Genomic DNA, 1,153,433 nt, shown 5'->3' with positions numbered 1-1,153,433 from the left:
ATAGACATTGCTTCACAGAAAAAAAACTTACATATTTTTTCTTTAAAATGCTGTTTGGTAGGGGTCATTAGGATTTACAGTTTTCGAAATATGATTTTGCAAAGTTCGCCACTTACAGCAATTTTGGGCAATTTTCCTTGTTATTTCGCAAATATTGTTCTATAACTTTTTTCTACGTAACTTTAGGTATATGTAATGGTACACGTAATAGGAATAGAAATCAATTACCTTTAAAATGGTCTACTGTATAACGTTGTACGACTTTTTTTAAAGAGATTATGGTTTTTCAAGGTTTTATACTTTTAACGATTTTTTTATAATATAATATAAAAATAAAACAAAATTATTATATAATATATTATATAATACCTAATATAAAGAAATATTATTTTTTACATTTTTTACGATTATTTTTGAAATTTCTCATTAAAACTTTTTATTTCTTGTACATGAATATACTATCTATATATTGCGCAACAAAGAGGGCTTACTTTCTGTTCTTTAAAATGATGTATCATCTATATTTAAATACATAGTGGAAACCGAGTGATTCTTTGATATTTTTTTACATGTATTATTTAAAATTATTTCTTTTACAAAAATTACATAAACATTAGTCTTAAAAAACATCACTTTAGTTAAAATTATTTAAACGTTGACATTTAAAAATTTTTCAAAATCAAAGTCCATCTCTTCGTTAGCATTAGCTTCATTATCTTCTTCTGACACCTCAGTTATCTTAAACTTCCCAAAATTAGTACCCATGCACATGCACCCTTTGCAGAATATTGAACAACTAATTCGTATCTTCCAACAACCGCAGTTTTTTGTACATCCTTTGGTACATTTACATGCTATTTTTTCAAGCAAAGCTTGTGATGCAGGAGCTTTGACAGTAAATGTGGAATTAATCCATATTTTCAAGTTTGCCCGGCCGAGTCAAGTGGATCCAAAGTATTACCTATAAAAAATAAGATTCAATCATAACACACAATCACATAAAAAAGTTATAATGAGGAATTTAAAAAATAATCCTATAGTCAAAAATCGTTGCAAGTACTTTTTACAATTTCAAAAAGCATATCTTATTCAAAAATAACCCTAGAATTTTTTATAATACATCATTTTAAAGTAAACAGAATAAGATTCCTTTTTTATTATAGAATATATACCATATAGAAAAAAAAAAGGTTTAATGGGAAATTTAAAAATAATCGTAAAAAATATAAAAACTCGTTAAAAGTCTTGAAAACGATAACCTCTTTAAAAGAAGTCGTACAACATTATACAGTAGACGATTTTAAAGGTAACTGATTTCTATTCCTGTTACATGTACCATTGTATATACCTAAAGTTACGTAGAAAAAAGTTACAGAACAATACCTATTTGCGAAATAACAAGGAAAATTGCCCAAAATCGTTGTGAGTGGCGAATTTTGAAAAATCATATTTCGAAAACTCTAAATCCTAATGACCTCTACCAAACATCATTTTAAAGAGAAAATTTGTAAGTTTTCTTTCTGTGAAGCAATGTCTATACCTATATCTCCGTGGACAAAAGTTATGGGACAAAAAACAAAATTTCTTTCTTTTGGGTTTGTTTGTGCTTTTTCTTTTGAATATATTTTTGTAAAAAGAAGTATCTTTGACTTTAAAAAGGTATATTTAGATAGGAAATTTAACCAGGAACAATTTTTATGTAGACGTGTTTGTACCAAAAGTGCATAGAACTCACCCTAATGTAACCTGTGCCCAGGGACTAATTCACCCATTTCTCAAAAACGCACCCCTTTAACCCATTAACCGCCAAGCAAAGAAATACTGCAATAATATGTAATATATTTGATTAACTAGAGTAAAATAAACTTAAACATTCGTAAAAAAATTGTTTTACACTTTGATAATGGCAGGTGTCACAACAAAATGGTTCGTTTTCGAACCTTTGGCGGAAATGAGATATAAAAATTGAAATACATAATTTTATTTTTTGTGAAAAGTCTCAAAACATTTAGAGTGTAAATGGACCTGGAAGTTTTGATAAACAAAAATAGTATCGTTAGAACATTGCCTACACCTTCTTCAGCTTCTTTCTCAAAAACGAAGTCGAACGGCCCTCTATCTTTTTTAGAAAATTTTAGATATTTCCAGTTTACACTTTCCAATCCTGTATCTTGCACTGTGCCAGTTGCATAAATTCGACAAATCGACATATTGTCTACAACCCTACACAACCTCCCTTATGTAGCCCCCCCCCCCTACCCTAGATTATTACAAAACTGAATACCAGAATACCCGGCTTTCTAAAGGTACGTATCTACTACGTTCGTAATATTGGACCACCCAGGCACTGCCGCACGGTCGTTGGCGCACTGTTGTACGGTCCGGGAGCGCCAACCATCCACTATGTTCACGAACCTCTTGCACTCCGCGCTCCCTGCAACTGCTCCAATCGATACGGTATGCGCTCCCTTAGATATAAACCGCCACATATTGGAGCGCCGAGGCAGAGTGCGCACAATTGCACAGTCCGGGAGCACCAAACGTGTCCACTATGTGGAGCAGTTGCAGGAGCTCGGAGCGCAAGCATAGTGGATACGTGTTTTTACACATAATAAAGAAATATCCCAACAAATTACTGTCTGTGCATCACCTTGAACTTATTCCTGATCAGACAGGATTATATGTCGACTTCCGCCAATGGTTCGTTATCGAACCATTATTTTCAAACACGAGATTTGATTATACTCAGAAATTATTTTTTTTGTATTTTTATAACAATTGGTTTACAAATAGGTTAAACAAATAATGTTTTAATTTATTTGGCCACAAAAGTGTTATGCCAATAAAATTACTACAGTAGAAATAAAGTTGTGTCGAAGGATTGAAAATGTCGGACATTTAGAAAATATTTTTGTGATGAAAGCATGAGTTTGGAAATTAAACAAAATTAAATTTAGTTACACTTATATCTTCTGGTTGCTTAAATAATACAAAGATTTAAAAAAAATTAACGAATTGTCAAAAAAAAATTCTACAAAAAAATGGTGCGTTTTCGCACCTTTGGTGCTAAATGGGTTAAATGGTAGCACTCCGCAGTTTTTTGATATAGAGAGATTCATTGACCATATGAAATAATAAAACCCCGTTAACGTTGTAGTTCCTTTCTATAGTACATAGTCAATAGCCTATTATGTTATACAGGGTATTTACAAAGTTATAGCTAATTTTCTATGAAACTTGTAAAAAGTTCAGCTCCTTGTATAAATAAAAATATGCACAACGGCAATATTGAATATTGTATATTGAATATTGAATATTGTATTGCAAAAATCTCTTCGGGATTTTATCAATCGATGTTTAAAGAATATCTACCTACCTTGGCAACATTCAAATTTTCAGTTTTTCACATAGTTTTTGAGGGTTAAAAATGGCCAATTTAGCAATTTTTCAATTTTTAATCGCTTATATGTCAAAAACTATCAACTTTAAAGAAATGTCACTAAAGACCTTTTCTGTTTGGAATGATCCAAAAAATCTAAAAAACTTTGTTCCATGCAAAAAAATAATTTTAGGAAAAAAACAAAAAAAAACGTTTAAAAAATTTTGACCCACTTTTGGTCCTGGTAACATGCAAATTTGTTAAAAGGGGTCCTTTTTGAGTAATATTGTGCAAAAAATCCGAATCGGAATAGTTTTCCTAGCGCATGCGCAGTGGCTTTCTGGACTAATTGTTGGCAATTTTCCCTCGTAATATCGATAGCTTTTATTATAATAATATATGTTATGATTATTTTAAGAAATTGGTGTGGAGAAAGAAGACAAAAATAGAAAGGTGGTGGTTCGAAAACTATGATCCTGTTTTGTATATCATTGCCGTAAATGCCGGTCAACTTTTTATATTTTATCAGAGCTTATTTGAAAGGTTCGTTAATGATCTTTAAAAGATGTTTGTTTGGTTTTTCCAAAAAATTACCCCACATTCGAGTTATTTGAGATTGAATGTTCTCCATTTCAGTATGCTTCGAAAATAACCATCTTTCATTCAAAGTGTAATAACTCAGTCGCTATTAGGTTTACTTAGGTCTTTCAAACGCGAATATCTGTTTTTTATTAGCTACAACTTTGTTTTTAATGATTTTTTTATAAAATTAAATTTTTTAAGTTATTCATGAAAAAGGTTATAAAACGTGAGTTTTTTCAATGAAAAATGCATAGTTTCAATCACAAATAACTTGAAAAGTGTCAACTTTGCAAAAAAATTTTATGAAACAAAATTTATCCAGAATTGGTCACTCTATCGATTTCCATAGTTATTTTATTCAAAAAAATTTCATCTCCTAGATGGGGTTGTTTTTACCCCCCTCAAATTCCACGAGAAAATGGCTGTTGATTGGACTATTAGGTATAAACCACAAAATAACAATCTCTGTTTTAAATTGCGTATTTATTTTGAGTTTTTAAATTTATTTTCTGCTGTTTCATATGTATTCCACTTTGAATTTTGACTCTACAAAGTTCTTAATAAATGCGGCTGAACAAACTACAAGAAAATACTATCAGCATATTTATTTCATCATTTCAATTTGTCTTAAATAGCTAAATACACACGTAGATGTTCTACAAAGTTTCAGTTCTAAACTTTTTTTAAACTTCTTTTATCGAAAAAGAAAGAATAACGTTTATTCGTGCTGGGGATTGTTGAAAACGATTTTCTATTTTATTTCAACAAATAAAGGCAAACAAAATGAGTCTGTACAATGTAGAGTTTGCACTAATTTTTATTTAATAATTTTCCGCTGTAGCTAATAAGTTATAAAAGGTTACTTAAGTCTAGCTGAAAACATGATAGGGACTCAAATAAAATTTGATTTAAACCTTTGTGTCTATACCTGGGTACCTGGGTATCCTTGGTAATTGTTTTATGTAAATCATTGGCGATAGTATAAATATTATTATTCCAGCTTCTAGTTATTCCTAAAATTATTTAGAACGAAGAGATTTATAATAAAAATCAAGGAAAAAAATCCATAAAATATATTAAAAATACCTATCAAAATTTTTACACCATTACGTCCACACCCGTGGCACCCGGGTAACACTAATGTTTAGTAAATCATAAAGCTGTGTCTAGTTTTCTTTTATAATAAAGGGCCTAGCCGGGTAAGATGATGAAAAGTGCCCCCAACTCGATTCGAGTTCCATATAGGTCACCGTTTAGCATATATAGTGAAACTAACTTTCTGAAATTTTTAGCCCCCTAGGTGGTCATGTGACCCACCTAGAGCCTAATTAGGCTTTTTATGTTTTTTATTTTTTATCTCAGCCGCATCGAGAACTAGCGAAAAACTTTAAATAAAAATTTGTAAGATTTAAAAAGTTCTGTGCGAAAAATTTTTTTTTTAATTTTTGGCGGGAAATTTAAATGTTAGAACGATTTTAAAATTTTAAATGAGTATAAAAAAATAACTAAGACATTCGTTTTCACGAAAAAAATATATAACATGTATTTTTGCATAATATTTCACCCTGAATTTTTTCAAATTTTTAAAATTGGTGAAACACACCTTCAAAAATAGAAAAAACCTCATTTTTTCGTTTTCTTTTTTCGTTTTTTGATATAATTTTATACGTAGCGTAGTTTATACGTGCTACGTATACTGGAGCAGGTAAAAAATTTAAAAAGAGTTGGGGTTTGCTTAATAAAAATTTTTTGTTAAACCATCCATTTTCAAGATACAGGGCGTTGAAGAAAACAAAATTTTACACATTTTTTACGGTTTTGCCGAAACTACTGGCAACATTGTAATAAAATTTGGCGGGTTTTAAGAGGTAGTTATTATGCATGCTTTGACATACAATTAAGGATTTGATATTAATCATTGGCGCGCTTAGGGGTAATGGTCTGAAATTTTCAAAGAAAAAAAGATAGTACGCCACTGACATATTTCAAATTAACAATCATTTTTAAATTCCTCATTCAATTTGCGATAAAAAAACTATCTTATCATTTTTTCATACGAGGCGCCGTTTTGCTGCAAAAAATAAAATATCTTAACGCTTTCAAAGTATTCGAATTAGTTTTTATAATGGACGTACGAGTTTACGTATGTAGATGTAGAAGAAACTACTAATAGAAGTTCGAATACTTTGTAAGGGTTAAGATATTTTATTTTTTGAATAAAAATGGCGCGTCGTATGAAAAAATAGGAAGATAGATTTTTTGTCACAAATTAAACGAGGAATTCAAAAATGATTGATAATTTGAAATATGTTAGTGGCGTACTATCTTTTTTCTTTAAAAAGTTCAGACTATTACCCGTATACGCGCCAATGATAAATATAAAATTCCTAATTGTATGTCAAAAAATGCACAACAACAGCCTCTTAAAACTCGCCAAATTTTATTACAATTGCCAGTAGTTTCGACAAAATCGTAAAAAATGTGTAAAATTTTGTTTTCTTCAACGCCCTGTATATTGAAAATGGATCGGATTACAAAAAATTTTTATTAAGCAAACCCCAATTATTTTTCAGTTTTTTACCTATTCTAGTGATGGTATTACCTTTTTTGAAAAATATGTATAAAATTGTATCAAAAAACGAAAAAAAAAACCGAAAAAATACGGTTTTTTATTTTTAAAGGTGCGTTTCACCAATTTTAAAAATTTTTAAAAATTCAGGGTGAAATATTATGCAAAAATACACGTTATATATTTTTTTCGTAAAAACGAATGTCTTAGTTATTTTTTTAAACTCATTTAAAATTTTACAATCGTTCTAAAATTTAAATTTCCCGCCAACAATTAAAAAAATAATTTTTTTCGGACAGAACTTTTTAAAGCTTACAACTTCTTTATTTAAAGTTTTTCGCTATTTCTCGATGCGACTGAGATAAAAAATAAAAACTTAAAAAGCCTAATAAGGCTCTAGGTGGGTCACATGATCACCTATGGGGCTAAAAATGTCAGAAAGTGAGTTTCACTATATATGCTAAACGGTGACCTATATGGAATTCGAATCGAGTTGGGGGCACTTTTCATCATCTTACCCGGCTAGGCCCATTGATATAGAAACATAAATAAAAGTTACATTTCAAACACATTGTCCGCACTTACTTATATTAGTGTTCGTTACATAGTGGACGATTACAAACATTACATGATTTTCGAGTATTTCTTAGCCGCTTCTTCGCTAAACACATACAAATGTAGCAATTTTTAACAATTTTGTGGCGTCCAGTGGAATCTCGAAGTGGTAATGACTCTGCTGTATTACTTGAATCTGTAGGTAGAGGTTTTCCTAACTTACACTCAATTCCTGACCTTGATGAAAAATTTCGATATGCATTTGGTACTTCAGGGGCCAGTTGTTCGAACGCTAATCAAAAATGGAATCAACTGATCATTATCAAATATTTAATTACTATCACCAACTGTTAATGTCAACTTTGATTCGGTTGCTGAAAACATAATTGATTACAATTATGAGATTAATTGATTAGTTAATCAATTATGTTAATAATTGTTAGGTTAATTAATAATTAATAATTAATTAATCAATCAATTATGTTAATTATCATAATGATAATTAACATAATTGATTACAATCCACTGATTGGCGTACGAACAACGGATTTTGTTATTTGATGGTTGTTAAGGGGACTTGATTATAATCAACTTCTTGATTAGCGTTCGAACAACCGCCCCTAAATCTAGCAGAAATTGCAGGCATCACTAGTTGTTTCACTAAGGGTATGAACATGCCGAAGATACATGGATGTGCGCGGTGTAGGTCGCGATCGCGCTCGCGACATCGATGTCAAAACAAACCTTCATTTCTTATGAGGTCGTACATACCAAGTATGTATCACCTGTTCATCCTCGCGATCTATCATCGCGGTTTACAGCTATGTCAATGAGAAAAGACAAAATAGTTTGCCAAAACGTGACATTCGCCGGAGATACGGCTGGTGTATTTATTCATTTCTTGTTGTAATCAGGTCGCTACAAGTTTTGGTTATGTGCAAACCGCAAAGAAAACTGAAAGGAAGGTATCTTCGGTATGTTCTGCCCGTTATCGATGTAAACCTCAAGCGCCATCGCGGCCTTCACCACGCTGATCCATGTATCTTCGGCATGCTCGTACCGTAGGGGTAAAAACATGCCCAAGATACATGGATTAGCGCGGTGTAGGTCGCGATGCACTTTTTGCAATACAAGTTCTCTTTCAAAGATGTAGAGACGTGAATTGTGATATATATGTGTGTTTTGTTGATTACCAGAAAGCGTTCGATAGAATAAAACATGACGAACTGATGAAAATATTAAATTCAATTGGTGTAGACAGCAGAGATCGCCGTATAATAAACAATATCTATTACGAACAAACTGCAGCTGTTAGGGTAGGGGATCAGTTAACAGACGACATAAAGATAAAAAGAGGTGTGCGACAGGGGTGTATATTGTCCCCATTATTGTTCAATACATATTCAGAGCACATTATGAACCTAGCGCTAACGGACATAGACGAGGGAATACTTATAAACGGAGAACGATTGAACAACATAAGATACGCTGATGATACTGTCATTTTTGCAGACAGTCTTGAAGGTCTGCAGACACTTGTCTCCAGGGTGGCAGAAGTAAGTAGCAGGTTTGGGCTTGATTTTAACATAAAAAAAACCAAATACATGGTTATAAGCAAAAATAGGATACCACCTGGTCAATTACTAGTTAACCAACAACCTATAACACAAATCACCAACTTTTGTTATTTGGGTGCAAACTTAAATGAACAGTGGGACCAATCGACGGAAATTAAGATAAGGATCGAGAAGGCAAGATCAGCCTTCGTCAAAATAAAAAAAATCTTTAACAGCCACGATATAAAATTCTACGTATTCTCCGTTCTTTTATATGGCGTGGAGTCATGGACCTTAACTGAAGCATCACTGAAGAGACTCGAAGCATTTGAGATGTGGTGCTATAGACGCATTTTGAGGATTTCCTGGATAGACAGAGTTACCAACGAAGAAGTTCTACATAGAATGGGTAAAGAGCCCGAACTAGTCGTAACCATAAAACGTCGCACACTGGAATACCTGGGCCATGTAATGCGCAATGAACAACGATATGACCTACTTCGGACCATATTTCAAGGTAAAGTGCATGGGAAAAGAGGTCCAGGACGAAGAAGAATATCCTGGCTGCATAACCTGCGAAAATGGTTTAACTTAACCACTACCGGACTTTTCAGACCAGCAGTCAACAAAGTCAGAATAGCCATGTTAGTGTCCAACATCGGTAACGGATAGGCACCATAAGAAGAAGGTCGCGATCGCGGTCGAGGTTTACATTGATGACGGGCAGAACATACTTAAGATACTTTCCGTATTCTGTTTTGGCATCGACATCGCTATAAACCGCGATGCAAGATCGCGAGGGTGAACGGGTGACACATTCATGGTATGTGCGATCTCATAAGACAATGAAGGTTTGTTTTGATATCGATGTAGCGACCACAATCCCGACCTACACCGCGCTCATCATGTATTTTCGGCATGTTTTTACCCTAAGTCTTGTAGAAACATTCTACGCTTACTAGTTTGAGTAGAACTCTGTGGATTATTCTCTTCATAAATTATATAGGCTGCTAGGCAAGCTACGTCTAGGATATTGTAAAAAAGGCTACTGGCCAACGCAAAGTTCTGCGCTTAGTTGAATAATGAGAAACCAATTTGTCCATGTTGTCTACGCCTCCTTTAGTTTTATTATAGAACTGAGTTATTTCAGGTTTATTTTTTGAGCCACTTACATTATAGTTGTCATGCATTGGTGACAGCAAGATAACGCTTTTTTTCTTTTTTGGCACATAGGAACAAATGGTAACACGATCTGCACTGAATCCGTGTAATGACGATTCTGACTCACGTTCTGGCGAAGGCAGCATTTCTTGTGGAATATATGGTTTGTTTCTTTTCAAAGTACCAACTAATGATAAATTCCAAGACAACAGGGGGCGGGCTGGTGGAAGAGTGGCGAAAAAATTATCCATTGTTATAATATTTCGTCCAGAATTTTTGTATCGGTAAAACAAATCTTTTACTAAGAGTTCACCTTGATTAGTTTCACGTCCAATTTAATTTTTTCCGGTATAAATTTGTCCACTAAGTGGATACGAATTATTGACGTCACAAACCCACCAAACCTTGATGCCATACTTGGCAGGTTTAGCTGGCATGTATTGCGTGAAACGTGTCCCAACTCTAAAAGGAAATAAATGTTCATCCACAATAAGACAATCCGACGGTAAAAATAATTTTGAACCTCAAATAAAGCCATTTATTTTTTTGTTTGGTTGATTTCTTTCAAGACTCTTAATAAATGCGGCTGAAAAGACTAGAAGAAAATATTATTAGCAGAATATTTATTTCATCATTTTGTCTTAAATGACTAAATATACACGAAGATGTTCTACAAAGTTTCAGTTCTAAACTTTTTTAAAACTTCTTTTATCGAACAAGAAAGAATAACGTTTATTCGTGCTGGGGATTGTTGAAAACGATTTTCTATTTTATTTCAACAAATAAAGGCAAACGAAATGAGTCTGGAAAATGCAGAGCTGCACTAATTTTTATTTAATCATTTTCCGTTGTATCTAACAAGCTATAAAAGGTTCTTTAAGTCTAGGTGGAAACATGATAGGGAGTCAATTAAAATTTGATTTTAAACGCGCTGGAAAGAGTAGAGGTTATTTGATTATATCTACATTTAGTTACATTATTGTAGAAAACTTCTATTTCTTAGTAGATACAAACTTATATTGCCTCACTCATTATAAAATATACTTCAAATAAGAACTGAGATTTTTTATAAAGAGCCTGAAGATCTAAAATAGATCAAGCTTTTTAAGAGTTAAAAGAAGCGGTTGTGTTTAAAGGCCCTATTAGTTTGTGTTTATTTTCGTAATTAAGAAAACGAAATAGGTGTTACGATTATATAAAAAATAGACCAGGGCATCTAGTGCACAATAAATCGACTTTAAAAATACAGAACCTAGAGATTTTTGCATGGAAAAATCTAAAAAAAAAACATGGAAAAATGTCTACTAGGTATAGAAAAATGGTGGAAATGCATAGATTCATTTTAAAGTGCATAAAATATATCCAAACGTGCAAAAGCATGTCAAAATAAGTGTAATAAGGGCCATATTTTGTTTCTCGGTGGTTTTTGGAGTCGCTGAAGACGAATATGTCATCAGAGCCGACCACCGGATTACCTGGTGCATAAGTTCATTACTAAGGCACGTCATAGGAAGTTTAGAGGGATTTCAGCACTTAACTGATGCAAACATCATAGTTGGATGTTTTGGAGTCACTGAACAAAAATACGCCATGAGAACTGCCCCTGGTGCACGTGGTGCCCAAAATCCTCCAAACTCCAGAAGATGACGTGCCTTAGTAGTGACCATGGGCACCAGCTACGCGGGGTCAGTTCTGGTGGCATATTCTTGTTCAGCATCTGCAAAAACTCCTCGGGTATTCTGTTTGCATTAATATAGCGCCAAAATTCCTCGAAACTCCAGAAGATGTCGTAACCCTAGACACCAGGTGTTCCAAGTGTCGGTTGTGATATCGTATTTGTTCCCAGTAACCCCATAAACCTCCTTACTTATCTATTTGTATCAATTTAATGCCTAAACCCCCCAAAACTCCAGAAGATGACGTGCCTTAACAGTGACACTGGGCACCAGGTGCTCCGTATGGTCGGTTTTGACGGCGTATTCATGTCCAACGACTCCAGAAACCTTCAAGTAATTTACTTGCCTAAATTTAGTGCCGATAACCCTCAAATCTCCAGATGACGTACCCTAGCAGTGATTCTCTACACCAGGTGCTCCGTGGTTCGGTTCTGATGGTGTAGTCGTGTTCAGCAACCCCAAAAACACCCTTGTAGGAAAATCTGGCTCTTAATATACTTATTTTGATATGTTTATGCAGTTTGGATGGATTTTGTGCACTTTGTAATGCAATTATGCATTTCACCCATTTTTCTATTCTAGACTTTTTTTCTGACATAATTCTGAACACAATGCAAAAGTTTGCAAGTCTCTAGACGCTGTATTTAAAAATAGATTTATTCCGATGTTTTTAGTGCCAAATGCCCTGGTCCAATAATGTAGGAAACAGGTTGAACCTTGCAAAATGGACAAAAGTCCGGTTTTATTTTTTTTTCTGGTATATAAAGGAGTGCTTATTATGAGACTAATTTTTCTTAAAAAATTTCGCCCCGGAACCCCCCTTTTCACCCCTTTAAAGGGGGTAATTTGTGGTTTTTGCGGAACGTAGCCCTTCCTGTACCTTTAGCAAAAAAATTCTTTTACAGAAATATGAAGAGGGCTATATTTTATACGATTTATTTCCAAGAGTATATGTCTATCACTCACAGTTTAGTGGGGGTGGGGCCCCAAATTTGACAAGTTTTTAAAAAGATGTTTTAAAAAAAATTATTTTTCCCTAACTTTAATGGAAATTAAGAAGAAATCCTGCGGAAAATATTCACAAATAAGTGACTGATTTTTTTATGTAGGTTTCACTTAAGGGTAATTGCCCTTTTTTTAATCACAGGGTGCTACATTTAAAAAAACCCCCTCTTATACCATCTGAACCCTTTATGATAGAGTAAAAAGACTTTCAGCGATTACCCATGTATTGGTGCTATTTACAAATTTGTATAATGCACCCCCATTTTTCCCAGGAACTACCCGAAAAAAAAGAAGAATTAAAAAAGAAAATGATTTTCTTGGAATCCTTCACACACAATGCCCTTTATTAATATACTTTATATATCATTTTGTGCACGTTATTATTACCCATGCATGGACATCAAAAGCGATTTCCTAGTGCAACCCCTGTAGCCAAAAAAAATAAAATGGGGGGTTGAAAAAAAATTTATTTTGCTTTTTGATCCATATGGGCATATGCTTCATCAATAGTGTTTTTCAAAAATATATATGGTTATTGCAACATCCCTGTGGAAACCACCCCTATCCTTGAAAATATACTGCAGAAACTACCCCTATCCCTTGGCGAGCACGTTTTTACGATTTTCTCATTACCTATGCATTATTTTTAAACAAAACCTATACAAGGTTAAATACCACTATTTACTCGAAAAATAGGTCCTATTTATTTTTTTCGTATAAGCAACCGTTACGGCACAGTGGCGCCGTAAACCTTAGATATGCTTTGGCGGGCTCCAGTTTTTTTTTTTTCGTCACCTGTTCGTTTTATTGGTAAAGTACTTATGTAAAATAAAACAACGCAGTGTAACCTACAAATTATGACCTATGCATATTTCACATTATTTTCGCCCCAAAGCCACAGTGGTGGCACAAAATCATTTTTTGCATATTTTCGCCACCTACACGTATTTTATTGCCTTAATGCTACCTTAATAGCACAATATTCACCCTCAAGTGGTCGCTAAGCAGTGGCGGATACAGGGAGGGGTGATGGGGGCGATCACCCCCTCCCCCTCTTAAACCAAGTGATATTATATTTAAAGATTATAAAAATATTCATTTATTTTTATAGAAATTTAACCAATTGGCACCCCCTCTTAACGATGCTGGATCCGCCACTGTCGCTAAAGCATAAAAAGTACGCCATTCTTATAAAAACAATAATATAAGTATTTCTATAAAAATAAATGAATATTTTATAATCTTTAAATATAGATAATATCACTTGGTTTGAGAGGGGGGGGGGTGATCGCCCCCATCACCCCTTCCCGGATCCGCCAGTGCTTAGCGACCACTTGAGGGTGAATATTGTGCTATTAGGGTAGCATTTATGCAATAAAATGCGTGTAGGTGGCGAAAATATGCAAAAATTGATTTTGGGCCACAACTGTGGCTTTGGGGCGCAAAGAATGTAAAATGTGCATAGGTCATAATTTGTAGGTTACACTGTGTTGTTTTATTTTAGATAAGTACTTTATTAATAAAACGAACAGGCGACGAAAAAAAAAACAAAAGCTGGGGCCCGCCAAAGCATATCTGAAGTTTACGGCGCCACTGTGCCGTAACGGTGGCTTATACGAAAAAAATGAAAGGGACTTAATTTTTAGATTAAATAGTGGTCTTTAAACTTGTATAAGTTTCGTTTAAGGTAAGTTTCGTATAGGTAAAGAGAAAATCGTAAAAACATGCTCGCCAAGGAATAGAGGTAGTTTTTTCAGTACCTATATTTTCAAGGATAGTGGTGGTTTCTGTAGGGATGTTGCAATAACCATATAATATATTCTTGAAAAACGCTATTGCTGAAGCTTATGCCCATATGGATCAAAAAGCAAAAAAAAAATTTTCCAACCCCCCATTTTATTTATTTTTTATTTGCACTAGGAAATCGTTTTTGGTGACCATGCATGGATAATAATAACGTGCACAAAATGATATATGAAGTATATTCATAAAGACCATTGTGTGAAGGATTCCAAGAAAACCACTTTCTTTATTAAATCTTCTTTATTTCGGGTGGTTCCGGGGAAAAATGTGGGTGCATTACACAAATTTGTAAATAGCATCAGTACATGGGTAATCGCTAAAAGTCTTTTTACTCTAGCATAAACGGTTCAGATGGTATAAAAAGGGGTTTTTTAAAATTTAACACTCCGTAATTAAAAAAAGGGCAATTATCCTTAAGTGAAACCTATACCAAAAAATCAGCCACTTATTTGTGAATAATTGCCGCAGGGTTTCTTCTTAATTTCCATTACAGTTAGGGAAAAATAATTATTTTTTAAAAACATCTTTTTTTAAAACTTGTCAACTTTGGGGCCCACCCCCACTAAATGATGGGTGATAGACATATATTGTTGAAAATAGGTCGTAGAAAATATAGTCCTCTTCATATTCCTATAAAAGAAATTTTTTTGCAAAAGGTACAGGAAGGGCTACGTTCCGCAAAACCCACAAATTACCCCCTATAAAGGGGTGAAAAGGGGGGTTCCGGGGCGAAATTTTTTAAGAAAAAGTTAGTCTCATAATAACCACCCCTTTATATATCAGGAAAAAAATAAAACCGGACTTGTGTTCATTTTGCAAGGTACAACCTCTGTTTCCTACACTATAAGGCAAGATGTTCTCAGAGAACATCCGAAAATTATGTCAAATAATAACCTGCCAATTCACCGGGATAGTTCGCACATCACATTGAATCATCAACCACTGAAGCTTGATATCTTCAGTTGATATCTGGATACCTTCGAAATCGTGTTTGTAAGTTTAACTTGTAATATAATAATAAATCAAAATCATACATTTAACGGGTGATGGTCTGATGCACATTCTGCTCCTCTAAATACTCCTCTAAACACCCATTAATAAGAATTGATAACTAAATCTCGGATTTGTAGGCAACAAAAATTGAAGAAAAAGGCGCCTATATAGGCAAAGATTTTTATTAAAAAAGGCAGGAATATTAACATTTAGGCAAAATATAAGCAATAAAGGAATATAACTTATTATTTATTGTACAAAGTGAATTAACGTAATATTAACTACTTAAGGCAGGTATATTTACACATCATAATCATAACATTGGTATAAATAAACTAGTAACTAAATAATTGTTAATTAATAATTAAACATTGTAACCACTTAAAATTTTATCATTAATAGAAACAACTAAATGTTTTTCAATATTTTCGGTCTTAAGACTATGTCTTCGATCACTTAAAATTAATTTGTACATTGAAAACGAACGTTCGACATCGACAGATGTAATTGGAGCATATTTCAGAGCGGATAATAAATCTGGCATAATTTGTAATTCCTCGGAAAATGTCCCTTTCAAAACTTTAGCAACATTAGATAAAAACGAATAACCTTCATTCTTGTCGAAAACATATTTCATTTTTTTAAAAATTAATTGACCGTTACTTCCAGGTGCCGATTTAATTTTCGTCTTTAAATTATCTATTAATTTTACTGACTCACATAAATTTATTTCTTGTTTTTCTAATAAGGTAATTGTGGTAATAATTAATTTATAATTGTCATTGATATAAGCGAGTTCCTGTTTCAATTTGGGATTTTTTAATATTTTTTTTGCTTCTTGAATGGCTTCGGAAATATCATCATCAAATTCTGACATAACTAATTCTGTTTCATTGCAGTGTTCAAAGTAAAAAAAACTGCTTCGAGCCAGGTTCCTCACCTTGTAATTACTGGTTTAGGTGGCAAAGGGACACCGGGAAGTCTTTCTTTATATATTTGCACCCTCAACGGAGCCTTTACAAAACCTTTTTTCATAAAATTTATAAAATTATTTACCAACGAAAACAGATTTCTTATTTCTTTAGCAATTCTATTTACCCCGTGGGATACACAAGTGCAATGAATTAAATTAGGATAAAAAATCTTTAAATTAACATCAGCTTTTATCATATATGCCGCAGCATCTGAAAGCATTAAAACTATTTTATTCACTGGTATAGGGTTGGGTAAAAAGAGGTTTGTTAAACTATCTTGTATAAATCGACTTATTGTTAAATTGTTTGTTTTTCCAATTCTTTAACGGCAACTAAATAAGGTTTTCTCGCAAAGTTTTCGTTCAAAATTCCAATCATTAAATTAGCTATATACCTGCCGCATACATCTGTCGTTTCATCCACGATAATATACAAAAAATTGCCCTCTAACTCCCGCTTAATTTTTGAAATACATTCCACATAACATTTTTCCACAGTATGTTTTCTCAATGTACTCTCGTCCGGTAAGGATTTATTAAGATACTTTTCGAAAAATCATTTAAAACTAGGGTTATTAACTTTATATAGAGGAATGTTGGACGCAATTATCATCTGGCATAAATCAAACTTAAATGCGTTTCCTCCTTTTTTTGAACTGCTTAAACTATCCCGCAGAGATATTTGGGCTAACTTAGAGGAATTTAATTTTTTCAAATTACGTTTATGAATTGGGGTTCTACAATGCTGGTCAATAAAGTACTTTTTTCTACTTGAAATCTGAGAATTAAAAAAAATAATTAGAATTATAAAATCGCTTTAGAATTTAGTTATGTTGTGAGACGAGAAAAAAAGAGAAAAATAAAACTTACCGATTTGCCGCATGGTTTACAAAATGCTCGATCTCCTTCTAGAGAAAGTTCCGGATAAGGTGCGATCCATAGCCTTAATTTAGATGTCATCTTTTCACACAAATGTCTAAAACGTTTTAAAACGTGTTCTTTGCTTTTCGGTATACGCAACGAAACTAAACTAGGATATAGCAATTTGTGACTAAACTCTGATACAGTAACCGACTGTACAACTGATAATAAACTAATAAAGCTTAGGGATTTCCAAATAGTTAACCCCCAAGTCTCGATCAGGTACATTTTCCTAGAAATCTGTTATATAAACAAACCATTGATATTTTATTATTGACCCAAAATTTTATTATAGAATGGTTTAGTAATAGAATAATATCATGGGTAGTACCATGAAATTTTAAAAAAGGCAAAAATAGGCGGAATTTACGAGAAAGGGCAAAAAGTGCAAAAAACAATTATAATAGGCAAAATAGGCAAAAAAAGGCATTTTGCCTATAATCCGAGCTTTATTGATAACTTTTAAATCAAGTGTGATATTGATTTTCTAATAATACTAATTTTAGTTATGTATAATTGTATCAACCGCGGAAGCCTTTCCTAGCCTACATAGAAATCAACTAAATTAAATTTCCATTACAACGGAGAAAATGATACCTTAATCAAACGTATCTGCATTTACCAACCCTACTAAAAACCACATTTATTAATTAGGCCCCGATATATTCATGGTGAATATTTTCTAGTTGTCATAACCAGTGGCGGATTTAAAGAAAAAAGCCCAGTCGGCAAAATTTCTTCAGCCCCCCACCCCTAGAAAATTATGTTGTGTCAGGTGTTCCATGGAAAGAGAAAGATATATGTCTTAAGAATTTAATGAATATAAAAAATTTTTCATTTATTCATCGAGCATTATAAAAGTTGTATTCTTTTTTACATCGAGAAAATTTATTTATTTTTGAATCCTCTTCTCGCTTTTTTCTCCGCGAAAACTTCGATGGTTGCATCCAGATCAATTTGAATGGCGACTTGCTGTTCGATGAAAAGTATGCTGAAATCGTCCAATGCTTCTGCACTCATTGTAGAACGTTGACGATCTTTGACTCTCTTCAATGAACTCATTGTTCGTTCGGCGCTGGCAGTGCTGACGGGAAGGGTCAAGAATAAACGCAATAAACTGCAGCACTCCGGGAAACAGCTGATCAAATTTTTTTCAACGATGAAGTTCAAATATTGCAATGGACTATGCTTGGTAGAATCTTGTTCTTGTGAGAAATATATATCCGCAAAACTGATTAACTCATACTTCAGGGCAATGGTAAAAAAAAGTTGGATATTTCTCCATCAAATTGCACACATTTTTTTCAAATTCTTTCTCTTCCATGTTTTTGAAGGATTCAGGTTTGAGAAATCCTAAAAGTGAGTTTATCTCATCAAAACCTTTGGCCCTTTCTTGTAACTCACTGCACATTCTGTCCAGAACTTCAAAGTATCCAATGCGATGTTTCGTTGCTGTATCCAGAGAACTGTCCTCTGCTTTCTCGCCTGGCATTTTTCTCGTTCGTCGTTGTCTAATAATCGGAAAATCCGGATTCTTCCATCCATCTTCTCCCACTGAGATTTAGCTTTCAAAACGAAAGAATCATATTTGCTCTCCTCACGCAAGTTTTGCAAGTTCTTCATTATATTTTCGAGACAATTTTGAGCCATCAAAAGATCAACTTCTTTTTTCTGTAATTGCACTTCAGCAATGTCAGTGAATGATAGGACTGAATTCCACCATGTCAAGTTTAGTAAAAATAGCCAATTGATCGCCGAAAGTAGAGAATTTGCGTCAATTATATCTTCTCCAGTAGCCTTCTCTCTCGATGTTTCTCGTTCTAAACAGTTGACAACACAGTCAAGATTTTGGATAATTGCTTCTACTGCTTTCAGCCGTGCAGACCAACGAGTAGCACTCAAGCCTTTGATGTGGAGTCTTCGTTTCTGTGACAGCGCTTCGCTTTAGAAATCTTCTGATGGCATAGCACACTGTTCTTCTTGTGTTTATCTTCGACAGTCAGAGTTGGTCTCAAAAAGTTCTAGTTTTAATTCTTCCAGAAGTTGGATGCTGAAAGATGTTGTATTTTGAGACAGATTTTTGCTTTTTTCCAAAAGGTTTTCCCATCGCCGATGAGACTGCGAGAAGTAGTTGAAAATTCGCTGTAGTGTTGCGAAAAAGGGTTTGATTGAAGGGCTGGCGAATCTTTCAGCTGCATGAGGTAAAACCATGTTGAGTTGATACGCTGTACAACGGATGTACGGAACGGAGGCCTTCTCTCCAACATATCTCCTGATAAGTGCTTGTAATCCATTCAGCTCTCCTGACATAACGGGCGCACCATCGAAAGCTTGACCACATAGATAAATTTTTTCGAATAGATATTTTTCAAACAAGACCCCAATAATGTCATTAGAAATCGAGACATCATCCCCTTTTTTGATTCGAATGAAACATAAAAAACGTTCTTTGATGCATAGTATCTTGGCTCCTGTCTCATTTTTTTGGATTGTAACGTATCGCACCAATATAGCCATTTGGTCCAAGTGAGCAACATCAGTTGTTGAGTCAGTGATCAGTGTGAAAAATTTTGCTTCTTTGCATTCATTAATAATAAAATTTCGCGTTTGATCAGCCAAGATATTCAACAATTCGAATGTAATCGTTTTGCTCAAGTACTTTATCCGATTCGAGGATTCGATGTGATCATGTCGAGTAGAGTTATGTCGGGAGATGAGTTTGATGATAGAAAAATATATACCAGGATTTTCTTCATCCATTTTTTCACGATGACCTCGAAACGCGACACCTAAGCCAGACAAAGTTTTTATGGTATCAAAAAAAAATGTTCAGGACGTAACGCCATTTTTTCGCTTCTTCGCTAATTTGCTGATTTAGTTGATGACTGATATCAGCTTTCTTGAGAAAACTTGCTGCTGCAACTGCATTCTGGAGATGAGTCTTGCTCAAACTGTGTATTGAAATGGATTTCTGAACATGATTCCAATCCGTGTAACCAGTGCACCATATACTTTTTTTCATATCCTCATTTCCAAATAGCCAGCAATAATGGCAATAAGCATGATGTAGAGTCGGCGAGTATGATAACCAAGGGCTAAGATCATTTTCTTCGAAAGGCTTGTGCGTACGTTTATAATAATACTGCGAGTTGAAATGGCGCCCATTTTCTGTGAGTTTGAATTGGCCATATCAGCTTCTGTAGGTTGACAAGGGCCAGCAAGTAAAAGCATTCTTTTCTGATCTTCGTTTAAAATCTGATTTTTATAAATTCCTTTGTTATTGTTGAATTTTGAAACTGTTGGCGGTGCATTCGCAGAAAGTAATAGTTCAGATTCGGACATTGGTTCTTTATCAAATGAATCAGTGAGTGCGAAGTTATCTTTTTGTTCATTATTAAAAAACGATTGGTCATTAACACTTCTGTCAACGGAGGATTTTACTCGACTAACACTAGTCTCAGGTCCAGTTTTTATCGGTTCATTGTATCCGCTCTTCATTTTTTTGTTCTCCTGCTTGTTTTCTGTAATAGTAAAAAAAAACAAAATTAAAAAACAGTTATCTGATTTAGTACGGAATCTGTGATCATACTAAATCGTAGAGGCTTTATGAAAATATTTAAATTGTTTTTGTAGAAATTGAAAAAAAAATTCTACATTCAAATTCTACTCCAATGTTCGTACTAATGTAAACTTATATATTAAATGAAGTAGCACTTTTCAAGATTTCACAGCTCTAAATTTCATATTCAATAAACATTTCGAAATAAGGACCAAAAATTTGTATGAATATACTATTTTATACTATTTGTATGAATTATACCATACCTTCGTCATTATAAATTTCTGGGTGGATGAGCGGTGATTTTGTAGATGATGTTTCATTTCTTGATTCGGTATGACTTTTGGTAGATGAACTGGCGGATAGGAATTCTTGTTCTGTTGGAAGAAATCCGATTTCCGTGGAGTTTTGATCATCGTTGTTTTGAACTTCAACTGATGTCGACTTTGGTGTTGAAGTTGGAAAGAAGTTACTGACTTTAGTCTGCTTAGGGTCAGTTCCAGCATTTTCCAATTTTCTTTTTTCTCTAATTTTTCTCTTTTCAAATCCACTTTTTTCTTTTGTTTTTCCATGTCATCTAAAACCATTAATAAACAATTTTTGAATTATAAAAGAACAACTGTTTGCTAAAACTCTGGAAATTTTGATTTTATTAAGAGGAAACAGTAGCGATCAACAGGTAGCCAAAAAGCGTTCCAAGATTGCGGCTGTAATTTTGAATATTTTTTCGAGATATTGGGCACACATATTCATAATATAATAAAGAATGGCGGTACAGAGCCCAATTTGAAAAATATATTAATATGTGGAAATTACTGTGTAATTAAATACAATATTAAAAAAACGAGCATGTACCGCCATTAAGAAGAACAAAAAATACACTTTCTTCAAATAAACTTTTTTATTCGATGCCTAGATTTGGTGTCATTTTGGAACTACTAAAATTTTTTATTTCATTAGTAGTTCCAAAATGACACAAAATCAAGGATAAAAAAGTTTATTTGAAGAAAGTGTATTTTTTTGTTCTTCTTAATGGCGGAACAAGCTCGTTTTTTAATATTGTATTTAATTACAGAGTAATTTCCACATATTAATATATTTTTCAAATTGGGCTCTGTACCGCCATTCTTTATTTTATTACGAATAAGTGTGCCAAATATCTCGAAAAAATATTCAAAATTACAGCCCCAATCTTGGAACGCGTTTTGGCTACCTGTTGATCGCTACTGTATCACCTTAAGATAAAAATTTAAAAATATTTAAATGACATACATACATGATATCTGATAATTTTTTTTTCATTTCTCCATCCATAACATCTAATTTAACAAAATTATACTAAAAAGCTTGGTTTAAAGTAATTTTATGATAATAAATATATAACTTTTATGAAATTTCGCTTAAAAAAAACGTCAGCTCTGGGGAATAAAAAAAATCGGATATCTCTCCATAAAAATTGTCTTGAAGAACAAAACTGGAATTACGAATTTTCTGCTTTCTACAACTATATTTTTCATTGTTTTTATTTTTTATTCTAAAATGCATCATGTAGTTGAACGATGTACGCACAGATCACTATGAAAGGAAAGTTTTAAGCAAAATATATAGTAGAATCAGATCTACCATGGAAAAATATAAATTACTAGGTTATGTTATAGTAAGCAAAATTCTCACACGCAGCAATTATTAATGTACATACCTAGAGTATCTGGAATCAGGTTTTTTTATCGAATAAATTCACATTTTACATTGAAAACCACTGTGGCACTTGTCCATAAACACTGGATAAATGATAAACGAACTCGATTGACACGGAACTCGACAGAAGTCGTAGAAATTACTCATCCAGTACAGTAACTTGCAGTAACTATAGTGATAGTTCCCGCGCATGCTCGGTGAATTCTCATGATTGGGCGCGGCAATTCCAACTTTCGAAAGTGATGGTCAGTTGACTGTCAACTGAATTTAGATGCGCGGGGGCACCCGGGGGCCCATCTAGAACGTTTTTGAAAAGTCAGAAATATTCGACAAACTTTGAGAAAATCGTAGACGTTTTAAATAACTGATTGATTACAAAAGTTATTTTATTTTATATTTAATTTACGATATTTATCAGGCAATTATTCTGATAACAGGGGCCCCTGATTGAAAATTGAACTTGTGCTGTTCACAAGGGACTCACCGAAACATTTTTTCAACAAAAAAATAACAAAAAGAAATCGAAGGTGTATTTTTCAGCAAAAGGGGCCCTGAATTTCGTCGGGGGGGGGGGGGGGCAGTCGGCAAGCGCGCTTTTGCCGACCTGTTAAATCCGCCACTGGTAATAACCTAAATGGCAAGTCAGGAGTAATACAGGAAATAAGATTGGGTATACTTACCATCAAGTTATTAGAGAAAGCCGTATCTTAATCCTATTACAAAATCATTTGTATTTGAATTGCGTCCTTAAGTTTGGAGGGGTAAACATACTGAACAGCAGGTATAATAAATAAAAAGGGAAACTAGATTAAAATTTATTAATTTCTACCTGCGCCCGAAACTTAACCGCAACATTCAAATACAAATGACTTTGTAATAAGCTTAAGTTTAAGGTTTCTACAATATTTTGGTGGCAAGTATACTTACACATTGCGTCCATAAAATAACGCATAAATTCATTATTTCGCAAACCGGCGACTGTAAGGAAAAATCCCGAAACAGGTCGATTTTTATTTTTAATTTCCGATTTTTTAGCATATACTTATTAGTGGCGTCATCCATCTGGGCGTGATGACGTAATCGATGATTTTTTTAATAAGAATAGGGGTCATGTGATATCTCAATTGAAAGGGTATTCAATTCTCTATTCATTAATGTAAACATTAACATATTTATTTATACAGGATGTTCAAAAAACATTTTTTAAATTAAAATAATTCAGACAAAACGAAGAATGTATGTAATTTATTTAATTCAAAATGCATTTTCCTACTGTCAAAAAACAGAAAATAAATTTATTTGACAAATAAACATTGATTTTCGCTTAAACGAAATGTTCAAACTGGCAAGAGGCAGGTGGGTGGCAGCTTTAACATTGAATTTAAGCGAAAACAATATGTATTTGTCAAATAAACATTTTTTTCCTGTTTTCTGACAACATTAAAACGTATTTTAAATTAGATAAATTACATACATTCTTCTTTTTGTCTCAATTATTTTAATTAAAAAATATTTTTTGAACACCTTGTATAAATAATTATGTTAATGTTTATATTAGGGAATAAAAAATTGAATACCCTTTTAAATACGCTATCACATGACCCCTATTCTCATTTAAAAAAATCATCGATTACGTCATCACGCCCAGATGAATGACGTCACTAGTATGATATATATTCCAAAAAATCGGAAATTAAAAATAAAAATCGACCTGTTCAGAATTTTTATTTAAAATTACCTGTTTACGAAATAATGAATTTATGCGTTACTTATATATGACATATCGATGTCATTTTCTAAAACGATCTAATTCATTATTTCTAGTACATCTAGTCAAAGCGCGAGATGTTACGATGTCAATGCTGGGCGCGTTGTTAATGTTGAATAGTGTTGTGGTTAACAAACAAGCTAAACCCTTCCGAAGTGATGAGAAAGACGATCTATCTATCTAATTAGCCTTCTTCGGTCCATCTTTGGACATAGGCCTCCCCAATCCTTTTGGATCCTTCTCCATCTGTCGTTACAGTCATCCACCTAGACGATGCTTTTCTTTAACGCGTTCATTCTTAATCCTGTCTTTTCTAGATATTATTGACCCTATTCTCCAATAAATTGTCAAAATTTTGTAAATTCCTGTTTATTGCGTAATTAACTTCTAAAATACTGTGTAAAGATGATACAAAAACAACACATCTGTATCTAACTATGTTCTGGGCCACTGTAGGGTATAGGTCTGGATCCCGCGTATGAAAAAAAAGTTGATTAATAGCAAGCTGAAAATTTGTTAATAGCTTAAGGGTGTCTAGTCGAACAAACTTTGATATATGGGAACACTGGAACAGGGGCAGTTTTAATTGTGGAACAGTTTAAAAATTTGGAACGGTCACACCACGAAAACGGCACATTTATTTTGTCCGACAGAACAGACTTAAACTCTCGGAACAGGGATTAAACCCTCATGCAAAAATCAGGCTGCTATTTATCACCAAATGGGCGTTTTAATGAGTGGAACATGTAGAATATGTCAAATGACAGGAATATGACATATTCCTGTCATTTGACATATTCTACATGTTCCACTCATTAAAACGCCCATTTGGTGATAAATAGCAGCCTGACTTTTGCATGAGGGTTTAATCTCTGTCAGATATAAAGATATCTGTCAAATAGTTGTATTGTGAGACACGTTCAATTCTCATTTAGTTCACATACAGATTTGCTCCAGTTATGTTTTGCTTGCTGATGATCATTAGCTTGGTTTTGCTGGTGTTTATATCTAGTCCATATGTTCTACTGGTTTAAGTTATTTTATTCATTAAGTTTTGCAGCCCTTCTATGGTATTGGAAAACACTATTGTATCATCTGCATATCGCAGGTTACTGGGCTTGACTCCATTTATTGAGATGCCTTCATCAATATCTTTTAGAGCGTCTTCAAAAATGTGCTCTGAGTATAGATTGAATATCAGCGGTAAAATTAAGCATCCCTGTCTCACTCCCCTTAACCCTGCTGTCCTGTTCGGGTCTATTTGACCCAAAAAAAAATATATTTATTATTTTACAAATTATCACGCGGCGTAACGATTTGGTGTTCCGTGACTTTATTATCTAATATGAGGTCTTTCAATTGCATATAAGATTAAAAATTAACTTCCTGATTTTTTCGATAAAAGTTCAATTGTTACCTATAGTACGTTCGGGTCAATATGACCCGCGTATTTAAGCTGTTAAAAATTACCTCTGTACGTATGTTTAGTTTACAGTATTCTATATTTTTAACAGTGTTTGTCAGTCGGGCACGTCTATAAATAAAGAGAGGTTTCTGCAAGCTAGAACTTGAATAAGAACTGTAGTATAGCTGGACGATGTTGCAAACATAGTTGGAAACCAAATTTTACATAATATGACCAACATGACTCAACGGACATCATGTTTTTGGAATGAACTGGAAAGATTTGGATAAAATTGGTTTCCAAGCATTGATCTTTTATTTTTAGCTTAAGCTTTTAAGTCCCATAGTGAATCAACTGAAAGTTCGTGGAATAAAGGAACGGGTTATTGATACTACTATATTTCGATCAACATTGTCCCTTGAAGTATTTAGAAAAATATCACAAATAATATGTTTTGATAAAAAAACTACTAGTCAGGATAGGAGACGTTTTGATAAACTTGCAGCAATACATGAAATTTGGGAAAAGTGGGCAAAAAATATAGCACAAAAATTTGGTTAGACGAACAGTAAAACTTCTTATGCTCTAAAATTGCAGATATATACAGGAAAGCAGATGCCGCGCCAGAATGAAATCAGGTAATGCGTGTGGTGTGTGACTTGAGTGGTGATTTGAAAGGCCACAATATTACTTTTGATAACTTTTTTACATCGTACAATTTACGCGAATAAAAAAGTTCGTCTTTTTTGCTTCACACAAGATATCACTGTTGTTGACAATATTCCTAAAAATAATAAAAATATTGTGCTTACGAGTACTTTGCATCATGGAAAAGTTAATAATGTGAGAAATGAAAAAAAGCCTCAAACTATTTTAGATTACAGTTCCAATAACGGAGCAGGGGATACTCTAGATCAGCTTGTTGGTACATAATATACATGTAAGAAGAAGACAAATCGCTGGCTAATTATTGTTTTTTATAATCTGCTGAACATTTCTGCCTACAACGCGTTTGTTTTATGGACATCAACAAATCTCCAATAGAATAAGAATAAACAGACAAAACGGTGAATTTTTCTTGAGGAATTGGGAAAAACGCTGGTCAAACCAGTTATCCTTTCCAGAAAAAAGATACCAATAACCAAAGGCTCACAATAACTGGCAAAAAGGATACGAGCAGAAACGAATGGACAAGATGGAAATTCTAGTGAACCCTATATGGATAACCTAACTGCGGCTGCTAAACTAGCACGCTGTTAACTTGCTCTAAAAACGATAACAAGACTAATATAATATTATGTTATGTATACAGGGTGTTTCATTAATAATTGTCCATATAGTAACTGGAGAAACCTTAGCACAAAATACGAAGATTTAACCTAAAACACTTAAATCAAATGTGGTTCTTTACCGAGTTATAGGGTGTTTTATCCAAAAATTTAAAAAAAATTTATGCTCAGCATTTTAAAACTATTCGACGTATCCTGTTCATACTTGGCATAAAGTTTAGGTACTATACAAACTACGAAATTATGTTAAACAAACGTTTATAGTTATTACCAGAGGCGTAGGACGGGGGAAAGTGAATGGCTGACCCTTTAAAAATTCTACGCCACTGGCGAAATTGCTATTTTAGTTCAATTTTTGGATTCTCCAATACTTTCTATGAAAATAATATACTCTTCATTCGTAACGATAAAGTCATTAGTTTTCGAGATATTTGAAGTTAAAAATGAAACGACACGGTTATTTTGATCAGTGTATTGTGTCACTTCATTTTTAATTTCAAATATCTCGAAAACTAATCATTTTATCGTTACGAATAAAGAGTATATTATTTACATAAAAAGTATTCCAAAATCAAAAAATTACACTAAAATAGCAATTTCGTCAGTGGCGCAGAATTTGGGAAGAGTCAACCAGTCATTATCCCCTGTCGTACGCCTCTGGTAGTAGCTAGAAACGTTTATTTATCTTAATTTAGTAGGGTGTAAAGTACCTACACTGTGTGCCAAGTATGATAAGGATACGCCAAATAGCTTTAAAGTACTGGGTACAAATAATTTTTAAATTTTAATCATATGAATCATATCATAAATTAATCAAAATAACTGTGCCGTTTCATATTTAACTTCAAATATCTCGAAAACTAATGATTTTATCGTTACCAATGAAGAGTATATTATTTACGTAGAAAGTATTGTAGAATCTAAAAATGGCACTAAAATAGTAATTCCTCCAGTGGCGTAGAATTTGAGAAAGGTCAACCATTCATTATCCCCTGTCGTACGCCTCTGGTAGTAGCTAGAAACCTTTTTTTATCATAATTTAGTAGGGTGTCTAGTAGTCGCACTTTCTGACAAGTATGAAAAGGATACGTCGAATAGTTTTAAAATGCTGAGCAAAAATAATTTTTAAATTTTTAGATAAAACACCCTGTAACTCAGTAAGGAACAATATTTTATTTAAGTGTTTTAGGTTAAATCTTCGTATTTTGTGCTAAGGTTTCTCCAGTTACTATATGGACAATTATTAATGAAACACCGTGTATATCATAAACATAGTATTTGTAAAACCCATTCTTTTTGTTACTGTCCCAGTTGTAGACTGAATTAAATTTTTGTAGATATTTTTTATTAGGCTTTTCTGGATAATCACAGAAAAAAATACATTTTATTTTTGTTAATAAGGTTTAATTTACATTAACAACATAGTTTTTGTTTAAGTAACTATAATTTTATGTTTAATTAACCATATTAAAGTTTTGTTTAGCACAATTAGCTTACTTTATTTCGATTAAGGAGCGTAAGCCATAGTTGGGTCATATTGACCCGAACAGTACATTTGTGTAGTTGACTCGAACGGGACAGCAGGGTTAAGATTTTGACCTGATCTGTATATTCTCCATCTATTCGGAGCACTGCTTATTGATTCCAATACAGGTTAGCTATTATTTCCAGTTCTCTTCCGTCAATCCCTCTCCTCTTCTGCACTTCCATCATTTGTTCATGTCGGACTCTATCGAAAGCCTTTTTGTAGTCAATCAGGCATACAAAAACATCACATCTGACATCTCTACATTTCTGAAACAACACCTGCACACTAAATAAAGCCTTTCTCGTACCAACGGCGTTCACAAATCCAAACTGATTGGGCGCAATTTGTTCTTCGCATTTTCGGTAAATTCTATTATGGATGACTTTTAAAAACAGCTTCAGAAGATGGCTCATTAGGCTTATGGTCCTATAGTCTTCACAAACTTTTGCTCCTGGTTTTTTGGGCAACGGTACAAACTCAGATTTGAGCCACTCTGCTGGTATTTTTCCTGCCTTGTATATGTCATTAATTATTTCAGTTATTATTTTTATTTGTGCTCCATCTAATAGCTTTAGCAGTTCTGCAGGTATTTCATCAAGTCCCGGTGCCTTTCCATCCCTCATTTGCCTGATGGCTGTGGTTACTTCTTCTGGTAGGATTTCGGGGCCTGAATTATCTTCAATGGTGGGTTCTTTCCCTGTTCTAAGGTCGTGGAAAAGTTTCCCCAAGTATTCTTCCCATACTTTCTTTTTATCTTCTTTGGTTATGGCAAGATTGCCTTCATCATCTGTTATTTTTCCGCTGCTGCGTTTTCGGAACTTTCCAGCTATTTCCTTCACCTTTCGATGGAGATTGAAATTGTCATATCGACTCTGATGCTCCTCTATTTCTTGACATTGTTCTGTTTTTTGTTTCTCTTTTGCTTCTCTTATCTTTCTTCTGACGATGGTATGTATTCTTTTATATTCTTTGAGATTTTCTTTGCTGTTTTTTCTCTGATCCATAAGCTCGAGTATTTCATCGGTCATCCATGATTTCCGTTTCTCTGTATCTTTCTTCAGGTGTTGTTCTTTTATTTCTCTCACTGTTTCTTGTATGATGGTTAGACTTTCATCTATAGTTCCTGAATTTCCGCATTTTGGCATCTTTGTATTGAGGTTTTCACTCACCTTCAGTTGAACATTGGGATCTTTCAGTTTTCTAATATCATACCTCTTGATCGACTTACTTGTAACCCTCTTCATTCTGACTTTGAAATTACCTACAATTGGTACATGATCAGAATTTATGTGTGCCCGGGTATGTTTTGACATATGTACAGCTGTTCCTTTACCTCTTATTTACTAGTATGTAATCAATCTGATTTCTTACAATCCTTCCCACAGAATCATGTGGAGATTTCCAGGTGTACAGTTTCCTTGGGTGTAACTTAAATCAGGTGTTCGTTATTACTAATTGATTTGCTTCCGCAAAAATTTTCAATGTATCTCCCCAATCGTTCCGGTTTGCTAGTCCAAATGGTCCAACTGCAGATGATGTTTTGCTAGCCCCAACTTTGGCATTGAAGTCACGCATGACAGTTGTTAGGTCTTGCTTTTTCAACCTTTTCACGACCTCATCAATGCTACGGTATAGTTCTCCTACCTCTTCTTCTGTTCCTTCTGTTGTAGGTGCATAAACTTGAATTATATTGATGTCGATTGGTCTTGCTTTCAGTTGTATGAGCATAACTCTTTCTGGGACTGGGATGAAGTTGTCAACAGATTTTGCAACTTCTTTTTTCAATATAATACCGACACCTAATTCATGTTCGCAGTTATCTGTTCCAGAGAATTATACGCGGTGTTCTCCGATATTTGCGGTTTCTGAGCCTGGCCAACGCATCTCGCTTATTCCTAGAATATTTAATTTCATGTGGGCCATTTCTTGGATTGCATTCTGGATTTTACCTTCCTGTGCCATAGTTTCACGTTCCATGTGCCTATTCTCATGTTTTCTTTGCATTTTAATATATTTGTTATACTTGTAACTGCTCCTCCCGGAGATCCGATTGAGGAACTTACTCCGGAATTGAATTTCGCTGCAAGCATAGCCATTTGATTCTACTAGGACTTATCCAATCCGGATCTTTAATGAGGTATCTTGTCCCAATATTTCTTTCTCACCTCTATGCCGTTGACCGCTTCCGTGGTTCTTCCGCCTTTGAAGCCAGTTTCTCAGCTCCAGGACAAAGGGGTGCCCTACTGTTTCCTCGCTCCTCCACCCGAAGCTGTTGGCCAGTAAACGGGGATTGCTTATTCCGGCAATCACTCGGTCCCTATCTGCGTCAGCCATCAAAAGTTGATGTTGCCCACCTTCTACCACGTGGAGGTGCAGATTCGGATTTTTCCTTCATCAAGATTAAAACCTTGCGGCATTTCCTAATCTCTCCAGAGCTTTAGAAGGAACTAGTTAGGTATTTGAATTTAATTTTTAATTATTTTGAAAAATAACGCCCTAGGGCGTTATATCATACTTGACTGACTTCGAAATCATGTCATTATTTGTCAAATAGTATACCAGTCGGACGTTAAGTAATATAAATAAAATTGTAGTAAATTTTATTTGATGCATTTTATGTTGAATTAGATTTTCTGTAGGGTTGCTAGTTTACGAGATAGAACGCGAAAACCTTTTGCACCACTTTTTTCTCAGATAGCGGCCGGGGACAAGGGTGGCGACCCACAAACTTAAACTTAAGCTTCTACTGACCCCCCCCCCTACATACTAAAAAAATAAAATTGCGTCCTCTAAAAAATGCTATCCTAAATATAACATGGACTACCCCGTTAAAAACCACTTTTATAAATTACGCCCCATAGTGAATACTTCATAATTGTGATAATCTAAATGGTAAAGCAGGAGTAATATCGAAAATAAAATTATATTATATGCAGCCTCTGTACTTTTGATATCGATAAAATCATCCCTATCGGTGCCATTTTCTAAAAGGATCTAATCATTAGTTCGAGTACATCTTGTCAAAGCGCGAAATGCTACGGTGTCTATGCTGGGCGCGTTGTTAACGTTGAATAGTGTTGTGGTTAACAAACAAGCTAATCCCTTTCGATATGATTGGAAAGACAATGCTTTTAATTCAATCGTAATTTCCATTTGAACAAACTCGTTCTCTGTATGGAAACGATACACGTATCGCTCATGCGAACATTTCGATATAAGCGTTCGGTGGGGCCAACGGACGATTCAGTTGGACGATTTGGGTATAATTTGATGACAATACATATTTTCTTTAAGGGGATCGGTGCAAACTTTCGGCTACAATGCTATTTAAATGGGATTGATTTTTTTACTGAGAAAACTAATAAGTATTTTGGAAAAATTTAAACGCAGAATGAAATATTACGTTATTACCGAGGGCCGAAAGTTCCTTTAAACTTCTATAATGTTTGTTTTATTAAGTTACACGGGAGAAAAACTAAGATAAAATTCAGTCTGATTTTTAATTTCAAATATCTCATTCAGAATAAACTTTTTATTTATTCTAAGGGACTTTGGGCACTCGGTAATAATTAAGTCCTTCATTCTGCGTTTAAATTTTTTTTTGAAAAATATTTAATAGTTTTTCAGGATTCGAAAAAAATTAACACCATGTCCTTGGTAATGTTTTCCAAGTCGAATCGCTATCTTTGTCCTATTACTCACTCAGTCGAACAGAATGTGCTGATAATGTGCGAACAGTGACAATTTTAGATATTTATCTATTTGACACAGCTTCAGAAATATTTTGAGTTGTTTATTAAATAATATTAATAGCATATCGACGCTGTCAAGCCAAAACGGCATAAACGACATTAACTTGATTTTTCAGGAAACACAAAAAACTGATTATTTTTATTTTTACCAATTCTGCTTATCTGCACAGTGATTCAAAGAAATTGGTGATTTTTTTTTCAAATTTTAATATATTGTGAACATTAATGTGGCTGAAAATACTGTCTCAAATAAATTAAAAACTATAAAATGGAGCTTATGTCCAATCAAGATATAACATTGGTGAATATGCCAAACTTACCTCTGGCATTTGTGTCGATCGCATCGTTGTAAGGTTAGTCAATATGGCGCTTAGAAGGGATATATGCCATTAATGAAAAAAGAAACGAAAATCAAAAATTGTCGTTTATGCCAACAAGAAAACTGACAAAATTACGAAGATTTTTGATAGGGTTTATTTTTTATTAATCAAAAATACATTCTAAGTTAAAAACAAAACCTTAAATTCTTTAAACATGTTTTGGTGCTAGGATGAAATACTTAAAAGTAAATATAAAATACTTAAAAGTGGATATCTAATAATAAGTAGTGGATTCTAATTTATAATCACTGTCAATATTTGGTTCAACATCCGTATTGATTTAATTGCTTGTATTTTCCTTATTTTGATCACTACTTATACCGGCATCCAAACCATTATCTGCTGCTAAGTTGAAACATGATGTGAGATCGTGACTAAATATTTCTTCTTATACTGCAACGTCTGGTGGTTCCTCAAAGATGATAATGTAATTGCTAAAAGCTTCTGCAATGTTGGCATTATAAATGTCATAAACCTCTAAGGGAAATATAGGGGGATTATTGTCAGTCAGTATATCATTTTGTACTGATTCGGTATATGTTTTATTTTCATTTAGTAAGGCCATTATTTTTTTACTTCTGCTATTCATGTGCAAAAAAAATGGCATAAACGCCAAAAATCGATCGCCATTTCTAGCTATATAAAATTGATTTGAACTCTATGCTGTAATACAAAATGAATTGTTCATCACACTAGTCCAAAGTTACAATAGAATATTTTAAAATAAACTTTTTATTTGCGCAATTTTTAAATAAGTAACCTGCATAAGAATACCATTGAGGAATGGCACTTGTGTCAACCACGATGTAAATATGTGGTTTTGGCATAACCGCCTCATAGTTTTTAAAGAAATTCAGTGTGTTTACGCTTCAAAAATCAATACAAATTGAAAATATTGCAAAGGTAGATAATACCATGTTACTTAGCCATAAAAATTGTAAAAATACATACCTTTACTATTATTACTGGACCGAAATGTACACAATGATAATCTTACGGGCACTGGCGATTATGTCAATCGGTGTTCACGTCGGTGTTCACGTGCGTGACTAGACTGGCGTTTATAAAAATTTTAAACCTATATTACACCTATTTCAATTTTTCTGCGGTTATTCCGCGTTGACTGTCTGGTGCGGAAATTAAAATCCTATTTTTTAGTGCAGCTAACTAAAAAGTGGTCATTTTGGCGTTTATGCCGTTTTGGCTTGGCAGCGTCGATATTAATTTGATAAATAGTTGATTTAATACGAAAAAATTATTAACCTTCGGATGAACAAGCGGGGGAAATTGTGACCCCAGCTTATGTTTTTCTTTAATAAATTCAAAAGTATTTTTCATTTTTAACTCATTATTTTTTTATTTGACTTTAATATCATTCTAGATATCCTCATATTTTGAAATAAAAAAAAATCCCTATATTTTACGAATAAAAAATATATTCTGAAGTTGATGTTTAGTAAAATAGCGTCTATTATGTGTAATTACAAGTATTTTTACGCTAATGACGTCGACTTTGCAAAGTAACAAGACACTTACTCAACATAGACACTACACATGGCACTAATACTCATGTTGTGACTGGCTGAATGACATAATGTCAATGCCAAAAAAAAAATAAAAATTAAAAAAAAAGAAACTTTTTTTTTGTTAATTGTCATTTTTGACGTTTTTGACCTGGGGTCATTTTTCCCCCCTTGGTTATCCGTGTAACAAAAAAAGGTTGGTCATCGGAAGGTTAAAAGGGTATTTAATGTTTATTAATTATGGAAGATCCCAAACAGTGAATACACCAGGATATATCCTGCGGTCCAAGTATTTTGTTGTTAAAGATGTTCAACATTTAATCTAAGCGTTCCATAGTAACAGTATATACCTTTTTGAAAAATTTATATATACAGGGTGAAAGAATTGAAAAATAAACAAGATATTTTTACATAGAAAACAGTTAAAACACAACTTCTGGTAAATCGATTCTTTCGTAGTATATGTAGTCCAAATTATATGCTTCTACCATAAAATGTACAATAATTCCTATAATATTTGCCTGAATCTGCCGTACATAGGTACATGTGAAGATAAGTTATGTATTTATTGCATGGTAATTAACATAACTAAAAAGTTCAAAATACTTCCTAAAAAATATTTTTACGCTCTTTTCAATGCCGGTATTACCTTTTGAAAAATTAATATATACAAGGTGAAAAAATTTAAAAAAATAACAACATATTTTTACAAAAATAGTCAGGAAAAACACAACTTCTGGTAAACAGATTCATCCGGTTCAGGAGCTCGATCTTACAGATCAAAAAAGGAACCTATATACTAAATTCGGTTGAAGTGGAACTTCTCGTTTAAAAGTTATTGAGCTATTAGTCACATACCTATCGTCGCCATTTTGAACGCCCACCATTTTTGTAAAAGGTAAAATCTGAGATGGCCTCATATCTAAGTTATAACCTTTATATATGTAATATATGTGGTCCAAATTATATGCTTCTATCATTAAATGCACAATTCCTATATTATTTGCACGAATCTACCGCACTAACAATAAAAGAAACAAAATATTGTTATCTAATAGGTGGTCAAAATTTAAAAATTGAGAGGTCAGCCTTTAAATTTTTTTAAATCAAGAAAAGTGTAGGTACATATACGTATTATAGTGTCAACGAAGAGAAAATCTTGAAATGTATGTACGTGAATGAATATAAATATGTCATATTTTAATACTTCCTGACTTCTTTTGCCGTTGATACAGTCGAACCCGCTTATTAGAATCCCTGTTATAGGAATATCCCAGTTTATGGAATATAAATTCAAGTTCCCGAAACATTTCCATTTACTCCTTAATAAATTTATCTCTTTATTGGAATAGGATCTAACTAGATAATACCGCTTATTAGCATATTTTGCAGGTCAAAGAATATTTTTTTTTACAATTTACTAAAAATTTAAATTATGTTTGGTATTATGGTTTGTTGTCAACGGCCTGTAGTGCTGGATTAAATATTATTAGGGTAATAAATATTTATTACTTTGTTACGAATACCAATTCGATCTTTAGCATGGCCAACAAATGCATGGGTCATAAAATAATTTTTATTTGTCTACACAAAGGCACTGTTGCCTGTTATAAAATTGTTAGAAGCAGTTTATTTAGAATTCACTCAGAGAGTACCTACTTGTTTGCAAGATGTGAATTATGACTTTGTTAAATTCGAAAAGAACAGAAAAGAACAAGAATGTAACAATCCATTTCTTGACGCCAATAAAACTTCTATTCAACCAATGGATTAAGGATGACCACACGGATTAACAACGAAAAAGCTATAATTACCAATAATTTCTCAAGAAAAAAAAGTAATTTTGTTATATATGCATTTTAATAAGAAAATATTTACATATTGCATACATTTCATATTAATTACCTAATGTATTCATTCACATACATGTAATGTAATTTGGTATTTAACACATACATAGATAAGTACTAGTTACACTACTGTATTATTTACGTAAAAAGACCTAAAACCATTTATATACACTGATTATGTAGGTACATATATGATATACATATTGGCATAGTATGTAATAAAACTACATATTGGCATAGTATGTAAAACTACACATTGGCATAGTATGTAAATAATATTATTACGTATATTCGGTAACACTTATTTCCACTAACCACCAATGATCGGTTATTAGACTATCCCGGATATAAGAATATTTTTGCCTTGTACAAAGGCTATTCCAATAAGCGGGTTCGACTGTATTATTTAAATTTTGATAAAAGTATATACAGTCGAAAAAATGAAAGAATACCCATGAACGATCACGTTAATCACATATTGTTCAGATTATTAATAATCTATCTCTCTCGTTTGCTATTTATAAAAAAAACCAGCAAATACAAAATATGTGATTGATGTGATCGTTCATGGGTATTCGTTCATTTTTCCCACTGTATTTATTTTGTTTTCATTAAATTTCCATTTTCTTATTTTACGCGCTTTTTTATATACATTGCCATTGTTTATGGATCTTTGAGTAAAAAAAGAGAGATTGAAAATCCATTTCAGATTCCGGCTGTGCTTTCTTATTACGCCGTAACGAAATCAGGACCATAACTTTTTAAATTCGCACTCTTTATTTTAGTTTTAGGACACGAGAAAGGATTGTTTGTTTTAGCATGATGGTAATTTGTAAATAATATTTATAAATATAAAATAAAATTTTTATTGGAGAACAAGCCTACGTTCTTTCCGATGACGCTCCAATAAGAGCCGAAAATCGTGATTCAAGGGACTGGACTGCTCTCCGTATTCTAATTGACAAGTAAGATTGTTTTGCCTTCGCATTTCAACTGAATTAAAAATAAAATTTTTATTTTATTTTTATATTGGTCTTTACTCCTTCGAGTAACTAGGTCCATTTTCTGTTGGAATTTACCAGCTGAACAGACGGGGTCGTGAATTGTAAATTTTTTGAATTCCCTCTTGTCTTCTTCGCTTCAGCATCCATTTGGCTTGCAAATATTAGAAGCCTTGGCGGTGTTACCAAGGAAATGGACCAATAAGTTTTCGATTTAAAAATCTTTTAGTAATATTTTAATATTTTTTAAATATTATTAATAATGCTATTAGGATCGAAAACTTCATCTTTCATCTAATAATATTTATCATTGAAAACTAAGAAATGAGTGTCAAAGACTAATTGGAAGTAAGGAAGTAAGGACACTACCCAGTAGTAGGTTAGTGCAGAGTGAAACTACATATATCAAAACTTACCAAAATGTATCCTTGTGGTAAGTGGAATACATTTATGAATTCACTAAATTGAAAAGAATGAACTGTATTAAAATCATTCTTATGGTTATATAATTTAAACATCTGTCACAAACTTTGTAACATATATGTTGGGAGAGTTGATTGAGGAAACAATAGGTCTCATGCTCAATGTAGAAGAAGACCTAAGGGTAAGGTCAGAATTGCTAATGACAATAACTTAATAGTGTTCTCAGGAACCTCAATATTAAAAATATTCTTAATCCATTTATGGTTAAATGGCATTTTCTTGAACTCAGGATGTCTAAGTTATCAAGCTTCTTGCGAAGACGAACTATAGGTGTATGGTAAATGTAACTGAATTTCTTATGTAAAGTAAACTCAAAATTATCTAATAAGAGAGAATGAAGCTTCTCCTAACCTCACTTAATCTAACCTAACCCGTTTAATTTCTGTGAATACTGAATTTGGCTCTCTCGTATCCCATGAGGAGTCCCATCTGTCCAATACCTAAAAATAAGTCGATTACAATTACCATTAAATTTGAATATTGTTTCATCTGAGAATACAATGTTGTAAAGAAACTCTGTATCTTGAGCTATTCCAAACTTCATGTTCGCACAATATTCCAGAGGCTGGCCGAGATTATTTTCATTTAGCTAATGAAAAAGTATAATTTTTTAAGTGTGCAATTTATCACTTTTCAAAATAGTGCGGACTAAAATGTACTAATTTCGTGAACGACTACTATGAGGATTTTCCGTACAGCATAGTAAAAACTTCAACGCTTCTTCCTCGTTTGTTGCTGAGTTTGGTCTTCCAAATTTAGCTCCATTTTTCACAGACCCTATAACTTTAAATTTTTTAACCGTTCTCGCCACAGTCGATTTTGAGTAAGAATTGATTCCCTTTGAAAAGTATCATTAAAAATTGCTCTTGCTTCCCAGTGTGACCTTTTCCTCTCACACCAGTATATTATGATTTTTTATTTAACTCTTCTTATAAACTCACAACATAAAAATTTTAAAATCTGTAATATTTTTTGGTTATGTAAAGTGGATTTTGGAACCTTATAATTTTATTTATAAACTTCAAGGTGTATTTTATAGAACTAAACTATTATTATTATCCAGGATTTTATAACGTTTTTCGCCTTTCGGTTTCTAGTTTCCAGATTCGTCTGTCGTTTCATTCGCCGGGGTGAAGGTTTCTTTCCGATATTTCCTTTTTAATGCCACAGAGCCAGGATTGTTTGGCCTTCCCCTTTTCCTTCTTTCCCTTGGCATCCAGTTTTAAATTTGTTTTGGCAGCCTGGCGACGACCATCTAGCTAGATGATCATTCCAGATCAGTTGTCTCCTTTGAATTTCATCTTTGATGGTTGACTTGACTTCCATTGTATTTCTGATTTGATAATTTTTTGTATTCTTTCAAGCCTTAATTTTCTAGCTGATCTTCTGCAGAAGTCCATTTCCAATGCAAGTAGGCGTCGTTGGAGAAATTTAGTATGTTGTCATGTTTCGCATCCATAAAGCACTATACTTTTAAAGATAGAGTTAAAGATGAGATTTCTCCTCTGATTTGATAGTTATTTTAACCATAACATCGGGTTTAGTCATTCAATCTCCCTTTTTTCTTTCACGAGCCTTTGCTCTATGTCCTTTTCAGCGCGACCTCTCTTGTTGATTATTGTTCCCAAATATATAATATATATATACAGTACGTAAATCGTTCAGCTGGACATAGGGAACATATTATATTGTATATATTTATTTACATAAATACATATATTGCATTATATTGAGATAATTGTGGCAACTGAGCTCTCTCGATGACAATATGGTTGTTAGCATTAAGGGGCATTAACCTCAAAATTAATAATTCATTTCGACTGACACAAATAAACGTCAAAATATGACAATGTAGTAGCTAAATATTGGCCTAAGGAAATGGGAAAACTGTTTAGTTTTGAAATTATGTAGTTTTTAAATAAAAAATATTTTAAAAATTAAAGAAAATTAATAACTCATTAATCATAAACTTTGTTTTTGATTTATGCACAGGCTTGCCTCAAAACTCAATCATTCTATTCGTTCTAACAGCTCTATTGCACCAAAAACTCGTACTAGAACAGAAACTTCAACTAACACAGGTTAGCGCAGTTGCCACAATTCTCTAAATGTATATTCCCTATGTCCAGCTGAACGATTTACGTACTGTATACATATATATATATATATATATATATATATATATATATATATATATATATATATATATATATATATATATATATATATACATCCCGCTATTAAATTGGCATCTTTTCACGTTGCAGTCATTTGGCATCACCTAGAAATGCTATCATTTTCTAGGTATAATCCGTGAATGTTCGCTTAGTACACTTCTTTAAGCTTGGCACCGTTGTCGGATTTTCAGTAATCCGATTTATTTATATATTTTATTCCTTACACTATAACGACAATTTGACCCCCGTAGGTCAAAAACATTGCTTAAACATCACTTTGGCAACAACAGGATGTTGCCAAGATATACATTTTTACGGAAAAGACAGTACCTAGTTAGATACATAATATCGATCGCTTCACGTTACAAGTCTTCCACTCGCACTCAGGTAAAAACCAGTTGTAGGCTCTTTTGTCTGAACGGGTCCCTGAATGAGTTTAATAATTCACTTTTATTGTGTATTTTGTTTCGTTTAGTTGAAATATCAGATTTTGTTTGTAACGAATTTCATAATAGATATTTAAATTATTTTTTTGTTAACAAAAACAAATTTTAAAGTTTGACATTTGAAAAATTAATTTTATATTGCCATTTTCATGACATGGTCAATGGTTAATTGCATTTATAATAATTTAATGGGTCATTGCGAAACAATATACAGTGCGTCCATAAAGTAACGCATAAATTCATTATTTCACAAACCGGACACTTTCAGGAAAAATACCGAAACAGGTCGATTTTTATTTTTAAATTACAATTTATTGGCATACATATCATACTAGTGACGTCATCCACCTGGGCGTGATGACGTAATCGTTGATTTTTTTAAATAAGAATAAAGGGCATGTAATAGCTCATTTGAAAGGGTATGTAATTCTCTATTCAATAATATAATTGTTAATATAATTATTTATACAGGGTGTCCAAAAAATGTTATTTAAATTAAATTAATTGGTATAAAAAGATGAATGTATGTAATTTGTTTAATTCTAAATATATTTTATTGGTGCCAGCAAACATAAAAATGTTTTATTTAAAACCTAAATATTGATTTTCGCTTAAGCGTAATCTTAAACTTCCAAGAGGCAGGTGGATGGCAGCTCTAACATTTAATTTTCTGACAAAAGTAAAACGAATTTTGAATTAAATAAGTTACATACATTTTTCTTTTTGTCTCAATTAATTTAATTAAAGAATTCTTTTTGGACACCCTGTATATATAATTATGTTATTGTTTGTATTAGTAAATAGAGAATTAAATACCCTTTCAAATGAGCTATCACATGACCCCTATTCTCATTTAAAAAATTCATCGATTACGTTATCAAGCCCAGATGGATGACATCACTAGTATGATATGTAATATGCCAAAAAATTGTAATTTAAAAATAAAAATCGACCTGTTTCGAAAATTTTCCTTAAAGTCGCCGGTTTACGAAATAATGAAATTATGCGTTACTTTATGGAAGCACTGTATGTTACAATGTGTAAATTTTTCAGGAAACGTAAAAATCTTTCCATTAGTAGTTAGAGATTCTGATAGTAATACTATATTTTATATAAGTATTATGGGTTATAAATGCATCTATTAGGTCTGGATCCCGCGTATGAAAAAAAAGTTGATTAATAGCAAGCTGAAAATTTGTTAATAGCTTAAGGGTGTTTAGTCGGATAAACTTTTATATATGGGAACACTGGAACAGGGGCAGTTTTAATTGTGAAACAGGTTGAAAATTTGGAACGGTCACACCACGAAAACGGCACATTTATTTTGTCCGACATAACAGACTTAAACTCTCCGAATAGAGATTAAACTCTCATGCAAAAATTAGACTGCTATTTATCACCTGTCATAATTCCTGTCATTTGACATATTCTACATGCTCTACTCATTAAAAGGCCCATTTGGTGATAAATAGCAGTCTAATTTTTGCATGAGAGTTTAATCTCTGTTCGAAGAGTTTAAGTCTGTTCTGTCGGACAAAATACATGTGCCGTTTTCGTGGTGTGACCGTTTCAAATTTTTAACCTGTTCCAAAATTAAAACTGCCCCTGTTCCAGTGTTCCCATATATCAAAGTTTATCCGACTATACACCCTTAAGCTATTAACAAATTTTCAGCTTGCTATTAATCAACTTTTTTTTCATACGCGGGATCCAGACCTATATCTGAAAGACCAAAAAAGTTTAAATGTTGCTTATTTTTTTGATATTATGTTTTAAAGTTTGTGGACTTATGTTGTTTTCGAAATGAAACCATAATTGGTAAAGTTTTTTCTTTATTCTCAACAAGAAACAGTCATAATACGGACAACGCACACATCTTATGGAAAATATAATGTCACTCAAATTCAATAAAATTTATACGAATAGATCCGTTTTAATTTACCGATCAAATCTTATCATTGCGCCAACTCTTAATTATGATTAATTACGGCGCAAATTGCAATTAAAGTTTATCGAAATCACATTTTTGGAGTCCATAAAGTGTTAAAAGTGTTAAAGTTACAATCATTATTGCTCCGAGTGCTATTCATAAGAGCTTAAATCCCGCTGGGCCTAAGCGGATTAGTGAAACTAATCCGCTGATTTATGGAGTACCGAAAATCTGGGTAGTTTAAAATATTTTTTCTCTCTCTAACTTATGTACCTACCCATTTGATTTCAGATTTATTTGTATCAATTTCTGCTCTTATTTTTGAAAATAGAGAGTTGGCGCAATGATAAGATTTGATCGGTAAATTAAAACGGATCTATTCGTATAAATTTTATTGAATTTGAGTGACATTATATTTTCCATAAGATGTGTGCGTTGTTTTCGAAATGAAACCATAATTGGTGAAGTTTTTTCTTTATTCTCAACAAGAAACAGTCATAATACGTAGAAATTTATACTAAATTTAAAATCCAGATTCAGTAGAAATAAACAAACCAAGACACGTTAAATGCTACTAGGAGCACTCCCGAATCATAATTATTTACAATGTATTGTTATATTTCTATTTGATATGAAAATTAAATTTTGATGGTTGTAAACAGGATTCAATTTAATATAAAATATTTTCAATTTTCTCAACCACGGGCATATAAATTTAGAACACCCTGTATACAACAAATTGTTATATTTAATTTTAAGAAGTGATTAGACGGAACTCGGGACAGTGCGCTTAAAATAAACAAAGTGAATGACGCGTACCATTATCGTTCTTCTCGGAAGGTCGATCATTAGCCTATGCTAAATAAAACTCAGTGAAATAGATGATAGTTCATTATCGTTTTTCGCGGAAGGTTTCGATCATTAGCCTATGCTAAATAAGACTCATTTGAAAGAGAGAATAGGTCATTAAAATTTGTAAATAGTAGAAAGTGATTTTAGAATGGGAATTAAATATTTTCTTTTGAAATCCATTAAGCATATTTAGAAAGATTAAAAATTGGTTTTTGAGGAATACTGAGAATGAGAGTTGGTGGTGGAAGGTTGATTTGTGAATCTGGAAGGGATATTGAGAAAGTAGGTGAATGAATGACAAAGTGGGATCAGAATGTTTTGAGCTGTCGAGAAGTGAAGTCGAGTAGTAGACGGTAGTGTTCGAGGAGTGAGAAAGCCGGTAGTTCCGTGAGTGTGGAGTATCTATCGTGGAACGAGAAGTAGGCCAGGTCGAGAGTAAAAGAACCTCCTTGAGCCCAGAGTGTCCCGGTAGCTGATAGCAGTTTCGAAAAAGGTAGAACACAGCATCACGACAAAAGCAGGAACGAGAGCTATTCGAGCTAGTTTTTCAAAGGAGAACATCACTGGAAGCCAGGACGAGGTTTGATCGCAGCCAAGGATAGCAGAAAAGGGTTTTGTGTGAGGACATTTTCAGTTCACCAGGAAAAGGTCAGTCTCATTTGTTTGGACATGAATGTATGGGTTTTTCGTATTAAATTCCACATAAAAAATTGAATAACATAATCAATAATATCAGAAAAGCGTCATCAAACTTAAATAGAGTTGTCCCTAATAACTCCTAATAGTTAAATGTTAATAAAAACTTTCAATAGAAAACCAAAAGGAAATAAAATTCCCAGTTGTAAATGTTATGTTTAAGAATAATAAGAAATAGCAAATATTAAGCATTGATTGCCTTTTGAATAAAATAAAAAATATTTTGATTATAATTGTAACCCATATTTGTATTTTTTTTTACTCTTTTCTTTTCTATCCCGATTAGGAACCATTAAGAAATATTCAGAAGCCACGAAAGTAAGTAATTAATTTATAATTCGCCCTGAGATTGAAAACATATTGATATGTGATCTGGTTAATTAATTAGATTAGTATTAATACATTGATTAAATTAAGTGACATATAAGAATATTATCTCATATCAATAATCAAGATCACATCAGTATATACATTGTAAATTCCAAGTCATGATTTCCAAAGTTTACACATTGTAAATTATGATTCGGGAGTGCTCCTAGTATCATTTAACGTGTCTTGGTTTGTTTATTTCTACTGCATCTTTACTGTTTCTGTTAACTAATCTAAACGTAGAGATATTTTTTGAGATTCTTTAACTCTTTCAATGCTGGGGTTTGTCACATCCCACCTGTCTGTTAGTGGCAAAAAAGTTCACCTGTCGGATGCCGGGTTAAAACATGACAAATTAGATGTGGAATGAAAGCTTATAACCCAAAGATGGTACTAAAGGTGAGAAATTTGGCCTCCGACTTCAGGATAAAGAGTTGCAACCCGAAGTATTGTTCTAAATTCGCAGAAATAGTACAAACTATGTATTACTCGACACGCCTTAGAAAGACGAGAACAAATATTTATGCCTGTCCGGTTTTATGCCTGTCTGTCCGTCCGTCTGTCAGATATAATCACAGAGGTTGAATGAAAGATTATAACCCATAGATGGTACTAGCGATTAGAAATTTGACGCGCATTAGAAAAATGAGAACAAAGAAATACTTTTTTTAGTTTTACACCACTTCCGGTTAAAATGGTGTACCCGGAAGTGACACACATAGTCACAGAAAAATATACTTGATCAATTTACGTGTATTAAGAGGTCGAAACCGAATTTTTTTAATTCTGGTTTTGATGTCATATGCGGTTAAAAAATTGTCTGGAAGTGGAAGAAACCAGTTTAATAGTTGTCCCCTTCGAGTAGCGAAAAATAAACAATACTTTGTAAAAACATTCAACATTGGTTGATATTCCGCTGTTTTCATATTATTTATTGACCTAAGTTTTTGTAAAATGCACTAGTCTTTTTTAAAGATATCATTGGACAATTTACTCACTGTTTTTGGATTTTACAAAATCGCTTGGATTGGCATGAAATTTGACATAAGCATAGCTAACATGTCAAAGAAAAAAGTGATATTGTGCCAGTGTGTGCTTTTTTCTGGGGATGAGTACCACCCCCTTCTCGAGTGTGAAAAAATATAGGTAAAAATATGTCCGTAAGTGGATAAACTAATTAAATTCCTTGTATTTTTTGTTTTTAGATGGTTTTTCGTAAATAAATCAAAAAGTAAGTATTTGATCGAAAAAACTATTCTTAGCAAATATAAAGCTTATAAAACAGTAAAAAAAATTATGTATGTATGAAGTCTGGACACACAATAAAAACAGAGTTGGAGCTGAACAATAGTTGGTTCTTATTCGTCGAATTCCAAATCGACTAGTTCAACGTAAAATATCCAAAAAATAACGCACTTTTCGGGGAAAACTCGCCACAAATTTTTTAAAGTGTTTAAAAAAGTTTTATTTTTGTTATTTAAAAAGTATCTATTCTATCACCATCAGCATCAAAAGTAAGTTACGCTTTAAATAAAATATGTCCCTTTTTTTGCTAAAAGAAATCGTGAAAATCACCACCTAATTAGCATTCCATATGAAATTAATAGTTACCGCCCTAGTTAATTTACTTATATTATACTGTTTATATGATCTATAAGATTTATTGGCAAGAAATGCTTATTAAAAAAAAATTGGTTTTAAAATAAAAAAATTTTAATTTTGAAAAAAAATGCCTTGGTTTAAAATAACTTAAACATTAGTGATACTAAATATCTCAAAGAGTAAAAAATGTACATATCACATAAACAATACATAAGTAAATTAGGCGGTGATTTTTACATTTTTTTAACAAAAAAGAGACTTCATTTTGATGCTAACTAACTTTTGATGCTAGAAACGTTTATAAAAATACAAATAAAACTTTTTAGACATTTTATAACAGTTGTAAGTCATGAGTTTTTCCCGAAAAGTGCTTCGTTTTATGGTTATTTCATGTTAAAATATTCGATTTGTATTTTGACGAAGTAGAACCTGCTTTTCATTAAGGTGATACAGTAGCGATCAACAGGTAGCCAAAACGCGTTCCAAGATTGCGGCTGTAATTTTGAATATTTTTTCGAGATATTTGGCACACGTATTCGTAATATAATAAAGAATGGCGGTACAGAGCCGAATTTGAAAAATATATTAATATGTGGAAATTACTCTGTAATTAAATATAATATTAAAAAAACGAGCCTGTACCGCCATTAAGAAGAACAAAAAAATACACTTTCTTCAAATAAACTTTTTATCCGATGCCTAGATTTTGTGTCATTTTGGAACTACTAATGAAATACAAAATTTTAGTAGTTCCAAAATGACACAAAATCTAGGCATCGGATAAAAAAGTTCATTTGAAGAAAGTGTATTTTTTTGTTCTTCTTAATGGCGGTACAGGCTCGTTTTTTAAATATTGTATTTAATTACAGAGTAATTTCCACATATTCATATATTTTTCAAATTGGGCTCTGTACCGCCATTCTTTATTATATTACGAATACGTGTGCCAAATATCTCGAAAAAATATTCAAAATTACAGCCGCAATCTTGGAACGCGTTTTCGCTACCTGTTGATCGCTACTGTTTCCTCTTAACTACAACTCTACTTTTACAGGGTCTACAGACTTCATACATACACCATTGTTTTCACTTTTTTATACGCTATATTTTTGCTAAGAATATTTTTCGTTAAAATACTTTTTGAGTTTTTTTCTAAAACCGTCTAAAAACGTGACTTTTTTGTTGAAAAACGAACATAATATATTCACTTGCAAATAACTCAAACAGTATGTTAAGAAAAAATCTATAGAACAAAAACTAGCTTAGAATTACTCAGTTTATCCACTTTAGGACTTATTTTGAATGTATGTCTTTTCACATTATAAAAGTGGTTGTACTAACTCCCAAGGCAAAAGCACACGTCGGCACAATATCACTTTTTCTTTGACCTGTCAGCTATGTGCATACCCAATTTCATGTCAATCCAAGCGGTTGTTTAAAATTCGGAGGTTTTGCAATATTTACCGTGAGTGGATGGACTACAGATATATGTATATTAGATAAAAATTATAGTCTCAGCGAATCTTTGAAATATCTCCATTCCTTTGAAATGTTACATTTTTTAAGCCTTGAGGGAGTAGGCGCAAAATTATGACCAATGCTATTTAAATGCATTCAGTTTATTCGAATCCTGAGAAAACTAATAAGAATTTTGGAAAAATTTAAACGCAGAATGAAAGATTACATTATAACCGAGGGCGAAACTCTCTAAAAACTTTTATGTTTATATTGATAAGTGAAAGGGTGAAAAAAAAAGAAAATTTAGTGTGATTTTTTATTTCAAATATTTAATTCAAAAGAAATTTTTGTTTATTCTATTCTTTTTGACATGAGGCTGTATTTGATTTCTCTATGTCATTGTATGCTATTGGTTAGTTCCTATCATTTCAGCCGACGTACGTCACGATTGGATCAATAGGGCCGAACATACATAACTAAGGCCCTTTTGGCATGATGCTGTATTATTTTGAAGTCGATACAGCCTGAATATTTTTTTTTTATTTTTTTACGTTCTATGTGATTAAAAAAATTAAGAATCACCGCAATTTTAGCCCACCACCCCCTTCCCCTTTCCCCACATCAAAAAATGTCAATTTTTCGATTTTATTTTTTTTTAAGTTGGTTTGCAATTAAATTATAAATTACAAAAAATTCACACGCACAGCTGAGGCTTTTACAAAACATATATTTTTATGGACCCGAAGGTCGAGTGTACATAACCTCAATGTTTTTTGTTTTTTTAATAGGTACGTATAACTTTTTTTGGCGATGGCTGCATGTCTAATTTTTTTGCGTTTTGTGAATTTTATCAAAATCTGTATTTCTGACTTTTTTCAGATTTATTCGTAAGGTGCGCCATCTTCAAAAATCCGGAAAACTGGTTTTTTCGGTAGTTTTTTGGGATTTTCTCCATTTTATATACTTCAAAATAGACTAACTCAAGGTTTTTTTATAGGTTACGTATATATAATTTGAAATAACTGAGTTTTTAGGGATATTCAAAAATTGTGTAAAACACCTAAACCCCCCAAAAACTATGTTTTTTCAAATTCTTAAAAGTTTCTTAATTCTTTCGTACCCCATGAAGTTAAATTACAAAGCCATTAAAATATAACTAGAGGTGATTCATACCTACTTACCATCTCAATTGAATGCAATCATCGGCAAAGCCATCTTTTAGTGTCATTGTGTCATCCCCAAAAATCTACCTGGGTCTTAAAATGCAGGTATGCATACTTGTTCCGTTATAACTCTTATCTTTTAAAATTTTGTAGTAAAAGCATTTCTATAGCTATAGTGAGTTTATTGCCCTACCTCTTTATGTGGCTTAATGATTTGGATTGTAAACACAGATAAGAAAGGGTGTGATAGACCAGAGAAATTAGCAAATAAATGGCCTCTTTCGTGACATCCGTTGATACAGGTATCTAAGAACTGCTTATGGCATTAGGGTAAATTTAGTTACAACAGTATCCAATATAAAAATTATGCAAAAAATCAAACGTACTTTTTAACTTATAAACAATATATAAACAATTAAAGATCGCTATTTGATTGTAAATATTAAAGGTGGAGACCGGTATGCTGTATGGAAAGGTGATACAATTTTACTGAAGAGCATAGAAAATTCTTTAAAATGAGTGTTTGGAAAGTTCTTTTTGTTAATTTGTTGCTTAGTTATTGGGAAAATAGCTTCAAAAGTCGATTTTTTGAAAATAATTAATAACTTTTCTAAAAATACACTAAAAGCTTTATTTTCGCGTAAGTAAAGGAACAATATTAGAAGTATTCAGCCGTTAAAATTTCAAGAAGTTTTACCTAATAGTTATTGCAAAATTGAAATTGTTTATCCCAAAAAGCTTCTATCTACAGCGTTATTATGCATAAACTATTAGGTCAACATAAATTCTAAAGACATCAAACCAAAGAGAAAGGTTCAATTTATCAAATTAGATCAAGTCTTGAATAAAAAGTTTATAATAAATATTATAAATAATTATAAAATAATTTTGAAAAAGTAGTGTTATTTTAAGCTTATTCGCGAACTCAAGCGAGGGTGCTGCCGCTTATTTTGAACTAGAGGAATTGGGATGAAGATTTAAACAAAACATCCGTTAACCTATATATCAATGTCGATTGAATGCTTGTCTGGTGTGTTCATTTAATGAATGATTTATTTATATTAATTAATTACATCAATAAAAATATTAATTATATCAAAATGCATTATCCCAATTACATCGGCCATTTTCATGCAACTGCACTGCCACCTATAGTCGATTGAGTTCGCGAATAAACAATTAAAATAACAACCGCATTAACATGTGGGAATTAACTAATTTTGATGGGAAATAAGCCACAATTTTACTAAAAAAAATGGTTTTATTTTGACAACGACACCCGATTTGAGCGTCGAAACGTTAATAAAATCAGTTTTTTTAGTAAAATTGTGGCTTATTTCCCATCAAAACTAGTTAATTCCAAAAATGCCACAAGAAAATAGCTTCAGAACAACAACACGTAGGAAGTTAATTTTTTTTATTCGACATGTTGGTATTCTTATAGAAACTGAAACAAAAATTTAATGCCCTACAACCCTTAAAACCCGAGTTAGCCACTTTTTTCAAAAATTCACCGGGGCTTTGTTTATAAATATTAGAAAATTTGAAAAGCAACATTTAAACGAATGAAAGAGCATGTTTATACAAAAAAAAATTAAAACGATTCTTTTAAAAACGAGCCGTCCATGATGCGCCAAAAGTGAAGAGTTTAAAAGTAAAGCGATTCTTACCCTCTTGATTTTATTATCAAAAACTTAATTCACAACTACACATTTATAAAAGGCGCAATACCTCCGGTAAGATTTAGGTACAAAATTAACAAAACCCAAAAAAAAATATATAATACAATATTCCAGTTACCCGTCGTTTGTCACCATTAATCCCTTTATCCTAAAGATAAATAACAGTTTGTCGACGAAAATTCCATTCGATCAAATGTTCGTCGATGAATTGTGCATTCGACCAACTGTTTGTCGACCAACTGTTGTCGACCAATTTTCCGTCGACGAAGTGTTCTCGACCAGCTTTCCGACACCGGATTTGGGTGTCATTGTATTCTGTTGGTTAATTCCTACCATTTTAGCCACCGTACGTCATGATTGGAAAAATAGCAGCGAATATACGTAACTAAGGCCCTTTCAATATTTTACTGTAATTGATTTTTCTGTGTCATTGTATTCTGTTGACTGATTCCTATCATTTGAGCCGCCGTACGACACGTTTGGACCAATGGGAGTGAAGATACGTAACTAATACCTAACAAGAGGTTTACTCAAACTTCTTTTTTGTACTTATACCACTCGGTAAAAGTACAAAAAAAAGTTTGGGTAAACTTTTGCACAACTGTGTAAATACTAACGAAAAATCTAAAATATTAAAAAAAATTAGTGGAATCCGTTAATCTGTTCTCGAAAAAATTAGCTATGAAAATGAGCATAATTTTCTATATCCCTAACTTTTGACGAGCAGTTTAGCTTAAATGGGGAAAAGCGGTAAGCTTAGACCAAACACCAGTAGGAGGCATTCAATTAATTGAGGAAAAAAATTAAATGGATAACAATATTTATTTCAGTTACACAAAAGGCATTGTCCCGCTAGAATGTTTGAAATCACAATTAATAGTCCTACAAAAAAGACAGGCGTTTAAAAGTGATAAGACCATTGAACAATAAGCCTGTGAGCTACCTTTTAAACACATTCTTAAAAATAATCCATAACACAATTAAAAAAAGGTTTGTTAAGAAATTCTTTTATAGACTTCAGAAATTCAACAACTTCTCCTGATTATGTTTAAAAAACGTACGGAATGCACTAAATGAAAAAAAAAAAAAAGAAAAAGATTTATCATACCGTTATACTATAATATATCCTTACGTTGAATATTTGATGCTTCCCTGTGGAGTATAAAACGGACAGTTGTGTTTTTCCCGTGATCTGCCTTGTTTAGTCTTCTTTGTCGTTTTATTCGTTAAATCCTATCCTCTTAAGTCACAGCGTCAGAAAGCAGTGGGTATATGCAGTGAACGGGAGGCCTATGTCGAACAGTGAACGTTGGGGCCCTTTCGCGTTTATCATATGTAGAGAAGTCGCTTGTCAAAAACTGGACGTATGTAATCGTATTCTATTTGTTAAATACTCTCACATAATATGTCATACCATGTGCGTTAATCCATTTTATTTCTACAATTTTAAAGTGTTATTACATGCCGTCATTTTCATTTGTCTACACCATCGTATTCTGCCAGTTAAATCCCATCGTTTCAGGCGCTGTACGTCACGATTGAACCAATAGGACCGAAGATACATAACTAAGGCCCTTTTGACCTGCTGCTTGTTTGATTTTTCTGTGTCATTGTCTTCTATGATGCCTAAGGCATATTTATGACATGTCTTATTTTTAAAGAAAACAAGTAATTGGACTTCGTAAGTCCTAGGTTTTCACCCAAAGTAATCGAAAGTAGAATTGGAAGTCGATATTTGAATTCTTCGTGTAACTTTGCGTGGATTGATATACAAATTTACTAATTTTGAGTCATTTTTACTAAACTGTTTACACAGAAATAACTCTAAAGATTCAAACCTTTCAATACGCTTCGATTTATGTGTTCGTATACTATTTCTGAGTCTATTGGGACCGTGCAAGTTCGGCAAAACGACACCTGGTTTCTACGCTCTGCAACTTTATTCGCACTTTTAATTATATTGGCCAATTATATTAGTCCTGGTTACTGGATAATTGTCAAGGCCATAATCCAAAAAAATAATAAGAAGAAAAAATAAGATTCAGGTTATGTTATTAAAACGTAAACAATTGTATGTAGTAAATAAAATTAGTTATTAAAATGCAGTACTGCAAGCAAAATACAATTAATTTAATTTGCCTTCATATAATAATTGCATATAATATCAATATTGCAGAGCAACATATAATTTTTCTTCTTCAATGACAGTAGGTATGAAATGTACGTCAATTTGACAATTTCAATGGACAATATGAATTATTTAAGAAAGTTGCAATATTTCTCCGCTATTCGCGCACGATCGTTTCTCGTATCCGTTCCAAGTACTTGCACACCGCGAATAATGGCATTTCCGGTTATAACTTTTTAAGCGGAAATTACGTAAAAACCAAAATTTTACATTTGTTCTCATCTTGCTAAGCCACGTTGAATAATATATCACTTATTCTCTTTCGGCAACTTTAAAATAGTAAATACTTACGGTTGCAACTCTAAAACCGGAACTCCGACGTCAAATTTCTCATCTTTAATAATACCATCCTTAAGTTAAAAGCTTTCATTCGACACCCGATTTGTCATTCTATCTGTATTAATAACGGAGGAGTTGTATTCGCGGATGGACAGACATACGGACAGACAGCCTAGGTAAAATTTTTCATCTTTAATACCATGCTTGAACTATAAGCTATCATTTGGCACCTCATTTGCCATTATACCTGGTATAATGACGGAGGATTTATACTCGCGGTCGGAGGGATCGACGGACAGACAGCCTAGGTCAAATTTTTCACCTTTAGTATCATCCTTGGATTATAAGCTTTCATTTGACACCTCATTTGTCATTCTACCTGGTATATTGACGGAGGAGCTATATTCGCGGTCGGACGGACCGACGGTCAGACAGCGTAAGTCAAATTTCTCACCTTTAGTACCATCCTTGGATTATAAGCTTTCATTTGACACCTCTTTTGTCATTCTACCTGGTATAGTAGAGGAGTTATATTCGCGGTCGGACGGACCGACGGACAGACAGCCCAAGTCAAATTTCTCACCTTTAATACCATCCTTGGATTATAAGCTTTCATTTGACATCTCATTTGTCATTCTACCTGGTATAATGACGGAGGAGCTATATTCGCGGTCGGACGGACAAACGGACAGACAGCCTAAGTCAAATTTCTCACTTTTAGTACCATCCTTGGATTATAAGCTTTCTTTTAACACCTCATTTTTCATTCTACCTGGTATAATGACGGAGGAGTTATATTCGCGGTCGGACGGACCGACGTCTCACCTTTAGTACCATACTTCGATTATAAGCTTTCATTTGACATCTCATTTGTCATTCTACCTGGTATAATGACGGAGGAGCTATATTCGGGGTCGGACTGACCGACGCGACGGACAGACAGCCTAAGTCAAATTTCTCACCTTTAGTACCATCTTTGGATTATAAGCTTTCATTTGACACCTCATTTGTCATTCTACCTGGTATATTGACGGAGGAGCTATATTCGCGGTCGGACGGACCGACGGTCAGACAGCGTAAGTCAAATTTCTCACCTTTAGTACCATCCTTGGATTATAAGCTTTCATTTGACACCTCTTTTGTCATTCTACCTGGTATAGTAGAGGAGTTATATTCGCGGTCGGACGGACCGACGGACAGACAGCCCAAGTTAAATTTCTCACCTTTAATACCATCCTTGGATTATAAGCTTTCATTTGACATCTCATTTGTCATTCTACCTGGTATAATGACGGAGGAGCTATATTCGCGGTCGGACGGACAGACGGACAGACAGCCTAAGTCAAATTTCTCACTTTTAGTACCATCCTTGGATTATAAGCTTTCTTTTGACACCTCATTTTTCATTCTACCTGGTATAATGACGGAGGAGTTATATTCGCGGTCGGACGGACCGACGTCTCACCTTTAGTACCATACTTCGATTATAAGCTTTCATTTGACATCTCATTTGTCATTCTACCTGGTATAATGACGGAGGAGCTATATTCGGGGTCGGACTGACCGACGCGACGGACAGACAGCCTAAGTCAAATTTCTCACCTTTAGTACCATCTTTGGTTATAAGCTTTCATTTGACACCTCATTTGTCATTCTACCTGGTATAATGACGGAGGAGTTATATTCGCGGTCGGACGGACCGACAGCCTAAGTCAAATGTCTCACCTTTAGTACCATCCTTGGATTATAAGCTTCTATTTGACACCTCATTTGTCATTCTACCTGGTATAATGACGGAGGAGCTATATTCGCGGTCGGTCGGACCGACGGACAGACAGCCTAAGTCAAGTTTCTCACCTTTAGTACCATCCTTGGATTATAAGCTTTCATTTGACACCTCATTTGTCATTCTACCTGGTATAATGACGGAGGAGTTATATTTGCGGTCGGACAGACCGAAGGACAGAAAGTTTAAGTCAAATATCTCACCTTTAGTACCATCCTTGGATTATACGCTTTCATTTGACACCTCATTTGTCATTCTACCTGGTATAATGACGTAAGAGTTATATTCGCGGTCGGACAGACCGACGGACAGATAGTTTAGGTCAAATTTCTCACCTTTAGTACCATCCTTGGATTATAAGCTTTCACATTTTTTCAAAATTGGGTGAAAACAACTTGATGCCAGAATGATTTGTTGATGAAAATAATATATACATTCTCAAATTGCCTATTTTTCGTTGTGGATAATATTGTATTCAACAGTGATGCCAAATTTCTGATGCCAAAATGATTGATAATGAAAGTGGGATATACGTTTTCATGTATATAGCGGCAGCGACAAAACGGTAAAACACTGAACTAAATGTATATAATATTTTCACTGTGCCATCATTTTGAACTCAAACATTTTATGGAATAAACTTATATAAGTCAGTAAGGAATAAACAAAGAAAGCTGATATATTAAAGTAACATCAAGGAATCAAATCTCTAACTACAGAGTTGATTAGACTTCTGCTAACAAGTACAGGAAAAAAGTTATTAAGGTAGTGTAAAGTGGCATCGATATACAGATGCCACTTTGCAAGACGATGCCAAATTGATGGTAAATGCATAATGTATCGATGCCAAATTGATAGTAGGATTTATATATATATATATATATATATATATATATATATATATATATATATACATCCCGCTATCATTATGTCATCTTTTCATGTTGCCGTCATTTGGCATCACTAAGAAATACTATCATTTTCGAATTTTAATTCGTGTATGTTTGTTGAGCGCATTTTTTAATGCCCTGTATCGTTCTCAGTTTTCTAAAATTTTGATTTTAAAAATTTAAATTATATACAAAAATTTTTACACTTCACAGTCATTTTGACTTCCACCACATAAAAATGTGTATTTGCGGTGTATTTGCCGTCAATCGATGTTGCCACGAGTTAAAAATATCGAGCGTTTGAGGCCAGGTAGAAAAGGTATATTATGAACTATATAAAAGGTGGGTTCTTTACCTGTTCGGCTGGTAAGGGTCCAAATATTTTACGAGTTGAATTGTGTTTATTTTATTTAATCTGTTAAATTATAATTTTCTCATAACGACTTAAAATATTTGTTTGAAAAATTAATTTTGTGTCATTCCAATTCAAATCACTCAATTTTGGAGCAAAAAAAATTTGGACCTCCGATTTGTCTGAAAATTAGTATATAGCTTCTGCGGGACGTAAAAATAAGATATTTAAGGTCAAAAATCTTCTTCTTCTTTTTTTCTCAAAATGTTATTTTATTCGATTTTACAGTGATTTGGTGTTTATTTATACAAATTTCCATTTTCTCTCGTAAAGTATCAATGGAAAACATAATATTTTAATAGAAGGGACTCAAAAATGTCATTATATGGCATTATAACAAGTTACTTTGATTCAAAACAAGCTTTTGATCAAATTTTATAGTGTAGAAAACGTTAAAATACCGTTTTTTTACATTTCTCTCCATTCCCAAAATGCATCATAATCGATTTGGCTAAAAATTTGCCCACAGATAGACAAAACATAGGACTTTAAGTGGTCATAAGGATTTGAATTATATTACAATACCCAAAAAGTTACATGCAATATTATAGTCAAAAATATAGGCGTCTACTGTAAGTAAAATTAACTCGAAAATATCGACCTCACGACAAAAATTTTTAAAAAGAAATTGTAATAATTGTAAATACGATTTATTTGGAACAATTTCAGTTCCTTCCATTTTTGTCGAAAAGTTAAAAATGGCGGAGATATTGAGCAAAACAGGTTCTCCTTTAAAATCAAGATGGCCGCTAACGTAACGGAGGAATTCATTCGCGATTTTAAATTTAGGCTACTATTGACTCCCCTAAAGATCAGAAAAATAAATTTTTGTGCAGCTTGGCATTCAAGGTCAAATGCTATCCCGACTGGACTAATATATACTTTTGAGTATGATATTACTGCATGTAACTTTTTTGGTATTGTAATATAATTCAAATCCTTCTAACCACTTAAAGTCCTATCTTTTAGCTATCTGCGGGCAAATTTTTAGCCAAATCGATGATGATGTATTTTGGGAATGGAGGAAAATGTAAAAAACGGTATTTTAGCGTTTTTTACACTATAAAATTTGATCAAAATCTTGTTTTGATTCAAAATAACTTGTTATAATGCCATATAATGACATTTTTGAGTCATTTCTATTAAAATATTATGTTTTTCATTGATACTATACGACAGAAAATGCAAATTTGTTTAAATAAACACCAAATCACTGTAAAATCGCATAAAATAACATTTTGAGAAAAAAAGAAGAAGAAGATTTTTTGACCTTAAGTATCTTCTTTTTACGTCCCGCAGAAGCTATATACCAATTTTCAGACAAATCGGAGATCCAAATTTTTTTGCCTGAGTGATTTGACATGGAATGTACCTTTTACATTTTCATTTAATTTATGATTAATTATTTATATGGGAAATTTATTTAATTTACTTACGGTTTTTGTTCAGAATTTTGAAGAAACGCTTGGTTTGACATAAAATTTGGGACACGCATAGTTAATATGTTAAAGAAAAAAAGTGATATTGTGCCGATATGTGCTTTTGATCTGGAGGTGAGTTTCGTCCGTTATCGGGGATGAAAACAAATACGTTCAAATAAGTCCGGAATTGGATAAACTGACTAATTCTAAGAAACTTCTATTTTATAGAGTTTTTCACTAAGTCAATACTTTTAGAGATATTTGCGAGTGAATATGTTCATTTTTCAACAAAAAAAAAACACGTTTTTAGACGGTTTTTCGCAAATAACTCAAAAAGCAGGTACCTACTTTATTGAAAAAAAAATAGCAAATAGCAAATATAGCTTATAGAAAAGTGAAAAAATGGTATATGTGTCAGGTCTGTAGACCCAGTAGAAGCAGAGTTATTGCTAAGCTTTGTTTTAAAACCAAGAGGAGTAGGTAACCCTAATAGCACACGACGTCCTCTGGACGTCCAAAATAGGTCCATTTTTGGTCTTAACATCCATGGACTATAAATGGACGTCCTTTGGACGTCCGGCGTTGGACGTCCTTCGGTGGACTAAATATGTACGTCCTTCGGACGTCCGACGTTGGACGTCCTTCGGTGGACTAAATATGTACGTCCTTCGGACGTCCGATATTGGACGTCCTTCGGGTGGAATAAATATGAACGTCCTTTGGACGTCCGTACTGGACGAAATACGGACGTTTGCTGATCGTCCATATTCGACATATTATACGAATTACGGGATAAAATAGCAAAATAATTCAATAAAATATTAACTTAATTATGTTAGTAAAATAGTTTACATCGAAAAGATAATTATATTTAATTCAAAATTGCACAGTTTAATATTCTAAACATGTTTTTGTTTTTTTTTGTAAAGTGTGAAAATCTTATTTGTAAATTATTTGTTACAATGTTTTATTATTCTAGTTACCAAGATGACATAAGTTTGCTAATTAATTCTAGTAAGCAAAAATATAATTTTTATCTGTACTAAATCTGTATCTGTACTAAAAATGAATCTTAAGAGGATCTTTTTGAAGTTGAATATACGTGGCCGTGCCCAAAATAGGTCCAGTCTTAGTCCTAATGTCTATGGACTATAAATGGATGTCCTTTGGACGTCCGGCGTTGGACGTACTTCGGGTGGAATAAATATGAATACGGTGGACTAAATATATACGTCCTTCGGACTTCCGATGTTGGACGTCCGATGGTGGAATAAATACGAACGTCCTTTGGACGTCCGTACTGGACGAAATACGGACTTTTTGTGGACGTCTGAAAGTCACCCCCACTACTTGGTTCCTCTGTTCACAAAACTATAACGATAGGCGATAGATTTTCGATTCACCCACCGATATCAGTTCGAAGTTGGAGAGTTGATCTCTCAGTCGTTGTCGTCGTTAGGGCTCCCGCGTAGAGTTTTATTCATTAACCACTGATTTTCATAATGTAAGAAATTATATTATATACGAATTAAAGTATAATATACTTATACATATACTATATATTACGTAAAACTATGAAGACGCTGTTTCACAACATAACACAGAGTCCGACCGCCTCATCGGGCCATTTAGAGCATCAATGCATAAGCCCATCCAATGGATTATTATGTGCCCCTTTGACATAGGCGCACAACATTTTAATCTACCACCCTGAGGATTCCTGCTCCTGGAGTTTTTCTGAAGTGCCGAAACAGTCTATGTTCCTGATTCCTCGATCAGATGAGGAGTTTTCGGAGCCATCAACCCCAGACAGCTACTGGAGCTCCACGTTGCAGCCAGTCACTTCTTGGTAAGTGAACGCCAAAGAGGAAGCATTCAGACTCTGCTGCGACCACCGTCTGGACATAGCCTATCGATCCCTGATGGCCTAGAGGACAAACTCACCGAGAATGATGGAAAAAACCACCAGCCAGGACAACTGGTATCCAAACATTGTTATTATTTACGTTTTTTATTACATTTGCATATTTTTTCATGCTCTTTGATATATATTTCTTATTCTTTCTGGTATATTTTTCATACATTTTTCAATCTTATGGGTGTTTGGTAAAAAATAGGCCATAGCTTAACCTTGGATTACTGAGCTTAAAATAGGTCGATTTAAGCTAACTTACTTTAGTACGAAAGATGATAATAACCGAAATACAGGGTGTCAAATTTAAACTTTTATTTTATTCTTGATTATTTCCTGGGCAATACATCAATTTTGGTGTTGAATTTAGATTTCTTGTCCCAAAAAACCCCGCTTACCAAATTTCGTGATATTATCCCATGTTTGTTAGGAAATATTCAAGAATAAATAAAATAAAAGTTTAAATTTGACACCTTGTATTTCGGTTATTATCAACTCCGAAAATCCTCCGAAATCTAAGGTTAATCTATGGCCTATTCTTTACCAAACACTGTATAAGTACATATTTTCTATAAAGTATAGACTTCCTTGAATTTTGAATTACAATTGTTAAAGGAAAGTTTCGCTACCGCGGTCGCCTTTTGTTCGTCTTAACTTATTACCTCTACCCATAAAGTTCTTTTGTCAAACAGATTGGGTTGGTTATTGTACCTAGTAAGCAAAAAGTATTTATCTCAGTATTTTATAATCTATTTATAATATTGAATTATCTAAAGACAGAAAGCGAAGGCGGATGAAAAAAATTAGACAAAAGTTGAATGATTATTATAATATTATAATATAATATTACACTATACAGTGAGCACGTAAAGGTTGGAATAAATTCATTTTCTCGAGAATGGACGATTTTGGAAAAAAATCCTGAAACATGTCAATTTTTATTTTTAAATTACGACTTTTTGGCATATATATTATACTAGTGACGTCACCCATCTGGGCGTGATGACGTCATCGATGAATTTTTTAAATGAAAATGGGGATCGTATAATAGCTCATTTGAAAGGTAATTCAATTCTCTATTCAGTAATATAAACATTAACATAATTATTTATACAGGGTGTCCAAAAAAAATTTTTTTGAATTAATTTAATTGACATAAAAAGAAGAATGTGCGTAATTTATTTAATTCAAAATACATTTTTTACTGCTATCAGAAGGCAACAAAAAATGTTTATTTGGCAAATAAATATTGTTTTTTGCTTAAATTCAATATTAAAGCAGCCACCCACCAGCCTCGTGACAGTTTGAATATTTAATTTAAGCGAAAAGCCATGAATATTTTTCAAATAAACATTTTTTTGTTTTCTGAGAGCAGTAAAATGTATTTTGAATTAAATAAATTACATACATTCTTCTTTCCATGTCAATTAATTTAATCAAAAAAAAAAATTTTTGGACACCCTGTATAAATAATTATGTTAATGTTTATATTACTGAATAGAGAATTGAATTACCTTTCAAATAAGCTATCACACGACTCCTATTCTCATTTAAAAAAATCGTCGATGACGTCATAACGCCCAGATGGGTGACGTCACTAGTATGATATATATGCCAAAAAGTCGTAATTTAAAAACAAAAATTGACCTGTTTCGGGATTTTTCTCCAAAGTCCTCCATTCTCAAAAAAAATGAATTTATTCCAACCTTTACGTGCTCTCTGTATAATAAGTATACATACATAGATAGAATATCTTCTTTTTAAGAAATTATCCATTATCTCCAAATGAGCAAGGTGTCGATTTGAAATAATATGTATATGTATAATATAGAGCCCATTACGCACCACCTTAAAAATTGAGCATTTTTGATGTCTCGAATTTCCTAAACCAGTTGTCCCATCTAAGTGATTTTTTTTATAATATTATAGCCTAGGCTATAGATTACCTCCTTAAGCTTGTCATGCACGGGGAGCTATATACTGTAATATATATTATATCACATCGCTCTCTATAGTAATGAGTGAGCCTGCACACACGGAACCATTAGTTCCGTGTCTCCAGGCTCACTCATTTCTATAGCGAGTGATATGATATAATATACATAATATATTACAGTATAGCTCCCCGTTCATGACAAGCTTAAGGAGGTAACCTGTAGCCTAGGCTATAATATTATAAAAAAAATCACTGAGATTGGACAACAGGTTTAGGAAATTCGAGACATCAAAAATGCATCATTTTAAGGTGGTGCGTTAATTTCTTGGAGAAGTGTAATTGTATATTAATGTAAATAATGTAATATCCAATAATTGTAATTTAATATAAGATGTAATATAAGTTCCTTAAAAAATGTATTTTTTATTTCCCACAATACATTCTCCACAGGTCTAAATATCGTCGCTAGACGTCCACCGAACGTCCTCTCAGGACGTTAGATGGACGTTCGGCAGCACGACATTGGACCAAACTGGGACGTCCTATGAAGGTCCAATTGACGTCCACCGAACGTCCCCTCGGACTTTAGGTGGACGTCCATTGGACGTTAGATGGACGTCCATTTGACGTTTGGCAACGAGGCATTTGGACCAAACTAGGACGTCCTGTTAAGGTCCAATTTACGTCCCCTAGGACGTCCGATTAAGGTCCAATTTACGTCCGATTAAGGTCCAATTTACGTTCGATTAACGTCCAATTTACGTCCGATTAAGGTCCAATTTAGGTCCCCTCGGACGTTAGGTGGACGTCCATTGGACATTTGGCAATGTGGCTTTGGACCAAACTAGGACGTCCTGTTAAGGTCCAATTTACGTCCCCTAGGACGTCCGATTAAGGTCCAATTTACGTCCGATTAAAGTCCAATTTACGTCCCCTCGGACCTTAGATGGACGTCCAATGGACGTTCGGTAGCGCGACATTTGGACCAAAATAGGACGTATAAAGGACGTTCCTCGGACGTAAACGGACGTCCTTAAAGTCCGTGAAGGACGTCCTATGGACGTCCATTGGACGTCCTTGTGCTATTAGGGTAAAAAGACAGATTCACACCCAAGAAAGCCACTAGAAATATCTTCAGATACATCTTCTTTTTTGGTTGATCATATCGGCCTTTGACGGTAATATTGACTAAAAATCTAAAAATAAAAGGAATAACGCAGCAAATGCAAAAATCGCTGATAAAATAAATAAACTAACCTATGAAATGCCAATAGTGTCAAAATTTTATAAATGTCATTATTGTCAAAATTTGATATGAGTAAAATTGCCTGAGGTTGTACCAATTACAAACAAGGTTTACGGCGCGGGAAATTTGAATTACTCCTCTTGGTTTAAAAACAGACTATAGTGAAAAATAAGCTCTTATATGTCAAATTCCAAATCGAATATTTTAACGTGAAATAAAAAAAATGAAACACTTTTCTGGGAAAACTTATTACAACATTTTTAAAGTGTTTAAGAAAACGTTTATTTTTATTTTTTTAAAAAGTTTCTAGCAGCAAGAGTAAGCAAGTTACGCTCAAAATACAGTTGTTCCTTATTTTTTGGTTAAAAATATCGTAAAAATCTCCCTCTCATTAACAGCCCAAATGGAATTAATCGTTACCACTTCACAAGTAACTTTATGTATTGTTTGTGTTTGTAAGTTTCATCAGTTCAAAGTGCTTATTTGTGAAAAAATTTGGTTTTAAAGTAAATTTTAAATCTTTAATTTTGAAAAAAAAGACTTTTTTCAAAATAACTTTAAAATTATTAGTGATACCAAATATCTTAAAGAGTAAAAAATGTAGGTTTTGCTTTTTTAAATATTTGGGATTTTTTGATTTTCTGGAAGACAAAATTTGGTTAAGATATGGCTGTTTAAAATTTGCATATACATACTCGTGACTAGTGATTCGTTCGAGCCCTTTTAACAAAACCCCTTTCAAAAATAAGTATTTTTAACCAATGCAACTTACAGATCATATACAGGGTGTCCCCGAAAATAGTGCGTTCCTTAAAGGTATAGATAGAAAGCACAATGTAGAGCAAAAAATTCTTATAATATTTTCAGCCGTTTAAAACTTTTATAGAACAAAATTTGCTTAGAATTAGAATTAGTCAGTTTATCCACTCCCGGACTTATTTTGAACGTATGTTTTTTCACCCCCAAGAAGGGGTGAAAGTCACATCCAGGACAAGAGAACATATCGGCATAATCTCATTTTTTTCTTTGGCATTTTAGCTACGTGTGTGCCAAATTTCATGTCAATCCAAGCGGTTCTTTAAAATCTGGAGGTTTTGCGATATTTTACCGTGAGTTAATGGAATGATTGCCGTTGTCACTTTTAGATAAGAAGTCATTATCACAATGACATAGTCAGGTTAACTGAATTATATAATTATTGTTTTTATTATTAAATGTGAAAACCTAGAATTATCCATGTCTGTCCGTCAATAAACACAACTACTCTGTTAGTAGGACAGAAAGAATGACAAATAAGGTGTCAAATGGAAGCCTATAACCAAAATATGATATTACATGTGAGAAGTTTGACCTCGGACTGGCGGTTCCAGAGTTGCAACCGAAAGTACTGTTTTAAATTCGTCGAAATAGTACATACTATTATTCAAAGCGACTAAGAAAGACCAGAACAAATACATACTTCCGGTTTCATGCCTGTCTGTTCGTCCATGTCTGTCGGTGAACAAAATTCATCCGTCATATCAACTGACAAAAAGTTACACGAAGAGTTCAAATATCGACTGCCGGTTCAACTTCCGGTCACTTTGGGTGAAAAATTAGAACTTACGATGTCCAATTGCTTGTTACAATTTTTTTATAAGTGTTCTACTCTATCTATTCTGACTTTTTCTATAACTTACTTAGATCACATATAATTTAATACAGTTTTGATGTCAGGGTCTTCAAAATTTATGTGGTGAGTTCCGGTATGTGATGAATGAAAAACGACTCCATAAGCAGAAGAAAAAAGTGTTCTTTAAAGTGTTCTCAAGACCTAAGACAATACATCACAAGACTCACAAGAGCGTTGTCACAGTAGCAAAAATTCGAGTTGGGGTTCGAATTACTTTCTCATGCGGCTTAGTCTCCTGACTTGGCCCCCTCCGATTATTAAGTGTTCCCAAATCTGAAGAAATGACTCGTAAATAAAAAAATCAGCTGAGATAATTGAAGAAAAAAATAACTATTTTTCAGAGCTTTCAGAATCGTATTATGCGTACGGCATCGACATAAAAAATTTGTAAAACCGTTAAAATCGCTGTATTGAACATATTGAATAAAATTAAAGAATTTTCATGAAAACATGTTTTTCATGAAAATATGTCTACTTTTATAGGACGCACTTCAGCAGTTCATAAAAAAAGCTTACAGACTTTCTAATGCTTTATGCTAAGTAGCAAAAATAACAAAAATTTTATTACTCATGAAGAAGATCAAGCAGCTAAATTTAAAGTAAAATCATTAGATGGCATATAAATAGATATGGAATAATGGAATAGAAGTTGATATCCACTTCTGAACCCACCTCAGAAGAAGTGGACGAAATAGAGTAATTGGGAGTCCTTCAAAGGTCACCTGAGCACTCAGAACCTAGTACCAGTTCATGCAGCTGCGATCATATTAAAGAGAAATCCGACAAAAGAATTGAGAGGGAACTCTGGACCAAATATTAAAAACCAGTGTAACCTAACACTTCCAGCTTCATATTAATAATAGAAAATCACCGAAAGACAAATATGTAATGTAAAGAATTAATATCTCAATATTCCGGTCTACTAAACAATAACGACTGGAAAAACATTAAAGTCTTTATTCAAGTCGTATATTCAAAAAATAAGACAAGTAGAGTAATAAATGGATAATTAAAAATTGCGAGAAACAGTGCAAGAAAATTATTTAATAGACCCGAAGACAAAACAAAAATTAATGTGCTAAATAAAAGTATTGATTCGTTACTGCAGAACTAGAACTGTTATATGGAGCTATACTAGTCTGGATCGGTGTAAATTAAATGAGAAAGAAAATAATATAATAAACACACTTTAAGAGCAGATAGAGAAAATATATGGATTATCAGAAGGTTCAAACGGCAGAATTATCAACGATAAACAAGAAACAGTCAACGAGATAATGATTCTGGACCAACTGTTTTATTATAATTAGGGGTACGGAATTTTCGTTTTTACGAAATAGATGCGAATTTCGGAGAAATTTTGAACATAAATGCGATAAATGTGAAATATGGAGTTTTTGTTTATTTCCGCGAAATACCTGCAGGTGCCCAACTCGCCCGTAAATAAGTAGGTAGTTACGTAGTAAATAAGGCATGGAAAGATTTTACGGAAAGTTTTCTATTGTACATAAGTTTTGAAAGGTTGTTTATTTTTCTAACACGTGTTGAAAGAGAAGAAACTTTCATTGTTCATCATTAAATAGATAAAGATAAGATAAGGAATTGATATTTTTCAATGTTGATTCTTTGAGAAATATAAATAATCCGACTGTTGTTATCTGCATTTCGGTCTTTTGTCATGTTTAAAAAACGTACGGAATGTACTAAATAAAAAATATATTTTTATCATTTAAAAATATATACCCTTATACTATAACATAATTCTAACGTTGAATATATAATGCTTTCCTGTGGAGTATACAAAGGATGGTCCTGTTTTTCCCGCACGCTGCCTTGTTTAGTCTTCTTTGTCGTTTAATTCGTTAAATTCTATCCTCTTATGTCACGGCTTCAGGAAGCAGTGGATATATGCAGTGAACGGGAGGCCTATGTCGAACAGTGACCGAACGGAGCCTTTTCGCGTTTATCATGTAGAGAAGTCACTTGTCAAAAACTGGACATATGTAATCGTATTCAATTTGTTAAATACTGTCACATAATATGTCATACACCTCTGTGCGTTAATCCATTTTATTTCTACAATTTTAAGGTGCTATTACATGCCGCCATTTTGATTTGTCTACAGTCGCATTCTGCCCGTTAAATCCCATCGTTTGAGGCGCTCTACGTCACGATTGGATCAATTGTAGCGAAGCTGCATGACTAAGGCCCTTTTAACATGTTGCTGTATTTGATTTTTCGGTGCCATTTTATATTATTTGTCAAACACTATTATTTGAGGTGCTGTACATCACGATTGGACCAATAGGACCGTAGATACAAGACTAAGGCCCTTTTGACATGCTGCTGTATTTGATTTTTCTATGTCATTGTATTCTATTTGACAAATCCAGTTATTTGAGGTGCTGTACTCCACGATTGGACCAATAGGAGCGAAGATACGTAAATAAGGCCCTTTTAGCATGTTGCTGTAATTGATTATTCTGTGTCATTGTATTCTGTTCGTTTAACCCTATCATTTGAGTTGCTGTATGTCACGATTGGACCAATAGGACCGAAGATACATAACAAAGGCCCTTTTGATTTGTTGCTGTATTTGATTTGTTTGTGTCAAATTTGATTCTATTTATGAAGTCCTATTATTTAAGATGCTGTACGTCACGATTGGACTAATAGGACCGAAGATACGCTACTAGGCCCTTTTGACATGCTGTTGTATTTGATTTTTCTATGTCATTGTATTCTGTTTGTCAAATCCTATCATTTGAGGTGCTATACATCACGATTGGACTAACAGGACCGAAGATACATAACTAAGGCCTTTTTGACATGCTGCTGTGTTTTGATTTTTCTGTGTCATTGTCTTCTATGATGCCTAAGGCATGTCTATGATATGCCTTATTTTTAAACAAAACAAGTAATTGGACTTCGTAAGTCCTAGGTTTTCACCCAAAGTAATCGAAAGTAGAACTGGAAGACGATATTTGAATTTTACGTGTAACTTTGCGTGGATTGATATACGAATTTACTAACTTTGAGTCATTTTTACTAAACTTTGACATTTGTCACCTCATTTGTAATTCTACCCGGTATAATGGCGGAGGAGTTATATTGGCGGTCGTACGAACCGACAGAAAGATTGCCTAGGTCAAATATCTCACCTTTAGTACCATCCTTGGATTATAAGCTTTCATTTGACACCTCATTTATCACTCTAGCTGGTATAATGATGGAGCAGTTATATTCGCGGTCGTACGAACCGACGGAAAGACAGCCTAGGTCAAATATCTCACCTTTAGTACCATCCTTGGATTATAAGCTTTCATTTGACACCTCATTTGTCATTCTACCTGGTATAAAGATCGAGGAGTTATATTCGCGGTCGGAGGGGCCGACGCACAGACCGCCTAAGTCAAATATGTCACCTTTAGTACCATCCTTGGATTATAAGCTTTCATTTGACACCTCATTTGTAATTCTACCTGGTATAATGATCGAGTAGTTATATTCGCGGTCGGACAGACCGACGGACAGACCGCCAAGGTCAAATATCTCACCTTTAGTACCATCCTTGGATTATCAGCTTTCATTTGACACCTCATTTGTCATTCTACCTGGTATAATGACGGAGAAGTTATATTCGCGGTCGTACGGACCGACGGAAAGACAGCCTATGTCAAATATCTCACCTTTAGTACCATCCTTGAATTATAATCTTTTATTTGACACCTCATTTATCATTCAAGCTGGTATAATAACCGACGGAAAGACAGCCTAGGTCAAATATCTCACCTTTAGTACCATCCTTGGATTATAAGCTTTCATTTGACACCTCATTTGTCATTCTACCTGGTATAATGATCGAGGAGTTATATTCGCGGTCGGACAGACCGACGGACAGACAGCCAAGGTCAAATATCTCACCTTTAGTACCATCCTTGGATTATCAGCTTTCATTTGACACCTCATTTGTCATTCTACCTGGTATAATGACGGAGGAGTTATATTCCCGGTCGTACGGACCGACGGAAGGACAGCCTGGGTCAAATATCTCACCTTTAGTACCATCGTTGGATTATCAGCTTTCATTTGACACCTCATTTGTCATTATATCTGGTATAATGACGGAGAAGTTATATTCGCGGTCGTACGGACCGACGGAAAGACAGCATAGGTCAAATATCTCACCTTTAGTACCATCCTTGGATTATAATCTTTTATTTGACACCTCATTTATCATTCAAGCTGGTAGTTATATTCGCGGTCGGAGGGGCCGTCGCACAGACCGCGTAAGTCAAATATGTCAACTTTAGTACCATCCTTGGATTATAAGCTTTCATTTGACACCTCATTTGTCATTCTACCTGGTATAATGACGGAGGAGTTATATTCGCGGTCGTACGGACCGACGGAAAGACAGCCTAGGTCAAATATCTCACCTTTAGTACGATCCTTGGATTATAAGCTTTCATTTGACACCTCATTTGTCATTCTACCTGGTATAATGACGGAGAAGTTATATTCGCGGTCGTACGGACCGACGGAAAGACAGCCTAGGTCAAATATCTCACCTTTAGTACCATCCTTGGATTATAAGCTTTTATTTGACACCTCATTTATCATTCAAGCTTGTATAATAATGGAGGTGTTATATTCGCGGTCGGAGGGACCGACGCACAGACCGCCTAAGTCAAATATGTCAACTTTATTACCATCCTTGGATTATAAGCTTTCATTTGACACCTTATTTGTCATTCTATCTTGTATAATGACGAAGGAGTTATATTCGCGGTCGTACGGACCGACGGAAAGACAGCCTAGGTCAAATATCTCACCTTTAGTACCATCCTTGGATTATAAGCTTTCATTTGACACCTCGTTTGTCATTCTACCTGGTATAATGATGGAGGAATTATATTCGCGGTCGGACAGACCGACAAACAGACCGCCAAGGTCAAATATCTCACCTTTAGTACCATCCTTGGATTATCAGCTTTCAGTTGACACCTCATTTGTCATTCTAGCTGGTATGTTGACGGAGGAGTTGTGATTACAGACAGACGGACGGACAGACGGACGTGGATAATACAAAGTTTTCACATTTTTTCAAAATTGGGTGAAAACAACATGATGCCAGAATGATTTGTTGATGAAAATAATATATACATTCTCAAATTGCCTATTTTTCGGTGTGGATAATATTATATTCAACAGTGATGCCAAATTTCTGATGCCAAAATGATTGATAATGAAAGTGGGATATACGTTTTCATGTATATAGCGGCAGCGACAAAACGGTAAAACACTGAACTAAATGTATATAATATTTTCACTGTACCATCATTTTGGACTCAAACATTTTATGGAATAAACTTATATAACTTAGTAAGGGATAAACAAAGAAAGTTGATATATTAAAGTAACATCAAGAAATCAAATCTCTAACTACCGAGTTGATTAGACTTCTGGTAACAAGTGCAGAAAAAAAGTTATTAAGGTAGTGTAAAGTGGCATCGATATACAGATGCCACTTTGCAAGACGATGCCAAATCGATGGTAAATGCATAATGTATCGATGCCAAATTGATAGTAGGATATATATATATATATATATATATATATATATATATATATTGATGCACGTTAAGTTGTGACTTCCGGTATACAGAAGAGGCTGTCCGACTTCCACCTTTTCTACTAGGAATTATTTTTTAAAAATTGTGTATTTGGTAAAAGGGGGGCTTATAAAATGGGTCTACCTATTGAGGGGAAAGGATTTACCAAAATAAATTTTGTATATATATACGTATATACCGAAGCGTACAGCATACGTTATGGCTTCCATATATAGGGTAGTTCAAGGTGCGTTGTCACTTCCAGCGGTGTTGTCATATTTTGGAAGTCACAACGACTCGTCTGCTGATTTACCTCTTACTTTAAGCGTAATGTGTGATCTTTTGAAACTTTTACTGTGAATACAGTTGTGAATGCAGTTCTATGTTTTAAAGTTGTCTATTTAAATTAAAAGATTGATATTCTTTTGATTAAACAGGTTTACAAAAAAAATACATTTCGGAATATTTGACGAAACCATATGACTAGGGGGTTTTTGGGGTCGCTGGTCACGAATCCGGGGTCCGCTGACCTCTATCACGTCAGGTAATGGTAATCTCAAGGTCAAATCAAGATAAACCGACAGTCGCTCTGAAAAAGTATATTAGGGGGTTTTTGTGGTCGCTGATGACGAATTTGTGTCCGCTGACCTCTATCACGTCTAGCTCAAGGTCATTTCGAGGTCAAATCAAGATAAATGGACACGATCGCTCTGAAAAAGTATATTAGGGGGTTTTTGGGGTCGCTGATCACAAAACTGGGGTCCGTTGAGCTCAACCGCGACAGGTAAAGGTCACTTCAAGGTCAAATCAGTTTAGTGGACTTGTCCTGATTTGGCCTTGAAATGACCATTACCTTACGTGGTAGAGCTCAACGGACCGCAGTTTTCATGATCAGTGACTCCAAAACCCCTATATTTTCAGAGCGATTGTGTCGATTTATGTTGATTTGACCTTGAACTAGACGTGATAGAGGTCAGCGGACTAATGATTCGTCATCAGCGACACCAAAAACGCCCTAAGGCTACGGCTCCACGGGCGGGAAATTGACGCTAGCAGTAGCAGTAAAATGAACTTAAGGTTCCGCGGAACGGAATGGGAATAGCCGAACTGAACCGACTACGCACAAGTCCTGTAGTCGGTACAGTCCGGCTATCACTATTCCGTTCCGCGGAACCTTAAGTTCATTTTACTGCTACTGCTAGCGTCAATTTCCCGCTCGTGGAGCCGTAGCCTTATATACTTTCTCAGAGTGACTGTCGATTTATCTTGATTTGACCTTGAAATGACCTTTACCTGGCGTGAAAGAGGTGAGCGGGCCCCGGATTCGTGATCAGCCACCCCAAAAACCCCCTTGTAACATGGTTTCGTCAAATAGTCCGAAATTTAGTTTTTTTTTGTAAACCTGTATTATTTATGATATGGTTGATATTTATTTTACAAATACTAATATTTTATTATTGCTGCAAAATGGATTTTTTGGAATTAATTAAAAAAGTGTTATTAGTAAGTAATTTATTTATGAAAATTATATCAAAAATTTTAATAAATAAATTTGAACTTATAGGAAATTTTAATATTTATTAGTTTTCTTGATTAAATTTTGAATTTTAGATTTTATTACAGGCACCGTCCTTTTAATTTTTGATGTACCAATAATAATGTGTAATAAGAAAATTAAATGGCTAAATAAACCAGGTGGGGTTGAGCTGCTAAAAAGCTATCTAGATCCATCTTTTTAGAGCAGATTAGTCCCAGTCTGCTACTCGATACTATTGACTGTGCTTCTCCAGTTCTTTCTATCCTCTGTCTTTTTCTGCTAGTCTCTAATTCCTGCCCTATATAAATTTTCCTTTACTTCCTGTAACCATTTATTCTAGTTCCTCCGCGTCTCCTTCTAACTCCGGGTTTCCATTGTAAAATTAGTCCAGAGAAATAAGGTTTTTCTCGTGACACATCCCCCTCCAGGCCGAAACCAAATTTTTTGAGTAGTATGGACATCTATATTATTAACCTATATGTTTCCTGCAGCCGATTTTGATGATATACATAGTAGGGTGGGCTGAAAAAAATAAATGTTTTTTTTTTCAAGTGCTATACCGCGAAAAACTTGCATATATACTTCATAAATAAAATGCAACTGAGAAAAAAATTATTTTTTCAATATCACGGTAGCGCAATGCAATTAAAATAGTTCGTTTTTTGAAAAAAACTTGGATTTTTAAAATTTTTTCTCCGGTGTAAAAACTTTAAATAATCAATCGCTATAGTGAAAAAACTGTATAATTTGACTTAGAAAACAGAAATACACAATGAACCAGTTTAAAAAACAATGTTTACGGTAGCGCAAACAGCTTTAAATAACGGATAATTACGCTAAAAGGCGCAGTTTACAACACTGCCGTCCTGCGACAGTTTACTCACAATGCCTTTTAATAAAAAGATTTCTTTTAATTTATTTGTTGTTTAAAGTGTGGGGACTGCAAATTAATAATTCAGATTCCTTTTAACATAGTTTATTAGCATCAACTTAAATCATAGCATTACAAATCTTTCATGAAAATTGTTATTGAAAATTCAAAAAGGAATTTTGATTAGTAGAATATATTTCATCACTAAGTCCATAATCATTCTTGTTTAGGAAGTTTGAAGGCTGATTTGCTTTCAAAGCATGGCATAGCTGCTCTTGACTGTAGTGTAGTTCGGATGAGCCCATCTCTTGCTTCAAAACCAACTACTTTTTGTGAAGCGCTGGTTACAAGTTTGATGCATCGTTCAACCGCTTGCGTATGACAAGGAAATTTGTCGAATCTCCATTCAGCTGCGGTGTCCCCAGTGAAGATTTTTGCACGAATTTCTTCGTCGCTGATTCTTCTTAGTAATGGTGGTGGTGACAATGTGGTGGCAGTCCAGTCAATCAGTTCACTGTACTCTGTGGCTTGAAAATTTAATTTGGGTGGATGGAAAGCTCTAATTGACTTTCTTTTGGGTGCTGATGTCCTGGCCTTTATGATTCGTCTCAATCCCAATTCTCTTATGTGAGTTCTTTTATCTACTATCATACTCAACATCAAGTTTTCTGGGTGGGCAAAGTAAGCGTTCCTTTCAATAACGGGGTCTATTACTTGAAGCAGATTTTCAGGCAGGAATCTTGAGGATTTTACAGTTTGAAATATGTGTTCTGGTCCATCAGTTAAGTACTTGCTTTTTTTGATATTGAACCAAACAGGCATGTATGACTTCAGAATAAAATGAACTACGATTTTATGTTCGTCTGATGGATATTCAACACTCACATACAATCTTAGAATCCTGTTAGCCATTGTTAGCCATCTTGCGTGAGAGAGTGGGCCAGGTTCACGGTGAGATAAATCTATGGGACAGATTCCTGATTGTACAGCAGAACTTACGTCCAGTAAATACTGTTGGTCCTTGCTCAATATGCTTCGGTCAATATCTGGAATTTCACACTCCACACTAGCAAATTTCACCAAGGGGAGTTTTTCGCAGTTATTGAGCTCTGTTCCGATAGGTCCTTTAAATGTTGTAGGCCCTGTAGTGTCTCCATCCAAAAACTGGAACAGGTGTCGGAGTGGTAATTCGTTGAAGTGCAAGAGACAAACTGCCCACTGCATTGGCCTTTTCAATTTTTCTTCAATTGTTCGAATTACGCCCCCTTTCCACCCTGTATTTGTAACGGTGCCGTCACATCCAATGACGTCTAAATCATCAAGGGAAAGTCCAGTTTTTTTCAAATAAGTAATTATACTGTCGGCAATGTTTTGAGCAGATCCAGAACAAGGTGTAACATGACCAACATATACAGATCCAGGTTCTTGAATGATAGAATAATGTTCTTCCTTAATCACTCTCCGAAAATGCTTTGAATTTACCTTCTCAATCACAATGGTGTCATCTTTCCTTCCATCAAAATACAATCCTTGAAATGTGTTGAGCTCAGCCTTATTCTGCACCTGCAGTTCTGTGCGGATAACCTTTTTCCCCCTTCGGATTTTATTTTTATCAATAACATTAGAATGTTCAGTTTCAGTTATAATACCAAAATCTTGCAAAAGGCTAGAAGCAATAGCAGCTGTTGCTCTATCAGAAACTCCAAAACGATCACTTGTTAGCGCAGTATTAGTCAATTTAATTCGCATCTGCCATGGTGACTTTACAACAGGTTCAAACTCTTCTTCATCGCTACTATCCTCATTTCTATTTATTTCAGTTGAGTCAAAGTCTTCTATTTGTGTAGGTTCCATAGTTTTTGAGCACGATGGCTGTGACAATGAGTCAACGTTCGACTGACATCTGCTGTACTCAGACTCAGTGTTTTTTCTTTTTTGTCTTTGAATAATTTTTTTTGACTCCTTCACATCTACGTTACCAATTTTGCCTAAACTATGTTTTCTTTGAAGGTACAAAAACTTAAGTTCAATGACTGGTACTTTTTTTGACTTCTCACATGTACAAACAATCGATACCGGACACTCACACAAGTCAACGGCCTTTCGGCAATTGCAATCTAATGTTATTGTGCATTTGCATGCGGAGATATCAAACAGTCGCAAGGACTTTTGCTTGAAATCTTCAACTTTTTTTTTGAACGAGTCTTTTTCCTTATCTCGTTTGTAGCACTTCATAAGACCTCTGTAACTGTTATTGTAGGCATTGATCATTTGAACAATTCTGTAAAGGGAGACTGTTGGTATTGAGGCTTTATCAAATAATTGCTTAACTTTCGGTGCAACAATATTAGAAATTTGTGAAAAACTGTTGTTGTTCAACAATTTGTTGTTGGTTTCCACAGCTAAATTGTAATGTTCAAGAAAGAAGCACTTTAAAACGTTTTCATAGGAAGGCAGTTTACTTACAGGTAGTTCCTTTGGGTAACCGAATATTGGACAATCAAACTCACTACGCGTAATTTTCTTGGACAAAGCCATGACACTCAACACACACTCAACGTAACAGTAAAAGTAACACAACAAAAGCTTTGACACTGACAAACACTGCCGAGTCACTGACGCGAGCTCACAAAATGGCGAAGCAAGCGTACACAACACAAGGAATTGTGGGTTGGGTACGAGTGGTGGGGGAAACGGTACAGTCACATACAAAACGAATCATTCCGCGCGGGACGGCAGTGTTGTAAACTGCGCCTTTTAGCGTAATTATCCGTTATTTAAAGCTGTTTGCGCTACCGTAAACATTGTTTTTTAAACTGGTTCATTGTGTATTTCTGTTTTCTAAGTCAAATTATACAGTTTTTTCACTATAGCGATTGATTATTTAAAGTTTTTACACCGGAGAAAAAATTTTAAAAATCCAAGTTTTTTTCAAAAAACGAACTATTTTAATTGCATTGCGCTACCGTGATATTGAAAAAATAATTTTTTTCTCAGTTGCATTTTATTTATGAAGTATATATGCAAGTTTTTCGCGGTATAGCACTTGAAAAAAAAAACATTTATTTTTTTCAGCCCACCCTAATACATAGTTATAAACAAATGAAGATCGAAAAACGGTAAATTATCGCTTTTTTCGTCTTTTACCAAAAAGTTAAGCACTTTAAACAAATTTGAGAGTAATAAACTCATAAATCGTATAAAAAACATCAATATGGCATTCGCTGAATATGTCCAACCTTATTGGTGGCTTAGAAAATTGCAAAATAAATCATAAATATTGAGTTTTTATAAATATTCGTAACTTAGGTAAAAATTAACTTAGAATCTTCTTCTTACACGGAATGCCGAGACTTCTTGTACTTAAATTATATTTTAAATTTCAAAGCAATTGGTCAAATAGTTTAAAAGTTATTTAATTTATTTTTCCCAAATTCATTTTTTTTGCAACACTTAAGTCAGAAAATTATGAGGTTACAATAATATTTCTGACAGTTTATGAAAGAAGAACATTTATACTATTACCTTAATTAAAAATAAATGACAAAAAATAATTTTAAACAGTGTAAAATTATTTTGCAAAAACATGTCCTTTCTTTGCTTACTTATAAACAATTAGAATAACTTTTTAACCGTTACCCCTAGAAAAATTATTTTTTCATATTTAGAAAGACTGAATTTTTATACACATTTAGAAAGAAAAACAACTGTTCTAGGACATTTAGGGACAAAGTTAGCCCCCCCATTTTTTTAATTCACATGTTTTTGCAAAATTATTTTGCAATATTTATAATTATTTTTTGTCATTTTTTTTTTAATTAAATTAATACTGTAAATTTCCTTCTTTCATAAACTATCCAAAATATTACTGTAACTTCATCATTTTCTGACTTACAGTGTTGCAAAAAAAATTAATTTTGGATAAACAAATTAAATAACTTTTAAACTATGTGACCAATTGCTTTGGAATTTAGGGTATACTTTAAGCACCATTAGTCTCAGCATTCCATGTAATAAGAAGGTTCTAAGTTAATTTTTACATAAGTTATGAATATTTAAAAAAAATCAAAATTTATGATTTATTTGGCAATTTTCTAAGTAACCAATAAGGATAGAAATATTCAGCGAACGCCATATTGAAGTTTTTTATACGGTTTATGAGTTTAAAACTCTCAAATTTGTTTAAAATACTTAACTTTTTGGTTATAGACGAAAAAAGCGAAAATTTACCGTTTTTTGATCTTCATTTGTTTATATCTATGTATATCATCAAAATCGGCTGCAGGAAACATACAGGTTATTATTATAGATGACCATATTACTCGAAAAATTTGGTTTCAGCCTGGAGGGGGATGTGTCACCAACACGATATTTTTTTTCCTTATTTATCTGAACTAAATTGAGTTTATAGTTGTTACGCTACCTGCTCTCCATATATGCCCCAACCATCTAACACTGTGCTGAAATCTGAAAATCTGGAATAATATCTACCCGGGTCGAAACATTTTTTTTAATATATGAAAATAGTTATTTATGAAACAGTTCGTGAAGTATGCTTTTTACGAATGCACGTGATGTTTAGAGCACAAGCGACAACGGAGCGAGTGCTATACATCGCTTAAGTTCGCAAAAAGTACTTCACGCACAGTTTCATACAATATTTTATCTACGATAAACAAATAAAAAAACTGTAACTCTTCATCACTGGAATTCATTCCTATTCTACAATTTTTAGAACTTATTTAAACATTCTAATTTCTTTCAAACCACAAAACTGTCAAATTTTTTTTTGTAATTTATTGCTCATTATTTCATCACCATGACAACGCGAAAGTTAAGGATATTTGATTATATGAAAGTGTGTCAAAAACAGTGCGAAAAAGTAAATCCCGTTTAAAATACATTGTTACTTCACGCACACGTTATCCATTAAATAGATCGATGCAGATCGGCCTTATATCGGATCCTCTACTATTAGTCCGTTCGCTGACGGTAAAATATTGCAAAACCCATAAATTTTAAAAAACCGCTTAGATCAGGGGTGGGCAATTACTTTTAAGCGCGGGCCAAAATGAAAGTTTCAAAATGTCTCTCGGGCCGGAGGACTATACCGGATATGTACGCTGTGCCCACGCGAATTTTTTTGGTGTAGTTTATTCCCTGCCCAAGAAATAAATACTATAAGTATTATTTTAAAGCATTTGGACAAAGAAATTTGACTGTTAATAATTAGAAAATGGTAATAATAAATTGTCCTACTTGGGAATACATGCGAAAAACTTGTGCCCAGTAAAATATGTCACGTAATTGAAAAAAAAATGGTCATTATATTAAATCATAAGAAGATCCAGAAAAAGAACCAGATAAAAAATGAAGATATTGAGCAAGTGGACAAAATGAAATACTTACTTAGGAGTCTGGATTACGGAAGATTTAAATTCGAAATCATAAATTCGATCAAGAATAGAGCAATTGAGGGTAGACTTTTTGAAGATGAGGACATTTCTGAGTCACCAAAGACTCAATCTGCAAATCTGATATTAGTTGATAAAATGTTGTATATCCACTCTATTCTTTTTTATGGTGCCGAAGCTTGGATTGTTAATGCTGACTTAATGAGAAAGCCGGAAGCTTTTGAGATGTGGCTTTTTGGGAGAATTTAGAAAATACCATGGACCGATCATATACGAACAAAATGATGTTGCACGAAATGGAAAGAGACAGAGAACTTTTGACCTCCATGAAAAGGAGACAGACAGCATATTTACGGCACATGCTCAGAAATGATATGTACGAGTTGTTCGAAGGAAAAAGGGGTCCTGGTAGACGACAAATATTCTGACTGAAAACATTTGAGACTGGACCGGGTTAAACACACAGACGCTTTTAAGAAAAGCAGAAAATAGAGACGAATTTGCAATGGTGTTTTAGCCAACCTTCATTAGTGGAGTCGGCGTTAGAAGAATAATAATAAATTAATGGTAATTAAATAAATCAGTTATTGAAAGATTTTATTTTCTTATTTATTTATATTTTAACGATACAAATTAATTTATATTGATACATATTTTGTAAATATACCTAATATTAAATAAAATTATAAAAAAAAGACAAACATTAAACGTTAAAATTAATAGAATACTCATTATAAGTATAACTTCTATAATAGTTAATGCGAAACGTGAAATCGCGAATGTTCATGTGATATTATTTCTTCAAAATTGGGATCCAAATCACTTGTAGCAATACTTAATACCGAGTGTAGATTTTCGTCAGTAATTTGTGATCGATATTTATTTTTCGTGGAAACCATCAACGAAAAAGTTCTTTCACAAATATATGTCGAACCAAATAAAACTAGGTATTTTTGAACATAGTTTAAAAAATGTTTAAAATGTTCTGTATTCAAAGCACCGTAGAAAGCACTCAATTCGTTTGATTGAACATTTTCTTTTAATAAATTATTTGCCTGTAAGTCAATTAATTCTAGCTGAATTTCAACAGGAGCTTCTTGCACATCGAAATTGAAAGGTTGACTAATTAATGACAAAGGTTTTTCAATAGCTTTGAAATCTTGAAATCTTCTTTGGAATTCAGTATGCAGGTCTTGTGTTACTGAACTATATTTAAGAAAATCAGAATTTTTCAATAATTCTCGTCGTGTTTGTAATGATGGGAAGTGGTTTAATATTTTTTTATTAAAGTTCTCAGCAAATAAGTTTAGTTTTATCATAAATGCTTTGACATTTGAGTGCATATTGAAAGCGAACTGGTTTTTCCCTTGTAAATTTACATTAAGTTCATTTAAATATTTTACAATATCTACAGAAAACGACAAATCGTTTAGCCATGCCTCATTTTGCAATTCAGGAAAATCATGTAGTTTTTCTTTTATCGACAAGAAGGATACTATTTCATCAAGCAAATATTGAAATCTGTCCAAAACTTTACCGATGCTAAGCCATCTCACCTCAGTGTAGTAAGGAATTTCGTAAAAGTCACTTTCAATTTCTTTCAAAAATTCAACAAACTGTCGATGATTTAAGGCACGTTCCCGGATAAAATTTACAACTTTTGTCACAACAGTAACGACGTGATTCAATTTTAAAACTTTTCTACATAACACTTCTTGATGAATAATGCAGTGTAAAAATAATATGTCTTGTTCTGGCTGCAACTGTTTTACTTTGTCGCTGATTCGTTTTAGTAAGCCCACATTTTTCCCTGTTAAACTAGGACAGCCATCCGTAGTGATGCTTACTATTTTGTTCCAAGGTAAATTTACTTTAACTAAACACTCTTCAACAGCGTTAAAGAAGTCTTCACCGGTAGTTGTATCTTTCATTGGATGCACACTAAGAAGTTCCTCGCGAATTTCACATTTTTTGTTAATGCCCCGAATAAATCTTAATAATTGACTTGTGTCAGTAATATCGCAGGACTCATCCAACGCCAGAGAACAATATGTAAAATCAGCAATTATTGTTTTTAGCTGGTCGTGTAAATTTCCTGAAATATTTTCGATCCGTCGTACTATTGTTCTCCTTGACAGGCTTAAATTTTCAAAAATATGTTTTTTTTTTCAGGACAACATATCTCCGACACTTCTACCATGCACTGTTTAACAAATTCTGCTTCAGAAAAAGGTTTACATAACTTAGCAATTTTGTGTGCAATAACATAACTTGCTTGTGTGGTAGATTTCTCGATGTTACTTTGTTTGCTAAAAATATTTTGTTGTTTATTTAAGTTTTTTGCTAAGTTGTCTGCAGCATTTTTAAGTTCTTCTAAAGAAAACGATGCATATTTTGGATGTTTTGATGTAAAATGCCTCTTTAAATTATATTCCTTGAAAACAGCAATGGTTTAATGGCAAACTAAACAAATTGCTTTCTTACCAATGTTCGTAAAAAGGTATTTTTCTGTCCATGCTTCATTAAAATTTCTGCATTCCAAATCAACTTTTCTTTTTTTAGATTGTATCATTTTGCAAATGCTTACAAATAAATATTTTAATACAATAAAATAAAAACAATGTTTTCAAATTTTACTTACAAAATGTCCTCCACTTTTTCAATTTATTATATATTTGCAAAATAACACACACTGTATCAAAAGAAATATGAGGAGTAATAGGAAATACGACCAGTGCTAAATCAAAATAAACTTATAGGCGTCTTTCGAAGTAGTTGTAAAACTTCGGCAAAAATCGGTAACAATGAATTTTATGCTGAAGTAGGTATTCCAAACAACCATACTTAATTCAGATTTAATAAATAAAGAATCATATTATTGGGACCAAAGTGCTGAGGTATTTAGATCATAAACTGTCAGTGATATGGTTGAAATAGATACCCAAACACCGAGTGCTTGTCTTGAGACCTTGAGAATTAAATACGATTATTAATACCGAATAAACAATTATGAATCTCCGGGGATTTCCCTATATTTTAAAAGAAATTTAAAGTAAATAGTTACAATTAAACAGTTTTAAAAAATATAGTTAGCTAAGGCTGTTCGTAATTATAATACTCTCTATTATTTATATATTTAATAATTTATGTGAACACTATGCAAACTATTACTGTTGATTTCAACAAAATCACATAAAAGGGATTAAAAAGATTAGGTACTTGCGGGGTTTTTCAACGGGCCGGACAAAGTAAGCGAAAGGGCCGGACCCGGCCCGCGGGCCGGCTTTTGCCCACCCCTGTGCTATAGCCTTATTCTTTAACTATATCGCTGTAATAACATTGTTTCTAGACAGGTAAATTATCATTGTATACTGGGCGTACCAATCAAACTGTTTTTTTTTTTCAATTTTCACAACACCCTGTGGAATATTCTAGCCTTTATACAATATTGAAATTAAAACCCAACTATAGCCCCAGGTTTTCTTAACGTTCTGTTTGTTATTCATTCGCTTATGTTGGATAATAAAAAAGTTAGGGACTTTAACAACTAAACATGTTCTTTATCAATACATGGTGTTTCTAAATAAGTGCGACAAACTTTAAGGGGTAATTCTGCATGAAAAAATAATGATCGTTTACTTGATAAAGCTATGTCCGCAAATGCTTGCAAATATAAAATTTGCCAAACGATCATTATTTTTTCATGCAGAAATTACCCCTTAAAGTTTGTCGCACTTATATTTAGAAACACCTGTATCGATAAAGAACATGGCTAGTTGTTAAAGTCCTTAACTTTTTATTATCCAACGTAAGCGAATGAATAAAAAAACAGAATGTTAATAAAACCTGGAGCTATAGTTAGGCTTTGATTTAAATATTTTATAAAGGCTAGAATATTCCACAGGGTGTTGTGAAAATTGAGAAAAAAAACCCAGTTTGATTGGGACACCCGGTATACAATGAAAATTTACCTGTCTATCAACAATATTATCATAGCTATTTTGTTAAAGAATAAGGCTATAACATATTAAAAAAAATTACTTAAATCGGACAACAGGTTTGGGAGATACGAGACATCAAAAATTACCCATTTTTTTGGGGTGCCCGTTTTTCGTGCCGGTGAGTGTAGATTAAATTAGAAGTTCATTGTAAAAAAGGAAGTAAACAAAAACACGAGAAAAATGAATTTATATAAGTAAATAGGTAAGTAAATATTATAGATTAAAATAAGTACAGAAAATATATAATTATAGAGATATATAATCACTTATTGTACCTTCATTTAAGGCTAACTTTAAAAGTAAAGCAGATCTGCTATTATTCATGTTTAAAAACAAAAGGCACACAAAACACTAAGTACGATTAGGACCGCGAATCTACAACAGATAAATGTCTGGAAACCGTTACACAGGGTTGCCAAAAAACGGAAGTCACACCGAGCGGTGTGGTATACGGAAGACGCTACGCGTTGTGTACATAGCCTGTATAGTAGCACGGGAGCGACACTAGCGCTGGTGATATACCGTCGAACTAAAATCTGATCTTATGAGTATGTTAGATACGATATGACTTCCAGCGAAATTTTTAATATAAGCCTTCTGATACCATCTAGTAGCCAAATTCGTAAAAATATAGGCAAAACGTTGTGACTTCCGAAATCGGAAGTCATAACGGTATATATGAAGTAACAACGTATTACGAGAATCTACTTTGGAAGTCACATGGATACATGTATCAATATATATATATATATATATATATATATATATATATATATATATATATATATATATATATATATATATATATATATATTCCTCAGAGTTCTTAATAATTGTTTCATGCTCGATGACCCTTAGATCTTCTACTTCTTTCCCGATTTATAAATATTGTGTGTTGTTTCTATTTACAGAAAGGCGGCTCTCTTCATATGTTTGAAATAACTGTGTCGTCGTTAATTTCAAATCTTCCTTGTCTGCTGCCACTATGACTTGGTTCTCCGCAAAATGTAGAGTATACAATGTTGTGTCGTCGTCAAGTTAGATCCCCATCCCTGTACAAGGTCTTCTCCAGTGTTTTAGTATTTCGTTTAAATTTATCTCGTATATATGTATATCTAGTATTGGAGAGAGGAAGCATTCTTGTCATAAGGAACTAAAATTAAAGAACCAAAATATTGTTTTCTATTTAAAAATTTTCAAAATTTCAGAGATCAGCCTTAAATTTTTTTTTCTACAAACGTGTTAAAAATGCAACTTTTAGCACTCCATAGGAGCCTTAAAAATGTCACTTTAAAGCACTGGGTGCTTTAAAATTTTTAAGGCATTGCAGTTAAAAGTGAAATGTCAAATTTTGAAAGCAAACGTCAAAATATTAATATTTCATTATAGTTTATATCCATTATATTTATTATCATTAATATTTATATTATAATACAATTTGCGCAATTTTTAACAAATTGCATTTTTAACACGTTTGTAGAAAAATTTAATTTAAACTGTATTATTGTATTGTTAACACGTTTTTAGAAAAGAATATTGTATGATATGCGTGTTAAAAAGTACATTTTTAAGCCACTCATGTGAATTGCAGAATTTGCTTCGCTCATTCTGCAAACCTTCACATGCGTGCCTTGAAATTGTACTTTTAACACATATCATAAACAACTATTAAATCCGTAAAAAGTTAAAATGCATGGTATAAAAACCGACAATCTTAAACTGCGTGCATATGGATATATGTTATGTCATTGTATTAATACTTCCTGACCTTCTGTCCTGCTGATATTATTGAAATTTTGATAAAAGTATATATTTTGTTTTCATTAAATCCCTTTTCCTGATTTTCCGCGCTTTTTTATAAACATTGCCTTTGTTTATGTATCCTTGAGTAAAAATAGAGAGCTTGAAAATCCATTTCAGATTCTGGCTGTGCTTTCTTATTACGCTGTAACGAAATCGGGACCATAACTTTTTAAATCCACACTCGTTATTTTAGGACACGAGAAAGGATTGTTTGTTTTAGCATGATGCCACTTTGTGTTTTCTGGAGAAAAACCACGTTATATGATGAGTATATCCAATCGAGTGACGCTAGGGTGAAGAAGAAGAAAAACATACAATATTTACATCGCGTTGCTTGAGTCTCTGATGAAAAATTTGAAATTCCCAAACAGCATCAAGTATGTGATGGAATAATAAATTTTGTCGGTTGATTTCGGTATTGGGGGTTGAGTGCGCTATCTTGCCCTCATTTGAATTCGAAAAAGATGCTTTCTGTTTTTCCATAAAAAGTTTCGGTCGTGGACATGCATCTTTATTACCTTTTACAAAGCTTTTTCCCAAAAAGTTCCAGATCATTAAATAAATTATGTTCCTTAACAAATTGAAAAACCGCCTAGAATGATTCAAACGATTTGTTGCCTACCCTGTATTCCATATTGTTAGCTCACGCTTAACAGCAAAGTCAGTTAAGTTTGGTCGATAAACTTTTAAACATGCATGAAGTCAACAAAATCATGCTAAGGAAGTCGCTTTAAAACTTATAAAGGACAAGAATTCAGTGCAACGTTTTTTTTTTAAATCAAAAAATACTTAAAGTAAAAGGCTAGATTTTATTTTAAATTGTTTCTTTTATTTATTTCAATAAATTACCTTTACAGCTACGGCCATTGGTACATATGGCACGGCCATATATGTATTTGTCGGACAGAACTTCCAATTTATTTGTTACCGTTTCATTAAACTCTCGTTCAAAAATCAGACTACTATTTATAGGGAAGTGCATATGATTCAATAAAATTGTGTTTTGACTAGGAAAGTTTTGGGGTAGTTCTGATTTCTTTCACTATATATGGATTTTGGACTGCTGAATCCGAGTATGAGGTTTGTGGACAAAATTTCTTGCCGGAACATTGAAAAAATCGCGAAAAAGCGAAAAATTTCAGCTTTTCTCCGCTTTTTTGCTCAAATCTCGAAAACTATTAACTTTTAGTAAATGGTCTTTTAATGGAAATTAAAGTACTTAAAATTATCTACAGAAATCATTATTTCCTTTTTTTTCAGACGAACGGCTCGGTCAAGTTGAAAATTGACGATTTTTAACGGTCTCGGCAAAACCCACTTTTTACATTCCAAAACTTTAGTTTTTATTAGAATGCTGTCATTTAATAAATTTCTCCTAGTTTTGTGTACAAATAATAAAATGTTAGTTCATAATATGAATATGGTATGTCGCTTGTCACAGCTTCCATGAATCCATTCCATCCTAAAATACCGAGAATGTCTCTGCTTTTCCCTTAGAGCCACAGAAGATCAGGCACAGATGGAGTCACAGTTTCAGTTGGTGTGAACATGTCCTTCGGATCTGTTGTCTTGATTTCTGATAAACCTTAAGGTTTTGACCTTTTAAAATGAATTAGTTGAACAGCTCCCTGACTTCCATAAACTTCAAGCGGGGGTTTCTTTTTTATCCGAAGAATGGATTGCTTAGGAGCTACTGCATATTTTCGTGCAATACAAGAAATGCCACATATGACGTGAAAAGTGTGGTATTCGTCGATTGTATGTACGTTAAAATCAGCGTTATCGTACTACTGCTGTGTAAAACACGGCAGGTCAATTTTCTGCGGATCGCCTGCGAACACTGACATTTCCAGGCGAACAGCTTCTGTATAAGATGAACAAAACCCCAAAGAGGAAAATACACCAACCTATTTTCTCAAGCAGTAGTTTTTGTAGAGAAAACGGCCCTTCAAGGAATGGCGAGACCAACTATCTGGGCCTTACTGCCGCTACAAGACTTTGAGCAAGCGCGTTGCTTATCTGGAAGTTCAGCAATCGCAGGTGATCCGCAGAAAATTGACCAGCCGTGCTTTCACAACAGGTGTACGAAAACGCTGTTTTTAACCCTTTCTATGCCAGGCCTTAATTTGCATGTTGGTCCCTCAATCCCAAAGGTTTTTTCATGCTTAGAATCCCATTGCCTTATATATACGTCGCATATAAGTAAACAAATAAATGACCATTAATGAGTTTTTTTAAACCAACTTAAACGTTTTCTTTTCAAAAGTACTCATCAGAGAGCAAAACCAACTTGAAAAAATGTAACTGACTTAAAAAAATAATGTAATGTAAATTAACATTAAAAGTTTTCTTTTGTGTGGTAATCCTGAAAACATGACACTGCGCAAAGGGCGACTCCGCATCTTGCGCACATGTACCTGGATTCGCTTCTTTTTTTCTGGTCTCTTCTGTGGCTACAAACGCTTCACCTTCTAGCAGCTACCTATAAACGTTGCCATCAGTGCTATAATATAGCATATATCCAAAATATGTGAACAAATATATACGGCAATGAGTCCGCATGACCTGTCTTAGGTGCCAACATTTTGAGGCTTTGGGAACAATAATCAAACATTTTCGGACATATTTCTACGGGATTGGTACACCAATGAGTCTAAAATTTTATAAGCAACGCAAATTTTCGGCTTTTGTAAATTGAGACTATAAAGCCTTGAACGTATATATACGGCGGCTGGGAATACAGACCCACTTTTTCAAAAAAATATATATATATGCAGCGTTGGGACAGAAAGGGTTACCGTACATACAATCGACGGATACCACACTTTTTACGTCATGGTGACATTTCTTGTATTGCGCCAAAACATGCAATAGCTCCTAACCAATCCATTCCTCGGCTAAAAACTAAACCCGCACCTGAATGGAAGTCAGAGAGCTGTTCAACTAATACATTTTGAAAGGACAAAACCTCAAGGTTTATCAGAAATCAAGATCCGAAGGGAATGTTCACACCAACTGAAACTGTGAGTACATCTGTGCCAGATCTTCTGTGGCTCTAAGGGAAAAGCAGAGACATTCTCGGTATTTTAGGATGGAATCGATACATGGAAGCTGTGACAAGCGACATACCATATTCATATTATCAACTAACATTTTATTATTTGTACAGAAAACTAGGAGAAATTTATCAAATGACAGCATTCTAATAAAAACTGTAGTTTTGGAATGTAAAAAGTGGGTTTTGCCGAGACCGTTAAAAATCTTCAATTTTCAACTTGCACTTTAGACCGAACCGTTCGTCTGAAGAAAAAGTAAATAGTGTTATTTGTAGATAATTTTAAGTACTTTAATTTCTGTTAACAGACTATTTACTAAAAGTTAATAGTTTTCGAGATTTGGGCAAAAAAGCGGAAAAAGCTGAAATTTTTCGATTTTCTCGCGATTTTTTCAATGTTCCGGCAAGAATTTTTGTCCGCAAACCTCATATTCGGATTCAGCAACCCAAAATCCATATATGAAAGAAATCAGAACTACCCCAAAACTTTCCCACTAGGGAGCTCCTAGAGTACAAATTCACTGAATCTTTTTGTAGAACTTTTTGTAATTTCATTAAGATGTTTAATAAACAACATATCAAAAAGTTCTACTCGAGAAGTGGGTGCTTCATTTTTTATTAAACAAATGAACGAAATGAGGTGTTTTTTAAAATACCCCGAAAATATAAATTTTAGAAAAAAACTGACTTGACCATTCAAAAATTCAGAAAATTTTACAAAAAAACCTTATATAAAGAATTTTCTAAAATTAAATGTGTATCTTTTATAATTTTTTAAATATAACGCTAAAGTCACCCTTCTCACAAACACTGGCGCAATGTAAACTAACGTACGGCGAAGTGCATGGTTGAGTTATTTTAATGTAATTCTTTAACTAATGGATTAAATAAAATTTTACAAATTGAACATGAAAGAAGAATAATTAAGCTACCTTATGGTTATAATAGAGAGAAATAAAATGTATGGGCATAACTACGGTGTGGGCGAAAATTGAGCCTTACATGAATTTTGTTTAAAAATGATTTAAAAATGTGTAACTAATACAGTTTTTCTTACAAAACTCTCAGTTTTGCACAACTTACCTTTCAAGTATCTTGCCAAATGATGTTTTATTCAAAAAAAATCTCAAAAATGTAATTCAAATGATATGACGTCTCAAAAATGTAATTTTTGAAATCTTCGTACTTTTATAGAATTACCACCATTTTAAGACGATATTACTCAAGTTTGAATAGATCTATTACAGTTTTATAAGTGCTTTTTAAATATTAGGATGTAGTCTCTAAAATTCACTTAATTATTTTACTTTATAAATGAAATAAACTATTTCTTTTTAAGAAAATTAAGAAAGATAACAAAAATGTAATACAAATACCGAAAATTACCAGTTTAAAAAAATGTTTGTACAAAGTGATCAAAACCTTTTTCTGTAAAATTTACCTAAAATGCATTTAATAATAAGCTTGAACAATAATAAATGCTCGGCAAAAAAATTTTTTTTAGCTCTTAAACAGATGTCTGCGTAACTGGGAACCTATTGATAACTTTTTTATTATCAGTTTTACGAAAAAAAGATATTTTTTAAAAATACTCTTCATCGTATATGTTCTAAGGTGCAATCATCAGATCTCAAATTTAATTAATTTTATACGAGGTATGTCAAAAAATATGAATTTCACTCAAGAGTAAAGTACCTTTAGATTTCACAATATCGAAAATTGTTATTAAGAAAAGTTTGTTTGGAATTAAAAAAATTGTTTTAGTGTTCAATTACATCCTTCTAATTAAAATATTGTGAATAATAAAGGCACTAACCTCTTAAGAATCATATTTTTTACATACCTCTTATAAAATTAAAAAAGTTTGATGTCTGATGGTTGTATCTTAGATTTTAGACCAGGGAGAGCATTTTATGAAGAATAACTTTTTTTCGTAAAAGTGATAATAAAATAGTTATCATAATTGTAATAAAATGATGATGATATCCGTAATTTGAGAAACAATTTAATTTTGTTTTTCGATTAGAATGATGTAATTGTATATTTAGACATAGTTTCTAATTTGAAACAACTTTTCATAATAGCATTTTTTGATATGCTGGGATATAAAGGTAGTTTACTCTTTAACGAAATTCATATTTTTGACGTAACTCGTATAAAATTCATAAAATTTGATATCTGATGGTTGAGTTTTAAATTTTTAACTATTCATTTTCACTTCAAAAGCATTTCATTAGGAATAACTTTTTTTCGTAAAATTGATAATAAAAAAGTTTTCCATGTGTTTCCTAGCTACGCAGACACACTGTATAAGAGCTTCTGTATAAGAATTTTCAAATTGCAATGCCATATTCGGATTCAGCATAATCAAAAACAAAATAGAAACGTATTTGATCAAAGTAAAATGATGTATTTAACGATATTTTTAAAATTATTTATACAAAAAAACTGTTATTGTTTAAACAATTAATAAACAATTAGCGGCCAAATCTGCGAGTAGAACTTTTTACTTTAACATGTATATAAACTAACAAAAAACTTTTAGAAAAATATAAGCTTGTTTGAATTTTTCCGAAACAATGCATATTTTCGTTCTAATTGCACTCCCCTATTATCACCAATATAATTCCTGTCATTTGACATGTTCTTCGCGTTAGACTTATTAAAATACCCAATTGGTGATAAATACCAGTCCGATTTTTGCATGAGAATTTAATGAAATGATAACAAATTAATTGGAAGTTCTGTCCGACAAAATACATGGAACGTTTTCGTAGTCTGGCATTCCAAAGTTTTAACCTGTTCCACAATTAAAATTTACCCTGTTCCCGTGTTCCCATACATCAAAGTTTGTCCGACTAGACACCGTTAAGCTATTAACAAATTTTCAGCTTGCTATTGATCAACTTTTTTTTTGGTACGCGGGATCCAGGCCTACAATTTTTTAGTTATTATTTTTATATAAAAAAAATGTTTCATAAATATTTGTTTATTTCGAATTTGGGAAGATATGAAAATCAAATTAGTCTGAAATTTGCTAGTGATAAAACCGTTTCAGAGCAAGTTTTTTATTGGTCAAACGGGGTGTAAATTCAATTTAGTCGTCATGTTTCTCTAATTCTACCGCAAACCACAAGCCAATAACTAGCCGCAGTAAATTCCCGTTTTTCTTTTTTACCTGGTATTACCAGAAATTGCCAAATCTGCAAAATAGATCAATCACAACATCAGTCTGTGCATTCGGTGCATCCTGTCAACAAGATTTCATTCTGTCTAGTGAGTAACTACCCTATTAAAATATATTGGCGAACCACGTCGGTTTGTCAATTCAATTAATTAATTCAATTTGAAATAGTGTTCCAATAATGTTGCAAATAGCTACATAAATCGTTCTAGTAGCTATAAATTTCGAATTGACGTACCTTGTTCGAATGTTTCCCGGTTAGAATATGAAAGCCAGTTATGTTATACATATCGTGGTCACTATAATATTTGTGTGCTTACTTACTTTTGTTTTGATTAATTGGATAATTATAGGATGAAATAAAATTAATAAAACACATGGTTCAAATTGACATCTGAGAGGGGCTGCTCCCTCCTCTTCTCTCTTTTTTGTCACTTTATTGAATAGGCAATTTCTAGCGAATGCCAGCCATCTAAATGATGTCATCATGACATCTCCCTTCCTAAGATAATAATTCAACATTCGCTAGAAAAGAACATGTCAAGAACTTAGAAGCTATTACAATAATAAACATGTAGACCCATACACATATATACACACATATACAGATAAACAGCTTATACACTATGATTAAAGTTTAGCAGAAAGTTAATTACCAAATTATAAAATCATAAAATACATTGCTTACACATTATAAATTAGGTCGAACAGGAGGTCTAACAATTCGCCCAGATCTTGTTCTAAAAGATGTATGCTCAGAGATTACAGTTGAATTATTTATTTCATGATCTGATAAATCTGTATCACATCTGGAAGAGTGATTAGAACTTACACTTGAATTTAATGAATTTTCAACAGTGTCGCGTATGTGTGTGCTATTTGCAGAAGGTGCATTATCATATTGAAACTGATTGTAACTACATGAAGCTTCACCTGAATTTACATTTTTCAACTCTACTTTTATTAGGTGAGCTCTATTTCTTACTACAACATTATTAGTTCCACATAATCTTATTTTATATGATCTCGGATTAGACAGTTTTTCAACTACTATACCATCTAGCCATTTTTCTTTGTTAGATTCATTAAAATTTTTTACTTTAACTTGATCATTAATTTTTAATACAGGCAATTCTTTAGTATTTTTATCATAGTACTTTTTATATTGATTTTGCCTTTGTGTTAATTCCTTCCGTACATTGTTTTTTACCACTTGTGGTCTCAAATTTGATTTTAATACAGGAAAAGTTGTTCTAACTTTGCGACTATATAGCAATTCAGCAGGACTTGGAACTTTATCTGATATTGGTGTATTCATTAAATCTAATATACACAAATAAGGATCTTTATTAGATTTGAATGCCTTTTTTAACATTGACTTTGCAGTTTGTACAAATCTTTCTACCTGACCATTGGATTGAGGAAAATGGGGACTAGATGTTTTATGAGAAAACCCCCATTCTGCAGCAAAACGACTGAACTCCATAGAAGAAAAGCAAGGCCCGTTATCAGAAAACACAACTGTAGGGATTCCATGTCTGCAAAAAATTTGTTTTAAGAACTGTATTACTCTATTACTAGTTTGTGACGTTAAAGCAGACATTTCCACGAATTTTGAATAATAGTCAACCACTAAAATATAATTTTGTGAATTAAAAACAAATAAATCAATTCCGACTTTATCCCAAGGGAGGTCAGGAATGGTGTGAGGCAGTAAAGGTTCTCTCTGATTACATTTTCTCTCTGATAGGCAAATATTGCAACATTTCACAACATTTTCTATATCTCTTGACATTCCTGGCCAAAAAAAATATTGCCTAGCTAATAATTTTGTTTTCTGTATTCCTTGGTGTGACATATGTAATTTATCCAGGGTTTCTTCCCTTAGATGTTTAGGTACAAGCAATTTATTATTTTTTACAATTATACCTTGAACTACACTTAGTTCATCTTTAAATGGCAAATATTTTTGAAATTCTTGATTTATGTATTTACTATCAGGGAATCCTTCTGTAATTAATTTCATGAGTTGTATTAAATGAGGGTCTTCTGCAGTTTGTTTTTGAAACTCTCTAATTTTACAATTTGAAATTGGGAAACTCTCTGTAATGCTTAGAAGCTGTGATTCAATTTCACTGAATTTATTTTCAAATGTTTCATCATATGATTTTGGAAAAGCCCTACTTAAAGCATCAGCAAAAAACATATCCTTACCTTTCTTATAAACAATAGTAAAACTATATGGTTGTAACATGACAAGCATTCTTTGAAGTCTAGCTGGAGCATCCACTAGAGGTTTGTTAAAAACTCCAACAAGAGGCTTGTGATCCGTCTCGATTGTCACATCAACACGACCAAAAATATACTGGTGAAACTTCAAACAAGCATTAACAATAGACAGCATCTCTTTTTCAATTACTGCATAATTTTTCTGAGTTGGTGTAAAAGCCTTCGAGGCATATGCCACAGGTTTATTATTTTGTAGTAAAACAGAACCACATCCAAACTGACTGGCATCTGTTGAAATCACTACAGGACATTTTACTGAATAAAACTGTAGGATAGGTGCTTCAACTAACAGCTTTTTTAATTTCTGAAAAGCAGTTTCCTGTTGGTTTTCCCAATGAAAAGAAATATTTTTTCTTGTCAGAAGTCTTAATGGCTCTGTAAGCTCAGAAAAGTTAGGTATGAAACGACATAAATAATTTACAACACCTAAGAATCGTTGTACATCTTTTGCAGATCTTGGTCTTTGCATCTTAGTAACAGCTTCAATTTTTTTCTCATCAGGTTCCAGACCCTTTTTAGAAATATTATATCCCATATAATTTACAGAAGCTAACCCGAACTTGCATTTATCTCTATTAAATTTTATATTATTTTTTCTAGCAATATCTAAAACCTGTTTTAATTTTTTATTGTGACCCTCAAGAGTATCAGAATATATTAATAAATCATCAAAATATAACCCTATTTCTACATTTTCAAATAATTGCTGCATTTTCTTTTGAAAAACCTCAGGAGCTGAAGCTATGCCATTTGGCATTCTTAAAAAACGATATCGACCAAATGGGGTATTAAATGTACATAGTTTACTGCTGTTATCATCTAACTGAATATGCCAAAATCCGTTGCTAAGATCCAAGACAGAAAAATGACAAGAACCTTTTAGTCGACTAGAAATATCATCAAGTGTAGGGATATAAAAATGCTCACGCTTAATAACATTGTTAAGATCTTTAGGATCCATACAAATTCTTATATCATTATTAGCTTTTTTATTAACTATTACAAGAGAATTTACCCAATCCGTTGGTTCTGTCACTTTTCTAATTATCTCAAGTCTTTCCAGCTCCTTCAGTTTCTTCATCAGTTTGTCATGCATTGCAAATGGTACCTTTCTAGGTGGATGGACTCTGGGGGCTACTTTCTCATCAATTTTTATGGTATGTTTACCTTTCAAACATCCTACACCCCTAAAAGCATCATCATATTCATGAATTATTTGACTAATACTCTCAATATCATTGTGTAAATTATCATTTATTACATTAATATTATTTTTCTGAATTAAATTTAACATTATACAGGCATCAAGACCAAGTATTGCATCATTATGTGTTTTAACAATATAAAATTTCAATTTAGCTATATTTTCTTTATTTTTGCATTGCCTGACTTTTAAATATACACTTCCTACTGTATTTATTATTTTTCCATTATAATCAGTAATTTTATTGGTGCTACTAGTAAGTTCAGAAGTTTGAATATTTAATTTTTTAAAATAAGTGTATGGCAAAACACAACAGTCTGCTCCTGAGTCTAATCTAAAAGATACAATTATTTTATTATTTATAAAACAGTCTTCATACCACTTTTCTGAAGACTTTTCATTTATATTATTTAGAAAAAACTGATCTGGCGAAAAATCAGAATCTGAATCGGTATCACTTTGATGGACATTTACATTATGGACTCTGTTTCTATAACTATTAGCATTACAAACTTTTGCAAAATGGTTAAACTTATTACAAATTTTACACCGTAATCCATAAGCCGGACACTTGTTTAAACTATGATTAGAACCACACTTATAACAGTTTTTTATAAAATTGTTACTTATCTTTTGATTTCCTGACGTCTGGGGATGATTTCGGTAAGACTGACCAGGATCAGCTGTATACTGAGGAGCAGATTTCGGCTGCTGGTTTCTATTTGATTGATGTTTTTTCTGTTTTTGTATTTCTAGAACTTCTAATGATTGACTACTATTGGCCCCACTAATAACGCTCAACTGTCTTGCTGCCACCTCAGCAGCTCTGCATATTTCTAATCCTCGGCTCAGTGTTAAACCTTGTTCTCGTAACAATCTATCCTTTAACGAAACATCCGAGATTCCAAGGATTAGCCGATCACGTATTAAACTGTCAGTTAGAGTGTCGAATTCACAGGTACTTGCAAGCTGTCTCAGTTCTGTTACATATGAGTCATATGTCTCTAACCCTATCTTGTCTCGAGTAAAAAATAAGTATCGCTCATATGTGACATTTTTTGAGGGTGTAAAGTACTCTTTAAACTTTTTTAGAATAGCTTTACAAGACGTTTTCTTTTCATCTGAAGACCACTCGAAATTGTTATAAATACGAAGAGCCCGATCTCCAACTCGATTCAACAGTACGCTGCCTTGCAAACTGTCGGTCTCTTCATTAAGCTTGCTGGCTTCCAAAAATATATTAAATTTTTGTTCGAAAAAACTCCAATTATCTCCCATATTACCATCAAAACACAGTTCTGTTACTGGAACAATGTGGTCGTTCATTTTGGAGGTTAAGTCAAATTTAAAAAGTATTATTATTTATCAATTCTCCTTAGGGTGCGAAGACAACGAAATATGACTGCGCCATATAATATTTGTGTGCTTACTTACTTTTGTTTTGATTAATTGGATAATTATAGGATGAAATAAAATTAATAAAACACATGGTTCAAATTGACATCTGAGAGGGGCTGCTCCCTCCTCTTCTCTCTTTTTTGTCACTTTATTGAATAGGCAATTTCTAGCGAATGCCAGCCATCTAAATGATGTCATCATGACAGTCACTGCGGTCGTATTGAAATTAGTACAGTCAACCGTAGCATATTCTTTCTTCGAAACGTATATTTGTGTCTGATTTCAATATTGAATCATGTTTTTTCTGTTGAATGGAGAAAGAGTGTAATGAATATAATACCGCACTATTTAGTATTTTGTAGGCAATTTATTTTTTTCTTTGCGGTAACTTAAAAAGCTCGTAACTCTCTTGACTAAAATTTCCTCCATGAAAATTAGACATTGGTTTTTCTTTAAAAAGAAATGCAAGAAACATGACAATTTTTGTAAAAGAGACGATTTATTTTTCAATATTGTCTCCTTTAGCTCAATATACTTGACTCACTTGACCCAGTGCTGTTCCAACTTCTTTAACCATTATGAAAAATATGTTTTCTCGAGCGCTGCAAAGTAGGCTTCCGTGGCGGCGATGGCCTCCTCATTCGACTTACATTTCTGCCCATCGATTGCCTTTTTTAAGACTGGACACAAAATGAAGTCTCTCGGTGCCAAATCTGGATAATATGTGGATGAGTCAATAGTTCGTAGCTAAATTGGACAAATTTGGACATGGCAACGGCGGAGGTGTGATGGTGGAAGAGCAATTTTTTCATCGGCAAATAGGGCCGTTTTTTATGAAATTTGGCGTCGAATCAGTTTGTCAATTCAATTAATTAATTCAATTTGAAATAATGTTCCAATAATGTTGCAAATAGCTACATAAATCGTTCTATTAGCTATAAATTTCGGATTGACGTACCTTGTTCGAATGTTTCCCGGTTAGAATATGAAAGCCAGTTATGTTATACATATCGTGGTCACTACGGTCGTATGGAAATTAGTACAGTCAACCGTAGCATATTCTTTCTTCCAAACACATCTTTGTGTCTGATTTAGATATTGAATCATGTTTTTTCTGTTGAATGGAGAAAGAGTGTAATGAATATAATACCGCACTATTTAGTATTCTGTAGGCAATTTATTTTTTCCTTTGCGGTAACTTAAAAAGCGCGTAACTCTCTTGACTAAAATTTCCTCCTTGAAAATTAGGCATTGGTTTTTCTTTAAAAAGAAATGCAAGAAACATGACAATTTTTGTAAAAGAGACGATTTATTTTTCAATATTGTCTCCTTTAGCTCAATATACTTGACTCACTTGACCCAGCGTTGTTCCAACTTCTTTAACCATTATGAAAAATATGTTTTCTCGAGCGCTGCAAAGTAGGCTTCCGTGGCGGCAATGGCCTCCTCATTCGACTTACATTTCTGCCCATCGATTACCTTTTTTAAGACTGGACACAAAAAGAAGTCTCACGGTGCCAAATCTGAATAATATGTGGATGAGTCAAGAGTTCGTAGCTAAATTGGACAAATTTGGACATGGCAACGGCGGAGGTGTGATGGTGGAAGAGCACTTTTTTCATCGGCAAATAGGGCCGTTTTTTCTGCAATTCGGCGTCGAATCAGTTTGTCAATTCAATTAATTAATTCAATTTGAAATAGTGTTCCAATAATGTTGCAAATAGCTACATAAATCGTTCTAGTAGCTATAAATTTCGAATTGACGTACCTTGTTCGAATGTTTCCCGGTTAGAATATGAAAGCCAGTTATGTTATACATATCATGGTCACTATGGTCGTATGGAAATTAGTACAGTCAACCGTAGCATATTCTTTCTTCCAAACACATCTTTGCGTCTGATTTGGATATTGAATCATGTTTTTTCTGTTGAATGGAGAAAGAGTGTAATGAATATAATACCGCAGTATTTAGTATTTTGTAGGCAATTTATTTTTTTCTTTGCGGCAACTTAAAAAGCTCGTAACTCTCTTGACTAAAATTTCCTCCTTGAAAATTAGGCATTTATTTTTCTTTAAAAAGAAATGCAAGAAACATGACAATTTTTGTAAAAGAGACGATTTATGTTTCAATATTGTCTCTTTTAGCTCAATATACTTGACTCACTTGACCCAGTGCTGTTCCAACTTCTTTAACCATTATGAAAAATTTGTTTTCTCGAGCGCTGCAAAGTAGGCTTCCGTGGCGGCGATGGCCTCCTCATTCGACTTACATTTCTGCCCATCGATTACATTTTTAAAACTGGACACAAAAAGAAGTCTCACGGTGCCAAATCTGGATAATATGTGGATGAGTTAAGAGTTCGTAGCTAAATTGGAAAAATTTGGACATGGCAACGGCGGAGGTGTGATGGTGGAAGAGCACTTTTTTCGTCGGCAAATAGGGCCGTTTTTTCTGCAATTCGGCCTCGAATCAGTTTGTCAATTCAATTAATTAATTCAATTTGAAATATTGTTCCAATAATGTTGCAAATAGCTAGATAAATCGTTCTAGTAGCTATAAATTTCGAATTGACGTACCTTGTTCGAATGTTTCCCGGTTAGAATATGAAAGCCAGTTATGTTATAGATATCGTGGTCACTACGGTAGTATACAAATTAGTACAGTCAACGGTAACACATTTTGTATTGAGTCACATTTGGATATTGAATTATGTATTTTAATTTTGAGTTCTGCTGATTTTCTTTTCTCTTTTATTTAGGAGCCGTCTCCCAAGAGGAGGTTGGATATTATCGTCATTATTTTTGCGCAATCTACCGTTGCTCTAAAGAGTTCTATCGAACTGCATTGAAACAAGTCCATTAAATTTTTCAACCATGACACTCTCTCCTTCTTTCCGTACTCCTTTCTCTTTTTATTTTTCCCTATATTATTAATCTTAGCAGTTTATGTCACTGTCCCCTTATTACGTCTTGTAGATATTTTAACTCTCTAACTTGTAATATTATGTTTATTTTTTTTTGTTAATATAAGTTGCATCCACTCCTAGTAGTCCAAGTAATGAAGCTTAAAATAGAACAAAACCTCGCAATTTTTACAGAATGAATCGATTTGCTTGAAAATTTGAGGATAAGTAGTGGATAGTCCAAGGATCAAAATCTATATGATGCCGAAAGGCGCTTTTACCATGGGGTGGTTCCTATCCCATCTCGGTGGTGGAATTTTGTTATGATATTTTGACCACAAAAGTTGCTAAAAACATTAATTCTAGGCAAAAATCGTTCTATATATATGTTTTTGATCAAATTAATAGTTTCCGATTTATTCGCTATCACAAGCGTTACTTTTGTATCGAAAAAATCAATGCTTTTAATCAGTTTTCTGCTAATAATTCAAAAAGTTTTCGTTTTTTCAAAACAACTTCGCTTAACAAAAATATACATTTTGAAAAAATAAACAAAACATTTTTTTTTTATTTTCTTTAAGGCCAATGGTAATCGAGCTATACTTTATTATATGCTAGCTCTTTTTCGTCAAATGCTAAATATTGTAGTTTCAAAGTCGAAAGACGAGAAAATTATGCATTTTTCGAGGATAACTTGTGTTAACTAATTAAAAGTATTTAAAAATATTTATCTCCAGAAATAAAAAAAAAAGTCTCTAGCTCAAAAATTAAGTGACTTATAATGAAAAGAATGTCAGGCCTATTTTTTTCAGTGGAAAAAAAAATTGGAGAGAACCCCCTAATCACCACCCCAATTAAAATTAGTCATTGGCCTTATTTGCTGTTCTTCATTTATGTATTATTACTAAGTTCTAGAAGATTTACAGGCTTAGAATGATTAGTTTAAAAAAAATGGAGCTAAAAGCGAATAACGAATTTTTGTAATTTGGTAAAAAATGCCTTTTTATTCCGAATGGAAAGATTAACATCAGAGATTCAAAAAAATGTTTAAACATGAAATTGTAGGTTTAATGACAAATATTGAGTGCGATATTGACAATTAAAACTTGTAATAACATGCACAAACCCCCTTTACCAACCCTTTCAAAGTCACCTCTCTTTACTACTGAGGATTTTAAAAGGATTTAAAATTAAGAACCTTATAGATCTGGTAAAGACCTACAAAATTTAAGAAAGTAAGTATAATATTTAAATAAAATTCAAATAACCTGTTAAGTATATTTATTTCTTTGAAATTATATAATAGAAGTATAACTTCTTACGTGCGTACAAAGTACACACACATTCTTTTTTTGTCAAACTTTCTCACATATAAAATAAAAATATTACGGTTAAAAAATCAATATATTTTTTTTGAAAAAAAAAAGGGAGAAATCCAATTGGAAGCATAATAATGTAAGTTAGCTGTGTTTTTAGTCATTTGCATTATATATTCTTCTTTATTTATGCCTTATTGATAGATTCAAAAAGTTTGACTGGCTTAGAATAATTACTTTAAAAAAAACTGGAGTTAAAAGCGAATATCGAATTTTTGCAGTTTGGTAAAAAATGCAATTTTCTTCAGAATAGAAAGGTTAGCATCAGAGATACGAAAAAATGTTTAAATATGAAATTGTAGCTTATTTAATTCCAAAGAACTTGGTTTAAAAAAAATTTCTATGGCAAAAATTGAGTGAATCGTGAATGAGTATATCGAAAAACATTGATTTTTTCGATATAACCAAATCTAACACTTTCGAAAGCGAATAAATCGAAAACTATTAATTTTATCAAAAAATTGTATAGAACATTTTTTGCTTAGAATGGATATTTTTATCAACTTTTGGGGTCAAAATTTAATAAAACATTTTCACCCCAGGGATGGGGTGGCAACCATCCCCATGGTAAAGGCGTCTTTCGGCATCATATAGATTTTGATCCTGGGCCTATCCACTACTTATTCTCAAATTTTCAAGCAAATCGATCCATTCTTTAAAAAGTGCGAGCTGAGAAGCTTCGGTTTCTGGACTATAGGTAAGGGTTATTAATTATATCATTAATTAATAATAATGGTACAATTATTAAATTAATTGACAATCGATAAAAAAGTAAGTCACATTCAGATCTGCCCTAAACAAAGTCGGAATAGCCATGTTAATCGCCAACGTTAGGAACGGATAAGGCACACAAAGAAGAAAAAAGTAAGTCTAATTTAAGAAATTTACAAGGTTGTTCGGTATAGTTTTCATCTAATAATGTCTTCAGATTGCCGGAAAGAATATTGTTGGATTTTTCTTGAACACATTTTGCATACAACTTGGATACAACTGCTTTACATTTAGAACAATCTTACATCTATCACATACTGGTTGATTTCTTCTGACAAATAAATGTGTATGTGACAAAATGAAAATATATTTTCGCGCCACGTAATATTCATATCAGCTCTTTTGTAGCTGGAATATTATATTCGCCACTCATTTTTACGGTGTTTAGCGGTTTTTATTCTTGTATCAGGAGTTTTTGAAAGTTTTTTATAAATTAAATGTATGAAGTTGAATGAAATGTTTCTCGATTACACGTCAAGAGTTATAAATGGTCGCCTTTGTCGCATTCTCTTCCAAATAATCTAGTGGTTACGACACCAGACTTGTGATAAGACAATCCGAGTTCATATCCCAGCCATCCTAATAATTATGGCTGGAAAGTAAACCCGGATTACCCTGTCAAACTTTACGTCGTAACCACTACAACTACATAAACCATTTCGACGATAATGGTTAAATACATTATACTTTTGAAGCTCGATAACTTCTGAACAGATTAACCGATTTTGATCATTAAACATGAGTTTGAAACATATTGACAAGTATTATCTGATGCATTTAAGGTCAAGTATGATAACTGAACTTATTACAGGAATTATTGAGCTTTAAAAACTGTTTTTACCATAAGAAATAGATTTAATCATATTTATGAAGCTTATAACTTAACAATTCGGATTTTTCGAGATATGAGGTATACACCATTAGACGCGTCTAGAGTGCTAGTATTGACGCTCAGTTATTGGCGCAATTCGTAGGTTGAAATTTTGAGTAATTGTTGAAAAACCAAAATTTTCAAATTTTAATTTTTTAGTTTTCGGCTATACTGAGCCGTGTGTAGGTATGATCTTGACTGCTTAGGTACTGTTTGAAAGCTTAACTCAACGCTATTGATTTGGTGTATTTGCGTGCGATTTTCCTGTCTTTTCTTGAAACTAAGATATATACGCCCCAAAATATGCCCTTTTGTATCTAGCTAACCCTAGAGCTGGCTTGTGGGTGGTCAAAAGTCACAAACTGCACCCGTTATGGATCGGCCCTGACCCCCTCTTAAAACACAGAAAAAAATTAGATCGGTGTAACTTTTCCACATACATAGATATTATCCACAAACATTTTCCACTTTTTAAATAAACATTGAGTCATACTTCTGAGCTAGGTAACTATTAAATGGTATAACCGATTTTAAAAATTAGACATCCGTTGGAAAGGTAAGCAACACGATCAGAAGCCGCAAAGGTCGGACTTAAATTTTTGGGAGTTTAGGGGACAAAAACGAAAAACAGAACAAAAATGGGAAGGGCCGTAAAATCCATACCCTTTGGCCAAAATGGAGAGTTGACATATGGATGGCCGAGTCTTTTCCTAAACTATAAGAGAGGATTTGGCCCAATTTTCAATTCAGTCAGATTTAGAAAATCGAAAATTTCGTGTATATATTATAGTGTCGCATGTAGGGGTATTGTTAGCCACTGACGAGAACTGCCGTTCTCTGGTAATACTGCACCAAATTAAATAAACTTTATTTTTTCGTGAAAATTAAAAACTGGTGGAGGTTCTTACAAAATCCATTATAAATTGAATTACAAAAAACTTGAATATGTCGTATTGGTAATTTAAAAATAGTAAAATACTGCTTTCCACTTGAAGATAGAATATCTGTTTGAACTTGCTGCCATACTAAAATAGAGAAAAAATACACTGGACTGCTTTTAGCTATAGAAACGTAAACACTGACATGCCGTAAGTTATACCGCAAGAAAATTTTACTTCAACGTAGCTCAAAGACTAAACTACACTAAAACTGCAGCAGTTGGTAGCCGGTACAATTACACACCACTTGAAGGTACAAAGATGTTGTTCTAGAAATCTTCTAAAAAACACGTTTTACAACAAGATTTTATAATTTCGGCAAGGTATAACACACCGCATGTCATTGATTAAGGGTTAAACACTATTTTAATGTCACTACCAACTACTGCACTCACAATTCCTCACTATCCGTTGTTTTCTGCATTCCTAACTGGGAAGTCTGCTTCTTGATTTCTTCGATCACCTATATGCGATGGGACCCAAAATATTACGGTGATTTTTTGGTTCTAAACATCTAATTCGGTTTTCATAAGGAAACCATTTGGATGTTTTGGATGCAGCTGCTGAATTATCAGAATAGAGAGTAAGGAGTCAGTGATACTACTACTTAATATAGTTATCCTTCTTAATAATTCGAGGGTTGAGAACAATAGGTTCCCAAACGACATTTTTAACAAAATCGGTTTTTGTAAAAGATTCTATTTAAAAGAATTTTGCATTGAATCATAGTTGTCAAACGTTGAATTGTTTCTAGATGGCGGCGTAATCAATGATGAAATAAGGTTTCAAGTACGTGAAATACTTTAAGGTTCCGGCAATAAGGTTCCAAGCGACAAGTACTTTAGAAAATCTAAGAGTCTGTGTACTTTTTTGTACCCACGTAAGAAGTTATGCTTCTATTATAATATGATTTCAACGAAATAAATATTCATTCACTGGCGTACCCAGGGAGGTTTGTCCCCCCCCCCTCCTCAGCGCTTATAAAAAATGTTTAAATAGTAGTAGGAAAATGTAACTTGTCTTTCACAAAAAATACAAAAAAAATTCGGTTCTACTAGGTCCGCCACTGTAACAGTTAATTTGTATTTTATTTAAATATCAATTTAATTTTAATACTTAATACTTTCTAAAAAATTTTATTAAAACAAAAATTTAAAAAAAGATGTGTCTGTACTTTGTACGCACATAAGAAGTTATACTTCAATTATATGATTTCAACGAAATCAATATACTTTAAATAGTTTATGTATAAGACTAAGTTTTCAATCTAATAGCACATAAAACAACACCAAAAATGTTGCTCCACATCCTACCAGATTGAAAACAATGGGAGCCTTCCCTGTTTACACCTCCTTGGCTTCTAAAATTTGCAAGCCATAACGGATGATGAGACTAAGGAAGATGAGGGAATTTTACAATTAATAATTCCCGTCCCATCTGCTCAGCGCGGTAAAGTTCCAACGAGAATGGTTCCCCTCGTACTCTAATCAGAGTAAGCATGTAAATCAAAAATTAATAACCAATTTCAATTTTGTTGCAATATGAAACTACAGCCGCATCATATTCTAGTTCAATCAGAGTGTGCTGCAGGCACCTGTACCGGTTTCGAAACTTATTAGTCTCTCATCAGGAGGCACATGTGCTGCTCTCTCTGACCCAAATAGGACAAACCCCGGCGTGCAGTCACGACTTCCAACGAACGAAAAAATGGCATGGATACACTATTTGGGTCAGAGAGAGCAGCATATGTCCCTCCTATAAGGTTCGAAACTATAAGGAAAGAGAGACTATAAGGTTCGAAACCGGTAGAGGTGCTTGCAGCACTCTCTGATTGAACTAGAATATGATGCGGCTGTAGTTTCGTGTTGCAACGAAATTGAAAATGGTTATTCCAATATTAAACCAATTTTAAGCTAAATTTAGGAAAAATGTATTTTGTGTTATGATTTTCTATAAAATAAAAAATATTCGTTTTATTTTTAAATTTTTACCTAAATTTCACCAATTGCGCTAACAATTTTTGGAAACTTTAAAATTTTTTGTGAAATGTTTATCTTATAATTCCCTAAGGTTCCAAGTACAAGATTTATAGTGCAATACGGTTCCAAGTACACTGCAGACGTCAGTAATTATGTTACAAAATTGCACATTAGAATCTTACTTATGGCATTATCTAACGTGAGACGTTATCACAATTTACTACACTGTTCACACAGCACTTAAAATATAACGAAGTTATGATAGTTTAAAATTAGAAATTTGTCTCCTGAAAAATTTATGAAATGGCGCTTGGAATCTTATTGTCCTCAGTCCTCGAAATAATTGTCAGTGCTAAATCCCGGCTGTGTAAACCCTATTCATCATCAAAAACCCGTACTCGTCCACTGCTGGACATAGGTCTCCCTCAGCTCTTTCCATCTTTCTCTGTTTTGTGCGGCTTGCATCCAGTTGCCGACAATACGATTCAGATCGTCAGCCCATGGTTGGTGGTCGTCCTCTGCTCCGTAGTGCTTCTTCTCGTGGCCTCCACTCGACAATACGTTTTGTCCATCGGTTATCTGACAATCTGGCGACGTGTCCTGCCCAATTCCACTTGAGCGACGCGATTCTTTCGACGGTGTACGTTGTTTTTGTTCTACGACGTATTTCTTCGTTTGGGATTCGGTCCCTCAGGGAGACACCCAACATCTGGCGCTCCATAACCCTTTGAGTTATGTGAATCTTGTTCACTACCTTTTTTATGAGTGTTAATGTTTCCGCTCCGTAAGTGAGTACAGGCAATACACACTGATCAAAGATTTTCCTTTTCACGCATATGGGTAAGTCCGATTTAAAGACAGCTCAGTTTACCAAACGCTGCCCAGGCTAATCCTATGCGACGTGGGAATTCGCACGTCTGGTTATCTCTTCCCAACCGAATTTCATGTCCCAATTACCTATAAGACGCAGTCTGCTCAATATTTATTCCATCAACAACAATATTACGATTTAGCACCAGATGGGGGACATGAAAGGAGCCTCCACGTAGATTGTGATCACTTGTGAATACAATCGGGCGTCCCCTGGAAACGAGTAATGTCGGCTAATCCTTTCAACACCGGTGCACCAACAACACAGATGCAATCAAAATCAAAACGGTCTTTATCAAGGCCATTTTTGATGACGACCTCAATTAATATTGAAGGACTATCAGCAGATAAAGAAGACCTATTGTCTAATATGTGCAGAGAACATGGTGTCGATGTTCTACTGGTTCAAGAAACCCATAGAGGTACTGCAAGCCGGAGACCAAGGATTCGGGGTATGAAGCTCATACTGGAGAGACCACACGACCAATATGGTAGCGCAGTCTTCGTCAGACCAGATATCGACGTAACATCCACATCTCTAACAGATCAAAATGACATCGAGATCCTCACAGTGGAGATAAACTTCTGTACAGTAACGTCAATCTACAAACCACCAAACGCTAACTTTGCTTTTGAGGAACCGAATAACTTTCAATCACAGCAAATCAAATTCGTACTGGGTGACTTCAACTGTCACAGTGTCGCGTGGGGTTACAACGAAACAGATTCCAATGGCGAAGAACTAGAAAAATGGGCTGAAAGCATGAACCTAAAACTTATTCACGATCCAAAGCAGCCTGCGTCGTTCAACAGCGGAAGATGGCGCAGAGGTTACAACCCAGACAATATATTTGTCAGCGACAGAATTGGAGACCAGGTGACAAAAATCGTTGGAAGCGTCCTCCCAAAGACACAGCACAGACCAATAATTTGTCTTTCCAACGCGGCAATCAGATACGAAATTGTTCCTTTCAAGAGAAGGTTCAACTTTACTAAAGCAAAATGGGAAAAATTCTCTGAAGCATTGCATCAAGAAGTTTCCCAGCTAGAACCTTGCCCTGATTCATACGATAAATTTGTGGAAATCGTAAAGCAAGTATCACGGAAATTTATCCCTAGAGGTTGTCGAACTGAGTACATAGCGGGGCTCAGTGAAGAATCTAAACCCCTACTTAAAAGATACGAGCAGCTATATGAAGAAGACCCTTTCTCGGAAGCGACAATACAGGTTGGGGAGGAAATGTTACATGCGATATCTGCCAACAGAACGGAAAGGTGGTGCAAGCTGGTCACGAGCCTGGACATGAAACAAAACAGCAGACGTGCCTGGAAGCTTATTCGGAATCTTGGCAACGATCCCGCTGCTCCGGCAGTCAACATGACAGAAGTCACACCCGATCAGATAGCCCATCATCTTCTATTGAACGGTAAGACGAGATCAAGAAAGAACAAGGTGAGAGCTCAACGGAATATCGACGAAGAAAGAGATGTTCTAGGTACCTCTTTTTGTCTAGAGGAGATGAGAGGCGCGATCCATCAAATGAAAGATAATAAAACGGCTGGCCTGGACGACATACGAACAGAGCAAATAAAGAACTTTGGACTAAAAATCGTAGAGTAGCTCGTAAAAATGATGAATTGCTGCATCCGTACATTACAAATCCCCAAAATCTGGAGAAAAGCTAGAGTGGTAGCCCTCTTAAAACCAGGGAAGGATCCGGCGGATACAAAGAGTTTTAGACCTGTATCTCTCTTGTGCCACCTTTTCAAGGCCTTTGAAAGAATGATACTGAACCGGATCGCAGAATATGTGGAGACTAAAATTATTCCAGAACAAGCAGGATTCAGGCCCGGGAAGTGCTGCTGCAGTCAAATTCTTAATCTCACCCAACATATTGAAGATGGTTTTGAACGGAAGGAAATAACAGGAGTAGCGTTCATAGACCTAACTGCCGCCTATGATACAGTTAACCATCAACGGCTACTCGCAAAACTCTACGAAACTACAAAGGATTTCCGACTAACAAGGTTAGTGATATGTCTCTTCCAGAATAGACGCTTCTACGTAACGCTCCAGTCCAAGAACAGTCGGTGGAGGGACCAAAAAAATGGGCTACCACAGGGAAGTGTCCTCGCGCCGATTCTATACAACATATACACCAACGACCAACCCATACACCAACAAACAAGGCAATTTATTTACGCTGATGATACAGCGGTGGCAGCTCAGGGAAGAACCTTCAATGAGGTCGAAGTGAAACTGACAGATGCCCTGGGAGACTTAGCTCTATACTATGATAAAAACCATCTGAAACCCAATCCCACAAAAACCCAGGTATGTGCTTTCCACCTGAGAAACAAGCATGCCCGAAGGTCGCTGGAGGTGGAATGGCGTGGTCAGATGCTGGAACACAACAAGATGCCAAAATACCTTGGCGTCCGTCTGGATAGAACTCTGTCTTACCGATACCACTGTCAAGATGTCAAGAAGAAAGTAAGTGCCAGAAATAATATCATCCGCAAGCTAACTAATACAAAATGGGGAGCACAACCACACACTCTCCGCACTTCTGCCTTGGCATTATGTTTTTCGGCCGCGGAGTTTGGAGCACCAGTATGGGCAAACTCTGCTCACGCAAAGAACGTCGACGTGGCTCTAAATGAAACGGTCCGTATAATATCGGGTTGCCTGAAACCGACACCTATCGAAGAGGTATACCCCATTGCTGGAATTGCTCCACCACTTATCAGGAGGAAGGTCGCGTCAGAGGTAGAACGGAAAAAGCGGGAGACGGACCGAAGACACCCCTTATATGACCACCAAACTCAGCCAAGCAGACTAAGATCTCGGAAAAGCTTCCTGAAAACATCAAGATCCATCCCCGAAGCGCCACAGACGCGCCGAATACACCTATGGCAAGCGTCAGCTACCGCGACACATTTTCCTCCCTCAGAGGAAATGGCTGCTGGACACAATTTACCGTATCCGACTTGGAAAGCGCTAAACAGACTAAGAACCGGCGTTTCACGTTGTGCTAGTAACCTGAAAAAATGGGGATACCAGGAGGACGATACCTGCGACTGTGGCGCGGTTCAGACCAGCCGGCATCTACTATCATGCACAGAGATGAGAGAGACCTGCACAGAACAAGACTTAATTATAGCAAATGACAGGGCCATCTACGTGGCCAACCATTGGAAATACAGAATTTAAAGTTGTTGGTGTTCCGGACACGGAAAGTAAGTAAGTAAGCACCAGATTAGTCATTACTTGCGTCTTGTTCATTATTTGCGTATTGTATTGGCTATAGGGATGATGCCATCTGCGAATCTAAAATGACTGAGCTTCTCTCCATTTATATTGATAGCATATTCGTTCAGTAAACCGTATTAAATGGTGTTAATTTAAATTTGGAATGTTGATTAGAAACGGTAGTTTCTAAACTGTCCGAAGTTATTGGATATGTCGGTACATAAGAAGCAATAATCTCGATAATGCAATAATCTAATTGAGAGAAAAGACTAAAACATTTATTGGACTGGTTTGTTTCATGTTACTGAAAACACAAAGACTGAGATTAATGTATGAAACAGGTATTGTCCAAGGTGGAGATGGAGGTGTCTTATAATATTAACTAAGAATAAAATTGACGGTATGATTAATTGAATTTAAGATAGTGTTCCAATAATGTTGCATGACTACATAAATCGTTCTAGTAGCTATAAATTTTGAATTGACGTACAGTGGAACCTCGATAAGTCGAATTAAAGGTCGCTGATTAAATGGTTTTAAATATGAACAATTAACACTGTCTGAAACGTATCGTATCAGACACGTTTCAGTAAAATCAGGTTTTTCTGAGACTACCCTACGTGCATGATAATATGCAGCGACCTTAATCGGGACCCCGGCCGATCCGGGTTATCGAAAATCCAGGTTAGCCCAAAAATATGGTAAAAATTAATAAAATGGAGTATCCTTTCAGATTAACTCCTTTATAATTGAAAAACATGAAACACATATTTATGCACAGTATATCTAAACTATGTAAAGTTGTATATAATATTGTTCATTTCTTGGTAAAAAATTCAATCTGTTTCGGTTGTTCTACATTAAGTTTTTGTTGTTGAAATGATTGTCTGATTAAAATCGGTCCGGGTTAGCCGGACTTCCGGGTTATCGGAGGCCGACTTATCGGGATTCAACTGTACCTTGTTCGAATGTTTCCCGGTTAGAATATGAAAGCCAGTTCTTTTATACATATTGTGGTCACTACGGTCGTATTGAAATTAGTACAGTCAAAAATAGCATATTTTATATTGCGTCTTTGGATTTTGAATTATGTTTAACACTTATCCAGCCCTGAAGCCTCCATGTTCTTTGGGCTATAGAAACCAAGTATAGTGTTAATCTCTTCGTTAAGAACATAATTTGATAAAAAAAAAACTGAAATACAAAATCATACAGATCCACAACTGCAAAAAATCACCTAGTGAATAATAAGACACTTTCAAACTTTATGAAAACATTGTATAAAATATTAGTCAGTGTACGAGTATATTTTTTTATATTTTCATTAGCATAATTATTTCTGGATATCTTTTTTATGTTTCGGAGTAAACCTCATTATATTTAAAGAAAAATTCCATTAGCTAACAAACAAACTTTAGTATATATTTTAACCCGGATATGTTTTCATAAATCAGCTATATCTAATCGTCTTAGTTTATTTTCTAGTTTAATAGAAATATTCCAGTTTGAATAATAGTAATTTACGTAACAAGTTCCGAAAGTGCTATTTTACGAGACAAGTAAGAAGTTTCCAGGGCGAGCCGCAGGCGAGTCCTGGAATCCTGCGAGTCTCGTAAAATCACTTTTGGATCGTGTTACGTACAATATTTTTCTGCAGCCGTTTTGTATGTTAAAAAGAATATATGTATAAACTTTACTTATGAACTTTTATTTAACATTTTAAAGTTACTCTCGTGAATTCAACATTTAGTCCATTCCTTAACGGTAAAATATTTCAAAACCTCTAAATTTTAAAGAGCCGCTTGGATTGACATGAAATTTGGCATACACATAGCTAACAAGTCAAAGAAAAAAGTGATATTGTGCCGATATGTGCTTTTGCCTTGGGGGTGGTTTTCACCCCCCCCCCTTGGGGGTTAAAAAATATTCGTCCACAGAAAGTCAGGAAATGGGTAAACTGGCTAATTTTAAGTAACTTTTATTCTATAGAGTTTTTTCACCAAGTCAATAATTTTCGAGTTATTTGGCAGTGAATATGTTCATTTTTTCAACAAAATAACCACGCTTTTAGACGGTTTTTCGCAAATAACTCAAATAGTAAGTATTTTGACGAAAAAGCATTCTTAGCAAAAATATAGCCTATAAAAAATTTTAAACAATGGTGTATATATCACGTCTTTTTATTTAGTAGAAGAAGAGTTACAGCTAACGAAAAATAGGTTCATATTCGTCAAATTCCAAATGGAATACTTTAACGTGAAATAACCAAAAATGAAGCACATTTCGGGCAAAACTCATTACAACTTATTTAAAGTGTTTAAAAAAAGCTTCATTTCTGTTTTATAAAAAAAAATTTCTAGCATCAAAATTAAACAAGTTACGCTTAAAATAAAGTTAGTCCCTTTTGATTTTGGTAAAAAAATCGAGAAAATCACCCCCTAATTAGTATCTTAAATGAACTTAATCGTAACGGCTTCACAAGTTTCTTGACTCGTGTATATATTGTTTATATGATCTGTAAGTTTCATCGGTTCAAAGTCCTTATTATTGAAAGGGCTGTAGTTAAAAGGGGTTGAACGAGTCACTGATCACGAATGTATGCAAATTTAGAAACACCAAAACTTGATCAATTTTTGTCTAACAGAAAAACAAAAAAATACATGATATTCAGAAAAGCAAATCTGACTTTTTTTGTTTCTCAAGATTTTTGGTATCTCTAACAATTTTTAAGTCATTTTGAAAAAAACATATTTTTCAAAATTTAAATTTTTAAAAATTTTACTTTGAAACCAAATTTTTTCAAAAATAAGCACTTTGAATCGATGAAACTTACAGATCATATAAACACAATATAAGTAAAATAATTTGTGAAGCGGCAACGATTAATTTCATTTAAGTTGCTAATTAGGGGGTGGTCTTCCCGATTTTTTTTTTGCAAAAACAAAAGGACCAACTTTATTTTGAGCGTAACTTGCTTAAATATAATGCTAAAAACTTTTTGTGTAAAAACAGAAATAAAGCTTTTTTTAAACACTTTAAAAAAGTTAAAATGGGTTTTTGCCAAAAAGAACTTAATTTTTTGGATATTTCACGTCGAAATATTCTATTTGAAATTTGGTGAATATGAATCTATTTTTCATTGGCTATAACTCTGGTTCTACGAGATCCAAAGACCTAACGCGTACACCATTTTTTAAATTTTTTATAGGCTATATTTTTGCTAAGAACGTTTTTTTCGACAAAATAATTACTTTTTGAGTTATTTGCGAAAAACCGTCTAAAAATGTGGTTATTTTGTTGAAAAATGAACATATTCACTCGCAAATAACTCGAAAAGTGTTGACTTGGCGAAAAAGCTCTATAGAACAAAAGTTACTTAAAATTAGTCAGTTTACCCATTTCCGGACTTGTTTTGGACATATATTTTGTCACACACAAGAGGGGGTGAAAGTCACCCCCAGGGCAAAAGCACACATCGGCACAATATCACTTTTTTTCTTTGACATGTAAGCTATACGTATGCCAAATTTCATGTCAATCCAAGTGGTTCTTTAAAATTTAGAGCAAAAACCGTGAAAGAATGGACTAATTAGAAAAATCTACTTATGAATATTAATTACAAAATTATAACAATTATTTATATTGATATTGTTAGGAATATTAACAGAAGTGGTAGTATTGAAATTAGTGTTAGACGTGTCAGTACTTTTACTATTTTTTGAGATATTAATTTGGTTGCGGCCATGTTCAATCTGTGAAGCTACGTGAATTTTATTTCTTAAAGAATTTTCTACGTATCCCACTGCTACATTAGTTGATTTCCATCCTCCGTGTCTTTTCAAGTTGGTTATAGTTAAAACCGAAAAACTGAGCGAAAACACAGACGAATCTTAAATGACAACCATTGTCATAATAAAATACAAAGTTGATGTTATTGTCAAAGCCGTTACCTAGCTACTCAAAATCGTCCCGAAAGTAAAACAAGCGTCCCAAAAGTAAAAAAATTAGTCCCGAAAGTAAATACTTTCGATACGAGTTGTGTAAAATGATACTTTCGATTTAATAAATCATACCGAAAGTTTTATTTTCTGGACGGCTGCAGAAAAAAGTTTTATTCTGTTTAGTTTGTCAATACATAATAGCATTATAGTAGGGAAGGCAAGTATGCTAAATTTGCAGTTATTCGAGCGTTATGGGGACCTATTGGGTTGTGAAGATTAGGTCCTAAGACCAAAAAAATTAAGTTAAATTTTTCAATTTAGTGGAGACTTTCCATTTTTAAATTTAATTTTCCATTCTTAACAATGGTTTTTTCCGATTATTCCATCATCTATCAATAATTCGAAACAATTTCTCGAATAAAAGTTAGTGGTTTTTACGTACGAAATCCAAATCTGTAATAAAAATGGGGGCTCCTATTTAAGATTTTTAAGTAACTTCTTATTCCTTTTCCGTAGGGGGTCGTGTTTGGTGTCATTCGATATATTTTTCAAAAATATCGAAGAAGAGTATTTTTAGTTTTTCTATCGGATATTCAGCTCGCGAAACATCGCGGGGTTGCTATTTAAAATTTTAAATCCACCGCAAGCCTCTTCGTGTGGGCCATGTTTGGTATCATTCGATAGATTTTTGAAAAATATTGCTTACCTATTTTTTAGTTTTTCGATCTGACGTTCATTCCGCGAAATATTCGCTTTTTTTGTAAAACTTTGTGACTCCCATTTCCTTACGCTCCGCTCAAATCGTCAGATTTTTTAAATATACACTGTTCTGCATGTACTTACGTTACCTTATCTGAAACTTATATTTTGAGTTTTCTAAGGATATATTTTTTTTGCATTCGCTTAACGAACTCCCCTGTATTAAGAGCCAATATACAGGGTGTCCCGAAAAGATTGGTCATAAATCATGCCACAGATTCTGGGGTCAAAAATAGGTTGATTGAACCTCACTTACCTTAGTTACCAAGTTACAGCCCTTTGAACTTACAAAATGAAAATGGATTTTTTTTCATATATCGAAAACTCTCAGAGATTTTTTATTGAAAATTGACATGTGGCATTTTCACGACAGCAATATCTTAAAAAAAATTAAGTAAAATTTGTGCACCCCATACAAATTTTATGGGGGTTTTGTTCCTTTAAACCCCCCCAAACTTTTGTGTACGTTCCAATTAAATTATTATTGTGGCACTATTAGTTAAACAAATTATTTTTAAAACTTTCTTGCCTCTTAGTACTTTTTCGATAAGCCAGTGTTTATCGAGATATTTTGAATATTTGTCGAATCCACCACATATTTGTATATGGTTAAGTACGGTTATAGAGACCTGTTAATAATCTGAAAATTTATTTATAATTTACATTTTTAGGTATATTTTGAAAAAGAAGCTACATCTCGATAAAAGGTGACTTATGAACAAAAGACTAAGAGAAAAAAGTTTTAAAAACACTGTGTTTAACTAACGGTACCACAATAATAGTTCAATTGGAACGTACACAAACATTAGGGGGGTTTAAAGGAACAAAACCCCCATAAAATTTTTACGTAAATATATTGAAAAAGAAGCCGCATCTCAATAAAAACTGGCTTATATATAACAAAACCCCCATAAAATTTTTACGTAAATATATTGAAAAAGAAGCCGCATCTCAATAAAAACTGGCTTATCGAAAAAATACTAAGAGGCAAAAAAGTTTTAAAAACGTTGTGTTTAACTAATGATACCACAATAATGAATTAATTGGAACGTACACAAAAGTTTGGGGGGGGGTTTAAAGAACAAAATCCCCATAAATTTTTTATGGGGTGGACAAATTTCACTATAATTTTGTTTTAAGATGTTCCTGACATAAGAATTATACATGTCCATTTTCAATAAAAAATCTCTAATAGTTTTCGATATATTGAGAAAAATCGATTTTCATTTTTTAATTTTAAAGGGTTGTAACTTTTTTTGTGAGCACATTTGTACTAAGGTAAGTTAGGTTCAATCGAACTATTTTTGACCCCAGAATGTGTGGTATAATTTATGACCATTCTTTTCGGGACACCCTGTATAGTAGAGATACATTTCCAGGACACAAGGTTTCTCCCCTTGTTATAATCTGACGCACTCGAGTAACCGCAAAAATCGCTGTTTCGGCTCCCCTATTATTATACTTCACGTGATTTAATGGAAAATATATTTTTATTAACTAGCTGGCGTAGCAAAAACTGTTATTTGACAAAAGAGTTTAATTAAAACAAAATATTATAGTACTCAAAATGAAATGGATGTAAAATTATTGTATTAGGTATTCATTAGTAGTATTCTATTACAAGTATTTCGTTATATCGTTAAAATTTTGTGTTCATGTTTAAAATAAATAAAATATACAATTACAAATACGGTCATCAATGAATTAATTTTACACTAGAAGCACCAGCTTTTGTGCATACCTAGAAGCAATGCAGCGGTCAAAATGACAGGTATTAGAATTTTCTATCCAGCCGTTTTTGTATTCTTCTTTACTTAATAAACCCCTATATTGAGTTAATAGATAATAATAATAGACATATTCAGTTAATTTAAATAAATTGTTTAAGCACAATTTATTCAGTATCAAAATTTTTTAATTTTGCTTGTAAGACCCACACACAATTTTTTTACATATATGACAAATTTCACATGATTTTCACTTTCACTTTCACATGCTACGTCTTCTCTGTTCTTTTTTATGGTGTTGAATCGTGGACTTACATACTGTGGTTATATTTAAGTGTTTGTTCCGTGTCTTTGTATCTGTCATCTTTTGTTTTAGCGTTTGTTTCGTTTTCGTGTATCACTCATGTTAGAAATAGATATTGTTAACAAAGCAAGTAAATAAAAATACTATAAAACAAAAATTGGTTTTAAATTAGTACTGTAAGATCGTGTGGCACAAAAGAGCGCGACTGTTCCCGGGTTAATATATCCGTGTTTGTTACGTTTTGTGTTCATACTATTTTCTTCATTCCTCGACAACAGCACATCTCAAAGCTGGTAAGTTTTTTTTTCAATTGCGTCCGTAATTGTCCAGCCTTCAACTCCATATAAAAGGACAGAGAATACGTAGGGTCTCAATACTCTTTTTCTAATGTCTAATCCCAATATTTTTACCAGAGTCTATAATGGCCTTATTGGATATTTCTACGAAGTCGTAGAACTCGAGTTGATAATGCTCAAATAGACTGAGGTTTATCCTATGCAACACTGGTAATTTTCAGGTCATTCCTATTCATCTCTAGTAGACCTTTGGATCTCTTCTTCGAAGGCTCATGCATAAAATGAAAAAACTGGAAAAGAAATAGTATATCTGTACCTCAGAGCTAAACTGTATTAACTCCATTTTTTTGAAAAAATTGTATTATTTTAAATATTGAATGGGTTGCATATGTGAGTCCATATTAGAAGTAGTAATGAAACACAGACTTACTCACAATCATTTAGTAATACTTTGACGACCGGTTTCGATTTCTACACTATTCAGATCATCTTCAGGTCGGCGTTACAAGTAGTTAAATGCTACAATTAAAGAAAGCCAGAGTTAGAACATTGTCGGGTTGTACAAATGTTAATAGAAAGCCAAAATTATATGTATATACATATAATCACTTACCTCCAATTTTCCAAGATCCAGTTATTTTTGTTCAAATCCATTTCACCATAGTTTTTCCATTTGATTTATCAGTACAGTATAATACCAATTGTTCCATCACATTGTTCTCTAATCAGATAATCAATTACCACGTGCATCTCCCCACGTGTTGGACACACAGCTTGCAATCTACAACTTTATAAATATGTCAGAAAATTTGCTGGTACGACATTTGAGCTCATTCCGTTAATTTCCCATAGTTGCCTGTCCGTTTGAACATTTAATACAGAGTTTGATCAGTTCATCATTTACTATACATAAAACATGGTTCTTAAGTCAAAGTTCCACTTTACATAACGTCAGATTCACTAAGACTACATATTTAATTTTATAGCATAATACATATTTAATATAGCAACCGTTTTACGAATACGTGATCAACCGCACAAGTTATCAAGCCCCCCTTTTTCAATCTATCAATTATTCAAAATTTAAACTTACCAAAGACAATAGGAGGAAGCTGGTTGGTACCCAACAACCAAATAAAAATAATATTAAACCAAATCTTAGGTTTTTTTTAAATTAACAACCCCCCACCCATCACTAAAATATCCGTTTCCGCTTACCACGTTGACTTGTCGATGTCATATAACTACAATATTACCAACCAACCTTCTCTTCCTTTCTTTTTTATTACAACATTCACTGTAACTATATTTATAGTATATTATATTTGACAAAATACATTTACTTTAAATAAACTAGATTTATCAAAACAATTAACTTTCATGCAACAGTTGATTTTCTTGTCCGTTTGATTATGCGTTCGTAATACGAGAGTTCACTCTACACTTCTTCTCTTTTTGAAAATACATTTATTGTTAATTTACAAAATCTGTACATTAGTATTACCACAATAATCTCCTTTTATAGTATTTGTTTCACTTAAACTTGAGATTTTGCTATTAATGTTAAAATTTAACAATACTTAACATTATTCATTTTGAAAAATGTTGTAAACTTCATGTCAGTAATAGATTTACTTAAAGTAGGCAACCATTGTACAAAATTTGAGAAGAAGTGTCTGACACTTCAGATAACCTACATATGTCTAATCACTGTCAATATTCCCTCTAAATGAACTAACATAAAAACTAAATTTCATTTAAAAAAATTAAAAATCAGTTATTTAATGAATTTGGAAATGTAGTGCTACCTCCCATCAAAAAATTTATACCATTTGTTGTTTTTTCTGTGAAGTCGTGAAAATCCTATGTGTTATGTGTTAATTTATTTATTTATTTTAAAACTATTCTCAACTAAGTGCCTGCACCTTATCATTATTTATTCTATTTTTCTTTCTGAACATATTCTACCATACAATAGCCCAAACAAAAAAACCCGTTCCTTTTCAGATCACCTATAATTTTTACAGTTTTCAACCAATATTATTTTGACAAAAACTTTTTTTTCTATCTTTTTATCTAACTAGTTTTCTTATAATCCCCTAAATTTCATAGATTTCAAAGGGTCAGGCACGTACAATTATATTAACCCGTGTTGAGCTGCCCCCCCCCCCACTTGCAAAAATTAAAAAACAAATAGCCCTGATTTATGAGCTATTTATGAGCTCTCATATTCCGCAAACTAAAAATTTTGAGCTCGTTCCACTGAGCAGGAATTTAATACCCTAGTGGGGGGGGGGCTGAGTCAGCCCCCCCCCCACTACTTAAAAATAGGAATATTGAATCGGTTTTTGCGGCAGAATTACGAGCTATTTATGAGCTCTTGAAATTATATACTTTCGATTTTTGAGCTCATCCCTTTCACCCCCAAACAACCCTTTAATTGATTTAACTTAAGAGAAAGATGCTGAGAAAACTTAAAATATATCGTATTGCGGATATAATTCATATAGCTTATATACTCTAAGAATAAACTATTAAATCAAGAGCATTTCGATTATTGAGCTACAACCCCTTCGCAAGAAAACCACCCTATCTTCCCGGCTTAAGAGAAAGTTGTACTTAAAATGCATTAAACTAATTATTTGGCGACTACATATCATTTAATAATTTATAACCTTCCAAATTACGCGCATTTAGATCAGTAAATTGCAATTTATTTTGTATAGTGCAGTCACTGAAGGTAAAAATCTACGATTACCTTCAATTTCGGTGAACCTTCACCGATTTTCACGAAAATTGGTCAGTAGTTAGAGGATACGTCAAGAAACAAAGGTGACATGGTATCACCTTGCGCCTTTACCCTGAGGGTGGATACCGCCCCTTCTCGGGGGTGAAAATTATTTTATAAAAAATAAATGCACAAATCAATAAAAGAACAAATTAAAAGCAAAATTTATTATATAAAGTTAATAAAATAAGTCAATACTTTTTAAGTTATTAAAGATCAAAGATTTTAATTATTCGTGAAAAAAATGCATGTTATGAAGCGAGTTTTCGTAAATCACTGAAAAACTATAAGTTTTTACAAAAAAGTTAATAGTAGTTTAATTCGTATAGCTTATATTCTAAGAATAAACTCTTAAATCACGCGTCTTTCGATTATAGAGCTACAACCCCTTCGCAAGAAAACGACCCCATATTCCCGGCTTAAGAGAGAGTTGTTCTTAAAATAATTTAAATTAATTATTTGGCGACTACATATCGACTTTACATATCGACTAAATATACGCATCTCAATTATTGAATTGCCATTTTCTTTCTATAGTGCAGTCACTGAAGGTAAAAATTAACTATTACCTTCGATTTCGGTAAATCGCCATTTATTTTCACGAATTGACAATAACAACTTGGGGTTTTAGCCTGGAGTATATGTCACCCCTTCTCGGGAGTGAAAATTACTTTATTAAAAATAACCCCACAAATCGAGAGAGGGACAAATTGTAAGCAAAATTTGTTATATAATGTGATTAAAATAAATCAATACTTTTTGAGTTATTAAAGATCAAATATTTTAATTTTTGGAAAGAAAATGCATGCTTTAGAGCGATTTTTCATAAATGACTCAAAAACTGTAAGTTTTTACAAAAAAGTTTTCATCACTAAAATTGAAGCTAATAAAAAATATAATAAATTGCTTACTTGAAAAACCTTTTAATGTTAATTTAAAGTAAGTTATTGGTAAATAAAGGTATATTTTTTTCCGCGACTCTTCAAATCTAACGGTTTAAGCTTAAATAACGGGAAAGAGATGCATTTTATAACACTGAGGTACTAAATACTTGTCAAAGTACTTAGAAATACCTATGAAAAATAAGATCCAGAGAAAGTTGATAGTATCAAAATCCGCTCACCAATTTTCGTGAAAATGAATGGAGATTTACCGAAATTGAAGGTCATAGTTGATTTTTACCTTTAGTGACTGCACTATAGAAAGAAAATGGCAATTCAATAATTGAGATGCGTATATTTTGCGAGCTCATAAATTATTAAACAATATATAGTCGACAAATAATTAATTTAAATTATTTTAAGTACAACCCTCTCTTAAGCCGGGAATATGGGATGGTTTTCTTGCGAAGGGGTTGTAGTTCAATAATCGAAAGGCGCGTGATTTTAGAGTTTATTCTTAGAATATAAGCTCTACGAATTAAACTACTATTAACTTTTTTGTAAAAACTTACACTTTTTCAGTGATTTACAAAAAACTTCTTCAAAACATGCATTTTTTTTACAAATAATTAAAATCTTTGATCTTTAATAACTTAAAAAGTATTTACTTATTTTATTAACTTTATATAATAAATTTTGCTTTTAATTTGTTCTTTTATTGATTTGTGCAGTTATTTTTTATAAAATAATTTTCACCCCCGAGAAGGGGCGGTATCCACCCTCAGGGTAAAGGCGCAAGGTGGTACCATGTCACCTTTGTTTCTTGACGTATCCTCTAACCACTGACCAATTTTCGTGAAAATCGATGAAGGTTCACCGAAATTGAAGGTAATCGTTTATTTTTACCTTCAGTGACTGCACTATACAAAATAATTTGCAATTTACTGATCTAAATGCGCGTAATTTGGAAGCTTATAAATTATTAAATGATATGTAGTCGCCAAATAATTAGTTTAACGCATTTTAAGTACAACTTTCTCTTAAGCCGGGAAGATAGGGTGGTTTTCTGGCGAAGGGGTTGTAGCTCAATAATCGAAATGCTCTTGATTTAATAGTTTATTCTTAGAGTATATAAGCTATAGGAATTATATTCGCAATACGATATATTTTAAGTTTTCTCAGCATCTTTCTCTTAAGTTAAATCAATTAAAGGGTTGTTTGGGGGTGAAGGGGATGAGCTCAAAAATCTAAACTATATAATTTCACGAGCTCATAAATAGCTCGTAATTCTGCCGCAAAAACCGATTCAATATTCCTATTTTTAAGTAGTGGGGGGGGGGGGGGCTGACTCGCCCCCCCCACTAGGGTATTAAATTCCTGCTCAGTGGAACGAGCTCAAAATTTTTAGTTTGCGGAATATGAGATCTCATAAATAGCTCATAAATCAGGGCTATTTGTTTTTTAATTTTTGCAAGTGGGGGGGGGGGGGCAGCTCAACACGGGTATTATATTAAATATATGACATCCCTTAGTCCCTTGACTGGGAACAATACATACATTTTTTTAAAATTTTTTCCTATTTGTCATTTTCCATATTTTGACCTTTGCCCATATCTCAAAACATCTACGAGCAAAGACCTTCACATTAGTACAAGTGTCTACATTAAAGCTATTTCGTACTTAGCTACATTAAAAACGTACCCACTCGAACGTTGTCTTTCTCACTTCTAACACAACATTCTCTGTTTCTCAAAACACATCTTCCTTCAGGATCCATTCAAATTTCAAAATTTCACTGTGTTTTGACCTACGAAGCATGTCTGCTTGCCCTGTCCCTTACCTAGCTATCCTATTAGCATAAGTTGGACGTATAAACATGTTATCATCGAACTGGCAACGCATCCCTTGTAACGGCATGTAAGTGGATCAAATTGATATTACTATTTATTAATTTTTGAATTTTGAACGCGTTTTTAATTTTGATTACAATTATAATAATATTTTTAATAGTTTTTAATTATTTTTAAATTTTACTCGTTCAACAAATAGTCATAAACCGCATGCATCCATGTGCGTATACATGCTTATGAGTATCTGTTTCTCATATGTGTGCATATGTATGTATCAGTTTGTTGTTCTCAAATGTCAACAGTTGCATACCTATTTTCAAATTTTGGCTTTCTATTAACATTTGTACAACCAGACAATGTTCTAAATCTGGCTTTCTTTAATTGTAGCATTTAATTACTTTTAACGCCGACCTGAAGATGATCTGAATAGTGTAGACATCGAAACCGGTCGTCAAAATAATATTAAATGATTGTGAGTAAGTATGTGTTTCATTACTACTTCTAAACTAACAAACTTGGGTACAATAAAGTTAATAGGGTAGAAAAATTTCTAGGGTAGATTTTAAAATTGGTTGTTAAATTTAATTTATCCATATTGATTACTTATTACTATGGTAAAAAATTTTTTGTAACATAATTTTTACAGTTATTAAATTCAATTATGTAAGTTGCACTTGCATTGCATACGTTATATTTTAATCTGTAATTACGTTTTTATTTTCATCTTTGATATTTTAGTGTGTTTCTAAAATCAGATTATAATTTTTTTTGCAAAAAAATTTTACTAAAATTATCGCGGATATAAAATATCCGCGAAACGTAAAATCTATAAGTAGTTCGTTTTTAAATATTTGTACCCTCGGAGATCCGTGAAAAAAATTTACACCCAAAATAACAAAATTCAGTTTGGCAACACTGTGTGAATGTTGATAGTAACATATCCTTTTTAAGATAAGCACAACTGTAATTTAGTCCAAACAAATTAATATATTTTTTTGCCAACAAAAATGAGATTTTTCAACCAAATAATGTTTCAGATATGATGTGCAAAATAATTTTTAATTGGGTTCTGCTAATGGGCTTGCTCTTTTTGTTATTAAAGTAAAAAACCTTCAAATTTCACTCATTAAATCATTATTGTCCAGCTATCGTCTTAATTATTTTAACTTTACTAATATCCGCCGAGTAATTCTGAATGATTAATAGGTTGTTAAAACATTTTATCTGTAGCGGCTTCTGGAATATCTTAAAAATATCGAATTTCATTGATAAAATGTACATATCCCACCGATCTTCGCTTCGACCATACAAAACCAAACATGCTATGTACATACAACCTTATACCAAAAGAAAGGTTGTAATATTTACTACAAAATGCAATAGGTGCACCCTAATAATATACAGGGTGTCCCATTAAAAAAAAATGAGAAAATTTTGAATTTGCAAATAGTGATCACACTGTATATTTTATGGCTATAAGTAAAAGATATTAAATTATTTCAAAATGACACTATATTATAAAAACTTTGACCTATCACTTAAATTTTTATTACCTTGGAAACATAATCCACAGCCCTATAAATATTACCATTTTTCTCAATAAAAATGTAAATATTTCGAAAATTATTAATTTTAGGCCTATAAGACCTTACACAAATTTTTCATATTTTAACAACTATATTTACAAATCATTTAATATATAGGGTGTTCCATTTAAAAAAATAAAACTTTGGTTCATACCGTCGTTCTGACTCATCCTGTATAATCGAAAATAATTTTAAATTATAGACGGTTTTATATACATTAGTTTTGTTAAAAACATTTTTTTGTATATCCCATAGTTTAACCGTAATCAAAGAAAACCAGAGGTTTGGCGCACCCTGTATAAATAAACAGACATTACGATATAACCATGTTACATAACAACTTCTAAATCATTGGCAGATTTTTTAAAGTGACATATTAAAAAGTGTCTTTACGGTATCTTTTTGTATTTTTTATTGTAAGGTGATACACAGTTCCCATTTTACAGCATACAAAAGCACTTCAAAGTTAAATTTGCATTTTTGGGTTCAATAGAAATTCGTTCTGAATATATTTAGCATACGGAAGTTGAGTTTAACGAAGAAGATCGAACGGATACGTTACGCAGTACACTTTACTAAACCAACTGAATTTTATTGAATTCGGGACAAAAGTGTCTCAAGGTTTGCTTCGGTAACTGATTCCTCCCCATTCTAATGATTTTTCAATTGTCTTAGAGAGACTACGGCTCATCTGCGATGTCTCCACACTTTGAAACTTCATCCCGACTCCAAAGTTTTTAACTTTCACGAAGTAGATAACTACTAACACGTTGTCTGAAAGTCAATTAAAGAATGCTCAAAAGGGAGAAAGAGAGAGTCAGGTAGACAGTGGTGCGCTGAAATTAGTTTGAAACGGAACGTGGAATGGTTAATAATTATGAAACAATTTAAACTTTTTATGTATACGACAGTTTCTATTTTCAAGAACATTTTTTAATAAAAAAAGTTTTTACCTTTAGGGTTTTCTCGTAAGTTGCCTTATTAAACTGGTAAAATCACATATACAAAGCAAAAATTTGTGATTATTAAAGATTTTTTTATTAATATTACAGATTTTTTAAACCTACTTTCCGATAAAAATAATAAGTAAAATGGTTTATATTTACAATGCCAGAGATATGTACAGACGATTATAACGAGTAGTCCTTTTCGTACAACACTCAGTAAAAAACAGGTTCAATTAAAATAAATAAGTATATTCGTGTTCTTTCGATATAAAGTTAAAATAAAAATAATAAAATAAAACAATATTCTGTTCTTCGTTCCGCCCCCTGGCATATGTCTGTAAAAGAAAAAAAATTGTGTTTACTATTATCAACAATACAATAACAATATTAGTATAATACAAGAAGCAATCACACTATACGGAATCTACAAATCAATAATAATCAGTCCCGCAATCACGTAATCACAATATCAATAACCATAAACAGAGATCAATGTAACGATTTGATCCCCGACTGGCGGTAGCTCTTCGCTCAGTGCTCGACCACCAACGAAGCAATCCTTCAATACAGGGCCATTCTGTAACTCCAACTCAATACGTCGCACCAGTGCAGTTGTTGATCCCAAACGTTGCGAACTGGGTGGCCACCGGACGGTGTCCCGATTGAATTCCTTTCAATGCTTGTGTAAAACTGATTTTCTGTTCCTCCGCTCTCTATTAAATATACTTTCGGTGGCCAATCCCCTAGCATCCATCGCTGGTGGTTTAATCTTAGTGGGAGTGCATTGGTGCTCGGTTCTTGCTGATGAGCAGAATTCGTAGTTAGAGAGACCAGTTCGTAAAAGGTCTAGTGACCAAAGCATCACAACACATATTGTATTAGATAAGATAATGGCAGTTTTTGTTTATATTCGATTCAGAGTTGTACCACCATCTCAATATAGCTATTTCAGCATCCTCATGCCTCCTCAGTGAAGCTATGCAGTCACAACTCTGAAAGTGATATAAACAATCTGCCTATTTAAGGGAAACCATCGTGATACAATGATTCCACCTTTTGAGACGCAATCTAGCGACATCTCTCGTATTACGAGGAAAACAACGAAAAGCCCTAGACACAAAGCACATATTGTATTGTTTACCGGTGAAATGCACATACAAGTACGCGAACACAAACACTAAAAAACGACACAGATCACAAAAGATAGGCTCTATTTAAGGCGTAACTTCCACTACAACTGTAGGTATTGTCAGGATGGTTTAGATAGGATGAAGGGATCATATCGCTTTAATCTCTTCGTTTGTTTGATGTTGAGATGATTGTATGCCAGGGTGTTAAGATGCACGCACTACCTATTTTGATATTGTTCAGAAATATGTTTTTTAGTCAGAAAGATAATGTTTTTTGCACCCTTCAGAGACTTTTAGTACAGGCATATCTCTATGTAAGGCATCATTCTTGATAAACCAAGGGGGATTAACCATCGTTCTCATAGTGTTAGATTGAAATTTTTGAATTTTCATAATATTAGATTTGCTAGCTATTTCGCAGAGCTGCGAATCATCTTTGGGTGTTATTACTATTTTTTACATCAGCAACTTGTTGTGTAATTTTTTTCCCAGCATCCTGTAGAGTTTTCGTATAAAATTCATAGTTGTAGCCTTTTCGTCCAAATATGTTTGGTCCAAGTTAGTCGTTTATCCAGGTGAATATGTAGATATTTTACGTCATTCTTTTGGGGTAAAAGATGTCCATTAAATGAACATGTATGAGTACCTCTTTTTCGAGTGAATTTAATATTGAGCGATTTGCTCTAATTCTCCAGAGTTTTAAGTGAGATGTCGAGTGAGAGCTTATGACTCAAGGATGGTACTAGAGGTGAGAAATTTGACCTAGTGCTACCGGTTTTAGAGTTGCAATCAAAAGGTATGTTTGAAAGTCGCCGAAATAGCACAAGCTTACTTAGTAAGACGAGAACAAATCTACACAACCGATTTCATGTCTGTCTGTCCGCTAATCTAACTCTTCATTTATTAAAACAGATATAGTGACAAATAAGGTGTCGAATGAAAGTTTAGCACACAAAGATGGTAAGTAACAAAGGTGATACATTTGATATGGGACTACCAGTTGCAGAATTGCAACTGGAATTACTGTTTTAAAGTCATCAAAGTAGTACAAGCAATATATTACTCGACGCGCCTTAGCAAGACGAAAACAAATATATTCTACCGATTTCATGCCCGTCTGCCCGTCCTTCTGTTGTCTGCGAATATAACTCCTATGTTATTAGAACTAATGAAATGACAAGCGAGGCGTCGATTGAGAGCTTATGACTCAAGGATGGTAAATAAAGGTGAGAAATTTAACCTCGGACATTCGGTTGCAGAGTTGTAACCGGAAGTACTGTTTTAAAGTCGCCGAATTAGTATAAGCGATATATTATACAGTGCGGTGGAATAAGTGTTGCCCCCCCTATTAACTTGTTTATTTTAAGAATATAAGCGAAACGCTCGGACATGTCGATTTTTAAACTTACTATAGTATATTATAGCATCAACGTTTCGAACTTTACGCGATCCCTCTTCAGGTGACAGGCATAACTTTGATTTTTTTAAATGGGAAAGTACATCATGTGACACCTCGTTTAAAAGATCTTACAATACTTATTTCAAAAATGTATAATACTTTAATCCTGTTTGAGAGCCTAGGCGCAGAATTTCGGTCGAATCTTTCTAAATGCATTAATTTTTTTCGAATCCTGAAAAAACTAATAAATATTTTTGAAAAATTTAAACGAAGAATGAAATATTACAGTATTCTCGATAGTCCAAAGTTCCTGAGAACTCCTATAATGTTTATTTTAATAAGCCACAGTGGTGAAAAAAAGAGAAAATATAGTGTGATTTTTAATTTCAAATATATCATTTAATAGAAACTTTTTGTTTATTCTAAGGGACTTTCAGCTCTCGGTAATAATATAGTCTTTGATTCTGCATTTAAATTTTTCAAAAATATTTATTAGTTTTCTCAGAATTCGAAAAAAATTAATGCGTTTAAAAAGAGTTCGACCGAAATTTTGCGCCTGCGCTCTCAAACAGGATTAAATTATTATACATTTTTAAAATAAGTATTTTAAGATCTTTTAAATGAGGTGTCACATAATGTACTTTCCCATTTAAAAAAATCAAAGTTATGCCTGTCACCTGAAGAGGGATCACATGAAGTTCGAAACGTTGATGCTATAATATATTATCGTTAGTTTAAAAATCGACCTGTCCGAGCGTTTTGCTTATATTCTTAAAATAAACAAGTTAATAGGGGGGGGGAGCAACACTCATTCCACCGCACTGTATGTATACAGAAGTAGTACACATATGTGATATATCAATCAACGCTTATTGAAAAGTCGAGCTTGAATATTTAATACCCGTTTTGAAGTCAGTTCCGTTTAAAATAATATGACTGGAAGTTTGACAAAAATGACTCAAAAATAGTGAAATCATAAATATATCAATCGACGCAAAGTTACACGAACAGTTCAAATATCGACTTCGTGCTCTAATTCCGGTCACGTTTGATGAAAAAAGTTCAGTTACTTGTTTTTTATGGATTTCATCTACCTGCCATCTTCAACTACTAACATAACAAAAGAAAAATTTTAATATTTAATCCTACAACTACTTTGATAAAATATTACTAAACAAAATGTTATAACTTCTAATATAAAAATAAATAAAACGATTGCAACTTATATCTATTTAATGATTAAAACATTTACTTAGCCCATAAAATAATTAATATTGGTTCTAACCATTTTACAAATAAAAAAATAATATTCGAACATAATAACAGAACCAATATTGTCAATGTCCTATACTATACGTATACTCAAACTCTCAGCTAGCGCATAACCTAACCAAAATCATTACGATCCGATCACTTTCAAGACTAATCTTAGAGTAAATTTACTCGATATGCGAATTATTAATAATAATTAATCGATGTGTCAAATAAGCACGTTTAGCGATACATACGTTGATATTTCCTGTATAACTATACTAGTTATTTTCTAAATGCTTTATTTTTTAAACATAAATCTCAAAGTACGTTTACATGTAATATATCCCTGGCGAATATGTAAAGATTGTGAGAGATATGTATGAGGGAGTAACGACTAGTGTTAGGACAGGTGTGGGAGAGACTAATAAATTTCAGGTGAAAGTAGGATTGCACCAAGGCTCGGTGCTTAGTCCTTATTTATTCTCATTAGTTTTGGACCAGATAACATGGTCCCTAATGTATGCTGATGATGTAGTGTTAATAGGAAATAGTGAAAGAGACTTAGAACAAAAACTGGAAGCGTGGAGCTCTGGAGGAAAAAGGTTTAAAACTTAGAAGGGCAAAAACAGAGTATTTGGAATGTTCGTTTAAAGATGGAGTTACAAATAAAATGGTATCTTTGGATGGTGAAATGATTGTGAAAAGCAATAGTTTTATGTACCTAGGATCGGTATTACAGAGTAATGGAGAAATAGATGGAGATGCATGCAGTAGAATTAGGTCTGGATGGATGAAGTGGAAAGAAGCGAGTGGTGTGTTGTGTGACAGAAAAACTCCGATGAAGCTGAAGGGAAAATTCTATAAAACAGCCATAAGACCGGCTATGATGCACAGAACTGAATCATGGGCAGTGAAAATGAAAGAGAAACAACGAATGCATGTGGCGGAAATGAGAATGCTTAGATGGATGAGTGGAGTGACAAAGAAGGATAAAATTAGAAATGAGTATATTAGGGGAAGTCTAGGTGTGGCACCAATTGATGCCAAAATGAGAGAGCATAGGTTAAGATGGTTTGGTCATGTTCAACGTCGAGACGTTAATCACCAAATACGAAGAATAGCTGAAGTGCAGATTCCTGGATGGAGTAGGAGAGGAAGACCAAAGAAGACCTGGGGGGAGACGATAAGGCATGACATATTAGTAAAGGGGATTAAAATTAATATGACCCAAGATAAAATTGATCAAACAGAATACGATGGGCGGGTCACGTACTAAGATCAAGTGACGAAAGACTTCTAAACGCCACATTCTGGGAAAGGCCCGATGGAAAAAGGTCAGTTGGTCGCCCAAGAAAGAGATGGAAGGACGCAGTAGCCAGCGATCTACGCAAAATGGGAGTACAGCAATGGGAAATAGCTGCTCAGGACCGACAACAATGGAGGGAAATAGTAAACGCGGCCAAGACTCACATAGAGTTGTAGAGCCAAATGATGATGATGATGATGAAGATAAAATTGTGTGGAGAAATGCAATTAGGGAAGCCGACCCTGCATAGTGATAAGGCAAAGAGAATGATGATGATTAAAAATTATATGTTATAATATTTGTTACTAAATAATTATCGGTTAGGGAACTGGCACAGCCCTAGAGACCCTGCAAATCAACCTTTTTGTCCCATAGAAACTGAAGAAAAAAATCAAGCGTATTTAACAAGCGCTAGGTCTAACAGGACTCATATTGAAGTTAACCTAAATCTTATGATTGGTACAGTATAAATCCCGATGCACGTCATTATCTACGTCAAATATAAGTTGACACTGTTGCCAAATTACAAAAAAACCTAAATTAGTTTTAAATCAAATAGATCACCTAATTATTGCAGAAGTGGATTATACAACAAAGCAAATTAATATTCAAATAAATAAAAAAATTAGAAATAGAAAACAAGAATTAAGAGGAAACAGTAGCGGTCAACAGGTAGCAGAAACGCGTTCCAAGATTGCGGCTGTAATTTTGAATATTTTTTCGAGATATTTGGCACACGTATTCGTAATATAATAAAGAATGGCGGTACAGAGCCCAATTTGAAAAATATATTAATATGTGGAAATTACTCTGTAATTAAATACAATATTAAAAAAACGAGCCTGTACCGCCATTAAGAAGAACAAAAAAATACACTTTCTTCAAATAAACTTTTTTATCCGATGCCTAGATTTTGTGTCATTTTGGAACTACTAAAATTTTTTATTTCATTAGTAGTTCCAAAATGACACAAAATCTAGGCATCGGATAAAACAGTTTATTTGAAGAAACTGTATTTTTTTGTTCTTCTTAATGGCGGTACAGGCTCGTTTTTTTAATATTGTATTTAATTACAGAGTAATTTCCACATATTAATATATTTTTCAAATTGGGCTCTGTACCGCCATTCTTTATTATATTACGAATACGTGTGCCAAATATCTCGAAAAAATATTCAAAATTACAGCCGCAATCTTGGAACGCGTTTTGGCTACCTGTTGATCGCTACTGTTTCACCTTAAGTAATATTCTTACTTTAAAAACAATGTGTGCAGTTTGTGTAGCATAAAGGTGTAAAATGGAATATAAAAAACAACATTTTTTTGATTAGATATTTACTTCGTAATATTTTGTGACAATTCAGTTTTATAATCGATACATTACCATTGTGCATATTATAGTTTTATATTATATGATTTCTGAACAATGTAAACAAAGTGCGGGGCTTAAAAATTACACATTAATACATGCTTCTGTTTCCAGATTTTAGTATATGACGTGCATCGGGATTAATAGTGGTTACTATTAATCAGATCCCGTCCAGATGTGGCAATTAAAATATAAAATCGAAAAAAATCTAGATTCTTTCTGCACTACATGTCTTGCGAGACCATTGTGAGGGAAGAATATTTCTTGTAACTTATTTTTATAGTTAAACATACTTGTTAAGAAATTATAGTGACTAGAAGTTTGACGCACTACACTGGCGAACAAAACTCGTAGTAAAATCGAAGAGACGCGAATTCAATTTAGAGGTAACTATCCTATAACACCAATGAATGGGGTAAGTAGAATTTCATACCTATTCAGACCTATGTTTAATTAAAAAAACTTATTTAAGTACCTAACTCATAAATATAAAACTCCACTAAAATGTTTGTAAAATGTTATTTCTTCACTAGTGTTACACGTCCAGACATAAGAAGAGGTTCCTATCCTATAAAACTGGAGTCGCATATTTTTATTTGTAAGATATCAACACCTGCATTTTATTATGATTACTGGTAGGGAAAATAGAGATAGTGGGAATGATAGTAGAGACCATGGTATATATTAATATTTATTATATAAAAAAATGTAAGTAAGAGCTGAGTAATAATGTACTCACCGATCACCTACCTCCTCTAGATGTTTCACGATAACACTTATGCGGTCTGCATCGGAACTAATCCAAGCGGGAATTTCAAAATTTAATGTTTGTTGGAAAATGTAAATGTAGGTTTAAATAGTATTTAAGTTAAAATAATATAATAGTTGAAAATAAAATAATCTTGCATTTTTTTTTTTTTTATTTTTTTTTTATTTAAATTTACGTGTCTCGACAACTATGGTCATTGACACGGGAACAAAACAGTTACAATAATTGGTTACAATAGTTGGTTACAATAATTGGTTACAATATTTGCTTAAGCTACAAGTTTTAGGTACTTTTACAAAATTTATAAACATTTTATATTAAATTATACAATTTAGAGTCTCTCAGAAAAGCAATCAGAGAGTTCATTGAACCAGGTGAACTAAGTATATCACTAAGGGTACCAATAATGTTATGCCGTCGTCGGGTGGAGCTGAAATTACTGCATTCAAGTAGGATATGTTGTATGGAAAGCCGCGTGTTGTTGCAGCTTTCACAGACTGGTGGATTTCCAGAACTCATTAGGTAACCGTGCGTGAGACGAGTGTAACCTATTCTTATTCGTGTGATTATGGCTTTGTCTCTTCTTTTTTGTATGGGAATTTGCGATGGTCGAATTATTGGTTGTATTTGATATAATTTTGATGTGCTTCTATTCCATTGATCTTGCCAATTTTCCAAAACTGATTGCTTGAAGAGATACTTGAGGTCCTGATGGAGCTGTATCTTTTCGACAGGATTATTAGGGCAATTAGCTTTTTTCGCTGCTTGGTCCGCTTTCTCGTTACCAGTAACACCTACGTGCGAAGGAACCCAGATTATGGAGACTGAGGTACCCGAAGTTAACAGCTGATGGCAGTGAGTGTGTACCTTATTGACTATTGGGTGTTGTGATCTTAGGGTTTTTAGTGAATGAATCGATGACAGTGAGTCGGTGCATATGGCTATACGTTTGCTGCTTTTTGGTGTGACTTCTAGAGCTTTATTTATTCCATATAATTCCGCTGTATGTATACTGCAGAATGTAGGGAGGCGGAATGACACTATTGTTTCATTTGTAGTAGTAACTGCGCAACTTGTACCATGTTCATCTTTACTGGCGTCTGTGTATAAGATTGTATCAAACTTTTCCATGTCGATCATTTTATTGAACTCTTGTTTAATCATAAAGCTGGGTGTTTCCTTTTTGTCGTATCTACATAGATAATGTTAAAACTAGGCTGCTTTCTGGTCCAAGGCGGGGTATGAGGGATACAGATCGGGGTCATATTTGAAAAATCTATGTTGTTAATTAACTGGTGTAATTTGCGGTCAATTGGGTACACAGACCTAGGTTTTTCTGTTGGATCTATTACTGTGTGTCTGGCAACAAGATTGGCAGCTGGATTTGAGGGGTTGGCAGAGACCTTTGCAAAATAATTCAGAAGGAGTCTTTGTCTCCTATCAGTCAGTGGAGGTTCATAGGCTTCGACATGGATGCCTTCAGATGGGCTAGACCTGAAAGCACCAAGACAAATACGAAGAGATGTGTTCTGAACGACGTTAAGAGAATTTAAGAGAGACTTGCATGCAGACATATAGAGTATGCTACCGTAATCAAGTTTGGACCTAATTAGAGCTTGGTAAATTCTGAGTAATACTTCCTCTTCAGATCCCCAGTGATAGTGAGCAAGGGATTTAATTATGTTTATTCTTTTTAAACAATTAGCTTTAGTGGTTTGTATATGATTTCTCCAAGACAGCCTTTTATCAAATTGCATACCTAAGATTTTATGGTTATCTACTACACGAAGCGAAGTTCCATGTAGTTGTAAATTAGGTTGGGGAGACCTGTATTTTTTACTAAATTGGATTACTACAGATTTAGGTGGTGAAAATTTGAATCCTGTACTTTCTGACCAATTGGTAATAGACTCTAGGGTGTTTTGGAGTAACGCACATGTACTGGATGTGGTCCTACCTTGACAAAATAGAATGATATCATCAGCGTAAACAGCGTGTTGAACTGGTGCTTTTATCATAGTGCTTATGTCATTAATACAGATTAAGAATAGTGTGGTGCTAAGTATACAACCTTGAGGTAGTCCATTCTCTACAGCTTGTGTTGCAGACATTTTACCATTTATGGACACTTGAAACGTTCTATCCGTAAAAAGTGATTAATAAATGTTGTTATATTACCTTCTATTTTGAGGTCACTAAGTTTTGCAAGAATTATTGATTTTGAGGTGGTATCGAAAGCACTCTCTATATCTAGAGCAACGGCAATTACCTCATTCTTGTTTTGCATGGCGTACGCAATTTCAGACTGAAGTGAAACCAAATTGTCCATAGTGCATCTATTTGACCTAAATCCTGACTGAAATGGATTTAGTAACTTATGTCGTTCTAAGTACCAGTTAAGACGATTATTTATCATTTTTTCTAAGACTTTACATAATGAGCAAGTTAAAGAAATGGGTCGAAATGAATTGGGTAATGCTGACATGCAGTCATTCTTTTTAATTGGAATCAAAATGGATTTTCTCCATAGCCTGGGAAACAGTTCATCTGTCCATAAAATATTGTACAGATCTAATAATTTTCTTAATGTATCTGAATGTAGTTTTTTAATAAATATTGAGGGAATATCATCTGGTCCGGCAGCAGATTTTTTTAGAGAGCTAACAACATCATAGAGTTCGTCCAGAGTAAACGGTAGGTTAAGTGGATCAGGGTTAGATGAAGAGGACTGAGGAGGGTGCTGTTCGTCTCGTGTCAATAAATGGTTAATTCTGTTTTTGGATTTTTCTAAAAAATATTGTGCAAAAGTATCAGAGATTTTCTGGTCGTCTGTGATAATATTATTTTCGTGGATAAGAGCGGGTATTTTATACGTTGTGTTGCGTCCATTAATTTGTTTAATTTTGTTCCATACTTGAGTTGGAGATGTGTCAGCGGTTATAGTACTGGAGAATTTAATCCAAGATTCTCGTTTACTTTCTTTTATTACTCGTTTTGATTTGGCCTTTAGTCTCTTGAAATTAATTAAGTCCACTTCTGCTCGTGTTCTGCGAAATTTGTTTAAGGCCTTTTTGCTAGCTTTAACTGCTAGCTTGCAAGATAGGTTCCACCATGGTACAGATTTATGGGATGGATTAATAGTGTACCTTCCAACGTGTTCCTCTGCTGCTTGCAGTATGCATCTATTAAATTCATCAACATCCGTATCAGCATTGTTTTGATAAACAATTTCGTTAACTCGATCCTTAACAGATGCGCTGAAAAGCTCCCAATTAGCTTTTGAGATATTCCATTTGCTCTTAACATAAGACGGTTTAGCTTCATTATTTGTGATGAAGATAGGGAAGTGATTGCTGTCATAGAGACTATCAAGCGTGTACCAGGTAAGAAGAGGAGCTGTTTTAGGGTCACTAATGCTCAGGTCAATTGAAGAGAAGGAGCCAGACTGTATATGAAAATACGTGCTACTTCCTGTGTTTAAAAGACTAACATCATGATTAATGATAATATCTTCAATGATCTTACCCCTACCAAACGTATTTTTAGATCCCCATATAATACCATGAGCGTTAAAATCTCCAATAAGAATAAATGGAGCTGGAAGTTGGTTAATGAGATTTAAAAGTTCAGCACTGGCAAGATTATAGTTAGGGGGAATGTAAACATTGCATATGACAATTTTGTTAGGGCACCATGCAGTTACTGCTACAGCTTCTAGCGTTGTGTTTAACAAAAATTCTTGGTGAAAAACATCATTCGAGAAAAAATGGAGGATCCACCGCTGGCTCTTAAATGCGTTGTCCTAATAAAATAATAGCTAGAATAGTTTTTAAGATACGGATTGTGTGTTGTGTTAAAGTTAGTCTCTTGTAAGCAGAGAAAGTCTGGGACGTGATCTGAGATTAATTGTTGTAAGCGTTCAAGACGGGGAAAAAACCCATCACAATTCCACTGAATTAATGTGAATATAATTACAGATTATTTTAAGGAATTTTGAGACTGTTGAGATAATTGAGATACGTCTGAGTTGCTGTCTTCATCGCTTACGTCATGGGACATGCTAGATACACTTTCGGCATCATCAGGTTCCAGTTGGAGTTTAATTTTTTTATTTATACGTGTTATACGATATCTAATTGCCCGTTCTTGGAGAGATGGGTACAGAAATTGTAAATTTAAGATCAACGATTTAATATCGCTCGTAAATTTCAATGCTTCAGTGTAAGGATCGTTATTTCCAAAGGTGTTTTCAAGGAAAGCTATCAGATTATCTTGTGGAAGTATGAATGCTTCTGGTGTTTTATTGTAGGCCTCTTTTATATCCTCTTTAGTTTGTTCAGTCAATCCGGTTTCTATTGGTGGGTTTGTCCTTTGTTTCTTTCTTTTTCGCTTAATGGTTTTATCCTGCTGTATGTGGCTGGCAGGTGAAACGGGTGGAGGCATGCTAACAGTGTCATCTAGGGAACTGTTTTCATTCGTGGCCGTTGATACTTCTGAGCGACCTCGTTTAAGGCCTGGTTTCACTGCAGTAGTTGTGTCCTGTTGTGCAGTATCTGTAATAGGGGTCACGCTGGAGGTGTCTGTCGGCTGTGTGTTATCTAGTAAAAGGGTTGTGTTCGTGGATAATTCGGGATTTGAATTAGAAATTTGGGTTACATTAACAGTTGGAGGATTAGGGCATTTAGAAGCAATGTGTCCTGGTTGTTTACAGATAGAACACTCCATCTTATCTGTAGATAAAAAGATTCTGTTGTCAATACCTTCAAAAGGTATTACAATTGACGTTTGTAACTCAAAATTATCTGTATTGGAAAAAACATATACTTGGCGTCTAAAGCTAAGGATGTGAGAGTACTCATCACCTGCGATACCAGCTCTTAAAAAGGAAATCGGGGAGGCTAACTTAAGCCCAAGATTTTTAATGGCACTTTCTACTAAATCGTGCGGAACGGTTGGGGAAATATTTGATATGACAATTCTTTTCGTGGGGGAAACCAGTCTGCGAATATTTAGGGTAATGTTCCCTATCTGAATATTAGGATGCGATGTTAATAACTGTTCGACTAGATTGGAATTGGTAAGATAAATACATATCCTATTATGGGATATCCTAGAAGCAAAAGAAATTTGTTTGGGACCGATAATGTCGCCTATAGCTCTAACATAGTCATGTAATTTAAGGTTTTGATCAGCATGTAATACTACCGCTTGGGTGTGCTTTGGAAACGAAGGTTTTACTATGGATGTAACTATGGATGCATACGAAGTTGTTTGTCTAGAAGTTGCATTATCTGTAGTTTTAGAAATATTTGAAGCTGAACTGTTTTGCACGTTACTGCCCATGTAGTCAGAAGCAGAAACAATATTATGAAATATAATAATTATTTGTTTAGTTTAGAATTTTGTTGATATTTACGCATTTTGCCGGCACCACTGGTAGCCGGCTAGATCACTTTTCGATGTTTATGCTAGTCCATTAATATTATTGATGTTTCTAATTAATGTAAAAAGCAAAAAACTGGATCTAATTATAGTTCCGAATAAACTAAACAAATCTAATTTAAAATGTTCAAATACGTACGTTATAATTATTGTTATCACTCTCACTGGTAAACTCGTATTTCACTGCTATTAATAAACACAGCTGCGATCGTCGATGTTTACTCGTTGAGGTACTACATTTGAATCCAATCTTGCATTTAAAATGTGCAAATTATTTTTAATTTCAAATATACAAAATACCAGTTAGCAAAACATAAGACATGAGAACGAATTTTATTTATTTATTTATTTAGTACGGGCAAAACCACTTTGTATATAATATTTTGCAAGTCCTATATTTACAAATTAAACCATTAGTAGTTATCTTCCAAAGACTCAAAAGCGTATCTCAACAAATGATTGAAACATGTGTACATCTCTACTTTTTGAATAGTACAATCATTCAAGCTTAAAATGGATCCAAACCACGCAATTTTAATTGCCTTCATCGATCTTCTGGAAAATTTGGAATTGAGATCATTTTGCCCCTCTCTTTAAAGCTGACTAAGTCAAAAACTACGCTTTTTTATTTTTAAGGGGTGAAAACTACCCCTTACTCCAATAAATTGAAAACTAATGCATTAAAGGGGTAATGGGCTACAATTATGTTCAAATATGTTAAATGTTGATTGTTTTGAATTATGACTTTAATATATTGATATTTTACAGCTCACCAACCCTTACAAGTAACCCCTCATACAAAGATTATTTAAAAAATATGGTCAAGAAACATGAAAGTTTTTTAATTTGGGATCGTAATCGTAGAATGTCTTTCCAATGTCTTTCCTTCAATTACAAGAAATCTGGCACTAAATTTTTTTAATAACGCAACCATCAAAATCCACCCCTAAGAATGAAACCTAGGACAAAATTGAAAATTAATAAATGGAAGCAGTTATAGACATCAATATGTTTAAACGTGTTAAATTTTTGTTGTTTTTTTTACAGTGTAACTAATAGTTCGATATTTTTATATGTAACTACCCTTAAAAACTACCCCTCATAAGTTATTAACAGAGAAGCTAAGATGATAAAATAATTTTATTTTCAATCTTAAATATAAAAAATATACTAATGTGTTTTCAATTTATCAATCAAAAGCAAAATGAAAATTAAATTAATTTTTTTTTTAACGCGGGCACATAAATTTGATACACCCTGTATATTGAGCTGTAAATATTTATTAGAATTTAGTTTGGATGTAAGTGGATTTCTCTTTTAATGAGCTTTCCGATGAACCATTAAATACTTTTGTGAATAATTAAAGTGAAAAGGACGATGTATTTAGATTTAAAATGGAAATAGATTGTTTATTACGAGAACTATAGAATCCACAGGTAGAGGTAATTATCAATTTCTAGAAGAGTGGTTTTAAAAGAAAGTTTGGAATTTTAATCTTTGTTTCAACGCGAGTAAATATTGTAGGGTTCTCCGAAAGTAATTAGGATGGTCGGAATAATTTTGAAAATTACTGTTTGTTTGTCGAATGAAAAAGTCGATGTTTCTGATTCTTGGCAATGTGGAAGGGGAAAAGTGGATTGGATGATTGAGAGAGTTTGAAAAAGAAATTATTATGTTTTTGGTATCGCTGAGGAGCAGTTCGGCGTTTTCGTGAATAGATAGTTAGCAAGTACCAGTGGTTTGTTTGATAGTGGAGAATAGTGTTGAAAAGTGGAACGAGAGACAGATAAAATTGAGACGAAATACCTCTTTGATTCTGTATTATTGTGAGAAGGAGAGCAGAGAATTTTTGGAGTTTTGTTTGAATCGAGTACGTGTCAAAAGAGGCCCGGCTTGTTGGAGAATTGGTGCTGGTATGCTGATAGTTTTGAAGCTGGAGAACGGAAAGGGCTTTGATGAGTAGCCTTTAATATAGTCAACGAGGGAGAGCTGTTTTGGGTCACGAGAAGACATCAGAGTGAGTGAAGCAAAAGGTCAGTCAATTTACGTGAAAGAGGTTTTTATGTTCGGAAACTAAATTTTTGAGTAAAAAGCATATGAATTAAAATTCCAATATTTCAAAAAGTAAATAGTAAATATAGGTAATCTTGCGAATACATAAATTTGTTTTGTTTAGTTCGTTTTACCAAAGTCATCGGGAACAAACCGATAAATTGTTTTTTTTTTTAACTAAAATAAATTTAAGTGGTAGAAATTTCATTCGGACATTTGTGTCCACAGGTTTTAGTTTTGATAGATTTTTAGAGTATTGATTTTGATAAATAAAAGACAATTCTGTATGTTTATTTTAATATTTTGCTTTATTTCTTTTCCCCATTTTATCCCGATTAGGATCAACTAAGAGATACTGAACCCACGAGAGAAGATAAGTATAACGTGAGATAATTTAGATTTTTTTTAATAGTATAAAAAGGCACACTGAGATTTTTATTCACTTTTTTATGTATGATTTGCGACAATTAAATAATTAATCAAATAAATAATAATTAATATAAAATTAATAAGAAGCAGATCATAACAATACATATATTATTAAAATATAAAAAACTTGATACATACAAGTTTTTACTTTGAACCAACCCCTAAAAACTACCCCTTACCATAAAAATTAGGGAAAAAATGTTTTTGAAATCTTGAAGTAATGGAATTCGTTAAGAAAATGATAGAATGATATTATGTTTATAAAATTTGTATCCCATAAAAATATACGTTTGGGGGCAATTAAACTTTCTACATTTTGATGATGATGAAAAATATTTATTTTACAACATTAAATTAAGTATAAAATTAATATGATTTTTAAAGTATATATCAATAATTTAAATTCAACTTCCAAATTCGTCTATTTCTTCTGCATCAACTTCCTTTCCTTTTTGGTCGACAGGATGACAATTTTGGCAGCTATCAGAGCAAAAACCGCAAGATTGATTGCAATATAATCCAAGTTTGCGACACACACTAGTTGAGCCACCTACTTTTTTGCAATTGCAAAATATCATTTTTAATAGTTCTTCTAGCGCAGGAATATCCATCATTTTGTTTGTTACCAAGGTGCCATTCACTTTTGTCTATCCCCAATCAGCAAAATTTAGAGTTTTGTTCCCCGATATGTCAATACAAAGCAGATGCTGCATGTATAAAAGAACAAAAACTGCAAAAACGTCAAAATTTAGACGCTCTGTAATTTTCAAACATTATTTCTAGAAAAATGTATTTGTTTTTTTAACAATAACTCGGCTTCCCCATAAGCTTTTTGCATTCACTCTCACGTCATTTTGTATCAACAAGCGGATCAACAGTCACATTGTGTAAAGCTAATAATAACTTTATTAAGTTGAAATACTATTTTGAACATTTTTACAAAAAGAGGCAAAAGTTGAATATGTGAGACACAATCTTACGCCCAACCAATGACGTAAGAGCTAACCTAGGAACCAATGCAGGGTTAAGAGTATCAACTTAGCAGATGCACTTAAAAGAAGGAGAGTACGAATTGCGAACTTTCAAGAGACTGCGTCGACATTATAATAGAGACAGAAATAAGTAAAGAATAAAAATGTTGGTATCCAGGATACCAATAGAAATGCCTAATTTATAATTAACGATACACCGTCAGAAAAATTGAAGAAAATATGCTATCTGGGCTGCAATGTTAAGAATACCTTGGATCAGAGCTACGAAATAACAATGCGTATTGTAAAAGCCAGAAGCTCTTTTAACGGCCATAGGACGATTCTCTGCAACTTCTCCTTAAGTATCAATATAAGCATATTAATTCCTAGATTTTACGTGTTTATCGTGCTCTTCTACGGAATACCAAGCTTAAATCTTACAGGCGATGCCATCAAATGGTTATCTTCTTCTTCTTATTAAAGTGCCTATCCGTTCCGGATGTTTTCGATTATCATGGCTATCTTGACTTTGTTTACCACAGCGCGGAACAGTTCAGTGGTAGTCGTGTTATACCACTTTCGTAAATTTTAAAGCCAGGAAATGCGTCTTCTTCCCGGTCCTCTTTTACCATTTACTTTCCCTTGAAGAATCAGTTGGAGAAGGCCGTAACGTTTTTGATATCTCATTACACGTCCTAGATATTCTAATTTTTTCTGTTTTGATGGTTATGAGAATTTCACACCCTTTCCCCATTCTACGCAGGACTTCCACATTAGTAATTCGGTCAACCCAGGAAATACGTAAGATGCGCCTATAACACCACATTTCGAAAGTTTCGAACCGATTCATAGATGCAACAGTTAGTGTTCAAAATGGTTATGGGCATTTGAAATGTGGTGCTGCCGACATATGTTAAGGATTTCATATATTATGTTATAATAAAAAAGTCTATCACTAAGAGTATGCAGTTTCTTTCAAGTATGACTAGTTTATCCTAGGTTACTAGGTTTGACCAAAGCCTTTGGGCAAATCCCTAAATAATTTGCATTTTCTACTTATGTCTAAAGCATTCCTAACTTTTCAGCCAAAGAAAAATAATCTGTTTTGGACTTTGTCTACACATGATCCTAAAAGCGACTGACAAAGTTATTTTATGAGATGAGAGAAATTCAAACAGGAATAGTGTTACGAAAAACGTTGATACAGAAGCTTTAAAAGTGAAGCTGAAATATTACATTTAAATAAAAATACTACGTGTTTATTCCATAACAAATAAAAAATATGTATGAGCAGATTATCTGTGTGGTAAGATCACCTAAATTAGCTGTACATAATGTACGTCATTACAGGACCACCGTCACCACCGTCTCAAATGCTAGGACGTTATGTGTTTTGGGGCGAAAAAACGCTATTATCAGCTACAGAAAATATACATTCCTAGGTTACAGATGACAATATTTATAACGTATTGAGCAATTCTAATTGTCATGATGCCTCATCATGTGAAAATAAATACAATCTATATGAGATTTTCTCTCACGGTTTCAGAAAATTGCGTACAACTTTTTTTCTGGGAAATTCTACGCGCTGAGGTTCCTTCCAGTCTCCTTTCTCGACAATCTAATAGACTCGTCCGCTCAGATAGTGACTCAGTTGACGTAGTATCACCAGAGCGACCACCGGCGCCACCAACTGTGTATAAAAATTAATTTTATTTTCTCACTTAAAACCTGAAATAATGTAAAAAAATTGTAATTATTGTCATCAACCAATTTGTCCAGAAGATTCTTGTTATACTTGTGTGCTGTGCCGTAAATTGTGAAGATACGGAGATTGATAAATAATATTGGTTTAATTCCGATTATTTTTTTGTATTTTTTTATATTATTATCTATATTATGTTATGTTGCTATCTTATTATTAGTTAATAATAAAAAAAGTTTAAAATCTGTTTTAAAAATTTTATTTTGTAAAAAAAGCAAAATTTGGAAATGTGAGAGAAAATTTCACGCGCGACCACTCGCGTAATAATCTATCTAGCGACCAATGCCGGGTTAACTACTGACATTCGGTATGCCATACCTTGCCGAAAATACTATATTTTGTTGTCAAACGCGTTTTATAAAAGATTTCTACCAGAACCAGACACCCTCTCTCGATACCCCTTAACCGATACTCTAGTGTAGAATACCATCTCTGTTGTTGCTGCAGTGTTAGTATTACTCTGGGCTAATTAGCAATATTCATGGAAAAGTTATTTACCAACAATTTTATTACTGGAATCGAATTATAAGGTCCTATATATTAATAATATAGGTATGCAAAGTCCGCAGATAGTGTGCTACTTTTATTATAAACAAAATGGCGCCGATAATCGTATTTTTTTCAATTATTGCTCTATAACTCCGAAGATTTTAACTTTACAATAAAAACACTCAAATAAAAATTCACCGCAATTAAATTTTGCATAGAAATTTGTTTTTCCAGATTTGCTCCGACGAAAATTTCCCTCGGAAAATGCGGGTTTTCCCAACAAAATCTCTAATATTCAAATAAAGTTTCAGGTAAGTAATTATTAATTGATAATTAAATAACTTAGTGACATCAAAGCTTTCTTCGTATAGATTGTAAATCCAGAAGCCCGTGAAAATTAAATGAATATTTTAGCAACAATTCAATTGTTAATTAACAATTTACGATCACAATAATAACCAAAATAATCATGATACGTTGATCAAATTTATTAAGAATATAAAGATAAGATGCTTGTTTAATATTTTATGGACAAAATATCAATTTTTCGTTTTTTTTTGCATAGTCTTTAAATTTTGAAGAAAAAAAAATAGTTATAATACGCTGGTCTAATTAATAAAGTACAAAGAAAGGTTATTTACCAGCAATTTTATTGCTGGAATCGAATACTATGATCCTATAGATTAATAATATTCGTATGCAAAGGGCGCCCCCAAATCGTGTTTTTTTCAATTATTGGTCTATAACTCCGAAGATTTTAACTTTACACCAAAAACACTCAAATAAAAATTCACCCCAATTTAATTCTACATAGAGGCATGTTTTCCCGATTTGCTCCGACGAAAAATTTCCTCGGAAAATGTGGGTTTTCCCAACAAAATCTCCAATTTTCAAATAAATTTTTTGGGCAAGTAATTATTTATCAATAATTAAATAACTTGTGAATAAAAGCTTTGTTAGTATAGATTATAACCGCAGAAGCCGGTGAAAATTAAACAAATATTTTAGCAACAATTCAATTGTTAATTAACAAATTACAGTCGCAATAACAACCAAAATAATCATGAGACATTGATCAAACTTAGAAAGATTATAAAGATGTGATGCCTATTTAATATTTTGTCGACAAAATATAAATTTTTCATTTTTTTGCATAATCTTTAAATGTTTAAAAAAATAGTTATAAATAAATTAACATTCCTCATAAATTGTTTATTATATTATAATTTAAAAAATACTTAATATGCATATTTCAGAGGTCTTGAAAATGAATGCTTTAAAATTTTTTTCCAGCCATTTGCAAAAAAGTTATGAAACAGCAAAGTAAACATAAGATTACTTCTTCTTCTTCTTCAGGTGCCATCTCCGCTACGGAGGTTGGCAATCATCATAGCTATTTTAATTTTTGAGGCAGTAGCTCTAAATAGTTGTATCGAGCTGCATCCAAACAACTCTCGCAGGTTCTTCAACCATGAAATTCGTCTTCTTCCGATGCTTCTTCTGCCATCTATCTTTCCCTGCATTATAAGTCGTAGATTACTCCGTTGTTTAAAATTTGTTTTAATTGTTTCAAAGCTTAAAAGTGAGTTTATAGTAAAAACTAATTACACTCAAAAAATACCAAACATTAGTTCAATGATTATATTTTAATCAAAGATTAAAAATGTTTTTTTTGTAACTTTTAGCGCGAAAGTAGGCTTGATACAGAGCCGTGGACGGGTTATAATACATAATTTTATTTATTAACCAGTGCACGTCGCACGACGGTCGTCGTTTCGAGTGAACATTTTAGCTACGGTACTGTATTAGTCTACTTTCGCGCGTGTAAATTACAAAAAAATATAATTATTATCTTTAAATAAAATATAAATATTCAACTAATAATCGATATTTTTTGTAAGTAATTAGCTTGTACTTCAAACTCACTTTTACGCATTGAAAGAATTAAAAAATATTATAAACAACGTAGGAATCGTATGTTTATTTTGCTGTTTCATAACTTTTTTGCAAATAGTTGCAAAAAAGTTTTAAACCATTCGTTTTCAGGATCTTCGAAATTTGCATTTTACCTATTTTTTAAAATTAGAGTATAATGAAAACTTTCTGAGAAACGTTAATTTGCTTATAACTATTTTTTTTAACATTTAAAGATTATTCAAAAAAATTAAAAAATTATATTTTGTCGACAAAATATTAAATAGGCAACTCATCTTTTTAATATTTTAAAGTTTGATCAGTATATCTTAATTATTTTGGTTATTATTGCGTCCGTAAATTATTAATTTAAAATTGAATTGTTGCTAAAGTATCCGTTTAATTTTCACCGTCTTCTGGAACTATAATCTAAACCAAGAAAGCTTTTACGTCACTGAGTTATTTAATTATTGGTAGATAATTACTTATCTAAAACTTTATTTGAAGTTTAAAGATTTTGTTGGGAAAACCCGCCTTTTCCGAGGAAATTTTTCGTCGGAACAGATCAGAAAAAACAAATCTTTATGGAGAATTTAATTTTGGTGAATGTTTATTAAGGTGTTTTTGGTGTAAAGTGTAAATGTTCGGAGTTATGGAGCAAAAATTGAAAAAAAACGATTTGGGGGCGCCATTTTGTTAATAAAAAAAGTAGCACACTATCTGCGGACTTTGCATACCTATATTATTAATATATATGTTACAGTTCAAGTTGATTCTCAGTTAGAGTTGACTCCAACTAGTTGGAGTCAACTCCAACTGAAACGAGCAGTAAAAGTTGATTTTAAAAATTTAAATTGACTTTTACTAGTTGGAGTTGACTCTTCCTGGATCGATTCAGTAAATGTTGATTATACGAGAATCTAAGTGCATTTTTGATGAGTGTGCGTTTCTTTGTTTTGACCGTTTCAACTACTTATTAGTATAGTCTGTAACGTCGCCCCCGTTAGGTAAATTATTCTGATTCGATTTTTTGCACAAACTTACTCAAAGAAATACATCCGTATAACAATCCTTATAACAAATACACAGGGTGTCACGCGGTACAGCGGTCGAAAAATTGTTTAACCAATTTCAGTAAAGTCAGTCAGTAAAGTGACTCTTTATATCGAACGAGTCTGATATTATGAGCAGGGGAACAGACGCGTTCGATAAAGAGTATTGAGGTGGTGCGTACAAAATTGTATCGTTAATCATAAAAAACATTAACACTTACTTACAACTTTGAGGAAATTTTTTTAATTTTAGACGAAATAAAAAATTCGTATGACAGTAATCACAGATGACTTTTGCATGATGGCCTGTTTTGATGTTTAATCGATAGTTATCAATATTGTATACCTACCTAATTACTAATTCTGTAAAGTTTTGATTTATTTTGTATGAATATAATTGTGAAACACTACAGAATTTTACTTTTTGACATAAATTTTATTAATAATAAGATACATTTTGTACAATATTTTTAATAATTAAAGTAAATCAATTTTAATTTCACTCAAATAAATAATCTATTGCTGCCATTGACCACTTACATTCAATCTCGGTTAATTTGATTAATTATCGCGGCAGGTAAAGTAACATTCTTCTTTCAATACAGCAAAGTGTTACTTTACTGCCGAAAATGAGGGCAAATGAGTACAATAATGAATGATTTTAGTGAAGTTTGACGATAAACAATGATTTTAAACAAATTCGCAAAAATACATAGTTTTTTCACTTCGTACAAATTTTTTTTAGATCCGCTGGGACTTTTTTTCTTTAAAATTGACTGTTGTCGAGTTATTAGCGACTTAAAATTTGAAAAACGCCAAAATAACCATTTTCAAGGTTTAATAACTCGGTTAAAGATAATTATTGTGAAAGTCGAGTGAGCGGCCGTGGAGTAACGGCATAATCGCTGGCCTCATACGCCAGTGCAGGTGGGTTCGAGCCCTGCTAAAGACAAAGATTTTCATTTTCAATAATGACACGAGCCGTCTCACCGTGCCTCGGAGAGCACGTTAAGCAGTCGGTCCCCATGGGCTAGTGTACATCGACACTAGTTACTTGAAACAGGGTTAAAGATGTAATTGGCGCCGGAACTGTCCGAAAGGCAAAAATGCATACGATATTATTATATTATGAAAGTCAGAAACTAAAAAAAACAAAGATTAATGCTACCTCTATAAGATCCTGAAGAAATTTTTGTCATTATTTCATTAATAAGATATTATTTTTAATTATCAACAATGAGCGCTAACCGTGTATTGAGGCGGCCGTCAATGTGAGTGCGAGTGATATTCACCATTGGATGGCTGGAATGGTGCATCTCTTTAGCACTCACCATTGACGGCCGCCTAATACGCACTTAGCGCTCATTGTTAATAATTAAAGATACAGCTTAGTAATAAAATAGTGACAAAAATTTCTGCTGGATCTTGTAGAGGGGGCTATAAACTTTGATTTGGTCACTTTCTGACTTTCATAATAATGGATTTTAACCGAGTTTATTAAGCCCTGAAAATGGCTATTTTCGCATTTTTCAAATTTTAAATCGCGTATAACTCGACAACAATCAATTTTAGAGAAAAATCACAAAATACCTTTTTTGCTCAGAATAACCCAAATGATCTAAAAAAAATTGTTCGAAGTGAAAAAATTATTTTTGTGAATTTGTCTAAAAAAATTGTGTAAAAAACAATTTATCGATCAAGGTACTGCCTGGCACCCAGTAGATTTGTTATAAGGACCTCTTTTTGAGTAAGTTTGTGCAAAAAATTCGAATGGGAGTAATTTACCTAACGGGGGCGACAATACAGCCTAGACTAATTTGAACATATTCAGTAACATTTAATTTCTAGAATCGGCTGTTTGTGTGAATCAGAATCAACTTTTACTAAATGGCATTGGGAAGAGTATACTTTTCCTAGTTGGAGTCTACTTTTACTAGTAAATGTTGAGTATAAATCTTCATTTTATATTTATAATCAACTTTTACTGAAACCAGCCGTTAGAGTTGACTCCAACTAGTTGGAGTCAACTCCAACTGGATAATCAACTTGAACTGTAACATATATAATCATAAGCTTCGATTCCAGCAATAAAATTGCTGGTAAATAACTTTTCCCAAAAATGGCCTATTCTCCGATAATCAGCCCAGACTATAACTATAGCTGAGTTTTTGAGCTACGTTGACGTGAAGTTTTCTTGCGGTGTCACCTAGCGGCTAGCGCATGTCAATGTTTACGTTTCTATAGTTAAAAGCCGTCCAGTACATTCTTTCGCTATTAGTATGGGAGCAAATTCATCCAGTTTTTCTACTTTCAAGTGCTTTAAATATTATTTTACTATTTTTTAGTTACCAATACTCGTTTTTTTTGTAATTTAATTTATAAAGGACTTTGTAAGAACCTCCACCATTTTTTAAATATTATTATGCATGGTTCATAACTTTCTTCAAAAAATACAGCATATTTTATTTGGAGCAGTATTTTATTCTACATACAACAGTGTGAAGAATCATTCTGTAGATAATATAAAAACATATACAGTGATATAAGACAAATTCATATTGAAAGCAAAGGAGAATATGAAACCGTATTCTGACCTACTAAGAGAGAACCCCGTAACTCCACGATAGCGAGTTTTAAGAAAATCGCGATTAAAGATTTTTATTTAATCCGTTAATCCATACTTTTGCTACAATAATAATACAAAATCATTTTTCTACAACCGTGTTTTTTTTTTGGTACTTGGGGGCTATGCCCATTTAGCCAGCACCAAATCCTAAACTAAAAACTATCTAATCAGGGTGATTAACCACAGAAAAGGTAGACCACGGAGGAAAGAGATATTATAACAACCAGGAGAAAAACAAAGGTTATTCAAAGCTAATTCTAATCTAAAGTTTTAATTTACACGACTTGAGAAAACCTACAAGAATATTAAAGGTTGAAATTTTATTTAGAGCCAGTAAATTCATGAGATTGTAAGGATGGAGAAGGTTTTCTTGCATCATCTGAATGTATAGTTAATTTCTATGTATGTTAAACTTGTTACATGCGAAAAAAATGTGATTTAAATCGCTTGGTATATTACATATTTCACACAAATCACACTCTATCAGACCAATCTTAAACAAGTGAGAAGGGAAACAGGCATGTTCAAATATTAAACGGCTTATGGTAACTATATAATATCTCGACAAATCTTGATTTTTGTGCCAGTACTGCGTTGGGATCTCTGGATGTAAAAGTGTGTAACTTGTCGGGTGGTTTACGCAATATTGTTTTCATCTTAATTTCCAGCTATTTTTTACAACTGTGTTAAAAATGAAATTTTTAGAATCCGTACGAGGGTTAAAAATGCTACTTTAAGGCACTAGTGCTTTAAAATTTTTAAGGCACTGCAGGTCGTATTGACCGTATGGCAATTTTGATGCAATGTCAAAAAATATAAAAATGGAATGTCACTAAGTTCAAGTAAGTTTTTGAAGATATTTTCCTGTAATTACGTTTGTAGAAAAAATATTGTATGATATGCGTGTTAAAAAGTACATTTTTAACGCACCCATGTGAATTGCAGAACTCGCTTCGCGCATCCTGCAAACTTTCACATGCGTGCCTTAAACGTGTACTTTTAACAGTTATATCATAAATAACTATCAGGGTAGAGTGTGTAGCATCATGCTTATGTTTTTTCAAAAAAAAATTGCAAAATTATAATATGGACATTAGTTATGTGACATACGGTCTAAGAATGCAAAGAACTATGTCAAGTTTACTTGACTTGAAGCTAAAACCACGTATAATCCAAATTTGTCTTAAGCTTGGTTTTAACAATGTAATTATTGTAAAATTTATATAACTGCCTCGAAAGGCAACACATTTAAATATTTTAATACTATTGTCTATGAAGATTTGTTGAATAAAACATAAATATTTACGAAAAATTTTATTTAAAAACACAAAATGAAAATTGTTTTTAATCGGCAGTTGGTAACTCGTCCCAAAATTGATAGGAGGTTCTCCGGTACAATTTCACCTAATTTTTTTATTATTTTGAAACTTTCTACTCTGAGCAATCCCAGAAAGTGTCGTCACAGGAGTGGGGTTCTTTATCCCAGATTTTAACACTCTGCTTTGAATAAAGTGCTCGAAAAAAAAAACCTTTTTTCCAAAGACCAAGAAAAAACCAGGTTTTTACTAGGAAGCGTTAATTGCCAGGTTTATACCAAGCATAATAGTCATTTTTGGCGTTTACGGGGAAAAATATTTTCTTTCAAAAAAATATTTAGAAATGTAAAATACGGGTTTTTTTCTATGTGAATAAATATGTTATATAAATCATAATTATTCATAATATGGTACAAAAATCTGTTTTTAAAATTTTGGAGATACGGGTTTCTTTCTTAGCAGGGTAGTATTATACCGGGTGTCTACTTATATTTTCCCCCATTTTAACTGCCTATAACTTCTAAACGGCTCAAGATAGAAATATGCGGTTTTCGCTGAGATGTTTTATTTTAGTAAAAGTTTTGTCTGAATGGATTGAATTTTTTATATCCCTTTCAAATACGAAAAGAAAAATGGCGGATTTTTGAAAAAAATGTTGACTTTTTTTAATGGAACACCCAGTATATTTTTTTGTAAATTGAAAGAAAGATCATTCACCTATCCAGCGATATAAAGTGTTTTACAGTCGGCTGTCAAATGACTGAGTAATTAATTTTTAAAATGAGAGGTGCAACATGGATATCACATACCTAAATACCATAATAGTCCAGAAAGCCACTGCGCATCCGCTAGGAAAAATATTCTAATTCGGATTTTTTGCACAATCTTACTCAAAAAGGACTCCTTTTAACAAATTTGCATGTTGCCAGGACCAAAAGGTGGTCAAAAATTTTTTAAATGTTTTTTTTTTGTTTTTTTTCCCAAAATTATTTTTTTTTGCATGGAAGAGAGTTTTTTTAGGTTTTTTGGATCATTCCAAAGAGAAAATGTCTTTAATGACTTTTCTCTAAAAATGATAGTTTTTGACATATAAGCGATTAAAAATTGAAAAATTGCGAAATCGGCCATTTTTAACCCTCAAAGACTATGTGAAAAACTGAAAATTTGAATGTTCCCAAGGTAGGTAGATATTTTCTAAACATCGATTAATGAAATCCCGAAGAGTTTTTTGCAACACAATATTAAGAACTCCTCTGTTTTTTAATTGCTAATCAAGCGTGCGCGACACTATTTTCCACCGACAGTATGGTGCAAATGAAAGGAATAAATTCGTTATTTCGTAAACCGGCGACTTTAAGGAAAAATCACGAACCAGGTCGATTTTTATTTTTAAGTTATGATATTGTGGCATATATGGTATACTAGTGACGTCATCCATCTGGACTTGATGACGTAATCGATGATTTTTTAAATGAGAATAGGGGTCGTGTGCTAGCTCATTTGAAAAGTTCTTCAATTCTCTATTCAGTAATATAAACATTTACATAATTATTTATACAGGGTGTCCAAAATTTTTTATTAAAATAAATTATTTGACAAAAAAGAAGTAGAAAGACACCCTGTATAAATAATTATGTAAATGTTTACATTACTGAATAGAGAATTGAAGAACCTTTCAAATGAGCTACTACACGACCCCTATTCTCATTTAAAAAAATCATTGATTACGTCATCACGCCTAGACGAATAACGTCACTAGTATACCATATATGCCACAATATCATAACATAAAAATAAAAATCGACCTATTTCGGGACTTTTCTTTAAAGTCGCCGGTTTACGAAATAACGAATTTATTCCTTTCATTTGCACCATACTGTCGGTGGAAAATCATGTCGCGCACGCTTGATTAGCAATTAAAAAACAAAGGAGTTTTGAATACTGTGTTGCAAAAAACTCTTCGGGATTTCATCAATCGATGTTTAAGGAATATCTACCTACCTTGGCAACATTCAAATTTTCAGGTTTTCACATAGTTTTTGAGGGTTAAATATGGCCGATTTCGCAATTATTCAATTTTTAATCGCTTATATGTCAAAAACTATCATTTTTAGAGAAAAGTCACTAAAGAGCTTTTCTGTTTGGAATGATCCAAAAACTCTAAAAAAAACTTTTTTCCATGCAAAAAAAAATAATTTTAGGAAAAAAACAAAAAAAAACTTTTAAACATTTTTTGACCACCTTTTGGTCTTGGCAACATGTAAATTTGTTAAAAGGAGTCCTTTTTGAGTAAGATTGTGCAAAAAATCCGAATTGGAATATTTTTCCTAGCGGATGCGCAGTGGCTTTCTGGACTATAACTAAGCAAATTGATATTATGTTATGAGATTTACACATTGCACCTCTCATTTTAAAAATTAATTGCTCAGTCATTTGATAACCGATTTTAAAAAAGTTTAAATTGCTGGATAGGTAAATGACCATTTTTTCAAGAGTTTATGTAAATGACCATTTTTTATATCGCTTTTAACTAAAAAATTGCGGATTTTTAAAAAAAAAACGTTTTAAATTTTTTTTATTAAAACACCCAATATATTTTTTTGTAACCTGAAAAAATGATCAATTACCTATCCAGCGATATAAAAAATTTTAAAGTCGGTTGTTAGGTGACTGAGAAATTAATTTTTAAAATGAGAGACGCAATGTGGAAATCACATACATGTTATTTAGGTATGTGATATCCACGTTGCACCTCTTATTTAAAAAATTAATTACTCAGTGATTTGACAACCAATTTTAAAAAACTTTACATCGCTGGATAGGTGAATGAACTTTCTTTCAATTTGTAAGAAAATATACTGAATGTTCCATTAAAAAAAAAGTCAACAACGTTTTTATCAAAAATCCGCCATTTTTATTTTCGTATTTGAAAGTGATATAGAAAATTCAATCCATTAAAACAAAACTATTACTAAAATAAAATATTTCAGCGAAAACCGCATATTTCTATCTTGAGCCGTTTAGAAGTTATAGGCAGTTAAATTGGGGGAAAATATAAGTGGACACCCTGTATTGGTTTTTGTTTTTTTACTTCACTTTTTTAACTTGTTTATATTTTTTTATTGACGATTTATCTAATTTTATAAAATTGTATTTGTTATAGTTATGTATATCTTTTTCGTGACTCTATGTGAAGCTTTGTCCATAAAATTGTATAATTTTCAATGACAATAAAGCATATTTCTATTCTATTTTATTCTATTCTATTCTATTCTATTCTGTTCTATTCTATTCTATTCTATTCTATTCTATTCTAAGAATTATCATGTTTTCATGAATGGCTCACAGTTACGCAATACCAGCAAAGCTGCAGTTCCGCCTTATCTTTAGAATACTATTGAACAGTGGCGGATCTAGGAGGAGAATGGAGAAATTTCCCCCGTAATATGGTCCAGAACTAAAGAGAAATTGTCGAAACATAAAAAATACTTAGCTGACATGAGACTTGTCCCGCATATAGGTATGAGACAAACAGAGAACATGGACTTGATCTCAATACGAAAAAAAGAAAGTACCTGGTAGTCAATAAACGCTAAATATTAATTACAATTGTCTATGGAAAAATTGAGTTTCTTCGATTCGTCAAATCATCTTCGACTATCTGTATTATAGGTTTTGCTGATTTCGGTTAGATTCATCATAATATTTATGTCATGTCAACTAACGACCTATCAGGATACTTAACGTTGAATTCATGTCTTTCAAAGCCTAAAAACCGTAACACACTGGTTATATGAGCACAAGTACCCACAGTTCACGAACTAGATTGACAGGTACAGTAGTACCCGCTAATCGGTTCTTCTGCAGGCTTATCTTCATCATTCGTGTAGGAAATGAATATTTGGTGTTTTGTAGCTTGCCGAAACCAAGAAAATATTTGAACTCCTTTGAATCCCGGTTCATCCATATTCTCATCATTTTGAAACTCTCCGTCATTGTCTCTAATTATCTTATCTTGTATGTAAGACGGTGCCAGTTTAATTTAATATATCTCATTCGTAAGGTCTTCTAGGAATTTTTTTAAGTCGAAAACAGGAAAGTTGTCAAAATCATGATTATGAAGCCTTCTCCATTGACCATTTCGTCGGTATACTGCGAAAACCAGATAAATGACAAGTTTTTAAATATTGAGTTAAGTATACCAAAATTCTCAGCTTTTTACGCTCTACATACAGGTAAAACCCAATAAATGATACGACTTACCATTCAGCAGATAATTTGTGTAATAAACAAATAAGTTACACCTAACCAACTTTTCATTTTCAAATAAAACAATATATTGCTACTTACTTCCATAAAATCAAAGTTCCGTTGCATGTAAAACCAACTAAGCGCACATATATATTTGCTGGACAACAATATATTTCTATTGCTGTATATCTACCATATTCAGTAAAAAGGTGATAAGTGTCTTTAATACAGTGTGATTATTTTGATTTACAGGTAAAACCAGGTAAGTGATCGCACCTCGATCTTAAATTTAGGTTTAATCAGCTAGGTCTCAACTATTTCAAACTAATGATAGAATATTATTTCTGATATATGCATCTTTCACTAGCATATCGAATATCAAACACAACTGGTACGCTTAATTCAAAATAAAGCACTAAATTTTAAAAACGTTTTTTCTCGATTTCGGTATTTCGACATTTATCTGGTTTTCGTAGTATACCGACGATTTCTTCTAATCAGATTATCAGTCTCAACTCTAGCTTGTACAACATTGGGAATTAATAACCTCTGTATTAATTGTTAAGCATCTTTAAATATAGCACCTTCCATTGTACAATATTTTGTATTAAAAAATTTATCATCACTAGCTCTAGAACCCCTGGTGGACCTCGGCCTGTTCAAGAATCAGCGTCGATTCCTTCCTATCCTTCGCCTTGACTTTACAATTTCGTACTCTTAACACCCGTGACTCGTCTTCCACCTGGTCCTTAAATCGTACGCTGGCCTGCCGCCCAGGTTCCACACACCATCCGGTCTTTGGCTATAAATGTGTTTGACGGCTCCATCTAGTTCATTCTAGTTAAATGAAGAACAATTTTTTCTTTAATTCTGGAGCATGTTACGGGTGGAATTACCCCATTTCTCCATTAAATACGCCACTGTTCAATAGTACTCTAGAATTAAGGCGGAACTGCAGCTTTACTGGTATTGCATAACTGTGAACCATTCATGAAAACATGATAATTCGTATATCGCTCTAGTAGCACATTTTATATCGCACATCTTTATTTTTCTGAGGACTTTTCGGAGGTTTCCTGAAGGCTGAAATACGATGTATCTATTTTTGACCACAAATTCATATAGGTACAAGACGCAAGTATGCATGAACAAAATGAGTCTCTCTTCTTTCAATAATAAATATTTTCGTTTACTTGACCGTGAATGAGTGCACTTAACGTAAACCTAGCACTCTAATCCTATAATTTCAGAAGGCTGTAGCTCGAGAATAGTAGTTATTCAGACCCAGGTTTTATTGGTTTTTTTATTCTACACATCGAGAAGTATCATTCGTTAAATTTGACCGGGACCACTTTTCCATAAGGAGTGTTGCGGGGTCCTTTCTCACCTTTAATACCATCCTTGGATTATAAGCTCTCATTTCACACCTATACAAAACTAAAATTTAAAGGAACTACACAACTGTCTTGGTCAAAATATGGTGATTAACAAAATAACTAACAAATTATTAATTAACAAATTAACTAACTCTTCAGTGTGTACTAATGTGTTTATGTAGTAAAACTGGAATAGTAAATTGATATTTTTGAAAGCATATTAATTATATAAAATGTAGCCACGATCTCGCGGTTTAACCTATGCATGCAAAATTAGTGTGCTTTTTTGTATTGGTAATATCTTGGAAAAATATTCTTTCCGAGTGTTAAACAGTTTTACATAATGCATTTAATCAAACACAAAATAAACGTTTTAACATATTTTAGTGAGCATGGTTAACCTAGCAGTTTCAAATTGAAATGTTGGTAATTATAAATCTGACAGCGCTGCTCACGAACTTTAACCACAACGGAAATTACATGGAAAATATATTTTAAAATTACTGGTTTCGTAATTACACATTAATGAAGTACATGTATATACAGTGTGTTTTGTAAAGAATGGGCCATAGTTAAACTTAGATTCCTGAGGTAAAAATAGGTCGATTTAAGCTAACTTACCTTAGTACGAAAGTTGATAGTAACCGAAATACGGGGTGTCAAAGTTAAACTTTTATTTAATTTATTCCTGAATATTTCCTAACAGGCAAGGGATAATAACACAAAATTTAGTAAACGGGGCTTTTTTGAGACGAGAAACCAAAATTCGCCACCAAAAATGTTGCATTATCCAGGGCGCCACATACGCCTTGAATCGCTTATTTAATATGTTCAATTTTTTTTATTATCCACTCTACATAATTTTTGAATTAAAACTTATCTTCTCTTAATATATCTACTTAAAAAGATATACTGCATTCATCTCGCTAAACTTAACCAGTTTCGACATTTTAAATCTGCGGGCAACATAATTTTTTGCATATCATTGTAGTTACACACGAAAAAAACCTTTTAACCATAAACATTTCCAAAAATGTATCGCAGATTTCTTCAAATGGAGTTTGCAATGCCATGACACAAATATGAGAACTGGCACAATATTTTTATGATTTTAAGTTATTTTTGGGGTGTTACTAAAATCATAATATTATGCAAAAAACTATGTTTTATCGCAGATTTAAAATGCGTTTATCTCGAAAACAAAAATGTATGTAGTATATTTTTTTAAGTAAAAGTATTAAGAGAGTAAAAGTTTTCATTCAAAAAGTATGTAGAGTGGGGGATAATAAAATTGAACGTATTGAAAGAGCGCTGAAATATGTATGTGGCCCCCTCTGGGTAATACATTATTTGTGGTGGCAAATTTAGATTTCTCGTCTGTCAGGAAATATTCAAGAATAAATAGAATAAAAGTTTAACTTTGACACCCTGTATTTCGGTTATTATAAACTTTCCCACTAAGGTCATTATCATTCTCTTTGCCTTATCCCTATGCGGGGTCGGCTTCCCTAATTGCATTTCTCCACACAATTCTATCGTGGATCATATCAATGTTAATCCCCTATACCAACATGTCCTGCCTTATCGTCTCCCCCCAGGTCTTCTTTGGTCTTCCTCTCCTACTCCTTCCAGGAATCTGCACTTCAGCTATTCTTCGTATTGGGTGATTAAAGTCTCGACGTTGAACATGTCCAAACCATCTTAACCTATGCTCTCTTATTTTGGCATCAACTGGTGCCACACCTAGACTTCCCCTAATATACTCATTTCTAAATTTATCCTTCTTTGTCACTCCACTCATCCATTTAAGCATTCTCATTTCCGCCACATGCTTTCGTTGTTCTTTTTTCTTTTTCACTGCCCAATATTCAGTTTCGTACATCAAAGCCGGTCTTATGGCTGTTTTATAGAATTTTCCCTTCAACTTCATTGGAATTTGCCTGTCACACAGCACACCACTCGCTTCTTTCCACTTCATCCACCCAGCCCTAATTCTACTACATGCATCTTCATCTATTTCTCCATTATTCTCTAATACCGATCCCAGGTACTTAAAACTATTGCTTTTTACAATCAGTTCACCATCCAAAGATACTATTTTATTTGTAGTAACTCCATCTTTAAATGAACATTCCAAATACTCTGTTTTTGTCCTACTAAGTTTTAAACCTTTTTCCTCCAGAGCTTGCCTCCACTGTTACAGTTTTTGTTCTAAGTCTCTTTCACTATTTTCTACTAACACGACATCATCAGCATACATTAAGCACCATGGAATGTTACCCTGTAGTTTCGCTGTTATCTGGTCCAAAATTAATGAGAATAAATACGGACTAAGCACAGAGCCTTGGTGCAATCCTACTTTCACATGAAATTTATCAGTCTCTCCCACACCTGTCCTAACACTAGTCGTTACTCCCTCATATATATCCCTCACAATCTTTACATATTCACCAGGGACTCCTTTCTTATTGAGTGCCCACCACAGAATCTGTCGAGGAACTCTATCATAAGCTTTCTCAAGATCAATGAATACCATATGTGCGTTTGTTTCTTTACTCCTCTATTTTTCCATCAACTGCCTTATAATAAAAATTGCATCTGTTGTTCATCTGCCCTGCATAAAGCCAAATTGTTTCTCGGATATTTCGGTCTCTTCACGTATCCGTCTATCAATTACTCTTTCCCATATTTTCATGGTGTGGCTAAGCAGTTTTATAGCCCTGTAGTTTGTACATTGTTGTATATCTCCCTTATTTTTGTAAACAGATACCAGTATACTGCTTCTCCATTCGTCTGGCATTTGTCCAACTTACATAATTCTATTAAATACGCCTGCTAGCCACCTTGTTCCTGTCTCTCACAATGCTCTCCATACTTCCCCAGGAATATCATCTGGTCCTACAGCTTTTCGTTTCTTTATTTTTTGAAGTGCTTGAGCCACTTCCTCGTTTGTTATTTTGGTGACCATTGCTGCTACTGTCTCCGTTGACTCTACAGGCTGTCTGCCAAATTCTTCATTTAATAAGCTGTCAAAGTACTTTCTCCATCTCTTTTTGACATCCCTTTCGTGAACTGGTATTTTATTATTTTATCTCTGATACATCTAATCTGATTAAAATATTTTTCTTTCTTTGCTCTCTGTTTGGCTATTTTATGTATTTTCGCCTTCCCTGGTATCAAGTTGATCGTATAGGTTTGAATACGCTTCTGCTTTGGCTTTTCTACTGCTACTTTCGCTTCGTTTTTCGCCACCATATAGTTTTGAATATCTGTGTCGGATCTGGTTTCTTGCCACTTTTTATATAATTTTCTCTTCTCTTTTATTTTTCCTTGTAGTTCTTTTGACCAACACCAAGTCTCTTTATCCTCAAACTTTTTTCCTGACGTTTTTCCAAGTATTTCAATAGCAGTCTTTCTAATACTACTGGCCATTTTTCTCCAAATTGTACTAGGGCTTCCTTTTATGTTCCAACATATTTTTTCTACTATTTTCCTCCTGAATAGAACTTCTTTCTCATCTTTTAGCATCCGCCACTTGATTTTTTGTGGTCCTCTTCGATATTTTTGTTTAGTTTCGCTTTTTACTTCGATGTCCACAACAAGCAGCTTATGTTGTTGGCTTACTGTCTCACTAACTATTACATTGCAGTCCTTGCATTCACGTATGTATTCTTTCTTTATCATGAAGTAGTCTATTTCGGATTAATGTTGTCCACTTTTTTCGGTAGTAAGTTGAGTTTCTCTCTTTTTAAAGGATGTGTTAACAATCGCCATATCCAGTGATGTTGCTAATTCAAGCATGTCATCTCCAGCTTCATTTCTAGTTCCAAAGCCTAATCCCCATGTATTGCTTCGTATCCTGCCTTGGCTTGGCCCACATGTGCATTGAAATCACCTCCTATTATAACTTTCTTCTCTGACGGAATACCATTCAGGACGTTTCCTAATTGGTCATATAAAGCTCTTTTTTCATTCTCACCCAGACCTGTTTGAGGAGCATACACACACACAACATTCAATACCTCTTTATCAATTACAAATTTTACTGACATTATTCTATCACTCGTCCTTACAACTTCCACTACGTTACCTTTCATTTCACTATCAGCAATTATACCAACTCCATTTCTAGTGTTACTACACCCTGCATACCACAATTTGTAACCTTCACATAGTTCTCCGCCCTTTGACCTTTCCACCTAGTTTCTTGAATGCAAGCAATTTGAACTCTCCTTCGTTTGATCGCATCCACTAACTCCAGACTCTTACCTGTAAGACTACCAAGATTCCACGACCCTATCCTGATTTTTCTAACCTGCAATGGTGTTCCCCCCGAGATAGTCCTCATCCGGAGATCCGAACGGAGGCTCATTTTACTTCCGGTATATTTTACCTCAGGGTATATTTTACCTCAGATAAAACTTTCGTACTAAGGTAAGTTAGCCTAAATCGACCTATTTTAATCTCAGAAATCTAAGGTTAAGTTATGGCCCATTCTTTACCAAACGCCCATATCGCACCTTGAAAACCATAGGGCAGTAACTGCAAAAATCATAATATTGAATTATGAGCATTTTAAGTTTTTGTAAAGTTAATTTTATTTACTGTAATTCCAAAAATTAAGCTGCAAACCTGGTATTTGGCACAATTGTCTTACATATTTTTATATGAATTAAAAAGTACGTAAAATTTCCTCCAGGAAATAGGTATTTTAGCACATACGGCCATATGGTTTTAAAAAATATATCAATTTTCGCACAGGATACAGTAAAAATTCATATAAAATAACAGTTTGTTTAATGATCGTATTTATTTATTACAAATTTTTAGTGTTAACACTTAATCAAAGTCTTGCATATTATAATCTGTCGCTTATATAATGTCTTTCGGTTATAATTCGCTTTTCTTTTGGGATAAACCCATCTGCAGTACGACGTTGTATATCAATTTGTTATAGGCTTGTCGCTTATTTCCAGTGTTGCAATCAAATCTCTATGCAGCACTCTATATTTTGTTGCATTCAAAGGATGTTTCCTTAGTAGATCTTGCTTTCATTTTACGAGCGTGGGTCACATTTTGCACATATTGACATATAGATCTGGGGTTTTGTTCCAATTTTAGAACCGTAGAGCATCAACTACTGCAGATAATGCCTGATGGTATAAAAAGAAGAATCGATTTTTGACAAAAGCCATAGAGATGTATCTTCCTGGTGCCGAACCTAAAATTTTTGGCAGACGCTGCTATATAGCATTAAAAAATAGATTTTTTTTCCTATTAGACTGCATTCAAAGGTCATTTCATTAAAAAATTGCAGATATTGCCATATGGTTTTCAAGGTGCGATATATTCAATATAATTTTAATAGAATACACAAAATAAAAAAATATACCTGCCATCTCCAAAAAAAATTATAAAAACGTTTGCGGGTCTATAAAAATAGACATATTTTGTAGAAGCCTCAACTATGCTTGTGAATTTTTTGAAATATTAACATTGATTGCATCTCACCTAAAAAAAAAATAAAATGAAAAATGACGTTTTTGAAGGTGGGGAAGGGGGAAGGTGGTGGTGCCACAACGTTCCTTAAAATCCTAAACATATGTTTCGAATCGCTATCATCTGCGGAAAGCGGTAAATGCGGCTTCCCTTTTTATCTTTATTCTAAAAATGGGGTTGAATGTGATTCTAGATACGATAATCAAGGGTTAAATTGAGGTAATAATACCCAACCACGTCAGAGATCCAGGATGATACGAATTCATAAGCAGAAACGTAAACTAATGTGTCTTGGTACTTCCCACTTCAAGTGGATATAGCTGCAAAAGTGATACTTACTCTGATGGCCATAAACGACAATTTGTAACTTTTGCGCTTTATAAAATGTTACGTGAATGTATGTCTTCGGCAAAAGCCTTACCAACTCTTTGATTATAAACCGAATAAATAGCACAAGAGCACAATTCGTTAAATCCTCTGTATATGAATCGATATCAATAGGATCTTACATGTTTTGGTATACCCAACCTCGTCAGATATCGGGGAAGATACGAATTCATAAGCAGAAACGTAAACGAATAATATGTCTTGAAACTTCCTACTTCAAGTGGGAATCATCTATCGTCCATCTGGCCTGTATATTGAGGTTTCTGTTTTTTTATATAAAAAATCTTTGCCTATGCCTATAGAGATGCGGTTTCTTCAATTTTGTTGCCTATAAATCCGAGCTCTGATTATCATCTTGTAGTGGAGGAGTAGTGGGAAAAATATTAACAATTATTAATTAAAAAATTAAATCATGAAAAACAACATATTAAGACAAGCAGAGAAACTAGAGACTGACGAAATTTTGAAAAAAGTTATGAAATATAAAATAATATAAAGACGGTAAATATAAAATAAATATTTATTTTATTCAAGGAACAGCATTTTTATTGAAGTGGTAAGATTTTTATTTAAATCAGCTAATTGGTATCGGTACAAACCAAAAAAACATTATAGAATAAAACGTTAAAAACTTTTATTTTTCTGACACTTCCAGAAAGTTGATTACGATATATTTTAACTACAGCTACTTCGGCGGAATGTAAGTCATGTTTTTACTGTGTGTCTACAGTCTACAGTCTACACTTTGTGGTTGGTAACTAAAGAAGTTGAAGAAATGAGAGTTGATTGCCTCAAGTTGGCCATACAGAATTATGTATAATCTATCAATTGCCATCTTCTTCTTCTTCTTTTAGCCCATTTCTATCCAACTTTGGACATAGGCCTTCCCAAAATCTTTCTATTTCCGTCTGTCCTTGGCTGCGTTTCTCCAGTTAGTTCCTGTAGCTTGTACAATATCGTCCTTCCATCGCATCTCAGCTAAGGTGATAGTCCTGTCGCCAGGGGGGGGGGTACAACGGCCTCCATTATTCAGATGGACTTACTTAAGTTTTTTTATGTATTTGACCCGTAGAACACGAATTTTTTGGGTAACAGTTGATCCGGATGTCAATAAGATTGTTATAACCAAAGAACTTGAGGAATTACATAACAGCGATTTCTCGCAAAACAAAATATTTTTTTGTATTTTTTGGGTCATTATAAGCAAAAAATATTCTTATAAGTTGTTTCGTGGGATGCATATTTTTCGAGATAAACGCTGTTTAACTTTAAAAAAATCGAAAAATTGTAATTTTTGAACCCGAATAACTTTTGATTAAAAAATAAAATAGCAATTCTGCTTACTGCATTTGAAAGTGCAAGTCAAATTGTATCGGTTTTGATTATTTGCATTGTTAAAAATTTATTTTTTTATTGTTAAACAAAGCTATAAACACATAGTGATTGAGTGATGTTACGTAGTGTAGTATAGTGTTTGGCTACGTATACATAGGCTATTTCTACGTAGAATGCTTTAAAACGCATGTATTAGGCACGGGAAACACTATGTGTTTATAGCTTTGTTTAACAATAAAAAAATAAATTTTTAGCAATGCAAATAATCAAAACCGAAAAAATTTGACTTGAATTTTCAAATGCGGTTAGCAGAATTGCTATTTTGTTTTTTAATCAAAAGTTATTCGGGTAAAAAATTTCAATTTTTCGATATTTTGAAAATTCAACCGCGTTTATATCGAAAACTACTTATCCTACGCAAAAATGTGTAGGAACATTTTTTGCTTAGAATGATACAAAAAATACAAAAAAATGCTTTGATTTGCGAGAAATCGCTGTTATGCAATTCCTCAAGTTCTTTGTTTATAACAATCTAATCGACATCCGGACCAACTGTTACCCAAAAAATTCGTGTTTTACGGGTCAAAATACATAAGAAAACTTGGGTAAGTCCATCTGAATAAAGGAGGCCATTGTACCCCCCTGGCGACAAGACTATGAAGAGTTTTGGGGATATTACATCTCCTTGTCTTACGCCTCTACGTATTTCTATGGGATTAGTTTTGTTTGTTTTATTTTCCCATTCGACTGTCATAGTTGCTGTTTTATAGATGTTATGTAAGAGTTGCCTGTACCTGGAGTCTATTCTGCTGTTATTTAGAGCTATTTCTATCGCCCATATCTCGAAAATATCGAACGCTTTTTCATAGTCTACAAAGGCTAAACATAAATCTAGGTTGTATTCCCTTGCCTTCTCTATCAATATTTTTATAGTGAGAAGATGATCTATGATACTAAACCCTTTTCTGAAACCTGCTTGTTCAACTGGCTGATACCTGTCCATTTTATTTGTTAGTCAATTGGTTATAATTCTAATAAAGAGTTTGTATATTTGTGAGAGTAGTGAGATGAAGTACGTACGTATAGTCTGTTTTTATATTATTGACAGGTCTTTTATCCTCTGTTATACGTTTGTTACAAGTAGAGAGCGGAATATATGCAAAGTGCATATAGATGCATATATTGCATATTTTTAGAAAACAAACACAACATTGCATATTTAAGCTAAACACAATTTATTTTGCATATTTTAAAAATAAATTATATAAAAGTTTAAAATTTTCCTCTCTTAGTTGGAATTTTATAACTTCGATATGAACGAGCTCGTTATTTATCTATCTATCGCTCATTATTATCTATCTGCACTTTCCCATTACTACCTGAATTTAACAATTATGGGTGTTCCCAGAAAAATATTATTTTATTAGCGTAGCAAGTCGTAGGTACATACTTGCTTTTAAGGGTCTAATATTTATTTTGTCAGTTTCCGGCCAACATTTGTTTAAAGTAAACGTTGTATCGTATTTAGTGTTTTTGAAGTGATTGGTATGGTATACAACACAAACACAAGAGCTGGAAATATTGATGCAGATCTAATCATCAATGACCAAAACTTCGAAGCGGTCAAAGAGTTCATATATCTAGGGACATCGGTTAACCCCAATAATGACACATCTGAGGAAATAAAAGGGCGAATAATAATTGCAAACAGGTGTTATCATGGTCTATCAAAGTACTTATCTAACAAACGTCTGTCTCAAAAAACTCGTATAAGGCTGTATAGAACATTGATAGTCCCCGTTCTCACATATGGTTCAGAGGCATGGACGCTAACTAAAACAGATGAATCCGCTCTATAAATTTTTGAAAGAAAGGTACTACGCAAGATATTCGAAGCGGTTTGTGAGAACGGAATATGAAGGCGTAGATATAACTTTGAACTGCAGAATATCTACAAGCATACGTTTGGTGGAAAAGATATTATCACTATAATTAAGCGAAATCGCCTGCAGTGGGCAGGACATGTAGCTCGAGCCCATGAATCGAACATGATACAAAGGATTCTAACAGCTCAACCCGTGGGAATGAGAAGACGGGGTAGACCAAAGTTGAGGTGGATGGACGGGGTAACACAAGATGCCGAGAAGATCGGAGTCGGCAACTGGAAAATGCAGGCAAGGGACAGAACAGAATGGCGTAGAACGCTTGAGAAGGTCGAGGCCCTCTAAGGGCTGTAGCACCAGGATGATGATGATGATGGAAGTGATTGGTATATATTAAATTTAAATATGTCTACCATTCAAAAAAGTGCTTGGATAAAGTGGTTTCCCGAGTTAAAGCTAAGTGGAGACAAAGTATTTTGCAAGGCCTGTTCCAAAATCCTAAGTTACATTCATTTTCACATTTCATTTTTTAAATGAGGAATATTTAAAGGAATTTACAATTAAGTGATTCAGTTAATCTTGCTAACACTTTTTCTGCTCATTGTCAAAAAATTCCCGGAAATACAGGGATTACAATTAGAAATAAATTAAAAAATGTTTTAGAAAAAAATGAGGGCTTCGATTGTTTGAGGAAAGTTGTACGTATTTTTGAAGGCAACTTTTCTGAAGATCTTACGACTTGGCAAATTAGTTTACTGCCTATATTAGAATATTGTCCCATAACATCAGTAGATGTAGAACGAACTTTTTCTGTGTCCAAACACGTTTTTAGTGATAGAAGGCAAAAGTTGCTGGTTGAAAATTTTGAAAAGTATTTGATTATAAATTCATACTCTAATTTAGATTCTTAATTTAATTATAATATCAGTTTTTGTGTGTCATTTCATTTGTTTTTATGTGAAAAATAAATATGTATTAAACATAAATATAGGTTGAATTTTTTAAACATAAATGTTTATATTTAATATATTGTTTTATTTTTGAGTATTTTTAATATGCATTTGCATATTTAGACAAATTTAGAAAAAATACCTGCATATATTTGTAGTAAAAGTAATGCATATATATGCGCATATTTTGGTAATGTTGTGTTGCATATATTCCGCTCTCTAGTTACAAGGTTCTACCAGTTTAACCGATATCAGGTTTTGGGCAGTTACCACATGTAAGTTTGTGTACACCACTGTATAATTACTTTTTGCTGCAAAAGGAACCTCTATAGAAAACGGGATACTGTAACTGTTTATATTGAGGTGCGTCAGACAGTATTGAATTATAGATTAACCCGGGAGCAGTCGCGCTGAGTCTCGGTGAATTCGTAACTATTTTAAGCCCCCATCCTAATTACAGGCCAACTCGTAACTCTGGCGCTCAGGTAATTCTTCGATAACCCACTAACTACCGGTGAATTAGTAACTTTCATTTTTAAGTAATGTTTATAATTTAATACCGGTATTCCAGGTATGTACCTGTAAAAATTACTCTCTTTGAAGGTGGTGTAAAAGGTATTCATCATTTATGTATTGTCTTTTGGAAGAGTTACTAGAGAAAATCCAAATACATTTTGTGAAAATGACTGAAATTCTTGTAACAGATAACAGATTTCGTAATGAGTGCACGTGGGTGTAAGTTATTGGTGGTAAATAATTTTAAATTTCAATTAAAGCAAGTGCTAAAAAGTGGAAAACATTTATGGTACTGTTCTGTATCTGGTTGCAAGGCAACCTGTTATACCGACGGAATCATACTGCCTGCTATCATACGGCCCCTATTCTCATTTAAAAAAATCATCCATTGCGTCATCACGCCCAGATGGATGACGTCACTAGTATGATATGTGTACCAAAAAATTGGAATTTAAAAATAAAAATCGACCTATTTCGGGATTTATCTCCAGAGACGCCCATTCTCGAGAAAATGAATGTATTCCAACTCAAACGTCCTCACTGTAATTGTTTATAAGCCGAAAAATTGTTTATAACTTTAAAACAGTGCTGACGCCGCTTAGATAATCCGATTTTAATTCTGTAAAGTGTATTAGATAGGTAGAGAGCCTCTTTATATGTGAAAAAATTAGCAAACTTCTAAATGGTCTACGTTCTGTTCAGAAAGCTTTTAAAAATTTAAAAAAAATTTAGATTGCAAAATGATTATGCAAAATCTATCAGGTCGATTTTAATGAAATTTGGTGGACGATTTAAGTATGTTATAAGGATTTTCTATGCGAATTACGAAGGTTCTAAGTGCAATCAAAGTTGTTGAAAAACACTGAATAAAGAGAGGCCTAGTTTGCCCTCTTATTTTGTATTTATTGCTATTTTTCAGAAAGGGTAATAATTTAAGACATTTTTAACTAGTCGTATATCATAAAAAATTCAATTATCTTTATTTTAATTCTATACGACTTTGCTCCAAAATGAATCGTTTTAAAGTTATAAGCAAAGAATATAGAAAAAAATTAATGTTTTTCGAAATTTTTAAATATTTTAATTTTTTAATAATGTTCCGGGCATATTTAAGAAGAAGCATAAGTCAATTATTATTATTGAAGTTGTCACCTAACTTTATCTGCAAAAATCCGAATGCCACCTCGCACATCCACAAATAGACGTTTTTTTACAGATCCGCCCTGGTCTATACATATAATATTGTTTCAATCAAAAGAGATTTCAATTTTTGTTATTTTTTTATAGGTACATATAATACACAACATGTTTTTAAGCAAACCAAGAACCATTCGCTTACATAATAATCTATATGCCCCGTGTCCCCGTCTTGGCTTAATCCGTTACTGTTCAAATTTATTTCTTACCTTTTAACCCAGCAACTACCTGGCATATTAGAATTAAACAATGGTTTCGAATTCACCTGTATAAAGTTGCGAGTTGGTCAGGTTGTTAAAGGTTACGAATTGGCCGGTGTACATTTTGATTTAAAAAAGTTTGTCATTAAGAGTTACGAGTTGGCGCGTGTCCGTCGCGCTCACTTCTGTAACCTAAGTAGTCGCGCGTATAGAAAAAATCTCACAATAAAGATTTAAATACGAATTTAAATCAAATTTCTATTTTATAATATTTTTATTTACTTGTTATGTTAAAAATATCTATTACTACGATCTTCCTCGAGGCACTTGCGAGTGGAAAGTAATGTTGAAAAAATGTTCATCAAGTTATCACGGAAGAATAAAATGTGAGATTTTTTCTCACGGCGCGACTACTCCTGCGTTAAATGATTCAACTTGAAACTTTTTAACTTATGTAATATACCAGGGCTTCCCAAACTTATTTGTACTGTGACGCCCTTGGGACTTTGCTATTTTTTGCGATGCCCCTCAACCCTATCACCAATAATATTTACAAACTTTAGTACTAGCCTAGTAACAAGTTATACGAGTAGTTATAACAAAAACACTATGTGAACATTTATAGTTTTTAACTTTGTGAACATTTAAATACACTATGTGAACATTAGAAATTAAGAACGAAATCAAAACATAGGCACAAAAATAAAAAGGGATATTTATTTATGTAACTGGCTGGTTAATGTGATGGATGTGCTTGCTTTTTTGAGTATAGCTTATGAAACCGGGGCTTCAGTTTGGAAATTGCCACTCTCATTTCTTTTCTACGTTTATGTTTGACCTGTACTTGTTTTTAATTACTACTGCAACTGCCCGTTTCGCACAGGTACGAAATCGCAAATGGTAATAAAACCTTCAATGCAGAAGTACTGATGGCATGATATTCATGAGAAACTGAGCTACAAAAGCTAGAGTCACAGGACAATTCTGTCAGTTGTTCTTCTTTCTCTGTTGAAAGTGTCGATTGTGTGAATGACTGGAAAGGGTTTCTGACCCAGTCATATTGTTTCAGATCTTCAGCAAAATATTTCTCAAAGTGTTCGCTCAATGATGACATGTGTTGCGTAAACATATCTTTTAAAGAGGGATCAAGGATTTCTATCGATTTTTCTTGTAGAATACCTTGTAAAGCAAGGAAACAGTCAATTTTTTAATATTCTAATTTTCTCTTCCATAAGAGCAACTTCTGAAACCCAGTAATTTTATCTGCCAATTGCAGGATATGAGTATTGTTTCCCTGTAAAGACTTATTCAGATCATTTAATTTTGCCGTCATTTGCCGTCATTCTTTTAACCTGTAAACAAGTCAAATCCACATCTCAGATGTTACCTAGGGCAGATTAGCTTAATATTTTAAACATCCATATTTAATGTAGCTATTTAAACCAATGTTTCCTTGACGGACTTCTTTTACTAGGCTTTGACCCACATATTTTTGTTAAGCCTTAGTACTAACATCTTAAATCAATGACGTAAACACTAACTAACCGCCTGACAGACGGGTTTAACATTCTACTGGTTATTCTTTTTTTGTTAAATATTTTAATGCAAAAAAATATTTCTATGACTTACAGAAAGTATTACTTATCTGAAAAACACAGTAATTGATCTAGTTTTTTTAGATATATTAAAATAAAAAACATTATAACAAGAGTGGAAGGATTGTTTGTGTGACTTTTTATTCCTGAAAAAAAAAGTGTTATAAAAATGAAACAAACCAAACAATCTTGATAAAAATTTATAATCGAGTTAAAAAAAGAGTAGTAAACATGAAAATAAAAAAGTTTTTAAAAAATATTAAAACAAAAAAAACTGACAGGTACTAAAATTTGTACAGTGTAGCAATGGGAGTCAGTGGCAACATTTTCATCACAAATTGATCCCACTTCGCTTATGTCGTCTTCTACTTCATCAAGTCATTTCAAAAGGGTTTCCTCATAGTCTTTATCCCCTTATTAGAACTTTTTGACGAAATGGGGCAATTTATGTTTAATTACGAACTGGGCACAAACACTAACACCCCGTCTATTGGACGGAAATCACACTTTGAGTCTAAATATCTTTCGAATAACAACCTGCGGAAAATTGCCGAATTCAATAATACTAAATAACAACCTAACTTGAAAAGTCATAAACGGGTGACCTTCAAAATTTTCTAGGAAGGCACATATCCCACTTTCAACAAGCGATGCCGTCTGAGAGACGGCGTGTTAGTACTTAAGGGTTAAATACTATCTTGGTGGTTAGCATGTACATTGCACGTAAGCACTGATGATGACTGGTAAACCAGTCGAAAACTAGTTATGTGATTTTGGTGTGGGCCCTTTTGAGGGTTTTTAAGTATACCTTTTATACAGGATTTTACTGTTTTTTTTGTATTATATGGTATACAGCCAACCACAGGAAAACTTTTTCCTTGTGAAGTTTTATCATTTAATTTCTTAAATATGTCCAGAGATACCTATGCTAATTTTATTATAAACTCTGAATTAATAAAGTTTTGCGGAATATTATGCGATTCTGTATGTTGATATGTGTAAAATTCATTTCTTAATTCGTATACATGTGCGAGTACGTTGCCTTTGGACAGCCAACGAGAGTTGCATTAATAAATTAAAGGTATTTCCTCACAAAGTTCTTGGATAGTCTTGATTTCACGGGTCGTGTGTAGTTCACCACTTTAGTAATGCTATCCATCACAACACTTAACTCAGGTGTAATTTCTTTGCTGCTAAGACCTTTCTATGTATGACAAATATGTCCATTTTACACTTGGAGCCTTGGTTTTGATGAGAGCTTGTAGTCCTCCATACTGTCCAGGCATCGCTCGGGCACCATCTGTACACACGTCTACACAGTTATCCCAGTTAATATTATTTTCAGTCATATATCAGTTTAAAATATCGAATAGTCCGCGCTGACACGCGACGCCCCTGGAACAAAGCCGCGACGTCCCAGGGCGTCGCGACGCACAGTTTGGGAAGCCCTGTAATATACACTTGCGAGCAAATAAATCGGGTTACTAGATGTAACAAATTTTCTAAATCTGTTGTCCGATTTGAGTGATTTTTTAGTATGTTATAGCCTTATTATTTAGGAAAATTAATGTAATATTACTGTTGCTAGACAGGTAAATGTTATTTTATACCGGTTAAACAATTTCAATGGGAAATAAGCCACAATTTTACCAAAAAAATGATTTTATTAACGTTTTGACGCCCAAGTCGGGTGTCGTTGTCAAAATAAAAAATAATACTAAATTAAACAAAAATTTTGTTGCTTAGTTAAAAATTCCTCTAATAATTTATTTAATCTGACTAATTTATATCGGCAATTCAGACATGTATTATACATTTTAAAGTAGAAGACTTTAAAACGATATTGCCAATATTGAGGAGTTGCGTTCCTGGGACGAATTTACTAAAATGTAGTTCATTAGATTACATGAAATCAACCCAACTCAAAAATATCCGCCACAAAAAATCATAGCGTGTGATCTGTCCTTAAAAAGACAACCAAATGCAACGGTGGCAGTAAAATTCTCGCTCTAGAGACTCCATAGAAAGTCACGAGGGAAAACCATATATTAAAGTCAGAATTTGGTATTAGATTTGAGAGTAAACTAAATGTAAGCCCAAATACTTACGATGTCGGGATAGTATCACGAGGTTTTTTGCTGGTTTTCCCTCGTGATTTACTATGGAATCTCTAGCGCGAGAATTTTACAGCCACCGTTGCATTTGGTTGTCTTTTTAAAGACAGATCACATGTTATGAAAATGGTAATAAAGCCTAAGGCTACAGTTGAGTTTTAATTTCAATATTTTATATATGCTAGAATATTCCACATGGTATTCCGAACTTTAAGAAAAAAACACAGTATGATTGTTACACCCGGTATAATAGTTATTTATATATTAAGTCAGTAAAGTGACTCTTTATCGAACGAGTCTGATATTATGAGCAGAGCGAGCGTTAGCGAGCGAGGCGAATAACAGGAGAGTTCGATAAAGAGTCTTTACTGACGTGGCGCATACAAAATTTTATCGCCAATCATAAAAAACCAAGAGTCGCCAAGAGTGTGTGTACTTGGTACGCACGTAAGACGTTATACTTCTATTATTATGATTTCAACGAAATAAATATATTTTACACAGTTTAATCGTATTTTTATTTAAATATTAACCAATTTTAACACTTAAAATAAAATACCAAAAATTAAAAATATCGTTAAGGTGAAACAGTAGCGATAATTTTGAATATTTTTTCGAGATATTCGGCACACGTATTCGTAATATAATAAAGAATGGCGGTACTGAGCCCAATTTGAAAAATATATTAATATATGGATATTACTCTGTAATTAAATACAATATTAAAAAACGAGCCTGTACCGCCATTAAGAAGAACAAAAAAATACACTTTCTTCAAATAAACTTTTTTATCCGATGCCTACATTTTGTGTCATTTTGGAACTACTAATGAAATAAAAAATTTTATTAGTTCCAAAATGACACAAAATCTAGGCATCGGATAAAAAAGATAAAAAAGTGTATTTTTTTTTCTTCTTAATGGCGGTACAGGCTCGTTTTTTAACCCTGCTGTCCTGTTCGGGTCTATTTGACCCAAAAAATAATGTATTTCCTATTTTACAAATTATTACGCGGCGTAACGATTTGGTGTTTCGTGACTTTATTACCTAATATGTGGTCTTTCAATTGCATATGAGATAAACAATCAACTTCCTCATTTTTTTTATAAAAATGAAATTGTTACCTAGGGTACGTTAGGGTCAATATGACCCGCGTATTTAAACCGTCTAAATTATCTGTGTATGTGTGTTTAGTTGGCAGTATTCTATTTTAGCAGTAACTGTGTGTTTGCCAGCAAGATACGTTTGTATATAAAAATAGGTTTCTGCAAGCTAGAACTAGTAAAATAATCTGTAGTATAGCTGGACGTTGTTGCAAAACGAATTATAAACATGACCAACATGGACGGAAAGACATGAATAAAGTTGGTTTCCAAGCACACATTGGTCTTTTATTTTTAGCTCGAGTTTAGAAGTCCCATGGTGAATCAACTAAAAGTTTGTGGAATGAAGAAACGGGTCGTAGTATATTTTAATAAAATATATGTCGCTTGATATATTTACAAAAAAGTTTCAAGTAATACTTTTGATAACAAAACTACTAGACAGGATGGGAGACGTTTTGATAAACTTGCTGCAATTCGTGAAATTTAGGAAACATAGGTTGAAAATATGCCAAATTTTTTTAACTCTGATGAAAATGTTACCGCCGATAAGCAAATAAATGCCCCTTTAGAGACCGCTCTCCCTTCAAATGGTACATTCAAAGCAAGCCAGAGAAATATGGCAAAAAAGTTTGCGTTTTATATAATTATATGAACAGTAAAACGTCTTATGCTGTAAAATTGCAAATCTATACAGGAATGCGTGTGATGTGTGACTTGAGTAGTGATTTGGAAGACCACAAAATTACGTGTAATAACTTTTTTACATCGTAAAATTTAGGACAATTTCTTCTAAAACAAAATAGATAAAATCGCGAATAAAGAAGTTCATAGCTCGCCTGTTTTGCTTCACGCAAGATACCACTGTTGTTGACAATATTCCTAAAAATAATAAAAATGTTGTTCTTATGAGTACTTTGCGTCATGAATCGATGCATCATGCATCACTTTCATCAAATGAACAAGACCCAAATTATTTTAGATTACAATTCCACTAAGGGAACAGTGGACACCTACTCTAGATTAGTTTGTTGGCACGTATATATGTGAGAAGAGAAAAATCGTTGGCCAATGATTGTTTTTTATAATCTGCTAGACATTTCTGCCTACAACGCGTTCGTGTTATGGGCATCAATAAATAAACTGGCAAAACGACGAATTTTTCCTGAGGAATTGGGAAAAAACTAATGAAACCAGTCATCATTTCCAGAAAAAATATACCAATAAATAAAGGCACTCACGAACTGGTAAAAAGGACACGAGCGGAAACAAGTAGATAAGATGGAAATTCTAGTGAACATGGACAATCTAACTCCGCGTACTACACGAGCACGCTCGGGCTGTAAACTTGTCCTAGAAACGATAACAAGACTAATTATTATGTTGTATATTATCATCAACATATTTGTAAAATCCATTCTTTTTATTACTGTCCCAGTTGTAAACTGAATTAAATTTTTGTAGATATTTGTTACTAGGCTTTTTTTGAAAAAAGAATAGCTTTTGTTTTTGTTAATAAGGTTTAATTTACCTTAACAACATAATTTTTGTTTAGTTGACCATAATTTGTTGTTAATAAAGTTTTATTTATCACCATAAGCTTATTTTATTTCGATTAAAGAGCGTAAACCATAGTTGGGTCATATTGACCCGAACAGTACATTTGTGTAGTTGACTCGAACGGGACAGCAGGGTTAATATTGTATTTAATTACAGACTAATTTCCACATATTATGATATTTTTCAAATTGGGCTCTGTACTGCCATTCTTTATTATATTACAAATATGTGTGCCAAATATCTCGAAAAATATTCAAAATTACAGCCGCAATCTTGGAACGCGTTTTTGCTACCTGTTGATCGCTACTGTTTCCTCTTAATAGTTACGTTATATTTATGAAGTGTAGCTGCCCACAGCGAAGTTGCTTTTCCCTTGATTAATAGTAGAAAATCTAAATAAATATATTTCCTAACAAATTATCATTAATATCTGTCACCGTCCTATATACATATAATCGAATTAACAAAAACACCATTTCTTAGTACAATTTATATTTGAATTAATACAAAACTTAAAAGATTTAAGAATTTTATTAATTTTAGACGAAATATAAATTTCGTATGACAGTAATTACGATGACAGAAAGCTTTTGCATGAAGGCCGATTTCCATGTTTAATCGAGAGTTGTTATCAATATTGAATAAGTACCTAATTACTAAATCTGTAAAGTTTTGGTTTATGTTTTATGAATATAATTGCAAAATACTACAGAAGTTCACTTTAAATCTAATTAATAATAACGTAAATTTTGTACAATATTTTTAATAATTAAAGTATATACATAGTATATACAAACAACTCCGCCTCCGGTAAGTGCTGGGTGGATTGAGTAGCTCAGTAAATGCCGGTGCCGGTCCCAAGCCCGGATAAAGGAGGAGGGTTGAGGCGATGGGCTAGCAACTCGTCCCTTGTCAAAAGAAATAAATGCTACAAATTTCGACAAAACGCCTCGGAATGCGGACGGATCAAAACCGAGACGACTAATGCGACGGAAAAGGAAAATGATATTGGCTACATGGAATGCGCAAGGACTTAAAACCAAACAAGCAGAAGTATTCAAAGAATTAGCGGAAAGAAAAATAGATGTATGTGTTCTTACCGAAACGAAGAAAAAGGGAAAAGGAAATGAAGAGATAGGAGAGTATATACATATCTTCAGTGGAGTGAGCAAAGATAACAGAGCTAAGAGAGGAGTCTCTGTTGCTATTCGAAAAAATCCAAAAAATAATATTAAATCGTGGACTGAAGTAAAAGAACAACTGTTGATGCTGGAAATGACAAAGAATGGGCACAATATCGTAATTGTCGGAGTGTATGCCCCAAATGAAGATGCAGATCCAGAAAGTAAAGACGATTTCTACAAGATGAATGAAATAATCTCTCAAGTTAAAGATAACTGTGAAATCTATGTACTAGGAGATTTAAACGGCAGAGTAGGTAGAGAAGAAAATAATAGAGTCGTAGGAAGATATGGGGAAGAAATAACCAATGACAACGGAATGCGTCTTAGAGATTTTTGTGAAACAATGTCTCTTAAGATTATGAATGGATTTTTTCGACATACAGACATCCCCAAATTTACATGGATACAACCTACTAGGAATCTGCGCTCGATAATCGACTATGTAATTCAACGTCAAACTTCCCAGCTGAAAACCACTGACGTAAGGGTATACCGTGGATCAGAATGTGGATCCGATCATCGTTTACTTATGGCCAACGTGATAGTTAACTATCGCAAAAACAATAATACTTAGGTACAGAATATAGAAAAGGGACAAGAAGTAAGATCTCATAAATATAACCTAGAAAGCTTGAAAGAAGACTCAACGAAATTTCTATATAAATTACGACTGGCCACAAAATTACAAAATGTGGGACGAGAAAATATAACAGCGGAAGAATTATACCAGCAAATTAAAAAATACATTCATGAGGCTGCAAGTGAAGCTTTGGGGTATAAATACAAACATGAAATAAAAAATACAGAATGGTGGTCGGAGAATATGCAAACGTTAGTAAACAAGAAGAAAACTGCTTATCAGAAATGGATGTCAACAAGAAAGGAGGAAGATCACAAGAGATATGCAGCATTAAATCGAGATGTAAAAAGAGAAGTAGTGAAGAGTAAAAATGAGATGTGGGACCGAAAATGCGCAGAAGTGGATAGGTATATGGGTGGAACAAGAGTTGGGCAAGCGTGGAAGGTAATAAAGTCTCTCCAGAGGGAAGAAAAGGAAAAATCTAACATAAAGTTAATAGATCTTAAACAGTGGAAACACCATTATGAGATTTTACTGACAGAAGATAGATGTAAATTCCAAAAGATCGAAATGGAAGAATTAGCCGAACATACACAAATAGTTGAGATAACAACCGGAGAGTTAAGCGAAGCCCTCAAAAGATCTAAAAACGGTAAAGCAGCAGGACCTGGAGACATCCCAATTGAGTTGGTAAAGTACGGACCAAACATATTACATGAGATGTTGGTTCAACTATTTAATAAATGCTTAAAAGGACAAAATATCCCTGATGATTGGAATGTTGGATACATCAGCTTAGTATTCAATAAAGGGGATAAACGCATATGCTCTAATTATAGAGGAATAACTGCTACCAGCTCAGTAGGGAGGTTGTACGGTCGAATAATAAAGAAAAGAATAGAATCAGAATACGAAGACATGGAAGAACAAAGTGGATTTCATGCAGGAAGATCGTGCACTGATAATATATTCGTTCTGCATCAGGTAATAGAAAAACGGAAGGCAAGGAATCTATCTACCCACCTATTGTTTGTAGATTTGGAGAAGGCATACGATACGGTACCTTTGAAAAAACTGTTTCAAACATTGACGAAGGTAGGTCTGAGTAGAGAGTATGTGGATGCTATCGCAAATATATACAAAAATGCAAGAAGTGTCGTTAAAGAAGGAAACTTTATATCTGAATCATTCCCTATATCAAAGGGGCTTAAACAAAGATGTTGTCTGTCTCCGACTTTATTTAAAATATATATTCAATCATCGCTAGAGCAGTGGAGGAAACAAGTATCCGGAATGGGAATAGACATAGGCAGTGGTAAATGTCTAACAACTTTGTTTTTTGCAGATGATCAGGTAGTCGTAGCGAATGATGAGGAAGACATGGACTACATGTTTAGAAAACTAAAGAAAGAATATGAAAAATGGGGCCTCAATATGAATATGTCAAAGACAGAGTATCTTAAAATAGGGGATGATGAAGAAAATCCAGAGTTAGAAATTAGAACTACGAAAAGATGTAATGAATATAAATATCTCGGATCTATAATATCTAAAGAAGGCACTACCAAAAGAGACATCGAAAAGAGAACGCAGCAGGGCAAAAAAACGGTAAACATTCTGAGCTCTCTTCTTCTTCTTGTAGTGCCTATCCGTTTCGGATGTTGGCGACCATCATGGCAATCTGCACTTTGCACACTGCTGCTCTGAAAAGATTTGTAGTGGTTGTGTTGAACCACGTTCGTAGATTTTTCAGCCAGGAAATCCTTCGCCTTCCTGGTCCTCGCTTTCCCTCTACTTTTCCCTGCAAGACCAGTTGCAGCAGTCCATATCTCTCACTGTTCCTCATGATGTGACCGAGGTATTCGATTTTGGCTGTTTTTATTTTGATTAACAGCTCTTTTTCTTTTTTCATTCTCAGCAAAACACCCTCATGAGCTCTCTACTGTGGTCTAAAGATATAAGGCAAGAAACGAAATTGACAATCTATCGTACCTTGGTAGAGCCTATTATGAGTTATGGGGCAGAAGTTTGGCAGATGACAAAAAAAGATAGGAAAAGAATAGAAGTAGTAGAAATGGATTATCTAAGGAGAGCGTGTGGTATATCTAAAAAAAGATCACATCAGGAATGAAGATATTAGAAGGAGGACGCATACTGTATATTCCAGTGTAGATAAAATTGAAACTAGACAACTAGTGTGGTATGGTCACGTGAAACGAATGAATGAAGATAGATGGCCAAAGAAAGCTTTAAATTACATACCACACCAAAGAAGAAGAAGGGGAAGACCTTCAGTTGCCTGGGAAGAAAATGTACGGCACATCATGAAAGATAGAGCCATCAAAGAAGACGAATGGATGGACAGAAAACGATGGCGGTCGATATGCGAGAAGCGGCAGAGGCTGTAGGAACCTCGCTGATAGATAGATAGATAGAAGTATATACATAAATTTTAAGTTCACTCAAATAAATAATCGATTACTGCCATCGACCACTTACATTCAATCTCAGTTTATTTTGATTAATCGCGGCAGGTAAAGTAAAATTCTTCTTTCAGTACAATAAAGTGTTACTTTACTGCCGCAAATCGCGTCAAATGAGTACAATAATGAATGACTTTAGTGACGGTTGGAGATAAAAACATTTACCTGTCTAGCAACAATATTATTACATCGATGTTCTTAAATAATAAGGCTTTAACAAACTTAAAAAATCACTCACATCGGACAACAGGTTTAAAAAATTCGAGACATCTAACGTGAATAATTCATCGAGTGATCCGATGTTTTTGCTTGCAAGTGTAGATGAAATTTTTCGTGACACCCAGTGTAAAAACTAAATAATCTAATTTCCAGTAGTAAAAAACTCAACACTCATTATACAAAAAATCCACAAGGAAAAAGGTTTTCCTGTAGCTGGCTGCATACCATATATCACAAAAAAAAGAATGTGTGTACTTTGTACGCACGTAAGAAGTTATACTTCTATTATATGATTTCAACGAAATCAATATACTTTAAACAGTTTCTCTACTACTTTCCAAAAATTTGTGTTAAAACAATACCAAAAATTAAAAAAATAAAAGAATAAAACACACACAAACACATTGAAAAATGCCACAAATGATTTCTGAACAACAATTATTGTTGATAAAAATTTTAATTAAATACGTATTTTCTGAAAAAAATTATATAATAATATACTTACAATCATAAAATCTGTAAAAAATAAAAAAATGATATAACTTGCATTGGGCTTGAACCTACTTCCCGTGTATCCCGCCGTACGAGAGTCGAAGCGATTTCAAACTGCACCACCTTCGCGTATACGTCATGTGGGAATATACACAACTGAACAACTTTTTGACATTTTGTTTATATGAATTTTTATTAGTTTGATTTTTGTCGAATTAAAATACAACAATATAAAGAGTAAGAAAACGATACATTAGATGAAAATTTGTAGAAAGTTTGTTCGTAATCAGATTATGTAAATTAAAGCATTGCCTACTAGGGGTATAGCATAGCAAGTACTAGGTAAGTACATTATTTTTTTTTTACATTTTCCAAATAGGTATGAAGATAATTTTTTATTGGAATACAACTGAAACATTTAGAGTTACGTACCTGTGGCTTTTCAAAACTATTTAAAAAGTCAATATAACTATAAATTTAATTTTATTTCTGTCCTCACAACAATAAAAACTAATGTATTATACAACATTTTTGTTTACCGATAACTTCCATATTGAACAATTATTGACAGATCATTTCAACACCCAATCAGAGCCCGTATAGAGACTAATGCCAAATTGTCGGTGTGCGCATGCGCGCAGATCAATATAAATTCACCCTCAATCTCAATCGCGCCTAAAGGAATATAACTTCAAAAATTTAAGTAAAATCCTTTATAAGCGGTAAATAATTTATTAAAATTCCCTAAAAAGGGCTACATCATATACAGTATGTCCCTGTAAGTTGTATCCATATGGAAAACTTTTGTATTATTAATTTTACGAAAAAAAGTTATTCTTTATAAAAAACTCTGCACGGTCCAAAACCTAAGATTTAACCATCAAATATTAAATCTTTTGAATATTATACGAGGTATGTCAAAAAGTTTAAATTTCACTCAAGAGTAAAGTAGCTTTATTTTTCACAATATTGAAAATTGCTATTATGAAAAGTTGTTTGGAATTACTGTAAAACTGTATTATAGTATGCAATTACATCCTTCTAATTGAAAATTTTTTTTTGAAAAATTATGGATAACTAACATTATTTTCCGTTATTTATTTCAGATAACTGTTTTATTATTAATTTAACGAAAAAAAGTGATTCCTAATAAAAAGTTCTGCTTGGTCTAAAATCGAAAATACAACCATCCTATGTTAAAATTTTATCAATTTTATACGAGGTATGTCAAAAAATATGAATTTCGCTCAAGAGTAAACTACGTTTATTTTTCACAATATCGAAAATTGTTATTATGAAAAGTTATTTAGAATTAAAAACTATGTTTCAGTATGTAATTACATCCTTCTAATTGAAATATTCTGAACGATAAAGGTACTTTACTCTTGATCTAAATTGATCTTTTTTGACATATCTCGTATAAAATAGATAAAATTGGATATAAGATGGTTGTATTTTAAGATTTAGACCATCCAGAACTCTTTATTAAGAATACTTTTTTTTCGTAAAATTAATAATAAAAGAGTTATCAGAATTGAAATAACTGAAAAAATAATGAGATCCATAATTTTCCAAAAAATAAAAATTTTCAATTAGAAGGATGTAATTGCATATTAGAATATAGTTTTTACTTCCAAACAACTTTTCATAATAGCAATTTCCAATATTACGAAAAATAAAGCTACTTTACTCTTGAGTGAAATTGAAAGTTTTTGACATACCTCGTATAATATTCAAATAATTTGATATTTCATGGTTAAATCTTAGGTTTTGGACCATGCAGAGCTTTTTATAAAGAATAACTTTTTTTCGTAAAATTAATAATAAAAAAGTTTTCCATATGGATACAACTTACAGGGACATACTGTATGTATATGCAGGACTAGTTTTCCAACTGATTACAGATCATCATCAGTACTGAACAGGGGGCTCACATGCTCATGCTAAGGCACCAAAATTGAAAATATTTGGATAGAAACTCTTTAAAATTATACAGCCATGAAAACATTGACTTAAAAGTAACACGAATATTCCAAATATCACATGATTATGCCCCGGGCACCATTTGACCATCACTTGAATTAAATATGTTCAGAGGCTCAGCTACCTCTCATTTTGAAAGGTCTATGGCAACTTCAAACCATACACTTTTTACCAATGATAATTCTGAATGACCAACTTATTGTGGAGTGGGACATGGCATCACCTCAATAATACAGGGTGAGTCATGAGGAACCGTACGTACTCCTACTTCGTATAGAGGCCCCTATGGGGAATAACAAATGATCATTAAAAAGTGTCTGCTCCCGTTGTTTTATAATATACAGGGCGAGTTTCGAATTTTGACAGAAATTTGTATTCGTCATAATTTTTGAACGGTCAGATCGATATGTCTCTTATTTTGGTCAATCGTCACACTATTGCCACCTAATCAACTGATTTATTCAAACTAGAAAAAAATCAGGTCCGGCTTTAAAAAACTAGTTCATTTGAGTCTTAGAAAAATTTCACCCTGTATACGCTTTTTGAAAACTCTAATAAGAATTTTACAAATTAGACAAATAGGCAATTAAAATGGCATATTTATTTTTCCCCACACGATTACTTAATTTTTTATAAAAAAATTAAATTTGACTATGAACTTAAAGTTTTTTAAAGTGAACCATAGATTAAAAAAAATAACTTTTATTACAAAAATTAATTTTTTTAAACAAATATTTAATTTATGTTACCACCCAATCAACTGATTTATTCAAACTTCAAAAAAATCAGGTTCGGCTTTAAAAAATTCGTTCGTTTGGGTCTTAGAAAAAGTTTCACCCCGTATACGCTTTTTGAAAACTCTAATATGAATTTTACAAATTAGACAAATAGACAATTAAAATGGCATATTTATTTTTTTCCCCACACGATTACTTAATTTTTTATTAAAAAATCAAATTTGTCAAAATCGCAATTTTACCATAAAAATAAAAAAAATTAAACAACGTTTTTCTTAAAATTAAAAGTTTCACCATTTTTTTTTCTATAACACGTCTAGATCTAAAACTCCCCATAACACTTCTCTTTGGACTCTATAGTTTAACATAGACGTGATCAAATAGATAAATTTTTTCACTTAATTTTTGCGGTTAACCTTTGCAATTCACGAATCTGCACCTTTTATTTTTAAAAATTCATAACTTTTACGAGAAGAAGACTGAAAGTCTACAACAATTTTCGTAGTCTTCACAATGGTAAGAAATATGGGCTCTAAAAATTTCATTTGATTGGGTGGTAACATAAATTAAATATTTGTATAAAATTAATATTTTTAATAAAATGAGTGAAATTTTTACGTTTTCATTAATTATTGTTTGTTCCTTTAAAATTATTTTAAAGCATACGCTCAAGAAACTTATTATTCTGACGATGATTAAAGTAATGATTGAAACGTCACCATGAATTTTAATTTAGTTATGGGTTTTATCTTTAAGTTTATTATTTTTATTTGTAATAAAAGTTCGTTTTTTTAAATCTATCGTTCACTTTACCAAACTTTTAATTATTCATAGTCAAATTTGATTTTTTTATAAAAAATTAAGTAATCGTATGGGAAAAAAATAAATATGCCATTTTAATTGACTATTTGTCTAATTTGTAAAATTCATATTAGAGTTTCCAAAAAGGATATACAGGGTGAAATTTTTTCTAAGACCCAAACGAACTAATTTTTTAAAGCCGGACCTGATTTTTTTCTAGTTTGCATAAATCAGTTGATTAGGTAGTAATAGTGTAACGATTGACCAAAATAAAAGACACATCGATCTGACCGTTCAAAAATTATGACGAATACAAATTTCTGTCAAAACGCGAAACTGGCCCTCTATATTATTAAACAATGGGAGCAGACACTTTTTAATGGTCATTTGTTATTCCCCATAGGAGCCTCTATACGAGGTAGGAGTATGTACAGTTCCTCATGACTCACCCTGTATAACAACAATTGGCGGTTATACACTATGTACACACCTTAGCAACAAATTGTTCATAATTTCTTTTGATAACGAGTTCCGGACTGGAAATCGAAATATTAGGTACTTTTAGGTATAATATCGCCGGTGCGGAATAAGAATGACGTAACTGCAAATTTTGTCAATTCCTGTTTATTGCGTAATTAACTTCTAAAATACTGTGTACAGATGATACAAAAGCGACAGAACTGTATGTGCTGAGCCTCTACAGGGTAGTTGCATCGTTATTGAAATACGCACCATTTTAGACCTTGTTTCAGACGGATAATGAACGCAACTGTAAATAACGTTGAAAATGGGGGGACTTAATTAAGATAATGGAATTAGGACCAATAGGGATGAAAATAAAAGCCATCGCTGTAAGAATAAATGGCATACTAAATATTTAGAAATAGATTTTTTGTAAAGAAAAATTTTAAGATCAAAATGACGCAACTGTACATTGGGGTTGAAAATGGGGGGATTAAAATAAGATAATGAAATTCGAACTAGTAGGGATGAAACTAAAAACCATATTATCTCACAATAAAACACTGAAAACTTTTGTTTTCTATACTTCCACAAAATTTATTATTTACAACTATGTGACTACAGCTGTTTCGGCAGAGTGCCTTTCTCAAGTGATATAATTTACAATGTGTTTGCCTTTTTAAGTCTCTAACTGAAGAGGTTGGGGAGCTGTTTGTCTCGAGTTGGTCATTCAGAATTTAATCTGTATTTTTCAGTTTATTAATTTCCATAGATTCTAAAAAAGATAGCTTAAGGCCTTTATTTTGGATGTGCAGAATTTGAAACTCTTCATTGAAAGAATGATTATGATCTAGAAGGTGAAGTGCCTGTTTTTCTATTGTTGAAAGCCCTTTTGTGTTCTGCTATCCGTTTGTCAAAAGTTCTGCCAGTTTGACCGATGTACGTTTTCGGACAGTCACCACACGTTAGTTTGTACACACCACTCTGTAGTTGCTTTCTCTTTCGGCTTTTATTGTTCTTAATATATTTGCTTAAGTTGTTGTTAGTTCTGAAAGCTGGTATTATTCCTTTCTTTTTTATGTATCTGGCTATTTTTGTTGTTATCTTGCCAGTATATGTGAGAGAGCAGAAGGTACTGGGTTCTTTCTGTGGTGGTGGATACAATAATTTCAGGGCTTTCTTATGGAGTTTTTGATTTAAAATTTTGTTAACTGTTTGTTCCTTATAGCCGTTGTTTACTGCTATTTGTTTAATGATGTTTAGTTCTATCTCGAAATTATTTTTTGTCATGGGAATTTCTGTCAGTCTATGTATCATGCTATGGTAGGCTGCTAATTTGTGTTGTGTAGAATGGGATGATGAATTTTGTATAGTTGTGTCAATATGGGTAGGTTTATGATATACGGAGAACTCATGTTTGTTGTGTAGTCTGGTAATCGTTACATCTAGAAAGTTTATGGAATTATTCTGTTCTGTTTCTATTGTAAACTCAATATTACTATGAAGTGAATTAATGTATGATAGAAATTGGTCAAGTTGTCTGTTAGTTCCTGTAAAGCATACTAATATATCATCCACGTATCTCCACCAATATAAGAACTGTTTAAATACGGGATGTTTAGAAATTGTTGTTTCAATTTTGTTCATAAATATATCTAATAGTAATGGGCTTAGAGGATTACCCATAATAAGTCCTGCACTGTTGTTTGTGTATATTTGATTATTGAATTCAAAATAGTCTTGATTTATGCAAATTTCAAGGAGGTGTAAAATTTCAGATGCAATGATCGGATTTGTACTATTATGGTCTAAAAAATTTTTAACTGAAACAAAGGTTTCTGTAGGAGGAACACTAGGAAAAAGATTTTTTACGTCAAATGAAATTAGTCTGGAGTTGTTGGGCAATTGAAAATGTTGTATTTTATTAATTAGTTCTAGTGTATTTTTTACGGTGAATTAAGCTGAAAATTCCACACCTGTAATTTTGAACCAATCAAAATACGTTATTTTGACAGATCACCATGGCAACGGAGGTATTTTATCGGAAATTTTTTGCTCGTGGGGTACCCAACAGCGAATTATAGTGGAAATTTTTTGACGTTTACAATAACAGAACATTTTTGACAGACTGGTTTTTATTTGTTTACATAATTTAGTTTTGATTCATTTTAGTTACAAAGCTAAGATGTTTTCTATATTCTTCGGACACCTCCTCTCTTCTTAATGGCGAAAATGCAGGACTTTTGAATGTTTTCAATTAAGTTTCTATGTCTAATAAAATATATATAATATTTAGACACTAATTTATTTACCTTTTTCCCATTCAGTACTTTCAATTTTGCGTAGTTAATTTTAAAAACGCCAAAAAATAATTTTCTATCACTTGTAGTTAATCAAAACTTATGTAAAATTGAAGAATATACTATTTTATATCTTGAAATGGTATTCCCATGCAACTACAATTAGTAGAAATTACGAATTTGAAAGCCTAAATAATTGCTGACAAAGCTATGGCGCGCTATTAATCTGTTCATGCAGCTTTGGATTTTCAAATGCTTTGGTGTGGAATTTTCTTACCGAATACCACGCGAAGTCAAATTAATATCCGGAAATTGTTTTTTGATCATGAATATTTTTAGAAAATTTCCCTCGTCTGCGACTCGGGAAATTTTCAAAATATTCATGATCTCAAAAAAATTTCCGGAAATAATTTGACCTCTAGTGGTATTACTAGTGAAAATTTAGTGTATTCTGTAATAATATCTGACAGTTTTTTTGAAAGTTTATATGACGGGCATTCTGTATTATTTTTCTCGAATTAAAAAAAATTCCGACACATGTATCAGGTTATAAGTAGTTATATTCCAAATCAAAAAATCTAAGTGTCCGACAAAAATATTGGGGCAAATCCAAAGTCGGACAAAAAATTTTATTTTTATTAATAAACTATACTTTTAAACTATGCTGGGTTCGTGCATCCCTTATCTTTAAAACCATTTTTTCCGACAAAGGCAGTAAGTTACAAGTAATTATATTCTTAAACAAAAAATGTAATTGTCTGACAAAAATGTTGGGGCAAACGAACAGAAAACTTAATTCTTTAAGCTATCGACGAGGAGGTATTATCAAAAAAATTTTAAAACAGTTTTTCTCGGTTATTTTTGAATCGAGTTAGCTGAAAATTGGTACAAACACTAAGTAGAACATTTAAAAGGGTATGGCGTAGAGCTGTACCCAAAAATTTTCCCAAAAAATTTTCCGACAAGAGGGAAAATTTTAGAAAAATTGTGATCTGATAATTTGTGTACATACTGCACGAACAACGACAAACATCGTTCTGTAGTTTTTTTTTCTCGAATTAAAAAAATTTCCGACACATGTATCAGGTTATAAGTAGTTATATTCCAAATCAAAAAATCTAAGTGTCCGACAAAATATTGGGGCAAAACCAAAGTCGGACAAAAAATTTAATTTTTATTGATAAACTATACTTTTAACTATGCTGTGTTCGTGCATCCCTTATCTTTAAAACCATTTTTCCGACAAAGGCAGTTAGTTACAAGTAATTATATTCTTAAACAAAAAATGTAATTGTCTGACAAAAATGTTGGGGCAAACGAACAGAAATCTTAATTCTTTTAGGCTATCAACGAGGGGGTATTATCAAAAAAAAAATTTTAAACAGTTTTTCTCGGTTATTTTTAAATCGATTTAGCTGAAAATTGGTACACACACTAAGTAAAACATTTAAAAGAGTATGACGTAGAACTGTACCCAAAATTTTCTTAAAAAATTTTCCGACAAGAGGGAAAATTTTAGAAAAATTTTGATCTGATATTTGCCTACGCCTACATACTCCTTGAACAACGACAAACATCGTTCTGTAGTTTTTTTTCTTCAATTAAAAAAAAAGTTTCCGACACAAGTATCAGGTTATAAGCAGTTATATTCTAAATCAAAAAATCTAAGTGTCCGACAAAAATATTGGGTCAAATCCAAAGTCGGACAAAAAATTTAATTTTTATTAATAAACTATACTTTTAAATTATGCTGGGTTCGTGCATCCCTTATCTTTAAAACCATTTTCCGACAAAGGCAGTAAGTTACAAGTAATTATATTCTTAAACAAAAAATCTAATTGTCTGACAAAAATGTTGGGGCAAACGAACAGAAAACTTCGTTCTTTTAGGCTATCGACGAGGAGGTATTATCAAAAAAATTTTAAAACAGTTTTTCTCGGTTATTTTTGAATCGAGTTAGCTGAAAATTGGTACAAACACTAAGTAAAACATTTAAAAGGGTATGACGTAGAGCTGTACCCAAAAATTTTTCCATAAAATTTTCCGACAAGAGGTAAATTTTTAGAAAAATTGTGATCTGATAATTTGTGTAGATACTCCACGAACAACGACAAACATCGTTCTGTAGTTTTTTTTCTCGAATTAAAAAAAATTTTCCGACACACATGTATCAGGTTATAAGTAGTTATATTCCAAATAAAAAAATCTAAGTGTCCGACAAAATATTGGGGCAAATCCAAAGTCAGACAAAAACTTTAATTTTTATTGATAAACTATACTTTTAAACTATGCTGGGTTCGTGTATCCCTTATCTTTACAACCATTTTTCCGACAAAGGTAGCAAGTTACAAGTAATTATATTCTTAAACAAAAAATGTAATTGTCTGGCAAAAATGTTGGGGCAAACGAACAGAAATCTTAATTCTTTTAGCTATCGACGAGGAGGTATTATCAAAAAAAATTTTAAAACAATGTTTCTCGGTTACTTTTGAATCGATTTAGCTAAAAATTGGTACATACGCTAAGTACAACACTTAAAAGGGCATGACGGAGAGTTGTACCCAAAATTTTCCAAAAATATTTTTCTAAAATTTTGGAATGTTCTCTACGTTACGTCCTTATAAATATTATAAGGAGTATTTCTACAAATTTTCAGTTTGGTCTATGTAGATCTAACTGAGAAAAATTGTTTATAGTTCGCTTTGGTCTCCTTGATGCTTATTATTTCTTTATATCCCAGAGAACTGCTGTTCCCGTACATGCGACACTATATTATACAAGACATTTTCTTGACAGACAAACGCCCCACTGCCATAATGCGCCAAGCTCCAAATTTGTCCGACTCCACCCAAATAACAGGTACAAAAAGTTTCAACGGTGTGGTTATAAATAATAATTTTATATGTGGGCCTAAGACCTAATACGTTTCAAACTCATATTTAGTGATCAAAATCGGTTATACCGATTAGAAGGTATCTAGTTCCAAAAGTATAATCCATTTGACCATTATCGCCGAAATGGTTTATATAGTTGTAGTGGTTCCGACGCTAAATTTAGATAGAGATATTTAAAAATAGAGCAATCCGAGTTCATTTGCCGGCCATTCAAATAATTTTTAATTCTATTTCGAATAGAAAAAAAACTCTAGTGTACATTCGATGGACACTAGATCATTTGAGAGATAATCATAGAAAGGCGACCATTTATCTTAACGTGAAATCGAGAAACAATACATTCAATTTCATACATTTAATCTATATAAATGTAAAATTTGGTAAAGAATGGCCATAGCTTAACCTCAGGTTCCTGAGGTAAAAATAGATCGATTTAAGCTAACTTACCTTAGTACAAAGTTTATAATAACCGAGATGCAGGATGTCAAAGTTAAACTTTTTTGTATTTATTATTGAATATTTCTTGACAGGTATGAGATAACAACATGAAATTTGGTATGTATGGGTTTTTGGGTCGAGAAAACTAAATTCCCTACCAAAAATTATCTATTGTGTAGAGGGCGCCACATACGCCTTTCAGCACTCATTTATTACGTTCAATTTTTTTTATCCCTCACTCTGTATAATTTTGACATTAAAATTTTTATTCTCCTATTAGTTTTACTTAAAAAAGGTATACTTTTTCATCTCCCTAAACTCAACCGTTTTCGAAGTTAAACGCATTTTAAATCTGCGATACACCATCATTTTTAGCATAATATCATTGTAGATACACCCGAAAAATAACTTAATAACATAATAATTGTGCCAGTTCTCAAATTTATGTCATTGCATCGCAAATTCCATTTGAAGAACTTTGCGATACATTTTTGGATAATTTTATGGTTTTAAGTTATTATTCGAGTGTAACTACAATGATATTATGTTAAAATGATGGTGTATCGCAGATTTAAAATGCGTTTATCTCGAAAACGGTTGAGTTTAGGGAGATGAAAGAAGTATAACTTTTTTAAGTAAAACTAATAGGAAAATAAAAATTTTAATGTCAAAATTATACAGAGTGAGGGAGAAAAAAAAATTAACGTAATAAATGAGTGCTGAATGGCGTATGTGGCGACCTCTGGGCAATGCATAATTTTTGGTAGGGAATTTAGTTTTCTCGACCCAAAAACCCCCACATACTAAATTTCATGTTGTTATCTCATACCTGTCAGGAAATATTCAATAATAAATAAAAAAAAAGTTTAACTTTGACACCCTGTATCTCGGTTCTTATAAACTTTGTACTAAGGTAAGTTAGCTTAAATCGGCCTATTTTAACCTCAGGAACCTTAGGTTAAGCTATGGCCCATTCTTTACCAAACACCCTGTATGTATAAAAATTACTTTTTTTTTTAATTGTACCAAAACGCCCCATTACTTTGTCCGGCAAGTGATCTAATATGCATTACACATATAAAAAACAGTACAAAATAAAAATAACATCTGTGGTAATAAATAAACAATTTTCAGGAAATTCACATTTTCGGCGCGTACGACTGCGCATATGCCCCGTGAAAATTGTCCGACAAGGTTACCACATTATTGTAAAAAGGTTTTATGGTAGATTCCGTTAAAATTAGCCATGTGGTAATAAATTTATGATTTTCATAAATTTGACATCTTTAGCGTGTCCGACGCGTCATATGCCCCAATATTTTTGTCCGACAAAATTGTTTTCGCTGTTTATATGATAAAAACCATTGATTAAAATAAAATGACCAATGTGGTTATAAATTTTTTTCTTGCATAAAATTGACAACTTCGTGACCTCTTGACAGACAAACGCCCCACTGCCATGATGAGCTAAGCTCCAAATTTGTCCGACTCCACCCAAATAACAAGTACAAAAAGTTTCAACGGTGTGGTCATAAATAATAATTTTATATGGGGGCCTAAGAACTATTATTTAAAAGCCATATTAATAAGAATAAAAGCGATACCGATGCTCCTGAACGATAACTCCTCATTTAATCCCTATTTTAAATATTTAAAAATCATTTTTTTATTAAAAATCGTTTTTTTGCTCTCCTGAGAAATTTGGCTTTTTGCAGTTACGTTATTCTTATTCCGGACTGGCGATATGTAATTGTGATTACCAGCTGTATCTATCTATCTATCTATGTAGCCCATGTTATCCATTTTAGGAAGTAGGCCTCCCCTTCTTGTCTCCATTTGTGCCTGTCTTGGCCATTACAACCTAACTAGGGCTAATCCCACATAGATATAACATTTAACTCAAACATGCCAACAGTTTAAGAATCCTATTAGAAATAATATTTTCTATTTCTTTCATACAACAATTACTTATGGCAAAATATAAAAAGGCCATTAAGAGGTTTTTATCAAAAAAATTTGATTGCCACAACCTTCGTTAAAATCTGAACATCTGTTTCGAATCGCTATCATCTGCGACAAGCGGTAAATGCGGCTTCCCTTTTTATCTCTCTATTCTAAAAATGGAGACGAATGTGATTCGAGATACGATAATCAAGGGTTAAATTGAGGGAATAACCAGACAGAAACAAAGAACAGTTTTATTTCCTTATAAAGGAGACTTTGTTAAAAAGCGGTGTTTAGAAGGAGGTCGTTCCACTTAAATAAATCATGAATTCTGATTTGGTTTTTCTGGAAAAGGATAAAAGTTTAGACTGTGGTTTTGGATTTGTATAAAGTTTTAATAAAAAGAGCAAATATTTAGATTTTAACTGTTTTTGTTGTCTTACAATTAAAATATAACTTTAACAGAAAAATCAAAATATGGTGTTAGGTCTACTTTATAAACCACGTATTAATGTTTCTTCTTCTTTAAGTTCTATCTCCCATCGAAGGTTGGAAATCATCATGGCAATTCGGACCCTGTTGACTGCAGCTCTAAATAGCTCTGAACTACTGCATTCGAACCATTCCCGTAAGTTCTTAAGCCAGGATGTTCTTCGTCTTCCCACATTTCGCTTTCCTCGGATTTTGCCCTGCATAATAAGTTGTAATAATGAGTATTTTTGCCCTCTCACCACATGTTCCAAGTACTTAAGTTTTCGTCTTTTGATAGTTAGTATTATTTCCGGTTGATTTCCTATTAGACCAGGGCGCATCTGTAAAAATATTAGTACATTTGGACGTTGAGGGGTGACTCAAATTCTTTTGCAGAAATTGCTTGAAAATAACTTAAATAATAATATTTGAGTTATCCTCCCTCTCAAAAAGGTCCGGAACATTGTTTAAATAATCAAAATGTCAAAAACTGAAGCAAAAATTCGATGTTTTTCTTCGTTTTTGGACTATAACTTTAACAGTATTAATTTCCGTAAAAAATTAATTAAAAAATAGTCACCCTTGTTGCAAAATAGCAATAATTGCGAAAAAAACATACAAAAACAAGTATTTGCATTTTACGTTTTTCAACCATTTATGCTACACTTAGGACCTTCATATTTCACCCAAAAAAACTTTATAGTACAGTAAAACAATACTGTAAATTTCATTAAGACCGGTTTAACAGATTTTGCAAAATAAATTTTGCAATCCAGCTTTCGCAAAAAAAATTCATTTTTTCAAAATGTTACAGGACTGAAAATAAAGCAGATAGCAAGTTGAGTTTTTTTTTACTTATAGAAGTATACTGTACCTTTCATTTGAAATTGGCAAAACTAAAATCGATTAACCACCACGGCGTCAGGATTTTTTTTTAAATAAACATTAATTATTGGTGCTAAAAATGCTGAAAATAGTTAGCTGATTGTTAATAAATTTATTTACACACTATCAGTTTTTGAAAATATACACCAGTTCCCGTTTTAATTTATATAAAAGTGTGTACAAGTCAAAGAGTTTGTTTCTATTCTCCTCCATATAGTACGTTCATTAACGGTAAAATATTGCAAGACCTCTAAATTCTAAAGAACCGCTCCGATTTAGAGGAAATTTTGCAAATAAGCTCATCTTAACTTTCTCTTTAAAAGTGATATGACTACAATGTGTGCTTTTTATTTTTAAGAGGTGAAAACTACCCTTTTTCACCAAAAATTAAAAACAGCCGATATAAGCGTTATTTAAATCTAAATTATATGTAGGTACGTTAAATAGTATGTTAAATATAGGAATTTGATTGCTTCTCATATCGAAAAGTATTTTATAGTTTATAACTATTTTTAATCCCTTAAAAACTACCCTCTAAATAAGAATTTGTATAAAAAATATTTTGTAACTTTAAATTAGGTAATGATGTATTTTGTAGTGATCTAAACTTCATTTTATGTTTGCAATTTAGTTTATTAAGTATTTAATATTTTCAACCATTATAAATTACCCCTACAAATAGATTTATTAGATCATTCACTCATGGTAAAATATCGCAAAACCCGTGAATTTTAAACAACCGCTTGGGTTGACATGAAATTTGGCATTCACATAGCTAATAAGTTAAGGAAAAAAAGTGATATAGTACCGATGTGGACTTTTGTCCTGGGGGTGAGTTTCACCCCTTCTCGGGGGTAAAAAAATATAGGTCCAAAATTAGTCCGAAAATGGATAAACTGACTAATTCTAAGCAACTTTTGTTCTATAAAGTTTTTTCACTAAGTCAATACTTTTCGAGTTATTTGCGAGTGAATAATATTCACTGTCCATTTTTCAACAAAAGAACCACGTTGTTAGTCGGTTTTTATGCAAATAACTCAAAAAGTAAGTATTTTATCGAAAAAAAAAAATCGAAGCAGAAATATAGATTATGAAAAACTGAAAAAATCTGTGTCTGTATGAAGTTTGTAGACCTAGTAGAACCAGAGTCGTAGCTAATGAAGTTCCAATACGGGGTGTTGAGATTTTTCTTACAAAGTGAAAATTTATTGATTGCTCTAAAACCGGTTGAGATATGCAAATGAAACTTGGTGAGTTTTAACAGGTAGCTATTACGCATTAATTGACAGACTTATTATTAAGAATTTTATATTCATCATTGGCGCGCATACGGGTACTATTCTGAATTAAAAAAATAGTACGCCACTGAGGTATTTCAAATTAAAAAGCATTTTTGGGTTACTTATTTAATTTATGACAGAAAATATATCTTCCCTTTTTTTCATACGATGCGCCTTTTTCATAAAAAAAAAATAAAATACTTATATCAACGCTTAAAAGTATTCGACGTAAGTTTCAATATGGTTTTTTAACGAAAACTTCTGTAATTTTCAAGATATTTCATTGTTCTAAAGCTTATTTTGTGGAGAATTGTAATTGGTAAAAGTATTCAGAAGCTTGGTTTTCTCTAGGTCTTTGATTTTTAAAGCATACGATTCAAAAAGCTTAGAAAACTGCTTCTCACACTTACGTGCAAACTTAAAATATAAATATCTCACTCAGTGTGTACCATAGGGACACTAAAAAAACTGAATAAGTTTTAATATAAAAAATGCTACATTTTAGTATTGATATGTATTTTTCAGATTTCCTTTAGTTTTCAAATAATTTTGGAAAAATGGAAAATATTTATAAAATATCAAAAAACAATTTAAAACTAAATTGAAATTTTTTTCAAACCTAAGTACTTTAAACTGGTTAAAATCTCAGAACACGTAGTCAGGCTATAAATAAACATAATTGTATATGAAATAATGTTAATTTTTATTTTTGCGGAAAATTCACCAATTTAAGTAATTATTCTTTTGATTTTTCAACGACATAATCGTTTTGTTTTTGTAATAACTCAGCCATTTTTTATCCAAATCACTTTTATCATAGCACCTTTTAAAGGTATCAGTAAAATATTTAAAAGATGTCTCCATAATTTTTTCTAAAAATCTCGGTGATAAAGTAGCGATGAACAGGTAGCGAAAAGGCGTTCCAAGATTGCGGCTGTAATTTTGAATATTTTTTCGAGATATTTGGCACACGTATTCGTAATATAATAAAGAATGGCGGTACAGAGCCCAATTTGAAAAATATATATTGTTATATTTCTATTTTGATCTGAAAATTAAATTTTGATAATTATAAGCAGAATTCAATTTAATATAAAATATTTTCAATTTTCTCAACCACGGGCATATAAATTTAGAACAACCTGTATACAACAAATTGCTATATTTAATTTTAAGAAGTGATTAGAAGAAGCATACGAAACTCGGGACAATGCGCTTAGAATAAACAAAGTGAATGGCGCGTACCATTATCGTTGTTCGCGGAAGGTTCGATCATTAGCCTATGCTAAATAAAACTCAAGTGAAATCGATAATAGGTCATTATCGTTGTTCGCGGAAGGTTCGATCATTAGCCTATGCTAAATAAGACTCAGTTGAAGTAGATAATAGGTCATTAAATTTTGTAAATAGTAGAAAGTAATTTTAGAATGAGAATTAACTATTTTTTTTAAATCCATTAAGCATATTTAGAAAGATTAAAAATTGGTTTTGAGGAATACTGCGAATGAGAGTTGGTGGTGGAAGGTTGATTTGTGAATCTGGAAGGGATATTTAGAAAGTAGGGGAATGAATGAAAAAGATAGATCAGAATGTTTTGAGCTGTCGAGAAGTGAAGTCCAGTAGTAGACGGTAGTGTACGGAGAGTGAGAAAGCCGGTATAGTTCCGTGAGTGTGGAGTATCTATCGTGGAACGAGAGGTAGGCCAGGTCGAGAGTAAAGAACCTCCTTGAGCCAAGAGTGTCCCGGTAGCTGATTGAAGTTTCGAAAAAGGTAGAAACACGGCATCACGACAGAAGCAGGAACGGGAGCTATACGAGCTAGTTTTCAAAGGAGAACATTACTGGAAGCCAGGACGAGGTTTTGATCGCAGCCAAGGATAGCAGGAAACGGGTCTTGTGTGAAGACATTCTCAGTTCACCAGAAAAAGGTCAGTCTCATTTGTTTGGACATGAATGTATGGGTTTTTCGTATTAAATACCACATTTAAAATTGAAGAACATAATCAATAATATCAAAAAAGCTTCATCAAACTTAAATAGAGTTGTTGCTAATAAATCCTAATAGTTAAATGTTAATAAAAACTTTCAATTGGAAACCAAAAGGAAATAAGATTCCCATGTGTAAATGTTATGTTTAAGAATAATAAGATATAGCAAATATTAAGCAGTGATTGCCATTTAAATAAAATAAACCATATTTTGATTATAATTGTAACCCATATGTGTGTATTATTTTACTCTTTTCTTTCCTATCCCGACTAGGAACCATTGAGAAATACTTAGAAGCCACGTAAGTAAGTAATTAATTTTATAAAAAGCCCTGAGATTGAAAACATATTGATATGTGATCTGGTAAATCAATTAGATTATTATAAATGCATTGATTAAATTAAATGACATATAAGAATATTATCTCATATCAATAATCAAGAACACATCAACTGTCGTCCAACGTGGAAAGCATTGAAAAGTATTTCTAGTGGCAAATTTGAAGGATAGAAAGAGTAAAGCCGGTATTTGAAAATTTATATGCCTGTGGTAAAAAGTGAGATACTTACATTTGATAACATAAAATTTTAGATCTCTTTAGGTACAAATTTTACATAACTGATTTAATATTTTATTTTTACGATATTTACATTTGATATATTTATTGACAATTTATAATATTTGGGTGAGAAAAAGTCGTCTTGGTAACATACTAGTAAAATTTCATATTTGGCGGTGATAGTACTTCTTGAAAACAAATGTCTGTGACAAGAAGCCAAAGCAAAGACAATAAAAAACAGAAAGAACATTCAAATCAAGAGGATAATACAGACCAAGAAGATATTTTCGACACGACAATCATGGCATCAGAACAGCAAGAATTATCAGGAATAGATAAATTATTACAAATGATGCAACTCCAGTCACAAAGAATAGAACAGAAAATGGATGAAACACAACAAACACTGGATGACAATCAAAGAGAAACAAAACAAGCAATGGATGAAGCAAAAAGGACAATGGATAAAAATCAGGAAGAAACATCAAAGAAAATGGATAAAGTGGATCAAAAAATGGATGAAACACAACAAAAAATGGATGAAACACAACAAAAAATGGATGAAAATCAACGTGAAACGAAACAAGCCATGGAAGAAACATCAAAGAAAATGGATAAAGTGGATCAAAAAATGGATGAAACACAACAAAAATTGGACCAAAAAATGGATGAAACACAACAAAAAATGAAACAAGCAATAGAAGAGAACAACAAGAAAATGGAGGAACGCATAGAAAAGTATGAAATGAAAATTAAAGATCACATGCAAGAACAAGAAATAAAAATGAAGGAGTTAACGAATTGCCAGAAAAAAGAAATGGAAAGTTTGGAAAACAAGTTGGAAAATGCTATTCAAGTAGGCAGAGAAGAAGTGGAAAAAAGAATCACAGAAATAGAAAAACAAGTCACCGAAAACAGGACGCAACAGAATGTCGGAGAAAGAAAAGAAATGGTTATACATAGCACAGATGACGTGAAGATAAGGTTTGGCGGGGATGTAAGAAGATTACACCCAGTGCCGTTCATAAATAGCCTGAAAAAGAAAATACAGCACATCGGAAATTTCGAAACAGCAAAAGAAACTATCAGAAACCATCTCAAATTTGAAGCAAGCCTATGGTTCGATAGTAAAGAAGAAGAATTCGGCAATTGGCAACAATTTGAACAAAAATTTTTGAATTATTTCTGGGGAAAGGTCCAACAATTGGAAATTAACAAGGAATTGCAAAATGGGAAATACAATGATAGGATGGGTATATCAGAAAGGACATATGCATTACAAATTTACTATAACGCAAAACATTTACAATATAATTACTCATCGGAACAATTAGTCGAACTGATTGCAAGACATTTCGAAGAAACGCTGGAAGACCATATCACATTGCAAAACTACAAAGACATAGATAGTTTATGCCAATTCCTACAAATAAGAGAATCACGTTTAAGAGAAAGAAAATCAAGAAGGTCGCGAGAAGATTACAGGCCCCGAGAAACACAGGATTACAGAGATAGAAATCAAAATAGGAGGGACTATACAAGACGAGATTTTAATCCCAGAAGGGAAAACGAAAATAGAGACAACGGAAGAGGAAATTATGAACAAAGAAATAGGCAATGGAATGAGGACAGAAATCGAGAATACCAGAATAGAAACACCACACTCGCAAATCAAGAAAACAGAAATAATGGTAGACAAAATGAACAGGGATATCGAGAAAACCGAAACAGATCCGACAGACCAAGAGAAAATAGAAGAGAAGTAAATAATACCCAGACAGATGAATATGACGGAGAGAGACATTATGACGAAAATATAAACAACGATGATCAACCGGCGTCTTTTCACGACGGCGCTTACTAAAAACCAAAAATCAAACAGGAATCTTTTGTAACCCCAAGGAGTTTATTAAATTGGCAAGAAACAACGAAAAGAAAAATGGAGTTAATTTAAAATTTGTGGATGGATTTATCAACGAGAAACCAATTAAAATTATGATAGACACTGGATCTGAAATAACATTGGTCAACAGAAAACTAATAGAAGAAGTTAACTTAACAAATTTAATTTACAAAATACCTAGGGTAAATTTAGTGGGCGCAAACAAACGGACATTGGCAACTATAAATGAAGGCATACGAGTAATGGTACGACTGGGTAAGAAGATGTATGCACTACAATGTGTAATAATGCCAAACATGTCACATGACATGATAGTAGGAGTTGACGAATTGGCAGAAAAACATGTAGTGGTAGATTTTAAAAATAATACGATGAACCTAACAGAAGAAAAAGAAGAAGAACAGGACAAGGAACAGGAGAAACAAAATACGGACGAATCAGGTAAAGAACAAACAGTGGAAATGAATTTGGCAACGAAGCAAGGACAAAGAAGAAAAGGGAGAAAAAGTCAGAAAAAGACAAAAGAAAATGAAACCTGTGGCTCCTCAAAAGAACAGTTGAGCCCAGAAGAAGAAAAATTGAGAGTATCAAAAGCAAAAGAAAACTGGGATTCCTCAAAAGAAGAGATGAGCTCAGGAGAAGAAGAAATAAAGCTAACAAATGAAAGCGAAAAAGATATGATCGAAACAGTGGCATTTGAAGAGGAGGCATATGAAAACGAGGATGCAGAATACACGGTAAAAGTATGTGAAAAATCTGAGGAAAAAGACAGAAGATTGATATGGGAAAAAGGGAAAGACAACATAATAGCCGACACTCTAACACAGGATGAGGACACTGAAAATAAGGAAACAATTACTCTACAGGTGGGACTAATTAGAGTAATACAAGAAGAAGGGGTATAAGACGTAGATTAAAGTAAGGAAATATACAGGGAGTTGGTTTTGCCTCGAGAAAATTTATTTAAAAATGCAGATAAATTTTATCAAATACAAGGCGGGGATTTGTTATATTTCTATTTTGATCTGAAAATTAAATTTTGATAATTATAAGCACAATTCAATTTAATATAAAATATTTTCAATTTTCTCAACCACGGGCATATAAATTTAGAACAACCTGTATACAACAAATTGTTATATTTAATTTTAAGAAGTGATTAGAAGAAGCATACGAAACTCGGGACAATGCGCTTAGAATAAACAAAGTGAATGGCGCGTACCATTATGGCGCGTTCGCGGAAGGTTCGATCATTAGCCTATGCTAAATAAAACTCAAGTGAAATCGATAATAGGTCATTATCGTTGTTCGCGGGTAAATGTTATGTTTAAGAATAATAAGATATAGCAAATATTAAGCAGTGATTGCCATTTAAATAAAATAAACCATATTTTGATTATAATTGTAACCCATATGTGTGTATTATTTTACTCTTTTCTTTCCTATCCCGATTAGGAACCATTGAGAAATACTTAGAAGCCACGTAAGTAAGTAATTAATTTTATAAAAAGCCCTGAGATTGAAAACATATTGATATGTGATCTGGTAAATTAATTAGATTATTATAAATGCATTGATTAAATTAAATGACATATAAGAATATTATCTCATATCAATAATCAAGAACACATCAATATATATATTAATATGTGGAAATTACTCTCTAATTAAATACAATATTAAAAAATCGAGCCTGTACCGCCATTAAGAACAACAAAAAAATACACTTTCTTCAAATAAACTTTTTTATCCGATGCCTAGATTTTGTGTCATTTTGGAACTACTAATGAAATAAAAAATTTTAGTAGTTCCAAAATGACACAAAATCTAGGCATCGGATAAAAAAGTTTATTTGAAGAAAGTGTATTTTTTTGTTCTTCTTAATGACGGTACAGGCTCGTTTTTTTAATATTGTATTTAATTACAGAGCAATTTCCACATATTAATATATTTTTCAAATTGGGCTCTGTACCGCCATTCTTTATTATATTGCGAATACGTGTGCCAAATATCTCGAAAAAATATTCAAAATTACAGCCGCAATCTTGGAACGCGTTTTCGCTACCAGTTGATCGCTAATGTTTCCTCTTAAAAAATGTTTGATTCAAGGTTAATTCCAAAACACCCCGATTTTAAGTAGGCTGTAACTTAAGTTGTGTTATTAATGTTGTTCTGAAGCTATTTTTTTGTGGCATTTTTTAATTATTGTGTTATTGCTATAATCATTTAAAGAACACCACTCCGTTCACTAATTTAATAGATTTCTTTTTGATTATAGTGACTTTTTCGTAAAAATGCATAATTTTAGAGATATTTTGGAAAATCCACTCAAAAACAAGCATTTTTCATGTAGGAAATCATCAATTTCGATCGTGAATAACTTGCTAAATATCAATTTACCAAAAAAGTCGTATATAAGATTTTTTACTCAGAATTGAAATATCTATCAATTTCCGAGGTTATTTTGAGGTTAAATATTTCCACCTCCGAGAAGGGGTGGTACCCACCCCCAGAGCGAAGGCACACATCGGCACAATATCACTTTTTTTCTTTGACATATTTTCTATATGTATGCCAAACTTCAAGTCAATCCAAGCGGTTCTTTAAAATTTACCGCAAAAACCGTCAAAGAATGGACTAATAAGTTTGTACGTTCAAAACACATTGGTTATAAACCTTTCGTTTAAGACACATGAAAATTCAATTTTTTGTTATTAGTTACAATAATGATAATGATTTATTATTGAATAATATAATAATCTCTGATCCATACAAAGTTTTCAAAATACTTATTTTTCTACAACCACTATTCAAAGTGTACTTTTCTGCACGGTTTTATGTTAGCAAACTTGATACTTTCTCACAGTATAAGATATTTGACATTAGTGTGCAGAAAAGTGACCTTTCTGTGCCGCAAAGTGACGTTTCTGTGCCGCAAAGTTCTTTTCTGCACAGTTGACTACCTCATTCTGAGTAACGTTATATTCTGTTTACATCCGTGGACTACCGCATTCTGAGTAACGTTATATTCTGTTTACATCCGTGGTTAAACTTTAGACAAATATATAACCTATAAGACAATTATTTTATTTTTTATTATAGCATAGAAACTAAATTATGGATGTTACAACTGTTTTATTTTACAATTTTGTTCTTATTAAACATTTTATAATTATCAAATAACCAATAAGGATTTAGCAACCTGTGCAAGAGACGTCGAAGGAAGTAGGTTTTGTGTAAATCCGTGACTGCATAAATATAATGTCAATAATGTGTAATAATTGTTTAAATTTAAACAAATTAAGGCAGTGCATTATTTTTTTAACTAATTTCTGTGCAATTCATTTAGGTATAAGGAATTTAAATTGATTAGTAGGTATTAATTAAATACAGTTTAAAATTTATCACATAGGTACCTATTATAATTAATCGTCGTTTGGAAATTGTGATTTTTATTTTTAGCAAAAACTCTGCTTGTAGAAAAAGTATAGTGTGAAACACGTGCAGAAAGGTAATTTCTCACTCGTTTGAATTGCGGCACTCGCTTGCGCTCGTACCGCAACTTTTCAAACTCGTGAGAAATTAGTACCTTTCTGCACTTGTTGCACAATATACTATTTCCTAACAAGTGCAGAAAGTCATTCTTTTCCGCACGCGACTGCAGTTTGCCGAACGACGCGAAGCGGGAGTTCGGCAAGCAGTCGAGTGCGGAAAAGAGACTTTCTGCAAGAGTTACGAACAATATTTTTTCTAAGAGTCTTTAAAAAATTACCAAATCTTAATCAATTAATTTAATTAATATGAAAATACATACACAAATTAATTCTTTGACAAGGTTGTCAAAACTAAACTTTTAATATAATGGGTTAGCACGACGGCGATCTTGGTTTCCATGACGATGATTCAAAACTACTGTTATTGTCTACCGATTTGACTTTCGAATATTATGTCAAAATAATTTTATTTCATCGAATTTCATTAAAACTGGAACACAATAAGATATATTTGAAATAAATTAGTAAATAATATCTAAATATTAGTATATTGCATGTATTATAATTACTTTAAGGCCGTATTAACATATCTAAATTAACACGCTTGTGGAAAAGTAAAAACCGCGTGCGGAAAAGTAACACGCGTGCGGAAAAGTGAAACTTTCTAAACTAAAATGCGTGCGCGAAAGTAGAAATCTTTGCACGCTCGTAGAAAAAAGTTGTTACTAACAGGTTATCTAATAAAACCGATAGGTATCAACATCCAGAAGAGGTAGTAGTGCAGCCGATATGTGAAACAATTGTGCATTTAATGATAGAAGTATATAATTTAGACCACATATACTGCACATATAAAGGTTCAAATGTAGATATGAGGCCATCTCAGGTTTTGCCTTTTACAAAAATGTCGGAGATTCAAAATGGTGACTATACATTGTGACTTATAGCACGATAACTTTTGAACGAGACTTTAGATTTTAACCAAATTTGGTATATAGGTTCTTTTTTTGATGTATAAGATCGAGTTCTTGGACCGGAAGAATCGGTTTACCAGAGGTTGTGTTTTTCCTGGGTTTTATGTAAAAATATGGATATTATTTACTTCACAATTTTTTTTAAATAAATTAACAGAATGACGTCGATTTATTAACACATCATGAAAACATACCTTATATGAGTTAATTAAAACTATCGTTCACAAAATATGATTTTATGAGAGATTTTAAACGTTCATGTAAATGGTCCTGATTGATTTACCTTATAGCAAACAAGAATAAAAACCGCTAAACGCCGTAAAAATGAGTAGCGCATATAATATTCCAGCTACAAAAGAGCTGATATGAATATTACTTGGCGCGAAAATGTATTTTCATTTTGATGGAAAATAAAATTCTAGTTTGATTTTAAAAGATGTTTCCATAATATTTGCTAAATTTGAAGTAAAACGCATCACAAAAGAGTAACTTTGTTACAGTTTGTATTTCGAAGCTCTTTTGTGGAGCGTTTTACTTCAAATTTAGTAAATATTATGGAAACATCTTTTTAAATAAAGTTAGACTTTTATTTTCTAACAAAATTAAAATACATTTTCGCGCCACGTAATATTCAATTCATATCAGTTCTTTTGTAGCTGGAATATTGTATGCGCCACTCATTTTTACGGCGTTTAACGGTTTTTATTCTTGTATCAGGAGTTTTTCAAAGTTATTTATAAATTAAATGTATGAAGTTGAATGTAATATTTATCGATTCCACGTTAACCGTTAAGTCGCCTTTCTCGCATTATTTCCCAAATGATCTAGTGGCCATCGAATGTACACTAGATTTTTTTTCTATTCGAAATAGATTGAAAAAAAATATTGGGATGGCCGGTAAATGAACTCGTATTTCAAATTAAGCGTCGTAACTACGACAACTACCTAAACCATTTCGGCCATATACGCTCTGAGCTTCGCTGGTGTCGCTCCTAGCGGTTACTAATTCAACTTTCACCGGTAATTTTTAAATTTATTATTTAATTGTTATCGCTTAATATTTACAACGCAAAAAATTAATTAAATTGTAATCGATTTTTTTAAGATTTTGCTAATCATTTTGACGTTCTATTGATAAAATATGAATTTCTTACTTCGGATACTTTCACAGTTATCGTGTAGATGGCGCTAAGATTGACAGATTGATTTATAATGACATATTACGGAACATTAAAAAAACTTAAATTCAGTATTTAAAACGTAAGTATATTTAAGTTAAAAATATATACCACAGCTTTGACCAACTAATATTTTTTATAATTAATGTTTTTAATTTTAATTTTAAATTAATCACTTTGACATTTATGTCAAATTTCCGGTAAAGGTTTACAGACTTGTCACTACTGGCGCTCGCGAATTTGTAAATATCCCCTCTACGTACGAGCTCACAGCGTATAGTCGAGGAAATGAAGCATTTTGGCTCGCAATTTTTTCGTCCAGCATAGCTTTACTTGAAATTTTCACAGAAGGTAGGGAATAGTCCAAGGATCATTTTCTATATCATGTTGCTGTACGCTAAAACCTTGGGGGTAGTTGCCACCCCACCTCGGGGGTGGGAATTTTTTATTACATTTTAACCATGTAAATCGATGTAAAAAGTAATTTTAAGAAAAAAATGTTTTTACATTTTCTTCGTAAAACTAATATTTTTCGAGTTATTCGTGGTTGAAAGTAACAGTCTTTCGACGGAAAAATTGACTTTTTTAGAGGGTTTTTTGAGAATAACTCGAAAAATAAGCATTTAATAAAAAAAAACTGTAGATATCAAAATTGTTTCTTTTAGTAACACAAACGAAACTGTTTTTTTATAATATTTTTACGACTAATACAAACCGAGATACGGCATGTTAAAAGTTTGCTTTTTTCGTCAAATGCATAATTTGAAATAAACATAGCCAAATAACGGGAAAACTTTGCATTTTTCCAGGAAAACTTACATGTTTTTTTTAAGCGTACAATAAGATCTTTCAAAAAAAAATAATAAAAAGTTTCTAGCTTAAAAATTGAGCAATTTATGGACAAAAAAAAGTCGGTACCTATTTTTCTCTAAGAAAAAAACAGTGAAAACAACCCCCTACCTACCCTTGAAACTAAAAATTGGTCTTTTCCTTTCTGTAATTCCTTTTATATTTATATTATCAATACACCCAAGAAGTTTGACCTGTTTAAAAGGCCTAATATTAGAAAAATTGGAGTTTAAAGAAAAATTGATTTTTTGCAATTTTTCATTTTTTATCATTTTCTTCAAAATATTTCCGAAAATACTGGAGATACGAAAAAAATTATAGATCACTAAATTGTAGCTTTTTCAATATCTAAAGTTTCTTTATGCATAGATTTTCATTACAGTGAACAGCTAGCGAGATATAGCTGTTTAAAACATCTATTTACGAGCAAACATCCCCTTCTCCGAGCCCTTTAAACCCACCTCAATTAAAAATTAAGGGATCTTACGGAATTTTATTTACGCAGTCCTATTACTATTCAAAAATCCTACAAAACTGTTATTGAAAAACTTTTTATCTTTAAAAATGAAGGAGCTATATTTATAAAACTATTTTTTTTTTCGAAAAATTCGAATAGTCCGCTTGTAGAGCATTTTCAATGTACCTATATAATACCACAGAGCCGGTTCGTATACTGGATGACTAAAAAGCTATTTGTATGTGTATTCTTATATATTTGTAAATTCGTATTTTTGTGTCAATAAATGTTTTTGTAATTCTTTAATTCTACTTTTTTTCTGTATAGATCTATTAAATTGTCTACTTATAAAAATTGCAGTGTTATTAAGGGTGGTTTCTAAGGGTTGAAATATTATGACGTTGTATCTTAAAGCATAAAATAATCATTATTTAACCAATCAAAACCAAATTTTACCTATATTAAAGTTTACAATGTTTTATATAATTTTTGAAAATAAGGGTAGTTTACACCCCTAAAAATAATCAACGCCCTTGAGCATGATATAGAATATGAAGTACAGGGTAAGATAATCCTAACCCCAAATTTTGGTACCCCGTCAAAATAGCCCCGTCAAAAAAGCTCCGACAAAATAGCCCCGACATAATATCCCGCACACAAAATAGCTAAGACAAAATAGCCTGCAAACAAAATAGCCGCGGAATAATAGCCCGCCGACAAAATAGCCCCGACATAATAGCCCCGACAAAATAGCCCCGAAAAAAAAGCTCCCTTCAGAATTCATCATGAAATAATTCCTTAAAAATACATTTTTTCGAAAATGGTAATTATCCTCTATTCAGATGTTTATCTTAACCACATTAAATAAAAATTGTCTTTTCAGAGAACTCGAGTCCTCTCTTTCCTGCCTCTTTCAAGTTTGAACATTTAAGTTAAGCGAAAATCAATGTTAATTTATGATATAAACATTTTTTTTCTGTTTTCGGGCAACAGTAAAATGCATTTTAAATTAAATACATTCTTCCTTTTTGTCAAATAATTTAAATTAAAAAAAGTTTTTGGACACCTTGTATAAATAATTATGTAATTGTTTATAAGAGGCTGTTTTAGCCGGGGCTATTTTAGCCGGGGCTGTTTTGACCGGGGCTATTTTGTGTGCGATCTATTTTGTCGGGGCTATTTTGTTTGCGGGCTATTTCGTCGAGGCTATTTTGTGTTCGGGCTATTTTGACGGGGCTTTTTTGACGGGGCTGTTTTGACCGAGCTATTTTGACGGGTCACGCCAAATTTTTATGTAAATTGATGCAAGCCGAAATTATTCTTTTAGGATAAGTAAACTTTTCATATATAGCTCCAACAAGGGTGGTTTTAAGGGTTGAAATATTGTGATATTATATCTTAAAGCACAAAACAATCGTTATGTAACTAATAAGAAGCAAATGAACAATATTAAAGTTTAAAATGTTATTTTATAATTTTTTACAATTAGGAGTGGTTTTCACCCTTAAAAAACCAAAAGCGTACAACGGCTCAATATAGAAAATGAACTAGAGGGTGAAATGAGCCTAATCCCAAATTTTTGTACAAATCGATGCTGGACGAAAAAATTGCGAAGTTTTGCCATTTTTTCCAGCTTCATTTCCTCGACTAACAATGGTTAAATGGATTATACTTTGAAGCTTGACAACTTTGAAACAGCTTAACCGATTTTGATTACTAACCATGAGTTTGAGACGCATTGACAAGTAGTATCTGATGCATCCAAGGTCAAATATGATGACTGAAGGTATTACAGAAATTATTGAGCTTGAAAAACCGTTTTTCCTATAGGAAATAGATTCGATCATACTTATGAAACTTATAACGTAAAAATTCGAACTTTCCCAGATAAAGGGTATACACCGTTAGACGCGTCTGGAGTCCTCCTACGAACGTTCAGTTATTGGCGCTATTCGTAGGTTGAAATTGTGAGTAACTGTTGAAAAACCAAAATTTTCAAAGTTTAGTTTTTCACTTTTTCGGCTATACCGAGCAGTGTGTATGTCTGACTCTAACCGCTTAGCCACTATTTGAAAGCTAACTCAATGCTATTGATTTGGTTTATTTGTTGTTTTCCTGTCTCTACTTGAACCTAAAATATATACCCCCAAAAAATATGCGGTTTTTTACATACTAAAGCCTATAGCTGGCTTATGGGTGGTCGAAAGTCACAAACTACACCGGTTCTGAATCGGCCCTGACCCCCTCTTGAAACACAAAAAAAATCAGATCGGTTTAACTTTTCCACATACACACATACATACATACATACATACATACATACAAATATTTTCCAATTTTTAAATAGAAATTGAATAAAATTTCTGAGCTAGTTAACTTTTGAATGGTATAACCGATTTTCAAATTTAAACATGCGTTGGAAAGGTAATGATCAGTACTATCAGGAGCCGCAAAATTCGGAATCAAATTTTTAAACTTATGGGAGTTTTGGTGACGAGAACAAAAACAGACCATAAATGGGAAGGGCCGTAAAATCCACACCCTTGGACTAAAATGGATGGTTGAAATATAGATGGGCGACTCTTTTCCTACGCTTTAAGATGGGATTTGGCCTAATTTTCAATTCAGTCAGATTTAGTTAATCGAAAATTTCGTGTATATATAGTGTCGCATGTACGAAGGTTGTGCGCCACTGGCAAGAACTGCCGTTCTCTGAGATAAAACTTCACATTTTCAATGAATTAATATCTTAAGCAACATTCTCCTATAATACTCTTTATTGTGGCCGTTGCGCTTGCAACCGGAGCCCTATATTGAACCTATCCAGATAATTTTCCATCATGAAAGCCACAAAGGTTTCTTTCTCGGTGACTTGTCGGCTTAGTTCTTCAATCGTAAATAATTCAAAGAAAGTGTTAGCGTACACTCCCGTGACTATAAATTAACTTAAAGAAGATAAGGCTGTGACACGTCTACGACCAAAAACTTTTCGAGAACTTTCTTGGTTTTATTTAACTGTGAACTTTTATACGCGTTGTAAAGTGAGTGAATGAAACAAAATCCCAGAGACACACCGTTCCATGTAAAATTGTCCAGTGATAAATCCAACTGTCTCCCTGAGAACTTAATGAAATAATTTTTAATAAAAGTTTTCTCCTCTTCGCTATACTTAATAAGAAGTTAGATTATAGGGCCACTCTGGTGAAAACTTTTAAGGGTACGGGGTAAGTGTACGCATTAGGATATTTGTTAGGCATTAAAGACGGCCAGAAAATAAGACGGCATTAGGAAACTCTTTAATGGTAATCTTTGTAACTTCGTGAAAGATTATAAAGAAATATGCGGAAATTTATAATGACTACGTATTTTTTATAAAATATTTTGGAGTACCAAAGGGCAAATATTAAAAATATATTTAAGGTAGTAAGTGAAAATAGCGGTCTTTGAGTAAAATATTGAATAAAAGACAAAATAACCTACCTTGGAATTATGTTTTACCGATATTTGATGTGAGCATCAATACCTGGTGCAAACGGCCATAGGAAAATCAGTGGGAAATTATAAATTTTTGAATTCCTGCTTCCCCAATTATTTTACATCAAAAGTCATGCGAAACTATTTGCAGATAACTCAAATCTCTATTAAAAACAAATGTCACATTTGTTCTACAAATTCACCACATTCCAAAATTTTGGAAGAATATAATACATTTTCCAGAGTATTATTAGTCCAACCGCGAGTGATTTGACCTCTAAAAATCATCCGAATAAGCTGAATTTTACTGAGAACATAAATTTTAGACCAAAAAAAGACGCAAAGAAGTTTACCACTCCTACATCAAGGCTTCCCCCTAAAACTACCCATATTATCATATTGGTGCTACAGCTCTTAGAGGGCTTCGACCTTCTCAAGCTTTCTACGCCTTTCTCTTCTGTCCCTTGCTTGCATTTTCCAGTTGCCGTCTCCGATCTTCTCGGCATCTTGTGTTACCCCGTCCATCCACCTCAACTTTGGTCTACCCCGTCTTCTCATTCCCACGGGTTGAGCTGTTAGATTCTTTTTTATCATGTTTAATTCAGGGGTCCGGGCTATAGGTCTTGCCACTGCAGGAGGTTTCTCTTAATTACAGTGATAATATCTTTTTGTCATCCAATAAAACCACCCATAGTGCAGCTGATAAGTGAAACAATTGTGCATTTAATGACAGAAACAAATAATTTGGACCACATACAATACGACATATTAAAGGTTCAAATTTAGATAGGAGGCCATCTCAGATTTTGCCTTTTACAAAAATGGCGGGCAGTCAAAAAGGCGACTATACATATGTGACTAATAGCACGATAACTTCTGAACAAAAAGTCTGATTTTAGCCAAATTTGGCATCAAGTTTCCTTTTTTGATCAGTAAGATCGAGGGCTTGAACCGGAAGAATCAATTTACCAGAAGTTGTGTTTTTCCTGTTTTATTATGTAAAAGTATGTTGTTTTTCTTTCAATTTTTTCGCCCTGTGTATATTAATTTTTCAAAAAGGTAATACCGCCATTGAAAAGAGAGTAAAAATTTTTTTTATGAAATAGTTTGAATTTTCAGTTATGTTAATTACCATTTAATAAATGCATAACGTATCTTCACATGTACCTATGTGCGGCAGATTCATTTTGAATTTTTGAATGCCCGTCATTTTTATAAAAGACAAGATCTGAGATGGCCTCATATCTAAATTTGAATTTTTGTATGTGTAGAGTGTATGGTCCAAATTATATGCTTCTACCATTAAATGCACAATAATTCTTATATTATTTGTACGAATCTGCCGCACATAGGTTCATAGGTACATGTGTAGATAAGATATGCATTTATTAATTGGTAATTAACATAACTAAAGAGTCCAAAATATTTCCTAAATAAAATTTATAAGCTCTTTTCAACGCCGATATTACCTTTTTGAGAAATTAATATATACAGGGTGAAAGAATTGAAAAAATAAACAACATATTGTTACATAAAAAATCTGGAAAAAACACAACTTCTGGTAAACCGATTATTCCGGTTTAAGACCATGATCTTTTACGTTAAAAAATAACCTATGTACCAAATTTGATTGAAATCGGACTTTTCGTTCAAAAGTTATCGTGCTATTAGTCACATACGTATAGTCGCCAATTTGAATGCCCGCCATTTTTGTAAAAGGCAAAATCTGAAATGGCCTCATATCTAAATTTTAACCTGTGTATGTGTAGTGTAGTATATGTGGTCCAAATTATATGCTTCTACCCTTAAATGCACAATAATTCTTATAATATTTGCACGTATCTGCCGCACATCGGTGCATGTGAAGATAAGTTAATACAGTTATTAAATGGTAATTAACATAACTAAAAAGTTCAAAATAATTACTAAAAAATATTTTTACGCTCTTATTAATGCAGGTATTACCATTTTGAAAAATTAATATATACAGGGTGAAGGAACTGAAAAATAACAACATATTTTTACAGAAAAAATGAAGAAAAACACAATTTCTGGTAAACCGATTCTTCCGGGTTAAGAGCTTAATCTTATACACCAAAAAAGGAATCCATATACCAAATTTGGTTGAAGTCGGATTTTCGTTCAAAAGTTATCGCTCTATTAGCCACATATGTATCGTCGCCAGTTTGAATGCCCGCCATTTTTGTAAAATTTAAAATCTGAGATGGCCTCGTCTCTAAATTTGAACCTTTTTTTATATGTGTAGTATATGTGGTCCAAATTATATGTTTCTATCATTTCTTATAATATTTGCCCAATTCTTATAATATTTGCACGAATCTGCCGCACTACCATAACAATCGTAAAAAATGGCAAAAATCGCGCAATTTTTATTTCTTTAACAGCTGTAAAGAAATTGACTTCATTTGCGCCAAAATATAAAAATTGGATACGAAAGCTCCCCACTTCACCTTTAAAATGCATTTTGATTTTTGTCGATCGGACACTCCAATAAAAAGACATCGAATTTTAACCGTCAAATTATTGATACATGTTTACGCACTCCAAATCAATTATTTAAATAAATGTGTATGAACTCAACGGTAAAAATTCGTTATCTTTTGATCAGAGTGTCCTATCGATAAAAATAAAAATGCGTTTTAAAGGTGAAAAGAGTATCCAATTTTTGTATTTTGTAGCAAATGAAGTCAGTTCATTTACAGCTGCTCCATAAATAAAAACTGCGCGATTTTTGCCATTTTTTATGATTTATATGGAGGTTTAAGGGGAAGCTTGGGGGTAGGAGTGGGAAACTTTCTTTAGGCGCGAAAGGGAGTAAATGTAAATGTGCGCGATTTCATCAAAAATGTTGGTCCTAGGCGCAAATGCTTTATACGTTTGCTCTGATTGGGTGTTCAAATTTCACGTCAAAAATTATCCAATATGGCGGCTATGGGTAAACATATGTGTTTTAGTTTTATCGCCGACCGTCACTAAAGTCATTCATCATTGTACTCCTTTGGCCCTTATCTGCGGCAGTAAATTTTAACACTTTATTGTACTGAAAGAAGATTTATACTTTACCTGCCGCAATTATTAATCAAATTAACGGAGATTGAATGTAAGTGGTCGATGGCAGTAATCGATTATTTATTTAAGTGAACTTAAAATTTATTTACTATAATTATTAAAAATATTGTACAAAATTTACGTTATTATTAATTAAACTTATGTCAAAAAGTGAATTCCCGTAGTATTTTGTAATTATATTCATATAAAATAAATCAAAACTTTACCGATTTAGTAATTATTCATAATTCATTCGATACATCAAGGGAAAAGCAACTGCGGAAGCATACAGTTCATAAACAATGACGTAACTTTTAACGTCATTTTTGGAATTATTTTAAGTATTAATGTTAGTTTAATATTTAAATAAAAATGCAATTATACTGTTTAAAATATATTTATTTCATTGAAATCCTAATAATAGAAATATAACTTCTTACGTGCGTACAAAGTACACACACTCCTTTTTTTACATCTCTTTGGGGTCCCAAAATTAATATTCTCAGCAAAATATAGCTTATTCGTATGACTTTTAGAGGTCAAATCTCTCACGATTGGACTAATAATACTCTGGCAAATGTATTATATTTTTGTAAAATTTTGGAATGTGTTTGATTTGTAGAACAGATTTAACATTCGTTTTTAAGGGGATGGGTACGTATTTTCAGCTGCTGCAATGGTATTCAAATGGGGATCCATTTTTTTTAATCCTGAGAACACTAATAAGTATTTTTGAAAAATTTAAACGCTGAATGAAATACTACGTTATTAGCGAGGGCAGAAAGTCCCTGAGAACTTCTATAATGTTTATTTTAATAAGTTACAGGGGTGAAAATCTAAGAGAAAATTTAGTGTGATTTAATTTCAAATAACTCATTCAAAATAAACTTTTTATTTATTATAAGGGGCTTTCAGCTCTCGGTAATAATTTAGTCTTTCATTCTGCGTTTAAATTTTTCAAAAATATTTATTGGTTTTTTAAGGATTCGAAAAAAATGAACACAATGTCTGTGGTAATATTTTCCAAATCTATCTTTGTCTTACAACGCACTCAGTCGAATAAAATATTGTCAGCATATTGTCAGTCAGACAGTGACAATCAGTGACAATTTTAAATATTTGAAGTGACATCGGGAATATTTTGAGTTGTTGATTAAATAATATTGATATATAGTGTATTTGATAAATACTTGATTTAATGCGTTAACTTAATAAAAAGTTATTTATTGTGTATTATTTGTGAAAGATCCAATCAGAGAATACATCAGGATAATACTGCCGTGCTAAGCCCACAGGCGGTAACTGATTTTTTATCGAAAATGAGATTTTTGTATTTTTAGGTAGAATAAGGTATTTAGTATATATTTATAAAGCCTTTGGAGTTGTAAAAGCATTATATTTTAAATAAAATTGCAATTTCTTTAGCGGTATCTACACTTTTCAGTTAAAATACTAAGCCATTTGGCGGTAAATGTTAAATACTATGGCGTTTTGACGGTATCTGCTACATTTGCCGTCCAAATACCTTAGCATATTGCACTTACCGTTACTCTACTTTAAAGAATGCAACGCCTACATTTAGAAACCGCCAAATCGCCTTAGTATTACGAAGTAAATTCGGCCTAACTTTACAAGGTTAAATTATTGTGTTAGTTAAAACAGTTGTGTTAGTAAAAGAAATAATTAGCGAGGAAGATGAGAACTTTTCGAGATTATTATATCTATTGAAAGGTATTTTCATTTTTGTTTATAGTGTTTCAAGGATTAACCAATTATATTGTCCTAAACAATATGACTCTGCTCCAAGTGGATGATTTATATCTTGAATTAGGCAGTAAGAGATTTTCACATTTAAAAATATTCCTTTTTTTTAATTAGGTTTTAAAAACTTAATAATATATACACACGCTGTCCACAAGCATTTTTAGAAAAAGAGACTTAAAATATTTTGTTTTTTAAGAAAATCAAGTAGAGTCGAGTAAGAGTTATGAAACACGAGGTGAAACCACTGAAGACAATATTATAGAAAGAGGACAATTTATTGTAAAGTAATTACAAGAGGTGAAAAAAAAATATGTTCAGCCTGTCCAGGCGCAAGGTTTGCTTCATACTTATAGTTTTCTGTAATTAAGCCTTTGTTGGTCGTACATGGGATGTGCAGTTCCATCGATTGCATTTTTTTTTTGGTTAAATACAAGCTATTATCATTGTTTAACTAGACAATATCTAGTAGTCTAGTTATACAATGCTATTATAAATAGGTAAAAGACAATGTGATCATATTTTAATCATAACATATAACTACTTTGTACAATACAACTAATAAAATGTTAAAATTTGCCCTAATTATATTAAGTAATGGTATTTTAATACCCAATATGATATTGTGAAATACCCAATAATATAACAATGCATAATAATATTAGGGTAGGTGTCGGCTATCATAAAAATGTTAAAGCTCTATAATAACATGTAAATAAATAGCGAACCTTTGTCGCTAAGAATATAATAACAGAAAATAGAAAGTGAAAAGAATGGTTTACAATCACATTCACAGTTCAAGAATTCTTTAAAACGCTTAACATCAGCAGATAACAATCTGAAGAGATTCTGTTTTTTCCTAGTATAAGTACAGTTTCGCCTAAATTATTAGACGCACTATAAAAGATTTTATAAAAAATGTTAATTATGAAGTAATACCATTGTAATACTAAATAGGTTTTTAGGTATGTACCAGACACAAGGTATGTTGTTCGGTTGTCTATTTAATTGTCTATATTGAATCACAAATGGAACATTATTATTAATGAACCAATATGTATTTATTGACTCTTGAAAGAAAACAGATACAACGACAACTAAATATTGTCAATTTGTTGTTGTCATATCGTGGCTCAACAAAATAATAACATTTAATAGTACTTTAATTATTTCAATTTAATAAACTTTAATACACATAAAAGCTTTTTATTTCATATCAATCACAACTGTAAACCACATACCGCTAATAGCCTTAGTATTATAGTAAGTTTTGATAAAACGTTTTAGCGGTATCTACCTCTTTTTATATGAAATTTTGTTTTAAAATATAATTAATGGTTCCCTTAATAAACCGGGGCATATATCGATGCATTAAATCTATTAGCTAGTCCATAAATTCCTAACGGGTCAAAATTGTAGCATTCAATTTTGAAATCGATTTTGCCACCATTTTTTCAAATGTTAGTTACCGCCTTTTGGCCTAGCACCGCAGAATATATTCTGTATACATATTCAATGAAAATATTATCAGCAGTAATTGCACAAGAGCTCTAAAATTATTGAATTTTTTTCGAGTGACACTTTGAGAGTTTTAATTTCACGAGCTAAAGGCAAGTGAAATTATGTCAAAGTGACACGAGGGCAAAAACTATATATTAATTTTAGAGATCGAGTGCAATGTGTTGCGATTATTTCATGAATAAAATGGTTCAAAACCAAAATTTTATTTTAATTTATTTATAGGAAGGTACAAATTAGTACAATTAAACACACAGTTGTTATAAATATTTGACGGTTGAAAGTCATCACTTTTATAATTATTTTTAAATCATTAAATTGTCATTAATGTCACTGAATGTATTTTTTCATAGCAACGAAGGGCATCTGACGTAATATACTTAACGACGGGAAATTATCAAAAATTATCACTAGTAATACCACTAGAGGTCAAATTATTTCCGGAAATTTTTTTGAGATCATGAATATTTTGGAAATTTTCTAAAAATTTTCTAAAAATATTCATGATCAAAAAAAATTTTCCGGATATTAATTTGACTTCGCGTGGTATTCGGTAAGAAAATTCCACACCAAATTTGCATTTGAAAATCCAAAGCTGCATGAACAGATTAATAGCGCGCCATAGCTTTGTCAGCAATTATTTAGGCTTTCAAATTCGTAATTTCTACTCATTGTAGTTGCATGGGAATACCATTTCAAGATAGAAAATAGTATATTCTTCAATTTTACAAAGTTTTAAGTAACTACAAGTGATAGAAAATTATTTTTTGGCGTTTTATTTTAAATTATGTAAACAAATAAAAACCAGTCTGTCAAAAATGTTCTGTTATTGTAAACGTCAAAAAATTTCCACTATAATTCGCTGTTGGGTACCCCACGAGCAAAAAATTTCCGATAAAATACCTCCGTTGCCATGGTGATCTGTCAAAATTACGTATTTTGATTGGTTCAAAATTACAGGTGTGGAATTTTCAGTTTAATTTTTATTTCTGTAGCTTTCTATTGGTCATAATCTCCTATGAATGAAATAATCACATTTATTAACTAAATTAATGATTTGCAATTATACAAATAACAGTTATCCAAGAACATTCAAGAGCCATCTCTTTAAGTTAATGATGACATTTTCAAGTAAAATGACATTCTAGTAATGTTCACATATCCATACCAGTGTGAATTTTACTACACGTAATTTGCCGTGTAAAGACAGAAAAAGTAGGGATAGCCGTAAAATATTTGCGAATTATATACCCATGGCCTTAATAGAGATTTCAATCCTCTACAAATAGTTTCTTATGACTTTTGATGTAAAATAATATAGAGTAGCAGGAATTAAATAATTTAGAATTTTCCATTGAGTTTCCTAGGGCCGGTTTGACAATTCACCACCCGATATTTTAAAACTTCTGTTAATTTAATATATAATATATTTACCTTTTTGTGTTCTCAAATATCCATACTTTTTCCTAAAGTTCTTGCTTCATATTATTTGAGATTATCAAGGAATAATCATGATAATGTTTTGAATAAGGGTGGAATAATAACTAGAAATTTCTATAAGAAGTTAGGTACTGAACAATCATCAAAAAATATTATGGAGTAAAGAAGGACAACCCTTTGCATACAAATCGCATGTTGCCATGCAAACAATTGATAATTCAGGATTTAAATTACTCTAGTCCCTCCTTATTTTCCAGATTTGGTTTCGTGTGACTTTCATGTTTTTCTTTAACCAAACAACAATCTCAAGGGTAGCAAATTAATTTTTTTTTCAATTAATAGGTGATATATACATTGAAGGCTTGGCTTTCAGAGTTAGAATATTGGGATATATTGTATTTGTTGGCTATAAAAAAGCCTTTGGTAGCTATGTTAGGAGCTTTGAGAGATTGTTGAATTAACTAGAGATATACCAACATTATTTAACATAAACATATATGCAAAAAACACAACAGCAATAAACCTCCACACCGAAACTCAAAAAATAAAACTAAAAATGACAAGGAGGCAACATATCACTAAGACTATTCAATGCCGTAATGCAGCATGCATTCGAGACGCTATAATGGGAAAACAGAAGTTTGAATGTCGATGGCTAAAGGCTGAACCACCTACGATTTGCAGATGACATAGTTCTAATAACCGACGACTTAAAGGAAGCCTACGAAATTCTGCAAGAACTACAACGAGTTTCCCAAAAAGTTGGGTTGGAAATAAACTTGGAAAAACTAAAATGATAACCAATTTAGTACCTAGCGGATCATTAAACTAGAAAACTGGCATATCGAAACAGTTGACAAATGCATTTATCTGGGCCACGAACTATGTACAAATAGGTAGAGACAACCAAACATGCGAATTATCTAGAAGAATAGCTTTATAGATGGGCAGCGTATGGCAAACTAAAAGACGTGTTCAAGAAAAACATTCCAATAAGGCTAAAAATAAAAGTATTTTTAACCACTACGCACTTTCGATGTTCACTTATGGAGCTGAAAAACTGATACTGACTAAAGCATCAATAAGAAAATTACAAGTGGCACAACGAAAAATGGAAAGATCCATGCTTGACCTAACTTTGAGAGACAGAATACGAAATGATGAGATACGGCGAAGAACTGGAATGGAAGACATCATAAAACGCATTACGAATTTGAAGTAGAAATAGTTAGGCACGTCGTAAGACAGAGGGACAACAGATGGACAAAGAGGATTTTAGAGTGGCGGTCAAGGGCAGTCAAGCAATGCCGTGGAAGACCACATACCAGATGGAGCGAGGACATTATAAGAATAGCGACAAACTGAATTGCAGCTGCGAAGGACAGAGAAGAGTGGAGACATCTTGAGGATGCCTATGTCCGACAGTGGACAAATTTGGCTGTGTGATAATGATATCTTAGTAACACTATAACTGCCTCCTTTTATAAACTCAGAACTGAGTCTTTCCTGTTCTTACTGTTTCGTTTTTTTTTATTTTTGAATTTATGATAAAATTGTTGTGTGGCAGTAACCGCTGGCGTTACCAAAACATAATTGTGTCAGCGATTTTTTGTACAAAATTTTATTATTTTGCTGGTTTAAATTAAAAATAGAAAAGTACTTAATAAATAATAAACTTTAACTAAACTTAAGTACTTAAAATAAACTCTCGTCTTAATAAATGTCTAATACCTGATTAATAATCTGCTGTAATTTTTAATTAAGACCATTTTGTCAGTTATCTAAAAACATGTTCACTCAATCAATCAAACTTTCACGAACTTTCTAAAATATTATTTATCTAAAAAGCCTATGTTACAAGAGAACAGGAATTCGAAAAAGTTTTAATTAAATTAATTTGGTTATGGTCCACTAGTAGACCAGGGCTGATCTGTGAAAAAACGTCTATTTTTGGATGTAAGAGGTGACATTCGGATTTTTCCAGATAAAGTTAGGTGACAACTACAATAATAATAATTGACTTATAGTTATAGGGCAGTCAATGAGGGTATTTGGCTCCGAATTCCATCCTACTACATCGATTTACTTGATGTTTTCACAGTAAGTAGGGAATAGCTCAAGAAACAAAGTCTACTCTATGCGGAGGTGCGCTTTTATCATGGGGGTGGTTCCCACCCCTTCTCGAAGGTGAAAAATATTTTGGTTAAAATAGCCACGGAAGAGGCTATAGAACCTAATTTTAAGCAAAAATTGTTCTATAATTAAAAGACTAAGTTTTTCAACCTAATAAAGATATTTGTAAATTAAATATTTTTAAAAGATTTTTAATTGAAAAACTTTATTGGCCCATTTCCTGGTGACAACCTCCAAGGCTTCTACAATATGCAAGCACATGGATGCTGCAGTGAAGACTAAGGGGAAGGAATTCTACACTATGCAATTCACAACCCCCGTCTGCAGCGTGGTAAAGTTCCAGCGGAAAATGGACCTAGTTACTCTATAGGAGTAATACTAATAAAAATAAAAATGTATACCATTTTTATTCATTCAGTTGCGGTGCGAAACCAAAACTGTCTTAATTTTTACTCAGATCAGAGAGTGCAGCCAGCACTCTTATCGACGATTTCACCTCTTTTTAGAGGTTCATCAGAGACTGCATAGGCTGCTTTTCTCTGGCCCAGGTAAAAATCTTCGACATATCCATCTCCCACCGCAACTGACGAGATGGTAGTAGGTGCCTCCTACCTACTAGGCACCTACTACCATCTCGTCAGTTGCGGTGGGAGATGGATATGTCGAAGATTTTTACCTGGGCCAGAGAAAAGCAGCCTATGCAGTCTCTGATGAACCTCTAAAAAGAGGTGAAATCGTCGATAAGAGTGCTGGCTGCACTCTCTGATCTGAGTAAAAATTAAGACAGTTTTGGTTTCGCACCGCAACTGAATGAATAAAAATGGTATACATTTTTATTTTTATTAGTATTACTCCTATAGAGTAACTAGGTCCATTTTCCGCTGGAACTTTACCACGCTGCAGACGGGGGTTGTGAATTGCATAGTGTAGAATTCCTTCCCCTTAGTCTTCACTGCAGCATCCATGTGCTTGCATATTGTAGAAGCCTTGGAGGTTGTCACCAGGAAATGGGCCAATAAAGTTTTTCAATTAAAAATCTTTTAAAAATATTTAATTTACAAATATCTTTATTAGGTTGAAAAACTTAGTCTTTTATTTAGCAGATGCCGCTAGGCACCTACTACCATCTCGTCAGTTGCGGTGGGAGATGGATATGTCGAAGATTTTTACCTGGGCCAGAGAAAAGCAGCCTATGCAGTCTCTGATGAACCTCTAAAAAGAGGTGAAATCGTCGATAAGAGTGCTGGCTGCACTCTCTGATCTGAGTAAAAATTAAGACAGTTTTGGTTTCGCACCGCAACTGAATGAATAAAAATGGTATACATTTTTATTTTTATTAGTATTACTCCTATAGAGTAACTAGGTCCATTTTCCGCTGGAACTTTACCACGCTGCAGACGGGGGTTGTGAATTGCATAGTGTAGAATTCCTTCCCCTTAGTCTTCACTGCAGCATCCATGTGCTTGCATATTGTAGAAGCCTTGGAGGTTGTCACCAGGAAATGGGCCAATAAAGTTTTTCAATTAAAAATCTTTTAAAAATATTTAATTTACAAATATCTTTATTAGGTTGAAAAACTTAGTCTTTTATTTAGCAGATGCCGCTAGGCACCTACTACCATCTCGTCAGTTGCGGTGGGAGATGGATATGTCGAAGATTTTTACCTGGGCCAGAGAAAAGCAGCCTACGCAGTCTCTGATGAACCTCTAAAAAGAGGTGAAATCGTCGATAAGAGTGCTGGCTGCACTCTCTGATCTGAGTAAAAATTAAGACAGTTTTGGTTTCGCACCGCAACTGAATGAATAAAAATGGTATACATTTTTATTTGTTCTATAATTATTTTTTGAAAACTCAATATTTTTGAGTTATTCGTTGTTGAAAATTGGCCATTTTCATTGACAAGTGACACCTTTTCGGGCAGATTTTTGGGATACTTTAAAAACTATGCATCTAACAAAAAAACTATATAAAATATTTCTGTAGGTTATAAAAAAAACAATGGGATTCGTTCCTTCAAAAATCTTCTAGTTAAAATACAAAGAGGGATATGGTAGGTAAGAAGAGTTTGTTTTCTTGCTGCATGCTCAAATCGGCGTATTCAACTTGAAATAATAGAGAAACTGTCGACTTTAGGTGTATAACGATACTAATAAATTTTGTAGTGCTAGAAGAGACCTTTAAAATGAGCAATACTAAATGTCGATTACATTCAAACTAAGCGAGATATTATGCAAAAAATTGATGACAAATATATTTTAAGAAGAAATGAGAAGTGTATTTAACCCCTCATCCACCAGAATTTAAATACATCGTTTTCCTTCTACAATACTTTTTATTGTAGTGTTATTTCTATGTTCAAAAAGTTGGACTAGATTAAAATAAATGGTTTTTGAAAAAAATAAGATCAAATTGTAGAGCGCATTTTTAAATTTTCTTAAAAATCTTTTTTCCTCCATGTAACTCGGAAAAGATAAGAGATTCGAAAAAAGACACCACACTAAAATGTAGGGCTTTTTCAGATAAACATTTTGTTGTTATTTTTCATTACTGTATCTCTTATCATTTTCAAGTTTCATGGAGAAAAAGGAATATTTTTAAGAAAATTAGAAATGCTCTCTATAATTTGATCTTTTTTTTTTCAAAAACCATTCATTTTAAACCCGTCCAACTTTTTGAACATAGAAATAACACTATAATAAAAGGTATCGTCTCAGGAAACCAGGTATTTACATTTTGGTGGATGGGAGTTAAAATTACTTTTCATTTTTTCTTAAAATACATTAGTTATCAATTTTTTTACAGCATACCTCGCTTAGTTTTAATGTAGTGTACCTTTAATATAGCTAATTTTAAAGGCCATCTTAAGCACTACAAATGTTAATAGCGGCATTATACACCTAAAATCTACCGTTTCTCTGTTATTTTAAGTTGAATATACACCAATTTGCGAATGTACCAAAAAAAAAACTACTTTCACCTACTATATATCTTTTTGTATTATAACTAGAAGATTTATTTTGGCAAGTGTCTCTTTGTTTTTTTATAACCTACAAAAATGTTGAATATAGTTTTTTTAGTTAGATGCATAATTTTTAAGGTATTCGCAAAAAACCGTTCGAAAAGGTATTATGTTCAATAAAAATGGCCAATTATCAACCACGAATATCTCAAAAAGTATTGAGTTCTCAAAAAAAATATAGAACAGTTTTTGCTTAGAATTAGGTTCTCTAGCGAATTCCGTGGTAATTTTAACCAAAAATTTTCCTTTGAATTAGAAAAGACTTTGAATTAGAAGACAAGTAGAGGCTAGGCCCAAAATTTCATTAAAATCCATGCAGTAGGATATAATTCGGCAGTAATTCCTATTCTTGCTCCCATTGACTGGCGTATTATGCTCCTTCTCAAATATGCCGGGAACAGTAATAAAAAAAATAAAATATTTAAAATATTCGAATAACATCGATTTATTTTTTTTTTATTTTCTTTGCTTATAACTTTAAAACGATTCGTTTTGGAACAAAGTCGTACAGAAATAAAACAAAGATAATTGAATTTTGTCTGATATACGTCTGCTTAAAAATGTTTTAAAGTATTACCCTTTCTGCAATATAGCAATAAATACAAAATAAGGGGGCAAAATAAGCCTATTGTTATTCAAAATTTTTTAACCACTTCGGTGGCACTTAGATCCTTGGTAATTTTTTTGGGCACTGTGTATAAATAATTATATTAAAGTTTATATTAGTGAATAGAGAATTGAATAACTTTTCGAATGAGCTATCTCACAACCCCTATTATCATTTAACAAAATAATCGATGACGTAATCACGCCCAGATGAATGCCGTCACTAGTATGATATATATGCCAAAAAATTATAATTAAAAAACAAAAATCGACATGTTTTGGGATATACCTTCAGAGTCGCCCATTCTCGAGAAAATGAATGCATTACAATTTAAATGTCCTCACTGTATACATACTCGTATATGTATATGAACTAACAAGAAAGTTTGCTTCTATATTGACTCCCCTATACAGGTCTACGTTACGTGTTTATTTGTGTTATGTTCGAAAAGTAGTTAAATATCCGTAAATGTACTTTTTCTACATAAATTTAATAATGACGTGTTTGATTGCCAGTGACAACGTTAACATTTATTGAGAACCATCATTTTATCGCTTTAGCTCGTTAAAATCTGAAAAGTACATCTCATTAATGGCAAACGCTGGAAACCATTATGTAAACCAACATGTAAACATTTGAAGTTAGCACAAGAATTAAATAATATTCTCGCGATTTACTCGCTTTACCTGCTTATAGCTGTTGACCGAAATTATTGACAGTGTTATTTGAATAAATAATATCCGAAATCCTAAAGAAGCAATAATTTTGAATATGAATATATTACCGGAACTATTAAGAATATTATTTTCTACGGTCGTGCTAAAACAGCCAGTGTCTTATTTATTTAATTCTCTTATTGTGTTCATGTTTTAATGAAATTAGCGCGATTATTTCATTCATAGGAGATTCTGACCAATAGAAAGCTACAGAAATAAAAATTAAACTGATTATTTTTTGATGATTTTAACTTCCAATCGTATAGTAAGAATTTTGATCAAGTGTTTAATTCTGTCCAATCAGATTAAAATTATACTGAGAATTTTCTACTGTAGAAAATTACCGACAGAGTTTTGTTAAGTAGATTGTTTCTGTATAATGGCAACCAGTTTCCTAGTTTTGACAATTGTCACATTTAAGGAAATATCCATAATATACGTATTCAAAAATAATCTTACGAATATCACACGAAAATAAAAATAAATAAGAAAATAATGCTTCATTTTTACTCAAATTTGTTGTCATTGGGCAATAGCCAATAGCCCTGCGGGCTCTCGTGTCTATTGCCAGACAACAAATTTTCGGAAAAATGTCGCATTATTTTCAATTTATTCTCACTCTCTTGTGATATTATACCCGATAATTTTTTAATGATTTTATCTTCAAATCGTATAGTAAGATATTTGATCACGTGTTTAATTCTGTCCAATTAGATTAAAATTATACTGAAAATTATCTACTGTGGAAAATTACCGACAGAATTTTTTTAAGTAGATTGTTTCTGTTTATATGGCAACCAGTTTCCTAGTTTTGACAAATGTCACATTTAAGAAAATATCCTTAATATACGTATTAAAAAATAATCTTACGAATATCACACGACAGTAAGGATAAATAAAAAAATAATGCTTCATTTTTACTCAAACTTGTTGTCATCGAGGCAATAGAAACTCAGACAACAAATTTTCGAAAAACTGTCGCATTATTTTCAATTTATTCTCACTCTCTTCTGATAATATACCAGATTATTTCATTAATAGGAGATTCTGACCAATAAAAAGCTACATAAATCTAAATTAAACGGATAATTTTTGATAATTGCCCGTCGTCAAGTATATTACGTCAGATGCCCTTCGTTGATATGAAAAAATACATTCAGTGACATTAAGAAAAATTAATGTTTTAAAAATGATAAAAGTGATTACTTTCAATCGTCAAAAATTTATAACAACTGTGTGTTTAATTGTACTAATTTGTAGTTACATAAATAAACTACAATAAAATTTTGGTTTTGAACAGTGTTAATCATGAAATAGTCGCAACAAATTGCACTCGATCTCTAAAATTAATATAGAATTTTAGAGCTCTTGTGCAATTACTACTGATAATTTTTGATAATTTCCCGTCGGCAAGTATATTACGTCAGAGGAGTGAGAGCACGCCAAATAGAATTCTATTTTAGTGACGTCACGTTGCCAAGCAACCATCGATTCTCTCATTGTGAAATTCGATTTTGTGACGTCAGTAAAATAGAATTCTATTTGGCGTGCTCTCACCCCTGATGCCCTTCGTTGCTATGAAAAAATACATTCAGTGCATTAATGACAATAATTAATGTTTTTAAAAAATTATAAAAGTGATGACTTTCAACCGTCAAATATTTATGACAACTGTGTGTTTAATTGTACTAATTTGTACTTACATAAATAAATTACAATAAAGTTTTGATTTTGAACAGTTTTATTCATGAAATAATCGCAAGAAATTGCACTCGATCTCTAAAATTAATATAAAATTTTTGTCCTCGTGACACTTTGACATAATTTCACTCGCCTTCGGCTCGTGAAATTAAAACTGTAAAAGTGTCACTAGGGAAAAATTTAATAATTTTAGAGCTCTTGTGCAATTACTACTGATAATTCGTTGAAATAGAATTATTTTGACATAATATTCAAAAGTCAAATCTGTAGAAAATATCAATGATTTTGGATCGTCATCATGGAAACCAATTTTATTTTATTGCTTATTTCATTCATAGAGATTCTGACCAATAGAAACATACAACAATAAAAATTACAGCGATTATTTCATTCATAGGAGATTCTGACCAATAGAAAGCTACAGAAATCTGAATTAAACCAATAATTTTTGATAATCTCCCATCGTCAAGTATATTATGTCAGATGCCCTTCGTTGCTACGAAAAAATACATTCAGTGACATTAATGACAATTAATGTTTTAAAAATTATAAAAGTGATGACTTTCAATCGTCAAATATTTAGAAAAACTGTGTGTTTAATGGTACTTACATAAATAAATTACAATAAAATTTTGGTTTTGAACAGTTTTATTCATGAAATAATCGCAACAAATTGCACTCGACCTCTGAAATTAATATAGAATTTTTGCTCTCGTGACACTTTGATATAATTTCAGTCGCCTTCGGCTCGTGAAATTAAAACTGTCAAAATGTCAATTGGGAAAAATTCAATAATTTCAGAGCTCTTGTGAAATTACTACTGATTATTTCATTCATAGGAGATTCTGACCAATTGAAAGCTACAGAAATCTGAATTAAATTGATAATTTTTGATAATCTCCCGTCGTTAAGTATATTACGTCAGATGCCCTTCGTTACTACGAAAAAATACATTCAGTGATATTAATGATAATTAATGTTTTAAAGATTATAAAAGTGATGACTTTCAATCGTCAAATATTTATAAAAACTGTGTGTTTAATGGTACTTACATAAATAAATTACAATAAAATTTTGGTTTTGAACAGTTTTATTCATGAAATAATCGCAACAAGTTGCACTCGACCTCTGAAATTAATATAGAATTTTTGCTCTCGTGACACTTTGATATAATTTCACTTGCCTTCGGCTCGTGAAATTAAAACTGTCAAAATGTCACTCGGGAAAAATTCAATAATTTCAGAGCTCTTGTTCAATTACTACTGATTATTTTTTGATAATTTTAACTTCCAATCGTATAGTAAGATATTTGATCACGTGTTTAATTCTGTCCAATCAGATTAAAATTATTCTGAGAATTATCTACTGTAGAAAATTACCGATATAATTTTTTTAAGTAGATTGTTTCTGTTTAATAGCACCAGTTTCCTAGTTTTGACAACTGTCACATTTAAGAAAATATCTATAATATACGTATTAAAAATAATCTTACGAATATCACACGACAGTAAGAATAAATAAGAATATAATGCTTCATTTTTACTCCAATTTGTTGTCATTGGGCAATAGCCACTCGAGCCCTGTGGGCTCTCCTGTCTATTGCCAGACAACAAATTTTCGAAAAATTGTCGCATAATTTTCAATTTATTCTCACTCTCTTGTTATATCTTACCCGATAATTTTTGATAATTTCCCGTTGTCAAGTATTTTACGTCAGATTCCCTTCGTTACTACGCAAAAATACATTCAGTGAAATTAATGACAATTAATATATTACAACTTGTCACAAAGAACAACAAATATTCAGGTGAAGATATCAATAAAATATTAATTAAAATGATTTAAAAAGCAGTTTTATTCATAAAATAATCTCACCGAATTACTCTCGAGCTCGAATTATCGATTTGTTTTGCCCTCGTGACACTTTCACATTAATGTCATTCCCCTTCGTGTCGTGTAATTAAAACTGTCAAAGTGGCACCCGGGATACAAATCGAAAATTTTAAAGCTCTGTGACTACTACTGAAAATTTGGTTTTGGCAACCTTACTAGAGAACGTATTGAAGAATTTAAGGATCAGCTTGCATCATGGTAGGGGAGCCCAAGCGGGGATTTTTGCAGTTGATCGAGCGCGTCAGACTATTACATGGGGAGAAATATTGTACTCTGAAAATGTACCTCTACCATATATTTGGCTCTTAATGCAGGAGAGTTCGTTAAGGGGAAACCGAAAAAAACCCAATCCTTAGAAAAACTCGACATCGTCAGATTAAGATAAGGTAAGTTAAGTACATGCAAAAGAGTGTATATTATCTCACAAATCTGACGATTTCAGCGGGGCGTAAGGAAATGGGCGAGTCCCAAAGTTTTACAAGGAAAAGCGAATATTTCTCGAAATAAATGACAGATCGAAAAACTAAAAACACGTACTCAATATTTTTTAAAAATCTATCGAATGATACCAAACACGACTTCTCACGGAGAGAGGTGGGGGCAAATTTAATATTTTAAATACAAATCCCGCAATATTTCGCGAAATGAATATCAGATCGAAAAACTAAAAAATACACTTGTTCAATATTTTTGAAAAATCTATCTTATGGCACCAAACACGACCCCCCACGGAGGTGGGGTGGGGGTTACTTTAAAACCTTAAACGGTAGCCCTCGTTTTTTATTGCAGATTTGGATTCCTCACGTACAAATAATTAACTTTTATTCGAAACATATTTTCGAATTATAAATAGATGGCGCTATAATCTAAAAAACGGTTGTTGGAATGGAAAACTGAATTTAAAACGGACAAGTCCCCACTAAAATGGAAAACTTTACTTAACTTTTTTTGGTTTTAGTACCTACTCTTCACAACCCAATAGGTCCACATAACATTCGAGTGACTGCAAATTTAGCATATTTTGCTCCCCTACCATCAGTGATACATTTGCAAAATGCCACGAATTACTCGTTTACATTTAATATTACCCAGCAATAAGTAAAACATTCTTGTTTTTCCAAATGATTAAACTTGCATACAATATTGTTCCTAACTCATGCGGTAAGTGCTTTCCCACAGTCGACTGTTTGCCCGAACTCGACTATCGCGTCGTTCGAATCAACGGCAGTCGCATGCGGGAAAGCGAATTTTTCGTTAAGAAAGATCCACAAGGAATACCCAAGAGCATCAGGTTACCAACTAATCACCTATGTAGATGATATAGCGATAGTAACAAAAACAAGAAAAACCATGAAAAAATTATTAATGGAGATTGAAGAAGATGGGCTAAAAATTAGAAAAGAAAACAAAACTAATGAAACTTAGGTCAGAACAAAGCAGAGAGATAGGGATATGTAATAAAAAATTCGAAGAAGTACAAAAACTTAAATACCTGGGAGGTATGATAAACAACCTAGGGGAAAGAAAAACAGAGAACGAGGAAAGAATAATTGCGACAAAACGGGTCTACCAAACAAATAGAAAACTATTAAAGAGTAAAATATTGACCAAAAAACAAAATTGAATATTTATAAAACAATAATAAGACCAGTAAAAATGTATGCAGCAAAAACGATGACTATAACAAAAAAGAAGAAGAAATTTTAGATGAATTAAATGGAGCAAATATAGTAAAGAAAATAAAAGCACGAAGAATCAAATGGCTGGGTCACATGAAGACAAGGACCAGAATCAGTATAAAAATCTATGATATTATGGCAACCAGGAGGAAAAAGGAGACGTAGTCGACCGTGATCGAAATGGTTAACTGAAGTAGAGGAGGACCTAAACAGGGCAGGAATTACAAAATGGAAAGAGAAGAAAATAGACCGGCAGAAATGCAGACATATTAGTGAACAAATACAATGATGATGAGAACTTATCCACCCCGTAAAATGAATCTAGAAAGCAAAAGCGTCCAAACTCCACATGAGGTATTAAGTTACATAATATAAAATGCGTGGCCAAAGTATCCTATTTGCTTTCTCCTATTTTCGTCGTCTCTTGTGCTTATATATTGTAAAAGCCAGAGATGCAGGATGCAGCCAGAAAGCATTTTATTAACGAAAAGTCTTGGATTTAAAATAGTGTTTATTATATTTTTATTTCAATTATTCTAATTGTTTAAAAAGCAGTAAACTTTGTATCTAGGACTTTTCGTTCTTTTCCTCGTTTTGCGAGAGATGTCGCTAGATTGCGTCTCAAAAGGTGGAATCATTGTATTGCAATGATTTCCCTTAAATAGGCAGGGTTGTTAATATTCGCTTCAGAGCTGTGACTGCATAGCTTCACTGAAGATGCATGGGATGCTGAAATAGCAATATGGAGATGGTGGTCCAAGTTTGAGTCGAATAAAAACAAAAGCTGCCTTTATTATTATTTATTATTTTTTATATAATATACTTACTACCATACCTTATCATACCTATTTTTGCTATTAACGAACTGAGCAAAACTGAACCACTACGCAACTGAAAATTGAGCAAAAAGTTATGCTAGTGCATACTTTAAAAATCATTCCTTGTATCGGTATCATTTAGTTTACTGTTACCGGAATCTGACGATGTTGTGCATATTGTAGGAAGCGAAACCGGTCGTCTGGAGCAAATAATAAATTTAATGTGAGTACGTCTCTTAATTTATTTCATTTCAATATGTACTCACATATGCAACCTATTTAACGTTTAAACAATTTTTATACATTTTAATATATTTTTAATAATTTTGTACCACTTTTTGTTGCATTTTAATGCAAATTGTAAATATTGAAATCAAAGGGCAAAATATTGAGCAAGTAGACCTCTTTAAGTATTTGGAACTAATGTTAAACAATACAGGTACACAAGAAAATGAAACTGGAAGCAGAATGAAATTGGCAACGAGAACTTATTATTCACTGTATAAAAATTTCCTAAACAATATGGAAATATCGAGTAAAACCATAATGCCAGTACATAAAACCGAATATATAATATAATATATATAAGCCAATTACAATAATATGGGGCACAAAACTGGGTACCGAATGACAGACAAAGAAAAATATTTCAAGCTACAGATATGGGACACTTAAGAAAAGTGGGAGCAAGAAGATTAGACAAAAGAAGAAACGAAATATAAGACATGAACTACCTACAGGTAAAATCGTTCAACAAAAAAGTTAAAGAAAAGAAGTTAAAACCGGCTGGATATATGACAAGAATAAGTGGTGACAGACAAGTGAAAATGGCATGGGAGATCAAAACAGTGGTTAAAAGCACGAGGAACAGACCAAGGAAAAGCTGGAACACAATTGTAAACCTACTTAAGAAAACAGGAACATCGTGGCCAGAAGCAAAAAAAAGTTTTAGCAGCAGATAGGAAGAAGTGACGTAAATTTGCAGAGGGTACCATATAAAGGAAGGAACCTCGACATCTCTGGGTAAAAGAGGCAATCGATTATGTATGTATGTAATTTAAATAATTGGAATTACTTTTATGCTGTTTTATATTTTTAGTTAACAATAACAATATTTATGCGCATCTGTTTAATCTTCAATTTTGATTTATGTCATTAATGATATTTCATTGGAACAAATTCTAAAAGAAGCAGGATTTAACATTGTTGTAATTATAGCGTCCGTTAATATCCCGGGATTAGCCGTAGGATGAATAAAGTCAATATCTGACTAATTTTCATTATAATAATAATAATAGTTACAAGTTTCATGTTCCATTTTATACATTGTATAAGCTCTTTCAAATATAATCGCAGTTGTGATTATTAATTAAAATGAATACTTGGCAGTTTGAACCAAAATTAATTTACTGTAATGATACTATGGCAATAATATTTATATTCACATTAACTCAGTCTACCTGTGAAAAATTCAGGGCAATACGCCCTGAAAATTCAATTCAAGTAGTTGATTTTTTCGTGAACAGATCAAGAGGATGGGTACGTATTTTCAGCTGCAATGCTATTCAAATGGGGATTCGCTTTTTCGAATCCTGAGAAAACTAATAGATATTTTGAAAAATTTAAACGCAAAATTAAAGATTGCGTTATTAGGGAGGTCTGAAAATCCCTGAGAACTTCTATAATGTTTATTTTAATAAGTTAAGGGGTGAAAACTAAGAAAAAATTTAGTCTGATTTTAATTTCAAATATCTTATTCAAAATAAACGTTTTATTTATTCTAAGGGACTTTCGGCCCTCGGCAATAATTTAGTCTTTCCATTCAGCGTTTAAATTTTTCAAAAATATATATTGGTTTTTTCAGGATTCGAAAAAATGAACACAATGTCGGTGGTAATATTTTCCAAATCTATCTTTGTCTTAGTCGAATAGAATATTGTCATCATATTGTCAGTTAGACAGTGACAAAGTGACAATTTAAATATTTGAAATGGGATCGGGAATATTTTGAGTTGTTGATTAAGTAATATTGATATATACGCTGTGAGCTCGTACGTAGAGGGGATATTTATAAATTCGCGAGCGCAGTAGTGACTGGCGTTTGCCAGTAAGTCTGTAAACGTTTACTGGAAATTTGACATAAATGTCAAAGTGATTAATTTAAAATTAAAATTAAAAACATTAATTATAAAAAATATTAGTTGGTCAAAGCTGTGGTATATATTTTTACCTTAAGGCTATGGGTACATAATTGGCGAATATTTTACGGCTATCCCTACCTTTTCTGTCTTTACATGGCAAATTACGTGTAGTAAAATTCACACTGGTATGGATATGTAAATATTACTAGAATGTCATTCTACTTGACAATGTCATAACTAACTTAAAGAGATGGCTTTTGAATGTTCTTGGATAACTGTTATTTTTTGTATAATTGCAAATTATTAATTGAGTTAGTAAATATGATAATATTTTAACTAACTATGTATTCAGTGATTGTAATAGTTTATATGGACCTACAACAAAAACTAATACTCAATCGAGAAAAGAGGAAAAGTGTTAAAGTGATTTTTTAATAATATATTGTTCCTATTGAACGCTTACAATTTTGAACATCTTTAACAACAAAATAATTGGATCACAGAATATATCTTGATGTATTCTCTGCTTCTATCTTCCATAAATAATACACAATAAATAACTTTTTATAAAGTTCACGTCTTAAATCATATATTTATCAAATACACTATATATCAATATTATTTAATCAACAACTTAAAATATTCCCGATTCATGTTAAATATTTAAAATTGTCACTGATTTTCAGTGTCTGACTTACATTATCCTGACAGTATTCTATTCGACTGAGTGCGTTTTATGACAAAGTAGATTTGGAAAATATTACCACGGGCATTGTGTTCATTTTTTTCGAATCCTGAAAAAAACAAGAAATATTTTTAAAAATGTAAACGCAGAATGAAAGACTAAATTATTACCGAGGGCCGAAAGTGCCTTAGAATAAATAAAAAGTTTATTTTGAATGAGATATTTGAAATTAAAATAACACTAAATTTTCTATTAGTTTTTCGCCCTGTAACTTATTAAAATAAACATTTTAGAAGTTCTCAGGGACTTTCTGCCCTCGCTAATAACGTATTCTTTCATTCTGCGTTTAAATTTTTCAAAAATACTTATTAGTTTTCTCAGGATACGAAAAAAATGAATCCCCATTTGAATAGCATTGCAGCCGAAAATACGTACCGATCCTCTTAAATATACTTACGTTTTATATACTGAATTTACGTTTTTTAATATTCCGTAATATGTAATAATAAATTAATCTATTAATCTTAGCGCCATCTACACGATAATTGTGAAAGTATCCGAAGTAAGAAATTAATATTTCGTCCATAGAACGTCAAAATGATTAGCAAAATCTTAAAAAAAATCTATTACAATTTAATTACTTTTTAGCGTTGTAAATATTTAGCGATAACAATTAAATAATAAATTTAAAAATTACCGGTGAAAGTTGAATTAGTAATCCGCTAGGACCGACACCAGCGAAGCTCAGAGCCTATAGTGTATTTGATAAATAATTGATTTAAGACGTGAACTTAATAAAAAGTTATCAAATGTTCTTGGATAACTGTTGTTTGTATACTTGCAAATTATTAATTCAGTTAATAAATGTGATAATTTTTTCACTAACTATGTATTCAGTGATTGTAATAATATATATGTACCTACAACAAAAACTAATACTCAATCGAGAAAAGAGGAAAAATATGAAAGTGATTTTTTAATAATAGGTATAGGTATATTGTTACTGTGGAACGCTTACAATTTTGAACATCTCTAAAAACAAAATACTTGGATCACAGAATATATTATCCTGATGTATTCTCAGCTTGGATCTTCCACAAATAATACACAGGATATATCAGGATAATATATTCTGTGATCCAAGTATTTTGTTGTTAGAAATGTTCAAAATTGTAAGCGTTCCATAGTAACAATATAATATTAAAAAATCACGTTCACACTTTTCCTCTTTTCTCGATTGAGTATTAGTTTTTGTTGTAGGTACATATATATTATTACAATCACTGAATACATATTTAGTGAAAAAATTATCACATTTATTAAATGAATTAATAATTTGCAAGTATACAAACAACAGTTATCCAAGAACATTCAAAAGCCATCTCTTTAAGTTAATGATGACATTTTCAAGTAGAATGACATTATAGTAATGTTTACATATCCTTACCAGTGTGAATTTTACTGCACGTAATTTGTCGTGTAAAGACAGAAAAAGTAGGGATAGCCGTAAAATATTTGCAAATTATGTACCCATGGCCTTAACGGATTCCGCTATTTTTTTCTTATTTTAGATTTTCCTTCGATATTTACGCACTTGTGTACAGCTTTACTCAAACTTCTTTTTTGTACTTACACCAAGTGGAACAAAAGAAATATTTTTCTTATGTTAAATTTGAGACACCCTGTAGGGATGACGAGGTACAAATATGAGTATACATCAGAATCGTATTGTAATCCTATGTTTGGTGAATATGTTGTTGTTTTTTAAATATCCCTGATATCTTTAGAAACAAAGAAGACGGACGGTTTTCTAGATTAATATGTGCTTTAACCGAAACGCAAGTTTGAAACTCCTGTAGGGACGAAAAGGTACAAAGATACATCGTTATTATGTTGTAGTCTCATATTTTGTAGACATTTTATTTTTTTTTTAATTTCTTTGATACCATTAATAACAAAATACGAGAGGAGGTCAAGTCTTATCATACCTTCTTCTTCTTTAAGTACCGTCTCCCAATCGGAGGTTGGATATCATCATCACTATCTTTACTCTATCTACCGCTGCTCTGAAATGTTCTATAGAACGACATTTAAACCAGTCCCTTACATTCTTCTATCATGACACTCTTCTTCTTCCTATAATCCTTCCTCCTCTTACCTTTCCCTGTATGATCAGTCTTAGCAGTTATTATCGCTTTCCCCTCATTACGTGTCCCAGATATTGTAACTTTCTTATTTTTATTGTGTGTATAATTTCGTATTCTTTGTCCATTTCTCGCAATACTTCCTTGCTATTTTAAGCATCCTCCTGTAACACCACATTTCAAAGGACTGTATTTTATTTGTATGTTCTTGCTTCAATGTCTAGCTTTCCAGTCCATATTTCAGTATTGAAAACACGTAGCACCTCAAAGCTCTTACCCTTAGTTCTAATCTAAGGTATTTGTTGCAGAGAATTGTTTTCTTTTTATAAATGCGTTTCTTGCTATTTGTATCCTAGCCCTTATTTCTGTTGTTTGATCATTATTCTATCATACCACTCAGATGAAAGTATTTCCGATATATAGTGCGAAAGGAAAAAAGTGTTCAAAGAAAAAAATATGTATAATATACCTCCCACTATTTAAAAAGCCTCGAAGTAGATACCAAATCCGTACTTACTGTCAAGGAAGTTCCCCCCAAAAACATCACAAATCCTCCATTAAACAATCTCGTCTCTCTTATGTTGCGCTGTGCGTACTGCTCACCTTGTCGACAAATAACTCTTGTAAGTGTCTATTAGAACTATCTACGTTATAAGCCTTTCTGTTTTTAAAGCTTTCTTTGTTATTTTTTACTGTTAATTTAGTTTTGTCTTCAGTTAAAACGCATGTTAAAGAGTAAAACCACCTATTTTTTTTTGTTTCCAAAGGTATCGGGGACATTCAAAAAGCAAAATGTTCACAAAACATAAGGCTACAATATTTCGATGCATACTCATATTTGTACCTGGCCATCTCTACAGGGTGTATCGAACTTTAGAAAAACATTTTTTAATATACTGAAGATAATTTGTTAAGAAAATTATGAACGAAAGTATAATATTAAAAAGATGGTAGAGATTCTTACAAAAGCCTTTATAGAATAAATTACAAAAAAACTTGGGTATTGGTAATTTAAAAATAGCAAAATAGTGCTTTACCCTTGAACGTAGAACAACTGGATGGACTTGCTGCCATACTAATAGCAAAAGAATACACTGGACTGCTTTTTAATATCGAAACACTGAGATGCGGTACGTAAAATCACAAGAAAAGTTTACGTCAACTTAGCTCAAAGAATAAACCATACTATAACTGCAGACTTAAATTACACACGACTTGAATGTACACAGAGGGTGTTTTAGAATTCTTTTATAAAACACGGTTTACAACAAAATATATTATAAAGTAAGTTATCAAAAAAAGTAGCACAGAAAACGACAATAAATATCGTTCCCATACCACCAGATTGACAACAGGTGGACTACTTTCTTTGGTTACAACCTCCTGAGATTTTCAAAAATTATAAATCATACAGGATGCCGAGGAAATTAAGATGACAGAATTTTAAATAATTCACAACCCATCTGCTCAGCGTGTCGATTAGCGAACTATTATAACTTATTATTTAATAAGGAAATTTGGCCACCTGGTGTTAACATTAAATGGTCTATAGAATCTTCCTATTCTGAACCAACGCTTTCATCTGAGTCACATAAGAATCCGAAGAATCTCAGAAGTCCTCTTACCTTGGAAAATCCAATTACCAATTCTCGCAGGTACAAAGATGAAGTAGAAAACACAAACATACGTACAGACAAGCAGGCCATCGAAGTTTGTAAATCTAGGAATCCGTTCCATTCGCCTATAAATTTGATTAAGAAGGATACTTTAGAACCTTCGATAAATCTGGATCCTTTGACCTTACCAAGAGTTAGATTAACCAATAACTCGAATAGTCGCTATCTTCTAGACAGATTAAGGGAACCGGATATCTTAAAAGCCATTAAACTTCATCTTGCTTATCTACACGATCAACCAGCTTCAGTGTTTTACGATGGATTTACCAACACAAGCATTAAACACTTTTTGGCTTTCGAGGGATTTCCCACTAAGACTGAAGATCTACGACGAATTCTGCTGGAATTTAACAATGCCTATGGGATTGGTCCAGATGAGGTGGAAGCTGATCTTGATGCTTATAGGTCTTTTCTTACTTATGAAAAAATTATATACCTGCAAAAATCAGGGGAATATCACCGAAATTACTATTCCACTGCCTCTCCAAAACGAAATTTTTAAGCATCACGACGTGTTCTGAGGGACTGGAATCCTCAAATTGTTTTAATGAAAATTTTTTGCTCAATTAGAAATCCAATGAAATCAATTAATTTGTGGTCATCTGATTGAATACAACCAATAAAACCAACATTATACTGAAAACAGATCCAATGGGCTGTTTTCACTCAATCATGTAGCTATGGATACCTACATTTCGTTTCATTTCGATTTTGACATTTCAAATATTCAATATTTCAAAATGTCACGATTTGGTTGTAATACTGATGAGAATATTAATGAAATTATCGAATCAAATATACCAAAGAATACTGTTTACAGTAAAAAATTTGTATGGAAAGCGTTTATGGACTTTTGCAATGATAGAAAATATGAATTAGATGGAAATCGGACGGTGGAAGAATTGTTAATTGCACATTTAAATAAATTGTTTCTGCTCTGTATTTTTTTTTTCATAACCAGTAAAAAATTTTCTATCCGAATAACCCTCGAACATTGATAAATGCTCAAAAATTTTTTAACAACTTTCTCAAGCTTGTTGCTTACAGGCAATAGACCTCCGCATACGGCGTCGGTCTGTTTCCAAGCAACAAGCTTTCGAAATCTGTTATAATATTTTTTCGAACAATTATCAATGTCCTTGGGTTATTACTACTGATAACAACTTTAGCATGGTTCTGATTAATATTCGTTTTATAAGATAAAAAACTGATGAATTGTTTTTGTTCCTAGAGAAATTAGGATTTCCCCCGGTAGTTGCGGTTACAGAGCACTGGCTTGAAGTTAACGAGCCTTTTTTTTATAGATAAATACACCACAATTGCTAGGTATGATCTTCCAAGCTCAGCTTATGAGGGGACACTAATTCAGTCTACGAGTAATGATTTTTCTTTGGTAACAAAATATGGCTTTTTGTTAAGTGAAACTTTCTTTGAGTTTTCCTTAGTTTACAATAAGAATCTTAATCTTTATATTATTTGCCTTTATAGATCAGCTGACTCTTCCGTGGAACTATTTTTTCAGAATCTGCTAAATTTTTTTAGATGACCTGAAGTAGAAAAATTTTATGCGGGGACTTTAACATTGATTATGCTGCTGCTTGTGCTACACAAATATCCTTCGTCAACATATTTGAATAGTATGGTCTAACAATGCACGTTGATTCTCCTACAAGGATTACAAAAACTTCATCTACCATAATTGTTTATACTGTCTCAGATTTCTCACCCCTTGATGTCCACTCTACAATTATTAATGCTGGACTATCTGATCATAAAGCAGTTTATAAGAAGTTTAATATCTTCAGCAAACCCTCCTCGAAAACCCGACGTTTAGGCAGGATTTTTTCCACCCGGAACTTTCGTAAATTCCAAAATTTATGCTTAACTTCTGAGTGGCGCTTTCCTGCTATGGACGTGGATAATAATTTCAGTGATTTTTTAGATAAGCTTGTCTGTATCTTTAATAATGCAGTTCTTTAATTGCAATTAAGCCAAAACATTGCAAACCCTGGACTACTAAAGGTATCCGAATATCTTCCGACAATATGCCTTCTCTTCTCTATGTCAAGAAATTTACTACCAACGTCTCTATCACTGAATATATCACTAAGTACAGGGCAACCTATCTTAAACTTATAAAATCAGCTAAAAAAGTCTACTACAAAAACCGTCTGGGAAGCTCTAAAAGTGTTGCAAAAGAAACTTGGTCCATAATAAACGATCTTCGAAATAAAACCCACACTGCTCAAACAGTTTCCCTTCCAGACCCTGAAAATCTAAATGAATAATTTTTAATGTGAGTAAAAATATTACATCAAATATTTTGCCAAAACAAGGTCCCATTTCCTATCTCCCTACTTCAAGAAAGTTCTCGAATTCATTCTTTATAAAACCAGTCAATAAATCTGAACTGATCCAAACAATCAATACTATCAAAAGCAAATCTTCCTGTAGTACTGATGGTCTATCGGTAAAAATTTTTTCTAATCTTCCAGAAAATGTGTTAGAAGTCCTCATCTCACTAATTAATTATTCTTTTGAGAAAGGTAAATTTCCAGAGTGCCTGAAGACAGCCATAATTATTCCTCTTCATAAGGGTGGTGAAATAGCTAATACAGTCGACTCGCGTTAATTCAAACCTGCGATAATTCGAATCTCTCTATAATTCAAAGTTATCACGAGTTCCCTACAAAATCTCTTTATGTTTCGAAGTAAATCAATACATTTTTATACACTTGGTAATTCAAACGAAAAATATCATTTCTATATAACAAAACGACGCGTTAATTCGAACTCATCGGCGTCCAACACTCGACAATTCAAAGTTGCAGAGAGTGTGTGTGCTTTATTGGCACTGGTTTTAGCAACAAAAAGTTGGAGACAGAAGATCTTCCAATACTTATGGATGATGAAGAACCAGCAATAGCACCATTAGTTGACATCAGCGGTGTGAGTTTTTCTGATTTTGTTCAAGTGGATGAAGATGTTGCTGTCTCAGGTTCACTAACCGATGGCGAAATTTTATCTGCGACAGATACGAATGAAAAAGTAACGATGAAGATGAGTACGATACATCACAACTTTTGGCAGAGGTGTCAGTTAAGAAAGCAAGATTCGATACCTTACAAACCTTCTGTCTACAAAACTAAAGTGATGAAAAAGCAATTCAGGCACTTTTTCTCTTGAAAAAATTATTGAGCAGTCTCAGCAGCAGCAATGTGCTTTGAATCAAACCAGTATAATACAGTTCTTTCGAAAGATTGATTAATTCACATTAGGAATACATACAGCCGGAAAAATGAAAGAATACCCATGAACGAACATATAAAACACGCTGTATTTTCCTGTCACCGTGTCACAAAGAAAATTGCCTAGCGCAAGTACATGCAATAATAATTATTAGATGTACTTGCGCTGGCCAATTTTTTGTATGACACGGTGACAGGAAAATACAGCGTGTTTCATATGTTCCTTCATGGGTATTCTTTCATTTTTCTACTGTACATGTATGTATGTACACGACTGTACCTCTAAACTTTTGTCATCGTTATAGGATATGTAGCAGTTAATAAATAATGAACACTTAATAATTCGAAGTTTTATTTATTTTCTCTCACCAATTTCGAACCATTTGATATTTCAGACACTCAATAATTCGTAATATTTTAAGAGTCCCTAGAGTTTCGAATTAACGAGATTCGACTGTACCTGCAATTATAGACCTATTGCACTACTACCGGTACTCTCCAAAATTATTGAGAGACTCATAAAAGCCTGACTTATGTCCTTTCTAGTTGAAAACAACATTTTATCACAAAATCAGTTCGGCTTTTTAAATAATAAAAAATGCTCCACTGATGCCATATTTTCTGTACTACATGAGATTATCAAGTACTGAACAATAATTTTCACACTGCCACCGTTTTTTGTGACTACAAAAGCCAAAGCTTTTGATTGTGTAAATCACAACATTCTGATAAAAAACTAAATTTCTACGGAATTCGAGGTATTTCTTTAGATTGGTTCCAATCTTACTTGGATGATAGGAAACAACTGGTTAGAGCAAATGATACAGACTCTAGTCTCAAAAACATTGTATGTGGGGTACCTCAAGGTTCAGTATTGGGTCCTCTACTTTTTCTAATATATATCAATGACATCACTAGTTTAAAAATCGATGGAAAATCTTTATTTTTGCTGATGATACCAGTATCACTTGGAGCAACTCAAACATTGCAACTCTTTATGCTACTATAACTTCTGATCTACTTACAATAAAAACCTGGTCTGACTCTAATTTACTCTCATTTAACGTAGATAAAACAGTAGCATTGTCTTATAAAGGAGCTCTTCAACCATTACCTCTTAATAACAGCCAGATCAGTACCGTTGATTCTGTAAAATTTCTTGGTATTTTTTAGACAAGAACCTTAAATGGTCCCTCCATATGGATTTGTTAAGAAAGAAACTATCTTCAGCTTGCTATGATATAAGATCTGTTTCGAATGATAACACATATATGTTCCAAAATAACATATTTTTCTTTGTTCGAGTCGTATCTTCGTTATGGTCTTCCTTTTTGGGGTTCTGGTACAGCTGCTCATTTCGATGTTATTTTCAAATTACAAAAAAGATCAATAAGATATCTGTTTGGCCTCAGAAGAACAACACATTGCAGAAGTTGCTTCAAAGATCACGGAATTTTAACCCTTCCATATTCATATATTTTAGAAACTCTTTGCTTAATCCGTAAACATCTACATGTCTTTCCACCAAGACCTAACCATGACTACTACACGAGAAATTCTACGTTTAACGTCTATTTTCCAACCCCGTCCTCGAAGTTAGTAAAGAAATCTATATTATACTCCGCAAAAAACTTTACAACCATCTCCCTCTACAACTTAAATCTGCAGCATCTTTCCCCAAATTCCGTAAACTAACAATAGCCTACCTATCTGAAAGACCATATTATTCAGTAGAAGATTTTCTTAATCAATAACTAAGAAATTACAGTACCCTTTGTACAAGTAGTATTTTTATTTTTTTTTATCTATATTTGGGTCATATGCAGCAGCTTAACTCTTAAAACTTTTTCTATTAATTACTAGGTAGACTATGCATTTGCAATTTATTTTAAATTTTGCAATTGATTATTTGTGTTTATTTAACGTGTAACTTCATTATTGTTGTTATTATTTTAAATACATTGACGATTTATGTAATTTTAGTAAATTGGACTTTTATTGTTTTGTTTTCTTGACTTTTATAAGCTTTGTCGATAAAATTGTACAATTTTTCATGACAATAAAGCATATTTCTATTCTATTCTATGGTAAAAGTTCCAACAAGAAAGATTCCTTAGTACTCAACAAAAGAGTAAATGAATTAAAATATATAAACATTTTCAATTTCTTTGCCAGACGAAAATGCAGCAACTGCATAATACTCTGGTTAAATTGGAGAGTTCAGGAAGAGTCTATACCGGTTTCTTAGTTTTTTCCTCCTCATCAGGAGTCCCATATTCTCTTTTGTCCGATTTCCCCGGGCATCACATTTAGGGCCTTTCCGAATTGCAAAGAACGAAATGTGATGGATGAATTAGAGTCATCTACCGAAAAACAAAGTGAGTTATCAATCGATATAGCACAGAAAACGACAATAAATATCGTTCCCATACCACCAGATTGACAACAGGTGGACTACTTTCTTTGGTTACAACTTCCTGAGATTTTCAAAAATTATATATTATAATTATACATTATAATTATAATATACAGCGTGTCTACTTAAGTTGGAAACATATGGGAAACTTTTTTGTTATTCATTTTACGAAAAATAGTTATCCTTTATAAAAAGTTCTGCATGCTCTAAAACCTAAGATTCAATCAACTGATATCAAATTTTGTCAATATTATACGAGGTATGTCAAAAAATATGAACTTCGTTCAAGAGTAAAGTACCTCTATATATTTCTCTCAATATCGAAAATTCTTATTATGAAAAGTTGTTTGGAAATAAAAACTAAGATCAAATATGCAATTACATGCTTCTAATTGGAAAAAAATATTTTCCAAATTTTTCTCAAATCTATTGACACTAACTTCGTTCTTATTTATTACACATACGATAACTCTTTTATTATTACTTTTACGAAAAAAAGGTATTCTTTATAAAAAGGTCTGTATGTCCTATGACCGAAAATGGAACCATCAGATATCACATTTTATTATTTTATACGAGGCATGTAAAAAAATATGAATTTCACTCAAGAGTAAAGTACCTTTATTTTTCGCAATATTAAAAACGGTTATTAAAAAAGTTGTTTAGAATTAAAAACTATGTTTCCATATGCAAATACATCCTTCTAATTGAAATATTGTGAAATATAAAGGTACTATAATCTGGAGCGAATATCATATTTTTTTACACACTTCGTATAAAATTAATAAAAGTTGATATATCATGATTGTGTCTTAGATTTTAGACCATGCAAAGCTTTTTATGAAGAATAACTTTTTTTCGTAAAATGAATAATAAACGAGTTATCCTATTTGCAATCACTAAAAACGATGTTGGGTATCCATAAATTTGAGAAATTTTTTTTTCAATTAGAAGCATGTAATTGCATATTTGATCTTAGTTTTTAATTCCAAACAACTTTTCATCATAAGAATTTTCGATATTGAGAGAAATAAAGGTACTTTACCCTTGACCGAAATTCATATTTTTTGACATACCTCGTATAATATTGAGAAAATTTGATATCTGATGATTGAATCTTAGGTTTTTGGGGCATGCAGAACTTTTTATAAAGAATAACTTTTTTCGTAAAATTATTAATAAAAAAGTTTCCCATATGTTTCCAACTTAAGTAGACACGCTCTATTTATAATTATGTAACCAAAACTTGTAACCAAAGAAAGTAGTCCACCTGTTGTCAATCTGGTGGTATGGGAACGATATTTATTGTCGTTTTCTGTGCTACTTCGATTGATAACTTACTTTGTTTTTCGGTAGATGGCTGCAGTACATCCGGGACATTTCGTTCTTTGCAATTCGGTAAGCCCCAAAGTGTGATGCCTGGGGAAATCGGAGATAAGAGGATACGGGACTACTGATGAGGAGGAAAAATCCTCTGAAACCGGTATAGACTCTTCCTGAACTCTCCAATTTAACCAGAGTATTATGCAGCTGCTGCATTTTCGTGTTGCAACGGAATTGAAAATGTATATACATTTTAAAATATATTATATTTTCTGCAAGACATGACATGCCGCATGTCAGTAGTTAAGACTTAAAATTCTAATATTCAGTAATATCTTACATCTCGTACAGATATATTACGCTCCTACAAATGCACAATATGAAGACATTGGCAGGTTCTCTGGTCGTCTAGAAGATAATAATAACGCTAACCCTAACCGTGAAATAGTCACAAACCTAAGAAATTTTAACGCCAAAGTAGTTACACCTAAACAATATAGTCATTGAAGGAGTATTTGGCTTCAATCGATTGGAGCAGAGAAATATGAGTGGTGAGCGTCTTGTAGAGTTCTGTGTAGAGCATCATATGGCAATTACAAACACGTTTTATCAGTACAACTCACGTACAAACAGATGGTGTATCCCAGATGGAGTAACAAGAAATCAAATAGATTTTACCGTAACCGTCAATGGTTCATTCAACACCGTATGTTTAAAATCCGTTTATTAATTTTTCTCTTTTCTCGATTATTAGTTTTTATTGCATAATATTAAACTTATTGTAATCACTGAATATATAGTTTGTTAAAAATAATCCTGTTAATTTAGCTGAAAAATAATTTAAGCAATTAACAAGAAATGATTGTCCAAAAATCTTTAGAAACTAAACGAAATAGCCACCTCTCTATAATAAATGAAATTAAGACTCTACGACTCTATGATGTCGCCTACACTGTTAATGTTTACGTATCCATAAATTTTAATAATAAAGCATAACATAATATTAAATTTTATTATTGTATGTGGGAAGCCGGCAGTGATGCCATTTTAAGTCCGTACATTTAATTTAAAACTAAACGTAGTGTATATACACTCACCGCCACAAAATTCCGCCATCCAAAATGTTTGATTAAGTTTGACAAGTTGTAACTCTGATTTTCAAGATTCTTTCATCAATTTATAGATACATGTTTGGTGTCGTTTTTTATTATTTCGGTAATAATTTTTTTTGCCTAGATGGCATTATACAGAGGTGAATGGAAGCATTGTATTTTTTCCTAACTTTAAAAATTCTGTGGAAAAATTGGAGAGCTGATTTTGTTACATACTCCTTTTGTATTATCCTGGAGATATTCCTAAGATTTTGGTTTTCGAATTATCCGAATATCTCTTTTATTTTAAAAGCTCTAAGTAAAAACACTGCTTTGAAGGTTTATTTAATTAAAAATATTAAACGCACTCAAATCAACAACACAAAACAAAATTGACAACAAAACAAAACAGTTCAATAGCGTATATGTCCAACTCTCGCAGCAACGACTGCTCGCAATGTATTTGACATCGAATAAAGATGTGTTATCCTTGCCTGAGGAATAGTCCAATATTCCTCTACCAGGGCCAAAACTGTACCCAATTTTCTGGAGGCCTAGGAGACCGCGAATACCTATTTTTAATTCATCCCATAAATGCTTAATAGGATTGAGATCTGGGCTGCATGTGGGCCATTCTAATCTTATCAATTCATCCTCTATTTAAAATATGTGTTGGTCTGAAACTATTTTCTTGTGGCATTTTTATAATCAACTATTTTAAATGGAAAATAAGCCACAATTTTACCAAAACAATGATTTTATTAACGTTTCGACGCCCAAGTCGGGTGTCGTCAAAATACAAAATAATAATAGATTAAACAGAAATGTTGTTGCTTAGCAAAAAATTCTTCTAATAATTTGTTTAATCTGACTCATTTATATCGGCAATTCAGACATGTATTATACATTTTAAAGTAGAAGACTTTAAAATGATATTGCCAATATTGATGAGTTGCGTTCCTGGGACGACTTTACTAAAAGATAGTTCATTCGATTACATGGAATCAACCTCAACTCAAGAATATCCGCCACAAAAAATCATAGCATCTGATCTGTCTTTAAAAAGACAACCAAATGCAACGGTGGCAGTAAAATTCTCGCGCTAGAGATTCCATAGTAAACCACGAGGGAAAACCAAAAAAAAAACCTCTTGATACTATCCCGACATCGTAAGTATTTGGGCTTACATTTAGTTTACTCGCAAAACTAATACCATATTCTGACTTTAATATAATATGCTATTTTAAATAATAAATAATATTAATAGTACATAGATAGTATATAAAAAATACTAAAATATAAAATATGTACTAACTCGATATGTAACTGACTTACTAATCGTGGTATTTTCTTTCTATTGACTTCCTCTTTTAGTATGGGTAACCACATCCTACTGCATTCTACCGAGGAATTTGCGACACAATTGTTTTCATTTAGCATAATTAGAGCCGCATCTTTGATTTTTGTCTTTTTACTATCTGTTTCTTTTAGGACTATACTTGAATCTCTCCACTGAACTTTATGTTCATTATCCCATGCGTGTTGACATATTTGAGATCTATCAAATTCTCTGTTTTTAATATAAGACTGATGTTTACTTATTCTAACGTTTAATGGTCTTGATGTTTCACCTAATAAAATTGTTCGCATTCACAAGGTATTTTATAAATACAATTCTTTGTTCTTTCTTGTTCACTGTTAGGTTTATTTTTAGATAGAATAGATCTCAATGTGTTTGTTGTATTGAATGCTGCTGAAATGTTGAATTTATTTCCTATTGTTTTTAGTTTCTCGGATAGTCCTTTTATATATGGTATTGATATTTTCCTCGTATTATTTCTTGTAGATGTTATAGGATCCCGTTCTACGCTGTTCTGTTCTATTCGATCCAACCTTGACAATTCCTTATTTATAAACGATAAAGGATAGTCATTTTTTAATAAAACAGATGTTAACAATAATTCTTTTTCTTCTAAAAATGAATTTTCGTTAGAACAAGTAATTTTGGCTCTATCGAAAATATTTGATTATGTGTGTTTATGAGTCAATCAATGTTTGTATTTACAAAAAATTGTACAGCTCTTACAAGAAAAGAGGTATTCGGATAATTCAAAAGGCAAAATCTTAGGAATATCTCCAGGAAAATACAAAAGGATAATGTAACAAAATTAAATCTCCAATTTTTCCACAGAATTTTTTAAAGGACATCGCACACATCTTATGGAAAATATAATGTCACTCAAATTCAATAAAATTTATACGAATAGATTCGTTTTAAATTAACGGTCAAATCTTATCATTGCGCCAACTCTATATTTTCAATAATAAGAGCAGAAATTGATATAAATAAATCTGAAATCAAATGGGTACGTACATAAGTTAGAGAGAGAAAAAATATTTTAAAATACCCAAATTGTCGGTACTCCATAAATCAGCGGATTAGTTTCACTAATCCGCTTGGGCCCAGCGGGATTTAAGCTCTTTTGAATAGCACCCAGAGCAATAGTGATTGTAACTGACACTTTTACTGACTCCAAAAATGTGATTTCGATAAACTTTAATTGCAATTTGCGCCGTAATTAATCATAATTAAGAGTTGGCGCAGTGATAAGATTTGACCGTTAATTTAAAACGAATCTATTCGTATAAATTTTATTGAATTTGAGTGACATTATATTTTCCATGAGATGTGTGCGATGTCCTTTAGGAGACAATACAACGCTTCCATTCACCTCCGTATAATCCCATCTAGGCAAAAAGTGTTTGTTTCCGAAATCATAACAAACTACACCAAAATATGTATACATTGATGAAATAATCTTGAACATCGGAGTACAAATAATAAAGTTATAAATTGTCAAACTTAATCAAAAGTTTTGGTTGGCGGAATTTTGTGCCGATGAGTGTAGATACAATTATAAAACCATTTTTATAGACTACAGTAAAAAACATATTTATTTATCTGGAATTAAAGCAAATAATAGACACTTAAATGCTCTTACAAATAGCATCCTCAAACCGAATCGACTATAAACGTATTAGCATTTATTAAAATAAACCTGAAAGTATGCAAATACTCGTAGAGAAGAAGGGCGGAGAATCATTTGTAGAGGTAGCGAGACTTAAGTTTGTTTTGTTAAACACTGGTTTAAATGCAAAGAGCGTTTTTCAAACAATGAAATGAATGGGTTTAAGATGGTATTATTTTCCCAGTAGTAATTTAGTTCCCTGGTCCTGCATTTGAATTTGTACAATTATTCTTTTCGTTGTTTGATTCTGTCGGTTCACGGTGGAGTTGGAGATATTTTAGAATCGAGTTTTGATAGCAAGATTACCCCATCAAAATGTATAAGAAATTGTAAAAAGAATCTTATTTTCTAGTAAAATACGCAGCGTACATAATAAACAAAGTTAGAGCTTATTTTTATGTGGCTTACGATGCGATGCCAGAACTAATTTTAAAGTAATCATATTTTAACTCGTGTTTCTTTTGGGACACATCAATATTACAAAAAGTAGCAGATATTGCAATATAATAATATTATTAAAATATTATTTGATCTACAAAATAAAACATTATGGTAGGGGAGCAAAGTATGCTAAATGTGCAGTCACTAGAGCGTTATGGGGACTTATTGGGTTGTGAAGATTAGGTCCTAAACCAAAAAAAGCTAAGTAAGATTTTCAATTTTAGTGGGGACTTTTCATTTTTAATTTAATTTTACATTTCCAACAATCGTTATTTAGATTATAGCGCCATTTATCCATAATTCGAAAAAATGTCTCGAATAAAACTTACTTATTTTTACGTAAGGAATCCAAATCTGCAATAAAAAATGGGGCTCCCATTTAAGATTTTAAAGTAACCCCCTACCAACCTGTGTTTGGTGCAATTCGATAGATTTTTCAAAAATATTGAATAAGTGTATTTTTCAGTTTTTCGATCTGATGTTCATTTCGCGAAATATCGCGGGATTGGTATTTAAAATTTTAAATTAAACCTGACTCCTCTCCGTGGGAAGTTGTTTTTGGTATCATTCGATAGATTTTTTAAAAATATTGAGCACATATTTTTTAGTTTTTCTATCTGTCATTTATTTCGCGAAATATTCGCTTTTTTCTTGTATAACTTTAGGACTTACTCATTTCCTTACGCCCTGCTCAAATCGTAATATTTTTGAAATATAGGTACACTGTTTTGCATGTACTTAACTAACCTTATCTTAATCTGACGATTTCGAGTTTTTCTATGGATAGATTTTTTTTCGGACCCCCTTTAACAAACTCCCCTGTATTAAGAGTCAATATATTATGGTAGACGTACATTTACAGGGTACAAGATTTCTCCCCATGTCATAATCTGACGCGCTCGAGTAACTGCAAAAATCCCCGCTTGGGCTCTCCTACCATTAGCTTAATCCCTCGACAACAATTGGCCATTGGTACGAAACAGTTGATTTTGCAATCACATACCTAGTGTAATGTGTGTGTTGAATAATGTCTTGTTAAAAGTCTAATAAGCCAGGAAATAAAATTCGAAATTATTTATATTATCCTCTGAGCTTTTTAAGTTGGAAAAATAAAGCATAACAGAGTGGCGAAATACTCGACAAGGGAAATCTAAATTGCATTTCACGTCGTGTCATTCACCGTGATAATAATTTTAGCGAACTATTTCCTTTAATATCCACCAAAGGTGAATAAAGTATAAACAAAAAGAAAAGAAAAGATGGTTCAGATTTTATTACAGTACAGAGCCTCTACTCTGTTATGCTTTAGTTTTCCAACTTAAAAAGCTCACAGGATAAATAATTTCGAATTTTATTTCCTGACTTATTAGACTTTCGATTCATAGATGGTGCTAGTAGCATCTTGGGTAATTATTTTGATAATTACCCGGAAAGGATGAAAGGATTTGATTTCAGTTCAGTGCCTCTACCCAGGTGCTCCAATCTTCTTCTTTAAGTACCGTGCCCAAATTTTTAGGCGTGGGTAGCTTCCATAACAATTTTCCGATATCGTTCTCGATCTTGTGCGGCATGTAACAATTGATCTGCTGGTAAGCCAGTCCATTGACGAAAGTTTCGGAGCCATGAATATTTCTTTCGACCAATTCCTCTTTTTCCGTCTACCTTTCCATTGAGTATTAACTGCAGCATCCTGTATCTGCTACCTCTCATTATATGCCCCAGATATTCAAGTTTTCTCTTTTTTATCATCTTCATTAAGTCACCTTCGCCTTGACCTACTCCGTTTAAAACTTCTCTGTTAGAAATGCGTTGAACCCAAGATATTCTGCGCATTCTACGATATGACCACATCTCAAAGGCTTCTAATTTGTTCATCATGTTAACCTTCATGATCCAGGTTTCACATCCATATAGTAATACAGGATACACATAACATTTTAGGAACTTGATTTTTAGTTGTAAGTTCAGCTGAGAGTTGCTCAGAATAGATCTAAGTTTCATAAATGCTCCTCTTGCAATTTCTATACGAGTTTTAATTTCTTCATCCGGATTTAGTGTCTCGTTTATCCAACATCCTAGGTATTTAAAATGGTTAACTTTTGTTATTGACTCATCACTGACAATTAGTTGCATAGCGCCGACGTCTTGTTTACTAACCACAAGTAACTTTGTCTTTGTTGCATTTATGTTAAGTCCGTTATTGGAGCATTCTCTAGTGACTAGGTGCTCCAATGGGAAAACTGTTATTCCGAAATACGTATAAGCACATAGTAGAGGCTCTGTACTGTAATCAAATCTGAACCATCTTTTCTTTTCTTTTCTTTTCTTTTCTTTTCTTTTCTTTTCTTTTAGTTTATACTTTATTCACCTTTAGTGGATATTAAAGGAAATAGTTCGCTAAAATTATTATCACGGTGAATGACAGGACGTGAAATGCAATTTAGATTTCCCTTGTCGAGCATTTCGCCACTCTGTTATGCTTTATTTTTTCCAATTTAGAAAGCTCAGAGGATAAATAATTTCGAATTTTATGTCCTAGCTCATTAGACTTTTTATTCATAGATGGTGCTAGTAGCATCTTTAGTAATTATTTTGATAATTACCCGGAAAGGATGAAAGGATTTGATTTCAGTTCAGTGCCTCTACCTAGGTGCTCCGATGAGGAAAGTGTTATTCCAAAATACGTATAAGCACATAGTAGAGGCTCTGTGCTGTAATCAAATCTGAACCATTTTTCTTTTCTTTTAATGTCTTGTTATTCTGAAAAGTCGACTTCATTTTCTTTGCAAAGAAACACTAATTGGTATCTGAATGTCTGCGCTCCCTCTGGTGAGTACCAATCTCACAAGGATAGAGACTTTTTTCATTTATTAATTTTTAGTAAATGAAAAATTTCCTATCCAGCTGAGATTCGAACTCAAGACCAAATCCAAAGGTAGGCTCTCTTACCACTGATCCACAAATCGCTTTTTACCGATTTTTTTAACGTACTAGTAGAAACCTTAGGCTACGGCTCCACGGGCGAGAAATTGACCCTAGCAGTAGCAGTAAAATGAACTTAAGGTTCCGCGGAACGGAATGGGAATAGCCGAACTAAACCGACTACGCACAAGTCCTGTAGTCGGTACAGTTCGGCTATTCCTATTCCGTTCCGCGGAACCTTAATTTCATTTTACTGCTACTGCTAGCGTCAATTTCTCGCCCGTGGAGCCGTTCGCTTATTCATAATTCATAATCAATATTTTTGACAATAACCTTTTTATTTATGGGTGCAGAAATATGGATAACATCCATTATTATCAACTTCTTTATCCATACGTTAATTCACTCTCAGAAAAAAAACTTTTTAACTCCACGTCAGTAATTGAAATATCTACTGTGTTTACAGAAAACATCTAAATAAATTATATTGGCCTAAGGCCTAAGCCCACCCTGTTTTTCTGTTTAGAATTTACTCTTTCTTTAAAAATCCACTTTCACCGGAATTATTTACCAAAACCAATTCTAAAATGATTATGACAATAGCGAGATCTAAAAGCTGAGGAGAATGTCTTAAGAAGTTTTCTTTGAGCGGTCTGAAGTAGATTAAACAAGGAAAATCCCAGAGTTTCCCTTTCTAAAAGGGTACAAAAGAACTCTCCATTGTACTGAACGCCTAATCCCACGTCGAATAACAATATAAGGGAATTCTTCCACGCATTTTGTTAATTGTTTCCACTTTTTCCTGAGGGTGATGCCAATTAATTAACAGAGTTTTTCACTTATTATTGGTCATCCGGAAAAAAGCGATATTCTCGAAATGGGTTTCAAGTTATTTACCAATATTAAATCAAACAATCTGATTGACAGAGATAAAGCTTTTATCGATTTTTACGAAATTCTTCATAAAACCGGATCACTGGAAAAAGCTTTTGTCTTTAAAGCCAAAATATTTATTTTCTGCACAATTTAATTATGAAAAATTGGAAACAAAATAATATTGGAAATTTCTGTTCTGAGGAGAATATCTGCTTCTTTTTATGTGTCTTTACCTACCGAAGTTTGGTATACGATAAGTATAATAGACCCGGCAGAATATTCGCCCCCGCTAGCGAAATTATTCCGATTCGATTTTTTTGCACAAACTTACTCAAAAAGAGGTTCTTATAATATATCCACAGGGTGCCGGGCGGTGCCGTGGTCGAAAAATTGTTTAAATAATTTTTTTTATACAAATTCACAAAAATATTTCTTTTCTTTCGAACAATTTTTTTAGATAATTTGGGTTATTCTGGGCAAAAACGATCTCTTGTCATTTTTTTCTGAAATTGATTTTTGTCGAGTTATATGCGATTAAAAATTTGAAGAATGCGAAAATGGCCATTTTCAAGGCTTAATAACTCGATTCAAAATTATTATTGTGAAATTCAAAAAATGATCAAATCAAATTTCAAACCCCTTCTTCAAGGTCCTGAAGAGATTTTTTGCATTATTTTATTACAAAGCTGCTATTTTTAATTATTAACAATTAGCGCTATAGTCCAGGATGTATCGTCGCTCCCGTTAGTGAAAATTAAGTATTTTCTATGGGAAATAAGCCACAATTTTACTAAAAAAAATCATAGCTATGCATGCTATGATTTTTTGCGACGGATATTCTTGAGTTGGGATTGATTTCATGTAATCGAATGAACTATCTTTTAGTAAAGTCGTCCCAGGAACGCAACTCATAAATATTGGCGATATCATTTTAAAGTCTTCTACTTTAAAATTTATAATATACGTCTGAATTGCCAATATAAATGAGTCAGATTAAATAAATTATTAGAAGAATTTTTTTACTTAGCAACAACATTTTTGTTTATTTTAATAGTATTTTGTATTTTGACAACGAAACCCGATTTTGGCTTCGAAACGTTAATAAATTAATTTTTTAGTAAAATTGTGGCTAATTTCCCATAGAAAATACTTAATTATAAAAATGCCACAAGGAAATAGCTTCAGAACAACGTTAGTGAAAATATTCCGATTCGATTTTTTTGCACAAACTTGCTCAAAAAGAGGTCCTTATAACACATCTACAGGGTGACGGGCGGTGCCGTGGTCGAAAAATAGTTTAAACAATTTTTTTTAAAGAAATTCACAAAAATAATTTTTCACTTCAAACAATTTTTTTAGATAATCTGGGATATTCTGAGCAAAAAAGGTCTCTCGTGATTTTTCTCTCAAATTGATTATTGTCGAGTTATACGTGATTAACAATTTGAAAAATGCGAAAATGGCCATATTTATAACTCGATAACAATCAATATTAGAGAAAAATCACCAGAGACGTTTGTTGCTCAGAATAACCCAAATTATCTAAAAAAAATTGTTCGCAATAAAAAAATTGTTTTTATGAATCTGTTGAAAAAAAATTGTGTAAACAATTTTTCGACCACGGCACCGCCGGCACCTTGTGGATATGTTATAATGACCTCTTTTTGAGTAAGTTTGTGCAAAAAAATCGAATCGGAATAATTTCAATAACAGGGGCGACGCGACGATACAACCTGGACTATAGCGCTTATTGTTAATAATTAAAAATAGCAGCCTTGTAATAAATTAATGCCAAAAATCTCTTCAGGACCTTGAAGAAGGGGTTTTAAACTTGATTTGGTCATTTTTTGAATTTCATAATAAAAATTTTTAACCTAGTTATTAAGCCTTAAAAATGGCCATTTTCGCATTTTTTCAAATTTTTAATCGCATATAACTCAACAACAATAAATTTTAGAAAAACATTACAGGAGACCTTTTTTGCTCAGAATGACCCAAATTATCTAAAAAAATTATTCGAAATGAAAACATTATTTTTTGTAAATTTGTTTAAAAAAGAATGTTTAAACAATTTTTCGACCACGGCACCACCCGGTACCCAAGTTTGTGCAAAAAAATCCAATCGGAATAATTTCGCTAGCGGGGGCGACGATACCGGTCTAATATGTTTATGTCTTTTGCATTGTTTATAATTTCATTTCTTTACCCATTCGTCTTAATAACTCTCTATTGATCACTGAGTTTTTGTCCAAAGTAGGTATTCTCAGTATGCGTAGATGCAGCCACATTTCTAGTGGCTCTAACTTTTTGTATAGATGCAATTTTGATATCCACCCTTCTTCAGAATAAAAAGCGGTTTATAACGATTTACGGCAAAATTAGACGTTTAATAGAAACGAGTTACATAGCAAAGTTGAAGATAATAAAAATCTGCCACTTCTATAACTTTTTTATTTACATAATTTCTTTTTCCCAATTCTCTTTTTTCCTAATTTTCCAAATTCTCACGTCAAATAATCTTCTCTTTTAAAAAAGTTCACCGATTGAGCCTAAGTTACCTCAGTACAAATGCGCACATATAAAAGCTACAGCCCTTTGAAGTTACAAAATGAAATTTGATGTTTCCCAATATTAGTGCTTAGTGTGAAAACCTCCTATCTCATTTTTTTCGAAAATGACATTTTGGTGGTTTTAGTTTGAAAACCTTGTATCTCACGATTTACAACTGTTAGAAAAAATCCAAATACACCAGACTATTTTCTACAGCCGAAAAAAGAAACCACGTATATCAATTGCTCTCTTGATTTAGTGTGAATACCACGTATATTTATAACCACGAATTTGGTACTTAATTTGGAGTGTTTGCTTAAACAATTCGACTTGGAAAAATGTTTTTTTGTGATCAACAAAAGGTAGTCCGGTATATAGAAACATTTTATGAACCATAAGTCAAAAGATTTGTACTGTATCAACCTAGTAATTGGAGGTGTGCAATAAGTAAAGACTGGATTATATGCAAAATGCATATGCATATATATGCTGCATATTTCTCATGTTTTTCATAAATGCATATGCCTTGCATATTTGGAGATTTAAGAGCATATAAATGCATATTTTGATGGGAATTTACTCTACCCCATTTAAAAATAAGGTATATATTAGTAACATCAACATCCATTAAAATAAAATGTGAAAGTAAATATTTTGCTGTTAAGCTCCTTTGTTGTTGTACCCATAAACATAATGGGCGTTATTTATAGCTGCAGGTATCATTATCCGGATATTTAAGATTTATAGACTTCTCAGAATTTACAAATTACCTAAGTAAATACCGATTATATTTTGAATAACATTACAAATATTACCTGTACTTTCTGCTGGTGTCGGCCAACTATGAATTATTCTGGGAAAACCAACCAAAACGAAATTTTAAGGCAGCGTTGCCAATTTAGCTTATTTTATGCTAGATTTGGCATATTTTTGTGTTGTTTAGCTTATTTATTTCTTGTTTAGCATATAGCATATTTTCTAGCATATTAAATAATATAAAAATTATTTAGTAAAAATCGAAAATCTTCTAATTCAGAACAAATTTTTATGTTGGCCTTACAATTACTAAAACAACTTAGGAACTCTCTCACAGGAACTTGAAACTGATATCAGTGAGTCAAATCTGATTCCTAACAAAAAATGTTTAACCATTCACACATACACACCTACATCAGCAAATCCCTTCGCCTTCAATAATGTTTATATTAGTACTTATGTCTGTGGACCATGAGATTACTATTAACTACAGGATCATGTTTCAGCATTTTTTAAAACAAATAATTTATCTGTACTGGGTTATGCTTGCTATAGGGATTTTTTATTAGTTGATAATGGAATACCTACTGTTGAACTGATCATTCCATCATTCTTGTGAGGTTTGGCAAATACTATATTGGTCGAGTTGGCAACACTGTTTTAAGGGTAGGATAGATTATTTTATTTTATGAATGGTTAGTCTTAAATCAATCGCCGATTATTCAACTTTTGTGATTGCAAGTTATTGACTATACTGTGTAAAAAAATCATTTTATTATTATTGTGAAAATGCCTAAAGTAGCAAGGGAAAAATCAAGTCTTCTCAGAAGTTGGATTGGAAGTAACAATCATCTAAAAGTTATCGACAGTGAAAGTATGTTTTGCACCATTTGTGATAAAAAGGTAAGTTCTCCACTTCAATAGATTTTTAAACTTATCAAACTTCTTTGCACATCTATGTGTCTGTCTATTCTAAAATGACAAACCGTCCCATTTCTTCAAAAACTGTTTTTTAAAGTTCGCAACGGTTTGGCTTATACAGAGCGAGGTGTTGAGAGTGGCCCACCCTGTATACTACGGTACACTGACTGTACTTTATTGTTTGACGATTTCAATTTCACTTTGAGAAATAAAAAAAAATTGGGGGAGGTTTAAAAAGTTTGATCATTTTAATGTAGGTATCTATTTACGAAAACATCTAAAACATCATTATCATTATATTCCAGATTCCATGTCAAAAGAAATTCCAAGTAGTTCAACACATAAAAACTTCACTTCACCAAACTAAGCTATCAAAAAATGATAATAAACCTCGCCAGCAGATTCTACAGAACAGTTTGCAGATTCAGAATACGTCAGTTGGGCAAGAAACCTTTGCAAAGGATTTATGCCATTTTTTTTTGAACTGCAATATCCCTCTGCACAAGTTAGAACATAAATCGTGTCAAAACTTTTTAAAAACTTATTGCAAGATTAAAGATAAACCAGCTCAAATACCAAGTTCTTCAACTCTTCGGAAAAAATATGTCAGTTCATGTTACAAAGATGTGATGACGAGTATTAAAAATCAGTTAAAAGCCGATTATCTTTGGATTTCCGTCGACGAAACAACGGATACAAAGGGTCGACAAATTGCGAATCTAATTGTTGGAGTTCTTAACGACTCTGGCGATTTTAAAAACTCATACTTAATTAGTGTAAAATGTTTGGAAAAAACAAACTATGCTACAATAGCTAGATTTGTTAACGAATCCCTAACAAATTTTTTTTTACCTGATCAAGTACCATTTGAAAAAATATTATTAATGCTTAGTGATGCCGCCTCATATATGATGAAAGCTGCATCCAATCTTAAAATCTTTTTCCCTAATTTAATTCACTGTACATGTTTGGCGCACGGCCTAAACAGAGTTGCAGAGAAAGTTAGAATTGAATTTCCCAATGTAAACACCTTAATAAATAATGTAAAAAAAGTATTTCTGAAAGCACCACTACGTGTACAGGTATATAGGGAGATGCTTCCCGATATTCCTTTACCACCAGAACCAGTATTAACCAGATGGGGAACTTGGCTTAAAAGTGCTATATTTTTATCTGAACACTACGACGACATCAAAAGCGTTATTTCAAGTTTTGATCCGACTTGTACCGCTATTGATAACTGTCAAAATATTTTTAAAGAAAAGTCTATTAAAAATCAATTGTTGTATATAAAATCGAATTTCGATATCATTGAAAGTTCAATTACAAAATTAGAGGCTCAAAATTTATGTCTTCACAATAGTATGTCTATTGTTGATTCGGTTAAACAGAAAATAACAAATCTGAATGGGGAAATTGGAGTAAAAATTAAAGATAAACTTGATGACGTTTTAAACAAAAATGAGGGTTTCACTTTATTGCGTTCAATAAATAATATAATCAATTTTGGAAACTTCGATGAAAATATTAATATGGATCCGTCTCTAATAGCAAAGTTTAAATATGCCCCAATTACATCTTGTGACGTTGAGAGATCTTTTTCTGCCTATAAACAAATATTAACAGATAGAAGACATAATATTAGTTTAGAAAATATGAATCAATATATGATTATTTATTGTAACAATAAAAATATGTAAATTTGTTTTATTGTACTCTTTTTATAATATTAGTTTAGAAAATATGAATCAATATTGTAACAATAAAAATATGTACATTTATTTTATTGTACTCTTATTTATCTTGTGGTCAAAATAAAATATTTTGCCGTTTTATTTGTCACAAAACCTGAAGTTAAAAAAATATATTAAGAAATAATAATACAATTTGGTTTAAATTCAAACCTATTTATTTATTTTTATTATTTTTTATTTATTTATGTATTTAACGTAAACCATAAAATTATTCATATAAAAATAAGTGCATATATAAATGCATATTTGCATGTTAATTGTGCATATTCAGCTTGTTTTAAAATGCATATTGCATGCATATTTTAGACATTTTTTAGTGCATATTTTCCAGTCTCTAGCAATAAGCTATGAAAAATGAAAACCTCGTAAATAATCATAAACACAACCTCATTTTAGATCAAAAACATGTACATCAAGATATACGAGGTTATCATAGTTACTTGGGCAAATGCTCTATGTACTGCAAGGATATTTACGTGTTTTTCATAGTTAATATTTTTATTTTCAATTTAATAACAACATTTAACACTTTCAGCTCTGGGCCAAGATCAGATATTTGTCTCAATGTGCTCAAATTAAAATACGTAACAGTAATTTTTGTTTTTAGATGATATTATGCAGAAAATCAGTTTTTTGCTTCTCCTGTAAAATTTTAATTTAATGAGATACGAGGTTTTCACGCTAAGCCATCGATATATCGAAAACTATTATAGAATATTTGTGGCAATCTTATGGTTGGAACACCTTAAAAAAAATTATAGTGAAATTTGTGCACCACATAAATATTTTATGGGGGTTGTGTTACCTTAAACCCCCCAAACTTTTGTGTACGTTCTAATTAAATTCTGATTGGTGTAACATTAGTTAAACACACTGTTTGTAAAACTTTTTTGCCTCTTAGTACTTTTTAAAGAAGCCAGTGTTTATCGAGATATTGTGAATATTTTTCGAATCCACGACATAATATTTGTATATGGTTAAGTACGGTTATAGAGACCTGTTAGTTAATAATCTGAAAATGTATTTATAATTAACATTTTTAGACATATTTTGAAAAATATTAAAAAAGAAGCCACATCTCGAGAAAAGGTAGCTTATCGAAAAAATACTAATAAGCAACAAAATTTTAAAAACACTGTTTTAACTAATGGGTCTCACAATATTAATTTAATTGGAACGTACACAAACATTTGGGGGGTTTATAGGAACAAAACACCCATAAAATTTTTATGTAAACTTATTAAAAAAGAAGCCGCATCTCGATAAACACTAGCTTATCTAGTGAAAATAAAACTAGAAAAACATTAAAGGCGCAAAAAAAGTTTTAAAAACATTTTGTTTAACATATGGCACTAAAATAATAATTTAATTGGAACATATACAAAAGTTTGGGGGTTTAAGGGAATCATTTGTTTAAGCTGTTTCTGTCACAAGAATGCCACATATCATTTCCAAGAAAAAATCTCTAATAGTTTTCGATATATTGAAAAAAAATTGATTTTCATTTTGTAACTTCAAAGGGCCGTAACTGCTTTCATGTGCACATTTGAACTAAGTTAAGTTAGGTTCTTAGGTTAGGATAGGTTAGGTATTTTTGGTCCCAGAATATGTTATTTAATCTACCTATATTTTTGTTATTCTCTGTATATTACATGGTGAAATTCGTTGCCTCCATTGTACTCTTTCAGTGTCTAGATAAATATTATTTGTTCCATGCATAGCTTGAAACAATTGTTCCCTTTCTAAGACCCGTAGATGTCCATTCTTGATATGGAACAAAGAATATTCCAGAGTTTCAATTTCTAAAATGACCCAGAAGAACTCTCCATTGTAGTACTTAACGACTAATCCCACGTCGACTAACAGTATAAGGGAATTCTTCAACGCATTTTGTTAATTGTTTCCACTTTTTCCTGAGGGAAATGCCAATTAATTAACAGAGTTTTTCACTTATTATCGGTCATCCGGAAAAAAGCGATATTCTCGAAATGGGTTTCAAGTTATTTACCAATATTAAATCAAACAATCTGATTGACAGAGATAAAGCTTTTATGGATTTTTTACGAAATTCTTCATAAAACCGGATCACTGGAAAAAGATTTTGTCTTTCAAGCCAAAATATTTATTTTCTGCACAATTTAATTATGAAAAACTGGAAACAAAATAATATTGGAAATTTTTATTTTGAGCAGAATATCTCGTCGTCGACACAAGAAAACCGCGTAACTCCAATTTTCACTTAAAATGAGATTTTACTGCCATCCATTAACCAATCGCCTATTCTAGCCATCCGACAAATAATACGTCATTTAAATGTAGATTTCTAATTTTAAAATGTATACTAGAAAAGCAGGTATCTCCCTTGTCAAAAAATTATGTTAGTAAAATACGCAACTCCCGCGCATTTTCTGTTAAGTCAGTTAAGTGATTATTGCCGTTGATTTGATTTGTTTTTTTGGAGTGAAATAGAGGTTTTTAAGTTCTAATTTTACATCTTTAAGGAAGTACGATAAGGTAAGTTCATTTGTGTAATAAATGTTATTAGTACGATTTAAAAATAAAGGGATTTTTGTTGCATTAAACTATCGCTTGAGTTACATGGTTTTCCATATTTTATTTTATGAACCCATGTTGGAGTTACATGTTCTCCTAATGTTACATGTTACTGTTTTTAGGCTCTCCTGAAAAATAAAGGAAAATGGAGTTACGAGTTTTTCTTGTGTTGACGACGCAGATTCTGCTTCTTTTATGTGTCTTTACCTACCGAAGTTTTCTGATCATCATGAGATATGATTCTGTATTTTCTGTTATTCACCATTTCATCTGTTTATCCATTCGTCTTAATACCTCTGTATTGATCACTGTGTCTTTGTCCAAAGCAGGCATTCCCAGTATGCGTAGGTACAGCCACATTTCTACTGTCTTTACATAATGTTGCTTTATTTACATAATTTTTGTTCCAATTCTCTTTTTTCCCAATTCTCACGTCAAATTATCTTCTCTTAAAAAAAAGTCCGTAAACTTTTTGTTCGTTGAAATTTTGACTTTCTGATAGTTTAAAAAATATACAGGGTGTAACAAAAATAATCACAAAATTAAATCACACATTCTGGACTAAAAATAGTTCGACTCAACCTAACTTACCTTAGTACAAATGTGCACAAAAAAAGTAACAGTCCTTTACAGTTACAAAATAAAATTCGATTTTTGCCAATATATCGAAAATTATTATAGATTTTTGTATTGAAAATGGACGTGTGGCAACCTTATGACAGGAACAGCTTTAAAAAAATATTATAGTGAAATTTTTGCACCCAATATAAATTTTGTGGGGGTTTTGTTCCCTTAAACCCCCCAAACTTTTGTGTACGTCCTAATTAAATTGTTATTGTGGTACCAGTAGGTAAACACATTGTTTTTAAAACTTTTTGCCTCTTAGTACATTTTCGAGAAGCCTGAGGAGTTTGATATAAAAATAGACAAAAACAAGAGAAATATTGTGATACCAATATCTCAAAAACCGATTTTTTACATTTATGCGGGTTTGATTTCACAGCGACGATGCATTTTAACACTTTAACGGACAGTGCGTCAAATGTATAAGCAAGTGTTTTGACACAATATTTATGTATTTGAAAAGTAGAATAGGGAAAAATGCAACGTCTGTAGACGTTGTGTCACATTGCATTAATCGAAATTAGATGTCTATAAACGTTTTGTCCGTCAACGTGTTAACTGCAAAACTGCTATGTAAATGTGAATAGGTACGATTTTAAAAAAGTGTTTCCAAAATAATTAATAAACTACCCCGCTAATAACCCTAGCGTTTGATGCGGTTAAAAAATATATCGCACATTTCAGGTTGACATTTATTTTATCGTAAATGTTTTGCTGAAATCCGCTGCACCAGCAGTTTGACGTAAAATATTCCGCTGGAAGGCTTATGTTATCATGGAAAGAAGCATTTTGACAAATAGTTTCATCTTTACCAGTCTACGTTGAATTCTCTCCTTTATCCGCTGTTCCTCTTGTTTCATCATAATTGTCTTTATCTTCACTGGCTTCTTCATATTGAATTGTGTGCTCTAATTATTCTGCTCCGACTTTCAGCGGTATTGTTGGGCGAATCCAAGGCCATTTGCCTCTTATATGTTAGGGATGCGACACACTCAATCATAAAATAACCTTTAAAAGACCCGTGTTGAGCTGGTCCCCCCCCCCACTTGCAAAAATTAAAAAACAAATAGCCCTGATTTATGAGCTTTCATATTCGGCAAACTAAAAATTTTGAGCTCGTTCCACTGAGCAGGAATTTAATACTTTAGTGGGGGGCTGAGTCAGCCCCCCCACTACTTAAAAATGGGAATATTGAATCGGTTTTTGTGGCAGAATTACGAGCTATTTATGAGCTCTTGAAATTATATAGTTTCGATTTTTGAGCTCATCCTCTTCACCCCCAAACAACCCTTAGTTGATTTCACTTAAGAGAAAAATGCTGAGAAAACTTAAAATACATCGTATTGCGGATATAATTCCTATAGCATATATACTCTAAGAAAAAACTATTAAATCACGGGCATTTAGATTATTGAGCTACAACCCCTTCGCAAGAAAACCACCCTATCTTCCCGACTTAAGGGAAAGTTGTACTTAAAATGCATTAAATTAATTATTTGGCGACTACATATCATTTAATAATCTATAAGCTCCCAAATTACGCGCATTTAGATCAGTAAATTGCAATTTATTTTGTTTAGTGCAGTCACTGAAGGTAAAAATCAACGATTAACTTCAATTTCGGTGAACCTTCATCGATTTTTACGAAAATTGGTCAGTGGTTAAAGGATACCTCAAGAAACAAAGGTAACATGGTACCACCTTGAGCCTGTACCCTGAGGGTGGATACCACCCCTTCTCGGGGGTGAAAATTATTTTATAAAAAATAACTGCACAAATCTATAAAAGAACAAATTATAAGCAAAATTTATTATAAAAAAGTCAATACTTTTTAAGTTATTAAAGATCAAAGATTTTAATTATTCGTGAAAAAAATGCATGTTTTGAAGCGGTTTATCGTAAATCACTGAAAAACTGTAAGTTTTTACAAAAAAGTTAATAGTAGTTTAATTCGTATAGCTTATATTCTAAGAATAAACTCTTAAATCACGCGCCTTTCGATTATTGAGCTACAACCCCTTCGCAAGAAAACCATCCCATATTCCCGGCCTAAGAGAGAGTTGTACTTAAAATAATTTAAATTAATTATTTGGCGACTACATATTGTTTAATAATTTATGAGCTCGCAAAATATACGCATCTCAATTATTGAATTGCCATTTTCTTTCTATAGTGCAGTCACTGAAGGTAAAAATTAAACTATGACCTTCGATTTCGGTAAATCTCCATTCATTTTCACGAAAATTGGTGAGCGGATAGAGGATACCTCAAGAAACAAAATTAACAATAACAACTTAGCCAGGGGTATATGTCATCCCTTCTCAGGGGTGAAAATTACTTTAATAAAATAACCCCACAAATCAAGAGACGGACAAATTCTAAGCAAAATTTGTTATATAATGTTATTAAAATAAATCAATACTTTTTGAGTTATTAAAGATCAAATATTTTAATTTTTGTGAAAGAAAATAAATGCTTTAAAGCGATTTTTCATAAATAACTTAAAAACTGTAAGTTTTTACAAAAAAGTTTTCATGACTTAAGTTGAAGCTAATAAAAAATATAATAAACTGCTGACTTGAAAAGCCCTTTAATGTAAATTTAAAGTAAGTTATAGGTAATTAAATGTATAGTTTTTTCTGCGACTATTCAAATCTGAGGATTCAAGCTTAAATAACGGGAAAGAGATGCATTTTATAACACTTACTAAATACTTGTCAAAGTACTTAGAAATACCTATCAAATGAGCTCCAGAAAAAGTTGATAGCATCAAAATGTATACTCCAAAAATTTTTACAAAAAATGAATTTTTTTTAATCACTCTGTTAATTTTTATGATATCAGGCACATCCAACTATTTGAAAGGTAATTTCAAGAGCTATAAAACTGTATTACATTTAGGCCCGATCCTCTATGTCTCGATTAACCGCCGGTTAGTTCACCGGGGTTTAATCGTGACCTCTTTAAAGTCTCTTGCGTTGTAATAAATGCAATTATAAGTATTATTATTATTTTTATTTATAATCATAATAATACTTGTAATTGCATTTATTACAACGCAAGAGACCCCAAAGAGGTCCCGATTAAACTCCGGTTAACTAACCGGCTGTCAACCGAGACATAAAGTACCGGCTTTATCTTTCAAATACTTTATTTTTTAGGATAATAGGTTAAAGGGCTCCAGTTACATTGTTCTCGTAGTAAAATTTAGGCTTAAACGTTTCTATCTTCGTTATTTTGATTCATACATAAATCAAAAGACAAGTAAAATCTTTGCTAATAAAAAAACCCAAATTTCGTTATCTATCATTTTTAGGTCAAACGAGTATTGTTGGAGTTATTATTTTAAATATGATCTAAAAAAATAAAGTATTCGAAAGATTAAATGTAATACAGTTTTATAGCTGTATACTTTATAAGTATAAATTTTGATGCTATCAACTTTTTCTGGAGCTCATTTTTGATAGGTATTTCTAAGTACTTTGACAAGTATTTAATACCTAAGTGTTATAAAATGCATCTCTTTCCGGTTATTAAAGCTCAAATCCTTAGATTTGAAGAGTCGTTGAAAAAAATATACATTTAATTACTAATAACTTACTTTAAATTAACATTAAAAGGTGTTTCAATTTATTATATTTTTTATTAGCTTCAATTTTAGTGATGACAACTTTTTTGTAAAAACTTACAGTTTTTCAGTTATTTATGAAAATCTGCTTTAAAGCATGCATTTTCTTTAACAAAATTAAAATATTTGATCTTTAGTAACTCAAAAAGTAACAAATTTTGCTTAGAATTTGTCCCTCTCTATTTGTGGGGTTATTTTTAATAAAGTAATTTTCACCCCCGAGAAGGGGTGACATATACCCCAGGCTAAAACCGCAAGTTGTTACTGTCAATTCGTGAAAATGAATGGAGATTTACCGAAATCGAAGGTCATAGTTGATTTTTACCTTCAGTGACTGCACTATAGAAAGAAACTGGCAATTCAATAATTGAGATGCGTATATTTTGCGAGCTCATAAATTATTAAACGATATGTGGTCGCCAAATAATTAATTTAAATTATTTTAAGTACACCTCTCTCTTAAGCCGGGAATATGGGAAAGTTTTCTTGCGAAGGGGTTGTAGCTTTATAATCGAAAGGCACGTGATTTAAGAGTTTATTCTTAGAATATAAGCTATACGAGTTAAACTACTATTAACTGTTTTGTAAAAATTTACAGTTTTTCAGCGATTTACGAAAAACCGCTTCAAAACATGCATTTTTTCACAAATAATTAAAATCTTTGAGCTTTAATAACTTAAAAAGTATTGACTTATTTTAATAACTTTATATAATAAATTTTGCTTTTAATTTGTTCTTTTATTGATTTCTGCAGTTATTTTTTATAAAATAATTTTCACCCCCGAGAAGGGGCGGTATCCACCCTCAGGGTAAAGGCGCAAGGTGGTACCATGTCACCTTTGTTTCTTAAGGTATTCTCTAACCACTGACCAATTTTCGTGAAAATCGATGAAGGTTCACGGAAATCCAAGGTAATCGTTGATTTTTACCTTCAGTGACTGCACTATACAAAATAAATTGCAATTTACTGATCTAAATGCGCGTAATTTGGGAGCTTATAATTTATTAAATGATATGTAGCCGCCAAATAATTAATTTATTGCATTTTAAGTACAACTTTCTCTTAAGCCGGGAAGATCGGGTGGTTTTCTTGCGAAGGGGTTGTAGCTCAATAATCGAAATGCACGTGATTTAATAGTTTATTCTTAGAGTATATAAGCTATAGGAATTATATCCGCAATACGATGTGTTTTAAGTTTTCTCAGCATTTTTCTCTTAAGTTAAATCAACTAAGGGTTGTTTGGGGGTGAAGGGGATGAGCTCAAAAATCAAAACTATATAATTTCAAGAGCACATAAATAGCTCGTAATTCTGCCGCAAAAACCGATTCAATATTCCTATTTTTAAGTAGTGGGGGGGCTTACTCAGCCCCCCCAATAAAGTATTAAATTCCTGCTCAGTGGAACGAGCTCAAAATTTTTAGTTTGCGGAATATGAAAGCTTATAAATAGCTCATAAATCAGGGTTATTTATTTTTTAATTTTTGCAAGTGGGGGGAGGCAGCTCAACACGGGTCTTTAAAAGAATACAATAATTGAAGGCTTATGTAGGTACAGGAGTACCCTTTAAGGAATCTACGTATATAAAAAATGCTAGTAGTATAAGGGTTGCAATATTTTTGGGACCATTTCCACATATTTAATCCCAAAGACATAAATAAAGATTTTTACGATACACACAACATGGTTTTAATATGTTAAACTTTACTTACCAACAAGTATACTGAAATTAATAGTAGGATGATAAAAAATATAATAAAACTCGTGGCCAATAGGAAACGACCCTTTTAGAATTTATTAGCAAAACTAAAAACAGACATTTTTCATCATAAAACTCTAGTTTACAAACATAAATAATATAATTTGGCACAACGACATCGTTGACCTGCTTTTAAATTTAAGAATCGCTACAAAACTACACACAATCCAAGTAACATCCACATTTAAGTCCAATGTCTCTGTTTTATTGCATATTCGGACTTATATTCTCACATTTATCACAAATATTTGACAAATACTTGTACGTTATAGTCTTTTGTTACACTAATCCAATCCACTATTGTGATTTTTCAAATAAAATTGGCGAAATATCTCTTACCGAACATTAAAAAGTTTTAAACACAAATCTCTGGCGCAGCTCCAAATCAGGAAATAGAAACATTTTCTAACCTGGTGTATGCCGAAGGAGCAGAAGGATGATGAACGTGTGCAGAATGACGAACAGCTTTTGAGGACTAACGGAAATTCCTGAAAAAAAAGGGATTATAAATAAATCAAAGGCAAACGACATCGTACATAGTAACAAGAACCACGTCACGCAGAATATAATAGAATGTTCCTTAAAATCGACGATCTTCGGAAACGGGCCTGGCATAATAAATCAAAGTATAAGAGCATTTGTGGACGTGCGGCCATATTTTAAATCTTACGTCCAGAGATAATAGTTTCTTTATTATGTTTAAAAAGGGTCACGTGTAAATTCATAGAAATAGTTTTTTCGTGAATCTGTTATTTTTCATGATGAATTCGATTTAAACGAATTTAGTGGAATGAGAAAATTTAATAAACTGATTCGATTCGACTATAAATAAATGGGGCGTGTTTGACGCGGACTCACTTTTTAGTTTTGTATTTTTCAATTAAAGTGTTTTTAAGTGTATAACAGATGTAATCGATACCAACTTTTTTATTTTAAATACAACATCCTATACAGGGTGTTAGTATACAAATACGACAAACTTGAAAATGTAATTATGCAAAGAAAAATAATGACAGTTTGCTATATACACCTATATGTCCACAAATACTTGGTTTCCAAGATGTTATACATTTTCTTCAAATTAACGATTTATTTAGTGCTCTGAACTCGGATAATATAATCATGGAAATAAAATGTGGTGGATATGGCTGCTAGTATTAGGGGAGAATCTTTTACTGTGGCAGCAGTAAAAGGGTGCTCTCAAGAGCGAGTACTATCGCCCTTGCTGTGGTATCTGGTCGTGGATGACCTCCTAAATTTACTAAGTTGCATGATTCTGGTTTTACAGACCAAGGTTACAGGTTGAGGGATGACCTAGAGGTTACAATTAGGGGCAATAATGACCAGGCTATATCCAGTCAAACTGCTCTTAACGAAATTAAAATTTGTTGCTCGAAGGCTTAAATCTCAACCCCAGCAAAACGACTCTGATACCATTCAGAAGGAGACGTAAATATGATTGAGGCGCACAGAGCAATAGTAGCCTAACCCCAAAAACAAGTTTTGAGATAAATGCAATCTTTGCATTCGTATTTCCATTATATTATGCTTATTACGCCAGTCAATGGGAGCAAGAATAGAGTATTACCTCCGAATTCTATCCTACTGCATGGATTTTAATAAAATTTTGGGCCTAGCCTCTACTTATCTCCTTATTCAATATCTACCTTATGCCGATGTGTGCTTTTATCTTGGGGTGGTTCCCACCCCTTCCTAAGGTGGAACATTTTTTGGTTAAAATTACCACGAATTTCCTAGAGAACCTAATTCTAAGCAAAAACTGTTCTATATATTTTTTTTAAAACTCAATACTTTTCGAGATATTCGTGGTTGAAAACTGGCCATCTTCATTGAAACATAACACCTTTTCGAATGGTTTTTTGCGAATATTTTAAAAACTATGCATCTAACTAAAAAAATTATATTATACATATTTATAGGTTATAAAAAACAAAGAGACACTTGCCTTCATCAATCTTCTAGTTATAACACAAAAAGAGATATGGTAGGTGAAATTAGCTTGTTTTTGGTACATTCTCAAATTGGTGTATTAAACTTGAAATAACAGAGAAGCGGTCGATTTTAGGTGTATAATGCTACCAATACTTTTTGTAGTGCTTTAAAAGACCTTTAAAATGAGCTATATCAAAGGTCCATTACATTAAAACTAAGCGAGATATGCTGAAGGCAAAATTAATAACTAATGTAATTTAAGAAAAAATGAGAAGTGATTTTATCCCCCATCCACCAAAATGTAAATGCATCGTTTTTCTTCCACAATACATTTTAATATAGTGTTATTTCTATTTTCAAAAAGTTTTATGGGTTTAAAATAAATGGATATTGAAAGAAAAGATCAAATTATAGAGCGCCTTTTTAAATTTTCTTAAAACTCTTCCTTTTTCTCCATGTAACTTGAAAATGATAATAGATACAGTAATGAAAAAAATAAATTTTTATCTGGAAAAGCCCTACATTTTTGTTTTGTATCTTTTTTTCGTATCTCTTATATTTTTCGAGTTACATGGTGGAAAAGAAGATTTTTAAGAAAATTTAAAGATGCGCTCTATAATTTGATCTTATTTTCTTCAAAAACCATTCATTTTAATCCACTCCAACTTTTGAACATAGAAATAACACTATATAAAAAAGTATTGTAGAAGGAAAACGATGTATTTAAATTCTGATGGATGAGAGGTTAAATATTCTTCTCATTTCTTCTTAAAATACATTAGTCATCAAATTTTTTGGAGAATATCTCGCTTAGTTTGAATGTAATCGACATTTAGTATTGCTAATTTTAAAGGCCTTTTCAAGCACTACAAAAGTTATTAGTATCATTATACACCTAAAATCTACAGTTTCTCTGTTATTTCAAGTTGAATACACCGATTTGAGCATGCAGCAAAAAAAACAAATTCTTCTTATCTACCATATTTCTCTTTCTATTTTAACTAGAAGATTTATGAAGGAAAGAATCTCTTTGTTTGTTTATAACCTACAGAAATATTTTATATAGTTTTTTTGTTAGATGCATAGTTTTTAAGGTATTTGCAAAAGTCCGTCCGAAAAGGTGTCATTTTTAAATGAAAATGGCTAATTTTCAACCACGAATAACTCAAAAAGTATTGAGTTTTCAAAAAATAATTATGGAACAGTTTTTGCCTAAAATTAGTTTCCCATGCCTCTTCCGTGGCTATTTTAACCAAAACATTTTTCACCCCCGAGAAGGGATTGGAACCACCCCCAAAATTAAAGCACACATCGGCATAGGGTAGACTTGTTTCTTGAGCTAATCCCTACTTACTGTGAAAATATCAAGTAAGTCGATGTAGTAGGATGGAATTCGGAGCAAATACCCTCATTGACTGCCCTATATGGGATTAGGCTACAAATTATGTAGCGCCATTGAGCCAAATATAGTAGGTTGTGGAGACCCTTGGTATTCGGAAGACTTAATGTTGCTGCTTTTATTGATATATTAATCTAAAAATGATCAATCTGTGGGTTAGGCCACTGTTGCTCTGAGCGCCTTAATTTACGTGTCCAATTATAAATGGCAACACATTAGACTATTCCAAAGGAGAAAAATAACCCTAGATTAGAAACTCACCTGGAACATTCATATTGATAAAATCTTATCGAGAGCCTTGGTGGCAAGTTATACCTACCGCAAGACATTTGGAAAGAGTTAGGGCCTATATTCGGGAATGACCTGGTCATATAAAACGATTATTAGACCCATGGTAACCTACGCATCACTCGTAGGGTGGGAAAAACAACAATAGCTAATACTAAGGTGCAAAATGTGTAGCGGCTAGCTTGTTTGGAAATCACAGGGGCAATGTGAACATGCCCCACTGCAGCTCTAGATGCGATGCTGAAACTTCCTCTCTTGTACTTCTGTGTAAGGTGGGAGGCAGTAACCACCAATTTAAAACTGCGACAGACACAGACAATGAATCCTGAAGATCTAGTTGGTCACCTAAAGTTTATTAGAAATTACATTGGATCCTAAAGACAGATGACATGCCCGTCAAATTCGACTTCGAGAAACCCCTTGAGGTGGTTCTGAAAAACCACCAAATGGGTGAAGAAGTTAAACCGAAACTAGAAGAAACTTAACTCGTATGGTATACGGATGGATCTCAGATGAATGAAGACGTAGGAGTGTGAATTACTGGTTCCAATTTTAGGCTACCCAAATCTCTTAGAAACGCCTCAAATAGTACTCAAGAATGTCTCAACCGAGACATGTGGGCCAAAAGTCTGTATTTTATCAGAAAGTCAAGCAGCCTTAAAGAATATAAAGTCATTTAAGAATAAGATCGGATGTAAATCAAAGTTAGTTTGGGACTGTAAAGAATCCCTCAAGAAGCTGGCAGAATATAACAAAGTAACTTTGATGTGGGTGCCAGGTCACAAGGGAACTGCAGGAAATGAGGCAGCTGAAATCTCGCCAAAAAAGGGGCTAGTACCCCCTTCCAGGGTCGAGAACCCTTCTGTAAGCTATAGAAAAGCCACACCAGAGAGGAACACCGGACATAGGATCTCAGTTGACTACGATTACATGGCCTAACACACCAGGACAAAAATAAGCAAGGAGGCTCATATTGCTGTCGTTTACTAACAAAGAACCTCCTCCTTAAAATGAGTAAAGAAAGATATCAAAATGGTCGCTAGCCTGTTTCCTCCTCTAGCTTCTTACTGTTTACTGCCTTCTGAGATATTAACAAAAAACGAAATGGCAGAACATATACAACACAATTTCTTATCACTGTTCTACAAATGACCAAAATTCCTAGAAGAGGTCAGTTTAGCACCCTCTGACATAGTAAATAGGTCACCTAGGAAGCTGATCAACTTCGTCAGAAGTATTGGCAACACAGAGTTTAACTAAATTACAGTATGAACAAAAGATCTCTATAGGTTGCAGTGCGGCCAAGCTGTATGGCCAGGGAGCTCACATAATCTATCTATCTATCTATCTATCTATCTATCTATCTATCTATCTATCTATCTATCTATCTATCTATCTATCTATCTATCTATCTATCTATCTATGCCGAAGGACTAGAATGATGATGAACTTGTGCAGAATGAGAAACATCTTTTGAGGACTAAGGAAAATTCCTGGAAAATAAAGGTATTATAAATAAATCAAAGGCAAACGACATCGTACATAGTAACAAGAACCACGTCACGCAGAATATAATAGAATGTTCCTTAAAATCGACGATCTTCGGAAACGGGGCTGGCATAATAAATCAAAGTATAAGAGCATTTGTGGACGTGCGGTCATATTTTAAATCTTACGTCCAGAGATAATAGTTTCTTTATTATGTTTAAAAAGGGTCACGTTTAAATTCATTGAAATAGTTTTTTCGTGAATCTGTTAAGAAAAAACGTGGTTTTACTTTATTTTTCATGATAAATACGATTTTAAACGAATTTAATGGAATTAAAATCCAGAAGGAGAAATTTCTTGTAGCTGGCTGTAGACCATTAATTATAAAAATTTAAGAAACATCTTCTGCGTAAAAGGTATATTTATTTTAAAACCCCAAAAAAGAGCTACAAATACAAAACAGAACGTTCTCGCTCTAAAGAGAGCATCATCAGTGTTCTTTGCAAGCTCTACATAGTAAGCCACCAAAAATACATGGGTTAAAACCCTTAAAATGTCGACTAAAATCTTACATTAAAATGTTATATGCTAAATCCTGACGATGGCTGAAATTAATAAGAATACCCTAAGGCACTAAATGACTTTCCACGAAGCACGTGGGTTGTTGAGTCGAATTCGTGCTTCATGGAAAGTCATATTATAATTAGCCCAGTAAATGAACGGGAAACTCGGCGATACCGTGTAATTTTCAGGGGCAACTCCGAATTGCATGAAAATTTGGATTTAGGTTCTACTTACCCTCCAATTCAAAGTTGAAATTGTGCCGTTGGTTGCTTTTACTTGGGGGGTGACAGTCACCCCTTTTCAGGGGTGAAAAAACAACCGTTCAAGATAAAACCGGAAATGGATAAGTTGACTGATTTAAGCAATTTTTGTTCTATAGTTTTTTACGTAAATCAATACTTTTCGAGTTATTTGCAATTGAAAATTTTGATTTTTCGACAAAAAAAACTACGTTTTCAGAAGGTTTTCCGCAAATAACTCAAAAAGTAAATATTTTATCGAAAAAAACATTCCTAGCAAAAGTGTAGCTTATAAAAAACCCAAAAAAATGGTGTATCAGTAAAGTCTATCAATCAAATAAAAACGAAGTTGTAGCTCATTAAAAATACGTTCTTATTCGTCTAATTCCAAATCGAATATTTCAAGGTGAAATCGCCGAAAAATTAGGCAATATTCGGGAAAACCCCATTTAAAGTTTTTTAAAGTGTTTATAAAAAGCTTTGTTTTAATTGTTAACAAAAGTTTTGGCCATAAAAATAAGCGAGTTACACTCAAAATAAAGTTGGCTCTTTTTTTTTGTAAAAAATCATGAAAATCTCGCCGTGTTTAGCTCCCCAAATGAAATTAATCGCTACCCCTTCACAAACAATTTACTTACCTATCTATTTTTTATATGATCTGTCAGTCTCACCGGTTTAAAGTGTTTATTTTTGAAAGGGTTATAATTGAGAAAGCTTGAATGGGTCACTAGTCACGAGTGTATGCAAATTTTGAACAGCCATATCTTAACCAATTTTTGTCTTAGGGAGAAACAAAATAAAACTAGCATATTTATAATACCAAAACCTACATTTTTTATTCCTTAAGATTTTTCTGATCACTGATAATTTTTAAGTTATTTTGAAAAAATGAAGTTTTTTCAAAAATTTTTAGAAATTTTTTTTTATTATAAAACCAAATTTTTTCAAAAATAATCACTTCAAACCAATCAAACTTACAGATCACATAAACAATACACATACAGTTAAAAAAGATGGTTAAGCCAAACGATAATTTCATTTAGAGTGCTAAATAGAGGGAGGTTTTCACGATCTTTTTTACCAAAAAAAAAGGGCCAACTTTTTTTTCAGTGTAACGCGTTTAATTTTGATGCTGTAAACTTTTGTAAAAAATAAATAATAAGCTTTTTTTCGATACTTTAAAAATTTTGATAAGGCTTTCCCGAAAAACACTTAGTTCTTCCGTGATTTCTCGTTGAATTATTCGATTTGGAATTAGACGAATAAGAACGAATTTTTCATGAGCTACAACTTTGCTTCTACTCAATTTGTAGACTTTACTGGTACACCATATTTTTCGTTTTTTTATAGGCTACACCTTTGCTAAAAATATTTTTTTCGATAAAATATTTACTTTTTGAGTTACTTGGGAAAAACTGTCTGAAAACGTAGTTTTTTTTGTCGAAAAATCAACATTTTAAATCGCGAATAACTCGAAAAGTATTGACTTACGTAAAAAACTTTATAGAGCAAAAGGTGCTTAAAATAAGTCAATTTATCCATTTCCGGCTTTATTTTAAACACGCGTTTTTCACCCCCGAGAAGGGGTAAATGTCACCCCTCAAGTAAAAGCAACCAACGGCACAAATTCATCTTTGAAGTGGAGGGTAAGTAGAACCTAAATCCAAATTTTCATGCAATTCGGAGTTGCCCCTGAAAATAACACTCCAAAACAGTCATTTATTGGGCTAAATGCCTTAGAGCAGTGGTGCTCAGATTTATACTGCGTGAGATCCACCACATAAACTGCAAGTGTCAAGTGATGCGACTGCTAGTAAAAAAACAATTTTGAAAATAAAAAACTTTATTGCACATTTGATAAAAAGTTGTAACTAGAGAGAGTTGTAATTGAAGTTATGTTTTTCATCTTAATTTTATTTGGATGTCGATGCAGGACAGTGCATATCATCCGCAAGTTTTTCATGATGGTAATACGTAATTACCGAGGGCCAAACGCAAACCTGATGAGAGATGTTCGTCATTTAGCCGAATACGATACTATGATTTACGATACTACCTTCATTTGGGAAAATGCAGACTCACACAAGTACGTTGATCCAAAGAATGCTGTGGGCTGCAGACTTACTTGCTTCAACGACGGATATTTGTCAGACGTTATGAAAGGCCAAAATTTCGAATCGGTCGCTCTGGACTTAAGGTTTATATCTGAAATTATTTTCAGTACCTCATTTTGGACGGAAATGATCTCCTTATTAATAGTAATGAATATTTCAGTGGAAATTTTTTCCACATCTTCACAAGAAAATAGATTGACATGAATGTTACAATATCTGTCAGTTTTTAAAAATCAGCGAAGCGTCTCTCAACTCACTATGAACTGCTTGCAGCTCCGCCTCGTGATATACATAATTTAAATGTGCGGTTACCCATTTTTTCAACCATAGAAAGTTGTTTAAATCCTTTCTGTTCATTTGATTACTCAATAATTTCAATTTGTTGACGAACGAATGTACTGCGCTCATTATATCGACAATTGTTTTATTTTTACCCTGTAGTTCCAAATGATGTGCTAAATCTGATACGAAAGCCAGATCACTGAGCAATTTTTCGTTTTGAAGTAGATGAGGGTCGTCCTCTCGTTCTTCTAGAAAAGAAATTATTTCGAGAAGTAACTCCTGGAACCTATCTAAAAATATTCCACGGCTCAACTACCTCATTTCCTCATGCATAAGTAGATCAGTATGTTGCGCAGAGTCGGTAGCTTCCAATTGAGCTTTAAGAAGACATCGTTGCAAGCTTCGCGCTCCGTTTGAATTCACAAATTTTATTATTTCAAGTTTGGGCAAAGCAACTTAAGACCGAAAAACGAGACAAACACACTTATCTTTACCATAGTAAACAGGAATTCTATTTCCCACACATTATTAAAATTATATGTTTTACTTTTTTTACCGCACTCATATCGTCTTTCAATACTGTTAACTTGGTAGTGATTGATTGACTAAGAGAAATGCAATGCCGAATCGGCATTATCGCAACTTTTGGGTGAGGAAAGGCCATATTTCGATCATGCCCGTGTGGTAAGTCAGCGCAGTCCCCGTCTTTTCCATTTTTTGTATTTTTTCTGTAAATCGCGATCGACTTCAAAAACTTTGGCGATCGACCGGTCGATCGCGATCGACCCTTTGAGCACCGCTGCCTTAGAGTATCCTTATTAATTTCTATCACCAATAATCACTATTACCAATAGAAATCAATCTCATACTTCTCTATTTCATATACTTATTCAATTTAGATTCTTCATTACATACTGACACCAACCCACAATTTGACTTATATTGGTAGCTCTCATTCCAATTTCTTTATTCACTAATCTACGTTGGTAGCCTATCAAGATACATTACTTCCAATTCATTCAGTCCTTCCAAAACTATATAAAGATGAATTAGACTTTGTGTCACACAGTTTAATTTTATTATATTATTACATACTTTTATTCATTCCACAATAGGTATTATATACAATCATTTCCTTCACACATATATCTACCTCACTAACAGTAATATTTAGTTATTTAATTTTGTCAACAATTATTTTCCAACTTTTAACAGACATAATTATTCATTTCAATAGTATACTAATCAATTTAACACAATAAATAGCCACCTTTTGCATTATACTGTTTTCTCGCAATATTCTACCGTTTACCTTCAACCTGTTGCCTGCTTGCCTTGTTAGGCAACCAACAGTACATCACATAAAAATACTCTTAAATTCTGTTTTTTTTTGGTTTGTTTAGCTTTGTTTTTCCACGCAAGTCTTATTATCTTTTATTATGTAGGGTATTTCCTTGTTTCAACAAAACTCAACTTTCATCTCGTCTTTTCACATTCGATGACGTCATAACTTAAACCATGAAATATATCTGCATTAAATTTAACGAATCTATAAGTCTAGGGTGCTCGGTAAAAAGAGTATAAGTCAAAAATAGTCAAAATATTATTTTTGTAGAATAAGACTATAAAGGACTATATCTTTACCCTGGTATCAATAGAACAAGTCAATATGCTAACATAAATTAAATAAAATTAATTGGTCTTGTTAGTACAACTACTTAAATGAACTTTTAATTTGGTAAAAACAGTTTATGTCAACGTATACTGTTTATACACTTCGAGTTTGTGAACTATTCTTGACTCTAATAGTACATGTCGGACATGTACTGTTTTGACCATTGATACTGAATAATATTTAAGTAAGGCGGTCGACTTATACTAAAACGATCGCTGTCAGATACGTGTGTTAAGCTTACTAAGCAATTATTACTCTTTTCTGTACGAGATTTTCAAGAAAGAACTGATAACTATTCGCGTTTGGCTGATAACTAAACCGTGGGAATTTTACCAATTAAAGATAACACTTAATAGGGACAGCGAGAATAAGTAACACCAACTTCTTACGTAGGTGTAATTTGAGAAAAATGGAGTAGTACGTGGTTTATTTTCTGGACCACTGTGCCATATGATTGATCGTAACAAACGTGTTGCATATATTGTTAGCCTTATAGACTCCAAACAACCTAAAACCACTAGAAAAGGACCTTGGATCCGGATAAAGAAAAAGTTTAAAGGTGAATGGCGCTAGAATTCAAGTTTGTAAAAAATATTTTATGAACACATTTGACGAAACAAATAAGTTTATTACACTAGCTCTTGCAAATAGGGATTCAAATATTTCAGGGAGAATAACTGATGACCAGCGTGGTCGTGATGCTTCTGCTAACAAGCATAATCAAGAAAAAATTAATGCAGTGAAGTAACACATAAATTCTTTTCCCCTACATGAATCTCATACTCGACGAGAAAGTAGTAGATTGTATTTGCCATGCCATCTTAATCTTCAGATAATGTACAAATTATACTGTGAAGAAAATAAATCACCTGTCTCTAGACCTATCTATGAAAGATAGTTCCATAAAATGATCATTTCATTTAAAAAACCTAAAGTAGATACGTGCCATAAATGTGATGTGCTGAGTAATAAACTCAAAGTTACTGAAAGCGAAGATGATAAAACTAAAATAAAAGATGAGATAAGTATTCATCACACTGCTGCAGACAATGCATATATTATGAAGAGCAACGACACAGAAAAAGCAAAATGTGATAGTACTTTTAGATGCTTCACTTTTGACTTGCAAACTTGTCTCCCAACTCTATATGTAAATTCCTCTATTGCCTTTTACAAAAGACGGTTATGGACATAGAACTTAACTATTCATGAGAATGGAGAAGGAAGTGTGGCATGCTACATGTGGCACGAAGGTGAAGAAGGCCGGGGAGGTAACAATATAGCTACATGTATTTTAAAGAAATAATATCACTACCACCACATGTTTCCAAAGTAACCCTGTACTCGGATACATGCGGTGGTCAGAACAAAAATTCACATGTTGGTGTGATGTTTTTAGTAGCAATGCAAAATATCACTAATTTAGAAGTTATTGACCATAAATTCATGGTGAGTGGACACAGTCACATGGAGTGTGATATTGATTATAGATTGATCGAAAAGCAAAAAAAAAACGGTTAAGTGTTCCAATAAGCCATCCGCACGACTGGTATAAGCTTGTGAGAACTACAGGAAAAAAGAAGAAATTCAATGTTGTAGAACTTTACCATGGTGATTTCTTAAACTTTTCAGATCTTCTGAAAAGTAACTGTCTCATGCGTAAAAAAGATACAAGAGGAATTCCTTTCAACTGGTTTGATGTGAAATGGTTTCTTTATACACGAGAAAAGGGAATTATTCTTTATAAAACATCACTTGATGAAAAAGAGGAATTTCTGACGCTAAGTGTACTACGTAGAGGACAAACTAATGCTAGGTTGGTACCCAGCAATTTGTATAAAAGCACTCTTGCTATATCAGTGCAGAAGAAAAAGGATGTTTTGGATCTTCTTCCTCTGATAAGTCCAGTATTTCACGACTTTTATAAAAATTTAAAGACAACTGATGCTGCTGATGTGATTCCAGATGACGAAGATTCATCTGACGCACAGTAATACTTTTCTCCGTTATCATTATTCCTATGTTTTTATATTGTTTTTTTAATAAATATTACATAAATATATTTTTATTTTTTTTTTAATAAACAACAGATTTTTTGGGCTGAACAAAATAGTATAAGTCATCTGATACGTGTGGTTCAAATAATATAAGTCACATTTTTTTTGTAATTTCCATTTATTTAAAAAAAAAGATATACCATCTTCAAGATTAATGTTTACAAAGTAAAATAGGTAAATATAACAATTCTGTGTACTACGATTTAGGAGATATCACAATTAATTAGCTTCAGAACAAAATTATTTTTCGTTTTTTGCTTCTCCTGAAAAGTTGACTAAATTGACTTATACTTCTTTTACCGAGCACCCAAGAAGTTATTCTGGAATAGAGAGCTGCTAATTTAAACTTTACAGTAGATTTTATTATTCAAATAATTTAAATTATTTTTGCAGACAAACCTTTGCATTTTTTTAAAAATCCAAAATCAAATGAAACTTTAACCAAAAATTGGCTTTATCTTGTCATGTCATGTCACTCTTGTCAAATTGTATATCCACTTCCTAATTTCTCAGTTGGTCTGTGCCCATTGAATTGGCAAGTACCTAGCATCTTCGAGCAGGGAACTATGGCACCCTTTTAGCATGTGCTCCACTTTATCTGTCAACATCGACTTGTAGTCATTAAGTTTTAATATATTATATTATGTAAACCATATACAATGAGGTTAACATTATTTACAGTGTGCTAGTTTCAAACTACTCGGCAGGATGTAAGTATTCCCACATTTTTCATTTTAACAATCACAATTTTAACCTTTTGCTTTAAACTAACGTGGAAATACTTCATTCTAAGCACTGAAGATGTTCTGTATAGAACGAAAACGTTTTGCAATCCATGACATTTTATAGTTTTAAATAAACGATTTTATACCAGAATACATCTCGAAGTTTTTACTTCTGTATTGGTTTTTTAAACTATGGTATACAGCCAACTATTGGGATTTTCCGATTGATTTCTTATTAATTTCATTCACCGTCAGGATTTACGTATAAAATTTTAATGTATGACTTTTAGTCGACATTTTAAGGGTTTTAACCCATGTAGTTTTGTTGTCTTAGCATGTTGAGGAGATAACGGTCCAAACCTTCAAGTCAATGGATAGCACAAAAAAGAAAAGGCCCCCAGTCCCCAGTACTTCCCAAAGTCTTGATCAAGGCAGCGATGAAACAACAGACGGAATAGGGGGTGCCAAGAATCCCTGGGCAGGACCCGGCTGCCACAAGATTACAATTTGGCTATGTTCTTACAATATTCGAACTTTGACGGACGACAATAGATTCCCAGAAATAGAAAATGAACTAAAGGGTATAAAATGGGATATCCTGGGTATATGCGAAACCAGAAGAGAAAATGATGAGTATGTAATATTAAAAAATGGCATATATTTTATGCATAAAGGTGGCGAATACACTGGAGTGGGATTCTTGTTAAAACAAAGCCTCACACAGTGTATCAAAGAATTCAAGCCCATATCAGACAGAGTAGCATATCTTATCATCAGAATTAATAAAAGAACCACTCTGAAAGTGATCCAAGTATACGCCCCAACCAAAAGCTACGATGAAGAAGAAGTAGAAATATTTTATGATGAAATAAGAAGAGCTATAGAAACAAATAAAGCAAACTACGAAATACTATTAGGAGATTTTAATGCTAACTTGGGCAACAAAGAAGAAGATTATGAACATTTAATTGGCAATTATGGCTACGGCCAAAGAAACGATAGAGGAGAAAAATCAAGCAGAAAATGGACATGGATGAGCCCCGATAAAAAGACAAAGAAGGAAATAAATTATATCTTAACGAAAAATAGAAACCTAGTAAAAGTCGTATCGGTATTAAATCAGTTTGACCTAGGAAGCGACCATAGACTAATAAGAACAAAACTAGTAATGAACAAAAAAATAGAATACATAAAAAATAGAAAGAAAAAGATACATGAAAAAAGATACAAATGGACATCTGAAGAAATAAAAAATAGTGAATTTAATAAAAAGATAATGCATGCATTAAATCAAGTTAACATGCAGCAGATAAACTCCAATGATATTGATCATTTGAATAACCTTATAACCGAAACAGTGAACAAAAGCGTTCTGCAACTGAAAAAACCAAAAACAACACACAATGAATTAGATACAGGAATATTACAACAAATAGAAGAAAGGAAGATCTTAAATAAATCTAACAAAAAGGGAACCGCAGAATATAGAGAACTTAATAGGCAGATTAGAAAAGGAATCAGAAAACAAAAAAGAAAAGAAGAAGAAAAATTAATAACAACTATTGAAAAAAATTAGAGTATGAAATGCCTCAGACCGACACTAGGACGACGTCAGATAATATCATTAATGGGAAAAGACGAAAATGAAATCACAACTAGAGAAAGCATACTGAAACGAATAGAAGAATTTTACACGGAACTCTACAGAACACATCAACAAGACGATGAAATGAGACCAGCACCGAAATTAATTAAAAATGTTGGATCGGAAATAATGCCAAAGTAACAATTTCAGAGGTAACTACAGCATTGGGAAACATGAAGAGAAATAAAGCTGCAGGAGAAGATAGTATTACTACAGATATGATATTAGAAGGAGGTAAGGAACTCATTGCAATTTTAACTAAGCTTATAGACAGTTGTTTACTCCAGGGCAAAGTCCCTAAGAGCTGGAACAACTCTAAAGTAATCTTATTACACAAGAAAGGTGATAATCGAAAGTTGGAAAACTACAGGCCCATCAGTCTATTGTCATACCTATTTAAAATATTCACCAAAGTCATAACTACCCGACTAACAAGAAAATTAGATGAATACCAACCATATGAACAAGCAGGTTTTAAAAAAGGCTATTCAACTTCCGATTACTTGTTAACCACAAAAATATTAATATAAAAATGTAACGAATACAAGTTTCCAGTTTTTATAATATTTGTAGACTACGAAAAAGCTTTCGACACTACAGAACACACGGCCGTAATAAACGCAATGCAAAATTCTAGAATAGACAGCAGATATATTAACTTAATAAAATAAACTATGAACCAAGCTACAGCTACATACCACCTAAATGAAAATGAATACACGAACCCTGTAAAGTTGACACCATCTATCTATCGCCCGTCGGCAAATTCAAACAAAAATATAACTCCAGACCATCTTTAACCACCTTTAGTCCAGACAAATTAATATATGTATTTAATATATTTTTTACCATCAAAAATGAGATATTTTAATCAAATATTGTATCAAATGTAATTTGCAGAATAATTTTGAATTACGTTCCGCTAATGAACTCGCTCTTTGTCCTTCAAAGTAGAAAAAAGTTTTAATTATATTGCTTAATAGTATAATTGTCTAACAATTTTAACTGTACTAATCCCCAAGTATAAATTTTTAAGTGCTAAACTGATTGATTTACGATGAGTAACCGGGTTGTAAAAATACCGGCATGTGCCTAGATAAAGGGACATCGGTTTACTCGAATTTCATAACATACAAATATTATCTCTTTGAATTTGCCGACGAGCGAAATATCGATGGACCCGACTTTACCATTAAACAGGGGAGTCAAACAGGGAGACACTCTATCACCCAAACTGTTCACCTTGTTTTTGGAGGACGTTTTTAAAAATCTGAATTGGAAATATTAGGGAATAAACATCAATGGTCGCTACCTCAGTAATCTACGATTTGCGGATGACATAATCCTGATAGCTACTGACCTACAAGAACTGCAAACCATGCTTTCAGAACTACACACACAATCTTCTAAAATAGGACTAAAAATGAATTTAAAAAAAAAACAAAAGTCATGCACTCCGAAGAAACGATGACAATAATAAACAACAAAGTTATAGAAAAAGTTGAAGAATATATATACCTAGGACAAAAAATAATACTAAATAGGGAAATTCAAACGGAAGAAGTAAAAAGAAGAAGAAAGTTAGCATGGGCAGCATTCGGCAAACTGAACTATATACTCAGAAATCAGCAAATCCAACTACATCTTAGATCTAAAGTTTTTGATGCATGCATTATTCCGATATTAACATATGGGGCACAAACATGGACAATCACCAAAAAGAATATGAACATACTCAGAGTCACTCAACACGCGATAGAAAGAGCAATGCTTGGTATATCACTTAAGGACAGAAAAACAAACACATGGATAAGACAGAAAACCAAAGTCACCGATGTGGTACAAAAATCACTAAAATTGAAATGGGAATACGCTGGACATGTAGCTAGGAGCAATTTTAACAAATGGCACAGAACAATTCTAACCTGGAGACCATAAGAACACAAAAGACCCAGAGGTAGACCTCCTATGAGATGGACAGATGATCTAAAACGAACTGCCGGGAAAAATTGGCTACAAGTAGCGTACAACAAAAAACAATGGAAAGGAAGACTTGAAGAGGCTTACGTTCAGATGTGGACGTGAATGGCTAGAGGAAGAAGAAGAAGCATGTTGAGCTTACAAAGAACACTGATGATGCTCTCTTTAGAGCGAAAACGTTCAGTTTTGTATTTGTAGTCCTTTTTGGGGTTTTTAAAATAAATATACCTTTTACGCAGAAGACTTTTCTTCAATTTTTTTATTGGAATTAAAAAAAAATTAAATAAACTGATTCGAATTGATTATAAATAAATAAGGCGTGTTTGACACCGACTCACTTTTTAAGTTTTGTATTTTTTAAAAGTTTTTTTATGTGTATAACAGTGAGCCATACCAACTTTTTCATTTTAAATACAACATCCTATATAGGGTGTTAATATACAAATACGGCAAACTTCCGGGTGTAATTCTTCAAGAAAAAATAATGACAGTTTGTTAGATACACCCAAATATTAGTTTGCGAGATATGGGGTATTAAATTTGTTCTTCAAATTGACGATTTATTTAGTGCTCTGAACCCGGATTATGTATATGCAAATGAAATGTGGTGGATATCACTGCTAGTATTAGGGGAGAATCTTTTAATGTGGCAGCAGTAAAGGGGTGCTCTCAAGTGCGAGTACTATTGCGGTCTCTAGTCGTGGATGACCTCCTAATTTTACTAAGTTGCATGATTTTGGTTTTACAAACCAAGGTTACAGGTTGGCGGATGACCTAGAGGTTACAATTAGGGGCAAGAATCACCAGAATATATCTAGTCTCAAACTGCTCATAACCATAACTAAATTAAAATTTGGTGTTCGAAGAAAGAGAGTGTGTAAGCAATACAGATCTGTAATAAAAAATAGGGGTTTCCATTTAAGATTATAAAGCTATCCCCGCCCCACCTTCAGTGGGTAGAGTGGGAGGTCGTCTTTAGTGTCATTCGATAGATTTTTGAAAAATATTGAACACGTATTTTTCAGTTTTTCGATTGAATCTTCATTTCGCGAATTATTCGATCGTCCCAGGTGACGAGCTCCACCCTCGGCACCAGGTACCTCGGAGACCATCGCCGTCATGTGTTCAGTGACCTCCAAAAGCCCCAAATATAATATTTCCGTTAATGAGTTCTAAATTTTTCATTTTCCATCTCTTCCAGAGGCTCATTAAAAATGCCTTTTCTCATGCAAAAAATTATTTTCCGAAGATCAATTTAGTTCACAAAATTGCCTGACACTCTCTCGAGTCGAATGCAAAAGCTGCATGACGATTCATCTTGCTACACAAAATTCCTAGGTTTTGGGCTTTTTAGTGCTTCGTTGCTTCGCCTATATGTAAACATTTAAACGTCGTAAATTTCTTTTATTATTATAGTCTAAGGGCCGGTTGTTCGAACGCTAATCAACAATGATCACTATCAAATATTTAATTACTGTCAAAACTGTCAATGTCAACTTTGGTTGGGCTGCTAAAAACATAGTTGATTAAAATTCTGAGACTATAATCAATTAATATAACAATAATTATTAACATAATTGATAATAAATCTCATAATTTTAATTAATTATGTTTTGAGCAACCCAAACAAAGTTGACATTGACAGTTTGGTGACAGTAATTAAATATTTGATAATGATAATTGTTGATTAGCGTTCGAACAACCGGCCCTTAGTGCTAGAAACGTTTTCGAGAAAGTATTTTAAGACAGCTGATTCTTGCATTCTATGCATTCTCGAACACCGTACCGGCCATCTGGCTGTTGATACAGGTTGCGTTCATTACTGCGCAGCTCACCTATACAGTGTGTGCCAATTTAATGTTTTGCAGTGAATACCGAAAACTACCCAATTTAATGTTTTGCAATGTATACCGAAAACTAGAGGAGATATGTAGAAAAAAGCAGTTAAGATGTCATGAATTATTTTTTTTTTTTTCGTTAAAGTAACGATTGCCCAATCAAATCATCAATAGCTCCTCACATTATCGAGATACTGGGCGATCATTGAAAAATGTCGAAACTGACAGGGTTACAGATCTTCATTCTTAAGAAAAATTTAAAAAAAACTTTATAGGAACTTTTGATAGATATACATATTATGGACGGTTTCAGGGGCGTACAAAAAACTTTTTTAGGGAGTCTCGCTAAGGAAATATAAACCATACTTATGTTTTTTTTAATGGGACACCCTGTATATTTTGACATTTTTCGTTTACCTTTTTAGTTTTCTTTCATCTGATATGACATATCCTATTATATCTATTTTCAGTTGTTGGAGCTACCGTGCAAATAAATTGTTTATATTTGACGTCAGGTTAAAGGCACTTAAAAATAAAACACTCGGTAACGTATTTTAATATTTTAATATTAGGGTACCAATCCTTGACAGTTTTTTCTAGAACTAAATCCTCCTGATTTTTTTATTTGTGGATTTTTAAAAAACAATATTTATAAAACTGAATTTAACACCAAGAAAGAATTATTACAAAGCATTCATCAAGCATTTAGAAAAATAAAACCAGTGCATATACTCAATTGTGTAAGATCTGTAAGAAAAAGATGTCAATTATTATTACAACAAAACGGAGAGTATTTTGAACATCTATGGTAGGGGAGCCCAAGCAGGGATTTTTGCAGTTACTCGAGCGCGTCAGATTATCATATGGGAGAAACCTAGTACCCTTCAGATGTACCTCTACCATATATTGGCTCTTAACACAGGGAGGTTCGTTAAGGGGGGCCCGAAAAAAATATCTGTGATTAAAAATACTCGAAATTGTCAGATTAAGATAAGTTAAGTACATGCAAGAGAGTGTATATTTCCAAAATCTGACGATTTGAGCGGGGCGTAAGGAAATGGGTGAGTCAAAAATTTCACAAAATAAAAGCGAATATTTCGCGAAACGAACGTCAGATCAAAAAACTAAAAAGTACGTCTTCAATATTTTTCAAAAATCTATCGAATGGTACTACACGTGACCCCCTACGGAGAGGGGTGAGGGGTAAATTTAAAATTTTAAATACAAACCCCGCGATATTTCGAAAAATGAACATCAGATCGAAAAACTGCAAAATACACTTTCAAAATGTTTTTGAAAAATCTATCGAATGGTACCAAACACGAGCCCCCACGGGGCGGGGTGGGGGGTTACTTTAAAATCTTAAATGGGACCCCCAAACTTTTATTGCAAATTTGGATTCTTTACATAAAAATAAGCAATTTTTATTCGAGACATTTTTTCGAATTATGGATAGATGGCGCTATAATCGGAAAAAACGATTGTTTGAAATGGAAAATTAAATTAAAAAATGACAAGCGCCCGCTAAAATGGAAAATTTTACTTAACTTTTTTTGGTTTTAGGACCTAATAATCACAACTCAATTGGTCCCCATAACGCTCGAGTGACTGCAAATTTAGCATATTTTACTCCCCTACTACTATTATAATTTTCATATTTTTGTAAAATTAATTATAGTTGTTACGTTGTTTATTATTTAGTCCAGAAAGCCACTGCGCATCCGCTAGGAAAAATACTCCGATTCGGATTTTTTGCACACTCTTACTCAAAAAGGACCCCTTCTAACAAATTTGCATGTTGCCAGGACCAAAAGTGGGTCAAAAATTTTTTAACACTAGAAAGTCGGAGGGGCCAATTTGGCCCCTGTTGCGATTTAAGTTATTATAGTTTTTTTATTTGAGGCAATAATAATTTCATATTTTATGACTTTTAATATTTTGATACAAAGCCTTATTTAACACAAAAAAATATTGTTATTAAATTTATTAAATGTTTTTTCAACAAATCTACCATAGAAATCTAAAGGGGCCAAATTGGCCCTGTGTAAGTTACTATCGTTTTCTGGGAAATTCGACGATCCATTCTTTCAAATTCCTCTCGAATGGGTAAAATTATATTTATGTATATTTACTGTAAATGGTTACCCTTATACTAGTACTGATTATCAACGTAATAAAGATACAATTGTTGGTGAATACAAGTGAATACAAAGATGCAATTGTTGGTGTAGAGGACCAAATGATGCGTCTTTATACTACAAAAGTAACTTCAAGACGATGGCCTATGTATGTGTTTTATAATACTCTTGACTCGGAAACAATTAATGCATGGATTATTTATAAAGAAATAACTGGAAGTAGACTCAGTTTCGTAAGTTTATTCTTCGGCTCTGTGAAGAATTATGGGCCTTACACCTTGTCTTCCGAAATCTAGAACTACCCCTAGCAACACCAGGTCTACCAACAACTATCACTGTTACTATCCAAAAACGAGAAAAATCAATTGAAAATATTTTGTAAAGGAAATCATACGCTACGGCTGTATCAAGGCAAGGTGTGGCAAATATCAAAAACTGCAAACTGTATGGTGTTCCGAATGTTTTTGATAGGCAGCGAATGTGTTAAGCGATAAAAGTAAAAAATAAAATCAGATTCTACCGCCTAGAGTAGATTTATTTTCTTTAAACTGAGTTTTAATTGATTAAAGAACGTGGGGCCAAAATGATCCCATCGGGCTTTTTAGGTAGGTATGCTAAGCCAGACTTTCTAGTGTTAAACGTTTTATTTTTTTGTCTTTTTCCTAAAATATTTTTTTTTGCATGTAACAAAGTTTTTTAGGTTTTTTGAATCATTCCAAACAGAAAAGATCTTTAGTGACATTTCTCTAAAGTTGATAGTTTTTGACATATAAGCGATTAAAAATTGAAATATTGCGAAATCGGCCATTTTTAATCCTCAAAAACTATGTGAAAAACTGAAAATTTGAATGTTGCCAAGGTAGGTAAATATTCTTTATATATCGACGAATGAAATCCCGAAGAGTTTTTGCAATACAATATTCAAAACTCGTCTGTTTTTTAATTGCTTATCAAGCGTGCGCGACACTATTTTCCACCGACAGTATGGTGCAAATAATGAAAGGAATAAATTCGTTATTTCGTAAACCGGCGACTTTAAGGAAAAATCCCGATTTTTATTTTTAAGTTATGATATTGTGGCATATATGGTATACTAGTGACGTCATCCATCTGGGCTTGATGACGTAATCGATGATTTTTTAAATGAGAATAGGGGTCGTGTGCTAGCTCATTTGAAAGGTTCTTCAATTCTCTATTCAGTAATATAAACATTTATATAATTATTTATACAGGGTGTCCTTCTACTTCTGTTTTTGTCAAATAATTTAATTTAATAAAAAAATTTTGGATACCCTGTATAAATAATTATATAAATGTTAATATTACTGAATAAATAATTGAAGAACCTTTCAAACGAGCTACCAAACGACCCCTATTCTCATTTAAAAAAATCATCGAATACGTCATCACGCCCAGACAGATGACGTCACTAGTACAACATATATGCCACAATATCATAACTCGATAAAAATCGACCTGTTTCAGGTTTTTTCCTTAAAGTCGCCGATTTAGGAAATAATGAATTTATTCCTTTCATTTGCACCATACTGTATACACATGCAACGGTGGAACATAGTGTCGCGCACGCGTGATTAGAAATTAAAAAAACAAAGGAGTTTTGAATACAGTATTGCAAAAGACTCTTCGGGATTTCATCAATCGATGTTTAAAGAATATCTACCTACCTTGGCAACATTCAAATTTTAAGTTTTCCAGATATTTTTTGAAGGTTAAAAATTGCCGATTTCGCAAATTTCCAATTTTTAATCGCTTATAATATGTCAAAAACTATCAACTTTAGAGAAAAGCCACTAAAGACCTTTTCTGTTTGGAATAATCCAAAAAACCTAAAAAAAACTTTGATCCTTGCAAAAAAAAAATAATTTTAGGAAAATTTTTTTTTTTAAATTTATGACCCACTTTTGGTCCTGGCAACATGCAAATTTGTTAAAAGGGGTCCTTTTTCAGTAAGATTGTGCAAAAAACCCGAATTGGAATATTTTTCCTAGCGGATGCGCAGTGGCTTTCTGGACTAATTGGTGTTTGTTGGTTTATTTTTTTTTGTAAAATTAATTCTTGTAGTTAAGTAGTTGTGTTGTTGGTAAAATCGTTATTCCTATTTTTTAAGTTGATTGATTTTATTTTTGCTAAATAAAAATATCAAGGATTGGTACCCTAATATTAAAGTGTTAAAATACGTTACCGAGTGTTTTATTTTTAAGTGCCTTTAACCTGAGTCAACTATAAACAATTTATTTGCACGGTAGCTCCAACAACTGAAAATAGATATATGATATGTCATATCAGATGAAAGAGAATTACAAAGGTAAACGAAAATTGTCAAAATATACAGTGTGTCCCATTTAAAAAAAAACATAAGTATGGTTTATATTTTCTTAGCGAGACCCCCTAAAAAAGTTATTTGTACGCCACGGAATCCGTCCATAATATTATCTATCAAAAGTTCCTATAAAGTTTTTTAAAATTTTTCTTAATAAAGAAGATCTGTAACCCTGTAGTTTTCGACATTTTTGAATAATCGCGCAGTATCTCGATAATGTGAAGAGCTATTGATGATTTGATTGGGCAATCGTTACTTTAACGAAAAAAAAAAAAATTCATGACACCTTAACTGCTTTTTTCTACATATCTCCTCTAGTTTTCGGTATACACTGCAAAAAATACCAATTTGGGACACCCTGTACAGGTAAATACAAAATCAGGGTGACTGATTAGTGTGATAAAGCTTAGTAGATCCGCTATAGTAATAGATAGCGATAAAAGTTAATAACAGAACTTGTAGCCAACTTTGAGCTTCACATTAAAAAATTAGTTAGAATGTTACAGGGTGTTTGATAACATAGTGGCAGACCAAACTTTTGTTTTTTAAATGGAACCCCCTATATTTTATTTTATATTCGAAATTTCCTTAACTTCCCCATCACAAAAATATAAAGGTTTGTTATGTTATACAGGTTATTTACAAAGTTATAACCAATGTTCTATGCAAATCGTAATAAGTTCAGCTCCCTGTATAAATAAAAATAAGCACAACAGCAATGGTTTATTAGTGCCATATTTTTTTTATTTTTAAAATTTATAAAAATGGTTGACACCTAATTAATAACTTGCTCTGAAAAATGAAGATATCTCGAACAATAACAAATTTAGACATAGGGAATATTATACAAAAATTAAAGTAGGGTAATGGTACATTTCGAGAGTGATATAAAATACAGGGTGTTCTATTTAAAATTTCTGAGAAAAGAATTTACTTGCGTTTTGACTCTGTATTCGATATAAAGAAAATTGGCACTATCAACAATAATTCTCAAGCATTTTCACAAATAACAGGAAATATGGCACCAATAAACCATTGCTGTTGTGCTTATTTGTATTTATACAGGGAGCTGAACTTGTTACGATTTTTATTGAAAATTGGTTATAACTTTGTAAAAGCATTATATTACAAAACATTATAAACAAACCTTTATATTTTTGTGATGGGCAAGTTAAAAAGATTTCTAATATAAAATAAAATATTGGGTGTTCCATTAAAAAAACATAAATTTGGTCTGCCACTATGTTATCGAACATCCTGTAACATTCTAACTAATTCTGTAATGTAAAGCTCAAAGTTGGCTACAATTTTTGTTATTAACTTTTATTGCTATCTATTACTATAGCGGATCTACTGAGTTTTATCACACTAATCAATCACTCTGTATATTGAATTTAAAATTATTTTAAGACGAAAAATTTTTTGCCATTACTTTTTAAACCACAGAAAAATCTGGCAATTATAATTCATGTTTCTAATAATGTTTAAAAACTAATAACAAAAAAAATTTTCGTTTTAAATAATTTTAAGTTCGATATATTTACCTGTACAGGTGTGCTGCGCAGTAATGAACGCAACCTGTATCAGTAGCCAGATGGTCGCTACGGTGTTCGAGGAAGCATAGGGAATAATATATTAAAGAACCAGTTGTCTTAAAATTTTTTTCCGACGTTCTAGCTCTTGGTCCAATTACCAATTTCGATTTTAAAATATTTAATTATCATTCCGAAAAAATCGTCCTGTATTTTTATATATAAATCTTATGTGTATATACACATTTTAATCATTCTGTAAATTTTGTGTTTATATGTCTACATAATATTTTTTTGTGAAGAATAAACACTTTTAACGTTGAATTCACTAAATCTCTTACTAACAACTGCCTTTTATACTTTTTCACAGGAATACAACAATCTCCTGACGTATTTTTTTCCGTCACGGCTCCTCAATTATATCACGATTTTATTTCATCTAAAGAAAAGATTATGATAACGACTACCCTTCGAAATAGTAAATAACTCAATAATGGTGAGCGCATCCATTTCTACTCCAGAAAATTGACGCCTTTTTTTCCGGTTGCGATTCATTCCTTCCCCATTTATTCTTGAATTTCTTTTATCCCTTTTCGGAAGTATTTCCACCAAAGGTGACTCGTCAAAAATAATGCTAGAGATGCGTATAAATATACGAATATAGTTAAAATTCTGTATATTTTGGGACATTCTTTTTATATTTTTTATACTTTTACACCTAGTCATTAATTTTTTTGAAACCACTAAAATGGAGAATAATTTTATTTGTAGTAATATAAACTTTTTTATTAGCGGTATAACGATTCGCTTATAAAATAGTTGGCTGCATTCTTGAGAGAAAGTTTTTTGGCTCTTTTTATGGTTAGTTATAATTTTTGATAGGTATGTCTTTAGGTAAAGCTGAAATTTTCGTCTCACTGTTATTGTTATGATTCTGGATACTTAATCTGATCTGAACTTGTAAATACTGAACTAAAAACGTGAGAAGAAATTTACTTCATGGGCGCACCTTCCGTAAAGTTATATCTATATAAGGTTACCTCTATCGTATACGTACCGTTACGTAGAGAGGATATATGTAAGAAAATATGTTAACATGTGCACCCCTTTCTTGTACTAAATTTCTTCTTCTTCTTCTTCTTCTTCTTCTTCTTCTTCTACTTCTTCTTCTTCTTCTTCTCCTTCTTCGTCTTCTTCTTCTTCTTCTTATTCAAGATTCTTGACCCACAGCACTATATCCTTTCAGTCACCTTATCTGAGGTCTACATCTATTATAGCATTTGCTATGTCAGTTTTCGATCTCATGACAGATCTTCTTATCCGTGTTCTTCCCGGCGGATTCCAGTCTAATATTGTTTTCGGGCACCTGTGGTCTGGCATTCTGTGTACATACCCGTACTACTGCAGAGCTCTGGTTTCTAACTTCCTTGTAATTGAGCATTCTACACCGAGAAAACAATTTCTTTTCTCCTAAAACACTGATTTCTTTGAGCTATCTTTCTTAAAAGTTACCATATACTATTGACTTAAACATACCGCTTCACATAATATAAAGAAACGAGTTTTTTAAACACAACTGAATAATTTCTTACAGATAATTTCTTCAATACTAAGAAATGCATTAATCGTTACATTCTAATTTTCTTATAGTAAAGTTTTTGTTTCTTAACCTTTAACTACCCGTGCATCAAGTTATAACATAACTACACGCGTGGCGTACTTTGTACGCCACAAGAAAATACACTTAAAAACAGCGGATTTGTTTAATTTTTTTTTTAAATACACTTAGTTGTTTGTTATAAACCTTATTGGGCATCAATGAATACTTGGAGTTCCTTTTCAGTAAGCCAATTGGGATTTATAACTGGAATCATGGAATAACTGGATTCCATGATAAATAAAATTACTAATAAAAAATTTTTTTAAATGTGATTTTTTACAGGAGAAAAAGTATTGTTTATAAGGAAAAATATATTTTTTGCCATAATGACTAAAAAACAATTAAAATATGTACTTATATTACGACTTATAGTAATATAATCCTGGGGTATATTGTCCACCACCGGAAACAACAAAAAATAAAATGTAAATTACGATCTTTCCAGAACGCCGATTATAACGAAACTAAAACCAAATTGTAAAGCACATTCCAGTGATAGGTTAGAAAAATAAGCAAGGTCAAAAATTAAATTTTTAAATATATTTCCAGTAGAATTCTTATATCTGGCGTACAAAGTACGCCAGCGCGTGTAGTTAAAGGTTAAATTGAAAACTACCAATATTTTGCAGTATAAGAAATATATGTTAAGTTAATCCATATTTATATTTGTGAACAAGAAACTTTTTTGCAATTAAATAAATATTTTAAACCAGAAGAAATAATTCTTCAGAAATACCCTCTGTAGTAACTGTGGTTATAAAATAAAAACTTTATCATTAATACTGAAATGTTACTTGCCAAGAGATTTTCTTCCACAAAAGAATTGCGCAGTAATCATTATTCACTATTTGTGATTTAATCTCAGTGTTTGACAAGATGGCGTGGCATTGGTTCATTTTCATAGATGTATTTTGGATTTGTTGGTATTCTTTAAAATCTAAGGGATAGTTTGAAGTTACGTACATGTATGTAGGTATTAAATAAAAGTAAATTTACTAATTTAAGATGTAATAATAATATTGTTGCCTATCCGAATATGTCGTTCTAAAAGAAACTTAAGAGCATCTCTATATGCATTTTAGATATCTATAATGATGAACAACTATGAAAGAAAGGATCTTATTTTAACTGGTAAATAAGCCACAATTTTACTTAAAAAATGATTTTATTGACGTTTCGACTTCCACCTCGTAGAGAATAATATAGTATAAAGCTTCAGAACAATATTGAAAGGAGCTATTAACCAACTAGGGGCTTCCATAAATGGTAGAAATGTATAGTCCGTCTAATTTATTTACCGTTGCACGTCATTATCTACGCCAGAGATCTAAGTTGACATAGTTGCCAAAGTATAAAAAAATCCTGAATGCGTTTTAAATAAAATAGATCACATAATTATTGTAAACGTGGATTATACAACAAAACAAATTAATATTCAATGTAAATAAGTAAAAACTTAAGAAATAGAGAACAAGATTTGGAGTGCAAGCGTTTTTGCACTGCATTGTTAATAACTAAAAAACGGCTCTGAACTCTTGGCATGAAGCCGGTAGATTTCTTCGCATATGTCTACAATAACAACTAAAAAAGTTGCCAGATACCTCGATTATTCGAAGTCGTGATAAAATTAGGAGAAATTTATATTTTTATAGTAGCGGATCTTTTTATAGCAAAGTAAATATTAAAAACAGTAAATATAATAAAACAGATACTTATAGTAAAGAATATAAACAAATATGAAGTGTCATCACCGCAACTGTCAAATAAATGTTACCAATTTATTCTAAAATGTCAACTTCGCTCGATTACAGTTACAGTGTGTTCCGAGCAAATGTGCTTCATAAAAACGCTTTTATAATCCATTTAAACAAATCAAATGAAACATAATATTATTGTGTAGTTCTTTAGTTTAACATTAATAGAAATCTTCAAATATTATTTCTACGCGTATATAATAAAATATGTCTAGTGGCTGTAATTCTAGTATACTCGGCAAAGTGATTCTAAAAAAGGACACACCTACCGTCTAAATATTTCGTGTTGGTATCATGAGACGTCACAGTCTATAACGCGGATGACGTGCAACGGTTAGTAAATTAGACGAAGTATATACAGGTAAGTTCCTTTATAAAAATGTGTATACTTATGTATAAACTATAATATGTTTCTTGAATGTATTGTCTTCTATATATCCTACAATTCAACGTTGTATCAAATATGGCGTGTGCTTTATTTGTCATAAAGAAATATTAGTTAGTCTAAAAGAAACATCTTAACGATTAAGAAATTTTGTTGCCGAAAACTGAATAAGTAAATAGGTATAAAATAACTTAAGATGTAAACTAATAATACTTTCCTGTAATAAAATTTCTTAATGATTAGGTTTGCTGTCTCTTTTAGATTATATAAATCAATAAAATTACAATATAATATGTCTGCTTTAATGTTTTACATTGTTTGTATTTTTCTTCTTGTTTTAGCTAAACAATGTCTATTGTGTAATACTATACAGATAAATAATTATTATTTCATATACAAAAAGAAAAAATTAACAAAGATGGTAGGATAAATAAAGCAATGTTTGAATTAAATATGATTGTTTATTATTTGTTGAAATGCTAAGAAACCTTTTTGAATTGTAGACTGTTTTACTGATACCTACCGTTCTTATCCAAATAAATTAATATTTTTTATGTGGGCCCGTATAATTGTTTTTTTTTATTTCCTTTTGTCAAAATAAGTATGTAAATACTTATATCCTTATAAAAAATTTTTATTAAAATAAGTTTACTCTTTCTACATAACGGTTTTGTTTTAGGTAAATGCTGACATACAAAGTGCTATTATTAAAAAGAAGGAAAAATTAAGGAAGTTGGATTTGCCTCTCCATCCTTTTATTATTGTATAGGAGCCAGTGTTAAGAGTAAAGAAATTATTAGTATGTTAATATCTAACGTTTTATATCCTATTTTTATTATCTAATAAAGAATAAATTTACCTTAACAGAATGATTTATTTCGCCGTATGTAATATCACTTTATTTTTAAGAAATGTAAATTAATTCTAAATATAGAATTATATCTGCGAAATATATTTCTTAACATTAAATATATTAATTAATAATGGTAAGATAAAAATATTCCTTACTAAGAAATATTATTGCGCATAAGGAAGGATTTTGTAATGCCAAGAAAATATTCTTATGACAAGACAAATATAATTTCTTTCTGACAAATGGGTTTGCAGTTTGCAAGAAGGTGATAGTTCAATCATGTTTAAGATATATATGTTTGGGTATATTAAAATTTATTTGAAATATTTTAGAAAATTTTATTTTACATACAGATTTATTTCTTAGGCAATATGCCAATTCGATCTTTCTTAAATATTAATAAAGTTTTTTATGTCAAGAATTTTTTTCTCTCAGTGTACTTCCATTCTGTTTCATATTTCCTCTGGTATTGTTCTATCCTCTCTGGTGATTTTTAGACATCTTCTCTTAAAGTTCAAGTCTTTACTTTTTACATAGTCTGTTAAATTGTTTTCATTTCTTAGTACCTGTTTGTATATATTTTCATTATAATTTATAATATTTAAACTTCTAAATTTTATCAAAACTTTGTCAAAATTTTGTAATGTATGTATATTTTTGACTTGTCAAAAACAAAATAAATTTTGTATATTTGATTAAATAAATTCTATACTATTCTATTATATTCACATCTTAATAGTCCAGAAAGCCACTGCGCATCCGCTAGGAAAAATATTCTAATTCGGATATTTTGCACAATCTTACTCAAAAAGGACTCCTTTTAACAAATTTGCATGTTGCCAGGACCAAAAGGTGGTCAAAAATTTTTTAAACGTTTTTTTTTTGTTTTTTCCTAAAATTATTTTTTTGCATGCAAAAAAGTTTTTTTAGGTTTTTTTAATCATTCAAAACAGAAAAGACCTTTAGTGACTTTTCTCTAAAAATGATAGTTTTTGACATACAAGCGATTAAATATTCAAAAATTTGCCAAATCGGCCATATTTAACCCTCAAAAACTATGTGAAAAACAGAAAATTTAAATGTTGCCAAAGTAGGTAGATATTCTTTAAACATCTATTGATGAAATCCCGAAGAGTTTTTTGCAATACAATATTCAAAACTCCTTTGTTTTTTAATTGCTAATCAAGCGTGCGCGACACTATTTTCCACCGACAGTATGGTGCAAATGAAAGGACTAAATTCGTTATTTTGTAAACCGGCAACTTTAAGGAAAAATCCCGAAACAGGTCTATTTTTATTTTTAAGTTCTGATATTGTGGCATATATGGTATACTAGTGATATCATCCATCTGGGCTTGATGACGTAATCGATGATTTTTTTAAATGAGAATAGGGGTCGTGTGCTAGCTCATTTGAAAGGGTCTTCAATTTTCTATTCAGTAATATAAACATTTATATAATTATTTGTACAGGGTGTTTTCTACTTCTTTTTTTGTCAAATAATTTAATTTAATAGGAATTTTTTGGACACCCTGTATAAATAATTATGTAAATGTTTACATTGCTGAATAGAGAATTGAAGATCCTTTCAAATGAGCTACCACACGACCCCTATTCTTATTTAAAGAAATCATCGATTACGTCATCACGCCCAGACGGGTGACGTCACTAGTATACCATATATGCCACAATATCATAACTTAAAAATAAAACTCGACCTGTTTCGGGTTATTTAAACGAATTTATTCCTTTCATTTGCACCATACTCATACTGTATACACATGCAACGGTGTCGCGTACGCGTGATTAGAAATTAAAAAAACAAAGGAGTTTTGAATATTGTATTGCCAAAAACTCTTCGGGATTTCATCAATCGATATTTAAAGAGTATCTACCTACTTTGGAAACATTTAAATTTTCAGTTTTTCACATAGTTTTTCAGGGTTAAAAATGGCCGATTTCGCAATTTTTCAATTTTTAATCGCTTATATGTCAAAAACTATCATTTTTAGAGAAAAGTCACTAAAGACCTTTTCTGTTTGGAATGATCCAAAAAAGCTAAAATTACTTTTTCCATGCAAAAAAATAATTTTAGGAAAAAAACAAAAAAAAAACGTTTAAAAAATTTTTGACCACCTTTTGGTCCTGGCAACATGCAAATTTGTTAAAAGGAATCCTTTTTGAGTAAGATTGTGCAAAAAATCCGAATTAGAATATTTTTCCTAGCGGATGCGCAGTGGCTTTCTGGACTATAATCAATTTCGTACTTGACGACTACATCAATGACAGTATTAGTAAGTTAGATTTCCAAGTTTCCTTTGTGAAGCGTTATGTTGCAGACTTGATCCTTGCAATACCACCTGATAAGATTTTTAGCACATCTACTAAGATATAAATTAGAGCTGGAGAGTCATATTATAGAACAAGTCATGGTGTTTAATTATCTAGGCATCAGACTAGGTACCTAGCTACGGAGAGCATAAAACGGAAGTGGAAGATCAAGTGAATAAAGCGAACAGAGCCGCAGGTTTCCTGAACGAAACAATATGGAGAAATAAAAATTATCGGAAAATACATCAAAGGCAGAATTTACAAAATAGTCATCAGACCAATAATGACATGCACTGCAAAAACACGACCTGATACAGAGAGCACAAAAAGAATGCTAGAAACAGCAGAGTTAAAAACCCTTTTAAAAATAGTAAGGAAGGCACTATGGGATAGACCTAGAAGTGTAGATATACGACGGAGATGAAAAGTGGATATTGTTAAAAACTGAGTAAAAAAAAAATGTGTGTGTACTTTGTACGCACGTAAGAAGTTATACTTCTATTAAATGATTTAAACGAAATTAGTATACTTTTTATTTATATTTTGTTTAAATATTAAACTAATTTATACTTACTACTTCTCAAACATTTTTATTAGAACAGTGCCAAAAATTAAAATAATAAAAGAATAAAACACACACAAACACATTAAACAAGCCACAAATGATGTCTGAACATTAATTGTCGAAAATTTTTTTAACTAAATACGTATTTTCTGAAAATATAATTATATAATAAATATACTTACAATCATAAAATGTATTAAAAAAAACAAAAAAGAAAGTTTCTATTGGGACTCGAACCAGCGCTGATAAGAGCGGTTGGTATTGGAATTCATTCGCCTTCTCCGCTTAGCCACGGACACTATGTGTCATTATTTACGAAGATCGACTAACTAAACGGATTAAACTTGTGATATTTTGATATTTTGAAAATTTATCAAATTATTTTAATTTTGAATTGAAATGATTTAGAATTGAAAAAATACAACAAAACATAGAGTAAAAATACAATATATTAGGTGAACATTGATAGAAACTTTGATGGTAATCAAATTATATAAATAAAAGTATTACATACTATGTATTTTGGCAGATCAAATAGGTAGGTTTATACCCATGACACATTAACAATTATTACGTACCTGTTGCTTTTAAAAACTATTTAAAAGTCACTACAATATTATAAACTTTTTTGTTTCTGTCCTCACAACAATAAAACTAATATATTATACATTTGTTTACCTTTACCTTTACCTCCAAACCACAGCTGCCATATCGGATAATTTTTGACATGTCATTTGAACATCCAATCAGAACAAAGTTATAATGCGCATGCGCCGGGCTGATAGGTTTTAACATATAAAAAAATCACCCTCTATCGCCGGTAAAGAAGTATAACTTCAAAAACAGAAGAGTAGAATGAAACGAACGCATAAGCCGAATGACAACAAATGAAGTAGTAAGGACGGCGAGAGACGGTTTCCTAATAGGAAGACGATGAGTGGGAAAACCACGAAACCGATGGAATGACCATTTACTGGAGGGACATTAAAAAATGGATCACTGGATCAATGGAAAACCTGGAGCAGATCAAATCCCTGTTGAGCTACTTAAACTTTTAGATGAGGAAAACATTACCTACTTGACTACTTTCTTCAACAAAATTTACAACGAAGAAAAAATACCAGATGATTGGTTAGAGTCACTGTTTATAACATTACCAAAGAAAAGCAGGTCCACCAAATGTAGCGATTTTAGACTAATCAGTTTGATGAGTCACACACTCTAGATACTTTTACGTATTATACAAAACCGAGTATTCCTTCTATGCGAAACTAGAATGGGTAATAAGCAATTTGGATTTAGAAATGTCTAGGAACTAGAGAAGCACTATTTTGTATGCGCTTTCTCTTACAAAAAAGTTGTGAATTCCGAAAGAACGTTTATATTTGTTTCATCGACTTCGAGAAGGCATTCGACCGAGTACAACACGATACACTTTTCGATTGCCTGCAGGCAGCAAGACTTGACCACTACGATATAAGACTGTTGAAATACTTATATTACAACCAAGTAGCCTCTATCCAAATTGGAGACAGTCGTACTGAAAAACTACCGATAAAACGTGGAGTACGACTAGGTTGTGTTTTATCACCCACCCTTTTTAATCTGTACTCTGAAGAAATCTTTAGGGAGGATTTAGATGACAGACAAGAGGGAGTAGGGCTAGGCGGAGAAGTAATCAACAATATTAGATACGCTGACGATACAGCCATTCTGGCTGAAAATTTACAAGATCTTCAGACACTACTAAATCTAGTCAGTGAAGCAAGTTATCGGAGATGCCTTAAAATCAACATTTCAAAAACAAAGTGGATGGTAGTTGAAAATGTTAATATTGATCAAGGTCAGCTTTCTCTTGATGGAGAGGAGTAAAATGGGTGAAGCATTTCAAGTACCTTGGCAGCTGATTAAATGTAAATTGTGACTCTGATGAAGAGATACTAACTAGGATCGAAATACAGAAGGCTTTTATGACCTGGCAACCAGTTTTATATAACCGAAACCTGTCGATAAATATTCGAAAGAAGGTCCTGAAATGTTATGTGTGGTATATATTATTGTATGGTTGTGAGACATGGACGTTAAAACCCACAATGCTAAACAAAATAGAAGCTTTCAAATTGTGGTGCTATCGACGAATGCTGAAGATACCGTGGATTTCGCACACTCCCATTGAAGATGTTCTTCAAATGATGAATTTTGAACGTCTGCTCATAAGCATCATAAAGAGGAGAAAAACAAAATACTTCGGCCATATAATTCGAGGACCTAAATACCATCTGCTTCGCCTTATAATACAAGGAAAAGTGGAAGGAAAGAGATGGATTGGTCGAAAGAAACTTTCATGGCTGGTAATATTAGACAACGATGTGGCTGCACAGTAGAAGAATAATTTCGCGAAGCAGCCGATAAAGAGAGGTTTCCGGAAATTGTACACCCATGATGACGGCAAACGTCTGAATACACATACGGCACCTAAAGGAGAAGACATTAAAAAACAGACAAAATCATGTCTACACAAATAGAAGAACAAGAGGATTCTAGGGCCGTTATAGGTAAATCTATCCAGGATACTGGGAGGAAAGTGATAGGTCTGGACATGGATTGAGGGTCGGACAATGGTGGCTTTAGGAGATAAACCAAGGCTCGCGTGGCAGGGGTGCATCCCTGGAGTGGATCTGGCACCTATCAGGATTATAGATGAGTATCTACCCGCTATCACTACTATCTAATTTAGGAACTACATAATTTAGAAACTTTTAAATAAGTTACAAAAAAGAACAAAACTCATGAATAATGATTTTTTCACAAACCATAGCAAACCCTAATTTTATAGCAATATCCATTCAATACCCTCTCAGACGAGTTGCCTATGTAACAAGCACTACGATTACCTCTAGAATTGGCGAATTGTAAATTAAATTCAGGATTTTTAGACGGTTCATTAAAAGTTCTTGGTAAGCCGTGTTTATTGCTTACGAAAATAAATACGCAGCCTGTATTTCGCCTTTAGCTCTTTTATGGATTTAGCCCTGGATTTTGGGCCACTTAAAAAATAACTTATGTATGAGCCTGCTACTTTGGCGCTTCTTTAGCATTTAGATTGTTAATTTTTATTTCGTTATTATTTCTATTTATAAAAGCGATAGTAATTATATAGAAATAACTGTTTATTATTGTTTTTATTTTAATAAAAAAAGTACTAATAACATAATAAAGAAATACGCCAGTCAATGAGAACAAAAATATTATTACCAACGATATCTATCCAAATGCATTGATTTTGATGCAATTTTGGGAATAGCCCGTGCTGACCTCCTAATTTAACGTGTACTCTATGATCATATATGTTTATTATTTTTTAGGGATGAAAACTACCTATTTATTGCTAAAATTTAATAAAACTAGTTGTAACGTAAATCAAAGTACTTTTTAGACTTTAATAGCGGTTGATGAAGGTAAATATACATAGGTCTTTTATATTTTCAAACATTCTTATTGATTGGCTGAATAATTTAACCCTTATAAACTCCGCCCTTTCATAACAAAATGTGTAAGAAAAATGATTCGTTATTAATTTTTATTAATTTAATATATAACTTAAATCAGTTATCGGTAGTATGGGCCAAGGATGTTTTCTATTTATATGGGAAATAAGCCACAATTAAATTGAAAAAAACAATTTTAATAACGTTTACCAAAGAGTAAAAAGAGAAAAATCAAAGAAGCGGCTCTAATTATGCTAAATGAAACCAATTGTGTCGCAAATTCCTCGGTAGACTGCAGTAGGATGTAGTTACCCATACCACAGTATAAAGAAGGACAGTAGAACCACTCCCCGATTGAGGCTGAGGTGCCCTCCGATCGCTAGACTTGCATCCTCCCAATTGTCATGCCTTCATCAGTAAGGTCCGTCAGTTCCACCCGGTCGCTTCGTCCTCGGACGACGACCTCGACAAGCGTTGCCACCACCACTACCACCACTACAGCCACCACTACAGCCAACCAGTTTGCTTCCTTGCAACAGGAAGGCACTGTACCCCCATCCAGAGGCTACAACGGTCTCACGGCGGAGCTGGACCTCGAGACGCTTAGCGCGGAGATGCAAATCGTCCGCGATAAGTATCGCGAGGCCTACCTCCGCATCGAGCGGGACGACGCCTCCAACCCCCTTCTGCAGCGATATGCACACGATTTTCCGCCTCTAACACCAGCACAGGCTGGTCCTCAGCGTCAGAGCGCTCGGAATAGGCAGGGCGCTATACCAAAAATTCCAACCCAACCGTCTACACAAGCACCCCAACAATCTCAACAACAACCCACGCAACAGCAACCCTCTCAAAAACAAGCACCCATCAGCGCTTCCAACAATCCTGAACCCAACGATTTCGTCTTCCAAAGAAGACAACTAAGACAAATGTCTTATGCCAACGCCGCAGCCAATCCACGCCCCAAAACTCAAGCCAGAAACCAAAATGTCATAAACGCCATAAACGATCCTACACTGTCCGAATATCTTATCAAAGATCTCCCAAAAGATCTGTGTAACAAACGCATCTTCTTTCGGCAAATAAATGCCACCACTCTCTTAGCCAACAAAATCCACTCTTGTAAAGTACTCTCTCATGGCATCGCACACCTTCGACTTTTCAATCCGATAAATGCAGGGGATATAGAAAAAGCTATCCACACAGCAACTGGCCAAACCATGGTTACGGTTCACAGCCGTAGCAGAAATGCTAACACTTCCACTAAAGAGCCCACCTACCTCCTCTGCATTACTGGTATCGACGTGGATTACTCCGAGCAGGAGGTCACCGACTTGCTCACAGAACAACAATTCCCAGTCGAAAGACTGTGGAGAGTCAAAGCCTACAAAACAGGCAAGGACTCTAAAGTGATCAAGGTGGTGACCAAATCCGTGGAGAAATTCACGTCAGCATTGAGCCGAGGCATAACTCTCGACGGTGAAATTTACAATGCCGAACTTCCACATGGCTCCGACCCTACAATCCCCACCCCAAAATATTGCAGCAAATGCTGCATCAACGGACACTCCATCGACGAATGCCCTCAAAAAGCATTCGTCTGCCCCCACTGCGGCGGCAACCACAAATCCAGCGCCTGCACCAAACAGCAGGAACCCAAATGCCCGAATTGCGGCGGTGACCACCCCGCATACTCCAACAAGTGTCCACAAAGACACACCATCCCCTCCGCCCAACACGAAATACAGCCACTAACGATCGAAAGATCATTCCCCCCTTTCGAACTCCCAACAGAAACAAAGAACATCTTGTCGATTCAGACTGCTCTGTTGCTGAACTTGTTGCCCGAACTTCGCGAACATATCGCTGCAATCACGGCTAATTTAATTAGCCAAGTCTACGACCACTCGACAGTGGTCCACGGGTACGGGAGCAATGTCACGGTGACATTCCGCTCCAACCACTAAAACCCTCCCTTTATGGATTTCACCCTAGGCACAGTCAACTGTCAGGGTCTCTCCAAAAAGAGACCCCTCATCAAGAATATCTTGTCGAAGCACAACATCCAGATCCTCGCACTCACAGATACTCTGTCGAAAAGCGATCCACACTTCGCAGGATATTCGATCATCCATCGAAGCCGCTGTCAGGTTTCACGTGGGAATGGTATTCTCGTGAAACACGGAATACCGCACACCACACACACATTCCCACAAAATTTTCGTCCACCTGATGTGGACTTCCTGGCAATTGACGTGCATATCCCCAATAACGAAACCCTCACGATAGTCTCTTACTACAAACACCCGGGTCAGCCACTCAGCAGGCACTTGCTTGAGTATTTTTCAACGCTTAGCAAGGCCGTGCTGATGGGTGACCTAAATTGTAGACACACTCAGTTTGGTGATCACCGTTTAAACCCAGAAGGCATCCGCCTCACGGATTATCTACTAGACCTTCCCATTTCAAGAATCACCAACACTGAATTCACGTTTTTGAACGCCAATGGGGCCTCTATTGTCGACCACATCCTAGTTACTAGTAACATTCTGGATCGGTTCGGGGATAGATGCCACATAGGCGATTCAATAACGTCAGACCACGTACCTCTTCTTGTCGACACCGACATACTAATTCCAAAACAACCAAACCCTCCAAGATCTATAAGAGACTATCGTCACGCTAACTGGACTGAATTCCAAAACTTCATCACACAAAATCTCCCTATGCTAGGCGAACTCGATACTAACGATAGTATCGACACCAGTGCAACCGAAATCGAGAACCTCATCACTGAGGCGATCACGCACGCAATTCCACTCAAACAAATAACCTATACATCACCGGCACTTTCACAATACATCATTGCCAAAATCCAACAAAAACGACGTCTTCTACGTCAATACAAGGCCAACAGAAACCCACTAATCAAAACAGAGTACAACCGGATCTGTGCCAGGATAAAGAGGGAGATATCTGTCCTAACGGCTCGCCGGTGGGAAGATGCTACCTCAAAACTGGACTACAGAGACGGAGGTAAATTCTGGCAAAAATTCAAAGTCCTAACAAAACAAAAACTATCTCAACCATCCCATCTGTTGGTCAACAATCACATAGTCAATTCCCCAGAAGGGAAAGCCGAAGCATTCAGAAATTCGCTTCAAAACAATTTTCAAACTCCAGATAACCCGAACTTTGATCGCATATTTAAATTCAACACAGAATACATTGTAAATGTTACTCTCAACCACTACATTCCAGTCTATGATCCTATCATGGACCCCCTCACAGACAGGGAAACGGAGAGCTTTTGCCAAATCGGCAAAAACAGCGCTCCCGGACCTGATGGCATCAACCGAAGGTGCCTCAAAAAACTTCCAGAGAGTATCATTCCTCTTCTAACTAAAATATTCAATGCATGTCTCAAAAACAGCCACTTTCCTACTCCTTGGAAGGTGGCCAAAACCATCATGCTTTTGAAAAAAGGCAAACCCCCAACCGACGTGGAATCCTATAGACCAATTTCATTAATCAATACTCTGGGTAAAGGTCTTGAGCTAATCCTAAAAGAGAGGCTCAACGACTTTCTCGAAAACCACAATATCATACCAAAATTCCAATACGGATTCCAGTCAGGTAAATCTACTAAACATGCATTAATAGATTTCACTACCAAAGTTACTCAAACCATCAACGATGGTTCATTCGCCATAGCCACATTTCTGGATGTGCAGAAGGCTTTCGACCAGGTCTGGCACGACGGGCTTGTTCGGAAACTTCTGGACATCGGGCTACCATTGCAATTTACCAAAATTGTACACTCCTACCTCCACAACCGTACTGTCAGAGTTAAAATCGGCGATCAAAAGTCCACCCCCTTCACTCCACAAGCTGGAGTTCCCCAGGGTTCAGTCCTAGCACCGCTGTTGTACATCATCTACAACAGCGACATCACTAACCAAAATATCCCAGGTACTCGGCTGTTTCTCTATGCAGACGACACGACTCTGCTCTCAACAACCTCTCGATACAACCCAAGACTCCTCTTCAGAAGAGCCCAGGCTCTGTTGGACGGCGTCGGCGAATGGTGTTGTAAGTGGAGAGTCACGCTGAACGCGAACAAAACAACAACAATTGTGTTTCGCGCCCCTTCTGTGTCAAATAGAATCATACGCAATGAAGACGACCAATATCCACTGAGACTGTTGGGAGAAAGGCTTGTTGTTAGCCCGACTGCGAACTATTTGGGAGTACTGTTCACCAGGACTCTCAACTGGGACGCAGATCTAAAGGCAACTTTAGATAGGGTAAGGAACAGGGCCAGACTTCTCAACGCTCTCTCGGGAAAAATTGGCAATATACACAAGAAGACTCTCATTCACACTTACAAGACCTTTATTCGACCCGTCATGGAGTACAAATCATGTATCTACTCTCTTTGTTCAAGACAAAAACAAGAGAGGTTGTTGAGAACAGAACGTAGAATCTTGCGTAGATGCAACTATGAGCACTGGCGATATCCCTCAAACGAAATCCATAACATCTCGAACACCCCCAAAATCACCGAGAGAATAAACTCTCTGAACAGGAACTTCACAATCAAAGTAATCAACGGCCCCCCTTCCGACACACAAGAATCTCTCAAATGTTCCTGTTCATCTTCCGGCCACGTACTCCACCGAAAGCCCAAACGCAAAAAGATTCATGTCCCGTCCGCTCTAATGCAAACATGCATTGACGAACTCCCGGTGGAGTACGAAAACATCCTTGAGGCTACCCCGTTAGCCTACCGTACCCACCTCTAACATTTCCTCTTCCCTACCCCGAACAGGGAGAAGTTGGTTTTTTGCGGTTTCCCAACTTCATTGCACAATTATACCTGTTCGTCCCAAGAAAATAGCCGCAACTATTTTCTCCACTCGAACGCACACTGTCCACCCTGCACTCAAAGCCACCTCCTGACCGCCGACGAGGGACGCAGGTTCGCCTGTCGTTGTACAATGGTTTCTAGGGAGACTGGTCGAGAGCAAAGCACGGACAGTACACGTAAATGTCTATGGAACCAACAACAATCCATCAAACTTTCTTCTCTGTTGACTTCTTAGCCTTCTGGACACCACCGTCCGGCATAACCCAGGATCCAAGAACACCAGGACACGGCGCTTGCCCCAGTGTGTTTTTCGGACTGTTTGCTTTTGCTGCCAACACAATACATTCACCTCAAACCCTGAAGAGGACAAAATCCTAAACGGGGAAGCACATTGAACGCATTTCTTCTAAACATTATCTAGACAAGCAAATCAAACAATGTAGCTGGCCACTCCCCGAAAAATTGGAAGTAAAATCTCTAGTCGCGCATGGCGACCGCGCAATGTTGGCGGTCGCTTTTGCCCCACTCTCGCATTGCTAGTCGCATAGAAACGTACAGATTTCAACAGGAAAGACCTGCATCCACCACTGATGAATTACCAATTGCGTACTGCCGGCATTACTTCTTGAGATCAAAGCGCCGACAGAGGAGTGATTTTACTGTGGAACCTTTATATACTGTGCCCATACTGAAAGAGGAAGTCAATAGAAAGAAAATACCACGATTAGTAAATCAATAACATATCGAGTTAGTACAATTCTATATTTTAGTATTACTTATTGCATATCTATATATTATTAATATCTATTAATATTATTTATAATTTAGAAAAATATTAAAGTCAGAATTTGGTATTAGTTAGTTTCTTGAGAGTAAATTAAATGTAAGACCAAATACTTACGATGACGGGATAGTATCACGAGGTTTTTTTCCTGGTTTTCTCTCTTGATTTACTACGGAATCTCTAACGCGAGAATTTTACTGTTATCGTTGCATTTGGTTGTATTTTTAAAGACAGATCACATGCTATGATTTTTTTGTGACGGATATTCTTGAGTTGGGGTTGATTTCATGTAATCGAATGAACTATCTTTCAGTAAAATCGTCCCAGGAACGCAACTCATAAATATTGGCAATATCATTTTAAAGTCTTCTACTTTAAAATATATAATTTATGTCGGAATTGCAAATATAAATGAGCCAGATTAAATAAATTTTTAGAAGAGTATTTTACTTAGCAACAATATTTTTGTTTAATTTAGTAGTATTTTGTATTTTGACAACGACACCCGATTTTCGCGTCGAAACGTTAATAAAATTAATTTTTTTTTCAATTTAATTGTGGCTTATTTCCCATATAAATAGTTAATCATAAAAATGCCACAAGGAAATTGCTTCAGAACAACAATGATATTTTCCTTTTTTTCCTTTTTCACCAATAAAATATAAAAAAAAATAAAAAAACCACAAAATAAATTTGAACATAAAGATGTATGTTTTTTATTTAGAACAAAAATATCTTTTTGTAATTTCGTATATCTTAAGACTACTCTTCACGACGGAGATATAAAACTAGAGACAAAAGCAGAAAGAAAGCATCTTTGCAAAAAAAAATATAAAATTTATACAAAAGATTTATAGAAGAATACGTAAAAATTTTTTAGACACTTAAAGAAAAACAGTCATATCACTAACTTATTCTAATCTATATCACTGTCGTTCGTTATTTTCTCACCTTTGTCATAGATTGTAGCTCTACTTTCTCAGTTAACACCTGTATATCCTCCACATGTAGCGTTACAAAAAAAAACCGATCTTTCTGCAGGTGCATGACGAGCTGCATCCTTTTTTTTAGTTGTAAACAATTATTTTTAGTAATTTCCGCGGCGCAGGTCATTTATGAATTTATGTCTGCAAATATCCGTTAGGATTTTCCCATCCCCAAACAATTGGATTAAGAGCTTTATCGCCTAATGTAGGTGTGAGTGATGCCAATTTTACAACAGTGCTTTTTACCAGCAGCAGTGAAAAGTGAGTAGTCGGTATACCGAGATCCCATTCACATCTACTCCAAAAATTAGTATATGCTCCAAAATTGGTTATTCGGTTTTTTAAAAACAACTCTTTCATTTTAAGGATACCGTATCCATTCAAAAACCTTTTCGTAGGAAATTTCAGGAATTATGAAACCATAGTAATTACATAGGTTTAAAATCTTTAGTTTTGAAAAGGCAGAAGTTAAGGAGCACAAGAAAGTTGGTGCTTGCACTATCAATCTAACTTAAAGTAGTGATATATCTGACAGTTTTTATGCTACAGTAATGAAAAATAAAAAAAATTAACACAACAACAATTTGTACCAATCATTTTTGCGTATTTCTTATTATTGTCGAGTTACATGGAGAAAAAATAAATTTTTAAGAAAGTTTAAAAATACACTCTATTATTATAGATCTGGATCCCGCGTATGAAAAAGAAGTTGATTAATAGCAAGCTGAAAATTTGTTAATAGCTTAAGGGTGTCTAGTCGGATAAACTTTGATATATGGGAACACTGGAACAGGGGCAGTTTTAATTGTGGAACAGGTTAAAAATTTGGAACGGTCAGACCACGAAAACGGCACACTTATTTTGTCCGACAGAACAGACTTAAACTCTCCGAACAGAGATTAAACTCTCATGCAAAAATCAGACTGCTATTTATCACCTGTCATAATTCCTGTCATTTGACATATTCTACATGTTCCACTCATTAAAACGCCCATTTGGTGATAAATAGCAGTCTAATTTTTGCATGAGAGTTTAATCTCTGTTCGGAGAGTTTAAGTCTGTTCTGTCGGACAAAATACATGTGCCGTTTTCGTGGTCTGACCTCTCCAAATTTTTAACCTCTTCCACAATTAAAACTTCCACTGTTCCAGTGTTCCCATATATCAAAGTTTGTCCGACTATACACCCTTAAGCTATTAACAAATTTTCAGCTTGCTATTAATCAACTTTTTTTTCATACGCGGGATCCAGACTTATTATTTGATGTTTTTTATTATCTTAAAATATTTGAGTCTTCTACCTTCTTGCACCAAATCTCGCTTAGTTTGAAACTAATCGACATTTAGAAACTTATTAAGTTTCTAAATTAAGTTTCTTAAGGTCTTGCTAAGCACTATAAAAAGTATTCTTGTCATTATATCCGTAAAATCGAATATATATTTTTTGTTATTTCAAGTTGAACGCACCGATTCGACCATGCACAAAAATCCCCTTTCACCTACCCTATCTCTCTTGTTAGTGTAACTAGAAGATTTAAGAAAAAACGACTATTTTGGCTTATTTCAGCATAGGGTAGACTTTGTTTCTTAAGCTATTCCCTACTTACTCAGGTAAACTGATGCATTTGAAGGAGCAGAGCTTGAGTATGAGACCAGCCGAACCTGCCCTCGGTAAATGGAAAATGCTCATAGAACAGATCACAAAACTTCGGATAGAGGACGGAAACATTCTAAGACGTCCTTATTAAAGATTTGGATTATGAAAATATTAAAGATAAAGATATTAAGATACTAAGATCTTCTTCTTCTTCTACGGCACTACAGCCCAAATTGAGCATTGGCCTCCTTTATTTTTTGCCTCCACTTTGCATTCAGTGCTCTTTTTGCACCCATTGCAATCTTTGTATTCTAATGAAGTCTGACAGGGGTGTTTCCTTATAAAGTTGATAAAGCTCGTTGTTGTATTGGCTTCTGAAGATTCCGTTTTCCCTTACAGGTCCTGGTATTCTCCTTAGTAATTTCCTTTCGAATGTATCGAAAAGATACTAAGATATTAAAATTAAAATTGTTAATAATATATCATGCTTATTAATATATTCCTATTTTGGGCCCCCTTTTTTTCTCATACCTAGTACTTAGCTAATATTTTTATCGATAACTTAAAAAGGAAAGAAGTGATCTTATTTCTTCTACACAGCCACATATACATTTATTCATAAAAAAAGGATTCATTAATACTCTTCTTTTCTTTTAGTGTTTTTTCTAATTTGCATGAAAATATCGGCGGCATATTTTTGATTTTAAAACAGTGTAGCTTAACCCGAGTTCCAATAATTCTCTTTTTCCCATACATATATGGACTGCTCCCAAAGGATCAACTGTAGGGTTCTTTTGAATAAAAAATGCAATTGATATGGGATAAGCATGCCGCTATAGAGTGCCAATTTATGTTTGAATTGTGAAACGTGTGTTATCTTTAACGTTTATGGATCCGCACGAATTCCGCGTTTGTGAAAGATATCGAATTTATTTATTGGAATACAATACACATATTGTAGGGCTTTTAGAAATTTAGATAAAGTTAGAGCTTTGGTTTTTAAGAGCATACATTTAGGTGTATAAAAATTACTGAACGGTCAGAGTTGTAGAGAATTTGGAAGTTTAAAAATTGAAAGTTTAATTGCTCTACAGACACATACAGGAGTTTAAACTTGACATTAAAAGAAAATTTTTATATATATATATATATAACAGCACTACAAGCCTTAGAGGCCCTTGGCTTCGATAGTCTTGGAATTTCTTTCCACTTTTTGCGGTCCTGTACTTGTCCTCTACAGTCTCTTGTACCCATTTCTTCTAGGTCAGTCAGGACGGCATCAAACCACTTCCTTCGTGGTCTCCCTCTTCTTTTATTCCCTTGTTCTCCTGCTGATAAAACTCTTAGGACGTTTCTTTCTTGTGGAATTCGTAAAACATGACCCAACCATCTAACTCTCTGTGCCTTGATTTTCTGAGTTATTTTAGGTTTCTTATACATCATCATTATCTCCAGGTTTGTTCTTCTGCACCATTCCCCGTTAGCCTCCTTTATACCGCCAAAAATTTTTCTCAATATTTTTCTCTTCCAAATCTCTAGCTTTTTTTCTTCTTTCTGGTTCATTGTCCAAGTTTCACATGCATACAACACTATTGTTTCATACGCTCGGATCTTGGCTGCCCTGGATACGCTTTTTGCCTTCAATAGTGCGTTTAATGAACCTACTGCTTTGCTACTTTTCAATAACCGTTTACCTATCTCTCTCTCTTCGTCTCCTCTATTTGTAACTGTTACTCCAAGGTACTCAAATTCAGTTACCTTCTCAAATTTATAATCTTTGTCATGTGCCCTTATAGTAGTCCACTTATTTCTTCAACATTTTCTCCTCTCATTTCCATATACTTCGTTTTTCCTTGGTTTATAGTCAGACCATATTTTTTTTTGCTTCTTCTTCAAATTGCTTGAACATTTTTTGAAGCTCTACTCTTGAACGAGTCAGAAACACCAGGTCATCTGCAAAACCTACACACTGTTGTCTTCTGTTACGAATCGTGCTGCTTGTCTAGATATTGGCTCCTCTAATTATCTTTTCTAGTACTAGATTAAATAAGTCTGTTGACAGGGGGTCACCTTGTTTTAATCCTCTGTTGACGTTATAGTCCAGGGCCCATCTGTTTTGAGATGGACGTTGAGAGGTGACTCAAGTTTTTTTGCAGAAATTGTTTGAAAATAACTCCAATAATAATATTTGAGTTATCATCCCTCTCAAAATGTCCGGAACATTGTTTAAATAATCAAAATGTCAAAAAATGAAGGAAAAAATCGATTTTTTTCTTGGCTTTTTGATTATAACTTTAAAAGTATTCATTTCCGAGAAAATATGTACTGACATAAAAGTTGTGCAATTAAATTTCCTGCAATATAGAATTTGTTAGAAATTTAAAAAATAGTCACCCTTGTTGCAAAATAGCAATTGCGAAAAAATATACAAAAACAAGTATTCGCATTTTACGTCTTTCAACCATCTATGCTACTCCTAGCACCTTCATATTTTACTCAGAAAAACTTTATGATATAGTAAAACAACACTGTAAATATCATTAATATCGGTTTAATAAATTTTGCACAATAAATTTTGCAATCCAGCTTTCGCAAAAAAAATCATTTTTTAAAAATGTTACAAAAATGAAAATAAAACAGATAGCAAGTTGAAATTTTCTTTACGTATAGAAGTGTACTGTACCTTTCATTTGCAATTTGTAAAATTAAAATCGATTAACTACCACGACGTCGGGTATTTTTCTAAATAAACATTAATTATTGGTGCTACGCGCAGGACAGCGGTGTCCGATTCACACAAGTTGATTTCCACCAAAAATTTCTTCCAATCTTTATCTAATATATTATTTTCTTACTCTATATTTTGTTGTATTTTAATATTTTAATTCCACAAAAATCAAACTAATTTTATTATTGATTGTGAAATATTGTTTAAACAATTGCATATGTTTCAAAATAATAAACGTTTATTCTCTAAGTTAAAATATATGAACAAAGAAAGTTTTTGCTAAAGAAGTGTTATTTCAAAGGATAGAGTATGTGTTTTTATTTTGCAATAAACAAATTTATTTATTTATATCGAAATGTAATAAAAATTAGAATGTATCAATCATTATCAAAGGTCACTGAAATGCCCAATTAGAGCAAACTATCCGCTGTCCTGCGCGCAGCACCAATAATTAATGTTTATTTAAAAAAATTCCTGACGCCGTGGTAGTTAATAGATTTTAATTTTTCAAATTGCAAATGAAAGGTACAGCTCACTCCTATAGATAAAAAGAATTTCAACTTGCTATCTGCTTTATTTTCAGTCCTGTAACATTTTGAAAAAATGAATTTTTTATGCGATAGCTGGATTGCAAAATATATTTTGTAAAATCTATTGAACCGGTCTTAATGAAATTTACAGTATTGTTTTACTGTATCATATAGTTCTTTTGGGTGAAACATGAAGGTCCTAAGTGTAGCATAAATGGTTGAAAAACGTAAAATGCTAATACTTGTTTTTGTATGGTTTTTTCACAATTATTGCTATTTTGCAACAAGGGTGACCATTTTTTAAATTTTTAGCTCATTCTATATTGTAGAAAATTTAATTACGCAACTTTTATGTCAATACAACTTTTCTCGTAAATGAATACTTTTAAAGTTATAATCAAAAAACGAAGAAAAAAATCGAATTTTTCCTCATTTTTTGACATTTTGATTATTTAAACAATGTTCCGGACCTTTTTGAGAGGGAGGATAACTCAAATATTATTATTTGAGTTATTCTCAAGCAATTTCTGCAATTATTAAAGAAGACAAAGAGTATCTACATTTGTTTATAATAAAAAATAACATATGGATAAAATGATGAGACTCGAACTTAAAAGAAACTTATTTATCGTGTTTGTAACTAAGAAATACATAGCTACAAAAAAAAGCCTAAGCTGGATTAATCCATTAAAATGTCTACATTCTCGATCTTCTTCTTCTTCTGCTTCTTAGTCTTCTATCGTCTATTTATGAACATACGTCTCTCCTAACTCCTTCCATATATCCAATTCAATATCGAATCCTTCCAATTTTGGGCAACGTTCTTCTTTACTTAATCTATTGTTTTGATGCATTTATGTCCTTTGTGGTTTCCTCCCTGTCGTCTGCCTTGGTAAGGTCCCCAAAGTTGTATATTTGATAGCTGTATGTATTTCAAAAATATAAGTATATCGATCGTTAGCTATTGAAATACGCAATCTCTTGCACGACTGCTTAGGAAAAAAACTGCATGCCATAAACTCCTCTTTCTAAAAAAAGCCTCCATCTATACTTACGTGAATCTCACAAACTGGAACGACTTCAAATGAAATTAAGTTTTTCTTTGTGTTTCTCTCCAATCGGATATTGGATATCACGTGACTTTTCTAATTGTGTGTAAAGCTCTAAATATTTCATTTGGACGATTCTTTCGCCGTTGGCCTTTCCTGGTGTTCAATTTTTAGAAATATTTATTTTTGTCGTTTCACTAAATGGTCCAAATATTTAAATTTTCTTATACTTACTCGGATTTTAAAAGTTTTGGTCAGTAGTTTGCTATATCAAAACTCCAATATATTTGTAATTATTCATTCTTACGATGAGAGTGTTATTTTAGGTATTGTTTCTCTGCTGAACTGGATTCTTAATGAAAATGATATGTTTTGTTGTATTGACATATATGTCTGTATATCGTGGTTGCTGCATAGTATGTTTAAATTTTGATGATATTGGCCCAACGTGACAGTGTCATCTACATATAGGAAGTTATTTAAAACTTACCCATTGGTAGTTACTCGTTCATTTAAATACGATATAACTGCCTGGTAAACATAAGTAAAGCAGGTCAGACATAAAAAAATAATAGTAAGGGGGGAAGAGCCCTACTCTTACTATTATTTAAACAGAGTTGCGGGTTAAGTTGGAAACATATGAAATACTTTTTTATTAATATTTTTACGAAAAAAAGTGATTCTTTATAGACCGGGCAGTATCGTCGCCCCCGTTAGAGAAATTATTCCGATTCGATTTTTTTGCACAAACTTACTCAAAAAGAGGTCCTTATAACATATCCACAGGGTGCCGGACGGTGCCGTGGTCGAAAAATTTTTTAAATAATATTTTTTAAACAAATTCACAAAAATAATTTTTTCGTTTCGAATAATTTTTTTTTAGATAAATTGGCTTATTCTGAGCAGAAAAGGTCTCTTGTCATTTTTTTCGAAAATTGATTATTGTCGAGTTATATGCGATTAAATATTTGAAAAATGCGAAAATGGCCATTTTCAAGGCTTATTAACTCGATTAAACATCATTATTATGAAATTCAAAAAGTCACCAAATCAAGTTTTAAATCCCTTCTTCAAGATCCTGAAGAGATTTTTATCATTTTTTTATTAGAAAGCTGTTATTTTTAATTATTAACAATTAGCGCTATAGTCCAGGATTTATCGTCGCCCCCGTTAGTGAAATTATTCCGATTCCATTTTTTCGCAGAAACTTACTCAAAACGAGGTCCTTATAACATATCGACAGGGTGCCAGGCCGTGACGTGGTCGAAAAATTGTTTAAACAATTTTTTTTTAACAAATTCACAAAAATAATTTTTCCACTGCGAACAATTCTTTTTTTAGATAATATATGATATTCTGAGCAAAAAATGTCTCGTGTGATTTTTTTCCAAAATTGATTTTTGTCGAATTATACGCGATTTATAATTTGAAAAATGCGAAAATGGCCATATAACTCGACAACAATCAATTTTAGAGAAAAATCACAAGAGACCTTTTTTGCTCAGAATAACGCAAATTATCTAAATAAAATCATTCGCAATAAAAAAAAATATTTTTGTGAATTTGTTTAAAAAAAATTGTTTAAACAATTTTTTGACCACAGCACCGCCCGGCACCCTGTGGATATGTTATAAGGACCACGTTTTGAGTAAGTTTCTGCAAAAAAATGGAATCGGAATAATTTCACTAACGGGGGCGACGGATACATCCTGGACTATAGCGCTAATTGTTAATAATTAAAAATAACAGCTTTGTAATGAAATAATGACAAAAATCTCTTCAGTACCTTGAAGAAGGGGTTTTTCGCATTTTTCAAATTTTTAATCGCATATATCTCGACAACAATCAATTTTAGAAAAATTTTTGCTCATAATAAGCCAATTTATCTAAAAAAAATTTGTTCGAAATGAAAAAACTATTTTGGTGAATTTGTCTAAAAAAAATTGTTCAAACAATTTTTCGACCACGGCACCGCCCGGCACCCTGTGGATATGTTATAAGGACCTCTTTTTGAGTAAGTTTGTGCAAAAAAATCGAATCGGAATAATTTTGCTAGCGGGGGCGACGATACTTCCCGGTCTATTATAAAAATATTTTAAACCTAATATGCAAACTATCAAATATCACATTAGGTACACTGAATCAATTGTACTTCTTCAAACCATCTTCAAACAATGTAGTAGCAACGTTTAATTTTAATCTGTTTGTCCTTTGTCCAGTGTGTGTTATATGAAATATAACATTGTTATATGTTAGTTTTTACCTAATATAACTTAACCTAATCTTTAATTTCATAAAAATGTCTACGATATTCCGGGATATCTTCCTATCTGACGGAATGCCCCTGATGATGCAAGATGTTCAGGCTGCAAGGACGTTCAGGCCATATTGTATTTGACTCACATTGCCGTTAAAAAATGTTGAGCTGAATCTGACCTTGACTGAGGCGTGAAAGTAGAATAATGAGAAACACCCGAAAAACATTTTCCCCTTTAACAAAAAAATAGATATTTTTTGAGGAAAACATTTTTTGTTGAGTTAGATCTGATACTTGTTTTTCACTAATTTTTGGCGTCTGAATCTGAGAATAACTTCTTTGTCTATCATGTCAAGTTTTTAAACTGAGGTGCCCATTGCGTGCCCATGTCTCACTTTATTAGGTGCCCATGCTCTATCTTGATCACCAAGTTTCACTTTAAATACGCAAAATATGCTTGTCTGAATATGTACCGATGTTTGTCCTTTAACTGGGAATGGTAAAACTGCCACATATACAGGGTGTTTGGTAAAGAAGGGGCCATAGCTTAACCCTAGATTCCTGAGCTTAAAATAGGTCGATTTAAGCAAACTTACCTTAGTACGAAAGTTGATAATATCCGAAATACAGGGTGTCAAAATTAAACTTTTATTTTATTTATTCTTGAATATTTTCTGACAGGCAATGGATAACAACACGAAATTTGGTAAGCAGGGGTTTTTTAGGACGATAAATCTAAATTCACCACCAAAAATGATGTATTACTCAGAGGGCGCCACATATGTTTTTCAGCGCTCATTTAATACGTTCTATTTTTTTTATCCCCCACTCTACATACTTTTTTAACCACAAATTTTATTCTCTGAATATTTTTACTTAAAAAAGATGTACTACATTCTTCTCGCTAAACTTACCTGTTTACGAGATAAACGCATTTTAAATCTGCGATACAACATAATTTTTTGCATAATATCATTGTAGTTACATCCGAAAAATAACTTAAAACCATATTAATTGTGCCATTTCTCATATTTATGTCATTGCATCGGAAATTCCATTAAAATAAATTTGCCAAACATTTTTGTAAATTTATATGGTTTTAAGATATTTTTCGGGTGTAACTACAATGATATTATGCAAAAAAATTACTTGCCTCTCCGATTTAAAATGCGTTTATCTCGAAAACAGTTAAGTTTAGCAAGATGAATTTAGTATACCTTTTTTAAGTAAAAATATTAAGAGAATACAACTTTTGATTCAAAAAGAATGTAGAGTGGGTAATAAAAAAAATTGAACATATTAAATGAACGCTGAAAGGCGTATGTGGCGCCCTCTGGATAATAATTATTTTTGGTGGAAAATTTAGATTTCTCGTTCCAAAAAACCCCGTTTACCGAATTTCGTGTTATTATTCCGTGCCTGTTAGGAAATATTCAAGAATAAATAAATTAAAAGTTTAACTTTGACACTCTGTATTTCGGTGATTATCAACTTTCGTACTAAGGTGAGTTAGCTTAAATTGACCTAGTTTAACCTTAGGAATCTAAGGTTAAGCTATGGCCCATTCTTTACCAAACACCCTGTATAACAAAACGAATCGAGGCTGTTTTCGCACTTACGACGCGCGACCTGTAGGAGCAGAGGTAGCCATAATGAAACGTTCCAGATCAAACACACTAAGTTGTTCTATTCACTTCATTAACACAGTACCGAATCGCCTCTCGTGCTGTGCGGATGTATTGCCTTAATCATCAAGCAACGTACGCCACGATAAAAATTTCGAACCGGAATTTTTGTTAAAAACCGATACCTACAATTTAAAAACAATTAATGAAATATTTATTTTCATTTACATCGAAATTTAATGAGTTTTTGAACCCAGTGCTAATTTAAGTGAAATAAAAACATGAATGTGTTACCAGCTAGTAATGGACCTGGAGATTCTTATAGCCAGCCAGTTTCGCAAACCAACATACAGGGTGTAGCAGATACAAATATGCAAGTACAACAATTTATTAATTCTCAACCAATAACTCAAGCAGCATTGAATAATAATAATTCTTGTTTATCTCAACAACATTTTGATGCTTCTCAAACAAATTCCACTCAGCAGGTACCAATTAATCAACAAAATTACATACATCAGGTACCAATGATCCAAAAATCACAACATATACCATCAACCAGTCAGAAATATTATCACAGATTGTCCTCTACAAGTGACGATGAGGAGCTGGAACAACACGCAGCCAACGAGAACGAATGGCAACAAGTAACGAATACAAAAAGAAGGAAGATCAGAAGAAGCAACTCACAAAACTCCGACATAGATATAAGCAATAGATATAGTCAGCTTCCTGTAGAAGAAACTGTAGAAGAGAAACCTCCTCCAATATTTGTGTACGGAGTAACAGATTACCAGAAAATGATACTAAGTTTAAGAGATGCCATTGATGATGTGCACTACAGTACAAAAACACTTGCAGATAATACAATTAAAATAATTAGTGATACTGTTGAGTCTTACAGGCATCTAGTAACGTATATGCGTGAGAAAAAAATTGTACACCACACATACCAACTCAAAGAAGAACGTGCATTCCGAGTAGTGATCAGACACCTTCACCACACTATGGATACAAAAGAAATAGTTAAAGAACTCAACGCAAAAGGCCATCAAGTCAGAAATATTCTCAATGCCAAGGACAAAAGAACTAAGGAGCCTCTTAATCTGTTCTTTGTGGATTTAGAGCCTGCGGTAAATAACAAAGACGTATATAAAATACAAAAAATGCAAAATTTTATCATACAGGTAGAACCTCCAAAACCTAACTATGGACCAGCTCAATGCACGCGATGCCAACAATATGGACACACCAAGGGTTACTGTTATAAACCTTTTGTCTGCGTTAAGTGTGGGGGAGCCCATAGTACAACAACCTGCACAAAAACAAGGAACACTCCAGCAATATGTGCACTTTGTGGAGGTGCCCATACAGCCAACTATAAAGGTTGTAGCTACTATCACAACATAATGAGACGCCCTAATAATCAAAATAATAGGCAAAATGTACAGCCAGTCAGCAGTCAGGGTTGCCCAAATGCCCATCCTAATCTTACCACCAAGCCAACAACAACGCCGGTAAGAAATAATGTGACCTATGCAAATGTAGCATCCAACAATTATACTCAGCAGAATCAATGTGACACCACAACAGATATGCTACATAGATTCTTAGACGAATTCAAAGCCATGTTTCAGCAACTTATTCATCAAAACACCATGGTGATGAATATGCTTACTACGTTAATAAATAAAATTCATTAAGTTTATTAGAATAGCACTGTGGAATGCCAACGGCATTCTACATCACAAACAAGAAGTTGAAATATTTCTAAAACACAATTCCATAGACCTGCTTCTCATCAGCGAAACACACTTCACTGACAGATCCTACTTTTACATTCCACATTACACAACATATCACAGCAATCACCCAGACAACACTGCACATGCTGGTACTGCTATCCTAATAAAGAACACAATATAGCACCATGAAATGCCAAAATATGCTGAAAATTTTCTACAAGCCACAACTGTCAACGTCTGCATGGACTCATATAATCTAAAAGTTGCCGCCGTCTACTGTCCACCACGACACAACATAAAAAAGGAACATTTCAGTGATTTTTTCGATACACTAGGATCCAAATTTATTGCGGGCGGTGATTACAATAGCAAACACATTTTATGGGGGTCTAGGCTTTCAACAACCAAAGGTAGAGAATTGGCATCAGTGATTCAAGAGAAGCATTACGCATACCTGTCAACAGGAACTCCAACTTACTGGCGAACTGATCCTGCTAAAACTCCTGACTTGCTTGACTTTTTTGTGACAAATGGGTTACCAGCTCCTTACTTAGACGTAATACCAAGCTATGATCTTTCTTCTGACCACTCTCCGATAATAGCTTCAATAGGAACAGCAGCGTTACATAGAAAAACTCCCACAAGACTACATAATAAGAAAACCAAATGGGAAGAATATCGTACCAGAATTGAAGAAAAAGTAAAATTCGACATCAGACTAAAGGAACCCAATGAAGTCGAAGGGGCGATCACAACTTTTAATGACCTCCTAATAGAATCAGTACAACAAGCCACTCCTCGTCCCACTATCCAAAAGAAAGACATTTCTGTACCTAAAGAAGTGAAGGAACTCATAGCTCTAAAACGAAAAGCAAGAGCTAGATTACAACGCACGCAAGCCCCTGTTGACAAAACAGTGTACAACCGAGCCAGTAGTCGACTAAAAGCAAAAATTAAAGAACTGCGTGAAAGTTCATTTAATGAATATTTGAAGGGTCTTAACCGAAGTGATAACTCCATCTGGAAACTATGCAAATTCAAAAACAAGCCTCAAATGCAGAATTCTCCTGTACGTGACTCCAGCAATCCTGCAGCTATATGGGCAAGAAGCGATAAAGAAAAGGCTTCACTATTTGGTGCATACTTATCCAATGTATTCACACCGAACTGTGATGTAGTTGATGACGAAATAGCTAGACATCTCTCAAATATCCCAAACAACATACCCGCAACCAAACAACTTTCTGTAAAGGAAGTTCAAAATGAACTAAACTTCCTAAATCCAAGAAAATCTCCAGGGATCGATAAAATAACCTCCAAAATGTTAAAAGAACTGCCACGCAGAGGAGTCATACTCATGATGTACATTTTCAATGCTATCCTGAGACTAAACTACTGGCCGACGCAACTCAAAACAGCAGAAATAATTTTAATACTGAAGGCAGGCAAAAACCCAAACGAAGTTTCATCTTATCGGCCAATCAGCTTATTGCCAGTTATGTCAAAACTACTAGAAAGACTCATACTTCAAAGAATAAATAAGGAAGTACTCCCTGAGGATTGGATTCCATCACACCAATTTGGTTTTCGACAAGGCCACTCAACAGTTCAGCAAATACACAGAATAACACATTCAATAAATTTAGCAATAGAACAAAAACAATACTGTCCCTCAGTATTCTTGGATGTTAGCCAAGCCTTTGACAAGGTTTGGCATGATGGACTTTTATACAAAATATCTAAAATCTTTCCACTATCCTTCTATCGACTGCTCGAATCATATCTTCACGACAGACAGTTTCTTGTAAAAGTGAATGATGAATATTCGCAAAAATTCCCAATCAAGGCCGGAGTTCCGCAAGGCAGTGTCCTGGGTCCCATTCTATATGTATTATTCACATCAGATATTCCTACGTCTCCACACACTGTCATAGGAACCTTTGCGGATGACACCGTCATCTTAGCAATTCACCAAGATCCAGTAGAAGCTTCCAACATCCTACAAAATGACTTAGCAAACCTAGAAAATTGGGTAAGAAAATGGAAAATTAAGATAAATGAGGCTAAATCCGTCCATGTCAACTTTACTACAAGAAAAGATCAGTGTCCATCACTATACATAAATAACAAAATTATTGCTAAACACAACTCTTCCAAATATCTCGGCATACATCTAGACTCTAAACTTACTTGGAAAGTGCACATAACAAAGAAGAGAAAACAAATAGACATGAAAGTCAAAGAACTCTACTGGTTGATAGGTAGAAAATCAAAACTAAGTTTGGAAAATAAACTGCTGATATACAACACCATAATCAAACCAATATGGATGTATGGTATCGAAGTCTGGGGATGTGCAAGCAAATCTAATATTGCTATCATCCAAAGGAGCCAGTCAAAAATACTACGCATGATCACAGATGCACCTTGGTTCGTGTCGAATTTAACATTACATGAAGATCTGAAGGTTCCATTCATCACAGATGTCATTAAAGATAGGTACAACAAACACCACGAGAAAATGGAAACACACCCCAACGCAGTATTACAGCCGCTAGTACAAGCTCCAATTGCCAGAAGGTTGAAGAGATTATGGCCAGCTGACATGAAGACTATCTAGGACTCCTTCATTGGAGGGAGTCCCTTCACGCCAATGAGGGGCCCAGCTCCCAAGCCAACACTTTAACTTATAGGATGCTAATGTATTCTGATTGTTAAATAAAGCATAACAAAAAAAAAAAAAAAAAAAAAAAAAAAAAAAAAAAAAAAAAAAAAAACTTCATTAACGAAATACTAAATACTGCTAACCGACACACAACGTTTCACCACAGTATAACAGACGTAACTGAAGAGGAACAGGCAAGTCTAGACCAGTTACAGTTATCAGAGCGTCATTCCCCCCACCCACATAGAAAACGAACGTGACGTGATAGAAGAAAACAAAAAACAGTTTTAAAACCAGGATGCCTAATTCTATAAAAACAGATAAAAAATCTATCTCAACAGAAACTGGGTTAAAAATTGTTCCCAAGTGAATTGATGACGCTGTGTTTTTACAAGTACATTACAAGTAATTGTGCTGTTGAGTTAATAACATAATCGATCCTGAACAAGAAATAAGTGCTCGAATTTTTTTTCAAGAGAGTTTTTTCTGATTTCAATGCCAACCTATAGCTTAATCTAGATATTGTGCGATTATACAGGAAAGATTACATTATCAATAATAAATCAATTCTTTTTTGTCATAATTATGTGAACATTTATCTGCATAGGAAAAATACATACCCTCTTTTAGTACAAATTAATATATTTTAATTTATACGTACTAAATGGTTTATTCTTCATATTATGTTCACGAAGCCCGTTTAGCATTATTCATTGCCTCAAGTAAATATATCTGCGGAATTCCTAAAGTTACGACAGATTTATTTGTACTTTGATCTGTTAAGCACTTTCAGATGTAAACAATGTAATAAATCAATAATGGATTAACAAAAAATAAATCATATTAAATTATATTTAACTAGTACTATTAGCAGTTTACTTCGTTAAATTAAATTGTATGGATACATTTCAATATTAATTAGTATCTATTTTTAATTTGGATAACATGGATCCCACGCAGTATCGTTTAATATCCCAGCTTTTTCACAGCTATTTGTTAATTAAACTTTAATTAATTAAATAAAATTTTGAACAGTCTGTAATGACATAAATGATTAGTTGGCATTGCGGTAATAGTTTTCTAGTACCTAACATTTTCATTAATTTCTTTAAAAATAAAATAATTAGAGTTTAAGCCAGCCATGAAATTTTTAATACAATATTTGGTTACGTCTATAATTTAGAAATAATTTTATACACGTTCAAATACAGTGATGAACGCGCTAATAACCGCAAAATAACGCAAAAGATATAAAACACATTAAGTTGTGAGATAAAAAGGAATGAAACTAGTGGAGGTAGGAGATTTAGCGATCAAAACCTATAAATTTACATTTTACTTATTGTTTCCCACCTTTGGACGTATCGGAAGAGTTTAGCAACTGCCCACAGTACAACTACTTTGTATTATGTAATGTATGAATGAGATATTTCCTGTAATTAATTATATTATTTTGTAACCTATGTATGTTCGAAAAAAAAAATTATATAAAAAAATTATATAAAAAAATAATAAAAAAAAATTAAAAATAATAATAATAAAAAAATATATATATAAAAAAATTAAAAATAAAAAAAAATAAATAAATAAATAAAAAAAAATCAATAAGAGGTTCTAAATCTCCGAGAGGATGAATGAGATTTAGTTCCTACCGTAATGAAAAAAAAAAACATTAGCATAGTTGTATTTAATAAAATAGTTAGTACCTAGACATTGTTATTTGTAAGCTTTATTTTTTATTATTCTTTATTTTTAAGTGTATACTGGACAATTTTGTACTTGTGAACAAATAATAATTTTATTATGTAATTACGTGGCTAAAGGTTATAAACCAAGGCCAGAATCAGAACAAAAAAAAAACTGCCCACAGTTCTTAGGTATTTACTACGGTTACCCAGATCGTCTAACCAATGAATATTAAGGGCGCGATTACGTCACGAGTATATACTGTAATTTGAATCGTAATATGGTTAATCGGTATTTTAATGTCTTTTATGTACGGATAATAGTCAAGATAGTTAAGAAATAAAGATGTTTAGTGGATTTTATCCAACGGTTAATGCAATATTTACTGAAATTACTTGGGACTGTAGAATGGACTTCAATATTCACTATTCTGCACTGAAAATTTGTCGCTCAATTTCCATTAATACTGGATTAACTATTGAATACATACCATCCTTGGAAGTCAGCAAGGATTATGTGAATTAGAATTACTTTTATAATTTATTGTAAGAATTTAAATAATAGATAATAAATTTGGCCACACTACAGCCTGTACCTGGCATTCTAAAATGTCATCGACAATTTTATTACGTTAATACATAATGAAATTTTAACGTTTTAACCTATCTTATAAATATATATATTCTTATTTAAGCTCCTACAAGAGGTACGATGTACAACTACACTTACTATACTTACTTACTGTAAACAACATCAAAATTACAAATACAACAGTATAAATAAACTAGGATATAATATAAGATAAATAATAACATAAATAATACACATAATATGTATGTACATACACAGAAATACACATTCAATGATCGAAAATCATCTAAAATATGGGATTGTGTATACTTGTGACGTAAAGTAAAAAATTTAAGTCTCTCCACCACCGTCGGACAAAACAACCGTAGTAAATGTCTAATAACCGTGGCAACTGCCGCTGTCACAGTGACAGTTTTAGTTGACATGCCTACTCCTCTGATACTTCTAAAGGTGGGAAACAATAAAATAGAGTGTAACTTTATAGGTTTTTATCGCTAAACCTCCCACCTCCACTAGTTTCATTCCTTTTTATCTCACAACTTAATATGGTTTCCATCTTTTGCGCTATTTTGCCGGTTATTAGCGCGCTCTTCACTGTACATAGAAACTTCATCGAATACTTTGTAAGTTATAAGATATTTTATTTTTTTATGAAAACTAAGCGTCGTATGAAAAAAAGGGAAGATATATTATTTTCCACCTACCTCTACCGAAAGTATACTTTTCCGGACCTGATTGTAGGGAGCAAAGTTGTACTTTTCCTCCCTAGGGAGGAAAATATTTTTCCTCCCTAGGGAGGAAAAGTAAAAGTGACGTCATAGTATTTCATTCATGAAATATAACTTATTGACGCCCTGTATAATATCTATTTTCTATTACGAAGTATCTATACATTTTAACGTTTATTTATAAAACACCCTCTATTTTGCAGAATGGTAAAAAACAGTAAATTGTTATTTTGATTTAACAATGTTTACATTAATAATTTGACTTATATTTGACAGTTGACAGTTACATTGTACCTACTTGTTGTTTTAGTTCTAATAAATTTTGTTGGTTAGTTACATAAATAAATTAAGTAAAAATGAAAAAATTACTTGTTATTTGAGGAAGGTGGAAAAACCGTATGTATAACATGGGAGTAAAGTGCCTTTTCCTCCCTTGAATGATTACTGCCCTCCGCTACGCGTCGGGCAGTAAACTTCATTCTCGGGAGGAAAAGTTACACTTTCCTCCCTTGTTATACAAATAGCTATTTTCGCAAATTGAACTAGGAATTCAAAAATAATTCTTAACATGTAATACCTCAGTGGCGTACTGTCTTTTTATTTAAAAAAATTTCAGATAATTACCTGTACGCGCGCCAATGATGAATAAAGATTCTTAATTGTATGTCAAAAAATTCGCAATAGCTAGATCTTAAAACCCATCAAATTTCATTTGCATACATCAACTGGTTTTAAAGCAATAAATAAATCGTTAATTTGTAAGAAATTATTTAACACCCCGTATCTCGGAAACGAAGCATTTGCGGACATATGTTTATCGAGCAAACTGTCATTATTTTTTCATGTAGAATTACCACTTAAAGATTGTAATACTTATTTACTAACACACTGAATATCGACGCGTTTTTGTGTCAGTTTAAAACTATAATAACGGAAACAAAATTATAAACTATTAGTAAGTATATAAATTATAGAGATGTTCAAAATTACGGAATAAATAATTTTTTTCAAAAATTTTCCACTTTGGAGAAAAATCCCGAGACTGGTCAATTTTTATTTTTAAATTATGATTTTCTAACATATATGCCATAATAGTGACGTCATTCATTTGGGCGTGATGACGTAATCGATGATTACTTTAAATAGAAATAGGGGTCGTGTGGTAGCTCATTTGAAAATTTTTCCAATTCTCTATTTAGTAATATAAACAATGTAATCATTATTTATACAGGGTAGCCAAAAACAAATATTGAATTAAATTAATGGTCTCAAAAAGACGAATGTATGTACAGTAAAACCTGTGTTAACGGCCACCTGTCAAAACCGGCCACCTGAACTAGCCGGCCAGTTTCAAAGTGCCCCAAACCAAAATTGGTTGACTACAAAACCTGGTATTAGTGGCCACCTTTTTATATCGGCCAATAATTCTGTCATTTTTAGTGAGCGTTATTGACAGGTTTTACCGTAATTTATTTAACTTAAAATATTATATTTTACTGATGTCAGAGAATATAAAAAAATGTTTATTTCATAAATAAGCATTGGTTTTTGCTTAAATTAAATGTCAAACAGACACCCATCTGACTCTTGACTCTTGACAATTTGAAAATTTAATATAAGCGAAAAGAAATGTCTATTTGTGAAATCACCCTTTTTTTTTCTGGCAGCAGTAAAATGTATTTTTAGTTAAGTAAATTACATACCTTCCTCTTTTAGTCCATTGAAATGTTACATTTTTAGGCCATAGCTTGAATTTGTTAAAGGAGTCAATTTATTTTTTTTAATTTGTATGGGGGATCAGTAGAAGCTTAAGTTCAAGGTTTTGGGGTCGCCAACCTTGTCCCCCGGTCGCCATCTTGGAAAAGGGGTGCAAAGTGGTTCCGCGCTATATCTCGTAAACTACCAACCCTACGGAAAATCCAATTAAACATAAAACGTAGCAAATTAAATTTTATACAATTTTGTTTCTATTATCGTCAAGTGAAAAACAAAAAAGCTAAAAATAAGTAAACATTTTTTTAACGAGTTTTGTTTTGGATGTTATAACTTTTTTTCAGTTAATTTTAAAATAAAATAACATTATAGCAATTTTGTAGAGGGTTTTTAAGCGAATAATTTCCACAATAAAGTTGTTTAATTCGATTTATTTATTTAGGTTTTACATCGCCATACTTGACCAGATTCTCGAATGCTCATAGGGATACAATAAAAACAAAACGTTAGGCTTATTTTCTATCTATATATTTTTTATTCATACAATTTATTATGATTTTAACATTCCTATGCTATTATTAATCTATTTTTGACCTTTCTCCCCACTATAAATGACCTTTTTTTACATTGGTCCGCATGTATATTTTCTACTTCAGCTTCTATTTCCCTTCAGATATCGGCTTTAAGTTGTTTTTTTAAATGGTCCTTTGTTGAGGATCCCACAATAATAATTTTCCACGGTAAAGATAAATAAGTTTGATATTTCCTTCCGACCACTCCATTACTAACAAATATTCAACTCAGGTGCCCCAAAACCAACAAACCACTCGCAAACCCGTCCAAATACGTATTGCAACGATAAAAGCATTTGTTGAAAAGCCGACAGAAGTTAGATCGTGGTGCGCCGTGTGCGAGCCGTTTGTGTGCCACTTGAAAACACGTACTAACCTAACAAACATGCTGCGCGCGAGCGGCTCTCACACCGAGCGGAGCGCATATGTATACCCGCCTTAATGTTAACCTGAATAAATAAACGGATTAAATGAAATGCTTGATTTTTGTTGTTTCCTAGTGTGCGTAAATTAACAATGTATTTTAAATGGGATTTACTTTTTCGCACTGTTTTTGGCACAATTTCATATAATCAAATATCCTTAACTTTCGAGTTGTCATGGTGATGACATAATGAGCAATAAATTACAACAAAAGTTTTGACAGTTTTGTGGTTTGAAAAAAGTTAGAATTGTTAAATGTCAAAGTTCTAAAAATGGTAGAATAGCAATGAATTCCAGTGACGAAGAGTTACAGTTTTTTTAATTGTTTATCGTAGATAAAATATTGTATGAAACTGTGCGTGAAGTACTTTTTGCGAACTTACGCGATGTATAGCACTCGCACCGCTGCGCTGTCGCTCGTGCTCTAAACATCGCGTGCGTTTGCAAAAAAACATACTTCACGAACTGTTTCATAAATAACTATTATGCCTTAATAATAAAGTATAACATTATACCCGCGCGGGCATAAAGTATACCATTATGTGGTTCGTAACTAATTAATAAATACACAATATTAAACTGGTGTAACATAAAATATGTTTTGAGTTAAATAAATTATATAAATTCTTCTTTTTGCATCAATTATTATTCATTTAATTCAAAAAATATTTTGTGGCCCCCCGTATAAATAATGATGTTAATGTTAATATTACTGAATAGAGAGTTGAATAACCTTTCAAATGAGATACAACGCGACCCCTATCGCTATTTAAAAAAAATCATCGATAACGTCATGACGCCCAAAGGGATGATGTCACTATTATGGCATAGGTAAAAAAATCATAATTTAAAAATAAAACTCTACCTTTCCCGAGATATTTCTCCAAAGTGGCCTATTCTCGAAAAACTAAATTTATCCATAACTTTCAGCCTCTCTGTATACAAATAACACAACGATGAAAACACTTTTTTGATAAGATTACCTCTATCTTATGTATTTTAGTGTGCTGAGTACGAAAATCATATCGATTGCCTAGAAGCAATACCTCTTAAGTGCATCTGTCAAAATTTGTGGCTTTTAGCAAAATACTTTTTATCGATGGCCTAGAAGCAATACCTCGTAAGTACCAAAAATCACGCTTTTGGCGCCGCAATACTACCAATCGCCAGACTGGTAAACTTTATAATATAAACTTGCAAAACAAAATTTTACGTTATAATCGACATTAACTACCATAGCAAAATAAACACATACGAGGTATTGCACGCAAATATATTTAGGCGAGGTATTGGCACATGACGAAAAGTACGATATTCATTGCTGTGCTCCTTTATACTTTTGGTGATTGGTAGAAAAGGTTTAAATCAGTACTGCGGCGCCAAAAGCGTGATTTTTGAATTTTTCTTACTTACGAGGTATTGCTTCTAGGCCATCGATATTAAAAATGCTGTATCACCTACCATTCTTTCACAATATAACTTTCAAAATTCCATAATTACCTTTGAAACCAAGATGACTACTTAGACCAATCAAGTTAGTAAAAAATAAGCCGTTTTTCGACATAATTGAAAAGACGAGGTTTGACAGTTGAAATGTGTAGTATGAGATATTACAAAAAGGATACCATCTTGGGATTCATAAATTTTTTAGTGGAACATTTTTTAAATAAACAATCAAAACGTCAAACTTACTTTTTTACTCATAACTTAAAAACTTGTTTATTTAGAAATTTGACGTCCACAGGTAACTTTTTCAGAAAAAAAAGATACATCGAATGAGATACACCAAATTAAAATCGGTTAATAAACAAAAAAGTTATTGCAAAACGGACGACAAAATCACTGTTTTTGAATATTGTTAATAACAATTTTATTGTTTATTAAAATATGTTTAAATATACCTAAACTTGAGGGCATTATGGTGTTTGAATGGTGAGCAAAAAATGGTCCAGATCTGTTAAATAGTTTTTGCAAAATTTAATTTGTTTATAAAATTTTTTGAAAAACGAGCTAAGTTCTGAGGCTGGTCCAGTTAATAAGGCTGAATGTACCTTAATAATCAGGGACTCATTTCCTTCATTAAGATGTATACTAATACCCTATGAAAAAAAAAAGTAAAAAAATTACATATACGTACACAAAATTATTTGTTAATAAATAGCAGTTTTTAAGCTTATAAACAATTACAATAATTTCGTAGAAATTAGATCAAATTAAATGGGAATAAAAAATACTGAAAGCTGGTTAAAATACACAACTTCTAAAAAAATTTTTAGGTCCTACGCCTACGACCCTTGGGGTCTGAGATAGTCCCTTTTTTTGATAAAATCACTGTTACGTTAATTAACAACACTAAGATCTGAAATTAACCAATCTTTTATAAGAAAAGTCAAAGTTTTTAACAAAGTTCTTTGCAAGAAAAAATGTTAAAAATTGTTTAAACAGTATTGTTATAAAAAAGAGTATTTTGCGTTCCGACTAAGTAAAAAAAAAATGATGGGCGCAGCCGAATGAGAATAAATTCGGGGACTAGCATTCGCTAGCGTTAGACCGTTGCAGCCCATTTTTAACATTGACAGTATATAATATTTTAAGCTTAATATTATATTTATATATTTTGGTAGAAACTTGAATTTTATGAATATTATTATGTTGCACATTTATTTAGTAAAATTATATTTTAAATAAATCAATTTAAAAAATAACAATAAAAAGGCACCAAATTCAAAATATACAACAGAAAAAAAGTTACGCGACCTTATAGACGAGTGGTACGTGGTACTCCCACCCAAAAAAACGCTCATTTCTCGAGATATGAACCACGGTGTGGTGAATGGCTAATTTTGGTCTTACTTTATACTTTTTATGGTGCTGAAAACGAAAACATTGTCAAAATCGCAATTTTACCCTAAAAATAAAAAAAATGAAATCACGTTCTTCTTAAAATTAAAAGTTACACCACTTTTTTTCTATAAAACATTTTGTTCTCTGTACTCTAGATTTCAACTTGAAATTAATTAAACAGCTAAATTTCAAATTTTGTTACTCAACTTTTGCGATTAAACTTTGCAATTCAAGAGTCTGCACCTTTTACTTCAAACAATTTATAACTTTCTTTATGGCATGACATAAATATTGAAGCAGGTCCCATTGTCTTCAGAAAGGTGAGAAATATATACTGTAAAAATATCAGAAAAAAATATTACAATGGAACAGAGTTGTAGCAAATTAAACTCAAAAAAAACGTGATTTTTTTTTTATTTTTAGGGTATAGTTGCGATTTTGATAATGTTCCCCCACGTAAAATTCAAAACAACCCTAATTTTAGTTTTCAACACCATCAAAAATATAAAGTATGAACAAAATTAGTATCAGTATCTCGAGAAATAAGCTCTTTTTGGGGTGTGCCGCTCGTCTGTAAATTCACATAACATTTTTCCTATTGCATATTTTAAATTAAATTTTTTTGGAAAACTTCTTCATAAATTATATTTTATTTCTGTGTTAATTAAAATTATAAACTAAAAAGTTTTCCACTCAACTTTTTTAAGTAAACATGAAACTAACGAAATCTGACGACAAAATGTTTAAAAATTAACAACTTCTCTTTTAACGTGTTGAGCCATTTTGGACAAATCTCATTGTTATCTAAATGCTTCAAAGATAACACAGTAAAATTTTCAAAAGGAAATATTTACAGCGACCAAAAATAAAGTGAGTTAAAAATGAAAAATCATCAAAATTGATTTTTCGCATTTTTGCATAAAATTTGATTTTTGAACATGTTCCACTAATTCTAGAAAAAAATTAACTCCATATTCGGATTCAGAGACCTCGAAAACATAAAGAATGATGAAAATTTGTCATTCACCTTAAAGTTGATTTGTGTGGTCGGGATAACGTAATTTTAATAGTAGCTGCCGCATGCCGGTCGCCAACCGCGCCCACTATTCAGTCAGTCGACTACGCCCGCTATTTTTTACTTTAGTCGGAACGCAAAATACTCTGTGTTTATAACACTCCTATTTAAACAATTTTTAACATTTTTTCTTACTAAAAACTTTGACTTTTCTTATAAAAGATTGGTTAATTTCAGCTCTTAGTGTTGTTAATTAACGTAACAGTGATTTTTTCAAAAAAGGGGCTATCTCAGACCCCAAGGGTCGTAGGACCTAAAAAATTTTTTTGATAGTTGTGTATTTTAACCGGCTTTCCGTATTTTTTATTGCCATTTAATTTGATCTAATTTCTACGAAATTATTGTATTTGTTTATAAGCTTAAAAACTGCTATTTAGTAACAAATAATTTTGTGTACGTATATGTAATTTTTTTTACATATTAACGAAGGAAATGAGTTTCGGATTATTGAGATACATTCAGCCATATTAACTGGACCAGCCTCAGAAATTAGCTCGTTTTTAAAAAAATTTTATAAACAAATTCAATTTTACGAAAACTATTTTACAGATCTGGACCATTTTTTGCACACCATTCAAACACCATAGTGCCCTCAATTTTGAGTATATTAAAACGTATTTTAACAAACAATAAAATTGTTATTAACTATATTCCAAAACAGTGATTTTGTCATCCGTTTTGCAATAACTTTTTTGTTTATTAACCGATTTTTATTTAGCGTATCTCATTCGATGTATCTTTTTCTTCTGAGAAAGTTACCTGTGGACGTCAAATCTCTAAATAACCAAGTTTTTAAGTTATGAGTAAAAAACTAAGTTTGACATTTTGATTGTTTATTAAAAAATGTTCCACTAAAAAAATTGATGAATCCAAAGATGGTAGTCTTTTTGTAATATCTCATACTACACATTTCAACTGTCAAACCTCGTCTTTTCCGTTATGTCTAGTAAAAACCTAACTTGATTGGCCTAACTAAGGAAAAAGAAACTTGTATTGCATTCAAAAAAGTTGTAGCTAAGTTTTTAGTTAATGTAAAACACCCTAAATACGAGCCTATAATAGCTAATTTATTAGATAAGTTTTTTACGATATTAAATAGTATTTAAGATTTGGGATGTATAATGAGTCTAAAAATCCACTTTTTGCATAACCATCTTGACTTTTCCCTGAAAATCTGGGTAATGTCAGTGAAGAACAAGGCGAACGATTGCACTAGGATACCAAGGTGATAGAGAAACGAGACCAGGGACGTTGGAACACCAAGATGATGGGAGATTACTGTTGGTCACTTAATCGGAAACAACAGAGTGCCTCGCATTGGTGAAAAAGCTACTTAAGAAATTTTGCATAAAAAAGAGAAAGAAAATACAAAAGCATTGACTCCTGAAATGGTTGTACAGACCTATACTATTACAAGATAAGAATGAGATAAAAGGTGCAATTCCAATAATGTATCATTTTAATGTATTTCGGTATTTTGTCTTTTTCAAATTATTATAATGTAGAATAAACCAGTGTCATATTGTGGAAAAACTATGGGTGATACATAAAATCTAATTTCAGATTCTTTTTTAGCGCCCAAAAATATATAAGATTCACATAAAAGCTATAGCGGGATAATATGGTCAAAAATGCCCCCGCACCGATCAGCTCCGCTATTTATTTTTTCGATAAAGGATATAAAATTATGCCCTCATGCAAATTTCTAGCTTCCCAGAGTTCCTAAAACGTCTTAGATCAAGAAAAGAAGAATTGTTAGGTTTTATTTTTTTGTGACCGCAATTTTACTTTAAAAAATCTGAAAAAATTCAAGAAGTTGTATCTTTTGAATACAAAACCTAATTTTTTTCAGATTTTTGTAATGAAAAATGAGCCCAGGAAAAATTTTTAAAATTTTCAAACAATTTTTAGGTTATGATAATATGATTTGGCCAACTTTTAAATAGTATTTTTTTGTGTACTTTTTGCCGTTCTTTTAAATGGCAGAGGCAGAATTTTTAATATCTGAGCGGAAAGAACGAAAAAATCGAAAAAAACCGTTTTTGGCTGTCCCGAGATGCATTTCGGGACAGCCAATTTTAGGATTTAGGATCCTGACTACAACTAAAAAAAAAACTAAAATTGTGAATTTGGTCATAAAATTTGGTATGTGGGGTTATAATAATATTTGAAACAATTTTTCCAAATAACTTTTATCGATATGTGTAACGCTAAGCAAATCGAATCGCATATCGAAAATTCACCCTTTTTGTAGTAGGCCGCGTTTAGTTCAGTTAACTGTTTTAAAAATTGTGAACCATCACCCTGTATGACTGTGCAAAATTTCAAAATTTCAAATCTGTATATATTTTTATAGCCGAAACATAGAGGTATCTTCATCTTAAATGCGACACACTGTATCTTATCAATTTGATAATTTATTGCAACTATGTAATATAGTCGTATTATTTACAGATTCAAAATATACAATCAAGGTACTGACTAATTCACTAATTTTATCATAAAAAATTCAAATTGATTGCATTGAAGTATTGAACCAATTATTAATGTGTATTAATAAAAAATAATGTTTAGATAATTATTATGTGTAATAATATAAAAATACTGAGTGAGTTTTATGTATGGAAACCCTCAATTATCTCGGAAATGGCTTGCACGATTTTTATGGATTGTGGTGGGTTGGGGTTTTCTAATGTGGCCGATATTATACTAGTACTTACATTGTTGTCAGATCTTCCGTTTTTATGAAAATCTAATTAACTTTTTTATTTCAAATAGAACACCCTGTACATTTTTTGCGTTTTGAAGTCCTTAAGAATACTGATTATTTTCCATGTTATATTCCCTATACCTAAAGGCCATAATTTCGGAGTTATTGCTACATTTATTTAAAAATCTTTTTAAACAAATTATAAAAATCAATCTTTTCGGCCTGTGTGGACATTACTTTACGTTCTTTGGACCATTGGGAACAAAAAAGTTCTCTTGTAATTTTTCTATAAAGTTAATCGTTTTCGAGTTATAAACAATGTGAAAGTAATTTAAAACTGAAAAGAAATCGAATAATTACGAGTTTCAAGGTTAAAAAACACAAATCAAAAATATTATTTTTGAAACTGCCAAGTATAGAAATTCAATCTAAAGCCTTATTTTATCAGTTACCAATGAGTAACTATTTGAGCTAGTTTCATTCTAAAATATTGTTTTTTAGTTGTTAATGCAGCCCGATCACCCGTCCTCTCACATGCGCTTCATTAACATTATTTAAAAACCAATGTTTTAGAATAAAACGTGCCAAAAAATTTTATAGCGAGCCCCTGGAAGAAGGGTTTTTTGTACTCCGCAGTTTCAAAAATAATGTTTTTTATTTTTGTTTTTGAACCTTGAAAATCGTCATTATTCGATTTTTTTCAGTTTTAAATTGTTTATAATTCAAAAACGATTAACTTTAGAGAAAAATTACACAAGACCTTTTTTTGTTCCCAATGATCCAAAGAACGTAAAATAATGTCTACACGGGCCGAATAAATTGATTTTTATAATTTCTTTAATTATTTTTTTAATAAATGTAGCAATAACTCCAAAACTATGGCATTTAGGTATAGAGAATATAACATAAAAAATAATCAGTATATCTTAAGGACTTTGAAACGCAAAAAATATACAGGGTGTTCTAATTGAAATAAGAAATTTCATTAGATTTCCAGAAAAACCGAAAATCTGACAACAATGTAATTACCACTGTAATATCGGCTGCATTAGAAAACCATTACCCACCAAAACCTATGAAAAACGTGCAAGTCGTTTCCGAAATACTTGAGGGTTTTTATACATAAAACTCACTCTATTATAAATATTAAAATAATTATTATAATAATCAAGTATATTCAAATGGGAAATAAGCCACAATTTTACCTAAAATAAATGAGTCAGATTAAATAAATTATTAGAAGAATTTTTTAGTAAGCAACAACATTTTTGTTTATTTAGTATTATTTTGTATTTTGACAACGACACCCGACTTGGGCGTCGAAACGTTAATAAAATCATTTTTATGTAAAATTGTGGCTTATTTCCCATTTGAATATACTTGATTATAAAAATGCCACAAGAAAATAGCTTCAGAACAATTATTATAATATTATAATATTATATTAATACGCATTAATTGGTTCAATATTTCAATGCAATCAATTTAAACTTTTTATGATAAAATTAGTGAATTAGTCAGTATTCTCATTTTGTATTTTGAATCTATAAAAAATATGACTATATTAGTTGCAATAAATTATCGAATTGATAAGATACAGTGTGTCGCATTTAAGAAGAAGACATCCCTAATTTTCGGCTATGAAAATATATACAGATTTGAAATTTTGCACGGTCATACAGGTTGATGGTTCACAATTTTTAAAATAGTCAACTGAACTTTAAATTTTAAACGCGGCCTACTGCGAATCCACAAACAGGGTGAATTTTCGATATGCGATTCGATTTGCTTCGCGTTACAGATATCGATAAAAGTTATTTGGAGAAGTTCTTCCAAATATTATTATAACCCCACATCCAAATTTTATGATAAAATTCACAATTTTAGTTTTTTTTTCAGTTGTTGTAGTCAGGATCCTAAATCCTAAAATTGGCTGTCCCGAGATGCATCTTGAGACAGCCAAAAACGGTTTTTTCGATTTTTTCGTTCTTTCCGCTCAGACATTAAAAATTTCGTCTCTGCTATTTAAAAGAACGGCAAAAAGTACACCAAAAAATACTATTTAAAAGTTGGCTAAATCATATTATCATAACCTAAAATTTTTTTGAAAATTTCAATAATTTTTCCTGGGCTCATTTTTCATTACAAAAATCTGAAAAAAATTATATTGTTTTGTATTCAAAAGATACAACTTCTTGAATTTTTTCAGATTTTTTAAAGTAAAATTGCGCTCACAAAAAAAATACAACCTAAAAATTCTTCTTTTCTCGATTTGAGACGTTTTAGGACCTCTGGGAAGCGAAAAATTTGCGTGAGGGCATAATTTTATATCCTTTATCGAAAACATAAGTAGCGGGGCTGATTGGTGCGGGAGCATTTTTGACTATCTTATCCCGCTATGTCCTTTGTAAGAAAAGTTTTATAAATATTATTTTTGTTGGCCTGTGTAATATTTTAAACTATGAAATTAATTACTATAATATAGCTGTTTTCTGAATAAAAAATATTAATTACCCAGCTAAATTATGCATAACTTGTATCTCTGTTCTCAATAAGGAAGTGGGTTGATTAGCACATATTATCTAAATGAGTATACAAACCATTAGCTGAAGTAGACGGAACCATGATAAGAGCAAGTTGTGGAGATGCCTCCTGTATATCAGCCTCCTTCGATGAAGTGTACAAAGTAAACATTGTTGCCAAACATCGCAGCTTTAGTTTGCCGTTCTTGAAGAGGCTCGGAGTGGCTCTAATAGAGATCGTTGACAAAATTGTTTCTAACCCTGGCAGTGCATCGAAGTGGATGATTGTGTTGTCGATCTGGACGTCGCTGGATGAATGCATCTGTGAACAACATGGTGGATTTAGTTGGTTATGGGGCATTTGTGAATAAAAGCAGAGACCAACCGCTTTGAAGCGCAAATCAGATGGAAAATGGCTTGTGATTTTATGTGAAGAATACGGCTTTTGATGTATAACGTATTTTCCTAATGGACGGTTGATCTTAGATAAGGATTTTGTTGTTGTGCAAAAATATATCGTACGTTCGGATGAAAACTGTACAATCTCAAAATTTACAAACTTTTCAGGAGAGCATTTTTAAGATTTATCGGTCAATAAAATTTTCCACAATAAACATTGGCAGGCTTTTGTTTTAGTTTGTACAACTAGTATCTTTTATATGTCGAAATAACATGAAAATATTTCAACAATATAAATAATAATAATAAAACAAAAATTTTTTTAAATAAGATGTTTTGAATTTTGCTACTTTTTAGACAAAATATTATTAATTTCCATTATTATACAGATGTTTAAAGAGTACTATTATGATAAAATGGGATATGTTCAATGAAATATAGGCTAATTAGCAAATTTTTATCCTTAAAACTATTATAACAAATAGTAATATGGCACAAACGTAAGAATTTACAACGTACAAAATATATAATTTAAACTTACACTGAAACTTAAGTCTTAGAAATGAGTGTACCGAATACAAAACTCTTTATTTATCAAAATCACATTTACTATTAAATACAAACAATCAATTAAGTAAAAACAAATTAAAAAGAACGGGAAAGTTTTTCAAATATTTTCATAGAATCCAAGATAATAACCTGGAATGGTTTTCTTTTGCAGTAGACCCAGTAAACCATTTTTCTTCTGCTCTGAAAATTTATCTGAAACAGTATACAATTACGGAAATATACTATTACACTGATAAAAATCGCATCATATCCCAGTAAATTTTTTCACGAAAACTTTACAAATTCAAAATTACATGATTTTAAATAAAAGAATGTTTGAAAATATTATGAGCAAAGTTAAATAAATTAGAAATTATATACTATTGATGAAACACAAAGCTTACCTTCAAGTTGATATTTTGGTTTTGTATACTCTTTAAGCGAAACAGCGTGCGAACTTCCTCGATTCGTGAACACAACTAAAGATTGAAGATTGTACCGTTTTAGAGAGAAAGAGATGCATAATCCTTCCAATTTAAGCAAACCAATGCGCTCACTAGCGTATATTTCTTGAATTACGATTGATTGTCACTATACCAGACAAAATATTGATGATACTGAGCGTTTCTATATTTAATCTTATAAAAGCCTAATGCGACAAGTGACACAGTCTCTCCGGTACTTTTGTAAATATGTAAACTTCAATGACGTGTAATAAACGTCATTTTATTTTTTTTATATCTCGGATAATAATTTTATTATTTATATTTCAAACAAATCATATTATAGGGCAGTAAATGAGGGTGTTTGGCTAAGAATTCCATCCTACTACATCGGTTTACTTGATATTTTCACCGTAAGTAGGAAGTAGCTCATGAAACAAAGTCTACCCTATGCCGATGTGTGCTTTTATCTTGGGGTGGGCCCCACCCTTTCTCGGGGTGGAAATTTTTTTGGTTAAAATAGCAACGAAAGAGGCTAGAGAACATAATTCTAAGCAAAAACTGTTCTATATTTTTTTTGAAAACTCAATACTTTTTGAGTTATGCGTGGTTGAAAATTGGCCATTTTCATTGAAAAACTACACCTTTGCGAACGGTTTTTTGCGAATACCTTAAAAACTATGCATCTAACGAAAAAAAATTATATAAGATATTTTTGAAGCTTATAGAAAAACAAAGAGACTTGTTGCTTCGTAAACCTTCTAGTTATAATATAAAAAGAGATAATATGGTAGATGGGAAAAGTTTGATTTTTTGGTGCATGCTCAAAACTCTTCTCACCTACCATATCTCTTTTTGTTTTATAACTAGAAGATTTATGAAGCAACGCGCCTCTTTGTTTTTATATAAGATACAAAAATATTTTACATAGTTATTTTCGTTAGATGCATAGTTTTTAATGTATTCGCAAAAAACCGTCCACAAAGGTGTCATTTTTCAATGAAAATGGCCAATTTTTAACCGCGCATAACTGAAAAAGAATTGAGTTTTCAAAAAAATATATAGAAAAGTTTTTGCTTTGAATTTGGTTCTCTAGCCTCTTTCGTGGCTATAATAACCAAAAAAATTTCCATCCCCTAGATGGGGTGGGAACCACCCCCAAGATAAAAGCACACAACGGCATAGGGTAGACTTTGTTTCTTGAGATAATCTCGACTTACTGTGAAAATATCAAGTAAATCGATGTAGTATTTAATAAGTAAATAATTATTATTTTACAAAATAAATTAGATGTATAAAAATTAAATTTGATTATAGTTTTAAATGGATATTAACAACTAACGTAAAAAAGGTTGGTAGAAATATATTGCTTTTGTATTTACTATTTCATCAGTAGGTACCTGATTAAATATTTCTCAAAATTGACAAAAATATGGGTTACTTTATTAAGAAAAAAATTTAAAACATTATGTTACTTCATATTTACTTGGTTTGCATGCAAGACTTTTATTATTTTAAAAATGTAATTTTTAATTCTTTTGAATGTTTATTGATTCCAAAATTTTGAAAAAAATTGGTTAAAGTTAATGTAGATGGCAATTGATTGCATCCCAGTCGCATGGCTACGGGTAAAATTACTAGTATAATATAACGCAAATCATTATGTATAAGACTATGGTCCAGTTACACCAACAACAAATAAATAAAAATAAATCAATTCGTTGAATACAATTTATTAGACGTTTATATTTTTATTTTGTTTCAATATAATTCTGATAATTCAAAGATAAACTGACATATTATTTACTTTCTTAGAGATATTTACAGCGAGATTAACTTGCCAATTTATTAGAAGTGTAAATATTTATTTTCTAAATAAATAAAATAAGTCTTATTTGATGTCAGTAAAATGGAGAGATGTCAATTTATTGACCGAATAACTTTATTGGTAAAAAAAACTACTATTTGTCGTTGGTGAAATCGGCCATATAACAGGGTTATTTATATTGATGTTTTAAACATCAAATCAAAGCTGCATATTACTCGTGTATTATAATATAATATGTAAAATTACTATGTAAATTACTTATAATAATTTTCACTTGCAAAAACGCGGTTGTTACCAAAAGAATATAAACATGTTTAAAGTTTCATTACTTTTATTTTCATGTATCTTTTCGATAAATGTATTGGTAAATTCAAATTTCAATTTAACTCCCCTCTAAAATGATATTTGAAAATTTTTCTAATTTGTTTATAATTTGTTTGTTTATTATCGTCGCGGGGAATAAACATTTTGAAATGCTGTTCCGACAATCGGGTTCCTGGAAATCTTTCACTAATTAACAAAGTTTTTTTGTCGTTTTTTCTTCTTTTTTTTTCCTTACAGTAAAAGATGTAGTTTTGCTTATATAGGGGGTTTCATTAAGAATGTCCAATCTCTGAGTTGTCGATTTTAGATATCAAAATATTAAGATTTACCCAAAATCAGTTAAACAAAATATGGCTCCTTATTGAGTTACAGGGTGTTTTATTTACTAATTTAAAAATTACTTTTGCTCAGTATTTTCGGACTATTCGACGTATCATTTTCATACTTGGTACAAAGTGTAAGTACTATAATACACCCTATGAAATAATGTTAAAAACAGATTTCCGGCTATTACCAGAGGCGTACGACATGGGAAAGCAAATAGTTGACAAGTTGACCATTCCCATATCCTACGTCACTGGCGAAATTGCCATTTTGGCGCAATTTTTAGATTCTCCAATATTCTCTATGTAAATAACTTACTCTTCACTCGTAAAGTTTAAGTCAGATTGTCTTCGAGATATTTGAAGCTAAACATGTAACGGCACAGTTATTTTAATTATTGTTTTGTGCCGCTTATGAATATCTCGAAAGCTAATGATTTTATCTTTAAGACTGAAAAGTATATTATTCATTCCTAACGATAAAATCATTAGTTTTCGAGATATTTGAAACTAAAAATTAAGCGGCACAATATATTAATCAAAATAACTAAATAACTGTGCCGTTACATGTTTAACTTCAAATATCTCGAAAACTAATGACCTTATCGTTACGAGTAAAGAGCATGTTATTTACATAGAGAGTATTGGGGAATCTAAAAATTGTGCTAAAATGGCAATTCCACCAGTGACTTAGAATTTGCGAAGGGTCAACCATTTACTGTCCCCTGTCGTACGCCTCTGGTAATAGCCGGAAACTTTTATTTAACATAATTTCATAGGGTGTATAATACACTTTCTACCAAGTATGAAAAGGATAAATCGAAAAGTTTTAAAATACTAAACAAAAATATTTTTTTAAATTTTTAATAAAACACCTTATAACTTAATAAGGAGCCATATTTTATTTAAGCAATTTTAGTTTAGTCTTAATATTTTGAGGTCTAGAATCTACAACTCAGAGATTGGACATTCTTAATAAAACCCCGCCTATAAGCAAAACTATATCTTTTACTATAAGAAAAAAAAAAACAGAAGAAGAAAAAACTACAAAAAATTTCATAATTAGTGAAAATTCCCAGGAACCCGATTACCGAAACAGCATTTCAAAATGTTTAATCTCCGCGATGTTATTAAAAAAAAACAAATTATAAACAAATTAGAAAAATTTTTAAATGTCATTTTAGAGGGGAGCTAAATTGAAATTTGAATTTATCAATAAATTTGTCGAAAATATACATAAAAAGAAAAGTAATGAGGTTTTACGCAGATTTATATTCTTTTGGTAACAACCGCATTTTTGCAATTGAAAATATAGTAATATTTAAAAACAAATTAAATATCTCATAATTTATTAAATATTTTTTAATCAGTGTTTTTTTGCTTACTACTTTAGTGTAGGAAACAAAGGTTGAACCTTGCAAAATGGACACAAGTCCAGTTTTATTTTTTTTCTGGTATATCAAGGGGTGCTTATTATAAGACTAACTTTTTCTGAAAAAATTTCGCCCCAGAACCTGCCTTTTCACCCCTTTAAAGGGGGTAATTTGTGGTTTTTGCGGAACGTAGCCCTTCCTGTAACTTTTACAAAAAATTTCTTTTATAGAAATATGAAGAGGACTATATTTTCTACGATTTATTTCCGACACCATCTCTCTATCATCCACCGTTTAGCGGGGGTGGCACCCTAAATTTGACAAGTTTTTAAAAAAGATGTTTTTAAAAAAAATATGTTTTTCCCTAACTGTAACGGAAATTAAGAAGAAATCCTGCGGCAATTATTCACAAATAATTGACTGATTTTTTGGTATAGGTTTCACTTAAGGGTAATTCCCTTTTTTTAATTACAGGGTGTTACATTTTAAAAAACCTCTTTTTATACCATCTGAACCGTTTATGCTAGAGTAAAAAGACTTTCAGCGATTAACCATGTACTGGTGCTATTTACAAATTTGTATAATGCACCCCCATTTTTTCCCCGGAACCACCCAAAAAAAAAGAAGAATTAATAAATAAATTGATTTTCTTGGAATCCTTCACACACAATGCCCTTTATTAATATGCTTCATATATCATTTTGTGCACGTTATTATTACCCATACATGGACACCAAAAGCAATTTCCTAGTGCAACCTTTGTAGCAAAAAAAAAATAAATAAAATGGGGGGTTGAAATTTTTTTTTTTTTGCTTTTTGATCCGTATGGGCATATGCTTCATCAATAGTGCTTTTCAAAAATATATATGGTTATTGCAACAGCTCTGCGAAAACCACCCCTATCCTTGAAAATATACTGCAGAAACTACCCCTATCCCTTGGCGAGCATGTTTTTACGATTTTCTCATTACCTATGTAATCTTTTTAAACAAAACTTATACAAGGTTAAAGACCACTATTTACTCTAAAAATTATGTCCTATTCATTTTTTCGTATAAGCAACCGTTAGGGCACAGTGGCGCCGTAAACCTCATATATGCTTTGACGGGCTCCAGTTTTTGTTTTTTTTTTCGTCATCTGTTCGTTTTATTGATAAAGTACTTATGCAAAATAAAACAACACAGTGTAGCCTACAAATTATGACTTATGCACATTTTACATTATTTGCTCCCCAAAGCCACAGTGGTGGCCCAAAATAAATTTTTGCATATTTTCGCCACCTACATGCATTTTATTGCATTAATGCTACCTTAACAGCACAATATTTACCCTTAGGTGGTCGCTACGCAGTGGCGGATCCAGGGGGGTGATGGGGGTGATCACCTCCCCCCCCCTCAAACCAAGTGATATTATATTCAAAGATTATAAAAATATTCATTTATTTTTATAGAGATTTAACCAATTGGCACTTCCCTCTTAACGATTCTGGATCCGCCACTGTCGCTAAAGCATAAAAGTCATTCTTATAAAAATAATATTAATATAATATAAGTATTTCTATAAAAATAAATGAATATTTTTATAATCTTCAAATATAATATCACTTGGTTTGAGAGGGGTGGGGGTGATCGCCCCCATCACCCCTCCCTGGATCCGCCACTGCTTAGCGACCACTTAGGGGTGAATATTGTGCTATTAAGGTAGCATTAACGCAATAAAATGTGTGTAGGTGGCAAAATATGAAAAAATTTATTTTGGGCCACCACTGTGGCTTTGGGGAGCAAAGAATGTAAAATGTGCATAGGTCATAATTTGTAGGTTACACTGTGTTGTTTTATTTTACATAAGTACTTTATCAATAAAACAAACAGATGACGAAAAAATAAACAAAAACTGGAGCCCGTCAAAGCATATATGAGGTTTACGGCGCCACTGTGCCGTAACGGTTGCTTAAACGAAAAAAATGAATAGGACCTAATTTTTAGAGTAAATAGTGGTCTTTAACCTTGTTTAAGTTTTGTATAAAAAAAATGAATAGGTAATGAGAAAATCGTAAAAACATGCTGGATAAGGTATAGGGGTAGTTTCTGCAGTATATTTTCAAGGATAGGGGTGGTTTGCGCAGGGATGTTGCAATAACCCTATATATTTTTGAAAAGCACTATTGATGAAGCATATGTCCATATGGATCAAAAAGCAAAAAACAAAAAAAATTTCAACCCCCCCATTTTATTTATTGTTTTTGGCTACAGGGGTTGTACTAGGAAATCGCTTTTAGTGTCCATGCATGGGTAATAATAACTTGCACAAAACGATATATGAAGCATATTAATGAAGGGCATTGTGTGTGAAGGATTCCAAGAAAATCACTTTATTTATTAATTCTTCTTTTTTTTGGGTGGTTCCGGGGAAAAAATGGGGGTGCATTATACAAATTTGTAAATAACACCAGTATATGGGTAATCGCTGAAAGTCTTTTTACTCTAGCATAAACGGTTCAGATGGTATAAAAAGGGGTTTTTTAAAATGTAACACCCTGTAATTAAAAAAAGGGCAATTACCCTAAAGTGAAACCTATACCAAAAAATCAATCATCTATTTGTGAATAATTTCCGCAGCATTTCTTTTTAATTTCCGTTACAGTTAGGGAAAAATATATATTTTTTTAAAACATATTTTTTAAAAACTTGTCAAATTTGGGGCGCCACCCTTGCTAAACGGTGGATGATAGAGAGATGCTGTCGGAAATAAATCGTAGAAAATATAGTCCTCTTCATATTCCTATAAGAGAAATTTTTTGTAAAAGTTACAGGAAGGGCTACGTTCCGCAAAAACCACAAATTACTCCCTTTGAAGGGGTGAAAAGGGGGTTCCGGGGCGAAATTTTTTCAGAAAAAGTTAGTCTTATAATAAGCACCCCTTGATATGTCAGAAAAAAAAGTTAAACCGGACTTGTGTCCATTTTGCAAGGTTCAACCTCTGTTTCCTACACTACTTGTAACATAGCAGAACTTCTCCTATTAAATAAAATAATTTGTGGTGCTTACCTATTTAAAACGCAAATAATATTTTTTTGCAAATTCGATTATTAAATTTTATTGAGAGCAAAATAATCGACTCATTTGCTGAATTCTACAGGTTAGAAGTCTCGAATTTTCTAAACCTGTTTTCCGATTCGAGTGATTTTTTAGTATGTTACAGCTTTATTATTTAAGAAAATCGATGTAATATTATCATTGCTAGACAGGTAAAGTTCATTTTATACCGGGTGTAACAATCATAGGGCGTTTTTTTATTTAAACGTACCTAACTTTTTTATTATCCAACATAAGCAAATGATTCAAAAAAGAAAATGTTAATAGAGCCTAAGCCTATAATTTAATTTTAAATTAAATATTTTTTATATGCTAGAATACTCCACAGGGTGTTCCGAACTTTAAGAAAAAACACAGTATGATTGTTACACCCGGTATAAAATTACCTTTACCCGTATAGCAACAATAATATTACATCGATTTTCTTAAATAATAAGGCTAAAACAAACAAAAGAAATCACTCAAATCGGACAACAGGTTTAGGAAATTCCACGTGTGCAATTATTCAGCGAGTGAGTCGATTATTTTGCTCTCAAGTGTAATTATTTAAATAAATAGGGGTCTTTAATTTAGAAGTCTTGGGTGAAAGATTTATCCTTCAGCTTTTTAGAGAAAAAATCCTAAAGACCTTCATTAAATTTAAATTACTTCAGCAGTGAAAAAAGTAAATATTGTGCAAAAATGACCCCTTTTTAAATAATTAAACAATGATCCCCTCATACCATTTGGATCCTTTTTTCAAAATATCTTTTGTATTCAACTTTGATATAAAATTAATTCCAACCTGTAGGGAATTACATTTTGATTTTTTTTTAATTTATTGGGCTATTGGTAGTTGTGCACCTAAAACACTGTAAAAAAATTGATTTTTTTGAAAAATGGTATTCAAAAAGTTTATAAGGAAAAATTGATGATACTTTTGCATTATTAATAAAGCCATGTTTTATTCAGTCTTTAAACCAGTTTGAAAATTTAGCTCATGCTCTTGCATTTGACACCTGTAGAATGGTCCTATCATCAGGTTTATCTGACTTATGTTATTTCAAAAAAAGCTCAAAGGGATAAACAATTTGAATAAAATTTAAACAATTGAATGAATCGCTTTGAAATTTTTGTCACATATTAAGCACCAAAAAATCCTCATTTGACAAAAATTTCAAAGATGTACATTAATTTTTACAATAGTTATTGTGAAATCAATTTTTTGCAATTTCGACTATTTTTGGTATTAAATTAACAAAAAATGAGTATATCAAACTTTATAATACGTCATTTTAAAACTTTTTCCGTGCTCTTAAAAATGTTTATAACAAATTTTAAGTTTCACGGTTTTCCATTGATTTGAAAAAAAAAAGAAACAAAGGCCATTTTTTGAAACTAAATTCTTTATACATAAAAATGGTCGCCAGATCCTACGCAGGAAATAGGTAGTTACAATTTGTTGTTATGCATATTTTCTGTCCCAAAAACGCTTCAGTATTCTGGCTGTTGAAGTGTCACTAACAGGGTATAAGTTTTTGTCTTATTACCCTGGCCTATAGCGGAGTAAAGCAAGTCGAAGAACAAATCATCGAAAATCTCATATTTATACAATACATATGCTATACACGGTACAAGAACAGACGTATATGTACAGAAATTAAAAAAAAAATGAAAACATTTTTGAGGTTGTTTTAACGTTCGTTTGTTTAATAAAAAATTAATCACCCACTATTGGAGTAGAACTTTTTGATAATATGTGGTTTATTATACATTTCTTAACCTTCGGATGGCCAAGCGGGAGAAATTGTGACGCCAGCGTATGTTTTTCTTTAATAAATTCAAAAGTATTTTCAATTTTTAACTCATTATTTTTTTATTTGACTTTAATATCATTCTAGATATCCTCATATTTTGAAATAAAAAAAATTCCCCATATTTTACAAATAAGAAATATATTCTGAGGTTGATGTTTAGTAAAATACCGTCTATTATGTGTAATTCCAAGTAGTTTTACGCTAATGACGTCGACTTTGCAAACAAGACACTTACTCAACATATACACTTCACATGACACTAATACTCATGTTGTGACTGGCTAAATGACATAAAATCCATGCCATAAAAAAATAAAAGAAATAATGATAAAAAAAACTTCATTTTTTTGTTAATTGTTATTTTTGACATTTTTGACCTGGCGTCATTCCCCCCCCCCTTGGTCATCCGTGTAACAAAAAAAGGTTGGTCATCGGAAGGTTAATGAAGTTATAAAAAGTTCTATGTTGTTTGATTTTTTCCAAGTAAAAACTCCATTGACTACACTACTTTTTTACTTTATAAAATAATGTACCTACGGGGAATTAGCTTTCTAATTTATTTATAAATTTTTACTGCATGATCTTGCTTTGTAGTATGCTCTTTTTTATTGTTTAATTTCTGTTACTTAATTAAACCGTTTTATCCATAAAACGATTTCAGTTTTGTTATTTTATTCAACCTCGGTGCAATATTTACCTCCGCGAAAATTCCAGGTTCAATTTGCTTACTCGTTTGACTAGGTAAATACCATTTACCCTTAAATATTATTCCTTGCTCAATAGTAGGGAAACCGGGAATGTATTTCTGAGATAACAATGCTTTATTGAAACTGAGCAGTTGTTTAAATAAAGCAGACATACTTCTAATTGGCTTGTAAATTACCATCTTTCCTTATTCCTATAGGTATAGAGGGTGTTTCGTTAATAATGTCCAATCTCTGAGTTCTTTGAAAAATTCGAATTATAACAAATCTATATTATAAACAACTGTATAGTAAGGGAAAAAACCCTTACTGTATATTATAATATGTATCGAAAAAAATGTATATAATTTTAAGTAATTTAGGTTGTTACAAAAGATATTGTTTCTACATACACAAACAAAACGAAGGTTGATTGACGAAGTTTGTCTGTGTAACCTCGCAGAGACTCACGTATAGCTTCACCTCACAGTGTCACCTCACAGAGGGAACAAATTGAGCATTATAGTATTGTCATTATTCATAGTAAGATTAAGATCGTTACTATGCTAGTGAGCCGTCCTGTGAGAAGGGTATCCTGAAGGACTACCCCGCGAAACAACATCTTAGTAACCTTATGTTGATGGATGTTGTAAATCATAAATAAAGTTATAAGTTAAGGTCAGTGTTTCAACTCGACATACCAACCCTGCAACGTATCATGGAAATTTACCAACGTAACACAACAAGCAGACATACACATCAGAAGAGTTTGAAATTAAAAGAGGAGTGCGACAGGGGTGTGTATTGTCACCACTACTATTCAATGCATACTTTGAAGAAATTATGAAAAGAGCTCTTGGGGGTGAAACAGCAGGAATAAAGTTCAATGGAACGTCAATTAACAACATTGCGGATACTAACATAATAGTGGACAACCTCCAAGACCTCCAAAAGCTAAGGAACAAGTTAGTTGAGTATGGAGAAGAATATGGATTATCAATAAACTTCAAAAAACTAAATTTGTGAGAATATCAAAAGCCCAAAATAATATTGAAAGCCTGACAATTAACGGTAAAACTTTAGAACAAGTTGAAAACTACAACTATCTTGGCACAATAGTTATCAAGCAAACGACTGCTCCAAAGAAATCAAAGTCCGAATAGAGAAAGAACGAACAAACTTCAATAAAATGAGAAAGGTACTTTGTGCAAGAGAACTGAAATTAGACTTAAGAGTTAGGCTATCTAGGTGTTATATATTTTCTCGACTCTGCATTACAGGATAGAAGCATAGATACTTAACGTGTCGACTACTAAAAAGTTGGGAGCATTTGAACTGTGGGTGTATAAAAAAAGCTGAAGATATCATAGATCAAGCATGTAACAAACAACGAACTCATGAGAAAAGTAAACAAAAGAATGGAAATAGTGGAAACCATCAGGACACGAAGGTTGCAATACCTGGGGCATGTTATGCGTAATGAGAGATACAACATCCTTCAATTAACTAGACAAGGGAAAATCCAGGGCAAAAGAAGTGTAGGAAGGAGAAGAATCTCATGGTTGCGTAACTTGAGGGAATGGTACGGATGCACATCAACCAAATTATTCACAGCAGCAGCATCTAAGATCAGAATAGCCATGATGATTGCCAACCCCGTCGCAAAGATGACACGTAAAGAAGAAAAATCTCTGAGTTGTAGATTCCAGACCTCAAAATATAAAATATAACTTAAATAAAATATGACTCTTTACTGAGTTACAGGGTGTTCTATTTAAAAATTTAAAAATTATTTTTACCCAGTACTTTAAAACTGTTTGACGTATCCTTATCATACTTAGCAGAAAGTGTGGATACTATCTCTCTCTTCAATCCTGACCCCCCGGAAGGAGTGTAGTGGTCGACGTGATGTCGTGTATTGTCCGTCTCCAAAGATCTCTGTCTCTGGTCATTTCTTTTAATTCATGCATAGGTATTTTGCATATTCCTGTAATCTGATCGATACATCTTGTTGGGGATCTTCCTCGTGATCTTCGGCCTTCCACCTTTCCTTGTATAATGAGTCTTTCCATGTTTTCTGTGTAGGCTCTCATAACATGTCCAAAGTATTTTAATTGTTGGAGATGGACTTTACTGGAGAGCCGTTGGCTAACTTCTAGCTCTCTTAAAATCGAATTATTTGTTCTATGGTCGGTCCAAGGAATTCGTAGCATTCGTCTCCAACAGAACATTTCAGTGGCGTCTATCTTTCTTCTTTCCGAATTTCTCAGGGTCCAAGATTCACATCCTTAAGTCAGTATTGGGAATATTAAGCAGTTGATCAACCTCATCTTTAACGCTCTTGAAATTTGAGTCTTTCCATATTGTGGTCATTTTTGCTGTGGCGACTTTTGCTAGATCACATCTACGTTTTATTTCCTCCTGTAGTGACCCTGTGTTTATGATTAATGATCCCAGATATAAGTATGAGTTCACAACCTCAAACCGATCAATTGTGGTTATATGTGGATGATTGTTATGTAGTCGATCCACTGTCATGATCCTTGTCTTTGATATGTTTAATTGTAGACCACATATTTGACTTTCGTTTTCAACCAGTCGTATAAGATCAATCAGCTCTGCTTGACTATTTGCAAGAAGGGCTGGGCTGTGTCATCTGCGAAACGTAGGTTGTTTATTTTATGACCATTTATTGAGATGCCTTTTTCCCATCCTTCAAGTGCTCTTCTCATAATATGCTCTCCATATATATTGAATAATTGTGGCGATAGTATACATCCCTGTCTGACACCGCGTTCTGGATGAAATGAGTTTGAAAGTGTGTCAAGCACTTTAACTGATCCAGTAGTGTGTTCGTATAGTTCAGTTATAAGCGAAATAAGGTGTTGGGGTACGCCCACTTCTTTTAGTGTTTGCCATAAGTGTCTCCACTTGACCCTGTCGAACGCCTTACGATAATCTATAAAGCATATATACTATATGTACAGTGGATTATGAATTCCCTAGATTTTTCGATTATCTGTCTTATATTTAACAGGTGTTCTCTAGTACCCCTACCTTTGGTAAATCCAGTTTGCGCTTGTGGAATTTCTCTTTGAAGGAATGTTTTTAGTCTCTCGTTGATTATATGTAGCATTATTTTACTGGCATGTGATATAAGAGAAATAGTTCTATAATTGTCGCATTTATGGAAGCTGCCTTTTTTATGAATTGTGGTTATTGTAGATTTTGTCCAGTATTCAGGCCATTGTTTTGAATGCCATATTTGGTTACAAAGTAGATGAAGTAGCTTTACGCCAGTTTCTTCTGTGACTTTGAGCATTTCTGCTGTTATCATATCTGGACCTGATGCTTTATTATATTTGAGCTTACTGATCGCGAGTCTTAGTTCATTTTCAAATATATCAGGTTCTTCTTCCACCTCGTCAGAGATTTGGTTAACAGGTTCTTGGCGTTGAGCTTCTTTATATAAGTCCCTGCATTACGATCTCCATGTCTCCGCTATATCTTCTCTGGTTGTTCTCAGAGTTCCGGTGTTGTCTTCAATGGCCCAAGTTCTGGCTTTAAAGTCTCTTGTTAAGTAGCGTATTTTTCTAAGTAGATCTCTCGGCTGATTATTCTGATCATGTCTCTCAATTTCTTTGCATATACCCTGGTAGTACTGGTTTTTGTCTGTCTTGCATCTTCGTTTTATTTCTCTATTGAGGTTTCTTAAACTAGCTCTTTCTCTTTCACTATGCACGCCACTTTGACAAAGATTTCTTCTACTCTCAATGATTTGAAAGGTTTCATCTATTATCCAGTGTTTCCGTTTCACAGGATTATTTATCTTTGGATGATCAATTGGTGTTACTATACACTCTACCAAATTATGATAAATAAACGTTTCCAGCTACTACCAGAGGCGTACAATAGAGACAACTCTCCGTTGTCCGTTTGTCATGAGAGTTTCTGGACAGCCTGTATATTAATTATCTGTTGTTGCATATTTAGCTTTTTTTAATAGATCTGTTAGTGGAAATGTAATTTTCAATACGTAACTTTAAGCTCGTTATTACCTTTTTTAATTTGAGAGCCGTGTAGTAGGATCCAAAAAGATAGGACACTTACGAAATTCAAACTAACTATAAATATTATGTAAGCCATGTTCCAGGTTTAAATGCTGAAAACGCGCTCATGCGCGATTGGTATAAAAGTCAAAAATCTACTTCATAATTCATCAGACTAATTCATTTTATTTAGCATTAATTTTGCTTTAATCTTCTTTAATATGTTTAGAACTGAACGGTCTGTTTTCAACTGGTTGGGAAAAAGCGCCCGTGGCATTTTATTTGTTAACATTATGAGTCTGTGGAGATAATTCTGGCTAATTTATTTGAACATTCATCCATACATTGTAATTTAGCCTGCAGCTTTTTTTTCACTTTGAATTTTTATCTGTTTTTTCACAATCAGTAGAGGTGTATTAATTTCTGTTATCAATTATACAGGGTGTCCCGAAAAGATTGGTCATAAATTATACCACACATTCTGGGGTCAAAAACAGTTCGATTAAACCTAACTTACCTTAGTACAAATGTGCTCATAAAAAAAGTTACAGCCCTTTGAAGTTACAAAATTAAAATCGATTTTTTTCAATATATCGAAAACTATCAGAGATTTTTTATTGAAAATAGACATGTATCATTGTTATGGCAGGAACATCTTAAAACAAAATTATAGTGAAATTTGTCCACCCCATAAAAATTTTATAGGGGTTTTGTTCCATTAACCCCCCCCCCCCCCAAACTTTTGTGTACGTTCCAATTAATTCATTATTGTGGTACCATTAGTTAAACACAACGTTTTTAAAACTTTTTTGCCTCTTAGTCATTTTTCTATAAGCGAGTTTTTATCGAGATGCGGCTTCTTTATTAATAGATTTACAATAAAATTTTATGGGGGTTTTGCTCCTTTAAACCCCCCAAATGTTTGTGTACGTTCCAATGAAACTATTATTGCGGTACCATTAGTTAAACACAGTGTTTTTAAAACTTTTTTGCCTCTTATCCTTTTTTTCATAGGTCACCTTTTATCGAGATGTGGCTTCTTTTTCAAAATATGCCTAAAAATGTAAATTATAAATAAATTTTTAGTTTATTAACAGGTCTCTATAATCGTACTTAACCATATACAAATATGTGGTGGATTCGACAAATACTCAAAATATCTCGATAAACGCTGGCTTATGGAAAAAGTACTAAGAGGTAAAAAAGTTTTAAAAACATTGTGTTTAACTAAAGGTGCCACAATAATAATTTAATTGGAATGTACACAAAAGTTTGGGGGGGGGGTTTAAGGGAACAAAACCCCCATAAAATTTTTATGGGGTGCACAAATGTCACTTTCATTTTTTTAAGATGAAGCTGCCACAAAAATGCCACATGTCCATTTTCAATAAAAAATCTTTAAGAGTTTTTGACATATGAAAAAAATCGATTTTTATTTTGTAAATTCAAAGGGCTGTAACTTTTTCTGTGTGCACTATTATACAGTGAGCACGTAAAGGTTGGAATAAATTCATTTTCTCGAGAATGGACAATTTTGGAAAAAATCCCGAAACAGGTCAATTTCTATTTTTAAATTGCGACTTTTTGGCATATATATCATACTAGTGACGTCACCCATCTGGGCGTGATGACGTCAGCTACGATTTTTTTAAATGAGAATGGGGGTCGTGTGATAGCTCGTTTGAAAGGTAATTCAATTTTGTATTCAGTAATATAAACATTAACATAATTATTTATACAGGGTGCCCAAAAAATTTTTTTTTTTTTAAATTTAATGACATAAAAAGGAAAATGTGTGTAATTTACTTAACTAAAAATATATTTTACTGCTATCAGAAAACAGGAAATAATGTTTATTTGACAAATAAATATTGTTTTTTGCTTAAATTCAGTATTAAAGCAGCCACCCACCTTCCTTTTGACAGTTTGAACATTTAATGGGTGGCAGCTTTGCGAAAAGCAATAATTATTTTTCAAATAAACATTTTTTCTGTTTTCTGAGAGCAGTAAAATGCATTTTGAATTAAATAAATTACTTGCATTCTTCTTTTATGTCAGTAGATTTAATCAAAAAAAATTTTTTTGGGCACCCTGTATAAATAATTATATTAGTGGTTATATTCCTGAATAGAGAATTAAATTACCTTTCAAATGAGCTATCACACGACCATTAGTCCTATTTAAAAAAATCATCGATGACGTCATCACGCCTAGATGGGTGACGTCACTAGTATGATATATTTGCCAAAAAGTCGTAATTTAAAAATAAAAATTGACCTGTTTCGTGATTTTGTTCCAAAATCGTCCATTTTTGAGAAAATGAATTTATTCCAACCTTTACGTGCTCTCTGTATATAGGTAAGTGAGGTTTAATCAACCTATTTTTGACCCCAGAATCTGTGGTATAATTTATAACCAATATTTTCGGGACACAAGTTTGACAATTTATAACTTTTTTATTTGTGCTCCTATTTTCAAGATTCTTGCATCAGTTTGTAGGTACATGTATTGATATCGTTTGGTATTTTTCCGGTAACAAAAAAAATTTGCTTGCATGGCATTATTATACAGGGTTGAATGGAAGCGTTTTATTTTCTCCTAACTTTAAAGAATTCTGTGGAAAAATGGAAGAGCTGATTTTGTTTCATAGTCCTGTCATACTATCCCGGAGGTTTCACTCAAATTTTGTTTTTTGCATTATCCGAATATCTCTTTTCTCGTAAGAGCTGTACCATTTTTTGTAAATAGAAACACTGATTGACTCATAAAATAGAGGTTGGATTGATAAGATTAGAATGACCCGCATGCAGCCCAGATCTCAATCCTATTAAGCATTTATGGGATGAATTAAAAAAGCTATTCGCCGTCATCCTAGTCCTTTGTAATTTGGTACAGTTATTGCTCTCTGTAGAGGAATATCGGGCTATTTCCCAGGCAAGGATAACACATCTTTTTTCGATGCCAAACAGATTGCGAGCAGTCGTTGCGGCAAGAAATGGATATACCCGCTATTCAGTGGCGTAGCGTGAGTGTCGGCCGCCCGGGGCGGAAGACAATTTTGCCGCCCTCTTATTTAGGTATTTTAATTTATTTTATACTATACATTCCATACATTAATTATAGAGAACTTTTCGGCGAGAACAGTCATCATTATTTTGCATTATACAGGTTGGATTAAATGAGAAAGTTTATCTAAGTTACAATCGCGTTTATTAATACAAAAATTCTTTTGCTTTAACCAATTAGATACATTGATATAACTTAGGCACTTATTACTTCAGATTAGGTACACCTTGACGATCGAGAAAATTAAATAAAATCAATTTTTAATTAGAACCAGAACGATACTATAATAATATATTTTTATTTTTGTTGAAAAGTAATACGAGTATTTATTAGAATGTAAAACAAAACCTCCGTCTTCAATTAAAAATTTATACGTCTACTTTTTTTAAGAGCAAAGTCTTTTATTGCACCGTCAATGTCTATATCATGACACACCTCTTGCTCAATAGACAAAATAGCCAAATTAGTTAGTATTAGAGTACCCATTGTCGATCTTAAATAATTTTTAATCAATTTCAATTTTGAAAAACTCATCTTATACGCTCTGAGCTTCGCTGGTGTGGCTCCTAGCGGTTACTAATTCAACTTTTACCGGTAATTTTTAAATTTATTATTTAACTGTTATCGCTTAATATTTACAACGCAAAAAAGTAGTTAAATTGTAATCGATTTTTTTAAGATTTTTCTGATCATTTTGACGTTCTATTGATAAAATATCAATTTCTTACTTCGGATACTTTGACAATAATCGTGTAGATGGCGCTAAGAGTATAATAGATTATTTATAATTAGATATTACGAAACATTAAAAAAACTTAAATTCAGTATTTAAAACGTAATAGCCAGGGAGGTAGTGTCAAATTTGACCGGAGCATTTTAGCATGGCTGGTTTCTTTTTATTTAGGTAGGTGTTCCAAAGCTTATTAACAAATGATGTGTCAGCTGGCCCAAAACCGGGGATTTTAGGCAAGAAAAGCTAAAATATGAAAGTTGATGGACCAACGCTACAGCTTAAATGTCAAATATTTATATACGTTACTCAGAACATTCAATGGACTTGCTTACTTGGCTCCTACGTTTCACTCAGGAGATCAGGGTTCAAATCCTGGCGCGGAAAATCCTTTTTGTTTTTTAAATTGACATTTTATTTTGAAAAATATTTATTTTTATAATACCACGTTTTTATTATTTATACGAGACAATATAAAAAAATCTGTATGTCTTTTATAGAATCGCAAACTATGCGTTTTTTGGTCATAATATTATGATTGATCTTAATAAGCAAATTTGTTGTACATGAACCCCTGAAGGTTCCTGAGTTGGTAAGACCAACAATCTAAGTGAAAAGGGAGATATTATTTGTTATTTTTTTGGACAAACTGTTTTTTCTTAATTTTATATGTTGTATAACCGAAAGATACAACCCTAAATTTTCACTTTTTTATGACCACCCCCCATGTTTTAATAGCAATCTAAATATTTCCCTAATCTCTATAATATATAAAAATGAATGTTTGTCTGTACCTATGTCCCTTATAGAATCGTAAACTATGCATTTGGTAGAAAAAAGTATGGGTACGCAATATTTTTTAGTATTTTTTGGCTTTCTGGTAATTTTAGGTATTAAACATTCAAACATTATTTAGTTTTAAGGCGGTACGAAGTTTGCCGGGTCAGCTAGTTAATAATAAAAAAGTATTAACTCTTTTAACTCTATTAATTATTAAGTATATTAAGTATATATTATTAAGTATTAACTCCTTCCTGGGTTCATGTAAGTACAAAAACTTTGCTTGAGGTCATCATAATATGATTAAATGCATAGTTTACGATTCTATAAGGGACATACAGACAAAAATTCATTTTTATATGTTATAGAGAACAGGGAAATAATTAGATTGTTATTAAAAAAATGGGGGTTGGTGACAGAAAAGTGAAAAATTAGGGTTGTATGTATCTTTTGGTTTTACATCACATAAAATTATGCAAAAAACAGTTTGTATAAAAAGATAAAAAAATGTCGGGAGTGGGGTGGGGAGGCCAACCCCCTTTTTCACTTAGATTGGTCGTACTAACTCAGGAAGCTTCAGGGGTTCATGTACAACAATTTTGCTTATTAAGGTCAATCATAATATTTATGATCAAATGTATACAGAGAGAGTCTGTAATTTGGAATAAATTCAATATCTCGAATACTACTTGTTTTTTTGAAAAATGCTCAAGCCCGTCGATTAGTATTTCAAATTGTCCTTTTTGACATACAATAATAATGTATACAGGGTGTCCCAATTTAGAGATATGACGTCATCGTTGATTTTCTTAAATGGCAACACTGTCATTTTGATAGCTATTTTAATAGAATGTGTAAAGTTACACACAACTGCAAAATTTAAAATTTTTATTCCCTACCATTTAGAAGATAATAAAAAGTAACAAAGTTATGAAAAACAAGTAATCAACTAATAGTTGAATTTAATTATTTCAATAAATTAAGCAAATACCCATAATGTTGCCCTCAATTATTGTCAGATTGTCAATGGGCAACGTTATGAGCATTTGCTTAATTGAAATAATTAAATTCAATTATTATTTGATTACTTCTTGTTCTTCATAACTTTGTTATTTTTTATTATCTTGTAAATGGTAAGGAATAAAAATTTGAAATTTTGCAGATGTGTTTAACTTTACACACGCTATCAAAATAGCTATCAAAATGACAGTGTTGCCATTTAAGAAAATCAACGATGACGTCATATCTCTAAATTGGGACGCCCTGTATACATTATTATTATATGTCAAAAATGACAATTTGAAATACTAATCGACGGGTCTCAGCATTTTTCAAAAAAACAGTTAGTATTTTAATTATTGAATTTATTCCAAATTACAGATATAACTTTGTTATTTTCTATTATCTTGTAAATGGTAGAGAATAAAAATTTGATATTTTGCAGTTGTCTATAACTTTACAAACCCTATCAAAATAGCTATCAAAATGACGGTGTTGCCATTTAAGAAAATCAACGATGACGTCATATCTCTAAATTGGGACACCCTGTATACATTACTATTGTATGTCAAAAAGGACAATTTGAAATACTAATCGACGGGTCTGAGAATTTCTTAAAAAAACAATTAGTATTTGAGATATTGAATTTATTCCAAATTACAGACTCTCTCTGTATATGCTATTTCATAAGTTCTATGCATAATTCTATAAAAGACATACAGATTTTTTTTATATTGTCTCGTATAAATAATAAAAACGTGGTATTATAAAAATAAATATTTTTCAAAATAAAATGTCAATTTAAAAAACAAAAAGAATTTTCCGCGCCAGGATTTGAACCCCGATCTTCTGAGTGAAAGGTAGGTGCCAAGTAAGCAAGTCCATTAAATGTTCTGAGTAACGTATATAAATATTTGATATTTAAGCTGTAGCGTTGGTCCATCAACTTTCATATTTTAGCTTTTCTTGCCTAAAATCCCCGGTTTTGGGCCAGCTGACACATCATTTGTTAATAAGCTTTGGAACACCTACCTAAATAATAAGAAACGAGCCATGCTAAAATGCTCCGGTCAAATTTGACACTACCTCCCTGGCTATAAGTATATTTAAGGTAAAAATGTACCACAGCTTTGACCAACTAATATTGTTTATAATTAATGTTTTTAATTTTAATTTTAAATTAATCACTTTGACATTTATGTCAAATTTCCGGTAAACGTTTACAAACTTGTCACTACTGGCGTTCGCGAATTTGTAAATATCCCCTCTACGTACGAGCTCACAGCGTATAGCTGGCATTGCTTATAGCAAATATCAAAAATATTCGGAACATTATTAAAATATTAGACAGAGTTTCTTCCAGCTTGGATTTAACAATAAATTTAAATAATTCAAGTGAGTCTGCATTAATAAATTACGTTGCCTGTAGCAGCAACGAAAGTCCACAGTCGAAGTTTTTGCAGCTTGAAACCCTACTCGTCAATTTCGTCAGATGCGTAGTCTAGGTCTCGATTACATTCAGTGTTGTCTGGATCTAATAATATAGCCGGCGCTCCATAAGAAAACTTATCCGTTCAATTCTGTAGCTGTTGAAAACGCTCACGAATTTCTACAAGAACTCTATCTAACGAAGAAAACAGATTTCATCTCAACTCATTTTCACAAGACAAGTTCAATCACACAATCAGACAATCACCTCTAGTTCCGCCATCAAAAATATGCTTTCTTGTTATGCGCCTCCGAGGTGTTATGGAAATTCGAAGTTTTTCACACATATTTTTTGCATAACCTACAGCGCCATTTGCCCATTCCTCTGTTTTCTCCGTCAATATCATCTGCAAAGCATTTACTTTCTGAGCACACAATCTTATGTCAAGTCCCCTTGTTTGTAAATATGTTTGTGCATCATTCACTTCATCTTCATGTAGCACAGGTTGCCACAGGCCCAAAAAACAAAGAAAGAAAAATGACTGCATCGAAAATAGTAAAGCACCTGCATCTGTCCTCGTTTTTAAGCTTTCACCTGCCACTGTCAGTTTTTCCAAAGTGATGAGAATGTCTTTGTAATGATGTCATGTCACATTTACGGCATCGCCTCTTGCACTCCACCGTATGTCTTGAATCCTTCTTTCGCCTGTAGCTGCTATCAGAACTTCCCAACGATGTATCGATGAGAAAAAAAAAAGAATAGCAACGTTCGCAAGTGCCGAAAAAAGTTGTGCTGATTGTTAGTCATAAACGAGGAATTTCCACAAGTTAGTATAGACGTTGTTGCCAGCGCTACAAAATATCATTCAAAGAAAAGGAATTCCCCGAATTCGTCACAAAATAAGTAATGAAAAATTCCGTGCTTCTTTCAATCGGTCTAAATTTGTAGTTGCGATAAAAATATAAAATGGTTCAAATATTTACAAAATATTTTTATTATTTATTGTTAAATTTTGCCGCCCCCTAAAAAGTGCCGCCCGGGGCGGGCCGCCCCTACTACGCTACGCCACTGCCGCTATTGAATTGTTTTGTTTTGTTGTTAAATTTGTTTTGCTTTGTTAATTTTAGTGCGCTTGATAATTTTAATGAAATAAACCCTCAAAGCAAGTTTTTATTCACAGCTCTTACAATAAAAGAGATATTCGGATAATTCAAAAAACAAAACCTTAGTAATACTTCCAGAATAACACAAAAGGAGTATGAAACAATATCAGCCCTCCAATTTTTCCACAGAATTTTTTTAAGGGTTAGCAGAAATTACAACGCTTCCATTCACTCCCATATAATGCCATCTAAGCAAAAGAATTTCTTAAAAATCGGAGTACAAATAAAAAGTTATGAATTGTCAAACTTAATCAAAACTTTTGGGTGGCGGAGTTTTGTGCCGGTGAGTGTATTTTGTAGTGTTTCTGCTAAGCATATCAATGATATTTTTATATATTATAAAATTTTTTAAATTAAACTTAACTCTTAAAAGTTCATCTACTTCTTCTTCCTCATGGGCCATCTCCTCTTAAAAGGTTGGCAACTATCGTGGCAATTCGCACTTTCGATACCGCTGCTCTAAGAATATTAGCAGAAGTACACTTAAACCAAGCTCTCAGATTGTTTAACCAGGGGATGCGTCTTCTTCCATGACTCCTTCTACCCTGTATTCTTCCTCGTATTATTAATTGCAACAAGTTATAACCCCCCCCTATGATACTTTATCATCATTATTCAAATTTGTAGTGATTATAGCTAAGCCAGCGGGTTCAGAAAATATTATTATGAGGTAAGGTGGGTTGTCTTTCTTTATCAGTTATTATAATATTATGTGCATTTTTGCTTTTGTTCTTACCCTCTTCTATTTTTTACTGTCTTTGTATTTAACTTCCCAGTAATCGATATTTATTTTTCTGATGTCTTCTTTTACTTTTTTTTATATTTCACTTATGTAGTCCGTAAAGAATAGCTGGAGAATTCGAGAGGGTAAGTTTGTGTGAGGGTAGCCCCATCGAATCTGCTGGGGATGTTGTCGTGGCCATAACCGCGAACATAGTAGATGCCAGCATGATCGGCAAGCTTCGGGATACCTGTAACTGCCTGGAGTGTCGCTAATTGGAGATACCAACGGGGTAATAGGAACAATGTTCTCGATGATAGAAGTAGTGGGAGAGGATAGGTAACAGTTGTACATTGAAAGGTGTATAAATATACTCATCCTTAGAGAGAAAGAGGATCCTGCGGCTTTAAAGTTCCTGGAAAATTGAGGGAGGACGAGTGTTAGACTTGCCGCTCCGGCAGCTCTAAAAACTATGGTGCCTAGGAAGCTTGCAGAGTAGGCTTTTAAAGACCTAAAAAGAAGGAAAGAGTGGTTTGATGCAGAATACGAAAGCAAAATCAAGCAGAAAACCAAGCAAGATATAAAAGGATATCAACTAAAGAAGAACACCATCGAAACGATAATAAAGAAAAAAAGAAGGTAGCTAATAAATGTTGCAAGAACAAAAAAAAAACTGTGGATGGAAGAGCTGTTAAAGGATCTAGAAAATAATAGTAACGACAGCGCCGGCTTGGAGATTTTACTTAGTTATGTCATGATCTACTTTTTCCCAATTATGGTGCACATCTCGATAAAGAACGTCACAAAAAACCCTTAAAATTTTTGTATTCACCCTGCCGCCACCTCTTGTCCACCAGGCAGCGTTCCGCCCTTGGAGAATTGGCTTAGCTACATAATGACCTGCTCATTCCCAATTCTTGGTATACTTTCGATCTCGATCATGGGCGCCACAAAAATAAATAATACATACCGCGACTTTGAAACCGTATAACTACCCTAGTCCGCCGCTATGGTTTTTGTTTCTGGAGATTTTACTTAGTTATATCATGATCTACTTATTCCCAAATTTTGGTGCACTATCTCGATCACGAAGGTCACAAAAATCCCCTTATAATTTTTATATCTACCCCTGCCCCCACCCATTTGTCGGCCACACAGCGTTTCGCCCCTGAAGTTTTTACTTAATTATGTCATGATCTACTTATTCCCCAATTTTGGTGCACTATCTCGATCACGAACGTCACAAAAACCCCTTATAATTTTTATATTCACCCCTTCCCCCACCTCTTTGTCCACCAGGCAGCGTTCCGCCCTTGGAGAATTGGTTTAGATACATTATGACATACTCATTCCCAAATTTTGGTGTACTATCTCGATCATGAGCGTCACAAAAAAAATAATAAAAACCGCGACTTTGACCCCTTATAACTACCTTCGTCCGCCGCTCTGGTTTCCGTTTCTGGAGATTTTACTTATGCCATGATCTACTTATTATTCTATGCCATGATCTACTTATTCCCAAATTTTGGTGTACTATCTCGATCCCGAACGTCACAAAAAACCCCTTATAATTTTTATATTCACCCCTTCCCCACCTTTTTGTCCACCAGGCAGCGTTCCGCCCTTGGAGAATTGGCTTAGTTACATCATGACCTACTCATTCCCAAATTTTCGTGTACAATCTCGATCATAAGCGTCACAAAAAAAAATAATATAAACCGCGAATTTGACCCCTTATAACTACCCCTGTCTGCCGCTCTGGTTTCCGTTTCTGGAGATTTTACTTAGTTATGTCATGGTCGACTTATTCCCAAATTTTGGTGCACTATCTCGATCACGAACGTCACAAAAAACCCCTTATAGTTTTTATATTTACCCCTTTCCCCACCTCTTTGTCCACCAGGCAGCGTTCCGCCCTTGGAGAATTGGCTTAGTTACATTATGACCTACTCATTCCCAAATTTTGGTGTACTATCTCGATCGTAAGCGTCACAAAAAAATAATAAAAACCACGACTTTGACGCTTTATAACTACCCTCTTCCCCCACTCTGGTTTCCGCCCGTTGAGTAAAGTCATGTACACAACTAATTCAACATATACCCGTATAGTTTGTCCATATTACTTATCACGAGCAAAATCCGCTCCCAGGTCTTAGACTACTCGACAACTAATGGGAATTGATTGGCATGGTACAATTGATTTTGCAATCAGATACCTAATGTAATGGGTAGTGTGTGTGCTGAGTAAATGTCTTGTTATTTCGCAAAGTCTATAACGGTAGAAAATTTAATATTCTGATAATACATACTTTTTGTTTTGATTTTCCTTAAAAAGTTAGTTCTCTAATTCATCTGATTTTAAGTTATATCCTTCTCTTTTTATATTTCTTAGTACGTCCAATGCTCTCTTGTCACTAATTTTCCAGCTATGTAGAACTCATTTATAGGTAATAATGTGTTAAGCTTAACCCGCGAGCAGTCGCGCCGTTAGAAAAAATCTAACATTTTATCCTTTTTCGTGATAATTTGATGAAAAATTTTGATATATAATTTTTCACTCGTAAGTGTCTCGAGGAAGGGTGTACCTAGTAATGCGTAGGTTCTTTTTTCTTTCTTCTTCTTCTTTTTTTTTTGGAATTTATGGCTTTGGTGAGAAAAAATTAGCTTTAATAATTGTTAGAAATATTATTTCTAACATTACAAGTAAACAAAAATACTATTAGGTGAGTGCAGTGCATATAGATTTTCACTTCGGAAAAAAATCAAACAAGATAGAACTCTTTGTAACTTCATTAAGAAATGTTTAATAACCAACATATCAAAAAGTTCTACTCGAGAAGTGGGTGCTTCATTTTTTATTAAACAAATGAACTACGAAATTTGATGTTTTTTTTAAATAACTTCAAAAATATCAAGTTTAGAACAAAACTGACTTGGCCATTGAAAATTTTACAAAAAAAGCCTTATATAAAGAATTTTCTAAAATTAAATCTTAATTAAAACTGACTTAGCCATTGAAAAATTCAGAAAATTTTACAAAAAAGCCTTATATAAAGAATTTTCTAAAATTAAATCTGTATTTTCTATAATTTTTTATTTATAACGCGAAAGTCGCCCCTCTCAAGAACATTGGCGCACTGTAAACTAGCATACGGCGAAGTGCACGTCTGAGTTATTTAGTAGATCAAATGAAATTTTACAAATTCAACCTAAAAGAAGAATAATTATTAAGCTATCTTATGGTTATAATGAAAAGAAATAAAATGTATGGGCATAAGTACGGTGGGGGCGGAAATTGAGCTTTACATGAATTTTGTTTAAAAATGATTTAAAAAGTGTAACTAATACAATTTTTCTTATAAAACCCCCAATTTTGCAAAACTTACCTTTCAAGCATCGTACTAAATGATGTTTCATTAAAAAAAAATCTCAAAAATTAAATTGAAATGATATGAAGGTCTTAAAAAATGAAATTTTTTAAATCTTCGTAGTTTTATAGAGGTACCACCAATTTAAGACGGTATTACTAAAGTTTTAACAGATCTATTACAGTTTTATAAGCGCTTTTTTAAAGCTTAGGACATAATCTTTAAATGCACAAATTTTTTGCACGATTGATAATTTTTGACTGTTTACCGTGACAGATTTTACGTCAGTAGATGACATTTACTAGCAACTCGACGGTAAGTAATCCAACTCGACGGTAAGTACTCTAACTCGACGGTAAGTAATTCACTTACCGTCGAGTTAAAAAATCTCTTAATTTTAATTTATTTTTTGAAAGAATAAAGAAAACTAACGAATTATTTATTAATATTGAAACTTATGGTACAATTTGTTAAATTATTTAATGAAATCCCCCTTGTTTGGGCAAGCTTCTTCCCAAGCCCGTTCAATTTCTTCAAATTCACTTTCGCTCATATTTTAATTTATAATAATAAAAATTGTACTTAAAATTATTGACAACTAAATAAAAACTCAATTCTCCATTGTTGTTATGCACCCTAGTTACTACCTAACAACCAAAGTATCTATCTTGATAAAATGAATGGAACTAGTCAATATCACGAAAATGTTTAATTTTATAATTTATAATGGTATCAATCGTGCAAAAAACGTTATAAGCATGTCGAACGTTAAGGGTAACCGATCTCAGACAATAATTGGAGTCGTCGCGCCGCTCCTCCTTCAAACAATTGTCTTCTATACTATTACTTTAGAAATGAAATAGACTATTTCTTTTTGAGAAAATTAAGAAAGATAACAAAAATGTAATAAAAAACCGAAAATTACCAGCTAAAAAAATGTTTATATAAAGTGATCAAAACTTTTTTCTGGAAAACTTACCTAAAATACATTTAATAATAAACTTCAACAATAATAAATGTTCAGCAAAAATTTTTTTTTAGCTCTTATACAGTATGTCTGCGCAACTTGGAACCTATTGATAACTTTTTTATTATCAGTTCTACGAAAAAAGGTTATTCTTTATAAAATACTTTGCATCAATATAATCTAAGATGCAATCATTAAATATCAAATTTAATGAATTTTATACGAGGTATGTCAAAAAATATGAATTTGACTCAAGAATAAAGTATCGTTAAATTTCACAATATAGAAAACTGTTATTAAGAAAAGTTGTTTGGAATTAAAAAAATTGTTTTAGTATTCAATTGCATCCTTCTAATTAAAATATTGTGAATAATAAAGACTCTTAAGAAAAATTCATATTTTTTACTTACCTCGTATAAAATTAAAAAGTTTAATATGTGATGGTTTTATCTTAGATTTTGTACCAGGGAGAGCATTTTAGTAAGAATAACTTTTTTTCGTAAAAGTGATAATAAAATAGTTATCATAATTGTAATAAAATGATGATGAGTATCCGTAATTTGAAAAAAAAATTAAATTTTTTTTTTCGATTTGAATAATGTAATTGTATATTTAAACATAGTTTTTAATTTCAAACAACTTTTCATAATAGCATTTTTTGATATTCTGAAATATAAAGTACTTTACTCTTTAACGAAATTCATATTTTTGACATAACTCATATAAAATTGATAAAACTTTATATCATGATATCTAATGGTTGAGTTTTAGATCTTTAACTATCCAGAGCCTTTAATGGAGAATAACTTTTTTTTCGTAAAATTGATAATAAAAAAGTTTTCCATGTGGTTCCTAGCTACGCAGACATACCTGTATAAGAGCTTCTGTATAAGAATTTTCAAATTGCAATGCCATATTCGGATTGAGTATAATCAAAAACAAAATAAAAACATATTTGATCAAAGTAAAATGATGAATTTAACGATATTTTTAAAATTATTAATACAATTGTTTTAATTGTTATTGTTTAAACAATTAAGAAACAATAATTAGCGGCCAAATCGGCGAGTAGAACTTTTGACTGTAACATGTATATAAACTAACAAAATAAGTTTTAGAAAAATATAAGATTGTTTGAATTTTTCCGAAACAATGCATGTTTTAGTTCTAATTGCACTCTCCTATATAACATAAAGATTTGTTGTAAATTCGCGTGTAAATTCGTATTGTTAGACAAAATCTAACGCGCGACCGATTACGTGACAGAATAGAGCGCGACTGTTCCCGGGTTAAGGAATAGTTTTGTTAAGACACTTTATTTAAAAACCAACATGCTATTTCCCTTCGATTCAATAATTTACATGTCCCGAATTTCAACTGCTTCATCAATTTTCTTTACAGGCGACTGTATTCGCGAGATATTAAGGTTGACGAGACGACAACCCTGGTGATGTATATCCAATTGAGTTTGTAATTCGATTAGCAACTTTGATATTATACATCTAAGGCTGACGCTGAAGGGATGTTACGACTATTTGGTAATTATGTAAACATAAACGTTGCATTACCTGTTAGAAGGGTCCGTTAGGCGATTATCTACGCTGCAGTGAACAATTTTGATCGCAATAACAAGTTTAAATTAGCTAAAGGAGAGACTCTTAAAGTAAACATTACGGAGTACGTATTTAAGCTCCATGCAATACTATTGAATAATAATTAAGTAAGGTTAGCCTTAGACGGTAAAGCCGTCTTTATTAAAGGATACTTTAATGAAATATAATAGGCCAGGATCCCGCGTACCAAAACAATAGTTGATTAATAGCAAGCTGAAAATTTGTTAATAGCTTAACGGTATTTAGTCGGACAAGCTTTGATGTATGGGAACAATGGAACAGGTGAAATTTTAATTGTTGAACAATTTAGGTAAAAATTATGACAAAAATATTTAATATACAATTATTAGGTACCACAGAGACTTACAACTAATTATTGCAATAATTATTAATTATCATGATTAATTATATTATTAATCCACTGAATTTTGAATAACAGGTAGAGATTATAAAGACAAAAGATCATATTGTGCTAAATAATTGAATTTCTTTCAAGAAATTAATTAGGTTATGAAGTTGATCGGACGAGTTTAAAATATCTTTAATATTTGGCTTAAGTTTGTGTCGATTTCATTGCATCACATACTGAGGTCACTCAGTAAGGATGTGTTTCACGCTTAAAACACTAATCAAATTTGATAATTACGCTTCGGTTCAGACTTCATTAAGTATTCGTGTGTGTATCGGGTATGTCCAATTCTCAACCTTCGAATGACTGCTTTTTCTTTTCTAGTCATAGCTGGGAGTTCAAATATATTGATAGTCTGCCGGATCTCCTGTAATGTGCTTTTGATTGTGTTCCAGTGGATTTGCCAAGAGATATGTTGTTGCTGCTTAAACATCTGCTTCAAATCACTACAAATTTGAACGTGTACTTTTGAGTGCTGACTATTTAGTGTAGAGGCTAGTTTGGCGACGTGATCTGCTTACTCATTACCTGGGATGCCGATATGGGATGGTATCCAGATGATAGTAACAACTACGCCTTGAGAAGCAAGTGTACTATAGATGTTATGGATTTCGTGAACTAAAGAATGTTGAATATATAAAATTTTATGGAGAAGAGTGATGATAAGGAATCTGTGCATATTGCTTGGTTTTTACTATCGATTTCTAAGGATTTAAAAGCTTCTAATATCGCGTATAATTCTCCAGTATATACGCTGCATATATCTGGTAATAAAAATGATTTTATTGTCTTATAAACTGTGGTAACAGCACATCCAGTTCCTATTTCACTTTTGGAAGCATCTGTGTATAAAATTTTTGGAAATTGGTTCTTTTCTATGATTTATTCACAGTATTGTCATATTACAATGCTCGGAGTTTCGTGTTTGTTGTAGGCCAACAAAGAAGTATTTAAATGTAAGATTGATCTGCTCCGAGGAGGGGTAGCTGGAATTGTATATGGAAGTGTTTTGGTAAGATCGATGGCATTTCTTAAGATTGATTTCTGGATTTCAATAATTGATTGGATCGTTCTCGGTAAATCCGAGAGAGGTTTTGAATTCATTAGACGATAGATGGGGTTAGATGGATTTTTGGATACTGTAGCAAAGTAAGATTGTACGAGATACTCCGTCGAATCCAGAGGAGTGGTTCATTAGCCTCGTAATAAAGGCTCTCTACAGGACTGGATTTGAAGGCGCCTAAACAGAGACGAATGGAAGTATTATGCACAGAGTTGAGTAACTTAACTCAGACTTTGACGCAGACATGTAAATGAAACTACCGTAGTCCAGTTTGGAGCGAATTAAGGATCTATAAACATTGAATAAAGTACTTTCGTCTGTCCCCCAAGTATTCTGTGCCAGTGCCTTGATTATATTAAGCCTCTTCATGGTATTACCTTTTAGTTTGTTAATATGCTCTTTCCAAGTTGGTCTACTATCAAAAGTTAAACCAAGTATTTTGTAGTGTGTTACAGTTTACAATGGAATTTCGTTGAGATAGGATTTTGGCTATAAGATCTACTTCTAAATCGAATTAATTTTGATTTGGAAGGTGACAGTATTAATCCTGTGTTTTTAGCCCATTCGTTAAGTTGATTTACGGCGGTTTGCAGTACTTTACATGTGGCGGTTGTATTTTTTCCTTGACAATATACAGGGTGATTGATTAGTAGGGTAAAGCTCAATAGCTCCGCTATAGTAATAGATAGCAATAAAAGTTAATAAAAAAAATTTTAGCCATCTTTGAACTTCACATTACAAAATTAGTTAGAATGTTACGTTCGATAACACAGTGGCAGACCTAAATGATGTTTTTATAAATAGAACACCCTATATTTTATTTTATATTCGAAATTCTGTTAACTTCTCCATAACAAAAATATAAAGGTTTGTAATGTTATATAGGGTATTTACAAAGTTATAACCAATTTTGTATGAAAATTGTAACAAGTTCAACTCCCTGTATAAATAAAAATAAGCACAACAGCAATGGTCTATTAATGCCATATTTTTTATTTATTGTCAAAATTTTTAAGAATTATTGATATTGCTAATTTTCTTTATATCAAATACAGGGTGAGTCAAAACGCAAGTACATTATTTTCTCAATAATGTTAAATGGAACACCCTGTATTTTATATCATTATTGAAAAGTAACATTAACGTACTTTAATTTTTGTATAACATTCTCTATGCCCAAATTTATTAGTTTTCGAGATATTTTCATTTTCAGAGCAAATTATTTTAGGTGTTTAAATTTATCTAAATTTTAAGTAAGCCATGACTGAATTGACAATTGAAGATTACCGATTATCAATCCGGTAATCAATGTAACACTGTAGCAAATAAAGAAATAAAAATAATTTATTAGTAATACATTTTACAAACAAAAACACAACCACTACATGCAACATTTTTGAAACAATTAAAAACTATCTTTTTATGTAAATGCAACAAATAAACAGAGAAAATTAGTAATAAATTTTACAAAAAAACACACAAACACAAAATACAATATTTTGTGAAGACAATTAAACGCTACTTTTGTATGTAAATGTAACAATGTAACAAATAAAGAACGAAAAATAATTTATCAGTAATACATTTTGCAAAAAATATGTTTGAAAAAATTAGAAGCTACTTTTAATAAAATATTTTTAATATTTAATTACATAAGGGTCATAAGGTGTTCAAAATTATCTCCTAACACATTTATGTACGCCTAAAAACGATCATGGAATGAGCTACTTACTCTACGGAGCATTTGTAAATTAACACATCGAAATACACTTTGTATTCTATTTTTCATCTCATCCCTTGTTGTTGGAGGTATTTTATAAACTTCATTATTAACGTAACCCAAAAAAATCAGTCCAGTTTATTAAATTCTGGTGATTTGGTTGGCCACGCTACTGGTCCATTGAAAAATGAAAATATCTCGAAAACTAATAAATTTAGACATAGGGAATGTTACCTAAAAATTAAAGTACGGTAATGGTACTTTTCAATAGTGATATAAAATACAGGGTGTTCTATTTAAAATTACTGAGAAAATAATGTACTTGCGTTTTGACTCACCCTGTATTTGATATAAAGAAAATTAGCAATATCGACCATTCTTAAAAATTTTGACAATACGCTAAAAAACATGGCATTAATAAACCATTGTTGTTTCGCTTATTTTTATTTGTACAGGGAGTTGAACTTGTTACGATTTTCATATAAAATTGGTTATAACTTTGAAAATACCCTGTATAACATAACAAACCTTGATATTTTTGTGATGGAGAAGTTAACAAGATTTCCAATTTAAAATAAAATATAGGGTGTTCCATTTAAAAAAACATAAGTTTGGTCTACCACTGTGTTGTCGAACACCCTGTAACATTCTAACAAATTCTGTAATGTGATGCTCAAAGGTGGCTAAAATTTTTGTAATTAACTTTTGTTACTATCTATTACTATAGCGGAGCTATTGAGCTTTACCCTACTAATCAATCACGCTGTAGAATAAGATCATCCGCATACATTACATATTTGACTGGTAGACAAACACTCGAACAAATGTCATTTATTTCGAGAATACACAAGGTTGTACTGAGTACGGAACCTTGTCGGACTTTATTATTTTGCGGCTATGTTGCAGATATTTCACCGTTTACTTTTACCCTGAAAGTTCCTTTTTTAAAAAGTTTTGTATGAAGAAATAAATATTGCCTGTAATACTGTATTGAAGAAGCTTTTGAAGAATGGCTGGTCGTGAAATGTTATCCAAGGCTCCTTCTATGTCAAAAGCGGTAGCGATTACATCTTGTTTATTCTTAAAGGGGGTAGCTATTTGTGTTTGCAGTAACACTAAATTTTCAAGTGTAGAACGGTGGCGTCTGAAGCCAGATTGGGCTTCGTTAATTATAGCATATTTTTCTAGAAGTCAGGTTAATCTTGAGTTAATCTTTTTCTCGAGAAGTTTGCATGAGGAGCAGGTTAGTGAAATTGGCCTATATGATATTGGCAGATTGGAAGGTTGATCAGGTTTTTTTATTGGTATGATGATTGATTCGCGCCATGTGTGAGGAAATTTCTTAATAAGCCATATTCTATTGTACAGATTTAAAAGTTTTGCAAGGCTGGAATTAGATAAATTTTTTAAAAATATATAAGTATGGAATATAATCTGGTCCGGAAGTGGAGTTTTCACAAGCCGCTAGAGCTTCTGTTAATTCCTCTGGTGTAAAAGGAAGGTTGATAGCGACTATGTCATGTCTACTAATTTGAGGACTGTGAGAAGTTAACGAATTTTGCTCATTTAGACTTTGGTTATCCTTGAGTTCATATCTAAATTTCAGTTCGAAACTTTCAGCCATAATATGCGAAATTGTTTGGTTATCTGTAATTACTTTTCTTTCCTGTGTAATTGCTGGTATTTTTGGTGAAGATTTCTGTCCTTTCATTTGTTTTATTTTTGTCCACATTTGTGTTGGAGAAGTATCACTGGTAAGAGTGAAAACAAAATTTTGCCAGGAATGTTTCTTACTTTTTTTAACCACATATTTAGCTTTAGCTTTTAGTCTTTTAAATCAAATCAGGTATTCTGGACTTCTGTTTATTCGATATTTGTTAGGAGCAGTTTAAAATTTTTGTATTGTTGTTCGCATTCTGGATTCCACTATGGTACAGCCTTTTTAGAGGGGCATATTATTATTTTCTTGACATGAGTTTCTGCAGTCATGATAATGCAATTATAAGAACGAGTTTTTGTCTCGTCAATATCTTCAGACTCTTGTACTAATTATAGTAGGTTCTCGGCACTAGTTTTGAAATGATTTTAGTCTGATTTAGCAATATTCCACTTAGTGACGGTGCAATATTTTTTATAACTGTTATGACTATCGGTAAATGATTACTATCGTATAGGCTAACTAACGTATACCACGAGAGTGAAATAGCTAACTTGGGATCACTTATACTTAAGTCAATAGAGGAGTAACTTTCTGATGCTGTATTAAAATATGTGTTAGCTCCACTGCTCATCAAACAAGCATTATTGCAACTATATACGGTTTCTATGATTTTTCCTTGTCCGAAAATTTTCTTGAAGCCCCACATAGTATTACTGGCGTTGAAGTATCCGACTAGTATAAATGGGCTAGGTAGATGGCGGACTAAATCATCTAACTCGGTTTTAGTTTAGAGTTAGGTGGAGTATAAATACTGCATATAGTTATTTTATCAGGACACCAGATAGTTACTGCTATAGCCTACAAATTAGTGGTTAGGATATGATGGAAAGAAAAGAAATCGTTAGACACGAAAACAGAGGTTCCTCCACTTAGTCTAGTAAATGTTGTTCGAAGGAAATGGTAACCATCAAAGTTTTTAAGCTCTAGTTTATATGAGTCTTTAAAATTAATTTCTTGAAAGGAAATAATATCGGCTTCTGTATTGTTGATTAGCAGTTGTATGCGTTCTATGCGAGAGTAAAATCCATCGCAATTCCACTGAACTAGCGTGAAGGTAATGGCTTTAGGTAGTCAAGGAAGAGTCTGAGAGACAATCGATATCATTATTGATTGATTGAGATGTTGTACTTTCTATTTTTGTGTTGTCTTTAATTAACAGTTTTTTAATTTTCTTATTTGTAAATCTATTTTTTGCTGTTTTGTCTTCAAGTGAGGTGTATATTTTTGACATATCGTCAAGGAGTGCCTGGATATTTTGAATGAACTCCTGTGCTTCGTGCAAGGGGTTATCACTGCCGAGTGTATTTTCAAAGAACGCTAGGAAATTTTAATTGGATAGTGTGAATTGTGGAATTAGCTAATTTAGACTTATCGGGGGAGTCTTTCTTAGATCTTTTGGCTTTATGCTTAGTGGGAACAATTACATCTGGTGTGGGTAGTTCATTGATTTTAGTGGGTGTATTTTTAGAAGTTTGTGTTTCTAAAGAGCTTGTATCAGTGATGTCAGAACGACTTCGTTTATGACTGGTGGATGGGGGAGCAAAATCATTATTTGGGGTTATGGAAGTAATGGTAACATATTTATTTGTTGACTAAGATCTAAATTATTTGTTGGGTTTGGTAGTGTGTCATTATCTGATATTGGTGAAGTGGGGATGCGTTCAGTAGGAAACGATTGTTCATTTAGGGAAGGATTTCTAGGAGGATGTTGACAATTATTTGCTATGTGACCGCGTTGTTTGCATAGAAAACATACCATTTTATCCGTAGAGAGAAATATTATGTGAAAGTTGTTGTCAAAAGGGATTATTATTGAAGTTTGGAACTCAAAGTTTTCTGTGGATGGAGTGACATATACTTGTCTTCTGAAACTCATCATATAGGTAAATACATCACCGGGGATTCCAACTTTTAGATATGACACTGGTAACGCGAGTTGTAGACCTAGATCTTTGAGATGTTTTTCTATGATATCGTGTGATATCGTGTGGAATTGGATGAACAAACGTTAGAGATTATATGCTTTTTAGCTGAGGTTACTAGTCTCCGTACTGGTAGTTCAACTGTATTTATTTTAATTGTAGGATGTTCAGTAATAATTTGATCCACATGTTCAGAATTTATTAGGTAGATACAGATTCTGTTATTGGAAATTCTTGAGGCGAAGCAGATGTTTCTCGGATTAACAATATTACCTTGACATAGTCAAGTAGTTAAATTTGATTCTGTACGAATTAAAATAGCTTCGGTCTTCTTGGGATACTTCGGACGTGGTTTAGTCATAGTAGCAGTTGCATATGAACTAGTAAGATTACTGGAAGAATTGGGTCCAGACATGGTGTTGCTAACAGTGGGGGAACATTGATTTAAATTGTTACTTGTGTAGTAAACCCATAAAAATGCAGTCTGCAACGAGCGAGAATATAAACAGTAACTATTTAAAACCCACAAGAGCAGTGCTAGAGCCCAAAGAGTGGACATTAGCAACATTGAATGTCAGAGGTTTCAACGGCAAAGAAGTAGAAGTTGCTGAAGAATTCGAGAAATATCAAATAGACTTACTGGGTATAACAGAGACCACAAAGAAGGGAAAAAACACACACTTTTTAGAGAAGGGACACTTCCTCATCACCAGTGGAGTGTCACTTGGCGAAAGGGCAAAAGAAGGGGTAGGCTGCCTGATACGCAGCAACCTAATAAAGAACATTCAAGATTGGAAATGCATTTCCGAAAGAATTTTAAAGATGAGACTGGTAACCGAGGAACAGAAGCTAGTCAATATCATCGTTATATATGGAATAAATGATGACGAAAGAGCAGCTAGCAAAGACATATCCTGGGACAAGACTTCAGAAATAATAGACAGTTTAGAAGGCACTACTATAGTACTGGGGGATCTAAATGGTCGAGTGGGTGTAAGAGATGAACATACCCAAGATGTATTAGGACCATATGGAGAAGAAATGAAAAATGACAATGGGGAACGTATTATTGATATATGCAGAGAAAATGATTTAATAATAATGAACACGTTTTTTAAACACAAATATGCACATAAATACACAAGAGAAGTCAAAAGTAGTGGCGAAAGATCCATCATAGACTATGTGTTAGTAATTAGATCAGCAAGGAAATGTATTAAGGACGTAAGAGTAAAACCAGGAGCTGAATTATATAGTGACCACTATCTAGATGTAGCCAGGACCAGCTTGGGAGTGCGACAAGAATTAATAACGAAAGAGACCAAGAAAACAAGTAAAGCTCAAGATACACCTACTATAGAAGTAATCAGGTCACATAAGCTAGCAGACAAGGAGACAGCAAACAAGTTTAAAAACTGCGCTAATAACTACCTAACAGAGCACGCTGAAAATGACGGTGACTTACACCAAACTTGACAAATATTGAAAGAATCACTCCTAAACGGTGGTAAACAAGTATGCTGGATAAAAAGGAATAACAGAAGCAAAAAAGTACAAACTGGTGGAACAATGAAATAAAAGCAGAAGTGAAGTCTAAGAAGATAGCTCGGAAAAATTATTTAAGGAACGAAACCGCAGACAACTACCAAATATACAAACTGCAAAGAATCAAAGTCAAAGATATGGTACTAGCAGCGAAACGGAAAATTTGGGAAGAATTCGGAAACAAGATGGAAGAAGACTACCACTCTAACGAAAAGTTATTCTTTGAATCCCTGAAGAATTTAAGAACCGAAAAGGCTCCACAAACACCAAAGCAAATAAGGGACAAAGAAGGACACTTACTTCATGACAATTACCACATCCTAGAGAGATGGAAGCAATATTTCGAGGATCTACTGAATATCCAAAACGATGTAGACATTATCACAGAAGAACCAGAAGAGGTAGAGCAGGAAAACCAAATTCAAGACGAAATAACTATAGCGGAAACTAAGGAAATCATACAAAAGCTTATAGAAAGGTAAAGCGGCTGGATTTGATAAAATCACAGCGGAAATGCTTAAAAACATGGGCGACAAGGGCATTGAACTGCTAACAAAAGTGTGTAATAGGGCATGGAGTGAGAGCCAAATACCAAAAGATTGGGAAGTGGGAGTTATTCTACCCATTTTCAGAAAAGGTGACAGACGCGAATATAGCAACTACAGAGGAATAACACTACTGAGCATCCCATCCAAAGTATATGAGAGAATACTAGAAAAACGTCTTTTACAAGAAGTTGATTCTAAAATGGAACAACCACAGAGTGGATTTAGAAAAGGCAGAAGCATCCAAGATCACATTTTTACTATCAAGAAATTAATACAAAATGCACGGAACTCAAGCACCGAGCTATACCAAGCCTTTATAGACTTAGAAAAGGCATTTGATAGTACTCCAAGGAAGGTGATTGACATATGTTTAAAAAAGAAAGGTGTGAAAATCAAACTCAGGCAAGCCATTATGAGTATAATAGACATACAAGGAACAGAATCAGAACCGATAATATAGAATCCCAAGAGTTCATAGTAAATGAAGGTCTACGTCAAGGAGGAGTCCTAGGCTCCATACTGTTTAACATTGTCTTGGATGACATAATTAAAGAAATTAGAGCAGAAACAGTAAAGTTATATGCCGGACATAGAAATTTGGAAGCAGTGTGGATCTCAGAGTGTGCATACGCAGACGATCTAGTGATATTTGGGAAAAATAAAGAAGCACTCAATCGAAATTTACAAGTATGGAACGCTGCACTAATTAAACGAAATCTGAGAATCAATAATGAGAAGACGAAAGTAATGGTATGTGGAAAAAGTAGAAAACAAACGAAGATAACAATTAACGGAAATACACTTGAACAAGTCGATACTTACAAATACTTGGGAGTACAAATAGAGAGCAGAGGAACTGAAGAAACTGAAATAAGTTCCAGAATAGAAAGTGCTGCTCGGATGTACCACGCAATCAAAAGTACGTTTCTGTCAAAAAAAGAAGTAGGTATCCCAAAAAGCCAAAGTGTCCATATACAAGACGGTGTTTGTGCCGATTTTAACTTTTGGTAGTGAAAGTTGGACGCTTTTAAAATCGAAAATACAGAGTATAGAAATGAAATTTCTTAGAAGAATAATGGGTATAACCAGGTTAGACAGGATTAGAAATGAGGCAGTCAGAGAACATCTTAAGGTCCAACCAATTACTAAAAAAAATTGAAGAGGCCCAATTGAGATGGTATGGACACATGGTTAGAATGAACCAAGAAAGACTAGTTAAAAAAGTATGGGAAGCCAGAAGACAAACCAAGAGACCAAGGGGCAGGCCACTGAAGACATGGGATGATAATGTAACCTCAATCCTAGAAACACGAGCAATCAGCAAAGAACAAGCAAGAAACCAAGCAAAGAATAAGAAGCAATGGAGAAAAATTGTGCATGCAACTAACTAAAGACATTACACCCGACACCTTAGGGTAAATGGGTTTAGGATTAAATATATATATATACTTATGTAGTCAAAAGTAACTTCAGTTTGTTTGTATTAACGCTTTGGATGTCTGGAAAGAAGTGATAACCTGGAATACATCACTGCAGTACTGGTCGCCTAACCGTTGAGGCGGGATAGCAATAGTGAAAAACTATTGACAGTTACTGAATGTGTTTAAGTTGGAAGATTATTAAGTAAAAAATCTCTTACTGACCGAAGCTACACCTTGTTCTTGATAATCAACACTTAACGCAATTTTTATTCGTCACTATTTGAGCGAAAAATAATTTTAATAACTAGTATTTACAGTAATAATTACAAATTTCGGCACCAATCTACAGATCGACACATACACGTTCTGACGTTAGTTTGACAGTCAAAAATTAATATTAAAAAGGCACAGATAGACAATTTAGACATAATTTATATAATATTTTGTAAGTTTATTCTAATGTAATCACTAAAGTATGTATAGAATTGAAATTTAAATTAGTCATTAACTTTGCATTAATTCTTTGACAACTAATAAGGAAGTTTTCTAAAATAACTTGCAACTTTTGCGTTACAGTGTGGGTTAAGTTGTTGTGCCAAAACATCTAATTAATATTCTCATCATCCATCTCTCCCGACAGAATTATAACAACTCTACAAACACGAAGAACGACCAAAAGGCAAAAGGAGGTTTATTTATAAATATTTCCAACAGCTTTTCATACTTCACATTATTTTGTCCTTTCAAGAAAACAAATTTTCTTGAACTCGTTTTCCTCGAGCGTTTTACGTGAAAACCTTTTTGAAACTTTAGCTCGCCCTTTAAGATCTCTTCAAGAAGGGTCTATTTAGGACCGGATCCAACAAACAAGGTAAAGGAATGATGCTTTATTGATTTTCTTTTTAGGTATTAGCAAATTAAGTGTTTAATTAGAGCAAGGGAATGAAATTTTTTAGATAATGAGTTGATGAAATTAAAAAACCGATAATGGAAAAATGGCACAACAGTTATTTCGGTTGCGGGTTTTATTTCAAGCTAAAAGTCGGAGATGATTTATAGCAATTTAAAATGGGATTTTACTGGAAATTAAATTTAGGTTTACTTAAATTTAGAAATAAAAAAATAAATGGATTAACTAATTTTAGCAGGGTGAAGAAACGTGAGATTAGAAAGGTGAGAACATAATAAATATAGAGGACCCGATATGGACTCAGACCACTATTTGGTCGGAATATGGATGAAACAATTGAAGATATAAGTGGATAAGGTCATATGTCACAAAATAATGGTTTTGAGTAATGAGCATTTTAGTGTCTTTTGTCCCAAGTTAGTTATTTATTTTATAATTTTGCATTGCTACACTTTTTTAAACAGGTATTTGAAGGTACTTTTTTCACACTTTATATTGAATTTAAAAAAAGTTACTTTAAGCCTGATATTTTAAATCTTGTGGACATATTACCTTTATCCACATAGTAAAAATAATTAAAAAATGTTAGCTTTAAGTGGATAAAAGAATTAAGTATCAAAAATGGACATTGATTTTCAAAAAAAAAATTGCAATACAAACTGTAAAATTAATAAAAACATATTTTTTAGTAGGTTATTCTTTTCTTTTCAGGACTTTTTTATTTTCGTCTATCGCGTTTTCATAAAACCATCTATACTCTTCGGGAATAAATTTTTGTTCGGTCTCTTAAATTTCCCAGTTTTTCCAAACTCAAAGTACCAGTTCTATTTTCCAGTCTTCTTGGTATATCCTATTCTGTTATGGTTAGATGTGCTGTCCTTTTTTTTAAATCTACTTGCTGAAATGGCATGTAGTCATTAAGGTATAGGCTTATAGAGATAGAAGCCAAATTCGTCCACTCTTATCCATTTTACGTAAGACGAAAATTAACCTTTTGATTTGAAGTGTTTGTTTGCTTTTTACATAAATAGAGGTTCGTCAGCAGATCTTCAAAGTAGTAGAAAAATTCTCCATATTTACACATTTCACATGGATTAAGGTATTATGTCCAAATGCGACCTTGGACATAATACCTTTATCCACTAGAATTCGAAAATCTAGTGGGACATACTGCTTTAATCCCTTCCTGTAACTTTTATTTAGCTAAAAATAGGTTATTTTAAAATTTTAAAATGTAAAACAATATATTAGAAGAACAAAAACCTAATAAAACAATTTTCTCAAAAAATGTGACATATGACCTTTATCCACTTATGTTTTCAATTAGTACCAACTCTTCGAAACAAAAAGGGATTAAAACACGAAAGAAACAAACCAATCAGATTACAGACAGAATGTGAGCAAGCGTTGTATGGACAAATTATTAACAACAAATTAGAGAGCATAGTGGATGAAAGGAATGTAGAATGCCTGTGGTGAACATTAAAGGATGTAATTAAAAAAGCAGCTAATATTTCCAGCACCAATGACAACACAAAGAAATAAATAGCAAAATAATGGTTTGATGAAGAATGTGAACAATCATTGAAAGAACGGGCCAAGCTACGATTAAAAATGATAACTCAAGGAACAAGAGAACCGCAGGAAAATTACACTAAACAAAGAAATAGAACTAAAAAATACTACGAGAAAAAAAAAAGGAAATACTGTTAAGCTAATCTGAAAAATATAGAGAAGAGCTACAAAAATAATCAAATTAGGAACCTGTACCAAGGGATAAAAAATGAGAAACGAGGGCACCAACAGAAAACTGTACATTATAAAGACAAAAATGGAGAAATGATTATGGGTTAACCAGAGATATTAGAACGCTGGAAGCACTACTTTGATTAGCTTCTAAATGGACCTTAGGAGACAGACGATAATAACGAGGAAACAGAGGATCTAGAAAATGAAATACAAAATCAACATAGTGAAGAGCAGGCTCCGACTATAAGCGAAATTCAGAATATCATCGATAAATTAAAAATGATCAAAAGCCCAGGAAGCGACGGCGTAACGGCTGAAATGATTAAATTTGGAGGATATCAGTTAGTAGATAAAATCCATAAACTAATTAATAATATATGGGAACAAGAAATACTACCTGAGGAATGGACAGAAGCAATACGTCCTGTTCACAAAAAAGGAAATATGGCTGATTGTCAGAATTATCGAGGCATAGCGCTGCTAAACATAACGTATAAAATATTGTCTTTGCATATTAAAAACAGATTAACAACCAAGGTTGATGAAAGCATAGGAGAATATCAATGTGGGTTTAGAAAAGGCAGAAGTACTATGGATCAGGTCTTCACACTACGAGAAGTACAGACTGAAAGTTACGAATATAATAAAGACACCATGGTTCTTTTCATTGACTTTAAACAGGCTTTCGATCGAGTGGAAAGAAGCGAATTTTTCACAGCATTGCAAAACATGGACGTTTCTACAAAGCTTATTAGAATTATAAAATTAACTCTCCAAAGAACAATGAATAAAGTCAAGATAAACAATAATATAACAGAAAGCTTTGAGGTCAAACAAGGAGTACGGCAGGGTGATCCATTATCGTCTATAATGTTTAGAATATTACTAGAAAAGGTTGCACAGGAACCAAACATTAATAGAACAGGTCTGATCTACCACAAAAAATATCAGTACTTAGCATTCGCAGACGATTTGGTTATCTTGGCTAGGAGCAAAGTATATCTTATAGAAACAGTTATGAAACTCGAGGAGAGAGCAGCAACCAAAGGATTGTATATAAATTAAGCAAAATCAAAGTATATGGAATGGACAAATAAGCAATTCGTTCGAGGGCAATACATAACAATGACAACAGCGAAGGGAACACAGTATAAATTCGAAGAAGTTGAGAGATTTGAGTACTTAGGAACTGTCTTCACAAGAGATCCTAACTGTGAAGAAGAAATACAAAAAAGAATTATGTCTGGCAACCGCGCTATATTTGCTCTTAATGGGTTATTAAGAAGTAAAAATATATCACGAAGAGCAAAATTAAGAACTTACAAGACCGTAATAAGGCCGATAGGATCATATGCTTCCGAAACATGGGGCACAACAAAAAAACACCAAGAGTTGTTATTAGTTTGGGAGAGGAAAATACTGCGCAAAATCTTCGGTGGGAAAAACTTAAATGTACAATGGGTACGAAGAACAAATAAGGAACTAACTGAGCTATATCAAGATCTTAACCACCTAGTAGTAATTAAGGCGCAAAAACTTAGATAGTTGGGCCATGTGCAGAGGATGATTCCATCTAGAATTCCCAGAATGCTACTATCTAGTGCACTGGCAGGGAAAAGGCGAAGAGGAAGACCGGGGTCACGATGGAGCAATGGACTTAGAGAAGATATGAGAAGAATTAACGTAAGGAACTGGCAAAAAAAACGACTGACAAAAGGGAGTGGAAAAGAATAGTACATCAAGCCATGGGCCTACCAGGCTCGTAGTGCTTACCTATTATTATTAATTTTAGCAGAAGTCGAGGAAAACATCGTCTAGCATATTAAAAAGTTAGAACAAAAATTTTTAAGCAGGGATTTGAAAATTAATTATCACCCAACGCAATACATCGTCATTGGAAACACCGCAGAACCCTAGAGAAAAACAACAAATCCGTGAAACAAACAAATGAATGTAAATACGTGGGAGTAAATTCAACAAATATAGGTTCAGATGAAATGAATATAACAAATAAAATAAACAAAAAAAAAGGACGACAATAATCCGACAATGACACTCGATTATATGGAGCGCCGATATTACCAACCAAACTAAACAACAAATTGTTGATCACTAGATGGTGAACAGTAGTGGAAAATTTCTCACTCTATGGCTCAGAAACGTGGGTGAAAATGAAAGAATAGACAACAGCATAAATAAGCAATGGAAATGATGTTTTCGAGAATAAGCTGCAGATTGACATTAACGGACAAAGTGAGAAATGGACAAAGTAGAGAACTATGAAATAATGTGAAGGGGACACTAAATAAGGAAGAAATGGGACGGACAAATAAAAACACAGTAATGAAAAGAAACCTCGCTGAAGAAGATATATACGACAAGAAGAGACAGCGACTGGGAGGTGGTAAACAGCAAACAAAATATGCCCCGTAAAGCCACGGATAAGTAAATAAGTCTTCTTTTTCTTCTCTTTGTATACACATGACTCTGACTGTTTTTTTAATGTCCCTCCATTGAAATAAAACTATATTAATTATTCTTTAATAATTAAGATTTGCTATGGTTGTTTGGTAGTTCTGCAGCTCAGCAGCACATAAAGAAAAGCCGCCACTGCCCTCCAATAAGTTGTCCTTCCATCGTTTTCGTGGTCTTCCCACTGATCGTCTTCCTATTGGGAAACCATTTCTCACCATCCTTACTCTTCTATTTGTTGTCATTTATCTTATGTAGTCATGTCATTCTACTCTTTTGTTTCTTATCTAGTTATTATTGTTCTCCACCTTGAATCCCCGTCATATATCTCTAGTTCTAGCTCTCGCACTGTGAGTGCAATAATATCGTAAGTCAAAAAAAATTATTTTTTGAGATAATCGGGAAAAATGTTACATTTATAGCACTTTATATGAGTGCAAAACTATTCTAACTAAACATTTAATTTTCATGGTATAATTCTCAAGTTAAGATACTATAATATTCGCGAGGCTTATCATTTTTGTGCAAGACTATCACATTAGAAATATGATAGTCTTACATTTAATTGCTGTACGCGTCAATAAATTTGGGTATCTTATATCAAAATGTGATAGTATTACACCCACAATATTTACGAATAACCACAAAAATGCAAGAGTTTAGTTTCGTATTAGCAGTGACTAAGATCAGTTTGTGTCTGCAAAAATGACGTCTAGAGGAAAATTGTTAGTCAGCATAGCTAGAAAAAGCACCATTTTTAATGAAGTAAGTAAAATGTATACCTAGTACCTATTTTAAAAAATAAAGTTATATTTTTCTTTGGTTTAAAAAAAAAAAAAGGTTTTCATAAACAATATTTTAATAAAATATAACGCATGTTAATTTGCTGCTTGCAAACAATGTAAATATAGATACACTCCGGCATAAAATTCTGACACAAAAAATTTTGGTTAGTTTGACCCTTCATAACTTTATTTTGTACTTCGATTTTCAAGATAATTGCATCAGTTTGTAGATACATGTATTGACATTGTTTAATATTATTCCGGTACAAAAAAATATTTGCTTAGATGACATTATACGAGAGTGAATGTAATAGACCGGGAGATATTATACAGAAGTTCAGCCATGATTTTTTAAGTCCTGCCTTTTGCAATAGTGAAAGGGGAGACGAAGTACTTACAATTTGTGGAAATATCCACAAATTTCCTGTGACATTTTCCTGTAAAAATTAGATTTTCCCAAAAAAAAAATAGGGTTTTGCGATGAATTTCTGAGTCCTGCCATATCCGTAGAATGACAGGATACTATGGATTTTATGAAGAACATTTTTTGGGCAGAAGGGTTGCAAACGGGCTAACGGAGTATATTATGTAGATATACAAACATGTAAGGAACATAATGAAATTTTCATGATTTTCTGGGTCCTGCCAACTAAATAAATTATTAAACATATTTATTTCAAAATGATCAAAAAAAATGTTGGCATGACGTCCCTACCCTTTAAGTATACTTGCCCCTTGGAAAATTATGCGCAAAATTTTTACCCTGATTCCGTGATTTTCTGAGTCCTGCCTCTAAAAGGTTATAATACTCAAATGCAATCAATACTGTTTCGGTACTCCGCAGGAAGGTTAAACGGTTCTTGTAAGACGGCAGGAGTCCTAGATTTGTAAGAAAATACGTGAAAAATTCCACGATGTTCTGAGTCATGCCATTTTGCATATGTTTCAAGAATCTTAATATAAGTCTATTTACAAAGAGGCAGGATGGTTTTATACTTATTTCGTATACAGTGTGGGGCATTAGTGTGACGAAGTCCAATTACTCGTTTGCCGTAAGAGATACGAAAAAAAGTTATTTAGGTAAAACTTGGGGCAACGAGAGGATCATAATTTAAAATTATTTTCTAATATACAGGGCTACCCGTATTGACAAAGTGATACACATTTATGTTTTTTGTTAAATGGAACACCCTGTATATAATTTTAAGGTTCCTAAGATAATTTTAAGACAATTTAACACAATTCACATAATCGAAAAATGTTTCCTAAGGGAGCTAGAGCTCTTTGAAGATGGCGCCTTGTAATTAAATTTTTTTTTATCTCCAGAACGCTTCCATTTCGATAGACAAAAACTGGTCCGCCTTTTTATCTTCCAGAGATAAATCGATTCCATCAATTGCGAATCTCTAGTACCGTCATAGGAGTCCATTTTGGGTAGGGCAACGGTTATTTTATCGCATAACTTTTTTGTCTTTAACTTTTAAGCATTTTTGACACTATTATTAAATTGTGAGGTATTCTAGTACTAAACGGTACTCTTGCTTTAAGTCGGTAGGATGCACCGTTTTCTAGAAAAATCAATTTCAAAATTTTTCGTATTTTCAATTTAAGAAAAATTGAAAAAAATTTAAAAAAACGGTGTATTTAGCGACTTAAAGCAAGAGTAACTTTTAGTACTAGAATACCTCAAAATTTAATACTCTACTGTCAAAAATGCTTAACAATTAAAGCAAGTTATGAGATTTCGTTGATCTACCCAAGACGGACGCCTATGATCGATACTAGAAATTGACAATTGATAAAATATTCATCTCTGGAAGAGAAATAAACGTACCAGTTTTCGTTTTCCTAAATAGTTTTTATTATTTTTTTTTTTTTTCAAATTCAAAAACCGAAAAATCTTTCAAATCGATTTTTCCAGAACACGGCGTATCCTACCGACTTAAAGCAATAGTACCTTTTAGTACAAGAATACCCGATAGTTTAATAATCCAGTATCAAAAATGCTTAAAAGTTAAACACAGAAAAGTTATGCGATAAAATATCCGTTTCCCTACCTCAAACGGACGCCTATGACCGGTACTAAAAATTGACAAATGATGGAATCAATTTATCTCTGGAAGATAAATAGGTGTACGAGTTTTCGTTTTTCTAAATAGAAGTGTTCTGGAGCTATTTAAAAAAAACTAATTAGAATACGCCATATTTAAATAGCTCTAGCTCCCTTGGGAAGCATTTTCGGACGAGGTGAATTGAGTTAAATTTTCTTAAAATTATCTAAGGAATCTCCGGGCTTCGATTGTTAGAAAAGTTTCTGGACACCCTGTATAATAGGTACAATCCCCACTATAACGAATTAATTGTAAAATTATTGATTTTCTTTCTATTAATTTTATTACGTTTACTTAGATACAAATATGATCTAATCGCTTAAAATAAATAGGTTACAGTTTGGCATTAGATTTGATAGGTGTGTAAAAATCCGAGACATTCCACAGGAAAATAATATTCAATACTGTACGATTCTTTTAACGATATAAAAATTTATTTTTATGTATGAAATACCTTTGCGGTTATCCTGCCATGTTGTAAACGGTTTAGATTAGTGTTTTTTAAACATACTTGACATGGCATGACTCAAAAAAATTGTGCTGATAGGAATATGTTTGTATAACAGCCTGCAATAATTTTACTGACTTAAAATTTTATTTTTATATACGAAATAACTACACAACCATCCTGCCTCTTTGTAAATAGTTTTATATTAACATTCTTGAGATCTGTCCAAAATGGCATGACTCAGAAAATCGTGTAAATTTCCACGAATTTTCTTGCACATTTTAACTATGTGTAGTAAAAAAGGTGTAACTAAACATCCTGCCATTTTGAATAATGTCTACTTAAATTATTTATTTTATAATACAATTTATTTTATGACTGAGAAAATCACGGAACCAGGGTGAAAATTTTCCACAGAATTTTGCAAAGGACAAGAGCAGTTATACATTAGGAGACGTCATGCCAACATTTTTTTCGATCATTTTCAAATAATTATGTTTAATTTATTAAGTTGGCAGTACTCACAAAATTATGAAAATTTCATTATTTTCATTACATGTTCGTATATCTATATACACTTTTAGTCCTTTTGCCATCCTCCTGCCCACAAAATTTTCTTCATAAAATTGAGAGTATCCTGTCATTCTATGGATATGGTTAGACTCAGAAATTCATCGCAACTCCCAATTTTTTTCCTCATGGAAAATCTAATTTTCATAGGATAATGTCACAGGAAACCCGTGGATTTTTTCATAAATTGTAAGTACCTTTTCTAACCTTCCAGTATTGCAAAGGCAGGACTTAGAAAATCGTGGTTGAAGTTCTGTTAATATCTCCCGGTTTATAAGCGTTGTAATTTCTTCTAACTTTAAAAATCTGCGGAAAAATTTAAGGGCTGATTATGTTTCATAGTCCTTTCGTTGTATCTCAGATAATAGCAAACTGCGAATAACTATTTTCAATTCATCCCATAAATACTCGATAGAATTTATATCTGGGCTGCATGCCGATCAATCCAACCGCTATTTAAGATATTCATGTTTATGAGCCAATCAGTGTTTTTATTTACAAAAAGTTGTGCTGCTCTGACAAGAAAAGGTATATACAGAGTGTAACAAAAATACAGGTCATAAATTAAAGTACATATTCTGGGACCAAAAATAGTTCGAATGAACCTAACTTACCTTAGTACAAATATGCACATGAAAAAAGTTACAGCCCTTTGAAATTACAAAATGAAAACCGAGTTTCTCGAATATATCGAAAACTTTAGAGATTTTTTATTGAAAATAGGCATGTGGCATTCTTATGGCAGGAACATCTTAAAGAAAAATTATAGTGAAATTTGTGCACCCCGTCAAAATTTTATGGGGTTTTGCTCCCTTAAACCCCCCCCCCAAACTTTTGAGTACGTGAAAATTAATTTATTGTTGTGGTACCATTAGTCAATATTTCCAAAACTTTTTTGCCTCTTAATATTTTTTCGATAAGGAAGTTTTTATCGAGATGCGGCTTCTTTTTTAATACGTTTACATACAAAATATATGGGGGTTTTGTGCCTTTAAACCCCCCAAATGTTTGTGTACGTTCCAATTAAACTACTACTGCGGTACCATTAGTTAAACAGTCTTTTTAAAACTTTGTTCTCTCTTTTTATTTTTTCGATAAGGCACCTTTTATCGAGATGTGGCTTCTTTTTTAATATGGTTCAAAATATACCTAAAAATGTAAATCATAAATAAATTTTCATATTATTACGAAGTGTCCATAATCATACTTAACCATATACAAATATGTGGTGGATTTGACAAATATTCAAAATATCTCGATAAAAACTGATTTTTCGAAAAAGTACTAAGAGGCAAAAAAGTTTTTAAAATATTGTTTTTAACTAATGGTGCTATAATAATAATTAAATTGGAACGTATGCAAAAGTTTGGGGGGGTTTAAAGGAACAAAACCCCCATAAAATTTTTTGTAGGGTTTCCAAATTCCACTATAATTTTGTCTTAAGATACTACTGCCATAATAATGCCACATGACCATTTTCAATAAAAAAGCTCTAATAGTTTTTGATATATTGGGAAAAATCGATTTTCATTTTGTAACTTCAAAGGGCTGTAACTTTTTTATGTGCACATTTGTACTAAGGTAAGTTAGGTTCAATCAAACTATTTTTGGTCCCAGAATATGTGAATAAATTTATGACCTGTATTTTTGTTACACCCTGTATATTCGGATAATTAAAAACACAATCTTAGTGAGGTCTCCTGGATAATACGAAAGAACTATGAAACAAAATCAGCTCTTAAATTTTTCAAGAGTTTTTTAAAGTTAGGAGAAAATACAACGCTTCTATCAACCCCCCTATATTGCCATCTAAATAAAAATTGTTTATTACCAGAATAATAACAAACGATGTCAATAGATGTGCCTACAAACTGATATATAAGAATCTTGAAAATCGGAATACCAATAAAAATATGTATTACTCCGGTGCAAGACTATCTTACCTTATTAAATTAGGATCGTATAATATGCCAACATGTGTATTATTACTCCGGTGCAAGACTATCTTTACTTCAAATATATAATTATCAGTGCATTACGTTATTATTTTAATAACACCAGCTACAATGAGTCAATATAAATGTGTTGTTTTAATTCACAATACCATTCTATCATTAATAGGGTTGATGTAAAAAAAAGATAAAAATTTGAGCCAAACTAAAACATTCATTATCTTCACATTTACTTTTTTTGAGTTGCGATACTATTGCACTCATAGGATAAGGCTATTGCACTCATAGGTGCGCTCTGTCCCATAGGATTTTCATCTGTACTGTTTCTAGCAATCTTTTTGTCCTGTCTGTGTTAGTTCGTGTTTCTGCCGCGTATGTCATAGTTGGTCTGCCTTTCATTTCCTTTCCATATTTTCCACAATATTTTTATTTCTGCATATTGTTTCATTTAGGCAACCAGAAAAACCTTTTTGAAACTTTAGCACACATTGTAACATCTGTTCAAGAAGGGTATATTTAGGACCGCCAGCAAACAAGGTAAAGAAATGTTGCGTTATTGATTTTCTTTTTAGATATTAGCAAATTAAATGTTTAATTAGAGCAAGGAAATGAAATTTTTTAGATAATGATTTGATGAAATTAAAAAACCGATAATGGAAACATGGCACAACAATTTTTTCGATTGCAGGTTTTATTTCAAGCTAAAGGTTGGAGATGATTTATAGCAATATTAAATGGAATTTTACTGGATATTAAATTTTACTTTACTTAATTTTAAAAATGAACAAATTAATTGATGAAATAATTTTAGTAGAAGATAAAGGCGACATCGTCTACATTATGAAAAAGCTTGAAGAATTTTGAAGCTAGGATTTGAAAATTAATTATGCCAAAACGCAGGTCATTAAAAACTCCGCATAATCCTGGAAATAAATAAAAACTCCATAAAACAAACAAATGAATGCAATTACTTGGGGGTAACTTTAGCAAATACAGGATCAGAGGAAACGGATGTAACGAATAAAATAAAATTAGAAACGGGGTGATGAATAGAAGAGTGAGAAACAGGATGGAAACGGCAAAAAAATGTTTTGGAGAAAAAGATAAAGATCAACACTAATGGACAAAGTGAGAAATGAACGAATTAGAAATGTGAACGAGACACTAAATGATGAAACAGAAAAACGGAAATTACTCTGGTATGGACATATGCGAAGAATGGTCAAGACGAGTCCGCTATTCTGGAATGTCAGACGGTAGATCGGTCTGCCTCCTTCAGTATTTCCCATATGTACGCATCAGGTGGCGTTAAGACTGGTGAGTAACGATCTCCTAAAATGATCGCGCAGTATTTGAAGAGACTCCCTGGCCGTGTGACAAGTTGCCCCGTCCTGCTGAAACTATTGTTGATTTTAAGCTTGAACCTTTTTTGCGACCTTTTCCATATGACCGAAAATATCACTTCACTTTTATAATTTTTAAGAATAAGGGACTTTGAATACAGATCCCTAAACAGAAACTTTAGTTCACCTTTTAGGATCTCTTCAAGAAGGGTCTATTTAGGACCGGATGCATATTTACAGATGCTAGTGTGTGTAGACACCACGGTGTTGAAATCAGTTAGGGTTAGAAAAAACAGTACATTTACAGATGCTAGCGTGTGTAGACACCAGGTTTTTGAAATCAGTAAGGGTTTGGAAAAACAGTACATTTACAGATGCTAGCGTGTGTTGACACTAGGGCTAGGGTGTTGAAATCAGTTAGGGTTTGGAAAAACAGTAAATTTACAAATACTAACAGATTTGGAGACCAGAGTGTTGAAACCAGCTAGCTTTTTTAGTGGCTATACGTGCAAAGATGCTAACGGCTATTGACATTGATTTTATACAGTATGGTGCAAATGTCTGGAATAAATTCATTATTTCGGACGCCAGTGACTTTAAGGAAAAATCATGAAACAGGTCGATTTTTAATTTTAAATTATGACTTTTTGACATAAATATATATAATATATCAATCCGTCAATATTTATATTTTATATTTGATTTTATTATTATATTTTGACGTCATCCATCGGGGAGTGATGACGTAATCAATGATTTTTTTAGATAATAATAATAGGGGTCGCGTGCTAACTCACTTGAAAGGTTGTTCAGTTATCTATTCAGTAATATAAATATTAACATAATTATTTACATGTGCTGTCCAAGAAAAAGTTTTTTGAATTAAATTAATTGACACAAAAAGAAAATTTATGTAATTTATTAATTCAAAACACACTCTACTGCTGTCAAAATACAGAAATTTTTTTTGGTAAATAAACATTGCTTTTCGCTTAATTTTAATGTTCAAGCTGCCACCTATCTGTCTCTTGGCATTTTCAACATTGAATTTAAGCGAAAAGCAATGTTTATTTTATGAAATAAACATTTTGTTCTGTTTTCTGGCAGCAATAGAATGTTTTTTTTGAAATTAATAAATTACATATTATATTATTCTTTTTTTTTGTAAATTAATTTAATTTAACCCGGCATTGGTCGCTAGGTAGATTGTTACGCGAGTGGTCGCGCGTGAGATTTTCTCTCACATATCCAAATTTTGCCTTTTTTACAAAATAAAATTGTTAAAACAGCTTTTAAACTTTTTTCATTAACTAATAATAAGAAAAAAATAATATAACATAATATAGATAATAATATAATAAAATAAAAAGAAATAATCGGAATTAAACAAATATTAATCAATCTCCGTATCTTGATAATTTACGGCACAACACACAAATATAACAAGAATGCTCTGGAAAAATTGATTGATGACAATAATTACAATTTTTTTACACTATTTCAGGTTTTAAATGCCAAAATAAAATTAATTTTTATGTACAGTTCGTAACGCGGGTGGTCGCTTGATGAGAGAATGTCTCACTTGAAGCGCGCTGACTCAACAATTGGGTGATATTAGGTCAACTGGGTCACTATCTAAGCGGTCGAGTCTATTAGATTGTCGAGGGAGGATAGTTAGGAGACTAGAAGGAACTACAGAGCGTATAATTTCCCAGAAAAAAAATTCTGTGCAATTTTTTGAAACCGTTAGAGAAAATCTCATATAGCGACCACTGGCGGGTTAAAATAATTTTTCTAGGACACCCTGTATAAATAATTATGTCAATGTTCATATTACTGAATAGAAAATTGAATTACCTATCAAATGAGTTAGCCCACCACCCCTATCCTCATTTAAAAAAATCATCGATTGCGTCATCACTCCCAGATGGATGACGTCACTAGTATGATATATATGTCAAAAAGTAATAGTTTAAAATTAAAAATGAACCTGTTTCAGGAGTTTTCGTTAAAGTCGGTGGCTTCCGAAATAATGAATTTATTCCAGACATTTGCACTGCACTGTATAAAATCAATGTCAATAGCCGTTAGTCAACAGTCCGTCTAATTTACCTACAGTTGCACGTCATTATCTACGTTAGAGATCTAAGTTGACATTGTTGCCCAATTACAAAGAATTCTTGAATTCATTTTAAATCAAAATATCACACAATTTTCGCGGAAGTGGATTATACAGCAAAACAAATATTCAATGTAAATAAATAAAAACTTTAGAAATAGAAAACAAGAATTAAGTTATAATCTTACGTTAAAGTACATAATAAAAACAAAAAAAAAACAGTAAAATCCTGTATAAAAGGTATATTTAAAAACCCTCAAAAGGGCCACATCAAATTCACATAATTAGTTTTCGACTGGTTTACCAGTCATCATAAGTGCTTACCTAAAATGAATATAATATTTTGACTAGGGTTAAAAAATAGTAGGCTATACTTACGTGCAATGTACATGCTAACCACCAAAATAGTATTATACAAAAATATGTGGGTCATTTTTGTATAATACTATCTAGGTGTTTAGCATGTACATTGCACGTGAGTATAACCTACTATTTTTTAACCCTAGTCAAAATTTCAACATCTTTGCCTTTTTTATCAGGTTATATTCATTTTAGGTAAGCACTTATGATGACTGGTAAACCAGTCGAAAACAAGTTATGTGAATTTGATGTGGCCTTTTTGAGGGTTCTTAAATATACCCTTTATACAGGATTTTACTGTTTTTTTGTATCACATGATATACAGCCAACTACAGGAAAATTTTTCCTTGTGGATAATAAAAACAGTAAATATAATGAAACAAATACTTATAGTAAAGAATATAAACAAATATGAAGTGTCATCACCGCAACTGTCAAATAAATGTTACCAATTTATGCCAAAATATCACCTTCGTTCGATTATAGTTACAGTGTATGCCGAACAAATGTGCTACATAAAAACGTTTTATCATCAATCCATTTATACAAATAAAATGAAACATATTATTGTGTATCTCTTTAAGTTAACATTAATAGAAATCTTTAAATATTATTTCTACGCGTATATAATAAAATATGTCTAGTGGCTGTAATGGCAGTGTACTCGGCAAAGTGATTCTAAAAAAGAACACACCTACCGCCTAAATATTTCGTGTGGGTATCATGTGACGTCACGGGCTATGTCGCGGTTGACGTGCAACGGTAAGTAAATTAGATGAAGTATATGCATGTATAACCACTAAAAAAGCTAGCTGGTTTCAACACCCTAGTGTCAACACACGCTAGCATCTGTAAATGTACTGTTTTTCCAAACCCTAACTGATTTTTAACACCCTGGTGTCTACACACGCTAGCTATGTAAATATGCGGACCGGATCCAACAAAGTAAAGAAACGATGATTTATTGATTTTCTTCTTAGATATTAGCAAATTGAGTGTTTAGTTAGAGCAAGGGAATGAAATTTTTTAGATAATCATGAAATTTAAAAACCATGAATGGAAAATGGCACAATTATTACAGGATCATATGAAACGGATATAATAATTAAAATAAAAATTAAAGACAATAATCCGACAATTACACTGGAGTATATGGAGCGACGATATTAAAAGCAAAATTAAATAACAAATCATTACAATATTGGAAAGATGCTCACCGAACCTATAGCAAAGCTTAAAACTAAAAAGAGGACTTACACAATAATATATTACAAATTACAGAATGTTACCCCAAAATTCCGTATATTATTATATTATTGTTTGAATACAATCAAAATAGATTTAATAATTGAAATAGACTTTTCGTACTTCCGGGCCTAAAGTGACAACTTCACTCCCTTGTGACAGGTACTAAAGTGTCACATTTAATCCCTCCGGGATTAAATATTGACGAAACTCCCGGAACGATTAAATCACAAACAAACGAATTTAAGGGATATTTTATTGAAAAATATAATTAATTAGAATGGTAATTAACGTTAATATTCAAATTAATATTGTGACAGTTCGTCATATTGACCAGTCTTTCCTGGGTTAATGCAGCAGGTAACTGACGAGTAACAGATAGGTCCTTTTCATATTGAACTGGTGTTTGTTTCGAAGATCCTGCGGAAACAGGAAGCGAGAATGAGGACTGTGGCATAACTATAGTGGACGAATCGGCGACTTGACCAAATATTTTATCTGAAATTTTTTGTTTATTTTTAATAGACGATTCAATATATCCCTCGGCCACGTTGGAGGATTTCCATCCTCCATGTCTCTTCAGCACGTCTATTGTTGCTCCCGAATCAGCTAACAAAGACGCAGATGTGCGTCTAAAACAATGTCCCGTATAAGACGTCGCATTTTCTAATTTCAAGAAAGCTGCTATTTGCCGTGGAATTGTACCAAACATGTTTTTTCCTACTACTCGCGTAGTACATTCTTTGTTGATGTATTGAACAAAAAATTTTGAATGAGTTGTCCCTGTCTTTCGCAATGCCACATATTTCCGAAATATCGCCACAAAACTGATGGCACTGTTTTCTGAATTTTTGATCACAAAATTTCGGTCAATTTTATTTTTGGTGTTTCTAATCGCAATTAGGAAGGAATCGCCCAAATCTCTCACATCGTCGATTTCTAAATCAACCAACTCTTTTCCACGACAAGCTCCCGCAACGCCCAAAATAAGTGCAACCTACAAAAAAATTGATTTCTTAAAATTTCTGAATATAAACAAATTTCCAAATTTACCTTAAGCATTAAATATTTATCATCCGGAGCCTCCCGTAAGAACTGATCTACCTGCTCAGACGTGAGAATTCTTGACTTCTTTGGCTTAAATCCCTCATTTCTTCTCTTCAAAAAAGCTAATAATTTTGGAAATTTACTTATATCAATATCTTCTCTAATGTTAATAACCGATTTCAGCATTGAGTAATGTGCCCAGAGAGTTGAGGCACAAACCGCTTTTGATTTATCATCGAAGTAGACTAACAGCGCATTTTCAGTAGGTTGTCTCACATTTTTTAAGCGGCACCACTTTTTAAAAGCATCGTACTGCTGCTCGTATAGTTTTCTAGATTTCGGTGGTAACAATTCTTCACCTACTTCGGCTGCTCTTTTATCAATATCAGATACACCTTCTTCACTCATGATACCAATAATTATCAATAACAATGTTTCTTTACAATGACACTAGTAATGACAATGTTTCTAAATTATAACTGTCACAACGCAATGTTACTATGGTAACTTATTTTAAAGACAGTTTATTAAATGAGTTGAAGAGAGAAAAAACTGATTGAAATTATTGAAATAATTAATAAAATCATACCGGAAGTACGAAAAGTATCGTATATACCTTGCGACTGAAGTACATTTAATCCTTCAGGTAAATTATGGCCCTCCCTGCGGTCGGGCCATAAACTTTACCTTCAGGATTAAATGTACTACTTCAGTCCCGCGGTATATAATGTACTATTATATAACAAATTTTAAATCCTTATAATTGGGGCTCAAAAAAGGATATTGTGGTTCTGCCAATGATAATCTACCATATTCTATAAAATTTTATAGTACAACAAAATATATCATTCAGTTGAGTCTAAATAACAAAGAAGTATATACAGGGGAGCGAAAGAAAAGAGTCCACCTCGATATTTGGCAGTAGTTATTAGATTTTAAGAAAATGTCGAAAGAAGTCAATTTTTATTTTTAAATTAAAATTGTTTTATATATTATATAATTCAGTAACATATTCCATCTGGGCGTGATGACGTAATAGATGATTTTTTTAAATGGGAATAGGGGTCGTGCGGTAGCTCATTTGAAAGTTCATTCAATTCTCTATTTAGCAATATAAACAATTATATAACTCTTTGTAGAGGGTATCCAAAAACATTTTTTAAATAAATGATGTGACAAAAAAAGAAGAATGCATGTAGTTAAGTTAATTCAAAATATATTTTACTGTTGCCAAAAACAGAAACAAATGTTTATTTATTTACTTTTCGATTAAATTCAATGTTCAAGCCAGCTCCTGCCAGTCACCTGCCTCTTGGAAGTTTGAACATTTAATTTAAGCGAAAAGCGATATTTATTTCTGATATCAACATTTTTTATGATTTCTGATAGTAATAAAATGTATTTTGAATCAAAAAAATTACATAAACTGTTATTTTTTTGTAAAATTATTTAATTAAAAAACTTTGAATATCCTATATAAATAATTATGTAAATATTTACACTACTGAATGGAGAATTAAACGCCCTTTCAAATGAACTAAGACACGACCCATATTCTCATTTAAAAAAATCATCGTCACGCACAGATAGATGACGTCACTAGTATGAAATATATAAAAAAAATTGTAATTTAAAAATAAAAATCGATTTGTTAATCGACGTTAAACTTAAATTCAGTTAAATTTTAAAATAAACAAATAAATTGGTAAAATTGAGAGAAAAATTTCTTTAATCAAAACGTGGCTTTGCCACGTTTTTTATTGTTTTAATTTTAATAAAAATGATATAATTTCCACCAGGCTTATACTACACCCTGTTTTTAAACTAGGAGAAATATTTCAAATTTACCGCGCCGTGATGCTTGTTTGTAATTGGGTCAACCTCGGGCAAGTTGACTCCACTGTTATGAAATTTTGACACTATTGAAATTTATGAAATTTTGACACTATTGGCATTTCATAAATTAATTAAGTTATATTGGCGATTTTTTGTTTTTTTGTCTGCCTTATTCGGTTAATTTTTAGATTTTTAGTCTGCTTTTATACAAAAAGAGTTGTTTTAGAACTCTTTAGCGACATATTAGAACAATATAATATTTTTATTAATTACCGTCGAACGCCAACATGATAAAAAAAAAGAAGATGTATTTGGTGATTTTTCTAGTGACAATATTGGGTGTGAGTCCATCTTTTGACTTTACTCCTCCTGGTTGAAAAACGGGGTATAGTAGGATAAGATATAAATACATCGCAACAATATTCAGAACATCCAATACACTGAGATCTACTTTGTCTAAAACCAAATCAAACAACAACACAGGAGTAGTTATCCAAGAATTACATCAATGAGAAAAATGTGTTGCAAAGACATCAACATAATGTAGCAGGCTTTAGTTATATATATTATCGGCTTTCAACGTTCTCTGTCTTCCGATACCCGTTCGCCATTCCTCTCTGTCCGCACATTGATCTACTTGCAGACCTCTTTCATCCATGTCTTTGTTTATTCCTGCCTGCCAACTTTTCCTCGGTCTACCTCTTCTTCTTCTACCTTGCTGTCTCCAGTTTTGTACTTGTTTTGGGATTCTGTCTTCGTGCATTCTTTGTACGTGACCAAACCACCGTAGTTGTATTTCGTTGATTTCGTTATTTATTGTATTTGTGATCTTCATTATTTCTCGTATCCGTTTATTGGCGACATGTTTTCTTTTTGATCTTCCTGTAGCTCTTCTCCAGAAATCCATTTCGGTGACCTCAAACACTCGTTTTGATTTTTCCTTCATAGGCCATACTTCGCAGCTGTATGTTATAATGCTTTTCACTACGGCGTTATAGATCTTTTTCTTGTTTTGGTTGTTTATCTGCTTGTCTCAGAGTACTGAGGTTAGAAGTGGAGTTGCTTTCCTGCCCTGAGTATTTTGTTCTTTATTGGCTCCGTCCAGTGTTCCATCATTCGTGATTTTCATACCTAGGTATTTATATTCGTTACATTTACTGATTGTTTCTTCTCCTTCTTGTAGCAAGTCGTGCTGCGTTTCACCGATATTCATATATTTGGTTTTTCCTATGTTGGTCTCTAGTCCCCGTTTCCTGTATTCCTCTATTAGCAGGCTCTACTTACCAATACTAAAAGAAGAAGTCAGCAACAAGAATAAGTACGCCGTCGTACGAGCGTAACATTAACGGATAACAGAAGAACACAAGACACGTTATCTATAATAGTACATAAACATATTGTGGTTCAAAAAATAGATGTATTCGGCAAGCATGTAGTTAATTTGATTACCAGAATTTTGAACGGGAACTTTGCCTGAAAACGTTATTTATTTGCCCTTAAAGAATTTAAATCTAATTTAACTATAAATAAATTTATACAAAATAGTTTAACAAACCTCTTTTTACCTAACCCAATCCGATTGAATAAAAACAAGTGAAACCTAGCATAGAGACATGGAACATTTTACCTTCTTTGAGGAGCCAAGAAATAATAATAACGCGCCTCAGACTCGGTCAAATTAAGATAACGCAGGATTGTTTAATTAAAAAATGCGAATCGCGGCAGTGTGAAACTTGTAATACGACACTAACAATAGAAACATAATATGTGAATGCTCCCTCTATAATAACCAACAAAATAACAACAAGAGACCAGCAACACTTCTAGAAGCTCTAGGTGCAGACTGTAATTTGAAAAATATTCTAAATTTTTTGAAAGACATTAATAAGTACCACAAAATTTAATAAACTTATTTGTAATTTAATTGTAATAATGTAATCTATTATTTTGTCGCTAATGGCCATTTGGTCGAACCGACTATCTAAATAAAGAAAAATTAAAAAAAAAATAGATTTAATGCTCTCAGATTGTACATGTTATAAGTTCCTGTTAAGTTAAGTTAATTCTTTTATCGTAACTTAATTAATTGCACGCGGAGTAAATAGAATTTCAGAAGGAATAAGAAATCTGTTTCCGTTGGAAAATAATTTAATAAATTTTATGAAGAAATTTGAGGCTGCAGGTATATAAAGACAGACTTTTCCGTATCCCTTTGTATCCCAACCAAGTAACTACAAGGTGACGGCCATAGCCCGAAGCAGTTTTTTTACTTTGAGAATTGCAAAGAAAAAAAATATTAAAAAATCAGAAGAGGAAACAGCAACAAATTTATAATAATTAGTTGTAAAGCGTTCATAACAAAAATGAAATATGTTTTTGACACGAATAAAGGGTTTTCCTCTTTATCTAATGTTGCTAAAATTTTGAATGGAGCATTTTCCAACGAATTACAAAGTGAGCCAGAATTATTATCCGCTCTGAAATATGCTTCAAGTACATTTGTAATCCATTTACTCACGGTTTTTGCTCTAAATTTTAAAGAACTGCTTGGATTGACATGCAGTTTCGCATACACATACCTACATAACATGTCAAAGAAACAAAGTGATATACTGCCGATGTTTGCTTTTTCCGTTGGGAGTGCGTTTCTCTCCTTCTGGGTGGTGAAAAGTATGCGTTCAAAATAAGTCCGGAAATTCTAAGCAACTTTTGGTCTATAGCGTTTTTTCACCAAAGTGAATAGTTTTCGTAGTACCGTTTTCGAGTTATTTGCGAGTGAATACGGTTTACGTGAATTTTTCAATAAAAAACTTGTTTTTAAACAGTGAAAAACTTAAAAAATTATTAGTGGGACCAAAAATTTCAAATAGTAAAAAAATGTAGGTTTTTATTTTTTGAATATATTGAATTTTTCTTTTTCTTTAAGACAAAGTTGGTTATGGTATGGGAGCCCAAGCAAGGATTTCTGTAGTTACTCGAGCGTGTCAGATTATCATATGGGGAGAAACCTGGTGCCCTGCAGATGTACCTCTACCATAAAAATTGGCTCTTAACACAGGGGATTTCGTTAAGGGTGACCGAAAAAAAATCTATCCTTAAAATAAGGAACTTAAGTACATGCAAAAGAGTGTACATTTATCTGACGATTTGAGCAGGGCGTAAGGAAATGGGCGAGTTAAAAAGTTTCACAAAAAAGCGAATAATTCCCGAAATGAACGTTAGATCGAAAAACTAAAAAAGACGTTTTCAATATTTTTCAAAAAACTATCGGATAATACCAAACATGACCCCCCCCCACGGACAGGTGTGGGGGGTAAATTTAAAATTTTATATACAAATCCCGCGATATTTCGCAAAATAAACATTAGATCAAAAACTGCAAAACACACTTAATCAAAGTTTTTAAAAAATCTATCGAATGGTACCAAACACGACCCCCCATGGAGATGGGGTGGGGGGTTACTTTAAAATCTTAAATAGGGAGCCCCAAAATTTTTATTCTAGATTTGGATTCTTTACGTAAAAATAAGCAACTTTTATTCAAAACATTTTTTCGAATTTGGATAGATGGCGCTATAATCTGGAAAAACCATAGTTGGAAATGGAAAATTAAATTAAAAAATGGCAAGCGCCCACTAAAATAAAAAACTTTAATTAACTTTTTTTGGTTTTAGGATCTACTCTTCCAACCCAATAGGTCCACAAAGCGCTCAGGTGACTGCATATCTAGCATACTTTGCTACCCTACTTATAAGATATGGCTGTTAAAAATTTTGCGTACACTTGTAATTAGTGACTCGTTAAGCCTTTTCAACTAAAGCCCTTTCAAAAATAAGCACATTAAACCGATGAAACTTACAGATGATAAAAAACAATACATACACGAGCAAAGAAACTTAAGAACCGGTAACCATTAATTTGATTTGGGCTTATTTTCAGCTTAACTAGTTTACTTCTGATGCTAGAACATTTTTTAAAAAACAAAAATAAAGCTTTTTTTAAACTCTTTAAAAAAGTTGTATTGAGATTTCCCCAAAAAATACTTTGGAATTTGACAAGTATGAACCTATATAATATCACTTTTTTCTTTGACATGTTAATTATGTGTGTGTCAAATTTCATGTTATTCCAGGCGGATCTGAAAAATGTAGAAATTTTGCAATATTTTACCGTTAGTGAACAGACTATTGTTCGATCTAAAATATTCATTTTCAATGAATAAATTAATTTCAAGTGGTTAAAGACTTTTACCGAAAATATTGGAAAGCATTTAGTTGCAGCTATTAATGATAAAGTTTTAATGGGTCACAGTGTGTAATTATCAATTAATAACTAGTTCGTTAATAATTTGTTATATCACAAATGTTATGTTATGTAATAGTTATTTTCCTAACAAGTGCAGAAAGTCATTCTTTTCCGTACGCGACTGCATTTTGCCGACAGACGCGAAGCTGGAGTTCGGCACGCAGTCGAGTGCGGAAAAGAGACTTTCTGCAAGAGTTAGGAACAATATTTTTTCTAAGAGTTATTTAAAAAATTACCAAATCTTAATCAATTAATTTAATTAATATGAAAATACATACACAAATTAATTCTTTGACAAGGTTGTCAAAACCAAACTTTCAATATAATTAGTTAGCATGACGACGATCTTGGTTTCCATGACGACGATTCAAAACGACTGTTATTGTCTACCGATTTGACTTTCGAATATTATGTCAAAATAATTTTATTTCATCGAATTGTCGCGTTAATGAGTATTTTCTCAAAAAATTTGATAGTGTCAAACCATTTTACACACTATCAAGTTTTTTGAGAAAATACTCCTGTTGCCAGTTTGAACTATATTTTAGAATTTGCTTTGACAATTTCACTTTGTGTTTCTATTTGGCCATGATTATTCATAAAATCATGAACCATTTGTTAATTGGATAAGTACATACAAATGCTATTATTAGATAACCTAGAAGATATTATATTTTCGGGTTGAATTTTATTTCCCAGTTGGAGAAGGTAGTCTTGAAGTTTGATGTTTTCTAAGTCACTAAAAATAATTGCATGTTCTTTCTAAGGAAGCTGTGATGAGTTTATTTGACTTTGATATTTTTGAATAATTGTAGAACTGTTGTGTGATTCCATGTTTAAATTGATTTCAATAAATGTTATGTGAAAAGTAATTTCGACCCTGCACACCTGCTAAAACATGTATAGTCGGTTCGCTAAACTCAGACGCAACTGGCTAGATATTTTAGTCGATATTTTTTTTTGTTTTTTGCCAATTTTGCAAAAATTGGCAAAATTACTAACTATTTAGTGATTATTAAGTATTTCGTAATTATTTTTTGCCAATTTTACTAAAATTGGGAAAATTACCGACTAAAATATCTAGAAAGTTGCGCCTGAGTTTAGCGAACAGACTATATATGGGACTTTATAAAAGCGGTTATTTTGCTAATAAAACTTGATTTGTTTATTAATTAACAACAATAACAAATAACTGCTATCTAGTTGACTTTATATTAGCTTAACTGTTTATTAACAATTTTTAACTTACATTAAACTTCGTTTATTTTAACAATATTCGTAGCACACATTGAATACAAAATTCTCCAGACATTATTATTTTCTTTAATTTGTATTTATTAGGGATTAAATTGCCTTTAAACAAATATTGTTTGGTTTTGTATGTTGGTATTTTTAAGCTCGCTTGAAATAATAAGAAATACTAGATGATTCCATATAAGTTTGATGGTGTAACGATAAATAATGTAGGCCAAAAAATCATAATTTAAAAATAACAAGCTGAAAATACGAGCATTATCATGACAAAAACTAATGTAAATATTGTGAACTACACTCACCGGTACCAAATTCTGCCACTAAAAATTTTTGATTAAGTTTGACAATTTATGACTTGATTATTTGACGCTATGAGATACAAAGTGGCTTAATGAAACCTCTATACTCTGGGTATAGAGATTTTTAAAGAAAAAGAACTGACGAAATAGTGGGAAAATAAATAATAAGAGATTTAAGACGACAAGAAGAGGGGCTTAGCTCAGGAAAAAAATTAAAAGGGCAGAGAGACACTAAATCTCAAGTGAGTATTCGGGCTAGCTTCAATACACCGAATATTGGCTTTATTAGAGATACAAAAAGGAAAGGTTTGATAATGAAATTATAGCAACTAGGAAGAAAATGAGACCTGCAAACACAAAAATGGAAGAAAAATAGATAAGAATTCTAGAGATAAAATAATATCGAGTTACAACAAAGAAAGAAGAAGAAAAAAGGGCGCCAACTCGAACGAACCACTCGGCTCTCAGAACCAAGAAGTTGGACAGGTTCGAGATTTTTGAAGTAACGAACAACAGGAACTCTATGACACTGGTTACAACCACCTGAAATACAAAATACTAAATACTAATCTTGTCTTGCTATGTTATATGCTGGTAATACAGACTGAAATAAAACACCAACCTTAATACATACAAATATATTAATGATAAATGTTAAATACTAACAATTTACATATAACGCAACGTGATAACAGTGATAGTGGATGGGGAAAAGATCAAATAGGACCGCAAAGGCCACTTAACAAGCAATTATGCACTATCTCTGGCCAAGCAAAGGTATTAAAATCAAAATCCAAAGCAAAAGTTCGTCAGAATAGCACTAAGTCCTTACAACTAAAAAGTTAGTAGTTATTTCCTAAATTGAACTCGTCTAGTGAGATAAGTACACGACAAGAACGCTACGGTTACCAAAAATTAAGTATATCATCTAGCAAAAATACTAATTATTATATAATTAATTTATATAAATGAGCTGGTCAGACTCTTAATATACAATGTAAAAACCTACAAGACATATTCCCTATTTGAAGTCCGCGACAAACTTTTAACGACCCCTTCCCTATCAAATTTTCAAGATACAATTATTATTTATAATGATTATTGAACAAGACCTAATTTTATTTATTTGAAACTACTACTTATATTAAATCAAAAAAAAAAAACAACGACCTAAAACCCTATCTATCAAGAAATATGTACCTAGTTTACCTCGATTGTATGCATACAAGAAGTTTACAGTGCAAGCAACTATAGAGTACCCAAAATATATAAATAATAAAAGTAAACAAACTTATCTTTCACCACAGTTCCTATTTAAGAATACAAGATGAAGTCCATAGGAGAGTCCTTTTGGCATGATAAACTGGTTGGATACTGTGGTGGGCAAGTCCTACTGAAAAATCCTAAATTTTGTGAAATCAGGTACTGGTTTTCTCCAACAAAACAGCGAGCTCTATGGGTAAACCATGGCAAAGTTGCTAACAGTTACTGGTACATACTTCAAGTGACATAAATTATGCAAAGGAATGCAAAGTGACTAAGTTACTAAATTGCTATGTGACGACGTAACTAAGTGACTAAGTGGCGGAATCTACAATAAAGTTTATTAAATTTAGTTATTATGTATTTCAATAACAGTAGCAGTACATATTGAACAGGCCCAAACAAAAACATCAAATATTAGGTAGGTTAGGTATCCATATGTCATGTCAAAATTTCTGAAGTTTACTTCAATTCAGATATGACAGGGACGTGCGCATTAGATGGGCGTGACAGAAGGCTGTATAGATACTCGTTAAAACTTTTTATGAATCACAGATAAAAAAAACTTAAGTAAAAAGCGTAACGATAAGGTATAAAAGATATTAGAATTTAGGTTTGGACACTAGAAAAAACTTGACCTTCAATGTTCTTTTCAAATATTAAAAGGATAATATGAACTACAATTTGGAATTTAAATTTAACACTAAAACCCTGTGGCCTTGATTGATTGTTCCTTTGTAAATGGAAATGAATATCATTATTATAATATGGATTATATATGAACTTAACTACAATGATGCATTACATCGAAAAATAATGAGAAATATATCAACAGTTTACTTACTTGGAAAGACGAAACACGCTGGCCTTAAACTTCTTTTATGTAAAAAAAACCAAAGATAAATTGAGTTTTGATATCATCGCTATTAAAAAAAAATGGTCTTAATGTTCCTTGATTTTAGTGATATATCTGCTCCATTTTACTGAAAATCTCGTCCAAATCCGCCACTTAGAAAAAAAACACAGCGTGTTCGCTCTGAGTCTGACCAAAACTGAGCTCCCGATTCGGATCGACAAAATCGACCGCCGAGGTTTTCGCGCGTGAGCAGAGAGATATCGTTCTTAAGTCGATCGACGGCGTCGCACACGGGATTTATTTAGGGGTATTTGATGAAATTTTATTGGGATTTATTTAGTTAATAGCGTAACTGCTACATTCTCCCTCATCTCCAGCAAAAAAAGGAAAACTCCCAAAAGTTTCCTTTTTTTTTTAAGTTTTCCTGAGCGAACTAACGCTAGGGCGAACCCGAGGATGGACACAGTAAAGGAGAAACGTGGTGGTATAAAACCATATTTATGGTAGGCTCAACAGCCATACTATTTGCTGAGGAGGCGAAACAAAAATCAGGAACGAAATCATACAGACAGTATAAAGGCCACGCGAGATATATTTAATCATATTTGCAGAAAGTATAAAACATAGAAGGGATATGTAACTGACCGACAAAGGTAACTGACCGACATAAGTTATTCAACGCGATAATTTTAATTTAGTAAAACCAAAGATTGAAAAAGAAACAAACAATTACGCGTTAATCGCTTACATTCTAATATAATTATACAACCTTATAGAGTAAGTTAACTCTTAACACTACTTACTATCTACATTCTCATGTGTTAATAAACCATCATTAAAACTAAATTATGGGCTTTTATTAACAACCCCTAACACAATATTACCAGAACCATTCACAACAATCAAACTAAAACAAATCCTATTAACTTTACCCAACATTGACACTAGAGCGAACAAATTCTATTAATCACCCGAGAGTTCAATGAGAGACTAATTCATCAGGACTAGTTGAAACTACATCGCTACAAAGCTAAACCTATATGATATGGTTCCGGATATCAACAACAACTAAAAAATCAAGGTAAAAGATAATCCATAACGTCTACTTGCTTTCGTAGCGATAGGAAGACACAATCTAGGTAAAGATACTAGCAAGCTCACTATATTCATGGTATAGCGTATGCTAAAAGGTAAAGATACTGGCAAGCCCGCATCTACTCGTGGTAGAGGGTATGCACAAAAGGTATTTATTTAGGGGTATTTGATGAAATTTTATTGGGATTTATTTAGTTAATAGCGTAACTGCTACATTAACCCATAATCCACAATTTACCAAAACGCTTTTATTACGTTAAAGTTTTCCCTTATTTAATTATTTTCAGATGCAGAGCGGCTCAAGCAAATAATTCTTAAGCCACTCTGTTTCTGAAAGTACTTAACTAAGGGATAACTTTAATGTAACAAAAATGTTTTGGTTAAATTGTGGGTTGTGGGTTAGGCCACTTTGCATCTGAGAAGTGAATATTTGGATTATTCCAAAAACAAAATCTTAGTGATACCTCCGAGACAATATGAAAAAACTATGAAACAAAATTAGCTCTTAAAATTTTCCACAGAATAAAAGTTTGGAGACAATACAATGCTTCCATACATTCACCCCCGTACAATGTCATCTAAACAATTTTTTTGTTACCGGAATAATAACCAACGACATCAATATATGTACCTACAAACTGATGCAACAATCTTGAAAATCGGATACAAATAATAAAGTTATAGATTGTCAAACTTAATCAAACATTTTTAGTGGCGAAATTTTGTGCCGGTGATTGTATAAAGGTATTTCATCACTCTTGAGCGAAATTCATATTTTTTCACATACCTCGAATAAATCTGATAAAATTTGATATACGATGGTTGCATCTTAGATTTTAGACCATACAGATATTTTTATGAACAATAACTTTATTCGTAAAATTAATAATAAAAGAGTTATAAATGAAAATTATGTTGGGTATCCGTAGTTTGAGAACAATTTTCAAATATTTTTTTTACTAGAAGGATGATATTGCATATATTAGAACATAATCTTTAATTCCAATCAACTTCTCATAATAACAATTTTTAACAATGTGAAAAATACAGGTACTTTACTCTTGGGCGAAATTCTATTTTTTGGCATATCGTATAATATAAATAAAATTTAATTTCTGACGGTTGATATAGGTTTAACACTATGCAAAACTTTTTATGAATAACTTTTTTTCGTAAAAATAACAAAGTTTCCCATAATAGGTATTATAATGTGTCCAACTCAAGTAGACACGCTGTATATAATATATACAATAATATACGGTACATTCCATGTCAAATCACTAAGGCAAAAAATTTTGGAGCTCCGATTTGTCTGAAAATTGGTATATAGCTTCTGCGGGACGTAAAAATAAGATATTTAAGGTCAAAAAATTTGCTTCTTCTTTTTTTTCTCAAAATGTGGTTTTATGTGATTTTACAGTGATTTGGTGATGCAAATTTATTTGCATATTTAAACAAATTTGCATTTTCTGTCGTAAAGTATCGATAAAAAACATAATATTTTAATAGAAAGAACTCAAATATGTCATTATATGGCATTATAACAAGTTATTTTGAATCAAAACAAGTTTTTGATCAAATTTTATAGTGTAAAAAACGTTTAAATACCGTTTTTGGCATTTTCCTCCATTCCCAAAATATATCATAATCGATTTGGCTGAAAATTTGCCCACAGATAGACAAAACATAGGACTTTAAGTGGTTAGAAGGATTTGAATTATATTACAATACCAAAAAAGTTACATGCAGTAATATCAGACTCAAAAGTATATATTAGTCCAGTCGGGATAGCATTTGACCTTGAATGCCGAGCTGCCCAAAATTTTATTTTCCTGATCTTTAGGGGAGTCAGTAGTAGCCTAAATTTAAAATCACGAATGAATTCCTCCGTTACGTTAGCAGCCATTTTGATTTTAAAGGAGAACCTCTTTTGCTCAATATCTCCGCCATTTTTAAATTTTCGACAAAAATGGTAGGAACTGAAATTGTTCCAAATAAATCGTATTTACAATTATAACAATTTCTTTTTAACAATTTTTGTCGTGAGGTCGATATTTTCGAGTTAATTTTACTTACAGTAGACGCCTATATTTTTGTCTATAAGATTGCATGTAACTTTTTTGGTATTGTAATATAATTCAAATCCTTCCCACCACTTAAAGTCCTATGTTTTGTCTATCTGTGGGCAAATTTTCAGCCAAATCGATTATAATGTATTTTGGGAATGAAGAAAAATGTAAAAAACGGTATTTTAACGTTTTCTACACTATAAAATTTGATCAAAAGCTTGTTTTGAATCAAAGTATCTTGTTATAATGCCATATAATGACATTTTTGAGTCCCTTTTATTTAAATATTATGTTTTCCATTGATACTTTACGATAGAAAATGCAAATTTGTATAAATAAACACCAAATCACTGTAAAATCGCATAAAATAACATTTTGAGAAAAAAAGAAGAAGAAAATGTTTTGACCTTAAATATCTTATTTTTACGTCCCGTAGAAGCTATATACCAATTTTCAGACAAATCGGAGCTCCAAAATTTTTTTTGCTCCAAAATTGAGTGATTTGAAATGGAATGGCCCATAATACATATTATTGGGTAGAGCTCAAAAAATAAAAAATAGTAAGCTGCCATTTAACATTACCTACACTAACATTAATAAATAATACAATTCATTTATTTGACATTAAATTTCAACTTGACGTTTATGTGTCAAACAAAACAAAGACTTGCATATCGGGACAGCAATTTAAGGTGCTGATCACAATAATAGTAGAGGAGCAAAGTATGCTAAATGTGCAGTCACTCGAGCGTTATGGAGACCTATTGGGTTGTGAAGAGTAGGTCCTAAAACCAAAAAAAGTTACGTAAAGTTTTTAATTTTAGTGGGCGCTTGCCATTTTTTAATTTAATTTTCCATTTCCAACAATCGTTTTTCCGATTATAACGCCATATATCCATAATTCGAAAAAATATTTCGAATAAAAGTTACTTATTTTTACGTAAGGAATACAAATTTATAATACAAAATGGGGGCTCCTATTTAAGATTTTAGAGTAACCCACACCCCAACTCCGTGGGGGGTCGTGTTTGGTGCCATTTATTAGATTTTTTAAAAATATTGAATAAGTGTATTTTACAGTTTTTCGATCTGATGTTCATTTCGCGAAATATTGCGGAATTCGTATTTAAAATATTAAATTTACCCCCCACCCCTCTCCGTGGGAAGTCGTATTAGGTATCATTCGATAGATTTTTAAAAAATATTGAGCACTTATTTTTTAGTTTTTCGATCTGTCATGCATTTCGCAAAATATTCGCTTTTTTCTTGTGAAACTTTGGGACTCACCCATTTCCTTACGCCTGGCTCAAATCGTCAGATTTTTTAAATATACACTCTTTTTCATGTACTTAACTTACCTTATCTTAATCTGACAATTTCGAGTTTTTTTAAGGATAGATTTTTTTTTCGGGCCCCCCTTAACGAACTCCCCTGTGTTAAGAGCCAATATATGGTAAAGGTACATCTGCAGGGTACAAGGTCTCTCCCATATTCTAATCTGACGCGCTCGAGTAACTGCAAAAATCCCCTCTTGGGCTCCCCTACCACAAGAGTTTATAGCGGATGATATCTGCCAAAGTCACGCACTACTTTGAAAAAAAATGAAATTATCATTTGCATTTTTACGTACATTAGGTTTAATGCGTTTTTAGCAGTGTCTCCATTGTAGAATTATCGCGCTATCTAAAATTGCCCAACACTCTAAATTGCTGTCCCGACATGCAAGTTGACTTTGAGGTCGATAACCTCGAAGATGGTTTGAGATATCGCAATTAGGTTTTCAGATTTTGATTCAGGAGATAAAACTACATGACTGTCCATCGATAGATCAGCTCCAAGTATTACAGGGGCGGCAGCGCACAAACGAATGAACGAACAAACATACTGCGAATTTATAAACGAAAAAAGATAGCTCATTCACGACATAATGAATTTATTCCATTTGGCTTTTAACCACACTACTGTATGATGCCTGCATATTACGATTTATGCATTTTTTCGTAAAAATCGTTGCCTACATAGGCGCCTTTTTTAATTTTGTTGCCTATATGTCCCTGACCTGTTTTTAAATAAAAATATAATTTGTTATATTAAAATCTAATTAACTAAAAAGAAAATACAATAATTTTCACATAACTACTATTAGGTTGAACATAAATGTCAGCGGCATTATAAATCATTCCTAGTATAAGATAATGGAGGGAGCACAGACCGTCTTTTGTTCGTACTCCACAAAACGACAGTCATTTGTCTCGTTAAGAGAAATCAATTCCCGTCTCCACACCTTGTAACAACCCTAGATTAAGCAACGTTGTTGGGGAGTGACTATTAATTAACAGATTTTGCGGGGCTGCTTATCGTGCAATCTCCGTTGACCACCCGCTGATATCGTGAATCTTCGCATAATTATCCTTTAGCGCAGCTCGGACCGACTTTGATTAATTTTCAGTGACGAACAAATACGAATTCTATTAGATTCGTTATCGTATTGGGTATGTTCAGTTGGCGCCATTATAGAAAGTGGTCGGGAGTACATTTTAGGTGACCGAAGTTTCAAACATTCAAATAGTGGAACTCGATTTAATTGTTAATTAAAAGACACAAGCTGTTTAATTTGGTGGTATATTTTACAGTATGTGTAAAAATTATTAGAAAAAAATTAATACGCTATTGTAAATATAATGTATTGTTATGAGCTGCTTCTTATTAATTTTATATTAATTATTATTTATTTGATTAATTATTTATTTGTCGCAAATCATACATAAAAAATGAATAAAAAAATCTCAGGGTGCCTTTTTGTAATATTAAAAAATGTCTAAATTATCTTACGTTATACTTATCTTCTCTCGTGGTTTCAGTATCTCTTAGTTGATCCTAATCGGGATAAAATAGGAAAAAGAAATAAAGCAAAAATATAAAATAAACATACAGAATTGTCTTTTATTTATCAAAATCAATACTCTAAAAATCTATCAAATCTAAAACCTGTGGACACAGATGTCCGAATGAAATTTTTACCACTTAAATTTATTATAGTTAAAAAAAAACAATTTATCGGTTTGTTCCCGATGACTTTGATAAAACAAACTAAACAAAACAAATTTATGTATTCGCAAGATTAGCTATACTTCCTATTTACTTTTAGAAATATTGGAATTTTATTTCATATGCTTTTTACTCAAAATTTTAGTTTCCGAACATAAAAATATCTTTCATATAAGTTGACTGACCTTTTTCTTCACTCACTCTGATGTCTTCTCGTGACCCAAAAACAGCTCTCCCTCGTTGACTATGTTAAAGGCTACTCATCAAAGCCCTCTCCGTTCTTCAGCTTCAAAACTGTTAGCATACCAGCACCAATTCTCCAACGAGCCAAAGCCTCTTTTGACCAATACTCGATTCACACAAACTCCAAAAATTCTCTGCTCTCCTTCTCACAATAATACAGAACCAAAGAGGTATTTCGTCTCAATTTGATCTGTCTCTCGTTCCACTTTTCAGCACTATTCTCCACTATCAAACAACAACTGGTACTTGCTAACTACTTATCCACGAAAACGTCGAACTGCTCCTCAGCGATGCCAAAAACATAATAACTTCTTTTTCAAACTCATTCAACATTCAAACCACTTTTCCCCTTCCAACTTGCCAAGAATCATAAACATTTCTCTTTCCCATTCGACAAACAAACAGTCATTTTCAAAATTATTCCGACCATCCTAATTACTTTCGGGGAACCCTACAATATTTACTCGGGTTGAAACAAAGATATTAAAATTCCAAACTTTATTTTAAACCATTTTTCTAGAAAATGATAATTACCTCTACCTGTGGATTCTATAGTTCCCGTAATAAACAATCTTTTTCCAATTTATATCTAAATACATCGTCCTTTTCACTTTAATTATTCACAAAAGTCTTTAATGGTTCATCGGAAAGCTCATTAAAAAAGAAATCCACTTACATCCAAACTAAATTCTTATAAATATTTACAGATCAATATACAGGGTGTATTAAATTTATGTGGCCTCGTTATTTAAAAAAAAATAATTTAATATTCATTTTGCCTTTGATTGATAAACTGAAAACAAAATAGTATGTATATGTAATAAAATTCACAAGGAAGAATTTCCTGTAGCTGGCTGTATACCATTAATTACAATTAATTTTAAAATTTAATTACAATTTAATAAAAAATGTTTGTTCTGGTAAAAGGTATATTAGTTTAAAAAGCCCCTATAGGGCTACAAACATAGAAACAAAACGTTTTCGCTCTGTAACAAGAGGATCATCAGTGTTACAAGAACATGGTGAGCCACTCAAAAATATAAAGGTTAAAACCTTTTAAAAATAGACTAAAAGTCTTATATAAATGTAAACATCGTAAAATCCAAAGGATAGGTATAATAGGGAACTTGCAAAAATTTTTAAATATTAAAATTATATTAAAAAACATAAGGTAACATGATCTTAAAACGCTTGCATGCGAAAAAAACAAATATTTTAACCCGTACGCTAATTACGACGTTTTGAAAATGCTATAAAATTCAAATATCTTAGGAGGCTCTTGAACGTCCTTCTATTGGTTCGACGTCACCGGCCACGGTGAACCGGCGGAAACAACGCGATTAAGGTAGGTATCACGGGTATATTACATTTTAATCGTCTTTAATGAAAAATTCCTAGGTATTATTTATGTTCATTTTATACAGGGTGTAACAAAAATACAGGTCATAAATTTAATCACATATTCTGGGACCAAAAATAGTTCGATTGAACCTAACTTACCTTAGTACAAATGTGCACATAAAAAAAGTTACAGCCTTTTGAAGTTACAAAATAAAAATCGATTTTTTCCAGTATATCGAAATCTATTCGAGATATTTTATTGAAAATGGATATGTGCCATTCTTGTCGCAGTAGTATCTTAAGAAAAAATTATAGTTAATTTTAGACACCCCATAAAAGTTTTATGGGGTTTTGTTCCTTTAAACCCCCCCCCCCTCACACTTTTGTGTACGTTCCAATTTAATTATTATTGTAGTACCATTAGTTAAACACAGTATTTTAAAAACGTTTTTGCCTCTTAGTACTTCTTCGAAAAGTCGAGTTTTTATCGAGATATGTTGAATATTTGCCAAATCCACCACATATTTGTATATGGTTAAGTACGATTATGGGGACTTCGTGATAATATGAAATTTTTTTTATGATTTACATTTTTGGGTATATTTTGAACCATATTAAAGAAGAAGCCACATCTCGATAAAAGGTGCCTTTTCGTAAAAATACAAAGAGGCAAAAAAGTTTTAAAAACACTGTGTTTAACTAATGGTATCGCAGTAATAGTTTAATTGAAACGTACACAAACATTTGGGGGGTTTAAAGGAACAAAACCCCCATAAAAATTTTATGTACACATATTAAAAAAGAAGCCGCAACTCGATAAAAACTGCCTTATCGAAAAAATACTAAGAGCCAAAAAAGTTTTAAAAATATTGAATTTAACTAATGGTACCACAATAATAATTTAATTGGAACGTACACAAAAGTTTGGGGGGGTTTAAGGGAACAAAACCCCCATAAAATTTTTATGGGGTGCACAAATTTCATTATAATTTTCCTTTAAGATGTACCTTCCATAAGAATACCACATGTCCATTTTCAATAAAAAAATCTTTAAGAGTTTTCGATATATTCGAAAAAATCGATTTTCATTTTATAACTTCAAAGGGCTGTAACTTTTTTTATGTGGATATTAGTACTAAAGTAAGTTAGGTTCATTCGAACTATTTTTAGTCCCAGAATATGTGATTTAATTTATGACCTGTATTTTTGTTACACCCTGTATATTGTAATAAGTAGTTCCCCAATCAGCTTCGTTTTAAACTGAAATTGATAAAGTTGAGTGCTACCTTGTAAAGAGTTTAAAACGCATAATATGACGGACGAGGGTTTTTCAAAAGGTCAATCTGACTAACTTACTTGGCAACTTTTATAAAAAGTAGTAAAAGCTATTCTATTGGAGAAATGCGAGATGTCAAGGCAAATAAGTAACAGTTATTAATAAGCATGTTTAAACCGTTTATAGCAATAGTTTGGAACCATTATATTATAGTACTTATACGGTTTACCCCGTGGGTTTGATCTACCTACCTCTAATCGAAGGATTTCGTATATCCTGGAAAAGATTACGGTGTAATTTGCATTATAATAAAGATTATATTTTATTGTAATGTTTATTAGTACCTACTGGAGCCTTTCATTATTGTGTTCAAAGCCTTCTGAGAAAAGATTATGGTGATTAGCAGCAACAAAATCCTTCTTTACAAAGTTAATAATACGCATAAATAAGAAGAATCATTATTGTAATTTTACAAGTTAATATCTTTATCATTTCAGCTTATACTTACACCGCATCTCTCGGTAGACCGCAAGCTCTAATAGAAACCCGACTGTAGACCGCATACTATAGTAGCACCAATACTTTTTAGTTACTCTTACTTTTATTACTAAAAGTTTTGTTTATTTTCAAGTTACTTGTTTCTTCTTTTTTCTTCAACACAAGAAACGAACAAAGTAATTTCATAAAAAAGAACTTTTTGATACATATGTCATGTACTTTTTGTGAAAATGTTAATATTTTGCCTGTCACAGAAAAAAATCATTTTTGTCACAGAGTAAAACAAGATATTTCAACTATATTATTTACCTATGGGCAAACTGCATTAAATGCAATGGCCCACCCCGAACGGACAAACGATACGAGTGGCCTGTGACGTCAGACCACAGGTCTCGATTTTGAAGTTGTTTAAAACGGAAATTTTAGGTGCGGAACTTTGATTAGATGTTGTACGTACACTATTCATTGTTAAGACGTAATATTTTGAATATAACATTTTAAAACATAAATTAACAATTTTATGCAAAAAACATTTTTAGTGCAAGTTCCCTATTCCTATGGATGCGATTGGGCAGATTGCAATTGCGCGTAGCGGTCAGGGTTCTCAACAGGGTGTCTAAGTTTTATTTACTTCTTATTCGTTTTGAACGGAAATTTTGCTAATTTTAAAAAATTAATTAATTAAAAAATTAATATATTATATATATTATATATTATACAGTACAATTTTCAAAGGAGGAAGACCTAACCCTTCGGTCCAAACCTAACTTTCGGGTATTAGAGTGTAGGGTACCCCAGGAGGTATTTGACCGCTGCGCGCAATCACAATATACCGTAGAAATTATATCCATTCTTTGGATTTTACGATGTTTACATTATTTATACAAGGTGTCCCAAAAGTAGTGGAACGGTCGAATATTTCGCGAACTAAATATCGGGTCGAAAAACTGAAAAACACGTGTTCAATCATTTTCAAAAATCTATTTAATGACACCAAACACCAACCCCCACTACACCCCCTGGAAGTGGGGTGGGGGGTAACTTTAAAATCTCAAATGGAAACCCCCAGTTTTTCTTGCAGATTTTAATTCGTTACGTAAAAGTAAGTAATTTTTAATCAAAATATTTTTTCGAACTGTGGATAGATGGTGCTATAATTAGGAAAAACGATTTATCCTAATACCATAGGTAAATTATAGAAACGGTCTAATATCTCACGAAATTAATATACTTCCAAATGAGAAACTAAACAACATATTTTTAATCTTTTTCGAAAACCTTTCGAACAACACCAAACGTGGCCCTCCAACCCACCCCCTGGAGGTAGGGTGGGGGATAACTTTAAAATCTTAAATGGCAACCTCCACTTTTTATTACAGATTCGGATCCATCATAAAAACTAAGCAACATTTATTCAAAACATTTTTTAGAATTGTTAATAGATGGCGCTTTAAATGGAAAAATACGATTTATTAGTGTCCAATAATAAATATTCAGAATTCATATTCGATATTGAACAGAATTATTTTATCACCCAGTAGACCGCACGAATTTATTTATTTTATATTCACGCACGTAGGAATTGTACATGGTCCGTATCGAGAAAAAAAGGAGGCCTACAAGTACAGTCCACACCAATCGAAATCAGTAGCAAATAGACGACACTAGGCCCGGGAGAACAGAACCAGAGCGAAGCAGAAGCCGTAACCAGAAAAATACAGGTCAGAAGCCGTATCCAGAAAAATAACGGTCAGAAGCCGTAACCAGAAAAATACAGGTCAGAAGCCGTATCCAGAAAACTACAGGTCAGAAGCCGTAACCAGAAAACTACAGGCCAGAAGCCGTATCCAGAAAAATACAGGTCAGAAGCCGTATCCAGAAAACTACAGGTCAGAAGCCGTAACCAGAAAAATACAGGTCAGAAGCCGTATCCAGAAAAATACAGGTCAGAAGCCGTATCCAGAAAAATACAGGTCAGAAGCCGTATCCAGAAAAATACAGGTCAGAAACCGTATCCAGAAAAATACAGGTCAGAAGCCGTATCCAGAAAAATAACAGTCAGAAGCCGTAACCAGAAAAATACAGGTCAGAAGCCGTATCCAGAAAACTACAGGTCAGAAGCCGTAACCAGAAAGCTACAGGCCAGAAGCCGTATCCAGAAAACTACAGGCCAGAAGCCGTACCCAGAAGAGTTACTGCAGATCCAGAAAGAAAACTGCAGGTCAGAGGGCATATCCAGGTGCGCATGCAGAGCCAGTCCAGAAACATAAAAAAGGAAAAAAAAACCGTAAGTTTTTGAACAAATTAACATTTTTCCAACTATTTCGTATCGTATAACGCAATATTCTTTCCAATTTTAAACCGAATTATTCGACCTATACATATTTACAAAAATTTTAGTGCATTCTATACAATAGTTGCCATTCAAATAAATTTAAATATTTACTAACTATTTACTCTTTTATTTTTGTTAACTATATTTGCCTATATTTATTTATTGATTCTAACTATATTTGCCTTATATATTAACTATACTTTGACTATATAATAATAATAAACGGTTAGCCCTACAAATATTTACTACCTACTTATTTCTTTATGTTACGAGTTGATAAAGAAAAAACATTATACCCTAATAATTTCATAGTGCTTGGTATTTCATTTACATAATTTTAGATCGCATTATTTTAAATACTCATCGTAATACAGAGGTTGTATTCTTATTATTCTATTTATAACTGTGCAACATAATACTTTGATTGACATTAACCCACATACAACACTGACCTACAGATAAATAAGCAAACCTCAGCAAGGTCTACAGAATTACTATTTACGATTCAGCAAAAGGTGAATCACAGTAAATTGAAAATATAAATAGTTACGAAAAAATACGGTAAAAACATTTATTACTGCATAAAATAGAAAGTACGTGGATTTAAACATGGAAGCGTTACAGAACAAGCAAGCTGAGCTTGGAGGAGAGATTTCTAAACAGGTGTCGTCTCTTAAGAGAGACCCTGGATCTCGCAAGAATCAACAATACATTAAAGAGCGTCAGGATAGACTAGAGGATTATTGGACAAGGTTTGGGCATAACCACGAGAAATTATTAGATAGCGGAGTAACGAAAGACAAGTACTTCGAAACAAAATACTACGAGCAGGTTTTTAAGACATATATTGAGGGAAAAACCCTATTGGAAGAATATGGAAGAATATTGAAAAGAGGAAAGACAACAAAAGGAAAGGAGATACAAATAAGAAAACAAAAAATCGAGGAATTAATAAAAGAATATGAACAGGAGTTGCAGTACGATGAAGAACTGCAAGCAGAATTGAAAGAACACATGGAGAAAATAAACACACTCATCATAGAAGCAACAGTAAATGATGCGCTAGACGTTATAGACAGTGACGAAGTAGAGAGGATAGATCAGCTAAGGAGGAAGGTCAGGGAAACGATAAAGAAAATGCGGCCTGCAATGCAACGACCAAACAGCACACAGAGAAGAGAGGGAGTAACATTACCGCAGGTAAAAATCCCTGTGTATGAAGGAAGATATGAAACGTGGAGAACTTTCCACGATCTGTTTACAAAGGTAATACATGAAAACGAACAGTTGTCGAGAGCAGAGAAGATGCAGTACCTCAAAACACAAGTAAGAGGGGAAGCCCACAGGATGATACAACACTTGCACATATCCGAAGCCAACTACGAAGTGGCATGGAACATGTTAAAGGAAAGATATGAGAATCCGAGGATGATACTGTTTAAACTAATAGACAGGATGTTACTAGCACAGGAAGTAAAGGATTCCTCCGCTAGAGCACTGAAATCACTACATGACACCTTCCATGAGTGCCTGGAAGCCATAGGAGGGTTGGGATCAGACACGGAAGCGTGGAGCCCATTGATAGCGCGAATTAGCATAACAAAATGGGACAATGAGACAAGGAGACTATACGAAAACCACAGCGGAGACAGTAGAGAGATACCGACGTTCAAGTCAACACAAACGTTTCTACAGCGACGATTCCAAACACTGGAACTGCTGGAGTCAGAAAAGAGACAAGAGAAACAAGGAGGAACGGGTAAGAAAACAAGAATGGGTTGCGTGATATGCAACGGAGATCACGGAGTACCATACTGCAGAGAATTTCTGGAACTCAAGGTAAAAGACCGGAACAGGATAATACGAGAAAAAGAATGGTGTGCGAATTGTCTAGCACATAAGAAGGAGAAACAATGCTTTTCACAGGTTAGGTGCAAACACTGTGGCGGAGACCACCACCAAACGTTGCATTATGAAACAGGAAACACAGGCAACAGAAGAAACACAAATGAAACAAGAGGAGAACAAATACAGGAAAGAAATGGAAGAGAATCAAACAGTAGAAGAAACGGGTACCAATCGGACAGGTACAGAGGAGGAAATAATTATTCCAACAACGCCAGAGAACAAAATAACGGAAGACGAGACAATACGCAAGGGAACAATGGGCAAAGAAACAACAACACACAGCAAAGAGGACAGAACTCAGTTAACTGTGCAAGCCATAAGGAAGGTGAAGCATTACTAGCCACAGCAGTGGTACGCGTAAGGGATGCGAATGGAGAGCCTCACATAATGAGAGCATTGATCGACCAAGGGTCACAATGTGCATTTATAACGGAACAAGCGGCGACGGCGCTAGGAACAAAAAGGCAGCCAATACAGGCGACCATATCCGGAATAGGCTCGTCAGGGGAAAAGACAGCCAACTGGAGTATGAAACTATTGATCGGAAATCATTACCAAAGTGACTTCGAGATGGAAATAGAGGCACTGGTACTACCGAAAATAACAAGGGATTTACCGGAACAGGACATAGTCCTACAGGATTGCAACGAGAAGAATGTGCTACTGGCAGACCCAAGATACTACAGGGTAGGAAAAATAGACTTATTGCTAGGAGTAAAAGAATATAGTTACATATTGAGAGAAGGGATGCACAGAAGAAGTAATGGACTACTAAGTCAAAACACCAAACTAGGATGGATAATTTCGGGGATAGCGAAAGAAAGGGAGACTACTAAAGCAGAAGTATGCTGTATGATATCCAGACAAGAAATGGACATACAAATAAAGAAATTCTGGGAATTAGAAGAAGTGAATCAAGAAACAAGTTTATCAGTAGAAGAGCAAGAATGTGAAGAAATGTATCGTCAGACAGTAAAAAGAAATGAAGAAGGTAGATACGAAGTGAGAATTCCGTTTAAGGAAGACGTCACAAAGTTAGGAGAATATAAGCAGCAGGCATTCGCCAGATTGATGCAACTTGAAAGGACGTTCACAAAAGACAAACAGTTAGAAACGAATTACAGACAATTCATGGAAGATTATGAAAACCAAGGTCATATGGCAATAGCGGAAGTCCAGGGAGGAGGTTACTACCTACCTCATCATCCAGTGAGAAAGGAGGACAGCACTACAACAAAAATAAGAGCCGTGTTTGATGCATCAAGTAAAAGCTGATCAACAGTAAGCCTAAATGATATTGTGCACACGGGGCCAAAATTACAACAGGATTTGACAGATATACTATTGAGATGGAGATCCCATAAGGTAGCATACTCAGCGGATCTGGAGAAAATGTTTAGACAGATCAGAATGGCAGAAGAAGACCAAATGTATCAAAAAATACTCTGGAGAAAGAACACAAAGGATCCAGTGCAAGAATATAAATTGAAGACGGTGACATACGGCACGGCCGCAGCACCATTTTTAGCATTAAGAACAATACAATAGTTACAAGAGGATGAAGGAGGGAATTTCCCTACAGCAGCGAAAATAATAAAAGAAAATATGTATGTAGACGATATATTAGGAGGAGCGGAGACGTTAAAAGAGGCAGAAGCAGCCCAAAAGGAACTAATACAAATTTTTAAGAAAGGTGGATTTACACTTAGAAAATGGTTGAGCAACGAAGAAAAAATAATGGAGAACGTACCGGAAGAAATGAGGAATGTAGACTCAAAAGCATTCAAGCAAGAAGAAATACGAAAGACGTTAGGAATACATTGGTCACCCAAAGAAGATACAATCAGATTCAAGATAGAAATAACGACGACAAAGAAAATAACGAAAAGACACATACTGTCAGAAGTAGCAAAACTATATGACCCATTAGGATGGATAGCACCAGTAGTAATTCAGGCGAAAATGTTCATACAAGAACTTTGGGAGCAAAAGACCAGTTGGGACAAAGAATTAACTAGCACGCAACAAAGCCGGTGGAAAGCATATCAGGCACAATTAATAAATCTTGAGAGAATAACATTATCCAGGTGGAACAATTTAAATAAAACAAACAGAGTAGAACTACATGGATTCGCAGATGCGTCTCTGAAAGGATATGGAGCGGTTATTTATTCTAGGGTATTAGACCCGGAAATTAAAACAAATCTATTGATAGCAAAATCTAAAGTCGCACCATTGAAAGGGAAAACGACATTACCAAGATTGGAATTGTGTGCCGCGGTACTATTAGCAAATTTAATGAAGAAAACCCTACAAGCATTGAACAGGGAGAACATGGCAATATATGCATGGTCGGACTCAACAATAACCCTGGCTTGGATAAAGGGATCATCAAAAAGATGGAAAATGTTCGTCGCCAACAGAGTAGAGGAGATAAAAGGAGTTATAGCGCCAGAAAATTGGCATAAAGTGGATACGAAAGAAAACCCAGCGGACATCCTCTCACGTGGAAGTACCGCTTCAGAGTTATTAGAAGCAGAGTTATGGTGGAAGGGACCAACTTGGCTAACGAGTAAAAAAGCATTGAGGTTACCGGCAGAGGATATACCTGAAACAAATGAGGAGGAAGTCAAAACGAAAGTAACGACGCACATGGTAACGATAAAGGAAGACATATGCGAGAGATTCTCGAATTTAGAAAAAATGAGAAGAGTGGTATCATATTGTATGAGATTTGCAAACAACTGCAGAAAGAAGGACAAAACTCAAGGACTACTTACAGTCCGAGAATTAGAGGAAACATTGTTAAAAGTGATAAAACTCACACAAATTAACAACTTCAAGCTAGAAATAAATAAACTGGAAAAGAAACAGCAACTAGACAGGAAAAACAAATTAGCATCATTGGTACCGTTCCTGGATAAACAAGGGATTCTAAGAGTCACCGGAAGGCTAAGGCACACGAAGCTACAGTACGCGGAAAAACATCCTATAATTTTACCTAAGGACAGCGCATTAACAAAGTTAATTATATCGGACAGTCATACAAAAAATCTACATAGCGGACTACAACAGACATTACAATACATAAAGAGGAAATATTGGATAATAAACGGAAGAAGAACCGTGAAAAGTCAGTTAACTAAATGTATAAAGTGTAGGAGGTATAAAGGACAAGTAGCACAACAGTTAATGGGAGACCTGCCGGAGGACAGAGTGAACCCGAGTCATCCTTTCACGAATACAGGGATAGATTACGCCGGGCCGATAAAAATAAGTACTACGAAAGGCAGAGGACAAAGGAGTTATAAAGGATACATTGCAGTATTTGTGTGTCTGTCAACAAAGGCAGTACATCTTGAGGTAGTAAGTGATATGTCTACAGATGCATTTATTGCGGCGTTCAAAAGATTTACGGCACGCAGAGGACAGTGCGTCAACATTTACAGTGATAACGGAACCACATTCGTAGGAACGGCAAACTTACTAAAAGAAGAAAATCAAAACCTAGAGGACGAGATAAAACAAGGATTAATTGCACTAGGCGCCCAGTGGCACGTCATACCTGCATATGCGCCACACTTCGGAGGATTGTGGGAAAGCGCCGTGCGAATAATGAAATATCATCTGAAAAGAATCATAGGGGAAACAGTACTGACATATGAAGAACTGAGTACGGTGCTAACACAAATAGAAGCCTGTATGAATTCGAGACCATTATGTGAATCATCAGAAGACCCAGAAGGAAAAATAGCAATCACACCAGCTCACTTCCTTATAGGGAAAGAAATTGTATCACCGAATCGGGAAGAAGAGCTCACGACGTACTTGAAGATGCCAGCAAGGTGGCGAATATTGGAAAAAATAAAAAGGGATTTCTGGAAGATTTGGAGGCAAGAGTACCTGCAACAGTTACAACAAAGGAATAAATGGCATAAAACACACCCAAACATAAAAAAAGAAGAAATAGTCATAATTAAGGAAGAGGATACACCTCCAGGTAGATGGCCACTAGCAAGGGTAATAGAAACACACCCTGGAGCGGAGGGATTAACCAGAGTAGTGTCAGTGAGAAAGGCAAACGGGAAAATAACAAAAAGACCTATACATAAGCTGATAAAATTAGAAGAAGAGAAACAGGAAAAACCAAAGAATTCATCAGGATCAAGATGGAAGAAAATATTAATCGCAATAATGTTTTTAACACTATTGAAACCCATGAATGCAGAACTGTATAAAATATAAAATCCGGAACCAGGGTTATTTACTGAAGACCTTGGAGAGGTTTACATAGATCGAGGAACATTCCGAATAAAAGTGCTAATCGAAAAAGGAAGAGTTCAAAAGGAGCATCAACTGATAGGAAGTATGATACAAGGCATACGGGATCTGTGCCAAGAGACAAAAATCGTAAATTGTAAGGAGATAATAGGGAAGTTAGAGGAAGGACAAAGGAAGGCGGAGTCAATAAGTGAAGCGTTGACAGTAGAAATAAAAGGAAGAGAAAAAAGAGGAATATTAGGCACAATATTAACCTCCATATTTGGAGTGAACGACGAAGCCTATAGTGACATTGAGACACTAGACAAAAACCAGAGAGAATTAATAAAGGGGTCACAGCATCAGGCAAAGATAATGTTAGAGACAATAACGTCAATAAACCACACGGAGATGAGGATAAATGAACAGATGAACAAGTTTAACAAAGCACTATTCACAGGCCTACAAGAAATATCAAAAGGACTCAATGAAGTAGAAGACAAAGCATTAAGACTAGAAACCGAATATAGCACGTTACGAATACAAACCATAGCATTACAAGTTACGGAGTTCATAAACGAATATATTCAATTTTACGAGGGAATATTAAACCTGCACTACAACCACGGCCATTTCGTTGATATAATAAAGCCGGGTCAAATAACCAAGTTAATAGAAAGAGCGGGGAAGATACTACCACAAGGAGTGGAAATACGACGACAACCCATTATAGAAACAGAGGTCAGCCATGACGACAAGTATATAACGGTCATCGGCTACTTCATAGTGACAGGGAGAAATAATTACAGCATGCTCAAGATCACCGCGATACCACTTAAGGTCGAGGGGTCAGTGTTGCATTCGTTTGTCGCCCCAAGAAATCTACTGATTGTAGATTATAACACTCTCCACTACTTCGAATTGACCGCAGAAGATAAAGCAAGATGCTTACAGCTGGCACGGGCACAGATAGCGTGCTCTCCAACGGCCGTAATGAACATGGATACCAAACCAAACTGTATACTGGAAGAAATTTATGAGCGATCTAAGAATAGCACATGTCCAGTGGTTACCCGGGCAATACATCAAGCTCAGTGGAGTAAGATGGGTACACCCAACCTTTGGTTAATAATCACACCGATTCCGATACACCTGTCCATTATCTGTGATGGAAATCGGAACGAAAGAGTTCTGGAGCGAGTCTCATTTCTGAAACTCTCGCCCCGATGCATCGCCCAAACGAAAAACATTACATTACTCCCCACTAGCAGCGGGGTGGAGACAGCGATAACCAGCTACCTGAAGACTCCGATCACTCCTGTAGCGCAGTTGCTGACGATGCCAAGACATCTGTTAAATACGATTCAACCCACACACATTAACACACAAGGCGATGAATTCCGTACTATACTATTGGACGAAGAAAGTCTGGAGCAAGAAGTAGCGCATACGCCCTGGCGAAAGATACATGAGTCACATTGGACTTATTTAACGGCCACCGGGGTCATTACTTCGATTGTGGTGATTGGTCTGCTCATATTGTGGAGATACTGTCCTGGTATACGAAAATGTCGCTCAGGCAAAGCACTTAGGCAGACACCCGACCACGAGGTAACTTCTTTAGCTCGTAACCGGAAAGACGCCTCCCCGTCGACTTCCAAAGCCGACATCCCCCTCAACACTTTTTCATCTAGTAGTCCCAATTTTGATCTAAATATAGAGTCGGACGGTGAAAGCTAAGTTAACAGTTGGAAAAATATTGATTATTCTTAAACTACTTATTAATAAATTATGTATGTTGTCATATTGGAGATATGGTTGTTATATTTTATATTTATGTTATACTTGTAAACCTCGAACACTGATACTTGGGACAGCTTCCGGCGGGCAGTATGTCCAATAATAAATATTCAGAATTTATATTCGATATTGAACAGAATTATTTTATCACCCAGTAGACCGCACGAATTTATTTATTTTATATTCACGCACGTAGATTAATTAGTTTAGATACAAATTGGTCAATTATCAACAATATAATTTGGAAATGTCACGAAACTGCTGACAAAAGTAGAATTATTTACCTTTATTAGATATACAAATCACGGGGGACTAGCGTCACCTATGACCCAATTTAAGCTTCTATAAAACTAGGCTCTTGGGCCTAGAAAGAGAGTTCTCATTCAGTCTTCAGCTAATCGCGTATCAATTATCAGTTACAGTGTTCGGCGGTTCTCCCGGGATTGAAATATATCCTTGTGTTCGTCTATATCAATAAACGTATTTATCGCTACTCACGTCTATTACATCCTACGTGTTTACACAATTAGCGCTATCTATCAGAAATTTTAAAAAATGTTTCGAATAAATGTTGCTTAATTTTTTATGACGAATACGAATCTGCAATAAAAAGTGGGGGTTGCTGTTTAACATTTTAAAGTTACCCCCCACCACACCTCCAGTGGGTGGGTTGGAGGGTCATGTTTGGTGTTATTCGATTCTTCTTCTTTATGTGCCGTCTTCTACTGAAGGTTGGCGACCATCAAACGATAGGTTTCTCTGTTTTGTGCCGCATGTATTATGTTCGCAGCTTCTGGTATTTGAAACCATTCTCTCAAGTGTCTCAGCCAGGATTCCTTCTTTCTACCCAAACCTCTTCTACCTTCAATCTTGCCTTCCACGATAAGCTGTAGCAGACTGTACTTATCATTACGGAACACATGGCCCAGGTATGACGCTTTCCTCCTTTTAACAGTTGTTAACAATTCCACCTCTTTACCCATTCGTCTCAATACCTCTGTGTTGGTCACTCTGTCTGTCCAAGGCATTCTCAGTATGCGTCGATACAGCCATATTTCTAGAGCCGCTAACTTTTTTATAGTTGCTGCTGTTAACGTCCACCCTTCTACTCCGTAAGCGTAGAGAGTACGTAGCATTTCGTGGCGCGTCATCGGAGGTTAACGCTTAGGTTGCGGTTGCTTAAGAGCTTTCTCATTTTTATGAATGTGGATCGTGCTATTTTAATTCGGATCCTAATTTCTACATCTGGGTCCCACTTATCATTTACTGTATATCCCAGATATTTAAATCGGTGTACTCTTTCAATACGTTCGGCTTCAATATTCAGGTAGATATGTTGAATGTTCTTTTTACTAATCACCATAAATTTAGTTTTATTTCTATTGATCTTCAGTCCAAATCGGTTGCCAGTTGTATTTACTCTATTTAGCATCATCTGTAAATCTTAGATGTTATCGGCCAGTATAACAATATCATCTGCATATCGAAAGTTACTTATTGGTACGCCATTAATCTTGATGCCCTCATTGTACTCTTCCAGTGCTTCTAGAAATATTTGTTCCGTGTACAGGTTGAAAAGCAGTGGCAAAAGAATACAGCCCTGTCTAACCCCTCTAGAAATGGTTATGTTTTCACTCAACATATGTCCATGCTTTATGTGGGCTGTTTGATTCCAATACAGATTTTTTATAATCTGTATGTCCTTAGTGTCAAGTCCTGAAATATGTAATAGTACTATGAGTTTGTCATGTTTGATAATATCGAATGCTTTCTCATAGTCGATAAAACAGGCGTAAACATATTTCTGTTGATCCAGGCATTTTTGAGTCAAGACTTGTATTGAAAATAGGGGCTCTCGAGTTCCAAAACCGCATCTAAAACCGAACTGTGTTTTACTTATGCGGTGTTCTAATTTTGCTCGTATTTTGGAATGGATAATACGCAAGAATACTTTAAGGGTGTGACTCATTAAACTTATAAGGCGATATTCGCTACACGCCTTAGAATTGGATTTCTTGGGAAGGGGCACAAATGTAGATTTCAACCAGTCCGATCGAATTTGACCAGTATCGTATATCATATCTTATTAAACAGTTCCAATACTACATTCATGTTTTTCTCGTTAAAAACTTTTAAAAATTCGACTGGTATTTCATCGCATCCTGTTGCTTTCCCATCTTTTTCGATGGCTTTTCGAAAAAGATTAAAAATCTGTTTTTTGGTTTCTCATTTGGAAGTGTATTTCGTGAGATATTAGACCGTTTCTATAATTTACCTATGGTATCAGGATAAATCGTTTTTCCCAATTATGCTCTATCCACAGTTCGAAAAAATGTCTTGAACAAAAGTTGCCTACTTTTACGTAACGAATTCAAATTTGGAAGAACAACTAGAGGTTTCCATTTGAGATTTTAAAGTTACTCCCCACCCCACCTCCGGGGAGTGTAGTGGGGATTGGTGTTTAGTGTCATTGGATATATTTTTGAAAATGATTGAACACGTATTTTTCAGTTTTTCGATCCGATGTTTAGTTCGCGAAATATTCGACCGTTCCGCTACTTTTGGGACACCCTATATAAAACTTTTAGTCTATTTTAACCTTTGTATTTTTGGGTGGCTCACCATGTTCTTGTAAAACTGATTATGCTCTTGTTACAGAGCGAAAACTTTTGTTTCTATGTTTTTAGCCTTGTAGGGGCTTTTTAAACTAATATACCTTTGTTCTGAAGCTATTTCCTTGTGGCATTTTTATGATTAATTATTTATATGGGAAATAAGCCACAATTAAAATGAAAAAAATAATTTTATTAACGTTTCGACGCCCAAATCGGGTGCCGTTGTCAAAATACAAAATATTACTGGTATTTTTAGTAATATTTTGTATTTTGACAACGGCACCCGATTTGGGCGTCGAAACGTTAATAAAATTATTTTTTTCATTTTAATTGTGGCTTATGTCCCATATAAATAATTAATAATATACCTTTTACCAGGACAAAATATTTTATTAAATTTTACATGTAATAGAATGTATACAACAGAAATTATCCTTAAAGAAAATTAAAATCCACATTAATATGCATGCAAATGTGCTAAATTGCAAAGAATGTACAGACAAAGAAACAATAATTATTCTTATATTATCATCATCATGGCATCCACACTCCTAGCGGGGTGATTTCTGACCTCTTTGTCCTCTTTTGATTCATTTGTCGCGGGGAATCAGCCAGGATTAATATTTTGGTTCACAACTGGTTTTGCGACTTGGTATCTTCTACAATATTTCTCCATTTTGTTCCTGGTTTTGCTTATGGTTGCCCATTCTCTAACTCTTCTTTAGGCCCACAACTATCTGGTTCTCCCATCTGGTTTTGGGTCTTTCTCGTGGTTTGCCTGATACTGATCTACACTCAACGAAAAAGGTACGTAATATCGATAAAAATGTTAATTCAGACAACAAACGCAATACTTAAAATTTGTCCAATTCTTGGTTTTATTGGGACAACAAAACGATGTTAATCAATTCATTATTTTCGTTCGTTGAGCCAATGTATTACGTTTATTGAATGGATGAACATTCATTATGTATACCATAATATCACTTTATTGGTATTACGAACTCTGTTCACTGAGTCAACGAACACTATTTATTGATATTACGAACTCTGTTCACTGAGTCAACGAACACTATTTATTGACACAACAACGTCGTTAATTGACCGACGAAGACTATTCGTTGTGTCAATAACAGTGGTATTTATCCTAAACGTATTTCTTTTATTTCTAAAATTGTTTCCGTTTATTGTTACAATTAATTCCGTTCATTCCCACAATAAATACGGTTTTTTTACAAGCAATTCTATTCATTCTTACAATCAGTTTCGATCATTCCTACTATGAACGTATTTTATATTAATAATTACTGAATGCAATAGCCCAATGTATGATATTAATTGATTAATAATCATTTTTTAAATCCCCCTTTTTTGTCCTTAACCTAAAGGACTTTACACTGTGTGATTTTTCAGATGATTTCACTTATACAGTGTACTGGAATAAGTGTTACACTCCCCCCACCCCCTTATTAACTTATTTATTTTTAGCACATAAGCAAAACGCTCGGACAGGTCGATTTTTAAAATAATCAAAGTATATTATAACATCAATATTTCGAACTTTACACGATCCCTCTTCAGGTGACAGGCGCGGCGTAACTTTGATTTTTTTAATGGGAAAGTACGTCATGTGACAGCTTATTTAAAAGCGTTTGAAATAGTGATTCCAAAAATGTATAACACTTTAATCCTTTTTGAGAGCGCAGGTGCACAATTTCGATCGAATTCTCTTTAAACGCATTCATTTTTTTTTGGAATTCTGAGAAAACTAATACGTATTTTTAAAAAATTTAAAAGCAGAATAAAATATTTCATTATTACCGAGGGCAGAAAGTCCCTTAGAATAAACAAAAAGTTTCTGCTGAATGGTATGCCTATTTTAAATTAAAAATCATACTAAATTTTCTCTTTTTCACCCCTGTGACTTATTAAAATAATCATTATAGAGGTTCTCAGGGACTTCAGACCCTCTATAATACTGTAATATTTTATTTTGCATTTAAATTTTCAAGAATAATAATTAGTTTTCTCAGGATTCGAAAAAAATGAAGATATTTAAAAAGAATTCGACCGAAATTTCACGATAATAGACACACAAAAACTTCCTTCTACTACGGAGTACACTTGAAAACGAAATGCAATTACTATTCGGCACTTCGGTAACACAGAGAAGCTAGGGGTATCACGATAAGGAAAAGCCGTTAACTTTCCAATGGTCAAGCAAAACATTTATTGTCTCAATAACTACGATTATTGTCACAATGACCGCATTGATTGTAAGTATTAAATGCAGTAGTAGATTGATTAATGCATTCGTTGTCACAACAATCAATTTACATCTATTCAATAATCATATATCAACAACATTTGTACATTGTTTTAATGAAATCTGTACATTGTCACGATAAACCAAGGTAATTGCTTGTCATCTACGAAATCAAGAACGTGAGTTGCTGCCAGAATTAACAGTATTTATTAAATATACGAAACTAAGTTATTGGCTGAATAAATTGGGTGTTATTGATTAATGTACTCTAGTTATTCTCACAATTATTATTCAATCATTGTGACAATAACCAAATACATTCGTCAATGTCTAAAAGTTCGTTGAAACAACAAATTAAATTGTTGTGACAACGAAATACTATTCAGTAATCAGTGTTAATCAATATTACGAACTAAATTTTTTTTAGTGTAAATTGGGAGATTTTCTTGATAACTGCTTCTGGATTTCTCCTTTCTATAATTATGTCCCATCTATTTGGGCCTCTGTGCCTTCACAAATCTGACCATGTCTTCTACTTTCAAAATTTCTCTTACTTCGTAGTTCGTCAGTTTTCTAAATTCATTATTACCTAACTTTAATGGGCCTGCTATTATCCGAACTATTTTCTCTATAGGATCCTCTATCGTTCCTCATGTTTCTTTGTCAAGCAAATTACTTCGGCAATAATATGTGATTACTGTTCTAATATGCTGCTCTTTAAATCTTCAGTTTAATAATATATTCTAAGTAAGCTTCAGACACCAAAGGCAGGACAATTACTTCATATTACAGAAAATCGAGAATCCTTCGCAATGGTGATCGCCAACGCAACGTCTGATAATTCTAATATGGCACGCGAAGAAGAAAAATTCTGAGTAAATTTCTTAGCTTTAAGGAATTTGTATTTCCACTAGGTTCTGTTTCCTGTCAGGATTATTTCATTGATTACCATGCTTCTATCATTAGTTTCATTAACTGAGACTCTTGAGACTAAGATAGTTGTAAAACTTTCAACCTTTTTAACTCATATTATCCAATATTTAACTTTGTCACATGAACATGAATTAAAAACTAATAAAATAGACAGGAAGAAAGGCACCAGTAATTAGGGCTCCGCTGACGATCCAATGAACCTTTTAAGTTTCAGTGAAAGTGAAGACTGGGAGTATTTTATGTAGACATGCAAAAATGAGGAAAAAAATCTAAACTTCAAAATATTGAGAATGACGATTTATTGTTAGTATCATGGGAAAAAATGGTTTACAAGTGCACTGCAAAAGTAACTGAGTCTAAGTAACTAACTGGTAACAAGCGATAAGGTATCTAAAATGTAGCAGAGTCCACTACATTATGGAATTACTCCAATGATACTTTATATTAGATATCAATAATCCTGTTTCAAAATAATCTATTTCATCTTTTGTTAATATGTTGCTAATGGGACAAAAAGAATGTGGTTTTACAAAATAACGGTTCGTTATATATTCTTCCCCTCTGTCAACTCTGATATCCTACAGACATAGCCGGGATACTGTCTGGTTACTCTGTCTGTCGTCGTTCATAGTCGTCCGTTGAGGCAACCGTGTCATCGTTGGGTAGTGCGTAAATTTATTCCTATTGCCAATATTTCATAATATTTTACTATAGGTTCGATTTTATTGTCAGATTTTAATTCATTTATATAAGGGCGATTCAAACTATTATCCTTTTCAATACGCCACTGTTGAATAAGAATAATTAGACATAAGTTGGACGATTGCAACTTAACCCTACGTTAGTCGCGCGGTTAGTGCTGACGAGCTTAGTCGCTCGGTCTACGATTGATTCAGTTCATTTGTACTCTACGAGCCCCTAGTGGGAAAGTTTTGGGGTAGTTCTGATTTCTTTCATTATATATGGATTTTGGGCTGCTGAATCCGAATCTGAGGTTTGCGGACAAAATTTCGTGACGGAACATTGAAAAAATCACGAAAAAAGCGAAAAATTCCTGTTTTTTCTCGCTTTTTTGCCTAAATCTCGAAAACTATTAACTTTTAGTAAATAATGTGTTAACAAAAATTAAAGTACATAAAATTCTCTACAAACATCAGTGTTTACTTTTTTTTTTCAGATGAACAGTTCGGTCTAAAGTGCAAGTTGAAAATTGCTAATTTTTAACGGTCCCTGTAAAACCACTTTTTACGTTCCAAAACTTTATTTTTTATTAGAATGCTGTCATTTGATACATTTCTGCTAGTTTTATGCACAAGTAATTAAAAAGAAAAAAAGTAGAAATTGTACAAATTCAGTATCACAACAGGCCAGACAGGGGGCCACGTTCTGCCAACAGTTGAAGCTTGGATTTAAATTCTTCTGGCACATATTTTACAATATTTTTTACATCATTAGAAAGAATCACTGTTCTGTCTAAGTTGAACAAGATCTACTCTAATTGATCCACCATTGTTGATGATAGGGCCATTGACTTAATCACTATTTTGGCCAGAGATCTGTGCGCCAACATATAAGCTCGTACTGCCCTTGTGTAAGCGTGACCAGACATAATTTTTTCGGTTTATTTTGCCGCATATATGGTATTGAAAAGTTCAGCCAATCCACTACCTTGAATAATGTAACCAATTGCCCCCATGAAGGACATCAATAGTGAAATCCACAGAGCCTTATAACAACATTTGACAGATCAGGATCATCGGTACGACTAGCAAGGATGTATCTTGCCTTGAGGTAGAGAGGTTGGTCAAATGTCACCAGACATGTAACTTGCTTCAAGGATTTAGTTTTCTCTACTCCGTTCAACAACTCTGTAAATATTCCATCATAATCACTTGGAGGAGCGTTGATAAATGGCTGGTAAACAATAAATGTTAGTTCATATGGCATGTTTCTTGTGACAGCTTCCATGAATCCATTCCATCTCTACTTTTCCCATAGAGCCACAGAAGATCAGGCACAGATGGAGTCACAGTTTCAGTTGGTGTGAACATTCCCTTCGGATCTATTATCTTGATTTCTAATAAACCTATATATAACCTATAATAAAAGGTTTTTTCTTTTAAAAATGAATTAGTTGAACAGCTCCCTGACTTGCATAAATCTCAGGCGTGGGTTTCGTTTTTAACCGAGGAATGGATTTGTTAGGTGCTACTGCATGTTTTGGTGCAATACAAGAAATGCCCCACCCATGACGTGAAAAGTGTTGTATCCGTCGATTTTATGTACTTTAAAATCAGCTTTATCGTACACCTGCTGTGTAAAGCACGGCTGGTCAATTTTCTGCGGATCGCCTGCGATTGCTGATTTTTTCAGACAATTAGCTTCTTTATAGGATGAACAAAACCCCAAAGAGGAAACTACATCAACCAATTTTCTTGAACCGTACTTTTTTTAAAGCAACACGGCCAACCCTACAAGACTATGAGCAAGCGCGTTGCTTTTCTTCTTCCAGTTATCATCCTCCCCACGTTTTTTATGAAGTACAACTTTTTCCATAAATGTACGTAGTGTGAGTGTTCCAGGAATTAGTTCTTCATTTCCTTCTAAAAACTTATCCGGTGGGTGGTATTCCTGTGTCTCGTAAACCTGGCTCCGGACATCCTCAACAATAATGGCAGCAGCCGTCTGAACAATCCGTAGTCTTTCATTTTTTAACGCTTGTTGGTACCAAGCGTCGTTCAAAATTTTGTAACCTGTGTCTTTGAAACAAACGACCGACTTCTTGTTTCGGGACATGGTAATAATTATATCGCTTCCGTATTTTTTGAGTAGATGAGCTTTGACTGCCTTTTTGTCAGGACGATATGTATCCTTGATTTGGTCGATCAACTCATCGAGCCAAAATTGGCACTCCCCATCCCTATTCTCTAAATAATTGTAAACATCTTGCATTGCTCTTTCAACATCATCGGCAAATGAACCCGATTTTTTAATCTTTTTTGAGTGATTGGGCGATTGTACAGTTTTCTCATGTATAAACTATGATACCGGCAATCAGAAGCTACTAAGTCTGAGACAGGCAAAAGGCGTTTGATTATGGCTTTGCCATACTGATCATCACGTTTTTTTGCTCGTCTTATAACAGTTTCTTTAAATTTTAAAACTCGAACCTGATACACCATATTGCGGTTGGTTGTCATTTTACTTTGCTGTTCTATAAACTCAAGTGTTATGACGAGACCACACATAAAACATTTAGTTTTGAAATTAATAGGCGGTGCAGTAGAACTTGCTAGAGTTGGTAGAGTCTTTGAACTTGCTCCCTATCCTCCTCAACTTTCTTCAAGTAAGCGTTAACCATTTTTACATCATTGTAATTTTTACGACCTCACGCTCTTAACAGCTTAATTAATCTTACTGTCATTAAAAAAAGAAGAATTATTGGAAATAGTTCTTATTTATTTATAAGTTGGAGAAATGTATTATGTATTTATAAGAAACTAGGAGAAATTTCTAATAAAAAATAAAGTGGGTTTTGCAGAGACCATTCAAAATTCGCAATTTCCAACTTGCACTTTAGACCGAACGGTTCGTCTGAAAAAAAAAGTAAATAGTAATATTTGTAGAGAATTTTAATTACTTAAATTTTGTTAACACATTATTTACTAAAAGTTAATAGTTTTCGAGATTTATGCAAAAAAGCGGGAAAAAGCAGGAATTTTTCGCTTTTTTCGTGATTTTTTCAATGTTCCGTCACGAAATTTTGTCCGCAAACCTCAGATTCGGATTCAGCTGCCCAAAATCCATATATAATGAAAGAAATCAGAACTACCCCAAAACTTTCCTAGTCAAAACACAATTTTATTGAATCAGATTGTAGACCAATAGTTTTTTGTCGTAAAATACCGGATTTTGACAAAATTAATAAATCAATGGTTAATAACATGTTTATCTATATCTGTACTTCGATATGAGACATGTTTTGTTTCTTGGCTTTCGTCATTTTGACAGTGGTAAAAGTTAAAGACAAGGTCATGATTTATTGGGTCTTTATTCGCAAGTAAATGAAAATGGTCACAAAAATAAACTCAATTTAGTAAAAAATCACAATCTTTTTATCTTTGAACTTACAAAATGAACAATAGTGATGAATAATAAAGAACAGAACAAAAAAGTAAACAAAGAACAAAACTATTAAATGGTAAAAGTGGCACAAATTTAGTCCGTCAAACATTCACTGCAAATGTACCTGAGATGATCCTTGCAGGCCAAATTTGTCACATTTTTGGCATGACCTTCTTGTTGACTTATTGCAAATTCGTGGACCAATACAACATCATCCCACCTAATTTTTTGGAATATTAGGGGGAGGGGTATGACTTCTTGAACTTCGGGCAGTACGCGAGCCCGTCGTCTAAGTTCTCTTAGCAGGGAAGGTATAGTTGATCCATATTCAATTTGTGATTTGATTAGTTCCCTAAGTCTTCAATAAAGTCGCTTCTTAAAACTGTTTCATTTATGTTATTAGCTTTATATACAAAGCAGGCTACATATTAGCTTTATATAATACAACTAAAAACTGGAACGCGTTTAGTCGCGCGGTCTACAGTTGTAGACCAGTGCTCTTTGAATAATGGTAAAAAAATTATGCAAACAGATCGGCGGCGTTTACCTAACTGAAGATTAAGTTGGAAGTATTAGTGACAGCTACTAAGCGGGATGGGGGCGTATGTGCAGTTTGTTAGAATTGGAGACCACTTAAAGGAGAGTGGTCTACGATGGTAGACCCCGCGACTAACGGACGGTTAAAGTGAGTGAACAAGTTATGGTTTTACATTACTAGCTTATGACTGTATCTAATAAATTTGTTATTATTCTTTGTATTAAGCACTACCGTAAAATGGGGTGACTTTGACCGATTTTGTACTTAAATAGATAAATAGTTGATAAAAATCATATTATAAATTTTGCTACATTTTTCTATATGCAAATATGTTATGGGTTTAGGCGTCTTCTTTCAGTAGCTTATATTATAACTACAAGAAAATAATCATGACTTAGAAAAAAAAAATAAAAAATGCCTTTGGGCATCCCCCCATCTGGGGGGAAGCTGACCGTATAATATGCATTTTGCCTGTAAAATTATTTTTCTTGTAAGTAGGGTTAATTTGACTGTTTTTTAAACCATTTTTTCTTAATTCGTTATATCGGTGGATTTAACAACCCTTGGAATATTAATTCTTTATTTTTAATTAAAAATTAATTCTTAGATATTTATAAATTTGAATCGTTAAAAATAATTTTAAAAATTATACAGGGTTGCTGAAGTATATCACAATACATAGTTTTCTATGTTTTCGGTCAAATTCACCCCAGCGGTCAAAGTAACCCCATTTTACGGTATTAAAATACCAGATTTAATTCAAATACCAAAATTGGTTTAACTGGTAATGCAAAATTAACAGGTTTTTAAAATCTTTGCAAATTTTGCAATATTTCAATTCATATTATAACTATATTCAAATCATAAGATACTAATCAAATCTCTGAACTAAACTCTTATTTTATATAGAGTAGTTTTATTTGATCAATTTGAGTTAATACAAGAGAATATTGATCATCTAGGCGATTATGTTACTCCGGAGGTTTATGTTACCCAACATGCAAAAGAAACCTTTTTAAAAGCATTTTATACTACAATTCCTGGAGAAGTATCGAGAGCATTGGGAGATACAGGAATAAGTTGTCTAGCAGGTCTATTTAATAGAATTATGGAAGTTGGACAAATCCCAGACGAATGGAGAAGCAGTATATTAGTACCTGTCTACAAAAACAAGGGAGACATACAACAATGTACAAACTACAGGGCTATAAAACTACTAAGCCACACCATGAAAATATGGGAAAGAGTAATTGACAGACGGATACGTGAAGATACCGAAATATCCAATAATCAAGTTGGCTTTATGCCGGGCAGATCAACAACAGATGCAATTTTCATTGTAAGGCAACTGATGGAAAAATACAGGAATAAATAGACCAACGCTCATAATATGGTATTCATTGATCTTGAGAAAACATATGATAGAGTTCCTCGAGAGATTCTGTGGTGGGCACTCAATAAGAAAGGAGTCCCTGGCGAATATGTAAAGAATGTGGGAGATATGTATGAGGGAGTAATGACTAGTGTTAGGACAGGTGTGGGAGAGACTGATAAATTTCAGGTGAAAGTAGGATTGCACCAAGGCTTGGTGCTTAGTCCGTATTTATTCTCACTAGTTTTGGACCAGATAACAGCAAAACTACAGTGTAGCATTCCATGGTGCCTACTGTATACTAATGATGTAGTGTTAGTAGAAAATAGAGAAAAAGACTAAGAACACAAACTGGAACAGTGGAGACAAGCTCTGGAGAAAAAGGGTTTAAAACTTAGTAGGACAAAAACAGAGTATTTGGAATGTTCATTTAACCCTGCTGTCCCGTTCGAGTCAACTACACAAATGTATTGTTCGGGTCAATATGACCCAACTATGGTTAACGCTCCTTAATCGAAATAAAATAAGATAATGGTGATAAATAAAACATTATTAACAAGAAATTATGGTTAATTAAACAAAAATTATGTTGTTAATGTAAATTAAACCTTATTAACAAAAACAAAAAGTATTTTTTTCTTTAAAAAAAGCCTAGTAACAAATATCTACAAAAATTTAATTCAGTTTACAACTGACAGTAATAAAAAGAATGGATTTTACTCATATGTTTATGATATATACAACATAATAATTAGTCTGGTCAACGTTTTTAGGGCAAGTTTACAGTGTGCTCGTTAAGCAGGCGGAGTTAGATTGTCCGTAGATGGTTCACTAGCATTTCCATCTTGTCTACTTGTTTCCGCTCGTGTCCTTTTTACCAGTTCGTGAGAGTCTTTAGTTATTGGTATATTTTTCTGGAAATAATGACTGGCTTCATTAGTTTTTTCCCAATTCCTCAAGGAAAATTCGCCGTTTTGCCAGTTTATTGTTATTCCATTAGAACACGAAAGCGTTGTAGGCAGATATGTCCAGCACATTATAAAAAACAATCATTGGCCAGCGATTTATCTCTTATCACATGTATACGTGCCAACAAGCTAATCTAGAGTATCCACTGCTCCCTTACTGGAATTGTAATCTAAAATAATTTGGGGCTTTTTTATTTGATGAAAGTGATGCACGATGCATCGATTCATAATGCAAATTACTCATAAGAACAACATTTTTATCATTTTTAGGAATATTGTCAACAACAGTGGTATCTTGCGTGAAGCAAAAAAGACGAGCTATGACCTTCTTTATTCGCGATTTTTGCTGAAAGCTCCGGGTTATTTTACTTATAATCCCCGGCATTGTATCTATTTTGAGTTAGAAGAAATTTTCCTAAATTTGACGATGTAAAAAAGTTATTACACGTAATATTGTGGCCTTCCAAATGTCTACTCAAGTCACACATCACACGCATTCCTGTATAGATCTGCAATTTTAGAACATAAGAAGTTTTACTATTCATAACTACATAAAATCCAAACTTTTGTGCCATATTTCGCTGGCTTGCTTGGAATGTACCATTTGAAGGGAGAGCGGCCTCTAAAAGGCTAGTTGCTTATCGACGGTAACATTTTCATCAGGGTTAAAAAATGTTGGTACATTTACTACCTATGTTTCATAAATTTCACATAGTGCAGCAAGTTTATCAAAACGTCTAGTATCCTATCCTGTCTAGTAGTTTTGTTATCAAAACGTATTACTTGCACACTTTTTGTAAGCATATCAAGCGACATTGTTGATTGAAATATACTACGACTCGTTTCTTTATTCCACAAACTTTTAGTTGAGTCACCATGGGACTTATAAACTCGAGCTAAAAATAAGAGACCAATGTATGCTTGGAAACCAACTTTATTCATGTCTTTCCAGTTGGTTCCAAAGACCTGCTGTTTTTCCGTGTTGGTCATATTTACAATTTGGTTTGCAACATCGTCCAGCTATACTACAGTTGTTTATTTTACAAGTTCTAGCTTGTAGAAACCTGTTTTTATTTACAGACGTATCTGGCTGACAAACACACAGGTACTACCAATATAGAATACTGCCAACTAAACACACATAAACAGGTAATTTTTAACGGTTTAAATACGCGGGTCATATTGACCCGAACATACCCTAGGTAACAATTTCATTTTTATCAAAAAAATCAGGAAGTTGATTATTTATCTCATATGCAATTGAAAGAACTCATATTAGGTAATAAAGTCACGAAACACCAAATCGTTACGCCGGGTAATATTTTGTAAAATAAGAAATAAACTATTTTTTGGGTCAAATAGACCCGAACAGGACAGCAGGGTTAAAGATGGAGTTACTACAAATAAAATGGTACGTTTGGATGGTGAAATTATTGTGAAAAGCAATAGTTTTAAGTACCTAGGATCGGTATTACAGAGTAATGAAGAAATAGATGGAGATGTATGCAGTAGAATTAGGGCTGGATGGATGAAGTGGAAAGAAGCGAGTGGTGTGTTGTGTGACAGAAAAATTCCAGTGAAGTTGAAGGGAAAATTCTATAAAACAGCCATAAGACCGGCTATGATGTACGGAACTGAATGTTGGGCAGTGAAAAAGAAAGAGGAACAACGAATGCATGTGGCGGAAATGAGAATGCTTAGATAGATGAGTGGAGTGACAAAGAAAGATAAAATTAGAAATGAGTATATTAGGGGAAGTCTAGGTGTGGCACCAATTGATGCCAAAATGAGAGAGCATAGGTTAAGATGGTTAGGTCATGTTCAAAATCGAGACGTTAATCACCCAATACGAAGAATAGCTGAAGTGCAGATTCCTGGAAGGAGTAGGAGAGGAAGACCAAAGAAGACCTGGGGGAGACCATAAGGTAGGACATGTTGGTAAAGGAGATTAACATTGATATGACCCAAGATAGAATTGTGTGGAGATATGCAATTAATGCAGCCGACCCCGAATAGGGACAAGGCAAAAAGAATGATGATTAATACTACAATTCCTAGGGCAAAAAATATTACTTATATGTGTAATAGTACATCTATCTACATCTAATAAATTTAAATTACACTACTAAATTGCGCACAATTAGAATGCCCAAGGTTAGTAGTGAGTGCGAGAACTGGCTCTACTTCCATGACTAATTTGTATCTTGAATAATCTACTTATAATACATCCTGGTCCGCTTAATTAGACAAGTACACTAATTTCGTTATCTAAAGGCTACAAATCTGACAGTCGCGCTAAAGTAATTAATTCATAGCCGGAATCTATCCCAAGGTACACTCTGGTTTAGCAGACAATTTTCGAAAGATAGGCAAATAAATATTTGTTGAAATGTGGCCACGCAAAGTGATTGCCAGTTTTCTTAAGCTAGTTAAAAAAATTGCTTACCATCTACATCAAGATGAGAATAGTTAGTATATCTAGGTATTTAAAATCTTTGAACATCCCTGATAATCCTACAGAACATTGAACCTATTTGTAAATTACATAGTATTTAGTAAATTAGACTAAATCCGTAACGGAAATTAAATTATAAAAATAGAGATCTTAAGAATAATGCTAAACATTCTTCTCACAGAAATTTCATAAAAATAATGCTATATACGTCCACAAGCACAAAATTGTAAAATAACATATTTTATAATTCATAACTGAAAGAGTTAAAATGCAATTTATAATATCTTTCGATATTCTCACGGACGTACTTTATGATATTTATAAAATCTTATAATTAATTATAGGGGCACGACTAAAGTCGCGTATTTAAATTGTGAAACTTGGGTTAATTGAATTTTCGAAGGTCTAAAGATGAATCTCCGAAACCGCCTGAGGTCAGAACTAATGTCCGGCAGCGGAAGCGGTGTTTGACAGTAAGCTTTTGGGACCCAAAAATTAGATTACTTCCCTTCTACAGAATGATTTTATTTTGTACAATTAGACCGGGTATTAAATAAGGACTAGGCAAGTGAATAATAGGAGTAAATAGAACGTGAATCAATTGCGCATAATATTAAAACCGCAATGCGTCATGGACAAAATAGTAAAATATCAAAAGTATTAATCATAATTAGTTATGCAATATAGGTATTAAAATAAAGCTTTTAAACACGCAAAATTTTATTCCGTATTCACATAGTCTTGAAATTACGAGCATATTTTATTATTAGCTTAAAGTTTCTAAAATTAAATGCTTTGAATGTATCATTAGTTCACCCTTTGACGGTAAAATATTGCAAAACCTCTAAATTTTAAAGACTGATATTAACATCTCAAAGAAAAAGACTGATATTCCCGATGGGTGCTTTTGCCCTGGGGGTGAAAAATATACGTTTGAAATAAGTCCGGAATTGGATAAATCGACTAATTCTAAGTAACTTTTGTTCTATAGCATTTTTCTATTAGATTAATACTTTTTGAGTTATTAGTGCGATTTTCAAGTGAGTATTTTCATTCTTCAACAAAAATAGCACGTTTTTAGACGGGTTTTCTCAAATAACTTAAAAAGCAAGTAAAATAACATTATTAGGAAAAATATAAACTATAAAAAAGTGAAAAATATGGTATATGCGTGAGCTCCCTATACCTATAGTCCAAGTAATGAAGCTTAAAATAGTACAAAACCTCGCAATTTTTACAGAATGGATCGATTTGCTTGAAAATTTGAGAATAAGTCTGCCCTGTTAAGGTAAAATAAAGGCAGTAAGTGACATTTTTGTGAAAAATGAGATATTAATGTATCCTACCTAAGTAGTAACTGCTCTTACTTTTACAAAGGGTTTGGTGCACATTTATAGTCAACTTATACCAGAACTACCAATGGCAAAAAGCAGTAACTAACAAAGTAAGTCTCAATGTGATGGTAACGGGCAGTATCCAACGTAATAAATAACTAATTACTGCTGTTTGCCTACACAGAGATCTGGAACATAATGTTTAATGTGAATATAAATGGCAGTATCTAGTTAGTAAAGTAGATACTGCTATTTCCTTCACATTTGTATTCAAAATTTGTATTATTTTCATGACATAAGGCAGTATCTTCTCAGATACTGACATTTAAACATCACCTGATTTAACATCCGTTAAAATAAACACATGACAGAAAATAAACTAGAGATTCCTAGTAAATTACGCGATAATTGTAGAGGTGTCCCTACTCAAAAGAAACAAGGTATAATTTCGCAACTGTGCCCTCTCATTCCTGAAAACAGTCGGCATTTTGGCTTTCATTAAAGGAAGGTGACGTAGAAGACTTAATAAATTTCGAATAGTTTTTTCAATATTATGTAATTAATTAAGAGTTTTTTCTTTTTCTAATGTGAATTACATTTAATTATACTACCGCTTTATTCTGCATTTTTGTTTTATTTTTAAAACCGATATTTACATAAATCTGACAATTCTACATTTTTGCTTAAGAATTATTTTTATTAGGGCAAAAAGCAGTAACTGCTGAATTTTCAGCCAAAAACAAGTAACACAATTGTTTAATTTTTTCAAAAATTAATGCATATTTTTTAATGTTTTTTAACGTTTTTCTGCTTAAAATTAAGGAGATAATAAATTGTGTGAAAGAAAAAATCTTAAATTACAAATAACTCACAACCATTCTTTTGGCACTTACTGCTTTTTACCTTATCACGGCAGAAGTAATGGATAGTCCAAGGATCAAAATCTATATCATGCCAAAAGGCGCTTTTACCGGGGGTGGTTGCCACCCCATTTCGGGGGTGGAAATTTTTATTATATTTTGACCGCAAGAGTTGGTAAAAACATTCATTATAAGCAAAAAACGCTCTATACTTTTTCTTGATAAAATTAATAGTTTTCGATTTATTCGCTATTGAAAATGTTAGTTTTCTAACAAAAAAAATCAAGGTTTTTAATCAGTTTTCTGCTAATAACTCAAAAAGTTTTCGTTTTATCAAAACAACTTTACCTAACAAAAATGTTCCTTTTGAAAAAATAAAGAAAACCGTTGTTTTCTTATTTTCTTTAAGACCAATAGTAATCGAGCTAAACGTTATTAAATGGTTGCTCTTCTTCGTCAAATGCTAAATATTGTAGATTCAAAGTCAAATGACGGGAAAACTATTCATTTTTCGAGGATAACTTGCTGAAACTAATTTAAAGTATTTAAAGATATGTATCTCCATAAATAAAAAAATCTCTAGCTAAAAAACTTAAGTGACTTATAATGAAAATAATGTCAGTCCCTATTTTTTCAGCAAAAAAGTGGTCGTAAACAAGCCCCTAGTCACCACCCTAATTAAAATTGGTCATTGACATGATTTGGTTTTCTTGAGTTATGTATTGTTAATAGTTTCTAGAAGTTTGGTCGGTTTAGAATGATTAGTTTAAAAAAAACGGAGTTAAAAGCAAATAACGAGTTTTTGTAGTTTGGTAAAAATGCCCTTTCCTTCAGAATAGAAAGATTAGCATCAGACATACGAAAAAATATTTAAATATGAAATTGTATTTTATTTAATTGTTTAATTGAGCTATTGACAATTAAACTTGTAATATCATGCAAAATCCACCTTTACCAGCCATTTCAATGCCACCTCTTTTTGTGACCGAGAATTTTAAAAATATTAATATTAATAGCCTTAAAGATCTTGTAAAAACCTACAAAATTCTTTTTCAGCGAACTTTCTAAGATAAAAAGTAAAAAAGGTACGGTTAAAAATCAGTATATTTTTTGAAAAAAAAAAAGAAGAAATCCAATTGGAAGCATAATAATGTAAGTTAGCGGTGTTTTTAGTCGTCGGTCTTATTTATTCTTCTTTATTTAGGTACTATTAATAGATTCTAGAAGTTTGACTGACTTTGAATGGCTAGTTTTTAAAAAATTGAAGTTTAAAGCGAATAACGAATGTTTGCAATTTGGTAAAAAATGCCAGTTTCTTCAGAATAGAAAGATTATCATCAGAGATACGAAACAATGTTACAAAATGAAATTGTAGGTAATTTAATTACCAAGAACTTGGTTTGATAAAATTGTTCTACGGCAAAAATTGAGTGAATCGTAAATGAGTATATAATCGAAAAACATTGATTTTTTAGATATAAAGCTAACACTTTCGATAGCGAATAATTCAAAAACAATTAATTTTATCAAAAAAATATATAGAACATTTTTTGCTTAGAATGAATGTTTTTATTAACTTTTGCGGTCAAAATATAATAAAAAATTTCCACCCCCGAGATGGGGTGGCAATCACCCCCATGGTAATCCTGTTGGCATTATATAGATTTTGATTCATGGACTATCCACTACACATTTTCAAATTTTCAAGCAAATTGATCCATTCTATAAAAACTGTGAGGTGAAAAGCTTTGGTTTCTGGACTACAGTATTTCTCATGATCATCTTTCAGTGCGTCACAATTTTTCGATTTCTTTCTAACGCATTAAATTGTATGTGACAGAAAAAAGGCACGTCGGTGATTACATTTCGTCGGTGACATTTTTATAACATTTACTCTAGTTATTCTAGTTATCGATAGATGGCGCCATAATAAAAAACTAATTTTTTTTTAATTAGATAATAATATTACAAATATAATCTGTATAATTTATAAGACTATACAAATCAAAGAAAATACCATTTTATAAATGCAAGAAACACATTTGATTTGTTTTTATTCCAAATTGAAAATAAAATGTGACAACTGTCAGATTTAACTAAAATGTCATGTTAGAATAAATGTCATAAATGTGTATTATCACGGACTTACTCTTTTTCCTATCATTTGTTACGCACTGAAAAATGATCATGAAAAGGACAATACTAGTAGAAGCAGAGTTGTAGATAGAGTTCGTCCCAAACCCCTTTTTCAGTGTGTCATTAATTTTGACGTCATATAGGATTTTAAGAATGTCACAAATTATTGCATGACATATTATTTAAATTTGACAGTTCTAAGAATATTTATATTTATCATATGTTATACACAATATTTGCCATAATATTAATATTTAAAATATTTTAATGTAAAAATAAATAAATATAAAATCAAATTTCACTATTAGTCCAGGGCGCATCTGTTTTGAGATGGACGTTGAGAGGTGACTCAAATTTTTTTGCAGAAATTGCTTGAAAATAAATCAAATAATAATATTTGAGTTATCCTCCCTCTCAAAAAGGTCCGGAACATTGTTTAAATAATCAAAATGTCAAAAATTGAAGGAAAAATTCGATTTTTTTCTTCGTTTTTTGATTATAACTTTAAAAGGATTCATTTTCGAGAAAAGTTGTACCAACATAAAAGTTGCGTAATTAAATTTCCTACAATATAGAATTGGTTAAAAATTTAAAAAATAGTAACCCTAGTTGCAAAATAGCAATAATGGCGAAAAAACCATACAAAAACAAGTATTCGCATTTTACGTTTTTCAACCATTTATGCTACACTTAGGACCTTCATATTTCACCCAGAAAGTCTTTATGATACAGTAAAACAATACTGTAAATTTCATTAAGATCGGTTTAACAGATTTTGCAAAATAAATTTTGCAATCCAGCTTTCGCAAAAAAAATTAATTTTTTCAAAATGTTACAGGACTGAAAATAAAGCAGATAGCAAGTTGAAATTTTTTTTTGCTTATAGAAGTGTACTGTACCTTTCATTTGCAATTTTCAAAATTAAAATCGATTAATTACCACGGCGTCAGAAAATTTTTGAAATAAACAATAATTTTTTGTGCTACGCGCAGGACAGCAGTGTTCAATTCACACAAATTGATTTCCACCAAAATTTCTTCCAATCTTTATCTTATATATTATTTTCTTACTCTATATTTTGTTGTATTTTAATATTTTAATTCCACAAAAATCAAAGTAATTTTATTATTGTTTGTGAAATATTGTTTAAACAATTGCATATGTTTAAAAATAATAAACTTTTATTATTTAAGTTAAAATATATGAACAAAGAAAGTTTTTGCTAATAAAAGTGTTATTTCAAAGGATAGAGTATGTGTTTTTATTTTGCAATAAACAAATTTATTTATTTATATCGAAATGTAATAAAAATTAAAATGTATCAATCATTATCAAAGGTCATTGGAATGCCCAATCAGAGCAAACTATCTGCTGTCCTGCGCGTAGCACCAATAATTAATGTTTATTTAAAAAAATTCCTGACGCCGTGGTGTTAATCGATTTTAATTTTGCAAAATTTCAAATCAAAGGTACAGTACACTTTTATACGCAAAACAATTTTTAACTTGCTATCTGCTTTATTTTTAGTCCTGTAACATTTTGAAAAAAGGAATTTTTTTACGAAAGCTGGATTGCAAAATTTATTTTGCAAAATCTATTAAACCGATCTTAATGAAATTTACAGTATTGTTTTACTGTTTCATAAAGTTTTTTAGGGTGAAATATGAAGGTCCTAAGTGTAGCATAAATGGTTGAAAAACGTAAAATGCAAATACTTGTTTTTGTATGTTTTTTTCACAATTATTGCTATTTTGCAACAAGGGTGACTATTTTTTAAATTTTTAATCAATTCTATATTGTAGAAAATTTAATTACGCAACTTTTATGCCAGTACAACTTTTCTCGAAAATGAATACTTTTAAAGTTATAATCAAAAAACCAAGAAAAAAATCGAATTTTTCCTTAATTTTTTGACATTTTGATTATTTAAACAATGTTCCGGACCTTTTTGAGAGGGAGGATAACTCAAATATTATTATTTGATTCATTTTCAAGCAATTTCTGCAAAAAATTTGAGTCACCTCTCAACGTCCAAATGTACTAATATTTTTACAGATGCGCCCTGGTCTATATACAATATCCGAATATACCAATGACATAAATATTTATATTTACGTCGCTTAAAAGTACTAACCTAGAGATTACAATTGTCATTTTACCCGTTCATATTTGTGAAAATGCTGGTCCGATCCACGGTTATTAGACTTTATTACGGTTGTCTTGTCCGACGGTGGTGGGGAGACTTATATTTTTGACTTTACGTCACAAGAGTTTACATTCCCATATTTTTAAATGATTTTCGATCATTGAATGTGTGTTATTGTGTATCGGCCATTCCACGAACATACGCCTGTTTTGGATTACTTCGACAAGGAATATTTTACTGTGCAACATAAGAAGTACGAAAGTAAATGGCGTTAATAATTATTCCAATAAACAACAATGTAATTTGCAATTTACTTTCGTTCTTCTTATTTTGCACAGTAAAATATTCGTTGTCGAAGTAATACAAAACAGGCGTATGTTCGTGGAATGGCCCATACCTATATATGTGTATTATTTGTGTTATTATGAAATAATTAGACAAATAGTACACATTTTATCTTATACCGGGTGGTGAATCGTAAAAAGGGCCATAGGAAACTCAATGTAAAATTCTGAATTGTTGAATTCCTGCTTCCCTAATTATTTTACATCAAAAGTCATGAGAGAATACTTGTAGAGAATTAAAATCTGTATTAAAATCAAAAGTTAAAATTGTTCTACGATTTAAATGCATTCCAAAATTTTGACAAATATGATACATGTGCCACAATAGGTATGCGTGTAAAAGTAAGGCCACCCGTTACTATTTAACTGACAGTGCTCACACCATTGACTGAATAAAAAAAATCTTTATTATTAATCCTTTCTCCGCAACTGAGGGTATCTTATCAACTGTATTGTTTTTAAACAATAGATGATAAAATAAAAATATTGACAGTTCAAAATAGTGAACATTATTGCATTGTGTGTGGCCTAAGTTTGGGCTGAAAACTAAAATGTATTACATTTTTACAAAATTTTGGAATATGTTTAATTACGTAGACCAATTTTAACAGTTATTTCCAATACAGATTTCAATCCTCTACAAATAGTTTCTAATGTCTTTTGATGTACAATAATTATTAGGGAAGCTGGAATTCAACAGTTCAGAATTTTACATTGAGTTAATGCAAAATTTTGACGCATGTCAAAATTCTCAATGTGTTTTAATTGTATTCATTTTTTTCGAATCCTGAGAAAACTAATAAATATTTTTGAAAAATTTAAACTTAGAATGAAAGACTACATTATTACCGAGGGCGGAAAGTCCCTGAAAACTTCTATAATGTTTATTTTAATAAGTTACAGGGCTGAAAATAAAAGAGAAGTGTGATATTTAATTTTAAATATTTCATTCAATAGAATCTGCTTGTTTATTCTAAGGGGCTTTCCGCCCTCGGTAATAATGTAATCTTGCATCCTGCGTTTAAATTTTTCTAAAATACTTGGTTTTCTCAGGATTCGAAAAAAAATCATATTACGATTCAAATGACAGTAAACTCTCGTGACGTAATCTCACCCTTAATGTTCATTGGTTAGTCGATTTAGGCAACCGTAGTAATGTCTAAGAACCGTGGGTCCGATCCATTACTTTTGTGTCAAATAATTTTAATCGCATCATTGATTGGTTATCTATTTAGAGTATTGTAGCCGCCAACCAGTTATACATCTGTAAGTATAAGTCGTTTTAATATGCAAAAACCCGTCAACGAATACATAATTTCCTAAGTTGTATGTATAATAATCACGGAGGTACGATTTTTTCTGTCACTTTCTAAGGGTACAAAATGTTAAGATAGGCAAAATGCCCTCACTCCCAGAATTCAATTTTTTTAATTTTTTTACGTTCTATGCAATTAAAAAATGAGATAACGCGGATTTTTAGCTCGCCACCCCCCTTACCCCTCCCCCCACAGCCAAAAAGGTAGATTTTTAGATTTATTTTTTTTAGTTGGGTTGTAATGGATTTAAAATTTTTAAAAAATTCACACATGTATCTGAGACTTTTACAAAACATGTCCATTTTTATGGACCCGTAGGTCGAGTGTACATAACCTCAAAAATTTTTTAAACTTTTTTAAAGCTTATAACTTTTTTTTTGGAGGGGGCTGCAGGTCCAATTTTTTTTGCATTTTGTGTATTTTATCAAAAGCTATCTCCCTGATTTTTTTCAGATTTTTCCGTTAGCTGCGCCATCTTGAAAAATCCGAAAAACTGTTTTAGGGGGTTTTTGGTGATTTTTTCCATTTTATATACTGCAACATAGACCAACTCAAGGTTTTGTTAATAGATTATGTAGAATTTGAAATAACTGAGTATTTTAGGACTATAAAAAATTAGGCAAAACACCCCAAACCCCCCAAAAACCATGTTTTTTTTAAGTTATATAAAGGTTTTTGCCGGGTTTTTGAGATCGATACAGCCTAAATATTTTGATTTTTTTTTAATTTTTTTACTTTATATGTGATTAAAAAATAAGACTCATCGCATTTTTAGCCCACCATCTCCTCCCCCTGCCCCCACAAAAACGTCAATTCTTTTATTTTTTTATTTAGTCAAAGTTTTGTAAGGGTTTTTGTGGGTCTTCATATTTTTGAGGTCGATACAGCCTGAATATATTTTTTATTTTTTTACGTTCTGTGTGATTAAAAAATTATGAGTCACCGCAATTTTAGCCCACTTCCCCTATTACCCCTCCCCTCAGCCAAAAACGTAAATTTTTCGATTTTATTTTTTTTTTTAAGTTGGCTTTGCAATTAAATCGCAAATGTTGTTCTAAAGCTATTTCTTTGTGGCATTTTTGTAATTAACTATTCTAAATGGGAAATAAGCCACAATTTAACTAAAAAGTGATTTTATTTTCCATCTGTAATGCGTTAGAGAGAATTCGATAATCTGTGACGCACTGAAAAAAGGGTTTGGTACGATCTAAATAAATAAGTCAGATTAAATTAAATTAGATATTTTTAAGATAAGATTTTTTAACAAGCTACATTTTTGTTTAATTTGTTAATATTTTGTATTTTGACAACGACGTCCGTGGTGGACGTCGAAACGTTAATAAAATCATTTTTTAGTTAAATTGTGGGGCCACAAAAACCTGGGCCATGTGTTCCGTAATGATAAGTACAGTCTGCTACAGCTTATCGTCGAAGGCAAGATTGAAGGTAGAAGAGGTTTGGGCAGGAAGAAGAAATCCTGGCTGAGAAACTTGAGAGAATGGTTTCAAATACCAGAAGCTGCGAACATAATACATGCGGCACAAAACAGAGAAACCTATCGTTTGATGGTCGCCAACCTTCGGTAGAAGACGGCACATAAAGAAGAAGTTAAATTGTGGCTTATTTCCCATTTAGAATAATTAATAATTATTAAATTATAAATTACAAAAAGTACATTTTAATATATCATACTTCTTGTAGTTTTGTGAATCAAAACTTGTTCTTTGTTCATTAGTTTGTATTTAATAGGTACCCTAATATTACCTTACATTATACATATTCTAATTTATTCAAACATCTGCTTGTACCATCTACATAACCTATATGTATATCTGCCTATCATTTCATTTTGCTTCACGTTTACTGCCACATAAAACACCATAAAAAGAATGAGGAAAGTATTACCAAAGAATATATAGCTCCGTATAGGTATATTCATAGAGTATTCGGAGAGTTATATTCGTTGGTATTACACTTAACAGTTCTAAAGTCTTCATCGCTGTCTTCGTCTACTACAGGTATAACATCTGTATTGTCAAAGAGTTTTGCAAGATATTCTGCTGGTTTGATGATTTTTGTAGAATATCTTCCATGCCATAAATATTATATTATGGCAGCTACATGCGAACAACAGAACAGCCTATAGTTATGTTGCTGTTTGCGCAACTCGCATCTACAAGATATATGCAAGACATAGATATCTATCGTTTAATGTTTTCCAAACCATCTACATTTGGCTCATAATGCAAATAGTCCACGATGTATGCTTCTCCCCGTTAAGTAAATTATTCTGATTCGTTTTTTGCACAAACTTACTCCAAAACAGGTCCTTTAAACAAATTCACAAGGTGCCAGCTCGATTTTTGACCCTTCGCTTTGTTATCGAACGTATTCGCTTCGTATCTGATTAGTATACGTAGCGAAGACGTTCAATAACGAAGCGAAGGGTCAAAAGCGAAGGTAAAAAATGGATACAAAACGAATCCGTTCGATAACGAAGCGAAGGGTAAAAAATCGAGGCCCTGGCTGTACCACGGTCGGAAAATTGTTTAAACAATTTTTTAAACTAATTCAAAAAATCAATTTTTTCACTTCGGACAAATCTTTTTTAGATTCTCTGGATCAACCTGAACAAAAAATGTCTCTCGTGATCTTGCTCTAAAATTGACTGTTGTCGAGTTACACGCGATTTAAAATTTGAAAAATGCGAAAATGACCATTTTCAAGGCTTAATAACTCGATTAAAAATTATTATTAGGAAAGTCAGAAAGTGACCAAATCAAAGTTTAAAGCCTACAAGAGCCTGAAGAAATTTTTGTCACTATTTTATTAAAATAACTATTAATTTTAATAATTAAAAATGAGCGCTAAGCACGTATTGAGGCGGTCGTCCGCGAGAGATGTACAATTCATTGGACGTTTTAAAAAAATATCGATAAAACAAGTATCGATCGAAGTCAAAAATACGTTTTAAAAAAATAAAAAAGGAATTTTGAGGTTATGTGTACACTTGACCTACGGGTCTATAAAAAATAGATATGTTTTGTAGAAGCCTCATAAAATTTTTAAATTAATTGCAACTTAACTAAATAAAAAAAAATAGAAGAATTGTCGTTTTTGTGGTGGCAGGGGGAGAGGGTGGTGAGCTAAAAATGCGATGAGTCTTAAGTAGATGATCTAAACGGGTGTCACTACAGATATAGGGAATTCTGTGTGTTAGAGAGAGAGGTATATGATGTCACAGCTGATATAGGGAAGTATGTGTGTTAGAGAGAGAAACATGGTATCTCTGCTGCTATTGGTCCGATTTAAACGTACGACGGCTCGTTGGAATGGGCGGGAGATAACGAATACAAAAAAACATGGCGGCATAGTGTCAAAAGGGCGCTTTCCGATGTGACGACGTCCGATGGGGCGCGTTCCGATGTGACGGCGTTCTAGCGCTGGTCGATCGGTGCGCGATACCAGATGTGCGATCGGTACCTTAATTTTTCGCGGAACGCGAAGCAGATGCGCGGTCGGTACCTTAAGTTTTTCGCGGAAGGATCTCGTAGATACGAAGCGCGCGGCTGGTAATTTTGGAATTTAAATAAAACAACAACATAATGCAATTTTTTTATTAAAAGAACTATCACTAAAAAGGAACACAGCGGCGCAGCGGTGCGCGATACCAGATGTGCGATCGGTACCTTAATTTTTCGCGGAACGCGAAGCAGATGCGCGGTCGGTACCTTAAGTTTTTCGCGGAAGGATCTCGTAGATACGAAGCGCGCGGCTGGTAATTTTGTAATTTAAATAAAACAACAACATAATACAATTTTTTTATTAAAAGAACTTAAAAGGAACACAGCAATCTTTATTCGTATATAGTTACAATTTTGTTTAACAAAGTTTTTAATTGTTTTAATAGACCGTCTTCAGGGCAGGGTATCCCAAAAAGCCCCCAACTGAACGTTCCTGCTGCTACAACTTTACGTGTGTATTCGCTGTACTTATAATAGGTATTGTTTTGAAAAAAGTAAATAAACCCATCCGTGTACCGGAATGCTGATGTTATTTTATTTGGTATTCCGGGGAAGAGATCATTTATTGGGCCGCGGTTTAAGACATCTCCAGCTTCATTAAATTCAATGTATGAATTATCATTGTACATTAAATATGTTTGACCGCTGTTTGTTTGAAATAAGGCATTTATTTTGGTTCTCGTAGGTATAGAAGGAAACATAAAACTTTTTTGAAGTTGTAAATTAGGGAAAGATGCGTCGTAATACCGATTATTGCATACAGTTATTAAGTGTCCCTCGGAATTCTGAAAAACATGTGAAACTTGCGTAAACCTCAACTCTTTAGGGAGATAATCAGTAATTAATTCTGGATGTTGTGGAAGACGCATCTCATTTAAATCAAACTTCCATAAATATTTGTCAGACCCAACGTACATGCGATAATTTGGAAACTGTGGAGATGTAGCTAGAAACATGAAATCGGGATACTGAAGTAGACAGATGTTTTTTATTGCAGGTGTTGTCGGCAAATAGATCCTATTTTTCGAAAGTATTGTTTGCGTAACTGGGGCTGTTGACATCGATGTGGGGGCTTCTGTTTGTCCATATAGCCTGCTCATTGCCTTTTTATCATCATCATCAAAACTTGTCACATCTTGTTGATACCAAGGATACATAATAGACGAATCGCTATGACTATGTTCTAGTCCAAGGGTATGACCAATTTCATGCAGTAGGACAGCCAAAAAATTGGCTTCACCATCAGGAGCTCTGCCATTTCCTGCATACCACCGTTCATTGGCATCAAGATGGATTTCGATGCAATCGTTTACGCCAGGATAGTATGCGTGGGCTAATACTTTTCCAGGACCATCGAAATTAAATGGGCATTTAGAGGTTCCTTGACAACTTGCTCGAAAACTATGATTATTTGACACCACAGTTATAGTAATATCCGGCTTTGAAGAAGGTATTATTACTCGTTTAAACTTTAAGTTAGATATTTTCTCCCATCTAACGAAAGCGTCTTCAGCAAGATGTATATAAACTGGATTACTAACAGCTTGAGGAAAATACCAACTTAATGTTGTTTTATTCCACTTCGAATGAATTGCATAGTTATTGTCGCCAACAGAACATCGAGGCTTATTCATCATCATATTCATAGTATCATTATTTAATGTTCCGGTCACCGGAAGATTGTATCTTTCTTGAAATTCAACTAAGGCCATATCGATACTAGAAATAGCATTACTTGATGTATTTAGATATCCAAATCGTTTAAGAAAAGAACTAGCATACTCCAGAGTGCTATTCTCTGCATACACAGATACAGAGAGCAACAATAAGACATGTAAACAGACAAGCATCTCGATTTATACTAAACCCAAAATTTTTTGGTAAAGTTATTTAAGAAAATATTTGAAGTAAAAATCGTTGAAAATAATGAAAATAAATGTTAGCAGATAATTTACATATCGCATAGGAAATAGCGGTTGAGGGTCTAATCGCATTACTATGCAATTTTCGTTATCATACCCACATTTTGTTATTGAGTTATATTTCTTATCATGTGCATAGAAAATGTTGGAATTTTTAAAACCAATGTACTGTTATTCATCAAAACAATCAGAAAGATAGTTTTTGATAAATTCACAGCTAAAGACAAAGAAATTTGGGTGAAACGCTTAACGAAACAAATCAAAACTTGTAATAAAGTAATAAAAAAACGCACTTTGCCTATAGGTACAATTAGAAAACTGCAAACGCATGTAGGATATTTTAAACATTTTAAACAGATTATTTTCAATAGACATGTCGGTATGGGGCTAGACAACAAACTAAAACATAGAGTTAAATGGGAAAATGTAGTTTCCGCGTTTAAAAGTCGAATTAGAACTGGAGTTATAGTTAATTTATGGCATAAGGACTTAGCACATTTCCTAAATGATTGTTATATTATTTTTAAAAATAAAATCAGAAAAATTTTAAAAGCAGATAAAGTTGTTAAAGTTAATGTTTGTTTTTGTGGAGAATTTATTAAAAAATCGGGGGAGGAGGAAATTGTAAATTTTAAATATTTTAATACAAAAAATGCTGTACTAGACGTATCTACCGATACAGAGCGGTGGTTTTTTGAGAATGTTAAAGATAAAATAAATCTTAAATTATCCGAGTTTCAGGAAAGGGACTCCGGTTTTGCATTAAATAGAATTGTATCTTTAGAAGTAAATATTAATCGATATGAAATTGGAAATGGTTCCTCGTATATTAAACTTCCTGAGAGTATTCAAAAAAAGCGTGCTTGTATTAATGTAAAAAATTCTGATCAAGCATGTTTTTATTGGGCAATAGTTAGTGCCCTCTATCCAGCTAAAGCACATAAAGAACTCCCATCCTCATACCCATGGTACAGTACAGTACTAAAAACAGAAGACCTAGAGGCACCAATGCAGTTACATCAAATTTCAAAATTTGAAAAATTAAATAATATATCAGTCAATGTATTTGCTTTAGAATTAATAGAAAATAATGAAAAGTCATTTTTCACAGTATATCCAGCTAGATTAACTAAAACAGTCGTTGCCAAACATGTAAATCTTCTTTTAATTCAGAATCACTATTTTCCTAAATTAAACGATTATGAAGCACCTCCAGTGGATAATGATAATTCAGAAATTAAGTACCACTACTGCCACATTACGGATATGTCTAAATTAGTTGCTGGTCAATTAAATAAAAGAAAGGCCAAATTATTTCTTTGCAATAGATGCTTAAATTATTTTTCAACTGAAGGGAAATTGTCGGAACATGAAAAAATGTGTGCAGATATGAATAATTGTAAAATGTCTTTTTCTAAATATGATGCTGTTAGTTTTAAAAATTATACTTATAAACAAACAACGCCATTTGTCATATATGCAGATTTTGAGTGCATGTTAGAAAAAGTTACAGACCTCCAAACATCCTGTTGTACTAAAAAATATCAAAAACATATTCCGTATAGTGCTGGATACTATGTAAAATGTAGCTATGATGAAAAGTTGTCTTTTTTTAAGAGTTATAGAGACATTGACTGCATGGAGTGGTTTGCTAATGAATTACCAAATTTAGCTCAAAATATTCATTCGAAAATTAAGAAAATTATACCAATGCAGGAAAACCCGAGTACCAGTAAAGCCACAAGGTGTCACATATGCGAAAAATGTTTTTCTCCTACAGATATCATTGTTAAAGACCACAACCATTTTACGGGGGAGTTCAGAAATTTCGCCCACCAAGCCTGTAATTTAAATTTTAAAAAATTGTTTGTCGTCCCAGTTATTTTTCACAATATGAGTGGCTACGACAGTCATTTTATAATTTCAGAGTTAAGCAAAAAAGGAGATATTAGTCTACTTCCAGTCAATAAAGAAAAATACATTTCATTTACACTTAACGATGCTGTTACTAATATAAAATTTCGATTTATTGATTCATTAAGATTTTTAGGAGCCTCTTTAGATGAATTGGTCTCAACATTAAATAAAAATGACTTTAAAATTTGCAAGCGAGAATTTAGCAGGTTAAGTGACGATGAATTTAAATTAATAACTAAAAAAGGGGTATTTTGCTATGATTTTATTGATTCTTGGGAAAAATTAAACATTACCGATTTACCTCCAATAGAGGCATTTTATAATAAGCTAAACGATACGAATCTTACAGATGAGAAGTATGCTCATGCTAAAATAGTTTGGGATACCTTTAACATTGAAAATTTAGGTCAATATTCAGATTTGTACTTAAAAACCGATATTGTGCTTTTAGCAGATGTTTTTGAAACTTTCCGCAAAAAATGCTTTATAACTTATGGGTTAGATCCAGCCTGGTACTACACAATGCCCGGTTATTCTTGGGATTGTATGTTGAAATACGTGGGGTGTAACCTCGAGTTATTGCGTGACGTTGACATGATACTATTTATGGAGAAAGCAATTCGTGGAGGAATTTCAGTATGTAGCGGTAGAATGTCGGAGGCCAATAATAAGTACATGCCTAATTATGACCCCGCACAGCCCTCAAAATACTTAATGTATTTTGATGTCAATAATTTATATGGGTGGGCTATGGGAGAACCCTTACCCTACGGAGGGTTCGAATGGATGGATGCCAAAGACATTGATGTTATGTCTGTACCTGATGACTCTCCCGTAGGGTACATGTTACAAGTTGACTTGGACTATCCTCGCAAATTACATGATCTGCACTCAGATTTTCCATTCGCTGCCGAACACCGCAAAGCTTTGGGTTCAAATCATACTAAACTAATGACAACACTTTATAATAAAAAAGAATATATCGTTCATTATAGAAATTTAAAACAAATGCTGGCTAATGGGTTAGTTTTAAAAAAGATTCATAAAATTTTGAAATTTAAGCAGTCTGCGTGGCTGCGACCCTACATAGAATTAAATACTCGACTTAGAGCTGCAGCTACGAACGATTTTGGAAGAAATTTATACAAATTGGCCAATAATAGTGTATTTGGAAAGACTATGGAGAATATAAGGAAACATAGAATAGTAAAACTAGTCAGATCATGGAATGGGCGATATGGTGCTAAAAATTTAATTTCTAGTGCCAGGTTTCATAGCAGAAAGATATTTAATGAAAATTTAGTAGCTATAGAACTGATTAAATCAGATCTAGTTTTTAATAAACCCTTATACATTGGCATGACTGTTTTAGATATATCAAAATTATGTATGTACCAATTTCATTACGACTATATGCTTCCAAAAGTGGGCGCAGATAAATGTAATTTAATGTATATGGATACCGATAGCTTTATTTATGAACTGTACTGTCATGATGCATATGAGGAAGTAATAAAACAAGATCTATCAAAATTTGATACATCCGATTACGCTGTAGATAATATCTATAATATTCCTCGCGTAAATAAAAAAGTTTTAGGAGTAATGAAAGATGAAAATAAAGGAGAAATTATGACAAAATTTGTGGGATTACGATCAAAAATGTATACTTTTAAAGTTCAATCTGGTCGAATCACTAAAAAAGCAAAAGGGACTAAATGTAATATAGTAAAAAATGTTATAAAATTCGATGATTATGTAAACTGTTTAAATGATTTTAAGGAACAAACTGCTACTCAACACTCCATTCGGTCATATAGCCATAACGTCTATAGTATAGAACAAACAAAAATTGCGCTAAGTCCTTATGACGATAAAAGATATTTAATTCCAAATAGTTTTAGAACCCTACCATTGGGACATTACAGTATTTTAGAATAGATTTTTTTTTGTAGATGAATGTTCCATCATTGACCGACCTGTCTATCAAAAAAATCTGTGAAACAACAGTATCAGCATCATATTTCATCGAGCAGTCCCCCTTGCCGTGGACATTAACAAAAATAATATTAAAAAAATTTCCTTTATATAAATGGGAAACGATGATAAGCAGTGCTAAAAATGATCCTATTCCTTCATATAAAGGAATAGAATTTATTGCTTGCTCTAAACACATACCGTCACATTTAAGAAATGTCGTATTAGGAAAGTCAGATTGGGGGAGTATATTTGAAGATGAACACTCCAGTTATTGTGTATGGGCTAATGGATATTATCTTAAGCAGCATCGCCTAAACGTATGTAAATCATGTTTTTTTGCATTCAAAAATGCTCATGAGACCTTAAATAAATTTTTACTGGTGCGTTACGACCATACTCACGAAGTTTATGATGCTGATGATATCGTTGAATGCGTATATCAGCAACCATATTATTGGTGCAATAGTTGTTTTACTCAAGTTTTATTCGATTTAAAAGATTACGAGTCTTGCGTTAATGCATTACATGAAATGCCTAGAAATAACAGGTTTGATGATTCTGAACCAGAAGTCTGAAGTAGGCAGTAATATTGATTCTTTTGAGACGAATGATAGTGTCGAATATCCATAAGCTACTATCTCTCTTTCTCTCTTTTTTGTAAATAATAAAGATAATATAATGTTATTTTTCTTTCTGTATTTTATTCTATAATAAAGATATATGTAAACATTTTTATTTGTTTTATTATGAGCACTTCCCTCATATGAGGCGCTCAAAGCAACAGTGACCTAATCCACATCCCACAATTTTACCAAAACCCTTTTATTACATTAAAGTTATCCATTATTTAAATAAGAGATAGCTTTAACGTAATAAGAGTGTTTTCGTAAAAATGTGGGGCGTGGGTTAGACCACTGTTGCTCTGAGCGCCTTATCATCACATCATAATAAAAATCTTATACTTTTTATGATAAAACGTTACGTTTTATGTGAATCTTATATGTTTTACGATAAAACGTCACGTTTTATGTGAAATAAAACTCCAAATTTGCAATTTTTATCATTTATTTAAATCATTAATTACCTTAATTTTATAAAAATAAATGAACTCCCTAAGAGCATTGTTTGTCATATCATCTGGCATTATAGAACAAAAAGCATACAATATTTGCAAGGGGTTTAAACTATCTGCAGTATTTTTACAAAAATCTAAAACATTATAATAATATTCACAAAAGTTCAAATTTTCTAACAACTGCATACGAGGCGATAGCACACTAGTGTTAAGTTCAACAATTTGCTTCACTTCTTCTTCATCCATATAGTACTCCACACCATGCTTCTTAACAATAATGAATTTACAATCATCGTAAACTATCGGGGTAACAGTATTCTTCGCATGGAAAAGTTGGGTGCATGAGGTCATCAGTTGATTGGAAAAAATCAATTAGTTGTTGTGTGATGATTGAAATAAAGGAATACCATTCGTATGCGCTGAGTGATATTCTGGTAGGTTTATATTGTTGAGATAAAATCACTGCAGGCGAAAATGATCTTGCAGGGCTTATACCACATTGTACTTCATAGCCCGATAACGTGTATTTTGTTGCAAGCAGGTAGAAAACTTCTGATTTGGCGGCAGCCTCATAATTTTCCAAAGCTCTATCTAATTCTTGATTATAGTCTTCGTTGCTAGGCATATCGATGCTAAATTCACAACCACCTGAGGAATACCCACTATCTTGAGAGCCACCTGAAGAATACCCACTATCTTGAGAGCTCATGTTCACTTTTACTGACATTGATACTGAAGCATGAGTTCTTTTACAGTCCCTACTCCTTGTGGTAAAAACAACCTCTTTGCAAAAAATGTATTGCTACGCGGCGGATTAAAAGATAGATCCTCCTAAACTACGTCATTAACGTTAATCCAGCTGTTATGTTTGCTGTCCATACCGAGCCATTTCACATACATCTTATTGCCTTTTCGTCTAAGTACTTTTTCAACCAAGTAAATGTCAGGGTTTAATGTTTTCTGTAATTCTTCTTCGTAAAACCCCCCGCTAATCGGTATACCGTGCATGTCTTCAAGAAAATACGTTATAGGATTTGTTATCTTAACTTTTACAATTTTAAATAATTCCGTCGTCCAATTGGGCGTGTAGGCCTTTTCAAATAAATGTTTTGTCTTTGAGACACGCACAATGTCACCAATTTTATATTTTCTTGGACCAGCAATTTTTAAATGACTATAACTCTTGTTTAAAATAGCTTTTTCGTTGGATTTGTTGACCTGAGATGGTTTGTATCCCGTTTTACTGTGCCTTGTATTGTTGTATTCCTCGGTAATTACAGGTAGAGCTTCTAACCATTTGTATGATCCATGTAAACTGAAATACTTGTACAACTTTGCTTTTAACGTTCTAATGACTCTTTCACAAATGGCGGCTTTTTTAATCGTGTAGGTGCTGTAATGATTAATTTCGTGTTTTTTCATTAAATTTTGAAATTTTCTGTTATAAAATTCTGTTCCCTGATCGGATTGGAGGTTCTTCGGAAGTCGTCGAGTATGGGCGAGAATATCCGAAAATGCTTGAGTAATTTCCTCGCCAGTCTTGGTCTTTAGAGGGCGTGTCCAAACATATTTTGAAAAACAATCAATTACGACTAGTATTAGTTTAAAATTTTTATTTTGGTGTGCGTAAGGACGCATTTCGGCCAAATCCATTTGCCACAAGTCATCGATTCCTTTGATTATTGTTCGTCGACGAGGATAGATTTTTCGTGCTGGTTTATGCAATTCGTTCACCACCTGTTCCTTTTCTGTAGACATTTTCTTATTAACGACTTCCAGCATCTACATTTACAACATGTGTGCGCAATAGATCAATATTACGTACTATATCCTGTAATGTTTGCTCCACTTGTTTTAACCTCTGTTCCATCTTCATATCGTGCATCGTATGGTTTGCAAGTGTTTCTGCAGCTTCTTTTATGCTTTTATCCGTATCCTTTTTTAGTGTATTCACATCATCTTTGATTATTTTTTTCAATTTTTGCTCGAGAAGTGGAACTGTGGTTTTATGAAGCTCTTCTCTTACTTGATTTAGTTCGATCGCTAAATGTGGAACTGTGGTTTTATGAATTTCTTTTCGTACTTCGTTTAGTCCGACGACTAAATCCTGTATATCATTAGTTTTTTGTTGCAACAACTTATTTATATTGTTCTCCGTATCCTTTTTTAGTGTATTCGTAGCATCTGCGATTATTTTTTGTAGCTTTTGCTCGAGCAGTGGAACTTCTTTTCTTACTTCGTTTAGTCCGATTGTTAAATCTTTTATATTAATGGATTTTTGATCTAATATCGCATCATGGGCTTTAATTATTGGAAAGTGTACGCTACGCATCTCATTTATTAGATTATCAACGTATTTTTTCGTTGCAGCATCACTATATTCTGATGGGTCCTTAACATTACAAATTTTCACATTTTCGGCATTAATGTTTCCGGCAGGAGTATGTGGAAATGTAACTCGTACTGCCTTTTGGGTGATACTGTTACGAGAGTGATGACCGAATTTGTCGACACTCATAATGGAAATGATACCATCATTCTCAGTTACTCTATTATATTGGCTTCTTTTAGTTCATTGATGATAGCCACGATTTCGTTGTCGTGAGATGTGTTGCCGGCGTCTTTCGAAGCCACCAAGAGTTTAAGACGATCAACTAACTCATTGACGTCATCCCAATAAATATACTCTAAGGGTGCAGCGTTGTATGTTAAACGAGAGTCATCCAACCCCGTTCCTTTGACCGTAGATGAAGATGCTGACCGAGCTGTTTTCGTTCTGTGGTCGAGTTCTTTTTGTGAACGAGTTGCATGCTTTTTCATTGTTGCATCAGATGGTTTGAATAGAGGTTTAATAATAGAATGATATTTTTCTCCGCTGGAACCTTTAAGGCGTCCTAAGGTATCCAGATGAATCTCTGTGTTAATCAGCAGTGTTTTATACTTTTGTAAATCCTCATCATTATACTGTTCTGGGTTTGGGTTGGCATAAAATAAAAGGTGATATAGGCCTGGCGTACCACTTAACCTACGTTCTTCAAAATCCCGTTCTCGAATTATTACTATGTCTCCATTGTTTTTGTCAAAGTTTATTCGACGTTTTCCCAATATCCAGCCACTAATACTATCGTAAAATGGACCATAGTTTTTATCGATTTTATCGTCTTTTATCAAATATTCTTTATGTACTTGTGACTTATTGGAGGATAGTGGTCGATATATTCGTCTGTGGCGTCCATCGGAATCTCGTTAGAACCGGAGATTGGCTCTTGAATGTTTTCATCAGATGCCTCGGGTGCATCAAGAAATACATCTTCATCCTCCTCCTTTTTCACCTCTTCTTTTTTAACATGTCCAAACTTGTTAGTGATAGTATGATGTAACGTTTTTGATGATTGAGCAATATCCTTGAGAGGCTTCGAGATTGGTTTAAAAAGTTTATTTAGTGACTCATCTTGCTCTGTTCTACCTAACTTCAATGCCAAATATTTTTTGCGAATTGATCTAGCCAATTCGGTAACTTTCTTCTTGCGAAGGGCAATGGCGACCGTATCATCTGGCATTGTGCTGACGACTAAACAAACACCTTACAATTTTATATATTTATCAAATCCTTTCCGATATCGTCCATTGTTGAGAGCAAAATCTTTCATAATTACCACAGTACCATACCTATCTCTCCAACATTCTGAACACATTTTTTTAAATTCATCAAATGACATGTCTGGCGATACGTGTTCATCAAATATATGTTTCAAATTTATCTCGTCTTGCTTGAACAGCACAATCATGTTACAATTGTCTCTTATTAGCTGCTTAGGTATTTTTGAATATGTTTGACATAAGTAAGCCGCATCGATATCTTTATGTCTGCACATGGAATAATACTCACGAATCTTGTGTTGGCCATCACATGCGACATCGTCAAATAAAAACACAGAGTTTGGTTGAGCTTTGTTGGGATCAATAATTTCTTCATTGTCTTTAAATGGAAAATACCCTACACCTTTGACTTGCGCTAATGCATCTCGCAATAGTTGGTATTTCGGTTGAAAGAGGGATTTTGAATAAACATAGACATTTTTAAACTTGACGCCATTTGGACTAAATAAAAGTGATAGCATGGCGTTAGTTTTTCCACATCCCCTTGGACCACAAATAATGGCTCTGAATGAGTTTGGTAATAATTTTCCATGTTTACTGTTGGTTGCTTTCTGTACAATATCTAGATTATCAATTGGTAACGTCTGCTCTTGTTGAATGACTCTCATCGTGTGTTAAACATAGTAAAAATATGAACAATATATTACCAATGTCACCAAATGCATGACCATCAGTCCAATGTTGGTGTTCAAAGGGGAAGGTCTTTTGAACTCTCTAATTAATAAACTTCCAGTTGAGCTTCATATTCCTGGTTATCAGTATTGTGGACCTGGAACAAAACTAAAAAAACGTCTTGCACGCGGAGATCCAGGAATTAATCCATTAGACGCAGCTTGTAAACAACACGATATCGCTTATTCGCATCATACATCTCTCGAAGAACGTCACAAGGCCGATAAAGAATTGGAAGATAGGGCTTGGGAGCGATTCAAGTCTAAGGACGCTAGCTTTGGCGAAAAAAGTGCTGCTTTACTTGTAACCGGTGGAATGAAAACGAAAAGAAAGTTGGGAATGGGATGCCCTCGTCGTCGTGGAAGAAAGGGACGTTATTCTTTCAATCGGGAAGTGGTACCTAAAATTGCAAAGTCCATGAAGAGAGGAGCATCGTTAAGAGATACTGCTTTGACAGCTGTACGAATAGCAAAATCGGTAATTAAAAAACTTGGTGGACGAAAAACAGTTGATCTTCCACGAGTGTTGCCACTAAAATCTGGAGGTTTCCTACCCCTCATTCCCCTATTTGCAGGTCTTTCTGCATTGGGGGCTTTAGCCGCTGGTGCAGCAGGGGTGGCGAAGACTGTAGTTGACGCAAAGAACGCCCAAAAGAAATTGGAAGAGGATATGCGCCATAATAAGGCGATGGAACACATCGGCTCAGGTCTGTACTTGCGTAAGAAACCAAGAGGCGGATTCGGTTTGTATCTGAAAAAAAACTTCCAATAAAGCTACCCAATCGTCCGCTGTACGACTTAGAGATTGCGCATTACGCGAAAACACTTAAAATCCCACATTTTCGAGGTGTTTTCATGAATGACACTCTGCCTAGACACGGTCCTCGAAAACGTGAATGCGCAATAGTTAATCTAGATGCATCAACACACAGCGGAACACATTGGGTAGCATATAGAAAGATAAATAACGACGTAGAGTATTTCGATTCATTTGGTAATTTGAAGCCGACCAAAGAACTTGTTAAATATCTAGGTGCACATACAAAAATTTTCTATAATAACCATCAGTATCAAACCTACAATCAAATCATTTGTGGACATTTATGCCTAAAGTTTTTATATAATGGAGCATATTAAAGGCATGGAACTGCTTCTGGACCATATATTTCGCAAAACACGTTTTGAAGAATTCAGTGAAGAAGAACTAAAATTAATACCGCTAGATTATATTATACGAACTGTAGAACCTATAGAATTGTTATATATATGGCATAAATTGCCTGGGGAATATCGACAAGAATTTAACCTGCAGATACTACTTCCCTGCTTCGTGCATTACAACAGACCTGATTGGAGGACTCATTGGGATGGCCCACCCGGTTCTCAAGCATCTTGTCATTTATGTAAACTTGCTTTAGAACAAATAAAAAAATGTGAATAAATTTGTTTTTTACTGTATATAAACCTATTAATCTATTGACCTGAATCAGTCATCATGTCGCAGTTGTTGAGAGTAAACAGCACCAATTACATATTCTCGTTTCAACCTCCCACACCGATCGTATTAGATCCGAAAAAAGATTACGAAATAGCTCTTCGATTTTTCCATTCTTACAACAGTATACCAAACATCGAAAATTGCAAGTTTTATTACTACGATGTCAATAACCGAGTGCAACATTTTGATTTCCCTGATGGATGTTATGAAATTATCGATATTGAGGAATACATACAAAAGAAATTGGGGGCTGCCAATACGTCTAAACCTGACATGATATTTAGTCTAAAACCTAACCACAATACGTTGCAGTGCGAAATCTTCAGTCAATTTAAAATTTCATTTCAACCAAATGACAGTCTTGGTACAATATTAGGGTTTTCTCCCGTAATACTAAATCCTAGACAGACACATTCTTCAGATCTACCTGTTAGGATTATTAAAGTATCTAGCATACGCTTTGAATGCAACATTAGTACCGGAGCCTTTGACGGTAACAGACCTGCTCACACGCTCTACGAATTTGTCATACAATCAAATCCTGGGTATGCAATTGACGAAACCCCTCACAATTTGTTGTATTTACCTGTTGTGCCACAGCGTGAAATTACCAATATCACTGTGTTGGCTGTCGATCAAGAAGGACGACCTGTGAACTTTAGAGGAGAAGAGAGCACATTGGTGCTGGAACTTAGATCAAAAAGCAGATGGGATTAGTAATAGAACAATCTACCCAGAGAACGCCATTAGTTGTGCAACCATCTCAGCAGCAATATCTTAAACAATCTACCTACAGAACACCATTAGTTGTGCAACCATCTAAGCAGCAACATCTTACGTCCGCAAACAAATTGTTTTTACAAACGTTGGGTTTTAAACTGAAAAAATGACTACAATGTATGGAAAGAGAGCGCGTTCAAACAACATCACAATGCCTCCAATATTTGATATTTATCGTAAGCCAATATTTGATGAATCGATTCGAAAGGCTGAATACCGAACTTATGCACCATTCATCAAATCATTCAACTGCAATGATATTGTCGAATTTAGCATTAATCAAGTTGACTCGTTTTTTGCAATGAGCGAAACCTTGTTATGCATTAAAGGATCACTCGAAATAACTGGAAATGGTGGCGTCAAACTAGCAAATAATGTGGGTGCCTTCCTTTTCGATTCGTGTACGTACAGCGAAAGCGCAAGGGAGATGGAAACAGTGCGGGATCCTGGCATCGTAAGTGCTGTACGTGCCATGACATGTTATACGCAAGAAGATTCTAATTATATGGTTATGGCTGGATGGAATTACCCTAAGGATCCAATTCTAAACGCTGCAGATCATTCATTCAGCATACAGATGCCTCTTAAGCATGTTTTCAACATTTTTAATGATTATCCATTGATTACGTGTGGTCGTCAAACAATAAGACTAGTTCGAGCTCGAAATGATAACGATTGCATAGTTATTACAGAAAAACAAAACGCTGACAAAACTACAACTGTTACAACCGCTAAGATTAACATTACCAATATTGAGCTTAGAGTGAAGCACATATTCCCCAATGATGATATTAAATTGGAACTCATGAAATCTATTCAACAAGATCAACCTATAGTTATTCCGTTTAGAAAGTGGGAATTACATGAATTACCTGCTATTACGAGAGGTGCCAGGCGTGAAGTTTGGGCTGTTAAAACTAGCACATCAGTTGAAAGACCTCGTTATGTCATTGTTTTCTTTCAAACCAACAAACGCGACAAGATTACAGCTGATCCTACTTTATTTGACAATGTCAACATCCAAAGTATTAGATTATCGTTAAATGGAGAATACTGGCCAAACGAGAGAATGCAATTGGATTTTAGCAAAACCGATTACAATGAAGCCTATTTTAACTATACCGAATTTTATCCTAGCTACATACATTCCCAACAAAAACGACCTCTACTCGATTTCTCAGCTTTTAAGAATCGTGCATTGTTCGTTATCGATTGTTCGAAACAAGAAGAAAGCATGAAAGCATCCACCGTTGACGTAAAACTCGATATTGAAGCGAATAACGGTTTTCCCGACAATACCAAGGCCTATTGTATTATTATTCACGACTGTGTAATGGAGTACTTCCCTCTCACCGAAATTGTAAAAAGTCTAAATTAGATGCATGAGGTGTCAGTAGTACACGAGCAATCATCATGAGAATAGCATTCGTAGATATTCAGGGATTCGTTGTGGATGGGTGGTTTGTTCCTAAAGAACTTTCCATTGAAATAGGTTATAAACGAAGTCATTACATCTTTTTGCCTCCGAAACCATTCAATGCGCTAAGTAATGTGGATAAGAAGACCGCATCATACGTGGAGAAGAATCTGCTAGGCATCCGGTACTCTGATGGAGAAGTTGAACTATCTGAAATAAATAAGATACTGCAAACCGAGTTGTTATATACAGCTGACTGTATCTACGTTCGAGGGAAACAAAAAGCAGAATATTTGGATAAAAAACGTCACGTTTTTGGAATTTTTCCTCAAATTATTGATGTTTGCAAGTTCGATGGTACGCCTCGTGCTGCTGGAAATCTTGGTTTTACTGCAAACCCCCCATGTCATGCCGCTGGATTATTTTCATGTGCAGAAACAAATGTGAATCACCTGCGTGACTGGTTTGTCAATAAAATAATGCCAATGTAATTTTTCTATGTACAAAATAAATATTTTTTAAAGTTATGGGTTTTTTATTTAAACGCCTTATTTATTGATCAAGTCTTATATTACATGATGATTCAAATTTTCTCTTAACAATTTTAAATATAATCTTTATAATTAAAATAAACACTGAAGCTAATATTACACAAGTCATTGCAAAAACATTATCTATTTCACTTTTCATGTTTTCTTTGTTCATCGTTGTTGGCGCCGGCGTCGATAACATTATTAATAGTAATTGGATGAATTCGCCTTGTTGGAGTTTCCCTAAATAAGTAATCCACAGCACTTGAATATTCTTGTCGCAGCTGCTGACTAAATTCCTTAGGTGTCCAGTCTATGCTGCTTCCCAGTGATAGGTTCTCTATTTGTTTTATAACCTTATTTTTATCCTCATAAAATAAAACCTTACTTCTTAACTCTGTCAGTTTTTCTCCAAATTCTGCTAATTTACGTCTATACTCATTCAAAGACATGATGTTACTACCTCACGTCGCGCTGTGAAAATAAGGTCTTGCGACTGAGCTCCCCGTGACAATAAGGCCTACGCGACATTTCACGAGCCCACGTGACGTTTTGATGTGGCGTTTTTACGTGACGTGCTTTGACGTGACGTTTTTACGTGACGTGCTTTGACGTGACGTTTTTACGTGGCGTGCTTTGACGTGACGTTTTTACGTGGCGTGCTTTGACGTGACGTTTTTACGTGACGTGCTTTGACGTGACGTTTTCACGTGACATTTCACAAGCCTACGTGACGTTTTGATGCGACGTTTAACGTGACGCTTTTGTTTTATTTAAATTCCACAATTACCAGCCGCGCGCTTCGTATCTACGAGATCCTTCCGCGAAAAACTTAAGGTACCGACCGCGCATCTGCTTCGCGTTCTGCGAAAAATTAAGGTACCGATCGCACATCTGGTATCGCGCACCGATCGACCAGCGCTAGAACGCCGTCACATCGGAACGCGCCCCATCGGACGTCGTCACATCGGAAAGCGCCCTTTTGACACTATGCCGCCATGTTTTTTTGTATTCGTTATCTCCCGCCCATTCCAACGAGCCGTCGTACGTTTAAATCGGACCAATAGCAGCAGAGATACCATGTTTCTCTCTCTAACACACATACTTCCCTATATCAGCTGTGACATCATATACCTCTCTCTCTAACACACAGAATTCCCTATATCTGTAGTGACACCCGTTTAGATCATCTACTGTCTTATTTTTTAATCACATATAAAGTAAGAAAATGAAAAAAATTCAAAATATTTAGGCTGTATCGATCTCAACAAATATCATTAAGGCGGCAAAAACCCTTATATAACGTAAAGAAAACATGGTTTTTTGGGGGTTTGGGGTGTTTTGCCCAATTTTTAATAGTCCTAAAATACTCAGTTATTTTAAATTCTACATAATCTATTAACAAAACCTTGAGTTGATCTATTTTGCAGTCTATAAAATGGAGAAAATCCCCAAAACCCCCTAAAAAACAGTTTTTCGGATTTTTCAAGATGGCGCAGCTAACGGACAAATCTGAAAAAAATCGGAGAGATAGCGTTTGATAAAATACACAAAATGCAAAAAAAATTGGACCTGCAGCCCCCTCCAAAAAAAAGTTATAAGCGTTAAAAAAGTTTAAAAAAATTTTGAGGTTATGTACACTCGACCTACGGGTCCATAAAAAATGGACATGTTTTGTAATAGTCTCAGATACATATGTGAATTTTTTGAAATTTTTAAATCAATTGCAACCCTACTAAAAAAAATTAAATCTAAAAATCTATCTTTTTGGCTGTGGGGGGAGGGGTAAGGGGGTGGCGAGCTAAAAATCAGCTTTATCTCATTTTTTAATTGCATAGAACGTAAAAAAATTTAAAAAAAATTGAATTCTGGGAGTGAGGGCATTTTGCCTATCGTACCCTTTATTGCGTTAGAGAGAATTCGATAATCTACGTCGCACTGAAAAAAGGTTATGGGATGAACTGTAATGGAAAATAGGTTCATATTCGTCAAATTCCAAATCCAATATTTCAACGTGAAATAACCAAAAAATGAATCACTTTATTTTTGTTTTTTTTTAGTTTATAGCATCAGAAGTAAGCAAGTTTCGTTCAAATTATATTTGGTCCCTTTTTTTGGTAAAAAAATCGTAAAAAAACCCCTAGTTAGCATCACGAATGAAATTTTAATCTTTACCGCTTCACAAGTTGCTTTAATCGCGTATGTATTGTTTATATGATCTGTAAGTTTCATCGGTTCAAAGTGCTTATTTTTGAAAGGGCTGTAGTTGAATGGGCTTGAACGAGTCAATAATCACGAGTGAACGCAAATTTTAAACAGCCATATCTTAACCAATTTTTGTCTTACATAAAAACAAAAAATACGAAATATAAAAAAGTAAAACCTACTTTTTACTCGATTTTTACCTACCTTTTTTACTCTGAGATTTTTGTTATCACAAATAATTTTTAAGTTATTTTGAAAAAAAAAAAAATTTGTCCTCGTAGTAACGAGAGGAAATCAAAGTATTTTTGTAAAACATGTAAAAATAACACTCTTCTTCAACAGGTAAAATTATGCAATAGTTCTTATAATAATTAGGACTGAAATTTTCTATTATAATATAATTTTAATACTATTTGTAACAAAAAGAATTATTTCTATTCGACGATTTGTTTCATCATTATTTGTAAATAATATGAATTACAAAGAGAGTAAGCGATTTACCTACATTTCAAAAACGCAACTCTCAATTCGATGTCCATTAGTATAAATACCGCCAGGGCATACATGTTATTGTAAAATTTGTCAAGCATGGTGAGCACTTTATCAGTTGCATTACGAGTACATTCGAATCCAGTTGTTATTGGTTCATACTTTATACATCTCATAAATCGCGCTAACAGAGCAGCAGTGTATGCACCAAAACATGATTAAATCAGTTTTATTCAAATTCTCAAGCATTTATAGTGTCATAAACGGCACAAACTCACAAATTCGTAAGAATAAAATATACTTTCATGATTTGAAAATCTTCGAATAAATTCGGATAAATCTTCGAATGTACACATAACCTTTCTATAGTACTACATCTATTTTAAAATTAAAATTCGGAAGCCTTTGGGTTACCAAGCTGGTTAGGTACTCCCATTTTATCCATTACACTCCAGAGAGTATCCCATTTTACTGAATCGAAAGCAATTACTTAACCTTTAAAGTAGGGCAAACCATTTAAATCATCTACCAAAGCAACAAAATTGAAGTCAGAATAGATGGAAAACTTACAGAACCTATAGACCTGGGCAGCGTAATAATGCAGAAGAACTCATGAAGCCCTACTCTCTCCAATTTAGTCATGGATGAAATCATCAAAAGCGTCAACAAAGGAAAAGGATACAGAAAAGGAAACAAACGATGGACACCAAATAAAAAGAATGAATTAACCACATAAGCGGAATGGGGGAGAACCGTGTGGTTTAAAAAGCAAAAGAGAAATAAAAAATCGGTACAAGAAATATCGACTAACTGTGCAAAAGATCGAGTGTTAAACTTCCATAGAGGTATGACTCCGTCAATGAACATTCCGAACTGCTTATAAAGAGGAAGAAGAAAATGAAGAATAAGATGATGATGAAGCAGAGCGACATTGGTATATTCTGTTACTTAACTTTTTTTTGTTGTCTGTCTTATGTGTTCCTTTTCTTGGTACGAATCCGCATTGTTCTTGGACTTTTTTGAAAGTACAAAGTTCTTTATCCGCTCATTGGTTATACAGGGTGATTGATTAGTGTGATAAATCTCAGTAGATCCACTATAATAAAAGATAGCAATAAAATTTAATAACAAAAATTGTATCCAACTTTGAGCTTCACATTAAAAAATTAGTTAGAATTTTACAGGGTGTTCGATAATCTGGTGGCAGGCCAAACTTATGTCTTTTAAACGGAACATCCTATATTTTATTTTATATTCTAAATGTTCTTAACTACCCCATCACAAAATTATGAAGGTTTGTTATGTTATACAGGCTATTTACAAAGTTACAATCATTTTTTTTTTGAAAATTGTAATTGTAAGTTCAGCTTCCTATATAAATACAAATAATCACAACAGCAATGGTTCATTGATGCCAGATTTTTTGTTGAATTTCAAAATTTTTAACAATATTGTTAATTTTCTTTATATCGAATACAGGGTGAGTAAAAACGCAAGTACATTAGTAATTTTAAATGAAACACCGTATATTTTATGTCACTATCTAACAGTACCATTACAATACTTTAATTTTTATATACTTAATAGTCCCTATGTGAAAATTTGTTGGTTTTCGCGATATTTTCATTTTTCAGAGCAAATTATTAATAAGCTGTCTAAATTTTTTCAAATTGTAAGTAAGCCATGCCTGAATTATCTAAAACAGATTGTTAACCATAATTGTTTGTTTATTGTGTTATTAAAAATAGTTAAGATGAATTTTACTGTTGAGGAAATGGTAGACATGATCTGGAATTAAAGAAGTGCAGTAAAAATGCTTTATTATCAGTAAGAATAATTCTAATAATTTATCATGAACGGTTCCCTAAAAGACGACAACCTACAACAGCAAGCTTTGAAAAATTTAAGGATTCTTTTTTAACCGCACTGGTTCAGTTATGTATAACAATACGGGCAAACAAAAAGTACTGTTACAGAGGAAAACGAAATAACTGCGTTGCTAGGCCAATCAAGTTAGGTTTTTACTAGACATAACGGAAAAGACGAGGTTTGACAGTTGAAATGTGTAGTATGAGATATTTCAAAAAGACTACCTACCATCTTTGGATTCATCAATTTTTTAGTGGAACATTTTTTAAATAGACAATCAAAACGTCAAACTTAGTTTTTTACTCATAACTTAAAAACTTGTTTATTTAAATATTTGACGTCCACAGGTAACTTTCTCAGAAAAAAAAGATACATCGAATGAAATACGCTAAATAAAAATCGGTTAATAAACAAAAAAGTTATTGCAAAACGGATGACAAAATCACTGTTTTTGAATATAGTTAATAACAATTTTATTGTTTGTTAAAATACGTTTTAATATACCCAAAATTGAGGGCACTATGGTGTTTGAAGTGTTTGCAAGAAATGGTCCAGATCTGTTAAATAGTTTTCGTAAAATTGAATTTGTTTATAAAATTTTTTGAAAAACGAGCTAATTTCTGAGGCTGGTCCAGTTAATATGGCTGAATATATCTCAATAATCCGGGTCTCATTTTCTTCGTTAAGATGTATACTAACAGCTTATGAAAAAAAAGTAAAAAAAATTACATATACGTACACAAAATTATTTGTAAATAAATAGCAGATTTAAAGCTTATAAACAATTACAATAATTTCGTAGAAATTAGATCAAATTAAATGGCAATAAAAAATACGGAAAGCTGGTTAAAATACACAACTTTAAAAAAAAATTTAGGTCCTACGACCCTTGGGGTCTGAGATAGCCCCTTTTTTTGAAAAAATCACTGTTACGGTAATTAACAACACTAAGAGCTGATATTAACCAATATTTTATAAGAAAAGTCAAAGTTTTTAACAAAGTTTTTAGTAAGAAAAAATGTTAAAAATTGTTTAAATAGGAGTGTTATAAACACAGAGTATTTTGCGTTCCGACTAAAGTAAAAAATAGCGGGCGTAGTAGACTGACTGAATAGTGGGCGCGGTTGGCGACCGGCATGCGGCAGCAACTATTAAAATTACGATATCCCGACCACAAAAATCGACTTTAAGGTGAATGACAAATTTTCTTCATTCCTTATGTTTTCGAGGTCTCTGAATCCGAATATGGAGTTAATTTTTTTCTAGAATTAGTGGAACATGTTCAAAAATCAAATTTTATGCAAAAATGCGAAAAATCAATTTTGATGATTTTTCAATTTTAACTCACTGTATTTTTGGTCACTGTAAATATTTCCTTTTGAAAATTTTACTGTGTTATCTTTGAAGAATTTAGATAAAAATGAGATTTGTCCAAAATGACTCAACATGTTAAAAGAGAAGTTGTTAATTTTTAAACATTTTGTCGTCAGATTTCGTTAGTTTCATGTTTACTTAAAAAAGTTGAGTGACAAACTTTTTAGTTTATAATTTTAATTAACACAGAAATAAAATATAATTTATGAAGAAGTTTTCCAAAAAAATTTAATTTAAAATATGCAATAGGAAAAATGTTATGTGACTTTATAGACGAGCGGCACACTCCAAAAAAAGCTTATTTCACGAGATACTGATACTAATTTTGGTCATACTTTATATTTTTGATGGTGCTCAAAACTAAAATTAGGGTTGTTTTAAATTTTACGTGGGGGAACATTATCAAAATCGCAACTTTACCCTAAAAATAAAAAAAAATCACGTTTTTTTGAGTTTAATTTGCTACAACTCTGTTCCATTGTAATATTTTTTTGATATTTTTATAGTATATATTTCTCACCTTTCTGAAGACAATGGGACCTGCTTCAATATTTCTGTCTTGCCATAAAGAAGGTTATAAATTGTTTGAAGTAAAAGGTGCAGATTCTTGAATTGCAAAGTTTAATCGCAAAAGTTGAGTAACAAAATTTGAAATTTAGCTGTTTAATTAATTTTAAGTTAAAATCTAGAGTACAGCGAACAAAATGTTTTATAGAAAAAAAGTGGTGTAACTTTTAATTTTAAGAAAAACGTGATTTCATTTTTTTTTATTTTTAGGGTAAAATTGCGATTTTGACAATGTTTCCCTATCTAAAATTCAAAATAAAACTCATTTTCGTTTTCAGCACCATAAAAAGTATAAAGTAAGACCAAAATTAGCCATTCACCACACCGTGGTTGATATCTCGAGAAATGAGCGTTTTTTTGGGGGGGAGTACCACGTCCACTCGTCTATAAGGTCGCGTAACTTTTTTCTGTTGCATATTTTGACTTTGTGGCCTTTTTATTGTTATTTTTTAAATTTATTTATTTAAAATATAATTTTACTAAATAAATGTGCAACATAATATTATTCATAAAATTCAAGTTTCTACCAAAATATATAAATATAGTATTAAGCTATAAATCCGGTATACTGTCAATGTTAAAAATGGGCTGCAACGGTCTAGCGCTAGCGAATGCTAGTCCGCGAATTTATTCTCATTCGGCTGCGCCCATCATTTTTTTTTTACTTTAGTCGGAACTCAAAATACTCTTTCTTTATAACAATACTGTTTAAACAATTTTTAACATTTTTTCTTGCAAAAAACTTTGTTAATAACTTTGACTTTTCTTATAAAAGATTGGTTAATTTCAGATATTAGTGTTGTTAATTAACGTAACAGTGATTTTTTCAAAAAAAGGGGCTATCTCAGACCCCAAGGGTCGTAGGACCTAAAAAATTTTTTTAGAAGTTGTGTATTTTAACCAGCTTTCAGTATTTTTTATTGCCATTTAATTTGATCTAAGTTCTACGAAATTATTGTAATTGTTTTTAAGCTTAAAAACTGCTATTAATTAACAAATAATTTTGTGTACGAACATGTATTTTTTTTTTACTTTTTTTTCATAGGGTATTAGTATACGTCTTAACGAAGGAAATGAGTCCCTGATTATTGAGATACATTCAGCCATATTTACTGGACCAGCCTCAGAACTTAGCTCGTTTTTCAAAAAATTTTATAATCAAATTAAATTTTGCAAAAACTATTTAACAGATCTGGACCATTTTTTGCACACCATTCAAACACCATAATGCCCTTAAGTTTAGGTATATTTAAACATATTTTAATAAACAATAAAATTGTTATTAATAATATTCAAAAACAGTGATTTTGTCGTCCGTTTTGCAATAACTATTTTGTTTATTAACCGATTTTAATTTGGTGTATCTCATTCGATGTATCTTTTTTTTCTGAAAGAGTTATCTGTGAACGTCAAATTTCTAAATAAACAAGTTTTTAGGTTATGAGCAAAAAACTGAGTTTGACGTTTTGATTGTTTATTTAAAAAATGTTCCACTAAGAAATTGATGAATCCCAAGATGGTAGCCTTTTTGTAATATCTCATACTACACATTTCAACTGTCAAACCTCGTCTTTTCAATTATGTCGAAAAACGGCTCATTTTTTAATAACTTGATTGGTCTATGCTGGCAATTGCCAAAAATCCACATACAAGCTAATTTTATAATGTGAAGCTCAAAGTTGGCTACAATTTTTATTATTACCTTTTATTGTTATCTACCACTATAGCGGATCTACTAAGCTTTATCACATTAACCAATCACCCTGTATGTAGCAGGATTTTGCTTGTCATTTTGCTAATTATTTTCAATATGGAGACATATCGAGGGGTTTGAGCGAAAACCCGATAAATACCAAAATATGAAATCCGATATTTTTATTTCTGCTGTAGTAAAAACACGTCTCCTACCACTGGTAAATGTTATTATTTGTTATTAACATTTTTAAACAGAATAACTAATAGAAACCAAACATGGTAAACACCGTTAACTCATATTTTTAAATAATACCAACCCGATATATAACTTTACTGATAAAAATACTTTGTTGTAAACATATTTATAATATGAGGATCCGGTAGAATTATTTATCTTCTTTTTCCTGTATAAAGTTACTAATTTTATTAGAAATATTTTTAAGTTAAAAACTGATAATTAATTTTATCGGAGATGAAGATTACAAAATTTTTCATTTTGGCAAAATATAATATTCACGCGAAAATCCGATAAAGAATTTTAGACTATGATAGTTTATTAAATTCCAGCACACTTTTTTCCTGCGAAAACCCGTAAAAGATGGCGTAAATTGACAATTATTGAATATTACGAAAACAAAAAAAGCGGTTAGAATGGGGCCCATATTTCTAATGAAAAACAAACTCAGAGCTTCCAAAGTACCATGGCAAATTAATAGGGAACTTGCATATATTTTTAAATGAATTAAACATTTTTAAAACATTTTTAAACAGAATAACTAATAGAAACCAAACATGGTAAACACCGTTAACTCATATTTTTAAATAACACCAACCCGATATATAACTTTACTGATAAAAATACTTTGTTGTAAACATATTTATAATATGAGGATCCGGTAGAATTATTTATCTTCTTTTTCCTGTATAAAGTTACTAATTTTATTAGAAATATTTTTAAGTTAAAAACTGATAATTAATTTTATCGGAGATGAAGATTACAAAATTTTTCATTTTGACAAAATATAATATTCACGCGAAAATCCGATAAAGAATTTTAGACTATGATAGTTTATTAAATTCCAGCACACTTTTTTCCTGCGAAAACCCGTAAAAGATGGCGTAAATTGACAATTATTGAGTATTACGAAAACAAAAAAAGCGGTTAGAATGGGGCCCATATTTCTAATGAAAAACAAACTCAGAGCTTCCAAGGTACCATGGCAAATTAATAGGGAACTTGCATATATTTTTAAATGAATTAAACATTTTTAAAACATTTTTAAACAGAATAACTAATAGAAACCAAACATGGTAAACACCGTTAACTCATATTTTTAAATAACACGAACCCGATATATAACTTTACTGATAAAAATACTTTGTTGTAAACATATTTATAATATGAGGATCCGGTAGAATTATTTATCTCCTTTTTTTTCTGTATAAAGTTACTAATTTTATTAGAAATATTTTTAAGTTAAAAACTGATAATTAATTTTATCGGAGATGAAGATTACAAAATTTTTCATTTTGACAAAATATAATATTAACGCGAAAATCCGATAAAGAATTTTAGACTATGATAGTTTATTAAATTCCAGCACACTTTTTTCCTGCGAAAACCCGTAAAAGATGGCGTAAATTGACAATTATTGAATATTACGAAAACAAAAAAAGCGGTTAGAATGGGGCCCATATTTCTAATGAAAAACAAACTCAGAGCTTCCAAGGTACCATGGCAAATTAATAGGGAACTTGCATATATTTTTAAATGAATTAAACATTTTTAAAACAATTTTAAACAGAATAACTAATAGAAACCAAACATGGTAAACACCGTTAACTCATATTTTTAAATAACACCAACCCGATATATAACTTTACTGATAAAAATACTTTGTTGTAAACATATTTATAATATGAGGATCCGGTAGAATTATTTATCTTCTTTTTCCTGTATAAAGTTACTAATTTTATTAGAAATATTTTTAAGTTAAAAACTGATAATTAATTTTATCGGAGATGAAGATTACAAAATTTTTCATTTTGACAAAATATAATATTCACGCGAAAATCCGATAAAGAATTTTAGACTATGATAGTTTATTAAATTCCAGCACACTTTTTTCCTGCGAAAACCCGTAAAAGATGGCGTAAATTGACAATTATTGAATATTACGAAAACAAAAAAAGCGGTTAGAATGGGGCCCATATTTCTAATGAAAAACAAACTCAGAGCTTCCAAGGTACCATGGCAAATTAATAGGGAACTTGCATATATTTTTAACTATTAAAATAATAATAAAAAATATAAGGTCACATGATAATAAAACGCATGCAAGCAAAAAAAAAACAAATATTGTTAACCCATAGGCTTATTACGAGACATTGAAAAAGCTATAAAATTCAAATTTCTTTAGAGGCGCGTAAACGGGTCTGACGTCACGACCCACGTCTACCTGCTAGATTTCTATGAGTCGACAACAAAGCCGCTAGGATATTTCGAAATTATTTACAAATTCATTCACATTTACTTAAATCTCTCATGTAGAAGGTGATTGTAAATAAAAGTTCAAAAAAGGTTGTTTTGGGGATTGTATTAATTCCATTTTAATCATATTATTTAATTGGAAATTCCAAGGTATTTGTGTTCTTGTATAGTTCCATAATGAGTATATTTAGTTTCAAACTGAAATTGATCATTTTGAGTGCTACTTTATAAAGTAGTGTTTTTAAATGTATAATATGACTGACTAGGGTTTTTCAAAAAGTTAATCTGACAATCTACAGTAATTGATGTCTTCATGGTGGCAAATTTGATAAAAAGCAGTGAAAGTTATTGGAGAAATGCGAGGAGGCAAATAAGTAGGTACCTATTATAAGTATTATTAATAAACACGTTTAAATTGTTTATAACTATAGTTTTTAGTTACTCTGACTTTTATTACTAAAAGTTTTGTTTATTTTTAAGTTATTTTTATTTTCTTTCTCCTTTGTTTTTTTTTTTTTTTTATTGAAAATTTACCGCATCCACCAAGGGGTGATTAGCGGGAATACAGTGTAGGAGTACAGTTCCAATAACTTACAATCTATAATATAATTCTATGAGTTTTAAATAATTATCGATATTATTATCTATAATTACAGTATGTATCTTAAATTAAGAATACAGTGTAGGTATAACTTCCAGTAATTTAGATTCTATAATATAGCCCTATACATTTTAAATAGTTTGCGATATTGTCATAGTAACCATCTGTGCCTAAAAGTGTGTTGATGTTGTTAGGAATATTGAATCTAATTCGTTCATTTGCAAAAAGTGGACAGTCAATTAAAAAATGTTTTACATTATTTATTTCGTCACAAATTTCACATTTAGGGGGATCGTCTCTTGTAAACAGGTGAGAGTGCGTGTATCTTGTGTGACCTATACGCAGACGTGTGATAACAGTTTGAAGTTTTCGGGCTCGTATTCTCGATAGCCGCGGGTAAACATTATCCTTGATTGTTCTTAAAGATGTCTGTGAATATTTCCATTCTTGGTTCCATTTACACGTGATTAGATTTCTAAAGTACGATTTTATGTCACTCGCGAGATTTCGACACTCCGTTACCTCTGTTTCGACACTTTCCGACACTTTACGGGCGCACTGATCTGCTGCTTCGTTTCCATCGATACCAATATGAGATGGGATCCATATGAAGGTAATGCGTCTGGAATTTTCTTGAGCCTCTTCTAGTTCAGATTTTACCATTTTCTCTAGGGGGTTTTTAGGATACACATGATTTAAAGTTTGTAAAGCACCGAGTGAATCACTTAGGATCAAGCATTTTGGTATTTTGTTTTTGTTGACATGTTCAAGGGCTTTGAGTATTGCATAAAGTTCAGCAGAAAAAATACTGAAATATTTGGGAAGTCTAAAATGATATTGGTTGTTAGGGGTTACATATGCAGCACCTACTCCTGTATTACATTTTGATGCATCTGTGTATATCTTGTAGCAATTATCTCCATGTTTGGCTATGATTGAATTAAGGTTATTTTTAAAAACAGCTGGATTTGTTGAGTGCTTACTAAATGCAGTAAGATTATAATTTATTTGGGGGGTATCAGTTTTCCAAGGAGGGGGATGGTCCAAATTTATTAGGAATATATCTGGAAAGTTTACTTCTAAATATCTTAGATAAAATCGAATTCTCTCATAGAAAGGTTTGTGTGAAATATGTCTATTTTGAGACGTATATTTATTATTAAATGTATTATCAAAAAGAGGTCTGTTTGGATTTGAAGCTATAGAAGTTGCATGAGTTAATGTTAAATAAATGCGACGGTGGAATAAAGAAGGTTCTCCGGTTTCACTATATAAACTCTCTACCGGCGTCGATCTAAATGCTCCCGAGGAAAGTCTTAAAGCTGCATTGTGTATACTATCTAAGGGTTTTAGTGTGGTTTCGGACGCAGATATGTACGCAATGGAGCCATAGTCTATTTTAGATCTAATTAAGGCTTTATATAGGCTAATTAGGGTATCATAATCAGAGCCCCAGTCCCTGTTAGATAATGTTCTTAATAAATTTAATCTTTTATTGCAAGATGCGACTAGTTGATTTATATGTTTTTTCCAAGTCAGTTTTTGATCCAACCACATTCCCATAAATTTTACGTCTGTTTTAAACATGATAGTTGAGTTATAAAATTTCAGTATTGGTGTGCTGAAAGCGTGTTTATTGGTGAATACCATGCCCACTGTTTTGGAAACCGAAAATTTAAATCCCGTGCCATGGGACCATTCTTCTAGTTGGTGTAGAAAATTTTGTAATGATTTCGACATTAGAGAGGGGTTTTTGCCTTTGATGTAAACTACTAAATCATCTGCATAAATGCGAGTTTTCAGAGGTTTTTGCAAATTTTTAATTATATCATTTATAGCGATTAAGAATAGTGTTGGGCTAATTATTGATCCTTGAGGAGTCCCATTTTCTTCAATATATTCTTCTGAATATGAATTTTGAACCCTTACTCGAAATGTTCTGTACCGTAAAAAGTTTTTAATAAATTCTAGACAATTACCTCGGATATTCCATGAGTGCAGTCTTTTCAAAATATTATACCTCCAGCACGTGTTGAATGCTTTCTTTAAATCAAAAAATATTGCTATACAATGTTGTCGAATTGCTAGAGTTTCCTGAATATCGCTTTCTAAGTCTAGAATATTATCTATGCCTGATCGGTTTTGTCTAAAACCATTTTGTTCAGGTATCAGTAGATTTGACTTTTCAAGTGTCCATGTGAGCCGTGCATTGACAATTTTTTCTAGTAATTTTCCCATAGAGCATGTCAAGCTTATAGGCCTGTAGGACTCGGGAGCTAGACGGGGACTTTGAGGTTTAAGAAATGGAAGCACAATAGCCTTAGTCCAAAGTGTGGGGTACTGGTGTTGCTGCCATATGATGTTGAATATCTGTAGCATTACGATTATGGCTGAATTTGGAAGCTGTTTCAGAAAAATAGATGGTATATCATCTGGGCCAGGACTAGAATCCTTCAAATTTATAAGTGAGTCATTTAGTTCATGAAATGTTAGCGGGAGATTTAGAGGATTGTGGCTAATTTCGTATGGAAATGTATTATAATTTTCGAGTTGTATTTTGTTTTCAAGAAAAGTGGGGTCGAAGATTTCATTGGAAGATATTTTTTTATAATTCAGTGCCAATATATTGGAAATTTCTGTTGGTGATGTAATGATTTGGTTATTTACTTTCAGGCTGGATATTGAGGGTGATTGGTGGAAACCGGAAATTTTGCGTATTTTTTTCCAAACTTCACTTATTGGCGTAGAACTGTTTATATTGGAAACATATTTCATCCAACTGGCTTTTTTGGCCTGTTTAATTAATAGTTGAGTTTTGGACTTAAGTCTTTTGTACTCTATTTTGTTCTCTATATTTTTATGTTTTTTGTACCTGTTGAAAGCTTTTTTACTTGCCCGGATTGCTTCGCTACAGTCACGATTCCACCATGGTACGGGTAAATGCTTTTTTGGCGCTTTAGTTTTACCTATAAACTGTTCTGCACTTTGTATAATGATATTATTGAAGTCATCTAGAGTATTATTGACGTTACTTTTTACAATAAAGTTCTGCATAGCTTTATCGATGTAGTTTTTAAATTCTGTCCAGTTTGCCGACTCTGTTTTCCATTTGGGTAGAAACTCATAAGGCGATTGTTGCCTAGAGAGATTTCTTATAAGAATGGGATGATGGTCGCTACTATATGTGTGTGATAAGACTTCCCATAAGAGCTGAGGTGACAACGCTGGGTCACAAAGACTTAGGTCAATTGCGGATGAATCTCCAGTCTGAATATTAAAACGTGTAGGAGTCCCATTATTGAGTAAGTTAAGCTGTAAGTCAGACATTAACTTTTCCAGTAATTTACCTCTGGTATCAGTACGTACAGACCCCCAAATGCTATTGTGAGCATTGAAGTCACCAAGTATAATACGAGGAGTTGGAATTTGTTCGATAAGGTTATTTATATCGTCAAAAGTTAATATTGTACTTGATGGTAGGTAAATGTTACAAATGTAGAGTGTAGAGGGTGCTGAAAGTTTTATTACTACTGCTTCGAGGTTGGTTTTTACAGGAAATAGGCTTGCTACGTATGATTTTTTTACCAAAGTGGCAACCCCACCAGAAGAATAATTACTATTACTTTTTCTGTCATTTCTAAAACAATTGAACTGCTTAGAATTGTAACTTGTGTTTGGACTAAGGTTAGTTTCTTGTAGGCAAATTATTTCTGGACAGTATTCTGATTGGATGATTTGAAGCATGGGTAAGCGATGGAACAGTCCATCAATATTCCACTGTAATATAGAGTTGAAAATTAGGCATCGGAGGAAGATAATTCACTGTCAGTGATATCTTTACCTAGATAGTGATTCAATTTATTTTTAAGTCGGGTGAAGCGATGTTTCGTAGTTTTGTCTGATAGGTATGGGTATGATATGGTTAATAGGTTTATTAAACCGGGGAGATCGGTTGTGTATTCCTGGATAATTTCTATAGGTGAATTGTTACCTTGGGTATTTTCAATTAGCATTATTAGCTGATCATAGTTTAATGGGAGTGTTGTGGAATTTTTATTCATGAAAAATTTAAGTGCGTCAGGAGTAGGTGCTGTGCGTTTAGGTTTTTTGGGCTTTTGGATGTTGGTTTGACGTGGTGTTTGAGGGAGAGCGAACGTTGGATTATTAGTATTCAGATTTTTGATGGGAGGGGATAACGTTTCGTCAATACTTCTTTTCACAGATGTACTGGATGATTCTCCTATGATTCCGAGTGAAGCTTGTTGATCCATTACTTCAGAGGTTTTTTCACATGGATTTTTAGTGGGAATGTTCTCTTCGGTGGGAATTATTTTGCTCGCTTCAGAAGTTGGCAGTAGGGTTTGAGGAGTAGAGGAAATTGAAGAAGGTTTTTGAATATTTATGTTGTTTGGATCACCGTCTTCAGCTTGATGTGACTGGGAACCATTATCGGTGGCGGAGTGGGAGATTAGCGTTGAAGTAGGGTTCTGTGAAGTTGAGTTTTGGGCTTGAGTGGGGGATAGTGTATTGTTGGTGTTTGGGCATTTGCTTGATATATGGCCTGTTTGCTTACATGCGTAGCATGTAAGATTATCTTGAGCTATGAAAATTCTGTAGGTGACGCTTTCGTAATTTATTAAAATAGAATCTGGAATCATGATACTATGTGGGCTGACAAATACTTGTCTTCTGAAGCTTTTTATGTGGTTGTATTCAGGTAAAGAAGCACCGATTCTTAAAAAGGTTATGGGGGAGACGAGGTTTAGGCCCATTTCTTTCAATTCTCGGATGAGAACATCGTGAGGGATGGTCGGGCAGACACTGGATAATACTAATCTTTCTGCTGGGGTTATAAGTCGTCTAGCTCGTACGGTTTCTCCTTGTACTTGTATAGAACCATATTTCTCCATAAAGTTATCTACGGTGAGTTTGCTACTTAGGTACATACATATTCTGTTATTGGATAAACGAGAAGAAAATAAAATATTTTTTGGATTTATTAAGGTGCCTAACGGAATCAAGTAATCTTGAATGGGGGCATTATTTATTGCACTAAATATTATTCCCTGTTCTTTCGTTGGAAAAAAATTCTGCTGAGAAGCTGCTGAGCTGTAAGATTTACTAATTGGAGAGACGTTCTGTATAGTAACATCGGCAGACATATCCATTAATTATTTTTACGCAGTCACATAAAAGTAATACCTCTCTGTGCCAGCAAAAAACAATACTGGTTGTTGTTTACTATTGATAAATTTTGGATTATTTTCGGTACATATAACCTTATGAAAAACCAATTAAACCAATTTGGGATGCGATTTTAGGTTTGACTAATATTATAATGTTAAAACTTACAGTCTTAAATGCTGTTGGTTCACTTTGATTTAAATTAACACTTTCGATATTCGTAATTAAACACAAAATATCAAGAGCCGAAACAAACAACTGTTTCTACTTATTTATCAGCTTTCTCCTTTGTTATGAATTTAAAATATTTATAAATTATAGGTTTTAGTTTTGTTTATTACAAAATATTACGACCAGAAGCACATATATTTGGAACATTTAATAACCAATAGACAACCACATAACCAATGTTACAATGTACAATGCAAAAGTACAGTTGCAAATAATGTTTCTATTTGAAAAAAAAGTGTTGATTTTGCGTACCAGATACACACTTTAAAAATAATTCAAAATTTACTTATATTTGGATAGAATAGGACGCAGATCTTATCGACAGTTTGATTAGTATAATAGCACAAGACTTTTGGAGTGTAAATATTTTCCCGCATCTTTTTGGGTCTGATAATAATTATTAAAAATAAATGGAATAAAAATTTGATAAAATAAAGTTTCATCCATAAAATATTTTTTATTTCTTTATGTGAGAATGAAATTCATATTTTAAACTAAATATATATTTATATATTATAATAAAACATTCGTTCTTTTTCTTTTTATAAGTAATTTTTTAGTAGTATCTATGTACTTACATTTTTTAAGAAATATGATATTAATGTAGATATTTAATTTTGTTCAAACTTTATAATATAATTTGGCATTTGAGATACCTATGTTGTAAAATAAAAATGTATTTCCCTAAACTAAAAATAATATTATGAATGCATGAAAATCTTTACAAGATATTATCCGCAGAGTGCACGTCTGGCACTAGGCAATAGCCAAACGAGAACAGTGGTACTAAATATCATGGTTGGTGACGTCAGACCCAAGCGCGCGCTTTTTAAGTTGTTTGAAACGGTAATTTCGGGCGCGGAATTATAATCAGTTGTTGTACGTACACTATTAATTGTTAAGACCTAATATTTTGAATTTATCATTTTTAAACATAAACTAACAATTTTATGCAAAAATATTTTTATTTGCAAATTCCCTATTGTAGTAAATTTTAATTTAAATGTACCTACTGAAAAGTTGTCTGAAGACTATTAAAACTCTTTAGAAATTACTGGAGTCTAGTAGTAGTAGTCTAGTCTAGAAAAATTTTTATTTTGCACAATATAACTGTCAAATTAATTAGGACTAGACTTGTCCCTAAAACTTCCCAAAGAAAGGAACGAACATTTAGTAAGAAATGTTTCTTTCCACTAGCTTACCATGAATGAATTCCAGTGTGTCAAAAGTTTTTTAAAAAACGCTGTGTATATTCTCAGATGATATGATAAATGCTGTAGCTAACAGTGATTCTACTGGATGATATTCTAAAGAAGACAATACCGAAAAACGGTAACCAGTTAATAAAAATATCAGAAGATATTGGTTTGAATTAAAAAAAAAACTCCTACTCTACGCACTAAAAGGCTAAAACAAATTTCGTCCCAAAAATCAACCATAGACTTACCAACTCCGGGCAATTTACCAAAGTTATACAAAAGTACCTTTTCAATAAGTGAAGCAAAGGAAACGGATTTGATAAAGATGTGCCAAAAAAATATTTTCCAGAAGAGGTGTATCCTTGAATAACCAATTTAAAAACCGGTAATTATATCGTAGATCGAATTCCAGATGTAATGCTGTGAGAAGAATCGGAAGAAGACAAATTTTACCTTTTAATTTTCTAAAAATAATGCAGATTAATTTATTTTTGTTGGAATAAGATAAAATTAACTTTTATTTTATAATTAAAAAAATTCAAAATAAAACCAATAAAGTCAAATGTTATACTCATTCGACGAGGTAAAACCCGACAAATATCACGTTTTATTTTTTTTTTGTAAATACGTTTTTATAAATTAAACTTAAAATAAATTATTCTAACTAAATATTAAATTCTTTGCCATATGGCTGTAACAAATATTTGATAAAACTTCCTATGACGATTTTAAATCTTCTTCAAACTTCATAAAATCTTTAATCGCGATTATCTCTAAACAATGTTTTGTTAGTTATCGGGTTTTCGCTTGAACCCTTCGATATGTTGTCTGTTTCCCTTTCTTTTTCACTAAAAGTTTCTCGTTATTCTGTTAGCAAATTTCAATTCTGATCACTTTCAATTAACAAAAATGTTTATTTTTAAATAATAGATATGAATTACAAAGATAGTCAGCAATATATCTACATTTCAAAACGCAACTATCAATTCGATGTCCATTAGTATAAATACCGCCAGGGCATACATGTTATTGTAAAATTTGTCAAGCATGGTGAGCACTTTATCAGTGGCATTACGAGTACATTCGAATCCAGTAGTTATTGGTTCATACTTTATACATCTCATAAATCGCGCTAACAGAGCAGCAGTGTATGCCCCAAAACATGATTAAATCAGTTTTATTCAAATTCACAAGCATTTATAGTGTCATAAACGGCACAAACTCACAAATTCGTAAGAATAAAATATACTATCATGATTTGAAAATCTATGATAAATCTTCGAATGCACACATAACCTTTTTATAGTACATTTGAAATTGAAATTCGGAAGCCTTTGGATTACAACAGTTTTATTCATGCACTCGACGATATTTTAGGATATTTACATAATTCTCGGTCGTCAACATCTATAAAGCTTCAAACTTCGATTTAAAATACTTTTGGAAACTCAAATTAAATGTTTGCACATCGACAAGAAATCCTAGTGAATCTGCTCGATGATGTTATAACTTTTAAAATCGAAATGATAAAAACATTTCCATTCGGCCACTGTTAAAAAAATTTGAAACGCGAGCTTGAATATACATTAAAAATACTATTATACAAAAATAAAACCATTATGAAAAAATACAAAACAATCGTTGGAGTGAAATAGTCTAACTCCAATAAAATTAAACTTAATTTATTTATTGTTAGAGTTGCTAGCAATAAGTCCGATCCCTTTAAAATAGGTAGAGGAGTCCGACAAGGATGTATTCTATCTCCAAGTCTTTTTAATTTCTAAAGGGAATATATAATGAGAAAAGCACTCGACAAATGGAATGGCGGTATTTCTATCGCAGGAAAGAAGATCTCAAATCTCAGATATGCAGATGATACAACATTAATAATTGCATCCGAAGAAGAAATGTCCAGCCTGCTGCAGCTAGTGGAAGCCGAAAGCATAAGATGTTGTCTCAAGATCAATAAACAAAAAAAAATTATGATAGGAGATTATTCAAATTCACTTCAGACAACAGGAGCCTTCGACAGTTTGAAGTGGTTAAAGAGTTCAATTATCTAGGATCCTACATCAGTAATACAGGATCTCGTGAAACAAAAATACGTAGGAGAATAGGCATGGCCAAAAACGCTATGAGTCGATTATCGAAAATCTGGAAAGATCGCTCCTTGTCGAAGAACACCAAAATAAGATTAGTACGTGCCTTAATTTTTCCCATATTTAATTACGGATCCGAAACATGGACAATGAAATCGGACGACAGAAAAAGGATTGACGCCTTTGAAATGTGGTGCTGGAGAAGAATGCTTCGGATCTCATGGACGGAACACAGAACAAATCGCTCAATCCTCCAGGAGCTTAATATTGAGATTCGACTTTCCTCTATTTGCCTCTCCACCGTCTTAAAATTTTTCGGCCATATTGCAAGAAGAAGTGATGATAATCTTGAGAGACTTATAATTTCAAGAAACGTTGAAGGGCGCAGAAGTAGAGGTCGCTCACCTACTCGATGGACAGATCAAGTACTGAAAGCCAGTGGAAAAACATTCTCTGAATCCATGAGGGAAGCTCAGGACAGAAGCCGATGGAAAGATATAGTTGCTCGTATTATAGGGAATCACGACACTCAGCAATGAGGAAACGACTGAGGAAAGAGAGAGTTGCTAGCAGTTTTCCCAAGCTGGATGCCGTAGGTCCGCTCAGGTTTCAAGTTTTTTGTATACTAATATTTTGTTGTTTAATGAGAGTTGTGATCTGCGACCGATAAGCCAACACATATTATGTTTCATAATTCGAGGCTAAGTTGCTTGCGCTTTGTGAATGTGTATGTGTTTTATCCAAGTCAGTCGTCGATCCATGTGCATGCCGAGGTATTTGGCGCTATCGGATTGTGAACGTTGACAATTATTAAAATGAACAGGAGGGCACGTTTCTCTGTGACGAGTGAACTTCACGTGTGTTGATTTTAATAAATTTGCTTTAATGCACCATCTTTTTAGCCAATTTTGGACCTTGTTCAAACTAGTTTGCAGGTTCATAGAGGCTGATGTTGGATCAGTGTGGGACGCCAAAATGGCTGAACTATCATCAAATGTCACAACAGTGGTAAGCCTTGTTGATGGCACATCTTTATTATACAATAGGTATAGGATCGATCTACGCACGGCACCTTGTGGAACTCCTGAATTTTTTGAATGCAACTCTATATATCAACTTGCATGTTTTATTTGGAAGTGCCTATCTGTTAGGTATGATTTTAGAACTTGAAAGGATAAAGCAGTAGCTTTTTCAGTTCAACTAGCATTCCTTCATGTCACACCTTATCTCAAGCCTGAGATATATCAAAGAAAGTTCCTGAACAATATCTTTTACTACTCAAGTCCTTATTGATTTGATTTACCGCTCTACGAACTTGCTCTATTGTCTCGTGTTTATTGCGGAACCCGAATTGGTGATCTGAAATTATCTCCTATTTTCTCTAATATTTTTTAGGCTTTTAAAATAGCTTCTTAAAAGCTTTGGAAAGAATTGGCAATAGACTTATCGGTTTGAAGGAAGATAACTCTTCGGTTTTACTACCGGGATTGCTATCCTAACTATCTGGGCAACTTTGAGTGTCAAGTTTGAAAAAAAATATTAAAAGGTGCTTTAACAATGTCCTAAATTCATTTTAGAACATTTGTAATATAACTCTCTGTATCTCGGTAAGGAAGAATATTTTATTTAAGTGATTTGTGTTAAATCTTCGTATTTTTTGCTAAGCTTTCTTCACTTACGATATGGAAAATACTAAGTGAAACACCCTGTATACAACACAATTTCCTGAACGTAAAATTAACCCAATATTTGGGTTTAAACCAATATTTGTGTTGTGACCGAAGCTACTGCAGATTCTAATAATACACAAGAACTTCTAGCTACAACACCTGCCAAACGGAAAACAACTGTGACAGATTGAGGGTTAGGTACGACAAACAGTTCATTAAAAATACAATTATCAGTTTCATGAGACTGAACGTTGTCGTGTATTATGTCAATACGATGGATATAATTTCGCTTATTCAGAAAATCACACACATTTTTTGTACATAAAAAATAAAAAAAAATTGATTTTAAATGAATGGTCGCTTTCCAGCAAAGGCAGTGAACATACTCTATAAAAATGTAAATGTAAACAAAGAGTAAAAAATACTCAAGCTGAAAGCTTTTAAGTTAAAGAAATATTTTACCTAAAAAGATGTGCAACAAGATAGTTAAAAAAATAAGATATAGGTAATCAGAAAAGTGGAGTTTTGAGAAAAATGAACAGATATGGAGTTGCTATGATCCTCAGTGAAAAAGTAACGAGATCACTAACAAGCTTCGTTCCGATGTCCGAAAGAATTATAATGTTGCAGTTATTGACAACCCATGGAAAAATGAACCTAATCCAGATTTATGCGCTAACTGCTGACAAAAATGAAGAATAAATAGAAAACTTTTATACCGAACTTCAAAAAACATTACATCTCACAGCATCTAGAGACATAACAGTGATTATGGGTGATTTCAATGCCAAAATTGGCAAAGAAAAATGCTACCCTAATGTAGGACCATATAGGCTTGGCGAATGAAATGACAGAGGGGATCGCCTAATAGAATTTTGCCAGGAGCATAATGTTATAGCCGCAAATACATAATTTAAATTATCGTCTTCGTATAAAAATCGTCAGAAATCAAATTAACTACATCCAAATAAAGCACAGATATCAGAACTCAATTCAGGCAGTAAAGGCATATCCAGGAGCGGATGTGTCTTCTGATCACAGTCTTCTTATTGCTAGGTTTCAAGTTCAACTAAAATAGATGCAAAAAAGCCGCAACAACAATAAACTTAACATACAGAAACTAAAGGCAGCAGAAACAAAATATGAAAAACGAAATCAACACAAATCTAGACAGAAACCCAGGAAATAGTTTCAACTTAGAAGAGCAGTGGCAATTCTTTAAAGCCTCTATATTAAAGCCAAGTAAGAAAGTACTTACAACAACCAAATATAAGAGAAAGAAATATGGATGACGGTGGAAATTCTAGAGTTGATGAATGAAAGAAGAAAAAACAAAACCATCAATAAGACCCGCTATAATCAGCTTCAAAACCAAATAAGAAGAAAAATTAGGGAGGCTAAAGAAACCTATTTCTCTGTAGACCAATAGAAGAACTGCAAAACAGATCTGACAACTTCAACCTACATAAAAAGTCAAAGAACTAGCCAGAATAACAAATAGAAGAACCTCAAATATATTGCTCGACCAAAAATGGAAATATTATAATGGAGACAGAACTAAAACTACGACGATGGAAAGAGTACATCGAGGAACTATTTCATGACCAGAGAGAATCTAGGCCCAGAGATAACCAAATCAGAGGTTAGTCAGGCAATAGACTCTATGAAAACCAATAAATCTGTTGGTCCAGATGAATTACCTAGCGAGCTGATAAAGTTGGTGACCGAGAAAAACCTGGACATAATAGTAGAACCCTTCAACGCTATCTATACTACGGGAATCATCCCTAGAGAAATGTTGACATCAGCATTTGTGTGTTTGCCAAAGAAAGTGAATGCCAAAGAATGCAGTGACTAGAGAACCATAAGCTTAATGTCACATACCTTGAAAATTCTGCTGAAATTTTTTCACGCCAGAATACACCCTAAATTGGAGCTGGATATTAGTGACACTCAATATGGGTTCCACAATGGTATGGGCACCAGAGGGGCATTATTCTCCTTCAACGTGCTGACACATAGAAGTTTGGATGTTAACTGTCCTCTTTTCGTCTGTTTTATAGACTACAATAAGGCGTTTGATAAAGTAAAAGAGGATCGACTAATGGAAATTCTGAAAACTATAAACCTAGATGAAAGAGATTTAAGACTAATAACACACCTCTATTACAATCAGCGAGAAATAGTAAGAATTAAAAAAGAAACATCTGAAGAAATTGAAATAAAGATAGGAGTCAGGCAAGGCTGCATACTATCACCTCTATTATTTAACGCTTATTATGAAGAGGAAATGCGAGTAACTCTGGAAGATAAAACAGTCGGCATAAGAGTAAATGGAGTCTTAGTTAACACAATCAGATATGCAGATGATACAGTAATAATAGCCGATAGTTTACAAGACCTGCAGAGACTCATGAGTAAAATAGTAAGGTGTAGTAGGGAGTACGGACTCTCCCTCATTATCAAAAAGACAAAGTTTATGAAAATTAGTATAAACAAGCATAGTACTAAAGAAATCATGATAGTAGAGGGCCAGCAGATCGAAAGAGTAAAAAGGTACACTTACCTAGAAACACATAACAGAAAATAATGACTACACTGCAGAAATCAGAGTCGGAGTCGAAAAAGCACGTTCTAATTTTTTGAAAATGAACATGGTCCTATGTAGCAAAGATTTAACATTAGCTCTTAAAGTACGCCTAACAAAATGATACGTATACAGTGTACTTTACTATTGAGTGGAATCATGGACGTTCAATGTAGAGAGAATGAGACGACTTAACGCCTTTGAAATATGGACCTATAGAAGAATTATGAGCGTTTCCTGGGTAGATAGAGATACGAACAACGAAGTACTGGGAAGAATAGGTAAAGAGAAGGAAGTTGAACTTACAATTAAAGAAAGAAAACTACAGTATCTCGGACATGTGATGCGGGGCGAGAAGTATGGCATCCTGCGACTCATAATGCAAGGAAAGATAGATGGTAGAAGAAGCATCGGAAGGAGATGAATTTCATGGCTGAAGAACCTGAGAGAATGGTTTGGATGCAGTTCAAAACAACTATTTAGAGCTACTGGCTCAAAAATTAAAATAGCTATGTTGATTGCCAACCTCAGTAGCGGAGATGGCACCTGAAGAAGAAGAAGAATCAGAAAAAATTAAAGATTTTTTATCTCATTTTTGTGCAGAATATATTTAGTATCTATTAAAATTATTGTTAAAGTAAATCATTTTTAATAGTTATATTTTAAAAATCCACTAAGAAAAAGTTTTCCTGTAGTTGGCTGTATACCATATATGTATTACAAAAACGAATAAAATCCTTTATAAAAGGTATATTTGTTAAAATCACTAAATTGACGAATCTAACATGCTAACCACCAAGATACAAAAATATGTGGGTAAAAACCCTTTACAATTGATCCCTCATGGAAAGGTAGATGAATATAGATGAATAATATTCATCTGTGTTCCCATAACGGATCAATTGTAAAGAGTTAAAGAGTTTTTATCCATATATTTTTGTATTTTGGTGGTTAGCATGTTAGATTCGCGTAACCACTGATGATGATCGATCATCCGATCGAAAACTAGTTCTGTGATGTAGCCCATTTTAGGAATTTTGACAAATATACCTTTATAAGGATTTTATTCGTTTTAGTTATATTTTAATTAACATTTTTATAAGCCGTCTGCGGTGCAACCATTTTTTTGCAACGAAAGCGAACGCGAAATATTTTTGTCGTCGGTTTGATTAGAAGCCCTTACCTCTTTTGAAAAAGTTAGAGGAGCCTCGTTATCGAAATTTAATTAAACGAGAAATTTTACCATTCCGAAATTCACTTGAGCGAATCATTTTCATTGATGTCGAAATAATTTATTCCATTCTGTCAAAGACTAAAGATACCGAATTGTAATAAGATACGAAAAATTGTAAGCAAAGTATTTGAAAACTTCTTTGAAGATTTTATCAGTCGTTAGGAGGATAGCGAAAAAAATAAAGAAGCGTAATTTTCCAAACCCGCTTCTCTTGTAATGAACCGGAATATTCATGAAAATATCAATCTCAAAAGAAAGTTTATTTTCAGTTTTATAAAACTGTTAGGGTAACCTACCATTTTTCCTTGAATATATCGAAAAAACCAGCCAATTACGTCAGATAGATTAAATTATTTTATTTCTTCTTTTAACCTTTAACTACTCGCGCATCAAGTTATAACATAACTACACGCGTGGCGTACTTTATACGCCACAAGAAAATACACTTAAAAACAGCGAATTTGTTTATTTTTTGAAAAAATACACTTAGTTGTTTGTTATAAACCTTATTCAGCATCAGCGAATACTTGGAATTCCTTCTCAGTAAACCAATTAGTAGACTTAGGCAAATATGCAAATAAAAAAGTATGAAATATGCGCATAAATATGCAGTACTTTATGCAAAAATATGCAGTATTTTATGCAAAATATGCATATTTTTCTAGAAAATATGCATGGAATAAAAAAAATTTACAATATTTTTTTATTTACAGAAATATTTACAATATTATAAATACATAATATATACAATTATTTTAACATATAAATATTATTTTGAATTGTGGTAACAATAGATTATCAAATGATGTTCAAAATTTTCTAATAAAACTTATGGCTTCTATCTGAATACATAAATTGGTAAATGGAACAACGGCGTAACCAGGATGGCCCTAAGGGGGGCAGTTACAGCTACTGGAAGGTCTCTAGCGGGTATGGTGTTTATAGAGCTCAAAGTACATCCCTATGTTATAACCCCCAAACCCCCCACCCTGGTTACACCTATGAAATAGAAAAACATCTTTCGACATCAACTGATGTAACTGGGGCATTTTACAAATTTACTATAATAGATGGTTCTAAATTAAGTGGTTCGGAAAATGTCCCAGCTAGTACTTGAACCACTTCAGAAAGAAACTGGTAACCACTATTTTTTTCCATGGTTACTTTAAATTTTTGAAAAATTTCCTTTCCAATAGTATCTTTAACGTTTTTACACAATAACTCAAATTCTTTTATAGCTTTCACTTTACTCTCTAACAATTGAAGGCTTGCTTAGCTTCCATTAAGCAACTGTCATCCGTTAAAAGGTTAATTTTTTTTAATCAACAAAATGATCAGCATAGGAATTAGCTGCTTCCAACCATGTTCCCCAACGTGTTAAAATGGGTTGCGGTGGCAGTGGAACAGCAGGAAGCATATCTCTGTAACATTGTATTCTTACAGGTGATTTCACGAATACCTTTTTGACGCTCGCTATTAAACTGTTAACTAGTGGAAATTTTTTTCTTACTTCCTGCGCAACTCTGTTTATTCCATGCGCTAAACAAGTGACTTGTATTAAGTTTGGATAAAATATTTTTAAATTTTGTCCTGCTTTCACCGTATATGGTGCGGGATCAGATAAAATAAGCAATAATTTATCATTAGGCACAGCAGCAGGAAGAAAAAAGTTTGCTAATGCTTCTTGTAGAAACCGTGATATTGTTACACCATTGGATTTTTCCACTTGCTTACAGGAAATTAAATACGATTTTGGAAAGGTTTCATCGCTAAGTACCTACATCAATCAATGAGTGCACAATGTATCTTCCTGACGAGTCATTATTACCTATTTCGGCTTTTATGTTGTGGATAACTGAAGAGTATGACAAAGTTCGTTCACTGGGAATGTTTTGTTTGCAATATTCTTTTAAAAAAGGACTAAAGTTTTCATTAGATAATTTTGAAAGCGGTATATTATAAGATACAAATGCACGAACAAGTCTTCGTTAAAAGTGTCTTGTTCGATTTGTTTTTTGGAACTTGACTGAAGAAAGCACTTGGACAATGAAGGTTGATATTTTTCACCGGATGTGATTTTTACTTTTTTAGCTAAATGTTTCGCGGTTCTGACCTACTGATCTATTTGATTTTTTTTTTCAGATGAAATCTAAAAAAGAATATAAATATTCTATAGTTGTACCCATTTTTCAAAATCTAGGATTGTAAAAATAAACTAAAAATGAACCGTTTTTGCATAGCAATTAAAATGTTTAAATTAAATCAAATAAAAATCGGTGTAGTAATCTTGAAAATGTCAAGAAATTACTGTGCAAGAAGGAAGAACCCCCAAATATTTACAAGAGGCTCTGGGTCTTTTCTGTTTACATTTGAAGAAAAAATACTGTGAGCATAAATTAAAAGCACTTAAAAAAAATAATAAATGATGGTTTTGCTTGTTTTCGATTCAGAGGGTTGCACACCCGCTGGACAGGCTGTTTCTACCATTTTAGGCGTCCTCAGCAGCGTTCGTTAGCGTGCACTCCTCTGAATCGAAAAACAGCTGGACCATCATTTTTAATGGAATCTGAAAGGGGAGTACTGAAAGTTCCTCTTCTGTCCTTTTTTCCTAGACGAATGAAAGCGGAATGTAATCGTTTCCTTTTCGTTTTCTATATTCGTCGTCTGCGGTCTTATTAATTGAAAAAGTCGCAGATTAAGGATGTACCAGAAAGAACTTTCAAAAGTCTCAGATTTAAATTACTATTTACCATTTTAATTTTTATTAAACTGATGGATTCTGCATCTGAGACTCTTCAATTTGTTAAAAGCACTTAATTAATTAAGTCCAATATATGATATGTTTTTGTTTTTAGCAAAATTAAAACAAACTATGCTATTGTTGGAAAAAAAATTTAGTGACATTTCAGTAGACTATTGAATGATTTGAATTTTAAATAGTTATCCTATTTTTTATCGCAAGGAGTTTAAAAAATGCTTGGAAAAAGAAAAAATACATAGATTTATTGCGAACTAGCTTTGTGTCGGTACTTTTGTTAAACATAATCTCCAATTTTAATATCTTTGTTTGTACCACCGTGTAAATTTCTAAAATAAAATAAAAAATAATACGTATGTACTTACATACGCTTTTGCCACAACATGAGCAATAATCTTTTTCCATATCCATAGATAGCTCTTTGTAAGGTTTTATCCAAGTTGAAACATTGCTTATTTTCGGCATTTTCAAAGCACAATAATTATTCACAATTAGAAATACACGTTGTTTACGCCTCCAATTTCACAACAAAAGTGAAACTGTGAAACCAAGTGAAACTGACCGTCAAAATAAAAATTTTTAACTAAAGACATAAACTGGCAAACACAAACCCTTAATTCCAGGACAAAACGTGACAAATCTATAAGCCGCTGTCTTTTATTAAAAATTAATTTTTATTTTTAATAAAAAAATATTAAAATTACTAATAAATTTTTTTTAAATGTCATTTTTTAAATGAGAAAAATATTGTTTATAAAGAAAAATATATTTTGTGCCATATTGACTAAAAAACAATTGAAATATTTATATTACTACTTATATTAATATAATCGCGGTTTCTATTGTCCACCACCGGAAACAACAAATCATAAACTGTAAATTACGATCTTCCCAGAACGCTGATTATAACGAAACTAAAATCTATTGTAAAGCACATTCCAGTGATAGGTTAGATAGAAAAACAAGGCCAAAAATTAAATTTTTAAATATATTTGCAGTAGAATTCTTATATCTGGCGGACAAAATACGCCATCGCGTATAGTTAAAGGTTAAATGTACTTAATTTTTTCTTCAACATAAAATTTTATTAACTTTTCTTAACAATATAATACCTGTAAGTATACGAATTTTAGAAACACGGTATGCGGCAAAATAATCATATCAGTACTGAAATGCGTTTGCGTCAAATTTTTATGTATCATACGCCGAAGCGTACTGAGTGGTTTCCGAACGTCGTTATAACGTATGTGAATGTCATGTTAACCAATTTAGCGCCAATGGTGAGAAAACTCACAATTTATTGTAGATTTTTTTGTGACAATTCGTTAATTTTTTTTAATCTTTGTATCTTCTAAGCAACCAGAAGATATAAGTGTAACTAAATTTAATTTTTTTTAATTTCAAACTCATGTTTTCATCACAAAAATATTTTCTAAATGTCCGACATTTTGAATTCTTCGGCACAACTTTATTTTTACTGCAGTAATTTTATTGGCATAACACGTTTGTGGGCAAATAAATTAAAACATTATTTTTTTTAACCTATTTGTACATCAATTGTTATACAAATACAAAAAAAAATTCTGAGTCATCAAATCTCGTATTGGAAAATAGTGGTTCGATAACGAACCATTGGCGGAAGTCGACTTATAATCCTGTCTGATCAGGAATAAGTTCAAGGTGATGCACAGGCAGTAATTTGTTGGGATATTTCTTTATTATGTGTAAATGCACGTATCCACTATGCTTGCGCTCCGAGTTCCTGCAATTGCTCCACATAGTGGACACGTTTGGCGCTCCCGGATTGTGCAATTGTGCGCACTCTGCCTCGTCGCTCCAATCTGTGGCGGTTTATATGTAAGGGAGCGCATACCGTATCGATTGGAGCCGTTGCAGGGAGCGCGGAGAGCAAGAGGTTCGTGAAAATAGTGGATGGTTGGCGCTCTCGGACCTTGCAACAGTGTGCGCTCCGCCTCAACGGTCCAATAGATGGCGGTTTCTATGTAGAGCAGCGCATGCCGTATCGATGAGTGCAGTTGAAGGAAGCGCGGAGCGCAAGAGGTTTGTAAACATAGTGAATGGTTGGCGCTCCCGGAACATCGAACAGTGCGCGCTCCGCCTCGGCGTTCCAATTGGTGCCGGTTGCAGGGAGCGCGGAGCGCAAGAGGTTCGTGAACATTCTGGCGCTCCCGGATCGTGCACCAACGACCGTGCAGCAGTGCATCGGTGGTCCAATAGTACGAACATAGTGGATACGTACCTTTAGAAAGACGGGTATTCTGGTATGCAGTTTTGTCATAATCCAGGACTGGTGGGGAGGGGGCTACATAAGGGAGGTTGTGTAGTGTTGTAGACAATATGTCGATTTGTCGAATTTATGCAACTGGCACAGTGCGAGATACAGGATTGGAAAGTGTAAATTGGAAATATCTAAAATAATTTCTAAAAAAGTTAGAGGGCCGTTCGACTTCGTTTTTGACAAACAAGCTGAAGAAGGTGTACGCAATGTTCTAACCATACTATTTTTGTTTATCAAAAGTGCCAGGTCCATTTACACTCTAAATGTTTTGAGACTTTTCACAAAAAATAAAATTGTGTATTTCAATGTTTATATCTCAGTCCCGCCAAAGGTTCGAAAACGAACCATTTTCTTGTTGTGACACCTGCCATTATAAAAGTGTAAAACAATTTTTTTACCAATGTCAGTTTATTTTACTCTAGTTAATAAAATATATTACATATTATTGCAGTATTTCTTTGCTTGGCGGTTAATGGGTTAATGTTAGGTGCTTCAGGATGTTAATGTTTCGGTCATACGAAAAACGTCACGAAAACGATCCAAGCTTAAAATCAACAATGGTTTCAGCAGGACAGGGCAACGTGTCACACAGTCAGGGAGTCCCTTAGGCCCGTATTTATAGTCGAGTCTCAAGACAGCGTCGATGCTCAAGACCGACCTTTAACCAAATTTGTGTTTTATAAACCGATCTCGAGACACGACGCTGTCCTGGGAAGTGTAAAATGACAGCCGAATCTTAAGTCATCGATCGACCTTCCTAAAGACCGCGATTATAACCTAACTTTGTTTGTTATTGTTTGAATTTTGAATATTTTTAATTCAGTTCCAACATATATTTTTTGTTTTTCTAATTACAATAAAAATGTATGAAGAAGTAAAAGCATTTTTTAGAGTTTATTGATAATATTGGAGAAGAAAATCGCCCGGGATGTATACAAAAGCGATATATTCAAGATAAAAATATAATCTAAAATACAATGGAGTATTACGATACTGAAGTTCATCAGCATGTCAAAGTACTGTCAAAGTATAAAGACGTATTTAAAAAGTTCTTTCCAAAACTTTAAATATTTCGAAGTTCTAAACCTTTTTGAAGGATCAGACAGGCTGCCGACGAGTTTGTACAACATCGAATATCTAAAAAATAGGTATACATTTCGTGGGGCAGAAAAGTAAGTTAAAAAAAAAAACAATTATAAAGAGGACCGATGGAGGTAAGTCCAAATATTTATTCAAATCTTCCGCTGTTTGATAATTCTGATATTGATATTGATCAAAATAATGAAAATTTAACGTGCAATGCCTTAAACGGCGTTTCTAAAACACCTAAGGCCATAGCGGAAAAGAAAAAACAGAACAACATGGAACCAGAACACAAATCAGAAATAGTAGAGAAAAATAAAACTAGAAACAAAAATAAGAAGGCAGCAAAACGTCAAAGGCCGAATGAGAGCCAGGAAGATGAAGATTCAGTGGCTGAAATGAAAAAGCAACTAAAAGAAAAGGACGAAGAAATTAAAAAACTCAGAAACCAAATCCATCAATTGAATGAAAAAATCAATGGACTACAAAATACAATAATAAACTCTCAAGAAAAAGTAATCGAAACTATAGATAAAAGATTCGACGAACTTAAAAACGAAAACCAGACAACCGATATACAAACAAATGAAAAAAATCGATGACAGCAATCCCAAAGAAAAAAATTGAAGATACTAATAATAACATCGCAAATACAAAAAATTTACCCATAACACCCACAACAAAAACAAATGAAGATTTCCCTTCCCTGCCAAAAAAGGCCGGAAAAGACAACAGCGTGCCATCAACATCTAAGGTACAAGAACTATTTCCTTCCCTACCGAATAAGGGCAGGGAAGAGACAATGGAAACAAGCGAAATTGATAATATCCTAATCACCGAACAAAACAATCAAGAAAGCACTATAAACAGGTCCAAACCAAAACCACCCGTCATAAAACTACAAACAGTAAACGAAACAGGAACAATATTGAAAATTGCTGAAACTCAAAAGACATACACAGACAATAAAATCTCCAAAAACGGAAGAGAAACACTCATTCAAACAAAATGCCCTGAAGATTATAGAAAATTTACCCATATCTTGGAAGATTATAACAAAGAAATCAAAATTCAGTGGATCGCCTTCCCATTAGACGAACATATCAAGCCCAAAATGGTTATTAGAGGACTTCACTCAAATACAAAACCTATAGATATACAAACGGAACTAACAAATAAACATGAAATAAATGCAATTAACGTAACAAACATGAAGTCTAGGAAGGCAGACAAAAATCTCTGCCAATGTTTATAATTACAGTGGAAAAAGAAGACGTACCCAAAGCCAAGAAAATTACCAACTTTATGTACATGAGAGTAGTAATAGAAGATCTAAGAAAGAGCAACGGACCAACTCAATGTTTTAATTGCCAGGGCTTCCACCACGCCCAAAATGCATGCTTCAAAGACGCTAGGTGCGTAAAGTGCGGAGAAAATCACAAGAGTAAATTCTGCCAAATTCCAGCAGAACAAAAAGCAAAATGTGCTAATTGCCAAGGGCAACACCCGGCAAGTTATAGAGGATGCCCAAAGATACCTGCCTGGGGAAGACCCAGACAAATAACAACAGAAAACAGAACACAACAACCTAAAAGAAACAATGGGCAATCGTACGCCCAAATCACCAAACCAACACAAAACCCAACAACAGATTCGACCATATTAATTTCAAAAGAACAACAAAAAGTACTGGCCACGATGATAGATATGATTATCTACATAATATTATAAATATACTTATACATAATTCATGTGGAATTTTCGTATCAGCAAAAATGAACGCTGAAATAGTTTTTGCTTACTTGTTGATAAAGTATACTCAGTTAGCAATGGGTCGGACATGTTGCCCGAGATAATCCCAAAAAATGGACACAGAGACTAACAAACTGGACACCAAGAGAGAACAGGCGAGGAGCAGGCAGACCGCGGAAGAGGTAGGCAGATGATATCAAACAAGTCGCGGGCAAACAGTGGATGAGAATTGCCAAGATTTGAAATCGATTGAAGCAAATGGAAGGGGCCTATGTCCAGCAGAGGACGAACACAGGCTGAAGAAGAAGAAAGAAGTTAGGGAGAAAATAGCTCACTCAGTAGACCACCTGTGCTTTATTACGCAAGTTATTAAGAAAAAAATAGCTGTCAACAAAAAAGTTCACCTGGTGTGCGAAGACTTACAAAAAGCATATGACAGTGTGCCCCACAGCAAACTATGGTCAACCCTATAGCAAACCAACATTAAATATTGTCTTCTCAAAGCAGCTCAAAGTTTGTATAATGGAACGACTGCAAAAATTAAAACTGGATCAAGGATGTCTGAGGGATTAAAGGTAACGAAAGGATTGAAGCAGGGTTGCGGTATTTCGCCTACCCTTTTCAAAATTTGTCTGGAACAAGCACCCAAGCTGTGGAAAAGAATATGTAATGGCATGGGAATCCCTCTCAATGACGAGACAAAATTATACACTTTATGTTTCACTGATGACCAAATTCTGATTGCTCAGGATCATGACGACTTGAGTTACATGACGCGGTAGCTAATACACTACGTAAATCGTTCTGCTGGACATAGGGAATATACATTGAGATCATTGTAGCAACTGCTCTAACCTTTGTTAGTTGAAACTTCTGTTTGAGTACGAGTTTCCGGTGCAATAGAGCTGTTAGAACGAATAAATGAGTGATTTTGAATGCAAGTCAGTCCATAAATAAATCAATTTTATTTTAATTTTTAAAATATTTTTTATTTAAAAATTAATTTCCAAATTAAACAGACACAGTTTTCCCATTAGGTCAAAAATATATTTCTACTACAATGTCATGTTTTGACGTTTACTTGTGTCACCCGAAATTAATTGTCAATTTTGAGGTTAATGCCCCTTATTGCTAACAACTATATTGTCATTGAAGAGCGAAGTTGCCACAATTATCTTAATATAATACAATGTATGTATTTATGTATCTAAATATTATACAATGTGTGTTCCCTTTGTCCAGCTGAACGATTTACGCACTGTATAAAAATATAACAAATGGGGTCTCGAAGTCAACATTGAGAAAAGGATTGGAGGGATAAAGCGGTCCATTAGATTAGACGATGGGGTAGAAATTAAACACTATGATGAATACAAGTACCTGAGCATGACGATAAATCAAGATGGAACACTCGATGCTGCTGTAAAAGACAAAAACATACAGGGTAGAAAAGGTACATCCATGAGGAACGGCATTCTGTGAGACCAAACAATATCGAAAGCTAACAAACAGCTCATATAAAATACCATACTTAAAAGTATATTCACATAATATGGCAGTGATGTTTGACCACCGAAACAAAGAACTGAGAAAATGTTACTAGTAACAGAAATGGACTCCTGGAGAAGAGCAGCAGCGAAATCAAGAAGAGATCGGATACCAAATGACAGAATACGAGAAATGATTGGAGTCATACATACAATAATTGATGACATAAAAACAAAACAACTCATACGGTATGGCCATGTACAGAGAATGTCAGATGATAAGAACCCTAAACAGATTTTTGAGTCGACACCACAATGTAGAAGGAAAAGAGGAGGGCCGAGAAGAAGCTGGAGGGAGGGAATTGAAAAAGAACTAGGGGATAGAGAAATCCTTCTAGGTCTATGACTAAACAGAGCAGAATGGCGGTTAGGAGTCGGAACGCGTCGGAGAACGCTGTAAACCGATAGTAATAGTAGGGACAAAGTAGCAATAATAAAGATATTTTATTCAGGCAATAGTGCCTATTCTTCTTCTTCTTGTAGTACCTATCCGTTTCGGATGTTGGCGACCATCATGGCAATCTGTACTTTGCACACTGCTGCTCTGAAAATATTTGTAGTGGTTGTATTGAACCACGTACGTAGATTTTTCAGCCAGGAAATCCTTCGCATTCCTGGTCATCGCTTTCCTTCTACTTTTCCCTGCAAGATTAGTTGCAGCAGTCCATATATTTCACTGTTCCTCATGATGTGACCGACGTATTCGATTTTGGAGTTTAAAGTTTAAAAATACTGGGACCGTGATTTCTAATAATTATTGTACCTGTACAAATAATATTGCAAAGGTACCAAGAAATTTGGGAAATAGAAAAATCAATATGTTAACTGAAGAAGCAAAGAACATTGTAAAAAGAAAAAGAGGCAGACCAAAAAAATTGATACAGCAAGTAGTAGAGTCGGGAAAAGCTAAACAAGAATCACTCGAGAAATTGAAAATAAGGGTAGGAAATAAAAAAGAGTGGAACAGATGGGTGAATAGGTAATAAAATAGCTAGACCAAATCCGACACTATAATAGAGTAAAATGAAGGGGAGAAGGAAAGAAAAAAATAAAATTTTCATTACAGCTTTCAGTCCTCTAGATAGAGTATCTCATGAGATTTGATGAAAAATAACTAGGAAAGCATGAATTCAAGCAGTTTAGAATTTTCCATTCAGTTTCGTAAGGCCTGTTGACTATTCCTCACCCGGTATATCCTAAACTTCACATGATTCACCACTTGATTTGAATACGATTAAATACGAGTCGGATGATAACTATAATATATACTATTTTATAATTTGAAATAGCTTAACGGACACGAAAAGCAAATACAGATTTCAGTATGTTTTAGATATGATTGATTTACCAGCATATTCCCTTTGGTTAAAAACCTAAAAGTAACCAGCAGAATTCTACTTTATATTGCGCTATATTCACATAAAGTTGTATTTAGTTAGCGGTAATTACCAAATAGATTAATATTCGTGATATTTATTCACCAAATCACAAACAAAATATATAAATGGAACTGCAGTTTATGTAGCTTTAGTATATAAACTGGGTATGAAAAATATATAAAGAGGCGTGGGAAAAACAAACAATCCCCAAAGACTGTATCAGAACAATATCATCGTGCCAATGTAACTGTAGAGCATATGGATATATCTATCATCATTATGCTTTATACGAAAATAATATACAAGAGACTAATACAAGAGTAGAAATTTAATTGGGAGAAGAAAAAAGCGGCATTTAGACCGGGAAGACAGACAAATGGCAACACATATAATTATCATAACGTCGGCCTCATATGAAAAGTGCCTCAGTCCAAATTAACAAATTTTACAGGAGACGAAAAAAACTGATTTAAAGAATGATTTTTACTTAAAAATTTATCTTATTTGAAACAGTTACTTAGAATAGTGTCCGTCATCCTTCACATAAAGATATATCTATTTTTAAAATATTATTACTTTATAAATGAAGTTAGTCAACTTTCATTTTTAGAATAAGAAAAAATTTTGGAGTTAGGCACATTTAATAACGAAAATCATGAAGAAATATGCGTAACTCCATAAAAAGTCGCCAAAAATAAACTGTGGAAATTCTTAAGTCCCACAAGAAAAACAAATGTGGGGTTTTAAGCATAATAATGCTACTTAAATGTAGTTAACACAAAAACTATAATAATATGATCAAATTGAACTTATCTTCAATAAGTTTACACTATTTCCATGAAAATATGTTAGCTTATAATACTTTTTTTGAAGATATAACACAGCAGCGCAGCAAAAATACATCTAACCTCAATGACAATAATGGACTTCGGCAAGTTTCATGTGATTCACCCAACGATTCAATGTGATTCAGAGAGTAATGGATATATGGGCAGAACAAATAATAGAAGAACTAAAATTGCAAATAAAAGAAGACAAAGTAAGATAATAATAATCAGCGGCAAATAAGATAAAGAAGCTAATGAAATAAACATAAAATGTATACACTCAGAACTGGAAATAGTTATAACACCTATAACCCTATATAACCCTCTTATAACCCCCTTATAACCCTCTATATTTATCAATCAACGGTTATAAGTTATAAATTACGGATAGCTGGGAAGTATAATAATTACTAGGGACGGAAACATTGACTAGGAAATAAAAAATAGAGCAAAGAAATCGAACAAGTTATACTATGCGTTAGCCCCAATACTCGGAAAAAAGAACTTTCACGAGATACAAGAATAAAAATGTATAACACCATAGTGATACCGGCTATAATTTATACAAGTTAAATCTTAATAATTCTGGAATCACATAAGAGCAGGATAAACGCAATGAAGATGAGACACCTAATAAGGATAGAGAAAAAAAAAAAGAATGTGTGTACTTTGTACGCACGTAAGAAGTTATGCTACTATTATATGATTTCAACGAAATCAATGTACTTTAAACAGTTTCTCTACTACTTTCCAAAATTTTTTATTAAAACTACCAAAAATTAAAAAAATAAAAGAATAAAACACACACACATATTGAAAAATGCCACAAATGATTTCTGAACAATAATTGTTGCCAAAAATTTTAATTAAATACGTATTTTCTGAAAAAAATTATATAATAATATACTTACAATCATAAAATCTTTAAAAAAAAAATAAAAAAAATGATATAACTTGCATTGGGCTTGAACCTACTTCCCGTGTATCCCGCCGTACGACAGTCGAAGCGATTTCAAACTGGACCACCTTCGCGTATACGTCATGTCGGAATATACACAAATTGAACAACTTTTTGACATTTTGTTTATATGAATTTTTATTAGTTCGATTTTTGTCGAATTAAAATACAACAATATATAGAGTAAGAAAACGATACATTAGATGAAAATTTGTAGAAAGTTTGTTCGTAATCAGATTATGTAAATTAAAGGTATGAAAATAATTTTTTATTGGAATACAACTGAAACATTTAGAATTACGTACCTGTCGCTTTTCAAAACTATTTAAAAATCACTATAATTATAAATTTGATTTTATTTCTGTCCTCACAACAATAAAAACTAATATATTATACAACATTTTTGTTTACCGATAACCTCCATATTGAACAACTATTGACAGATCATTTCAACACCCAATAAGAGCCCGTATAAAGACTAATACCAAACTGTCGGTGTGCACATGCGCGCAGATCAATATAAATTCACCCTCAATCTCAATCGCGCCTAAAGAAGTATAACTTTAAAAACAAAATAGGATAGATTAAGCAACGAGAATGAGAATGGCCAACCAAGATCTAATAATGAATAAGATAGCAGAGACAAATGAAATGGTATGGGTATTTGATGACGATACAATCCCACAGAATTACAAGAAAAGTTGACAAATGAACTTGCTTTTTTACCAAAGAAGGTAAAAAAGAGGCAGAAGCGGGAAAATTAAAAAAAAATCACTCGAGGAATTGAAAATAATGTCAGGAAATAGAAAATAATGGAAGAGATGGGTGAATGGAAATTAAAATAGTTGGCCAAAACCGACACCCTGATAGATTAAAAGTAAGGGGAGAAAGAAAGAAAACAGCTTTCAGTCCTCTACAAATAGTATATCATGGCATTTGATGTAAAATAATTATAGACTGGGAGATATTATACAGAAGTTCAGCCACGATTTTCTAAGTCCTGCCTTTTGCAATACTGGAAGGGTAGACGATGTACTTACAATCTGTGGAAACATCCACAAATTTCCTGTGACATTTTCCTGTAAAAATGAGATTTTCCCAAAATATAAAAATAGGGTTTTGCGATAAATTTCTAAGTCCTGCCATATCCGTAGATAGACAGGATACTATCGATTTTATGAAGACAATTTTTTGGGCAGGAGGGTTGCAAACGGGGTAACGGAGTATATATGTATACTAACATGTAAGGAAAATAATGAAATTTTAATGATTTTCTAGGTCCTGCCAACTAAATAAACTAAACATATTTATTTCAAAATGCTCAAAAGAATATTGGCATGATGTCTCCTAATGTTTAAGTATACTTGTCCCTTGGAAAATTCTGCGGAAAATTTTTACCCTGATTCCGTGATTTTCTTAGTCCTGCCTTTAAAAAGTTATAATACTTAAATACAATCAATACCTTTTCGGTACTCGGCAGGAAAGTTAAATGGTTCTTGTAAGACGGCAGGACTCCTAGATTTGTAAGAAAATTCGTGAAAAAGTCAACGATTTTCTGAGTCATGCCATTTTGCACATATTTCAAGAATCTTAATGTAAGTCTATTTACAAAGAGTCAGGATGGTTTTATGGTTAATTTGTATACAGGGTGGGGCATTAGTGTGACAAAGTCCAATTACTCGTTTGTCGTAAGATATACGAAAAGAGTTATTTAGATAAAACATGGGTCACAGATAGGACTATGATTTAACAGTATTTTCTAATATACAGGGCTACTCGTTTTGAGAGGGTGACATAAATTTATGTTTTTTTAAATGAAATACCCTGTATATTTTTACATTTTTGGATTCTACTCGGTGTTCTCTTTAATAAAATATAGTGTTTTGAAATATAATACGAGGTAGTTTAAAATATAATTACGTTTTTTGTTAATTTTGTAGGAACATTCACACCCTATACATATTGCTAGTGATTTGATATCCAAACTTCTATTAATTTATGTTTAAACGATTTTTAATATAGTCTACTATTGTCAGTTATTAATAGTATACCAAAATGTTTAATTTTAGTATACGGGGTTGGTTGAAACTCGGAATGAGTATTTTCTGAGTTTTCTTAAATAGGACTATTCTAGGTATTCTACTATTATAATAAAATGATATTTTATGGTACCTTTTTATTTGTTAATCATTTTCTATACCATATTTATATACTAATTTCGGCAGTAAATTTATACAGACAGATTACTTAGGTGGTTTTTGGGGTTTCTGAACAAGAATGTCACATTAGAGCAGATCTTTACCTAGTGCTCGGGGTGACTGATATACACGCCATATTCTTAAATTTCGAGGCTTTCAGACACTAAAGTGATGCAAGTAGATTACTCGAGGAGTTTTGTGGTTGCTGAAGATGAATACGCCATCAGAATCGACCTCCAAAAACCCTCTAAATTCGAGATCAGTTATCCTGGGCACCAGGTGCTTCGGTTGTAATGTCATATTCGTGTTTGGCAATCCCAAAAACCCTCGAATAATCTGTTTTTTTTTAATTTATTGCCGATATCCCACAAGACTCCAGATGACGTGCCTTAGCAGCAACTCTGGGCACTAGGTGATTTGGAGGTCGGTTCTGCTTGCGTATTCGTAACTCCATAAACCTCCCAATTAACAAAATTTTGCCCTTAATACACTGATTTTGACAGGTTTATGCACTTTTGGATGCATCTTATGCACTAAAATGCAATTTCCACCCATTTTTATATTGTACACCTTTTCCTGATGTTATCCTGAACACAATGCAAAAAGTTGCAAGTAGATAGGTGCCGTATTTAAAAATCGATTTATTCTGGTGTTGTTAGTGTTAGGACATTTTGCTATTAAATATAGGAAACAATATCAGGACAATATCTACAATCCTACAATATCAGGAAAACCAGTTGAGTGCGGCAACTTAGCGCCTGTTACATGCGTGTGTATATTGTGGGAAATAAGAAGGCGGGATAAAATTGCTATGCAACAAAAATATATTGATAACAAAAAACAACGTTTCATGAAAATAAAACACGGCTAAACAAATCTTAAAGTCCGCCTACCAATGAAACGGGTGTGATTCATGCTCATAAAACATTTTATTTTCGGAGAGTCGCATAAATGGCCGGACGTCTATTTGTTTAGCAGTGTTTTATTTCCATGAAACGTGATTTACGTTTCATGTTTCTTTGATGTGCGGCCTGCCTAAGGGAGCTAAAGCTCTTTACAGATGGCGCGTTGTAATTAGTTTTTTTTATATCTCCAGAACGCTTCCATTTCGAAAGACAAAAACTGGTCCGCGTTTTTTCTTCCAGAGATAAATCGATTCCATCAATTTTAAATCTCTAGTACCAGTCATAGGAATCTTTTTTGTCTTTCCCTTTTAGGCATTTTTGACACTAGATTATTAAATTGTGAGGTATTCTAGTACTAAAAGGTACTCCTGTTTTAAGTCAGTAGGATGCACGGTTTTCTAGAAAAATCCATTTTAAAATTTTTCGTTTGTTGAATTTGAAAAAAATTAAAAAAAAAATTAAAAAAAACGGTGTATTTGCCGACTCAAAGCAAGAGTAACTTTTAATACTAGAATACCTCATAATTTAATACTCTACTATCAAAAATGTCTAAAAATTTAAAGACCAATAAGTTATGAGATAAAATATCCCTTGATCTACCCAAGACGGATGCCTATGACCAGTACTAGAAATTCACAATTGATAAAATCGATTCATCTCTGGAAGAGAAATAAACGTAGCAGTTTTCGTTTTCCTAAATAGAATTTTTCTAAATTCTTTTAAACTCAAAAAACCAAAAAAAGAAAAATTTTTCAAATCGATTTTTCTACAAAATTGCGTATTCTTCCGAGTTAAAGCAAAAATACCTTTTAGTACAAAACTATCCCAGAATTTAATAATACAATGTCAGAAATGCTTAAAAGTTAGACAGAAAAGTATTCGATAAAATATTTGTTTCCGTACCCAAAACGGACCCCTATGACCGGTACTAAAAATTGACAATTGATAATTGACATTTGACAATTGACCTCTGGAAGATCAATAAGTGTACCAGTTTTCGTTTTTCCAAATAAAAGCATTCTGGAGCTATTTTAAAGAAACTAATTACAAGAATTCGATATGCTTCTTCTAGACGAAGCATATCGAAGAGGAGGTCGTCCGCCAACCAGATAGTCTGATGACATCAAACGGATCGACAGAAACTTAATGCTGACAGCACAGGACATAAATGCATGGAGAAGACTGAGGGAGACCTATATCCAGCAGTGGATAGATCCGGGTTGAATTATGACGGTGATGAATTAAAAGACGCCATCTTAAAATAGTTCTAGCTTTCCACGGAAGCATTTTTGAACTAGGTGAATTGAGTTAAATTTTCTTAAAATTATCTGAGGAATCTCCGGTTTTCGTTTGTTATGAGAGTTTCTGGACACCCTGTATAATATAATGGGTAAGTAAATTTCCTACTATAACCAATAAATTGTAAAAATTGTTTATTTACTTTTATTGCGTTTACTTAGATAAAAATATGATCTAATCACTTAAAATAAAAATGTTACAGTTTGCTATTAGATTTGAAAAGTGTGTAAAAATTCCGAGACATTATTTAGGAAAAAATATTTAATAGGATACGATTGTTTTAATGATATACAAATTAATTTTTTGTATTATTGGTCTTTGCGGTTATCCTACCAAGTTTTAAACGGTTTTAGATTAGTGTTTTTTAAGCATACTCGAAATAGCATGACTCAGAAAATTGTGATGATATGAATATGTTTGTATAACACCCAGAAATAATTTTAGAGACACACAATTTAGATAGATTTATATTAACCTTCTTGAGATATGTGCGAAATGTCATGACTTAGAAAATCGTGTAATTTTCCACGCATTTTCTTACACATTTTTTAAATATATATAGTAAAAAAGGTGTAACTAAACATCCTGCCATTTTGAATAATGTCTACTGAAATTATTTATTTTATAACAAAATTTATTTTATGACTTAGAAAATCACGGAACCAGAGTGAAAATTTTATACAGAATTTTCCAAGAAACAAGTGAAGTTAAATATTAGGTGACGTCATGCCAACATTTTTTTTGTCATTTTGAAATAAATATGATTAATTTATTAATTTGGCAGGACTTAGAAAATTATGAAAATTTCATTATTTTCATTACATGTTTGTATATCTGTATACTCCCTTAGTCCTTTTGCAACCGTCCTGCCCAAAAAATTTTCTTCATAAGATAGATAGTATCCTGTTATTCTATGGATATGGCAGGACTTAAAAATTCATCGCAACTCCTAATTTTTTTTTTTTTCATGGAAAATCTAATTTTCACAGGAAAATGTCACAGGAAACCAGTAGATTTTTCCACAAATTGTAAGTACCTTCTCTAACCTTCCTTTATTGCAAAGGGCAGGACTTAGAAAATCGTGGTTGAACTTCTGTTAATATCTCCCGGTTTATTAGGGAAGCAGGAATTCAACAGTCTAGCATTTCTCATTCAGTTTCCTAAGGCCTGTTGACGATTCCTCATCCGGTATATCCTGGACTTTACATGATTGCATTTGAATACGATTAAATACGAGTCGGATAAATATACATAATATTAATAATTTGTAATAGCTTAAGGGACACAAAAAGCAAATACAGCAAATACAGATTTCAATAGATTTTAGATATGATTGATTTACCAGCATATTCCCTTTGGCTCAAAAACCAAAATTAACAAGCAGAATTTTACTTTATATTGCGCTATATTAACAGAAACTAGAATTTAGTTAGCGGTAATTACCAAATAGATTGATATTCGCGATATTTATTTACCAAACCACAAACAAAATACATAAATGAGACTGCAGTTTATGCCTGCAGTTGGAAGTTGTGCGGTTTACTTCATTTGGTAATTTAAACATTAAATTGATATATTCGATTTTATAATTCATTCGATGTGACAAAATGTTTAACTGCAGTCGGCTAAAGTTGTTTAGGGATTATGTGTTTTTAATGGCAACAACAATATAAATATTAATTAAGCGCTATAGTGACAGTTTCATTTGTTTAAATGCAGCATACTGTATTTTTTACTATTTTTTAGCAAACAATTTTTACATTTTTTCGATTCTGTTTACACCGACATATTTTATATTAGTCCAGAGCGCATCTGTTTTGAGATGGACGTTGAGAGCTGACTCAATTTTTTTTGCAAAAATTGCTTGAAAATAAATCAAAAAATAATATTGAGTTATCCTCCTACTCAAAATGGTCCGGAACATTGTTTAAATAATCAAAATATCAAAATATGAAGGAAAAATTCGATTTTTTTATTGGTTTTTTTATTATAACTATAAAATTATTCATTTCTGAGAAAAGTTGTACTGACAAAAGTTCCGTAATTAAATTTCCTACAATATAGAATGTGTTAAAAATTTAAAAAATAGTCACCCTTGTGGCAAAATAGCAATAATTAAAAAAAAAACATACAAAAACAAGTATTCGCATTTAACGTTTTTCAACTATTTATGCTACACTTAGGACCTTCATATTTTACTCAGAAAAACTTTATGATATAGTTAAACAACACTGTAAATTTCATTAAGGTCGGCTTAATAGATTTTGCAAAATAAATTTTGCAATCCAGCTTTTGCAAAAAAATTCATTTCTTTTAAATGTTGCAGGACTGAAAATAAAGCAGATAGCAAATTGAATTTTTTTGCTTATAGAAGTGTACTGTACCTTTCATTTGCAATTTGCAAAATTAAAATCTATTAATAACCACGGCGTTAGGAAATTTTTTAAATAAATATTAATTTTTAATGCTACGCGCAGGAGAGCGGTGTTCGATTAACACAAGTTGATTTCCACCAAAATTTTTTCCATTCTTTATCTAATATATTATTTTCTTACTCTATATTTTGTTGTATTTTAATATTTTAATTCCACAAAAATCAAACTAATTTTATTACTGTTTGTGAAATATTGTTTAAACAATTGCATAGGTTTAAAAATAATAAACTTATATTCTCTAAGTTAAACTATAAGAACAAAGAAAATTTTTGCTAATAAAAGTGTTATTTCAAAGGATAGAGTATGTGTTTTTATTTTGCAATAAACAAATTTATTTATTTATATCGAAATGTAATAAAAATTAAAATGTATCAATCATTTTCAAAGGTCATTGGAATGCCCAATCAGAGCAAACTATCCGCTGTCCTGCGCGTAGCACCAATAAATAATGTTTATTTAAAGAAATTCCTGACGCCGTGGTAGTTAATTTATTTTAGTTTTGCAAAATTGAAAATGAAAGGTACAGTACACTTCTATAAGCAAAAAAAATAACTTGCTATCTGCTTTATTTTCAGTCCTGTAACATTTTGAAAAAATGAATTTTTTTTGCGAAAGCTGGATTTCAAAATTTATTTTGCAAAATCTATTAAACCGACCTTAATGAAATTTACATTCTTGTTTTACTGTATCATAAAGTTTTGGTAAAATATTAAGGTCCTAAGTGGAGCATAAATGGTTGAAAGACGTAAAATGCGAATACTTGTTTTTGTATGGCTTTTTCGCAATTATTGCTATTTTGCAACAAGGGTGACTATTTTTTAAGTTTTGAACCAACTCTATATTATATGAAATTTAATTACGCAACTTTTATGTCAGTACAACTTTTCTCGAAAATGAATACTTTTAAAGTTATAATCAAAAAACGAAGAAAAAAATCGAATTTTTCCTTCATTTTTTGACATTTTGATTATTTAAACAATGTTCCGGACCTTTTAGAGAGGGAGGATAAGTCAAATATTATTATTTGATTTATTTTCAAGCAATTTCTACAAAAAAATTTGAGGCGCCTCTCAACGTCCAAATGTACTAATAATTTTACCGATGCGCTCTGGTCTATATGAATACTTCGTTAGTGCACAATACATCAACTATTGTGCCATAAGAAGATCCTATTTCCTATATCCCTAATTTTAAAACGGTTCCGAATTCATTCTTTATAAGACCAGTTGATAATACGTCTGGATCCCGCGTATGATAAAAAAGTTGATTAATAGCAAGCTGAAAATTTGTTAATAGCTTAACGGTGTCTAGTCGGATAAACTTTGATATATGGGAATACTGGAACAGGGACAATTTTAATTGTGGAACCGGTTAAAAATTTGGAACGATGAGACCACGAAAACGGCACATTTATTTTGTCCGACAGAATAGACTTAAACTCTCCGAACAGAGATTAAACTCTCATGCAAAAATCAGACTGCTTCTTATCACCTGTCATAATTCCTGTCATTTGACATATTCTACATCTTCCACTCATTAAAACGCCCATTTGGTGATAAATAGCAGTCTGATTTTTGCATGAGAGTTTAATCTCTGATGGGAGAGTTTAAGTCTGTTCTGTTGGACAAAATACATGTGCCGTTTTCGTGGTCTGACCGTTCCACATTTTTAACCTGTTCCACAATTAAAACTTCCCCTGTTCCAGTGTTCCTATATATCAAAGTTTGTCTGACTAGACACCCTTAAGCTATTAACAAATTTTAAGCTTGCTATTAATCAACTTTTTTTTCATACGCGGGATCCAGACCTATAAATCTAAACTGATCCAAATAATGAATCTATAAAACTTTTCTCAAATATCCTAGAAAATATGTTGAAAATCCTCGTCTCACTATAATTAATGAATCCTTTGAGAAAGGTAAATTTCAAAGACGTAGTATATAAATACATTTCAAAGACGTTATATGTGGGGTACCACAAGGTTCAGTATTGTGTCCTATAATTTTTCGTATCCTTATAAATAAAATGACCTTAATCATTTAAAAAAAAATTGATGGAAAAAAAATATTTTTTGCCACCTCATGACGGCACCTGTGAACGAGCTTCTAAACAATATTTGGCGAATATGAAAATAGATATTTGTAAAAATAGTCTAACCCACATTTCATTGCGTATTACAAGGTATATGTGGGTTAGATGCTTGTTGCAAATTTATTAGCGTATTTTCGTATGTTTAAATGAGCGGCAGATTGTCATTTAGATAGATAGATAGATAGATACATTTATTTCCTTTTAAAATTTTACAATTTTATGGAAAGGGTGAGAACAAATATTTCGTTCCTTTTTTTCATCCCAAGAAACACACAATATGTTTATTTTAGGGATAAACAAAAGAAAGAAATAAATAAAAAAAAAAAAAAACAACGAGTTATATAAGAATTAATTAAAGATACAAAGTATAATTTACGTATTTAACTATTCATTTATGATGAAAGACCTAAGTTTTAGAACATTCCAGATATAGCCAGCTATTATTTTAGCTGAATATACTGTAATGTTATTTAAGGTATGAGTTACAGTATCAATATCGGCTATATAATTAATGGATGATTGTTTCATACAAGAATATATTGGACAATCAAAAAGTATATGTTCAATTGTTTCTAACTCCTTATTGTTACAAATAGTACAGATTTCATTAGGATTAATTTTATATGTAGAATCCTTATAAGTGAACGTTAAGCAGAATGAATTACATAATCGAAGCTGTGCGATAGTTCTTGTAATCTGGATGGGCATTTTTAGGCATAAGTATTTTTGACTTAATTCGGAAAGAGCTAGGTGTTTATATAAGGGGAGAAAATTGGATTGCTGACAAAGAGAAATATCTAATTCTGAGAGCTTATTTTTAAATTTGATTAACAAGGCTTTTCTATTCAGTTGTAGGGAATGAAGGGAGAGATTATTCCAAATAGGTTCAGCATCAATAAAAGTAAAAAGTGATTTTACCTGATATTTGCTCCCTGACTATAATATTTTAAGGAAAACTTATCAAAGTTGATAATTGCTCTTACTTCAGGGACTATTATTTTTATTACTCGAGGTACGTATGAACTTATTTTTACTTAAAATTCAAGAAATGGTTTCAGTTAGTTTATTGCAACAATCAATAACAAATCGCAAAATAGATACAAATAATAATGCTGTTATAGATGTTTAAAGAATATCTACCTACCTTGGCAACATTGAAATTTTCAGTTAAATGTCCGATTCTGGGATAAAAATGGTTGATTTAGCAATTTTTTAATTTTTAATCGCTAATATGTAAGAAACTATTACGTCTATAGACCTTGATGACGGACAATAACGTCTATAGACGTCTAATTGCCATTAATGTAGCTTATAAATTTAACGCAGTGTCCGTCAACGTGTTAACCTAAGAGAAAAGTCACTAAAGACCTTTTCTGTTTGGAATGTTTCAAAAGATCTAAAAAAACTTTGTACGATGCAAAAAAAATTATTTTAGAAAAAAACCCTAATCTTTCCCCTCGGCTGCCAAGGTCGTATGCTGTTCAGAATCGCCTGTCATTGTACACATTTCTTCAAAATGCCTTACTCAAACACATACTTAATTTTAAACTTTACATGAGAAAGTTTTTTTCCCCTTAACCATGCACTTTCCGATTCACCTGACAGATACACGTGCAGGACTGATGCCTGCCATGTAATGGTTTTTAACCTTGGTGTGCTATGAATTATCGCTATACAAATTTCTAGCCCTATAGGAAGACCGTTACTCGGAGGGTTCACCAGCTCTTAGACTATTTATTTAGTTGTACCTGGTCAATTCTAGTCCCATCAGAAGTTACGGAAAGGATGGCAACTCTCAGCAAAGCAATGCATGTGAGAAATAGAAAAGTGAACCTTATTACCAGAGAACGGCAGTTCTCGCCAGTGACGCACACCCACACCCCTCTATACGCGACACTATATATACACGAAATTTTCGATTTTCTAAATCTGACGGAATTGAAAATTGTACCAACCCTCATCTTAAATTTCAGGAAAAGACTCACGAAATCATATATCAACCATACATTTTGGTCCAAGGGTGTGGATTTTACGGCCCTTCCTATTTAGGTCCTGTTTTTCGTTCTTGTCCCCAAAACTCCCAAAAACTTCGAAAATTTAAGTCCGACCTTTGCGGCTTCTAATAGTACTGATCATTACGTTTCCAACGCATGTCTAATTTTGAAAATAGGTTATACCATTCAAAAGTTACCGAGCTCAGAAATATGACTCAATTTCTATTTAAAAAAGGGAAAATGTTTGTGGATACGTATGTATATATGTGTGTGGAAAAGTTAAACCGATCTGAATTTTTTTTCTGTGTTTGAAGAGGGGGTGAGGGCCGATTTAGAACCGGTGTAGTTTGTGAGTTTTGACTGCCCATAAGCCAGCTATAGGACTTGATAATTACAAAACGGCATATTTTTGGCGGTATATATCTGAGGTTCAAGAAGATACAGGAGAACAGTAAATACAACAAATCAATAGCGTTAAGTTAAGCTTTCAGCTGGTGTCTAAGCTGTCAGGATCAGACATACACACGGCTCAATATAGCCGAAAAACTGAAAAACTTAACTTTGAAAATTTTGGTTTTTCGACAATTAATCAAAATTTCAACCTACGAATTGCCCCAATAACTAAGCGTTTATAGAAGGACTCTAGACGAATCTGACGGTGTATACCTCATATCCGGGATAATGCGAATTTTTAAGTTATAGGCTTCATAAGAATGATCAAATCGATTTCCTATGGGAAAAACGGTTTTTCAAGCTCAATAATTCCTGTAATAGCTTCAGTTATCTTACTTGACCTTAGATGAATCAGATACTACTTATCAATATGTTCCAAACTCATGTTTAGTGATCAAAATCGGTTAAGCCGTTTAGAAGTTATTAAACTACAAATTTATAATAAAATTAACGATTATTCCCGAAATGGTATATGTAGTTGTAAAAGGGTTATGACGCTAAATTTGATCTGGCAACGAGAAATCCGAGTTCATTAACCGGCCATCCCAATTATTTTTTTTTCAATCTATTTCGAACAAAAAAAATATAGTGTACATTTGATGGACACTAGATCATATGGGACATAATGCGACAAAGGCTTAACGTGTAATCGAAAAAAATTGCATTGAACTTCATACATTTAATTTAAAAAAAAAAAGGTCTGATATGAATACTAGGTGGCGCGAAAATGTATTTTCATTCTGATGCGAAATAAAATTTTAGTTTTATTTTAAAAGATTTTTCCATTGTATTTGGTAAATTTGAAATAAACGCGCCACAAAAGAGTTTCAAAATTTAAACTGTATCAAAGTTACTCTTTTGTGGCGCGTTTTACTTCAAATTTAGCAAATATTATAGAAAAATCTTTTAAAATAAAACTAAAATTTGATTTTGCATCAAAATGAAAATACATTTTCGAGCCACGTAATATTCATATCAGACATTATGTAGCTGGAATATTATATGCGCCACTCATTTTTACGGCGTTTAGCGGTTTTTTATTCTTGTTTATATTACTCTATGTATATTGCTTACCTTAGATAATTAGCCTAACATAATATAAGTACCACGGAACTTGGAGAGGCAAAACACTAGTAGTCAGCTTTAAAAAATATTAATGAGAGTTCATTTACTACAAAAATATAACCATAAACAGAAAGATGTATATGTTTTTTGAAACAGTCGTATATTAAATCCAAAGAGAGGAATAAACGAGAGATATTTAATTTTTTTTAAGTAAAAAATTAATAAAAACGTGATAAAAATAATATATTTTTTTATACAGTAAACTAAAAACCGTAAATTTTATTTTACTATAAAAAAACTTCAATAGTATCAAGTATGCGAATATTAATAATTATTATATAAAAATAATATTTCACTTTAAACAATAAAAATTTAATTCTGGCTTTGAAATAAATGAACATTTTGAAATATTTGTGTCAGTGGGCTAAATGAAAAAAGTTTTCAAAGAGCCACTGAACGTATACAAAATAATAAAACTTATACAGACAATGTTTATATAATTAAAAACTTTATATTAGGACGAAATTTTTTATTAAAAAGCTTTTATTATTTACTTTTTACTTGGTACGAGTAATTTAATTTTTTATATTAAGCATGTACACTGTGTCCCATTATTTTAGCAACAATTATTAATTCATATTTATCTAATAAACATATGTAAAGGAGTATCAAATTATTCGACACAATCCGTGAACCTAAATAAATCGTTTGCAAAACGTCTAACGTTTAGCGATTGTGTACCTTGTACCTTTTAATGGCAAATTTTAAATACATTGTATAGTTCTCCTTCTATAAGTTCCATCTTCTATAGAAGGTTGGAAATCATCATGGCAATACGGACCCTGTTGACTGCCGCTCTAAATAGCTCTGCACTACTGCATTCGAATCATTCCCGTAAGTTCCTAAGCCTGGATGTTCTTCGTCTTCCCACATTTCCCAATGAGTGTTTTTGCCCTCTCATTACATGTCCCAAGTACTCAAGTTTTCGTCTTTTGATAGTTAGTATTATTTCCGGTTTATTTCCTATCCTTCTAGTTACTTCCACATTTGACATTCTTTGATTACATGATTTTCGTAGGATTCTTCTGTAACACCAAAATTCAAATACAGCCGACTTACTCAAATGGACTTGTTTAGAGTCGAGGAAGAGTAGAGAACACGTAACAAAGAAGCAGTGGCGTAGCTGAAGATTGCGGGGCCCCCCGCGACAATTTTTGTGGGCCCCCGTTGTATAAACATAACCACAACTAATAACAGTATAATTACTAAAATATGTGTAAATGACAATATTTGGCCTTTCTTTAATAAGTCTTCATTAGTTAGTGTTAATAGATTTTTTGGGAATAGACATGAAAACTTATTATACATGTATCTTAATCCGACAAACCTATTAGTAAGTTGTTGCAATATTATATCTAAATTTACATTGAAAACATTAACTACAAACTTTTTTTGCTTAAAGTTATTTTTTCGTCGCAGCTGAGCTCATCGTAACATTGTTTTATACGTTTATCCGTTTATTTTTAAATTCCGGTATAATACCCCACTATTCTGCTATTCCTGCTACTTTTGCTAAAGTTTCGGAAAACGAATTTCTCATTTCTAGAAGATTATCAAGAGTTTTCTCAAAAAGTTGAAGGACGACCGTTAACTCTGCCGTTTCAGATTTCAAAAGTGTTGATGTTAGATTAATAAAGTTATTAAGAGGAAAGGAACATTTTGACGCCTGTCAAAATTTTCAATGTATTTTAAATATAAGATTTTTTTTCAAATCCTGAGAAAACTAATAAGTATTTTTGAAAAATTTAAACGCAGAATGAATGATTATTTTATTACCGAGGGCCGAAAGTCCCATAGAATGAATAAAAAGTTTCTTTTGAATGAGATATTTGAAATTAAAAATCACACTCTCTTAGTTTTTCACCCATGTAACTTATTAAAATAAACAATATAGAAGTTTTCAGGGGGCTCTCGGTAATAATGTAATATTTCATTCTGCGTTTAAATTTTTCAAAAATACTTGGAGAAAATGAATCCCATTTAAATAGAATTGAAGCCGAAAGTTCGTACCCATCCCCTTAACGCCTTAACGACAAATTCAAAATTATTCATATGCTCTAATAATGCATAATTTTTCATCGTTTTTTAGATAGCAATGAAATTTTCGTTAAAGATTTCATTACTTGTCGGAAAGCTCGACGCAAATCCATAACAGCATCATGTCTGGATGATCACTGGGTTTCACATAACGTTTTAAGTGTTGGCAAACGCGATGGATCCAAAGTCATAATACTACATAGTAATAGTACATCCTATCTTTTAATGCTTGCACTAAAAAACATAATCTTTTAATTATATCCTAAACAAACCAACTCCTGTACACCAGCAACGGCATCATTCAACACTAGGTTTAGGTTGTGTAGGGAAAGGTGCTTTGATTGTATAAATTTTAAAATTCCATTTACAAGACCTTCCACTTTGGTCTAACATACCTACGAATAAATCCCAAAAAACTTTCAACAACTTCTGCTTTAGAAGATAAATTATTTTCATCGCAAGTTACATAACGGAAAATAAAATTAAGCTGATCGTGTTTTGAAATATCTTGAGTGGTGTCAAGAGTTATTGAATAAAAATATTTTTTTTTAATTAATCAATTTGTTTTCAGTTTCTTGAGCCGGCAAATTTACAACTTCGATTTGTATTGGGGGGCCCAAGTAATTTGTTTTTTTTTGTAGTTAGTTTTTTATCCATTCATTTAGCTAAAACAGGATCATACTTAGCTACTAAAAGAACCACCTACAAAAAATTACCTTTTTGGAATTCGCTTTCATCTAAACTACCAACACGTCCACGAAAGTAAGAAACGCTAAATTGCACCCGAAAACAGTAATGCCCGATTTCACCAACGATACCTAAATATTTACGAATTACCTAAATGGGTTTAGGTACTTCCTAACTCTAAAACGGATTTCACCATTCGATAAGGATTGCCTAATAGGCTATTGATTATGTACTATAGAAAGGAACTACAACGTTAACGGGGCTTTATTATTTCATATGGTCAATGAATCTCTATATATGAAAAAACCGTGGAGTGCTACCATTTAAAGGGGTGCGTTTTTGAGATATGGGTGAATTAGTCCCTGGGCACAGGTTACATTAGGGTGAGTTCTACGCACTTTTGGTACAAACACGTCTACATAAAAATTGTTCCTGGTTAGATTTCCTATCTAAATATAACTTTTTAAAGCCAAAGATACTTTTTTTTACAAAAATATATTCAAAAGAAAAAGCACAAAATAACCCAAAAGAAAGAAATTTTGTTTTCTGTCCCATAACTTTTGTCCACGGGGATATAGGTATAGATATTGCTTCACAGAAAAAAAACTTACATATTTTCTCTTTAAAATGATGTTTGGTAGAGGTCATTAGAATTTACAGTTTTCGAAATATGATTTTTCAAAGTTTGCCACTTACAGCAATTTTGGGCAATTTTCCTTGTTATTTCGCAAATATTGTTCTGTAACTTTTTTCTACGTAACTTTAGACATATGCAATGGTACATGTAAGATGAATAGAAATCAATTACCTTTAAAATGTTCTATTGTATAATGTTGTACGACTTCTTTTAAAGAGGTTATCTTTTTCAAGACTTTATACTTTTAACGAGTTTTTAAATTTTTTAAGATTATTTTTTAAATTTCCCATTATAACTTTTTTTTCTTCATTTAGGTATATATTATATAATAAAAAAAGAAAGCTTATTCTGTTTACTTTAAAATGGTGTATTATAAAAAATTCTAGGATTATTTTTGAATAAGATAATATGCTTTTTCAAAATGTAATAAGTACTTGCAACGATTTTTGATTTTAGGATTATTTTTTAAATTCCTCATTATAACTTTTTTATGTGATTATGTGTTATGATTGAATCTTATTTTTATAGGTAAAATACTTTGGATCCACTTGACTCGGCCGGGCAAACTTCAAGATATGGATTAATTCCAATATTTACTGTCAAAGCACCTGCACCACAAGCTTTGCTTGAAAAATAGCATGTAAATGTACCAAAGGATGTAAAAAAAATTCGGTTGTCGGAAGATAGGAATTAGTTGTTCAATATTCTGCAAAGGGTGCATGTGCATGGGTACTAATTGTGGGAACTCTAAGATAACTGAGGTGTCAGAGGAAGATATTGAAGCTAATGCTAAGGAAGAGATGGACTTTGATTTTGAAAAATTTTTAAATGTCAACTTTTAAATAATTTTAACTATAGTGATGTTTTGTAAGACTAATGTTTATGTAATTTTTGTAAAAGAAATAATTTTAAATAATACAGGTAAAAAATATCAAAGAATCACTCGGTTTCCATTACATATTTAAATATAGATGATACACCATTTTAAAGAACAGAAAGTAAGCCCTCTTTATTGAGCAACATATAGTATATTCGTGTACAAGAAAAAAAAAGTTATAATGAGAAATTTCAAAAATAATCGTAAAAAATGTAGAAAATAATATTTTTTTTATATTGGGTATTATATAATATATAATATAATATTATATTATATATAATAATTATATATAGTATACAGTAGACCATTTTAAAGGTAATTGATTTCTATTCCTATTACGTGTACCATTGCATATAACTAGAGTTACGTAGAAAAAAGTTACAGAACAATATTTGCGAAATAACAAGGAAAATTGTCCAAAATTGCTGTGAATGGCGAAATTTGAAAAATCATATTTCGAAAACTATAAATCCTAATTACCTCTAATAAACAACATTTTAAAGAAGAAATATGTAGGTTTTTTTTCTGTAAAGCAATGTCTATACCTATATCTTCGTGGACAAAATTTATGGGACAAAAAACAAAATTTCTTTCTTTTGAGTTTCTTTGTGCTTTTTCTTTTAAATATATTTTTGTAAAAAAACGTATCATTGACTTTAAAAAGTGATATTTAGATAGGATATTTAACCAGGAACAATTTCTATGTAGATATGTTTGTACCAAAAGTGCATAGAACTCACCCTAATGTAACCTGTGCCCAGGGACTAATTCACCCATTTCTCAAAAACGCACCCCTATAAATGGTAGCACTCCTCGGTTTTGTCATATATAGATGTCCATTGACCATATGAAATAATAAAACCCCGTTAACGTTGTAGTTCCTTTTAGCTATCTTATTTTGAATATAATCAATAGCCTATAAACCGCTTAAGCATTACCTTAAATTAGGGTACGGATTTCGATCTCCCTAAACTTTAGGTATTATTTTGTCGTTGACAGTCAGGTTATGTTTTTACAATTTTGACTAATGTACTTGTGACGTTTGTCAATAATTTGCTTCTTACCTTAATTTTTCTGTTATTCTGTAATATTAGGTATATTAGTTGTAATTTTGTATTTTCTTTTATATTATTAATATAATATGTGTTGGAAAATATAGAAAATCCTTTGGAGTTTTTTACAGGTCTGTTGACAAAATTATGTAGTCTACCTACTATCTAACAAACTAGTGTTTTGTTTCAAAAACCCATTCACGATATAACTAAAAGTGTGTTATTAAAAAATTAATAATAAAAAGCAATTTTCAACATATTATTTATTTTAAAATTATTTCATTAATGACAATTCAACTAACTTCAATTTTTCGTCATATGTGAAATTTACAACTCTTTTCTTTTCCTCCATTTCACTGTACATATACAAATAACACACAAAACTCTATTTATTATATACAAACTTAATGCACAAATAACTACCTACTAAGTAAAATAACTATAACAGTAGAAAACTCAATAAAACCAAATTGGCAAACAAACAATAATGACAAATAATCGAAAAACTAAGAAAATGTCATCTTATTCTTCTTTTTATTTATCAAAAATAGTTCAAACGTACCCTAGGTAATACCTAGGAAAGCATTTCCTAGATAAGCAGTTCTTTTAGTTGTAAAATGCGATTGTTCCTAAGTATTGACTTAAGAAGTTTCTATCGATAAGAATTACTTAGAAGGCAACTGTTTAGGTATCGTTGGTGAAATCGGGCATAAGAGTTGCGTCAATTACCCGCTTCGTTATCTTCTTATTCAAATTCAAATTCCCTATTTTGATGCTTATTAGGAAAATTTGTTTTGGTCCCCAATTTAAAGATAGTAGAAGTATTACGCTTGAAGACTTTAAGGGGCCCCTCCTAACGTCGGCGCCCCCCAGCCTTGCGGGCCCTGCGGGCCTGTCAGCTACGCCGCTGCACCTAAGCATCCTTAGGCGTAGTTCTAACGTTATATCGCGAAAACAAAGAAACTTTTTAAGAGTAATGAATGATGCACGTGCTATTTCAATATGAATGTGTCTTAATTTCTTTGGCTTGGTCTACATTTTTGATGTTATCCATGTTACTAAGTATCTGTAGTTATCCACACTCTCAATTACAGTATCTTGAATATCATTTTATACAGTACGGGGCAAACTTATGGAATAATTTCGTTGTTTCGTAAGTCATCGATATTAAGCACGAAACCTGAAACAGGTTGATATTTATTTTTAAATTATGATTTAAAATTATATAACTAGTAACGTTATCCATCTGGGCGTGATGACGTAATCGATGATGAGAATAGGGGTCGTGTGCAAGCTCGTTTGAAAGGTTATTCAATCCTCTATTCAGTAATAGAAACATTAACATAATTATGTAAGTTAATTATTAGTTATTAGTTAAATTTATTTTATTTGTTTATTCACAAATATTGTGCATTGTTTATTTAATTCAAAATACATATTACTGCTATTAGAAAACAGGAAAATAAAAAAATGTCTATTTAACAAATCGTTGCGTCTATTTACCAATGCGTTAACCATCAAAATTTATTTATTTATTTTTATTTATTTACGGTTACACAACCATTTACAAAAAATGTATTAAAGTACAAATTACAATAAAGAGAACAAAAAATACAAATTATCAATACAAAATTCTGTACGATTGTTTTAGTCTAAGTAATGAAGCTTAAAATAGTAAAAAACTTTTTACAGAATTTTTACAGAATTGATCGTTTGCTTCAAAATTTAAGAATAAGTAGTGGATAGTCCAAGCATCAAAATCTATATGATGCCGAAAGGCGCTTTTACCATGAGGGTGGTTGCCACTCCATCTCGGGGGGTGTAAATTTTTTATTATATTTTGACCACAAAAGTTGGTAAAAACATTCATTCTAAGCAAAAACCGTTCTATATAGTCCAGTCGCGTTAGACGAATAACAGGCCTAACCTTGTATTAGGAGCTGCCCCAAATTTTATTTTTCTAATCTTTAGGGAGGGTCAATAGTAGTGCAAATTTAAAATCTCAACTGAATTGCGCTGTTGCGTTAGCCGCCATCTTGATTTTAAACGAGAACCGTTTTTGCTCAATATCTCCGCCATTTTTAACTTTTCGACAAAAACTATAACAACTAAAATTGTTGAAAATGTGATTTTCAATCATTTCTGTTTTTACAATTTTTTCGTGCCGTCGATATTTTCCGAGTTATGACGGAAAATAGTGACAATTAGAGCATAATTATTGAATTATCTCGTTTATTATTAGTTTTAAGACAAAAATATCTCTATACAAAAATAGAGAGAAATGAATGCTACACAATTTTAATAGATTTAATTTTTTTGCTAAAGTTAATATATTTAAGGTCGTACGTATGCGATAATCGCGCGAGCGTAAAACCGGATTGATTTTGTAGCAATTGTTTTTGTTCAATATCTACGCCATTTTCAATTAAAATTGTCCCAAATATGATTTCTTACAATTTTTTTTAACAATTTTTTCATGCGGTTGATATTTTCCTAGTTAAGTGGGAAAATAATAAAAAGTGGTGGGGGGAGCATAATTACTAAATTGAATATTGTTTCTGAGCTTCCCCAAATTTTATAATATTATCTTTTAGGGGAGATCAATAGTAGTGTTAATTTAAAATCTCGACTGAATTCCGCCGTTACATAAGCCGCCATATTGATTTTAGTGGAGAACTGTTGTTGCTTAATATCTCCGCCATTTTCAACTTTTCGTCAAAAATGATAACTAAAATTGTTGGAGACGCAATTTCCTACAATTTTAATTTCCTACAATTTTTTTCCACAATTTTTTATGCGATCAATATTCTCCGAGTTAACGGGGAAATAGTGGAAGCGGAGGAGAAGCATAATTATTAAATTGCCTCATTTATTATTAACTTTACGACCTAATTCTACATAAACAAAAATAAAGAGAATTATATTTTATACAATTTTTGAAACTTCCAATGAAACACCAACCAAACTAAGTACATAAAAGACATAAATAATAACTTACATGCATTAAGTTCACTTAGTTTTATTAACTAGTGGGTTTGATTGGTTGAATTTGTTTGTCGATAATTTAGTTTCATGTCAGCAAACACATTTTAATATTTCAACAATTTTTTTTAAATTGTGGACCCTGTTGGGGGGAATTTTCCCATTCCCTTCCCCCTTCGTAGAGTAAATCGTAATTACAACAATTTCAGTCCTTGCACTTTTTGTCGAAAAGTTGATAATGGCGGAGATATTGAACAAAAACAATTGCTGTAAAATCAATCAGGTCTTACGCTCGCGCCTTTACCGCATACGTACTACCTTATATAAATCTAAATCCTACAATAAATCCATAATTATGGTTTAACTGTCCCTATTTCTCCCCATAACTCCGAAAATATCGACCACACGAAGAAAATTATAATAAACAAAATTATATAAAATCGCATTTTTAACAATTTAAGTTTCTACACTTTTTGTCGAAAAATTAAAAATGGCGGAGATATTGAACAAAGACAGTTATCGTTTAAAAGCAAGATGGCGGCTAACGCAACGGTCAAATTCAGTTGAGATTTTAAATTTATACTAGTATTGACTCCTCGTAAAGATAAGAAAAATAAAATTTGGGGCAGCTTGTAATGCAAGGTCAAATGCTATCCCGATTGGGCTAATACATTTTTTTGATAAAATTAATAGTTTTAGATTTATTCGCTATCGAAAGTGTTATAGGCCTTCGGCCCACATATAAAATTTTTTATTTATGACCACACCGTTGAAACTTTTTGTACTTGTTATTTGGGTGGAGTCGGACAAATTTGGAGCTTGGCGCATTATGGTAGTGGGGCGTTTGTCTGTCAAGCGGTGACGAAGTTGTCAATTTTATGCAAGAAAAAAATTTATAACCACACCGGTCTTCTTCTTCTTCTTATGCAATCCACTAATGGATGTTCGCGATAACGTTTGACCATTTTTCTCTATCCCTTGCAGTATGTATTAGGTCTCCTATGTTTTTTAGTCCTGTCCATTGTTTGACATTACGGAGCCATGACATTTTCTTCCTGCCCACTCCCCTTCTTCCTTCGATCTTTCCTTCAATTAAGGTTTGCAGAAACTGATATCTTTCATTTCTAATTATGTGTCCCAGGTATGCCGTTTTTCTCTGTTTAATTGTGCACATCAGTTGTCGTTCTGTACCAATTCTTCTCAGGATTTCTTCATTTGTTATTCTTGCGGTCCAGGGAACTTTAAGGATTCGTCGATAGATCCACATCTCAAATGCCTCTAGCTTATTCATTGTGTTTATTTTTAAAGTCCATCCTTCCATGCCATATAGGAGCACCGACCATATATAGCATTTTGTGAATCTTAATCTTAGGTTTAGGTCAAAGTCAGAGTTCGTAAAGACGTTTCTGAATTTCATGAATGCACTTCTGGCTCTTTCTATCCGACATTTAATTTCCATATCCGACATCCAGTCTTCACATAGCCAGGTTCCCAGGTACTTAAACTTTCTTACGCGCTCTACATCTTGGTTGTTATATGCTAGTCTTGCATTTTGATGTTGACATAATTGACGGCTGATTATAAGGAACTTTGTCTTTTTTATGTTGATGCTAAGTCCCATGTTCTCGCTATGCTCTCCAATTTTATTAAGAAGGTTTTGGAGGTCTTCTATATTGTCTGCTATTAAGACCGAATCATCCGCATATCGTATATTATTGACCCAGGTACCATTCACTTTGATGCCGCTTTCGCATTCCTCAAGAGCTTCCTGGAAGATACTTTCTGAATATAGATTGAACAGTAGTGGGGAGAGAATGCATCCCTGTCTTACCCCTCTGAGAATTTTTTGAGCTTGCGTTGTTTCATTGTCCACCTTGACGACAGCTGTTTGATTCCAGTAAAGAGCCTCTATGTAACGAATGTCTTTTTGATCTATGTCGAGTTGTTTCAGTATATGTACGAGTTTATGATGTTGTACTCGATCGAAGGCTTTTTCATAATCTATAAAGCACATCATTACATCTTTCCTTTGATCGTAGCAGTTCTGAGCTAGCACTTGGATTGCAACTAGTGCTTCCCTGGTACCCAGGCCTTTTCGAAATCCAAATTGTGAGCAACCAATAACCTTATCGCATTTTGTGGAGATTCTGTAGTGAAGAACTTTGAGGAATATTTTTAAAGAATGGCTCATCAGACTTATCAGTCGGTGCTCTTGACACTTTGTTGCGTTGTTCTTTTTTGGCAAAGGGATAAAGGTAGATACAAGCCATTGGACAGGGAATTTACCTTTTTTATAGATTTGGTTGAAAAATCTTTGGAGTATCGTAATTCCCTCTTCATCTAACAATCTGAGTAACTCAACAGGAATTTTATCAGGTCCAACTGCTTTCCCGTCTTTCGAGGTATTTATTGCCCTAGTAATTTCTTCAATTGTGATCTCGGGACCAGATAGGTTGTTAATATCTATCACTTGTTCCTGAACGACTTCTATCTCAGGCCTCTCGTCTGCAAAGAGATTTTTGATGTATTTTTCCCATATGAGTTTCCTCTCTCTATCATCTTGTGCCATTTTTCCTTGTTCATTTTCTAAGTTAGAAAATTTCTTTTTTCTGTATATTCCAGCTACCTCCTTTAGTTTCTTATGTAGGTTGTGGTCATCATGTAGTTTTTGTAACTGTTCCATTTCCTCACACTGTTTCTTTAGCCACTTACTTTTTGCCGTTCTTATCTCTCTTCTTATGCGTTGTTGTTGTTCTCGATATTTGTCTCGGTTCCCTTGGTTTTTATGTTTTCTTCTTTCTTCGAACATTGCCAGGATTTCGTCAGTCATCCAACTTTTCTTTTGTAGTTTTTGTTTATAACCTAATTCTTTTTTAACTGTATCCGTCATTGTTTCCTCTATGGCTCTCCATGTGTTATCCAAATTAACTTCTCTTTCTAGTTCTACTTTTGTATTCTTTGTTAGTTCTTTGTTTCCACACCGGTCATTTTATTTTAATCAATGGTTTTTATCATATAAACAGCGAAAACAATTTTGTCGAACAAAAATATTGGGGCATATGACGCGTCGGACACGCTAAATATGTCAAATTTATGAAAAAAATAAATTTATTACCACATGGATAATTTTAACTGAATCTACCATAAAACCTTTTTCCAATAATGTGGTAACCTTGTCGGACAATTTTCATGGGGCATATGCGCAGTCGGATGCGCCGAAGATGTCAATTTCCTGAAATTTTTGTATTTATTACCATTTTTCCGACAAGATTAGTAAATTATAAGTAATTATATTCTTAATCAAAAAATCAAAGTGTCGGACAAAAATATTGGGGCAAATCGACAGTCGGACAAAAATTTAATTTTTATTGGTAAACAATACTTTTAAACTATGCTGGGTTCGTACATCCCTTATCTTTACAACCATTTTTCCGACAAAAGTAGTAAGTTACAAGTAATTATATTCTTAAACAAAAAATGTAATTGTCTGACAAAAATGTTGGGGCAAACGAACAGAAAACTTAATTCTTTTAGGCTATCGACGAGGAGGTATTATCAAAAAAAAATTTAAAACAGTTTTTCTCGGTTATTTTTGAATCCATTTAGCTGAAAATAGGTACACACGCTAAGTAAAACATTTAAAAAGGTATGACAAAGAGCTGTACCCTAAATTTACTTAAAATATTTTCCGACAATAGGGAAAATTTTAGAAAAATTTTGATCTGATAATTTATGTACATACACCTTGAACAATGACAAACGTCGTTCTATAGTTTTTTTTCGAATTAAAAAAAAACATTTTCGACAAAAGTGTCAGGTTATAAGTAGTTATATTCTAAATCAAAAAATCTAAGTGTCCGACAAAAATATTGGGGCAAATCCAAAGTCGGACAAAAAATTTAATTTTTATTAATAAACTATACTTTGACACTATGCTGGGTTCGTGCATCCCTTATCTTTACAACCATTTTTCCGACAAAAGTAGTAGGTTACAAATAATTATATTCTTAAACAAAAAATGTAATTGTCTGACAAAAATGTTGGGGCAAACGAACAGAAAACTTAATTCTTTTAGCCTATCGACGAGGAGGTATTATCAAAAAAAATTTTAAAACAGTTTTTCTCTGTTATTTTTGAATCCATTTAGCTGAAAATAGGTACACACGCTAAGTAAAACATTTAAAAAGGTATGACAAAGAGCAGTACTCAAAATTTTCTTAAAAAATTTTCCGACAATAGGGAAAATTTTAGAAAAATTGTGATCTGATAATTTGTGTACATACTCCTTGAACAACGAAAAACGTCGTTCTATAGTTTTTTCCAGAATTAAAAAAAAATTCCGACAAAAGTATCAGGTTATAAGTAGTTATATTCTAAATCAAAAAATCAAAGTGACGGACAAAAATATTGGGGCAAATCGACAGTCGGACAAAAAATTTATTTTTATTGGTAAACTATACTTTTAAACAATGCTGGGTTCGTACATCCCTTATAGTTCAGAGAAATAAGGAAAAAAAATATCGTGTTGGTGACACATCCCCCTCCAGGCTGAAACCAAATTTTTCGAGTAATATGGTCATCTATAATAATAACCTATATGTTTCCTGCAGCCGATTTTGATGATATACATAGTTATAAACAAATGAAGATCAAAAAACGGTAAATTTTCGCTTTTTTCGTCTCTTACTAAAAAATTGGGCATTTTAAACAAATTTGAGAGTAATAAACTCATACATCGTATAAAAAACTTCAATATGGCGTTCGCTGAATATGTCTATCCTTATTGGTTACTTAGAAAATTGCCAAATAAGTCATAAATTTTGAGTTTTTATAAATATTCATAACTTATGTAAAAATTAACTTAGAACCTTCTTATTACATGGTATAATGAGACTTGTAGTGCTTAAATTATACCCTAAATTTCAAAGCAATTGGTCAAATAGTTTAAAAGTTATTTAATTTGTTTATCCAAAATTAATTTTTTTTTGCAACACTGTAAGTCAGAAAATGATGAACTTACAGTAATATTTTGGATAGTTTATGAAAGAAGAAAATTTACAGTATTAATTTAATTTAAAAAAATGACAAAAAATAATTATAGATATTGCAAAATAATTTTCCAAAAACATGTGAATTAAAAAAATGGGGGGGCTAACTTTGTCCCTAAATGTCCTAGAACAGTTGTTTTTCTTTCTAAATGTGAATAAAAATTCAGTCTTTCTAAATATGAAAAAATAATTTGTCTACGGGTAACGGTTAAAAAGTTATTCTAATTGTTTATAAGTAAGCAAAAAATGGACATGTTTTTGCAAAATAATTTTGCACTCTTTAAAATAATTTTTTGTCATTTATTTTTAATTAAGGTAATAGTATAAATTTTCTTCTTTCATAAACTGTCCGAAGTATTATTGTAACCTCATAATTTTCTGACTTATGATGTTGCAAAAAAATGAATTTGGGAAAAATAAATTAAATAACTTTTAAACTATTTGACCAATTGCTTTGAAATTTAAAATATAATTTAAGTACAAGAAGTCTCGGCATTCCGTGTAATAAGAAGATTCTAAGTTAGTTTTTACCTAAGTTACGAATATTTATAAAAACTCAATATTTATGATTTATTTTGCAATTTTCTAAGCAACCAATAAGGTTGGACATATTCAGCGAATGCCATATTGAAGTTTTTTATACGATTTATGAGTTTCTTACTCTCATATTTGTTTAAAGTGCTTAACTTTTTGGTAATAGACGAAAAAAGCGATAATTTACCGCTTTTCGATCTTCATTTGTTTATAACTATGTATATCATCAAAATCGGCTGCAGGAAACATATAGGTTAATAATATAGATGTCCATACAACTCAAAAAATTTGGTTTCGGCCTGGAGGGGGATGTGTCACGAGAAAAACCTTATTTCTCTGGACTATTATCTTTACAACCATTTTTCCGACAAAAGTAGTGAGTTACAAGTAATTATATTCTTAAACAAAAAATGTAATTGTCTGACAAAAATGTTGGGGCAAACGAACAGAAAACTTAATTCTTTTAGGCTATCGACGAAGAGGTATTATCAAAAAATATTTAAAACAGTTTTTCTCGGTTATTTTTGAATCCATTTAGCTGAAAATAGGTACACACGCTAAGTAAAACATTTAAAAAGGTATGGCAAAGAGCTGTACCCAAAATTTTCTTAAAAAATTTTCCGACAATAGGGAAAATTTTAGAAAAATTTTGATCTGATAATTTGTGTACATACTCCTTGAACAACGACAAACGTCGTTCTATAGTTTTTTTTTCGAATTTAAAAAAAACATTTCCGACAAAAGTGTCAGGTTATAAGTAGTTATATTCTAAATCAAAAAATCTAAGTATCCGACAAAAATATTGGGGCGAATCTAAAGTCGGACAAAAAATTTAATTTTTAATAATAAACTATACTTTGACAATATACTGGGTTGGTGCATCCCTTACCTTTACAACGATTTTTCCGACAAAAGCAGTAAGCTACAAATAATTATATTCTTAAACAAAAATGTAATTGTCTGACAAAAATGTTGGGGCAAACGAACAGAAAACTTAATTCTTTTAGGCTATCCACGAGGAGGTATTATCAAAAAAAAATTAAAACAGTTTTTCCCGGTTATTTTTGAATCCATTTAGCTGAAAATAGGTACACACGCTAAGTAAAACATTTAAAAACGTATGACGAAGAGCATTACTCAAAATTTTCTTAAAAAATTTTCCGACAATAGGGAAAATTTTAGAAAAATTGTGATCTGATAATTTGTGTACATACTCCTTGAACAACGACAAACGTCGTTCTATAGTTTTTTCTCGAATTAAAAAAAAACATTTAGCATAATATCATTGTAGTTACACCCGAAAATAACTTAATACCATAATGATTGTGCCAGTTCTCAAATTTATGTCATTGCATCGCAAATTCCATGTGAAGAAATTTGCGATACATTTTTGGATAATTTTATGGTTTTAAGTTATTTTTCGGATTTAACTACAATGATATTATGCTAAAAATGATGGTGTATCGCAGATTTAAAATGCGTTCATCTCGAAAACGGTTGAGGTTAGGGAGATGAAAGAAGTATACCTTTTTTAAGTAAAACTAATAGGAGAATAAAAATTTTAATGTCAAAATTATACAGAGTGAGGAATAAAAAAAATTTAACGTAATAAATGAGTGCTGAAAGGCGTATGTGGCGCCCTCTGGGCAATGCATAATTTTTGGTAGGGAATTTAGTTTTCTCGACCCAAAAAACCCCCACATAGCAAATTTCATGTTGATATCTCATACCTGTCAGGAAATATTCAATAATAAATAAAAAAAAATTAACTTTGACACCCTGTATCTCGGTAAACGCCCCATTATATTTGTCCGACAAGTAATCCAATATGCATTACACATGTAAAAGAACAGAACAAAATAAAAATGACATCTGTGGTAATAAATAAAAAAATTCCAGGAAATTGACAGCTTCGGCGCATCCGACTGCGCATATGCCCCGTGAAAATTGTCCGACAAGGTTACCAGATGTTTGTAAAAAGGTTTTATGATATATACCGTTAAAATTATCCATGTGGTAATAAATTTATTATTTTCATAAATTTGACATATTTAGCGTGCCCGACGCGTCATATTCCCGAATATTTTTGTCCGACAAAATTGTTTTCGCTGTTTATATGATAAAAACCATTGATTACAATAAAATGACCAATGTGGTTATAAATTTTTTTCTTGCATAAAATTGACAACTTCGTGACCGCTTGACAGACAAACGCCCCACTGCCATGTTGCGCTAAGCTCAAAATTTGTCCGACTCCACCCAAATAACAAGCCCAAAAAGTTTTAACGGTGTGGTCATAAATAATAATTTTATATGGGGGCCTAAGAACTATTAGTTTATATCGAAAAAATCAATGTTTTTACTGCTAATAGTTTTCTGCTAATAATTCAAAAAGTTTTCGTTGTATCAAAACAACTTTACCTAACAAAAAATGTACCTTTTGAAAAAATTAACAAAACCGTTTTTTTTTTATTTTCTTTAAGACCAATTATTGGTAACTATTTATTATAGTAATCGAACTATACTTTATTATATATTAGCTCTTCTTCGTCACATACTACCTAAATATTGTAATTTCAAAGTCAAAAGACGGGAAAACTGTGCATTTTTCGAGGAAAACTTGTTCAAAATAATTTAAAGTATTTAAAAATATCTGTCTCCAGAAACAAAAAAGTTATCTAGCTCAAAAATTAAGTGACTTTATAATGAAAAGAATGTCAGTCCCTATTTTTTTCAGAGAAAAAGTGATCCCACTAATCACCATCCTAATGGTAGGGGAGCCCAAGCGGAGATTTTTGCAGATACTCGAGCGCGTGTGATTATCATATGGGGAGAATCGTATGGGGAGAATCAAATGGACCTCTACTATATATTGGCTCTTAACACAGGGGAGTTCGTTCAGTGGGGGCCGAAAAAACATATATCCTTAAAAATACTCGAAATTGTCAGATTAAAATAAGGTAAGTTAAGTATAAGTTAAGTAAAAGTTAAGTACTTTTTGAGCTATTCCTGATTGAAAATTGGCCATTTTCATTGAAACATAATACCTTTTAAAACGGTTTTTTGAATACTTTAAAAACTATGCATCTAACTAAAAAAACCATATAAAACCATATAAATCTTCTAGTTATAACACAAAAAGATATATGGTAAGTGAAAAAAAATTGTTTTCTTGGTGCATGCTCAAATCAGTTTATTTAACTTGAAATAACAGATAAACGGTCGATTTTAGTGCTACCAATAACTTTTGTTGTGCTTGAAAAGACCTTTAAAATAAGCAATATTAAATGTCGATTACATTCAAACTATACGAGATAAACTGTAAAAAATTTGTTGACTAACGTATTTTAAGAAAAAAATGAGAAGTGTATTTAACCCCTCATCCACAAGAATTTAAAGGCATCGTTTTCCTTTTACAATACATTTTACTATAGTGTTATTTTTATGTTCAAAAATTTGGGCAGGTTTAACCCGGGAGTAGTCGCGCTCACTTCTGTAACGTCGATAGTCGCGTGTGAGATTCTATCTCAAAATACGAATTTAAAACAAATTTTTATATTGTACTATTTTTATCTACTTTTTATATTGAAAATATATTGTTATATTCCTATTTGGCATAAGAAATAAAAGTCTATAGTTATATTTAAAATTCAAATAAAAATAAAGGTTTTCGTTTTTCTCGACCGCGGGCATGTAAATTTGGAACACCCTGTATAAAACAAATTATGTATAGGTAGTTTTTAGAAAGTGTTTCGGAGAAGTGTTTACGAACCCCAGTAACAATACGACTCAAGTAAACAATTAGAGGGATGTTTAAAAAGAAAGTGTTCGTGGAAAGGTTGTCAATAACCACCGATAACTCATATTCTAGTAAATAAGATAATAGGTTATTAAATTTGTAAAGAGGATTAATGCGGAAAGTAAAATTTAAATGGGGAATATTATTTTTTCTTGAAATCCATTAAGATATTTAGAAAAAGGAAAGTTTGTGTTGGTAAATACGGATAATTGAAAGTTGCTTTGGAATGGTTGATTTTTGAATGCTGGAAGGGGTATTTGGAAGGAGGAGAATGAATGAGCAATGAGAGGCAGTGTGTTTTGAGCGATCGAGAGGCGAAGTCCAATTTTCGAGAACAGTGTACAACAAAGTGAAACGCCGGGTTGGTTAGTTTTGTTTTGAAAAATAAAAAGTAAGATATCGTGGAACGAGTGATAGGCTGAGTCGAGATTGTATATAACTCCTTGAGTCTAGAGTATCCCGGTTTTTTTGAAGTGTTAAAAAAAGGTGGAACACGGCATCAGGAGAAGGCAAGAACGAGTGCTGTACGAGGCGTAGTTTTCAAAGGAGCAGAGGCATTACTGGAATACTTGGACGAGTCGTTGGATCGCAACCCAAGCCAATAGGAAACGTGTTTCTTGTGAAAACATTGTCAAATCATCAGTAAAAGTCAGTCTATTTTGTTATGACATGAATGTATGGTTTGTGTATTAAATACCACATTGAAAATTGAGCCACACAATCACTATTAAAAACATTTCATCAAACCTAAATCAATTTGTGACTGATAAATCATAATAGTTCATTATAAATAAAATAAATTTGGAGACAAAAAGAAATAAGATTCCCATTTTTGTAACTGTTGTATTAAATAAAGATAGAAAGATAAGGTATAAGAAATATTAAGCAGTTATTGCCATTTAGATAAAATAAACGATTTTTATAATTTCTAATTGAAATCCGTATGTGTGTATTATTTTACTCTCTTTTATCTATCCCGATTAGGAATCGACTGAGAAATACTTTGAAGCCACGAAAGTAAGTAATTGATATTATAATTTAGCCCTGAGATGGACACTATATTGGTATTTGATCTGTTTGATTAATGAGATAATTATTGATTAATTAATTAAGATAAATTACATCTGAGAACATCATTAGATTTCAAAAGTAAGATCACAACAATATATTTCTAACAATTTTATTAAAAAAACCTGTGTTAACGGCCATCTGCCAACATCGGCCACCTGTCCTAGCGGCCAGTTTAAAAATTTCCCAAACCAATTATATGTAGACTACAAAAACTGGCAATAGTGGCCACCTTTCTATATCGGCCAATAGTTCTTTAATTTTTAGTGGCCGTTACTGACAGGTTTTACTGTATTACGAAAAAGGATGAAATGTGAGATTCTATCTAATGGCGCGACTACTCGCGGGTTAAAGCTAATTGGCTCTCCCCAAAGCCATAAATTCCACAAAAAGAAGAAGAAAAAAAATTCCTACGCATTACGACACCCTTTCTCGAGGCACTTACGAATTTTTTTCAAAATTGCAAAATTTTTCATCAAGTTATCGCGAAAAAGGATAAAAATTGAGATTCTATCTCACCGCGCGACTACTCGCGGGTTAAAATGAATGGTTTTTAAAAAAATAAGATCAAATTATTGAGCGCATTTTTATATTTTCTTAAAAATCTTCCTAATTCTCCATGTAACTCGAAAATGATAAGAGATGTCAAAAAAAGATGCCATACAAAAATGTAGGTTTCTTCTAGGTAAACATTTTGATTTTATTTTTTTAACAGTATCTCTTATCATTTTTAACCTTTAACTACACGCGCTGGCGTACTTTGTACGCCAGATATCAGAATTCTACTGGAAATATATTTGAAAATTTAATTTTTGACCTTGCTTATCTCTCTAACCTATAACAGGAATGTGCTTTACAATTTGGTTTTAGTTTCGTTATAATCGGCGTTCTTGAAAGATCGTAATTTACATTTTATTATTTGTTGTTTCCGGTGGTGGACAATATACCCCAGAATTATATTACTATAAGTCGTAATATAAGTACATATTATAATTTTTTTTTAGTCATTATGGCACAAAATATATTTATCTTTATAAACAATACTTTTTCTCCTGTAAAAAATCACATTTAAAAAAATTGTTTATTAGTAATTTTATTTATCATGGAATCCAGTTATTCCATGATTCCAGTTATAAATCCCAATTGGCTTACTGAAAAGGAAATCCAAGTATTCACTGATGCCGAATAAGGTTTATAACAAACAACTAAGTGTATTTTTTCAAAAAAAATTAATCAAATCCGCTGTTTTTAAGTGTATTTTCTTGTGGCGTACAAAGTAAGCCACGCGTGTAGTTATGTTATAACTTGATGCGCGGGTAGTTAAAGGTTAAGTTACATGGAGAAAAAGGAAGATTTTTAAGAAAATTTAAATATGCGCTCTATAATTTGATCTTATTTTTTTTTCAAAAACCATTCATTTTAAACCCGCTCAACTTTTTGAACATTAAAATAACACTGTAGTAAAATGTATTGTAGAAGAAAAACGATGCATTTAAATTCTTGTGAATGAGTGGTTAAATATACTTCTCAATTTTCTTCTTAAAATTCGTTAGTCATCAATTTTTTGCAGCATATCTCGCTTAGTTTGAATGTAATCGACATTTAATATTGCTTATTTGAAAGGACTTTTCAAGGTCAATAAAAGGTATTGGTAGCATTATACACCTAAATAAAATCGACCGTTTCTCTGTTATTTCAAGTTGAATACACTGATTTGAGTATGCACCAAAAAAAAAACAAACTCTTTTTTCCTACCATATCTCTTTTTGTGTTATAACTAGAAGATTGAAGAAGGAACGAATCTCTTTGTTTTTTATGGGCTACAAAAATGTTTTATATAATTTGTTTAGTTAGATGCATTGTTTTTAAGGTATTCGCAAAAAACCGTTTGAAAAGGTGTTATATTTCAATGAAAATGGTCAATTTTCAACCACGAATAACTCAAAAAGTATTGAGTTTTCGAAAAAAAATTATAGAACAGTTTTTGCTTAGAAATAAGTTCTCTAGCAATTTAGTTGTTTAACCAAAAAATTTTTCACCCCCGAGAAGGGGTGGAAACCGTCCCCAAGAGAAAAGCACACATCGGCATAGGGTAGACTTTGAATGAGTAGATATTTTCGGACTATTCCTAAAATTTCAATAAAATCCATAGTCCTGTCGCCAGGGGGGGTACAACGGCCTCCTTAATTCAGATGGACTTACCCAAGTTTTTTTTATATATTTTGACCCGTAGAATACGAATTTTTTGGGTAACAGTTGATCCGGATGTCGATAAGATTGTTATAGACAAAGAACTTGAGGAATTACATAACAGCGATTTCTCGCCAAACAAAACATCTTTTTGTATTTTTTGGGTCATTTTAAGCGAAAAATATTCCTACAAGTTTTTTCGTAGAATGCATAGTTTTCGAGATAACCGCGGTTGAACTTTAAAAAAATCGAAAAATTGCAATATTTGAACCCGAATAACTTTTGATTAAAAAATAAAGTAGCAATTCTGCTTACCGCATTTGAAAGTTTAAGTCAAATTATATCGGTTTTGATTATTTGCATTGCTAAATATTAATTTTTTTATTGTTAAACTAATCTATAAACACATAGTCTTTCCCGTGCCTAATACATGCGTTTTAACGCATGCTACGTAGAAATTGCCTCGCTTGCACTCGTAGCTACTCTACCTACTCGTTCGATTTTAAATGAGAAATCATTGAAATCATCACTCACATACTAGGTGTTTATAGCTTTGTTTAACAATAAAATAATAAATTTCTAGCAATGCAAATAATCAAAACCGTTATAATTTGACTTAAACTTTCAAATGCGGTAAGCAGAATTGCTACTTTATTTTTTAATCAAAAGTTATTCGGGTTCAAAAATTACAATTTTTCGATTTTTTGAAGGTTCAACCGCGGTTATCTCGAAAACTATGCATTCTACGAAAAAACTTGTAGGAATATTTTTTGCTTAAAATGATCCAAAAAATACAAAAAGATGTTTTGTTTTGCGAGAAATCGCTGTTATGTAATTCCTCAAGTTCTTTGTCTATAACAATCTTATCGACATCCGGATCAACTGTTACCCAAAAAATTCGTATTCTGCTGGTCAAAATATATAAAAAAAACTTGGGTAAGTCCATCTGAATTAAGGAGGCCGTTGTACCCCCCCTGGCGACAGGACTACCATGCAGTAGGATAGAATTCGGAGGTAATAACCTGTTCTTGCTCTCATTGACTGCCCTAAAAATATACATATTATGTTTAAGTTTAATTTTATTAAACTTATTAAAATACAAATATAACAGGTTAATATACTTACCATCTACTTACTAATGTAAAACTATTATACACGCTAAAGTTTTAAGCGCTGTTTAAGAATGGTTTTAGCGTTAATTTAATGACAATGGTAAACATTTTCCGGCACAGGTTTTCTAACAAGCTTTGTCATTTCTTCATAAACATGTCGAACAATTTAACAAAGAGTCTCACTTAACAAAAGCAAAGACAAATGGTTTAAGTTGACTTCTTTCGGTTACTTCTTTTGTGACAATGAGTCCCGAAATCCTATTGTGTTTGGAGTTCCTAAATCGCGGCATGTTTACAAATCTTTGAACTAAAGAACATTTTTCCGTTGTAATTGTGTCTTAGGTTGAAATTATCTATGTTGGCATTTCCGAAATTTAAGGAAGTGAGTTTTTTGGTATGTCTTTAAATCAAGCGAATGTACCCTATTCTACACATTGCTTAAAGAAAACGACTTCTTTTTTTTTCTCAAATTTTTCATTGGCAATTAAATTTTAATTGCATCCCTAGCTAAAGAAAACTAGTATTATATTAAAAAAAGAGTGTGTGTACTTTATACACACTTAAGAAGTTATACTTCTATTATTATGAATTCAGCTAAATAAATATATTTTAAACAGTTGAGTTGTATTTTTATTTGAATATTAAACTAATTTTAATAGTTAAAATAATGCTAAAAATTAAAAAAAGTAAGTAAGCACTGCATCATAATCCCTAAAAACATACATATTATGCATCGGTACATGTAGAGAAACCTACAACAAAAATTAGCAACATATCACTACTCCCACAGCCGCTGTCACCTGCCGATCTAAATTTCGTCAACAAACGACAACATATAAATTTTTCAATTTTGCTGAATTTTAGCAATATTGCATTATAATCCAGTATTTTAATATAAATCATTTCGACCTAATATAAAATAAATAAAAGGTTAGTAGTAATACAGTATACTTCTATTTTATATATAAAATATTTCGACCTAATATAAAATAAATAAGAGGTTAGTAGTAATATAATATACTTCTATTTTATAAACATGTCTCAAATTAGCTTGACAGTTAATTCGTCTGATACGATGAATTATTTTGACAGATTGTACAAATTAATAATATTATTAAGATTGTTTTTTAATCTTCTTTTATAATATTGTAATAATATGATGCCCAGAGCTGGCGTTCGGCAGGTCAACCGTAGAGGACCAAAGGAGTATCTATGTTGGCGCATCCCCTCTACATACCGCCACTAGGCAAAACCAAAGGAGAAATGGCACTGAGAGCGTATTTAAGACGAGCGACGAGAATCATAAAATGGGTTCTTTTTCACGTACTGAATCGAAAGAGCTCAATGGCAGAGATACGACGGGTTGAGTCAGGACTTTGCCGAGGTGGGCGCCTCCGTATTGACGAGGCGTTTCGCCGTAACCGTATCCGCAGTGAGCGGTAGAGGCCAGTCTACCAGCGGTAGATAGAGAACCAGTCAATCTCCGATCGGGAGACGATGGATGGGCGACTGTGTGTCGCTGTGTGGTTGTTATCACATCTGATTGAAATGTGATAAGCTCCGAGTCTGAATGTGTAGATAGATTGATTCCGTCTAATTGTATATGTATATTGTGTTGTATTATTATAATATTGTTATTATGTTTTGATGACCGTAATTAGTATAATGTTATTTTTCCTTTGCAGAAGATAGGATTATATTTTACTTTATTTATTTTGAACTGTATGTAAATATCCTGTTATGGTTTTTTTAAGCAACCTTCACAAATCATTTTAATATATTAAACCGAAAGACATTTAAATATTTCAAAACCACCCTGGTTACGCCTATGTTAGTTCCTATAAAAATAGTTGGCATGTTATATCGCTACGGTTGGCAACATCGTTGGCAAAAATGGTTCTGTTGATTTGTTTTAGGAATGTCTGAGAACGTAGAAAAGTTTGTGCTGTCTTTCTCTCGCTCACAGTGCTTGCATAGGTTCATGTCAAGTAATTGAATCAATCAGTGGTTCCGTGTTTCAATATTTCGTTTTGAGCCATGGACTCGAATGGCATTAAGAGAAGACGGATGACATCCTGTCTTCGACTGATCTTGGACAAGGTCGGACATTGTGAAAAGTAGAACTTTACAAAATATCCGGTTCCATCAGCTATAAATAGCTTGGGTCTATGAAAATTCATTGTCAAATGCAATTGTTTGTACCAGTAAATTGTTTGTACCAGGATTTAAGGCTATATTTTTTGTAACCTGATGGTAATTTTCCTTACGTTACTGTGACATAACCTCGACTTGTGAGGAAAATGCAAGTAAGTACGTTACAAGTTGTTTTATAATATAAGCAATAGTTTTGGTCGTTGTTGTTGCTGTGTACTAATGACCTTTGTCTTTACTATGCTTTTTCCATCACTCGCGGTTGAGGAAAGGTCGTGTAACAACTTCCCTTGTGGCCACCTAACAACACAGGTAATATCTTTAAAGCTATTATTAGGGTTATAGTCTATTGTATTTCTACTGTCTCGTATAGTCCCTACTGACAGTTTTATTTTCTATCCTTGGTAGGCCAATTTCTTGAGGACACAATAAGGAGACTAATGGCTGTCCTAACAGCTAGTAGAACATCTAGTAACCACCTACTAGCACCTAGTGGTAACCAGAGCCACCACGATTAGAACACCCACCTACGAGACCGTAAGCAAGAAGAGGAAGTCAGTATTAACAATATAACCTCTATTTTTATATATACTGTATATCCTATACTGTGTCTATATCTACTACTTTATGTATATAACTTAAAAGCTATCAACGGAATGGACTAGACCTCTCTCTTGTAAGTTCTTTGTAAGCCAGAGTATAGCTATACGAGGGTATTAACTATTAAAAGAGTGAATACAGGGTATATTTACTGTATATATATATTCATTCCAAAGGTGTAGACACGAAATATGTATTTGACAATTCATGGTAGTAATCGTTAACATTATCTGATTCTTTCTTAAGGTACTCTTGACTCTTCACGGTGTAGTTTGTAATCAACTATAATATTTTACATTCATATTTTTTATATTGCAAGGTATTAACGGTTTATGTGATAATTTAGGACCTTTTAAAGACCTAAGAGTGTTTTATATTTAATAGTTTCAATAGTCAATACATTTTTTTTTATAATTTGTTGCAATTCCTCTGTGTTGTTTTATTTTATGTTTTAGTTTAAATGAATGTTTAGTAGAGCTGTTTGTAGAGCTACAGGTTGTTTTAATGCTCAGATTCGTCCAGGATCCGCCTTCTCGTAAACCAATATAAATAACTGATATGAGATAGAGATTAACTGTATTTTGTATTTTAACTGCTACTATAATAGTTATTTTCCTAACTAGTGCGGAAAGTAATACTTTTCCGCACGCGATTGTAGTTTGTTGAACAACGCGAAGCGGAGTTCGGCAAGCAGTCGCGTGCGGAAAAAAGATTTTTCCACCTACCTCTTCCGAAAGTATACTTTTCCGGACCTGATTGTAGGAAGCAAAGTGGTACTTTTCCTCCCTAGGGAGAAAAATTAAAAGTGGCGTCATGGCATTTTATTCATGAAATATAACTTATTGACGCCCTGTACAATATCTATTTTCTCTTACGTAAGTTTCTATACATTTTAACGTTTATTTATAAATCACCTTGTGTTTTGCAGAATAGTAAAAAACAGTAAATTTTTGTTTTGATTTACCAATGTCTACATTATTAATTTGACTTATATTTTTGAAAGTTGACAGTTATATATTGTACCTAGTTGTTAGTTTTAGTTCTAATAAATTTTGTTGGTTAGTTACATAAATAAATTGAATAAAAATGAAAAAATGACTTGTTATTATTGAGGAAGGTGGAAAAACTATATATATATATATATATATATATATATATATACAGGGTGAGTTTTTAGTGCGGGATCGGTCGATAACTCCATTATGGTATAAAATATCGAGAAAAGTTATTTAAAAAAAATGTAGGCAATGATATTCTCCACGCTCGCAAAATATGTCCATTTCTACAGGGTGATCGGTAACTGCGTGGTATATCAAACATATAATTTTTTAAATGGGACACCCTATATATTTTTTCTTATTTATATTCCCCTCATAATTCTTGTTCATATAATATATGGTTTTGCATTACTATACAGAGTATTTAACAAGTTATGACCATTTTTATTTCGAAATCACTATGAGATTAACACCCTGTATATAAAGAAGTAATTCGTAGACAATAATTTGTTTTATGTAATAAGATAAACAATATACTGTAGTTTTTAAATTAAGTCCAATTCACATCATTGACGAATATTTGCATACAGGGTGAACTACAAAACCCAATTACGATTTTCTCTATTTTTTTAAATGGATCACCCTATATTTTATTTTTCAGAATTATTGTATTTAATATACTCTTTCATTTTTATATAGCATTACCTATATCTAAACTGATTACTTTCCGAGATATTTTTAGATTTCTTCAAATTTCGGGAATACATTCAATTTTTCTAGTAGAAATAAGTTAGTATTGAGTGATAATTAAACAAAATTATTTTTATTAGATAAATAACTAACACAAAATATAAACCATAGCATTACGCAGTGAATATACCAATAAATGTGATATTAAGAAATTATCATATTTCCCTAATATACAAGAATCGTAAAATTCCTACAAAAAAACTTTGTATTGTATATAATAATATAACAAGATTATTTTTATTTAACAAATAACTTACATGAAACATAAATCAAAACAATATACAACTGATGTAACATTTTTTAGATTGGTATATCAACAGCATTCTAAGCCAAGCATTTTTTAGTAGAACATTCATTTTTATAAGCTCTTTTAAACTACAAAACAAAATTACGATTTTCTCAATTTTTTTGAATAGATCACCCTATATTTTATTTTTTTTTGAAATATTGTATTTATGATACTCTTTCATTTTTGTATAGCTTTCCTATACCTAAACTTATTAGTTTCTGAGATATTTTTAGTTTTCTTCATTTGCCGGGAATACATTCAATTCTTATAAATATAAATAACTTAACAAATGAGTATTATGTAATAATATAACAAATATTTTCATTCAATAAATAACTAACAAAAAAATAATAAACCATAACAAAATTTATTGAATGTACCAATTAATGTGATGTTAAGAATATAAGTCTAAAATAAATTTTGAATATGACCACTTTCAACGTCTATGCAATTTTGTAACCGATATTCAAATGACCGAGCCACATTTCTAACATTTTTGTAAGTCAATATTATTAAAAGCTTCTTTTATTCTATTTTTCATATCATCAAGCGCTGTTGGATGCTTCTGGTATACAAGGTTTTTTTATATAGCCCCACTTAAAAAAATCAATTTTGGAAGAACTGGAGCACCGTCGTATAATAACCTCAACCGTCAAAAAATGTGGACCAATCACATAATCTCTAACAATATCACCTTAAACATTTATAGATCACCTAGTTTGAATGTTAACAAAGTAGGGATTTCTTGCAAATTATATAGGGATGCATATATATAATATTCTAGGGATGCATATTAATGAAATTTAATATGAAAATTATATTATTAATAACTGCGGGTCACAATCTGCAATTAGGAATGTGTTACTAAAAACTTCTTGGCTTAGAATGCTGTTGATATAATAATCTAAAAACTATTAAATTAGTTGTATATTGTTTTGATTTATGTTTTGTGTGAGTTGTTTATTAAATAAAAATAATCTTGTAATTTTATTATACACAAGATACCTATATTCCTTTTGTAGGAATTGTATGATTCTTGTATATTAGGAAAATATGATAATTTTGTTTAATTATCATTCAATACCAACTCATTTATACTAGAAAAATTGAATGTATTCCCGAAAGTTGAAAAAAACTAAAAATATCTCCGAAACTAATAAGTTTAGATATAGGGAATGCTATATGAAAATGAAAGAGTATAATAAATACAATATTTTTGAAAAATAAAATAGAGGGTGATCCATTTAAAAAAATAGAGAAAATCGTAATTTGGTTTTGTAGTTCACCCTGTATACAAACATTCGTCGATGATTTCAATTGGACTTAATTTAAAAACTACAGTATATTGTTTATCTTACTACATAAAACAAATTATTGTTTACGAATTACTTCTTTAAATACAGGGTGTTAATCTCATAGGGATTTCAAAATAAAAATGGTCATAACTTGTTAAATTCTATGTATAGTAATGCAAAACCCTATATTATATGAACAAGAATTATGAGGGGAATATAAATATGAAAAAATATATAGGGTGTCCCATTTAAAAAATTATATGTTTGATATACCACGCTGTTATTGATGACCCTGTAGAAATGGACATATTTTCCAAGCGTGGAGAATATCATTGCCTACATTTTTTCTAAATAACTTTTTTTGATATTCTATACCGTAATGGAATTATCGACCGATCCCGCACTAAAAACTCACCCTGTATATATATATATATATATATATATATATATATATATATATATATATATATATATATATATATAACATGGGAGTAAAGTTCCTTTTCCTCCCTTGAATGATGTAAACTTCATACTCGGGAGGAAAAGTAGCACTTTCCTCCCTTGTTACACAAATAGCTATTCCTCAAGAGTTAGGAACACCATTTTTTTCTACGATCGTTTAAAAAATGACCAAGTTTTAATCAATTAATAATCAAAAAATAACGCTAATAAGTTATAATAATCCCGAATTAAAGTCAATGCGGTGCCTAAATACCTGTTATGTAGTGTTGAATGGTGTATATCAATAAAAGTTTTAATATTTTAAAGTCATAGCAACGATGTCAACCAAAGCAATTATTGTCGAAAAGCACGTCACACACTTTAAAATTTCCAGGCATCTTCAATAATTATTCAGTGATTTAGGTGGCATCAAGTGACGAAGAACTACTCCCCTCTATTCTCGACGTTGTCAATAATCTTGATTTGTTACCGGAAAAATCATCAAACAGGTACAAGAAAGATTACAACATTTTTTATGAGTTAGTGTAAAGAAAAAAATTTAAACAGCTATGTAAATTCATTGCGGAAAAGTAATGCGGAAAAATAAAATTTTCCAAACTAAAACGCGTGCGGAAAAGTAGACTTTTTGCACGCTCGTAGAAAAAATATATTTGTAACAACTCTATTAGTAATGTTGATTAAATAGTTAGATTTATTTTTCACTTTATTTATTCAATATCATGTCTAGATTTTTATTATTTAACTGTAACACTCCTAAATATATTTACTTTGTTTTTAACCTGTGTTTTGAATAGATGTTTTTGACACAAAGAAATCTATTGAATATGCAGCTATTGCAAGAAAACTTTTATCCCCATATAATCTGATAAACTTACTAGCTTTGAACAAACCGTCAATTTTTAGGATTCTTCTAGATTATGTTAAGTCGTGTAAATTTAAACTTTAGATTAAGTCTAGCTTTGCTACCCTTACCTTATCTCTCTGGTAATAATACCCCGTATCCCTACTTAGTCTGTGGATAGTCACCCTGGACGACCTGGTTGCGAAAAGTTTTTTTTCCATTCCGTACCCTTGATTGTTTGATTGGATTCGTAATGGTCTTGGTGAATGGTAGGTTTGGTTAGGCGTTGATTTTAACAAGTGTTTAACAAGTGGCTAAATTGGCGCAGTTCCCAAAGGCCATAAAAGAAAAAAAACCTGTGTTTCACTGACTCTGTCGTCTTGAAAGAGCTACCCGTTACAATAGTTTATTATTTATTAATACCCCCTCTGTGGCTCAGTGGTGGTAAGAGCGCCTACCTTTGGACCTAAAGGTAGTGAGTTCGAATCTTACCTGGGTTAGGAATTTTTCATTTATTAAAAATTAATAAATGGAAATAATAGTCTATCCTTGTGTGATCGGTACTTACCGGAGGGACCGCAGACGTTCGGATGCAATTAGCATCTCTTTGCAAAAACAATGACGTCGACTTTGCTAAGTAACAAGCATTTGCTCAACACATACAATACACATTACACTAGGTACCTGTGTAATGGTAGTTGTCAAGGCATTAAGCTAAACAAAAAAAATATTTATATCCGATGAACACAAAATCCAAAGGCACAAAAATTATAATAAAATATATTTGTATAAAACGTGATTGTTAATAGCTATACTCTTAGACCGGGAGATATTATACAGAAGTTCAGCCACGACTTTCTAAGTCCTGCCTTTTGTAATACTGGAAGGGTAGACGATGTACTTACAATCTGTGGAAACATCCACAAATTTCCTGTGACATTTTCCTGTAAAAATTAGATTTTCCCAAAAAATAAAAATAGGGTTTTGCGATGAATTCCTAAGTCCTGCCATATCCGTAGATAGACAGGAAAATATCGATTTTATGAAGAAAATTTTTTGGGCAGGAGGGTTGCAAACGGGGTAACGGAGTATATATGTATACAAACATGTAAGGAAAATAATGAAATTTTCATGAATTTTTAGGTCCTGCCAACTAAATAAACTAAACATATTTATTTCAAAATGATCAAAAAAATATTGGCATGACGTCTCCCAATGTTTAAGTACACTTGTCCCTTGGAAAATTCTGCGGAAAATCTTTACCCTGATTCAAATATAATAACTTAAATACAATCAATACTTTTCGGTACTCGGCAGGAAGGTTAAACGGTTCTTGTAAGACGGCAGGAGTACTAGATTAGTAAGAAAATTCGTGAAAAAGTCAACGATTTTCTGAGTCATGCCATTTTGCACATGTTTCAAGAATCTTAATATAAGTCTATTTACAAAGAGGCAGGATGGTTTTATGGTTATTTTGTATACAGGGTGGGGCATTAGTGTGACAAAGTCCAATTACTCGTTTGTCGTAAGATATACGAAAAAAGTTATTTAGGTAAAACATGGGCCACAGATAGGACTATGATTTAACAGTATTTTCTAATATACAGGGCCACACGTTTTCACAGGGTGACACAAATTTATGTTTTTTTAAATGGAATACCCTGTATATTTTTACATTTTTGTATTCTACTCGATGTTCTCTTTAATAAAATATAGTGTTTTGAAGTATTATACGAGGTAGTTTAAAATATAATTACGTTTTTTTTGTTAATTTTGTAGGAACATTCACACCGTATACATATTGTTAGTGATTTGATATCCAAACTTCTATTAATTTATGTTTAAACGATTTTTAATATAGTCTACTATTGTCAGTTATTAATAGTATACCAAAATGTTTAATTTTAGTATACGGGGTTGGTTGAAACCCGGAATGAGTATTTTCTGAGTTTTGTTAAATGGGACACCCTGTATTTTAGTATTGTAATAAAATGATATTTTATGGTATCTTTTTATTTATTAAGCATTTTATATACCATATTTATATATTAATTTCGGCAGTAAATTGATACAGACAGATTACTCAGGTGGTTTTTGGGGTTTCTGAACAAGAATGCCACATTAGAACAGATCTTTACCTAGTGCTCGGGGTGACTAACGTACACGCCATATTCTTAAATTTCGAGGCTTTCAGACAAACTGGTCCGCCATTTTTTCTTCCAGAGATAAATCGATTCCATCAATTGCGAATCTCTAGTATCGGTCATAGGAATCTTTTTTGTCTTTCAAATCGATTTTTCTAGAACACTGCGTATTCTTCTGAGTTAAAGCAAAGGTACCTTTTAGGACAAAACTATCTCCCAGAATTTAATAATCCAGTGTCAGAAATACTTAAAAGTTAGACAGAAAAGTTATTCGATAAAATATCCGTTTCCGTGCCCAAAACAGACCCCTCTGACCGGTACTAAAAATTGACAATTGATAATTGACATTTGACAATTGACCTCTGGAAGATAAATAAGTGTACCAGTTTTCGTTTTTCCAAATAAAAGCGTTCTGCAGCTATTTTAAAGAAACTAATTACAAGATTTCGATATGCTTCTTCTAGACGGAGCATATCAAAGTAGAGGTCGTTCACCAACCAGATGGTCTGATGACATCAAACGGATCGACAGAAACTTGATGCAGATAGCACAGGACAGAAATGCATGAAGAAAACTGAGGGAGACCTATATCCAGCATTGGATACATCCGGGTTGAATTATGACGATGATGAATTACAAGTTATTCTATGGATATGGCAGGACTTAAAAATTCATCGCAACTCCCAATTTTTTTTTCATGGGAAATCTAATTTTCACAGGAAAATGTCACAGGAAACCCGTGGATTTTTCCACAAATTGTAAGTACCTTCTCTAACTTTCCAGTATTGCAAAGGGCAGGACTTAGAAAATCGTGGTTGAACTTCTGTTAATATCTCCCGGTTTATCTGTTATACTGTATTATGCGAAACTTTTTGATTAGTGTATTTGGCCAATTTATGCCACACCGTGAAATTTTAAAATGCTTGATGTGCCTGCACCAACACTGTATAATTTGTACTTCGTTCGCAATGGGGAGAATGTTTTTTCTGTAGATATAAAAATTTTGATCTTTTTAAAGTGTGTACCTCATGTTTACATACAACACAACGGATACACTTGATTACAGGAACACGGTTTTTTCATTTCAACAGTGGCACAAATCGCATTACAACGTGCTAAACATTACTCAGGTACTGTTCACGTAAACAATATTTAGAGTAGGGATTACCACAGCCAATTTTTTCTACTTGTGTTATTATTTGACTAATTTGTTTGTGTTTTGAAACTGATTTTATTTGTAGCGTAAAATAGAAATGTTCAAGGGTAATATTCAGCAGTATGCTCTAAAATCTAAAACATCTTTTTTTTTTTGTTTTCTTTCTATCACCCCATGAAGTTTTTTCTTGGCTTGTTTTCGCCGTGCTATTTTCATTTCTATGTCTGACATACCATTACCATTTCATTTAAAAGTCTTATAATCCGGTCAACTTAGACATCAAAATAGTTGGCAAATAACAAAAATTGCCGGAGAGCCAAATTTTGGTGGAGAGCTAGAGTTTACCATAACAAATAAAGTTTTAAAAGTCCCCAATGATCCCATGTGTGCAACAAAATTTATTCGGGGTCAACGGTCAAAATTTGAGATTTTTTTGGATTTTTCTCGAAAACGGTAAGTTTTATCAAAAAAAACATCAAACCAAAGTTGTAGATCTTAACATTCTTTACAAATATAGTCCTTACAATTTTTTTCCTAAGAGTTACCATTTCTGAGATATCGCGATTTTAAAAGTTATTTTATAAATTATATGCGCATATTAAGCCACGTAATGTGGCATTTAAGACAAGTATAAATGCCTATTTGTGTCTCTTTTATATAATATATTATACTATTCTGAAAATATTTCTTCAAAAGATAATAAGTCCCAAACTGAATTTCCTCTAACCACGTGGCCCTGAAAAACATTTGGCTATACCATTGTTTAAAAAAGAACAGATTGTCTATCGTAAACAATGGCTACAGTATTTGTCCGCAGGTCTTGTTTATATTATCTGTTTCTTTTAGTGCTAAAGATTCAGTTCAAGTGAATATAAGTATACTTATTACAAGCGTCTACCATTTAGCAGACATTACTTGCTTACAGTGACAGTGGTATTTGACAGCTACAGTGACTTGACAAAGAATATTAAAGCTGCAGAACAACGTCGTCGAACTGCAAAAACATCATCGGGTTCCGAGATTATCTTTGATGAAAATATAACAGTTCCAGCGAATCAACAACAATTTTTCGCTAACATTAATAATAAATCTCGTTTCACTTCCATGTTAACTGACAAATTAACAGCTGTGAATATTGAAGTGACACAAGCTAAAAATGACGCAATATCCTTATAATTGAGACAGCAATTGAAAAATTTAAGGCAACAAACACAACAATTTTAGTTGGTGAAGGTGTTGATTTGTTAGTACTGCTTACTGCAAGGACTCCAGTAGATAAAGTTATTTATTTTCTGAAACCTGGAAGGGCTTAACAGCGAACAGAGATATATTCTTCGAGAAGTTTATCGGCTTATCCCAAATGCCAAAAGTGCATTTTATTTTTACATGCGATAACCGGCTGCGACACTACGTCAGCAACGTACAGAAGGGGTAAAATGTCAGTACTTAAATTATTCGAAAAAAAAAAGATTTGACTGACTGCTGTAAAGTTTTTACAGAACTTGATTCCACACCACAAACAATAATTACGGAAGGAATTCGCTTTCTTCTTGCGGTTTATGGAGCTCAAAAAAAATTAGTTGTCTTGATAAATACCGATATTTAACTTTTGTAAAAAATACGAGAAACAAGAAACAAGTACAACTATCATGTCTTCCTCCAACATCAGCATCTGATTTTCAACATTTGTATCGAGTATATTATAAAGTTCAAACATGGCTAGGAAATGAACTGAATCCAGACGACTGGGGTTGGAAATTAATAGATAATACTCTGGAACCGATTAAAAGCTTACTCCCACCTGCTCCAGAAAAACTCCTTAACACTATTTTTTGCAATTGCAAAAAAGTTTGTAGTGCCAAATATGGATTTAAAAAGTCGGGTTGCTGTGTTCTCTAGCGTGTACCAACTGCCACGGTCAGTCTTGCTCAAATGTCTAGTTTAGTACAATAGAGGAAGACTCCTGTGATTTTAATGAAGAGACCAATGACTCAGTCACATTTGAACAATTTTTGAAAATCCAGCAAGAGAAAGAGGAAGAAGATAAAATAGAAGAAGACTTGACTGTTGAAGTAGCCTTTCAAGAATATGAATCTGATTAAAATATCTAATGAAATCAAAACAATAGTTAATCTAATAATCAATAGCAATATCAATAATCAATATCAATAATAAGGTAATATCTAGAACTTGACCGGCATTGTTTCCTTAAATTATCCTAAAATTGTCAAAACAGTTAGTGGAGTAGGCCTACAGGGGAAACCACGGTAAAAATACGCGCCGAGTACACTACCTCACAGGTGGTGTGGAAACGTGTGCATATCATGTCGATGGTATAGTGCACAAATGTGGTAAGTACAACTTTTTTAGAAAATTGATAAGTACACATAGTACATTATTTTGACCCAAAGTTTATTGTGCACAAATGTGGTATGCAAATAATGAAACGTGTAAGAAATACAAGTTGACATAATGTGGTAACTGCTAAATATAAGAAAAATTAAATAAGCCAAATGTTGTATGTGCCCTTACCACAAATGGTTTCTCTTCACTGTTCTAATATTATGATACTTCTGATGATGAATAAATATTTGTATTCATTCTTTTTGCGAATTAAACAATTTTTTCCTTGATATTTGTTATTTAATTTCATTTAGAAGCTTGTAGTATATATCTGTCAAATGGGGTATGTACAATATAAGAAAAGTACATAGTGGTACAAAGTGATAAGTACATACCTATAACTTTCAAATGGCTGTACTGTAAAATGTTAGTTTTTGCACTTACCACAATTGTGCCCTATGCAATCGATGTATAATGTGACTCTTAGAATCGCGATATCTCATGAATGGCAACTCTTGGGAAAAAAATAGTAGTGACTATTTTTGTAGATAATTTTAAGATCTACAGCTTTGGTTTAAGGTTCTTTTTTGATAAAACTTACCGTTTTCGAAAAAAATCCAAAAAATCTCAAATTTTGACTTTTGACCCCGAATAAATTTTGTTGCACACATGGGATCGATGGGGACTTTTAAAACTTTATTTGTTATGGTATACCCTAGCTCTCCACCAAAATTTGGCTCTCCGGCAATTTTTGTTATTTCAAATGTCTATATAGACAGGGTTATTACAACTCTTGATAGTCTCTTTTAAACTTGGAAATCTGCAACCTCCGGTCCAATACAAAATATTCGGTATTACACATATTTATCTTGAGTTCCCATAGCTCATGCCCTTTCTTTAATTTTCTTATCACAGATTCCATGCCCTCCCTGCGTTGTGCAAAAGTGACTTGATCATCGGCGAAAAGTAGTGCATATAGTATCTCTTATACTGGTATGCCTATGGTTCTACATTTTATATACCATCTGTTCAAAGCTTGATCGATGTATATGATAATAGACGTGTAGGTGATAGACCACATCCTGTTTGAGGCCTTTTGTTGCGATGGTTGTTTTTGTTATTTCATTGCTTAACTTTATTTGCACCTTTGTTTCTTTATACAGTCTTTGTGTTATATTCACCCATTTCTCCCTAACGTGCATTTTCCTCATTGCTTCTCACAGTAATTCCTGGGCACGCTATCGTATGCTTTCTCCAAGTTAATATAGGTCATGTGTGTTTCAATATTTTCCTCTTTGTTCTTTTCTGGAATTTGTCTCATGATGAATATATTATCTAGACCTATGCTGTTCTATCTAGACATGTTCAATGGTCCATGTACTAGTCAATTTTTATATAACGTGAAAAATGTCCTTACTTTTGAAGACATTACACCGAACCCTCTATAGTTATTAGCTGACCTTTCGTCACCTTCTTTGAAAATGGAGGACATGTGATAGAATCCACCCATCTGGAATCTCATTTCCTGTTTTCCTTTCTTTTCATCTCACCACTGGTTATCTGACCTGTGCTGATTTAACACCTGTCTGGGACAAAAGGCCGGTTTTCATCTTTTAAAATTATAGAGAGGTTACAATTACAAATTATTCTCATAAGAAGTTCTGTCATTGAGAAACAATCAAGGAAAACAGCATACAGGATATTTTGAAAGAAGGTTTAAAAATAGCTATTTGCATGGGAAGTTGCTTGGAAAAATACTGTGCAAATAAAAACTGGTAAAATTATATTAATACCTAATATCTTAGGTATTTAAAATCCATAAAATACAGAAATAATGGAAAACATAAAAATGTGTGCAGAGCTAAAGCAATACAGATAAAGTAGAAGTGACAACATGACAGATCCTGTGCTCTTCATAATTTTTCTCAGTGATATCAGTAGAGGTTGTGTTACTCCTGATAAGATCAGATTATGCCGACAACTCCAATTTTATTATCTCACTACAGCTTTGCAGAATATGCAGAACTCGTAGACAACTGTTATGGGGCTTGCGAATACTGTACATCAAATGGCTTGCACTGAATACAATCTTCTTCTTCAGGTGCCATCTCCGCTACGGAGGTTGGCAATCATCATAGCTATTTTAATTTTTGAGGCAGTAGCTCTAAATAGTTGTTTCGAGCTGCATCCAAACCACTCTCTTAGGTTCTTCAACCATGAAATTCGTCTTCTTCCGATGCTTCTTCTGCCATCTATCTTTCCCTGCATTATGAGTCGTAGGATGCCATACTTCTCGCCCCGCATCACATGTCCGAGATACTGTAGCTTCTTTTCTTTAATTGTAAGTTCAACTTCCTTTTCTTTACCTATTCTTCTCAGTACTTCATTGTTTGTAACTCTATCTACCCAGGAAACCCTCATAATTTTTCTATAGGTCCACATTTCAAAGGCGTTAAGTCGTCTCATTGTCTCTACATTTAACGTCCATGATTCCACTCCATAGTATAGAACACTGTAGACGTAACATTTTGTTAGGCGTACTTTAAGAGCTAATGTTAAATTTTTGCTACATAGGACCTTTTTCATTTTTATAAAATTAGAACGTGCTTTTTCGATTCTGACTTTTATTTCTGCAGTGTAGTCGTTATTTTCTGTTATAAGTGTTCCTAGGTAAGTGTACTTTTTTACTCTTTCGATCTGCTGGCCCTCTACTATCAAGATTTCGTTAGTATTATGGTTGTTTTTACTAATTTTCATAAACTTCGTCTTTTTGATATTGAGAGAGAGTCCGTACTCCCTACTACACCTTACTATTTTACTCATGAGTCTTTGCAGGTGTTGTAAACTATCGGCTATTATTACTGTATCATCTGCATATCTGATGTTGTTAACTAAGACTCCATTTACTCTTATGCCGACTGTTCCATCTTCCAGAGTTTCTCGCATTACCTCTTCAGAATAAGCGTTAAATAATAGAGGTGATAGTATGCAGCCTTGCCTGACTCCTCTCTTTATTTCCATTTCTTCAGATGTTTCTTTTTCAATTCTTACTATTGCTCGCTGATTGTAATAGAGGTGTGTTATTAGTCTTAAATCTCTTTCATCTAGATTTTTATTTTTTAGGATTTCCATGAGTCGATCATGTTTTACTTTATCAAACGCCTTATTGTAGTCTATAAAACAGACGTAAAGAGGATGGTTAACATCCAAACATCTCTGTGTCAGCACGTTGAAGGAGAATAATGCCTCTCTGGTACCCATGCCATTGCGGAACCCATATTGAGTGTCACTAATATCCAGCTCCAGTTTAGAGTGTATTCTGGCGTGGATAATTTTCAATAGAATTTTCAAGGTATGTGACATTAAGCTTATGGTTCGGTAGTCACTGCATTCTTTTGCATTCACCTTCTTTGGCAAACACACAAAGGCTGATGTCAACATTTCTCTAGGGATGATTCCTGTAGTATAGATAGCGTTGAACAGTTCTACTATTATGTCCAGGTTTTTCTCGTTGACCAACTTTATCAGCTCGCTAGGCAATTCATCTGGACCAGCAGATTTATTGGTTTTCATAGAGTTTATTGCCTGACTAACCTCTGCTTTGGTTATCTCTGGGCCTACATCTCCCGTTTGGCTATCTACGGATGTACTAGCTTATCTCTGGTCATGAAATAGTTCCTCGATATACTCTTTCCATCGTCGTAGTTTTCGTTTTGTCTCCATTATAATATTTCCATTTTTGTCGAGCAATATATTTGAGGTTCTTCTATTTCCTATTCCGGCTAGTTCTTTGACTTTTTTATGTAGGTTGAAGTTGTCATATGTGTTTTGCAGTTCTTCTATTTCTTTACATTTTTCAGAGAAGTAGGTTTCTTTAGCCTCCCTAATTTTTCTTCTTATTTGGTTTTGAAGCTGTTTATAGCGGGTCTTATTAATGGTTTTGTTTTTTCTTCTTTCATTCATCAACTCTAGAATTTCCTCCGTCATCCATTCTTCTTTCTTACATTTGGTTGTAGTAAGTACTTTCTTACTTGGTTCTAATATAGAGGTTTTGAAGAATTGCCACTGCTGTTCTACGTTGCAATTATTTCCTGGGTTTCTGTCTAGATTTGTGTTGATTTCGTGTTTCAGATTTTCTTTTGTTTCTTCTGACTTTAGTTTCTGTATGTTAAGTTTATTGTTGTTGCGGCTTTTTTGCGTCTTTTTTAGTTGAAGTTGAAACCTAGCAATAAGAAGACTGTGATCAGAGGATACGTCTGCTCCTGGATATGCCTTTACTGCCTGAATTGAGTTTCGATATCTGTGCTTTATTAGGTTGTAGTCAATTTGATTTCTGACAATTTTGTGCTCTTTGTCAGCTGGTGATTTCCATGTATACAGGCGTCGCTTAGGTAATTTAAAGAATGTATTTGCGGCTATAACATTATGCTCCTGGCAAAATTCTATTAGGCGATCTCCTCTGTCGTTTCGTTCGCCAAGCCCATATGATCCTACATTAGGGTAGCATTTTCCTTCGCCAATTTTTGCGTTGAAATCACCCATGATCACTGTTATGTCTCTAGATGCTGTGAGATGTAATGTTTTCTGGAGTTCGCTATAAAAGTTTTCTATTTCTTCTTCATTTTTGTCAGCAGTTGGCGCATAAATCTGGATTAGGTTCATTTTTCCATGGGTTGTCAATAACTGCAACATTATTATTCTTTCGGACATCGGAACGAAGCCTGTTACTGATCTCTTTACTTTTTCGCTGAGGATCATAGCAACTCCATATCTGTGTTGGGTGTCGCTGCTTCCAGAGTAATAGATTCGTCCATTGTCTGTATTGAGTTCGCCAGAGCTGACCCATCTTGTATCGCTTATTCCTAATATATCGATATCTAGTCGCATCATCTCTTGCTGTATATTCTTCAGTTTCCCAGGTTCATACATACTTCTTACATTCCATGTAGCGATTTTGTAGGTAGATTTGTATATATTTAGTGAACAGGGATTTTGCTGACTAACGGCCTGGGAAGCCCTGTCGTTACTGTTGTTTCTTCCCCTGCCGAATCTTGGCATCCGAGAACCATGATTAGTAGGTTGTTGATTGTCATTTCTGTAAGCCATGACGATTTCTAGGGATACTCCATGAGTCTTTAATGCAGTGGTTTCCCGTTGCCTTCTGCATCCTTATACCGTTGACCATTCTGTAGGGTTCATCCGCCTTCGAGACCGATTTCTCAGTCTCAGGACAAAAGAGTGCCCTGCCACTTACCAACTCATCCGCCCGAAGCCGTTGGTCAGTAAGTGGGGGGATTGCTTATACCGGCAATCATTCGGTGAAGAGTAGGTATGTAGTAGAAAGAAATATAGTGACCCGTCTGCCCTCGGAAACCTAATAGCCATTCGGGGTCGGAAGAACAAGAGGTAGCCAAGAGAGGCCGATAGGAAAGATTAAAGACATTTTACTCAAGACTAGTTGAAAAAGAGTAAAATGTGAAGGCCCTTATGATCCGCCAGGTGCGTTTCATAAGCGTATGAGTATTAGTACACTTTGTATTCCCGCTCATACTTCGGGGTGTTGACTACAGGCTGTATGGCTCGTCCAGCATGCCATAGCATGGAGGATAGGGTGCACGCCATTTTACAATGTAAACACCCCAACTCCATGGCCTGACAAAATAATAAAAAACTGAATACAATAAGAACCCAATTTTGCCCAATAATGTATGTACATAGGTCCCAAATATAGTGTTCATTGATAATAGATTGCGCATTATTCAGAACATTGATGGAATGAAATTCTTGGGAGTAATCTTGAATCCAAAACTATCTTGGCAACCACATGTAAACAAAGTAAGTTCAAAATTAAGTACACTCTGTTACATCATAAGGAATCTAAGATGAACTGTATCATTTGATTTTCTGGAATTGTTATATTTTGGTATATTGCAGTCAGACATTCAATATGCGTTAATTTTCTGATCCGTGTTGAGCTGCCCCCCCCCACTTGCAAAAATTAAAAAACAAATAGCCCTGATTTATGAGCTATTTATGAGCTTTCATATTCCGCAAACTAAAAATTTTGAGCTCGTTCAATTGAGCAGGAATTTAATATTTAAGTGGGGGGGGGGGGCAGAGTCAGTCCCCTCCCACTACTTAAAAATAGGAATATTGAATCGATTTTTGCGGCAGAATTACGAGCTATTTATGAGCTCTTGAAATTATACAGTTTCGATTTTTGAGGTCATCCCCTTCCCCCCAAACGACCATTTAATTTATTTAACTTCAGAGAAAAATGCTGAGAAAACTTAAAATATATCGTATTGCGGATATAATTCCTATAGCTTATATACTCTAACAATAAACTATTAAATCACGTGCATTTTTATTATTGAGCTACAACCCCTTCGCAAGAAAACCACCCTATCTTCCCGGCTTAAGAGAAAGTTGTACTTAAAATGCATTAAATTAATTATTTGTCGACTACATATCATTTAATAAGCTCTCAAATTACGCTCATTTAGATCAGTAAATTACAATTTATTTTGTATAGTGCAGTCACTGAAGGTAGAAATAAACGATTACCTTCAATTTCGGTGAACCTTCATCGATTTTCACGAAAATTGGTCAGTGGTTAGAGGATACCTCAAGAAATAAAAGTGATATGGTACCACCTTGCGCTTTTACCCTAAGGGTGGATACCGCCCCTTCTCGGGGGTGAAAATTATTTTATAAAAAATAAATGCACAAATCAATAAAAGAACAAATTATAAGCAAAATTTATAATATAAAATTATTAAAATAAGTCAATACTTTTTAAGTTATTAAAGATAAAAGATTTTAATTATTCGTGAAAAAAATGCATGTTTTGAAGCGGTTTTTCGTAAATCACTGAAAAAGTGTAAGTTTTTACAAAAGCGTTAATAGTAGTTTAATTTGTATAGCTTATATTCTAAGAATAAACTCTTAAATCACGCGCCTTTCGATTATTTAGCTACAACCCCTTCGCAAGAAAACCATCCCATATTCCCGGCTTAAGAGAGAGTTGTACTTAAAATAATTGAAATTAATTATTTGGCGACCACATATCGTTTAATAATTTATGAGATCGCAAAATATACGCATCTCAATTATTGAATTGCATTTTCTTTCTATAGTGCAGTCACTGAAGGTAAAAATCAACTATGACCTTCGATTTCGGTAAATCTCCATTAATTTTCACGAATTGACAATAAAAACTTGCGGTTTTTATTGTCACCAAAGTCTGGGGTAAATGTCACCCCTTCTCGGGGGTGAAAATTACCTTATTAAAAATAACCCCACAAATCTAGAGAGCGACAAATTCTAAGCAAAATCTGTTATATGTTATTAAAATAAATCAATACTTTTTGAGATATTAAAGATCAAATATTTTAATTTTTGTGAAAAGAAATGCATGCTTTAAAGCGATTTTTCATAAATAACTCAGAAACTGTAAGTTTTTACTAAAAAGTTTTCATTACTAAAATTGAAGCTAATAAAAATATAATAAATTGCTTACTTGAAAAACCTTTTAATGTTAATTTAAAGTAAGCTATTGGCAATTAAATGTATATTTTTTTCTGCGACTGATGAAATCTAAGGATTCAAGCTTAAATAACGGGGAAGAGATGCATTTTATAACACTTAGGTACTAAATACTTGTCAAAGTACTTAAAAATACCTATCAAAAATGAGCTCCAGAAAAAGTTGATACCATCAAAATTTTTACTTATAAAGATACAACTATAAAACTGTATTGCATTTAATCTTTCAAATACTTTATTTTTTAGATCATATTTAAAATAATAACTCCAATAATACTCGATTGACGTAAAAAATGATAGATAACGAAATTTCAGTTTTTTTTATTAGTAAAGATTTATGTATGAATTAAAATAACGAAGATAGAAACGTTTAAGCCTAAATTTTACTACGAGAACAATGTAACTGGAGCCCTTTAACCTATTATCGTAACAAATAAAGTATTTGAAAGATTGAGCCGGTACTTTATGTCTCGGTTGACAGCCGGTTAGTTAACCGGAGTTTAATCGGGACCACTTTAGGGTCTCTTACGTTGTAATAAATGCAATTACAAATATTATTATGATTATTAATAAGAATAATAATAATAAAAAACCAATACAGAAGTAAAAACTTCGAGATGTATTCTGGTATAAAATCGTTTATTCAAAACTATAAAATGTCATGGATTGCAAAACGTTTTCGTTCTAAGCAGAACATCTTCAGTGCCTAGAATGAAGTATTTCCACGTTAGTTTAAAGCAAAAGGTTAAAACTGTGACTGTTAAAATGAAAAATGTGGGAATACTTACATCCTGCCGAGTATTTTGAAACTAGCACACTGTAAATAGTGTTAACATCATCGTATATGGTTTACATAATGTAATATATTAAAATGTTATGACTACAAGTCGATGTTGATAGATAAAGTGGAACACATACTAAAAGGGTGCCATGGTTCCCTGCTCGAAAATGCTAGGTACTTGCCAATTCAATGGGCACAGACCAACTGAGAAATTAGGAAGTGGATATACAATTTGACAAGGGTGACATGACATGACAAGATAAAGCCAATTTTTGATTAAAGTTTCATTTGATTTTGGATTTTTTAATAAAATGCAAAGGTTTGTCTGCAAAAAGAATTTAAATTATTTGAATAATAAAATATACTGTAAAGTTTAAATTAGCAACTCTCTATTCCAGAATAACTTATAGATTCATTAAATTTAATGCAGATATATTTCATGGTTTAAGTTGTGACGTCATCGGATGTGAAATGACGAGATGAAAGTTGAGTTTTGTTGAAACAAGGAAATACACTACATAATAAAAGATAATTAGACTTGCGTGGAAAAACAAAGCTAAACAAACCAAAAAAACCAGAATTTCAGAGTATTTTTATGTGATGTACTGTTGGTTGCCTAACAAGGCAAGCAGGCAACAGGTTGAAGGTAAACGGTAGAATATTCCGAGAAAACAGTATATATACAAAAGGTGGCTATTTATTGTGTTAAATTTATTATTATACTATTGCAATGAATAATTATGTCTCTTAAAAGTTGGAAAATAATTGTTAACAAAATTAAATAACTAAAGATTACTGTTAGTGAGGTAGATATATGTGTGAAGGATATGATTTTATATAATATTGTGGAATGAATAAAAGAATGTAATAATATAATAAAATTAAACTATGTGACATAAAGTCTAATTCATCTTTATGTAGTTTTGGAAGGACTGAATGAATTGGAAGTAATGTATCTTGATAGTCTACCAACGTAGATTAGTGAATAAAATAATTAGAATGAGAGCTACCAATACAGGCTAAATTGTGGGTTGGTGTCAGTATGTAAAGAAGAATCTAAATTAAATAAATATATGAAATAGAGAAGTATGAGATTGATTTCTATTGGTGATAGTGGAGTGAACAGACTGAACTAAATGAAATATATTTAAGTGCAGAACTTTATGAACGTATGTGATTGAAACTGAAATCAAACAAATGTAAAATTTGAAAAAAATATTTTAAATTGGGATAAATGGATATTGGAAATTGCCTGATATGAATGGAAATGAAAAGATAGATGAAAAAAAAGATTTGGAATGTTCTTTACACTCATTTTATCCTGTTGCCTGTTATGTTACTTACTCATTTTCTCTCATCTCCGTTTACAATAAAAAACACCATACAGCCAATCACTCTGGTCTGTCATATATATCACTTTCCTTACTTAGTAACATTCGGTCAATTCTTTCTTTTAGATTTTTAGATTTTACTTAACAATGGAATACTGCACACCTACATCCATTACGACCAATTCAGTCAAACTTTTTTCAGACTATAACATTTAAGTTTTAATGCCTTCACTATTCTCTTTTTTTCATCTATCTTTTCATTTCCATTCATATCAGGCAACTTCCAATATCCATTTATCCCAATTTAAAATAATTTTTTCACATTTTACATTTGTTTGATTTCAGTTGCAATCACATACGTTCATAAAGTTCTGCACTTAAATATATTTCATTTAGTTCAGTCTGTTCACTCCACTATCGCCAATAGAAATCAATCTCATACTTCTCTATTTCATATACTTATTCAATTTAGATTCTTCTTTACATACTGACACCAACCCACAATTTGACCTATATTGGTAGCTCTCATTCTAATTATTTTATTCACTAATCTACGTTGGTAGACTATCAAGATACATTACTTCCAATTCATTCAGTCCTTCCAAAACTACATAAAGATGAATTAGACTTTATGTCACATAGTTTAATTTTATTATATTATTACATTCTTTTATTCATTCCACAATATTATATACAATCATATCCTTCACACATATATCTACCTCACTAACAGTAATCTTTAGTTATTTAATTTTGTTAACAATTATTTTCCAACTTTTAACAGACATAATTATTCAATATAGTAATGAAACACAGACCTACTCACAATCATTTAATTATACTTTGACGACCGGTTTCGATCTCTACAATATACAGATCATCTTCAGGTCGGCGTTACAAGTAGTTAAATGCTACAATAAGAGAAAACTTGTGTTAGAACAGTGTCTGATTGAAGAGATGTTAATAGAAAGCCAAATTTAAAAATTTTAAAAAATTTATAAAATTTTTTTTGAAATAAAGGTTTGCAACTGTTGACATTTCAGTATATTGGTATATACAAAGGCACACCTATGAGTATTTGTATATACCAATATTCTGAAATGTCAACAGTTGCAAACCTTTATTAAAAAAAAAAAAATTTATAAATTTTTTAAAATTTTTAAATTTGGCTTTCTATTAACATCTCTTCAATCAGACACTGTTCTAACACAAGTTTTCTCTTATTGTAGCATTTAACTACTTGTAACGCCGACCTGAAGATGATCTGTATATTGTAGAGATCGAAACCGGTCGTCAAAGTATAATTAAATGATTGTGAGTAGGTCTGTGTCTCATTACTATATTTAATATGGACTCACATATGCAACCCATTCAATATTTACATAATTATTCATTGCAATTATATAATAATAAATTTAACACAATAAATAGCCACCTTTTGTATATATACTGTTTTCTCGCAATATTCTACCGTTTACCTTCAACCTGTTGCCTGCTTGCCTTGTTAGGCAACCAACAGTACATCACATAAAAATACTCTTAAATTCTGGTTCTTTTGGTTTGTTTAGCTTTGTTTTTCCACGCAAGTCTAATTAACTTTTATTATGTAGTGTATTTCCTTGTTTCAAAAACACTCAACTTTCATCTCGTCATTTCACATCCGATGACGTCACAACTTAAACCATGAAATATATCTGCATTAAATTTAATGAATCTATAAGTTATTCTGGAATAGAGAGTTGCTAATTTAAACTTTACAGTAGATTTTTTTATTCAAATAATTTAAATTATTTTTGCAGACAAACCTTTGCATTTTGCAAAATTGGCTTTATCCTGTCATGTCATGTCACCTTTGTCAAATTGAATATCCACTTCCTAATTTCTCAGTTGGTCTGTGCCCATTGAATTGGCAAGTACCTAGCATTTTCGAGCAGGGAACCATGGCACCCTTTTAGCATGTCACTTTATCTATCAACATCGACTTGTAGTCATAACATTTTAATATATTACATTATGTAAACCATATAGGATGATGTTAACACTATTTACAGTGTGCTAGTTTCAAAATACTCGGCAGGATGTAAGTATTCCCACATTTTTCATTTTAACAGTCACAGTTTTAACATTTTGCTTTAAACTAACGTGGAAATACTTCATTCTAGGCACTGAAGATGTTCTGTTTAGAACGAAAACGTTTTGCAATCCATGACATTTTATAGTTTTAAGTAAACGGTTTTATACCAGAATACATCTCGAAGTTTTTACTTGTGTATTGGTTTTTTTAACTATGGTATACAGCCAACTATTGGGATTTTCCCATTGATTTTTTAATAATAATAGTAATTATAATTGCATTTATTACAACGCAAGAGACCCTAAAGAGGTCACCATTAAACCACGGTGAACTAACCGGCTGTTAATTGAGACACAAATTATCGGGCCTAAATGTAATACAGTTTTATAGCTCTTGAAATTACCTTTTAAATAGTTGGATATGCCTGATATAAAAATTAACAGAGTGATTAAAAAAAATTCATTTTTTTGTAAAAATTTTTGGAGTATTAATTTTGATGCTATCAACTTTTTCTGGAGCTCATTTGATAGGTATTTCTAAGTACTTTGACAAATATTTAGTAAGTGTTATAAAATGCATCTCTTTCCCATTATTTAAGCTTGAATCCTTAGATTTGAACAGTGGCAGAAAAAACTATACATTTAATTACCTATAACCTACTTTAAATTTACATTAAAGGGTTTTTCAAGTCAGCAATTTATTATATTTTTTATTAGCTTCAATTTTACTGATAAAAACTTTTTTCTAAAAACTTACAGTTTTTAAGTTATTTATGAGAAATCGCTTTAAAGCCTGCATTTTCTTTCACAAAAATTAAAATATTTGATCTTTAATAACTCAAAAAGTATTGATTTATTTTAATAACATTATGTAACAAATTTTGTTAAGAATTTGTCCCTCTCTTGATTTGTGGGATTATTTTTAATAAAGTAATTTTCACCCCCGAGAAGGCGTGACATATAGCCCCGGCTAAGTTGTTATTGTTAATTTTGTTTCTTGAGGTATCCTCTATCCGCTCACCAATTTTCGTGAAAATGAATGGAGATTTACCGAAATCGAAGGTCATAGTTGATTTTTACCTGTAGTGACTGCACTATAGAAAGAAAATGGCAATTCAAAAATTGAGATGCGTATATTTTGCGAGCTCATAAATTATTAAACGATATGTAGTCGCCAAATAATTAATTTAAATTATTTTAAGTACAACTCTCTCTTAAGCCGGGAATATGTGATGGTTTCCTTGTGAAGGGGTTGTAGCTCAATAATCGAAAGGCGCGTGGTTTAAGAGTTTATTCTTAGAATATTAGCTATGCGAATTATACGACTATTAACTTTTTTGTAAAAATTTACAGTTTTTCAGTGATTTACGAAAAACCGCTGCAAAACATGCATTTTTTTCACGAATAATTAAAATTTTTGATCTTTGATAACTTAAAAAGTATTGACTTATTTTAATAACTTTATATAATAAATTTTGCTTATAATTTGTTCTTTTATTGATTTGTGCAGTTATTTTTTATAAAATAATTTTCAGCTCCGAGAAAGGGCGGTATCCACCCTCAGGGTAAAGGCGCAAGGTGGTACCATATCACCTTTGTTTCTTGAGGTATCCTCTAACCACTGACCAATTTTCGTGAAAATCGATGAAGGTTATCCGAAATTGAAGGTAATCGTTTATTTTTACCTTCAGTGACTGCACTATACAAATAAATTGCAATTTACTTATCTAAATGTGCATAACTTGGGAGCTTATAAATTATTAAATGATGTGTAGTCGCCAAATACTTAATCTAATGCATTTTAAGTACAACTTTCTCTTAAGCCGGGAAGATAGGGTGGTTTTCTTGCGAAGGGGTTGTAGCTCAATAATCAAAATGCACGTGATTTAATAGTTTATTGTTAGAGTATATAAGCTATAGGACTTATATCCGCAATACGATATATTTTAAGTTTTCTCAGCATTTTTCTCTTGTTAAATCTCTCAAGTTAAATCAATTAAAGGTTGTTTGGGGGGAAGGGGATGAGCTCAAAAATCGAAACAGTATAATTTCAAGAGCTCATAAATAGCTCGTAATTCTGCCGCTAAAATCGATTCAATATTCCTATTTTTAAATAGTGGGGGGGGGGCTGACTCTGGCCCCCCCCCACTAAAATATTAAATTCCTGCTCAATAGAACGAGCTCAAAAATTTTAGTTTGCGGAATATGAAAGCTCATTATTAGCTCATAAATCAGGGCTATTTGTTTTTTAATTTTTGCAAGTGGCGGGGGGGGGGGTTGGTCAGCTCAACACGGGTAATTTTTTGGAGTTCCTCCGTATACTTTTTGAGCATTTCATAGCTTAAAAGACGGTAACACGAGCTTAACGTATACTTATTGAGCATTTCATAGCTTAAAACACGGTAACACGAGCCGTTTTTAGTATGCCACCAACAGAATATTGCAAACCACTAGGTACTTTTTATAAAGGCAAACATTATTAATCTTACCTTCTCTGTATGTACCTATATACAGGGTGTCCCAAAAAGATTGGTCATAAGTTATACCACACATTCTGAGGTCAAAAATAGTTCGATTGAACCTAACTTACCTTAGTACAAATGTGCTCTTAAAAAAAGTTACAGCCCTTTGAAGTTACAGAATGAAAATAAATTTTTTTCAATATATGGAAAACTGTTAAAATTTTTTTATTGAAAATGGACATGTATCATTCTTATGGCAGGAACATGTTAAATCAAAATATATTGAAGTTTGTCCACCCCATAAAAATTTTATGGAGGTTTGGGCCTCTTAAACCCCCCCAAACTTTTGTGTAAGTTTGTACTTCCTACTAAACCCTACTTGTAAGAGTCCGTACTTCCTACTAAACCCTACTATTTTACTCATGAGTCTTTGCAGGTCTATTATTACTGTATCATCTGCACATCTGATGTTGTTAACTAAGACTCCATTAACTCTTATGCCTGTTTCATCTTCCAGAGTTTCTCGAATTACCTCTTTAGATTAAGCGTTAAAGGTGAAAGTATGCAGCCTTGCCGGACTCCTCTCTTTATTTCCATTTATTCAGATGTTTCTTTTTCAATTCTTCCTATTGCTCGCTGATTGTAATAGAGGTGTGTTACTAGTCTTAAATCTCTTTTATCTAGGTTTTTAGTTTTCAGAATTTCCATGAGTCGATCATGTTTTACTTTATCAAACGCTTTATTGTAGTCTATAAAACAGACGTAAAGAGGACGGTTAACATCCAAACATCTCTGTGTCAGCACGTTGAAGGAGAATAATGCCTCTCTGGTAGCCATAATATTGCGAAACCCATATTGAGTGTCACTAATATCCAGATCCAATTTTTAGTGTATTCTGGCGTGGATAATTTTCAGCAGAATTTTTAAGGTATGTGACATTAAGCTTATGGTTCGGTAGTCACTGCATGCTTTGGCATTCACTTTCTTTGGCAAACACACAAAAGCTGATGTCAACATTCCTCTAGGGATGATTCCCGCAGTATAGATAGCGTTGAACAGTTTTACTATTATGTCCAGGTTTTTCTCGTTGACCAACTTTATCAGATCACTAGGTAATTCATTTGGACCAGCAGATTTATTGGTTTTCATAGAGTCTATTGCCTGACTAAACTCTGATTTGGTTATCTCTGGGCCCACATCTCCGGTTTGGCTATCTATGGATGTACTAACTTCTCTCTGGTCATGAAAGAGTTCCTCGATGTACTCTTTCCATCGTCGTAGTTTTCGTTCTGTCTCCATTATAACGTATTTCCATTTTTGTCGAGCAATATATTTGAGGTTCTTCTATTTCTTATTCCGGCTAGTTCTTTGACTTTTTAATGTTGGTTGAAGTGCCATATCTGTTTTGCAGTTCTTCTATTTCTTTACGTTTTTCAGAGAAGTAGGTTTCTTTAGCCTCCCTAATTTTTCTTCTTATTTTATTTTGAAGCTGTACATAGCGGGTCTTATTGATGGTTTTGTTTTTTCTTCTTTCATTCGTCGACTCTAGAATTTCTGTTTGTGTCATATCTGCTTTGCAGTTCTTCTATTTCTTTACGTTTTTCAGAGAAGTAGGTTTCTTTAGCCTCCCTAATTTTTTTTCTTATTTGATTTTGAAGCTGTATATAGCGGGTCTTATTGATGGTTTTAGTTTTTCTTCTTTCATTCGTCGACTCTAGAATTTCCTTCGTCATCCATATTTATATTTATTTACAAAAAATTCCGATGTATCTCTATAATCTAGCGCATTTTATGCTAAAATATAAAATATTTAATAGAAGAAGAAAACGCTGGTAGCTGAAAGAAATATTTGCATATCTTACTTTACAAAATGGAATGTTTAACTAATACTTCAGGTACCAATTACGCAATGCTATTTATCTGTAAAAAACAAAATTACCTCAATATTGTTGGCGAACCAAGAAATGTTCATTGTAGGATACGATCCGGGGGTTGTGCAATTGGCTTTTATTTTTTCGCCTGGAGCAACTTTTTGTGCTTCTGTCCTTAAAACTGGTCCATCTTCTGGTACATCTACAATAAAATGTGTCTATTAGAAATAGATAATACTTGTATACGTATTTTTATATGTACAAATAATTAAATTATTGCCCAAATTCAGAGAAAGATACAGATGTGCCACTATGACACTATGACTTTAAAATGGTATTAGATATTGTTTGTATTTAAGGGGATGGGTACGAACTTTAGGCTTCAATGCTATTTAAATGGGATTTATTTTTTTCCAATCCTGAGAAAACCAACAAGTATTTTTGAAAAATTTAAACGCAGAATGAAAGATTACGTTATTTCCGAGGGCCAAAAGTCCCTGAAAACTTCAATAATGTTTATTTTAATAAGTTACAGGGGTGAAAATCTAAGAGAAAATTTAGTGTGATTTTTAATTTCAAATATCTTGTTAAAAAGAAAATGTTTATTCATTCTAAGGAACTTTCGGCCCTCGGTAATAAAGTCATCGTTCATTTTGCGTTTAAATTTTTCAAAAATACTTATTAGTTTTCTCAGAATTAAAAAAAAATGATTATATTTAAAATACATTAAAAATTTTGACAGGCGTCAAAATTTAGCATTTTGTTGCTTTCCCCTTAAGCTAGAATGCTATCATTATTCACATTAAGACAAAATATCAGCCGAGCTAGGACGTAAAAAATTATATCTTAAGCTCCTAAATAATCCTTTGTACCTCTTAAAGCCCTACTTCTTCTTAACGTGCCCTATCAAGTCGCCTTGACGTTGGCGATTAACATGGCAAAACTGTCTCTGTTTCGAGTTATTCTAAATAGTTTTTCTGCTTTGTTTGTTCTTGTCCACTCCCGGATATTCTTCAACCAAGAGACCGGTTTCTACCAATTCCTCTGCGTCCTTTGATTTTACCCATCATAATAAGTTTAAGAATATTATACCGGTCTCCCCTTACAACGTGTCCAAAATAGGCCAACGTTCTATACTTGATGTTATCAAGAAGGTAATCTTAAATGTTATCTTAAAGCCCACTAAATTTTATTTGCACATCCCAACCGGTTTTAAAATAAAGTCAGACACCAAAAGCTGTATGAAATCCTAAGAATCAAAAATATCGATAGTCGCGACATTAACATCATATCAAGGTTGTACTGGAGACAAACAGCAAAAATTAAGGTTGATAATGAGTTAACCGAAGAAATTGAGGTTCGTCGAGGTGTGCGTCAGGGTTGTGTGCTTTCTCCACTACTATTCAATATATATAGCGAAACAATATGGCAGGAAGCGCTCCTAGAGCAAAACGTTGGAATGAACATTAACGGAGAGTTAATTAACAATATACGATACGCTGATGAAACGCCGATAGTAACAGATAACCTAGCAAATTTTCAGTATTTGATGGAAAACATAAACATTCATACCAATAAGTATGGTCTAAAGCTGAACATCAAAAAGAGTAAATTCATGATTGTAACAAAGAAGCTATACACCAGTGTAAATTTAACCATAAATAATCAGCCAGTTGAAAGAGCTACGTCCTACAAATATTTAGGCGTTTGCTTCACTGATACTTCAGTGACTTACCAATGACCAGACTTACCATACTTCAATGACCAGACAAGAGAAATCAAGAGGCGAATTGAAATAGCGAGACAATCGTTTGTCAAAATGAAAAAGTTCCTATGCAGCCGGGACATAAATATAAACTTAAGAACGAGAATGTTAAGGTGCTATGTTTTCTATGTTCTGCTATACGGCATGGAAGCTTGTACAATGAAAAAGATAAACATCAAAAACATTGAGGCATTCGAGATGCGGTGTTACAGGAGAATGTGGAAAATACCATGGACAGAAAGAGTAACAAATCAAGATGTTTAGCTGAAGATGGAGAAGGAATGCGAAGTCATAAAAACCATACAAACGAAAAAACTGGAGTATCTAGGCCACATATTGAGACGAGAAAGTACTCTCTGCTAAGACTCATAATCCAAGGAAAAATCTCGGTAAAGAGAAATGTGGGACGTAGGAGGATTTTCTGGTTGCGAAATTTGAGGGAGTGGTATGGGTGCAGTTCAATGCAGTTGTTCAAAACTGCAGCCAACAAAGTTAAGATTGCTGTGATGGTAGCCAACCTCCGATAGAAGACGATACTGCAAAAAGAAGAACCGGTCTTAGAGCAATAAATAAATCGTCAGTTTGTAAGGAAAATTTCAACGACCCGTGTCTAGGAAACGAAGCATTTGTGGATATACATTTAATGAGTAAACTGTCAATATTTTTTCATCTAATCACACTTATTAAGAAACACCTTTCTATACTTTCTATATTATAGAAAGCATAGAACAAATGATAGTTGAAGGCAACATAGCGGGCAAAATGATCCAGTGGAAGATCTCCATTACGATGGTCGGACCAAACACAGGACATGAAGGTTGACTGGTGGAGACTAACTCCGAAGGAAAACAACACGCACATGAGAGAGATAATTGGAAAGTATTAATAGTCAAACAAATTATATGACGCCACTACATCACTACGAAGGAGATGAAAGAGAAGAGTAGGAGGGTAGTTTCCTGTTGTAAAGTTTCTTTTGGTAATTATATTAAGGTCTCGTTTTATGCGGTGGATACGTTTTTCAGAAAACCGCATAAAAATAAATCGCATAAAAAAATACTTTACTTGCATTGAAAAACTAGATACGTTCCGTGATTTTCTAAATTCACATAAAATGGTGGACGTTTGCCCACCAAAAATTGTGTCTGAGGTTTTTTTTTTCATTGGGCCAAATAAAATCTTAAAGAAGAAATTAAAAACGCAGAATAACTATATTGGGATTGCAAAAACCTGTTTTATATGGAATATAAAACTTAATTAAATGTTTCAATCCAGAAATCAAAATGTGCTGTTTCTTATACTGCAACTTGAAATCAGCAACTTTTTATCACTCATTAAAATGCCCATTTGGTGATAAATACAGTCTGATTTTTGCATTAGAGTTTAACGAAAGGGTAACAAATTAATTGGAAGTTCTGTCAGACAAAATACGTGTGACGTTTTCATGGTAAGACCGTTCCAAATTTTTAAACTGTTCCACAATTAAAACTTCCGCTGTTCCAGTGTTCCCATATATCAAAGCTTGTACGACTAGACACCCTTAAGCTATTAACAAATTTCAGCTTGCTATTAATGAACTTTTTTTATACACGCGGGATCAAGACCTAATACCTTTCAATGCGAAATTCAGATTGATATAATAGCTGCATGGTACATCATGTAACAAGGGAATACCCGAATTGCAAACTCTCAGACTGCTGGATGGGAATACTTAATATTAATTATACTAACTGTTAATAATAGACATTTTTGAATAAAATACCAACCGCATAACTTCAAAATCGCATAAAGATAATCCGCATAAAACGAGACCTTACTGTATTTGTCAGCGTGTTAAGCCGATGAAACTACGGAGTTGAAGCTACTGAAAATATTTGAACTGATGTGATTATTCCAACAATCACTTTGTTAGTATTATTCAAATATGCATCCATATTTTGTAAACCATCCGTGTTCAGCCATACCGGTAGACAATAATCTTCTTTTACACGGTTTATAGACAAATCTAAAGCATAAATAAACAGAGCGAACAAAAAATGAGTAAAATTCACATATTAGCACCTTAACCCTCGTAAGGCGGTGCTTAGATTCTTACGTAAACAACGGTGCGGGGTGCATTTGCACCCCATCTGTATATCCATTTTTTATATGTGAACGTCGGCGTCGGGGAAATTAATTAATAAGATAATTAGGAGTTATTTATTATGGTATGAAACATAATTTTACAAAAAAGTACTCGTTTCTTATTAAAAAAATTATTATCGTTGCAAGACAAACACATGAAATTTTTTACAGAATGAGCAACACAAAGTTTTTACACACAATACAGTTATGCCGGAACTTTCGGTTTTTTTCTCTGACATAAGTAACACCGACCCAGTCCCGTAGCACTGTTAGCTCCAGGTAGAACATCAGAAACGTCCAATTCAGGATATGAAATTTTCATCATTTGCACAGTCATTTTTCCAAAAAAGCATGTAAACGCAAAGAGTTTTAAATGCTGTAATGGGTGGAATACATTTAGAATTGAATTTCATACGAATAAAAAAATGGACTAAAATCAAAAAAATTTATTAAAAAAATAGGTGAGAAAAACGAGGTCTGGGGTGCAACTGTACCCCGCACCGCCTTACTAGGGTTAAAAGAAGGTGTGGTTTAGTATGTTGTGTTGGGTGTTAATAGCACAATCCATGTTTTGTTCTTTTACTTTACACGCAACTTATTTGGAATAGAATTATTATAGTGTCCTTAAAGTTATAAAGGATACAAATAAAACGACTTATAATTTTAATAACATGTTTAATTGAAACAAAAAAGAAACCAAATTGGAGTCAAACAAGGTCAACAAATTAAATGAAATTTTGACTTTAGAAAGTGTCTTTTATTCACTATTTGTGAGTGTTTACGTTGAAGCTGCGCTTGCTGTCAAACTTTGGCATCGAAGCTCTGGATGCTACGGCAGATCTTATGAAACCATCTCATTACTTATCACCGACGACTTTTTTAGATGCTTCAGTCACCAACTTGACGCAGCGTTCCACGGCTTGAGTATGATATGGAAATTTTCCATAGTTAAAATTCTCGGGTGTTTCACCAGCAGTGATTTTAGCCCAAACTTCAGCATCAGGGACTCTCCGTAACAGTGATGGTGGTGTAATTTCAGTGCTGTTCCAATCAATTAATTCAGTATAGTCAGTCGCATGAAAGATGATTTTTGGAGGTCGAAAAACGCTAATTTTTTCTGTTTATGTAAACATCCTTGCTTTGATTAGTCTTCGAAATCATAATTCTCTTATGTGCTTTCTTTCATCTACTATCATCCTCAGTAGCAAATTTTCTGGGTGGGAAAAATGCTTTTCTTTCGATTACAGGATCAAATACCTTAATCAAATTCTCTGGTAGAGATCTGGTTGATTTTATAGCCTCAAAAACCTGTTCAGGTCCATCTGTTATGTATTTGCTGTACTTTATTTTGAACCATACAGGCATGTATGATTTAAGGACGAAGGATACTAACTATTTATATTCAACTGGATGCTTTTCTACACTTACATACAGTCTCAGAACTTTGTTAGCTGTAGTCAACCATCGAGAGTGGGAAAGTGGACCCGGTTCTCGAACAGATAAGTCCACAAGGCAGTTGCCTGACTTTATCGCACAAATCAAGTCTAGAAAATACTATTCTTTACTCAAAATATTGCGATTAACTAGTCATCCTAGTGGTTAGGAACGAGATTGGTTTCATAAATTCTGCCCTAGCATCCAGATCTTCGATGCCAAAGTTTGACAGCAAGCGCAGCTTTAACGTACGCACTTCGAAATAGTGAGTAAAATACTCTTTCTAAAGCCAAAATTTTATTTAATTGGTTGACATTGTTTGGCTACAATTTGGTTTCTTTTTGGTTTCAATTAAACTTGTTATTAAAATTATAAGTTGTTTTATTTATATCCTTTATACCTTTAAACACATTATAATAATTCTATACCAATTAAATGGGGTGTAAAGTAAAAGAACAAAAAATGGATTGTGATATTAACACCAAACACAACAAACTAGACCACACCTACTTTTAATGTGCTAATATGTGAATTTTAACAATTTTTGAGTATTTTTTGCTACCGCAAATTAAAAGATATTGTCTGCTTCAAATTTATTTCCTATTTTTTAAACTATTAACTAAGAAGATTTCACTAAACCACGTTCAAATATTATTGGCTAAAGATGGTAAAAATAATTGAAAAATGTCTTGATTTCTGAAAAAAACTAAATTTTATGGATGATGAGCTAGCTGGGGGTTCAATATATAACTTAATTTTACTTTACATTTTACTTATATACCCCAATGGCAAGTTTTCCGCGGGATAGCGCTTAAAAATGAAACAATATTTTGTTCGACCCACCCTAATAAATAAACAGACCGACAAAAAAAAATAGTGCCACCCCTGTATTAGTCCACGTAGTTTCCGAATAATTCTAGTACTATCGTGTTAGAACGAAAAGTTAAAATATCTACTGCAACATATTTATTTAAATGCTACAAATCTGCTTTTTGTAACTACAACACACGGTTCTTAACATCCTCCGACTCTGAGAATATTCCGTATGCCTGCTTACATTCACAAGATTGCTGTGTTTTGTATACTGCTTGAGAAATGCCTTAGAAATTTATTGGGGTCTAATCCCTCAAGCACTTCCAGACACACATCGTTTATTATAAGTTAGAGGACGGAACGTGGTTGGAAAACGATTATCGATTACTCGATTTTAAACAACCTATAAATGATTTGTGGGTTTATTATATACATATCAAAGAAACGTATGTCTGAAGATGGGAATTTTATGTCCTCGGCAGGATATATAAAGTGTGTTTTCGTACTTCCGGGCCTAAAGTGACAACTTCACTCCCTTGTGACAGGTACTAAAGTGTCACATTTAATCCCTCCGGGATTAAATATTGACGAAACTCCCGGAACGATTAAATCACAAACAAACGAATTTAAGGGATATTTTATTGAAAAATATAATTAATTAGAATGGTAATTAACGTTAATATTCAAATTAATATTGTGACAGTTCGTCATATTGACCAGTCTTTCCTGGGTTAATGCAGCAGGTAACTGACGAGTAACAGATAGGTCCTTTTCATATTGAACTGGTGTTTGTTTCGAAGATCCTGCGGAAACAGGAAGCGAGAATGAGGACTGTGGCATAACTATAGTGGACGAATCGGCGACTTGACCAAATATTTTATCTGAAATTTTTTGTTTATTTTTAATAGACGATTCAATATATCCCTCGGCCACGTTGGAGGATTTCCATCCTCCATGTCTCTTCAGCACGTCTATTGTTGCTCCCGAATCAGCTAACAAAGACGCAGATGTGCGTCTAAAACAATGTCCCGTATAAGACGTCGCATTTTCTAATTTCAAGAAAGCTGCTATTTGCCGTGGAATTGTACCAAACATGTTTTTTCCTACTACTCGCGTAGTACATTCTTTGTTGATGTATTGAACAAAAAATTTTGAATGAGTTGTCCCTGTCTTTCGCAATGCCACATATTTCCGAAATATCGCCACAAAACTGATGGCACTGTTTTCTGAATTTTTGATCACAAAATTTCGGTCAATTTTATTTTTGGTGTTTCTAATCGCAATTAGGAAGGAATCGCCCAAATCTCTCACATCGTCGATTTCTAAATCAACCAACTCTTTTCCACGACAAGCTCCCGCAACGCCCAAAATAAGTGCAACCTACAAAAAAATTGATTTCTTAAAATTTCTGAATATAAACAAATTTCCAAATTTACCTTAAGCATTAAATATTTATCATCCGGAGCCTCCCGTAAGAACTGATCTACCTGCTCAGACGTGAGAATTCTTGACTTCTTTGGCTTAAATCCCTCATTTCTTCTCTTCAAAAAAGCTAATAATTTTGGAAATTTACTTATATCAATATCTTCTCTAATGTTAATAACCGATTTCAGCATTGAGTAATGTGCCCAGAGAGTTGAGGCACAAACCGCTTTTGATTTATCATCGAAGTAGACTAACAGCGCATTTTCAGTAGGTTGTCTCACATTTTTTAAGCGGCACCACTTTTTAAAAGCATCGTACTGCTGCTCGTATAGTTTTCTAGATTTCGGTGGTAACAATTCTTCACCTACTTCGGCTGCTCTTTTATCAATATCAGATACACCTTCTTCACTCATGATACCAATAATTATCAATAACAATGTTTCTTTACAATGACACTAGTAATGACAATGTTTCTAAATTATAACTGTCACAACGCAATGTTACTATGGTAACTTATTTTAAAGACAGTTTATTAAATGAGTTGAAGAGAGAAAAAACTGATTGAAATTATTGAAATAATTAATAAAATCATACCGGAAGTACGAAAAGTATCGTATATACCTTGCGACTGAAGTACATTTAATCCTTCAGGTAAATTATGGCCCTCCCTGCGGTCGGGCCATAAACTTTACCTTCAGGATTAAATGTACTACTTCAGTCCCGCGGTATATAATGTACTATTTACGTTCCTGTCATACATAATGAGGGAACTAAATCCTTAATATCCGTCTCATATGTGTTTTGGCTATATTATTATTAAAAATATTAATATTTTAATATACCCGAAGTCCTAGAAAATAGTGCGTTCCTTTAAGGTATGGATATAATACACAGTTAGAACAAAAAAGTCCTATAACATTTTTTCTACCGTTAACCGTTTCCAAGAAAAAAATTACATTGCTCTCCATATAAGTGAATTTTTATTTTCATAAATTTGAATGACATGGCAACGTAGCCTAGAAGAACTTGCTGTGACTGGAAATTTAACTTAATAACCACTTGTCTATTTACTTTGAGGTGTGATTTTTGGGGTTGTTGTCATACCTGCAAAATAATGGATATGGGTTGGGTTGATATTTACATTATTTTACCTACCAGATGCAACTGACCTACAAACCTACTTTTTTAATCTTTAGACTTTTGACTTGCGCGTTGTTGCCAGACTTGAATTTGCATATAAAGATATATTTTCATTTTTTGGTCAAACGGATCAATTTAGAAAAAAATGTTATAAGAGTTTTTGGCTCTACATTGTGCCTTCTACCTATACCTTTACTGCCGTGCTAGACCCAAAGGCGGTAACTAACATTTGACAAAATGGTGGCAAAATCGATTTTAAAATTGAGTGATAAAATTTTGGCCCGTTAGGGATTTATGGACTAGCTAATAGTTTTTATGCATGGATATATGCCCCAGTTTATTAAGGGAACCACTAATTATATTTTAAAACAGTTTTATATAAAAAGAGGTAGATACCGCTAAAACGTTTTATCAAAACTTACTATAAGACTAAGCCTATTAGCGGCATGTGGTTTACAGTTGTGATTGATATGAAATAAAAAGCTTTTCTGTGTATTCCAGTTAATTAAATTGAAAGAATTAAAGTAGTATTAAATGTTATTATTTTGATGAGCCACAATATGACAACAACAAATTGACAATGTTTAGTTGTAGTTATATCTGTTTTCTTTCAAGAGTCAATAAATACATATTGGTTCATTAATATTAATGTTCTATTTGTGATTCAATATAGACAATTTAATAGACAACCAAGCAACATACCTTGTGTCTGGTACATATACAAAACCTATTTAGTATTACAATGGTATTACCTCATAATTAACATTTTTTATAAATTATTTTATTGTGCTTCTAATAATTTGGGCAGAACTGTACGACTGTACTTATTCTACGAAAAAACAAAATCCATTCAGATTATCATAGATGTTTAAACATCTGGTGATGTTAAGCGTTTTAAAGAATTCTTCAACTGTGAATGAAATTGTAAATGTAAACCATACTTTTGACTTTCTCAGCTATTTTTATTTTGTTTCTTAGCGACAAAGGTTTGCTATTTTATGACAGGCCTGAGTTATTATAGAGTTTTAAGATTTTTATGATGGCCGACACCTACCCTAATATTATTATGCATTGTTATATTATTGGGTATTTCACAATATTATATTCGAGAAAATACCATTACTTACAGTAATTAGGGCAAATTTTAACATTTTATTAGTTGTTTTGTAGAAACTATGTAGTTATATTATATGTTATGATTAAAATATGATGACATTGTCTTTTAGACCAAAAAATAACTAATTATGGGGTATATGAGATTTTTAAAATATGCAAACAAATTTTTGTATCATTATCCAGGTACCTGACGCATTCTTAGAAAATTTATAAATGAACAAAACCAGTATTTTTGTATAAAACTGAGGTAAAGGATTCTCAAAAGATTAAGTAAAGATCTAGATTAAGATTTTCTAAAAAAGCAAAATACCTATTTTAAGTCTCTTTTTCTAAAAATATTTGTGGACAGCGTGTTGATATATTATTAAGTTTTTAAAGCCCAATTAAAAAAAAAGACATAGGTATTTTTTAAATATGAAAATCTCTTACCGCCTAATTCAAGATATAAATCATCCACTTGGCGCAGATTCATATTGTTTAGGACAACATAATTTGGTTAATTCTTGAAATACTATAAACAAAAATGAAAATATATTTCAATAGATATAATAATCTCGAAAATTGCTTACCATCCTCGCTAATTATTTCTTTTACTAACACAACCCTTTTAACTAACACAATAATTTAACCTTGTAAAGTTAGGCCTAATTTACTTTGTAATACTAAGGCGATTTGGCGGTTTCTACATGTAGGCGTAGCATTCTTGAAAGTAGATTAGCGGTAAGTGCAATATGCTAAGGTATATGGACGGCAACTGTAGCAGATACCGTCAAAATGCCATAGTATTTAACATTTGCCGCCAAATGGCTTAGTATTTTAACTGAAAAGTGTAGATACCGCTAACAAAATTGCAATTTTATTTAAAATATAATGCTTCTACAACTCCAAAGACTTTATAAATATATACTAAATACCCTATTCTACCTAAAAATACAAAAATCTCATTTTAGATAAAAAATCAGTTCCCGCCTTTGGGCTTAGCACAGCAGTTTAAGGAACGCACTATTTTCGGGGACACCATGTATAATGTGAAATCTAAAGATTAATTATTTTAATGTGAACTCATCATCATTATCAACAGCTATTCCATCCATCGTCGGATGTAACCCTCCCTTAGGTGTGTCCATTCACATCTGTTTGCTGTTTTTTGCATCCACTAGTGGCCAGCCATTCGCTTGATGTCATCAGTCTATCTGGGTTGAGGTCTGCCTCTATTTGTCTTACTTACCCTTGCTACTTGCATTCAAGAATTCGCTTCTTCGAACGATTGTCTTCCATTCTTCCTATGTGTCCTGCACAGTGCATTTTATCATGGCAATCTTTTGCTATTGCGTAACATCATCGAAAAAATATCCGATGGTTTAGGTTTTCGTCATCTACCGCAACTCCTTTATTTACCCATTCCAAAGTTCGAAACGTATCTTCCAGAGGTAAAGTAAATAGTATAGATGAGATAGGATTTCCTTTTCCAACCCCTCTTTGTAGTTTTTTTCTGCTTTTCTAAAATATTATATACTTAGGACCGGTTGTTCGAACGCTAATCAACAATGATCATTATCAAATAATTAATTACTGTCAATGTCAACTTTAAAAACATAATTAATTACAATTCTGAGACTATAATCAATTAATATAACAATAATTATTAACATAATTAATAATAAATCTCATAATTGTAATTAATTATGTTTTCAGCAACCCAAACAAAGTTGACATTGACAGTTTTGGTGACAGTAATTAAATATTTAATAATGATCATTATTGATTAGCGTTCGAACAACCGGCCCTAAATGAAGTGAAAGTCAGACTTACTCTCAATCTTTATTATAACTTCCGACGACCGGTTTCGCTCTTTAAAATTTGTAGAGCATCTTCAGGTCAAAGGTAACAAGTTACAAAATGCTACAAACAAAAACCAGAGTTAGGACATTGTCTGGTTGTAAAAGATGCTAAAGATCCATAAGATCAAGCCAATGTTGAATAACATACATACAAGTAGCGACGAAATAGCATACCAATGCACATTCATGCAATCATGGGGGGGTGGTAAAACTTCCCCCAAGCGCACAAACATGTGCAGAAGTATGCTATATATAATCATGCAATCATAACGTGTCGTACTTACATCCGCATACAAGGTGCTACCAACAACTCAGTATTCATTATCATGATGTTTCTGTTGAAGTTATGTTAACGGGATATGGTGGAATACCATATCCATATTCCAGCATATCCCGTTAACATAACTTCAACAGAAACATCATGATAATGAATACTGAGTTGGTAGCACCTTGTATCCGAATGTAAGTACGACACGTTATGATTGCATGATTATATATAGCATACTTCTACACATGTTTGTGCGCTTGGGGGAAGTTTTACCACCCCCCCCCCCCCCATGATTGCATGCATGTGCATTGGTATGCTATTTCCCTATTTTTATGTATGTTATTCAACATTGGCTTGATCTTATGGATCTTTAGCATCTTTTACAACCAGACAATGTCCTAACTCTGGTTTTTGTTTGTAGCATTTTGTAACTTGTTACCTTTGACCTGAAGATGCTCTACAAATATTAAAGAGGGAAACCGGTCGTCGGAAGTTATAATAAAGATTGAGAGTAAGTCTGACTTTTACTTCATTTAAAATGAACTCTCACATGCAACCCATTCAAGATTTATTTAATTACTGTCACAACTGTCAATGTCAACTTTGATTGGGTTGCTGAAAACATAATTATTGATTACAATTATGAAATTAGTTAATCAATTATGTTAATAATTGTTATGTTAATTGATTAACTAATCTCATAATTATAATCAATTATGTTTTCCGCAACGCAACCAAAGTTGACAATGACAGTTGGTGACAGCAATTAAATATTTGATAGTGATCATTTTTGATTAGCGTTCGAACAACCGTCCCTTAATGATTTAAAAAAAATCCACGAGAAAAAAAAATTTCTGTAGCTGGCTGTATACCATAAATCACAAAAAAATACTGGATTCTTTGTAAAAGGTAGGTTAAAAGACCCTAATGAGGGTTACATCATGTAACGGAACGTTACCTAATGAAAATATTTGAATTAAAATCATTAATAATTTAATATTTATAAAATGCTACTTTTCCATCTTGCAACACCGCCCACACTGGACATTAGTTCCACGAGTACCCGCTGTCGCAAGTATCAAGAAGGACTGTCAAATTTTTAAAATTTTTACTGTTCGCTGAATCTTTGAAGAAATAACTTCCAAGTGGTCGATGGCTGTTTGAACAAAAAAAGGAATCGTCTTTGAGTTATTTTTTTGAATACGGAATTATCTTAATTAAGTTGAAGGAGGAGAAAGTTTTGTTTTGGTTAGTTTTACGAAGAAAAGTATTAATTTGGTGAAAATTTGGGAGAATCGCTGTCGGGTGAGTTTTTATCATGAGTTCATTCATATAGGAAGCCATATTGACAAGCGATAAATTTCTAATTTTCATAATTACTAATGTTCCTAAATTCTTTGCATTATTATATATTTCGACTAACTATTTATAGATACAACTTTAATTAGACATATTTCTATATTAAAGTCCATAAAATTATTCAAGGTCAAGCTGTACCAATGTTTTTGGTACAGAAAAAAAAAACAACACTTCTTTTAATGGATCCTGACCAGTTTTTATTGGAGGTTTAACTTCCAACTTTTTCCTTTTTCCATAAGATTGAATGCCAAATTTACAAGGGGTTTGTATATTTTAGCCACTTGGAAGTATTTGGAAGCACTTGGAACTACTTAAAATGTCACCCCCAGAACATCAGGGGATGAATCAACTTTAGCAACAGTCACGGGGTAGCCCAGGCGGGAATCATCTTTTAAGTTGGTTTTTGGGACTATCATCATTATTTTGGTTGGACATTTGGAAAGGACTTTAAGTTAGTTGGTGTTGGACAGTGATTTAAGTATTTCTTTTTTTTATTATTATCAAGAACATTAATTTTTTTAAATAATTGGAACATTAAATATTTATTAAAAATATTATATTAAATAATTTTATATTACACTTCGCTTACATTTATATTTAAAATATTTTCCCAAACCAAAAACAAAAGAAACCATTAATATTTTCAATTCTTTTAAATAATTAATACCTCCTCTTCAAGGCTTAAATTTTGTATTTTTTTAATCAATTTATTTCTTTTGTTTATTTTCTCAACTGTAAGGTAATTGAGCTCAAATATCCGGAGAAAATTTGGTATTTTTTTTTATATAAATTATAAATAATTAACCTTGGCTTTCGTCCCCCTCAGGGTAGATTGACCATTTAACTTGCCTTTTATTATTGTAACCACACGTGAAGTTAGAGTTCTATCTCGAGTAGCGTGTCGGTTCATTTTTGTATCATAAATTGGATTTGCTATTTCAAACCAATTTTTAGGGCTGGACTTTGTTCCTCTTTTGTTTAAACTACTCTGTAGACTGTAAATTGTATATACTTTATTGGTAAAATATTTTTTTGGATTAATTTTAGGGTATACATTATTGGTACATATACTAATTTATTGTACATATAGGTAAAAGTTAAATATACTATTGATTGGATCGTATAATATTTCTTTTGTTACCTAGTTGTTGTCATATTTTACTAGATTTACTAATTTTATTCTCATAGCAACTAACTAGTACGAGTGCAGCAGTATAGGATACCTGGTAGAGCAATAGTCTACGATCTACTGGCGCCCACGATTTACTGTTATTCTCCTATATTTTCTAGCCTTTGTTCACCTTGATATTTTCCTTATAGCCATCATCTATATTCTGTAGATTTACTGTCTGTGACGGCGTGAAAATTGGCTGAAACCATCCTTGAGTATCAAGTGTCCTTTCTCTTCTACACACAGCTAGCCTAACTATATTTTGTTTCATCCTTCTACTTCTGTTTTTGTCAATAGTTCACCATCTGATTCTTTCAATTCATATTCCCATACGAGTACTACTGCAAAGGTAGTATTTTGTTACGTCTGCTTCCCAACGTAGAAGCCCCTTCATTCTAATACACTTGCTTCCCCTTCTTTTTCCTACTTCTGTTGGAGTTTATATATTTCACCCAACTATTTCTCCAACAGAAGTACCCTACATTTTTGTTACAAGCAGACTAATAAAACGTTTTTGGATTAAATAATAATCAATCATCAGTGTTAAAAGCCCACCTTTTCTGCGTGAGCCACCAAAATGTTATGAGTAAAATCCTTTAAATGATACTGTATGTTTACTACTAGCAGGTACTGTACGAGACTACTAATAAAATCAAAAACGAGCAATACACACTAATTACAACACCTGCTAATAAGCTTTTATACTTTCTGATAGCTTCTATTGAGAGAAAGTGGAATTTCTCCATAAGCGCAATAAATACACAAATTCAAATTAGTTGGTTGGTAAATATTTCAAACGAAAACAAAGGGATAATAACAAAACAAAGGGTAAAAACTTACAATCAGGACATCAACGACGAAGTCAACACTATTTCGCGCGTGTACACATTCGAGTTCTGAAGGCATCTCTTTCCTTATATCATAGGGGAAGAATTTTTGGATCTCAAGTGGTAAGAGTCCAATCCTCTTCTTTGAGACACATGTGAATTTCGATAACATGCTAGCAAGGAACAACAAATTTTATGGGATTTCCAACAGGTACTACACATTGCTAATAATATGTAGTATTGGACGATGCAAATATTCCTGGATATTACCCAGGGAAACACAGGACTCTAACCCACGTGGATGTAATGTGAAAAGGCTGAGCCTCACATATCGAGAGTTGACATTCAACAAAATATTTGCAACACTAAATCCTATTATTAACAATATGTAGTGCCATTTAAGATTTTGTAACATTTAAAGGGTTTTTACCCATAACATTTTGTTGGCTCACTAATGCATGCTATTGGCTTTTAACACTGATGATGGATTATTATTTAATCAGAAATCGTTTTGTTAGTGTGATGTAACCCTTTTAAAGATCTTTTAAATATACCTTTTACAAAGGATCCAATATTTTTTTAATGGTTTTTGTATATTGTTCACCGTTGAATTGTGAATATGGTCTTGGTTTGACTCCCAGCGAAGCAATACATGTTTCTTGCTTCGAGTAACAGACTGAGTGACACAAGATCTTTAAACGAAATATCAAAGAACATTTTTTGTTTTAAATTTCGTGTAGAACATTCTTGTATATAACATTGTTTACGCTAAAGCATCGTTTTAGAAATATTGACGAAAAACGTAAAAAAACTACTAATTTACCGGACGCTCAAAATGGTGTAACTTTTTACTGAACAATATGTGGACCATATAGAACATTTTGGTGTTGGAGGAAAACTTTTACTTTGGATGTTTGGGTTAGGCCTTTTTTTGGACCAGTTTTACTATACTACCTCCGTAACTTTGGAACCATTAATTTACAAAATTATGCATAGGGCCTTTTTTATTTCAAATTTAATGTAGAACAATTTTGTATAGAAGGTTGTTCATGATAAACCGCATAGTTTTAGAAATATTGGCTAAAAACTTAAAAAACTACGAATTTACCGACTTCTCCCCCCTCTCCCACCTAAACCCGACGCTCAAAATGGTGTGACTTTTTCTGGACATTGTGTGGACCATACAGAACAATTTGGTGTTGGCAGATAAATTTCACTTTGGATGTCTGGGTTATGCCATCTTTTGGATCAACTATACTATACTAAGAGTGTGGTGCTCGCACAACGAAAAATATATTGCATGGCCATAATATTATGACATTTATAATTGTTATAAAATCAACGGTTCCAGAGTTACGGAGGGTAAAAAGTCGAGGTTTTCGATACTTTTGATATTTTTTTGGCAATATTTATGATATAACTATACCAAAAACCCAGACATCCAAAGTGAAAGTTATTCTCCAACACCAAATTGTCCTATATGGTCCACATAATGTTCAGAAAAAAGTCACACCATTTTGAGCGTCGGGTTTGGGGGGAGAGGGGGGAGAAATCGGTAAATATAAAAAGTATCGAAAACCTCCACTTTTCACCCTCCGTAACTCTGGAACCGTTGATTTTATAACAATTATGTATAGAACCTTTTTTTGTTTTAAATTTTATGTAGAACATTTTTCTATAGAACATTCCTGGCGCTAAAGCATAGTTTTAGAAATATTGACGAAAAACTTAAAAAAAAACTACTAATTTACCGACTTCTTCCCCATCTCCCCCCAAACCGGACGCTCAAAATGGTGTGACTTTTTACTGAACAATATGTGGACCATATAGAACAATTTGGTGTTAAAGGAAAACTTTTAGCAAAGACTAAGTTTTCACTCTAATGGCACATAAAACATCCCACCATAATGAAAACAATGGGAACTTTCTCTGGTTACACATCTGAGGCTTCTACAATTTGCAAGCCATACGGATGCTGAGACTAAGGAAGATGAGGGAATTCTACAATTTACAATTCACGTCCCATCTGCTCAGCGCGGTAAAGTTCCAACGAGAATGGTTCCCTTCATACTCCACACAGAGTAAATGTAAATCAAAAATGAATAACCATTTTCAATTTCGTTGCAAAACGAAAATACAGCTGAACCATATTCTAGTCCAATCAGAGAGTGCTGCAAGCACCTCTACCGGTTTCGAAACTTATTAGTCTCTCATCAGGAGGCACATATGCTGCTCTCCCCGATCCAACCAAAACAAACCCCAGCGTGCAGTCCCGAATTGCAACGAACGAAATGGCATAGATGCCATAGCGGCAACTGCTAGCAAAGACTAAGTTTTCACTCTAATGGCACATGGGAAGGAAGATGAGGGAATTCTACTTCTCGTTGGAACTTAACCGCGCTGAGCAGATGGGACGTGAATTGTAAATTGTAGAATTCCCTCATCTTCCTTAGTCTCCGCATCCGTATGGCTTGCAAATTGTAGAAGCCTCGAAGGTGTAACCAGAGAACGTTCCCATTGTTTTCATTATGGTGGGATGTTTTATGTGCCATTAGAGTGAAAACTTAGTCTTTGCTAGCAGTTGCCGCTATGGCATCTATGCCATTTCGTTCGTTGCAATTCGGGACTGCACGCAGGGGTTTGTTTTGGTTGGATCGGGGAGAGCAGCATATGTGCCTCCTGATGACAGACTAATATGTTTCGAAACTGGTAGAGGTGCTTGCAGCACTCTCTGATTGGACTAGAATATGGTTCAGCTGTATTTTCGTTTTGCAACGAAATTGAAAATGGTTATTCATTTTTGATTTACATTTACTCTGTGTGGAGTATGAAGGGAACCATTCTCGTTGGAACTTTACCGCGCTGAGCAGATGGGACGTCAATTGTAAATTGTAGAATTCCCTCATCTTCCTTAGTCTCAGCATCCGTATGGCTTGCAAATTGTAGAAGCCTCGGAGGTGTAACCAGAGAAGGTTCCCATTGTTTTCATTATGGTGGGATGTTTTATGTGCCATTAGAGTGAAAACTTAATCTTTGCTAGCAGTTGCCGCTATGGCATCTATGCCATTTCGTTCGTTGCAATTCGGGACTGCACGCTCGGGTTTGTTTTGGTTGGATCGGGGAGAGCAGCATATGTGCCTCCTGATGAGAGACTAATAAGTTTCGAAACCGGTAGAGGTGCTTGCAGCACTCTCTGATTGGACTAGAATATGGTTCAGCTGTATTTTCGTTTTACAACGAAATTGAAAATGGTTATTCATTTTTGAAAACTTTTACTTTGGATGTCTGGGTTAGGCCTTTTTTTGGACCAATTATACTATATTACCTCCGTAACTTTGGAACCGTTCATTTTAGAAGGGTTATGCATAGGACCTTTTTTATTTCAAATTTAATGTAGAACAATTTTGTGTGTAGGGTTGTTCATGCTAAACCGCTTAGTTTTAGAAATATTGACGAAAAACGTAAAAAACTACGAACTTGCAGATTTCTCCCCCCTCTCCCCCCAAACCCGACGCTCAAAATGGTGTGACTTTCTTCTGAACATTATGTGGACCATATAGAACAATTTGGTGTTGGAGGATATCTTTCACTTTGGATGTCTGGGTTTGGGTCTAACTATACCATACTATCTCGGCGAAGTTACTTCGACAAAGTTGACGGAAGTCCGAAGTACCGTCACTACACACTCGTTCTACTTCGCGAGGATCACATTCACGCCGGTTGATAAGGACTTCGTTCCTTTGACTTGATCGCAGAGACCGCCACCGAATGGAAGTAGACCGAAGCGCAGTAAAGTCTCACAAGGTGGCCGTCTACAATCTCGTACTTATTGAACTTCGATCGACTTTGCCGAGAGTGTAGACGGCGTTTTGGAGACAGACATAAAAAATAATGACAAACTTTGAAGTCACAATAAAAAATCTAGGTTATCCACTTGATAAACAATATGTACATCATTCGTATTTTTTTTTAAACGTTTATTCAGCAATCTGTTCGTGAATAAAAAATTCTAACAATAAGCGTCTTTGGGGTTTGAAGTATAAAAAATTGACGTTAGAGAGGTCAGTCCAATGACTGGACTTCTAGTATGGAACAAACATGACATTCCGATAAATATCGGAATGTCATTCGTATAAAACGCCGTCTACATTCTCGCCGAAGTCGATCGAGGTTCAGCAAGTACGAGAGTGTAGACGCCCACCTTGTGTAGCTTTGTCTAACTTCGTTCTACTTCCAAAATTTGTCGGTCTCGCGCATCCGAGTCAAAGGGATCTTTGTCGGTATCGCACCTCTTGAATGTGTTCCTCGCGAAGTAGAACGAGTGTGTAGTGAGGTACTTCGGACTTCGGTCAACTTTGGCGAAGTAACTTCGCCGAGAGTGTGGTGCGCGCTTTACAGTGTAGACGGCGTTCAAGGCTGAAGAATAGTAATACTACAAAAAGTAGTATATTTGTGTAAATTTTGTAAAATGGCAGTCAGTCAGTCAGTGAGTAGCTAAATATTTTTATCAAATTGCTGTCCAATAAATGGACGGGATTCTGCAGAATGGAACCAAACCACAAATATGTATTTTTCCTATTAACAGTCTCATAGGTTGTAAAATACCCCGTAGATACTTGTGCAGAAAAGAACCAAACCAGATACGATATACACGGTCCTCTAAAAGCGAAAGAACCAAACAACATTATCGTTGCAGCATGACAGCGTTCTGCAGAAAAGATCCATGTGGGTTGGTTCCTTTATGCAAATTCACTCAAGTTATTTTGCAGAAGTGAATCAAGCTACAACAGTTAATTTGTTTAAGACAACTGTTTTCTTGAATTCACGGTACTTCCAGAACAAATTATTAAATTCCAGTAATTTCATCTTAACATTTTTTAGATTATACGCCTGATTATGTAACTCAATAATGGAAAATAAATATTTATTAACTTTGATTTCACTTAAGTTATTTTGCAGAAGTGAACCAAGCCACAAAATGGATTCTTTAAAACAACTGTTTTCTTCTTGAATTCACGAGACTTCCAGATTTTGAAATCAAACCAATAATTATATCCCAGTCTATTAATATTAACATTTTATATTATACGCCTGATGATGTACCTCAATAATGAAAAATAAAGGTTTGCTAAAGTTTGAATTTACTTAAGTTGTTTTGCAAAAGGGAAACCAAGCCACAAAAGCTTGGATTTTTTTTAAACGAAAAAAAAAAGATTTTTTTTTAAAAAACTCTTTTCTTGAATCAAGCAGTATGATGTGTTAAATTAAATCTAATGCATATATTGACGATTTTAATGTTAAACCATGATTATTTTTAATAGAGAATTTTAAATTTAATCGTAAAGATTTCGGCTAATATCTCAGTTTTGACAAAGTATAGATTGGATCCTTTCTGCAGAATCCCGTCCAAATATGGAACAAAAACTAGATAAATTAATCACACCTGTTGAAAATAATTAAAAATGATATCCAATTAATAAAAACTAGTATAGCCGATAATACAACATACCTAAAAATTCGTTATATAGTATTTTTACTACAAAAACGTTATTACGTAGGTCAAAATTTTTGACGTAAGAGAACTGTCAAAACATTAGAATGTGACTTTCATTATTGTCATGTTTATTATAAACATGGCAAGTCACATTCTAATGTTTTGACAGTTCTCTTACGTCAAAAATTTTGACCTACGTAATAACGTTTTTGTAGTAAAAATACTATAGCTGTTCCAAATCGTCACAAATTCGTCATTAATGCCTGGTTAAACTTAATACGCGCTTTAAGTTCAGCTTGCCAAACATACGCGTGGAACCTTTGAGCCTTAGATCAATTTTCAGCTTGCTACAATGGATTGCTTAGATAAGAATCGAGAATTGTACAACGTCAGTGAGACTTAAGGCGGTTCTATCTATAAGCTGAGCTGGGCTGAGCTGGCGCTTAGATTTGTTGGTGCAACCAGGCATAAATGACAAAAACCAAACCATGTAGCACCGAACGGATTTATTAGGTATTTTAAGGATGCTTTAAAACCATAGTATAAAACTAAAATTAAAACCATGTAGTTTTTAAGTAAACCTTAAGGTTGTAATAAACCAGCTTTCATAGGGGAGTGCAATTAGAACGAAAAGATACAATGTTTCGGAAAAAATCAAACAAGGTTATATTTTTCTAAAATTTTTTTTTTTAGTTTATAAATATGTTAAAGCAAAAAGTTCTACTCACAAATTTCGCCGCTAATTGTTTATTAATTGTTTAAACAGTAACAATTGTTTTGTATAAATAATGTTAAGAATATGGGTGAATTCAACATTTTATTTTGATAAAAAATGTTTTTGTTTTAGTTTTGATTATGCTGAACCCGAATCTGACGTTACAATTTGCAAATTCAAAATGGCGGATTCAAAATGACGGATTTTTTTCTAATAATCCTTAAAAAGCAGTCGTAAAATCCGAATTTTTTTTATAAAACGTGTTTGTTTACGTATATGTGGGTATTTTTGAGAGGTTGCTGAACCTGAATCACATTTTGATAATTTAAATTATAAAATGGCAGATCCAAAATGGCGGATAACTTAAAAAATAGTTGTAAAAGCATAATTTCTTTACAAAATGTATTTATTTCTACATATATTTATTTTTGAGAGCTTTGATAAACCTAACTTAAATGTTAACATTATAAACTATAAAATGGCGGATCCAAAATGCGGATTTTCTAAAAAGAACATAAAAAGAACATGTTTCTAAAACATTTATTGTCTTTATTTTTAACAGGTTTTTGAATCTGAATTAAAGATTAAAAATTAAAATTTCAAAATGGCGGATCCAAAATGTCGGATATTTAAATGAAAAACAAGTAGAATCCAATCAAACAAATATGGAATTTTATTCTTAAAAAAAAAAGATAAACAAATAATTTTCACAATAATATTAAAAATTAAAATGTGTTAGAAAGAAAGAACAAATTATTCAAAATCTATCTCTTCAGTATTCAAAAAATTGTTGCAATGGGATCATAAATAAAAAAGTTGTTCTTAGTAAAAAGCTCTGCATATTCTAAAACTTTAAATTCAATCAAAAAATATCAATTTTTATCAATTTTGTACAAGATATGTCAATGAACAAAAATTTCAGTTAGGGGTAAAATACCTATATTTTTCATAATACTGAAAATTGTTATTATGGAAAGTTGTTCAGAATTAAAAACGATGTGTCAATATGCATACTCTTCTAATCGAAATATTGTGAACTATAAAGCTACATATTTACTGCGCGAATATAATTTTTTAACATACCTCGTATAATATTGATAAAATATAATATTTTATATTTGCATATTAAGTGTTAGACCATGCACAGCTATTTATGATGAATAACTTTCTTGATAAAATTAATAATACATCAGTTATCATAAATAATAAGTGAAAATTTAATGATGTTGAGTTTAATTAATTTGAAACAATATTAAAAAAAAACAATATTTTCGATTAGAAGGACATAATTACATATTGCAACATAGTTTTTAAATCCAAACAACTTTTCTTTATAAAAATTTTCGATATTGTGAAATATAAAGGTACTTTACTCTTGAATGAAATTTATATTTTTTGACATACCTCGTACAAAATTAACAGAATTTGATATTTGATGGTTGCACCTTATGTTATAAACGATGCAGAGTATTTTATAAAGAATAACTTTTTTTCGTAAAACTGATATTAAAAAAGTTATCAATAGGTTCCAAGTTACGCAGACATACTGTATAAGAGCTAAAAAAAAAATTTTTTTGTTGAATATTTGTTATTGTTGAAGCTTATTATTAAATATATTTTAGGTAAGTTTTACAAAAAAAAGTTTTGATCACTCTGTATATACATTTTTTCAACTGGTACTTTTCGGTTTTTGTATTACATTTTTGTTATCTTTCTTAGTATTCTCAAAAAGAAATTGTTTATTTCATTTTTAAACTAAAATAATTTAGTGTTTTTTAAATATTACATCCTAAGTTTTAAAAAAATATGAAAAAAATTGTATTAGATTTATTCAAACTTGAGTAATACCGTCTTAAAATGGTGGGAATTCTGTAAAACTAGGAAGTTTTCAAAAATTACATTTTTTGAGACAGCGTATTATTTGAATTACATTTTTGAGATTTTTTTAAATAAAACATCGTTTAGTTAGATGATTGAGAGGTAAGTTGTGCAAATTTAAGAGTTTTGTAGTTAAAATTGTATTAGTTACACATTTTTAAATCATTTTTAAATAAAATTCATGTAAGGCTCACTTTCCGCCCACACCGTACTTATGTCCATATATTTTATTTCTTTTTATTACAACCATAAGATAGCTTATTTCATTTTCTTTCATGTCCAATTTGTAAAATTTCTTTTGATCCATTAGTTAAAGAATTACATTTAAAAAAACTCAACCGTGCACTTCTTCCAACGCTAGTTTACAGTGCGCCAATGTGTGTGAGAAGGGTGACTTTAGCGTTATAAATAAAAAATTACAGAAGCTAGAGATTTAATTTTAGAAAAACCTTTATATAAGATTTTTTTTGTAAAATTTTCTGAATTTTTCAATGGTCTAGTCAGTTTTTTTCTGAAAATTATATTCTCGGAGTTATTTAAAAAAACATCTAACTTCGCTGTTCATTTGTTTAATAAAAAATGAAGCACCCACTTCTCGAGTAGAACTTTTTGATATGTTGTTTATTAAACATTTCTTAATGAAATTACAAAAAGTTTTACTTGTTTGATTTTTTCCGAAGTGAAAATCTAAATGCACTCCCCTATCAGCATAAAAGGTCCCACACTGAAGGAGGTCAATCAAATCAAAAATAAGCAATTGCTTTTAAAGCTGCCGTGGAGGTACTTTTAAAACCATGTTAAAAGACACTTTAAATGCAGACAGTTTTATAGCAAACTTAAAAAGGTTACGTTACTTAAATGGAGACTGATACAGACAATTTTACCTTATCATAAACATAAATATACTCTAAATTAAAATGATTCTTTAAAACCATATAGTCCATAATATATATGCCAACAATTTTTTACATATGTTATGATAGGTAGTTACGTATTTGTAACCATAAAATAATAAAAAGTACTTAGTTATTTAGGACTGTCAAGGTAGAAAAACACTTCCGCTCCCAACGTTATCGATAATGTCAAAAAAATAGGTCAAAATAACTCACGTGCCCTAAAATTTTTGACTTTTGGCGATTAAAAAATAATAATAAAAAAAATTAAATCCGAAAAATTTGAATTTGACAGAAAAATAATTGTATCTACAATTTAAATGTTTTAAGATTAAAATAAGTCGAATTTATGTCTTTTGTAATGATATGATGCCAGCGATGGGCCGGTCGACCAAATAGAACCGTAGGAGCAGCCGTGTTGGCGCATAGTACCGCTGGGGGAAACAGAAGGAGTAGTGACATCGAGAGCATATTTAAGGTGAGCCAGGAGAATGAGAAAATCAGTCACGAAGCTAAATACCTAGGAGTCATCATGGACAAAGGATTAACCTTCCAAAAACATATAGAAGCCACAGTCCATAAGGCCAACATAGCAAAAGCAACACTAAGAGGACTTACAGGCAGAAAAAGCAAACTAAGACTAAAAACAAGGTTAAGATTGATAAACAGTATTATACTACCGGTATTAACATACGCATCTCTCGCATGGGGACAAGCATGTAACACCCACAAAAAGAAGATCCAAGCGGTCCACAACAGCAGCTTGAGAGAAGCCGCCAGAGTCCCAAGATACGTCGCAGAAAGATTCCTGTTCAGAGAACTCCAACAGGTGAGAGTCACCGAAATCATGACAGAAAAAGCAAGGGTCAAATTCGCGGAACTGGAGCACCACCCAAGTCATATACTGCGAGAGATGCTAAGGTATGATGAGTTCCACCGATGGAAGCATAAAAGACCGAAACAGCAAATAGTGGAATAAAGTGATCAAAAGTGAAAAGTGATAGTAGTCTGTTCGTAGCTCAAAACAAGTGCAGAAGATAGCGTTACATACGGAGATCCAACACCACGATCACCTTCAAGGTAAGACAATTTTAGGAAATTATAGAAGGGCGCAGGCCCCCAAAAAAATATATATAAAAAAATAAAAAGGCGTAAGCCCCCAAAAAAATATAAAAAACCATAAAAAACACATAAAAACTCGAGCAACAAGTCATTGGGCGGAGCCCAATAGGGCTCAGCACGACGACTTGGGGCCCAAGCAAGCAATTTTTAGTACCGCGGTTAAGTAAGTAAGACGATAAAGGCATAGAGCGCATCACGCTGAGCCTAAGATTTTTGCATTCGATTAGGGTACCACATGGAATCTTATTACCCAGGATTCCATTGTGAAGAGCATTTGGCTACGATAGTTGTGCCCTCATCGCGCATCAGCGTGCTATGGGGGGGAAAGGGATGGCCTGGGGCATTAGAGCGAGGTGGGGTGATCCCTGTTTACACTCGGGTCAAAAAACCTCGCCCCAATGAATTGTTACACCCGAATGTACTCTTTCGAGAGGGTGGACATTCCCACAGGTCGGGTTAAATCAAATTGCTTGCTTGCTTGAGAAAATCAGTCGTTGCTAGCGTGTTGAAATAGCAATGGCTCGACAGCTGGTGCTAGCGTGTGAACTAGCACTAGCTGGATGGGCAAAGATGCACCGTTTGTGAGGTGGAACTATGCCTAGGCGAACGCCACCGTGGTGAAGTGGAGTTTTGCCATGACCGTTATCGCAGGAGGCGGTAGTAGCGAGGAACGAATGACTACGCGCCGCATTGAAGTGAAATGCGGTATGGGATCGGAAAATAGGGCTATGTTAATTTAACGTATCGAGGTTGTTATTGTATTATATTGTATTTTTTATCGTATCATTTTAGTGTTGCTATGATGACTAATAAAGTTTGATATTGTTTCTCCTTTGCAGAAGACGGAATTATATTTTATTTTATTTGTTTTAAACTGTATATAATTATCTTAAATATATTTACTTTATTTTTAACCTGCGTTTTACTGACTCTGTCGTCCTGAAAGACCTACCCGTTAAAAGTCACTTATTATAATTTTTATGTAAGCCTTATAATATTGTAATCTATCATGGGTTTCAGCATCTCTAGAAAGCAATATGACTACCATCCTAGCATATAAGTTCTCACTCAACACAACACCCCATTTATCATTTTATCTATTCTAACAATGGAATAGTTGTGATTACGGAGGGCAGACAGGTAGAACCAAAAATGATATATTATAAAATAGTTAGAGTAAGAAAGGGGTGTAGACTTTCGACCTCGATTTTATGTCAGTATTTAATATCTAATATATCAAAGCGATACACTTTCTAGAAATACAAACTTCTTTGAATGTTTCACTGGCCTGAGGGAGTATAAAATACCATATTTTAGTTATGAATATGTTACATAAAAATCGCTGCTATAATTCCTGTCATCTCTAAAAAGAATTTAGTTTATATCTCTCCGATTTCGAGAAAATAATATCAATAACTTGAAAAATCCTCTAGAGAAATCCACTAGAAATTGTATTTTTATCGACAGTTCCAACTTACTATATACAGCTTCAAACAATAACTTTGTGATCTCAATCCCCTACGGCTCATAACTTTATCTGCAGATCATGTAACTCCCACATACAAATTTCGCACAAACCAAGACAACATTATTTTCAGTTATGTCTTATTCCTCGAAGGACTATTCCTTAGAATCGTCTTCAAAGTTGTGGATTGTAATATATGAGAATCCGACTCTCACCAATTTATCGATAACCATTTAGAAAGCGCCTCTCGTCCTCTAACTTATAATAAACGATGTGTGTGTGTTTGGAAGTGCTTGAGGGATTAGACCCCAATAAATTTCTGATCCTCTACGAAACACAACAAACTTGTAAATATAATGGGTTAATGATAATAACTTTGCTTTATATTAGAACGTATTAAGTTCTAAATGAAACGTACAAAGGGCAATAAAGACAGATATCTCGATAGGGTTTACATTTATTTTTATTGGAAATTGTTCGAAGTATTTAAGCTTCTTTTAAAAAAACTTAAGGATCTCTTTTACTAAATCTTGTGCTCTTGGGACTTTATCCCTAATGCTGTATACTTTAATCCAATTTAGCTTGTCTGTGAATTTCCTACGTTTATGTGAACGTATATTTTACGTTTTAATGGATATTTGTTCTGAGTTAAAACGAAATATAATTTGAAAAGGAAAAAAGACAAATGTTTTCTTTTGATTTGTTTATAATGTATATCTTTCAAAATTTAGATCTACATATATGGAAAACTATTCCGCTATTACCTACTTGTATTAATAACCCTCCAATGCCCAAATTCAAATATTTTGATATCAGTTTTGCTTTTTGTACTTTGTGTTTTCGCAACAGAGATAAAAGTAAATTTTAGTATATTTTGAGAAATACAGGGTGGGCCAAAGGAGAGTCCACCTCGATATGAGGCAGTATTTATTAGATTTTAAGGAAATGAAGAAATAGGTCGATTTTTGATTCAAGGGGGACATCATTTGTCAACTCCTCCCTTCTACTTCCACCACCACTCATTTTTAACGAGGAAGTAGGGGACACGTGCTAGCTCATTTGAAAGGTTATTCAATTCTCTATCTAGTAAGTTGAACACTAACATGATTATTTATACAGGGTGTCCAAGAAAAATTATTTTGAATTAAATTAGTTGACACAAAAAGAAGAATGCATGTTGTAATTTATTTAATTCAAAATATATTCTACGCGCCAAAAGTACTTAGTTATTTCGGACTGTCAGGGTAGAAAAACACTTGCGCACCCAACTTTATTGATAATGTTAACAAAAATAGGTCTAAAAAACTCACGCGCCCTAAAATTTCCTTTGGCGATTAAAAAATAAAAATAATAAAAAAATGTAAATCCGAAAAATATTAATTTAAAAGAAAAGTAATTTTTCTTTTAAAATGATCAGTTCGTTTATAAATTTAAGTACTTGCTATTTATTTCTTCCATTCTAACTGTACTTCCACTTTTTACAACACACTATACCACTGTTTCGCTCTAAAACAAATGGCCGACCATTTTCGACATGAAAGAAGAGGGGATGAGTTTAGTTTTATTATTTTTAACAAGAAGCATAGTTTAGTCATTACGATAAACCAATTGATTCAGTTAAGAGCGTTTGGTTTTAATATAGCCTACTTTTACTTTTAAGAAAGCAACTTTAAAGAAAACTAACAAAAAAGGTATAAGGCATATGTTTTACTGACATAATAGTCTTAGTGATTAGTCTTAGAGATCCAGTAGTTTTAATAATAGGTTTTATTAGTCATATTAGGAGAATCTTTAAAATTGCAATAAAACTAAAAGGTCACAAACGAGAATGTAATAAAACCAAACAGTCCGAAAGTTCTTCACAAAACTGATTAGTTTTAAAGTGACCTGAGAATAAACCATTTTAAAACTACAGTAAGACAAATTATCTATTAAGATTAATTAGCCTTATTTGGTACTTTTATTAGATACTTTACAACAAGTGACAAAAATGCTTAACAGTTTTAAAGTTCTGGCAGTATATGTATAAGGTAACTTTAAAACCATTATCTTCTTATTTACCACAATAGAACCTTTATAAACCTTAAATAAAATAATGTTTTATTGTGCTACTTGGGTGGCCAATCATCTGAATATTCTATCGGCTAATTTCAAAAATAGATTTTCTGATTTAAAACCAAATTGTTGTACCAACAGGGATGATGCAACCAATGTTACTGAATTTGTCTGAAATATCAAATATGCAGAATTGTAAAATGATGAGTCAGTTAAATCTTTATTTAATATAAAAGAGCGATGACATGCAAGGAAATTCTTCTTTCCGAGGAAATAGAAATCAAGTACCCAAATTCAACCAAATGTGCAAGAAAACTATTGCTGTCGTTTTCATCTTCATAATTAGCCGAATGTGGATTTACTACTGTAAATAATTTACTGATAAAAAAAGAAATTGGATGGAGACAATACATCAATGAGACTTGAGACTGGAGTTAATCAAATTAAATCCTAATATAATATTAGCAGAAAAAACCAAATATATAACAATATCTAAATACCTACTACGATGTAAAATCAAAATTGATGGGAAAATAATAAAACAGAAAACAAGGTTTAGATATCTGGGAATAGATAAAACCAGTTACGGAGATGTGAAAGAGGAAGTAAGACAACAAAGTTTAAAAGCAAGCAAAGCGGCGGGATCTCTTAACGACACAATCTGGAAGAACAAACACCTAAGACAAGACACAAAAGCAAGAATAAGCAGCAATTAGACCTATATTGACATACACGGCAGAGACAAGACACATCTAAAACGAGACGACTGCTAGAAACAACAGAGAAGAAAATACTTTGACGAATATCAGAGAAAAGTCTGTTGAAGAGGGGAGAGCGAAAACATAAGAAGATCATTAAATGTAGAAAACATTAATCGATGAGTGATAAAACGGAAACAGGAGTGGAGCGAACATATTAGTAGAATGGTAGAGGATATAATAGTACGGATAGCACGAGATAAGTCACCAAATTGTCGGAGAAGTATTGTCAGATCAAAAAAAAGTGGTGCGATAATTTAAACAATTTAGGAGTCTAGTATTGAAGAATAAATAGGCTTTAAAGCCTACATACAAGAAGGAAGAAGACGAAAAAGAAGAATACTAATAGTAAATCTTCTCTGCAGCAAATAGCAGGAATCATGCGCAGGTTGATTAAAATAATCAATTAATATAGAAAAATCTGTATCAGAATTTTTCGATTTTGAATTTGAGTTATTTGTTATCATCATCATCAGGCTTTTTATTCCGAGTGGAATGTTTGCCGCTCTTACTTAGAGCTCTCGGATTCGCTTATTGCGGTGCATCACTCCGCATTCCACTTGTATGTTGTCAAAGTTTGTTGTATGACTTGGCTTTCGTTACAATTTTCTTCCACTCATTTCGATATGTGCATAGTTCCCTCCAGTTTCTCACTCCCAGAATTTTAATATCTCTCATGACCTGGTCCTCCCATCTCTCTCTGGGTCTTCCCCTTGGTCTTTCAGTTTCTGGTTTCCATCTGGTGATCTTCTTAATCAGTAGGTCGTTTTTCCTTCTCTCTATGTGTCCCAGCGATCTCAGCCTCTGTGCTTTAATAAATCTAACTATATTTTCTCCCTTCATTATGTCTCTTAGTTCATGGTTCGTTCTTCTTCTCAATTCTCCGTTGTTCATTCTTATCGGGCCCATTTTCCGTGGGGAACATCGTCTCAGCTGCGCACGGAACTACTGGTCTGATGGCAACTCTGTATATTTTCAGTTTTGTATTTCTGGATAAGTTCTTGTTCTTCGGAAGCCTATGATATCTCATAGTTATTTGTTATACGTTTTGAAAATTTACTTACTGCGTTTCGTTAACAATTTCCTAGTAATCTTTTCCTGAAAACCTATCATTTAAATTTAGTAAGTGAACAATTAAATTTTTTAAGATTAAAAATTATGTTTGTTACATAGGTGGGCATAAGAATTTTATGATAAGCAATGTGTTTTTGAGAAAGACCAGACTGTAGAAGACAGGCAGGACGGCCTAGAAAAAGGAGGAAAGATGCAGTCAGTGAAGACCTGGAGAAGATGGAACTAAGACCATGGGAAATAGTAGAACAGGATCGGAACCAACGGAAGACAATAGTAAACGCGGCAAAAACCCAAGAAGAGTTGTAAAATCCAAAGAAGAAGAAGCATAAAATTTTTAGAAAGGTTAAGGTGGGTCATGGCACAAAAAATGGTAAGAAATACTGAGCTAAAGTTTAACTAATACAGTAGATCACATCATTAGGAGACAGACAATAAGACAAAACAACCCAAGTAGCACAATAAAAACATTTTAGTTTTATTTAAGGTTTATAAAGGTTTTATTGTGGTAAATAAGAAGATAACGGTTTTAAAGTTACCGTGTAGATATACTGCCAGAACTTTAAAACTTCTAAGCATTTGTCACTAGTTTTAAAGTATCAAATAAGACTAATCTTAGTAGATAATTTGTCTTATTGTCTTATTGTAGTTTCAAAATGGCTTATTCTCAGTTCACTTTAAAATTAATCAGTTTCATAAAGAACTTCCGGACTGGTTGTTTTTATCAGATTCGTGTTTGTTACCTTTTAGTTTTAAATCAGTTGATTACTAAAGCTATTATTAAAACTACTTGATCTCAAGACTATTATGTCAGTAAAACATATGCCTTAAAACTAGTTATTTTAGTTGTCTTTAAAGTTGCTTTCTTAAAAGCAATAATTAGTAGGCTATATTAAAACCAATCGCTCTTAACTGAATTAATTTGGTTATCGTATAGACTAAACTATGCTTCTTATTAGAAATAATAAAACTAAACCCGTCCTCTCTTCTTTCATGTCGAAAATGGTCGGCCATTTGTTTTTGAGCGAAACAGTGGTGTAGTGTGTTGTAAAAAGTGGAATTCCGGTTAGTATGGAAGAAATATTTCGCAAGTACTTAGAACTGGTCATTTTAAAAGAAAAATATAACACACACACAGCACTACGACGCCTCGATTTTAGGTTAGCTTCACATTAAAACCGAGTGGCAATATTGACAGCAGCATTAAAATTAAACGGTTTTAATTCCAAGGCAACCGTGCATTTATATAGGATATATATGCTCTTGGCAAGGTATAAAATAAAAACCATTTGAGCTTAACAATTCTCTGTCGATAGACCAAATAGTTTTATTTGGATTTCGGCCATATTGCTTTCTGGAGATGCTGAAAGCCATGATAGATTACAATATAAGGCTTACATAAAAATTATAAATAAGCGACTTAAAGACATAAATTCGATTTATTTTAACATTTTTAAACATTGAAATTGTAGATAAAATTAATTTCTGATTTAAATTTTTTTATTACTTTTATTCTTTAATCGCCAAAAGTCAGAAATTTTAGGGAGCGTAAGTTATTTAGACCTCTTTTTGTTAACATTATCAATAGAGTTGGGTGCGCAAGTGTTTTTCTACCTTGACAGTCGGAAATAACCAAGTTCTTTTTATTATTTTATGATTACAAATGCGTATCTACCTATCATAACACATGTAAAAATTTGTTGGCCTATATGGAGTATATGGGTTTAAAGAATCATTTAATATGGTAAATTGTCTTTAACAGTCTAATCTTAAGAAACCTTTTTAAGTTTGCTATAAAACTGTCTGCACTTAAAGTGTCTTTTAACATGATTTTAAAAGCACCTTCACAGTAGCTTTAAAACCAGTTGCTTAAGAAAACAAAGTTTTAAGAAGGTTTTTATTTTGGTTTTATTGACCTCTTTCAGAGGTCAATAAAATAAGATTTTATGCTGAAAGCGGTTTTATTGCAATCTTAAGGTTTACTTAAAAACCAAATGGTTTTAATTTTAGTTTTATTCTACAGTTTTAAAGCATCATTAAAAGACTTAATAAACCCGTTCGGTGCTACTTGGGAAATCGATGAATTATATCCCTAGAAAAATATAACGGAAATGGGACGAAATTCCAAAGGTTAACTTTCAAAAATCTAGTTTATTATTTCATTATTATGTACTAATTTATTTTCAACAAAAGCTCGCTAAATATTATGTAAACGAATATGGTGTTTGTACATACAAATTCAAAAGTAAAAAGGAGTAGTCGGCCTGGATCCCTAGTACCAAAAAAAGTTGATAGCTGAAAATTTGTTAGTAGCTTAACGGTGTCTCGTCGGACAAACTTTGATGTATGGGAACACTGGAATAGGGGAAGTTAATTAGGGAACGGGTTAAAAATTTGGAATGTCAGACTACGAAAACGTCCCACGTACTTTGTCGGACAGAATTTCCAATGGATTTGTTACCGTTTCATTAAACTCTCATGCAAAAATGAGATTGGTAATAATCAATAATTGGGCATTTTAATAAGTCCGACACGTAGAACATATCAAATGACAGGAATTATGACAGAATGTCCGACAAAATACATGGGACGTTTTCGTAGTCTGACGTTCCAAATTTTTAACCTGTTCCACAATTAAAACTTCCCCTGTTTCAGTGTTCCCGTACATCAAAGTTCGTCTGACTAAACACCGTTAAGCTATTAACACACATTAAGCTACAAAAACAAATTAACAAGTAAATGAAATTGCAAAATATATCCGCTAATTAAAAATTTAATTGGATATACAAACAATATAAAACTAATTCAATGTTTTTGATTTGCTTACGACGATTGCAAATTAAAAATTTATTTTAATATAATTGACATCAAACAAATATAACATGAATTAAATACCATTCTCGTATAAAGTGAGAAAAAATTAGGCATAATAATAAAGCAATCACATGTCATAAAATTCCAATCAACAGCCATTATCTCGTGGAATTTTGAGAATCAAGGTCGATTTCCTTGAAAATTTGGATTCTGGTACTATTTATAACTTTTGTCAAAATCTACTCTACCCTGAACCGGGCTTTTGTTCTGGGGGTGAAAACAACCCCATTTAGGGGATGAAATTTTTTTAATCAAGTAAATACGGAAATCGATAGATTGATCAATTCTGGTCAAATTTGATTCTATGAAATTTTTTGCATACATAGTTGCAAAGTTATTAGCGATTAAAACTATGCATTTTTGATTGAAAAAACTCACGTTTTATAGCGGTTTTGGATGAATAACTTAAAAAATTTTCATTTTATAGAAAAAATCGTTAAGAACAAAATTGTACCTAATAAAATAACAAAGAGATTCGCGTCGGAAAGACCTATGAGAACCCAATAACGACTGAGTTATTGCTTTTTAAAAGATAGTTATTTTCGAAGAAAATCCAAGTGGGGAACCTTCAATCTCAACGGGTACGTTAAGATAGGCAAAATGCCCTCACCCTCAGAATTCAATTTTTTAATTTTGTTACCTTCTGTGCAATTAAAAAATGGGATTACGCGGATTTTTAGCTCGCCACCCCCTTACCCCTCCCCCCACAGACAAAAACGTAGATTTTTAGATTTAATTTTTTTTTAGTTGGGTTGAAATTGATTTAAAAATTTCAAAAAATTCACACGTGTAGCTGAGGCTTTAACAAAACACGTTCATTTTTTATGGACCCTTAGGCCGAGTGTACATAACCTCAAATTTTTTTAAAATTTTTTAAAACCTTTAACTTTTTTGTGGAGAGGGCTGCAGGTCCAATTTTTTTTGCATTTTGTGTATTTTGTCAAAAGCTATCTCTCTGCTTTTTTTCAGATTTTTCCGTCAGGTGCGCCATCTTGAAAAATCCGGAAAACTGTTTTTTAGGGGGGTTTTGGGGATTTTCTCCATTTTATAGACTGCAACATAGATCAACTCAAGGTTTTGTTAATAGATTATGTGTAATTTGAAATAACTGAGTATATTAGGATGTTCAAAAATTGGGCGAAACACTTTTAAACCCCTCAAAAGCCATGTTTGTTTAAAGTTTTGTAAGGATTTTTGCGGGTCTTATTATATTTTTTGAGGTCGATACAGCCTGAGTATTTTTTTAAATTTTTTTACGTTCTATATGATTTTAAAAAATTAGGACTTACCGCAATTTTAGCCCACTTCCCCTATTTCCCCTCCCCCACAGCCAAAAATGTAAATTTTTCGATTTTATTTTTTTTTTTCATTGGTTTGCAATTAAACTATAAATGTTGTTCTGAAGCTATTTCTTTGTGGCGTTTTTCTAATTAACTATTCTAAATGGAAAATAAGCCACAATTTAACTAAAAAATTATTTTATCTTCCATCTGTATTGCGATAGAGAGAATTCGATAATCTGTGACCCACTGAAAAAATGGTTTGGGACGATCTATATAAATAAGTCAGATTAAATTAAATTATTAGAAGATTTTTTACCAAGCAACATTTTTGTTTAATTTATTAATATTTTGTATTTTGACAACGACGTCCGTGGTGGACGTCGAAACGTTAATAAAATCATTTTTTATTGAAATTGTGGCTTATTTCGCATTTAGAATAGTTAGTAATTATTAAATTATAAATTTCAAAAAATTCACAAGCACAGCTGAGGCTTTTACAGAACATCTATTTTTATGGACCCGAAGGTCGAGTGTACATATTATAACCTCATCTTTTTTGTTTTTCAATAGGTACGTATAATTTTTTTTGGCGATGGCTGCTAATTTTTTTTGTGTTTTGTGTATTTTACAAACCATCTACGTTTGGCTCATAATGTAAATAGTCCACGCTCTATGCTTGTCTCGTTATGTAAATTATTCCGATTAATTTTTTTGCACAAACTTACTCAAAAACAGGTCCTTATAACAAATCCACAAGGTGCCAGGCAGTACCGCGGTCGGAAAATTGTTTAAAAATTTTTTTAAACGAATTCAAAAAATAAATTTTTTCACTTTGGACAAATTTGTTTTAGATTTTCTGGACCAAGCTGAGCAAAAAAGGTATCTTGTGATTTTTCTATAAAATTGACTGTTGTCGAGTTAAATGCAATTTCAAATTTGAAAAACGCGAAAATGGCCATTTTAAAAGCTTAATAACGTGATTAAAAATTATTATTATAAAAGTCATAAAGCGACCAACTCAAAGTTTAAAGCCTAACGAAATCTATGTCATTATTTTATTACTAACTATTATTTTTAATAATTAAAGATGAGCGCTAAGCATGTATTGAAGCGGCCGTCCGCAAGAGAGAGAGAGAGATGTACAATATTCATTGGACGTTTTAAAAAAATATCGATTTGAAGTCAAAAATACGTTTTAAAAAATAAAAAAGGAATTTTGAGGTTATATGTATTGTACACTCGACCTACACGGGTCTATAAAAATAGATATATGTTTTGTAGAGGCCTCATAAAAATTTTAAATTAATTGCAACTTAAAAAAAAATAGAAACATTTACTTTTTGTGGGAGCAGGGGGAGGGGTGGAGGGCTAAAAATGCGATTAGTCTTATTTTTTAATCACATATATAGGTAACGTAAAAAAATGAAAAAAAATATTCAGGCTGTATCGATCTCAAAAAGTATCATTAAGCCCGCAAAAACCCTTACATAACTTAAAATAACATGGTTTTTGGGGGGTTTAAAGGTGTTTTGCCCAATTTTTGATAATCCTAAAATATTCATTTATTTCAAATTATATATAATCTATTAACAAAACCTTGAGTTGATCTATGTTGCATCTGTAAAATGGAGAAAATCCCTAAAAACCCCCTAAAAAACAGTTTTAGGATTTTTCAAGATGGCGCACCTGACGGAAAAATCTGAAAAAAATCAGAGAGATAGCTTTTGATAAAATACACAAAATCCAAAAAAATGGACCTGCAGCCCCCTCAAAAAAAATTATAAGTTTTAAAAAAGTCAAAAAAAATTTGAGGTTATGTACACTCGATCTAAGGGTCCATAAAAAATGAACGTGTTTTATAAAAGCCTCAGCTACACGTGTGAATTTTTTTAAATTTTTAAATCAATTGCAACCCAACTAAAAAAATTAAATCTAAAAATCTACGTTTTTGCTTGTGGGTGGAGGGGTAAGGGGGGTGGCGAGCTAAAAATCCCCGTTATCTCATTTTTTAATTGCACAGAACGTAAAAAAATTTAAAAAATTGAATTCTGAGAGTGAGGGCATTTTGCCTCTCTTAACGGGGGGTACCTTCTGTTTGTTTGTTAAAAAACCTTTCAAATAAGCTCTGATAAAATTTTTTTGCATAAGAACTGACTGACCTATGACTAAAATAAAGTCGCTCTCTGTTTTTTTTTTCTTTTTGAAATGTAAAAATTGAACCCTTGTCATTAAAATCCTAATAGAAATGAATAGCTTTCTACTAAAAATTATTTTTTTTTAGGTATATTTGATACAATCCATGCTATTTGACTGGTTTGGAATGCTCAGTTTAGAAAAAAACCTTTGATTAAATCTAAAATGACATTTTTATGATAAAAAAGTGCATTTTTCATAAACAAATCTAAAAGTATTCAAAATATGAAAAAATGTTTCAAACATTAATTCTAGGATTTCTTTTACCGAAAATTTTTATTTCTTTTTTGTTTTTGTATCAGGAATACTTTTATATTAAGTTTATTTAAGAAAAATGAATTTTGTTTTTAAATTATAAAAATGTCATTTTCGATTTAACCAACTATTTTTTATAAACTAAGCATTCCAAACCAGTCAAGTCATATGGACCATATCAATTTTATAGTATGGTGTAGTTAGACCCAAACCCAGACATCCAAAGTGAAAGTTATCCTCCAACACCAAATTGTTCTATATGGTCTATATAACGTTCACAAAAAAGTCACACCATTTTGAGCGTCGGGTTTGGGGGGAGATGGGGGAGAAATCTGTAAATTCGTAGTTTTCTAAGTTTTTCGTCAATATTTCTAAAACTATGCGGTTTAGCATAAACAACCTTCCATACAAAATTGTTCTACATTAAATTTGAAATAAAAAAGGTCCTATGCCTAACACTTCTAAAATGAACGGTTCCAAAGTTACGGAGATATTATAATATAATTGGTCAAAAAAAAGGCCTAACCCAGACATCCAAAGTAAAAGTTTTCTTTCAACACCAAATTGTTCTATATGGTCCACATATTGTTTAGTAAAAAGTTACACCATTTTGAGCGTCCGGTTTGGGTGGGAGAAGTCGGTAAATCAGTAGTTTTTTTAAGTTTTTCGTAAATATTTCTAAAACTATAATTTGGCGTAAAGAATGTTCTATAGAAAAATGTTCTAAATAAAATTTAAAACAAAAAAGGTTCTATATATAATTGTTATAAAATCAACGGTTCCAGAGTTACGGAGGGTGAAACTGACTTTTTTGATGATGTGACTTTTTTCTGAACATTATGTGGACCATATAGAACAATTTGGTGTTGGAGGATAACTTTCACTTCAGATGTCTGGGTTTTTGGTATAGTTATACCATGCATTGCCCAAAAAATATAAAAAGTATCGAAAACCTCGACTTTTCACCCTCTGTAACTCTGGAACCGTTGATGTTATAACAACTATGTATACAAGATTTTTTGTTTTAAATTTCATGTAGAACATGTTTGTATATAACATTGTTTACGCTAAAGCATAGTTTAAAAATATTGACAAAAAACGTAAAAAAACTACTAATTTACCGACTTCTCCCCCATCTGCCCCCCAAACTGGAAGCTCAAAATGGTGTAACTTTTTACTGAACAATATGTGGACCATACAGAACAATTTGGTGTTGGAGGAAAACTTTTACTTTGGATGTTTGGGTTAGGCCTTTTTTGGACCAGTTATACTAGACTACCTCCGTAACTTTGGAACCATGCATTTTAGAAAGATTATGCATAGGGCCTTTTTTATTTCAAATTTAATGTAGAACAATTTTGTATAGAAGGTTGTTCAAGCTAAACCGCATAGTTTTAGAAATATTGACGAAAAACGTAAAAAAACTACTAATTTACCGATCTCTCCCCCTCGCCCCCCCCCCCCAAACCCGACTCTCAAAATGGTGTGACTTTTTTCTGGACATTGTGTGGACTATATAGAACAATTTGTTGTTGGAGGACCACTTTCACTTTGGATGTCTGGGTTATGCCATCTTTTGGATCAACTATACTATACTAATATCTAATTAAAGTTAATTTCAAGTGGGAAGCTATTCATTTCTATTAGAATTGTATTGGCGCGTGTTTAATTGTTACATTTCAAAAAGAAAATAGCCGAAAATGACTTTATTTCCGTCATAAGGCAGTCAGTTCTTATGCAGAAAACTTTTGTAAAAGATTATTTGAAATACCTTTTAACTATCTTTAAAATATGTCTCTTAGGTTTCCCCAAAAATTGCACCACATTTGCGTTACTTGAGATTGAAAGTTCCCCATTTCGAAGTTCTTCGAAAATAACCATCTTTTTAAGAGCAATAACGAAGTCGTTGTTGGGTTTACATAGGACTTTCTGATGCGAATCTCTTTGCTTTTTATTAGAGACAATTTTGTTTTTCATGATTTTTTTATTAAATTTAAAATTTTTCAAGTTATTTATGACAAATGGTTACAAAACGTGAGTTCTTTCAATGAAAAATGCATAGTTTCCAATTTCCATCGATAATAACTTGGAAAGTATCAGTTTTGCAAAAAAAATTATAGAACAAAATTTACTCAGAATTGGTCACTCTATTGATTTCCTTACTTATTTTAATTCAAAAAAATGTCATCCTCTAGACGGAGCTGTTTTCACCCCCAGGACAAAAGCCCGGTTCGGCATAGGGTGTATTTTAAAGAAGATGGTCAACGGAGCTTAAATCCAGATTTTCATTAAAATTGATGTCAAAATTCCACGGTTTAGAGTTTTTACCGCTGATGTGTGGTCTATAAAGTATGTGACGATCCCTAGGAATCTGTAAAATAATTAGTACATTTGGATGTTGAGAGGTGACTCATATTTTTTTGCAGAAATTGCTTGAAAATAACTCATAATAATATTTTTCTACGACCGTTTAATAACATGCTCATTATTCGCTATTTTTTCATAGATAATAGCACCTATTACTGTACCCGTGAGTAATAATTATTCATTACTCACGGGCTGAAGTTACTCACGGGTCATTACTCACGGGCTGAAGTTAGATTCAAGTGGCTCATGCCACTTTTAATATTAATCGTATATAAACTGCAAATAAAATTACTTAAACTTGTTTATTTAATACAATAATTATTATAATTTATAGATACCAATAATTAACTTCGAAAAATTTTTAAAAGAATTTTAACTGTAACAATGTCAGTATATTTTGTACGTTTATATATTGTTTACTAAAAATTTTGACGTTTATCATTTAATTTAGTGACAGTGACATTAGCGCGTCTTGTTTATGTTAATTGGAATTTATAACTAATATTGTGTTTGTTTTTCAAGTTATATTGTGTTATAGTATATTAAGTATGGAGAACGGTAAAGGTTTTATACCGACCGAAAACAATTATTGTCTGAGATCGGTTAACCTTAACGTTCGACATGCTTATAACGTTTTTTGCACGGTTGATACCATTATCAATTATACAATTAAACATTTTCGTCATATTGACTAGTTTCATTCATTTTATCAAGATAGATACATTGGTTGTTAGGTAGGAACTAGGGTGCATAACAACAATGGAGAATTGAGTTTTTATTTAGTTGTCAATAATTTTAAGTTCAATTTTGATTATTATAAATTAAAATATGAGCGAAAGTGAATTTGAAGAAATTGAACGGGCTTGGGAAGAAGGGTGTTCCGCAATTATTCCCGAAAAATCCAAAATCCGTTATCAAAATACCTACCAAAGTTTTAAAAAATGGTGAGAAGGCAAGAATTTAAGAATCGAAGAAAAGACTCTATTGGCATATTTCGTTCAAAGACATATGCAGTTGAAAGCTCCTGGAAGCCTCTGGGCAGAATATTCTATGATTAAATCCACCGTTTTTCTTTATGATGGCATTGATATTTCCAAGTTTTCAACTTTGATCGCGTATTTGAAGAGAAAAATTAACAAATTTTACCATAAGTTTCAATATTTATAAATAATGCGTTAGTTTTCTTTGTTCTTTCAAAAAATAAACTAAAATTAAGAGATTTTTTAACTCGACGGTAAGTGAATTACTTACCGTCGAGTTGGAGTACTTACCGTCGAGTTGGATTACTTACCGTCGAGTTGCTAGTAAATGTCACCTACTGACGTAAAATCTGTCACGGTAAACAGTCAAAAATGATCAATCGTGCAAAAAATATGTTATAACATATTATGTATAGTTATATATTATTATATTATATATAGTTAAATGTAAATATACATTATAACTATATATTATGAAATACGTCCACCAACAACAGCCATTTCCTATTTATTAGATTCACTGACAGTAGGTACAAATTCAAGCTTATGATTTTTCGGAAACGAATAGAACTTATATTGACTATTTCTAGTTGTATTTTTACAATAAATACGAATTTAGTAATAGTAGAAAACCAATTATTCAGCCACGTACTAGGGGTAAATAGCATTTAGGTATTTCTGTAAATTATTATAATTTAAATCTCGAGTAGTTGATAATTAAATTTTTTACTAATTAAAATTAAACAAAGTCGTAGAAAAAGTATAGTATTCTACTCGTATGTAATGGCTATTACTCACTCTGATGAATTCCGACTTCATCATCGTGAGTAATAGCCATAATTACATGCTCGTTGAATAATATACTATTGAGTTATCCTCTCACTCAAAAAGGTCCGGAACATTGTTGTTTAAATAATCAAAATGTCAAAAAATGCTACGGTTTTGGTGCTACGCGCAGGACAGCGGATACGTTTGCTCTGATTGGGCATTCCAATGACCTTTGATAATGATTGATAAATTTTAATTTTTAGTACATTTCGAAATTAATAAATACATTTGTATATTGGAAAATAAAGTCCTTTGAAATAACATTTTTTTAGCAAAAACCTTCTTTGTTCATATATTTTAACTTTTATTAAGTTTTATTTTTAAACATATGCAATTGTTAAACAGTTTTTCACAAACAATAATAAAATTAGTTTGATTTTTGTGAAATTAAAATATGAGCATACAACAAAATATAGTCAGAAAATAATATATTAGATAAAAATTAAAATAAATTTTGCTGGTAATCAACTTCTGTGAATCTAACACCGCTGTCCTGCGCGTAGCACCAAAAATTAATCTTTATTTAAAAAAATTCCTGACGCCGTGATAATTAACCGATTTTAATTTTGCAAATTAACAATGAAAGGTACAGTTCTCTTCTATTTGTAAAAAAAAATAACTTGCTATCTGCTTTATTTTCAGTCCTGCAACATTTTGAAAAAATGATTTTTTTTGCGAAAGCGGGATTGCAAAATTTATTTTACAAAATCTATTGAACCGATCCTAACTGAATTTCAGTATGGTTTTATCATATCATAAAGTTTTTCTGGGTGAAATATGAAGGTTCTAAGTTTAGCAGAAATGGTTGAAAAACGTAAAATGAGAATACTTGTTTTTATCTTTTTTTCGCAATTATTGCTATTTTGCAACAAGGGTAATAATTTTAAAAAAGTTTAACCAATCTTATGTTGTAGGAAATTTAATTACTCAACTTTTAGAAAAAGCCAATAAAAATTCGAATTTTTCCTTAATTTTTGACATTTTGATTATTTAAACAATGTTCCGTACCTTTTTGAGTGGAAGGACTAACTCAATTATTAATATATGGGTTAATTCCAAGCAATATTTTCAAATAAATTAGTCACCTCTCAACGTCCATCTCAAAACAGATCCGCCCTGGGCTACCCAGGAAGCAAATAGTAAAGTTAGTCGATTTCGGCTCAATGATAAATAATTATATACTTCTGGTGCTTCTAGTGAGTTGCTGAGCAAAAAAGATCAAGTTTACAAAGTGAGATGAAGTGAAAGAGATTATAACATTGAAATATTGCTTTGAAATGTTGATGTATATTTTATATTGAATTGTACAATGAACTATTCTACAGCAAACTAAAATTGAGTCGAACAAAAATATGAAGCTATTATCAGAAAGGCAAAAATAAATAATAGGAAGTCAAGGTCCGATGTGTTGGCTAGTAGCCTTATGATTCCTTTCCGCAATATTGGAACATTTTTGTTAATTGTGTAATAAAACACAGGGGTCGGTTGAACATAAAATTAATTATTTTACTCTTTATTATTTAGCTTAGGGGAATTCAATAATATTTCGACATTTTAAAACCGCACATCATGTGAAAAACCACCGACCCAAATGACGATTCGGTAAGTACAACATACAAAATTCTAACATTTTTTATATGACAAAGCTCACTTAATACACAGAGATAAACAGATAAACAAGCTTGGGATAAGTTCACTTGAAAAGTACAAGCAAGGTTTCAGAGAAGGCATATCCAGTACAAATGCGATCCACGTAATTACAAAAACAATCGAGAAATGCCACGAGCGCAACATAGAACTCCAAACTCTCTTCGTAGACTTCAGACAAGCCGTTGACTGTATTGGAAGAAATAAATTATTTATTTTGGTGAATGACAAATTTTCAATCTCAAATGACTCAAAAAGTAAGGATGGAATTCGAAGCCAAAGACTATTATCATTGACTGTACTATAGAAAATACATCTACCTTTGACCAATACACATAAACCTTGGTATACCTTAAAAATAATTATTGTTAGCAAAAGTATTTTTAGTCTAGGCGCCAGAGGGGTCACCGTGTCATATTCAATTCTGATGGACAAACTCAACGGTTTCTTATGGATTTTTGGCTGCTGATTACGAATTTCGTGGGGGGATTTCGATCTGAGTGGTCAAAAAATTGTTCTAACAATTACAACTCAAGATATTGTAAAATTAGTGCACAATGCAAATTGCAAATTGCAAAATAAGTATTTTTCGAAGCTTTATCGATCGTAACTCGGCTTCTGCGCATGCAAATGAGTCTTAGAAGGTGTCGCTTTAAAGCTTAATTAACAGGCTTCCAAACAAAGTTTGTTAAATTACCTGATCTTCATTTGTTTTAAAGTTATGCCCGTTTGAAATTACAATTTTCTTAAAAAAATTGTACATTCATTTGTTTATAAGGGTTTCAAGCAAATTTGAGCTATAAACATTTATACTTTAATGAACAAGAATGATAGAAAAACTCAAAAGGAACAATTTGAGGTTACGAAAATGTTCATAAGTTTATTTTTGGCCAAGATGTCGATATTTTAATGGCGCGCGCTATGAGGCGCAAGATCGGCTCACCGCCTAAAGGTTCACGCGCTAACTTCTCGATGCAAATTATGCAATTTCTATGTATACATACGTTATCTTCATTTTTCATTTTTAAAGATCCTAATAAAATTTTATCATATAATTCTTATAATTAAATCATCATACTGTACCTCGTAACACCTTTCATTATATTTACTTTGTCTTCTATTTTTTGCACTAAATGAGAAAAACACATTAAAAACTAATATTTCAGAAGTATAACTAAAAAGTAAGTTGATATTATTTATTAGTACTATTTTTACAAACATTTTTTTCATGCATCTACAAATCTGCAAAGAGATATACAGGGAATATCAGCTTTTTTACATCTGCATAAGTTCTTAGCCAAATTTGAACAGTTACATGGTGGTACAAGTTTGTTCTTGTAGGCAGTAAAACTAAAACTTTTTGAGGCTTCAGAGTCTAATTATATATCTATATGATATCCATATAAAGTGGATCTAGTTCTTTTGCAGCATCATCAAGGCCCGTCAATTGTGTGTATGCCGCCACATCATAAATTCTCGTTTTATATGCATTTTTATATGGATATCACATATTGGCTCATTTGCTTGCGTAGAAGCCGAGTTACGATCGATAAAGCGTCGAAGAATACATACTTACTTGACTGTGAGCCAATCTTGCGCCTCATAGCGCGCCATCAAAATATCGACATCTGAACCAAAAATAAACTTACGAACATTTTCGTAAGCTAAAATTGTTCCATTTGAGTTGTTTTATCATTATTGTTAATTAAAGTATAAATGTTTATAGCTCAAGTTTGCTTGAAACCTTTATAAACAAATTAATGTACAATTTTTTTGAGAAAATTATAACTTCAAACGGGTATAACTTTAAAACAAATGAAGATCAGATAATTTAACAAACTTTGTTTGGAAGCTTTTTAATTAAGCTTTAAAAGAACATCTTATAGGGCTCATTTGCATGCGCAAAAGCCAAGTTACGATCGATAAAGCTTCGAAAAATACTTATTTTGCAATTTGAAATTTGCATTGTGCACTAATTTTACAATACCTTGAGTTCTGATTGTCGGATTTAAGTTTAGTAAACAATTCTTTCTTCGTTTTTTATTAAGGAACAAATTTTATTTGAAACATTTTTTTCTATTTCTTTTAGTTTATGAGCCAGAGCATTATAAACAATTAAATTGTTTATAACAATTTTTTGTCCACTCGGATCGAAATCCCCCCTCGAAATTCGTAATCAGCAGCCAAAAATCCATAAGAAACCGTTGAGTTTTTCCATCAGAATTGAAAATGACACGGTGACCTCTATTTGGCGCCTAGACTATTTGTACTAATTTGGAAAATATTATAATCCCACAATTTGCTTTATTTAATTTATAAATAATGTTCATCAAATCTTAGTCGATATATTCATGTATGTAACAACTAATTTGACTATATCTTAATTAATAAATATAGCTATTTGATTTGCGATTGGTGCATAATTGAAAAACTACCCCCCAAAGTGAAGGTCTCATTATCCTTGAACAAGTGTAATCAATTAACGATACATGCCCCTTCCTTCCCAAAAGCAGCATCGCTGGCTGTTTCCCCAAATTAGGATTCCCTTACTTTGACGGTTAATCCAAGTGGCTGCTTCTCACCATTATGGAGCAAATGAGTTAAGGGGCTTTAACGATTATAGTATTACAAGGTAGAACTATCATTCTGACACGTGCTGAAATGGAGAAGGCCCTTTAACTATAACGCAGCGCAGGTAGAAAGATGAGTTTCGTCATCTCGTTTTGAAGTGTTTGGGTTCCCCGATGCTTTTGAGCTTTTGTGGACTTTATAGTCGAGTGTTCTGTTTGAAGAAACTTACGGAGTTAGGGATTTAAACGATAGTTTGAAACTTGCAATTTAAGGGACTCTCACGATTTGGGAGTGAAAATATCTTTGTGTAATATAAGCTTCTTATTTAGATTTTCTTAACGCTATAAGGGAATATAGCTTATATAAATTGTTTAACAGTATATTATAAATAATATCACAAACAATATGTATATCGTAACAAAAACTTATTTTTGTAATCCACAATACGACGATAATTATACAGAAGGGATCTGAATTATGGAATAAATTCATTTTCTCTAAAATGGACGACTTTGGAAAAAAATCCCGAAACAGGTCGATTTTTATTTTCAAATTGTACAAATGTACAAAATGTATGCAATTTATTTAACTCAAAATACATTCTATCGCCGTCAGAAAATAGAAAAAAAAGTGTTTATTTGGCAAATAAACATTGCTTTTCGCTTAAATTAAATGTTCAAACTGCCAAGATGTAGGTGAGAGGCTGTTTGTGATTTAATTTAAGCGAAAAGAAATGTTTATTTGTGAAATAAACAGTTTTTTCTCTTTACTGACAGCCGTACAATGTATTTTGAGTTAAATAAATTACATACATTCTTCTTTTTGCGTCAATTAATTTAATTCAAAAATTCTTTTTTTGGTCACCCTGTATAAATAATGACAATATCGTTTATATTACTGAATAGAGAATTAAACACCGTTTCAAATGAGGTACCACACGACCCCTATTCCTATTTAAAAAAATCATTGATTACGTCATCACGCTCAGATGGATGACGTCACTAGTATAAAATACACGCCAAACAATTGTAATTTAAAAATAAAAATCGACCTGTTTCGGGATTTTTCTCCAAAGTCGTCCGTTTTAGAGAAAATGAATTTATTCCATAATTTAGATCCTCTCTGTATAGTAAATGTTATTTTATTTTGTGACGATTGAACTTCTCGCACTGTTCCACTAACAGATTTTACTGAGGTGAACCGCACTGATAATTATGTAATTGGGCGTTCTTTTTTAGCCACTGATGATGTGAAAGCTGGGTAGGTCCAAGTCATAAACGGGAAATAATTGTTTACTCTCTTCTGGACGGCTCGGATGGTTGTCATAGTCCAATCGTATTTTTTAGCTCCTGGAGGTTTACTCCTATGGATTTCCATTTATTGTTCCAGTTCTCAAACTGGGCTTTATTAAGTAGCGTTAAAGATCAGTCTTTAAGTTTCTTCTGTTTTTGACTACTCATAAAATGCTAAGAGTGCTTTTATCTATGTAACCATTTCTCTATAAAAAGCCACACCCTTTCAATTTTATTTCATTTTGCGCTATGCACAATGTACTTGAAGTTCGACTTTTGTCTTTAAGGCCCCTGTAAATGGTAAGAATTTTTGGTCGACCTTTCGTATGTCCTTACATTTTTATCTTTTGTTTCGTCTCTTATTTGAGTTTGTATTTGCTCCATTTACTGACGGTCAAAACATAATATTAATCCAGGTAGTCTGAAGTTAATCTTAATTTAATCCCTGGGTAATATCAAAGTAGTCTCAAGGTAGTCCTCGTTAGTCTCGGGATCACTCTGTTACAGGAAATCCAAAGGTAGTCAAAATGTATCTCAATTGGGGAATCTAAGTTAATCGGGAGTAGGGGAGGTCGGGTACACTTGTAACAATTTTTTACTTGTAATTTTTTATTTAAAAATGGGTTACATATAAGTGGGATATGAACATAGAGGACTATAGGTTGAACATTTGACTTGAATTTTCAATTTTATTTTGTAAGTTTTATGGATTAGGTAACTAGAAAAATGCATAATTTTAACTCAACAATAAGTGTTACATCTGTACCCATTCACGGGACAATTGTAACACATAAAGGGCACACTTGTAACAATGTCAAAATCATTTTACCAATTTTATCCAACTTATTCCCAAAATAAATATTTATAAACCGGTGTCTTGTAAATCAATAAAGAATTAAATATTATATAAAGACCTACTTATTACTACTTGAAATAAAATCAAACATATAAATCAAAAATGTTTTCCAAAACAGACACACATATTTTTAATATAATATATACATATATATTATTAATACATATATTTATTTATATATACACACATACATAGTGATACATACATTATGTAATGTGTATGTATATACTGGTATGGGAAATACACGTTACAAATGTACACGTTGTTAGTGTTACAATTGTACCACAACGACATGCCAATGTTTTGTCAGAATTTTATAACAGATCACGAAATCTAATCTCAATTTAATAAATATATTGATAAATGTATAACAAGACTCAATTCTTATGCCACCCTTTCTAAACAATAACTCTAAACTAGAGCGATTATCCAAATGATACAAAATTTAATTAATTTTACTCGGCAGGCGTAAAAGCCAATATTTTCATCTAAAAACGTAATCCCTCACTTAACATCGCCAAACTACGGTCAACATTACACCACTAAATACTTTCTCACATGCAGCGTTGCCATCTTTAGTCTGCCAGAAACAAGATGTGTAGAAGCAATGTTACATTTGTACCTCGTTACAATTGTACCCGCTCTCCCCTACCCAAATTAGGACCCCCTTACTTTGACGGATAATCCAAGTGGCTGCTTTTTACCATTATGTAGCAAATGAGTTAAGGGGCTTTAACCCTTTTGCTGCAGATAACTCGAAAGATGTCGTTCACTTGAGGCTGACTATATACTAAAAGTAAATTATTTGGCCGTGCCGATGGCATTAAAAGACGTCATCAGCCTGTGACTTAAAAAGCGAATGACATCTTTTGACGTCATATCGTTTAAACGATAGTTTGAAACTTGCAATTTAAGGTACTCTCACAGTTTGAGAGTGAAAATGTCTTTTGTGTAGTAAGCTTCTTACTCAGGTTTTCCCAAACTTATAAGGCAATATAGCTTATAGAAAGTGTTTCCAGTAGATATAATATAAATAACATAACAAATAAATATATCCTATCATAAAGTTTTTTATAAAATCTTTTGCATAAAATAAATCTTAATGCTTTAAACCAGTGACGGATCTACGGGGAGAGAAAAAATGGGGACATTCCCCCCAAACATTAAGCTCCAAAATTAAAGGAGAAAATTGTTGAAACATAAAACTCTATTAGCTGATATGAAAAATAAACCACAGGCAGACCAACGTCCTGAAACTTAAATCACAGAGTCAACTCAATAAACCGGCTTCTTAGCGGATCATAAGTCTTATATTTAAAGAAATTGTAATGTCCATCCTACAGAATACTTTTTTCAGTTTGTTAAAAGCATTTATTGCCTGTCCTATTCTTATACACGTTCAGTGCTGATGACTCACCGATGCGTCAAGCTGTTTTTTGCAGTTGTGCGCATAACGCACCGGCGCATCATATGCTCTATCGAATATGAATCATATTAATATTATGATGTTTAGTTGTATGCTAGCACTTGTAGTGTGAGTATGGTATGAGTTGTAGCACTGATCATGAATCTCTTCTGGGTACTCATTATTTTCATTAAAATTATTGTATCCAGATATTTATACATATTTTTCAACTTTTTAATTTGTTATATATGTATTGTTATGATTATTTGATGCTGTTGGGCTTTTGTAATTCCCATAAGTTGTGTGTTTCTTGTTTTTAGGGATTTTATTGATTTTTATTGTGTGTTTTTTCTTCGTTGATGTCTACAATACATTTCGCATCATGTGTCTGAAGTATCGTAAATTTCGAGATTTGAGAGTTATCAGCCGTTATATTTATTTTAGAGGGAACAGTCACATTATTCATTTATGACTCCTAATTAGATAGGGGTGGAGAAAATTAAATTTTGAAGATACAGACTGGATGATAGTTATTTGTGCAGTTTGTGATTCTATGAATTGATGAAAAGAAAATGCAATATTAGCACTTTTGGTATTCTGATATGAACATTATGTATGTAGCGTCATCAATTATCAGTGATATTGGCTCTGTGGAGTTTGAGTATTAATAACAACTACTATAAATACATTACGATGTGCTTATAGTATCCAGAAACTGAAAGAGGGATAGAGATAGAGGAGATACAGAAAGTTTATTTTAGCAAGTGATTTAAAAACATTTTTTAAACAAATCGTGCCATTCTTATGTAGACAGGTAACATCTTGATGATTATTCTAGGTTATCTCACGAATGTGATTCCGCAAAATATCCGAGGGTTTTAATTTATTTATATTAGTGTCTTTTACTTTCTAAAGAAAAAAAGCTTAATTTTTTTTGAAATGATGTTAAAAATCTTAGTTGTTGACTAACTAAATAGAGTTTCTCTTATAGTTAGTTTTATCTATATAAGTTATGTTTTTATTCTTGCCTCTGCCTTCTCATTGTTTTTAGTATTGTATATTAGATCATTATTATACAGAGTCTAACGAAAATACAGGTCATAAATTTAATCAGATATTCTGGGACCAAAAATAGTTTGATTGAACCTAACTTACCTTAGTACAAATGTGCATATAAAAAAAGTTACAACCCTTTGAAGTTACAAAATGAAAATCGATTTTTTCCGATATATCGAAACGTATTAAAGATTTTTTATTGAAAATGGACATATGGCATTTTTATGACAGTAGCATCTTAAGAAAAAATTATAGTGAAATTTGGACACCCTATAAAAATTTTATGGGGTTTTAGTTCTTTAAACCCCCCCAAACTTTTGTGTACGTTCCATTTAAATTGTTATTGTAGAACCATTACTTAAACACAATATTTTTAAAACTTTTTTGGCTCTTAGCACTTTTTCGAAAATTCAGTTTTTATCGAGATATTTTGAATATTTGTAAAATCCACCACCTATTTGTATATGGTTAAGTACGATTATGGAGACTTGGTAAAAATATGAAAATTTATGTATGATTTATATTTTTAGGTATATTTTGAACCGTATTAAAAAAGAAGCGATATCTCGATAAAAGGTGCCTTCTCGAAAAAATACAAAGAGGCAAAAAAGTTTTTAAAACATTTTGTTTAACTAATGGTATCGCAGTAATAGTTTAATTGGAGCGTACACAAACATTTGGGGGTTTGAAGGAAGGAACAAAACCCCGATAAAATTTTTATGTAAACATATTAAAAAAGAAGCCGCAACTCGATAAAAGCTGCCTTATCGAAAAAATAATAAGAGCCAAAAAAGATTTAGAAATATTGAATTTAACTAATGGTACCACAATAATAATTTAATTGGAACGTACAGAAAAGTTTGGGGGGTTTAAGGGAACAAAACCCCCATAAAATTTTTATGGGGAGCACAAATTTCACTATAATTTTTATTTAAGATGATCCTGCCATAAGAATGCCACATATCCATTTTCAAGAAAAAATCTCTAATAGTTTTCGATATATTCGAAAAAATCGATTTTCATTTTGTAACTTCAACGGGCTATAACTTTTTTTATGTGCATATTTGTACTAAGGTAAGTTAGGTTCATTCGAACTATTTTGGTCCCAGAATATGTGATTTAATTTATGACCTGTATTTTTGTTACAACCTGTATATTATATATTTATATTTATAATAAATAACAATATTTATTTATACCTATTTTGATAGGTTTTAAGGGCTTGTCCACATAAGGGCGGTTTGCCAACGTCTACGTCGCGGTTTACCTGAAAAGCACAACCGCCGCGGTTCAAGTTAACATAGAAACAAATGCAACCGCGAGTTTACCAGCATTTAACCGCGTGCATTTGTACTTCAGCATTAGTCCTTCGCAATTTATTTATCAACTAACAATTTTTTATTGGAGTCGCATACCACTCTTTATAATATATGCACCCCATATATCTAGCGCGAAATTTATTACAGGGCTTGATATACACGAAAAATATATGTATACAAATTAAACTCGGGATTTTTGTTTGATTCTGTTCTAGTATAGAACTGATTTATAGCCATTGTTTCCTTCAAATCCTTGTTTCTTTATTCATAGTTATTTTTATTTTAGGTGCTTTTCTGTAAATTCCCATGTTTATCAATAATATTAGCAAATATGGTAATTAAAATAAGTTTTAGGTTTTATTTGTATGACATTTGGACTTATTAAAATGTACGAAGAGCAAGGAAACTGTTAAGAACGATTTTATTTCCATTTTGTTATTAGTACATGACGTATTCCATTTGCATCTCGTACCATAAGTAGATTATATTACATGCATGTGTCACCCTCTTCATTTTCTTGTAATACTACAGTTGAACCTGCTTATTGGAACAGCATACTTGCCAAGCAAAAGTATTCCTATAGCCGGGATGGGCGGAGGTATATTCCTCACCAACCAGTAAAAACATATAATCCGACAGGTATGTTCCTCACCAAATTTAAGGGTTCATATTAATCCGGTAGGTATTTTCCTCACCAACTCACTCAGGTAATAAAATAAAAATATAGATGTAATTTAAGAATGATTATTATGAAAGCATCCAAAATCCGAATAAAAGACATTAAATTCCTTACATTATAATAATAGTTTATAATATAGATAATAAGCAAAGTGTATAAATAATTATTTAATATTTACTATTATACTAAGAGACACACTTTACAAAATCCATACAAAATTCATTTGATTAGACTTATATTAATAAATTTTCTACATAATAACAGTTATTTTTCTAAATATTTATTTTTCTAAATAATAACAGTTATTTTTCAATTTCAGTTTAACTTCTTTATCTTTGATAGGTTTAGCAATATGCAAACTTTAAATTTTAACATACGTATATATCTGAAATTCTTCAATTTATTCTAAGAAGATATATATGGATGGATGCGTATTATAAAGCGATGAACTAAAATGCGACTGAAAAAAAAGATTCGCAAGCATTCGTAGTACGAATAACAGAAGAGTTTGCCTCTGCTCACAGATATGGGGAGAATATGGTATTTTCGTCTACATAAGTTTCAACTAAATAATAAACATATTATCTAAAATTTCATTTTCTGGTTTGCATGACATTAACTCAAACACAAAACAATCTGATACTTCTTGTGGTTTTATATATAATATGTAAGGCCAAAAGTCTGTTTGAGTCACTTACCTACTTCAGAATCATTTTGTATATTCTGATGTTAAATCAAGAGACTGAATTTTTCTATACCAAGCTTGGTGTAGATGAAATCTAGAACCATGTATTTCAGTGTTCGGACACATTTGAATGATTGCATTATGTATAGCCTTTTCAAAATCTACAAAAATTTTACTAGGATTGATTGGGGGAAGGGGCGATCAAAAATCTTCAAAAATTGCGTTACGTAATACGTGAACGCCCCATTACGGTGCGTTACATAGGGGGGAGGGCGGGGTCAAAAATCTTCAAAAATTGCGTTACTTAATACTTCAACGCCCCCAAACTCAATTTTGAGAGCTTTAAAAATTTCTGATTTAAAATTCTGAAATAAAAAAATTGTTGTAAGTTTTTGTTTTTTGTTTGGCAGTAAACAGTATATCTAATAAAGATATAATGCCCATATAAATAATGCCCATTACTTAACCCAAGACTAGTGAATAATTGCAAATAATATGTGGTACAGTAAGAAATGTACCATACATACGAGAGGGGCAAAATTATGAAATAAGTTGATTTTCTCTAAAATGGACGATTTTGGAGAAAAATGCCGAAATAGGTCGATTTTTATTTTTAAATTACAATTTTTTGGCCTATATTTCATACTAGTGACGTGATCAATCTGAACGTGATCACGTAGTCGATAATTTTTTTTAAATGGGAATAGGGGTCTTGTTGTAGCTCATTTGAAAGAGTGTTTAATTCTCTATTCAGTAATATAAACACTAACATATTTATTTGTACAGGGTGGTCAAAAAAATAATTCTTGGATTAAATTAATTGACACAAAAAGAAGAATGTATTTAATTTATTTGATTCAAAATACATTATATTGCTGCCAAAGAATAGAAAAAAATGTTTATTTGGCAAATGAACATTGCTTTTCGCTTAAATTAAATGTTCGAATTGCCAAGAGGCAGGTGAGAGGTTGTTTGAGATTTAATTTAAGTGAAAAGAAATGTTTATTTGTACTCTGACAGCAGTACAATGCATTTTGAGATAAATAAAGTACATACCTACATTCTTTTTTCTGCGTCCATTAATTCAATTCAAAAATTATTTTTTTGGTCACCCTGTATAAATAATGGTGTTAATGTTTATATTATTGAATAGATAATTATTTTACCTTTCAAATGAGCTATCAAACGTGACTAGTATGAAATATATGCCACAAAATTTTAATTTAAAAATAAAAACCAGCCTGTTTCGGAATTTTTTTCCAAAATCGTCCATTTTAGAGAAAATGAATTTATTCCATAATTTTTACCCTCTCTGTATAAAATTCAATGTGGCTAAAAGTCTTATATTTGTTTCACAACTAAATATAATTATCTTACTTTTGACACAGTTTATAAAGAGAAAATTTTCCCCCTTGGTTGTTTTTTGAGCACAGCTCTTCACAAATTCTTGAACCTCATCAATATTGGAAGGAGGTTGACCAGGCATCATTTTTCGTCGATAAATATATAAATATATTTTCTTATGTAACTGACATCAATCGTAGTAATTGTTTCAGTCAAATTACCTGCAAGCTCTTGGCGTATAATTTTTGCTGGTTTTTCAGTTAGATTCTCTTCGGATTTACGTTTACAAGAGTTAGAAACAATTTTTAGATATATCTTCTGAAGATCTGGTTCATGATTATGGTGTAGGCTACTTCGAGATATTGTAAAATTTGCACCAATAGTAAACAATTTCGCACTACAAGTTGTTTTATTACTCCTCCAGGACACTTCTTCACTTCTTAAAACTTTCATTTTATAAAAATTAAAATTTTCAAATACCAGTAAAGGTTTACCGCAATTACTTTCTATTAAACATGCCATTTTTGTCAAAATTCCACTAAAAATAAAATACTATAATCAATTAACTAATTATTATTATAGGTACCTACTGTAATTTTATAGTAGATAAATAATTCCCTGAATGACGTTTAGTAAAATCTACATGAAAGAACCATTTCAGTTTTGGTGAGGAAAATACCTGTGGGACTATGACTAAAGACTGGATTATATGCAAAATGCATATGCATATATATGCTGCATATTTCTCATGTTTTTCATAAATGCATATGCCTTGCATATTTGGAGATTTAAGAGCATATAAATGCATATTTTGATGGGAATTTACTCTACCCCATTTAAAAATAAGGTATATATTAGTAACATCAACATCCATTAAAATAAAATGTGAAAGTAAATATTTTGCTGTTAAGCTCCTTTGTTGTTGTACCCATAAACATAATGGGCGTTATTTATAGCTGCAGGTATCATTATCCGGATATTTAAGATTTATAGACTTCTCAGAATTTACAAATTACCTAAGTAAATACCGATTATATTTTGAATAACATTACAAATATTACCTGTACTTTCTGCTGGTGTCGGCCAACTATGAATTATTCTGGGAAAACCAACCAAAACGAAATTTTAAGCATTTTAAGGGTAGGATAGATTATTTTATTTTATGAATGGTTAGTCTTAAATCAATCGCCGATTATTCAACTTTTGTGATTGCAAGTTATTGACTATACTGTGTAAAAAAATCATTTTATTATTATTGTGAAAATGCCTAAAGTAGCAAGGGAAAAATCAAGTCTTCTCAGAAGTTGGATTGGAAGTAACAATCATCTAAAAGTTATCGACAGTGAAAGTATGTTTTGCACCATTTGTGATAAAAAGGTAAGTTCTCCACTTCAATAGATTTTTAAACTTATCAAACTTCTTTGCACATCTATGTGTCTGTCTATTCTAAAATGACAAACCGTCCCATTTCTTCAAAAACTGTTTTTTAAAGTTCGCAACGGTTTGGCTTATACAGAGCGAGGTGTTGAGAGTGGCCCACCCTGTATACTACGGTACACTGACTGTACTTTATTGTTTGACGATTTCAATTTCACTTTGAGAAATAAAAAAAAATTGGGGGAGGTTTAAAAAGTTTGATCATTTTAATGTAGGTATCTATTTACGAAAACATCTAAAACATCATTATCATTATATTCCAGATTCCATGTCAAAAGAAATTCCAAGTAGTTCAACACATAAAAACTTCACTTCACCAAACTAAGCTATCAAAAAATGATAATAAACCTCGCCAGCAGATTCTACAGAACAGTTTGCAGATTCAGAATACGTCAGTTGGGCAAGAAACCTTTGCAAAGGATTTATGCCATTTTTTTTTGAACTGCAATATCCCTCTGCACAAGTTAGAACATAAATCGTGTCAAAACTTTTTAAAAACTTATTGCAAGATTAAAGATAAACCAGCTCAAATACCAAGTTCTTCAACTCTTCGGAAAAAATATGTCAGTGCATGTTACAAAGATGTGATGACGAGTATTAAAAATCAGTTAAAAGCCGAATATATTTGGATTTCCGTCGACGAAACAACGGATACAAAGGGTCGACAAATTGCGAATCTAATTGTTGGAGTTCTTAACGACTCTGGCGATTTTAAAAACTCATACTTAATTAGTGTAAAATGTTTGGAAAAAACAAACTATGCTACAATAGCTAGATTTGTTAACGAATCCCTAACAAATTTTTTTTTACCTGATCAAGTACCATTTGAAAAAATATTATTAATGCTTAGTGATGCCGCCTCATATATGATGAAAGCTGCATCCAATCTTAAAATCTTTTTCCCTAATTTAATTCACTGTACATGTTTGGCGCACGGCCTAAACAGAGTTGCAGAGAAAGTTAGAATTGAATTTCCCAATGTAAACACCTTAATAAATAATGTAAAAAAAGTATTTCTGAAAGCACCACTACGTGTACAGGTATATAGGGAGATGCTTCCCGATATTCCTTTACCACCAGAACCAGTATTAACCAGATGGGGAACTTGGCTTAAAAGTGCTATATTTTTATCTGAACACTACGACGACATCAAAAGCGTTATTTCAAGTTTTGATCCGACTTGTACCGCTATTGATAACTGTCAAAATATTTTTAAAGAAAAGTCTATTAAAAATCAATTGTTGTATATAAAATCGAATTTCGATATCATTGAAAGTTCAATTACAAAATTAGAGGCTCAAAATTTATGTCTTCACAATAGTATGTCTATTGTTGATTCGGTTAAACAGAAAATAACAAATCTGAATGGGGAAATTGGAGTAAAAATTAAAGATAAACTTGATGACGTTTTAAACAAAAATGAGGGTTTCACTTTATTGCGTTCAATAAATAATATAATCAATTTTGGAAACTTCGATGAAAATATTAATATGGATCCGTCTCTAATAGCAAAGTTTAAATATGCCCCAATTACATCTTGTGACGTTGAGAGATCTTTTTCTGCCTATAAACAAATATTAACAGATAGAAGACATAATATTAGTTTAGAAAATATGAATCAATATATGATTATTTATTGTAACAATAAAAATATGTAAATTTGTTTTATTGTACTCTTTTTATAATATTAGTTTAGAAAATATGAATCAATATTGTAACAATAAAAATATGTACATTTATTTTATTGTACTCTTATTTATCTTGTGGTCAAAATAAAATATTTTGCCGTTTTATTTGTCACAAAACCTGAAGTTAAAAAAATATATTAAGAAATAATAATACAATTTGGTTTAAATTCAAACCTATTTATTTATTTTTATTATTTTTTATTTATTTATGTATTTAACGTAAACCATAAAATTATTCATATAAAAATAAGTGCATATATAAATGCATATTTGCATGTTAATTGTGCATATTCAGCTTGTTTTAAAATGCATATTGCATGCATATTTTAGACATTTTTTAGTGCATATTTTCCAGTCTCTAACTATGACATACCCTTCCAAACGCAGGTAAAAAATTATTTTGGTAAGGAAAATACACCTGCCGCGCCGGCCGGGATATTTTAGTAACCGATCATTGTCGGCTGGTAGAAACGTTCCAGGACCTTAACCACCGTATCTCAAACTACATCGATTGTCGAAAGTCGGATATTTCCCTTCCTAGAAAATTTTGAAGGTCACCCGTGTATGACTTTTTCTACGAGTGTACAAAAAAGTCTACTTTTCCGCACAGGTTTTAGTTTGAAAAGTCTTACTTTTCCGCACTGAATTTGGATAATTTAATATGGCCTTAAAATATTTATAATATACAGTGTGTCTGCGTAACTTGGAACCATATGGGAAACTTTTTTAATATCAATTTTACGAAAAATAGTTATTCTTTATAAAGTGCTCTGCATAGTCTAAAACCTAAGACGTAATCATCATCTATAGTCGGTTCGCTAAACTCAGACGCAACTGGCTAGATATTTTAGTCGATAATTTTTATGTTTTTTGCCAATTTTGCAAAAACTGGCAAAATTACTAACTAGTTAGTGATTATTAACTATTTAGTAATTATTTTTTGCCAATTTTACTAAAATTGGCAAAATTACCGACTAAAATATCTAGAAAGTTGCGTCTGAGTTTAGCGAACAGACTATATCACATTTTATCAACGGTATACGAGGTATGTCAAAAAATATGAATTTCGCTCAAGAGTAAAGTGGCTTTATCTTTCACAATATCGATAATTGTCATTTAAAAAAGTTGTTTGTAATTAAAAATTATGTTATAATCTGCATTTGCACTCTTCTAATTGAAAATTTTTTTTTGAAAATTTTCCTCAAATCACGGACACCCAACATCATTTTTATTTATGATAGCTCCGTTAATATTAATTTTACGAAAAAAAGTTATTCTTTATAAACAGTTTTGCATAGTCTAGTAACCAAGATAAAATTATAAGATATTAAATTTTGCCAATTTTATACGAGGTATGACAAAAAATATGAATTTCGCTGAAGAGTAAAGTACCTTTATTGTGTGATGCCTAGGTATTTAAACTCCATCATTTGTTCTCTTATCTGACCTTCCAGCTCCAATTTACATCTTATTGGGTCAGCTGTTATAACCATGCATTTTGTCTTTTGTGAGGAAATTAACATGTTATATTTTATGACGATTATGTTGAGTTGGTACAGCATACGTTGTAAATCATCTTCACTTTGAAGATTAGTATTGCATCGTCCGCATAGCAGATTATTTTAAGTTGTTTTTCTCCCATTTGGTATTCTTTTTTAGTCCTTACTTTTTTTATTATTTCGTCCATGATTAGGTTGAACAATACAGGACTCAAGTAATTCCCCTGTCTTATCCCATTGCTGGCTTCAATTGGGTCAGTTAATTCATCGTCCACTTTTACTTTTATTGTATTGTTCTGGTAGATGTTTTCGATCGTTTCAATTATTCCTAAAGGTACGTCTCTTGAGCGTAACAAATGGATAACGTCCTTTTTTGTGACCCTGTCAAATGCTTTCTTAAGGTCCACGAAACATAAATATGCCGATTTGTTGTATTTCAACGATTTCTCTTGAACTTGCCTCATTATAAATATAGCGTCAATGCATAACCTTCCCTACCTAAAACCTTGTTGTTCTTCTGCTTATAATATAATTTCATTCAATTTGTTTGTTATTACTTTGGTTATTAATTTTAATGTTGTGTTTAATAAGTTAATTCCTCTGTAATTCTCCGGGTCCGATTTGTTTCCTTTTTTGAAGAGAGGTATTAATATGCTTGATCACCATTCTTGTGGTATTTTGTTTTGTTCTATTATGTTTGTATTAGTTTTAATAGTTATTTAGTTGGATCTTGTCCTTTGCACTTTAGGAGTGCGTTTGATATTCTGTCCTCTCCTGGAGATTTTCTATTTTTTAATTTTCTTAATGCTTCCTTTACCTCTCTCTCCTCGATGTTTATTCCGTCGTTTGTTGTAACTTCAGGTGTTGGTGGTTTATTATCGTCACCTTTAGAAAATAGAGATCGGAAGTAGTCTGCCCATGTTTCCTTCTAAATGTATTTCGCTTTTATTAATTCGTTCATCTCCTTTCTTTGCCTTTGATCATTCTCCATACTTCTTTTTGTGTTCCGTAAAAGTCGTGTTCCATCTGTTTTGAGAAACTCTGCCAGTGCTCTCTTTTTATTTGCCTTACTAAAGTATTCGTTTCGGTTCTCATTCGTTTACAGTGGTTGTATGCCTATTGTGTTTGTTTCGTTCTGTATTGTAAAAAGGTTTTCTTCTTTTCTTCACGTTTTATCAACTTCCTTTCTAAGCCATGGGGTTTTCTTATTTAATATGTGAGTATTCGTTACTTTTCTCTCTCCATGTGATTCTGTCGCAGCGTTGATTATGTTATCTTTGAGTTTTGGCTAGCTTTCATCGATGTTATCGTTTTCTAATATTCCATTCTCAGCAATCTTCTCTGATACTCTTTTCCTGTATAAGTATTCCGTGGACTCCGTATGTAGTCCTTCGACTTTGATTTTTGTTTGTGTTGGTGCTGCCCTCTTGGGTGTGAAATATTTCATAATGATTCCTATTTTACATAATACTAAGCTATCGTCGCTACCGACATCTGATAAGTTGAGGCATCTTACGTCGATTATTTTTATTATATTATTATAAAGAAAAGCAAGCTGGAATATTTGGGTCACAATAAGGGACACCCTGAAAAATATGAACTTCTACTTCTGATCATTCCTGGAACGATCCAAGATAAACGTGGTAGAATAGAATAGAAATATGCTTTATTGTCACTGAAATTTTTTACAATTTTATGGACAAAGCTTACATACAGTCAAAAGAAAAATAATATCAACAACAAATAACAAATAACAATTACAATTTAATAAAATTAGATTAATCGTCAATATACAGTAAAACCAAAGACAAAAACAATTAATTGCAAAATTTATATACATTGCAAATTAAAAATTGAACATACTTACAACAAATAAAATACAACATTAGGAATTGACAGTTTAAGCTACTGTGTATGAAACTCAATTTTCTTAGTTATTCATTAAGAAATTCTTCTATTGAATAATATGGTCTTTTAGATAGATAGGCTTTTGTCAGTTTACGGAATTTTAGGAAAGATGTTGCAAATTTAAGTTGTAAGACAGATGGTTGTAAAGTTTTTTTGCGAAATATAATATAGATTTCTTTACTAACTCAGTGCATGGGATCGGCAAATAAATATCAAAGATTGAATTTCTGGTGGAGTAAAGATGATTGGGCATTGCTGGAAAGGCATGAAGGTGTTTACGAATTAAACAAACCGTTTCTAGAATATATAAAGATGAAAGTGTTAAAATTCCGTGATTCCTGAAGTAACTTCTGCAATGTGTAGATCTTCTGAGGCCAAACAGACACCTTATTGCTCTTTTTTGCAATTTAAAAATAACATCAAATTGAGCAGCTGTACTAGAACTCCAAAAAGGAAGACCATATCGAAGATGAGACTCGAATAACGAAAAATATGTTATTTTAGAAGATGTTAAATTGAGTTCCCTTGAGACAGATCTTATTGAATAGCAAGCTGAGGCGAGTTTCTTACTTAACGAATCGATATGAAGGGACCATTAAATTTGAGGTTGCTGTCTAAAAAAATGCCAAGAAATTTTACAGAATCAACGGTACTGATCTGGCTCTTATTAAGAGGCAAAGGTTGAAGAGCTCCTTTATAGGATAATGCTACTGTTTTATCTACATTAAAAGACAGTAAATTAGAGTCAGACCAGGTCTTTATCGTCAGTAGATCCGAAGTTATAGTTTCAAGAAGAGATGCAATAGTTGAGTTGCTCCAAGTGATACTGGTATCATCAGCAAAAAGAAAAATTTTCCCATCGATTTTTAAATAAGTGATGTCATTTAAAAAGATAAGGAACAGAAGTGGACCCAATACTGAACCTTGCGGTACTCCACATACAATGTTTTTGAGACTAGAATCAGTATCATTTGCTCTAACTAGTTGTTTCCTATTATTCAAATAGGATTGGAACCAATTCAAAGAAATACCGTAAGTATTCCGTAGAAATTTAGTTTTTTAATCAAGATGTCGTGATTTACACAATCAAAATTTTTGGTATAGTCACAGAAAACAGTGGCAGTATTTTTTTTATTGTTTGTTTACTGTGCAATCAGTCAAAAAAAAAACAGACAAACAAACACATTTTTTGAAATTTACAATGGCGCGAAGAGAAATATTTCAGTAAGTATTTACTCTACATGATTATTACAATTATTACGTTTACAATTAGTGTTTCTTAAGTTAAGAATGGTAAATCTAATGGAAATTTTTGCTTAAGGCGTCTAATTTGTTGACTATTGTTCAATAAATTTAGGGCTAACACATTTGGGTGGTTTTCTAGTCGCTGTAAATATTTATCACTGTGTGACACTATCACTTCACTCACAGTTGGCACTTGAAGATCTTGTAGGATGTCCTTGTTGCTTACAAACCACGGCGCATCAGTGATTGCTCGTAACACCTTGTTTTAAAATCGGTCTATGATTGCTAGATTGGATTTTGAAGCAATGCCCCACAACTGTATTCCGTACGTCCAAATTGGCTTGAGTATGGCATTGTATGCTAGTAATTTATTTCTCAACGACAACTGGGATTTTCTTCCGAGCAACCAATAGTAGTTTCTATATATGGTGTCGAGATGTTTTCTTTTTTTCCATATATGAGTTTTCCAAGTGAGTCTCTTGTCCATATGTAGGCCTAAGTACTTTACAGTACCTACCGTTGGAAGGGGAGCATTGTTGAGTGATATTTGAGGAGAATCGCTATGACATTTACTGAATACTATGTGGCTTGATTTGGATTCGTTAAGTTTTATCTTCCATTTATTAGTCCATTTCTGGACTTTATTTAGGTTTTCTTGGAGTTGGTCTGCTGCAACAACGGGATCTGAATGTACCACCGTTATTGCGGTATCGTCTGCAAGTGTGGCTGTATATACTTTATTGTCCGTAGAAAAATCGGAGGTAAATAGCAGATACAAAATCGGCCCAAGAACGCTACCTTGAGGAACGCCTGCCTTTATGAGATTTAGACCGGTTATCTCGTCTTCATATTTTACCTGGAAATATCTTTCTTTTAGGTATGAGTATAGTATGTCATACATGTTCTGGTGTAGGTCCCTTTTAAGTTTATAGAGTTTTCCCTGATGCCACACCTTGTCAAAAGCTTGACTCACATCGATGAATGCAGTTGAGCAATATTGCTTACTTTCAAAAGAGTCTTGGATTAATTCTACCAGTCGATGGATCTGTTAAATTGTTGAATGTTTGACTCTAAATCCAAATTGGTGTATCGGTAGAAGTTCTTTTTCTGCAATAATTTTCATTAGTCTCTTAGTTAGTAACAGTAAGGAACAGAAGAGGACCCAATACTGAACCCTACGGTACTCCACATACAATGTTTTTGAGACTAGAGTCAGTATCATTTGCTCTAACTAGTTATTTCCTATTATTCAAGTAGGATTGGAACCAATTCAAAGAAATACCTCTAATTCCGTAGAAATTTAGTTTTTTAATCAAGATGTCGTGATTTACACAATCAGAAGCTTTGGCATATTCACAGAAAACAGTGGCAGTATGAAGATTATTGTTTAGTGCTTGATAAACCTCATGTAGTACAGAAAACATGGCATCAGTGGTACATTTATTAGTTAAAAAGCCAAATTGATTTTGAGATAAAATGTTGTTATCAACGATAAAGGACATAAGTCGAGTATTAATGAGTCTCTCAATAATTTTGGAGAGTACCGGTAGTAAGGCAATAGGTCTACAGTTACAGGTATTAGATTTTTCGCCACCCTTATGAAGAGGAATAATAATGGCTGTCTTTAGGCACTCTGGAAATTTACCTTTTTCGAAGGAATCATTAATTAGTGAGACGAGGATTTCCAACACATTTTCTGTGAGATTCGACGAATTCGAGACCTTTCTTGAATTAGGGAGATAGGAAATGGGATCTTTTTGCGGCAAAATAGTTGATGTTATATTTTTACTCACATTAACGAAGTAATCGTTTAGACTCTCAGGATTTGGAAGGGAAAATGATTGAGTTGTGTGAGTTTTATTTCGAAGATCGTTTATTATAGACCAGGTTTCTTTTGCAACACTTTTAGAGCATCCCAGACGATTTTGATAATAGGCTCTTTTAGCTTATTTGACAAGTTTTAGATATGTTGTCTTGTACTTCGTGATATATTCAGTGACAGAAACATTGGCAGTAAATTTCTTGATGTATAGAAGTGAACGCATATTCTTGGCTGATATGCGGATACCTTTCGTAACCCAAGGTTTTCGATGTTTTGCCTTAATAGGAATTAAAGGAAATGCCTTATTGAAGATGCGGATAAGCTTATCTAGAAAACACTGAAATTATGGTACTGGTAAAAGAAGAACATCATGGCTGGAAATCTACATCATTATTCAGAACTGCTGTCAAGATAGTCACAAGAGAAAATATGGTAGCAAACATGATATCCAACTGCCAATAACGGGCATAGAACTAGAAGGTGAAGTACAAGCCCCTCTGTAGTCAGGTGATAATATAAAATTGTAAGAAACCTAAAACTGTCAGAAAATTTTAGATTTCAGATTTAATTTCTGTAATTACGAGTTACCCTAAATTAATTACAGAATTCCATTCAACAAAAAAAGTTTCTTCCGGTAAAATCCATAACAATTGAAGGGTTAAGGGAAAAAACAAGGGATGTCACGTTATCGTTGTTTTGAGAAAATATGAAATTTAATGTTTGTGACTACATATCTTTAAACCATTGCACTGAAGAAATAATATTTATGTTTATTTAGTAAACTTAAAGTACATTGTATTTAATACACAAACACATTTCAACCAAATTTTTAAAGAACAGAGTTAAAAAAATTAAAAATTAGCTAACTATAAATAAAAACTGAAAAAAACAAGGTCCAAACATCACGTTATATTTTACGTTACAAACATTAGTTGCAACAACTGATAGAAAGGCTGAAAACAAAATTATGACAATAATAATGGCAATAAAAATTATAACAAAAGGAAATACGTTATTTTTTTTTGATAGTTTAATGCAGTGGTCGCCTGATTTTTTTTGACTTATTGAGAGCAGCCTTTTTAAAATTATAGAATGTCTGTGTCTTACGTTGATGTAACTCATTTTGAATTATTAATTTGCGAATTTCTGCAGCAACCTTGTCATACTTTAATGATTTTAATTTCGCCTGAAATTCATCATATGCTGAACATGTGTCTGATCTTGGGTAACCAAAGGACAAACGAAATTTGCTGATATGTAACGTAAGAAACTTTATTGGTCGGATGTTTTTCTTTAAACAAGTTGAACATTTTTGGAATGTTCAAACTCTCTAGTAAATATTTTTCTTAGATTCGTGTAAACTGTAATAGGATATTCTAGTTTTAAAAGACTTTATGTGGTTATATACTGCTTCACGCGATTCTGGATGCAACTTTCTATTCTAGGAACCATGCTTACCACGTTTGTCTTGCCCAGAAGTTCCTGTAGCTTTTAAATGTTGTTGTAAGTGTTCAATTTTGCCCTTAGTTACACCACGTATTGACATGAATGCTTTAAAACACACATTAATTTTTTGAGAAACTCCATTACGCTTAATTCTAACTTTGTAGGCCGTGCCGTTTCTAACACTTCAGGCTTTTGAGCTATAGTTGAATAGAAGGATCCTGAAGATACCATGCACAGACAAAGTCACCAATGAAGAAGTACTACAGCTACGGAGCATGAACACAACCGCAGATTTAGTCAATATCGTGAAGGGCCGTACTTACGAGCTACTCCAATGTAGTTTACAAGGTAAAATTGAAGGGAAAAGGGGCCAGAACGAAGAAGAATATTCTGCCTTGCTAACATAAGAGTATGGTATAGAAAGATCTCAACACAACCATTCCGTATAGCAACCACCAAAGTCATCATATCCAGAATGGTAACCAACATAGGAAACTATACGATTAAACTCGCAATAAAAAAGTAGTTAATTTTTGTTTTTGTTCAAGTGGACTCTCCTTGTTTTTATCTTTCACGCGTGGACATTTCCAGTTTTTTTCCTTCGCAGTACTATTTTAAATAGGCATATTTATCGGAGGGTTCAAGTTATTATCTACCAGTCTACTGTAAATAGTAAATACATAAAATATCTATTCGAAATTGTCAATATCTCAATTTCTCATAAAATGTGACATTCCCTGCTTTTTTCCCTTCGCCCTTCAATTAATGTGTTATAAATTTGTAATCCATAAATACATAAAGCTTTATTTTTAAGGTAAACATAGAGTAAAGTTTATCAACAAATTGTCTCATTCCAGACTTACCAGCAACTATTAACTCTGCTGTCCTGATATCCGTATGAAAGAGGGGAGCGTCCGCAGAAACTTCACACTTAAATTTCCCAGCGGTATCTCTTTCAACCTTTTTCAAAGTTACTCTTGTTGAATTCGAATTAACCAACTGTAAAAGAAAAAAGCTTTTATTTATCTTCAAACAAAAACAGGGATCCAAATTTTATTCATGTTTTTGTTTAACCTTTTACGGTAATTAAATCAAATTTTAAGAAAATACATCGAAATAAAGTTGGAACATAGCAACCTTAGGTAAAAAAAAACCTTTAGTCCATTTATTTATATTTTACTGTATATAAAAAACTGCTTTCAAATTAAAAATACAGCGGAGGCTATTACTATTATGAAGCTTTATTATATGTAGCTGAATTTGATTTCGCCCATATTATAATTTTATCTGACTCCATAGCCGTGATAAAATCTATTAGTACATGTGGACCCCAAAACATACAAGATTGTTCATATATTGATGAAATTAAACCTATTGTTACGACAGTTTCTTAGATTGATCCTACATAGAAAAACTCCCTTGGCGTAAAAGAAGAAGTAGTCACGTACGAGAATGTTCTAGATGTCATGGAATAACCCAGAAATATCTGGTGATCTCTAGAATGTCATAAAATCTTTATAAACAAATGTGTTTGACATTTTTGGAAAACACTAGTTGTAATCAACGAACTGTCATTACTGATGGAATGGGCATGAAGCAAATTTATTAATGCGGACAGGATGAGATAGCGTAGTCAGGGAAGGATGGAAGATAATCACCATCTTTCGTAAACAAAAAAATTGATAGTGCTAGTCAGGATTGCCAGATTGGGGATTTTCCCACAATTTTGGCGTAATTTGAAAGCGTCTAGGGACAATTATGGAGGATTTTAAGAAGTCATGGTAAATTAAATTTGCGAATATACATAGAGTTTTATAGTATACTCTCATATAATCGAAGACGATGGGTCGAGGAACGTTGGTCGAGAACACTTCGTCGACGGAAAATTAGTAGACAACATTTGGTCGACAAACAGTTATTCAAATGCACAATTCATCGAATGTACAATTCGTTGACAAACATTATTTTTTTGTTCGAATGGGTTTTTCGTCGACAAACTGTTATTTATCTTTAGGATAAAGGGATTAATGTTGACAAACGACGGATTTTTGTTTTTTTTTTCTTAACTGGAATATTGTGTTATACATAACTGAATTCTTTTTTGGGGATTTGTTAATTTTTTTTCTAAATCTTAATTATTTTAAAATTTCAAGAAAAAGTTGGCTGCGGTGGGAGAGTAGACAGCAAATATAAACCGATATTTTAATTAGTGATGTTGTACCGTTCTTCTTTTTGGTGTAGGTGCACTTGCGAACGAAGCATTTCCGGACAAGTCAAATTTGGGGGCACTTACGGACAAGACGAAATATTTGCGAGATGCTGAGGTAAGTAAATTGTTATGGAATCGAGGCATTTCCGTACAATGTTTTTGACTGCAATAATCAGTCAATATCAATAAAAAAGTAAAGAAATCGTGAGAATAAACTTGCCTTCACACTATATCCAAGGCTTAGGATTGGCAATTTATAAAATTTTTTTTTTGATATGGTTCAAAAAAACTAAGTTTATATACTGGCGTGTTTTCTCCATGTATTATTCCCTTTGGGTCTTCGTCGACGAAAAATCCATTCGATCAAATGTTCGTCGACGAATTGTACATTCGATGAATAATTGTGCATTCGACCAACTGCGTCACAAATTTAAGTCTGGGGGATTTGAGCTTCCATTTGAGGAAATTTCAGTTTTTAAGTGGGGGATTTATAAAATCACATTTGGCAACTCTGGTGGTAGTTGTAGCAAATTTTCCCTGCCAATCTTTTTTTCTCTCTAGGACCTTTCTCATGTATGTTGGCCGCAATCTCGCTTCACTCTTTGAATGGGACGGGGCCATTCTATCAGTATTGGTTCGTTGGTTGTAATTCAGATTTGAAAGTTTATAGTTTTCAATTAGTTAAAAATATTGTAATATTATTGGAGTTCAATAAAGTTATTTTTAAAGAAGCGTAACAATCTTAAACAAATTCTTTTAGCCAAAAGAATCAGTGTACATTTTATCTGTACGCAGGATTTAAACATAATGAGTATGTCAACTTATTAGCCAAAGAAAGCATTTCAACCGTACCGGTATTCAACATAAAGTAACATTTTCTGTTAGTATCGTCTCTTGCAATTCAACAGTGTTTCGGTAGTGGAGCTACCTCTTTTGTGAATCAAAATAGATACCTACCTACTCGGTAATTCAGCCAGAATTTCCCAAATTTCCGTGGTTCAAGTCTTGTAGATCTTCTAGGAGGCACATAAGTTTACCATTACTAGAGTATGATTGAAGCACACATGTTATTCAAAGCATTTATTTAAAATACAGGTTTTGGATAATGATAAATGTGAGTATTCTGGAGGGGAAGTGATTTAGATCATAAACATATCTCTTGGTTGTCATCTAAACTAATAAATAATTTATTAAAATGTAAAGTAGCAGCTCCTTGGCATATACTATATTTATTATCACTTGGCTCTCTAGATGTATACAACTTTTTAATTAACGTTTTAAAAGACAGCAAATTGTCATTATAATTATCTTAAATATTTTTAGTTAATACCTTTGGTACTTCGTTGCTGTAGCTGTTTAGTTTAGTATTGATACCTTTTATTTGTTACCTTTGTTTTAACCCATTCGCTGCCAATCACGCGCCAGCGCGTGATATGGCTACTTCAGTCAGGTGCCGTTCACGCGCCAGCGAGTAACATCCTTTTCGATAGGCAACGAATGAGTTAAACCCTTTCTGTATACTTTTTATCCCTTTTTTGTCTGGCAGTATAATGATAAGTCTAAGCCCAAAAAAAAACAAAAAAAAAATAAAAATTTACTTAGTTAATTTTTTAAACTAAAAATTCTCTTTTAAACAATATGGCGCGTAAGAACGGTAGGTACGAGCAAAATTTTGTCCTTCTTGTATAAATCGACTTGTTCTTCTTGTATAAAAGCATCTTTGATCCAGAAAAAAATTATTGGCCAACATATCTGAAAATAATTACTGCTATAAGTCGCTGTAAAATGAAATTAAGAGGCATTTTATATTTCAGTTTGTTCAGAGAGGACCATAAACGAACTTACGTACGTTTCACTCTCATTAGAGATCTTCAGAGAGTGTATATGTTATAGTCAAAGCCCGAATTTCAGGCACTCCTAGGTTTGACTAGGCAATCCTCAGGTGTGAATGACGGGCTTAGTGAAAGCCCGAAATAAATTACAGTTTCGGCCTTTGACTAGTCAAACCTAGGAGAGACTAAGTTGGTCAGGCAAAGGTCGAAATTTAATTTTATAAAATCGGGGTTTGACTAGTCAAACCCCGATCAGCTATTAAAATGTCTTAATTTGTTAGATTAGGTTTTATAACATTTTTTAATTCTAATGTTTATTATTTTTATATTGTCGTAATTAAAATAAAAAATTAGTGTTTATTCTCACATGTTGAGGCATTATGGCATTTAGAGTTGCCCAATACGTTAGAACTTTTAGGTACACTTACGTAATTTTAAAGATAATTTTTATAGCATTTTATAGAGCATTGTTCGGCAAATTTAGAATTTTTTGTACTAGTTTCTCTTTGAGACAGTTTAACGTCTGAAACATCTTCGAAATTAAGAAAATTCTCTTTGTATATTTGATTTCTTGAAAAAAGTGTGTTTTTTGTTCCGCATTTCGTACCAGCTCTATATAAAACGTCAATTGTTTTATCTTGTATGATATCCAAAATATTTTGAGCATCTCCTTTGACCCTATCAAAGCTGGGGAGAGCTATTATTACAGTTTTTCCGATCGAAATTGAAGGAAATTTTTTTTCACTTAATTTATTCATATCATTATCCTGGGCATGAAGACCTTCAATCGCCTTTCCTTTATTTATTTTAATCTTTTCTGTCTGTGCACAACGCATGCATGTACCTTTTCTGTCAAAACCTTCATAGTATACACCAAGTGTGCTATCAGCCCACACCTAATTATAAATTATGCACGTATGTGCGTCAGAGCTCTCTTTTTGGCAAACACAACAAACCACTTCTGAAGAAGTAATCTAAATTTTCTTCCTCTCCTAGTGACGGCGGTCCAGGGGCTTCCTTAGTATTATGGTGATCCTTAGATGTTTTTGCGATTGCAATATCTTTTTTCACAGTTGACGATGACATTCCCATTCCATCTGTTTGTGCTAAAATAAAATTCATATACTTAGTAAAACCAAATTACGTTTTTCAAGAAATCAAATAAGAGAATGCAAAGACAATTTTCTTAATTTCAAAGATGTTCCAGATGTTAAGCTATCTCTATACAGAGAAATTTGTACAAAAGGTTCTAAATTTGGAGGACAAGGCTTTATAAATTGCTACTACAATAAGAAATGCTCTTCAAAATTATGTAAGTGTAAAAGATCTAACGTATTGTGCAGCTCTAAATGCTATAATGCATCAACATGTGAGAATAAACACTAAGTTTTTTATTTTAGTTACGGCAATATAAAAATAATAAACATTAAAATTAAAAAATGACGTTTTCTAAACCTAATCTAACAAATTACGACATTTTAATAGCTGATCAGGGTTTGACTAGTCAAACCCCGATTTCATAAAATTAAATCTCGACCTTGGCCTGACCAACTTATTTGCTCCTAGGTTTGACTAGTTAAAGGCCGGATCTGTAATTTATTTCGGGCTTTGACTAAGACCGTCAGTCAGACCTGAGGATTGCCTAGTTAAACCTAGGAGTGCCTGAAATTCGGGCTTTGACTATAACATATACATACACTAAGCATCAAAATTAACGCACGACCTTAAAAATGGGACAATTTTGATGTCTTGTTTTTCCTAAACCTGTTATCCGATTTTGATAATTTTTTTGTATATGATAGCTTTATTCTTCGAGAATATCGGTGTAATAATATTAGTGCTAAACAGGTAAGTATCATTGTATACCGGGTGTAAAAATAATAGTGTGTTTTTTCTCAAAGTTTGGAACATTTTGTGGAATATTCTAGCGTATATAAAATATTGAAATTAAAATCCGACTGTAGCCTTAGACTTTCTTAACATTTTACTTTTTGATTTATTCACTTATCTTGGATAATATAAAAGTTAGGTACTTTAACAACTAGCCATGTTATTCATCAATACAGGGTGTTTCCAAATAAGTGCGACAAACTTTAAGGGGTAATTCTGCATGAAAAAGTAATGACCGTTTGCTTTATAAACATATGTTCACAAATGCTACGTTTGCGAGATACGGGGTGTTGAATTTTTTCTTACAAACCGACGATTTATTTATTGCTCTAAAACCGCTTGAGATATGCAAATTAAATGTGGTAGGTTTAAAGAGGTAGTTATTGCGCATTTTTTAGATAAAACTAAGAATTTTATATTTACCATTGGCTTGCATACGGGATGTATCTAAATGTTTATACCCGTATGCACGCCAATGGTGAATATAGAATTCTTAATTAGGTCAAAAAATGCGTAATAGCTACTTCTTAATACCTACCAAATTTTATTTACATATCTCAACCAGTTTTAGAACAATAAATAAATTGTCAGTTAGTAAGAAAACATTCAACATCCCGTATCTTTTAAACAAAGCATTTGCGGGCATAAATATGTTTATAAAGCAAACGGTCATTATTTTTTCATGCGGAGTTATCCCTTAATGTTTGACGCACTTATTTTGTTATCTTTTATATAACTTTTTAATTATCCAACATAAGCGAATCAATCAAAAAGCAAAATGTTAAAAAAGCCTAACGCTACAGTCAAGTTTTAATTTCAATGTTTTATATACGATAGAATATTCCACATGGTGTTCCAAACTTTGAGGAAAAAAACCACCATCATTACACCCGGTATACAATGAGACTTACCTGTTGGGCAATAGTATTATCACATCAATATTCTTGAAGAATAAAGCTATAATATACAAAAAAAAAACGCTCAAATCGGACAACAGGTTTAGGAAATACGACAGATAAAATTGTCCCATTTTTAAGGTGGTGCGTTAATTTCGACGTTTAGTGTATATAAAGACCTTGGGACCAGAAGGGGACATGCCACCAAACAATACTTTGGAGAAAACATCATTTTAAACTTATTTTCAAATCCTGAAATCCAATTTTTAAATTTTTCTCAGAAGTAAGGCCCATAATCGTTTGGAAATATATTATTAAATACACAATAAAAGTAACACAAATGTTTATTTAACGGTTTTTGAGTTTTTGAACATTTTTTGAAAAAAATATGAGGCTTATCCCCTTTTGCATAAAAAATTATATTCTAAAAATGAACATAAAATTCAGCAATAAAATAATTCAGTTGTCAATATTTTCAATAGCTGAAAAGGGGTCCAAATGTTCAGTGTCTTCCAGTGACTCATTATTCTCAGTATCTGGTAGAATCTGTTGGCAAGCACCAATTTCTGTCTACGCTGTTTTGTGCAACCGCAAGGTGCACCTAATTTTTTTTGGTTCTATTTTCTTCTCTTTGGTATTTATATATTCGTAACCTATATTTCTTTTAGTCTTGCGCTTAATTTTTTTATGGCGTTGGCTATCATTGTGTCTCCATCTAGAAGGCGCCTTCTGTTCTGGAGTAGGCAAGACATCTGGAGAACTCTATGTTGTATAAACATATTCATTTTCTTACAATAAAATAACTATTTTACTAAAAAGGGATAAGCCACAAAAAACTTTTAGAACAATCCTAATATTTTTAGGTTCGAAAAATATAACATAAGGGGGCAAGCCACACATTTAATAAACATACCGTTCCTAAGTTTATGTTTTATGAATCGCTGCTACTTGCGCATACTGTATAGTCTTTGACATCTTCGCTTTCATTTAAAAACGGATCTTGGTCACTGTGTTCAGAATCAAATTCAGAAACGTCTATTTTCCATTTACATGCAAGGGAATGTTCCGCCGCCATGTTGATTACTACTGTGGCTTGTCTCCTTCTGTTGCAATATAAAGTTATGGTGACATAACGGGACTTATTACAGCGGCGCCATCTATGAGAAATCAGCTGAAATTTTTTGTTTGGGATATTAATATGGCCTTAAAGTGTGCGATTTCTACTTTAACTCATTTTTGACGAAAATGTGGCTTGTCCCCTTCTGGTCCCAAGGTCTTCATAATATGTGTAAGCAAGTTTTCGTTGGAATTTAGATAGGATGAACAGACAGGTAGTAAGGTGCAACTTTCAGATCTTCCTGTTGTCTTCTTTCATTATCCATTCGTTTGGTTTTCAAATAATAGAAACCGAATAGGCGTAACCAGAGACTTGGTCCCAATAGGGGTTTTATTTCTTTGGAAATAACTTTTATTTCTTCAAGCCAAATGTGTAGATTTTAAAATTCGCTACAAAAATGATTGTCATGATTTTTTGCTAAGTTACCATTCCTGAGATATCTTGATTCTAAAAGTCACATGATTAGTAATATAAAAAATATAGGTAATATTATAATTATAATGATATATATTATCAAAGGTCCAGAATAAGAATGACGTAACTGCAAATTTTGTAAATACCTGTTTTAGATCAATCAAGTTAGTAAAAAATAAGCCGTTTTTTTGACATAATTGAAAAGACTAGGTTTGACAGTTGAAATGTGTAGTATGAGATACTACAAAAAGGCTACCATCTTGGGATTCATCAATTTTTTAGTGGAACTAATTTTAAATAAACAATCAAAACGTCAAACTTAGTTTTGTGCTCATAACTTAAAAACTTGTTTATTTAGAGATTTGACGTCCAGAGGTAACTTTTTTAACACAAAAAGATACATCGAATGCGATACGCTAAATGAAAATCGGTTAATAAACAAAAAAGTTATTGCAAAACGGACGACAAAATCACTGTTTTTGAATATTGTTAATAACAATTTTATTGTTTATTAAAATATGTTTAAATATACCTAAACTTGAGGGCATTATGGTGTTTGAATGGTGTGCAAAAAATGGTCCAGATCTGTTAAATACTTTTCGCAAAATTAAATTTGTTTATAAAATTTTTTGAAAAACGAGCTAAGTTCTGAGGCTGGTCCAGTTAATATGGCTGAATGTATCTCAATAATCCGGGGCTAGTTTCCTTCGTTAGGACGTATACTAATAGTCTATGAAAGAAAAAGTAAAAAAAAAATACATTTACGTACACAAAATTATTTGTTAATAAATAGCAGTTTTAAGCTTATAAACAATTACAATAATTTCGTAGAAATTAGATAAAATTAAATGGCAATATAAAATACGGAAAGCTGGTTAAAATACACAACTTCTAAAAAAAAATTAGGTCCTGCCACCCTTGGGGTCTGAGATAGTCCCTTTTTTTGAAAAAAATCACTGTTACGTTAATTAACAACACTAAGATCTGAAATTAACCAATCTTTTATAAGAAAAGTCAAAGTTTTTAACAAAGTTGGTAGCAAGAAAAAATGTTAAAAATTGTTTAAACAGTAGTGTTATAAACAAAAAGTATTTTGCGTTGCGACTAAAGTAAAAAAATAATGGTCGTAGCCGAATGAGAATAAATTCGCGGACTACCATTCGCTAGCGCTAGACCGTTGCAGTCCATTTTTAACATTGACAGTATACCAGATTTGAAGCTTAATATTATATTTATATATTTTGGTAGAAACTTGAATTTTATGAATATTATTATGTTGCACATTTATTTAGTAAAATTATATTTTAAATAAATAAAATTAAAAAATAACAATAAAAAGGCCACTTCAAAAAAGGTTTATACATCCCATTAGCTGCTTTGTTTTGGATAATTTTGCAATGAAAATAAGATAAACGTTATTATTTTAATGTGGTACCCAGTGGCGGCTGGTCTGTAAGTAAAGGGGGAGCTCATATCCGGTGGTTCAAGATTTTTTTGGAAAAACAAGACAAGGTTTTGGAAATACAAATCCCATTTTAAATAATTTCTTATTCCATCATCTGTATTGGTTTCTTATAACTTATTTTGCAATGTGTTGTTTAAAAAGCGGATCTTTATTTCACAAGTAAATATGAAATAAGTAAAAGGAACAAGTCTTCATTACTAATTGTCAAATAAATCAGATAAATATTATGATATAATATGTAATTATAACAGCCAGAATATCAACAAACTACTTAAACTCAAAACCGAAAATAAATAAAAACTTACATTTTTATGCGGATTTAAAAAGTAAATCGATTCTTCTTCAATTTAATTTCATTTGGGGTTGGAGTTCATTTATACTAACCACTACCGACATTTTATAAAAATCTATAATAAAATAATATTAATCTCACGAACGCATTTAACTTAACTGTGTAAATTCCGAACTAATCTTACTCCCTGCGTAGATAGTCACGTCTCAAAACCAATGACCACGATGGTACCAACTTGCATATAAGAGCGTATTTTCGTGAACGTCCGGAATCCCAGTGCTGTATTCTCACAGTGAGGTCAAATAAATTTCTTGACCATCGTTAATGTTCGTATTTAGCTGTTTAAGAGTAATATTGCGGTAGTTTCAGTCAAAGATAAATTTGGCTTTTCGGTACTGTCAAACAGCTCGTATTTCATGTTTATTTATCGGTAATCTTTTGGCGGCATCTTTGTCGCTATATGTTACAACAAAAAAATGACTGAAAAGTCAACACAATAAAAGCAAAATTTAACTTTGAACGATACTATTGTATTCCGAACATTTTTAATACAGAAAATTTTCTTTTTTTAAGGAAATAATTACATTATAATCGTTTGATTGTACAATTATTACAGGGAGGTTATTGACCAATTGGCCTAAAGGGATAACCGCCACTGGTGGTACCATAAATAAAAAAAATAGTAAACTTGGTACAGTAGAACCCGATTGGTAGGTATAGGCTACTTTTTCTTCTCTATTTTGAATCCGTGTGTAGTCCTGTATCGTCCACCCCGTTAGGTAAATTATTCCAATTCGTATTTTTTGCACAAATTTACTAAAAACAAAATTCCTTATAACAAATCCAGATGGTACCAAGAGCTACCGCGGCCGGAAAATTGTTTAAACAATTTTTTCACTAGTTTTATGTTAACTTATAAAAGTTGGGTGACAAACTGTTTAGTTTATAATTTTAATCAACGCAGCATTAAAACATAGGTACTGAAGAAGTTTTCTGGAAAATTTCTAGTCAAAATATGCAACAGAAAAAAAGTTACGCGACCTTATAGACGAGTGGTACTCCCCAAAAGAAACGCTCATTTCTCGAGATATCAACCACGGTGTGGTGAATGGCTAATTTTGGTCTTACTTTATGTTTTTGATGGTGCTGAAAACGAAAATGAGTTTTATTTTGAATTTTAGATGGGGAAATATTGTCAAAATCGCAATTGTACCCTAAAAATAAAAAAAAAATAAAATCAGGTTTTTCTTAAAATTAAAAGTTACACCACTTTTTTGCTATAAAACATTTTGTTCTCTGTACTCTAGATTTTAACATACAATTAATTAAACAGCTAAATTTTAAATTTTGTCACTCAACTTTTGCGATTAAAATATGCAATTCAAGAATCTGCACCTTTTACTTCAAACAATTTTAACTTTCTTTATAGCAAGACAGAAATATTGAAGTAGGTCCCATTTTCTTCAGAAAGGTGAGAAATATATACTTTAAAAATTTCAGAAAAAAATATTACAATGGAACAGAGTTGTAGCAAGTTAAACGCAAAAAAAACGTGATTTATTTTTATTTTTAGGGTAAAGTTGCAATTTTGATAATGTTCCCCCACGTAAAATTCAAAACAACCCTAATTTTTCGTTTTCAGCACCATCAAAAATATAAAGTATGACCAAAATTAGTATCAGTATCTCGAGAAATAAGCTTTTTTGGGGTGTGCCGCTCGTATATAAAGTCACATAACATTTTTCCTATTGCATATTTTAAATTAAGTTTTTTTGGAAATCTTCTTCATGAATTATATTTTATTTCTGTTTTAGTTAAAATTATAAACTAAAAAGTTTGTCGCTCAACTTTTTTAAGTAAACATGAAACTAACGAAATCTGACGACAAAATGTTTAAAAATTAACAACTTCTCTTATAATGTGTTTAATCATTTTGGACAAATATCATTTGTATCTAAATGCTTCAAAGATAATACAGTAAAATTTTCAAAAGGAAATATTTACAGCGACCAAAAATACAGTGAGTTAAAATTGAAAAATCATCAAAATTAATTTTTCGCATTTTTGCATAAAATTTGATTTTTGAACATGTTCCACTAATTCTAGAAAAAAATAAACTCCATATTCGGATTCAGAGACCTCGAAAACATAAGGAATGATGAAAATTTGTCATTCACCTTAAAGTTGATTTTTGTGGTCGATATAACGTAATTTTAGGAGTTGCTGCCGGTCATCAACCGCGCCCACTATTCAGTCAGTCGACTACGCCCGCTATTTTTTACTTTAGTCGGAACGCAAAATACTTTTTGTTTATAACGCTCCTAGTTAAACAATTATTAACATTTTTTCTTGCTAAAAACTTTGTTAAAAACTTTGACTTGTTTTATAAAAGATTGGTTAATTTCAGCTTTTAGTGTTGTTAATTAACGTAACAGTGATTTTTTCAAAAAAAGGGGCCATCTCAGACCCCAAGGGTCGTAGGACATAAAAATGTTTTTTAAAAGTTGTGTATTTTAACCAGCTTTCCGTATTTTTTATTGCCATTTAATTTGATCTAATTTCTACGAAATTATTATAATTGTTTATAAGCTTAAAAACTGCTATTTATTAACAAATAATTTTGTGTACGTATATGTAATTTTTTTTACTTTTTTTTCATAGGCTGTTAGCATACATCTTAACCAAGGAAATGAGCACCGGATTATTGAGATACATTCAGCTATATTAACTGGACCAGCCTCAGAAATTAGCTCGTTTTTCAAAAAAATTTAAAAGCAAATTCAATTTTGCGAAAACTATTTAACAGATCTGGACCATTTTTTGCACACCATTCAAACACCATAATGCCCTCAATTTTAGGTATACTAAAACATATTTTAATAAACAATAAGATTGTTATTAACAATATTCAAAAACAATGATTTTGTCATCCGTTTTGCAATAACTTTTTTGTTTATTAGCCGATTTTCATTTAGCATATCTCATTCGATGTATTTTTTTCTGAAAAAGTTACCTGTGGACGTCAAATTTCTAAATGAACAAGTTTTTAAGTTATGAGCAAAAAACTAAGTTTGAAGTTTTGATTGTTTATTTAAAAAATGTTCCACTAAAAAATGGATGAATCCCAAGATGGTAGTCTTTTTGTAATATCTTATACTACACATTTCAACTGTCAAACCTCGTCTTTTCCGTTATGTGTAGTAAAAACCTAACTTGATTGGCCTATTTATTGCGAAATTAACTTCTAAAATACTATGTACAGATGATACAAAAGCGAGAGAACTGTAACTATGTGCTGAGCCACTACAGGGTAGTTGCGTCGTTATTGAAATACGCACCATTTAAGACCTTGTTTCAGATGAAGAATGACGCAACTGTAAATTGTGTTGAAAATAGGGGGACTAAATTATGATAATGAAATTCGGACCAATAGGGATGATAAAATAAAAGCCATCGCTGTAAGAATAAACAGCATACTAAATAGAAAGTTATTGCCACCGGCAAATAAAGGATCCTTTATTACAGGATACTTTAATAAAGGACAAATACAGGACGGGTCTAAAAGAGTGGTATTGCAAACGCAGTTAAGGAATCTTTTATTTTGACAAATGACATGAAATATTTTTGTAAATATAAAAATAACCTATAAAATTCCATTTGTTGATAAAAATTAAAATAAGATAATTGAAAAGAGTAAAACGTTAAATTTAATTATTTTGTCATTTAAAGATGTTTAGGGAACAACATATTATATCCCATGCCCATAATACTCATCGTTGAATAATATGGAAGTGCAATTGGAAATACTATTTTAGGAGTTTTTAAATACTTTTGAATTATGGGTATATAAAATGGGGAATTTCTGGAGAATATATTATTAGGTAATAGTGGATATCCAGTCCTCAACTACAACTACCTAATGACACAATTGCAGAATATTCAGACAGAAGTTGTGTTTTACAATCAATCACAAATCCCTTCAAGAATTGTTATTGAAAGAACATTTAGTATTTTGAAGAGATTTCCCATTTTAACATAAGTAATGAGATGCAAGTTACCTTTTGTTGAAAGAATAATATCAGCTTGTTCAGTTTCACATAATATTGCAGTAGATTATAGAGAAAACGTTGAAATACTGGCAAATGAGTGTACTGTTGATATTGATATATTAGAAGCTGTGGCAGTACATTTTCAACCAGGAGCTAATCTAATGCAACTAAATTGTGTGTATGTTTGTTTAAAAATATTGTTCGACATTTAAAGTCACTTAAAGACACTTAAACTAATTTTATTTTTATTGGACTGCAGTTTGTTAATAAATTTATATATAAATATTATATTGGTGACTGACTTTAAGTATTTTACGATCATTAGCAGGTTTTAAATAATAAATTTATAAATTTATACATGCTATTGGTGTTTGATGTTTTATTGTTTAAAATATGTTCATTATGATCCATTATGGCCCTCTCTTTTCACCTCTGGATAACTAGTTATCAGGAAGTTTATCTGACAGATTAGATACTAATAGATATCTGACAGAGAAAAAATTCCCGTTAACTAGTTATTCGGAGCTGAAAAGACAGATACTAAAGGATACTGTTATATAAACTTCCCAATAATTAGTTATCTGAAATGAAAAGACTTCTAATATCTAATCTGTCAGATAAACTTCCCGATAGACAAAAGTATAATAGAAGAATTAAGCTTTATGGTGATTTTTTATTAACTTTTTTGGCAGTGTTTAAATAAACAAATACTGATGGCATGAAATGGATCATGAACAAGGAGGTTCTAGGAGGAATGCAGATTAAACGCATAAAACTGCAGTATCTGGGACATATGAGAAATCGGCACCGTTACTCCCTGCTGCAGTACAAATTGCAAGGTAATACAGTCAAAGGTAAGCGAAGACGCAGTAGAGGGAGAGTATCAATGTAACTGTTTCGAATCGCAGCTAGCAAGGTTATGATTGCTAATATGATTTCCAACATTCGAAACGGATAGGAACCAAAAGAAGAAAATGGCATGAAAATGAAAGTGTATTATTACTTTTGATTAAAAACTTTATATATTCTAATTTATAAATTTTCAAAAATAAATACTTGAACCTTTGTTTTATTTTGTTAACCTGTTGTTGTATATCTGTTGAATTTGAATTGAACCATTGAACTCTATTTTGAACCTAGAATTTTAACAAATCCTAACCTTCATTAAAACTTATTGAAATTACCTCTTATACATATCTATAATTAATATTTATTTCTATAAAAAAAGGTGAAATATATTGAGTTTAAATGAGTCAATGATATTCTATGTCTGATCATTGTAATTAGTAACACTTTAAAATTATTTACATAATACTCCTGTTTACAACTTTTTGTAATCACTCAAGCTTCAATAAATTGTTCTTTTTATATTCCTTTGGGTCAAAACATCAATAATCTATATCTGAGAATATTACTTAGAGTTCTTTTTAATAAATAAAACCCAACATACAACTTTAATGATGAAAGTTTAATCAAATATCAATTCCACAATACATAAATTATCAATCCAAAGAACCGACAAGATAAATTCAAAATACAAGTGAAGTTAGGCCTTCCTTTACATTTTTGACACGTTATGTCAAAATAAAGGAACTTTTATTAAAAGAAAGGTGTCCTGAAATTTTCCTTAAATACAGGCGGCGTGTATGTTATTAAAGAACAAAAATAAAAGACGCAATACTGCGCATGCTTATATGTCAAAATAAAGGATCTTTTATTACAGGCCGACTTAAAAGACGTTGGCAATAACTCTCTAATATTTGAAAATAGTTCTTTTGTACAGAAAACTTTTGAGATCAAGAATGACGCAACTGTAGATAGGGTTAAAAGTGGCGGGATTAAATTAAGATAATGAAATTCGAGCCAATAGGGATGAAAAAAAACCATCATTGTAAAAATAAATGCCCTACCGATGCTCCTGGATGTTTACTTCTCATTTAATCCCTATTTCAACTATTTAACAATCTTTTTTCTTGCTCTCCTGATAAATTTGACTTTTTGCAGTTACTTCATTCTCCGGACCGACGATATATAAGTTTATAGTAGTATGAATAATATCATGGGTAGTGGCATACAATTTAAAAAAATTACAAATAGGCGGAATTTGCGGAAAAAAGAAAATGTGTAAAAACATCTAGAATAGGCAAATTCGCAAAAAAGACATTTTGACTATAGTCTGAGGTTAGCATAAACAGACCCTAAATTCTACTACATATTTGATTCTACTATTATTTATATGGCAGGTCTAAGAAGTAAGTTAAATTTAAATATAATTTTATAAAGAAACTGTAAACGACACCCTGTGCATTTTGATCTTAATAAGTTATCGCAATTTAATATATAACTCGAAATAGCACGTGGGGAAAATTGCTTAAACGATTATAGCTGCTTTTATGGCTTAATCCATTTTTGGTCGCTATAATATTATAACAACTACAGTACTTACCCTAAATGGCTATCACAATTTTATAAGCTCTCCTGGCAACACGCTTCAGCTTTAAATAAGTTCTCCTAATGTTCTTCAAAACTTTACAATGCAGCTAGATAGAAACAATAACAACATTTGCTACGGAGTAGTGGTCAGCTACAATAAATTTCATAACCATGACATTATTATCGGCGCACTGTAATTGATATATCGTGTAATTAATTTCAATTTACAATGTTCCTGCAAATAACTGATACTGATATTCGCCATTCGCAAGCTGCTTCGCAGGAAAGTATTATATACTACCCACATGGGTTTCAATAAATTTGTTAGGGAGTCGAAAACGAACAACTAGCCACCCATTTGATTAAATTTTAATTAGGATTTGCTCTGTTTGAATGTTTATTTAGATGTATATTCTGTTTACACTGAAAACATGCGAATTAATACGTAATTGAAAAATGTCCTAAATTCATCAAGGTTTTTATTGCGATATTAATTTACCGTGATAGTAAATTATCCTCGCGTTTTAGTGAGGCTAGGTGATTTTAAACAGAGCTTTTATATTTCTTATAGATGACAATATGACAATGTATAGATTGCCCAAAAACATAAATAGGAACAGATATGACCTAACTATACAAGATATTGTTAAATTATGGTCTCACATCATGTGGTCTTTAACCATTTTTATAAGTAAAATATTTGGTATTCATTTTACTGACAACAGGTAACCCATCAGAGCTATTATTTACCCTTTTTGTTGGGAATCAACTACAATTTAAGTTATATCGTCATCATCATCTATGATTCCTGACAGCCCATGGAGGGCCATGATCCCTCGGTGGAGTTTCTATGCTCTAAAGTTTTACGTAGTGTAGAGAGCAGCCACATTTATAACTCCTAAAAAGGTCCAACGTTGTATAATTATTAGAATAGTTACTTCCGAAATTGTCTTCTTTGAGGAGATCATTTCAGTGTCATGTATGTATGTAGTATTTCAAATACTCTGCCTTAGATTTTAAGTTCCTTGTATAGATTTTTTAAATTTTAATTTTTAATATGAAGATGGAACGAAGTCCCACGCTTACAAATATTATGTAAGTACACATATTATGTCCGAAACTAATTGACACTACGCTAGCGGTGCAAACTACTCTGGATTTGGAATCGTAGCTAAGACCGCCGTGACTAATTTTAATTATCTACTAGTTGAGGGAGAATTAAACAGCCCTAAAGTTTTTAATGGTTTTCGTTCATTGGAAAAAGTCGGTACATACTATGAAAAGGAATATCTTTCTACTTAGCGTGGGGATTCGAGAGTTAGTCGGTTTTTAACATCAAGACGAGAAAGGTTGTGTCGCTTGGAATAATAATTGCAATAGACGTAATGACGGTTTTTAGACATATACTTAAATATTGGCAAGCCGGTCATATTAATTAAACGCGATTATTTCCAAAGGCATTTTCTTTTGTTAGAACGAGTAAATTGTGGCCGCTCTAATTTCACATAATCACTTTTACGTTTCGTCAACTTATCAGTATCTATAATTTAGTTGTCTATTTTACTAATTAAAACTGTTAAGTATAATACTGACTTTTAATAAGAGTGTCTTTAACGAATCCTACATGTATATGTTGCTTCCTTGACTATAGTTGTTTTTCTTTTCTATGCTTTTCTTTTCCATTCTCGTATTCCAACCTCTATGTTTCTTCCCGTTTAATTATTTTCTGATTACTGTTTTTGTATTTCTCTTATCATCCATCCTTTCTACGTGTCCCAACCAACTCAGTAGTTAACTTCGTATTTCTTTTGTGGCAGTAGGTCTATTAAATATTCTATTTATTTCGTGATTCATTATTATGCGCCATTCCCCATTCTCCTGTATAGGTCCAAATATTTTCCTTTAATTTTTTCTTTACCATCTCAGAAGTTTTTCTTCTTGTTCCAGGCTTGTAAAGGGCTTTTACGTTACCAAGTTATTTAATTATTGATTAACAACTACTTATCTAAAAGGTTAGTTGAAAATTAAAGATTTTGTTGGAAAAACCCGCTTTTTCCGGGGAAAGTTTTCGTTGAAGTAAATCGGAAAAAACACGTCTCTATGCAGAATTTAATTTCGGTGAATTTTTATTTGAGTGTTTTTCGTCAAAAGTTAAAATCTTTGGAGTTATAGAGTAAAAATTGAAAAAAACACGATTTTCGGGCGCCATTTTGTTTATAAAAAAAGTAGCACACTATCTGCGGACTTTGCATATCTATATTATTAATATATACAATCGTAAGATTCGATTCCAGCAATAAAACTGCTGGTAAATAACTTTTCCCAAAAATGGCCTATTCTCCGATATAATCAACCCAGACTATAAGCTTGTTTGAAATCTACACAAAGATGATATAATTCGCTATTCCGTTGGTAGAATTTTTCCAGCGTTTGCCTTGCTGTAAATATTTTTGGTCTATAAGTAGTTGGCCTATTTTTCTGAATTCTCCTTGATAATCCCATGTTGCTTGTTTCATTATATTGTTTAGCCTTCCTTCCAATATTTGAATTATTTATCTCTATTCTTACGTAGTCTCTTAAATTACAGGAATATGCAAAAGATCTATGCATGAGATAAAAGAAATGACCAGAGACAGAGATCTTTGGAGACGGACAACACACGACTTCACGTCGACCACTACATGCCCTTCGGGGGTCAGGATTGAAGAGAGAGAGAGAGTCTTACGTATATGGCATATCACTGCAATTTTTCATTGTTCCGGCATTATTTCTCGGTTGAATATTTTTTAGTATTATTTTTAAATTAATACTGATAATACAGGGAAAGATATGAGGAGGAAGGAGTATTGGAAGAAGGAGAGTGTCATGGTTGAAAAATATATTTGTCCGTCATACGCGCATGGAAAACGAATTTCAGATGCGCCGTCGCTAAAATGTAATATAGACATCAAAATGTCCATTTTGCAGGATTATCATTAATTTAATGATTTAAGATTAAGGCATCATAAAAGTAATATACACTCACCGGCAGAGAAAACGGGCACCCCAAAAAATGGGTCATTTTTAATGTCTTGTATTTCCTAAACCTGATGTCCGATTTAAGTAATTTTTTTAATATGTTATAGCCTTATTCTTTATCAATATCGCTGTAATAATATTGTTGCTAGATAGGTACACTGTCATTGTATACAGGGTGTACGAATCAAACTGTGTTTTTTTCTCAAATTTTGGAACATCCTCTGGAATGTTCTAGCTTTTATAAAATACTAAAATTATAACCAGACTATAGCCCCAGGTTTTCTTAACATTCTGTTTTTTGATTAATTCGCTTATGTTGGATAATAAAAAAGTTAAGCACTTTAACAACTACCCCTGTTTTTCGTTAATACATGGTGTTTTTAAATAAGTACGGCAAACTTTAAGGGGTAATTCTGCATGATAAAATAATGACAGTTCGCTTTATAAACGTATGCCCGCAAATGCTTCGTTTCCGAGATAGGGGGTGTTGAAATTGCTCTTACAAACTGAAGATTTATTTATTTCTCTAAAACGGTTTGTGATATGCAAATGAAATTTGGCAGATTTTAAGAGGTAGTTATTGCGCATTTGTTGACATAGAATTAAGAATTTTATATTCACCATTGGCGTGCATACGGGTATAAATATTTTAGATATATCCCGTATGCACGCCAATGGTGAATATAAAATTCTCAATTTTATGCCAAAAAATGCGCAATAACTAGCTCTTAAAATCTACCAAATTTCATTTGCATATCACAAACCGTTTAAGAGCAATAAATAAATGGTCAGTTTGTAAGAACAATTTCAACACCCCCTATCCCAGAAACGAAGTATTTGCGGGCATAAGTTTATAAAGCAAACTGTCATTATTTTATCATGCAAAATTACCCCTTAAAGCTTGCCGTACTTATTGAAAAACACCCTGTATTGACGAAAAACAGGGGTAGTTGTTAAGGTGCCTAACTTTTTTATTATCCAACATAAGCGAATGAATAAAAAAACAGAATTTTAAGAAAATCTGTGGCTATAGTTAGGTTTTAATTTTAGTATTTTATAAAAGCTAGAAAATTCCACAGGGTGTTCTAAAATTTGAGAAAAAAACACAGTTTGATTCGTACACCCTGTATACAATGACAATGTACCTATCTAGCAAGAATATTATTACACCGATATTGATAAAGAATAAGGCTATAACAGATTAAAAAAATTACTTAAATCGGACATTAGGTTTAGGAAATACAAGACATTAAAAATGACCCATTTTTTGGGGTGCCCGTTTTCTCTGCCGGTGAGTGTAGTTAACCAAAAACGTATAAATTAATTTATTATATTTAGGTACCTACTATTAACTTTTACTTTTTATCAATTTAATTCCTTCTAATTTTTTTTATTTTATTTATTTATTTATAATTTTCAAAAATTTTATGGCCTTGGAAAAAATTTCACTGGCTTAAATTTTGCTGCATACTATGTAATATATTAAATTTGAGGACCGTCATTCTTATTAAATTATTAATTTAAACATTTACCTTCATTAGACATAGAACAAAGGTTTAAAATTTTTAATTACTGTAAACTAAATTTCAATTTCACTTAAATTAATACATAGCACGTATATTATAATAAACCACAAACATTAAATTAACTTCTATGTCAGTAGTTATAATATTGTAATTAGTGTTCATTTCATTAAAATTATTAACTAATATTATGTATTTGGGAAAGTTTAAAATTTCATGAAAAATCAAAACCTACTTTAAATCTAAACCCATTGTTTGTATTATATAAACTAATTTAATAGATATAATTCAATTAACAAAACAAATTATATGCTTTAATAAATTGTTTTGGAAATTACTAAATTTACAAATTTATACTGATTGGATGAAGACTACAATTTATTATATAGTCTGTTCGCTAAACTCAGACGCAACTTTCTAGATATTTTAGTTAAAAATAAAAAATAAAAAATAATTACTAAATAGTTAATAATCACTAAATAGTTAGTAATTTCGCAAATTTTTGCAAAATTGGCAAAAAACAAAAAAATTATCGACTAAAATATCTAGCCAGTTGCGTCCAAGTTTAGCGAACCGACTATACTTATCTTTTTTAATAATTATTTTGTAACTCGTTTTTTGCTCTAGAGGTATGAACAAATATACAGATGTTAACTAACAACTGTATTATGTATTATAGATAAATTAAAAAACAAACTTTTTCGTTATATAGGGTGTTTCATCCGGAAACGGAAATGCTTAAATGGCAAATAGAAGTAAATGGGGCTGTTCTAGATATACAACATTAATTTACTGGCTCTAACGGTTTTTAATATCGAGTTACAGTTACAAAATAAATTACATATATTCTTGTTTTTGTCAATTAATTTAATGCAAAACAATTTTTTGGACACCCTGTAGAAATTAGTATGATATAGTTTATTAGGCTGGTGCGAAAAAAGTCAAATTGATAATTCCGTGTCGCCATAGTGCAGAAATAGGTCTGGATTCCGCGTATGAACAAAAAGTTGATTAATAGCAAGCTGGAAATTTGTTAATAGCTTAAGGGTGTCTAGTCGGATAACCTTTGATATATAAGAACGCTGGAACAGGGGCAGTTTTAATTGTGGAACAGGTTAAAAATTTGGAACGGTCAGACCACGAAAACGGCACATTTATTTTATCCGACAGAACAGACTTAAACTCTCCGAACAGAGATTAAACTCTCATGCAAAAATCAGACTGCTTTTTACCACCTGTCATAATTCCTGTCATTTGATATATTCTACATGTTCCACTCATTAAAACGCCCTTTTGGCGATAAATAGCAGTCTGACTTTTGCATGAGAGTTTAATCTCTGTTCAGAGAGTTTAAGTCTGTTCTGTCGGACAAAATACATGCGCCGTTTTCGTAGTCTGACCGTTTTAAATTTTTAACCTGTTCCACAATTAAAACTTCCCCTGTTCCAGTGTTTCCATATATCAAAGTTTGTCCGACTAGACACCCTTAAGCTATTAACAAATTTTCAGCTTGCTATTAATTAACTTTTTTTTCATACGCGGGATCCAGACCTAAAAGTTGCGATTGGTAATTACACGAAAAACAAGAAAAAATTATTCAAATCGGACTTTATCTTCCGATCCCGCAACGGGCCTAAAGATTATGAAAATAATAAAATTTTACCTTTTTTTTTAATTTTTCATTTGTTTTCCATGTACATTTTGTTTATTGCTACAGTAAAATTTATTTACAGTTTGCATGGTTGAGTGATAAAAAACATAGTTTTACGCATTTAACGAATCTCTTCAGATCACGCAAGGTCAATCAAAATTTTGATAAATTAAAAAGCATTAAGTTATCACATTTTTCTGTTACATTGTGAAGCTCTTCGCTTGTTTATAGGGTAAAAGCACCAGTTATTGGCCTCTTAAGGAGAGCACGTCAATATATCTATGAAATGTTTTGTCACTGTGGCCTATTATAACCATTTTTAACATCATGGAAATTTATTATTATTTCTACATATTGTAAAATTTTATTATGTTAATCTTTCAAATCTAAAAATATTTTATATGTGTTCTTTTGTAAATGTGCAAATGAACCCGTTATTGGCCACCTTGTTCCAATTATTGACACCATATGTGTTAGTGATTGGCCATAATTTTTTAAAGTGATATTTTACCAAATAATTCGTAAGTTAAAATAGGTAGATAGGTAGGTGTTTGAGTAAGCAAGGATTTTGTGATGAGTGTGGACACAAAAAAAAAGATAATTCAAAGTAAATTTTTATTTTTATTCTGACAAGATTCGCAAACATATACTTGATCTGTGTCGCCATAGAATCTTCTTATGCAAGTTACATGATATTACGTTCTAAGACACATTTGGCATCTATAATGCCTTCCTTACACTCTGTAACATAGTACACATATAGATAACACACACCTTTAGAAACTTTTTGCTTTTTAAAATGTGATCGAATGTTTGATACCAAGTTTATATGTATTTTTAAAACGCAGAAGAACGTTTGATACCAAGTTTCGATTTTCGAAGTGTGAAGGAATATTTGATAATAAATTATTAGACAAAATTGTAATTTTTGTTGAGGACTGATTTGTATTATCATCAAATAATTTCCGTTTGCGTACAATTTTTTTCTCAGGGCTTGGAGATTTAGTGTGAGCGAGAAATATTTTCGGACATAATCTCAAATCCGCTTCTGGTGTAGGTGAATGCTTAAAAATGTCAATATTATCTTGGTTATTTACAGAGCTTGATGATTTTGTCTGAGAATGAAATTCTGGTGTAGGAACTTTGACAAATTCAGGTAGTGGTGGCTCAAAAACCTCAGTATTGTTACTTCTACTTTCCTGGTTTAGAGGAGAACACACTTTCAATGCTTTTTTTGTCTTTTTTTGATATTTTTCAATAGGAAAGTAAACTTTAAACCTTTTTTAATTTTTTCCAACTATTTCACAACATTGTTTATAAGAAATTGTTGTATTTGGATCAATAAGTGTTGGTAAATCATTGCGCTCATCCAGATTATCTTCAGTTTCAAATTCTTTTCCAAGACATTTTGAATAGTCAAGAGAAGAAGAATTCCAAGGAAATATACCGCATGCCCTAAACCCATTTCTCATAACATCTGGATTTAACCTATCCATAGCAGATTTTAAAACAGGGGCAAACTGTACTTTCGTTAACACTTTTTGGGGGTTGTCTCTCCTAAACTGAAGCACAGATTTGTTCCAAAATGTTTTTAGAGGCTTAAATGCAGTCACATCCGCTGGTTTCATTAATCTCGTGGCATTAGGATATAAAGCCACCTACTAAAATAGTTTTAAAATCTGTACAAAGGTGACTTGTACAGTTAAATGGGTTTTATGCCCATCAACAAAAAGTATCACCGACGTGTAATATTATTTAGATCTAAATAAGGGTTAAATATATTTCCAATATATTCATAAAAGTTTTTGTTGTCCATCCAACCATTTTCTGTTAAACCAATACCCCACGAATTCGGCACAGCACTTAATATATCATTTGGCAATATATTATGAGGATAAATTATCATAGGAGGTAAAATATTGCCTATTGCAGAAAATGTGAACATAACTGTTAAGTTAACCTTTGGGTTATATTCAATTTCATAGACGTTTCTGGAACCCTTCATAGCCAAATCCTATTTATTGTTGGGACATAAATAAAAACATGTCTTGTCACCATTGAAGATTCTTGTTGGGTCTTGAAGAACGTCTGAAATTCTTTTTTTATCTAGTTAAGATTTTATGTTGTCAAACCATTAATTTGGTAATATCTATTTGATTAATGTTTGAACTTGCTAATGTCACTCCCTCTGAAGTCCTTAGCGAAATGTTGGATTGCGCTTTAGAAATGCTGATAGCCATGTTCTATCTGGTCTATTTTCAACAAATGGATTACCTCTAGGGTTACTCTCTAAAAATGATTTAACGGAGTCCTTAATGTCGTCAACACGAACAGGAAATCCTCTATTTTGACAATGAAAAATCCAGCGTTTCAGTTGTACCTCTTCATCTTCCGAAAGAAATGGATCTGGTCCATGCGTTATCTTGTTATGAAATTTTTCACTTTTCCGGTAACTTATGGTGTCTCTGGGAATATTAAAAATTCTTAAGGCTTCTCGCTCACTCATACCATTTTTAATTAACTCAATCGCTTTTTTAACATCGTCTTCAGAATATTTTTTTATAATTGTTTTCAGTTTTAGATGGTTCTCGCATATTTTCTAAAATAATTTATAATAATTAGTTATTGGCCACACATAAAACACTAGTTATTAACATATGTCAATCACTAGATTCTTACAAAATCTAATGTTTCAGTTATTGGCCATCGAGGCCAATAACTGATACATTGATAATTTCATGCATTAGTAGTTGGCCACCTTAAAATTTACGTTATTTGAATAAATAACGTTATATTCGTTTTGCAGTTTGAAGAAGGACATACACTATATTCTCACAAAAACATAAAATATAAAGTAGAAAGTGAATTGCAGTATATAGTACTTACCGACCAACGCAGGTTTCTCTAGGTAAATAACAAAATTTCGGTTGCAAACTTGCGGCACACAACAGTGTCTCGTTCAACATAGAATACAGACCAAAATGTAATGGTTACCTTGAAACTAGATGTGTCATACTCTAGGAGACAAGTTCCCAAACTTAAAAAGAGTAGTTAGAATTAACAAAATACCAACATTTTCCTAATTCTAATCAAAACATATTAGTAGGCCAATAACTAGCACATGGCCAACAACTGGTACATGTACCCTATATCATGTAACAATATTTAAACAACCCAGAACTCATCACGAGGAGGTGGTTGCACTTCTAGCTCCACCCACACCCTTCTTTCCAACCAACCAATAAGTGTATGTTTTTTACATTATTTACAATATAATGTACATTTTTTTTCATCGCTTTGTGCCCAGCTTTTAAACGTCAACTTTGTATTGTGATTTGGTGGTAAAATCTGGCAGCATGGACCTTGATTTAAGTGTTGCCTTTATAAATCCATCTCTTTATTGGGGACCACATACATTAGACATTAGACGATGCTTCCATGACCAACTTTACGCACCGCTCAATAGCTTGCGTGCGGCAGAGATAGTTTTGTCCATTCCTGTCTGGCAAGTCGCCTTAATGCAGGAACTTATAGCTTCATTTGAAACTCTTTGAAGAACTGGTGGAGAAGATAGTTTTGTAACATTCCATCTGTTCTTTTAATGTGGTCCTGTGCTTGAAAATTTAAAGAAGGAGGGGTGAAATTTCTAATACTTTTGCTTTGGCTTTAGTCTGTCCGGCTTTCAACACTGTCCTTAGCCCTAGCTCCCTAATGTGTTTCCTTTCTCCCTACTACTTGAAATTTTGAAACACAGAACTAAACTAAAATAGTAGAAAGTAATGTTGCCAAACTATCTTTTACACCACTTCCTCGAAGAGTTTCAAATGAAGATATAACTTCTTGCATTATATCGGGCGACATGCTAGACTGAAATGTACAATTCTGTCCCTGTCACACGCAAGCTGACGAGCGGTGTCTAAAGTTGGTCTCGGAACCATCGTCTAATGGTACCCAATCAAGAGATGGATTCATCAGGACAACACTTAAACCAAGGTCTATGCTGCCAGATTTTACCAAGAAATCATAATACAAAGTTGGTGTTTAAGAGCTGGACACAAACAGATGAAAAAGAAATGTACATGTAAGTAATGTAAAAAACACACACCATTGGTTGGTTGGAGAGAAGGGTGCGTGTGGAGCTAGAAGCGCAACCACCCCCTCGTTTTGAGTTCTGGGTTGTTTAAATATTGTCACAATATCTAAACAACCGAAGAGTTTCACAATGTAGCAGAAAAATAAAATAACTAAATGTTTTTTAATTTATCAAAATCATCAAAAATTTCAAATCTTTATAGATATTGACCTTGCGGGATCGGAAGATATTCGATAAATGCGTAAAACTATTTTCTTACTACTCAACCATGGAAACTGTAAATACATTTTATTATGGCGATAAATAAAACGTACACGAAGGATAAATAAAATTTTTTGAAAAACGGTAAAATTTCATTTTTTTCATAATCGTTAGGCCCGTTGCGGGATCGGAAAATAAAGGCCGATTTGAATAATTGCTTTTTTGTTTTTCTTGTAATTACCAATGGCAACTTTTACGCACTACAGCTACACGGAACTATGAACTTGACTTTTTTACCACCACCCCATTTTTTATATTAGTGAATAGATAATTGAATAAACTTTCAAACGAGCTTCTACACAACCTCTATTATTCTCATTAAAAAAAATCATCGATTACGTCATCACCCCCAAGATGGATGACGTCACCAGTATGGCGTATACGTCAAAAATCACAATTTAAAAATAAAAATCGACCTGTTTCGGGATTTTTCCTTAAAGTCGCTGGCTTACGAAATGACGAATTTATTCATTTCATTTGCAGCATACTGAATATTAAAACTCACAATAAAATTTTTCATCTGAATTTAAAAAACTATTCGGTAGCTGTGCTCTTATACTAAAATCAAAAGATCAACTCTTTCAAAACGAACAATTTCTGTTGATGGAACGGCGATGGGGCAGTGGCCATTTGTCCCTTCGCTGACCGGTATTGACCCGTCCCTATTAACCTTTTGCACTAGGCGTCACGGTTCTTCCTGGATCCTATCTCACAATTTTGTGGTGGAATTTTACGGGTGTGAACAGAGAATATTTTTGACTTAATGGTGTAACATGTTTGTGAATTATTGTATAAGAATATTTTATATTATGTTAAATCTTAAAAAACAGTCAAATGTTAATTTACGTAAGTTAACCTAAAATGTTAAAAAAATTAACAATCACAGTTACCTTACTTAGTCTTAAATACAATTTATTAGAATTGTCTTTTGCTGTCCAAGAGAAAAGAGGATTGTCTGAGAAATTAAACATTATAAAGTTGTCACATACGGGCTATATATTTATTACTAGCCAAAATAGATTTAGTTTGACATGTTAATTTTACATATTATAAACCGAAATGTTCATTACTATTAGACACCTTTAATTCAGTGTTTTACATAAAAAAACCAATAGGCCATTAATTATGTATTTTAGAAAGGAACTACAGCGTTAACGAAGTAATTTTTTTTCATATAGTCAATGGACCTCTAAATATGAAAAAACCGCGGAGTGCTACCATTTAAAGGTGTGCGTTTTTGAGAAATGGGTGAATTAGTCCCTAGGCACAAGGCAAATTGGGGTGAGTTCTATGCACGTTTGGTACAAACACGTCTACAGGAAAGTTGTTCCAGGTTAAATTTATTATCGAGATATCACATTTTAAAACCAAAAATATTTTTTTTACAAAAATATATTCAAAACAAAAGCAAGAAAAAAACACAAAAGAATGCAATTTTGTTTTTTGCCCCATAACCTTTTTCACATGGATATAGGTATGGGCATTGCTGCACAGAAAAAATTATTCCGCCCTTTCTCTTTAAAATGACGTTTGGTAGAACTCTTTAAGATTTACAGTTTCTAAAATATGATTTTTCAAAGTTTGCAACTCACAGCGATTTTGGGCCATGTTCCTTAATACTTCGCTAATATTATTCTGTAACTTTCTTCTACGGAGCTTTGGGTATATGCATGTTACATTTAGTAGGAAGAAAAGTCAAAATTTTTAATTGATTTTGATATATTTTACGATTATTGTTAAATTTTTCATGATAACTTTTTTATTGTATATTTAGGTATATACATTGTACAATAAAAAAGAAATCTTGTTTTATTTACTTTAAAATGGTGTATCGTAAAAAATTGTAGGACTATTTTTAAACAAGATATGCTTTTTAGAGGTCCCACTAAACTGGAGCCATATGGAAAACTTTTTTATTATTAAATTTATGAAAAAAAAAATTCTTTATAAAATGCTCTGCATATAGACCAGTAAGGAGTGGTAAGGATCTGTTTTTAGGTGGATGTGGGAGGTGGCATTCAGATTTTTGCGGATAAAGTTAGGTGATAACTTCGTTAATAATAATTGATTTATGCTCCTTCCCAAATATGCCCGGAACATTAATAAAAAAAATAAAATATTTAAAAATTTCAAAAAATTTTGTTTTTTTCTGTTTTGTTGCTTATAACTTTAAAACGATTCATTTTGGAACAAAGTCTGTCTTTATTCAATGATTTTCCATCACTTAGGTTACAGCTGGAACTTTCCTAATTCGCTTAGAAAATTTTTGTAATGTTCTAAAACCCTACACCAAATTTCATTAAAATTGACTTACTAGAATTTGAATAATAATTTTGCAATCTAAACTTTTTTTAAAAAATTAAAATTTTTAAAATCTTGCACAAAAAGAACTAGAGCATACAAAGATTTGTAAATTTTTTTACGTATAAAGAAGCACTCAACCTATCTAATTCACTTTACATAATTGAAATCGGATTGTTTAAGCAGCCTCAGCAATGTTTTAAAGTTATAAACAATTTTTTGGCTTATAAATAAATGAGTCCTGTCGCCAGGAGGGGGTGCTACGGGCTTCTTTGTTTAGATGGACTTACCCAAGATTTTTTTGTATTTTTTGACCCGTAGAACACGATTTTTTTGGGTAACAGTTGATCCGAATGTCGATAAGATTGTTATAAACTAAGAACTTGAGGAATTACATAACAGCGATTTTTCGCAAAACACAACATTTTTTTGCATTTTTTGTCTTACAAGTTTTTTCGTAGGATGCATAGTTTTCGAGATAAACGCAGTGGAACATTCAAAAATTCGAAAAATTGCAATTTTTGAACGCGAATAGCTTTTGACTAAAAAATAAAACAGCAATTCTGCTGACAGCATTTGAAAGTTTAAGTCAAATTATACCGGTTTTAATTATTTTCATTGCTAAAAATTAATTTTTTTATTATTAAACGAAGCTATTTTTTTATAAACCAAAAAATTGTTTAAAAGTTTAAAACATTGTTGATGCCCCTTAGATAATCCGATTTTAATTCTGTAACGTGTATTAGATAGGTAGAGCACCTCTTTATATGTTAAAAAATTAGGCAACTTCTAAATGGTCTACTTTTTGTTCAGAAAAATTTTAAAAAATTTGAACTTTTTTAAAAACATTTAGATTGCAAATTTATTATGCAAAATCTATTAATATAAGTCGATTTTAATGAAATTTGGTACATTGTTTAAGTATGTTACAAATAATTTCCTAAGCGAATTACTAAGGTTCTAAGTGCCACCAAAGTTCTTAAAAACATTGAATAACAACAGGCGTATTTTGCCCCCTTATTTTGCATTTATTGCTATATTGCAGAAAAGGTAATAACTTATGATATTTTTGACCAGTCGTATATCATAAAAAATTCAATTATCTTTATTTTATTTCTTTACGACTTTGTTCCAAAACGAATAGTTTTAAAGTTATAAGCAAAGAAAGCAGAAAAAAATCGACGATTTTCGAAATTTTTAAATATTTTAATTTTTTTATTAATGTTCCGGGCATAATTGAGAAGGAGCCTAAGTCAATTATTATTACTGAAGGTGTCACCTAACTTTCTCTGCAAAAATCCGAATGCTTTCACATACAAAAATACACGTTTTTTCACAGATCCTTACTGGTCTAATAGTCTAAAACCTAAGATGCAATCATCAGATATAAAATTTTATCAATAGTGTACGAAGTATGTTGAAAATATAAATTTCGCTCAAGAGTAAATTACTTTATACTTCACAATATCGAAAAGTGTTATTAGAAAAAGTTATTTAAAATGGAATTAAAAATTATGTTATAATATTCAATTATATTCTTTTAATTGAAAAAAAAAAAAAATTAAAAATTTTAAAATTTTTCCCAAATTACGGATACCCTTGGATATCCCTCGGATATCTTGTTTAGAAATTGTCCTAGAATTTTTTGCAATGCACCATTTTAAAGTAAAAAAAATAAGATTTGTTTATTTCACAATGTATAATGTATATACCTAAATGTACAAGACAAAAAGTCATAATGAGAAATTTAAAAAATAATCATAAAATATATCAAAAATCATTAAAAGTATAAAACCTTGAAAAAGCATAACTTGCTTAAAAATAGTTATATAACCTTTTACGATAGACCGTTTCAACGATAATTGACTTCTCTTTCTACTAAATGTACGACAGCATATACCTAGAAATGCGTAAAAAAAGTTAGCAGGACAATTTTTGCGAAATAATGGGGAAAATGGCCCAAAAAACTTGTGAGCGGCGAAATTTGAAAAATCATATTTCGGACACTGTAAATTCTAGAGATTTCTACCAAACATCATTTTAAAGAACAAGAATGGAAGGTATTTTTAGCTCAAGCGATGCTTATATCTATACCCTTGTGGAAAAAAGTTATGGGCCAAAAAACAAAATTGCATTTTTTGTGTTTTTTTTCTTGTTTTGTTTTGAATATATTTTTGTACCAAAAAATATTTTTGACTTTAAAATGTGATATTTCGATAGTAAGTTTAACCTGGAACAATTTTCTTGTAGACGTGTTAGTACCAAAAGTACATAGAACTCACCCTAAATCACCCTCTGCCTAGGGACTAATTTACCTTTTTCTCAAAAACGCACCCATGTAAATGGTAGCACTTAGCGGCTTTTTTAAATATAGAGGTCCATTAACCATATGACATAATAAAATACCATTAACGTTGTAGGTCCTTTTAGCTCTCTTATTTTGAACAAAATCAATAGCCCACAATGGTGATACACAAAAACTACGGGGACGTTAACCAATCAATAAACTATAGCACTGCACCGCACTAGATACAAATACAAGAAAATAAAAGTACTGTCAAGTATATTTTCTTTCTTTATATTATTTAACTAACGGAAATATCCAGCTCAGTGGGTATCTACTGAATAATATAAAAAACTTACTATGAATTTATTGGTTATGAACAAGTTTATGTATTATAGACTGCTTCATATCAACTCCAATAAACAGGTAGGAATGTTAAGGGAACCACAGTACTCAAAAATAAAAAAACACGAAACAAAAACAAAATTTGTTTAACTTGACTTTTAATGGGCTGGATAAGACTGGAAACCAATGATACTGTAAAGCCAAACCACAGCACCTGGCGAAAAAGATAGACCGCCGGCTTGTTCAAAATCTCAACCCATCATGAATAATATTTCTCAAAAGTTCACCACAGGCAGTACAGATCATAAACACCAGAAACTTAAAATAACGACAAACGAATACGAAACGAGACTAAAGCATTAGTAAACAAGTCCAAAGACGAATACTGGTGGGTTTTCTCATCAAGAATGGAAGCCGACTACTACGGACTGCAAAGGTAAAAATGAAGATTTGTTAGAAAGCAGAGAAAAGAAATAAGAGAATTATTAACAGAATCCAACAAAATCGATGTCGATACCTGGGGCCTGATTCTAATTCATTTCGACAGTCGCAATTTCATTTCGACACCGCCATGACAGCCGCAGAGTATAGCGATTCTTATTCATTTCGATATTAGTTACAACTGGGGATATTAACCTTATCATGTTGACACTGCTCAGAATTTGGATTGGCGCTCCGGTTTATTGGAATTTGTTGACAGTCTGGCAAAATTATCGAAAAAATGCCATTTTTGGGAAAAATTATTTACCAGCTACTTTATTCCTAAAATCGAATCTTAAGATTGCATATATTAGTAATATGGGGTATGACAAGTCCGCAGACAGTGTGTTATTTTATTTATAAACAAATTAGCACTCCTAAATCTTCTTTTTTTTTTTAATAAGTGCATGCTCTGTAACTCCTAAGATTTTTCCTTTGAGCCAAAACACTTAAATACAAATTCACCGTAATTTAGTTCTGCACAAAGTTATTTTTTTTCCGATTTCCTTCAACAAAAATTTTACTCAGAAAATCCGAGGTTTCCCAAAAAATCTGCAATTTTCAATTAAAATAGGGAAAATAGTGAAGTACCTAATTATTTATCAATAATTAAATAATTGATGACATGAAAGATTTATTATAGTAGATTATAGAGAGGGGCTAAATTATGGAATAAATTAATTTCTTTAAAACGGACGATTTTTGAGCAAAATCCCGATATAAGTCGATTTTTATTTTTAAATTACAATTTTTTGGCATATATTTCATACTAGTGACGTCATCCATCTGAGCGTGATGACGTAATCGATAATTTTGTTAATGGGGATAGGGGTCGTGTGGTAGGTCATTTGAAAGGGCGTTCAATTCTCTATTCAGTAATATAAACATTAATATCATTAGGTATTTATACAGGGTTGCCAAAAATAATTTTTGAATTAAATTAATTGCCGCAAAAAGAAGAATGTATGTAATTTATTTAACTCAAAATACATTGTACTGCTGTCAGGAAATAGAAAAAAAGGTTTATTTCACAAATAAATATTCCTTTTCGCTTAAATTAAATCACAAACAGCCTCCCTCCTACCTATTGGCAGTTTGAACATTTAATTTAAGCTAAAAGCAATGTTTATTTGCAAAATAAACATTTTTTCTATTTTCTGACAGCAATAGAATGTATTGTGAGTTAAATAAATTACATGCATTGTTCTTCTTGCGTCAATTAATTTAATTCAAAAATTGTTTTGGCCTCCTGTATAAATAATGATATTAATGTTTATAATAGGGCTTTTCATCGTTTGTCATTTGTTTCGAGCTCCTGTCATATGTTGAATAATCTGTGTATAATATTAATATTTACGGATTATACGAAATATGACAGAAGCTCGAAATAAATGACTGTGAATGAAAAGCCCTATACTGAATAGAGAATTGAACGCCTTTGTAAATGAGCTACAACACGAACCCCTATTCCTATTTAAAAAATAATCGATTACGTCATCACGCTCGGATGGATGACGTCACTAGTTTGAAATATATGCCAAAAAAATTTAATTTAAAAATAAAAATCGATCTGTTTCGGGATTTTTCTCTAAGAACGTCCATTTTAGAGAAAATGAATTTATTCCATAATTTAGCCCCTCTCTGTATATCAGGAGACCGGCGACAATCTAACCAATAATTTAGCAATAATTAAAATGTTAATTAAAAAATTTCGGTCGAAATAATAACCAGAAAGATTAGGATACACGAGAATAACTATGATTTTCGTATAAAAAAGCACTATACCTATTCAACGTACTTTACAGGATTGAAATTGGACCATTTGAGCGGTCTCAGGAATGTTATAAAGAAACATTTTTTTGGCTTATAAACAAATAGAACCCCTAAGAAAATATTAGATTAAATTAAATTAAGTTAACGCTGTTGAAAAGGGCACGGCTTCTGTGCCCTTTTCGAAGAAAAAAAAATTGAATTGCGAGGAGTGATTCCAGGTATAACCGGTCAAATTTGACCGGCATTTGCGACAGAATTATAAACAACAGGATTTTAATCTTTGAACCATTAGATACCTTTTAATTCCGGTCCTCTTTGTACATACAAATTTTCATATATTCAAGACACTCATAACAAAAAAGATTTATATCACTGTCACCAAAATATTTAATTATTTATAAATAATTACTTCTCTCAAATTTTTGTTGAAAATTAAAGATTTTGTTTGGAAAACCCGAATTTTTCGAGGAAAATTTCGTCGAAGGAAATTGGAATAAATTATCAATGTGCAGAATTAAATTACTGTCAATTTTTATGCGAGTGTTTTGGTTTAAAGTTAAAATTTTCGGAGTTATAGAGCAATAATTAAAAAAAGATTTCGGGGCGCTAATTTGTTTATAAACAAAATAGCACACTTTCTGTGGACTTTGCACAGCTATATTACTAATATAGGAAATCTTAAGATTTGATTTCAGCATGTCCAGCAATAAAATAGCTGGTAATTAATTTTCCTTCTTTTTTACTAATTTTCCCAGATTATTACCTTATATCTTTCATTGAGTTGATGATTCGTGTTGTGGACATTCTCAATTTTTATATTTCTAATTTAATACTATTCTATCTAATTCCTCAAAACAAGCAAATTTCAATTAAACCCAGTCATATTAATACCTTTTCCGTTAGTTTTCCTTGCAAGAAATAAACAAAACTCATCTAAACTAAACCTAACCTCGCTTTTGGCCATTCATTCATCTCCGTGTCAAATAATTTCGACATCGAAATTATAATATCAACCACTTTTTTGGAGTCGCTATTAATTTCGATAGTCGCTATTTCGTGACGTCATTTCGTTAGTTCAACTAAAATCCACAAGGCTCGCACAGTCGCATTTCGACGTCGCCATATTGAAAGCGACTTGTTTTGAGTCGAAATTTGATTTAGAATCAGGGCCCTGGACCGCCTATCTCACTAAATTGTATAAGACAGGCAAAAACCTGACCTTACCAGAAACTCCAGAGATAGCAACCGAAAATGTAATTGTCACACCGGACGAAATTATTAATGCATTAGAAAAACTGAAAAACTGTAAATCTCCAGAACCGGACAAGATTCCAAACGAAATGCTAGAATACGGTGGAAACACATTAACTGAACAACTAAGGATACATGTACAAAAAAATCTTTCGGGACATACAATACCTAATAGCTGGCGCACTAGAAAAACGATCTTAATGTTCAAAAACATTAAAAAGGGTGATAAAACGGTACCCGAAAAATAAAGTAGAATAAACCTTCTTAGGACCCATCAAAAATTGACCACAAAAGTCATAACCACGAAAATCACCAAAGAAATAGATCTAGCAGGTGAACAAGGATTTATATCCGGACGATCCTGTAACGATGAAGTTTTTGTCGTCAGGAAAGTCATGGAAAATCACTAGAATACAACGTCCCGGCTTACTGTTGCTTCATAGATCTACAAAATTCATTCGACCGTGTAGAGCTGAATGACGTAATTCACCTGTTATATAAATGAAACATACTGTCAGATATTAACCTTACGATGACCAACCTTTTTTGTTACACGGATGACCAACGGGGGCAAAAATGACCCCAGGTCCTGGATTGAATGTTTTCAGCATTTATATCTTCATCTAACAATACATCCTCGTTTTCTGATACTATTTCATCTTCTATATCATAATAAAAATCGCTAGCAGTAACAATTTCCTGTAACTCAGCCTCAGTATGATATTTGCGGGCCATATCTTATATGTACACAAAATACTAAGAAACTATAATAATGTACGCCAGGAAATAATAATAATGACTAACTGTAGCAGACATGAATGTCATGATTCGTACATAACAGGCACCACAGTCTAAAAATAGATTTTCATAACGCTGAGTGTAAAACTATTTAAAATTCCACATAAAAGACGGTATTTTACTAAACATCAACTTCAGAATATATTTTGTATTCGTAAAATATAGGGAATTTTTTTATTTCAAAATATGAGGATATCTAGAATGATATTAAATCAAATAAAAAAATTATGAGTTAAAAATTGAAAATTTTTTTGAATTTATTAAAGAAAAACTTAAGCTGGAGTCAAAATTTACCCCCTTGGTGATCCGAAGGTTAATAAGACTGTCGAAATCATGTACAGCAGGGATAACATACAGGCCAGAATTATCTGGTATCGGCTAAAACAACCGGACTATAGGAGAGCCAAGAAAGAGATGAAGTGTCAACCTGGATATCTTATGAGGAGGCATCTGAAGATGGAACAGGAGCGAGCCTGTAAGGAAGCAGAAAGAAGAAGAAAGCAGGAAAATTCATCTATAGGCTATGAGTGTACCATGTAGTGGGCGATACCCACACCATTATTAAGTCAAAGAAACCTCAATAAACTCAATCTGGACTGAGTAAAGCAAATATCTGATGTTTGTTTTATTTCAAGGGACACTACCTGTAAGTGTTTTTTTTTGAAGATTTTGAGATTTTTTTTTTGTTTTTTTTTGTTCTATGGCATAGACTTGGGTGTCAATTAGCCACTCACAACTTTTTTGTTTTCTATTCATACATAAAGAAGGCAATGAGGTCCTTAGAGTTTCATAGCAAACTCTTCCACAACTCTCTATCCAAGTTGCTCACCACACTTTTCCATTATACATCTTCTTCTTCTTCTTTTACATATGTACATAATATATCAAATTATCAGGATTAATAAATTTAGACGTTAATTTTAGTTTCACAGATAAATTTCATTCAACAATCATACATATTTTTGCTGTTCAGAGACCATAGATAGGATATATTGAAAGGTGGAGAAACATTACATTTTATTAAATCTTCGATTAAATTATAGGTTTATGGAATGTATTTTGTGCACTCAAAGAAAGTGTGATTCAAATCACCCACCTTCTGACATTCAGTACAAAGATTTGAATCAAAAACGTTAATTCTTGTTAGATGTAGAGGGAAACATGCATGTCCAAACTTCATTCTGATTAATGTTATATATCTTCGAGGTACTACATAATTTTTAAACCAATATATATTTGGAATAGAAAGTTGAATCAGTGAATACTGAGATTTGGATTGTTTACAAAGGTCTCGCCATGATTGACTCCAGTGATTTTTAACTCGATGCTTAATAGTGTTAACTTAATCAGATATGCAAAACCTACGATTATTTGAAGTGCCATTCTCAATAGCTTTTTTAACCAAACTATCAAAATATTCATTATGGGTTAGTCCTATATGAGCCTATATATATATATATATATATATATATATATATATATATATATATATATATATATATATATATATATATATATATATATATATATAAAAAGATTTTGAGATGGTTATGAGAAAACTTTCGCCAAATTTCATTTTCTTTTGTGCCCTTAAATATGTGTCGCAAGATTTTCCTTTCAAAGGTGGCTAGCAATGTTTCCTCTCTTTTAGTGAGTGTCCAGGTTTCTGAGCCGTTTGTGAGTACCGGTCTTATTAAGGTTTTTTATATTTGGCATTTTGTTTTCCTTGCGACGTTGTCTGATCTTAGTTGCCGAATTAAGCCATGGTAACTTTTATTGGCAATAAATATTCGCCTCTTCACTTCCTCTGCTACGTTCTTATCAGATGCGACTAGGGATCCCAAGTATGTAAAGCTTTTTACCCCCTCAATGTTGTATTCTCCTATTGTTATATTTTGTGGCTGCCTTATTTCTGTGTTTTTACTTACCTGCATATATTTTGTTTTGTTCTGGTTGATTTAAGGCCACTATTTTGTGCAGCTCGTTCTATTTTATTGAATGCCTCTATAATTTTTCTTCTTGATCTTGCGATTATGTCAACATCATCTGCAAATGCTAGTATTTGCACGCTTTTATTAATTATTGTTCGTCGAGTATTGACTGTTGTGTCCCTCATTATTTTCTCGAGTACGATGTTGAACAAGATGCATGATAGAGCGTCTCCCCGGCGTAGTCCCCTTTTCACATCTATTGTTTCCGTTAGTTCGTTTTTTATCCGGATTTTACTTTCTACTTTTAGAGATTCTTTTATCAGTTTTATTAGTTTTGTTGGTATTTTAAATTCTTTCATTGCTTTTATTAAGAATTCTCGGTTTATATTGTCATGTGCGCTTTCGAAGTCTATGAAGAGATGATGTGTGTCGATGTTATGTTCACTTGTTTTTTCGAGGATCTGTCGCAGAACAAATATCTGGCCTCTTGTTGACTTCTGTCTACAGAAGCCACTTTGGTACCTGCCAACTATTTTTTCAGCGTGTGGTCTAAGTCTTTCATTAATGACGTTGGACATTATTTTGAATGCTGCATTCAGCAGCGTGATTCCACGGTAGTTATAAACAAATAGCTTTGTTTAATAATAAAAAAATTAATTTTTAGCAATGCAAATAATTAAAACCGGTATAATTTGACATAAACTTTCAAATGCTGTCAGCAGAATTGCTATTTTATTTTTTAATGAAACGTTATTCGCGTTCAAAAATTGCAATTTTTCGATATTTGGAAAGTTCCACCGCGATTATCTCGAAACCTTTTTTCGCTTTAATTTTTTTTATTTTTTGCTTATAATTACCCAAGAAATACAAAAAAATGTTTATTTTGCGAAAAATCGATTTTATGTAATTCCTCAAGTTCTTTGTTTATAACAACCTTATCGACATCCGGATCAACTGTTACCCAAAAAATTCGTGTTCTACGGGTCAAAATACATAAAAAAACTTGGGTAAGTCCATCTAAATAAAGGAGCCCGTAGCACCCCCTCCTGGCCACAGCACTAATTTGTTTATAAGCCAAAAAATTGTTTATAATTTTAAAACATCACTGAGGCTGCTTAAATAATCCGATTTTAATTCTGTAAAGTGAATTAGATAGGTGGAGTATTTCTTTATATGTAAAAAAAAATTGACGAATCTTTGTATGTTCTAGTTTTTGTTGTGCAAGATTTTAAAAAATTTTCATTTTTTAAAAAAAGTTTAGATTGCAAAATTATTATGCAAAATCTAGTAAGTCAATTTTAATGAAATACGGTGTACGATTTTAGCACATTACAAAAATTTTCGAAGCGAATTAGGAAGGTTCCAAGTTTAACCTAAGTGATGGAAAATCATTGAATATAACAGGTTTGTTTTGCCCCCTTATTTGATATTTATTGCTATTTTGAAGCAAGGGTGATAAATTAAGACATTTTTAGCTAATCACATCTGATAGAAAATTTAATTATCTTTGTTTTATTCCTATAGGACTTTGTTCTAAAATGAATAGTTTTTAAGTTATAAGCAAAAAAATTAGAAAAAAAAACGAAATTTTGGAAATTTTTAAATATTTTATTTTTTTTTATTAATGTTCCGGGCATATTTGAGAAGGAGCATAAAGCAATTATTATTAGCGAAGTTATCACCTAACTTTATCCGCAAAAATCTGAATGCCATCTCTCACATCCACCTAAAAACACATCCTTACTGGTCTATATCTCAAAACTGGGTTTTATAACTTAACTCTCTTTACGCACAGAGCACGATATTCTACTAGAAAAAGTTTGTACAGATGATTCCAAACCCTTTTTTCAGGGCGTCATTAATTTTGACGTCATAGAATGTCGCAAATTATTACATGACATTTTAATTAAAGGGAACGGGTCAAAATGCAAAATTTTGACGCATGTCAAGATTTTCAGTGTGTTTTAAATGTATTCATTTTTTCGAATCCTTTCTGAGAAAACTAATAAATATTGTTGAAAATTTTAAACGCAGAATGAAAGATTACATTATTACCAAGGGCAGAAAGCTCCTGAAAACTTATATAATGTTTATTTTAATAAGTTACAGGGGTGAACAAAAAAGAGAAAATTTAGTGTGACTTTAATGGCAAATATTTTATTCAAAAGAAACTTTTTATTTATTCTAAGGGATTTTCGGCCCTCGGTAATAAAGTAGTCTTTCATTCTGCGTTTAAATTTTTCCAAATACTTCTTAGTTTTCTCAGGATCCAAAAAAAAATAAGTACATTTAAAACACATTCAAAATTTTGAAATGCGTCAAAATTGTGCATTTTGCCCCGTTTCCCTTAAATGTGACAGTTGCCAGAATATTAATATTTAAAATAGTTTAATGTAAAAATAAATAAATAAATATAAAATCAAATTTAATAAACCTAGAAATTACAATTGTTATTTTACCATATGAATTGTGAAAACATGATTGTGAAATCGATTAATTTTGTGTTGATTGATTAGTTATCTATTTAGAGTATTGGAATTAGAGCTTCACGATACGATACAAGCTTCATTGGTTAAAAATATAAATTCTTTAGAAATAGGATAAATTACATTGTAACCTCAAAATAATTATTATCTATTAAAGAGATCTTCATTCATCTGTTCACACAAATGAGTTCTGTGAAACTTTCATGTTTTAAAGCAGTGATTCCCAACCGGGGGGCGATCGCCCCCCTGTGGGCGATTTGAGATTTTCAGGGGGCGATAGAGTAACGGGGGCGATATAGGGGGCAATAGAGAAAAGGGGGCGATAGTTTCGATCGGATATCCAGAGGATAATAAAAAGTAAATAAGTATATGTATGCAGGTAATAATAACAAACATCTCGTCCAATAACAGAGGGCTATTAATCATGATACAATTTAATTCTATAGGTAAGTAATACATTATAATAAATTCTGCATTTTCCTTTGATCGAGCTTTCGTATTGAACGAACATCCGCACAGAAGAGAAAGAGATTTAAGTGGGATAAAAATGATGAGAGTAGGTACCGACCCTGCTGATCTGACTCGAACAAAAAGCGAACGGCAGAAGTTGTGGTCGTCTTGTCATAGATGCAGTAAATAAAAATTAAAGCAAAACCAAAGAATTATCGAATATTGCGTACACTCTGTGAAGAAAATGATGAGATATTTATTACATTACTACTACATACGGAGGTCCGTCGGCTTTCTAAAGGTAATCGCTTACGGCAGATCTTCAGTCTCATGGATACTGTTGTTGATTTTTTATTACTACTGACCTCACACTGAGTATAGCCCTACAGGAGAAGCGAAATAACATGACTTACTTATCAGATATTTTTGAAAAATTAAATGAAACGAACCTGCAACTAAAAGGGAAGAACATAAATATGGCCAAATCAAAGGGAGTAGTCGGAGCATTCATTGACAAAATATCTATTTTTGAAGAAAATATACAAAGAGGAGATCTCACCAAATTCCCCAACTTGAAATCTTCTTGTGGCGATTCTGATGATCTTCAAACATATTGCCTTGTCCTTCAAGCATTGAAAGAAGATCTGCAGTACCGATTCCAAGATTTGACTAGTCTGAAAATGCCAACTTGGATTATCGATCCTCTCAGCGTGGAATTTACAAAGCCATGTCCTTCTGAAAGTCTGTTTCGGGAGTGTGCGTACGAAAGAGTTTGGCCGCGGATAAAAGAAGTGTATCCAATCTTGTGGAATGAAATGAAATTACTGTTATTAGCATTCCCCGCAACATATATAGGGGAGAAATGTTTTAGTTCTGTATGTATATTGAAAAACAAACAAAGAAATAGGCTGGACATAATAGAAAGAGGGGATTTGAGGTTGCTATTAACCAACATTGAGCCAGACAAAATTATGCGAGCCAGCCAAAAATTATGTGAGGGACACCAGGCCCAAATGCGAAATTAACAATTATTACTAACCATTTATCATTTTACGAAATGTAAAAATAAATAAATATTGTACTGATTAATTATTTTTGTTTTAATTTAATTGGGGGGGGGGGCGATTATGGTATTCACAACTGGTGAAACCTGTCTAAGGGGGCGATCATGGGAAAAAGGTTGGGAACCACTGTTTTAAAGGGCATCTTTTATTCGTTAGTATTTTTTTTGTACCAGCGCTGCCTCAGAAAAAAGCCGCTCGACTGGTACGGACGTCGTTTGGGCACACAAAAGATCCCTATCTATCCGAGATAAAACGGGGAAAACACTACTATATGATTTCCCCCATAATAAAATATTTGTGTCTGGTCCAGGTCTTGGAGATTGCAAGTAGTTTTCAGTTTCTTTTCAAAAACATCGATATTATCTGATGATTTTAAAAATAACATATCGAAATTGATTGACTTATTGGGCTCATCATCGTGCTCTCTCGCATTAATGGAAAGCATACGCACTTGTGCGTCTTATGACTTATATTTTAACTGTAGAATAGGCCTTATGTAGCACTCACGTGGCGTTTTATTTTTTTTTTCTCGATATCAATATTCTTAATAATATCGTGGCAGGCGTATCGACAATACAAGAGTATTGTATTGATTTCAAAGAATGAGTATCGTATCAACATTAATATTGCTAAGGTATGTATTTTATCGGTATCGTATTGATTTTCGATACGATATCAATACAATATCAATATTTTTATCGAATATCGTGAAGCTCTAATTGTAATCGCCTACCAATTATACATATTTAAGTATAAGTCATTTTAATACACAAACACTAATACATAATTTTCTAAGTTCAGTGTATATTAATCAAAGAGGTACGTTTTTTTGTTACTTCCATTTCTAATGCGTTAGAGAGAATTCAATAATCTGTGATGCACGGAAGAATGGGTTTTGGATGATCTGTATACTACTATTTCTAACATAATTTTATACTTTCACCTTTATGAATTAACCTTTATGAATTTTTTTGCAGTAATGGTAATGTTTTTTTTTGTTCTTTAAAGTAAGCCCCAGGACTATTCAGTCCTTTATATGATCAACTATTTGTGTTATGCGATATCTTGTTATCCAACACCCGATGCGATATATCAAATTTCTTTGAAAGAACGGATGATGTTGTTAAGGATTATTTTTGTAGACCTTTAACTTCTATAGGGTTCAAATCCTTTATGTAATAGACCGTCTATTGATAACAGTGTATACGGTGAATAACAGAAGTATAAAATTTAAAAAACAAGAAATAGTATAAAATTTTTTTAACTATTCATCATTTATCTTTTAACTACAAATATATTAATAAATATAGCTGATTGGCTGTGAAGATAATAAAAATGTGTCTTGTATATGGAAAAAGTCAAGCAATAAAAGCACGTATTTTTCTCTTGTGGCCATATTTTAAATTTGAAAAAATATATAAGGAATAATCAGATTTTTTTGACATGCTGTACAGCGAGCATTTCATTGGCTAGAGTTAGTGATGAGTTTTTTTATGACGTCATCATTACATTTTTTGAGATTGGAAATTGTATCTGACGTCTGTCATAGTCATAATATTGAAGGTCAAAAATATCGCCGGTCCGGAAGCGAATTTACAAAACCTATACTATTTCAGTCATGGGGGCGACTGAATTCGAGTAGGATTTTTATGCAGAATATTAGTTACATATCCTATGCTATTTCGGTCCAGAAATTAACTGTATCGGTGTAGAATTTGTAAGCGAAATTTTTGATTATTATTGAGCAAATGTCTATACTGTTTCAGTCATGGAAATAAAACTAATCAAATATTTACTAAGTGGATTTATTATTATATCATAAAATTTAGATATGTTTTAAAAATTAAAATGAATAATATATATTTGGATAATATTAAAAATTAAAAACAAATTAATAATTACTAATATACGAATATATACAGTATGTTCCTGTAAGTTGGAACCATATGAAAATTTTTTTATTATTGATTTTACGAAAAAAAATATATTCTTCATAAAAAGTTCTGCATGTTTTAAAACCGAAGATGCAATCACCTGATTTCGAGTTTTATCAATAGTATACGAGGGATGTCAAAAAATATGAATTTGTCTCAAGAGTAAAGTACCTTTATATATTTCACAAGATTGAAAATTGTTATTGCAAAAATTTGTTTGGATATGAATGAATGATAGAATGCACGCCGAATTTAGAAGACTTTCAGATATATTAAAAAAAGAGCAATATCCCTCGAATACCACAGTGCTGAAAAAATTTGTGACAACATTGGAAAAATGAACACTCCGTCACAAATAGTATCTATGTTTTCTCACATAACTCGATTTGCCAGGAACCGAAAAATTCGAGTACAACCTACCGCTATAGCTCGAAGAAAGGATAGGGGACTAAAAGGTCAGAATCGCATACAGTCTGGAAGACCAACCACTCAAAAAAAAAGAAAAAGAAGAAACCTCACAACATTAGTTTAACAAGAGAAAAAAACGAGTCTAGTGCAAAAAAAACACTGTCTTAACTCCGCTCAATAATTTAGTAAATATCTAATATTAGTACATACCCATGTTAGATATTTTTTAATTCTTATTCAATATGTCCCACTAAGTTTAAATCTTATGGAAAACTTTTTTATTATTACTTTTACGAAAAAAAGTTGTTCTTTATAAAAAGTTTTACATGGTTGAAACCTAAGATACAATCATAAGATATCAAATTATATTAAAAGTATACGAGGTATGTCAAAAAATATGATTTTCTCTCAAGAGTAAAGCACCTTTATATTACACAACATTGAAAATTGTTATTATCGAAAGTTATTTGGAATTAAAAATTATGTTCTAATGCACAATAATTATGTTCTTCTAATTAAAAAAAAAATTGAAGATACCTAACACCATTTTTATTTTTAACTCCGGAATTATTAATTTTCATAAAAAAAAGTTATTCTTTATGAAAAGTTTTGCACGTTCTACAAAATAAGATTCAATAATAATATTTCACATTTTATCAATTTTATACGGGGTATGTCAAAAAATAATATAAATTTCGCTAAAGAGTAAAGTACCTTTATTTTGCACAATACTGAAAAATGGTATTATAAAAAGTTATTCGGAATTCAAAAACATGCATGAGTATACAATTACATCTTTTTAGTTATTGAAATATTGTGAACTATAAAGGTATTTTACTATGGAACAAAATTTATATTTTTTGACAAACCTGGTATACAATTGATAAAATTTGATAAATTATGGTTGTATCTTAGTTTCTAGACCATGCAAAACTTTTTATAAAGAATAACTTTTTTTTCGTAAAACTAATAATATCGAGAAAATTAATTTGAGATAATCTGAGAAATTTTCAATTTTTTTTTTAATTAGAAGAATGTACTTGCACAGTAAAACATTATTTTTAAGTCCAAATAAATTTTCATAAAACAATTTTCAATCTTGTGAAATAATATAAAGATATTTTACTCTTGAAAAAAATTCATATTTTTTGACATGTCTCATATACTATTAATAAAACTTAATATCAGATGAGTGCATCTTCGGTTTTAGACCATGCTATGAAAAAAATGTAGGTATCTTTTTTTCGTAAAATCCATAATAAAAAAGTTTTCCATATGGTTCCAACTTACAGGGACATACTGTACATATTCCTATATTCGTATATTAGTAATTATTCATTTGTTTTTAATTTTTAATATTATCCAAATGTATTATTCATTTTAATTTTCAAAAAATATGTAAATTTTATGATAATATTATAATAAATCCACTTAGTAAATATTTGATTAGTTTTATACATGACTGAAACAGTATAGACATTTTCTCAATAATAATCAAAAATATTGCTTACAAATCCTACACAGATACAGTTAATTTCTGGACCGAAATAGCATAGGATATGTAATTAATATTCTGCATACAAAACCTACTCGAATTCAGTCGCCCCCATGACTGAAATAATATAGGTTTTGTAAATTTGCGGTCCGGAATAATAATGGCATAACTGCAAAAAGCCAAGTTTCTAAGGAGAGTAAAAAAACGACTTTTAAATATTTTAAAAAGGGATTAAATGCGCAGTAATCGTCCAGGAGCATCGGTATGGCGTTTATTCTTACAATGGTGACTTTTATTTTTATCCTTGTTAATTCAAACTTTGTTATCTTAATTTAGTTCCCCATTTTCAACCCTTTTTACATGTGCGTCATTTTTCATCTGAAATTTTTAAATATTTATAATAGTGATTAAATAAAGAGTAACCGTCCGGATCATCGATATTGCATTTATTCCTACAATGATAGCTTTTAATTTCATCCCTATTGGTTCGAATTTAATTATCTTACTTTAATCCCCCAATTTTCAACCCTGTCTACAGTTGCGTCATTCTTAATCTTAAAATTTTTCTGTACAAAAAACTATTTTTAAATATTCATTATGCTGTTTATCCTTACATCATCATCATCTTTTGGCTCTACAACTCTATGTGAGTCTTGGCCGCCTTTACTATTTCCCTCCATTGTTGTCGGTTCTGAACAGCTATTTCCCATTGCTGTACTCCCATTTTGCGTAGATCACTGTCTACTGCGTCCTTCTATCTCTTTCTTGCGCGACCTACTGACCTTTTTCCATCGGGCCTTTCCCAGAATGTGGCGTTCAGAAGTCTTTCTTCACTTAATCTTAGCACGTGACCCGCCCATCGTATTCTGTTTGCTTTAATGTAGTTGGTAATGTAATGTATATTTAATGTAATGTATGTTTTCAGCTCCATATATTGTCTGGAGTTCATAATTGTATCTTCTTCTCCATTCTCCTGTTGTCTCTTCTCTGCAAGGATCGTAGATAGTCCGCAGTATCTTTCTTTCAAGTACCAGTAATTTTGTCGTTTCCCGCTGATTCAGAGTCCATGTTTTGCTTCCATACGTTATTGTGGGACGAATTATTGTCTTATATACTTATATTTTTTTTTGCTGGTCTTGAGAGTATTTTTGATTTAAGTAGGGTCCTTAATGAGTAATATGCCCTGTTTCCTGCAATGATCCTGGATGCCACGTCTTTTTCCTATTTATTTTCAGATGTTATGATCGCTCCCAGGTACTTAAATTTTTTGACGACTTCAAAATTGTATTCATTAATTAATCATTGCTACGTTTTGTCTAACCCTTGGTCTTGGGTTCTTCGTAAGCACCATGTACTTGGACTTGTCCTCGTTGACCTTAAGACCAAATTCCTTGGCTCCGTTCTCGAATAGGGTGAAAACTTCTTTTGCATCTCTGGTGGATTGTGCAATTGTGTCCACGTCATCCGCAAAGGCTAATAGTTATTTTGATCCTTGGGCGGCAAATCCGTTTGTCCGCTGTGGCTGAGCTTTCCTTACTGCATGTTCCAGTGTGAAGTTAAACAGCAGGAGGCGAGAGGATCTCCTTGTATAATCCTTACCTAACCTGTTTATCCTTACAGCGATGACTTTTATTTACATCCCTATTGGTCAAAATTTCATTATCTTAATTTGGTCCCCCCATTTTCAGCCCTATTTACAGTTGCGTCATTATTCATCTGAAACAAGGTCTAAAGTGGTGCGTATTTCAATAACGACGCAACTCTGCCGTCCTTAGGAAAAACGCCGTATCTGCAGAGAGATCACATTTGAACAAAATCGGTTTTTGTTTAAATGTCTAGCTGTTGAAAACTGTTTAGAATTTTTTTTGTTTTATACTTTATATACATAATAACTATCATAGAATTCATATTTATTCATAAGATTGGCAAAATATATTTTTCCACCTACCTCTACCGAAAGTATACTTTTCCGGACCTAATTGTAGGGAACAAAGTTGTAATTTCCTCCCAGGTAGGAAAAGTATTTTTCCTCCCTAGGGAGGAAAATTAAAAGTGACGTCATGGTATTTCATTCATGAAATATAACTTATTGACGCCCTGTAGAGTATCTATGTTCTATTACGTAAGTATCTATACATTTTAACGTTTAATTATAAAACACCCTGTATTTTGCAGAATGGTAAAAAACAGTAAATTGAGATTTTGTTTTAACAATGTTTACATTAATAATTTGACTTATATTAATTTGACAGTTGACAGTTATATTGTACCTACTTATTAGTTTTAGTTCTAATAAATTTTGTTGGTTAGTTACATAAATAAATTAAGTAAAAATGAAAAAACGACTTGTTATTTGAGGAAGGTGGAAAAACAATATGTATAACATGGGAGTAAAGTGCCTTTTCCTCCCTTGAATGATTACTGCCCTCCGCTACGCGTCGGGCAGTAAACTTCATTTTCGGGAGGAAAAGTAGCACTTTCCTCTCTTGTTATACAAACAGCTATTATTTACTCGAAAAACTCATGTTACTGGGTTCTTTCTAAGTATACTACATAAATTAACTTCTTCCTCCTTAGGAACAATGCAGTACTGCGTTGGCGCTAAACATTTTCTTATTTTATAACACAGTAGACTCTCTCTATAACGAACACGGTTATTACGAGGTTTCGCTTATAACGAGGTACACTAGATGTCCCATGAATTTTATATTGAACTGAACACCTCTATAACGAGGAAAAATGAAATCGTAAAATATGTATCTTTATTATTCTTTATTTATTTTTAGCGCTGTAATGGCTATAAGTAAATACCAGAACTACCTACCTGTATACATAAATTCCCAACATCTGTGCGGGTATCGAGGGTAGTGCTTTAATAAAAATCTACTGCCTACCTATAATAAACTTCTTCCAGTTCTGTTTATCTATTGGCCGACACTGAATATTGTAAAAAAAAATTATAATTTATGATGGCGAAGCCTTATTGTCGAAGAAACAATATTTAGCATCTTATATTGCTCCGAATGGCATCACTATAATAGAAAGTTAATATTTTAGAGAACTACAGGGTGAGGCAAATAAAGGGTCTATTAGAAATATCTCGAGAACTAAACGCAACAGAATATTGAAAATTGGAATAAAGGGGTTTTGAAGGATGGTCTATTAAATGAAAATATTTTCATCTCTTTGCAACTTCCGGTTATACCGGAAGTTGCTTATAACTTCGTTTTTTTTAATGGGACACCCTGTATATTTTTACATTTTTGGATTCTCTTTGATGTCTTCTTTCTTAAAATATCAGGTTTTGTAATATTATACAGGGTAGTTTAAAAGGTAATTACGTTTTTTTATTAATTTCGTGGCAAAATTAACACCCTGTAGAATTGTAGTAGTTTGACATCTAAACTCTACTTACGTTCAAATGATTTTTAATATACTATTGTTAAGAATCATTAGTATAGCTAAATTTTTAATTTTAGTATACAGGGTTGGTCGAAACTCGGAATGAGTATTTTCTGAGTTTCCTTAAATTTTCTTAAATTCTTTTCCCTTTATTTTAGTATTGTAATGAAATGACATATTATGGTACTTTTTTATTTCTTAAGCATTCCCTATACCTAACTGCTTTAATTTGTGCTTAATTGTTATTCGCACCAACAATCTTAACTACGTAGGTATTTTGATACCTAAACCATTATTGGTAATTTTAAGGACCAGTCTGGATTAATATGTATTTATTTCTGAAAAATTATTTGGGATTGAGTATTTTCACGGCCAACTTAATAAAATTTTACGTATTTTTTGTTGCAATTAATGTTTAGCTTGAATCACCAATAACTCACAAAATAGAGCAGTTAGGTATAGGGAATGCTTAAGAAATAAAAAAGTACTATAAAATATCATTTCACTACAATACAAAAATACAGGGTGTTCTATTTAAGAAAACTCAGAAAATACTTATTCCGAGTTTCGACCAACCCTGTGTACTAAGATTAAAAATTTAGCTATACTAATGATTCTTAACAATAGTACAGTATATTAAAAATCATTTGAACGTAAGTAGAGTTTTAGATGTCAAACTACTACAATTCTACAGGGTGTGAATATGGCTACGAAATTAATAAAAAACGTAATTATCTTTTAAAATACCCTGGATAATATTACAAAACCTGATATTTTAAGAAAGAAGACATCGAGGAGAATCCAAAAATGTAAAGATATACAGGGTGTCCCATTTAAAAAAACGAAGTTATAAGCAACTTCCGGTATAACCGGAAGTTGCAAAGAGATGAAAATATTTTCATTTAATAGATCATCGTTCAGAACCCCTTTATTCCAATTTTCATGATTCTGTTGCCTTAATTCTCGAGATATTTCTAATAGTCCAGTTATCTGCCTCATCCTATATATTATGTATGCACAATATTATTGTTGTCGGATATAACGAGATCCGCGTATAACGAGGTAATTAGTCTGTAATTTCAGTTCTCGTTATAGAGGGAGTCTACTGTATAATAAATAACGATGAAAAAGGAGAATAAAAATCATTTTTTATAAAAGTGTGTCATGAAAATGGACAAAAAAAGTGCTGGAAATAATTTTGGACTTAATAAGTTTGCCGCTAAGGGGTGTTTCTTGCATTTTAAAATTAAAAACATTCCAGAAACGATTAACATTTACGATCCAGTTTATTTTTAATTATTAATTATTAGACATTGATTTAACTATGTACTTTTATAAAACATTTTTTATTTGGAAATTCTACGACCTAGGGCGATCAAAATACTTCGTACCAAAATTCGTATTTCGAACAAACTTTATAAAATTTGCACTGTTTAAAATGCCTGATGTAACGTAATAATACAATTTCGCATCAACAACAATATACATACACACATAGCAAACTCCGCTATACCTCAGGAAACTCCACATTTAGAGGAAGTGTTTGTCTCACTTAGTAATACCGCATTATTTTTAGAACCACACATTATTCCTTGATCACCAACAACTCAAACATATGTGTTTAGATTTACTATTGATAAAGAAAAAAATAGCCTTCTGCAGTATTAACTTTGTTCTATTTAACATATATTTAAAAAATTAGATCAAACAACCGTTCACGTTGAAAAATGGCAACAAACTAACCTTAATAAAAATTTTACACATGCTGTAAAAATCTGTCAAAGGCTTAGGCAGAACGCCGCATCTAGCGCCTGCTTAGGATAAACGCGGCATGTGACCTTTAAATACGGCGTTTTTTTTAAGTATTTTTCAGATGACGCATTTATTCTAAGTATCCATGAACATTTTTGCAGATACGACATAAAATGCGTTGTGTTTAACCTTTAACTACACGCGCTGGCGTATTTTGTACGCCAGATATAAAAATTCTACTGCAAATATATTTAAAAATTTAATTTTTGACCTTGTGTATGTCTCTAACCTATTACTGGAATGTGCTTTACAATTTGGTTTTAGTTTCGTTATAATCGGCGTTCTGGGAAGATCGTAATTTACAGTTTATTATTTGTTGTTTCCGGTGGTGGACAATATGCGCCACGATTATATTAATATAAGTAGTAATATAAGTACATATTTCAATTGTTTTTTAGTCATTATGGCACAAAATATATTTTTCTTTATAAACAATACTTTTTCTACCGTAAAAAAACACATTTCAAAAAAAAATATTATTAGCAATTTTATTTATCATGGAATCCAGTTATTCCGTGATTCCAGTTATAAATCCCAATTGGCTTACTGAGAAGGAACTTCAAGTATTCACTGATACCGAATAAGGTTTATAACAAACAGCTAAGTGTATTTTTTCAAGAAAAAATAAACAAATCCGCTGTTATTGTGTATTTTCTTGTGGCGTATAAAGTACGCCACGCGTGTAGTTATGTGATAACTTGATGCGCGGGTAGTTAAAGGTTAATGTATTTTGGCTTAACTTACGTCACCTTTAGTAAGCAAATAAGATAGATATGCACATTTGGGTTAGAAAAATGTATAAATCTAATTTTTTCAGATTTTTGCAGATACGGCGTTTTCGCTAAGCACGGCAGAACTACACTGTAGTGGCTCAGCACATAGTTACAGTTCTGTCGCTTTTGTATCATCTGTATTCTGTATTTTAGAAGGTAATTACGCAATAAACAGGAATTGACAAAATTTGCAGTTACGTTATTATTATTCCGGAGCAGCGCGGCGATATAATGTCAAAATATTGACTGCGTTCACCAGATGCAAACACGTTCACAAATGTTTGCGCTTTGATTCTAAACTTGTTGACAGCGTGCTGAACGGTTGGTTGTTTAGGTTAAAATTTGACATTTTGCTTGCTTGGTTTGAACGTAACCTAAAATAAATTTTCTCAATAAATACGTTTTTGAATTTATTTTTTTTTATTAAAGGAAAAAAGAAAAGTTATTTAATAGATAATAACTTAGCAGAATGTCTTCAGTAGCCTTTTTTTTATATATAAAACCCTTATCAATATATTCTACAATATATACATTTTAAATTACCGCCATATTTTTTCAATATTCAACACGTTTGCAAAGTTCAACTTAAATATTTTATGTTTGCAAAAATGGCGACCGCTTTCCAAACATGTTTGACGTTAGCAAGTCGTTCAGACGCATAAAGCGCAAACTGATTGCCAACGTTTGCATCCGGTGAATGCGCCCATTGTTTTTAAATTGAAGCGTTCAGCGCCAAACTGACTTAAGCGCCAAAAATATTAACTTGTGATTTCTATTCTATCCGCTTCTGTGAGAGTTATATTATGGCGCTAAAATGGTAGAAACGACAATAATAAGCGGGAATATTATTATTTTATAAAAAATTCATTTTAGCAACATTGACAAAACGTGTTCGTTTGATGCCAGACTGACTTAAGTGCCACACTGTATGTGATTATTTTATTACAACACATTCACTGTTTGTAGTGATTTATTGATTCGCTGGTTGTGTTTTATTAATAAAATGTCGAGTTTTAAGAGCAGCACTAATAAAATCTTAAATATTTGTTCTTCAATGTGTAGTTCAGTTACCCGTGTTGAGCTGCCCCCCCCCCCCCCCCCCACTGCAAAAATTAAAAAACAAATAGCCCTGATTTATGAGCTATTTATGAGCTCTCATATTCCGCAAACTAAAAATTTTGAGCTCGTTCCACTGAGCAGGAATTTAATACCCTAGTGGGGGGGGGGGGAATGAGTCAGCCCCCCCCACTACTTAAAAATAGGAATATTGAATCGGTTTTTGCGGCAGAATTACGAGCTATTTATGAGCTCTTGAAATTATATAGTTTCGATTTTTGAGCTCATCCCCTTCACCCCCAAACAACCCTTTAATTGATTTAACTTAAGAGAAAGATGCTGAGAAAACTTAAAATATATCGTATTGCGGATATAATTCATATAGCTTATATACTCTAAGAATAAACTATTAAATCAAGAGCATTTCGATTATTGAGCTACAACCCCTTCGCAAGAAAACCACCCTATCTTCCCGGCTTAAGAGAAAGTTGTACTTAAAATGCATTAAACTAATTATTTGGCGACTACATATCATTTAATAATTTATAAGCTTCCAAATTACGCGCATTTAGATCAGTAGATTGCAATTTATTTTGTATAGTGCAGTCACTGAATGTAAAAATCAACGATTACCTTCAATTTCGGTGAACCTTCATCGATTTTCGCGAAAATTGGTCAGTAGTTAGAGGATACGTCAAGAAACAAAGGTGACATGGTACCACCTTGCGCCTTTACCCTGAGGGTGGATACCGCCCCTTCTCGGGGGTGAAAATTATTTTATAAAAAATAAATGCACAAATCAATAAAAGAACAAATTAAACGCAAAATTTATTATATAAAGTTAATAAAATAAGTCAATACTTTTTAAGTTATTAAAGATCAAAGATTTTAATTATTTGTGAAAAAAATGCATGTTTTGATATGAAATTTGAAAAATGCATGCATGCACTAATAAAATCTTAAATATTTGTTCTTCAATGTGTAGTTCAGTTACCCGTGTTGAGCTGCCCCCCCCCCCCCCACTTGCAAAAATTAAAAAACAAATAGCCCTGATTTATGAGCTATTTATGAGCTCTCATATTCCGCAAACTAAAAATTTTGAGCTCGTTCCACTGAGCAGGAATTTAATACCCTAGTGGGGGGGGGGGGGGAATGAGTCAGCCCCCCCCACTACTTAAAAATAGGAATATTGAATCGGTTTTTGCGGCAGAATTACGAGCTATTTATGAGCTCTTGAAATTATATAGTTTCGATTTTTGAGCTCATCCCCTTCACCCCCAAACAACCCTTTAATTGATTTAACTTAAGAGAAAGATGCTGAGAAAACTTAAAATATATCGTATTGCGGATATAATTCATATAGCTTATATACTCTAAGAATAAACTATTAAATCAAGAGCATTTCGATTATTGAGCTACAACCCCTTCGCAAGAAAACCACCCTATCTTCCCGGCTTAAGAGAAAGTTGTACTTAAAATGCATTAAACTAATTATTTGGCGACTACATATCATTTAATAATTTATAAGCTTCCAAATTACGCGCATTTAGATCAGTAGATTGCAATTTATTTTGTATAGTGCAGTCACTGAATGTAAAAATCAACGATTACCTTCAATTTCGGTGAACCTTCATCGATTTTCGCGAAAATTGGTCACTAGTTAGAGGATACGTCAAGAAACAAAGGTGACATGGTACCACCTTGCGCCTTTACCCTGAGGGTGGATACCGCCCCTTCTCGGGGGTGAAAATTATTTTATAAAAAATAAATGCACAAATCAATAAAAGAACAAATTAAACGCAAAATTTATTATATAAAGTTAATAAAATAAGTCAATACTTTTTAAGTTATTAAAGATCAAAGATTTTAATTATTTGTGAAAAAAATGCATGTTTTGAAAAGGTTTTTTGTAAATCACTGAAAAACTTTAAGTTTTTACAAAAAAGTTAATAGTAGTTTAATTCGTATAGCTTATATTCTAAGAATAAACTCTTAAATCACGCGTCTTTCGATTATAGAGCTACAACCCCTTCGCAAGAAAACGACCCCATAATCCCGGCTTAAGAGAGAGTTGTTCTTAAAATAATTTAAATTAATTATTTGGCGACTACATATCGTTTAATAATTTATGAGCTTGCAAAATATACGCATCTCAATTATTGAATTGCCATTTTCTTTCTATAGTGCAGTCACTGAAGGTAAAAATCAACTAGTACCTTCGATTTCGGTAAATCTCCATTCATTTTCACGAAAATTGGTGAGCGGATTTTGATACTATCAACTTTTTCTGCATCTTATTTTTCATAGGTATTTCTAAGTACTTTGACAAGTATTTAGTACCTAAGTGTTATAAAATGCATCTCTTTCCCGTTATTTAAGCTTGAACCCTTAGATTTTAACAGTCGCGGAAAAAAATATACATTTAATTACCAATAACTTACTTTAAATTAACATTAAAGGGTTTTTCAAGTAAGCAATTTATTATATTTTTTATTAGCTTCAATTTTAGTGATGAAAACTTTTTTGTAAAAACTTACAGTTTTTGAGTCATTTATGAAATATCGCTCTAAAGCATGCATTTTCTTTCCAAAAATTAAAATATTTGATCTTTAATAACTCAAAAAGTATTGATTTATTTTAATCACATTATATAACAAATTTTGCTTACAATTTGTCCCTCTCTCGATTTGTGGGGTTATTTTTAATAAAGTAATTTTTACTCCCGAGAAGGGGTGACATATACCCCAGGCTAAAACCCCAAGTTGTTATTGTCAATTCGTGAAAATAAATGGAGATTTACCGAAATCGAAGGTCATAGTTGATTTTTACCTTCAGTGACTGCACTATAGAAAGAAAATGGCAATTCAATAATTGAGATGCGTATATTTTGCAAGCTCATAAATTATTAAACGATATGTAGTCGCCAAATAATTAATTTAAATTATTTTAAGAACAACTCTCTCTTAAGCCGGGAATATGGGGTCGTTTTCTTGCGAAGGGGTTGTAGCTCTATAATCGAAAGACGCGTGATTTAAGAGTTTATTCTTAGAATATAAGCTATACGAATTAAACTACTATTAACTTTTTTGTAAAAACTTAATGGTTAGATTGTTTGTTTGCTCTACAGTTGGAGATGCATTCCGTCCATGGTCTTTTCGTGACGGTTTGGATTATTTTTGAACATCACCAAATCCAGCCCAGCCTACAAATTTATCACCAAATAAATTTGTAGGATGGAAATGGAGTTGGTGATACTCGAAACTAATCCAAACCTCCACGAAAACACATGGATGTAATACGTCTTCAACTGTGGGGGAACAAATGGTCTACCTAAAGTTTTTCAGTGATTTACAAAAAACCTTTTCAAAACATGCATTTTTTTCACAAATAATTAAAATCTTTGATCTTTAATAACTTAAAAAGTATTGACTTATTTTATTAACTCTATTAATAAATTTTGCTTTTAATTTGTTCTTTTATTGATTTGTGCATTTATTTTTTATAAAATAATTTTCACCCCCGAGAAGGGGCGGTATCCACCCTCAGGGTAAAAGCGCAAGGTGGTACCATGTCACCTTTGTTTCTTGACGTATCCTCTAACTAGTGACCAATTTTCGCGAAAATCGATGAAGGTTCACCGAAATTGAAGGTAATCGTTGATTTTTACATTCAGTGACTGCACTATACAAAATAAATTGCAATCTACTGATCTAAATGCGCGTAATTTGGAAGCTTATAAATTATTAAATGATATGTAGTCGCCAAATAATTAGTTTAATGCATTTTAAGTACAACTTTCTCTTAAGCCGGGAAGATAGGGTGGTTTTCTTGCGAAGGGGTTGTAGCTCAATAATCGAAATGCTCTTGATTTAATAGTTTATTCTTAGAGTATATAAGCTATATGAATTATATCCGCAATACGATATATTTTAAGTTTTCTCAGCATCTTTCTCTTAAGTTAAATCAATTAAAGGGTTGTTTGGGGGTGAAGGGGATGAGCTCAAAAATCGAAACTATATAATTTCAAGAGCTCATAAATAGCTCGTAATTCTGCCGCAAAAACCGATTCAATATTCCTATTTTTAAGTAGTGGGGGGGCTGACTCAGCCCCCCCCCACTAGGGTATTAAATTCCTGCTCAGTGGAACGAGCTCAAAATTTTTAGTTTGCGGAATATGAGAGCTCATAAATAGCTCATAAATCAGGGCTATTTGTTTTTTAATTTTTGCAAGTGGGGGGGGCCAGCTCAACACGGGTAGTTCACCCATCACTTCTGGTAAGTTTATTTATTAAGCATTTATTTCTTATGTTATTTTAGACGTTAAGATCTTGTAGGTTATGTGAATGGAGTCGTTCTAATAAAAATATTTCTATCAAGAATTTATTTTGTTCAGGTGTAATAGATAAAAAGTAATCTTCGATAACAATACTTTACTAAAACAACTTTGAAGTTATTATTTTATGATTTTATCTAATTTATTATCAACATTTAAAATGAACTATCCCAGCTAAATATACTACTATTTTCACAGCATAGATCCATGTGTTCTCAAGGAAAACATCCAAAACCTATAAAAGCTTATAGTAATTTGTATTATTAGTCATCCAGGATTATATAATGAATTATATATTGTGAATTTTTTAATAAAAATAGAATAAACCGCCAAATTGGTACTTAAGCTACTATAATAGGCGTATTAAATATTTAAAATAGGCGACATATTGAATGTAACGCCAAAGTGACCTATGCACCAGCAATTTATGCTTTAAGTGTCAGTTTAATGGATATCTAGATGGGCCAAAGGAGGCTAAGTGCCATTTATTTTAGTAAATAAATAATATAGAGTGTTTTTATTCAGTAAACCATAAAAGTAAATAATTTTTTATCAATATCACATTTGATAGTATCTTTTTCGTAGTTATCATTGAAATTCTAACAACAATGTAAACTTATCTTTAACCGCCATTTTCAAATATTTTGTCATTTGGTAGTTAAGCTACTTTCGAGCTGAACGTCTCAATTATAATCTGGGAAAACGAAATACAGATGTATTATTGTTTTAATTAAATTAAATTAAAATAATCAACAACTTGGATCAAAATCAAATCGAAAAATTAAAGTAACATAATTTAGTATGTAGACTTTAATTATTAGATAAAAGATCATTTTTTATTCTATTGTAGTGAGAGCCAATCCGTGGACATACTGTGCTACAAAATTTTTTTATTTTTAATAAATTTTTAATACCAACATTCAATTAAGAAAGCAAGTTTTATATTAAATATTGCCTGTAGTTTAGAAGGAGACAGCGAGATATAAAAATAGGAAGATTTATTAAAAACTTAATTTACATAAGAATCACATAACAAAAAATTATTATCACTCAAGTGGAATTTAAGCTTTGAATCAAATACTTTTTGTCGCTGTATGGCTTAACTATTTAACAAGCTAAATTCTGCCAACTGTAGTTGTATAATTCACTTACGGAATTAGTTACCAAGTATGTTGAATTCTCTACAAATGTTTATTAGCGAAATAATTTCTAATCTGCTTTTGAATATGTAACAAGCTCTATATTTTGAAGCTCAGTAGTTCTCTTAATAAGTTTTTTAAGGTCGTGTTGACTTTAAATCATTATGTCAGGGCGTCTATTGTCACGTAAACTAAAAATGTTTTAAAATAAAAATGTATACCATTTTTATTCAGTTGCAATGCGAAGGCAAAACAATCTTACTTTTCAATTAGAATACGGAGTGCAGTCCAGTCCCTTGAATCGCGATTTTCGGCTCTTATTGGAGCCTTCATCGGAAGGAAAGTAGGCACTGTTCTCCATATTTTAACTGATTCGTATCGAGAGGTTTTCCCACCCATTGCAACTGAAGTGATGATAGTAGGCGGCTAGCGCCATCTGGCATTGAAAGACGAAATAGTTTTCAATCCCAATAGTAAATTATTAATATTGAAAATATTAAAAATATTACTAAAAATTTTTAAATTGAAAACTTATTGGTACACTTTCCTGGTGACACCTCCAAGACTTCTACAATTTGCAAGTCAAATGGATGCTGCAGTGAAGACGAGAGGGAAGGAATTCTACACTATGCAATTCACATCCCCCGTCTGCAGCTGGTAAAGTTCCAACGGAAAATGCACCTAGTTACTCTACGGAGAAATACGACTATAAAATAAAAATGTATACCATTTTTATTCAGTTGCAATGCGAAGGCAAACAATCTTACTTTTCAATTAGAATACGGAGTGCAGTCCAGTCCCTTGAATCGCGATTTTCGGCTCTTATTGGAGCCTTCATCGGAAGTAAAGTAGGCACTGTTCTCCATATTTTAACTGATTCGTATCGAGAGGTTTTCCCATCGCATTGCAACTGAATAAAAATGGTATACATTTTTATTTTATAGTCGTATTACTCCGTAGAGTAACTAGGTGCATTTTTCCGTTGGAACTTTACCAGCTGCACACGGGGGATGTGAATTGCATAGTGTAGAATTCCTTCCCTCTCGTCTTCACTGCAGCATCCATTTGACTTGCAAATTGTAGAAGTCTTGGAGGTGTCACCAGGAAAGTGTACCAATAAGTTTTCAATTTAAAAATCTCTTAGTAATATTTTTAATATTTTCAGTATTAATAATTTACTATTAGGATTGAAAACTATTTCGTCTTTCAATGCCAGATGGCGCTAGCCACCTACTATCATCACTTCAGTTGCAATGGGTGGGAAAACCTCTCGATAAGAATCAGTTAAAATATGGAGAAGAGTGCCTACGTTCCTTCCTCCAATAAGAGCCGAAAATCGCGATTCAAGGGACTGGACTGCACTCCGTATTCTAATTGAAAAGTAAGATTGTTTTGCCTTCGCATTGCAACTGAATAAAAAGGGTATACATTTTTATTTTATAGTCATATTACTCCGTAGAGTAACTAGGTGTATTTTTCCGTTGGAACGTTACCAGCTGCAGACGGGGGATGTGAATTGCATAGTGTAGAATTCCTTCCCTCTCGTCTTCACTGCAGCATCCACTTGACTTGCAAATTGTAGAAGTCTTGGAGGTGTCACCAGGAAATTGTACCAATAAGTTTTCAATTTAAAAATCTTTTAGTAATATTTTTAATATTTTCAATATTAATAATTTACTGTTAGGATTGAAAACTATTTCGTCTTTCAATGCCAGATGGCACTAGCCACCTACTATCATCACTTCAGTTGCAATGGGTGGGAAAACCTCTCGATACGAATCAGTTAAAATATGGAGAACAGTGCCTACGTTCCTTCCGATAAAGGCTTCAATAAGAGCCGAAAATCGCGATTCAAGGGACTGGACTGCACTCCGTATTCTAATTGAAAAGTAAGATTGTTTTGCCTTCGCATTACAACTGAATAAAAATGGTATACATTTTTATTTTATAGTCGTATTACTCCGTAGAGTAACTAGGTGCGTTTTTCCGTTGGAACTTTACCAGCTGCAGACGGGGGATTCCTTCCCTCTCGTCTTCACTGCAGCATCCATTTGACTTGCAAATTGTAGAAGTCTTGGAGGTGTCACCAGGAAATTTTACCAATAAGTTTTCAATTTAAAAATCTTTTAGTAATATTTTTAATATTTTCAATATTAATAATTTACTATTAGTATTGAAAACTGTTTCGTTTAAAAATGTTTTGTTTACGACGTTAGATACTAAACAAAACTTTAGTGGTAGGGGAGCAAAGTATGCTAAGTTTGCAGTCACTCGAGCATTATGGGGACCTATTGGGTTGTGATTATTAGGTCCTAAAACCAAAAAATTTAAGTAAAATTTTCCATTTTACTGGGAACTTTCCATTTTTTAATTTAATTTTCCATTTCGAACAATCGTTTTCCAACAATCCAGATCTGAAATAAAAATTTGGGGGTCGCATTTAAGATTTTATAGTAACCCCACCCCACCTTTGTGGGGGGTCGTGTTTGGTACCATTCGATAGATTTTTCAAAAACATGTTCATTTTGCAAAATCTCGTGGGGATTGTATTTAAAATTTTAAATTTGCCAGTCACCACTCTCCGTGGGGGTCATGTTTAGTACCATTCGATAGATGTTGGAAAAATATTGAAGACGTATTTTTTAGTTTTTCGATCCAACTCGAGTCTCTAGGGAACCAAAACACAAAATGGTTGTATAAAAGACGTTTAGAACAAAGATTTGAGATAAACCCAGTAACAACAGGTGAAGGAGTAAATGAGACATGGTCAAAAATAGAATATAATATATTACAAGCCGCAAAGGAAAGCATAGGGGTCAGAAAAATTAACCTGAATGCAACCAAAATATCAAAGCCCTGGTTCAATACTGAAATAAGAGATCTAGTGTATGAGAAGAGGAAAGCATACCTACAATACTGCACTAACAAAACACCAAACAATTACCAACAATACAGAGACACAAGAAATGACATTAATTCTAAGATAAGAACTATAATAAGGAAATATTGGACACGCTTTACCAAAGAAATGGAACACGATTTGTATGGGGCGCAAAGAAAAGTTTGGAAAATACTAAAAAATAGGAAAAAACCCATTAACGAATATAGAAGTTTAAATAGAATAGAAGCAGAACAATGGACCGCCTATATAGAAGAACTATATAAGGGAGATACTATAGTACCTGAAGAAGTGGAAGAAACAGGAAATGAAGACGAATATAGCTTAGACACAGAACTAGAGATCACAAAAGAAGAAATACGGAATAACATACGTCAATTAAAAAACAGAAAAGCACCAGGACCCGATGGGATACCAAATGAACTCCTGAAATACGGAGGAGAAACCTTAATCGAAAACATAGAGATCCTCTTTCAAGAAATAATATGTAGCCAGCGTGTACCAGACCAGTGGAGGACGAGTATAACAATACCTATACACAAGAGAGGAAACAGCAAAGACCCTAGCAACTACCGTACCATCACCTTGCTGAGCACAACTCTTAAAATCTTAACAAAAATACTTGCCAATAAAATAAATGAAGAATACACAATTAGTGAGGAACAACAATGTTTTCGGAAAAATAGATCCACAATAGATGCCATATTCATAGCCAGACAAGTTGCTGAGAAAGCACTGGAATATAATAAACCTGTATTTATGTGCTTTATAGATCTGACTAAGGCCTTCGATTGTGTAAGATTGGAAGATGTGCTAAGATTGCTAAAGGAGGAAAATCAGCCCAACAAGATGATAAGGTTAATTTAAGACATTAATACGAAGAACAAAACCAGAATAAAAGTCGAGAATGAACTAACATTGGAAGTAGAAATCAACTCGGGAATTAGACAAGGGGATAGCTTGAGCCCATTGCTTTTTAATTTAGTCATGGACAAAATCATAGAGAACATAAAAGGTACTGGAAATGGATATAAGGTGGCGGAAAAACAAATAAAAATCCTCTGTTATGCTGACGACGCAATCTTAATCTCCGATAACGAGGATAACCTACAGCGAATGGCAAAAACTTTCAATACAGTGGCGAAGAACTACAACATAAAAATATTAAGAGCCAAGACAAAATTCCTGGTAGTGTCAAGGGAACCCATAAGATGCAAATTAGTAATTAACAACGAACTAATTGAACAAGTCTCGAGATTCCAATATCTGGGAATCGAAATATGTAGTTATGGAGATGTTAAAGAGAGCGTCCGAAAGCAAGCAAATAAAGCCAATTACGTGTCAGGATGTCTGAGGGATGTCATCTGGAGAAACAAAGATATGAGACTGGAAGGGAAAGTACGCATATACAAATCATGTGTAAGACCGATCATGACGTACGCGATAGAAACAAGATGTGACACAGCAGAAACCAAGAGGATACTGAGAACATCAGAAATGAGAACGCTGAGGTCAATAACTGGGAAAATACTGAGAGACAGAATACCGAACGGCAGAGTAAGAGATCTCTGTAACATACAAGATATAGTACGGTTGGGAAGACAGAGACGACGAGAGTGGAATCAGCATGTAACGAGAATGGATAGCGAGAGAATAGCCCGTATAGCCAGGGATTCGAAGCCAACAGGCAAGCGACCAATAGGAAGGCCCTTTAAAAGGTGGCGAAATAGCTGGCAGTCAACATCACAGCTACGAATACAAGCGCAAAATCGGTAAGGAACAGGCCAAGAGGCCTATTATAAGAAGAAGAAGAAGAAGAAGATCTGACGTTCATTTTTCAAAATATTCGCTTTTTTTTGTGAAACCCGTTGACTCACCCATTTCCTTACTCCAATCTCAAATCGTTAGATTTTTTAAATATACACTCTTTTGCATGTACCTTATCTTCATCTGACAATTTCGAGGAATTTTAAGGAAAATTTTTTTCGAGCCCCCCTTAACGAACTTCCCTGTGTTAAGAGCCAATATATGGTAGAGGTATATCTGCAGAGCACCAGGTTTCTCCCCATATGATAATCTGACTCGCTAGAGTAACTGCAAAAATCCCCGCTTGGGCTCCCCTACTGAACGTTATTTGGTAAAAAATAAATATAATTATTTATCACTTTAGTATAAAATTTTCATAATAAATTTGTGAGCAATGATAGTAGAAATAAAGAAGAAAGGCACTTTCTTAACCCGCCAGTGGTCGCTATATGAGATTTTCTCTCACGGCTTCAAAAAATTGCGCACAACTTTTTTTCTGGGAAATTATACGCGTTTCTAGTCTCCTAACTACTATCCTCCCTCGACAATCTAATAGACTCGTCCGCTCAGATATCGACTCAATTTTCTTAGTATCACCATAATGTTGAGTAAGTGCGCTTCATGTGAGAGATTCTCTAATCAAGCGACCACCGGCGTCACCAACTGTGTATAAAAATTAATTTTATTTTCCCCCTTACAACCTAAAATCATATTCTTTTATGATGTAATAAAATTCCCTCTTGTCTTACTCGCTTCATCCATCTGGCTTGCAATTTTTAGAAGCCATGGAGGTGTTACCAGGGAAATGAACCAATAAGTTTCAATTAAAAATCTTTTAGTAATATTTTTAATATTTTACAAGTTTTAGCCATACGGCTCACACTCCCTCTAAGGGGAAAATTGACTTATCCCAGATACCTACGGTATCAAAAGGATTAAGCTCTGGTGGGACTCTTTCCGTGTTATCGAGCCCTAGGTAACTTGGTTTGCTGGAGTTTCTCCCAGAAATTTTCGTACGCATCTGGCCGTCGCGAGTAGCACAGTTTTCTGCATGGTCTTATAAAGGTGTTCATTTAGACCCAGCTTTTTTATGCTTTCGAGGAGGGTCTTCGGAATGATTCCAGTAGTAGAGATAATAATCGGTATCGTCTGGGTACTTTGCAATCTCCATTGCCTTCGTATTTGAATTTCCAGATCTCTGTACTTGGCGATCTTTTCAGTAAATTTACTACGTAGATTATTGTTGTTAGGTATCGCCACATCAATTAGTGTTGTTTGTCTTGTTAATTTATTAACCAGTACGAGATCTGGTCTATTATGTGCCACTGTTTGGTCTGTGAGCACAGTGCGGTCCCAGTATAGCTTGTAGTTGCCATCCTCAAGCATACTCTCGGGGACGTATTGATAATACGGGAGATGGTCCTTTTGGAGAAGTCCCAGCTTGATAGCTATCTCTTGATGAAGGATTTTTCCCACTGCATCATGCCGTTCCTTGTATTCAGTTGCAGAAAATGCCTGGCAGCCCCTGTAAAGTGTTGGATGGTTTCCTGGGCTTGACATCCATATCGGGATCTGTCGTTTTGAACCTGAGGGTCTTTGACGATATATTTCAGGTAATTTCTGGTTGGCATAACCTGATCCTGAATGGCCAGTAATGAACCCTCCGTTTCAGTGAACAACTTTCCCGATGTCAACCAATAGTTCGACGCTGTATTGTCGACATAGTCTTGGCTGACCTCATTGGGATGTCGCCCGTGCAGAGGTTTACCCATCCAGGTGCGCATTTTTTCGTCTTTAGTGAGGTGGTATATGCGCATTTCTGATTCCCTCAGTTTGATCGGTATTTGTCATCTACTGCGCAAATAGCACGATGTAGAGTATATATCTCAGCTTGCATCTGAAAATAAGTTCTTAAATTAGCAATTTGTTTATCTAATTGCTCACCTATATCCATAAGTCCTCTTCCTCCTAGATTCCGCGGTAATGTCGTTCTTTCTACTGCACTTTCAGGATGGTGTTTTTGTGCCTTTGTGAGATGTGTTTCTAACTTTTTGCTGAAGATTTTCTATATCTGTTTTTGTCCACTTAACAATACCAAATGAATAACTAAGCGCGGAACAAGCGTAGGTGTTTAGTGTCTTAAACAAATTTTTACTGTTAAGCTGTGAACGAAGCAGCTGTTTTATCCTTCGAATAAACTCAGTAGTTATCTCAGTTTTCATTTGCTTATGGTCAATTTTCCGCACCTGCTTTACTCCAAGATATTTGTGTATATCGTTTTCACCCATGGCCTCGATATTCCGGCCATTTTGCATATCGAATCCACCGGGCTGTATCTTTCCTCTGAGTATATTAAAAGGCGGCACTTGAAAGTGCATATTAATATCATTAAAGAATGTCTCTACTGTTTTTAGCATCTGTTCTAGATTGTCTCGAGTAGAAACCATTATTTTCAAATCATCCGTATACAACAGATGATTAGGCTTCGCTACTACAGTATTGTTGTTTTTAATGCTAAAACCTGAGTCAGTGGAGCTTAATAGCTGTGATAGAGGGTTTATAACCAAACAGAACCACAATGAACTGAGCGAGTCTCCTTGAAACAGGCCCCGGTTTATTGCGATATTTTCCGTTTCGATATTGTTTTCACCAGGTATTTGGAGGTGAATTTTAGTCTTCCAACCTGTCATTATATGCCTTAAAGAAGTCACTATAATATCATCGACTATACTGTATATTCTTAATATAATATTTATAAGCCATTCATGCGGCACTGAATCAAAGGCCTTTTTGTAGTCAATAAAGGCAGTAAAGAGGTTCTTTTTTGGTGAATGCCTGGCTAGAAATGAATGAGTCGATGATAAGTTGTTCTTTACAACCCATAGAACCCTTAGCGCATCCTTTCTGTTGAGGCTCTATGATATTGTTTATAGCACAGTGTTGGTAGATACGCCGGGTTATACAGGATGTGACCAATTTATTCAAAGTTGGAAGACAAGTAATTGGGCGGTACTTGGCTGGATCTTGGGTGTTATTTTGATCCTTCGGTATTAAATAAGTGCTTCCCTGAAATAGAAATGATGGTATTTCTTGCGGGTCAGAAATAACATGATTAATTAATGTTGATAAGCACTCATGAATACTCCAAAACTTCTTAAGCCAGAAGTTCTGAACTCCGTCCGGTACAGGAGATTTCCAGTTATGAAACTCTTTGATGATATTTGAGACCTCTTCAGTAGTGAATGGTTCGTAGTTAGCTGTGACGTAGTGGTGACATCTGTGCGTCGTATCTTCTATCCAGCTAGCATTGTTGTTAAGAGCGGCTGATGTGGAAAGTTGATTTCCCCAAAACTCATGAATCTCTTCTTGGCTTGGATAAGACTTGTCGACACTTTCTACGGTGGAGTTGAGTTTTCGGTAGAACGCCTTCTCAGAGTTCTCAAAAAGTGCATTGTCACATTTTCGGTTGTTACTAAGCTTTGTTTTATTGTATCCAGACACTGTTGGGATGTGTTATTTTCTGGATAGTATCTCAAGTGTCTTGCAGTGCTCCGCATTATATTTTCAGCTCTCTTAATAACCTTTCTACTTGTTACACCTCTTATATTCTGTGACTTGACCAATATCCCTACGCAGTAATTTCCGAGAAGTCTTTTTTCCCAGGGTGCAATTCTGTTACCAGTCCTTCCTTTATTAGTACCCCGTCTTGTTCTGATCTTAACGCCCATTACATTAGCAATTGCTGTTGCTGCACAGTAGATTAGCATATGCAGATATTCCAATGTGTGGGCTTCTACGACATAATTGGGTAGGAATTCAGTGTTTACAATTTGTAACAGCGCACCTAGTTTCTTACAAGAGTTTATTTGTGATAGGGGTGGTCTGCTAAGTGGATTTGTTCTATTAAACTCTGGTACCGCACGAGCCATTTCGTTTGCTAGACTATTGCGCAACTCGTTGTTTTCCTGCTGTGTATTGTCAAGTTGAGTTTCTGGTATCATCATCATCATTTGGCTCTACAACTCTATGTGAGTCTTGGCCGCGTTTACTATTTCCCTCCATTGTTCCCCTGTGGGGAACTCCCATTAATAATATTTTTCAATATTATTAATGTTTCTATTAGGTTGAAAACTTACTTTGCCTTTCAGTTGCAAGATGACGCTAGTCACCTACTCCATAAACATCAGTTGCAATGTGGAGATTTGCTTTCGTGATTTTTTCACTTCGGGCAGAGAGCAGCAGGCCTACGCCTCTCTGATGATGACTCCAAATAGAGTCGAAAATCGTCGCTTTAGAGTGCTGGTCTGCGCTCCCTGTTCTAAGTGAAAAATAAGACGGTTTTGCCTTCGCATTGAAACTGAATGAAAATGGAATTTTTATTTTATTTTTATATTGGTCTTTACTCCTTTGAGTAACTAGGTCCATTTTCCGTTGGAATTTACCAGCTGAACAGACGGGGTGGTGAATTGTAAATTTTTTGAATTCCCTCTTATCTTATTCGCTTCAGCATCCATCTGGCTTGCAATTTGTAGAAGCCATGGGGGTGTTACCAGGAATATGGACCAATAAGTTTTAATTAAAAACCTTTTAGTAATATGTTTAATATGTTTCAATATTATTAATGTTTCTATTAGATTGAAAACTACTTTGCATTTCAATTGCCAGATGACGCTAGTCACCTACTTCATAAACGTCAGTTGCAATGCGGGGATAAGCTTTCGTGACTTTTTTACTTCGGGCAGAGAGCAGCAGGCCTACGCCTCTCTGATGATGACTCCAAATAAAGTCGAAAATCGTCGATTATAGTGCTGGTCTGCGCTCCCTGTTCTAAGTGAAAAAAAAAAGACGGTTTTGCCTTCGCAATGCCACTGAATGAAAATTAAATTTTTATTTTATTTTTTTAATTTTTTTTTATTTCTTAATATAATTCGAGTACCTTCCACATGATCTATTACATGTTCTATATTTTAGGAATTACTCCCAAAATAAATGATGTAATAGAATTTAATCCTTTCATCTGTACCACACTGTAAATTCTCCCGTTAGATAATACCACAACAAATTTTTTCTAACTTTAAAAAACAAACACTTTTTGTTCGTGTAATTTTAAACTACAAACGAGTTTCAGTTACTGTAATTAGATTTGGAGGTAACAAAATAAACTGTTTACCAAAGCAAATACAAAGTTTGTTAAATAGATTTTCACGCCAAAAACCTAAAACAAACATTACTGCTTTCATTTGGTTAGCTGTCTTAAAATTTATGGTACGGTAGTAAAACGTATGACATACATCAAGTGAGTTTTCCTTTATGACTTTAATTACATGTGCCAAAGTTGGAGAAACGAGGAAAATTCTGCTTGCTACATGTAGCTGACATTAATTTGTTGTAGAGTGTAGTGTTCACTTACTCATAGAGAATGTGTGAATTGAATTCGGGCTAAACTATGAGCAGGGGCAGAGTTGTTCCAAAACTTTCTAATTAATTTCGAATATATTATTAACGAATTCTTGTGTTGTAGGGTAAATAAGGAAGAAACTTTTTGAAGTGTTTGATTTTGATTAGCGGAATTCTGATAATTCTGCCTTGTAATAAAACTAAGCATATTATTCGATATTTGATTACCTATAAAATCTAAATTAGTTAAATTAAAGTTACTGCTCAAATGAAACTAAAATGTCCTGAGATGTGGCAGGACGAGTGGGATGCAACGGAGAATGTCGCACCGTGGACGAAGTAGTCACTGACACCGAATCTGCGGAGCTAGATGGACTGCAGACACAGGCGTTTACAGTATTATCTTACTCAGATGCTAACATGAGACTGAAGATTCTGTAGCTACTTTCGTAGAATTCAAAAAGGCCAAATCAGAAAACTGTCAGTATTGTGGAGCTGCAGACGCTGTGTCACATACCCTTTTGGAGCGGCTCAGATGGGCAAGGGAAATGAATTAAGTAGAGAGAGTATTTGAGTTGGTGAGGAAAATGGTACAGAAGATGATGATAGATGATCAGTGGTAAAACAAAATCCACAACTATGTGAGAAAGGTATTGTCGAAGAGCGGGAGGTAGATGCAGTTCGAGCAGTCATAGAGGAGGCAGAACTAGGCCGAAGAGGTAGCAAAAAAAAGAGGTTGATAGCGTATGCCTAAAGGAAAGCACTAAAAAGAGAGCGAGGGCGGTGTAAATGGCGGCAGACATGAGAGAGCGACAGGGTAAGTGAAATGAGGTGAGTGTCGACTGAGGCCCAGACGGACGATGACATAGAGCACACGGGACTGCTCATCGTGGTCCTGGCTTCGTCTTGGAGGTAGAGGCGAAATGAGACAAATAACGACGATCGGAAGGTATGTATGTGTAGGAAGGATAGGCAATGAGAATCCTAGTTATGCAGAAGCGGACTTGGTGATCGAATTAGTGATATGGGCAGCAATAATTGTCAATCGGGAAAGGGTGGGGTTTAGCTGGTGTTGACCACATCGGAGTTACGGGGTGCAGGAGGGTTCGTTAATGCCAAGTTAGTCGACGTGACCCTGAAGGGGTTTTATTTTAGGAACCCGGCAGTAAAATATATGACACACATCAAGCGAGTTTTCCTTTACAACTTGAATTATACATGCCAAAGTTGGAGAAACGAGAAAAATTCTGCTTGCTATCTATAGCTGGCATAAATTAAACAAATTATTTGTTGTAGAGTGTAGTGTTCACTTACTCATAGAGAATATGTGAATTGAATTCGGTCTAAGCTATGAGCAGGGACAGTGTTGATCCAAAACTTTCTAATTAATTTCCAACAAATTATTAACGAATTCTTGTGTTGTAGGGTAAATAAAAAGGAAACTTTTTAAAGTATTTGATTGATTAGGATTAGCGGAATTAGCAGGCCTTGTTATAAAACTAAGCATATTCATCATCATCAACCCATACTCGTTCACTGATGGACATAGGTCTCTTCAGCTCTTTCCATCTTTCTCTGTTTTGTGCGGCTTGCATCCAGTTGCCGACAGTACGCTTCAGATCGTCAGCCCATCTGGTTGGTGGTCGTCCTCTGCTCCGTAGTGCTTCTACTCTTGATTGATTATTACTATTTATAATAATTACTGTTAAAATTTTTGTTAGCGTAAAAATAAAAGTCGTAATATTTTATATTCTTTTTGTATGTTTTATACCCTTTAATCGGTAATCCCGCCATAAGGCCGGCATTCAAAAAATCGAATTTTAAAATGTAAAATTTATTTGCTCCCACATCGACTACACCGTTTTTCGGCAAGAATAGTGTCGACCAGTGGTAACGGTTTAAAAGTAGTAGGTTCAGTTACTTTAGAGATAATATGGTCAACTTGGAAACATGCAAGTGAATCGTACATAAAAATTATTGCTCTGGAACACGTGTAATCGAACCATAAAATAAAATAGTTCTAGTTGACCAATTGATTTCATACTTTTTTTTGGTAAGTACTTATAGTATTTGTTTGATAGTTTACTAGCGTATTTGGTGAAAAATATAAAATTAGTGCTGTTCTTTGAGTGTTGAGTGATACCCGACTTTGGCCGGCTTGTAATTAATCTACTTTTATTATTTATACATTTCTTTCTTTCTATTGTAGAATATGGAAAAGAATAGATCTCAAAGACCAAGAAAGTATGGTGCGAAAAGGTGTAACGAGCTGACAGACGCGGAAAAAAGGACAAAATACGATCTTTCCACAATAACCGATGAACAAATCGACGAGATCATGAACTCTAATCTTGATTTAGATGACGAGATAGTTTACGAAGATGATGATGATAGCACAGCCGATCCGGATTATGACTACGTGTTCACAGCCGAGAACGACGAGATCAGTTTTCCTGTTTACGTGAAAAAAATCATTGATTTGGAACTCTCCATGAACCTTTCGTTGGAGCTAATTAATATCACTGAGGCTAGTGAAGATTTAGTGGGTGTTTTAGAACCACATGCAAATATATCTACTTCTGAAATGGCAATATTAACTTTGCCGGAACTTATAATATCAGAAAATACATCACCAGAAGTTCCAACAACTGATCCGAATACTCAAATGGACGTTTCAGTATCACCCGTATTCTTTTTCTCATGATCATCTTTCAGTGCGTCACAGTTTTTCGATTTCTCTCTAACGCATTAAATTGTATGTGACAGAAAAAAAGGCACGTCTTTGAATACTTTGGTAGTTATTCTAGTTCGGTGATTATTCTAGTTGTCGGTAGATGGCGCCATAATCAAAAAAGAATTATTTATTAAATAAAATAATAATATTATCAATATAATCTGTACAATTTATAAGACTATAAAAGAATCAATTGCATCAACTTCCACACAACTAGCAACAACCAGTAAATTCAAACCAAAGAAAAGACCCAGATCCCTGTTACCAACTGTGGAAGCTACGGGCAAGGGCGGATCTAGGACCGATTTTCGGGAGGGGCCATGAAATTTTTTTAGGGGAGGTGACGGAAAAATTACGGGGCTAATTTTTAAAAATTGGGATTACAATGGTGAGTTTTAATGCCCTTTTCACACACTTTTACCATGTGTAAGAAGTGCCTTAAAATTCACTATTTCTGCCGTAGTACCGATTCCTACACATTTCTTCGCATTCAAGTGCAGTTCTTTCAACAAGTTTAATACTATTTTCGCAATGCTTCTCCTGTCAGGCATTGTTTATTCCCTCTTTCTTGATTTTCACTAATTATATTATTTTTAGGTTCTCATAAGCGTCAATGAACTTGACAAAGTCTTCACGTGTATGTATCTCAAATTTAGAGAAACCTGTTCCACGTGGGATACGTCGGTCGTTTAGTCAAATATGACAGACAGAGTAATAATTTGCACTTTGAACCTGATTCATTATTTGTTCAATTATTTCTTCACCACAACATGTTATTAATTGATTTTGACTGGTGCTACTAATGTATGTTGCTCAGGAAGGTGCTGTGTATAGGTGTTATTTAAGACAAAATAATTTAAGAATTTTATCTCCTGATGCGATTTTAAACCTTAAAAATTCCTCTCATTGCTAGGTCCAGCTTCTTCGTCCAGAAGCAGAAGACCATCATCACGATGGTCTCTTAGAGGAATATTTTGTCGACCTAAGACAAGACTTTATACCCTAAAATTGGTCGTAGTCTTTATTTTTTTTGTATCTATTTAGACCTCTGAGAGTCTATCTGGTTAATGACTGACTTTTGAAGGTGGCGATAACTTTGTAGAAAATCCAACTCAACCTGAACGCACTCCTTGTGTTATGATGTTTTTTCATGTGTCTGTATGGCCCCGTCTTTGCTCATGCGTTTAGTGAAAGATGTTAAAGGTTTCGTGACAAGGCTTTGGCCTGTCATCCCTTTATTGTGACCATATTTTTCATTAAAAACATAAAACGTTATATTTGTAAAACAATTCCTTTTGACTGTGCGAAAATACTAACCAACTCCTTTGTTCTAAGTGCTAGTGAGCCAAGTAACGCTTCATTTCTTTTTTATTCGTTGTGTGTATAGAATATGGAAATTGATACGATTTTGATGGCTGTCAAGGTCGTTCTAACAATTGGCATTTTGTAAAATTATCAACATTTTGATTTATAAAACATCATATGTCATTCCTGAAGCTTCTGTTACTGTCTTTGTTCAATTCTAGCCCAGAAAACTTATTAGTCCCCTGTTTTGTACATATATATATGTTTGAAATTAAAAACATTTGCACTGCAAATATTAAAATTTATATTTTTTTAAATTCTCGGAGGGTGCCATGGCCCCGGATCTGCCCTTGGCTACGGGACCACAAATAGTACCATCAGCGGGGTCTTCACTGGCACAGGCATCTAATAAAACACGGAAAGTCACAATGCAATACTAATTTTTTCTCTTTCTTTGAGTTGACCACATGGAATCTCATATGGGGCGAAGTGAATTGCACATTAAAATTATGGATACAATGAAACGCATATTTTACCATTTTCTGGATATGGTTGTCACAAATGCGTTCATTTTGTATCAGATCATACAGGGTGTAACAAAAATACAGGTCATAAATTAAATCGCATATTCTGGGTCCAAAAATAGTTCGAATGAACCTAACTTACCTTAGTACAAATATGCACATAAAAAAGTTACAGCCCTTTGAAATTACAAAATGAAAATCGATTTTTTGGAATATATCGGAAACTATTAGAGATTTTTTATCGAAAATGGACATGTGGTATTCTTATGTCAGGAACATCTTAAAGAAAAATTATAATGAAATTTGTGCACCCCATAAAAATTTTATGGGGGTTTTGTTCCCTTAAACCCCCTCAAACTTTTGTGTACGTTCCAATTAAATTATTATTGTGGTACCATTAGTTACATTTAATATTACTAAAACTTTTTTGTCTCTTATTATTTTTCCGATAAGGCAATTTTTATCGAGTTGCGGCTTCTTTTTTAATATGTTTACATAAAAAATTTATGGGGGTTTTGTTCCTTTAAACCCCCCAAATGTTTGTGTACGTTCCAATTAAACTATTATTGAGGTACCATCAGTTAAACACAGTGTTTTTAAAACTTTTTTGCCTCTTTGTATTTTTTCAATAGGGAACCTTTTATCGAGATGTGGCTTCTTTTTTAATAATATGGTTCAAAAATCTACCTAAAAATATAAATCATAAATAAATTTTCATATTATTACTAAGTCTCCATAATCGTACTTAACCATATACAAATATGTGGTGGATTTGACAAATATTCTAAATATCTCGATAAAAACTGACTTTTCGTAAAAGTACTAAGAGGCAAAAGTTTTTTAAAATATGGTGTTTAACTACTGGTACTACAATAATAATTAAATTGGAACGACCACAAAGGTTTGGGGGGGTTTAAAGGAACAAATCTCCCATAAAATTTTTAATGGGATGTCCAAATTTCACTATAATTTTTTTTACGATACTATTGCCATGAAAATGCCACATGCCCATTTTCAATAAAAAATCTCTAATATTTTTCGATATATTGGAAAAAATCGATTTTCATTTTGTAACTTCAAAGGGCTGTAACTTTTTTTATGTGCACATTTGTACTAAGGTAAGTTAGGTTCAGTCGAACTATTTTTGGTTCCAGAATATGTGATTAAATTTATGACCTGTATTTTCGTCGTTACACCCTGTATAATGAACATGCTGCGAAAACAGATTTTAAAGAAGAAGAAGCTTCACAAGAGAAAAACATGAGACTATTCCAATTTCGTGTGAAAATTGGTCGAGCTCTGTGCTCTTCAGTTCAGAAAACACCCATTGGTCGACCTTCAAATTCACCGCTCACTCACTACTAATAGTACTAAAGCTGGTATAAAGGCAGCACATCCTGTTGTAGACGTCTGTTACGATGGAGTAGATCATGTTCCTGAATGGATTTCAGGTAGTAAAAAGGCCTGCAAATACTGCAAGAAATAAGAAACACACACTTTCTGCCTGAAATGTCAACTACATGTATGTCATTAAGGTGCCAATAATTGTTGGAAAGACTATCACGTCCGTCTTTAATGTCTTTCTTTTCTATATTTACCTGTTAATTTTTTTTATCAAGTTTATATCCATAACAATTTAAATGTTTTTTAAGCAACAAAAAAGCACTAGTTAATTTTTCCCTGTAGAACGATATACCGGCCGTACGGCCGGCATTCTTCTTTTTCACTTTGCGGCTGAGTCAATAGCAGTATCAAAAAATTAATTTTCCGTTCGTGTTTCACGTAGCAAAATTGCCCCGAAACCAAAATTTTCAGAAAGTTGAACCCCCTATTTCTATTTTGCCGATTAAAGGGCTAACACAGTATTGTGGGTAATAGGATATAATTTTTATCTTGTATTCGACGATCTTAATTTCTTAGTCTTTGTATTTTTGTCTTTTACATGTTTAGAAAATTGTATTTTTTTTTATTTACAAACTTGCATCAGCCTGTACGGCTATTAGCGAAAATGATAGTTTTTGGTAACAATAATAATAACTGTAGAATACTACAATTAAATTTTATATAAACAGTCTATTGCTTTTAAGTATTGAAGGATCACTTTGAAACCGCACTTTGAGAATAGTATTTTCAAATCGTCCGGGATTCCGAATTGAACTCTTTCCGCACTGTGTAACGAGCACTCCACTAGAAGGTGTTTTATTGTCAGAGGAGTCTCACAAGCATAACACTCCTGTTGAGGATCTCGTGTCATCAGATGACCATGCGTGAGGCGGCTATGACCAAGCCGCAATCGCGAGATGATCACTTGGGAAAATCGATTTGTGGAAATATCAGACCTCCGTTGAAATGTTGGTTTTATCTCAAATAACTGCTTCTGGTTTTCATGCCACCTGCTATTCCATATATCAACTATTTTGCTGTGGAAATATGATTTGAGATCTGACGCTGGAGTTGTTGGATAGATCTCTATAGTTGCGTCCTCTAAGGCTTCTCGAGCATGTTTATCTGCCAGTTCATTTCCAGCGATTCCAATATGAGATGGAACCCACAGGAAAGCAACATTTGTGTGATTTAGTTTGTTCAATTCTTGTCTTATGAGTTTGGCCACAGGGTGGGGAGAATAGATTTTAGTGATGATTTCTAAAGAATTTAAAGAGTCCGTAATTATGAGAAAGTTAATTTGAGAACTTTTCCTAACATGACATAGGGCTTTATATATCGCAAAGAGTTCTCCTGTTAAAATAGTGTTTGTCCCCTCTAGTTTATATTTCTTTATTTCATTCTGTGTTACAAAGGCAGATGCAACACAATATTTAGTCTTTGATCCATCAGTAAATAACTGTTCGAATGAGGAAAATTGAGAAATTAAGGTTTGATATTTAGAAATAATTATGTGACGATTGGTTTCTTTCTTATTTTCTGACACTAGATCCATTATTAAATGAGGAGAAGATATTAGCCAAGGAGGGGGAGTTGGTATTTTGCTAGGATAGATTTTGGGAACTTTAAGGTGTAGTTCATTTATGATTCGTTTGCATTTTTCTTGAAAGGGAATGTGAGTTTTTGTACGCTGAATACTTGAAGAGCAAATAGTTTGGTGACATTGTGAAGAGTACTGCTTCACTGCATATGAGAGTATTAATTCCTGTCTTCTTAAGGTTGATCTGAACCCCCCCAAAAATAAACTACACATTCAAAAAATTTGAAAAAAATTGAGAAGGTATATGTGATCACTAGAAGTATTTTGACAAATTTTGAGCAAACTTCATGTTTTCGTTTTCGAAAAAACTCAAAAAAACTCATTTTTTTCAAGTATAAAGCGGGAAAACTAAACATACAATTTTGTTAATTTTCTTACAGCATAAAGATATAATCCTAGGAAATACTTATGAATTTTTTAAAAATTTTTGAATGTACAGTTTTGCCACAGTAGGAAAAAATAATATGTTTCGGCTTATAATAAAGCTACCGGTAAGAAATTTGATAAAATTTCAATAACAACATATATAAAACTGTAACAATGGAAAATATTTCCAATAAAATGTTGAATATTTTTTCCTAAAGATATGAAAAATCTCGTTAAACAAGAATTATATCTTGAATTGCCGCTAAGAATTTGTGCCGCCATGACATTGCGCCATCTACATCATCGGTAATATTTATGTTCGATAGATAGCAGTACCTTCTGCTTCAATCGCGTCACACAGAACTTTATCCTAACAGCGTTGCCATATCAATTACTTTGTACAACAAAATGTTTTAATGTTAGTAGGTAATATAAGCCTACTACTATAACGTCTATTTATAACGCATCAACGTGACCTTCTGAAATTAATTTAACTACTTTTGTTGAAATATTTTCAGTCCCCTTGGCCGTATTAGATTTTGATACATTTAGGGCCGGTACTTTCTGTTTCGATTAAACCCTAGTTGGCAATTGGCATTTTAATGTTTTTAAGTACCATAAAGTTGTCTTTTTTTATTTGCATTTTTTCATGTATCTCTGAAGCTTTGTATTTGACTATATTTTGAATTGGAATTGGAGCATAGTCTTCATTTGTCAAATAGTGTTTCTAATAATACCATCCATGGTATTTCTCTTTTGTCGCACTTTTATGTTTATTAAAGATTTTAATTGAAATTATTACTTTATCTTTAAAATGTTCATTGTCCATTACTTTTTGCATTTGTGGTGAGCTAAATTTAAGGGAAAACAATTGGACGATATGTAAACAGATATGGAGTAAGAGCAGTAAATAACCACTTCTAAAATTAATTGAGGAGAGGTTAAAAATATTTTCACCTTCATATTAAAAATAAAAAAGGATCAATATACAAGGAATAATAGGTAACAATCAATTTTAAAAATCTTACATCTATATTGATTTCTTCTCTGTACGAAAACAACAGAAATAAATAAAACAAAAGAAAAATGTGTTGTCACTTAATAATAGGTATGTTAAATAAACGTATTGATTAGTCTGATGGAAGTAGAACTTAAAACTGTTATATGGAGCTAATCTGGATCGGTATAAATTAAATGAGAAAGAAAAAAATCTAATAAACAGTTTCTTTAAGAGCAGGAATAGAAAGATTATGGAATATTAGAAAATGAAAACGGCGCGGCAGAATAATCATCGATAAAGAAGTAAAAAGAGGAAACGCGATAACGATATCTGGAACAATTGTTTTATCTGATAAGAAACGAAGAACAGCCAGAAATTGCTATCAAAATAAAAAATATAGTAAAGCAGTGTGGATTGTTTCTGTGTTTGAAAAAGGTTATGGGTTTTTACGAGCTTGTCCGGACGGGTCAGTAAGTGACAATAATATTGTGGAAGTTAAGTGACTGTATTCATCCCGAGAATATACATCTCTAGAGGCAGCCGAATCCATAAAAACATGTAGCTTGTTAAGTGAATGTCCCTAAAGAAAACAATAACTTCTTCTTTAGCCTGGTTGCATCCACTCCTATACAAAGGCCTCCCATGAGTTCTCCACTCTTCTCTGTTTTGTGCTATTTGGTACCAGTTTCTCCCCACTTTTGCTTTGAAGTCATCTAGCCATCGTCTTTGTGGTCTTCCTCTGCTACGACTATGCTCGCGTGATCTCCAATGTAAAATGTTTCTCGTCCACCTTTCGTTGTTTTGCCGTGGCACGTGTCCTGTCCTATCCAGCTCCATTTCATTTGCGCAATTCTTCCAATAACATATTCCACCTTCGTCCTGTTTCGTACGTCCCATTTCGAATATGTTCTCTCAGAGATACTCCTAAGATAGCTCGTTCGATGGCCCTCTGTGTTGTTCTTAATATATTGGCTGATAACCCTGTAAGTGTCACGGTCTCCACTCCATAAGTCATAACTGGTAGAATACAACTGTTGAGTACCCTTTTTTCTAGATTTATTGGTATCTTTTTGTTTTTCAACACATCACTGAGTCTTGCAACTGCTGCCCAAGTAATTCAGATTCTTATAGCTATCTCGTCCGTTTGATTATGTTTGCCTAGTTTGATCATGTGACTCTTCGACACTTTCGATCTCACTTCCAACTAAGTCGATTCTGATATTTTGATTTGTCATCACTTTTGTTTTATTTAAATTTATTTTTAAACCGCCTTCCTCAGATTCATGTTTAAGCATCTTTAGTATGTAGATTGGTTCTTCTGTATTGTTGCTTATGAGCACTATGTCATCGGCAAATCTTAGATGACTTCCTTGCGTTATTCATTCCGTTTAATACGGTCCAGAGTTCTATGGAATCGAATGCCCCATTGTACAGCAAAAACAACAATACAAATGAAATATTAACGGTAGGCGGCCAGCAGTCTGAGAGAGTAAAAAATATATTTACTGGGAACGATAATCACAGAAAATAACGATTATACTCCAGAAATAAGAGAGAGAATTGAAAAAGCACGTGCCAACTTCGTGAAAATGAAAAAGATTTTATGCAGCAAAGATCTGATATTGGCCCTCAGAATAAGGCTAATTATATGTTATGTATTTGGTATGTTAAACAGTAAATGGTTAAGTTCAATTAGTTACCACTATAAACAGCCCGGATTAACCGATAATAGTATAAAAGGCCCGGTTTCAGGTAAAATTTATTTTAGGCTTTATTATGGGAGTACCGTCTAGTCAGTGTTAATTGCAAAAGACCAACTCTGTCTACCTCGGTGGCTTATCGCTCCGGGTGGGTCTTAACAATGGGCCAGGTCAGATAAATTTAATAATATTTACGACCGCACTAATTGAACTCAAACCATTTACTGTTGAACAAACCATACACAGTGTGCTTTACTAAGGAGCTGAATCATGGACATTAAATCGAAATGCAATAAATCGACGAGCAAGACAGAGAAGAACTAGTTTTGGTGTTAGTGAAATAGTTTTGAGTATTTTTTTCTGTTAACAATCATTTTTAATATCTTTATTATAACCTTTTTGGACCTTATTCTGCGGTATCTCATGAAACTGATTACGCAAAAAGATCTCATGGGAATATTTTTCCCAAGAAACACGATGTTTTCGCCTTGCTTAAACATATTTTGCCTAATTTAAAATCAAAATCCTATTCTTTTCTTCTATTCTTTTTCTATCATACATTGACTTTATTCTCTCAGATATTTTTAGTTCTTAACACGTTGATGAACAGAACGTCTATAGACGACATTTTTAAAATAACGAGTTATGACAAAAAATCGGTAGATTTTTGTAGATTTTTTGTCACATTACATCTACAGTCGTCTACAGATGCATACGAAATATAATACGACATCCATGGTCGTCGTCCACATGTTTACAAAAAACATATTGTTTCCATAAAACAAATTTAGCAATTTCGCTATTACACTGGCGGACAAAAATTTAGGTCACTAGATGAATTATTTGATGCCTTGGATTTCCTAAACCTGTTGTCCGATTTGAATGATTTTTTTAGTATGTTATAGCTTTATTATTTAAGAATCTTAATGTGTTAGTATTGTTGCTAGACAGGTAAATGTCATTTTATACCGGGTGTAACAATCATACTGTGTTTTTCCTTAAAGTTCGGAACACTCTGTGGAATATTATAGTATAGATAAAATATTAAGATCAGAACTCAATTGTAGCCTTAGGCTTTCTTAACATTTTCTTTTTTAATTCATTTGCTTATGTTGGATAATAAAAAAGTTAGGTACTTTAACAACTAGCCATGTTCTTCATCAATACAGGGTGTTTCTAAATAAGGGCGACAAACTTTAAGGGGTAATTCTACATGAAAAATAATGACAATTTGCTTTATAAACATATGTCCACAAATGCTTAATTTCCGTGATACGGGATGTTGAATTTTTTTCTTACCATCTGACGGTTTATTTCTTGCTCTAAAACCTATTGAGATATGCAACTGAAATTTGGTAGGTTTTAAGAGGTAGTTATTGCGCATTATATGACATACCATTAAGAATTTTATATTCACCATTGGCGTGCATACGGATATAAATATTTTAGATACATCCCGTATGCACGCCAATGGCGAATATAAAATTATTATTTGTATGCCAAACAATGCACAATAACTACCTCTTAAAACCTACCAAATTTCAGTTGCATATCTCAATCGGCTTTAGAGCAACAAATAAACCGTCAGTTGGTAAGAAAAAATTCAACATCCCGTATCACGGAAATTAAGCATTTGTGGACAATGTTTATAAAGCAAACGGTCATTATTTTTTCATGTAGAATTACCCTTTAAAGTTTGTCGCCCTTATTTAGAAACACCCTGTATTGATGAAGAACATGGCTAGTTGTTAAAGTACCTAACTTTTTTTATTATCCAACATAAGCAAATGAATAAAAAAGAAACTGTTAAGAAAGCCTAAGGCTACAATTGAGTTCTAATTTCAATATTTGAGGCGTCCAGAGCAACAGTGGCCTAACCCACATCCCACAATTTTACCAAAATGCTTTTAATACATTAAAGTTATGCATTACTTCAGTGTTTTCAGATGCAGAGTGGCTGAAGCAACCATTGCTTGAACTAGTCTGCATCTGAAAACACTTAAATAAAGAATAACTTTAATGTAATAATCAGAGCCGGATTTAAGGCAGTGGGGGCCCCTGGGCAGAATTGGTGTGGGACCCTACCTCCTACCATTAAAAAATTGTTGTTATAACTATGGTATACAGCCAAGTATAGAGTTTTCCCTTTTAAAAATTAAAAAAAAAATGTTGATCTACATTTATAAATATATTTTTAAATAATAAAAAATACAAGAGGTGTAACTTGTTACCATAAAATATCAAAAATAAATATTGTAAAATGTATGGTTAAAGGCTGGGTATTATTTAGATTTTTGAATTGAAAATTCCTTAATTATGTCTGACATATCTATTTAGTTCCTTTAAGACATCGTGTTTGATGCTCATTATAGAGAGATGAAACGCTCTTGGCCCATCATAGACCGAAGGCGATTTTTAATTAACTTTAGTTTTGAGAATTATCACTCTCCACTGTAGTTAGAGACAGCAAGGCTGGACTTGCTCTCTAGAATTCATACATACACCATTTTTTTCACTTATTCATAAGGTCAAACTCGTAACCAAATTATGACTCAACAAAAAAGACTGAATTTCACTTGATTGTGTTCTGACTATTTTGCAATCCATGCAAAAAGTACTCTGTAGTAGGGACATTACAATTTATTTAAAGATAAGACTTCTGAGATGCTACGTGTTCTCCGTATTATTCTATGGGTTGGAGGCTTGGACATTAAAGAAGGATGTTTCGGACAGATTAGAAGCCTTCGAGTTATGGGCCTACAGAAGAATATTAAGAATAAGTTGGGTGGATAGAGTCACGAACATCGAGGTGTTGAGAAGAATGGGAAAAGATAAAGAGGTTTTAAATACAGTTAAAGTCAGAAAACTACAATATCTGGGACATGTTATGAGGGGCGAGCGTTATAACTTGTTACAATTAATAATACAAGGAAGAATACAGGGTAGAAGGAGTCGCGGAAGAAGACGCATCTTCTGGTTAAACAATTTGAGAGCTTGGTTTAATTGCACTTCTGCTGATCTCTTTAGAGCAGCGGTATCGAAAGTGCGAATTGCCGTGATGGTTGCCAACCTTCTTAGAGGAGATGGTACATGAAGAAGAAGAAGCAAAAAGGGTATTTAAAAAATATGCGTGATGTAGAATATGATTTAGAAGACAAATAAATTATTGTAGGCGTAGGAGGCAAGTTTGGCTTAAATTTAAGTTCAAACTTTGTAAATGTGGAGTAAGCAATGTTTTGATCAATGTTATTATACTCAGTGGCGTAGTGCCAACTCAAGATAACGATAAATAAGAAATTATTTTTGATATACATAATTATGTTTGCATAAAACAAAAATTATCTTATGTGAATAATGTGCTGACTTTTTTATGTTTGGGATTTTGTGGGGGCCCCCGGAATGTGGGGGCTGCCCAGCCTGCCCTCCCTTAAATCCGGCCCTGGTAATAATATCGTTTTGGTAAAATTGTGGGATGTGGGTTAGGCCACTGTTGCTCTGAGCGCCTCATTTTATCTATGCTATAATATTCCACAAGTGTTCCGAACTTTAAGGAAAAACACAGTATGATTGTTACACCCGGTATAAAATGACATTTACCTGTCTAGCAACAATATTAACACATTAAGATTCTTAAATAAAAAAGCTATAACATACTAAAAAAATCATTCAAATCGGACAACAGGTTTAGGAAATCCGAGGCATCAAATAATTCATCTAGTGACCTAAATTTTTTGCGCGCCAGTGTATATTCTACTTTGCAAAATTCATATAGTGTCACAACACTTGCTTATACATTTGACGCACTGTCCGTCAACGTGTTAAAAAGTTTATGTATAAACAAAATTTGTGCTAATACATTTTTACAAGATTGCAAGCGGTCATAAAATTTTATTACCATTTTTTAGTGTGAGATAAGAGATGACTAACAACTGGAATATTTAGTTACCGAGAAACATAATAATATGCAATTAGTCTATAATGTGAGGCCGCTCTCGTCTGAAAAAAATTCTGATTTGGTTTCTTTGCGAATTCCTATTCAAAAATGTCCCCTTTAAATAAATCAGAAGGGTGCCGGCGAAATTTTTGGGCAGAAATTGTCTAAACAATGTTTCTAAACAAATTCACAAGATTGGTAATTGGTATTTAGTGTAACTCAATCTGAATCTATTTCGATTATGACTGGTCGATGTTGGCTGCGGGGGGAAACTATGGAGTACGGTTCGGAAGCTTGGGAGTAGTTGCAACTGTGAGTTACTCGAAGCCCAGCATAGATCGAGGTTGCGCCTTTGCGCCATCTCCTACAAAAGAAAGTAGTTTTATCTTTTAGACTATGAATAAGGTGAATATTGATTTCTTCGGCCAACTCCAGGAGTTTCCCCCATTTACATATGGTGACTGCTTAAGTCCTGTAAACTGTAGGTTGGTTGTTGGTTTTCCACAGTTTTGTCGTGCGATATGATTGGCGTATGTAATTGGTACATTGTAAATAATTAAATAAATAAATATATTGCTTAAAAAACTATGGTAATAATAATATACAAAATTTAAAGAGAAGTAGTCCCGGTTGTGTGGTAGCTCCCGCATGAAAAATGCTTCCCATTCAGTTTCTCTGGAATTCCTGCTCAAAAATGTCTCCTTTAAACATTATGAGAAGGGTGCCGGACGGCATTTTTGGGCAGAAATTGTTTAAATAACTTTTTTCTACAACTGTGTTAAAAATGCAATTTTTAGCACTCCATACGAGCGTTAAAAATGCTACTTTAAGGCACTAGTGCTTTAAAATTTTTAAGGCACTGCAGTTAAAAGTGAATTGTCAAATTGTGTTACGTCAAAATATTTATATTTCATAAATGAAGTATACAGTAAGAAAAATGAAAGAATACCCATGAACGAACATATAAAACACACTGTATTTTTCTGTCACCGTGTCATACAAAAAATTGGCCAGCGCAAGTACACGTAATAATTATTATTACATGTACTTGCGCTGGGCAATTTTCTTTGTGACACGGTGACAGGAAAATACAGCGTGTTTTATATGTTCGTTCATGGGTATTCTTTCATTTTTCCGACTGTATATTTCATATTTCATTTATTAACATTAATATTAATAGTACAATTTGCTCAATTTGAAAAAGGTAGTTTAAAAGGTTTTTTAAAATTTAATTTAAACTGTATTCTTGCATTTTTAACACGTTTGTAGAAAAAACTATTAAAATTTGTTAGAATATACTTACAACAATAAAAGTAGATGTTATTCTATAGTTGTTATATTATGATTTACGTATTGACAGTATAGACGGTTTTGATGTAATGTCAAGAAAAATATAAAAATGGAATGTCAGTCAAGTTCAAGTAAAAGTTTTTGTAGGTATTGTCATTGTCCTGTAAATGAGAATGAATAAATTACAGTTGAGTCCGCGAGTCTTTACCCGTGCGTCATTAATACCTGGCGAGATAAAACACATACTTTTTAGCTAGCATCATTCTCTTCCACGCATGAAACTCATGATATGACGTGCTGACGTTTGTTATTAACTAAAACCACATGTTATTTTTATGAACCATCTAGAGTCAGTGCATTGAAAAGAGATAGGTACAAAAAAAGACTATTCGGTATGTTTTCATATTTTAAGCACAATTTGTTTGACTTTTCTGCTTTGTTTAATTTTGTGGCTGTCAGTCAGTTGAATTTTTTGCGGTTTTTGTCGAATTTTTGCGTTTTGAAGTTTCATTATATTACACAAACAGTTGTTTTCACAACTAATTTTATATTGGGCTTTGAAATTTTAAGGTAAATAATTAATATTTTGGCAATTAATATTTAAAACATACAAAGCTAACGTCATTCACACGGTAAAGAAATGACTGTGTTTAGATTTCCGTCAAAGTGAATAAAATAACAAAAATAAAATATGTTATTGAATTTTTTTATAAATTGTTTATTTATTTATTAATCAATAATAATAAAATAATTTATTAAGCTACTTCAAATGTAGCTGTAATTCTGCACAAAAATTTTGAAGCAAAACTTACATTTGACATTCTATATATTTGATAAGATCAAATTTTATAATAAAACCCTTAATCGGAACAGTAGCCACTTTCTGTCAGTTGTTGTTGCGTGAAATAGATTTCCGACTTATTCCGTATGCTTTAAATGATGACGCACGGGTAAAGACTCGCGGACTCAACTGTATAATTGTTGATATATAAGACGTTTGTAGAAAAAATATTGTATGATATACGTGTTAAAAAGTACATTTTTAAGGCACTCATGTGAATTGCAGAATTCGCTTCGCTGATTCTGCAAACTTTCACATGCCTGCCTTAAACGTGTACTTTTAAACTTTTAACACTTATATCATAAATAACTATTAAATTTTATTTTTAACACGCATAATTAACAAGTAAAAAACAACGATATATTTTTGAAATAAGTCCCGGTTACCCAGCAAAATCTTAAAATTAAATGCTTCGATTTTAGGCACTTATCAACTACAAAAATAATAATAATTATCAGTTTTCAAGCCTCTAACTCGAATATGCGTATGTTCGCATTTTTCAAATTTTAAATTGCTTATAACTCAAAAACTGTAAACTTGTCAGAAAAATGAAAACAAACTTTTTTAATTAGTATTACCCGAAAAACCTGAAAAAATATTTTCCCGTGCAAAATAGAAGATTGTTGAAATAGAACCTGCCGCATCGGCATTAAAATTGGATGGACGCATAATAACATCAACGAATTGAACGAATATAATATAGCTCATAGAAGAAGCTTTTATATGAAACAGATGGTCACGTTTATAAGGAGGCTTGTTGACGAGGGATGTTACGGCCGCAGAGCAGGCGGTGGTGAGATGACGGTGACTACGGACGTTGTCAGATCTATGCACCTCCATAGCACCTACTCAGTTGGAACGCAAAATCCTATGCTAAAACGTTACAGGGCCGTAAACTTCTACTCACTATATTATATTCTTTGATACATTTTAAAAAGAACGGTCTAAATTTAAGATAGAACCGACTACTCTTCATAATTTTGAAAAAAAAATGTTTAAACTTTAATTCAAGCACTTGGCTATTTCAGATATATTAATATACATAAATATAAGTTTTTAAACTTCGAAAATGCGTATTATCGCATTTTTCAGATTTTAAATCGCCCTTAACTCGAAATCTATCAACTTTTGAGAAAAATGACAACATACCTTTCTTGTTAGAATGGCCCAAAAAACCTAAAAAAATATTTTCCGGAACAAAAAGGGTGATCTTTTGAATTTCTTAAAAAAAATTTTTAAACAATTTCTGGCCAAAAATTTCGCCCTGCTCACTTCATATTTCCTTAAAGAGAACATTTCTGAAGAGGAATCCGCAGAGAAACCGAACCATAATTTTTTTTAGACGGGAGCGGCATCACATCATGGACTAAATGTTTCCTGCTAACATTACATTGTTATTAGGCCTTGATAAAATTACTGTCTAAACAATTTGGCAACAGGGCCAATTGAGCCAATGGGTGTAAGGACAGAATAGTGTTCAGGTTTCTACATTATTACAGAGTCATCATGTAGAAATCTACAATTAAGTTGAAAATGTTACCACAGTAACATGCCACAGTACAGCCATCTCTAGGATCAGAAACAAATTAATTAAGGGTTCATATCAACCTTAAATCTAAAGGTAGTTCACCGAGTTCGGCCTGAAGACTTATAATAGGAGTTGTTCTAAATGCACCACATATTATTCTAAGAGCGTTGTTTTGTACGATATCTAAAACTTGTTGTTTTTGAAGCAGATGAGTAAGCTTGGCATCCATAATCAATCTTGGAACGGATCAGATTTTTATATAATGTGAGTAGAGTCCTACCGTCCGCTCCCCAGTTTGTACCAGAAAGGCATTTCAAGAGGTTTGTTCTTTTTTGACATGCTGCTGAAATATATTTAATATGTTCTTTCCAGGTTAAAGCTTGATCAAATATTAGACCTAGATATTTAATTGTTTCTACATATTCGAGTCTCTGACCTCCAAATTTTAAAGTGGGTATCTCCTTTATCTGCTTTGGTCTCTTTGAAAATAGGATACAGCGAGTTTTGGATGAAGCAAATTGAAAACCGCTCTTTTTTGACCAAGATATAAATTTATCGAGTTGATCTTGTAGTAATTTGGCCATACTCTGTATATTGTTTCCCTTAAAGAATATTATGAGATCATCAGCATATAATCTAGCTTGAATGGGTTTATTCATTGATTTGATTATATCATTAATAGCTATAAGAAAAAGCGTCGGACTGATCACTGATCCTTAAGGTGTGCTATTTTCTTGATATTTCACATTAGATAGAAGACCGTTTACTTTTAGCTTGAAATTTCTATTTAGGAGAAAATTTTTAACAAAAGCGAGTATGTTTCCTTGGTAACCCCATGATTTCAGTGTTGATATTATTTTGTGATTCCAGGCCATATCAAATGCTTTATGCAAATCAAAATAAATTGCAATACATTTCTGGTTGTTACAGAAGGCGTTATTAATATGCGTTTCTAGATCTACTAAGTTGTCGGTGGCCGATTTTGAAGGACGAAATCCAGATTGTTCATTAGTCAGATGGTTGTTTTCTTCCAGACACCACAATAAACGTTTATTTATAATTTTTGAAGGTATACTTCTTTAGGCGCGATTGAGAGTAAAATTTCATAATACTGCGCGCATGCGCACACAGACAGTATGGCGTTTAGTTGCTATCTTTCAAGTTATGTATAAATATATAAGTGCAAGAAAAGGTGTGAAAAGAATATATTAGTGTTTTTAGTAAATATATTTATTATAATTTTTGTGTCTTTGGATTTATCTTCCTCAGGAGTAAGATGAGTATTATTAAAACATTTTATTGTATATTTATTAGACTTCACCTTGCCTGTTTGTTACCGTGAATTGTCATTAGGCACGTCCGAACCGATATATAGACACAGTCCTCTTAGCGTATTTGGTATAGCATTCGGCCAGAGATCGAGAGGTCTTGAGTTCGAATCCGGAGCAATCCTATACTTTTTTTTTATTTTTTTTTTTGAAAGCGGTAAGCACAAAATTAGTTTGGTGTTTAAAAAAATTAAAACAACCTGTGTAGAGTATATTTATATTTAAGAAATCATATAATAGAAGTATAACTTCTTACGTGCGTACAAAGTACACACACATTTTTTTTTTCTAAAAGCTTACACATGACACAAGTTAGAGAGACAGGACGATAAGAATCTGCTTTGTTTCGTGGTTTATTAGGTTTTAAGATGGGAATAGTTATAGAGGATTTCCATAATCTGGGAAATTCATGTTTAGTCCATATACGATTGTATATTTTTAATAAAATTTCTAAAGCTTCTTCAGGTAGGTGTTTCAGAAAAGAAGCTGGAATGTCATCCGGACCTGGAGATGTGTCCTTTAAAGAATCTAACATCTCTCTTATTTCTCTGATTGTGATAAGTACATTTATAGCTTCATTGTTGTTTACTATGTTGATAGGAATACTTTCTTTTTGTTCTTTATATGTTAGGAAATCTTTATCATCAATAGAATTTGAGGATGTTAACTGGAATGTTTCGGCTATTTTTTCTACGATTTCTGCATGGTCTGTTGTAGATGATTTATTGTCTAATTCTAATGAATCTATTCCTTGATATGAACTCGAGCCTATTATCTTCTTTATTTTCCTCCAAACTTTTGATACAGGTGTGTAATTATTTATCGTTTCTACATATTTTATCCAGGATTGTCTTTTAGATCTTGTGGTAACCAGTTTGGCTCTAGCCCTACTCCTTTTAAGTTCGATTAAATTTTATAGATTTTTGTGTCTTTTGTACTTTTAAAGAGCTTTTTTACTTAGTTAAAAAAAAAATTGCATTTTTAAAACTGCTTAAGATATGAAAGATATGGATATTAAGAGAAATTAGTTTGTTTTTGTGGTGTCCTTGTGTTTCTATTTCCATATTTGTCATAATGGGATAGAATAGTATTAATCATCGTCGTGAAAGAAAAAATATTAAGTAAGTCTAAATAAAGAAATACAACATGTTTACGGTTTACTTAATATTTTCGGCTATATATAACTTCTAAAGCACAACAATATCGAAAACATCATAAAAAGTTTCTTATATGACATAAAAGGATAAAACGTACCTTAGACGAGTACATAAAGTGAAAATATCTAAAGGAATCCTTTAAAAAGAGCGTCGTGACAATAAGAAACAATTTATTTCTCATTTTCTTAGACTTCCTGCAGAGTGCAATAAGCTGAATTGGCCCTTTTGAGGGCAGAAATACGTCATCGGTTTGCGGAAAGGCAAGGAAATCGGGACAAAGCAAGGTTACACACCTCCCTATTCTCCGCCGCCTCTTCCATTTTCACAATTCACGCGCTCTTTTAAACCAAAGCCATATTTTTATTTGTGGATTGGGCTCTCGGATCTATCTGCCACAGCTTTCTCGTTGTAATTTTTCGGTTCAAGTTCGCGCTGCCGAGATAAATCTTATTTTATATGGCCTCTGTGAAAGGAAAATGTAGTTCGGCCTGTCTTTTGCCACGCCATCACATTATCTTTAAAAACGAGGCACACTCTACGATCAGTACCGGCCTTGTATACAACATACGGTGTCGATAATATTTTCCCACATTAATTTAGACTTTAATTAGACTGCATAATAATTAATAATATTTACATACAAAACAAATCAAAGCAAATTAAAAAAAATCTGTTAGAATTAAGAGTAGAATAATTATAATTAGAAATATGCTTTCCTGTCACTGGAAATTGTATAATTTTATGGACAAGTCAAATAGTGCAGTTACTGAAGTTGGATATGAGCTATTACCTCCGATTTCGTTGAACCTCCATCGATTTGCATGAAAATTGGTGAGTAGTTAGAAGGTATCTCAAGGAACAAAGTTGGCAACTTACGGTTTCAACCTGAGCGTGGGTGCCACCCCTTCTCGTGGGTGAAAATTATTTTCTTAAAAATAATAGCATTATTCGATAGAGGGAAAAAGTTTAAGCAAAATTTGTTTTGTAAAGTTATTACAATAAATAAAAACTTTTTGAGTTATTAAAAATCATAGATTTTAATTTTTCATGAGAAAAATGCATATTTTGAAAGGATTTTTCACAAATAAGTCAAAAACTAGAAGTTTTTGCAAAAAAGTTATTATTATTATAAAAACTGAAGTTAATTATACTTACATGAGATAAAATACTTACTATAAAAAAATGTTACTAACTAAAAGTGAGTTACCTATAGGTTATAGAAAGTATATTTTTTTCGGCGAGTGCCCAACTCTAAGTATTAAAGCATAAATAACGGGAAAATGATGCATTTTATAACATAAACTTATTAAACACTTGTCAAAGTACTTAGAAGTATCTATCAAATGAGTTCCCGAACGAGTCGATAGCATTAAATTTTATACTCCAAAATTTTTCAAAATTTATCTTTTAATAATTTTTCCAAAAAATGTTATTATTTTTTTTAATAACTCCATTGGTTTTTAAGGCATCAGTTTCAAGTAAAAACCATTTCAAAGCTAATTCCAAGGGCTATTAAAACACGTTAAATTTAATCTTTTAGACTCCTTACTTTTTAGTAAGCTATTTAGTATTTTAAAATTTAAGCTTTAAACGTTTCTGTTTCGGTTACTTTTTACCGTAGAGAAATAGTAAAAATTGTAAAATATTTGATACAGGAAAAACTAAAATTTAGTTATATAGGTATCATTTTTTGCGTATATTGATTTTTTTTGATTATTTATTTAAAGAAAATGAAAATTACGATAATTTTAAATATTCTGATTTTTTAAAATTATATCTTTATTTCAAAAACATGCCTTCTAAACCGGTCAAAATTGTTGAAATAATTACTTATGCTAATATACGGAAATTCTTGTAAGGTTTACTATAAAGTTTAATGTTTGTGGAAATGGCATATGTTTTATTTTTCAGTTTTTCCTAAAAAATTCGAAAGGTTTCTTTTATTTCCATTATAACTTGCTTACTTTTGATGCTTTAATCTTCTTCTGGAGCTCATTTGATATGTATTTCGAAATTTGACAAGTGCTTAGCCTGTATTTAATAAAACGCGTCGTTTTCCAGTTATTTTAAGCTTAAATACTTAAATTTGAGTACTCATCGAAAAAAATATACATTCAATTACCCATAACTCACTTTGAATTAACATTAGTTTACTTCTTTAAGTAAGGACTGTGTTCAATGTTTTATTATCTTTTAGGCAATAATAACTTTTTTGAAAAATCTTATAGTTTTTGAGTTATACGCGAAAAACAGCTTTAAAACATGCATCCTTTACGAACAAAAATAAAATCTTTGATCTTTAATAACTCAAAAAATATTGATTTATATTAATAACTTTATACAACAAATTTTGCTTAGAATTTGTCCCTCTATCCTCTTGTGGTATTATTTTTCATAAAATAATTTACATCCCCGAGAAGGGGTGACATCCACCCCCAGGATAAAAGCGCAAGTTGGCATCATGTCACCTTTGTTCCTTGAGGTATCCTCTAACTACTGGGCAATTTTCATGAAAATCGATGAAGGTTCAACGAAATCGGAGGTGAAAACATTCAGTGACTGCACTAAAAGACAGAAAAGTCAGAAAATAGCAATAACAATTAAAATTAATTTAAATTAGATAAATCTTCCGATAACATCAGCTGTACTAGATCCCCGAAAAGGAAGACCTTTTACATATTTTATGTTGTAGTCTTTAAGTAGTATTGTTGTAGTTTTTAAGTAGTCTTTTTGTAGTATTGTTGTAGTCTTTTAAGTTCACGTCTCTTCTGAGCGTTTCTGGATTTCTCACAATAATAATATCATATAAAGCGCTTATCAGAAAAATTTAAAAGGATAATACCTAAATAAGTATCATACTATGGGTAAAATCATCACCCTCAGAATTTTCAAACAAAATTATGGTTATATTCCTACAAGATCACGGCAAGTTAAGTCACCCGTCAATTTACTACAAACATTACCGCTAAGCAACTGTTGATTATACCAACAGTACTATTTTAACCTTTAACTACACGCGCTGGCGTATTTTGTACGCCAGGTATAAGAATTCTATTGCAAATACAGGGTGATTGATTAGTAGGGTAAAGCTCAATAGCTCTACTATAGTAATAGGTAGCCATAAAAGTTAATAACAAAAATTTTAGCCACTTTTGAGCCATTACAAAATTAGATAGAATGTTACAGGGTGTTCGATAACACAGTGTCAGACCAAATTTATGTTGTTTTAAATGGAACACCCTATATTTTATTTTAAATTCGAAATCCTGTTAACTTCTCCATCACAAAAATATAAAGGTTTGTTATGTTGTGTGTGTGAGAGAGTTCCTGGCAGCAGACAAAATCTATTTGCCACAAAACATGTAAATTCTTAATTACACTAAATGATTTCATATTGTCTATTTCTAAACTATACCGCTATTTTTGGATTTCTGATAAAATTAATGATGGAATCTAGTACCGCTTTATCTGAGGAAGAAAGGAGAGCTGTAATATTTAGTGGCAATGGACACTCGTGATGAATTAGTGATTGATACAGAATTATACAGGGTATTTACAAAGTTATAACCAATTTTATATGAAAATCGCAACAAGTTCAACTCCCTGTATAAATAAAAATAAGCAAAAGAACAATGGTTTAGTAATGCGATATTTTTTAAGGTATTGTCAAAATTTTTAAGAATGGTCGATATTGCTAATTTTCTTTATATCAAATACAGGGTGAGTCAAAACGCAAGTACATTATTTTCTCAGTAATTTTAAATGGAACACCCTGTATTTTATATCACTATTGAAAAGTACCGTTACCATAATTTAATTTTTAGATAACATTCCCTATGTCTAAACTTATTAGTTTTCGAGATATTTTCATTTTTCAATGGACCAGTAGGTAGCGTGGCCACCCAAATCACCAGAATTTAATAAACTGGACTGATTTTTTTGGGGTTACGTTAATAATGAAGTTTATAAAATACCTCCAACAATAAGGGATGAGATGAAAAATAGAATACAAAGTGTATCTCGATGTGTTAATTTACAAATGCTCCGTAGAGTAAGTAGCTCATTCAATGATCGTTTTTAGGCGTACATAAATGTGTTAGGAGATAATTTTGAACACCTTATGTAATTAAATATTAAAAATATTTTATTAAAAGTAGCTTCTAATTTTTTCAAACATGTTTTTTGCAAAATGTATTACTGATAAATTATGTTTCGTTCTTTATTTGTTACATTGTTACATTTACATGCAAAAGTAGTGTTTAATTGTCTTCACAAAATATTGTATTTTGTGTTTGTGTGTTTTTTTGTAAAATTTATTACTAATTTTCTTTGTTTATTTGTTGCACTTTCATAAAAATATTGTTTTTAATTGTTTCAAAAATGTTGCAGTAGTGGTTGTGTTTTTGATTGTAAGATGTATTACTAATAAATTATTTTTATTTCTTTATTTGCTACAGTGTTACATTGATTATTGGATTGATAATCGGTAATCATCAATTGTCAATTCAATCATGGCTTACTTAAAATTTAGATAAATTTAAACACCTAAAATAATTTGCTCTGAAAAATGAAGATATCTCGAAAACTAATAAATTTGGGCATAGGGAATATTATATAAAAATTAAAGTACGTTAATGTTACTTTTCAATAACGATATAAAATAAAGGGTGTTCCATTTAACATTACTGAGAAGATAATGTACTTGCGTTTTGACTCACCCTGTATTTGATATAAAGAAAATTAGCAATATCAATAATTCTTAAAAATTTTGACAATAAATAAAAAAATATGGCATTAATAAACCATTGCTGTTGTGCTTATTTTTATTTATACAGGTAGTTGAACTTGTTTTGATTTTCATAAAAAATTGGTTATAACTTTGTAAATACCCTGTATAACATTACAAACCTTTATATTTTTGTGATGAAGAAGTTAACAGGATTTCTAATATAAAATAAATTATACGGTGTTCCATTTAAAAAAAAAACATAAATTCGGTCTGCCACTGTGTGTATCCTGTATAATTCTAACTAATTTTGTAATGTGAAGCTCAAAGGTGGCTAAAATTTTTGCTATTAACTTTTATTGCTATCTTTACTATAGCGGAGCTATTGAGCTTTACCCTACTAATCAATCACCCGTATATTTAAAAATTTAATTTTTGACCATGTTTATCTACCTAACCTATCACTGGAATGTGCTTTATAATTATTGGTTTTAGTTTCGTTATAATCGGCGTACTGGGACAAAAGTCATTATGGCACAAAATATATTTTTCTTTATAAACAATACTTTTTCTCATGTAAAAAATCACATTAAAAAAAAATATTAGTAATTTTATTTATCATGGAATCAGATTCCAGTAGTTATAAATCTCAATTGGCTTACTGAGAAGGAACTCCAAGTATTCGCTGATGCCGAATAAGGTTTATAACAAACTATTAAGTGTATTTTTTCAAAAAAAAAAATAAAGAAATCAGCTGTTTTTAAGTGTATTTTCTTGTGGCGTATAAAGTACACCACGCGTGTAGTTATGTTATAATTTGATGCGCGGGTAGTTAAAGGTTAAAACAATCTTTTTTTGAAAACGATTTCCGGAGTGGAAATAAAAATGTCATATCTAACAGTTATGAAATACAATATTATTTACAACGAATTAATTTATTTCTAGTGCTATATGTGCGTAATATTTAACATAAACTTGTCACAAGAAACAGAATAATCTCTCAACCTTTTTATATCTCAAAAATGAATAACCATTTTCAATTTCGTTGCAACACGAAACTACAGCCGCATCATTATTCCAGTCCAATCAGAGAGTGCAGCAAGCACCTCTACCGGTTTCGAAACTTATTAGTCTCTCATCGGGAGGCACATATGCTGCTCTCTCTGACCCAGCTAGGACAAAAAAAAGGTTCCCGGCGTGCAGTCACGGATTGCAACGAATGAAATGGCATCCCCGCTAGGACATCGCTGCCATTTAGTTCGTTGAAATCCGTAAATTCACGCCGGGGTTTGTCCTAGTTGGGTCAGAGAGAGCAGCATATGTGCCTCCTGATGAGAGACTAATAAGTTTCGAAACCGGTAGAGGTGCTTGCTGCACTCTCTGATTGGACTGGAATAATGATGCGGATGTAGTTATTCATTTTTTATTTACATATTTACTCTGATTGGAGTACGAAGGGAACCATTCTCGTTGGAACTTTACCGCTCTGAGCAGATGGGACGTGAATTATAAATTGTAAAATTCCCTTATCTTCGTTAGTCTCAGCATCCGTTATGGCTTGCAAATTGTAGAAGCCTCGGAGGTGTTACCAGAGAAGGTTCCCATTGTTTTCGGTCTGGTAAGATGTAGAGTAACATTTTTTGGTGTTGTTTTATGTGCTGTTAGATTGAAAACTTAGTCTTTAGTCTTTTTATATGTGTTTCTATTAGGCACGAAATTTGTTTATCGTTCTAAAAACAGAAAAACCGATTTTTTTGTTAATGAACCATTAAATACACAAAAGTATGTGTTGGTAACAAACTGTACTCCACTCGAATAAAGAAGTACTATGTCCGAGGAAAGCCACCAGTTAGTTCTTCTTCTTTGCTAGGATATACATGTAGTCCTTGTTTCGAGTAGGGTTCAGTATATTCCTTAATAAATTTTTTAACATCGACCTCATGTCACTTAGAATTAAATTTTTAAGACATTTAGTATATTTAACCTAAATGTTATTGTACATTTCCAAGTCGCCAGTTTCAATTGTTAACTAGGTGATCACTGATGATGTCTGATAAGATCAAAGACGTTCCGCATTTTAATCCGTTATTTTAAATTGTTTATAAAAATTGTTTTTTAATATACAATTATCGTACACTAGAAATTTTTCATTTCATTGTAAGTTTTTATACACTATGGTATACAGCAAACTATTGGGGTTTTAAAGCAAACCCTTTTATTAGTAAATTACATTTACCTACTCAACTCCAATTCATAATCTTGGAGAATTAAGGAATTTCATCTCTTATAGAGCAACGTGAAGAGATGAAAAAGTTTTATAGTTGACAAATTATTTGCTTCGTGTTTACTTGCAGTTTCTTGTTTAGTTTAGAGTTAATCCAAAAATTGCCTTTAAAGCTATTAGACTAAGAGCTGAAATAGGTAAAATTTGTTAATCACTTTAGGCACTGTACAATCCGACAAGCGAGACCTGGCGGGTGACCTTCTCGTATTGTGTATTTATCGTTGTGTATTTTCGCTCAAGGTCACCCGCCAGCTATCGTTTGTCGGATTGTAAGATTCTATAACTTAAATAGTTGAACTAAAAAGAAAACGTATGAGCACTATGCGGTCACTTTTTAGAGGCATATGCGTCGACAGTGCCGCATCAAACGTACCACTCATAAACGACATAAATATATTAAATGGTAGCCCCCTCACTCCCAGAAATCAATGTTTTTCATTCTTATAAGTTTTCTGTGATTAAAAAATTAAACTCAGGTCAATTTTAACCCACCACCCTTTCATCCTTCCCATTATCAAAAACGTAATTTCTCGTTTTTATACTTGTTTTAGATGGGATGCAACCAATTTGAAAATTTCAAAAAATTCACACGTATACTTAATGGAGGCGTTTACAACACGTAATTATTTTTTATAGACCCGTAGGTTAAATGTACATAACCTGAATTTTTTTTTTTTTTTTTTTTTGGAGAAAATCGTATGCATAACTTTGTTTTGTGATGGCTACACGTTTATTTTTTTATTTTGTGTAATTTATCAAACACTATATGTATTTATAATTTTTTTAGATTTTTTGGTAAGCCTCGTCACCTTTAAAAATCCGAAAAGCAGTTTTTTTAGCAGTTTTAAGCATTTTTAAGGAGTTTGTGGAGATTTTCCGTATTTTATAGACTTCAAAATAGATCAGAAGGTTTTTCCTACGTTATAATATTATGTAAATTGAAGTAACCGAGTTCTTTGGAACGTTCAAAAAATGGGAGAAACACATTCAAACAACCAAAAAACCCCTAAAAATTTTTTTTCGTATTTTCTAATCTTACAGAAAACTGAAAAAAATAAGAAATATAGTGTTTGGTAAAATACACAAAATAAAAGAAATGAGACCTGCAGCCATTTAAAAAAAAGTCGTAGACCGCTTTTTTCGTCTACGCTTTTTTCCAAAAAAAAAATATATTTTTTTGCGGTTATGTACACTCAACCTACGGGTCTATAAAAAAATAGACGTGTTTTGTAAAAGCCTCGAGACTATGCGTGTAACGTTCTGAAATCTTAAAATTGATGGTATCCGACCTAAAATAATAAAAAAAAATGACGATTTTGATGGTGGGCGGAGGGGGAAGTGGGTGTTGGGTTAAAATTGCGACGAGTCTCATCTTTTAAGCACATAGAATTTTAAAAATTAAAAAAAAATTCATTCTGGGAGTCAGGGGGTACCCTTTTATCCAGTCCATAATTGGAGAGTTTGATAAAAATGTGACGGCAAAGAGTTCATAATATGTTATCTTTTACATTTTACTATTTAATTTATACACTATTACGGTGCCTAAAATGAATATAGTAAAGGATCCGATATAAGGTCGATCGGGACCGAGCTGTTTAATGAATAAAAATTATTGGATATGTAATTTAGTATGTTAGCAATTACAAAAAACAAGGTGTGTCTCTTCGATCTAGTTTTGTTCTGAATATAATTAATTAATAATTAAAAAATGACTTTTTTATAAATTAAAAAAAATCGATGCAGGCAGATATTATTTCAGATTTTTTGAAGCAGTCTAAACAAAAAAAGGCCTTTTGCAATTTTTCTATTAACCTTTCGCTACCGAAGGGTCAAGTTGTTTTGTAGTTGACGGAGGGGGTACATTATGTACCTTATGCATTTTTATAGATTAAATATTAACATAATGCAATCATTTTAGTTAAAACATAATTGAATATAAGTAACAATAAAAAAATATATGGTGTCTTGAAAAAATTAATTATCTTTTTTGATTAGCTTTACATTTTTTACATATTATTGTTTGAATTGTTGTGGTTGTTTGATGTTCAGCACAAACAAAGAATTTACAAGAATTGCACGTTTTTCTGCTTTTGCGGTCCTTCTTTCGTGGACAAAGTAAACATCGCCCTGAGGATTTCAAGATGGTGGCGTCGTTTTCGCGATTCTCCCTTGGTGGCGGTGGGCATAATTCGTACATCGCGTTTATAATTCGCTTATGGAATTTTTGTGGACTTTGTAGTCGCCTATCGACATGGGACTTTATAAGTTCTTGACCCAGGTTTAGTAAAAATTCTCTGCGTCTGTGAGAAGCTTCATACGCACGAATGGAATTCTTTGTCGTCCACAGTACGTATGCATTCAGACCTGCAATGTCTAGAAGATTTTGAAACAAAACAAATGACCATCTCTTAGAGGCTCTTTTACAAGAATATTTATTTACCATCTTATCCATAGTATCTACGGCACCTTTTGTTGAATTGTAATGCAAGATTATGTCTGGCTTATAGTCCGTCTCTTCTTCGCTAATTTTATCGTCGTTATGTTCTGTACTTAATAAAATTACTACCTTATTCTTTTTAGGAACGTAAGACGCCAGTGTTATTTCCTCAGTGAAGGCAAAAACTGAGGACTTTTCTTGTCTAGAAATATTGGGTAGTAGGGCTGGAGGGATATCCTGCTTGTTTTTTCGAAGTGTTCCACATAATGTTATTTGTCGATCTAGGAGTTGTTTTGCCAAGGGAACACTGGTAAAGAAATTATCAGTAGTGATGCCGTAACCAGTTTTTAGAAATGAGACCAAATCAAGTACTACTCTTTTGCCCTGGTCTTTTTCTGGTTTGTTACCATCTTTTCCAGTATAAATCTGAAGGTTAGCAGCATAGGTGATTGTTGCATCAACTAGAGTCCACATTTTGATGCGATACTTGGCTGGTTTTGATTTCATGTAGACTCTAAATGGACACTTACCTCTAAAACTTACAAGTTGTTCATCAACAGTTAGATGAGAGTGGCACTTAAAAATTTCTTTACAGTGTTCTACAAACTTTGTAAACACTTCCCTAAAAGCTGCTAGTTTGTCAGAACTTCTACGTTCTTCTCTAGTGTTCAAATCATCGAATCGCATAAGTGAAATTATATCTAGAAATCGGTCGTGTGACATGGCAGCCGGAAAAATAGATCGACTGTACAAAGGGTTTCGACACCACAAAAAGTGCACTGGTTCTCTATTGGCTTTTAGCGCACCCGCCGTAATTAAGAGTCTCAAGACCGCATAAATTTCCACTGAATCAGTGGGCAACCAGGTTCTTGTTTTATTAGGACTTTTCCCACTCCAATCCTGAATGTATTTCTCCGCTTTCTGGTTTGTACATTTGACGATGATCTCTACAATTTTCTCATCTACAAATAATTTGAAGCAATCACTCATTTTAGCGACATTTTTAGATTTTTCTGTAAGCCCTGGTTTTTCGAGCAAGTTTTTTGTGCGACATCTAGTTTTTCGTAAAGGACGATTTTTCCAAACTGTACCATTCTTGGAAATAAATGTGGAATCTACTGCCCCCAAAACTGGTTTATCAGAATCATTACTGTCGCTCTCAGATGGCTAAAATATAATAAACTCAAGATAGAAATATCGTACATAAAACAAAAATAAAAATTACCTGCAGAATTTCAGGCTCATATTCCGCTACTTCTAAATTATCATCTAATTCTGAATCATCCGATAAACTATCTCTTTCAGAAAGGTAATCATCATCACTTTCCTCTAACCACTGCACTGCAGTTTCACGATCCTGTTCTTTCCGAAGGTCTAACTTTATTTTTTTCGACATATCGTTAAATCGTGTAATCACAAATGAATAAACTAAAACGGTATGTTAGCACTAAGTCATCCACAGAACTGATTTGTGTGTTATTGCAAACAACAGGTTTGGTGCCGTGCGCAAAACGTCTGGTTTAGTCAGTGGCGTCGACCGCAATGAACTGTACCGCGGTTAACGGAGGGGGTACAACTTGTACCCCAAGCACAGTGCTGCACTTTTCATAGGTAAAAATATGTCAAATTGAAAAAAAATGGTTGGATATGCTTTTACACATACCAATGAAGAAGTAACTAGAACAGTTAAACAAAATTCCAACATTTTTAAAAATTATTCATGGAAAATCGAATTTGAGGTACAATCTGTACCCCCCTCCGGTAGCGGAAGGTTAAGTTGATCGTTTTCGAGTTATCAACAATTTAAAACTGAAAAAAGAACGGAAGATGATGATTTTCGAGCTTAAAAACACAAGTAACCAATATGATTTTTGTAATCATCAGGTTCCTAAATTCAAGTTCAAACCTCCTTCTATCAGGTCCCGATGAGAATTTTTGCCATGCTTTATTCTAAAATATATTTTTTAAATTAATAATGAGAAAGGTTTCTTATGGGAAGACAGGCATTAACAACTAAAAAACAATATTTCAAAATGAAACAAGTCCAAAATAATTATTAAAAACTCATATAATAGGTTTGACCTTGAACTTAGGTAGATACTTCGGAATTTTAAAAATTATATTTTTTACTTATGTTTTGAGCCTTGGACATCGTCACCTTTCGTTGTTTTTTCAGTTTTAAATTTTTTATATCTCGAAAACAATTAACTTCAGAGAAAAATTACACAGACCTTTATTGTTTATAATTAGAGCTCGGGAAATATGCAAAATGCATATTAAGGGCATATTTGCATATATTGGATAAATTTTATAAGTGCATATGCATTTACTGAAAGTGCATATTTTGAGTTATTTATGAAAAAACTCTTTAAAACATTCACTTTTTCACGAAAAACCAAAATTTTTAATTTTTGATAACTCAAAAAGTATTGATTTATTTATTTTCCTTAGAATTTTTCCCTCTATCGATTTGTGCGGTTATTTTATTTATTTGATTTAACGATATACAGCCGCCAAATAATTAATTTGTTTCATTTTAACTACAATTATTTCTTAAGACGGGAAGATGGGAAGGTTTTCTTGCAAAGGGGATGTAGGCCAATAATCGAAATGCGCGTATCTTAAAAGTTTATTCTTAGAATTTATATGCTATTATAGTAATAATTATATCAGCGATATGGTACATTTTAATTTTTCTCAATATTTTTCTCTTGAGTTGAATCAATTAACGGGTTGTTTGGGGCTTAAGGGGATAAGCTCAAATAGCTCGTAATTCTGCCGCAAAGATCGATTAAATATCTCGATTTTTAAGTACTGGGAGGGGGGTTGAGTCAACCCCCTCACAAAAATATTGAATTCGGTAGGTATTTGGTAGCTCATAAATTGTATTCTAATTTCTACAAGGTCAGCTTAACAGGGTGAAGTATAAAGAAGTTTTTTCGCGTATAAACAATTATTATCAGATACACGCCACAATTTTTCTTTTGGAAATTTAGAACAACCTTTAATAATGTATAGTTTTAACTTTAATAATAATATAATAAAGAATGATAATATATTTATATTATTTATCATAATATGATAATATATTTATTATCAATGAAAAATGTAAAGAATAAATGAATATAAAGGTGTAGGTGATAAAAATTTCCATACATATTTTTTGTTATTCAGCATAAAAACATTAAATACTGTTAATACAAGAATTACTGCGTTTTTTATGTATATGCATTAAATGCATAAAAGCATATTTTAGTGCATATTTCAACTGTTTTTTGTGCATATTTGCATGCATATATTAGGGTTTTTAATTCCATATTTCCCGAGCTCTATTTATAATAAGACAAAAAATCTAACATAATATCTGCCTTGGCCGAAAAATACTTTTTCTATAAAAAAAAGTAATTTTTAATTTTTAAGTATTTATAGTCAGAACAAAATTAGATCGGACACCCCTTGTTTTTTGGAATTGCTAAGATACTAAATTACATATCCAATAGTTTTTATCCATAAACAGATCGGTCCCGATCGATGTTATGTCGTATCTTAAACTATTAGCTAATTTCACCTAACCCGGCTCTTCGTCTATATTAATTAATTAATTTTCTCCAAAAAGCAATTTTTTTTTTTTTATTTAGCTAATGCCTCGACAACTAATGGCCATTGGCATGGTAAGTACGGTAATTTTGAACAGTTAGGTACCTAGTGTCATGTGTAGTGTGTGTGTTGAGTAAGTGTCTTGTTACTTTGCAAAGTCGACGTCATTGTCTTTGCAAAGAGACGCTAATTGTATCCGAACGTCTGCGGTTCCTCCGGTGAGTACCGATCCCACAAAGACAGAAACTATATTCATTTATTAATTTATAATAAATGAAAAATTTCGACCCTGGTGAGATTCGAACCCACAACCTTTCGGATTTTTTCGATCCAAAGGCAGGCGCTCTTACCACTGAGCCACGGAGGGGGTGAAAAGCAAATTAATTTGTTTATATTTGTAAAATACATCTGCAAAATATGAAAGTTGCAGCAACTAATCCATATCACTTAATTTCTCAGTCAGCACCAGGACCGCGGGTCCTTAGTGTCCTGTTATAATGAGGACGTTGCCAGCTTTGTTGTTTTTAATTTAAAATATTTATCTGCACGACCAAGCGAGAGCTGTAGCTTAAATAACTTAACCCTCCGTTACTCGCACACGGTGTGGGAGACCGGGCCTGTAAATAAATTCCTGTAACTCTGCTTGTAGTGGGGATTTTGAATGGCTACTTCGTATACTTCTTCAGTGGTGAATCAACTGTGGGTAAAGTCAGTTCGCAGTGTAAAAAATAGTACTGTCCTTTTGTTATTACGCAACACGGTCCCGTACACCGTGTGCGAGTACTTGTGCACCAATTTTTGTGTTTGGATCACACATCGATATTTTTAATTAGTAAGGTAATTTAAGATATTTTCCTTATTTTCAATGTTTATAGTTTATTTATATTTATATATATATATATATATATATATATATAAATATAAATATATAACTTACCCAGAACCATCAGAATGAGGTTTAGGGAGATATGTGGTTTACCAACAGAACAAGTACCAGTCGTAACACCAGGAACTTCAGATCGCTGTGCTGTTTGTGATTGGAAGAAAAATAGAAAAACAAAATTTTACTGCCAAATATGCTCAAAATATCTGTGTTTGGAACACCATTGTTCCAATGAATGTGACACCATTGTGTATTTCATGTTTTAAAAACGTTAATTAATTTTTATAACTTTTTTTGTTACTACAATTACTCTTTATTTTTAATTTTTTTGTGTATTGAATTAAGATCTAAAGTTCTTAGTAAACAAATCTAACCATATTCAATTTTTTTTTCTCTACCAAAGTTTTTGTATATACATATAAATGGATAACAATGAAAATTATTAAATTTTTGATTAAAGTAATATAATGTGAACACAAACGCATATCTACAAAATTATATGATCATATATTCATTAAATAATTTAATCGTACACAATTTTGCAAGAAAAAATAATTTTAAAACACTGCTGACCCATATTTTTGGACCCGGTCTCCTGCACCGTGCGCGAGTATCCGATCACAAAAAGTTGGCACGAGTTACGAAAGGTTAAAAAGATTAAACACGAAACTTATTTTCCTAATTATTTCCTTTCAACTTTAAGATACTTTAAACTTAATTAGATCTTGATCTCCAAACCTCTTGATCCGAAGCCCTAGAACTTCAGATCAAGGAGAAAATTTACTTAAGGCAAAAACATTATCTTAACTCCAAATATAGTCACCACTTGTTACTAATTCGCAGCCGCCTTGTAGCTTTTGTTCATAAATATTACATCCAGGTGAAATGTTTGACTATTGTTCTCAATAAAGTCTATAAAATTATCCTTCAGAAAACCTAAAGTAAGAGTGAGAGATTGACTTTTTGTGGTGTTTTCTAAATGGGACATTATATATCTCTGGCTCCTGTGAATAAGCACATAAGTCAGCTTTAGTAAATTTTTCAGGAGAGCCGAAGCAATGTTTACGGGATCGTGAAAAATCGCAGAATAACGTTGAAACATTTAAAAGCACTTTTTTTTTGACGATAACAAGAGATTATTATTGGATAAAAATATAATTAGTTACATTAAATTAAATTTTAGAAGATATTGAATGACTTATCCGGATATTCACGGTTGTACTTTAGGTGCGAATTTGACATATCTCAAGATATCTTAAATAGTGATATGTATTACGCACATTTAGCGATGATTTATTTGCTTACATCTAAAATAATTCCACAAAATTTTAATCAAAATATTTTATTATAAACCAAAGTAGCATAAAAAATATCTAAATATCATCAGGATTGACCTCCACTAAATCGGGATCGAGGTCAGGAATATCAGCTACCAACAACTCTTGATAAAATGGCCAAAATTGTTTATCGATGAAAGTGAAAGGCAAAAGCTCCATAAGGTTTTTCTTCTGCTCTTTGCTTATCGGAACTGGCCCATCATGCAGCTTTAGTAGTTGAAGCTGGGCTGATTATTTTCCCCTTCTTCTGTAGTTGACAGACTTAAATTCTTCTTCATTATTAAGTGACGACTTTAAATACAGAGCTGTAAAATTATCTGCAGAATAACGTGCCCACTGCAGATCTTTCTAAAGAAACTTTTCGCCACTCTCAGTAACTTTTTTTTTGTATCAAATCAGTTTTCATTACTTTTACTATAAAAGAATTCTTTTGTTTGCAGTTTCTTATAAGCTGTACCCAATCATATGGATGGTTCATCTTCATCGTAGTTTTTTTCTTCTCTTTTTCAATAACAAAATGATCTGCATCACATTCCATATGTGTATGACCACTTACAAGAAACTTGTGATCAATATATTCTATTGTACTTTTATTTTGCAAAACGCTTATAAACATTGCTGACACGTGACTGTTTTTATTCTGGCCCTGGCATGTATCCGAATATAAACATACTCTTTTTATGGTTGATGGAAGATCCATAAGATGTCGGTACAAACATGAGGCAATTTGATTTCCTGCTCTGGTTGAAGCAGACTCATTCCAAATATATCAGGTAGCTATACCAGTAACTAAATTGTGGACAGTTAGATTGTAGGTCCAGAGTTGCCTTTTTGTAAACTGAAATGGATGTTTTGAAATAAGAGGTTGGAAAACATTGTTGCAAATCAAAAGCAAATACTGCAGTTGTCGGATCATTTATGGCTAAAGTTCTATCACTTGACTTTGCGTTATACACTTCTTGAGCTGCTACGTGATGCTTTTTCTGCTCTAAGATTAAGTTTTCCTTTTCAGTTTCTTCTGCATATCATATTTTAATTGCTAAACTATCGCATTTAGAACACGTATCTTTTTGGGACTTTTTAAATTTGAGCCCTATTTCATGGAATTTTACAGAGTAGATTGTCATTGAAACAAATTTTTTTATTTTAGTGTTCTCTTTATAAAGGCGATACATTTTGGCGATAGTCTAAGTATCATTTACATGTTGTTTGTCTACAATAATGACTCTCATATGCAGGAAAGCTTCGGATATGTGCAACAACTTCATTTAAAACTTGTTCTGACCATTTATTTTTGGGTGAATTCAGACCTCTTTGATCGTCTATAATAATTATCGTAGACACCGACGAGCGTCTGTTTACTATAATTTGGTTTATGAAGGTATTGGTTTCACCAAACGTAACAATTAAAACACTTCTTGCATATTTTTTCTCGTTTCCAATTAACACAAACTTCATATTTACAAGAAAATTTTCGTACTCTGTCAGAATTATTTCGTGCTGTACAGTTTTTTATCCACTACGCAAATTAAAGAGGATATAAAATTTGCTCTTCTATTACGGTCTCCAAGTTGCCAGCATTCATTAAAAAGTGAACATCTTGTGTCATCAGAAAACCTTATTTTACACTTAAGGCGGCAGTTGTTTAACGGGTTCACTGTTCCTGCTGCTATTGTTTTTCTTATTTCTGTTATGTATGACTTGCCTGTATTTCGTAATACTTTAGCTAGTTTTCTCTGTTTTCTGGATCGACTTGTTTTTTCATTGCCTCTACATTTAGCTAAAGGAGTAGGAACGTCTTTGTTCTTTTTTCTTCGAACTGTTGTTGATTCGTCTTCGTATTCTACGCTGCTATTTAAATCCGAATGGCAGGTAAAGTTCGGATAATCTATGCTGTTATCACTAACATTTAATTGGGTTTTATTTTCGACTATACTTTCAAAACTGTTATAAACTGTCGTTTCTGATTTTTCACCAGTATCTGTTACAGGGTTTTTCAACTCTTTTTTATTTTCTAAAAAATAATCTTCCAGCATGCTCAGTGATTGGTACGAAATATCATTATTTTGTATTGGTTGTGCAGCAGAATAATGAGTTTTATGGCCATTGTTCTCTACGTCCGACCAATTTTCCATTATGTGGAATTGAGTATTTTCTGACGATGGCGTGAGAAAAGAATGACAAAGAATAGCATTTATAACATGGGTGAAATGCCTACTATAGAAGTTTTAAGTAAGTGAACCCAGTCCGATAAATCGCGTGGTGAATAAGCAAATAACTGTATTTATCGGCTTGTTTCCAATTCGCAAAAATTTATTGAAACCGTATAAGACTAGTTATTCTGTTACGTTTCATAATATTCTAGATATTTGAATATTCACATGCTCATAATTCTCTAAATTTGAAAATATTGGACTTATTTGTTTATGCACAGGCCGGGGAATTACATTTTAAGGTTAGGTACGTAATATCTCAGTTTTTATAATTTGTTGACCTATGTGCTTATTCACAGGGGCCAGAGATATATTATCCCAGAAATTACTCATTAAGTGAATATTGTGTGTTCACGAAGTAATGATTAGCATAATGAGCCACGTACTTAAAACGTTTTTGAAAGTGATACACAGCAGAAAATTTAGAAAAGGCGGAAACCGGTTATCATGGATACAGTTTGGATTCCGCGATGCCCAAGGGTAAAAACATGCCGAAGATACATGGATGAGCGCGGTCGCTACATCGATATCAAAACAAACCTTCATTTTCTTATGGGATCGCACATACCAAGAACGTGTCACGTTCACCCTCGCGACCTTGCATCACGAGGGCAACTTTTATTTTAATTTTAAAGATGACATTTTTTTTTTAATGTGAAGGCCAGAAAGATCTCAGTGTACAGGTGTACATCCTTGCAATCAACGGAAGGAGAACATATTTTTGTATTCAGATCTTCAGATTTTAGTGTGATAGTCCTAAAGAAATTGTAGCTTACGTCAAATACAATGATTTTAATCGTCTCTGCTGTAACAAAGAAATATAAGTACGAATGTTTTAGATAAGTTTCTTGTTATCCTAACAAAGAAAGATCTTAACCTTCCGATGACCAACTTTTTTTGTTACACGGATGACCAAGGGGGATGACCCCTGGTCAAAAATGTCAAAAATGACAATTAACAAAAAGTGAAGGTTTTATTTATGGCATGGATTTTATGTCATTCAGCCAGTCACAACATGAGTATTAGTGTCATGTATAGTGTGTATGTTGAGTAAGTGCCTTGTTACTTTGCAAAGTCGACGTCATTAGCGTAAAACTACTTGGAATTAGACATAATAGACGGTATTTTACTAAACATCAACTTCAGAATATATTTTTTATTCGTAAAAAATAGGGAATTTTTTTTATTTCAAAATATGAGGATATCTAGAAAAGTCAAATAAAAAAATAATGAGTTAAAAATTGAAAATACTTTTGACTTTATTAAAGAGAAACATACGCTGGGGTCACAATTTCCCCCGCTTGGACATCCGAAGGTTAAACTCTCGTTACTTTCAATTGTAATTAATAAACAATCGATATTTTATATTTTCATGATTTTTGGTATTTCCTGCCACTCGTTATGCAGTTAAACATAATTAAGTCTACACTCCTCTTCTTACAGAACTATCTATAAATAATATCAATTTAGTGCAACAATTCTTAACAGAAAACTTCTTTTTGCAGAAAAAATATTCCTTTTGCGACAAAAAATTCATGAAAATTACTCTGTTTATTATTTGTTGTTCTCTTGCAAAAAATGCATAAAAATTACAGTGAGGTAACAAAATTCTCGTTGATATGTGATATCATTTCGGTTTTCTCAATGGGGTCAGGCTCAATAAGTGGCGTGAAGAGGAAAGCTTGTATCTTTAATAGTGTTGGTCTTTTAAGCTATAATATAATTTACTTTGCTACTCTCATACTTAATATATCATTACGATAATAATTAGGTAGTTATGTATATTGAAAACTTAACCTCAAATTTATTTTAGCAACTGTAATATTCAAAATATAAAATGTATCAACACAATAATGAATTTAATCATATAACCACTTAATTCGTTTGTGTTACAAAATAAATAAATTTGAATATACAGGGTGTCCCAGACTAATTTAGCCACACTATATCTCTTAAACGAATAGAAATTTTCGAATGGGACAAAAAGTGATATATTCTACTTGTAATACACTTTAACTCGGCACCTGCCACGTGGGGTGCTACTAGCACCCCATAACACATTTTTATCAAATATTTGATATTTCAAGTTTGGTAACAGTGCTGTGCGTCATAGTAGCTTTCCATAATATTATATAGCATAGATGTGTTAGCGTTTAAAGTGGTTATTTAGTGTCATTCTGAACTTGTAGCTCTAAAGTCGAATTGGAGTGTCATCATCTGGCACTTTAAGTTTTAATTTTTTTTGTATTTTTGATAAACAGGTCAAATTTACATTATTTATTGAAATAACTGACTTAAATTATTAACATAGACTCTATACTCACTAAATCTTAATTTTTTTAGATAATTTACTTCACTTCGTTTATTACGGCTTGGTACTTGCTAATTTGCTTATAACACCTTTTTCATTTTATTTTTTAACTTTTATAACGTATTAGTGGCTAATAAGTGAATAAAACATGTTTTTTTATATTCTTGTGTTACTCAACACATTATTTTGTTTTTTAAACAAGTAGATCACAGAAAATTTTTATGGGGTGCTGTGAGCACCCCACGTGGCAGTTGACGCCTTGAAAAGTCACGTGGCAGGTGCCGGGTTAATATCGCATACAAAAAAGTCATCCCCTAAATATTCATCCCTTAATTACAACCCCTAACTTTAATGTTTTTAATAGCAACCTGTATATTTTTTTATAGTTTTAGATGGGGTCTTTTATCGTATATTCAACATATTTTTTTAAACTAAAATCGGTTCGTAAATAACCAAGAAACTGTTTATTTTTGTTAATTGTGTGTCCCAGACTAAATTTATCCAGGCTCTATATCTTAAACGAATAGAGATTTTCGAATGGGACAAAAATTAATCTATTCCATTTATAATACACTTTCATATTGCGTAGAAAAATGCGTCCCCTAAATATTCATCCCTAACTTACAGGGTGCTATTTAAAAAAATAAAGTTAGGGGTTGTAACTAAGGAATGAATATTTAGGGGATATTTTTTTTCTACGCCATATTAAAGTGCATTACAAATGTAATAGATCAGTTTTTGTCTCATTCGAAAATCTCTATTCGTTTAAGAAATATAGCCTGGATAAATTAGTCTGGGACACATAATTAAAAAGACTAAACCGATATTTTCTTGGTTATTTACAAACCGATTTTATTTTCAAAAAATATATTGAATAGATGATAGAAGACCACATCTAAAACTAAAAAAAATATACAGGGTGCTATTAAAAAAATTTAAGTTAGGGGTTGTAACTAAGGGATGAATATCTATGGAATGATTTTTTTACGCCAAATTAAAGTGTGTTACAAGTAGAATAGACCGCTTTCTGTCTCATTCAAAAATCTCTATTCGTTTAAGAGATATAGCGTGGCTAATTTAGTCTGGGACACCCTATATTTTATTGTTCGCCGCTTCGCGGCTCGTGTCGTATCGGTCATATTCGGGTCATAATGACCACCATTAAATGCTCGTTGCATAATATAATACAACATGTTGGACAGGGAATAGACATTTTTTCTCAATAGAGAATTGGAGCGTTATTGGAAAAGCCGCTCTTTAATCCTGGTGCTTTTTTTCCAAGCGAATTGAATTTCTGTTTTCTGTCGTTTTCTTTAAGAAGATTTTCGATAGAATTCTTTTATAGTTTAATCTTGTCCTCGTTGTCGCTTAAGATAGAATTATTGACGTCGAACAAATAAAAGTATTTTTGGTTTTTGTTTTTCTGAGTTCATTCACTCTCCTAGATAAATTAAAATTGTCGTGTTTTTCTTGTAGTTTGTCTACTTTTACGCACTTGTCTATAAATCAATTCCCTTTTGTATTTTGAATCTGTCTCATGTTTTTAATAATTTCTTAGGTTAAGTTGCCTACCAAGACATTCACCGTTTAATACGGTTGATTAGTGGGAATGACGTGCATTTTAACAAGATCGTGTAAGGTATAGGCAGAGTATTAGGTTTAGACATACCTCTTTTAATTTAAACGTTATGAAAACTAATATGTGCCAAGTAAATTTGATGTGGCAAATAGTATAGGAAATACTGAAATTGCAACTAGAACCCTGTACTTGACAAAGTATTTCAGAGTATAATAAAATATGTGAAATTTGATTTTAGGTCTCAGTTTGGCATCACAAACGATATGCAACAAAAATAAAACTACAAAACCAAAAGAAAGTGGCTTTAGAATTTGTAGCTAAGATGCTACATTACCAAAATAGTTTTAGATTGGAAAATCAGTTATTGCAAAACATTATTGACTTTGGCGGATTATCATAAAAATAGTTTTAATTGTAAACTGTGCCACAGAAAAAAGCTTGCTATGAACAACTTGCAAGGTTGATTTTTAGTTACTTATTTAAATGCTCTCAGTATTTTCTTAGTTTGGTTGAAAAGGTTGTAGAGTAAAAATTTGCTTTTTTTACGTCTTGTATGCCCATTTTCAAACCAACCCTGTCCAAGAAATTCGTCTACTTTCTTGAAAGTAAAAGTCACTCGAGCTTAATATCAACACAGATTGGATGAAGGTATATAAATATTGTCAAGTCGACAGCTTACGTGGCAAATAATTTCTAGTGACTTATTTTATGGGAAAATCTTATATTGCCACTAATGTGATACAGTGTTTTAGTTGGATATTATATAACTGGAATTTATGTGGAACAATAATTCAGAGAGCATGCTATTGTGCTCTAAAATTTATATTATCGTAGTTTTATGAAATATTACATAGTAAAATCTAAACCGTTATCAAATTGTTTATATAGTTATTTTTTGTTTCTATTTTTTGCCAAAATTTTTTTGGAAAAATTTTCTAGACGTTTCCTATTCTGTATGTAAATTACTGGTAATTTATTTCACAAATAAATAAAGTGGTACCTTTTCTACAAATAAAAAGATTGAACCACGAGCCATCAGGCTAGTGCGGCAATTCTATTAGTGAAAAAAGGCATTTTTGTCATGTGTTGCATACAATAGTGTTTCTACAAAACTGCACAAATAATTAAATCAAAATCGATATTTGGAATATAGTCCTGTCGCCAGGGGGGTACAACGGCCTCCTTAATTCAGATGGACTTACCCAAGTTTCTTTTAAGTATTTTGACCCGTAGAATACGAAATTTTTGGGTAACAGTTGATCCGGATGTCGATAAGATTGTTGTAAACAAAGAACTCGAGGAATTACATAACAGCGATTTTTCGCAAAACGAAACATTTTTTTGTATTTTTTTGGTGATTCTCAGCAAAAAATGGTCTTAAAAATTTTCTTTCGTAGGATGCACAGTTTTTGAGATAAACGCGGTTGAACTTTCAAAAAATCGAAAAAGTGCAATTTTTGAACCCGAATAACTTCTGATTAAAAATAATATAGCAATTCTGCTTACTGCGTTTGAAAGCTCAAGTCAAATTCTATCGGTTTTGATTATTTGCATTGCTAAAAATTGAATTTTTATTTGTTAAACAAAGCTATAAACTCATAGTGTTTCCCGTGCCCATTGCATGAGTTTTCATGTACGTAATCTACGTAGAAATTGTATGTATGCACGCCTACTCGTTCGATTTCAAATGAGAAATGCATTGAAAACATCATTCAATCTCCATGTGTTGATAGCTTTGTTTAAAAATAAAAAAATTAATTTTTTATCAATGAAAATAATCAAAACCGATAGAATCTGACTTGAACTTTCAAGTGCGGTAAGCAGAATTGCTATTTTATTTTTCAATCAAAAGTTATTCGGGTTCAAAAATTGCAATTTTTCGATTTTTTGAAAGTTAAACCGCGTTTATGTCGAAAACTATGCATCCTACGAAAAAACTTGTAAAAACGTTTTTTGCTCAGAATGATCCAAACAGTACAAAAAAATGTATTGTTTTAATTCGTGTTCTACGGGTCAAAATACATAAAAAAAACTTGGGTGTGTCCATCTGAATTAAGGAGGCCTTTGTACCCCCACTGGCGACAGGACTAATATCCTGTATTAAAGATCTTCAATAAATTACATCTAGTGACGAATATCAGATGGCTGAAATAAAAATTATAGACAATAATATATTAAAAATAAATTAACAATTAAACTATGAATATTTTTGTTGTATTTCACAGAAAGAATATTAAAAATTCAATTTTTTGGTTGACTAATGTAAATTTTTGGTCCAGACCTATTTGTTTCTGTATGATTCGGGAAAAAAGCTTCTTATAAATCTTGAATATGGAGTGCGGTCCTGAACTTAGTAGATTAAGCACACCGAAATTTAATCTCGAAGTTTTCCATTGTTTTACTATGGTAAATCTTTAAATTAATTATAAGAAACATAATCAGTAGTTTGGTTATTAGTGGTGATTTGATTGCCGTAAGTACTTTTATCAATATTTTTACGGTTTCATCAAAATCTTACAGAATAACAAATTTCAATACAGCCATACAGTTTTGTAAATTCAAAGGTGATTAACAAAAACTTGTTTTTACCTTTAATATCTTCGATAAGTTAAAGACTTTGTAATTAACAGAGTCGTACTGACCCATTAAAATATAATGAAACGAAACAAGAAAATTAAAAATGAAAAGTATTTAAAAATTTTACCGATGGCTGGTACTTCTGACTACAGGGGTCCTCCAATGTTACCCGATCAACAAACACCATCTTATTCTACAATTACCAAACAAAAATCAGCTACATTCCCTTTGAAAGACCAAGCCGTTATTATCCCAGCAGTAGACACAATAAAATTAGAAGACTACGTTACAGCAGTAGGATCACTAGTACATCCCAAAAATGTACTTTTTTCGTCAAGAATTTCTAACGCCAGAATCTGCATCTACCTCTCCAGCAAAGAAGTTGTTGATACTTTTTTAACAGACCACGGAGGTATAAAAATAGGAGATAATGTTATTAGAGCGAGAAGACTAGTCACTCCTGCTAAAAGGTTACTGTTATCTAGTGTCTGTCCGTCTATTCCTCATCACATCGTTGAAAAATATCTTGCTGAAAATGGCTTCCATCTTATTTCACCGATGACTTTCTTAAGAGCGGGAATTCAAGACCCTCAATATAGTCACGTATTAAGCTTCCGTAGACAGGTGTACTATACACCTGACGACAATCTTGTTATTCCTGAATCAATTCTCATTAACTTCGATAATACATCGTAGCGAATCTATCTTGCTGATGGACTCACCTGCTATCTCTGTCATCAATCTGGTCATATCGCCTCAACATGTACCAATATGGCCATCCAACCAAACCCGTCCATACCTACATCCCAAACTGACCAAGACTCTATTTCTACCTTTAATGCAACAGCTGAAAACAACAATGACTCTGTTCAGAATCAAACAGAAAACACTCGTGAAGTAATGGATTCCCAAGAACTCCCTACAGAAACTACTATACCGAAACGTTCTCATTCTGAAATATCGTCTCCACTTAGTGAAAACACAGAAATAGATTTTCCAAAACCTAAAGCAAGATCAACAAAAAAGCCAAGAGTCACTAAATCTGATACAAAAAGTGGAGAAACAGTTTCTACTGAATCACTTATCCAACCTGCAAAGGAATTTATTGATGAAGCTTCAACCCAGTTTGAATTAAACTATACAGAGTTAGTAAGCTTTCTGGATGATGCACATGGTTCCCCCAATCCATTAAGTATCGCACAAGAATACACGAAAAACATAACAGGACTATTAGTAATGCTAACAGAAATCTACCCCAAACTCGAAGACAGACGCATTAAATCTAGAATTACACGAATAAGGAAGAAAATACGTCGTCAACTAAATCTAGACCAAACTGAAAATGATAACTCCGAAGATACAGATGTTTCCCAAGAAAACCTCAATTAAAAACAAAAATCAATAAAATAAATATTAACAATAAATGGATATTATTCAGTGGAATATACAAGGATTATTTACACACATCGAAACACTTCAACTCCTAATAAAAGAAACAAACCCACAAATTATATGCCTACAAGAAACAAATTTTAAAAACAACAAAAAATATAACTTAAAACATTTCGATTCCTACCACAAAATCAGAAACTACGCCAACAAAGCAAGCGGTGGAGTATCAATATATGTTAATTCTAATTTAGAATCAGAGGAGTTTCCCTTACATTCTGCTTTAGTAGCCGTAGCAATAAAAGTTCAATGTCCAACACAGCTCTTTGTGTGCAATGTTTATATCCCATCGGATGTGGATTTTGTCTCGAGAGATCTGGAGCATTTAATAGAGCAAATTCCAAAACCTAGACTTATTCTAGGTGACTTCAACTCTCACAGCATTTCCTGGGGATGCCATTCCACAGATAAAAAAGGAGAACAAATAGAAAAATTTCTTAATGAAACAGATTTTGTACTATTAAATACAGGAGAAAAAACTCGGTTTAACTCTGTTACAGGCAACCATTCTGCTATTGATCTGACTATATGTGAAAGTTCCCTAGCTCCTAGTCTAAACTGGGAAGTATTAAATCATACCTAAGATAGCGACCACTGGCCTATAATAATAAGAAACAATAATACCACAAAAACAAACATAAATTTTTCAGAAACATGGAAAACTAAAGATGCAAATTGGATAGCTTACCAACAACTTATTGAAGACTACCTGCCTAATTTTGGAACAATAGGAGATAACATAAATTCCGTTACAGATAAATTTACCTCAATGTTAACAGAAGTAGCCACAATTATTATAGGCAAAACAGCAAAATCAAAACGTAAACATTCAGTACCTTGGTGGAACAAACAATGTGAAAAGGCACTTAAACAAAGTAAGCATGCATTTAATGTATTAAAAAAACATCATACACCGGAAAACTTATCTAATTTTAAAAAACACAGAGCCTACGCAAGGTACATAATTAAGAAAAGTAAACGTGAATCATGGCAAAATTATGTTTCCACGATAACCGACGATACTCCGGCATCAGAGATCTGGAATAAAATCCGTAGAATTAAAGGAATTTCATACAGCAACAAAATTAACTCTCTTGACATTGAGGGAAACCTAATTACAAATAACAGTCAAATAGCCAATGCTTTAGCGAACTCATTCCAGACATATTCAAGTGATTCCGTGCATGACCCATTATTTGTCAAAAACAAAAAGAAAATAGAAAAGGAGGTCAAGATTACAGATTCCGTCAGCCCGCTAAATGTTGCAATAAGTATGCAAGAGCTAAATGAAGCACTACAAGGACTTAAAAACTGTAGCCCTGGATCAGATGAAATTCCAAATTGTTTTTTAATTAATCTTCCTTTAGCTGCAAAGCATCTACTCTTAGATATATACAACTTTTTATTTTCCACCAAACAATTTCCTAAATCGTGGAGTACCGCTACAATAATTCCTCTTTTGAAACCTAATAAAAACAAGTCAAATCCAGAATCTTATAGACCAATATCTTTATCATCTTCCTTAAGCAAATTACTAGAAAAAATTATAAATAGACGGTTGCAATTTTTCTTAGAATCAAAAGATCTAATAGTTCATCAGCAAAGCGGCTTTAGGAAAAACAGAAGCACAACTGACAATTTGGTGTCACTAGAGTCTGCAGTTAATGAGGCATTTGCAACTAATCGACAAGTTATAGCTGTCTTCTTTGATATAATTAAAGCTTATGATACTTTATGGAAATATGACATTATTGTTAAATTACAGCATTGGGGCATAGATGGAAATTTTCTAGCATTCGTCAAAAATTTTCTAGATGACAGAAATTTCAGAGTTAAATCAAACCAGGAATTTTCAGAATACCATACTCAAGAAAATGGCATACCCCAAGGATCTACACTAAGTGCAACACTCTTTCTGGTTGCAATTAACGATATCGTGAGCAGTGTCCGAAACCCTGTTAAAGCAATCCTATATGCAGATGACCTTGTAATTTATACTTCTCATAAGAATCATGGCATCAAATATTATTCAACTTTCCATTAATTCCCTACAAGAATGGTCTAAAACAACAGGACTAAAATTTTCTACGGTTAAAACCAAAGTAATGTGCTTTTCTCGAAAACATCAAAATGTTGCAAATATTCCAAAATTAACACTGTATGATCAAGTTTTAGAAAATGTTGAGGAACTTAGATTCCTAGGTATGATTTTTGATTCAAAACTTACTTGGAACAAACACATCGAAGTACTTAAAAAATCATGTTTACAGCACATAAATATTCTTAAAGTACTAGCAAATCATAACTGGGGCGCAGACACGACACAGTTACTCAATATTTATAAATCCTTAATCCGCAGTAAATTAGATTATGGATCAATTATATATAATTCAGCTAAGGATTCAACATTAAAAAAATTAGATATTGTACAAAATACCGCACTAAGACTAGCTCTAGGAGCCTACAGGACCAGTCCAGTTGAAAGTCTTTATGTAGAAGCAAATGAGTCGCCACTCTCGATTAGAAGATTACGTCTAAGTCTACAATACGCAAGCAAGCTATCAACTAATCCAAACAACCCAGCCTACCCCTATGCCTTTTCCACACATTACCATTCTAATTACATTCAAAATCCTAATCTTCGACCATCATTTAGCAAAAGAATTAGCAACTTCACATTTCCGAGTATTATGCATACCAGCTTTGATTATACTCCCCCCTGGACTATACAAATTCCGTATTGTAATACAGATCTGTCCACTTATACTAAGGACAACACCCCTTCATCTCTTTTTCTCCAATACTTCTACAATATTAAAAATAAATATCCATCCTGTCAACTAGTGTACACCGATGCATCAAAAACCCCCGAATTTGAAACAGTGGGATCTGCCATTGTCACAGATGATTCTGTGCGCAAATTTCCACTACCTAAGGACTACTCAATATATTCCGCCGAACTTTTTGCAATATCCAAGGCAGTGCAACAAACTCTTAATCGACCTGAAGACATGGCAGTAATATTCACCGATTCCTTAAGTGCAGTTCAGGGCATTCAGAAAATATATCCGAATCATCCGTTCCTAGAACAAATTAAAAAAGACCTTGTGGCTCTACAAAATAACCATAAACAAGTACATATTGTGCGGATACCATCTCATGTGGGGATACCAGGAAATGAAATTGCAGATAAAATGGCTAAAGAAGCTTGTAAAATGAAGAGATCCGAATATAGAACTAACCAAATTCCTCACTCTGATATGAAAAAATGCATCAATGAGTACACAAAGAACTTATGGTTACAAAGATGGCAACTCTTACCAAACAATAAATTGCGGCAAGTAAACCCAGATCTAACTGCGAAAACACCAAATTTAGTAAAACGAAGGGACCAGGTTGTACTACATCGTATCAGAATAGGGCATACCAGACTGACGCACGAACACCTACTAAGGAAGGAACCTCCTAGAATGTGCTACGCCTGTGACACCAATATAACTGTAAGTCACATTGTTATAGACTGTCCATTATATCATCTGGAAAGACAAACTTCTGGACTACCAAGTGACATAAAGTGTGCGTTAGACAGTGCGGAGTGTAACAAAATCATTAGGTTTTTAAAGGAAACTAAATTGTATAACCAAATATGAGTGCTACGTTATGAACAATTTAAAACCAACTTTGTAAAATCTCTATAGTTCATAGTTTATATCAATTTAATATGTATCGTAATTGTACCACCGCTAATAACCTTTTATGGTTGATGCGGGTTATTTCTAATAAAAAAAAAATCTTGAATATTTTAGAATATTCACATTTTTTCTGTGGATGTAGTAGATGTGCTAATATCGTAGAAAAATGGGGTATGAGTCAGTCTTTAGGATGTCATTGAAACCGCGAAAGACAAACCATTCAATACTTTGTATCTAAGTGCCCTCTTTTATCATATCCAGAATCTTAGAATGGGATCTTAAAGCAAGAGTTGAAGCTGGATACGTAGGCAAGATATCGATGTTTATTTATTTTTTATTTAGACAACTCGACAACTAATGGCCTTTGGCATGTTACAGTTGATTTGCAATCAGATACCTAGTGTAGTGTGTAGTGTGTGTGTTTAGTAAATGTCTTGTTACTTTGAAAATTCTTACCGTTACCAGAAGGATAGAAACTGTTTTCTCTTATTTTCTCTAATTATTTTCTCTTATAATTTTTAATAAATGAAAAATTTCCTACCCCTGATGGGATTCGAATCCTATATTGTTTTCATCCATTTAGTCCATTTTTCAACATTAACAAAACTGTAAAAACCTTGAATTATTAATGTATATCTGTCCATCCGTTTATGTATCCATGAACACAAATCCTCCGTTAATAGAATAAATAGAATGACAAAAATGTGGAATCACATGTAGGTCTGGATCCCGCGTATGAAAAAAAAGTTAAATAATAGCAAGCTGAAAATTTGTTAATAACTTAAGGGTGTCTAGTCGGATAAACTTTGATATATGGGAACACTGGAACAGGGGCAGTTTTAATTGTGGAACAGGTTAAAAATTTGGAACGGTCAGACCACGAAAACGGCACATTTATTTTGTCCGACAGAACAGACTTAAACTCTCCGAACAGAAATTAAACTCTTATGCAAAAATCAGACTGCTATTTATCACCTGTCATAATTCCTGTCATTTGACATATTCTACATGTTCCACTCATTAAAGCGCCCATTTGGTGATAAATCGCAATCTGATTTTTGCATGAGAGTTTAATCTCTGTTCGGAGAGTTTAAGTCTGTTCTATCGGACAAAATACATGTGCCGTATTCGTGGTCTGACCGTTCCAAATTTTTAACCTGTTCCACAATTAAAACTTCCCCTGTTCCAGTGTTCCCATATACCAAAATTTGTCCGACTAGACACCCTTAAGCTATTAACAAATTTTCAGCTTGCTATTAATCAACTTTTTTTTCATACGCGGGATCCAGACCTAATGGGAGATTATAACCTAAAAATGGCACTAAAGGTGAAAAATTTAACCTCGTACTTTCGGTTCCAGAGTTGCAACCAGAAATATTGTTTTTAAGGAGTCGAAATAATACAAGCGATATATTTTTCGACGAGCCTCACCAAGACAAGAACAAATATATACTTCCGGTTTATATCACTGTCCCTATTAGGCCCTATTAGGGAGGGGGTATAAATATTACTTAAATAAAAATACCAGATGTTATTATCATTCAATCTCTGACAAAAATCTATATTCCCTTTTTCTTACGACGCATCTTTTTTTTGCAAAAAATAAAATTTCTTAACGGTTAAAAAATATTAGAACTAAGTTTCTATACATTCATATAAACTTACGTGCATAGAAATCGGCCCACTTAAAAATTTGGCAATTTTTGATGGCTAATATTTCCTAAACCTGTTGGCCGATTTAAGTGATTTTCTCAACATGTTATAGCCTAATTCTTTAACAATACCACTGTAATAATATTGTTGCTAAAGAGTTAAATTTTCATTTTATACCAGGACCGGGTGTACCAATCAAACTGTGTTTTTTTTTCTCAAAGTTCGCATCACCCTGTGGAATATTCTAGCACTTATAAAATACTGAAATTAAAACTCAACTATAGCCTTAGGTTTTCTTAACATTCTGATTTTTGATTCGTTCGTTTATGTTGGATAATAAAAATGTTAGGTACTTTAACAGCTAGACATGTTCTTCGTCAATACACGGTGTTTCTAAATAAGTGTGACAAACTTTAGGGGGTAATTCTGCATAAATAATAATGACCGTTTGCATCATAAACGTATGTCCGCAAATGTTTCGTTTACGAGATACTGGATGTTGATTTTCAAATTGTCAATTGTCGATCGTCAAAAATTGACGATTTATTTATTGCTTTAAAATCAGTTGAGATATGCAAATGAAATTTGGTGGGTTTTAAGACATAGTTATTGCACATTTTTGACATACAATTAAGAATTTAATATTCACCATTAGCGCCCATACGTGTAATATGACCGTTCATATTACCCGTATGCACGCTAATGGTGAATATAAAATTCTTATTTTTATGTCAAAAAATCCGCAATAACTATCTCTTAAAACTCACCAAATTTCATTCTCATATCTCAACTGGTTTTCAAGTAATAAATAAATCGTCAGTTTGTAAGAAAAATTTCAACATCCCGTATCTCGGAAACCAAACATTTGCGGAGATACGTTTATAAAGCCAACTATCATTATTTTTTCATGCATAATTACCCCTCATAGTTTATCTTACTTATCTATAAACACCGTGTATTGATGAAGAACATGTCTAGTTGTTAAAGTACCTAACTTTTTTGTTATCCAACATAAACGAATGAATAAAAAATAAAATGTTAAGAAACCCTGTAGCTACAGCCGAGTTTTAATTTCAATATTTTATAAATGATAGAATATTGCACAGGGTGATGCGAACTTTGAGAAAAAAACACAGTTTGATTGGTACACCCGGTATATAATGAAAGTTTACCTGTTTAGCAACAATATTATTAAAGTGGTATTGTTAAAGAATCAGGCTATAACATATTCAAAAAATCACTTAAATCGTTTGACAGGTTTACGAAATATGAGACATCAAAAATGACCAAATTTTTAAGTGGGCCGATTTCTATGCACCGCTCGTAAGTTTAGAATGTTAAAATTCAATGTTCAATATTCAAATATAGAGACATACCTTCTAACATCAATAATCACTAACTAAGTTGCAGTTCTTGATGAAACCAAAACAATTGATTATTCATAATGTAAAATATATCAATTATTAATACCTACTCCAAAATTAATAAATTATAAGCACTATGGCCTGTTAAACCATAATAGTTGTTACGGTATCAAGGGTATTATGTATAAGGATAATAACGCTTGAGGTCAATGGTGTATAGACCGAGGGCTTTCGGCCCGAGGTATATACGTTGACCGAAAACGTTATTATTATAATACCCGTGGTGCCTTCAACGTTTAATTTCCGACTAAATTATTCTTTATATGCAAAAAATTTGAATGAATTTTGAATTACTTAGTTTTCAAATAAGTACATTTACCAGAAATAGTCGTAATAAGTCTGGATCCCGCGTATGAAAAAAAGTTGATAGCAAGCTGAAAATTTGTTAATAGCTTAAGGGTGTCTAGTCGGACAAACTTTGATATATGGGAACACTGGAACAGGGGATGTTTTAATTGTGAAACAGGTTAAAAATTTGGAACGGTCAGACCACGAAAACGTCACATGTATTTTTTCCGACAGAACTTCCAATTGATTTGTTACCCTTTAATTAAACTCTTATGCAAAAATCAGACTGTTATTTATCACCTGTCATAATTCCTGTCATTTTACATATTCTACGTGTTCCACTCATTATAATTCCCATTTGGTGATAAATAGCAACCTGATTTTTGCATAAGAGTTTAATGAGAGCTTAACAAATCAATTTGCAGTTCTGTCGGACAAAACACATGTGGCGTTTTCGTAGTCTGACCGTTCCAAATTTTTAACCTGTTCCGCAATTAAAACTTCCTCTGTTCCAGTGTTCCTATATATCAAAGTTTGTCCGACTAGAGACCCTTAACTATTAACACACTTTCAGCTTGCTATTAATCAACTTTTTTTTCATACGCGGGATTCAGACCTATCCTAATTGTGGTGACCATAGTTTTACTTAGAGTTTTATTTGTCAACTTGACAGTATTTAACTCGTTATTTAAATTTAATAGGACCTAGGGCGTTATTTTTCAATAACACGCCCTTAAGCATTATTTCGTACTTAATAGACTTAATATGCTTAATAAGCGAAATAATGTCATTGTTTGTCATATAATAGACCAGTCGGACATTAAAAGCTTTTTCTGTCCTTCATTATAATTTATTATAAAAAATAATGACATAAAATTAGAGTATGTCCTTGATTGATCATAAAATAATAAAAATAATCTCAAAATAAATTAAAAAATTTACCATAGTGATGAATCAAAGGGAATTGGCCTGAATCTTATAATGCAAGATTACGTATAAAATTTCAGAGGGTAGTGAACGTAAAATTTGGTGAACTGATTTATAAATTATTTTGGTAATTATCCGTGCATTGAAAAAATACCTTAAGAACAGGAAAAAATGAGAGGAATTAGATGAACTAAGACGGAATATTTAAACGTACCATCGATTGTGGGTTTTCAGTACCTACTCATAAACTTACAAATTAACGTCAAATACTATTACGATAACAAACTGAGAGATATTAAATCATGGTCTTCTATTATTTACGCCCTTTGCCAGATTATTTATAAATCGAAGCCAATAAAAATATTGTTTATGGTGGCTTAAAAAAGGGGATGCAGCTGCATTTATATTACTCCAATAAGTTTATGTATAATTTAACATCCATGAATGAAGCCCAATAATTGCTTTTTTAAACGTTATTTTGTGTTTTTTTGAAAATTTTTGAATTTTTATATTAGTCCATTCGGGATACCATGACCTGGCATTACGAGCTGCCCCAAGTTTTATTTTTTTTTAAACTTTAGGGAGGGTCAATGTTAGTATAAATTTAAAATTTCACTGAATTCCACTTTTGCGTTAGCCGCCATCTTGATTTTAAACGAGAACCGTTTTTGCTCAATATCTCCGCCATTTTCAACTTTTCGACAAAAAGTGTAAAAACTGAAATTGTTGAAAACACGATTTTCTATAATTTCGTTTATTATATATTTTTTTCATGCGTTGGATATTTTCCGAGTTATGGAGGGGGGGGAATAGTGACAGTTAGAGCATAATTATTGCATTATTGAATTTTATCTCGTTTATTATTAGTTTTACAACAAATATGTACCTTTACAAAAATAAAGATAATTAAATTTTGTATAATTTTGATTTAGTTAATTTTTTTGATAAAATCAATATTAAAGGTAGTACGTATGCGGTAAAGGTGCGAGCGTAAGACCTGATTGATTTTATAGCAATTGTTTTTGTGCAATATCTCCGCCATTTTCAACTTTTCGACAAAAACTGTAAGAACTGAAACTGTTGCAATTACGATTAACTACAATTTTTCGAAAGAACCAGTAGCGGGTCTATAAAGGGAGGATGGGAAATTTACCCAACAGGGCCCAAAATTAAAAAAAAAATGTTGAAATATTAAAATATATTAGCTGACATGAAACTTAAAATATCGACAGACAAATTCAACCAACAAAACCCGCTACTTAATAAAATTAAGTGAACTTAATGCATATAAGTTATTATTTGTGTCGTTTATATACTTAGTTTGGTTGATGTTTTATTGGAGGTTTTAAAAAAATTTTAAAATATAAATTCTCTTTATTTTTGTTTATGTACAATTATGTCGTAAAGTTAATAATAAATGAGATAATTCAATAATTATGCTTCCCCTCCGCTTCCACTGTTTTCCCTCTTAACTCAGAGAATATTGATCGCATAAAAAAACTATGCAAAAGAAATTGTAGGAAATTGCATTACCAACAATTTTAGTTTTCACCATTTTTGACTAAAAGTTGAAAATAGCGGAGATATTAAGCAACAAGTGTTCTCATTTAAAATAAATATGGCGGCTAATGCAACCGCGGAATTCAGTCGAGATTGTACCTTTACACTACTATTGATCCCCCTAAAGGATAGAATTAAAAAATTTGGGCAGCTCTGAAACAAGATGCAATAATTAAATAATTAGCTCCCCCCACCACTTTTTACTATTTTCCCACTTAACTCGGAAAATATCAACCGCATGAAAAAATTGTTAAAAAAAATTGTAGGAAATCATATTTTGAACAATTTTAGTTGAAAATATCGTAGATATTGAATAAAAACAATTGCTATAAAATCAATCAAGTCTTACGCTCTCGCTTTTACCGACTACGTACTACCTTAAATATTAACTTTGTCAAAAAAATGAAAGAGATCAAAATTGTGTAGAATTTAATTGTCTCTAGTTTTGTATAGGAACATTTTTGTCGCAAAACTAATAATAAACGCTATAATTAAATAACTATGCTCTAACGGTCAATATATTCTCAGCCATAACTCGGAAAATATAGACCGCACGAAAAAATTATAATAATAGAAATTATAGAAAACCATATTTTCATCAATTTTGGTTCGTATACTATTGGTCGAAAAATTGAAAATTGGGGAGATATTGAGCCAAAACTGTTCTAGTTTAAAATCAAGATGGCGGCTAACGCAACGGCGCAATTCAGTCGAGATTTTAAATCTACACTACTATTGACCCTCCCTAAAGATTAGAAAAATAAAATTTGGGTCAGATCCTAATCCAAGGTTAGGCCTGTTATTCATCTAACCCGATTGTACTATATACAGTTTATATGCCTTTATTATACAGGGTGATTGATTAGTAGGGTAAAGCTCAATAGCTCCGCTTTAGCAATAAATAGCAATAAAAGTTAATAACAAAAATTTTAGCCACCTTTGAGTTTCACATTACAAAATTAGCTTGAATGTTACAGGGTGTTCGAAAACACAGTGGCAGACCTAGCTCATGTTTTTTTTTAAATGGAACACCATATATTTTATTTTATATTCGAAATCCTGTTAACTTCTCCATCACAAAAATATAAAGGTTTGTTATGTTTACAGGGTATTTACAAAGTTATAACCAATTTTGTATGAAAATCGTAACAAGTTCAACTCCCTGTATTAATAAAAATAAGCACAACAGCAATGGATTATTAATGCCATACTTTTTTGTTGATTGTCAAAATTTTTAAGAATGATTGATATTGCTAATTTTCTTTATATCAAATACAGGGTAAGTCAAAACGCAAGTACATTATTTTCTCAGTAATGTGAAATAGAACACCCTGTATTTTATATGATTATTGGAAACTAACATTAACGTACTTTAATTTTAATATAACATTCCCTATGCCCAAATCTATCAGTTTTCGAGATATTTTCATTTTTCAGAGCAAATTATTTTAGGTGTTTAAATTTATCTAAATTTTAAGTAAGCCATGACTGAATTGACAATTGAAGATTACCGATTATCAATCCGGTAATCAATGTAACACTGTAGCAAATAAAGAAATAAAAATAATTTATTAGTAATACATTTTACAAATAAAAACACAACCACTACATGCAACATTTTTGAAATAATTAAAAACTATCTTTTTATGTTAATCCAACAAATAAACAAAGAAAATTAGTAATAAATTTTACAAAAAAACACACAAACACAAAATACAATATTTTGTGAAGACAATTAAACACTATTTTTTTATGTAAATATAACAATGTAACAAATAAAGAACGAAAAATAATTTATCAGTAATACATTTTGCAAAAAGACGTGTTTGAAAAAATTAGAAGCTACTTTTATTAAAATATTTTTAATATTTAATTACATAAGGTGTTCAAAATTATCTCCTAACACATTTATGTACGCCTAAAAACGATCATTGTATGAGCTACTTATTCTACGGAGCATTTGTAAATTAACACATCGAAATACACTTTGTATTCTATTTTTCATATAATCCTTTGTTGTTGGAGGTGTTTTATAAACTTCATTGTTAACGTAACACCAAAAAAATCAGTCCAGTGTATTAAATTCTGGTGATTTGGGTGGCCACGCTACTGGTCCATTGAAAAATGAAAATATCTCGAAAACTAATAAATTTAGACATAGGGAATGTTATCTAAAAATTAAAGTACGGTAATGGTACTTTTCAATAGTGATCTAAATTACAGTGTGTTCCATTAAAAATTACTGAGAAAATTATGTACTTGCGTTTTGACTCACCCTGTATTTGATATAAAGAAAATTAGCATTCTTGAAAATTTTGACAATACGGTAAAAATATGGCATTAATAAACCATTGTTGTTTTGCTTATTTTTATTTATATAGGGAGTTGAACTTGTTACGATTTTCATATAAAATTGGTTATAACTTTGTAAATACCCTGTATAACATAACAAACCTTTTTATTTTTGTGATTAAGAAGTTAACAGGATTTAGAATTTAAAATAAAATATAGAGTGTTCCATTTAAAAAAACAAAAGTTTGGTCTGCCACTGTGTTATCGAACACCCTGTAACATTCTATCTAATTTTGTAATGTGAAGCTCAAAGGTGGCTAAAATTGTTATTATTAACTTTTATTGCTATCTGTTACTATAGCAGAGCTACTGAGCTTTGCCCTACTAATCAATCACCCCGTATTTTCTCTAATTTGGCTTATAATCTTAATAAATTAATACGCTCGCTATACATATATTATATTTACCCGCCATATTCAAGTACTTAAATATTTTACATCCAAACAAAATTTCAGTCACAGCTAACTATTATTTATACCGGCCATAAAACGGATTTAGAAGAAAATAAACACTGCCGGCAACAAAAACAGTAAACGGGAGAAAAAGTAAAACGTTGGTTTTACTGTTTGTTTGGTAGTATTTCCAATTTATCTCGATTAGAATCAGTTCGTTGATGACCATCCAAATCCGAGAGAAAAGCAATATTGATTTTGTTATTGTTCTTTTAGAAAGTACGGTTCTACCGAATTTTCCGTTTATCGCATGTAGGATGTTGGTCAATCCTTTAAGATTTCAGATTACTGCGGATTTATGTCCAATTTTATGTCGGGGTGAATTCCTACAATAAAGTATTTGTATGCTTTCTCTTATATATTGGGTAAATAAGGGTTTGTCTAAAAATAAATTCTTTCAGTTTCATCTAATTTAGTATTTTCTTTAAATAAGTTACTATTGCATTTTTAACTTGATTGTTTGGTTAATATACTCTAAAAATGTCCTTTTTGATATGTATTTACATAAGCTGCATCTCTAATTTCATTTAATCTTCATCTACATACATTTGTTTATCACACCAACAGGTCTTTAAATTTTTATACAACTCATAACAAAAACATCAAGAGAGGAATTATCAAATAATTATAATATGATGAAACAGAAAATACTTGCTCCAATGAAATAGCATTTCAGGAAGAGAAGAATCCTGGTAACAAAGGTTATAACAAGGACCGTTTTAAAAATGAAAATGATTTACAACAAATGAACGTACAAATGGTCATTATACTGCATGATAGTCCATTCTTTCACGGTTTTTGCTCTAAATTTTAAAGAACCACTTGGATTGACATGAAATTTGGCATACGTATAGCTTACATGTCAAAGAAAAAAAGTGATATTGAACCGATGTGTGCTTTTGCCCTGGGGGTGACTTTCACCCCCTCTTGGGGGTGAAAAAATATATACCCAAAATAAGTCCGGAAATGGGTAAACTGACTAATTTTAAGTAACTTTTGTTCTATAGAGCTTTTTCGCCAAGTCAACACTTTTCGAGTTATTTGCGAGTGAATGTGTTCATTTTTCAACAAAATAACCACATTTTTAGACGGTTTTTCGCAAATAACTCAAAAAGTAAGTATTTTGTCGAAAAACATTTTTAAAAAGAATATAGCTTATAAAAAATAAAAAAATGGTGTACGAGTTAGGTCTCTGGATCTCGTAGAACCAGAGTTATAGCCAATGAAAAATAGATTCATATTCACCAAATTTCAAATGGAATATGTGGACGTGAAATATCCAAAAAATTCAGCACTTTCTGGGGAAAACCCAATATCACTTTTTTAAAGTGTTTAAAAGAGGCTTTACTTCTGTTTTTACAAAAAGTTTCTAGCATTAAATTTAAGCAAGTTACGCTCAAAATAAAGTTGGTTCCTTTTGTTTCTGCAAAAAAAAATCGGGAAGACCACCCCCTAATTAGCAACTTACATGAAATTAATCGTTACCGCTCCACAAATTATTTTACTTATGTTGTGTTTATATGATCTGTAAGTTTCATCGATTCAAAGTGCTTATTTTTGAAAAAATTTGGTTTAAAAGTAAAATTTTTAAAAATTTTGATTTTGAAAAATATGCTTTTTTTTCAAAATAACTTAAAAATTATTAGAGATACCAAAAATCTGGAAAAACAAAAAAAAGTCAGATTTGCTTTTCTGAATATCATGTATTTTTTTGTTTTCCTGTTAGACAAAAATTGATTAAGATTTTGTGTTTCTAAATTTGCATACATTTGTGATCAGTGACTCGTTCAACCCGTTTTAAATACAGCCCTTTCAATAGTAAGGACTTTGAACCGATGAAACTTACAGATCATATAAACAATATACACACGAGTCAAGAAACTTGTGAAGTCGTAACGGTTAAGTTCATTTAAGATACTAATTAAGGGGTGATTTTCTCGATTTTTTTACCAAAACCAAAAGGGACTAGCTTTATTTTGAGCGTAACTAGTTTAATTTTGATGCTAGAAACTTTTTTTATAAAACAAAAATGAAGATTTTTTTAAACACTTTAAATAAGCTGTAATGAGTTTTCCCCGAAGTGTGCTTCATTTTTGTTTATTTCACGGTAAAGTACTCCATTTGGAATTTGACGAATATGAACCTATTTTTCATTAGCTATAACTCTGCTTCAACTAGGTGTAGAGACGTGATATATACACCATTTTTTAAAAATTTTTACAGGCTATATTTTTGCTAAGAATATTTTTTCGACAAAATACTGACTATTTGAGTTATTTGCGAAAACCGTCTAAAAGCGTGGTTATTTTGTTGAGAAAAATGAACATATTCACTGCCAAATAACTCGAAAAGTACTGACTTAGTGAAAAAACTCTATAGAACAAAAGTTACTTAAAATTAACCAGTTTATCCATTTCCTGACTTTCTTTGGACGAATATTTTTTCACCCCGAAGAGGGGGTGAAAACCACCCCCAGGGCAAAAGCACATATCGGCACAATATCACTTTTTTTCTTTGACTTGTTAGCTATGTGTATGCCAAATTTCATGTCAATCTAAGCGGTTCTTTAAAATTTAGAGATTTTGCAATATTTTACCGTTAAAGAACGGACTATGAGTCTGGTAATAGTTCTGTCGAGCGGAAATTTATTTGTTTATTTTAGAGACAGCTGTTTAACTTTTTTTTTATTTTGGTGAGTACCGTTCTATATTTATCATTATATTAGTAATGGTTGATGTATTCTAATGTTCAGGCTATTTAAAGTTGAGTATTTCAATCTCCTCAATAGTGAAAAAGATCAAACACTTCAATAAAATAACTTTATAGAATTAGTCCATCGGAATAATAGCCATTTCCTAATAATTACGTTTTAATGTTTTATTTAATTTGTATGCAAATCAATCATTCCGTTTGTGCAAAGATTCGTTGGAACAACTATATATGACTATAAATCCTTACATTATAAACTGTGATGAATATATCAAAATGGTAATAATATTATATTATTTTCAGAGCTTATAAGCCATTGTCTGAAATGATCTGTTCACTGTGGGCGACAGGAGGTTTTGTCCGTTGTCGGATAAACGTAAGAAACGAACAATTTCGCGCCATTGAATATACGAAGAAATGACAGAAATAAATATTTCAGGCTTATTATTTTATTATACAGCGCAAAATTTATTTAGTGAACCTAAAATGAATACAGTAGTATATTATGCAAAGAGCATTTAATGATGGTCATTATGAAGCGAGTATGAGGGATATGAAACGAGCCGCCTAGCGGCGAGTTTCGTATAGAGTACGAGCTTAATAATGATAAATAAATGCAAGTTGTATACACGAGTTTTTCTTTGATCATTCACAACAAAAAATATATTCAAATTTATTAATTTTGTAACGCAAACAAATTAAGTAGTTTGTCAGTTTGACAGTTTGTTTATATATTGAGAACTGTCAAAGCGTATGTATTTGACTCGCCATTGGTCACTGCGCGTGTGCCACCTTTATCGCGTATGCCATATCGCGATTCTATTGGTTAAAAATCTTTATCATAATGAAGTTCATTCTGATACAGGTAGTGACATCATAATTTATATATTATAGTATGAGAACAACTCTTCTTCTAGATAACACTCAAAATGTTACAAAAATAGAAAATACATATTGTATGCCTTGATGATAAAAAAATTTCAATTAGTGAGTATTAGTAAGACTCTGAAAACCTAAGCAACCCTTTGCAGCACTGTGATAAGTGATAACCCATTCAAGTGAGAAAAAAATCAGGGCTCACCGGTGTGGAAGAAATGGTCGACCCAAATAGGAATTGGAATTAGATAACAGGCTAATCAATATCACAAATAAAAACATTAAAAGCAACATTCAAAGATAAGAAAATATTTCGCCATGCAATTCAAATTAAACAAAAAGAACTTAACATATGAAAAAAATAGGAGCTAGCAATGCTAGCGATCCCAACCGCATCCATGGACTTGTTCAAATAGTCCAGGAACCGAAGTTTTTCACCTCGCAATTTGTACAGAATGGATCGATTTGCTTGAAAACTTATTCGCAGAAAGGCGCTTTTACCATAAGGGTGGTTGCCACCCCATCTCGGGGGTGAAAATTTTTTATTGTTTTGACCGCAACAGTTGATAAAAACATTCATTCTATACATTTCTTTGAAACATATACAATGTTCTATACATTTTTTTGATAAAATTAGTAGTTTCCAATTTATATGCTATCGAAAGTGTTAGTTTTATATCGAAAAAAATCCATGTTTTTCGCTAATACTTATTTACGATTCACTCCATTTTTGCCGTAGAAAAAAATTTTTCAAACAAAGTTATTGGGAATTAAATAACCTACAATTTCATATTGAAACATTTTTTCGTATCTCCGATACTATTCTGAAGAAAACGGCATTTTTTACCAAACTTCAAAAATTCGTTATTCGCTTTTAACTCCAGTTTTTTTTAAACTAATCATTCTAAGCCAGTCAAGTTTCCAGAATCTATTAATAATACATAAAATAAAGAAGAATGAATAAGGTCAATGACTAAAAACACCGCTAATATACATTATTATGCTTCCAATTGGATTTCTCCTTTTTTTTTTCAAAAAAATATATTGATCTTTTAACTGTAACTTTTTTATTTTTTATCTTAGAAAGTTTACCGAAAAATAATTTTGTATGCTTTTACAAGATCTATAAGCTTATTAACATTAAAACTTTTTAAAATCCTTATTCGCATAAAGAGGTGAATTTGAAAGGGTTGGTAAAGGTGGTTTTTGCATGTTATTACAAGTTTTAATTGTCAATAGCTCACTCAATTTTTGCCATAGAAAAATTTTTTGCAAGCTAGGTTCTTGTGAATTAAACAAGCTACAATTTCATATTTAAACATTTTTTGTTACTCTGATGCCAATCTTTCTATTCTGAAGATAAAGCCATTTTTTTCCAAGCTACAAAAATTCGTCATTCGCTTTTTACTTATTTTTTTTAAACTGGTCATTCTAAGCTGCTCAAACTTCAATAACCTATTAATAATTCATAAATAAAGAAGACTAAATAAGGTAAATGAATAATTTTAATTAGGGTGGTGATTAGGAGATTGCTTCCGATCACGTTTTCGCTGAGAAAAATAGGGACTGACATTATTTTCATTATAAGTCAATTAATTTTTGAGCCAGAAACACTTTTTTATTTCTGAAGATAGATATTTTTAAATACGTTAAATTAGTTTAAACAAATTATCCTCGAAAAATGCATAGTTTTCCCGTCTTTTGTCTTTGAAACAACAGTGTTTAGCATTTGACGAAGAAGAGCTAACATGTTATAATAAAGTATAGCTCGACTACTATTGGTCTTAAAGAAAATTAAAAAAAAAATGGTTTGTTTATTTTTTAAAAGGTACATTTTTGTTAAAAGTTGTTTTGATAAAACGAAAACTTTTGGAGCTATTAGGAGAAAACTTATTAAAAACATTGACTTTTTCGATATAAAACTAACACATTCGATAGCGAATAAATCGAAAACTATTAATTTTATCAAAAAAATTTATAAAACGGTTTTTGCTTAGAATGAATGTTTTTACCAACTTTTGGTGTCAAAATATTATAAAAAATTTCCACCCCCAAGATGGGGTGGCAACCACCCCCATGGTAAAAGCGCCTTTCGGCATCATATAGATTTTGATCCTTGGACTATCCACTACTTATTCTCAAATTTTCATACGAATCGATCCATTCTGTAAAAATTGCGAGGTTTTGTCCTATTTCAGGTAGGGATGGCGGTTTTTGACAAAACACCACCGGTTTTCGGTTATACCGTTTTTTTTTTGCTTACGGTTTAACCTGGCGGTTATAACCGGCCAAAAAGTCCGGTTTTTCCAAAAACCGGTTTTCGGTTTTTTTTATCCAATAGGTTACGATGTTACATTTACAATGCATCAATTAATCATGCAAATTTAATTTACCATTTAAAAATATAATCCTCTAAAATACCCACCAATTTTCCTCTCCTCCCAAACCCAAAAAATTCCCCAACCATTTCAACTTATAAAAAATTTCCCAGACTCTTTCAAATGGGATTTAACCCGCGAGTAGTCGTGCCGTTAGATAGAATCTCACATTTTATCCTTTTTCTCGATAACTTGATGAAAAATTTTGTAATTTTGAAAAAATTTCATAAGTGCCTCGAGGCAGGGTGTAGTAATGCGTAGGTATTTTTTTCTTCTTCTTTTTGTGGAATTTATGACTTTGGGGAAAGCCAATTAGCTTTAATAATTGTTAGAAAAATATTTCTAGCATAGCAAGTAAATAAAAATACTATAAAATAAAAATTTGTTGTAAATTCGTATTTAAATTTGTATTGTGAGACGAAATCTAATAAGCGACTATTCACGTTACAGAAGTGAACGCGACTACTCCCGGGTTAAAAAAAATAATATCAACATAAATATTTTACTTAAAAATGTATTTATCATGTATTACTTTTAACACGTTTGTATATTTGTATAATAGGTACATTTTAACTCATTTATTGCTTCCTGTATGGGTGTATCGTTTTGAAAACGTAGGGAAATCCTTGGAGATTCGTATTCGTAATCGGTAATGCGATACTCATAATCAGAACATTATTTTTGGTAATCAGAAAAAGTCATTCACCCACTTTCAATATCAAGAGTCAAGTGTGAAAAATAGATGATGTTTGCGTCTACTTCAACCAGATCAGTTCTTATGTAAATATTATGATTACAAATACTTTTCAAAGAAATATTATAATAAAACTTAATTGTTTCTGGCTGATGTGAGTTTTCACTTTCAGTTTGCTTCTGTATTTATAAAATAAAATTTGAATTATGATTTTGCTTGGAATAATTACATGAGAATAATAATTGTGAGTGGGATCCAAAATAATACCTAACGTAATCCTAATCACCGTAAAAACCTAATAACCGGTTTTTACTTTAAAAAGAAAAAACCGGTTATAACTGGGACAAAAAAACAACCGGTAAAACCGGTTATTGCGAAGTAAAAAAACCGGTTTTAGCTTAAAACCGGTAGGTTTTTCCCATCCCTAATTTCAGGCTTCATTACTTGGACTAAAAATACAAAACTAAAACTAGATCACTGTAAAATTCATTTACTCGTATAAAATAACCATAACTTTTATATTACAATATGAGTCACCTAATTACAAACATTTAAGAACAAACTTGTCTTTGCACAACTTTTTTCTCAACACTTAGAACTAGAATTTAATTTAACCATAATTCAAGCTCTTAGAAAGGTTTTTGGGGCCGTAAATGAAAATGGGCTATGGCGTCGAAGATACAATTTTGTATTGTATCAGTTATCTCTCTCCTGTCGTTTCCCCATTACTGAGGATCGTGATTTCTTCCAATACTCCTAACAATGTTTCTCCATTGGTCTCTATCTTCAGCTGCTCTAAGAGCTTCGCAGAATGAGTTTCCAGCTGAATGCCTAATTTGGTCATCAGACCATCTAGTTGGTGATATTCCTCTTGATCTTTTCCCGGAACGTTTCCAGAAACAATTAATCTCTCTAAACTGTCGTCACCTCTGCGAACCACGTGACCAAAGAATTGCAGAATTCGTTGCAACATATTGTGGACAGCTTTTTTTAATATTGAGTTGGTTTAAAATGGGATCGTTTATCCTATAAGCTATTCAAGGTATGCGTAGTATTCTTCTCCAGCACCACATCTCAAAGGCATCAATTTTTTTACGCTCGCATGCGCGAAGAGTCCATGTCTTAGCATCAGTTTTACACCGATTCAAATAATGTGAAATTCGGTAAAGTTCAGAGACTTAGATGGGCTGGACACATGGCTAGAATACCACATCACGAATAGACTAAGAAATTAACTTTTTCAAACCCAGAGGGCACAAAAAATAGAGGACGACTACGAAGAAGAAGGATTAATGATGTTGAAGAAGACCTAAAGATTCTAGGAGTCAGAAGATGGAGGGAAGTTACCAGGAATCAACAGAAGTAGTTTTATTTTATTTTAAAAAGGATTCAATGGTTTTATTTTTTACACTAGAAAGTTTGGTAAAAAATTATTTTGTAGGTTTTTACAAGATCTATAAGCACATTATTATTATATCTTTTAAAAATCCTTAGTTGCAAAAAGTGGTGACTTTGAAAGGGTTGGTAAAGGTGGTTTTTGCATGTTATTATAAGTTTTAATTGTCAATAGTTCACTAAATTTCTGCCGTAGAAAAACTTTTTGCAAACCAGGCTCTTGGAAAATAAATAATCTACAATTTCAATATTAAATATTTTTTCGTATCTCTGATGCTAATCTTTCAATTCTGAAGAAACCGCCATTTTTTCCAAACTACAAAAATTAGTTATTCGCTTTTAACTCCATTTTTTTAAAAACAATCATTCTAGGCCGGTCAAACTTCTAGAACCTATTAAAATGTATGTATGTATGTATCGATTTTAGAATGTCTTTCGACGTTGTCCGATGCCTAACTTCCACGCCCCTCTATCATCCCATTGGCCATCTCTAAGATCCCTTGTACTCATGTATTTTTGGGTCTTCCTCGTTTTTCCACTGCATGATCTTTTTGGGCAATCTTGTGTCTTCCATTCTTTGAACATGACCATACCAAATCAACTGTTTCCTCTCAATGTCTGTTGTTAAGTAACCATCTATTCCAATTTGTCGTCTTACTTCCTCATTTCGAACTCGTTCCCTACGGGATATACCTAACGATCTTCCAAACACATCCATTTCTACAGCTTCTAATTTTTTCCTGTTGTTCTCGGTTATTCTCCAAGTTTCTGCTCCGTAAAATAGGCTGCTTTTAATAAGTGTTTCATAGATATTGTACTTTCGCTATATTCCTATTTCGGAGCTCCAAAGTATTCCATTTAGGCATCCAATTGTTCTTCTAGCTTGTGTTACTCTTTTCTTTATTTCCTCATCGTCTTTTCCCGTTCTATCGAAGATTACTCCCAGGTACGTGTATTCGCTACAGGATGTGATTTGTTCATTATCCTCTAGTTCGATATTGGATAACTCAGCTCCTATGGGTAGGTATTTAGTTTTTTCCACATTAATTTCCAAGCCCCAGTGTTCATATTCCTCCTTTAGTTTTCTTGCCATATACTGTAGGTCATCTTTATCATTAGCTATGATGACTTGGTCATCAGCAAATTGTAAGGTATATAAACAAACCTCTCCGAGGTGTATACCCATACCGTGGCATTTACGTTTCCACTGGTTTAGTGCTTTTACAACATATATCTTGAGCAAAGTTGGTAAAATACAGCAGCCCTGGCGCAGACCCTTGTTAACTATGAACTTTTTAGATAGTGTGTTGCCAATTTTTACTTGTGATGTAGAATTTTCATATAGATTTTTTAAGGCTTTGACTAGAGTGTAGCTGATGTTAGTTTCTTCTAGTGATTTCCACAATTTAGTCACAGGAACGCTGTCGTATACTTTACAGTGGTCAACAAATATGAGATGGGTCTCTTGATTGGTTGCTGATTTTTTTTCAATTAATTGATTTAGGCAGAAGACATTATCTGTGCAAGTCCTTCCAGCGCGGAAACCAGCCTGTTTTTCTTCTTCTTGTTCTCTATACTCAATCTCAATGAGATTTCTAAGAATGCGCCCGTACACCCGGCTTAGTGTACTAGTTACCGATATTTCTCTGTAATTTGAGCAATCCAACTTATTTCCTTTTTTATGAATGGAAAAAATATAAGCTACTTTCCATAAACTGGGTGGTGCGACACCGTTTATATATTGGTTCATACACCAAGTAAGTGCTTGGAAGAGTTTATCTGTGCCACGTTTTATTAATTCGGCAGGAATATTTTCTGGCCCTGGAGCTCTACCATTTTTTAGTTCATTTACAGCTTTCTTCACATTATCAACTCCTAGTACTATCTCTTCGCCTTCAACGAATACTTCTGTTGGTGATTGTGTGGTATATTCGGCTCTACTTTCTGTGAGCAAACTCTCGTAGTGTTCTTTCCATTTTTCTGTTGATATTAACTGAATAGAAGTAGTATTCCTTTCTGTGTTCTTTATTTTGTTTAGAAATATCCATGTCTCTGAACACTTCTTTTCGCCTATGTAAGTGTTGATCTCTTGGCATTTCCTAGCCCATATTTCTTTTTTTGCTGTTGTTACTGCTCTTCTTGTTGTTCTTCGTAGGTCCAAATATTTGTCTTTGTCTAATTGATGCTTAGTACTTAGCCACCGTGCGCATGCTTTCTTTTTCCCCATTATTAGGTTTTGTATGTCTTCGGTCCACTATAGATTTTTACTGTGTCGTTCGAATTTTAAACCAAGCGCTTCTTTTGCGGCTGTTTGCACATTGTCTATTATATTTTTGAACACTGCTTTCACGGATACATTTTGGATTATATCTTCTAATTTTTCATTTAGTCTTCGTTGATATAGTGTTCTCGTACTTTCATGTTGTAAGCTGTCCAGGTTGTAATTTGTTGTGTTAAAAGTTTCTGTGGCTTCAGGTGGTTCTCTTGTTTTTTGGATCTTAACGGAAAAACTATTTCGGACTTTACCATAAAGTGATCCAAATCATGTGATACTCCTCTATATACTCTTATATCCATTACTTGTAATGTTGTATTTTGTTTTGTAATCACGTAATCTATGATCGATTTTAAATTTTCGGTTACCTGATTTCTGGTTTCTGGTTACCTATTAATAATACATAAACAAAGAATACACAAATAAGGTCAATGATTAATTTGAATTAGGGTGGTGATTAAGGTTGTTACTTCCGTTCACTTTTTCGCTGAAAAAAATAGGGACTGACATTATTTTCATTATAAGTCACTTAATTTCTGAGGAAGAGACTTTTTTTCTATTTTTGGAGATATACAGGGTGCGCCAAACCTCTGGTTTTCTTTGATTACGGCTAAACTATGAGATATACAAAAAAATGTTTATAACAAAACTAATGTGTATCAAAGAGATCTATAATTTAAAATTATTTTCAATTATACAGCGTGAGTCAGAACGACGGTATGAACTTAAGTTTTATTTTTTTAAATGGAACACCCTGTATATTAAATCATTTTTAAATATATTATTTAAAAATATGAAAAATTTGTATAAGGTCTTATAGGTCTAAAGTAAATAATTTTCGAAATATTTACATTTTTATTGAGAAAAATGGTAATATTTAATTTTCGAAATATTTACATTTTTATTGAGAAAAATGGTAATATTTATAGGGTTGTGGATTATGTTTCCAAGGAAATAAAAATTTAAGTGCTAGGTCAAAGTTTTTAAAATATAGTGTTATTTTTAAATAATATAATATTTTTTACTTTCAGCTATAAAATATACAGTGTGATCAGTATTTGCAAATACAAAATTGTCTCATTTTTTTTTAAATGGGACACCCTGTATATTAGTTTTGCGTTTTGTAGTTAATATTACAACCTTTCTTTTGGTATAAGGTTGTATGCACTTAGCATGCTTCGTTTTGTAGATATTTTAAAAAAACTATAGATTTTACGTTTTTGCGGATTTTTTATTTAAATTTTTTTTTGCAAAAAAAAATAATTATAATCTTGTTTTAGAAACATACACTAAAATATAAAATATGAAAATAAAAACGTAATTAAAGATTAAAATAAATCGTATGCTAGTACAATTCAATTAAATTTAATAACTTTAAATTATTTTACAAAAAATATTTTACCATATTAATGAATGCATAAATTAGTTACTAAATTAAATAAACAACCAAATTTTAAATCATCCGTAGTAATTTTTCTACCGCAGCAACTTTCCTGTACCAAATTAATTGTTAGTTATGTTGTATTTACGAGTAAGATCAGTTAATAACTTTTTAATTTACCTACATCTTGAGAACGTATAAAGTATGCTTTGAAGCAAATGAACATTATGGAAGTATATTAAGAAGTAAATAGTATCTATGTACCTACTCGTGTCACAAAAGCTGGTAATAATTTCTAATGGTTTCGCCCAAAACAAATGTCATATCCAAAAATTTTTCGGTTAAAAAATTTAAATTTAAAATATAAAAAATTGTTACAAAAATTTCAACTACAAAAGTATTACCAGCTTTTGTGACACCAGTAAATACTATTTATATTAATAAATAATTTGGCTGATACATTTAACATTCATTTGTTTCAAAGCATACTTTATAATAATTTTTATATTCTCAAGATGTATGTAAGTAAATTTAAAATGTAAATTAAAAGCTTAGCTAAATACAATTTAACTAACAATTAATTTGGTACAGGAAAGTTGCTGTGGTAGAAAAATTATTACAGTTGATTTAAAATTTGGTTGTTTATTTAATTTAGTAACTAATTTATTCATTCATTAATATGGTAAAATATTTTTTGTAAAATAATTTAAAGTTATTAAATTCATTTGAATTGTACTAGCATATGATTTATTTTAATCTTTAATCTTTTCATATTTTATATTTTAGTGTATGTTTCTAAAACCAGATTGTAATTATTTTTTTTGCAATAAAATTTTTAAATAAAAAATCCGCAAAAACGTAAAATCTATAGTTTTTTTTAAAATATCTACAAAACGAAACATGCTAGGTACATACAACCTTATACCAAAAGAAAGGTTGTAATATTTACTACAAAATGCAGAAATAATATACAGGGTCTTGTAACGGTCCACCCGTTATAATATAATTTTAGCTCTTTAATTATTTTTTATAATTATTTTCTCTTGACCTCCCAATTAATTTCTGTAACTTTCTCGTAAAGGACCACTTATGTGACGTCACACGTCGACGTCTGCGGAACAATTGTAGAATCGTTCCGTGACATTTAATTCATGTTCTGTGGTCGTTTGAGATGCTCCTCTTGGAAGGTGAGGGAGAAGTTCCGTGGCACGTGGCATTTGTGGTTGGAGATTCAACGAGCATGGATGGGTGGCGTGTGCAAATAGTAGGTCAAATTTAGAGGTTAGACCTCCAATATGTGAATTTTGGAGTTTGGATCACCAAAAACTTATTTGTGGAAGGAATAAGTAATTAATCCAATGGGATTTCTGCACAACATCATCGTATCACACGGTAAATAGCAATATCTGTTTTTTATAAATAGTTTTTATAACCACCTGTTGTCACTCTTGTTCCAGGTGACAAAATATATATTCTTTCTGATGTGTGCGATGTGTAAATTTAATCAGTGAATTGTTCTTTTAATTATTCTATTATCTATAAGTAATATCTTTTAATTAGTCCCATATCTATAGATAATATTCATCCAGAGAAAATTCTAATAGTTTTAATTTTTTTTGGTTATACTAAAGTAACTTCTAATATCATTTATAAGTACCCTATAATAATTACTTTAAAGAAATCATATTTATTCCAAATCCACATGTCTGTAATGAGAACTCACATAAACTTTGTCAAGGTCAAGTACTTCAGTAATTAAGAGGTCTCTTTTTGGTGTGTTTTTTATTACTATCTATTCAAAAAAAAACACTTTCCTAGTTTTTTTTCCTTTTCTTTGATTTATTGTATACTTGGGAAATTGAAATAAACGGGAGTTATGTTTTTTGTAGCCACCCATGTGAGAACTTAAAACACCTCGAAACACTGTGAGGCCAATCTCCAACCATAAGTCGCCAGGGAATACGTCTTTTTGGGAACAAGCTATGGGAGCGTTCCAGCTCAATTTTCGTCTTGGCACCTGGGCCTACAGGAGTCATGGGGTCGCACCATCCTGGTGCATCATTTTCTAGGATGCAACCGCAACCTCGTTTGGGAACATTTAGTGAGGTGTTTTAGTAACTATTGGTTTTTTTTATATTTCAGACATTTGATTTAATGCACCATGTTAATTAATTTTTTTTCCAGATTTAGGTTACCTCTGGTTTTTTTTTGGCATATTTGTATATTAGATTATTTGGTTCCCAAACTTTGTATCTACGGTAACTTCTTGTGCACAGGAATAAGCCTAGAGAAAATTAGGTTTTTAATACTTTATTATTGCTTTGATATTGGTTTATGTAATTCGGGTAAATTTATTTTGTAATATTACTAGCTTGTTTCCCAAATATTTTCTTGTTATTCGCTTTATTTCGATTGTTCGGTTAATTCGTCGTTACTTTAGTTCATTGCATTTTCTCGGTTAATTTAGGTCATCGTTTCGGTATTAATTACTTCATTACTATCACTTTATTCATTTGTATATTTAACTTTATTTATTCATTATGGTATTTTCTCTTAGTGAGGCTTGGGCCTATTTATTTGTAGTATTTTCATCCTTGTCAGTTTCATTTAGTTGTACGTAGCAGGCGTACTATAACCATTTGGTAGAAGACTCATGTGAGTTGTACCCTATATATTAGTAAGAGGTACTTATACCTTTAAGTTTTGTAACAGGTAACATTATTATTATCTCAAATATAACTTTTTGTATAACTTATGTCATTTTAGAGTCACATGATATGCACTTTGTGTAACTCAGGGATTGTCAAAGATCTAGCAGTTATTTTTAATAAATATTTATTTATTTTGTATATCAATTATTTTATTACTCCCTTATATTCATTATTACAGGTTTGATATATTTAATATTTGACAGCAGTATAAGATACCTGGGAAAATGATCGAAGATCATTTTCATGGCGCCCATGATTAGTTAGTTTTATTTATTTTGTTCGTCTTTAACAATTATTCATATTCATTCATTTCCAGTACATTATTCTTATTTTATTATTTCACCTTTTAGTCATCATTACTATCTATATAGAGCTACTGTTCTTCGACAGGCATGCAAACGAGCCGTATCCATCCTTGAGTGTCAAGTGGTTTTCTTGCATCTCTTGCTAGCCAACTCTATTCAGTTTGCCTCTGTCTCTTCCCACTTCTACTTCTATCCTTTCTAATCCCCCTTTCTTCAGTACTACTGCACTTTAGTAGTATTTTTTATTTTTTTTCCTACTACGGCTTCACCGCTGAAGCCCCTTCATTTTCATTTTACTACTTTCAACTACCTAGTAGAAAGTAGTTCTTCATTTCTATTTTCAATATAGACACAACTATTGAGTGATTTCTACTATAAGTAGTAATTTCTTTTTCCTTACTTCTGTTGGAGTATATCTTTCTTTTTGCTTTCACTCCAACAGAAGTTTTCTTCTTTTTGTTACAGTCTCCCATTAAAAAAAATGAGAAAATTGATGAAGTGATCACACTGTATATTTTATGTCTAAAAGTAAAAAATATTAAATTATTTAAAAATAACACTATATTTTAAAAACTTTGACCTATCACTTAAATTTTTATTTCCTTGGAAACATAATCCACAACCCTATAATATTACCATTTTTCTCAATAAAAATGTAAATATTTAGAAAATTATCAATTTCAGGCCTATAAGACCTTATACAAATTTTTCATATTTTTAAATAATATATTCAAAAATGATTTAATATACAGGGTGTTCTATTTAAAAACATATAACTTTAGTTCATACCGTCGTTCTGACTCACCCTGTATAATCAAAAGTAATTTTAGATTACAGACCTCTCTGATACACATTAGTTCTGTTATAAACATTTTTTTGTATACCTCATAGTTTAGCCATAATCAAAGAAAACCAGAGGTTTGGCGCACCCTGTATATTTTTAAATACTTTAAATAAGTTTAAACAAGTTATCCTTGAAAAATGCATAGTTTTCCCGTCTTTTGACTTTGAAACTACAATATTTAGCATTTGAAGAAGAAGATCTAACATAATATAATATAGTATAGCTCGATTACTATTGGTTTTAAAGAAAATTAAAAAAAATAGTTTTGTTTATTTTTTTAAAAGGTAAATTTTTGTTAAGTAAAGTTGTTTTGATAAAACGAAAACTTTTTGAGTTATTAGCAGAAAACTTATTAAAAACATTGATTTTTTCGATATAAAACTAAAACTTTCGATAGCGAATAAATCGAAAACTATTAATTTTATCACAAAAATATATAAAACGTTTTTTGCTTAAAATGAAAGTTTTTGCCAATTTTGTGGTCAAAATATAATAAAAAAATTTCACCCCCTAGATGGGGTGGCAACCACCCCCATGGTAAAAACGCCTTTTGGCATCATATAGATTTTGATCCTTGGACTATCCACTACTTATTCTCAAATTTTCAAGTAAATCGATTCATTCTGAAAAATTGCGAGGTTTTGTCCTATTTTAAGCTTCATTACTTGAACTAGTATGCGCGTCTACTCGTTAGATTTCAAATGAGAAATGTATTGAAAATATGATTCAATCACTATGTGTTTATAGCTTTGTTTAATAATAAAAAAATTAATTTTTAGCACTGAAAGTAATCAAAACCCGTAGAATTTGACTTGAACTTTCAAATGCGGTAAGCAGAATTGCTATTTTTTTTCCAATCAAAGTTTATTCGCGTTCAAAGATTGCAATTTTTCGATTTTTTTAAAGTTTAACCGCGTTTATGTCGAAAACTATGCATCCTACGAAAAAACTTGTAAAAACATTTTTTGCTCAGAATGACCCAAAATATGCAAAACAATGTTTTGTTTTTAAAAAAATCGCTGTTATGTGATTCTTCAAGTTCTTTGTTTATAACAATCTTATCGACATCCCGATCGACTGCTACTCAAAAAATTCGTGTTCTACGTGGCAAAATACATAAAAAAACTTGGGTAAGTCCATCTGAATTAAGAAGGCCGTTGTATCCCCACTGGCGACAATACTATAATCCTTGCTAACAAAGCATACTTCTCTCTGTGGCAGGTGTTTGTTTCCAAAGACATCCATAAGGAATTAAAGTTTAAAACATAAAACCTTCACACGGCCAATAACAACATAATATGGCATAGAAACATGGGTCATGACAGAAAATACACTAAACATTATTGATACTTTTCAAAGAAAAATATTTAGGAATATATTGGGAACAACTTGCTGCAATGGTATATTTATGGAGAATAAGTTCAACGGTTAACCACGAGTTATACCAATATGTATTACAAAGAAACCCTCTACAGTAAGTCATGCAAAACTATAAAGACTTCGCTGAGCAGGTCACCTTATAAGAATGGATACTGACAGAACATCTACTAGAACGCTTAGAGGGACTAGAGTGGGGTGACGGCGAGTAAGAAGACCAAGGAACAGGTGGATAGACGCATTGAGAACCAATATTAAAGAGATATTGATGGTGTATAACTCGAGGAGAGCAGCCATGGACAGATACACTTGGAGGCGGAAGCTGCTGAAGGCCAGGGACCCACTTGGGATGTAGCGCCTTAGGAGTGAGAACATACTCAGATAAATCCTAACCAAAACCAAACCCAAAAACACACGAGAGAGGTCAAAGAACTGAATCTACAAAATACCCTGTGAATTCAATAATTTTTATGTAGGAGAAACTGCAAGACTACTCAGTATCAGGATAAACGAGCACGAAACATTCATCAAAGGCAGGGCTTTCGACAAATCACAGATATACAAACATGCCTGGGACAACAAACACATCGAACAGTGTAAAAATGCATAAAAAATCATGAAGAAAACAAAAATGAAAAGGAAAGATCAAAGAAGCAGACCACATCCTGGTAAATGAAGAAAAATATGTAGCAAAGCAATCAGCAGAATGCAGCATGTTTTGGTTGATATTACTCTTTGGTTGACAAAGTGACCAAGAAGAATGTCTCAACAATAGCGGAAAAAATGTGAAACACAGTTCTCAATCATATGTACAGTCGGAAAAATGAAAGAATACCCATGAGCGCACATATAAAACACGCTGTATTTTCCTGTCACCGTGTCACAAAGAAAATTTTCTAGTGCAAGTACATGTAACAATAATTATTACATGTACTTGCGCTGGCCAATTTTTTGTGTGACACAGTGACAGGAAAATACAGCGTGTTTTATATGTTCGTTCATGGGTATTCTTTCATTTTTTCTACTGCACATAAAATACATGCAACAAACAATACACACATACATACTCAACAATTTAAAGGTACATTAACCTTCGGATGACCAAGGGGGGTAAATTTGGACCCCAGCGTATATTTTTCTTGAATAAATTCAAAAGTATTTTCAATTTTTACCTCATTATTTTTTTATTTGTCTTTAATATCATTCTAGATATCCTCATATTTTGAAATAAAAAAAATTCCCTATACCGGGTGTCCATTTATATTTTCCCCCATTTTAACTACCTATAACTTCTAAACGGCTCAAGATAGAAACATGCGGTTTTCGCTGAAATATTTTATTTTACTAAAAGTTTTGTATGAATTGATTGAGTTTTTTATATCGCTTTCAATTACGAAAATAAAAATGGCGGATTTTTGAAAAAAACTTTGTTGACTTTTTTTTAATGGAACACCCAGTATATTTTTTTGTAAATTGAAAGAACAATCATTCACCTATCCAGCGATATAAAGTTTTTTAAAATCAGTTGTCAAATCACTGAGTAATTACTTTTTAAAATGAGAGGTGCAGCGTGGATATCACATACCTAAATAACATGTAACTAAGCAAAATGATATAATGTTGTGATTTTCACATTGCATCTCTCATTTTAAAAATTAATTTCTCAGTCATTTGATAACCGATTTTAAAAAAAATTATATCGCTGGATAGGTAAATGACCATTTTTGCAAGTTACAGAAAAATATACTGGGTGTTTTAATAAAAAAAGTCAACAACGTTTTTTTTTTAAAAATCCATTTTTTATTTAAAAGCGATATGAAAAATGTCCATTTACCTAAAAAATTGAAACAACGATCATTTACCTATCTAGCCATATAAAAATTTTCAAAATCGGTTGTCAAATGACTGAGCAATTAATTTTTAAAATGAGAGATGCAATGTGGAAATCACATAACATAATAATCAATTTGCTTAGTTAGAGAGTTGCACCTCTCATTTTAAAAATTAATTACTCAGTCATTTGACAACCGCTTTTGAAAAACTTTATATGGCTGGATAGGTGAATGACCTTTCTTTCAATTTACAAAAAAATATACTTGATATTCCATTAAAAAAAAATCAACCAAGGTTTTTTTCAAAAATCCGCCATTTTTTTTCGTATTTGAAAGCGATATAAAAAACTTAGTCCATTCAGACAAAATTTTTACTAAAATAAAACATTTCAGCGAAAACCGCATATTTCTATCTTGAGCCGTTTAGAAGTTATAGGCAGTTAAAATGGGGGAAAATATAAATGGACACCCGGTATTTTACGAATAAAAGATATATTCTGAAGTTGATGTTTAGTAAAATACCGTCTGTAATGTGGAATTACAAGTAGTTCTACACTGCGCGTTTTTAAAATCTATTTTTAGACCGTGGTGCTGTGGCGTTCCGCCCCTTATAGAATCAAGTATTGTTGGGAAGATAATATTTAATCATTGAAAATATTATTTAAATATTTTCGGGATTAATTTCTTTCAATGCTTATTAAGATACAACGTAAAGCAAAAACATAATTGTTAAATGCTTACTGATGTCACATTTAAACGTGGCAACCTTGGTTCCCTCGCGTTGACAGTTAATGATTAGGAGAGGGGTACGAAGAACTTCAGCTGGTAACTGAAGGCCGTGAACGGGTCATTGTTCTCCAGTGTACGGTCTAGGTAGCGGGGTCGTTTGAACGAAATTATTCACCTATAATTCAAAGTTCCAAATGTATTAAAGATTACCATAAATACTATAGTGAAGTTATCCAGCAGTGAACAGTGAAGTTGAAGAATTTTGGAGAATATTATATACAATGAGTTCCGCCCCGGTAAATACACATTTATTAATTATTTTATTCAGCCATTTTGGAAGTCCTTGACATTTGCTAATTAAGTTTCACATAGTCTGTTTTCATGGTTTTTATGGTTTATTTTCATGGATCAAACTCATCTAGAGATAATTGAATGTTCGTTGTTAATTTGTGCTTCCAGTTGAAAAATAGAGCTAATTTAAACTCAATTTTTTATATTCCTTTCAAGTCTACGGATCTCCTATAAGTATCCATTGCCTAGTCATACTATATTTTATCCTTGTATAATATATCTGTAGACCTGTGTATATATTATAATAAAATATTGTTCCACAGTAATTATATTTTGTATTTAAATTGGAAATTACATGTGTTATTTGACCAAGGTCATCTGATAACAACTTGATAAAAGGTCAAGCTGTCTAGTCATTCAAGTTTTTGGACTTAATGACCTATTTCTTCTTATTCCCATAGGAATAAAAACACTTCCTCGTATCTCTTGCTTCTTTTTTTTGACATTGGGAGATTGGTAGTAACACCACACTGTGTTTTTTTTAGCACCTACCATGAAATCTTAAGGTCACCTAACAACCACACCAAGGCCAGACCACACTGAGAGAAACAATCACTAGGCGACCAGCCTGGATTATTTCCACACATTTTCGTTTGAGTACCTCCAGCTGCTTTCCACCAGTCTTGAGTACCTTCAGCTGCTTTCTACCAGTCTTCCTCTCCTGTACCTCCAGCAGGACAGCTGCTAGCGAGAGTTAGCACCCTTGGGTGCTCATTACATCAACTCGAAGATTGTGTAAAAGGGGTTTGTTTGGGAACAGTTACTGTGCTATTAGTAAAGACAGACTGTTTTTGTGATATTTAGTACATTTTTATAGTTCAATTGCACACACATTTTTCTTGTTTTATATTTTATGGTATTTTTTCCTTAACAACATTATTTAATTAATAGCGTTCCCCAATACTCTGCAATATCTAAGGTAAAGATCTCTGAGCTCAGATATTTTCCCCTACAATAGTAGTCGGTACTCCTATTTTGATTATTTTTATGCTGGTTTCCATTTTTATATAATTATTTAAACTCATTTCATTATTTTAGTATAGGTTGAATTAGATTTTTCAAAATTAACTTCAGATATTATTCAAAATTTCAATTATTAACTTTATTTTAACTTTAACTCATTAAATTCCTATAAACTTCTGGACTCGATTCCCTCAGAATCGTTTCTGGTTTCACTTGCTATTATTATTATAAACTACGAGTTAGAAAAGGATCTGTTGTATCCAACCGTAGGTTTATTTATTCGATAAAGGCTTGTGCCTGTCCAACTCACATTGAGTTATTTATATATTATTTACGATATCAGGTAGTATTTAATTAAGGTGTACGTATTATAAACGTACAATTATTAGTTGGTGAAGGTTCTACTAACCTAGGTGTAAGTTGTACTTTCTGTATTAGAGGTACCCTTCTTCAGATTTTCTAACCTTATTAAGATTATTCTTAGATCACATTTGTGTGATAATTTTGTAATTGACTTTCACTAGTATCATTTTTTTTGTCATTTTAGAGTCACAAACTAGTTACTTGTCTTAACTCGGAGATTGTGAACATCTAGTAGTTAAATTTAATAAATTTATATTTATTGTGCATATTTTTTTTTTCTCATATTACTCCTTTATATTTGTACATTTAATATACTTTTATTACAAATTTAATATACTCTATAGCAGCGTAGAATACCTGGAAGAGGGTTAACCCAGTTATCCTTCTTCTGGCGCCCAAAAATCTATTCTAATTTCATTATATTATTATATTTACCCTATCTACTTTGTGAACATTGTCTTAATATCTTCTTTTCTAGCCATCATTGACATTTCCTTTAATTTATTGTCCAGCCAGAAATAGCCGTGCAAATTGGCCGAATCCTTCCTTGAGTGTCAAGTGGCCATTCTCTTGCATATTGAGCTAGCTATTCAAGTTACATCTATCTATTCATAATTTTCATCTTCAGTCCTATATCAATTCTATACTCTTCGTCTTAGCATCTTTCCATACAAGTACTACTGCAAAGTAGTATTTGAGACTTCAGCTTCTTCAACGCAGAAGCCATATTGTTGTTCCTTTGGCTACATTAAGTAGATCTTCTTTTTCCTACTTCTGTTGGAGTTTATCACTCTCTGTGCCTTCACTCCAACAGAAAATCATCTTCTTTCTGGTTACATCGGCTTCCCAACGTGGTGGCCTTATTTTTGGTCTGAGACAGTATTCATTTAGGTCAATTCTTCTCTTTTTATCTCAAGTTTCTTTGTTATTTCCGTTTGGTATCTCTATACACATCTTGTTACTTATTTATTTTATTCTTAATTTCTGATACATATCAGGTATTCTTATACGCTGTTTTGATTTTTGTTTATATTTTGGGACCTCATTATAGTATAGGTTTGTGCAACTTACATTCTGGGTTAAATTTGAATTTTTATTGGGAACTTATATTTAATATTGCTATTAATAATATAATTCATATAACGTAATTTTATTTCTTCAGTCAATAGTGGTATAGTTGGAGGTACAACTAAGTGTTGATTATTATTATTAGATATATATATTTTTTTTTCTAGAGTGGTGGTAAGTTACATATAAATAAAAATTTACTTCCAGTATTTAGGTAGTAGGTTTACTTGAGTATACATTGTTTATTGGATTATTTATCCATTTATTTGATTTTATATATTTATTTGATCTTATTATTTGATTATATACTGCATTATATATATATATATATATTTTTTTTTTTTTGCTGGCCATTTTGATTTTGTTGGTGTGTTGCTAATATTTTCTCGGTATATATTATATATATTTTGCGTGCAAACTTAGGTATCTTTCATACTTCTGTTCTTTGGACTATTTGTCAATAATTTTGCTCTCATCATGTGTGCTTTTAAAGCTGAACATCTTCTGGTGGATGAATTGGATTATGAATTAAAGATTAGGGACATAATGCCCGAGGAGTCGACAACTGTCGATAAAAAACGCAATCTTCTGAGAGGTGCTTTGAAACAAGAAGAAGGCAATAGGAGTTTTCTCCAAATTTCAGCTGTATCCATTCCTTTTGAGGAACAACAGAAAGGAATCACTGACACATTGGACAGCTTGTCTAAAAAAATTGAAAAGTTTAGGGGAACTGTAAAGGATACAGAGTATGCGCGATTAACATCTCGTCTAGGCCATATTTCTGCCCGTGTACACTTGTTACACTGTCCTACAGAAGAACAGGAACCTTTCAAGAAATCTGTTTCTCTTAGAATATTAACACTAGAGGGTGAACTTGATTCTAGAGTTAACCCCATAGCTACCTCTACTCCTAATGCTCCAGTCAATGTATCTAGTTTCACTTACTCCAAACCTGTGCAAATACACAAATGGGGTATTTCCTTTTCAGGTGAAAAACAGCACACTGATGTGATGTCATTTTTGGAAAGGGTTGAATGTCTTCGAGTATCTAGAGGTGTTTCTGAAGAGGATTTGTTTGCTGCATCTGCTGAACTGTTCACCGGGACAGCTTTTACCTGGTTTAGGAATAATAGGGGTAATTTTTCTTGTTGGTCTGATCTGATTAAAAAGTTGAAGTCAGATTTTCTTCCGTACTCGTTCCAGGACGACCTAGTAGATCAAATTAAGAATCATAAGCAGAAACCTGGGGAATCTGTTACTATGTTTATTAATAATATATTAGGTATGTGTAGTCGTTTAGACACTCCTTTGTCAGATTTAGCTAAAATTAAAATCATCCTTAAATGTCTATTACCCTTTTATCATCAACAATTAGCTCTTATGGACATTCAGAACATTGATGACCTTACTATAAAGTGCAAACGTTTGGAGGAAACTTTGTCCTGGTCTTCTCAACCTCCATCCACATCTCGATCCTCTTCTAACTCTTCTTCTCAGCCAACTTCCTTTAGGCAACGTTCTTGGCCAAATAAGGGCCATGATCATAATGTTTCGGTTGTTAGTTCTCTTGTCTGTTGGAATTGTGATCAGCCAGGTCACCCGTTTTACAATTGTGAGATTCCTCAAAATCGTATTTTCTGCCATGGTTGTGGCAGAGAGAACACCCTTAAAAGAAACTGTTCGAAGTGTTCGGGAAACGAGACTTCGGAGGTCCGTCCCCTGAACGTTTCTCCGTCCAACACCCAATCAGGGAATCCAACCCCATCGTCAAACGAAACTGCTGGACCAAGCACATCCAGCAACCCAAACCCATCTTCACGAAAAGGGAAAGGGGTGTCGTTCAAGAAAACAGCACACACCACAAAACAAAATTAAACCAGAAATTAATTTCTATAGATGATACGTTAGATTCGCTTGATTCAAATGATCACAGATGTTCATTTACAAATTCTTCTTTGATTGGTAGTGTTCAACGTAACAATAATAATTGTGATAGTGATGTAGTTCCATTATCTGTATTAGATTCTAGTTTTGTTAATGATGATGATACGTCTAGGTTAGGTCCATATAACGGTTCTAGACAACCAAATACTTTAGATCTGGATATTAATTCATTATTAGTTAGGAAACAAAATGATAATAGGCCATATCTTCCTATTCAAATTTTAGGACAATCGTGTTTAGCTTTGTTAGATAGTGGCTCTAATATTTCACTGATAGGGGCACATTCATTAAATTTATTGAAAAGTTCTAGTATTCCCATTATGCCCATTTCATCCTTGCAAGTATCTACTGCAGATGGTACAGTTCAGTCCATTACGGGCAAACTCCAAATTGAAATCACCGTGGCAGATTTATGTAGAGAAATTACATTTTATGTTATTCCTTCTGTGCAGAATTCTATAATTCTAGGTATGGACTTTTTCAATGCTTTCAATAGCACCTTAAGTTGTTCTGATTTTTCTTTTTCCATATCTGAATTTAATTTATCTACCCTTAGTGCTATCCATGATTTTTCTAGTTTATCTAGCTCTGAACAAAGGCAATTAGAGAGCATGATCTCTAAATTTACTACTCTTTCTTCAAAAGACAAACTAGGTCGTACGTCTTTAATATCTCACACTATTGAGGTGGGAAATCCTACTCCGTTCAGATTATATCAGTATCCTATACCTCAAGCCTGGCAGGCAGATTTAGAAAAAGAAGTAGATTCGATGCTTGCTTTAAATATCATAGAACATTCAACGTCGTCCTATTGTTCCCCACTCTGGTTAACAAAGAAGAAGGATGGATCCTTCAGGATCTGCTTTGATGGTCGAAAACTAAACAGTATCACCACTAACAGGGATGCTTATCCAATTCCCCGAATCGACGTGATTTTGAGCAAACTTCAGAATGCCAAATACATCTCTTCGATTGATTTGTCTAAGGCCTTTTTACAGATCCCACTGAGTGAAGAGAGCAAGAAATATACTGCTTTTGCTGTCAGTGGTAAAGGATTATTCCAGTTTGTCACCATGCCTTTCGGTCTTGTTTCTGCTCCTCAGACAATGTGTCGTCTGATGGATTTAGTCATTGGTCCACAGTTAGAGCCCTATGTTTTCTATTATTTGGACGATATTTTGGTTGTCACTCCTGATTTTTCCCTTCATATGGAAATTTTAGATAAGTTATTTTTACGTCTTAAGGAAGCTAATCTAACGGTCAATCTGGATAAATGTCAGTTTTGTCGACCTAGTCTTAAGTTCTTGGGTTATGTTGTGGATAACCAGGGGCTAAGGACTGATCCTGAGAAAATAGTTGCTATCAAAAATTTTCCTATACCTAAGACCACCACCCAAGTCCGTAGGATATTGGGAATGTGTGGCTATTATCGCCGGTTTGTACCGTCCTACTCTACCTTGTTGTCACCTCTTACTGATCTTTTGAAGAACAGGAAAAAGGGACAGACCATTACTTGGACTCCTGAGGCCGATGAAGCTTTTAGGCGCGTTAAAGATGCTTTAACGAGCGCTCCGGTCATGATGTCACCTAATTTTGATGAGCACTTTTATCTGATGACAGATTGCTCTAATACCGCTTCTGGTGGCGTATTATTTCAGTTGAAAGATGGCTCTGAACACCCCATAGCGTATACTAGTAAGAAGTTGAATAAGGCCCAGAAAAACTATTCAACTACAGAGAAAGAACTTTTAGCTATCATCCATGGGTTAGAAGCATTCCGTTATTATCTGGAAGGTCGTAATTTCACTATAATTACTGACCATAGTTCCTTGGTATGGCTTCATAATATGAAAAACCCTTCTCAGAGGCTTTCTCGATGGATATGCAAACTGGCTGCATATTCATATAAGATTGTCCATAGAAAGGCAAACGGGGTAGTGGTCGCAGATGCTCTTTCACGTGTCCATGATATTAATGTTCTAGATCTGTCTTCTTTAACTCCTGATGCGTGGTATCAGAATATGATTGATAGGGTTACTCAGGACCCACAAAAATATCCTGATTTTAAGGTAGAGAATAATGTTCTGTATAAACACATCTTAAGTCCGATAGAGTCCTTATCCAATATGTCGGAGTGGAAAATTGTTGTACCTACGCCAAATAGGGAAAATATTCTGCATATGTTTCATGATGAAGTTACGGCTGGTCATTTTGGTTTCTATAAGACTTATCACCGTATTGCCGAATTATATTATTGGCCTGGCATGCGGAAGTCTATTAAAAGGTACATTTCTAAATGCATGGTTTGTGCTACTTGTAAACCAAGTAACCTACCACAAGCGGGACTTATGGGTTCCTTCAGGAACATCAATTTTCCTTGGCAGATGATCTCAATGGATCTCATTGGACCGTATCCTCGGAGCTACAAGGGTAATACCTATTGCCTGGTAGTTGTGGATTATTTCACTAAATTTCCTTTAGTTTGTCCTCTTCGTCAGGCCACAACTCCAGCAATTTTAAAATATTTGGAGGAACAAGTCTTTCTGGTGTATGGTGTTCCCCAAATTGTGTCGTGTGACAATGGTCCTCAGTTTGTATCAAAGGCCTTTAAAGATCTTTTAGCTAAATATAAGGTTCAAAAGACCTTTTACAATGCTGCCTACCATCCACAAGCAAATCATACTGAGAGAGTAAATCGCAGTATTGTCACAGCTCTAAGGTCCTATACCTACCCGGATCACCGAGCTTGGGATCAATATATCCATTCCATAGCTCAGGCCATAAGGACTTCTGTCCATGAGGTGACCCAGTGCTCCCCAGCATATCTGAATTTTGGTAGGAATGTTGCGTTATCAGGTGATTATTTTGGATTAATTTCAGACAATTCCGAAAACCTTCCTCAAATATCTGAGAAACTTCATCGCTTAGATGATCTCCAGACGTTACCTCATATTTTCTCAGACATTAGGAAGAAGTTAAAAACTTCTTACCTAAGGAACCAGCAGCACTATAATTTGAGGAAACGAGATCTGCGATTCTTTGTTGGTGATCGAGTCTTAAAGCGCAATTTTGTCAAATCCAGTAAGGGTGATGCCATTTCTGCAAAGTTTTGCCAGAAATATGTTCCATGTACTGTATTAAGGGTAGTATCTCCTTTGATTTATGAATTAAAGGACAATTCGACTAATAAGCGAATTGGTCAATTTCATGTAAAGGATTTATTGCCTGAAAATACCATGGACGATGCTGATTCAACTTCATCAGAAGAAGATTAGCTTAACAGGGTTGTTGAGCTAATCCCTTCCTGTGGTTGCCCTTAGTTCGTTTTTATTATGGATTAGAATTAGTTTTAATTTTTTAATCACTCGATAGTGCACGTCCATAGTTCAAGTTTCATCCTTCAGCATGGTTTAATGACTTCTCACTTCTTAAGTACTAGGTACCGAATTATTACGTAATACTACTTATATGAGTTATCATTTTTTTTGTATTATGAAGTTCATTTTTAATCATTAGGGATCAATACTCTCAAGTATTAATCCAGCCAGTAGTATTACTAAGTTTGATAAACTTCACTTGTACTTTTAGTTTTGCTTACTGAACCTCTTACCAAAAAAAAAGGTTGTTGATTATTAGACATTTGGATATGTAGGCCCATACAGGTACTCTTGCTAATACAGATGGAACTATGTTACACTGCCATATCTTAGGTTGTCATATTTTGGTTAGTTGTTTATCTACTTATTATTATTTTTTATATATATCCTTTTATATCATGTTATTGGACTTGCCATATTGGAAAGATGTGGTCGTGAATTTGTTATTGGGTTACTCTATTGACATTTGTCACTGATATTACAATAATTCAGATCCTTTCTTTCTCCACAGTATAATTCTGGAATTTGTTGGAATTTAGAGGTATATATTATGAATTCTTGAATCTTTCATATTTCTTCTTAGACACTAGTCTGTTGATGCTCAAAGTAGGTGAATACGTGGGTTCGAAGTTCAGCAAGGCGCCATTGCTATCCGATTTCGCAATCTATGTCTTTCATTGAAGAGTAGACAGATGTTTATCTATCATAATATTTCTGGTCAGGGAATGTCTGCAGCATGTCCTAACCACTCTTGTGTAATTAGTCCAAATATTCCAGGTATACTACCACATGAGTTTGTTTATTTTATGTCTCTTGGTTAATAATAGTATAGTGATGCTTGGACTCTCCCGATACTTAGAGTCATGAATGTTAGTAATTAACCTGCTTGGACAAATGATTGATTTTTTTTTTGTATATCACCACTTCTTACCTTTGGCATCAGTTGTTGCTTAGATTCAGGAGTATTTCCTGGATAATTCTATGTATGCGAGAATGCATGAATCTGCAGTTTTATTCAAAATTGGTAGCTCATTCTCGTCATATTTTTTTTTATCATGGAGTCATAGAACTTATATAAGTTCATCCTTTAGTGCTATTATTTAGTTCAGATAGGCTCACATTACCGGATGAGGGTAGATGTAGAGCTAATTTAGTTGATTTACTTAGTATTAGTGAGAATTGGTCCATAAACCTTCCTGATCGTTCTTCTTTGGATATGCTTTTGTGAATCTGGTGTCCATTGATAGTCCGATTTTGGATGAAGTGTCCGATTCTTCACTTATTTATTTATATGATTTAGTATTGATGTGAATTGGTCCATAAATCTTCCTGGTCGTTCTTCATTGGATATGCTTTTGTGAATCTGGTGTCCATTGATAGTCCGACTTTGGATTGAGTGTCCGATTCCACATTTATTTTGGTTACTGTATTTGCATTCCTTTGGTATGTTTAGTATTTATATTATTTGGTATTGGTGAGAATTGCTCCATAAATATTCCTGATTGTTCTTCTCTGGATATGCTATTACGAATCTGGTGTCCATTGCTAGTTCAATTTAGGATTGAGTGTTCGATTCTTCACTTATTCTAGTTATTGATTTATTGGGTCTTATTTTAGTATATTTACTTGTGTTATTCTACGAATTGGCTCACACCTTTGCCTGGTTGTCCGTCCTTGGATATACCCATTATAAATCTGATGTCCATGGATAGTTCAACTTTGGATTTAGTGCCAATTCGACACTTATTTGTCATTATAAATTATGTCTCATCTTTAGGTTGTTTGGCTTTTAAGAAAAAAAAACCAGTCACTTTTACTAGGACTTCGGGTCACATATTGCAATTTCTGTTATTTGCTGCAGTGACCATCCTACCTTCCCTTGATTATTAGTTGTGATTATTTGTAATCTTGCGAATCAGCGGGGAATGATACACTACCACTACTTTAGTTTAATACTTTGGAAAAAAAAAAATATTCGATTAAATTTTTTTTTTCGTAGTCGACGGGGAATGTGGCGTTCCGCCCCTTATAGAATCAAGTATTGTTGGGAAGATAATATTTAATCATTGAAAATATTATTTAAATATTTTCGGGATTAATTTCTTTCAATGCTTATTAAGATACAACGTAAAGCAAAAACATAATTGTTAAATGCTTACTGATGTCACATTTAAACGTGGCAACCTTGGTTCCCTCGCGTTGACAGTTAATGATTAGGAGAGGGGTACGAAGAACTTCAGCTGGTAACTGAAGGCCGTGAACGGGTCATTGTTCTCCAGTGTACGGTCTAGGTAGCGGGGTCGTTTGAACGAAATTATTCACCTATAATTCAAAGTTCCAAATGTATTAAAGATTACCATAAATACTATAGTGAAGTTATCCAGCAGTGAACAGTGAAGTTGAAGAATTTTGGAGAATATTATATACAATGAGTTCCGCCCCGGTAAATACACATTTATTAATTATTTTATTCAGCCATTTTGGAAGTCCTTGACATTTGCTAATTAAGTTTCACATAGTCTGTTTTCATGGTTTTTATGGTTTATTTTCATGGATCAAACTCATCTAGAGATAATTGAATGTTCGTTGTTAATTTGTGCTTCCAGTTGAAAAATAGAGCTAATTTAAACTCAATTTTTTATATTCCTTTCAAGTCTACGGATCTCCTATAAGTATCCATTGCCTAGTCATACTATATTTTATCCTTGTATAATATATCTGTAGACCTGTGTATATATTATAATAAAATATTGTTCCACAGTAATTATATTTTGTATTTAAATTGGAAATTACATGTGTTATTTGACCAAGGTCATCTGATAACAACTTGATAAAAGGTCAAGCTGTCTAGTCATTCAAGTTTTTGGACTTAATGACCTATTTCTTCTTATTCCCATAGGAATAAAAACACTTCCTCGTATCTCTTGCTTCTTTTTTTTGACATTGGGAGATTGGTAGTAACACCACACTGTGTTTTTTTTAGCACCTACCATGAAATCTTAAGGTCACCTAACAACCACACCAAGGCCAGACCACACTGAGAGAAACAATCACTAGGCGACCAGCCTGGATTATTTCCACACATTTTCGTTTGAGTACCTCCAGCTGCTTTCCACCAGTCTTGAGTACCTTCAGCTGCTTTCTACCAGTCTTCCTCTCCTGTACCTCCAGCAGGACAGCTGCTAGCGAGAGTTAGCACCCTTGGGTGCTCATTACATCAACTCGAAGATTGTGTAAAAGGGGTTTGTTTGGGAACAGTTACTGTGCTATTAGTAAAGACAGACTGTTTTTGTGATATTTAGTACATTTTTATAGTTCAATTGCACACACATTTTTCTTGTTTTATATTTTATGGTATTTTTTCCTTAACAACATTATTTAATTAATAGCGTTCCCCAATACTCTGCAATATCTAAGGTAAAGATCTCTGAGCTCAGATATTTTCCCCTACAATAGTAGTCGGTACTCCTATTTTGATTATTTTTATGCTGGTTTCCATTTTTATATAATTATTTAAACTCATTTCATTATTTTAGTATAGGTTGAATTAGATTTTTCAAAATTAACTTCAGATATTATTCAAAATTTCAATTATTAACTTTATTTTAACTTTAACTCATTAAATTCCTATAAACTTCTGGACTCGATTCCCTCAGAATCGTTTCTGGTTTCACTTGCTATTATTATTATAAACTACGAGTTAGAAAAGGATCTGTTGTATCCAACCGTAGGTTTATTTATTCGATAAAGGCTTGTGCCTGTCCAACTCACATTGAGTTATTTATATATTATTTACGATATCAGGTAGTATTTAATTAAGGTGTACGTATTATAAACGTACAATTATTAGTTGGTGAAGGTTCTACTAACCTAGGTGTAAGTTGTACTTTCTGTATTAGAGGTACCCTTCTTCAGATTTTCTAACCTTATTAAGATTATTCTTAGATCACATTTGTGTGATAATTTTGTAATTGACTTTCACTAGTATCATTTTTTTTGTCATTTTAGAGTCACAAACTAGTTACTTGTCTTAACTCGGAGATTGTGAACATCTAGTAGTTAAATTTAATAAATTTATATTTATTGTGCATATTTTTTTTTTCTCATATTACTCCTTTATATTTGTACATTTAATATACTTTTATTACAAATTTAATATACTCTATAGCAGCGTAGAATACCTGGAAGAGGGTTAACCCAGTTATCCTTCTTCTGGCGCCCAAAAATCTATTCTAATTTCATTATATTATTATATTTACCCTATCTACTTTGTGAACATTGTCTTAATATCTTCTTTTCTAGCCATCATTGACATTTCCTTTAATTTATTGTCCAGCCAGAAATAGCCGTGCAAATTGGCCGAATCCTTCCTTGAGTGTCAAGTGGCCATTCTCTTGCATATTGAGCTAGCTATTCAAGTTACATCTATCTATTCATAATTTTCATCTTCAGTCCTATATCAATTCTATACTCTTCGTCTTAGCATCTTTCCATACAAGTACTACTGCAAAGTAGTATTTGAGACTTCAGCTTCTTCAACGCAGAAGCCATATTGTTGTTCCTTTGGCTACATTAAGTAGATCTTCTTTTTCCTACTTCTGTTGGAGTTTATCACTCTCTGTGCCTTCACTCCAACAGAAAATCATCTTCTTTCTGGTTACAGTGCCTGTTATGTAAGAATCATGACATTCCTGTCTGCTACAGTTAGTCATTATTATTATTTCCTGGCATATATTATTATAGCTACTTAGTATTTTGTGTACATATAAGATATATCCCGCAAATACCTTACTGAGGCTGAGTTACAGGAAATTGTTACTGCTAGCGATTTTTATGATGATATAAGGCTTGTTCCAACTAGCGGTCAAACCAGTCAGAAACTATCAGTGAATAGTCGACCAATACGAGTAGAAAGAATAGCATATATGACTGCATTATGTTCTTGCACTGACCAACTGTTTGCTGACAATTTCTGACTAGTAGGTCTGGATCCCGCGTATGAAAAAAAGTTGATTAATAGCAAGCTGAAAATTTGTTAATAGCTTAAGGGTGTCTAGTCGGATAAACTTTGATATATGGGAACACTGTAACACGGGCAGTTTTAGTTGTGGAACAGGTTAAAAATTTGGAAAGGTCAGATTACGAAAACGGCACATTTATTTTGTCCGACAGAACAGACTTAAACTCTCCGAACAGAGATTAAACTCTCATGCAAAAATCAGACTGCTATTTATCACCTGTCATAATTCCTGTCATTTGACATATTCTACATGTTCCACTCATTAAAACGCCCATGTGGTGATAAATAGCAGTCTGATTTTTGCATGAGAGTTTAATCTCTGTTCGGAGAGTTTAAGTATATTCTGTCGGACAAAATAAATGTGCCGTTTTCGTGGTCTGACCGTTCCAAATTTTTAACCTGTTCCACAATTAAAACTTCCCCTGTTCCAGTGTTCCCATATATCAAAGTTTGTTCGACTAGACACTCTTAAGCTATTAACAAATTTGCAGCTTGCTATTAATCAACTTTTTTTTCCTACGCGGGATCCAGAACTATAGTTTGACTGTTGGTTGGAACATACTTATAGAAGATGAAATAATATCAGAAAACGAGGATGTATTGTTAGATGAATATTTAAATGCTGAAAACATTCATTCCAGGTCATTTTTGACCTGGGTTCATTTTTTACCCCCGTTGGTCATCCGTGTAGCAAAAAAAAATTGGTCATCGGAAGGTTAAAAACTGATAAGTAGCAAACACTCTTAAACACAAAATCGCAAAACGCATAGAAATAATGCATAAATATACAGAACAATAAAATTATTAATTTGATGTATTATAGGGCATAAAACATCTCCCTTCATATCTTTTCAGGCAAAGCATGGCTGTAGCCTACAATATCAAAAGCAAGTGGTCTCGAAGTGACGAAAAGAGGGCTAACACCTTCGCTGAATATCTTCAGTTTTCCAATCGCACCAGAGAGAGGTTCCAGAGAACGAAGAGAAAATTTTTACAGATATAGCACATGAACCCTACCAGATGTGTCTTCCTACCAGAAAAATTAAAATTACCGAAATTGAAGAAGTTATCAAAAACCTAAATACAAAAAAGCACCTGGATATGACCTGATAACAGGACTAATTCTCAAATAACTACCTGGAGAAGCAATAAAGCTACTAATGTACATACACAATGCTGTCCTAAGATTGTGCTACTTCCCCTCCCAATGGAAGGTAGCACAAATCATTCTAATTCATAAACCCAACAAAGACACAACCCAACCTTCATCCTATCGTCCTATTAGCCTTCTGCCTTCAAGAGATGGGAAGAGAAGAAAACCGCAAGAGATGCACTCGAGAACAAGAAATATTGTACAGCAGCCTTCCTGGATGTCTCCCAAGATTTCGACAAGGTATGGCATAAAGGTCTAATATCAAAACTTAAAAGACAATTGCCTCATCCAATCTGCATGCTCCTACAATCATACCTCACCAGCAGATCGTATCAGATAAAACTAGGGAAGGCCCTCACTACTCTACATCCCATCCACTCTGGCGTACGCCAAGGAAGTGTCCTTGGACCCACACTGTACCTCCTGTTCACAGCAGATATACCAACTTCAGATCGTACAACAATTGCAACATATGCTGATGATACTGTCCTAATGGCTTGCCACGAAAATCCGACCCTAGCTTCACAGATACTACAAAATCACTTAAATAGACTTGAAATATGGTTTAAACTGTGTAGAGTCAAAGTTAATAGCTCCAAGTCAACACACATTACATTTACACTAAGGAAGGGGATCAATCCAGCTGTAACCTTTAACAACACACCACTGCCAATATGTAAGAAGTGACGTCAAATACTTGGGGATTTACCTAGACAGCCGCCTAACATGGCAAAAGCATATTTGGAACAAACGACTGCAACTGGGACTCGTTTGTAGAAAGATGTACTGGTTCATGAATCAAAAATCACGCCTAAGTCTAGACAATAAACTTTTGATCTACAAAAGTGTACTGAAACCCATCTGGACGTATAGCATCCAAATCGGGGAAACTGCCAGTGAATCAAATTTACTCAAGATACAGCGCTTTCAATCAAAAGTTCTAAGGCAACTGTGCCAAGCTCCTTGGTACATTTCCAACGATAATATACGAGTACATAGGGATCTCCAAGTCCAAACCGTCAAAGAAGAAATTGTTTCTCTGTGCTCCAAGTACCACAATAGACTACAGGTTCACCCTAAACATATTGGTCACCAATCTCCTGATACTCCTATAGAACAGAAGACTAAAAAGAATAGACACTCTTGACCTCAACACTAACTAATCATTCCCACTTATTAATTACTATTGTATTACTATTCAAATTAATTTATTACTAACTGTACTGATTCAATCATTATTGTACTCTTTTAGGTATTCACCACTGGGTGAATACTGACTGTGTCACATTCTTAAAACTTATATGTATTGTTTATTATTTTTTATAAAATAGATTGCAATAAAATGGATGTCAAAAAAAAATCATAAGCAAGTACGTTAAACCTCATTAGTATCTTATATTCATATGTTATGCGTTTTTTAAATACATTTTGTTTTCTCTAATAATCATTTTTCAAAAGATATTTTCGGGGTGGATATCGTTTAGATTATCGTCAAATCTTTTTATGTAAAATGTAGTTGTCATTACAATCAACTGTGGCTAATCTCATATAAACATTACATTTAAAAGAACTACCATCATACATTCCCTGCTAACAAATTTTATATCCAATCAGGTTTTTTTTTCACGAAGTTAAAGTTTTTTTTCCCTAATGCTTTTACCGTTTTGAAAAGATTACTTAGGATTTGTGTCTAAATGGTGTGTCAGATTAAAGGAGATAAAGTATAAAATATTTTCCAGATGAAAGCATTGGAAAAATATTGGGATTTCTCTGACATTAGGGGTGAAATACACTCACAAATATAATTTTATATTCATTTATTAATAGAATTTCACTATTTTTTGATTGAAACGTTTACAGCATCCACAGGAGGTCATTAGGGGTAGTACAGTGTAGATATAAAATTCGAATACTTTACATTTTTATTATACAGACCTATATGTATATGTATACCAATTTAATAATTTAAAATGTCAACAAAATTAAAGTCTGTATCTAAAAGTTTATTGATTTTGCTGAGAATACGAGCATTATCATAATAAAAAATTTGTTTATTTACGTATTTTAATTGCTATTATGAAAAGTTGTTTACAAATAAAAACTATTAGCCCCGGAGATAGTGTCAAATTTGACCGGAACATTTAACCAAGGCTGTTTTTATTATTTAGTTAGGAGTTTCAAGGCTTATTAACAAATTACGTATCAGCTGGCCCAAAACCGGAGCTTTAAGGCAAAAAAGATAAAATTTGAAAGTAGATGGAAAAACCCTACAACTTATATTATGTCAAATATTTATCTCCGTGACTTACATCCATAATAGCTTAGTATTTAGGACACCTGGCTCCTGGCTCTCACCCATTCGATTCGGGTTGGATTGCCGGAGTCGGAAATCTATTTTGTTTTTAAAATTAATATTTTGGTTTGAAAAATAATTGTTTTTGTAAAATAAATAAAATTTGCTCATTGAACACCTATTATTTTAAAAATGAATAACCATTTTCAATTTCGTTGCAAAACGAAAATACAGCTGAACCATATTCTAGTCCAATCAGAGAGTGCAGCAAGCAACTCTACCGGTTTCGAAACTTATTATTCTCTCATCAGGAGGCACACATGCTGCTCTCACTGATCCAACCAAAACAAACCCCGGCGTGCAGTTACGGATTGCAACGAACGAAATGGCACAGATGCCCTAGCGGCAACTGCCAGCAAAAGACGAAGTTTTCACTCTGATGGCATATAAAACAACATAATGTTACTCTACATCCCACCAGACTGAAAACAAGGGGAATCTTCTCTGGTTACACCTCCGACGCTTCTACAATTTGCAAGCCATGCGGATGCTGAGACTAAGGAAGATGAGATAATTTTATAATTTATAATTCACGTCCCATCTATTCAGCGCGGTAAAGTTCCAACGAGAATGGTTCCCTTCGTACTCCAATCAGAGTAAACATGTAAATCAAAAATGAATAACCGTTTTCAATCTCGTTGCAAAACGAAGATAAAGCCGCACCACATTCTAGTCCAATCAGAGAGTGCAGCAAGCACCTCTGCCGGTTTCTAATAGGTCTGGATCCCGCGTATGAAAAAAAAGTTAATTAATAGCAAGCTGAAAATTTGTTAATAGCTTAAGGGTGTCTAGTCGAATAAACTTTGATATATGGGAACAATGAAACAGGGGTAGTTTTAATTGTGGAACAGGTTAAAAATTTGGAACGGTCACAGCACGAAAACGACACATTTATTTTGTCCGACAGAACAGACTTAAACTCTCCGAACAGAGATTAAACTCTCATGAAAAAATCAGACTGCTATTTATTACCTGTCATACTTCCTGTCATTTGACATATTCTACATGTTCCACTCATTAAAACGCCCATTTGGTGATAAATAGCAGTCTGATTTTTGCATGAGAGTTTAATCTCTGTTCGAAGAGTTTAAGTCTGTTCTGTCGGACAAAATAAATGTGCCGTTTTCGTGCTGTGACCGTTCCAAATTTTTAACCTGTTCCACAATTAAAACTACCCCTGTTCCAGTGTTCACACATATCAAAGTTTATTCGACTAGACACCCTTAAGCTATTAACAAATTTTCAGCTTGCTATTAATCAACTTTTTTTTCATACGCGGGATCCAGACCTATAAACTTATTGGTCTCCCATCAGGAGCCATATATGTGCCATCTAAATGTTGACGAACAAGTAAAGCATAATACGGAAGGGTACTATTCTATCTCTCTAAAACAGAGTTTGCATTCTAATTTTTTGAAATAATTAATAAGTAACCGCCTCTCCTTTTCAGAGGATCTCCTGAAGCCTTCTCCATCGCCGGCGATGCAATCACGAGTAAAATGAGCAACAACATCCACCATCTGCAGCTCTAGTAGACTTGATGGCCAATATCTAAGCCGAGGTCTAAAATTACCAACTAAACCAACCACTTTAACGAGCAGTTCAACTCACATCCTACATCAAGAAGCCACATACCAAAAGCATTGCCATAACATAAGTGTAGTATATTTAAATTGTTAAACATTCGGCCAGATTTGCTCGTTGAATACCTATCATTTTATTATATTTTTAATGAAGAATAAAAACGGTTAGTTAAGTTATTGGTTTATCTGCCCCAATTTAGATCTTTATTTTTAATATTTTTGATACTACGACAATACGTACTTACAACTTGAAAGACTGAGCTAGGCAGAGCATAAACGATGGCTCTCATAGTTAATAGAAGTATTATTATTGGCGCCCTACGTTGGGTGCCATTTGTCGCGTTTGGCGCGTTTAAAAGTAAGGACTAATTTATATTGCCATTAAAAAATGTTTACCCTCGTTTAGAGATACAAGTAAAATAGTACACAGTACCGAAAAATATGTCCCCTTTTAGTCAAAAATTGACCTTTCGCTAGGTTTTTCAAAAATGTTGTCGTAGTTCTGCCTGTATATAATATTCATGGTAACCCTTTTATCTGAATCATAATGTATTAGTTATATATTTATCTATAAACAAACTGAACTTGTAGGTATGTAAAATAAAATATTACCAGTTTCTAAATGACAAACCACAATTTTCATCCTTGTCACTGTTTTACGATCTAAATGCTATTGAAATATAAATACGATCCCTCAAATGACTCCTACATAGTGATAACAAATTCAAGAAAACTCCTCACGTCAACGTTAACGTGCGAAACGGTGAATGCTTGCGAGGGCGGTGACTCCTTGGGCACAAATCTGTAAAATTCCTCGTCGTCCCTATACCATTTGATAGTATACAAAGCGGCAGATTCCAAGTCGTAGTCGCATACTAACGTTACCGAATCTCCCCTTTTAACAGCTTCCGTCACTCGGATCTGCATGTTCCTAAGTGCACGCACGTGTAAAGACAAATCTGGTGACCTAGGAGGTCATTTTGATGCTAGCTCTCCTTCTAAGAAAAGCCGTGGAAAATTTTTGGTCTAAATTTTGACGAACATGTAAAGCATAATACGGTGGGGTACTATCCTGTCTCTCTAAATCAGGGATTGTACTCTAATTTTTTGGAATAATTATTAAGTAACCGCCTCTCCTTTTCAGAGAATCTCCTGAAGCCTCCTTCATCTCCGGCGATACCATCACGAGTAAAATCAGCAACAACATCCACTATCTGCAGCTGTTGTAGACCTGATGGCCAATATCTAAGACCAGGTCTAAAATTACCAACTAAACCAACCACTTTAACGAGCAGTTTAACTCACATCCTACATCAAGAAGCCACATACTAAACGCATTGCCATAACATAATAAGTTTAGCATATTTAAATTGTTAAACATTCAGCAAGATTTGCTCATTGAATACCTATCATTTTATAATATTTTTAATGAAAAATAAAAACGGTTAGTTAAGTTATTGTTTTATTTGCCCCAATTTAGATCTTCATTGTTCATATTTTTGATACTAAGAAAATATGTACTCACAACTTGAGAGACTGAGCTAAGCAGAGCATAAACGATGGCTCCCATAATTAATAGAAGTATTTTTATTCGGCCCCACGTTGGGCGCCATTTGTCGCGTTTTTCGCGTTTAAAAGTAAAGACTAATTTATATTGCCATTAAAAAATGTTGGGTGATTCTTACCCTGGTTTAGAGATACAAGTAAAATAGTACACAATATCGGAAAATATGTCCCCCTTTAGTCAAAAATTGACCTCTCGCTGTTTTTTTCAAAAATGTTGTCGTAGTTCTGCCTGTATACAGTATTCATTGTAACCCTTTTATCTGAATTAAAATATATTATTTATATATTTCTCTATAAATAAACTGAACTTGTCGGTCTGTAAAATAAAATATTACCAGTTTCTAAAAGACAAACCACTATTTTCATCCTTGTCACTGTTTCACGATATAAATGCTATTGAAATATAGATACGATCCCTCAAATGACCCACACATAATGTTAACAAATTCAAGAAAACTACTCACGTCAACGTTAACGTGCGAAACGGTGAATGCTTGCGAGGGCGGTGACTCCTTGGGCACAAATCTGTAAAATTCCTCGTCGTCCCTATACCATTTGATAGTATACAAAGCGGCAGATTCCAAGTCGTAGTCGCATACTAACGTTACCGAATCTCCCCTTTTAACAGCTTCCGGCACTCGGATCTGCATGTTCCTAAGTGCACGCACGTCTGAAACAATAATAAACAATTCAGAGTATTTTACTTTAATGGCGAGTTCAATTTATATGGTAATGTCTAATTGTTATTTACGGTAGCTCTAACTACTTATTTTTTGGGGTTGGGCAATTAGAAGTTGGAGATACATCTTGAATTAACAAAAAGTGTATTAGCATAGTTTGTGTTTTGTAAGTTTTAAGTTTTACCAAATATGTACATATTGACTTATTATTAGTGACACGGTAGAATTTGTGACAGCAATTTACAGTTAGGCAACACTTTTAGCGTTTAGGTAAGGTAGCTTTTTTATTTTAAGGGCCAAACCAGACAGGCCACTTTGCAGCGCTACTCTGTGGATCCACAAAGCAGCTTCCGATGATTGACCGTGGCTTTTTATGTGAAGTGTATGTCGCACCCCAGACTAGCGACTGTGGCCAGCCACAGTCGCCGAGCCTCACTGCTAGTGGCTTCCACTTGTGGCAAAACCCATTCAGACGGACCACTTTTGTAGCTGCTCCAAATATTGACGAGAGTTTACACGGTGGGCACGTAAAATGAATTTTGATTCTGAAAGATTTTTAGTTGAATTCCAAAACAGACCGGCTATATGGGATACAAGAACCCGAGGGTATAGTTATAGGGCATTGAAAGGAGAAGCATGGTACGTTTGAATTATTTGTTCTTGATTTTAAAGAAGGTGGCCCTATCGAAAAGAATAAATCCGGTAAGCAATATTTTCTCTATTTATATTTACATTTTATTATACATTCTGACGAGAAAGAAGACTTCCTCGTCTGAATCCATCATTTAACTGAACAAAACAAATACTCAAAACCTTGTTTGTTTATTTATTTTAACTGGTGGTTTTTATGTTTGTTGTAGAAAACAAAACGACAAGGTATCAGTTAAAAGAGGGTTGCAAGTTACCATGTTTACATATATTTAATGTAATCATCTCCTTAAAAACAGAACCTCGTTCACTCAGTTGTAATGGGAATCTAACTATTTGTGTGTGTTTTTTGCGTTGAAAATTGTATCAAACTATTTTACGGCTGTAGGATACCAGATGTACTGGTTAAATTTTTATGTGCTTCTTTCTGTGATATAGCTGTTTTTGTCTGGTTCTTCCTAATTCCATTTATGGAGTTTATTGGTATTTTTTCAAAAAAACTATGGACATTACAAACACTGACTTTGACGATCACACTTTTTTAAAAGATTATTAACCGGCACGTTTTTAATCATTTGAACAAGCTTACTTTTTTCTCACTCATTACATTAAACGCCGCACCCTTCCAAACGATCCACTTCGCAGCATCACCTGTTTCAGCCACTCTGTGGATCAACAGAGTAGCGCTGCAGAGTGGCCCGTCTGTCTTGGCCCTAAGAGCGAAAAGAGACGAACCACTTTGCAGCGCTGCGCTGTGGATCTACAAAGTAGTTTCCGATGATTGACCGTGGATTCTTATGTGGATTGGACGAGTCATCCCAGACGAGCGACAGTGGCCGACCACTCGTCTGGGATGGTACGTTTGATTTGCATGGGAATTTACGGCTAATCATTGGAAACTACTTTTAGTATGGTATAACTAGACCCAAACCCAGACATCCCAAGTGAAAGTTATCCTCCAACACCAAATTGTTCTATATGGTCCACATAATGTTCAGATAAAAGTCACACCATTTTGAGGGTCGGGTTTGGGGGGGGGAGGGGGGAGAGAAATCGGTAAATTCGTAGTGTTTTAGGTTTTTCGTCAATATTTCTAAAACTATGCAGTTTAGCATGAACAACCTTTTATAAAAAAATATTGTACATAAAATTTGAAACAAAAAAGGCCCTACGCATAATCCTTCTAAAATGAACGGTTCCAAAGTTACGGAGATAGTATATTATAATTGGTAAAAAAAAGGCCTAACCCAGACATCCAAATTAAAAGTTTTCCTCCAACACAAAATTATTCTATATGGTCCACATATTGTTCAGTAAAAAGTTACACCAATTTGTGGGTCCGGTTTGGGGGGAGATGGGGGAGAATTCGGTAAATTAGTAGTTGTTTGACGGTTTTCGTCAATATTTCTAAAACTATGCTTTAGCGTAAATTATGTTCTATACTCAAATTTTCTACATAAAATATAAAACAAAAAAGGTCTAATACATAATTGTTATAAAATCAACGGTTCCAGAGTTACGGAGAGTGAAAAGTGGAGGTTTTCGATACTTTTATATTTTTTTGGCAATTTATAATATCATTATACTGATGAAAGAAATTTTTTTGTAAATAAAATTTGCTATTTCAGTGGCCGATGATATGTTAGTGATAAGCCCTTGAAGAAACGTCAACCTCACCACCCAAAATCATCATCAATTGTCCAAATAATATAAAAAGTATCGAAAGCCTCCACCTTTCACCCTCCGTAACTCTGGAACCGTTGATTTTATAACAATTATGTATATGACCTTTTTTGTTTAAATTGTATGTAGAACATTTTTGTATAGAACATTGTTTACGCTAAAGCATAGTTTTAGAACTATTGACGAAAAACCTAAAAAAAACTACTAATTTGCCGAATTCTCTCCCATCTCTCTCCCAAACCGGACCCTCAAAATAATGTAACTTTTTACTGAACAATATGTGGACCATATAGAACAATTTGGTGTTGGAGGAAAACTTTTCCTTTGGATGTCTGGGTTAGGCGTTTTTTGGACCAATTACACTATTATACTACCTCCGTAACTTTGGAACCGTTCATTTTAGACGGATTATGCGTAGGACCTTTTTTATTTCAAATTTAATGTAGAATATTTTTGTATAGAAGGTGGTTCATGCTAAACCGCATAGTTTTAGAAATATTGACGAAAAACGTAAAAAACTACTAATTTACCGATTTCTCTCCCCTCTCCCCCCAAACCCGACGCTAAAATTGGTGTGACTTTTTTTTGAACATTATGTGGACCATATAGAACAATTTGGTGTCGGAGAATAATTTTCACTTTGGATATCTGGGTGATGCCATTATTTGGATCAATTTTATCATACTATTTGTGGATCCACAGCGTAGCGCTGCCGAGTGGTACATTTGTTTTTTTCCTTAGTGTTGTTAGAGACGGATCTGAACTTAATTTTTTGCCATCCTAAAATGTTTACTTCCAGACAATACGAAGAGCACTACATGCTCTAAAGGCCATTGGATTCGATAGTCTTGACTATCGTTCCACTTTTCATTCCACTTTTCCGTTCCTGTACTTGTTCTCTCCAGTCTCTATTTCTTCTATGTCAGTCCGGACGAAATCAAACAACTTCCTTCATTTCTCTCTCTTCTATCCTTCCCTTGTTATCCTGCTTGCAAAAGTCTTAGGACGGTTCATTCTTGTGGCATTCATGAAACATATCCCAACTATCTAACTGTCTGCGCCCTAATTTCTATGGTATTTCAGATCCCAGATATCAGATATCAGGTTTTAGATATCTTCACTAGGTCCTGGTTTGTCCTTTTGCGTCATTTTTCGGTAGCCTCCTTTATACCACCAAGAACTTTTTTCAAGATTTTCTTCTCCCAAATCCCTAGCTTTTTTTCTTTATTCTGATCCATTGTCCAAGTTTCACATGCATACAACACCGTTGGTCTAACTACTGTTTCACAAGTTCGAATCTTGGCTGCCCTGGACACGTTTTTTTGCCTTCAGGAATGCGTTCAATGTTCCTATTGCTTTGTTGCCTTTCAACAAACGTTTATATATTTAGTTTAAAAAACATTTTTTATTTATCCCCTCTCATTTTCATATTCTTGGTTTTCGTCTTGGTTTATATTCAGGTCATATTTTCTAGCTTCTTTTTTAAATTTTGTGAACAGTTGAACATTTTCCGAAATTCTCTTCTTAAATGTATCAGAAACACCAAGTTACCTGGAAAGCCTATGCACTATTGTCTTTTGTTCAGAGTCGAGCTGATTGTCTCGATATTGACTTATCTAATTATCTATTCTAGTACTATGTTGAATAAGTGTGTTGACAAGGGTCTCCTTGTTTTAATCTTCTACTGACGTTAAACTGATTTTTAAAACGTCCTTCTATCATGACTGTATTAGTTTGAAACAATAATAAACAATTCAGAGTATTTTACTTTAATGACGAGTTCAATTTATATGGTTATATCTAATTGTTACTTACGGTTGCTCTAACTATTTATTTTTTTGGAGTTGAGCAATTAGACGTTGGAGTAGAACGGCTAATGTTTGTATGTTTTAAATAGTAAGTATATTAGCATTATTTTATGTTTTCTACATTTTTAGTTTTTCATGAGTTACCAGATAAAGGAATAGTTATGATAACACAATTTTCAACGTCTCACTAAGGCTTAAAATTGTGCCAACTCAATGGACAATTGCTGATATAATAATGATCCACAACTTGGTAATCCACCTATCCACCTCACGAACATATTTCTTAGGATAAGAACAGAACAAGTGGGTCGAGGTTGAGGTGTAGGTCGCGGTGGATGCTAATAGTTAAGTCGCGATGGATGTCGACAGCACATAGCAAGGAGGTCATCTGCGCTGTAAGTCGAGCTAGAACCACTCTCAAGTGAAGTCGTTTAATGAAATTTGAAGAAATTCAAAAATAAACTGAATACAAAAAACGGATTATTTAAAAAGTATCAACTCAGATAGCGCAGGTAATGACAACTTGGTTTCGAACAGACGCACAGGAAAGCATCCTTGTAAGCCGCGTAGTAGACCTCCATGTAAAACAAACTCATTTTATTTTCAAAAGCATCGATGTAAACCTCCTGGATGGCATCGCGCTAAACCTCCACCGCGACTTACCTGCTCTGTTCTCTTCCATTCACTACAATGTATTTGTTTTACATGGATATCGACATCGACCGCGACCTCCACCTCCACCGCGACCTACTTGTTCTGTTCTTACCCTTACTGTTCCATTAGTCTCTTATCAGTACTTGCTAAACTTTTTGAGAAGCTATTAGCGACAAGACATATTATGAACATAATAACTAAAAATAATATTTTCCTGGATTATGAGGTTGGTTTCAAAAAGAATCGTTGAACAATAAAACAAGTACATAGAGTTGTTGATATAGTGAATAAAACTTTTGAAGAAAAAAATACTGCTCTGCACTGTTTTTTGATGTCCATCAGGCTTTTGATATAGTGTGGTATAAAGGGCTCTCCTTCACAATAAAAATGAACGTTCCAGAGTTAGTGTTGACTTTACTTAAATCATATTTAAAAGAAGGATACTACCGTGTCATGTATGAGTCAGAAATATCAAAAATCTTCCCTATACGATATGGTAGTATTTTGGTTGCTATTATAATAATATATTATATCAAATATTTTATTTGATATTTACACACGACACACCCACAAATGGAAATTTAACATTTTCAACATTCGCAGACGACTCTGCTATGTTAGTAACAGATGATAATCTTGCAACAGCTACCGAATCTTTTCAAAGGCATACTAGAGACATTGAAAAGTAAACAAAGTGAAAGCGCATTTATATAGATCAATGAATATAAATCACAACATATCATCTTTACAAATTGTCGCAAAATAACGTCTGTTATAGAAATAAAGAGCAAATTAATTGCACCATCTGAGAGCGGTAAATACCTTGGAATGCATCGGAACTAACTTTGAAATGGAGAACCAATAATATATGGAAAAAGTTGCAACAGTAGTTGAAATTAAAATTTCGTAAACGTTATTAGATACTGGTCAGAATATCGAAGTTTTCTATTCGCAACAAACTGTTGGTATACAATACAATACTCAAATCCGTCTGCATATTTGGGATCCAGCTATGGGATACAGCAGCAAAATCTAACTTATCCATAATGGAAAGATTACAATCCAAAGTATTACGCTCTATAAGAGACGCTCTTAGTAGCAAGAGAAGTTAGTTACTTTTAAAATGGTCTGTTGTGTAAGGATATACGGCTTTTTAAAGCAAGTTATGCTTTTTCAAGGTTTTATACTTTTAATGATTTTTAATAATTTTAATGATTATTTTTGAAATTTCTCATTATGACTTTTTTCTTGTACATTTAGTTATATACATTGTAGAATAAAAGAAAGCTTATTTTCTTTATTTCAAAATGGTGTAACGCAAGAAATTCTAAGATTATCTTTAAACAAGATATCCGTAGGATATCCAAGGGTATCCGTATTTTGAGAAACATTTTAAAGTTTTTTTTATTTTTTTCAATTGGAAGAATATAATTGCATATTGTAACAATATCTTTTAATTCCAAATAACTTTTCTTAATAACACTTTTCAATATGGTGAAATATAAAGGTACTTTACTCTTGAGCGAAATTAATATTTTTTAACATATTTCGTAAATTATTGACACAATTTTATATCTGATGAATGAATCTTAGGTTCAAGACTATGCAGAGCATTTTATAAACGGTAACTTTTTTTATAAAGTTAATAATAAAAAAGTTTTCCATATGGATCCAACTTACTGGGACCTATTGCATGTGTTTATAGGGTGTCAATTTGAAAAGTTGCCACCCAATATAATTTGGTCCCTATATAAAATCTAAAAATATACAAAAACACTTCAAGTTTATTTGTGAGGGGGACATTGTATAGACCAGTTTTCAACCAAATTACACTAACCCTCTAGCGGGGGTAGACACAACCCCCAAAATCTTTAATGGAAAGGGGATTGAGTGATACCTCATTTTAAAGATCGTTCGATTACCTTTTCAAAAATACCACATACATTATATTTCTTTTCAGTAATTTTGGAAAAATCAAGTGAAACTGTAAAGATATTAAGTATCGAGTTCAGAACTCCAGAATTTTTTTTGAAGTATTCAACTCCAAATTGAATTTTTTTGGGGTGTTAAAGTATTTAGAGTGATTTTTGAAGTATTTTTGAAAAATCAAGCAAAACTGTAAAGATATTAAATATCGAGTTCAGAACTCCAAAATTTTTTAGAGTATTGAGTCCAAGATTTTTCCAAAAGTGTAGAAAAGAAATATAAGGCATGTGGTATTTTTGAAAAGGTAATTTAATGACCTTCAAAATGAGGTATCACTCAACCCCCTTTCCGTTAAATATTTTGGGGGTTGTGTCCACCCCCGCTATAGGGTTGATGTAATTTAGTTGAAAACTGGTCTTCAAAATGTCCCCCTCACAAATAAATTTAACGTGTTTTTGCATATTTTTAGATTTCTATACGCTGTGAGCTCGTACGTAGAGGGGATATTTACAAATTCGCGAACGCCAGTAGTGACAAGTTTGTAAACGTTTACTGGAAATTTGACATAAATGTCAAAGTGATTAATTTAAAATTAAAATTAAAAACATTAATTATAAACAATATTAGTTGGTCAAAGCTGTGGTATATATTTTTACCTTAAATATACTTACGTTTTAAATACTGAATTTAAGTTTTTTTAATGTTCCGTAATATCTAATTATAAATAATCTATTATAATCTTAGCGCCATCTACACGATTATTGTCAAAGTATCCGAAGTAAGAAATTGATATTTTATCAATAGAACGTCAAAATGATTAGAAAAATCTTTAAAAAATCGATTACAATTTAATTACTTTTTTGCGTTGTAAATATTAAGCGATAACAATTAAATAATAAATTTAAAAATTACCGGTAAAAGTTGAATTAGGAACCGCTAGCAGCGACACCAGCGAAGCTCAGAGCGTATAGGGACCAAATTAAAGGAGGTGGCAACTTTTCAAATTGACATACTGTATGTCAAATTTTGATTTAAAATGGTACTAGAATTTTTTACCATACACCATTTTTAAAGCAAAGAAAATAATCTTTCTTTTTTATTGTGCAATGTATATACCTGAATATAAAACAAAAAAAAGTTATAATGAGAAATTTAAAAATAATCGTAAAATACAGGGTGTCCCAGACTAATTTAGCCACGCTATATCTCTTAAACGAATAGAGATTTTCCAATGAAACAACAAGTGATACTTGTAATACACTTTAATATGGCGTACAAAAAAATCAGCCCCTAAATATTCATCCCTTAGTTACAACCCCTAACTTTAATTTTTTTAATAGCACCCTGTATATTTTTTTATAGGTTTGGATGTGGTCTTTTATCGTCTATTCAACACATTTTTTTGAAAATAAAATCGCTTCTTAAATAACCAAGAAACTGACAGTATATTTTTGTTAAATTGTGTGTCCCAGACTAATTTATCCAGGCTATATTTCTTAAACGAATAGAGATTTTCGAATGGGACAAAATCTATTCCATTTGTAATACACTTTAATATCGCGTAGAAAAAATTCATTCCCTAAATATTCATCCCTAACTTACAGGGTGCTGTTTAAAAAAATAAAGTTAGGAGTTGTAACTAAGGGATGAATATTTAGGGGATAATTTTTTTCCTACGCCATATTAAAGTGCATTATAAATGTAATAGGTCAGTTTTTGTCCCATTCGAAAATCTCTATTCGTTTAAGAAATATAGCCTGGATAATCTAGTCTGGGACACATAATTAACAAAACTAAACTGATATTTTCTTGGTTATTTAAGAACCGATTTTATTTTCAAAAAATGTGTTGAATAGACGATAGAAGACCACATCCAAAACTATAAAAAAATATACAGGGTGCTATTAAAAAAATTAAAGTTAGGAGTTGTAACTAAGGAATGAATATTTAGGGGATGATTTTTTTACGCCATATTAAAGTGTATTACAAGTAGAATAGACCAATTTTTGTCCCATTCGAAAATCCCTATTCCTTTAAAAGATATAGCGTGGCTAAATTAGTCTGGGACACCATGTATATCAAAAATCTTTAAAAGTATAAAACTTTGAACAACCATATTTTGCTTAAAAATAGTCATACGGGCTTCTACAATAAAACATTTTAAAGGTAATGGACTTTTCTTCCTGTTAAATGCAACGTTACGTAGGTATATCATACCTAAATCTACGTCGAAAAATGTTTGAGAAGTAACAAATAAAATGGAGTAGCGAACTTTGAAAAATCATATTTTGGAAACTATAAATCGTAAAGACTTTTACCAAACGTTATTTTAAAGAGCATTGATGGAAACTTTTTTCTGTGAAGCAATGCCTATACCTATATATCCCCGTGGCAAAAAGTTATGGGGCAAACACCAAAATTGCTGTCATTCGGGTTTTTTTCTTGCTTTTTTTTTGGATATGTTTTTGTAAAAATAAATATTTTTGACTTTAAAATGTGATGTGTCGGTAGCAAAATTGAACCTGAAACAATTTTGCTGTAGACGTGTTTGTACCAAAAGTGCATAGAACTCACCCTAATTCTCCCTGTTCCTAGGGACTAATTCACCTCTTTCTTAAGCACGCACCCCTTTAAATGGTAGCACTCCGTGGGTTTTTCATATTTAGAGGTTGATTGACTACAAAACAATAAAACCCCGTTAACGCTGTAGTTCCTTTCTAAAATAGATAATCTATTGCCTATAATATGGGTTATTTTCAACGGAACCGTTTCGTTTATAAATTCACAAAGGCTGTTCGTCCATTCGTTAGTTCGTTTCTTTGTTCGTTTGTGCGTTACCACTCCTGCAATACTTAGAGCCGATCTAGCGATGAATTCCTATGTAGTTTTGTCGTCTGAATCCAAATCTATTAACGGCATTTGGGTGTCTCCAACAATCCTCGAGATATCCCACCTCAAATTTGACATGGTGACGGCACAATCCTTCTCCAAATATATTTGATTTTATTTAAAGCAACTAAACGTCAAAGCACCACAGCATAAAGCAACACAAAATTGTAACGTCAAATAATTTTTTTTATTTATTATCGTTAATGTAATGTTAAATGACAGCTCACTATGTTCAACGAATATTTTGTTTATTATTATTTGAGCTATCTACCCAATGATATGCATTATACCTATTATTATTATTATCCCAGATTTAGCCATACGGCTCACACTCCCTCTAAGGGGAAAATTGACTCATCCCAGATACCTACGGTATCAAAAGGATTGAGCTCTGGTGGGACTCTTTCCGTGTTATCGAGCCCTAGGTGACTTGGAATGCAGGTGTATCTCCCAGAAATTTTCGTACGCATCTGGCCGTCGCGAGTAGTACAGCTTTCTGCATGGTCTTATAAAGATGTTCATTCAGACCCAGCTTTTTTATGCTTTCGAGGAGGGTCTTCGGAATGACTCCAGTAGTAGACATAATAATCGGTATCGTCTGGGTACTTTCCATTCTCCATTGCCTTCGTATTTGAATTTCTAGATCTCTGTACTTGGCGATCTTTTCAGTAAATTTACTACGTAGATTATTGTTGTTAGGTATCGCCACATCAATTAGTGTTGTTTGTCTTGTTAATTTATTAACTAGTACGAGATCTGGTCTATTATGTGCCACTGTTTGGTCTGTGAGCACAGTGCGGTCCCAGTATAGCTTGTAGTTGCCATCCTCAAGCATACTCTCAGGGACGTATTGATAATACGGGAGATGGTCTGTTCGGAGAAGTCCCAGCTTGATAGCTATCTCTTGATGAAGGATTTTTCCCACTGCGTCATGCCGTTCCTTGTATTCAGTTGCAGCAAATGCCTGGCAGCCCCCTGTAAGATGTTGGATGGTTTCTTGGGCTTGACATCCATATCGGCATCTGTCGTTTTGAACCTGAGGGTCTTTCATGATATATTTCAGGTAATTTCTTGTTGGTGTAACCTGATCCTGAATGGCCAGTAATGAACCCTCCGTCTCAGGGAACATCTTTCCTGATGTCAACCAGTAGTTCGACGCTATATTGTCGACATAATCTTGGCTGACCTCATTGGGATGTCGCCCGTGCAGAGGTTTACCCATCCAGGCGCGCACTTTTTCGTCCTTAGTAAGGTGGTTTATGCGTATTTCTGGTTCCCTCAGTTTGATCGGTGTTGTGTCATCTACTGCGCAGATAGCGCGATGTAGAGTAGATGTCTCAGCCTGCATCTGAAAATAAGTTCTTAAATTAGCAATTTGTTTATCTAATTGCTCACCTATATCCATAAGTCCTCTTCCTCCTAGATTCCGTGGTAATGTTGTTCTTTCTACTGCACTTTTCGGATGGTGTTTTTGTGCCTTTGTGCCTTCTATATCTGTTTTTGTCCACTTAACAATACCAAATGAGTAGCTAAGCGCGGAACATGCGTAGGTGTTTAGTGCCTTAAACAAATTTCTACTGTTAAGGTGTGAGCGAAGCAGCTGTTTTACCCTTCGTATAAACTCAGTAGTTATCTCTGTTTTCATTTGTTTATGGTCAATTTTCCGCGCTAGCTTTACTCCAAGATATTTATACATATCGTTTTCACCCATGGCGTCGAAGTTCTGGCCATTTTGCATATCGAATCCTCCGGGCTGTACTTTTCCTCTGACTATATTTAAAATACGGCACTTATCTAGTCCGAAGTGCATACTAATATCATTAGAAAAAGTTTCTACAATTTCTAGCATCTCGTCGAGTTTGTTTCGAGTGGAAGACATTAATTTCAAATCATCCATGTACAATAAATGATTAAGCTTCGCCACCACATTGTTGTTATTTTTGATGCTAAAACCTGCATCTGTGGAGTTCAATAGCTGAGATAGTGGGTTCATAGCTAGACAGAACCACAGAGGACTCAACGAATCTCCTTGAAACAGGCCCCGGCTGATTACGATATTTTCAGTTTCGATGTTACTTTCACCAGGTATTTGAAGATGAATTCTAGTTTTCCACTCTGTCATTATATGTTGTAAAAAGGTCACTATATTATCATCGACTTTATATATTCTCAGTATATCTATAAGCCATTCATGCGGGACTGAATCAAAGGCCTTCTTGTAATCAATAAAAGCAGTAAATAGATTCCTCTTTTTGGAATATGCTTGATTAGAAATGACTGAGTCGATGATAAGTTGTTCTTTGCAACCCATGGAACCCTTAGCGCATCCTTTCTGTTGAGGCTCTATGATATTGTTCAGAGCACAGTGTTGGTAGATACGCCGGGCTACACAGGATGTGACCAATTTATACAAAGTTGGAAGACAAGTAATTGGGCGGTATTTTGCTGGATCTTGGGTGTTATTTTGATCCTTCGGTATTAAATAAGTGGTTCCCTGAGTTAGGAATGATGGTATATCCTGCGGATTAGGAATAACATGATTAATTAGTGTTGATAAGCATTCATGAGCACTCCAAAACTTCTTGAGCCAAAAGTTTTGAACTCAGTCTGGTCCAGGAGATTTCCAGTTATGAAGCTCTTTGATGATAGTTGAGACTTCTTCAGTGGTGAAGGGTTCGTAGAGAGTAGTAGTGTAGTGTTGGCAGTTCTGTGCCGTATCTTCTATCCATCCAGAATTGTTGTTAAGAGCAGCTGGTGTGGAAAGTTGATTTCCCCAAAACTCATGAATTTCTTCTCGGCTTGGGTAAGACTTATCGAGATTTTCTACGGTGGAATTGAGTTTTCGATAGAACGCCTTCTCAGCAGTCTCAAAAAGGGCATTGTCGGATTTTCGGTTGTTACTCACTTTGTACCTTCTTAGTCGTCCTGAATAAACTGAGAGTCTTTGTTTTAATGTATCGAGGCACTGTTGGGCTGTGTTGTTTTCTGGATCGTATCTTGAGTGTCTTGCAGTATTCCGTATTATTTCTTCAGCTCTCCTGATGACTCTTGTACTTCTTACACCTCGTATATATTCTGTGACTTGACCAATATCCCTACGCAGCAATTCAATCTTTCCGAGCAGTCTTTTTTCCCAGGGTGCAGTTCTGCTAACAGTCATTCCATTATTAGTACCCCGTCGTGTTCTGATCTTAATGCCCATTACATTAGCAATTGCTGTTGCTGCACAGTAGATTAGCATGTGCAGATACTCTAATGTGTGGGCTTCTACGACATAATTGGGTAGGACTTCAGTGTTCACAATTTGTAACAGCACACCTAGTCTCTTACAAGAGTTTATTCGTGGTAGCGGTGGTCTGCTAAGTGGGTTTGTGCCATTAAACTCTTGTACAGCACGTGCCATTTCGCTTACTAGGTTATCATATAGCTCGTTGTTTTCCTGCTCTCTATTGTCAGGTTGAGTTTCTTATTATTATTATTATTATTATCCAGATTTAGCCATACGGCTCACACTCCCTCTGAGGGGAAAATTGACTCATCCCAGATACCTACGGTATCAAAAGGATTGAGCTCTGGTGGGACTCTTTCCGTGTTATCGAGCCCTAGGTGACTTGGAATGCAGGTGTATCTCCCAAAAATTTTCTTACACTTCTGGCCGTCGCAAGTAGTACAGCTTTCTGCATGGTCTTATAAATATGTTCATTGAGACCCAGCTTTTTTATGCTTTCGAGGAGGGTCTTCGGAATGACTCCAGTAGTAGACATAACAATAGGTATCGTCTGCGTACTTTGCATTCTCCATTGTCTCCGTATTTGAATTTCCAGATCTCTATACTTGGCGATCTTTTCAGTAAATTTACTACGTAAATTATTGTTGTTAGGTATCGCCACATCATTATTATTATTATTATTATTATTATTATTATTTATATAATACATTATATACAGCTTGTCTACGTAAGCTGGCACATAATATAAATATATTATGGAAAACTTTTTTATTTTTAATTTTATGAAAAAAGATATTCTTCATAAAAAGTTCTGCATGGTCTAAAATCTAAGATGCAACTATCATATATCAAATCAGTTTTATACGAGGTATGTCAAAACATGAATTTCGATCAAGAGTAAAGTACCTTTAGAGTTCACAATATTTCAATTTGGAGGATATAATTATACATTAAAACATAGTTTTCATTTTTTCCTATAATAAGTTTAAATACGTAAATAAACAAAGTTTTCGTTATGATAATGCTCGCATTTTCAGCTTGTATATTATTTTTACGTATATTATACAATCTTAAAGTTTGGTTCGTTCCTCCCCTCTTACCCTGTATATAACAATTTTAAAAGTAGAAAAATAGAAATTATGAGTCATTTCAAAAAAAGTATATTAAAGGTTTAAGAAAGTTGCTTTCTGTATATTATAGCATAAAAAAATTGCAAACTACAAACTCTGTAACTCTATTTCAGCGTTTTCTTTAAGACCCATCAAAATTAAACCAATTTTTCTTTTTTCCCATGGAATCCCAATTCAAGGCAGACATTCCAAGTAAAAAACGGTCGACCCCTTTCACATTTTCGCTAAAAACAAGCAACAATCCAATAAACCCTTCTCTAATCCCTTAATAAAAAGGGTTAACAAAAAACCGTTCCGTTTCCAGCTAAACGTTTCTTACATATTTATTTCTGTTTGCGAACTAATCTAGATAAAGGGAATCCAAGCTCACTAACAAACAAACGAAGTGACATATATAGCCCGAATGGAAATTAAATGCCCCTTTCGGAGCAGCGTTTCGTGCCATAAAGAACGAATCATCTTGCACTGATTACGGAAGAACAGCGTCGAAAGCCGTCTTTTTAATGGGACTTTGCAACAGTCTGCAAAACAGCAAAGCTGCTGTTAATACCTTAAATAGAAAATACTAACAAATGAATACCTTTGCGCTTCTCAGGGAACATCTAATATTTAAATTTTGACTAATATAAAGCATATGCTTATACCAGCGGCGTAATTTAATGCTTTTTAAAAGGAAATTATAAAAATTATTTGATACTTTGCCGGTATACTTATAATAGAGTCATGGACATGTACTAGAACGAGATCATGGGATGACTTGGAAAACAATTTGATAACTGTTGGTTGTAGAGTAATTTTCAACAACGTTGGACTTTAACGTCAAAATGTAACAAGCTTTGCAAAAAAATAATTATTACTAAAATTACTAGACAGTTGTGTCTCAGATTAGCGAACCCGCTATTCGCGGTGTGCAAGTACTTGGAAGGGATACGTGAAACGATCGTGCGCGAATAGCGGAGAAATATTGCAACTTTCTTAAATAATTCATGTCAATTGAAATTGTTAAATTGACGTACATTTCATACTACACTGTCATCGAAGAAGAAAAATTATATATTGCTCCGCAATATTGATATGATATGCAATTATTATAATATAAAGGTAAATTTAATTAATTGTATTTTCCTTGCAGTACTGCATTTGAATTACTAATTTTATTTACTACATAAAATTGTTTACGTTTTAATAACATAACCTGAATCTTACTTGCTGTTGCTCTCATGTTGCTGCGCAACATGAGAGCCAACGATCGACAAGCGGTCTCGGCACCTTAAGAAGAAGAAGAATCTTACTTTGTCTTTTTATAATTTTTTGGAGTATGGCCTTGACAATTATCCAGTACCCAGGACTAATATAATTGGCCAATATAATTAAAAGTGCGAATAAATTTGCAGAGCGTAGAAACCAGGTGTCGCTTTTCCGAACTTGCACGGTCCCAATAAGCTGTGAGCTCGTACGTACAGGGAATAATTAAAAATTCGCTAACGCCAGTAGTGACAAGTCTGTAAACGTTTACTGAAAATTTGACATAAATGTCAAAGTGATTAATTTAAAATTAAAATTAAAAACATTAATTATAAAAAATATTAGTTGGTCAAAGCTGTGGTATATATTTTTACCTTAAATATACTTACGTTTTAAATACTGAATTTAAGTTTTTTTAATGTTCCGTAATATGTAATTATAAATTAATCTATTAATCTTAGCGCCATCTACACGATAATTGTGAACGTATCCGAAGTAATAAATTAATATTTCATCAATAGAACGGCAAAATGATTAGCAAAATCTTAAAAAAAAATCGGTTACAATTTAATTACTTTTTGCATTGTAAATATTAAGCGATAAAAATTAAATAATAAATTTAAAAATTACCGGTGAAAGTTGCATTAGTAATCCGCTAGGAGCGACACCAGCGAAGCTCAGAGCGTATACAAGAAAGATCTACTACCTGACAGAAACTAAAATAAACTAAAATATAATAACTGTTTTCTTTGTTACTTTATATTTTTTGTCTCTAGACATATTCCAGTTAAGCCAGTCTCTTAAATTTTAACAAATCGTACAATATCGTTCCCTTCATTTAATTCATTAATGTCGACGTTTCTCCTAATTCTCCATGTGCCGTGTTTCTCTTATATCGGTCCGTATACTTTCCTCTGTTGCTTTGACTCGTCATTACCAAGGTCTCACAACCTATTACCACGGGTCTAATTAATGTTCTGTAGCCAGTTATATTTGTTCTTTTGTGAAATAATTTCGATGTCATCAATCTTTTATTAGCATAGTATGTATACTATTCTTTCTGGAAATATATGTACAGTAGGAAAAATGAAAGAATACCCATGAACGAACATATAAAACACGCTGTATTTTCCTGTCACCGTGTCACACAAAAAATTGGCCAGCGCAAGTACATGTAATAATTATTATTACATGTACTTGCGCTGGCCAATTTTCTTTGTGACACGGTGACAGGAAAATACAGCGTGTTTTATATGTTCGTTCATGGGTATTCTTTCATTTTTCCGACTGTACCTATTGTCCTTTTCATGATCATTTTTCAGTGCGTAACAAATGATAGGAAAAAGGGTAAGTCCGTGATAATACACATTTATGACATTTATTCTAACATGACATTTTAGTTAAATCTGACAGTTGTCACATTTTATTTTCAATTTGGAATAAAAACAAATCAAATGTGATTCTTGCATTTATAAAATGGTATTTTCTTTGATTTGTATAGTCTTATAAATTATACAGATTATATTTGTAATATTATTATCTAATTAAAAAAAAATTTTTATTTCGGCGCCATCTATCGACAACTAGAATAACTAGAATAAATGTTATAAAAATGTCACCGACGAAATGTAATCACCGACGTGCCTTTTCTTCTGTCACATACAATTTAATGCGTTAGAAAGAAATCGAAAAACTGTGACGCACTGAAAGATGATCATGAGAAATATTGTACCGGCCAAACCCGATTTCAGAGCAAACTTGTTTGCCTAGGCCAAACTAGTTTGTCCTAAGCGCGTTAGGATAAACTAGTATGGCCTAGGCCAAACTAGTTTGCCCTATTTAGCGTAAGCCAAACTAGTTTGTCCTAGGCCAAACTGGTTTATCCTGATATAAATACACACATTTCAGGCCAAACTAGTTTATCCTGAATTGTATGTTTTTATATCAGGATAAACTAGTTTAGCCCAGTCTAAACCAATTTAATCTAGTCCAAATTACATCACATTGATTAAAGATTGGTTGCTGATTTAAACGTAAGTTTAGAAGACACTATTAAGAGTTGTAAAACTTTTAAGTATTTAGGGTAAATGATAAACCGAGATGGCACTTGTATGAAAGATATAGAAATGAAAATAGTACGGGGAAGGCAAGCCACGAAATCACTCTATGTAGTGATATGGAAGAACACTCTAACTAAAGAAAAAAAAAAGGATTTTTCAGGGCATAGTGCTGAATATTACTCTACAAGAGGGGAAGAATGGCCAGTGACAAAAATAATACGAAATAAAATACGAACAGTTGAATTGGAGTTTATGAGAAGGTATCTACAAGTTATCAGGTAGGATTGAATAAAAAGAGAGGAAATATAAAACAAAATAGAAGTAGAATGCTCAATTACAAAAAAATTTTGGTAGTAAAAGTAGAGCCCTGAAATGGTACGGGCATGTAAAAAGAATGCCGGAGCACAGGTCGCCGAAAGATTACTGGACTAGGACTCGCGGGGAGAAAGACGGAGGGGAAGACCTGCTGTGAGATGGAAAATTTACATAGGAAATATTATGATAGATAGAGACCTCAGAGATGGCCACTGGGAGAATAGAGTGCTATGGAAGACGAAAACGGAAACTCATAATCGGAAAAAGCCAAGAAGAAGAAAGTAATTCAGCGAACTAGTACGGCTTAATATAAATAATAAATTGAATAAAATACTTTGTACTTGGGAAAATAATATATTTATTTATTAAAATTATTTATTAAAATTATAATTATTCGTAACAAACGAACAATAATATTGAGTTTTATTCGCGGTCGGACGGACAGATAGCCTAGGTCAAATTTCTCACCTTTAATACCATCCTTAGATTATAAGCTTTCATTTGACACCTCATTTGTCATTCTACCTGGTATAATGACGGAGGAGTTGAGTTCGGAGGACAGACAGACAGACAGACAGACAGACAGACAGACGGACAGATGGACGTGGATAATTCAACGTTTTCACATTTTTCAAAACTGGTGAAAACAATATTAATTCGTACTCGATTTTATTCGTAAGTGTATCCCTTCTTTTAATTTTTGTAGAAAACGTCATCCTTTTATTTATTATTTTTTATATTATTATTTAATTATACAAGAATATATTGATTTATATCATGTATCAATATCTTCATTCGATGTATCATATGATACAATATATCGATGTATTTTTTTTTGCCATCCTTGTTGGGACGTGATTTGGGAATTCCCTGCATGTAAAAGTCCTTACATGTTCGCTAAATTACTTTCGACTCGGCTAAATTGGTTTAGACTAGGCCGTACTAGTTTATCCTGAATTGTGAGTCTTTATTATATCAGGCTAAACTAGATTGGCCCGAAGTGTGTGTATTTATATTAGGATAAACTAGTTTGGCGAAGGACAAACTGGTTTGGCCTACGCGCTATAGGACAAACTAGTTTTTTCTAGGCCATACTAGTTTATCCTAACGCGCGTATGACAAACTAGTTTGGCCTAGGCCAAACTAGTTTGTCCTGAATTCGGGTTTGGCCGGTAACACATGCATTAATTTCGCTATTTACGGAATTCTCTTGATTGATCTCTATGCTCAGATATGTAAAGGCATCCACTTCACACGTTCGATGGTATAGTTACCTATTGCGATATTATTTTCATTGTCAGGTGTTTTCTTGACGGCTATGTACCTGGCTTTTGTTTCGCTTATTTTAAGCACTTTTCGTGCCTTAGGATATATCAAAGGATTCAATTTCCTTGAGCACTCCCATTCGCCCTTACGTGATCCTACTAATTAAATCTACCGCGAAGTATTAACCACTTACTCCAGTGGCAAATGTTATCTTAATAACGCATGCGTCTATATCACCAATTTTAATTATTCCTAACTAAGAACAACTTTGAATAACTTTTTCGAATACTTTTTTATTAAGCACCCCTCCGTGTTTGCCATAGAGACGAATAATTATAAATTCAGGCACGCGTCTTGATTAACCCCTTTTGTGTGAGACGTCATGTCGTAGAGATCATAGTGATTTGCGATATTGCAGGCCCAACGACGAATTATTGGTAAGTTTTAAAACAATACTTTTTGGAACATTGCATGGAACGCACTAAGAAAAATTAATTTTGTTCAAAGGGCCTGACCTTATATCATGTTGCTTACTATTGTTGAGGAAGTACGACAAAAAAAGCTTAACAGCAAGTAAAGCGGCGGGATCTCTTAATGACACAATCTGGAAGAACAAACACCTAACACAAGACACAATAGCAAGAATCTATAAAACAGCAATTAGACCTATATTGACATACACGGCGGAGGCAAGACCTGACACATCTAAAACGAGACGACTACTAGAAACAACAGAGTTGAAAATACTCCGACGAATATCAGGGAAAGGTCTGTTAAATAGGGAGAGAAGTGAAAACATAAGAAGATCGTGCAATGTAGAAGACATAAATGGATGGGCAAAACGGAATAGGAGTGTAACGAACACATTAGTAGAATGGCATAAGATAGGATAGTACGAATAGCACGAGGTAAGTCACCAAATGGACGAAGAAGTATTGGCAGACCAAGAAAAAGATTGGCAAACTTAAACAATTTAGGAGGCTAATGTTGAAGAAGAAACAGGCTTTAAAGCCTACATACAAGAAGAAAGAAGAAGAAGAAGAAGAAGAAGAAGCTTATTATTGCTATATCAAAATTCATTGGCGCCTTGTAATTCAGTCTATAGAATTCAGAATTTCTGGTTTATCTTATGTAAGTGTCAAAATGCTAGCTAATTTGTATCTATCTATCTTTTATCTGTTATTGCTCAATTATTATCAGCATCAGTCCTATCCAAAGAATCACACCCATATCTCTTCTGACTCTGAGCAACGCGGCCATCGTATCGTGTGTTTGTGCAATTTTATTTTAATATCATAAGTCATCCATTGATCCATCTAAGGACAATATCGTCCTGATCTCTTTTGTTTAGCATTTATGACTTCTCTTCCATCCGATCAGTGTAATTTAAAATCTGACCAAAATAGTATATACTACTCGTCAATTTTCACCTATAATTAAATTATAATAACTAATAAAAAACAAAACACAGGCAAATCTTCAGCATGATGTAATTTAACTCATATTCTGAAAAGTACAACACCAGTATCTTTATAGTTCATATTTTTAGTGCACCCAAATTATTTCTCAACTCTCTCTCCCATTCTCTCGAATTAATATATTTTAATAACTTTAATTTACACGGCTTCAACTCGAACTTCTATATTTTGCCATAGTCTGGTTCTACAAAGCTTTGCTTGTTTAGTTCTGCGATAATTTAGTGAAATTCTTTAATTAAACTTTCCACTAAAAGATTGCAAGTAATTACTTGACTTCTCAAATAGCTAATTAATCGGAGCATGATTAAAGCAGTGTTTAATATACTTTGAATATTAAGGGAGGTTTTATTAAAATAAACTTACTGCTACCATATTATTTTGTTAGCTAAGTTTATTTTGATAGTACAATTATTGGATGCTATTTTTAGTATCACTGTTAAATTTTTTATGTTTTGTGGTAACTAGAGTTATGCAAATATGCAAATTGCATATTTTGCATATTTTGCATATAATATGCAAAAATTTCAAATTTTGCATATTTCCATAAAAGTATGCATAAGTGCATATAACTTGAAATTTTAGGTGTATAAATATTCATGAAATAAATCGACGAATAGCTTGAACGAATAGCAACGAATATTCATGAAATAAATCAACGAAAGCTTGGAAATCAGAATAATATTGGAGATATGAAAATATATTATATTTTGTTTCAATATCTCTAGATATTTATTGTGGTTTTGTCCTTGAATAAGGGTTCCAAAATCTGTTAGTTTATACCTCTAGGTAAAAATTTTTATTGGGATAGTCTGTTTTAGAAGTCAATTATATCAATATAATAGTATAATATATCAGATATAGTATAAAAAATTTAAACAGCTTTTAATCATTTAGTGTTAGCACCATTCGAAATAATATCATTTATTTGTTAAAATACTTAAATAGTCTAATACCTAAGCTTAGTTTTTAAAATAGCTAAATGTTAATTACTCTAAATTATGAAGATATATTAAATATTGTTTTAAATAAAACGATACTACTTTCTGAGTTAGTTATATTATAGGTACTTATTTTTTTATTTTTATATGCATATTTTATAGATAAATATGCATATTTTTGTGTAAAATACCGCATATTTATGCGCATATTTTATGTTTTTATTTGCATATTTGCCTAAGTCTAGTGGTAACATTGTTATGCCGAATTTCCTTTAACTGTATTATTAAGCTGAAGAGATATTTGTAAACCATCTTCATTCTCCGCTATCAGAAGTGCATTGTTTTGCTAATAAACCGGGAGGTATTAACAGAACTTCAACCACGATTTTCTAAGTCCTGCCCTTTGCAATACTGGAAGGTTAGAAAAAGTACTAAAATGAGGAGTTGCGATGAATTTCTGAGTCCTGCCATATCCATTGAATGACAGGATACTATCAATTTTATGAGGAAATTTTTTTTTTTGCAAAAGGTCAAAGCGAGTATATGGATATACAAATATGTAATGAAAATAATGAAATTTTCATAATTTTCTGAGTCCTGCCAACTTAATAAATTAAACATAATTATTTGAAAATGATCGAAAAAAATGTTGGCATGTCGTCTCCTAATGTTTAACTGCACTTGTCTCTTGGAAAATTCTGTGGAAAATTTTCACCATGGTTCCGTGATTTTCTGAGTCATAAAATAAATTTTATTATAAAATAAATAATTTAAGTAGACATTATTCAAAATGGCAGGATGCTTAGTTACACCTTTTTTACTAAACATAGTTAAAAGGAAAGGAAATTGGTTTAAAGTTACACGATTTTCTGAGTCATGCCATTTTGGACATATCTCAAGAATGTTAATATAAAGCTATTTACAAAGAGGCAGGATGGTTGTGTAGTTATTTTGTATATAAAAATAAAATTTTAAGTCAGTAAAATTATTATAGGTTGTTATACAAACATATTCATATCACCACAATTTTCTGAGTCCAGCCATGTCAGGTATGCTTAAAAACCCCAATCCACTACTCTAAAACCGTTTACAACGTGGCAGGTTAACCGCAAAGATATTTAATACATAAAAATTAATTTTTATATTGTTAAAAGAATCGTACGGTATTAAATATTATTTTCCTGAGTAATATCTCGGATTTTTACACACCTTTCAAATCTAATAACATTTTTATTTATTTATTTTAAGCGATTAAATCATATTTGTATCTAAGTAAACGTAATAAAAGTAATAGGAAGAAAATCAATAATTTTACAATTAATTGGTTATAGTAGGGATTGTACCTATTATACAGGGTGTCCAGAAACTCTTCTAACAATTGAAGCCCGGAGATTCCTCAGATAATTTTAAGAAAATTTAACTCAATTCACCTCGTCCGAAAATGCTTCCCAAGGAAGCTAGAGCTCTTTAAAGATGGCGTATTCTAATTAGTTTTTTTTTAATAGCTTCAGAACACTTCTCTTAAGAAAAACGAAAACTGGTACACCTATTTATCTTCCAGAGTCAACTCCAGATGATAAAAAAATTACCACCCATGATCATAACATTCCTTTACAAATTAAAGAAATTTTAAATGAAAAAAGAAGAGCTAGAGCCAAATGGCAGCGGTCAAGGAATCCCCGGGATAAAACACAATTAAATCGGTTAACACATCAACTGCGTACAGCTTTAATCCAGGCCCGTAATGAGACTTTTAAATATTACATCTCCAACCTAACACCTAATGACCATTCATTATGGCAAGCGACCAAAAAATTCAAGAGACCAATAACATCTATTCCACCAATTAGAAAATCGGATCTAAGCTGGGCAAAAACTGATGAAGAAAAATCAAACACATTAGCACAACACCTCGCCCAGGTATTTAGTCTACATACAGAAGTCAGTGCTGAAGATGAAGAAGTATACACATTTCTCGACGCTCCTTGTCAATTATCACTACCACTGAAACCATGTACACCAACAGAGATCTGGAAGGCGATAAATAAAATAAACCCTCATAAGGCTCCAGGTTATGACTTAATTAATGGTGATGTACTAAAGCATTTGCCTAGAAAAGCGATAGTCCTGCTAACTATTGTATATAACAGCATGATAAGACTGTGTCACTTTCCTATTCAATGGAAATACGCACAAATAATTATGATTGCGAAACCGAGCAAACCGCCTACAGAACCCTCCTCCTATCGTCCTATAAGCCTTCTACCAATAATGTCAAAAATTTTCGAAAGACTTCTTTTAGTCCGAATTCTCGAAAGAATAAACAAAAATAACATAATACCTGACCATCAATTTGGCTTTCGACAGAACTACTCAACAATACAGCAGTGCCATAGGATTGTAAATTATATAAAAGAAACTTTAGAGGGAAAGAAAATGTGTGCGGCAGTATTCCTTGATGTGGAAAAAGCATTTGATAAGGTGTGGCATAAAGGCCTGTTGTATAAAGTGAAAAAGAATATGCCTAATGAAATATACCTGATATTAAAATCATATCTGAACGAGCGATTTTTCCAAGTCAAAGTAAATACCTCACTTTCCAAATATCATCCTACACAATCCGGAGTACCTCAAGGTAGTGTCCTCGGTCCCTTCCTTTATCTCCTTTACACTGCTGATATACCTGCTGATGATGACATTACTATGGCCACATTTGCCGACGATACAGGAATCCTTACATCAGACGATAACCCAGATAGAGCTTCTAACAAACTGCAAAACTATTTAAGTTCACTTCAAACATGGTTAACAAAATGGAAGATTAAAGTAAACGGTGAAAAGTCTTCACAAATTACGTTCACAACAAGAAGGATCGACTGTCCACAGGTTAATATTAACAACATTCCTATCCCCTTAAAATCAGATGTCAAGTACCTGGGACTCCATTTGGACCGAAAGCTGACATGGAAGAACCATATCAAAACCAAGAAAGCTCAACTAAATTTAAAAGTCAGACAAATGTATTGGCTGCTAGGTAAAAGATCCCAGTTATCATTAGAAAACAAAGTATTATTATACAAAATTATACTAAAGCCGATATGGAGTTATGGCATAGAGTTATGGGGCTGCAGCAAACCGAGCAACACTAAAATACTGCAAACTTTTCAATCAAAGACGCTGCGCATGATAGCGAATGCACCATGGTACGTCTCCAATATAACTATCCATAATGACCTTGGGATACCATTCATCGAAGATGTTATTAGACTACAGGCAACCAAAGCCCAAGAAAGAAATTTCGCCCATGAAAGTCAAACTATTCAACAACTCTACCAGCCGCCACTTGTGGGAAGAAGACTGAAAAGGACATGGCCAGAGGACCTAACTGATTAGGTGTATTGGAGAACCATCGATGGATGGTGCCCAAAGCATGCCAGGATTCAAGACTTTGCTACTATTTGCTAAATACTCTGTGTTGTAATTGGAGTAGATTGTAAATTTGCACTTAATAAAATGAAAAAAAAAAAAAAATTATCTTCCAGAGATAAATCGATTCCATTATTTGTCAATTTTTAGTACCGGTCATAGACGTGCGTTTAGGGTAGGGAAACGGATATTTTATCCCATAACTTTTCTGTGTCTAACTTTTAAGCGTTTTTTACACTGCATTATTAAACTATGAGGTATCCTTGTACTAAAAGGTACTCTTGTTTTAAGTCGGTAGGATACGCCGTGTTCTAAAAAAATCGATTTGAAAAATTTTTCCGTTTTTTAATTTCAAAAAAAAATAAAAAAATAAAAAGAATGTGTGTACTTTGTACGCACGTAAGAAGTTATATTTCTATTATATGATTTCTTTAAAATAAATATACTTTAAAAAGTTTGTTTTAATTTTTTTAAACACCAAACTAATTTTGTGCTTACCGCTTTCAAAAAAAATAAAAAAAAGTGTAGAATTGCTCCGGACTCGAACTCAAGACCTCTCGATCTCTGGCCGAATCCTATACCAAATACGCTACGAGGACTGTGTCTGTATCGGTTCGGACGTACCTAATGACAATCCACGGTACAAGCAGACAAGCTAAAGTATAATAAATATACAATAAAATGTTTTAATAATACTAATCTTACTCCTGAGGAAGACAAATCCAAAGATACAAAAATTATAATAAATATATTTACTAAAAACAGTAATATATTCTTTTCACACCTTTTCTTGCACTGATATATTTATACATAACTTGAAAGATTCAGCAACTAAACGCCATACTGTCTGTGTGCGCATGCGCGCAGTATTATGAAATTTTACTCTCAATCGCGCCTAAATAAGTATAACTTCAAAAACTATTTGGAAAAACGAAAACTGGTACGTATATTTCTCTTCCAGAGATGAATATTTTATCAATTGTGAATTTCTAGTGTCGGTCACAGGTGTCCGTCGTGGGTAGATCAACGAAATCTCATAACTTGCTTTAATTTTTAAGCATTTTTGACAGTAGAGTATTCAATGATGAGGTATTCTAGTGCTAAAAGTTACTCTTGCTTTAAGTCGGTAAATACACCGTTTTTTTTTATTTATTTCAAATTTTTCTTAAATTCAAAATACAAAAAATTTTGAATTTGATTTTTATAGAAAACGGTGCATCCTACCGACTTACAGCAAGAGTACCGTTTAGTACTAGAATACCTCACGATTTAATAATATAGTGTCAAAAATGCTTAAAAGTTAAAGACAAAAAAGTTATGCGATAAAATAACCGTTTTCCTACCCAAAACGGACTCCTATGACCGGTACTAGAGATTCACAATTTATGGAATCGATTTATATCTGGAAGATAAAAAGACGGACCAGTTTTTGTCTATCGAAATGGAAGCGTTCTGAAGATAAAAAAAAATCTAATTACAAGGCGCCATCTTCAAAGAGCTCTAGCTCCCTTAGGAAACATTCTTGGATTATGTGTAAAAATCTTATTTTTACAGGAAAATGTCACAGAAAATTTGTGGATATTTCCACAAATTGTAAGTACCTCGTCTACCCTTCCACTATTGCAGAGGGCAGGACTTAGAAAATCGTGGCTGAACTTCGGTATAATATCTCACGGTCTATAACGTACTATCTTTATTTGTTTTTATCTAATATCATTTTATTTATTCTCTATACTCAAAGGAAAGATAGAGGGTAAGAGCGGTCTGGGAGTTAAACAGATGTCATGGCTGCGTAATGTTCGCAAATGGACAGGATTCTACAGCTGTGAAATGCTTCGCAATATGTACTGCTAAAAACAGAATATTTAATCATGACTATCTAACATCTCACCTGACAAGACAATGTACGGTGGACGCCTACGCAGAAATGCATGGCACCTTAAGAGGAAGAATTCGTTTTACTTTTTTATTGTCTGATCCAAAGTATTATTTAGTTATTCATTTTATCTTCTACTGGCTGACTTTTGTCTTCGATTATCAAAACAAGTATCTAATAGTGTTCTATTTATTTATTATAAGTGTCACTCTCGTCTTTGCTATGATGACTAGATCTTCTTAATATGCTATTAGTTAAAGTTGATCTGTAATAGTGTTTTTGTTTACAGTGTCCTTATTATACTACGGCCCACTTACACATCCGACGTTACAAAAATTACCATCAAGCTGAAAATTGGTAGGCTAAAAATGATCATAAAATTAGTTTTAACAAAAAATGTAGATTAGATAATTATCTATAAGAAATGTCTTATTACTGTTTTTCCTAGGAGCCACCGTTTTTGAGATACAACGATTCAAAAAGTTTTAACCGTCATAATATGCGCACACGTTTCCACACCACCTTTGAGGTAGTGTACTTAGAGCGTTTTTTAACGTGGTTTCCCAAGTAGGCCCATTCCTCGGATCTGTTATGATTCTGTTTAATTTGAAGCTATTGAATAATTGATATTGGCAAGGGTTAAAAATGATAAAAGTTCTAAAAAGCGGTAAAAATTAAAAAAAAGGGAAATTTATCCAGCTGGTTCATAATTTTCTAATACATATGCTTCCTCTTCTCCTTGTTCTTCTTCTTCTTCCTCACCTTATATTTCTTCTTCTTGTTCATTCTGGGTGCAAATAAATTGCCCCAATGACACATAGCACGGCTTCTCGATAGAATCAAATGAATCCTCAATTGTTGGTGATTCAACATTGTAGCACGACCGGTTTTGATAATTAGTGCATGCTACCGAACAAAACAGTCCAACTTTTTTGCAACCACGTTTAGCTCTACATCCCTTTTTACAGTTGCAAAAAATTGTGTTCAGGAGTTTTTCCGCGGCGCAAGTGGGAGTAAGTTTAAATTGGTTCTAATTATAACCAAGCCACACTTGAACTTGGTAATATACATGAAAAGGATGTTGATGAGCAGCCGCTGAGGTTGGAGGAAGACAAGATAATTGCACTTGTTTTTTATTTCGAGTAGTTTTAAGGAAATATGCATATCGAAACTTATCTAAGCACGTAGTTTTTTTAGGCGCTCCATATATAGAGAGAAGAAAGCTAATTCCGTTGGAAATAACTTGTTATGGAGTTGAATTAGTTTTTTTTTAAACTTCAGCACATTCAAGTACTATAGGTTTAACACGTACCTATTTTCACTCCGGAGTATTACTCAAGAATAATTAATGCCACCCAGGAAGATAAAAGTGTAATTTGCATAATATGTAGTAAACAAACTAAATTTGCATAAAATTTATTGTATATTGAAATATGACATAAACCCAAATTATAATATTGACTTTAATATTATGGAACAAGTTCAGGTATACTTTTTAAGGGACCATAGCAATTTGCCTCTATCTTTAAGAAAATAATTGTTTATCTCCGACAGTTTACAAATGTTCAAAGATTGTTGTATGCTATATACAGATGCATCAAAAAACATTGAAGGTGTTGGGTGTGCCTATTGGGATAACAGTAATAAAACAAGCTGAAAATGCGAGCATTCATAATATTCATAAATTCATAATATAGAAAATTGCTATTACGAAAAGCTGTTTAGAATTAAAAAAAGCCACTGTGGTGTGGAATAACTGGAATGGAAATGGTAGATGAATTGGCTAAAAACGCGGTGACAAAAGGAGTAATAACACATTATCTTTGTACGTCTAGAGATATTCAATCAGATTTATTCAAAGAGCTTAAGAAAGAATGGAAAGAAAGGTAGGTATATTGATGAGAACATAAATACAGGAAACCACTACAGATCTATCAGAAACTATATAAGAGATAAACCTTGGTTTTCTAAAATGGAGTCGACAAAGGATATGCCAAGAACCATATGCAGAATGAGATTTAACCACTGTCTTCTTGTTCTTCTTGTGCCACTCCTATCGGAGATTGGAAATCATCAAGGCTACCCTGACTTTGTTTACAGCTGACCTAAAAAGTTCATTAGTGGTGCAGCCAAACCACTCTCTCAAATTCCGCATCCACGACATTCTTCTACGGCCTGGATTCCGTTTTCCTTCTATTTTTCCTTGCATTATATTTTGAAGTAATGCGTATTTATGACCTCTCATTAGGTGACCCAAATACTTCGAGTTTTCTTCGTTTTATCGTTAATAAAATTTCTGGGTCTCTTCCTATCCTTCGTATTACTTCAAGATTTGTAATTCTTTCAACCCAACTTATCTTCAGCATTCGACGGTAGCACCACATCTCGAAACTTTCAATATTTTTTATGTTGTTCTGTTTGAGAGTCCAGGCCTCTACACCGTATAATAGCGTGTTAAATACGTAGCCACTTAGCATTCTTAATCGTAGAGAGATGCTTATATCTCTGTTGCAGAAGAATTTTCTCATCTTTATGAAGGTGGCCCTGGCAATTTCGATACGTCTTTTTATTTCATTGTTTTGGTCTCCAATTTCGTTTATTAAAGTTCCCAAGTATTTATAACTTGATACTTTTTCAATTTGAATGCCGTTTATACTAATATGTGCTGGTTGTGTCATGATTTTACTGAAGACCATATACTTGGTTTTTTTGATATTAATGTTTATGCCATAATTGTTGCAAGCAATATTTATGTTTGTAAGTAATCGTTGTAATTCTTCTACTGTTCTTGCAACTAGTACAGTGTCGTCTGCGTATCGAATATTATTTACAACCTCTCCATTGATTACGATTCCTTCATTTGCTTGCAAAAGGGCTTTGTGACAGATGCTTTCACTATATACATTAAATAGCAGTGGTGACAAAATGCATCCCTGTCTTACTCCTCTACGTATTTCTATTGCTTTTGATATCTCGTTTTCTATTTTGATGTTAGCTTTCTGATTCCAATATAAGTTGAGAATTATTCGCAGATCTTTATTATCTATGTCTTTTCTTTCAAGAATGTCTCTTAGCCTATCGTGGCGTACTCTGTCAAACGCTTTTTCAAAATCGATAAAACATGCATGTACTTCTTGATTAACGTCTAGGCATCTTTGTGTAAGAACATTCAAACCGAAGAGAGCTTCTCGAGTACCTAGTCCTTTTCTGAACCCCATCTTTGTATTACTAATATCTGACTCCAACTTTTGATAAACTCGGTTGTGGATGATTTTTAGAAATATCTTTAGTAGATGGCTCATTAAATATATTGTTCGATGTTCTGAACATTCTTTTGCATTGGATTTCTTTGGCAGTGTAACAAATGTAGACAGCAGCCACTCTTGAGGTATAATACCAGTATTGTATACTGTGTTAAATAAGTGCAATATTATACCTATTGATTCATCATTCAAGAGCTTTAGTAATTCAGTAGGAACCTCATCGGGTCCATTTGCCTTTCCAGTTTTGGAATTTCTAAGTGCCATTTCTACTTCACATTTTAGGATTTCAGGTCCCGTTTCACCATTTACCTTGTCAATGTTATTTCTGTTGTCCTCAAACAATTCTCTTATGTATTCACTCCATCTATTAATTTTTTCTGTTAGGTCTACAATAATATTTCCGTCTTTGTCCTTAAGCAAACTTATTTCATGACTTCTTTGGGTTCCTGTAAGTGCTTTTACTTTTTTATGTATATTGAATATGTCATACTTTCTTTCATAGTCTTCCATTTCTACACATTGTTCTTTAATCCATGATTCTTTGGCCTTCTTTATTATTTGCTTTATGTTCTTATCAACCTCTCTGTATTTTTCTGAATTATTCTTCAATTTGCGTCTTTCATCCATTAGTTCTAGTATGTCTGGTGTCATCCACACCTTATGTTTCTTTGGAGATTTGGTTAGGTGTTTCTTTCCCGTAGTTCTTATTATAGTGTTGATATACTTCAGTTTTTCATCTGTGTTGTCTGTTCTGCGGATTTGGTTTTCTGCTACACTGAGGTCGGTGTTGATTTCTTCGCGCACTGTTTGTCGTCGGTGTTCACTTTTAAGCTGACTTAAGTCTAACGTTGGGATGATGGTTTTTCTCATTTTCTTTGGTCTAGCTTCTAACACAGATACTACTGGATTATGATCCGAACCGATATCAGTTCCAGGGTAAGTTTTAGTAGATTTCACGGCATTACGGTATCTTTTTGTCACCATTATGTAATCTATTTTGTTTCTGATTACTTTTTCTTGTGTGTGTTGAGGTGACGTCCACGTATACAGCCTCCTTGGGGGTAATTTAAAGAATGTATTAGTTATTATTAAATCTTCGCTTTGACAAAACTGAACTAAACGATCACCCCTTTCATTTCTATTGCCCAAGCCGTATTCACCGATATTTTCTCCAACTTTACCCTGACCTACCTTGGCGTTCAGATCGCCCATTACTATGTTAATGTGTTGTTTCTTTGTTGTTCTCATCACCTCTTCTAAGTTATTATAGAATTGTTCTATTTCCTCTTCGTCTTTGTCTGCTGTAGGAGCGTACACTTGTATGATGTTTATTATGTTCTTCTTATCTTTCAGTTGTATTAACATCACGCGCTCTGAGAATGGAGTAAAATTTGCTACAGCATCTTTCCATTTTTTTGAGATGATAACTCCAACTCCGTATCGATGGGTTGTGGTGTCACTTCCGGCATAATAAAACATACCATGATTAGTTGTGGGGCATTTGCCATTTCCTGGCCATTTTGTATCGCTTATGCCTAATATGGCGTTATCTAATTTTCCCGAAGAGAATAAGCTCCTCACATTCCACGTAGCAATTTTTATGGTTGTCTTTTTCTTATTACAAGGGTTTCGCAGGTGTACGACCGAGGAAGCCTTGTACTTATCTATTTGTCTTCCTCTGCCGGATCTTGGTATCCGATGTCCATGATCAGTATGTCCACCATGATGATTACTACTAGGGGTACTCTATGAGTCCTTAATGCAGTGGTTCCCCGTTGCCTTCTGCATCCTTATGCCGTTGACCATTCTGTAGGGTTCATCCGCCTTCGAGACCGATTTCTCAGTCTCAGGACAAAAGAGTGCCCTAACACTTACTAGCTCATCCACCCGAAGCTGTTGGCTAGTAAGTGGAGATTGCTTATACCGGCAATCGCTCGGTGGTTACCCTCACTTAGTTTAGCCTACAGACCAATGCAGTTGCCCAGGGTGTGGCACGTGGAGCCATAAGTGACAGTTGGATGTCTTATAAGGACCAGTTACTTCGAACCATCTCCCGTATATTACGCTCGATGTGGCCGTTCTCATAAAAGGCACTACCTCTCTAAAATACCCCAACACCCCAACCACTGTCTTACACCATCATATATATTTAAACTTAATATAGCTGATAGCCCTCAATGTGTTTGTGGTCAGTTTGGTAACCTACAACACAAAATTTTGACCTGTTCTCTTATTTCTAATAAAGTTAATATGTTTTTAAATTCACTGTAATCTTTGACTGATGTCCATCATCTCATTAATTTAAATTATTTATTGACATTAGAAAATAATGAGTTGGTATACCGACTATTGTATAAACATATTTTAGATATTAAACTTAAATTGTAATTGTAATATTTCTTGTAAATTGTTATATATTAAAAGAAAAAAGAAAAAATATAAATAAAAAAAATAAAATAAAGAAGAAAAAAAAATATAAAGAAAATAATAGAAAAAAAATTATAATAAAAAAATATATAGATAAAAATGAATGACGAACTTGGACAGAGTCCATAGCAAAAAGCTTTCGAATTAAGTAGAGCGCTAAAGAAGAATGTTGCAGTTTTTGCTGTGTAACTCTGAGAACATCATTTAGAAAAAAAAATAAAAAAATATATTATAAAAAATTATTAAAAAAAATAAATACAAAAATAATTATTTATTAGTAGAATTGTTTATTAGAGATTAATATTAGTACCAGTTTTAGGATAAGATACGAAAAAATGACTAACAAAATAAAAAATAGTAAAATTGGCGAATGGATTTAGTGTCCACAGTTATATAAACCCAAATAAACTACAACAATATTAAAATGTTTATCAGTACTTAGCAATAAACATTTTGCCTAGAAAGTTGGCTTTTATTATTATGTTCAAACCTTTCGGAGAAAAGAATAGGTAGGGTGAATAGATTAGCCGACGTACCGATAGAACGTGTTTATTTCAATAAAACCCATCTTTACCAATTGAATAAGGTGCATAAGTAAGAAGAATTATTATAAGTTAGTACTTTGTCGTATCAATTTCCTATTTTTGTTGGGAATAAGCCGTAAAATTAAAATAATAATTCTTATTATTTCCCGTTACATTCACTTTGTAAAGATTTTTTTGTTGGCACTGTAATATAATACAGCTTATACATAGCATCCCTCGGTTGACCGCAAGCTATATAGTAGAAATATTATCATATTTATAATATCTTATATTATTATGTGTACTGTAATGTGCTACGCATAACTGCGTAATGTTAAGGTGGCTGGAGTGCTGAATAGTGATAGCCATGACAGTGACAAGTCAGCATAGCTGTCACCAGGATGCCGTTAGCAACTGGACCTTGACAGAGACTTGATTGATGTCAGATGCATGAATATCTTGCAGTAACGCTTGTAACCATGTTGTACCGTTGTAAATTTATAATGATAGATTTAATAAAGTACTAGTACTCTTGATTCCTATGCTTATTCGATTTAAGACATATCTTACATGGTTTCAGGTCGGGCCGAGGTTTAATCTCTAGTAGTGATTTGTGTGTAGAAAAATGGAAAATCAATTTAAACCTCCAGAACCCCTTGTGCTAGATGATGGAAATTTGGCCGCAAACTGGAGAAGGTTCTTTCAAAAATTTCAACTATATATGGATGCCACCGAGTTGGAAGATAAGCCTGAGAAAAAGAAACTTGCAACATTCTTGAGTTTACTTGGAGGTGATGGATTAGAATTGTTTAACACTTTTACATTTAGTGAAGGTGACGAAAAAAGTTGCAACCGGTCTTGGATAAATTTGAAGAGTACTGCTCTCATAAGTCGAGTATTATTTACGAACGGTTTAAGTTCAACAGCATTGCCCAAAAGAAGGACAACATTTTGATAGTTTTGTGACCGAGTTAAAAAAAGCAGTGAAAATGACAGAATATAAAGATCAGGACGACATGGTTAGAGACCGAATTGTTATTGGAATTAAAGAAAAGCAAACACAAGAAAGTATTTTAAGAGAATCGAAGCTCACATTGCAAAAGGCTATTACAACATGCAGATTAAGTGAAAGCAGTAAAATTCAAGCACAAGCCTTTACATCCGAATCAAAAGTGGATGCAGTTAGATCAGAGAGAGTTATTCCACAAGCAGATATTGTGGGTTTAAGCATCGAGGAAGAAAGTGTCCTGCATATGGTAAAACGTGTGCCCTTGCCAGGGTAGGAACCATTTTGCTGAAGTGTGCAGCAAGAAGAACACAAACGTGGAGCAGAGAAAGCTAGTGAGCAGAAAGGGAGTACATGAAGTAAGAAACCAAGTGAGTGATAGTGAAAGTGAAGGTAGTGAGCTATATGTCGGTTCTATCAAAACTGTGGGTTTGTTGAAATCTGGAAGCTCTCAGAATGTCTGGAAACAAAAAATTCAGGTAAACAATTGTATAGTAGAATTTAAGTTAGATACTGGTGCAGAAGTAAGTGTTTTGCCCCATCTCTGCTATCAGCACCACAAACTTTTGCTGAAGCTTCTGTCAAAAGTTTAATCATGCGTTCAACGGCTTGCGTGTGAGACGGATATAACTTAAGCTCCGATAACAGTGTTGATGTCACCGGATTAACCACAATTTCCTGTAAAGTTTCATTCGAACTTCCAATTGCTAATGGTGGTTCAGTTAAGGGTATTGTACTCCAATTTATGATATCGATATAATCCATAGCGTTCATATTAAGCACAGGTGGTACCTCAAATGTTCGTAGTCGCTTGGTTTATGTTACTTATTCCAGCTTTAAAAATACGGCGCACATCAAGCTCTCTAATATGTTTTCTTGGATCTCCTAACATTCCAAGTAGCATATTTTCTGGATGTGCAAAAAAACTATTTTGCAATAGAACTGGATCCATTACATCCTTTAGGGGTTGTGGTAAATACTAGATAACTGAATCATTTTCCACAAATTAAAGGCTCCATGTAGGCAGGACGATCTGGTTTTTATGTTTTATGAGGAACCATACTGGAGCATACAATTTTAAAATAAAGGTTGCTAAGGTAATCAAATTATCTGATGGAACCACAGTGGAAACATATAAACGTAGTATACGGTTAGCCAATGTTAACCAGCGGGAATGCACTATTTTACCTGGGCACCGTTTAGAAAGTTTGTTGTCAATACTTCCCTCTGAGATTGCAACACACATGTCAAGAAGATATTGTTGATCTGTACTTAAATCAGACCTATCCACATTCTCCTGTACATATGATTTAATTACACTGAACTTAACAACAGGTAGATTTTCACATCCAATGAGTGCTTGTCCTATAGGTCCGTTGAAGTGACGAGGTCCATTTGTACTACCATCAAGGAAATTCATAAGGTGTCGCAAAGGTAATTCATTACAGTGCAGCTGGCAAATAAGCCACTGCAACGAGCGATTTAAATGTTTTTCTAATTGCACAATAACACCATTAAACTTTCCAACATTAACCTTCGTCCCATCACACCCTATTACTCTTAAGACATCTGTGGATACGTCAGAGTCATCAAAATATTTAAAAATGCTTTTTAAAATGTTCACAGCAGTACCAGAATCAGGAGTAACATGCGCCAGATAAGTCGACTCAGGCATTTTTAAGATTGTAATATGTTCTTCTCGAATTAACTTTCGACGATTATCTTCCATTTTTAACGTATTATCCTTGCGACCATCGAAAAAAAAAAGCCACGTAACTGTGAAGAATTGTCCATTTCAAGAAGGGCATGTTTTTTTGTTCTAGCACGACGAATTTTGTTCTTATCTATAATGTTGCTATTATCTTCCATATTTATAATACCGACGTCTTGTAGTACTGCTGAAGCGACTGCAGCACCAGCTCGATCAGAAATACGAAAACGATCGAGTGTTCTTGCAAGAACAGGTAATTGTAACACATTATAGGAAGCTAATGATTTTTGCTGCACAGTAGAAATTTCTGTAGAACTGATCGATTCATCTGTAAGTGTTTCCGTCGCTATTCTCTTCTACCGAGATCGATTTTTCGGTAAGTGAACAACATTCTCATTTAATTGTTTTTGAATTTGCAATAAATTTCTCTCCTCTCGGTTCTGTAACTTTTTGGACATTGTTATACCTATGGCACCAATTACCATTCGTCTTTGAGTCCTTTGGTCTTCTAAAAACGGTCGTTCGGCTGCTGGCACTTTAAATACTTTATCGCAAGAACAATTATTTAAATCTAGACATTTACAAGCAGCTACATCAAATAGTACTTTGGATTGTGTTCTGAAATCATTTAACTGTTTTTTATAACTTGCAACACCACTGGTTGTTTATAAGGTTTTAGTAAATTTCTAATTTTAAGACGATAACTTGTTATTCGCTTTATAATAGTGCACTGCTGAACGGTTGGAATTGAAGCACGACTCCAAATTTCCTGAATTTTCTTTGCTACAATTTGACTTGTCTCAGTTGCAGTTTGTTGTGGATTTGTTGCAATCGGTTTTAATTCATGTTCAACATAGTTGAAGTAAGTGTTCATATCTTCATATGTTGGTAAAACTGTTTCGTTTATATTGTTGGACGCTCCAAACATAGGACACTTTAACTGGGCGGGCATGTTTTCGACGCTAAAGTACCTGAGGGTCTTAAAAGTACCCGTGTTTTGAACGCTACCAGAAAGTAAAGTTAGGACCAAAGGGTGTCCGAAGGCTGGTGTTACGCGCCATTTTATCGGTAAACATAAACATATAAACAAACTTATATTACGACGTAAAAGATCAAGAGATACGACGACTAATACCACTGTATTCCGTGGTTGTGAGTCGAAAACTGATTCATTCCCAAATGAAAGAATAGCTCTTTGTCTCAAATCGATAAAACATTACGATCGGTCCGAAAACATCGGACAGCCAAGTCAGTGGCGTCGCTGCACGTAATGATCGCCTAATTTAGTTTTAACATAATGTCCTTGTGGCAGTTGAAATATTAAAAATATACAAAAACTTTTATTGTAAAAAAACTTTTAGTTTGAATTATTTAACAATGTGGTAAAATGCAAAATTTAATAATTTTAATATAAAAATTTAGATTTTTGACATTTATGTGGCAGTTCAAAATAATTTTTTTTATTAATATTTAATATCAAAAATTTTGTTTTATACACTTCAACTTTTTTTCAATTGCATTTTACCATTTTAGTAATTTCGAAAAATCGGCCCACCCTATTGGTCAGTTTCCTAATGATTATCATATTTCATTGAAAGAAAATGCAGTTCCTCATGTTCAACCAGTTCGTAGGGTTCCTCAAGCTTTACATAAGAAATTAAAAGAAAAATTAAAACAACTAGAAAATCAGTGCATTATTAGAAAAATAGATAAACCTATGGAATGGTTGAACCCTCTAGTAATTGCTGAAAAGAAAAACAAGGATTTAAGATTGTGCTTAGACCCTAAATATCTAAATAAATCTATTAAAAGAGAATACTTTTTGATACCAACAGCAGATGAAATTGCTGTAAAATTATGTACCAAAGAGTATTTTTCAGTTCTGGATATGAAAGATGGGTACTTTCAAATTAAAATTGATGATCAGAGTGCAGATTATTGTACATTTGGCACTCCCTTTGGTAGATATCAATTTTGTCGTTTACCTTTTGGAATTTGCTCGGCTCCAGAACTCTTTCAAAGAAAAAATTATGAAATATTTGGTGACCTTGAGGGTGTTGGTCTATATTTTGACGATTTGATTATTACAGCTGCTAATGAAGCAGAACATGACCAAAACCTTCAACTTGTACTTGAAAGGGCCGTAAGGCACAATCTTAGATTCAATAAAGAAAAAATTCAATTTAAGTAAACAGTGTTAAGTTTTTAGGTCAGATTTATTCCAAACAAGGTGTTAAATTAAATAAAGCATATGTAAAAGCTATTCTAGAAATGCCAACAACAGATAATAAATCTGATATGATGAGACTATTGGGAATGGCAAAGTTTTTAGGCAAATTTGTACCTAACATGTCAAAAGTCACAGCCCCATTAAGAGAACTAACAAAAATAGATATGCCTTGGCACTGAAATGATATTCATGCTAAATATTTGTCTCAATTAAAATATTTGCTAACAGCATCACCAGTTTTAACATTTTTTGACCCATCTAAGGTAATAGAAATTGAAACTGATGCCAGTAAAGATGGTCTAGGTGCCTGTTTGCTGCAAGATGGTCATCCAGTAGAATTTGCGTCAAGGAGCCTAAGTACAACTGAGCAGAAATATGCTCAAATTGAGAAAAGAAATGTTAGGAACAGTGTTTGCATTTCAAAAATTCCACTATTTTGTGTATGGTCACAAAGTGCTTGTTAGTTTTGATCTCAAACCACTAGAATCAATAGTTCGTAAAAATTTATGCTCAATATTTTCACGCTTGCAAAGAATACGTTTACAGTTGTTAAATTATGACTTAAATATAGTATATAAACCTGGAAAGTATCTATGCATTGCTGATACATTGTCACGGGCATTTTTATAAGAATTTGGTCTGAAATCAGATGCTGAATTTCAGTATGCAGTTCATGCGGTAGTAAATAATGTAGCTCTGTCTGATGCTAGAAAATCAGAATTTAGAAGAGAAACCCAAAAAGATGAACAGTTGCAGACTGTCATAAACTTATGCATACAGGGATGGCCAGAACACCAGCGTGATGTTCCACAGAGAGTTAGTAAGTTTTTTTAAACTCCGAGACATCTTATGTGTCTGTGACGACTTGTTATTTTATGGCAACAAGATTGTTACTCCCAAAAGCTTGAGATCTGAAATGTTAGGGCTGGTGCATGAAGGGCATATTGGCATTGAGAAGTCAAAAGCTAGAGCCAGGCAAATTTTTTACTGGCCAGGAATGAGCTGTGATATAGAGGCTTATATAAACAAATGTAAAACTTGTGAAAAATTTAGAACAAAGCAGCAAAGGGAAACGTTATGTCCATACCCTTTACCAGAAAATCCATGGGAAAGAATTGGCATTGACATTTTTACATGTTATGGTACAAGTTATCTAGTAGCTTATGATTCTTTTTCAAACTGGATAGAGCTTCACCCAATAAGAAACAAATTTGTCAGTTCTGTCATTCAAGTTTTAAGGTCAATGTTTGCTACACATGGCTCACCAGTTTATGTATGTTGTGATAATGTTTTGTTTAATAGCTTTCAATTTAAAAGTTTTGCCAGAGACTGGAATTTTCAAATTAAGTTTAGAAGCCCCAATTATCCACGATCAAATGGACTGGCTGAGAAAGGTGTAGCCATTGCCAAGATTATTGTTAATAAGTCCGTTGATGACAGTTCTGACATTGAATCAGCACTCTTACAGTATAGAAATGCACCCCTTAAGCATATTGGTTATACTCCTTCAGAGCTTTTAATGAGTAGACACAGACACTGTAGAACTAAGTTGCCGGTTGTTAAAGAGATGCTAAAACCAGTAGTTTGTCTAGATGTAAACGAAAAATTAAGTAAAAGGAGAAATATATATGTGAAGGACTATAACCAGGGTGTTAAGGATTTAAAGTCTTTGGAACCTGACCCAGATGTTGTGATATACAATCGATGTCAAAAGAGGTGGGAACCAGCACAAATATTGTCACAGCATGAAGCCCCAAGATCTTATATCTTGAGAGATGAGCATGACATATTGTCCGTCGCAATAGAGTAGATATAAGAGAATCTCTGAATAAATTTGAGTCACAGCCAGCTATAACACTTACAGATACTGAGGATGCAGGTTTAGATCAAGGACCTTCAACCCCAACACAGCTGACAAGAACTGACAAGAAGCTGACCTACCTCTCTTGACATACAAAATAATGTAACTGAGCAATCTGATATTTGCAGGACTAAGTCAGGTAGAGTTGTTAAACCTCCTTTAAAATTAAATTTGTAAAAAGGGGGAGATGTAATATGTTACGCATAGCTGCGTACTGTTAAGGTGGCTGGAGTGCTGAATAGTGATAGCCATGACAGTGACAAGTCAGCATGGCTGTCACCAGGATGCCGTTAGTCACTGGACCTTGACAGAAACTTGATTGATATCAGATGCATGAATAGCTTGTAGTAACGGTTGTAACCATGTTGTAACGTTGTAACTTTATAATGATAGATTTAATAAAGTACTAGTAGTCTTGATTCCTATGCTTATTCGATTTAGGACATATCTTACATATACTGTAAGTTAAGTTGACGATAGAATATTATGTTTACTGTATTACAGCTTCAGTGATGTATATACGTGGTGTACTAATACATATTATGACGATTAGAACTCTTTCAACTATTTGAATCGTGGTATCTCAAAAACGGTGGACCTTACGAAAAAAAGTGTTAAGACATTTTTTATAGATAATTATCTAATCTACATTTTTTGTTAGAACTAATTTTATGATAAAACTTACCGTTTCGCTGAAAATCGCTAAAAACTATATTTGGTGACCTTTGACCCCGCGTAAATTTTTTACCACGGGTCGGATTTATGAGGACTTTTTAGATGATTTCCACAAGGAAAAAGTTTTTCTGTAGTTGGCTGTATACCATGTGATACAAAAAAACAGTAAAATCCTGTATAAAAGGTTTTGAGGGTTTTTAAATATACTTTTATACAGGATTTTAGTGTTTATTTTTTTTTGGTTTCATTTATGATGGTATTTTGAATAATCCTGCCAATTTTCAGCTTGATGATAATTATTGTAACCTCACTCCTATTTTGGGTCTAACTAGACCGGTCTATTATTGCTTCGAATATCAATTAAAACAGTGTCGGGCACATACAATAACCTTGTTTTACGCCTTTGTTTACGCTAAGTTGTTCCATCGAAACAGATTTTTGCTGTAATGTACTTAAGGGTCACTGTTAGGATATAACTTAATTTTTCTGGGATTCCAAGATGCTTTGGCCGTTTCATCATTTCCATCCGATTAATTGTATCAAAACGCTTTTGAAAGCTATGAATAATATTACGTGCATTAATCTGTTGTATTCTCTTAATTTTTGAATTATTTGCTCTTCTATAATATGTAGGTATGGAATTATTTGTCGATCTCTCCGGTTTGAACACGTTCTGCTATTTAGGCCAGGGTAATAACACAAAAATATACCCTGTTTGTGACACTTCAGCAGCCAGGGTACTGAAGCGTTTTCTCGACAGGTAATACCCATTGGAACATATTGTAACTATTTCCTGCGTAGGATCTGGCGGCAATTTTGATTTATAAGATTTGTTTAATACAAATATATTCGAGACTATAGAAATAGCTTTAAAATGGCGTATTATAAAGTTTGATATACTCATTTATTGTTAATATAATTGCGAAAAATGATCGGAATCGCAAAACAAATTATTTTCGCAATACCTGATGTAAAAATTAGTGTGCAGCTTTGAAATTTTTGTCAAATGAGGGTTCTTTGGTGCTTAATATGTAATAAAAATTTCAAAGCGATTCATTCAATTGTTAAAAATTTATTCAAATTGTTTATCCCAGAGAGCATTTTTTTGCAATAACATAAGTCAAAAAAAATTACTTTAGAACCATTCCACAGGTGTCAACTGAAAGGGCATGAGCGACATTTTCAACATGATTTAAAAAAGTGATTAAAAAATGCATTTATTAGTAATAAATAATTATGCAAAAGTATCGTCAATTTTTCAGTATGAACTTTTTGAATAACTTTTTCCAAAAAAAACTTTTTTACCTTGATTTAGGTGCACAACTACCAAGTTATGTTATTTATATCATAATTGTTAAAAAATTGTAATAAATAAATATAATTTCTTATATAACAAAATAAAAAGTTTATAAGGAAATATTTACGATATATGTGCATAATTATTTATTACTAATAAATGAAGTTTTTATTAACTTTTTTAAACCAAGTTGAAAACATAGCTCATGCTCTTTCATTTGACACCTATGGAATGGTTTTAACGTCATTTTTTTCTGACTTATGTTATTGCAAAAAGAATGCTCTCTGGGATAAACAATTTGAATAAAATTTAAACAATCGAATGAATCTCTTTGAAATTTTTATGACATATTAAGCACGGAAGAACCCTTATTTGACAAAAATTTCAAAGATGTACACTAATTTTAACAACAGTTATTGCGAAAATATTTTTTTTGCATTTTCGACTTTTTTCGCAATTATATTAACAATAAATGAGTATATCAAACTTTGTGATACATCATTTTAAAGATTTTTCCATAATCTCATATATATTTGTACTAAAAAAACCATAAGTTTCCCTGTTTTCCATTCATTTGAAAAAAAGTGAAAAATGCCATGTTCTGACACTTAATTGTTTATAAATAAAAATGGCCGCCAGATCCTACGCAGGAAATAGTTACAATTTGCTCTTATAGGTATTACCTGTCGAGAAAACGCTTCAGTACCCTGGCTGTTCAAGTGTCATGGAAAAAACCTCATTACCCTGGAATAATTCTCCCAATATTTGTTTAGCGCATGGCTTAAGTCTCATGTTTATGATGTTTGCTTGAATTTTATATGTGGTGTTTAAAGGTGTTATTGTCTGTAATACTCGTACACCTCCCTATATATTTTTTAGATATATATTATAACCCTTCTGTTCCAATCATCTGGTAGCGTATCTTGCATCCATATTTTTATTGTATTAGCTTTTTTCTTTGTGTAATCCTCTTCCTTCGTATTTTATTAATTTTAGTGTTATTAAGTTTCATCTTATCATGCTGCTCTTTAGTTTCGGAGAATTTTAGTTCATTTTTATATTTTTTCTGCTAGTTCTGTACTAGTTCTACTTCTAGTACATTCTTCAACGGTTTTCGCATAAATTTTAAAAAACCGCTTGGATTGACATAAAATTTGGCGTACACATAGCTAACATGTTAAAGAAAAAAAGTGATATGGTGCCGATGGGTGCTTTTGCTCTGGGTGTGACTTTCACCCCATCTGGGGATGAAAAAAATGTATGTCCAAGATAAGTCTTGAAATGTTTAAACTGACTAATTTTAAGCAACTTTTGTTCTGTAGAGTTTTTTCACCAAATCGAGTTATTTGCAAGTGAATAAGTTCATTTTTGAACAAAATAACCACGTTTTTAGACGGTTTTTCGCAAATAACTCAAAACGTAAGCATTTTGTCGAAAAAAATATTGTTAGCAAAACTATAGCTTATAAAAAAGCAAAAAAACGGTGTATATATTAGGTCTATATACCTAGCAAAAACAAAGTTATAGCTAATGAAAAATAGGTTCATATTCGAAAAATTCCAAATAGAATAATTCAACGTGAAATATCCAAGTAATGAAGCATTCTTGGGGAAAACCATTTCAACTTTTTTAAAGTGTTTAAAAAAAGCTTTATTTCTGTTTTTTTTTTTTAATTTCAAGCATCAAATAATGTAAGCAAGTTACGCTCAAAATAGAGTTGGTCCCTTTTGTTTTGGCAAAAAAAAATCAGGAAGATCACCCCCCAATTAGCAACTTAAATGAAATTCATCGTTACCGTTTCACAAGTTACTTTAATTATGTTGTGTTTATATTATGATCTGTAAGTTTCATCGATTCAGTGTTTATTTTTGAAAAAATTTGGTTTTAACACTAGAAAGTCGGAGGGGCCAATTTGGCCACTGTTGCGATTTGAAGGTATTGTAGTTTTTTTATTTGAGGCAATAATAATTTCATATTTTATGACTTTTAATATTTTGATGCAAAGACATATTTAGCACAAAAAAATATTGTTTACTAAATTTATTAAATGGTTTTTCTAACAATTCTACAATAGAAGTCTAAAGGTGCCAAATTGGCCCTGTGTAATTTATTATCGTTTTCTGCGAAATTCGACGAGCCTTTCTTTCAAATTCCTGTCGGATGGGTAAAATTATATTTATGTCTGTTTATTGTAAATGGTTACCCTTATACTGTTACTGATATTCTACGTAATAAAGATAAAATTGTTGGTGAACACAAGTGAACACAAAGATACAATTTTGGGTGTAGAGGACCAAATGACGCGTATTTATACTACAAAAGTAACTTCAAGACGATGGCCTATGTACGTGTTTTATAATACTCTTGACTTGGAAGCAAAAAATGCATGGATTATTTATAAAGAAATAACTGGAAGTAGACTCAGTTTTTGTAAGCTTATTCTTCGGCTGTGTGAAGAATTATGGGCCCCATACCGTGCCTCCCGTAATCTGGAACTACGCCTAGCAACACCAGGTCTACCAACAACTATCACTGTTACTATCCAAAAACGACAAAAATATCAGTTGAAAATATTTTATAAAGGAAATATACTTCCAATTATTGCCGCGGCTGTAACAAGGCAATGTGTGGCAAATATCAAAAACTGCAAACTGTATGGTTTTTCGAATGTTTTTGATAGGCAGCCAATGAGTTAAACAATGAAATTAAAAAATAAAATCAGATTCTATCGTCTAGAGTAGATTTAATTTCTTTAAACTGAGTTTTAATTGATTAAAGAACGTGGGGCCAAAATGATCCCTTCCGGCTTTCTAGGTAGGTAAGCTAATCCCGACTTTCTAGTGTTTTAAAATAAAATTTTTAAAAATTGAAATTTTGAAAAAAAAAAAAACGCTTTTTTCAAAATAACTTAAAAATTGTTAGAGATACCAAAAATCTTAACCAATAAAAAAAGTCGGATTTACTTTTATGAATATTTTGTATTCTTTTGTTTTTCTATAAGACAAAAATTGGTTAAGATTCGGTGTTTCTAAATTTGCATACACTCATGATAAGTGAGTCGTTCAAGCCCTTTTAACTACAGCTCGTTCAAAAATAAACACTTTGAACCTATGAAACTTACAGATTATATGTTCAATACATACGCCAGTAAAAAACTTGTGAAGTGGTAACAATTAAGTTCATCTGAAATGCTAATAAAAGGGTGATTTTCCCGATTTCTTACCAAAAACAAAGGGACCAACTTTATTTTGAGCATACCTTATTTACTTTTAATATTAAAATTTTTTTTAAACAAAAATAATCATTTTTTAAACACTTTAAAAAATTTAAAATGAGTTTGGACACATATTTAGACACGACAGGTATAACTCCCTTCAACATATTAATAGAAGGAAGACGCGGCCCGGGTAGACGACAAAAGACCTGGCTGCGCAACATCAAAGAATGGACAGTATCAGACTTTAAAAGTCTAATAAGAAAAGCCCAAAATAGAGAAGAGTTTGCAGAAGTCATCGCCAACCTTCGCTAAGAAGACGACACCAAAAGAAGAAGAAAATGAGTTTTCTCCAAATAAGTGCTTTTTTTTGGTTATGGCACGTTAAAATATTCGATTTGGAATTTGACGAATATGAACCTACACACAACGCAAAAGTCTAGGGATATTTTTATAGATAGACGTATTTTGTTTATCTGTAATCAACTTTAAAAAAGTAATACAAAATTTGTAGTTTAAATTGTTGTTTAATGTCAAAAACCATAAATTGCAAAAAAACAGAAAATTGGAGCAAAAAGAATATATTGCAAATCACCCATGTTTCACATACCACCATAAAATGTCAAAAATACGAAATACAAACTTAAAATAAAGTATGGCCACCACGTTGGTTTATCACAGCTCTACATCTACTGTTCATGCTCCGAATCACATTGTTAATGTCTGCTTGAGGTAGTTGTGTCCATTGTTCTCTCAGAAGCTCTTTTAATTGAAACTCATTGTAGATATTGCCCCTATGTGGAGTAATTCTTCGTTGGAGCATGTCCCATACATACTCAATGGGATTCAAGTCCGGTGATTGTGCTGGCCACGGCAATACATCAATATCCTCGTTATCCAACCAGTTTGTTACAATATGCGTAATATGTGGTCGAGCGTTATCATGCATAAAGTAAAAATTTTCTCCAACAGCAGCAGCAAACGCGCGCACAACAGGTTCAAGAATAGTGTCCAAATATTGCTGACTTCTGAGAAAGCCACGTGGGAAAATAAGATAAGTTCTTCCGTCAATCATGATTCCGCCCCATACCATTAATGTACCTCCTCTGTATGCATACACTTCTTGAAGATGTCGTAATCGTTCTCCATTTCCTGGTCGTCTCCAACTTTTGTCCGACGAGAATCTGGATGAAATCCATATCTAGACTCGTCACCAAACAAAACTGTAGCCCAGTCATTGTCAGTCCAATTCTGAAACTATTCACACCAGGTTAATATTGCAGCGCGATTGCCTATAGATAGAGGTGGAGATCTCAGTGGTCGCCAACTACGAAGATTGGTTTCATGGAGACGATTCCTCACAGTACTGCGGCTAATTGTTACATTATGTGCAAGCTGTAATTCATTGACCAGCTCGGGTGCTGTGATTGTTGGCTGCCTTCTGGCATTTAAAATTAAATATCGGTCTTGAGCACCGGTTGTAGAGCGACCACGTCCTGGATGTTGCTCGGCTGGACTCCCAGTGTCTCTAAAAACCGACGCCACAAACGACTTACGACGCTTTGGGAGACACCCAGCTGGTCAGCAACTTGAGTTTGTCGCATACCAGCTTGAAGGAGGCCCACGGCTCTATTCATCTCGTCCAACGTTAAATGTTGTCGTTGCATGGTAAAAAGACAATATTATCTTTAATTCACCTATTAAGCAATAATGGTATAAAGTGACTAAAATTAAAAATAAACAAAACATAAAAATGTCGATTTTTTTGTCTTTTATAAAAAACATTCTAAAACACGTATTGCTATCAGTTTTACATTTTTTTTTATAAGAAGTGAGTGTCTGTATCAACAATTATAGTACAAGCAAGTTCATACGGTCATGAAATTTCTGTCATTGGTATTGTATTAAAATATCCTTAGACTTTTGCGTTGTGTGTATTTTTCATTAGCTATATCTCTGCTTCTACTAGGTATAGTGACCTAATATATGCACCATGTTTTTCACTTTTTTACGTGCTATATTTTTAATGAATTTTTTTTTCGACCAAATACTTACTTCTTGTGAAAAACCGTCTGAAAACGTGGATATTTTGTAGAAAATTTGACATGTTCACTCGCAAATGACTCGAAAAGTATTAACTTGTTGAAAAAACTTAGAACACAAGTTGCTTACAATAGTCATTTTATCTATTTCCGGACTTATTTCGAACATATATTTTTCACCCGCAAAAGGGGGTAAAACTCACCCCTGATGAAAATCACACATTGGCACAATATCAATTTTTTTCTTTGACTTGTTAGCTATGCGTATGCCAAATTTCATATCAATCCAATCGGTTCTTTAAAATTTAGAGGTTTTGCAATATTTTACCTTTTAAGAACGTACCATTCTGTGGGAAATTATTATATCTTAAATATCCGATTTAAAACATACTATTCTGTGGGAAATTATTATATCTTAAATACCTATCCGATTTAAAAACTGAAACTCCCGTAAATATTACTCATTTACTTTCCTCAGACCATAAAATTATATATATGAATTAAGATTGTAACTTCCTTTGATTATATTATTTGAGCACCAATATTGTATATTAGAATTTCTGTTTCTGTGGCAAAAGGATTAGTTTCAAAACCAATTTTTCAAAGCATGCATACGCACGTACAGTGCGGTGGAATAAGTGTTACCCTACCCCTCCTGTTAAGTTGTTTATTTTAAGAACATAAGCAAAACGCATGGATAATTCGATTTTTAAAACAATCATAATATATTATAGCATCAATGTTTCGAACTTTACGCCAACCCTCTTCAGGTGACAGGCACAACTTTGATTTTTTTAAATAGGAAAGTACATCATCTGACACCTCATTTAAAAGCTTTTGAAATACTTATTACAAAAATGTATAATACTTTAATGCTTTTCAAGGGCGTAGGCGTAAAATTCGTTCGACCTATTTTAAAACACATTTATTTTTTTCGAATCCTGAGAAAATTAATAAATATTTTTGAAAAATTTAAAGGCAGAATGAAAGATTACATTATAACCGAGAGTGAAAGTCCCTTAAAAAAAGAAAAAGTTTCTTTTGAATGAGATATTTGAAATTGAAAATCAGACTAAATTTTCTCTTTTCTTTTTCACCCCTGTGACTTATTAAAATAATGATTATAGAGGTTCTCAGGGACGTTTGACCGTCGATAATATTGTAGTATTATATTCTGCGTTTAAAATTTTCAACAATACTTATCAGTTTTCTCAGGATTAGAAAAAAATAAATGCGTTTAAAAATAATTCAAAACAAATTTTGCACCTACCACCTTAAAAAGAATTAAAGTATTATACATTTTTGTATTCAGTATGTGAAAAGCTTTTAAATGAGGTGACATAATATGATGTACTTTCCCATTTAAAAAAATCAAAGTTGTGCCTGTCACCTGAAGAGGGATCGCGTAAAGTTCGAAACATTGATGCTATAATATACTAAGTATGATTAGTTTAAAAATGGACCTGTCCGAGCGTTTTGCTTATATTTTTAAAATAAACAAATTAACACTTATTCCACCGCACTGTATATAAAGCTAATATTTTTTATTCGATTTATACTTACAGCTACACATTTTCTGTCAGAGTTCAGATAGTGTAAAAGGCAAAAGTGTGAGCTCTAACTAAAAAATCTGACATAGAAAATAAAAACGAGATTGGAAAGGTGGAAGGCACGTGGAAAGCTCTTATATAAAAGAGAAAATACCCTCATTATCTTAAAAAAGGTCTTTGATCAATTTTTTCGACGTAACTTTTATAAGAAAAACAGCAAAATCACAACATTAATGGACATAATGATGCTAAATTATAAATTAATACATTAGCGGAGCTATAGAGGCACGAAACTGAAATTAAGACACGTAATCTCTTCGCTTGTGCTATTTTGGGCATGACAGTCCAAGAGCTGGGAGCAGATTTGGCTTGTGATAAGTAATATGGACAAACTATACGGGGATATGTTGAATTAGTTGTGTACATGACTTTCCCCTTCTTCTCAAGCACAAAGAGGTACTATTAGCGACCTTTTTGGACACATAAGAAGCGTTCAATAACATATCCTTAGAAACAATCTCAAGAGCATCGAGGAGAAAAGGGATCGATGAAATTCGTTGCAAGTGAATAGACCACATGCTACAAAAGAGACTCGTATATACGTCCATTCTAGGGGAGAGCATTATCGCCCAGGTCCGACGAGGGTGTCCGCAGGGAGGTGTTCTGTCCCCGCTAATATGGAACCTTGTCATGGACGATTTGCTTGAGTCCCTGGAATTGAACGGCCATGAAGACATTTATATTTTTCTCGTAATCTCTTCGCTTGTGCTATTTTGGGCATGATAGGCCAAGAGCTGGGAGCAGATTTGGCTTGTGATAAGTAATATGGACAAACTATACGGGGATATGTTGAATTAGTTGTGTACATGACTTTCCCCTACGGGCAGAAACCAGAGTGGGGAACGAGGGTAGTATAAGTGGCCAAAGTCGCGGTTTTCATTATTTATTTTGTGGCGTTTATGATCGGGATAATGCACCAAGATTTGGGAATAAGTAAATCATGAAGTAACTAAGCAAAATATCCAGGGGAGGAACGCTGCGTCGGAGACAAAGAGGGGTGGACGGGGTCTTCTTCTTCTTCTTCTTCGCGCGACTAGGATTACTCCTGTTTGTCTGCCTCTTATTGTGTTTCAGTTGTTGTTGACTGTACATTGTCTTTTCACTTTTCGGCGGCCTTCAAACGGGTCTTCAAATATCTGACCACGGAAAGCAAAATAAAAGTATACAAGACAAGAGTAAGACCTATCCTAACATATGCAGCGGAGACAAGGACCGATACAAGAAAGACGAAACAACAAATCAACAATATCGAAATGAAAGTATTAAGATCAATAGCGGGTATATCATTAAGATACAGACAAAGCAACAGAAGTATACGAGAACGATGCAAAATTAAAAATATTAAGAGGTGGATAAAAATAAGAAAGAAAAACTGGAACGAACATGTAAACCGAATGGAACCAGATAGATTAGCGAACATCTGTGCCGTACAGCAGAAGACCCGTTGGGTGGACGGGGTGAATATAACAATTATAAAGGTTTTTTATCTACTCTATATCATATTATGTATAAGTTTTTAGTTTGTGAAAACTGTCATTATAGATAGAAGTGCGTGAAGGGTTCAAAGTGTGCGTGAGGTAACAATGTATTTTAAACGGGATTTACTTTTTCGCACACTTTCAATGGGTTTTTTGGCACACTTTCATATAATAAAATATCCTTAACTTTTGCGTTGTCATGGTGATGACAATATGAGCAATGACTTACAACAAAATTTTTGATAGTTTTTTGGTTTGAACGTAGTTTGGATTTTTAAATGTCGAAGTTCTAAAAATTGTAGAATAGAAATGAAATCCAGTGACGAAGAGTTACATTTTTTTTATTTGTTTATCGTAGATAAAATATTGTATGGAACTGTGCGTGAAGTACTTTTTGCGAACTTACGCGATGTGTAGCACTCGCTCCGTTGTCGCTCGTGCTCTAAAAATCGCGTGCGTTCGCAAAAAGCATACTTCACGAACTGTTTCATAAATAACTATTGTGACGTTCGTGATCGAGTTAGTGCACAAAAATTTCGGAATAAGTAGATCATGACATAACTAAGCAAAATCTCCAGGGAAGGAACGCTGCGTAGGGGAAAAAGGTGGGTGGGCAGGAGTAAATGAGGTGGTGGTGGACTGTGAGGTAGGACTGTGGTGTCGTGGCACTTACGAAGTACCGACAGCAGTGATTATTTCTTATAGATTCGATTATATTCGGTTCGATTCAATCTGATTCCATTCGTATTTAAATTAATTGTAATTTAATTAATATACATATACCCAATTTAATATATAACATATAGTGATTTTACCCGTTAATTTTAGGATTAACAAACTTTCAATAGTTATTTTCCTAACAAGTGCGGAAAGTTATACTTTTCTGCGCGCGATTGCAGTTTGCCGAACGACACGAAGTGGAGTTCGGCAAACAGTCGAGCGCGGAAAGGAGACTTTCCGCAAAAGTTAGAAACAATATTTTTTCTAAGAGCGTTTAAAAAATGACCAATTCTTAATCAGTTAATTGAATTAATACGAAAATACGCAAATTAATTATTTGACAAGGTTGTCAAAACCAAACTTTCAATACCTATAATTGGTTACCATGACGAAAATCTTGGTTTCCATGACGACGATTCAAAACCACTGTTATTGTCTACTGATTTGACTTTCGAATATTATGTCAAAATAATTATTTTATGTCATCGAATTTTCGCGTTAATTTCATTAAAATATGAAAACAATAAGATACACTTGAAATAAATTAGTAAATAATATCTAAATATTAGTTTATTGCATGTATTATAATTATTTTAAGGCCATATTAAAATATCTAAATTCAGCGCAGAAAAGTAATGCGGAAAAGTAAGAATTTCCAAACTAAAACACGTGCGGAAAAGTAGACTTTTTTGCACGCTCGTAGAAAATAGTTATTCGGGCAAGCAGTCGAGTGCGGGGAAGACACTTTCCGCATGAGTTAGGAACAACATTTTTTCTTGGGTAGTACGTTTGGAAAAAAGCCACAATTTTTATTTAGGAGTGAAAATACCCAAATTAATTCTTTGACAAGTTTGTCAAAACCAAACTTTCAATATAATGGTTTACCACGACTACTATATTGGTTTCCATGAGGACGACTCAAAACCAATGTGTACTGATTTGACTTTTAAATATCATGTCAAAAATTTTAATTATTTAATAATTTTATTTCACCGAATTATTTTTTATTTCATCGAATCTTTGCGTTAATTTCATTAAAATATGAACACAATAAGATACATTTGAAATAAATTGTAAATATTATCTAAATATTAGTTTATTGCATGTATCGTAGTATTAGGTCTGGATCCCGCGTATGAAAAAAAAGTTGATTAATAGCAAGCTGAAAATTTGTTAATAGCTTAAGGGTGTCTAGTCGGACAAACTTTGATATATGGGAACACTGGAACAGGGGAAGTTTTAATTGTGGAACAGGTTAAAAATTTGGAACGGTCAGACCACGAAAACGGCACATGTATTTTGTCCGACAGAACAGACTTAAACTCTTCGAACAGAGATTAAACTCTCATGCAAAAATCACACTGCTGTTTATCACCAAATGGGCGTTTTAATGAGTGGAACATGTAGAATATGTGAAATGACAGGAATTATGACAGGTGATAAATAGCAGTCTGATTTTTGCATGAGAGTTTAATCTCTGTTCGGAGTGTTTAAGTCTGTTCTGTCGGACAAAATAAATGTGCCGTTTTCGTGGTGTGACCGTTCCAAATTTTTAACCTGTTCCACAATTAAAACTGCCCCTGTTCCAGTGTTCCCATATATCGAAGTTTATCCGACTAGACACTCTTAAGCTATTCACAAATTTTCAGCTTGCTATTAATCAACTTTTTTTTCATACGCGGGATCCAGACCTATATATTATAATGCCATATTACAAGGTATTCTACTTTTCCGTACGCGGTGCAGAAAATTGCAACTTTCGGAAACGAAATGCGTGCGAGAAAGTGGCTGTTTTAACACGGCCGTAGAAAAATAATTTTTATTTCAAATTTTTAAAAGAGTAAACGTCTTACATCCAAACCAGGTAAATATGAAGTTACGTAAAGCTTTAAATTATTTTTGTAGTGAATACTTCTTAACGTTCGGTAATTAATTTTGGCGGATGTAAAATCGTATTGGGCGTACCTCAAAAATCGTGACACGAGAGGTTACCTTGCGGTTTCCTCTCGCGGTATGGATACGTTACTTAACCTTTAACTACACGGGCTGGCGTATTTTTACGCCAGATATAAGAATTCTACTGCAAATATATTTAAAAATTTAATTTTTGATATTGTTTATCTCTTTAACCTATCACTGGAATATGCTTTACAATTTGGTTTTAGTTTCGCTATAATTGGCTTCCTGGAAAGATCGTAATTTACAGTTTATTATTTGTTGTTTCCGGTGGTGGACTATATACGCCACGATTATATTAATATAAGTAGTAATATAAGTAAATATTTCAATTGTTTTTTAGTCACTATATCACAAAATATATTTTTCCTTTATAAACAATACTTTTTCTCCTCTAAAAAATCACATTTCAAAAAATTTTTTATTAGAAATTTTATTTATCATGGAATCCAGTTATGCCATGATTCTAGTTATAAATCCCAATTGGCTTACTGAGAAGGAAGTCCAAGTAGTGTTGCCCAAATGCAAGACCAAGACGAGACTTAGACAGTCTTGGTCTTGGTCTTGCGCCAGTACACCTGGTCTTGGTCTTGGTCTTGGTATTGTTCTCCCGGTCTTGGTCTTGGTCTTGGTCTTGCAGCAAGAGTCTTGCAAGTCTCGCAATTGCCTATTAGCCTATTACATATCTTTGAACAACGTGACAGAGATGTACATTTTAAGCTAGAATTTCATAGCCATAGTAAAAATCAGCCAAATTAATAAATATCTAGACCAGCGGTTCTCAATTTGGGGTGCATGTACCACTGGTGGTACATATCATTATTTGCGGTGGTACACAAAACGCAAACACAGCTAAAATCAGCACCACAATTATTATTATTATACTTAATTAGATTACCTAGCTAGATACCTATTTCAGTTAGTTGATAACAAAAATAATAAAAAGTATTTTGTGGTTCATTTTTGGACTCAAAAAGATTGAGAATTACTGATCTAGACAACTGATACCGGGTGGAGTTTGAACTTATGATCTAAGTAATCCGTGCCTATGTTCTAACTAACTAAAGTTTATTAGAAACTTATATATTTTATTATATTAATACAGGGTAGGAAAGCCATATCCATGATGAACGGCATTCTGTGGGACCAGACAATATCTAAAGCGAACAAATAGCTCATTACAATAGCATACTTAAAAGTATAATCACATATGGCAGTGAAGTTTGGCCACTGAAACAAAGAACGGAGAAAATGCTACTAGTAACAGAAATGGACTTCTGGAGAAGAGCAGCAGGCAAATCAAGAAGAGATCGGATACCAAATGAGAGAATACGAGAAATGATTGGAGTCACACATACAATAATTGATGACATAAAAAGAAAACAACTAGTATGACAGATGACAGGATCCCTAAGCAGAATTTGGCATCGACACCACAAGGGAGAAGAAAAAGAGGAAGGCCGAGAAGAAGCTGGAGGAAGGGAATTGAAAAAGAATCAGAGGAAAGAGAAATCCCTCCAGGTCTATGGTTAAACAGAGAAGAATGGCGGTTAGGAGTCGGAAGGCGTCGAAGAACGCTGTAAACCGATAGTAATAGTAGTAGTAGTGTATTTTATTATCCAATATAAGCGAATATAATGTCCAATATAAGCGAAAATATGAGGTTATCGTTGTAATTTCAGTATTATATAAATGCTAGAATATTCCACAGAGCGATGTGGAATATTCTGTGAAAAAACACACTTTTATTGGTACACCCGGTCTACAGTGACAATAATACAACATAATAAAAAAATCACTTAAATCGAACAACAGGCTTAGGAAATCCAAGACATTAACAATGACCTGATTTAAGGTGGTGAGTAAATTTTTTGGAGAAGTGTATATCGTTAATTTCGGTATTTTATTTACACTGTTCCTTTGTCTCGTAATCATACTTTTAAATAATAGTCGCGCTGTTTCGGCAAATCCTGTAATCCAGTGATCTCATAGCGTAGGTCATAGCACATTCAGCAAACACAATACATAAGAGTCTTACTATTCTATATACCGATAAGATTAAATTTATTAGGTATATTTTTTATCAGCAAGGTGACATATTTTTAAAAAGTTTGGATACGATATTTAATATTACTATCGGCGTCGCAAAGCAAGAATATTATGTTATGATTAGAAGGCGACTATTTTCATAATAGGTCTGGATCCCGCGTATGAAAAAAAAGTTGATTAATAGCAAGCTGAAAATTTGTTAAGAGCTTAAGGGTGTCTAGTCGGACAAACTTTGATATATGGGAACACTGGAACAGGGGAAGTTTTAATTATGGAATAGGTTAAAAATTTTAGAACGGTCATACTACGAAAACGTCACATGTGTTTTGTCCGACAGAACTTCCAATTGATTTGTTACCCTTTCATTAAACTCTCATGCAAAAATGAAACTGCTATTTATCACCTGTCATAATTCCTGTCATTTGACATGTTCTACGTGTTCCACTCATTATCATGCCCGTTTGGTGATAAATAGCAGCCTGATTTTTGCATGAGAGTTTAATGAAAGGGTAACAAATCCATTGGAAGTTCTGCCAGACAAAATACATGTGACGTTTTCGTGGTCTGACCGTTCCAAATTTTTAAACTGTTCCACAATTAAAACTTACTCTGTTCCAGTGTTCCCATATATCAAAGTTTGTCTGACTAGACACCCTTAAGCTATTAACAAATTTTCAGCTTTCTATTAATCAATTTTTTTTTCATACTCGGGATCCAGACCTATAACCCGGACAACTAATTTCAGAGAAGTCGTCTGATGGGAAGGAAAGTACAAAATATTTTATTTTTACATTGTAACAATGACCTGAGTACGTGTCAAATGTGTCAAGTGTTCTTTAAATAATAAAAATATATACCATTTTTATTCAGTTGCAATGCGAAGGCAAAACAATCTTACTTTTCAATTAGAATACGGAGTGCAGTCCAGTCCATTGAATCGCGATTTTCGGCTCTTATTGGAGCCTTCATCGGAAGGAACGTAGGCACTGTTCTCCATATTTTAACTGATTGGTATCGAGAGGTTTTCCCACCCATTGCAACTGAAGTGATGATAGTAGGTGGCTAGCGCCATCTGGCATTGAAAGACGAAGTAGTTTTCAATCCTAATAGTAAATTAATAATATTGAAAATATTAAAAATATTACTAAAAGATTTTTAAATTGAAAACTTATTGGTAAACTTTCCTGGTGACACCCCCAAGTCTTCTACAATTTGCAAGTCAAATGGATGCTGCAGTGAAGACGAGAGGGAAGGAATTCTACACTATGCAATTCACATCCCCCGTCTGCAGCTGGTAAAGTTCCAACGAAAAAATGCACCTAGTTACTCTACGGAGTAATACGACTATAAAATAAAAATGTATACCATTTTTATTCAGTTGCAATGCGAAGGCAAAACAATCTTACTTTTCAATTAGAATACGGAGTGCAGTCCAGTCCCTTGAATCGCGATTTTCAGCTCTTATTGGAGCCTTCATCGGAAGGATTGCCTTCGCATTGCAACTGAATAAAAATGGTATACATTTTTATTTTATAGTCGTATTACTCCGTAGAGTAACTAGGTGCATTTTTCCGTTGGAACTTTACCAGCTGCAGACGGGGTGTGATGTTGGGGGTTGCTGGACGAAGACACTCCCGAACAAACAAACTTAAACTTTCTACATATCTTTATTCTTACAAGGTTAAAGGTACAGTTACAACTACGTCGACCGACATTATAGTTAGGATAGGTCAAGGTGACCCATATCTCGGTAACTATATCCCCTGACCACGCGCCAGCAGAGTTCAGCGAACACACTGATACAACAATGAATCTCTCAGGTACTCGACCTTCCCACTTATATCTTATTATATTAAAAACAATGCCCATATGTATTACCATATATGGTTATGCTATACGTATTTCAATAATGACGTGTGCTGTGTTTGCAGTCTTGCGAATGAGTTGAATACTTTGAACTTTGCTACTATCGTAATAAATTATACAAATTGCAACTATAATATTGACCTTATTCTTATAACAAATAAATTAGGAAAATTCCGTGAGGGTTGTCGTGTACCATCACATCTCTCTGGGCGGGGAAAAGATGAAAGGGAATTTCAGTAACAATTTCCTTTCATCTCTATTTTATATTATTTATGCTGACTGACGTCTCTCCTTTATAAGAAAATTAAACAAACATATTAAAGAAAATGAGAAAAGAAAAAAAATGAGATATATAAATATTTACACTGAACCTTAAGTACTAGTAAAAGTCTTATGGTGGACTATTATTACACTTTTACACTATAACACTTTTCAGTACTTATTCTTTTTATATATTATACAGCTTAACGTTATTCTTATGTATGACTACTTGTTTACCCTTTTTCTCAATAATTACGTTAGGCGTTTCATCTTTAATTACGGTATATGGACCCGAAAACAAACAGTTAAGTTTTGTGTTTGGCTCCTTTTTTATTAATACCTTATCTCCTGGTTTATAAGTTATTTTACTCGTTTTGGCATCATATATTTTTTTTTTTGCTGTGTTTTGTATGTGTTAGTGTTTCTCTGGCCTCCTTTGCGGCTACTTGTAGTCTGTATTTCAGTTCCATGGGATAGTCGTCAAAATTATACAGGGGTTCTATTTCGTTTTGAACATTTGTCGGCAGTCTACATATTTTTCCGAACACTAATTCGAACGGAGTATAACCCGTTGCTGAGTGTACTGAAATGTTATACGAAAAACAGAAATATTGCACCCATGTACTCCAATTTGTAGGGAATTTTGATAGTTGTATCCTAAGGTACGCATTTAAATGTTTGTGAGTATTTTCTAAAGCTCCTATTGTTTCGTGGTGATATGCTGTTGAGTTTAGTTTCTCTATTTGCAATAATGAGCATGTTTCCTTAAATGTTCTTGCCATAAACTCTGAGCCTTGGTCTGTGACTATTTTTCTGGGTACTCCATACCTCAGAATAAAATTTTCTACCAATGCCTTGGCTACTGTTTCGGCTTCTTTGTTCTTTATTACATATCCTTCTATGTATTTACTTAGCTCACATTGCAGTGTCAATATATATCTATTCCCACTGTCATCCATCTCAAATGGTCCTACTAGATCTATAAATATTGTGTCGAATGCGCAGGTGGCAGTCGATGTGATAGTTAGAGGTTGTTTGGTTATGATAGAATGCTTATGTCTTTGACAATCGTCGCATCTCTTCACAAATTCCTCGATATCTTTTCGTAAACTATTCCAAAAATAATATTTCCTTATATTTTTGTACATTCTATTTATTCCGGCATGCCCTCCTGTTGGTAACATGTGAAAATCATTAATTATAATTCTTCTTAATTTTTCATCTGCTATATTCTGTTTGTCTTGTACTATACATATTTTGATATCTCTTTCTTTAAATATTTTAGGATCCTTTCTTATCTCTTCAATAATTGGCTGATTCTTATTATTCTTTACTAGTACTAGTTCCTTTATATTCTTTTGTGCGCACATTTGAATCAAGGCTCTCAACGATGCTCGTAGCGCAGACGTTGATCGAGGTTCTTGATATGTCGAGTTTCTCAACGACGCTCGTAGTGCAGACGTTGATCGAAAATCTCGAATCAGATAAATAATATCGTCTTCTTCATTGTACAATATACTACTATTTGTATTTTCTTCAGCCGAATCTAGCTTCATTGTTTTGCAATCGTCCTTGTCTATCAGTTTTACCTCTACCGCACTTTTCGGGAATTTCAACAATTCGACTACGTCTGGTTGATCAGTCCATTCGTTCTTCGAATCGGTGATTTCCTCCTGCTTTTTCGTTTGTGCTCTCGTCATCACTAATATACTTTTCTCTGAGTCCTTATTTAGTTGCTTTAGTTCTTCTGATGTAACTTCTATTCGTGATAAGGCGTCAGCTGTTACATTTTCAGCTCCTTTCACGTATTTAATTGTAAAGTCGTATTCTTCTAACTTCAATCTAAATTTGGTTAATCTGCTGGAAGGGTTTGTCATACCAAATAGGTACACCAATGGTCGGTGGTCTGTCAAAATAATAAATTCTTTCTGTAGAAGGTAATGTCTCCATTTAGCAATGCTCCATACTATTGCCAGTAATTCTTTTTCTATCGTAGGATAATTCATTTCCGCTTTATTAAGTGTTCTACTGGCATATGCTACCGGTTTGTCATTCCCGTTTGACAAAGTTGCTCCTAGTGCGATGCCAGATGCATCTGTCCGTAGAATAAACGTGTTCTCCTCCGATAAATCTGGGAATTCCATTACGGGGGGGTTTGATAATGACGTCTTGAGGCTTTCAAAAGCTTTTTGGCATTCTGTTGTCCACTCAAATTTTACATTTTTCCTTGATAGTCTATTTAGAGGTGCGGCTATTTCTGCAAAATGATTGATATGTTTTCTGTAATAATTTGCAAAGGCTACGAATCTTTTTGCTTCTTTTGCATTTTGTGGTATTGGATATTGTTCCAATGCGGTGATCTTTTCCGGATCTGGTGCTACACCTTTATTCGAAATCTTGTGTCCTAAATATAATAGTTCTTTTTTCATAAACTCGCATTTAATTGGATTTAATTTCAGATTTACTTTCCTTAGTCTCTCTAATACCTTCACTAAATTCTGATTATGCTGTTGTAGACTGTTGCCAAAGACTATCAAATCATCAAGATATATAAACATGTTTTCATAATTTAAACCTGACATTGCCATAGTCATGGCTCGTGAGAAACATCCTGGGCTTGTCTTTAACCCCATCGGAAGTCGTGTCATTTGATATTGACCTCTATCGGTTGCGAATGCTGTGTACGGTCTGGACTTAGAATCGAGTTCTATTTGGTAATATCCTTGGTATAAATCTAAATGTGAAAAATATGTTGCTCCTGATAAAGCGTCTAGGATTTCTTCTATGCATGGTAATGGAAATCTGTCATTCTCAATTTTGTTGTTTAGTTGTCTGTAATCTATCACAACTCTCCATTTCTTGTTTCCATTTTCATCGTTTTTCTTTGGCACTATAAGTAGTGGAGATGAGAATTCTGATATTGCATTTTCAATAATCCCGTCTTTTAACATTTTGTCTACTTGTCTATTTATTTCCGTTTTTTGTCCGTGTGGTAATCTATACGGTTTTGTATAAGCAGGTGATACTCCTTTTTGCAATTTTATTTTTGCTTTGTATACGTCCGTCGTTGTGCATGGATCGTTTTCTAAGAAAAACACATCGGAATATTTTACACATATTTTTTCTATTGCTCTTTTTTCCTCTAGCGATAAATTTTTTGTGTTTATTATATTCAAAAGTCTTTCGGCACGACTCACCGATTGTTTTGATTCTCCCATGTGGAAAACGTCGAACTTGTCTAATCTTTCGACCTTCGGTCTAAAATTCTTAACAATTATTTCTCTATCATTGATATTTAATATCCTTATTGGTATTTTTCCGTCGACTGGTTTTGAGACTGTTCCTGCCGAGAAAATTCCTTCCGCTATCTCCTGTGGTATAGTTACAAAATCTCCGTAGTGTGTCCCGATCTCGAAAAAAAATAATTTTTCACATCTCCTAGGTATTATTATCGTATAAATTTCTCCCATAGATAGCATTTTAAAATCTCTTCTCATTCCTTCTACATGTAACGATAATTTTAAGGATTCGTAATCTATTGTAGCAAAATATTGGTATAAAAAATCGCTACCAATAACCCCATCGACTTTATTTGTGAAACTCTTCATAACTGCAAATTCCTGTGTCAACGTTATCTTCTCTGAGTTATCTAATATTTCAAGGTCACACAATAAGGTTCCCCTTGTATATATAGTTTTTCCGGTAACACCTCGCAAGCTAATACGTCGGGTTTTGTTTATGTCGGTGTAGTTTTTATCTAAACATTCTTCAAATAAAACGCTGACTGTTGCGCCAGTGTCAATTAATAGTTTTTTGCGTTTTCCTCTGTAATAAACATTAATATAATTTAATCCACTTGCTGTGGAATTATCTGCCTCCATTTGATGGGCCACGAAAAAAATCTACTTCTTGTATTGTGCTTGTGTGTGGTTGCTCTTGGCGGGGCTGCTCCTCTGTTGCGAAATATGCTCCTGGTGAATTTCTGTTGCTGGGGTTTCTACCTTGCGACCAATTATTATTTCTCCCTCGATGACCATGTCCTGCTCCTCTGTTTCTTTGAGACCTACCTCTGTTATGATATTGTCTTACTTCGTTTCCATTTGTATTTCTATTATTATATGTCTTGTTACCTTCTTTTCTCCTGTCAAAACTATTTTTGTATCCGTTTGTTGTATTTCTTCTTCCGCCTCTATATGTTTTATTCATGTGGTACATTCCTGCAGTTTCCGTTCGAGTTAGCGATTCTTCGTTCTTTGCGCTTGTTATCGCTTCCGCTAAAGTGCTAAAGTTCTTGGCTTTCAAAATTGTCTTTATCTTGTCATTTTTTAAACCGTTAGTAAACACGCTTATTGCAATTTTTTCGTTTACTTTGGCCAGCACTTCTTCTGCATCTCTGTTTCCCTCTGCTTGTGCTATTGTTAATTTAGCCATGAGCTCCTCTAAACTTCTTCCAAATTTTTCTATTGACCTATTCTCTTGTTTCGCTGAGTTGATCTCCGCTGACAGAACAGGGATAGATTGTTTTACTAGAAACTTTTCTTTAATATCGGTTATTAGTGCCGCGTTTGAGTTGTAAGTGGTCTTCAGTCGTAATTTTGCTGCTTGCGTTAGTTTCACCTTCAACAGGTACTTTGTTAGTTGCGGTTTTCCTTCATCATCTAAAAATTCATCGTACAGTTCAATTGCGTCTATGAATGCTCTAATTGATTCTTCGGTGTTTCCTATGTGAGGGATCAGGTTCCCTGCTGTTTTCAGTTCGAATTTCTCTCCCATCTTGTCGTTGTTATGTTCAACTTGTCTTTTCCGTAGTTCTGTTTGGACTTTTCCGATCTTTTCTCCAATTTTTGCAATAATATCTGCAATGAATTTGTCTTCTGCTGCCTTACAGCTGTCACCTTTGTATATTTTATGCACCGTCCTAAACTGTTCCGTGATAGTCCTGAGTTTTTCCACCCATTTATCTGTGATTAGCTTATTTTTCCTTCGTTCTATAGTGTCTTTTGTGAGATTCCTATTTAATATAGTTATATCTTCCAGAATACGTTGAAATCTTTCCTCGAACATAAATTCGGCTTGGCCTGCCTACGTTACTCAATAGTATATGGCCTAGTGTCTCGAAGTCTCAATTACTTCGTAAAGCTTATCATTGCCGTTAAGTTTATCAAATATAACAAAATGTAACATATAAAATAATATAATAAAACATAAATGTAAGTAAAATAAAAGGATCAATAATATTGGATAACCGTCAATATTTAAAGTGTCAGTAAATAAGTAAGTGAGTAATTATATAATAAAAAAAAAATCAAAATTTCAATATGAAAATAAAAAAAATAGTCATCAAACTTACTTCATAAGCAGTTAAACTGTATTGTATTAAAAAGAAAAATTACTCACGAATATGGGTTCATGTGTCTATGCATTTGGTCCTGGATTCTGGGCGTCTAACCTCAGCATCTCCATTGATTTAGATACTTCCTGTCGGATGTGGCGTCGAAGCTGCTTCTTCCATCGTCGATACAGTAGCCATCCGACGATGATTATGGCCAGGCTGAACGATACAATTCCCAAAACTCCCGGGATTGATAGCTTCTCGTTTTCGCCGGTTTCAGCTGTCACACCTCCGCTGTTGCCTGCTTGGTTTATGAAGATCTGTTCCTCTTTTTCTTTATTCTGGTTGTTTCCCATCTTACGTGTAGAGCTGCATACCTCAATCTATATGCGAACCAGAAAACTCCATTCTTTAACTTAAGGCACGGGTCGCCATGTGATGTTGGGGGTTGCTGGACGAAGACACTCCCGAACAAACAAACTTAAACTTTCTACATATCTTTATTCTTACAAGGTTAAAGGTACAGTTACAACTACGTCGACCGACATTATAGTTAGGATAGGTCAAGGTGACCCATATCTCGGTAACTATATCCCCTGACCACGCGCCAGCAGAGTTCAGCGAACACACTGATACAACAATGAATCTCTCAGGTACTCGACCTTCCCACTTATATCTTATTATATTAAAAACAATGCCCATATGTATTACCATATATGGTTATGCTATACGTATTTCAATAATGACGTGTGCTGTGTTTGCAGTCTTGCGAATGAGTTGAATACTTTGAACTTTGCTACTATCGTAATAAATTATACAAATTGCAACTATAATATTGACCTTATTCTTATAACAAATAAATTAGGAAAATTCCGTGAGGGTTGTCGTGTACCATCACAGGGGGATGTGAATTGCATAGTGTAGAATTCCTTCCCTCTCGTCTTCACTGCAGCATCCATTTGACTTGCAAATTGTAGAAGTCTTGGAGGTGTCACCAGGAAAGTGTACCAATAAGTTTTCAATTTAAAAATCTTTTAGTAATATTTTTAATATTTTCAATATTAATAATTTACTATTAGGATTGAAAACTACTTCGTTTTCAATGCCAGATGGTGCTAGTCACCTACTATCATCACTTCAGTTACAATGGGTGGGAAAACCTCTCGATACGAATCAGTTAAAATATGGAGAACAGTGCCTACGTTCCTTCCGATGAAGGCTCCAATAAGAGCCGAAAATCGCGATTCAAGAGACTGGACTGCACTCCGTATTCTAATTGAAAAGTAAGATTGTTTTGCCTTCGCATTGCAACTGAATAAAAATGGTATACATTTTTATTTTATAGTCGTATTACTCCGTAGAGTAACTAGGTGCATTTTTCCGTTGGAACTTTACCAGCTGCAGACGGGGGATGTGAATTGCATAGTGTAGAATTACTTCCCTCTCGTCTTCACTGCAGCATCCATTTGACTTGCAAATTGTAGAAGTCTTGGAGGTGTCACCAGGAAAGTTTACCAATAAGTTTTCAATTTAAAAATCTTTTAGTAATATTTTTAATATTTGCAATATTAATAATTTACTATTAGGATTGAAAACTACTTCGTCTGTTCTTTAAATGGATATTTTGACTCGCTATGTGTGTTTATGGTATTGTTCGTAGTGAACATAAGTCCAATTTTCGAAATTTTTGTTACAAATTTTTTTTGTTTCTCATAAAGTATGTAAGAATATAGCCGAACTAATATAAATACTGCCTAAAATGACCCTCAGTTCTAACTGTAAGACGCAAGAGTCTCGTAGGCTAAGTCTTGTTCTTGCTCAAGTCTTGCACGGTAAGTCCTGGTTTTGGTCTTGCTAAAATTAGGCGGTCTTGGTCTTGGTCTTGGTCTTGCGAAAAGGCAAGAACAAGACCAAGACTACAAGAAAAAGACAGATATTGGGCAACACTAACTCCAAGTATTCACTGATGCTGAATAAGGTTTATAACAAACAACTAAGTGTATTTTTTCAAAAAAAAATAAACAAATCCGCTGTTTTTAAGTGTATTTTCTTGTGGCGTATAAAGTACGCCACGCGTGTAGTTATGTTATAACTTGATGCGCGGGTAGTTAAAGGTTAAACCACAGAATTACTAACCAAACAGAAGCGAAACGCAGGCCGAAAACGGTTACATAATTTTCATGCTCATGCGTCACGTAACTGGTGCAACCTCACTTTTGCGACTAACAGTGCCAGTTGTTTTTAGTTAAATTTTATATTAATATATGTTTTATTTTATACTTTATCTATATTTTAGAGTTAAATTTTATATTTCATATTTAATTAATAACTACTTGTCAAAAATATCACATCATTTGGAATGGTCTATTCCTTTGGAACATCAAGTTTTATTCTGTAAGTGGTGCACAAGGTCAAATATTTCGGTCCCAACAAAATCAATGGAAACGACTAGGGGAGTGCAATTAGAACGAAAACATGCATTGTTTCGGAAAAATTCAAACAGGCCTATATTTTTCTATAACTTTTTTTGTTAGTTTATATACCTGTTAAAGTAAAAAGTTCTACTCGTAGATCTGGCCGCTAATTGTTTATTAATTGTTTAAACAATAATAATTATTTTGTATAAATAATTTTAAAAATATCATTAAATTCATCATTTTACTTTGATCAAATATGGCATTGCAATTTGAAAATTCTTATACAGAAGCTCTTATACAGTATGTCTGCGTAGCTAGGAACCACATGGAAAACTTTTTTATTATAAATTTTACGAAAAAAAGTTATTCTTCATAAAATGCTCTGGATAGTCAAAGATCTAAAACTCAACCATCATATATCAAATTTCATCAATTTTATACAAGTTATGTCAAAAATATGAATTTCGTTAAAGAGTCTTCTTCTTCTTTGAGTGCCTCTCCTATCGGAGATTGGATATCATTAGGGCGATTCTAATTTTATTTACTGCTGTTTTGAACAATTCGTTAGTGGTACAGCCAAACCACTCTCTCAAATTTCTCATCCAGGACATTCTTCTACGGCCTGGATTTCTTCGTCCTTGGATTTTTCCTTGCATTATATTTTGTAGGAATGTCTACTTTTGTCCCCTCATCAGGTGGCCTAAGTATTCAAGTTTTGTCTTTTTTATATTCAGTAGAACTTCTGGCTCGTTATTTATTCTGCGTATTACTTCTTCATTTGTAATTTTATCCACCCAACTTATTCTTAGTATACGCCGGTAGCACCACATCTCAAAGCTTTCAAGATTTTTAATATTCCTCTGTTTAAGAGTTCATGGCTCAACACCGTAGAGCAAAGTACTGAATACATAGCATTTTAACATTCTAGTTCGTAGATGAATACTAATATCACGATTACAAAATAATTTTTTCATTTTTATAAAAGTAGAGGAGTAAAGTACCTTTATATTCCAGAATATCAAAAAATGATATTTTGAAAAGTTGTTTGAAATTAAAAACTATGTTTAAATATACAATTACATCATTCTAATCAAAAAAAAAATTCAATTTTTTCTCAAATTACGGATAACCTACTCATCATCATTTTATTACAATTATGATAACTATTTTATTATCACTTTTACGAAAAAAAGTTATTCTTCATAAAATATTCTCCCTGGTCTAAAATCTAAGATACATCCATCTGATATTCAATTTTTTTAATTTTATACGAGGTATGTAAAAATAATGAATTTTTCTTAAGAGTTAAGTGCCTTGATTATTCACAATACTTTAATTAGGATCATGTAATTGAACACTATGTAAGTAAAATAATTCAGTGCATTATAAAGATTGCATCCTAAGCTTTAAAAAAGCACTTATAAAACTGTAATAGATCTGTTCAAACTTGAGTAATACCGTCTTAAATTGGTGGTAATTCAATAAAACTACGAAGATTCCAAAAATTACATTTTTTGGGACGTCATATCATTTGAAATAAATTATTTTTGAGATTTTTTTGAATGGAACATTATTTGGTTAGATGCTTGAAAGGTAATTTGTGCAAAATATTGAGTTTTATAAGAAAAATTGTATTAGTTACACATTTTTAAATCATTTTTAAACAAAATTCATGTAAGGCTCATTTTCCGCCCACACCGTACTTATGTCCAGATATTTTATTTTTTTTCTATTATAACCATAAGATAGCTTAAATATTTTTCTTTAATATCCAGTTTCTAAAATTTCATTTGATTGATCATTTAAAGAATTACTTTAAAATAACTCAATCGTGCACTTCGCCATACGCTAGTTCACAGTGCGCCAATGTTTGTGAGAAGGGTGACTTTACCGTTATAAATAAAAAATTATAGAAGATACAGATTTAGTTTTAGAAAATTCTTTATATAAGGTTTTTTTTTGTAAAATATTTTGAACATTTCAATGGTCTCGTCAGTTTTTTTCTAAAGTTGGAATTATTTAAAAAATATCGAATTTCGCAGTTCATTTGTTTAATAAACAATGAAGCACCTACTTCTCGAGTAGAACTTTTTGATATGTTGTTTATTAAACATTTCTTAATGAAATTACAGAAAGCTCTAACTTGTTTGAATTTTTCCGAAGTGAAAATCTACAGGGTGTAACGAAAATACAGGTCATAAATTTAATCACATATTCTGGGATCAAAAATAGTTCGATTAAACCTAACTTACCTTAGTACAAATGTGCACATAAAAAAAGTTACAGCACATTGAAGTTACAAAATGAAAATCGATTTTTTCGAATATATCGAAAACTCTTAGAGATTTTTTATTGAAAATGGACATGTGGCATTCTTATGGTATTAGTATCTTAAGAAAAAATTATAGTGAAATTTAGACACCCCATAAAAATTTTATGGGGGTTTTGTTCTTTTAAACCCCCCCAAACTTTTGTGTACGTTCCAATTTAATTATTATTGTAGTACCATTAGTTAAACACACTGTTTTAAAAACTTTTTTGCCTCTTTGTACTTTTTAGAAAAGTCAGTTTTTATCGAGATATTTTGAATATTTGTCAAATCCACCACATATTTGTATAATGGTTAAGTACGATGATGGAGACTTAGTAATAATAGGAACATTTATTTATGATTTACATTTTTAGGTATATTTTGAACCATATTAAAAAAGAAGCCACATCTCGATAAAAGGTGCCTTGTAGAAAAAATACAAAGAAGCAAAAATTTTTAAAAACACTGTGTTTAACTAATGGTATCGCAGTAATAGTTTAATTGGAACGGACACAACCATTTGGGGGGTTTAAAGGAACAACACCCCATAAAATCTTTATGTAAACATATTAAAAAAGTAGCCGCAACTCGATAAAAACTGCCTTGTCGAAAAAATACCAAGAGCCAAATTTTTTTTAAAAATATTGAATTTAACTCATGGTATCACAATAATAATTTAATTGGAACGTACACAAAAGTTTGGGGGGTTTAAGGGAACAAAACCCCTTAAAATTTTTATGGGGTGCACAAATTTCACTATAATTTTTCTTTAAGATACTCCTGCCATAAGAATGCCACATGTTCATTTTCAATAAAAAATCTCTAAGATTTTTGGATATATTCGAAAAAATCGATTTTTATTTTGTAACTTCAAAGGGCTGTAACTTTTTTATATGCATATTTGTACTAAGGTAAGTTAGGTTCGTTCAAACTATTTTTGGTCCCAAAATATGTGGTTTAATTTATGACCTGTATTTTTGTTAAACCCTGTATATGCACTCCCCTAGACAGTCAGATTCACTTCTGTATGGTTAGTTATTCTGTGCTTAATAAATTGTATAGATACGTTTATATTAAAATAATATTTTAAAAATTGAATAAGGGAATTATAATTATATAATTATTAATATTATTCAAATAATAATTATTTTAAGACAAGCGAAGGTTTTACTTCAATAAAATTAAAAATAATATTTAAAATAATAGTAAAATAAAACTTTTATTGAGACCAATAATTAGTATTTTTGTATTTATATCAGCAAAGCATACGTTACATATATGGGAACAGTCGCGCGTTCTTCTGTCTCGTAAGCAGTCGCGCGTTAGATTAAATCTAACAGTATGACAAATTGAAGAGTCTCAGATGCAGAATCCACCAAAAATGGTAAATAGTTATTTAAATCTGAGATTATTCGTTTTGAAGGTTCTTTCTGGTACATCCTTAATCTGCGACTTTTTCAATTAATAAGACCGCAGACAACGAATATAGAAAACGAAAAGGAAACGATCACATTCCGCTTTCATTCGTCTAGGAAAAAAGGACAGAAGAGGAACTTTCAGTACTCAAATCCGAGTAAAGATAGAAAAATAATAATTGATGGTTTTGCTTGTTTTCGATTCAGAGGGATGCACACCCGCTGGACAGGCTGTTTCTACCATTGCAGGCGTCATCAGCAGCGTTCGTTAGCGTGCACTCCTCTGAATCGAAAAACAGCTGGACCATCAATTTAAATGGAATCTGAAAGATAATTCAAAATCCCCATTAGGGCGCGATACAGCGACATCTCTTAACAAATTGAAGAGTCTCAGATGCAGAATCCACCAAAAATGGTAAATAGTTATTTAAATCTGAGACTATTCGTTTTGAAAGTTCTTCCTGGTACATCCTTAATCTGCGACTTTTTCAATTAATAAGACCGCAGATATTCGTCTTCTGCGGTCTTATTAATTGAAAAAGTCGCAGATTAAGCATGTACCAGAAAGAACTTTCAAACGAATAGTCTCAGATATAAATAACTCTTTACCATTTTTGGTCGATTCTGCATCTGAGGCTCTTCAATTTGTTAAGAGATGTCGCTGTATCGCGTCCTAATGGGGATTTTGAATTAGCTTTCAGATTCCCTTTAAATTGATGGTCCAGCTATTTTTCGATTCAGAGGAGTGCACGCTAACGAACACTGCTGATGACGCCTGCAATGGTAGAAACATCCTGTCCAGCGGGAGTGCATCCCTCTGAATCGAAAACAAGCAAATCCATCAATTATTATTTTTCTAACAATATGAATTTAAAGCATTACTACAATTTTCCAAGAAGCACTTACAAGTGGAAAGTTATGTTGCAAAATTTTTCATCACGTTATCATGGAAAAGGGTAAAATGTTAGATTTTTTCTAACGGCTCGACTGCTCCCGGGTTAATAAAATATAAATGACATTTGATAGGGAAATTAATTATTACATAAAATAAATAAGATTATTTTTTTATTTATTTTTTTATTTAAATTAACGTATCTCAGCAACGCACGCCATTGACAAGGTTACAAAAGTAAGGTTTACAGTATGTTTAAAAAGAAATTACAATATCAGCAAAATAATAGAGAATAATAATTATATGGCGTGGTATAACTGAGAGTCTTTGAGAAACATTATCACATTATTAAAGTTACTATTATCTCTAAGAGTGGCGATTTGGTCTTCATCCAGATGAATAAGAAATAAGATGTTTAAAAATACAATTTGTGTATAGTTTGAAATGAATAATTTATTAACAACTTTTAAAAGGTTTGTACACTATTGTACAACGGCCTCCCCTTTAACGAGGGTAATAATGAACTCTTTTATGTATTGTTGACGATTCAAATTGCACAAAAAATTTACTATACATCATCATTATAATAATTAAATTTTTCGCTAAATTAAAAAAAATTATTACTTTATTATAAATAAAAGTTTTAAAGTTGACGTATTTCGGATCTTTACCAGGTTTTTGAATGAGCATAACCTGTGCTACAGTAGGAAAAATGAAAGAATACCCATGAACGAACATATAAAACACGCTGTATTTTCCTGTCACCGTGTAACACAAAAAATTGGCCAGCGCAAGTACATGTAATAAGTATTGTTACATGTACTTGCACTGGACAATTTTCTTTGTGACACGGTGACAGGAAAATACAGCGTGTTTTATATGTTCGTTCATGGGTATTCTTTCATTTTTCCGACTGTGCTTTCCATTGCAAAATAAAGTAACGTAGATTTAATATAGCATGAAAGATCGTAGTGATTATTATGTAGCAATCATTTGTTAATTCTTGAAGAACCTTACCTGTTATCAGGTAGTATCCTGGCGCCTTTTAGGTTGTATCTCATTCCTTATCAACTGTTTTACTTCCTTAATAAAAATTGACAGTTCCATTTGATATGGAGCCTCAAGAAAAGAAAAAGTTGGTTCCTCTTATTCTAGAGGCACTACTCTGGTAAATGGACTAAATAGTGTCAAAACATGTTCTGCGATTGTCTCGGATTTCCCTGTGTCCTTGCCCATTTGCCTTCGGCATTTCTTAAAGGAGATATTTTATGGCGGGTTGTGGTCCTTTTATTTTTCTCGTCGCCTTCCATAGAGAATAGTTTGTATCTTTTCAGAACAGAAAATAAGTTTTTGGATCTTCCTGCTTCCTTTCTTGAATAGATTTTTAAGTCTTCTGGCAATTCTCTTCTTCTTTACGTGCCATTTCCGCGACGAAGGTTTTGACACTACACCCCGAATGAGTTCAGTTGAGCTGCATCCAAATCATTCTCTGAGATTTCTCAGCCAGGAAATTTTTCTCCTACCTATGCTGCGCCTTCCTTGAATCTTTCCCTGCATAATTAATTTTAGGAGTTCATATCTGTCACCATGTGTTATATGGCCCAAGTACTGAAGTTTTCTTAATTTTATGGAATCCAGTATCTCCCTGCTGTTCTGTATTCTCCTTAGTACTTCCTCATTGGTTATTTTGTCTCTCCAGGAGATTCTCAGCATCCTTCGATACGTCCACATCTCAAATGCTTCCAATCTATTGAGGCATTGTTTATTAAGAGTTCATGTTGCCACACCATACAAAAGAACAGAAAATACATAACATTTTAGTACTCGCTTTCCAAGAGTTAGGCTGAAGTCTCTACTAGATAATATTTGTTTCATATTAGTGAATGCACTTTTAGCCTTTTCTATTCTAATTCGTATTTCTTTGGTATAATCTTTTGTTTCACTAATGTTTGCCCTAAATAATTATAATTCTGAACTCGTTTTATCGTCTTATTATTTACGTGTAGACTGATCTCTCTAATATTTTTCTTTGATATAACCATGAATTTTGTTTTCTTTATGCTTAGTGACAAAATTCTTCACTCGTTGCAACAACCTTATCTAAAATTCTTTGTAGATCTGTAATGGTTTCTGCTATTAGTATTGTGTTATCGGCGTATCTAATTTCACATATAGGTAGGCCATTTATTTTTATGCCTGCTACTTTATCTTCTAATGTTTTTTTGAATATTTCTCCTGATTATGCATTATGCATGCAATTCCCTTACATAATATTAATTTGCTTGGTCAATAGGTGCGTATCAATAGGTGCATTTAGAATTTAGGCTTTGCATTACAGTTTTCTATTTCAAATAAATAATATATATGTTATAGTCAAAGCCCGAAATTCAGGCACTCCTAGGTTTGACTAGGCAATCTTCAGGTCTGACTAACGGTCTTAGTCAAAGCCCGAAATAAATTTACAGTTTCGACCTTTGACTAGTCAAACCTAGGAGAGACTAAGTTGGTCAGGCAAAGGTCGAAATTTAATTTTATGAAATCGGGGTTTGACAAGTCAAACCCCGATCAGCTATTAAAATGTCGTAATTTGTTAGATTAGGTTTAATAAAACGTGATTTATCAATTTTAACGTTTATTGTTTGTGTATTGTCGTAATTAAAATACTAAAACTAGTGTTTATTCTCACATTTTGAGGCATTATGGCATTTAGAGTTGCACAATACGTTAGACCTTTTACACTTACATAGTTTTGAAGAGCATTTCTTATTGCAGTAGCCTGTTATCAAGCCTTTTCCTCCAATTTTAGAATCTATTGTACTAACTTCTCTTATGCTGGCCACTCACTTACAGATATCGAAGAGGCCGAGCGACTAACAGGCGGTTAATTGAAGCCAAAATCACCACATACACGCAGTTTTTGTAAAGGCGTTGGCACGCTCGATCACAAAACTGCATGTGTGTGGCGTCTCAACTGCAGTTCATTAATTTAACTACTCAAATAACGGCCTTCAGTAGTGGCCTGCATGCCATGGTCTCTTCGATATCCGTAAGTGAGTGGCCAGCATTAGAGACCGCTTAACCTCTGGAACATGTTCGAAATTATGAAAATTATCTTTGCATTCTCTTATTTGATTTCTTGAAAAAAGTGTGTTTAGCGCAAACACATGGAATGGGAATGTCATCGTCAACTGTGAAAGAAGATATTGCAATCGGAGAAAAACTAAGGATCACCATAATACTGACGAAGCCCCAGGACCGTCGTCACTAGGAGAGGAAGAAAATTGTCAAACAATTCAGATTACTTCTTCAGATGTGGTTTGTTGTATTTGCCAAAAAGAGAGCTCCGACGCACATACGTGCATAATTTAAAATCAGGTGGTACATGTTGTGTGCGCTGACAGCACACTTGGTGCATACTATGAAGTTTCTGAAAGAAAAGTTACGTACATGCGTTGTGCACAGACAGAAAAGATTAGAATAAATAAAGGAAAAGCGATTGAAGGTCTTCATGCCCAGGCTAATGTTATGAAAAAATGAAGTAAAAAAAATTTCCTCCAATTTAATCGGAAAAACTGTAACAATACCTATCCCCAGCTTTGATAGAGCCAAAGGAGATGCTTCAAATATTTTGAGTATCATACAAGACAAAATAATTGACGGTTTATATAGAGTTGGTACGAAATACGGATCAATAAACACACCTTTTTTAAGAAATCCAATCAGAGAGTGCAAAGAGAATTTTCTTAATTTCGAAGATGTTCCAAACGTTAAGCTGTCTCTAAGAGAAATTGGTACAGAAGATTCTAGATTTGGAGGACAGGACTTTATAAAATGCTACTGCAATAAGAAATGCTCTTCAAAATTATGTAAGTAATAAAGGTCTAACGAATTGTGCAACTCTAAACACCATAATGTCTCAACATGTGAGAATAAACACTAATTTTAGTATTTTAATTACGACAATACAAAAATAATAAACCTCAAAATCAAAAAATTACGTTTTATTAAATCTAATCTAACAAATTACGACACTTTAATAGCTGATCGGGGTTTGACTAGTCAAACCCCGATTTCATGAAATTAAATTTCGACCTTTGCCTGACCAACTTAGTCTCTCCTAGGTTTGACTAGTCAAAGGCCGAAACTGTATTTTATTTCGGGCTTTGACTAAGGCCGTCAGTCAGACCTGAGGATTGCCTAGTCAAACCTAGGAGTGCCTGAAATTCGGGCTTTGACTATAACATATATACCGTAACTAAAATCGTAATTGACACATGCCGTTAATTTAGATGTTCCTAGAACTATGTATTTCAATATAAATTGGCAAACGTAATTGGCAAGTCGGATATATTATTTGTAAAGTGAATTATCAAACAGATCCCGAGAATTAGTTTCAAAACTTAGGCTGATCAAAACTACTATTAATCATCATCAATAACAAAAAGTGTAACCTGCTAGACCGAATGCAAATATTACGCCAACAAATAAGGGCTTTGTGTCCTCTGTCTCCTGTTCGGAGAAATATTTGCATAAAATCTGCATGTATTTCGATTTCAGAAGCTCAATTAACGCTGATAATTTACAATTCAGATGAGATGAATACCCTGCAAAAGTCTTCTAGCACTCCCACCAGTCGTTTGGGGCTCTAAAATGGAATAAAATACTAGGTGCCTTTAATAATAGTGAGAAAATATTGAATGTTAAGTAAATAATTTAATTTATAATTGTTATTTCTAACAAACACTTTTAATACATTTAGTGACAGATATCATAAGTGTTACTACCAAAACAGATTAACTCCTTGAACTTAATTTTTTGGCAACAGAATGACTATATTTATTAAAGTAAGCTATGATAGCAATATCAATAGTCCTGTCGCCAGGGGGGGTACAACGGCCTCCTTAATTCAGATGGACTTACCCAAGTTTTTTTTTATGTATTTTGACCCGTAGAACACGATTTTTTTTGTGTAACAGTTGATCCGGATGTCGATAGGATTGTTGTAAACCAAGAACTTGAGGAATTACATAACAGCGATTTTTCGCAAAACAAAACATTTTTTTGTATTTTTTGGGTGATGCTCAGAAAAAAAAGTCTTACAAATTTTTTCGTATGAAGCACAATTTTCGAGATAAACGCGGTTGAATACGCATGTATTGGGCACATTAAATAAACACATAGTGTTTCCCCTGCCCAATGCATGCGTTTTAATGTACGTAATCTACGTAGAAATTGTCTGCAAGCTCACCTACTCGTTGGATTTCAAATGAGAAATGCATTGAAAACAGCATTCAATCACTATGTGTTTGTAGCTTTGTTTAACAATAAAAAAATTAATTTTTAGCAATGAAAGTAATCAAAACCGATAGAATTTGACTTGAACTTTCAAATGCGGTAAGCATAATTGCTATTTTATTTTTCAATCAAAAGTTATTCGGGTTCAAAAATTGCAATTTTTCGATTTTTTGAAAGTTCAACCGCGTTTATGTCGAAAACTATGCATCCTACGAAAAAACCTGTAAAAATTTTTTTTGCTTAGAATGACCCAAAAAATACAAAAAAATGTTTTGTTTTGCGAAACATCGCTGTTATGCGATTCCTAAAGTTCTTTGTTTATAACAATCTTATCGACATCCGGATCGACTGTTCAGTCGATAGTCCAGGAACCGAAGCATTTCAGCTCGCAATTTTTACAGAATGGATCGATTTGCTTGAAAATTTATCGGCATCTATATGATGCCGAAAGGCGCTTTTACCATGGGGTCGGTTGCCACCCCATCTTATCGGTGGAAATTTTTTATTATATTTTGACTGCAAAAGTTGATAAAAATAATTAATTCTAAGCAAAAAATGTTCTATACATTTTTTTGATAAAATTAATACTTTTCGATTTATTCGCTATCGAAAGTGTTAGTTTTATATAGAAAAAATCAATGTTTTTCGATATATACTCATTTACCATTCACTCAATTTTTGCCGTAGAAAAAATTTTTTAAAACCAAGTTCTTGGGAATTAAATAACCTACAATTTCATATAAAAACATTTTTTCGTATATCTGATGCTAGGTAATCTTTTTATTTTGAAGGAAATGGCATTTTTTACCAAACTACAAAAAGTCGTTATTCGCTTTTAACTCTAGTTTTTTAAAAACTAATCATTCTAAGCCAGTCAAACTTTTAAAATCTATTAATAATACATAAATAACGAAGAACTAATAAGGCCAATGACTAAAAGCAAAGCTAACTTACATTACTATGCTTCCAATTGGGTTTCTTTTTTTTTTTGAAAAAAATATATTGATTTTTTAACCGTAACCTTTTTAATTTTTATCTTAGAAAGTTTGTTAAAAAATAATTTTGTAGGTCTCACAATAAAACACTGAAAAACGTTGGTTTTTCTATACTTCCACAAAATTTATTACAACTATGTTATTACTACAGCTGTTCCGGCAAAGTGCCTTTCTCAAGTGATATATTTTACAATGTGTTTGTCTTTTTAGGTCTTTAACTGAAGAGGTTGAGGAGTGGGGAGCTGTTTGTCTCGAGTTGGTCATTCAGAATTATATCTGTATTTTTCAATTTATTAATTTCCATTGATTCTAAAAGTGATAGCTTAAGGCCTTTATTTTGAATATGTAGAATTTGAAACTCTTCATTGAAAGAATGATTATGATCTAGAAGGTGAAGTGCGTATGTAGAAGTGTCTGTTTTTCTATTGTTGAAAGCCCTTTTGTGTTCTGCTATCCGTTTGTCAAAAGTTCTGCCAGTTTGACCGATGTAAGTTTTCGGACAGTCACCACAAGTTAGTTTGTACACACCACTCTGTAGTTGCTTTCTCTTTCGGCTTTTATTGTTTTTAATATGTTTGCTTAAGTTGTTGTTAGTTCTGAAAGCTGGTGTTATTCCTTTCTTTTTTATGTGTCTGGCTATTTTTGTTGTTATTTTGCCAGTACATGTGAGAGAGCAGAAGGTACTGGGTTCTTTCTGTGGTGGTGGATACACTAATTTCAAGGCTTTCTTATGGAGTTTTTGGTTTAAAATGTTGTTAACTGTTTGTTCGTTATAGCCATTGTTTACTGCTATTTGTCTAATGATATTTAGTTCTGTCTCGAAGTTCTGAAGACAGAACTAAATATCATTAGACAAATAGCAGTAAACAATGGCTATAACAAACAAACAGTTAACAACATTTTAAACCAAAAACTCCATAAGAAAGCCTTGAAATTAGTGTATCCACCACCACATAAAGAACCCAGTACCTTCTGCTCTCTCACATATACTGGCAAAATAACAACAAAAATAGCCAGACACATAAAAAAGAAAGGAATAACACCAGCTTTCAGAACTAACAACAACTTAAGCAAACATATTAAAAACAATAAAAGCCGAAAGAGAAAGCAACTACAGAGTGGTGTGTACAAACTAACTTGTGGTGACTGTCCGAAAACTTACATCGGTCAAACTGGCAGAACTTTTGACAAACGGATAGCAGAACACAAAAGGGCTTTCAACAATAGAAAAACAGACACTTCTACATACGCACTTCACCTTGTAGATCATAATCATTCTTTCAATGAAGAGTTTCAAATTCTACATATTCAAAATAAAGGCCTTAAGCTATCACTTTTAGAATCAATGGAAATTAATAAATTAAAAAATACAGATATAATTCTGAATGACCAACTCGAGACAAACAGCTCCCCACTCCTCAACCTCTTCAGTTAAAGACTTAAAAAGGCAAACACATTGTAAAATATATCACTTGAGAAAGGCACTTTGCCGAAACCGCTGTAGTAATAACATAGTTGTAATAAATTTTGTGGAAGTATAGAAAAACAAACGTTTTTCAGTGTTTTATTGTGAGATAAAATGAACTTCCATCAAGTAACGGTCGAATCCATCAATTTTGTAGGTTTTTACAAGATCTATAAGACTATTAATGCCAAATTCTTTTAAAATTCTGAGTCGCAAAAAGTGGTGACTTTGAAAGGGTCGGTAAAGGTGATTTTTGCATGTTATTACAAGTTTTAATTGTTCATAGCTCACTTAATTTTTACCGTAGAGAAAATTTTTGCAAACCAATTTCTTGGGAATTAAATAAGCTACAATTTTATATTTAAATATTTTTTTGTATCTCTGATGATAACCTTTCTATTCTGAAGAGAAAGGAATTTTTTACCAAACTTCAAAAATTCGATATTTGGTTTTGACTCCATTTTTTTAAAAACTAATCATTCTAAACCAGTTAAACTTCTAGAACCTTTTAATAAAACATAAGTAAAAAAGACGAAATAAGGTCAATGACTAATTTTAATCAGGGTGGTGATTAGGGGTTTGCTTTCGACCACTTTTTCGCTGAAAAATATAGGGTCTGACATTCTTTTCATTATAAGCCACCTAATTTTTGAGCTAAAGAGTTTTTTTTATTTCTGAAGATAGATATTTTTAAATACATCAAATTAGTTTAAACAAGTGATCCTCGAAAAATGCATAGTTTTCCCGTCTTTTGACTTTGAAACTACAATATTTAGCATTTGCCGAAGAAGACCTAACATATAATAAAGTATAGCTCGATTACTATTGGTCTTAAAGAAACTTTAAAAAAACTGTTTTGTTGATTTTTTCAAAAGGTACATTTTTGTTAAGCAAAGTTGTTTTGATTAAACAAAAACTTTTTGAGTTATTTGCAGAAAACTGATCAAAAACATTAATTTTTTAATACTAAACTAACACTCTCGATAGCGAATAAATAGAAAACTATTAATTTTTTCAAAAAAATGTATAGAACATTTGTTGCTTAGAATGAATGTTTTTACAAACTTTTGCGGTCAAAATATAATAAAAAATTTTCACCCCCCACATAGGGTGGCAACCACCCCCATGGAAAAAGCGCCTTTTGACATCATATAGATTTTGATCCTTGGACTATCCACTATTTATTCTCAAATTTTCAAGCAAATCGATCCATTCTGCAAAAATTGCGAGGTTTTGTCCTATTTTAAGCTTCATTACTTGGACTATTACCCAAAAATTCGTATTCTACGGGTCAAAATACATAAAAAAAAAAACTTGAGTAAGTTCATCTGAATTAAGGAGGCCGTTGTACCCCCACTGGCGACAGGACTACAATGTCTTTTTTTCGTTTTATACGTTTTGTAAAAATTAAGCTTTATCTGTCATTTTTTTTCTAAAGAGACCGATTTATAAAGACAGGCTTGCACAGAAATTTTTAGTTATTATTCCTCAATCTAATAATTGTAATGAGTATAAAAAAATGCATCGAGTTCGAGGACACCAAAATAACCGCCGTGTTAGTGATTTTGACAGGGGTAGAATTGTTGTCCAAAGAGATATAGGTTTGTCGTAACGCAAAATTGCCCGTCCTGTTAATTGTACGGCAATGACGGTTTTCCGTGTGTGTCGTGTGTGGACAAACGAAAATAGAGGAACATCAAGAGGATCAGCAAACTATTCAACCGTCTCATACCACAGAGCGCCAAAATAGGTGCTTTAGACTACTGGCTCTAGGAGCTATACGATACCATTTTGCTACTACGCGTCAAATCGCATACCAATGTTTTGCAGTAGAATGTAGACCTATTATTACTATGCGTACACTATACCCATTCAAGTCTTTGAACTGGCTTTATTTCGCCCGTGCTTCATTTGACTGCTGACCACTCTGTCATCAACGTTTGAATTGGTGCAGATAATGGCAGAATTGGGTGTCAGAATGGCATAATGTATCATTCAGCGATGAATCGCGATTTTGTTTATGAATACCTGATGGCCGTAGGGGGTAAGAGGTCGCCGTAGAGAGAGACGAGATATCCAGTTTGCTTAGTAACCTTAGAAGTGTTACAAACAAAAGGAATAATTTCTAAAGGACCACTTCGGAGGTGACACCGAAAATTACATGGTATCGCCGTATTTTACGCTCATTTACTTGGTTATAATTCATATAAGTTTTTGTTGCACATGTTGCATTTTTTAAAGGGGGCCCCATTTCCAATTATTCGGGGGGGGGGCGACGGATTTTGTTATGCCACTGTTTGGACGACCATCTGCAAACGATAAATAAAATAACTCCAGGCCTCTGGAAGTAGTGTTTATAGATTTCCACAACGCGTTTAACTAGGTGGAACTAGATAGTGTAATTGAAGCACCAAATGAATTCAGCAAGATAAGTATTATTATATAAATGCAACAAGCGTAATAAAGTTATGCGAAACCAATAACAAAATAAAGATTCAAAGAGGTGCCAGCCAGGGTGACACACTATTACCAAAGCTTTTTATAACTGCCTTAATTCGGATCATAAAGGAATAAGCTTCGACGGTGAAACACTGTACCGCTTGAGTTATACTGACGACATAGTGTTGATAGAAGATGATCTAGGTGAAACTGAAACCATGCTAGAAGAACTGGAAATACATGACGAAACTTGTAACTATTAACAATATAAAAATTTATAAAGACGACGATTGATAAATTATCTTGTACAAGAAATTAGAATAGGCAATCACAACCAAACAGGTAAGGTATGAAGAAGAATATCACATGTATGGGCAGTATACGAAGCTCTTAAATAAGTATTTAAAGACATAACCACACTAATTAATCTAATGCGAAAAGTCTTCGACCAGAGTTTTTACCAGTAATGACCGACAGTGAGAAAACACATTCCCTAACAGAAAATAATTATTTAAATTTAAGAATAGCATAAAGAAGGATAGACGGTTCAATGAAAGGAGTAATAATAAAAAAACGCGTACAAACGAAGACCTACAAAACAGAACCAGAGTTACAGATGTGAAGAGAGCTTATAATATATTGAAATGGAGAGGGGCTGGCCACGTGGCAAAAATGAAGTATGAAAGGTGGACACGCATGTTAACTGAGGAGACGAAGATCAGATAAACGAAACAGAGGAAGAAATCCTATACGATGACAAGATGTTCTACGAAAGATTTGATCCACACCTATTGCACAAGACCGTGCACTCTTGATATAAATTTTATGACTATAGTATTTTTACTACAAAAGCAAGATTACGTAGGTCAAAATTTCTGACATAAAAGCACTGTCAAAACATTAGAATGTGACTTTTCATCATGGCCACGTTTATGTCATTACTTGTCAGATATTTTTCTTTGTTTTTGTTTACTTTAAAAATGATATCTAATTCTTTATTCTAATTAGTGATGTCAATCGGATTTTATCAATTGTCGAAATATATTAATCATATATGCCAAAATATTTGTTAATGGTAATGAAAATAATGATATTCCATAACATCAACTCTAGAATTAAAATTTGTGTAGCACAGCTAAAATACGACACCAACACGGAACTTCCCGATCTTGAATAAGCGTCCACATGGTATAATATTTTAATAACAAAAACGTAATCGCGATTACATTGAGAATTTTAGAATTATATTAATTAAATAACCAAAAACATTTATTATTATCAATAATATAAATTTTCTAAAACAAATATTTAAGTTCAATATTCCAAAAAAATAATAATTTTAGTTAAATATTTTAGACATTCGTACCTACGCTGCTCATATATTCAAACGCAAATGACAGTTCAGTGTTGCTGGTTGCGGTCAATTATGCTGTGAGCTATGAAATAATCTATTTGATCCATACCTATTGCACAAGACCGTGCACTCTTGATATAAATTTTATGACTATAGTATTTTTACTACAAAAGCAAGATTACGTAGGTCAAAATTTCTGACATAAAAGCACTGTCAAAACATTAGAATGTGAATTTTCATCATGGCCACGTTTATGTCATTACTTGTCAGATATTTTTCTTTGTTTTTCTTTACTATAAAAATAATATCTAATTCTTTATTCTAATTAATGATGTCAATCGGATTTCATCAATTGCCGAAATATATTAATCATATATGCCAAAATATTTTTTAATGGTAATGAAAATAATGATATTCCATAACATCAACTCTAGAATCGAAATTTGTGTAGCACAGCTAAAATACGACACCAACACGGAACTTCCCGATCTTGAATAAGCGTCCACATGGTATAATATTTTAATAAGAAAGACGTAATCGCGATTACATTGAGAATTTTAGAATTATATTAATTAAATAACCAAAAACATTTATTATTATCAATAATATAAATTTTCTAAAACAATTATTTAAGTTCATTATTCCAAAAAAAAAAAATAATTTTAGTTAAATATTTTAGACATTCGTACCTACGCTGCTCATATATTCAAACGCAAATGACAGTTCAGTGTTGCTGGTTGCGGTCAATTATGCTGTGAGCTATGAAATAATCTATTTTAATGATTATACCTACACTATAATAATATTCTTATTAATATATTTCGGCAATTAATGAAAACCAATTGACATCAATTATTAGAATAAAAACTTTTATACATTTTTTATGCATATTTTCTTGTTATTTTAAAATGTTTTTCACATATTCCACATATTTGGAACATATTTTAAACTTTTAGGGAATATTTTCAACATATTCTACTCATATTTCAGACATATATATGCACATATTTCAGTCAAAACAGGAACATATACTCCTGTCTTTAGCATGACCTACTTATTACCAAATTTTGGTGCACTATCTCGACCATGAGCATCACAAAAAAAATAATAAAAACCGCGAATTTTTCCCCTTATAACTACCCTCGTCCCCCACTCTGGTTTTCGGCTTTCGGGATTTTACTTAGTTATGTCATGGTCTACTTATTCCCAAATTTTGGTGCACTATCTCAATTACGAACGTCGCAAAAAAACCCTTATATTTTTTATATTCACCCCTGTCCCACCCCTTTGTCGGCCATGCAGTGTTCCGCCCTGGAAATTTTACTTAGTTACGTCATGACCTACTTATAACCAAATTTTGGTGCACTATCTTGATCATGAGCGTCACAAAAAACATAATAAAACCGCGAATTTGACCCCTCATAACTACCCTCGTCCCCCACTTTGGTTTCCGGCTCTAGGGATTTTACTGAGTTATGTCATGGTCTACTTATTCCCAAATTTTGGTGCATTATCTAAATCATGAGCGTCACAAAAAAAATAATAAAAACCGCGACTTTGACCCCTTATAACTACCCTCGTCCCCCACACTGGTTTTCGGCCATTGCGGAAAATCATGTACACAACTAATTCAACATATCCCCGCATAGTTTTTCCATATTACTTATCACGCACAAAATCCGCCTCTATATCTCCGACTATACTGCCGTGCTAAGCCCAAAGGCGGGAACTGATTTTTTATCGAAAATAAGATTTTTGTATTTTTAGCTAGAATAGGGTATTTACTATATATTTATAAAGTCTTTGGAGTTGTAGAAGCATTATATTTTAACCCTCCGTTAGGCGCGTGGTCTACAATCGTAGACCACTCTCCTTTAAGTGGTCGCCAATTGCATAAAGCTGCACATACGTCCCCATCCCGCTTAGTAGCTGTCACTAATACTTCCAACTTACTCTTCAGTTTGCTAAACGCCGCCGATCTGTTTGCATTATTTTTTTACCATTATTCAAAGAGCACTGGTCTACAACCGTAGACCACGCGACTAAGCGCGTTCCTGTTTTTAGTTGTATATATAAAGCTAATATGTAGCCTGCTGTGTATATAAAGCTAATAACATAAATTAAAATTTTTCAAGAAGCGACTTTATTGAAAACTTAGCATGGGAACTAATCAAACAGCAAATTGAATATGGATCAACTATGCCTTCCCTGCTAAGAGAACTTAGACGACGAGCTCGCGTACTGCTCGGATGTTCAAGAAGTCGTACCCCCTTCCCCTAATATTCCAACAAATTACGTGAGACGGAGTTATATTTGTGCATGAATTTGCAATATGTCAACAAGAAGAGCATGCCAAAGATGTGACACATTTGCATCTAAGGATCATTTTGGGGATATTTGCACTGAATGTTTGACGGACTAAAATTGTGCCACTTTGACCATTTAATAGTTTTGTTCTTTTTTTACTTTTTAGTTCTATTCTTTATTATTTATCCCTATTGGTCATTCTATAAGTTCAAAGATAAAAAATATTTTGTGTTTTTTAATAAATTGAGCTTATTTTTGTGACCATTTTCATTTACTTGCGAATAAAGACCCAAAAAATCATGATTTGGTTTTTAATTTTACCACTGTCAAAATGAGAAAGCCAAGGAACAAAACATATCTAATATCAAAGTGCGAACATAAATAAACATGCTATTAACCACTAATTTGTTAATTTTGCCAAAATCCGGTATTATACGACAGAAAACTATTGGTCTACGATCGTAGACCACGCGCCTAAGCTTGTCAGCAATAACGACGCGCCTAACGTAGGGTTAAATAAAATTGCAATTTTGTTAGCGGTATCTACACTTTTCAGTTAAAATACTAAGCCATTTGGCGACAAATGTTAAATACTATGGCGTTTTGACGGTATCTGCTAGAGTTGCCGTCCATATACCTTAGCATATTGCACTTACCGCTAATCTACTTTCAAGAATGCTACGCCTACATTTAGAAACCGCCAAATCGCCGTTATTATTACAAAGTAAATTCGGCCTAACTTTACAAGGTTAAATTATTGTGTTAGTTAAAAGAGTTGTGTTAGTAAAAGAAATAATTAGCGAGGATGGTAAGTAATTTTCGAGATTATTATATCTATTGAAATGTATTTTCATTTTTGTTTATAGTACAGTGGAACACCGATAAGTCGGCCTCCGGATAACCCGGAAGTCCGGCTAACCCAGATCGATTTTCATCAGATAAAATAAAAATGTTTTCACTTTGACTGAGGTTTTTTACCAAGAAATAAAAAATAATGTATACAACTGTACGTAATTTAGATGTACTGGACATAAGCATTTCATTTTTTTGGCAATTATAATTAAGTTTATCTGTAAGAGTACCATATTTTATTAATTTTTACCATATTCTCCGGCTAACCCGGATTTTCGATAACCCGGATCGGCCGCGGTCCCGATTAATCCGACTTATCGAGGTTCCACTGTATTTCAAGAATTAACCAAATTATGTTGTCCTAAACAATATGAATCTGCGCCAAGTGGATGATTTATATCTTGAATTAGGTGGTAAGCGATTTTCATATTTAAAAAATATGTCTTTTTTTTAATTGGGTTTTAAAAATCTAATAATATATCCACACGCTGTCCACAAACATTTTTAGAAAAAGAGACTTAAAATAGGTATTTTGTTTTTTTAGAAAATCTTAATCTAGATCTTTACTTAATCTTTTGAGAATCCTTTACCTAAGTTTTATACAAAAATACTGGTTTTATTCCTTTATAAATTTTCTAAGAATGCGTCAGTACCTGGATAATGATAAAACAATTTGTTTGCATATTTTAAAAATCTTATATATCCCATAATTAGGTATTTTTCGGTCTAAAAGACAATGTCATCATATTTTAACCATAACATAAGTATAATATAACTACATAGTTTGTACAATAGAACTAATAAAATGTTAAAATTTGCCCTAATTACTGTAAGTAATGGTATTTTCCCGAATATAATATTGTGAAATACCCAATAATATAACAATGCATAATAATATTAGGGTAGGTGTCGGTCATCATAAAAATCTTAAAACTCCATAATAACGTATAACTCAGACCTGTCGTAAAATAGCAAACCTTTGTCGCTAAGAAACAAAATAAAAATAGCTGAGAAAGTCAAAAGTATGGTTTACATTTACAATCTCATTCACAGTTGAAGAATTCTTTGGAACGCTTAACATCACCAGATGTTTAAACATCTATAACGATCTGAACGGATTCTGTTTTTTCGTAGAATAAGTACAGTCGTACAGTTCTGCCCAAATTATTAGACGCAGTATAAAAGAATTTATAAAAAATGTTAATTATGAGGTAATACCATTGTAATACTAAATAGGTTTTGTATATGTACCAGACACAAGGTATGTTGTTTGGTTGTGTATTAAATGGTCTATATTGAATCACAAATAGAACATTAATATTAATGAACCAATATGTATTTATTGGCTCTTGAAAGAAAACAGATATAACTACAACTAGACATTGTTAATTTGTTGTTGTCATATTGTGGCTCAACAAAATAATAACATTTAATACTACTTTAATTCTTTCAATTTAATAAACTGTAATATACAGAAAAGCTTTTTATTTCATATCAATCACAACTGTAAACCACATACCGCTAATAGGCTTAGTTTTATAGTAAGTTTTGATAAAACGTTTTAGCGGTATCTACCTCTTTTTATATAAAACTTTGTTTTAACCCTGCTGTCTTGTTCGGGTCTATTTGACCCAAAAAATAATTTATTACTTATTTTACAGATTATTACGCGGCGTAACGATTTGGTGTTTCTTGACTTTATTACCTAATATGAGGTCTTTTAATTGCATATGAGATAAACAATCAACTTCCTGATTTTTTTGATAAAAATGAAATTGTTCCCTAGGGTACGTTCGGGTCAATGTGACCCGCGTATTTAAACCGTTAAAAATTACCTGTGTATGTGTGTTTAGTTGGCAGTATTCTATATTGGCAGTACCTGTGTGTTTATCAGTCGGATACGTCTGTAAACAAAAACAGGTTTCTGCAAGCTAAAACTTGTAAAATAAACTGTATAGTATAGCCGGACGAAACCAAATATATAAATATGACCAACATGGACAAACAGCATGTCTTTGGAACCAACAGAAAAGACATGAATAAAGTTGTTGGTTTCCAAGCATACATTGGTGTTTATTTTTAGCTCGAGTTTATAGGTCCCATGGTGAATCAAATAAAATTTTGTGGAATGAAGATCGTAGTATATTTCACTCAACAATGTCACTTGATATATTTACAAAAAGTTTGCAAGTAATACGTTTTGATAACAAAACTACTAGACAGGATAGGAGACATTTTGATAAACTTGCTGCAATACGTGAAATTTATGAAACATGGGTAGAAAATGTACCAAAATTTTTTAACTCTGATGAAAATGTTACCGTCGATAAGCAACTAGTTGCCTTTAGAGGCCGCTCTCCCTTCAAATGGTATATTCCAAGCAAGCCAGCGAAACATGGCACAAAAGTTTGGTTTTTTTTGTAATTATGAACAGAAAAACTTATATGCTCTAAAATTGCAGATCTATACAGGAATGCGTATGATGCGTGACTTGAGTAGTGATTTGGAAGGCCACAATATTACGTGTAATAACTTTTTGACATCGTAAAATTTAGGAGAATTTCTTCTAAAACAAAGTAGATACAATGCCGGGGATTATAAGTAAAATAAACTGGAGCTTTTAGCAAAAATCGCGAATAAAGAAGTTCATAGCTGGTCTTTTTTGCTTCATGCAAGATACCACTGTTGTTGACAATATTCCTAAAAATAATAGAAATGTTGTTTTATCAGTACTTTGCACCATGAATCGATGCATCATGCATCACTTTCATCAAATAAAATAGCCCCAAATTATTTTAGATTACAATTCCAATAAGGGAGCAGTGTATACTCTAGACTAGCTTTTTGGCACGCATACATGTGAGAAGAGATAAATCGCTGGCCAATTATTGTTTTTTCTACTCTGCTGGACATTTCTGCCTACAACGGGTTCGTGTTATGCGTATCAATAAATATCCAATGGAATACCAATAAATTGGGAAAACGGCGGATTTCTTCTTGAGGAATTGGGAAAAACCTAATGAAACCAGTCATCATTTCCAGAAAAAATATACCAATAACTAAAGGCTCTCACGAACTGGTAAAAAGGACACGAGCAGGAAAAAGTAGACAAGATGGAAATCCTAGTGAACCTTCTATGAACAATCTAACTCCGCCTGCTAAACAAGCACGCTGTAAACTTGCCCTAAAATCGATAACAAGACTAATTTTATGTTGTATATATTACAAACATATTTGGAAAATCCATCCTTTTTATTACGGTCCCAGTTGTAAACTAAATTCAATTTTTGTACATATTAGTTACTAGGCGTTTTTGAAAGAAAAAATGCCTTTTATTTTTGTTAATAAGGTTTAATTTACATTAACAACATAATTTTTGTTTAATTAACCATAATTTCTTGTTAATAAAGTTTTATTTATCACCATTAGCTTATTTTGTTTCGATTAAGGAGCTTAAACCATGGTTGGTCATATTGACCCGAACAGTACATTTGTGTACTTGACTCGAACGGGACAGCAGGGTTAAAATATAATTAATGGTTCCCTTAATAAACTGGGGCATATATCCATGCATAAAAACTATTAGCTAGTTCATAAATCCCTAACGGGCCAAAATTTTAGCACTCAATTTTAAAATCGATTTTGCCACCATTTTGTCAAATGTTAGTTACCGCCTTTGGGCCTAGCACGGCAGTATATACAAGGGAAGTGGAAGAAAAGAGAGGACCGGGGAGACGACGCACGTCTTGGTTAAAAAAATTAAAGCAGTGGAGTGGAAAAATCAACAACAGAACTCATCAAAACCGCTGCAGACAGTGTTAAATGGGCCATGATGATCGCCAATGTCCTTAAAGGATGAGGCACATAAAGACGAAACAATAATGTTTATATTCTATTCTGCAAATATTAAATCTTGTAATCATGGTGTATTTTTTACATTTCTAATTAAGTATAAAGTCGCTAAGCCATTTCTCAAAAAAAAATTTCATCAAAATGTCTGTTTCAAAATAAAAATGAAAAGTAAAGAGATCTCGTTACTTCTCGAGTATTTTATCGTCTCAGGAAAATTATGCTATTATTCAATATTTTTAAAAAGATTACAAATCCGCAGACGGCAAACATAACGAGGCTATTACGAAAACCATCTAGATATTCAGTCTCAGTGCGTATTAAAAGGAGATTGTGAAGGAAAAAGATATTTTGTGAGATGTTGCCATTTTACCGAGATATTACCAACATTACCATGACGATATAGGGCAAACGGTATTGGTCGTTAGGTACACCTGCGAACCTTTTGTTCTATCGACGTTTCGGCTTTCTTGTAGAAAAGACGAGAAAGGAACTGAAGGGGTGCGTTAACGAAATAGGCGGTTAAATGTACTAAAAGTTGGGACATTTGTCTGAAATGAAGTTCATTTTTAGAAGTCGAGGGAATTTGGCGTTGGGATAACCGCAGTTTTCAACTTTTTTGATAAAATCGATACTACGGCAAGGATTGAACGAATAAGATTTATTATTTTGGTTACGTATTTTAGTAAAGGTCATAGTTATGGAAAACGTTTAAGAGCGTAGGCGCAAAATTTCATTCCAATGCTTTTTAAATGCATTCATTTTTTTAATGCTGAGAAAAATAATAAGTATTTTTGTAAAATTTAAACGGAGAATGAAATATTACATCGTTATCGAGGGTAATAAGTTACATGTACGAAAAACAGGAGAAAATTAAATGTGGTTTTTAATTTTAATTCGATGGCTTAGTGTGAAAACCTCGTATCTCATTAAGTGACAATTTTACAGGAGAGGCAAAAAACTGATTTTCAGCATATTATAACATAAAAACAAAAATTACGTTACGTATTTTTAAGTCGAGCACATTGAGACAAATATCTGATATTGGCCCAGAGCTGAAAGTGTTAAATCTCGCTATTAAATTGGAAATACAAATATTAACTATGAAAAACACGTAAATATCCTTGCAGTATATAGAGGCTTTGCCCAAGTAACTATGATAACCTCGTATATCTTGATATATGTGTTTTTCATCTCAAATGAGGTTGCGTTTATTATTATTTACGAGGTTTTCATTTTTCATAGCTTATTGCACACCTCCAAATACTAGGTCGATACAAAACAAATCTTTTGTTTTAAGGTTCATAAAATGTTTCTACATGCCGGACTACATTTTGTTGTTCACAAAAAACACTTCTTCAAGTAGAATCTCTAAAACAAACACTTCAAATTAAGTACCAAATTCTTGGTTATATACAGGGTGTCCCGAAAAGATTGGTCATAAATTATACCACAGATTCTGGGGTCAAAAATAGGTTGATTGAACCTCACTTACCTATATACAATAGTGCATACAAAAAAAGTTACAGCCCTTTGAAGTTACAAATTGAAAATAGATTTTTTTTCATATATCGAAAACTCTCAGAGATTTTTTATTGAAAATGGACATGCGGCATTTTTACGGCAGCAACATCTTAAAAAAAAATTTAAGTAAAATTTGTGCGCCCCATAAAAATTTTATGGGGGTTTTGTTCTTTTAAACCCCCCCAAACTTTTGTGTACGTTCCAATTAAATTATTATTGTGGCACCATTAGTTAAACACGTTATTTCTAAAACTTTTTTATCTCCTAGTACTTTTTCGATAAGCCAGTTTTTATCGAGATATTTTGAATATTTGTCGAATCCACCACATATTTGTATATGGTTAGGTACGGTTCTAGAGACCTGTTAATAATCTGAAAATTTATTTATAATTTACATTTTTAGGTATATTTTGAAAAGAAGCTACATCTCGATAAAAGGTGACTTATGAACAAAAGACTAAGAGGCAAAAGTTTTAAAAACACTCTGTTTAACTAATGGTACCACAATAATAGTTTAATTGGAACGTACACAAACATTTGGGGGGTTTAAAGGAACAAAACCCCCATAAAATTTTTACGTAAATATATTGAAAAAGAAGCCGCATCTCGATAAAAACTGGCTTATCGAAAAAATACTAGGAGGCAAAAAAGTTTTAAAAACGTTGTGTTTAACTAATGGTACCACAACAATGAATTAATTGGAACGTACACAAAAGTTTGGGGGGGTTTAAGGGAACAAAATCCCCATAAATTTTTTATGGGGTGGACAACTTTCACTATAATTTTGTTTTAAGATGGTCCTACCATAAGAATGATACATGTCCATTTTCAGTAAAAAATCTCTAATAGTTTTCGATATATTGAAAAAAATCGATTTTCATTTTGTAACTTCAAAGGGCTGTAACTTTTTTTGTGAGCACATTTGTACTAAGGTAAGTTAGGTTCAATCGAACTATTTTTGACCCCAGAATGTGTGGTATAATTTATGACCAATCTTTTTGGGACACCCTGTATACGTGGTATTCACACTAAATCAAGAGAGCAATTGATATACGTGGTTTCTTTTTTCGGCTGTAGAAAATTGTCTACTGTATTTGGATTTTTTCTAACAGTTTTAAATGGTGAGATACAAGGTTTTCAAACTAAAACCACCAAAATGTCATTTTAGAAAAAAATTGAGATACGAGGTTTTCACACTAAGCCATCGAAATATCTCATTCAAATAAAACTTTTTGTTTATTTAAAGGGACTTTCTACCCACGTTAATGATGTAATCTTTCATTCTGCGTTTAAATTTTTCAAAAAATTTTTAGTTTTTCCAGGATGTGAAAAAAATAAACACCATGTCCGTGGTGATATTTTCCAAATCGATCATTTGCTGTCTTTGTCATACAATGCACTCAGTCGAACATAATGCGTCGAACATAAGACAGTGACAAACAAGGCTACTAAATATTTGACACGGCATCAGGAATATTTTGAGTTGTTTATTAAATAGTATTGATAGTATATTTGATAAATATTTGATTTAACACGTGAAATTAATAAAAAGGTAATTATTGTTTATGATTTATGGAAGATCCAGGCACATAATACGCCAGGGTATATTCTATGATTCAAGTATTTTGTTGTTAAATATGTTAAAAATTTATCCAAGAGTTCCCTAGTAACAATATATTATTATTGTAGCGTGATTAGTGTAATTACTTCTAATTACAATAAAACTAGCGGTTCGTAATTTATATACGACTTTATTTATATAAGTTACAGACGAATTTATCTTATACACTAAACTTATTCACAAAATATGCCCGTATTTATACCCAGTTGTTATTCTGGAACAATCGACTCCCATCTCGAGCTATCGGCTTGTTCCGCCTACGTGACGTACCTTCCAGAATTCTCCGGCGAGGCCTAGCACATCCGATTACGTCATTCTCGAGGTGTTTACTGTTATACGGGGATCGGCCAAGATTTCTCTTCCGCTACACTGCTCCCCTCTTAAGATCTGAGCGTCTCGATCAGCAACTCTAAATGAAGGCCCAGGATGGCGGAATCTACACGACTCTCCAGCTCTGCATACACCCTTCAAGAAGAAATAACAGTCTACTGTCTTTGAAGGGTACGACATCTTCGGGTTCATGCAACACACAGTGATTTGTACACCAGTTCCTCTGAAGACCACTTCAAGCATGCTTCTCACAATCTTCCAATCCAGATTTTCTACTGCATGGCCTATTTTTGGTAAAGCCAAATTTTTGATGTCATAATTACACACGATTTTCTTCAAATTAGTTAGAACACGCCATATGTTCTCGTAGCTTGGCGTGTCCGTATAAGACTTCCTGGTCACCATATACAGCAAAGATCGAGGACCATCTTCCAATCGCAGTACTCTTCCAATTTTAGGCTGCTGATTTCTTAACTCGTCCAGGCGGCCGAACTTTCTATTGAATACGGACGATATTCCTTTAGTCATCTCGAGGTCTTGGGCAACACAGTGGGCCAGAGAGACGTTTTCTGGAACACCAAACAGATCTTGCTGAACTTCTGTGGTCACGCCGAATCTAGCACTCTTTCTCGCTGCGTAATTTGACATAAATTGATTAAAACTTGGCTGTGCGACATCTTTCATCTCCTGTTGGAGGACTCGTGCTTCTTCTGTTTCATTTGAGCCAGCATATGGTGCAAGACGATTTATGTGAATAACTTTTGGTTTACCGTTTGGCAACTTCTTAATTCTATATATTACGTCATTTATTTTCTTCTTAACTTCATATGGACCTTCCCATTGTCTTTGCAGTTTAGGACATAAGCCTCGACGACGTTGCGGATTATAAAGCCAGACAAGATCACCTACTTCGAAGCTTTCATTCTTGCATCGAGAATCATATTGATCTTTCATTCTGTCACTGGCTATCTGGATGTGTTGTCGGGCAAGTTCATGAATGTTGTTCATTCGTAATTTCAGGCGGTCAACGTAGTCTTCGCCTGCAACATGTTCCTCGGAAGGTCCGCAGCCAAACTCTAGGTCGCAGGGCAACCGAACTTCACGACCCAACATCAGGCAGGTTGGTGTTTGACCTGTAGTTTCATTTACGGCCGAGCGGTAGGCCATCAGGAATAAATGAATGTGTTGGTCCCAATCTCGCTGATGTTCAGATACAACTTTGGACAAGTGTTTACCCATCGTTCGGTTCATCCTCTCGACCATCCCATCTGATTGAGGATGCAGGGGTGTTGTTCTGGTCTTATTGGCACCAATCAATTTACAAACGTTTTGGAAAAGAGCTGACTCAAAGTTTCGCCCTTGGTCGGAGTGGATCTCCAAGGGAACACCAAATCGGCTAAAGAATTCTTTAACAAGTACCTCTGCAACGGTAGCAGCTTCTTGATTTGGTAATGCATAGGCCTCAGTCCATTTTGTAAAATAATCCATGGCTACCAGGATGTATTTATTTCCAGCATCGGTTTCTGGAAATGGACCTGCAATGTCGATAGCTACTCTTTCCATAGGACTTCCAACATTGTACTGTCTCATGGGTGCTCTCTTTTTACCAACCGGACCATTACCGGATGCACACGGTTCACATTTTCGGCACCATCTTCTTACATCATCTTTACAGTTCACCCAATAGAACCGTTCTCGAACCTTTTGCAGAGTCTTCGTAATACCAAAGTGTCCACCTGATGTACCGTCATGCAACTGACGCAATACTTCTGACACTTTACTTTTAGGTACAATTAACTGAAGCTTAGATTCTGTACCATCATCGTTCTCAAAGGTTCTGTACAGAAGATCATCTTTTAGTACCAGGCAATTCCATTGGCTCCAGTAGGCCTTGACTTCTGGACTACATGCACTAATGTTCTGCCAACTAGGTCTCTCACCTTGCCGCATCCAATCCAATACTCTTTTTATACATGGATCATCTTCTTGGGCGTCTTGTAACTGTAGGGGCTGCCATTGCTCATTAATTACGGTGGTTCGTCTCACGGGGCAAAATCGTTCCTCTAATTTGGCACAGTGATTACAATTCGCACTGCATGGTCGTCTCGAAAGGGCATCAGCATTTGAGTGAACTCTTCCAGCCCTGTGTTCTATCTCGTAATCATATTCTTGTAATCGTTCTAACCATCTTGCCATCTGGCCCTCTGGATTACGGAATTGTATGAGCCATTTTAGAGCAGCGTGATCTGTTCGAAGAAGGAACTTTCTGCCGTACAAGTATTTATGGAAATGTTCGCAAGCCTTCACTACACCCAGCAGTTCTCTTCTGGTAACGCAATAGTTTCTTTCTGGTTTCGACAGGACTTTGCTGAAATAAGCGATGACTTTTTCCTGTCCATCCTGGATTTGTGAGAGAACAGCTCCTATGGCACTGTTGCTAGCATCGGTATCCAAAACAAATTTTCCTGCCTGTCCCGGGTAGCTTAATATCGGTGCACTGATCAGAGCCCTTTGTAGTTGTTCGAAAGCTTTTTGACACTCCTTACTCCATGTATATTCTTTGCCCTCCTCCGTCAACTTTGTTAGGGGCTTGGAGATATTGGCAAATCCTTTGACAAATCGTCGGTAATATGTACATAGGCCAAGGAAACTTCTAATTTCATGTTTATCTTTTGGTACTGGCCAATCTTTAATTGCATCAATCTTTTCAGGATCAGCTGTTACACCATTACTCGATACAATATGTCCTAAGTACTTAACTTCTCGTCGAAACATGTGACATTTCTTCGGACTTAACTTCAAGTTCGCTGCCCTCAATCGTTGAAAGACGTCTATTAGATTCTTGGCATGTTCATCAAAGGACCTTCCAACCACAATTACATCATCCAAGTAAACCAGGCATGTTTTCCATGTTAGACCTCTTAAAACTGCCTCCATTAATCTTTCAAATGTGGCAGGGGCATTACATAAACCAAACGGCATAGCCGTAAACTGCCAAAGCCCTGATCCTATCGAAAATGCGGTTTTCTCCCGATCAGCTGGCTCCATGTCTACTTGCCAATATCCACTTTTTAAATCGAGTGTGGAAAACCAACGAGAACCGGAGAGAGTATCCAATGTATCGTCTATTCTGGGCAAAGGATAACTATCTTTTTTTGTTACCGCATTGAGCTGGCGGTAGTCGATACAAAAACGCGTTGAACCATCTTTCTTCTTTACCAGAACTACTGGTGATGTCCATGGACTGTTCGATGGTTCAATTACCCCTTGTTTGTCCATATCCTTGATAATCTCTTCGGCTTCATCTCTTTTCGCAAATGGAAGTCGTCTAGGCCGTTGTCTGATTGGCTGAGCGTCTCCGGTATTTATTTTATGCGTTACTATGCTTGTTTTGCCCTTATCCTTCTTATCAATAGCAAAAACATCTTGATACTCTATCAGCATAGACCTTACTTTTTCCGTTCGTTCATAGTCAAGGTCTTGGCATCTTTCAATGATCATCTCGACAAGGTCTTTTGGATACTTTGACTTTGATGATTTCTCATTGGTATTCATAGAGCAAATTGAAGCCACGGGAACACACTGTCCGATCAAAGCTCCTCTACTTAACTTAGTAGCAGTTTCCCTTAAATTCATAACTCTTACAGGGATGACATCTCGAACTTTTACCAAAGTTTTCGCCGTTAGGAACTCGACATTTTCTACATCTTCGACCATCCTTAAACTTCCCTCTCGGCAGTGTCCATCAAGCATGGTCATCAGAATTTTCTCACTATTGCCGGGTATGGTTACGTCGCATGTAGTTAGTAAGCGGATGACATCTTCTTTGTCGTCGTGAAAGGGCAACTCTTCACCGTTGATCCTGAGAACTCCATTTTGAACATCCAATATTGCCCCCACTTTCCTTAGTACGTCCATCCCCAATATGAATTCGTCGGAGATCTCGGCAATTAATACTTGATGTTCAACTGTGTTCTGGCCAATGGATACTGACATATTAGCCTCGCCATATGTATTAATTAGCTCACCAGTCGCTGTTCTAAGCTTTACTGTTGCAGGTGATAATTTATTATGGTCTCGTACTACATCTGGACGTGCGATAGTTCTCGTTGCACCTGTATCCACCAAAAATGATCTACATCTATTACTGATACGACCTTCGATGTATAAGTTGTGGATTCCACCGGAGGACGTAAGGTTGACAGTTACTATGGGGGCTCTAGTTCTCGAGGTCGGCAGTTGCCCCTTGGTGTCGACCCGCTCTAGTTTTCCGACGGCTGTACGATCTTCTTACAATTACGACGAATGTGGCCTACGTCTCCACAATTCCAACATCTAGGCTCGCGTCTCTTTGGCATCTGATTACTTAATACTCTCCGTATCATTTCCTCCAGACGTTCATCGTTGTGTTCGTCACTTTCTTCAATGGTTCTTACTCTATGGCCTCGTGAAGTTTGACTAGCCGTTTCGTGTTCCAATGCAATAGCAAGTGCTTCATCTAAAACTTTCGGTCTTGCTAGTCGTAAAGCTTTCTGTAGTTCATTATCTTTCAGCCCATTGACGAAGGTATCTACTGCAATTTCTTCTAAAACGCTGTCTGGCACCTCTGGATAAGCCAACCGCACCACACGAGCCACATCTGCTTCAAATTCTTGCAGATTCTCACTTGCTCGTTGACTTCTACTTCGCAGTTGTGCTTTGTATACTTGTTGTAGATGGGCATCTCCATAGCGTTTTTCTAGACGAGTGAACAAGGTCTGGTAACAATTTTCTTGACCCTTGGGAATTGACCTTAATATATCTGCAGCATCACCTCGTAAAGCAGCAGTCAAGGAAACAGCCTTTTCTTGTTCGGTCCAATGATTGGCGGTCGCAATAGCTTCAAACTGTCTAAGATATATGGACCAAGAGGACTTTCCATCAAATGGTGGTAATTTGAATCTCATATTATGCGACGTTTCGTCTCTCGGTAGTTCATCTTTCACTAAAGGATCTAACGTTGCTGCATTAACTGATGGTTGTACTTTTGTATCGGTTATCCTGCTCTCTAGCTGTTTGATCTTTTCTTCTACGGTCTCTACACTTTTCTGCATCTTATCGAATGTTCTAGAAACTTCTTCAAATTTCTCATTGTTCTGTTTACAAACTTCTTCTAGTTTTTCGTTGTTTTGCCTACAGACCTCTTTAATTATTTGAGAAGTCTCATCGAATCTTTTAGCAACATTTTCGAATTTCTCGTCGCTTTTTCTACTAACTTCTTCAAGTTTCTCGTCGCTTCTTCTACTAACTTCTGCAAGTTTCTCGTCGCTTCTTCTAGAAGTTTCATCGATCTTTTGAGAAACACTTTCAAATTTCTCGTTGTTCTGTCTACTAACTTCTTCAAGTTTCTCGTCGCTTCTTCTAGAAGTTTCATCGATCGTTTCAGAAACAGTTTTTAATTTCGATAAGATTACTTGTTCTGCTGACTGGAAGTGGAACGTCTTTGGGTCTTCTCCGTTCTTCGTGAGGACATCCTCGAGTCGTGCTTGTAGGACTATCTTGAGCCCACTGCTGTCCAGATCCCGTTCCTCGAGCTGTTCACGGAGCTGTTTTACTGTAAGTTCTTGTAGCAACATCTTTGGTCGGCACACACGTACTTTCCAAAATGTCTTTTAACAGTCTTTCCGAATACCGAACAATCAACGCACTTTAACTATTCCCGACGAATAAAGTCCAAAAGTATTTTAAAGTCTTTCCGAATACCGAACAATTAACGCACTCCGGTTGTTCCCGACGAATAAAGTTCAAAAGTCTTTTAAAGTCTCTCTGTAATTCACTTATTTATATCGCACTAAGTTAACCGAACACCGACACCAACTGTAGCGTGATTAGTGTAATTACTTCTAATTACAATAAAACTAGCGGTTCGTAATTTATATACGACTTTATTTATATAAGTTACAGACGAATTTATCTTATACACTAAACTTATTCACAAAATATGCCCGTATTTATACCCAGTTGTTATTCTGGAACAATCGACTCCCATCTCGAGCTATCGGCTTGTTCCGCCTACGTGACGTACCTTCCAGAATTCTCCGGCGAGGCCTAGCACATCCGATTACGTCATTCTCGAGGTGTTTACTGTTATACGGGGATCGGCCAAGATTTCTCTTCCGCTACATTATTATTAAAATCACTTTATCACTTTTTAACTTTTCTCGATTATTAGTTTTGATTGAAGGGTATATAAACTATTGTGTTCACTTAATACATAGTTAGTGAAAAACTACTCCTATTAATTGCCTAAATTAATAATGTAAGCGATTATTATAAGCTTATCCAAGAACATTCAAAAAGTGAACGAAATAGCCATCTCTACGTTAATGATAGCAATGCCATTGTCAACTAATATTTACATCTCCATACCAGTGATAATTTTACAGATAATAGATAATTATCAGTAAAAACCATTGCAAACAAAATTGGAAACGTGTATATAACTAAAGTACAACGGGAATAAATTTTAAAAATTGCCAACCACTAATTCCCAATGAGAGAGGGTTTAAATATGAATCGAATAGATTATTTATAAAAGCAATAAACAGAATGAGATCAAATCACGCACTAACCCCAGAATACAAACACAGCATAGGTATCCGTGATAACCCATATTGCGCTTGTGGTAGAATTGGAGATATACAGCACTTCATATTGGAGTGTGGACAGTACAGACAAAATATTAAAGTAATGTATGAAAAATTAATTGATTTAAATTGTCCTTTACCTGTCAATTTAAACGAAATTATTTTTCCAAAAAATAAGCGGTCGTTAAAATGTCTTAACGAATATGTAACGTCCTGAAAACTTAAGTTTTAAATAGGCCTAGATAACAAAATTTAAAATTGTAAACATATCACACAAAATTGAAAAATGTATCCATTAATATATTATAACTGTAAAGAATGGAAACACCAATTGCGATAAAGGTATTTATTGATAGAACCGACACTAGGGTATTTGTACCCCGGGAGAACTGTCGAACACTGACTCGTTACCGGAACGCGTTTAGCTGAAGACTGATGAAGACTCTCTCTCTAGGCGAGATTTGTTAGTTTTATAGAAGCTTAAATTGGTTCATCGGTGACACGATGCCCGCGTGATTTGTATATCTAATTAAGGTAAATAATTCTACTTTCGTCAGCACTTTCGTATCATTTCCAAATTATATTGTTGATGATTGACCAATTTGTATCTAAACTAATAATCCACATGTGTGTGAATATAACAACAAATAAATTCGTGCGATCTACTGGGTGATATAATTATTCTGTTCAATATCGGATATGAATTATAAATATTTGTTATTGGACAATAACCCCCTGTAAATTTAGATTATAAGTAGGCTTAGATATTAAATTAAAAATTATTATTGTAATACCATACAAAAAAAAAACAAATAGTCTGGCTAATTGGCTAAGCCAAAGTCATTATAAAAAAAATCAAAATATTTGCAAACAATAAGTTGATATTCTGCACACATATTTTTTGCGCAGCAAACACAAATATGACTGCCTTTTCAAGCTCCAGGTGGCGTTAAAAATCAGAAATGTGCTGCAAATACGAATTTTCAAAAAACTCGCATCAACGAGTCATGTGAAATACTGAAAGTAGATGGACGGACAACATAATATAGGTTCATCAGAATCACACACATATCGTCGGTCCCAAGGCAAAACCATGAATGTGCAAAATTGGTAATTTTTACCTATCTACATTTTCAAGCACCTCTAAACCAGTTCTTGATAATGCCAAACCAACGAATCTGCAAGCATCATGGTTTTGGTGGGGGTAGGTGTACTGCCTTTGACGTATCTTAGTTTGTATTCGACTGTCGCAACGAGCGTATCGTGAATGTGACACTTTCGTGGTTTTGGCCTTGCATTAAAAGTTCCAAGTCAGTGAATGTGGTACATTTGTTGTTTTGACATTGTAAGTGTATGGTATACTTTGTCACATTCGTGTATAGATTTTGAGTAGTGGAAAATTAATTATGGACAAAAAAATAAGGTGTGCCGCGAATTTTTCATATCTACACTTAATGTAACAGATCCATTCATAAGAATAACTTTACAAAAACGATCTTCTACTGGAACAATAGAAAAAGAACGCCGTGGCAAACATAGTCCTGCTAATAAGTTAACTGAGGATTGTTTGCAAATGGTACGTGATCACATTTTATCATTTCCTGCAGTTGAGTTCCATTACTGTAGGGCTTCAAGTAAAAAAATTATTTGGACCCTACCCTAAACTTGTCCATAATGCACAATATGTACAAATCACAATGCAAAGAAAAAAATATTCGCTCTGTTTCAATCGAAAAATACAGACAAGTTTTTAAAAAATATAACGTGGGTTTTTTCAAGCCAAAGAAGGATAAGTGCAATATATGTTTGGCACAGAAAATATGACTGGAGAAGAAGAAGAAGCCCAAGAACGAACTTTCCAGCAACACTTGAGAAGAAAGGAATTTGCATGCAAGGCTCGCAGTGCTGATAAACTGGAACCAATAGACAATTCTACTATATTAGCATTCAATTTTGACCTTGAAGCTGTACTGACAACTCCAAAGGGATCTGCAGGACAGATATTTTACTTGCGCAAGTTAGCTGTTTATAACTTGACAGTTTATAATATTGGAAATCAAGATGACATTTGCAATCTCTGGGATGAAACCCAGGGTAAAAGGGGTTCAAATGAAATCGCTTCTTGTATCTATGAATACGTATTATCTAATACAGAAGTAACAGAAGTTAGAATGATGTCAGATGGCTGTGGTGGCCAACAAAAAAATTCAAATTTTGCTGCTATGTGTATGCACCTCATTTCTGTTCATCCTAGCTTGAAAATCGTAGATCATAAATTTTTCGAAAGCGGACACACTGAAATGGAATGCGATTCCATACATCCTAAAATTGAGCACAAAGCTAAGCATGTTACTGTATACATTCCTGAAGGTTGGGCGCAAGTAATACTAGATGCTTGTATGAAACCAAGCCCATTTTAAGTGAGGAGTAGAAGCTTTGATGATGTTTATGATTTTAAAGAATTTGCAGCGCAAAAATTTGAGATGAACAAAATACCATGGCTTAAGGTTTGCTGGATTCGTTATCTTAAATCGGACATAACGAAGGTGTTTTACAAAATAGATTTTGAACAAGAATTTCATGAGATAAACTGCATGAAAAAATTTCGTGTTCTTCCAAAAACAGCGGAGTTAAAAAAATCATACGAATCTGAGTTACTCATTGCGAAGCCAAAATATCAGGATTTACAACAAATGTGTTCTGACTTAAAAATCCCAAAAGTTCATCACAGTTTTTACAAGTCACTAAAAATTAATAATAATATTAGGGATAGATTACCAGTTACCAGAACCAGATGACAGTGAAAATACTGACTCAGATGAAAATTAAACCATTTCACTTCATACTCAAGCTCACTCAAGCATATGAATTTAGTTCCTTTTTGTATTTTCAGTATTTTCTGAGAAAACCTTTTTCGTTTTTATAGTTTATTTTGCCAATGATTTAGAAGTTTAAATTGTTTTGTTTGATTTATAGCTCCTGAGTTTTTCCTAGTTTCCCAATGAAAATACACATGTTGATTGATATTTCAAAATAACAAAAATATTGAGAATCATTGTGTCTTTAGGTTTTCTTATTGTACTGTAAGTGATTTGAAAGAAAATTTTGCAATGCCAAATCCAAGAATGTGACATTTTGGAAGGTGGGGGCTAATAAACATAAAAAATAATAAGCAAGTCATAAACTGTCAAAGTAGGTCCTATATCTCCCAAGAAATGAAATTACTCCGACAAAAATCTGAATTTTCACAGAGTATCAAAACCTTCAAACCCAAATATCTCCAAATCACGATTTTTCACATTCATGGTTTTGGCATTTGGCCCACGATATGTCAAACAAAATTTATGCGGTGGGGACCCGACCTTGTGCTTCTAGGGTTAAGTACACCGTAAATAAATGGAAGCATTTGAAATGTGGATGTACCGGAGAATTCTACCGGAGAGATCTGCCGGAGCGAAAAGTTTTTAACATATTGAAACTTAGAAAAACATCATACCTAGGCCATATACTGAGAAATAATGTGTACCATAAGCTCAGCTTAGTGAAATAGTGAAAGGTAGAAGGGTGAAATAGAAGATTTAAGACGCAACCAATAATAGACCAACAAAAATTAAAAGGAAACGGCTAAGCGTTCACAGAAATCATTAAGGAAAACCTAATATTAAATGATACAAGAGACATAATGCAATTAACACTAAATTAAATAATAACCTTATGCAAGCAGGAATAAAGGCTGCTAAGAAAACGAAACAAAGGAAACAAAATAAGCAGAGAAACGAGAAAATTTATGGAAAAAAGACAACAACTTCTACCAACAAACAGTAGATACAGCACATAATATAAAGAATTAAACAAAACTATTAAAGGGAAGGTAACGGAAGACATCAGAAAATATAATGAAACAGAAGTAGAGAAAGTAATAGAACGGTATCGCGGAGTAAATTGTGTAAACCCATCATTGGGAAAAAACGTCATAATATCACTTAAAAACAAAAATGGAGAGGAGCAAAGCGACTCAAGGAAAATAACAATTATAGTAGAATTCTTCTATAGCAAATTACATGACAAAAAACAGGGGCCTGATAATAACTCAAAAGAAAATCTAAAATGAAGAATTAAAAATGTCAACTCTGAAATTCTACCCTATATAGAATCCATGAAATCGAAACCGCCCTATCTCAAATTAAAAATAACAAAGCTGCCAGTTCGGATGGTATCCTTGCTGAAATGCTTAAGAAAGGTAACCAAGCTATTATAGAGAGCTAAAACTCCTATTTAATCTATGTATACACAAGTCGTATACACCAGGCAGAAATACCTCACGATTGGAATGAGAGTATTACAATAACTGCTATTCAAAAAAGGAGACAAAAGGGACTTAAAAAACTACAGACCTATATCACTACTCTCACAATAATGTACAACCTCTTTATTAGAATTATTATAACCAATAGACTAACAAATAAAATGGACAGTTATCGGCCAGTTGAACAAGCAGGTTTCAAAATAGGGTTTATTAACATAGATCATCCCCTCACTATGAAAATATTGATAGAGAAGGCAAACGAATACAACCTAAATTTATGTTTAGCCTTTGTTGATTATGAGGAGGCGTTCGATAGTGTCGAGATATGGGCGATATAAGAAGCTCTAAATAACAGCAGAGTAGACTCCAGGTCCAGGCAACTCTTACATAACATCTATAAAGCAGCAACTATGACAGTCGAACGGGAAAGTAAAACAAACAAAACTAATCCCATAGAAATACGTAGAGGCATAAGACAAGGAGATGTAATATCCCCAAAACTCTTCACCTTAGCTCTGGAAGACGTCTTTAAAGAACTGGAATAGGAAGACATGGGTATCAGCATAAACGGGAAGAATCTCAATTACCTCAGATATTACGATGTTGTTGTCCTTATTACAACCAACCAAGAAGAACTAGCCACAATGATGACTCAACTAGCACACGCATTAGAGAAGATAGGATTAAAAATGAACATGAGTAAAACAAAAATGATGACACATAAAAATGACAGATAAATATAAATATAAATATAAATATAAATATAAATATAAATATAAATAATGTCAATATTGAGATTGTGGATGAATATATACCTGGGTCAAATAATCAATGCTAATAAAGAGAACCAAACCATTGAAGTACAGAGAAGAATCCGATTGGCGTCGGCAGCGTTTGGAAAGTTAAGATGGGTACTAAAAAGCACAAAGATACAACAGTACCTAAAAACCCGTGTTTTTGACCAGTGCATCCTTCCTGTTCTGACGTATGGCTCAGAAACATGGACATTAACAAAGGCCAACATAAACCAAATAGAAATAACTCAGAGAAAAATGGAGAGATCCATGTTGGGAATAAAACGACAAGACAGAAAATCAAACAATTGGATAAGAGAGAAAACAAAAGTAAAAAATGTAACTGAACATATTATAACAGGGTTAAAATGGGGATTTGCGGGTCAAAATGCGAGACAGGAAGAAAAAAGATGGAATGCTGAAATACAAAACTGGAGACCGTGGACAGGAAGAAGAGGAAGAGGAAGACCTCAGATGCGTTGGAAGGACGATATTGCAATGGCTGCAGGAACTAACTGGAAAAGCGCAGTCAAGGACAGGCGGAAATGAAAATATTTGGGGAATGCCTATGTCCAAAGTTGGATAGAAATGGGCTAAAGAAGAAGAAATATGGCGATAGCATGTTGTTGCTAAAATCTGTAAACTTTTTAGCATTTCGTACGGCACCAACAACAGATAGCGATACAAATTATCAAATCGTTTTCGTTTATGGCATTCAAAGTAGGTACGCTAACAACTTGAAGTGCGAAATAAGCAAGGGACATCGTTGGCCGCTCCGTGTTTGAATTTGTATTAGTTTAAGTGTATGATGAACCATGTATGCTGAAACGACGTCATAACAATTTATTGATACCGATGAGCATCCCCTATGTTCTTATTCTACTAATTAATATCGTCATAGCTAACTTGAAAGCATCATATTACCCATACAATATTAATCAATATAATATAGAAATGAGTAGAAATGAAAGTCAATGCAATAATAAAAGAATCCATAGAAGCAAACACAGGAATCAGGTAAGGAGATTCACAAAGCCCTCTACTGTTTAACATAATGTTGGATGCAATAATAAAATAAATAAAGAAAAAAGAGGGTACAAAATGGGAGATAGAGAGATAAAAATACTTTGTTACGCTGAAGACACAGTGTTAGTAGCAGAGTGCGAAGATAACCTACAAAGATTACTGGACGAATTCAACATTATTGCAAAAGAAATGAAAATGAAAATATCAGCCCAAAAGACAAAAAGCTTAGTATGTAATAACTAAAGAACCAATAAGATGCAAATTGGAGTTAGAGAATTAAATTATACAGTTAATGACTTTCAAATACCTGGGAACTAATCTATCAGCCGAAAACAATATCTAAGTAGAGGTAAAAAACCAAATAATTAAAGCCAGTGGAACGGCCGGATGACTAAACGACACAACTTGGAAAAACAAACACCTAAGAGTGGAACCAAAGGCCCGAATGTATAAGTTAATCATTAGGTCAGTTATGACTTGCACGGCCGAAACAAGACCAGATACAAGCAAAACACAAAGACCAACGAAAAATGAAGATCTTAAGGAGGGGTTGCTGTAAAAGGACTACAGAACAGGGTAAGAAAAAAAGACGCATATGTGGGGTAGACAATATAAATACCTGGGTAAAGAACAGAAAAAAGAGTGGAATCAACACATAAGCAGGATGTAACGATCAAGGGTAGTAAAAAATAGCCAGGTGTGGTATTATAATATCACCCTGTACAAAATATGTTTAAAACTCATTCAAAGTCATTAATCCATGTAGTATCTGTTCTTGTATCAATAACCGCAAGTAACATTGAATTGTCATGTTTTGTTATTATTTAAATGTGTATATAAACATTAACTCGGTGGAGAAAGATTATTGTACTCAGTAATTAATTATTGTTGTAGTAGGTCGTTACTGTTAAATGTAAACACATTGTTATGGTTAGTCGTTGATGGAGGTGATTATAAATATAGTGTATTTGAACCAAGAAAGAGAGTTTTAATTAATTGGGACCAAGAAGGCAGTAACATCACACTATTTATTACATGGCGCTCCTGTAAATTAATTGGGAGAATCTTCTGACAATGGGCGACAAAAATTGGAAACGGAGACGGCGAAGATGGACCAGGACGAAGATGCAGAGGACCCAGTGAATAAAGACACAAGTGGAAATAAAATGTAAGTAAGAATGTCTATCTTTATTAAAAATGCTTCCCTCGTTTTTATATTTTTATTGAAAATTGAATATTTATCTTTGCTGATTTTTGAATAATTTATGAAGTATCGATTTTTTTTTAAGAATATCTATAAATTTTGAAATATGAAGTGATTTTTGAATTGAATATTTTTATAGAAGTTTATTATATCTGCTATTATTGAATTTTTATTGAATTTGAATTTTTATTGAATCTATTTGAAAATCTCTATCCGATTTCGATTTTTAGTACGGTTATTTTTAAATATTGTATGGAATATCGAATTTTTTCCAAAAAAAATTCTATCGAATTTTGAGATTTGCACTGATTTTGAATATTTTTATCTAACTTTTTTTGAATTTTGAATTGAATTTGTATCGAATATGTATACTATTATTGAATTTTTATTAGCCATTTTGTTTTTATTATTGATATTTATTGATTCTATAGATACATTTTCATCGATTTTGTGTTAAATTTTGTATGATATGAACCTGAATTAATAATTTTTGTGTGATATATAAATGATTTTTTTTTAATGAATAATGATTAGTGATGACATACGTTAATATAAGAGCTTAAGACAAACATTGCTATAAGCAAGAGATTTATTTTTAACGAACCGACCTGATGCGTCGAGATAAGGAATTTGGAGAAGAACTATATAGATAAGAAGAAGAACTAACAATAGTATAAGCTAAATATTATGAGACAACTTGAGACAATAAGAAACCCACTGCTCTTGTCAAATTGGGAAGGTACTAAGTGATTTATAGAAGCTTGAAAGCTTATTAGAGACCCACTCTGTGTTTTGAGAGTACCTATTTTATTCATGATTATTCGTGAATAAACAACGGCCTCAAAGCAAGGGATTGAGGTTGTGAAATTTTTAAAAGAATTTGATCTAGCCAACGATGTTATACCCGCTTCTATTAAGGTAGATTGTCGAGGTTTCGTGGTTAGTATTGAGTATCATGATTGTTATATGGAATATGTAGAAGAATTGGAACTTTTCTCTCGAGTAAAGCCACTTTGATTAGTCGAACGTAGGCATTGAGGGATAAGTAAAGGAAGTGATAATTATGATGTTATATTATGAAAAAATGATATATTGATGATTAAATGACAAATGATTGTTATATGAAATATGTATATGAAGATGAATTATGTACACTGTAGAAGTGTTATTATATGGATAAAAAGGAAGAAATATAGCTATAGTACCAGACAAGAAGAAGAAAAGAGAGAGAAAAAAAAAGAATTTTATTAAAATATGTGGGAAAAATGAAAGAAGAAACATAAAATTTTCAGAAATGTCAAAATAAACAACAAAATTAAGAAGATACTAAGCAAATAAGTAGCTAATCATTGAATTTTTGTCTAAGAATTAAAGTTGAAATTTTTTTTCTCTAAAGTAACGTAAATTATAAATAACTTATTTTTTGTATATAATGAATTCAGGTTAAATTTTCGCGGAAAATGAAAGTGTTTGAATTAAGGATAGACAATATCTTACAATAGTGTTAGTAGATAGTAAGCAAAGGGACACAAAAAGTGAAGTTCTTAGAGAGATTAAATCTCTATTATAGGTACAAGAGAGTTATTAGAAGTTTTTTTAGAGACACATATTAAAAGTTTTAGAGAGATTACATTTCTATTATAGGTACAATATTTTAAAGTTAGTAAGGCGTATATAAATAAATCAAAATAAGACTGAAATAATAAGATGAAATAGTAAAGTAACGTTAAATTCTTTTTTATATACCATTTAATAGAAGTTTAGGTAATATTTAGCTTAGCTTAGGAAGTATTAAAGTCGAGATTTTATTACAATTAGATTAGTTACGGCTTATAGGCACTAAAAGACTATTTAAAAGTTAGGATCAATTTCATTCACTGTGGACATTGTTTTGATGAAGTGAATTAGTGAACGAAAAAAAAAAGGACGAAAAGACACGACGTGAAAGTACGTGAACTAGTAATAGGTTATAAAATACCAGTTTTAGTATAGGGAAAATATGAACTTTTGTGTAAAATAGGAAAAAGAATATACATGTTTAGGGAAAAATCGATTGATCTGAAATGTACCATGTTACAGTTAGTTAGGATAGTTAGGAAATTTAATTTTTGAAAATAGTATTAGGTAATCATAAACACTCTGTGAAAGGGAAAGAGGGATATACACTCAGATATTCTTCTTCTCTTCTTAGGACTTTCTTTTTTTTTTAAAAACGGCGATGATAGACAATCAATCTTATTTTAAAAATATGTAATTTTAACAAAACGGGGAGGTGTGGTATTATAATATCACCCTGTACAAAATATGTTTAAAACTCATTCAAAGTCATTAATCCATGTAGTATCTGTTCTTGTATCAATAACCGCAAGTAACATTGAATTGTCATGTTTTGTTATTATTTAAATGTGTATATAAACATTAACTCGGTGGAGAAAGATTATTGTACTCAGTAATTAATTATTGTTGTAGTAGGTCGTTACTGTTAAATGTAAACACATTGTTATGGTTAGTCGTTGATGGAGGTGATTATAAATATAGTGTATTTGAACCAAGAAAGAGAGTTTTAATTAATTGGGACCAAGAAGGCAGTAACATCACACTATTTATTACACAGGGACAAGTCACCATTAGGCAGCAGAAGTATAGGACGCTCAAGGAAAAGATGAAATGACAGTTTAGGGGCAGAATGAAAGGCAGCGTCGAAGAAAAACAGGCAGTACTGCCTATATAAAAGAAAAAGAAGAAAAATAATATAGAAATGGGTTTCTGTGGTTCTGTATATTTTTCATTATTAGCCTTATATCAACAACTGCAATATATGTAGGTATTGATTTGCGGATGATTTGAAAAGTCCGTATGTTTTAAATTAAAAGATATTTTCGCTTTTGGGTTTTGTGCTTTGTACCCATATCCTCAAATAACTGCATAAGGGAGAAAATAAATACACCGCACTTTCATTTACATGATATGTTTGCTTGGAATACTAAAAATTTTTACATATTGCAATCTCCTGACACTTTATGTGGATACCGAGTGGCAACAGCCGGAAATAAAAACAAATTAATGGCTGTTGTGTATGTGACCTACTTCTTGCTGATTTATAATTTTATCACACAATGGAGTTTAATTTGTCTTACGTTAAAAAATATCTTTTTAATTAATGTCATTTTTATGGTAACTAAAAGAAAACAAAATATTTGCCAGTACTGAGAGCGCAAACTAATTTTTCAAGCTCCGTATTTTCAGTTGATATTATTTGTGGCCATTGTCATCGCAATTGCTTTAATTTAAAGAACTTCTACAGGTTGTATTGACCAAAACTTCTTGTTGGATGCAATATAATAATAATATATTGGTCACCTTACTTCTTGATAATCTACTTACAAAAATGGTGTAGTCTTCGTTTTTTAACTCGATCAAAAACTTTAGCAAAATCACGAATATACTGACAATTCCATGGGTATAATAAGTAACTATCCACAAGGAAGAATTTCCTATAGCTGGCTGTATACCATTAATTACAAGTAAATTTAGTGAATCTTGATAAAATGTATATTTATTTAAAAGCCCATAAAAGGGCTTCTTCTTCTTAACGTGCCCTATCAAGTCCCCTTGACGTTGGCGATTAACATGGCGAAACTATATGTGTCTAGAGCTCTTCTAAATAAATGTTCTGCTTTCTTTATTCCTGTCCACTACCGGATATTCTTCAACCAAGGGGCCTGCCTTCTACCAATTCCTCTGCGTCCTTCGATTTTGCCCATCATAATAAGTTGAAGGATATTATACAGGTCTCCCCTTACTACGTGTCCAAAATAGACCATCTTTCTATATTTGATGTTATCAAGCAGCTCGCGGGCAGCATTTGCTCTCTTAAGGACTGCCACATTTGTCAGCATATCCGTCCATGGTATTTTCAGTGTACGTCTGTGCAGCCACATTTCAAAGGCCTCAAAACGATTAATGGTAGATATTTTTAATGTCGATGCTTTGACACCATACAAGAGGACTGGCCAAATCTAACATGTAACAATGCTCTTTCGAAGTTGACGTTCCAAGTTATCATTACAGAAGAATGACCTCATTTTTAAAAATGTGATGCAGGCTATCTCGACTCTACATTTTATATCTTTATCTGGATCTAGTTGTTCAGTAATATGGCAACCAAGATATTTAAAACTGGGTACTCTTTGAATTATATGACCATCAACATATATCCGTGAATCTTGATGGGCCAAACGGCTAAATAACCTGTATTTTGTTTTTGAACAGTTTATATTTAAGCCAAACTCTCTACCCACTGTGTCAATGGCATTTAAAAGGTGTTGTAATCCGTTCATATTATCACTTAAAATAACTGTATCGTCTGCATATTTGATTGTATTTATCAGAAGTCCATTAACTTTCACACCCCATTCCAAATTATGCAGCGCTTCCTTATATATTCTATCTGAATATAAATTGAATAACAGTGGGGACAGTGTACAACCCTGTCTGACATCTCTTTGTATTATGCATATTTCTGTTGATTTTCCATTTATGCAAGCTGTCGCTGTTTGACGCCAGTATAATTGTTCTATGATTCGTACATCTAGACTATCAACTCCTTTATCCATTACTATTTTAATTAATTTGTTTTGTTTTACTCAATCAAAGGCCTTCTCATAGTTAATAAATACAGCTAAGGCGTCTTTACTTTGATCTCGGCATTTCTGCAATAATACATTTAGTGCAAAGGGTGCCTCCCGGGTCCCCAGTCCATTTTTGAAGCCAAATTGTGTTTCATCTTGGTCTTCTTCACATTTATCTCTGATTCTACTGTGGATGATACGTAGAAAGATTTTCAAAGTGTGGCTCATAAGGCTTATCATTGCATAATCGCTACAGTTTTTCGGACGTTGCTTTTTTGGTAGGGTTATGAATACGGACTTCTTGAACCAATCTTCAGGGATATACCCAGTCGAATAAACATCATTGAAAAGTTTGACTAGTATTCCAATATTTTCCTCATTTATGAGCTTCAACATTTCTGTAGGTATGTTGTCAGGACCAAGGGCTTTCTTGTTTTTGCCAATTTTATAGCATGTATTATTTCTTATTTTAGTATTTCTGGTCCTTCACCTTCATCTAAGGTCTCCAGTTCTTCGGGTCTATCATGATTATACAGTTCATTTATAAATCTACACCAGGTAGTTCGAAATTTGTCTTCGTCTATTATCATTTTTCCCGACGAAACGGTTATACTATGAGGAGTTTTCCTATGATAGACCAGCTACTTCTCTAACTGTTTTAAACATATTAAACGTATCATGTTTTTTATTCAACTTTTCTAATTCCTAGCATTTATCCTCCATCCATTTTTTTAGCTACCTTTATTTTTTGTTTAATTAGTTTCTGTTTTTCTTTGTATTCTGTCTTGTTATCTTTCAGTTTTCTTCTCTGCTCGCTCAATTCCAGGATTTCATCAGTCATACTTTTTTTTGTGTGCCTCTGCATCGTTGTTTTATATTTTTCCATTACTTTCCAGGTAAGATCTTAAAACGTGTTCCATATTTCTGTATTGTTTTCATTTGTTGAATTCTTTAGCTGATTGTTCAGGTCATTTTCTATTAGCGTTTTGTTGGATGCTGAGATATGTAATTTTGGTGTTTTAGGGCTTGCTTGGACTTTTTTGAGCTTCACTTGGATGTCAGCTATTAGAGGGTTATGGTCTGTCGTTGGGGATTTGTCGTTGATCTCTTGACACCGTTCTTAAATCTCTTGTTTAGCAGAATATAATCTATCTGATTTCTAATTATATGAAGTGGGTTATCTCCTGGTCCCTTCCATGTGTATTATCTTCTTTTGTGTAATTTGAACCATGTATTTGCGATTATCGTGTCATGTTCTTGACAGAACTGGTATAATCTATTCATTGCTTTCTATAATCTATTCATTCAATCTTTCATTGCTCTTCCCTCTAGTCCGTATTCACCTACCAGGTCAGGTCTTCGTCCTTGACCAATTTTCGCGTTAAAATCTCCAACAATCTATGTGATTTCGTTCCTTTTTAGATTGTTAAGTGTCTGTTTTATTTGCCTATAAAATGATTCAACATCATTGTCATGTTTCTTTTCTGAAGTAGGGGCATATATCTGGATAACATTGACATTAAATGGTTTACTATTTAATTGGAGTATCGCTAGTCTGTCGTTCACAGGTACAAAATGTTTCACATACTTCTTGAATTTAGATGTTATAAATATGCCATAAAAGAGATACAAATATTAAAGAAAAGGTTTTCGGTCTGTAACAAGAGTATCATCAGTGTTACAAGAACATGCTAAGCCACCCAAAAATACTAAGGTTAAAACCTTTTAAAAATAGACATATAGACCTTAGAATAGTTATATAAGACATTTAGTCTATTTTTAAAAGTTTTTTTCTACAACCGTGTTAAAAATGCAATTTTTAGCACTCCATAGGAGCGTTGAAAATGCTACTTTAAAGCACTAGTGCCTTAAAATTTTTAAGACACTGCAGTTAAAAGTGAATTGTCAAATTGTGAAACGTCAAAATATTTATATTTCATTTATTAACATTAATATTAATAGTACAGCTTGCGCAATTTTAAAAAGGTGGTTTAAAAGGTTTTTTAAAATTTAATTTAAACTGTATTATTGCGTTTTTAAGACGTTTGCAGAAAGAAACTATTAAAATTTGTTAGAATATACAACAATAAAAGTAAGATGTTATTCTATAGTTGTTATGATTTACGTATTGACAGTATAAGCAGTTTTGATGTAATGTCAAGAAAAATATAAAAATGGAATATCAGTCAAGTTCAAGTAAAAGATTTTGTAGATATTTTCCTGTAATTGAGAATGAATTAATTATAATTGTTGATATATAAGACGTATGTAGAAAAAATACTGTCTGATATACGTGTTAAAAAGTACATTTTTAAGGCACTCATGTGAATTGCAGAATCCGCTTCGCTCATTCGCAAACTTTCACATGAGTGCCTTAAACTTGTACTTTTAACACTTATATCACAAATAACTATTAATCTTAATATTTTTGGGTGGCTTAGCATATTCTTGTAACACTGAGGATGGATGCTCTTGTTACATAGCGAAAACGTTTTGGTTTAATATTTGTAGCCTTTTTTTACCAAGACAAATTTTTCATTCAATTTACTAATAATAAGTAACTATTAATGAGGTAATTCGGCGCATGAGCAAATAAAAAATTACTAAGAATAATAAAAAATAGGAAAATAAAATACTTGGGTTATAATATGTTAAGAGGTGAAATATATGAATTACTTTAATTCATATCGGAAGGTAAAGTACAGGGTAGAAGATCAGTAGGAAAACGCCAGTACTCGCAGCTAAAACACCTGGTCACAAGATGGTTTGACAGCAGTTTCCAAAGCTGCAATTGCCATTTGGATCGCCAACCATCGAAAGGAGACGGCGGAATAAGAAGAGGATATTTTTTTATTTTATATTTTCCTTAGTATTCCTCTATAAGCTAAATAAATAAATCAATGCCGACATTCCATTAACCTTTAACTACACGCGCTGGCGTACTTTGTACGCCAGATATAAGAATTCTACTGGAAATATATTTAAAAATTTAATGTTTGACCTTGATTATTTTTCTAACCTATCACTGGAATGTGCTTTACAATTTGGTTTAAGTTTTTTTATAATCGGCCTTCTGGAAAGATCGTAATTTACATTTTATTATTTGTTGTTTCCGGTGGTGGACAATATACCCCAGGATTATATTACTATAAGTCGTAATATAAGTACACATTTTAATTGTTTTTTAGTCATTATGACAAAAAATATATTTTTCCTTATAAACAATACTTTTTCTCCTGTAAAAAATCAAATTTAAAAAAAATTTATTAGTAATTTTATTTATCATGGAATCCAGTTATTCCATGATTCCAGTTATAAATCCCAATTGGCTTACTGAAAAGGAACTCCAAGTATTCATTGATGCCGAATAAGGTTTATAACAAACAACTAAGTGTATTTAAAAAAAAATTAAACAAATCCGCTGTTTTTAAGTGTATTTTCTTGTGGCGTACAAAGTACGCCACGCGTGTAGTTATGTTATAACTTGATGCGCGGGTAGTTAAAGGTTAATATAATAATTTTCTCATTATATCAAAATCACATCCTGCAATCCTTGATCTTTTCGGATATGAAATTCTAATATAGACAATAACCAAAAAATTTTGTTGAATTTCCAACATTTTTTCACTGATTCACCCTGCTTTTCATTTATATTAAAATTAAAAATAAATCTCAGCTATCAACATTTAATAAATTTTACTTAATCTCAGCATGGGTCAATACAATATTCAAATCTAGAATTTCAATAGTGCAATATGTAACATACTTTTTTACATTTAGAGCTAACAATCAAAAGTAAATTTCTTTCGTTTTTGATTGAAACATGTACATTTCTTTCAGCACAATTTTTCCTAATTTAATATCAGTATCAATTCATTTACTACTTCACACAATTTATAATTTTAATAGTATTTCTATTTTATTTATTAGTCCTCTGAAACATATGCAATAGGGATGGCGGTTTTTGACAAAACACCGGTATTCGGTTATACCGGTTTTTTTTGCTTACGGTTTAACCTGGCGGTTATAACCGGCCAAAAAAACCGGTTTTTGGAAAAACCGGTTTTCAGTTTTTTTAATCCAATAGGTTACAAAGTTACATTTACAATGCACTTTAGTTTGCGATACTCCATTAGACTCGATAATAATATGATCAAAATTAGTACTATCGAAAGGACATCAATATCAATATAAATAAAACACAATTTTTAATTAAACCATTTTATCCTATTAATTAATATATTTATTTATTATTTTATTATTATTATATATTTATTGATTATTATTAAATATACTATAGCGTAAGATTAATATATACATTGGAACGAAATAAAATTTGATTTGTGTGAATCCCAAAGATTTGTGAATTTCAGTAGTCAGATGTAGAGAACAGTAAACCAAAATTATTATTATACTACTGCTCGACAGAGAGCCTCTGAAATAATTCAGGTTCTATCGTCATTGAATATATTATGAGAGTAGAATATAGTATGCAATTATTGTATTCAAATAATGATGCAAATTTAATTTACCATTTAAAAACATAATCCTCTAAAATACCCACCAATTTTCCTCTCCTCCCAAACCCAAAAAAATTCCCGACCATTTCAACTTATAAAAAATTTCCCAGACTCTTTGAAATGGGATTTAAAAAAAATAATATCAACATAAATATTTTAAAATAAAAATGTATACCATTTTTATTGTATACCATTTGACTTGCAAATTGTAGAAGTCTTGGAGGTGTCACCAGGAAAGTGTACCAATAAGTTTTCAATTTAAAAATCTTTTAGTAATGTTTTAATATTTTCAATATTAATAAGTTACTATTAGGATTGAAAACTACTTCGTCTTCGTCATAAATATTTTACTTAAAAATAAATTGGATAATGTAATTTACCTTTTATTTTTACTACCATCAAAAAAAATTTATCATGTATTACTTTTAACACGTTAATATATTTGTAGAATAGGTACATTTTAACTCATTTAATACTTCATGTATGGGTGTATCGTTTAGAAAACGTAGGGAAATTCGTGGAGATTCGTATTCGAAATCAGTAATTCGATATGCATAGTCACAGCATTATTTTTGGTAATCAGAAAAAGTCATTCACCCACTTTCAACGTCAAGAGTTAAGTGTGAAAAAAAATAGATGATCTTTGCGTCTAATTCAACCAGATCATTTCTTATGTAAATATTATGACTACAAATACCTTTTCAAGGAATTAATATAGTAAAACTTATAAATTGTTTCTGGCTGATGTGAGATTGCACTTTCAGTTGCTTCTGTATTTATAAAATAAAATAAAATTTGAATTATGGTTTTGTTTGGAATAATTACTTGAGAATAATAATTATGATTGGAATCCAAAATAATACCTAACCGAATTCTAATCACCGTGAAATCCTAATAACCGGTTTTTGCTTTAAAAAGAAAAAACCGGTTATAACCGGGACAAAAAAACAACCGGTAAAACCGTTTATTGCGAAGTAAAAAAACCGGTTTTAGGTTTAAACCAGTAGGTTTTTCCCATCCCTAATATGCATCTAACCTTATCATCCATTTTCAATAATGTTCTAATTTAAATTTTCAATAATTCAATATGCAGCAATCTTTTTAATATATAACAAAATTTTTTTCTTTTTTTTAAAGATTGTTCGATTAAGATGTGTATATTTTTCAATTAGACTTCCTTCATTTAATATCAGCTCCTTTTCTATTAATACCTATCATAATTTACATTACAGAACTATAGATTGGTATTTCCTTATTATGTTTGTTAGTTCCCCGGAAACATATGCAACCAACCACTCCTTAGTCACAATTCTTTCAAATTCTACAGATGTTATTTAATTAAAATACCATGTTTTTTAAAAAATTTTCTAAATATTTCCAGATAATTTCAGTAATATTCATTCATCACAACTCTACATAACTAAATATAATTATTTTCATTCAGTTACATTTGAAAAACAGTCTGTGACGTCACAGCATATGAGTGGATTTTTGCCTTTGATTTCGGTCCACTAATGAATATATTACAGCTCTTTAACCTTTATTTACAACTTAGAACTCACAACTAACATTTTTAATAATTGCATATTTCCAATCTAACAATTAAAGTTAAATATAAATTCACTTTGTCAAAAAAAATTTTTCGGGTGACATTTGAAAAATCCACCTATCTTCCTTGACATCTTGTCATAAAATTTCAGGCACCATTCTGTCTAATCAGTTGGTTGTTAACCTCTCACCTGAACACAATAACCTTGTGCAATTTCCGAGCAAGGATGACATATATCCACATGTGATAATTATATAATCTTAAGACATCGACTTAAGGTCGATTATTATATAGCTTATAATGTAGCAATAATGTTATTTAGAGGTTTTTACACCTTTTGAAGTGGCTAGTTTCAACTACTTGTACACTGGACGTAAGTAACCACATTTTTTTTAACTGTCAAAATTTCACCCTTTTGCATTTCAATCTAAGTGGTTCACTTATTTCCAGGTTTACACTGATGATGGTCATTTTGACCGAAAACGTTTTGTACTTCCACTCCCTTGTGGATACATTTTAAGAATTTTAATAAATTAATATACCTACATACAACAGAAGTGTTTACTTCATTCTACGTTATTTTTTAAGTAATTCACGCTTTGTCTTGAATTGTATGAATTTTAAAAATATCTTTTACAGTTTGTAAAGAGCGGCTTATTAAGAGTAAACAGTAGCGCGTCATCAATATTTTTGTTTTTCGAAAGTTCTGCAAACTTTCAACAGTGAGGCAATAGTGCGTCGGTAATTCGACACTGACAGTGACATCTATGCTATCAAAAACAATAGGCATAGGCGCGAAATGTTGCCGAGTCAGTCACGTTCGATTTCTTGTTATAGAAAATCGATTTTTTAATAGATCCAATGTGACACAAATCTAGGCATGGGATAAAAAAGTTTATTTGAAGAAAGTGTATTTTTTTGTTTTTCTTAATGGCGGTACAGGCTTTTTTTGCAATATTTTATTTTGTTATAGAATAATTTCCACATACTAACATATTTCTCAAATTGGGTGGCTCTGTACCATTCTGTATTATTAGTACATTCTTTCACGGTTTTTGCTCTAAATTTTAAAGAACCGCTTGGATTGACATGAAATTTGGCATACGCATGGCTTACATGTCAAAGAAAAAAAGTGATATTGTGCCGATGTGTGCTTTTGCCCTGGGAGTGACTCTCACCCCCTATTGGGGGTGAAAAAATATAAGTCCAAAATAAGTCCGGAAATGGATGAACTGACTAATTTTAAGTAACTTTTGTTCCATAGAGCTTTTCGCCAAGTTAACACTTTTAGAGTTATTTGCGAGTGAATTTGTTAATTTTTTAACAAAATAGCTACATTTTTTGACGGTTTTTCGCAAAGAACTCAAAAAGTAAGTATTTTGTCGAAAAAAATGTTGTTAGCAAAAATATGGCCTGTAAAAAATAAAAAAATGGTGTACGCGTTAGGCCTCTGGACCTCTTAGAGTTATAGCAAATGAAAATAGATTTATATTCACCAAATTTCAAACAGAATACTTCGAAATGAAATATCCAAAAAATTAAGCACTTTTTGGGGAAAATTTATTATAACTTTTTTAAAATGTTTAAAAAGAGCTTTATTTCTTTTTTTATAAAAAGTTTTTATCATTAAATGTAAGCAAGTTACGCTCAAAATAAAGTTGGTTCCTTTTGTTTTGGCAAAAAAAAATCGGGAAGACCACCCCATAATTAGCAACTTAAATGAAATAAATCGTTACTGCTCCACAAATTATTTTACTTAATTATGTTGTGTTTATTTGATCTGTAAGTTTCATCGATTCAAAGTACTTATTTTTGAAAAAAATTGGTTTAAAATGAAATTTTGAAAAATTTTACTTTTGAAAAATATGATTTTTTTCAAAATAACTTAAAAATTGTTACAGATACCAAAAGTCTCGAAAAACAACAAAGTCAGCATTGCTTTTCTGAATATCATGTATTTTTTTGTTTTTCTTTTAGACAAAAATTGATTAAGATTTGCTGTTTCTAAATTTGCATACATTCGTGATCATCAGTGACTCGTTCAACCCCTTTTAACTACAGCCCTTTCAAAAATAAGGACTTTGAACCGATGAAACTTACAGATCATATTATAAGCAATACATACATGAGTCAAGAAACTTTTAAAGTCGTAAAGATTAAGTTCATTTGAGATAGTAATTAGGGGGTGATTTTCCCGATTTTTTACCAAAAAAAGGGACTAACTTTATTTTGAGGGTAACTTGTTTACTTTGGATGCTAGAAATTTTTTTTATAAAACAAAAATGGAGCTTTTTTTAAACACTTTAAATAAGTTGTAATATGTTTTCCCCGAAATGTGCTTTATTTTTGGTTATTTCACGTTAAATATTCCATTTGGAATTTTACGAATATGAACCTATGTTTAATTAGCTATAACTCTGCTTCTACTAGGTATACAGAGGTGACACATACACCATTTTTTTAAATTTTTTACATGCCATATTTTTGTTAAGAACGTTTTTTAGACAAAATACTTACTATTTGAGTTATTTGCGAAAAACCGTCTAAAAGCGTGGTTATTTTGTTGAAAAAATAACTATATTTACTGGCAAATAACTCGATACACCATGTTTTTTAATTTTTTACATGCCATATTTTTGTTAAGAACGTTTTTTAGACAAAATACTTATAGTCCTGTCGCCAGGAGGGGTACAACGGCCTCGTTAATTCAGATGGACTTACCCAAGTTTTTTTTATGTATTTTGACCCGTAGAACACGAATTTTTTGGGTAACAGTTGATCCGGATGTCGATAAGATTGTTATAGACCAAGAACTTGAGGAATCAAATAACAGCGATTTTTGGCAAAACAAAACAATATTTTGTATTTTTTGGGTCATTTTAAGCAAAAAATATTTCTACAAGTTTTTTAGTAGGATGCACAGTTTTCGAGATAAACGCGGTTGAACTTTCAAAAAATCGAAAAACTGCAATTTTTAAACCCGAATAACTTTTGATTAAAAAATAAAATAGCAATTCTGCTTAGCGCCTTTGAAAGTTCAAGTCAAATTATGTCGGTTTTGATTATTTGCATTGCTAAAAATTTATTGTGTTATTGTTAAACAAAGCTACAAACAACTAGTGCGTGAGTGATGTTTCTATGATTTCTCATTTAAAATCGAACGAGTAGGTAGAATAGGTACTAGTGCAATCAAGACTATTTCTACGTTACATGCGTTAAAACGCATGTAAAAGCACGGGAAACCCTACGTGTTTATAGCTTTGTTAAACAATAAAAAAATAAATTTTTACCAATGCAAATAATTAAAACCGATATAATTTGACTTAAACTTTCAAATGCGGTAAGCAGACTTGCTATTTTATTTTTTAATCAAAAGTTATTCGGGTTCAAAAATTGCAATTTTTCGATTTTTTTAAAGTTCAACCGCGTTTATCTCGAAAACTGTGCATCCTGCGAAAAAACTTGTAGAAATATTTTTTACTTAAAATGGCTCAAAAAATACAAAATATTGTTTTGTTTTGCCAAAAATCGCTGTTATTTGATTCCTCAAGTTCTTGGTCTATAACAATCTTATCGACATCCGGATCAACTGTTACCCAAAAAATTCGTGTTCTACGGGTCAAAATACATAAAAAAAACTTGAGTAAGTTCATCTGAATTAACGAGGCCGTTGTACCCCCCCTGGCGACAGGACTATTACTATTTGAGTTATTTGCGAAAAACCGTCTAAAAGCGTGGTTATTTTGTTGAAAAAATAACTATATTTACTGGCAAATAACTCGAAAAATATTGTCTTAGTGAAAAAACAGTATAGAACAAAAGTTACTTAGAATTAGTCAGTTTATCCATTTCCGTACTTACTTTGGACGAATATTTTTTCACCACGAAGGGGGGGGGGGTGAAAACCGGCCCCGGGGCAAAAGCACATATCGGCACAATATCACTTTTTTTCTTTGACTTATTAGCTATGGGTATACAAAATTTCATGTCAATTCAAACGGTTCTTTAAAATTTAGAGGTTTTGCAATATTTTACCGTTAAAGAACGGACTATACAGGGTGTCCAGAAACTCTACCGACAAACGAATACAGGAGATTCCTCAGATAATTTTAAGACAATTTAATCCAATTCACCTAGTCCGAAAATGCTTCTTAAGGGAGCTAGAGCTCTTTGAAGATGGCGTCATGAAATTAGTTTTTCTTAAATACCTCCAGAATGCTTCTATTTAGAAAAACGAAAATTGGTATGCTTATTTACTTTTCAGAAATGAATCGATTCTATCTATTGCAAATTTCTAGTACCGGTCATAGGCGTCCGTTTTGGGTAGAGCAACGGGTATTTTATCGCATAACTTTTTTTTCTTAAATTTTATGCATTATTGACACCGGATTATTAAATTGTGAGGTATTCTAGTACTAAAAGGTACTGTTTCTTTAAGTCGGTAGGAGACACCGTTTTCTAGAAAAATCGATTTGAAAGTTTTTCGTTTTTGAAATTTGAAAAAAAATTTAAAGAACTTTTCAACAAAAAACGAAGTATTTTACCAACATAAAGTAAGAGTAACTTTTAGTACTCGAATACCTCATAATTTAATAATCTAGTGTCAAAAATGCTCAAAAATTCAAAACAAAATAGTTATGCAATAAAATAACTGTTGACCTACCCAAAACGGACGCGCCTATGATCGGTTCTAGAAATTTGCAATGGATGGATTAGATTTGTATCTTGAAAATAAATACGTGTACCAATTTTTGTTTTTCTAAATAGAAGCGTTCTGGAGGTATTTAAGAAAAACTAATTACAAGACGCCATCTTCAAAGAGCTCTAGCTCCCTTAGGAAGCATTTTCGGACTAAGTGAATTGGGTTAAGTTATCTTAAAATTATCTGAGGAATCTCCTGTCTTCGTTTGTCGGTAGAGTTTCTGGACACCCTGTATATTACGAATATGTGTACCAAATATCTCGACAAATTATTCAAAATTACAGCCGCAATCTTGGACCACGTTTCTTGCAACCTGTTGATCGCTACTGTATGCTCTAAAATATAACAAACTTATTATAAAAAAATATTATAAAAAAGATAAACCCACGTTTTATTATTTCCATATTCTTATGATTTTTCGATCGAAACTAATAAAAACTATTCCCAATTTTCGGTAAAGAATAGAAATTATATAGACCTGGATCCCGCGTACCAAAAAAAAGTTGATTAATAGCAAGCTGAAAATTTGTTAATAGTTTAACGGTATCTAGTTCGACAAATTTTGATTTACGGGAACACTCTAAAAGGGGAAGTTTTAATTGTGGAACAGTTTAAAAATTAGGAACGTCAGATTACGACAACGTCCCATGTATTTTGTCGAAAAGAACTTCCAATTGATTTGTTACCCTTTCATTAAACTCTCATGCAAAAATCAGACTGCTCTTACTAACCAACATGATTCCTGTCATTTGACATATTCTTCGTGTTCCACTCATTAAAATGCCCAGTTGGTGATAAACAAACACCAGGCTGGTTTTTGCACAAGAGTTTAATGAAATGGTAACAAATCAATTGGAAGTTCTGTCCGACAAAATGCATGGAACGTTTTTGTAGTCTGACGTTCCAAATTTTTAACCTGTTCCACAATTAAAATTTCCCCTGTTCCAGTGTTCCCATACATCAAAGTTTGTACGACTAGACACCGTTAAGTTATTGACAATTTTTCAGCTTGCTAATAATCAACTTTTTTGGTACGCGAGATCCAGGTCTAATATGCCTTTTAAACATTATAGTTTATATTTATAGATCAACTCAATTTATTAAGTTGTGATAATATATTCTAGAGATACTTCATATCGGTTTTATTATTGATATCATTTTGATCTTTTTTATGTTGAATCATCTGTAATAGATTTTTTTAGTTTTTCTGCTTTTCTAAAATATGTATACTTTTAAAGTCAAATCATCGTTATTTTCTATAGACTACTTGACTAAGGCTGTAGTATTAAAGTTTTTGTTTTGTACACTATATTTGCGTGCAACAACCTTTCTACGTAGATATTGGTTTGTGTGCCCAATATTATTATTGTTAATTATAATGATATTGGCAGTTTTAAGATATATTTTGTATTTTCTATTTTTTATTATTGTAGCATAAGCTTAGCAAAAATATTCACAAACATTTTTTAAGAAGTTCGTGTCTCTTAAATTGTATAAATTTTAAAAATATCTGTTACAGTTTTTTAAAAATCGGCTTATTAAATAAAATAAACTTATTATAAAAAAAACAGTTTATACAAAAAGATATACCCCCGTTTTATTATTTCCACATTTTTATGATTTTCCGATCCAAACTGATAAAAAGTTTTCCCATTTTTCGGTAAAGCATAGAAATATAATACCGCAGACAAAACCAAAGTGTGCCCTTGAGACAAAGACTTTTTCGTGCTTTTAAAAGGAAGGAAACATTAACTTTGCATGGTTAATAAAGAGTATTTCCCTCGACTGGTAAGGACAACTTCAATATTTTAAATACAACAAAGGAACGATTTTAAGAGCTTTGCCACATAAAAGGAAAATAAGAAAATATTTTTAGCGTAATCACCAACGTAAATATTTTTTAATATTTGCATCTATTCATTTCTTTTTATTTTAGTTTTTACATTGATCATCTTACTACATTGATGCTGTTACATAATATCATTTCATCTTCATGATAATAATTAGTCCAGGTGGGATTTGTTTTGAATTGGACATTTTCTATATGAGACTATTTGTTGCTGGAATATACAACAGTCGCAAACATTTAGCTTAATTTTTAATTTAAGGGGATGGGAACGTATTTTCGGCTGCAGTGCTATTCAAATGGGGATTCATTTTTTTCGAATCCTGAGAAAACTAATAAGTATTTTTGAAAATTTTAAACACAGAATGAGAGACTACGTTATGAGCGAGAGCCGAAAGTCCCTGAGAACTTCTATAATGTTTATTTTATTAAGTTACAGGGGTGAAAATCTAAGAGAAAATTTAGTGTGATTTTTAATTTCAAATATCCCATTCCAAATAAACTTTTTATTTATTCTAAAGGATTTTCGGCCCTCGGTAATAATTTAGTCTTTCATTCTGCGTTTTAATTTTTCAAAAATATTTATTGGTTTTTTCAGGATTTGAAAAAAATTAACACACTGTCCGTGGTAATATTTTCTAAATCTATCTTTGTCTTACAACGCACTCAGTCGAATAGAATATTGTCAGCATATTGTCAGTCAGACAGTGACAATCATTGATAATTTTAAATATTGGACATGGCATCGGGAATATTTTGAGTTGTTGATTAAATAATGTTGATATATAGTGTATTTGATAAATAATTGATTAAGACGTGAACTTAATAAAAAGTTATTTATTGTGTATGATTTTTGGAAGATCCAAGCAGAGAATACATCAGGATAATATATTCTGTGATCCAAGTATTTAGTTGTTAAAGATGTTCAAAATTGTAAGCGTAGTCCATAGTAACAATATATTATCAAAAAATCACTTTAACACTTTTCCTCTTTTATCGATTGAGTATTAGATTTTGTTGTATATATATATAAATTATTACAATCACTGAATACATAGTTAGTGAAAAAATTATCACATTTATTAACTGAATTAATAATTTGCAATTACATATACAAATAACAGTTATCTAAGAACATTCAAAAGACATCTCTTTAAAATTAATCGTGACATTGTCAATTAGAATAACGTTCTATTAATGTTTACATATCCATAACAGTGTGAATTTTACTACACGTAATTTGCAGTGTAAAGACAGAAAAAGTAGGGATAGCCGTAAAATATTTACGAATTATGTATCGATGGCCTTAAAAATATTTGATAAAAAGGTTTGTTTTTGAGGCCACATTTCGGCCTATAACCCGAGAGATGTACTTAAAAAAAAATTACACAAAAAAATGTTTTGTTTTCCAATTTTTCATAATATTTTACTAGCTAAAAATAGCAAACTTAATGTTAATTGTTGAAAAAATCTTAATAGTTGGAAAAAATGTACAAAAAAAAATAAGTTTTTCCTTTAAATTTTTTCGACCGCTTAAGCACAGACTTCTTATTCCTTGTGCAAAAACTTTATAATACGACTGAAATGGAGTATCACTTACATTTTAATCGGTTTAATAGTTTTTGCGTTATAATTTTATAATTTTGCCTCCATAAAAAAATAAACTTGCAAAATTATGTTGGGCTCAAAATACGGATCGAAAATTTGTTTACATAAAAAGGTGGCTCAAGATTTCAAGCGCATTTTGAGAAATTGAAATCGGTGAACTAGGGGAGCCTAGATTTGTTTTAGAGTTGTAAGCCGACTTGTAAGAATAGGTTCAATATTTTAAATACAACAAAGGAAGGATTTTAGTAGCTTTAAACCATAAAACGAAAATAAGAATTTATTTATAGAAGAGGCGAAAACGGTGGGTTCGTTGAGAAAAATATTCCCATGAGATTCTTTTGCATAATTACATTCGTGAGACATCCCAGAATAAGGTTCAAGAAGTCGCCCACGTGAAAAGTGGGCCAAATTTAAAAAAAAATTTTTTTTAATCAAATTGAAAAAATCAATATTTTTGTCCCGGACAATTTTTTTGTAGGTTTTTTGGATGATTCTGGATAAAAAAGGTCTCTTATAATTTTTCTCTAAAGTTGATCGTTTTCGAGTTATCAACAATTTAAAATTGAAAAAAACGAAAAAATGGCGATTTTCAAGGCTTAATAACTCGGTTAAAAGTTATTTTTACGAAAGTCAGAAAGTGAATCAAAGTTTAATGCCCCCCCCCTACAAGATCCTGAAGAATTTTTTGTACTAAGCTGTTATTTTTAAGTAATAATATTGAGCGCCATGCACGTGGTAGCCGGCCGTAAATGCTGAGTGCGAGAGAGATGCCACTCCGGCAGTCCAATTGTGCATCTTACTTGCACTCACATTTACGGCCGGCTACTACATGCATGGCGCTCAATATTATTACTTAAAAATAAGAGCTTAGTAATAAAATAATGACAAAAATTTCTTCTGGATCTTGTAGGGGGGGCATTAAACTTTGATTTAGTCACTTTCTGAGTTTCATAATAATAACTTTTAACCGAGTTATTAAGCCTTGAAAATCGCCATTTTTCTTATTTTCAATTTTAAATTGCTTGTAACTCGAAAACGATCAACTTTAGAGAAAAATTATAAGAGACCTTTCTTATCCAGAATGGTCCAAAAAACCTACAAAAAAATTGTACCGGCCAAAAATATTGATTTTGATTTTTGCAATTTGATTAAAAAAATTGTTAAAAAAAATTTGGCCCACTGTTCACGTGGGCGACTTCTGGAACCTTATTCTGGGATGTCTCACGAATGTAATTATGCAAAAAAATCTCATGGGAATATTTTTCCCAACGAATCCGCCGTTTTCGTCTTGTCTATTATATTTTAACGTAATTACCAAACTAAGTACCTACCTACTAGGCTTGTTCAATTAAAATGTATCTTTGATCCAAAAAAATTTTTAGGTAAACATAATTACAAATATAATTATTACTATTATTTTTAAAGCACATATCCATTGTTTCACCAATCGATGCATACTATAGTTGTTAAAGAATTCTTGTGGCTGTAGTTCGAAGATTACTTTTACGGCGTTTCGTATTTCTTCGTTCATCTGAAAACGATTTCCTTTTAACGTCATTGTCACTGACTGGCCCAAAGATGTGAAAATCGTAGAGCGTTAAATCGGAACTAACGTGTGGATATTCTTCTTCTTCTTATGGTGCCTATCCGTTACGGATGTTGGACACTAACATGGCTATTCTGACTTTGTTGGCTGCTGCCCTGAAAAGTCCGGTAGTGGTTAAGTTAAACCATTTTCGCAAGCCAGGATATTCTTTTTCGGCCTGGACCTCTTTTCCCATGCACTTTACCTTGAAGTATGGTCCGAAATAGATCATATCGTTGTTCATTGCGCATTATATGGCCCAGGTATTCCAGTTTGCGACGTTTTATGGTTACGACTAGTTCGCGCTCTTTACCCATTCTATGTAGAACTTCTTCGTTGGTAACTCTGTCTATCCAGGAAATCCTCAACATGCGTCTATAGCACCACATCTCAAATGCTTCGAGTCTCTTCAGTGATGCTTCAGTTAAGGTCCATGAGTCCACGCCATATAAAAGAACGGAGAATACGTAGCATTTTAGTAAACGAACTTTTATTTCCAATTTTATATCGTGGCTGTTAAAGACTTTTTTCATTTTGACGAAAGCTGATCTTGCCTTCTCGATCCTTATCTTAATTTCCGTCGATTGGTCCCACTGTTCATTTAAGTTTGCACCCAAATAACAAAAGTTGGTGATTTGTGTTATAGGTTGTTGGTTAACTAGAAATTGACCAGGTGGTATCCTATTTTTACTTATAACCATGTATTTGGTTTTTTTGATCTTAAAATCAAGCCCAAACCTGCTACTTACTTCTGCCACCCTGGAGACAAGTGTCTGCAGACCTTCAAGACTGTCTGCAAAAATGACAGTATCATCAGAGTATCTTATGTTGTTCAATCGTTCTCCGTTTATAAGTATTCCCTCGTCTATGTCCGTTAGCGCTAGGTTCATAATGTGCTCTGAATATGTATTGAACAATAATGGGGATAATATACATCCCTGTCGCACACCTCTTTTTATCTTTATGAGGTCTGTTAACTGATCCCCTACTCTAACAGCTGCAGTTTGTTCGTAAGAGATATTGTTTATTATACGGCGAGCTCTGCACTGCTGTCTAGACCAATTGAATTTAATATTTTCATCAGTTCGTCATGTTTTATTCTATCGAACGCTTTCTGGTAATCAACAAATTGGTGGATATTCGAATATCCCCTATTTCTTACGTTGTAGATTTTTTCACTTCCTTGGCGACATAAGGCCGACCATTGTAGTGCAGAAGAATGACAAACTTTTCTGGACGTTTTGGTCATATCGTTTGATTAACCTTGTTTAAAGTTTCATTAAACAGGTTTTCGTTAACAGGCACTATAGGTTCCGTAAACTCCATGATCAAGGGTCCCTCATGGTTAAAGAAACCTGTTAATATGGCGTTACCCGCAGAAGGTTGAAATTGGTATGACCGTACGATGATTATATTTGGACAGATTGTTAACACCAAATGCCATTGTGAAGTCACTATACTTAAAATAGCAGTAAAATACAAATCATGGGAACTGATCAGTGTGACGTGTATAAATACATATAACTAACATTTCAGAACGTCAGTTGAGTGATTGCAATAATTGTTTCTAAGGCTAACCTGACCAAAGACATAATAGTTATTTTCCTAACAAGTGCAGAAAGTCAAACTTTTCCGCACGCGAGTGCATTTTGCCGGCAAGAAGTCGAGTGCCGAAAAGAGACTTTCTGCAAGCGTTAGGAACAATACTTTTTCTACGAGTCTTTAAAAAATGACCAAATCTTAATTAATTAATTTAATTAATATGAAAACACATACACAAATTAATTCTTTGACAAGGTTGTCAAACCCAAACGTTCAGCATAATTGGTTAGCATGACGACGATCTTGGTTTCCATGCCGACGCGACGGTTCAAAACCACTGTTATTGTCTACTGATTTGACTTTCGAATATTATGTCAAAATTATTTTATTTCATCTAATTCTCGCGTTAATTTCATTAAAACATGAACACAATAAGATATATTTGAAATAAATTAGTAAATAATATCTAAATATTAGTTTATTGCATGTATTATAATTACTTTAAAGCCATATTAACATATCTAAATTAACACGCATGCGGAAAAGTAAAACGCGTGTGGAAAAGTAACACGCGTGCGGAAAAGTTAAACTTTCTAAACTAAAATGCGTGCGCGAAAGTAGACTTTTTTCACGCTCGTAGAAAAAATATGTTTCAATTGAACAAGTTTATATTTTCTAATATTATGTAGGTACAGTATATTCGTTTTTTCTTTATTTTACTGGTTAAATTGATCATTTTTTATGTTAAAAATTCATCTAAATGTCATGATACTAATAACGATAATAAAACATCGGTATCTGTTTTCTTCTTCTACTTCTTGGTGTGCTTATCGGTGACGGATGTTGACGATCATCATGGCAATCTTATCTTATCTGCAGCAGCGCGAAAAAATTGTCGATTTTTTTTTATTTTAAACTATTTTAAAAATGTGACTAATGCAAAGACATTAAGATTGCATATTAAAGTACGTCAGCAAATCGATAATTACAAATTAATAGTGGCTCAGTGGTAGAGCATTACGCTGCAGATCGAGAGGTACCGAGTTCAAAACCCGGCTGTTGCGTATTTCTTTTTATTTTTTAAATAAATAATTAAAAGTTAATATACTTAAAGTTCAAATTTTATAAGCTAATTAATATATATATAAATATTATATACCATTTTAAATATTTTCTTTGGTTTATATGAGTTTAAATCCGCTAGAGAAAATAAACCTCTAAAATAGTCGAATACAAAATCGTTGCATTCAAATAACAAAGTTTTAACTGCCTACGGAGCCATTTTTATTTATGGCTGTTTAACACTAGAAAGTCTGGGTTAGCATACCTACCTAGAAAACCTGAAGGGATCATTTTGTCCCCATCTTCTTAAATCAATAAAAATTCAGTTTAAATAAAATATGTCAACTCTAGACGATAAAATGTGATTTTAATTTTAAACGCCTTTATTTAGTTCCATAATTTGCGTCAAATTTTTAGACGTTAATTTGACTGCCTTTTCTTCAATGCAAATGAATGAAAATTTGCAGACATATGCATTCGCGGAACCAATACACGAATAGTCAATAAAAATTTTTTTTTTTCATGTTTATTAATTGTTTGATTAAATAAAAATGATTTTAATGGAAAACGCTTAAATTCTCTTGTTTTTTACAATGTAAAAACTCGAACCTTTTACGGATTGTATAGCTAATGACATGAACAATACATAATTTGACTTTTTACGTTAATTGTTTACGTTATGCTTCATTAATAAACAATAAAGTTTCAAATTTGTTGCCCATTCCGGCTACTTTTTATGTTAGTATATCATATGTTTTATACATATTTTAATAAACATGACGATATATTTTCATGTTTGAAAAGTGTAAGACTAAAAAGTAAAAAATAAAAAAATATGAAAAAAAAATTTTAAGAAACGCTTTTCTTTAGTTACGAATAACCAAAATTAAAAATATTTAAAATAAATCAACTAAAAAGCAAAAATAAAAAAAAAAAAATTAAAAAATCTAACACATTCGTTTAAAGAAAAGCGTGGGGCGAAAACCGTTTATTCGATGAACACGCGCCACGCTTTTCTTTGACGGATGTGTTAGCTGTTTTCAATTTTTTTTTTAATTTTTGCTTTTTAGTTGATTTTTTTATAATATTTTTAATTTTGGTTATTCGTAACTAAAGAAAAGCTTTTCTTAAAAATTTTTTTCATATATTTTTATTTAGTTTCATTCTTTAATACGTTCGCTTCCTATCAAAAACATTTGGAACACCATACAGTTTGCAATTTTTGAAATTTGCCACACATTGCCTTGTCACAGCCGTGGCACTGATTGGAAGTATAATTTTCTTTACAAAATATTTTAAGTGACATTTTTTTCGTTTATGGATAAAAACAGTGCTGGTTGTAGTAGAACTGGTGTTGCTGGGTGTAGTACCATATTTTGGGAAGCAAGGTATGGAGCCCATAATTCTTCACAAAGCCAAAGGTTAAACTTACGAAGACTGAGTCTACGTTATTCTCTCTCCTATGGCGCTACAGCCCATGTCTGGCCCTGGCCTCCCCCAGCATCCGCCTCCACTTATCTCTATCTCTGGCTGCTCTTCTCCAGTTGTCAACCATCAATATCTCTTTAGCATCTGTTCTCACTTCGTCTATCCATCTCTTCCTTGGTCTTCCCACTGGCCGACGTCCCACCATAGTTCCACTAGGAGTTCTGCTAGGTGTTCTGTCGTTATCCATTCTCATAAGGTGACCTGCCAAACTTTGTATTTTCTACGTTCATCTACTTCTTTATAAGTAATACATGCATGTATTGCTCCAAAATCAAGATTATACTAAAACATGCGCTTAGACCATTGTTTTGTAACAACTTTTGTAGTATAAAGACACGCCATTTGGTCCTCTTCACTCTGCACCAACTCCATATATTATGGTTTGTTTATAAAAACATACTGTTTCAGGAAGTTTTTTGAGGCGATAAACTACCCCAGATAATTGAAACAATATTCGAGAATAATATTTCAATCAACTATGATAGCTATCGTCTACCCTAGACCAGCTCAATCTCCCAAGTTGTGAGTCCACCTTGTCCTAATCAAAAACATGAACAATGAAAATGCAGAATGGAGCAAATAAAACAATAATATTTAACTAATCATATTTATTTTTCATAAAAGACATAATTAAAGTATCAAAAAAAATAATTTACAAGACCTTGCCGAAACTTTACAGATCAGAGATTATACTTATCGATGGCACTTGGTATCTGTCTGCGGGTTCTTGGTGTCTTGCTGTTGTTCTGCAACGGGCTCTGGCGACGTGGATGTTCTGGCCACCAGGCCTACAGGTATTGGATGGTTGTTAGAAGTCTTTGCCATGTACTATCGCTGCATCGCCCGGCGACATTGGGGGCTCCAGCTTGAAGAAGTCCTCCCACGGAGTGAAGGGTTGTTCAGGTTTCTATTATTTGTCCAGAAAACCCAATTAAGAATGTCTGTTTGAAAAATGTGGCTATGAGGCCAGACATTGCCTTAAGTAGATTTTAGAATTTAATGAAAAAAATATTCTTCATTTTGACAAAGAGAAAGGGTACTTGACATTGACAGAGTTCGTGAGTGGGGGATTAAAATTTGAAACGAGAAACGACAGTGCGAAGTCACTGTCATGAACCACAGAACGATTGAATAAGAATGTGAATTCTGAGATAGAACAAGAATGTTGAGATATGCCTATAAATACCGAAAGAGGGCGCCAACCAATTTTTAACGGGAAAAAAGGTAAAACAAATAAAAGAGGATTACTATTAACGAATTATTAAAGAAAATAGAATAAAATAATTATTTGAAAATAAAATAGCAAAGATGTGACGTTTGTAACGTTACACACTCTTACCACCCATCAGAAAAATTTTGAACACAGCTGAGAAATTTTTCTCAAAGAAAACAAGAAAAAAAAGTTCTAACCAGGAATAAATATATGTAGTAGTAATCGTTAAGAACAAATCAAAAATAAATACTCATTATAAATTTATCGAGTTAATGAATATGTTGAATTGAAATTATGAATCATAAAAAGTTTTAAAGTATAAAGATTATTTTCAGATGTTACTCTGGGGAAAATAAAAAACATTACCCAATGAATTCTAGTATTCATCACACAAAATTAGTAATTTATTATTATTAATGACTACAAAGAATATCTCTGGAGAGAAAAAAAAAATAAATAAAAAATTATTCAATGAATTTTAGTATTCATTAAACTGAAATTAAATAAGGTACTGTTATAACGTAACCAGTAAGATGGTACAGTATGTTTTTTTTTAAATTTAATAATTAATATAATATACAGTTTTTGAGGGAAACGCTCAGGGGAATATTCAATTATCCAACATTGAATATTACCCAATGGATTTTAGTATCTATCAAACTAAAAATATTGGAGGGATAAATTTAAATTAAGCGGGTATCTGGAGGCCTTGGTACTGTACATGGACCATACCAAAGGAGCGATTGAAACCATGTTGGCACGAACGCAGTAGCCCATAACCCACGGTTAAACCACGACAGCGCTCCTCAGAGACGACAATCCTATGGTGCCATGGACCCCCCGACGCCATACCCTAGAGACAATCTACCATTGAAGGAAGATCCAGTGGTACGAATGTACATCTGCACCAAAGCTCAGGCCCACAATAAAAAAAAAATAATAACAAAGGGGACAATGCATCTGACATATTTATATATGCATTGCTGAAGAATTCTGTCTTCAGAAATTCTTCTTCGGAAGTACAACGACTTCCTTTGCAAGACAACATACTATACACATAGTATGAAGCCTTATTTATAATTATTAATGTCAAATCAAATAAGTATATACGTTAAAGGCAAATACATAAAGTAAGGCAAATATATAAAATAGAGATAATATCTCAAATAAAAGAATAGTCAAAATGAAGACTGTCGAAACAAAATGTTGAATGAATCTCAAAAAATATACCAAGTACTCTGAATAGGTTGAGTACCTAAACTCAGGTAATAATAATAATAATAATCACATAACAATATGAGTAAAAGCATGTAAATAATAAAATGCAAATGTAATTATTGATAAACACCTCAAAAAAAATGTACTAACTGTACTGATATGTCAAATATGACTAAGTTCTACACAAAAGAGTTACAGTAACTGCATAAAGCAAGGCCTAAAAGACTAAAAGTAGGTTAGTAATGAAAGAAAGATAATGATACATAATAAATATTATTCTCACTAATTATAAACCAGGGATCCACACAAAAGAGTAAAATACTGCATAAATATAGTTTACAAAAAATAGAAGAAAACAAGTGAAAGTAGGTATACTACAATCATAATTCAAAGCGCCACAATTCTAGGGTCTAGGACATTTCGCCGTCGCCGTTTCGCCGTCGCCATTTCGCCGTCGCCGTTTCGCCGTCGAGCCATTTCGCCGTCGCCGTTTCGCCGTCGAGCCATTTCGCCGTCGCCATTACTTGTATATAAGTTTTGAATGGTTTTCGAACAATTATATTTCAAACACTTTTGCATAATGACGTTTTTTATTTTTGATACAGTAAAAACAATTGAAATTGAAATCCCTTTTCTCAATATTGTTTATTTCCGAGAATCTGATAATAGTCATATTTTTAATACTGTAAATATTTTATTTTTCAGACGAAAACAATGTATAGTTGAATACGAAAATATAACTTGGTTTAACTACCAACATCAGCATTTTATTGACACTGACATTTAGTATAAAAAAAAGTTAGTATGTTATCACGTTCTTGTAAACTTAACCAATGCCGAGATGGCGACGGCGAAACGGCCGACGGCGAACTGGCTCGACGGCGAAACGGCCGACGGCGAAGTGGCTCGACGGCGAAACGGCGACGGCGAAATGGCGACGGCGAAATGGCGACGGCGAAACTGCGACGGCGAAACCTCCCAGTCCGACAATTCTATACCAGATTTCTAAAAGTATAAAATAGCAAAGATGTGACGTTTGTAACGTTACACACAGATAGCAACATCCACTGATTGATGTAACGAGCTCAACAAAATCACATTTTTATCACTTCTTCATTTGTATTCAGTAAGTGTTATTTTTATATACAATTCTCTATTTTCATACTTTACGCTTATTGAAAATCTTCTGTTGCGATTCAAAGTACCCACAACACTTGTTAATTTCTTTTGCCATGCTTTGGCCAATTTCAACAAAGTGAAGTAGTTATCTATCGCAACTTTTTTGCATTTTCCCAGTTGATTTTCCATTATCCGCAAAACAACGTGTTCACCAATATTGTAACTATTTCGGGCCGCATATGAAATGCCTCCTGAAAAAGGGTTTCTTACCTGTCGCTAAAATGGTCACATACGAATTGCCTCCCAAGCTTTAAATAAATTACATGCTTCTAATCTTTATGTGAAGGTGAGACGTTGCCACATTTTCGTCCCTTTGTAAATTTTTGGCAAAATTGGTATTTTGTTATTTATTATATTTTATAATAACCATTATTTTTTGTTACTAATAAATTATCAAAAAATACAAGAACATAATAAGTATTTTATAGATTTATTAAAAATAACATCACAAAAACTTATTTCAAAAATACAAAATATTTTTCCTAAATTTATGATACTACTTTGACAAATTCTAATCTATTTATTTTACATTCTCATTCTCTTAATTCTAAAATATTTTCATTTAGAAATTTATTTTTGCTCTACTTTCCGCAACAATTTTTTCAATTTCAACGAAGTGAAGTAGTTATCTATCGCAACATTTTTGCATTTTCCCAGTTGATTTTCCATTATCCGCAAAACAACGTGTTCACCAATATTGTAAATATTTCGGGCCGCGTATGAAATGCCTCCTGAAAAAGGGTTTCTTACCTGTCGCTAGAATGGTCACATACGAATTGCCTCCCAAGCTTTAAATAAATTACATGCTTCTAATCTTTATGTGAAGGTGAGACGTTGCCACATTTTCGTCCCTTTGTAAATTTTTACTAATTTTTAACCATTATTTTTTGTTACTAATAAATTATCAGAAAATACAAGAACATAATAAGTATTTTATAGATTTATTAACACAAAAACTTATTTCAAAAATACAAAATATTTTTCCTAAATTTATGATACTACTTTGACAAATTCTAATCTATTTATTTTACATTCTCATTCTCTTAATTCTAAAATATTTTCATTTACAAATTTATTTTTGCTCTACTTTCCGCAACAATTTTTTTTGGTGTCGAAACAGAATTCATTTTAATGTAGATATTTATTTGAAATTGTAAAATTATATCAATAAGATATAAGAATCATATATATCAATATAAGAATCATGCTTGGAATGAAAACTTTCGCATGGGTCTGTGGTTCTTTGTAAAGATAAAGATTGCTCGGCCCAAAAATGTAGAGAAATTGTCGAATTTTCAGATATGTAAACTCAGAGAATGTAAACTCGTATTCAGAGAATATAAACAAACAAAAAGATTCAGGTAGAAGTACCTATTTATGGAATCATTAAGAAGAGTTAGAATCGGAATTGGAATTACCCAGAAAAGCTGGATATTAGATTGTCGGGTAACAACTTTCTTTTCTAAAAAGAAATATGTCGTACTGTTAAATATTTATGTGAAACAAATTTCGTTGGTGATTCTGCAAAAACCTCGTATACTCCGTTAAAAAATACAAATGTTAACGTAATGAAAATGCCAAGAAACCTAATTACGTTAACATAGTAACGAAATGACATGTTCATTACGTTAACATGTATATTTTTTAAAGGAGTTTCAGACAGGGCAAAAATCTAACTTCTGGAAAAAAATTCTCATACGAGGTTTTACAGAATCACCGATGATTTTATATAAGTACACTGCATTAACAATTAGAAAAATCAAAATAGATAGATACTACCTATTTAAATTATGATTTGGCAACATTGTGTCATTATACAGAGTTAAATAGACAAAATATCAGCCTAAATGATTAACGAAACGGAGGCATTTCGATTGTACCTGGGAGGCATTTCATGTATGAAAATATGTACCTGAAAAAGTGGGAGGCATTTCGATAACGCCGCTATTTCGTAGATGATCAGTACCAGTATAAGGGTAACCATTTATAATAAATACACAACAAACTTTATAAATATAACTTTACCCATCCTACAGGAATTTGAAAGAAAAGCTCGTCGAATTTCCGAGAAAACGATAATAACTTACACAGGGCCAATTTGGCCCGTTCAGACTCCTATGGTAAATTTGTTAGAAAAACTATTTAATAAATTTAGTAAACAATATATTCTTTTGTTAAATAAGGCTGTGTATCATAATATTCAAAGTCAAGAAATATAAAATTATTATTGCCTCGAATAAAAAACTACAATAACTTCAAATCGCAATTTGGCCCCTCCAACTTTCTAGTGTTCAAGTTTCTAAGTTATATATTGTTTAACAATTAGTATATAATCAAATAACTTCAAGTTATTTAATAAAGTCTTACTGTTAACTTACAAGCACTAGTTCTTGCAGATAGAACCTTGCGTAATTAGTTGACTGTTTTTTATTTCAGTTAGAACCTTGTTAACTTATCAATATTTAAAATTCTCTCATATAGAACCTTGTAACTTACGTTTATCAGCCACCTGTTAATTATGTCGTTGCTAGGATCACATTAAGGTGAAGAACATAAAATAGAGCCAAGTTACATAAAAATCTCAGTTTAGAGAAAATTGCAGATAGAACCTTGTTATTCTGATGCAACGAAATTCTTTTATGGCAGAAATTGAAACAACAAAATTGTTTATAATTTTATATTGGGTCCCATAAATAACGAAAACGTTTTATTATAAAAAGTTCTTTTTTTATAAAAGTGTAATTATTTCGAATGCAGTAGTATAGAACTCGAAAGTTAATCCGTTGCTTTGAACTAAAAATTTGCATAGAAAAGATTTCGATCGATGTTTGAATAGTACAGTGATAGTTAGTGTCACAACATAGTGAACATCAATCATTTATCCCTACCAGAAGTCAAAGCCCTACAAACCACGAACGTACAAATATAATTGGGGACGGAATACAAACAGAACTTCGTCGCTGTACAGATTATTTTGAAAATAAAAATACTTGTGCAGTCGATTTTTGGCGCTGTGATTCTAGGACAAAAACTTAATGAAAAAGTATTAACAAAATGAAAATGTGTTATTATCTCTTACATATTTTTTATCTTAACCTCCCGTATTCACACATAATTTCTTGTACACCAAACACACACTGTGGTGTGTCATACCCCGCCCGTTATATTCCTACAATATATTTGTAACAAAAATATCGAAAATGAAATATCTTTAAGATACTCCTAGGGGTTAGTTTATTCAAAATGAAGTTCTACACAAACAACTAATATTGTTGTACAAAAAAAAATAGTACCTATTTTGCCGATAAAATCCCGTGTCATAAAAAAACTAAACATTTATTATTGTTGTATACAAATCATAGAAAAGTTACCGTCAGATTAAAAACTCGACACGGAAAATATGAGGCACATCTGCACAAATTAGGAATAGTTAATTCATCAGTCTGTTTTTGTGATAATGTTTCGATTAGAGATTTGAACCATATTTTCTTTGAATGCAAAATTAACGAGAGATATATAAATCAATTGTGTTACAATTTACGACAAACACAAGTTCATTTTCCAATTAGTATAGAATATCTACTAAGTTGTCATAAAATGGAAATATTTAAATTACTCATAAACTACTTGAAAGAAACAAATATAGTCATTTGATTCAGATAGGTGGGAATATAACAAAACTAATAAATTGAGGTAAAAATAAAATAAAAATCTGTGGCTAACGGACCCACATCCAAGCCATTTTTTCACACACATACACACACACACATAGAAAAGTTAGAAAAATGCATAGGTAAATAGTAATTAGTTTATAACTGTTTTATCTGAAGCAACAAATAAATACACGTACCTATATTTAGAAAAACATTTTCTAACTTTTTTATATCCCTTTTCCTTACTAAATTTGACAGCACAAATAACATATTTTGTGACTTGAGAATTCCGAATAATTTATGAGTATTACTTAGATATTATTTAAATAAAATACTTTAACAAGCTTAGCAAGTTCTGGTATTTTATTTTAATAAAATAGGTGAGATTATTTCTTTTAAAGTAAGAAGATACTTTAATTAGTATCGAAATGGCCCGCAAGAGGCGCTAAACGGATAAAATTAATGCTGGTCCATTTGAATTTCCCGCCAAATGGTAATTAGTTAACACATCGGATGCAAATGGCGTAAGGAACCAAATTTTTACAGTGAGTTGCCTATATATCCGGTAATACTATATTATTTATCTATGGCTGGTAACTATCGAATTTATTTGATAGCCTGTTAGTAATTATTTTGGTAAGAATTCTGTACGGATATGGCAACAGGCTTATTTGTTTGAAATTTTCGCGTTTGTGGTAGCTACATATTAGGTGTATGGTGTATGTATATATAAATGGTACAGGACGCACGCTACGCGTGTATAATATAATTATAGAGCTTCTTTTGGGATTGAGAAAAAGCATTGAATTCGCAACCGTCATCACCACTACGGGATATTAGTAATCTATATGCTATATGTTGAATTGCGTATGTCCAAGTTCGAACGAAGTTAAAATGTTTGGAGGAGAGTGTGTACCCGAAGGAGCTTGCGAAGCAAGCGCATAAGAAGCCACACGGTCCCTACTCCAATCATTATAAGTGATTAGTGTTTAAAGTACATATTTTTGAAGTGATAACTTCTGCAGCGATTTTGTGCACTATCTGGATGGGGAAAATGCATTGAATTCGTGACCGTTATCGCTTCGCCGAAATAAATTCTGTACGTTTATGTATTATGTGTATGTACATATAAATAGCATTGAATGCACCCAATGGGTATATAATATAGGTATATCACTTCTCTTTGGATGGGGAAAAAGCATTGAACTTGCGATCGTTATCGACACGGCAGATATTAGTAATTTATATACTATAGGTTGAATTGCGTATAAGTTCGATCGAAGTTATAATGGTTGGAGGAGGGATAGTGTGTATATACGAAGGGGCTTGCTTCGTAAGAAGTTTTCACTTCTATCGGCACTCCCACGAGTGCCCTAATTTTTTTTGTGTTAGAATTTTTTGACTTACGGAGTTCCCTTTTAATTTTATTATGACCGTTTGCCATAATTCTGCAAAAATAATTTATTTTATATTCGGAACACTTGTTTATAACTTTTTTTTAATATATGAAATAAATTATTTGAAATCCTTTTTTACCTCACATTTTGTTTTTGTCCCCTAGATTCTGTTAATGTGTGTATGTATTAATTATTGTTTTAACAGTTTTGTAGGGCTCTCGATGTTTCTGAGATCTTTGTGCGTACCAGATTTTTGTTTTTGTATTGGCACTTTTTTCTTTTCCCAGGACCAATTTTATTTGTGAGTACTTAGCTCGTTTTACCTTTATATTTAACTATGTAATATTGCATTTGTATTTCCCCGTCTCCCTTTGCAATACTTTTTGATACAGCTTTGTATCTTTCTTAATCTTCTAGATTTTCTAGTCCCAGCAGTAATGTATGTTCATTGTTAGATCTTGTTTTCCTAAAGATAATTCTGATGCCTCTATTGGTATAATAATAGTCCTGTCGCCAGGGGGGGTACAACGGCCTCGTTAATTCAGATGGACTTACTCAAGTTTTTTTTATGTATTTTGACCCGTAGAACACGAATTTTTTGGGTAACAGTTGATCCGGATGTCGATAAGATTGTTATAGACCAAGAACTTGAGGAATCAAATAACAGCGATTTTTGGCAAAACAAAACAATATTTTGTATTTTTTGGGCCATCTTAAGTAAAAAATATTTCTACAAGTTTTTTCGTAGGATGCACAGTTTTCGAGATAAACGCGGTTGAACTTTAAAAAAATCGAAAAATTGCAATTTTTGAACCCGAATAACTTTTGATTAAAAAATAAAATAGCAAGTCTGCTTACCGCATTTGAAAGTTTAAGTCAAATTATATCGGTTTTGATTATTTGCATTGGTAAAAATTTATTTTTTTATTGTTTAACAAAGCTATAAACACGTAGGGTTTCCCGTGCTTTTACATGCGTTTTAACGCATGTAACGTAGAAATAGTCTTGATTGCACTAGTACCTATTCTACCTACTCGTTCGATTTTAAATGAGAAATCATAGAAACATCACTCACGCACTAGTTGTTTGTAGCTTTGTTTAGCAATAACACAATAAATTTTTAGCAATGCAAATAATCAAAACCGACATAATTTGACTTGAACTTTCAAAGGCGCTAAGCAGAATTGCTATTTTATTTTTTAATCAAAAGTTATTCGGGTTTAAAAATTGCAGTTTTTCGATTTTTTGAAAGTTCAACCGCGTTTATCTCGAAAATTGTGCATCCTACTAAAAAACTTGTAGAAATATTTTTTGCTTAAAATGACCCAAAAAATACAAAATATTGTTTTGTTTTGCCAAAAATCGCTGTTATTTGATTCCTCAAGTTCTTGGTCTATAACAATCTTATCGACATCCGGATCAACTGTTACCCAAAAAATTCGTGTTCTACGGGTCAAAATACATAAAAAAAATTTGGGTAAGTCCATCTGAATTAACGAGGCCGTTGTACCCCCCCTGGCGACAGGACTATAAAGTTTGAAGAAAAAGAAAAGAACAAAAGAGACAAAAATTGGAAAAATAAAACCTTATATTTATATAAGAACTTGTATAAATAATTGTTTCGCTAATTAGTCCAAAAATCCACTGCCCATCCGCTAGGAAAAATATTCCGATTCGGATTTTTTGCACAATCTTACTCAAAATGGACCGCTTTTAACAAATTTGCATGTTGCCAGGACCAAAAGTGGGTCAACAATTTTTTAAACGTTTTTTTTTTGTTTTTTTCCTAAAATAATTTTTTTTTTGCATAGAACAAAGTTTTCTTAGGTTTTTTGGATCATTCCAAACAGAAAACGTTTAGTGACTTTTCTCTAAAGTTTATAGTTTTTGACATATAAGCGATTAAAAATTGAAAAATTGCGAAATCGGCCATTTCTTTATCCCTAAAAAACTAAGTGAAAAACTGAAAATTTGAATGTTGCCGAGGTAGGTAGATATTCTTTAAACATCGATTGATGAAATCCCGAAGAGATTTTTGCAACACAGTATTCAAAACTCCTTTGTTTTTTAATTGTTAATCAAGCGTGCGTGACATTGTGGCATATAAGGTATACTCGTGACGTCATACATCTGGGCGTGATGACGTAATCGATGATTTTTTAAATGAGAATAGGGTTCGTGTGATAGATCATTTGAAAGGTCCTTCAATTCTCTTTTCAGTAATATAAACATTTACATAATTATTTATACAGAGTTCCAAAAAAATTTTATTTAATTAAATTATTTGACAAAAAGAAGAATGTATGTAATTTATCTAATTCAAAATACATTTTACTGCTTTCACAAATCAGAAAACAAAGTTTATTTCACAAATAAACATTGCTTTTCGCTCAAATTAAATGTTCAAACTTCCAAGAGGCAGGTGACTGACGGGAGCTGGCTTGAACATTGAATTTAATCGAAAAGCAATGTTTATTTGGAACATAAACATTTTTTAGTTTTCGGGAAACAGTAAAATGTATTTTGAATTAAATAAACTACATTACATCCTTCTTTTTTTTTCAAATAATTTAATTAAAAACTTTTTTTGGACACGCTGTATAAATAATTATGTAAATGTTTATATTACTGAATAGAGAATTGAAGAACCTTTCAAATGAGCTAGCACAAGACCCCTATTCTCATTTAAAAAATCATCAATTACGTCATCACGCCCAGATGGATGACTTCACTAGTATACCATATATGCCACAATATCATAAAAATAAAAATGCCAAGTTTCTTGTAAAAGGTATATATTAAAATACCTTAAATAAGGGTCAAAATACAAAACGTTTTCGGATTAAGGAATCCATCATCAGTGTTTAAAAGCCCTAAAATTAAGTATAACCTAATTAAATGAGATAAAAGTTAAAATTGACAGAGGTTTTCAAGAACAAGAGGTCATACTTACAAAATTTGCATGCCTGAGCCACCAAAATGTATAGGGTAAAAACCCTTTAAATGTAAATAATAAAGATGTTTTACATATTTATATAAAATTCATCGGATGTAATAGATAAACCTGGATGTTACCCAGGGCAACACAGGACTCTCCCCACGTGGTTGGAACTTTTTTTTGGTGAAAACCTCACATATTGGATTTCAATGGCCAACTGACAAGTGAATTAAAGAGCAACCCGAAATGACACCAAGAACTGTCAATGTAACCTAGTTGTAATATTACTTCAGCCACAACGTTAAAGATTAATTTAAATGTTTTAAGATAAAAAACAGTATCAAATTTACAAATAGTAAAAATAAAAGATGTTCACAAAATATGAAAGATTTTTTCCCTAGAAATAATGCATTAATTAAGTATTCAAAATAGGGAAATGAAATGTTTACGTTACAGGAAGTTATGCAGTCAACAATACCAATAGGTGTTGTATTAGTGGTATAAAATTGTCAATACGATTAGACAAATAATGGTAAAGGCCTTATACTAGGAGCACAAAATAGTATGTAATGTGTACATATGTGTACGATTTTAAAAGTATTGATGAAATGATAATTGTTTAATGACTGATAACTTACTTGGTAGTCGACCCAACATAAATTGTATAAAGATAGAAAAAGTGATATGATAATTGTAAAAATACTGTTTTGTTTTTATCTGATATTTATCTGAAAATGAGACTAAAGTAACTTGATGAAACTGAGTCCTCCAGAGACCTGACATCAAATTGGTTAAAAATGAAATGGTTGTAAAATATGGGGGGGAGTAGGACGGTATGAGAAGTCTGACATAGTATGTTGTGATATTGGACCATGGAAGATGTGTAGTGTGTTGTTATGAAATAAGAGTTATCTAATCTATAAGCTATGAGATGAGGCTAAGAAAAAAGGTGGCTGGAAGAGACTCAATTCTGATGGATGTGGTTGTATATGTGATGTAGGAGCTGAATTTTGGAAAATTAAAGATAATGTAAAATAATGTGGATGTAAGAGGATGAGGTACAAATGAATATTAAAGAGTTAAAGTAAGATGTTGCTTATCGACAATTGGGAGTGAAATAGATGTATGTGGTAGTCATGAATGGTGTAGCAGAGAAGAGGAAATTGTATCTGATGTGGTTTATGAAAAAAGTTGACGGTGTAAGGGTTGAAAATCTCGGTTAAATGACACATGGCGATTGACACAATTAGGACTTCTTTGCTTCTCTTTAACTATTTCTAAGTCTTCATACAGGTCCAATTTTAGGAAGTTTTTTTGTGAAATATTATGTAATAACGAGACATCTTCTGGGATATTAAGGGTATGTTTGTTTTTTACAAGATGTTGAGAGAAGGTAGAAGTGTTTTCTCTTTTGGTGTGCTCTAAGGAGCGTGAAGATAAGGATCTACAGGTCCTACCTATATATGTAGCGTCACAATCAGAACATTGTAATCTATACACACCACTACTATCCATGTAGTTGATAGGGTCTTTGGAATTGGTAAGACACTGTCCCAGATTGTTGGGCACTTTGAAAGAAATATGAGTATTATCAACTGCTCTTTTAAGAATATATCTAATGTCTCCAGAAAGACGTTCATGAAGATATGGTAAGGAAGCATATGAGGGTTTTAAGGTCAAGTCTCTAGGGAAAGCAGTCTCTCTCAAGACTCTAAGGTGTCTCTTTTGAATAAGTTTGTAGACAATATTAGGATCGTAACCGTTGTTGAACGCTATTTGACGAAGAATATTGAGTTCTTTATCATAGTTTGATTGAGTCTCTTCCAGCCACCTTTTTTCTTAGCCTCATCTCATAGCTTATAGATTAGATAACTCTTATTTCATAACAACACACTACACATCTTCCATGGTCCAATATCACAACATACTATGTCAGACTTCTCATACCGTCCTACTCCCCCCATATTTTACAACCATTTCATTTTTAACCAATTTGATGTCAGGTCTCTGGAGGACTCAGTTTCATCAAGTTACTTTAGTCTCATTTTCAGATAAATATCAGATAAAAACAAAACAGTATTTTTACAATTATCATATCACTTTTTCTATCTTTATACAATTTATGTTGGGTCGACTACCAAGTAAGTTATCAGTCATTAAACAATTATCATTTCATCAATACTCTTAAAATCGTACACATATGTACACATTACATACTATTTTGTGCTCCTAGTATAAGGCCTTTACCATTATTTGTCTAATCGTATTGACAATTTTATACCACTAATACAACACCTATTGGTATTGTTGACTGCATAACTTCCTGTAACGTAAACATTTCATTTCCCTATTTTGAATACTTAATTAATGCATTATTTCTAGGGAAAAAATCTTTCATATTTTGTGAACATCTTTTATTTTTACTATTTGTAAATTTGATACTGTTTTTTATCTTAAAACATTTAAATTAATCTTTAACGTTGTGGCTGAAGTAATATTACAACTAGGTTACATTGACAGTTCTTGGTGTCATTTCGGGTTGCTCTTTAATTCACTTGTCAGTTGGCCATTGAAATCCAATATGTGAGGTTTTCACCAAAAAAAAGTTCCAACCACGTGGGGAGAGTCCTGTGTTGCCCTGGGTAACATCCAGGTTTATCTATTACATCCGATGAATTTTATATAAATATGTAAAACATCTTTATTATTTACATTTAAAGGGTTTTTACCCTATACATTTTGGTGGCTCATGCATGCAAATTTTGTAAGTATGACCTCTTGTTCTTGAAAACCTCTGTCAATTTTAACTTTTATCTCATTTAATTAGGTTATACTTAATTTTAGGGCTTTTAAACACTGATGATGGATTCCTTAATCCGAAAACGTTTTGTATTTTGACCCTTATTTAGGGTATTTTAATATATACCTTTTACAAGAAACTTGGCATTTTTGTGATTTATGGTATACAGCCAGCTACAGGAAGTTTATTTTCCTCGTGAAAAATAAAAATCGACCTGTTTCGGGATTTTTTCTTTAAGTCGCCGGTTTACGAAATAACGAATTTATTCCTTTCATTTGCACCATACTGTATACACACATGCAACGGTGGAAAATAGTGTCGCGCACTCGTGTTAGTAATTAAAAAACAAAAAATTTTGAATATTGTATTGCAAAAAACTCTTCGGGATTTCATCAATCGATGTTTAAAGAATATCTACCTACCTTGGCAACATTAAAATTTTCAGTTTTTCACATAGTTTTTGAGGGTAAAAATGGCCGATTTCGCAATTTTTCAATTTTTAATCGCTTATATGTCAAAAACTATCAACTTTAGAGAAAAGTCACTAAAGACCTTTTCTATTTGGAGTGATCCAGAAAACCTAAAAAAACTTTGTTCTATGCACAAAAAAAAATTTTAGGAAAAAAACAAAAAAAAAACGTATAAATAATTTTTGACCCATATTTGGTCCTGGCAACATGCACATTTGTTAAAAGGGGTCCATTTTGAGTATGACTGTGCAAAAAATCCGAATCGGAATATTTTTCCTAGCGGATGCGCAGTGGCTTTCTGGACTATATATAGTTATTTTCCTAACAAGTGCAGAAAGTCAAACTTTTCCACACGCGACTGCAGTTTGCCAAACGCGAATCAGGGGTTCGGCAAGCAGTCGAGTGCGGAAAAGAGACTTTCTGCAAGAGTTAGGAACAATATTTTTTACGAGTCTTTAAAAAATTACCAAATTTTAATCAATTAATTTAATTAATATGAAAATACATACACAAATTAATTCTTTGACAAGGTTGTCAAAAGCAAACTTTCAATATAATTAGTTAGAATGACGACGATCTTGGTTTCCATGACGATGATTCAAAATGACTGTTATTATCTACCGATTTGACTTTCGAATATTATGTCAAAATAATTTTATTTCATCGAATTGTCGCGTTAATTTGATTAAAACAGGAACACAATAAGATACAATTGAAGTAAAATTCAAAGGAGTAGTGATGTGTCGCTTGCTGATAACACCTCTAGCCACTCCTACTCAATTCCTATCCTCACCTCCAAGAAGTGTGACTTAATCACACGGGTGGACCCTGGTAAACCTGAGCAACCCTACCGGAGATTGGGTAACCAACCCCAGTGGAAAGTAGGGTCAGGGCCGACGAGGAAGGGAGAAATGGCCCTCCGAAAAGGGGGTTGGGCGTAGGGCTAACAACCCTATCCTAGAAAACACACATGTTACGAACGTTCAAGGAAAGAAAACCGGACTTGTCAAACGACGACGACTGCGCGAGAAAAAGGTACACGATTTAAGAATTGCGACATGGAAAATCCGATCCCTATATAGACCGGGAGCCCTCCAAAATCTGCTCGTTGAACTGAATAGATATAACATAGATATAATTGCTCTTCAGGAAATGAGATGGACCGGGATTGGCACCATCGACAAAAGACACCACATTATATTCTATAGTTGCGACTCTAAAGATCACGCACTAGGTACTGGCTTTATTGTAAATAAAGAGGTTAAACACCTCATAAGAGACTTTCGTGCTATGAACCCTAGAATGTGTATCCTAAGACTAAAAAGAACTTTTTTTTAACTATAGCATTTTAAATGTGCATGCCCCTCCAGAGGAAAAAGAAGACGATGTCAAAGAAAAATTCTATGAAGACCTAGAAGCTACATACCATTCATGCCCAAAGAATGACATCGAAATTATTTATGGTGATCTCAACGCAAAAATAGGAAAACAGCCACAATACCTACCAACGATAGGTAAGCACAGCCTCCATGAAGTATCCAATGACACAATGGCATGAGACTAATAAATCTAGCAACTTCCCTTAACATGGTCATTGCCAGCACATGCTTCCAGCGAAAAAATATTTATAAGGGAACGTGGAGATCTCCAGATGGGGTTACAGTAAACATGATCGATCATGTTATTATTGACTCTAGACATCACTCAGACGTAATAAACGTATGCAGCAGACGAGGGGCAAATGCAGACTCAGATCACTACCTAGTGGAAAGTAGAATAAGAGCCAGAATCTCGAACATTAAAAAAGAAAAGGGGTCCAAAATTGAAAAATATGAAATAAAAAACTTAGCGAACAACAGCAAAAGGGCCAAATACAAAGAATATATAAAAGAAAGGCTAGAAGACAGACAAAAGCACGAGGATATAAACAGAGAATGGGAAGCGTATAAAAACATCATCCAAGATGCTGCCAAAGAGACCTTGGGTCTACAAAAAAAGGTCAAATCAACTGGAGGGAAGTGGTTCGATGAAGAGTGTCGTAACATAACAGAGAGAAAAAATAATGCATATCAACGACTACAACAACGACATAGAACAAGACAGGCAGAGGAGGAATATAGAATGCTAAGGAGGGAAGAGAAGACAATACACCTCAGAAAGAAAAGAGAACACATAGAAAAAGAACTCCAAGAAACTGAAGAATTAAATAAACCAACAGAAACCAGAAAATTCTACCAAAAACTTAACAAAAGCAGAAAAGAATTTAAACCAAGAACAATGATGTGCAGATACAAAGAAGAAGATATAGTAACTCAACAGAGTGAAATACTGCAAAGATGGACTGAATTCTTCAAAGAAAAGTTTGAACAAAACGGAGATCCACTATACGATGAAATTATACTGGATCAAACAGATACCAGAGAAACAACCCCCCTTCAGTAGCTGAAATGCAAGAAGCAGTTACCAGACTGAAAAACATCAAGTCACCTGGATTGGACAACATTAGCGCAGAATTAATAAAAGATGGCGGATACTCCCTATTAAATGCGATACACGAACTTATAGTGAACATATGGAATAATAAACAACTGCCACAAGACTGGAATACCGGAGTAATCATTCCACTACATAAAAAGGGAGATCAACTTCAATGTAAAAACTACCGGGCAATGTGGCATATAAAATACTGTCAAATATTTTGTATGAGCGATTGAGACAATATGCGGAACACATAGTTGGGGGATATCAATGTGATTTCTGCAGGCAGAAGTCCACAATAGATGATCAGATCTTCGTTTTGAGACAAATCTTGGAAAAGACTAGTGAATTTAATATAGAAACATATCATCTCTTCATTGACTTTGAGAGTGCCTATGATAGTATCCATCGAGAATTTCTGATCAACGCCCTGAAAGAGTTTAATATTCCAACTCATCTCATTGATATAGTAAAAGAAACACTTAAAGTACAAAGCAGGGTTCGAATACAAAACACACTAACAGATACAATCCATGTTAGAACGGGCCTACGACAGGGAGTTGCCCTATCCTGTATTCTATTCAACATCACATTAGAGAAAATAATTAGAGTGTCAAAAGTCAACACCAGAGGAACAATAATAACAAAAAGTGTACAAATATTGGCATTTGCAGATGATGTTGATATCATAGCTAGAAGAAAAAGAGAAATGATAGAAGCATTTAATGCTATAGAAAGAGCGGCACAAAACAGTGGCCTAAATATTAATGAAATAAAAACCAAATACATGAAGGCCAGCAAATCGACAGGCCAAAGAAACCTACAGAATCTGACAATAGGAGACTATAACATCGAAAGCGTAAAAAATGTTACATATCTAGGTTCACTAGTTACCGCAGATAACAATGTCAGCGAAGAAATTAAGAGAAGAATACATATTGCTAATAAAACATATAATGGACTCATTAAACATCTAAGATCTAACAACATCACGAGAAAAACCAAATGCAAAATATACAAAACCCTGATAAAACCGGTCCTTATATATGGATCAGAGGCATGGACACTGTCGAAAAGCGATGAGAACTTATTAGGTACGTTTGAACGAAAAATCCTTAGACACATATATAAGGGGGTAAAAGAAAATGACGTATGGCGCAGAAGATATAATTTTGAACTATACGTAGCATACAACGAACCCGACGTCATAACATCCATAAAGATCGGACGTCTGCGCTGGATGGGCCATGTTGAACGAATGTTGAAGACCGAAACACCAAAACATATAATGAAGCAAACACCAGTAGGGACAAGGTCAAAGGGAAGACCCAAACTTAGATACATGGAACAAGTGGAACAAGATCTTAAAACATTTGAGATTACCCACTGGAAGAACAAAGCAAGGAACAGAACAGAATGGCGGAAAATCCTAGAACAAGCCAGGACCCAAAAAGGGTTGTCGAGCTACTGATGATGATGATGATGATGAGGTTTAAAGAATATGCACCTACCCTGACAACATTCAAATTTTCAGTTTTTCACATAGTTTTTGAGGGTTAAAAATGGCCGATTTCGCAATATTTCAATTTTTAATCGCTTATATGTCAAAAACTATCAACTTTAGAGAAAAGTCACTAAAGACCTTTTCTATTTGGAGTGATCCAGAAAACCTAAAAAAACTTTGTTCTATGGACAAAAAATAATTTTAGGAAAAAAACAAAAAAAAACGTTTAAATAATTTTTGACCTGCTTTTGGTCCTGGCAACATGCACATTTGTTAAAAGGGGTCCATTTTGAGTTTGACTGTGCAAAAAATCCGAATCGGAATATTTTTCCTAGCGGATGCGCAGTGGCTTTCTGGACTAAATATAGTTATTTTCCTAACAAGTTCAGAAAGTCAAACTTTTCCACACGCGACTGCAGTTTGCCAAACGCGAATCACCCGTGTTAAGCTGCTCCCCCCCCACTAGCAAAAATCAAAATACAAATAGCCCTGATTTATGAGCTATTTATGAGCTTCCATATTCCGCAAACTAAAAAGTTTGAGCTCGTTCCACTGAGCAGGAATTTAATACTTTAGTGGGGGGGGGGCTGAGTCAGCCCCCCCCCACTACTTAAAAATAGGAATATTGAATCGGTTTTTGCGGCAGAATTACGAGCTATTAATGAGCTCTTGAAATTATATAGTTTCGATTTTTGAGCTCATCCCCTTCACCCCCAAACAACCCTTCAATTGATTTAACTTAAGAGAAAAATGCTGAGAAAACTTAAAATATATCGTATTACGGATATAATTCCTATAGCTTATATAGTCTAAGAATAAACTATTAAATCACGTGCATTTCGATTATTGAGCTACAACCCCTTCGCAAGAAAACCACCCTATCTTCCCGGCTTAAGATAAAGTTGTACTTAAAATGCATTAACTTAATTATTTGGGGACTACATATCATTTAATAATTTTTAAGCTTCCAAATTACGCGCATTTAGATCAGCAAATTGCAATTTATTTTGTATAGTGCAGTCACTGAAGGTAAAAATCAACGATTACCTTCAATTTCGGCGAACCTTCATCGATTTTCACGAAAATTGGTCAGTGCTTAGAGGATACCTCAAGAAACAAAGGTGACATGGTACCACCTTGCGCCTTTACTCTGAGGGTGGATACCGCCCCCTCTCGGGGGTGAAAATTATTTTATAAAAAATAACTGCACAAATCAATAAAAGAACAAATTAAAAGCAAAATTTATTATATTATAAAGTTATTAAAATAAGTCAATACTTTTTAAGTTATTAAAGATCAAAGATTTTAATTATTCGTGAAAAAAAAAGCATGTTTTGAAGCGGTTTTTCGTAAATCACTGAAAAACTGTAAGTTTTTACAAAAAAGTTAATAGTAGTTTAAGTCGTATAGCTTATATTAAGAATAAACTTTTAAATCACGCGCCTTTCGATTATAGAGCTACAACCCCTTCGCAAGAAAACCATCCCATATTCCCGGCTTAAGAGAGAGTTGTACTTAAAATAATTTAAATTAATTATTTGGCGACTACATATCGTTTAATAATTTAGGAGCTCGCAAGATATACGCATTTCAATTATTGAATTGCCATTTTCTTTCTATAGTGCAGTCACTGAAGGTAAAAATCAACTATGATCTTCGATTTCGGTAAATCTCCATTCATTTTCACGAATTGACAATAACAACTTGCGGTATTAGCCTGGGGTATATGTCACCCCTTCTCGGGGGTGAAAATTACTTTATTAACCCCACAAATTAAACCCACAAATCGAGAGAGGGACAAATTGTAAGCAAAATTTGTTATATAATGTTATTAATAAATCAATACTTTTTGAGTTATTAAAGATCAAATATTTTAATTTTTGTGAAAGAAAATGCATGCTTTAAAGCGATTTTTCATAAATAACTCAAAAACTGTAAGTTTTACAAAAAAATATAATAAATTACTTACTTGAAAAACCCTTTAATGTTAATTTAGAGTAAGTTATTGGTAATTAAATGTATATTTTTTTCTGCGACTGTTCAAATCTAAGGACTCAAGCTTAAATAACGGGAAAGAGATGCATTTTATAACACTTAGGTACTAAATACTTGTCAAAGTACTTAGAAATACCTATCAAAAATGAGCTCCAGAAAAAGTTGATAGCATCAAAGTCCGCTCACCAATTTTCGTGAAAATGAATGGAGATTTACCGAAATTGAAGGTCATAGTTGATTTTTTACGTTCAGTGACTGCACTATAGAAAGAAACTGGCAATTCAATAATTGAGATGCGTATATTTTGCGAGCTCCTAAATTGTTAAACGATATATAGTCGCCAAATAATTAATTTAAATTATTTTAACTACAACTCTCTCTTAAGCCGGGAATATGGGATGGTTTTCTTGCGAAGGGGTTGTAGCTCTATAATCGAAAGGCGCGTGATTTAAGAGTTTATTCTTAATATAAGCTATACGACTTAAACTACTATTAACTTTTTTGTAAAAACTTACAGTTTTTCAGTGATTTACGAAAAACCGCTTCAAAACATGCTTTTTTTTTCACGAATAATTAAAATCTTTGATCTTTAATAACTTAAAAAGTATTGACTTATTTTAATAACTTTATATAATAAATTTTGCTTTTAATTTGTTCTTTTATTGATTTGTGCAGTTATTTTTTATAAAATAATTTTCACCCACGAGAAGGGGCGGTATCCACCCTCAGGGTAAAGGCGCAAGGTGGTACCATGTCACCTTTGTTTCTTGAGGTATCCTCTAAGCACTGACCAATTTTCGTGAAAACCGATGAAGGTTCGCCGAAATTGAAGGTAATCGTTGATTTTTACCTTCAGTGACTGCACTATACAAAATAAATTGCAATTTGCTGATCTAAATGCGCGTAATTTGGAAGCTTAAAAATTATTAAATGATATGTAGTCCCCAAATAATTAATTTAATGCATTAAATTACAACTTTCTCTTAAGCCGGGAAGATAGGGTGGTTTTCTTGCGAAGGGGTTGTAGCTCAATAATCGAAATGCACGTGATTTAATAGTTTATGCTTAGAGTATATAAGCTATAGGAGTTATATCCGTAATACGATATATTTTAAGTTTTCTCAGCAGTTTTCTCTTAAGTTAAATAAATTAAAGGGTTGTTTGGGGGCGAAGGGGATGAGCTCAAAAATCGAAACTATATAATTTCAAGAGCTCATAAATAGCTCGTAATTCTGCCGCAAAACCCGATTCAATATTCCTATTTTTAAGTAGTAGGGGGGAGGGGCTGACTCAGTGCCCCCCCCTCACTAAAGTATTAAATTCCTGCTCAGTGGAACTAGCTCAAAATTTTTAGTTTGCGGAATATGAAAGCTCATAAATAGCTCATAAATCAGGGCTATTTCTTTTTTAATTTTTGCATGTGGGGGGGGTGGGCAGCTCAACACGGGTACGCGAATCAGGGGTTCGGCAAGCAGTCGAGTGCGGAAAAGAGACGTTATGCAAGAGTTGGGAACAATATTTTTTCTACGAGTCTTTAAAAAATTACCAAATTTTAATCAATTAATTTAATTAATATGAAAATAAATGCACAAATTAATTCTTTGACAAGGTTGTCAAAACCAAACTTTCAATATAATTAGTTAGCATGACGACGATCTTGGTTTCCATGACGATGATTCAAAACGACTGTTATTATCTGCCGATTTGACTTTCGAATATTATATCAAAATAATTTTATTTCATCGAATTGTCACGTTAATTTCATTAAAACAGGAACACAATAAGATACAATTGAAATAATATAGTAAATAATATCTAAATATTAGTTTATTGCATGTATTATAATTATTTTAAGGCCATATTAAAATATCTAAACGCTTGCGGAAAAGTAAAACGCGTGCAGAAAAGTAAAACGCGTGCGGAAAAGTAAAACGCGTGCGGAAAAGTAAAATTTTCTAAACTAAAACACGTGCGCGAAAGTAGACATTTTTGCACGCTCGTAGAAAAAAATGTTATCTGTCTGGATTCCAAATATTTCGATAACATAAATCACTATTGGTTTTATCACTAATTTATTTTAGATCTTTTTTTAATTAAACGGATAAAATGGCATTTCTTTTACATCAAAGATCAATTTCAATTTACCGAAATTTGGATGCAAGCCGAAATAAAAAAGAATGAGGTCGCGGAGTGAATTAGGTACGTGTCAAAGTTGCTGAATCAATCATCGAATAGGGGATTTGCGTTCGATCATAATTGCAAATCGCTTCAATTTGACTCGGATGATCGGATGATTAAAGCCCGTGGAAGTTCAGAGAAAAAATTACGTGTGACTGTTAACGCTAAATCCTATGATAGTCCGGTAAAAATAAATTTTTTTATGGTAAATTGAAATTGCTTCTGTTGTTTGTAAATATTAACATATTTATAATAACAAACATTATATCGCACATCCCGAACAGAAGTGTCATAACTCAAAATTTTCATTATCATATTACGGAAATATGATACATGATATCAAATCTACTAACCAACAAAACCGTAGCAAAGTTACTTTAAAAATTACCTCAGAGATTGCACTAAAAGCTATTTTGCTCGGAAGATGTTTCAGGAAATTTTCCGTTAAAAACAGTATCAATTCGTGATGCGTAGGTGATACACCACTCGTTCCGAGCAAAAGTGTATAATTTACGATTAACGTTCAGTAATCGTTGCGTAAATTCGAACAAATGTAGTATTTCGTGATACTCATATTTTGCATGGACGATTATGATATTTATTGATCTATTTTCCCGACAAGAGTGAATCATCTGGGATGTATCGGAATTAAGTGTTGTTTAATAGTGGTATGGTTCCGGTCAATAAGGTAATATTTCGAGTTGCTACACTTTTGCACGGAAATTTGTAAACAAAAGTGTTCAGTATATCTGTCCAATAGAGAAATTTTTCGAGTTATTACCGTTTTGCGATTTAATTAAAAATTTTCCGAGCAAAAACGTGTCACCTCAAAAAAATAATCATTGATTTAATTAAAATTTGCACAAAATTCATGATTTTCCACATTGAGGTTAATGGGGCTTATATATAATTAATATTGACTGCAATTTGCAAAGAAATAAAATAAAATTTTCTATTAGGTGTTAACTTAACTCCAAATAAGTTACCGTAAAATTTTCTTTTGCTGCTCCTGTAAAATTAAGTATTTTTGATTTACAACAGTTTTGTTCGGGATGTGCGATATTTAACTTAACACGTTGACGGACATTGCGTTAAATTATAAGCAAGTGTTGTGACACTACATTATTATGTATTTTGCAAAGTAAATTAGGGATATTCCTGAATTTCTTATAGCGCATATAGTTTATGATAATAATGATTTTTTTTAAATTTTCTAAACATGTGGACGACGACCTTAGACATTGTGTCGCATTTAATATGCATCTGTAGATGTAATGTGACATTTTTTGACACCGATTTTTTTTCACAACTCGTTACATAAAAAATATCGTCTATAGACGTTGTGTCATATTATATGATTAGAAATTATACGTCTATAGACGTTCTGTCCGTCAATATGTTAATAATGAAAAACTAACTGAAGAACTGAATAGATGAAGAACTAACTGATCCAATTGAAGCTGGCAATGGGATAAGACAGGGAGATTCCCTGAGTCGTCTATTGTTCAACCTGACCGTGGACGAAATAATAAAAAAAATAAGAACAAAAAAAGGACACCAAATGGGAGAAAAACAACTTAAAAATAATCTGCTATGCAGACGGCGTAATACTAATCTCAAAGTGAAGATAATTTACAACGTATGCTGCACGAATTTAATATAACCGCTAGAAAATTTAACATGTTAATTTCCCCAGAAAAGACTAAATGCATGGTTATAACAGCAGATCTAATAAGGTGTATATTAGAGCTGAAGGGTCAAATAATAGAACAAGTCATGGAGTTGTTGGCAGTGAATAAAGCAAACAGAGCCGCAGTTTGCCTGAATGAAACAATATGGAGAAATAAAAATATCGGAAAAGAAGTAAGAGGCAGAATTTACAAAACAGTCATCATACTAATAATGACATACTCGGCAGAAACACGACCTGATATAGAAAGGACAAAAAGAATTCTAGAAGCAGCAGAGATGAAAACACTGCTAAAAATTGATGGTCGGACACTGTGGGATCGAGCTAGGAGTGCAGATAAACGACGGAGATGCAAGATGGACAACATTAATAACTGGGTAAACAATGAAAGAGTAGAATAGAACGACAACATACGCCGAATTACAACAAATAGAGTAGTAAGGACGGCGATAGACGGTTCACCAATAGGAAGACGATCAGTGCAAGACCACGAAGAAGATGGAAGGACAACTTACTGGAGGCACATTGAAAAACAGAGAGAGTCATGTCTACATAAAAAGAAGAAGAAGAAGAAGAACTTAATAAAAAGGATGTGTGTGTACTTTGTACGCACGTAAGAAGTTATACTTCTATTATATGATTTCAATAAAATCAATATACTTTAAACAGTTTATTTATATTTTATTTAAATATTAAACTAATTTTAACTCATTACTTTCCAAAAATTTTTATTAAAACAATACCAACAATTAAAAAAATAAAAGAATAAAACACACGCAAACACATTGAAAAATGAAACAAATAAATGATTTCTGAACAATAATTGTTGACAAAAATTTTAACTAAATACGTATTATCTAAAAAAAAAAAAAATAAATATACTTACAATCATAAAATGTATAAAAAAATTTAAAAAATAAAAATTTGCATTGGGAATTGAACCTGCGTCTATAATGTTGTTAGATTTTGAACTCACCTCAGGCAGAGCTTAGCTAGCGAGACATTCGAATGATGTGGGAAGATATAGCAACTAAACGTTTTTGACAGTTGCTTATTCTCTTAGTTTAATTAAATAAGTTTGATTTTTGCGGAATTAAAATATTAAAATACAACAAAATAGAGACTAATAAAGCAATTTATTAGATATGAAGATTGGTGGAAATTGTATTGGTAATTAAATTATGTAAATCAAAGCATTACCTACTATAGGTACCTACATTTTCCAAATAGCTATGTAGGTCCTAATATTTTATTACATTACTGAAACATTTAAAATTACGTACTTGTTGCTGTTATAGACTGTTTAAAAAGTCACTACAATTATAAACTTGCTTTTTGTGTCTGTTCTCACAACAATAAATTCTAATATACTACATACAATTTTACAAGTACCAAGATTTTGATGATTTCGCGCACATATAAATTTACTCCCAACGCGCCTAAAAAAGTATAACTTCAATAACTTAAATATATATAACCGCAGGACCAACAGAAAAACTGAAGCACAATATTTAGGAAAATGATGAAGACACAGATAGTGGAGATATATTATATCAACACAGAAAATAAAGCAAACAAACAAATACATTGCGTCCATAAAGTAACGTATAAATTCATTATTAGCTAAATATACAACTCTATAAGAAATTCTAGAAACAGGTCGTTTTTTATTTTTAAATTACGATTTTTTGGCATATTATATTATGCTAGTGACGTCATCCATCTGGGCGTGATGACCTGACCGACGATATTTAAATGAGAATACTGTCACGTATAGCTCATTTAAAAGGGTATTCAATTCTCTATTCAGTAATATAAACACTAACATAATTATTTATATAAGGTGTCCAAAAATAAAAGTACAAAGTTTTTTTTTAATTAAATTAATCGACAATGAAAATAAGAATGTATGTAATTTATTTGATTTTAAATACATTTTACTACTGTCAGATAACAGAAACAAATATTTATTTGAAAAATAAACACTGATTTTAGCTTAAATGAAATATTCAAAGAGGTGGGTTGCAACTTTAATATTGAATTTAAGCGAAAAGTCATAGTGATTTTTCAAATAAACATGTTTCCTGTTTTTTAATATATATATATATATATAACAGTAAAACGTCTTTTCAATTAAATAAATTACATATATTCTTCTTTTTGTTTCAATTAATAAAATTCAACTTTTTTTTACACCCTGTATAAATACTTATGTTAATGTTTGTATTAGTGAATAGAAAATTGAATACCCTTTCAAATGAGCTATCACATGACCCCTATTCCTATTTAAGAAAATCATCTATTACGTCATCACGCCCAGATGGATGACGTCACTAATATGATGTATATGCCAAAAAAATTGTAATTATAGATTTTAGTCGTAATTGTAAATATCGATATGTGCCTAATAGATAAATCTTTTTTTTTTTCGATTATAACGCCATCTATCAACAACTAGGATAAATGTTATCTTCTTCTTCTTGTGCCACTCCTATCGGAGATTGGAAATCATCAAGGCTACCCTGACTTTGTTTACAGCTGACCTAAAAAGTTCATTAGTGGTGCATCCAAACCACTCTCTCAAATTCCGCATCCACGACATTCTTCTACGGCCTGGATTCCGTTTTCCTTCTATTTTTCCTTGCATTATATTTTGAAGTAATACGTATTTATGACCTCTCATCAAGTGACCCAAATACTCGAGTTTTCTTCGTTTTATCGTTAACAAAATTTCTGGGTCTCTTCCTATCCTTCGTATTACTTCAAGATTTGTGATTCTTTCAACCCAACTTATCTTCAGCATTCGACGGTAGCACCACATCTCGAAACTTTCAATATTTTTTATGTTGTTCTGTTTGAGAGTCCATGCCTCTACACCGTATAATAGCGTGTTAAATACGTAGCCTCTTAGCATTCTTAATCGTAGAGGGATGCTTATATCTCTGTGGCAGAAGAATTTTCTCATCTTTATGAAAGTGGCCCTGGCAATTTCGATACTTCTTTTTATTTCATTGTTTTGGTCTCCAGTTTCGTTTATTAAAGTTCTTAAGTATGTATAACTTGATACTTTTTCAATTTGAATGCCGTTTATACTAATATGTGCTGGTTGTGTCATGATTTTACTGAAGACCATATACTTGGTTTTTTTGATATTAATGTTTATGCCATAATTGTTGCAAGCAATATTTATGTTTGTAAGTAATCGTTGTAATTCTTCTACTGTTCTTGCAACTAGTACAGTGTCGTCTGCGTATCGAATATTATTTACAACTTCTCCATTGATTACGATTCCTTTTGATATCTCGTTTTCTATTTTGATGTTAGCTTTCTGATTCCAATGTAAGTTGAGAATTATTCGCAGATCTTTATTATCTATGTCTTTTCTTTCAAGAATGTCTCTTAGCCTATCGTAGCGTACTTTGTCAAACGCTTTTCAGAATCGATAAAACATGCATGTACTTCTTGATTAACGTCTAGGCATCTTTGTGTAAGAACATTCAAACCGAAGAGAGCTTCTCGAGTACCTAGTCCTTTTCTGAACCCCATCTGTGTATTACTAATATCTGACTCCAACTTTTGATAAACTCGGTTGTGGATGATTTTTAGAAATATCTTTAGTAGATGGCTCATTAAAGATATTGTTCGATGTTCTGAACATTCTTTTGCATTGGATTTCTTTGGCAGTGTAACGAATGTAGACAGCAGCCACTCTTGAGGTATAATACCAGTATTGTATACTGTGTTAAATCAGTGCAATATTATACCTATTGATTCATCATTCAAGAGCTTTAGTAATTCAGTAGGAACATCATCGGGTCCATTTGCCTTTCTAAGTTTGGAATTTCTAAGTGCCATTTCTACTTCACATTTTAGGATTTCAGGTCCCGTTTCACCATTTACCTTTTCAATGTTATTTCTGATGTTCTCAAACAATTCTCTTATGTATTCACTCCATCTATTAATTTTTTCTGTTAAGTCTATAATAATATTTCCGTCTTTGTCCTTAAGCAAACTTATTTGATGTCTTCTTTGGGTTCCTGTAAGCTCTCTCACTTTTTTATGTATATTTAATGTGTCATACTTTCTTTCATAGTCTTCCATTTCTACACATTGTTCTTTAATCCATGATTCTTTGGCCTTCTTTATTATTTGTTTTATGTTCTTATCAACCTCTCTGTATTTTTCTGAATTATTCTTCAATTTGCGTCTTTCATCCATTAGTTCTAGTATGTCTGGTGTCATCCACGCCTTATGTTTCTTTGGAGATTTGGTTAGTTGTTTCTTTCCCGTAGTTCTTATTATAGTGTTTATATACTTCAGTTTTTCATCTATGTTGTCAGTTCTGCGGATTTGGTTTTCTGCTACACTGAGGCCGGTGTTGATTTCTTCGCGCACTGTTTGTCGTCGGTGTTCACTTTTAAGCTGACTTAAGTCTAACGCTGGGATGATGGTTTTTCTCATTTTCTTTGGTCTAGCTTCTAACAGAGATACTACTGGATTATGATCCGAACCGATATCAGTTCCAGGGTAAGTTTTAGTAGATTTCACGGCATTACGGTATCTTTTTGTCACCATTATGTAATCTATTTGGTTTCTGATTACTTTTTCTTGTGTGTGTTGAGGTGACGTCCACCTATACAGTCTCCTTGGGGGTAACTTAAAGAATGTATTAGTTATTATTATATAATAAAAGCCTTAAGAAATTTGTATGAAGGGTCAACATCACAAATAAAAACTGGAAACAGATTATCGCAAAGCTTCCTGGTTAATAAAGGTCTACGTCAGGGGTGTTGTGTATCACCGACCTTATTTAAAATATATGTTGCAAAAGCATTGAAAGAGTGGAAACGAAAATGCAAAGGCATGGGCGTAGACCTTGGAGAGATTTGCTTATATACATTGCAGTTTGCTGATGACCAGGTTGTTATAGCAAACGATAAAGATGATTTAGAGTACATGGCAAGGAAATTACAAGAAGAATATAGAAAGTGGGGACTAGAAATTAATACAGAAAAAACAAAATACCTGCCAATAGGTACCGAACTATCGAACATCACATTAGAAAATAATGAAATCATGATGCCCTGCGACCATTACACATATCTAGGAATCGTTTTTGACACAACGGGGAAAGATGATGAAGAAATAAAGAGAAGAATAACACAATCCAGAAAAACAATAGGTTGTCTAAACAGCGTACTGTGGAATCATGAAATAGGAAAAAGAAGAAAACACAATATCTACGAATCTCTTATTAAAAGCAGTCTATTGTACGGAGCAGAAACTTGGCGGATAACCGAAAACAACAGAAGAAAACTGGAGGCAGTAGAAATGGACGCTTTTAGAAGATCAGTAGGAGTGTCACGCAGAGAGAGAATACGTAATGATGAGATAAGACAGCGAATGGGGGTTGACGGCTCTCTAACAACAGACATAGAAAGAAAACAGCTGATATGGTACGGACACGTCCAGAGGATGGATAACTCAAGACTCCCTAAAATAATTATGCAATGGGTACCACCAAACCGCAGAAAGAGAGGAAGACCCAAGAAATCTTGGAGAGAGGGAGTAGCGAAGGCGATGAGCGCAAGAGATCTTAGAGAGGGCCAATGGGATGATAGAGTGTCATGGAAATTAGGCATCGGACAACGTCGCAAGACGTTTTAAAACCGATTGATAGATAGATTAGTTATTATTAAATCTTCGCTTTGACAAAACTGAACTAAACGATCACCCCTTTCATTTCCATTACCTAAGCCGTATTCACCGACATTTTCTCCAACTTTACCCTGACCTACCTTGGCGTTCAGATCGCCCATTACTATGTTAATGTGTGGTCTCTTTGTTGTTCTCATCACCTCTTCTATGTTATTATAGAATTGTTCTATTTCCTCTTCGTCTTTGTCTGCTGTAGGAGCGTATGATGTTTATTATGTTCTTCTTATCTTTCAGTTGTATTAACATCACGCGCTCTGAGAATGGAGTAAAATTTGCTACAGCATATTTCCATTTTTTTGAGGTGATTACTCCAACTCCGTGTCGATGGGTTGTGGTGTCACTTCCGGCATAATAAAACATACCATGGTTAGTTGTGGGGCATTTGCCATTTCCTGGCCATTGTGTATCGCTTATGCCTAATATGTCTATACCCAAACGATCCATTTCCAACACGGCGTTATCTAATTTTCCCGAAGAAAATAAGCTCCTCACATTCCACGTAGCAATTTTTATGGTTGTCTTTTTCTTATTACAAGGGTTTCGCAGGTTTACGACCGAGGAAGCCTTGTACTTACCTATTTGTCTTCCTCTGCCGGATCTTGGTATCCGATGTCCATGATCAGTACTTCTCCTTTGCATGTCCGCCATGATGATTACTACTAGGGGTACTTTATGAGTCCTTAATGCAGTGGTTCTCCGTTGATTTCTGCATCCTTATGCCGTTGACCATTCTGTAGGGTTCATCCGCCTTCGAGACCGATTTATCAGTCTCAGGACAAAAGAGTGTCCTAACACTTACTAGCTCATCCACCCGAAGCTGTTGGCTAGTAAGTGGAGATTGCTTACACCGGCAATCGCTCGGTGGTTACCCTTACTTAGTTTAGCCTACAGACCAATGCAGTTGCCCAGGGTGTGGCACGTGGAGCCATAAGTGACAGTTGGATGTCTTATGAGGACCAGTTACTTCGAACCATCTCCCGTATATTACGCTCGATGTGGCCGTTCTCATAAAAGGTACTACCTCTATAAAACACGCCAACACCCTATAACACACCAACACCCTATAAATGTTATAAATATGTTTAATCACGAAATTACCATTTTTATGTCATTTGTGACGCACTGAACAAAGCCTCTGAGAAGCACCATACAATGAGAATAACCAGGTAAGATTGGAGAGTAGAAAAAGATGTAAAGACAAAGAAAGGTAGTACCAAAAACGTGTAGAATATAGCACTATAAAAATATAGAGAAGGTACAGATTTTTATAAAGTCAACAGGAATCATGTAGTTGAATACCATTAATATTTCATTACACAGTATGTATAACTTCTATAAAATAAATGTGGTTGTTTTTGTTCAACTTTCCATTAAAACTTTAATTTCAAAACACAAATTACTGCATTATTGTTTTAAATTTAAAACTTTTTTACTAAAATCAGTCTCGCATATTTTTACAGAGAGATACACCGTTGTTTTTAATTAAGCCTGAAGCAAAACAAAAGTAAAACCACCATATCCCTGCCTATAACTCCACAGATTGTTTTCTAAACGCTCAGGAAAAACGTTCCAATTATACCTTTTGATGAAATCTTTCAGTTTGCCAGAAAATGTATTAGCGCTGAATTAACAATATTCCCGTTTTTACATTTCAATTCGTTGTATTAAAACTTTTGATTGCGAGTTTTCATTCTGGCATGGAAAAGTTTTTAGAAATGACTGAAGTAAACTTGTGAATAGGATATTATTTATTAAAAACTAGATGGAAAACTATGATAGTGCGGCAGATTCGTGCAATATATTATAAGAATTGCACATTTAATGATACAAGCGTATAATTTGGTCCACATATACTGCACAAATAAAGGGTCAAATTTAGATATGAGGTCATCTCAGATTTTGCCTTTTACAAAAATGGCGGTCATTCAAAATAGGCGACTATAAATATATGACTAATAGCACGATATCTTTTGAATGAAAAGACCGATTTCACCCAAATTTGGTACGTAGGTTCGTTTTGTGATTTACAAGCTCGATGCCATAAACTGGAAGAATCGTTTTACCAGAAGTTTTCTTTTTCCTGGTTTTTTATGTAAAACTATTTTATATTATGTAAATAATTTATTTTCAATTTTTTCACCCTGTATATATTAATTTTTCAAAATGGTTATACCACTATTGAAAAGAGCGTAAGAATATGTTTTAGGAAATATTTTGAACTTTGTAGTTATGTTAATTATAATTACCATTTAATAAATGCATAACGTATCTTGACATGTGGCAGATTCGTGCAAATATTATAAGAATTATTGTACATTTAATGGTAGAGTCATATAATTTGGACAACATATACTACACATACAAAAGTTCAAATTTAGATATGAGGCCATCTCAGATTTTGCCCTTTACAAAAATGGCGAGCATTCAAAATGGCGGCTATACATATGTGACTAATAGCACGATAACTTTTGAACGAAAAGTCCGATTTTAGCTAAATTTGGTATCAAGTTTCTTTTTTTGATGAATAAGATCGAGGTCTTGAACCGGAAGAATCGGTTTACCAGAAGTTGTGTTTTTACTGTTTTTTATGTAAAAATATGTTGTTGATTTTCAATTCTTTCACTCTGTATATATTAATTTTTCAAAAAGGTAATACTGCCATTGAAAATAGTGTAAAAATATTTTTTAGGAAAGATTTTGATCTTTTTAGTTATGTTAATTACCATTTCATAAATGCATACCGTATCTTCACAGGTACCTATGTGCGGTAGATTCATTTTGAATGCCTGCCATTTTTGTAAAAGACGAAATCTGAGATGGCCACATATCTAAATTTGAATCTTTGCATGTGTAGTACGTGTGGTCCAAATTATATGCTTTTACCATTAAATGTACAATAATTCTTATATTATTTGCACGAATGCGCCGCACATAGGTTCATAGGTACATGTTAAGATACGTTATGCATTTATTAATTGGTAATTAATATAGCTAAAGAGTTCAAAATATTTCCTAGAAAATATTTTTACGCTCTTTTTAACGTCGGTATTAACTTTTTGAAAAATTAATATATACAGGGTGAATGAATTGGTAAAAAACAACATGTTTTTACATAAAAATCGGGAAAAACACAACTTCTGGTAAATCGATTCTTCCGGTTCAAGACCTTGGTCTAACACATCAAAATAAGAATCTATATAACAAATTTGGTTGGAATCGGACTTTTCGTTCAAAAGTTATCGTGCTATAAGTCACATATGTATAGTCGCCATTTTGCATTCCCGCCATTTTTGTAAAACGTAAAATCTGAGATGACCTTATATCTAAATTTGAACCTTGATGTGTGTAGTATATGTGGTCCAAATTATATTCTTCTACCGTTAAATGCACAATAATTCTTATAATGTGTGCACGAATTTGCCACACATAGGTACTTGTGATGCATTTATTAAATGATAATTAACATAACTAAAAAGTTCAAAATATTTTCTACAAAATATTTTTACGCTCTTTTCAACTGCGGTATTACCTTTTTGAAAAATTAATATATACAGAGGGAAAAAATTAAAAAAAAAACATATTTTTACATAAACAACCAGTAAAAACACAACTTCTGGTTAACCGATTCTTCCGGTTCACCATATCCCTCTTGTAAATCAAATAGAAAACCTATATACCAAATTTGGTTGAAATCGGACTTTTCGTTCAAAATTTATGGTACTATTAAACACATAAGTATAGCCGCCATTTTGAACGCCCGCCATTTTTGTAAAAGACAAAATCTGAGATGGCCTCATATCTAAATTTTAACCTTTGTATGTGTAGTATATGTGGTGCAAATTATATGCTTGTATCATTAAATGTGTTTCACATATCGGCCGCACTATGACACAATATTTTTATTTAAAAATTATTTTAGTACGGATAACATAAGATACAGAGTGGGCCAAAGAAAACAGTCCACCTCGATATTTGGCAGTATTTATTAGATTTTACGGAAATAAAGAAACAGGTCGATTTTTGATCTAAGGGGGACACATTTTTACGGTACATACATCTGTCATTTTGTCCACACCCTTCCTTTCACTTCCCCCACCCCTTATTTTTAAATAGGGAATTGGGGTCGTGTGCTACTTCATTTGAAAGGTTATTTAATTCTCTATTCAGTAATATTAACATTGGCATAAGTAATTATACAGGCTGTCCAAAAATATTAGTTTGAATTAAGTTAGTTGATACAAAAAGAGGAAAGTATGCAATTTATTTAACTCAAAATACATTCTACTATTGACAGAAAACAGAAAACGATGTTTATTTGACAAATAAATATTACTTTTCGCTTAAATTTAATATTCAACGTACCAAGAGGCAAATTGGTGGCAGCAGGGATGTTCAACATTGAAATTAAGCGATAAGCAATGTTTATTTATCAAAAAACATTTTTCTCTGTTTTGTGACAGCAGTAGAATGTATTTTGAATTAAATAAATTACATCATCAACCCATACGCGTCCACTGCTGGACATAGGTCTCCCTCAGCTCTTTCCATATTTCTCTGTTTTGTGCGGCTTGCATCCAGTTGTCGACAATACGCTTTAGATCGTCAGCCCATCTGGTTGGTCGTCGTCCTCTGCTCCGTAGTGCTTCTTCTCGTAGCCTCCACTCGACAATACGTTTTGTCCATCGGTTGTCTGACAATCTGGCGACGTGGAATCCCTCAAGTGGAATTGGGCAGGACACGTCGCCAGAAATAAATTACATACATTCTTCTTTTTGTGTCAACAGTCAAAAGTCAAAAGTCAAAGGTAGAATTCTGGTAGAATAGTTATGAATAGTAGGTTTTCCTGGAAAGACATGTAGATGGTTACGTATTAAGCAAACAGTTTCTATACAGCTATAAACAGCTCTAAAATATATAAAGAAGGAAGTGTTAAAATCCCGTGATCTCTGAAGTCGCTTCTGCAACGTATTGTTCTTCTGAGGCCTAACATATCTTAATACTCTTTTTTGTAATTTGAAAATATCATCGGATTGAGCAGCTGTACCAGAACCCCACAAAGGAAGACCATATCGGAGATGTGACTCGAACTAAGAAAAATATGTTATTTTAGAAAATGATAAATTGATTTCTTTCCAAACAGATCTTAGAGAATAGCAAGCTGAAGATAGTTTCTTCCTTAACAAGTCGATATGAAGAGACCATTTAAGGTTGCTGTCTAAAAAATACCAAGAAATTTTACAAAATCAATTGTACTGATCTGGCTGTTATGCAGAGGTAAGGGTTGAAGAGCTTCTTTATAATATCATGCTACTGTTTTGTCTACGCTAAACGAGAGTAAATTAGAGTCGGACCAGGTTTTATTATAAGCAGAAGTTATAGTAGCATGAAGAGTTGCAATATTTGAGTTGCTCCAACTGATACTGTTTTCATCAGCAAAAAGAAAGATTTTTAAACTAGTGATCATTAATAAAGGTAAGAAAAAGTAGAGGACCCAATACTGAACCTTGAGATACCTCACATACAATCTTTTCGAAGCTAGAGTCTGTATTATTTGCTCTAACCAGTTGTTTCCTATTATCCAAGTAAGATTGGAACCAATTCAAAGAAGTACCTCGAATTTCGTATAAATTTTGATTTTTTATCAAATTGTCGTAATTTGCATAATCAAAAGTTTTGGTATAGTCACAAAAACAGTGGCAGTCGAATTATTGTTCAGTGCTTGATAAATCTCATACAGAAAACCTGGCATCAGTGGTACATTTATGTATTATTTCAAAAAGCCCAACTGATAATGTAATAGAATGTTGTTTTCAGCCAGAAAGGACATATTACTTCGGGCTTTTATGAGTCTCTCAATAATTTTGGAAAGTACTGGTAGTAATGCAATAGGTCCATCATTGCAGGCATTAGATTTTTAACACCGTTGTAAATGGGAATAATGATGGCTGTCTTTAGGCACTCTGAAAATTTATCTTTCTCAAAAGAATCATTAATTAGCAAGATGAGGACTTCCAAAACATTTTCTGGGAGATTTTTTTTTAACATTCCATTTATTTACAATCTGTAATAATGATTACAATAAGTAAATTGTTTAACAATTAAAAGAGACTTGCAGGAGACTGTCCAGTGACAATAACCTATAAAATCATAATTTTAGTACTTAACAAAATTATTTGTGACTAATAAATAAAACCCTATAAATAAAACTCTATAATAAATAAAATATTTTTGAAAAATTAAAATTTAAAATCTTGTTCGTAGATCGCTTGGAGTGTGGCGCTTTAGCCTTCTGTTTGCCTGGGGTCTCATTAGGTTCTTCGCTAGCCTGTTGGGGTGGTTTTGTAGTCGGATGTCGTATTTTTGGGCGTAACTGGCAATTTTTTCTTTGACAGTCTTCATTTGGAGATCACGATTGATGTGTTTATTGGGCATGTACCACGGTGCATTTGTGATAATGCGCAAGGTTTTCGATTGGAATCTCTCCAGGATGTCGATATTGGATCTCGACGCAGATCCCCACAGTTGGATACCATAGCTCCATATTGGCTTAATCACTGCCTTGTATACTAAAATTTTATTGTACAAACTCAGTTGTGACCTTTTTCCTATCAGCCAGTACATTTTATTGAGTTTCAGACCCAACTGTTTTCTTTTCGTGAATATGTGTTTCTTCCACGTTAATCTGCGGTCCAAGTGGGAGATTTGAGAAAATTTTTATCGATAGACCATCAGTACTACACGAAGATTTACTTTTGATACTATTGACTGTTTGAATCAGTTCAGATTAATCAACATCTTACAAAAAATAAATTAGAAACCTTTCTTGAATTAGGGAGATAGGAAATGGGAGCTTGTTGTGACAAAATCGATGATGTAATATTTTAACTCACATTAACAAAGTATCCATTTAGATTTTCAGGGTGTGAAAGGGAAATGTTTGAGCTGTGTGGGTTTTATTTTGAAGATCGTTTATTATGGACCAAGTTAGTTTGTCAATAGCTATGTACTGGACGGAACTCGTTTATTTATTATTAATTTGTTTTAATAACAAAAAACATGACACGAGTTTATGTTACTAGGCTAGTAAATAAATAAATAGGCTTATGGATTGTGAGTAGTTAAACTTTTTTGACCATTTTTCACATTTGAAGTGATTTTTTTAAACTAACCCTTTGCGGTCGAGCGCGATGACGAGTAAAGTGTCGTACAGGTCGTTGGCATGTATTACATGCCTACTGAACTACTCGTCACTGTTTGACACATGAAGGTGCGCTGAGGTCGTTGTAGCCATTTAATCAATCTAATATTTCTAACAGTATTATTTAAAATAGCTCTATCCTTTTTTCTATTTGTTCTAAAATATTTATATTTCGTAGAATTAAACAAAACATGTTAAACAAGCAACAGGTTGAATTTAGAAATATTAGTCTATATATGAAATTTAATAAAAAAATGTTTCATCCGGCTTGCAGATGGGTACAAATCGACCTATATTGGTATCTTAGACTATATGGCCTATAACTCTGCCTGAGTTAAATATTTTCTTGTGCTCATATTAAAAATATTAACATAATCTTTATAAAATCAACAGAATTCCATATAAACACTTCCCTTAAATTGAAATGGAATGATGTTTAGCACGTGCACGGTCAAACATAAATACATTCAAAACATTTACCAGGATTTGCCGAAAAACAGATATAGGCGATTCTCAACCGAAATTTACCGAGAAATTCAAATATCCCGTTAAAACTGTCATCTATTGAATGGTTAACGAGTTATAAAGGATCGTTTAAACACAGCGATAAATCAAACAACTTATCAAGGTCAATCGAGTTGTTGCAACTTATCATTGTGTGTAAACGGTGCATCGCACGACTTATCAAAGTTGGAGTTGGGTTGAGGTTGGTATCAACTTATCACAAGGATCGAGTTGTTTTAATTTATCGTCGTGTCTAAAAACGGTAGAGCGATTTATCATTGGACTTGGGTTGCATCAATTTAGGAAAATCTTACAGAATTAGAATTTATTTACATATCCAATTAAATAATGTACAGGGTGATTGATTAGTGGGGTAAAGCTACGTAGATCCGTTATAGTAATAAATAGCAATAAAAGTTAATAACAAAAATTGTAGCCAACTTTGAGATTTACATTTATAAAATTAATTAGAATGTTACATAGGGTGTTCGATAACATAGTGGCAGACCAAACTTAATTTTTTTTTATTGGAACAACCTGTATTTTATTTTATATTCAAAATCTTCTTAACTTCGCCATTACAAATGTATAAAGGATTGTTATGTTATACAGGGTATTTTACAAAGTTATAACCAATTTTATATGAAAATTGTAACAAGTTAACTCATTGTATAAATAAAAATAAGCACAAAAGCAATGGATTATTGATGCCATTTTTTTATTTATTATCAAAATTTTCATAAATTATTATTCTTCTTCTTTTTGTATAGACATGGCTGTCTGTTTTTTCAATGTGCCTCTAGTAAGTTGTCGTTCCATCGTTTTCGTGGTCTTACCACTGATCGTCTGCCTATTGGGAAACCGTCTCTCGCTGTCCTGACTACTCTGTTGTCATTCGGCTTATGTGGTCATTCCATTCTATTGTTCTGTTTCTTACCCTGTCTTCTGTCGTATATCTGCACTTTTAGCTCTGTCCCATAGAGTCTCACCATCGATTTTTCGAAGGGTTTTCATCTCCGCTGTTTCGAGCAATCTTTTTGTCCTCTCTGTGTCGGGTCGTGTTTCTGCCGCGTATGTCATTATTGTTCTGATGACTGTTTTGTAAATTCTGCCTTTCATATCTTTTCCAATATTTTTATTTCTCCATATTGTGTCATCCAGGCAACCTGAATTCAGGCAAATCTTTCATTATGCGTTTAAATTTCTCAAAAATACTATTAGTTTTCTCAGGATTCCATAGTTCTACATTCTACAGTGTGGCAAAACCAAATGGAATAGATTCATTATTTCGTAAACCGACGACTAAAAAATCCGGAAACAGGTCGATTTTTATATTTAAATTATGATTTTTTTGGCATTTACATACTAGTGACGTTATCAATCTCGAAGCTAAAATAAAAAATATACATGCGGACCAATGTAAAAAAGGTCATTTCATTGTTGTCTTCTTACCGGCGTGAGAAATACAAAATAAGATTTACTATTTTATTTGGACATAAGCCACAATTCGAGTTTGAAATCAAGTTTACTTGACGTTTCAACTTTCACTTCGGAAATCGTTATCAATATAAAAAAACATTCATAAATTAAAAATTTAACTTTGTTTCTGGTGAAGCAACGAAGTTGGAACAAGCAGAATATTATAATTGTCACCGGAAAGCGAAAAAGGTAACGCACAACTTGAAAGAACTTATATATTTCTAACTTCTTTTCTGGTGAAGCAACGCAGTTGGAACAAGCAGATATATTATAATTGTGTCACCGGAAAGCGAATATGGTAACGCACAACTTGGAAGAACCTATAGTTTTCTAACTTCGTTTCTGGTCAAGCAACGCAGTTGGAACAAGCAGATAATATTATAACTGTGTCAGCGGAAAGCGAAAAAGGTAGTCCCTGAAAACTATAGGTTCTTCCAAGTTGTGAGTTACCTTTTTCGCTTACCGGTGACACAATTATAATATATCTGCTTGTTCCAACCCGGTTGCTTCACCAGAAGCGAAGTTAGAAAACTATAGGGTCTTCCAAGTTGTGAGTTACCTTTTCACTTTCCGGTGACACAATTATAATATATCTGGTTGTTCTATCCCTGTTGCTTCACCAGAAGCGAAGTTAGAAAACTATAGATTCTTCCAAGTTGTGCGTTACCTTTTTCGCTTTCTGGTGACACAACTATAATACATCTGCTTGTTCCAACTCCGTTGCTTCACCAGAAGCGAAGTTAAAAAACTATAGGCTCTTCCAAGTTGTGAGTTACCTTTTTCACTTCCCGGTGACACAATTATAATATATCTGGTTGTTCCAACCCTGTTGCTTCACCAGAAGCAAAGTTAGAAAACTATAGGTTCTTCCAAGTTGTGCGTTACCTTTTTCGCTTTCTGGTGACACAATTATAATACATCTGCTTGTTCCAACTCCATTCTTCACCAGAAACGAAGTTAGAAAACTATAGATTCATCCAAGTTGTGCGTTAGGTTTTTTGCTTCCCGGTGACACAATTATAATATATCTGCTTGTTCCCACTCCGTTTCTTCACCAGAAGCGAAGTTAGAAAACTATAGGCTCTTCCAAGTTGTGAGGTACCTTTTTCGCTTTCCGGTGACACAATTATAATATATCTGTTTGTTCCAACTGCGTTGCTTCACCAGAAACGAAGCTAGAAATCTATAGGTTCTTTCAAGTTGTGCATTACCTTTTTCGCTTTCCGGTGACAATTATAATATTATATCTGCTTTTTCCAACTGTGTTGCTTCACCAGAAACAAAGTTTAGTTTTTAATTTATGAATGTTTTTTCTTATATTTTCAACTCAGGCGCGCCAAAACCAACAAACCACTCGGAAACCCGTCCAAATACGTATTGCGAACCATCAAAGCTTTTGTTGAAAAACCGACAGAAGTTAGATTGTGGTGCGCCGTGTGCGTGCCGTTTGTGCGCCACTTGAAAACACGTACTAATCTGACGAATATGCTGCGCGCGAGCGGCTCGCACACCGAGCAGAGCGCATATGTATACCTCCCTTTACGATGAATTCTCTAACATTTTCTGCGAGTTAGGAAGTACCACGTTTTCAATGAGGAGTTATCTAAAAAAAAAAAAAAGAAATTAACTATCTGTGCCTGCCGCGTGGGAAAGAACTAAACTCTCGTCTCGCGTAACTACCAGCTTCCACTCTGGTTTAGCACTTCTTTGCTCTTTGCTCGTACTCTTTCTTCGCTCCATTCTGTGCACTTCTTTGCTCTTTGCTCGTGCTCTTTGCTCGCACTCTTTCTTCGCTCCACTCTGAACGTACGCATAGGGAATGTTGTATACAAATGAAAGTATGGTAATGGTACTTTTTAATAGTGATATAAAATACAGGGTATACCATTTAAATTTTACTGAAAAAATAATGTACTTGAGTTTTAACTCACCCTTTATTAGATATAAAGTAAATTAGCAATATCAATCATTTTTAAAAATTTTGACAATAAATAAAAAAATATGGCATCAATAAACCATTGCCGTTGTGCTTATTTTTATTTATACAGTGAGTTGAACTTGTTACGATTTTCATATAAAATTGGTTATAACTTTGTAAATACCCTGTATAACATACCCAACCTTTATATTTTGAAAGTAACAGGATCTATTTGTTTAGGATGAAAACTAGTTATAATTCATTGAAGGGTCTAAAAGGGTCTAATGTACACAATGGTCCCCTCTTCAACTTGTTGTGGTCAACTTATCGCAGCGTCTAAACAGCGTTTCAATCTCAACAAATCACAGCAACTTGTCATCACAACTAGTTGCTGTGACTTATCGCTGTGTTTAAACGCCCCTTAAGACTTTAGATTTACGGCATGCTAGAGATGCCAACGACTAAATCCGTGTTTTATGATGTTCATGTATGACATGCCAGGCGACCTGTGGGCAAAATTGTTAGTAAATTTATACGAGTTGTAATGGTGTAATGTATCACATGATAACGAACGCAAAGGGTTAATATCCTCATTGATGTTAGTAAATAAATTTACTCATTGTTTACTTGAAAAGTGATTCCTTTCTCGTTTTAACAAATTTTTTCCACCAAACTGGTATGTATGAATTATAATTACCAAGATAGAGTGTTCCATTTAAAATAAAATAAGTTTATGGGTATTTTCGGTTAACCCACATATTCGTTAATTTGCTGAATAGTTAATTAACTGGCGCCCACATTTTGGCTTGTTCGGGATCTTTATCTGATTTTAGTTATCTAACTTTCTGTTTCATTCTTCCAGTCCTCAGTCTTTCGCACCCAAATTATTTCAGAAACAAATCTGTTTTAATTTTATTCCTTTTTATGGCTCTGGAATCCCACCTTCTTTGTGTTTCTTGTTTCTCAAGCATACTTAGCGGGTGCTCTATTATATTCTTCTTTCTTTCTCTTTTACAATTCTATACATTCTTTACTTTCTTTTAGATTGCATCCTAATTTCGACTACCTTTCCTTTCTAAAGCTGAGATTAGTGTAGCCAACTTAGAAAGCTTCCGAAAATCACATGGAAGGTTCGACGGCAGCAATAATAACAGATAAAGGCATCATCAAAAATATAGAAATAGAAGCGGAATACGACAAGGCGACTGCCTATCAACTTCACAAAATTTAATGTGGCTATAGACGGAACAACAAGAGAGAACAACTACCAAGATACAAGTTACAATGATAAAATTGACAATGCAACATATACCGAACGCTTATGACATAGCATTGATTAGCAGAGACATTAACAATATAAAGGAAGAATTTTTTGAAGTCGTGCAAGAAAGCTTTTAAGAGGGGAAAAATACCTAATATTCTCATTAAAAAATACAGTTAATGTGACAAGGTTAAATATTATTGGCGAATATGATCACTTTAAATATCTTGAGGTTTCAATTAATGAAACTAACCATCGAACTATAGTCATCAAAAAAGAATACTGGAAATAGAACTTACTGGAAATACAATAACTTCCTCAAAGATAACAAGCTTACCCAGAATACTAAACTAAAAATTAACAGAGCAGTAATTACATCAGTAATCACATATTCTAGAGAGAAAAATATTTCGAATTATAGCAAACTCATTAAACTTAGATAATAATGAATTTAGAAAACTGATGAACTACGATACAAATTAAGTTAATTTTAATAAGGAGAAGACATCGTTAGATTTATTAAGGCACAGAGACTCACATGAGTGGGACATATAAAAACGAGAAATTCAGAAGCAGTTATCAATAAAATCACCAAATGGAAACCAGTATCAGGCAGACCACGAGGAAAACCCTAATTCTGATGTGAGAACTAGACAGTTGAGGACCTTAAGAAGATTTGAGTTAGGGAATGGATAACCATAAATCAAAATCTTAATGCGGGTTGATTCCTCGCGACACATGAATCGTAAGAGCCCAAAGACTGCGGCAATCACTCCTCTGGGAGCGTAGATGCCGTGATTTACACATTTGAATTAAATTAATACTTATAAAGAAAAAGAATATCAGAGAAGATTGCTGAGAATGGAATATTAGAAAACGAGAACATCGATGAAAGCTGAGAAAAACTCAAAGATAACATAATCAGACATAATGAGCGCTGCAACAGAATCACTTGGAGAGAGAAAAGTAACGAATACTCACATATTAAAGAAGAAAACCCCGTGGTTTAGAGAGCAAGTTAAGATAAAATGTGAAGAAAAGAAGAAAGCTTTTTTACAATACACAACGAAATAAACACAACAGGCATACAACCACTACAAACGAATCAGAAACGAAACGAATACTTTAGTGAGGCAAATAAAAAGGGAGCACTGGCACAGTTTCTCAACACAGATGGAACACGACTTCTACAGAAGACAAAAATAAATGGAGAATAATCAGGTGGCAAAGAAAGGAGATGTACGAATTAATAAAAGTGAAACACATTCAGAAGGAAACACGGACAGACTATTTCCGATCTCTATTTGCTAAAGGCGATGATAATGAACCACCAACTCCTGAAGTTACAACAAACGAAGAAATAAACACCGAGGAGGGAGAGGTAAAGAAAGCATTAAGAAAATTAAAAAGTAGAAAATCTCCAGGAGTGGACAGAATATCGAACGAACTCCTTACGTACGAAGGACAAGATCTAACTAAACAACAATTAAAACTAATACAAAAAATAATAGAAAAAAACAGAATACCAGAAGAATGGAAATCAAGCATCCTAATACCTCTCTTCATAAAAGGAGAAAAATTGGACCCGGAGAACTACAGAGGAATTAACTTATTAAACACAACATTAAAATTAACAACCAAAGTGATAACAAACAAATTGAATAAAATTATAACATTAGCAGAAGAACAACACGGTTTTAGGTCGGGAAAGTCATGCACTGACACTATATTTATAATGAGGCAAGTTCAAGAGAAATCGTTGGAATACAACAAACCGGCATATTTATGTTTCGTGGTAATATTAAAGGACGTTATCCATTTGTTATAGTCGAGAGAGGTACCTCTAGGAAGAACTAAAACGATCTAAAACATCTACCAGAACAACAAAATAAAAGTAAAATTGGACGATGAATTAACTGACCCAATTAAAGCCGGTAATGGGATAAGACAGGGGGATTCCCTGAGTCCTTTATTGTTCAACCTGATCATGGGCGAAATAATAAAAAAGTAAAAACTAAGGTCTGGATCCCGCGTATGAAAAAAAGTTGATTAATAGCAAGCTGAAAATTTGTTAATAGCTTAAGGGTGTCTAGTCGGATAAACTTTGATATATGGGAACACTGGAACAGGGGCAGTTTTAATTGTGGAACAGGTTAAAAATTTGGAACGGTCAGTCCACGAAAACGGCCCATTTATTTTGTCCGACAGAATAGACTTAAATTCTCCGAACAGAGATTAAACTCTCATGCCAAAATCAGACTGATATTTATCACCAAATGGGCGTTTTAATGAGTGGAACATGTAGAATATGTCAAATGACAGAAATTATGACAGGTGATAAATAGCAGTCTGATTTTTGCATGAGAGTTTAATCTCTGTTCGGAGAGTTTAAGTCTATTCTGTCGGACAAAATAAATGTGCCGTTTTCGTGGTCTGACCGTTCCAAATTTTTAACCTGTTCCACAATTAAAACTGCCCCTGTTCCAGTGTTCCCATATATCAAAGTTTATCCGACTAGACACCCTTAAGCTATTAACAAATTTTCAGCTTGCTATTAATCAACTTTTTTTTCATACGCGGGATCCAGACCTACATGGTTATAACAGGAGATCCAATAAGATGTAAATTGGAGCTGGAAGGTCAGAGAATAGAACAAGTGATGGAGTTTAAATACCTAGGCATCACACTGTCTAGCTACGGAAGGCTCGAAACGGAAGTGGAAGATCAAGTAAATAGAGCAAACAGAGCCGCAGGTGGACTGAATGACACAAGATGGAGAAATAAAAGTATCGGAAAAGAAATGAAAGGCAGAATTTACAAAACCGTCATCAGACCAATATTGACATACGCGGCAGAAACACGACCCGACACAGAGAGGACAAAAAGATTGCTTAAAACAGCGGAGATGAAAACCCTTCGAAAAATCGATGGTAAGTGTCTATGGGACAGAGCTAGAAGTACAGATATACGACGAAGATACAAGGTGTATAACATTATTAACTGGGGAAGAAACAGAAGAATAGAATGGAATGACCACATAATCCGGATGACAATAATAGTCCATTCTTTCACGGTTTTTGCTGTAAATTTTAAAGAACCGCTTGGATTGACATGAAATTTGGCATACGCATAGCTAACATGTCATAGAAAAAAGTGATATGGTGCCGATGTGTGCTTTTGCCCTGGGGGTGAGTTTCACTCTATCTCCTGGGTGAAAAAATATATGTTCAAGATAAGTTCCGAAATGGATAAACTGACTAATTTTAAGCAACTTTTGTTCTGTAGAGTTTTTTCACCAAATCAATACCTTTCGAGTTATTTGCAAGTGAATATGTTAATTTTTCAACAAAACAACCACGTTTTTAGACGGTTTTCGCAAATAACTCAAAACGTATGCATTTTGTCGAAAGAAATATTCTTAGCAAAACTGTAGCCTCTAAAAAAAGTGAATAAAATGGTCTATATATTACGTCCCTATATCTAGCAAAAGCAGAGTTATATCTAATGAAAAATAGGTTCATATTCAAAAAATTCCAAATAGAATAATTCAATGTGAAATATCCAAATAACGAAGCATTCTTTGGGAAAACATATTACAACTTTTTTAAAGTGTTTAAAATCATCTTTATTTCTGTTTTTATTAAAAAAATTTCTAGCATCAAATGTAAGCAAGTTATGCTCAAAATAAAGATGGTCCCTTTTGTTTTGGCAAAAAAAAATCAGAAAGATCACTCCCAATTAGCAACTTAAATGAAATTAATCGTTAGCGCTTCACAAATTACTTTACTTATGTTGTGTTTATATGATCTGTAAGTTTCATCGATTCAAAGTGCTTATTTTTGAAAAAAAAAAGGTTTTAAAAATTTTAATTTTGAAAAAATGCATTTTTTTAAATAACTTAAAAATTGTTAGAGATACCAAAAGTTTTAAACAATAAAAAAACTGGGCTTTACTTTTCTGAATATGTTGTATATTTTTTTGTTTTTCTGTAAAACAAAAATTGGTCAAGATTCGGTGTTTCTAAATTTGCATACACTCGTGATAAGTGAGTCGTTCAAGCCCTTTTTACTACAGCTCTTTCAAAAATAAGGAATTTGAACCGATGAAACTTACAGATCGAATGATCAATACATACGCCAATAAATAACTTGTGAAGTGATAATAATTAAGTTCATTTGAAATGCTAATTAGGGGGTGACTTTCCCGATTTCTTACCAAAAAAAGAGACCAACTTTCTTTTAAGCGTAACTTCTTTATTTTGATGCAAATATTTTTTTAAAAAACAAATATAAGCATATTTTTGTGTGTGTGTGTTTATGTTTTATTGACACTGGTTTAAGCAACCAACTGGCCAGTCAATGTGTTTTGAATTCTCTCTTTTACAAAATATATGCTTAGTATCTAAATTTAAAACTATTAGTACTACTGTTTTTTTACTCTGTTTTTTTTATTATTTTTTTTATTATATTTTTTAACATTTTTTTTATTACATTTTTTATTTTTTTTTAGTTTTTTTTTTTTTTTTTGTTTTTTGTATATTTTTTTATCGCGCTAAGACCTAAACCCGATTCAACCTCGCGGAGGTTTAGATCTTAGTATCTTTTTATTTTATTTAATTATTTTTTTTTTATTTTTTTTTCTTTTTTTCTCAGAGCTTTAATTTTAAACAATTAACATGGTTGTACAAAATTTTATAAACATCTAGATTGTTTGATTGTAAAAGGTATATAAGATTAAAAGGAAATTGTACATTAACTTGAACTAGATTGGCAAAAAAGTTTGATATTTCAATAAAATGTAAAGGACATTCTAATAGCATATGTTGTAGATCAGCTAGCTCTCCACATAAACATTCATCATTATCTACAAGTCCTATTTCTCTTTTGTAGACTGGAGTCAGACAGTGATTACTTCTTATTCGACAAATAGTTTTGATAAAGCCTTTGTTGGAAACTTGATTAAACCATGTCTTGATGGGAAGTGTAGGCTGGATTTTTTTGTAATAATTTCCTTTGTCTGAATTATTGTATTGTTCCTGCCATTTCGTCCGTTTGATAGATCTCATAATAGAAATTATGTCTCCCATAGGAAGTTGATAAGTATGCAGAGTGGATTCCTTCGTTGTTGCTTTTTTAGCCAGATCATCTACTATTTCGTTGTTTTTTATACCAATGTGTGCTTTTATCCAACACAATATTATATTTTTGCCCGATTTCAAAGCTTCACTGTTCATTGCTATGATGTCACTGATGATATAATTTTCTGCAAAATTATGTACATTATATTTCAATGTCTTTACAATGCTTTGGCAGTCTGTAAATATAACATAATTGAGTTCTTTTTGATTAATATATATTTTGTATGCTTCTTTGATTGCAATGAGTTCAGCTGTGAAAATTGTCATTTTATCAGGTAATCTGTTGTTTATTTTTATACTTTTTTGTGGGTAATATATAGCATATCCAACTTTTCCTTCCATTTTTGAACCATCCGTATATAATTTCTGATAACTCCCCCAGTTTTTTTGTACACACTGAAGGTGGTCTATTTTAGTAAGGAAGTCTGTCGCACGAATATTACTTAAATGACAGTTAACTGGAGATAAATAATCTTCATAATTTAGCTTTCGAGACGAGCTTTGTTCAATTTGGTGTATGTCGCCAATGGAATTAGAAACGTTGAGGAAGCTTTCCACAACTAAAAGCAGTTTCTTTTTTTCCCAGTAATAATGAGTTAGGTATGAGGTGGTTAAATGAACAATTTTATTTAATAGCAGTTTATCGTTAACCGCTGTTTTAACTATAAATTTCTCACTTAGGTATTCCCTGCGTAATGAAAGTGGAGGTTCATTAAGCTCACATTCCATGACCAATATAGGTGTGCTACGAAGATAACCAGTGCATAACCTAAGTGCCTTATTTTTGATCCTCTCGATTTTTTGGAGTACAGAGTTTGATGCTGAGCCATAAAAAATAGATCCATAGTCTAAGATTGATCTTATCAAATTTCTGTATAGTAATATTGATATGTTTGGATCAGCTCCCCAGTTACTGACACTTACAGTCTTCATGATATTCATTGCATTTTCCATTCTTCGTAATATGTAATTTGTGTGTTCTTTCCAATTTAATTTGGAGTCTAAAAATACGCCAAGAAATTTTATTGAAGTTTTATAAGGAATACTAGTATTATCAAATTGTAGATGGCTTTGAGGAACATATCGTTTTTTAGTAAAGGTAACAATGGTTGATTTACTCTCTGATATTGCTAAGTTATTATCGGTAGCCCATTTTTTTATAATATTCAATGTCGATTTAAGGTAGTTATTACATCTATCTATTGACTTATTTTCTGCATATATCGCAACATCATCAGCGTACTGTAGGATTTTTATGTGTTGAGGAAGTTTAGTTTCTAAGTCAGCAGTATACAGTATATATAATATAGGACTTAGGATGCTACCGTGAGGTAGTCCCAAAGATGTGTATCGGGAGTTAGATTGATCTCCATTTAATCTAACGTGAACTGCTCGATTAATGTATAAGTTAATGATGTTCCATGTTACTATCTCGGGTATTCCTATTTCCAACATTTTCGCGTATAGTATGTGAAGATTAACGTTGTCGTAAGCCCCTTTTATATCTAAGAACAAAGCACTAACTGCTTTCTTATAAGTAAAGGAACTATAAATGTCTATTAAAAAGTGGCAGAGGCTATCTTGTGTGGATTTACCTTTTCTAAAACCAAACTGACTTCTTGGTAATAGGTCGTTCTTTTCTAGCCAAAATTCCAGACGGTTTTTAATAAGTCTCTCATATGTTTTTAGTATACAGGAAGCCAGACCGATTGGACGGTAAGAATCCCAATTCTTTGATGATTTTCCTGGTTTTAAAACCGGGATAATAGTGTAAACGTGCCAATCGTCAGGAATCTTTATGCGGCGCATCCAAATTTCATTATATATATTTAGTAGTGCAGCCTTACCAATTCTTGAAAGATTTGATAGCATCGAGTAATGGATATTATCGGCACCTGGTGCTGAATTTGAGTTTTTCTTCAACGCAAAGTTTAGTTCAGTGGCAGAAAATGGTTTGACTAGGAAACGGATTGGTTCTGGATCGTCGTACATAGCATTTAGTTGTAAATCAGGAATTACTAATTCTGCAGACGGCGGTGTGATATTTTGATGGAACTCTTCTATCCACGAAGCTTCCGACAGAATAACAGGGACTTTGTTCTTTGTTTTTCTATTTTTTATTCGGTTAACTTTTGACCATACATCTTTAATAGGGACTGACCTATTTAGGGATCCGACATAATCTCTCCAGCTATTTCTTTTAGTTTGTTTAGTGATCTTCTTGACATGTGCATCATCTTTTTTATACTTAAGTAGGTTTTCATGGTTTGGATTTTCTTTGAATATACAAAAACTTTCCTGTCTTCTTCTGACTGCTTCTTCACATTCTAAATCCCACCAGTATTTTCCTCTGGAAGTCGGTTTTTTTATTTTAAATTTGGGGATGCAGTAGGATGCAGTTGTATTTATATTGTGCAAAATTTGTTCATAAGAATTTATATCTTTAAATTGAGAGAATACATCTTCCGAATACTGTTCATATAATTTCCAGTCGGCATTCTTTAAATTCCACTTTTGTGAATATGGATTATATGTATGAGTTGGTTGATCCTCTAACTCTACTCTTATAGGTGTATGGTCTGAACCAAATAGGTCTTGAAGTGTTTTCCAAGTGATCAGGTGGTTTAAGTCAGGAGTACAAATGGTCAGGTCTATTGCCGATTTCGAGAAGTTCCTAAAGAAAGTAGGAGAGCCATCATTTTTGAATATTAAATTATTATCGTCTATACAGTCCATCAAGATTTTACCTTTCATATCTGTTTGGTTGTCTAGGCCCCAGGCAATGTGGTGAGCATTAAGGTCACCTCCTATTATAAATGGTCTTTCTATAAATGTTATGAAATTGTTCCATTGTTGTAACAATAACTTGGTTCCTGGGGGAACATACATAGATATAAATGTGACAGTATATGACTTAAACTTTATTTTTATTGCTACTTTATTGACGTTTATTAAATCTACTTTCATGGTGACTTCCTCGTAATATAGGTTTGAATTTATTAAAATTGCTGAGCCACCGCCAACAGTTACTGAAAAGCGGTCGTCTCTGACAATATTGTACCCGTGAAATTTATAATACTTTTCTGGTTTAAATCTAGTTTCTGATAATAATGCGATATCAACTTTCTGGTCTTCTAATAGGTGGATAAGGTTTTCTCTATTAGAGTTAGCCGATCTACAATTCCATTGACAAATTACCAATCTATTCATTATTATATAAGAGAGAACTTAAAACTGATTGAATTGAATTTACTAGAACTGATTTTTCTGGAATTTCAAAATTTTTGTGATTTATATTATAGTAATACTTGTAACTATATTTGATATTAATTCTGTTAATTCTTTTGATGGTTCATGTATTTTAGATCCTTGTTCTGGATTAAATGTAGATTGATACGAAGAAGAGGTGATAATACCACCAGGTCTGTTGGACATGGGGTTTAACTTTATTATTTTTTGATGTTCCATTGTTACTTGGTCTGGTGAGGAAGAGATAGGTCGTTTGTATTTTGGTGGTTTTATTATTGTATATCTATTTGAAACTGAAGGTAGAGCGAACTGATTGGAAGATGTTTGAGACGTGGACAATTGAGTAAAAGAATATGAAGAGGATGGTGCATTCATATTTGGAGTTTGATGAGAATTTATTGAGGAATTATTGGCTGCTATAGATGCATAAGTTATCTTAGGAAAGAGTTTAATTGTTTCCTTAAAAGATAAGCTGTTTTCAGACATATAATGTTTTATTTTCTTTTGGCGATCAAATTCTGGGCATATCTCCCATTCATTAGTGAAGTGTTCACCTTCACAGGATAGACATTTTTTGTTAAACGATGATAAAGGACAAGAATCGGAAAGGTGAGATTCATGACACTTAAAACAGCGAGGATTACTTTTACACTGCTTACTCATGTGCCCATACCTATAGCAGTGGTAACAGATAATTACCTTTTGCTGGTATTTTTCAACAGTGTGTAAGACATGATTAATTACTACATACTTTGGTATATTCTGGCATTTAAAAGACACAATAACTGATTTTGTTGGATTAAATATTACTTTGTCATCTGCTACTATTTTTCTTGTTATTCCTTTCACATACTCAACCGAGAATTTGCAATGGTGATCAAATTCCTTTATTCTATGTTTAAGATATTCTTCCGATATATCTGAATCTATATCCCTTACTACACCTAGTTTAAACAATTGAAATTTTGGAATGTATGCGGTCAGATTTTTTTGAATAAGGAATTTGGAAGTAACTAAAGCATTTGCGCTACTATAATTTTTAAATGAGACCCTAACTCGGTTGCGTCCGATTGAGTCAATTTTTTTTATATAATTGTCAATTTCTGGATGTAGCGTAAATAGGATCTCGCCTATTTTAACAGCGTTTAATTTTCCTGTAAAATTTAAACTGGAGTTTTCAATGAAAATGTAAAAAGGTCCTAAATCAATTTTTTCGTATAAATAAACAGGCCTGGTTTTTTCTGGTTGATCTGAGTTTACTAAAGTATTTTGTTTTTCATTAATATTGTTAAGATTAATACTACTACTTATCTTATTTTGAGGCTGGTTGGGTAGAAATCCATTTAAATCTTGTAAATCACAGCTACTATCCATCGAATTCTCAATATCAGGCGGTTCGCCTCCACTAGATGACTCCATAGAGGAGTTTTCAAGTAACGTTTAACTTATGAACACTTTCAAAATGTAAACTAAATAAGGAAAAGTTTAACAAAACTAAACAAACTAAATTAGAACGGTATAAATCAAATAATCCGCCAAAAATTAATATTTTTCGGAGAGATTTCCAAATTTAAATTAACTTTGACAATTATTTAAGTTAAAATGAGTTTTCCCCAAAAAAGTGCTTCGTTTTTTTTGGTTATGGCACGTTAAAATATACGATTTGGAATTTGACGAATATTAACCTATTTTTGATTAGCTATAACTCTGCTTCTACTAGATACAGTGACCTAATATATACACCAAATTTTTCACTTTTTTACGTGCTATATTTTTGATAAGAATATTTTTTCCACCAAATACTTACTTTTTGAGTTATTTGCGAAAAACGTTTGAAAACGTAGTTATTTTGTAGAAAAATGAACATATTCACTCGCAAATAACTCGAAAAATATTAACTTGGTGAAAAAACTTTATAGAACAAAAGTTGCTTAAAATTTCATCCATTTCCGGACTTATTTCGACCATATATTTTTCACCCCCAAAAGGGGGTGAAACTCACCCCTAGGGCAAAAGCACACATCGTCACAATATCACTTATTTTTTTTTACTTATTAGCTATGTGTATGCCAAATTTCATATCAATCCAAGCAGTTCTTTAAAATTTAGAGGTTTTGCAATATTTTACCTTCAAAGAACGTACTAATATGATAGTCAGGACAGCGAGAGACGGTTCCCCAATAAGAAGACGATCAGTGGGAAGACCACGAAAACGATGGAACGACAACTTACTAGAGGCACATTAAAAAACAGACAGAGTCATGTCTAAACAAAAAGAAGAAGAAGAATTAAATTAATGACGTTTTTTTTTGGAGAAAAATAAATAGTTTCGTGAATGTCGTCTGTTTTGTCTCAGAGATATTTAGTTGGTTCCATACTTTTTCTCGACCCTGTACCTACGACCTATATCCTTAATAATAAAACGCCCCATCTACTCCAAAATTGTACCTAGTTATGCAAACATTCGATTTCGTTTTTCTTTCTAGATTCAGCTGTAATAAATTTTACACTTTTCCAAAGAAATGCAAATATTTACGGTTTCGTGATAATATTTACATATATCAATAACCCAATTTCAACACGTTTGTTTGTTTACAAAGGAGCGACTAGTTGCGGAAAGGTAAACATAACTATAATATTACTTTGTAACACTGAGGCGGTTGCTGGTACTTGTTTCGACTCAAAACATAATGAAGTTTCATGTGTCAACAAAATTAACAGTCTGAAGCACGTTACACGTGACAAAAACGTGATCAAATACCTTTCTTTGGGGTTACGTAAAAATATCACGAAGTACATAATTGGAGTTTATACGAAGAGGAAAGTAAAACTAATTAAATAAATTTTTGTATAATAAAGTATAAATAAAGTAAAAGTTACTTTTCATTTAACAGTAGTGAGAGAGAAAAATAAAAACTGTAAGATAATTCTAAAAATCTAATCATTCTTAATGATTTTTCCGAGTTTTTAGATTTTCTACTCTTTTAAAGACGAAAAAAATAATAATATATACTTTCGGTTTCATGTCCTTGCCCGTCTGTCTCTACACGAATATCACTCCTCCTTTAACCTTCGGATGACCAAGAGGGGTAAATTTGGACCCCAGCGTATGTTTTTCTTTAATGAATTCAAAAGTATTTTCAATTTTTAACTCATTACTTTTCTCATTATTGACTTTAATATCATTCTAGATATCCTCATATTTTGAAATAAAAAAAATTCCTTATATTTTACGAATAAAAAATATATTCTGAAGTTGATGTTTAGTAAAATATCGTCTATTATGTGGAACTAAAAGTAGTTTTACACTGCGCGTTATCAAAATCTATTTTTAGACTCTAATGCCTGGGGTCTAGGACGTTTCATCGCCGCCGTTTCGATGCCGCCAGTTCGATGCCGATGCCGGCCGATTCATCGCCAGTCAATTAATCGCTATCTGATATATTTCCGAATTTTCGACAGTTACAATTATTAGTTATTTTTAGTATTAATTAGGAATTCTAGGAAATGCGAGATATGACGGCGATGAACCGGCGGCATCGAAACGGCCGGCGATGAACCGGCGGCATCGAAACGTCCCATTCCGTAATGCCTGTTATGTACGGATCATGACATTCCTGTCTGCTACAGTTAGTCATTATTATTATTTCCTGGCTTATATTATTATAGTTTCTTAGTATTTTGTGTACATAAGATATGGCCCGCAAATATCTTACTGAGGCTGAGTTACAGGAAATTGATACTGCTAGCGATTTTTATGATGATATAGAAGATGAAGTAGTATCAGAAAACGAGGATGTATTGTTAGACGAAGATTTAAATGCTGAAACATTCATTCCAGGTCATTTTTGACCTGGGGTTATTTTTACCCCCGTTGGTCATCCGTGTAACAAAAAAAGTTTTGTCATCGGAAGGTTAACAGCTAGAATATTAAATGAGTTGTCGCATGGGAGCTTATAACCCAAAGATGGTAATGGAGGTGAGAAATTTGACTTCGGATTCCCGATTTTAGAGTTGAAACCGGAAGTACTGTGTTAAAGTCTCCGAAATAGTACAAGCAATATACAGGGTGGAACATTAGTACGAGGAAGTTATATTTCTGGTTGGTCGCAAAAGATACGAAAAATTGGTAAAAGTTGGGGCGCAGATAGGACCATGGACCATCACCTAAAAATATTTTCAAATAGACAGATCCACCCGTATTGACAGAGTGACACAAACTGAAACACCCTGTATATTTTTACGTTTTTGGATTCTCCTCAATATGTTCTTTCTTAAAATATAAGGTTTTGTAATACTAGACGAGGTAGATTAAAAGATAATTAGGTTTATTTGTTATTTCCTAGCAATTTTAGTGATTTGACAACAAAATTTTTATTTATGTTCCAACGATTTTAAATATAGTCTACTATTGTTAAATATTGTAAACTGTAAACGATATATAGCCCAATAAATGACCGTTTTGGAGTGTAATTTTCAGGGGCAACTCCGAATTGCATGAAAATTTGGATTTAGGTTCTACTTACCCTCCACCTCAAAGTTGAATTTGTCCCATTGGTTGCTTTTACTTGGGGGATGACAGTCACCCCTTCTGAGGGGGTGAAAAACGCGTGTTTAAAATAAGCCCGGAAATGGATAATTTGACGGATTATAAGCAACTTTAGTTCTATAAAGTTTTTTACGTAAGTCAATACTTATCGCGTTATTCGCAATTGAAAATGTTGATTTTTCTACAAAAAAAAACTAAGTTTCAGACCGTTTTTCGCGAATAACTCAAAAAGTAAATGTTTTATCGAAAAAAATATTCTAAGCAAAACTGTAGCTAATAAAAAAGCAAAAAAAATGGTGTATCAGTAAAGTATATAAATTGAGAAAAAGCAAAGTTGTAGCTCATGAAAAATACGTTCTTATTCGTCTAATTCCAAATCGAATAAGTCAACGCGAAATCACCGAAAAATTAAGCACTTGTCGGGAAAGCTTATAAACAATTTTAAGGTACCTAAAAAAAGATTAATATTTGTTTTTTACAAAAGTTTCTAGCACCAATAATACATGAGTTACACTGAAAAAAATGTTAGCCCCTTTTTTTGATAAAAAAAATTGTGAAAACATCCCTCTATTTAGCACCCTAAATAAAATTAATCGTTACCGCTTTACCATTTATTTTAACTGTATGTATATTGTTTATATGATCTGTAAGTTTGATTGGCTTGAAGTGCTTATTTTTGAAAAAATTTAGTTTTATATTAAAAACGAAATTTTCTAAAAATTTTTGAAAAATTCCCTTTTTCAAAATAACTTAAAAAGTATTAGTGATAAGAAAAATCTTAAACAGTAAAAAAATATAGGTTTTGTTATTATAAATATGCTAGTTTCATTTTGTTTTTCCGCAAGACAAAAATTGGTTAAGATATGGCTGTTCAAAATTTGCATACAATCGTGATTAGTGACCCGTTCAAGCTTTTTTAACCATAACTCTTTCAAAAATAAGCACTTTAAACCGGTGAGACTGACAGATCATATAAAAAATAGATAAGTAAGTAAATTGTTTGTAAAGCGGTAGAGATTAATTTCATTTGAGGAGCTAAACACGGGGAGATTTGCATGATTTTTTTACAAAAAAAAGGGCCAACATTATTTTGAGCGTAACTCGCTTATTTTTAATGCTAGGAACTTTTATGGACAATTATAATAAAGATTTTTATAAACACTTTAACCCGCCAGTGGTCGCTATATGAGATTTTCTCTCACGGTTTCAGAAAATTGCACAGAATTTTTTTTCTGGGAAATTATACGCTCTTTAGTTCCTTCTAGTCTCCTAACTATCCTCCCTCGACAATCTAATAGACTCGTCCGCTTAGATAGTGACTCAGTTGACCTAATATCATCCAATTGTTGAGTCAGCGCGCTTCAAGTGAGACATTCTCTCATCAAGCGACCACCCGCGTTACGAACTTTACATAAAAATTAATTTTATTTTGGCAATTAAAACCTGAAATAGTGTAAAAAATTGTAATTATTGTCATCAATCAATTTTTCCAGAGCATTCTTGTTATATTTGTGTGCTGTGCCGTAAATTATCAAGATACGGAGATTGATTAATATTTGTTTAATTCCGATTATTTCTTTTTATTTTATTATATTATTACCTATATTATGTTATATTATTTTTTTCTTATTATTAGTTAATAAAAAAAGTTTAAAAGCTGTTTTAAAAATTTTATTTTGTAAAAAATGGCAAAATTTTGATATGTGAGAGAAAATCTCACGCGCGACCACTCGCGTAACAATCTACCTAGCGACCAATGCCGGGTTAAAAAAAGTTAAAATAGGTTTTTCAATAAAGTGCTTAATTTTTCGGTGATTTCACCTTGAAATATTCGATGTGGAATTAGACGCACAAGAACGTATTTTTCATGAGCTACAACTTTGTTTTTACTCGATTAATAGACTTTACTGATACAAATTTTTTCAGTTTTTTATAAGCTACACTTTTGCTAAGGATATTTTTTTCGCTCAAATATTTACTTTTTGAGTTATTTGCGAAAAACCGTCCGAAAACGTAGTTTTTTTGTCGAAAAATAAACATTTTCAATAGAAAATAACTAGAAAATTATTGACTTACATAAAAAACTCTATGGAACAAAAGTTGCTTAAAATCAGTCAATTTATCCATTTCCGGTCTTATCTTGAATATATGTTTTTTCACCCTCGAGAAGAGGTGACTGTCATCCCCCAAGTAAAAGCAACCAACGGCACAATTTCAACTTTGAAGTGGAGGGTAAGTAGAACCTATATCCAAATTTTCATGCAATTCGGAGTTGCCCCTGAAAATTACACGGTATCGCCGTATTTTCCGTTCGTTTACTGGGCTAATAGCGAAATGTTTAATTTTAGTATATAGAGTTGGTCGAAAGTCGGAGTAAGCATTGTCTGAGTTTTCTTAAATGGAACATCCTCTATTTTACTATTCTAATGAAATGATATTTTATGGTACTTTTTTATTTTTTAAGCATTCCCTATACATAAGTGTTTTAATTTGTGAGTGATTCGTGATTCGTTAATCCAAACAATAATTGCACAAAAATTACATGAAATTTTATTAGGTGGCCGTGAAAATATTCAACCAAAAATAATTTTTCGAAAACAAAATAAATATTAATCTGGACTAATCGTTTTTTTTTTTTTGTTAGAATGGGATGATATTTGAAAATACCTACGCAGTTAAGATTGCTGGTGCGTAAAATATTAACAAAACATACAATATTTTACCTAATTGGCTATGACATTAAATTTGCTTAAACATTTGACATTGTACTATTTTTATAGTTCCAGTTGCTTTGTTACCATTACTAGTATGAATTTTCCTAATGAAGAATTGATTAACATGGTTTTTCTGTTAGGAGAGTTTGACAAAAATGTGCTATTAGCAAGGAGAGTTTATCATCAGCAACTCCCTGATAGACGACAGTTAAGAAGAGAAACTTTTAAAAGTGTACTAAAACGGTTTCATTAGACTAGACACTTAGATTATGAGAACGCTCGTACTAATATGCAAATGCGCAATGACACCAAGGATAACACTTACTTCGTTTTATTTATTTTAAATTGTTTTTGCTTGATCAGAAACCGTTCTGGTAAATTTCCAAAAGTTTCTCTTCTTGGATGTCGTCTATGAGGACATTGCTGATGATAAATTCCGGTTGATAGTAGCATAATTTTTGTTATACAGTTCTAACATAAAAGCCGTATTAATCAGTTACTCATTAGAAAAATTCATATTAGTAATATGTAGTTACAAAGCAACAGAAATATCAAAATAATATAATGTCAAGTGTTCAAGCAAATTTAGTGTCATAGCCAACTAGGTAGATTATTGTATGTTTTATTAATATTTTACAACACCAACAACCTTAACTACGTAGGTATTTTTATATCTCATCCAATATTAATAAATTATCGATCAATCCACAAAAATTGGTATTTTTTTTTTCGAAAAATTATTTTTGGTTGAATATCTTTACGGCCACCAATTAAATTTCAAGTAATTTTTGGTGCAAATATTGTTTGACTTAAACAATTCACTAATAATTCACAAATTAAAGCAGCGAGGTATAGGAAATGCTTAAAAAATAAAAATGTACCATAAAATATAATTGCATTACAATACTAAAATCTAGGGTTCAGCAAATACTCATTGCAAGTTTCGACCAACCCTGTACATATAGGGGAAAAGAGGGTACAGTGAGACAGAGGGAACAGTGAGACATTCGCCAATATTTGGTAAATTGAATTTCGATTGTTGGTACCACTACATGAAAACTAAGTTGGCTGTATGACTATGACATTGATCTTTTAGAAACAGTGATAGTTTGAAGCATTTTATTCTTAGTTGATGTCAAGTGTTCAGTCATTGTCAAAGTAAATGTTTTGCTCGCAATTTTAAAGTTTGTATAAAAAAAACTATTAACAATAAAATTGTGGTGTTGATAGTAACCGATAGTTACGTATTTAAGGTAAGTCTAAAGCATGTTATTTTCTTACGCATTAGTTTCAGAAACACTTTTAAGTCGTTTAACTGAAAAAATTGTAATGTGGGTACAGTGAGACATTTCATATGTGGGTACAGTGGTACATTTAATAAGTTGTCTCACTGTTCCCTTATAAAATTGATATTCTCCTTTTGGTAAAAAATTAAACTAACTAAACTAGTCATTGTTTATTTGCAGTATGGTGCGTCCCAAGAAAACTACAAAAACCGTTGGTCGGTTCACGGACGAACAAACGAGGGAGGCGGTAATTTTAGTTACAAATGGTATGAAAATAAGCCGTGCTGCTAGGATAACAAACTTAAGCTTCCACACTTTAAGCAGATGTGAAAAAAAATACAAAGAACAGCCTACTTGTAGGATGAGTCCTAACTACAAAGTTAAACAAATTTTTTCGTCACAGTTAGAAGTAGTTCTTGTTCAATACATTGTGACTTGCACAGATATGTTTTATGGGCTAACTGTAACGGACTGTCGCAAGTTAGCCTATGATCTAGCCAAAGCTAATAATTTTAACCTACCGAATTATTGGGAACAGTCAGGCCAAGCATGAATATATTGGTACAAAGGATTTCGAAAACGGCGTCCAAATTTGAGCCTACGAACCCCCGAAGGTTGAAGTATAGCTAGGGCAGCAGGATTTAATCCTGCTAATGTAAAATAATTTTTTGGAAAACTAGAAAATGTTTTAAGAAGACACGAAAATTTCTCAAATGGTCTGAGAATTTATAACCTGGATGAAACGGGGACTTTGACAGTCGCAAACAGTTCACCTAAGGTTCTAGCCCAAAAGGGCGTCAAGCAAGTTTCGACAATTTAAAGTGGCGAACGAGGAACATTAGTTACAACGAGCTGCACCGTAAACGCCTGTGGTAGTCCAGTGCCACCTCTGATGGTATTTCCACGGGTGAATTTTAAAAGTCACATGTTGGTAGGAGCTCCTCCGGGCACTTTACTGGCTACTGAAAACCGGCTGGATGAACACGCAGTGCTTTATAGAAGTATTGAAGCATTTCATCAAACACACCTTAAGTTCAAAAGAAAACCATTCGCTCTTAATAATGGACAATCATAAGAGTCACATCTCAATAGAAGGAATAAATTTGTGCAAAGAGAATGGTTTTAAAATCCTGACAGTTACTCCTCATTGGACACACAAATTACAGCCGCTTGATATACGTATTCTAAAACCTTTTCATATCATTTGCAGTACCGAATCGCCTCTCGTGCTGTGCGGATGTATTGCCTTAATCATCAAGCAACGTAAGCCACGATAAAAATTTCGAACCGGAATTTTTGTTAAAAACCGATACCTACAATTTAAAAACAATTAATGAAATATTTATTTTCATTTACATTGAAATTTAATGAGTTTTTGAACCCAGTGCTAATTTAAGTGAAATAAAAACATGAATGTGTTACCAGCTAGTAATGGACCTGGAGATTCTTATAGCCAGCCAGTTTCGCAAACCAACATACAGGGTGTAGCAGATACAAATATGCAAGTACAACAATTTATTAATTCTCAACCAATAACTCAAGCAGCATTGAATAATAATAATTCTTGTTTATCTCAACAACATTTTGATGCTTCTCAAGCAAATTCCACCCAGCAGGTACCAATTAATCAACAAAATTACACACATCAGGTACCAATGATCCAAAAATCACAACATATACCATCAACCAGTCAGAAATATTATCACAGATTGTCCTCTACAAGTGATGATGAGCAGCTAGAACAACACGCAGCCAACGAGAACGAATGGCAACAAGTAACGAATACAAAAAGAAGGAAGATCAGAAGAAGCAACTCACAAAACTCCGACATAGATATAAGCAATAGATATAGTCAGCTTCCTGTAGAAGAAACTGTAGAAGAGAGTCAAACAGACCAACAAATAGATATCACCGAAGCTAAAACTATAAAACCTCCTCCAATATTTGTGTACGGAGTAACAGATTACCAGAAAATGATACTAAGTTTAAGAGATGCCATTGATGATGTGCACTACAGTACAAAAACACTTGCAGATAATACAATTAAAATAATTAGTGATACTGTTGAGTCTTACAGGCATCTAGTAACGTATATGCGTGAGAAAAAAATTGTACACCACACATACCAACTCAAAGAAGAACGTGCATTCCGAGTAGTGATCAGACACCTTCACCACACTATGGATACAAAAGAAATAGTGAAAGAACTCAACGCAAAAGGCCATCAAGTCAGAAATATCCTCAATGCCAAGGACAAAAGAACTAGAGAGCCTCTTAATCTGTTCTTTGTGGATTTAGAGCCTGCGGTAAATAACAAAGACGTATATAAAATACAAAAAATGCAAAATTTAATCATACAGGTAGAACCTCCAAAACCTAACTATGGACCAGCTCAATGCACGCGATGCCAACAATATGGACACACCAAGGGTTACTGTTATAAACCTTTTGTCTGCGTTAAGTGTGGGGGAGCCCATAGTACATCAACCTGCACAAAAACAAGGAACACTCCAGCAACATGTGCACTTTGTGGAGGTGCCCATACAGCCAACTATAAAGGTTGTAGCTACTATCACAACATAATGAGACGCCCCAATAATCAAAATAATAGGCAAAATGTACAGCCAGTCAGCAGTCAGGGTTGCCCAAATGCCCATCCTAATCTTACCACCAAGCCAACAACAACGCCGGTAAGAAATAATGTGACCTATGCAAATGTAGCATCCAACAATTATACTCAGCAGAATCAATGTGACACCACAACAGATATGCTACATAGATTCTTAGACGAATTCAAAGCCATGTTTCAGCAACTTATTCATCAAAACACCATGGTGATGAATATGCTTACTACGTTAATAAATAAAATTCATTAAGTTCATTAGAATAGCACTGTGGAATGCCAACGGCATTCTACATCACAAACAAGAAGTTGAAATATTTCTAAAACACAATTCCATAGACCTGCTTCTCATCAGCGAAACACACTTCACTGACAGATCCTACTTTTACATTCCACATTACACAACATATAACAGCAATCACCCAGACAACTCTGCACACGCTGGTACTGCTATCCTAATAAAAAACACAATAAAGCACCATGAAATGCCAAAATATGCTGAAAATTTTCTACAAGCCACAACTGTCAACGTCTGCATGGACTCATATAATCTAAAAGTTGCGGCCGTCTACTGTCCACCACGACACAACATAAAAAAGGAACATTTCAGTGATTTTTTCGATACACTAGGATCCAAATTTATTGCGGGCGGTGATTACAATAGCAAACACATTTTATGGGGGTCTAGGCTTACAACAACCAAAGGTAGAGAATTGGCATCAGTGATTCAAGAGAAGCATTACGCATACCTGTCAACAGGAACTCCAACTTACTGGCCAACTGATCCTGCTAAAACTCCTGACTTGCTTGACTTTTTTGTGACAAATGGGTTACCAGCTCCTTACTTAGACGTAATACCAAGCTATGATCTTTCTTCTGACCACTCTCCGATAATAGCTTCAATAGGAACTGCAGCGTTACATAGAAAAACTCCCACAAGACTACATAATAAGAAAACCAAATGGGAAGAATATCGTACCAGAATTGAAGAAAAAGTAAAACTCGACATCAGACTAAAGGAACCCAATGAAGTTGAAGGGGCGATCACAACTTTTAATGACCTCCTAATAGAATCAGTACAACAAGCCACTCCTCGTCCCACCATCCAAAAGAAAGACATTTCTGTACCTAAAGAAGTGAAGGAACTCATAGCTCTAAAACGAAAAGCAAGAGCTAGATTACAACGCACGCAAGCCCCTGTTGACAGAACAGTGTACAACCGAGCCAGTAGTCGACTAAAAGCAAAAATTAAAGAACTGCGTGAATGTTCATTTAATGAATATTTGAAGGGTCTTAACCGAAGTGATAACTCCATCTGGAAACCATGCAAATTCAAAAACAAGCCTCAAATGCAGAATTCTCCTGTACGTGACTCCAGCAATCCTGCAGCTATATGGGCAAGAAGCGATAAAGAAAAGGCTTCACTATTTGGTGCATACTTATCCAATGTATTCACACCGAACTGTGATGTAGTTGATGACGAAATAGCTAGACATCTCTCAAATATCCCAAACAACATACCCGCAACCAAACAACTTTCTGTAAAGGAAGTTCAAAATGAACTAAACTTCCTAAATCCAAGAAAATCTCCAGGGATCGATAAAATAACCTCCAAAATGTTAAAAGAACTGCCACGCAGAGGAGTCATACTCATGATGTACATTTTCAATGCTATCCTGAGACTAAACTACTGGCCGACGCAACTCAAAACAGCAGAAATAATTTTAATACTGAAGGCAGGAAAAAACCCAAACGAAGTTTCATCTTATCGGCCAATCAGCTTATTGCCAGTTATGTCAAAACTACTAGAAAGACTCATACTTCAAAGAATAAATAAGGAAGTACTCCCTGAGGATTGGATTCCATCACACCAATTTGGTTTTCGACAAGGTCACTCAACAGTTCAGCAAATACACAGAATAACACATTCAATAAATTTAGCAATAGAACAAAAACAATACTGCCCCTCAGTATTCTTGGATGTTAGCCAAGCCTTTGACAAGGTTTGGCATGATGGACTTTTATACAAAATATCTAAAATCTTTCCACTATCCTTCTATCGACTGCTCGAATCATATCTTCACGACAGACAGTTTCTTGTAAAAGTGAATGATGAATATTCACAAAAATTCCCAATCAAGGCCGGAGTTCCGCAAGGCAGTGTCCTGGGTCCCATTCTATATGTATTATTCACATCAGATATTCCTACGTCTCCACACACTGTCATAGGAACCTTTGCGGATGACACCGTCATCTTAGCAATTCACCAAGATCCAGTAGAAGCTTCCAACATCCTACAAAATGACTTAGCAAACCTAGAAAATTGGGTAAAAAAATGGAAAGTTAAGATAAATGAGGCTAAATCCGTCCATGTCAACTTTACTACAAGAAAAGATCAGTGTCCATCACTATACATAAATAACAAAATTATTGCTAAAAACAACTCTTCCAAATACCTCGGCATACATCTAGACTCTAAACTTAATTGGAAAATGCACATAACAAAGAAGAGAAAACAAATAGACATGAAAGTCAAAGAACTCTACTGGTTGATAGGTAGAAAATCAAAACTAAGTTTGGAAAATAAACTGCTGATATACAACACCATAATCAAACAAATATGGATGTATGGTATCGAAGTCTGGGGATGTGCAAGCAAATCTAATATTGCTATCATCCAAAGGAGCCAGTCAAAAATACTACGCATGATCACAGATGCACCTTGGTTCGTGTCGAATTTAACATTACATGAAGATCTGAAGGTTCCATTCATCACAGATGTCATTAAAGATAGGTACAACAAACACCACGAGAAAATGGAAACACACCCCAACGCAGTATTACAGCCGCTAGTACAAGCTCCAATTGCCAGAAGGTTGAAGAGATTATGGCCAGCTGACATGAAGACTATCTAGGACTCCTTCATTGGAGGGAGTCCCTTCACGCCAATGAGGGGCCCAGCTCCCAAGCCAACACTTTAACTTATAGGATGCTAATGTATTCTGATTGTTATATAAAGCATAATAAAAAAAAATATCATTTGCAATGGCGCCTTACGTTCGTGGCATAAAGCTAATCCATCAACACCAGCAACTATATATCATGTGGCATCATTTGTAGAAGTGGCCTATCCCTGAGCAATGACCCCTGTAAACATAACTGCAGCTTTCAAGAAGAAAGGAATTTTTCTATTTTATCGACATATCTTTAACGAAGGAGATTTTCTGGCAAATCATGTGACGGATAGACCACCTCCCCCAGAATCGTTGGAAGAATTACCTTCTACTTCTACTAGTGAAATTCAGCTTCATCAACTTGACGAACAAAGGAAAAAGACACCAGAAAAAGATGTGAAGCTACAATTTGTGAGTCCTGTGGAAATACGAGAATATTCAAATAAAGTCAACGTACCAACAATACGCAAAACAAGAAGAAAGGGAAAGACAATGATCACTACAGATACACCACGAGCTACAAGAAATTAGAATAAAGAAGACGGCGATTGAAACTGTTAAGGTAAATATATTGTCAAAGGTTAATGATTCCAAAGAGGAAAAAATGATAGAATCTGATAGCTCTTCTTCTTCAAAATTTTCCGTTCACGATTCAGATAGTTCAATGGGCCTTGAAAATTCAGATGATGACGAAGAAGATTTTGCCAATTTAACAGTTGACTCAGGCATAGTTTCAAGGATTCACGTCAAAGATTTCGTATTGGTAAAACTTTATTATGATGCAAAAAATAAAACAATGAAATTTTTTGTGGGACAAGTGTTAAAACACAATATTATGTCTGTCGAAGTTAACTTTATGAGAAAAAGTTCTAAAAACAATAAATATTTTGTATTTCCTAATATCCCGGACATTTTTGTACTATTTCTGCAGGTCAAATTTTTAAAATATTAAAAGAACCGCATGTTACCAGAGGGCGTCATTTTTTTGTTAATTTAGTAACTGATACTATTTCTTAAAGTATGAATGAGTGATCCAATATATGTTTTTCTTCTCTTTTTGTAACAAACCTTAAAAACAGCAATAAATTTTGATTTAAGAAGACTATCTATTAATTTGAACAATAAAAAATCAAAAAGATACTGTTGTCTCACTGTTTCCCCAAGGAAGGGTACAGTGAGACAATTGCACCTATTATTTTGTTTGAGTGAAACTTTTTTCTATACGATATTTTTGGTACTTTAAGTGTTCATAATATTTACCAATTAACCTAGTCATGCCTTTTCTCCATACTTTAGTAAATAAAAACGTTTTGAAAAAAAAAATATGAAGACCTAAATTTTTTCGTCTCAGTGTACCCACGTTTCCACTACTAAAATTAAACATTTCGTTATATTAATAATGATTAGGAATGGTAGTTTATATTAAAAATCGGTTGAACATAAATAGAAATTTAAATGCTAAATCACTACAATTCTACAGGATGTGAATATTCCTACAAAATTAACAAAACATCGTAAATATCTTTTAAACTACCTAGAATAATACTATAACACACTATAGTTTAAAAAAGAATACATCGAGGAGAAAGCAAAAATGTAAAAATATATAGGGTGTTCTATTAAACAAAAACATAATTTTGTGTCACCATGTCAATACTGGTGGACCTGCCTATTTGAAAATATATCTAATTATGTTCCTATCTGTCCCCAACTTTCATCTAATTAACTTTTTTTCGTATCTCTTAGGACAAACCAGTAATTGGACTTCCTCGCACTAATCCCACACCCTGTATTATTCGACGCGCCTTAGCAAGACGTAAACTACAGTTGAGTCTGGGAATCTTTACCCGTGCGTAATCATTTAAAGCATACGAAATAAGTCGATGATAAGTCGGTAATTGAAATTTACTAAACGCAACAGCAAGTGACAGTAAGTGACTTGCTGTTCTTCTTCTTCTTCTTAGCCTTCTATCGTCCACGTTTGGACATAGGCCTCTCCCAACTCCTTCCATCGGTCTCTATCCTGAGCAACATATTTCCAATTCGTTCCGGCTACTCTTTTAATATCATCAACCCATCTCATCTGTGGTCTTCCTCTCGGTCGTTTACTTTGGTAAGGTCTCCAATGTTGTATCGTGGCATTCCAACGTTGGTCCTTGCTGTTACGTTTAGTAAATTTCAATTTCCGACTTATAATCGACTTATTTCGTATACTTTAAATGATAACGCACGGGTAAAGATTCCCGGACTGAACTGTATATATACTTTCCGTTTCATGCCTGTCTGCAGTGTCTGTCCGTCCATCTGTTCATCCGCAAATATAACTCCTCCGTTACTAAAATAGATAGAATATGAAATGAGTTGTCGAATGCGAGTTTATAACCAAAAGGTGGTAATAGAGGTGAAAAATTTGACCTCGGAGTTCCGTTTTAGAGTGCCACCGGAAGTACTGTTTTACAGTGTCCGAAATAGTACAAACGATGTATTATTCGACGCGCCTTAGCAAGGCGAAAACAAATATATTCTTTCGCTTTCAAGCCTGTCTGTCCTATAATATTACTTTGTTATAAACACAGGTGGCTACTGGTATTTGTTTCGACTCAAAACATAATGAAGTTTTATGTGTCAACAAAATTAACAGTCTGAGGCACGTTACACATGACAAATAATTTGATTTTTGAACATGTTCTACCGATTCTAGATCAAAATAAACTTCATATTTAGACCAGGGCGCATCTGTAAAAATATTAGTAGATTTGGATGTTAAGAGGTGACTAATATTTTTTTCAGCAATTGCTTGAAAATAACACATACAATGTTTGAGTCATCCTCCCACTCAAAAGGTCCGGAACATTGTTTAAATAATCAAAATGTAAAAAGTAAAAAATGAGGGAAAATTCAATTTTTTTCTTGGTTTTTTGATTGTAACTTTAAAAACATTCATTTCCAAGAAAAGTTTTACCAACACAAAAGTTGCGTAATTGAATTTCCTACAATATAGGATTAGTTAAAAATTTTATAAATTGTCACCCTTGTTGCCAAATAGCAATAATTGCAAAAAAAAACATAAAAAAACAAGTATTGGTATTTTACGTTTTTCAATCATTTATGCTTACACTTAGGACCTTTATATTTCACCCAGAAAAACTATATGATATAGTAAAACAATACTGTAAATTTCATTAAGATCAGTTAGATAGATTTTGCAAAATAAATTTTAAAATCCCGCTTTCGCAAAAATAATTAATTTTTTCAAAATATTGCAGGACTGAAAATAAAGCAGATAGCAAGATTTTTTTGCATATAGGAGAATACTGCACCTTTAATTTGCAATTTGCATAATTAAAATCGGTTAACTACCACGGTGGCAGGATTTTGTTTAAATAAACATTAATTTTTGTTGCTACGCGCAGGACAGCGGATACGTTTGCTCTGATTGGGCATTCCAATGACCTTTGATAATGATTGATAAATTCTAATTTTTAGGTCATTTAGATATAAATAAATAAATTTTGTTTATTGCAAAATAAAAACACATACTCTGACCTTTTAGACGGAGAGCTAGAGCCGAAAAATCATCGTCATAATTAATATGGAGTTTTTCCTGTGAAATGTGTCCATTGTATATTAACAATTATGACCCCTTTCAGGCTGACACCTCAGTGGATACAGAAAGTAGCAATAAGAGATAAAAGGGGAAAGTTAGTGCGGTCATTAAAGGTTTTCACCTCCTATTTTGTTAAACCTCCATCGATTTGCATGAAAATTGGTGACTAGTTAGAGCATACCTCAAGAAACAAAATTGATTTGATTGATGGATTCAACCGTTACTTGATGGAAGTTCATTTTATCTAACAATAAAACACTGAAAACGTTTGTTTTTTATACTTCCACAAAATTTATTAAAACTACTCAAACTACTTAACAAATTTTACTTATAATTTGTCCCTCCATCGATTTGTGGAGTTATTTTTAATAAAATCGTTTCTACCCCCGATAAGCGGTGGTATCCACCCACAGGGTAAAAGCGCAAGTTGGCACCAAATCATTTTTATTTCCTGAGGTATGTTCTAACTAGTCACCAATTTTCATGCAAATCGATGGAGGGTTAACAAAATAGGAGGTGAAAACCTTTTAAGACTACACTAACTTTCCCCTTTCATCCCTTATTGCTACTTCCTGCATCCACTGAGGTGTCAGCCTGAAAAGGGTCATAATTGTTAATATACAATGGACACATTTCACAGGAAAAACTCCATATTAATTATGACGATGATTTTTCGGCTCTAGTTCTTAGACTATTTGAAATTACACTTTATTTAGCCAAAACTTTCTTTGTTCATATATTTTAACTTAGAGAATAAAAGTTTATTATTTTTAAACATACCTATGCCATTGTTTAAACAATATTTCACAAACAATAATCAAATTAGTTTGTTTTTTGTGGAATTAAAATATTAAAATACAACACAATATAGAGTAAGAAAATAATAATATTAAAGATTGGAATAAATTTTGGTGGAAATCAACTTGTGTGAATCGAACACCGCTGTCCTGCGCGTAGCACCAAATATTAATGTTTATTTAAAAAATTTCCTGACGCCGTGATAGTTACCAGATTTTAATTTTGTAGATTGCAAATGAAAGGTAAAATATTCTTCTATATGCAAAAAAATTTCAACTTGCTATCTGCTTTATTTTCAGTCCTGCAACATTTTGAAAAAATATTTTTTTTTCGAAAGCTGTTTTGCAAAATTTATTTTGCAAAATTTATTAAACCGATCTTAATAAAATTTATAGTGTTGTTTTATTATGTCATATAGTTTTTCTGCGTGAAATATCAAGGTCCTAGGAGTAGCATAAATGGTTGAAAAACGTAAAATGCGAATACTTGTTTCTCATAGTTTTTTCGCAATTATTGCTATTTTGCAACAAGGGAGACAATTTTTAAAATTTTTTACCAATCTTATATTGTAAAAAATTTAATTACCCAACTTTTATGTCAGTACAACTTTTCTCGAAAATGAATACTTTTAAAGTTATAATCAAAAAACAAAGAAAAACATTGATTTTTTCCTTCATTTTTTAACATTTTAATTATTTAAACAATGATCCGGACCTTTTTGAGTGGGAGGATAACTCAATTATTATTACGTGAGTTAATTCGAAGCAATTTCTGCACAAAAATATGAGTCACCTCTCAACGTCCATCTCAAAACTGATGTGCCCTGGACTAATTAGGATTCAGCGACTTCGAAAACATAAAGAATGACCAAAATTGGTCATTCACTTGAAAGTTGATTTTCGTGGTCGGTATAATGTCATTTTATTTAGGGGTTGCTGCCGCTCGCCTATTTATCATACCACTAATAATTAATAATTATAGATTTATGAATTTCACTAAAAATTGCAGAAATAACAGATAAATAAAATCGATGCTTACTCATTGAAGTACATGCTCAATCTCATGAATTTTTAATAAACATTAAATTGTAAAATATTTGTTATTTAAAAATTCAGCTCAAAGAAGGTAATTCTGTTAAAATGTATTTTCACACAAAGCGGTTAATTCTATGGAAAATAATGTTTCAGATTTTTTAATTCATAGAAATTTTGACCAATAAAAACCTACAAAAATAAAACTTTCAGCGATTCTTTTTTAATGATTTTAATTTCCAACCTTATAGTAAGACTTTTCATCACGTGTGTAATTCTGTCCAATGAGATTATTATTACACCGGGAATAATCTACCTACATTATTATAGGTACTAGGAATACATTTTAAATAATGTGTTTAATTACAAACATTTTCCTAGTTTTGACATTTGTCGCATTAAGAAAATGAACCATATCAAACTTTTAGTTCTGCATCTAATGTCAAATTGTCACGAGGACAATACAAATCGACTATTTTAAGCGCTCGAGTGTACTTCGGTAAGATTATTTCGTGAATAAAACTGTATTTGTAAATAATTTTAGCTAATATTTTATTGATATCTTCGTCAGAATATTTGCTAAACTGTGCTGTTCACTTTGACGAGTTGAAAAATGTGTGTCACATTAATTGTGATAAATGACACTAAATGTATATTTAGAAAGACTTGAACGTTGTATGTAAGTATTAAAAATAGTCTGTCGAGTATCACACTCTAGTAAGAATAAATAAGAAAATATGTGTAATGCTCCAGTTTGTTTCTCAAGCTTTTTTCCAATCGGCAATAGTTACTCGAGCCACAAGTTTTCGAAAAAATGTCGCATTATTGTCAATGTGATATTAAAGTTGATAATATTTTTTGATAATTGTCCGTAGTCAAGTAACGCGACATGTTATTCGTCGCTACGCAAAAATAAACATCCAATGACATTAATAACAATTAAGGTTTTACGAATAATCAAAGAGTAAATCAGAAGCAGGTTTAGCAAATAGTCAGGCGAAGTTATCAATAAAATATTAGTTAAAATGATTTAAAAATAAAGTTACTCTCGACCTCTTAAAAATTACGGATTTATATTGGCCTCGTGACAATTTGACATAATTTACAATAAATTAAAATTGTAAAATGTCACTCAGGATACAAATCCGTTTAAATCCGTTCAATCAGATTATTATTATAATGGAAATACTCTACTTACCTTATTACACTAAGAATAAATTAATTATTTTGATTTTGTAAAGACAACGAACAAAAAGTTTTCTAGTTTGAAAACTGTCACATTTAAGAAATTGAACTGAATGAGTGAGCTCGATTTTTATTCGGTAAGATTATTTCATGAATATAACTATTTTTAAATACCTATTTTAAATTAATATTTTAATGATATCTGCATCGGAATATTTGCTAATCTTGTTCATGGTGTTTACTTTAACAAGTTGCAAAACATTAATTGTGATAAATATGTCTGGATCCAGCGTATAAAAAAAAGTTGATTAATAGCAAGCTGAAAATTTGTTAATAGCTTAAGGGTTAGTCGGATATAATTTGATATATGAGAACACTGGAACAGGGGCAGTTTTAATTGTGGAACAGGTTAAAAATTTGGAACGGTCAGACCACGAAAACGGCACATTTATTTTGTCCGACAGATCAGACTTAAACTCTCCGAACACAGATTAAACTGTCACGCAAAAATCAGACTCCTATTTATCACCTGTCATAATTCCTGTCATTTGACATATTCTACGTGTTCCACTCATTAAAACGCCCATTTGGTGATAAATAGCAGTCTGATTTTTGCATGAGAGTTTAATCTCTGTTCGGAGAGTTTGTCTGTTCTGTCGGACAAAATACATGTGCCGTTTTCGTGGTCTGACCGTTCCAAATTTTTAACCTGTTCCACAATTAAAACTTTTACTGTTCCAGTGTTCCTATACATCAAAGTTTGTCCGACTAGACACCTTTAAGCTATTAACAAATTTGCAGCTTGATATTAATCAACTTTTTTTCATACGCGGGATCCAGACCTAAAATGTCACTGAATGTTTATTTACACAAATACTTGAATTTTGTATGTGAATTTTAAAAGATAATCTTTCGATTATCACACGATAGTAAGAATAAATAAGAAAATATTGCTCCAGTGTGTGTGTCTCAAACTTGTTGCTTTTCGGCAATAGTCACTCGAGCTCTGCTGGCTCTCGAGCTATCAGGCAACAAGTTTTCGAAGCAGTGTCGCATTATTTTGAATTTATTCTCACTCTCTTATGATATTAATGCAGATATTTTTTTTTAATAATTTCCCGTCGTTAAGTAGCATGTCAGATGCCCCTAGTTGTTGGGAAAATTGAAAAGTAAAGAAACATTCAGTGATACTTACCACAATTAATATTTTACAACTTGTCATATTGAACATTATGAAGAGGTCTAGCAAGTATTTAGATGAAGATATCAATAAAATATTAGTTAAATAGATTTAAAAATACAGATTTATTCATAGAATAATTTTATCTAATTACACTCGAGCTTTTAAATTTACCAATGTGCATTACCCTGTTTCTTTGGACCCAGTTAAAATCCTAATGACAAGTGCCTTTTTGGGTTTGCTATTCCAACCTCTTGGCAAAATGGGCAGGTACTTTTGCAACACAAGAAAGGATTAAAACACAAACTCGAAAATTACAGACCAATAAGCCTGTTACCACATCCACACAATCTGCTTACTAAAATAATTAAAACCAGACTATCAAATAAATTCGATAGTTACCAACCTGTTGAACAAGCGGGATTCCGCAAAGGTCATAGTACCATAGAACACCTACAGACAATAAGGACAATTATCGAAAAGTGTAACGAATACAATGAAACTCTTCATTTGGCATTTGTGGATTACAATAAGACATTAGATTTCATATAACTCTGGGCCGTATTAGAAGGAATGAATAACGCAAGGATTTATTCCAGACAGAGAATACTCCTAAAATACATATACGATAATGCAACTGTGCAAATACATGTAGCAGAAAGTCTAAAAACAAGTGAAATAAAAACGGAGAGAGGAGCTAGACAGGGACACACTACTTGTCTCTCCAAAGTTATTTACTCTTGCATTAGAAGATGTGTTCAAGAAGTTAAATTGGAAACAACGTGGAATTAAATCCATAGCAGATTTTTAAGTCATCTAAGATTTGCCGACGACATAATACTTAGCAACAATACCGAGGCAACAATACAGAGCAACTGATCTGCATGCTGAAAGAGCTTAAATGAGAATCTGAGAAAATCGGTTTAAAAATGAATTTAAATAAAACAAAAGTGATGACAAATCAAAATACCACAATCGACTTAGACGAAAGTGAAATCGAAAGTGAAATCGAAATTGTCGAGGAGTAAATATTGTATACCTAGGTGACACGATCAAACTAGGCAAACAGAATCAAACGGCAACGACACAGAATGCAGCGATAACTAGAAGACTCCGAATGACTTGGGCAGCAGTGGGAAGTATCAGTGATGTGTTGAAAAACAATAATATACCAATAAATCTAAAGAAAATGGTATCCAACAGTTGTATTCAACCAGTTATGATTTATGAAAGGGAGACCGAGGCACTTACAGAGCTGTCAGCCAATAGATTAAGAACAACGCAGAGGGCAATCGTACGACCTATGTTGGGAGTATCTCTAAGGGTCGATTTCTCATACCTGCGTTAATCTATGGTTCAGTTGAACCAGGTTCACGGGTGATCTCCGGTTCTGTTTGGAATGCATTTCTCATTGCGCGTTCATGTCAGTGCTCGTTCTACAGCTTTCGAGAAATGCCAATAGATGGCAAAAGGTAAAAAACTGTCGCCATTTTGAACTACCTTTTTTATGCTGTTTTTGAATAAAGTTAAATTTAAGTATTTATAGTCAAATAGTCATTTTAATAATTATAAATAAATATTATAAAAACACAAATAATGTTATCGTTTATCGTTAGGCTTAATATAATAAAATAGGATATATTTATATTATGACAGCGTTTCGTGTTAATACAACGCATAAGTAGTCCATGAAATCATCTGAACTGAGTTCTGAAATCTTTGAACGGCCGAATTCCACCGTTCAAGCATCGTTCAAGTTTAAACTGCCATCGGTTGAACGTGCGAATTGAGAAAGACGATTTTGACTTTAAACTGACGTTTACTAGAAGTTCAGGTTAAACTGGAGTTGAACTCGATATGAGAAATTGGCCCTGAGAGAACATATCGCACCTTTAATAAAAAAAAAGAAATAACTCAAAAAACACAGTTTGTGGGAATTTGCAGTCAAAGTTTTTAAGTTTTGCACAGTACAGGTTAAAAATTAATTTCACAAAAATCATACGGGTTAGAGGAATTCTAAAGGTTGGTGTGGAGAGTTTAATTAGTAAGCTCTTAGATTTTAGTAAATGCTAATCCTCTCGTCTATTGTTAAGGGTGCAAATGTGTTGTTCTGTTGATAGTTTATAGTTATTTCACTTTATGATTAAACATATATTCTGCGCCGATGAAATAATTATACATGATGCTCTTTTATTGCTAAATGAACTGTCATGTAAAATAAACAATTAGGTTTGTTGCAGTTTTGATGTAAAAACTTTGAGTTGACACTGAATTACTCCTAGTTGTTTCTATATTTTTTAAACACAAAATGAATTTTCGTTTTCTTTATAATAAAATACTGATTATTCGTGTATTTATCTTTATTAACAAAATTGCCTGATTACAAAATTAAACTAAAACCTAAGTAACACTATAATAATACAATGAAAAGATGTTAATACATTTTAAAAAATAAACCGAAAATATAAAATAGATTGTTTCAAGAAACTTGTGTGGCTACTCTAAAATATGGCACAACGTTTATCTTAGAACTATGAATTAAAAAAACGATTAAATTATTGAATTATAAAATTGGGAGTAAAAAGATGGAATCAATCCTTTAGATAGCAATGCTTGCAAATCTTTCCGTTTGTTTGTACTAAATTTTTGTTTTTCTGTATAGGCGGGTTTGAGTGCTACTTCTGTTATTGATCCTATTTTTTCTTTCGTTTGTTCCTTACATCTACATGTTTATGAGTCTCATCCTTGTATGATGTCTTATAAAAAAATATGTAGGATTATCTTTGTTCACTTGTATTGCTTTGATTTCGTTTCAGTTAACATTTTCTCCCTCAGTATTAATCGTAAAGTTATACCCCAATTCTTCTTGCAAAACTTTTAAATCATAAAATGATTGGTAATTCATCTCGTGCACAATTAAAGGTGAGTTCGATTTTCTAGCATTCCTTGTTAAAGTTACATATTGGTCTGGAGTGTAAATAGATCAAAATTTCAAGCTCTTTTTAACTTCTTTCATAATAAGACTGTGCACACTATCGGCTTCGTTCTGACTATAATCCCTTATTAAAAATTTATGTGTCACTCTCTTAATTTATTTTTAACGTGTGTACAGCGAATAAATACAGCGACGTTATATACTTATTCTTGTTTTGGCCACAGCAGTTGTCTGAATAGAATATGACTTCTTTTTCACCATCGCCCTCTTCACTTATATTTTTTAAATAGGCCCATATGCAAGAACCAATTTTTATGGAGCCTCGTTTTGCATCGCATTTAGATTAAAAATAACAGTGTACATTTTTATATGCCTGCTTAGATTATTTCTGTCAGTTCCGACACCGTTAAATTGTAACAGTTAAGTTTTGATTTATAATAAAATGAAGAAGACTGACTTGTATGACATTGCACAAAACAGGGAAGAGTGGAGAGCTACTGGGGAGGCCTTTGTCCAAGAGTGGATGCAAACAGGCTGAAGAAGAAGAAGATTGCCCTCGTGACACTTTGACATAATTTCCGTCCCCTTAATTAAAACTGTCACAGTGTTACTTGAGATACAAATCGGTAATTTTAGAGCTATTGTGTAATTACAAACGATCATATTTTAAGAACTAATACATTTAAACAAGTTTATCTAAAAAATAAGAATATATTTGATAAAACACTTTAGTAGCAAAATAAAATAGATATAGATTTGTTATGATACATAAGAAAATAAGGAAAATAAAACTATATATTGAAGAGAGGATTTTGTCAAGTAAAAAATTATTATATTATTGGAGGAGATAAAACTCACCCAATTCTGTCTGGTTCATCGAAAAATGATATCATACTCTGTCAAATTATGGACTCTAGAGTATTTGATAATGTAGTCTGGGCTGATTATCGGAGAATAGGCCATTTTTGGGAAAAGCTATTTACCAGCAATTTTATTGCTGGAATCGAATTATAAGATCCTATATATTAATAATATAGGTATGCAAAGTCCTCAGATAGTGTGCTACTTTTTTATAAACAAAATGGCGCCCGAAAATAGTGTTTTTTTTTTCAATTATTGCTCTAGAACTCCGAAGATTTTAACTTTACAACAAAAACACTAAAATAAAAATTCACCGTGACTAAATTCTGCATAGAGACGTGTTTTTCCCGATCTGCTCCGACGAAAATTTTCCTCGGAAAATGCGGGTTTTCCCAACAAAATCTTTAATTTTCAAATAAAGTTTTAGATAAGTAATTATTTACCACTAATTAAATAATTTGGTGACTTAAAAGCCTTCTTGGTTTAGATTATAGTTCCAGAAGCTGGTGGAAATTAAACGAATATTTTAGCAACAATTCAATTTTTAATTAATAATTTACGGTCGCAATAATAACCAAAATAATTATGATGCACTGATCAAACTTTGAAATTTTATAAAGATGAGATGCCTATTTAACATTTTGTCGACAAAATGTAAATTTTTTATTTTTTTGCATAATCTTTAAAGGTTTAAAAAAATAGTTATAAACAAATTAACGTTTCTCAGAAAGATTTTATTATATTATAATTTTAAAAAATAGCTAAAATGCGCATTTCAAATATCTTGAAAATGAATGCTTTAAAACTTTTTTGCAACCATTTGCAAAAAAGTTATGAAACAGCAAAATAAACATACTATTACTACGGTGTTAATAATTTTTTTTAATTCTTTCAAAGCGTAGAAGTGAGTTTAAAGTACAAGCTAATTATTTATAAAACAATATCGATTATCAGCTTAATGGTTATATTTTAATTAAAGATTATAAATATATTTTTTTTTGTAATTTACACGCGCGAAAGTAGAATAATACAGTACCGTAGCTACCCGCCCACATACACAAGTCGCGCGAGTTTAAGCGTGTCAGTCGCTTCGAGTGAACATGTTATCTCCGGCTCTGTATCAAGCCTACTTTCGCGCTAAAAATTACAAAAAAAAGTATTTTTAAACTTTGATTAAAATATAACCAATGCACTAATTTTTGACATTCTTTGTGAGTAATTAGATTGTACTATAGACTCACTTTTAAGCTTTGAAACAATTAAAACAAATTATAAACAATGGAGATATCGTATATTTATTTTGCTGTTTCCTAACTTTTTTGCAAATGGTTGGAAATTTTTTTTAAAGCATTCATTTTCAAGACCTATGAAATACGCATTTTAAGTATTTTTTAAAATTAGAATATAATAAACAATTTCTAAGAAATGTAAATTTGTTTATAACAATTTTTTTAAACATTTAAAGATTATGCAAAAAAATGAAAAATCTATATTTTGTCGACAAAATATTAAATAGGCATCACACCTTTATAAACTTTCTAAATTTGATCAATGTCTCATGATTATTTTGGTTGTTATTGCGACTGTAAATTGTTAATTAACTATTGAATTGTTGCTAAAATATTCGTTTCATTTTAACCGCCTTCCGAATTTATAATTTATACCAAGAAAGCTTTTATTTCACCAAGCTATGTAATTATTGATAAATAATTACTGGTTCAAAAAATTTATTTGAAAATTCGAGATTTTGTTAGGAAAACCCACATTTTCCGAGGAAAACTTTCGTCGGAGCAAATCGGGAAAAACATGCCTCTATGTAGAATTAAATTGGGGTGAATTTTTATTTGAGTATTTTTGGTGTAAAGTTAAAATCTTCGGAGTTATAGAGCAATAATTGAAAAAAATACGATTTGTCGGCGCCATTTTGTTTATAAAAAAAGTAGCACACTATATGTGGACTTTGCATACCTATATTAATAATATATAAGATCTTATAATTCGATTAAAGCAATAAAATTGCTGGTAAATAACCTTTCTTTGTACTTTACTAATTAGACCAACGTATTATAACTATTTTGTTTTTCAAAATTTAAAGATTATGCAAAAAAAGAAAAAAATTATATTTTGTCGATAAAATATTAAACAAGCATCTCATCTTTATAATCTTTATAAGTTTGATCAATGTATCATGATTATTTTGGTTATTATTGCGATCGTAAATTGTTAATTAACAATTGAATTGTTGCTAAAATATTCGTTTAATTTTCACCGGCTTCTGGAATTATAATCTATACCAAGAAATATTTGATGTTACTAAGTTATTTAATTATTGATTAATAATTACTTACCTAAAACTTTATTTGAAAATTATAGTTATTGTTAGGAAAACCCGCATTTTCCGAGGAAAATTTTCGTCGGAGCAAATCGTGAAAAACCTATCTCTATGCAGAATTTAATTGCGGTGAATTTTTATTTGGGTGTTTTTGTTGTAAAGTTAAAATCTTCGGAGTTATAGAGCAATAATTGAAAAAAATACGATTTGTCGGCGCCATTTTGTTTATAAAAAAGTAGCACACTATCTGCGGACTTTGCATACCTATATTATTAACATATAGGACAGAGCTTCCCAAACTGTGCGTCGCGACGCCCTGGGGCGTCGCCGCGTCGTCCCAGGGGCGTCGCGTGTCAGACCGGACTTTTAATACAGAAAATATATTTTATTACAATACTCATATCCTGCAATTGGCAGATAAAATTACTGGGTTTCAGAAGTACTTGCTCGTATGGAAGAGAAAATTAGAAGATCAAGAAATTGACTGTTTCCCTGCTTTACAAGGTATTCTACAAGAAAAAACGATAGAAATTCTCGATCCCTCTTTAAAAAATATGTTTACACAACACATGTTATCATTGAGCGAACACTTTGAGAAATATTTTCCCGAAGATCTGGAGTAATATGACTGAGTCAGAAACCCTTTCCAGTTATCCACGTCATCAACACTTTCAATAGAGAAAGAAGAACAACTGACAGAATTGTCCTGTGATTCCAGCCAAAAGCTTCAATACGAAAAGGACAAACTGTTTGAATTTTGGAGCTCAGTTTCTCATGAATATTATGCCAACAGCACTGCAACATTAAAGGTTTTACTACCATTTGCGACTTCGTACTTTTGCGAAACGGACTTTTCTGCAGTGACAGTAATTAAAAACAAGTAAAGGTCAACATAAACTTATAAAAAGAAATGAGAGTGTCAATTTGCAAATTGGGCCCCGGTTTCATAAGCTCTGCTCAAAAAAGCAAGCACATTGCTCACATTAACCAGCCAGTTACATAAAAAATATCTCTTTTTATTTTTGTGCCTATGTTTTGAATTCATTCTTAATTTCTAATAAAAATATAAATGTTCGATTTTTTTTATAATTATAACTTGTTACTAGTCTACTTACTTACTATAGCCTGCTACTTACTAAAATTGGTAAGTTTTATTGGGGGTTGGGTTGAGGGGCGTCCCAAAAAAATAGCAAAGGGCGTCACAGTACGAGTAAGTTTGTAAAGCCCTGATATAGGATCTTATAATTCGATTCCAGCAATAAAATTGCTGGTAAATAACTTTTCCATGAATTTTGCTAATTAGCCCAGAGTAATGATAACCAATTTGCCCAACGAGACCAAGAAACACTGTATCGTGTACCATTAATGTCTCGTTTTTTTACCATATTTTTTTTAATTAAATTTCGTGGTATAGGTAGAGGTTTCGTAGAATTTTTGCTTAAAAAATTTTATCCTGATAGTGAGTAGAGCCTTAAAAAAGCTAATTGGTTGTTATAGTCTCAGCTGTTATTATCGAACAATTCTCCCATATCTAAATACCAAACAAACGTATAATTCTCTAATTGACTCTATTAATGATGTTTCTGAACAATCTATTTGCGAATATAAACCATTTAAATGTAAACATTTCCCGTCTGTGCCTGCAAAATTTTGTTAAATGCAAATAAGTAAGTGCTCGCATCAAAAACTGTATTAAATTAAAGGCCAAACAAAGCAAAGATGAATGCTGTTCAATATTAAACAAACAAACTTTACTTAGGGCCGGTTGTTCGAACGCTAATCAACAATGATCATTATCAAATAATTAATTACTGTCAATGTCAATTTGTTTGGGTTGTTAAAAAGTCTGTGGAGTCTATAATCAATTAATATAACAATAATTATTAACATAATTAATAATAAATCTCATAATTGTAATTAATTATGTTTTCAGCAACCCAAACAAAGTTGACATTGACAGTTTTGGTGACAGTAATTAAATATTTGATAATGATCATTGTTGATTAGCGTTCGAACAACCGGCCCTCTACTTTAAAATTGATTAAGAAAAATGAACAGGAAAAAAGTGTAGTTGTCTCCAAGTACCTAGTCGGTATACGAGATATAGGTATATAATATCATAAGAGAAAATTTTTGCCGTCAATATTTTTGACAGGTATGAAAGTTTGTTGCCTGGCAATTCTCGCGAATTAAATTTTGACAATTAAATCAAGAGGCATCATTCGAGTGATTTTGTCAAAATTTCATAAGCGAAAATTGCCAAAATTGCCAAAAACGAAAAGCGAAAAAGGCAACAAACTTGAAAAAAAAAAACCAGAAGAAAATTTTGCCGGTAAATAATTTTATCTCGAATGATATTCGACAAGACTATTTCACGAGAAAATTAATGCACCATATCAACGAAACATAATCTTTATTTATTTGTTAAAAATATCAAATGTACAATTATTATTAGCTGTAGTAGTTTGCCCATTCTTTTCTACCAAAGCATGATTTTGTGTATTGTTAACCTGTAGCATTTGGGAACTCGAATATCCAGCTTCATTTGTTGTTCTGAGATTTTCTATCAACTTCTGGTGGTGACTGGAATCCAGCTGCAGATATGGTGTTAGAGTGACATATATGTTACATTTGAGTGACCCGTTAACTTAATTAACTCTGTTCAGAAACACCTTGATTTAAACAAGGATGACACAGCTGAAGGTCGATGAGAATGGTTTGTTATTTTATGTTTTTTGTGTCTATTCCAATTTTTTCAACTGACATTTTTGTCCACTTAGATACGGTGTTGATTCGAAGTGGACAGTTTTTGAACCAAGATTCATTCTTCCAGTTGGGGTGAACGGTAAGAAATAGTATTTTTTTCCATTAATTCAAAAAATAATCCGTTTGCTGAATTTTTTACCAGCTATTTGCTGCTTGCCAAACTTTTCGAACCGCCTTGATTTGTTTTGGAAAAAATGCTGTTGTATTCAATTCGGCCCGTAAGTTCTCCCATAACATCAAATTCCTTCTGGAAAAAGTTCAAAGCAAGTTCAAATGAGCAAAGGTGAAAAAACTTTTTTTGTGCTCCATCGGGAGTTTCCTCGTCGTAGCTTTGGATGATTTTTAATAATTCTTCGGTGGATAATGCTTTTGAACTCAAATTTCTTTTTTCTTGAACACTTTGAAGCTGCCTCCGCTTGGTATCTCTGGCTAATCTTGCACAGTTGAAAGATATATCTGTGAAAGGGTCGATTTTTATGCCGTACTCTATAAAAATTTTTTCTTGTACAATTTTCGCTGTAGTATTCCACGTTGACTTTACAGACGACTCTTTATAGTTTTCGCCATGGCCTTGTTTTATATTAAAGACATAATACTCGAGAATTTTTGTTAGCTCCGTTATGGTAGTACATATTTTAAGCGTAAAATTTCTCTTAAAAGTTGGGTCCGAATAGAGGTTTTGCACCTCTGCGTGTTCATTGGGACATCTTCCGAAACCAATTTTTTTATTTCTTCACCCGACTGGCATCCAAATCTTGATTTTTCGTCTGGATTCATTATATCTGTCCAAAATTGATTACGCCTCATTAACGTTTGTCAAACTGACAACAATAGAATTACCAGACATCTTCGTGACGGAGCTGTCATAATTTTGTCGCTGACAAATCACGAGCAAAAAGGAGTTTTGTGAGTAGGAAACGTGGCATTGCTATGACGTTTTATCAGTTAAAAATAGTCCAGTGAAATAGTCAATAAAATAGCTTTATATTACACGAACCACCACGTAGATTTTTCTATTTAAAGCAAAAATAGACCAGTAAGGATCTGTTTTTGGGTGGATGTGAGAGGTGGCATTCAGATTTTTGCGAATAAAGTTAGGTGATAACTTCGTTAATAATAATTGATTTATGCTCCTTCTCAAATATGCCCGGAACATTAATAAAAAAAAATAAAATATTTAAAAATTTCAAAAAATTTCGTTTTTTTTTCTAATTTTTTTGCTTATAACTTTAAAACGATTCATTTTGGAACAAAGTCGTATAGGAATAAAACAAAGATAATTAAATTTTCTATCAGACACGATTAGTTAAAAATGTCTTTATTTATCACCCTTGCTGCAAAATAGCAATACATATAAAATAAGGGGGCAAAACAAGCCTGCTTTTCAATGATTTTCCATCACTTAGGTTAAACTTGGAACCTTCCTAATTCGTTTAGAAAATTTTTGTAATGTGCTAAAACTGAACACCAAATTTCATTAAAATTGACTTACCACATTTTGAATAATAATTTTGCAATCTAAACTTTTTTAAAACAATTAAAATTTTTTAAAATCTTGCACAACAAAAACTAGAACATACAAAGATTTGTCAATTTTTTTACGTATAAAGAAGCACTCCACCTATCTAGTGCACTTTACAGAATTGAAATCGGATTGTTTAAGCAGCCTCAGCAATGTTTTAAAGTTATAAACAAATTTTTGGCTTATAAACAAATTAGTCCTGTGGCCAGGAGGGGATGCTACGGGCTCCTTTATTTAGATGGACTTACCCAAGATTTTTATGTATTTTTTGACCCGTAGAACACGATTTTTTTTGGGTAACAGTTGATCCGGATGTCGATAGGATTGTTATAAACAAAGAACTTAAGGAATTACATAACATCGATTTTTCGCAAAATAAAACATTTTTTTGTATTTCTTGGGTAATTCTAAGCAAAAAATTTTGTTACAAGTTTTTTCGTAGGATGCATAGTTTTCGAGATAAACGCAGTGGAACTTTCAAAAATTCGAAAAATTGCAATTTTTGAACGCGAATAAATTTGATTAAAAAACAAAATAGCAATTCTGCTGACAGAATTTGAAAGTTTAAGTTAAATTATACCGGTTTTAATTATTTGCATTGCTAAAAATTAATTTTTTTATTATTAAACAAAGCTATTTGTTTATAAGCCAAAAAATTGTTTATAAGTTTAAAACATTGCTGAGGCCCCTTAAATAATCCGATTTTAATTCTGTAAAGTGTATTAGATAGGTAGAGCACCTCGGTATATGTAAAAAAATTAGACAACTTTTAAATGGTCTACTTTTTGTTCAGAAAGATTTTAAAAAATTTGAACTTGTTTAAAAACATTTAGATTGCAAATTTATTATGCAAAATCTATTAGGTCGATGTTAATGAAATTTGGGACACGGTTTAAGTATATTACAAAGAATTTCCTAAGCCAATTATTAAGGTTCTAAGTGCTACCAAAAAGGTTAAAAACATTGAAAAACAACAGGCGTATTTTGCCCCCTTATTTTGTATTTATTGCTATATTGCAGAAAAGGTAATACGTTAAGACATTTTTGACCGGTCGTATATCATACAAAATTCAATTATCTTTATTTTATTTCTCTACGACTTTGTTCCCAAAACCAATCGTTTTAAAGTTATAAGCAAAGAAAGCAGAAAAAAACGACGTTTTTCGAAATTTTTAAATATTTTAATTTTTTTATTAATGTGTCGGGCATATTTGAGAAGGAGCATAAGTCAATTATTATTACTGAAGGTATCACCTTACTTTATCTGCAAAAATCCGAATGCCACCTTTCACATCCAAAAATAGACGTTTTTTCACAGATCCTTACTGGTCTAAAACCACATCAACCGCTCCGGGTTATTTGTGGATGCAAAAAACACAAGAAATATTACATTTAATAGAATTGTATAACTTGATTAATCTTTTAAATAGGTAACACTGTTGAGATTTATTTGGCGAGAGTTATTTGAGATCATCATCTGTAATTCTGTGGGGACTTCTTCCATGAATTCAGGACAATCAAGCAGGATATGTTTAGAGGTCAGTGGATCAGAGTACAGAACTGGAACAGATTGGAAGTGGTTCTGTTATTAGAGGTGTTTGTTAAGTTAAGACAGTATAGCCAATTCTTGGACGATTAATAATAACTTGGTTTCTTCTCTTTGAAATATTATCCAGGACAACATCTATTTTTGGTCAGATTTCATTTAATTTTTCCCAATGATTGTGCCAGGTATTACTATAGTGGATTTTAATCAGCTTGTGTAGATCGATGTAAGGATATGTTTTTAACTTTGCAAAATGGATTAATCTGCCTTAACTTAAATAATTTACATATACGGAATTGGGCCACAATTGATTGTAAAACATATAGTCCTGGATCTCTCGTACCAAAAAAAAGTTTATTAATAGCAAGCTCAAAATCTGTTAAAAGCTTAACGGTGTCTAGTCGGACAAGTATTGATTTACGGGAACAATGGAACATGGGAAGGAAGTTTTAATTGTGGAATTGTGGAACGTAATTCCAGTCATTTGACATGTTCTAGATGTCGGACTTATTAAAATGCCCATCATATTTTTCGGACAAACATTTTTATATGTTATATAAAGCTTGCTATTGAATAAACTTAAAAACAACGTGCTAGTTTTCACAATCATAAACTTGTCAGGATGACACGTTTCAAAATTAAAATCACCTTCCACAATTAAAACTTCCCCTGTTCCAGTGTTCCCCTACATCAAAATTTGTCCGATTAGACACCATTAACCTATTCAAATTTTCAGCGTGCTATTTGCGTATTTTTTTGGTACGCATGATGCGGGCCTAATACATTTTATGTATTCAGTAAAATTAAAATTTTAATTTGTTACCGTTATGATATAATATATTACAATTAAATGGCAGCGAGAACAACTAGACATTTTTAAAAATATCTGTAGGACCCAGGTCGAATCAATCTGATTAAAATGAATACCTTGGGTAAAATGAAGGGTAATCATAGGCGGTTGAAGCATCTGTTACATAAATAATAAGCCCTGTTACCTTCTTTGTATAATCTGCTATGCAGACGATTCAATAATAATCTCTCAAAGTGAAGATGATTTACAACGTATGCTGCACCAATTTGACATAACCGCCAGAAAATCTAACATGTTAGTTTCCCCAAAAAACACAAAATTCGTGGTTAATTGAGAGGTAAGTTGAGAGATAATTAAGAGGTAAATTGGAGCTGGAAGGTCAGATAATAAAACAAGTGATGGTGTTTAAATATCTAGGCATCAGACTATCTAGCTACGGAAGGCTCGAAACAGAAGTGGAAGATCAAGTAAATAGAGCAAACAGAGCCGCAGTTTGCCTGAATGACACAATATGGAGAAATAAATGTATCGGAAAAGAAATGAACGGCAGAATTTACAAAACAGTCATCAGACCAATAATGACATACGCGGCAGAAACACGACCCGACACAGACAGGACAAAAAGATTGCTCGAAATAGCGGAGATAAAAACCCTTCGAAAAATCGATGGTAAAACTCTATGGGACAGAGCTAGAAGTACATATATACGACGGAGATGCAAGGTAGATAACATTAATAACTGGGTAAGAAACAGAAGAATAGAATGGAATGACCACATAAGCCTAATGACAACAAATAGGGTAGTCAGGGCAGCGAAAGATGATTCTCCAATAGGAAGTCGGTCAGTGGGAAGACCACGAAAAAATGGGGCGACAACTTACTAGAGGCACATTGAAAAAACAGACAGAGTCATGTCTATACAAAAGGAAGAAGAAAAAGAAAAAGACCTTCCTTGTATACCGTAGGCCCTAGATATAGCAGAGTACCCTGCTAAAATCCCAACGCCCGTTAGAGGTATAAAACAGGAGCATATTAATAGGTGTGTTCTAGCAAACAGTCAAACTAGTCAGAAACCGTCAGCAAACAGTTGGTTAGTGAGAGAACATAATACAGTCACCAGTGCTATTCCTCTACTCGCACTGGTCGACTATTCGCTGATGGTTTCAAAACGTTTGAAACTGATGCTGGAAGAAACCTATTATAAATGTGGTTTATCCCATTTAAATTTAATATTTATCCATTTCACAAGAAAATAGTTTCAAAACCTTCCATGCCTTAAGGTGTCTTTTGTTATCTTGCGTCCAGCTCACAGTAAACTTTCCCGCTATTTTCTATGTTAGTTCACAGGTAAGTGAAGTTCTCAACTTGCTCTAAGTTCCAGGGCGTTGTTTGGATTCTCGTTGATATTGATAATTTCCTTCCTTCTTGATCTTGTTTGAGATGCTATATGGTTCATTAACTTGGATTTTTTTCATTAATGATTAGGCTCACATTTCTTGCTATACTTTGAAATACACTTAATATGTTTCTTAATACATACATCTGCAGTTCTAACGAGGATCATCAAATCATCCACATAAGACAATATCTGATAGTGCTTGGTTTTGTTCTTAAAATATTAAATGGATATCTCCTAATACCCAATCTAGACGTATATTAAACAGGGTTGTGAACAGAATTTTCTTGGTTTAAGTCTTCTCTGGTTTGAAACATTTCAGTCAGTTTTTCGTTGTAGTTGATCTTATGCTTACCTGATTGATTGTCATTTTGACTATTATAGGTTAGTGTTAGCCACGAGTTATTGTTATGATATAGGGTGGTATGAACAAACGCGACGTGACAGAAGGTGTGAATTCTACCAAAAGTACTGTAGGACGGTTATGGCAGCACTTTCAAGAAACTGGTAATGTAAAGGAAAGGCACAATGGTCCAACAAGAGCAACATAGCCGGTACAATGACAGGTTTGTTCACATTCAGACATTAAAGAAACCCGATGTTACTGCTAGCCAGCTAATAAGTGATCTTCAAAACATTCATGGCATTAATGTTTTTGCTCAAATTGCCAGAAATAGGTTGCATAAGGGTAATCTTCACGTCCCATTAGAGTTCCAGTATTATCCCGTAGAAATCGCACAAAGAGATTAGAATGGACCGAAGAACGTAAAATTTGGCAAGAAAGAGAATGGACAAATATTCTTTTCTCCGAGGGATCCAGGTTTGGTTTATGACCGGATTCACAAAAATCGAGAAATTGGCGAACCACGAAACCGTTCAAGAAGTTGACAGATATCAAGGATGGACTTTGATAGTTTCGACTGGAGTTTCAATAGGTTTTCGAACTGATCTCGTTCATATTAAAGAATTTTTAACAGCAAATGTATATCGAGATCTGTACAAAGCAGAATCTACATTCGGAGAACATTTTGTAAATGGAAAGATGCAAGCTCAATGGCAACAAATTAAAAAAGTCGATATTTCCAATTTGATAAGAAGTATGCCAGATCCATGTCGAGCTGTCATTAACAACAGAGGTGGTCATCCACTCCACTAACAAGAGACTACGACTTTATATTTGAATTTTAGTTGGGAATTTTCCTTTCATTATTTTTTTTTATTTTCGTAAAACCCCTGTACACAACGACCGGTTGTTGTGTTATAATTCTTACTTCGTATGATTGGAATCGTTGGTAAAATCACTGGGGATTCTCTATCAATCGGGAGTAAATTAAATTAACATACTTTTAGCAACTGTATGACTTACCAAAAATAGTTAATTAGGAAACAAAATCAAATAAGACAATACTATTCACGTTGATCAACATTTCACCTATTTTCTCATTCGGCATAAAACCGCACATTTTCACACCTACGAATTTACATCGTAATTGTGATAGTTGAACCGCACATTGCTGAAAAGTTTAGCTTCACCTTATTAGAGAATGCACAGTAGCGTAGCTAACATGGGTGACACCCGGGGCGGTAATCGATGGTGTCACCCCAAATCCAAAAAATAAAGATTCTTAAAATTAAGAATCATAGTTAATAAGCTGACATTATTTAGCCTTGTTGCCTTGTTTTAGCTTACTAAAACTTCTCTCACATGAAACAACCGATATACAAGTGGTCATATACAGTTTTAATGCGACCATTAAGTTTGGGAGGGATTCCATGAAATCCCATTCCACAATGAATTTTTTAAAAATCTACAGCTAACCATTAATATTTAGAGGCTGTATTATTGGCCGCTTGTAAATGTCTTCTGAGCGTTGGTATTTCTAGCAGGAGGTCTGCTTCTGATACCTCTTCATGGTAAAAGTTACAAAATGTTGAAACAGCTAATTTCAACTGTTCACTGTTAGTGAAAAGCAAAGTGTCTGTTTGCAAACAACCTCGAACAATGAAGCCACATCATGAATGGACTATGAACTGGTTTCAAGTTCAAAATTGAATAGGTCAAAATGTTCCATCATATCCTTTTGAAGTTCGGCTTGAAATGAGAGTCCAGAATTCGTCCTCATATTTTCGTGGCGATATCTATTTCTTCAGCTATAATATGACCACGTTTTTTTTTCAATATAAAGTGCACCTATTTCGGTCGCTGATTGATCAACGGTTATGCTTTTACTTTGCAGTTTAATCTGACAAAAATTTATATCTCTTAGTACATCATTCCAAAAGAAAATATAACAAATAAATGTAGAATTACACACATCGAGTATATGGTTATGTGCAGCACTTCTGGTGTCTAAATTTTCTTATTGATGATATAATTCTTCAATTGCAGCAACAAAACTATCAAAATGTTCTGCTTATACTTTAACTTCAGCATAGTGAGCACTTCAACGCATTGTGGAAATTCGTTTAACATAATAAGCTTTGCTGTGTTTAATAAGCACTTCAAAGCAGCTAGAGTGGTAGCAGAAAAAAAATTGCCCCTACAGTTCCGAAAATGTTACACAAGATATATTTTATGCAAAAGAGTGCTGGCCACATAAATTAATTAAACCATCAATACATCCAACGAAAATGGCCTTTTGGTTTTTTGCTTTAATAACAGGTTGTATTCATACATGTCCCCCGCTCGCCTATTTACAAATGCTCCTATACTACGGCACCACAGTGCCGAAATCGGTTAGCCTTTGAAATACACTATTACGCTACAAACCCTCATTGATTTCGGCACCTATTAAATTATAATACTTTTATTAAATTTTGGTGTCTAAGTTTTTATTGCAATTAATATTATTGTAAGTATTGTATATTTATTTTTCAATTTATTGCTTGAAAAATTGGAATAGAAACGTCTTTTCTTTTCTGAAAAATGCCTTTGGTAGAGCCAGTTAGCCAGACTTGTTTGTGATTGCAGATTCATAGTCATAAATTTATTATTTCATAACATAACTACTACAATATTATTTTTATAGATACATAGGTACATTTTATTCCATTACTTTTATTTTTTTTTATAGAAATGTCTAAACTGCAATAAACCTAGCATATTTAAGAATGTGTTTTTTGACCATGACCCGAGAAACAAATAAAACATAAATTATAAAAAAGCCATTGAATAAAGAAGATATAAATATTTTTTATTTTTATTTATTAAGCGCAACAGGCCTTGTAGGCTTAGGGCTAAAATGTTTACATTTCTGATTACATAAATAATATAATAAATAACTTAAGTTATTTATTTATTTATAGGTACAGATATAAATACTGTGTCGCAAAAATTCATTATTAACTAAATAAACAACATTATTAGAAATTACCGAAACAGGTCGACTTTTGATTTTAATTTATGATAAAGTATTTTTAATGGGAAATAAGTCACAATTTTACCAAAAAAAAAAATGAATTTATTAACGTTTCGACGCCCAAGTCGGGTGTCGTTGTCAAAATAAAAAATAATACTCTTTTTAATCTGTAAATTATAAATTTAAAAATTATTAGCGTCGAAACGATAATAAATTCATTTTTTGGTAAAGTTGTGGCTTATTTTCCATTAAAAATACTTACTTATAAAAATGCTACAAGGAAATAGCTTCAGAACAACATTAATTTATGATATTTGGCATATATATCATACTAGTGACGTCATCCGCCTGGACGTGATGGCGTAATCGATGATTTTTTAAAGGAGAATAGGGGTCGTGTGCTAGCTCATTTGAAAGGCAATTTAATTCTCTATTCAATAATATAAACATTAGCATAATTTTTTATACTGGGTGTTCTATTTTTTTATATTAAATTAATTGACACAAAGACAAATGTGCGTAATTTATTTAATTAAAAATACATTTTATTGCTGTTATAAAACAGAAATAGTTTCTTTTATTTGGCAAATAAACATTGCCTTTCGCTTAAATTAAATGTTCAAATTATCCAGAGGCAGGTGGGTGGCAGCTTAAATATTGAAATTAAGCAAACAGTAATGTTTATATTTGAAATAAATATTTTATTTCTGTTTTCTGACAGCAGTAAAATGTATTTTGAATTAAATAAACTACGCAAAGTCTTCTTTTTGTGTCAATCAATTTAATTAAAAAATTGTTTTGAGTACCCTGTATAAATAATTATGTTAGTGTTTATATTACTGAATAGAGAATTGAATTGCCTTTCAGATGAGCTATCAAACGATCCCTATTCTTATTGAAAAAATCATCAATTACGTCATCACCTCCAGACGGATTACGTCGCTACTATGATATGTATGCCAAAAAATCATAAACTAAAATCAAAAATCGACCTGTTTTGGTAATTTCTAATAATGTTGTTTATTTAGTTAATAATGAATTTATGCGTTACTTTATGGACGCACTGTATACGATAATTATATCTGTACTAAATAAATAAAAATAAAAAATATTTATTTGTTTTTTATTCATTGGCGTTTTGTTTTAATTTTTGTTGTATTTGTTTCTCGGGTTAGGGTAAAAAAATACATTCTTAAGTATGTTAGGTTTATTGCAATTTCGACATTTCTATTTAAATACAATAAATTGAAATACACAATACTTAAAATAATATTAATTGCAATAAAAACTTAGGCACCATAATTTAATAAATGTCTTATAATTTAATAGGTGCCTAAATCAATGAGGGTTTGTAGCGTAATAGTGTATTTCAAAGGCTAACCGATTTCGGCACTCTGGTGCCGTAGTGTAGGAGCATTTGTAAATATGCCCCCCGCTCATACCAGCTGCATTATCGTATCCCTGTGATCCCTTCATAATTATTTACACCATCAATTTCAAGCTTCTTGAGAATTTCGTTACTTAGATCTGCTACTTTTTTCTTTTTAACGGAAAAAGTCCAAGAAATGCCTCTTTGACCGTGACTTTTCTCGGTTTCGTGCGTTCACAAATTAATATCAAATTTTATTTTGAGTGTAAAGTGAGTAAAGTTACAAATGTAAAGTTAAAGTTAATGATTCATTCTTTTGTGATCGGGTCTCTCGGGTGTCACCCCAGAACGGGTGACACCCGGGGCGGACCGCCCCCTCCGCCCCACCCAAGCTACGCCAATGTGTACAACAGACTCATATCATCAAATATCCGTGAAATATCGCAGAGCTTAACTTTCTTTTGCAAGGGAAGACGAAAAAGGAAATTACGCATATTGGAGTAATTTTTTATTTTAAATGAGTTAAGGTTTTGGCTTGACAGACAGTCACGAAAGAATCTGGAGAAGACAAGGAGAATGATTTACCAAATTCAATGTTGCGAAACAATAACTTATACAGGAGCCTCAGTCTTGTTCACACTTAGTTCTTGTGGATGTAGACACAAAAGCAGGGTAAATATGAACCAAAGTCGTTGCAATTATCCGTATAAAGTTGCCAGCTACCAGTCCTGACCTCAATCCAATTGCACATCCGTGGGACATGAACTCAAGTTCAGCTACCCCGCCCAAACAACTTTCTTGAGCTTGTTGCAGCACTTCGGACAATATGTGACAAGACACAAGAAAATATTAGGTAATTATATCAAACATTCACGATGGAACAGAGCTAGAAGGACACATATACGATGAAGATACAAGGTGAAGAACATTAATAATTGGGTAAGAGACAGAAGATATAATATAGTCATAAGGACGGCGACAGATGCATCCCAAATTGAAAGACGATCTGTGAGAAGACCATGAAAACGATGGAACGACGGCTTACTGGAGGCAGGAGGCACATTGAAAAAACACAGTCATGTCTATACGAAAAGAAGAAGAAGAATATATAAACATTACTTTGTTATAACTGTATTTTATCAACAAAGCTACTTTTGATTGTTTCAATTATCGAATGCCATACAATATGTTTTTGGGGAACATTTTTTATTGAAATTGGTACTAAATCAACTGAAACCGTCAAATATGGGAATCCAAATAAGATTAAGAGCAGGATGTAAAGAAAAAAATACATTCTAGGACTGACGAAGCAATATCAGCCACTAGACAGTTACACAGATCACTGTGGAATAATAAGAAAACAGAAGAAAATAAAAAAAGAATGTACAAAACGATGATGGAAAGTATTGGGTCGTACGGTGCCGTACTCTGGGAAATACATACACAAATCAAGGAAAAAAAATCGGAAATGAGGACAATGGAAATGGTCGGATGATGTTGTCGGCCTCGGCTCTATAGATTTGATAATTTGAGGAACGAAGATATAACGAGAGAAATAGAAATTGAGCTAGACCTAATAGAACCTCAATGGAGCCAAAAAACTAAACTAGTATGGACGTCCAGGGTATTCCTGAAAATAGATGTGCAAAAAAGATTTAACACTGGACTAGGCTGGCCCACTAGCAGAAAATGAAGTAGACCAAGAAGGTCTCGGAGAGAATATGTCGAAAAGCAATGACAGCCAAAGATTTAAAACATCGCTTCAAAGAAACGGCTGGAAATTAAGTTACGATGAATGATTTTTAAATCAGATATTCCCATGTACGTGAAAAGTAAGTTCTTTTATCAATGTGTACTCACAGGTCTAACGTATGGAGCAGAAACATTGACCCTTACCAGAAACGTAATCAATAAAATACAAGTGGCGCAGAGAGCAATGGAGAGGTCAATGTTGAATATATCCCTCAAATGGCCAGGAGAAAACTGGTGTTATGGACACAGTTAAAATAATTAAAACGCTGAAATGGAACTGGGCGAGACATGTTGTCAAATTCAAAGATGGAAGAGGGACCAAGAAAAATTTAGAGTAAAGACCTACACACGATGCTTATAGTAATCGAAAACGTCCTCCATCAAAGTGAGATGGGACATCAAGCGCGTTCAACAAGAAGATCTTCCTGCATGAAGTAGGCTGTCTTTGGTTTACAACAAGGTACATATTTAAAACAGCTGCAAATAAGATAAATACGTATTGGTAAAATAGTCATCCAGATAACGAGAAAATGGAATCAAGAGAAAGATTATAGATTATATTATAGTTTACATACATAAAGAATTTACAAGACAAGTATACAATATATCTACATTTAAATTCCTACTTTGTATGTTTGTTATGCTGGATTATCTATCAATTGGTAGGAAACAAAATTAATATACAATTCTAAATAACTATATCACTTACCAAATATAGTTAATCCAGAAAGAAAAACAAATAAGACAATACTATTCATGTTGATCAACATTTCACCTATTTTCCCATTCGGCATAAAACCGCACTGTATCGCACGTACGAATTTACATCGTAATTGTGATAGTTGAACCGCACATTGCTGAAAAGTTCAGCTTCACCGTGTTAGAGAATGTACAACTGACTCATATCATTTTCCCCGAACCGCTTTCCATGGAGTTAGGACCGCAACTGAAACTCGGGCTCGGAGGCAAGCCGGGATGGAAAATCTCGTTGTGAAATTGGTTCAGCGCAGCATCATAAATACATCAGACTCTTAAGAGATGTGGACAAATCAAAATGACATAGTTTTTATTATTTATTCACGAAATTTTGTCTGTTTGTGTTACGCAAAACGAGTGGATTATTTATTAAGGTTTTTAGTGCTACCTGAATTGGGGTGTGTTTTATCTTTGGGTCCCTTGGGTTAGCGGTAACTCTAGGGACCAAAACTCACTTTTGCCTCGAGTAACATACGAGTACACACATAATAAATTTAAGTATAGTTTAGGAGAACAGAATAAGAATGTTTTCTTCTATTTTTAGTGCAAGCATATTTGGCTAAGACGGAATATTAAGGGTGTTAAACGTAACGCATTTGTTAAACATATTTTCTATTTAAGAGCTCATTAAAAATCTAAATATACATAATTAAGTTTTATCATAAAAATAATATATTTATGTTTATACAGTGAGGACGTTTAAGTTGGAATAAATTCATTATCTCGAGAATGGGTAAATTTCGAAAAAAATGCTGAGACGGGTCGATTTTCATTTTTAAATTATGACTTTTTGGCATGTTATAATACTAGTGACGTCATCCATATGGGCGTGATGACGTAATCGATGATTTTTTTTAAATGAGAGTAGGGGTCGTGTGATAGCTCATTTAAAATATTATTAAATTTTCTATTCAGTAATATAAACAATAACCTAATTATTTATACAGGGTGGCCAAAAAATATTTTTTTATTACATTAATTGACACAAAAAGAAAAATGTAAGCAATTTATTTATTTCAAAATACATTTTACTGCTGTCAGAAAACAGATAAAAACGTTTATTTCAAATTTAAACGTTGCTTTTCGCTTAAATTAAATATTTTTTTTGTCAAATAAACATTTTTTTTCTGTTTTCTGACAGCATTAAAATATATTTTGAATTAAATAAATTACATAAATTCTTTTTTTTTTGTCTCAATTAATTTATTACAAAATTAATTTTTTGGGACACCCTGTGTAAATAAATACGTTAACGTGTATATTACTGAATAGAGAATTAAATAACCTTTTAAATGACCTCACGTGACCTCCACTCTCATTTAAAAAAATAATCGATTACGTCATCACGATCAGATGGATGACGTAACTGGTATGATATATGTTATTGTGTTTTAAATTTTATCAATCAAAGGCAAAATGAAAATTAAAATAATTTTTTTTTTAAATAACGCGGGCACATAAATTTGATACACCCTGTATATTGAGCTGTAAATATTTATTAGAATTTAGTTTGGATGTAAGTGGATTTCTCTTTTAATGAGCTTTCCGATGAACCAATAAAGTCTTTTGTGAATAATTAAAGTGAAAAGGACGATGTATTTAGGTTTAAAATGGAGAAAGTTGTTTACTACGGAAACTATAGAATCCACGGCGGGATGTAATTATCATTTTCGAGAAAAGTGGTTTTAAAAAAGAAAGTTTGGAATTTTAATATTTGTTTCTACCCGAGTGAATGTTGTAGAGTTTCCACGAAAGTAATTAAGGATGATCGGAATAATTTTGAATACGACTGTTTGTTTGTCGAATGGAAAAGTCAATGTTTCTGATTCATGGCAAGTTGGAAGGGGAAAGGTAGTTTGAATGATTGAGAGAGTTTGAAAAAGAGGTCATTATGTTTTTGGCATCGCTGAAGAGCAGTTCGACGTTTTCGTGGATAGATAGTTAGCAAGTACCAGTGGCTGTGTGATAGTGGAGAATAGTGTTGAAAAGTGGAACGAGAGACAGATCAAATTGAGACGAAATACCTCTTTGATTCTGTATTATTGTGAGAAGAAGAGCAGAGAATTTTTGAAGTTTTGTTTGAATCGAGTACGTGTCAAAAGAGGCCCGGCTTGTTGGAGAATTGGTGCTGGTATGCTGATAGTTTTGAAGCTGGAGAACGGAGAGGGCTTTGATGAGTAGCTTTTGACATAGTCAACGAGGGAGAGCTGTTTTTGGGTCACGAGAAGACATCAGAGTGAGTGAAGCAAAAGGTCAGTCAATTTATGTGAAAGAGATTTTTTTGTTCGGAAACTAAATTTTTGAGTAAAAAGCATATGAATTAAAATTCCAATATTTCTAAAAGTAATTAGGAAGTATAGCTAATCTTGCGAATACATAAATTTGTTTTGTTTAGTTTGTTGTACCAAAGTCATCGGGAACAAACCGATAATTTTTTTTTAACTATAATAAATTTAAGTGGTAAAAATTTCATTTGGACATCTGTGTCCACAGGTTTTTAGATTCGATAGATTTTAGAGTATTGATTTTGATAAATAAAAGACAATTCTGTATTTTTATTTTAATATTTTGCTTTATTTCTTTTCCCTATTTTATCCCGATTCGGATCAACTCAGAGATACTGAACCCACAAGAGAAGATAAGTATAACGTGAGATAATTTGGATTTTTTTTAATAGTATAAAAAGGCACCCCGAGATTTTTTATTCATTTTTTTATGTATGATTTGCGATAATAAAATAATTAATCAAATAAATAATAATTAATATAAAATTAATAAGAAGCAGATCATAACATTGTATATGCCAAAAGTCATAATTTAAAAATAAAAATCCACCTGTCTCAGGATTTCTCTCCAAATTCGCTCATTCTCGAGATAATGAATTTATTCCAACTCAAACGTCCTCACTGTATATTTATATACAAGAATAAAAAGCCGCTAAACGCCGTAAAAAGGAGTGGCGCATAAAATATTCCAGCTACAAAAGATCTGATATGAACGTTACGTGGCGCGAAAATGGATTTTCATTTGATGCAAAACAAAATTTTAGTTTTATTTTAAAATATTTTTTCATAATATTTGCTAAATTTGAAGTAAACGCGCCACAAAAGATTAACTTTGATACAGTTTGAATTTTGAAACTCTTTTGTGGCGCGTTTACTTCAAATTTAGCAAATATTATGGAAGAATATTTTAAAATAAAACTAAAATTTTGTTTTGCATCAAATGAAAATCCATTTTCGCGCCACGTAACATTAATATCAGATCTTTTGTAGCTGGAAAATTTTATGCGCCACTCCTTTTTACGGCGTTTAGCGGTTTTTTATTCTTGTATCAGGAGTTTTTCAAAGGTATTTATAAATTAAATGTACGAAGTTGAATGCAATGTTCCTCTATTACACGTCAAGCTTTATAAATTGTCACCTTTGTTGCATTATCTCTTCGAAATATTTTTTCGATTTTTTTCTATTCGAAATAGATTGAAAAAAAAATATATTGAGATGGCCGGTAAATGAAGTCGGATTGCCCGTTGCCAGATCAAATTTAGCGTCGTAACCACTACAACTACATAAACCATTTGGGAAATAATCATCAATTGGATTATACTTTTGTATCTTAATAACTTCTAAACGGCTTAACCGATTTTGATCAGTAAACGTGAGTTTGAAACGTATTAACCAGTAGTATCTGATGAATCTAAGGTCAAGTATGATAACTGAAGCTATTACAGGAATTATTGAGCTTTCGAAACCGTTTTCCCACAGGAAATAGATTTTATCATATTTTGAAGCCTATAACCTAAAAATTCAAATTTTCCCGGATATGAGGTATACATCGTTAGATTCGTCTTGAGTCCTTCTACAAACGCTAAGTTATTGGCGCAATTCGTACGTTAAAATGTTGAGTAATTGTTGAAAAACCAAAATTTTCAAAGTTTAGTTTTTCAGTTTTTCGGCGATACTGAGCCGTGTATATGTCTGATCCTGACGGCTTAGAAACCATTTGAAAGCTTAAGTCAACACTACTGATTTAATGTATTTGCGGTTCTCCTGCCCCTTCGTGATCCGAATATATATACCCCCAAAAAATATGCCGTTTTGTACCTCCCAAATCCTATAGCTGGCTTATGGGTGGTCAAAAGTAACAAACTACACCGGTTCTAAATCGGCCCTGACCCCCTCTTTAAACACAGTGAAAAATATCAAATCGGTTTAACTTTCAAACACACAAACATACATATCCACAAACATTTTCCCTTTTTTAAATAAAAATTGAGTCACATTTCTAAGCTCTATAACTTTTGAATGGTATAACCGATTTTCAAAATTAGACATGCGTTGGAAAGGTAATGATCAGTTCTATTAGAAGCCGCAAAGGTTGGACAAATTTTTAAACTTTTTGGGAGTTTTGGTGACGAGAACGAAAAAGAGGCCCTAAATAGGAAGGGCCGTAAAATCTACACCCTTGGACCAAAATGGATGATTGACATATAAATGGGTGAGTCTTTTCTGAACTTTAAGATGGGAGTTGGCCCAATTTTCAATTCAGTCGCATGTGTATATATTGTGTCGCCTGTAGGGTGGTGTGGGTGTGCGCCACTGGCGAGAACTGCCGTTCTCTGGTAATGTTCAAAATTAGACATGAGTTGGAAAGGTAATGATCAGTACTGTTAGAAGCCGCAAAAGTCGGACTTAAATTTTCGAAGTTTTTGGGAGTTTTGGGGACCAGAACGAAAAACAGACCCTAAATAGGAAGGGCCGTAAAATCTACACCCTTGGACCAAAATGGATGGTTGACATATGAATGGGTGAGTCTTTTTCTGAACTTGAAGGTGGAAGTTGGCAAAATTTTCAATTCAGTCAGATTTAGAAAATTGAAAATTTCGTATATATATAATAGTGTCGCGTGTAGGGGGGTGTATTTCTGCGCCACTGGCGAGAACTGCCGTTATCTGGTAATCTTTCCGATATAAAACTAACAGCTTCGATAACTAATAAATCGAAAACTATTAATTTTATCAAAAAAATGTATAATGAACATTTTTTGCTTATAATTAATATTTTTACCAGCATTTGCGGTCAAAATATAAAAAAAAATTCCACCCTCGAGATGAGGTGGCAACCACCCCATGGTAAAAGCGTCTTTCGGCATCATATAGATTTTGATCCTTGGACTATCCACTACTTATTGTCAAATTTTTAAGCAAATCAATCCATTCTGTAAAAATTGCGAAGTGAAAAATTTCAGTTCCTGGACTAATTATACATTTGGAGCTCTATAACTTCTGAACGGCTTACCTGATGTTGATCACTAAAGATGAATTTGAAACGTATTGACAAGTAGTATCTGATGCATTCAAGATCGAGTATGATAACTGAACGTATTACAGGAATTATTGAGCTTGAAAAACCGTTTTTTCCCATAAGAAATAGATTTGATCATACTTATGAAGCCTATAACTTAAAAATTTGAACTTTCCCAGATATAAGGTATAAACCGTTAGACGCGTCCTGAGTCCTTCTACAAACGCTCAGTTATTGGCGAAATTCGTAGGTTGAAATTTTGAGTAATTGTCGAAAAACCAAAATTTTCAAAGCTTAACTTTTCAGTTTTTTGGCTATGGTGAGCACTGCGTATGGCTCAGCTTGATCGCTTAGGCGCCATTTGAAAGCCTAACTCAACCCTATTAATTTGGTGTATTTGCGGTTTTCCCGTCTTTCCTTGAACCTAAGATATATACGCCCAAAAAATATGCTATTTTGTATTTACCTAGTCCTCTAGTATAACTTACGGGTAGTCAGAAGTCAAAAATTAGACCGGTTCTGAATCGGCCCTTACACCCTCTTGAAACACAGAAAAAAAATTCAGATCGGTTTAACTTTTCCACACACATACATAAAAACATACATACACATCCACAAACATTTTCCATTTTTTAAATAAAAATTGAGTCATATTTCTGAGCTCGATAACTTTTGAATGGTATAACCGATTTTCAAAATTAAACATGCGTTGGAAAGGTAATGATCTATGCTATCAGAAGCCGCAAAGGTCGGGCTTAAATTTTTGAAATTTTTGGGAGTTTTGGAGACGAGAACGAAAAACAGGCTTTAAATGGGAAGGGCCGTAAAATCCACACCCTTGGACCAAAATGGAGAAGTAACATACGGATTGACGAGTCTTTTCCTAAACTTTAAGATGGGATTTGGCCCAATTTTGAATTCCGTCAGGTTTAGAAAATCGAAGATTTCGTGTACATATAGTGTCGCTTGTAATGGTGTTGTGCGCCACTGGTGAGAACTGCTGTTCTCTGTGGATAAAGAAATAGAGAACCTGGACCTAGAATAGGAGACCATTGGAAGCAATGAATATGTCTATGTATATCTGGGAATAAGACTAACAAGTACAGGACGAAACAGAGAAAATATTAACGTTCCGTTACTAACATTGGGTCTGTCAGACCGACCGTTAGAATTTTTACGATTATATCCAAATCGTTCGTTATAAATCTTCGCCGCCATCAGTAGCTGCTTGATTTAAATTTAGTGTTGAAGTTTGAGCCTTCAGTGTCAACTAATTATGCAATTATCGGCAAATCTTGTCTCAGAGACCCATGTTGGACCCATGATCTACTCGATGAAAAAACTATTTAGATTAACTAAAGACCGTGCAAACAAGTGCTGATTATTTAGTAACGCAATTGCCAGGAGTAAAAAGTGAACCTAGGGTACAAGAAAACAGCAATGGAAATATTGAGGTTGTTTTTGACAAATCAGATGTTATGTGATTGTTTTATTTTCTTTGGTACTTTACTAATGTTAAAGAGGTATAATAATTTAAAAATAGGTATCATTTAGGTTTAGTTTTATTCCTTCAGGGAGTAAACACAATCATACGCTTGAAAGTGTGTCAATGGAAACATTTTTTTATGTCGGTCTCTGAGACCCGATGTTAGCTTTAATGTTCAGAAAACCTATGTTAGTTGCGGAAGGTTAAAAAAAGATAGTAAAGGTAAGACAGGTGATAGGAGCCCTGAAGTCGGTACTGTGGCAAAAAAATATAAAAACAGAAAGTAAAAAACGAATTTTAAAAACAATATTAAAACCAGTATTAACCTATTGTGCTAAAGTCTGATAATTAACCAAAAAGTACAATGCTAAATTACTAGCCACTGAGACGGGAATTTCTGGAGAAGATCAGCAAGAAGATCTGGACTAGAACACATAAGATACAACGACATTAGACAATAGAATATTAAGTGGGAATAAAAAGAACAACCACATATGACATCCAAAGACAACAGCTAGTACTGTATGGAGAAGTAAGACGAATGAAGGAAAAAAGAATTCCAAAAAAAGATTGTTATAATGGACCTCCATGGAAAAGCAAAAATTAGGAAGACCAGAAACCACATGGATAAAGGGCATCGCCAAGATGTTCTTCTTCTTCTTCTTCTTCAGGTGCCATCTCCGCTATGGAGGTTGGCAATCATCATAGCTATTTTAATTTTTGAGGCAGTAGCTCTAAATAGTTGTTTTGAGCTACATCCAAACCATTCTCTCAGGTTCTTCAGCCATGAAGTTCGTCTTCTTCCGATGCTTCGTTTGCCATCTACCTTTCCTTGCATTATAAGTCGTAGGATGCCATACTTCTCGCCCCGCATCACATGTCCGGGATACCGTAGCTTTCTTTCTTTAATTGTAAGTTCAACTTTCTTCTCTTTACCTATTCTTCTCAGTATTTCATTGTTCGTAACTCTATCTACCCAGGAAACTCTCATAATTCTTCTATAGGTCCACATTCCAAATGCGTTAAGTCGTCTCATTTTCTCTATATTTAACGTCCATGATTCCATTCCATAATATAGTACACTGTAGACGTAACATTTTGTTAGGCGTACTTTAAGAGATAATGTTAAATCTTTGCTACATAGGACCTTTCATAAAATTAGAACGTGCTTTTTCGATTCTGACTTTTATTTCTGCAGTGTAGTCATTGTTTTCTGTTATAAGTGTTCCTAGGTAAGTGTATTTTTTTACTCTTTCGATCTGCTGGCCCTCTACTATCAAGATTTCGTTAGTATTATGGTTGTTTTTACTAATTTTCATAAACTTCGTCTTTTTGATATTAAGAGAGTGTCCTTACTCCCTACTACACCTTACTATTTTACTCATGAGTCTTTGCAGGTCTTGTAAACTATCCGCTATTCTTACTGTATCATCTGTATATCTGATGTTGTTAATTAAGACTCCATTTACTCTTATGCCGACTGTTTCATCTTCCAGAGCTTCTCGCATTACCTCTTCAGAATAAGCGTTAAATAATAGAGGTGATAGTATGCAGCCTTGCCTGACTCCTCTTTTTATTTCCATTTCTTTAGATGTTTCCTATTCAATTCTTACTATTGCTCGCTGATTGTAATAGAGGTGTGTTATTAGTCTTAAATCTCTTTCATCTAGGTTTTTATTTTCAGGATTTTCATGAGTCGATCATGTTTTACTTTATCAAACGCTTTATTGTAGTCTATAGAACAGACATAAAGAGGATGGTTAACATCCAAACATCTCTGTGTGAGCACGTTGAATGAGAATAATGCCTCTCTGGTACCCATACCATTGCGGAACCCATATTGAGTGTCACTAATATCCAGCTCCAGTTTAAAGTGTATTCTGGCGTGGAAAATTTTCAATAGAATTTTCAAGGTATGTGAGATTAAGATGTTGTCGGAAAGAAATTTAAGAGAATAAAGCTCTCATAATAGAAAGGAGTGGTAATTAGGAACGGAAAGGCGTATAACGCTATAACACCGGTTTATTATAATATGTATCCGGTACGTACTGTACACTGTACGTGGCTCGACGGAACCTGTCGCTATATGCAGAAAATGTTTCCATGCCAATATAATCAATGTAATTGTCGACTATATTTATAATCAATCAAACATATCCAAAATGTCGGCCAAAATTATAAGAGAGAGACATACTACTGAAAAACCGACGTAACTGAAATTGATGCCTTGCTTGGTACACTTATTTTTGCTGGGATAAAGAAGTCAAATAAATTTAATGCGAAAGAACTTTTTCCTACCAACGCGATCATCCCTAAAAGTTTTAGTGTAATTTTTCCTTCAGCGGTTTCAATTTTTATTGGTTCATATTTGATTCGATGATCTGCCTACCACAGCAGATAGGAAGCTTCTTGATCAACTCGCTCCTATAAGAGGACCTTTTTAGTTATTTGTGAAATCTGTGAGTCAAATTTTTCTTTGTCAAAATACTTAATTATAGATGAAATGCTACCCGGCTTCAGCGGCAAATGTCCGTTCCGCCAAATTATTCCCTCAAATCCATCGAAGTACGGAACTAAAATTTTTAATCTGGCTGATACAAAAGTTTTTTATACAGCCAAGTCGGAGGTTTATGTGGAGTACAGCTAGAAGGACCTGTTGTCAAGAGTAACTCCCCAGCAGACGTAGTAACTCAGATGGTTGAACCTATTAGGCGAAGCAAACGCAATTGTCTATGGATACATGGTTTACTAGTATTCTCTTCTGGAAAACCTTCTAGAATGGATATGGGCTAACGATAATAGGAACTATACGCATTAATATAAGGAAACTACCTCCACAGTTAGTAACAGGCACGAGTCTGGTGTCTTGAAACATATTTGCCTTCCACAAAACTTCACTTTAACCTTCCATGTTCCAAAAATGAAGGTAAATCCATGACAACGGTGCCGTTGACGAAGAAAGTGAAAAACCGATAGTCCTATAAATCTACAACAAAACCAAAATAGGGGTCGATGGTTGAACAGATGTCAGAGAATTATAATGTCTCCAGAAAGGTGGTCAATTTTACTTTTTTACACTATAATAAATGTAAGTATCAGGAATTAATAGCTACGTTATTTATATTTTCAACACCGAAGAAGATAATCTCGTACCTTGGAGAAATTTTCTATACACACATTCAATTGACACATTCACATATTCTCAGAAGATCAGCTGATATTTTTACTTGTCAAAGAAAAAATGCGTGAATTACCCCCACAATTTTTTTGATAATATTCATTTTGAGACGATTAGCACTACTGATTTAGAAAAAGCTTTTTATAAATTGAAACCGAAAAGGTCTTCTGGCCCTGACAATATTCCTTGTTATATTTTTAAAGGATTCAGGGATTGTTTGATGTACCCATTGATGGTAATATTTAATAAATCATTAAGCTCCGGTGTTTATCCCAACCAATTTAACAAACCATGATTGCGCCAATATGTAAAAATGGTGATAAAAATTATGTCAAAAATTATAGACCAATTGCGGTCCTAAATTGTATAGCTAAAATTTTTGGATTCATTTTACATGATAAGTTGTACAACAGTTTTAAACATTTGATCTCAGCTGCACAACACGGCTTCTGTAAAAGGAGATCAGTTGAAACAAATCTCTTGACATTCGTTAATAAAGTAAGGGAGAATATAGACAATAAAATACAGGTAGATTGTATATATACAGACAAAGCAAAAGCTTTTGATAAAGTAAGTCACGACAGTTTATTATGTAAATTAAAGTACAATGGAACTAGCGAATATTTATTAAATTTTTTTATCTCGTACCTAAGATTACGAACTCAGGTAGTATCATATAAAAGTGAATTGTCACACATATTTTTAAGTGGATCAGGAGTTCCTCAGGGATCTAATTTGGGACCACTCCTTTTTTCAATATTTATAAACGATTTACCTTCACAAGTAACATCCGATTGCTTGTTATACGCAGACGACTTCAAACTATTTCGTAAAATTTAAAACATAAATGATTACTTAGAGCTTCAAAATTATATAGATAATATTTGTGAGTGGTCCTTACGGAATAAGTTTTTATTTAACTTATCAAAATGTAAAGTATTAACATTTAACAGAAATAAAAACCCTTATCATTATATATATTTTATGCAAAATTCACAGTTAGAAAGAGTGACTTACGTATGTGACCCCGGCATTTGTTTTCAAAATGATTTTAAATTTAATCAGCACATAAATAATATTGCTAAAAAATCGCACCAGTTACTAGGTTTTTTAAAGAGGACAACATATGCATTTACAAACACTGAAATAATACAATATTTATATTTTTCTCTAGTGCGTAGTAAACGTGAATTTGCTAATGTAATATGGAATCCTACACAGCTAAATTTAAACCGTTCTATAGAAGTAGTCCAAAACATTTTTTTTTAAATATTTGTACTTTAAAAAACATAGAACCAATCCCGAATATGCTTCATATGATCATATCAGAAAAGAATTTGGTATAATAAAACTTGAGTAGAGAAGAACAGTTTTTGCCATTACGTTTCTTTTCAAAATATTAAATTATTTAATCGATAGCACCTATCTTACGTCTCAAATAAACCTTTATGTAAAACCACGTAGTATACGCCCTCGTCAACAGACTTTTTTGGTAAATGATGATAGACCGATAACTCGACTATGTCATATACACAATGACTACTTTTTTCTGTAAATATATTTGACACAAATCTACCAAAATTTAAGCGTGAAATCAAAGGGATATAAATCAAAGGGATTAAATGTTGTCACATTAGTACCTCACTCTTAATATTATCACATACTTATGTTAAATATTTTATTTTAAGTTTGTGTTAACATCTATATATACTTTCAAAAACAAAACATCAAAAACCAACCAAATATGTAGGTAAATACTTGCTGTCTTGGTGTGCTCCCTATGCACGAATAGGTATACGCAGGTTATTTCTGTTCTTGATATAAATGCACTCTTTTTTTCTTTTTTTTATTATTAAACGTTTTTTTGTATTTTTTCATATGTATACGTTTACGTTTACACCTTATAATTTTTTTAATATTTAAGTTCTTTACGTTTTTTCCTTTTTTTTTGTTATTTGATTTCAATATAATCGTTGTAATAATGTTAGTCCTGTCGCCAGGGGGGGTACAACGGCCTCCTTAATTCAGATGGACTTACCCAAGTTTTTTTTTTATATATTTTGACCCGTAGAATACGAATTTTTTGGGTAACAGTCGATCCGGATGTCGATAAGATTGTTATAGACAAAGAACTTGAGGAATTACATAACCGCGATTTCTCGCAAAACAAAACATCTTTTTATATTTTTTGGGTCATTTTAAGCAAAAAATATTCCTACAAGTTTTTTCGTAGAATGCATAGTTTTCGAGATAACCGCGGTTGAACTTTCAAAAAATCGAAAAATTGCAATTTTTGAACCCAAATAACTTTTGATTAAAAAATAAAGTAGCAATTCTGCTTACTGCATTTGAAAGTTTAAGTCAAATTATATCGGTTTTGATTATTTGCATTGCTAAAAATTAATTTTTTTATTGCTAAACAAAGCTATAAAGACATAGTGTTTCCCGTACCTAATACATGCATTTTAACGCATGCTACTTAGAAATTGCCTCGCTTGCACTTGTAGCTACTCTACCTACTCGTTCAATTTTAAATGAGAAATCATTGAAAACATCACTCACGCACTAGGTGTTTATAGCTTTATTTTAACAAAAAAATAATAAATTTTTAGCAATGGAAATAATCAAAACCGATATAATGTGACTTAAACTTTCAAATGCGGTAAGCAGAATGGCTACTTTATTCTTTAATCAAAAGTTATTCGGGTTCAAAAATTGCAATTTTTCGATTTTTTGAAAGTTCAACCGCGGTTATCTCGAAAACTACGCATCCTACGAAAAAATTTTTTAGAGCATTTTTTGCCCAGAATGACCTAAAAAATACAAAAAGATGTTTTGTTTTGCGAGAAATCACTGTTATGTAATTCCTCAAGTTCTTTGTCTATAACAATCTTATCGACATCCGGATCAACTGTTACCCAAAAAATTCGTATTCTGTGGGTCAAAATATATAAAAAAAACTTGGGTAAGTCCATCTAAATTAAGGAGGCCGTTGTACCCCCCCTGGCGACTGGACTATGTATAGAAACATGTAATTAGGCTTTGCCTGTTTGTTTCTTAAATAAATAAATAATGACGAAAAAACTGAGATTACTAACTGGTGCCTCAGAGCCCAATTTACAACATAAACAAGAGAAAACAGGAACAAAAGAGTTGTTCTAAGTGAAAAATAAAATTGATTTGCCTTCGCATTGCAACTGAATAAAAATAATATACGCTTTTATTTTATATTAGTATTACTCCTATAGAGTAAATAGGTCTATTTTTCGTTGGAATTTTACAAACCTGCAGACGGGGATTGTGAACTGCAACTTTTTAGAATTCCCTCGTCTTCACTGCAGCATCTATCTGGCTTGCAAATTTTAGAAGCCATTGAGGTGTTACCAGGGAAATGGACCAATAAGTTTTCAATTTAAAAATATTTTAGTAATATTTTTAATATTTTTCAATAATATTAATGTTGCTATTAGGTAAAAAAGATCAAGGCAGGTTTTGTTTATATTTGATTCAGAGTTGGACCACCATCTCCATATAGCTATTTCAGCATCCTTATGCATCATCAGTGAAGTTTATACCCTCAAAAGGTGGGTTCATTGCATTACGAGAAGTTGCTATTAGGACTGAAAACTTTACCTTCCAGAAATTAACCCTCGTAAGGCGGTGCTTAGATTCTTACGTAAACGACGGTGCGTGTTGCATTTGCACCCCATCCGTATATCCATTGTTTTTCATATGTGAACGTCGGGTAAATTGATTTGAAAGATAAATAGGACTTGCCTATTAAACTATGAAACATAATTTTACAAACAAAGTACTCATTTCTTCTTAAAAAAAATATTATCGTTGCATTACAAACACATGAAATTTTCACAGAGTGAGCAACACAAAGTTTTTACACACAATACAGTTATGTCGGGACTTTCTGTCTTTTTCTGTGACATAAGTAACACCGACCTTTTCCCGTAGCTCTGTTAGCTCCAGGTGGAGAATCAGAAATGTCCAATTCAGGATATGAAATTTTCATTATATGCAGCCTACAGTCATTTTTCCAAAAAAACACTTAAACTCAAAGAGTTTTAAATGCTGTAATGGGTGGAGTGCGTTTAGAATTGAATTTAATGCGAATAAAAAAATGGACAAAAATAAAAAAAATGTTAAAAACGATAAGTGAGGAAAACGAGGTCTGAGGTGCAGCTGCACCCCGCACCGCCTTACGAAGGGTAAAGTACTTAAAATTCTCTAAAAATATCACTATTTACTTTTTTTAGACGAACCGTTCGGTCTAAAGTGCAAGTTGAAAATTGCCAATTTTTAACGGTCTCTGCAAACCCCACTTTTTACATTCCAAAACTTTATTTTGCAGTCGAATGCCGTCATTTAATAAATTTACATGTTTCATCCTCTAGAGGATGCTGACATTCTAATTATTAGGGTATAGGACGTTTCATCGCCGCCAGTTCATCGCCGCCGTTTCGATGCCGCCAGTTCATCGCCGGCCGATTCATCGCCGGCCGTTTCGATGCCGCCGGTTCATCGCCAGTCAGTTAATCGCTAACTGATATATTTCCGAATTTTCGACGAATTTTCGACAGTTACATTTATTATTTATTTTTAGTATTAATTAGGAATTCAAGGAAATGCGAGATCTGACCATTCCTGTTGCCATACTTAATATTTTAATAGACTTTTAAACTTTTATAATATAAAATATAATTTAACACTACAAATTTAGTAATGTTTAGTATCAAATTTAGAGGAAGTAGAAATAGAACAGTAAATTAATATAATAATATTTTTTATCTATTTATTTGTCATAAGTTTTGAACTGAATTTAACGTCGTGTTGTGTCATCTCCCATAATACAAGATCAACTGACTAACTGGCGATGAAACGGCTGGCGATGAAACGGCCGGCGATGAAATGGACTGGCGATGAACCGGCGGCATCGAAACGGCGGCGATGAACCGGCGGCGATGAAACGTCCCATTCCGTAATTATTACAACAGCTCTTGAGATGGTACCGCCAAGTGGACATGTGACAGTGGTGGGGGAAGATATCGACCTTCTGTTCATTTTGATTGGCCTGTGTAGTCCTAACAAAAAAAATATATATATTTTTTTCTGAAACCAGCAAAAGCAAAGGTTTCACAAAGCTTCTACAACCCTCATCTGGCTGCTGAAAAAATCCAAATGGACCACATCTTATTCCTACAATATAATATCGCATGTCATGCGATAAGTGGTTGTGATACTACTTTCGCATTGTTTAATCAGGGGAAACTGAATTTCCTTAAAGTCATGCAGAAGAACATAGACTTGAAACTATACGTGGAGGCTTTTAAAGACCCTAGTATACATCAGGATGCGGTTGCTACAGCAGGAAACATGTTTCTTGCATGGAATAGCTCTATATGGAAGAAAAAAGAAACCAGTCTGAACGATTTGAGATACAGGCAATACGTATCTTCACCATACAAAAATAAGACCAATATTGACACATTATCCCCTGCCGAATCTGCTGCACGAGAACATAGAGCTTACTATCAGCTGAAGCAACGGTTATCTTTATAACAAGCCACAATTGAAGAGCAACAAAAAGATCCAAGTGAGTGGGGTAGGAAAAAAACTACTAGTGGTCTCGTGTCATTGCCAACCACTTTGGACCCTGCACCAAACTCAATACTACGGTATATTTCTTGTAAATATAAAAAGGGCTGCCAACGAAATTGTGGATGCAGGAAGGCAGGCCTCCATTTTTCCCCAATTTACACATCATGCGAAGTACTGTGTGACAACATTGAGCTCCCGGAAAATGGCTTCAATATAGACGTAGAAGAGACTGAAGAAAGAGACTGTAAGACAGACTGTGTAGAAGAGACTGACATTCTGAAAGAATGTAGAATCTCATAATCTCATAATCTACCCCAAAACTTTCCCACTAGGGGGCTCGTAGAGTACAAATTGACTGAATTGATAAGACGTTTCATGTACCTGTTACTGTGTATAATAAATATTAAAATAGTTATTTATGTACCAAGTCATTAACCCGGAATTACACGCGCTATGAGGGAATCCCTCACCATATTTGTTTATAACCAATGAAATTGTGTAAACTAATACGATAACCTTAAGCACCCAGGAATGCCTTTAGCATGGTTCATGAGAGGGTATGAAAAAGTTATAGAATATTTCAGGTGGTCAGTGTGCTGTGTGATAGTTGAAAGAAGAGACATCCCTCTTCAAGTGAGGGAATTCCTCACTGCGCGTGCAATCATGGTGAAATCACGTTTCTGTTATCTCAAAGAAAGCTGTAGGTTTTTATTTAATATTTAGGTAGGTTTAATTAAAATATTATCGTTTGGATTAGGATAGGAACAGTGGCACACCGAGCGGGGGGTTTGGGGGTTAAAATCCCACCCACAGCATATAGAAATATATATAAAAGAAAGTAGGACAATGTAACTTGTCTTTCACAAATAATACAAAAAACTTTCGGTGCCCAAGCTAACCCCCCTCCCCCCCAGAGGAAAAATTTAGGTGCGCCACTGGTTAAGAACCCATTTTTAAATTTACCTATTCTAATTGGGAAATAAGCCACAATTTAACTTGAAAAATTGATTTTATTGACGTTTCGAATTCCACCTCGGACGTCGTTATCAAAATATAAAATAATAATAGTTAATTACATAAATGCCACAAAGAAATAGCTTCAGAGTAGTTGTTAATTTTAATTTGTATTTTTAGGAAAATGAATTCGCGTAAAGAACGTTAATTTCTTCAGTGGCTTGCTGAAATTGAAAATTAAGAAAACTTGCTTTTGATCTATGTATATTATTTTTACTTTTGTTTTGTTAAACTAATACAAAAAATTGGTTTACGACACTTTCTATAATATGTGAGTACAACCCATTTTATATTTATACATGTTGACATTCATTCTTCCTCGAAATAAGTCGAACTTATGTAGGTGAGGGCGATGCTCATACGCGTGCAACCACGTCACAATAGAAGACGCGTGTAACGGCGGGTTAAAGTGATTCTTTATCGAATGAGTCTGAGTTCGATAAAGAGTCTTTACTGGGCGTAATGACGTAATCGATATTTTTTTTAAATGAGAATAGGGGTCGAGTGCTAGCTCATTTGAAAGGTTATTCACTTCTTTATTGAGTAATATAAACATTAACATAATTATTCGTACATTGTGTCCAAAAAAATTAGCATTGCTTTTCGCTTAAATTAATTGTTCAAACTTCCACAAAGCAGGTGCCTAGCGGGAGCTGGCTTGAACATTGAATTTAAGCAAAAAGAAATGTTTATTTTTCAAATAAACATTTTTTTCTGTTTTCTGATAACAGTAGAGAGTATTTTGTATTAACTAAATTGCACACATTCTTCTTTTTTGTCAATTAATTTAATTTAAAAAATTGTTTTTGGATACCCTGTATAAATAATTACGTTAATCAAAAATGAATAACCATTTTCAATTTCGCTGCAAAACGAAAACGCAGCCGAGCAATATTCTAGTCCAATCAGAGAGTGCTGCAAGCACCTCTACCGGTTTCGAAACTTATTAGTCTCTCATCAGGAGGCACATATGCTGCTCTCCCTGATCCAACCAAAACAAACCCCAGCGTGCAGTCCCGGATTGCAACGAACGAAATGGCATAGATGCCCTAGCAGCAACTGCTAGCATAAAGACTAAGTTTTCACTCTAATGGCATATAAAACAACATAATGCTATTCTACATCCCACCAGAATGAAAACAATAGGAACCTTTTCTGGTTACACCTCCGAGGCTTCTACAATTTGCAAGCCATACGGATGCTGAGACTAAGGAAGATGAGGGAATTCTACAATTTACAATTCACGTCCCATCTGCTCAGCGCGGTAAAGTTCCAACGAGAAAGGTTCCAACGAGAAAATGGTTATTCATTTTTTATTTACATTTACTCTGTGTGGAGTATGAAGGGAACCTTTCTCGTTGGAACTTTACCGCGCTGAGCAGATGGGACGTGAATTGTAAATTGTAGAATTCCCTCATCTTCATTAGTCTCAGCATCCGTATGGCTTGCAAATTGTAGAAGCCTCGGAGGTGTAACCAGAAAAGGTTCCTATTGTTTTCATTCTGGTGGGATGTAGAATAGCATTATGTTGTTTTATATGCCATTAGAGTGAAAACTTAGTCTTTAATTATGTTAATGTTTACATTACTGAATAGAGAATTGAATAGCCTTTCAAATGAGCTAGCTCACGACCCCTATTCTCATTTAAAAAAAATATCGATTACGTCATCACACCCAGATAGATGACGTCACACGTGTGATATATATGTATGCTAAAATATCATAATCTAAAAATAAAAATCGATTTATTTGGGATTTTTCCCTAATGTTGCTGTTTAAGAAATAACGAATTTATTCCTTTCATTTGCACCATACACTATAATAGGCTATTGACTATGTTCAAAATAAGAGAGCTAAAAGAAACTACAACGTTATCGGGATTTTATTGTCTCATATGGCCAATGAACCTCTAAATTAGAAAAAACCGCGGAGTGCTACCATTTAAATGGGTTCGTTTTTGAGAAAGGGGTGAATTAGTCCCTAGGCACAGGGTGAATTAGGGTGAGTTCTATGCACTTTTAGTACAAACACGTCTACAGAAAAATTGTTCCAGGTTAAATTTACAATCGAGATATCATATTTTAACGTCAAAACTTTTTTTTACAAAAATATATTCAAATTAAATGCAAGAAAAAAACACGAAAGAGAGCAATTTTGTTTTTGCCCCATAACTTTTTTCCACAGGGACATAGGTATAGGCGTTGCTTTAGCTAAAAATAACTTCCATTCTTCATCTTTAAAATTAAGTTTAGTAAAGTTCTCTGAGATTTATAGTTTCCGAAACAGGATTTTTCAAAGGTCGCCACTCACAACATTTTTGGGCAATTTTCCCCAATATTTCGCAAAAAATTTAACGTTCTCTAAATATTTCCTTTCAATACTGCAGCAAGTTTAGTGATATGGAAGAGGTTTGATTCTGTTTTTCTATGCCCAGTATCAACTTCGCAAATTGAATTGGAAATTTCCTTTAATATTTTGTATGGTCCAATCCTTAATTCGTCTAACTTTTTTCTATTTAGGCGGTTACCGTTCTCTACATATACTAAATCCCAAATGTTCAAATCAGTTTTCTTCCTATGGAGATCGAATTGGTTTTTATTAAGATCATGTGATTTTTTTGCATTTTTCAAGGAAACTGTTCTATCTATTTCGAGATCTGCATAATGTGTGACTTTAGATTTTAGTTTATTTGGTAGGATGCTTACATTTTCTCCTTCTAGTAAATATTTTGGTGAAAATTTTGTGATGGTATGTTCAGTTTCATTATATATTTCTACGCAGTTTTGAGCAATTTTTGTCCATGCTGTTTTCATGTCACCTTCATTTATTTTGCATCTGATTTTATTAGCCAATGTTTGGTTTAATTTTTCAGCGATACCATTTGAAAATGGTGCATCAACGGCAGTAAAACATTTTTGATGTTATCCTTTTGATGTTATTGACCTGTAGGAAATCTTTGAATCCTTTGGGTTGATGCCAGGATATTGATCAGTCATCACAGTTTTAATTTTGTGATATTCTATCAAATACTATGGACTGTCATACATATGACATATACTATCATACATATGACAGTCCATAGTATTTGATTCTATTACCTTTTTAATTAACTTTATGAGTCATCAGAGTTTTGTGTTTTTGATGTCAATAGGCATATCGTGAAATTCCATTTTATAATTAAAAATTATTATTTATCTATTAGCAAAAATGTTGTTTTGTAATAATGTTTTTAACCATCAAACTTTTGGCAAATAAAAACTCAATTGTATTTCTCTCTGTCAAAAAGAACATTATTTTTTATGTACAATATTATTGATTTAGAAATACATTGCCTCTAAAAAAGAAACAACATTTAAAGCTTATATTCTAGTTTTTCTGAACAGGTAACGAGTATTTTAATAATGGAAATTAATTAATTGTCACTGTCAAAACACCTCACAAGTCATAAGAATCTGTAACATAAAAATAAGAAGAAGAACTTAATATTTTGACAGTGGCGTAACAAAATGAGAATATAAATAAATATTTTATACTATGAAAGAAAAACTAAATAATACAGTTTTCTTTGCATATATTACAAAAATATACATTTTGCAACAAAATAAAATATAATAAATTGCCTATTTTTAAAATTATTCACAAAATGTTCATGTTAGAAAAAGAAACACAAAAATTTAAAATGTTTAGCTTCGTCCAGTGGCAATAAATTACACGACTTCAAATGCAAACGCACGGTGTTGTCTGTTTTTTAAAGCCTTTAGTGAAAATATTGAAATATGTAACTCGGTTTTAACAAACTTTTCCAGAAAAATGCAAAAATTATTGAGTGGCAATTAACATTAAATTTGAATAACAATAAAGCCAAACTGGCAATCAAAAACAATATTGAAACATATATATTCAGCTGGTAGGATTTTATATTTAATAATAAAAATCGCATGTATAAAACTCTATGGACACAAATAATCATTAAATTTTATTATTTTTGTTATTTTTTACCTGTAACTTCTGACACATCCACTACTAATAGTGCTTAGTCCAATATCGATTTTTAGTTTACAAAATTGGTAAAATAAGTGAGTGTCTTTAATGGTGGTCAAATGAGATCTTTTAAAAGGCGAAATACAGCGTATTTTTGGCACATAGTAAGAAATGATACATATAAGTTGTTGCAGTTGATTCATCATAAGTGGCTCGACAATCCGTTGCGGATCTTGACCTGCTCGTAAAGAAATCGCCACTCCTGTCGATTCCTGTCAACTTCCCTGCATCTTCTGACTCCTAGAATCTTTAGGTTTTCTCGTACATCCAGTTGCAGTATGCAGTAGACAACTAATATCTTAACTGAAAGTTATTCACGACTGGACCGGGTTCAACACACAGACGCTTTTAAGAAAAGTAGACAAATAAGGCCAATTTCAGTGGCCCAAAGATATGAAAGAGATCAGAAGATCATGAGAGGAAAAGGGTTGACTGACGTCATCAATGGTGCTTCAGCTCTATGAAAGGGCCTCGACCTTTCCAAGTCTATTTTGCCAGTCAGTCCTATCCATTGCCAACCGTTGCCAGTTTTCTGCGCCTATTTTTCTCCCATCCTCATCTACACCATCCTTTCATCTGAGATTTGGCCTACCCTTATTTCTACTTCCCACAGGTTGTGGCATAAGAATTTTCTAGGAGGGTTGTTCTGCCGTGATCTTGCTAGATGTCCTGCCCATCTTAGTAATTCTATTCTTATAAGAGATACTACGTCTTTACCACCAAAATTTTGTTTATATCTGTGGTATACGTCGTAGTTGTACCTCCTCCTCCAAACACCATTTTCGCAGATACCACCGAATTTTCCTCTCAGGATCCTTCGTTCAAATATAAGCAGAAAGTTTTCGTCTGCCTTGTCGATGGTCCATGAATCAAATCCATATGTCAACACTGGTTGTAAAAGGGTTTTGTATATGGTTATTTTTATTTTTTAGCTTAAGTTTCTGCTTCTCATTCTAGGTAGCAGGTTTGCTAGGATCCTTCGCGATCCTTCGCTTGATTTCTTCCGTCATGACGTTCAACTTGGTGATCAGGGAGCCTAAGTGATTTCAAAGGTAGAGTTATCAACCTTGAATTGGTGACCTATTGTGACCTATTTTGGCTCTATTGTTGGGTGTTGATGCCATCATCTTAGTTTTCTTCTCGTATACTCGCAGGCCCATATTTTTTGAGGCATTTGAGAAGGTGGTATGCATTTCTTCTAGCATGCGTATTGTGCGGGCAGCTAGGTCCACGTCATCTGCATGCCAAAATTTGGGATTTTTTTTTATTAACTCCATTGAGTACAACAATCTGCCCATTGGGCATTAAGCATTTGTTATGGTAAAAAATACAGACATGTAGAGAGTTACTCCAGTGAGTAACCTCTTTGCAATTCTAAAACTAAAATTTTATCAGTCTGAATACACTTTTGATTACATTCAGTTGGTTCAGTCGGACGGCAGTTGTCGTTTTAGTCTACGCACTTCAAAGACGTCCCGCACATTTAATTGTCTGGCAAACGCATTAGAATGCACTAACACTCGTTCAAAGTAATTAACACTAAAACGTTGTATGGTTTCTTTCACGGATTCTAGGGGGATGTCGTGTTGAATCACCTCGTTGGATACATAGTATGGCGCATTGACTATGGAACGCAGCACCTTGTTTTGAAATCTCTGTAAGATGTTTGTATTGGAGACGCTAGCAGTGCCCCATAGCTGAATCCCATAAGTCCATATGGGCTTGAGGATGGACTTGTAGAGTAAAATTTTCTTATCCAGAGATAGTTTGGAATTGCGTCCAATGAGCCAATACATATTTCTTAATTTAAATCCAAGCTGTTTTCGTTTTGTAAAAATATGTTTTTTCCAAGTAAGATGGCGGTCCAAGTGCATGCTAAGATATTTGGCGTCCTCGGATTGAGGAATTAGACAATTATCAATATATACAGGGAGGCATGTTTCTCGGCGTAGCGCGAATGTTACATGTGATGATTTAGTTCCATTAGATTTGATGCGCCATACTTTCATCCATTGCTGAATTCTATTTAGGTTTGATTGAAGATCCCTTGATGCTGTTGTTGGATCTGTGTGGGATGTCAGGATAGCAGTGTCATCTGAATACGTTGCAACTGTAGTTGTACTAGATGTTGGAATGTCCGCTGTGTACAAAAGATACAGAATTGGGCCGAGAACGCTGCCTTGTGGGATGCCTGAGTGAATAGGATATATCTTAGTGTACTCGATACCGTGCTTCACAAGGAAGTGTCTATTTTCTATGTAGGATTTTAAGAGCTGGAAGTGAGGATAGGGTATGAGCTTCTTTAATTTTATTTGTAGCCCTATGTGCCATACCTTTTCAAAAGCCTGAGATATGTCAAAGAAAGCAGCAGAACAGTATCTTTTGGAGTTAAAATCCTTGTTTATTTGGTTGACTAGCCTATGCACTTGTTCTATGGTTCCGTGTTTGTCTCGGAAACCGAATTGGTGTTCTGGAATTATTTTATTTTCGTCTATTATCGTTTTCAACCTTCTTACGTACATTTTTTCAAAGACTTTGCTAATCATAGGCAAAAGGCTTATAGGCCGGTATGAAGATGCATTTTCGGGTCTTTTTCCTGGTTTAAGGATCATTAGGATTTGTGCCACTTTCCATGAACTAGGGAAGTAGTTTAGGCGCAGAATGGCAAGGTGATTAGTTTTATGCACTTATCCGAGACTTATTTTAGAATCTTGCCAGTGATTAGGTCAAATCCAGGGGCTTTTTTGATGTTGATTTCATCTATTATTGTTTGTTTTACTTGGTTGGCTGTAAATTTCATGTGGGGCAGATCCATTTGAAACGGTGCTGTTAAGAATCTGGTTAGTTCTGTTTCTTCCTCTGTAGATACTGTAGAAGGGTATGACGTAAATACTTTTTGAAAGTGCTTGCCAAAAAGATCAGCTTTCTCTTTGTCGTTCCTAGCCCAGGTGATTGCCTCATCTTTGATTGGTGGGTTATGCTGTTGGGGCCGTTTGAGCTTTTTCGTGGCTTTCCAAGGTGAATAATCTGTAGCTTCAGTTGGTGTTAAATTTTCTAAATATTCTTGTATTCCATGGTTTTCTTCTTCATGGATTAATTCCTTTAATTCCTTTGTTGCTTTGTTAAGTTTTTTCTTATTTTCTGCCGTTCTTGACTGTTGCCAATTTTTACGTAATTGTCGTTTTTCTAAAAATTTTTTGTTTAATTGTGGAAGACACATTATTTCTGTTTGGAGATGGTTCGTAGCTGGGAGTCGCGTACCATGCAGCAATTTGTATGCTTTCTGTTAGTTTATCTACAGCTGATTCAAGTTCGAGTTCATTTTTCAAGGACAGATTTAGTGAGATCAGGCTGTCTAGTTTTTCTCTAAATTGGGACCAGTTAGTCTTGGTGTTATGCAAAGTTGGTTGATGTTCTTTGTTTAAGATTTTTTCGGAGGTTGTTATTATAAAGGGTGAGTGGTCTGATGATAAATCAAAGCATGATTCAGCTTTACATTTTTTGGTATCGATGCCTTTTGTGATGCAGAAGTCAACGACATCAGGTATTTTGTTTAAATCAGACGGCCAATAAGTTGGTTCGCCAGTAGAAATTTGTTGCAGGTTATTTTCTCACATTGATTTAGCTAATTCTCTGCCTCTTGGTGTTGTTAGTCTAGAACCCCACATCGGATGTTTTGAATTATAATCTCCACCTGCAATGAATTTGTTCCCTAGAGTGTTAAAATATTCTAGGAAATGTTCTTTTTTACCGACATATTTTGGTGGGCAATATAAGGCAGATATTGTTATTGGGCCGTGTGCTTCCTCAATTGTTAAGCTGGTTGCTTGCAGGTAGTCTTTGTTATATTTTTCCATTTCGGAGTGTTTAATAGAATCACGTATAATCATGGCGCTTCCACCGTGAGCTCTACCGTCTGGGTGATTTGTGTAATACAACTTGTAGTTGGGAATCCGCATGTACTGTTTTTCTCTAAAGTGTGTCTCAGAAATTAATATTATATCAATACTTTGATTAAGTATGAATGTTTTGAGTTCTTTAGCCCATTGATAAAGGTCATTTGCGTTCCAGACTACTATTTTATATTTTAGTTAGCCATTAAGCAATCTTATTGATGAGAGTAGTAAGCAAATTGAGTATTGTGCCCATTTGCTCCATGAGTTTTTGCATCATTTCTTCCAGCTTGGCTAAGTTGTTATTAGGTTGGTTAGGTCCTGGTATTGTTTGGTTGTTATAGCTACACTGTGGTTGATTTTTGTTGACTATTTGGGCATAGGTTAAATCAGGTTGTATTTGTTGAGTATTATTTGTTTGGATATGTGGTTGCATGATTCTTTTCTCTCTTAGTGTAGGATATAGCATCTGCTGTAGTTGAATGTGAACTTGGGATCCTCTATAGTTAGCCGGGTGGTCACAGTTACAATTGACACATTTTACTTTGTCATCACGTGATTTCCGAGGACAATCTTTTGTTTCGTGATTACCTGTAAATTTTAAGCATCTGTGTACTTTGCGGCAGTATGTTTTGGTGTGTCCGTAGTCTTGGCATCTTGTACACTGGGGGATTGTTCTTTTCGTACGAGGAGGTTCGCATTTGATGATATTGTTTCCTAATTTTTCTATTTTATAAACCTCTTTGTTGTTTTCCTTCGATACGATATAAATGAAAAACATTGGCAAGGGGGTTTTTGATACATAATGTTTTATATTGTGAATGTTCACTGCTTCGTGTCCTTGTGCTGCTAGATTTGCCTTTATGTCATCAGTATCTGTACCATGATGCAGTCCTTTTATGACAAACCTGAATGCTTTTTTGCTTTTTGGCCTAAAAGTAGGGTATTGCGTATTCCTTTTATCAAGTTCAGTGATCAGTGTTTTAAAATGTTCGGCTTCAAGGACTTGAACTTTTACTGTTTCATAACTAATGGTTTTAGTCGTGTATTTATCTCCTGTGGTTTGTTTAAGTAGATCATGAATGTGTTGGACAACTCCTACATTATATATGGTTATCGGTGGAAGCTTGGGTACATGTTTTGTATTGTTTTCTTGATCTTTTGCTTCGTCTTGGCTTTCTTCGTTTTCTTCTGTAAGCATAATATACGAGTTTTTTTTTTTCTAGTGGCTTTTGCAGCCAATAATCACTTAATTTTGTTCGTTTTCTGGATATTTCCACTTCGGGACTTCTTATTCTTTTTTTATTTGTTACTTTCTCCCATTTATCTTCAGATTCAGAGTTAGGAGCTGCTTGTTCATTCATGTGTTGGACTACCTGTGAATTTTGTGGATTTTGATATACTAAGTGTGGGGGGAGAGGTAAAGGATTTGGTTGTGAAAGATATTGTGGGAAAATTGGTTGCATTTGAGTAGATGAGCCTGGCATTTGCTGATATATGGCCTGTTGATTTTGATCATGGTAACTCGTTTGGGTCTGTGACATTGACGTAGGAAGAAAATATTGTTGATAAGACATATTATTGTTATTCACCTGATATCCAGATTGATGAGTTTGGACACCATTTCATTTGATATCCCTTTTTAACTCCACTCCACTGGTATGAAATTGTTGAATATTTTCTTCAGTTATTATCACTAATTGCCTTATGATAACTAGCTCGATTCCAAAACACTTATTTACTGTTAGAATGTAAAAATGTAATTAAAAATAAAAACTGAATTTATTTATTAGAACAAGTTTACGGAGACGTTCAAATTACTGATATTAAAACAAATTAAAAAAATTAAAATTACATTTAAATAATCACATTTTGTACACAAATCGAAATTAACGTTTACAATATAAAATGTTTCCTTGATTTATTAAAACTATTTCCTCTGTTGTCTATTCCGGCATCTCTGACCGCCTTTTCCAGAGCTATGTCGCAGAGGAGACACGCTAGCGCATCTCCGTGTCGCAGCCCAACCTGCGATTCAAACGCCTGTGATTGTTCACCCTGTATTTCGACTTTGCAAACGACTTTAGGCATTGCAGCCTTAAGCAATCTTATCAATTTATCAGGGATGTGGAATTCATCCATGGCTTCATACAATTTATTTCTTAGAACACTATCATAGCGCGATTAATAATCTACGAAAATATGGTATGTGTCGATATTGAATTCATCAGTCTTTTCATTATTTGCATTAGCACAAAAATCTGGTATGTTATTTATTGACCAGGCCTAAAAACGCTTTGATAATTTCCAAGAAGCTCCTCTCGAATGTTCACTTAGGCGACTATATAAGATACCCGAAAATATTTTGTAGGCTGTATTAAGGATGGTTATTCCCCTATAGTTTGTACATTCCGACTGATCACCCTTTTTGTGTAGTGGGCAAACGATTCCAATACACCACTCTTCCGGGATTTGTTCCTCATTCCAGGCCCTCAATATTATTTTATATATTTGATTAGCCAGAGGAGCACCTCCGTATTTAATAAGTCCCGCGGTATACCACCAGTTCCTGGAGATTTATTATTTTTTAGGTGTTTTATTGCATCCCATGCTTCTTAAATTGATGGAGGCTCTAATGGTGTATTGTTGCTTGCTCCTGGGGGTGGTTAATTTGGATCTTCTACTACGATAGTAAGTAGTTCTTTATAGTGTTTCACCCACCTTTTCAATATCTTTTCTTTTATATTGAGTATGTGCCCTGCCTTATCATTACATAGACTTAGCCTTGGTTTGAATTCCTTTCTTGCATTATTCAGAGTCTTGTAGAATTTTCTTTTTCGATTTTCCTGTTTTAATGTCTCAAGTTCTTCCATTATGCTATTTTAACAGATTCACTTTTTTCTTCTATAAAATTGAATGCACTTCTCTACTCTTCTAAGGTCTTTATATTTTTGTTGTTTTTTTTTTCGGGTTCTTCTTTGCTGCATCAGTTTATATGCATCGTTCCTTCTTCTTGTAATGTCCTCACACTCAGCATCGAACGAGTCATTGCGTGCTGGTGGTTTTTATGGCCCTAGAATATTATTTGCTGCGTCTTTAATATTATGTTTACACATTTCCCATTGTTCGCTGATTGTTAGGTGATCATTAATTATTGTAGTCAATTTCGATATAGTTTTGAAACCTTTCTACAGTTTGCGGATTTTTGAGGAGTTAAATAATAACGCGCGTTATTTCGATACGCTAAAAAGGATAGTCAGACTAAAATGGAGATGGGCAGACCGCATGACCAGAATGAGAGATGGGAAAGGGACAAAGAGGTTATTGGAATGGAGGCCAAGAGAAGACCAGATAAGCGTCGGTCGACCGTCCACAAGATGGACTAACGATTTACGAATGCTAAATAAAAACTGGATGAGAGCGGCGCAGAATAGACGGGATTGGAAACCAGAGGAGGAGGCCTATGTTCAGCAGTGGACTTTTGAGGCAGGATGATGAAAGATGGGAAAATCGTAGAGGGATAAGTCGTAACTATAGCGTTAATGCTTTCTTCTTATGCAATCATATTAGCTATTCGGACTTTGGAAACGGCGGCTATGAAAAGTTCATTTGATGTATATTCGTATCATTATCTCAGGTTGCGCAGCTGCGATATTCAGCGTCTCCCTATGCTTCTTTTTCCTTGAATATTTCCGTGAGTAATGAGTTGGAGCAAGTTGTATCAATCTGTCTCCACGTGTAATATGTCCGATATATTCCAATTTTCTGGTTTTGATGGTATTTAATACCTTTACTTCTTCATTTATCTTTCTCATAACCTCTTTGTATATGACGTCTTCTGTCCATGATATTTTCAGAATTCTTTTATACCATTGGATGCTTTAATACCCTCGACTGCATTGTCGTGCAGAAGAATGACAAGCTTTTCTGGACATTTTGGTCATACTGCTTGATAAACCGTGTTTAAAGTTTCCCTATGAAGGTTTTAGTTGATGTGCATATGTTATATTATTTAAATATTAGGTTATGAAAACTCCATGAACAAGGGTACTCCATGGTTGAAAAAACATGCTAACATGACATTGCCGGCAGAAGGTTGAAAATGGTATGGCCGTCACGCTGATTATATTTGAACGGATTTTTAACAACATACACCATTTTAAAGCCACTACACTTAAAAAAATAGTCAAATTCAAATGATAGGAACTGATCAGTGAGACGTGTACAAATATAACTACTAACATTTCAGAACATCATTTGAGTGATTACAATTGTTTACAAGTGCATTCAATGGAAAATAGCAGTAAACCCAGAAAAATGACTGGCTCTCCAAAAAAAATTTGGAAGACCGGACCCTCATGTGAGAATGTTTAACACACAGATAGAATGATCTAATCAAGCAAAATATCTAGGAGTACTAATGGATAGAATAATGGCACACACACTACATGCCAACAGCGTTATTATTAAGAGCAAGACATTAAGAAGCACCCTAAGATTAGTAGCTTTGGGGTCAAACCTGTAAAATCAACACGAAGAAGATTCAAGTGATACATAACCACATCATATGAGAGGCAGTCGACATTCCCACATACTTGTCCGAAAGGTTTCTATACAGAGAAACGAAAGAGGTGAGGATCTTAGACAAAATGAATGAAACAGTGTACGGAATGTTCAAAGAAGTAATAAATCACCCAAATTAAAAACTAGGGAACTAAACAAACTACGATGAAAACAGACCCATGAAGCACAGAAGTTCCATCCACCAACTAGTAGGGTATCAACATGAAGAGTGAAATATGTAAACATCCAAAAGAGAACCAAAATTTTCTTTCCTCCTGCAATGTAACCCAGATGAAGCAACCGCGATTCCTGAACATTGACGCCATGTAGGTTAAAAACCAATGTTACTGATTCGCTGAACTGGCACACATTTAGAGAAGAGGCGTTCACAATAAATTCATTGTTCACATTAAACCGAACAGTTTTAGAAATATTGACGAAAGACATAAAAAACTACTACTAATTTACCGACTTCTCCCCCACCTCCTCCCCAAAACCCGACGCTCAAAATGGTGTAACTTTTTACCTAACAATATGTGGATACAAAGTGATAACAAACAAATTGAATGAAATTATAATATTAGCAGAAGAACAACAAGGTTTTAGGTCGGGAAGGTCATGCACTGACGCTATATTTATAATGAGGCAAGTTCAAGAAAAATCGTTAGAATACAACAAACCGGCATATGTTTCGTGGACCTTAAGAAAGCATTTGACAGGGTCACATTAAAGGATCTTATCCACTTGTTATACTCGAGAGAAGCACCTCTGGGAATAATTAAAACGATAGAAACATCTACCAGAACAACACAATAAAGGTAAAAGTGGAAGATGAACTAACTGACCCGATTGAAGCCGGCAATGGGATAAGACAGGGGGATTCCTTGAGTCCTTTATTGTTCAACCTAATCATGGACGAAATAATAAAAAAGTAAGAACTAAAAAAGGATACCAAATGGGAGAAAAACAACTTAAAATTATCTGCTATGCGGACGATGCAATACTAATATCTCAAAGTGAAGATGATTTACAACGTATGCTGCACCAATTCAACATAATCGCCAGAAAATTTAACATGTTAATTTCCTCAAAAAGACAAAATGCATGGTTATAAAGCAGATCCAATAAGATGTAAATTGCAGCTGGAAGGTCGGATAATAGAACAAGTGATGGAGTTTAAATATCTAGGCATCACACTATCTAGCTACGGAAGGCTCGAAACAGAAGTGGAAGATCAAGTGAATAGAGCAAACAGAGCCGCAGGTTGCCTGAATGACACAATATGGAGAAATAAAAATATCGGAAAAGAAATGACAGGCAGAATTTACAAAGCAGTCATAAGGCCAATAATGACATACGCGGCAGAAACACGACCCGACATAGAGAAGACAAAAATATTGCTCGAAACAGCGGAGATGAAAACCCTTCGAAAAATCGATGGTAAGTCTCTATGGGGCAGAGCTAGAAGTACAGATATACGACGGAGGTGCAAGGTGGATAACATTAATAACTGGGTAAGAAACAGAAGATTACAATGAAATGACCACATAAGCCGAATGACAACAAATAGGGTAGTCAGGACAGCGAGAGACGGTTCCCCAATAGGAAGACGATTAGTGGGAAGACCACCTAGAAGACAACCTACGAGAGGCACATTGAAAAAACAGACAGAGTCAGGTCTATACAAAAAGAAGAAGAAGAAGAAAAATATGTGGACCATATCGAACAACTTGATGTTGGAGAATTACTTTCACTTTGGATGTCTGGGTTTGGGTCTAGTTATACCATACTACTTCTCGGATGCCCCATTCATTTGCATCCAAGATCAAAAAACAAATAAAGTCTCTCCAACGTTATTTCTGCGATTGAGGAGGGAAACCGGGTAGTTTGGAGCTCAGAGAGGTACCGTCTTCTTGAGGCGTGACCTCTTTGATCTTCGGACATGTGAATATCTTACTCCGGGAATGTCTCATGTCTCTTGGAGCTGGGATTTACTTTTGTTGTGTGTGTGTCTAGCAAACTTCTAGACCAAAAGGGGGATACCATCACAGACAAAAACCAAGAAATCTGCATATGGACAAAATGCATACAAGAAATCTTTGATGGTACTAGATCCGAACAACCTCCATCCTACTATATGATGACCACTTACCAATTGCATCAGATAAAGTGGAAAAAGCAATATCACAATTAAAAGATGGCAATGCTCCTGGACCTGATAATGCATATGCTGAACTCATAAAACTATTTAATACCGACGGTACTCAACGCATGACAAAAATCTTTAATGACATATATTTGAGCGGAGTAATACCAAGTACATGGCTGAAGTCCACGTTTATTGCTTAACCAAATAAAACAAAATCCGTATCCTGCAGTGATTTCCGAACCATCAGCTTAATGAGCCATATTTTAAAATTATTTTAAAAAATTATACATCAAAGGATATATAGACTGTACGAAGAGAAAATCAGCCGTACACAGTTTGGTTTTCGGAATGCATTGAATACAAGAGAGGCTGTCTTTAGTATACAAGTGCTATTTCAACGATGTAGAGGCATTAATTACGATATTTATGCATGCTTCATTGATTACCATAAAGCGTTTAATACAGTAAAGCACGACAAGCTGATGGAGATACTAACCAATATTGGAATAAACACCTGTGATTAAGGAATTATCACCAATCTGTACTGCAATCAAACATCAACTATCCGGACAGAGGCAGGAGAATCAGACGATATCAAAATCAAACGTGGGGTCCGTCAGGGATGTATATTATCACCACTGCTGTTTAACATCTACTCTGAGCAAATCTTTCAAGAAACAATAGATGATGTTGAAGCCGGAATTAAAATTAACGGATAATGTATCAATAACATAAGAAACGCAGAAGACACGGTGGTATTCGCTGACAGTTCTGAAGCCCTGCAGGAGTTAATGAACAGAATCACAGAAATCAGCCAGAGATACGGACTTTCACTAAACACTAAGAAAACAAAATGTATGATGATTTCTAAGAAAGAACAGCAATTTGGACGAATCAGTGTGAACGGTCAACAAATAGAAACAGTAAAAACTTACACCTACCTTGGTACGAACGTCAATGAAAACTGGGACCATTCCATAGAAATTAAATGTAGAATTGAGAAAGCAAGATCTGCATTTCAAAAAATGACTAAGTTATTCAAATGTCATAATTTATCATTGCCCATAAAAGTTAGGTTACTGCGATGGTATATCTTTCCTATACTGTTATATGGAGTTGAGTCGTGGACTCTCACAGACGCCACCTGCAAGAAAATTGAGGCTTTTGAGATGTGGCTTTATCGTCGAATCCTGAAGGTATCTTATACCGACCACGTTACTAATAAATGTGTTTTTCTGAGAATTCAAAAAGAAAAAGAGCTGTTAACCACAATAAAAGCAGCCAAAATCGAATATCTCGGTCACATCATGATAAACAGTGAAAGATATGGACTACTGCAACTAACCTTGCAAGGAAAATTGGAGGGAAAACGAGGACCAGGAAGAAGAAAGATTTCCTGGCTGAAGAATCTACGCACATGGTTCAACACAACAACCACAAGTCGTTTTAGAGCAGCAGTGTGCAAAGTACAGACTGCCATGATGGTCGCCAACATCCGAAACGGATAGGCACTACAAGAAGAAGAAGGAGTGGGTGTGTGTTTATTATTTATTTATATGTGATACCTATAACAAGACATCCATATATACCAAGACAGAGTACCTCAGGGAGAAAATAAGGATTCTCTTAAGAGGAGAAAAGCGAAAATTCATAGAATTTGCGGATATAAACCAAACAATTAGCAAAATGATAAGAAACGACAGACGCAAACAGCAATAACACACAATAGACAAAGTAATTTAAAGAAACCGGAATATGGAGTGTTTTAGATCATCTCTAGGAAAAGAAAGGATGAAGAGGAAGAAGAAATCAATGATAAAGGCAAGATGATCCAGAGAATTAAAGAAGACTACAGTCCTCTGTATGAATCTAAGTTAATGACACCAGAAAACGTACAGCAAAAACTTGAGCTGCAACCCGAAATTAGCAGAAGCGAAATAAAAATGCCCTAGAGAAATGAAGAACAATAAAACACCCGGTCAAGATGAAGTAACAGTGAAAATGTTGAAAAACGGGGGAAACTTAGGAAGACACTACAGATACTGTTGAACAAAATACTTCAAGAGAAAAGAATACCAGAAAACTGGAATGAAGCAATAACAAATGTGATCTGAACAATTATAGATCAATAACAATACTGAACACCATGTATAAACTGCTTAAAAAGTTATAACAAACAGATTGACAGGAAAGCTAGACGGATACCAATGTCGAAGGATGCCAATGTCGAAGGATAACAATGTCGAAAGATACCAGTGTCAAAGGGATACTGCACAACAGACCACTTGCTAACAATGAAAATACTCATATTGAACGAGCTAATGAGTACAGAATACCCCTATATATTTCTTTTGTGGATTTTGAAAAGGCCTTTGACAGTACTGATCACTGGGCTATACAATCCTCGTTAATAAATGGAAGGACCGACTATCTACACACAGAAATGTTGAAAACATGTACGAAAAAGCAACAGTCATAATAAAGCATCCACAACAAACCACTAAACCAATAAAAATAAATAGTGGAATTAGGCAAGGGGTCACAATATCCCCAAAATTATTTACACAAGCACTAGAAGATAATTAAAAAAAAACTTGAATGGCGCAACAAAGGAATCAACATCAATGGACACCTGCTAAATAAACTGAGATATGCGGATGACATAGCGGTAATATCAGACCATATGAAATATCTTAACGAAATGATGACACAATTGGAAAAGGAAGCAAACGAGAGAGGTCTAAAAACGAACTACACAAAAACTAAACATATGACAAACGTAGAAGAGGACAACGAAACCATGCAAATAGGAACAAGTGCAATAGAGAAAGTCAAGGAGTACATATTCCTAGGACAAATAATGAAACTGAGTAAATAAAATCAAACAGCAAAAATAAAAAGGAGAATAAGATTAACGTGAGTGACATTCGGAAAACTGGGCTATATCCTGAAATAACAGAAATATGCCCAATCATCATCATAAGTGGTTCGACAATCCGTTGTGGATCTTGGCCTGCTCACAAAGAAGTCGCCACTCCTGTCGATTCCTGGCAACTTTCCTCCATCTTCTGACCCCTAGAATTTTTATGTCTTCTTCAACATCATCAATCCATCTTCTTCATGTCCGTGGTCGTCATCTACTTCTTAAATATGCCCAATACCTTGGCACAAAAGAATATTATCAATGTGTCCTTCCAGTACTTACATATGGAGCACAGACATGGACCTTCACAGAGGAAAATATGGAAAAGATGGCTAAGACTCATAGGGCAATGGAAAGGCAGATGTTGGGTATCAAGCTAAGTGATAAAAAGAAAAACACCTGGATCAGAAGTAAAACCAATAGTCGTGTCGCCAGGGGGGGTACAACGGCCTCCTGTATTCAGATGGACTTAATTAAGTTTTTTTTTATACTTTGACTCGTAGAACACGAATTTTTTGTGTAACAGTTGATCAGGATGTCGATAAGATTGTTATAAACAAAGAAGTTGAGGAATTACATAACAGCGATTTCTCGCAAAACAAAACATTTTTTTATATTTTTTGAGCCATTCTAACCAAAAAATGTTCCTACAAATTTTTTCGTAGGATGCATAGTTTTCGAGATAAACGCGGTTGAACTTTTAAAAAATCGAAAAATTACAATTTTGAACCAGTATAACTTTTGATTAAAAAATAAAATAGCAATTCTGCTTACCGCATTTGAAAGTTCAAGTCAAATTTTATCGGTTTTAATTATTTGCATTGCTAAAAATTTATTATTTTATTGTTAAAAAAACCTATAAACACCTAGTGCTTGAGTGATGTTTTCAATGATTTCTCATGTAAAATCGAACGAGTAGGTAGAGTAGGTACAAGTGCAAGCGAGGCTATTTCTACGTAGCACATGCATTAAAACGCATGTATTAGGCACGGGAAACACTATGTGTTTATAGCTTTGTTTAACAATAAAAAATAAATTTTTAGCAATGCAAAAATTCAAAACCGATATAATTTGACTTAAACTTTCAAATGCGGTAAGCAGAATTGTTATTTTATTTTTTATTCAAAAGTTATTCGAGTTCAAAAATTGCAATTTTTCGATTTTTTGAAAGTTCAACCGCGTTTATCTCGAAAACTATGCATCCTACAAAAAAACTTGTAGGAATATTTTTTGGTTAGAATGGCACAAAAAATACAAAAAAAACGTTTTGTTTTGCGAGAAATCGCTGTTATGTAGTTCCTCAACTTCTTTGTTTATAACAACCTTATCGACATCCGGATCAACTGTTACCCAAAAAATTCGTGTTCTACGGGCCAAAATACATAAAAAAAATTGGGTAAGTCCATCTGAATAAAGGAGGCCGTTGTACCCTCCCTGGTGACAGGACTACAAAATGAAAGATGTAAACAAACGTGCAGCTACTCTCAAATGGAAATTTGCAAGACACAACAGCAGACAAAGAGGCGGAAGATGGAATGAAGCGATAACCCACTGGATACCTTGGGACTATAAAAGAGGAAAGGCAGACCACAGATATGGTATGATCGTATGCCAAAAAAGATACGCAGGGACCAGATGAACAGGATTAGCACTGAACCGGGAAGAGTGGAAAAATAAGGGGGAGGCCTACGTTCAACTTTGGACAAATAAAGGGCAATATAAAATATAGATATATAAATAGATAGTGTGTAATATTTATAATTATTAAAATATCTGAGTGCAGGTGGTTTTAAAAAATTCTAAAACCAGAGTACTAACAGAGCTTTTCCGATTAGGTATTTGTAGCCAAAAACTATCAGAAGTAGTTAAGAAGAATCATATTTTGTTACATATAAAAGGCCAAATGAGGAGTACAGGGGAGAAACAAGGTATGTCACTTTTTCATGAATTTTGGCTTTTCTCGCCTTGTGGTAGCAAAAACTGAGTACTATCGACTAGACTATCGATTCAGAACAAGAACCAGAAAGATCAGTCTATATAAATTTTCTAAGAATTTGTATCCAGGCGAAGGACTAAGATTGTCTGCAGGCCACTGAAGAAAAATAAGGAATGTTAGCAGATTTTTGGTGCATTATTAAATTGATAAGTTATTTAGTCCATGTGGTGAGACCGCTCCCGTCTAAAAAAATTTCTGATTTGGTTTCTTTTCGGATTCCTATTGAAAAATGTCCCCTTTAAACAAATCTGAAGGGTGCCGGGCGGAATTTTTGGGCAGAAATTGTTTAAACAATTTTTTGAAACAAATACAAACGATCATGTTTTTTGCTCTGGAACATATATTTTTAGATTTTTTGGGTCAATCTAAACAAGAAAGGTACCTTATAATTTTTCTCAAAAATTGACAGTTTTGGAGTGATAGGCGATTTAAAATCTGAAAAATGCGAAAATGCGCATTTTCGAGGCTTAAAAACTCATATTTAAGTTAGTATTTTTGACGTTGCCAGATACTTAGATTAAAGACTGAACATTCAGCTCCAAGATTCTCAAGAGCGATCGCGTCTAACTTTAATTTATACCGTTGTTTTTTAATTGTTAAATTTGCGTGTTTATCCGATTTTTTTGCCGGTTCGGCGGGCTCAATTTCAAAAAGCTCCTATTTTCCTCCGAAAAATATTTTTTCTAGATTTTTTGTGATATTCTAAATAAAATAAGTGTCTTGCCATTTTTCTCAAAAGGTAACAGTTTTTAAGTTATAAGCGATTTAACCCGCGAGTAGTCGCGCGGTGAGATAGAATCTCAATTTTTATCCTTTTTCGCGATAACTTGATGAAAAATTTTGCAATTTTGAAAAAATTTCGTAAGTGCCTCGAGGAAGGGTGTAGTAATGCGTAGGAATTTTTTTCCTCTTCTTCTTTTTGTGGAATTTATGGCTTTGGGGAGAGCCAATTAGCTTGAACCCGCGAGTACTCGCGCCGTTAGATAGAATCTCACATTTCATCCTTTTTCGTAATATGTACAGTAAAATTTGTCAGTAACGGCCACTAAAAGTGAAAGAACTATTGGCCGATATAGAAAGGTGGACGGTATTGCCAGTTTTTGTAGTCTACATATAATTGGTTTGGGAAATTTTTAAACTGGCGGTTAGGACAGGTGGCCGATGTTGGCAAGTGGCCGTTAACACAGGTTTTTTTAATAAAATTGTTAGAAATATATATATTTTCAATATAAAAAGTAGATAAAAATAGTACAAAATAAAAACTTGTTTTAAATTCGTATTTTGAGATAGAATCTCACACGCGACTATCGACGTTACAGATGTGAGTGCGACTACTCCCGGGTTAAAATCCGAAAAATGACAAAACGCATTTTCGGATTTAAATCGCTTATAACTTTAAAACTATTAACTTTTGAGAAAAATGTCAAGAAACTTATTTTATTTAGAAAGTCCCAAAGAATCTAGAAAAAATATTTTTCGGATGAAAATAGGAGATTTTTTAAATGGAGCGCGGCGCACCGGCAAAAAAATCGGATAAACACGCATGTTTAACAATTAAAAAACAAAGGTATAAATTAAAGTTAAACGCGATCACTCTTCATAATCTTGCAGCTGAATAGTTACTCTTCAATTTAATTATCTGGTAATCTCAAAAATACTAATTTGAATATGAGTTTTTAAGCCTCGAAAATGCGTATTTTCGCATGTTTCAGATTTTTAATCGCCTATAACTCGAAAACTATCAATTTCTGAGAAAATTTATAGGATACCTTTATTGTTCAGAATCACCCACAAAACTTAAAAATATATGTTCCGGAGCAAAAAACGTGATCTTTTGTATTTGTTTAAAAAAATTGTTTAAACAATTTCTACCCAAAAATTCCACCCGGCACCCTTCAGATTTGTTTAAAGGGGACATTTTTGAATAGGAATCCACAAAGAAACCGAATCAGAAATTTTTCCAGACGGGAGCGGTCTCACCACATGGACTAATATAGATTAATATTATATTAAGATTATAGAATAAGAATTGCTAGAATTCTGCTAAGAATCTCCTAAGTAGTTTTTAGATATCATAAGAATTAAACCTTTATTATTGGTGTTTATTTCAACATGTATAAAATGTGACATTCCTTGTTTTTCCCCTGTACTCTTCAAATAAGGAAAACAATAAATTATTAAGAAGGAGGAGGAAAAGGCAGTTTTTGTTTATATTTGATTTAGAGTTGGACCGACATCTCCAGATAGCTATTTCTGCATCTTATGCGTCCTCAGTGAAGCTATGCAGTCATAACTCTAAACCAAATATTATCAGCCTGCCTATTTAAGGGAAAACACTGCGGTGCAATGATTCCACCTTTGAGACGCAAAACAGTGACATTTCTCGTAAAACGAAGAAGACGACGAAAAGCGCTATATACAAAGTTTACTACTTTTTAAACAATTAGAATAATTGAAATAAAAATAATAAACAATATTTTAAATCCAAGACTTTTCGTTAAGAATCTGCTTCCTGGCTGCATCCCGTATCTCTGGCTTTTACAATATATAAGCACAGAGACGACGAATATATAAGCAAGTAAATAAAGAAGACGGTCACGTCTTTAAATTCTATTAGTCTAGGAAAAGGACCGAAGCACAGTTTCAGGTATTCAAATCTAAGTAAGACGAAAAAGGAAAAGACAGTTTTTGTTTTTATTTGAATACAGAGCTGGACCACCATCTCCAGATAGCTATTTCTGCATCTTATGCGTCTTCAGTGGAGCTATGCAGTCACAACTTTATACCAAATATCAACAGCCTGCCTATTTAATAAATAAATAATTAATTTAATAAATAATTAATAAATTATTATTTATACAGGGTGGTTCATCTTATCCGCCTCGGCCTCTGTACGGAAAACCACTTGATATTTTAAAAAAATTTCTTTGCAGAAATATACAGGGCTTTAAATACTACAACCTAAAAATAATTTGAATTATACAGGGTGTTCCAAAAAAGAGTGGTATATCAAAGTTATAGTTTTGCTTATAGAATGCCCTATATCTGATGAGATTATTAAATTGACCTTAAAAATAAGCTATACTTTCATAAGGGTTCCCTGTACCTAAATACAGGGTGTTTTGATTTATTTCGATTTTTATAAAAATGTAAGGTTTTAGAAAAAAATAAATATCTACGAATCTAAAATGCAGCAACAAATTCTTTCTTGGATCTTAATAATATACTATTTAGGATACTTAGACAGATGCTTATTGCAACAAAATTTCTTACAGTGTGGTGAAAATATGAGATTGTTCTATTAACAAATTCAAGCTGTAATAACTTACTTATTTTAAACGGAACACCCTGTATCTTACTAGTCTATCGCGTAGAAAATTTACTTGTCTTTCAATTTGTATTAGGGTTTCCTATACCTCTCTTTTTACAGGGTGGTCAAAATATTATATTGTTCTATTAACAAAATTCAAGCTGTAATAACTTACTTGTTTTAAATGGAACACCCTGTATCTTACTGGTCTGTCGCGTAGAAAATATACTTAGCTTTCAATTCTTATTAGGGTTTCCTATACCTACCTTTTTACAGGGTGGTCAAAATATTAGATTGTTCTATTAACAAATTCAAGCTGTAATAACTTGCTTATTTTAAATAGAACACCCTGTATCTTACTAGTCTATCACGTAGAAAATTTACTTTGCTTTCAATTCTTATTAGGGTTTCCTCTACCTATGTTTTTACAGGGTGGTCAAAATATTAGATTGTTCTATTAACAAATGCAAGCTGTAATAACTTGCTTATTTTAAATAGAACACCCTATATTTTACTAGTCTATCGCGTATAAAATTTACTTAGCTTTCAATTCTTGTTAGGGTTTCCTATACCTATCGCCCTTCATTTTTTAAATATTTAAAGATTTCCTAATTTGTAAGCTTTAAAAATTAGAATTAAGTACCTATGTCGTGTATATGTACAACACATCACCAACACCGGCAATATACTTAGACAAGATACTGCCATTAATAAAATTTTCATTGTTATCATGTAATCACACAGAGTGTTGTATTATTTTAGTTGATTTTGGCCTACATGTGTCATTGAATAATATGTTTATATTAAACTGCATACCCTATATTAGATGCCGTATCCTCGAAGATATTTAAATTATATTTCATTCCGTATAAATATTTTCCCTATCTTAACCCAACGGTTATTGAGTAAATTTAAGAACACCACTTTCTGTTTGAATCTTTGAATCGCAATTACAAACAATTAAATGCAATGGCTTCTTTGACGAAAACGAGCCTATTGTACAAAAACATGTAAAAATGGGTGTTTACAGAATAACAAGTCAATTTATATTTACAGAATAACATGTGTATTGAGAATATTTACATGGAATTGAAGAGATTTTAAATATCTTCCATTATAAAGAATAGAATATCGAGTATGTCAGTTAAAATAAGAACACTATGTGTGATTAAATGATAAAAATATGAATTTTATTAATGAAACTATCTTGACTAAGATATTTAAGTATATTGCCAGTGTTGGTGATGTGTTGTAAATAACCACGACATAGGTACTTAATTCTAATTTTTAAAGCTTGCAAATTAGGAAATCTTTAAATATTTAAAAAATGAAGGGAGATAGGTATAGGAAATTCTATTAAGAATTGAAAGCTAAGTAAAATTTTTTACGCGATAGACTATTAAGATATAGGGTGTTCCATTTAAAATAAGTAAGTTATTACAGCTTGAATTTGTTAATAGAACAATCTCATATTTTGACCACCCTGTAAGAAATTTTGTTGCAATAAGCATCTTTTTAAGTATGGTATATAGTTTGTTATTAAGATCCAAGAAATAATTTGTTACTGCTTCTTCGATTATTAAATATTTATTTTTTTCTAAAACCTTACATTTTTATAAAAATCGAAATAAATCAAAACACCCTGTATTTAGGCATAGGGAACCCTTATGAAAGTATAGCTTATTTTTTAAAGATATAGGGCATTCCATAAGAAAAAATATAACTTTAATATACCACTCTTTCTTGGAGCACCCTGTATAATTCACATAATTTTTAGATTGTAGTATTAAAGGCCATGTATATTTCTGTGAAGAAATTTTTTTAAAATATCAAGTTGTTTTCCGTACAGAGACAGAGGCGAATAAGATGAAGCACCCTGAATAAAAAATAATAATTTCCAACAAACTACATGTTATATATTATGAGTCCTTAATTTGTATTGTAACTTAAAATATAGTCAAGTTATCTGGTTAAATTTTGTAAGTACAAGATATTGAGATTGTACTGCATTATTGTATTTAAAAGCTTATCTTCAAGTACTTTATTATATCATGTACATAAAGTGTATATTGATTTTAGTTAATGCCATTACTTTCGTCTCTCTCTTCGTTTTCTGAAAAGCAAGCTGATCGACAACTAAATAACTTCTCTTCTTATCAACGACAGATAAATTTTAAATGATGTGACACATATTCGGATAAATTTTATCGTGTTGCCTTGGCATAAAGTAATTTCCTAGTACAGAATGGCAGAAGATTACTGTATTTTATAAAATGGAACTTTTACAATTTCAGATCTTCTGTTTTAAGGGGAAACTATATTATTGTTGATATTATTTTTTGCAAACGACACAATATTTTATTAAGTTACACTGATTATTAAGCGAACTAAAAGTGTTGTGTGTTAATTACAAGAAATATTACTTACAATTTCTGAATAAAAAAACTCTTAAAACTTTAAACCAACTTTATTATAACTTTTTATAGATTGGACTTAAAATTGAAAACCTAAGTGGAAGAAGGTGGTATGTAACTTCACTATCATATGACACTTATACTGTACCTCTAAAAAGCTTAATAAGAGATATAGGTCTGGATCCCGCGTATGAAAAAAAAGTTGATCAATAGCAAGCTGAAAATTTGTTAATAGCTTAAGGGTGTCTAGTCGGAGAAACTTTGATATATGGGAACACTGGAACAGGGGCAGTTTTAATTGTGGAACAGGTTAAAAATTTGAAACGGTCAAACCACGAAAACGGCACATTTATTTTGTCCGACAGAACAGACTTAAACTCTCCGAACAAAGATTAAACTCTCATGCAAAAATCAGACTGCTATTTATCACCTGTCATAATTCCTGTCATTTGACATATTCTACATGTTCCACTCATTAAAACGCCCATTTGGTGATAAATAGCAGTCTGATTTTTGGATCAAGTCTGTTCTGTCGGACAAAATACTTGTGCCGTTTTCGTGGTCTGACCGTTCCAAATTTTTAACCTGTTCCACAATTAAAACTTCCTCTGTTCCAGTGTTCCCATATATCAAAGTTTGTCCGACTAGACTCCCTTAAGCTATTAACAAATTTTCAGCTTGCTATTGATCAACTTTTTTTCATACGCGGGATCCAGACCTAATATTCTAGTGGATGAAGGTGCTATATAACATGTAAAATACGATTTTTAAATGGAATAAGGAGGTATGAAACATTTTTAATTTTTTTCAGGTTTAAATTGTTTATACTAGTTCAGTAGTGCCACAACTGCAAAAAATTATTCGAATTTTGAGTTAAGACTGTAAAAGATTGCCTATATTATGCCCCATCTAATGCAATACAGTCTGAACTAAAATATTGTTTTGGATAAGTATAAAGTAAGATACTTCGGTATTTCACTGTTATGTAGGGTTTTTGGAAAGTTTGAAAATGCAATATGGCCATAACTGGGAGATGTGGCGATAATACACACCGCGACAATAAAACCGATGTAATTCAATACGGCCACAACTACAAAAATTGTTAGGTCAGTGGTACGATTTTATAATTTTATCAGTTCCCAGTTATAGGTCTGGATCCCGCGTATAAAAAAAAGTTGATTAATAGCAAGCTGAAAATTTGTTAATAGCTTAAGGGTGTCTATTCGGATAAACTTTGATATATGGGAACACTGGAACGGGGGCAGTTTTAATTGTGGGACAGGTTAAAAATTTGGAACAGTCAGACGACGAAAACGGCACATTTATTTTGTCCGACAGAATAGACTTAAACTCTCCGAAGAGAGATTAAACTTTCATGCAAAAATCAGACTGATATTTATCACCTGTCATAATTCCTGTCATTTGACACATTCTACATGTTCCACTCATTAAAACGCCCATTTGGTGATAAATAGCAGTCTGATTTTTGCATGAGAGTTTAATCTCTGTTCGGAGAGTTTAAGTATGATCTGTCGGACAAAATACATGTGCCGTTTTCGTGGTCTGACCGTTCCAAATTTTTAACCTGTTCCACAATTAAAACTTCCCCTGTTCCAGTGTTCCCATATATCAAAGTTAGTCCAACTAGACACCGTTAAGTTATTAACAAATTTTCAGCTTGCTCTTAATCAACTTTTTTTTCATACGCGGGATCCAGACCTATTATTCATGCACATGTAATCAACGTGTTTAGTGTAAAACTATTTGATTTAAAGCCTGAAAACAGTGTATAGTGATATTATTATTAACTTTATATCAAATATGATGTCAAGGGCAAGAAAAATTGTTGGACTAGCTTTGAAAATTAAAGATAATGAGAATCTGAGAGACAATTCAGAGGGTTTTTATGAATACCTTGGATATTGGTGACAAATTTATTAGAACAACTTGGAGAAAATCAGATGGTAAAGGATCCGTGGAAAAGGACAAGATAGGAAATTGTATGAAACGAACAACGGTTATTAAACCGGTGAAAAATAAAATAAGAGAGCACATAAATTCTTTCCAAAGGGTAGAATCACATTATTTAAGATCACAAACTACAAAGGAATACATAGATGGTTTACTTACTTTAGCACAAATGTATCGCTACTACAAACTACAGAAAGAGAGTGAAGGAAGACCTGTGGCTAAAAAAGTAAAAGCTTAACGTAAGCTTCTTTCGGCCAAAAAAAGATCAGTGCGCGGTTTGTCAATCATACAAAAAATTTTCTAATGAGCAGCAAGCTACTCTTGATCAAACTTTTAATAAACATATCCAAAATAAATGCAGAAGCATGGAAGAAAAAGCACAAGATATAGCAGAAGCAAAAGATGATCCTCAAGTCTTGGTAGCTTGTTTTGATTTACAGGCAGTCCTTCCTACACTTTGTGAAGATGTTTCAAGCTTCTACTTTAAATGCCGCCTGAAGTGCTTCAACTTTACAATTTTTCAGATGGTTCAAAAGAGGGGTTACTGTTATTTATGGCACGAAGCTATTGCTAACCGCGTCTCAAACGAAATAGCTACTAGGTGTCTGTTTGATTATTATCTTTCAACTCATTGTAATGATAAAGACGTCGTATTTTATAGCGACAATTGTGTTGGGCAAAATATAAATAAATTTATAGTTACTATGTATCTCTATACAATTGCAAAAATTAATATTAAATCAATCACACACAAATTCTTAACAGTGGAACATACCCAAAATAAAGGGGACGCCATGCACGCAACTATTGGGAGGCAAATACTTAAAACAGGTCCCATTTATGTGCCTGCCCAATGGCCTGTTATCATAAGGTCTGCAAAAAAGAAGGAAATCAGTAAAATGTAAAGGAAATGTCAATAGAAGACTTTTATGACTTTAAAGATCTCAGTTCAAAAATTCGAGGACACTTTACAAAGAATACAAAAGATGGAAAGGTAGTCTGGAATGACATCCAAATTATTAAGGTTGACAGAAGCAATCCTCGCTCTTTCCTCTATAAAATAGATTATAATGCCAACGAGTTTAAAGAGGTTCCATCTTAAAAGATCTACAAGGGGGCACTCAAGTACCTCGGAAGCAGTAATCGATTTAAAAAAAAAAGCATACATAAATGCACCCTCGATATCTGCAAAAACCAAGCAACATCTTTTGGAACTGTGCGATAAAAACTTAATAATACCTGTTCATCATAAATACCAGTTAATAATAATTAAAAACATGTTTGTATAAACTTGTAACAACAATGATAACAATATTATTTGTAATAACTAGTTGATTTTTTCATTATATTGCCGCCGTATCTTCTAGGTATCAATTTATGAATGACTTTCTTCACAATGCAATATCGCCGTAACTATCAAAACACAATTAACGTTTTATTTCTAATAAATTGTTTTAAGATTCAGCGAATAACTGTATAATTTGCTACCTAACAGTCATTCTCAAAATAAATTATTTACAGGGCATAACGCGTTTGTTATAGAACGTTTTGCTCATTTCTCGAAATTATTGTGTTTTGCACTTTTAAAGCACTATTAAACTAGTTGTGCGATATGATGAGCCGCCTAACTAAAGTTTGGAAAGACAGATCTATCTCTCAAAATATCAATATTTCTATACGGAGCCGAGACTTGAACTCTTCGCGCATGCGAGCGCCAAAAAAATGATGCCTTTGAGATGTGGTGCTGGAGAAGAATGCTGCGCATACCTTGGACAGCTCTTAGGACAAACGTTTACATTCTAAACCAACTCAAGATAAAAAAAAGGCTGTCCACAATATGTCTGCAACGAATAATGCAATTCTTTGGTCACGTGGTTCGCAGAGGTGACGAGAGTTTGTAGAGATTAATTTTTTCTGGAAACGTTCCAAGGGGAAGATTGAGAGGACCATCACAAACTAGATGGTCCGACCAAATAAAGAATTCAGCTGGAAACTCATTCTGCGAAGCTCTTAAAGCAGCTGAAGATAGAGGCCAATGGAGAAACATTGTTAAGAATATTGGAAGAAATCACTATCCTCAGTAATGGGGAAACGACAAAAGAGATAGAGAGAGTATAATATATTACATTTAATAATACAAGGTAAGGTAGACGGAAGAAGAAGGTACAGGTCGAAGAAGACCGTCATGGCTTATAAACCTGTGAGAATGGTTTAACATATGGCAGAAGGCAGAAGAATGGGAGAAGATAGATAATATAAATTATCTATCTACCCTATATGTAAAGGAAAGATTATAGCAATATAAATAAGGCCAAATAATGCAAACAATATTTTCATAATAAAGGTAGAGGAATACAAATTTTAACTACCCATATCTCAAAAGGTAGACTTTGTAACGTATCCCCTTCTTCCACTTAGGTATTCGATTATTATTAATCAAACAAGTTTACTTAAAGAATCGATGGATTCGACCGTTACTTGAGACACTCTGCCGAAATAGGTATAGTTTTTTTTATTTATTAGATTAACAATGCACCTAATCCTAAGACTAACCAGCATTTTACATTTAACTTAATCTACTAGTGTACTGTCCTAGGTTTTCCCAACGGTTCACCTTAGAATTTAATAATTATTGTTGCACACATCACTGTTGTGGCTAGGTTCACTCCCCGAATTAAAACTGACACTGACATTTATAGATTTATCACTATCACACAAGTTCAAAGGGTTTGGTGAGTTTGAGCCTGCGGACTAGGTCTTGATTATCTAAAAGTTCTAACACTTCCCTGTTTGTATGGTTGTGGAGTCGTTTTTCGTGACCCTTGGCAATCTTCTTCATTTCTTCTTTGATTGATGCTATACAAAGTTCCCGATGTAGGTCTTTGTTGCGAATATACCATGGAGCGTTGACTATGTTTCTTTGTATTCGGTTTTGGACTCTTTGAAGGCAAGTATAGTTACTCTCACTAGTACAGCCCCATAGCTGTAAACCATAGGACCATACTGGTTGGAGCATTTGTTTGTAAACTAATACTTTGTTTTTGATTGTAAGTTGTGAGCTTCTACTTAATAACCAATATAACTTCTTGTACTTCAGTTTTAGTTCTTCGGTTTTCTTTCTGATATGTTACTGCCACAAATGTAGCCCTAGATATTTAACTGTTTTCTTGTACGGAACGATTTTATTGTTTATTCTAACTGGGTGACTATTTATTTTTTTGTAAGTGAAATCGATATGGGCAGATTTCCCTTCATTGATTTTTATGCGCTATTTATTATTGCAAGTGTTTATTTTGTTCACTGCATTTTTGAGGTGTCTAATTGTTTCTTCGAATGTTTCACCAACTGCTAGTATTGCAGTGTCATCTGCAAATGTTGCCAGTTTAATATTTTCTCTAACAGGTATGTCACAAGTATATAATAAATATAGTATGGGTCCCAGAACACTGCCCTGTGGGATTCCTGCTTTAATTGGTCGTAATTCTGAATATTCGCCTTCCTGTTTAACTCTAAACGTTCTATCTTCCAAATATTATTTTATTAGATGTACATATTGGATGGGAAGATATCTTTTTAATTTTTGTAACAAGCCTTTGTGCCACTCTTTGCCAAATGCTTTTGCGATGTCTAGAAAAATAGCCGAGCATATTTTGTTCTCCTCCAGAAATCTCTCTATAATATCTGCTATTCGATGAATTTGGTCTATTGTTGGATGTTTATTGCGAAATCCAAATTGGTGGGAAGGAACAATTTCCCTGTGGTCGAGTATAGGTTGCATTCGTGCTAGCAATATCCTCTCAAATAATTTGGATATAATTGGTAGCAGAGATATGATTCTACATTATTGATTGGTTTCCCTGGTTTGGGAATCATGATTAATTCACATGTTTTCCACTTTATTGGTACATATTGCAACCTGCATTTATAAGGTTTCTGACTTTTACTATGGCCTTTCTAGGTTATTGTTGTAGTATTTCTCCTGTTATTAAGTCAAATCCTGGAGCCTTTTTGGGATTAATATTGTTTTTGATTACGTTGGTTACCTCTTTAGGAGCAGTAGGCTTTATTATGTCTTGATCAGTATTGTTCAAATCAATTTCAGTACTTTCATCATCTTAATTTTCGGCTTGATTATTATTTCCCATTTCGTTATTTTGGAATACATTCTCCAAGTATACAGCGAAAAGATTTGCTTTTTGTTTTGCATCTCTTGCCATATTCCATTTTCTCTTCTAATCGGCGGAATCTGTTGCGTTGGTCTAGTTATTCTTTTTGTACATTTCCACAACGAGTAGTCAGTGGTTTGGTCATCTGTCAGCTCGTTTAAGTATTGGTTTACTGATTCATTTTTGATTAAATCTATTTCCCTTCTCAACTGTTGCGTGAAGTTGTTTAATACATTTTTATTTTCTGCAGTTCTGCTTTTTTGCAATGTCTTCCTGGCTTTCCTTTTTCTTTGTATCAGTTCTCGAATTTCTTTTGGATAATTTTGTCCTTTGGTTTTTCTTATAATTTGTTTGGTATTATTCCAAGCTGCTTGTTGTATATTTATGGTTAGTGTCTCTGTTTCTTCATCAAGTTGTTCATTAGTTTTGATTGGTACATTAAGCTCAATTCTGTCACTTAACTCTTGTCTAAAGCTAGCCCAGTCCGTTCTGTTATTGGTTAATTTTAGGTCATTTTCTCTTAGTATTATATGCTCACTGATTGTGAGTAGTATTAGAGAGTGATCAGAACTGGGACCATCAACTTCTTCTATTTTCATAAAATTTGTTGCATCTTTTCTTGAAATGAAAAAGTCAATTAAGTCGGGTGTTTTATTTTGATCAGTGGGCCAATATGTTGGTTTTCCAGTTGAGTGCCATTTGCCGTTTACCTTTTCTATTGCTGCATGTGATTCTCTACCCTTTGTATTGGTTAACCTTGCACCCCATACAGTGTTTTTAGCACTAAAGTCTGCACCAATAATAAATTTTTCTCCAAGCGTGTTAAGCAAATGGACATAATTTTCTTTTTTTAGATTATGTTTGGGTGGAAAATATGCAGCTGCCATTGTTACTTCATATTTTTTTGTTTTGACACATATACTAGCTGCGTGGATGGCTTCAGTCTTTATATTTTCTCTTTCGAAGTGAATTAGATTATTCTTTACGATTATTGCTGCTCCTCCACCAGCTGTGTTTCTATCCTATATATTTCTATATATTTCTATATATCCTATATATCCTATATATTTGGTATCCTCTTAGTTTAATATATATTTGTTTTGTGAAGTGTGTCTCTGATATTACACATATATCGATTTTTTTGGTTGTTTAAGGTAAACAGCATCTCCTGCTGATGTTGCAAGAGGCCGTTTGCGTTCCAATGTAATATTCTTAACTCTTCCGCCATTTTATCGTCTACCAGTTTCCATGCTATTTAATCTTTCTAGGATTTTTTTCTTGAATTCTTCTTGATTGTTCATGCGTTCTATTAGTATGTGTAGCATGTTTGATATCGAATTAAGATCATTATCTACTAGTTGTTTTGGCTCGTTAGAGGCTATTTGGGCATATGTTTGGTTTTGGTTAACCTCTCTTGGATGGATTTGCGTAGTATTCTGCATGTCTGCTGCCTTGTTTTGTAGTTTGGTTGTAGGTCTCTGTTCCGTAATTTTTGAAGAGCTATAGCAGTGGTGCAACCTCTATAACTAGCTGGGTGGGCACCACCACAGTGTACCTACACATTTGGGTTCTTTATTTTGTGGCTTCTTACAATCTTTTGTTAAATGTTTCCCGATGCGTTTTACGCATCTCGTTTCTCTTCTGCAATAATTTTGTGTATGTCCGTACTCTTGACACCGTTTACATTGTGGAATCAAATTCGGTTTTCTGAAAGCTTCTATCGTCACTTTCATGTTATTATATTTCATTTCATATTATTTTTTACAAAACCTTTTGGGGCAACATTGATTTTTTTAATTCGTTTAAAGAAAAACTAAATCTCGATGAGTTTTTTTTTTCAGATTTTTGTGGTGGATATCGTGGTCAAAACCGTTTTGACTCTGACTCATAATTAGAATCATTATCTGCCTTACTTTCCTTCAAGTACATCTCAAAAAAAGGTCAAAAATATTTTTACACCCCTAAACCTGAACATAACTTCAAAAAGATTTGAAACGTATTTTTTGATTATTAGACGATATCTTCGGTTGTAATAATTATCGTAGAAACTTCTTTTTCCTTTTAATTTTTAGGTTTTTGATTGCCTACATGTTATTTTCTACAAAATTTTTGGCGCGATATTTTATAACGCTTTTGAAAGTTGTATACAGGGTGCTTCTAAATAAGTGTGACAAACTTTATGGATTAATTCTACATAAAAATAATGACAGTTTGCTCTATAAACGCATGTCCGCAAAAAATGCTTCGATTCTGAGATACGGGTTCTTGAAATTTTTGTTACAAACTGATGATTTATTTATTGCTTTAAAATTGGTTGAGATATGCAATCGAAATTTCGTGAGTTGTAAGAGGTAGTTATTGTTCATTTTTGACATACAATTTAGAATTTTATATTTACCATTGGCGCGCATACGAATAATGAAAACTGAATTTTTTAAACAAAAAATTTTACGCCACAGATCTTTCAAATTAAAAATTGGTTTTGAATTCCTAGTTTAATTTGTGACCGAAAAACTATCTTCCCTTTTATTTATACGACGCCAACATGTCGTTATTATGCAAAAAATAAATTATCTTAACACTTAAAAAGAATGACCAATACCTTGTAAGCGTTAAGATTTTTTTATTTTTTGCATGAAAACTTATAAAACTCTTATAAAAAGAGGAAGATAGTTTTTGTGTCACAAATTAAACTAGGAATTAAGAAATGATTTTTAATTTGAAAGATCTCAGTGGCATACATTTTTTTCAAGCCTTCGCCCATCTGCGCGCCAATTGTGAATGTAGAATTTTTAGTTGTATGTTAACTACCCCTTAAAACCCACGAAATTTCATTTGTATATCTCAATCGGTTTTATAGCCCAGTAAATGAACGGGAAATTCGGCGATACCGTGTAATTTTCAGGGGCAACTCCGAATTGTATGAAAATTTGGATTTAGGTTCTACTTACCCTCCACTTCAAAGTTGAAATTGTACCGTTAGTTGCTGTTACTTGGGGGGGTGACAGTCACCCCTTCTCGTAGGTGAAAAAACATGCGTTCAAGGTAAGACCGAAAATTGATAAATTGACTGATTTTAAGCAACTTTTGTTCTATAGAGTTTTTTACGTAAGTCAATACTTTTAGAGTTATTTGCCATTGAAAATGTTGATTTTTCGACAAAAAACATACGTTTTCAAACCGTTTTTTTCAAATACCTTAAAAAGGTAAATATTCTATCGAAAAAAATACCCTCAGCAAAATTGTAGTTTATAAAAATCCCAAAAAAATTGTGTATCAGTAAAGTCTATCAATCAAATAAAAACAAGGTTGTCGCTCATGAAAATTACGTTCTTATTCGTCTAATTCCAAATCGAATATTTCAAGGTGAAATCACCGAAAAATTAAGCACTTTTCGGGAAAAACCCATTTAAACTTTTGTGAAGTGAAACTAAAATGCTTTGATTTAATTCTTAACAAAAGTTTTAGCATTAAAAATAAGCGAGTTACGCTCAAAATAAAATTGGAGCTCTTTTTTTGTAAAAAATCATGAAAATCTCGCCGTGTTTAACTCCCCAAACGAAATTAATCGCTACCGCTTTACAAACAATTTACTTACCTATCTATTTTTTATATGAACTGTGAGTCTCATCGGTTTAAAGTGTTTATTTTTGAAAGGGTTATAATTGAGAAAGCTTGAATGGGTCACTAATCACGAGTGTATGCAAATTTTGAACAGCCATATCTTAACCAATTTTTGTCTTACAGAGAAACAAAATAAACTAGCATATTTACAACAGCAAAACCTACATCTTTTTACTCTTTAAGATTTTTCTTATCACTAATACTTTTTAAGTTATTTTGAAAAAATGAAATTTTTAGAAAATTTGTTTTTACTAAAAAACCAAATGTTTTCAAAAATAAGCACTTCAAACCAATCAAACTTACAGACCCTATAAACAATACACATAGAGTTAAAATAGATAGTAAACTCAAACGATGAATTTCATTTAGGGTGCTAAATAGAGGGAGGATTTACGATTTTTTTTACCAAAAAAAGGGGCCAATTTTTTTTTGTGTAACTCGTTTATTTTTGATGCTGTAAAATTTTGTAAAAAACAAATAATAAGCTTTTTGTCGATACTTTAAAAATGTTAATAAAGTTTTCCCGAAAAACGCTTCTTTCTTTGGTGATTTCGCGTTGAATTATTCGATTTGGAATTAGACGAATAAGAACGTATTTTTCATGAGCTACAACTTTGCTTCTACTCAATTTGTAGACTTTACTGGTACACCATTTTTTTCGTTTTTTTTATAGACTACAGTTTTGCTAAAAATATTTTTTTCGATAAAATATTTACTTTTTGAGTTATTTGCAAAAAACGGTCTGAAAACGTAGTTTTTTTTGTCGAAAAATCAACATTTTAAATCGCGAGTAACTCGAAAAGTATTGACTTACGTAAAAAACTTTATGTAACAAAAGGTGCTTAAAATAAGTCGATTTATCCATTTCCGGCCTTATTTTAAACACGCGTTTTTCACCCCGCGAGAAGGGGTAAATGTCAACCCCCAAGTAAAAGCAACCAACGGCACAAATTCAACTTTGAAGTGGAGGGTAAGTAGAACCTAAATCCAAATTTTCATGCAATTCCGAGTTGCCCCTGGAAATTACACTCCAAAACGGTCATTTATTGGGCTATTAGAGCAATAAAGAAATCATCAGTTTTTAACAAAAATTTCAAAAACCCGTATCCCAGAAACGAGCATTTTTTGCGGACATACGTTTATAGAACAAACTGTCAATATTATTTTATGTAGAAATTACTCCTTATAAAGCTCATCAGGCTTATTTAGAAACACCCTGTATACAACTTTCAAAAGCGTTAAAAAATTTAAATTTCGCTCAAACAATTTTGTTAAAAATAACATGTTGTAGGCAATAAAAAGACCTATAAATTAAAAAAACTTTCTACGATGATTCTAACTGAAGATATCGTCAAGAAACAAAAAAATATGTTTCAATTTTTTTTGGGTGATGTTCAGGAAGGATCGAAAAGTTTTTTTGATCTTTCTTGAGATGTATACTTGAAGGGAAATAAGGCAGATAATGATTTTAAAATTTAATTAGGAGTCCAAACGGATAAGTAAAATATCGCAAAATCATTTTTCGCTATTTTGACGATGTGACTATGAGAAATGTGGTTTTGCGGTTGTGGTGATCTATTTCTAGTCTAAGAGCTAGTGAACCCTCCGACTAACGGTGTTTCTGTAAGGCTAGAAATTTGTATAGTGATAACTCATAGCAGACCAAGGCTAAAAACCATGACCTGGCAGGCATCAGCCCTGCACGTGTATCTACCAGGTGAATCGAAAAGTGCATAGTTTAGGGGAAAAATAAACTTTCTCCGGTAAGGTTTAAATTTAAGTATGTGTTTGAGTAAGTAATTTAGAAGAAATGTCCTCAATGTCAGGCGATTCTGAACAGCATAAAACCTTGCCAGGCCAGGGGAAAAATTAGGGGTTTTTCCTAAAATTATTTTTTTTGCATCCAACAAAGTTTTTTTAGGTTTTCTGAATCATTCCAAACAGAAAAGGTCTTTAGTGATTTTTCTCCTAGGTTAATAGTTTTTGTTATATAAGCGATCAAAAATTTTGAAAATTGCGAAATCGTTCATTTTTAACCCTAAATCCAACATGAAACTAAAAATTTCAATATTGCCAAGGTAGGTAGATATTCCTTAGACATTTATTGATGAAATTCTGAAGAGTTTTTTGCAATGCAATATCGAAAATCCCTTTGTTTTTTAATTGCTAATCAAGCGGACGCGACACTGTAGTATAAGTGAGGACGTTTGAGTTGGCATAAATTCATTATCTCGAGAATGGGCAAATTTGAAGAAAAATCCTCAGGTAGGTTGATTTTTATTCTTAAATTAGGACTTTTTGTCATATATATATATAATACTAGTGACGTCATCCATCTGGGCGTGATGACGTAATCGGTGATTTTTTTAAATGAGAGTGGGGGTCGTGTGATAGCTCATTTGGAAGGCTATTTAATTCTCTATTCAGTAATTTAACCATTAACATAATTATTTATACAGACTGTACAAAAAAAATTTTCTTCTTTTTGTCTAAATTAATTTAATAAAAAAAATTTTTGTACACACTGTATAAATAATTTTATTAATGTTTATATTCCTGAATAGAGAATGAAATAACTCTCAAATGAGCTATCACGCAACCCCTACTCTCATTTAAAAAAATCATCGATTACGTCATCACGCCCAGATGGATGACGTCATTAGTATTATATATAATATGTCAAAAAGTCCTAATTTAAGAATAAACATCGACCTATATCAGGATTTCTCTTCAAATTTGCCCATTCTCGAGATAATGAATTTATGCAAACTCAAACGTCCTCTTGATTAGAGCAATCAAGCGCCCGCTTGATTAGCAATTAAAAAACAAAGGGATCATCGATATTGGATTGCAAAAAACTCTTCAGGATTTCATCAATCAATGTTTAAAGAATATCTACCTACCTTGGCAACATTAAAATTTTTATTTAACTGTCCGATTTAGAGTTAAAAATGGCCGATTTGGCAATTTTCAAAATTTTTAATCGCTTAGGTAGGTATATAACAAAAACTGTTAACCTAAGAGAAAAAAACCTGTTTGAAATTATTCAAAAAACCTAAAAAAACTTTGTCCGATGCAAAAAAAAATTATTTTAGGAAAAACTCATAATCTTTCCCCTCGCCTGGCAAGGTCTTATTATGCTGTTCAGAATCGCCTGGCAGTGTACATATTTCTTCTAAATGAATTACTATGTATTAACGACGAGCTTAACGAAAAACGACGAGCCACACACTGCCACATTGTTTTATTTGCTTGTCTAGATAATGTTTAGAAGAAATGCGTTCAATGTGCTTCCCCGTTTAGGATTTTGTCCTCTTCAGGGTTTGAGGTGAATGTATTGTGTTGGCAGCAAAAGCAAACAGTCCGAAAAACACACTGGGGTGAGCGCCGTGTCCTGGTGTTCTTGGATCCTGGGTTATGCCGGACGGTGGTGTCCAGAAGGCTAAGAAGTCAACAGAGAAGAAAGTTTGATGGATTGTTGTTGGTTCCATAGACATTTACGTGTACTGTCCGTGCTTTGCTCTCGACCAATCTCCCTAGAAACCATTGTACAACGACAGGCTAACCTGCATCCCTCGTCGGCGGTCAGGAGGTGGCTTTGAGTGCAGCGTGGACAGTGTGCGTTCGAGTGGAGAAAATAGTTGCGGCTATTTTCTTGGGACGAACAGGTATAATTGTGCAGTGAAGTTGGGAAACCGCACAAAACCAACTTCTCCCTGTTCGGGGTAGGGAAGAGGAAATGTTAGAGGTGGGTACGGTAGGCTAACGGGGTAGCCTCAAGGATGTTTTCGTACTCCACCGGGAGTTCGTCAATGCATGTTTGCATTAGAGCGGACGGTACATGAATCTTTTTGCGTTTGGGCTTTCGGTGGAGTACGTGGCCGGAAGATGAACAGGAACATTTGAGAGATTCTTGTGTGTCGGAAGGGGGGCCGTTGATTACTTTGATTGTGAAGTTCCTGTTCAGAGAGTTTATTCTCTCGGTGATTTTGGGGGTGTTCGAGATGTTATGGATTTCGTTTGAGGGATATCGCCAGTGCTCATAGTTGCATCTACGCAAGATTCTACGTTCTGTTCTCAACAACCTCTCTTGTTTTTGTCTTGAGCAAAGAGAGTAGATACAGGATTTGTACTCCATGACGGGTCGAATAAAGGTCTTGTAAGTGTGGATGAGAGTCTTCTTGTGTGTCTTGCCAATTTTTCCCGAGAGAGCGTTGAGAAGTCTGGCCCTGTTCCTTACCCTATCTAAAGTTGCCTTTAGATCTGCGTCCCAGTTGAGAGTCCTGGTGAACAGTACTCCCAAATAGTTCGCAGTCGGGCTAACAACAAGCCTTTCTCCCAACAGTCTCAGTGGATATTGGTCGTCTTCATTGCGTATGATTCTATTTGACACAGAAGGGGCGCGAAACACAATTGTTGTTATTTTGTTCGCGTTCAGCGTGACTCTCCACTTACAACACCATTCGCCGACGCCGTCCAACAGAGCCTGAGCTCTTCTGAAGAGGAGTCTTGGGTTGTATCGAGAGGTTGTTGAGAGCAGAGTCGTGTCGTCTGCATAGAGAAACAGCCGAGTACCTGGGATATTTTGGTTAGTGATGTCGCTGTTGTAGATGATGTACAACAGCGGTGCTAGGACTGAACCCTGGGGAACTCCAGCTTGTGGAGTGAAGGGGGTGGACTTTTGATCGCCTATTTTAACTCTGACAGTACGGTTGTGGAGGTAGGAGTGTAAAATTTTGGTAAATTGCAATGGTAGCCCGATGTCCAGAAGTTTCCGAACAAGCCCGTCGTGCCAGACCTGGTCGAAAGCCTTCTGCACATCCAGAAATGTGGCTATGGCGAATGAACCATCGTTGATGGTTTGAGTAACTTTGGTAGTGAAATCTATTAATGCATGTTTAGTAGATTTACCTGACTGGAATCCGTATTGGAATTTTGGTATGATATTGTGGTTTTCGAGAAAGTCATTGAGCCTCTCTTTTAGGATTAGCTCAAGAACTTTACCCAGAGTATTGATTAATGAAATTGGTCTATAGGATTCCACGTCGGTTGGGGGTTTGCCTTTTTTCAAAAGCATGATGGTGTTGGCCACCTTCCAAGGAGTAGGAAAGTGGCTGTTTTTGAGACATGCATTGAATAAACGACGAGCAGTTGGAGCAGCTATAAATACGGCTTAGCGACTGGTCTTAGCTAAGGCGAATCTTCCACTATTGGCGAGGCATCGCAAAGTGGGCGACGCCTAGTGGCGAATTTAAAAAGCATCAACTCTAGGAAAACATTTACTTTGTCATTAATTTGTGTACATATTTGTGGTCAGTTTATGCTGTAATTAACAAGGATTTCTATTCCTATTATACTCTACGCCATGACCTAAACCAGTGTGGTCCAACCTTTTAGACGTTGCGGGCCGTATTAAATTTATAATTATTATGAAGGGCCAGAGAACTAGACTCGTTCAAAAAAAGTTTATTTAAAAAAATAATACAAACGAAATATTATTTACAAGTATTTTATTACGGTTTACAATTTACATGTTATGTTTAAAATTTAACATAAATTAAAAAAATAATGGGATATTTGAAGCAAGGGTTTATCCTCTACTAACTTTTGCACATCTATATCTATGCTAGTCGTAGTGAGTCTAATACAGGCTTCCAGAGAATCGTTTTCCATGCGATTACGTGTTTTAGATTTAATATGCTTCAAAACAGAAAATGTACTTTCACATATATACGTACTACCAAACATTAAATATAGGTTCCAAATTACGAAGTTTAGGAAAACCATCTTTGGAGACTAACTTCCAAAAGGTACTAATGTCTTCATTTTTCTTTGCTTGAAAAAACGAATCGGACTGTAGTTTGCACAACTCTAATTGGTATTCCGCTGATTGGTTCTGGATGTTGACTCCCATTGAATTGTTAAAAAGCTCAAGATCGGGTTTAATGCATTAAATTCCGAAAACCTTTCATCGAATTCTCTATTTATTTCTGTAAAAACTTTTGCAAACCTCGTGAAATCGACCATGGTTCTTCTTGAATTATTTCAAAACACGCAGGAAAATATGTGAGGTCGTTTATTTTCATGCAGTTCTCGAAAAGATCAAGTTTCTTGCGAAATATCTCAATTTGACGAACCAACTGTGATACTTTCTTATTTTTCCCCTGGAGTTGTAGGTTTAATGTGTTCAAGTGAGAGGTAATGTCTGTTAGAAATGCCAGTTCATGAAGAAATGTTTTGTTCTTAAGCTTTGTTATAAACACGTCCGTGTTAATAACAATTTCCGTTTCAAAAAACAGTAAGATCCCTTTTCTTAAAGAAAAAAATTTCTAAGGCATTTACCTGCACTCAACCAGCGTATCTCTGAATGTAGTAGGACGTCCTTATATTCAGTATTTAATTCCTCCAAGAAAGAGATATATTTTCGGTGTCGCTGAGCTCTGTTTCCTCCTCTTATGCTGTACTATTTGCACTACAGTTTTCATAGTACCGTTGATTTTAATTATCTTTCTGCAGAGAGCCTCTTGATGGATAATGCAATGAAACATAACACAGTTAACACCATTTTCCCTCAAAAGTCCAGCCAATCCCTTTTGCGTCCCGTCATTGCTTTTGCCCCGTCGCGGTGCAAACGCAAGAGCACTTTTGAAAACCGCCTATATTTTTCACAGCGTCACTAACTGCTTCAAATATATTTATACCTTTGGTCCCGTCTTCTATGTGGTGCAGTTTTAGAAGTTCCTCAGTTACACAAAAATCTTCACTGATGCATCTAACAAAAACCAATAGCTGATTTTTGTCAGTAATATCAACAGATTCGTCTAGGGCTAAGGAGTAGTACAAACAATCACGAACTGTGTCGACTATTTTTTTAAATACATCAGTATCCAGCTCCTCAACTCTTCTAGATACAGTTTGATGGGAAACTGAAACACATTTAAAATTGTTGACCATCGTTTCATCTCCAAAGGATAGCGCCATTTTAACGGCACACCGCTTGATTATTTCTACATCTCTGAATGCTTTTGTACTTTTTTGACAAGCTCAAAACATACTTCATATGATGCGGCTAAGCTTGATGATTGAACAGGTGCCGGTTTGGTAAATAGAGATTTTTGTTTATTCAATTTAGCTTTAAGTTCTTTTACAAGAGTATTGCGAGCTACACCTTGATATTTGTCGTATTTTGTTTTGTGCTGGGTTTCATAATGCCTCCTAATATTGTATTAATTTAATACCACGAGTACTTGACAACAAATAATGCACTGAGGTTTGCCTTTTAGTTCGATGAAGAAATATTGATTTTCTCATTTTCCTTGGAACGTACGATTCTATTGTTTTTGGAACTACTCATTCTGAATTTAACATTCAATTTATTCGCCACTGTTAATTCAACACGACACGTGCAGCTGACTGAAGCTAACTGCCCGCTCATCGGGAGAGGGGGTTCAAGGTTAACTACTTTCTTAAAATTACGGAAAGTTAGACAGGGTTGGAACAGCTAAAAGTTATCAATGGCGATATTTTTGAAATGTGTTTGCGGTGGCCGCAGTTTAACGAGCCCCGGGCCGCATGCGGCCGCGTGCCTGAGGTTGGACCACACTGACCTAAACTAACCAATGCCAAATCACATATTTTGTGAATTTAACGTTTGTATTTAACGTGGTATTTTTTAATGTTTAAGCGACTGCAAAATTAAATAAATAAAAAAAATATAGTATATATTCTGTACATAGAATGTACATGGTTATGCCAAATATTCCGACCCCCTCGTAATTTCCAGAACACAATTATTATAAAATAAATTCACCTACTTAGTTTCCAGTTTTTATTTAATTAAAATTATTATCTGTTGGTGTAAAATAAATTGTAGTGTACCTATTAATTAAATTAAAGACAAAATTAGAAATTCTAAGATAGATTATCGGTGGTCCAGATTTTTTTATGAAAAAAAGGTAAAAACAAATCACTAGATAGCATCAAATTTTAATGAATGCATACAGATGAAACAAAACTTTGGCAAAGCACTCGTGTAAATTATTTTAATTTAATGTTTTAGAACTGTGAGGTCAAATGACAAAATGAATTGTTTTCCTAGAGTTATCGTCCATCTTTGAAATTTTAAGCGCCCTCTGTCGGAATTTAATTTTGCGAATCATCTATGGTGCGTAAATAGATATGAAGGGGTAGTCCGATCTATTCTGACTTATGGCGCTCTAATTTGGGGTTTGGCGGAATTTAAGGAAGTTGAAGAGATTAGAAAGTTTTTTTAAGAAAAATGTTGAATATTCCGAGTTACTGTCCAAACTTCATGTTGGATTTAGAAACCAACATTGAGCATGTGTATCTGTTTACGATGAAGTTGAATAAAAAATATGCCAAGAGAGTATTTGAGGAAAGACGTCTGCCTAAATTTTTGCTTCAGAAAATAGGAATTTTTGGGAGGATAAGTTGGAACAGGTGATAGGAGCCATTCGTATTGGGATGAGGGAAAGAGCATTGGAGAGATCAACTAGATCAAATTTCTGCAATCATTATAGAGAGTTAATGGGACTCGGCGTTGACATGGGTTATATGAGGGATGAGGTTAGTTTCAATGATATAAGGTGGATATTCAAGATTAGATGTGGAGTGTTGTATCTCAATGATAGAACTGGTAAAGCTGATGATAGGAAAAAGTGTGCTTTGTGTAATGAGATGGAGGTGGAAGATATTTTCCATTTCATGGGACGATGTCCGATACTACGTGAATACAAAATAAAGTGGCTCAGAAAAAGTAGATTATATAGCGAGGAATTGTTGGAACTTATGAGAGGTTTGGGCTGAAGGGAACTGGTTCGATATGCAAGGGATGCATGGAAATATAGATACAATCTAGTGTTGGAATATAACTCTTAGATTTATAACACTCTATTCTTCTTCTTCGTGTATTGTGCCTCTTCATCAGTTCTTAACCGATTTTGAGCTTGCATTCACGATATTCTAATAGTAAAATTTAATCTACATTTTTTTACTGCAGTTAAAATTTTTCAATTAAAAAGTGGCCTTTTATTCTTTATTCAATCTTAATTAATATTTAATTGAATTGTGTTTATATGTTTATTTTAGTATGTACATAATATTTTAATTTAATTTTATTATGTATTCCGGTGCCTGGTGTAAGCTTATCCCAGCTAGGGAATTTCACTGGAAACTAGGATAATTATCTTTTTTTCATTTTCATTAGTTATATTTTTTATCAATCATTGTTAATTTTATTGTTATTTATAGAAAAAAAATGTGGATTTATATGTTGGCCAACCCCACACACGACCAATGGTCATGTGGGAAAATATTTTATTAGGAGAGGTACCTATTACTGTATTACTGTATTTAAAAGCAATAATCATTTCTGAATCTGAATCTTAATTACTACCAGCACCTAACCCAACTTGTCAGAAAAGGCATCACGCCTGAAAATCCTGTCAAATTGCTCAGGACAACCAGATTATAAACCAAGTATATTGTATTCTAATCAAGAGAAGGTTTATAAATTAGAATGGTAAGCTTATAACTTAGATCACTTTTCAGAAGAGTTGATTCTAAAGACAGAACGTCTATAATAATTATTGAGAATCTCCGTATTATAGATAGCACTTGAAAAAATATGAAAAAGAAGTTTTGAGTTAGAGAAATGAATAATTAGGTTAAGGTTTTTTACTGATTAGTTTCCATCAATTGAGCAACTATTATTCGTTTATTGATTTATAAATATTAAAAGAAGCTACAAAAACAAATTAATTTTTTTTTGGTTTTAAATATTTTTTACTAATATCAATACAGGGCTTTTGCAAGTAAAACTTTCTATTGCTGTATGTCAGAATCAGAAAAATTCCAAACTTTCTTTAAAAATTAGACCAAGCTGGTAATTACCGAATTTTTAATTACCAAAGTTAAATTTCTATAAAATTAAAAGCGAATCCCAACTAAAAAAGAATTAACCAAATTAGTTCTTGAAAACTCTTTACAACTTTTTAATTTAATACTTTTAGCTGATTACGCCAGGATGAAACTCAAAACAGTAAACATTGACTTGGTATACGACCTAATTTATTAAGTTATGCTTTAAAAACTATTTTATAGTCTATTTCCACCAACAATCAACTCTTTTAAATTAACCTCTGCACAAGATGAAATATTACAGCTTTTGGACACAGTAAGAGAAAAATAAAAATAGTTTTGAGCAGTACAAGCTGTAGATAAAAATATAAGAAGAAGGATAAAATAGGATAAAAAGACATTTAAAAAAAAGGTCAAAATATTTAAGACCTGAAGCAAAAAGATGATGGCTTTACGTTGCATAAAAAGATTTACTTATAATTACATGAAAATATAGATTGGAAGGTTAGGATGACAAACTTGATGAAGGATAGCAACTTTAGTATGAAGGTTAGCGTTTGACACCATTAAACATGACAAACTTATAGAACAAATACATCTTTCAGGATGCTGAGGACATCCAGCTTATTAAAAATATTTTCCGTCGACCGTCCATTTATGATCAATTTTAACACCCTCAAAATAATTGATTAATGACCCCTATTATAGGCAGCACAACATACATTGCTTGCATAAATGAATTAAACGCTCTGTGATTGGCAGTGACCTGTGGTGTAGGCAACAAAATGTATACCTATTTATATTCCCACTAAAAAATTTAAAATCAAGTAGCCGCTGTTAGTACTATCTGTCATTATATATCATTATTTACTTTATTGTTCAAAATTCTGTGTATGTGAAAAATCAAAAGATGGATATATCTTTATTTTTGAAAAGTACGGTCGACGGAAAAGTTTTGTAACGAACTCATGAATTAAAATGGCGATTAACAATCTCGAAAATTAACGCGCTCGCTCCACCCACGCGTTAAAATATCTCAATTGTTAATCGCCCTTATTAATACATTTGTTGGTTAAATAACTATTTATTGGACTAAAACAGCCTATGTATATCAAGTACGCAAGGACTGGGAGTAAATATAATAATATTACTTAGGCTCATTAATACATTTTGAACTAACCCGCGAGAAAAAAGTAGGTCTGCTTCCAAACAGAAAAATTTCGTTTTATTGGAAGTTGTTGGAAGTTGTTTTTCCTTTCGATAACAACTAACTCTTCAAATTTTCTCCTAAAAAATTACTAGTCATCTAATTCTCAAAAATTATCAAACATGGCCAAAATTTCTAAGCCATTGAAATATATCAACAGATCTAAAATTTGTAGGAGAAAGTATGGTGTGCCTAAGTGGCCGCTTTGGGGTAAGAACAGAACAAGTGGGTCGAGGTGGAGGTCTAGGTCGCGGTGGATGCTATTAGTTAAGTCGCGGTCGATGCCGACAGTACATAGCAAGTAGGTCACTTGCGCTGTCAGTCGAGCTAGAACCACTATCATGTGAAGTAGTTCAATGAAATTTAAATGACAAAAAGACTGTGCTTTTGCGATGTTGTGTCAGTCAGGTGATGATATTGATGAAATGTCAGCTGTAAATAATCAGATCCTCCTTCATATTTCAAAAATTTACTGAATTGAATTACTTTATAAATTCAAAAATAAACTGAATACAATAAAAAATTATATAAAAAGTATCAACTCAGATAGTGCAGGTAATGACAACTTGGCTTCGAACGGACCAATCACAGGGAAGCATCCTTGCAGGTCGCGCAGTAGACATCCATGTAAAACAAACTCATTTTATTTTTAAAAGCATCGATGTAAACCTCCTGGATGGCATTGCGCTAAACCTCCACCGCGACTTACCTGCTCTGTTTTCTTCCATTCACTACAATGTGTTTTCTTCCATTCACTACATTCACACAACATGTTTTACATCATGATACAATAACCCAAGATATGATATGGAGCGTTCCTAATTTCGTTCAGGTCGCGCATGACGTCACGTTGTGAGTAGATCCTTTAAATTTCGAATGCATTGCCATTATGATTTGGAGATTTTAGCTTTTAATATCAGTTGTGAAACTTTCTAGAAGTGCTGTTTTCTTTAGTATTATTAAATATAATTATTGAGAACATATTCTAATAATAAAACTCAATCAGAAACATGATTTTTTTATTATTAGGCAACATACGTCTAATTATTCAGTGTGGAAGGCACTTGTAGATTAAAATGATTTCTGTCCTTATTTCGAAAAATTATAAAAACGCTGATACCCGTCGATTTTTAAATAAATATCTGCACTTTTTAAACACAAACTTAAATTTACAGGGTGATTCATAAAAGTCAAACAGAGTCCATAAGCTTTATTTTTAATAGAACACCCTATATATTTTTATATTTTTAAAAGCTGCTTAACAACCTGATTTCAACTAACTATATCATGTAGGGTGAATTATGAACAATACAGGATGAAATTTTGAAATTATTAACTATGGAATCCACTTATGGAATAAAATTGTTTGTGTCCTTATTTTAAAAATGATAAAAAATGCCGGAACAGGTCAACTTTTAAATTTAAATGGGCGCTTTACAAACATAGATTTAAATTTATAGGGTGATTTAGGCAAGTACAGCATAGTCCATGATCTTTAGTTTTAATGGATCACCTTGTATATTTTTATGTGCTTAGAAGCTACTTTATAACTTCATCTAAAAAAAATGTATTATTCGGGTCCATTATGAATAAAACAAGGTGAAAATTTGAAAAGGTGAAATTTTTAAATTATTCATAAATTTCGTCAAGACATTAAAGTTACAAAACCAAAAAAAATAAATATTATTTATACTTAGTTCAGAAAATATATGGCTTTATTTAGCTAAAATACCATTATTATATACATACTTTACTATTATTTAATGTATGATAAATTATTAGGTAATTTCAAAATTTTATGTAGCTATTTAATATCTTGACAAAAATTTAACCTATATAATTTTAAAATTTCATATTGTATTATTCATAATAGGCCCTATACAATACACTTTTTTGTGATGAAGTTATTTAGCAAATTCGAAAAACATAAAAATATACAGGGTGCTTCATTATAATTAAAGATCATGGACTATGGTAGAGTTGTGTGGATCACCCTGTATATTTTAATTAATGTTTAAAGAGAGCATATCTAAATTTAAAAGTTGACGTATCCTAGCGTTTTTTATAATTTTCTAAAATAAGGACACAAACAATTTTATTCCATAAGTGGTTTCCATACACTGTAATTTCAAAATTTCACCCTGTATTATTCATAATACGCCATACATGATATGGGTCGTTGAAATCAGGCCGTTAAGTCGCTTTTAATAATATAAAAATATATAGGGTGTTCCATTAGAAATAAAGCTTATGAACTATACCAGGCTTGCGTGAATCACTCTGTTTAAATTTAAATTTTGGTTTAAAAAGCCTACATTTATATATAAAAATGAACGGGTTTCAGCGTTTTTTAAAAAATTTTAAAACAAGGACAGAAATAATTTTATTCCATAAGTGTCTTCCACCCTATATATAATACATGTATTATACACCCTGTATAATACATGTACTGACGATGAAATAAAGGTAACCATAAAATTGTAATGTGTTAAATGATAAAAAAAGTTAAAGCTGCGATAGTCATGAAGCCCATCAGTTATATTTTTTTATTACTTAAATTCTCTTATTCATTAATTATATTTATGATCACACCTCCTAAGGACTATTCAAATCTAACTATGAATATAATATTTTTGATAAAAGTGTAACAGATTATAAGTAAAATTCACCTTAAACACAAAAATAAACAGTGATTTTCTACGACCGTTTAATAACATGCTCATTATTCGCTATTTTTTCATAGATAATAGCACCCATTACTCTATCCGTGAGTAATAATTCATTACTCACGGGCTGAAGTTACTTACGGGTCATTACTCATGGGCTGAAGTTAGATTCAAGTGGCGCATGCCACTTTTAATAATAATCGTATATAAACTGCAAATAAAATTACTTAAACTTGTTTATTTAATACAATAATTATTGTAATTTATACCAATAATTAACTCCGAAAAATTTTTAAAGAAATTTTAACTGTAACAATATCAGTATATTTTTTACGTTTATATCTTGTTTACTAAAAATTTTGACGTCTATAATTTAATTTAGTGACAGTGACATTAGCGCATTTTGTTTATGTTTATAACTATGTGGAATTTATAACTAATATTGTGTTTATTTTTAAGTTATATTGTGTTAAATATGTTATAACATATTATGTGTAGTTATATTATTATACTATATATAGTTAAATGTAAATATACATTATAACTATATTATATATGTATATGAAATACGTCCACCGACAACAGCCACTTATTAGATTCACTGACAGTAGGTACAAAAAGCTGATAATTTCTGGGAAACGAATAGAACTTATATTGATTATTTCCAGTTGTATTTTTACAATAAATAAGAATTTAGTAATAGTAGGCAACCAATTATTCAGCCACGTACTAGGGGTAAATAGCGTTTAGGTATTTTTGTAAATTATTATAATTTAAATCTCAAGTAGTTGATAATTAAATTTTTTACTAATTAAAATAAAAAAGGGTCGTAGAAAAAGTATAGTGTTCTACTCGCATGTAATGGCTATTACTCACTCTGATGAATTACGACACTCGCCTACGACTCGTGTCGCAAACTTCATCATCGTGAGTAATAGCCATCATTACATGCTCGTTGAATAATATACTATTACTATACGACAACACTGAATATAATGCTGATCTACTCACAGAATGACGTAGCTACGTTGACCCCGCCTACCTGCTCCATGTCATATCTTCTGTTATTGTATCATGGTTTTACATGGATATCGACTTTGACCGCGAGCTCCACCTCCACCTTTACCGCGACCCACTTGTTCTGTTCTTACCCTGTGAATGTACACCCCGCCGTGTACAAGGGTTGCAGCTTCTATACAATTTCGGTTCCTTGCTCGAACAGAAATTGCGTTACGGTTTCACGAGTTGGAAAAAAAAAGTTTAAAAATTAAAAAGTCTTACGCAGCCTTAAGTCTTAACCTTTAACTACCCGCGCATCAAGTTATAACATAACTACACGCGTGGCGTACTTTATATGCCACAAGAGAATACACTTAAAACAGCGGATTTGTTTTTTTTTTAAATACATTTAGTTGTTTGTTATAAAACTTATTCGGCTTCAGTGAATACTTGGAGTTCCTTCTCAGGAAGCCAATTGGGATGTAGAACTGGAATCTGACTCCATAACAAATAAAAATACTAAATTTTTTGAAATGTGTTTTTTACATGAAAAAATTATTGTTTATAAAGATAAGTATATTTTCTGCCATAATGACTAAAAAACAATTGAAAGATGTACTTATTTACTAATTATATTACTATAATCGTAGCGTATATTGTCCACTACCGGAAACAACAAAAAATAAACTGTAAATTACGATCTTCCCAGAACGCAGATTCTAACGAAACTAAAACCAATTGTAAAGCACATTCCAGTGATAGGTTAGAGAGAAAAAAAAACCAAAAATAAATGTTTAAATATATTTGCAGTAGAATTTTTATATCTGGCGTACAAAATACGCCAGCGTGTGTAGTTAAAGGTTAAAAAAAAATTAAAACAATGTTACAATGTGTTAATAGTACAGTAACTGAAGGTGGATATGAGCTATTACCTCCGATTTCGTTGAACCTCCATCGATTTACATGAAAATTGGTGAGCTGTTAGGAATATCTCAACGGTATCTCAAGGAACAAAGGTGACAAGGTGCCGACTTGCGTCTTTACGCTGGGGGGGTGAAAATTATTTTATTAAAAATAACCTCATTATTCCATAAAGGGACAAATTTTAAGCAAAATTTGTTATATAAAGTTATTAAAATAAATCAAACTTTTTGAGTTATTAAAGATCAAAGATTTTAATTTTTCGTGAGAAAAATGCATGTTTTTAACCGATTTTTCGTAAATAGCTCAAAAACTATAAGTTTTCACAAAAAAGTTATTATTACCAAAATTGAAGCTAATAAAAAACGAAATAAACTCCTTACTAAAAGAACATTGTAATGTTAATAGCCCACGAACTGAAGCTTTTCACCTCGCAATTTTTACAAAATGGATCGATTTGCTTGAAAATTTGAGAATAAGTAGTGGATAGTCCAAGGATCAAAATCTATGTGATGCTGATAGGCACTTTTGCCATAGGAGTGGTTGCCACACCATCTCGAGGGTGGAAATTTTTTATTATACTTTGACCGCAAAAGTTGATAAAAACATTCATTCTAAGCAAAAAATGTTCTATACATTTTTTTGATAAAATTAATAGATTTCGATTTATTTGCTATCGAAAGTGTTAGTTTTATATCTAAGAAATCAATATTTTTCGGTATAGGTACTCATTTACATTTCACAAAATTCTTTCTTGGAAAAGTTCTTGGAAATTAAATAATCTACAATTTCATATTGAATAATTTTTTCGTATCTCTGATTCTAATCTTTCTATTGTGAAGAAAATGGCATTTTTTACCAAATTACAAAAATTCGTTATTCGCTTTTAACACCAGTTTTTTTATAAACTAATCATTATAAGCCAGTCAAACGTCTAGAATCTATTAATAATACACAAATAGAGAAGAATGAATAAGGCCAATGACTAGGAACACCGCCAACTTACTTTATTATGCTTCCAATTGGATTTCTCTTTTTATTTTTCAAAAAAATATATTGATTTTTTAACCGTAACTTTTTAATTTTTTTATCTTACAAATAATTGATGGATTCGACCGTTAGAAAGTTATTCGTTATCTTAGAAAGTTTGGCGATAAACAATTTTATAGGTTTTTATGATATCTATAAGGCTATTAATATTAAATCTTTTTAAAATCTTCAGTCTCAAAAAGAGGTGACTTTGAAAGGGTTGGTAAAGGTAGTTTTTGCATGTTATTACAAGTTTTAATTGTCAATAGCTCACTAAATTTTTGCCGTAGGAAAATTTTTTGGAAACTATGTTCTTGGAAATTAAATAAACTACAATTCCATATTTAAACATTTGTTCGTATCTCTGATGCTAATCTTTCTATTCCGAAGAGAAGGGCATTTTTTACCAAACTACAAAAATTAATTATTCGCTTTTAACTCCATTTTATTAAAAACTAATAATTTTTTAAGAGTCTCCTTGCAAAGCCTCTTTGAAAAAGGGTAGACCCCGAAACACGTTGTCAGAGGACGGCAAGAGACTCGAAATGAATCAAAACGAAAACGATTATTTTCTTTTCTTTTTTTAATAATTTTAAGCCGGTCAAACTTTTAGAACCTATTATTGATACATGAATAAAGAAGGCCAAATAGGGTCAATGACTAATGTTAATTAGGCTGGTGATAAGGGGGTTGTTTCCAATAAATTTTTTGCTGAAAAAATAGGGACTGACATTCTTTTCATTATTACTTAATTTTTTCAAAGTTACTTTTCAAGTTACTTAATTTTTTAGCTAGAGATTTTTTATTTCCAGAGATAGATATTTTTAAATACTTTAAATAATTTTCAACGAGTTATCCTCGAAAAATGCATAGTTTTCCCGTCGTTTGACTTTGAATCTACAATTTAACATTTGACGAAGAAGAGCTAACATATAAAAAAGTATAGCTCGATTACTATTGGTTTTAAAAAAAATTAAAAACCCCAGATTTGTTTATTTTTTCAAAAGGTACATTCCTATTAAGCAAAGTTGTTTTGATAAAACGAAAACTTTTTGAGTTATTAGCAGAAAACTGATAAACATTGATTTTTTAGATATAAAACTAACACTTTGGATAGCGAATAAATGGAAAAGTATTGATTTTATCAAAAAAATGTATAGAACGTTTTTTGCTTAGAATAAATATGTGTTTACCAACTTTTGCGGTCTAAATATAATAAACCATCTCCATGGTAAAATCGCCTTTCTACATCATATAGATTTTGATCCTTGGACTATCCACTACTTAATCTTAAATTTTCAAGCAAATCGATCCATTCTGTTAAAATTGCGAGGTTTTGTTCTATTGTAAGTTTCATTACTTGGACCATATAATAACTGAAAGTGAGTTATAGGTAATTGAACGTATATTTTTTTTAGGCTAGTACCCAAATCTATGTATTCAATCTTAAATAACGGGAAAATGATGCATTTGATAACATAATCTTATTAAACATTTGTCAAAGTACTTAGAAATATCTATCAAATGAGCCCCTGAGCAAGTGGATAGTATATAATAAAATTAATGCTCCAAAAATTTTTTAAATTTTATCTTTTAAAAATTTTGTTAAAAAATGTTATTATTTTTCTAAAATAACTCCGTTAATTTTTATGATGTCAGCTTTACCTAAAAATAATTTGAGGGTAAATTCCAAGGGATCTTAAATCACGTTGAATTTAATCTTTTAAACCCCTTACTTTTTAAAAAATTAAAGACTAAATCACCTCGGTTAAATGGTTCTCGCAGCAAAATTTAAGGTTTAACTGTTTCTATCTCGGTTATTTTTTACCCTACAGAAATAGTAAAACAGGTTTCATATTTTATACAGAAAAAAACTAAAATCTGATTATATATAATTTTTTACGTATATTAAGTACTTTTGGAGTTATTATCAAAATAAAATGAAAATTACGATAATTTTAAAAACTCTGATTTTTTTAAAATACACCTTTTTTTCAAAAATTTGCATTCTAAACCGGTCAAAATTGTTGAAATTATTACTTATGCTAATATAAAGAAAATATTGTAAGGATCAATTAATTAATTACTATTAATTTTAATTTTTGTGGAAATGGCGTATGTTTTATTTTTCACTTTTTCCTAAAAAATTCGGAAGGGTTTTCTTATTTTCATCATTACTTGCTTAATGTTGACGTTATTTACTTTTTTCTGGAGCTCATTTGATAGATATTCTGAAGTGCTTTGAAAGTGCTTAGCAGGTATGTGTTATAAAATGCATCGTTTTCCCGTTATTTAAGCTTGAATACTTAGATCTGAGTACTCGTCGAAAAAAATATACATTCAGTTACCCATAACTCACTTTGAATTAACATTATCTTAATTCATTAAGTGCGAAATGTATTAAGTTTTTAATTTTCTTAAATTTTTGTAATTACAACCTTTTTTTAATGATTATAATTTTTGAGTTATACGTGAAAAACGGCCTTAAAACATGCATTTTTTACGAAAAAAAAAAAATTTTGTTCTTTAATAATTCAAAAAGTAATGATTTATATTAACAACTTTATATAACACACTCTGCTTAGAATTTGTCCCTCTATCGATTTATGGTATTATTTTAACCCTTAAGTACTAACACACCGTCTCTCAGACGGCATCGTTTGTTGAAAGTGGGATATTTCCCTTCCTAGAAAAATTTGAAGGTCATCCGTTTATGACTTTTCAAGTTGGGTTGTTATTTACTAGTATTGAATTCGGCAATTTGATGCAGGTTGTTATTCGAAAGATATTTAGACTCAAAGTGTGATTTCCGTCTAATAGACGGGGTGTTAGTGTTTGTGCCCAGTTCGTCATTAAACATAATGTGCCCCAGTTCGTCAAAAAGTTCAAATAAGGGGATAAAGACTATGAGGAAATACATTTGAAATGACTTGATGAGGTAGAAGACGACGTAAGCGAAGTAGGATCAATTTGCGATGAAAATGTTGCCACTGACTACCATTGCTACACTGTACAAATGTTAGTGCCTGTCAGTTTTTTTTTGTTTTAATATTTAAAAAAAAAATTATTTTCATGTTTATTACTCTTTGTTTAACTCGATTATAAATTTTTATCAAGATTCTTTAATTTGTTTCATTTTTATCACACTTTTTTTCAGGAATAAAAAGTTACACAAACAATCCTGCCATTCTTGTTATAATGTTTTGTATTTTAATAAATACAGAAAAACTAGATCAATTAATGTGTTTTTTAGATAAGTAATACTTTCAGTAAGTCATCGAAATATTTTTTTGCATTATAATATTTAACAAAAGAAAGATAACCGGTAAAATGTGAAACCCGTCTGTCAGGCGGTTAGTTAGTGTTTGCGCCATTGATTTAAGATGTTAGTACTTAAGGGTTAAATAAAATAATTTTCACCCCCAAGAACGGGTAGCATCCACCCCCAGGGTAAAAGCGCAAGTTAGCACAATGTCACCTTTGTTCCTTGAGGTATCCTCTAACTATTTACCAATTTTCATGAAAATCGATGGAGGTTCAACGAAATCGGAAGTGAAAACCTTCAGTGACTGCACTATTATAGCCCTTAACCACTGACATACGTTATGTTATACCTTGACGAAAATATATATTTTGTTGTAAAACGTGTTCTATAAAATATTTCTAGAACACCATCTGTGTATAATCAACTGATGTGTAATTGTACTTGCTCCCAACTGCTGCAGTTTTATTATGGTTTAGTCTTTGAGTCATGTTGACCTAAAGTTATTTTGAGGTATCAGTTACCGCATGTAAGTGTTTATGTTTCTATAGTTAGAAGCAGTAAAGTGTATTCTTTCGCTATTAGTGTCGCAGCAAGTTCATCCAGTTGTTCTACCTTCAAGTGGAAAGGCTATTTTAAAATGATACAGTTACCAACACTCTAGTTTTTTTTTAATTCAGTTTATAAGATAATGTTCAAAAAATGAGAGACAGAAGACGCCAACAATTAAAGAGGTATAAATCTACTGAACACAGCACTCAAGCTTACCACAAAAGTCTTAACCAACAAAATCAATAAACTAACAACTTTATTAGATGAACAATAAGGATTCAGATCCGGAAGATCCTTCGTAGACGCCGTATTTGTATTAAGACAAATCACAGAAAAGGCCATTGAGTAATAAACCAGCATATCTATGTTTTATAGACCTGACAAAGGCTTTCGATCGCATTCAAGTCGAAGAATTCTTAAACCTACTGTATAGAAGAAACATACAAATCATTACATATTATACAAAACATCGAAAACGTCTACTTCCATAATCGAATACAGGCAAAGATAAATGAAAAACTAACACAGTTTATACCAGTACTACAAAGTGGAGTCCAATAGGAGAGTTTTTAAGCCCACTGCTGTTTAATATAATAATGGACGACATAGTACAAGCAGAAAGCAAAGGTCATGGTTACAGATTGGTAACAAAAAAATCTAAATATTGTGTTATGCAGACGACGCCGCATTAATCGCCGAGACAGAAGACGATCTCCAAAAATTAACACATATTTTCTATACAACAGCCAAAAAATACAATATGATCATATTAGCAGAAAAAACTAAATGTGTAACAACATCTAAATACCCACTGCGATGTAAAGTCAAAATTGATGGAAAAATAATAAAGCAGTAAGCAAGGTTTAGATACTAAGAATTTATATAACTAGTTACGGAGATGTTGAAGAAGAAGTACGACAACAAAGCTTAAAAGCAAATAAAGCGTCGGGATCTCTTAATGACACAATCTGGAAAAACAAACACTCAAGACAAAACTGACAGACCCCAGAGGTCTGGGGAGTTAACCCCCCAACACAAGGGGGTCCGGAAAAATATTTGATATTTAACCCCTTGAAAACACATTTTAATGCATTCCATGGGTGAAGTAGCTTGGACAGGTCCCTATTCCGTTTGCATTTTAGTTGCATTTCGCCAAAATAACTAATTTCTGCAATAAAAATTTATATCGTTACGAAAGCTCTCGGGGCCCCAGCTTAGCCCGGGCCCCCTCTTCCCATGGCATTTTAGGTTTTATTACACCGAAATAACTAATTTTCTTAGTAATAATAGTAATAATTTACATTTTTATATTAAGGTCTGGGGGCACCAGCTTAGCTCAGGCCTCAGGGGCCCTGTTCTATTCCAATTGCATTTTAGTTGAAATGACTAATTTCCCAAGTTAAAAATTAAAACTTTATGTTGAAGTCTAGGGTGCCCTTGTAAGGTCTTTTTAAAATTGTGTCATTTGAAATTATTTCGTTGGGTTATTTGAAAATATTTCGTTGGGATCGGCTTTTAAAATTGTACATATTTTTATTTTTCTCGTTAAAATCTATGCACGGCTAAACAAACGGCGGCCCTTGCGGGGCCCCCCTAGCCCGGTACACTGACCTGGTTGCCCCAATGGTAGTTACGGCCCAGACATTGACATACACGGCGGAGACAAGACCTGACACATCTAAAACGAGACGACTATTAGAAACAACAGAGATGAAAATACTTCGACGAATATTAGAGAAAAGTCTGTTGGATAAAAAAAAAGCGAAAACATAAGAAAACATATAATGTAGAAGATATAAATGGATGGGTGACAAAACGGAAAAAGGAGTTAGACGAACACATTAGTAGAATGGCAGAGGATAGGATAGTAAGAATAGCACGAGAAGTCATCAAATGGAAGAAGAAGTATTGGCAGACCGAGAAAAAGATCGTGTAATAATTTAAACAATTTAGGAGTCTAATATTGAAGAAAAAACACGCTTTATAGCCTGTCGCAGACATTATTGCCACATACAAGAAAGGAGAAGAAGAAGAAGTTTATAAAGGATTTTGTAAGGACCTCCATCATATTTTTAATATTATGCATGCGTTCATAATTTCCTTGAAAAATAAAGTTTATTTTATTTGAAGGAGCATTTCATTCTACAGCAGTGTTAAGAATCATTTCGTAGTTGTTGTAAAAAAACAAAAACAGTGATATAAGACAAATTCATATTGAAAACAAAAAAGAATAAATAAAGGTATGATATACCGCTTGTTAGAGTCTATGTCCTGAAATACCCACTTCAGTAGTTAAAGGTTAAATTTATTTTCACCATACTGCGGATAGTCCTTTTCTAGTAACAGATTCTTTTGTGTACATCACACTACAAGCAAAAAGACACTAGTTATGTTAAACAAATTTTTAGGTCATTCCAAATAGATTGAGACACATTTTATCCCATCAGTTTGTTAAATAATTTATTAGGATACTTGAAAGAACTTTCTTAGCAGTAACCAATAATGAAGCTAATTCATTATCCCACCGTCAAGAAAGGTTTAACTGAAAGTGTTTATGTTCACAATAAGGCCAGTGTGATTTAAGCGAGGTACGTTATCAAAGCTAATGAGGGATGGTAATTTAGATAATGATATAGTGTCTCGCTTGTCCTTGCTCTCTTGTTTTGTTATTTTATAGTTCTGGTGTTTTCAAAGAAAGTAATTGGCATTTTACTTAACATTTCTTTGAACTAAATTGCTCCAAATTGCCGTTTAATTAAATATAGATTTTAAAATCATTTAAAATTGTGCTACTTTATTAGCAATACCTTTTCTGTTTTTAGCGGAAGTCTAAATACAGAATGGCAAGTTAAAACTTTCCTACTAAATATGAGGCTTGTTCAATTGTAACCCAACTTTTAATGAGAAAATATTTTTATTGGTAAATATATGTACCGGGTGTCCAATAAGAATGGCTCTCGACCATACATCAGGAAGCGTTTACAGTACAGCTTTGAGAAAAAAATATTTATAACAAAAGTTACCTCGGGGAAAGCCTGAAAATTATTTTCATAATTGTGAGTCCACCGCTAGAGGGCGTAATTAAATATCAAAAATAAAAAATCAAAATTTTACAAAATTTGCCTAATAAAAGGGCACTGGAAATCTAACCATCGTATTCTTCATAAAATTCTGCGCATATTTGATTTCACAAGTTTAAGTCTACCTTTGCAAATAAGAGGTGGGGGTGAGTGGGAACCTTCTTATAAAAAAATGGCTGTAAGTTCGGTTGTGCTAAATCGAATTTTGCATACTTGGTCTTGTTGGAAACAGCTCTTTTTCGTCAATATAAGAATTCTATTTGCGAAATAGCCTAATAAATAATATGCCAGCTAGTAGGAGTTATTTAATTATTTTTGAAAATCTAGTTTCCTTTGGAGAATATTAAATACAAGTGTGCACTTTTAATCCTGTATTACAAAATTAGACCAAATTAGCAACATTATACCGAAAACCGCATGTTGATACCTTTTTTTCTATCTCGAGATATCTTAAGAAACGTGTGTTAATGTCACCGGTAAACGAAGTTAAGGAAAAGTAGTATGCTATGAAAAAAACAAAGAGACATTTTCCAGATATAACAAAGAAATAAAACCAACTACTTACTTAGTTACGACCTAAATTTTTAAACTGTTACCCATCATTTTCGATACAAGCATTTACTCTTTCAAGATTAGATTGAACAGCAACCTCAATATCTGCTCTCGCAATGCTTTGAATGGCGTTTCGTATTCTCTAGATTCTAGACTATATTTTCTCGAGTAGTGGGCCTAGCTTCAAAAAAAATTTTTAATCCGTCGCATAAATAAAAGTCTAAAATAGTTAAATCTATTACTCTTCAATCTACTCTTGAAAAATAAATGCTTGCATCGAAAATGATAGGCAACAATTTGAACATTTATACTTTAGACCGTCACTAAATAAGTAGCTGCTTTTATTTCTTTGCTATATTTTATATTGTTGTTTGTATTATTGTTGTTGTTTTAATTAAATATATACAATTACATCTGTGAAATGTTTATTTGCTTTTTCCATAGCACACTACTTTTCCTTAACTTCGTTTACCGGTGAGAGTAACAGTTATGTTTAAAATTTACACATTTCTTAAGATATCGCGAGAAAGAGAAAAGGTATCGACATGCGGTTTTCAGTATCCCGTTTATAATTTGGTCTAATTTTGTAATACACGATTAAAAATGCATCCTTTTATTTAATATTTTCCAAAGAAACCAGATTTCCTAAAATTATTAAATAACGCCTCCTAGCTGGCATATTACTTATTAGGCTATTTTAAAAATAAGGCAATTACATTGACGAAAAAGAGCTGTTTTCAACAAGACCAAGAATGAAATATTCGATTTAGCAGAACCGGCTCTACAGCCATTTTTTCATAAGAAGATTCCCACTCACCCCTACCTCTTATTTGCAAAGTTAGACTTAAACTTGTGAAATCAAATATGTGCAGAATTTTATGAAGAATACGATGATGGGATCTCTAGTGCACTTTCATTGGGCAAATTTTGTAAAATTTTGATTTTTAATTTTTTATATTCAATTGCGCCCTCTAGCGGTGGACCTAAAATTGAAGGGCCGGTCGTAAAACATGTTAAGTAACATTGCCTAAGATTTAATTGTTTTTGCATGAAATAGTTGTTAAGTAACTATATTACAGATTTCAATTTTCAAAATTTCAAAATTTAACTCATAAATGTCACTACCTCACATCGTCAAAATCTGTTAACTGTCTAATATTATGTTTTTTGCATGTAAAACCTGTGAACTGCAGTGAGCACGCTATAAGTGTACTTAACAAGTTGCCTTTTTTATTTTATTTTAGGCTTAAAAATGTCGAAAAGTAGTGATGTTTCTTCAGCAAAAGAGCCCTTTGAGGACTCAGATTCGGATCCAAACTATAGTGACGAAGAAAGTTCAATCGACAGTTCCGATTTAGAACAAGTAAGTTTTTAGGTTAAGATTCTAACACTGGATGTAAAATATTTGAAGTGATGGCACATACTACGTTTTACTTGCTATTAGTGATATTTATTTATTATATTAGTAAAATCTGTTAAGTGATATGATACATATACCATGTTTTACTTGCAGAAATAGATAGTTATATTACTTAATACTTGACATTATTTAAGATACTAAATTTATATTTTTTTAGAATATTAATGTAAAGAAGGGAAGAAAACGAAAGCGACAGATAAACAGACAAAAGAAAACAAAACTATTAAAATATTCTGGAGAGAAATATAAAAAATACAGAGGAAGTGGTGGTGAAGTAAGCAAGAAAGCTGTTGGGCCTCCATGTACATGTAAAAGAAAATGTTTTGAGATAATATCAGCAGATGAGCGTCCAAAATATTTTCTAAGTTCTGGCAGCTCTCAAGCTATGATATACAAAATACTTATCTATTCGGATGTATGCGTAGAAACAATATAAAACGAAAGACCAGAAAAAGGGATACGAGGAGGACTTCTACTTTTGAATACTCTATTCAATCAAACAACAAAAGTTTAAAAATTTGCAAAAATGCATTTATTTCTTTGAATGGAATTGGTTGAGGTCGAGTGGAATATATTGTGAGTAAGCTTAAAAAGGGTGTTATTGTTCCTGAAAAAGACCGCAGAGGTAGACATGGAAACCAAAAAAGAAAGTATTTGCAAAACGACATTGACGCAGTTCATCGTTTCATAGACTCTTTACCTCGATATGAAAGCCATTACAGCCGACCTGATAACACGGATAAAGAGTATATAAGCCTTGATTACAATATTGAAATATTATATGAAATGTACATAGAAAGTCGTCAAGCACAAAAACTTGAATTTGTTTTTTCAGACAAGTTCAGAAGAATTTTTACAGAGGACTATAATATTTCTTTTAAAACTCCTAAATCTGACACTTGTGCAAAGTGCGATGAGTTCCAAATTAATATAAACCATTCTAAAGAAATTGGTAATAATGAAACACTTAAAGAATTAGAAACTTCTAAAGAGAAAACTTAAGAAAATCAAAAGCTGCAAGAGACGTTCTTGAAAAAGCAGTGGAAGAATCTAAGGAAAATGACGTACATGTGATTACGTTTGATCTGCAACACGCTCTTCCTACACCTAAATTAACCACCGGTCCATGTTTTTATAAAAAAAACTTTGGTGTTATAATTTTAGTGTCCATTTCTGCAACAAGCCAGAAGATGGCTACTTTCTCCTTTGGGACGAATCCATTGCTAAACGAGGATCCGATGAAATTGCTAGTTGCTTAAAAAAATATTTTAATAAATTTGATGTTCGTGGTGACACACTTTATGCTGTATCTGATAACTGCTGTGGTCAAAACAAGAATTGGACTATCGTAGGATTTTGACTACAACTCCTGGCATCTAAAAGGTTTAAAAAAATAATTCACGTTTTTCCACAAGTAGGGCACACTATGCTACCTAGTGAGAGGGATTTTGCATTAGTGGAAAAATTCGCAAAAACTAAGAATGCCGTATACTCTTCTAGTGAATGGGAAGCATTTCTGAAAGGAGCCAAAAAGAAAAGGCCATTTATTTTAACGCCTCTTAAGCGAGAAGATTTTTTAAATTTTTCTGAATTAAGAGAAAATTTCAGCAAATCGAATTTTGGAATAAGCAACTTCGTGAAGCTGGAGTTTAATATTAATAATCTGTATGTCATGCTTTCTTACGACACATACAATGGAATTCCAAAATCCATTAGTCTTAAAAGAAAAAGGGGTAGACCTAGTCTCTCACTGGAAGAAGATTTTAATAGAAACTTGACTCAAAAGTATCCAGAAGCGTTGCCCATAGAAGAGTCAAAACTAGGCCATGTGATGTCATGCCTCTACTGGATTCCACCAGTACATCATTCTTTCTACTATTCACTGAAATCCCAAGATTTAACAGTTTAAAATTATTTTTTATGTTCATTTGTTGTTTAAATTCTGTTCATCTCTTGTTTTCTTATAAACTTTGCTCAAATAAAGTTATCAACTAAACAATTTTATGCTAACTTGACCAGTGATTAATAACCTGTTAAGTGTCTTTATAGTTTCTTAACAGATTTTTATTTCCTTAACTAAGACGCATAAAAAATTGTTAAGTAGCATTTTTTTTCTAAATTTCTTCTTTTAAAAATTTGAAAAAAAAAATTAATTTGATAAAAAAAATGTCTTTTTATTTTAATATGAGAGCATTATATTTCTAAAATATTTTATTTGACGGCTGATTTCAAACAAAATTATTTTGTTAGTTTTTAGATTCAAAATGTGATAAATCAGTTTTTTTATTTTGTCACTTAACAAGTTTTACGACCGGACCCTTCAATTATGAAAATAATTTCCAGGATTTTCCCGAAGCAACTTTTTTTATAAGTAAATATTTTTTTCTTAAAGCTGTACTACAAACGGTTCCTGAGATATGGCTGAGGGCCGTTCTTATTGTGACAACCGGTACAAATGACTACAATTTCAATGTTTAAGGTTTTCGTTGTAATTAAATATTACAACTACATATCCCAATTTTTCACCAGCCGATATAATATACACTGCTTAAAGAATTATTGTGGCTGTTACGGCATTTTCAATAAAGATTTTCTTTAAATAGTTTGGCAACATGTGATCGAGCATTGTTGTGCAGAAGAATGACGTTTTTTTTTTTATTGCTTGATGTTGTTTGATTCACAAAGTTTCATAATGCATGTTTACGCTTATATCAACTCTATGTTTTGTTTAAACTACGAGCGGAATGTTTCTTCATGGACGAAACGAAACGTTAACATGACCTTGCCCACAGAAAGTTGAACTTTATAATAATTACTTGGCGGCAGAGAATTTACGTATTTCCATTGCATGGATGAGAACTTACTAATGTCTGTTTTTAAACCAAGAGGTGTAATTCAAATTCCCCGCGCCGTAATGCTTGTTTGTAATTAGTCCAACCTCAGACAAGTTTACTCCACTGTTATGAAATTTTGACACTAATGTCATTTATGAAATTTTGACACTATTGTCATTTCATAGGTTAATTAAGTTATATCGGCGATTATTTTCTGTTTTCTGCATTATTCATTAATTTTTTGATTTGTAGTCTAATTTTAAATAAAAAAATGAAAACAAATGCCGAAATTGAAGAAGAATTAAAGATAGAAAATATAGTCAGATACAAAAAATCGCTTCGTTTAGAATTTATAGGACATATACAGAGACGCCCACAATCAGATATGCTGAGAAAGATAACTAACTGGACACCACTATCATGGGCCAGGTGCAGAGGAAGGCCCAGAAAGAGATGGCTGGATGATGTAGAAGAATACATAAAAGCAATGGATATGACAGACTGGAAACTTCAGGGCAAGGACAGGAAGAAATGGAAAAGAGTCACGAGAACAGCAAAGATACACAGCAAGCTATAAAATGACAGAGGAGTAATTCACCTCACCCAAAAATTGGATTTTAAACGCCACGGCGTTAGCTATAATCTCTAGGGATTCTAATGCTTAATGAATGAGTGAAGTAATAATGTTGAAATGACATAATATATTACCTTTTTATTGAAAATATTAAATATTTCTCTTATTATTAGCCGGAAACCGAAAATTAATGACAAACACAACGTGTATAAACATATCACCTAACACAAGTGATTTGAAGTGTTATACGCAACTTACAAGGTTGCAATAATTAAATAACATAGTGATATCAAAGCTTTCCTAGTACAGATTGTAATTCCAGAAACTGGTGAAAATTAAACGAATATTTTAGCAACAATTCAATTGTTAATTAACAATTTACGATAGCAATAATAACCAAAATAATCATGATACATTGATCAAATTTATAAAGATTATAAAGATGAGATGCGTATTTAATATTTTATCGACAAAATATAAATTTTTCGTTTGTTTGCATAATCTTTAAATTTTGAAAAAACAATAGTTATAATACGCTGGTCTAATTAGTAAAGCACAAAGAAAGGTTATTTACCAGCAATTTGATTGCTGGAATCGAATATTATGATCCTATATATTATTAATATAGGTATGCAAAGTCCGCAGATCGTGTGGTACTTTTTTATTAACAAAATGGCGCCCTCAAATCGTGCTTTTTTCAATTATTGGTCTATAACTCCGAAGATTTTGACTTTACGCCAAAAACACTTAAATAAAAATTCACCCCAATTTAATTCTACATATAGGCATGTTTTTCCCGATTTGCTCCGACAAAAATTTTCCTCGGAAATCGTGGGTTTTCCCAACAAAATCTCGAATTTTCAAATAAATTTTTTGGGCAAGTAATTATTTATCAATAATTAAACAACTTGGGAAATAAAACCTTTCTTGGTACAGATTTTAACTGCAGAAGCCGGTGAAAATTAAACGAATATTTTAGCAACAATTCAATTGTCAATTAACAAATTACAGTCGCAATAACAACCAAAATAATCATGAGACATTGATCAAACTTAGAAAGATTATAAAGATGTGATGCCTATTTAATATTTTGTCGACAAAATATAAATTTTTGATTTTTTTGCATAATCTTTAAATGTTTAAAAAAAATAGTTATAAACAAATTAACATTTCTCAGAAATTGTTTATTATATTATAATTTTAAAAAATAATTAAAATGCGTATTTCAAAGGTCTTGAAAATGAATGCTTTAAAAAAATTTTCTAATCATTTGCAAAAAGTTATGAAACAGCAAAATGAACATACGATTACTCCGTTGTTTATAATTTGTTTTAATTGTTTCAAAGCTTAAAAGTGACTTTATGGTACAAACTAATTGCGCTTAAAAAATATCAAACACTAGTAAAATGATTATATTTTAATCAAAGATTAAAAATGTTATTTTTGTAATTTTTATCGCGAAATTAGGCTTGATACAGAGCCGGAGCTAAAATGTTCACTCGAAGCGATTGACACGCAGCATACAAATACTACTGTACGTCGCGCTACGGTCGTCGCTTCGAGTGAAAATTTAGCTACGGTACTGTATTAGTCTACTTTCGCGCGTGTAAATTACAAAAAAAAATATATATAATCTTTAATTAAAATATAACCATTAAACTAATAATCGATATTTTTTGTAAGTAATAATCTTGTACTCTAAACTCACTTTTACGCTTTGAAAGAATTAAAAAAAATTATAAACAACGTAGAATCGTATGTTAATTTTGCTGTTTCATAACTTTTTTGCAAAGGGTTGCACAAAAGTTTTAAATCATTCATTTTCAAGATCTTTGAAATACGCATTTTACCTATTTTTAAATTATAATATAATAAAAGGTTTCTGAGAAATGTTAATTTGTTTATAACTATTTTTTTTAACATTTAAAGATTATTCAAAAAAATTAAAGATTTATATTTTGTAGACAAAATATTAAATAGGCATCTCATCTTTATAAGATTTCAAAGTTTGATCAGTGTATCATAATTATTTTGGTTATTATTGCGACCGTAAATTATTAATTAACAATTAAATTGTTGCTAAAATATTCGTTTAATTTTCACCGGCTTCTGAAACTATAATCTAAATCAAGAAAGCTTTTATGTCACCGAGATATTTAATTATTGGTAGATAGTTACCTATCTAAAACTTTATTTGAAATTTAAAGATTTTGTTGGGAAAACCGAGGAAAATTTTCGTCGTAACAGATCGGGAAAAACAGGTCTTTATGCAGAATTTAATTTCGGTGAATTTTTATTAGGGTGTTTTTGGTGTAAAGTTAAAATGGTCGGAGTTATGGAGCAAAAATTGAAGAAAACACGTTTTGTAGGCGCCATTTTGTTAATAAAAAAGTAGCACACTATATGCGGACTTTGCATACCTATATTATTAATATATATAATCATAAGCTTCGATTCCGGCAATAAAGTTGCTGGTAAATAACTTTTCTCAAAAATGGCCTATTCTCCGATAATCAGCTCAGACTATTACTCAAATTAACATTCGAGCAAAATGAGCTAAAACCGTGCACATTATTCAACTATCTGTCTATCGTAGAATTTAGGCATTTGTTGATGACAATCAAAATTATCAATTACACAATACACAACCGTTTACAAAGCTTTCCAGGTTTTCTGGAATAGTTATAATCGGTAGTTAGTTGGATCACTATTTTAATACCTAATTTTCACTAGGGTTAACTTTATGCTAAAAGACATTGACTATATTATATTCTTTCCTTATCATAAAATTAAAGCAAAAAAGAAATACTTTATAAATATAAAATTAATGAAATCGACTCGATTCAAGTTCTCTGTTTAACCCAGGTATGACAATACCAAAAGGCACTGCTAGGAAAATATTCCAATTTGCGGTTTAGAGAACCTATATCAAACAAGTCTTTGTACTCTAATACAGAGTATGGCATTAGTAAAATAAGAAAATCTACGGTTTCGATTTGATTTAAATCTGTCTCCTGCTATCCCCCGATAGTACTATTTCTAGGTCTACCGGCTGTCAAGTAGTTCTAGTTCTGGTTTCTAGGAGATCTAGGAGTTCTAGGAGTTCTAGGAGTTCTATTTTCAAGGTCTACCTGTTCTCATTCATTGCTCTTATGTCTTCTTCTACATCATCCAGCCATCTTCTTCTGGTCCTTCCTCTGCACCTGGGCCATTGTGGTGTCCAGTTAGTTATCTTTCTCAACATATCTGATTGTGGGCGTCTCTGTATATGTCCTATCTATTCTAAACGAAGCGATTTTTTGTACCTGGCTATTGACTATATTTTCTCTCTTTAATTCTTCTTCAATTTTGGCATTTTTTCCATTCGTATTTCTCTCTCTCTCTCTCTCTAATATTACGTTGTGGCTCAGCATTGTTCTCATTATTTTTCTTCCAAATTTCAGAAGACTATCTTCTTCCTTCCTGCGTGTGGCTGCGTGTGGCTGGCCTCCACACCATGTAAAACTTTAGAGCCTAGAAACCCCAACGGGCGACCATGGCCCTCCATGGGCTGTCAGCGGTCACCGATGATGATGATCTTCTTCTTTCTTGTTAATCGTTGTTGTTTCAATCCCATATTATGTAACAACAAGTCTTATTAACATCTTGGTTTTCTTACTTATGGTTTTGCTTCTCAGTAGGTTTCTATTCATTCCGTATATTTTTTTGCATTTCAGAATTCTTTTTTCTGTTCTCTCTTTTACGGTTTTCCCTATTGTTGCTCCCAAGTAGCTCAAGATGGATACATTTTCAAATTTATGGTTCTGTGTTATTAGATATTTCTGATATGTTGTGTCGTCCGTCCCTATCGTCATGTATTTTGTTATGTGCTGGTTTATTTATAGCCCTATTCTCTTCGCTTCCTTATCTAATTTTTCAACTGCTTTTATAAGTGTCATCTTCGTCTTCGCACTGATGACTAGATCATCTGCATATGCTACCAGTTGAAGTTGATCTGTAATAATATTTTTGTTTGCAAAGTTTGTTCTTCTTATTATTACTTCCAACATCAGGTTAAATAGTGTCGATGAGATAGAGTCGCCTTATTTCACGCTTTTGTTTATATTGATTTCGGTTGAAATTGTTCCGTTGAAACTGATCTTTCCTGTGGTGTTCTTTAGGTGATTTCTACATTAAGAGTAATTTCTGTGGTGATTTCTACATTAAGAGTCAAATAATTTCGTTTATATATTTTTTATTAGTGAAAATTTTAAAACCCTATTTAACATGTTTTGAAGTTGTGACATTTAGAGAGTAGATGGGCTAGTGAATATTTGCTTTTGTGCTGCCTGTTTTAAGTAATCAGTCTGAATTTATTTCTCGTGGAATGGTTTGTACTGGGAAATATCTATGTGGTGCATACTGAAACATCTACAAAATTGGTCTATACTGAGACGCATATACAGTGCATATTTTAAGCGTTTTTCTGATGGGTTATATTTAACCCGGGGGTAGTCGCGCTCACTTCTGTAACGTGAATAGTCGCCTGTTAGATTCTGTCTCAAAATACGATATTTATTATACGGTATTTAAAATACGATAAAATACGAATATTTACTTGTTATGTTAGAAATATTATTTCTAACAATTATTAAAGCTAATTGGCTCTCCCCAAAGCCATAAATTCCACAAAAATAAGAAGAAGAAAAAAAATCCTACGCATTACTACACCCTTCCTCAGGCACTTAGAAATTTTTTTCAAAATTGCAAAATTTTTCATCAAGTTATCGCGAAAAAGGATAAAATGTGAGATTCTACCTAACGGCGCGACTACTACTCGCGGGTTTAAAGTAGGTTGTTGATTAAATATTTTTAATTTTTTCTACATCTAAAACATATCAGTGTTTCCAAATTGGATAAAAAAATTAAGAATGATAATTTTTCTAGCTTGTTTAATTTTGTTACAGATTTTTTAACAATGCCTAAGTGGACGAAGGGAAAGCTACAATATCACAACAAAAGTAGTGCTATATTTCACTTGGAAAAAGCAAATCGGATGAAGAAAGTAGTCCTACAAGTAATCAATGTTCACACAAGAAGGAAGGGGTAATCATTAGTACTTACAAACACTTCTATAAATGATAAAATAGAATAAGGGTCTAGAAAAAGACAGGAAAAAATAAGAAACAGAAAATCACAAAAAAAATGTTTGAAGTGTTACAAAAAATAGAAATTAAAAAAAAAATGAGAACATATGAAAACGTGTCAATTTATTACGTAAGAAAAGGCGTAAAACGAGACAATCAAGCTCTGAAGAGTCCGGGACAGACGATGATATGGAATCAGACGCACTTTGTGATGACGACGACAATGATTTAGTGCCAGATATCCATATTGGTGATTTTTTTATTGTGAAATATTCTACCAAGAAAACTGTTCGTCTTTATACTGGATGTGTTGAAGATGTTATTAACGGTGAATAAGTATGTGATTTCCTTACTTTGTAAAACATTGGGTAAATATATTTACATATCCCGAAAAACAAGAAATTGACAATATAGAACAAGGCATTTTTAGGATTTTACCAAGCCTAGCGCAATAGGTTCAAAGAAACGTTCAGCAAATCAACAACAGTTCCAGTTTGATTTTTTTCCTTATAAAATGTTTTAAATGCTTGATTTCTCTTATGTTTATTTTGATAAAAATAATATTTTTCATATTTTAAATATTGATTCCCCATCAATACTTACTTATCTATTGCTTCAACGGCATAGACCTTCTCCACTCGAACGCTCACTGTCCACGCTGCGCTCAAAGCCACCTCCTGACCGCCGACGAGGGACGCAGGTTCGCCTGTCGTTGTACAATGGTTTCTAGGGAGCTTGGTCGAAAGCAAAGCACGGACAGTACACGTAAATGTCTATGGAACCAACAATAATCCATCAAACTTTCTTCTCTGTTGACTTCTGGCCTTCTGGACAACACCGTCTGGCAAACCCAGGATCCAAGAACACCAGGACACGGCGCTTGCCCCGGTGTGGTTTTCGGACTGTTTGCTTTGCTGCCAACACAATACATTCACCTCAAACCCTGAAGAGGACAAAATCCTAAACGGGGAAGCACATTGAACGCATTTCTTCTAAACATTATCTAGACAAGCAAATCAAACAATGTGGCATGTGGCATAGTCCCAGTATGAATGGACCATTATGTGTCTCGATATAAACCAATAGGAGTCCCACTATGAACCAATATTGGTCCATACTGGGACAAATAATTCATACTGGGTCAATAATTATGCAGTCCTTTCTGTTAACCGGATCTAAAACTCCAAGTGACACATAATCGAAAATATCCAAAGCAGTAATATTATGCGTTCAAACCTTTAAAAAAATGAGAGATGCACCTAAATGACTTAAAAATTCAAAAGTGTTCCACTCTAGAACACGCTCCCCTATATTGACCACAAGAAGGGCAGAAAATTTATTTTATTTGTATCGAATTAATAAATCCATCTATATCTAAATTTCCACACGTAGCCACAGAGTATTTAAATGTAATTAAAAACGCCTCTTTTTCACTATAGCTAACGATAAGTTAGACAGTTATATTTATATAAATAGCCATCTTAAGCTGCTGCTACAAACGCTAGACCAATTAGCAGAATGTTATTCGACAGATTTTTTTTATTATGCATTATTATCACTGAAAATTATACAATTTTATGGACAAAGCAACATAGAGTCACAAAAAAATATATGTAACAATAACAAATACAATATTCTGAAATTAGATAAATCGTCAATAAAAAAAATAAAAACAAGTCAAAAAAGTGAAGCAAAAGACAAAACCAATATACTGCAAAATTGCTATACATTGCTATAATTGAACATACAACATATAATAAAACACAAACAAAGGAACTAATAAGTTTAAGCTGCTGAATATGACACCCAAATATAGATAAATATACTTTAGTTACTTGTACATTACTGTAATTTCTTAGTTAGTCATTGATTAAGAAACTCTTCTACGGAATAATATTGCCTTTTAGATAAATGAGCTTTTGTCATTTTACGAAACTTTTGGAAACATGTTGCAGATTTAAGTTGTTAAGGGAGATGGTTGTATAGTTTTTTTGCGTTGAATTTCTGGTGGAGTAGTCATGATGAGGCCTTGCTGGAAAGACATGCAGGTATTTACGAATTAAGCAAACAGATTCTAAAATATACAAAGATGGAAGGGTTAAAATTTCGTGATCTTTAAATTAACTTCTGCAATGGTTTGTTCTTCTGAGGCCAAACAGATATCTTATTGCTTTTTTTTTGTAATTTGAAAATAGCATCAAATTGGGCAGCTGTAATAGACCCCCAAAAAGAAAGACCATATTGAAGGTAAGACTCGAACAAAGAAAAATATTTTATTCTAGAAGTTGCTAAATTGAGTCCCTTCGAAACAGATCTTATGGCATGGCAGGCTGAGGCGAGTTTCCAACTTAACAAATCGATATGAAGGGGCCATTTGAGGTTGCTGTCTAAAAGAATACCAAGAAATTTTACAGAATCAACGGTAGAGATCTGGCTGTTATTCACAAGCAGGGGATGAAGAGCACCTGTATATGATAATGCTACCGTTTTATCCACATTAAAGGAGAGTAAATTAGAGTCAGACCAGGTTTTTATCGTAAGAAAATCAGATGTTATAGTTGCATGAATAGTTGCAATATTTGAGTAGCTTCAAGTGATACTGGTATCTTCAGCAAAAAGAAAAAATTTTCCATCGATTTTTAAACTAGTGATGTCATTTATAAAGATAAGGAAAAGTAGAGGACCCAATACTGAACCTTGTGGTACTCCACATACAATGTTTTTAAGACTAGAGTCAGTATTATTTGCTCTGACCAGTTGTTTCCTACTATATAAGTAAGATTTGAACCAATTCAAAGAAATACTTCGAACTCCATAGAAATTTAGTTTTTTAGTCAAAATGTCATAATTTACACAATCAAAAGCTTTGTCATAGTCACCGAAAACAGTGGCAGTTTAAAGATTATTGTTTAGTGCTTGGTAAACCTCGTGAAGTAGGTACAGAAAACATGGCATCATTAGTACATTTATTAGTTAAAAAGCCGAATTGATTTTGTGATAAAATATTGTTATCAAAGAGAAAAGATTAAAGTCGGGTTTTTATGAGCCTCTCAATAATTTTGAAGAATACCGGTAGTAGGGCAATAGGTCTATAGTTGCAGGCATTAGATTTTTCGCCACCTTTATGAAGAGGAATAATAATGGCTCTTTTTAGGCACTCTGGAAATTTATCATTTTTAAAGGAATCATTAATTAGTGAGACGAGTAGTTCTAACATATTTCTGCGTCGTACAATTCAAGAATATATGCAAACTTCTTATTCTTCTTGTGCCACTCCTATCGAAGATTGTAAATAATCAAGGCTACCCTGACCTTGCTTACAGCTGATCTAAAAAGTTCACTAGTGGTGCAGCCAAACCACTCTTTCAAATTCCGTAACCATGACATTCTTCTACGTCCTGGATACCGTTTTCCTTCTATTTTTCCTTCCATTATATTTTGTAGTAATGAGTATTTATGACCTCTCATCATGTGATTCGAATATTCGGGTTTTCTTCATTTTATCGTTAACAAAATCTCTGGGTCTTTTCCTATCCTTCGTAAGGATAGGAATAGATAGTAAGATATATAAGAAAAATACAGAAATCTATAAAACGGAAAGTAGAACTCACATGGAATAAAAATAAAGCAAGCTACTTTTACCTAAATAACAGGAAAGCCAACCACCAACGGAACATCTCTTTTATTAATACGGTGTTAAAGCGCCATAACCATGCCAAATACCTTGGACTGACTTCAAACGGACTCGTACATTTCAGCAATAATATTAAAAATGCCGCCTCCAAGTTTATGACAGGCAAAAATATTATCCAAATCTCTGTGGAACCTCGAGGGGACTACATCAAATCCAATACGAGCTTCATCTTTAAAGAAATGAGCAATTTACAGGGCCTACTCAACAATTCTCGATGTACAACTATACAGAGCAATGAGGATTGTTACTGGCTATATCAGATATTCTGTATATCCAATATTTCAACTATTTTGCGAAATTGCAGCAGGACCTGATTTCTTAAATTTACGTATAATTAATTTTCACAATTTCACTTATAAAAGTTATAGCCAAATTATAAAAGCCGACTTCAACCAAAATTATTTTTGAAGGCAACTTCAATTTTTATTTTTTTAATGGGGATTCATAAGTAATTCAGATACCGTAAAAGCTCTGTACTGATCCAATTAGGTAGTTGTTATGCATAATTGATACCACTACACAGAGAAGATGGATATGGCAAAGTCCTGATGGAAAAACTCAAAATGAAATAGATTTTATTATCACTGACACAAAAGACACAGTTAAAAACATTACGGTTCTAAAGAGATTTGTTACCAGTAGCGACCATAGACTTGTACGAGGTAAAATAGAAATAAGCCTAAAGAAGGAGAGGTATAAAATGATTAAAAAGAAGAAAAATCAAAACCATGGATGAAACCATCAGATGTAGATATTTTAGACGTTATTCACAGTCCTGAAGCAAAAAGTAATATAAACGACATAAATAATAAATTAAAAAATGCCTTACTGGAAAGTTAAAACAAATTCTATCGTTGAACTCAAAAAGAAGAGAAGATCAGCCAAAATACCAGGTAAATAAGTAAAGTAGGTAACTAATGCAGAAAAGAAGAAAAATAAGAAGCGACACGGAAACTAAAGATGACAAGCTACAAAGATTAAATAAAGAAATATCCAAAGCTATTAGACAAGACACTCGAAACTACAACCAAGGACAAATCGAAGATACCATTGAGAACAACAGAAGTATGAAAGTATTGAGAAGAAGACTAAGACCGGGGACAAGGCAGATAATAAAGATTAAATATAGAAATGGTAATATTAAAACCAACAGAGAGGAAACCCTTAAAATATAGTAGAAGACTTCTACAAATTGCTGTACACAAGCCAACACAGAGCAAGTAGCAAAGAAGTTCAAGTACCAGAAATATTAACAAGGGAAAATGGCATTGTCAACCAAGGATCAGAACTACTACCGGAAATCACAATAGACGAAATAAAACTAGCCCTAAAAAAAGCTAAGAATAACAAATATCCAGGCAAAAATTGTGTAGTTACTGATGTGTAGATATCCTCTCGTATATTAACAAGCACAACATTATAGAAAAGTCTCAATTTGGTTTCCGTGAAGGTATAAGTGTGCAAGATGCACTACTAGCGCTGTGCAATCATATTTTATCGAACTTTGATAAGGATAATAAAGTTATCTGTTTGTTTTTTGACTTAGCACGAGCTTTTGAAACTGTAAATCATCCAATACTGCTGGAAAAACTTTATCATAGTGGTGTTAGAGGAACTGCGTTAAAGTGGATCCACACCTTTTTATCGAAAAGGTTTCGAAAGGTTAAGGTCAATGTGAATGGGAATATAATATTTTCTTCAGAAGAAAGTGTCCTCTCCGGAGTTCCACAGGGAAGTATCATTGGCCCTCTTTTATTTTTGACTTTTGTCAATGATTTAAATCAACTGATAAACGATAGCTCAACATGTTTGGCTCGGAATCCATTAAATAATTTTTCTGATGCAATAAGCGTTCGAGTAGAAAACGTGGAACAGCAATCAGGCTGTTATGTCACTCAATTTGCTGACGATACCACAGTTGCACTAAATTCCAATAATTTTTTTCATGTAGTACAAAAAGCAAACTGTCTTGTAAAAAGTATGACTCATTACTGTTTAAATAATGCCCTAATCTTAAATGGATCAAAGACCAATATGGTAACCTTTTCACCTTCTGGGTGTACGTCTGGTCAGCTTCGTGGGTAGTGGTCTGGGGGCAGCTTGCTGCTTCTAGACGTCCCTCGAGGGTGTCCATAGATAGGTCGCGTGGGTCGTAGGCGCCTAGCGAGCGCTAAATCTCATCTTGCGAAGGACAAGTCTTCTTCGAGCCTGACGAGGTTCTCTCGTCGCCGGTATTAGGTGAGTCTGCCACCGGCTAGCAGGAAAAGATAAAAAAATATCCGCTCTTCATAACTATTCTCCCCCCATATAGGCGCAAGCCTCACGAGATAATCCAGGCCCCTGAGATGGAGACTCCATCGTCTCAGGGGGCTACCCCGTCTCAAGAGACCATGCAAACAGAAAGCGAACCAGTCGACGAGGAGGAAAAATTCCTCCAAAACCTCTCACAAACTTTGTGTTCGGCATATGAAAAATATCCGAATGCACTACCACGCATTTTCAAAATGCTCCATGAAAAAGTTCCAACACCATCGGAGGTTGGAACCAGTTCACGCGCATCTTCTCCACTCATTGATCTAGATTTTGATTTCAAATACAATGATGTGTTTCCTACCCTCCCTCCCATTCAAGAGGAATCTCCATCAAGAGATGCCGCAACCTCTAGGGGGAAATCCAAGGAAGCACAATCTCCTAAGAAGTCACCTTCTAAACCTTCTAGGCCCAGAACTCGTTCTGGGTCAAAAACACCTACTAGTTTGCCTAAGCAAGCTAAAACCAAATCAAGTAAATCCTCCAAGAAAGCCAAGAAAAGCACTCGGACGCACTCTGGCGATTCTCAAATACCCTCAACTTCTTCTTCAACAAACCTTCCTGCCACTACTGTCAATGAGGTCCCTCAGACCTCGACAAATGCGAAGGAAGCCAGTCTGCCTGAAAAACGTTTTTACTACAAAATCATCAATATTCCAGTAACCTATGACACCCAGAGGAAGCTCTTTCTGCTGGTTAATACCCACGAGCTTCTGAGGGGTGTCATGGTCAACATTAGACTTGTCTTTAAAGACAAGATCGCGTACCTTGAGACCAACCAATCGGTTGACCTCAAGGATGTAACCAGAAGGTTACAAGCACGCACTGGCGACCCAAGCATTGCCATAGAGTTGAAAAACTCACCTCCTACTCGGTCCCACAATACCAAACCAAATCCGTCCACTAAATTATCCGAATTTCAATTAGTCATCACAGACATCGACCTAGATATCACAGAAGAGGATTTAAGCCAAAGCCTCAAAGAAATCAATTTCCCTTTTAATAAACTTCGTCGAATTGTCTCCAGACAATTCGACAAACCTACGAGGCTAGTCCGGCTATTCCTCGATTCCGAGGTGCACTTCAAGAGTGCTCTGTCCAGCGGCATCGTCATCGACGGGCTGGTCAGACCTTGCGAGGCACCAAGGAATCCTAATTTCGTCCGCCCAGTAACCAAATATTGCAGCCGTTGCTGTAAAAGCGGCCATGAAATCGCGGAGTGCACCAAAAGACAAGTGACTTGCCCTTATTGCGGCAGTGGCGAGCACAAGTCCACCGAGTGCCCTACTCAATCTAACCCTACATGCCCGAATTGCAAGGGCAAACACCCTGCCTGGCATCCGAGTTGCCCCAAAAGGCAGGAACCTGCTGCTTCTTATAAGGAGCTAAAACCTATTGTTGCTGAGAGAAAGGTTCCCTCAGCCAACCTAACAGAGGATGCGAAAATGGTGATGGAAATCATCACCATGCTATTGCTCAACGTCCTTCCTGACAGAAGAGACTCCATTGGCAAGTTCGCATCTCAACTCTCTGAAACTTACTTTGGTCACCGTATGGTACCTCATCCTAAGAACAAAGGGTTAGAAATAACCTTTGTTCCCATCCGCTAAATAAAATAAGTCACATTCAACTGTGTATTGGGTACAGTCAACTGTCAGGGTATTGGTAGAAAGAGAGCTTTAATTAAGCAAATGCTCTTTGACAACAACATACAAATCCTATCCCTCACCGATACCCTGTCCAAAACCACGCCTAACTTTACAGGCTATACTTCATATCACCTACACAAAAGCCAGGTCAGCCGTGGAAACGGCTTGCTGATACATATCAGCATACCCACCTCCCCACACATCCTTCCCCCCCACATCCAATTTCCAGACCTGAATTTCCTGGCAATTGACATATACGTACAAAATAACATCAAAATTACGATAATCTCCTATTACAAACATCCAAATCAACCCCTTTCCAACCTGCTGTTAGAGTATTTTTCCACACTCAACTCAGCAGTGTTAATGGGCGATCTTAACTGCAGGCATACCCAATTCGGTGATAGTACAATAAATCCAGCTGGCAGAATGCTCTCAAACCTACTTCTTGATCTGCCAATATCCAGAATCACCAACTCCGAAGTCACGTTTTTTGGGCCGGCTGGAATGTCCATCGTCGACCATATCCTCTGCACAGATAATGTGCTGGGCATGTTCGATGATAAATGCTTCATTGCTGACTCAATAACCTCTGACCACCTTCCTTTGTTAGTTAAAACTAACTTCACAGAACCTCCACAAATAAGACCTGTCATATATAGGGAAGATTATCGTAAAGCTAATTGGGAACTATTCCAAGACTATATCGATCATAACATTCCTCAGTTAGGTAATATGTCAACCATCAACGAAGTTGACACAGGAATCTCTAAAATCGAGAGCCTTCTACGGGAGGCCTCATCCTTAGCAATTCCAGTAACTCGATACAATCCTTTTACTCCAACTCTACCTCCCAGAATAATCGCTAACATCAAAACAAAGCGACGACTAATCAGAGAGTACAAAAGATATCGAGACCCCCTCATCAAAACAGAATACAACCGACTCTCAGCGTCCATCAGGCTGGAGGTCAACAGGCTGAAACAAGCTCAGTGGAGGCATGTTACTTCTCAGCTGGACTATAGAGAAGGGAGTAAATTCTGGAACAAGTTCAAAATCCTAACGAAACAAAAATCTAAACATCATTTACATCTTGTAGTCAATAACGTCATCCTTAATAATCCACTAGATAAGGCCGAAGCTTTTAAAAGCTCTCTCCAAACAGCCTTCGTCTCACCCAACAACCCAAACTTCAACGAGCGACACAGACGCAATGTCGAAAGGAGAGTGGAAGAAATACTCCAAAACCCCCAACACATGGCAGCCTACCCTCATCCGATGGTGGCTCCTGTGGAGGAGGAAACCGTCAGGCAGATGTGTAACATAGGAAAAAACACATCTCCTGGCCCAGATGGTATCCACAGAAGGTGCCTCAAAAAACTTCCAGAGAGTATTATACCCCTGCTTACAAACACAATCAATGCATGTCTCAGGTTGTGCTATTTTCCAACTTCATGGAAAGTAGCCAACACAGTCATGATTCCTAAACCTAGGAAGCCACCTACCAGCACAGATTCCTACAGACCTATTTCTCTTCTTAACACTCTAGGTAAAGTCTACGAGAGAATCCTCAAGGAGAGACTCGTAGAATTCCTAGAGACAAACCACATTCTCCCCAGTTTTCAATTTGGATTCAGAGCTGAACATTCCACACGTAACGCATTGATTGAAGCAGCCACTTTCATTTCCCAAACCATTAATGAGCATAGAAAATATGCTATAGCCATCTTCCTAGACGTCCAAAAGGCCTTCGACCAGGTCTGGCACCCAGGCCTGATCGAAAAACTCCACCGATTTGGACTGCCTATAACATTTATCAAACTTATTCATTCCTACCTCTCAAATCGAACAATTCGCGTCAAAGTCGCCAACCAATTATCCACCCCATTTACTCCTCAAGCAGGAGTGCCACAAGGATCCATATTAGCTCCTATACTATACACAGCGTACAACAGTGACATTCCCCATCCCATTAATCGAACCGAGTAAATCCTACTTTACGCCGACGATACTGCACTGCTCACTGCAGGCACTGCGCGAGGCACTCTAGGACGGCCCTCTGCCTTCGATAGGGCCCAAACTCTATTAGACAAGGTAGTGAGGTGGTGCAACAAATGGAGAGTCACCCTCAACCCAGCCAAAACACAAATGATTGCCTTCAGACACCCTCGTAGTGCTAGGTACGAAACAACCAGAATAACCCTTCAAGGAGAAGCTCTTGAATATCGTCCGTCGGTGGTCTACTTGGGAGTCCACTTTGGCAGGACACTCAACTGGAACATCGACATCCAACACACCCTAAACAGGGTAAGAAACAGAGCTAAACTCCTTGGAGCGTTATCTGGAACGTTTGGAGGTACATCGAGCAAGACTCTCCTGCACACCTATAAAACCTTCATAAGGCCCATTATCGATTACAGAGCGCTCCTTTATGCTTCGCTAAAACAACATTATACTAACAAAATCCTCAGATGCGAGCGTAGAATTCTCAGAAATTGCCTCAGGAAACATTGGAGATATCCGTCGGTATTGGTACACCCACTCGCTAAACTACCCCCCATAAATGAGAGAATCCGTTCTCTCAGCAACAAATATGTCATACGAACGATTAATGGTAACAACCAAAGGGCTAAAAATGTCCTAATCACCCCTTGCAATCGGCGAGGGCATATACTCACCGGGACTCCCAAAAACAAAGTTCCATTCCCTCCGGCCAATCTTCTACAATTGGCCAGAAACGAACTTCCCGATGAGTACTACGAAATACTTGAACAAACTCCCCTAATGTATCGCAGATAAACAACTGCATCCCCACACGCTGATCTAAGAGCCGTTCCTCTAAGGTGACAGATTTGGAACCCCCTCACTGACTGGTCGCTTGCTGAGCATGGCAATTTCTATCTTTCGCTCCTACAGCTTCTGCGCTAAAACCACCTTCTTAACCCAATCCACTAGCAATTCTGCTTCTCCACACATCATCGACGCAATCTCACGCAATCTCCCACACTCCTGAAAAGGAGGATCCTTCACCCTGAAGAGGCTTAAGCCTAAACGGGGTATAAACGACGAGTTTTCACTTCACTTCACCTTCTACTTTGCAGATGAGTCCATTAGTAAAACTTGACAATGGGTCAGTGGTAAATAGCCACTCCACTAGGTTGTTAGGTGTTTACCTGGATTCTAATTTGTCTTGGAGCACTCACGTTGATTATGTAGTGGGAAGATTGTCTGTGCACTGTTATGTTCTATGGCAACTTAGGAATTTTGTCTCCCTAGATATCTTAAAACTTTACTATTTTGCTCATGTACAGTCAATTTTGCAATATTGCTTGGTTTGTTGGGGAAATTGTTCGCGAATTAATGAGGTGCTTGTTCTTCAAAAAAAAATTATTCGTACCATGACGTTTAGAAGGCGCTTGGATTCCTGTAGACCAGTTTTTAAACAATTAAATATATTAACTGTAATTTCACTGTACATTTTTAGTTGTGTTGTTTATGTAAAGTCACATATATGCAATTTTATTAGCAGAAGTGATGTCTCCTTAAAGAGTGGCTACAATTTTCGTTACGGAAATGATTTGGTGACCCCTGCTCGCCACTCACTTGACCGTTGTAGGCAAGGGTCCTTACCCAACATGCATTCGTTTGTACAATAAATTGCCTAATTATGTTAAAGAGTCAAATATTTATGTATTTAAGAGAACAGTTAAGGACTTACTTCTGGTAAACACTTTCTATTCGTTAGAGGAATACTTGCAGGCATCTTTTTAACAATTTGTATGCCTTTGTGTATATTTTATATGTATTTTTGTTAACTGTTTTTATGTACTTATAGTTTTTTACTGATAGATTGTATTTGACGCATTTCAATACTTGTAAAAGTCAGATGAAATAAAGATTATTGATTGATTGATTGATTGATTGATGCAATCAAAATCGGAGTCACTTGACTTCTTAAGAAAACAAGAAACCTTTTTAACATGTGCCTCTTTGATAGTAATATACCTGACAAATGGCACAATGCTGAAGTAATTCTATTGTACAAAAAAGGAGATCCCCATGAATTAGAAAACTACAGACCTATAAGCCTTCTTAGTCACTTATACAAACTCCTTACAAGAATAATAACGAATCGCCTTGAGAAAAAACTTGATTTCTACAAGCCAATGGAGCAAGCGGGATTTTGTACCTGATTTGGAAAAAATGATCACCTACAGAGCATTAAAACGGTAATAGAAAAGACTGTCGAATACAGTCGACCACTTGTTTTTGCTTTTGTAGATTTCCATTCTTCCACTTGGGAAGCAGAATCACTGATAATTGGGATCCATCCACCGAAATACGTTGCAGAATTGCTCAAGCCAAATCAGCACTTTTCCGTTACAAGAAAATTCTATGCGGTCATGACATAAATTTGAGTCTTAAAACAAGAATTTTAGAGTGTTACGTATTTTCCGTTCTTCTCTACGGAGTTGAGCCATGGACCTTAACAGGAAGAATGCTTAAGATGGTTGAATCCTTTGAATTATGGTGCTATCGAAGAATGCTGAGAGTAAGCTTGATGGACAGGGTGCGTAATGATATTATTCTGAGCAGGATGAAGAAAGGCAGAGAACTGGTAAAAATGATAAAGTCTAGAAAACTCGAGTATTATGCTCATGTCTGTAGACATCCGGAAAAATATAGCATTCTACATCTAATTATGCAGGGTAAAATATTAGGCAAAAGAAGTCGAGGAAAAAAAAGAACACCTTGGTTAAGAAATTTGAGGCAGTGGTTTGGTCACACTTCGGAATCGCTATTCAAATCTGCTGCGAATAAAGTTATGATAGCCAACATGATCGCTAACGTTCGATAAACGGACATAGCACCCGAAGAAGAAGATTTCCATAAAGCCTTTGACACGGTAGAATTTGACAAAATTCTGGAAGCACTGCAAGTATGCCGCATTGACTACCGATACACAAGGTTCATTTACAATACATACAGGAAAGCAACTATGTCGGTGAGACTACATAAAAACACGGACCATATCCAAATCGGCAGAGGAGTCCGACAGGGCGATACCTTATCGCCTAAACTGTGTACCGCAGTACTAGAATATGCTTGTAAGAAACTTAACTGGGAAGAGAGAGGCCTGAATATTGACGGTAGAAGATTAGCAAATTTGAAATTGGCAGACTACATAGCGACATTACTGTCTCACAACCTCAAGGAGATAATTAGTGTGTGCCAGTGTAGGTCTTAAAATAAACATCTCCAAAACAAAATTCGTGACAAACCTAGTACTTAGCGGACTTATCAATATTGGAGACAACAAAGCAGAGCTAGTGAAAAAATACATATACCTTGTACACGAAATAAAGATCACAAAAGATAACCAGACATGCGAACTACGAAGAAGAATAAACCTAGCATGGGCAGCGTATGGAAATCTCAAAGACATCTTTAAAAGTGATGTACCAATTTCTTTAAAACGTAAAACGTTTGACCAATGTGTGTTGCCTGTGATGACTTATGGTGCCGAAACTTTAACATTGACAGCTTCAACTTCTAAAATGCTGCAAATTTCTCAGTGGAAAATGGAAAGGACAATGCTGAGTATATCGATTCGTGACCGAGTTATAAATGAAGACTTAAGACGAAGAACAGGAGTTACCGATGTAATTTCCCGAATTGCGACCCTGAAATAGAACTAGGATGGACATGTCGCCCGAATCAGTGATGAGAGGAAGTAGAGGAAGACCACCTACTCGTTGGACTGACGATCTCAAGAAAATGTCAAGGAATTGGATGCAAAGTGCTCAAAATAGAGCACAATGGACAAACAAGACGGAGGCCTATGTTCAGCAGTGGACGCAACGGCTGAATGATGATGATAATAATGATTTGCATATCTCTACCTTTATATCAAAGAAAACATATTATTTAAATAAATCCAACATGAATTATCGATAAGTTAAACAGAAAATTAAAATTAAAAATTTAATAGATTATTTTAAAAAATAATACCTTGCCGTATAGGATATAATGATAAACATTAAATGAGGTGAAAATTTTTATGTTAGTGTAAATAAAAATAACTGAATAAAAAACAAATCAAATTAAAATGCACCTTACCTGCTATATTATACTATATTCTGCGGAAGGTTAAATGAAGTGGAATGGAGTAAGGAATTTTTGGCATTTTGTGTATCACGGTTTTCGCTGGAAAATGAAAGAATATTTATGCGTAAATTATGCATTCTCAAGCAGTCGTTTAGAAGATTTTTTAGGTTATTTTTTCGGCAGACAAAGAAAACAAAATCAGGCGGATTCTCAATAGCGTCACATCTAAATTGGTGAATTCATCATCGCCAACGCGGCATTCGCCACAAAATTGATAATATAGCTCTCGAGAAACAGAGCCAACCAACAACGAGTATAATATATTATGCATACGGGGAAACTTCTCTTGTTATTAGGGCTTCAAATATATTTTCAAAAATAAATTTGTTTTGGTGGTATTTCATAATTAAGTTTAACAATTTCCATTGGTACTATATTTGATATTTTGCTGGAAATCATAAAATAGATAAGTAATTTGAATATGCGCAAAGTCAAAGAATATTTCCCAGAGATATATTTTTCGGTTGTTAATGCAATTGAAATTTTTGGACATCCATTTTATTGCTATCTACTTTAAACAAAACAATATACACTATATATGTGAATGATATAAGCCTGACTCACCCAGTGGGAATACCTGAAAGAGTACAATAATAATATAATAATTGAATTAACTTTGTTTTTTAGTAAATGCGGCAGCAGTGGCGGCTCGTATCACTTTAAGTAGGTAGTGCCAGAATTCGGGCAGCTGCCTAAATTTTTAGTGATTCGTTCACGATATTGTCAAAAAAGGTATAAAATAGAAATTTAAAAAAAAGTAGGTACGGATACTTTTCCATTATATAGGTGTAATACCATTTCTGCGATGTCGAGAAATTTAAACATTTAAAAGTGCTTGATTTGACATCATGTCCATCCAACAAGTAAAATCTCCAAAATTGCTCAACTTATCTCCCTTTACACAAGTATCGGACAACTATAACTAACTGAAATTCACCAGCGACGCGACGTCTGTCGTTTCATCGGCAATCACTGCAACACAAAGATAATTTTCAATTTCTTTTCTTATTTCCTCGTTATAAACATCTAAGATGCACTGAAGGAGTTTATTTTGTGTTGTTTTGAGGTACATGCTTTTAAAGATTTGGAACTTTGAATATGAACCTAAGTCGTTGTCTAATTCGGCTAACATTGAGCAGTTCCATAAAGATGCCTCTATTTTCTGAATTTTCCTTTTCGTCGTGATTTGTCAAAACTAACTCGAAAGCTTCACAAAACCATACAGATATAATTTTTAATTTGATTTAAAACATATCGGTTCTTTATCCACTTCTTGTTCATTGTGTTTAATTAGACTATCACGATAAGCTAAATTTAACTCGGGTTTTATTAAAAATTTAAAAAATTTAAATTACTTAAAAATATAATAGTTTATAATTAAAAGTTCAATCATTAAAAATGTAATAATTATAAATACAAAAACGAGTTATTGTCTGTAGGAGAATTATTTGGATCTACGATCCACTATTCACTATGAGGAGCAAAGTAAAAAATATTAGATCTTCCTTGTAGACTTTGTCGAGTCAGGTACGAATAGTCGCATTTAAACGTGTATGAAAAGTGCAATATAGCTCTATCTCTGTCACTTACATATAATCCCCATAAAATCTTTCTCTTTTCAGCTGAGCCATCTAAGCTTTCGGTACGGGGCACGATGCGATTATTCCTTCCACTGTGAGTGGCGAGGGTTGTACTACACTGCACAGTTGCCAGATTTTATATAATTTATAAAGAGAAAAGAAATACGCACAAAAAACTAACGGGTATTAAAACGGTTTAAAGATAAAAAAATATGTTTCTGTATAAAATAAGGTAGTGCCACGGCTCCATGGCACTACCTCACCGGCCGAAACTGCGCGGCAGTGGTCGCTATATGAAATTTTCTCTAACGGTTTCAGAAAATTGCGCACAACTTTTTTTCTGGGAAATTATACCTGCTGTAGTTCCTTCCAGTCTCCTAACTATCCTCCATCGACAATCTAATAGACTCGTCCGCTCAGACAGTGGCTTATTTGACTTAGTATCAGTAGATTGTTGAGTCAGAGCGCTTCATGTGAGATATTCTCTCATCGCACGACCATCGCACAGTGGGTCCAAAATCCCGAAAAGATGGCCAAAATTTGAAAGCGTTCTTTGATTTGTATGAAATTATACATCCAGGGGTTTTTGAGGTCGCTAACTAAGAATCCGAAGTCTAAATTGCCAAAAACAAAATGGCCGATGTAATATCGCGGGTTTATATATTTTAAATATACAGTGCGTAAATCGTTCAGCTGGACATAGGGAACATACATTATATATATTTAGATACACAAATACATACATTGTATTATATTAAGATAATTGTGGCAACTTCGCTCTCTCAATGACAATATAGTTGTTAGCATTAAGGGACGTTAACCTCAAAATTGACAATTAATTTCGGGCGACACAAATAAACGTCAAAACATGACATTGTAGAACTATTTTTGACCTAATGGGAAAATTGTGTCTGTTTAATTTGGGAATAATTTTTAAATATAAGATAAAATTAAAGACAAATTAGTAATTCATCAGTCATAATTTTTGTTTTTGATTTATTTATGGACGGACTTGCATTCAAAATCACTCATCCTATTCTTTCTAACAGCTCTATTGCACCATAAACTCGTACTCGAACAGAAGTTTCAAATAATACAGGTTAGCGCAGTTGCCACAATGATCTCAATGTATATTCTCTATGTCCAGCAGAACGATTTACGTACTGTATGTGATACCGTCGAAATTTGATATCCCTGGGTTTTTGAGGTTGCTGATTACGAATCCGAAATCGAAATTTCAAAAAACATAATGGCGGATGCAATCCACCAATTTTTTATTCCAACGTTGAATTCGATTATTATTCATATGAAAGTCAAAACTAATTTTTACTTTATTTTTCAACAATACTGTACTTAACCCTTTTATCTACGGTTTTACGCTACGATACTGAAATAACTAAAGATCTACAGTCATAACAACTAGATGTTTCATATTGAAACTCCTAGCGCAGAGCACGTGTACAAAAAATTCTCATAAAACCAAAGGGACAGATAGTGGTAGCTAATTTTTTTGAATCTTAAAGAGAAAAATATATGCTAAAAGATGATTGGAGTAAGATCTTGTTGTTCGATTAAATACATAACTATTTGCTTATCTGAAAATTTAATTTTTTCAAAATATATAGGTACTTTCTTATTACGTAACTTCAACTTAAAATCTACTAAATATAACAAATTTAGAAATATTTTGGTATTATAGGCTTTTATTAAACATGGCTGCACGAATATCCTCCATTTTGCAGAATTGAATTTGCGCACTTCATTTTCGAGATACACGCACAAGACTGTGCGTATAAAATATTCGTTATTCTTAACTGCGCTTCTGTTTCGTACGAAGGCCAACTTTGAACTGAACTGGAAATTCAGATATAGGAGACATAATATCTCTAGGGTTGCCAACACTGAATAGGGAATTTAATTCACTTTTAGAAAATGTAATAGTATTCTCGAAACGTTGATTTTTTTTTTACTTTTGGCCAGCTTTTCGGGTTTTTGGACCACTGTGATCGGCGCCACTAACTGTGTATAAAAATTAATTTTATTTTTCCACTTAAAAACTGAAATAATACCCTTCTATAATGTAATAAAAGGCGCTGTGGATGTGGTCGTCGATGAAATGAAAACCCTATATTCTGTTTCATGGGTTAGTTGTAGATGGCCACTTGCCATATATTGTACAGTAGGGTGCATCGAAAAAATAAAAGTAGGAAATGTTATATCTAATAGCGTGAAAAAGTTGCTAGTGTTATTTTTCAGCATATTATTATTTTCATTTTTTTTTTCGAGCGTATTTTTTGCCCCCCAACTTGAATTTTATTAAATATCTGATTTTTATGGAAATCTCAATTTATATTATTTGGAATAAAATATGTGCTAACTCGATGTAAGATCAACTAAAGAAAACATAAAATGCTCTCAATTACAAATTTAAACGATATTTAAATTTTATTTGTTTTTTCAGTCTCCCCAACCCCTTTGAAATGTTCCGCTTCTTAATGTACGTGCGTGTAATTTTCGCTTATGTTTGGTGCAGTGCGTTACGTTGTTATTATTGTTGTTTGTAAATTAAGGATTTTTAAAATAGATAACCAGGATCATGGGGAATAAAATCAAGATATGCTGTGGACCGCCCCATTTTTGGGCAACCACTAAATATACCTGAAAATGTTTTATACTCTCAGCAAGAAAGAGCCAGAATTTTCTGGTATTGCCAAACACGTTGCAATTAAATTGGAGGAAATATGGAAAAAGGCTTTAATTCCAATAATTTAACATGCAAGAGTTATTCAGCTTTTAAAAGCCTATCATGACAAATGTAAATATAAAACTTATGAAACCATTTAAGAACAGGCAAAACAGTGAATTTTACAAAAATAAAATTCAATGCTTTAAGAACAAAAGTAAAACTACAAGTTTCGATCTTGCATCATGCAAGTGTGACACTATGATTAATTGTCTTTGTAGCAAATCTCAAGAAGTGCCTCTGGATGAGCGCGAATTTTTATTAAATCAAAAGTGTCGCAGAACAATGGTGATAAACTCGACTGAAAGGGGAAAACAAAAACAAATATAATCAGAGAGAACAACGGTAAAGAAGAAAGTTACCGGTGCAAAAACAAAATTTTAGCTCAAGTAAAAAACATTACCTACCAAGTTTTATGTTCAATCGATCGTGGAAGAACACATAACACTTGCGCATGAGCCAGGGTGCAAATATTTCGGATATGGGTATCCGCTGTCTGGTATATCAGAAAGTATCAAATCCAGCTATTGCATGTGACGAAACAGTCGTAAATACTGGCGTTAAGGGTGATATAATACGGCTGTTAGGAGAACATCTTAAAAAACCGCTTCAGTGGTTTGTATGTCTGCGACATTCAAATGATCTACCCCTTGGACATCAAAAGAAGTTTGCCAGGGACCAAATCAAAAAACGTGAGGGTCTTCAAACTTTCTTCTATAAAAATTTTGATTCAAATGACTACTTTGAGTTAATTAACTAACAAGAATATCACCTTACAGAACCACCTATATTCATATTCTCTAGATTTTCGAGTGACAATCTGCGAGACTTTATTAAGAATCCTAACTTAGCATTTTAACATTGAGATTGAGAAATATCACTGCCACAAACAATGTGTAAAACGATGTGTCAAGCTTGTGACACAAGCTTCTCTAGCAGTTTGTGGAGCGTATTCGAGGGATGGATTTATAAAAACTCGAATTGATTCCAAAAAAACTATGCCTAACTTTAATGCTAAATCGGAAGGCATCTTCGAATAGAATGCGTTTACTTTAATTTTTTTGGATTACTTATATACCTAATTTTGTACTTTGGTTTATATTTATTTTAGTATTAACAAACTTGCGTGACGTCAGGGAGACGGATAAGTCAGGCTATTTTGTTATAAAAAGAATGTTTTAGTATACTTTTCTTAAGTAAAATTTTTAATTGCCTTGTGAAACCAGAAAATATTTTCCAATTTAAACCGAATTTAATTATTCAAATTCTATAAGGTATTACATTTCCCTTACAAAAGAAATTCGCATATTAATGTATTTTTTCTAATTTTTAATTGCCGTGGGAGACAGAAAATATTTTTTTATTTTAACACAATTTTACTCCAATAATAAATAATATGTTAGGCAACTTTTGTGAGCTATTACATTTTCGTTTCGAAATAAAAATTTTTTTCGTCTGTTAACATTTTTTCAAAATTTTTAACTATCTTGGGGGAAGAAGATATTTTCCAATTTCGAAAAAAATTTATCAAAATACTTAACAGTTGATTGGGCAACTTTTGTGAGGTATTACTTTTCCATCGCAAAAAAAATTTTTTTTGCCTTTTTCGATGCACCCTATTGTTTAGTGTTAAATATTGGCGGCATCAACAGTCACATTTCATATAAAGATAATAGAAGAATAAATAAAATAGAAGAAGGTCGTGTCTTTTTAAAGGAAATGGCTTTATCGTTGATGAAATCACATCTTATAAATCGTTCGACAATTCCAAACTTAACTTTAAGCCTTTGGAATTCTACTGCAAGAATTGCCAAAATAACATTACCGAATTCATCACAACCTGAACCATCGGATATCAGTTTTGTTCATTTTTCCCTCGCTGAAAAAATAGAAAAGTAAAAAAAATTGTAATTCTTGTCATCAACCAATTTGTCCAGAGCATTCTTGTTATACTTGTGTAAAGTGCGGTATCGTAAATTATGAAGATACGAAGATTGATTAATATTGGTTTAATTCCAATCATTTTTTTTATCTTATCATAATATTATTATGTATATTATGTTATATTATTGCGTTTTTGTTATTAGTTAATAAAAAAAGTTTAAAACGCTGTTAAAAATTTTATTTTGCAACGAATAGAGAATGCGAAAACGGCGGGTTCGTTGGGAAAAATATTCTCATGAGATTTTTTGCATAATTACATTCATGAGACATCCAAGAATAAGATTCAAGAAGTCGCTTACGTGAAAAGTGTCCAAATTTTTTTTAACAATTTTTTTAAATCAAATTGCAAAATCAATATTTTTGGCCCGGACAATTTTTTTGTAAGTTTTTTGGACCATTCTGGATAAAAAGGTCTCTCATAATTGTTCTCTAAAGAAAAAAACGAAAAATGGCGATTTTCAAGGCTTAATAACTCGGTTAAAAGTTATTATTATTAAAATCAGAAAGTGACTAAATCAAAGTTTAATGCCTCCCTACAAGTTCCTGAAGAAATTTTGGTCATTATTTTATTAACAAGCAGTTATTTTTAAGTAATAATATTGAGCGCCATTCACGTGGTAGTCGGCCGTAAATGCTGAGTGCGAGAGAGGCCACTCCGGCATTCCAATTACTTGCACTCACATTTACGGCCGCCTACCTTGTGCATGGCGCTCATTATTATTACATAAAAATAACAGCTTAGTAATAAAATAATGACAAAAATTTCTTTAGGATCTTGTAGGGGCATGAAACTTTGATTTAATCACTTTCTGACTTTCATAATAATAATTCTTAACCGAGTTATTAATCCTTGAAAATCGCCATTTTTCGTTTTTTTTTTCAATTGTAAAATGCTTATAACTCGAAAACGATCAACTTTAGAGAAAAATTATAAGAGACCTTTTTTATCCAGAATAGTCCAAGAAATCTACAGAAAAAATGTCCGGGTAAAAAATATTGGTTTTTGCAATTTGATTAAAAAAAAATTTTTAAAAAATTTGGCCCACTTTTCACGTGGGCGACTTCTTGAACCTTATTCTGGGATGTCTCACGAATGTGAGATTCAAAAAAATCTCATAGGAATATTTTTCCCCAACGAACCCGCCGTTTTCGCCTTGTCTAGAAAAGCAAAAGTTGGATATGCGTGAGGAAATTTCATGCGCGACTACTCGCGTACAAACCTACCTAGCGACCAATACCGGGTTAAGTTTCTAGTGTTGAGGTCAAGAGTGTCTGCTCCTTTTAGCCTTGTGTTCTGTAGAGGTATCAGGAGATCGGTGACCAATAGGTTTGGGTGATCCTGCAGCCTATTGTGGTACGTGGAGCACAGAGAAATAATTTCTCCTTAAATAATTTTTACTTTGAAATCCCTATGTATTGTACTGTTGGAAATTTATCACGAAGCTTTTCAGAGTTCCAGAGCTAAAGCGTTTGATAGAAAGCGCTGAAACTTTTGTGGGTTTGTTTCGCTGCCCAGATTTGAATACCCTACATTCAGAGGGATTTCAGAACACATTTGTAGATAAGCAGGTTGTTGCCTTGACTAAGACTTGCCTAGACCTAGACCGTGCGTAATCATTTAAAGCATACGAAATAACTTGGAAATTTACTAAACGCAACAGTAAGTGAGAGAAAGTGGGTATTATTCCGATCACGGGTTATAGTATAAAATTTGAGGTTACCAAATAAATAGAATGTCAAATTTAAGTTTTGCTTTAAAATTTTGGTGCATAATTACAGCTACATCTGAAGTAGCTTAGTAAATTCTTTTATTTTCATTGATTAATAAATAAATAAACAATTTATAAAAAAATTCGATAACATTAAATATTTTCTTTTTGTTATTCTATTCACTTTGGCGGAACATTAAACACAAGCATTCCTTAACTTTGTCAACAATGAGGTTATTTGTACGTTTAGTGCAGTCACATAAGGTTTTCACCTCCGCTTTAATTGAACCTTTACCGATTTTTATGAAAATTTTTTCAGTATTTAGAAGATACATCAAGAAACAAAGGTGACATGGCGCCAACTTGGGCTTTATCCCTGGGGGTGGATGCCGCCCCTTCTCGAGGGTGGAAATTATTTTATTAAAAATATCTCCGGAAGTCGATGTAGGGACCAAATCTAAGTAAAATTTGTTAGATAAAGTTATTCAAATAAATCAATAGTTATTGAGATATTAAAGATAAAAGATTTTGATTTTTAGTGAAAAAAATGCATTTTTTCAAGCGGTTTTTGATAATTAATTCAAAAATAGTAAGTTTTTTCAAAAAAGTTGTCTGTACAAAAATGAAACTAATAAAATTCAAATAAACTTCTTAATTGAAAAACCTTTTATTATTAATTCGAAGCGAGTTATAGGTAATTAAATGTATATTGTTTTTAGGCGAGCACTCAAACCTAAGTATTCAAGCTTGCATAACAGGAAAACGGTGCATTTTATGAAATATAATTATTAGACATGTTTTAAAGTACTCAGAAATACCTATCAAAAAGCTATAGAAAAAGTCGGTATCATCAAAAGTTAGCAATTTATGATGAAAATAAGAGGACTCTTTCGAATTTTTTAGGAAAAAATGAAAAATAAAACATAATATGTCATTTCCACAAAAATTAATATTTATAGTAATCCCTATAAAATTTTCTTTATTTTAATAGAAGTAATGATCTCAAAAATTTTGACCGGTTTAGAATGCACATTTTTAAAAAATATTTAATTTAATAAAATCGGAATTTTTCAAATCTTTGTAAATTTCATTTTCTTTTGATAATAACTCCAAAAATACTCGATACAAGTAAAAAATGGTATAGAATGAAATTTTATGTTTCTCTTTAGCAAAGTTTCTTCTGCTTTTATTATTTTTGTGTGATAAAAAATAACCGAGATAGAAACGTTTAAAGCCTAAATTTTACTGCGAGAATCATGTAACAAAGTCCCTTTTACTCTTTGTCTTTAAGAAATAAGAGATTTAGATGATTAAATTTAATACCACGTTATAGCTCTTGTAATTACCTTTAAAATGGTTGTCAGACAAACCTGATATCGTAAAAATTAATACAGTTATTGTTAAGAAACCAAGAGCATTTTTTTGAAAAAAAAAATTATAGCAAAGATTTTGTACGAATACAGGGTGCGGGGAAGGCCAATTACACGTTTGTCGTAAGAGATACAAAAAAAATTATTTAGGTAGGATTGGGGCTTAGACAGGATCAGAATTTTGAAAATATTTCCTAATATACAGGGCCACTCGTATAAAAGGGATGAAATAAGCTTATTTTTTCTTTAATAGAACACCTTGTATATTTTTTCATTTTCGGAGTCTCCTTGATGATTTTTTAAATATAAAGTTTTGTAATGTTATACAAAGTAGTTTAAAAGATATTACGTTTTTTTAATATTTTCATAGTAATAATGACACCCTGTATTATTGTAGTTATTTGACATTAAAAAATCTATTTATGTTCAAATTATTTCTAATATAGTTTACTTATCGTTAAAAATTAATAACATACCCAGCTAAATGTTTAATTTTAGTAGGTATACAATATACAGGGTTGTTCGAAACTGAATGAGTATTTCTATAGTTTCCTCAAATGGAGCACCCTGTATTTTAGCATTGTAATGAAATGCTATGTTACGGTATTTTATTATTTCCTGAGCATTCCATACACCTAACTGTATTTATTTGTGAGTTATTGGTGATTCTTGCCCATCATTAATAAACAACAATTACGTGACATTTTAATAGGTTGGCCGCGAAAATATTTATTTAAAAATATTTTTTTATGACTTTTGATTTAAGTGGAGGTTGCTACAAGGGTTGAAAAATTAATTAAAATTATACATTAACCATAGAAATGTTAAAAAACATTTATTTAATTTGATTAAACTCGATTACTTTCGCCATAATGCTTAAATCAGCAGTTTTACCATTTAAAAAAGGGTAAATTTCACCCCTAAAACGCAAAAAGCGCAAGTTGGCACTATATTGTTTTTGTTTATTGAGGTATCCTTTAACTACTTACCAATTTTCATAAAAATCAATGGAGGTTCAACGAAATCGGAGGTGAAAACTTTCGGTGACTGCACTTTCAGAAATATAAAAAATAATTTTAAAGTAGGGGAAGATTTCGCCCCTAAAATGCAAAAAACGTAAGTTGGCACAACACAGTTTTGTTTCTTGAAGTATCCTCTAACTACTCACCAATTTTCATGAAAATCAATGAAGGTTCAACGAAATCGGATGTGAAAACCTTCGGTGACTTCACTTTCAAAAATATAAAATAATTTTAAAGCAGTGGTGGATTTCACTCGCAAAATTCAAAAAGCGCAAGTTGACATTATATCACTTTTATTTTTTGAGGTATCCTCTAACTACTTACCATTTTCGTGAGAATCAATCGGAGGTGGAAATCTTCGGTGACGGCACTTTCAGAAATATAAAAAATAATTTTAGAACAGGGGTGGTTTTCACCTTTCAAGTGCAAAAAGCGCAAATTGGCAATATGTCACCTTTGTTCCCTAAGGTATTCTCTAACCACTTACCAATTTCCAAAAAAATTCATGAAGGTTCAACGAAATCGGAGGTAATAACTCAAATCCACCTTCAGTGACTTCACTAGTTGTCAAAATTTATAGTAAAATAACATAAAATTATAAAATTTCTAACTTCTGTATAAAATTAATTGAGAAAACAACTGTTTGTATACTATAAAAAACTTCAAAATGCAAAAATTCGATCAAATAACAGCAAAAACTTCAACACAAACTGACAGCCAAAAAAGTAAACAAACCAAAACGTCAGAAATTGTACTTAAAATATGTGAAAACATCCACAATTGTCTTTCTTTATACCTATCTCTTTTCAATGAACCAAGTCTAGATCGTTCATAAAAATACCATGTGTTTTTACTTAATAACTGGCGGGAGCTGGTTTGTCGTTAGTTTCATGCGTGGAAGAAAATGATGCTAGAAAAAACGTATGTGTTTTATCTCGCCAGGTATTAATGACGCACGGTTAAAGACTCGTGGACTCAACTGTATTTATGGTATATTAAGCAGCTGTCTAAGTAAGTTCCCATGTATCCGACGTCACTTTTTATTGGCAGTGGAGTGTTGTTAAAAGTTAAAGCTTGATTGATCCCGTTAAGTAGTCTAAACATAATATGTGTTGACTTGAAGCTATTATCTGTAAATCTCCACGGTTTGAACTATATTTTAAGCCTTTTTGGTTACTTTGTAGCATCTGAGAGCCTAGGGTCGGATTTACGTGACAGGCCATTAGAACAGTATCATCAGCATAACTGTATTGCAATTGTTGTACAATCAGAAGGTTTTATGTCTGCTATAAACTTCAACATGTACTTAACCTTTAACTACCCGCGCATCAAGATATAACATAACTACAAGCGTGGCGTACTTTATACGCCACAAGAAAATACACTTAAAAACAGCGGATATGTTTTTTTTTGAAAAAATACACTTAGTTGTTTGTTATAAACCTTATCCGGCATCAGTGAATACTTGGAGTTCCTTCTCAGTAAGCCAATTAAGATTTATAACTGAAATCATGGAATAACTGGATTCCATGATAAATAAAATTACTAATCAAAAATTTTTTGAAATGAGATTTTTTACAGGAGAAAAAGTATTGTTTATAAAGAAAAATATATTTTGTGCCATAATGACTAAAAAACAATTGAAATATGTACTCATATTACGACTTATATGAATATAATCGTGGCGTATATTGTCCACCACCGGAAACAACAAATAATAAAATGTAAATTACGATCTTCCCAGAACGCCGATTATAACGAAACTAAAACCAAATTGTAAAGCAGATTTCAGTGATAGGTTAGAGAGATAAACAAGGTCAAAAATTAAATTTTTAAATTTATTTGCAGTAGAATTCTTATATTTGGCGTACAAAATACGCCAGCTCGTGTAGTTAAAGGTTAAAAGCTGGAGACTAAAGTAGTAACATATAAAAATAAGTTATTTGAAATGTGGTATTACATAGAAGGTTACATAGAATAGCATGGACGCTGGAGAAAATGAACATAGAAGTATTGCAAGAAATGAGCAAAGAATACGAAACATTAAACATAATAAAAATAACAAAGCCATGTGAAATATGGCTAAGATTGACAACACAGAGAAAGACAAAAGCAGGTTCGAGCTTGAGAAGAAGGAGAGTGTCATTGGTGAGAAATGTAAGTGATTGATTTAAATGCAGCTTAATAGAATGCTTAAAAGCAGCGTTAGACAAAGTAAAAATAGTGATTTTGATATCCAATCTTTGACTGGGTGACGGCACTCAACAACAGAATAATCACAAATTTCAAAACAACTTGTACATTTTTGCAAAAAAAGATTTAGATAAGCAAAATATCCTTTTTAAACTTAACTGAAATTAAAAACCAAGCTAATACAAGAATAAAAACCGCTAAACGCCGTAAAAATGAGTGGCGCATACAGTATTCTAGCTACAAAAGATCTGATATGAATATCACGTGGCGCGAAAATGTATTTTCATTTTGATGCAAAACAAAACTCTAGTTTTATTTTAAAAATTTTTTCATAATATTTGCTCAATTTGAAGTAAAACGCGCCACAAAAGAGTAACTTTGATACAGTTTGAATTTTGAAACTCTTTTGTGGCGCGTTTACTTCAAATTTAGAAAACATTATGAAAAAATCTTTTAAAATAAAACTGAAATTTTGTTTTGCATCAAAATGAAAATACATTTTCGCGCCACGTAATATTCATATCAGATCTTTTGTAGCTGGAATATTGTATGCGTCACTCATTTTTACGGCGTTTAGCGGTTTTTTATTCTTGTATCAGAAGTTTTTCAAAGTTATTTATAAATTAAATGTATAAAGTTAAATGCAATGTTTTTCTATTACACGTTAAGCTTTATAAATGGTCGCCTTTGTCGCATTATCTCCCAAATGATCTAGTGTCCATCGAATGTACATTAGATTTTTTATATTCGAAATAGATTGAAAAAATATTTGCATAGCCAGTAAATGAACTCGGATTGCATGTTGCTAGATCAAATTAGCGTCATAACCACTACAACTACATAAACTATTTAGGGAATAATCGTTAATTGGATTATACCTACTTTTGTAGCTTAATAACTTCTAAACAGCTTAACCGATTTTGTTCATTAAACATGAATTTGAAACTTATTGACAAGTAGTATCTTATGCATCTAAGGTCAAGTATGATAACTGAAGTCATTACAGAAATTATTGAGCTTCAATAACCGTTTTTCCCATAAGAAATATATTATAAAAAAATAACACAATATTGATAGAGTAAATAAAAAACAAGATATTGTAGACAGAGGGAGAATGTCACGATAAAATATAAAACAGAATATAAGAATTTTAAAAATAAGTAAAAATCATAATTTTCTCTAATAATAAACTAATAAAAAATAATAATTCTTGTCTGCTTATTATTTCTATTCACCATATTGAATGGGAATTAATTATAGTTTTAATTGAAAATATCAAAAAAAGATAAAGGTAACACTACGAAGATAGGATATATTATACAGATGGAGATAAATGGAATATGGTAGAAATAAAACGACAACAACGAAAAAATAATCTAAGCAATAATAAACCCAGAAAAATTTAAAAAAGTAGAAAAACCAAATACAATGGTGAACAAGGCGATGAATATGTATGGTATAAGCATTTCGAAACACAAAATACAAAAGATAGGATGGAGGACGGCAAAAAGCAGATATTAGATCGATTACATGAAACACGAGAAAATAATAGAAAAAGAGGCAGAACTGAGTGAGAAAATGATAACCCAAAAAATATTAAATCATCTTGGAGGAGATTACTAACTCAGTGAGCTTTATTAGTGGACTGTTTAGCATAGGGTGAATTTAAAAATAGAATAAAAAAATAACAGTAAAAAAACCAGACCTTAAAGTAAATTGTAATAAAAATATTTCCTACCTTGTCATTTCTCGATGCACAAGCTGGAGCAGGCCTGCTATTTTTCGTACTGCTATTGCTGAGTAGTATAAAGTATAAATCACTCGCGAGGACTATATTGAGTTTCTATACACTTTTCGGAATGATTGTAAGTGACTGTTAACCAAGAGAGTTGGTTGGCGAATTGTCTTTTTAAAATGAGGCGAGTAGGCAGGTAATTACATACAAAAAACTTTAAGGTTTTTACTTGAAAATAATGATAAAAATTAATACATACTCACTGAATTAGGTATTGGCCTACTCGTATATACGGGGTGTCCCATAATATTGAAAAGAAAATGAATTAAAATATTCTTTACAAAAACAAGAAAATTAAAAATTGTTATTCCTACTTATGTGGACGAACCACAACCGCCCACCACAATACGCAGTATTGTTACGGCTCAAAAGGCAAAGGACATAATTTTACTATAGAGCGTTTATATATACCACTATTAGTTTTCACTGTGGCCACTCTAACTATACCATCAGATCCAGGATGAACCTCAATTATACGGCCCAAAGGCCATTGTAGCGGGGGAATATTATTTTGACGGATTACCACTAAGGTACCTAGTTGGACGTTTGGAGACGGAGAATTCCATTTAGCCCTTTGATGAAGAGTTTGGAGGTACTCCTTAGACCACCGTTCCCAAATCTGTTGGTGCAACTTATTTAATAATTGCCAACGATTCAACCGATTGTGCGGAACATCGAGCAACGTTTCTTCGGCCGGAGCACTCAAAGGCTCCATGGTCAAAAAATGTCCTGGAGTTAACGCACTAAGATCGTTTGGGTCTGAACTTAACGGGCATATTGGCCTCGAATTCATGATGGCCTCAATTTGAGAAAAAATAGTATATAACTCTTCAAAAGTTAGTACTTGTTCTCCAATTGTGCGAATTAAATGACCCTTTACCGTCTTAATATTAGATTCCCATAAACCTCCAAAGTGTGGAGAAGAAGGGGGAATGAGATGCCATTGAATAGATTCATGAGAAGCAGCTTGTGATGCCAATCTGTTAAGTTCTGCTCTGGCTCCAACAAAGTTAGTGCCATTGTCACTATAAACATGTTGACATCGGCCTCTACGACTGACAAATCGCTTAAACGCAGCTAAAAACGCGTCAGTGGATAAATCAGATACGAGCTCTAAATGAAGAGCTTTTGTTGAGAAACAAATAAAAAGCGGCAAATACGCTTTAAGAGTTTGAGACTTTCGAAGTTTGGAAGCTCTTATAGGAAAAGGGCCCGCAAAATCAACTCCAACATTACTGAAAGGTTTTAGTTGAGATATTCGAGCTAGCGGTAGATTTCCCATTAACGGAACTGGGGACAAAGGATTCACCTTAAAACATTTAACACATTTAGACAGTACTCTACGAATGGCTCGTTTGGAAGATATAATCCAAAAACGCTGAGAAATTAGGTATTGAACAGTTTGAAGCCCGGCGTGTAGATATTGCAGATGAGTAGATTCAATAATCATATCAGTTAATTTACAACTGTTAGGAAGTAATGCCGGAAATTTGCGATCATACGAAATGGGCGCATTAGCTAGGCGACTACCTACACGTAGAATTCCCTTTGCATCGATAAAAGGTGAAAGCTTTCTTAAATTTTTTGGAAGCAGCTGTTTATCTTGGATAAAATTTATTAAAGTATTAAAAAAGATCTGCTGTGTTCGTTTAACAAAAACCAGTAAGGAGTTATGTTGCTCCAATAAACTTAAACAACCTATTTCCAGATTACCATATCGGTTTTTGGTTACATAATGGAAAAAACGAAGAATGTAACACAAACATCGAACACACCTATTTAAAGACGAATGACGATCCAATAAAATATCTAAAAAATTATTGGGAATTTCAGCAATCAATGCGACAGTCCGCACTTCCAAATTTACATTAGTAGACTCCTTTGAATTAAGTTCAAAGAACGTTAGCGGATCAGATTGTAAGAAGGTTGGCCCCGCCCACCATTTGGAACAGTTAATTAACTCAGAGGGTAAGCAACCCCTTGAACCAATGTCAGCAGGATTTTCTTCAGAAGGAACATAGTGCCAACATGAAGAAGTTACTCGTTCCTGCACATAAGCTACTCTATTGCTCACAAAAGTTTTCCACTGATGAGGGGAAGATTGTAACCAACGTAATGTAACAGCAGAATCAGAATAACAGTATATTTCCTTGATTTCTACTTTATCTTTAATAACAGAAGAAACAAAGGAGACTAGTCGAGCCACTAAAACCGCAGCAGACAATTCTAATCTGGGAATAGTAAGTCCCTTATTAATGGGTGCGACCTTAGATTTAGCTATAACAAAAGAAACAAAAGGTTGGCCTGAAGGTGATAAGCATCGAAAGTACAAGACAGCGCAGTAACCTTTCTCGCTAGCGTCACCAAAACAGTGAACTTCTAAGGGTAAAATATCGTCAATTAATAAACGACGAGGTAAATTTAATTTACTCAAATATGCTACATCATCAATGTATTTTTTCCACAAACGGATAATTTCTTTTGATGGAGCATCATCCCAACCAATCTTTTGAGTCCATATTCTTTGAATAAGGTGTTTAATTAGAAATGTTATTGGAGATAAAAATCCAAGAGGATCAAATATTTTTGCTAAATTGGACAAAAGATGACGTTTTGTACAAGAAGAGTCTAAAACTTGAACTTTAAAAGCAAATGTATCCGAAGAAGCGTCCCATTCCAACCCTAATACTTTAAGTGTTTTGGACGAAATATCATCATTAAATGTAAGAGGTTTTATTGCTAAATCTGATACAGCTAATCCTTTCAATAAATCGGGTACATTACTGGACCATTTTTTCAACTCAAAACCTCCTTTGGCAAGTAAGGCAATAAGTTCGTCTCTTAGTGCTAAGGCATTTTCGAAACTAGGACAGGAAGAAATGATATCATCAACGTAGGTTCCAGTTTTAAGTGCCTCGGCTGCTAGAGGAAACGAATCCCCGTCATCATTAGCCAACTGATGTAGACATCTAATAGCAAGATAAGGAGAACAAGAGAGACCATAAACAACTCTGTTGATACGAAGATCTCGAACAGGTTCAGAATTATTAGAACGCCAAAGTACTCTTTGATAATCTGTTTGAGTAGGATTAATTAAAATTTGCCTATACATTTTAGAAATATCGGCCGTAATTACATAACCATGCAATCGAAAATTAATCAAAATTGTACAGATGTCAGTCTGAAGCTTAGGACCAGCGAATAATTTGTCATTGAGTGAGGGTTGATTTGGAAGATGCCCGGAACCATTAAAAACGACCCTTAATTTACTTGTTAGACTTTCAGGTCTTAAAACACAATGATGCGGTAAATAGTAAACATAAGGTGAATCGAAGTTATTCAATGGGACAGGTTCCATGTGACCGAGCTCAACAAATTCCTTCATAAAGGTGCGGTATTGGTCATAAAGTTCAGGAGATTTTTGAAGCCTTCTTTCTAATGAATAAAACCTACTAAGAGCAAGTGATCTAATATTAGGAAAGACAGGATTTTCTTCCTTAAAAGGTAGATCTACTACAAAGCGTCCTGATTGTTCACGCTTATAAGTATTCATAAACATATTTTCCACTTTAGCGTCATCAGGAGCTAAGCAAAAAACTTCAGGGACTGCTTCTAATTCCCAGAATTTCTTTATTTGCTGATCCAAAGAAACCGTATCTTCAACTTGGCAAAATAAAGAAGTAAGAGTAGGTGCCTTTGAAATATTTACTTTTCCCATAAGCACATAGCCAAATATAGTATTAATTGCATCAGGTTGATCTTGATTGCCGTAAATACGTCCATCCAAAAGAATTGTAGAGAATACATCAGCTCCTAAAAGAATGTCGATGGATCCTCTACGAAAGAAGTTATCATCTGCTAACTTTAAATTAGCAATATGGGGCCAAGTATTAACTTCTAAATTACATAAAGGCTGATCCTCACATATTTTTGTCAAGACTAACGCATCGGTTGTCAAAATAGGAGAAGATTTACGTACTGGTTTAAAAGAAATGGTAACCCCACCTAAATTAGTGGTCGACTGCATAGAACCTAATCCTTGGATGTTAGCTGAAGTTTTCATGGGACGTAAACCTAAACGCCTAAGGGTCTTTTGACAGATGAAGGACGTCATGCTTCCCGAATCTAACAGACACCTAACAGGTTGGTAGTTACCGTGACAATCAAGCACCTCAATACATGCAGTGGAAAGCAAAGTACTTTTATCAGCGGAAGAAAAACACACAGAAACGGATGATCCAGTCGTTGAATTTAAAGTGGATGCCGCCGAATCTTGAACATTCTCTTCTTTCTTAGAAGAGGAGAAGCAAAGGAGTGTATGATGTTTTTTATGGCACGAGTGACAAGTCCATGTAGATTTGCATAGGCTAGAACGATGTGATCCAAGACAGTTAATACACATCTTGTTCTTTTTTATTAATTGAAATCGATCTACAGGAGATTTTGCCAAAAAAACGGAGCATTTATAAATGGCATGGGTATCATTAGTTTTACAGATAGAACATTTTGGTTCAGGTTCTGTTTGAGCAAGCAATGATGTAGATTTGGAAGAATTAGGTTTTTTAGAAAAGTTAGATTTTGGTTTAGTGTGAAAATCAATATTATCTAAAGCGAGACAACTTTGATTTAAAAAATCAATCAGTTTTTTATAGCTTGGGATGGTTGAATTATTATGAAAAAGCTCAAAACGTGTTACTAAAGAAACAGTTAATCGTTTTAAAATCATTTGAACAAGTATAAAATCCCAATGTACTGTGGGTAGTCCTAGCTTATTTAGAGATGCCACATTTTTCGAAAATGTATCTAACAACTTGCGTAGTTCTTTTGGATCTTCTGAAGTCAGTTGTGGTGAACTTTCAAGGTTATTCCATAAATTGGCAGCGATTACCCTAACATTATTAAACCTTTCACAAAGCAGATCATAGGCAATTGGATAATTGTTTGCTGTGATGTCAATATGATCCACAGCATCGCGCGCTGCACCCTTTAAACACGATAGTAACAAATTAAATTTGTCAATTGGTTGTAAGTAAGTAAGAGTATGAACGCGAGCATCAAACTGATCTATAAAACTTCTAAATTCAGTTATTTTTCCACTGAAAGATGGCAATTCCGGTTTCGGTAAATTAAAATAATTTATAGGTAAAGGATTTTGAGACTGTGAAGTTGATGTAGTTTGCTGACTTGATGTTGAAGATTTTCTAAAGGCTTGCACGTATGTTAATTTAATTTTATAATATAATTTGTCAAAATTACTACGGCAATCATCTTCGACTTTAAATAGCGCGTCCTCATTATCTTGCTCAGAAACTAACATAATTATTTTATTATGAAGATCATAAAAATTGTCACGAATTTTTTCCAATCCTTCATACATAACTTCCAAAACCGGGTAAAAATTCTTATCGTCAGCAGCTACCTTTAAAGCAACAGCATGAATTTCAGTCATTTGTTGCACTTCAACTTGTCTTAAAGATTGATATTTTTTAATTTTATCTGCCATTTTGTAAATTTAAATGTAGAATTAATAAATTTAGAAAAATATGAAATTAGCGTTAGGAAATAAAATAGGTTCACCACACGAAAATTAATAAAATACAACCGAACTTTGTGCTAATAAAATAGAAAACTATGTCCTCTGCTATTTGAATATTTATAGACAAAAAATAATTATAAAACATAAACCCTTTAAATAAAAATTACTGTGTAAAATAAACACACAGTTTCATCTATAATAGAGTCAACCTGTATAATAATTATTATAACAAAATTTGTCTATTGGCCGACGTTGACAATTTAATAATAATTACTTTTACATTAATGTGTTCCTTTTTTACTTAAAAAACAACATTAACTGAGGTATAGGTACCACTAACGATCGGCACAAACAAAAAACCAATGTACTAATTGATACGTGATTTTAATTTTGTAAAGAATATTTTATCGCCTTATGTTAAAGAATAACAAAAAATAAAGTCAAAGGAAATGCGGTTAAATAACCTGAATTTGATTCTGATCTTTGTAAATTAGCAAAGTATGACAATAAAATCAAACAATTCAGGTTTAAAAGAAACTTTCCCCGACTATATTACCCTCTTAGAAAAATGAAAAATGCAAGAAAAAAATATAGAAAATGGATCTATCAGGCTCGTAACGGATCAATAAATCATCTTGGAGGAGATTACTAACTCAGTGAGCTTTATTAGTGGACTGTTTAGCATAGGGTGAATTTAAAAATAGAATAAAAAAATAACAGTAAAAAAACCAGACCTTAAAGTAAATTGTAATAAAAATATTTCCTACCTTGTCATTTCTCGATGCACAAGCTGGAGCAGGCCTGCTATTTTTCGTACTGCTATTGCTGAGTAGTATAAAGTATAAATCACTCGCGAGGACTATATTGAGTTTCTATACACTTTTCGGAATGATTGTAAGTGACTGTTAACCAAGAGAGTTGGTTGGCGAATTGTCTTTTTAAAATGAGGCGAGTAGGCAGGTAATTACATACAAAAAACTTTAAGGTTTTTACTTGAAAATAATGATAAAAATTAATACATACTCACTGAATTAGGTATTGGCCTACTCGTATATACGGGGTGTCCCATAATATTGAAAAGAAAATGAATTAAAATATTCTTTACAAAAACAAGAAAATTAAAAATTGTTATTCCTACTTATGTGGACGAACCAAATATAAATACCAAAAATACTGACACATAGATAAAAAGAAAAGGAAATACAAAAAGGATACTGAATTTTTAGTCAGGAGTAGACAAAAGAAGGAGGGGGACTAATAGTCTCATCAAGTAACCTATTTGGTGTGGTTATTAAAACATATTCTTAAACAAAGTTATGTCAGCGAGAGAATATTAATACTACAAATAAAATTAATAAAAGGCGAAACATGGTCAGTTATAATAGTTTAATTTTAAAATAACGACGTAGTAAAAGAAGCCAAATCAAAATTTTTGAAAATTTTCAATTACTAAATATTGATAATACTGAAGATAGAGATCAATGGAGATTAAAATGGATAACTTAACTAGGAAAGTTGGAAAGAGCAACTAAAGACTAGAGGAATGCATAGGAAAGTAAGGAGAACAGATAGATAGTAAACAAAAATAGATAGTAAAATAATAAAATAAATAATAGCTAAATATACTGATATTGATACTGTGAATAAAAAGATGAGCAGAAAGGTAAATAACCAAATAGAAAGCTGTAAAAAAGGAGAAAAACATAGAAAATATAAAAGGAACAATGGGACAATACTGGCCAAATGGGCACAGTTCCATAAGGCCATTAAATATTAAAAAAAAAAATAGGATAATTTATGTCTTAATTATTACAAAAATGCCCAAGGATTATAAAACTTAAGAATAACTCCAAAAAGCAGTCAAACTAGGAGTGAAAGAAGGCAAACAGAGGTTATGGGGGAATTTGGGAAGGTAATAACAAGTAACTGCAAGGAAACTCAAACACTCTACTATGGTACTATAAACTAAATAAGAAAAAGCGGTATGCACAACGGCGAATATCAAAAATAAAGAAGAAATAAAGGAGATGCGGAAAATCTAGATGAAGAAAGGTACATAATATAGGTTACAAAAAATTTAAAGTTACTAAACGCAGTCAAGGACCTTTTCAAAAAGTTATCAAATGTATCCAACAGATCACAGATGGCTTCAATTAGAAGTTATCAGTAATCGGTAATAATAAAAATATAAGCCAACTATTGCCATTTAGGGATAGTTTTGTATTAGTAGTACAAAATATGACTAACAAAATATACCTCAAGATACCAAGAACTCACCTAGGACCTAAAATGAAAACGTTACTTTGTTACGTTGCCAAGAAGAGGGTTAAACTTTTAGACAAGGAAAAATTTCAGTCCTTACCATTGGCGGCTAATACAACAGCAAAATTCAGTCGAGATTTTAAATTTACACTACTACTGATCCTCTCTAAAGGTTAGAATAATAAAATTTCGGGCAGTTCGCCATGCAGGATTAGACCTTTATTTGATCCAATCCGACTGGACTAATTATTAAATACACACCTTTTATTTTAAGGTGCTATTTATGGTCTCTCTTGTGGTTTTTCTATGATCCCTTTGAAATATTGGCAGCCAGTAGAATCAAAGAAAATCATTAAATATCCTTTTTGTTTTTTTTATTAAAGCAGATGTAAATCGTTTTGAGTCTGGCGATAAAAAAACATAAAGACTCGAACAGCAGCTAATTTCGTTTTGGTAGAGCTGACAAAAACATTTACGTCGTTCTTGCCATTTAGTGACAGGGGACTGAATTCGTTTGCCTTTCTCTCACAATTGGGTGTTGAAAAAAAATCTCGTAATAAGCAGGATTATTATAGCGCACAAACGTATAACAAAGGCCAATATAATTCATTCCGTGAAAAAATGTCTGAATGTACTTGTCCCCGAGGCACTTGAGTTGTCATATTTGGAACATAATTAGTTTTAAATGGTTTTTTTGGTTCACTAAGATCGGTTTCGGTATGCATTATTTTGCATTTATACATTTTTGTATAATAATTTGGAATTGGAATTTAGATAAGACCAATTTATTTTAAAAAATTTTGAATATTTGAATACATAAATGTACATTTTAAGTCCGTAGCATAATAAATATTTAGAATAATGGATAAAAATAATAGTTATTTATTTATTGCAATTTAAACATGGGATATAGTTACTTAACAGTATTTATTATTATATTAGTAAAAATTTTAATTATTTTTGAACAAGAATAATAATAATGTTACGATAGATGACCACTGGATAGGGCTCTCGGGTAAACACCCTTCAAGTACCTGTTTTCAGGTAGTTGGCGTCCACTGATTCCGCAGTATTCTACAAGTTCTACCAGACTGCTTGTCTCGAAAATACTACCGATCTGGAGCTAAGACTCCAGTAATTTTAGTTTTTTACCTCTGCGTGTCTGTCCCTTTTCTATTTAATTCATACCGAGCCTAGAATATTGTAGAATATATGATCGTAGTATAGTTTAGTTGAATTTTTTAGGCTCTACGCTTAGTCGTTATTCGAATGTCGCGCATTATAAACGTCAAACATAAATTGTAATACCTGTAGATATATATTATTATCATTAACCTTCAATAAGAGTAGAGGATTAGAACCCTATTATATTCTAAAAGCTGAACAAATTTTGGTACTTAGCTGTTTTACACTTTAGCTGAATTACATATAATTAAATTAAAAATATAATTAATAATTATCGAGTCTATTCTTGAAAATATTTGTGCTAGGAGCCGTAGCGACATAAGCCGGTAATGAATTCCAAGCATGAAAAACCCTATTCTTAGCTATCTGGGATGGCCTCTTAACCTCTCATCTGTATTTATTTTAAAAAAATTTCTGAGTGAAGAAATTTCGTAATAAAATGAATTGAATGTTGTAATTAAGTCGCCTCTAAGTCTGCGGGCGGATAACGGAACTAAATCCATGATCCTTAAACGATCTTCATATGAGGGATGCACCAATGAATACGGGATCCGTGTTACTCGTCGCTGTACATTTCTAGCATATTTACGTCAACCGGGCACCACACTGAATTAGCAAATTCTAATATAGGTCTCACATAAGTTTTATACAATTTTGCCAAGGTTTGACTGTCACAGGAAAAAAACACTTTACTAATAATATATACCATGCGATTGGATTTATTAAACTGTTGCAATGTTTGAGGAGTCCAGGACAATTGTGAGTCTATTAACACGCCGAGATCAGAATGACAATCGGTCTTTTTTAAAACGGTGCCATTAATAAAATAATTTAACCGAGGGTTATTTTTGCCGACATGAAGAACGACACATTTTTCTATATTAAGCGGTAGCAACCAATCAGTACACCATCTAGAAATGTTGCTTAAGTCTTTTTGAAAACACTGAGAGTTTATTTTAGGATTGTTGTACAGCTTGTTGTCATCCGCATAAACCGAGAACTTTGATGAAATGATGTATTTTAGCTCCGATGTAAATTTTGGCCCTAGGGCCTACTGGCCTAAAACAGATCCTTGGGGGACTCCACTTATTACGTCATATAAGGGGCTACTTGAAGACTGTATTCTTACTGAAAATTTTCCTTCACTTTAGAAGGCTGAAATCCATTTTATCAGTTGCCCACGAATTCCAATCCTGTTTAATTTTTTCAAAAGCCTTTCTCTTGGAACTTTATTGAAAGCCTTGCTAAAATCTAAGTAGATAATATCAATATCCTGTCCCGTATCTATTTCGGTAGTCCAGTCATTTAGGCCACACAACAAGTTGGTAACAACCATTGTTCCACTGGTAAAGCCATGTTCTTCGTTAGGGATTATTTGGTGCTGGTTCAAAAATATGTGTAAATTATCCACAATAATTGATTCCATAACTTTGGATATAACTGAAGTGAGACTAACAGGCCTATAATTTTTGGGGTCGAGTTTATCTCCTTTCTTAAAAATTGGTTTCACCCGTGCTTCTTTCCAAATAAGTGGCAGAGTAGCAGAGTGGAATAATTGTTCTATAAGCAAATGGAGTGAATATTTTAGAGCATTTGCACATGATTTTAAGAAAGTAGGAGAAAGATTATCTGGTCCTGGAGATTTGATGGTGTCAAGTTTTTAAGTGATTAATTATTTATATGGGAAATAAGCCACAATTAAAATGAAAAAAATAATTTTATTAACGTTTCACCAGAAATAATACGAGGAAAATATCAATACCATATATAAAAGGACTATCCGAGAAACTTAAAACAATAGGAAATAAATTCAACATTTCAACAACATTCAAAACAACAAACACATTGAGATCTATTCTATCTAAAACTAAACCTAACAATGATCAAGAAAGAACAAAGAATTGCATTTATAAAATACCTTGTGAATGCGAACAATTTTATTTAGGTGAGACATCAAGACCATTAGACGTTAGAATAAATGAACATCAATCTTATATTAAAAATAGAGAATTTGAGAGATCTCAAATATGTCAACACGCATGGGATAATGAACATAGAGTTCAGTGGAGAGATTCAAGTATAGTCCTGAAAGAATCAGATAGTAAAAAGAGAAAAATCAAAGAAGCGGCTCTAATTATGCTAAATGAAACCAATTGTGTCGCAAATTCCTCGGTAGAATGCAGTAGGATGTGGTTACCCATACTGAAAGAGGAAGTCAATAGAAAGAAAATACCAAGATTAGTAAGTCAATAATATCGAGCTAGTACATATTTTATATTTTAGTATTACTTATATATCTAGTATTATTAATATTATTTATAATTTAAACATGTTACAAGTCAGAATTTGGTATTATTTTTTGAGAGTAAATTAATGTAAGACCAAATACTTACGATGTCGGGATAGTATCACAGGTTTTTCCTGGTTTTCCCTTGTGATTTACTATGAAGTCTCTAACGCGAGAATTTTACTGTCGTTGCATTTGGTTGTCTTTTTAAAGACATATCACATGCTATAATTTTTTATGACGGATATTCTTGAGTTGGGGTTAATTTCATGTAATCGAATGAACTATCTTTCAGTAAGTCGTCCCAGGAACGCAACTCATAAATATTGGCAATATCATTTTAAAGTCTTCTACTTTAAAATGTATAATATATGTCTGAATTGCCAATATAAATGAGTGAGATTAAATAAATTATTAGAAGAATTTTTTTGCTTAGCAACAACACTTTAGTTTATTTTAGTAATATTTTGTATTTTGACAACGGCACCCGATTTGGGCGTCGAAACGTTAATAAAATTATTTTTTTCATTTTAATTGTGGCTTATTTCCCATATAAATAATTAATCATAAAAATGCCACAAGGAAATAGCTTCAGAACAACATTAAGTTTTTAAGTTTTTTAAAAATATTATCAGGAGCAAATTCTACTGAGGTAATAGAGCTATGATTTACGGGTTCATAATGCAAGTCTGAGAGCGGGCCATCAGGTTCTAAAGTAAAAGATCCGTAAAAGCTCCTAGCAAAAGTTGTAGCCACTTTCAAATCATCATTTTTCTAATATCACCTGAGTCTGTTTTTAATTGAGGAACAGAAACTTTTGTGTTTATAAAAGTTCTAATATACTTATAAAACTTCTTTGCATTATTGCTGTCTATAATAAATCATTCTCCGAACGTGATCTTTGATACTTTTGCCAAAGAGCTTTCTTTCTCTTAATCAATCTTTGAATATCCCAAATATTGCAGGGTTTAGAAGGAAATGTAGTTATAAGTCTTGAGCTTGTATTCTTTTTTATGATGTTGTTACATTTTTCATGAAAAATATTCCAGTTTTCCTGTAAATTTTAACGATAGAACGGAAGCTCAGCCAACCAGTGACACACGTCATGATTAATATCTCTACAATCAATGAAATATCTTGATGAGTATAGTTTTTTTGAATCATTAACAAGAATTAACTGCATTTGAAGCTAAAGAATTGCATGATCGGATTTAGCAAAAGGGGGAAAGTATTCTAAATTGTTTATTAAATCATTGTCAGAAGTAATAATTAAATCCAAGGTTGCTGCTCAGAACGGAAACGAGTTGGTTCAGTAACGATTTGTTGGAGATTTGAATCTTGTACAAAATCAAGAAGAAGTCTAGATGAATCATTTTGAGGTACAGGATGTGGCAATTTTAAATCTCTATGATTGAAGTCACCGGCAACAATTAGGTTTTTGTAAGTTGAAGCTAGAAAGGATAAATTGAACATAATTATTATAAGCAGTATCAGGCGGTCTGTAAACACAGCAAATCGTAAAAAATAATTATTTATTATGAAAGAAAAGACACATTGCCTGGAGGCCAGGAATATTGAACGGTAAAACAGTTATTTCAAATTGAGAAAAAACAGAGTCTAACACATAAATGCATACTCCACCTCCAGTCGAAAGCCGGTCGTTGCAGCATATAGTATAACCTTGTACATCTATGATAGAATTAGGTATATGTGGTTTGAGCCAGGATTCTGTTATAAGCATAACAGTAGGCTTCTCTAAATCCATATAAGGAACAAATTCATTGAGCTTGCCATTACAGAATCAACATTAGTATAAGATATAGAGCAATTAAAAAAAATTTGACTGTTTCAGTTTTTGATGGTACAATAGAGGGGGTTTCTCTGATAAACTTTATAGTATTATCAGTTTCGCCTTTAGTCTTTCGATCATTTAGATCCTTTCTTAACTGATCCAAATACTCCATTTGTTTAGGCGTTTTATTATCTCTAATAATAAATTTATCAAAACGGGTTCCCGTTAATGAGTTTTTGCGTTTAAGAATATCTTTTGCAATTGATGGATTGTTAAATGAAAGTTTCATTAATTTTGGTCTATTGGGTGAAGGTTTGCCAATTTTGGTTATTCTAACAGGAATATGTGGGGTTGAATTCCCACACACGTGTAAGGGTTAATCAACATCCAAAATTGAGATCAACACATATTCAGTTAATTCTTAAATGTACTAGAAACGAAACCAAAACATACACACTTATTTATTTATTTACATTTTAGTAGGTCACCTAGATTTGTTAGAAGCACCAGTCGACAGTATTGCATAGTCAACTAATTCATATTTTCGTAAGTCATGGTCAAGCTGAGTCGACAATATAAACAAACTACATGTTACAAGTTTGTTTATATAAACATGAAGGCATGGTGATTCATTCTAATTCATTCGTATTATTAAAAAGATCATTCTTAATCCAGATGCACTAGCAGATGATTTTACCGTGAGCACATCAGCTATTTACAGTGGTTTTCATAGTTGGTAATAAACAAGTAGTTATCAATATTGTTTAATTCAGCAACCCCTATTGGTATGGGGTACCTACCCCCAACTACCCTAAGATGTTTCCCAAGGGTGCATACCCGCATACACTACCCCCAAATTATCGGATGCTAATTCTGTATCATGCTTTTAACGTTCATCGATAGTGCCTGTACTTTCTGGAGCATCAACAATAATTATATTCTGAGCTCGCACCAACCTCTCGGTCGCCTCCGAAACAACTTCTTCAAAAGTTTGTGGTGACATCTTTTGGTTTTTAATGGATTTGTAATGGGTTTTCATTCGTTTGCTCGGATATTCGACTTTAAAAGAAAAATGTACTTTTGATAGGTTTCCAAGACAAGAACAATATTGACATTCGATTTCAACATAAAGTTTCTTGTTATCGATCACGAACATTTTTGTCACCCAAAGAGAATTGGAACTTTCAGAGTTTGTGATATTTCCGTAGCTGTAACAATGGCTATGTTATTTTTCAATAACCTATATTCTTCTTCTTCTTCATGTGCCATCTCCTCTAAGAAGGTTGGCAACCATCACGGCAATTCGCACTTTCGATACCGCTGCTCTAAAGAGATCAGCAGAAGTGCAATTAAACCAAGCTCTCAAATTGTTTAACCAGGAGATGCGTCTTCTTCCGCGACTCCTTCTACCCTGTATTCTTCCTTGCATTATCAATTGTAACAAGTTATAACGCTCGCCCCTCATAACATGTCCCAGATATTGTAGTGTTCTGACTTTAATTGTATTTAAAACCTCTTTATCTTTTCCCATTCTTCTCAACACCTCGATATTCGTGACTCTATCCACCCAACTTATTCTTAATATTCTTCTGTAGGCCCATAACTCGAAGGCTTCTAATCTGTCCGAAACATCCTTCTTTAATGTCCAAGCCTCCAACCCATAGAATAATACGGAGAACACGTAGCATCTCAGAAGTCTTATCTTTAAAGAAATTGTAATGTCCCTGCTACAGAGTACTTTTTTTAGTTTGTTGAAAGCATTTCTTGCCTGTCCTATTCTTGCTTTAATCTCTTCTGTGTACTCATTAGTTTCATTAATTATTGTACCCAAATATTTATATTTTTCAACCTTTTTAATTTGTTCTCCATGTATTGTTATGCTTTCTTGGCGCTGTTGAACTTTTGTGATTACCATAAATTGTGTCTTTTTTGTGTTTAGGGACAGTCCGTTTTCTTGGCTGACTTCTACCACTCTGTCAACCATTTGTTGTAAATCCTCAAGACATTCGGCTAATAAAATAGTGTCGTCGGCAAACCGTATATTATTGATTGGTCGACCATTTACTTTTATTCCCGTGGTTAGGTCTTCTAGTGCTTCCTGGATTATTTCCTCTGAATACAAATTGAACAAAGTAGGAGACAGGACACAGCCCTGTCTGACGCCCCTCTCAATACGTATTTCATTTGAAAAGGCGTTGTTCTCTTTTACCACAGCGATCTGATTATAATAGATAGCACTAATGATCCTGATGTCCCTCATATCTAAGTTTTTCTTTTCAAGTAATTCGATAAGGCGGTTATGTCTGACCTTATCGAAGGCTTTGTTGTAATCCAAGAAACACATATATACTGGCTGATTAACATCCATGCACCTTTGCACAAGTACATTTACAGCGAACAGGGCTTCCCTCGTTCCCATTGCATTTCTAAATCCAAATTGCGTGTCGCTTATGTCCTGCTCAAGTTTGTTATGTATTCTCCGGTGTATAATTTTTAAAAATATTTTGAGTGTATGACTCATTAAACTTATTATCCGGTGGTCTTGGCATTCTTTTGCATTTGGTTTTTTTGGCAGTGTTATGAACGTTGACAGCAGCCAATCTCTGGGAATGATTCCTGTACTGTATATTGTATTAAATAAGTCGACCAATATGCCAATTTGCTGGTCCTCTATTAACCGTATTATGTCTACAGGTATTTGGTCAGGACCTGTTGCCTTGTTGTTCTTTGTTCGCTTTATCGCCTCTAGTACCTCATCTTCTGTTATGTCTGGGCCGTTGTCGAACTTTTTCTGCTCTAGTACTATTTCAGTCCGTTCGTCTTTAAATAGCTCTTGAATATATTCCTGCCATCTTTTAAGCCTCTCACCGACGTCTATAATTATTTTTCCGTTTTTATCCAGCAGTATGTTTGATTTTTTCTTAATATTAGTGCCTGTTATTTCACTAATTTTCTTATGAAGGTTTAAGTTATCATGTTTCTCTACCAACTGTTCAATCTCTGCGCATCTGTCACTATACCATCTTTCCTTTGCCTCTCTGATCTTTCTCCTTATTTCTGTGTGTATAATATTATACATGTTTTTGTCTTTGGTTTTATAAGATCGCCTTGCTTCCATGAGATCTAGAATCTCCTCGGCCATCCATTCATTTTTATTCTTAATTAGTTTAGGTGTAAGTGTTGTCTCACATGTGCGGATAAGAGCATCTTTTAACATGTGCCATTTCCTGTTCGCATCTTCAGTAGGAATAATTTCTATTTTGGTGAGCTCTTCTTTAATTTTTAGTGTGACTTGCTCTTTTGTTGATGGATCTCTCAAACGAGATACTTGTATCGTCTCTACTTTAGTTTTAACCACAGGCTTCTTTAGATTAATTCTAAACCTTCCTACAACTGGGTTGTGATCTGATCTCACATCAGCTCCAGGGTATGATTTTACTGATTTTATGGAATTTCGGTATCGTTTTCAGATGAGAAGGTAGTCAATTTGGTTTCTGATGACGTTATGTTGGTTGTCTGCTGGTGATTTCCATGTATAGAGTCTCCTGGTCGGCAGATCATAATAAGTATTCGTGACAATAAAATCGGTCTCTTGGCAGAATTGAGCCAATCTTTCTCCTCTCTCGTTACGAGTGCCCAGTCCAAAGTTTCCAATAAAATCACCTTGACTTCCTCTACCGATTTTTGCATTTAGATCTCCCATTACTATTGTAACGTCTCTAGACTTGGTTACTTCTAAAGAAAGTTACTTCTATATTAAAACATATAATTTATTAGGAAATACCTCGACGAACAAATTATATCTTGTATCAGCCCAAGCCAAAAACAATCAGTGAATGTCACACCTACCGTAATAAATAGGTATATTTTATTATTGGTCTTTCAATGCCAAAATCAGGATAAACAAAAAAGTATTTTCATTTATGGTTCCAATCAATATGATTTTCACCATTACTTTGTACTGTGCGACATATTTGCAACCTTTTGTAAATAAAAAATAATTCCATTATTATAAAGAATGACAACAAAAGCCGGCCCTGTACGCAACTTTTTCTCAGTGCAATATTTTATATTTATTGAAAGTCAACATAAATTCTTAATTTTATTTACGAATTTATATTGTGTGATATGCCCACTGAATATTGGTTCCCTGGTCGATCTGGTTGCTTAAGTGTCGTTGGCGGCTTAGCCACGAAAGATCAAAGCATGTCGTTTCTCTGTGGTTGTTGTTCTCTGGTATCGTGGTAGATAAAACAGACAGCCAGCCGGAAAAACAGGTGTCGCACCTAGGTATACAGATGAGTATGCAGCAATCCTCGAAAGCCGACAGACATGCCGACAAGCCGACATGCCGACATGCCGACAGAAGGTACAACAGGCGTCAAAAGGTAAAAGTGGTAACAGGTAGAGCGTCAATGAACGAAATTTGTAAACGGAAACAGCAAACAAAATTTACAGGGTCTGTCATGACAGAAGAGAATGTCTTTTAGAATGTACACCCATAGGTAGACATTAGAGAATCAAGAAGTTTCATAAATGTTACTTACCGCCCGGGTTCCGTCTCGGATATGTTGTACAGGCACACAAGAACACAGTGAAATGGATTAGTAATTGACTTGTGAGAGCTAGATCCAATTTTTAGGGATGAACGCAATAGAGGGGATTATTAGGAAACTGTAGTCCTTATTAACATTTGGAAGATGGACCATTTTTGAATCTAACAACTTTCTCTTGCTACAAAGTTATCCCTGCACCAGCTAACGGGTTTCTTAATAGTTCGTAGCAATTTCGTTTTGAGAGGACAAAAGGAGAAAAATTAATTGTTAGGAGAAAGGGAATACGCGATTACAAAACTATGAAGTTACCACCTAAGAATTTTATGAAAGTATTTCTGCGGAAGGGACATGCCACATGGAGATTTAGAAATCAAAGCATACGAGCAATGTTGTTACCTTACCATAGGCGTAGCTAGATAAGTTTTGAGGGGGATTATTAAGGGAGATTTCACACATGCTACAAGTTTAGTTAAGGTTCAAATACCGATACAAAAAACTAAAATACTATTGAATAAAATACGTTTTCATTGTCTAATCGCTTCAGAAAAATTAGTTCTAATCGCTCCGTTAGTCGCGCGGTCTACAATCGTAGACCACTCTCCTTTAAGTTATCGCTAGTCGCAGAAAATTGTACATACGCCCCCATCCCGCTTAGTAGCTGTCACTAATACTTCCAACTTACTCTTTAGTCTGCTAAACGCCGCCGATCTGTTTGCATTATTTTTTTACCATTATTCAAAGAGCGCTGGTCTACAACCGTAGATACAACCGTAGACCGCGCGACTAAACTTCCAGATATTTGTTGTATATATAGAGCTAATAAGTAGCCTGCTGTGTATATAGAGCTAAAATATAAATGAAAAAGTTTCAAGAAGCGATTTTATCGAAAACTTAGCATGGGAACTAATCAAACCGAAAATTGAATATGGATCAACTATACCTTCCCTGCTAAGAGAACTTAGACGATGAGCTCGCGTACTGCTCGGAGTTCAAGAAGTCGTACCCCATTCCCCTATTATTCCAACAAATAACGTGGGACGATATTGTATTTGTGCATGAATTTGCAATATGTCAACAAGAACGGCATGCCAAAGATGTGACAAATTTGCATGCAAGGATCATCTCAGGGATATTTGCACTGCATTTTTGACGGACTAAAATGTTGCCACTTT

General features: G+C 32.9%; 1 protein-coding gene across 1 annotated transcript; it reads right to left on the bottom strand.

The window, feature by feature from the left end:
* Positions 1-262,113: 262,113 nt before the first annotated feature.
* LOC114334111 (uncharacterized) lies at positions 262,114-1,020,903 on the bottom strand. Its single transcript, XM_050650127.1, has 6 exons — positions 1,020,678-1,020,903; positions 796,352-796,557; positions 630,313-630,448; positions 564,105-564,238; positions 333,175-333,418; positions 262,114-262,591 (listed from the first exon to the last, which is right to left on the bottom strand). Exons 1-6 carry the CDS (start codon positions 1,020,760-1,020,762, stop codon positions 262,509-262,511), a joined length of 888 nt encoding a protein of 295 aa, XP_050506084.1. The 5' UTR covers positions 1,020,763-1,020,903; the 3' UTR covers positions 262,114-262,508.
* Positions 1,020,904-1,153,433: the final 132,530 nt, after the last annotated feature.

Source organism: Diabrotica virgifera, chromosome 5 (genome assembly GCF_917563875.1).
Source record: "Diabrotica virgifera virgifera chromosome 5, PGI_DIABVI_V3a".
Lineage (NCBI taxonomy): Eukaryota > Metazoa > Arthropoda > Insecta > Coleoptera > Chrysomelidae > Diabrotica > Diabrotica virgifera.
Note: the sequence above shows the minus strand (reverse complement) of the source record. Positions and strands in the feature narration are given on the sequence as shown.

Coding starts and splice junctions, on each gene's coding strand:
- LOC114334111 (XM_050650127.1), bottom strand. CDS start 1,020,762: ATGCCGAATGGGAAAATAGGTGAAATGTTGATCAACATGAATAGTATT. Junction 796,558..1,020,677: donor TTCTGGATTAACTATATTTG/GTAAGTGATATA, acceptor TTATTGTTTCAG/ACGTGCGTGCACTTAGGAAC. Junction 262,592..333,174: donor TCCGTCTACTTCAGCTAATG/GTTTGTATACTC, acceptor CTTTTTTTTCAG/GAATTTCCGTTAGTCCTCAA.